Raw genomic sequence first — 876,114 nt, forward strand, 5'->3', positions numbered from 1 at the left:
GTATGGGAAAAACGGTATAAATTCGCCATACGAACGGACTGGAGGTGAGTTAATCATGCGCTTCGACTAAATATGCAAATAATGATGGGGTTTTTCTTAACGCTTGCAAAAAGTGTCCTTTGCAAAGCCTAACAGCTTTTAGAAAACGACATTGACGATTAGAGGTTTTATGCTTCTTTTTAAGAATGGAGCAAAAATCATGTTTATCAGATCTCGCATAACGAGGGTTCTATGAACTTGTGGAGTGTAAGTAAAAGTAAAAGTGCTGGAGTGGAGACCACGGACTAGCAAGCGCAGCGTAGGACGTCCACCAACGAGGTGGACAGACGACCTTATAAAGGTCGCCGGAAGACGCTGGATGCAGGTCGCTTCCAACAGGTATCTGTGGAGAACAAAGGGGGAGGCCTATGTTCAGCAGTGGACGTCCTATGGCTGAGATGATGATGATGATGATGATGAACTTGTATTTTTCATATTGGGTAGTCCTGTAGTTTTACAGCTGGACCGTGGCTTTAAATCTTTGTTGACTTTGCTATTGCAGATTTCTTCATATGTACTCCGAAAGCCTGTGGGGGAGCAGAGGTCCTAAGGTAGTACCTATTAGTGGAAGCCGCAGGAGAAATATCATAGAATCTGAGTGTCTCTGATCCACAGATCCTCTTGGAAAATCGAAGTTCACTGTAATAGACAGCTGAGGTAGTGGAGTTATAGTATTTAGATCTGAATATTTGAAGGCTAGCAATTTAATAAAGGAGTTTAACTTTATGGTTGTGTCATGTGGATAAGCGATATGTACCTACTGAATTTTAACTTGAATGTTTCAGGTTTCATCGAACGCCTCATTCGCCGAATAATAATAAAGGTTATGAAAACATAGTAATGAAGCGTGCCAAGCAAGTTTGTATCCCTAATGTCATGAAGCTAGTTGGAGCAGCTTTGAATCTAGTACCAGTCGCTGCAGTCAGATAGCAATAACTGGCGTGACTAATAACTCAAGTACGAGTGCTCGAGTCGCCGGCAGGTCGCCCCGGGTTCTTGAACCCAGCGCCTTACGTAACCTCCCTCGCCCCGGCTAGTTACATAACCCCCATTTTCATTTTTATTGGCGAACTGAAAATTTTGCACGCGATGTCACGTTACGAGAACTGTGATCATGGCGACAGACAGTTTTGCGCAGTTTGCTAACACTGTTAGTGAAGTTAGCGAGATTGCATCAAAGTAGCTGGTTAGCAGTTTGTTGCGCTCTGGTCTGCCCTTGAGTTCCGGTCCTTGAGGTTACCGCACAATGCTTAGTAATGTGTCGCGTCACGGCGGCTTCGCGTGCTGGCCGCCGCCGCCGCCGTCCAATCGCGGCGCCCGTGCAAGACACACCTCCGCGACGCTCCGACGGATTTAAAATTGGATCGGCTGCGCGCGCAGACGACTCGGTATCGAGCGGACGTCAGTGTCAGTTGTCAGTTGTCAGTCGCGGACGACGGGCGCGTGTTGTGTACGTGTAGTATTTCGCGGAGCTCCGAACATGGCTCTGCTCAGACGGCTTGCGGTGAACGCGCCCCGGAGCGTACGTGTGCTGTCCTCCTCGCCACCGTCGCGGGACGACCTCGACCTTAACTTCAACAGCCCCAAAGATGCGTTCAAAAGTAAGAAGACGAGCGAACTCGTGCGGGCGTATTTCGTGTACCAAATATGCTCAGTCAACTGGCTGGTCGAGAACAATGATATGGTGAGTAGATCGATACACCTCAGCTGTAGGCTTACGTAAGATCTGCATAGTAGTGTTTACTCGCCGGCAACGTTTTCCAACTGCTCTAAAATAAGTTCGGTTGGCGTCCTTGCGTCTGACTTACATGCTGCTGATTGATGAGTGTGTAATTAGAATTACGCGGCGTGGTTTCTTGACATGTTTTAGGAAGGTTTTAAAATTGGGAGTGTCGGGGGAATAGAGATCGAGTTTGTCGAGGATAGCATGTGGGTCGGTGAGGGCGAAGCGAAGCGTGTTAGGTAACAGTGAGAGGAATGAATGGGTGGAATGGATTTTTGTTCGGGTTGTAGCGCGCATGCGTGCCGGCGGGCCAGGCCTGCTCGCCGGCCGGCGTGGCGCGCCACTCGTGTGCGTCGCGACGCCCTGCGCGGTATGCACACGTCTGCTGCTCAAATAACTTGGAACTGCACAATGTTACATACCTGGTCTTGACCATGGTTAACGCCGCATTAGTTTGTACTAAAAGAACTTTTGTTGAATTTGAAATTCAAAAGTAACGGACCCATTTGTTAATCTACTGTTTCCTTGAAGCCTTAACTTACTCCTTTTGGGCTTAATGATATAGGTAACTAGGTAGATACTGTTGATAGATAGGTACTTTATAAGCTTATATTGCTGTATTACTTTATAATGTTTTTTTTTTTAAGAAAGTTTCTTGCTGTTCAATACCAATGTTTAATTTTATCTTCCTCCAGAGGGTAGAAGAAAATATTTTACTGTTACAAAATATTTCATTACAATTTTAGCTTATTACTAAGTTACTTATTGTATAAACCAATAGGTTTATTAATAGCCCCAAAACTAGATAAAGGAAGGAAAATAGTGTGCCAAAGTAAATTATGTAAATTTTTCCTCATTGCAAGCAAACTTTGGAGTATTTGACAGGTCTAACGAGTCGCTAAATGTAGGTAATGCCAAGTCATAAAAGATTTATTTTATGCCTTCTGGCAACGGTATAATGTGTAAGGATTTATCAGGCAATTGCTAGTACATAGTTAAAGCAGCCTCTCAAGTACGAGCAAGTGCTAATGTTACTTTTCTTAGTTTATATCTTGTAACCTACACCAATGACTTAGCAAAGGTGAAGAAATAAAAATTGAGGATACCTGGACTTTACAAGTCTGAAATCGCTAATCTAAACGCATGGAGGTGATTAGGGCTCATTCCTTCTGTGTAAGAAGAGTCCTGTGCCCTGCAGTGAGACAGTAAAATTATGACTCAAACTCATTGTGGCTTATCATCAGCCAGAAAAAAATAATCCCAATCCAGCAAACCATCCACTTCCTGCTTCCTCCCTAGTATCGCTGGTCTATCGCCATTACAAAAATGGCGACCTGGCTGATTATCGGCCATGGCGCTAAAAGGCGTAATTTATGAGGACTATAAAGAAAATCTTAATAGAGTTCTCTAGTTTTTGGTCCTAATGCCTTTTTCCTCAATTATAATATTTTTTCAATTTCTCCAAAACCTTTTTACCCAAAAAATCCTCATTTATGCCAGACACTATTTAATTCAACAAAGTACACGGCTTGATAAGCCTTCCGTAATTAAGTTTCAGTAATCGGTCATGGCCGTCAACCTCTAATCTCGCGTAATAAAGAAATCCAGTCCTGAGTAGGAATTCACTAAGCGTTTTACGGCACTCACGATGTTTAGCTGTGATTTCTGTTGCTAACAAGTCTTTTAGGTAATTACCTCCTTGTATTTTAATTGTGTTTGACTTCGAGATAATTCTTCTTGGATTTTTGTCTCTGTCAATATAAGTAGATATAGACTCAATAGCAATTTGTTCAGATCAGCGCTGCTAGCTTAGATTTTTGATCCAGCCATTTGAAGATAACAGAAAAGAACAGGAGTTAAAAGTCAAAGGTATTTTCAATTGAATTTTATACTCTTCAAATTATGATTGATTGAGTTGCGGTGATTGGTGTCAGTCAAACTTTCATTCCTATTTTCACCAACTGCACTGCTGGATCGTTGGGTCTATATATTTATAGGCGGACCAGTAATTCGCACATATTGATTGTGGCTTTAAGTTATCAAGATTTGAGGTACAAAGATGAAAATCCAATCTCAAATGTAACTTTGCCTGTCCCGCAAACTCTAAAGATAAAACGTCTAAACACGATCAGATGAAATAGAAGATAGTTTTCAGCCAAGAAAACACCGAAAAAAAAATCCCCGAGCACATGCAGTTTGCCTTATATTGCAGGTGTACCATGCAAAACACAGTTTATCGTAAAACAGGATTTATTATTATGATTCCAGTAACAGATACGTTTCAGTGTATACTGATTAAATATTAAAAGGTAAACATACAGTCAGGGAAGCCGGTTGTAACCGAACTTAGACTTACGACAGACACGAAGTCGCTGTGTTATCTTTTATTACTGATATCTTTATTCGTATTTACCTTTCTTATCTTTTTGTGATGTGTGTGTGGAGTTGTAAATCAGAGCTTTGCGATGTAATGGTTTGAATTGCACTTGACATTTTGGTTGGGGAAATAGTTTAGGATAAAAGTTTTTTTGATATGATGTAACCAAAACCAGCCAGTACCAACAGTAGATATGATTAAATGTCCTTTTTATTGTTTAGAATGATCTATTACTAAAATACAATAGTGTATTGGCTTCAAATATACAATGTGTGTTTTCATGATTGTCTAACTCAAACATACCTAGATGTTATTTAATGTGTCTAAATATTAATTACAATATAAAGTATCCTTAATCTATATCACCCTCTATTCACGTGACAAATAAACTTGCCTACTGAAGGTGTATCAAACCACAGTCAGGAAAATGTATTGACGTGGTTCAATTTGTCATCTCTTAAACTACATCATAGAAATACCAATACAAGGATAAAATAACTGACAATTGGGAATTTTGTTAATTAAAATAAATCATGTCGTATTTGCAATATTATTGTATTACCTATCTAAACAATAACCACATTGTTTGGTCACCCTTTTTAAATAATTTTTCCTAATGGTGTCAACTTCAGGAAAACCGCGAATGATGAATTGAACTTATGTTTTATCAGTGGCGAAAAACCATACTGTCATTTACCACAACATTTTTTTCAAATTAATGGTCGAAAAACAAGGTAACTGTTTAAAAAGGTGTACTCTCAATCAAATCTTTACAATTCCCTTTTAATGGGGTTTCTTTACAATTCCCTTTTTTATGGGAAAACATCAAATGACCCCGCTGTGGGTGCAGCGTCAGAGAGTGTCAGAGCCTTACCGATTGGAACCCACCATGTTCCTTCTGAAGCCCTTCATATACCACGGCTGTGGTAACTCTTTCGAACAATCCCGCAGCTCTTTGCAATGTCCTGAACTGAGTCATTGAAATGCATATAAAAATTGCATTTATCTTCAATCAATTACTATTTAGTTTTCTGAAAATGTGATCAGCTTTAACTAGCAATAAACCGCGACCTCGCCCACATAGTGCTACATGTTTACGGTTCAAACGGTCCGGTTATTGTTACAATAAAAGAACCGTTAATAACGTTCATTGCTTTCCGAACGGTGCGCCCGCGCTGCATGCGCGAACTTCAAACGCCAGTGATTTAGGAGCATGTTTGCACAACTGAGGATGTGAAGGTCACAGTCACATGTGTGTTAGAAGAAAATAATATGTGTATGGTGGGAGATGTAAAATAAGATGTGTATGAAAAAGAGAGTTTTGAGGCACCAATGTATGTTAAGGATATCCTTAAAGACAAGCAAGTATTGTAGAGAAAATATCTGCTATTTTGAATTGATATGATAAACCCTTTGAGTTGAATTGCTTTTTGGAATTACACCCTGAAATTGATTGTAAGATTTGTAAGCTATTGCTACTGAACGGTACCATAAGAATGATCTAGACGCCAAAAATATGGTGCCCAAAACACAGACTAAAATCAACGAAGTCAAAACGTGAGGAGACTCGAAATAGCATTCGTTATCACAAGACAAAGCCTAGGTTATAAATATGAATAAAATAAGCATCATGTATTAAATCAATAAGCATAAAAAAGGTGTTTATTGAGTAACCATGACGGAGTCTACAGAAACCACGTGAATGCTGTATTGTACGATAATTGAGTGGATTTGATATTGCTGTGGTTGGCGAAATTATATGCTTGTGTATAAAAGTATGACAAGGAACTGGTAATTTGATGGAGATCATTTTCGTGATGGTGAAATATATATCCTGCGAGATCCTGTTTCGGGCTTTGATATGCAAGAATAGAGAGCACCTACTCCTGTGTACTGGACTAATGCTTGAGCAATTGCAAACAACCGCGCCATGGCGAACAATCGGTCTGTATTTAATGGTGCCTCTGTATCTGAAAACCGAATTTCATCTAGTTTTGTAATTCTATGACTCATGGCATTATCGTCATCATCATCATCATGATATGCAATTACTACCTACGTCGACAAGCTTCCGCTAATTACGTTAAAATTGCTTGCGATTTTTTACCCGTACCATTGAAAAATTCAAATATGTAGCTTCATTTTTATGGCTGTGACAGATCTGATGTTGAGAGTTGATTCCCACTCTGTTTTCTTAAGCCTAATCTTAATTAAAGTTAAGCCTTCGTCCTGTTACAAGTATGTGCATTTATAAGACTTGTGATAAGCTAAACAATCAAAATTAAAATGAAATCATGTCTGTCGAACGTGAAACAGGTGGATCCAGTTCTCGCTAGATATTCTTTGACTTTACTGTACTTGAATAGATAAAAACCAGTTGTGGGATTCAGGTTCGTGACTATATTTGTTAGCGCTTGATTAGAATTTTGGTCGTGTAACAATAAGGCCCCATTCATATTGGAGAAGAGATTATTGAAGTAATATTAAGTTTAGAAGAAGAAGAACACCGTACCTAGTGTTTGAGAGCAAAGGAAACTATGTTCGTCAGAACGACGGAAACAAGGAAATATTGATAGCTAGGACTAGAATAAAATCTAAGAATGCAAAAAGCAAAGACTGGAATTGAAAAAGTTTAAGGTAGATTGACCCATCTAAAGTAATCAATAGCTATTGAACAAAAGTAATTTAAACCCGTGAATTTTTGGAAAAGAAACCATTCGGTGCAAAATATTTGTGTTCAGAGTACAAAAACCATTTCTCTAACGTCGTTTTTCCTCCCCATCAATGTGAATGAATCCTGCAGAGTCATTTCCATCGCGTTATTTGTCAGCTGTTTAGACAAATGTCAAGTCCGGCCGAGACGAGCCTTTGGTCTGCTCAAACACATGTCGTTAGTTAGACCACGATGCTTCACACCTTGAACTTGATGTGTTAAAAGCGATTGATTTATTATATTGTTTCACATGGTTTGATTTATTACATGGTTTTCATATGCATTCAAGAGTAATTGTTGTACGATCGTTCTTACTTTCACTGTTTTTAATACTTCTTGTTCATCTACTTTTCTTCTTCCTACGTAACAAATTTTCTTGGCACTTCACTTTCGTTTTGGCTGAGAATGCTCTTGTTTCCTAAAGAATATGATTCTTCCATGGACTGCCCCTTACTTCTAATTCCTATCCAAAATTTCCAAAACCGCTCGATTTTCCCCAGCTCTGCGCTATAATGTTTTATATACATTTATATACTATTTGTATGGCTATTATCACTTTCTGCCAGTTAGCTTAAACTGGCGAATTAACCGGTTCGGCACAATGGAAGCGTGATCGAATGGCGCTTGACTGTGGAATATTTAGATGTCACGGCCCATGTGTTAATAACCTATGAAGGACATTCAATGATTATATCATAAAAACCAAGGTCTGTCTTTGCGAACTTGTGATTTCTTTTTTTATATCGATGGTAATCTGTATCAAAGTCTATATGTACGTCAAAGTTTATACTACGTGTTAGTAAATGGGTTCTGTGTGGCCTTATGAACATTGTATTCAGTGATTTAACAGAACCTGCATGACGTACGTGATTGTGTAGTTCAAAGGAAGAGAATCCATTCTCGATACGTTGATAATAATAGTACGTAGAACTGAATTTCCAGTTAAAATAATAATTTTTGTAATCACAATTTACCGTAGAATGTCAGCCATGTTAAATGTAATGAATAACTACATACAATAAGCCATGCAAATGTAAAAGTACTACACTGCAATACAAAAAGAAAGGTACTAGGAATACAGAAAGAAAAGGGGTCTGTCAGACATCTTACATAACAGGACCCTGTCAATGAACTTCTCATTCAAGATAAAAACTCTAAAACTGGTTTGCAAACGGATGAAGAATGTTCACAATCTAGAAATAAATTGCCAATCGATTATGTAACTTATGGTCCTTTACTGAAAGTTGAAATTGAGTTGCAATGCAATTTTGAAAAACAAGAGGAATGGCATGCGATTTGAGCTGTAAAAAATTGCAGTGTTAAGGTGAATTTAATCTTATGTTTAGAGAATATAGTTCTGATTCGAATGCACCGAGCCCAGGGTTGCCATTGCAAGAAAGTAATACTGTTTTTTTAATTTGTTTGATCCGCGTTTATAGTGTTGCCAGTATCGTCTAGTAATCCTCGTGACCTAGTTAAGAATAGCGGTTAGCGACCTCAATAGTATTGTTTTCTCGGCGTCATAGGCGTTTTTATACATTGTATTAGTTACTTGTATTAATCTAACGGTTTGGTCAGCCGTCGCACTTACTTTATCAATGACTCTTGAAGTGAGGTGGTTTATTGCGTGTAGTATGTCAAATTATAAGGAAAAACATTCATATGTTTCAACACCAACAGGTCTATCGCAATAGGATATGACTATAGCTCTGACGTAGTCCCATACATAGAACCAGTGATATCAAAGCATATAGCATATCCTTGGCCGTGTGTCAAAAAAGTTTTGAATCAGGATAAGTTATAATAGCTAATACAACGGGACACTTACATTCGAACAATGAAAAAGAGGAGAAGAAGCGATGATGAACTAACTTCCCAGCAACACAGCTCTTTATGTTATGATAGTACTTATAAATAGAAAGAACTCTCACACAATAGCTGGTGGCCAAACAATAGAGATAGCAGCATTGATTGCACCTGATGGTTCCCAAGCCGATAGATTGATTATATTGGATTATAATAGATCCCTAAGTGTTAAATACTTGACGTAGGCAGTAAAGGTGATTAGAAAAATGATATGGATGGCTTTGGGGCTTGGCTGTTGTTCTTAGAAGGGATTATAGATTTTTAGAAGTTGTATGTTGTAATTGTAGTCTTAGTTTTCTCTTCAAAACTAATTGATAGATAAATTATGGTCGATGTTTTATTCTTAAAATTCTTTATGGCAAGTCGAAAAAAGCCACTATATGCATAAAATCAAAATGTGTTTTTAATTCGGACAGACATGCAAAAACTATGATCATTGCATCATCAAAACGGGTCTTAATAAACTTTTCCTTTGAATAGTCCAAACATACTGTGGCCCCTTTTGTAACGTCAAAATCCACGTGCGTGTGCGTCAGCTGTCGAGCCGAACTAGTTTGAACCAGTTAAAACTATAATAGAAGCTAAGGAAGCGCCCGAAATATGCAGAAAACCGGTTGAAACTGGTAGAGTATGTTAATTTCTTGTTGCTAGGGACTCGATAGCGAAGGACGCGACGGCAAAAAAACGGCGAACTAACTGTCTAATGACCTCTATGGGCGTAGGATTGGATTTCTTGAAGAGAATAGCAAAAAACTTATACAAAATTTGGACTTTAGTCACTCGGCTTAGGTTACAAGATGCAAAAGTTGCCATCTGAAACTAGTTTTCGACTTCTAGACACGTTAAATATGTATTAACTGATTTTCGCGATCATTTTAATTTTGGGTTCATCTAAAGTGAGTCTAGATAAAAATCAAGTCGTTAACACAATTTGTATTTAGATATAGGTAGTTCATGGCCGAGATACCACTGCGCTTATTTTTAGTGAAGAATGCAGAAGTTTCGAGACGTTTTCCTAGGTCAGGGTAGATAGTGCAGTATTTTTAAATAGACGACAACTGGATGCTTTTGATGATTTTCCCTGTTACTACTATTCTACTCTTCATTTTCAGTTCCATCGTCTGCTTTATTTTGTTTTCCTATCCAGTGTTATATATTGAATTCATTTCGTCATTTGCATAACTGGTACGTTGTTTATCTCCAAGGTGCAACAATTTGTTTGCAGACAATACATAAATGTGGTCGTTATTCCGAGGATGAACGCTTTTCTAAGCTATAAAAATAGACGGTTTAAGAACATTGGATATTATTCATCCTTTGTACGTGTATGAAGAGGTGTTTGCCCTACCGTGGACGTAAATAGCGAACAGCCTTGAAATGAGTATACATTGCCAAATCACTTTCTAGTTTCTAGCTTCCAAATATCACTCAAGTTGACTAATTAATAGGAATGCTGTGATGATGTTTGTGTCAGCATCCTAAAGTTTTGCCCCGTTGCATTTCTTGGCATAAGTTTCTTCTTGAAAGCTGTTTTCCTACATTTTGAAAGCTCTTACATAACGTTTATTTGTTGCATTAATACAATTGTATCTAACATTGTTAGCAACTCTTGGATGCTATTCAAGAACAATTTCGATTTAGGTTTATAGAAAGGTGTAGAATATTCCATTACTATTAAGTTGTTTCAAAATTGCAGTTTGGGTGAAGCGTTATAAAGAGATTTTCTTTAAAGAAAACTCTATTAATCAGCAGCCCAGTTTCAGTCTAATGGACACACCCAGAAATATTTAATGGTAACTTAAGCCATTCCTTAGTGATGGATTTCTTTGACAATCCGTCACTGGGCGTTAGCCTTAATTCTCGTCTCTTTACTTTCTTTAACTGTGGGTGTGTAATCTTTTCCCCCAAGGTCAGGCTTGATGATATCAAATTCATCTTCAAGTTGAATTCAAAGCTTGATTCTATGAGCTTGATTAAAATCTTTCCTTACTTTTGAATGGAACCTTATTTCTGCAAATCCTTTCAAGAAAATCTCAGCACAGCTTAGTTACCTTTGACATTTTTCTTTCAGTTTTTCAAAAGGAATGGCTTCTACTTTTATTTCATGTGTGCCCTGAGCATTTTGTCACGGAATTAGATCGTACTCGAAATGAGGTCCATTGAAGTTTTATGAACTATTTGCGGTTTATTGGTATTAGCTTGTTTGTCGTTACTTTTATGTGTATTCTTTGGGTTAATTGGGTTCTTTAGTTGAGTACCTTTAATTAAGGAAGACGATGAAGGTGTGAAATAAACTTATGCTTGCCTTCATTTTGCCTTATTCTGGTAGAAGCCTACAGTCTTGTTGAAGATCTCATGATCGAATCATGTATGAATAAATAATCAAAGCTGCTTGACTATTTTTATTACATGACAACAACAACAAAAAAATATCGGGACCAAAAGTTTCATATTCTTAGCAGAAGCTCTCGGCAACACGATATTTTCTATAGTCAGTCAGTCTATGGATAAATCTTGGCAAGACTTGAAGAGTTTTTCAATAAAAAAACTCGTCAAAACTCGAGTGGCATGTTCCGTGTTTTAAGCTAATTCGGGAACAAAAGACGCGTTTGGTAGAAGCAGGCATGTTTTTGCTTAAGTTTTAAAGCCAAATTTTTTCGTTGCCACATAAAAAATCTACACCTCTGCAACAAAAGTTTATAGTCATAGTTTCATCGCTAAGCAGCAATTTTCCTATTTTTTCCTATTTCAAATTCCAAAGTCAAGACCAATTCAAACTTATAGGAAATAACGAATACTCTCTTAAATATTCATAGGCAAGCCTTAATTGCAGAATCAGGTCCATATTAATTTTTATACGATTAGTTCACCAGTTTACTGTTAAATATCAACAAGTTATAAATAGCACTATAACAGTCTTGTTAATGTAACAACGTATGTGTTTATTCAGTAACTGAAATACCTACTTAATCTTACTAAAAGTAAATAAACAGATGTAAACGTTGCTTCCAGCCAATTTTCTCTTTCATACAATTATAATTGCGGAGTCAGTAAATCACACCTCGCTATGGAAGAACCTAATTGATTCGCGAATAATTATGTGGCCTTAATTAAGGACATCCGATCCTTAAATAAGAACACTCCCAAATAGTGACAGAACAATAGGTAACACACCTGTGTGCAGTTTCATTATAGACGAACATCGATTTAAAAGTACTATGAGCAGGTATGTTTTAGTGCGATAAAGTTGTAGATAAAAAATGATATTAAAAAACATAAGTGACGTTAAAAGTTTTTATTTATTAAAATAATGATGATAATGATGATGTGTAGGTACCTATGTACGTTTTGTATCTCTCTAGCGCACCTATCAATCTTGCAGTATGGAATTTTGTTTACTATTGCGTAATCCAAGCCGCGGTATACAAACAGTTCGGGTTTAGTAAACTTGGCTTTTTAGCAAATTTTTACGCAATACTCGTTACGTAAAGAACACGTTTTTGGATTATTGTCAAGGCTAATTCTGCAGGTGATAGATCAGTACACGCAGCGTCGCCCGGTTTTACTCGTGTCCTGAGATAAGAATTTGACATGCTTAGTGAAAGAAACTGATTTATCCTACACTGAGATTCAACGAGATTAGGTACATAGACTTTCAACACTATAGGCTCAGCATTGTTATTATTGTAATTATAACAAAAATAATATTCGTAATTGGCATTTGAAAATCCTATTTGTAAGGAGCATTTCTGTTCAAATAAAACCTTCTAAATGTAGCCTGGTTCAATGAACTTCCATGGCCTTTCATAGCCAAGACTTTAATAAGATATCCAGACTAATCCAGCTTAAGGTTTTGATTTCAAACCAATTTGTGTCAGCTGTTACGGTCTTGTTCATTTCAAAAAGGGTATGTCCTCATTCGAGGACAATTACACTTAGTTTTAGGAAAGGTTTATTTTATTGGTTATGAATTATTGCATTTTCTATGTAGGTGGTTGTTAGTATAAAACTGCTAAACTGGTTCATATGTAATTCGTAATGGTAGTGTATATTGTTTTGTCACGTAGGATTTCAACGCTGGAAACAGCCAGTATGTTTCTATATATGTATTATATTATTATGTACATACTATATGTTTCACATATCCGCACAAATCAGGTTTTCGTCAAAGTGACTTTGAGGTTGGTTAAAGGACAGCTCAAATGGATGAGCTAAGTATAATAACTATTGAAGTTTTTATTACATATATTTATATTTCATATCACTATGTTCAAAATCAATTTATGACGCAATACAAAAAGGCAATAAATGCGTCAAGAAAATTTGCATCAATAAATTTTTCTAAATAAATATAAATGTTCTCAATATTTATAAAAATGCAAAAAAAGAAATCCTCCTAATGGGAATTTGTAAAAATACAATTCCCATTCCAAATAAAATTGCAAAAATACATAAAATAAGGAATTAAAGTTCGTTATACATATTAAAATCTCTGTTATAAAAAGAACTACAAACTCCAAAAAATAAGCATAAGTATCTAATTATTTTTAAAATCAAAACACGTGTTAACAACTCGTATTACCAATTCCTCAGCACTTATGACTCCGTACTAAAATCAAATAGGTACCCAAGTAGTAATAAAACGTACTCATACGCTCACAAGATATGACTCATTGTTCTGTAGTGACGAGCTCGTTATGTAGACAGTTCATCCATTGCCAAGGTTGTACGAAACCGGCCTCTGGCATATCCAACACGCTGGTTTCATTTTGCATTTTTTTGGCGACTACGGAAAAATACCGTAGGAGGTGAAAATTCTAGATTGTTCGTGAGTTGGGTGTTACATAAGTTTGTCTAGCAAAGTATGTTTCGGAAGAGTTATCGTGGCCTTGCAATGTAAATGTCAAGGTCAATTTTTATGAACAAATATTAAGCTCTGTAATTGATCGGGTAATCCATGCAAGTACAACAAAACTGCCAGATGGATAGACACAATATATTATTAAACACATGTTAAGATATGACGGCTCGCAATTCGGATTGATTTAGATATTGCAAAGAGCAGTAAGCAATGAAAATGACTGCGAGAAAATCCCCTAGCTGTAGAGCATGAAAAATTCTAAAATGTATCTACACGTGCTAAGCCAACATTAGAGGAAAGTTTGAAATATTGTCGGTCTTTGTTAAATTAAGAATAGCGACGGTATCTTGATTAATGAGGCATTCACTATCACTATCTATTATATAAATTTTCTATAGACGTAACCTCACAAATTGTTTGTTGCTAGCGAAGGCTTGAATGGGTTTCTGAAGTCATATTTTTGCATTAAAATCCATCCCCATTTAACCTATCTAATTCATTGAATAAAGCCACTATTTTAGTTTTGATAAATAAAGTTATTTATTTCTGTACATTAAAGTATTGTCAACAATTGAATTTGCGAATTGAACCCCATTACTTCAAAATGTCAATTGACAATTTGATTACACTAAAGTATTCTACGATGGAATCAAGACAACTCAATCGAGACGGTTTATTTAAACGAGTTGAATGAATCGAGGATTTTAGACAAATGTATAAATAGAATACTTTAGTCACGCGATTCTTACGTGTTGCGTGGGCAGATGAACTGTTGTGATCAGCAGTAAATTAAATAGTATTGTACTTTGTTTGAACAGATGTAAGAACTATTAGTTAAGAGTTTTATGCAAATATATGATTTGTGTCGACGTCATAAGGATTCAATTTGCGATTGATTTGCAGTTTTGGTGAACTAGACTTTCTATAACCTTGTCAATTTCTAGAAAAAATAGATGTTAGGCGCTGGCTTTATCGAATGCTTTTGTTGATTCAACAAATAATTTTACTTATTCCATCATTCTCATATACATATTTCATTCCTTAATTTTATTTTTGTAGCCCATGAAGTTAAAAGAACATTACTTTGTCGTCATAAATACATTACAGACCTTTCAATTTAAGTTATTTATGCGTTAAACTTTGTTACTTGTTTATTCCCTTACATCTAAGTAAGCAACAACTCTGTAAATACCTACATGCTAAAGAAAATACGGGCTTTTATCTAAATTGAAGGAAATAAACAATATTCTTGGAAGTGAAATGAGGAAATAATGAATGGAATATTACTTCCATTTACTGGATACTAATGTCTATATTGTTGGCTAGTTACTATATCCATAAAAATACATACAAATATTCACGTAAATAATAGGGTAGTGTCCAGGGTCGAAATAATGAAATAATATTTAGTCCGCTTTTTAGATAATCAAAAAATATTGGATACGTATTTTTTCTTTTTTTAATTAAACATAAAATGACAAAGATAATACGCTTCAAAAATTAGGAGTGGGGGCCTTTTACGTCACAGTGTCCTGAAAATTGTAGCAACTTGTGACGTCACACTCAACTTTAACACGCTATATCTTAACAAGTTCTGATCCAATTTAAAAAAGAAAAAATACGTATCGCTTAATTTTGGACAATCTACAAGACGGACTAATTATTATTTTTTAGGAAACTAGCCTATTACGCACTTTGCTTTACCTCGATTTAATAGGACTTTCTCTTGTAAAAATAAGTTACTGTTTCCATTCGACACTTTTTCAATGTTCCATCTACGTCTGCCTATCGTTCAAAGGTCCTAATACCTCTTTTTCTTCCATGTCCATAGTTGATGAAGAGGCTTCGCCAGGTGGTGGGCCAGCGAATGTTCGAGTTGATCATGAAGGCCACCTTCTACGGCCAGTTCGTCGCGGGCGAGGACCAGAATACCATCAAACCTACCATCGAGAGGTAACTAAAATTTGGTTATATGGCTTAAACAAGAATTTGGAGTCTCTTGTCAGGACTGGTTAATGAAGAGGCCAGAATAAACCCAATGTCATTCTTGAAAAAAGCTAGCGGGACTTAAGTTAATGGTGCAAATTGGCATGATAGAGAAGTAACTGCAAATATGGACAGCATTTCGGGAAGTACTTAGATATTAGAGTCAGAGTAAATTCCTAGCTTGTTATATCACTTGCTTTAGGAAATTGAAGCTTACATATTTCTTTAGAAGATTCTTTACATGTATCGTACAAAATACACACTCAGATTTTACGATCTGCAATTAGCAATTACGCTCAAATAATGACAGCATAAATTACAACTTCATTGTTTGGTGACGTCAAGCAAGCTATTCTTAATTGATTATTGTGTAGTTTTTCTTTGCTTTTCAATTACTAGGGGGTTTTTCTTATTTCGGAGAATTCTCTTAACGGCTGACACTGATAGTTAAACTATAAGTTAGATGAGTCTAGAAATATCTTGAGTTCTTAGATTATGTAGAAACAGTTTCTGATATTTGGTTGTCATCACCAACTTCTTCAGTTGTCGCTTAAATGTGTGCTGAAGATTTAAAGAAATGTTCTTGCTATTTCAGATTGCGATCCTTTGGAGTGAAGTCAATCCTCGATTACTCCGTGGAAGAGGATCTGTCACAGGAAGAGGCTGAGAAGCGAGAAGTGAGGTAAATAACACATTACAAGTATATAAAAAAAGTGAGTGGGAAGGCGTCTATTTCAGGAACATTGAAACAGTTTATGATCCTAATATCTTTTGTGGAATAGTGATTGATCATAAAAAGTTATAAACTGGGCACTTTATGGGTCCATTTTTCTTTTGATGTGCCCAGCGATATATTCAATATCAAGAGGTCTTGAGAAAAAAAATTAACTAGTTGAAGTACTTTTATATAAAAAAGTTTTAGGTACATATATTTAAGAAATAAAATTGTGTTCTACCTATAAATTAACTCCTACAGACTTCGTGATCGCGTGATGTGAACTTTAACGCAATTAACATTTCGATAAGAGTTTTTCTAGAACATTTAAGAGAGTGGCATGCTACTTTGTAATACGTATAAGAGAAGAAATAATAAAAGGGAGTACTTTAAAAACGACACGTAGGTACGTAATAAAGTCAATTGTTTGCATGAATAACCATTGGCTTCAAAGACAATTCAATTTTCTTTGTGACTATTTTGTATTTAGTCTCAAAAGCATACTAGAACAGAGTCCTTCAAATTAGCTACAAAAAATTGCCCAATTAAAATCATATAAATAAATCTTAACATTTGCTTTTAAAACCGGAGTTAAAACTTATCGCGCATAACGAAATTGCCAATATAATAATATGCATGCAATCTTTCACTAAAACACATAAACGCGAAGTCGTAAATACCAGCTTATTGTAAGAGTAGTACAATTTCATCGCTTCGCGGTTATGGCCTTTTCAATTATGACGTATGTCCACTGAGTAAGAAAAGATGAGCGGAGATGCTCTAATGCAGGTAGGTCAGGCGCCTTTCCTAGGTCAAATTCGTACAGTGGGCTTGACCAAAATTATTAGTTAGTAGTGACTTAAATAGAAGTTCTGGTTCTTTGAGACATCTGTCGTTTTTTGGTATAACAAACATGATCGGGTTCAAAGAAGGCGAAGCACACCCGCATTTTGGCGCGCTACTTTCTTAGGCGATTTTTCGTTCTGGCACCTCCGCTAGTCATTTTGTTCTTTCGCGTATGTCCCACATGGCAACCGTTTTCAAGGCGAAGATCAAGAGTAATCTGAGACGTGGTTGGTGGGGCCAGGACGGGAGAAATGCAGGCTAAAATGAACCTAGATCCGTGTAATGGGAATTGGGAGAAAATGTATCGAGCGAAATACGTGAAATGGGAATTCGGGGTAAATTGTTCTGTGTAATGGGAATGTTTGTGAATGAGGATAGTAATTAAGTGTGGTATTGGGAATTGAGTAAGTTTGTAATATGGGTTAATTGAATTAAAATAACTGATTAATAATTTTCCATTCTCGTAATTATAAATGAAAACCACATCCATTCGTAAATTATATTGATTAGTGCAAATGGTTTAAAAATTACAAAGGGTAAAATGTTTTCAATATTTTTTATGAAAGCCAACGTGTAAAATTCCTTTACAGTTGAATTTACCTCGCTATAACATTCATATCGGTAGCATATACCGCCTCATTCTCAATACGTTTTAGAGGCATAAAACAAACGCCTTGGCTTCGCATGCCTCTTCATGAAAAGCCTATTATGTATATCGAATAGTCTTTGTTGTGATAATGTATAACCTTCCACAACTTTGTTTCTAACCCCATAAAGACATCACGTGTTTAGTTACTATACAGTATTTGTTAAAAAAAATCCATGTACGACATAATTTTCGCTCGTGTAAAATCTTGTAAAAATGAGGTTTTTTGTTTCTTTCGTACTAATTATTACCTACCCATATTATAATGGTGACCTGCTTATCATAATTACTGTAGGTAGTAGAAAGATTAGTGACATTTTTGTACAAAAAAACTTAATAATTCTTTTGTAATTTTGTTTTTTTATCATTTGTATTTTGTATTCTATTTCTATGAAACTAAATCCTGTCCCACTTCATTTCAGTGGCAGTTTGACCAGTGAACGATTGAAGGAATTACTAAAACGTAGCTCAAACAATTTGCAAGAAATTGTCATAGCCGGGTTTTTACTTTTTTTCTTTTTAATCATTCCATTAGTTCGTTTAGCGTGTCGAAAATACCTGTGGCTCAAGGTCTTATTTCTCTTGTCACCGGTACTGGCTGACAAGAGGTATTTTTGACATACTATAGCTGTCATTACGTAACTGTCAGATGACGTCATCTGACGTTTGTGACGTAGAAGCTTCATTATGGCTGACCTTCGCGTTTCGTTTTCACGGTTGTTACATTTTATTTTCTTAATGCATTTTAGTTGGTTCATTTGTTCTTTTTAATTGGTACAACTTTGTTTTAGTAGATTTTATTATCAGTTATTTAAGTAGTCTTTATTTTTACTTTGTTTTTAAAGCAGTTTTGTGGGCCATTAGTCAAGTAGTTACGTTTCTTTTTTATGTTTAGTTAGATTGTTTATAATTCTTTAATTATTTTTACGCCTAAAAAACAAGTTTGTCCCACTGAGAACTCCGAAGGAAGTTCCAAAGTTTTATTAGGTACTACACCCATTATAATTTGTAGACATGTAGGCATGACAACGCTCCTATAATTACACCTACCAGTCCCTAGGTAGGGCTTCTTTCGATTCATGTCGGCAAATTAACTAGTTGCGTACGTCACTATCTAATTTGTGAACGTATTTAAACTAATAGAACTAATTTACTTTCGTATACAGATGGCCATCTTGTGCTGATTCTGAATGTTACTGACAAAATTTTAATTCGTCAGTAACATTCTATCTAGGCCAAAATCAGAGTGACTTCACGCTACTCAAAATATATGAACAAAACACTACTACACATGCGCAAAGCGTCTCATGTCTAACTTCGAAAATATAGAGTTATTTTATGAGAACTGTGTTTCTTATTTAATTAATTTTCTGAAAAAGTATAGCACAACTGCGAGCACAATGTCTACATACACTATGAGTCATAATTAAAAGCTACGTGGAAAGGGTGGTGCAAAATTTTCTCTAATAACCCCTCAATGGTTAAGAGCTAGCATAAAAACTTTAAAATACTTACGGCAAAACATTTTACAAAATCAGATCTAGCTAGCGGACTTTGCCTCGTAGTTTGAAAGCGGTCTAATAGTATACATAGTACTACACACAAGTGGAACATTACAAAAACTGACTTCAATTCACATTCGCTGGCAAGGTGCCGACAAAAAAAGAATGGTTAGAAAAAATCCGCTATAATATAAAACATGTTTGAATCGGAGATAGGCATAGCAAAAAATCTAGTAGCCACGAGGCAGACATGAAACTGGGTCATTTAGAAAAACGGTCGAGAAATTTCGCCCAATTATTTTAGGGTTTTAGCGTCTGTACGTTCATATGGCTATTATTTAAGGTTATAATGAAAAGGCACCGTTTTTTAAGTAAATGGAACGGAGAAACAGTTGATCGCGGTTGGCATTTGTAACCGCAACAGTCGTTCCGGGTATAAAGAAGCCATATTTCTGACAACCAGTCTTATCAAGGGGTTTTGTGTTACCCAAATAACTTGGTTTTGAATGTCACATATGCCTGTAGAACACTGGTATTCAGCTGCATATAGTTAGACTGGTAACTGCAACGCAACTGAGCTGTGTAAATCGGTGATTATCAAATCTGAATCGTGCATAAATATTTACTCGATTGAAAGTAAAGATACGTAGACTATTCAGCCTATTAATTTGTTCAGCTAAATACTTAACAATCTAGATAAAAAAATAATAGAGAAAGCGAACGAAAATAACTTTCAATGAACTATTAAGATGACCTAGATACGTCAACGTGAGTTGAGGATGCAGATATGATTTTTAACGAGATAATTTACACCTTGTTGGCTTAGAAATTAGGTTGAAATTGTGTTGGTTTTATAAGCATGAAGCGTGCCAATGGTTTGATAGTGAAAGTGGATTCTAAGGAGTTTTATTTTTAAATAGGCGTTAGTCATTTGTTTGGAATATGGGTTAATGTACGATGGGAAGATTTGTTACGTAAATAATGGCGTGATATCTTCTGTTTATAAATAGTAGTTTTTTATGGAGCTCATTGATATTTGCGGGCTTCTTACAATAGGAAACAGGTTAAGAACGGGTTCTTTTCTCAAATGCACGTTAAAAAGTTTCCTTATGGCTTTGGCTTTACAAGATGAATAGTTCCAAATTCAGCTCATGACGAAGTCACTAAAACAAGATGTACAGTGATTGATAGACAGCACAGATTGACCATGTAGTCTGTTAGTCACCGCGATGCGTAGTGTTTTATAATAGTAGACAAATGTCAACCGATTGATGAATGACCACTACAGTTGGCACGCTCTGTCTAGTGCGTGAGGCAGTCATTGATAAACTGATACCGTATTAAATTGGCGTAAAACGGTCCCATGGCTGGGTAAAGACCGCTTCAGCAGGTGATGAAGCGATAAAATATGAAAGCGGCAGATGGCTAGCTTACAATTTGTTCTTATTTTTTAATGGATCCACCAGTACGGCTGTTATGTAGTCATTACCCCTCTCTGACAAAATCTTCGTATAGAGGACCAATATTTGAGCTTCATAAGTTGGTGAAGATAGGCCACGATATGGAACTAAATATGAACATCAGCAAACCCTGCCCTCCGTCATCATCATCATCTTCCTGCCCTGTTCCCAAGTCATTTGGGGTCGGCGCAACATGTCTTTTTCTTCCATTCCTCTCTGTCAGACGTCATACTTACATCCACTCCTTTCTGCTTCATGTCTTCTTTCAGGCAATCAATCCATCTTTTCCTCGGTCTACCTCTGCCTCTCCATCCCTCCACATTCATACTTAGCACACTCTTTGTGGCATGCGTTTCACACCGTCTCATCACATGCCCATACCAGGACAAACGCTGACCTCTCATTTTCTCTATCACTGGCGCTACTTTCAGGCTTCCTCTGATACCCCTGGGCCGCACTCATCGCGATAACCCGAATATTCACGTTATCGCGATATGTGTAGCCAAGTATTCGCGAACCCTTCGGCACTTCGGGCGAAGCTTCGGGCTTATCGCTTCGCTGTCGGTAAACTCTCGCAGATCAAAGGGTTTTATTGCGATGAACTTCGCGGTGCGCGGCCACACTTCAGTCGGCCCGTACGCATCGGCCAAGCGGACGTGTTTTCAACGCTAGTATTTTGTCTATAGTTTTCACTACAGTGCTGAACGAACATGGATTGGAGCAACGAAAAAATTTTAGAATTCATTGCGAATTATGAGACTGAGCCGATATTGTGGAACCCATTAGAAACTGGCCATAAAAGAAAAGATCTCTGCTATGACGCTTGGTTGAGGATTAAAAACAACTTAAGCTGGGCATGTACGGTGGAAGATTTGAAGAAAAAACGCGACTCCCTCATGGCATACTATAGGCAACACCTAAACAAGAAAAAAAAATCTTTCAAATCTGGAGCTGGGAGAGACGAAGTTTACCAAGTTAACTGGTTTGCTTTTGATGCCCTTAACAGCTTTCTGCAGCCTATCTATGATTGTAAACAAACGATCCATACACAGGTAAGAAATAACAACTACTTTATGCATGCTTAGATTATTTATTATTAAGTTTAAAGAGATAAATACCTCACCTCGCTATTTTTCAAATTACCAAGTTATAGCTCGGGGTACGCGAACTAATGAATAAAACGTTGGAAATGTGTAAAAAGGACGTATAATGAGTAAAATATATAAGTGTAAACAACAATGGGAGGACAAGACAAAACTTAAACATGGAAAACACTAGCTAAACACGACTTATAGGGTCGGCGCGCGGCAGCGCGCGCGCGTGTTGTTGCTGACGGAGCGGGTCGCGGACTAACTAGACTTTTGGACTGGCGGGCGGCGGGGACGCAGCACCCGCCGCGCGCCGGTTCGAAGCGGATCGTGCGCGTCTCTTGCGCGCCGGGCGTCGACGGTTCGATTGGAGCGCGGGGCGAAACCTATGTTTCGAATTTTGACGCGCTATAAAGTTAACATTAAAACAGTGAATTAATTATAACACGGAATAAAAAAAAAAAAACATTTTCAACGGTTGGCGAGAACTTGAGCAAATTTGTCCCGTATATTTGTTGGTGTAGAAGCATTTTTTCTGGCTATAGCTGTAAAAGAGCGCAAGGCACCGTCAACTGGCTGTTCTTTCCTCCAAGCGCCGGGGATTACCTCATTATTGTCAATCCTATCGAAGAAGTCTGGTGGAGCATAAAAATTATTGGATGTTTCGCTATTCTTTAGGAAGTTATGTAGTAATATGCATGTCATCACAATGTTAGAGGCATGATCCGGTTGTAGTGGTATTGGTTTTCTTAATACTCTAAAAATAGCAGACATTACCCCAAATACATTTTCCACTACAATTCTAGCTTGTGATAATTTCTTATTAAAATTTCTTTTTAAACTTCCTTCTGGGTGTTCACCTGGAAAGGGTTTCATTATATTTGTATGAAGTGGGAATGCATTATCGGCTACAAATACATATGGTATTGCATCGTCGCAACCAGGTAGTGGTGAAGGAGGTGGTAATTTAAGATCATTTCTGTTTAATTTTCGGAATAATACACTATTTTGAAATACCCCTCCATCACTAATTCGTCCCTGACATCCAACGTCTGCAAATATGAATTTGTATTTTTTATCAACTAAAGCTAACAGTACAATGCTGTATGTATGTTTGTAGTTGTAAAATTCACTCCCGCTGTGATGCGGTGCCAATATGACTACATGTTTCCCATCCATTGCTGCTACACAATGTGGAAACACACTATGGAAATCGGCTTCTTTTTCCAACCACTCTTGTTCATTTGTAGGCATCTGAAACAAATGATTATATTATTTTTTGGTTCAACAGGTTACTGAAGGTGAGGAACAGGCTTCAGCTTCTACAACTTCTGCAGTAGCTGAAGAAAATACAAATGGGGCCAGCAGTGATGTAAATACTCAACAAACAAAAAGAGCACGATATGATTTATCTTCTGAAATAAAGACTGCCAGGCAACAAATGAACGAAGCATTTAAATATATAAAAAATACTGAAAATGATGAATATGAATTGTTTGGAAAGTTAATAGCAAGTAAAATAAGGAAAATTCAGAATCCTCATGTAAAGGAAATTTTGATGAATGATATTCATAACATTGTTTTCAAAGCATGCATGATAGATAGACTTAATGAACCGACTGCAGGATTACCTCAATCATTCCTACAAACGAATAATTTACCACATCAGACATCCGAGTCACCTTACAGCCAACAACACCAATCGCCACAGTCCCCATACAGCCAACAACACCAATCGCCACAGTCCTCATACAGCCAGCAACATCAATCGCCCCAGTCTCCATACATCCAGCAACACCAATCGCCACAGTCCCCATACAGCCAACAACACCAATCGCCCCAGTCCCCATACAGCCAACAACACCAATCGCCCCAGTCCCCATACAGCCAACAACACCAATCGCCCCAGTCCCCATACAGCCAACAACACCAATCGCCCCAGTTCCCATACACTCAGCAGCAACAATCATCTTCATCCGTTCAGAACACCGGAGTACTGCCACCGAGAAAAGCTGCACAAATTATAATTTCCGAAACAGGGGAAATAATGTTAGCTGATTCTTAAATTATTTATAAAATCACTCACTTAGATATAAAATAACTTTAATTGAAATAAAACTGAAATATGATCGAACCTAAGGAGTTTTATTTACGTACCTTAACTTGGTCCTCTAAAACCTTTAGGATAGCGTTGCACGTCTCGTGCACTATTTCGGAAATAATTTGGTGAGACATTTTGAATAGAAAATGCAGGCTTCGAAAGCTGTCTCCTGTTGCTAAATACCGAAGTGTTACCGCTAAGCGGACTTTTGCTGGAATTGCTTCTCTAAAATTAGTATTTTTTTTAATGATTATTGGTGCCACTTTCTGTAGCAATATTTCAAAATCGGTTGTAGACATGCGTAGGAAGTTGAAAAATTGGGCTGGCTCAGCAGTAAGATCAGAAAAAAATTTGCGTATGAAGTCTCTGTGAACAAATTAAAAAAAAATGTTATGGTTTCTTTCTATGCAATTACGTATGCATTGACTAACACTTTTTACTCACGGAGTTCTTGATTTGTGAATATTTATCACCCACTTTCTTCTTTTTCTTGCTTTAGATTTGTTTTTTATTTGATATAGATGTAAAAAATAATTATTTGCTGCCATAAAATACAGAGCAACCGCGGCGTCCATGTTGTTTTTGCGTTTGTACATCGCGATAACATTTGAGCGATAAACTTCGTCTATTATATGTGGCCACCAAGATTCGCCGTAGCCCGAAGACGAAGTTTATCGCCCGAATGTTATCGCGATGAGTGCGGCCCTAGCAATATACTCATTCCTCACTTTGTCCATTCTGGTAACCCCACACATCCAAACCCTGCCCTCCGTCATTGCAAATAATATATTATCTCCTTATATCTGAGTTATAGGGCACTATACGTCTTGAAATAGGAAAATACCAAAAATTCTATTTGATTCTAGTGCCAGTGGAGTTGGCAAGCTGCAAAATGTCGGTAGTAAAATCATAATATTGGTCGCTTTTACTATTCTAACATAAATAACTGGCTGAAGTGTATGAAATGAATTCCTTGCATGACAGGTGTATTTTAGCGAACAAAAGAAGTGTTTGTTCTAAAGTTTGAGGAGATTTTCTATGTTCCCTTAGCAAATCAGATTCTAAGATATAATTGTTTTTGACAGGATTTCACTATGTGATAGGACACAAATAAAAAAGGACTTCTGTAAAGAGTAGATAAATGACTACACATATTTTAAAACACATTATGTACCTACACTTTAAAACATGCTGTCTCAGAAGGCCCACATTGATTTTCAAATTCTATAGTCAATCTAGTATTAACCGATCTCAAATTAGATATCTAACCCTAGCAAATAAATTGACAAGATTCTAATGGTTAGAAACTTCGTGCCGTAGGTACATAAAATTGAGCACCTATCCAGATCTCAATCAGAATTATATACTATGTGATAGGGAGCATATTTTCGCCTTGTCACTTCCCATTTCTAATCTACCTTCTCCTCCTCAGTGCTTCAATATCAGCCTGCGGCGACAAGCAAGAGGAAGGTCAGCTGAAGCAATACCACGTGGAGCAGAGGTTCGCTGACCGACGGTACAAGGTCACCAGTGCGAGGACCTACTTCTACCTCAATGAGGCGTCTTGTGAGAAGAACATGGAAGCCTTCTTGAAGAGTATCGATGCTGTTGCTGGTGAGTTGAGAATCTAGAAGTTTCGATAAAAAGTCAATTGGTAGTCAATAAATGCATATCTATGTATTGAAAATATTGAGGCAAAGTTTCAGATGGTATAAGATTTAGATTTGGGATAGGTTATTGAAAGGCTTGCAATTCGCAAACAAATAGAAATTTTATGTGTCACAAATCGGATTAATGATCCTGGTCAATGTTCCTCACTTAAAATAATCCCGTTTGATACTCGTTTGTAATTAAATCTTTTTGTGGAATTTGGATTTGAAGTACACATACGTCTATCCAGGACGTAATACTGTTACATAATACTATTAGTGCAATGTCACGATGTTTGCCATGTCGGATGTTATTGTTAAATTGGTATATCCGCGATGGGTTCTTGTCCTGCCTGATTGATGAAATTATGCTTGTTATGGCCTAGTAGGGATTCATATAACCGCTTTTTATATTCAAACTTTAACCAAAGATTATTCGCAATCCAGAACGGCAATTATCCCTTTGTATGATGGTATATTGATTAATGACTCTGACGTGAGAGTTAAGTCATCAAATTGGTTGTCTTATATAGTTCTTAAAATATCCTCTCTATCTTTCCAGGCATCACCAAAAGCACGGGATTGATGGCCGTCAAGCTAACTGCTCTCGGCAGGCCGCAGTTACTTGTAAGTATTTTCGGAATCTCACTTATCTACCTCTATTTTGAATAAATTAGATCGTAAATTGACGAGTACACGAATGAGAGGAGACAAGAAAGGGCTGTATTAGGTTAGGTGTTGTGCTGAATTTAGTAAATAAACTTTGGAAGATGGGCAGACCAGACCCTGTAGTGTTTAGAGCAGATAAATGAACTAAAACTAAACCCCTGTAATATCATCCAAAAGTTAATTAATTTAAGTTATAAAGTGTATTAACATGGACAATTATCTCTTCCAGCTGCAACTATCAGAAGTGATCATGCGCGCCCGCAACTACATGCAGCAGATTGGCGGCGGGACCGGCAACGTGCTCACCCACCACAAGACCATCGAGGACTTCCAGCGCTACTTCGGAGACCACAGCTCCAAGCCTCAGGTCCAGGAGTTCATGAAGAAGATCACCTCGGATAAGGAGGGGTTGGTATTCTGTTGTTGGATTTGTGGTAGCGGGTTTTGCTTAGAAGGGGATTGTCAAATTTATGGAAACTCACGCGATATGTATGAGAAAGGCATCGAAAGGAAAGGGCTTCAAAAATTGGACTTTGGATCGTTAAAGATTGAAAGTTGCTTATGGTGCTCTTGAATTGAAATTTCTTTTGAAAGATACATTGGTTTCCAGTGAATAGGTTTTTCCAAGGAAGGAATTGGCCTTCAGCTGGCCTAGAATATAATTTGTATACTAATAAGTGTAGATTGCACCATTGAAATATAATTATCCGTACGTTACGGGAATAATGGATCCCTTTTTTTAATATTAATTAGAATTTGGTTTCCAGAGAGGACCTACGTAGTGACACGGTTTCTTGTAATTTTTTCTACTGCATGATGTAGACTCAAAATTCCGCCTTTTGTCACTATATTCGTAGTTTTCTTAGATTTTCTTTTATCTGCACAAAATGGTTGTGTACCGCTGTGCGTATATTGAGGGCTACATTTGGTAATTTCAGTGTGGTCCACATATTCCCGTGGGACCGGTCAGTGGCGACACCTTTTAACGTTTGTAAGCGCTGTCTCGTAAATGTTGCTAGAAATAAAAATACTTGTAGTCTCTCCTAATCCCCTAGTACCTTAGACATTTTTCCAGCGTGATATTGTGTCGTCTTTGATCGCTCATATAATTTTTTACCCAGCAGTGTGGAGCTAAAAATGTGTTGAATCTGGAGTTTTTAGCATAGGCTACATTAAAGCAAATACTGATACATAATTTCCTATAATCATTGTACCTTGATCTTGTAAACTTTCAGCTCTGTTTTATGAATGAGTTTTAATCCATCTCAACGCGTCTTCATATAAATTTTGAAACTCATTCAACATTCTTACATTAGCATTAACATCTGAATCGCTGAACTCCCTATTATGTTTCTTATCCTTACTCGCTATGACAACTCACGAAGACCATTATTGCCGACGCCTACATTAAGCAATTTTGGTTCCAAACTTCCAAAAATCTGACATTCACTCTTCAATTCACAGAATCGTCCACTTGTTCCCCTGGTCGAACATTCTAGATGAAGACATGAATCTATCCGATTCGTTCCGAGTACCGGACCCTAAGACCGGTCAGATGAGACGTCTGATCTCCCAGATATCGCCGAAGGAGGAGGAGATGTTCCGGAACATGCTGAGGAGGTTGAACCACATCATCAAGATCGCTAATGACGCTGATGTGAGGATCATGATCGATGCGGAACAGACCTACTTCCAGCCGGCGATATCTAGGATCTGCTTGGAGATGATGAGGAGATACAATAAAGTGAGTTTTGTATTTTCACTTTTCTTAACTGGCACACCTGAATCGTTCTTTAGGTTAAAATTTTTCTCAAATTCGTTTACCTGTTTATCACAAAAGTGAACCAGACACAGTTTATTTACTATTTATGTGTTAATGCAATTTCACTCGCATTTTGAAAGAGGAATCCCAGCTCCGGTGTAAAGCCATAAGAATTATTTATTTTATCATTGTCCCTCTATTAACCACTCGTTAATTTTCTGCCTCCAGGACAAGTTCCTAGTGTTCAACACGTACCAGACGTACCTGAAGAACACGTACCAGGAGATCCTGACGGACCTGGAGCAGGCGCAGCGGCAGAACTTCTACTGGGGAGCCAAGCTCGTGCGCGGCGCTTATATTGAACAGGTACCTACAGTTGAACGTCTAAGTGTTTCTACTGCAATGGAAACGAAATAAGTGAAATAAAGAGGATTCATACCTACTTCTTATGTATTATCTACTATTTTAATTATGTATATAGTTTAAATGATTGACATACACTTCGGGAGGGTGTAAATGATTGTCATATACATAGGTTGGGAATTTCTTGATAAGTTTTTAAAGAGATTCATCACACATCGGGATGGTTTGTCCTGTTCAACTTTTAAAGCCAGAGGTATTTTGGGTTGAAATTTTCGAACTGTAAGAAATTTTTGTTCATGGTTTTTATTTAACCTCCCGTCATCGATAGTTTTAGCTGCATTTGAAGCCGAGTTTTATTGTCTTTTACTACTTAATTTACAGTAACTAATTTTCCACAAGTCTTTAAAGCAATATAACTATAACTAATATTGTTGTTATATTGCAGGAGCGCGCCCGTGCGGCGGCGATGGGCTACGAGGACCCGACGTGCGAGTCCGTGGACGCCACCACCGTCTCCTTCCACAAGTGCCTCAAGGAGATCCTCAGCAGGGTCAAGGTGCGTTTCATTTCAAAATACTTTCATTCGAATCTAGAGAACAATTTTCTGCACATGGATTTTGGATTACTGTGTCTTCGTCTTTCGCGTCTCATCGTTTTATCTTATTTTGTTTACAATATTAACTGTTAAACAAGAAACTGTAGAACCTTTTTATAAACCCAATTTTTGAAAATCTTAAAAAAATCTTTACATTGCTTTCATATATCAATTATCACAAATACTTTGCGTACTCCCATAATGTCATGTCAGTAAAGATCTAACAAATAATACACACATGTGGAATTTTGAGGTCTCACATAAAATTTTATATACACCCGAAACTTTATCGATCATTCTTTAAAGTCACGCTACAGATCAATTCTAACAATATCTTTGTTTAAACCAGGGCCCCAACAAGGAACGCCTGGGTATCATGGTGGCGTCCCACAACGAGGACACGGTGCGGTACGCCATCCAACTGATGAAGGAACACGACATCAAGCCCGAGGACAAGGTGGTCTGCTTCGGACAACTGCTCGGCATGTGTGATCATATCACCTTCCCCTTGGGTGAGTAGCTGGTTTCTATTTAAATAAGGCCGTTAAGTAAGGCTTCGACATCAAAATTCTATGTCAATCTAATGATTTTTCCCTCTAAGGATGCAGTGGGAGACTGTCAGTGTCACTTTTAGTGACAAAAACCTAGCTGCCCTGAAGTTTTGACCCAAATAGATTTTCCCACAGCACATGCCATTTTCTAAATACGAATAAACATTTGGATTGAATAGCCAACCTTTGTAATCCTCAAATAGAAAAGGCATACATTTTTTAGGAGGCGAGATAGAGGCGACATGCTATTTCGCTTTCTTAAATTTCTGATTATCTACTTCATGTTTTTGTTTCTTAAAGTCAGGAGAGTCCGTTTCCGTTCTAGAGTGGAAAACTAAATATAATTTCTAATATCCGCAGGTCAAGCCGGCTACTCCGCCTACAAATACGTGCCATACGGCCCCGTAGTGGAGGTGCTCCCGTACCTCTCCCGACGCGCCAACGAGAACCGAGGCTTCCTCAAGAAGATCAAGAAGGAGAAGAAACTCATCCTCAAGGAAATCGTCCGCCGGGTCGCCACCGGACAAATGTTCTACAAACCAGTCGGGCACTACACGCCCGTGTAAATATACACCTTAAGTCAACGTGTTATAGTCTAATTTACTTTGCGGGATGTTCGGATGCCAATCTTGTACGCGGTGTGTGTGAGTAGACTTCTAGTCGACAGTTGACGCGTTAGTGAATTGAATGAAAACTCGATGCGATTTATCGATAAAATGATTCGATTATTCGTTCCGTCTCTCGTAAAGAACTCGAGTAGTGTCGTTACTGCGATTCTCATTATTCTTTTATCGATACAATCGTATCGAGTCTCAAACTTGGTAGTAGTCTGACTGTGATTGTTGGTTATTCGGTTGTTTAGGAAGTTTTCCTTAAAACCTATTTCGAATAGATATTTCTAATAAGAACACAATGTTTGTGTAGGTTATTATAAAACTATTATAGGTAATTTAATCGAGTTTGATAAATATAACTCAGGGATCGTAATCTTGTCATTAAAGTTAAAGAAGATGTAATTATTATCATTTAATTAAGTTTATTTATCAGGCTCTTTGAATACCAAATTGTTAAGCTTAGAAATGATCATTTGAAAGAGGTTTTATGAACCGTAGGAGCGAAGGAGGTTGCCAATATGGCGGAAAAGAGAAAAAGTAAAAAAATGTGGCATTACAAATTTCTAATTATCCAAGATTTTGAGCTGTATAGCATGTACATAAGTCACTATACATAATAGCAACAGGTATGCTAAATAAAGCTAATAAATGATTATGGTCGCCGAAATCAAATTGGAAAATACTTACAAAATAATGTTAATACTGTATCCATCACATATGTACTTACTATAATATAGGCTCGATCTTGTATTTGTTTATAAATATAATACCAGAGTTGTAAATATATGTATAATGCTCATTATATTACTTTAACTGTCAGCGTTGCTTGTATAGTTCAATCGATATTGTACACGAGAAAATATCGTACAGATTAGTCGAAGAAAGAAACTCTTACAGAATAGCCCCCTTTATTATAATTATACTAAGCTGGCCTAGTTCGGTGGGCCATGTGATCTCTCGTCTCTTCCTATCGACTATACTCCTCATAATGATATATCTCTCGTGTGTAATATCTACATGCAACCTCTTTATCCGTCAAATACCGCAATAAAAACAAAACTTGTCTATACTTTGACATGTACATGGCAACACTGACAACAATATTCATAAATCGAATGGAATGTAACAAAATGGCGAACAGTATTGATTGTTTATGCTTCTTACAGTATTTTTATTTATTAAAGTATGTATATTATTTATCGACGCTTATATAATTATAGTGTTAAAAATCGAACTTAGATCGCTGTTTAAAAAACGTAGGATTAAAAATATAAAAAAAAAACATTAAAAAATTTGAAGTGCGGTCGTTTGAATTAGGAATGCAATGAAATTATTATTTTATAGGACATGGTTCTACAATAGTAAAGAATGATGATCCGATTTACGTATTAATTTTATTGATGTCAAAAGAAATAATATTAGGACCTCAATTTAAGTAAAGGGCCTGCGGAAAGGCCTTGTAAAATTTCTTGTTCTATGGAGAATATCATACACTTGGCTAGACAACAACATAAAATATGACAGCCCAACAGATCGGGTTTTTTTCTTATAAGTTTATGAAAGAAATTAGCTACGACGAAAAATATAACTACTGAATATGTTAAGGCGTTGAAATAATGCATTTCCATAGTTCCGTGTACTTTTTATTAAGTTATAATTGAGTTTTATGTTATTTATTGTGTAATTAAGATAGCCCCCTGTTTCGTCCGACTTACCGGGTTGTTGCAGTGACCAATCAAATCTATGTGTGTTACGTTTAATTTGAAAAGTAAAATATATGACCTAAATCTTTGAATTTTAGCTGCGGTACTGTATTTAAATTTATAATTACCAAAATAAGTTTTAACGTGTTGAGTTTTAGTAACGAAAAGAACAAAATGGTGTAACAAACGTCGGTTTTTATATCGATAAGATTTTGTGTTTGTTTTGTTAATCATGCCGTAGCTACGCTCAGTTCCTACAAATTAGTTAGGTACTTATAATCCAGTCCTATGTTTATACACTTGCCGACATCTTTGTCAGAAAGTTGCGCAGTGCCAGTAAAAGTTGTGCAGTGTCAGACTAATGTTCTGACATTTCACAACCAAAACAAATATTTTGTTGAATTAGTCTTAGTGTAATCAACGTGTATTCATTTTAAAAATGTAATGCATGTGGATTTTAGTCCTGAAATTGTGTTTTGTTTTTGTAAACGTTTATTTCGTCCATGATTTTATTTATTGATTTGTAAACTGTTTATAAACATTTTCCTTGCGCTAATTAATTATAATTGTGATGCTATTTTTAGATTATTTTACGGATAGACTTTTAATAAAGACAAAACTTGTTTTGATATGTTTCTTTTATTTTTATTTTTCCTAATTTGTCACCTTTTTCTTCCGTTGAAAATTTTCTTGACAGATTGATTTGAGTGGGTGGTTGAAAATGAGATAAAAATTATTGAATTATTGTTTGAAATATATAATAATCAGTAGACGGTAATATGTATAAGAAATTATAATAAAAAGATGCTACAAAAGCACGCGGTGTAGCTGTAATGTCCACGAATGCGTATTGAAAGCTTCTAATTTCTGCAAAACTTATTTAGATGTCAATTAAGTATGTATTAAAATCAATGTTTCTAGAACGTTAATATTCGTCATATTATGTTAAAAAATAACAGCGAATGCTTGCAGAATCGTAAATATGAAACTAGACTGATTTTCTGTTACCGATGTTTAGTTCATATTTATAATAACATTAAAATCATGAAGTTTCAATAAAAAATTGTCCTAAAGGAGATAAAAATAAAATAGGTACTATCGATCATTTTTTTCTGTACGTTTTGTCAGCTAGAAATAAAATCGATTATTGCAGACAATAATAGTATGATATATGTATGTGTTGTTAGTATTTTTATCCTTATACTTATGGTTAATGAATGGCAGAGATGATTTTTACAATCAATTTTTTCACTCGACAACTTAACTGCAAAGTACAAAAATGCTTAGAATATGTACTAACAGAAAAAAAGTGATAAGTAAATAAATATAATACTATGTTCAACTTGACTATACGATATATGAATACTAAAAAAAATACGCCATAAAAGCAAAAAATAGGCCCTTCCAGAAAAAGTTTGTTATGGAATAAAAAAAGCAATATCCTGATTATTTCAATTTGATTGTAGAAATGATTCCTGCCACACTAGTGCTATGTACCACCTATCATATTATAATGAATGTAACGTGCCCTGTTTCGTGGTCGTCGGCAAAAGCATTTATATTAAGTTTTACACATGTTTTACACGTCGTCAAGATGTAAAATTCACGTCAAAATGTCAAATTAAACACACTTTTCAATACAAATTTCTGACGTCAACAATCTTTACTCTGCCTTATTATTTTAGGTTTATTTGAAGCTTTTTGTATGGTTTATGCCAGAATGCTTAGTTGTTCTATAGATATGTATTTTACACAAACGAACAAATTAAGGAGTTGTGAAGTGACGACGATGCGACGGGGTTCCTAGTCTTAGACAAACTTGGAAAAATAAAAATAATGTGTTAATGTTGATAACGTGTGTTTCATTTAACTTGCCTAAATTATAGTCAGTAATATCACAAGTAAAAATATTCCCACGAAAGAAAGGTACCTGTTTATCCAATTTCTGGTCAACGATTAAATTGGCTGCCTATGCTAAAATGTTGGATAGAGTTACTTAAGTCACTTTCAGGCTCTGAAAAGTAGCAGGTGATGAAAATACCATCAAGGCTTTTTGCCATCAAAAAATCATAATTATATTAATCGATCGTAAAAATCGTGGGTTAAAATAAATTATGAATTTTAACTATCTTTGTAAGGAACGGGAGTGAAAAATGCAAAGACAAAATTCAGTCAACAATTATTTATTCTCATATTTTTGTCGTTAACACCACTTTTATCCTAATTCACATCCAACATCTTTATTTTATGTTCATATCCAAATCATATTGCGCGACTAAATACAATATTTCGGCCATTCCTTTTACATTTTATAACCAAAATAACAATTTGACATTTATTTAATTTGTATTTGACAAATTGACGTTGACATCAATTAGTTTACAAAGTCACAAAATTGAAGTTAACATTTTGCTGATAAATTAAATTAGAATTGGCTGTCTTTAGTTATTTTGTCTACTTTAGTTATTATTTTCCGTAGCTTGAATGATTATATTATAATTTTCAGCCTCAGTTTCGTGTCAAAGGTGCAACTTATGTAATTTAATACAAAAAGACAGGGAAAAATGTTCGTTTACATTTTAGATATTGATTGATTATTTTCCCTTATAACAAAGTAAAAATTATAATGTGAATCTCAATTTGAGCCCATAATTGAGATTCAGTTTATTTCAGTTATTTCTAGATTGATTTTCTTTATGTGCTGATTTTGACTTGTTGTCTTAACATAATCATACTCAGTAACTTTGTTTTTTTTTTATTTCAGGCAACGTGTAATGCGACAGTGATGCATTTATAGAAACTCTGTGTTGTCAATCAGGCCCGCCGCTAGCTGTTTGTTCGCCCGCGTGCAAAACTGATTATGCCGCCCTACGTTTTGTCAAAAAATATATAAGGAGGGGGGGGGGCGGATCCAGGGGGTCCGGAATAACATACATTACACATAACTTTTTATTAGCCCATAAGCAAACTAAGCAATTGCTCAATGCAGTGCAATCATTACCCAAGTGGCCCCTATGTATTGAAAGATTGTGATTAACTGAAACTAACGCATTTAAATATCTATAACAATGTTTAAAGTCAGTAAAATATGTTATTTGGTGGGTTTCCCGTTGAAAAGTCAACTTATATAACATATTTGATATTTGGAAGCGAAAATTTTTTAGTTTAAGGACACAAAACAAATAAAAACCACTGTAAATTAACAAAGCAAAGTCAAAAAGTAAGATATGCACAGAAGCGAAGTGCAAAAGCCGCGAGCGAAGCGAGCGCGATTTTTTTCCTTAGAGTTTTCATGAAGTAAACATATCATAAAAAGCCATAACGGACGTGCGCGAAAAATGTTTTTTCGGAATTGAATGCCTCAACAATTAAACATAGATAAAATGCGATATCTGACATGGAGCCGCGAGCGCAGCGAGCGCGAATTTTTTTGGGGATGCAAGGGGTGAAACAGTCAAAATTGATAGGATACGACCAAAGCTAGGGCGGCTTTTTCTGAAATTTTATTGGTTTAATTTTGCCGCCCCCTAAATAGCATTTGCCGCACGCTACGCCACTGGTTAAGAATCTTTAATTTTGAAAATGTCCTTTCAACAGATGTACCTAACTGAAACCGGCAGTGTAAGTAATATTCTTAGCGCTATTGCTGTGTTCGGAAATATTGAAATCAAATCATTAGTAAAAAGGTATTGTATTTTTAAAATTTTACGTAATAACTCGCTAGATTTGCCGCCCCCTAGGACGTGCCGCCCGCGTGCTGTGCACGCGCTGCACGCCCGCTTACGGCGGGCCTGTTGTCAATCCTTTTAACTGCCGCAAAACTTTGCCGAATTCATTCAAACCCGATCAGTCTAAAAACCATTTCAACGACTTTATCCTAAACATTTATAAAACATTGACTTTTAGAGTGAACAGTCAGTCGAGGATAACAGGTAGGTATTAAAATAAAGTATATTTTTTATAAAACAGAATAGAGTTCCTTAGTGTAACACCATGATTTGTACGGTTAGCTATGAATAGTTGGAAGTAAGGAGATTTGGGATTAAAATATTCAGAGACTAGCATACGTCTCTGTCTAGGGTACCACGCAATTAATTCACAGACAGAGTTACTTTTGTAGGTAAGGCCGTTTTTACAGTCACTTTGACTATCCGCAGTGACACCTACGCGTCATTCAGAAACGTTTCATAGAGTTGGCGCTGATGGTCAGCACGTGATCAGCGTGACTGTAAAATCAGCCTAATTTTAATATTGGTAAGGATTGAAGTCAAGAAGAATTACCAATTTTGTCTCTCGAATATTTTAATGGCTTCCCAGTAACTAGGTACCCTTACTTCCACAAGTCATAGATGTACCTATGTATGTCGTGTAATCCAATATTATATAATTATAATGACTATACATTAAAGCTTTCTAGAAATTATGAGATACCATAGTAATGTGCAGTGTGAAGAGGTTCTTATTATAAATTATCACTTTTTCTATGTAAATTGAGTTGAAGAAAATTGTAGGGTGTATAAACTAACTTAATTTGGAAGTATAAAAAACTAAAAATAATGTAAGTAGTTTTGGTGGGCCAAACGCTGAAGTCGGTCTTAAATAATATAATTTGTACATTATGATTTATAAAGCTTGTTATATAATACATAATTCTTTCTACCTTCGACACTTGTCATGACAACCGACGTCAGCGTTTGACAAATCCAGTCATACGCCACAAGAACATTCACAAAATATTTATCAAGTAGTAGTAGAAAGGTAAATAGATCTCACTCGTTTATAGAACAGTTTAGTGCTTTTGAAAAGTAGACAAATTGTCTGTACATTTAACATTGTCTGTGTCACAACACGTTATATTTTGTCAGCGACGTTTCGCGTCATTTGACTGCCAGCGGCATTCGCCGTCATTCGACTGCCACGGACGTTTGCCGTCACTCGACCGCCAGCGACGTATGACGGCCGACGTTGGGCGTCATTCTGCCAGCGACGTTAACTGATGACGTGGCACGCGACGTCAGGAACGTCGTGCTCCTCGACGTCGTCTGAGGTCGGTGCCAGCGCCGCCAGTTGCGTCGCTGTTGGTCTTCGCTAGGATCTTTGGCGGTTCGCGTCTCCTGGAAAACAGAGAACACATTGTTTAACACATGTGTGGTTTTGATCGTCATTTTCTTCACAGCTAGTTAATTCAAGACAAATAAACCGAGCCTAGCAGTTTGTGGTAAGCAGAGGGAAGAAGATGGCCAATTTTTTTGGTGATCGGATTTTACGCTTATATAAAACATAGTTACGTTTTGAACAGAAGTGTCCTTATGTCATTCCTGTACTCCGTTGCTAGCAATAGATTGGAATGGAATGTATTTCTTGCCCTCTAAGGAAACTTGCATAATTATGTACTTTCTGCATTGAACGGCAATTTCCAGTCATCCTAAAATATTAAAAAAAGTTACATTACCTCGTCGCAACCTAAGCTCCAGCATGGTATGCGTGACTAACGCCGCCAGCAACGCGGCAGCCAGCCCCGCTAGCTGTGACCGAACACACAGCATGGTTCGAGCTATGCACGCCAGTGCGAGCCCTAAGTGCCGCGCGGATAGGATCATCGACCATGCTCCCCGCCAGCCGGGGCCGCCGATGCAGATGCCAGCCTGGATAAAATTGAACAAATATGTGAAATTTTTCTGGAGGAGAAGAACCTCGTGGCTCAAATATCTTAGACCATCTTAGTTTAACTTGAGCACCAGATCACTATTCAGCGCTGCAGCGTTCACAGTCAAAGTTCTATTAATGAAAGCCTATCTCCAGTAGGACATAGTACCCTAAGAAGATGAAGGTGGTTGATTAATACGTTTTTAGTAGACGTCTACTAGGTAAAAGTTATTTACTATTTAAATATGTTGTATAAATATGGTGCTAGGTTTATAACATACGATATTCACCATTAATCATGAAACTCATATGCGTTCATGCGTGTTCTCTAACTTTTATCTCTTCGCAGTGAACGCTATAACGTTCGATGTGAATGCGATAACTTTCGATGAAGAACATAATACCTGTAGCACATCCCAAAGCGCAGCACACGCGCCCCAAGCAGCGGCCGCCAACGCAGGCAGCGCTAGATCCGTCTTCGCAGCTCTCCAGCGCAATAAAGCGAGTACTAGCGACGCGTGCGCAGCCCCGCCGCCCGCCGCCAGCGCGCCACGTCTGCCCCGCGCGGCGGCCATGGACAGAGTGCCGGCGGCTAAGCCCTGCAGCACTCCTGTGCCGCAGAGCGAGCGCCATGCACACCACCACCCGTCCACGCATACTCCGTACCACTGGGGGTGATGAAGAAATGTTAAATCAGATGCGTCAAAGTCTAGATGGTTCACTTGCTTCCTGTGGACTGTCGTGATTTTCTTGCGGGAAAGAATATTTCTGTTTTAAATATATCAAAATCTTAGAATGATTTAAAAAGTAATTAGGTGAACACATTACATTGTGTTACGGAAACAAATTGTGACATAGTTTGTGAGTAATGATGTAACATGGGTAAACTACATAATACACACCTTAATATACGATGTATAAATAAATCCCTGTTGGAGTCCTATAAACAGACCCATGGGTACACCCAGCAACGTCCTGGGATCCCCGAACACAGAGCGCGCATCGGGTGGCGGCGCCGGCGCAGAGGACGCGCCGTACACACCCAGTCCTACTGACAGCAGTGCCAGGAATGCCCACATGGCTACCAGTAGCATTCTGCCGTCCGCGTCTAGCACTGTGCCTGATAGCGTCTGCATGTCTGGACAGCCAGCTGACCCGCAAGTGCGCTCCTAGAAAGATGTTGTTAAAAGTAAGTTTCAAGCAGCGTATAAGTAACATATACTGAAATAGAAGAAGTTTGAATCACCTCATAGTCATCTTCTAAAAAGTACTCTTCAGGCGGTGGCCACCTGGGCACCGATATATTTGTTGGTACCGGAGTAGAAGGCCTTGATACCTCCTCAGACCATATCAATAAAGCAAAGCCTAAAAGTAATGACCCACACACTAGGCCCAGGTCCTGAGCTGCTCTTAACGCTCTTAATGCTCTTCTAAGCGCCACTTTTCTTCTCGCTTCATCGCCTGCCGCTTGGGCGAGTGATGTCGCTGATGCTGAGAGGGCTAAAGACATTGGAGATAACGACACGCCGCAGATTCCATACAAAGCAAGTAGAACTGGTAGGGGAGTTTCTACCGTGTGAGCAGTTAACAGCACACAGACTAGAGTATGTGCTATTGCAATTACTAATCTCGTTCCAGTCTTTTGGAGTATGAGGGGGGAGAAGGGAGCGACGACTGCTGCTGCTGTGTGCATGATTGAGAGTGGCATGGCTCCTGCCTCGGCACCTGCGAAGGCTGTGAAGGGCAGGAGAGCAGTCGCACAGAGGCCACTTGATATACAAAGTAGGGTGAATCTGTTGACTAGGGGTTTGGGCAACTTTGGGGGCTGTCGGGCTAGAAGTCGTCGAACTGAAGCGGCCCCGACGGATGACGCAGCCGAGTCTCGTCTGCGGGGCCCGATGCAGGAGCCCGCTACTCGGATAGGAGTTTTCTGTTTCTTCCAAGGCCATTCTTTCTTGTATATTGTGCTCACTGGGATCTGCAAAAATGAAAACCGTAGTTATAATTACGATGATTTAATGAAGGCTTTCTTGGAACTTCGCTGAATGGACTATTTTAAGACCAAGCCTAGAGCAGTTTATTTGCTGGTCTAAATATTCAATACTAGCTGTTTTCCACTGTTTTACCCGCATCCCAAGGGACCATGATGAAATATAGCCTCCCTGAATATATCCTTGCCACCACTCGAAGATTTTTTCAAAGTTTCCTATTTACTATTTTACTGTGTAGTTGTATATAGGCTTACCGGAGTAATAACAGTCCGGTGGCGGTGCGGGTCGGACACGGTCCGCACGGCCGCGCGGACGGGCGTCGGACGGGAGCGCTCCGTCAGGTCCGGTAGGCTGCCCATGCGAGCGCACCGGCTATGCACCGGCTGGCATACTTTCTGTTGTCATACCTGGGGAGAATTAAATATAGCATTGTATACAAAGAAAAAATAATTTATTAAAAAATATTATTTGTATTGTTTCAACAAATGCTTATTTCTTTATTTAACGGCTACTTGTTTTCTATAAAAACACTTGTATTTTGATGAAACTGCTTCATAAGCTCATTAGAGGTCAACACATAATATAGTGGTCCAGATAAACCTCAAATGAATCGCTTCAGGCTACGATTAACCGCGTTAGTAAATAACATCCCATTTTAGCACAAAACTAATTCTTTATAATTCTGTGCCTTAATTCAGCCATAAAAAATCACGTTGGCATTTACATTAGAATTAACCCTATCGAGATACGTTTAAACCAAACATCAAGTTATTTATAAATCCCCAACATTTAAAAAAGGATTCTACCCAATTCCCCTATCATTAAAATCGATTATCGTTTGACATTTAACTCGATATCTCGAGTGATTTACAAGAGCTGAAAATATCGAGGAAATATCGGGACTCGAGCTAACCGGGGCCAATTGGATTTTAGATAGTTCAGTTATTCGGGGTCGACGGCGATGGTGGTAAATCTAGTGCCGGGTTGACGCTTACGGGTCTTTATTTTCTTTTAGTATATTTTGATTGCAGGCCAGCAGTGGGATGATAAAATGGCTGTAACTAACTAACTATATTTTGATTTGTTTTTTTTTTGGTTTATGTTGTTTATTTTTGGATTTATTTGTGACTTCATATTAAAATTAAGAAATGAATATGTTGCACCAAAGGTCACGATTACATTACTATGACACAATTTTTTAAGTATATGTTGTAATAATATGTCTGTGACTTTTTGTATTAAGATATCCGATTTCTATGGGCTACAGTTTATATGATTGACTTGTTCCCTGTGATTTCACCCTCGTTACATGTAGAAATTCTTTTCCTTAGATAAGCACGTTCAAGCAAACAAACGAACCCTTCTGTTTTACAATATGAGTCTATATAGATAAAATAACACAAGGGCAGCACTTCGTACCTAGTACATAAGTGTACAAATTAAGCAATTCCTTGCATATAATCACTTCAAACTAAACCTCAATATAACAAAAAACAATCCACATAACGAACCAAAACCCTAATCTATATACGCCATAAATCTTCATTAAGCAAGACGTCAGAGACAGGTCGATATAACCGGGTACCTGCCTAATCCGCACCCGGTGCAAACAGTTTAGCGGCTCAAGTAAAGTGATTTTTAAAAGAAATTAGTTCCCGCACCCGGACAAAAAGTAGCCTCTGTCCTTTCCCACGCTTTAGGTTGTGTGTATTTTCATTAAGGCGACGAATTGGTAAACAATAATTCTATAACCGGCACGCGCACCTAAGGCGCCAAGAGGGGACGGAGCGTCTGAGCGGAGCGAGGATTACAATACGCGCGCTAGCTTATAACTAAAAGTCGTAAGCGACGAAATGGTTTTGTAATTTTATTATTTAGAAATGATAATTTGATAAAAATTCCTTCTACAATTTTAAAGAGTATATATACTCAACTACTAAAAAAGTTAAGAGGCTTAAATCGGTCCCGTTTGCCCATAATATGTGAGTCTCTTTTTAAAAAGAGGTATGTTTGATATATTTTTCTCTGTTATAAAAGTTACCTAATCATGTTTTGAAGTCTAACAAAATAAGGTTTTTATCATGAACTTTCAGGTAACCAAGTTGTATTTTGATCCGTTTTGTATTTACTGAGAAAAATTTTGTTAATTTAGTCCTCTTAAACTGGTAGTTTTGGTTTGAAAGCATGACTTACATATAAAGAAAAACGTTACTTTTTTAAAACTTTACTTCATATTTATAATATTCATAAGGATCACAATAACGTAAGCAAGTACGTACATTCCTACAACAGTAATCTGTGGTAGAAGTTAATAACTGTACAAATTATGACTAACATCCAAATTATCACTTCACACTTAACCGCAATACAGCAAAAATAAACCTTAATCAATATACGCCATAAATCATCATTAAGCAAGACGTCAGAGACAGGTCGATATAACCCGGACATAGAGAACCAAATGACTAGTGGAGGTGCCATAACGGAAAATTGACTAAGAAAGTAGCGCGCCAAAATGCGGGTGAGCGGGAGACGAGGAACGTCACTGTTTTCGCCGTTTTCGCCCTAATATGCCTTCTTTGGACCCGGCCATCTTTTGTAAAATGTACCAAAAATCGTTGCAGATGTTACAAAGAACCCGATCCCCTCGCTAGTTTACTAGTAACTGATCGTTTTGGTCGTGCCTACTTTACTAATTTGACCTAGAAGAAGGCGCCTTTTTTTTGTTTCAGCTGAGGAAAATGCCTGACGCATACACACACCGCCGCGGGGAGACGCTGAGGTTATGTGGGGCTTGCACCACTAAAAACCTCAGCTTTTGTGCCGTCTTCTGCCTTTTAGAAGAAGGCGCCTGACATAGCTGTGTTATGGTATCTCCGCTCATGTTTCCTTACTCCGTGAACCCGGGTACCTAAGTTACCCGGGTACCTGCTTAATCCGTACCCGGTGCAAACAGTTTAGCGGCTTAGTTAAAGTGATTGCTACGATCCGTTATCGGTTTACATAAGTGGTTCTAACACCACTAAGTTTCATCAAACATTGGTAGTTTGAATGGCTCTTACTTCAAACTATTATTGTAGATGGTAGATGGTAATTTAGTGTGTGAAGTTTGTGTTTTATTAAGCTTTCTTATATTGACATGGTTTTGCTTGTGGTACCTATGTTTTTTTGAAATTGGATATTTTTTTTACCCAGTACAAATGAGGGGGTAAAGTTTTGAATGACATGTGTGTCTGTCTTTGGCATTGTAATTTTTAAACGGATAATGCACTTTTTATCGTTTCTCTATTTTCGAAGTTACAAGGAACAAACAAAAAAATCTTCACTCCTAGTCGGTGACAATAGAGAGGAGTTTTTGTCGCCCTTTATTAATGAGTGTTATTTTCCTTTCAAGTCTCGAGTTTGCAAGATATAATGTAAAACTGCCAAGAACTTCACTAGAATATCATTTAGGAATATGTGACTTCTGACTGGCTATCGAACTGTTGGCAAAAAAAGTTACAAATTACAACCAGGACGAATTCAGTGCACGGGTCAGTTTAGGTATCAAATGGATGGCCAGCCATCACGGGTCGACCCGTACCTTAACCTTCATCAATCGACCCTGTTGAGGTCACCGGGGCTTTTTAGACCTCCTCGGAAGCACTGAGAGAGGGTTATGTAGTTAAACTCTGTATATTATAACAATTACTTTATTATGCCTATTATGTTACTATTTTAAGTGGCAGACGAATAAGGTGTTAATCAATAATAATTATTTTTTGCCCTTCTCCTATGCTCTCGAGTTTAGATGCTTCTCATAAAGCATTTTGCTGAATGCATTTTCCTTTCGTCCTTTCTTTTTATCTTTTTGTTATTTATGCTTTTCTACACAAAATACTTTCACAAATAAATCTTATTCCCCTTTGTTCGCAATTTTTCAAATAAATGTATTGCTTTTGTTGCCAAAAAGCGTTTAATAGCAGTGTATTGTCTCTTTACTATGACATCACCATTTACAAAACTATTGCCTATTTTGCTAGGCTCAGTTTCCAGTCTGACTAGACTGAAGTAAACATCGATATCGTATGTGGAGCATCGGCCGTCTGACCTCGAATACTTATTTAGTTAAGTAGGAGAACACGAGGCGATGAGATGGAATTTTTGGATGCTGAGCTGTGAAGATAGAGTGACGGTTTTTAGGGTATAGGTATTGCTATTGTACTTTAAGCCTATTTTAGTTTCATCTAATAGCCTATTTTTTTATAAAACTAGTTATGTATTATAAAAGATCGATGATCTACCAATACTATTTAGTATTATTGTCGTGAGTATTACAAAGCTGAAGAGTTTATTAGTTTGGACGAGCTAATCTCGAAATCTACTGATAGATTCTTCTATTCTTTATTGCACACAAAAATACATTTGACACATTGCAAACAGAGAGATAATGTACAATGGCGACCTTAACCCAGTGCAGTGCACGTGCAGTGACAGTGAAGTGTGCTAGCAGTGCAGTGCTTCTAATGTTTAGATAGCCCATCGATCGAAATAGGCTTGCTTAAACTTTTGAAAAACAAAAACCGCTCTTGGAAGCGACTATTGTTTATATTCTGTACGCTTAAACCACGCTTAAACTTTATTTTTGATTTAGATGAATGTTTCTATGTGTGAGCAATCACTGTACAGATTTTTTGTAACAAGAATTCACACCAAGGCATTGATTGAATAAAATATCGCACAATCCAATTATCGACACGCCGTGTTCAAACAAAATCGAATCATAAACTTTTGAACACATGTAGGGAACCCGAATTTATGTGGCATACATCCTAATCCAATACAAAACATTTGTTTCTGTTAATGAATTTTACAAAAATAATTTAGAATATCAATATTTGACGACGACAATATTTATATAACGAGATGAGGACGATATTTGGTTACCTTGAAAAGAAACCGAAACAATTCATTTGAAAAAAGTATCATACGAATTTGAGTTGACCTTTTTTTCATTATATTTATTTATTGCTCTAAAAGGTACATTTTAAGTTGTCCAATCAGATGGCAAGGATAGAAGAAGACCAAAACTTCATTTAGATCAACAGTAAAAAAAGTAGAATTTTGTTTGGTCCTGATAGCGACCCTATCGGGCAATGAGAGTGAGGGAATAGAGAGTTCACCTGTGTCTGCGCAAATGATTGTGTGTATTCTTATGTCTGATAAAAAGGTGAAGGGACACAAACATCAAAGTCGGAAATCACCAACCCGCATTGATTATAACTTGGATGTTCACATAAACATATCTACCTAACTTAGTTCGTAACGTTCCGTTCTACACATAATTCGTTGAATAAAGCTCTATAACTAAGATAACGCCCGGACAGTGGCATCTAGAGTAATATTAGTGGCGACTGAACAAGCTTATTGTCAGTGGACCAATGGGAATACGCCACACGATGTGAACTTTCAACAGCGTGCAGTAAGGGGATAATAGTGAAATTCTGTTCAACATTATGTAATTTATTAAACATGTGTAGTTCTTTACTGCAAGTCTTCACTAATATACTTTTATTATACAAATATGAGAAGAACATGGATCAGTTCGCTAATTGCGTTGAAAAATAATTTTAAAAAGGTGTTTTATCCAAATACTTATCTTCAAACTCTGATAGTAGTTTACTGATTACTGATTATTAAATAAGTAATTCAGAACCTATAAGTAAAAAAAAAATACAAACCAGCCAACAACATGTATTGTTAGTGGCAACTACTCAAGTTTATTGTCAGTGGAAAGTTCCATCGAAAAGAGATAAAAAATCCATTCATTATATATTCGTTTTGTCCTAAAATCGGCATGACAATAACAAACTAAGTATATTTTTATTCAACAAATAACATTTCTATAATCACAAAAGCAAATTCAAATTGATGGGCGAAATAACTCGAAAAAGAAATTGAGATAGTCGCGTAGTCACGTAGCTACGGCGTAGCAACTCCGTAGTATTTTCGTAGCACTTTCGTAGACATTTGAAATTGGGTGCGTTTGGAATACAGTGAAGTGCCTTGTGGAATGGTATCATTCAATCAATATGAGTGTTTGTAAAGGTGAATTTGTATGGTTGTTTATCTTCATTTGTATTGCGTAAGTTTATATCATATTTCGCTGTTTATTATAGGTAAAATTGACTCAATGCTGGTATTTTGATGTCGATTTGGAGTGAAGACGATTTTTTCTTGGTTTTAGTTTTAGCTTTAGGTACTTAGCCATCTTGTTTCTTCATTATAAACTCAAAAAAAAACATCGAAACAATGTCGTCATTATCAAATTATCTTTTTTGTAGTCAAACTGACAGATTTTAAGGTTTTAACATGAGGTCTCTGACACTGATAAACAACGTAGTAAAGAATTTTTTATTGTAAACCCAAAAAATTACCTCCTACGACCACACAAACTTTAACTCATTATAATTTTGGCATCTGTAGAAATGTAGATAGGGTGCTATTTCCCTTAAAAAGTAGTGTAGAGTCAATAGAATATTCTAGAATGTAAACTAAAAGCTAAGAAGACTCTCCAGAGCTACATTGACAAGTCAATGCTACTAATAACAATGTACCGCGTGGGTTCACACCCGTGTCCCGTGGGTGTGATGCATTCTCTAATGATAATAAATGGCTAAGCATTGATCATTCAACGGTAAAACAACTAAAATAGTAGTAATATTTGTATGTAGATTGTAGCTTTTAATCTAGCTAAGGAATGTGTCTTTCCTCTAATTATAACTTTTTTTATATTATGTTTTTCAGTGTCTCACCTATCGTAGTACATCTATACCCGGGCGAAATACAACTTTAACACACACAAATAACAATTTAAAGAATTTTCACAATTGTTTCAGTAGAATCAGAAATTACCTCCTACAACTTGACTTTAACTCTCTATAATAAAAGTGTCTCCAGAAATACAGGTATTTTACTTAAAAGTCTGTAGCATCTACAGAATATTTTTAAGAAAACTCTCCAGAGCCACATTGACAAGTCAATGCTACTAATAACAATGTATCGCGTGGGTTCACACCCGCGTCCCGTGGGTGTGATGCATTCTCTAATGGAAATAAATGACCTAACATTTATCATTCGACGGTAAAACAGCTAAAATAATAAGGAATGTGTGTTTTCCCTAGGTATGACTTTAGAAGTCAAACTAAATGTTTTTCAGTGTTTTACTTGGCGCACTACTTTCCGTACCCGAACAAACTATCATAACTTTTGACATTATATAAGGTGTAAAAGAAATATAGTCGTGGTGGCCTAGTGGGTAAAGGACCAACCTCAAGTACGAGGGCGCGGGTTCGATCCCAGGTCAGGCAAGTACCAATGCAACTTTTCTAAGTTTGTATGTACTTTCTAAGTATATCTTAGACACCATTGGCTGTGTTTCGGATGGCACGTTAAACTGTAGGTCCCGGCTGTCATTGAACATCCTTGGCAGTCGTTACGGGTAGTTAGAAGCCAGTAAGTCTGACACCAGTCTAACCAAGGGGTATCGGGTTGCCCGGGTAACTGGGTTGAGGAGGTCAGATAGGCAGTCGCTTCTTGTAAAGCACTGGTACTCAGCTGAATCCGGTTAGACTGGAAGCCGACCCCAACATGATTGGGAAAAGGCTCGGAGGATGATAAGGTGTAAAAGAATTTTCCAAATTGTTTCACTAGATCTAGAAAAAAACAATCAAATATTGACTTTATATAATATTACTTTTTTTTACATATCTGTATTTTACTTAAAAACCAGCTTCCAAACGTAGCTTCTTCATAAGAAAACTCTCTAGAGCTACATTGACATGTCAATGCTACTAATAACAATGTATCGCGTGGGTTCGCACCCGTGTCCCGTGGGTCTGTTGCATTCTCTAATGGAAATAAATGACCTAAACATTGATCGGTATTATCCCTTTCGTAGGTCTTCTTACTAATTACACGTGGCTAATGATTAATTTTTGAGTAATGAAATGAAATGTTTATTTGCTAGAATGTGGGAGTAGGTATATAGTATAGTAGCTTAGTGATAGTTTTTCCGCAAAAGGTATTCTTTCTATTCATGCACACTTCATACATAGGTGAAGAATTTGTTTGAAATCGGGAACCCATCCATGATCCGATTTGAAAAATTCTTTCATAGTTAGAAATCCCATTTATAGAGAAGGGTTCAATGCTTCTTTTTTATGTGGGTATACTAAGTAGTTCGCATGGGACACAGATGAAAAGTGAAGAAAACATTAGTTGAGGAAAACTGAATTTACTGTAGTATGTATAGGCGTATATGTCTATAGCGTTTGCATCCCACGCTCATTGCTGATTTATTCTTCGATTGACAAGATGATTTGACTAAGCATATACGAATAGTAAATTGAAGACGACAAATATCAAGTGGTATTTTAGAATAGAGCTTAGTTTTTGACTGTGAAATCAGTCAGAATATCAGGTATTTGTTGATCTATGTTCCTATTTTGTATTTCATTCTACCGTATATTCTCTTTTCATAAAAACCAATTTTGTTTATATATTTTTGTGTTTCCCTTTAATAGTATCGTTATAAAGGCGTTTCGCTTTCTTTACCACGTAATTTTCTAAAGTTAATAATACGCACCCTCATTTGTGCTACCCTAATTAGAATATAATTATGTTGTTATCCCAATTATATACCTCATTATTATCACCCTTCGTTTAAGTCTAAGTTAATTTTTCACATCCTTTCTAAACATATTATGATGTGGTTGTCTCTCTACTTCGCCTTCACACCAAAACGGTTGAAGTGTATTATTGTACGTACGCTAAATTAAAGTTATATCATAATGGTATTTGAAAATTACCTACAGTGTTCTTATGGTTTTATCCCACAAGATGCGAGTGGAACTTTGGCAGGACAGCTAATTTCTGTGATTCGTCTTAAAGTAACTAGTCTTTTTGGAAAGCTTTATTCTCTTTATCAGTCGTGAATATTGCCGTTAGGTTTCAACTGTTCTAGCATGTTTAATTATTGTTCTAATAAAGGATAATTGCATTAGAACTCTAACCCTTTTTCATTAAAACCAAGCTCCTTTAAGATTAATAATAGCAACAAGTAATCGCACTACGTACAGGCGCCCTAAATGATCGTCTAATGAGTCCGTGGCCTACTGCGGGCTTCTATCGAAGCGAGGCGCACGTGTAAACGCCCACTCAACACTCAATTACTACAATATTGTTGATATTTGTCGCACCTAGTAAATATAGCCTTAATCTAGGGCTTATTAATGAAGTATTTGATGTGGTTTTTGGTATGGTTGTGTCGAAAAAAGGCGTTGAATTAGTGAATTAATTAGAAATGTCGAGCGCCTACCGAAAATTTTATCGATAGGCGTTGGTATTTTTTTTGTAGTTAGCTAAAATCTTTGATGAAGGCACTGAAAACACACACTGAAAAGAGCACAGAAAAACTCACTTTTAAAACACATATGGTTTGAAAAGCTATTTCCATTCACAACACAGTTTTTTCACTTTTTCACATCATCACTTGGGAATAAAAAGGGGGGGTAAATTGGTACAAAATATGGTTGTTTTTCTTCTTAATTTGATACTGATATGATTTTGTGGGGGATATGTTATTGTCTGAAAGCTATATAATGTTTTGTTCGGCCTCCGTTGGTGACGCTCGGACCGCGTCAGAACACTGAGCTCGCGACGTGGAGTGGGATTAGTAGGGTGACCATGAAGTTGGATGCTGGGGGATATGATTGGGAAGTTGGGTAGATATTTTGTTGCAGAGATAATATATGTGAAGTTGTAGCGCCTGAATTTTAAGTTGGTGCAATATTGGCGAATACGCGTTAATGTAGTTAATGAGTAGAGTGTGAAATAATTTCTAAAAAATAACTTATTTTGCTTGACAAATGGCTAGGCTTAAGTTAGTCAATGCTGCTTATTTTGATCTCAGGTGAGCTTGAATTGTTTTTCATAAACATTGTTATTAGTTAGGGAGACCTATAGTAACTTGTTCGGTTGTTGTATCATCAATGAACCTGCCATTTTTTCATTAAATATACGCTGACAGTTTATGAGATATCGGATTTAAATCAATAAATCCCAATTTTATTCACCAAACCCAGCAAAACCAATCAACATGAACACCAACACATAAAATCAGTTTAACAACACCTAAATCTTACATAAACACCACAAAATAAACAATAAAACATTAACTTTATTACTTCAATTAAGAGCCACTCAACCTGTTGATACGGGAATTATCCTTTGTACCACCAATATCATGGTCACCCTACAATATCAGGGTTCTGTAGAAGGGAGCTGGGTTTGCGCATGCGTTCTCCCCGGCCCATCTGTCTGAAGCATGAAAGCACATATTAGTTTATATAGCTACGTTTATCCCATACTAAGAGCTTGGTACAGAAGGCCCATCGCTTTTGGGTCAAGATCATGCATACCGTTTCTTGTACTTGGTGTTTGCCGCGGTTTCACTCGCGTCTTGAAGCGACTTTTTCTCGTGATCGGAGAAAATATAGCCTACGTAGCTTCCCCACAGTGTGTTCAATAGTTTCGGAGCCTTTAGCGTACAAACAAACAATTATGTTTCCTCTTTAAAAAGTTGTCAAATAGTTGTGAGTCTCTCCAGTCTCTGTGCCGTGTCGGATTGCCGCTCCATCGGGTTATGAGAGTGAAGGAATAGCGAGTGCACCTAAGTCTGCGCAAATGCTTCTGCACTATTATATGCCCTGCGCAGTTGGCTAATCACCTTAATATGAGAACAGCCGCCGATAATCGACTAGGAGGACATCATCATCACCATATATGGTTGAGCATGGTCGCGGTGTCATCCTCAGCCTAGACATTTTGTAGTCCAGATGACCTATGATGGTCTACAGTCTACTACGCTAATGTATTATAAAGCTGAAGAATTTGTTTGTTTGATTATTTGAATGCGATAACGGCGAAAAGATCGATTTGTACATTTGTTTATGTGTTGGATAGCCCATTTATCGTGGAAGGCCTCTTATCATATATTGTTTTTATTTAAAGATAAAGATAAATCTTTATCCAAAAGAAATAAATCTACATTATTGTTATCTTTATCTTTTAGATAGAAAGAATATTTTTAAAACATATGATTATAAAACAGATGTATTGTTACATAAGGTGTTAAAAATTACATATTATCACTTAAATAATTAAAATATCACTCAAATAATGAAACAAAACTGTTTAGGTGCCAAACTATTTCTTTGTAGAAAATATTCATCTGTTTGTTGCGATTTTAGACGAAAACTGCAGAGTTGATTTGGTTAAGATGTGACCTGAACCTTGGAAGACATAAAATAGTTTCTATACTGAGTGTGAGAGATAGTTCTTTCAAGAATCATCCTATGAAGACTGAAGGGTGCTGATGTACCTAAATCAAAGTAATGTAGAGTAAAGGGATGTTCAAAAGTATAAAATAACAATGCATTCAGTTTCCACATTGTTTTGAGATTACCTTACCAGGTGAACTGAGATTTTTTCTGACAAATGAATCAGATTTTCTAGCAATTGAATAATCACTCTTATTATAGTGTATTAAGATACGGTGTAATATTTGTATTTCATGTCAATATGAACGTTATTCAGTAAGTACTAGCACTTATAAAATGCTCTCGTCATGTCATAGTAGATAGTCATGTAATGAGGAAGGCGGTATCCTTAAGTATTGTCGTTCGAGAGACAATTTAAACTATTGTCGAATGTTCCCACGTGAAGCCTCTATTTGGTACTTAATTTGTGGTATTTTGTTGAGCCGTTTAGCATCTTAGTATACTAAATATTGAATTATGTCAAGTATTAATGAATAAAAAAATCGTGGTGGCCTAGTGGGTAAAGAACCAGCCTGTCAAGTATGAGTGTGTGGAATTGTGGATTCGATTCTAGATCAGACAAGTATTTTCTTAGTATATCTTGGACACCAATGACTGTGATTCGGAGGGCACGGTAACTGTTAACTTATAAAACATCTTTAGCACTCATTACGGGTAGTCTGAAGCCAGTAAGTCTGTCAACCAGTCTTACCAAGTAGTATTGAGTTGCCTGGGTAATCGGGCCAAATAGGCAGGCGTTCCTTGTAAAGCACTGGTTCTCAGCTGCGGTTAGACTGGAAGCCGACCCTAACATAGTTGGGAAAAGGCTCGGGATATGATGATGAATATCATTTTCTTTCTTTATTTTGTACAGAATGGGTCTTCTGATCTTTCTCCCACAGTGACACCTCTCACGCACATGAATTAAGTACAAAGAAACACTGAATGTTATGGCAAAGTCACGCGACATCGCCCATCACAAGCTTTATTTATATATCTGATTGATTTTCTACACTTTTCAACCGACTGCGACAGTGTCCGAAAGGTGGGTTATGTTTTTAGTAATATCTAGAGGTAATAGGGTTAATGCTTTTAAAAATAATTAATAAATGACTTTACCAAAGAGTCTTATGGAAATGACAAGGGAGATCGACTAAGAAGAGTAAGTAAAATTAGAAAAAGAATCAAGTTATACCAAAGTTTATTAGATTAATGAAATAAATAATTATGTCTAGTCTGTGGTAACAAGTTAATAATATATTGACATATTTCCAACAGTTTCTTTTCTCTAAAATGGTTGTAAATGAATTAATAAACCTACTACTGCACCTTAAAATTAGTAACTTTGTATAAGAACTTATATTACATAAAATAGATTTACTTCGTTTTCATAAACATGATATAAAACAAATCAAGTCGAATATAGTGAGACCATATTTTATTACCTATATCGACCATGTTATCATGTAGCTATATTCTGGCATATAAATAAATTTCATTTCATTACTACTGAAAATTTTCACGGCGTCTTCAAAAGCCGTTCCTTCCAATTTTCTCGTTCCACAAACTTCAGCTTGATTCCACCAATGGGCTGCGTGACGATAGCTCCTGGCTCGAAGACCAGTTCTCTCTTCATGCCTGGAGCAAGTTCCACTCGATACTTCTTCAGCAAGGTTATCAGACCTGCCGCCATTTGCATGCGGGCGAATCTCATTCCTGGGGACAAATAATAATAATAATTTATTTGCAGTTACTTTAAAGTTGTCTCAAAAGGGCTTGAGTGTGTTGGCTTTGGCCCCACGTTCGGTTCCAAGAATTCGGGACTCTATAGTCCTTGTTAAAAGGCATATACAACACAATAATCACAAGACAGTACACAGCAACATTAAATAATAACAAAATACACGGTTCTTATCTGGTAGTAAAAAACCTTTATCAGTTTTATTTCACAAGTGAAGACAAACAAGTCTAGGACGGTCAGATTAATCTTTTAGAAATATTTGTTTACAAAAAAAATAGTATGAGTGTAACGTGAATAAAACTTATCATGAATTACTTTGTTTTATATGGTTAAAAGCATCTAGAATAAAACTCCAAACTTACCTATACAAATTCTAGGACCTTCACCAAACGGCATGTAGGTGTATGGTTTAATATTCTGCTTGTTCTCAGCTAAAAACCTCTCAGGTCGGAACTGCTCAGGGTCCGGGAAGTGCTCTGGGTGATGATGCAAGTGGTACACTGGCAGATGCACCCTCAGACCTTTCTCTACTTCCAGACCAGAAGGGAACGTGTAGTCTTCTGCCACCTCACGAGTCAGTAGCCCTAGTACTGGGTACAGACGCAGAGCCTCATCTACGCAAGCTTCGAGATATGGAGTCCCCGCGACGCACTCATACTTCAACGTGTTGTCATGGCGACGCAGGTACTCGTCCACTTCTGCCAAAGCTTTTTCTTGAGCTTCAGGATTCTTCGCCAACTCATACAGAGCGTAACTCAATGTGGTCGACGAAGTTTCGAATCCTGCAGCAAAAAATAGCACACACTGGGCCACTAACATTTCTTCGTCTACCTCGAGAACCACCTTTTTATCTGCATCAGATTTCATGTTCAACAAACTGTCTCCAGTCATAGTTTTGTTAGTCGACAATTTCAATACGAGATCCACAAAGTCATTTCTATTTGTCGGCTTATATTCTCGTCCTTTGAATATTCCACTCATCAAATTATTGAAGAAATTATCGATTTCTCTTGGAAATGCTCTGAATCCTAGTCCGTAGAATACAGATGGCCAAATAGCCCGAGCAACATTCTTGAAAGCTCTGAACCCCTGAATATCAAAGATAAGGTCAGCAATTTTCCTAAAAATATTGTTTTCTGTCTTCTCCATCACGTTTGTGTCAACTCCAAACGCACAGGATCCAATGCAGTCCATAGTGAAGCCAGCCATAAGGGCCCTCACTTCAATTTCATCACATTTTTGTGTTTCCTTGTCAAGAACTTTCTCAAACACTCGAGAGCACTTCTCAATTAAATGGAACATGTTCTTCATCTTCGCGGAAGAGAACAGCGGAGTCAGATTCTGACGCAGCACCTTCCACCTGTCTCCGTAAGTGAAGAAAAGGTTCTGCGTAAACATTTCTTTATGCGAGTAGTTAGAAACTTCACGGCCGCTGAAGAAGTAGAAATCCTTTGTCATCACGATTTTGATGAGTTCAGGATCTTGGACGATCAGAGCTGGTTCCGTGCCATAATAGGCTCCAATAAATGGTTCGTTGGGGAATTTCTTACATATTTTTTGTGCTACCTGCCCTTGGTAAGTTTTCTGTAATATGTATTCGCCAAAATTACCCAGAATGGGGACTGGTTTCAAATGCGGTATTTTCTTTTTTTCCCAATGTTCATACTTTCTCTTTGATGTGATATATATCGCGAAAAAGACTAAAGGTATAACGAGCGACAGCAGTAGAGTAATCATTTTGAACGTTTAGTCGAATCTGAAGATGCTCGGGCTATTTATACATTTTTCTGGAGATAATAAGCCCAATAGGGTGACAGTACGTTTATAATGTTTTTGGATATTCTCTATATTTTTTGACATACTGAAATATTTTTAAACATATTCTTTATTTTCAACATATAATAAAAATCATAATTGCAAAATCAGTACTCAAAAGCGGCAGTTGCGTAAATAATATGAAAATAATAAGTGATATTATATGTGCCTTGAAAACGATTTAACAAGCAGCCGTAAGTCGCTCAGCTGTGATGACTATGGAATGTTGGGGTTGGTGAAAGGCATCAAAGCTATACTCTATTTGAATAAACACTAAACTAAAGGTCTTATTAATAAAAAGTCTTGATAGAACTTTTTAAAATCAAATAACCTACTGCCTAAAATAATTGCAATTGATTGAGATTATTTTGGCATTTATTGTATTTACATTGATTTTTCACAAGTATATGAAATATTTTTTTTATTTAATTGCGTTCATCAAAATTTTGTAGCAAATAAATAAATACCTTTCAATAAATTAAAAAGATGGAAATAGCCAACGGATGGTCACCGTACAAATAATTTGGTGCAGCGATAAAAAAAAAACAAGTCAGTGTTTTTAATTCGATATATACCTACTTCATATAATAGTAAAAATGGTACAGAGATAAATACTTACTTAATCATTTATTATTACGATTGACATTGTACAAGATGAATTAACAAATAAAAAGAATTACTATCTGCGTTTTGGGAGGTCCTTTACTCCCACCGTTTTAATATAGAGGTAGGGCCTATGCTAGGGAATAGTGTAGCTTTCCAACAGTGAAAGAATTTTTCAAATCGGTTCAGTAAGGGTTTACAGGGCCAGATACAAACAAACAAACATTTTTTTTATCTTATTTTTCTTAGTGTAGACAAGATGAAACCTAATGAATAGAGTTGCGATAGATAAAAACATAGACAAGCTTTAGTTAATTTCTTTCGAGTCTTTTTTCTGCCATTGTAGTATATTAACAATCATGTGATAGAGAACAAAAAAAAATCAATTCTGTCCGTTATCAGAGGTTAGTTTGACATTAATGTCGATGATTATTTATGACAGTTTACTGTTCTTCCTTACTCGTTCTTCCAAAGACTTCATGGAAACTTCCTCCTGTACATAGCCAAAATATAGCCTTTTTACAATGAGTATTCTACACTCACACACACACACACACACATCTGTATAATATATATGTAAACCAAGCAGACTTGGAGCTCTTTCTTTCTAGTTATCTTGCGTAACGTTCTTTCTTCTATCCATATTATATGACTAGTTTATGTATAGTGTACTAATTATTTACTTTCTATAGGTTACACACCATCACACCAGTTTCATCCGGTTAGGCTGGAAGCCGATCCCAACATACATAGTTGGGAAAAAGGCTCGGAGGATGAGGATGATGACACACCAAACAACAGCACAAAACATCTAATATTTTTCAAACTGACTTAACATCACATTTATGAAAAAAGGAGAACCAATAAAAACTTGGATAAAACAGAACAATGATGATGATTATGATTCAAGATGACTTCAGCAATCTTTGCTCCCAATTCTCTCTCTCCACAAACTTAAGCCTGATTCCACCAATAGGCTGTGTGACTACAGATGTTGGCTGGAGGACCACTTCTCTCTTCATCCCTGGAGCCAGTTCCACTCGATACTTCTTCAGTAAGGTGATCAGACCCGCCGCCATTTGCATTCTTGCGAATCTTATACCTGAGGGGAAAAGACCATAGTTCCTTATTCTTATCTATGCTTCAGTTATTGTCATTGAACATCTTTGCCAGTGGGTACAGGTAGTCAGAAGCCAGTAAGTCTGACAACTAGTGTAACATAGGGATATTGGGTTGCCCGGGTAACTGGGTTGAGAAGGTCAGACAGGCAGTCGCTCCTTGTAAAACACTGGAACTCAACTGTATCTGGTAAGGCTGGAAGCAATCCCGACACAGTTGGGAAAAGGCTAGGCAGATGATGTTTCTCCAGTTATTTGCACATTTTTGGCAGCAAAATAGTCCCTATTTACTGGCGATAGTGTATAAAATTAGTCAAGATCAAGATTTACATAGTACTGGAGTTTGATAATTTCATCTAAGTTCTAGACAATGTGACAAACATTAGAAATTACAGCGCTATTTTACGATTAATAAGTTCTAACATTATAACACTTACCAATACAAACTCTTGGACCATCACCAAAAGGGAAGTACGTGTACTGTCTTATATTCTGTTTATTTTCAGGAAGGAATCGTTCTGGCTGAAATTTCTCCGGATCCGGAAAGTACTCCGGACTACGTTGCAAGTGGTACGCTGGGAGATGTATTCGAAGACCTTTCTCAACCTTCAGCCCTGAAGGGAAAGTATAGTCATCCATCACTTCACGAGTCGGTATTGCTAGCACTGGGTACAGCCGAAGAGCTTCATTTGTACAGGCTTCAAGATACGGAGTCTCCGCGACGCATTCATACTTCAACATGTTGTCATTACGACGCAGGTAGTCGTCCACTTCTGCTAAAGCCTTTTCTTGAGCTTCAGGATTCTTGGCCAACTCATACAAGGTATAATTTAATGTGGTGGCTGAGGTTTCATATCCTGCAGCGAAAAACAAAAAGCACTGTGCTATTAAAAGTTCATCATCCACGTCGAGCGTCACTTTCACCGCTGAATCGCTCTTCACGTTATTAAAACTGTCGCCTACCATTGTTTTGTTGTTTTTCAGTTTTAACACGAGATCAACAAAGTCATTTCTGTTTGTCGGCGTGTAATGACGTGCGCTAAAAATACCGGTCATTAAGTTTGTGAAAAAGTTTTTGACTTCTGCGGGTTGTGTGTTAAATCCCAATCCGAAGAATATGGCTGGCCAAATAGACCGAAAAACTAACTTTAACGCTCTGAGTTTGTTGGATTCGAAGATGACATCACCAACATTTTTGAAGGGATTATTCTCTTTCTTCTCCATCACGTTCGTGTCAACACCAAAGACACAGGAGCCAATGCAGTCCATAGTATAGGCAGCCATGAGAGCCCTCACTTCAATCTCATCTCCTTTTTGTGTTTCCTTGTCAAGAATTTTCTCAAACACAAGAGAGCACTTCTCAATCAAATAGAACATGTTCTTCATCTTCGCGGAAGAGAACAGCGGAGTCAGATTCTGACGCAGCACCTTCCATTGGTCTCCGTGTGTAGCGAAGAGGTTACGTGAGAACAATTCTCTATGGGAGTAATCAGAAACTTCACGGCCATTGAAGAAGTAGAAATCCTTTGTCATCACGAGCTTGATGAGTTCGGGATCCAGGACGATCAGCGTTGGTTCTGTGCCATAATAGGCACCGATTAATGGTTCGTTGGGGAATTTCTGGCATATTTCTTTGACAACTTCTCCAATAAACTTCTTCTGTAGAATGTATTCGGAGAAATTCCCGAAGATAGGAACCGGTTTTATATACGGCACTTTCTTTTTCTCCCAATATTGAAATTTTCGCGTGGTTAGGAGATAGAAGGCGTAGAAAATCAAAGGTAACACGATTGATAGTAAGACTATCATGATTGGATGTTTGTTTTGATGTAACGATGCTAATCGTGCGTTGGAGTATTTATAGCTTTGAAGATAAAGAGTGCAGGCCAGAGTGTTTATGTAACAATGTAGTTGATAAGCGGCGAGTCCCGATAATGACTGCACAAATATTGCCACTTAGGAGTTGATTGAGTTACTAAGAATTGGTTATTTACTTCTGAAGGGATTTTATTAGTTTACGTGTTAGGTTTGGAATGAAAAACAACCTCAGAAGACTGCAACATACTTTAAAATGTCGGGTATTTTTTTGCGGAAGCTTTAAGATATGTGTGTTTATCACTATTTGAGCCAAGTACAAAAACGATATGAAGTCCAGTTTTTTTAGAACTACTTACTATGTATGATGTTTTTGAACTTGGACCTTTATTAAATGTCATTTAAATGGATCATGCTGAGTACCAGTGTTTTAAAATGCCTATCTGACCTCCTCAATCCAGCTAACGTTTTATCCAGCTTTCGTTCCGGCTTTGACTTAGCCATAAGCTGTTCATCAGAAATGTCCACAAAATTACAACACACGTTCAGGAATGTCTCAAAATGTACTTCGAGTGCATGCACTACAATGCAAGAATGTATTATGATTATGCACATTTCTTAAGTAGTGGGTATGTAATTGTCAACAAATGAATAATCTTATTATAACTGTTATTGTGCAAAGCAACATTACTAACAATTTCTGTAAAGTGGTAGTCTGACGTCAGACCATGAGAACTAATTTCTTCGATCACTATTTACGTAGCCTTTTCAAAAATGTAATTAACTAGCTGTTTTCACGTTCCATGGGAAGTACTGCCTGTACCGGGATAAAATATAAAAAGTGTTACTCGGAGATAGTCTAGCTTCCTAACAACTGTGTTGCTTGGAAGTTTGTTCTTCACCACTTCTTCTTCCCAGCCATAACAACTCGGAAGTGTTGAAAGCGGGGCTTTGGGGCTGCTGTCCTTTTGTAAACTTGACGTGAAAAAGTGCTAAAAACTAGCCTAGTTTCAATAAACTTTTTTGCCTTTGAACAGTAAAATATTTTTTCAGTAGTTTTGGAGCACAGCGGGTCATCATTATCATCATCTCAGCCGGCGGACGTCCACTGCTGAACATAGGCCTCCCCCTTAGATCTCCACAGATACCTGTTGGAGGCGACCTGCATCCAGCGTCTTCCGGCGACCTTTATAACCTCGTCTATCCTCGTTGGTGGACGTCCTACGCTGCGCTTGCTAGTCCGTGGTCTCCACTCCAGCACTTCTCGACCCCATCGGCTATCTGCTCTGCGAGCAATATGGTATAAACAAACAAAATATTATTCATTTTTATACATAAGTAGTATTTAAGTAAATTACTATACCTACTATAAAGGATCACTAAATAAGTAGATGTGCAAACTAAGGCCGCTGCCTCGAATTTTGCGGGCAGCGGGGCGGCAGCGGCGGCGGCGCGGGCGGTCACCGTTTTGAATGGAGCTCACCGCTCGTTGCCCGCTCCCGTGCCGCTGTATTCGAGAGCCGGTCCATTTGATTATACGCGTAAGATCCTGCCGCTCCCGCGCCGCCGCCGCTGCCGCCCCGCTGCCCGCAAAATTCGAGGCAGCGGCCTAACAGCTAACAGTGACTGTTTACATTCTTAGTCAGAAACCGGTCCCGTGACAATATTTGTTTTTTTTTTATGTTTATAAATATCTCACATTAAAATAAGGTTATGATAACAAGTTAACAAATCGTTGTTTATCTTAATTTACGCCTATACATGATGATGTGCAGTTTTCATTGATCTCTCGAAAATATTTTCTTAATTGCCTTATCAATGATGAATAAGCAATTATTATTATTACATAGTTACTTAATTTGTTTAATGTTACGTTTTATATCATTAATGAGCGTATAATTAACCTAATAACAGCAGGTTTACATTTGAGTATTTTCTTCTACGAAAAACTGTTTAAGCTGGCTGTCATGGTACGGGCAGAAATGAGGATCATGATTGTGGTGACTTTTAGCCGCGTTATATTTAAAAACTGAGAATTTTAGTAAAAATACTAAAATCAGCAATCTTAAAGAAAATGTCCTCTTTTTCCTGTATATGTGCCAGAAGAAATTGCTAAGTACTTGTCGAACGCGAGTTCTGATAAAGAGAGCTTGATACTAGACTAGGAGTGTTAATATTAAAGGTTTCAATTTTTTTCTGAACACTAAAAAAAATTATAGCCATTCATATTTAATAGTACCTCTATGTACAAAAACGAATGTTTGGTTGCAAAGTAGGAAATTGCAGAACATTTATAACCATCTTGGTTATTTCTATAATACCCCTAGTAACTATGTGCCCTGTGATAGGTGCCCTGAAGAAAGTTATCGATTGACTACTTTTTGTGTAGCGGGATATGAACCAATATAGAAAAAGAAATAAACACTTAATTATGTACAATTTTCATTTATTATCAAAAAACAAATTTTATCACAATAATATCACAATGATTAAAGATAACAATATATCACGCATAGCAGTCATGACCAGATTGAAAAACTCATAACACGTTCCTTATTCTACTCCCAAAGAACCCACTCCTATTGGTCCTCATTAAAATCTTCTGACTTTCACTGTCGTTGGAGTGAAAAGTAATGTCAGACTCTTACTGACGAACAGTCGTTCCTACTATTTTTTATTTAATAATGTCGGGACACCTATACCTATCTCTCTAAGCAAAACGACAGATAAATAAAATAATGGGGACGATTGTAAAACTAACCCTTTATACTTCTGGAGCCCTTTGAGGCTTTGGGAAGCGGTTACTATTTTGAAAAAAACCTTAAACCAGCCCTAAGGGATCATACATAGCTCATGTCGATAGACGATATCAATTCACACAAAATCTATAAACACTAATTCTTAATTATACCTTCTCTTCTACGAATCTGGCCAAAGTAAGCAATTAGCAAAAGACCGATAAACATTGTCTGATGTAACTTTAAAAGGTTATTACAAACACTGAAAACATTTGATATCACTAGATAAGTCCTTCCGCTAGATTACCTACGTCTAGAGATAAAAGTATAATTGTAACCAGCCAAACAAGATTATATAACTCAACGTCCAGTTCTAAATATGCCTTTACAGGGTCTTCAAGAGTCTTCCCTCCCAACCTTCTCTCTCAATCATCTTCAGTTTGATTCCTCCCACAACTTGCGACACAAAAGAATTTGGTTCGAACTCAATCTTTGACGACATCCCTGGAGCCAGTTCCAGGCGGTATTTCTTCAGCAACGTTATTATTCCAGCGGCCATTTGCATTTTCGCGAATCTCATTCCTGGGAACAAAGTTTAGTTGATTATTTTTAAAATATTTCAAACAACGCGTATTTTTTTTCAAAGTTAGAGATTTGTGCAAACGGAGAATTAATTAATTTCTTTAATTCTATTTATACCATATTTTAAAACTTCATGTTAAATGTTAAGTAAAAAATTATTAAAATAGTAAAATAAAAGTAATCCACTTTAGTTAACTGGTAAATTGTAATACATTATTTAATAATCAGAAGTAATGAAACATGCTAAGTATTCGGGGCTTGAGCAACGACTCTGATATTGTGTGCTTATTAAGTAACTAGCTTAGCTAACTAAGTATCCACAACGTGTTAAGTAAAAGTGTGCAAAACTTACCTATACAAATTCTGGGGCCGTCACCGAAGGGCATGTACGTGTACGGTTTTATATTATCCTTGTTCTCAGCCAAGAACCGCTCCGGCCGATACTCCTCCGGATCCGGGAAGTACTCCGGGTTATGATGCAAGTGATACAATGGCAAGAATATGCGCAGACCTTTCTCCACCTTCAATCCAGTAGGGAAAGTGTAATCCTCTACCACTTCGCGAGTTAACATACTTAGAACTGGATATATACGAAGGGTTTCGTCAATGCAGGCTTCAATAAATGGCATCTCCGAAAGGCACTCGTACTTCAGCTCATTGTTGTGTCGCCGCAGATAATCGTCCACCTCGGCTATAGCTCTCTTCTGAGCTTCAGGATTTTTCGCCAACTCATACAAAGTGAAACTCAAAGTAGTTGCTGAAGTTTCATATCCAGCAGCGAAAAATATAAAGCACTGTGCCACTAAGAGGTCATCATCGACTTCTAAACTCACTTTCTTCTGTGAATCAGATTTCATGTTAGTCAGACTGTCCCCTGTCATAGTTTTATTTTGTTTGAACTTTATTACGAAATCGACAAAGTCATTCCGAGATGTGGGCGTATAGTTGCGTCCCTTAAAAACTCCAGTCATTAAATTGGAGAAGAATGCATCAACTTCTGGTGGAAGACTTCTGAATCCCAACGCGTAAAACAGTGCAGGATAGATACCTCTCAGAACAAATTTAAATCCTTGGAACCAGCTCATTGTGAAAATACTGTTACCGACTGCTGTAAACGGATTATTTTCCGTCTCGTTCATGGTTTTTGTTTCAACGCCAAATGCACAGGTTCCTATGCAGTCCATCGTGTATCTCGCTATAAGAGCCCTCATTTCGACATCGTCGCTTTTGGCTTCCTTGTCAAGAAAATCTTCAAACACGTGAGAACACTTTTCGATCAAATGAAACATGTTCTTCATCTTCGCGGAGGTAAACACAGGAGTCAGGTTCTGACGTAACACCTTCCATTTGTTTCCGGAAGTGGAGAAGAGGTTCTGAGTAAACCTTTCCTTGTCGACATATTCAGATACCTCACGGCCACTGAAGAAGTAGAAGTCCTTAGTGATGACGAGCTTGATGAGTTCAGGGTCTTGAATGAGTAGGGCGGGTTCTGTGCCAAAGTAAGCACCCACGTATGGTGCTTTGGGGAACTTTTCACATATTTCTTGTAATGTGTAGCCAAGAAATTGCCTCTGCAGAATAAATTTCCCAAAATTTCCCAGGAGAGGAACCGGGGGTAAATGTGGTACTTTCCTTTTCTCCCAGTATTGGAACTTTTTCTTGGACACGAGGTAGATTGTGAAGATTATCACAAAAACTGCCGTTAGTAGCAAAGAAGTGATCATGGTGAAGCTTCGTTGTAACTGTATGTCGCAGGTGCCGTGTTTGGCTTTATATAGTTTTGTCGAAGCTTTAATGATAATGATTTCGGTGGTATGTCCGTTGGCGTGGCCATGCGTTCTAATACCTACGGACTTATCTTGTTATTGAAATGTGGTATATTTTTGTATTCTTTAGTAAATATAATGTTATTATTTATAATAATAAGTATTTTAATTGTTTTTGATGTTTGATGAGAGAAAGAAAACCTAAGCCACCGAGCGATTATTGAAACTAATTAAAAAAAAAATTATATCCTTTAAATAAAAATACATTTACGGATTTTAGCTTTCGTCGGGATTGAATTATATTAATATAACCGCGTTAAAATACGTAAATGTAGTTTTATTTAAACGTCTAATATTCGCGTAAGAAATCAATAATTGTAATGAGAAGAAATGTTTGTATTATTTCTTATACATTATTAGTGTCATCTATACTAATATTATAAAGAGGAAAACTTTGTTTGTTTGGTTGTAATGGATAAACTAAAAAACTACTGACCTGAACCCATTTTAAATATTCTTTCACCATTAGAAAGCTATATTATCTGCGAGTAACATAGGCTATATTTTATCCCGTTGCGGGCAGAAGCTCCCACGGGACGCGGGTGAAACCGCGAGAAAACGGCTAGTTTATTATACACGTACATACTACGTTGTTAGTAGTTTATACATTAATACTTAAATGAAAGTGATTTTTTTTATTAGTATAGAATATTATAGTTAATAGAATATGATAAAGAAAAAACTTGTGTAGCTAAAACTAGTTGTTTTTACACGCTTTTTATTAGCTTCACCTGTATGTTTGTATGTTTGTAGGTTTGTATGTTTGTATGTTTGTTTGTAACCGACTTCTTTGGGCGCGATTTTGACCCACTTTAAACAGCCAGATTTCGTTCAAACTTTGTAGATTTATTGAGGACCGATGACAATACACTAATTTGATAAAATTATTCCATTTTAACCGACTTCCCAAAAAGGAGGAGGTTACACATACACATCGATTACTCCGAGGTTTATAGACCGATTTACGTGATTCTTTTTTTGTTCGACTTGGAATAGCTGCCAGTTGGTCCCATATTCATCAGGTCAGGATCTGATGATGGAAACCCTGAGAAATCGAGGGCAACCTTCAAAACTTGTAGGCATACATAGGGTAAAAACTTGACACTTAGGTGTACGCCTAAAAGCACTATTTAACTGTGAAGATTTGGAGCTGACCTGATGATGGAGACCAGAGAGGGTCGAGGGAACTCGACAACTGAATATGTAAACTACCTCGTGTTTGGGCTTAAATTATTTGTATTGACAAGACCTTTGCAACAGTGAAGGTTTGGAGCTGACCTGATGATGGAGACCAGAGAAAATGGAGGGAACTCGACAACTGAATATGTAAACTACCTCGTGTTTGGGCTTAAATTATTCGTATTGACAAGACCTATGCAACAGTGAAGGTTTGGAGCTGACCTGATGATGGAGACCAGAGAAAGTCAAGGGAACTCGACAACTGAATATGTAAAATACCTCGTTTGGACTTATATTCTTTGTATTGATGAGAACTTCCCACTTGTATGGATAGTGACAACTATTCGTATCACTGAAAAGCTTTAAATAAATAACCTTTTTACAAAAAAAATTAACCGAGTTCCCAAAACACTAAAAAGCAAAAAAAAAACTAATTTTAGGTGCATCGGCCTAGAAGTCGGTGGCAAAATTAACTTAGTAACATCCATTAGACACCGACTTCTAGGCTTTTCAATTTGCAAAATATGATCTTTGTTAATTTATATAATTTTCATCTGTAGTCGATAAGGTAAGAAAATTAATTAAAATTTTCTAGAATTTTTCTCTACAGTCGATAAGGCAGGACTCGATGTTAATTTTTATTTCCAATAATTATCTTTAGCCGTTTTCTCTAATATTGACAAATTTGTGTATACTAAAGAGAATTTTAATTCTACAAAACAAATAATAGTTTGAAAACAAACTAAAAGTAGAAAATAAATAATAGTTTAAAAACTAAAAACACGCTTTTATAGAAAAACGAACTAAAAATAGGAAATAAATTTAAATGAATTTAAATTAAGAAAACAGTGTTAAAAATTTCAATGAATATAAATTAATAATAGTGTGAATACAAAAAAAAATATTTAAAAAAAGCGTGGGGTGCTTTTTAAGATATTATCGAAATGAAAATCACTGTACTCATATCTGTCAATAAAATATTTATAACTATTGACACCATGCACCCCACGCTTTTTTTAAATATTTTTTTTTGTATTCACTCTATTATTAATTTATATTCATTGAAATTTTTAACACTGTTTTCTTAATTTAAATTCATTTAAATTTATTTCCTATTTTTTAGTTCGTTTTTCTATAAAAAGCGTGTTTTTTAGTTTTTTTAAACTATTATTTTTTGTTGGAATGTCCACAGATTTACATGAATTGTTGTCGCGCGATGATTGGCGTTTTTCGAGCGCGTGTTCTCGATGTCAAACAAACGCAGACTATGATAAGATTATGTAGGTATATAACAAAATGATTGTCATTTAAGGAAAACAAGTAGGTATTATTATTGTTTTGTCTTAGATACAATCAAGATAAATAATGGAATTCACTATCAGTAAAGTATCCATAGTAACAGATTTTTCAATTCATCATCATCATCAGCCTATCGCAGTCCACTGCTGGACATAGACCTCTCCAAGTGCACGCCACTTGGCGATTTTTCAATTACGAAAAGAAATTGCTGTTGCCCTTCTGTTTGTGAGTAATAGAGATTTTTATTTTTGCTGTTGCATGTGTGAAGACAGACTTCTTAGTTTCTGTAAGGGAGTGTCAGACCCTTACTGACTCAAGCTATCTTCCTTTTGGAGTCACTCAAGTTCCAGAGTTCTAGAGTAATTTTAATCCACGTAAATATTTAATTTTCGTAGCTGTTTTTTGATGGTAAAACATTAGCGTGCATTAGATAAACTCCCCGCTATGGGTGCAGCGTAAGGGAGTGTCAGACTCTTACTGACTAAAGGGCTTACACTTGACTGAATTCAGTCGTCTAAATGATTCAGTCACAAAATTCAGACAAATGTAGTTGCATTAAGGAAGGTAGGTTTCATTAAATCATTTAAAAACCTAATTAGACGACTGAATTCAGTCAAGTGTAATAAGCCCTTAAACCCTACCATGTTCCTTATGGAGCCCCGGTAACTTTTTCGAGTAATTCCGCAGCCCCTTAACTATGTAATACAATCATATTGATTACCACATACCAATTTAAATAAAATTGTATAAAGATTAGAAGGCAAGTAATGGTTGAATCTTTTTTTTCTGTTGTGTTAATAGATCTGGTTTGCAACTAGCCTGGTAACTGTTATCGGCTTTGTGATGATTTGCTCTTTCAATGAAATTTTCCGTTTTACACTATTCTATTTGTAAAGACCACATGCAAATCCGTCCAGTAAATTTTAATTGCGCATTCTTGCCACTCGTAGCGGACCAAGTTTTATTTTTATTATAAATAGCTTCTAATATGTATCAATTTGTATGTGAGGGTGTATTTCATTTAGCTACTATTTTCTCATAGAAGGTCGACTGTAGGCAATGTCGACATGGTTTATATCCGTTATAATAAAATATAGGATATTCAGGAATACTGCGCACGGAGAACAGCCAGTTTGAACCAGATTAATGTCCGTATTTGTTGCATGGTTTACCGGTTTCTGTGAGAATTTTCAGAACTATTGTGACCCTGGATCATGGGCTTTACTTCGTGTCGGGGCTGCAGGATTGTTCGAAAGAGTTACCGCGGCCGTCGTACACAAAAGGCTCCAGAAGGAACATGGTGGGTTGCAGCCAGTAAGAGTCTGACACTCCCTCACGCTGCACACACAGCGTGTCATTTTATGATTACCCACCAAAATTAGGGCTTTACTCAGTAGAAGTCTGACTTTCAATATATCTACAACATAGCATACAGCTATAGGTACATAGATAGATATGCAAATATTCCTAGTGTTATGTTTATATTACATCATCAAGCTAAGCTTTGAATAATTTAACAAAAACCGTCAACAGATAGGTAGGTACTTGTGTACTCAAATAGCCTTGATTTTATTTGTACATGGATTTATACGGAAGGTGCTAATACCGGTTTGTTCGTACGTACCTTATGATACAAAAACTATTGTTAAGTGCAGGTTTGAACAGTGTTGGGTACCTTAATATGTGATTATTATTTAACATTGTGCTCCCGTAGTTTCACCCTCGTCTCTGAAATTTCAGTACCCAGGCGAAAAATGGCCTGTGTTGCACGGAAATAGTCTTCCCAACAGTGAAAGAGTGTTTCAAACTGGTTGAGTAGTTTTGGATCGGTTCAGTGTCATTAGGGTACAAATAGACAAACCAAAAAATGTGTAAACCCTAAATCCATGACAGTATTTCAACTGTACTCATTATTATATCCTTTAATAGTATAATTGTAATAATTTAAGGAGAACATTATGTTACAATTTAGTTTGAGATGTCCACAAACCATAGTGAGTATAAACGACTTTACGGTTCGACCATCGCTAATCGTTTTGAAATACTTTTACTTGACACGGAATTTGCAATCACTGAATCATTCCGCGTCAGCAAAAAAAAAACAAAATGGCGACATAGTTCTTGTCAAGACAATGGCTTGAAGAAAATAAGTAGGGTAAGAATTGCTTTATAATGCTTTATTTAAAAATAATACAAAACAAAATAGCATCTAAATCTCTCTCTTCATGACATCGAAAGAAAAGAAAATAAACTACTGACTACTTTATTTATACTAGGAAATAAAATCTTGTGACTATGTTCACTGATTTTGCTAACAATATTGTTATTTTTTCAAACATCACTGGCAATTATCTCTTTATAAAATACAAACACAAGCAAAAGCAAAGACATTCTTCATTTGATCACGAGTCTACATCAGTCAGTTAAGAAATCTGTGACGATGTCATAAGAAGATAGTCTTAGAGTTTCTTTAACAATCTTTCTTCCCATCCTTCCCTTTCGATCATTTTCAGCTTGATTCCTCCAATGACCTGCGTAACCATCGACTTGGGCTGGAATTCCACCTTCGTCTTCATCCCAGGAGCCAGTTCCAAACGGTACTTCTTCAGTAAGGTTATTATTCCCGCTGTCATTTGCATTTTGGCGAACCTCATGCCTGGGGGCAAAATTGTGATGGTTAGTTTTAAAGCAAAGTTTTTCTAAAGGCAAAATAAAGACATATATCACACTCAAAGTAAATTGACCACAAGTTGAATCTTTACGCTAGTATGAGATATTTTCGATAAAAACTTACCGATACAGAGCCTTGGGCCGTCACCGAAGGGCATGTAAGTGTACGGCCTGATGTTGTGCTTGTTCTCAGGCAGGAACCGCTCCGGCCGATACTCCTCCGGATCCGGGAAGTACTCCGGGTTATGATGCAAGTGATACAGTGGCAGTAATATACGGAGACCTTTCTCTACCTTCAATCCAGAAGGGAAAGTATAATCTTCTGCCACTTCACGAGCTAGCACACTCAGAACTGGATATTTACGAAGGGTCTCGTCAAAGCACGCTTCTACAAATGGCATCTCCGAAAGGCACTCGTACTTCAGCTCATTGTTATGTCGCCGCAAATAATCGTCCACCTCGGCTATAGCTCTCTTCTGAGCTTCAGGATTTTTCGCCAACTCATACAAAGTGAAACTCAAAGTAGTGGCTGATGTTTCATATCCAGCAGCGAAAAATATAAAACACTGTGCCACTAAGAGATCATCATCGACTTCTAAACTCACTTTCTTCTGTGAATTAGATTTCAAATTTTCTAGACTGTCCCCTGTGATTGTTTTATCGTGTTTCCATTTCAGTACGAAATCTACGAAGTCATTCCGAGATGTGGGCGTATAGTTGCGCCCCTTAAAGACTCCAGTCATTAAGTTGCTGAAGAATGCTTCGACCATTGGTGGAAGTGTTGTATATCTCAGGGCATAGAAAATTGAGGGATAGATGCTTCTCAGTGTGAACTTGAATGATTGGAACCAGTCTAATATAAAAATACTGTTGCCAACTGCTGTAAACGGATTATTCTCCGTCTTGTCCATTGTACTAGTGTCAACTCCAAATGCACAGGTTCCGATGCAGTCCATCGTGTATCTCGCTATAAGAGCCCTCATTTCGATCTCGTTGCTTTTGGCTTCCTTGTCAAGAAAATCTTCGAACACGTGAGAACACTTTTCGATCAAATGAAACATGTTCTTCATCTTCGCGGAGGTAAACACAGGAGTCAGGTTCTGACGTAACACCTTCCATTGATTTCCAGAAGTGGCGAAGAGGTTCTGTGTTAACTTTTCCCGGTTACTGAACTCCGCTACTTCACGGTTACTGAAGAAGTAGAAGTCCTTGGTGATGACGAGCTTGATGAGTTCAGGGTCTTTAACGATCAGAGCCGGTTCTGTGGCGTAGTAAGCACCTATGTACGGTGCGTTCGGGAATTTGTCACATATTTCCCTTACAATATCTCCGAGAAATTCCCTCTGCAGAATATAATTCCCAAAATTTCCCAGAAGAGGAACCGGAGGTGGGTGTGGCACTTTCTTTTTCTCCCAATATTGAAACTTTTTCTTTGATAAGAGGTAAATTGCGGATATAATCGAAAATACCGCGAACAACAGAAGTAAAGTGATCATGATTCACAACTTGTAGTTACTGCATAACGTGGGAGGTGTGACCGTGTTTATATACTTCGAAAGATAAATTCATGTATTACGTAGCGTGCTGTGTCCATGCTTTCGGAGTTATTTAGGATATGTAATTGTAAAATTATCGTCACGATAAAGGAACACATTTAATTATTTACTACTTAGTTTAGATTTTTACGTGTCATTAAAAAGGTGTTTTTTTCATGCTCGTAATTCACTGAGCATTGAGCCAATGTCAATCTTTATTGGGCTTGGTTGGCATGGTTTTACAAACCTAATTGTAGGTAAATACCACGGAGGACAAAATGTAAATACCATCAATATGAATAGGTATTTGATGATACCATTTCAAACATGGGTCAAAAAACAAATCTTTATATGGATAAAGATTTGTATTTTACTACCGTACAAGATTGACGCTGTCCTAACAGTCTTCGGTCACACAGATTACTTGAATGTCCACAAAATTGTGGTCACTGTTTTTACGTGTAGGTATGTACGTATTTTTGACAAGTATGACTGACCGTGATAAGATATTATTATTTATGCTATAAAAAGAATCTGATATCACAAAGTTATTACGTCGTTGGCAAATCCACAATCAGTATTGCTGGAATTTTCAAAAACTTTGACCTTGGTTGCATTGTCTGGGTCAATATTTTAAAGGATGGCCAATATTTAAATGATTCTATGGCATTTTGTATGCAAATGAGGTAGAGGATCGTGTCTCAGGAAGATGTTGGCTTAATGGACACAGAAGAAGAAGATGACCAAAGAAATGATGGGTAGATTTTGTGAAAGTCGATGTGGCTGGAAATACTATTGCTTGTGGGATGATGTCGGATATAGGGTACTAGCCGTTTTCCCGCGGTTTCACCCGCGTCCCGTGGGAGCTACTGCCCGCACCGGGATAAAATATAGCCTATGTTACTTGCAGATAATATAGCTTTCTAATGGTGAAAGAATATTTAAAATCAGTCCAGTAGTTTTTGAGTTTATCCATTACAACCAAACAAACAATCAAACAAAGTTTTCCTCTTTACAATATTAGTAGATATGACTGACCACAAATAATAAAAAGGCATTTGAAGAATGATGAATAATGATGATGATGATCAATTTTGCAAGGAATTTAGAAGCATGGTAACCCAACAAGATAACATGCTAAGCTTGATACTACAAATAGCATTTTTACATCATTGTTGATAAAAAGGATATTTTTAGCTACTTAGTATCTGACTGATAATTTAATATCTCATCCGTTATGATTTGGCTAAATTAGGTTCAAAAATGATATGAATCAAATCGATAAGTCTTGTTCCTAGCTGATGAAATTCAATGAAATGCTTTTAAATTGAGGACTTTTATTACATCAGCTACCAACAGTTATGTTCTTAATTGTTTTTGTTGCTGACGAGATTTAACGAGGGTGGATTGGAAATAAACGCAAAATAGTAAAAGTTTTAAGTGGACTGTATTTGGAGGAGGATGGCTGGTTATCGCCAAGAAGAGAACGAGCGATGTGTAGGCAATTAAGGATATGCACGCGTACCTGGCTCTCCAACGTTGGGCTTCACAAGATGGCGGCAGGCGGCGGTCTTCCCGATCACAACACAATAGTCACGTTCACACCCGCGGGCGGATTTTCACAGTAGTTCGCTATCCTACAGTAGGACATGCGACACGGGAGAAGCACGAGTACTTCTTCTCGGCGATGCGTTTATTTCCAGGCGGTTACAGCAATATAGAGCCACGGAGCGCGAGCGCGTGTCACTCTCACTCGCCAGGCGTGCGGAACAGAACCGGAGCGGGAAACGTCGCTCGTTTGAATTTAGTCAAACGCAGTACTATTATATTATTTGGATGCGTGGACGTAGTCCGTGAGATGATATATAGATGGCGCTACCATTTCCCCCGGCCTTAAAGGGTTGCCTTTAAGAGAAATATAACCTAGCTATGTAAGGTGTACTACCGCATAACCTATACACAGTCTAAAAGAGCGTTATAAAATTTTAAATTAATATGCGTTCGCGGAAGCGGAAAACTATTATAAATTAAACTAAGTACCTAAACCTAAGAGAGAGATCCAACTTCAAGCTAGATCTCACTGAGTCGGCAGCGGACAGAGACGTACAACAGGGCGCACGTAGCTACCCTTCGCGGTTTTCACCGTGACGACACGAGTTGTGCCGTCCTTTGAGGTATGTAACTTTTCAATAATACCAAGTGGCCATGAAAGCGGCGCGGAATTTTCATTTATAATAATGACCAACGTACCCTCCTGTATAGGGGATGCAGGACTATTCCATTTAGATCTAGCCTGAAGTTGGTGAAGGTATTCTGAGCGCCAGCGCCGCCAAAACGACTGCACGAGTTTATCAAGAAGAGTATGTCTCTGAAGCAAGCTAGAAGAGTCTGCTTCAGGCGCGGGAAGTGACGACAATGGCACAGTATTTAAGAAATGCGCAGGAGTTAACGCGGACGGTTCAGCAGGATCACTACTCAAGGCTGTGAGCGGGCGCGAGTTAACTAGTGCCTCGATTTGAGCAAGAATAGTTAAAAGCTCTTCATAAGAAAGGATTTGTTGACCTATAACTCTGAAGAGATGCGTTTTAATTACTTTGACCATGCTTTCCCAACATCCACCGAAATGTGGTGATGCAGGCGGAATAAACTTCCAATCAATGCGATTAATAGAAAGTTCCTGCTGAAGGCGTGAACTATACTCTTTATTAAGAAATTTATAGAGATCGCGTAGATAAGAACTAGCACCCACGAAACAAGTGCCGTTATCCGTGTATAAACACTGTATAGGACCACGTCGCGAAAGAAATCGTTTTAGAGCAGCGAGAAATGAAACTGTGCTTAAATCCGTCGCAACCTCAATGTGCGTAGCGCGCGTTGTTAGGCATGTGAAAATACATAGCCAAGCTTTACGGCTTTTCACCCCTCGACCACGAACTGGTGTATACTGCAACGGTCCTGCGTAATCACAACCGGTGTGTGTAAACGCTTTATTTACCTGATTGACACGTTGAGTAGGAAGATCAGCCATTGGAGGAAAGACGGGACGCGGACGGTATTTAAAACATGTGTTACATTTATGAATTATGTGGCGTATTATTCGCCGTGCAGCAAGTATCCAGTAATTTTGCCTAAGTAAGGACATTAGCAACTCTGGACCTGCGTGGAGATGTTTCTTGTGATAGAAATCAACAAGAAGGTTAACTACGTGATCATGACGCGGCAAGATGCAAGGATGCTTATAGTTGTAAGGTACGTCCGAATTTGACAAACGACCGCCAACACGTAAGATGCCGTGCTCATCGAGAAACGGCTTGAGCTTAAGAACAGCGGGAGAACAAGGTATGTTATTTCTCAAATTATGCACATCTTTGCTAAAATGAACAGCCTGTAAGGCTCGCAATAATGTATACTCTGCGACTTCAAGATCAGAGCTTGAAACACAAGTTCCACGAGGCAATTTCTTAATAAACTTACAGACATAAACGACGACACGTAGTAACTTAGACCACGATGACATGCGTAGTGCGAGTGCATAAATAGGAGATACCGGAACCTCAATAGTCACGGGATGAGATACAGACTTCCGTTCAGGTATGTCTTCGATCTCTGCATTATGTGAGGGCTGTATAGGCCACTCTGATGGGTCACGGGAAATCCAAGAAGGCCCATGATACCACAAAGGATGATGCGGAAGATTAGCTGGAGTAACACCACGAGACAGGCAATCAGCGGGATTCTCAATACCCGCAACGTGATGGAAACAAGCAGCAGGAATAAGTTCTATTATTTTAGTAACGCGATTGGCGACAAAGGTCTGCCAGCGGTGAGGAGAAGAATTAATCCAAGCGAGCACTATTTTGGAGTCCGTAAATGCGTATACTTTATTGATGGAGTATCGGGACGCAATTGTGTCTTGAACCTTGCGAAGCAATCGAGACAGCAACAGAGCCGCACACAGCTCCAGTCTCGCAACTGAAATGGTTTTGACCGGCGAGACTTTAGACTTGGCACAAACTAGCTGCACAGAGTAGTTAGATCCAATGCGGACTTGCAAATATATGACTCCGCCATAAGCACGTTCACTGGCATCAGCGAAACCTATTAAGTTAATAGAACATCCATCGACTAAACCTAGATGGCGCGGCACAGTTATTTGATTGAGTGCAGAAAGCTCAACACAAAACTGTTTCCAAGCAGCGACGATATGATCCGGAGGAGTGTCATCCCACTCGCACTTTGCTAACCAAAGGTCTTTAATTAAGAGCTTGGCGTACAAAATTGTGGGAGCCACAAACCCCATTATGTCCCATAAGCGAGCCACTGTGGATAGCATAATGCGTTTGGTACACTTACCATCTGGTGATGAAATGTCAAAGCGAAAGTTATCACAATGTCTGTCCCAGCGTAAGCCAAGAACCTTGTGAGGTATGGACTTCTCGAACTCAATGTCCGGAGAAGCCTTATGCGAATCAGGTATGTGCGCGAGAACCTCTTTGGAATTGCTAGTCCATTTGACTAAATCAAATTGGCCTCGTTTGAAAAGCTGAATTAGCTCTTCACAAAGCGAAACTGCTTGCGGGGCGGAGGGGACACTATAGACTATGTCATCCATATAAAGAGCGGAAGCAGCAGCAGCTGCAGCAGCGGGAAAATTATCACCTTCATCAGCAATCAACTGGCGGACAACTCGTAATGCATGATAAGGACTGGACTTGAGTCCAAAACAAACGCGATTAAACTGATACACAGATAAAGGTTCACTATTATCAAAACGATATAAAATTCGTTGAAACTTACGGTCAGATTCACAAACGCTAATATTAAGAAACATTTGACGGCAATCAGCTGACAAAGCAATTTTGAAAAGTCGAAACTTTATTAAAATGTTAAATAAATCACCCTGTAGATCAGGACCGGCATGCAAAATATCATTGATCGACTGACCCGATGTAGTTCGGCAACTAGCATCTAAAACCACACGAAGTTTGGTGGAGGTCTTATCTTCGCGAATCACGCCGTGATGCGGAATATAATACGCGGGAAGAGAATTATTACCCTCGTCGATTACAACCGGGCTTAAAAAACCTTTATTTATGTAATCACGCATGACGTCATTATAAGCGCCGCGTAATTTAAGCGACGCGTCGAGTTTGCGTTCTAAACAGTAAAAACGCCTAAGCGCAGCGGCATACGAGTCGCCTAAAGAATATGGGTCGCCACAAAACGGCAACGCCACAACATATCTACCACTGTCGTCGCGAACAGTGGTAGCGCGGAAATGTTCTTCACACTCGAGATCCTTACGGCTCAGCGAGGGCGGTGCGGAGACCTCTTCAAGCTCCCAAAATAGCTTGAGAAGAGAATTAATATTATTTTCTTGAAGAACAGAACAACAAGACGTAGTGTAATTTGTATTATGCAGCGTAGGTACGGCACCCATAACTACATATCCAAACACCGTCTCAATAGCGGGAGGTATATTATATTGCTTACTACGTACAATATTAGGTAGTAGTAAGTGCGGAAAAACTGAAGCCCCGATCAAGACGTCGATATTACCCGGCTGAGCAAAGTGAGCATCAGCGAGCGGCAACGACTCGAGGTGCGCGAGTAAAGACACGTCCACGTGAGCGTTCGGCAGCGTGTCCGTAATACGTTCCACGATAAGCGAGGAAACGGTGAAATTAACATCTTTATTGAAACGCGAATGTATTTTAATATCTACTGAACCCTTACACGATTTTTCTGAACCACCAATCCCTTTAACTACTAAGTTAGTATTTTTAAAGTTATTAAATAATCCAAGACGTTTAAAACAGTCAGAAGTAATAAAACTACTTTGCGATGCACTATCAAGTAAACAGCGAACCACGCGCGGCGTGTTGTTAACATCATAAATAATAACTTGCGCGGTCGCTAACAATATCGTTGTGGACGCGGTACATTGACGCTCGGCTTCGCGAGTATGATAAGTGCGCGCGCACTGCCTGCGAGCGGGCGCAATGGACGTCGTACACAAAGAAATCTCGGACTGAGACGCGGAGGGAGTGGGCGCAGTGGTACGTGCGGCCTGTGCCTGCGCCGGCGGTAAAGAAGACGAAACAGCTGGACTACGATTTATGTTTACGTTAAGGTCACCGGGGTCACTCAATAGCGGAGACTTTTTCTCAAAATGCAATAACGTATGGTGGTGTTGATTGCATGAACGACATTTAGTTTTACTGGAACAATCGCTTGTTTTATGTTTTATACTCAAGCAATTGACACAACATTTATTTTCTTTAACACAATTAAACCGAGCGGTTGGAGTTAAATTATTAAAAGAGGGACATTTAAATAGGTGATCGTGTACAATGTTATCGCACAGACACTTGTGTGAGTTATAGGTAGATTCCGAACGAGTTACGTAAGATTGCGGGTTAGGTACCGATTTATTGTTATTGTTGTTTCGCGATTTATCAAACTTTTGTTTATTTATGTTATTACTAGACGAGCTAGATGAACTAGGCTGCGTATTTACGAATATCCGACACTGATCTTTGATGAACGAAAGAAAACTATCGAGAGTAGGTATTTTATTATGACGTTCGGTCATTTCGAACGCACGAATAGTTTCCGTGTCAAACTTTTTTAATGCGAGTTGCAATAACATAAAGTCGGCTAGATTTTCTAATTTTAGGTTTTTAAGGGAATTAACTGCGGTAACAAAGTTATCTATAAACAGTTGGAAATTCGAAACTGACGCGGTACCGGACAATTTAAGATTTAAAGCTTGATCAAAGTAAGTAGACGCGAGTACACGAGTATCCTGATATCTATCAAGGAGTGACTGGAATATGACCTGATAATTCTCAGCACTTGGTGTGACACCTGCGAATGTAGACTGCGCTTTCGGCGACAGCTTACCTATTAAATAGTACAATCTGTCAGCATCCGTCAGCGAGGCGTTATCGTGCACTGTAGACTTGAAACTTGCATAAAATAATGGCCAGTTTCGTATATCGCCATCGAATGACACGAGTTCAATACTGGGCAGTTTCGGTGCTCGGACAGCCGGACCGGCAGCGCTGGGCTTGGCGGACTGTCTACCTTCAAACTGCGATTGTATACGTTTTATGATACAATAAAGATCTTCGAATGAGGTGTACGCCTTATAATTTGGTTTAGAATTAGGATTGATAGAAAGTAATTGTGCGTTATAAGCGTCTAATAATTTATGAAAGTCGGTTCGAATATCGTCTACTGTCATACAATAACTAAGAAATGATTCTTTGTTTACTTCGGAAACATGGGCGGTTTTTGAACGCTCGTAAATATCTTGTATACGCTCAAACAAAATATTACGTTTAGCTTCTAAGATTGTCAACTCTGTCTCGGCAGAAGTACACAATGTCTTTGTTTCCGGCATTTTTATTTAATGTATGTAGGTATAAGTAAATAACCTATAATGAAGCGGTAGTTGTTCCTAACAAGGCAACGACTTTAAAGGCGGTGGAACTAAAAGGCGCTTGAAATATGGAATTTACAAAACGACTATGATAGTTCGAATAGGTAGTTATAATTTTAAGTCAGTAGGTAGCTACGTAAGAGTATATTACCTACCGGGGTGCGGGAAATAACCACGTAATGGGTATATTTATGAACTAGGAGTGCAGCTAGGTGCTACAACTGCCTAGGTAGGCACTTCTAAAAGATACCTACGCGAAAAGTCGAGAATACGGATATAGGTATCCGGGTCGACTGGACCAAAAAATGGATTGGAAATAAACGCAAAATAGTAAAAGTTTTAAGTGGACTGTATTTGGAGGAGGATGGCTGGTTATCGCCAAGAAGAGAACGAGCGATGTGTAGGCAATTAAGGATATGCACGCGTACCTGGCTCTCCAACGTTGGGCTTCACAAGATGGCGGCAGGCGGCGGTCTTCCCGATCACAACACAATAGTCACGTTCACACCCGCGGGCGGATTTTCACAGTAGTTCGCTATCCTACAGTAGGACATGCGACACGGGAGAAGCACGAGTACTTCTTCTCGGCGATGCGTTTATTTCCAGGCGGTTACAGCAATATAGAGCCACGGAGCGCGAGCGCGTGTCACTCTCACTCGCCAGGCGTGCGGAACAGAACCGGAGCGGGAAACAGGGGAGGGGGTAGCGTCGCTCGTTTGAATTTAGTCAAACGCAGTACTATTATATTATTTGGATGCGTGGACGTAGTCCGTGAGATGATATATAGATGGCGCTACCAGAGGGGAATGCCCAGAAAAAACTTGTCTTACGAAGTAGACAGGTATATACTCGAAACAAAAAATACATGATACTCAGATAATATCACATGTTTGGGGAACTACCATCATCACCTCCTGGCTTATTTACCGTTTTTTACTTGTCTTTTTCTATAAAGGTATGATGCTATCTCTATGTGACTTCCTAGCCATAAGGTCGTCTTTCATAAAATCCATCAAACCTTTAATTAGTCATCTTTTCTTTCCACTTTCCAGCTGGATAAATGCTCGCTATAGAAGGATGAAATGTTTCCATAAACAAGGGGCAGTTCGTGTTTTTTTATGTAAAGGACATCATCAATTGGCTTCCTAACTTTGGTTTCAGTAGAGAAACCATTTTTTTTTTCTTCTTAGCAACCTTAGTCTTCCAGAGACACCATCATACAACTATTAATCTTTTGTATTATCCTCTTACAATTGTTATAAAAATAGAAAACCATCACAAAATTCACGGCTAGTTTTTCAAATAATTTCGCAGACTTATCTCCGAATCTAAAATTGGTTGTCACACTGGCGCATGATTCAACGTTGTCTTTGACTTGACCTTGACTGCACTTGTACTCATTTGATAGCCAGACTTTCAGAGATGAGGGGCAAGAGAGGGGGGGTCGTGACGTCACACGGTGGGCGTGGCCCCACTGCGCGCGAGTCAGCTGTTTCGCAATGTGACGTCAGCGCACACACCCCCCAATCGCAATGTTTGTATTTTTGCATACGTCAGATGCTGACGTAAACTAAGAAAAAATTATGCAATACAGTATATACATAGGTAACGGTATAATCGTGATGAGCTGAGTTCGATAAATGACGTAGAGAGGTAATTTTAAAAAATCCTTTAACCAGAAACATCGTCTACCTGACCTTATCCCAATTTTATTTGGGGTTGGCGCAGACTATTTTATTTTTCCATTTTCTTCTGCCTGCCGTCATCTCAAAAGTAACATTATTTCTAGCCATGTCGGCTTTCACACAAGCCACCGATCGTTTCTTTGGACATCCTCTTCCTTAGTTCGAATGAAATTACGAAATTATATGCAGATTTATAGGTACATAGATTTCGCGTCGACAAGTACTTTAGAAGGATTAAAATATGGTATATCTATAACATAATATATGTACTACTATTAAAACATGATATGGTATAACTACTGAGTACAGATCAAGGATGAAAAATACGTCACTAAGCAGCAAAACCCGTTACATTATTAAAAATCTATTAACCTCTTGTATACCAGTTATATGACGAAAGAAAATCAACTGTATCTCGCGTATATCTGCGCAGGCATACAACATGCTAAATATGGTCTAATATGGTCCAATGACATTACTTACTTACTTTGATTTTATGAATCACTGGCCGTTGCCAGGTGATGAAACGATCACATATTTTTGATTACGATTACATCAGCTAAGCATTTCGTTTTTATAACTGCAGCATCATTTAACGAATACGCAGTTACAAAAACTGAATTGATATTAATTAGACGGGGATATACCTCGGAGATGTTAACAATACCTGCTCCCTGAGCAGCATACGGACAAAAGAAGCAATCTTTGTGTTAACACAGGGTATCTGTGTTTTCTGCAGACCATCATCATCTCCCGAGCCTTTTTTCCAACTATGTTGAGGTCGGCTTCCAGTCTAACCAGAGGCAGCTGGGTACCAGTCTTTTTCGAGGAGCCACTGCCTATCTGACCTCCTTAACCCAGTTACCCTGGCAACCCGATACCTCTTTGTAATACTAATGTCACTAGTGTAGTGTAAACCTAGTGTCAGACTTACTGGGTTCTGACTGCCTGTGTTTTTGCTAACTGTTTTCTGCACACCAAATTCCACAAAATTTGTTCAGGCGTTTGAGCGCGCAGAAGTAATAAATTTACACACACATGCTTTTAAATATACAGCGTTATAGTTCCGCTAGCCGATTTCATACTAAATGTATGGAATTACTTATTTGTATGTTAATCATCATCGTGTTGCCGTCACGAAGTACGGCGCCTAACTGAGTAATAACAGCAAGTGCCCTCGCCTCTCCGCCCCATCGCCCACATGCCTAAGGCGCGGCCAACCAGTTCCGCGCGGACAAGATTTGGTTTTCTTTTGGAGAAGCAAAAAGGATTAGTTCCCAAGAGGATGATAGATGGCGTTATACCTACTAAGTTACTGGGCCTTTACCAAAATAAAAAACATGCGTCAAGCCCGTATGTGGCTTGGTTCAATAAATTTACAGATTTCTGGACAAATTGTTTCCAAAATCTCTCAGGACATTCGGATAATAATCTGACTGACTTATTTTCTCCTGTTATTCCGTTTTCATTCCATATTTACTATTTTTTTAAATGTTGATGACAAGTAGGTACGTTTCGTTACATGACGTTGATAAGATATAGCTCTTCATTCCTTGTAGTAACGTACCAAGATCAGCGCCATCTAGGCATCAGCTAGGAAAATAATAAAAAAGAAAATACCTCAGTATGATTCTTATTTTAATATATTATACATAGATTAGAATTAATACATCCCGAGATTTATAAAAAAATACTTCAGTCTGAATAGGTAACTTTTTTTGGGGAAACATATCAATTAAGTAGCCGACGTAATACTAAAGTAAATCAGTGGAGACATTAGAATTTCATACATCTTATAGGTTCTTCAGTAGCCTTTGTTCCCATCCTTCCCTTTCTATCATATTTAGTTTGATCCCCCCTATAGCTTGTGTGATAGTAGATTTTGGCGTGAAATCCACTTTTGTTTTCATCCCTGGAGCCAGTTCCAAGCGGTATTTCTTCAGCACAGTAATTATTCCCGCCGTCATCTGCATTTTCGCGAATCTCAAACCTGAGGACAACATTTTTCTAATTAGTTTTCGCACATCAGACTATAACTTGTACATAATTAAATAAATACAGTGTTTTCACGTAACTTTAGGAAAATGGATTCAAGATGCGTTCAAAAAAACCAACTGCCAGCCGCCGAATGTCAGCGTCTATTGATATTACGCATAACGTATCGTCGGTTAAATATGAACGATAAAGTGAATATATTATATGAAAATACTAACATAAAGTCCGCTCACATTCGGCGGTAGCCAGTCAGTTTGATTTGAATACAGCCTACGATAGATCGTTTTTTTCTACAGGGTCAGGCAAAAGAATACGTAATTTATACAATAAACATATGTCTGACACATGACTATGTGTCACACCATGCGATAACTAGATCAACGAGACAGTAAAGAATCAGAATATGAATAATCTTTATTTGCAGCGATACGGTATTAGGTAGTTCATTAATGACTTACCAATACAAATTCTGGGGCCGTCACCGAAAGGCATGTAGGTGTACGGTCTGATATTGTGCTTGTTCTCAGGCAGGAACCGCTCCGGTCGATACTCCTCCGGATCCGGGAAGAACTCCTTGTTATGGTGCAAGTGATACAGCGGCAGGAATATACGGAGACCTTTCTCTACCTTCAATCCAGAAGGGAAAGTGTAATCTTCCATTACTTCACGAGTTAGCAAACCTATAACCGGGTACAGCCGAAGAGTCTCATCAAAGCAAGCTTCTACAAATGGCATTTCAGAAAGACACTCGTACTTCAGCTCATTGTTGTGTCGCCGCAGATAATCGTCCACCTCGGCTATAGCTCTCTTCTGAGCTTCAGGATTTTTTGCCAACTCAAACAAGGTGAAACTCAAAGTGGTGGCCGAAGTTTCGTAACCTGCTGTAAAAAACAAACCACACTGAGCAATCAGCAAATCATCATCCACTTCTAGTTCCACTTTTTTCCCGCCATCCGTCTTCATATTCTGTAAACTGTCTCCAACTAAGGTCTTATTTGCCTTCAGTTTCAACATGAGATCAACGAAGTCATTTCTGCTGGTTGGTTTATAATCGCGTGCTTTAAAAATTCCCGTTAACATATGAGTAAAGAAGTCTTCAGCTTCTGTTGGTACGAATTTGTATCCCAAAGCGTAGAAAATTGAAGGGTAAACAGTTCTCAAAACTAATGTAAAACTTCTAAACCAAGTTTGGAAAAAGAAGGAGCTGCCAACTATCATGAATGGATTATTTTCCACTTGCTCCATCGTATTCGTGTGAACACCAAACGCACAGTTCCCAATGCAATCCATAGTGAATCTCGATATTAATGATCTCATTTCAACTTCTTTTGCTTTATTTGCTTCCCTGTCGAGCAAATCCTCAAACTCGTGGGAACACTTCTCGATCAAATGAAACATGTTCTTCATCTTGGAGGAGGTGAAAATTGGAGTCAAATTCTGTCGCAGCACCTTCCACCTGTCTCCAGAGTTAGAGAAAAGGTTCTTGGCCAACCTTTCCCTATGGCCGAATTCAGATATTTCGCGGCCATTGAAGAAATAGAAGTCCTTGGTGATGACGAGCTTGATGAATTCAGGATCCTGGATGATCAGAGCTGGTTCTGTGGCATAGTAGGCACCCACGACGGGTTCGTTTGGGAATTTGGCACATATTTCCTGTGCAGCATGTCCAAGAAATTCCTTCTGCAGAATATACTTCGAAAAGTTTCCTAGGAGAGGAACCGGGGGTAAATGTGGCACTTTCCTTTTCTCCCAATATTGAAACTTTCTCTTGAACACTAAATATAACGCGGTTATTAATAATGATAACCCGAACAACAATATTGTGGTGATCATGTTTCGAAGTTGTTATTATAAATGTTTGACTCGTTAAGTGTGTTTGCCTTTATATATCTTTACTGATAGCAAAAGTTCAAGGTTTGTTTTTCCATGTAACCATGCGTTTGTAAATCTTTAGGATATTTTTTTATTCTTTATCGTTATTGATTGAACATATTGTACCTAAGTAAAAAATGTACTTTTCTGACAGTCACTGAATTTTATTTGATCTGATTTGTATATGAGTGTTTGGGTATCATTCAATTTTCAATAAAAGATGATGTTTTAAGAACTGCGAATATGTTCAAATCATTATAGACCACACATTTCACTGATAAATTCACACCTCAAAAAAGCAAAAAAAAACATTAGATAAATAATTAAATTAAATGGAACCTTTTGGTTTCGAAATGAACATTTTAAGGAATGTATGACATATGACAGTATAATTTATGATAGTTTATGCAAAAATACACGTAAAGGTCCTCGAGAAAAACTCTATAAATGTTATTTATGTATTTGCTTCAGTAAGTATGGTATTTAATATAACAGTTTTCATGAATATCCGTTTCAGAAAGTGTTGTCACTTGATTATTAATCTATAAGGTGTGCATCGTTTAATTTCATATCTAATCAATTATCATAATTATTACTGTCTATTGTCTTCGGTTGTGTCCTACTTGCGTCACATTCTACACTCGAGTTCTGGGTAACAGTTATTTCGTTTAAAAATATCAATATATTTATCATTTTCCCGGATATTGTTAATTTTTATTTGGACACCCTGGTCTTGCCTTAAGGATGAATTATACAGGAATGAATTTTATTCAGTGCTGATTTAGTACAAGAAAGAATAGTTATTGATAGCGAAAGATGTTTATTTTGTAAAGGATTGTACGGTCACAGTCGTCTTAGTAGGCACGGCGTGGGCGGCAACGCGAAACCGGTTTACTGACGCGAGCACTGCTCGGCGCGCGTAAGAATAGTTAGTATCCATATTTTGCCGATTTTAAGGGGGATGAAAAAATGAAAAAAAGTACTGATGATGCAGATATGTTCTGTTAATGATTCTGGACCTCCAGTATTTTTAATGCAAAAAAATAAAATTAATTCCTGAATTATTAACCATGAACGTTTTGATGGATGTTTTATACAGTTATCACTCGCTTCTTCTCAATTATGTTGGGGTCCGCTTTAGTCTAACAGGATGCAGCTGAGTCGTCGAGTCAGCCGAAAGATGTCGACTGCTGGACAAAGGCTTCCCCGAGGTTCGCCAATTTGCTCTATCTTCAGCACTACTGCGGTTACTTGGCCATGAAAGTAATGACCATTTTCACTGTTCACTGGTCGAGTGTCTAGTAGCCTATCAGGAAATTATCAGATTAATTATATATCCTATAGCAGATAAATTATAACTTTTGGTTTTATAGTTTCGGCCAGCAATATGTGGCAGAAATTATAAGCAGCCTGTATCTGACAGATTTTATCGATCACAAGTGAAACCTCACAGTTATAAACAATGGTAAAACATAATGTGCTGGAAACCGCTTCTTCAGAATGCGGGTGAAGCCGAGAGAAATAGCTAGTGTTTAGCCACAAGACATTTGAATTAGTAATAAAAGTTTTATCTTCACGTCTTTGTCCTAAAAAATAAATAATATTTGGTGTCATTAGTTTCATAAAATTAAATCATTGTGTCAATAATGTTTTGATTGATGATTACCTAATAACATAATACATCAGATTATTTTTGATCTTACCTAAACTGTTACAGAACATTAGGCTTAGGAATGTTTGTTCATTAGGGGGGAAGTTCCACCGGTGCGTAGTACTGTGCCCCAGACAAATCGCACACCTAGTGGTGTCCACCAGGGTTAAATCTGTCAGGGTTGCGGGATTGTTCGAAAGAATGAAGATAATGACAGAAATTACGAAGTTAATTCAATCATTTATTTTACATAAAAAGGTACATAATAACATTAAAAGCATAGTAATTAATAAGCGTTTTGTCACTAAGTGCAATAATACATTTTTTTACTTAAGAATACAACGAGGTCGAAAAAGGGATTAGGAAATATTTTGCAAAGCGATTTTATATGATCTCCAGCAATTACTAAGTTGACTATGGGATTAGGAAAATTGCAATAATGATTTATTACTGCTATTATATTTTTGCATGACGACAACCAGGTTCCGAATATAATACTTAAATTACTTCAGTCTGAATAGGTAAAAGGCACAGACGCAGGCCAAAGCTGCGGTGAAAGAGTGTTGTAAAGGAAGATATTAAAATCTGCGAACTCACAGAAGAAGACTTCCTGGACAGAGCGAAGTGGAATATGAAGATACGGAAAGCGGACCCCATCATGGATGAACAGATCGGATGAACGCCAAGAAGAAGAAAAAGTTTGAATAGATAAAACATTTATTCCATCGACATTTATTCCATTCCATAGACATTCATACGAAAGAATTTCATACAACTTATAGATTCTTCAGTACCCTCTGTTCCCATCCTTCCCTTTCTATCATATTCAGTTTGATCCCGCCTATGGCTTGTGTGACAATAGTCTTCGCCGAGAAGTCTACGGTCGTGTTCATCCCTGGAGCTAGTTCCAGGCGGTATTTCTTCAGCACAGTAATTATTCCGGCCGTCATCTGCATTTTCGCGAATCTCATACCTGAGGAAGAATTTATGTAATTAGTTTTCACATATGTTTATGTAAATGTATTAGGAGTGAACAATATTTTACTTAAGCGTTGCCCAGGTAACTGGGTTGAGGAGGTCAGATAGGCAGTCGCTTCTTGTAAAGCACTGGTACTCAGCTGAATCCGGTTAGACTGGAAGCCCCAACATAGTTGCGAAAAGGCTCGGAGGATGATGATGATGAATATTTTATTTAAGGGTCAGGCAAAAGAATACGTACTTTATAAAATAAAAATATGTCTGGTAGAGGTGGTGGAACTAAATAATAGTATAACCAAAAGCTGACAAAAGCTGACAATTATCATGAATTTTGAGAGTGTCCTCAGTGGCCATAACAGGGGTATTTGTGCACTTTATTTAAAACTTTTGGTACGTGGAAAGTGTTTTGACACCTTTGTGAAAGTAAGTTATAATCTGTGTACAGAATAGGTCTGTGCGACTACTGGACAAGACGAACAAGACAGTTGACTTACCAATACAAATTCTGGGGCCGTCACCGAAAGGCATGTAGGTGTATGGTCTGATGTTATGCTTGTTCTCAGGCAGGAACCGCTCCGGCCGATACTCCTCTGGATCCGGGAAAAACTCCGGGTTATGGTGCAAGTGATACAGTGGCAGGAATATACGGAGACCTTTTTCTACCTTCAATCCAGAAGGGAAAGTGTAATCTTCCATTACTTCACGAGTTAGCAAACCTATAACCGGGTACAGCCGAAGAGTCTCATCAAAGCATGCTTCTACAAATGGCATCTCAGAAAGGCACTCGTACTTCAGCTCATTGTTATGTCGCCGCAGATAATCGTCCACCTCGGCTATAGCTCTCTTCTGAGCTTCAGGATTTTTCGCCAACTCAAACAAGGTGAAACTCAAAGTGGTCGCCGAAGTTTCAAAGCCCGCTGTTAAAAACAAAGCACACTGAGCAATCAGCAAATCATCATCCACTTCTAGTTCTACCTTCTGCCCGACATCCGACCTCATATTCTGTAAACTGTCTCCAACTATGGTCTTATTTGCCTTCAGTTTCAACATGAGATCAACGAAGTCATTTCTGCTGGTTGGCTTATAATCGCGTGCTTTAAAAATTCCAGTTAACATATGAGTAAAGAAGTCTTCAGCTTCTGTTGGTACGAATTTGTATCCCAAAGCGTAGAAAATTGAAGGGTAAACAGTTCTCAAAACTAATGTAAAACTTCTAAACCAATTATGGAAAAAGAAGGAGTTGCCAACTTTTATGAATGGATTATTTTCCGCTTGCTCCATCGTATTCGTGTGAACGCCAAACGCACAGTTTCCAATGCAGTCCATAGTGAATCTCGATATTAATGATCTCATTTCAACTTCTTTTGCCTTCTCTGCTTCCCTGTCGAGCAAATCCTCAAACTCGTGGGAACACTTTTCGATCAAATGAAACATGTTCTTCATCTTTGATGAGGTGAAAATTGGAGTCAGATTCTGTCGTAACACTTTCCACTTGTCTCCGTGGGTAGCGAAAAGGTTCTTGGACATCCTTTCCCTATGGGCGTAATCAGATATTTCGTGGCCATTAAAGAAATAGAAGTCTTTCGTGATGACGAGCTTGATGAGTTCAGGATCCTGGATGATCAGAGCTGGTTCTGTGGCGTAGTAGGCACCCACGACGGGTTCGTTCGGGAATTTCAAACATATTTCCTGTGCAGTCCGCCCAAAATATTCCTTCTGCAAAATATACTTTGAGAAGTTTCCTAGGAGGGGAACCGGAGGTAAATGTGGCACTTTCCTTTTCTCCCAATATTGAAACTTTCTCTTGAACACTGAATATAACGCGGTTATTAATAATGATAACCCGAGCAACAGAATTGTGGTGATCATGTTTCGAATTTTTTGTTACGTCTGTTTAATTTGTTCAGTGTGTTAGTCTTTATATATCTTTACTGATATAAGTTCCAGGTTTGTTTCTCGATATGACCATGCATTTGTATATCATTGGGACATTTTTTTATTTGCTTTTCATACATAATTTTTACGTTTTATTATTTGTATTTCTCTACCAGACCACGGGACTAAAAAGTCCACCATTTTTAGGAGGCGAACGTAAGGCCGAAGCCAGCACGCTGAACGCTTTTGAGAAATTTTAGTGGAGTGGTGACACAAAATCGACGATTATCCCTCTATACACTATAGAAATGTACCCAATAATTTTTACGTTTTATAATTATTGAATTAACGTAAAAATACTGCAGTTATTGTTTTACTTTTTAAGAAACACGAAGATGGTGGTGTTCGAAATAGAAAACATTTATTTGTAAAGAATGTAGGTACACTAAAGATTCCTTAATATAAAATCTACAAAGCAGAGAAAGCAAGGAACAAAATTAATAATTATGAAAAGTTAACGAAACCTAATGGCTTGTTTTTCAACCAGTTGTGAATTATTTCAAACAATTCACGAATATTACAATATACACTATGTTTTTGTCAGCAGTTTTACTGTTTTCTTGAATACCCATTTCAGAAAGTGTGGTCACTTATTATTTTGGTTAATCTCACAGGTGTGCATCAGTTAATTTAATATATCTAATCAATTATCATAATTATCAGTGTCTTTTGTCCTAGTTGAGTCACTCTCGAGTCCTCGAGAGCAGAATATACTTGCACAACTTGGTTAATTGTTTTGCAATATACATGGAAGTAGCCATGGTGGGGCATTTTTCATCAAATGTCCTCTCCCGCTGTGGGTTAGCAGCGGTGAGGGAGTGTCAGACTTTTACTGAATAAAAACCCGTCGTGTTCTTTCGGAGGCCTTTTATGTACCAGGGCCGCGGTAACTTTTTCGTACAATCCCGCAGCCCCGGCGCGGCAGGCCTGCCAATGTATCTACTTCCCGCACCCGGATAAAATAGTAGTCTATGTCCTTTCTCGGGATCTACACTGTCTAATCGGTTCAGTAGTTCTGGTATAAAAGATGGAAAGTTAGACAGACTTTAACACTGCCTACTTTCACGTGGTTGTTTGTTTTACTTTAAATCTTAATATTTGCATAATATTATTGTATTTTATGTAATATTGATAAGTGATAACACTGATATTTACAACGCGATTAATTGGCCTAATCATTTTAGGTACCTAATTGGACTCCAGGCTGATAAAGTTTGAATCATGAAGTAAAAGCAAATCTTTCTCAAACTTTAAACCCACGTTTTATAGATATATCTTAAAGAAACCTAGCCTTTTCCCAAGTATTTTAGAGTCAGTTTTCAGGCTGACGGATGCAGCTGAGAACCAGTGCTTTACATGAAGCGACTGCCTGTCTGACCTACTCAACCCAGTTACCTGGGCAACCCTAACTCCATTATGAGAATGGTTGTCAGACTTTCTGGCTTCTGTATACCCGTAACAACCGCCAAAGATATTGAAAAGACAGTTGAGGTAAAAAAAACGCGCCTTCCAAAATACGCAGGAATACGTCATGACATATCTACGGATATGCATCCGGTTAGACTAGAAGCCGAACCTAACATAGTTGGGAAAAGACTCGGGAGATGATGATGATGGCCAGTAAGAGCACAATCCGTAAGGCCAGATTTGTTACTTATTTGGTCGGTATTTACTTGTGTGTGGGATTGGGTATGGGGTCTGTTAATATGCCTTTATAGACCCTTTGCCTCAGGATTGCGTAATTATTACTGAGGTCCCTCGCAGCTATGAAAAATCTTATTATTGGTAAAAGGTAACAGGAAAAAAATAAAAATAATTATATTTTTACCATGTAATAATTAATTTCAGCTCACTGAAATTTGAAAAATCATCATGACAATTATGGTACTTTGATACCGTTATCTATTCAGTAGGTATCTTTAATATTCATCTTTATCTTATCTTTACAAAAGATTGGGGTTATAACCAAACATATAAATTCCCGTTGGCGTAGTATAATTCCTGTCTTGGGCCAGTTTTCACAGCGATACCATATACCATATACCGTCATCTTCCCTGACCTTTTCAAAATGAGGGCTTTAGTCTCTCATTACTAGGTTATGGGGAATCCTCTTTAGAAAAGCCCAGTAAAACGTACTTTTACAAATATGGATTAACTTGTTATTGTATTGTATAGCTCTTAGTTAGCCACTAGTTCTGCAAACTTATCACTAAATTATATTTTGTAGCTTCTTGGTTTTCTTCTTCAAGTTATTTGGATCCAGCGTAATTAGGTTCCCGCTTCTATTCCTCTCAGTCAGCCGTCTCACTAGCATCCACTCCTTACTTATTGTCATCTTTCAGTCACTGTCCATCCATTTTCCTACCTCTGCCTTTCCATCCATCCAAATTCACACCTTTTATCCTACTTTCGATTCTATTACATAGTTACACACAGATCGACCTAATAAAAGCATATTCAAAAGATAAACAGTGGAATCAAAGAAATTATAAATTGACTTTTCTCTTATCATCTAGTTGAACTGGGGTCAACTAAAATATGTGAACAGTCATGCTGAGTGTTAAGCGAAAAACTGGACTCTCATCGTGATCAATAGTTTTTGCTTATGTCAATATTTTTTTAGTTATGGCACTAATAATATGTAATAACGGGTTTTTATCTATCTTTACTAATACAATGAAGAGCAAACATGATTTTGTTTGTTTATAAATATAGTTGTGGACATCTCTATCGAATTGGTTTGTAAACTGTAATGATTGTGTGTATGTTTTTAAATAAAGAAATAAATAAATAGTAAAGGCTCCGAAGTTACTGAACCGATTTAAAAAAATCCTTCACTGTTGGAAATCTACTCTTCCCGAGTAACATAGGCCGGTTATCCCGGTTAGTAGCAGTAGTAGTCCCGGGGTAGTTACTACGGAACGCCGGTGAAACCACGGGAAAAAGGTCATGAGTACTTATACTAACTGGGTTGTTATATTTCGCTACTTAATATGGCAATTGACATGTATTTTGGAAGCATGGTAAATTATGGGACCCGGCTGCTATTATTGTACCCTAATGAAAGTTGTTAAGGGAAGCCGGAGCAAAAATAGGAAGGCCTAACTGCCAGAGACTGGGTTTAGAAGGATAGATAGGCAGTCGTTTCTTGTAAAGCACCTAGAAGAAAAAATAAACCTAGAAGTTGCTCCCAACATAGCAGGGAAAAGGCTATGCAGAGGATGATGACGTTCGCGAAGTATCAAAAAAAAGTAACAAACTTTATCTCTACCTACGCGTGCCTTAAGTGTAGTTATCGGATAACACAGAAAAACAAATGAAAACATTTAAAGATAATATTAATCTTATATATGAGCATGAGCATGTGTTTATAGATCCTATCGATAATATTCAGTAGGTAATGGGGATGATTATAGTCATAAGCTGTTTAAATATTTATTGTAACTTAAACTTTTTTATTTTTGCGAATATGGGACGGACATCCTGTAATACACCATAGAATTCATAAGTGCGTTAGCAAGCCTTCGAAAGCACGTTTTATTTATTTATTTATTACCAAAGGATCATCAACAGCTTCTGTGTGAAAATTAAAAAAATAGGTTTTGAGAAGAGCTTACACAGTTGCCAATCACAGGTGAACCAACATTCACGAACATATTTGTGGTTACCTAAACTAGAGAATTCTACTTAAATTGAGTGATAAATATATATATATACCAGCTATATATATAAACAACATACTCAACTTAAACAAAAGAAAAAACTAATAAACATGACAAAAAATTAGATCAAAATTAGACTTAACAAAAAAAAAACTAGCATAATTACAAAGCTTGAAAATTGTCAAAATCGTAAATACCTGCAAACCCTACGTACCTATGTCATTGACGAATATTGATAGGTATGCGGCAAAATGATAGGTTTTTATCACTAATTTCGATATCAAACGCAAAACAACTCGTGAGCATGACTTTAACATTTATAATCTTGTAGATAACAGTTATCATTTTTGTTTGTTGACAGGCACGTTAAATGCGTCGTATTCTAATTCAAGGTGATAGGAAAGTTAAGGTGTGATATTATGTACCTATTTCTTTATATGGTTAAAGGTGAATGACCGATAAGATTTATGGCTTAAGTGTTCGAAGGAACCCACGTGCTGAGGTAATAGCTACAAGCTTCAACAATTTGTTATTTGGGGAGGTTTTTTAAGGGGTTCTGAAGGGCAAGATTACTACGATGTCTGCACAGCGACAACATTGCGCAAACGCAAGGATTTTTAGTGGGACTGGGTAACGTTGGCGCTGCGTTCACGTTGAAAAAGCCTCGACGCTCGTAAAATGTTAGAGGGGTAGGGTCAAAGCGAACTTTAGGGGAATAATAGGTAATTGTACCTGTACCTGTAATTATATCTGTTACTGGGGAATTTGTTGTGCCACTTCTTACCAGTAAAAACATATAGGAAGTGGTGAAGGGTGGGTGTTTTGGGGGCATGCTTTTATTTTTGACGTTCGGAAAGTACTGACTTATCAGCCTAATTTGAATAGTTTTTGAGTTCGAGTTTAGTTAGTTAGTTGGTTGAAAAGTGCGCCAAAGAAAATCCTTGCTTGAATACCGATATGTCTAAAGTCTCAGACTGGTCTCAGTCTCAGGGTAGTTTCAGTGCTATAGTTTTGAGGAGAAAGACGAAGTTTTCAATATAATATAAATACGCTTTATTAGTTCCGTCTAGATAACGGTTAATTTATTAATCATTGATTGATATTTGTTGCCTATAATTAGTTATTTAATCTCGATGTGTATAAGCGTAATCTTAATTCTAAGATAGTAACTGGTAGACAGTAGGTAACAGTTAGATAATATTCATAGGTATTTGTCATTTATTTAAACGGTTTGTTATCTGATAATAATATTTTTTAATGATTTGCCTTGTCATTATGATTTTTATGAATATTAAAATTTTGATAAGTTGAGGAATATCGGGGATTTTAATTTTGCAAGGTTAAAGAAATGATTTTTTTTGGATACATTATGACGTATTACAAAGATAGTGAAGGAATGACTGAGAATGTTTAGATATACTCGAAAAGAAAGGACTCAAAAGGTCAGAAATTGGCGACAGATAAGCTAGGGAAATGGATGAGACGTGTAGAAGAACTTGAAAAAAAAACTTCCGACATCGCCGAATCTATGCGCTGCAAAATTTGAATTCGGGGCTGGTTATGCTTTCCTGTAGGATGCTTTCCTTTCCTGATAAGCAGGTGTACTTAGATACTGGAGATAGAAGCAATTTGTTAGGAGCATTTAGCGCGTTAGTCTCGGATAAATGTGCCTTTAAACCTTAAACCCCAGTATCAGAGCTTTCCCCAACGAGTAAGAGAAGATGAACGGAGATGCCATAAGAGAGGCAGGGCCATTTTCTCGTCTTTCTTTCAAATACGAATGGTGACCGTGACCAAATCGATCAGTTACTAGTGAAGTGATGAGGCTTTCGGGTTCCTTGACTCGGCTGTTGACGATTTTTGGTTCTACGAGAAATGATATGATGAATGATAATCATATGAGGCAGGTAAAGGCGAAGACAGTTACGTTCCTCTTTCCCCGAACACCCACATTTTATATAGGACGCTACATAGGAGATTTTCCGTTAAGAAACTTCCGCTCGTCATATTGTTATCCATGGTTTTCCCAAATCGGAATAGCAAATTATTTTTGACCTCTGACATGGAATTAAAAGAACTACATATCATCATTAAACAAAACCACAATACAACAATTAGTTTTTGTAATCCAAATCTGAAATACCCAAATTAATAAAAAAAAGTTGTGTGGACCATGGAGTTAGTCAAGCTTTATTTTATACTTACTTCCGCTCGCGGCTTCGCCCGCGCAGGGTTCGGTTATATCGCGTTTCCAAGAGAATTATTAAAAATTCCGGGATAAAAACTATCTTATTTTTTTTCTCAGGGTCAACTCTATCTCTGTACCAAATTTTATTAAAATCAGTTTAGTGGTTTAGACGTGAAAGCGTAACAGACAGACAGAAAGACAGTTTACTTTCGCATTGATAAATATTAGTAGGGGTTAGTTAGAGAATTTTCTTATTTTTATAACTTATCTTCATTTAAAGTTCCCTCAATGCACACAAAGAAAACTTGTTTTTATTTTTTTCTGCTAAAGTATTTATTCAGACCGAGCTCTGAAACGAGTGAAACGAAATCAAAAAAACATTTAAGTTATATAGCACCTACAACAGCAATTAAATAATGAATGAAAAAGAAACAAATACCTAATATTTTGTTGTTATCGGCCCAAGTTTATTTGATAAGTGAATAACATATGTAACCGTTACTCAGCAGAACCAGAACTATAAATAGATAGGTAATAATTATTATCTAAGAGGAAAATATATTTATCTACGTTTAGCAAGTCATTGTTTATGTTAAGCAGTTTATCAACAGTTTGACGCGCGGTGAAATGTGGAACTAGTGGTCGCCGCCATTTTGAATCGCTATAGTGTGACCAGTTTAGTAGCAGTTACCGCTTTTAATAGAAAATAAAATACCTACATGAGAAAAGTAAACCGTTTCCTTGTTTTTAATATGGTAATTATACCTTAACTAATTTGACAGTGATGAGGAATTTTTTATGACAATTTTAGTGTTAATATGACTTTTACAAGTTTTATCGGGAATTTGCCCGTACCCACTCATAGATGGGCAGACAGTGAGCGCAGTGTGTCCATTTCCGATGAATACATTTAACATCACACGTGGAACTGTGTGGTGGTGGTGGTTATACCATCACCAGTCGGTTGCCACAGCCTAATTCGTATTTCATCAGGCTGCACCACGGGCAAGAGAGGTTCACAATTCTGGCAGGAGTGTTGGTTTGCCCACTTAACCCAAACATTATTATCCTATAATGTTAGGGCATTAGGGTTATGTGATGATTTAGACGGATTAGATTTAAAACCTTAATCTAGGTGCGTGAAGTACCTAGTGCCTTCAGGTCTTGAGCAAAACCAAAACAATTATTGTTACCTACTAAAATCTGGTTTCTCCTCCTCTATTATGGGAAATCCATTTTTATCATGCCGTGCAACGTGTATTACAAGTAAAAACATAATTACCTAAAAACATGTTTTGTTTTAGTTACGAGAAAAAGGGCATAATGATAATGATAATTAATATCCTTTCATATAGTAAGTATACTTGATACTTACAAATTCGCGACCAACCATAGAAATAAGCAGAATCACTCCTGTAGTTTATTTTTTTCTCTATCTCTCTTGACAAATATGATATTTATGTATTCATATAAGTATGTATATAGGTAATGGATATTCAATGTATGTAGAAGACGCTGGATGCAGGTCACCTCCAACAGGTATCTGTGGAGATCAAAGGGGGAGGCCTATGTTCAGCAATGGACGTCCTATGGCTGAGATGATGATGATGATGATGAAATGTATGTAGGTATGTGTTTTCATCAACAACTGTTATTTCTATACCACCCTAAGATAGATTGGTAGAAAAGGCGTTGAGTCCGACAAGTAAAATGTGCAAAAAGTATTAAATAAATGATATTGATTTGTGCGTGGTGTAATTTTATTTAACACCTGGTATCATTAAAAATGGCGTATAGCATTAGTTCTGTTCGTCATTCACGCTCCCTAGAAGTGCAAATATTTATAACAAACAATGACTTTAAGTTATTAAAATTATTTGACTGCGGACATAAAAATGACATGCAATTATAACAAGACTCGATAAAGACAATGTAAGTAATGAGATCAAAGTTTAAAATTAATTGATAAACAATAGGTAGCTAAATTGTATCTTCAATATCCGGATTATTTAAGAAACAATTTAGATAAAAAAATTAAGAAATTATTAACAACTAACTTCCGCCCACGATTTCACCCACGACCCGCGAATACTGTTTCCAATAGCCGCACTAAATCAATCATATTTCCTCCTACCCGGTCTAAGCTACCTCCCCTCTAATTTTCAACTTAAAAGGTTCAGTCATTCTTGAGTTATAGGTAGTCTACTTAACTAATATGACTTTTTATGTATCGCAAACCTACATAAAAGTCAGTCTTTCGTCATTTCAGGAAAAAGTGTTTTTTTTAGGTCTATTTAGATCTAGAAGACGCTGGATGCAGGTCGCTTCCAACTGGTATCTGTGGAGATCAAAGGGGGAGGCCTATGTTCAGCAATGGACGTCCTATGGCTGAGACGATGATGATGATTTAGATCTAGGTGATATACCTACTATAGATTTAGTTTTTTTTTGTGAAATTAATACTTTTAACTACTATGAAAATGTATGTGGTCTACCATAGGTACAGATGCATAAATGTAATCCCTATACAAAATAGTAACACCAGGTAGGAACAAAAGAGAATGGAGGAACAAAACAAAAAGATGCAAAAAAATAGGAAGGTATATTTTTTAACCTTTGTGAATTCGCTCGTTTTTATTGGTAAACTAGTATTGTCCCGGGAGTGTGCTTGAAAATGGTTTATTGCGCTATAAAACATGGTAGCGTTACGAACGTGTACTATATTTTATTACTTTTATTTTGCTATGGCAATTTTTCTCTGGAATGGTAAAAAGTGTTGTTAAAATATTGAGTCTATAAGTATTTTTGATGTTGTGTTTTGATTTTATCCATATACCTCTGCCATCTCCCCTAACTCTTCCCAACTATGTTGGCGTCTGCTCCCAGTTTAACCGCATGTAGCTGAGTACCACTTTTTTAACAATAAAAAAAAATTATACCTGTGTTATATGACAATAGTTCGAAAACCGTATCAATCTCGAAAAATTCTTAATATGAGAAATCTACATAGGTTCATATTTTAAATAAAGTCACTTAATGAAATTATTTTCTATTTTCAAAATAATCATCCATTTATAATAAAGGAGCAAACCGTTGAAGCAACTCTAGTTAATATAAAAAAATCGAGGGTTTTTCCACTGACCTATCGGGACATCGCTTCTATCTACAAAATATGACTGACAACAAAGTCATATGACCATGATTCTGCACTAAATTCGGACAAGTTTCGACTTGATCAAAATCGTTACACGACCACATGTCATGTCAGCATGAATAAACTAGTAGTATGAAAATCACGCAAAAATGCACGCTAATTGTAGTGAAAGTTCGTTACAAGGCTTTTCCAACAGGTACAAACACTGCTATGATAGGTTCGATGTTCCAGCTCATATGTTCCAGCTCCATCATCAGATCAACAGTACCCTTTTATCATATTGTCATCTGTACTACATACAGCTACCAATTTTCATGATGCTACGAGCCCTGAAAGATGTTTAAATGAGTGGATTCCATTACACAGTTCAGGTCAACTTCAGGTTGACGAAATAAAAGCGGATTATGGAATATAAATAGAAGATTATTGAAGAACAAAACATGCAGCGCCGACCAAAAATAATATCGTTACAAAGGCAGGAGGGAGACGATGATGAGTCAGCAATATCTGTTTCCCAAATAAAATTACATAGACTTGGTTTCTGAATCTCATAAAGGCTGTCATTTTGTCTAAAATACTGGTAAGAAGCTGCAGTATGTTAGACTGGAAGTCGACCTTGACCATGACATAGTTGGGAGAGACTACATGAATAAATAATACTCGCTAAACCCATCACCTGAAAAACTATTTTAATTTTATTAAAAGTAAAGTTATTTTTACTTAATCATCGCAATTTGCATACTGCACTCTCATAAATCAGTATGACGATTAATAGTTATACGCACATTATGAAGATCAGGGTGCTAAGACGGTATCAGACCGAGTGAAAAGTTTGATAGGAATCAAAACATACGTTCTTAGGTACTTTAAAAAATTGACAACCATCAGATCAACTGTCGGCCGACTTATAAGTGTCTGCAGTAAGCGGGTACTCTAATGCCCATTTTCACCAACAAATACCTGAGTTAGGGATCCCTTAAGAGCATTTAGGGTACACTTAACACGAATTTTGTTTTCAATGCGCGGGCAATGGTTTCATGAGAATGCGGACAAAACTGAGCGAAATAGCTAAAACATTTTGAAAAGGAATGACTGATGGATATTTAATTAGCTGATCAATCATCGCTCCATTTATTATAATTATTATCAACAAAATTCGCCAAATCGATACATGATATACATGTGTTCTTATCGATTTTTTATCGATAGTGATGATCTTCAATGGTCATCCAATTACTTTATCTTGGGTTTTTTTCGGTTTATTTCCGCATTATCTGTAGAGGAAATAACCTACATTAATGCTAAATAATAGACAGGTTTTGTCAGTTTGTATGTCATGAAAAACTCTGAAATTTTATTTTATTTCACATTTTTAGGAAAACTTACAGCTAGGTAATACAATAGTAACTTTATAAGTAAGATATAGCCAATTACAAGTTTTCACAAATAAGATGAACAATAGATATAATAAAAATTTTAAAATATATATGTATATACAATTAAATGCATGCTAGTTACTACTGAACATGAATGGACCATTCATGTAACTTACTTCTCAAGGTTACGCGGAAGCGTAGAAGTTCGCCGATCAGTTTAGTAGGTAGCTAATAAGTCCATTAAATCTATATGTTTTTATGACAATTTTATGGTTATGATATGAAATGTCAAAATTAATAAAATATATACTTTTTATCTCAGATCAAAATTCAGATCAAAGCTCTTTGATCTGAGCTTTTTATGATAATATATAGGTACTTTAACATAACCACTACAGGTCATTGCCAAATTTTGCATTTTTTCCGTCGACCTTAGAACACAAAATTTAAGCCTTACATAAATAAAGGCCCAATTTTACCACTGACCCAAATCTTAATAAAAGCAAATAATAATTGCGCCCCAGTAAACCCGGAACACATCGCTAGTAAATCAATCACTATCCGCTAAATGACTTGACAGATTCAAAATCACAACACTATAATAAATAACTTGTTATCGTCCAAACTATATAACAGACAAGTCGAAACATGAATCTACAGGGTACCACATGACGGTCAACTTAATTTGGTACTACAGAACTATTATCACAATTCAATATTTAAAATATCGGTAGTGGCAGAAGAAAACACTATTGGCCTTACTACAAAAACTTAAGCATCTGTTTTACACTTGTCTAACAAAATTGTGGCTGCAAAATGAACCGTATGTCAACTTCATAATCTGACATTTTTTTAGACAAGTCTTAAACTGACGTTTAAAAGTTTTTGCGGTAAGACGGTATTTCTCTCGCGTACGTAAATACGCATGAGAGAGAAAGAGAGAGAAGCCTGATGACGCGACGTTCGTAACGTTCGTAACATACATATTTATTAATAACTTTAAAATTAGTTGAGTAATCAAAAATCAAAATTAACCAAGTTCTGTAATTACACATGGACTCTCAAATGTTACAAATATCAATGTACGTTGTTAAGTAGTACAGATATTTCTGTTGGAAGATCATTTTAAAGGTAAGTTTACGATGTTTTTGTATCGAGAAAGGTTTTCGAAAACGTGTTTTGAAATTAACGGGATTCTCAGAAATATGTTCAAGATTAATATATGTATATATTTTTTTCATCGTCAAAAACTGTATAGATTTGTCCAAAAAATTGTTTGAGACAAGACAATTTCGGCATTCAGCACCTTAATAAAAAATTGAGGTAAAACGTAGTTTTTTTACTGACCGTGCTTTTTACGTTTACGTATTGATTCACAACTTCACGAGTGAGAAATAAAAAAATGTTTTAAGCCAGCACGATTGATTTGTAAACAAACTACTGAATACATAACTTATTTGGTTATATAACAGTCAAGTGTTAATAGCGAACGAAATATTCAATGTCAACGAACTATGTCCCGCTACTAAGGCTATCTAAGCTGAATGACGAGCCCCACTATTATTATAAGGGTGCTTCTACACGGTGCATGTTGCTGGAGCAAGTAAAGACCTGAGCCACTAGCAGTACGAAACAAGTGCCTCAATATGCGCATGCTACTTGCACCGTCTAGCAGCGCCGCTATGCATAAAGTCCATTTCACGAAAGAAGTCCCGCGGAACATTGTAGAACTATATATTTTTGTACGTATTTACGAGATCGGAAATGAATTCCTACTACTGCCTAGGTATTGTTAAAATATTTGCCGGTGCAGCTATGAAACCACGAAGCCAGGAGACAACAGAAATAGAATGGGTAGGTAGGAAATTATATCAATATTGCAGAATTAAAAGTACCTACTTAGTTTTCCTTGATTAACTTCAGGATAAAATTTCTATTTTTCCTGCAACTTTAAATACTTAATCTCAATTAATTAACCATAATGACCATCAAAAAAACATATTTTTATATACCTAATGATGACTTGTATTTAAGTTACAAAGTACGCTGGTAAACTCGACTTATGACAGTAACACATAAGAATCATATTTCCGTCTATCAGTCGCGCAGATAAAGGGGCTAGACTTTTCGATACTAACACCTTCTTAAGTAATCTGTATCTCTGTATGCGTGTGTACGCACAATGTTGTAACCATGTGTGCGTGGTAGCAATGATCTACAAAAGATACTGCTTCGGCTCTCAAACGCCAGTTGTATCCAACGCGGTTACCAAAATGAACGCCCTACTCGTTCTCGCGGTCCTAGTGACCGTTATTATTTATTTATTGTACGTATTAACTACCCGAAAGTTTGACTATTGGAAAAAGAGAAATGTGCCGTACCACAAACCTTGGCCACTTTTGGGTAACTATGCAAAGTATATTCTGCAATTAGAATACCCAGGACATACGATACAGAAACTTTGTCATAAATTCAAGGATCAACCATATTTCGGAACCTACTATGGCACAGAACCTGCACTAGTCATCACAAGTCCTGATGTCCTCAAACAAGTTCTGACGAAGGACTTTTACTACGTGAACGGAAGGGAGTCGACAGACTACTGCGGAAGAGAAGTTACTACACATAACGTGTTCTTCAATGCAGGAGACAAATGGAAGATTGTGCGACAGAACCTGACTCCACTCTTCACGTCTGCAAAGATGAGGAATATGTTCCACTTGATAGAAACGCGCGCTCACGTGTTCGAAGACATGATTGACTACGAAACTGGTATGTCCAAAACAATTGAAGCAAGGCGATTCAGTGCGAGATTCACCATGGACTGCATATGTTCTTGTGCCTTCGGAGTGGAAGCTAACACCATGGCACCAATCCACGGAGACGATAACAACCCCTTCAGATTCATGGGCAATCAAATATTTGAAATTTCCTATGCAAGGGGATTAAAAATTGTCTTCAGAGCTATCTGGCCATCTATTTTCTACGGTCTGGGATACCAACTTTTCCCGCCAGCAGTAGACCAATTCTTTGGCAAACTATTGAAAGGAGTGTTAGAAAGTCGCAACTACGAGCCATCGAGTAGGAACGATTTTATTGACTTGATTCTGGGTTTTAAGAAACAGGATGTCATAACTGGTGATAGTATAACCAGCATGAAGACTGGTGAGAGCAAGAAAATTACAATGAAGGTTGACGACGAATTATTATTGTCTCAGTGCATTATGTTCTTTGCTGCGGGTTACGAGACATCCGCAGGTACAACGAGCTACACTTTATTTGAGCTGGCGAAAAATCCTGAAGCTCAGAAGCGAGCTGCTGATGAAGTAGACGCTTTCCTTCGTCGTCATAACAACAAAATCAACTACGATATTGTGCACGAATTGCCTTTCCTTGAAGCTTGTGTTTACGAAGTTCTTCGCATGTACCCGGTCCTAGGCAACTTAACACGTGAAGTTATGGACAATTACGTGTTACCTTCAGGGGTACAGCTAGACAAAGGAGTGAGGATCCACGTCCCAATATACTATCTTCATCACAATCCGGAGTACTTCCCAGACCCATTCTCGTTCCAACCTGAGAGGTTCTTACCAGAGAATAAGGATAAAATCAAGCCAAACACATTTTACCCCTTCGGTGCGGGGCCTAGGTTATGTTTAGGTAAGTTTTATTTTTATTTAAATCAAGAAACTTATCTTCCCAGTTTGTTTCATTAGAATCGGTCTCAACTTTGCCTTGCCTAGTCAATCGTTTTACGAAACCTTTGTAAAAAAAATTGTCTTTAGCATTTTAAAAAAACTGTAATTACCGTCAAGTTTACAAAATATTTTGTATCAGTGTCTACATAGTTTGTGAAAGAAACCGCCCTAACCGTCACTATAATAACGGTAACTTCACTATAGTTTTTTGTCCGTATGATATTTGAACAGTTTTGTGTCAACATAGTTTTTTTTAGTCTTATCGGAATATTTACTATTAGATCACGTTATTTTTGTTTGTAACCTCGAGCAAATGAACTCAACCGATGCAGGGGTTAATAATGGTTAATCTAACATAATGTTACTGTTGATAAAAGGTATCCTCCAATGTAATTTATTACTACATACTTACATTGTAAGATCTTCTATCAAAAGCAAGACAAGCCGTTTTCCATCGGTTTCACCCGCGTCCCGTGGAAACTTGCACGTACCCAGATGAATACATATTTAACATAAAGTGTAATTATTTTCATTTGTCACCGGATGTTTTTGCCAATTGATGCTTTAACCCATTACTTTAATTTTTATTAAAAAATATTTTATCTTGACCTATTAATTTACATATTTCATAACACCATAAAATCTTTTGTCTCCAGGCTTGAGGTTCGCGAAAATGCAAGTGATGGCCGGCCTCGTCACCGTCCTGAAGAAATACAGGATGGAGCTATCAGACAACATGCCCAGAGACTTGATCTTCGATGCCAGAACCTTACTCACGCAGCCCAAAGACCAGGGTATTGATCTAAGGTTCATTGAACGAGAAGGATGGGAAAGTAGGAAATATGTACGAGCGTAAACTAGGGAGCCCATGAATAGCTAATTTATATTGTTGAAAGTTTTGAGTGTGATTTACGGTGGTTTCTATAATTTATCCATCCCTATATTTGCGATTAGAGATTGAATTATAACGTAAGCTCCATCATATGAATAATGTCTATCTCCCGCAAAACAACGGATCGATATATTATGGAAATCGTTTGCTTTTAAGGGACTTAGCACGAATCTCGTTAGTGCTAAGTCCCTGAATTGACGGTTATCGGCAAGCCCAATAAAAATTGACTGATTCCTTACTTAATTTTTAATAAATGATTGATTTACTAGCAAAGTGTATTTTTTTTCTGTTAAAATCCAAGTTTAAGCAAATACGGTCAGCCGTTTGCGCGTGTCAAAGAAACAAACAAAATTGCACACACACACACACACAGTCACTCACACAACTTCAACACACAAAATTAGTTCAGAACAGCCACCGCCTTACAACTTCATCCATCCTCCGAGCCTTTTTCCCAACTATTTTGGGGTCAGCTTCCAGTCTAACCGGATGTAGCTGAGTACCAGTGCTTTACAAGGAGCGACTGCCCTATCTGACATCCTCAACCCAGTTACCCGGGCAACCCAATACCCCTTGGTTAGACTGGTGTCAGACTTACTGGCTTCTGACTACCCTTAACGACTGCCAAGGATGTTCAATAACAGCCGGGACCTACAGTTTAACCGCCTAACAACACTTCACACACTCATTTATAACCCTCTTTATAATATTGTAACGGTAAAGTTACAAGATAAATAATAATTGGCAGGACACAAAAATATTTTCACAATATTACATGTTAGGTTAAAACCAAACACCAGAACTTTCTGAAACCTGTCAGTCCGAAGTGTGAATCAAGGACTCTTTAATATGATCAAAAGATTCACGAGAGGTTGTTAACAGGAGATCTGTAACTCTCAATACCTACAGTTTGTATCATGAGATATTTTAACCGAGGAATTTGTTGGAAGTAAAAGGCTTATTGGTGTAGATAAAAATATACTAATTTAAAATAACCTGGGAAATAGGGTTAGTATTTGTATATTTAAAGATTCTTGGGTACTGTTGGTCTGATTTGAAAAGTTATTTTATTGTCATGAAGCCTATTCATTGAGGGACAGCTACTTAGTATCATACAGTTACAGCTAAAATATAAAACACTAGCCATTTTCCTGCGGTGTCACTCGCGACCCGTTTGAACTAATGCCCGAACCGGGATAAAATATAGCCTACGACACTCAGAAACATTGTATCTACCTGGACAGTACTCGCTGGAGAAGTTGCTGGCGTTACTGCAATCTCCGTTGGAGTCCCGATGAAACCCCGTGATTCCCAATATGATTGGAAAAGACAAACTTACCTAGGAAACAGGGAAGTGGACGGGAAAGAATCTGCCAACGACGGGGCACTCGATGCCGGCCGGCCAGCGGGACACTTTCTCCGCACTTGCTTTAGTATTGTCTTTCCACGAGTCCGGGTGATACAGGCACTAACGGTCAGCACTTCTAGCAAGAGTTTTTCATTAGTTTTTTTTATCGGTTTTGATCGCGCGACGAACCGCGAGCGATACCAATATTTTGACAGACCGAAGTGGAAAAAAAACAAAAGCGAAACCCGTCATGGCAGGAAAAATAAAAAAGATAGAAATGAGGAGATGACCAAGAAGTCTGAATACTACCTATCAGTGAAAGAATTTTGGAAATACGAAGATTGCCCCCTATATACCAACTTACACCTCTTTTATACTATGTAGTGATTGGCATTCCATAAAGTTATTACAATCAGCAATATACTTACCTCTATACGGTTACAATAGATGTTGAAGAGGTAGTTAACTAGGTACAATTATTGATCCTGTTAAGGCACAACTAAAGACGGCATTACAAAATTTGAATAAAAAAAATCCGGCCAAGTGCGAGTCGGAATCGCACACGAAGGGTTCCGTACCATTATTTATAAAACGGACAAAAAAGCACGTTTGTTTTATGAGAGCCCCCCAAAATATTTATTTAATTCTAGTTTTCAGTATTTATTGTTATAGCGGCAACAAAAACACATCTTCTGTGAAAATTTCAGCTCTCTAACTATCACGGTTTATGAAATACAGCCTGGTGACAGTCGGACGGACGAACGGATCGACAGAGGAGCGAAAACAATAGGGGCACGTTTACCCTTTGGGTGCGGAACCTTAAAAAATACAAATTTGCATAAAATGGAATTGATTATCACATACCCAGTTTTTTTATCTAAGTTTAGGAACCACCAAAGTTTTTTCTGAAGACTTAGAGATCGAAGTGAGAGACGAGTAAGAGACTTAGAAACTTACATTGTATTAGTTATTCTGGATGCAAAACCAGTTTCGTTGTATATTTATTTAAATTAGGTTTTTGTGATTTTATTAGGCCTATTTATTACAAGAATTTTAATTATTTTCCTGCAGTACAGACTAAGATAATAAAGCGGAAACATAAAGCAGTCGAATTTTGTGTCGGAAGTTAATAAGAATAAATGTACATAATTGTACTTAGAAAATATAAAATTGCACAAAAAAGATTCGCGAGATAACAAACTTACTTTTGGAATATACTTTATTGTTTGTCAGTTTAACTTTTCTTCGACAATAAAAATGGTCGTTTGCAACAAAAACTTTTCTTTACCATAGTAGATCTGCTAAGTTTGGGACAAGGCGCGGAGTTTCCTCAGAATACGGAAAAAACTGCTCGAAATAAGTAGCTACATATTTATACTGAAAAAAAAAAACACTTGATTGATGTATAATTAATTTATCAAAGTGATCAATCATCATTATTACAAAATCTTTTCTTATCGATTTTTATCGATATTAATGATCTTCAATGGTCATTTCGTTACTTTATCTTGGGTTTTTTTCGTTTATTTCCGTATTATCTTTACCTACCGTACATAGCCTACACTAATCCTACCTTTGAATAGTTTGTATGTTATACAAAACTCAGAACGGAATGGGCCGCTCATAACTTACTTTTCAAGGTCATGCGGAAGTGTTAATGTTTCATCATCATCATCATCAGCCTATCGCAGTCCACTGCTGGACATAGGTCTCTCCAAGTGCACGCCACTGAGATCTATTTTCGGCTTCTCGCATCCAGCTCCTGCCAGCCGTCTTGCGCAAGTCATCACTCCACCGTTAATGTGTCAATGTTTGCCGATGACTTTTCTAATAAGACCATTAAGTCTTTGTGTGATTTTTTGACACATTCTTTGGATGAGGAAATTATCAAAATAAATATTCTACACTGACTTTGAAGTCGTAACCATATTTTACAAAAAAAATATTTCATCTGCCCTAAATAGGGCACAGGATTAAAGAATAAATTAATAAAGCCTCAATTCTACCCCAGACCTAAACTATTTAAAAAATAGTAATTAAAAAATATAGCTAGCAAAGCCGGGACCCATCGCTAGTATATCCAGTAGATAAAAATGACTGTACTAGCTGTCCGTCACATGACTTGAAAAATTCAAAATTACAATACCATAATAAAACTTGTTATCATCCAAACTAGATAACAGACAAGTCGAAACATGAATCTACAGGGTACCACGTGACGGTCAACTTAATTTGGTACTACAGAACCATTATCGCAATTCGTGTTAAAAAAAATATTGGCAGTGGTAGAAAGTTCATTTAAGTTATAAAAAGAGGATTTTTATTTTGTTTGTTTGTAGCCAGTAGTATAGGCTCTAAAACTACTGAACCGATTTGGAAAGCTGTACACTATCGTTGAGTTACATAAGCTTTTTTTATCCAGGTACAGGGTATCGGGTTTTTGAAGCAACAAAGGTAAAAGCACGAACAAAGGTAGCAAAAGTCCAATAAATATTAGTAAAATAATAATATATACAACTATAATAATATTCTTCAAACTTGCTCCTAAAGCTAAAGCTTCTTATGGAATTTCTAAAAAAAATCAAAAGGCCAAAGCATTTTTGCAAACTATAGGTATCATAAATCATACAAAGTAGCTACAACTCATGAATTCAAAATTATAATTAAGGGCGATTGTAGGTAAATAACCTCCGATGTTTTATAATCCAAAAAAAATATTAAGATTAGGTAAGTCTACAAAAAAATAATTGTTTTAAACTCTTTGTAATAAGGTTTTTACGCTTACGTGCCTAGTTTTTCTTCGGGATAGTTTGGCAGATGTATTACAAAAGACTTAATAAAAAATTGAGGTAAATCGTAGTTTTTTTTGGCCGTACTTTTTACGTTTACGTTTTGATTCACAACTTCACGAGTGAGATGCAAAAAAATGTTTGAACCGGAGTTTAAAGCCGGTACGATTGATTGATAACATAATTTGTTTAGCTATTAACATAAGTTAACAGTCAAGTATTAATAGCGAACGAAATATTTAATGTCAAAGAACTATGACAACTAAACCTATCTAAGCTGAAACGGCAAGGGCTGCGGGTTGTTCGAAAGAGTTACCGCGGCCCTGGTACAAAAGGCCTACGACGACGGTGGACGGTTTTTAGTCAGTAAGACGAACACGACGGTTTTTAGTCAGTAAGAGTTTGACTCTCCCTCACCACCGCTAACCCACAGCAGGAGGGGTCATTTGATGAATTTTGACGTCGTTAAAAAAATTGCTGAAATGGCACGCCCCGCTATTACCTATACTTACCGCATTACTCGTATGCATCATACGTTATTTCAGCTTCAACGTATACTTAACTAATGGATTCGATTTTAGTACACAGGTAGACAAACACCACTGAACAGATGTGAAATTCGAAGGAAGATTGAAACCAAATAAAGAATGATTACAAACGTTCATAGGCATTATCATTTATTTTATAAACGAGAAAGGTTCGATACATAACTGATTTTGATAAATGACTAATTTTAATTTACCTAGGTTCGGGAAGTAGCTCAATAGGGACGCGGAGAAAACAACGAGCAAAAGCTTGTGTGTATTCATATTGTATTTTTCTGTGCCCTAAATTCTGACTCCGAAATTACGAAACCGATATGAAAAATCTTTAACTATTGAGCTTAGCCGGGACCGGAATGAAATTCTCCCGAAACGCGGGTGAAACCGCTTGAAACAGCTACTATCTTGTTTACAAACCCAAGATATGTAAAAAATATTTTCGAACTATTCTCGAAGTTTTATTTGACGGTGATGTGAAACGGAATGGTGTGGGTAGGTTAGAAATTATATCAACATAATACAATTAAAAGTAGGTACCTACAAAGTTTTCCTTTATTTACTTCAGGATAAAATTTCTATTTTTCCTACAACTTTAATACTTAATCGTAATTAATCCAAAATAACTTCAAAACCACTTATTTTATATAATGATGACTTGTGTTTACAAAGTACGCTTCTAAACTAGACTCATGTCTGTAACACATAAGAATCATATTACCGTCTATCAGCCGCGCAGATAAAGGGGGTAGACTTTCCGCACATCTAAACCAAAAGAATTATCTACTATTGATAATAACACCTTCTTAAGTGATCAGTGTCTATGTGTGCGTGTGTGCTACAATGTTGCAGTTACGTGTGCGTGGTACCAATGATCTACAAAAGACACTGCTTCGGCCCACCAACGCCAGTTGTATCCAACGCGGTTACCAAAATGAACGCCCTACTCGTCGTCGCGGCCCTAGTGTCAACTATTATCTATTTATTGTACGTACTTACTACCCGAAAGTTCGATTATTGGAAAAAGAAAAATGTGCCGCACCACAAACCTTGGCCGCTTTTGGGCAATTACGCTAAATATATTCTGCAATTAGAATACCCGGGACATACGATACAAAAACTTTGTCATAAATTCAAGGATCAGCCGTATTTTGGATCTTACTATGGAACAGAACCTACCCTTGTTGTCACAAGTCCTGAAATGATCAAACATGTTCTGACGAAGGACTTTTACTACGTGAACGGCAGGGAGTCGTCGGACTACTCTGGAAGTGAGATTACGACTCAAAACGTGTTCTTCAATGCAGGAGACCGATGGAAGATTGTTCGACAGAACCTGACTCCACTCTTCACGTCTGCCAAGATGAGAAACATGTTCCACTTGATAGAAAAGTGCACTCACGTATTCGAAGACATGATAGACTACGAAACTGGTATGTCCAAAACAATTGAAGCAAGGCGATTCAGTGCTAGATTCACCATGGACTGCATATGTACTTGTGCCTTCGGAGTGGAAGCCAACACCATGGCACCGATTCACGGAGACGATACCAACCCCTTCAGATTCATGGGCAACCAAATATTTGAGATTTCCTACGCAAGAGGATTCAAAATTGTCTTCAGAGCTATCTGGCCATCTATTTTCTACCGCCTAGGATACCAGCTTTTCCCGCCAGCAGTAGACCAATTCTTTAACAAACTATTGAAAGGAGTGTTAGAAAGTCGCAACTACGAGCCATCGAGTAGGAACGATTTTATTGACTTAATTCTGGGTTTTAAGAAAGAGGAGATCATAACTGGTGATAGTATAAGCAACATGAAGACTGGTGAGAGCAAGAAAATCACTATGAAGGTTGACGAAGAATTGTTATTGGCTCAGTGCATTGTATTCTTTGCTGCTGGTTACGAGACATCTGCCGGTACAATGAGCTACACTTTATTTGAGCTGGCGAAAAATCCTGAAGCTCAGAAGCAAGCTGCTGATGAAGTAGACGCTTTCCTTCGTCGTCATGGCAACAAAGTGAACTATGATGTTGTGAACGAAATGCCTTTCCTTGAAGCTTGTGTTTACGAAGTTCTTCGCATGTACCCTGTTCTTGGCAACCTGACTCGAGAAGTTATGGACACTTACGTGTTACCTACAGGTTTACAGCTCGACAAAGGAGTGAGGATCCACGTACCAATATACCACATTCATCACAATCCTGAATACTTCCCAGACCCATTTTCGTTCCAACCTGAGAGGTTCTTACCAGAGAATAAGGATAAAATCAAGCCAAACACATTCTTCCCCTTCGGTGCGGGCCCTAGGCTATGTCTAGGTAAGTGTTCTTTTATTTAAATAATAAATAATTTTTATTATATCTCCCCAGTTTGTGTCATTAGAATCGGTCTTAACTTTGACTTGCCAAATCATGATAAGCTGACATTTGTTAAAAATAATATCGTTTGCATTGCAAAAAGTTACGCTCGAAGGTAGATACATATTTTGTACCAGTATCTACACAGTTTGTGAAAGAAATCACCTTAAACTTGACTGTAATAATAATGTAAACTTCACTAAAGTTTTTTGTCCATATACTATTCAACTAGTTTCTATGTCAACATAGTTTTTTATGGTCTTATCGGAATATTTACTCACTAATAGATCACGTTACGTTTGTATGTACCTATGTGTAGGGCAAATGAACTCATGAGACGCAGAGGTCAACGGTAGTACAGCATCTTATGTAAAAGTAACGACTTTTGATAAGAACAACTTACAATGTATGTAATTGCTTCTTACATTGTAAGATCTATCAAAAGCAAGACTAGCCGTTTTCCGCGGTTTTACCCGCGTTTTGTTAGAACTACTGCTGATACCCAGGTAAAACAGATTGTCATGTTACTCGGCGATAGTCTAGCTTCCCAACTAGTGTTAATATTTTCATTTACCACCAGATGTTTATACCAATTAATATTTACTTATCCTACTTCCTACTAATATAATAAATGTGAAAGTTTGTGAGAATGTATGGATGTATGTTTGTTATTCTTTGATGCAAAAACGGCTTTACTGATTTGGTATGTAGATAGGTGATACCCTGGATACTTTTTACCGACACACTACGCGGGCGATGCCGCGGAAGCTAGTTAATTAATATATGTTTTTAACACCAAAAAATCTTTTGTCTCCAGGACTCCGATTCGCTAAAATGCAAGTTCTTGCTGGCCTCGTCACCATATTGAAGAAATACAGAATGGAGCTATCAGACACCATGCCAAGAGACTTGGTCTTCGATGCTAGAACATTCCTCACGCAGCCCAAAGACCAGGGTATTGATCTTAGGTTCATAGAACGCGAAGGATGGGAAAGTAGAAAATATGTACGAGCGTAAACTGAAATATTCTGATTAATAGATAAATTGTTTTGTTGAAAAAGTCTACTCTACAAGTTTGATTAACGGTAGTTTCTATAAGCTATCCATCCTTTATTTGGGATTAAAGATTGAATTTTGACGTAACTTCCACGTAAATGATGTCTTTCTATTTTTAATCGCAAAACAAAAGATAGGTAGGTTATAGAAATCTGTTGCTTTTAAGGGACTTAGCACGAGCCTTCTGATGTAAAGACCTTATATTCATGTAAGTGATTTTCTAATCACTCATTTTTTTCCTGATGTCCGATTCGAAAATCGGCTACATGAAAATAAGCTTACATTGGTCGGTTTGTGTTATGTTCCTGAAATGACGGTAATAGGCAAACCCAATGGAAATTGTCTGATTCCTTATTTAATTTTTAATTAAATGATTGAATTACAAGCAAATCTTGTTTTCTTTATTCCGGTGACACACGACCAAGTTTTATGAAAATTCGTATAGCCTTTTGCAAATATACACACACACTCACACAGACACATACACAATTGCCTTTTTGATATTAGTGTGATGACTGTCACAAATAATTTATTTCTATTGGTAATATAATTTTTTTTTAGTGATTACAACTTTACATCTTTAAAACATTGTAAAAAGATACGAAAAATAAAACGATTTAAGTCGTAGTCCACAACATCACATTTATAGGAACACCGAACACCAGAACATTCTGAACCCTGTCAGTCCGAAGTGTGAATCGAGGACTCTTTAAAATGATCAAAAGATTCACGAGAGGTTGTTAACAGGAGATCTGTAACTCTCAATACAGCCTGTCTGCAGAGGTTTGCATCGTGAGATATTTTAAAGACAAGGGTCACTTATTCTGAAAGGCTTATTTATATAGGATGAGGAAATATTTCGAAAATATATACTTAAAATAACTGATAGTTTGGGTTGGTATTTTTCTGTTTAAAGAAGCTAATATCAGGTCTGATTTGAAAAGTTATTTTATTGTGAAGAAGCCCATTCATTGAGGGAGGCCTACGGATTATCACGTAGTTCCGACGGTACGAGGACTTATTGTGCTAAAACATAAATAATTCTATCTAGGCTATAAAATACAATCCGTAATGCTCCAATAACTCTATCATTGCTGAAAAAAGGGAGAAGATGAGAATAAAAGCAGGGAAGAGAGAAGTCGTTGATCACCACCCTTGCTCAAAGCCCTTCCTAGGTAAGTATACAAAAAAAAGGCTATGGGATTGTTCGAAAGAGTTACCTACTGCGACCCTGGTACTCGAAGGGGTTAAGAAGGAGCATGGTGGGTTCTAGTCAGGAAGTATCTGACACTCCCTCACGCTGCACCCACTGCGGGCGGGGGGTGGATGGGGGGTTGTCATATGATGATTTCCCACCAAAAGAGGTAGATATATAAAACATTTTTCTTTACCTAGCCCATGTCTACCATAAAAGTTTGCCTGAAGATTTAATCAGAGATCGAAGTCAAAGGGTTATCAGTACTGAAAACATTATAAGTAAATCGTATGAGTTATTTTGGTTACAAAACTGGTTTCCTCATGAATATTTATTTATTTAAATTAGGGTTTTGTGATTTTATTAGGGTTATCTTCACGGCGTCGTCCTGTAGGCACTTCATAGGCCTATTCAACAATGTGAAGGAATATTTTTTGTTACTAGAATTTTTATTATTTTCCTGCATTACAGACTAATATAATAAAGCGGAAACATTTTATCGTTTGTTTGTACCCAAGAGTTCCGAAACTACTGAAGCGATTTAAAATAATTTCACTGGTTGGAAGCTTCACTATCCTCGCGTAATATAAGCTATATTTTATCTTGGTATAGGAAGAAGTTACTTTAAAGATAAACAAACAAGAGTATTAGGTACATCTAAATAATAGCCAACTTAACAGCGCTTTCACACTGGCTGAGTTCACGCTCGATTTTCCTTGGCCTAAAAACAATTGACAACTTCTAGTTCAAACTGATATTTTTCATGATTTAATTAGGGAAAATCAAAATGAAACATACGTTGCTTTGTCACGGAACATAGTCAAGAATTTTTTTATTAGATAGACACCAACATGTTTATTAGTGCTGTGGTGTGATCTTAGTGTAGTAATGTGATCTCTCAGTTAATCTACTAAATAAATATTAGTAAGGCTGTGTAATTTACTAAATATACAATACAAACAATGACAGCTGAAACCGCAAGCCAAGCTGCTTGAAATGAATCACACTTCAAAAACCGAGCATAAGAAGCCGCTAGTGTGAAAGCGCTGTACACTGACAATGTTATTTCACGAGAGCTGTAAACAGTATTTAACTAATAAATAAACACATATTAATACTTAAATTACTACATACAAGAAAATTGTAAGAAAAACAGACCGTTTACAAAGTAACGTGACATTTTCTATAATTGTATCATTGTTGCCGCCATTACACTAATTTCATACATAGTACTTATTATAATAATAGGGAATAACTATTAAGTATAACTAGTGATTATCAAAGTCAAAGTCATCTGTTTATTCACTTCTTACGTATAAGTTAAAATGTACTTATTACTTTGTATTTTGTTTATATTCATCTGGGTACTTGATGTACTTAAGTGATAGTGTGTACCTATCATACTTTATATTATTATGAATCTGAAATACTCCAATTATTTAGCTGAAAAGTCTAAAACAAGTTGCAGGATCGCGAACGAGAAACTAGGAACCTCAAGGTTGTACCACAATTAGTTAAAAGTAGCCTTCCTCGGTGGGTAGATACTGAAAGAATTTTCAAAATCGGATAAGTAGTTCCTGAGATTAACATGTACACCCAAGCACATAAACTCTTCAGCGCTATAATATTGGGTAATATAGATAACAATGATTTTATTTGTCTGTAATACAAACACAGATAAAGTGCAGATAACTCAATCTTATCGATATTGTTTAACAATAATTTTTAGACTATATTTACATAGTTATCACCTTAATATAGGTATCTGTTTGATAAGATTAAACCAAAAAATATTAGGTTTGGGAAAACCCGTTCAAGTGGCGATTATCTAAAAGATAATGGAGGACAGGATTTTTTTTTATATCGACACAGATTTAGAAAAAAATGTGAGTGAGTTGCTTTGGAAATTGTAGGTTACCTATCAAACACAACTTGTAGGTAAATTTAATTTGAATAGCAATTTAACTAATGTGGATGTCAATTAAAATTGATTAATTGATAGATAACAACGGCCATTAAACCAATACATTAAGTTACTACATGTGCTAAGAAACAAGCTGAACGTTGGAGTACGTCATATTAGCAGTTTCCCCGCGTCCCGAAGGATATTTTCTTGCCCGGCCATACATAGCCTATGTTACTCAGGAATAGTTAATCTTCACAACTTTGTACCCAATAAAAAAAGCCTTTTTATTATAACAGCATAGATAGACGATACCTCGTCACAACGTAACGTTACGTAGATTTGTTTCTTCTATTATAAAACTACTGAAAACAATAACAACTCAAGAAACTTTACCAATAAGAAGTTATAGTCCTGAAAATAACTTCACTTGAGTGCAAAACTTGTCAGTCGCAATTCATAAGCACGTTGTTTTTTTTTTTGGCGATGTAAAGATTCTAACTATATAGCGCCTCTAGTGTCAAAATTATGAAGCTATCTAAAAGCGATACTTTGACACATATCCATACAATTTGTCAATTTTAATCGTGACATAAATCGTATAGAAAAGGCTGTCAGTCAGTGTCGTTCTTAGACAGCTTCTAAATGTAGCCACTAGAAGCGTCCGCGTAATCACTGCATCGCCAATACCTACTTGTCCAAGAAATACTTTTGGACAGGTCAAAGTCTCGATGTCTATCTTGAAGCTCTCAAGCTATTCTTGCTAGGTCGAGTGCTCAAACTCCTTGACTATAAACGCCAAGCCAAGGTTACAGTTTGCGGAGCCGGAGCCACGAGCCATGACAGGTGACAGCCTCGTTGAATATGTAGAAGTTGTCTGAAGTTGCTGTTCAGAAAGTCAGAAATTGGTGTTAGGTTTAAACGGCTTGGTTGTGTTTAAAAGTTTGTTGAGTAGAAATAGGTTGCGTTGTAAGTCGCAGTTGGTTTTAGAGGAGATTAGTAAAGTACTACATGGTAAACCTCTGTAAGTAGGTTCTGTAAGAAAATGTTATATCTAAGTATTTTTTTCCTTTTCAAAATAAAATAAGATTGGGGTAAGGACGTACCTATGTGTTTTTATGCATCTGGTAAGTTAAAAAAAGAAAGAAAAACCTTACCTAAGTTAAAACAATATCAGGAATCTGATAAATCAATATTGATAGGTAAATAAACCTTTTATCGAACACGGTGATTTGCTGAAAGGTTATAGATATACAGTCACAATTATTGGCTTTTGGAAGTTCAAAACTTTCTTTGAGTTATTTGTTTGGAGGTAAAATTAAATTGATACCCTTTGATAGATAACTTAAACCCGGAATTACATTATTTGATTACTAATATTATTGTAAACTTTCATAGTTAATGTTTGTTGCTTGTTTCCAAGAATGTTGGGGTCGTCTCCAGTTTTGTCTTATCCAATTCAATGAGCAATGTTTAATAACTAAGCTTGCTCGACTATTTTGCTTAGGAGCCGTTTTCTAAAGATAATTCAGATTCCAGTGTAAAGTATTCTGCTACACGGTGAGATAGTCATTCTTTTATAACCTTGATACCAACAACGTTAGGTAGCATTATAAGGTCTTACAAACTTTTTAACCGAGTTCCTAAAAATTACGGTTGTAAATTGTAGTTTCTCTCAAATGATGACGAATACATTTGTGGCTATTATTATGTGGCCCTATAAACCTACTTATTGCAATCCAAGAGGCTCAAACTCAAACTCGCAAAACAGCTAATTTTGAAAATTCCTTCATCACTTCATATGTTATTGCTCAAAAGAAGAAGTTTCGCAACAAACTCCCCAACAGCACACGGCTACCTGCAGACTAATTTAATGACCTACAAAGTACATAACATAATTTGTGTGTAACATAAACAGTATTCACCTACAACAAGCTTATTGAATACCCTATACAACCTACGGACATAACTATATACACACGTGCTCACAATGTCTGTACATCGCATGGAGTAAGAAAATTATGATCGGAGATGTGCAGAATGCAGGTAGGTCTGGCGCCTTCTTCTAGGTCAAATTCGTACGGTGGGCATGACCTAAACGATCAGTTGCGATTGAACTAACGAGGCTTTCGGGTTCTTTGAAGCTTCTGTCAACATTTTTGGTATTACAAAAAATGGTCGCTTCCAAAGAAGGCGTATAAAGACGAAAACAGTAACGTTCTTCGTTCACCAGCATTCTATGTTCTCTTTATTCAAAGGTTACAGAGGTGTTAGTACATTCCTAACATTAAGTATCACTATGTCCTGCTCGTAAAGCGTACTTTGCCTACGTTACGTTTAAGCGTACATTCTTAGGCGATTTTCCATTATGGCACCTCCGCTATTCATTTTCTTCTCTGTTCATCGTCACACGGGCTATTTCCACAGAGGAGCAAGTTTCCTGGAACGGAACGGAAGCAGACGACAGGTTCTTTGATAATGGCATCGCTTGTGTACTACCCTCAACAATGTGGTACAGTGTAGATGCTGCTTTGTTTGGTTTTATGGAGAGCTGTGATGAAGGTTTGATAAAACAAGAAATATAGATCGTTTCTTGTTTATGGGACCAGGATTACGCATATGTTGTGTAGTATTGAAAGAAAAGAATTACAAACTATTCTCCGGGACTGCGAGATTAGGCCACATCCCTTACATTTATCTGATAATATAAAATGAGTTTCCTTCCAAGCCCATTTCAATTGGTCAAAAAAATAATCATAGTTAAAATGTTTATTTTTGGTCTCTTACCAATAAGTGAACCCTAAGTTAATGTGGTGATGTAGCGGCGTAATGGGGGGGGCGGAGGGGTGGGGGCGGTCCACCCCGGGTACCACGTCTCGGGGGGTGCCATCTCGGTCGGCACATATCTGCACGACCAGGATGGCAGGGGCAGAAGGGACAAGTCACTGAGGGTGCCATTCTAATCTGCAAAGCCTAAGTTCACTACCAGTCACTGCACGCTATTCAAATAAGCAAAACTACAACAGTGCTTGCGCAAGACGTCGAGGAAATTCGTCGTTATTTTTGTTTCACCCGATCACTTAAATTAATTCCTCAAAATTATAAAAAAAAAATTAACTGCTTCGCTCGCGGTTTTTTCATATTTCTGATTTATTCTGCGCTCTTTGAGTCCTCAATCTAACAAAAAGTTAAAGCATCGAAGTAGCAAAAACTACTGACGCTTTACGCTGACGATTTCCTAGCTGTTTAGGTAATGGAGGACTTTTGTGTCTCAAAACTGAAAAAAATTCGCGCTTGCGGCGCTCGCACCATTTTGTCTTTCCACTGGTTTTTTTCAAACTTGTTTGACTATTTTTGTGTTCCATGACTCAAAAATTTCGCGCTTGCTGCGCTCGCGCCTTTTACTTAACAGTGGCTTTTTTTATAATTTCTTTAGATACTATTGCGTCCCAAAAATAAAAAAATTTCGCGCTCGCTACGCTCGTGACTTTTTCACTTTACGGCGGTTTTTTTTTAACTCGTTTTGATACTTTACTGTCCCAAAACTCAAAAATGTTGCGCTCGCAGCTATTCCACTTGACACTGGTTTTTATGCATAAACATGTTTGGGTTCTTTTATGTCCCAAAGCTCAAAAATCACGGGCTCGCTTCGCTGGCGGTTTATTAGTTTGCAGTGATCTGTCTCCGGTTTCTTTATACACGACTAGCCGTTTTCCCTCGGTTTCACCCGCGTCCCGTGGGAGCTACTGCCCGTACCGGGATAAAATATAGCCTCTGTTACTCGCAGATAATATAGCTTTTTATTGGTGAAAGAATATTTAAAATCGGTTCAGTAGTTTTTGGGTATAATTTAGACGGCCACCAAAAATATTTTTAAAACTTTAGCTTTAGCTTAGGCACCAAATAAAATAAACAACTCCAATAAAAATCAATTGACTTTATTATGACCCTAAACTATATAATATTATGATCCAAAATAAATGAAATAACATCAGAAAAATCACAAACCTTGCACAAATATTATTTTTGGTTACTAAAATGGATCAACGGCCACCAAATTCTATCCAACTCAAAGATTAATATTACTACCAAAAATCAAAGTTAGTGACGAAAACGAATCGCTGCAAAACCGACTCCACGTAGTCTTGTCTGCCCTACCCCTAGAGTGCAATTCAAAACCGCGTAGGCGCAGAGGGGCGAGGCGGCCTGCGAGCTGAGGCGCAGGTAGTTTCAGCGATCGCCGTGGTGAGCGTGAAAACCATCTGCGACGATATGCTCGCATGGGACCGCCGGAGCCCCGCAGCGCCGGAGCCGTGACAGAAGCCATGCTTGCTGCATATTGCATGCTTACATTTTAAACGTACTGAGTTACACCCAAATTCATATAACAATAAATAAGCGACGTATGTTTGGGAACCCCAGTATATTAATAAGTATTTGGGAAATATTCTAGCTATCGTTAGCTTTTTTAGCCTAGTAAAAATTACCAAATTATAACTCATGGTAACAGCTAAGTAGTGACAATATATAATATTTAGTCTAAAGTGTATTTTTAAGGCGTCCATATATTTTTATGACAGACATAATAATAGGAAAAAATGGATTCATCCTTACTAATATTATAAATCGGAAAGTGAGTTTGTTTGTTTGTTCCGCTTTCACGCCGTAACTACTGAACCGATTGCTTTGAAATTTTGCAGACGTAAAGTTAGAAGTCTGGATTAAATAATAGGGTACTTTTTATCCCGAAAAAAATAGATATTCCCGAGGGAAAACAAAAATATTGTTTGCTTGATGGATGGATTGTAGATGGCGCTGTGTGTCGTTTAAAACAAGGTAATATATTGCAAACGAATAAAAACATGTAAATGTAGAAGCTAAATGATACGACAATGAATCCCCGAAAATGAGGAATTCCCGAGGGATGATGTACAATTTGTTTAATCGTCTAAACTGTTTTTTTTTACATCTACTTATATATTGCAAACGAATATGAACATATAAATTTAGAAGCTAAATGATACGATAATGAATCCTCGATAATGAGGAACTCCCGAGGGATGACGTACAATTTGTTTTATCGTCTTAACTGTTTTTTTTACATCTACTTATCCTGAAATAACTATAATTCAACGAATTACTGAGGTATGCGATAGATGGCGCTGGGTGTTTTTAAAACGTGGTAACGATGTGTTTTTAAAATACGTAAGAAGTGGAATGATAGCTTTTTAAAACGTGGTGACGTTGTTTTTTTAACATACGTAAGAAGTGCAATGATATCTCGCGCTTTAACCTGTAGCTCATTGTTCAATCGCGAGCTTCCCGATAGCTCGATAGATGGCGTTGTGCTTTTCTGTATCGCGGTGTTAAGGTTTGCTGCGAATTAGTCTTAAGGTGTTTTGAAATCAGTGGAGCCCAGTAGCGCCAGGGCCAGCCGCGGCTGCGGGTTGTTCGAAAGAGGTACCGCGGCCCTGGTATATAAAAGGCCTAGGACGGAACACGACGATTTTAGTCAGTAAGAGTCTGACACTCCCTCACCGCTGCTAACCCACAGCGGGAGGGGTGAACTGAATTCCACGCGGGCGAAGCCGCGGGCGGAAAGCTAGTTATATAATATTTTAGGAAACGTTATTTGGTGACCATTAATCCATTTTGGTAACCGTTTAGAATTTTTTTGGTTGCGAAATAGGTACTTTTTTGGGCGGCGTTTAAACACATGCCGTAGTTTTTGATTTTATCCATTACAACCAAACAAACAAACAAAGTTTTCCTCTTATTCTCTTCTCCTATAATATTAGTATATATTTTTAAGTAGGTACTTTAATTTAGAATTTTAGTCCGTGATTATATTTCGTCGTGTTTTTTTTTTGGGACGCTCAATAGGTAGTCCGCTCTGGGTGCCACCCGATGCTACGCCGCCACTATTGTGGTGACCGCTGTAATTACAACTGGATTACTAATATGGCCATAGCATTAAATATAATTAATTAAAATATATTTAATTTAATAAATTAGTCGTCCAGGAAATAGACGACAGCGCATTAATGTTAATGTAAAAATGCCTTTGGGTTTAACAATAAACTTTGTTGCGCATGATGTTTTGGAGTAGCTACACGAACAGTAAAAATAAACATATTGATTGTTAAAGTGTCAAAAACTGAATATATTCCTTTTTCTTCACCTTTGAAATGTAGTTTACAAATAAACGTAGATTTTTTTTTATTAAATTTGAGGTGTAAGAGCCTGTGTAAGACCATTTACAGCACTTATTAGTCGAGTAAGAGCATTCTATCTGCTGTAATAGAACTAAAATGGCGAATAAAAGCAATCCGGCTGCTATTAAAGCACTATTTATCTGTATAATAGCAAATCGATTGCGTTTATTGAACTAAATATTATTATCTTATATTACGCATTTTGGTTGCTCTTAAAACACTCCTAGTGTTTTCTACCACTTTTACACAAATCTTACAGCACGTTTTAGTTGCTTACTCAGCGCTTATTCCACTTTAGACTTTAGTCTGAATAATTTGCTCCAGTTTTAAGAATACCGGCCGTTTATGTTGTTGGTGAAGACCTTCGTTGTTTACAAACTACAGAGACAGCATAAAAAAAGGTAAAGTAAAGTACCTACTTCCAAACAAAAGGGGTTACAGCTTTGTCTTTACATAGCTGAAAAATCTGTAACTATGGATACCCTACTGATAGTAAATTTATTATTCATTTCATTATTCATTATTTATGTTGATTGTATCTAAAAAAACAATAATAATACCTACTTGTTTTACTTAAATGATAATCATTTGTAATATACCTACATAATCTTATCATAGTCTGCGTTTATTTTACATCGAGTACACGCGCCCAAAAAACGCCAATCATAGCGTGACAACAATTCATGTAAAACTGTGGACATCCCAACCAAAAACAACTAGTTTTACACAAGTTTTTTTCTGTATCATATTCTATTAATTATATCGAAATCGCGGTGGCCTAGTGGGTAAAGAACCAACCTCTCAAGTTTGAGGGCGCGGGTTCAATTCCAGGTCGGGCTAGTACCAATGCCACTTTTCTAAGTTTGTATGTACTTTCTGAGTATATCTTAGACACCAATGACTGTGTTTCGGATGGCACGTTAAACTGTAGGTCCCGGCTGTCATTTAACATCCTTGACAGTCGTTACGGGTAGTCAGAAGCCAGTAAGTCTGACACCAGTCTAACCAAGGGGTATTGGGTTGCTGCGGGTTGTTCGAAAGAGATACCGCGGCCCTGGTACTAAAAGGCCTATGTATGACGGAACACGACGGTTTTTAGTCAGTAAGAGTCTGACACTCCCTTACCGCTGCTAACCCACAGCGGGAGGGGTCATTTGATGATTTTTGACGTCGGAAAAAAAAGGGGTATTGGGTTGCCATTACAATTATTGATTTCTGATACTTACGCGAATATTTTATTATTTTACATTTAAATAAAACTACTGTTACGGATTTTATCGCGGTTATATTAATATAATTAAATCCCGACGATAGTTAAAATCCGTAAATGTAGTTTTATTTAAACGATATCAATATTATTGTTTTCTTAACATAAGTTTTACTAAATAAAATAAAATGCTTATTAAAATAATAATCACATCACATATATATTTACTAAACAATATAAAAATAAACCACATTGCAGTAACAAGATAAGTCCTCATGAATTAGAACGCGTGGCCACGCTAACGGACATACCACCGAAATCATTATGATTAAATCTTCGACAAAACTGTATAAAGCCAAACACGGTACCTGCGACATACAGTTACAACGAAGCTTCACCATGATCACTTCATTGTTACTAACGGCAGTTTTTGTGATAATCTTCACAATCTACCTCGTGTCCAAGAAAAAGTTCCAATACTGGGAGAAAAGGAAAGTACCACATTTACCTCCGGTTCCTCTCCTGGGAAATTTTGGGAACTTTATCCTGCAGAGGCAATTTCTTGGCTACACATTACAACAAATATGTGGAAAGTTTCCCAACGTACCATACGTGGGTGCCTATTTTGGCACAGAACCTGCCCTGATCGTCCAAGACCCTGAACTCATCAAGCTCGTCATGACTAAGGACTTCTACTTCTTCAGTTCCCGTGAGATATCTGAATATGCCGACAGGGAAAGGTTTACTCAGAACCTCTTCTCCACTTCCGGAAACAAATGGAAGGTGTTACGTCAGAACCTGACTCCTGTGTTTACCTCCGCGAAGATGAAGAACATGTTCCATTTGATCGAAAAGTGTTCTCACGTGTTCGAAGATTTTCTCGATAAGGAAGCCAAAAGCAACGAGGTCGAAATGAGGGCTCTTGTAGCGAGATACACTATGGACTGCATAGGAACCTGTGCATTTGGCGTTGAAACAAAAACCATGAATGTGACGGAAAATAATCCGTTTACAGCAGTAGGTAACAGCATTTTCATGTTAAGCCGGGTCCAAGGATTTAAATTTGTTTTGAGAGGTATCTACCCTTCACTTTTCTACTTGTTGGGATTCAGAACTCTTCCACCAGAAGTTAATGCATTCTTCTCCAATTTAATGACTGGAGTTTTTAAGGGACGCAACTATACGCCCACATCTCGGAATGACTTTGTCGATTTCGTATTGAAGTGGAAACAAAATAAAACTATGACAGGGGACAGTCTGACTAACATGAAATATGATTCACAGAAAAAAGTGACTTTAGAAGTCGACGATGATCTCTTAGTGGCACAGTGCTTTATATTTTTTGCTGCTGGATATGAAACTTCGGCCACCACTTTGAGTTTTACTTTGTATGAGTTGGCGAAACACCCAGAAGCTCAGAAGAGAGCTATAGCCGAGGTGGACGATTATCTGCGGCGGCACAACAATGAGCTGAAGTACGAGTGCCTTTCGGAGATGCCATTTGTAGAAGCATGCTTTGATGAGACTCTTCGTAAATATCCAGTTTTAAGTTTGTTAACTCGCGAAGTGGTAGAGGATTACACTTTCCCTTCGGGATTGAAGGTAGAGAAAGGTCTCCGTATATTCCTGCCTCTGTATCACTTGCACCATAACCCGGAGTTCTTCCCGGATCCGGAGGAGTATAGGCCTGAGCGGTTCCTGCCTGAGAACAAGGATAAAATAAAGCCGTACACGTACATGCCCTTCGGTGAAGGCCCGAGACTTTGTATTGGTAAGTTTTTCACACTTTCAATATACAAGCACACAATATTAGGGTAGTTACTCGAGCCCTAAATACTTAGCATGTTTCACTGCTCCTGATTATTAAATAATGGATTACAATTTACCATGTAACTGCTGTGATTTACTGTTTCAAATAAGCTTTCATTTAACTTCAAGCCTGAAGTTTGTAAATATGGTATTCATATAGGGCTGCCATCTCCAATTTCGCCAAACCCGGACAAACATTAAAAAAACCCGGACATTTGGCATAAATCGCATTTTTTCCCCGAACGAGTACGATTTTTTTAAACAAAATAATACCTAATTTGTAATCCATTTACTATTAACATAAACTTAAATTCAATGAGGTGCTTGATTACATGAAAAGTGTCCGGGTTTTCCCCGGACGCTTCTTGAAACCCCGCCCGGACGGTCCCCGGACAGCCTCCAAACGAGGACAAATCCGGGGAAACCCGGACGGATGGCAGCCCTATATTCATAGAATTAGGAGATGTGTACAAAAACTTTCGAAAATAATATACTCATTGTTTGAAATAATATAAAAATAATCAACTAAACTTTGTTCCCAGGAATGAGATTCGCGAAAATGCAAATGACCGCTGGAATAATAACTTTGCTGAAAAAATACCGTTTGGAACTGGCTCCAGGGATGCCCCAGAATATTGAATTTGAACCTAATTCTTTTGTCTCGCAAGTTGCGGGAGGAATCAATCTGAAGATGATAAAAAGAGAAAGTTGGGAGGGAAGACTACTGAAGAACCTCGAAAAGGCATATTAAAAAATTTGACGTTCAGTTATATAATCTTGTATGACTAATCATAATTACGCTTTATGTCTGGACTATCATCACGTAGCACTTATCACGCGATAGCAAATTATAAATAGCAAATGTTGTGATTGATTACATGATTGATTTTTTTTTTAATTAATATTTAGATTGATTAGCTTTTAAAAATTGTGTCAAATATGTTAAATTTGAAATGTCGTTATAAGTTGACAGTAAAGTAGCAGCAAAAGATTTTTTTTTTTAGCGCATTTAAATAAAAGCTTGTTTTTAAAGATTTTTTTGCCTCAATTTATTTTATACTTTTTAGTTTTCACCTGGTAAGTTCCTAAGTCTAAATTTTCATCGCCGTATAAAATTCATCTTAGATTTTGATTAGGTAAAGTGCACTTTATTCTACTTGTCATTGAATACCCATATGGATGGGATTGAAAAAAATAGGTTACTCAACATTTTGTAGCGGCGGCCATCTTGGATTTTTGCAATGTGTTCTACTTGTCAATCCCTTTCATTTGATACCCATATTGTATAGGTACCATAAATATAACTAGTCCGCTATCTACCTAGTATATTTAGCCATGTTGGGTTTAGGATGACGTCACATAGCTTAACATACATTGTCATCCAAACTAAACATGTATGCAAAATTTCAGCTCAATCGGTTGAGGGCAAGTGCCTTAAAATTGGGTTGTAAAATTCCACCCGAACACACATACCTAGTTACATACGTACATTGCAAGTTAAATAAAAGCTTGTAATAATAAAACGCTTGTAATAATAATCAAAGGTTGCCAATATTCTATATGTATATGTGTCGATTCGCTTAATAGAGAAATTTTGACGTGAGCCCCATACAACTTACCTAATGTCAAATTCCCATCTTTATTTTTAACAACAGATAATAAAAATATTGGTAATGGCCGTTTGTGAGTAGAAGTCTTATTTTTTAACGATGACAAAAATCATCAAATGACCCCTCCCGCTATGGGTTAGCGGCGGTGAGGGAGTGTCAGACTTTTACTGACTAAAAATTCATCGTGTTCCTTCGTAGCTTTTCTGTACCAGGGCCGCGGTAACTCTTTCGAACAATCCCGCAGAACCGGGTCAGTACGGCCCTTTCACACGGCAGTATAGTTATTTGCAGGATACCGTTTTTTGCAGAATCCTTTTTGATCGCTAAAGATATTATATGATAGTGTTCACACGAGCAAACCATATGCAGGATCCTGCAAAATGCTGTTCCCGTCGATTTGAAACTGGAACGTTCGTCCAGTAAAAAGCGGGAAGCCTGCAAAAACGGACGCTGTGTTCACACGTAGTTCAGTTTTGCAGGATACAGTAAAATGCCGGTCCCGCAAAACTGGACTGCCGTGTGAAAGGGCTGTTCTGACATCGCCTTTCACTCCAACCACACTGAAAGGCAGTACTCAATACTCAATTGTGACAAAATGTTTTTGTTGATAATAAATAAAAATTGTACTTAATTAACTGTTTTTTTTTTCGTATCTATTAGTTCATTGTATGAACTATGAACCAAAAAAAGTAAGATTGTAAATAGATATTGACTGTGTTTCGGAGGGCACGTTAAACTGTAGGTCCCGACTGTCATTGAACATCCTTACGGGTAGTCAGAAGCCTGTAAGTCTGACGCCTGCCAGTCTAACCAAGGTATCGGGTTCGGGTATCGGGTTGCCCGGGTAACTGGGTTGAGGAGGTCAGATAGGCAGTCGCTGCTTGTAAAACACTGGTACTCAGCTGAATCCGGTTACAATGGAAGCTGACCCAAACATAGTTGGGATAAGGCTCGGGAGACGATGACAACCACTACACAAAATTTAGCCCTGGTACACAAAGGGCACCAGAAGGAACAAAGGTGGATTTTAGTTTCAAGTACAAATCTTCCCAGTTACTCAGTACAGCGAGTCCCACTATGGCCGCGACTTTATTTACATAAATAAAATAAATATCTAACTTGTTGTTCAAAAAAATATATACAAGAATCAATCAATAGTATCAAGTCATAAACATTCATCAATATTCCCACAAAAATAACATTAAACAAAAACCCACAAAATTATCTCGGCCATCATTAAACTTAGAAAAACTTTTCTAATTTTCGAAGCGCCTGATAATCGTTGAATTTCCGACGTGTCGCTCAAACGCTTGCTCTAAAAATTCAATGAGGCGCACGGATGTGAGTTCAAAGGTATCTATTGTTTACATTAGCATTTTAAAACAAAAGAATACTCCAATTAAGCTGAAGCTACGGGATCGAGTATTTAGCATTTGTAAACAAACAATGGAATGGAAATAATTAGGTAGGTATCGGAATTCCGATCGATTTTGTTAGGCAGCTGGGAATTGTTGAGAAATGTTTTGGATTATCGTTTTAAAAAGCTTGTTGTTATGTTGGCTATTTAATTATGTTCAGTAAATACAACATTAATAATATCAAAAACACCCAGTTGTTTAAAAATATATTATCGATTTTTAACTTACCTATGTTATAGATAAGTAAATTCATACGCATTTTCGCGTTTAGGTAAAGGATTTCCCCGAGTACTTCCGAAAAATAATTACTTAAATAGTCATATTTCTTTAAAATTAAATAGTTACAATTTATAAATTACTATCGAACTATTTGTTGAACCAGTTTTAATTTACCTGAACAAAATACCTTACTAAACATATTGAAAATGAAACCCGATCCTCTGAAAGTTGGTAAGCAAACAGGGGTAGGAAATACTCCAAACTTCTCTAAATTATCTTGGCTCTATGGCTTGATGGCTTCATGCTTCAAACTTTCGTATTTTGATCAGGTAGAAAAAGGTTTCACACACCTGTACGACATCTGCCATGTATTGTATAAGTTTGTAGTAACTAAAACTTCCCGAATAAACGGTTAAAAATTATTTTTGCGAAATCCATCTTTGCGAAAAGAGTTATTTACAAAAAACAGTTTTCCCGTGGTGTAGATAGATTATAATACCTACAATTCGTAAGATCTATCTGGATGAAATCTCTGTTAAGTATAAGTATCTACTTAGTACCTAAGTGTGGCGAACCTTTATCCTCACCAACCAGCTTACAGTTAGTTTTCATGCTTATAAACTTGATGTTATATCAAACCCATTTGCAGCCTACGGTTATTGATAACTTCTGAAGTTTCGAGCTTACCTTAGTCTAGCCACACCTGATCTCTTCCTAAGTTATATCTTCAAGTTTATAGAACACAACAGATATATTATACTCTCATGGGCATATTAAATCACTAGCTTCCGCCAACAGTTTCATCCACCACCTTAGGGAACTCCTTCTCGCAGTGGGATTAAAAATAGTCCAGTAGTGAGTAGTCTCCTTTCCTAGGCTCTAGACTATCTGTGTACCATTTATATGGATGCAGTAAACTTGTCATGAAGGCCGGATAGACAGAAACTGAGAAAGTATAAGAAGATAATTTTTATTTGACTGCCGGAATTAGTTCTCCCAGTACAGTGTAGGTTGAACCACGGGAAACAAGTAATCATAATAATTCTTTATTCGCAGAAACATGGTAAAAACAAGATGTAAAAACAAGCTTAGTTATTTCGCCATCAGTATATTTCGATTACATAGTAGTTGTCTCATAAAAAAATGCTCACAACATGCTACAGAAATAAATACCAACAATTAAAGAATTCACGTCCACTGGTCCGTCAAATGCGATTGATTTGGCGAGCCCTCGTAAATGTCAGTATGTCATACAAGGGAGATATAGGTCAACCGGCCGCGCGGAAATGGGTCACGACTCGCGTTCTGTCTGACCTGGAGGCATTTTAAGTTCATGTTTATTATTATTTTTGTGGTAGTATACGTATTTTATTGAGCGTATTGCAATATGTTGCGCTTTGAGGAAATGTACTGAAGAACTGCCTTGAAATAAACCACAAAGAGTACCAAAACAACGCCGAAGGTAAGGGCTGACAATACATTCTACAAACCGTTGGCTGAAGGCACTTAGGCATATTAGAACCACTAGAACTGTGACAAACAACAGGTTGCTCATCTTAAGTGTTTTTTCACGGAAACAGTAATCATAATGTTATTATTATATTATCCTTGGGCATTTTATACCTATATTTCTTGAAGGCTTTTTGCTATACCAAACAAAGCAGGCGTTAATTATCCAACTCGTACTTATTTGTTTTTACCTAAGTACTACTACATAGACGGGTTTTAGTTTAATTGATTAAGTAGCAAGTTTGTTACACATTCGCAAGCCACCACCAACTTTTCCAGCCAATTCAGCCACTAGTAATGAATACTGCATTCTCCAACATTATTCATGCAAAAAGTTGTAAATGAACAAACAAAACAAAAAACTTGGGAACAATAAAAAGTCACTCCCGCCCGCGGTAACGAGGAATACGGAACCTTCTGCAAAACTACCACTGGCTTTGATTAAAATTTTGTGGAACATGGTATTATTTTTGTAGGATTTCGTACGGGTGATAGAAGAGTTAGTTGCTAACTACGGATTATAATAACCGATCCGTCTGTTGTTTTTTGATTAAAGATTGAATTTTGAAATGAGCTTCATATAAACTATGTCAAGCAATAGCCGTTTTCACACGGTTTCACCCGCGTCTCGTGGTAACTACCGCACGTATACCTGGATAAAATATATATAGCATATATGATTATGTGATATTATGTGTAAGATTTTTTCAAATCGGTTCAGCATTTTCGGAGCCTTTAGAGTAAATACCTACATGCAAACAAACCAAAAATCTTTATCTTTATTAAATTAGTATAGCTGAAACTGTGCGAAAAACTTCGTCCTTAAAAATGTTGGCTATCATAAAGAACGAGTCCTAAACAAACAAAACTTAATAATGTAATATAGCGAGAACTGAATTATCCAAATGAACCTCTAAGAAAAAAAGTTGTTTCCTCAAAATTCTTGTCATCAAACTTCCCTTCAACTCGTTGATTATACCTTTGAGCTTTGACCTTGACAAATCAAGATATTTCATGCAACATTTTAAGGGAGAAAAACATAGAGGAGAAATAAAATAAAGGGTATAATTTAGGTGGTCACCAAAAATATTTTTAAGACTCTAGGCTGAGGCACCAAATAAAATAAACAACTCCAAAAAAAATAAATTGACTTTATTAAAAGGGCACTAAAGTATATAATATTATGATCCAAAAAAAATAAAATAACATCAGAAAAATCGCAAATCTCGCACAAATATTATTTTTGGTTCCCAAAATGGATTAATGGTCACCAAATTCTATCCAACTAAAAGATTAATATTACTACCAAAAATCAAAGTTAGTGACGAAAACGAATCGCTGCAAAACCGACTCCACGTAGTCTTGTCTGCCCTACCCCTAGAGTGCAATTCAAAACCGGGTAGGCGCGGAGGGGCGAGGCGGCCTGCGAGCTGAGGCGCAGGTAGTTTTAAGGCTCGCCGCCGCGGCTGAGGCTGGCCGGCAGTGCCGGCCAGCAAGCCGAAGCTGCGGTGGTGAGCGTGAAAACCATCTGCGACGATAAGCTCGCATGGGACCGCCGGAGCCCGCAGCGCCGGAGCCGTGACAGAAGCCATGCTTGCTGCATGTTGCGTGCTTACATTTTGAACGTACTGAGTTACACACAAATTCATATAACAATAAATAAGCGACGTACGTTTGGGAACCCCAGTATATTAATTGGTATTTGGGAAATATTCTAGCGATCGTTAGCTTTTTTAGTCTAACAAAAATGACCAAATTAGGAGTCATGGTATTACATAATTGGTAACATCTAAGTAGTGACAATATATAATATTTGGTCTAAAGTGTATTTTAAAGGCGTCCATATATTTTTTTAGTAGTCAATAATACGAAAAAATGGTTTTACCTAATAATATTTTTGGAAACGTTATTTGGTGACCATTTATCCATTTTGGTAACCGTTTAGAATTTTTTTGGTAGTAAAATAGGTACTTTTTTGGGTGGCGTTTAAACACAAGCCTAAAATAAATATTTACCCACATTTTATCACTCTTCAGAAGATAAAAGATCGTGGATTCGTGGCCTAGTGGGTAAAGAACCAACCTCTCAAGTATGAGCATGTCGGTTCGATTCCAGGTCAGGCAAGTATCAATGCAAGTTTTCTAAGTTTGTATATACTTTCTAAGTACCTATATCTTGGACACCAATTGCTGTTTCCTAGGGCACGTTAAACTGTCTGTCATCAAACACCTTTGGCATTCGTTATGTGTAGTCTGGCACCAGTCTAAACAAGGGGTATTGTATTGCCCGGGTAATTGGGTTGAGGAGTCAGAGTTAGGTAGTTGCTCCTTGTAAAACACTAGTCTAGTAATCAGCTGTATCCCGTTAGATTGGAAGCCGACCCCAACGAAGTTGCGAAAAAGGCTCTTAAGATGATGAGCTTTTATTACTACTCATTTCTTTTCCATTTAACAAATTAAACACAAGACAAAAAGCACAAAATAAAAATTAATGCAAAGAGTGCTAATTATCTGAAAGTTTCAGCTGAATGAAAGCCACTGTGTACCGTAGCTAGTGGGGTGACACGCGTGGGGTGTTCAGCTCACTGGGCGCCGTTCCGAGCCACTGCGCTCGCCTGCTCGTGGCTATTTGTGGCTATAGCCTAGCCACTCTATTACACTATTCAATTAATTGATACGGTGAAAACTGAATTGTTTCGAAGTTTTCATAGTGTTTTTTATGTATTAAGCATTTTTTTCTTAAACTTGTTTTTTTCAAGAATTGTTATATAAAAATTGTGTACCTACTAAAATCAAATTAATTTAATTTAATAATTTAGCTATTTTGTCAAAAACAAACTTTTTGTATCCACTATGGATTTTGATTTACAGTTTCAGAAAAAAAAGTATCTTGAGATATTGAAAGTTTTATTACGTGTATTTTCAACCCAAAGGAAGTAGTTTGTACCAGTACTTTAGTAACATTAGTATCGCATCTCAGTCTTTTCTTAAGTTTTAAAGTCCGTGCCAATTTCATTAAAATCTTAACAAACAAAGGGCAATGATAGCTCAAGGCAGCGACGCTAGTTAAAGACTATTTTTTTCCATTGTTCAATATACTGAACATACATACTTTCAAGTAGAAGTATGAACATTGATATAAAATCCTAAAAAAATAAAGAATGTTAAGGGACAGCCCCAAGGCATGGTTTTTATGAGATCTTTCACTCAATATAAACTTAAGTGTACCTACTTACTTTAACCTTTTTTCCTATCGTTGAGAGAAATTGGAATAAATGCCTTTTGGTCCTCTTTTATGAAATAAGGGATCAATTGTTTCAAAGAAAATACTTTCAGGACAAGTTTACGTGTGGAAACTTTTAGAAGAAATGTTTTTCCTTTTCCTTATTGTACCTTTTATGTAAAACACTTGCGTGAACGTGGCGAACTTCGATCTTATGGAAAATAAGCAGATAATAATCACCTCTTATCAATTTTACTTCTTAATTTCATGTTAAATCAGTTAAGCCAACTTAGCCGTGAAAGCAAACAGAGTAACAGTGAATAAGTCTGAAACAAACGAATGAAGCGACGAAGAACTGAGTCAAATAAAAACAAAACGCATATCTAAAAATATACAAACATCCGAATTAAGATTTCATTTTTGAGAAGTCGATTAAAAATACAACCAAATAACCTACAACTAAATTACAAACCTAAAATGATCTAACCAAACGAAAACTTTCCAGTTTAGACAAACGCGACCGCGGGCCAAAGTTAGCGGGCAATAAATCACTGCTCGGCTTAGCTGGGCTCGTCAACTTTGTTTGTGTAAGTACTTAGTGAAAAGGGTCCTTCGATACGTGTACGTACTTGTGTGGAATAAACAGATGCCTCCGGTCTTTTTGTACGTAAGTATACTTATGTGGAAGAATCTACCTTTCGCATTGCTATAATATAAAAACTACTATGTATTCCTATTTGGGTGTAAAGGTTGGGTCCGTTTTTTGAAGGGTTAATTTCTTTTTATTTAAATGTGGTATTTCTTGTACGTGTTGTCTTAAGAAATGGTTTTGAATTAAGATGTCTCGATAGGTTTTCTCTTTGAAGTTCATTTCTGAAAATATGCGTAAGTAAAACTCAGAAGAAATACGACGAAATATTTATGCACATAATAGTACCTTGATAGGCATCTTGTGTAGGGGAACACGGAGGAATTGGCACCACATAAGAAAAAACTCTTAATACTTTGACAAACATCACATTTTATTCTAGTTTTTGTTCGTTTCTTATGGTACAACTAATCAGCTTTATCATAACAACAAATCAATTAAGAAATGAATCAAACAAAGACATTTATATCCCATTTATTAACATTATCACGACGTGGCAAAACATTCATTAAAAAATTATGATATGTAATATATATGTATAACTAGCCTTGCACCTTCAATCCATTACCTAATACTTATTTCTCGGAAGCACGACATACATATCCATACAAATATGATTAGGTTAAACATACATACCTACCCATATAATTAAGCATGTTCAAAAAAACATTTACAACTGCGTCATAATTTCTGGGTCAATCAATCAAATTCTTAGTAAAGTCATTGACCTTTATAAGCTACTTACTCCATCCTTGCAGTAGCATTGAAACAAATGAATGAAGCTTCAAGGAAAAAACAATTAAATTCAATATTATGTTTTTCTTAGTAGAGCATCTTGCAACATGTTTCTTAATGTTTTTGAAAGGTGTGCGCAGATTTATTCAAACCGAATGCGATGAGTGATTTGAATGAAAATAATTTTAGAATTATTTTTTAATTTAAATGAATGTCAAAAATTTTCGAAAAGGGCTCTAAAATTATAGACCAATTCGGATGATGTTGTCAAATTCGGGTCGTTTGGCAATTGCTTAAATTGTCAATGTAAATGAATAGAATAGAATATTTTTATTTGTAAAACATAGGTACTGACAAAATATAGATCTTATGTGTGTTTAATTAGAACACTATGTTTTGTCATTAAGACGTACAAATGTAGTAGAGAGAGAAAAAACTTAACATTAAATTGACAAAAAAAAATAGTAATTAAAAAGGGTCAATGAAAAAGTGTCAATTTATTCTACCTGTAGGTACGGTAAATTCTTTCGACTGTGTTAGGGAATGCGTGTGTTGCCTCGGACAAATGTGCGTCCTCCTTACCTATACCTACCTACGTAACATGAACGAAAAAATAACCTTGAAATTACCATAAATGATTTGTTGATTGATTTAGTTAATTTATCTAATGCCGCCTATGACGATAGTTACTAGATGAATTCTTTTGATATATGCGTTTATTACCATTTTACATCTTTCTTGCAGTTTAGCATGAATAATCTTTGAATGTATGAATAAATGAAAATTATTTCTACGGATCATCTCATTAACGGGGCAATATAAAAATCATAATTATTGATGAATAAAAAATATTTTTTTTAAATAACATTTATTTGCAAATTAATCAACATGTATAATATTTCAATATAAAAACTGAAATTAAGGAAAATATAACTAGTTTTAGGCTTAAAAAAATGTTAGAATCCGACCTGCACGTCGATTCTATAAAATTCAGACAACAACTCGCATTTCACTTCGCTATTTACTCTCACTTCACATTCGGTTCAAAACGTTTTAAAAGTCATCTCATACTTTATCTGTCAAAATCTCGAGTTTAATTTACACGCTCGCAAGAGTAGCGCTTGTGTAGTAACTCACGGCGGATTCAGATGCGAAGTTTAGAGTGAAGTCTTATAGAATCACACTGTAAATAAATATAAGAAAATTATTAACCAGGCAATATTACTCCACTTAAATTTGTACCTGTCCGACCAAAATTTTCCACGCCTTTTCAACGACCAAATTCAAATTCATCAAACGGCTATGGTACTTATAACAAAATTAAACTCTTGCGCAATTGTATATCATCTACACGTGACGTGGGTCATACAGCCAAGTTCAAAAACTACGTAGTTTTGTTAATTATACATTAAGAAGCTAAATTCGCTTCAAGGAAGCTATAAAACTTTACGAATACTAACTATGACCAAAAATACCATTGAATATGTAAACCAATGGTCCTGTACTTTGAGCATTGATTAACTGGATACGCCGCTCGTTGACATACCAAATTCTGCCAAAGGTATGTATGTACGAGTCTGCCAGGCGTACTTGTATCAATGATATACTGTATGACCCTCTTTTTCAAAAAATCGTCTATGTCCAATGTCAACCTTATTGTATCTGATCGTCTCTTTGAAAACTTGCTTAGTCGTCATACATTTCATTGATTGATTTGTAAAGTGGTTAAGGCACCAGAGTGCTGATTTCGAGTTTTGTGGGCGTTCGCAACTCGATACGTAATTATAAGTCAATTGATATAAGAGTCGTATGCTACGTCACATGATTTAGATATTACATGTTCATTCATTTTGCCGGTTAATAATGCTTACACTCGCAAAAGTGAGCTGGAGTGTTATACGACCAAGTACCGATGACAGACTTTATTAAATAAACAATTCTATGATAAGTGCTACGTGATTCAATGGTATGATAATCTTCGCATCGAAAAAAATTACTTGCAAAACTCGCACTAGACACTCAGGTGTTATATGGTTGGACTATAGTATATTTTTTTTATTTTTTGCGTAAATGCATGAGTGAGCTATCACTACGTTTAAAGTGACAGACTTTTTGTCACATACATTACCTACTGCTCAAGGTATCTCCAGTTAGTTGAACGCTCTAAGATCCTTTACAATAGTAATTTAGTTATTTTATACAATCTACGTCATTCGCACATCTATGGCCACGATTAATATGGTAGTAATAATTTATTATATGGAGTGCGGACTAAATTGTCTTAGGTGAACTTTAAATTGTATAAATTAATAAATGCATGTATTCATTTTAGTAATTTTTATTATATTAATATATCCCCTATTTGGAATAATAGAGTAATTTTCCTGGTTCCTTGTTATTTTGTCTTATTAATGTCACTGAAAGTTTAAACATAAATTCGTACTTGCCATCACAGAAAAATGAATTAAGTAACAGAAGAAACCGTCTTTTTAGGGTTCCGTAGCCAAAATGGCAAAAACGGAACCCTTATAGTTTCGTCATGTCCGTCTGTCCGTCTGTCCGTCTGTCCGTCTGTCACAGCCGATTTACTCGGAAACTATAAGTACTACAGTGATGAAATTTGATGGGAATATGTGTTGTATGAACCGCTACAAAAATATGACACTAAATAGTAAAAAAAAGAATTGGGGGTGGGGCCCCCCATACATGTAACTGAGGGATGAAATTTTTTTTTTCGATGTACATACCCGTGTGGGGTATCAATGGAAAGGTCTTTTAAAATGATATAAAGTTTTCTAAAAAACATTTTTCTTAAAGTGAACGGTTTTTGAGATATCAGCTCTCAAAGTCGTAAAAGTATGTCCCCTCTATATAACTACGGGGTATAAAATTCTAAAAAATAGAGGTGATGCATGCTAATTAACTCTTTCAACGATTTTTGGTTTGATCAAAGTATCTCTTATAGTTTTTGAGATAGGTTGATTTAACTGTAATTTACGGAACCCTTCGTGCACGAGTCCGACTCGCACTTGGCCGGTTTTTCTAATTGCCATCAATTTTTGTACTATGAATAAAAAACTTTTTATTACACGCCCGAATTTATTACACGTGCAAAATTATGTAACTCATAATGTCATGAAAACTATACCTAAAGCTACAGACACACTTGACAAAACCTTCCGTATCTATTTTCTGTCATACATAACTTACGTTTAGCGTACGTGCGGGTTTCGCAACATTAACCTATGCACATGATATGTGTTACTACCGGTAATCAAACTTACTATGTAGCTACAGTCGAGAGCAATCTATACAAAAATTTTAAAGCTGAAGAGTTTGTCTCCATGTGAGAGGAGGCCTGTGCCCAGCAGTGGGACGATAAAAAGGCTGTAACAGTAACAGTAAGAGTTTGTTTGTACGTGTTTGTGAACGCGCTAATCTCAGGAACTACTGGTCCCATTTCAAAAATCTTTCAGTGTTTGTGTGAACCAATTTATCGAGGAAGACTATAGGTTACTTTTTATCCGGGTTCGTGCGGAGGTTCCACGGGATGCGGGTGAAACCGCTAGCAGGAGCTAGTACCTAATATGTTTAAGTGTACTGAGCAAAATTCAATAGCAGTTTTCTCCTGCTGTTAACTTTCAACGTTTTCATCATCATCATCATCAGCCTTTTGACCGTCCCACTGATAGACACAGGCCTCCTGTCACACGGAGAATTGAGGAGAAGGATTGAGGATTAATCACCACGCTTGCTCAGTGCGAGTTGGTGATTTCTGAATTTATAGTCCAGGCTTCAGTCCAGCCATTTTTCAACGTTTTCACTGGAATCATATTTTTGAAGCCACAATTTTGCAAAATAGCTTTAATCTTAAACTATATACCAACATTTCACGATACCTACATATTCTTGCACGTGTCTCTTGCGGCTCCGCCAACCATATATTGAGAAAATTATGTTGTCATAAACAACATATTGGGTTATAGAATTTCATCTATCCAATAAAATAATTTCATTTTCAACGTTTTGATTGTCATTCTATGAGGTTTGCATGTCTGCATATTTGGCAGTCTTGTCGCCTATCAAAAATAATTATGGAAACAAAACTATTGAATACAAAATGAACAGCCAAACAAAAAACACGTATTCTTAATAAATCTAAATGATAACAAAATATACGGGCGCAAAGTATGTAAGCAGGTAGGTACTCGTATTTTCAGTTCGTATGGAAAAATTCAATAATATTTCAATTTTAAATTAAGTACAGGGTAATAGATACGCAAATTCGCTACCTGAAATTGTAACCCAATATAATATAACCTGAATTCTAAAATCGGTAACTAGGTTATTTATTTATCTAAACACAAATAAGAGTGTTCCTATTATTTTCTCAAAATTGTAACGCGAAAATAAATTAAATATTACTTAAGTAGTTATCCTTGACTAATTTACACTTAAGCTAGTTAATAAATAAGCAGTAAAATGCCAAATTGTTTTATTACTTTAACCATGTAACAATGAGTTGATTGATAACATCCACTACTAGTAAAGCTGTCTAGTCGAGGCGTGGTACATTGTAAACTAGACCACAACTGTACCGACCTTGGTAAAGAAATGTTCGTGACATAGACTCACGAACTAAATAGATAGCGCAAGTAGACGCCAGCAGGTCAAACTACTCGAAACTATCAAATTTTGCCAAGCGAAAACATTAATCTTCCACTATTGTGATAAGGTTGAAAATCTATTGAAGAAAGACAGATTAAGGTAGTTTGATGTGCTGCCGTCTGTACATTTATGCTAAGAACGCTTCCTCTTAGTACGCTGTTGTGTAAGTTAGCGTTCTACATATTTATCGGAAAATACTTATTACAAATGCAAAAAGAAATTATTTTTGTTACATTTATTACGGTTAAACTTTTGAGCCGATTGCAATAACATAGAGGTAGTTGGTATTGGTACTCTGGAGACGAAAATATCCCAATTTTTATCTGCTGCGGAACGTAGTTCCCTCGGGAAATCAAACAAAAGATAACAATAATATTTTATTTTGATACATTGATACCTGTCTACGAAGCGATAACTATATTGTTTGCTAGGATCAAATCCCTAAAAAGCCCTTGCAACTCGTACAAATGACAGAACTTCCTCATTTCCCGATCCTTATCCCAACAATAAATTAGGGTCGGCTTCCAGTCTAACAGAATGCAGCTAAGTACCTACCAGTGTTTTACAAGGAGCGACTATCTGACCTCCTCTACCCAGTGACCCGGGTAACCCCTTGGTAAGACCCACTGTCTTCCGATTAGCCGTTATGACTGCTAAGAATGTTAAATGACATCCGGGACCCACACACTCATACTTGAGAGGTTGGTCCTTTACCCACTAGGCTATCACGACTTTTTTCTAACTTGCCCTATCTATTTGGACGTAAGTCTGTGGTCGTGACATATGCACGTGTGACCCGCGACCTAGGCCTCTAGGCTTCATGAATAAACTACTTATATGTTTTATAACTTGCCTGAAGCGAAATAGATTGCCATCGAGACCATTACAATATTTATTTGTTGCTTGCAGTGTCATATTCTACTACATGCACTATGTTCTATGACACTCATTTTGAACCTGACCTATATGAAGTATGTCATGGGGAGATATTAACTTAATATATATGTAGGTACATAGTTTTTTGGTGTAACTACATAGGTATATGATAGTCTCATTGTACCTGCCCTATATCTTATGTATCATGTAAAGATATAAACATAATATGGTTTTTGGATGATTTTTGGATTAATTGCCCTATTATTGTGAAACACTGTTTCTCACTAATCATTTAAATTAATCTTTGAAAACTAAATTCTATTTCCCTATGTAGATACGAACATGAGGTAAAACGTAGGACTGAAAAGTGTAAAAAATCTTCTCTTTCGTTATTCTTTCTGTATTTCTTTGCTTTTCTTGAATTTAAATGGGAAACATTAGGTCACCAATATAAACCCTTAGATCTTATTCCAAATACTGTCTTGGTTTAGTATAGGTAGCTACGATATAGGTTTTTTTTTTCGACGTCAAAAATTATCAAATGACCCCTCACGCTGTGGGTTAGCAGCGGCGAGGGAGTGTCAGACTCTTACTGACTAAAAACCGTCGTGTTCCGTCATAGGCCTTTTATGTACCAGGACCGCGGTAACTCTTTCGAACAAACCGCAGCCCCCGAACAACCCGCAGCCCCACGATATAGGTACTTACACGGGTCTCTACAGTTTTATTGTAGGTAATCATTAAGACTACGACGGTTTTCACTTATCCTAGACGTTGTTTCTGAGAAAATTATCAAAAGTTTAAATCAGAAATTGTCAACGGGAGGAACATTTGTATTCCGCGGTAAAGGGTTGAGTTCGCCAAGGGTAACTTTATTTCTAACGGGGTACACTCACGGACAAAAACGTTTGAAATAACATATTTAAATTATATATTTGTATGCCATAATTTAGTATGTATGGGTTCTCAAATGACGTCTTTTATTATTTTAATAATTATAAAATTGTGTCACATTTGACTATGATGACTTGCCGATATAAATTAGTGTCGATTTTTAATCAAGTTCAAGTTTTTAATATATTACCGCAAACGTAAAATTAGATTAATTGGCACGTGATTAGCCAATACCTATGCATCAATTTTAATTTCTGCTTAATTCTAACTTATGTTCGTGACTGTACAGAAAAGTGTAGAATGCGACATCAAGTTTGTTCAAAAGAAAATGCTAAACTAGAAGAGTTGGTTTGCATTTTATTTATCTACGAGTCAGCACTAATATTAGCAGGCTAATATAACTCATTTATGTATGTACCTTTGTAGAAGCCTATGACCAGCTATGACAAGATCCCACCATTTTAAATAGGTAAGAATGTGTATGGTCGGCTACAGTTCGTATGGTGGTGGTCGCCTTGTTAGACGAAAGACGTCCTCTGCTGCACAAAGGTATCCCCCAAGGTTCGCCACTTTGCTCACACTTTACGACTCTTTTGTTAATTTTAAAGTTACGTTGTTTGTTCCGAATCCTAAAATAAAGACACTCAAAAAAAGGCGCCCAGCTCAAAATAAGTTTAGCAGTTTTTATAACAGGTAAACCGTAAAAATATATATTATGTCAACTCAACCCATACATAACAAAACGTATTCCTATAGCTTGAAGATCAAGGCCTCAATCAAATATGAAAAATAAGGAAAAATAATTTAAGTCTGGCCGCAAGTAAAATAACACTCTTACGGCGGACTTCAATAACTTATCGATCTATTACTAGAGATAGAATTTTAGCAACGAAACTCCTATCTCTAGCAACAGATAGCTTGTTTATTGAAATGCGATTTTAATGGTAATGTCATATTAAAACCAAGGATAGTGATAGTTAAAATATTTCGAAGGTTTTATCGAATCCTTGCACATCTAAGATGTTGGTTAAACCAGTTTTAATCAGCCTAATATTATGTACTTACGTCGTTATGTTAATTCTGTCATTTACATTAAAAATTAATTAACTTCAAGATTAAAGTTATGTTTTAATTAGATGTATTGCGTATTTAAGTTATATTTAAGTTGGCTGTATGACATACACGTGATAGATCTGGCTTACCAAAATTTTAATAAACTAGTGGCTCCTCGTGGTTCCAGCCGCGTCCCGAAGAAACTGGTTTCTGCACCTGGATGAAGCCTTCCTCAATAAATGCGTTATTCCCATGATAAAGAAACCACTCTTCAGCTTTATTAAATTAGTATAGATATTTATACTATGAACGGCTGAACATAAATTCCTTTGTAAATTATTTATTTCCTGTCGTCTTTCTTTATTGTAAGTACAAAAATTTTAAAATAAATATTTACCTAAATGAAATTGTCGAATGAATTCAGGTAAATAAATGGTTCCCTAAATAAATAGTAAATGAAGTCAAAGTCAAATCATTTATTTCATTTAGGCCTTTACAAGCACTTATGAATGACAAAAATATAAGTAACTAAGTTTAATTCTAGGTGTCATTCGAACAGCTGGCTACATTTACAAAGATTTCTTTGAACTTCAAGTAACTGCAATTGCACGGTTATAGGTGCATCAGAACCTTGATAAATATTAATCGAATCAATTTATTCAGAGAACAATTTATTCTTGCAATCGGCTATAAATGTTAACTATTATTGCGTAATGATTGTTCATTCATTTCTGTCAATAAAATAATAGTATTTGCTGGATAATAAATATCCTATCCCATTTACCAGACTAATATCATTTTATATGAGTCTGTAAGTAATTCTGCCTAGGTATATATAGCATTGTTTTGACACCATTGAGATAGGCCGGGAACACATTGTTTGGTTTGTAGGGTGTTTTCACATTGTAAGAAGATAATTGAAGTGATTAAGTTAAAGTTTATCCCCAGTTTTATTGGACACCTTACAGTATTAGTTAATGTTTGAAAAAAAAGCTAATTTTGAGTGTTTGGCACACATTAAACAGTTATAGATTAAGATTAGTAGCCCGAAGATCAATCCTCGAGACGGTAGCGTTGTGTTGCGGGTGGCTCTGTTGTCACTAAAATCACTCCAATTGCCTGTCTATCTACTAAGTATTCTATATCTGTAGTTTAAAAGTTACGATTATCAGAACACTTTTTCCCATTATTTCTGTGAACTCCATTAAGTCCACCACTGGAATATTCTTGGAACCAACCCACGGCGACAAGGCTTGTCAATATTATTTTTATTATTTAAAGTTCCCGTAGATACTATTTTTACTCAGAATCAAAAAACAATATCGGTCCCAAAAACAAACAACAACAAAAAACAAATAAGGTCCCCTTCCTAGAATAAATTGAGCCAAAGGTCAATTTACCTTCGTTCGGAAGAAAATAAGGTTAATGAGATGTTTCCTTGAATATCTGAACAATGGTAATGTAAGAAAAAAAGTATCTGAAAACTTATTACAAACTTCCTTTACACGTACTTCAAAAATATTTGAAAAAAATATTGTTAACCGGTGTCTACCAAGAATGTTTTTATCTATCGGCCTGTTGATGAAAGAAGAAAATATTATTTCTTCAATATTTTTCTTAGAAAGAAGTCTTGGTAATTTTCGTTGAAGTTTTACTTAAGGAAAGTTTTTGAAAGCTGGTGGTCGTATTTCTTTGTTTTTGTGATAGAGGTCATTATTTGACCTCTATTATTATTAAAAAATTGAAGAATTTATTGTATTCTACCCAGTATTAATTTTATTCTAAACTTTCTTACTTCGATTAACGACGAAATACGAATCACTCCCTCGTGACAAGCTTCGCCGCATCAAATTACCTGTTTTTTTGCCAGACAAATCGAATGCCAAATTAAAATAAAACTCCAACTTAGGTTGTGACCAAAACCACAAGACTCATAAAATCATCCAACAAAAAACCCATGCTAAAATTCAAGGTCGAAACTCGGAAACCCAATCAAAGACAAATCTTTCTCCGACCTTCTAACCTTCAAATACCACACACTTTTATTTATTTATTTACCCATTTGATTGCCGTGCGTAAAGTTTTTTTTAACTAATTGTACTTAATGAGAATCGAAACAAAAACTTCAGGAAGTGTTACATAGCGAAAGTTCGTTATAATTTGACCTTGGGTTTGTAGGAACGTGACACTTGATTGTTGGGTATAGCCATAGATATTTTGCGGTTAATTATTTATTGTTTTGTACTGTCTGTGACAAGAATGGTTCCGAGTACGTTATACTTAACAAAACTTTAATTAAAGCAAGTCCAAATAAAATGACAAATAAGAATTATTAGCAATGGAGTGAAAAGGAAATAAAAATTAATAGATTTGTTGCTATCCAGTATTAATTTTCCTGACCTTAAATCTTTTCTCGGTATCAAGCGATGATTTGTTGATTGATTGATAGTCTCAGGTTGGAAAATAATTGACATTTTAAAAAGGCCAAGACAATAAATGAATCCTTTTCAACTCCTATTGTTGTCAACTCCTCTGTTTTTTTTATTTACAAAACTATGATCTAAATTATGAGTTTGCAGGTAGTCTAGGTAGACCCAGAGACGCCATTATTTATTTTATATTTCGAAGGCTGGCTAGCAATTCAATCAATTTTAAAAAAGGAATCCAATAATTGTATTCCCATTTGGCGCGGATATCCCCACTGATTTGTTAGAGTGGGGGAAAGGTCGAGTATCGATACATAGTCTGGTCACGTCCCTATTTTATCGAGCGCCGTGTTATTCCGATCCCTGGGTCAAAGCGAATCTGTGAGAGAAAATAACAACTCTTAGTAATAAGTTTTGGTTGACATTGGTATTTATTGACTTCTAATTGCATGTCAGTCAGGCTTGCAAGACAAGGAAGGGAAAGTTTTGTTAATGATTTGTTGATGAGGGTTGATAAGATGGGAGTTTTTCCTATCTCTCTTTTGTCGCTACTTAACAAATAAATATCCAACTATCGGGACAAACAACGCAATTGCATATTTTTCAAGAGATTTAGTAGTAAAAAAAATATATTTTGACAATGAACTTTCATTAGCGTTAATTCGTTTTTCACAAACAACATCGTCCAACGTGGCTATTGATTGCCAATAAAAAGTATGCGAATTTTTTTAAAATACTTTCGCTACATTTAAATGTATTTTCAAGGTCAAAACAACTTTGAATTTTGGGATTAAGATGGAAGAAGCTCTTTCGGTTTGGATATCATTTCTATTACCTTTGTTACTATACTACTGGACAATGGACATAGATAACTAAACTATGTCAATATGACAATATGACAAAAGGTCAATCCTATTCTGATTTGTTCCTTTTGTAAAAGTGGACGACATTCAGGTGCCGAGTCACGACTCAGCTGTGTTACGTTCTCTAAACAGCTGTAGCTTTGTATGGCTAATATTTTTAATACTTAAGTCCAAAAGGAGTTACCTACATAGTCGCTGTGTGGTAGGACGTGAATTGAGCTAAATATCACATGATTTTCTATAGTAAAAATGACATAAGATTACTAATTGGGATCTCGCTAATTACGCCGCATCATTCGGAATCGTTTTTAGCCGACTTCGCAAAAAGGAATCTCAATATGGATGTTTTTGTATATTTTTTTCTTTATCGGTACATATACCTATTGTTGTTTTCCTCTTCTAGTTATGTATAAAGCGGAAGAGTGCGTTTGTTTGTTTTTGTTTGAACTTGCAAATTTCGGAAACTATGGGACCGATTTGACTAATAAGTACATACATCCAGTGTTAGATGGTTCAGGAAGGCCAAAGGCTACTTTAAACCGGGTGCGCGGAATAGATCCTACGTGACATAACTTTCCTACGCTTACAACAGCTAGTAATAAATATTACTAGATCAAACTCACTTGAAATGTTAACCGGTCACTACAATTTTGCCCAAAAGGAACTTATCCTAATAAATTCGTACTCTCGATTAGAATACTAGATTGTTTATGTGCAATGCAAATGCAGGTTCAAATCTAGTCGTAACAGGAACTCAATCTTACTAACTGGCTTGTGGAACCACTTGAATTGTTTACAAATATAACTCCACAGATACTTATAGTGCGTAAGTTTTCGTGCCCATTGTTTTTACCAGTCGGATAATTCGAGACACGAGTACCTTTGTACAGTGTTAGTATTTTTGTGCAAAACTATAGCTAATATTATAATGGAAATCACCTTTAAGTATGTTACCCATGTTCACCGCCATTTACAAGTTTGGAGCGTTTTCTTCATGCATTTATACAAATGCTTTTCTATCTCCTATAGCCTTTTTTCTCTATAGTCTTTAGTACATCTATTCATGATGATCCAGCTACCAAAAAGATAATTTAAGAAAAATATCATTTTTTTTTCTTCATTTCAATTTACTTACAATACTTTAAGGTCTAAAACAATCTCAGAGTAAATTAAATAAAAAAGTGTCAATATCCATAGAGGAATGGAAGAAAAAGACATGTTGCGCCGACCCCAAATGACTTGGGAACAGGGCAGGAAGATGAAGGTAATGATCCATACAATTTACAGTCATTGCTACCTCATAACCGACATAATTAACTTACCTATATTGTCTTATCAACAACACGTGACCTCTAGGTCAGCAACAAAGCCAATCAGATAAGGATCTCAAACTAATAAATATAATACAGTATCATTGATATGTGACAAGTTAAGTTCCGGTCGCCAAACGTGACCGACTTGGCCGAAGGAGTATGTAGGTGGCAGGTTGCATGATATCATGCACTTGGTTTTACCATTGATATGTCTGGTGTAATATGTTGTTCTATGTAACTTAGTCACTTATATGTAACTTATAATACTAGCTTCCTCAGCGGTTTCACCCGAGTCCCGGAGGAACTACATCGCGCTCTTAAATAAAAAGTACCTAACCTTTAGGTAACCCTCCTCGATAAATTGGATAACATTTGGTCAACATAAATTTTCAAGTCCACCCGTTGTTATAAACCTGGAAAGTCTATTTGTTTTAAAGTGTCATAACCTAGGAACTATTGACCCGATTTGATTTAGGTTTTTTTACCTCGGTGTGTGAATCAGTTTTCATGGGATGCGAGTGAAATCATTGACGGAAGCTAGTAAATTACATAAAATCCTACTGCCATAGGTTTTCAGTAAAACTGCGCTAGAAATGGCTGACAAAATTAACGGCGTGGAAAAATAACGAACATCTTATGAATAGACTTTTCACGACGGACGTAAATTATACGGGTTTATGGACGTTAGGGTATCGTCATTACCTTTACATATAGAGTCACAAAATGGAACACATTATCGAGGAAATGATGACCTAATAGCTCTATAATATTTTTAAAATATAGCTGTAGTAGTGTAGTATAGCGGTGGACAAAATTACTAGATATGGAACTTATCTAAACTAACATAATAAAGAAGGATGTTTGTTTGATTGCAGGTGCCAATGACTGCGAAATTGCCGAACCTATTTTGAAAATCCTGTCACTGCCAAGGTTGCCTATATCTCCAAGATAGGCTAGATTTTATCTAGGTATATGGAGAGAAGATGTCGCTTCTTGTGGCACACTGGTACTCAGCTACACCCGCTAAGACTGGAAGCCGACCCGAACACACTTGGGAAAAAAGACTCGGAGGATGTGATGGAGAAAAGAAGTTTTCCCGGGACGTGAGGAAACCCCAATCATGAATAAGAAGACTAAAATTCAATGCCGTAATTTTACAAAAACTTCTAGTACCTATTAACACTTTCTATTCAAACTAAGCAAAAGGGTTGCCGTACAATTGCACTACAAAATAATCGAAATAGTTCGAGGCAATAAACTTAGCTAAGTTGGCGACCTCGCCTGATTCATGTTACTACACAGAATTAAGATAACTTAGTGGCCTCTATTTCATTCTAATTCCTTTTATTTAACACTTGTCAATTTAGTTTATTAGCTGCATAACTTACATTTAAATAAATTGACATGATTTTTATACTTTATATACGTACTTAAGGAACTAAATGCTACAATAAGTTAAAAACTATGCTATAATTAAAATTGGATTTGCAAACCAAATATTATTTCGATACAATTGTTTTGTATTAATCAATCATTAGGTGCTTATGTCATAAACTACGAATGTAACCGTGTTACGCAATCACGTTAAACGATTGAACTGATTTAGATGAGAGGCTTAAAAATAAAATTCTACCCTGGAGACGGACTACGTTTTATCTGGGTGATGAGAGACTTTCCTCTGGTAAGTAAAGTGTATTAAAATCATCTCTCTATTTAATATTAATCAACTAACAACAAAACTTAATTTTGCAAGCATACAGTTAGACAGACTGACGGAAATATTTTACATTTATCATATCATGATAACAATCGGAAGCAATGAAACATTTCCTATATCCGTTTGGTTTAGCAAAGGTAGCAATGTTCCTTACATGTAAAGGTATTGTAATAAGTTATGTTCTTAATCGGACAATTAATAACTCATATTATCAGTTATTTCATTGTCCCTTATAAGGGTTATTGGAGCAATCAAGAAAAACTGAGCGATAGAGTTGCCAGTATTTTATTTTAAAGTTTTCACTATTTGCCTAGCCTTTTCTTTGACTATTTAGGGGTCAGCTTTTCAGTTTACCTGGATGCAGCTTCAGCTTGGCGCGGCCAGTCCGTGGATGGGTATCCAAGAACAAATAAGCGATAAAGTTGCCACTATTTTATTTTAAAGTATTCATTATATGCCTAGCCTTTTCTTCAACTATTTAGTGGTCAGCTTTTCAGTTTATCTGGATGCAGCTTCAGCTTGGCGCCGCGCCAAGCATTGCTTAGACCTTATGAGTGATCGACACGTCCCGTTGTTTCCCAAGGTGGATCCTGACAAAACCAGACGTTTTGACATGTTGATGATCAAGATGACACATTCATTTTGCGCCGTATGCAACATCAGGATTCACCTCTAGCCACAAAAAAAAAGAAAAAAATATCGTTGTAACTTTCCTGTTCCCTTCCACGTAGGACTCAAGCTTACAGATAAACATCGTAGGTCGTAGGTATTATTTGCATCTAAAAATATCAAGTTAACAATAACAAGTTTTGCTTTATTTTGAGTAAAACCGCGGATCGACGTCATACCGATTAAAGAATTAATCGATGCGTTAAAAGGACGCAGGGCTTGCGTAAATACGCATGTACTTTAATTATAACAATAGGTAAATGAAGGTTAACTAGAAACAACAACAAAAAATATTTTATTTAGCAAAAACAATCGAATCAAAAGTAACCGTACCGGAGCTCTGGAGTACAAAAGACCTCAGAAGAAATATGGCTACCTTTGAGACAGTACTTAAAAATCGAACCAAGTGTATCGAGACGCTTGGTTTCACTCCACACACAGCATGAGGGGTCCATATAATTACGATGAGTTCCCACCCACAAGGAGTACCTACTCCCGTTCCGGAACCCAAAGTTTTATCGACATCGTTTCTCCAACTATTCCTGTTTCAGTCCCAGTAAGCATCTTACATTGGTGGTAAAACAGAAACCAAATATTCATTCAAAAGATTCAGCACCTACGCTATAGTTCCTATAGACGGATTTTAGGCAAAACTTATCTGCTTATATGGCTATATGGTTGGTTATATTGTTTTGTTAAAGTAGGATACTATCATATAGTAGTTATCTTGGCACAATATTGCTCTTAAACAAATAAACATTAAATAAAAAATCATAAAACAATTCTACAGTTTTTTATATCCGACAGGGTGTTGTCTATTCCGGAATATAGTGTTGACAAGTTGCAACGATTCTTAGAATATTTTCTGTCGTTGATTGATTCTGACAGCCGAGGTAAAACCGCAGGATTTTCCTATATTATAAAACAACCTTATGTTTCTATTAGCCAGAATTGGGCCATTGTATGTAGTAGTATATTTTTCTTCTAATTTGTAGGTTATATTTGCATCAAATTAGAAATGACATTGACATACTTAACGATATTTGTTTAATTCTAACTAATAATTTGTTCTTTCTTATTTTATTTTAGAGTTCTAACTAAACTATTTTATTTCACTAGAAAATGATTACATGCAAAACAATTACACAATTGATAATGTAGTTTGGCTGAGGGACCTTCTGTCCCAAAAGAAACAACTTATATTTCAAAACTTTTGATATAAGTAAACCATAGTATCGAGCTAACGGCAAAGTTTTTAAAGTTCTTGAAAATGCTGATTTGGCACTTATTTTTTTCAATCACATTCGCTTTTTCTTATCACATTTATGTAGCCAAATTATTTTATTAATCTTTATATTACAATACGGAGTTAATTAATTTATTAATACTTAGATGTCATTACGGATCTATACCTGCATCAAATTAAAATCACCCAGCAATACTCTACGTAGGTATTTTACAGACCAAGGTGAGCCCTGGGTTTCCCAATGCCACAGTTGTCAGAGTGCCACCGTATAGCCGGTTGACACATTTACGAACAATCGGCACGGGTTAGTTCCGGTATTTATACCGCATGTAGTTTTTGTAGTTTTTTTGCTACATTTGAGTACGCTGATGGTGGTAATTGATATTGTGTAGGTAGTGTTTTATGATGAGGTTATTTTACTTAGTGGATAATTAGCGTTATCCGTACTTATGTATTGTAAATACGAAAGTCTGTCTGTCGCACTTTCACGATCTACTAAACCTATGTATTTAAATATCTGACATAGCATATCTATAGGCAAATTTATATCTGGCTGGCCTAGGGACGTGGGGAGCTAGGAGCTAGTAATTGAATAAGGAATCCTAATTTCTTAGGTATAATCTAGATTTTAATTCTGTTTTTATAGGTAAACATCTTTTGGAATTTATTTCTACAATGTACACACTATACATATATACAAACTTAAACTACTTATCTTTATACAAAACTAAAAATAAAATACTATATACAAAATATATATAAACATAAAATATAAAAGAGCATCGATCAGGCGTCGAAGTATTCCTCCGCATCACTGTCCTCCGGAAACGTGCCCAGAAGACTGGCTGCATTGCCACGTTGAATGGCAATGCTAATTCTTTGTCCGAAGAATAAGCCAGCCCTCTGGTCACGCGAAGCGTCGACAAGCCTTTTCGCGATGTCCTTATAAAGTAACCGCGAACTCGGGCCCCATGGATAATATAATCTAGATTGTGTTGTGTGCGCTAGAATATTTCAGGTACAGAATTACCTGAGAACAATCCTCAATCTTTACCAAATTATAAAATCGAAGAAAATCACAAAGAAATTGCCACACGAAGAATGTCCAATCCTCAACAAAAAAAGTACATAAAATCAAAAAAGTTGCATTCAATTTTTTACAGAGTAAAGTATAAAAGCTGTGGATAAAAATATAATGCGTCTTCTTCGTCATTAAACCATGATGGGTCGGTAGAAGATAAGCGGCTATAGATATAAAACGCCAGTTTTTCCCCTCATCAACAGCGATTGAAGAACGTGGTTAATGCGCCTTTTATACAATGGGGAACGCTATGTGCCGGTTATGGAATATCGTAGTAAGAAACTGAGACTAGGGGAAAATATTGTTTTAAAGTAATAATGATATCGCACTAAGTAACTAGGTGAAGAGACTAGGTAACATTTTTTTTTTAAAGTAATATGGATAAATGACATAATGTCGCTTGAAAATATTTAAAGTATCTATTTACAAAAAGTATTTAAAATGCAGGTATGTCGGGTGCGGCCAAAGAAAAATATGAAGAATTCAATGAGTATTTCTGGGTGAAACCAATTTTTTAGGTATGTACCTAAGTTTGCCTTTTAATTATGAAAAGTATGAACCGCAGGTACTCGCGTACCTACTTGTGCTCGGAATTTAATTTGTGTACTGCGATTGATTTTGCGAATATTTTAATTATATGCATGGTAAAACAAAATTAACGATTTATACGATCACATAACGCGACTACTACGCAATAATAAAACATGTATAAACTATTCAAGTATTGTAGAACTTTAATAGTTGTCAGGTGTATAATCAGAAGTTTTTATTTATTATTGATTGTTAACTATGACACGTCCCGGCGTCGCTCAGTCGCAATATAATTTTAACTATAAAACTGAGACGCGGGCAGTGCTGAGATGTGGGAATTTCATGTCATTTGGAATAACCAGTCAACTTGTATTGCAGATATGATATTATGATATTACGATGAATATTGTATGTGTATTTGTTACTCTATACTGCTACAAAGAAGACTTGGAAGATGTCAGATAGGAAGGTATAGATGAAGAAGATTCAGCCAACCATAAATTTACTAACTTAATAGGTACAAAGATAGAGAATGATAATGGTGATTTAAATTCCAAATTGATTTCTTATACTGCTGCAATGTGGTGCTAACGATTTCTTGCCTCAGAGAGCACGCTGTTGGTTCTAAGTCAGCTAGCACCCCCTCAATATAGCTTGATTGCCGTCGCATCGGACTATGAGAGTGAGAGAACAGACAGTGAATAGAAGTTCTATACCTCTTCCTAGTTGAAGGGACGCTTTATTGATAGTAAGTATATTATTTAGACACCCAGACAGACAAATATCGATCAAGTACTAAAATATATTTATTCCAATACTATATTGTTAGATGCATAATCCTGAGCATCAATTATACTATGCAGATATGCATCAGTCGCGGAATAATGTTATGACCGGTATTTTAATATATTCCTGTAGTAAGTAAATATTGTCAAGTCACGATCAGTTTCCTTGTTTCCAAAACGAGATAAATTGATAAACTGATGATTTGCGTGTATTTTTGTAATTTTCTGACGTGTTTGACCGACACAACTCGATGACTTAAAATTTAAGTAGTCGTTTTTGAATTTACCGCCCTTACACATAGATAGACGCAGCCGTGGACATTGTTTGTTTATAATATAATTAATTGATAGGTAAAGATAAAGATAAGATAGGTTGTAGGTAAAGTAGATATAATAATATAATAGGTTGAAACTACAAAGTTTTACCTACGTTGCAAAATTTTTGTCAGAAAGTTTTTTTACAATTTAGAATGTTTCTCGTTGTGATAGTTCAGTTATTTTATTTCAGGGTTATATAGTGTCTTCCTAGTAAAGTAATTGTAAAGATTTTCTTAAATATTTTATTTCTTTGCGGTAGTTACGTGACACGACACAGAGCCGTCATGAAATATCCGATTAAGTTTTTTGGCTGAAATACTTTTTGCATCGTTTATATTATGCAGTCAACTATTTAATGGACAAACAAAAAAAACTGAAAAGACATGCAATTCTAAATATTTTATCCGTCATTTTTTTCTTCCAAAAAAAATGTGCAAGATAAAGTACACACTAATAAAGAAAAGGAAAAAAAATCCTAGTCGCTGTCACTCGATAATGTGACAAACATACGAGATAGGTACTTGAGAAATGACGAACACAACTTCAAATTAAAAATTTACGTTTTACCTTTCCATAAATAATAAAATCGAGGTTATAAAAGTAGGCCATGTAGAAAAGAAGCTCAAAGTTAACAAGACTATGAATCTTTAAATTGTTTTAGTGTTGAAATTGGGTCGATCAATCACTCTTGCCCTTTAGATATTCCATTTTTGGCTTGTTTTTGTATTTTTTGAGTTTCCACTAAAACGTTTTTTGCTAATAATTGCATAAATCTGGAGTCGATTTTGACAGTCAATGATCTTTGCAGCCTAATTACTACTTATACTTACTAATGTCATAATGAGGATTTATTGTTTCAAACCGATTTGAAAAATTATTTCACTTTTGGGAAGCTAGTCTATCCCCCATTGACATAGGCTGTATTTCGTGCGGGTACGGAAGAAGTTCCCTCGGGACTCGGGTGAAACCGTGGAGAAACAGCTATACTTAGATACTTATAAAAAGACACATTTTGGCCAGCTAATAACTTGGTATCAAATCCATATCAAAGTAAATAAACTCAGTCACCTAGCGACTTACAATTCAATATTTTATCTTACAAAACAAGTATCTAAGACAAGGCTTTTAAAGCAACAATTAATTGCATCGATATGCACTATCAGTACCGGTGTACAGGAAGTTTAAAACGTGAATATTAATATCTACAATAGGCACAAAATGTACCTATGTTCTTTGTTCAATATCTAGATTAATTAATTCATAACTAAACGCAAGTTTCCGGTAGCTAGGTCACCTTAGAACTGATTAATGGCACCCTATTGTCTCATATAACTTAGTATCAGCCAATGACCTCTAGTTAACACCTATAATTAACAACTTCAAACTTAACATAGTTCTGTAAAACCCGCCATTTTTCCTCTAACCCAGCCTTGGCAAAGTTGACATCGATTCTGTAATGGCCGATCACTGAATCACATTGACGACCCTATTTTTTGCCTATCTGAACAAAGCCGCACGAAGGACCATATTACTAAGACATTGGATTAATTGAATTGTTACCAAGAATGCTAGGCGGGCGGGGCTTTCAGTAGCTTTCAAGGTTCGTAAGGAAACCAGCCTGGTTTAGTAGTCGACGCGCACCAAACCACGGCGCACGCGCCAATGTTACCGCTACAACCTATTTGGTTAACATAGAGGTTGTATAGGAACATCTTATATAAAAAATAAAAAGTAAAAAAAAATCAAGCTGTCGAGTTCGATTTTAAATTTCGAAGCGAACGTGTTTGTATTTTTTTTCGAATTCCGCGCGTTTATTTTGGCGGGATTTCGTAGTGTTGCAATTTGAAAAAAATTGAGGTGACAATTTCCAAGTGTTTTGCAGTCTTTGGTAAGTTCATATTTTTTATAATGATAGATATAAAATTATCTTTTTTAGTTTTAGGTTACATCATGTTAGATGAGTAATCTGACAGCAATTATAGTTTTTGTGCATCTTAAATATAAATGGGTGTTAAAAGATATTCACGATCATCAAAAATAATACAAGCATCAATCTGCTAAAACAGGCTATAATCTTCGTTTCTTATACTGTCAAAATATTATATTTTTAAGGCATGCTTAGAGACTTCTTGTACGCATATGTTGCGTGTGCGCATGTTTGAATAAAGAGTTGATAAAATGTTCAGCTGATGAAGCAAACGTGCAGAAAAATATTTTTCTTGTTAATTTTTTAATGGATTATATTTTTCTTTTTTTCTTACCTAGCGGCAGCATCATAAAACATTTTTTAATTGCATCTTAAAAATTGCAATATTGTATGCAAATATAAGAAAAGGCATTGCATTGTACGATTAGAACAACAGGCTAATTTACTTATTACTCACGAGACTTAATTAACAGCTTTTAATATTTTTTTTAGCTTCGTAAAACAATGGCTGTGTTAAGAGGTTGTTAATTTTAATTTATGGCCTTATAATTAGAGTTAACTATCTATAGTCTGCGTCTTTGCTGACGTATATTCATAACAAAAAAAATATTTATAAGAAGTTAATAAAAAAATATTATCAGGGAATTCTACGACAAAATATATCCTGAGGGAACGGTTAATTTTCTCGTTTCATTTCTGAGCTTTCAAGTAGCATAAAAAAATATATTCCTACTTAAAAAAAGTACCAGTAAAATCATTACTAGTTTTATAAATACGGTTAGAGGACCAAAAATAAAAAATACTAATTTCTTTAAATGCAATTAAATCCTCGGGAAAAGGCTAGTCATTTCATAGACTTACAATCTATGATTAAAACTTCAGCACAATTTTTTTTATCGCTCATTTTAAAATAAGGTCATTCACACAGTAAATTGTATCTTATTTAATTTATTTCAAACTTTTTGCAACAAAAGTATACATGTTATTTCAGCATGATGATGATATTATTATGTTCAAAAGTCGTAAATAACTGTAATTTATGCATATCAGGAAGAACTTTAATAGTAATGTGGGTTGGATAGCTTTTAGCTGTATGAATGTAGATCAATTGCCTATTATATTGCAGCGTAGTCTTTTGGCTCTTGTTTTTGGAAGCTGACCCCAACATAGTTGGGAAAAGGCTCGGGAGATGATAATGACTTTTGGCTCTTTGCTAATGAGTCACAAAAACTAATCTAAGATTGTGGAGAGAAATGAAAAAAGGTTATTTTTATTCCATTATAATAACAACTGTCAATTAATGTCAAAAATTAAATATTTTCGGTTATATAAAAAACTTCCTTCGCTAATGTGTCGAATAGGTGTAAGAAGCCCTAAGCAAAATTTTTTGCTTAAAACATACTTAATATTTTAAACGTAAAATATGACCCAAGCACCTTTTTAATTACCATTTAGCTCGCTCGTTAACTATTATATATTACTTGCGTGCTTAGATAAAATATTATGTAACTGAGAAATAACCAAAAAATTGTAAGCATCAAGGTCAGATAGCGATGATTGTTTTTTCTTACGCATGTTTGTTATAAATACGAAAGTAATATGTCCGTCCTTATTTTTTTTTTAATAAAACCGCTTGGTAAGACTGGTTATCGAACTTTCTGGGTTCTGACTACTCGTAACGACTCCCAAAGATGTTCAAATGACAGCCGGGATCCAGCAGTTTATCGTGCTTTCCAAAACACGGACTTTTTCTCGAACAAAACTAAGAATAACAAAATCTATCTATCTATCCAATAAAGGATAGTTAAAGGCTTGTTATCCATACACAGCTGGCTGGCTAGGCTTGCAGGTCACAAAGTATCCGTAACAAAGTTATTCTAAAGGACGGCTTTACGCAACAACGCAGCAGGAATTTATTTAAAAAATATGCACGCATTTTTTTCTGTATTTTTTTTTTCAAGGATTATGCACTTTTTATTATCAGCTAGAATGTCTCAACATTAAATAATAATAGGCGTATATCTAACTACATTATTTTTAGATTTCAATAACATGTACAACTTCCGTATTTAAATAATTAAAAACTGCATAATTTATGACAAATTAAGTTTTTTCCAAAAATGTGCAGTTTTATATATATTTTTTATATAAAATATATGCAATAACATGTTCTAAGGTGACGTTAATTTGCAATTACAATGAACGTATGCATAATAAACCTGATACTTATGCATCTTATTCAACTACAATATTATATGCAAAAACTTGTAATCATGATATATGTATTATGTTATTAATAATATTGGAATTCTTAGTGGTAGTATTATCCGCTGTAATAATAAATATCTTCATCAGGCTTAGATCAAAAAGAATTATTCTTTAAAATATATAAGACATTAGTATAAATAAATCATTGAACTTCCAGGTATCTGTGTCCGTATCTATAAAGTAAACTCATGTGGGATATATTAATTATTTATTTATAACAACAATATTAGCTCACACCTTCAGACCAAAATACTCATAATTCTAAACTTATAATTATTAATTAAGAGCCCTTAAACAGTTAATTTTATAAGGTAAGTAACTATTTCTCAGCTACAGCTCCTAGGGGAGAAATATTTCAAACTCCAGTCTTCGCGTAAAATAATATCCTCCAGCATGCAAATTGCCTTTAAAGCGCGTCCAATTAAAATCATTAATTTTATATTAAATAATTAAAGTCAAGATTCTAAAAATCACAATAGAATAGGTAAAAGATCAGGAGAATTACAAGTAATGATGCTTTTTAATTGTTGTGAAGATATTTTTAATTAAAAATAATCAATAATGGCTGGTTATATTTGTGTTAATGAGTAGGTGGTTTTATAATGATCACCTTAGCCTTATTTAGAGTAATTACGTCTATGCGCCCTTAGCCTAAAATCAAGAAGACATGACATGTTATGACTGCATTATCCAAGTTTTACCTTCAACAATGAAGTAACTACGATATAAAAATAAACCTTAATTACCTACATTTCTTGTGGCACAATTTACATAGCTATAATTTTATTTACTTCTTGAATTCAAGAATTTAGATACCTATTTTTGAAAATTAAGGATAATCGCATTTTGTTTAAATAGATTGCTTACATTTACATAAAAATAACATTATTTATGTCCGCGTCTTCAAAAACATTCATTTCAAACCATTTAGAGTAATCGGTCAAGTAATTCTCATTTACGGATTTTTGTTGTTTTTTCAAAATTATAGACTTTTACATTTAGTATATTGAATTTTATTTGGATAACTTTATAATACAGTAATTTATTGAGAACATTTAAAATATTTATTCTTTATTGCATAACAGCACCCATCCCTTTCACTAATTTGCAAACTCGAAGTTCATGGTTACCCTTTGTTTTATTGGTTTTGTATTATTTATACAAACGTATATCTATGCTTACGTGATAAAGAGATAACTTTTTTGTACCCTAAAAGCTCCGAAACTAAAACATTATTTCACTATTGGAAGACTGCACTACCCCGAGTTACATAGGCTACATTTTATCTAGGTACGGGCACAAATTCCCCAGGGACGCGGGTGAGACTGCAGGAAAACAGCTAGTTTTTATAAACCTATACACAACTTTATCTTGAGGTCTGTATTAGGTATTATGACAAGACAAAATGACGCATTGCAAGTAGGTACAACAAAAACTTCCGAGCTTCTTATTCAGTTCAATAAATTGAGAATTAATTTATTCCTTCGTGGAATTTTTGTAGAGCTCTTATTGGTAATGTACCTATTAGTGCATGATTTGCTGTTTAGAATTAAAAGGTGTTGATGTCATTACTGGGAAAACATTAATTGGGGAATTTCAGTAGCTTCTGCGTTTTTTTTTTTGCAATTAGTTTTAAACATCATCATCACATCAGCCAATTACCGTCCATTGCTAAACGTAGGCCTCCCTCTTTTAACATGAAGTATCGAAATATGCAGGAAAGTTTAATAATCAGTCTAGCTAAGGAGTATTGGGTTGCCCGGGTTACTGGGTTGAGGAGGTCAGATAGGCAGTCGCTCCACGTTGAAGACTGGTACTCAGCTGCATTCGGTTAGACTTTAAGTCGACCTCGACATAGTCGAATATGGTTAGGCAGATGATGATGCATTATTATTGAAATATGCATATAAGTAGATTGTTCTTATTTCAAAACAAAATAAGTAGAATGTTATTGAATCAATTCCATATACATCAAAGGACAGAAAAAAGGAACAATCAGTGTACACTAAAGGACAGAAAAAAGGGAGCAACACCATCTAGTAGGTAATTGATGACACAATCGTGTTCCCCTCTGTAATCCAAGCACGTGTCTAGACAAATCCGTTTCCTAATGATATTGATTACCATAATACCAGCTTTAGATCCTTTATTTATTTTTAGATTTAGGTTAGTATAAATTGCTGGGTTTTCTGAAGACGAGATTTAAATAAATCATTAACCAGTAGTAATCGATCATAAAGTTAAGCACGCGTGGTCGATCCATGCATACCATGGATGACTAACTTGGCTTAACAAGTTCATATAAGGAAGGCACATGTGGTAACCTAACCCAAAAATATTTTTAATGGGTAGGTATTTGACATAATATTAACATGTTAAATGAGTCACCAAAAAAACAACGCGTAGGTATTTTATTGAAAAAAATATGCGGAAGCTAAAAACTAACGATTTACCAAATCGTGTGACACTATTAACTTCTAATTAACATAAAACTAAGATTGGATTTACATAGGTATTAAGTGTAACTTTGCCTACGCACCTCGTCCTTGATCGGGTAACCGCAAGACACCTATCCGGTAAAAACTGGTTTGGTACTTATAAATAGTTAAATATTGCATTGTATTGTTTTTAATGAATAGGCCTTTTCTGTTGTTTTGTGTCATTTGAAAAATGAATTATAAAACAAAGTCTATCTGTTTACGATAGCTTCTAAATCTGCCTACTGCACTGTCTGCTGCACACATCTTCAGATGGTGGTGACCAGTAGATAGTAGATTGAAAAGGAATGTATAAGTATATGTGTCCAATAAAAACTGTAGCAATTGACATACTAATTTCACCACTTCATTGATGACACAAAAAGGCTTCAGCGAATCGGCTCCATATCCACGTAGGCCTTTCAAAAAAGTGGGACTCTGCAGTCCCGTGGCACTTATATCAGAAACATACTACTAAAATCTATCAAATAAACCATTTAACTATTCACGTAACTTCCTTCACTCGGCTTTTTCCTTCGAATGACAGTTCAAATAACTTATGCCATAAGTTATTCCATCGCTGTTATCGACACCTGGCTATGACAAGACCTCACATAATCTTTGACCCGTTTCATGTTCGATATTTCACGCAACAACAGTTCAGGAGTACTCGGGTGTAAATGGAATGAAGAAAAGATTTCTTATTCCTACAATAAAAAGTACTATTGATATGTTCCCCAGGATGGATAGGATATCTGGTTAGTAGTTGCTTTTTCTTAGTACCTACACAATCAATGCTTATACTATAGAGAGGAAAACTTTGAATTTTTGATTGTTTGTTTGTACCTAATGGATAAACTCAAAAAATAATGGACGAAAGATAAACTGGACGTCGCTGATGCTATATCCAAATACAGTGTCCAGTAGAAGGCAAGATTTCAGTGAGCACATAGGAATCATATTGGTAATCTTCTCTGGTAGATTCCTCAACGTATATTGGTCTCAGTCATAAGTATTTATGCAACAACATTACAATGAACTCTCAAGAGTAGAATGCAGTTGCTATGTCGAAAAACAGCTTTCTTTTTTAGCATACATAAACAAGTTTACATTGTGAGTTACATAATGCAGATGATCGTATGTTTGTTTACTAAAGGGTCATTGACACTAATTTGAAAGGTTGCTCTTGCGTATAATACACCAAAATATACAGTGCAATTTAATTCAGATAAAAATGGACGGATTTTCTTTACATTTTGAAAAGATTTATTTTCATAAGTTAAGGTGACCCGATTTCATTTCTGCAAAGGTTACAGTTTAAAAACCTTTAAACTGTGCTATTCGTACACATATTTTTATGGTATCGCGTTTAAGCACCAATTGTTTATAAATTGTATACGTACTATCATGTACACTTTACGTAGGTACTATCATGTACTACTTACGTACATTTCCATCAAATACTATGTATTTCTCTAACATTATATTTCGTCTAAAACCTTTTACTATAATCATTGTAGACATGATCGTATTTACAGACAGACTCACGTTAAAACAAATAAAGAGACAGCTGATAAATTGTATTTGTAAATACAGAGAGAATCTGAAAGGCTGATCAGAACCAATTTCTAAAAGGTGGTCGTCATGTTAAAGATTTATAGATTTTTTCCAAATAAATTATGCTTAAAATTAGACCTAGTTCTTACGGAAACCGTAACTATAAAGTCTGAAATCACCAACACACATTGAGTAAGCGTGGTGATAACGCTCAATCCTTCTCAGTGTGAGAGGAGGCCTGTGCCCAGCAGTGGCACGATAAAAATTATGCTTAAGGAAGTCATGGCCCAATGGACCTTTTTTTTGAGAAAATGAATGATCAATTTTATTTTTCTTGTGTTACTAATACCAACCAGTAGTCTCAAGATATAATTTTAGATATTTCTATTAGTCAAATCACCTTCATAGTTCTGAAGTATAGTGCATTAGTTCATAATTTTGCACTTACTAATGAAACGGTCAAGAACGATTGTCGACCTCGATCGATTGTCGTGTGCGGAAGTCGATCGATTCTGATATATTGCATTGTTATTACAGGGATCGATTTATCTAATGTGAACGTAATTGCTACCTGATTTATTTTGTAAGAGGCTGTTAATTGTTTTTTTTTTTTTTGTAAGATATATGAGTGACACTTGTATAATTGAGTGACATTGTTTTGTACTTGGAGTAATTAAAATACGCATTTAATAAGGAAATTTGTAACTACTACATGTGAAAACAAAAAAAAATACGATGTCGAAGTCAAGATGCCTGCGAAGTGTCATACTTAAGAGTTCAAGAAGCTAATATACAATATTTGATCTCATAATACATTACATAAACTCCCTATTGTACCCAAGTTTTTTAAACAAATCCAAAACTATCAACTTCGGGATAAACGATTTGTCAAAGCCAAGATGCCTGCGACGTATCAAACTTAAGAGTTCAAGAAGCCAATATATTATATTCACTGTAACTTATTACGACTATGATCTCATAATACATCACATAAACTCCCTATTATACCCAAGTTTTTTAAACAAACCCAATTCTCTCAACTCTTAAACCAAAACATGAAAACCCTGACTAAAACCACACCTCTCAAATTGATCGATCAAGCTTGCTCGACTGCAGAACAAAAGAGTAACAATTGCAGCGTGCACTCGAACAAGGAAATAGTGCATTCGTGACCAGCCCCCGGCTGTACTGCCCTAACCTACTTCGGTACCTATAGGTAAGGTGGATCACACACTAGCACAGGGATCCGGCGTGAAATTGCAAGGGACGGGACGAAAGACTGTATACTTTATGAAAGGGACTGAGGCCCTGTAGGATAATGTTGTAAACAGCCGAGATTTATAATGTGTAAGATATGTTTTGGCACGATTTGTAATGATTGTGGTAATAGTAGTACAAATAACAAATCAATAAAATAAATAGTACAAATTGCGTAATTGCGTTTATTGCAATATCAGTGACCACGTCCAGTGAAGTTTCACGAATGGGAGACAGTATTGTTATTTCAGGTTCTAAATTGATGCATTTTTTTTCATATTCCATATTGATGTTTCCCTTTTTCTATAATTCAATAATTTATTTTTTTATCAACAAGAAAAAATCTTATTATCCCACCCAAAACAAAAATGTGAAAGACTGCCAAGTTCGATAATATGGGAATGCTTCGCCTATAAAAGAAGTGAGATCTGAATAAGTACCAAGTTCCATACACATACCTCAGTTAAAAATAATTACTTTTTAATGATGTTACTTGGCAAGTTTTCATACACCTTGTTATAAACCTACTAAACGCAATGAATCAAGTATTTAATTTTCTATTAAAACTTGCCAAGAAACATCATTAAAAAGTAATTATTTTACAGGCTAATCTTATGCCAAGACCTTGATGTGTCACTCATAGTCAATCATCCGTATCCAGACTGTAACACGCAAATACATATTACCGATGCTGATTCATCATCTCTTAGAAAAGAGCTGATTTCTTCCAGCTCCCTCCTGAGGAGCTTGGTTCAGCCTTGCCCTATTTATCATTAGCTCACTATCGAATTACTGCCCCTCTTCTGTAATGGGAAGTCATCACTTGGCCCTTCCCGCTATAGGTACTCCGGGAATACTGTCAGACTTCCAATGAGTAAAACCCCTCTCTAGTTTCTTCTGGAGCCATTGCACAGCCCCTGTTAGATTTAACCCTAAGGAGCGAAATTTAGTGACTGCTCTTTGAGAAGAATCACCTCCCATGGAATTTATACTTCTTGAAGAAGATCATTTAACCTGGTGATAGCAGAAAGAAAATACATACATAAAATGAAATAATATTCATACCTGAACAAAACGTTACCATGATCACGAGCAGTAATAAGTAGGTAATAACATATTGCATGTGTGTTCATCCGTTATGTCAGTCACCGGTGGACGTAACCTAATAATGTTTCAGACCCATCCATTGTCTGCCGTGAAGGTTTCACGCGATGTAGGTATAGTGTATAAGGCTTGCTGTGTTACTATAAAACTACAAACTATTATTAGAATGCCAGTTTGTTTGGTTTTCGTAAACGAAAGAAAACGCAGACAACGTCTGCATCAGATATCAGTTGCAGTTTTAACGGAATGTTAGGTACATGGGGTGAATTGTAACCTAATTTACCGAAACAAAAGCCAAGCAAAGCAAAGTTTTTGGAATGCCACTAGCCACAATTTTCATGCGTTCACAAACCAGAAGCAAAAGTTCCCTAATAAACTCTTTGCTTTAATTAAGTAGACTTTACAAGTTCTGGATACAAAGTTTACACGAATAATTTAAAATTAGACAACAAACCAAGCAACCAACAGTTTACGCACATGGTACCTACCACAGTTATATTAGAGCTTAAAACCCCATTGTTTCAAGGTCAGATACGTAAAATACTCAGGTGTCTTCTAGAGTAGATTCTGCTTTACATTTTTCACCCTCAATGTGCTAATTTTCAACATCAAATTGTACTTCTGTACAACTGTACACTGTGGTACAAACTACGTGTGTACCACGGTCATTATCAGCCGGATCGCCCTTGACATAGTTACGTGATAATGCAAGAATGATACTGTTTTATTAGGCCTTATGTAATAACTATGAAATAATAGCTTTTTCTTGTAAACCCTCGTTATCACAGCAATCATCGGTGTTAAGATGGACATCGGAATGTGTGATATTTTTCTATGCTAAATTACTAATATGATGAAGTGGAAAATATTGTATTTTTGTTTGTTATAGATAAACTCAAAAACGATTTGACCGATTTTACAAATTCTTTCACTGTTGGAAAGCTACTCTCTTCCCGAGTAACATAGGCTATACTTTATCCCGGTACGGGTTGTAGTTTCCACGGGACGCGGGTGAAACCGCGGGAAAACGGCTAGTCTATTATACGCAGAAATTGTATGGTATGCGATGCTCATTTATTTTTTCTTTATTTTGTAGAATCGCGGGATATCTGCGCAATTATTCGCTCGTTTAATTATTTCTGATAAATCTATCAAGGTTTTATAATGAATTTAATTAATGTAGATTTCAATATTCAAAGAGATTTTAATTATTGAAGATTTTATAGCTATGGTAGACCGGTAAAACTATTTGATTCTTAAGCATCTCTTACTCATGGACTGGACTCTAGAGCAATTTGATTGATTGAAATTATTAACTAAAAATCTATTCAACCAGTTTTGTTTTTATTCCGATATTACTTTTTTATGAAGAGCCTTACTCGCCCAAGGACATACTAACATGACACGAGATAGGCGTTAAGTATGATACTACTTATGTGTGTGATACATACATATTTTTTGCTCCTGTTTTTATCTTATACAAAGTAGGATGTCTGATATGAACTAATTCAAATATAAGTTTGATAATAATCTTAGTTCCGTAATAATAATCCGTTTGATCTATATCCTGCATTCTGTTCGTGACAATCTTACCAATTGCGACCATAAAAATAAATCCGGTTTTAAAGACTTGAGCCGCTGTGGTACATACGAAATTGAGGTTTTTTGTAGAGTTCCGTTTTATTCTCGCTTATTTTGTTTAAGTTCTTATATGGAACATTTGTGTTGTTTAAGTCTAGAATCTCATCATCAGCATCGTCCCACTGCTGGGCTGCGGCCTCCTCTCATACGCAGAAGGATTGACCGTTAATCACCACGCCTGCTCAATGCGGGTTGGTGATTTCAGTTTTATAGTCCAGGTGTCTTGGAGATGTTTTTTTTTTACCATTCAGTCAGTCTAATCATTACTAATATTATAAAGTCACGCACTAAAATAAAATGCCTATTTTTTGACGTTTTACATAATTTTATTAAGTAACACGTGCGAATATACTTCTCTGGCAGTTAGATCTACCATATGATGTTCCTTCGAGAAAAATCGTATGAAGCTTTTTTTAACATAGAAAGATCAACAAAAAACGATCACAAAAAGTTCAACAGATCACGAATTCGTGACTCGAACGCGGAAGTACGACAATAGTAGAAATATTTTATCGATTTCATCTTGATACTATCGATTGTTTTTATTTATTATCGATTTGCATATCGAGTTTTTATATGTCAAAACTTGTTTTGGCTGGGCTTAGTCTTAGATTTGTCCTTGAGATAGAATGCGTTTTGTAAGGGAATAAGTAGTGATTGCAACAGTGTTCTGCTATCTAAGTAGCTGTTTCCCTGCGGTTTCACTTGCGTCCCGTGGAAACTACTTCCCGTACCCGTTTAAAATACAGCCTATAGCTAGCCGGGGATAGTACTGCTTCTCAACGTTGATACTAGTTTCGGATCCTTTAGGGCACAAACCGTGGTACAGACAAATACAAAATCATAACTTTTTATTAAAGTAGTATGGATAAATTCCATAGAGTTATAGTTCGGCCGTTCAGAGAATGCGTTCCTGACACCTATCAGTTAGTCAGGACTAGTGATGGGCACAACATAACACTGAGTTCGTTACCGTTCCCCCAAAATAAACCGCCGCATTATTTTAAGATTATTTTCGTTTTAAATTGGCGGAATCATTTAAAATTTATATTTTAGTTATTTAAGTGGAAACCAAAAAAAGGTAATATTCATATAATAAAATCGTTTTATTTATTCTTTGTTACAAAGTTACAATCTGTATTTCTATGCAATAAAGTAAGTACATTGAATTGAATGTGCGTACAGAATGTTAATCAGACTCCGATTCGCTTGAGGAGGTGGTGTCTTCATCATCATCTTCGCCTACATGTATATTACGTGTATATTAGGTATTATCAATAACAGAATCAATCCTGATATCTCGGTCAAAATCTTCCAAAATCAGGTTTTTAGAGCTCTACCTCACTGGGACGCCATGGCGACGTCGCCAGCGGCACAGGTCTGGCTACTTCTGGCATCCAAATGTCGCCAAGTCGAGTGGCCATGGCGGCGTCTCGACAGTCAATTGTTTACGTCGTCGCTCAAGAAATTGCAAGCTGACTGGCGACCACATTGGCGACTGTGTGAGGGAGGTGCGCTTTACCGTGTACATTATAGTGGCTACTGTGGCCACGTCGCCAAGTTGCCACGGTAGCCAGAAGCCACATAGGGAACTGTAGCTCGTGGCCACGCCTCCAATTTGGCGACGTTACCAAACCGTCGCCAAGTGAGTTAGGTTCCATACATTTCAATACTAACTGCTTGGATACGTAGCCGGCGACGTCGCCATTGGCGTCCTAATGAGGCACTGCACTAAGTCTTAGCGCACGAAACGACAACAAATGACTATTTAGCGTCACAAAATGACGGCCCATGATGCCATTTGGGGTTACCATTTTCAACCTAAATATAAAAATGCTACTTTCTTTCGCGCGTTCAGTTTGATCATAGTTTTATTTTTATATTTCATAAAAGTTATCCTATAGTCCATTATTTTCAAATTCTTAAAAAGAAAAACAAAACGTATTATTTTATATTATAAGTATAACTGTATAAGAACCATCAACCAGAACAGATTACGATACTTGCCTGTTATTTTTAGCACAGCACTACAAATATAAAGCGCTGACATAACCTTGTAATAGCGCAGTATAGATTTAGAAAAATATTGTTTACCAAGTTATTTGACACTCAATTTGGCACAAAATTACAACATTCATTGATTATTATTGATATAATAATGTTGTTTTAATGCTCAACAATTGTTAAAACGATAAACAACCAGCAAAAAATATTTGTATCGTACTGCAACGCCATTACAAAGTTACGTCGTCAGTTCAATCGCGATGTGTCAGAAACGCATTCTCTGAGCGGCCGAACTTATAATGCATTATATGTTACGATGGTGGTTAAAACAAAGTGAGAATTGGCTTTTTAAATAATATCAACGTAATATAAACGTAGTCATTGGTGTTGAAGCGTGATAATAGCATAGTTAATACACTTGATATCTTGACCACATTCCTTGTACCCAGTGACCGATATGAGCACTCAAGTCATCTAATTAGTGCAGGTTGCTCCGATCATCTGACTAACAGAAGTACCAAGCATGGGCTGCGGTGTATTTCTAAATCAGCAAATGACTGTTATCTTTATTCATATCTATATTTTCAGTCAAAATCAAACCATCAAATCGTGAACTCGTTACGTAAAAGTAACCGAACTTACACGCAGCGATATTTTGGTATTGTATAAATCTCCAACCTAATTTAATATAGGGTCGTAAAAATCTTTACAGATACTTAATGAAAATTTCCTGTTTAATAATACCAAAGTTATATGATTAGTTATCCGCGTTGAAGCGAGATAATACACTTGGTAGTCAAGACAGGCCTCATTCCTTGCACTCAGTGACCGATATGAGCACTCAAGTCATCTAATTAGTGCAGGTTGCTCCGATCATCTGACTAACAGAAGTACCAAGCATGGGCTGCGGTGTATTTCTAAATCAGCAAATGACTGTTATCTTTATTCATATCTATATTTTCAGTCAAAATCAAACCATCAAATCGTGAACTCGTTACGTAAAAGTAACCGAACTTACACGCAGCGATATTTTGGTATTGTATAAATCTCCAACCTAATTTAATATAGGGTCGTAAAAATCTTTACAGATACTTAATGAAAATTTCCTATTTAATAATACCAAAGTTATATGATTAGTTATCCGCGTTGAAGCGAGATAATACACTTGGTAGTCAAGACAGGCCTCATTCCTTGCACTCAGTGACCGATATGAGCACTCAAGTCAGCTAATTAGTGCAGGTTGCTCAGATGATCATTTGACTGATCTGACTGACAGAATCACCAAGTGTAAGCTGCGGTTTAATTACCTGTGTGCTTATTAAGTTAGAGTTTTAGGTATGTGCATTTATGCATAAACATTAAATTAATAAATTTTTGTATATCGTAACAGATATTGAATTTATGGTGTTATTGTTGGAAAAGTGTTTAAAAAAATAAATTTATATATAGGTATATTTAATTGTTTTCGAAGTAAATATAATTCGGCGCTGTTTTCGAAATTATTTTTTTTAATTAGTTTTAAATATTACTTGAAAATAAGTTATTAGCATTTCCTCTTCAATAATAATTTCCAATAAAATACAATGTGTAATCAATAAGAGTATTACATAGGAAATATACAAGGCAATTAAATGTTTTATTGACCACAATACAAACGATGAAGCAACAAAACTATATAAATGATGTTTAATGGAGTTGTAACATAAAATAATAAGATGTAATTGCTTCATTGAGAAACATCAATGAATAAAATCAAATGGGATTTATATATAAGAAACAAGGATGATTCATAGCTTAGTTTTCATCAGCGGTTTCCCCCGGAAGTGCTCTGCGCAACCACATAAAAGGTAACCTATAACCTTAATTGATAAACGGACTATGTAACACTGAAATAATTTTTCAAATCGATCCAGTAGTTCCTGAGATAAATGTGTCCAAATGAAGTATTCAGCTTTATTATACAGGAGATTGATTTTCTTATCACTACAACACACATTATGTGTCACATTTTATTTATAAGAATCATTAGGTATAATATTGTATACGTATAAGATTACAAAAGGACCAAGAGGTTGTCACGGAACTAATTTCCTACTAATAATTAATTTGCAATGAGAAAATTAATGAATTGTCCGTCATATGTGACGAGTAGTCAAGGCAATACTTAGTGCTTATGTAAATAAGTTTAATAGTATATTGTCATTATTATCATTAAGTAGCTCCTTGTCATTAGTGGTCACACTCCGTGGAAATAATTTACCTAGGTAAATGAGTGATTATTAGAATATAAATAATGTAGTATTATTTTATAGTATATTGATATTTAGGTACCGTATTTTCCGACATATATGAGGTCTGGCTATGCGCAAAACTTAAATAAACACAAAAATTTACGCACATGTGCGCGAAGATTACAAATAATCCATTCATAAACTTTACATACTATTCGGAAACTAAAAATCGAATACTTAAATAAACGCAATTTTTTTATCTGAACACTTTTATACGTATCTGTCGTAATAAAAGTTATACTTAGGTAAATAATGAAAGCGAATCATTTTTCCTTGCCCGACTTTTCCACATAGATACTTACATTTCATTATACGCATGCATAAAACCTCTTTAAAACCTAATCAATAAACAGAAAAAAAAACTGCAACTCACGCCTCAAACAACAATGAAACCAAAGGAAGCTGAAACCATGATCGAGACATATAAATAGCTTCAGATAGTCAGTGTGACGAATTGGCACAGCCTCCAACCCGACACAAGGCTGATTCGTCATTGATCAGCAGGATGACTTTCACTTCTAGGCGATAGGCAAAAAACGCAAATTACTTAGGTATGTTGGGTAGCGCAAAAAATCTTGATAAACAGTCCACGTACTGGGAATTTGTCCTAGGTATTTTAGCTGGAGGACAATTTTAGTTGGAAGTACGCAACCCAGAAATATAGTTAGAAACCGGAAAATCGAACAAAATGGCGAATCTTGGGAGAAGCCTTTGTTCAGGAGTGCACGTCTTTCTTCGGCTAACGGCTAATCGACCTATGTTTTATAATGTGACCTAACTTTTATTAATTTAAATATTAGTTAAGATTTTTATTCAATAGGTCATTTGAAAAACACCCCTTCGTTAATTTTATAGAATCGGAAATTTTCAACAGTTGACTGCAGACAATATAAACTTCGGACTAGTCATTAATATCAGTGTTCGAAATGCACAATTATTAAAAACACTCCATTAATCGTGCCCCTAGTCCTATCAAGTCTGTAGATACATATTCCGACACTTACAAAACATTTTCTCAAAACATTTCACACACATTTACACCAAACTTATAAACATTACAGTTTCCCGGATACTCCTAACTTCATATCAGATCGTACGTTTAATATTTCGTCGTTTCACAGACGTGACTGGAATACATTCGTTCATTCATTCACTCAATGACAATAAGAACGATATTCCCCAACGTTACATCACTATTTATAAGATGTAGTTGTCATGTAAGGATCCGCATAGTTCAGATGGTTTCGTCACTATCGTCATCTGTTTCTAGTCTACACGGATGCAGCTAAGTATAAGTGTTTTATATGGAGCGACTGCCTGTCTGACCTCCTCAATCTATGTTACTCTGGCAACCCGATACCCCTTGTGAAGACTGGTTGTCAGACTTTCTGTCTTCTAAGTACTCATAACGACTGCCAATGATGTTCAAATGACACCCGGGAACCACCATTCTATTGTGCCCTCCGAAACACGTAAAAACTTTTGCTGTTATAAACATCTATTTTACTTTTTGATCAACATAAGTGGCTTTTACCTAGCCACGAGCCCCCGTTTTGGTCACTATCCGGAACTATTAACGTGTCCTTTACAAACCTTCAACTCGAAACATATTATACATGCACCTGTCAATTATATAAGAATATATTATGTAGGTAATACATTATATGTACTTCCATTAATATATTCCGACTCCGTTGATATAACATACTCGTGTAATCTACACGTAATGTTTCAATAAGTACTTATTAAGTCACTTCACATAGCAACTACAGATGGTTAAATTAGGTGCTTATTGCAAACTGACTTATATACTATAGGCATTGTGTGGCCCAAAATCTAACACCATGTAACCATGACTTCTTTAACTTTTTTGTGAGAAATCATCAAATGATTTTCAGTCGTGGTGGCCTAGTGGGCAAAGAACCAACCTCTCGAGTATGAGGGCGCGGGTTCGAATCCAGGTCAGGCAAGTACCAATGCAACTTTTCTAAGTTTGTATGTACTTTCTAAGTATATCTTAGACACCAATGGCTGATAAAAAGGTGAAGGAAAACATCTTGAGGAAACCTGGACTATATAGTCTGAAATCACCAACCCGCATTGAGCAAGCGTGGTGATTAATGCTCAATCCTTCTCCGTGTGAGAGGAGGCCTGTGCCCAGCAGTGGGACGATAAATAGGCTGTAACAACATCAAATGATTTCAGCTGCTTGTAGGTTGGAGAGAGTTTCAGACTTCTGCTGACAAACCCAATAGAATATAACATACATTGAATACAACATAAACCAAATAGAATATAAATTAAAATAACCACCAAAAACTATGAGTAGACCCAAAGAGCGCGAACTATCACAGACTTGGGCAGACTCCCGCCCAAATTATTTACTTTATGCTCCCGCCACACACCAGCCATATAAATACGTCAAATACAACGCTCCCATTATTATTTAACCACAAATAAAACCTTCCTCATTAAGCAGAAAGAATCCCTAAAATGTAACATAACCTCAACAACATAGCAAACAATTAGCAAAGTATCATGTTAATTACCAACACATCGTTTGTATGTTTTCGCCACGGAGTAAGCAACGATGAGCAGAGATGCCATAGTACAGGTAGGTCAGGCGCCTTCTTGTAGGTCCAATTCGTACGGTGGGCATGACCAAAATGATCAGTTACGAGTGAACTAACAGACAGTTGAGGTATGGACGATTTTTGGCATTACAATAAAAGGTCGTGTCCAAAGAAAGCGTATAGCAGCGAAAATAGTAATTTTTCTCGTCCCACGTATTTATATTTTTTTTTGTAGGGAAATCATCAAATAATGACCCCTCCCGTGGATTAGCAGCGTGAGGGAGTGTCAGACTCTCACTGCCTAAAACCCATCATGTTCCTTCTTAAACTCTTTATGTACCAGGGCCGCGGTAACTCTTTCGAACAATCCCACAACTCCGGCGGCGTTTAGCTCCGTTAGTCATTTGTTTCTCCATGGTTTTCGCGCACCCATTACCTTGTTTAACTGTTGAACAATAGTATCGGTGACTGTAACCTGATGCTTTATTGAGTGGAAAACAAGCTGTATAGTATAAAATGTATTATGTTCGTAGCAGGTTTATTTGGGCAAGGTTTTATGTGTCCGGTGGTTAGGAGAGTTATTTATGAGAAATTTTCTTCCTCGGAACAAAATTCAACTCTATTATCGATCTATAGTAGTTTTTTTTTACTTCCATTGAACAGTGATTATGATCGATTTCTGAGTACTTTTGACTGCATTGTTCCGATTCCTTAAAACCTACTCGGAAACCGCTTGTTACTGCCTTCATACGCAGCAACATACATACCTCTATTGCGGATGCTATGCGTCAAAATTCAGTAGAATTTAATTTAAAAGAAAAACTAAAGACACGTGGCACCTTTTGTTTAATTAAAAAAAAGGAAAAAGAATGACCCTTTCGCAGATTTTAATAAAGTGTTTCATTACTACAATGTTTCTTGGAGTAATATTACCGTTTACAAGATCCTTTACTTGAAAACAGACGGTCATGAAATTGGCAAAACCTCGCTCCAGTGCTTTTTAAGGTTTTATAAAAAACTAGAAGAAAATATGTTTAATTCCTTGAAGTATCACATAGGGCACTGATTCGATATTTTGTCGGTTATAATTAATTTTAACAAAATTTCAATCGGAGTTTTAAGTAAAAACTGCAGTTAAATAATATAAAATCCCACACATAACTTGTTACGATTAATATCCATTGAACATTAATTTAATCTTTACGAGTACATGCCCATAAAAAACACAAAACAAATTCCTTAAACCATAAAAGTAGGTAACTTAAACTGAAATGGAAAGAACGTGAAGGAACTCATTCTACTTAGATATTAATCCTACTATAATATTATAAACGCGAAAGTTTGTATGTATGGATGTATGGATGTTTGTTACTCTTTCACGCAAAAACTACTGAATGGATTTTAATGAAACTTTACAATAATATAGCTTATACATCAGAATAACACATAGGCTACAATTTGTAAACATATTGTTCGAAATACTAAACCTGCGCAGACGAAGTCGCGGGCACCAGCTAGTATAAGAATATTAAAATATTCTATCTAGATACTAGAGCAAGGTCAATATTGTTAGAAGACAAGTACACATTTTTACATAAGTCGACATTGTTTGTGATACGGACAGACAAGGGGAACTTGATATACTTATCAATATTTAATATAGAGCTTTATAAGTACCTTATCTTATAGAGAAAACGATATGAGACTGAAAAGGTTTTATAATTTATCTGGTATTGATTAGCCTCATTATAAGATTTCTTTAAGTGTTCGACACGTTTCCAAGTTATATTATTCATAAAAAACTTAGAATATTAGCTGAATGTGTGTCTGCTTTCATCCCGTACCTCTTAAAAACGGATCAAATTCAAACATGATCGAAGCATGGATGTGACTTTTTGTCGACTTACGAAAGTAATTTTATTTTTTCTATTCTATTTTTATAATCTTGTTAATAAGTGTGTATATTTTTACTGCAAATAAAGTATCTCCATTCAAAAAAATATTATTTAAATCAAAACTAACACAGCCATTCTTATCATTTATTTTGCATAGCTGTTTTTAAATACCTGCATTACAGTCTAGCATATAATTGTTAAGGTCAAATATACGTTTGCATAATCACGGCCGCGAAGTTTTCGGAAATCTCAATAATTGTCGGAAATTGTACCAGTCTGTGTTTGCACAAAAATTATATAGCTTACAACATTATTAACATACGAGCTTGACTTAGCAAAAAAGTTAACGTAGAATTAAGTCCTTTGATGACTTGTGATTTTACTTACTGCTTTCAAAAATTGTACAATTCTTTCTATACAAATCTTGAGAAATAAGTCAATTCTTGAGACAAAAAATAATAAAAATTATAGCTAGGTACGGGCATTAAGAAGCTATTTAAAGATTTTCTATGTCATCAAATCTTAACTAATTTTATGTACATAATTTCTCCGAATGTAAAAAAAATACTACCAACGAAGTCTTTCCAAATTGAGTCCCGTATGTTTCCATCCATTGTTGTTCCATAGCCTGCAGGGAGTCTAATTATCGCCACCCTTCTAATAGCCTACAGCCTTATACAGCCTTAATAACAACCCACGCCAGTTTATTCCTCGTTACGACTATTGGCTATTCACGCTAATTTCAATATTAATTAGCTGTAAAAACTGTCCTCAAGATTCACTATTGTTACCGATAATTTCTTTTGAATAATTAGTTAAAAATGCTAATTGAATTGCCTTGTTTGATTTTGATGAAGGATTAAGAGGAAATCCAATTACGTTTTAATTAATTACGACAGCTATGGTTGTAGTTGTACTAAGATTACAATGAAATACTTTACTTATCTAAGAGTAGGTAGCTAATGTCAAAAATCTATTTCTATAAGGCAAATCAATAGATAGGTAGTGGGTTATAGAAATCCATCCACAGGCCAAATAGGTTAGATCAAACCTTGCAATCGAAACGAATCCCAAAAATGTATTTTTGAGTTTAAGTAAAAATTACCTAGATTGGGATTCTAGGTACAAAAACCATCCAGACACCTTGTTAAACTAACACTTAAGAAAGTGTGTACAAACATCTCCCAATAATTTACCAAGAAACGTCGAGAGTGACCTTAAACTACCTAAAAACAAACAACCAATTCAGGCACGCGGACACGATCCTACACATAAACATTCTCAAAATCTACATAACGACGAATATCTACTATCTTACCCGTATGTGTAAACAGCACTATTTCCGCATAAACTTGGTAATTGTACGTGCATAATAAATGGGCGTGGGAGCGTGGCCTTGGTAATTAGACCTTAAGATACCATGTATTTTGACGAAATTCTGACTAAGCAGCATTGAAGGTTAATGTGACACCCTTGCTGTGAGTCAGCAAAAAATTCTCTGGTAGAAGACTGTTTTCTGAGAGTTATAATCTGGGCGTCTTCAAGTCAAGAGTGTATTGATGATGATGTTACTGAAGAGGATGGATGATGTTCTTATGGCAAAACTGGAAAATAAGTACTTTATACAATGCTTGATCGGGAGAAAGAAAAATGGGACCAAATTAGTAAATACTGGTACTCAGCTGCATACGGTAAGACTTCAAGCCGAACCCAACACAGTTGAGAAACGGCTAGGCAGATGATGAAGTAAAAATACGAGCTGACAAAAGTTTTAGTGAAAAATAGTTTCCGCTAAAAGCAGACGATTTAATTATAAAAAATATTTTGCTCTCAAATACGCAGTGAGCAAGCCAGATTTAATTAGTCAATTTACATTTCAACGTAATGAGAAAAACCCGGTATTAAAGGGAAAGATAGGTCTTATTAAATATTTGGTTCCTTTATACTATTAAATATATATTTCTATAAAAAGTACAAAATCCATTGACAAACCTACTTGATCAATTCAAATACTATAAATACCTAACGCTACGCTCTATCTACTAGACATTATTACAAAAACCTTGATAACAAACAGCAATCTTCGCAAAAAACAAAACTATTTGACACTCCATTTAATTGTGAATGCGTGACATTTTTTCAGGCGTGAAATTATGAACGATACACTTTACCTAATCATGCGATAATCAAAGGACAGGTACCTAATAAAACAGTTGTAGGATCGTAGAATAAGGCAGTAAAAAACGTTGAGGTCGACAATTATTTGGTTGAACACACAAGTACAATGGAGATACAAGTAGATGGTACTGAGAATGATAAAAATATCGAAGAAGAAACAAAAAATGATAATGCAACACTTCAGTGACTTACAATCGATGGACAGACGGAATTTCGCATTCAATTATGCGTTTATGACCTAAAGAATTCAACTTTGACATTGTAAGTGTTCTAAATATACGCGAGGCTGTTTTAAGATTAAAATGATATGATTAACGCAATCAAATGCCTTGGTTAAATTTACGTCGTAACTTGCGACATCTTACATTTTTGTAGCAAATACCTTAACTTGATGTTAAGGTCAAAACAAATCTGAGTTCGAAAGAGTAACCTCAAAGGGGCAAAGCCTACCAGGGCTGCGGGATTGTTCAAAAGAGTTACCACGGCCCTGGTAGAGAAAGGGCTAAAGAACGAACACTGTGGGCTTCGTGTTGCATCATAAAAAAGTATGAAAGGGAAGAACGAAGTAGCGAATATATTATAAAAAGAAAGAATATTCAGGTTCCTATAAAATGATTCCTCTTAGTTACCACAAAAATGCAGTATTAACACTAGGTGACCTAGAAGACATGCTCAGAATAAAACGAAATGCTAATTCTAATTAAGGATTCCTCAAACGTATTTTTGCGATCACTTTGATGACATTCGGCCGACATTGTGATCAGAAATTTCATCACTTCACTTGATTCTATTTTGTAATCATTGGAGTACTTGGATGATGTAATAATGTTTATCAAAAATATGATAAGTCCTTGCCACTGTCCAATAGTGTCCAACCAAAGAAATAATGAGAAAACCAGAGAGATTTCACAAAGATTGCATTACGAATCTCGAAGAGCTTCTTATGATCACAAAAAGAACAAAAAACACGACAGGAAACATTTCTTATAATTTGATACAAAATCCGAATGAAAGTAGGAATTACTTGTAGAATTCATTACCATAGTAAAAATATCATTGTAGAGAGTTTCACAAAAGAACGTTAAACCAAAACTCGTATTCTAACCATGTCGATGCAATCTCATATGCATTACCTAAAGTTATAAAATGTTAACAACAAGTCGTGCTGACCAATAAACACATATGTAGGCCAATTAAAATAATAATTCTTACCTAATCCGTTATAATGGGGACAAAGACGCCCTCTATATTACATGTAGTACCTTGAACTAGACAAGTTTATGACAAAACTGAATTAAAACTCAATATCAATTAAAATGGAACTTTAACTGCATACGTGAGTAATTATTATTGTGTATGATCATTGCTTGCTAATGTGTTTTATTCAAGTATTTTTATTATGAAGTTGTTATGGAGGAAACGAATAATTATTCTCCTTATATTTGTTTGCTAGTTATAAGGAGTTGCTAGGCACGAGATCTCCTTGGAACCATCTCATCCATTTGGAGTACAGGTCCAGATAAATAACCTAGCAATTCTGAAGTTAGGCGTTCACGTTTCAAACAAAGTTCCTCGACAATATTTGCCATCCATGCCTAGCCATCATGCATCTTTATTTTCATACTCTGCATTGTGTGAACCGAACACAATCATCAAGTTTAGAAACATTGCAAATTTCGAAATGCATCCATCATCATTTTAAAAGAGCAATCTCTTTCGTGTCTAAACAGTTTGCGTGTAATCATAATGTAAGCAAGACAATTATAAACTGTCCAAATCTATGTTGCATCAAGTGATGAAAATAACATCAAATTGTACACTTGGAAAAAAAAAATTGGGTCGTTCATAAAGTCAGTAGGTATGTCTTCGAAATACTGACGGGCGCTTGAATGTGTACAAACTTATAAGCCCTGTAAATAAATTAAATTAGTCTTCAAAAATCCTAAAACTAGAAATACCATTACCACTTAAATTAGCATGTTGAAGTGTCATTCTTGTGTTTGTGTGAAAATGTCATTCTTTTTATCAACTTATTGCTTAAAAGTAGGACTGATATTAATTTATATAATAAGTACTCACCACTTTTTGCTGCTTCGAACTGTACCTACATAAATTAAAAGATAACTTTCAAATGATCTTGCAGAACATTATGCAACATTATGGTGCATCGTGTAAACCTTGATGATTGTGCATTCCCAAGTCTTACGAGATAGTTAATGAAAGCAAAAACATCAGAAGGCTAGATGACGGATCGCGTTACATCTCCATTAAGGCGAGTAAAAACTAGCTCTCGGTTGCCTTTCTCAACTGTTTGTGTTTGTGTAGACTATTTTGTTACATTGGTTGTTTTGTAAATATCATCCTCCGAGCCTTTTTCCCAAACTATGTTGGGGTCGGCTTCCAGTCTAACCGGATTCAGCTGAGTACCAGTGCTTTACAAGAAGCGACTGCCTATCTGACCTCCTCAACCCAGTTACCCGGGCAACCCGATACCCCTTGGTTAGACTGGTGTCAGACTTACTGGCTTCTGACTACCCGTAACGACTGCCAAGGATGTTCAATGACAGCCGGGACCTACAGTTTAACGTGCCATCCGAAACACAGTCGTTGGTGTCTAAAATATACTTAGAAAGTACATACAAACTTAGAAAAGTTGCATTGGTACTTGCCTGACCTGGAATCGAACCCGCGCCCTCATACTCGAGAGGTTGGTTCTTTGTTTTGTAAATACTTGTGAAATAAATGGGTGCTTCTTTAGGTTATTTTAAACGCTGAAATCGTTGCCTCAATTAATTGTTACCTTATCCACACCCTTCGTCAATCTACCTCTATATTGATCATAAAGTTGAGGGGTTTGTTTATTTTTAAAACGTGGTAAGGAACCGCTATACCGATTTGAAAAAGTCTAGCAATGAAAGATAGCCTAATTAACATTAACATAAATTTTTGCATTGATCTTTGGAACTCACTTTTGCAACAAGAGTCAATAAAATACGCAAATAAATTGGAATTTCTACAGAAGCCGAATTTCTCAAAATGATCATAACCATCACATGACCGATGGCCCACTTTCCAAAACAGCTCGATTCTCTCTTATTTCAATAATGCTGAGTCATGCATCACGTGCATTTGTGTACATACGACAGTACACCAACCTACCTCAATCTGCCATATGTCTTCAACAGATTTTCAACCTTATCACAATAGTGAAAGATTAATTTTCGATTGATAGAATTTGACAGTGGCGTCTGTTACATATGTAACCTCGGTCATAACTGGTATGTTACCATGGATATGCTAATCACGGGAAGTGAAATGTGGTCATTCGTGTAATCCTATGATTTCGACCCGCCCTAAGAGTCGTGTGAATTTGATTGCAAAGTCATTCGGATGTTCATATCCTGTGATTACAAGATCTTTAATGATTTATATGACTTGAATCTGATTGCTTATGTTGATATCTGTTGCTTAGGGTAATATCTAGACCTTTGTAAAACTGAATCACTATATTATCTGACTACAACATAATGTCTTTTTTATCGTTTAAGATTCAAAACTTGCAACAAAATTCAGTTTCATCATTGCTAAGAGACAATCATTCTTAAAACAGCGTGAAATTGATGCGAAATGAGGAAGTTTATTTATATTCTTCTTTTAATTAACATTTGCGAAGTTTATTCTTCAAGTGCAAGGTCATAGTTGAAGGTCGAACGAACCGTTCTTAGAAGATTAACTTTCAATTCGGCAACAAAAACAAGTGAGAGATAAATCGTTCGTCAATTGTTTGTTTTTTGTGCAAAAAGGCTTAAGATAAAATGGCATTGAGCTAAGAAGCGTGTGTATTGTTTCATTAAATGAACAATTGTCAAGCTGTTCAATATTGCTAAGTTTATTTGGTACACCAAAAACAATAATAAAAATGTCAAAAATCGAATATTCTTTTAGGTAGATCAGAATTACATAAATAAGAAAAATCGAACCTCCTAGTTATTGGTCGTAACATATTCTGAAGAAATCTCAATTCAACACTCACTATTACCCGTTTTCAATCAGCCACAGTCAAATAAAAACAAAGAACCAAAAGCAATCCTCCTAATCTCAAACAGAACTAAAAGCCAGATCCCAGCATTATCTATAATTAGTTTCCAAGAGTTCATTACTTAACAGTCTGTAAGCCCGTAACACAATGGCGACACGCGACGTCAAATTCACTTAATTTACGTCATTGTAACAAAGCGGGTCATTGTTGTGTTTTTATTAGTCAAAAATAGGACTCTTTGACAGCGTAATGGGTGCACCCGAAATGTGTGTTGTAGCTGTTTGTTGCTATTTTTAGAATGGACAATTATTTGGTTAGGTTTCGTGATATGGCTGTCAAAATGTTATGGGGATTTTCCATTTAACTACATCAATTATGTTAGCTATTTGTAGAGCTATTTGGTCGATTCCTGTTAGGTTTGATTCAAACCGTTTGAAATCATTTTATAACCCCATTAGCTATTTTCCTTTGACCCACCTATGTTCCTTTTGGAGCCCTTCGTGTTTTAGGGCCTCGGAAATCATTAAATAACCCTTTCAGGTACGTTTCTTTAACTCAGCTATGTTCCTTCCGGAGCCCTTCGTGTTCTAAGGCTCTGGTAACTCTTTCGAACGATACGCGGGCTTAGACCTCTCGCTTGCTATGTAGATATTAGAATACATATCTATCTACTGTGAGGTTTTCTTTATTACCTTATCGTTTTATTAATTATTTTTCCCCATGACGATAATCCGTAATCACATGAATAATCATGCAATCCGCATTCCAATAGTTTTCAAAGAATGCTAATCTATGCTACACTGTCATAAGTCTTCAAATGGTATCTCCATACAAAGTCACACACTTTAATGGGTTAATTGCCTTCATTTTATAAAGTAATTGCGTTTAATTGCTCACTGATTGTGGTCAAACTATATCATTGAAAGATATTGTTAGTTGATAATCTACAGTAAATTAAAAGAAAAACTTAAGGCTCAAGTTCACCGACAAAATAAACGTCAGTTTTTCTTAACACAAAACTGTTTTCTTTGAAGACTGAACGTGAAAATGTATAGTAAACTAAACAATTGTTTTAAGAAAACTACAATTTATGTTGTTGATAAACTAGGGCTTTAGAAGGTTTTAAGAACAAAATATTCTCATAATTAAGTGCACATAAAGGTTTGCTTGTAAGAAACCTAAAAAACAAATGACTATTAACACTGACAGTGGTAAGGTCGACATCTGCGGGTCCTTAGCCTGTCACATGCCACATAATTCAAGCGTTTCCGCTGACACCACACGACAAAAGCGTAAAGCTTTGGTCATACCGATCACGGAGCGAGAGCGAAGTAGGTATGAAGGCTTTTTGAAGAGGAAAAGCGTATAAAATATTTGGTTTGAAAAAGAATTATGATTGTTTGGCGGCTTCTATAAACTTTTGAATAAGAACCAAAAACAAACTTATTCATCAGATTAGATGAGATTAAAATAAAAGAGATTAAGAGAAAAGATTTTGCTATCTAAAAACAAAATATTCCAACGAATTGAGAAGCTTCTCCTGTTATGGAAGTCGGTTAAAATATGTAATGGTCATTGCTTATTGAATGAATATAAGACAATTAGGGAATCTTCGGAAAAATAAACGAATGTGTCTGAAAAACATAGTTTTATTTTAACATAAATTATCACTTTTTTAAGCACTATAACAATAGAAATTACAAATTACTTGAAAAACATAGAAACGACATTAAAAGTTTATTGTTCACTGCCGATTCCTCTTCCTATTATATTACTTACTTTAAATTATTTACGTTACGTTTACTTAGTCTCGCCATATTTCCAAACCACCCGTCTGCTTTATCCACAGTACCGCCATCTAAAGATAATGTAGGTAACCCACAGACATAGCTTAAAGAAGTTTTAATTTCTTTACATGAATACTAAAATGGATCACAATACCAGCGTGTACTTCTATTGTCCTCTTCAGCACCTTAGTCCGCTACTCGCTCTTCTTATAACCATTGCTTTATGTACAAGAACTTACGCGTACTACCTAACAGTTACAATCTGCAGGGCGTATTGAAGTTTTTCTTTCAAAATGAGTTCAAACTATGTCACGAACGTGATACACTTACACCTATATGGTCTAATTATTATAATTTGAGGCCACTTACACATGGTGATCATTAAAATCGCTACACTTGCTTGTATGTTATTGATTTCATCCGGTTGTTAAAGTAATTAACGATATGTGTGATGTTTTGGGCGTGGAGCTAAAGGTTTATTTAGTAAAGGAAGTATTGAGTATTTTGCTTGTTACTAGTTTGATATGGTGTTGGAAACTTTGCCTGTAAAATAATTTTTGCCTTAACTCTTGAGTGAGCTTGTATGTAGTTTCTAAGTAGATTTATTTTGGAAACCAATGACTGTTTAAAGTTGAAGGAAAACATCCCGAAGAAACCTGGACTATAAAGTCTGAAATCACCAACCCGCATTGAGCAAGCGTGGTAATTAACGCTCTATCCTTCTCCGTGTGAGAGGAAGCCTGTGCCTAGCAGTAGGACGATACAAAGACCTTCTGTGAAAGTGACCTTTATTTCTCGGAATTGCATTACAGAAATGTAAAGTTGAATTTACAGTCTTTATATAAGATTTAGTTAATCCAACGTCATAAAGTAAAAGCGAAATCAGCTGCAGATTTAGCCGATGTAATCTGTATCAGATAAAAAATTAAGTACTTTATGATGAAAAGATCTCTTAGTAACTACATCGCGAATTCTTTCAGTTAACACAATTGCAACTCAAAAGTCACTCACAAGTTTACATAGATAAGTAGATGGATACTTGTTGCTCTTTTGCGAAAATTGTACTCAACGGATTTTCATGTAACTTTAGGATAATATACGTAACTGAAGATGTTGTTGTTTATAAAATTTACTAAAGTATTATTTGTTTTGTTCACAGAATAATCAAAAATGTTTCACGGAGGCATTTGGACGAAGCTGCAAGGCTTTTACAAGTGGTATGTGCTGGGGCTGGTGTCGATCGGCTACATCTTAGGAGAACTCGGACATTATCTTATTGGTAAGTCTATAACTCACTTCCTAAAAACTCTTCTCTAAAGTCTGACAAATACTAAGAAAAAACCTTATCAAAAGCTGTTCAGGTCAAACTGAGAACTTCGTTGTGGGGTTAAAAATTACTTACCCATTTGAAGAAACGCCATCTAAAACTTTTTGAAATAATAATGTTGGGACACCTTTTTGCACACACGGTCGGTTAGCCCCATGGTAAGTTATTTATTAACTTGTGTTATGGGTGCTAACACAACGGATAAACTACATATAGCTACATATATACATATTTATAAATACTTATTGTAACACCCAGACCACGGCCAACAAGCATGCTCATCACACAAATGTCGACCGAACCGGGAATCGAACCCAATACACTTGGGAAACGGCTAGCCAAACGATGATGATAGTTTTCCAAGAAACCTCATAAATTAAGACGGTCCTTGTTCTATAGATAATCACGTTCGCCATTCGTTGAAGCTGATTATTATACTGAGTGAAAACCTCTCTTCGAAGTCATGACCGCCTGGTATCATTCACATCACACGATTTTCATACAAAAAATAAAATAAAACTATATTAAAAAAATAAAATAACTCTTACACTTTATTACAAAAAAAATAGTTACCTAAATAAAATATGTAGGAAATAAATAACTCTTACACATTTTTGTATGGAAAACAAAGCCATACAAATGAGGGATGTATGAATACATATTTTATTTCCCCCGGGACTCGATAGCGATACCTTTTGATCCGGTTGAATTGCCTTCTATAGTTAGAAATAGAGGGAACACTGGTATTCATATGATATTGGTCGTGTTATGGAACAAAGAATAGCAAGTTCTATTTTTATTATTAGAGGTACCTACCTATGTTTCTCATAATTTTACTCGCGGTTCGAATGAACTCGTAGAAAGACCCGGTTGTTCCGATTATTACTACGGAGTTTCATCAAAATTGTATCATGATTTAAGATGGATTTTAGTAAGAGTAAATTGCTTGTCTGACCTTCATAGCCCAGTTACCTACTGGGTAACACGATACCCCTTGCTCGGATTAGCAGTCTGACTTTCATGATCATGTTATTATTATAGTCGTAGACTTCAGAAATACCTAGTTATATTTTTTTTTTTTTAACAGGGGGAAAATCCTCATGGACTACCCTCCACCTGGGGTCGGTGGAGGGGGTGTGCCGGACTCTTACCGGCTAAAAACCCACCCAGTGTTGCCACCAATTACCTTGTGTCGAGGGCACGGGTATCGCCTAAGCATTCTTCCGCACCCCCGACAGGTATTGGCCCGCCAGATGTTTGAAGGCGGGCCCCGTCACCGTAAGTGGCCATCAGCCAGCGGCCACAGTGAACTCAACTAGGAGAGGCGCGCGCAACACTACGCCACCGTCTCGAGGCCTGTTTCTGTTCGGACGACAGACGCCCCTAGTCTGTCGCCCGCAGGCCGCGCCCTATGGTGGCCGGAGATCGGCCACCCTGCGACGCCCACTACGTCTACTGCGGGCGGGGAGAGTGGTACTAGTTCTCCCTTTCCGCCGTCTCCTTTGCGACCATCACATCCTCGCAAAAGGAGGCGACGGCGTTCCACCCTTCTTCGCTGCCGACCATGCAGGACACGACAGCCGGCAGCGAAAGACTACCCGCAGCATCTACTGCTGCTGCCAGGTCACGGCGCTGCGTTGCCCATGCTGGGCACTCCACCAACGTGTGCAGCGAGGAGTCTTCGCTGCAGATGCCACAGTGGTGGCATTCGGGCGTAGGCTCCCGGCCTATGCGACACAGGAACTTTCCGAAACACCCGTGTCCGGTAAGAACCTGCGTCAGCCGGAAGCTGAGGGCGCCGTGGCGTCTCTCCAGCCACTCCTTTAGGATGGGCCTTACCGCTGCGATAGTGGCGTGCCCTGCCGTGGGTTGCGCAAGTCGCTGCTCCCATTCCGCAATTACCTCTTGCCGGAGCTCTGCCCTGCGCGCCTCAACTTGCCGAGGCGCGAGGCGCTCACCCCGCCCCACCGCTTCCTCGCGCCATGTATAGAGTGACGCGAGGGCTTTCCCGTCCAGGTCCCATGGTGGGGATCCGGCTAGGAGGCAAGCCGCTTCGAAGGAGATCGTGCGGTATCCCCTTATGGCTCTGATGGCCATCGCTCGCTGAGGTCTTCTTAGCACTGCAAGGTTGCGGGCCGTCAGGGTGTTCGCCCACACTGGCGCGGCGTACAGCGCCATCGCCCGCACGACCCCCATATAGAGCCTCCGGCAGGAGGAGTTGGGCCCCCTTAGGTTGGGCAGCAAGCGGGAGAGCGCCGAGGCCGCGGCCAACAACCGAGGAGCTAGCCGCTGGAAGTGCGCCCCGAAGTCCCATCGACTGTCGAGAACGAGTCCGAGGTATTTCATCGTCGACTCTACAGTGATGGTGACCCCTCCTACCACGATGTTGGACCCCGGAGGTGGCTTCTTCCTCGGCCCATGGAAGCAGAGGGCCTCAGACTTGTGCAAGGCCACCTCGAGGCCAAGACGCCGGATCCTACCCACGACCTGCGCAACACTGGCTGTGGCCCGAATGGCCGCCTGCCGGTACGTCTTCCCACGTGCTGTAACTAGCGTGTCGTCAGCGTAGCATGTCACGCTGACGCCGTGGAGAAGCGCACCGCGCAGGACCCAATCGTAACCAATGTTCCACAGGAGAGGGCCAAGAACCGACCCCTGAGGAACACCGCACGTCATCTCTCGCCGCCCCCAACCTTCTCGACCTGGGTATATGACAGCTCTATCCGATAAATAGGCCCCGATGATGCGAAGGAGGTACCCTGGCACTCCATGATACCGGAGCGCCTCTATGATGGTATTCCAGGGCAGGGTGTTAAACGCGTTGGCGATGTCGAGCGACACCGCCAAGACCACCTCGCCCCGGGCGACTGCTTCCTCCGCCAGGACCCTCACGCGCATGATAGCGTCAACCGTTGAACGCCCCTTTCGGAAACCATACTGGTTCTCCGCCAGATCCGGCCCCTCTCCGGTCATGTGCTGAATAAGGCGGTCGGCAATGATTCGCTCAAAGATTTTGCCCACCTCATTCAGCAACACAATGGGCCTGTAGGCAGATGGTGAGTCTGCGGGGCGTCCCTCCTTCCTGAGCAGGATCAGCTTTCCGATCTTCCACAGGCGGGGAAACTGACCCTGCTCCAGACATGCGCTCAAGAGTCCTGCAAGTCGGGGCCCAAGAGCCTTTATGGCCAGAGCCCATACTCGGCCTGGAATGCCGTCGGGCCCTGGGGCGGTGTTTTTGATGCGAGCGACCGCCACTCTCATCTCTACCCGGGTAACCTCAGGGACGTTGTCGTCGTCGATCTCTGCGTTGCGCATTATCCAAGGCGGAACCATAGCCGGTGGGTTGTGCTCTGGCCTTAGGGGGAAAAGAGCGCCAACCACCTCCTCCAAAAGTTGTGGCTGCAGAGTCTGGGACAGAGGGGGAGCCCACTGGCGCAACTTACCCCTTACCATACGGTAGGGGCGACCCCACGGGTCGCGGTCTAGTGTCGCCAGCAGTTCCCTTTGGGCCTCTGCTTTGGCCTTCCCGATGGCCAGCTGGAGAGCGCTCTTTGCCTCCCTGTAGGCCTCGTAGAGTTCCGCTTCTTCGGCCGTCGCTGTAAAGGGGCGACGGCGTCTTCTTCGGTACCTGGCATACTGGCGTCTCACTTCCACGCACGTGATGCGCAGCTGTGCGATCTCCTGTGACCACCAGTACACCTGGCGTCTGGGTGGTATCGGCTGAACTCGGGGCATGGCACTATCGCAAATTTGCGACATACTCTCCTTAAGCCACTCCGCTTCCTCTTCGATGTTAGCAGGCCTGTCCGGGTGATCCAGCCAGGCCTGTACGATAGCGGCTTCCACGAGAGCGTCTCGGTCCATACGTTTAAGTGCCCAGCGCGGGCCCTCTCCAACGCCTACCGGGTCCGCTTGAACCAGCCCGTTCGAGGTATGAGTGGACATACTGAAACGAATGTACCTATGGTCCGACAGCGTCTCCACCCCCTCCAATACGTGCCAGCCCTGGACACGGCATGCGAGCACAGGACTTGCGAAAGTAAGGTCCACTATTGACCCACCTAACTGTCGCACGCACGTCTGCACGCAGCCCCGGTTCAGGAGTAGTAGGCCTTGTTCGACCGCCCACTCCTCCACTAACTCGCCCCGCACATTAGTAGTCGGGGAGCCCCATGCGGTAGACTTTGCATTGAAGTCCCCAAAAACGAGAGCGGGGCGAGGATGGCTACGGCTTACAATCGTGCCCAACTCTAACATAATCACCTCGAGGTCGGCGAGAGAGAGACTGGGGGCAAAGTAGACCCCTGCAATCAATAATTCGCCCCACACTGCTGTGACATAGCCCCGCCCACGGGTAACGTCTTCAAAGGGCGGGGTGTCCACTGCTACTCTTGTTATGAGCGCCACCGAACCATTGCAGTCACACACCCAGTCATCCCTGGGTGGCACATAATACGGCTCGGAGACGACTGTGACGTCGATCATCCACTCCGCCATGCTCTGGAGCAATAGATCCTGAGCCCTGGCGCAGTGGTTGATATTTGCTTGGAGAAAACTGTGACTGGCCATTATTATGTATCCATGGCAGTTGTGTCCTCCTCAGTAGCCGATGGATCTACCTGCACAGCCGGTGGATGAACCGGCTGTGTTGTAGTTCCTCCTTTCCTTGATTTGGGCCTCGCACACCGCTTAGCTCCAGTCTGATGGTCGGCTGGTTTTCCGGATGCCGCGCAGAGTACGCAGTGCGGATTAGCAATGCAGGAGGCCGCTTTGTGTTCAGGCTGACCGCAGCGGAAGCACAGTTGGCTGCGATCAACCTCCGAGGTACATTGGACACTCACGTGTCCTTCTTCCAGACATCGGTAGCAACGGAAGGGCTTAGGTGCCAGGAGTGACACCTGCGCCGATGTCCATCCAACAAGTAGTCGCCTTCCATTATTGATTCTGTTTGCCACAGCAACAGGACATCTGACTACGACCTTCCCGAGACCGGATGGGCCTCTTCGTATCATGCCCGCTTTTATCTGATCCGGTGGGCAGTTTCCAGCCTTTGCTATCGCAGTGGCGACTTCGTCCAGGGTAACTGAGTCATCCAGGCCCAAAATGCGCAGATCTGCGCACTTGGTGGGCCTGGACACTTTAATAATATCTGTGCCTAGTGACGCCCTTAGTTTCTCAGCTAGGGCGTCAGCTCTGGGGCCACTGGTGGCCCCCGAGATTTCCAATTTTCGAGCACCGGTGACCGTTGTTTTACACCGAATGCCCGAGATGCCGAGGTCACTAAGCGAGATGTTTTCTTTTGCTTTCGTGAGGACTTCGGCATAAGTTAAACCCCGCTCTGCCGCTCCAGGCTGGAGAGTAATGACCACAGCCGTGGAACGGGGAGCACGAGGCCTTGCAGCCTTCTTTTTGGCGGCACCTTTGCGCTCTTTCTTTTTGCCGCCTTTGGGTCCCACCACCGTCCATTCCGCATCCTTTTGCGAGCCCGAATCCTTTTGCGAGCTGCTCGCCGGGTGAATGGCTTGCTTTGGCGGTACTTTTGAGGCACCCGCAACACCCGACTGTTTAGTCTTCTTTGGTTTTCCTTTTGATGTATAGGAAGGTCCACCAGGGTTTGCAGCAGCTGCCTGTGCCTGTTTACCGGCACGGGGCGCTGCGGCTTTTTCCGCGTACGCAGATACTGGAGCTGTTAGCGTGTGTTGGTCAGCAGCAAGGGGAGGACGTAATATCCTGCCTTCCAATACCGAGAACCGTGCATTGAGACCAGCCATCTCTCGCTGCACGATGCGGGTCAACGTCGTCTCATGTGGTAGCGATTGTGATTGCGGCTGCAGCTCTGGTAAGCCTACCTCCCGTCTGAGGTGCTCGCGGCGGAAGGACACCATCTCCGCTTTGAGCTCCTCATGTTCCTTGCGCAGCTGGTCCATCTGCGCTGCCAATTTCGCATTCTGCTTGCGCAGCAGTGCTGTTTCTTCTGTGGTGGTGCGAGACAACAGGACCTCGGCGCTTTCCAGTATCGAGGCCGCAGCCTCTTTGAGTGCCTTCTTGCACACACCGTTGAGGCCCTTGGAGACTGAGCCAACCCGTTGTATGGCTGCAACTGCGTCAACCATTTTCTGATTTAAATTGGAGGCAGGTAGATCCTCGACTCCTGTAATCAGTTCCGAAGCGGCAGACGCTGACTCCATGAGTCGTGTGACTCTTGCTTCTGACACTTTTTTCATATATTTCCATATAACACTTTCATGATGTCTCTCTAAAAAAAATTATAACTTCGACCATGAAAAGCCTGGAAAATCCTATTAGTTTTTCAATTAATAAATTCGATAATAAAACAATGGGCACGGCCATATTTCATAATAACAATACAATTGATTGAATCGAATGACAAAAATTACTATGCCATAACGATCGTGGGAACTAGAATCACTTCTTTCATTCATAAAAGTACTAGGCTATCATGACTTCGAAGAGTGTTAACGATGATTGATTCTTAGAAATGTTTATAATCAGCTGTATTTAATGGCGACGGACGGTCTCAAGATTCTCTTTATTATCGTAGGTCAAGATCTTGTTACGGCCAGTTTCTTCATCAAAAGTTAAAGTTAAAGTAATGTCTAAAGTAAAAGTAACGGTCAAATACGTTTTTTCAAGGCTAAAGTGACAGCAAAACATAGAAAAATTGAATTTGACCGTTACTTTTACTTTAGACATTACTTTGACTTTTACTTTGGCTTTAACTTTTGATGAAGAAACTGGCTGTTAGTGAATCTATGCCATAATTATCCTTTTCATGAGTCCTTTTTAGTCCACTGGTATTAGGCGATCATAATTTCGAGGAGTCTTATCGATAATTTACTGCCTGCAGTGTTTCACAAGACGTCATTCAATCTTTCTGGATTCCACTCCTACAGTTTATGTAGCCTTGGTTCCCACTCAAAACCCGTTTGGCTGAGCTGGGGTTCTCAAATTGCATTACCTGAGCTACGTCCTTGGAATATAACCAAAGAAAGGGTTAGCAATCATGATTCTGATTATGTAGGTAATCTTTTTGGCTTCGTAATAAAAGAGAGTGCATTCCATGACATGATTTTCGTACTTTCTCTCAAGGGCCTAATTATACCAAGCGAGTCAAATACGTGACTTCATATGTTGATTTCAGCATTCCAGAACTTTCCACAATCTTATTGAAATTGTTTTATCTTCATCAAGTTATTGTTTGTGTTTTGTTTTAAACTTGAAAGTACTACAGACGTCCCTTTACTTATTCATGAACAGTTATAAATACTTTGTATTGGACCTGATGTGAGTGTCCCACTGACCTAGCCTTCAGACTGTCACTTGTTAAATGTCAGTGCGGAGTACAAGTTTGTTTGTATTTAGGACGATCATTCAAATGAGTACCTAAGCATGTAGAATTGTGAGTTTTTCAAGAGAACCTTTTAATATTAGCCGAGAAAACCTGCTAAATATGAAATTCCTGGCTATTAGTTACACACACAAACACAAATAAACACAATATCAATTTATTTATAATTATGCATTTTTATCCGACTGCCATGAAGGGCTGTGTTTTATTGAGAATCACTTGTTTCAATCATAGAAGTACCAAGCTATCATGACTTGGAGGAGACCTTTGAATAATATTCGTATAAAAAATCGCACTTTTAATTGTCCTAGTAAAAAGGTAACATCATCAAAATGAATAACATAATCTTACAAGACCTTTTAAGGCATCAAACACTTAAATAAAGTTTAATCACTCCAATCAAAATATTTCAACTGAAATACAAACATTATGCAATAGTTGCCTCAGCAAAAAAAAACATAAGGCTTACCTACTAAAAATAAGAATTTAATCGATATGCTTAATTGTCGATATGTACAAAAAATCGCGTTGCGAATTGATCAATATAGTTTAATTATCTGTATGACAAGTCATTATCGAGGCCGTTCAAAGTCAGTGTCATTGACAAAACCTACGGCGTAGTTCACATGGAATAAGAATTTAAGCAAGTGGGAAGTTGTGTAAATGTTTTAGGTAAGTACTCGGTATTTTTATTGATGCAACATCCTACAGTTGCTCGTATCGTATGAAAGCTAGGTTATTGTCTCAAAGGCCTCTTCTCATATAGAGAAGGATCACCAGTCTTGCTTCATTGGCCAGACAGTAACTTCCAAGATCCTTAAAATGTTTCCCTTCACCATTATTCAGTTATTGGTGTCCAAGATATCCTGGAACTAAGAAAGTATCTCCATAAATAGGCTGAAATAATAGGGTTCGATAAAAAAAATTGGTAAAAAAATAAATTCAGTTATACTAAGTAACCAGATATAATTTTCTGCTTTTTATTTTGTACCACAAAAGTCCGAAACCCTGCCATATATTACAGCTGTTTCGTGCTCTCTTAAATCGTGAGAAAGAGCACCTGTTATTTTGCCTCTGCAATATTTAATACGAAAGAGTCCAGTCCAGACATAATTCTTCTTGCTAAACAAAACCTCATTTTTGTATATGAACGAAAGAGGCAGAAGATTTATGCAAACGGACAGATTTTCTTTTCACTTTTTGAAACGATAGATAGTAAAAAATATGGAGTAAGTCTTCTGTTGCGTGCAGCGTATTTGAATCAAATTGTTTTTTAAACACATAAATGATTCAATTCCAAAACTGCTCACGTTTTTAAATATCAAACAAATAAACATTCAAGTATCTGGCTATGTCGCATATGTCAGATGGGGATAGTGTACCTTCCCAACAATCAATGATTTTACAAATCAGCTAAGTAACTTTGGAGCCTTTAGCATGCAAGCAGACATCAAATCAAATAAACAAATCCTCTTTATTTAGATAAATTAACATATCAACTTTTCTCGTATTACAAAGCCATTGATTTCTCAATTCAATATTGCACAACTGGACTGGAACGCTCACTCGCGCGTCCGAACAGCGAGCGATATCATTCTTCATTGCTTAATTAATGATACAATTGATCTGCCAATAACCATATTGTGATATAAAATAGTATGTACTATATGTACAGATACGTATAGTTTATTATATAATGGTTCTGATTTTTTACAGAACTCGATCAACTTTATGTTGAAGAGGAAGTAGGACATTTTGATTTAGAAGTTGTTAATAGGTATAATATTTGTCGCATATTGATGCGTTGTTAAAACATAAATGAATAATGAAAGATATTTTTGAAGACACACACATTTTTAATCCTAAGGAAAATAATGTAGCACTACGATTAACTGTGTACCGACTTCCTAAACTAATTTAAAAATCTATGGATCTCTTTCCAATATTACTTACATTTAGGTCAGGCTGCCTGAAGTCGATCAGTGTAAAATATGTATGTTTATCCGCATTTGGTTACTAGACACGAGCGCAATCTTGTTGGGAAAAGGAAAATGAATAAATAGACGACTATCTGTCATCCCTAAAAAAAATCATGCTAGCTGTTGCAAGTAAATGTGAATGATGTTTCTCAATAAACGATTATCGGAACGCACATGATTATACGGAATACAACATGTAAATCAATAGTAATAAACAATCTCAATGATGACAATAAAACCCATTAGCTTTATTTATGCACGTTTATAACTAAATTGTAACGTGGGAAGATACTCTATGTACTCGTATAAACTGGAATATTAAAGTTATGATCACGATTCGACCATATCATAATATATTTAGTTTTAGAAGATACATATAATTATGTATTAATTTATGTTAATTCGTAATATAAAAATATTACGCGTTTAAGATCCACGGTCGCATCATTTGATGATTGCGTGATATGCAGTTAACATCGACAGATGGTTCGAATTTTGAAATATTTGAACTACCCATAGATTTGGAATCCCACTACCGTCTAATAAATTGGAAATACGTGACAGATACGAGTATATGTGATAATAATCCAAAAACGGACACTCTAGAGGCTTGTAGCGGCCCACGAATATTAAACAACAAATAACCCGCAATATTTTAATGTTTTATGATCGACAGCAGAAAACAAAATAGTTAAAGAAAACTGCACATATTTACTTACACATGAAAAAGTCACGCAGCTGATGTATTTCATTTTTGCCTTTTCTAAAATCACTCGATTGCCGATCTATCTACTTTTTTATAAATAGGGTTTCGATAACCAAAAATTTTATTAGATGATTTAAACATACAACATATCCTTTGCTCCTCAGGTACAACATCGAAAGTGACGGCAGATGATCTTCATTACGGAGACAAATCGTGCATGCTGAACCTGACTGACGTCCATCTAGTTGACCTGCCCGTTGTCTGCGAGAAGGTTAACTCTAGTGAAATGTAAGTGGCTCTTTTATTTATTAAATATTATGTAAGTACATTACACTATCGGGGCAAGTAAAAAAACTACTACAAAACTCTTGATAATGATCACCATCACCAATTTGTAATAAAAAAATTGTCTAAGTTATGGAGTTGAGTAAGAGTGGAGCACACTTCAAACTTGTAGTTAGTCGATAGTTTGTTTGGGTTCATAAATCAGTATGATGAGGAATGGTAGTTAGCCTTAGCCTTATTTATTTATTTATTTATTTATTTAAGCTTTATGCAACAAAAATATTACATAGGCGGACTTAATGCCATAGGCATTCTTTCCAGTCAACCTTAGGGTGATGCAGAGAAAAACATGGTAGGTGCATTAGAAAGTAAAACGAAGTCTTAGTATGTAGCCGCTATCGGACTGACTGAAAACTTTGTTTGAAATAAAGATTTTCATTAAAAAAACATTTTGCCAACCATTGGATCAACTGTCGGTCGACTTTCAGTCTTCAGTTTGCGAATACACCTGATTGCCATTAACAAGGCTCAGATTCATAATTTCTTAGAAGAGTATAAACAATTTACCAAATACGTTTAGAAAATTAGCAAGAACATCCAAGCTTCAACCTTACCATTTCGATAATAATCTACAAGATTGAGACTCAGATAACTTTTATCAATATGACATTAAAGCCAGCTAATTACAGCGCTCAATAGAGATATATCTTAAAAGGAACGTATCTGGTCCTTTCATACCAATTCTTGGTCCTTTTATATATGATCCTTTAATTAATCTATCACTCCTGTTAATTTCTTTTAACTTAATTGATACTTTAAAGGGAGGTAGGGCAAACATGTCACAAGTTTTATTCATCCTTCGAGCCTTTTCCCAAACTATGTTGGCTTCCAGTATAACCGGATGTAGCTGAGTACCAGTGCTTTACAAGGACCAACTGCCCTATCTGACCCCCTCAACCCAGTTACCCGGGCAACCCAATACCCCTTGGTTAGACTGGTGTCAGACTTACTGGGTTAATATTCTGACTACCCGTAATGACTGCCAAGGATGTTCAATGACAGCCGGGACCTAGAGTTTAACGTGCCGTACAAGGTTATATTTTAAACAAATATTTAATAATGTGAATTAGTGTTTAGGAAGTTAAAAATGGTCGTAAATCTAGAACATCGTGCGTAGTCTTGTTAAATAATATTTAATTTAAATTATTTATGAGTCACAAAGTATGTTGTTATAATTACGAAGGTCGCTCATTAGATCTTAGAGCGGAATATTAATTGTATGACAAATTGTTACGGCCAGGTGGTCAGGAAACTAGTACATCTGTGTAATTGCATACAGAATCAGAGTAAGATCTTAGAACTCATTAATTTGTTTCTACGTTCCTTATTTATTTACCTAGTAAGGCTAATAACTATAATTGGCAGTTTTATCGGCAACTACTGAAGTAATCTGGTCACGTCATCATCCTCCTGCCCTTTTCCCAATTTTATTTGTAATCGGCGCAGCATGTCTTCTTCTTCCATACCCTTCTATCTTAACTAATACTCAAAATTTAAAAGCTCACTGAATTGCAATAAAAGGTTTCTAGTCTACAATAGGTATAGTATAAAGAGTCATATATGCCAGTAACAGTATGTAAAAAAAAAACAATATCCTACAAATGGACCTACCTCAAGATTAAATTTTCCATCAACTTTGCTTCGGCATGTTGAGGAAAAAACTAAATTATGATAATTAATTCCATTAGTTACGATATTTTTTTGCATCCATGCCTGTCATATCAATATAACTAATTATTAAGCTATATTATTTCACAGAAAAAACGTGATACGATAAACTTGATTCCATCAATGGTTGACTTGGACTTGAAAATTAAATATTTAAATCGATGAAATAGGTCAAGACATAGTTTTAAATTATTCAAACCAATTTAAAATATCAATCGTGTCCGACAAATGAAGATCGGTACTTAGTTCCAACCATCGTTGTAATGGTGAATTTGTGACTCATTTCGGACAATTTAACCGAACCTCCCGTCTGTCCCTATTATTAAATAAATGAACGATAAGGAAGCAAAAAAATATATACAATAAATTTTTGCTTATACAAAGATATGACAGAAATAATTTCAAAATCAAAAAATGAATCAAAGTGGAAACCAAAGATCGAAGTCTTTAGCAGTTCTAGAGGTACAATCACTGCGTATAGTAGCCAAACGCACTTTTTATACCCACTTAATTCCGACTGGAGTTTACATCCACCAGCAGAAAGGGTCCTATTCAGAATAAATCAAAAGAATAAAGCTTACAAAACTCAATTCAAGCATTCCTCTCATTCATACCAATAATAATTGTGCACAATTAAATGCATCTTCCTTTTTCATGCGCATGCGATCATTATATGCGCTTACGTCATCTTAGAGAGCGTCGCAGACTACAATCTTTTAATCAGCCGAGAATTGATTTGGGCTCATAAATCAGTATGAAGAAGATTGGAAATACACACGTAACAACAATCAGATATTTGTTCTATATGAGACAAACTAATTGAATTCACGATTTTCTACAAAAAATATTTTTTTCCTACCAACGAACGTCGACCGACTAAAAGTTTTGTAGTATGCGCGCGCTCTTACTGCGATCGGTCTCTTAGAGTTCTTATTTTAGTCAATTGATCTCAATTACACAGCTGTGTTAAGATAAGTATCTATCAGATAGCGTGACAAGCATTTCAGTTAATTATTTCAATTAACATTGATATTAGACTTGTATTATTTTATATACCTTTACTAATGGGTATGATTTTTTAAACGACTGTTTCGTCCCCTTTAAAACTATATAAAAGTACTAAGACACGAGGATTGTTATCCTAAAAGCATTCTAAGATTCAGGTAACCTTAGGAAAGTTTGTTTATTAGTTTACCCTTACCACTTACATTATTCCCCACTGCACCGTTATTTCTGTAAAACTACAAAACTGACCCGAAACCCTGACTTCAAGCTGTTAAAACACTATAAAACCAGACTGCATAATAATTCCTTTACTAAGAAACGCATCTTAAATACTTACATCATAAATATGATATATTAAATGCAAATAATACAAAACTGGATGACTTTTATTACTAAACTACATTATTATATGTATGTGAGAACTCGTGTCTTCCGATATAATATTTCAATACGATGACATAATGTGTTGTAGCAAATGATGCTACAAAACAAAACGAGTTCGTAATATGTACCTATATGGAAAAACATAATAATAAAAACTTCATAGTTTTGTAATCATTGGCTGAGTATGTCTATGAATGATTGATTGATTTGCTAGTCAGTTTTTATTGTTCCAAGCTCATTATGTTGGCAGTAATTGGTACTTGATTCGCTAATTAGCGGATGTGGTAAAATATCTTGCTCAGTATCAGTGTTAAAAAGTTTGACGGACTAAGATTTTAGTTGGGCTTCCAGATGAAAACTTCTATTTCAAAACTCTTAAGGATCTATAAATACTATAATATCAATAACTAGCTCAATCTTAGGTATTATGTGTGTGTTGCGGGCGCACAAAATATTCTGTATTAAATTCCAGTACAGACCTACGTTTTGGATAATAATTAAACTTAGTCCCATTTCTATAGAGTCTATAAAATAAACTTTTATCCTTCCATGGCCATAAAAAATTATACCTGCTATACTTTACACGCAACTTTAAAATAAATCCTTTGAAACAAGTCCACATAAACCAAAGGATAATGTAGCCAAATGACTGTAATTTGGCAGCCAGAGGCGTGGCTAGTCCTGCCAGCAAAAAGCTTTAAACCATAGTCAAGCGAATTCTCTTGTCTATAAGGACATATACGTCGTTTTATACGAACGTATGAACCAAAATTTTAATTAAATACGTTCTATATGATACTTTTATGAGTACAAACAGTGTTAATTAAAAGAGGGAAACCTTTTGATGTAAGTATTTTTAGAACAATGTATGTAATATGATCGCGATCCATGTTTGTAATTAAGGAACCATAGACTCGGATCGAAGAACCAGTGAGTTTATTCAAAAAAGTTTGAATACCTTTCGTTTTACCTAACAATGGAAACTGTGTTTATTCATAGCAGCATTGTCGAGAAGACACCCAATGTATTTATCAATTCAAAACAAACTATTTAAGTACTTTTTAAGGTCTTACAAGAAGAGAACTAACTAAGTAGGTACCTACTTTTATGAACTGTAGGAAATTTACAAACCACTTGAGATACAAGAACAAAATAATACTTGAGCAAGTTTTTAAGCTCGGTTTTCTGTGTCAACAGATTCTAGGGAAGTCCCAAGCAAATATTTCCATGGACCTTTTCTTTGAATCGATCGAAGAATGAATGCAACTTATTTCATTACCTATAAGCCAATACCACTAATTGTGCAATTATTTGAAATTAATGGGTTTAAGTAATTGTGGGTTTAGTGAGCGTAGGCCGCAAATTATGTTGATACCCAATATTTTGGACACTAATTTATTCGAGGCAAAGTATACTTAAGAATTTGGTGGGTTATAGGTACCTACATACTACAGTTTCTAGTACCCTAGTCCCTTTAAAATTAGTTTTCATAAATATGTAGTTAGTTTAACAAATAGGTACAAAATACATACACTTCGCCTCCATAAATAAAACAAAGATAAGCGATCGATCAACCAATAGAAAATCGATAAACATAAATCGAATACATTAACGACAATCATACGATAAACGAGTGGCCAACCAATTACGTAGGCAAATCGGAACTCGTAATTATAGACCAATAGACAAATGCCAATAATATATGAGCCATGAGCCATGAGCCACCCACCATAGTTTATGGTCACTCTGTGCCAAGGCCAAGGTATTTTACCTCAGTATTAATAATCAGGAAACGTTTAAGCAATAAATTTTAATTAAACAAGTTCCTATTTACCCAAGTATATTGTTTTTAATAAATATCTTACTGGACAATAGGTACTTAAGTTTTTTTTCTGGTTGGTAATAATAATGTATTATGTTATTATCTGTCTATGAATGGCAACATTAACACATGATTAAAAATAAGCGTGGTTAAAATATAAATGCTATTAAAATGGACAGAAAAGGATAGACAATTAAAAACGAATGATCTAAACGTACAGATAATAATAATAGTGCGAAACTTTATATTAAAAGGACTGAAAATTAATACACGTATCTTAACTCTCAAATTGAAAAAATAGGTTATTCTAAGCATAAAAAAAAAACTAGAAAAAATGCCGTACATAAATTGTAATCAAAATTAAACACCTACTTCGACAAATTAAAAAGTCACGACTGAAACTTGCTAACACAACTTAAGAAAGAACGAAAGCTTATCATTCATGCCGGAAAACTTTACAAACAACCTTCAATTTCGCATTACATACATAATCTAGCTACTACATAATAATACTACAACACAATAACAAGGCTAGGCTACCTAGGTTCTTATCATAATAATAAAAAGGAACTATTAAGTCCACTACGCAACTTTTTGCTGCTACGCGGAAATTAAAAAAAGATTAGAAAACATTATGGTAGGTACAATCAGGATCTAGGTATTTGTCACTCTATTGCTCCTGTTGTTACCTTTTTTCTGGGAGTTTGCCGCCATTTTTATTGGTGAATCGTGACTTAGCAAATGTTTTTTTCGAAATTAGATGGCTTTTGGTTTTGTGGTAGGTATTCGGCTCGCGTATTTTGCACGATTGAGGAATTTTCTGCGTATTTGATGATTGTATGTTGTTGTCCAAGAAACGTGAAGTTGTAGTGTCAGCAGGGTCAAAATAAGGCTATACTTTTTTTCTTTTGTAGTGTATGAGTCAATTCTTTTTTCAAACACTTTGTTACTACAATAGTACCTCTGTAGTAAATGTATTTATTAACTTTATGTTTTATAGTTTGGATATCTATTATAATGAAGAGAACCATTGTTTGTTTGTAAGTTTGTACTCAAAAGCTCCGAAAGCTCTTACCGCGAACAAGTTTCCACGACACGCGGGTGAAACTGAAACGGAAAACGGCTATTCGTGAATATAAATAAAGGTGATCATGTAGTTTTTTTAACCTATTGCCTGAAGCGTTTCCACATAAGGTTTTAATGACAAAACTATTATTTAATAAATCGGTCATAGCAACAACCAGTTTTTCTTATTACAAAATAATTGTTATAAAAACGCGCAGTATGTTTAATAAATTCCAGCATTTTTTGTGATCTGTTGGATAATACTTACTAACATGATCACGCGATACTTTTTTTGGATTGTAAATTAAATCAGATTGGCACCTATTGTTTTTATAACAAAATCTAAGAGAATAGAGAAGATATTAATGGCATTATTTTATGAATCTCGGAGATAACCTAATGAAGAAAAGACTTACCTTACTTTTGGCTTGCAGAACTTACCTACTCCAGTGGGTCTTATAGCCTGGCTTTCTTCATATCCAAGTTTTACCTAGGTACATATTATTACGAGGAGATCCGTAGACGAACCAAAGTCACCGATATAGCCCACCGGATTAGCAAGTCGAAGTGGCAATGGGCAGGCCATATTGCTCGCAGAGCAGATGGCAGATGGGGCCGAAAAGTGCTGGAGTGGAGACCACGGTCTAGCAAGCGCAGCGTAGGACGTCCACCAACGAGGTGGACAGACGACCTAATAAAGGTCGCCGGAAGACGCTGGATGCAGATCGCCTCCAACAGGTATCTGTGGAGATCAAAGGGGGAGACCTATGTTCAGCAGTGGACGTCCTATGGCTGAGATGATGATGATGATGACATATTATTATGTCGATAGACACTCATTGATTACAGTCATGTTAGGTCGAAAACGTAGCAAAGAGACAGTATTACTTTAGATCACGGGAAATCAAAAGCTTTATTAACTACTATATCGTGCTATCATGTAAGTAGTTAAATAAATTAAATGTGACCACAAAATAGTATCACAGTCAAAGTCATATCACTTATTTCAATTAAAACCCTCGGGCACTTGTAATGACAGTTTTTGTTGTAAGGCAACTAAATAGGAAAGATATAGTAAGATATATACAGTCTGCTATCAAGTTGAACAAAACAATAGCTATTAGTTACAAACATACAAAGTCTTTCCCGGGCATTCCCGACTAATCCTTAAGTACATATCTGCCTATCTACTCAGTGTCTGTCTATGTCTCTGTCTTTTAAGTTTATATTATGTTTGGTACCTACAGTAGAGCCTCCTAAAAGATATATTCACTATTTATCCACGTGCCGAAAGCGCAGATAAGTCATTGTCAAAAGCTAGCAAGCTACATAGTGTTAACCCTAAAACATTGTATCCAGTTAACTTAAAATAAATACTGAATGCACTTCGTACATGCACTTGCATATTGCAGGAGGCCAATAAAGTTAAACAAGTTAACTAGTTATATTAACAAGTTGGCTAGACCGCACCCGCGCCATATTAAATTCATACTGTTTTGATAACTTACACCATGAATTTGAGTTAAGGTTAGTTGCAGACGAGCGGTTTTTTCTCATCTATATTTTTTTATTTATTTATCAGACCATGGATCCATAATAACAACTTAAAATATAAACTTTAATACTAAATTAAATAAATTAAACTAAATTAAATCTACGTTTACGACACTGTATAATATTTTAAAACTACAAGTGCAGTGACGAGTTCCTCCGTGTCTCGGAAAAAACATTCAGGTGGGACCAGGTTGTCATTCGAACATCTTTTTTGACGGTCCTTACGGGTAGTAAAAAGACAAAGTCTGAGAACCTATCTTTACCAAGCCGTACCGGGAAGCATTGTTAAAAAAAGTACAAGGATTTTATTCTATCTACTTTTCTCTTCATAAAAAATACGTTTACCGTAAAAGTTGCAACGAAACAATGGTAACCATTAAATAAAAGCTTTAAATCGTTCGTCTGAATAAGACTTTAGTACCTTTCATATTATAGAAGCTACGGTGAATGAACTAGACACTGAAATGGCTGTAAAATATCGAATTAAGATATTTTTCTTCTATGTATATAGCCAAAGTATATAGATTGAAAACTTTAGTGAACATCTGTACCGCGTCTGTTTTCATTGCTGCGACAAAAAGACTTTTGCAGATAACAAGCCTATTCTGATTCCAGCCTTGGATTAAGTGATTTAATGAGAAAATCTCAATATACTTAAATGTTTGAACATTGGACACCTGGCACTTGATCCTTAATCATCAAAATCTAATTGAATTCTAAACATAAAAAACAGTCTTACTTATAAACGTGAATTAAATAATAAGTTGTACTTAAGGGATGTTTAAGAAAAAATCTTGCTTATAAACGTGGCTTAACTAAATCATTTTCTTAGCAATGTCTTAAATGAGCTGTCAAATTAAGTAGCCTCACATCCTTGTTTAACCCGCTAATTAGTAAAATGGCTGGATTCCCACCAGCTGATTTTTCATTTCCGGTTTATTGACAGCTCAACTTTTTAATTTTATATTTTACGGATGCCATTGTTGCCATTACACAACGTTTTGATGACAAATATTTTTTTAACCTACCAACATTCCGGTAGTGTTGAGAAATTAGTATGTTTTTATGTCATTATCTGTTCATTACTTAAGACATGCTTAAACAACGTTTATAGGTCAAAATAATTTAATCACTACTTAAGGCTTTAAGTAGTAATTAGTTAAAACAATGCTTAGAAGATGATTAGTTGATTTTTATAAGTAAGGCTGAAATTGTTTAATTTCATCTAATCGGAATTAACAATGTTCTCCCATTTTCATAGACACTTCTTAATTGTAATTGTATACGGCGATATTCAAATGTCCCTTTTCACTTTCTAAACCTTTGTTATTATTTTTTTATAGCAACAGTTATTTTGCATCTTTGTTCATTTACTTAATGCTAGTCATTATTAACCTGCCCATTTAAAGTTGGTGCAGCATGTCTTCTTCAAAATTCTTCTGTCTGCTGATAAGTAAACTTTTTTCCAGCCACATTATCTTTTACAGAGCCCATTCATTGTCACTTTGGTCATTCCCTTTCCCCTTTCATTAAGTTTTCGTGTATAATTTATTTTAAAAAGTCATCTTATAACTCCTGTTTATATTTTGCTATTAAGTACCTTGGCTACACAGTCGTCTAGTGCAACATATTATTCGCTAATATCCAAGTCTTATATTATTGAAACGAAATCGCCTATAATTTATCTGCTTACATTATTACCATTATTAGACCTCGTAAATCAAAGGGCACATACCTACTGCTGTTTATATTGAGCATAAATCATCGTAAGTCCTAGATTATAAGCTGCTTACTCGCCTGAATAAAAGGTGTATTATTATCCCGTTCATAAATTCTTCTAAGCTTTGGAACTTGGAATTAAAAAAGGAACGACAAAGGAATGAATTGTTAGCCATTTTATGACTGTGTTAATTCTTTTTTATTTAATAAACGTGAATGTAAAGGTAGAAAAGAAAAACAAAGGATTCAGACAATTTTTTTTAAAGCTCTTAATGTCACCTACTGAAAATAAAGCTTACAACTGTGTGTGGAATTTTAAAACATGAGTGGTAAATCTAAAGTTTAATATCATTGCTGTGAAGCTCACATACACACCGACACATACTTAATTTGCGAAGGGACTCAATTTATTCTTCAGTCCGATAAAGAACCAACATCACTTTTAGTTATCTACTGGGCTAGCTGGACCCATTCCAAAAGCGAGAGAAAGTAGGATAATTGAAAGAATCTTTTTCAGCCCCCTCAAAAATACTATGGTCCAAACCAATCCTAAATAGAATTCATCAAAAAACTCTTGACTTATATCAGTCAACCTTAACTACCATAAGCAAGCATAACCAACCTCATTTCTCCAACAGATGCGAGACCCTCGTCCTGAACGGTACGCGGTACTGCGAGTGGGGCTACAACGGCCTGGGCATAGACTACCAGGTGTTAGCTGGACCCGCCTTCATGGCAGTCTTCACTGTCGTCGGAGTTATCCTGGGCGTGGTCGCTGACAAGTAAGTTTTAATGTTACAGTCCTCTGAACTACCAGAGAAACTTCTTCTGATATAGGTAAAGAAGTAGTGACCGTTAATCACACCACTCTTATTCAAGGCAGATAGGATATTTCAGACTAAGAAGTACAGGTTTCCTCAAGATGTTTCCTTTCATCATTACACAGTCTTCGGTGTCCAAAATATACTTAGAAAACAACATTGAAAAGTTACATTGATACTTGTCTGATATGGAATTTAATCCGCACAGTCGTTCTTGGGGCGCAAGTGCTTTAACCACTAGACTAGACTATTCCATCCATAGAAGTCTAAAACGCAGGACATAGTAGTAATTTAGGTATATGCTGTAGTCCCATTATCTTTCTCAGGTTTCAATAAAAGAGTGTAACAAAAAAATCTAATACAAAATCTCCTTACAGATTCAACAGAGCGCGAATCCTATCATTCTGCACCCTCGTCTTCGTCATCGCCATCTTGCTTATGGGAACTGTCAAGGAATACTGGCATCTCGTCGTCCTCCGTATGATAATGGCTGCAGGAGAATCCGGGTGCAACCCCCTAGCTACGGGCATCCTGACAGACTTGTTCCCTGAGAAACAGAGGGCGTTGGCGCTGTCGATCTTCAACTGGGGTATTTATGGGGGGTATGGTATTGCTTTCCCTGTGGGAAGGTATATACCTGAGGTTAATGCTTGGGGATTGGTGAGTTTTATCCTCTTTTCATCTCTGTTCAATTTTCATGAGCCTGAAATAAATTATTTGCCATAGATATGCCAAAGATTTTGAGTTTACTTTTTGAAGTATTTATACTTAAAAAAGATAAACGAAAGGAAAGCTTTAGAGACTTTGAAAGTAGCATTTCCATTTAGCTTTAACTCGTAGCTTATGTACTTCTATAATCTAATATATACTTATCCTTTACTCGACAACCACAATAAGAACAACAAGAAGATAAGAAACCAACAATAAGAAACTTCAATAAAGACAACTCTCCTGTAGCTGTAGGACCCACCAAGAGATGATAATGATGAATTGTGTTCTTACAGAGCTGGCGAGTGTGTTACTACGGAGCGGGTATCGTCGGACTGGTCATCACTCTGTTCACCTTCCTCACTCTTCGCGAACCTTCCAGAACTACTATTGGAGAAGAAGGTAAGACCACTTTACTGTTTTTTCATAATACTTACAATTAATTAGGGCATTTAATATGACCTTTATCTTGGTCTACAAAATCTACAAATCTGCATTCTAAATCTACGAAGTGAATTCTACAAAATCTGACTAACAATGCCTTTACGTCACATCATTGTTCTCGAAATTAATTTGAACATCGTTGTGACTGGCTCAGTACATTCAATGACAAAGAAATGCCAAATTATGTCTACGTATTTTAAGCTACATCTTTTACACCAACATCGTTCTTTCCAACACATTCGTTGCATCAACATAATCTAGTGCAAGTCAAAGTACTTATTAGTTCTTCATTCTGATTCATGAAGGAACAAGATGTGCAGTTTAATCCTCTACTTTCATCTAACTTTGCTCACGCTAGAGCTAGACCCTCAGATTAAGCTTATTATCTTCACATACATAATAATTTATCTTTATTCAGGCACCAACAAAGCCGGCGACAGTTCCCTCGAATCAGCCGGCAAGAAGATGCCTCAAGTGACCATCTGGCACGTGATCGCTCAGCCCAGAATCATTCTGTTGTGCCTCGCTGCCTCTATCAGACATTGTGGTATGTATTACTTTAACATTATTCATATTCATACCATTTATTTGCGTTCCAGAATTTTTTGGCAACGTGTTACAGTAGGCTTATAGCTAAGATCTACATGTATGTACCCATATTCGTAAAATAAATAAATTTTAATTTGAAGGAAAGTTGTGGGCCCTGTTAGGACACAGCAATATTGGGCGTTTGGTGCCATATATTAAGCGCTCCCACACACCGACGACAAAATAGTCGGCCAATAGTTGATTCGATGATCAGCAATTTCGACGAAGCGCGTTGTTCCACGCGCTCCTCAAGGAGAGTCAGCGAACCCTAGCGGGGTCAGGGCCAAGGCCTGTCGGGGCTGCGGGATCGTTCGAAAGAGTTACTTCGGCCCTGGTACATAAAGGGCTTAAGAAGGAAAATGATGGGTTTTAGCCAGTAAGAGTCTGACACTCCCTCACGCTGCTAGCTCACAGCGGGTGCAGATTTGATGACATCACATAAAAAAAAACTAATCAAAGTTTTCAGTCCGTCGGATAAATAGCTAAATAGCCGGTATCCGACGACGGATACACCACCATTCATGTTCATACACATTACACATTATAAGTCCAAACAAACTATCGGCCGACTAAAAGTTTGCAGTTTGCGGGTACTGCAAAGGTATGCCACAGCCAATTGGTTTAAATAGTCATTTAATCAAAGAGCAGTTGACATTGATTACAAAATAAAGGAGCCGTGGTGATGAACTAGGTACTTACTTCAATTATTTATACGGTGGTTTCCAGTCAAATGTAATGTTGAAAACTTTGAGAACTTCAATAATTCAACTGTAAAAGTAGATGAGTGATTGATTGGCGTTGTTTAGGAAAAGGGCTAGCTACGATAGATATACGATCATAGAATTTAGTTCCACCACTTTGAAAATGTTGATTGAAATGTCCTAATTAAGTAGGTATAATAACGTTTTCATTCATAGGAGTCTCTGGTAACTTATTTATGTAAGAAGTGATGATATAATATAATAAGTTCTGTATCTACTTATCGTAGTTTGATATTGTCCTTCCTATTCCACTTTCTTACAGATTTTTTTCAATAAATATAATGTCCAAAAGTAAAAAAATGTTTTCAGATCATAGTAAGAGAGACTTAATAAACCATTTATAATCAACTCAAGTTATCTGTTCATGCAAATTAAGCGATAAATTGCAGCAATTTAAACACAATAACTGTCGTTACAGCGCTATTATTGTAATAATTTGTACTATTATTTATATTGAACCAATAAACATTATTTAGTCCATTAAATAATAACAATAGATATAAATAAGTGTGTACGAGTATTATTCGTCATCCAATGATTTAATCAATCTTTTAATTGAATATTAATAACTATTATTAATAAATAGATACCTGATACGTTATTGTACACCTACCTACATAGGACCTTAATCACGACAAGAACTTTTAACAACTTTATAAAGAACTTAAAAAATCCCTTCTCTTTTTATATACCTTACGTCTTCGCAATAAGGTTTAATTTGCTATGTGTCTATGTTACGAAGGAGGTTTGAAACGCAAATGTAAGTTTGTAATCAGTATCCTGCCAGTCACGGCTGTGGAGTTGTCAAGTCGCAAAATCCAAGGTCGTAATAGAATTAAAAGTGCTTTTATAAGTACAGCTCATATACTTTATTATTATGTCACTGTTATTTCTTCCGCGAATCCGGCCGTAATATAATATGATTACCTACATGAAAACACCTAGTTTTAACGCCTCTGACGTTTTCCCAAACTATATTTGGGAGGACTTCCAGTCTTAATTGGACAGCTGAGTATGCAGGTACCTAAGTGAAGCGACTGCCTATCTGACCTCCAGTCTGGGCCCTCCTCAAACCACCTACAACACCACAAACCCTTCCACAGTACTTCTCCAATCCAAAACCAGTCAGGGGAAAGGCGCAGACATACCACTAGTGTTACCCTTTCTCCCCAAAGTAAATATTGTAAAAAAAGAAACCCTCAGTGGCGGATTTACCAATAGGCCAAGTAGGCCAGTGCCTAGAGCGGCAGATTTAGAGGGGCGGCAAATTTCGCATTTTTTTACAGGTTTTTTTTATAACTTATTATATGAGTACACAATCCATATATAAATAAACGATTAATTAACGCAAGTTAATAAACTGTAATATATACTTAGGTACTTACGTGATCATGAATTTTAAAATATTCTAATAGCGTTTCAATAAAAATAAAATAAAAAATCATTCATCATCATTCCTGGTTTGTTCTGCGCTCTTTGAGTCCTCAATCTAACAAAAAGTTAAAGCACCGAAGTAGCAAAAACAACTGACGCTCTACAACTTTACACTGACGATTTCTAAGCTGTTTATGAGGTGGAGGACTTTTGTGTCCCAAAACTCGAAAAATTTCGCGCTCGCTGCGCTCTCAGCTTTTTCACTCTACACTGGTTTTTTTTCAAACTTGTTTGAGTATTTTTGTGTTCCAAGACTCAAAAAATTTCGCGCTCGCTGCGCTCGCGCCTTTCACTTGACCGTGCCTATTTTCTGATTTCTTTAGGTATTATTGCGTCCCAAGCATTTTTTTACTCGTTTTGGTACAAAATTATTGAGCTTTGGAACAGAAAAGTTTTTACATTTGTCTTTTTTTTTGGGGGGCTGCTCAATAGGTAGTCCGCCCCGGGTGCCACCCGATGCTACGCTGCCACTGAATCATAGCACCCGAACGACTGAACCGATTTCAATTTAGTTTTTTTTTGTACTACAGGTGTTTTACGAGCGAGTGTTCTTAGACATGTTTGATGAAAATCGATTGAGCCGTTTAAAAGTTACAGAGGTTTTACGCTTCAAAGTCGCTGTCATATAAACTTGTTAACATTAAACTCTTCGGTACATAGAGGCTTGCAAAAATAATCTAGTAACTGACAGAAATATCATTAAGTTCACAATCATTAGAGGCGGCAAAAATTTAATGGCCTACTAGCGGCAAGTTTGTAAATCCGCCACTGGAAACCCTCCTGTCTGGGCAACCTGTAACACCTTTGTGAAAGTGGTGTTTGGACTTTTGGGCTTCTGTCTGACCATCCATTACAACTGCCAAATTTAAGGAACACATAGAGCAGGTCATATCAAGATTGGGTCTGTGTCAAGTCTTACTTCTACGTGTAGCAATGGATCTCATAATATCGGAGATGATAATGATGAACTTTAGAAGGGGTGAAAAGTCAGTCAGTATTACAACTTTTTGTGAGTAGTGATCAAATGACCCCTCCCGCTTTAGGTGCAGTGAGAGAAACGGTCAGACTTGTGACTAAGTTAAAAGACTGCCTTACCCTTTACCTACTAGGTTTTAAGTAAACAGCATGTCGATTCTATAAAATATCACAACTCACTTCGACATCACTCTCACTTCGACTTCGATCTAAAGGTAGAATTCCGTGGACGCGACAATAGTCAACCTATGAAAATGTATGGCACCGGTGCCGAGGCCCATGACAGTCGCGCGCGGCCGACGAATTTCGTAAGCTGCTCGCGGCATTGTCAACAATTTAATTCTGGTTTTACTAAAATTCTATAGATGTTATTAAGCGCTAGACCATGTTGAGAAGCGTACGGCCGCGAGCGGCTCACGAAATTCGTCGTCCGCGCGCGACTGTCGCGGCCCTCGGCAGCGGTGCCATACATTTTCATAGGTTGACTTTTGTCGCGCGCGGCTGCGACAATCGCGACCCACGGAATTCTACCTTAAAGTTTCGTGATTGACATTGTCAAACTACACTAGCGCTACACTATCGAGCGTGTTGACAAGTTGAACTAAATTAAACTCGAGATTTTGACAGATCTGCCAAAATCTGTCTATCTATAGGGGAGGTAGGGGAGAGATGGGCAGTTAGACATGATCAAATCAGAAAAGGGGGTCCTTTTATTCTGATTTGATCATAGTTTTTTTTTATTGGGTAGTTTACGTTACCGACTGGTAACGGTGTTCATCCATAGACTATCTGTCATTTCTGTGAGTTGTCAAGAACAAACACTCTATTCTATTCTATTTTTAACCCCCGACGCAAAAACGACGGGGTGTTATAAGTTTGACGTGTCTGTGTGTGTGTGTGTGTGTGTGTGTGTGTATGTGGCATCGTAGCTCCCAAACGGATGATCCGATTGTAATGCGGTTTTTTTTGTTTAAAAGGTATGTTTCTTTATGGCAAATTGGTCAAGAACAAACACTCGTAAAAGTACTATGTATATTTTCTATTATTAATGATTGATTGTCAAAATCTCCAGTTACGATTATAGTAAGTCGATGCAATCCACACCTATTATACCTCTAGAAGAGGTACTACAGCAATAGTTTATGGGCCCCACGTTTTTATTTTAGTCTAATATGACCGGGACCACCTACGTAGGTTGACAGGTAAGTAAATATTTTTTATTTTCTAGTTTTCAGTGCACATAAGATAAAACCGTTTTACTTAAGTTTTTTACCGATTTTTTTTTATAAACTAAGTCAAAAGTGTCCTATGCTCCCTATGGTAGGGAGGCTTGGACATACCATGTAATGTATATTTTGTAAATTTTTGTTCTTCTTCTTCTTCAGTGAAAATTTGTGAGGTTATAAATCTGCGCTAAAAATCCTTTATAGAATCTTGTTTCAGGTACCGTTACCAACTTGATCTAGGGACTCCATATTTATCAGCTGTTAATTTTATTTTTTAACCTTTTGATACCTCTTGTATTGCTCGTTATATTAAATCTTTAGGAATTTCCCGTCGCAAACCATTTTTAACCCCGACGCAAAACGACGGGTGTTATAAGTTTGACGTGTCTGTGTGTGTGTGTGTATGTGGCATCGTAGCTCCCAAACGGATGATCCGATTGCAATGCGGTTTTTTTTGTTTAAAAGGAATGTCATTCGGGAGTGTTCTTAGCTATGTTTGGTGGAAATCGGTTCAGGTCTTCAAGGTCATCAGCTCGTTTGTTAGGTGTGATAGGAATGTTACACGCTCAGTTTACTTGCAAGCATATGTATGTGGGATCTAAAATTTGAAATACTAATGTCTTCTGGAACCACTGAGCTGGTCTGCTGTTAGGACACGAAGATAGGAGACGTAACCCTGAACTGCCTTTTAGTAAACCCATCGAGTTTGGGCTCGTTTAATTTGTCTTGACTAGTTTTCTTCATGTTTCTAATTGACGAGAACCTAATGCTGGAAATGGGATGTGGCGGATGAAACCCTAGAATGGTATATAACCCTGGATCAACAAAGGTCCATCTTTATTGTTTCTCAATCTGTGCAATTCTCCCAGAGCCAGTTTGTCATGAGGATTGTTAAACAGCTTCCTTTGGCTGAGATCGCATATTATAGCGAACCCATCATAAAAGAAGGAAAAATTAAGGAGCTCCTTTAAAAAACCATAAAATAAAATAAAATTATAAATTTAAAAAAACCCCCGACCCAAAAAAGTACGCAATTATTATGACAAAATGTTATAAACGATAAACCCTATAAAAAGCAAAAAATAACTTTAAACACTACGTAAGTACCAACTAAAGCATGTCAGACTAAACAAAATTTTGACGTGTCGACGGTTTTATTTAAACCGTTTAAATATCTCGTAATGTTGAAACTGATTGTAATTTTTAGGATAGCTCTTTGATTTTATCTAGCCAAACATAAGAAATGGCAATAAAAGTTGATTATCTGTAAAATCTGATTTTTTATGCAATAAATGTGAAAAAGTGCCCATCCCTCCCCTACCTCCCCTAAAGTATGAAATGACATTACGAATCGAAGTGAAATGCGAGTTGTTGATCGAATTTTATAGAATCGCAGGACAGGTATTTTAAAGGGAAAAATAAAATAATTGTTGTTGTTTGTTTCATAATGAATGTAATTGAAATTAACAGTTGTTCCCAAGAGTTTCTTGCCCTCCATAATGTCTAAAGTTTTGAGAGCTTAATTTATTAATCAAGAACAAAGAAACTTTTACTTAAACACAATTTTCACAATTAAATAAACTTTCCTATTTAGTATTTCTACCAAAGGTGACGAACACGCTGTTTACCACTTTGTGAGGTAGTCTGCAACTGCAGTGCGTAGCAATCGCTGAACTGCTTTTTTATAAATTGCAGACTCGTAAATAACTCCGATATTGCTGCATTCCTAATGCGTACCTAATTGATATATCTAATACCCCTAATTCAATTACCTATTGATAATAATAGAAAACCACTGAAAAATAAAGCAAAATAACCAGACTTACCAGAGTTTAGTTTTGACATGACCCGGTAACTGCTTAAATTGTGGAATTCTGCCGACTACCTGGGCATTTGCATGTCTTTTAAAATTACTAGTTTGAAGTGCAGATTAGAAGCCGATCTCACCACCTCAGTAACAAGCTTAGCAAATGGAGAACTAAATAATAAAACAAAATGGAAATTACGATAATGTTGTCTCTAGAAAATGACGGCCGACCCATCAAGGGACTAGAACTTAGATTATGTAACAAACCGGAGACGCCAATACCATACCTTCTCTTCGTATGCATATGTAGAGTGCGTCAAAATGCTTGCGTATGTTTGTCGTATATATGTGCGTAACTATTTGATCGGAAATGGGTAAAGACTCAGAGAAAACTTCGTGTTAAAGACATCCACCTACTTATTAGCAACCTAACGTTTTGAGAGAAAGATATAGGATGCACTTTACGATGTTATCTTTCTTGAAACGCTTACCTAAATAAGCTTAAGCTAAATGCATTTCCGAGGTTCGACTGTAGGATGACGATAGTAGGGCTACCTATGATAATTTGTTGCGTTTGCCTTGCCACCAGCGCGTCATTTGGCAGACTTTGTCACTTAGATATTTGTCCTCTTGGCGGTTCCGTCTGGTTAAGTGATCCAAGTACGAGGCTCGAGAGGGAACCACTTCGCATAACCCAACAAACAAGCTACTCTTATAAAATTATATGTTTAAGGTCTAATTTCTTATAGTTGCTTTAAAATCGCTTTCATTATGTCAATGTTCCTTATTATGGCACAATATAAGAAGATTTGCCTAATATTACCTTTACTCTTATAATTTGGTTGGGTTAACCATAACAAGTCCAAATTACATGATTATAATAAGGATTGAAAATGTGTTATTCTCATAAGCGCATTTACAATGCTTTTAAGCCTTATAATATTCAAAACCCTATAAAAGCTTTTCATTTGGCTAACTGTTCTTATAATAGTAATGCATAAGCTAACTATGATGCTTTTAAACTCATAGGAGCATTTCATAAGATGTCTACCCAACAAACAATATTCTGCATTTTATATGGTCTTTACAAGAATGAACGCAATCCATAATCACTTACATAGTCATTAAATACTTATAGTCATAAACCCGATACCAACAAATCACTTGAGGGTTCCGTCAATGATTTTATGGAAGATGACAATGAAGTACAGGAAATCAGTCAAGAAGAATATAACGGTGGTGGTAGTGAAGAAGACATAAATTTTCAACTAAATTTGAGTTGAATAAGATGGATATCGGTGGTGATGTCAAAAACTGAGCAGTAAAAAATAATATTTCACAATGGCTTTGAGTGATCTATTAAAAATATTACAATCTATTTATTAAAATATCTATTTATTTACACTTTTTTTTTTAATTAGCGTATGCTGTCCCACTGCATACACTGACCTAGTAATAATTATTTTTCATTGCCTAGGTATTGAAATTTTTTATTACTATTGAGAAATGTGTAATAAAATTATGGATTACAATATTCACATTCATCTTCAATAAAGGTCATAAATCAAATACTCTTTACAATTTTGACAAAACAAGAAAGTGAATTAGCAAAACTTCTATTTTTTCACGCCCAATCACAAAGTGTGAAGGTATGCTTGACAAAGTCTGATATTTGCAATGAAAACATTTTCTTCGTACGATAAAATGTGTCAAATTCCATGGCCATCTCTTGTTTTGGACAGTGAGATCTTCTCCGTAAATACGACCATTGTGATAATACCTGAAATGTATTATAGCTAATATTAATACAGCTACGGAATTATGAAAGGAACCCTAACGGTAGATAAAATGGCGATAGCAGATGGAATAAATGTTGCCATTACAGAGCTTATAATCTTATAGATTTCTAATAGACGTTGTGAGAATGATATTACCCTTGTAAAAGCGTTATAAAAAACACGCCTTAATAATTATTCACATTTTAACGTGAAAACTACCCAAATTCAAGGGCGCGTTGATATAATTACACTTTTTGTACCACATTTTATCATACGTTTGAATTCCCACACAGTTTTCTCAATAAACAAACACAATATACTCTCGGATTCAGGTACACTAAAAAGAATGAAATTAATCATGGTTCTTGTTTTCTTTGAAATACTCGTTGACGCTGCCAAACTGTGAAAAATTACTCAACAAAACACTTCTTGCAGAAACTCAAACACTGATTTTAAGGCGAATAGCTTTAAAATAGAATTTGTCCTGCCGCTATAAGTTTTACTCCCTTGTTGCTCGCCGTTATAAAACATGTATAAGGTTGGTTGGCTTTTTAAGAGCAAATCCTTTTGCTTTTATTAGTTTGACTCCCTTATCGCTTGCTATAATAAAGTACATATAAGAAAAAGAAGCTGTCAATAAAGCAAATATAAGGGGGGTTTGAGGTTATTGTTCTTGTAATTTGTGCCCAAACGCACCCTTATTAGCGTTAATACGGCTGTTATAAGATATGTATTTTTGGCATTATTAGCCACTATGAGAGGATTTTTTGTTTGTTGGGAATAGACTGTCACATCCAATCCTTTGTAGTTAGTTGTTACAAGATGTCTTTGTTTGTTACTCTATTTAACGATGAAGCTGATGTTTTATCGTAATTGTGTTGGGAAAGGCAGAAGCTTTTTGAGATGTCAATTTTGTGATAGGTTAAAAGTACCTAAGTTCCTAATTGTTTTCAAAATATTTTGTGAATGTGAGATCAAATATTTTGGGTAGGTATATTATTTGACAGCTAAACGAAATTAGGTCAAGCTTGGCACCTACTTAACTTAGGTACCTATTATTTATTTGTAGGTTTTATACCTACATGTAGCCGTGAAATCTAGGGCCTGATTACGATGTAGCCGAAAAAAGCCTATCGTAACTAAGATTCCCAAATATCCCATGGCACTTGCAAGCATGTAGTATAAATAACTGAGTACCTATACATATAGGTATACTTAGCTATTCATCTCACTCTAAAAATGAACGATACGTCACCAAACCATTGCCCTGGGAAAATAGCAATAGAGATTCTCTTATTCCCTTTGTAACGTTTACTTACATAAGATAATATTGACACAAGCAAATTAAAACGCTTCTGTATCAAGATTTACCCGAGTTACGCACAATTTGTACACAAGAGCGAATCAGAGTCTAAATCATAAAGTAATATTATACTAAGCCGACGATAGACCGGGCCACGGATAAGTTCAAAATGAAATAGGTCCTCGGTTTAAGTATTTAGATTTACATATCTGTATAATTTTCCTGCCCAAGAACTGAAATGGTTTCCTTTGAAAGTTCTTATTGAAAATGTTTGCGAACTGTTAAAATGTTTCTTGTAAATGGAGCGTCTATCATATATGCACATAACATTATACTTATTTATAAGTGTCTAAAGATAAACTAGAATTTAATTCATTCCTAATGATCAAGCGCTTATCTTAGGAATTACGTGTAATTCCTATTTGTTGGGAAACGAATAGCCTATTTGTTGGGAAACTTACTTACTTATGATCTATGTAGGTAGTGCCCACGGTACACAGGCAAAATCAGAAAGCCGGACACTAGTTGCTAAACGCATTAAAATACTTCACAATTCACATTGAGCGCTCCATTTACACCAAATCCGTGTATCAACGTCTCATAGTAAAGCGTGCTCGTGTAAGATAATCCAGACACATTTATATCTCCCTTTTGACCTTATCTAGGCTACCAAGGAAATTCATTTAATAAAGCCATTGGAAAAGGCATTAACTGCCAACTTATCTCTATCATTTTCTTTACACAGACGACTACCATTTTCCATTACTACTAAGCAGTGGAAATGGGAGGATTTTGTACTGCGTTGATTCCTATTTACTGGATTTTGGTGTCGTAATGGGTGGACTTACTTTGATATGGATATGACTACTATTTAAATAGGCGTTAGGCCGTGGTTCGTGGTTATGATCGGTATGGATTCTGTATTTAAATAAGTGGTAGGATATCCTTCCTCGAAATACATAGAGTAATAGTCGTATATGCAGAGTAGAACTGGTCCAAGCTCTGCATATATCATGCCACCGGCAATACGCAGAAATTCAAAGAAACCCAAAAAGCTATTTAGTCCCGACACGAAAATAGAACCTGAGAACCTATGCACAGCAGTCGCGCTATCTGACTACTAGACAATGCAGACCATTTGCAGACCAACTGTTTACCTACGGCCTACCAATATTAGGACCATGATTCATCACTTTCTTTCTCCTTAAGCCTAAAGCTCCTTCAACGAGGCATTAACCTGATCTTTAAGATGATAAACTAAACATTCCTTAACATTCCAGGTGGTATGTGCTTCGCTTACAACGCAGACCTGTACTACCGTGACTACTTCCCTGATGTGGACCTAGGCTGGTGGCTGTTTGCTGTCACCGTCGGTATCGGATCCATTGGCGTCGTGGCTGGAGGAGTTATTTCTGACAAGTAAGAGTTGATCTGGTTGTTTTAGCTTGCGAGGGCTCTGGTTTCTTCTGTGGGGCCTGAGAGCTGCTGAGTTTTCGGGATTGTTTGAAAGAGTTATCGCAGCGTTGGAGCACAAAGGGCTCTAGAAGGAACGTGGTGCTCTTAATTGGTAAAATTCGGGCATCCCTCTCATTGCAACTACAGCAGGAGGGGTCATCTGATGACTAACCGAATAAAGTCAGGTTCCTTTGTATTCCAAATATGCCTTAAAATTACAGTCTATCTGGGTTTGAGCCCATAAAGTTAGAAGCATGATTAGACCTTTAAGTACTACCTATGTAGATGAGTACGAAATCATATTCCGATATTAAAATATTTACACATTGAACTGGGTTATGGAAAAAATATTGCTATTTCAGTGCTTTTATTTCATTTTATGAGCTTAACCTAAATTGGCACAAATTTTGTTTATCTTCGTTAATTGGAGTTCGCGCGTGAAAATGCAATAAAGGCCCATATGTTATTTTTCAGCACAAACATTCAATTTCAATATTTTTAATATTGTCGCTTTTAGGGTTCTATCCGAACACTAATAGGTAGAAATATGGATCTAATTCTAGATTTAAAGATTACTGTTATAACGTCGATGTAGTCTTATGTATCCTAAAGAATAAAGACCTATTTCCTATTTGTAAGACCCTAAAGGCAAAATTTGGTTCCTTATTTCAAAATCTACATAGGTACTTATCACATAACGTAATTGTAATGCCTTTTTACTTACCCAGGTACGTAGAGAAGATGGGTGTTCGTTCCCGCGTGTTGGTGCTGGCTTTATCTCAGCTCATCGCCACTCTGCCCGCGTTCGGCTCTGTGGTGTTCGGGCCTCTGTGGGCCATGATCACTCTTGCTATTTCTTACTTCTTTGGTAAGTGAACTTCACTATTGTCGATATTTGACAATTTGATGTGATTTAGGTACCCTGCAGCTCTTGAGAAGGTACCAAGAGGGTAGAAACCTGATAATAAATAAAAAACTATTGCGACAATGTCGACTTCATGCAGTGCAGTTCCGCTTAGTGCGTTCGCTCCTTTATTCAACTGTTTCTATAGCATTGTCACCATATACTAACGGCGACAGAAATTATTGAAAAATGTATACCTACACTACAAATTCTCATACGGGATCACCTCTTGAGCTCCTATTTTACCTTTTTCATGAGAGGAACCCTACATTCCAAGTGAATTGGTTATTGGCCTGCTAAGGATATTATATTTACTATTTTGCTAATAATACCTAAAAATATTCATGTGTTCCTTTCAATTTTTCAGCTGAGATGTGGTTCGGCATCGTGTTCGCGATCTTAGTAGAAATAGTTCCGCTGTCAGTCCGCTCAACAACTGTGGGAGTGTTCCTCTTCGTGATGAACAACGTTGGAGGAAACCTGCCCATCCTGGTGGACCCCGTGTCCAAGATCATCGGCTACAGGGAGGCTATCATGATCTTTTATGCAGGATTTTATGGCATCAGTAAGTTCTTTGTTATTTAGATTTGGATACGTTTAAAGATTGGGTAGGTACTTTAACCACCCAATAAGGATTAGTATCAGCTATGACGAAGTTCGAAAGTTTCTTTAAGAAACCAGAAGATAACACCTTTGAGTTCTGAGGACCTAAATTGTTCCAATTGTAAAAAGTTGACTATTGTTGAGTCATATTCTTTTTCGTGATTAACCAGTGATTGTCCCTTATACATAGTCACATAATTTCACTTATTTCCTCCGGGCTAGGCTATGCTAGAGGTAACTTTACAACTTCTAAACTAAACCAAACCTTTCTCCCCGCAGGTAGCATAATGTTCTTCCTAACAATGTTCCTGATGGACGGTCCTATCGAGAAGCCAGAAGTTACAGAAGAATCCAACAAACCCAGTGGACTGGACAACAGAGCGTTCACTCAAGATGAACTCCCGCCTAGAAGGGGAACAAGACCCGTGTCTAACGCAGCTAGTGAAAGACTGTAGGTCTTATAGGTTTTAAACGAATTTTACAAGCAATGCTGTGGTGATACGGTCATGTTGTGAATGATGAATGGTCAAACGCTGGGATTTAAGCACCTTAGAAGGCTACATCTACTGGTCTGTGGTAAGGTCTTTCAGAAAGACCAAAGACCCTTTCCAATTTGTTAAGATTGCTTAGAAGGCATCTTTTAGAGTCGGATTTTTGTTACACCGTTTTAACTATGAATTTGTTGTGGTAGACAGGGACAGGGATACATTTCGTATAAATAGTATTCCAGGTAAGTTTGTGAAAAAAGAAAAGATAGCAGTAGACAAGCATACCACAATGTCTTTTCATAAAAGGGGTGCTTAACCCAAAACGGCGTGTAAGACAAGTTATGAATGTGAATGAATCAAAAGAAGTATGGAATATTTTTCTATAGGATCTTCTGTGGGAATATGGCGTTTACATGTAAAGACAATAACAAAGATATGGTTTTTGGAAAGCAAGGCCGTAATAGGATATAAAGTACAAATGGGTGTGCAATATTTGATACGAAATGGCCTAACGACAACTCGATTATGGAAAAGTTAAATATGACAAATTATGCGTTCTTTCCAAAGTTGATAATTATTTTTAATAATAATTAGGATAAAATGTTTTTTATTTCTTAATAATTATTTTCTGGTAAAAATCTTTCAAATATCCCATTATTAAATAATACATACTTCTATGAAAATATCTCAGGAAGTATTTTTTAATACTTTTTCAATTTGAAAAGTCCGCCTAACCGCAAAAATACATTCATGAGCGGCTGTGACTTGTGTTTTGATACAATTACAATATTTATAACTTTATTGAAAAGCCCAAACATGACTCTTGCGAAAGCATGTTCCTTTAGCGTTAGAAAACGACCCATTTTTTGTACTAACAGTGTTTTAAAAAAGTCTTATGACTGCTAGTATCAAGATTTTGGGTCCCGAATTAGTAGTCTACAGATTATACCCATCAAAGCATAGATTTCAATCGATTTTGTCTTTATGACATTATTGTGTCGTATGTTTGAGAATCTCAAATTGTGTTGGATAATTTGTAGGCTATTAATATTCTTTATAATATGCGTTGTTAGTACCAATAAGATATGTCTGAGTGTTAAGTTTTAGTATTAGTTGTTTTTAGTCTTAGCCCAGTGTCATTATTTGAATACGCTCGGTAGCAAAAAATCGGATCATAAGCTTCGCAAGTATCAAAAAATTTGAACTACTTAAAACAGTTCTTCATTTCAAATACTTGCCTTCAAGATATTAATTTGTCTGTTTTTTCGCTGCCAAGGGTATATTTTATTTATTTTAAAACTACTGTTTCAAAACTCTGTCTGTATCATAGACAGTTAATTACAAAAAATCACAGAACTATTGAGTTAATTTGCATTTATTTCTTTCATTAGATAAATGTTTTTTCCTTAGCCATTGGTAGAAAACTGATTCTAGTAAATAGGATCATGTTTATGACAAAATAAGTACACCAAAGTTTTTAAAATATGAAATAACAAACCATAACTGTATAAGTTGGCGCCAGGATCAGCCGAAGTAACTAATAAAGGAGGGAAACATCTAATAAAAACTTAACATTCTAATTTGATGTCTCTGGGTAAAAAAAATGAAATGACTTTACTGATTTGCTGTTTTTGGCGCCAAATTATAACTCTCTCATGTTCAAAAACCCACTGATTGTTCTACAAAAGTAATAAAAAATGAAAGCAGTTATTATGTGATAATGATCTTTTGTACATATTTATTTCGTAGTTATGCGATTATTGTAAATAAATGTTTAATGTTTTATATGTGTTTTTATTTTCTCAAATGGAACAAGAAGAAGCTACCTACTTCCAAAAAAAAACAACTTCAACAATTATAATACACCAAGACCCTTTTTCTAAGTCTGACAAATATGATACACTAAACGTGACAGCTAAACTAAACGTGAGGCAATCGCCCACAAACATACACTCCGGTCAAACTGAGAACCTCGATTTTTAAGTCACGACAATAGATGCACTTTTCATGCAAAGTTACAGGATGCAGTGAAAATTAAAGCAGATAACTATTTTTGAGTATCAATCTGGCCTTTTTATTGAAATAAATCCAAAATATAACAAGAAATGCTTCAAGTATATAGAAGTATTAGTTCTACTATACCACAGCTGTCAAAACTTTACTGTTCTTCTGTCCTTTATATTTGAAAAGCTTCTCTTTTCTTCTAGATTTCCATAATTTTGTCTCTTCTTTACCCAAAACATAATCTCCACTTACTGCAACAGCACTCACTTTATCTAGAAAAAAATGTTCAATTAGGTATTTATATTTTTTGCTCAGGCAATCCATTTTGGTATTACCAGTATTTTTCTTTAACAAAGTGTTATCAAATCTTTATGAGGGTGTATAACAGTATCAGTAATGTTTTATTTACTACAATTTGTTTTTTGCTTATTTCAATTAGCAGTATTGCCTTAAAATTGCACATGTTCGTGCCCTGACCTGGCCTTTTTAATTCTTAAAACATTGTTACCATAAAAGAATCCTCACCATCTTCGTTTATACTCTCTTCTGCATCAATTTGCCTTCTTTTCGTTTTGAGTTTTTTAGATTTCTCATTGTGGCCCTCAGTGTAGGTATCCTTAGCTTCTTCACATGTCAAAAACCCTTCTGATTCCTTGAATAGTTTTACTCCACCTTTGATCTTCCTTTTTCTAAAAACATCATTATTTATTAATTGGTTACTTGTTGTCCACTTCTAAGTTAAAACTTAAAAAGTTATTGAAGACAGTTCTCAAGACATAACATATGTTGAAAGCATTGAACATGTTTTTTTGTACATTGTAAACTCTCCTCAATAAGTTACATGTAAAGTATTTATTCTGATATACGTTAGACACACAAACAATATGCACCGATTGGTATAACTCTATGCTATGCTAATGGGCAGAATATTGAATAGATTTTACATTTCTAAAGTTCTTCTATAGACTTACTTTATATGATTTTCCATGTCAACAAATTCAATTTTCTTCTGTATAATTGCAGATACTTTGGCACCAATCCGCTTTTGCATCTCTTCTGGAACCTTCACATCATTATAATGGGATGCTTCTTCTAAATATCTTTCAGATTTCGGTTTTTCTTTTTCTGAAAATTTGTGCCAGATTTTTTTGCAATTGAGTGTTTTATTTATGAGCAGTAAACCTCAGTTTGATCTTATGTTCCTACTTAGTTGTGTAACAGATGAACCAAAAAATGAGAATTGCAGAAAATGTTGAGCTGATAAGGCAAGCTTATAAAGTGTGATACAAAAAGTAGGTAGCGACTTTAAGAGCGAAGTTAATAAGGACCACATAAAAGTGAGGTTACGTAGTTATAAAAACAAACAAGAATTGAGCTGCGGCTTCAATCTTAAACAGCTAGTGAACACGGATGATGCAGTTTTTCTTATCATACGGATTTGTTATAGTTAAAAGAAATGAAATACAAGAAACTTACTGCTCTCATGTGTCTGACTTGTCGTTTGTCCTCGAGATTCGTTTATCAGTTTAGTGAAAGATGTGTCCACAACTTCTCTGAATCGAGAAAGATCCTCTTCTTCCGAAGAATCTGACATGCTGGTGTAATTTGTAAAATGTAAATAAATATAGGTACCTAGGTAAATAATTACTGCATTAAGCGCTACCTCAAAATGATAACGATTTGTTTATAATCGTTCACAGAGACAGATACAGGGGGTTATAATGATAATGAGAATTGCAGAAAATGTTGAGCTGATAAGGCAAGCTTATAAACTGTGATACAAAAAGTGTGCGGTTAACGCTACGGCTATAAGATGAGATTTAATTTTGTAATTCTGAAGTAAACTGATTTAAATAATTAGTAAATAAATGGTGGCTTTAGATAAACGTTTTTTGCTTTTTTTGTGTTATTTATCTGATTGTATTTCATAATTTTTATTTAAAACAGATTTCATAAACTGAAATAATCACCTGTCAGCTGTTGTCATTGTCAATGTCCGAGAGAGGTTAGGAGCGTCCAGCTAATCTTGACCCGCGGAAACCTTTAAGACTAAATCAAAATGTATGGAATTTGGCACTCAAAAGGCAAATTTGTCGCAACATGCAGCGCCTCCGACTTGCCATGAAAGTGTCAACTTATAATAGCGATATAGTCTCAAATTATCAATGTCGAGCTCACATTTCTTCGGTCGAATTATTAATTTAAAATATTTATAGTTACAAAACTGCATATATGTACACTACAAATACCAGCAGATAATTTGTAGGTTACAAAATTCAATATTGTTTTTTGGCAATAAATAACTAAAATAAGTGTTCTATGTTTCTGCACAAGTTAGAGGTTTCTTGAGTAATCAGTGTTCACAATGTCTTTAATATTTCGACCGCCGACAGACCCGAATTTGTCTAAATTTGTGGAAAACAACGACTATGACTCCCTCGCTAAGTACCTTGTGGGTAACAACTACAGATTTCGCGAGAATATTATAATACCGAGGATCCTTGGGCCAGTGATTATTAAAACGAATGAGGAAAAGATGATTGAAGCCACTATTGAAAGCTGCCCCTTTAAATCCATCACTAGTTGCATTATTGGTAAGTTTTATCAGACTATTTGATAATAATGAATGAAAACCCGAGTGTAGATCCTGGTGGGTAACTTAAAAAGTATTGTTTAATGAAAACAAGTATAAATAAATAATAATACAATAATTACAAGTTATATTCAATAACACAACAATTAAATGATATAATAGCAGAAGCCATAAAAATGGTAAACAACTGCAACTGTAATTTACTTGGCTTTCAATTGAGTGCTGTGATAGTTATGGTCTATTAGGCTTGATTTCTAGAAAATTACATTAAGATTGTCTTCGCCAACTTCTTTCTATAAAATGATTAAAGGAAGCTCAACTTTACCAATTTTTTTTTTTCATTTATTCCAGGCTACGGTCTTGGCGCAGCAGTGGGTCTATTTACATCTTCGCTAATGCCAAACGTATCAGTGACAGACCCCAATGCAATGCAGACACAATCCGCACGAGAGATATTACGAGAAATGAGGACATCTATGCTAAGTTACGCAAAGAATTTTGCTATCCTCGGTGCTGTGTTCTCCGGCGTGGAATGTTGTATAGAGTCTGCGAGAGGCAAAACGGATTGGAAAAATGGAACGTATGCTGGTGGAGTTACTGGTGGCCTAATAGGATTAAGAGGTATGAATGAAAATGATTCCTAAAGTTTAGACATTAGGCATGAGAAAAATTAAGTAAATTAATGTATCAGACTGTATTGTGAATATCATTTGTTTCATCAAATATGTTGATAATATGACTTAATTAATTATTTAAATAGGATCAATCCTTGTACAATTCATAAAGCTATTGTTCCTTAATGTTCAGAACGAAAATAATATATTTTTGGGTGTGTTTCAGGTGGCTTAAGGGCAGGTATATTTGGCGCCGCGGGCTTCGCAGCATTTTCGACAGTTATTGATTATTACATGCATCAACGTTGATAAAGAGTTGCAACATTTAATTTATATTAGTAATTGTTAGCAATAAACCAAATAGATACCTATTTTGTTTTCTTTTCATTTTGCATGCCGCTTGCAATATACCTGTTCCTATATAACGAATTTCGTCTCGAGATACGTTTTTTCTCTTTAGCCTATGTCATCCCACTGCGTGCACACTTGCACAGTCAGCAAGAAAGGTGTTCATTCAACCCACCAGCAGCTCCGAACCTCTAGGCCGTTTTCCATCCTCATATCCTGGTTACAATTACGCTAGTTATCCATTCACTTGTGTAATAAAATTGCTTACACAATTATTGCAAAGAAACATTGTTATACTAAACTTTAGTTTCTAAAAAAACATAGTAAAGTTACTAAATGCATGCTAAAGGTGTATGCTGCCCGCTGTAACTGGAACGCTGTCTCAAAAGACCTGTATTCCAAGAAACAAAAGAGAGAAGTTTCCGTTTAAAAAAAGCAACAAAAGCAACGGTCTTTGTCGTGTTTCGCGTGATTGATTTTTTACATTGATATTTAACTGAAAATGTGTATCGAAGTGTGAGTTTTCGATAGATTTCTAGAAAGATATTCTAATAAATAGTTTTCTAGTGTACTTATATTGTTAGTGCGACCAACACATTACTCAAAATGAAGGATCCTTTTGTTAAGGATTCGGTTATCGATTCGCCGGCTAGGGAGAGCCTCAGAAATGTAGAAGGCTGCTACAATAAGAATATATTCAAGACTAGTTCTTTTGCGAACTCCCGACGTGCATTGCAGTCTGGGGCAGACAAGATTTCAAGAACATTTCGAAGTGTAAGAAACACCTTCGGGAATCTGTCACAGGTAATTTTGCCATCTCACGTTTTGCGATATAAAATACACAAAACAGCCTATTTTGTATCGAAAAGTGTTTCTAAATTAAGTATAATACTATTGAATACGACTTAATACGTATAAAATATCTTTTCTATAATAAATTCAGTAGGTTTGGCCAATAAAGCCATGGCAACCGAAATCGATAATTTCTAGACTTTCTAATACCTATGTTCTGGATTTGGGACAGCCTTGATAAGAATGAGGAAGGGTGAATTCCTTATATATAGATAAAACTTAAGTTTTAGTAATGAGTCCAATATATTCAAAGAAAATAACAAACACTTTAAGAGAACATTGTGATATTAAATCGAATTTCTATTACCTATGTGCCCATAAATGTTAATTTTTAATGATCTAAACCTAATTCTTTCCTGAAATCCTTACACTTACTTTTCATCTAACTTTTTGTAGATGTCTACTTAAGTCAATGCCCTAACATGACCTTTCCTATTCTAGGGTCCCAATCCTTTCCTACTAGGTTAATACTAGGTTGTGGTTTTGATTATTTTGTTAACCTTTACTATCACATTAAACATATGCTAATAGGTACTAATCTAAACCTCTAAAGTATCCTAATAAAAAGAAGTCTATTTGTATGTTTGATCCGAAAGTACAGAACTAATTTTGAAAAGTTCACTGTTGGGAACCTATATCTTTGGGACATGTATTCTATATTTTAGGTACGGGTAGAAGATCCACCAGAACAGAAATTGAACTGTGAAAAATCGCCAACTGACAATAAAAATACAATTCAGTTACAGTACAAGTACATAATAGACTCATAGAAATGTTTTGCTGTAGCATTTCAGATTGGGAGGCAGGCGTCGTCACCGGCTGACAGAGCCTGTATCTCCTTGCAGGGCTCCAACAACACCCGTTATGAAGAAGAAGCAGGTAAACTTTTAATACTGCTACTAATATAAACGTGAATGTTTGTAGGCTTAGAGTTTTGTACTGCATACTTTAATGACTGAGCAAATTGACCTAAAGTTTTGGTTTATAGATTGGGGTCCAACTTAAAACATGGTATGCTGTTTAGCCAGTCTGTTGGCTGTCATTGAACATCCTTGGCAGTCGTTACGGGTAGTCAGAAGCCAGTAAGTCTGACACCAGTCTAACCAAGGGGTATCGGGTTGCCCGGGTAACTGGGTTAAGGAGGTCAGATAGGCAGTCGCTTCTTGTAAAGCACTGGTACTCAGCTGAAACTGGTTAGACTGGAAGCCAACCCCAACATGATTGGGAAAAGGCTCGGAGGATGATGATGCTGTTTAGCCAGTGGTAGGAACTGGTTTGCTTGGGATGTGACCAGAGATTTTAAATTAGGAGAAACAATCCCAAGGATATTTCAATTCCAAACAGTAGTTCCTGAAATGAGTGTTTTCTAACACTCAAAACAACTCAACTTTACACTAAGATAACAAATAAAAATAGTTAATTTCTTCAACTAGTTTGTACAATGTGTAATATGTCCCAGGAAACATGTAGAACATTCAAACAAACATGCAAATACTAATATAAGCTTCCTAAAGTGTTATACCAATAACAGCTAAATAAAAAATATTATTTGCTTGACTTTCCAGATACTAGGCAGGAGTCCTACAAAGCTGTACAGCCCGTTTGGCATAGAGACGCCTCACAGCCGGGACTTCAGGATGTCACCATACATGCCTGACACACCAGACCATGGGTAAGAACACTAAATATATATTGCTGACGGTAGAATAGGGTCAAGTTTTTAATTCACAAAAAACTAAGCATTTCATAAAATTCACTTTATTATTCAACACTTTTTTAGGCAAAAAGTAAATTACATTATAAATAATATAGCCTATTTAGAATAGACTCGAATAAGAATTTTGTGAAAGAGAATTTTTTTTTACCTAGGTATGCCTACCTCTTTTACATCCAAGTATATTTAAAGTGAAATCATTTATTTTATTCAGGCCTTAACAAGCACTGACTGACAAAAATATCAATAGGTTTGATTCTAGTTGCCCATTTTAAAATTCGGTTCCTATGGAGAAGAACAGGCAAGAAAGTCCCAAAGAATTTTCAGTGAGATATTACAGAGAACTAGACTTGGCCATTTTTTATCAAAATATTAAAGTTATGGTTAGTTAGACAAGTGATTTCAGAACTGTGTATTCACATTGTAACATATTACTTTCCAGTTTGTCACCGAAGCGACGCAAGGGCGTCACCCACTCGTGGCATATCTTGGCCAAGAAGAGACCTCGAGCGCTCTTCCATTGAATATCTTACCACATAACATGTATACATGTATTAACTCAACGCACAAATGTATCCCACCGCTTAATGTAAGACTAGCTTCTAAGGCCCTTGGAGATTGTTTAATGTGATGAAAATTTAGTGAGTTATGTAATGAATTCTCAGTTACTGTATATTGTAACTAACAATTAAAAATCTGAGGAAGTTTAAAATAAGGATCCAGTTGTACTTATTTTGGGCAGCTATCTCCTATTTAAAGTTGTCGCTTTGAAAAAATAATCAAACTATCATTTAGAATTTTAGATAGACTAACTTTCATGTTGAGAAAATCCTTGTCGATGCTCATTTACCTAAGCATAAAAGTTGTAATTGACTTTTGCATTAAACAATCTCTAGGCGCCTATCGATATTTTGTATGCAATTGGTGCTATATACATAGTATTTTCTTATTATTGTATTACATACGCGATTGGCTTGTATCCGTCGAAATAACTTGTATTTGTGGCAAGTTACTGATATAAGTACATAAAAATGGTTTAATATTGAGGCTTATCTATTTTGTAATTCGACTGAGAAAAAAGAGAAATCAAAAATAGTGACAAAAAAAATGATCAAAAAACGTACTCAACTAAAAAACTAAACTTTTATGTACTAATATTAAAAACTTTCCCAATAAAATATGTATTTTTAAGAGTTTATCACTACACTATTCATTTGAATTAAGTTGTAGGGCAACTATTCGGTGATTTTAATATGTACTTACACCCAATTGTATTTAGGAAATGAGTATTATCGCATATTCAGTATTATAAAGCCAAATTATATAGCTTACAGTACAATTCATGTGGTTTACGGACGAATGGGGTAGCAAAACATAAAATGACTAAATAACATGGGTGGCAAAAAGAAATTGCACTAACGGCCAGTTTCTTCATCAAAAGTAAAAGTCAAAGTAATGTCTAAAGTAAAAGTAATGGTCAAATTCGTTTTTTCAAGGCTAAAGTGACAGAAAAACGAATAGAAAAAATGAATTTGACCGTTACTTTTACTATAGACATTACTTTGAATCTATTGAATCTTTGAATTGATATTTTACTCAATTTTAAGTGTTGCTCAAATATCGCTCTGTCACTTACGTAGGTATATTACTACGACAGAAAGTCTTCAAGTTAAGTAATTTTTCAGTATTTCGGGGTAAATCGCTATACCTGATTTTGTTTGGTTAAATCGTATGCTTCAGAAAATGATAGCTTTGAATGTTACATTATGTAAAAAACTTAGAACTATCAATATTCTTTACATTACTAACTAGTTTAGATATTAAAGAAGTTATTTGATAGTTAGCTGAACTACTTTGAAACTGTTTTGCAAAAGTCCATTGCTGAGCATGGTACTTAGTGCTACCCCATTTCGAGTCTAACCACGCACAAGTTTTTTACACGCTTCGCAAAGACAATATTGTAGTCGCCTATTTATATTTATACCTAGATTAAGACTGTGTGTTTTTTTTCTTCAAGTCTCAGTAGTATTTATTGTCGAATACAGTCAGCGTCACGAAAGAGTGTGATTTTTGGAAAATTATATGAAAAATTTTAGTAGATGGCAACTTTTTGACAAGTGTTTAATGGCGTTGACTGTACTGTTAAGACTGATTGTCTTCTAGTTGTATATTTTTTTTTTACTTTTAGTTTCTTATTCGAGGCTCAATCGTACCTATTTTTAGTACAATGGTATCTAGTATTATTTTTAATGTATTTTCATTTGTATGTAATGCATTACTGTGTCGATTTAATTAAATTTGGTTTTCTACAAAATTGAGTTTTGTTACTAAACTATATGTTTCCCGCAATTTTACTGGGTTAATTGAGAGGTGTGTTTGTTGTAACCTCCCTAGCTATAGTCAACTTTGCTGTACATATTTTTTTTATTTTTGGGCATCATCCTTTCAAAGAAAACCACAGATTATTATTATTTTTTAATTATAAAAATATCTTCACAGCTCAAACTTATAACAATCAGATAGCTATCGTAATACTAAACTATACAGGATAGTGTACTTCTCATATATTATAAGATACATTGATTAACAATCAAGTCAACATGTAGGTATTTATGTCATAGCTTAATCAAGATATGTCTAATATTAGACTGAACTTACAAAAATATACTTTACAAAATCTGCGACAGAAAAAAAATTGAGAACATACTCCGTTTAGGAACATCAGTTAAAAATTAAAATAGTTTTAATTTCAATAAGAGTGGACACTGGCTTTTTGTGAACTTGAATTTCTTTAACAATTTATATATTTTTAGTTGAACTAATAGGTTTAGACGAAAAATATTTTTTATTTATTTATGAGTCTTCTTTTATCTTCAAAAATTCAATTCAAATATGAATTTACAGCTTACAGCGACTAATTAGAATTTGTACTATTAAGGCTTTTACAATCGCTATATAACTCTTAACTGAAGAATATGTTTGTACCTAAAGAAAATAAGTCTCAAATAAAAGTTAACTGATAGTTGAAAAAAGGCCATTAGTTAACTTTCTGATTCAACAATTTGTAAATTTTTCTTTCTACATAGCCAAAACATAAAAATCTTACGATCAGTTGCACCATTTAACTTTAACGATAACCGAACCATTTTCAGTTCAGTTTCAGTCAAATCGCCGATTCAACCAATGAGCGACAAGTATACGACTAGTTATGGTTTGGTTAGGGATATTATAAATTGCATATCAAATAAATAATCGCCTATCAATAAATACTCATCATTTATATTCTTTTTTACATCAAATAACTTACTTCACTACAAATAAACTAAATGTTTAACAAAACTCAAACTGCAGATAATTCGAAATTATACATCAATATGACATTACTTTTTTTCTTATAATGCAATACAGTTAAATTTATTCTTGTACAAAAATACTACATACAAGCATTAAATACTGACTGCACAGCAAATTTTCCATATTTCATAGCAAAATAACTATCCCAGTCGCATATTAACCAGTAAGAACAACAAAACCTGTTCATCATATTTGTCTTAATTTTCAAGAAGCCATGCTCGGCAAATTTAATGATTATTATAACAAAAAAAATCCTGTCACATTGCGTTATTTCTAAAAGCAGAACAAATTAACTGAAATCTCATTCAGTGTACTATGAAGATGGTAGAATTTTATTTAGATTCAATTTATTTAGCAAATTGCCTCCAATTAAAAAACATTGTTTTAAAAATTGAAGCTAGTAACGAAAACGAATCGCTGCAAAACCGACTCCACGTAGTCTTGTTTGCCCTACCCCTAGAGTGCAATTCAAAACCGCGTAGGCGCGGAGGGGCGAGGCGGCCTGCGAGCTGAGGCGCAGGTAGTTTTAACGCTCGCCGACGCGGCTGAGGCTGGCCGGCTGGGCCGGCCAGTAAGCCGAAGCTGCGGTGGTGAGCGTGAAAACCATCTGCGACGATAAGCTCGCATGGGACCGCCGGAGCCGTGACAGAAGCCATGCTTGCTGCATGTTTCATGCTTACTTCCATTGCATGCCTGCTTGCATGCTTAGGATTGTTTGCATGCTTCTTACAGGAATATAAAAATTCCAAAACTATGCCAAAAGATCGGACTTGCGATCCGACTCAAGTACCTACGTGGCGCCACCTGTAGAAGTTAAAAATGTGCCTATTGGGCAAAAAATTTAATAAATTACTGGCTTTAAAAATTCAATAAATTACAATTTTGTATTTAATTTTTATATTTTTTTGCTGATCTCATTATGTGGTAATTAATAAATAATAAGATGACTATGACTAATAAAATGTTGTTTTATTCAGAAAAACTGCTGTAAATAATATAAAAATAGAAGCTATATTTAAAAGAAAAAGAGTTAACATGTATAATGTGCATTAAGATTGTTAGCTGTGCATTGATGAAAAAGCTTTTGCTTAAGGAAAAATCGCTGTACGCTGCGAAAATAAATTGTAGTGTGTTTAGTGATATTTTGAGTTGAATATTTTGCTGTGCAATCAGTAATTTTGATGGGAATTCGGAATCTTATTGCATAGAAAAAGGATATTTTTTGATTTGCGTTTAAATACTACCCGTTTGGTTATCGTTATAGTTAAATGTGCAACTGGGTATCAAAGTAAAACTACATATTTACATAGTTTACAAAGTTATTTGACTACATACTCACAATGTAGTTTTTTAGTCAACAATTGTGCAACTTATTTATTACCTATATAAAGTAAACATAATATTTTCTGATTGCAACAAACAAAACAATAATAACCCATTTATCACATGGTAGCAAACACGCTTGTTTTATTAATATAAGTTCTTATATTATTATTTACATAGACATAGAATAGAAGATAAATCGACAATTATAGAGTGATTTTTTGTGAAGCCAAAAATGAAATACGTCAATGGAGTTGACTTTATTAATAAGCTCTGCTGTCCTCAATTTAAAAATCGGTTTTTAATTATTTTATTTTTTTCAGTTTGATCATAGAACGTTAAAAACATTTTCCAATATATAGTGTTTTGTTGTCCACATTTGCGTTTTTTACCGCTACAGTCTAAAAGAATGTCCGGTTTTTCGACATAAAGTTCAATATCTATCACGCATTGCCGATCTATCAAAACAAAATCTATGATTATTTACAAAACAAGAAATAAAACGATTAGGTGGGCACATCGTATAATGTTAAACGAAAAAAAAAAAACAGTATCTAAGCCTATCATAATTACCTATGGAGTAAATATTCGTCATAAGTTAAATGTACCTAAATGATGAAAGTACACAACGCAGATCACTCAAGATCCAGTTGACAAAATTATTGTTTCCTATGCTATGCTATTGCATTTTACTACAGCACCATTTTATAACTAAGATCGATCTTTGCTAGTACATATTCCGAAATTTCTTAAAAATAACGAAGTAATTGTTTTTTTAAGACTTCAACAAAGAATCAAGAAAATTGTTTGTGAAAACTAATTACTAACTGGCTAGCTTTTCTACGGGTCAAACGAATTAAAACAGAACTAAACTGCGCCTATCTATCCTAATGCAATAAACTCCCAAACTACTGATTGGATTTTCATGCTGTTTTCAACAAGGGATAGGATAGGACTGATTCAGAGAAAGATTTAGATAGGTACGCACCTTTGCAAAACTTACGGAGTCACTAGTTTGATAAAATTGGAAAGCTCCATATCATAGGTATTAAAATAATAGGTACTCTAAAAGCATATTACGTTCCAAGACAAACATGTCTATTTATGCATTATGATTTTAAATTATAGAATTTTTGCAAATAAGAAATTGATTGAATGAATATGTCAAACGAAATGAAAACTATTTATTAAACAGATACTTTTATTTTTGGCTTATTCGAAATTTGCATTAAATAGTAGTTCTGAATTGAAATTACTGCATATTTATTTGTCAAACGAAATATAATTTATTATATTATACCAGTTTTACGTACGCATTTGCTTTCTGAAGCTTTTTTTTTTTAGTAGCGGACATACCTAGGTAATCGTAATATTTCGTAATCGTTATATTCATGTACCTAACTATAACGTTAACTTTTGAACGCCAATGTCGGCTATAGCCGACATGAGCAAGCGTGCCCTGTGCGCCAACGACGGCTATACTCGACAAAAAACAGGTCGCAAAAAAATACAAAATAAACCTATTAAATCATTATTTTATGTATTTTTTAGTAGATATTTAATTAAGATTTTCGGGCTTGGCGTACAGGGCATAGGAATACCGATATGGCGTGGCGGTGAAAAGGTTAACCGAACCATTTTCAGTTGTCAAATTGCCGATTTAACCAATGGCGGCAAGTATGCGGTTGGTTATGGTTTGGTTATCGTTAAAGTTAAATGGTACAACCGGGTCTTAGTGTCAATACCGGTCCGTACTTTGATGATTGCGACCAATTGAAATATTTTAGTGTTAATAAAAGTATATTTAGAGACAAAAGTACTATGAAACCTGCCTACCTACCTACTGCAGTCTATGGTGTAAAAGACGGACGGATATTTCGCTTCACAGAAAATTAAATAAGCTTAGTAGAACAGTCATACAAGTCCAAAAGGCCTTGTTAATAATCTTTACAATATCAACAATTCTTTTTAAATTCTGAAATTGAGCAACACCTTAATATTTAAACTTGAATGCGTTGTTCAACTGCAGAAAATGTTTGAAACATACATAATAAGGAAACTGAGATTTTTTTCGGGTCAGTTTGGCTTACACCCCCAGTGGTCGAAGCAGCTGTGGCCGACGCCCCCAAATCGGTAAACTAAAAGTATACTCGGGGGCGATGGCCACGAGTGCTTCGGCAATTGGGGACCTTAGCCACTGACCCGGTTTTTTACAACTATGTAATATAGGGCAACTATAATAAAGTTATAATACCACTAAGGTAAAGCTAAACTTTTTACCGACAATTATAACATTGAAGGTATTTTTACAATTTACTAACTAGTTTAATTTAAGAGTCTTTCACCAACATTTAATTATTGTTGCCCATTAGAATAGTTGTTTGTTACGCTTTCACGATAAAACGGCTGAAGCGATTGAGATAAAATTTTGCACATATATAGGTAGCACCTTTTTTACTTGGAAAACCATCACTGTTGATTTGATGGTTTTCCACGTAAAAACTTACCATGTTTCTTCTGAACTTATTTTTGTGCCAGAGCCGCGGTAACTCTTTCGGACAATCCCGCAGAACCATTGAAATATCGAAGTGATAGACAGCATCGGTTTACTTTTATCCAGGTGCAGTAAGTTCCCTCGGTACGCAGACGAAACCGAAATTTAGTTAAATAAATGAATAATTATAGGTTGGTGAAAGCCTCTTACTAACTTACTTAAATTCTTGAAGATCTTCAGTATTTCGGCCCCGGCCGCCGAACGATGTTCTGAAAACAGATTTATTTGTATTAGTAGACAGTAACATAAATATTGGAACAAAGATCATAAGATATTAGAACAGTCTGTATAAATGTTATACAAAAATAAATAGGTAAATTTGCTATTATGCTAATTTTCTAAAGATTATCAAGATACATATTTTCTTTATTTAGAAACGAAGTCTCCCATTTATCCTGTAGTTACAAAATCAGGTATACATACAGAAGGGGTCCTGAAAGTCACCAGGCGTTGATTAAAGGGCCTCCTGAACGGTAGTCTCATACGAGGCCTCATAGGGGTCCAAGAGGGGGCTCGCATCACGGGCTGATCTATCCTAGGAAGTGGCAGTCGGGGGAATATGGACCGGTTCCTCCACGTCCCGTAGTTAACTGCCACTGTGTCGTCACTGGTGAACATATGCGATCTTGAGGGGCTCTCGTGCGTGGCGTCAGAGGCCTCGTGAACTTGCGAGGTCCCTGTACTCGTAGGCACTCGGCTAAACACGATTGGGGGGTTCATCCCTATAGTTCTAGTTATGATAGGCGCTGCAGGCTCGTCGAGTGATTTGTTCTGTTAAAATCAAACCGTTATTAGGTTCTACATTTTTGAGCTATGAGAGCTTTACAAAAGAGTCAAAGGTAGCTAGTAGTACCGGGATGCAAGCCAAGCCGTGGCTTGGATCGACATTGATCACGTTTCAAAGCTGATGAGATACAAAATTTAAAATACTGTGCCATTATTTTCATATGCACGGAAGGTGTATAAGGTTGAAAAATAAGATGACAACTACCATGAATGTTGTGTAAAATAAATAAAAAAATGTGTAAGAACTTTAATTTAGTCGAGAAATAATGAGATTTTAATGTATATTTTGCATACAATATTACTACAGCAGTATTACAAAGACTCACCATCTTATCCAAATTGGTGGTGTCTGGCGACGGCGCCGGCGGCTGTCCGTCACTATTGTCGGACTGAACTGATGGCGGTCCGTCATCCAAATCAGACCGCGCCGCACACTGTCCGACACCCCTCTCGACCCCTGTCGCCCTTTGATCATCACTCTTATCGAGTGCTGACACTTGCCCATCACCTCTATCGGAATGGGCTGCTGACATTTCATCACCCATGTCAGACCGCCCCGATAGCGCCAGATCTTCTAGCAAAGAAGGGCTTTCCACTACCGACGAAGCGAGCATCGCTGTAAACGCGCACCGATTCTTCAACAAGGTATACTCCTCATAAACATCCTTGTTCACTGATATCTGCTTCTCAAAGAGTCTGATCATCGAATTGTTGAATATATCAGCGTTCGTGAGCCGCATCATTTGTATGAGGGCCCGCGCTACCGACTCCTCAAACGCCAATATACACACTCGCTCCAAAATATGTTCGACAACGTCCTTGTTAAAAGTCCTGTCGTTTTTCACCATGAAGTGGATGAGATTTAAAAACACTATTTTGAACCTTGAAAAGTTCTGCGTTATAGACATGGTCGCCATGAAAACGTCACACAGTAGCGTCCTGTTCGTCTTATCAGTAGCTACCACTAGTTTCAACAGATCTTCACAAATACTCAAGTCTACATTGTTCAAGTGCAGCAGAGTAATCTCTATCGTATTGACTCTCAATCGCGTATCTTCTTCAGAATCGCACCTCGCTTTCACGATGAAATCGTAAGCCATTTCTACAAGTATCCTAGTGAGGCCTCGTCGCGCACACTCCTCTACGAAACACATGCCGTACCTTCTCCTAAGTTCCACCCAGTTCCTCACCAACAAATACTCCTTTATCAACATCATTTCGTCCAGTAACGTTAACTTAGCTTTAATTTGTTCACAGCTGGGTATCATATGAATAAACATACACTGTCCATAGAATACTTTACGGCAAGCGTTCAGCAGGTTGTAAAAACATACGTTGCCAAACACGACGCTTCGGGCTTTAGGCATCCCTTCAAAGAATGATTCCATCAGACGCGGTGTCCTCATCGTATCTGGAGCAACTGGTCTTGTATCTAAATCAATATTTTCAGCAAAGTCTTGGTCACTCTCGGCACCATCGGTACTGTTACTTTGCTTATAAATGGAAGTTGAATCAGCGTTTTGTTTCTCGCAAATGGTTTTAGATGTTACAGTTTCTGAAGTTTCTCTTATTTTTGTTGGACAGTAGACGGGTTTCTCTATGTTGAACACGATATTTTTGTTCACCGGCCTCGGAACGTACTCTTCGACCGGGCGTGAAACTGGGGCCGAAACTACGGACGGACGAATAGATTCGAAGCCGGAGATACTTTCAGCGAAGAGAGAAAGGGCGTCGTCATCATCGTGGTGATCATAATACGAGTTGCCGCCGCCGTCTGCGGGCTCGTCATCGGAACTATCATCGTCTCTGGAAGCCCTAGGGCTCGTATTTGAAACTTTAGAACTACTAGATAATCTCCTAACTGGTTGGGGTTTCACAAATTCCGGTTCCGGTTGTTCTTCTTGAGTAATTTCTTTAACTGGGGCGTCATTATCTTTATTTGTTACTGTGTTAGTATCTTTTGTGACTATTTCATTATCTGTTGTATTGTTCTCTTTATCCGAAACCGTTTCAACAACATGAGATTCATCATCAACTTTAGCTGAATTGATTACTGAGTCCATATCTTCACAGACAGATATCATTTCTAATTCGTCATTTAAGAAATTTAACTGTACATCATTCCTCTTAACGAAGTTCACGTTAACGGCGCCATTGTGCGAGTTGATCCAATTTATCATTTCCATGTCTAACTTCTTTATTAACGCAATAAGTTTATCAATTGCCTTAACAAATTCTGGAGAATCACTAAGATCTAAGGAGTTTCTATTGATAAGTTCTTGCTCCGACATGTCATCACTGTCTTCAGAATCAGATGACTGTGATTCAGAATCAGTCGAGTCTGAAGACTCTTCAACTTCCCGGGCATCATTAGATACAGTATTTTTTTGGGCATCTATTTGACGTTTCTTCACTTCGTTATCAATATTGGTCAGTACAAGAACAGGAACCTTTTTATTCAAATGGACAAAGTCAGTGGGTGACACAGTAACGCAGGTTGTGGTACATGACCAATTGGAATTACTACTAACAGAAGACCTATTAGAATTGACTCGTGCCGATGCGCCTGGTTTTGGTCCTATTTTGATTTCAACATTAGGTTTTTTAGGCTTTCTCAGTTGGTCGACTATTGAAGGATTACTATCAACTGTTACAGTTTCTTGCTTACCTTGGGGCGTTTGCTTCTTACGGCCTACCGAGCGTTTTGTGGTTGTCGGTTTTTTAGATGCGGGCCGTGGTCGCTTTATTGGACATTTTTTATTGTTAGCTACAGGTAATGTCTTTCCCTCTGAAGTCAGTGGTTCTTCATCAGCTGGTTGGGTAACAAAGTGACTGTTAGTTTCTACTTCGTCTTCAGGACCTTGAATATTTTCTACTTTTATGTTGACATTTAAAGGAGCCATCTCTGTATCAGTGTCTTCTCTAGGTTGCTTCGCATCCAACTGTGCTGTGGAATCGGCTAATCTTTTTCTGGTAACTGTAATTTAAATTCATATGTTTAATAGCTTATTGATTGTTATGTAAAAGGTAATAATATTTTTCTTGTTTTTACCAATTCTTCTCGGTCTTTCACTAACTTTCGGTGCATCTTTGACTGGTGTTTTGGTTGCTGTAGAAGTTACAGTTTCTTCTGCAAAGTAAGTCAAAAAACCATTACTATATTATGTACTAAAACTAGAATCACTTAAAGAAAAAAGCTCAAGTCTATTGGATGATTATATCAAGACTTTACTTATTTACTGCTCATTACAGATATAATTATTACAACAATGTTAAAATGTTGGTACTAGCTAAACATTAAGGAACGTAGTGTATTGTATCGTGAACTAGCTTTTGCCTCATGGTTTTATCAGAGTCACATGGGAACAACTGGCTGCACCAAGGTGAAATATAGCCTATGTTACTTAGGAACAGTCTAGCTTCCAAAGAATGAAAGATTTTCGGACAGTAGTTTCAGAGCATTTACAGTACATACCAAAAATTCCTCTAAATATATTAAATATAGGTTAAGTATGTCCCTTATAATAAATTTTAATACATTATATTTTATTTATAAATAAAAAATACAACAAACCTGATTTTTTTTCCAGTACAATACGTTTTTCAAAGAAATCTGATATAACCTTATTTTTGAACGTTCTTCTTCTTACTTTAGGAGCTTGAATATAAACTACATTATCCGGTTCAAAAACAGGATGAGCTACGTCGTTTTTTGACAACTGCTGTCTAGCCACTGGAAGAAAGGTAAACAATCTTGGTAAGATGTTTGTCTGTGTTTCGGATGGCATGTTAAACTGTAGGTCCCGGCTGTCATTGAACATCCTTGGCAGTCATTACGGGTAGTCAGAAGCCAGTTAGTCTGACACCAGTCTAACCAAGGGGTATTGGGTTGCCTGGGTAAATGGGTTGGTAGGAGGTCAGATAGGCAGTCGCTTCTTGTAAAGCACTGATACTCAGTTCAATCCGGTTAGCCTGGAAGCCGACCCCTACATAGTTGGGAAAAAGCTCAGAGAATGGAATCTTGGTAAGTTGTATAGAAATTATCTATCTCATAGTAATGAAATCTTTACCTGAATTAGCTAGTTCAACCTTAGTATTCACGTCTAAGTTCTTCTTAAATTGTGGAGGACGACGGCCTTTCACAACTGGTACAAAAACTCCATCGTCTGTAAATGGATTTTTTTTTTTTTTATAAATGTCAAATCATCACAGGCTAAGAGTTAGTGTGATTGAACAAGTTTCTCTCGGGAAATGCTGGTTCAATTTGAAATGTTCTTTTAGTATGAGATAGCCCATTTACTGAGGAAGGCTATAGGCCAGTTTATGCAGGTATATGAAGTAGTTCTCATGTAATGGGGATGAAACTACTGTTCTGCCGGTATTGAGATATTTTTGAGGCTATTAGATTTAGGTAGGTTAAAAAAAAATATTAGACATTAAAGTTGTGAGAAAAAATGGAATAACTGAACTTGAGATTTACTGTCATCTATTTGTCAAGTCAACTGATTGACCCTTTAACAAAATATATATTGAGAACTACTACTGGCATTTTTTATTATTTGAATGGTTATTGAATTTGGTATAACATAATATTCTATTGGAAATATCCTTTGAAGAAAAAGCCGTTTATTTATGTTCTCGGAATACAGTTGTGTTCATGAAATCCGAACCTAGTAAATAGGTACCTAAGATTTTTACTGAGTCTGCAAAACTCTTACCTGTAGTTTCTGCAAGCGGTATGCTGACTTTGAAGTTTACAGGCTGATTTGACTTCAATGTCCTTTTCCTAATAGTCTGTTTCGGCGTCGCCTTCTCAGCATTCTTCCTTTTTAAATTAGGTTTTTGAACAGTTTTCTTTGGCGACATTTTAGGTAAATATTTTCAATAATATTAGGTTAACAGGCACTCAGACAAAGAGCTGAAGACTATTCATTATAACAAAATTATAATCTAAGTATGTATTTCTTATATTCAAAATATATTTATTTTCGCAAACAAAAACTTAAGGTTATTGCTTTAAGTCACTTTCGTTTCGTCGCGGAAGACTTTCAATTTTTTAACTTTAGTGTTGCGCTATAGTGTCTAGTGTTTACGGTAACATTTTTAGTCGATTATTGGTAACAATATTTTGACAGTACAAACATCGATTATTACATCGCTTATTCGATTTTTTATCTGTTCTTCTTCAAGAACAAGTAGAGGTCACTTAGGTTATTTACGTCAAAAGGAAAATTGAACAGAAATCGGCTTCAATATCGCCGGTTGAGTAAATAAAATTAACGAAAATGCCTGCGAAATACAAGATTGTTATGATTCGCCACGGCGAAAGTGAGTGGAACCAGAAAAACCTTTTCTGTGGATGGTTTGATGCCGACCTGAGCGATAAAGGTAAGTTTTAAAGTACCTACCTGCTAGATGTAGTTTCTATCCCGATAATTGTCATCATATAATATCATTTTTTACTTCTAGGACGCGAGGAAGCCGTTGCTGCAGGCAAGGCTTTGAAATCCGAAGGATATGAATTCGACGTTGCCCACACCTCAGTGCTGAAACGCGCTCAAATCACCCTGAACACCATCTTGAATGAAATTGGGAAACCTGATCTGCCCGTAGAGAAGACCTGGCGACTAAACGAGAGGCACTATGGTGGTCTCACTGGTCTTAACAAAGCGGAGACTGCTGCCAAGTACGGTGAAGCCCAAGTATGTATATTTCGTGCTTTTCTAATATACCTATTTTGTCCAATTTACTGTTGTATCAATCAACATTCAAGAATTGCATTAAAGTGGAAAAGAATACCTATGCTAATATTAATAAAGAGTTAACATTTTTCTGTAAACCTAAAGGCTCTAAAACTATTGAACCAATTAGATTTTTTTATTTCACTGTTGGAAAGCTACACTTTTCCTGAGTAACACAGGCTATATTTTATCTCGATACGGGAAGTAGGTAGTTCCCACGGGAAAACGGCTAGTATTATGTATGATAAAACCATAAACTATTGCTATCATTCCGTAATCTGACTGATGTCTGATCAGAAGCCAAAATAACTCCAGTCAGCTATCAGCACAGATCTTTTTGGCAGACCTTTATTTGACCTCATTAGTTATACTGTTGCTACCTACCTATTACGTATGATAGATTTATTGCACACAAAATGTTCTTTTCAATTTTGATTGAAAAAATGGAATCAATGTAATCCATAAGTATTTTCAAAGTCACCTTCGTATGAAAGTTGTGAGTGTTGATATCTAATAATAATCTCCACAATAATAGTTCCTGTATTCACTGGATTTCCGTAATCTCGACTAGATACCTATCTATTTACGCTATCTGTCTATTGACTCACATAATACTGCTTAGTTCTGTAGCTTATTAGTAAATAATAATTTCCGCAGGTTCAAATCTGGCGTCGTAGCTTCGACGTTCCTCCCCCACCGATGGAGAAGGACCATCCTTATTACGATACCATCGTAAAGGACCCCCGCTATGCTAGCGACCCAAAACCTGAAGAGTTTCCCATGTTCGAGAGCTTGAAGCTCACTATTGAGAGGACACTGCCTTACTGGAACAATGTTATTGTTCCCCAGGTAAGAGTTTCACCAAGTATACAATATCCTCTTTCGTACAAAAAAGATTTCTCTATGTTATGATTATAATCCTTGTTCATAAGGTAGACTCCTTTTCCCAAAATATTTCAAATTATTAGATGCCACTAGTTTCATAATTTATCAAGCTTGCCATAACAGTAAGAATTGATAAGAACTTTATATTTTACCAAATATTGATAATATCATCGTATAGCAGTTATTGATACATACAATATTTATATTACAGATTAAAGCTGGAAAGAGAATTATTATCGCTGCCCACGGCAATAGCCTTCGGGGTATTGTTAAGCATTTAGATGGTATGTATCATGATTACAAATGGTTTACGTAACTTTGATTACGATCATAAATTCGTTAAAAACATATTTTTTACCGCGCTCGCTAATGCTATCCACAGCGGGGCAACCTTTCGCCAAAAACTATAGGACACTTCAGAGGTCAAATGGAACTATAGAAATAATATTTTCCAATATTTCCAGGTCTGAGCGACAGCGCCATCATGGAACTGAACCTGCCAACTGGCATTCCATTCGTATACGAGTTAGATGAGGACATGAAACCAGTCGATTCCATGGTCTTCCTTGGTGACGAAGAAACTGTAAAGAAAGCGATGGAAGCCGTTGCTTCCCAAGGCAAGGCCAAGTAAATATTAAGTCAAATCTATAATTTATTTTATTGTAGTCGTTGAAATTGTAACGGTTGACATTATTGTAAAGGATCTAAGTAAGTGTAATGTATAAATGTGAAATATCGTTCAGCGTGTAGTATACAGCAAAAAGTTGGCTAAGGAATCTCTACAAAATGTTTGGATTGATATTCAAAATTAGCTGCTATATCTGAGAGATTTTCTATTGGGTGTATGCCAAGACATACTTTGAAGATGTTACCACAAGAGTTTAAATATGTTTATTTATGTAGAGAGCTTGAGGATAACGAATAAAATCTGATTGAAAATTCTAAATTCTTCTTTTTATTCTGGCAAACTCTCCTTCAAATCTGCCATCACTTCGTCCATATTAACATCTTTTGAGGGTTTGTTAGCATCAGATTTCGTGAATTTTCTGCCGCTGTATTTGGCGAATGTCTTTTGTTTGCTTGTAGCTAAGACTAATTTGTTTTTCACTTCGCTTGTGCTTTCGTTATCAAGTTCCATGCACATCGCGTTCTCATCGGTTTTTTGTTTGGTTTTGGTTTTTTTCTTTGACTTTTTCGGTTTCGTTTCGAACCGGAATTCTTTTGGTAAGTTGTGTTCCTCTACACAGTGCTGCAGTCGGTCATTAGCATTCATGAACTTGTGTTTGCATTCTTCTATGTAGCAGCTGTACTGTAAGATGATCGCAAAACATAAGTACAGAGTATTTTGAAAAATCACTCACATTTGAAGTTTCAAGTATCTTACCGAGGGCCTCTTTTCTGCTAAAACTGCGAAAAACGAGTCATGATTTTCTTGTATGTGCAAATCTAGCAAATGGGGCGAGGGTAGAACCTTTTTGCACTGTGCACAGGAGTATCTATGTGAAGAGTTGTAGTGATTCTCAAATTCTAGCAAAGATTCTGTTGTAAAATCACATCCAGGAATGTTGCAAGTTGATTGTATTCTAAAACAGTAGAAAACAATCAGCTGAATCCTACTGTACCTCTCTAGGCAGTTGATTTATCTAGAACATCTTGATTGATGAAATCAAAGCCAGTCTAAGTAAAGATTCTAAAAGCTATTTAACGAGCAATAATGTGTTTGTTGAAAAGCTGGATTTGTAACTAATTACTCACACTTCATGGCAGAGATTTTCTTCGTCAAAATCGTAAACACCCAGCCTGGGAGGCGGTTTGTCATTTATAAAAAGAATGTCACCAAGCTTCCGACGGCCAACGCCATAAGTTTTCAATTTTTCAAGGATTTGGCTGGACTCCATCCTGAAAAATAATATTAAAGAGGACATCAAGCATTTTAATGTAAAATAGCAATTCAATAACTATGTACGCGATGTCAAAAACAACCTAACTAACCCTTATGCAAGATAGTTTCGCTTGACTTGATATTTTCTATAGATGCTTAGATATTTTCGTTACACGGTCTTAAAATTGTATAATTAAAACTAGAATAACAGCAACTATTCTAGTTTTAATTATACAATGGATGACTGAATGACTAAAACAAAATTTTATCAAGAAACAAATGAATACTTTACTTCGTAACATTTTTAAATGAGTTTGTTATCTTGATAATAACTTTGTGTCCTTGTACTTCGTAATTTAAACAATCTTCAAGAATACTTTATTACTGTATCATAATTGTCAAGAATGTAATGTTTATCCAGATGTCTCTTTAAACGACTGCTACCGTTCGATGGATAACCGAATATAACGATTACGTTGCAATTACTTAGGTTTCAAATGGATTTAGGCAAGCAAGCAATCTGCAGGCGATTAAGGGTAGAAGGGAGGAAGAAATTAGGATTCCGATTTCTTTTGTTGGACTGCGTTTTTAGAGAGTGGTAAGCTCTGTCTCTAGAAGGAAATCCGCTGATTTAGAAATTTTGGAAAGCACTACTGCAAACTTCAGCAGACGTTGACTGTGTTGTTATCAAACGCTACGTAAGTACTATTTTCATTTAGAAATTTATCCAATAATATACATTTGCAGATAAAAGCAAATGTTTGATTAGTAGGTACCGATACTTTTCTCTTATGATTACAATATCTTTACAAACGTAACGTTAGGATTGCATCATTTGCATCAGCTATAGAAATAAGATTTATTAGCATTGATTACCCATGCTAGTAAACTATAGTGGTAAATATGCCTTGGAAACTGCTTTATCATCTTAACTGTCTGATCTAAATGTATGTGTAAACCAAAATACCTGACATAAAATTAGAGAAATGAATAGTGAAAAGGAAATACTAAGAGAATTAACATAATGATCGCATACTCTAGATGTGGCTTATCAGTTCAATAGCCACTTAATTAAACATCTAATTATAACTCAACTGGCTACGTTAGCCGTAGCCAAATATTTGATTAGATACCGGATTTTATTCGGTGACAAACTACACCAAACACTGTATTTAAATATATACCTATTCTGTTTTATGATGTAATAATATCTCTACTTACATCATTTGTCTAGCCTTTTCCCAACTCTCTGGGGGTCTTAATCCAGTTACCCGAGCAACCGAATGAATACCTCTTCGTAAGGCTGGTTGTCAGACTTTATATGGCCTGACTACCCGTAACGACTACCAAAGATAAAGTATAATACCTAAATAGTACGTATTGCCCGTATTTTATCATGACGAAACTCCTATTAGTCTCCCCCTGATCTAGGAATATATTCGAGCTATATTACCCAGTGCATAACCATTCGTCTCAAACTGATTCGGAAGGTCATATCCATTTTACAATCAGTCGTTTATACATATATCTCCCGGGACGGCTTATCGTTATCATGGTCAGAACGTCACTGAAACGGCTACTACAACGTGGTAACCGCGAAACTAGTAACAGAATACGGAGTCATGATAAATCAACGATAAGTGCCCCTGATAAAAAAATGGTCTCAATGATGCTCAGTCATCATTACTAGTCTCAATAGTAACGTTGTTTAAATCTTGTTGTCTAGTTGTATAGTCTGTGGTGCTATCTGAAGCGCACGTCTATTAACTCCGGTATATACTTGTATAAATACATTATAAATACCTACCTACGTAATTTATTATCAAGGCCAAGATAATTACTTGACACATGTAATATGTAAGTTAGTTTACGTTCGGCAAGTATTCAATAAGGTTTCTAAATTAAACAGATGCCTTTCATATGAAAACAATATTTAGAAACCAATTCGGAAATTGAAATTATTTGTTAGGTATTTATTTTGTGGTTAATTGAGGAAGTGATATTTGAATAAAAATGCAAATACGGCAAAGAAAGGTAAGTGTCTAACTATATCAATTATCAACATTTATTCTTAATTCATTATTTATCTATTTCAAAAAAGTTCTCTAATGTTTTGTCACATAGAGGTTATGTTTATAGTCAGGTAAATACTCTAAGCGTAAATATTTCATGTTTTCACATCTCATAAGCTAAATCTTTCATGTTGCAAGAAAAATACTCGATAATAACATAAATTGGAGAAAGTACTTACCTTATTCACTTTTATATTGTAGTTTTGTTTAGTAGACTGTGAAAATACTGTGGAATGTAATGTTTTTAGTGCTTCAAAGTATCATTTAAATCCCCTATTTCGTATACGTGTAATTATTCATTAATAACGCAAATGAAGATGCACTTATTTTAATAAATGGGACTTGCAACTTGTAGGTACATTATGTATGTACGGTAACCATTTTTGTTTGATTGGGCGGGACTGTCTGTGTGCTTTTGATCATGTTTTTAGTTGAAAATAAAATAGAGGCCTGTGATAACATCCCAGACGATTTCTTAAATATTTAGTGGCTTTAATTTAAAAACATGATATAAATATAGAAAAATATGTTAAATTCGTTAAGCATTGTAAAGATTAGTCGATTTCTAACGTCCATTTTTAACTCGCGGAACAAGATTGAGGTAACTCACATGATAGCATCACTAACTGACATTTGACTGTCGCCTTTTTTGACATTAACGTGACATTCAATTTAATGACCAAAAATAAAATATTGCCGTCGAGTGACGTTGTGTGTGTTTCGAATTCATTTCGCCAAAAATAAATTGAAAAAATGTCTACGTACCGCTTATTGTATTCCAATTAGAATTAATATATAACCTATTTATTGGTTGTGATGTTTATTTTAAGTCAACATGGGAAAGTTCAGCACGTACAGGTACTTAGAGGTGCGTATGTCGAAAAATGCAATTAATGTTTTTGTTTTTATTATTCGACGTTTTTTGCTAATAAAAACCTGCCTTTAAACAACTTCCTTCAAGAGTATAATCGTTTGGAGACGTAGTATGTAGGCCTGCGATTTTAAATACAGAAAAACTTAAAAACCGAATTTTCCTCAACGATACCACAATAATTTTCCCTGTTGGTTGAAAATAAATATTTGCAAATAATTTTCAAGGAATACAATGAAGATTTGTTGAAAGGCATTCATCAAATATGATGTATAAAAAACGTAATTTTCCGCGTTGTTTTGAGTTAACAACGTAATACAAGAAATCGTAATTAATTAAGAAAACTCATTATATTTTATAGTTTCATGCAGAACATGGCAGAATTATGTTTTGTCGGAAAAAAAAAATACATGAAGACTACCGTCTTTCATAGGTTGTATTGTAAAATGGTCCGTTTTGTTTTACAGTTAAAAGATGATACCTCAGCGCCACATATCAATGTTAGAAGTAGGACCATTAAGCACCCCAGGAGATTGAAGAAAGTATTTATCTTCCTCATCATATTAGCATTATGTATTACATACTTTTTGGGTGAGTACCTATTCTTTATTTAATTTTTTTAATAGCTTCTTTTGTCAGTCACACTTAGAATGGTCCTATGCATAAAGAAAGGAAAGATAGATGCCATAAGGCAGAAAGGTCAGGTGCCTTCTTGTAGGTCAAGCAATGTACATAGTTGTGTGATCAGGTACTGGACCTAACAAGACGTTCTGGTTCCTCGTCAAATCAAAGCTACTCTGTCAGAGATTGACTTAGATTCTTAGATTGATTTTAGATTTCATTTTGAGAATATTTGTCGGGTTCCATACAACGTTTGTAAGGGCAGGGCAAATGCTTGTGCACTATAATATGTCCTGCGCAGCTGGCTGATCTCCTTATATGAGAATACCCTTCATGGACACCATTAGTAAGGACAATGGTAGTAACATTCCTTGTCCTCTTCTTTGGAGGTTTTGCATTATGACATCTCCGCTAGTCATTTTGATCTCGTTAACATCTGAATAAACTTAGGCATACGTAGAATAAAAGGATTTTATTACAAACATACTTAAAACCTAATTACATAAAAGATTAAAATCATATGATAAAAAAGTAATTAGATAAGATGCTTATCAACTAACATAAATGATATAGCTAACAGTTGTTTTAACACAAAAGGTAAATTAGAGTAAGTCTTTTAGGAAATGTGGTTTCATCCGCATCCCGTGGGAACCTCTGCACGAACCCGGATAAAAAGTAGCCTATAGCCTTCCTCGATAAATGGGGTATCTAAAACCGAAAGAATTGTTCAAATCGGACAAGTAGTTCCTGAGATTAGCGCGTTCAAACAAACAAACAAACTCTTCAGCTTTATAATATTAGAATAGATAAAGCATAATAATAAGGAAACATTTTTCACTTTTTTGTACTTAAAAGGCTTTGGAACTACTGAACTGATTTGTATAATTATTTCACTGTTGGTAAGCTAGACGTAGTAGCGTAGACTATATTAATGATCCAGTTATGGGAAATCCCTTATATTATATTTAAGAAATAAATAGATTTTTTAAATATGTGTACATGAATTGTTTACAAGTTTCTATAGAAAAAAGTACTTGTGTGTTATGTATATGTATAAGCAATATCTATTGGGTATGAAGGGCTGTCCAAAAAGTTATTTTCGTTCTCAGCTCATTTAGTACTCTGTCACCTTCAGTGGCCCTTTTCTATTTTTAATTATCTACTGACGTAACTTGGCTAGTGGCATTTATTTTGGAGCTCTTTGGGCATAATCAATATAATAATAAGATTGTATTGTGTTGTTATATATCTTTAACCTAAACAATGAAGTTTAAATTCAAAGATTTGTACTAATTTGTAACATCCACAGTAATCTTGAATTAATCACTAGCTTTTTTCTCGCATCTCAGGGAACCTCTGTCCTTACCTGGATAAAATATTGCCTCTTCGATGATAGTGTAGCTTTCCAACGGCCTAAGAATGTTAAAATCAGTTCTAGGCCACCACTACTTTTTCACTGCGAACGAATAAACAGTTTTGTATGTATCGGATACAAAACTGTTTATTCGTTAACAAAAATCATACAATAATATCGTGAATGGAGCCTTCTTTTAAGCAGATAAGAGCCTGTTGTAGCAGACTCTGCTCTAAGGAAAGAATACATATTTACTCAATGTAATACAAATATTTACTTGTTCTGTAATAGCAAAACAGTGTTATCTGAACAATGCTACTTATATACACATCTATGGGTTGTAATTAAATAGAGACAAAAAAAGTCCTTTGACATAAGTTGTCTGTTTCATTATTTATTTTCTTTAATTGGTATAAATATAATAAGGGAACAATTTCCTGAAATAAATGGTTGGGTATATAATTTAAAACAACTTAAGAAGTATATACTTAGGTATTTATTTCATGATTTTTTTCTAAAGAAATTGTATTTTTTACGGCATCGAAGGCATGGCATGTCTATAATTTATTTAACTAGTTGTGATAAAATATTTAAGTATTACCAGGCATGTATGTTTAATTGTAATTTTACTCCACAATTTACATAGGTAATCGTCAGTTTCGTGACAAACCTTAATACCGCATGCATGAGTCTATAAAGTCATGTTTTATTACATCAATGTTGGCATGGATACCTACTACCATTACCTATCACAAAAGCATCAAAAATATTCGGGAATAGTTTTTTGTGTGAAAGTTAAATAATCTTATTTCATTTAGACCTTTACAAGCACAACAATCAAAAATCTAAATAAAGATTCTAGTTACCAATTCCGAAAGTAGCCGCCTATGGTATGGTAGGGTAAGACTCCAACTATGGGGTCATTGGGGGTCACGTGGTTGAAAATAATCTACCCCACAATATTGAGGGGTTTTCGAATTATGACGAATCAACCCCCGATATGTTGGTGCTATATAGCAATACCAAAGATTTGTCATACTCTCATTAATTACAGTGATCTAAGCTAATTTTCTGAACTTATCATTTATCATTAGCAAATATTGCCATCTCACTTCATTCTTCTACATTTATCAGTTATACGTGACAGTGACAAGTTAAATCAATAATCATATTTTCGTTCCACCAATCGATAATCTAAAGTAAGTCATCATGAAAAATTTACAATCTAATCAGGCCATAATAACGTTAATAAGGGGTCCAAATTGGTTATGATTGAAAAGCAATGTGAGACGAATTTGAAAAAGTATTTTATTTACTTTCTCCTTCGTAATAGTTCTCCAAAAGAGTTGGCACAGGTAATATATCTCGTTTATGAGACTAACATTGAAGATTCAAGTGAAGTGTCTCCCTCTCTCAAGTTGTGCGACTTCTCATTGCAGGAAGTTCCTGTCCACCTAGAATCTAAGGGCTGTAAGATTATTCTAAAAGTACCTAATCGTAATTCTGAAAAGCAAACGGTTTTTCTCACAAACCAAACAATTAGTACTGTTACAGTTCTCGTAAAACTCGATTCCGAGTACCTACTTCACGCGCATATGGCCCATACCTTTCCCCCACGTCCGTCACTCGCTGATACCTTTTTTGTTTCTGATGGGAAATCATCAAACGACTCCTCCTGCTGTGGGTAAGCAGCGTGAGGGAGTGTCGAGACTTACTGACTAAAACCCGCGGTAATTATTTCGGACAATCCCGCAGCTCAAGCACTCGCTCGACCCGTGCAATTTTCCGCGATGGCAAAAAGTTTGGCGAACTTTATTTCTAAACTACATATGCATGGTCTCCAATTTTTCTTGTAAATACCAGTACCGTACGCCTCGTGTTACGTTCCCGTTCACACAAACATTGAGTTGTTATGTTAAACAATCTGTGATTGGAAGACATAAAAACGATTCATTTCACGTTAATTAAAACTGGGTAAATGAAACACGTTGTATGGAAGGAATCGCGGAACTTAAAAATAATGTAAGCCGTTGAAAATGATGTAAGCTGTGGAAATTCTGTAAGAATGGTTCCACCCGCGTCCTGTGGGAACTACTGCATGTACCGTAATAGAATATAGCCTATATGTTACTCGGTAAGAGTGTAGGTTTTTAAAATTGAAATCTATGCTGGGGCTGTCAGATCGTTTGAAGGATCGTTTTAGTCCTTCCCGCGGCAGCCACAGTGGGAGGGGTCATCTGATAATTGCCTACGAGGTATTGATGACCTACTTATTCATATGGGCAGAAGCTTAACTTGGGGTGTAAATATTTTAACAGGCATATATGGACTATTTCAGTTGTGTCGGTGTGGTACCAGAATGTCAAAAATATGTTCTTAGTCATCAGATGGGCATTAATCACCATTAATTGGATCATTCTCTAAAAATAGACGTTATCGCTTGAGGGATAAATAATGTTATCATACAAAACATAAAATTAAAATCTAAACAGAGACTTAGATAATCGTGATAGTGGCATCTCACCGTGACTTTGCTTTTGTTGCATCATTGCAATCAATCAATTTTGTGACTCAAAGAAAAATCTCTTTTAGCCCTTTTTTTACCGAAAAGACAAACGAGCGATTATGGAAAACGGGTGTTTATAATTAATAACACCAACATTTTGAATGATACAATTTATTAAGGAATTGAAAACAAGCATTTATTCACATAATTAAACCCACATGAATAAAACTGATAAATGAAATTACAACTAAATCTGCCGCTTCCGATGGATAAACGAATGTTTGCATATTTTTCCTGTTAGTAATCTAGCTTCCGTTACTAAATCGGTAGTATTTTGTTATCTGGTTAGTAATTTAAAATAGTATCTAAACACCACTTTTCGAACCTCGGTACAAAAGATAGTTCCCTAAACGCCCACCCTTCATCACTTCCCATCTGTTTTGCTGGGAAGAAGACATACAAACAAACTTCCCAGCAACACATGGCCATCTGGCGTCTGTACCTATTCATATCATTTATCTTTACCTACATGAAGGGCTGCTTTCCGTACGGGGTTCCCCGGATTTGTCCTGGTTTGAAGAAGTTACCGGGGAAAACCCGGACACTGCACAAGGAAGCGCCTACTTTTTTCGGCCAAATGAAAATAATATATGAAAATAATGTATTATGTAGTCTTTTTTTTAGCACATTATTTTCGGAAAAATGAGAATTAAGTAAGATGTCAAATGTCCGGGTTTGGCTTCGAGATGGCAGTTCTGCCTACATCTAGAAACTACTTATATAGGACCTTATTACATGAACTTGCATATGTATGACGTGACAAGCAATGATGCAGTCTCTTGTTGATGCCTTATAATTTGCGTAACAAATGCTTTGAATAACGTCATGTTACGGAAAATCCTTTCGTTCATGTAATATGAAAACTGGGTTATGTAATATAGCAATATTGGTACCGTCTTAGTAGTGGGTTTGTTTCTGAACATATTTTTTTGGTATCATAGGACATTAAATGAATGACCTTTACATTATAAGTAGAGGGAGAATATCACGTTTGACCGACAAAAATCAGTGTTTCAGGGCCGTATTAAAACAAAAAGTCATAAAATTCAATAAGACAGTAAGCAAACTAAGTAGGCAACAGACACTCACCAAACTAAAATCTTATTTTAATATTAAGTTTTTGGTTTTATTTTACCACATTTCCCACTTCTGTTGTGGTTAGAAGTAACACAGAAAATGCACGATATTATTTCGATTTATCGTGCAAATAAAATAAACATAATTTAATATTTAAAGTATAGAATCAGAGTTTTACTGTTCAAGTTTAACTGATTTTTATTCAAGTTCGTAAAATGGATTTTATTAATGACGAAATGAGACTAAAAATAATTACTTATTAAATATTTAAATTATCTACTGATTTTTATAACTTTTTTGAAAATGGTTTTGCTTTGGGGGCATTTTGTCATTGGCCCCAGAAAAGTTATGTTAAATACTTATCTCTAATAAGAAAATCAGTAAGTAGATAATATATGGTTTACTGAAATCCGCCACTAATGTTTTCCACAGATAGATATATAACAACTATCTATGCGGAACCTCACAAAATGGAAATTAATGAATGGCATAATAACATAAGTGCGTACAGATTTACCTTTATTAATACGTATTTAGGTTTCATTACGTATATATTTACTAAACACTTGTAACGAAAAGGGTAGGTTGCACCATTTAACTATCATATCGTCCCACTGCTGGGCTGCGGCCTCCTCTCACACAGAAAAAGATTGAGCGTTAATCACCACGCTTGCTCAATGCGGGTAGGTGATTTCGGACTTAATAATTCAGGTTTCCTCAAGATGTTTTAATTCACCTTTTAATCAGTCATTGTTCTCCAAGATATGTATATTTAGAGAGTACATACAAACTTAAAAAGTTGCATTGGTATTTGCCTCACCTGGAATCGAATCCATACTCACACTTGAGAAGTTGGTTCCTTACCAGCCGTAAAATCACCGATTTGACCTATGTATGGCAATTTCACGGCTGGTAATGGTTTGGTTATCGCTATAACTAAATGGTGCAACCCACCCTTAATATGACATAAGCATCGTCCTGTCACTGTCTACTTAAAACAATGGAATGAGACAGTATGATGTTTTAAATATGTATAATATTCAACGTTAAATATGTTTAGTCAGTAAATTAACCAGCTTAGTTAGAGTACGTTATCTAGGAGTAAATAATAGTACCTGATAGACTAGAATAGAAAGTTTATGTAAATTAAACAGTTGTTGTAGTCTATTGTTGTTATCAGTTACACCAATACAGGGTTAGCAGCGGAGAGGGAGTGTCAGACTCTTACTGACTAAAAACCGTCGTGTTCCGTCATAGGCCTTTTATGTACCAGGGCCACGGTATCTCTTTCGAACAACCCGCAGCCCAAGCCAGTAAGTCTGACACCAGTCTAACCAAAGGGTATCGGGTTGCCCGGATAACTGGGTTGAAGAGGTCAGATAGGCAGTCGCTTCTTGTAAAGCACTAGTACTTAGCTGAATCCGGTTAGACTGGAAGCCGACCCCAACATGATTGGGAAAAGGCTCGGAGGATGACCAAATGTTTTGGGGTATACCAGTTTTTGTAAGGCCTCTTTAGGAGATTCAAAAACATTTTTTTGATATTTTTACATAACGTGTTAGGTCGGCTTGTTTTAGTCTTTATTACCTATAACATCATGGGTCGTTGACAAATTATGTACGGTCAATATCTCTTTAATTCTCTTACCGGAATAATAACCCATAATATAATTATTCCGATCGAGCCGTCGTCACGCTGTTATTATAAGATTTATATTATAATTATAAGTAGCTTTAGTCTTATAACTTCGATGTTAGTGCGCGTGCGTTTCAACGGTTTTCAGATCGTTTATATAAAATATTATATGAAGCAACGGAGCCATGGATAATAATATTTTCAAGGTGTTATTTTGTATGTATACCTACCTATATATTTTTTATGCGCTTATGATATAATTTTATGTTATCCCATTAAACGCTAATGAAAATGTCACGTATCGTGAAATTACGTAGTGATTAAAAAAGAAATAGGTACATAATATGTACTTATGTATGTATTTCATAGGTACTCGATTTGGTTAGTTCTAAAAGTTAAAAAATATTGGGGGGACAATAATTTCCAGTATTTAAAGCTAAAATGTTTCAGTTTATATATATAGGTACCTAGTAAGTTTTTAGTAGTTCAGAAATACGTAATCGGATTGTAAATATACAGTACCTAGGTTATATAGAATACCATATTTTTATACTCGTATCATAGTCTAATGCAAATTATACCTACATAGACTAGAAGTATCTCATTGTGCAAAGGTACCTAGTAAGTTTTTAGTCGTTTAGAAATACGTAATCATATTGTAAATATACAGTATCTAGGTTATATAGAATACCATATTTTTATACTCGTATCATAGTCTAATGCAAATTATACCTACATAGACTAGAAGTATCTCATTGTGCAAAGTTCAATCCAGGTCAGATCTTATAATAAACTATGTTTAACTTATCCCCTCTAACGTTGAACTGGAAATATCTTTGTTCAAACATAAATATTAATTAGTTCAAGACTGCCCTATTCATGTGACTGACAAGTGACAACTATTACCGTGCAATTTGTGTCACAAAAAATAATTTGACAGAAGAAAGCGCGGGAAGATTTGACAGTTCTTTTTTTTTCTTGCCAGCCATGTTGGCAAGGGTAGCGTCAGTGTTAGTCCGGTTCAGCATGAGGTTTTATGTGGCAGGGTTGTTCGCGGGCCAGTCGCAGTGGCTGGACGGCCTGGCGAAGAGTTTGGGCTACGAGAGCGTGTACCATCACGCGGTGATCATCGATGCCGGCTCTTCGGGCTCCAGGGTGCTTGCTTATAAGTTTAGAGTACCTTTTACAGGTGAGTTTTTCCTTATATTTGTTTTATGTAATAGGTCCCTACTTAAGTGGTCTATAGCAATATGGAGTTCAACATGACCAGATCACGGTTATGATCCAAAAAACATTGAAGTAGACTACAAAACATGATGAATGAAGATGTATTTCAGATAATATTAGAAAATATTTCAGTTACTTGAAAGCTGAAGACAGAAACATCAAAAGTCATCACGAATATTAATTTATCATAATCTATATGTTGATTAACTAATACCTATTTTTCAATCCAATATTAGCTTGTTACTAGGACTGCATATTTTGTTAGAGCGTGGTCAATCGGGAAGTAACTCGTTTTAAACGTATCTACAATAACTGTTGTAGCCGATCTGTTTTGATAACGTTTTATATTCAGGAGATAAGATTAACCAAAATGTTATTTTAATGTTATATTAGCTGATAACATTATGGGGAATAGAAATACATTACAGAAAACAAACGAAAACTCAACGTACTAGATCTTTCCCTCGACCTAACGAATTTGGCTACAATCCTACAAGGTAAAAACAGTAAACATTTGTTGATTGTTGCCTAGCAACGAAAATGTTTGAAGAATTGGAACTCGACAAATTGTTACTATTTCTAATTTGTATGCGCACCTTTTCCTATACTGCACAGTTTTATCAGTCCATTGCAATCGTAACGGAAAACTATTAAACGGTGTTATGTAACCCCTTCGATACGAGTATAAATCGTGTAACTAGTGTAGCAACAAATGTTCTCTATGGTTAACGTATTGTTTACTTTGTTAGTTAATAAACTTAATTGCAAAGAAACACCTATGAGTCATAGAAGTGGTCGTGGCTAATTCAAAGCCGCGCGAATGGATCGGTCATAAGGTTAAGCAACGCTTTACGCGATCGGTTCGTGGACGGGTGACCATCTTGTCATAATGAGTTCTTCCGTGTTTCATCTGTCACTCCCGGCTGTCATTTGAACATCTTTGGCAGTCGTTACAGTAAGTCTACCAGTCTTACTTTAGGGGGATTGGATTGTCCGGGTAACCAGGTTGGATGAGGTCAGATATGCAGGCGCTCCTTGTAAAACACTGGTACTCAGCTACACCCGGTTAGCCTGGAAGCCTACCCCAACATAGTTGGGAAGTGGCTAGGCAGATGATGATGTCTTTTAAATGAATTTAGTCGTGTGCCTAAAATCGACAGGCAATAAGAAATACTGAATTTTAAGTGAGTCTATTATTTGAATATTTAGACAGGTTTTTTATCAAATTGATGTTAATTACTCAGTAGGTTGCGTCATACATAACAAATACTTTTAAAATAATCCAGAAAGAGTAATTCTCCTTTATTTCCATCCTTTTGGGTGGCGACATAAAAAAAAACTTCTGTACCTAATGCATGTTTTTTAATAGTGCAACATAATTTTATACTAGCTTCCGCTAGCAGCTTTGCCCGCGTGGTGTGTTGATAAAAAGTAGCCTATGTGTTAATCCAGGGTATCACCTATCTATACCAAATCTCAAAAGAAGAAATATCATATAATCTCAAGAAAAAATAACAAACATACATCCATACATTCTCACAAACTTTCACATTTATAATATTAGTAGGATATTGATAGGATTAGTAATGACGTTTTTTCTCCACGATTCCACGATGACGTACTAGTTTATAACAAGAAGTACTACAAACATTCGTTTGTTTTGCAACTCGTGTCAATATTTGATGAATGCACGGCATACAGGCCGGTGCTCATCGATTTTTGTCGGCCTAAGGGTTAAATATGTATGTGATATTGGTCGCTGCTAAGTCATGTCTTTTTGAGTCTTTCACAAATTAAAAAACATCGTGAGGAAATTGGGACTTAAAAGGTTGCTAATCTAGTTTGAGCAAAGATAATCTTATAATTCGTGATGATTCGTATCGTCTCTTTATGGGAAGCATTTCAACAGCTATAGGCTATTAAAGAGGCCAATCGTGAACCGTTAGTAGAAATTCATATAATACACTAGCCGTTTTCCCGCGGTTTCACCCGCGTCCCGTGGGAGCTACTGCCCGCACCGGGATAAAATATAGTCTATGTTACTCGCAGATAATATAGCTTTCTAATGGTGAAAGAATATTTAAAATCGGTCCAGTAGTTTTTGAGTTTATCCATTAAGACCAAAAAAACAAACAAACAAAGTTTTCCTCTCTATAATATTAGTATAGTGATCATTCTCAACATGTACTAGAATTTCGTGGCTCAGTTACAGCCATGCGGGCTAGTCAACTAATAACAATATCTTTGCATCTTAATTGCGTACAATGCGTTCATGTATACTGTTGTATACATGAACGCATTGTTACAACAATATAACATGTGTGCTTGGCAAGGATAAATATTTAAATACTAACTAGTAACTACCGTCAGCGGTAAATAGCGGTAATACTGCAAGAAATATTCTAATCGGTCTCAGATAAAGAAACTGTTTAGCTTTAAAATCCCTACTAATATTATAATTGCGAAAGTAACTCTGTCTGTCACTGAACCGATTTTAATGTTTGGTACAGAGATAGAGTTGACCTTGAGAGAGAACATAGGGCAGTTTTTATCCCGGACTTTTGAAGAATTCTCTTGGACACGCGATCTAACCGAACTCTAACTGGGCGAAGCCGCGGGCGGAAGCTAGTATTAATATAAATACCACAACTCTGGTCTGCTTTTGTCACTCTTCCAGTATATTAGCTGTATGAAAAGAATAATAAAACATGTAATTAATGAAGTATATAATATTGTTTCAGTATTCGGCCAAGCCAACTTGGACTTAGTAGATGAATATTTTGAGCAATCCAAACCTGGATTGTCTTCGTATGCCGATGACCCTGAGAAGGTAAGTTAAGAGACGAGGTAGAATTTTCAGATTAAGAAAAGTTATCTTCTTTCATATAAGTAGGTAAACTTGAGGTGGGTTGCAACATTTAACTTTAACAATAAACGAACCATTCTCAGTTATAAAATCGCCGACTTGACCAATGGACCGCAAGTACACTATCGGTTTGGTTATCGTTATAATTAGAGGTAAATGGTGCAGTACACTGTTAAAATATTATTTTATCTTTTATATAATACTAGTTACAAAGACAAATTTTGTATTATTTAGGGCGCGCACACAATAGTGCAGCTAATAAAAAAGGCGGAGTTCCTAACGCCGCCGGAGAAGCGCAAGGCGACGCCTCTCATAGTGCGAGCGACCGCCGGCCTCAGGCTGCTGCCCGCTGACAAGGCGCAGAGCCTCATAGATGCTGTCTCTGAGGCTATCTCCAAGTAAGTTGATCTTATCCAACTAGAGATCTGGGATTTCTAGACTTTAGAGTGATTCAACGCCATTTCTTATGAAAAACTGGGAAAGTTGTTATGACATTATACAAATTAAACCTCTATGGCGCAATGGTCACCAAGCCGGACTGCCGAATCTGAGGTCCCGGGTTCGATTCCCGGTTCGGTCGACATTTGTGTGATGAGCATGCTTGTTGGCCGTGGTCTGGGTGTTACAATATGTATTTATAAATATGTATATGTGTGGCTATATGTAGTTTATCAGTTGTGTTAGCACCCATAACACAAGTTAATTAATAACTTACCATGGGGCTATCCAACCGTGTGTAAAAAGGTGTCCCGACAATATTATAATTTCTGCTCAAATAACTCTCTTTCCCGCAAGGCATAAAATGCTGCCATACAAAAAGTTTAGTAAGTAGAAATTAAGTGAAGTGTGCTTAGGGGATTCCATATTCTAAAACAGACAACAATAAACAAGATAGTTGAAAGATGGTCTGATGAATGGGACTTGAACTTAATAATTATTTTGTTTTGCAGACTAGAGTATGATGTAGGCTCCGATGGTGTGAAGATCATGGACGGCTCAGACGAGGGTATCTTCATCTGGTACACCATCAATCTACTGCACAGTAAGTTCAAATTGTAATACTCTTTTTGGAAAGAAAATTAAAAAAACATGTTGTTAAAAAAGACCTACTTATAGTTTGTCACCATTTTAGTTCTACCACGTCAAATCATATATTATGATTAACTGAAAAGATTTTGACCCTAAAATTAATTGAATGCAAAATAGACGCAATAAACTGTGCCTCGCAATGTCCAAATGGTTACAGATGAACCTTTTGAGAACTCAGTTTCAGCCCAATATTATTCTTTTTAGCCTAAGCGGTCCCACTACTAACCGTAGGTCTTTTAACCTACACTTATATTTGCAGATCTAATAGAGGGCAACACAATGGCAGCGCTAGACTTAGGCGGCGGTTCGACACAGATCACGTACCAACTGAGTGACGGCGACAAGCCCGCCTACCCTGCCGCCGACCAGTATGTCGTGCCTGCTGGTGACAACATCACCTTATATACGCACAGGTATTGTACTAAAATAAGTTTATTTTGTATCATAATGAAGAAATAAAATTGTTGTTTCGTAGCGTTCCGTAGAGGTTGCGTAGTGTTTTGTCACTATTTCGTAGCGATCCGTAGAGGTATCGTAGTTCCGTCGTAGCATTATCGCACTATTTCGTAGCAGTTTCGTAGCGTCGCGTAGTAGTTTCGTAGTGTTCCGTCACTTTTTCGTAGCGATCCGTAGAGATATCGTAGTATTTTCGCACTATTTCGTAGCAGTTTCGTAGCGTCGCGTAGTAATTTCGTAGCGTCACGTAGTAGTTTAATAGAAGGCAACACAATGGCAGCGCTGGACTTAGGCGGCGGTTCGACACAGATCACGTACCAACTGAGTGACGGCGACAAGCCCGCCTACCCTGCCGCCGACCAGTATGTCGTGCCCGCTGGTGACAACATCACGCTATATACGCACAGGTATTGTACTAAAATAAGTTTATTTTAAAAATTAGAGAAATAAAAATGTTGTTTCGTAGCGTTCCATAGAGGTTGCGTAGTGTTTTGTCACTATTTCGTAGCGATCCGTAGAGGTATCGTAGTTCCGTCGTAGCTTTATCGCATTTGTTCAGAGGATTTCGTAGCAGTTTCGTAGCGTCGCGTAGTAATTTCGTAGCGTTACGTAGTAGTTTAATAGAAGGCAACACAATGGCAGCGCTAGACTTAAGCGGCGGTTCGACACAGATCACGTACCAACTGAGTGACGGCGACAAGCCCGCCTACCCTGCCGCCGACCAGTATGTCGTGCCTGCTGGTGACAACATCACGCTATATACGCACAGGTATTATACTAAAATAAGTTTATTTTGTATCATAATGAAGAAATAAAGTCGTTTTGTAGCGTTCCGTAGAGGTTGCGTAGTGTTTTGTCACTATTTCGTAGCGTTCCGTAGATGTTGCGTAGTTCCGTCGTAGCATTATCGCACTATTTCGTAGCAGTTTCGTAGCGTCGCGTAGTAATTTCGTAGCGTCACGTAGTAGCTTAATAGAAGGCAACACAATGGCAGCGCTGGACTTGGGCGGCGGTTCGACACAGATCACGTACCAACTGAGTGACGGCGACAAGCCCGCCTACCCTGCCGCCGACCAGTACGTCGTGCCTGCTGGGGACAACATCACGCTATATACGCACAGGTATAGTACTCAAAGAAGTTTATTTTAAAAAATAGAGAAATAAAAATGTTGTTTCGTAGCGTTCCGTTAGAGGCTGCGTAGTGTTTTGTCACTATTTCGTAGCGATCCGTAGAGGTATCGTAGTTCCGTCGTAGCATTATCGCACTATTTCGTAGTAATTTCGTAGCGTCGCGTAGTAATTTCGTAGCGTTACGTAGTAGTCTAATAGAAGGCAACACAATGGCAGCGCTGGACTTGGGCGGCGGTTCGACACAGATCACGTACCAACTGAGTGACGGCGACAAGCCCGCCTACCCTGCCGCCGACCAGTATGTCGTGCCTGCTGGGGACAACATCACGCTATATACGCACAGGTATTGTACTAACGCACTTTTTAAACTAATGTGGATTAGGAACGACGTGTAAAAATGGGCTTATTACGGAAAAGAATAAGGAAATAAAAGTGGTTCCGTAGCGTTCCGTAGCAGTTTTGCAGTGTTCCGTAACTAGTTCGTAGCGGTCCGTAGCAGTTTCGTAGTGGCTCGTCACAATTTCGCGGCGTTCCGTAGCAGTTTCGTAGTGTCTTGTCACAATTTCGCGGCGTTCCGTAACATTTTCGTAGTGTCTCGTCACAATTTATGTAGCCTTCCAAAGTATATATTTTTGTAAACTTTTCCTCATTGTTCTAATAATAGTAATAACCATATTTATCATAAACTAGCTGATCCCGCGAACTTCGTATCGTTTAAACCTTCCCTGGATCTCTATAAACATTTTAAAACCAAAATAAGCCAAATCGGTCCAGCCATTCTAGAGTTTTAGTGAGACTAACGAACAGCAATTCATTTTTATATATATCATAAATAAATACTTTTAGCAATCAGAAGCGGATTTAATAAAAAAAAGTACAACTTTATAACCTAAAAACTAACATTACAATTTCTTAAACCAATTGTTAAAATAAATCACAATTTACAACAATAAATATGAATCACGCACTAACTCTTAACAAAATAACAATCTTTCTATAGGTAAATAACCTCAAAATACGTCTTACACGCACGCCGGACGATGAACGAATGGGGGAGGCACCGGTACTCGGCTGCTTATATAGCAACTTATCGTCCTACCCTCCTCCCAACTTATCAAATATCTAATACGGCCTCTCCTGACATCCTGACGTCCTCGGCAGGTAATCTGGCTTCAAATTAGGTCGGGCGTGTGAAGTCCTCGGGGAGATTCTAGCTCCGGATGGTCGGGTTTGACGAGGGCCCCGGTACTGGTTCTGATGCAAGCACCGGCCGTGGCTGGGCTGGCTGGTCTTCAATCGAAATATCTTCATCATCATCGTCATTATCTGCGGGTGAAAAATATGTGCACCAACACATGCCATCCTCATGCAGATCAATGTGAAAGTAACTAATAAATTATAAGGTTTGAACTTCAAAGTTTAGTAACTTAGTCAAGTTTCAATAAACAGCTCCAGTCAACGTAAACAAAAACGTTCAAACAATTTAATTACTAAAGTAACTGACTACCATGCTTAATAAAGAACACTATGAGCGCACGTCCCATAGCGACTGGTCAGTTTGCAAAGCCGACCAGCTTCCAGAGGCCGTGGGTGCACCCGATAGGTACACCACACCGACAAGAGGACCCACAGGGTCAAGAGGCCGTGGGTGCACCAACTAGGTACACCACACCGACAAGAGGACCCACAGGGTCAAGAGGCCGTGGGTGCACCAACTAGGTACACCACACCGACAAGAGGACCCACAGGGTCAAGAGGCCGTGGGTGCACCAACTAGGTACACCACACCGACAAAAGGCCCAAAAGGCAACATTGCCCCAGAGCAACAATTCTTCGAGGAGAGCACCGGCTCAGCAGCGCTCGTGCCGCAACCAGCAGCACCGGCTCAGCAGCGCTCGTGCCGCAACCAGCAGCACCGGCTCAGCAGCGCTCGTGCCGCAACCAGCAGCGCTTGCTTACGACACAGCCGCCTTGCCGTAACATATTCTCGTGTACAACTCTGCGAACAATTCTCACAGCATAAATTACGCTCGGCCACTTCTGACCATCAAAATCTGAAAAGCTTTTCGCTTTCAAAGAAATAAATTCGAGGCATAGCTTTGACAAACAAACTCAACTTTGCAACTATGTCTCAAAGAAATCATCATTACTAATCACGTGGCAGCAATACTTAAAACACAACTACCATTACATTTTGATAACTTACGTGTAGTTAACTTCACTTCAGCTTTTGCTACACAGAGTACTCATAAGTGGCAATACCAATGGTTGGTACATTATTACACATTTTTCCACTTAATACAGCTAAGAGCATAATTACTTCCGATGTGTACCTAATCACAAAAAAAAACAGATCACCTGACCTCAATGCTTGATATACCATGTATCCACTGGCTTTCATTTCCGGAGCTCATTTTGTATAACACCTTGTTCAAGCTTTTCAACATTTATCTAACATTTTGTATTTAAAAAACGACCTGTTGGTCATTATCAATGGCACCTGAGAATCTAACTCAAGTTCTCATACACTTTCAGTATGTTTTTAATCAATAAACCACCAAGACGGATTACAAACCGGATTGATCTCACCATTTACGTAGAGATAAGTACGTTACAGGATACTTCCCGTAACATCTCGAGCATTGTAGGAGCGAGGCATGTTGTTCGCGGACATCACAGCAATACATAGGCAGAAACTCATTCCACCCGAAGCACGTGAGAGTCCCAACAGCATCAGCGTACTAAGCTCAAGCACATGAAAACCAAAAACAAATACAAAATTAAAATAAATTCGTTACGGAATCCATTACAAAATTAAAATAGAACAGTAAAACTTCAGTTGGCGTCGTACTTAAGAAAACGCCAATGAATCTAAACTGAAATAAAAAAAAAAATATAGTGGGAGTGAGACTATCCCACTTCTGATTTTAGCAATCAGAAGCGGATTTAATAAAAAAAAGTACAACTTTATAACCTAAAAACTAACATTACAATTTCTTAAACCAATTGTTAAAATAAATCACAATTTACAACAATAAATATGAATCACGCACTAACTCTTAACAAAATAACAATCTTTCTATAGGTAAATAACCTCAAAATACGTCTTACACGCACGCCGGACGATGAACGAATGGGGGAGGCACCGGTACTCGGCTGCTTATATAGCAACTTATCGTCCTACCCTCCTCCCAACTTATCAAATATCCAAGGGCGGATCCAGCTCCGGCGCCAGGGGGGGGTCACACAGTCGTGGTCAAGTCACAAAAAATATAATATTGTAGCGTATACTTCTTTTAATATTAAAAGTAGTAGTATAAATACAATAAGCGCGATCGTAGCGAGCTCGAAATTTTTACGAATGTTAAGAAAAGTGTTTTCATGTAGAAAATGGCCCGTGCAGAGTGAGCGCAATTTCTCGTACGTAGTAATACTACACACACGTGCCAAAAAAAAAAGCGCGAGCGAAGCGAGCGCGAAAATGTTTGTTCAGGTCGAGGACTAAGGTTAAAAAAAGTGTTTTTATGTAGGAAATGGTCCTAGCTGAGTGAACGCGATTTCTTGGACATAATCACAGACGCGAAATTGAAAAAGGCGCGAGCGAAGCGAGCGCGAAAATTTTTATTCAGTTCGAGGACTAAAAGTAGATGAAAAGAAAATGCTTTCTTGCTGTATAACAAATATACAACACAAATACAAGAAAGCGCGATCATAGCAAGCGCAAGAATTTTTTCTGGTTGAAGACTAAACGTTTGAAAAGTATTGTGTACGCAGAAAAGGGCGCGTACGTTTTTTATTGCAGCAACAGTAAAACATTTTCTATGAAAACTTCAATTGTCTTTCTATTTGTAAGGGTTCATGAGATCAGGGCCGTGTCTAACTCATGTAGCGCCTGGGTGCAATCATCACCCACCTATGTATCTATTGAAAGATGTTGAGTAGTACATATTGATGGAAGTTCTTTACAAGGAATATAAATAAGAGCGTTCGAACGAAAGTAACTTTTTTGGTAGGTAAAGGACTTAAAAAAATGTTTCCAAATCATTGTAGGGTCAAACTGTTGGCCATATTTAAGTTATGAAAGTCGAGACAGGACAACGTAATTGCAAAAATTTGCGCGAGCGAAGCGAGCGCTCAAATTTTTTAATTTTGGGACACAAAAAGTTCATAAGTTTTAAAACGCGCTGTAAAGTAACAAGCAGTCGGAAGCGCAAACTATTTTGTTTTTGAGGACTCCATTAGCATATTTTTTTTGCTATATTTGACTTATGAGGTTATCAAGGCAAGGTATATATAATATTGCGCGAGCGAAGCGAGCGCGAAATTTTTAGAGCCTACGACACAAAAGCACTTGATTAAGTACATTGTAAAGCAACAAGTAGCCGCGAGCGCAGCGAGCGCGATCTTTTTAAAATTATTTGTTTGAAGACTCACAAATCAGACTGGGAATTACGTACAAATAAAAAGGAACCGTGATTAGAGCGAGTGCCATTTGAGTGAATAAACAATTAGAAATACAGTACAGACATAGTACAGACTAGAATTTTTCCACTTAGTTGGAGGATGTTAAAAGTTAAAAATAATCAAAATGATCAATCCAACAAAGCGAAGGCGACTTTTTTGTCAGTATCATGATACAATGTGGAACTTCCTTATTGAACGGGTGTAATTTCTTCGAAATTTCCCGGTGGTGGGGCGTCACGCGGCGCCCCTGATATCGAGGTGCCCGGGTTATTCGCACACCTTGCACCCTAGGTTAAGACGGCCCTGCATGAGATACAGCATGCAATGTAGACAACCCGGACAGCGGATTCTTAATAACAGGGTCCGTTTCCTCCTTTTGTTTACGGATAAAGAGTAAATAAAGAATAGAGAGCGAGCGTTGCGAGCACGAATTCTTCTGCAAAACTACTCTACCTGTAACTATGTAGGTATCTACCTATTCACTCGGAATAAAAATTGTCTCATACTTATAACAAAAACATAAAACATCGTGTTTAACCATTTCAATTATTGGTCCTCTTAGGTCCTGAACCTGGCCCAGGGGGGGGTCATGACCTTGTGACCTACCCCCTGGATCCGCCGTTGCAAATATCTAATAATACATATTTGTTTCAGTTACTTAAACCTAGGTCTCCTAGCGGCTCGCTACGGCGTATTCCGCAGCGAGGCGAGCGACAACACCACGCGCGATTTCCGCTCCGTGTGTGTCGACCCTATCATACAGCGGGAGCCGTGGACGTACGCTAACAAGGAGTACTTTATTAGGTAAGTTACTGTTTTCCGTATACTGTGTTATATTTGGGGTATAGCATCTAAAATGTGAATATAAAATTGATGGGTTTGGTACTGAAAACGTGGTGGCCTAGTGGGTAAAGGACCAACCTCAAGTATGAGGGCGCGGGTTCGATCCCAGGTCAGGCAAGTACCAATGCAACTTTTCTAAGTTTGTATGTACTTTCTAAGTATATCTTAGACACCATTGACTGTGTTTCGGATGGCACGTTAAACTGTAGGTCCCGGCTGTCAGTGAACATCCTTGGCAGTCGTTACGGGTAGTCAGAAGCCAGAAAGTCTGACACCAGTCTAACCAAGGGGTATCGGGTTGCCCGGGTTACTGGGTTGAGGAGGTCAGATAGGCAGTCGCTTCTTGTAAAGCACTGGTACTCAGCTGAATCCGGTTAGACTGGAAGCCGACCCCAACGTGATTGGGAAAAAGGCTCGGAGGATGTGGTACTGAAAACGTGCGCTGATTTGTGATCGTCACCGAACCTTAGTACAAATAATTATTTTTTATTTATAGGTAGGGTGATAAATTATACAGGGTGTCAGCCTTTTTTTATCTTGTCCAGTAAAACATAGATCGCCCTTTTATGTTGTTGACAAATACACATAATCATCCTTTTTTTGTAAAATTAACCGTATATTTTCTTCATTCCCAGTGGCGAGTTCCGCGCCCACGGCACGAAGCGGTCTGCCGCATACGAGGCATGTCACGCGGTGGTACGTCGCTACGTGCTGGCCACACTGGACTGGGAGCCGAAGCGGCCGCCGCTCGGCAGCGTGGCCGCCATGAGCTACTTCTACGACGTGGCTGCTGATGCTGGTATTATTGGTGAGTGTTACAGATGATATTGGATCTACTGTTAAGTCAGTTTGACAGCTGTCTCGTAATATTTTAGTCACCCCGTTATATTTTAGCCACCCCGTTACATTTGAGCCATTCCGTTATATTTAAGCCGCCCCGTAAAATTTTATCCATCCCGTTGAAATTTTGCCATCCCGTTAAGTTTTACTCTTCCCCTTATATTTAAGCCTTTTAGTTTCCTCTGTCCTATTATTTCTTACCTCAAGGAAGTGCCTGACTATGGAGGAAAGATGGATGACTATGGACTATGAAGGAATATAGTCTAGGGTCCATATTCCTTCTAGAACCTTCTTGCCACCATCTTACAACTTCTAGAGTACTTATATCGGGTGTTTCGTTCATAATCACATTAAATGAAATGCGTTAATATACTGGTTAATATATATCGATTAACACAAAGATAAAAGAAAAATACGTAAAAATAAAAAAATGATTTTTTCTAACAAAGTAAATGGAATAAAAATGTGCAAAAATTAGAACACCATATAAAAGTCAGTCATTACAAACAACTGAAATTCTCCCTTGAAAACTGACAGCTGTCAACTGATCAAAACATACGATACTCCTAACTTTATCTCTGCTTTACACATGATGTTGTAAATTATAAAAACGAAAAATGACTCCTGTGGTTAAACCACTGAATGGATTAGGTTATTTTTTTTACAATTCGCCATAGAATATCATAAAGTATATGCGATATGATTTAATGTGATTGTGAACGACACACCCGATATATCAACACATTAAACGCCATTAATATTAAACCTATATTCCTCCTCCCAGACGTGATGTCAGGCGGCGAGGTGTCGGTATCAGAGTACCGCGGCGCCGCACTCCGCGCCTGCAGCGCCGCCAACGTCGACCAGCCGTACGCATGCATAGACCTCGTGTACATCGTTACGTTGTTGCAAGATGCTTATAAGATTGAGGATAATAAGCCTATTTCGGTGAGTTCACAAGTCGAAGTTAGTTTGAGCACGCTAATCTCAGGAAATACAAGTTCGGTATAAAAAATATTTCAGTTTTATTGAGCCTTTTTATTAAGGAAGGTTATAGGATACTTTTTAACTGGTTGAATTCAGGTTGTACCCACTGGATGCGGGTGAAACCTTGATAAAACCCGCTAGTGTAAGTCAGCATTGCGCACTACCGTTCTTAAATAATTACGAAATAAAAGACGGCAAAAAAACACATTTTTACTGTATATAAGGTCCCCTCAATAGTCTTATTCTGTTTCTTAGTCTAATTTCAACTGTCTACCTATCACAGTTCATGAGATACAACTCAACTTTTGAAGCCGATTTCGATGTCGTTTTATTAATTTTTTCCATAAAATATTTTTACTTTGTAACCGTTTTTCACCTTCTTGTTTAAACTTCATTCATTATACCAGCCACATACTAATTGATTGTATTTATAATCCCCAGCTATTCAAGAAAGTGCACGGTCACGAGGTATCGTGGGCGCTGGGGCTCGCATACACAACCGTCATGAACAAGATAGCCATCACCGTCTAGTGACGTCACCACCGTTACGTCATCGACCAGTTAAGGCGAGTAACTCAACTATGTTCTTTTTAACCTTCACGTGATATTAGATTATGTTACAGTGATATAATTTAAATTCGCATTTTATACCTTTGTCATATTATTTTTTTTTTGTATTTTTTATACAATATCTCCGTGGTCATGTGAGGGTTAAGTAATTTTGAATTCAATGTAAGGACTGGGTTGGTAAACATGTTTAAATTTTGTAAAAAAAATATTCGTCTTGTCTCCCACTGATATGCTAATGGCTGTTTAAAAACTTCTTTGCTCGCTGGACCTTACTGTCCGGCTTTGTGAAAACTTACATTATTAATGTTTTTTAAAATGAACAACTCTTGCATTATTAAAATCCTCGAAATTTTTTATTATTACAAAAACCTCGACCCAGTATCTTCAAGCCTTAACTATAAAGTGATTTGACCTGAAACTATTACCTCTTCGGTACTATGTGATATAAATAATATGTATTTATTAAGTATTTTATTTGTTCTATTCCACTTGTACATAATATTCGCTGAAAGCTGATATAAATATGTATTTTCAATAAGCAATAGTCCGCTTTGTATTGGACGATGCAATATTTTTGCCAATTAGAAAATGTTCGAATTTAATGTCTTATGACTGAACCGTGTTATGCATTGAAACAACAGTAATTTCTTTAAAATAACTTTTACATACCAATCTTCTGATTTTCTTATATTTTTTGCCTTACTTAAAATTATAACCGTCGTGCCATAAAAACTTTTAAACGTCAGTTTAACACTTGTCTAAAAAAATATGTCGTTGAAATAAGGTCCACTTTTGCAGCCACACTTTTTTTAGACAAGGGTTTGACAGATGTTTAAGTTTTTGTAGTAAGACCATAATAGTCTTGAAATCACTCAGCATAGTTTTCCTATGTCTTGTGGCCTTTTTACCTTTAACTAATTGGTATTTTGAAATATTATTTTACTTTTGACGTCAAAAAATGTGGTTTCATTGCCTAATGCGTTTAGAATCGATTCAAAGATATGTATGACAGCTCTTTATACATATACTTGAAGATTTTCTACTTATCTAGCGTCTAGCTATATTATATAAAAACGTTTTAGATCCAATAATAATTGAAAAATAATTACAACTTACACAAAGAAAAAGTATGAACATAATTTCAAGTTTTTAATGTTTTGCTAGCATGTTTTGTTATAATTTTTTCCATATACGGCTGAATTAAGAGACTTTTTTTTATTCTCATATCCGGACGAAAAATCTCACGTAAGACACCAATCCCCTATTACTTTATTTCGCGTTTATACTTAATAATTCTTTGTGTAAGTTCCCATGGATATTATTATCTGCTAGACAAGCTGTTTGCACACATTTATTAAATTATATTATCACAATAATTTATAATTATGCACAAAATAATAATTACGTATATCAATATTGCTCATTTATTTATCTCTATTAGAAGTTATTGAATTTTCTTTAATGTGGGATACAGGAATAATAGTAATAATTTATATTATTTCATAAATAGCTTGTTACTATTATTCATAAAAGTCGTGTAAATAAATATCCAAATCTCATTTAGGTTTTGGTATTTGTTAATTAGCTTTTAATTATAAAAGCTATGGGTATATTCTGTTCAAGGCCTGATTTTTCAATCATCAGTGAACTTCTATGTTAGGACTGAATACATATTTTGTATATGTTATGGACCAAGTGATAAATTGGGCAGTATACATAATGCCCGGTCATTATGAATAATGCCCAATATGAGAGTGCAATTTGATAATAATTATTCAAACAATCAAATTGACCGGGCACTATACATATTGCCCGTGACCTTTTGGGCAAAGTAATACAAACATCTTTAATTTCATTTTTTTTATTGTTATTGACATTTAACTTAAAATAAACTAAATATAACACATCCCATATCAATTGACAGAGCAGAGAAGTAAGCATGCAACATGCAGCAAGCATAGCTTCTGTCACGGCTCCGGCGCTGCGGGGCTCCGGCGGTCCCATGCGAGCTTATCGTCGCAGATGGTTTTCACGCTCACCACCGCAGCTTCGGCTTGCTGGCCGGCACGAGCCGGCCAGCCTCAGCCGCGTCGGCGAGCGTTAAAACTACCTGCGCCTCAGCTCGCAGGCCGCCTCGCCCCTCCGCGCCTACGCGGTTTTGAATTGCACTCTAGGGGTAGGGCAGACAAGACTACGTGGAGTCGGTTTTGCAGCGATTCGCTTTCGTCACTAAGTTCAGTTTTTAATACAATGTTTTGAATCCAAATTAAATTCTACCATAAAAAAACGAGCCAAGAAAAATGAGATCAAGAAAAACGAGGCCGAGTTAGTAAATTAGATGACAATTGTCCAATTAATAATTTTGTGGCTAGACTTATAATTTCCCATTAAAATAGAACATATAATTTAAAACAATAATCATTGTAGCAAGTAACAGGATTTATTTATTAGAACAACTGCCACCCTCGCACCGCATAAAATATAGCTTTATTATCAAATTGCCCAACTATCATGTAGCAATATAATAATGCCCGTGCAATGTGATAAATAATGAAGTTAAGATAGTTATTAATCACTTGGCCCGATAAAGCTAGACATTATTCATAATGCTCGGGCATTATAAATAATGCCCGAATTAATCACATGGTCCATAACATATACAAAAGTTGTCAAAACGTCAAAAATCATCTTCGGATAAAGTTATCAGGTGATTGAAAAGTCGGCCTTATAGGTGCGTTTTGAATTCTAGCTGTCGACTGCTACTGGTAAATATTTGACGGCGACTGCACTTACAGCTGTCGCTTCGATCCAAACGGTTTCATGTCAATACATACAAACCAGTAGTGCAGTCATGGCATGTGCGGTCGGCAGTTGGCATTTAAAAAGTACCTTAATTTAGAAGAAAGCATTTTGTAAAACGTTACTTTCGTTCTCTTTTGAGACGATGCACTTATATTAATGTACATGAGATATTTGAATTTAAAGACACTATTGTGACGTGCGAACGATATTGGTTTAGGAATAGTATTTTAACATTAATGATAATAGTTCAATTTTTATGTTATCTGTGAACAGAGAGAATTTATGTTCGTGTAGATTTAATTTACAGTTCAGTTCAATGAAGGCATTATTATTTTATGTTCCAACAATATTATTGTGAATGAAGGTTGTATGCGTTTAAGTTATTTAATGACTTATTATGTAAATGTAAGGTTTTTTACGATAAGCACTTTCAAATATAAAAGTATATTCAAATGCTATTTTTATGAAGACTTTGTTTTCCATTTTCTAAGCAATATATGAAAGATTTTGTAGCTTTCTGTGCACTGTATAGGTAGCGATACCTAGCCGACGTGTCTAATTGGTGTTATGTGTAAATTGTACAAATTTAATAAATGTTGGATCTTAACTCACACTTCTTATTTCAAATATAATTGTATAATAGTTCGTCACACACAATTTAAAGCTCGCCAACAGTAGTATCTAGTTGACCGTTCATTTTAAAATGCCTTTTTCGAGTATGGCTAACTAAAGCTGGATTTTTCTAATCGGTCCAATAGTTCAAGTCGGTCCAGTAGTTGTAATAACAATCATACCTCATTTTAAAACTACCCAAATAAGGACAATGTAATAAATAATACACCATATTTACTGAATTTTCATACTTTATTAAGAACCATTTAATAGGTACAATAAAAATGTTAGTCTAACGCTTCAATCAGATAACGCTGCGTTCAGTCTCGTCTAAAATGATTAGTTTTAAAATCTATTGTTTCCGAGATTACACAGTAAGTATATAATAACTAGAATTACAATAGATACCGAGTTTATGGAAATATTGTATAGTACAAAATATATATGTACTGTGCTGGTTTCGATTTGAAACACGGTATGGAAACTATAAATTTGTATGTAATAAGTATTTTCTATAAGAAATTACTTTTACATAATCTTCTGTTCTTTAGTTTATCCAGTATGTCTTGCCATTCGCATGTAATTGATCTTGCTGAACTGAACTCCTGTATCTTTCATATCTAGCAGGTAAAATACCGTCATACAGTGAGCTTTTTGAAATTTTCATTTTCTCTAGAAAGTACCAGAACATTATCTCCCATAAACTCGATATGTTTTATTAAAAATGTTTTAAATTGAGAATCGCTTACGTTAACACGAATCTTACTACATTGATCTAAATGCTATCTTACATGCCAACTAATGCATGCTAGGTAATCGCTGATAAAAAGTCATATTCATAATATTATGTGAAGGAAACAGAAAGTAGACGATTGATTTTACAGTATTCTGACGACTTTATTGATAAGTTACATATAACGGAATGTTTAATTATTATGTGTTTAGTCAGTAAAATACTTGTATAAATTACATTCAAAAGTTGCAGTTGAAAGTTTACAATTAGCAGAAAATTGCGAATTCCAAGGTGGGGCGAAAGGTATTTTCCAAGGGTCTATCATTGGACCTACACATTTTATTGTTAGCAAATAAGATACAAATGTGTAGTTTCATAGGTATTGAATGCTAAAACAACATAAATATTTACATCAAAACGCCTTTTAAGCGTGGAATGGAAACTTCTCATCTTTGGTATCATTCACAGCAAACATTTTGACACTAACAAAGTGTGATGTTAAAAACTTTCTCTAGTATAACGAGAGAATTGATCACAGCTACATAATGCGTCAGGAAAGATGAAATATTCAACTTTAACTCACTATTATACGATTGCTTGATAAATATGTTCCTACACTAATAATTCTATTAAAATACATACGATAACATGACTGCAAAATCTTATATCTAAGTTCTTCGAAAAAATAGGGTTTTAAATAAAAGTCGTGGTTTTGAAAATGGTTAACTGGATGATAGGAGGAATATAATTCAAATGTAACGGTGATGGTGACTGATGGTGGCAGAATTACAGCTTCTTGTACCAAAACAGGTAATGCTCCCCGTCTTCAACTAGTAAGTCGTCCACACCTGGAAACAGAGGATTAAAGATGTCAGAACTTATTGACAGACTAGCTGTTCTCCGTGGTACATAGTAGCCTATGTCCTTTCTAGGTACCCAATTTTATTTAAATCGGTTCAGTACCCTAGGCGCGAAAGCACGACATACAGAGTCTTAGGCACGCAGCAGGCAAGAGAGGTGATACAACGTTCGTAATTGTTTTCAAGGGTTTTTTATCGTTTTTTATGTAAGGTCGTGGTGGCCTCGTGGATCAAACCTCTCAATTACGAGTGGGTTCATTTCCATGTACTGATGATAGCAAAAAGGCTTAATAAGAATGTGCAATATTCTCTTACCGACGGGCGCGACGAGCTGGTTGCCGGGCGGGCTGGCAGGGTCAGGGATCTCGGGCAGACGGTACAGCAGCCAGTAGTGGTAGCCCATGGGCTCTTCCTTGTGCCCAGCGATGGTGTGCACGTAGTGACCGTTGGGCCACTCGCTAGCTTCGAACTTGAACTTAGGGTGCATCTCCGCTGCGATTTGCATCACGTGGAAGAATGATACATTCCTGTGGAGAAAATACATTGGTAAATTCCGTGGCCTATTTATCTATGAGTTCTTTTTGTGGGTCACGGTAACTCTTCCAAACAATTATGCAATTTCGGCGAACTTTGTACCAGACAATCCATCTGATTATGCTGACATCTTTATTTGGCGCCCAGTCTAAATGGACCTTTCGTTTTTTGGGTCATCAGATGGAAATACCCACTATCGATGATTGTCACTTTTGCGCAAACGTTACACTACCAACATCGCATCGCTAGCAAAATTCCTTCATAGATGGAGGTAGAAGTCATTTCTTCCCATTCCCTTTTACCCTTTTACTTGGTATCACTAACTGGTCTAATATACTTCTTCCCGATCCTGTGAGCCTCAAGCCTTACCTCGGAGCGACCATGTGCAGCGTATAGTTCTCAGTGACATTGGTGCCGACCCACAGCGTCAGCCCCGGATCTAGGGGGGGGCAAGTCGGGGCCCATGCCCCGGGCGGCAAATTCAGGGGGCGGCAAAATCAGGCGGCTGCGTGATTTTAAATCCTACATCACAGATTACCATAATAGTTATCTACAGGGCCGTCTTAACCTACGGTGCAGAGTGTGCGAATAACCGGCCGCCTCGGTCTCAGGGGCGCCGCGGGGCGCCCCACCACCAGAAAATGTCGATGAAATTACACCCGTTTGATAAGTGTCATGATACTGACAAGCAAAGTTTCTACAAAAGTGGCCTTCGCTTTGTTTAATTGATCATTTTGATTATTTTTCACTTTTAACATCCTCCAACTAAGTGAAGAAATTCTCGCTCGCTACGCTCGCGACTAAATGACAATGTACGCGCTCTTTTTCTGATGGTTTATTATTTTTATTGACGCACCGAATCAACGAACACAAATTTTAATGACACTCGCTCTAATCACGGTTTCTTTTTATTTGTACATAATTCCCAGTTTAATTTGTGAGTAAATGTCTGGACACATTTTCACACACGGTCGGTTAGCCCCATGGTAAGTTATTAATTAACTTGTGTTATGGGTGCTAACACAACTGATAAACTGCATATAGCTACATATATACATATTGATAAATTATACATATTGTAACACCCAGACCACGGCCAACAAAAATGCTCATCACACACATGTCGACCGAACCGGGAATCGAACCCGGGACCTCAGGTTCGGCAGTCCGGCATGGTGACCATTGCGCCATCGAGGCCAATAACTAAAAAAATTCGCGCTCGCTTCGCTCGCGGCTACTTGTTGCTTGACCATGCACTTAATCAGGTACTTTTGTGTCATAGGCACAAAAAATTTCGCGCTCGCTTCGCTCGCGGCTTTTTGTTGCTTGACAATGTACTTAATCAGGTACTTTTGTGTCGTAGGCACAAAAAATTTCGCGCTCGCTGCGCTCGCGCAATATTATACAGACGTTCCTTTGTTATCTTCATAAGTCAAATCTACGCTGTCTTACCTTCTATAAGTCAAATGTAGCAAAAATAACTTTTTGTGTACATTAATCTGTCTCGACTCACATTACTTAAACCTGGCCAACAGTTTGAGCCTACAATGATTTGAACACTTTTTTATAGTCATTTACCTACCAAAAAAGTTACAATCGTTGGTGAAAATAAACATAAGTAGGTAGGTAGGCGGGGCGGCATTTTTCAGTTTTTGCCCCGCCTAAAATAAATTGAAGATCCGGGGCTGCACAGCGTGTACGTGAAGGACACGTTACGTGCCTCCGAGTCGTTGCTGGTGCTATCCTGTACTTCTTGCTAATCCTGCAAGCCTAGTACTCAATCCTTACCTCGGAGCGACCATGTGCAGCGTGTAGTTCTCAGTAACGTTGGTGCCGACCCACAGCGTGTAAGTGAAGGACACGTTACGTGCCTCCGAGTCGTTGCTGGTGCTGCCAGACTGGTAGGCAAGCTTCAGGGTGCCGTCGCCGCCGTTGCTGTCTGGAATGTAAGGATACTGATTAGTAAGGATAAGTTACTGTTACAGTACGGATCGTATGACTTTGAAGTGGCAATTTTGCTGCCAACCTTGTTTCTATTTTAAAACGGACTAGCTTTGACCATCATAAAGTGTTAATCAGAGTTTATATGAGTAGGAAGAGCATAGAATGTTGAAGAAACAGGAGCTTAGTATCCTACTAGACCAGTTGATAGTGCTGTAGGTGCAGCGCTTATTTTTAATCCTGCATTTTTTTATGAAGAGGCAGAGTACCTAGTAATTGTAGTGCCAACAACGTGTGTGTAAGTTTTTCGAAGATATCTTGAGATGAGGACCCCGACCTTCCCCCTCAGACTCTGGCCAATTCAGACGTGTTGAAAGAAATCCTTTCGCAATTTTATTTCTTCACATTTATTCACCAAGTGTGTGGAGAAAATAAACGAATTATTATTAGGTACCTAAAGGCTCATGTCGGTTATCAAGCAGCTTATCAGAGCAATGCGGGGGCCTGACAGCAGCCAATGAGGCTGGTGTGAGGGCAGCCACAGCGGCCGCAGTGTCAGCCACTCCGCCCCAGCCCCCGTCGGCGCGCTGCCGAGCCACGAGCCACTTGCGAGCCGCGGGGAAGCTCCAGTGCTGGTGCGCGCCGGGGCCTGATTCTGAGTCTTCGAGAGCCTGAAGAAATATAAAAAAATCTTATTACTTATCACAATTAGACAAAATGGATATTTCATAGTAACCAAATACTTATCTGGTTTTGATACAAGGTGGAAAATTCTACTCGTACAAATTTCAATATACCAAAATACTTCAAATACCTAAGAATCGCAAATATTTATGCAACTAGCAGGAGACATTTCATGTGGTAATTAAGGACGCAGTGTAAGATATGTTGGGTTTAATAAGTCTACATAATTATTATGAATACGTTTGAACATTGACTTCTATAAATATTTCCACCTTCAATATTCTATTCAAGCCTAAGATCTCCGTACCTGTATAGCAAGCGCAGTGGTGGTGAGCGTGCCGAAGCTGCCGTCGGAGTGCTGCTGGCGCGCGAGCCCGGCCATGGGGCGGCGCACGAAGTGGATGAGGCTGCGGTGCCGGTGGTCCTGCACCACGCAGCGCAGCGCCAGGATCACCATCGAGATCGTGTCTGGAAGAGAATTTGTATGGTTATTTGGCGGATGGACTAGAAAGACGTGCTACTACCCGTTGGTAGCAAGATGTCATGTAGTACAACTTATTCAAGAGGGTCAATATAATTATATGATGGTTGGATCAGATGAACGGATTTGGAAGTAAGGTTTCAATGGTATCAAACTACAGATCTTCATACTTGTTCGGAATTATTGAATAGAACAGTCTCTTCATCAATTTGATTTCTAAGATCTGAGCTGCAAAGTTGAACTTATTTACTACTTTTCTTCATGCGGTTCAGGATATGCAACGTATTTTTCATTCCAGTTTAAGTGGCAAAGTAATAAAAACAAGGGTTTCAAAAGTGAAAAATAATTATACACTTACCAAGACTATGATCAGAGGCAGCATTAGCGATATCCAATAGCCTCCTGATATGGCGGCGTCTAACATGAGCAGCCGAGGAGCAGGCAGCCAGGGTAGCGTACGCAAACTCCAGGTCATGAGGCGGCTCCCGGTGCAAGAGTGCGGCCACCAGGTCTCGGCCGTGGAAGGACCGAGGGTCCTTGCAGAGAGCGCCGAGGGCAAGCGTGTAGGCGGCCAGGCGTCCCAGGGGGGGAGGAGACTCGTGGTGTCTGTGGAAGATGTGAATATGGATTTTAAATGAAACTGACAACTTACAACACCATGTTGTTAAATAGAAGGCGGAGAAATACATATATTCATTGACTTTACACTACAGGTATTTCCCCTATGTCTCTAATCTACCTAAATTCGTTATGTGCTACCCCTATTTACTCACTGGTGTTCCTTTATGTTCTCCCTCATACATGTATTTGCATTTAATGAATGAGAATTTTCAACCATATCGGGTGAATGTGCCCACATTTTTTTTAGGACGGAAGCCTACCCTATTTTAAGGTTTGCATCCACTTCTGGTGGCTTAGAAACATATTGGAGGACTCACTTGGACATCATGAGCAGTATCTCTATCTCCATCTGTTTGGCTGACAGCTGCATCTCCAGCCCTTGCTGCTCGATCTCCTTGCCCGTGTTGTTGGCCAACTGAAATCACAATAAACTCATTATTACCCATTTTCGAATAGCCAGTAAGTATACCCCAACATCTGTACAGAGCCTCCTTTAAGCTCGATTGCCATTAACTCGCCAAGAAGAAGAAGATTACCACAGGGTATTACCACAGGTTATACATTACCTTCTATAAGGATGCTATATTTACGTTATGAATTGCCGAGTCTGGCCTGCCACGTAGTACCTGCCTATTAGGTACTGTATCCGAAAAAAAAGCATATGGATTGTGAGTTTATACAAATTAGCTCCACTAGACTGGCACTAGATTGGACACTTTGGTCATCCATATTGAGTATAATTAGCAGATCTCTAGTCTATAATCCACATGCCAAGCACCCATGTAGAACATATCGACAATCGTACTGGCAGTGTAATCCTAAGATTAACAGAGGTGCCAATACGCGGTATTGCGATATATCGGAGTTTGGCGCTGACAGGTTACCTGCCAGAATGGCACCCCACTTGGTTATATGCCAAATATTATCAGGGATTATGTTCAAGGATATAATATAAAATTATAATGTATGTAAGTAAAAATATTTGCATGACAAGTTAGGCAGAATATAGCTAGAACTTTTAATCTCTGTAAAAACTGGTACCACCTATGTTCTATGCAAATTAATGTTTCGGCTTGTGTTTAAACACCACCCAAAAAAGTACCTATTTTACTACCAAAAAAATTCTAAACGGTTACCAAAATGGATAAATGGTCACCAAATAACGTTTCCAAAAATATTATTAGAGAAAACCATTTTTTCGTATTATTGACTACTAAAAAAATATTTGGACGCCTTTAAAATACACTTTAGACCAAATATTATATATTGTCACTACTTAGATGTTACCAATTATGTAATACCATGACTCCTAATCTGGTCATTTTTGTTAGACTAAAAAAGCTAACGATCGCCAGAATATTTCCCAAATACCAATTAATATACTGGGGTTCCCAAACGTACGTCGCTTATTTATGGTTATATGAATTTGTCTGTAACTCAGTACGTTTAAAACGTAAGCACGCAACATGCAGCAAGCATGGCTTCTGTCACGGCTCCAGCGCTGCAGGGCTCCGGCGGTCCCATGCGAGCTTATCGTCGCAGATGGTTTTCACGCTCACCACCGCAGCTTCGGCTTGCTGGCCGGCTCTGAGCCGGCCAGCCTCAGCCGCAGCGGCGAGCCTTAAAACTACCTGCGCCTCAGCTCGCAGGCCGCCTCGCCCCTCCGCGCCTACGCGGTTTTGAATTGCACTCTAGGGGTAGGGCAGACAAGATTACGTGGAGTCGGTTTTGCAGCGATTCGTTTTCGTCACTAACTTTGATTTTTGGTAGTAATATTAATCTTTTAGTTGGATAGAATTTGGTGACCATTAATCCATTTTGGGAACCAAAAATAATATTTGTGCGAGATTTGCGATTTTTCTGATGTTATTTAATTTTTTTTGGATCGTAATATTATATACTTTAGTGCCCTTTTAATAAAGTCAATTTATTTTTTTTGGAGTTGTTTATTTTATTTGGTGCCTCAGCCTAGAGTCTTAAAAATATTTTTGGTGACCACCTAAATTATACCCTAATGTTTCTTTCTTTCAAGGTGTATAATATAAATTCCGTTAATTTACCTATAGGATTAGATTGGACAATGTATGTAAGTCAATTTGTTAGAGGATGATACTTTGTCTGAAATTACATGCGAAGTTTAACAAGTTTCCAACTTGATTCAATGTTTGTTATAACTTCTAAACACTAGAGATACTTACATTGTTGCTTTACTAGATCAATAGTTTTGAAGCTTTATTGCTAAAACTATGGTTCAGGAATAATTACCAACTAAGCTATCTGTGTGAGTGATGAGTTTGTAAAAACTGTAGAATTGTTGATATTTTCGAAGTCAGCCAGACTTCCCGAATGGCGTGTTCTTGATACTGTATCCTATACGGCGTGTATCGTGGCTGTATCGTGTATTCTGTACGGCGTGGTGCTGCTACTGCCGCGTGCTGCTACCGTCCCTCACCTGCAGGGTCAGCATGACGTGGTGCGTGTCGTTGCCCCAGCCCCAGTCGGGCTGGCGGTGCTGCAGGAGGTACTGCAGCGCCTTCTGGATGGCCTGGCCCTCGTTCAGCGTCTCCTCCCAGGCTGTTGTTGTGGAGGTGACGGCCGTTGTTGTTGTTGGAGCCTTGGTTGTTACCGTTGTTGGCGGCTCCGTTTCTGCACACATAATTTTAACGTCACAATGTCATCTGAAATATTATCCGCTAAAAACAGGTTTGTGTGGTGTGAGTAGTCAGATTTTTTATAGGTACAACATGGTATTCAGGTGTACCTATCTGGCTCAATGAGGGTTTTCTAAAATGGCAATCCACGAGGTGGCAGCACCGAGTCGTCAGGTCCAATAACTGTCAAAGTGCTTATCTTTACTATGAATAGTGAACGATTTTAGTGTTTTTTTTATTTTATAATTAAAGCACTGCATTATTGTTTTACTATTGCGGTTGAGTAAATAAAAAAAACTAAATCATATTGTGTTAACAAATTTTTCAACAAGCTTTTCCTTAGTACCAGTGACTTTTGCACCTTCTCTCTTAGCTCAATTTTTAGTTCGGAAACCTTATTCTGACCGTAGTCCATAATAAAATCAATAACACTTCCAATATAACAGAATTTCAATAAACAATAAGTTCGGCACCTACAATTCCATACTATTTGACAGCTGTTTGGACCAGACGCATACGTGGCGCCACCCGGTGGCAGAAAAAATTTCAAAAACCCTCATTGAAAGTGGTTAAATTGAATTTACTGTTGTTATGATAATCATCATCAAATGTGAAGTTTAATGGTATGACTTACAAAATATAAAATTTGATTTGGTGTGTTCCAAGTATTTCTAATAGAAATATACATATTGTGTAAACCACAAAAACATACAAAACGAATTAATTCGTTAGCTTATATTAATTAATTAGTGAGTGCACTCACCAGTCTGACAGTAGCCCGTCGTGACGAAGATCAGGGCACAAAAAGTTATTAAGTATCGCTGGCCCATGGTGATCTGTAACGAGGAGAAAAACACCATTAACTTAATGAACTAAGTTACATTACTATTTGCAACGTTACTGACTATGTCGGTTATTATGTAGGTACAATTTACTTATGTAGACCTAACCAAACAACCAAAATAGTAAATATAACCTAAGTAAATCTTTGTGTATATACGATTATATAGATCATTTAGGGCTAATGAGGCCTGGCTTGGATTTTTTGGCCTTGATTAGCCTGGCTTTGATTTAGATAAGTACAAAATGTAGAGACGAATTGTTCGAAACCTGCTTTTCGGAAGTTTGTTAAAACTCGAAAAAACGACCTTAAAACTTATGTATTTGACCATTTCACTATTTAGGTTGCAAGTGCTGAGCCACTACCTTGGTTGCAGGAAAAACTTAGGAAATACTCTGCTATTTCATATAAAAATCTCATCATGAAAAATGTTGCTCAAGAATTTAATGTTCTTCGCACGCAAATAGGCTTAGAGTGGAGTATCGAGAGCCACTTTAGATGGCAGCACTGTAGCCCGATACGACACGTTGTCAATCTGTAAGCGATAGATAACGCAGTCTACAGGCGACACTTTGATGAAATAAAGGTGAATGAGGTGATTAAAAATATTAAATATAATATGTAACAAAAAATTATGATTACTTTTTACCCGACTGCGAAGAAGAGTTATATTTTTGCTACGTCCTAAAAGGATAGTGGCATCTGTAAGCGTGTATTATACAACACCTTTTGTAATTTGTAACATCATGGAATGCAAATAAAAAAATAAATTAGAAAAATACTAGCCACTTTCGTGTAGTAATTAGTGTCGTAGTAATTATAAACAGAAAGATTTTTTACATTTCCGTACTACTTAGATGAAATTTTAACTCATTCATAATTTAGAATATGAGTGTAAATAGTACGTAATTTGGTAATATACGCGACATACCATTCTACTGGGTGATGGGTTCGACACCCAGACAGCGTAATCTCGAGAGAAGCGTAGACTTGCTACGCCGCTACGTGTCTACGCGCCGCTACGAGATTCAAGCTTAGCTACGAACGCTTGTCGTAATCTACAAACACGCCGCCGACACGTAACGTCGGGGATTATTTTGAATAATGTATTTTTATTTTTTACTTATTTACAGTAGGTTTTAATTTGAAAAATATTTTGTATAAGTTAAACTTTGAAGGTAAAATGAATTTGCATGTATGAAATTAACTAAAAGATGAACACAGCCTTCTGAAAAATAAATTAAATTAAACTAAAACAAAAAAAACTATTCTAGTACAAAAAGGTAACAGTAAAGTATACGATGATATTTAGTTATATCGGGTTTGTCGTACCTAATCACAATATTTTTTTTTGTGTTTTTTGAGAACTCAAAACAAAAATTACGTAAAATTCTGCTCAAACATAGGTACATAACTTTTTGATGGCCGGCAAAGAGACCATAAGAGAGTATATAAGAGAGGACACAAGAGAGTATATAAGAGAGTATATAAGAGAGGACACAAGAGAGTATATAAAAGAGTACATAAGAGAGTATATAAGAGAGTACATAAGAGAGTATATAAGATAGTTCATAAAAGAGTACATAAGAGGGTACATAAGAGAGTACATAAGAGAGTATATAAGAGAGTATATAAGAGAGGACATAAGAGAGTACATAAGAGAGTATATAAGAGAGTACATAAGCGCGTATATAAGAGAGTATAATAGAGTACATAAGAGAGTAAAAAAGAGAGAACATAACAGTACATGTTTCGTGTACACGTAACGTATTTAATTTAATGTGATTAGGTACGACACACCTGTTATGTATTATAAGTGAAAATTTGCACCTTACTACGAATGAAAAAGCTTCAATATTAACATGTAAATTCTCAAAATTCACGTGTAAATTCTAGATTTTTCAAAGGAAAACCAATAGATCTATTAGAATTCACATTGGCAGTCCAGCTCGGTTTGACCGAGCTAGCGTTTCGCTGGCTGTTATTGAATTCGGAAACTTTATGAAATCATAACTTGTATAAATGAATAGCTTAGCAGATGCTGTACTATGTGTATTTTGAAACTGGAGGTACTTTTTCATATCATGGAATTTAGTTAGCCAAATTAAAAAAGTGTCACAAGACCTATAATTTTCAAAACATAAAAAAAATTGTGCTACTAATAAAACTGATGGATGTATATCATTAATTGAACTTTAAACCTTCTCCCAAACCTGACAAATACGATGCTGAAAACCGCATCAAAATCGTTTCAGCCAACCGTGAGACAATCGCGCACAACATACACACCTCCTTTTTTAAAGTCGATTAAAAAAACAGGTTAATCTACTAGTTAACCATAAAAGTACCAACTGCTAATTTTAATTCCATTCTTTATTTTTAACATTTCCTCCATTTCACCGTAAAATTCTCCTCTCAAAACGAATATATTTAAAATCGATCGCAACTCTCTCTCACCGTCTCGATTCTCGATACATAAAGTAGAAACACAAACACAGCGGGATGACCGTGCGAAATTCCCCGGCGCTGCCTACGTTTAACAAATTGTTATTTCCTTGCATGATTTATTCGACAAAGCTTATTTCACCAGGATAATATGAAATCAATACGGCTTGTCTTTGTCGAAACGTGGAGAGATAAATAAGGTTTGTACGGCAAATCGAAAGAGAAGAGTAATTACGAAATGTTATAGAATCTATACAGATACCAAATACGGTTAGGATGAACTTTCAAAAAACTGTACTTAATACGTGGGAATATTTGGGCATCTTTTAAGCAAAAACTACTGAAAGGATTTTGATGATACTTGACAGTAATGTAGCGTAATATCAGAATAACATATAGGCAAAATTGTATCCGGGCAGGCCCGCCGTAAGCGGGCGTGCAGCGCGTGCACCGCACGCGGGCGGCACGTCCTAGGGGGCGGCAAATCGAGCGACCTATCACGTACTATTAAAAAATACAATATCTTTTTACCAATTATTTGATTTCAATATTTCCGAACACAGCAATAGCGCTAAGAATATTACTTACACTGCCGGTTTCAGTTACATTTGTTGATCATTTTCAAAATTAAAAATGATTAAAAACGATTTAAGAACAACAATTGGCGTAGCGTGGGGGGAGAGAGCATTGGGGCAAATGCCCTGGGCGGCACTATTTAGGGGGCGCAAAATTAACCCATACGGCAAAATTAAACCATAATTACGTAATAAAAATATTTTTACTAAAAATAGATGAGTAGATTAGCAATAAAATTTCGCTTTGGTCGTCCCCTATCAATTTTGACGGGTTCATCCTTTGCATCCCCAAAAAAATTCGCGCTAGCTGCGCTCGCGCCTCCATGTCAGATATCTCAGTCAGTAGCGGTTTTAGGGTAGGGCGCGGTTGGGCGACGGCCCAGGGCGCCGGATATAAGGGGCGCCGCAGGCGCCCCAACCAATCCTTGATCAGAATGTTACTCCTATTTTTGTTTTAAACATCGAAGATTGCAAACTTACAAGAACTGTATCCAAATGAATGGATAGCATCAGGGCCATCTTAACCTATGGTGCAGCGTGTGTGAATAACCCGGGCGCCGCGGGCTCAGGGGCGCCCAAGGCGAATTTGTGTTTAATTCCGCGTTAAATTTGAGAAATTCTCGAAGAAACACTACTTTTATGTCCCAAAACTCAAACATTTTCGCGCTCGCTTCGCTCGCGGTTTCCTTGCTTTACGCTTCGGTTTTTTATCACATATAGCTACTTTTAATGTCCCAATACTCAAAAAAAATCGCGCTCGCTTCGCTCGCAGCTTCTTCACTTCACAGTCGCTTTTTATTATACACTCGGCGTCACAAAAATCGCACCTCTTTATAAATTCCCTTCAAAGTCATTTTAACCCTATTAATCAATGGTAGACATATGATTATGAGGTGTCATTGGAAAGGCAATTTATTTAAATTTCAGAATAAATCAATGGATGTGGTTATTTGTTTACATGGATATGAAAAAAAGGCAAGCTAATGCAAATGATTAAAAAGGAAAATTTTATTTTATCAGTAAAAATTACAACAAAGTCCTTTAAAACCTAGTGTTACCCTCCCTGGCCCTTATTACTGCTTCCATGCGTTCTCTCATGGACCTGATTAACGTGACAACAGTCTCTTGCAGAATGTTGTCCCATTCTACAACCACGGCATCTACGAGGTCATGAAGAGTGGTAGGGGCGGGATCACGTGCCCGTACTCACCGTTTCAGTTTATCCCAAAGATGCTCAGTAGGGTTCAGGTCTGGACTTCGCGCCGGCCAGATCATAACAGGGATTCCAACTTCTTGCAGGTAGTCTCTTACAATTAAAGCGGTGTGACAGCGGGCGTTATTGTGCATTAACGTGAACCTACTGCCAACAAAACCCGCATAATGGACAACCTGCTCCTCTAAGATCTCTGTTATGTCCCGAGCAGCAGTCAGCGACCCTTGCCTGCGAGCACTTGCAGTCCGAGAAACACACACAAGGTTCGTTTTGCCGTCGATTGACATGCCGCCCCAGAACATACACGAGCCACCTCCATATTCCATTGTCTCTTGAATACAGGCTTATGTGCGAATCATTCCCCTTGCCTAGTATACACTCTTCGACGCCTGTCGTTGCAGAAAAGACACACCCTCGTCTCTTCCAAGAAGAGCACAGCCCTCCATTGATTTATTGTCCAATCCACATGGTCACGGGCAAATTGCAACCGGTCTCTCCTATGCTGTGCAGTCAATTTTGGCCCTGTAGCAGCCCTATGAGCTCCAAGTTTCTTCTCCTGCAGCCTTCTTCTAATCGTGGAGACGCTTACAGAAGTTCTGCGAGCTGATCGCAGTTGTTGTTGCAGCTCAACAGCATTGGAGAACCGATTACGTAAAGACGTCCTAAAAATGAAGTGATCGTCTCTTTCGGATGTGCACCGTTATCTTCCAGATCCACGTCTTCGGATATAGCCACCAGTCTCCTGGAAGCATTGGAATACACGTCGAACGGCAAAACGACTCAAGTTCAGCTGCCGAGCAACATCACACTGCCGCATCCCTGATTGCAGTAGTGCAATGACTTGAGAGGCTTCAGCTGCAGTAGTATCCATCTTCTTGGGTATTTTTCTTGATGTAACTGTTCACGTGGGTTCACTTCAAAGGCTGAATAGCGAATGACCCACATTTAACCTGGGTCGCTTCACGTACATTTGCACTTCAGTTCTGTGTATATCTTACTTTCTGACTTTGCTTTGTTAATTTACAGTGGTTTTTATTTGTTTTGTGTCCTATGACTAAATAAACTTCGCGCTCGCTTCGCTCGCGCTTCCTTACACATAAAATATGTCTCATGCATTGACTTTTTCAACGGGAAACCCACCAAAAACCGTTAATAACATATTTTACTGAAATTAAACATTGCTATAGATATTTAAGTTCGTTAGTTTAAGTTACCCATAATCTGTTCTAAGCACTTTGATATACATTATGTTGGTACCTACCCATTAATCACAATCTTTCAATACATAGGGGCCACTTGGGTAATGATTGCACTGCATTCATGCCCTAAGCAATTGCTTAGTCTGCTTATGGGCTAACCCAGGACTTCTTAGGTTACTCTAAGACTTGAGCATTTCAAGTAAATAAAAAATTATGTGTAATATATGTTATGTACCTATTGCAATATTTATGTATCCAAAAGGAAGTGCGTTTTCTGCAATCAGAGCGGTCCATGTACATTGTACATATTTTTTTCTGTTGGACAAGTAAAATGGATATCAATGGCCGGGTGGGTCTGGACCGCCCCCCCCCTTATATATTTTTTGACAATAATACATATGTAGTCGTAGGGCGGCATAATCGGTTTTGCACGCGGGCGAACAAACAGCTAGCGGCGGGCCTGTATCCGGGTGCGTGGAGTGGTTCTCGCAGGGCGCGGATGAAACTACTGACAGAAACTAGTATGCAATAGAAGCGTATTATAACGCTAATATATATATATATACCTACCTACGGGACATACGGGATATACCTACTGTTTACACTTCACGTACGCTTTTAAGGAAGCCTCCTGCAAATTCATGTCCGCCTATTACTCCACACTCACACATAGAAATCAATGTGTTATAAATATACTCTTACACACGTATATAATGTGTGAAAATAAACAAGATAAAAGTTGAGATGGCGTCGCCGGGCGTAAGTGAGAGCGCTGAATATGTATGAGCACGCACGTCATTTACTTGTTCTTACGTGAGACCTACAGGATGGTCTTCGATGTGTGACTTTATTGGTTCAAAAGATATTTTAGAGCGAAGGAATTAAAAAAAAAACCCTTAAGAAAATTATTCATAGTTAATTTTCCATCGCATACAATACCTGGAAGTAAAATATCAAGCTGTCATGACACCCCGTTTGGGAACTTATATGCAAACAATTTTTTAAAGTTGAAACTGGTTGAAAGTGATCTTAAGCTACTGAACGTTAACTCTGTCTTTTAGTCCGTCTCGCTTTCACGTCAAAACTACTGGACTAAATGAAACTTGGTACGCCGATAGTTCAGAGCCTGAAGAAAGACAAAGAAGTTTGGTCGAAACGCGCATAAAACTGCGGGGAACGAATAGGTAGAAAATAATATATTCTGAGTGGTTATAATTATTCCCTGAAAGTAATGTGTATTTGTAGTAGGTATAAGATATTAGCCCGTACAGAATTATCGTAATCCTCTCCCACACACTACGAATTTTCCTCTACCGTAGGCGTTTTACTTAGCATAATGAGAGTTCCAAAATAGTTCCCTAATGTATTTCCTTATAGTACTTAACATTTAATACAGTAACATGGCCTAAAAATCGAGGCTCCAAGCAACACCTTGTATGTCTTAAATGTCGTATAATATCATAAGTAAACGTTCATACTTCCCCAACACATCAAGAATCAAAGTGAAATCGTTTGTTTCAAGCGCTGAAGCTCATATAACTCACCTCGGTAATATTTGTGTATGTAACTGAGACAATTTATCTACGGCGCGCAACGATCCGTGTCTGATCTGACGCGAGATTGATGGAGCTCTTCAGGAGTGCTGCGATCCTGGTACCTTCAGAGATGAAGAATTGATTCTGTAGATATTTTTCCATATACGGAAGAAAAGTATGTAAGTGAGAATGAGTCTACGCTCTAGTTTAAAATAATAATTACTTCACTTGCTTAGAAATCCCCAGACAACTTCACAATAGATGAAATTGAATAAGTTTAGACAAGCGGAAGAACAATACATATTGATGAGCCCCAAGAAAATACCTCTGGGTGTTAATTACATTACCTAAGAAACAAGAAAAAGAAACATCCTCACGTAACACAATTAACGTATAACTTAGACAGCTCCTTAATTTTTTCCGAGCTTCAGCGCGAGTTAGAACTTTGTCGGAAATGTGAGCTAAATTTTTTATGAGGAAACAAAATAGGTGCTTCGTTTGTTCTATTAGTCGGTATATCAAAGGTTGTTTATTTCGGTTAGTCGCGCATAAGCGTCGCAGGTGTGCATTTAGGTGACGAGAGTTAATTTTCCGTCTACTGAGCTAATTGAAGAGGCGTCCACGCAGTCGCCCGTGAAACGCTTGGAACACCCATTTACGTGCTTGCTATGTGTTGCTATATTTATGTGCTTAATTTTATGCTCGACGGCCGTTTCGGCGTTAAAAGTCGCGGAAAATCGACTAAAGGGCCTCGCTCTTAGGCGATTTAGTGTTTTTTTTTTTCACATTTTCGTTTTGGAGTTTGGTTTGCGATTCCCCCCGTTTTCCTCGGGGGAAATTATGTAAAAGTGGATAATGTAAGGTAGAAGTTGAGTCAGATATTTTCGATAACATCTCTAATAACATTTTTTACCTGTACGAACAAGATCTAAGATAAGAGACGGATTTCTTTTTTTGTAAACACGGCAAGAAATGTAATAGTTGATGTTACTTATTCAGATTTCCACGAAATACTGATAAGACTGAATAATGCCAAGGTGAGTACTAAGACCTTTATGAATAACAAAATGAATCGGAGGCCGTTCTTGTGCCAAATTCAAAAGCCGCCACGTGTTACGGAATTAGTTGATTCTATCATCATAAAAAAAAAAAAAAACAGTTGAACCAATCAAGTTTTTCATTTATCGATTGTTAGAAGAGCGAAGCATAGGCCTAAAGAAATAATAAAATAAATATCTACTGTAATAATAGCTATGTACCACTTTTTTGAAATTTTTATAAAAAAGCAATCTTAATGAACCCAGAAAGTATCATTCTGTACTTAATAATCTCAGATCTCATTCCTCACTTACTTTGCAAAAGATGGATCACGTAAATTCACATATTGTGCTATTACTTAACACCCACGCAGCGACGGTAGCAAATGTTATATAGAACGTTTCTTTAATATAGATCAACGAGATTTTGTTAATTTTCTGGATTTTAGGATATAGGCCAAAGGTTCATAAGGTACAAATTAGTCGACTCTTTGAGGCAGGGATAATAAATGCTTACGTCGGCACTGGTGCCACGAAAATATGTTGAACTATTTTCAAACTTTTGCTTTGTCAAACACATCGCTTGGTGGTGTGAAAACTAATAAACTGCGAAGTGTAGAATTAATGTTATATGTTGTTAGTTGATTTAATAGCTCATAGAGGTCTGTTGTGAATTTCCACTATCTATATTTCATCAGACTATATCTTAAGGCTTTGTTTAGATGGCAAACAATGGCATTATTAGTACCTCTTGAGGCATAACGAACCCTTTACCTATATTATTAGGTCTCTCTAGGCTAGACTGGAGTAAAATTGAAATTATTTTTAACAATAACAATCGATCTATCATGGTCTAATTACCACCACTTACTCAGTTTGTATGGAAAATTCTCTTTACCATCGTATATTTCAAAACGTCCACGTCACAAAGTACTAGGGTCACAGCAAATAGCAGAGCTCAAAAGGTAACGAAATCTACGTGCATCCATCGTGAAGCTAAGAAGCCGTGGCGTCCCCGATTTAAAAATAGCCCAACCCGTGATACGAGTCACAAGAAAGGACTAAAGGATTACCTACATCAAGGGATTGGTATTCACCTGTATTATTATTTATTAGTGACGTTACCTTTGAAATGTCTGCTACCCTAGTAATAGGGATGGTTATATTGAAGGGGATTTAGTTATAAGTTTTAAATTATTATAATTTTCCCCGAAGGCTTTTCAGTAACACTATTAGCAGAAGTGCTAACAAAGATTGTAAATTTTCAATTTGTTTAGGTTTATTTCCTGAAAACTCCCGCTTGTGTTTAATTAGTTCAATACTATAAACAGTTGAAATCAATCTTGAATATAATAGGGTCATGACAAGTCACTTGACTTGAACTTGGCAAAATAATTATAATAGACGTAAAGATAGAAGCTAAAAACTTCGTCGCTTGAATTTTGTTTCAGGCACTCAAAAGTTCATAGCCTAGCCATTAGACTTCCAACGTTAATTTACGTGATTTTAAGGGAAGAATTTCATCAAAACTAATAGCACTCAAAGTGGCTATTAAAATGAGAAATGTGTACCATTTACAACTTTCCTTAGGGACTATACACTGGGCGGATGCTTGAGCTTAACTTAAATATTTAGGCTTATTGAATAAAAGGTTCAAAAAGTCATCCTTTTTCGAAATCATAGCCGGGTTGAAAATGTTTTATTTAAATTGCGTATTTACCTAATTACTGTCGAAAACAAAAGAAAGTATACACAAGAAAGAACTTTTCTAATTTCCCGAACGTTAAATTTCTACCAGGCGTCCATAAAGATAAAGATATTTCCCCCGACGTTAACACATGCAAATATGCTTATCGACATGATATGATATGTAAAATATGCATTAGAGCTGCGTCGACCGCGCTTTCAAATGCGCGGAACAATTTACATTTTTACCTCGCCTCCTACCATTGTTGGCAACATTCATGGCGAGCCTCTAATCCGTAATATGAAAGAAAATATAAAACTCCTTTCCCATATTTCCTTTTAAAGTGTGGGAAATCCGCTTATCCTGTATGGAAAGTACTATGGGAAACTCTATGGATGTAAGAAACTGGTTAAAAAGAGGTTTTAAGATTACTCGTGTTAGTAGTATTTACTCTTGTTCTTATTTATTGAAAGAATAATTTATGCCTGCAATACAGTTTCGAAAACTTAGGTATTTTACCTATAAACTTATTGTCGTCAACAACCACTTCGTTTATCTTGTTTTGTCGCGTAATTTTTGTGACTTATAGTTTTTTCTTGGTATTATAGTTTTTGGTCTTACCTACTACTTTGTGTATCTATCTACATTTTCTCTTATTAAATTACCCAATTATAGTTAGCGCCACTGAATGCTAAGTTATACATAGTATAATCAATTATTCAATTGTTACGGATATGAGCTTATACTAACTTTTGTTTATAGAAACATACATACATACATATGATGATCATAATCTAATCTAAACAGCGACTGTCCTCAATATAACTATTACTTGAGAATAGCGCACATAACTAAAACAATTTGACAGTTGAGTGAATTAATATAAATAACTTTACCATGTACCAGGAGTTCAGATTTATGAAGTGGCACTACAGATTGAATTTTGTGATTAAACTTAAGACAGGGCTACACTGACTGACGGAATTGGCACGGGTCGATTGAAAAATATATTATTTATTTAGTTCGAATGGTAATTAGCTCTTAAGTGGAAACTTTTATTTTTTTATTAGCTCTTAGTTAAAATGTGGCGATATTTTCTAGTATCTCTTTAAAAACGCATGAGGTCGTTCAAAACACAAACTGTTCTTATCTAAATCCTAATGTCCTCAACATACTTCTAACAGTAAGTTTTATCCCTTAACCCATTAAAAACTACGACTTTCGGTAAAACTAGGACTATCGGCCATTTTATTGGTTAGATTGCACTCAATAGGTCCGTCATTAGAATGCTAAGTGGTTCTGTTTCCATTGACTAGATAAAAACCTTGTGGAAAAGATGCCATTCTATTTAATGAGGTTTAACATACAGTACCTAACTATAAACTAGATCTGCTTTATCTAATTTTTTCCCACTTTTAATTGCATACACCTACATATAAATAGGTATTACGTATAAAACTTCTAAAGAGACCACTCAAACCTTATAAAATTGTTTCCAAAAAATAAAAACCCTAATATTACCTAACAAAATATTAAATCAATACTAAAACGCTTTTATGAAATTACATTTTCCCTCGCTCGAGGTGAGTAATGTGCGAATTTGCATGGTATCACTTCTGCGGTATTGCCTGATATTACGTAGGAAATACGTCGCGGGCAAGCCCGGGGGAAATGCCTAGCTAGCGACAATGAGTTTCGACGCTGACACCTTTAATGAAAATTGGCTATAGCCGGCTTTTTACTCCCGTGTGGACGCAGCTTTATGTTTGCACGATGACAGGGAAATGTTGCTAGTGCTAATATTTTATAGTGTGTTCTATATTATCTGTAATTTCGAGTTTCTTATTTATGGACTGAAAAGAATACAGTTTTAAAAGAAGACTCAGCAATTCATATACCTAATATAGTATAAAAATAGGATTGCCTATGAATATGTTATGGTCTGATCCATGTTTTTCGGTGCAGCCAGTATTGTCAGTCAGACAACAAAAATACTATTTTCTCTTGAAAATTGACAACTGCCGGCTGCACAAACGGTTCGGTAACCCTTTAAAAACATGATTGCAGTTTGACAAATAATCTGAATGTTACTTTCTCATCGAGCTTGAATTTTATTTACAGAAAAAAAATGTATCATGGCGTTTTTGTATATCAATGATCATGGCTCTTCTTTTTCTTGCGCCACCGTAAAACTTAATGTAATTCCGTCCCTAAAACCAGACTAAATATTACTAAAACTTTAAACAAACTGCTTACACTTTAGCTTAAACGTCCTAATATGTAACTCAAACAAGGTGCGAGGCGGTCAATAAACCGGCGCGTGTGTCATACTAGCACCTCGCTAGGGGAATTCAAGTGACTCATTATAGACCATGTAGGTACTAGGGTAGCAGCGTCCTGTAGGAGTAAAAATACGTATGCAGATTGCTTATGTGTTCCTGGTAGGTATAAGTCTGTTTTGCAATTCAAATTATTTTATCGACTTAACTGAGAGAGGAATGGAAAATTACTCAAGTGTAAGAAGATTAAAATGGTTTAAATTGTGTGTTTCCATATTTACTTAGTTAAGTTTTAAAATACCGAACCTTTTTCTTCAGTTCGATGTTAAGTTTGTTTTCTTACAAGTTGAAATGTAATTAAAATTATGCATCATCATATTTTATTTTTGCCTTGAAAAATAAGTAACAGTATTTCAGCTTATGAAGGCTTTCACATTGTGTTATTCCACCCGAGTTGGAAAATAAGTACTGTTATATATTATTATTTTATAAGATATTCTAGAACGCTATGTGACTATGTCAACCAGTATTAATATTTATTTCTCAACTTCTTCCGTATAACCGGTTTAATAATCACAATTTCTGAAAGTAGGCTATTTTGTTCATACATCTTTCACTTTAATATTATGTACCGGTTAAATAGCATAGCAATTTCACCACGCAACTTGGGATCTAAACCATGTATCCGGATAAATAACCTATAATTTTCCTTGATAAATGCTCAATCTTTCTTTCTGTGAGAGGGGGCCTGTGCCCAGCAGTGGAACGATATAAAGGCTGTAACTGACTGACTTTCCTTGATAATTGAGCAATTTGACACTGAAATCGTCATCAACAAATTCAGCTCAGTCGTAGTAGATAGTAGTTATATGTATATAATTCCACTAAAACTATAAGTTTACACTATTTAGGCCACATATTCGACTTTAGATCTAGCGAATCTGAGAATTATTTATCACTTGGAAGCGAGGCTATTACTCGAGCTGTCTGTACCTACTCGATTGAATTTCGGGAAATTGATAAAATATTAATATTGGAGCGGACGCAGACGTATTTTAGATTACTTTTAGTCACTTTACTATTTCAGTATTTGAACGAGATTTATAATACATTTTTATAGCTTGAAGTAGTTTTTTCAGTAAGTTTATAAGTAAATAGAAATTCTTAGAGGTACAAACAATTACGTCATTAACAGTTAAAATACTATTTTCTGTCTTCGTGCATGAGTAAGATTTCAGTCGGTGAATCCAACGTAGTAGGTAGAGTAAAAACCAAATTACACCGAATTAACAATTACAGAGAAAAGTAAGTCATAAAGGAATCAAAAAGTAAGGAAGAAAATTAATCCCAACTAGAAATCCACAACAAAAATAAAATTCCATGCATTCGTATAACACAGCCCTGTTTCAAATATGGCGGAATAGTGATGTCCCGGCTTATCTGCTGTCGTCGTAAAATTTCCCGCGCAAAAAGGGTTGTTAAGGCATCCTGTCCAATAGACCCCCCGCTCTCGGACAAAAAATAATCGAGAAAAAAGGTTGCATGTCCGCACGACTTTTCATTTGAAAACTCCTTGGTTATGTGTTTGACGTCATCATTTTTTTGTATTTGGAATCCAGCATTCATTTGATGAGTATCGCTGTCCAGTAATTAGTTCTCTTTGAAATTCTGTTTTAAAAGAGACGAAAGAGAATGTAATATCGGGTAATATCGGGCTTGTATGAAAATTCGTGGTTAGTGATTCGGTTCTAGATTTCTCTATGTTATTGTAAACTAGAGTTTTGAATACGCTGTGTTATTAATACAATAGCACGATAAAAAGATTAACAGTCACTAATATTGTGCAATAATACAACACATACATTTTTCAATTGTCAGATTATGATAGCACTTTTCATTGTTTCGTGCAAACGTTATTCTAAAAAGCGTTTTAGATATGCATACGTATTTACATATTCATAGTGTTTACGTCTACCAATTTTGATAAGCAAACAAGGGCGTTATTTTACAGCTTCTATCTCAAAAAGGCAAAAAATATCTGGAGATAAGCCTGCGGGTTCCTGCGAGATTTTTTGCGTATTTTATCTTGTTATTGCAGTGTGTCGGGACCTCAGGAATTGTGGCGGGAAACGAAATGAAATGTCATCAACTGAGAGTGGACACTATTGTCTTTTGTTTATGTATTTTAGGCTAGTTGGATATTTTACTGCGGTGCTGTGGAGTATGAATTTTAGGCATTATAGCTGGATATTTTTGCTGTGGTCAAGTTGGCGCGAGAAGTTTTTACTACACCAATGAATATTAGATGGCCAGGTTGTTTTGCTTATTTTCCAATTACTTGCTTTCACCCGGGGTTTTTCACTTAGAAAGAACATTTTCTCGTTTCCGCATAGGGGCGAGATTCTAAGCTCCTTTCTACAAATGTTCAGCTATTCTTGTGTTATAAATACATACTGTAACTAACACTTTATACAGATTTACATAAACATTATCAACTGTTAACCCGATTATTTAATAAGACAAGAACTTCCATATTGGCCTTTCTCACTATTTACTGCAAACTTCGAGGTAGGTATAGCTTAGAAATACGGGGTCTAGTTTACCTGAAACTTCATAAATAGATTATCTTACGGTTCTACGTGAGACGTTAATACCTCACGTTGTGTCTTATCTACAAGGTTTATGTTCTTAATCTATGGTATATAGTGTGGATATGTAGTAAGGAGGTTGGACACCTGAGGTACGGTCCCGGTGAAATTCATTTGTCATACCCATACTGTTTTGAAGCTGAGGAGTTTGTTTGATAATCGAGGAAGGCTACTGACTGTAGGTACTGTCTTTACAGCAGGGAGCGTGAAGTATGTAGTTACCGTAGGCAGAACTATTGCGAAATGATGTTGATTTGTATGACAGGTACATACATCATCATCCTCCGAGCCTTTTTCCCAACCATGTTGAGAGGTCGGCTTCCAGTCTACCCGGACTCAGCTGAGTACCAGTGCTTTACAAGAAGCGATTGCCCATCTGACCTCCTCAACCCAGATACCCGGGCAACCCGATAATAATAATACGAGTAATATGTAGTAATGTACGTATATGTATGTAGGTGATAGTGATACGGGATCTTGGAAGTTGGTTTACTAAATATAAAAAAAAACTTTTGCTTAATTTGCAATCGGAAACCAACTGTATGATTTTAAATATTGTAAAGTATGGTTTCGTTTTATTTATTCCAAACATAAATCATTGAACACGAAATCGACCAAACATAATAAAAACAACTTTGTAACAAACAAGGTGAATAAAAAACTTCAATACTGTGAACTTAGAGCACCTAACCAACCGGAGACGACATTACCGTGCTTTTTCCTTCCGCAGTAAGAGGAGTATCGTTCATGTAACCTAAGCTGAAATGCTGTAAGCTTTTACGGTACAGGGTGCACTTAACATTCGCATCATTTCAGATTACACAAGCTATACCTACATACATGTGTGTGACAAGTTATTTTATGCTTGAGTATGTAAATTTTTCTTGTGATCGAAAATGCAAGAGTGAGCTGTCATCACTATGTATTGCGTTACCTCACTCATCGCCCTTATGTTAGGCGTCATTGTCTCATAGAGATTTATGGTTACGGCAGTTCTAATAGGTTGAATGCTCTAAGACCGTGAACAAACGAATCGTTTCTTTCCGAACGAATACAAACTTGTGAGGTACGCAAAAAGTTTTGCACATCAATAATATGGTAACTTACACTCTCTTGTTTGTTTGATGGAAAATGAAATTTTGTTTAGTAGCTGTTTCCTGCGGTTTCACTAGCATCTTGGGGAAAGCTTGAATTTTCCAGTACAGGTGGCTTTATATAATATATTATTGGCTTTATCTATTGTTCCTCTGATCAGGGATGTATTTTTGAACTGGGCGTGTAACGACAGGCGAGGCTAATTGTGTGCACTAAGCATGAACTTGTTTTCACCATTTTTCTCTTGTGAAAGGTAAATATTTGTAAAGGTTGTATGCAGCTTGAGCGACTGCTTCGGTATGAGACGAGGCTTGTGGCCACAATGGGAAAATGGCTTATGATGATAATGACGCCTAAATAAAAATATAGGTTTAGATTTGTTCATGTCGTTGCACCAAGTTGATAGTACTAGGCAGGCCCTTTAAACTTCATGTAACTTAACTATAAAGGCATTTGCCGACAAACACATTCAAAAGAGCACGAGCAATGATTACATCACCATCAAGCTTTGCACATACAAAGTTCAAGCGAATTAAGACGCTTGAAAAGCCAGTTGCCTGCAAAAGGATCTACATTCTACACACACACATGTACACGTGAACAAAACACTATCACATAGCTCAAAGAATGACAAAGAAGTGTACATATGTGTGCGTGTGTGACATGGAGGAAGGAATGATTAGAGATGCTTTAAGGCAGGTAGGTCAGGCGCCTTATTGTAGGTCAAGTAGCTTACGGTAGGTGTGATCAGTTACTAGAACTGTCGAGGCATTCGGTTTCCTTTTCAAATCAAGACGAGCCTGTCAAAGATTGGTAATTTTATTTAAACAAATTTGCAGGTTTTAAAGAAGGCGTATGGAGGTGGAGCTAGTAAAGTTACTCGTTCCCCGAACACCGTTATGACACATCCGCTAGTGATTTTGTTCTCCGTGGTGTGTGAGCTAGTCAACTTTTAATGGAGTTCCCTAAGAAAAGTTTATATGTCGCCCGTTACGTACCGGTGTGTACCTACCTTAAACAATTGTTACGAACTCGGAAACTTGCATGTTTTGTTTGAATAACGTTTTTAATTGGATGAAGTGGTACTCTCTTGATTTATGATCCCATTTTTACAGGAAATCAAGTTGTCAAAGATAATGTATTACTTACCTAAATCTGGAGCTTAAAAAATATGTGCTACTATTATGAAGTAAGAAAAATTCAGATAGATTATCGACCCCTAATAATACGACAATTCTTCGTCATGGGCTCTCACTAGCGCACAATCAGGGATAGCTTTATTTTGTGGGAAAATATCAGCTGACCCTTCTCGCTGTGGATGCAACGCTAATGAGTGTCAGACTCTTACTTACTGAAACCATGTTGCTTCTTGAGCCGTTTATGTACCAAGACCGAAATAACTATTTAGAAGAATCCCACAGCCATGGCAGATTATCAGGGGTAGCATAAAAACAAAATGCCATCACGAATAAACTAAGCCCATGTGGCTGAACATTGAATTTGGAACAGATTGCTATAATCTGTCCAGTGTGATGGATGCCTACATCCCATTACTTGTGTGTTTGTCTTAACTGTGATATCGCGATAGCCCAGCCACGAACGTAAACTAACATAGCTGACTGATCTCTTCAAGTCTGGGAAAAACAAGACAATTTTTTGGATACGAAGAACGAAGTCTTAATTTCAGTTTTTTTTTTGCAAAGTACCAAATAAAGTAAAGGTATGACTTTCTGAGCACTTAATGAAGTAGCAGATGATTTCATTTTTGTGATTATTTTGAAAGTAATTGAACATTGAATTGTTTACACTTCTAATATCTAAGGCTAAGCAATCTGTCCACTGTGATGGATCTCCACATCCCATTACTTGTGTGTTTGTCTTCACGGTGATATCGCGATGGTCCAGCCACAAACTAAACATAGTTGACTGATCTATCCAATTCTTGGAGAGGAAATATTGAAGAATATTGTTTTTATAAGGGTGTGAGGAACGAACTTTTTCTTGTATCTATTTCAGTTTTGGCTTGGTAAAGAATATATTACTTACTTTCAGAGTAAATAATTAATTTGAATGAAATGAAGCGTTCAATTCATAAACCAAACAAATTGACTAAAAACGTGAAACCGGAAAAAGAATAATAATCTTCAAATATTAAGTTGGTTAGTACCTACATACGTATCTACTTACGTATATACTAAGTATAATTCTTCAATACTTATCTCTCATAGAAATGAAAAAAAAAAGCTGGTCAGAAATAATAAATGAAATACCAAAAATCGTCCCTGAAATATTTACTTTGAAAGCAATAAAAATGCGTTCAAAAGATTCTTTAACGGGCAACAATTCGGAAAAGGAATCAATTCACCATGACCGATTATAAAAGAATCCATTCGCGCGCCGATCAATCAACGTCCTTCGACAAACAGGACGTCAAAAAAAAACAAACTCTTTATACGTTATATCCATGGAGACCAAATTACTAGCGGAGGTGCCATAACGGAAAATCTCCTAAGAAAGTAGCGAGTGAGCGGGCGACGAGGAACCTTACTGTCTTCGCCTTCATACGCCTTCCTTGGGCCCGATCATTTTTGTAATACCAAAAGTCTTTGAGAGGTGTATTAAAAAACCCAAACGCCTCGTTAGTGCACTCGTAACTGATCGTTTTGGTTATGCCTACCGCACGAATTTGACCTAGAAGAAGGCGCCTGATCTATTTGCGTTATAACAACTCCGCTCATCTTTCCTTACTCCATGGTTATACCGTTATACGCATTTAATTTCCAATTTCAGATGTTAAAATGGCGGAAAAATCGATGATGGACATGTAAAGAAATTATTTTCGAAATTCTAAACACGGTATTAAATAAGGAACGAAAGTCGTGACGAGGATTTTTTTTCTATTGGGTTATTGAACAAGAGGTATCTTTAATTTTGGGCTCTGATTTACGTAAAATGGAACTGAAAAGGTCTTTCGATTTGAAGGGACTCTTTTGAGGATGACCTTTTTAACCCCCGACGCGGAAAGAGGGCTGTTTGTCTGGCGCTGTATCTCTAAACAAATGAACCAATTAGGATGCAGTATTTATAGTTGAAAGGTACACCTTTCATTAAAGTCGGCTGAGTCGATTTAGTCATTTAAATTAATTGTTGAATTTTTTTTTTTAATATCGTTTAAATATAATTTACTTGAAATCAATGAATATCATCTTTACTCAAGCAAACTTTTTATAAGATTATTGCATAAAGTATACAAGTCTTGTCTATGAAACTATCGCATATTTCCAGTCGCGCGTACAATAAACATATCGGGCTTTAACATGCTAAAGTTGGCTTGTTTATATTTAAAACCGCCTCGGGAATATGTGCTCCTAGTACCAATATCATGACTCTATGATATTTCTCGAGAAATAAGGTTGAAATAATATTTCAACGGTCGCGTTTGGGGACTTTTGCAAGATTGGGATCGTTTTAAAAATATGCTTCTTGTGTTAAGTGTATTTTTGATATAAATGCATGTAAACTTTTGCTGCAGTTTTGTTGAATAAATCAACGTCCTGTCTTAAAAAAAATACTGGAGTCGCTCTTTCAAATTGTACTTGCAAGCAAATAAAAACAAAAGATTAAAGAAGTACACGAAGATAAAAATCGATAGCCAGATAATCTATTCATACCACTATTGATTGGGTCAAGGCGACGTGAAAAATAAACTGAGGCGCATTATCTATGAAAATGTTCTTCAAAGTCTTATAAAATCGAAACTAGTACCTATGGATAAAATTAGATTGAACGACAGCTTCGAACATTTATATGATGAGAAAATACCAGAATAATCTTCTCCTCAATGAAATATGAGTGACCAAAATCAATATTCTATCACAAATCGTCTAGCCCGGGCGAGCCTGCGACACGTTATTTAATATTTATGCCTTCGGAGAGTTAAATATCCCCCAGTCTTTTCCAAACTACGCTTGAATTGGTTTCTAGACAGTAAATATTTTAGGTGAAAAGACTTCAAATATGGAAAATAGTAGTTTTAAGAAAATAAATTAATAAATGTGCCGCATTTTAAAACCTATTGAGATTTTCGAGATTCAATTGTCGAGACACAAAATTGTCCTAAAAATAATCAAACTATTTTCTAGGACAAAGAATACGCCTGCACGAAAACGCTCAATTTATGAGCGGAAAAGGCAGAAAAAATACCTGACTAATAAACTAATTAATTAATTACTTAGTAAATAAGTATATCGGGTGTGTCGTTCATAATCACATTAAATTAAATGCGTTAATATACTGGTTAATATATGTCGATTAACACAAAGATAAAAGTAAAATAAGTAAAAATAAAAAAATGATGTTTTCAAACAAAATAAATGGAATAAAAATGTGCAAAAATTAGAACACCATATAAAAGTCAGTCATTACAAACAACTGAAATTCTCCCTTGAAAACTGACAGCTGTCAACTGATCAAAACATACGATACTCCTAACTTTATCTCTGATATACACATGATGTTGTAAATTATAAAAACGAAAAATGACTCCTGTGGCTAAACCATTGAATTGATTAGGTTATTTTTTTTACAATTCGCCATAGAATATCATAAAGTAGGTATATGTGATATGATTTAATGTGATTGTGAACGACACACCCGATATAATAAGTAAAGAGTAAAGGCAAAATGTCTAGACTCATTCAAGTGTTGGTTTACGCGCCAAACTGCTAATCAACTTATCGAATTCTCTGAATAATTTTACCAAAACGCTCTAGCCGAACTATGTTGCCCTAGTACTCGGCGAACGAATAGTTAATAGTTATTCTACACTACCTACATTATTGAATGTGTGCTAGTGTGTGGTTAGTACTCAAACTTCAACGGTTGAGTCGAGTGTTTACTTAGCACTGGGGCTTGATCATGCTTCACGGGAGTCCGGAATTTAAACTATTTATTTTTGCTGTGAAAGAACTTGAGCAAAACTTGAATAGTGAAATTAGCTACGTAGCACTTGGGGTTTATTTTTAGCTGTATACATTAATAACTTATCAAAGAACTAGAATTTTGGACATATTTACAGGCCTACAAATTAATGTTGGAAATAATTCTGACGTTCTTTGTTCAGTAACATAAAACAATAAGCGCTTGGCAGTAAACAACACATCTACCGTACCTATTGTTTATAGTTCACAGGGCTTAGGCTACCAGACTGGTCTTAAGCTTATGTAATCCTAGTACCTACACACGAGCTTAATACAAAATATTTGTAGTTAGGCAGAAATTGAACGTAGCAAATAAAACTTTATTATAATTTTAAGACAGGAAAATTCCAAAAATAAGTTTAAGAATTCCTTTTACTTGGAAGGGATTCAGAGCCATGTTTTCTTTGAGTGTAAAAGCAGATTTATGCTAGAAAAAAATATTTATTGAAACTGTTATTTACTTGTAGTCACTATTTTAAAAAGTCCTTAATTTACTCATTCTCACATATCAAATAAGCTATAGCAGCAAAATGCATTTTCTTTTAACCCTAACACAATAGCGTGCAAAGATCTTTCCATAGACAGCAGAGTAATAGCAAAAGTGCAATTTCCTGGCGTAGTGTTGGTCTGTGTATTTCAGTATTTCAGCGTCTACTGGGCCGCTGAGAGCAATGTCCGGGCTGGCCGGATGACCGGACGACCGGACGAAACTACCCTCTGCATTTAGTTAGATGCACGCAGTTGTTTTAAATTTTATGTTAGGTTTGATTTGTTTTTCTGTTTAGTTTGATTCTTAAGGGTAGAATAGTGTTAGGTTAGGTTAGGTTAGCAAGACCAAAAGTCTTTATATATGGCACATAATATTCTAAGAAACGTTTTGAAAAATAAAGGAAACGAAAACAGCTTATAATCGCGAGTTTACTCAAACGAAGAGGAACCTCTTTGCATAAAATCAACTCACTGGCCTGAAATAATATAAAATTAAAAACATCCTTGTTCTCCGTTCTAAAATTCAAAAAAATATGGCGGTTGCAAAAAACGCGGGAACAAAGCTGCGCACTCTTTGGTCGGCCATTCGAATAGTATCGCTGCTCGAGAGCGGTGGGGAACGGTACGAGTGGAGGCCCACTCGACATAGATTCAGTTGGCCTACCATTGTAAGCCGACTCGGGGAATACTCACTGAAAAAAGGAAATTCTAAAATGTTACTCATTTCTGCTCTACCATTCGTAAAGTATGATGTTGCATGAAGTGCAGTAGAATACTTTAATAAATAATGAAATAAAATTGCAATAGAAAATACCTACACAGATCTTTTTGTACCATGGCATTAATGTGGCTCTAAACATCATCCACTCCATAGTAGAAATAAACAGCGAAATTATATAATTTGCTTGCATAACATGAGGCGTAAAGTTTTCAGCGTTACCCCATCATAGCATAAACATTTTCCTTCAAAATTTGCATAATATCTATACACGTGGCACGGTTTTCAACGTATTCATTGGTAGCTATAACATGACACTTAAGAGCCATTTGTTGAAGGAGGATTCGGTAGAGGTGTTTCGAGCACCTACGCGAAGTTAGTTGTATTTAAGACTCTAAGTAAGGATCGCGTCTAAGTATCAACCAGGTGAAAAAATATTTTTTTAACCGAAATCGAACCTAAAAAAGTCTCGAGGAAAAAGAACTCTTGCGTCGAGGCATTTTAGTGGTTTTCATGTATCATTTAAATGTGATAACATATACCTGCTACGTAAGCAGGTATATTATGTGCCAAAAATCTTCTGGCTTTGCTACAAAGTCACAAAGTTCCCACCTCTTTAACTTCGAAGCGAGTTTCTGTCGACTTCTTGTCAATTAGTAACACACCTCGTTATGGCGGCAAAATGTTACAGATGCAACACAGAACTGCAATGCTCGTAAATTTATGGACGATTGTTCTGCATAGCAAGCCAGTCCACAGATAGTTTATTTTTCAATTGCTTCTGTTTTTAAATAACTAGGAATTGTAATTAAAGGCTGGTTGTTATTTATTGTCTGCTGCTGTTTTATGTTCGCCTGGTATTTTGGGGCCGTGTTGTTTGTGATATTTGGATGTAGTTTTGATAAAAATGTTTAAAAAAGCTACAAATACTTAAAGTTACACAAAGTATGTACATAAAAGAAGAACTTTTTGTTTGTTACAATGTTTCAACATATTTTTCAACTCTGAATATACCCACTATCTACCAACTTAATGTTTTATGAAGAAAACAGACGAAAAAATAAGTCTGATAAAAAATTGATCATGATAGATGGCGAGATGGAAAATAATCTTACTTTAAAATAAATTGTTCGCTAGTTCGAACACTGACAGCTTCTGACGTCCACACTAATTTGATATTTTTCATCATTTATCTTATTTCTTCTTGAAATATTACATGTAGGTATGGATCGTGCTTATTTATTTCCGTTCAATAAGATACGGTATTTTCCACTACTCATAGATTTTTCAATCCCATGATAGAATCTTATCGACCAGTGATTAGTTCTGATATTATGTCTAGGAACTGTAAATACAAGCTTCATTTTAATAGTTTTCGTCAAATGACTTTCCGTTTCGGAAGTGACAATGAGCGAAGAAAACTCACACTGAAAATGCGAGAGGTATCATAATGGCGGACTTCGTAGCAGTAAAATTATTGTAAATCCTTTAACTTTGTCCACTTATAAAATCCTTATTACATGTCACATTAAGTTAAATCTAATGAACAACGACCGGTTAAATCATTTAACCTCTCCGTTGTCAAGTAATTTCTTAAGAAAGCTAAGTAAATCACAGTTTAACTTACGTTACAAAGTACATACGGCTGCATACGGCATCCAAAGTTCGCAAGTTAAACCAATTTCAACAATAATGTTTGTGCACTTGCAACTAAATTAGACGCTTGAACTAATTATGTACGAGTGTTTCAGAAACATTCGCATTTACTTCCTCAAACGACTGGAGGCCTGGTACTATTACTTGAAATGTCTCTTGCGGTGCTTGTACTTAGCTAACTTGTTTCTTATGACATTTATGTATTTTGTTTACGTATTTGTTCTAGGAATTTAACGTTTATTAATATGACATAATAGGTACGGTAATATTGTAACTTGTTTATAGAAGGCATTTATGACAATCAATATTAAGGTTTCAAAGAGAAGTCGTGGTGGGCTAGTGGGCAAAGAATCAACCTCTCGAGTATGAGGGCGCGGGTTCGATTCCAGGTCAGGCAAGTACCAATGCAACTTTTCTAAGTTTGTATGTACTTTCTAAGTATATCTTAGACACCAATGACTGTGTTTCGGATGGCACGTTAAACTGTAGGTCCCGGCTGTCATTGAACATCCTTGGCAGTCGTTACGGGTAGTCAGAAGCCAGTAAGTCTGACACCAGTCTAATCAAGGGGTATCGGGTTGCCCGGGTAACTGGGTTGAGGAGGTCAGATAGGCAGTTGCTTCTTGTAAAGCACTGGTACTCAGCTGAATCCGGTTAGACTGGAAGCCGACTCCTATATAGTTTGGGAAAAGGCTAGGAGGATGATGATGAGGATGAATATTAAGGTTTCAAAGTTACCGTCCGTAAGTAAAACAAAGAACCGAGCATTGTAATTAATTAGTCCTGTACACTTGAAATAGAATACGACTTTCATGATTTTTTGACTTCAAAATCCGTCATAATAAAAATGGATTAAAGGATTTCATAAACATTGAACCGAAGCCATTTTCTACACGACCTAGATTACGGTAGTTTCCAACGAGTCAAATTCATTACTTTTATTTAACTGTCAAAAACTGTCACTTTCTTTGCAATATGTATGTAAGCGCAACATATGACGTCACAGATTTTTCACATCAAACTGGATTCTTATTTAGCTTATATTATCAATAAAAAAATTTAATCAATTATTCCATCAAAACGATAAATGGAAGTGACATTATTTTTAGATGCTTCACTAAATGAATATGACAACGTAATTTATTTTTGACCTAGTCATCCACCCATTTCCAGTTCATATACCTAATCTGGTAAACGTTAAACGGTACACTTTGATAGCTCAGTGGCCCTCTGATAAACTACTATTACCTAGTTAAGCAGTGTTGCGTGTGTAACGGGTATGAGGCCACGTAATATTGAGTACTAGGGTGACATAAAACCAAGTATGTGTGAAGTAGGGACAGTGAACTTCGAAGTTGAGTGCAGGGTGAATTCACGAGGAAGCGACGTCAATTTTCACCACAGAACGTTTTCGCTGGAAAAGCAAAAAGCTTTGAGGATTTCTTTGCTTCTTTCCTGATGTAATTTTGTATCTTTTATACCGGACTGACTATTAATTAAGATGAAGGTTCTTAGTAAGCTTAGACTAATTTCAAAATGTTAGTAGACAAAGGACATTATTTCTGAGAAATACTAATACCATCCCTCAAAAACCCTTGGAAAAATCTCTTTAATCCTTTTAAAATGTTTATTTACATGATACACAGCAATATACAGTAAGCTTACTCTTTTTATTCACCATCCAAAGCCTCAGTATTTTTCGCCAACCCGTTGGCTAACCGCCGAAAGGGTGCGTTACCGCGCAATGCCGCCGATTTCATTTCCGCTGGGAAATGCCGGAGATAGCGGCGTGCCGGTTCGTCTCTCATTATGTTTGTGACGAAAAAATTCGCCCAACAAACACCCAAAATATTTTATGGTTTCAGCTTTTACTTCCATTGACCTTGCATGTTACCGGACGCTGTGGAAGGGTTATGAATTAACTTTTTTTTGTTTAAAAAACATGGTGCTTCGTTACGGGTCGTTTAAGCTTTTTTTTGTTTGAATAATTTATTTTTAAATTATTTTACGATGAATTTCCATAAATTATTACAACGGTCAAGGATTAGCAGCTACCAGGCAATCAGAAACGTAATCGGGTGGATTGTTCGATACACGCTAGCACATGCGAGCCATAAATAAGGCTTGTTGACCAAGCCGAAACAACAGCCGATACGGACAATCCTGCGTGTTTGCTTGGTAGTTACTGTAATGTAAATGTGTGTAGACCTGACTAACAAAGTGCTTACGGTAACTCCGAATACTGTCTATGAGAAGACAATACACTTCTAAAGAAATGCTTCCTACCTTTACCTATTACTACCTAATCTGAGGAAACACCGCAAAACAAACTTCGGAGCAAATAAGACGGTCTTTGAACTGGCACTGCAGAATTAATTATGATGGTAACACAGGAAACAATGGCCTGAGTACTAAGGCAACATGACCACTTGAGAAAAATGTACGCATTTGTCTTATAGTCAGCTCACTGAGAGAGGCACTCTGAGTGATTAATGAGCCCAGATGGAAAAGCTACAATTTTATTTATGTCTTATGTTCGAATACGCGAAAGATCTGGATATAATATTTTATGGAGATCATTCTTGTCGGTTGATGTCTGGCGGAATGTGAATCAAGCCATAAAACCAGTGGTGAATATCTCTGAGTAACGATAACAGACTTTCAATTTTATTGAAGTTTGAGAGTATTTAATGTAAGATAAGATTTATATTGATTACTTATTCATTTAATAAATGAACATAAATGTACTCACAAGTCTCTCAAGATTTTTAAATAAAAGAAAAAATAAGCACTTCTTCCAGCGAAAATTTGAGAACAAAATGAGCATAATTTTCATAGTTTATGATTGTTTAACTTAAGAAGCAGTGGTCCATTCCATAGTAGGAGGGCCTCTGGGATTCCTAGGTCCCTTATAAAATTACGTAGGTAGATAACTGCTACCAAGTCTCTTAAGTAAATATGTACCTACATTTAGCCAGTTTCCACTGTAATTAATCACACAAAAATGTTACAAAAAGTAAATGTATCCAAATACTGTGCAGTAAAGATTGAAAGACTTAATTTACTTGACAATAATAAAATGAAAAAAATATCATCAAATTCTACTTTTCACCAGCACCTTTTACGAATGTGAGTAGAAAATGGAAAGAAGAACAGAAAAAAAATACAAAAGGTTTCTCCCATGATTGTTAAACCGTTAATTACGCCTGCTGTTTGTTCGTTAAACACCGCTAATTACAAAGCGTATGCGGGTCCCGGTTTTACGAAAAAAGGGAACAATACAAAAACGATTTTTGGAAAAACTGATTGTCCTTTATGAAAACATTTTCGAAATTTTGCTTGTATGTACTTTCTTATGAAATCTTGATCACTTATGACTGTGCTTCGGAGGGCACCATATCTTTAGCAGTCGTTACGGGAAGTCAGATCATCAGATGCCAGTAAATCTGACATCTAATCTTACCAAGTTCTATTGGGTTGACCGGGTAACTGGTGGTCAGAGAGGCAGTCGCTCCTTGTTAAACCCTGGTACTCAGCTGCACCTGGTTAGACTGAAAGCCAACCCCAACATAGTTGGGAAAAGGCTAGGCATATGATGATGACTTACCAAGAGAACCACACGTTGGACAGTTGTGGTACCAGGGCAGCAGATTTTAAAAGGTATGTACGAAACGAATGCAATGCAAAAGGTAGGTTGTATTGACTTGCCTAATTGGGCATGTTTGATTGTTAATTAGCCAGTTAAGTGCAGTCAGTGCTGTGATCGATATAGTCCGCATTGCGACTACTGATGATAATTGTACGAATGTACGTATGATGCGTTATTTTGTAATTGTCATTTATGTCCACATTTTGTGGAGTGCACTTGAGATATGTGACGTCAAAGAGTGATATGTGGTGATTAAATATTTTGTGTAAACATTGAATTAAAATTTTAGGTACTCAATTTTAAAAAGGGCGTAATTACAGAAAAAGCTTGTAAGATAATTTTTAGTTTGACTTTTATAAATGTCAATACAATAAGTACACTGTCTTTACAATGTCTTGATACCATATAAAATTGAAAAGGGTTTAACTTTTGCATTCTTTAAGATTAATGTTTGCTCAAACAGAACGTGTTTTTATGAAACTTCAATCATAAAAAGTAGGTACTTAATGACATTTAGAACGATGATTTGCTAAAATCGCAGTACTGATATAAAAATCATCAACTCGGTAAGAATCGATATAAAAAATATGTGTGAAAAAGCAATGAAAAGCGAATAAAAACGTTATCGTTTTATGGCCAATGATTCGGAAATCGCATCGATGGCAACGTGGCCGAATGTGATCAATTCTACTACTTATCGAGATTCTCTGATGGCTGCATTTTTTGGACACTGTCACGGTAAAAAAGTAACGTAAAATACATAAACTTTATTATGTTTAGATTAGGGATTAAACTTACTGAACTTTTACTTATATAACAAGACCAAAGGCGCCAATATAGAAGATATTGACATTATATGAGGCAAATTCCATAAAAAATATGTATTCTTCTTTCTCCATCTTTAAATACACTAGGTACTTTAATTTGTAAAGGTTTATTTGGTTTATAATTATCACATAGACCAAACGATTTTCTATACGTCTAAACTAAAGAAAAAAAGAAAAAATTATTTGTCAGAATGTAGTCCTACAATTATAGGTGTTCTAATATTATAGAGAGGAATGGATAAACTCAAAAACTATTGGACCGATTTTAAATATTCTTTCACAATTAGAAAGCTATATTATATGCTAGATGCATAGACTATATTTTATCCCGGTGCGGGCAGTAGCTCCCACGGGACGCGGGTGAAAGCGCGGGAGAACGGCTAGTTACTATATATTTCTATGTATGTCATCATTTGAATATTTGGAGTTAGAACAACATTTCTTTTACACTCTATCTGAAGTCAAAAACATAGCACCTACACTGGTTTAAGCTAGTGCAACCAAGGCCCGTATCAAGTGATACATAAATAAAAACTCCACGGTCCGTGTAGTGTGATTCCCAGTGGGCCCAGTCTGTCTGTAGTTACATGTGAAATGTATGTGCGTCTGTCTGGGAACGCACGAGTAATACTGGGGGTTGCAGTGAGGGAGTGGTTTAGATGCAGATAGGTTATTTAATAGATGTAACACTGGTAGGGTGTTGATTGTGTGTATACTTGTTGTATGTGACCTATGGTAAAATAAAATATATTTAAAAAACCAACCTATGCATGCGCAAGACGTACTTTCAAATAAGATTGCCGATTTAGTTTTAGTGGGTAAAAGTCAAGAACGAAAGTTTTTCACACGACTGCCAAATGATAATATTAATATTAAATCGTATTCGATAGCTTACATACATAAGATTCCTATAAATTGTTACGTAGTAATTTTTTTATAAGTACAGTACAGATTTACCGACCCTAGCCGTTGCCCAGCCTTAATCGGGAACTGGACAATATAGCATGGGCTGTATTTTATACCCTACATAAAAGCTAGCGATTTATTTATTCTCCAGATATATTTTCTCCAAAAAAATAATGTTCATACACTCCAGATTTATTCGGTAGCGCGCTCTGTTAAATATATACGGTATTTGTACTCGACATGAAACCTAAAACATATTTTTAAGTATTCCGTCCATACATGGTTTTAGCTCGATCCAGTGTACCTGTACCGAATGTGTAATTTAGTACTTTTTTATTACACCTGTGTACATTTGCGGTCGTATACCAGGGCGACATGACTTTACAGTGATAATCTGAATGACAACATAGAAAGAGCAGCATTGTCTGTCTAGCTTATACGACCGATCAAATTGTTTACTGAGTTAACAAAAAAACAAATGATGACGAGAAAAAGAAGTTCGCTACGTTGCAAATGTTGCGATAATGTTGCAATTAAAAGATAAAGAAAAAAGTTGTTTCATGAAATAAATAGATAAAAGTTCTGTAAAAATGGCTACTGTACTATCGTCGAACTGTAGGGAATTTTGGTATTTTTCTTTCATGATAAGAATATCAGCTGGACGCAGTATAAATACAGTCAGCACTTTCTAAGCGTCGACGATCGCATGGAGCGACGAACGAACATGTGGACGAACATATTAAAATGTCTGCTATCTATCCAATGAACGATTTGAAAACTTTGTACTTGTGAAAAAATCAATGATCAATTTGGTGTTATTTTGGGTTAAGATAAAGTTTTTGATTGTTACCGTATCAATTTTTCAGCTTACCAAATTACAAACAGCTCAAATCTCCACTTACCTGTAAAAACAAAGAACACATTATTAAAAGCCGAAGCTATTAACCTAAAACAACATTCCTTCCTACATCATATTATGTAAAACATGTTTCAGTCGTACAAGATCTACAAATAAACGTAAGTACTAGGAAATCATAATTATGAAGAGTGGAAACTCAGTTGCATGTTACATAGGTAAGCTCTCAGGCGGTAGCGAGTGCAATTCTGAATCTGCACATATTAGCATAATAAAGGTATCTCTGACTGTAGTAAGAAACTTCACGGAAATTGTTATGTTAGTGGGAATGTATAAATCTCATTGGTATTTATAGCGATGTTCTTCAAACACCTGACACTTTTAAGTTTGAATGGAGAATCATAAGAAATATCCTTTCTCAGGCACTCTAAGCAATATTGGGAATTGGGGACGAACTTTTTGATGCTTTTTATTTTTTTGTAATAGAATAGTTTTTAATTGAAATGATTAATAAAATATATAAAGACTCTATAAACGATAAAAAGTATTTAATTTAAGAAACATACTGAAAAGAAACATATTTCAAAAATGGAAGAAGCTCCATCATCAGGAAAGTTTTTCTTTGTGAACTTTTGCCATGGTCGGCAGTATGAATCAACTGAAAACGAAGTGCAATGCACTGAGAATTTCTTACGCTTACTAGATTTAACTTTTGAGGGAAGTTTTTCGTTGATCGTAGATGCAGAAAATATGGATGTTTTTATTTTAAAGATAGTTCTTGATCACTCCTTGATAGATATGTAATATATGAAAACATAATTATATCAGGTTAATTTCAGGAATATTTTACCGAATAAACAAAGAAACATTATGAACACAATTGCATGTAAATTAGTCGTATTTTCATTGTTTGTTATCCAGGTAACAGAATGTGTCATGTAATACGGAATGATAGAATTACCAGAGTGACATGAAAACGGACTGGTACTCATTTGCATTGCTAACGTATAAATTTCATGAACGGTCGGACACGCTTTCACATTGTTGCGCTCCTAGTACATTTTGAACAAATTACCATTACAATAAAATAAAAACATTGCGTTAAAAATGTGTGATTTTTATCTATGTGCTAGATTAACTTCGACAACAAAATTCTGTGTTCGAATGTGTTAAATAAAAATTGCATCATTTTGCAATACAAAATTTTGTCATTGAACTAATTTATGACGAAGAAAATGACCATAAAATCACAGAAAAGTAATACATATCATAAAGTTAATACAATACCTTTGAGCCAGGAGAACAGTTAAAATATTTATCTTCACTTCAAGAGAACAGTACACTAATTGATTTAAATTGTTTACACACACTATCTTTCATAATCACATGCACATTTATTTATATACTAATAATTTTGAAAATATTTTAATCTGATATTGATAATGAAGTCATTAGCATATCGAAGTGACAGGGACTTTAGATTTCTTTGTTATGATAGCAATTTTAATTTTGAAATAGGCATGTAAAACATAAATACAGCTCTTTTTATCAATGCTATCCTGGTTTTTAGGTATTATAAAATGTAGGTAAACTCCCGGATTTAATGAGATAAGATGCAATAAATATTTGTTGTTTTGTTAAAAAAGTGTACCTAAAAATTAACTGATGAATGTACATATTTACTTAATAATCAACTTAAAAGATTCTGCTTCATATTTTATTTTGCTTTCAAGATACTCCACAGTATGTAAAATTGATGAGATTCGAAATTGCGTCGTCGAGTGTCGCTAAGCACGAAAAGCAATCATTTTAAAACCTTTGACTGCATAAATTAAATTCCAGATCTATTTTGAAGCCTTTCGCATAGTATTACGAAGACCGATGTTGATATTTATACCATGACATTTATAAGTAAAGAAACTGATTTTGTTCTTATTATTCAACTTGCGTCACGACATAATATTTTTCCTGACATGAAAAGCGATACTCATTAAATCTCAAAGGAGAAAAACCGTGCATACATTTTTCTACTAGCTAATTACGTAACTCAAACAAAAACTTGGTAGTCTTTGAAACAACGTGCAAAAAAAAAAAACAAAACTCTAACTAAAGGCGTGTGCACATTAAAAAGCGATGACGATGTATGCTCGGTGAGGTGTCCCGTCTACGCTCCGGCAGATAATCGCGTTTGATCAGCGCTCATGCGTGATAACCGCTCGGTGAGCGCATGCCTTTATACCTCGGGTTATTTTTGTACCGTGCGTATGGTAATGTACATGTTTGAACGAGGAAATTAAAAGGTTTTGGTATAGAATGGCGTGTTTTGTGAAATTGGAAGGTAGTGGTAAGTGCTATATTCATATTAAAGTATTGTGGGCCTGAAATTTACCAGAGAAATGTTCCGAAGTCCTCCTAAACTAAAGCACCAAGGTTCAATACTCTCAGATCACAAGCCAGAGCCAGCCGAGTGACGTCATCAAAGCTAGTGGAGTTGCCAGAATTGTCTAGTTCCATCTAACATATTAGACAAGACTGTCCGGCAGAATTCAGCACGCAGGCCACCCGTGCGCTTAATTGACAGCCGATTGACGTTTGACTCAAAGCCCCAACGCTTTTGAAACCTCTGCTCTGTTAACGCTAGCATTCCAACACCCTTTAACAGCTTTCAGAACTTCAGAGAACGTTTTAAGCCTGTTTCATAGTCACAGAAACAAATAACAAAAATTCACAAACGTAGCTAATAAATCAACCGACCAAGTAGGTACTAGGATAACATATATTGGCACAGGTGTTCAGGCCAACCAATATAACCTCACCTGGACAGACCGCGTTCCGAAAAGGGTCTGCAAACAGGGGAATACAAAAATATTTGTCCAAATATTCGCGTGTCATCAATGTAATTAAATTGTCACCTCTCTTGCTGTCGACAGCTGTTTTAGGATAATTGAAGTGGCTCCTTTGATTTCTAAACGCCTAGTACGTGTGGATAGATAACTCTTGAATTGAGGTTAGAAATTGTAAGAAGTTACTTTATAAAAAAACCGGCCAAGTGCGAGTCGGACTCGTGCACGAAGGGTTCCGTAAATTACAGTTAAATCAACCTATCTCAAAAACTATAAGAGATACTTTGATCAAACCAAAAATCGTTGAAAGAGTTAATTAGCATGCATCACCTCTATTTTTTTTAGAATTTTATACCCCGTAGTTATAAAAATAGAGGGGGGGGGGACATACTTTTTACGACTTTGAGAGCTGATATCTCAAAAACCGTTCACTTTAAGAAAAATGTTTTTTAGAAAACTTTATATCATTTTAAAAGACCTTTCCATTGATACCCCACACGGGTATGTACATCGAAAAAAAAAATTTCATCCCTCAGTTACATGTATGGGGGGCCCCACCCCCAATTCTTTTTTTTACTATTTAGTGTCATATTTTTGTAGCGGTTCATACAACACATATTCCCATCAAATTTCATCACTGTAGTACTTATAGTTTCCGAGTAAATCGGCTGTGACAGACGGACAGACGGACAGACGGACAGACGGACATGACGAAACTATAAGGGTTCCGTTTTTGCCATTTTGGCTACGGAACCCTAAAAAGAGTAGCAAAAATCTAGAATTCTAGATTAACATTATCTCATTTTAATATTCATTCAAATCAAACAAATCTGATATCGATACTTCGCTAAAGTTATCATCAATCAGAAAAATGTCATCAATCAAAAATTCACGAGCTTGCAATCCGTAGCTATTGGATATTAATTTACATATCCATTTTATAGAGAGAAATGTCGTCATCATCAAAACGATATTTAGATTTATTTTGTACCCATTGTCAGCTGATAAGCATTTTATAATGCCAGATGATAGGAATAAAGCAAGAGCTATTTACAAAAAGGAATTTAAAAACCCAGCTGCATCGTCAAACTTGCATGTTATCATTTAACTTAACCATGCAGATATAAAGTTTTAAGTACAAGCAAGACATACAAATTGCAAGACTCGACTTTTAAGTCAGACCAAGCGAGCAAGTCGGTAGTAAAAATACCACGACAGTTTTGTAGGGTACGCCGTTAGTCGTATTGTTGTCGTATTACTACGAAGTTTAGGTGTTTCAGAAACGCTTCATGTCTTTTAAAGTTTCATACGGCGTAGTCTTTGAATAATTTAAAATCTACAACTTTGTATTTGTGGGCAAAGTTTGTACAAGACTTTATGTTATGTTTCTGTATTAATAAGTATATGTTTTAGCAAAGACGGTAACGTTTAGTTACTTTATAATTTTCTTTTAAACATGAAGGTTATGAGAGGTAAATTAAAATCTTGATAAAGACTATGTAAACATTTGCTACGCTCACATTATATTAATTTGGTGCACTTTACCTAAATTACTTAGCTATCTTAATATATACCAACTTTTTAAATCATAAAATGTATACCTCTTAAATGCAGATTGGTAAATCCCTGACAACAGCCTATAAAATATTCATTTAAAATACTATAAGTATTTTCAGCTAATTAAAACATCCACTTTAAAAATTAACATTCGGACATAAGCAAACTGCACATAAAATAAAATAGGCCACATTTTTCATCCGCAAATATCAGTGATATTAATTGGCAAACCGATAAAGATAGAACGAGATTGCTTGATATGCATTTGCATTCATGACGAATGCAAATTTCAATCAGTTCGGTTGATTGGCAATAATCTGACGATGTGGGTGATTCGTACCCGTCTTGATATCAATTAATATTTCGGTTATATTGGCGTATCAGTTTATTTACAGAATTAATCTATAATAGGGAAATATGAAAAACTAGGTATCAAAATATTCATCCGCATCGCTGTCAGCTGGGATCGTGCCCAAAAGGCTGGCTGCATTGCCACGCTGGATGGCAATGCATATCCTTTGACCGAAGTATAGGCCAGCCCTTTGGTCACGAGTGGACTCCACTAATCGCTTACTAATTTCTCGAAATAGTCTGTGGGCACTTGGGCCCCATGGTCCCAGGGTTTCAACCCCAAACGGCTCAAAAATGCAATTGCCGGTGAGGTTTACATATTTGTGCCGCTTGAGGTTTTCCGCGGCCGCAGCAGCTGCACCGACACAGCTCGCCGTACTGGGAAGGTGGGAAGGTGCAAGGGTGTCGACGCAGGTTGCGTCCCACACCAAAGACCTTCCCATCTTCCAAGGCATTATAGACATCCCGTCTGGTCTCTTGCCATCGTCGCGTGCCAAGCCTCTGGGTTCTAAAATGGCTGGCACTCCGGCGGTGACAAGAGCACGACGGATAATGTCATTTATGCTGGCGTGTCGTGCCATGCGACCAGCACTTTTGCTACAGGAAAGACCATGGTGCCCAAGGCGGTCCACAGATTCACCGCACTGGCAGCGATGCGGAGCCGCAGTGGGAGCGCCGAGGCGTAGGCATGTAGCGAGCCGGAATGTAGTGTCACCCAGCATGGTCCCAACGCTGGGTGACGGCAGTGCGTGAAGCCATAGCCCTGACTCCCACTCTCCCACAGCCAGTAGGCGGGCACGCTCAGCAGTATTGACAGATGTTTCAATTAGTTTATTTCTCGTCAATCTGCAGAGCGGCTCGTCCCACTGTCTCTGGGAAGCCGGGTTTTCAGGGAAGGCTGTGTTTGGGCAAGCCACTTTCCAGGCGTTCATGCCATCAGTCAGACACGGCACCTCAGAATCGACCAGTGAAGGGGCTAAAATTTTTCTGGTCAACTCCTTAGTGCCGCAGACCGAGGATAGGAACGCCGGTAGACTTAAACTGGAAATTTTGCGGACACCGAGGCCACCGAATCTGATCGGAAGGGTGGCTTGAAGCCACGCTCGGTCGTCCAAGGCCAAATTAAAAACAGATGTAAGAGTAGTACGGATAATTTGGTCAATTCTGTCTAAAAGATGTGGCTGCTTCCATAAGGGAGAGGAGCGAAGGTTGTATATAAATTTTGGGCCAAAACAACAGTATTTTACTAAGGTAAAAGCCGAATGAAGATTAATTTTAAAAAGTCTATCCGAAATGTCATTAAAATTTGAAATTTTGTTATCTATGAATGTTGTGAAACTTTCTTCCAAAATAGGTGAACCTAGGAGGTGCAATGATGTTTCGTCCAGAATTTTAATTTGAGGTGCTATGACATTAAATTTTGATATGATTGTCTGTCTGTCCGGGATGTCAGGAACAAAAATTTCACATTTTGATAAATTTAGATCCAGTCCAATCGAATGAAATTTTTCTTTTAGGAATATGAGGTCTTGGTAAACAGTTTCACTATCTCCTCCTAGGGTCCCGTCATCCAAATACCAGGCGTTAAATTTTGAATTTAGTTTCTCTATTATGGGGTGAATAGCCAAGCTGAAAATGACCGGCCCAAGGGGGTCACCCTGTTGGCATCCAAATATTTCGGAAAGGCTGCTCCAAATTAACATGCACTCAGCCATTACAATCATTAGATATTGTTGTTTTGGCCCAAAATTAACATACTATTTGCGCGCTTCCACTCTATGGAAGCACACAAACCTTTTGGAACAACTTGACAAAATTATTAGACACACATTAACATCAATTTTAAATGTGGCCTTGGACGACCGAGCCTGGATTCAGGCTACTCTTCCCGTTCGCATGGGAGGGCTTGGCGTCCGCAAAATTTCAAGTATTAGCCTACCGGCCTTTATATCCTCCGTCCATGGTACTGAGCAATTGACCAGGAAAATTCTTCCTATCACACTGGCCAATTGCGAGGTACCATGTCTGACTGAGGCTGTAGAGGCCTGGAAAATCACCTGCCCGAATACTGATCCACCCGTCAACCCGTCCTCCCAGAGACAGTGGGATGAGCCGCTCTGCAGAGTTATACGGAATAATCTGCTAAATACGTCAATTTCTTCTGCAGAGCGAGCGCGCCTTCTGGCTGTGGGCAAATGGGAGTCGGGTCTATGGCTTCTGGCACTTCCGTCGTCAAACATAGGCACATTGTTTGACGACACCACTTTCCGGCTTGCTGTTTGCTTGCGTTTGGGTGCTCCGTGCTGCTCTCCTCACCGCTGCCACTGTGGCGAAGCTGTCAGCAGCCTTGGACACCACGGCTTGTCGTGCAGCCGCAGCGCGGGACGATTTGCACGGCATGCGAATATCAATGACATAATCCGTCGCGCTCTTGTTGCCGTAGGCGTTCCAGCCATATTAGAACCCAGTGGTCTGGCAGACGATGGCAAGAGACCAGACGGTATGTCGTTGTTCCCGTGGAAGATGGGTAGGTCTTTAGTATGGGACGCGACTTGTGTCGATACTCTTGCACCATCTCACCTTCCTAGCTCGGCGCGATGTGCTGGTTCCGCTGCTGCGGCTGCAGAGAACCTCAAACGGCGCAAATATAGCACCCTGGTTGGTAACTATACCTTTGAGCCGTTTGGGGTTGAAACCCTCGGGCCGTGGGGTCCAAGTGCTCATCTGCTTTTTAAAGATCTGGCAAAGCGACTTGCTGACACTTCAAGTGACCCAAAGGCTGGTTTTTATTTTGGTCAAAAATTAAGCATTGCCATCCAACGTGGCAATGCTGCCAGCCTCTTGGGTACACTCCCGGTGGGCAGCGATGAGGAGTTTTTTGATGCCATTTTTTAGTTGTATATATGTATAAATAAGGCTTTTTTTTACGTCATGTAAATATGTACATAAACTGAACCCAACAATAAATAATTTATTGAAACTGCAGATTCCAAAACATGGTCCTTGTATAGTAATTTAGAAGGGTGCCTGTAACATTGCCAAAGGTAACTATAAATTTCGGGTAATTCTTTTTTGGCCTCGGCCAACAAGGTGTCCCTGTTAACAGAATTAAAAGCGTTCTTTATGTCAACCTTAAGGATGACCTCACCTATTTTTGAGTCTAAAAATGTGGAGAAAGCATGTATAGCAGCCTCACAGCCCCCTTTCGAACCAAATCCGAGTTGCAGGGGCTGAAATTTGTTAGCAAGCACGTCATGATAGTGCTTGCAACAAATCTTGGCTGCCATACGCCTGTATGTACACCCTTCGGCAATGGGACGAATGCCGCCGTCCTTTTTACGGAGCGCACATAAGTTCGCTCCGTAAAGCACGTCCACGACGGCATTGTTCACACCGCCGGAGAGCATAAGATTAACTAGAGCCGTAAGTTCCCTCAGAAGCGACTCACCAGCTTCCCCAGCGCCCGAGCCTACAAGATCCTTCAGATGTTGAGGGCTCAGGCCGTCGAGGCCGCCGGCAGAGCCGGTCCTGAAAGAAGCCACGGCTCCAGCTACTTGTTGGGCTGTAACGGTGAGGTGGTCGGAATTTAGATCTGGAGGGTCGGGGAAAGTGAGGTCATCCGAGGGAGCCGGGTGTTTACTCTCCAGAGCGGCAAGTGTTTCTGGAGAGTACGGCGCCACCACATCGCTGCTGAAAAGGATCCTAGCAGCACCCCTTATGTCACCCTCGCTTAATTTATCCTCTACATGTTGACACAAGTCCTTGGAGGTGAATTTGGAATTTACTGAAGTGTCTGGGACGAAAATGGAGGTCGAAAGGCAATTTAGTTTAATTTGTTTGGTTAATGATTTTTTATTTATCTGAGTTTTGTCAACATGTAGGATGCGGTAGGGAAGGGTGAGCAACTGTTCCCAGGCGCTTTCTGAATTTTCCAGGGTTGCGAGGCGGACGCATTGGGCCAGACTTGACGCAACAGTCCGCCTTGCACCCTGGGCACTCTTTTGAGTATGGGGTGTTACTTTTAATTTTGAAAGTGAGATCCAGAGGAGATGGTTTGTCGGAGGTGTAGTAACTTGAGGGGTCAAGGGGCACTGAGATACACTCTGCATCTTGTGGACTTTGCCTAAGTGTATCTTCAGGCCCCTTTCTCCTTTAAAAAATCTTGCCTGGGAACAGAAGGGGCATCTTACTGAGGTCTCAGCCGATGTGGAAGGTTGACACACGCTGCTTCCGGCGTCGCTACTGCCATCGTTCATTGAAACAGTAAAAATTTAAAAGCTTTAATCAAAATAATACACTATGGTCTTCACAAATGTCTTCAAAAAATTATACACTGTAGTCTTCACAGATTTTCAATATGATCGGCCAGGGGGCTACCGCCCCCCGGCGTCTACACGGTCCGATGTTGCCTGATGCTTCTGGAAGCTGGGGCGAACGGAGGTTGTGTTTCTGTTGTTCTTCTTGGATTTGTATTCTGGTTATTGACATATAACTTTTGGAATAATTTTTGGATAACTTTTGGAATAATTTTAAAATACACCAACGGTTTGACAAATTCAGATATGAATCACAGTTTTAATGTGTTTTTATTTCCAAAATCCAATAAAATTTTCAATCGTGCGGAATTTCATGTCTTGTCAGCTGACAGCTTGTTGACGTTTTTTTCGACGTATCAGTTGTAATTTGTGAATCGTGTAATACCATTGCTACACACACATACATACATAGGTACATACGTAAATGTTTTAATTATGAAATTGGTATATTTTCAGTTCGTTCTCTCAGAAAGAGCAATCTTTTTAACAGACTGGAATTTACTGTGAGTATATGATTGACATTTTATTATGTTAATTGCTATTTAATGGCGATTTTGGTATTATCTATACATATAATAAATCTGTAGAAAAGTAATTTTTGTACATTGAAGAAATTGACAAAAAAAATAGCCAGCATGTTAAAGGATAACTAACAGAACCCATTTCCATCATTTTTGTCATTTTTGTCTGTTTGTCTGTTTGTCTGTTTGTCTGTTTGTCTGTTTGTCTGTTTATCTGTTTATCTGTTTGTTCGTTCGGGATTCACGTAAAATCTGCGAATTCAATGCAGACAATGCTTATATACAAAAATTCTACGTAACTTGGGGTATTACTTAGTTTTTGTTTCATCGAAATCGATTCACTCTATCAAAAGATATGATTAATTTTGTGAATTCAAGATGTAAAATATTACGACACGCAATCTGTTTGTCAAAACTGTACATTTGAATGTTGTACTTATATTAGTTGATCGGCCTATTATTAATCTTTACACAGAAAATCACACCTTTATAAGTAACTTCGGAAGAAAAAAAAAAATGAAAATTTTGTTTAGCCAAGGTTAAAGTAGCTCCATCTGTGGTAATCTGTGTTAAATAAAATACATAAAATTTGTCAAAGGAGCGAGGTGGTAAATGACAATAAATTACCATACATTCTTTATAGAGGATTATTATTTCAACAGATGGAGTTGTGTATTTTCCGTAATTCACCATATTTTAACACGTAGTGTAATTTTTTGATAGACATTTCAATAGTGTTTGTCAGTTTGCCGTGCCACATCAAAATCCAATTATAATTATTACCTTGATGAAAGGAAAATTAATAGTTCTCAGCCAAATTTAAAACGGTGCCATCTAAATTATTTTTTGAACATTATGTCAAAAATGACGTTAGTATAACAATTAATTATCATTTAGGGTCAATTCACACTGAAAGAGCAGCGGCCGGCAGCGGCCGTAATTGCAAGGGATTGAGCGTGAGCGCGGCGGGCCGCGCGGCGCCGCATCGCGCCGCGCTCTTACATTTTCCGTGCTCTTACGGCCGCTGCCGGCCGCTGCTCTTTCAGTGTGAATTGACCCAAAGTTACAGATGGAGTTCATATCAGGATTTTTTTATAAACATAGTTTAGCTTATCTTCCACTAATGTGGTGGCCTTAAAACAAATTACTTTGAGTGAGTAGTATTAAGTAGACCTTAATTATTTTTTCTGATGCAAAATATGTAAACTTAATCCTAGAAGAAAGGAGGATCTGTCTCTCGCAAGCGCTGCTAAGAGTGAGGTAGGTAGGTAATGTAGGATTCTGTAGCTTTAAGAACAAGCCCAGATACAAAGTGCAGATAAGAAATGGGAGCTTTCTCGATTTAATACCATACACACGTAAAATGCTTTATGCGTCTGAAAACGTACAAATAGCGCGTCGCATACCAGAGACATGCTTACTTTCAACTTCTGATCGCAAATACACTGGTCAAAGTCAAGTTTAAAAAACACCTTTTATATAAAACTACGTTTGATGTCATTCAATCACAAAGACAGAATTGTTTTCTGTTGCAAATCCTATCCACCTGTATCCTATCCTAATCCAGCATGCATTGCAGGTGTGCATTGCACAAAAACCAATGGTATCCTATTCGAGAAGTCAAAAGAGTCGACCTGCCAACGTCAGCTTCTGCGCTAAGCAAGTGTTCTTAATAGTACCATCAGAATTACATTCATCGTTGAATGAGGTGAATAAATTTTCAGAAGCCACAATAACAGTAGGAGCCAAAGCATATGATCGCTTCATAGAGCTCTGATTGGCCCCAGGTGACCAAGTCAGGTCTGATTTGTTCGTTCATCAGATCTTTGAAAGTGTTTCGGTGGATACTTACTGTCGTCCTGTGTGACAAAAAATATGGTATATAAACGTCCTCCGCAAGAGCGAAATTTTCCCGGTGTGCGGTAGTGACGCACAGTATACAACACTTATGTTTCTTTCGATTTGCTGGCTCCACCAAGAAATGACAAATTGCAAGCGTACATTTTGAAAATCTTGGCAGAACTGCAGGTTTCAAGTACGAATACATGAAGTGGACTCTCACAGATACGTACATTTTGCCTATTCGTGAACTAATGCAAACATTTCGGTGGAGTCCCGGCTTAAGCCTCCCCCACATTAGGCGTGCGCGATCCTCGGGCGTGTGAGTAGCGCGGGCGCCGCGCGTGCGTCGCGAGCGCGCTGCGTGAGCGTCGCGTTTTGCTGCCCTGCGGCATTTACCTACAGCGTTTAACTGCTAAGGCGTTTAGCGGGCGGCGGGGATAGCGGGCGGCGGGGATAGCGGGCGAAGGGGTAAGAACGCAACTCGAGCGCCGCGTGCTCGCCGCGAGCGCCTCGCTTGCACTCTTCACACATGCCGCAGGGCAGCAAAATGCGACGTTCATGCAGCGTGCTCGCGACGCCCGCGCTACTCACACGCCCGAGGATCGCGCACGCCTAATGTGGGGTCAGCCTTACCATAGTGAGTAAGTGCACAGAAAATTCCCGTCATACAAGTGTTTCTCCGCAGTAGTGAAACTATCCTACCCTATGCGCCTGCTGATGATGATGACTCATTTTATCATCCATCCAGCTATTCCCCAACTATGTTGGTGTTGCCTTCCAGTCACCGAATCTGTTTGAGTACCAATATTTTGTTTGGAGCGACTACCTATCTACCTATCTTCAATCCAGTCTCACTACACAAGACGATATCCATGGTGAAACTGACAGACTTTCTGGCTTCTGGTTAGTCGCAGCAGCTGCAGAAAATGTACAAATGACAGCTTTGTCAGACTCAAAGCATATAGACATAGATTATAACTGTTTCCTGTGAAAATTACTTACGCACCATACGTAATAATTTTCCAAATTGGCTGACTAGATCCAGAGATATTACTAATTATACTGTCACGTGAAAGAATGCACCTACGGGATAAGTAGTATTTTGACTATTCTATATTGCCCACGCAGACGAAGTTGCGGGCAACAGCTAGTTTATTAATAAGTAGTTTCGAAGAAAATAATTTTGTCTGCAGTTTTTATTATAATATTATTATTGCATTAATATTTTTTTAAAGTATTTTAAGATGGGATATTTTTTCCAGTATCCAAACCCAATTTATTTGTCAGAGCAGAAGTTAGATGTCAATGCCAATGTCTAGTAATGGGCAAATACTTAGTGTTTTCGCTATTTACAAGTTTACGCGTGAAAAATAGGCTCCATCCCTTTTCTCAACCATTTAGTAATGTCAGGCTGTTTGAAAAGGGTTTACAATTTAACCTGTAACTATTTTAAAATGCTTTTAAGGGATAGACGTGTTTTCAGTACTATGTTAATGGGAAAGTTACGACAGTGTTTTACTAGACAGTTAAAGTTTGTCAGTTAAGTATCTAATATAGTTTGTGGCAAATAAAAGTCTACAAAATTACTTGTTACTGAAATTACCTTTTAAGTAACGACACGATACCTGAATTAACAACAGTGGCAAACTACTGTAATTAAACAATTATTTTTCAGAATATGACGTTAAAATCGACTTTTACAGTTATTACTTGGGACCCTCTAAGTCACCCTAAAAAAACATTAAAATATAAACATTCTCTTTTGAAAACAACAATAATTTCTCGAGTTTTTTCGTTGCTATAAAAACTAAACACTATAATTAGTTGATATCAATCCTTTTTCACCTCTATTAATATTCTTATCCTGGTAATATCCAAAGGCGTGCAATTCCCCCGGTCTGTCTCCTGGCTAGCTGTCACGAACAGATGGCACGTCTAGTTATAAATCCAGCTGTGAGGCGTTACGTTCATACCTTATGTAGGCTTTCTTCGGTACTAATATTATTTAGTGGGAATTTGTGTTTATTTATAAAGATGACGAAGACGTTGTTTATGTGTTACTTTTAAACGTTATGGTTTTTAGATGGATGATTGCAGTAGTTTGTTTCAGGACGTGAGTTATATGTTAACGGGAAAAGAAAGCAGATACTGATAGAACTCGGAACTCAGATCACAGAGGACTTGATAAAATTTAAGACAGACAGACAGATGACAGATTCTCGAACTGCATTCATCTAGACAGGCAGCCAATACCAAAAAGTGTAGAAAAAGGTCCTATAAACGATAATTTAGGTACCCACGAATCTTTAGCACCTAATCTCATTAAAACCCGGCCTTCATAAAGATAAAGATAAATTTATTTGTTAAAAACATATGTTATAAAGGTGTTACATTTATTTACAGTGTCAATATGTTTTGCCATGTCAGGCGTACAAATTTATTAAACTAAAAATTTAAAATCTAAAATCTATATTTAAACAAAATAAGTACTTACTATAAACAGAACTTAGTAGGTATTTTAAATGTTATCTTTTAAGAAATCACCTATCTTATAGTACGCTCTTTTACATAAAAGTTTTTTTTAATTTATTTTTAAATAGGTTAATATTTAATGACTTATATTTATCGGGTACTTTGTTAAAAATTTTGGGAGCTATACAGAATAGACTTCTCCACATGAGGGTAGTTTTGGCGCTGTGCAAGCATAGTCTATTATTATTACGCCTATTGCGTTGAGATATACTCGACTGAAGAGGAAACAGTTGCGGATTCTTTTTGACAAAAAGACAAATTTCTAAAATATACAAAGATTCATACCACAATAACAACCTACAAACCATAAAACAATACTTCGAACACAATTCACTCGCTTATCGAAATTGCAACACCACATTAAATAAATTAATTCATAAGCAACGGTCATTGAATCGAACAGTATTCAAATATGAATTCACCTTTATTTAGCCAACATGGCTGCCGTATCACAATAGCAATCCCATTAGCCATTAATTTGTCAGTCGTGTTACCAGTCAGCAAATATCGAGTGAATTCAAAACGATTATTTGATCGATTGAAAAGTTTATTATGCCTATTGGATTGTAGGTGGGACTCTTGTGTTGAGCAGAAAAGTGTAATGAATGGGCTAAAGTAAAAGTACTTTAATTTGCCTTTTTTATTGTTAAACTTTCAATAGTAACGGGTGATTTTTTAAGAGGTATAGGATTTGATTTTCAAAAAAAACACAAAAAATTTTAAAAATTGGATGAAATCTTTATTGGAATCGATAGAACGATCAATATAATTTAATGTTTGAAGATGATTTCATGCAAATGCTGGCCGCGCTCCGGTTTAGATGGCCCATTCGCAAGGCCCAATTTCGGCACACTCTCTCCAACATATCAGCCGGTATATTACGAATAAATGCTTCAATATTGGCTCCCAGTGCGTCAATCGACATGAGCCTTAACATGGCTCCACAAGAAATAGTCCAAAGGCGTTAGATCACACGATCTAGGCGGCCAGTCGACGGGCCCAAAACGTGAGAAAAACTGTTCACTGAAGGCGGCTCTCAATTGGGCCATTGTTTCGCGTGCCGTGTGGCATGTGGCGCCGTTTTGTTGAAACCACATGTCAGGCATGTCCAAATCTTCCATTCTGGGCAAAAAAAAAATCATAAATTGGAAGTGCGCGATGCACTCTCTTAACCGAGCATGCATTTTGATAGTAAAATTCAATAATTTGCAAGCATTGTTCGTTCGCATGTCTATTCATGGTTAAATTATAGACCAAACTGAACAAGGTGGACAATGACACAAGACACGATTCACGCGTGATCAGTCAAAAACAGCGTTGCCAAAAAGATACCAGCAAAAAAATCACCCGTTACATGCCGAATACACTTTCAATTGCTATCTTAATATACAGGTCAGTTATCTTTAAAAACCGCAGCTGCTCCGAATATCAACAATCGATGTACGATTTTCATCGGACGAAAAACTTGAATAATAGTACGAAGCTAAGTAAAATATACACCCTCTTATTATAAACCAAGACGTTTTAAGTCTGGTTTAAACCGTTTACTCATAGCAGTTTTTATAATAAAGTGGACAGTGTTTAATAAACCTTATGCACTACTTTTATTTAAACAAATCTTAGTGATGACGTAACATTTAAAAACCAATTTGAATTTTCAGTTAATTTACTTAAAGTAATCAAGAGCGATCTAAAAGAGGTACAGTTGAGTTGGTCGTGGAAGACTAATAAAAAACCTCACCACTCGACTCTTCTACTTTATTATACTGGCCGATAATGAGCTTTCCGACTATATTGGACTAGGAAAAACGGGGAAAAACCTCTCTCCCACTTGAAAGCGTCTGTTTAAGTTATAAGATAGAGCACTAATTAAAAACGTTATTCTTTCTTCTTGTAGATAGATTTTTTTTTGTGTGCTGTATTTTGTTAGAATTGAACTTCACTTCTTTCAGTCAATGATGGACACAGCTTAAAACATATTAATTAATCGTAAAAAAAGAAAATAAGGGTATTCGCCCTTATTTTCTGCTAAAGAACAGATTATCATAAAACTAGCTTTCCCTCCGGTTTCCCAGAGAATTACTTCCCGCATCCCAATCTGTGTACCAAACATTTTAATCGGTGCAATAGTTTTGACGTGAAAACGCGACGGACATACAGATTTACTTTCGCATGTACACTATTAGCAAGGATTATGCAACCAAAACCTTCCCTAGTGATACGTCTGATTATACCACGCGGAGTGCATAATCAACAAACAGTGACAGCTATCTAAATACAGGACAATATACTTTAAAACACACATCAAACAAAACAGTCATAATGCATCTCCGTTATCTTAATTTGATAACACGTTTATTATGTAACATTAAGTATAAATAACTCGACTCTTCACAACTGAAGAAACATTGTATTTTGAATCCTTCACAAATGAGTTTCGATAGCAAAGTTGTGTTGGTGACCGGCGGGAGTTCAGGCATCGGTGCAGCCACTGCAATATCATTTGCCAAGGAAGGTGCAAAACTAGCCATCGTAGGCAGAAATGAAGCCAGACTAAATAAAGTTAAGGAAGAATGCCTGAAACATGGAGCCGAGACCCTCGTCATCAAAGCAGATGTGGCTAAAGATGAAGAAGCAAGTAATATTGTTAAGAAAACCGTTGATCATTATGGAAAACTGGATGTGTTAATCAACAATGCAGGTATTGTAGTAGCTGGTGGGCTAATTGGAGGTGAAGTCATGAAGACTTATGATGCAGTGATGAATGTTAACCTAAGAGCCGTTGTGAACATCACCACTTGTGCTGTGCCATATCTAGTAAGTTCCAAAGGCAATATCATCAATATTTCGAGTACATCAGCAACTATTTTCGATACATCGATGTTGGCTTATTCCACATCAAAAGCTGGACTGGAACACTTTTCTAAAATTGCTGCTTTGGAATTGGGGCCTTCTGGAGTTCGAGTGAACATCGTTAGTCCTGGACCGGTACCAACTGATATTTTGGAAAGTGCTGGAATGCCTGATTTATTTGATGAATGGGCTAAGGATTGCCCACTACGGAAAGTGGCGTACCCAGAGGAAGTGGCTGACGTGATTCTGTTCTTAGCCAGTAGTAAGGCCAAGAGTATTACAGGTGCTAACTTCACTATTGATAATGGTGAAGAGGTGAAAGGTTATTCGTAACAGGAATATTTTTTAATAGGTACTGCCGGTAGTTTATAATTTTTGTTTGTTTTGAAAAATGTTAAGAAAAAAAGTGTTAAGAATTATCAAAGCATAGTCGGTCAATTGCTAATCCTTTTAAAGTTCATAACGATTTTAATGGTGTTATATTCTATTTTAAAACAACACTAAATAGATTCGACAAGACTTAATTGGTATATAGAGAGTTTTATTAACACTTATCTACTTTCACTGTGTTTGTATCTGTTATGTTATCATTTTACAGCATGTGCCAAAACACTAATAAACTAATTATAATCTTATAATGAACGTATGTAGTGTTAACTTTGTAAATATTGGGATAGCTTTATGTATAAATTCAAAATATTTCTTGTTTCTTCCATTTATTAGATTACTCAGTAGTATAACGACAAACTGTCAGTTTTTACTTTAGCGCTTCAGCGAAACTGTCTATAACGATAGCATTCACATAATTAGCTATTTAATTTCTATGTAGACGAAAACAGAAACATTTTGTGAAAAAATCACAGAGTTCAATTTGTATTCATAAAAGTTTAATTAAGTCACACTCAGTTAACGGGGACAACTTTAAAATTTAAATAAATTCAGTAGTAAAGTACTAGGAGGGCATAGAAACGAAGGAATAGATTAACTCGACCGCTCGTTGGATATTTCGCTTCGGTACTTGGTAACCGTTTTGATGCTCCAACAATTTATTCTGTGGCAATGCTAATGAGGTGTTTTAAACCTCTTACAGTTTTGTCATTCCTGGTACCTACCAATTTGCAACGTACTAATTTGGAGGTAAAAAGTTGTCTTGTTTTAAGAAAAAACCACTGTTGGATTTTAAGCATTATTTGTCTGAGCTTTTTATGTATGTCCCTAGTCTGATATTTTTTGTTTAACTCATTTTATTGATCACTTGTAATTACAATAAATGAAAGGTCCACTGTGAGAGATCCGTAGAAGGCACCATAAACAATGGTGAGTTAAAAATAAATAACAACTCAATACTAACTCGACATAGGTATGTACAGTAACACAAAGAGTATAAAAATGAAATTAACGGCCGAATTGTGGGCACTCACAAAAATGTTTGGAGTCATGCTCAACTAAAAGGGTAGGCCGAGAGAGGTCTGTGCAAAAATTACAAACGAAATATTTCGGACGTCGAAGGCATGACGAAAAAGTTTCCACAATGGAAAATTGGGACGAAACGAACTGGCAACCATCAAGATATTCTTTTTGTGAAACCGCCCATGATTATTTGGAACTTTTGGCGCTACTGTCAAAATACAATTTAAAAATAGAATGAAATAAATATTTTGCAAAAAAAGTGTAGGTATATTTTGTAGTCGCTTCTTCTACATAGAAAATATGTATCTATTTTCCCAGTACATATTCTCAGCATACGCACATAGCCAGGTACATAGTCGTAGAATGATGCACACCCAATAAGTTCCAAGTCGTTAATTAAGGACCTTACAGAGTTTGTAACTTGCTCCATTCCAGCAAAGTCGATCTCTCTCTAGTACTTAATAGTACACGAACCAGCGTAGTTTAAATTCCGCACTGATTTCACGGCAGAACAAAGAAACTAATATATAGTAGAAAAGAGCTTTTGTTAGACTATAATAGAATGCTTGTTAGTTGATTTAATAAGTAGCGTAGCTTTGCCCAAATGGTGTAACAAGTTCTTAGTTAACGGTAAGGTTTTATTTTTCATACTTGCATTTATTTTCATATATACATACATTCATACTATATATCTTTCTAGATAGTAATTGAGTAATCCGTTACTAAAGAAATGTATATTCGGTATTCGGTATTGACTCATTTTGTTATACGATTTCATATTTCATTAGTTTCCACAGAAATATATAAATAAGCATTTTTTAAATCGACCATTCATGTAGGCATTGAAATCAAGCTCCGAAACCGCACTTTGTTTACATAGGCTAAAAGTATTTCGCGCAAATAAATACGTTCAACAGTCCGTATCCAAACAGACAGGATAACTTTTTTTTAGTTTTTTTTCGTCGTTTTTGTGCGCACATGTCCGGAATGCTATAACAGACAGACAGACTGACAGGAATGACAATTCACTACAGGACAATGGCTGTCTGAATCGCGTCCGCCATTTTACGGGAGTCAACTTTTATGCACATACCAGGGTGGCATAACGCTTTAGAGCTAGACTGACAGAATGCTGAATGATTTTTCGAAAGAAGTGTTGCGGTTCCGAAAATGTGTGGCTTGCATTGATGATTCAAATCATGATCATAAAGGATTGCCTAAAACATGTAGTTGGAACGTGGACAACGTTCGTATTGAGTAGTATTCCTTGTCCCCTTAGCAAGTCGCGAAAACAGTCATACATTACACAAAATGAATACTTAACAAAGCTCAAAGAAACGAACAACATACATTACGAGCCAATTCAACCAAAAATAAAGCGTCACACCATTTTTCTCCCGATAAAAATAGAACTTAAAAAATAAAACTTCGCTCGTAAAAATAAAAAAGTGCCCAACGTAATTTAAAATGGCGAAGGACCGTCGCCGCCATCCATAACCTTAAAATATTCTTCCTTGTGTACCACACATACATAAATCTTCATGAGACGCCGTCTTGAAAGTGCATTTACCACGTACGTAGGTAATTTCGACGCGTTGTTGGCAACATTTATCATCATTCGCACTGGCAACACCAAGGAAGATGTATCATGTTGCAACTATGTGTGGTGAAGGCTTCTTATCTTTTTAGCCAGGTGTTTGTTTACAATTAGCCGCAGTCGGCTAGAAAAATGATAAATGAGACTTGCTTCTAAGAACAATGGTGGCAATATGGGCGGAGATAGAACGTAAGTTATTATTTTCTATGTAGCAACCCAGAAGTATGTACCTGTATGTAAGCGACAATTTATGGATGAAAAAAAGATTTTTGTTGATATTATAAATACTTAATTGTATGAATTGTTTTACCTCCCATTGAAATCGTAATTTAAATCCACATTATAATATTTGTGGTTGAAAGCTTTTTCCACATCAAACATATTAAATGACGTATTTTACAAGCAAAATATTTTATACATTAAATAAAATTAATGAAATTATGTTTATTTATACCTATTATCAAATGTGTCATCGGCTGTCCGCAAATTATTTTGTGGTTTACGTTTATCATTTTACTTTGTTTTTATAATAGATGCATAATTAATAATATTTTTTTTGTTATGCTTCCCCGCTCTCTTTAAAAACAAACCTTTTTCATTCAGTTGACTTACCTTCACCTCAATAACAGGATCAAAACACCTCCTTAACTTCATATTCTCCTGATAGCAATTTAAATTTACGATATTACAATAAAATTTTAATCTGACCTTAAAAGGTGGCTCATAATATATTCTTTCCCGTAATTACACTTCCAAAATTAATAACCTGGGATATTTTGTACCCGCGGTCTTTTGTACGTGAACTTTGTGGCCGGGAAGTATAAGATAAAGTATAATAAGAGGGGCCTATACGACCCAGGTAAGAGGGGAATTACTTACCGAAACGGTGCCTCCTCGACTGGTTTTATTACTCTGTAAAAAATACAGACAGGTTAAATATAAAGCATATTGGATTTGGTGGCACATGTTATCTTAACATAAGCAATTTCGGCTCGGTTAAGGTATTGATAAGGTATTTTCGTCGCTAACAATTTTGCGTTGTGGGTTTATAACTCAAAATATTTACAACGTGGCGCCATCAAAATCACGAACGTCGCGGAACGAATTAAGTTAATAAATTGAGATACAGTTCGTCGCAGCCGGTACCAGGAGTAAAACTCTACCAGAGCAACATTACAATTAATCCAACTCTCAGCCGCGGATTAACGTGACACGAGCCTTAAATCCCCGAGCGCCGTTCGTAAATTAACCCTGAAATTGTACAATACATTTCGCCATCCAGTATTAATACAATTTCAACACGTTTTCAATTTTCGAACTCGTGTGAAATATTACTTGAAGCTCCTCTTTGTTCTGCTGTCTTGGTATGTGTACTATATGAATTAAAGTGATTTTTTATCTCAGTTTTAAGTAGAATCTCTTTTTTTTCATATCTTATAAGCAACTTTTCGTAAATAATTTTATGTAATAAACTTTGTAGGTAAGTAAATGACGTTGAAAATTAATTAATTGGAATGAATCACATTCAAAAGAAGAGTTGGAAAGATGAACGTGAATTTAAATTTCGGTTGTAAGACAGTGATATGTACAATAGGTTGAACAATGCTGAAAACACCGCAAATACATGGAATTCCTACATTTCACAACACAATATTATACTATTCATGATCGCATTAACCCCTTTTTGTTCTAAATATAAAAGACAATACCTGTGGTCTGAATGGTAAGTTTGCATTGTCGACCTCTCAAACACAACATCTTATAACTCATGCTACCCTAGTACAATATACGCCGCTACCATCAAATATTTTACGAATAAAAACTTCGGGACTTTGCCAACAAATCGTGTTAAAGTGCTCATGAAAAATATGGCTACTTCTGTAATGAGGTGGAAGGCTATTGTAGATAACTCGCAGTTGTAAAGCGGTAGAATATGAATTATGCTAGAACATGCCCGCACAGTTTGGCTAGTTAAGCTCACATGTGTTTCTAGTGTGACACACTGCTTCATAAATTAGCTAGCAGTTTGGTGCGCCAGTAAAATTATTGGTGTTCATTTTATGGTCAAAATTTTCCTAAACGAAAAAGTAAAAATTGCTGAAAAAGTGGAATGGTAAGCATGGCTTATTCAATTTTGATTTTCTATAAACCTGAGTAAGAAATATTCTTGCTTCATTTATCAAGATATAATATTTCCTACATAATATATACATTTCCGTATATTAAATTAAGTTACATACAGCCGTGTATTGAAGAGCGATACAAACGATTCTCAGAATCTATTATGAATTATGAGGCTTCATTAATGTAACGTGAATGGGAACGTAAACACAGCTCGGCTACGGGAGCCGCTACGAAATTCGTAGCAACGCATCGCGTAGCAATTATGCTACGAGTAATGATCATAATTATTTGCTTTATGTGGCTCGGGTTGATTTATTTAATATTTATTAACGTTGTATATTGAATATTTTTATATGTGATCGTAATTCTACATTGCTTTTATAAGTTAAAACTTATAATTACGAAAATTTCATAAAATTGACTTGCTATACTAACAAATGCAAGGATTGATTTCAAAGAGTCTTTAACCAATATTTATTTCTTAGAATCGGTCTTGTTGCTGACATTGGGACTGTTTCAACTTTCAATATTTCTTTAATTTCTTGCGGCTACTGTCACTACCTACTACAACCTGTTTTACCTACTTTTGGTGTGTGACAAAATTGAAATAAACACAATGAATGTTTCCTGACTTACGAGCTCGTGTGTGTCACCTTTTCTCAATTAATGACGTCACACGCGCGCGCCGCAATAAATATTGATAACGCAGTTCCGTTCGGACAACATGCTGCTCTGACGTTTGGTGATGTAACTCTAGCGGTCTTATGCCCCCCTGGTACTGTGAATGTTAAAGTACCGTGGGTTTTGACTAGTGCAAGGTATAATAATCGCAGTTTAAAATCGTTTTTAACCGACTTCCCAAAAAGAGATTCTTAAGAACTTAGTTGGAATCTTTTTTTCCTAATTATGTAGTAAATGTCCTATTCATTATTATTCACCATGATTTTTTATCCAAAACACTACTTTGTTAGTGTACTTTGTTACTCAGTAACTAAATATCAAACTGGACTAAATTGCAATACCTAATCAGTGATTTTGCCGGAATATCAGTCTACTAAATTCCATTACACACTTCCATTACATTGGAACATAGTCCAGGTAATTCGATTAAAACTTGATTTGGTATCAGCCAGCTAACTACACATACAATGAAAATAACAAAATAGTTCATAAACTGTGCAAACAAAAATCTAAATAAGAATTTCACAGCGAAATCGTCAGCGGGCGCGACAGAAACTATCATAAATATTATTCTCACACTCGTTTACTGGCAACACTGGCGTTAAATCCTGCGATAACGCTGGCAACAGCGGCCATATTTTATGGCGGGAAAAAATTAAAATGTGTCAAAATGACTCGGCCGCACCTACACGACACCAAAGGTATAAAAAAGATATAAAAAATGCATTAGTTTTTCGCAATACCGTCTCATCTGACACACCGTGTGTTATTTGTTATATAACAAAGAAAGTTGTTCTGTTCTGATGGCTGACAAGCGAAAAGTTATGTTTTTATTCTCGCTTCTCGTTTAAATATTTTGTTCCGTGAATTTATGATGATGACTTGACAGGCCGACATTGTTTTGCAAAGCTCATGTAGAATGGTTTGTGAAAATAAAATGAGTTCTAACCACAGATTTAAATAGATGAGCGGTGCGTTTTTGTTTTTTTCATACTCTGTGAGTTTATCTCATCATATTTATGGGCTGACCGTTTTTGGTGCATTCTTTCGGCCAGCACAAACAGTGCTATTTTCCATTAAAAAATTGACAGCTGTCAACTGCATAAAAGACTCGGTACCCGTTTAGAGATGAATGCCAAAAAAAAATTACGCGTTCTAACAAATTGGTAAACCAAGAGCTATTTTTATCCGTGGTTTCGTTCTAAAAAGGTTTTCCTTTAGTACAAAGACTGACAAACTTAGATTCCCAACAGCCAAGGGTTTGAGCGGTATTAAATACCTTTCTACTTCGCTTACGTCAACACTAACTTGGTGTCTCTTCACCCGTCTACTCCAACTCTTGAAGACTTTACCTGAGAATTTAAAGGGCCCTCCCACATTATCGAGTGTTTCAAATATTCGATTGGTCAAACGATCACAAGTATGGATATTTGCTTCGGAATTTTTGTAAAACCCTTAGTAAGTAATATTAGAATTCCTAAGTATTTTTGACTTTCCATTTTTGCAGAGAACGACCCTAAATTTTGTGTAAAATTAACTACAATTAGTTAAATAAATCTAAAAATAAGCACTTATGTAGTTTTTATTCATCAAAGTATTCATAAATGTACGTTCAAAACTAAAATAGCTTCATAACGATAACTAGTGTGGCCAAGACACAAGAAATCGATCGAAAAGCAGTTTCCCTACCCTTGGGACGTTACCCGTCCGTAGAACAACACAGGCCATCAAATATTCCCTTTGAAATAGGATATAGGGATTTAGGCTATCGCGACTTCCAACATATATCGATAACGGCCCAGTTTGACTTGCCTAATTAATTGCTATTCATTAAAGCGGCCGAAACCCGATCATTTCGACATAAAACAAGCAAGACCTACCTGTCGATATTCCCCTCACACTTAAAACTCGAAATGCCCGAACCTACGAAAATAGAATATAAAATGTACGGATATACTGCCAGACGAATATAGACTGAACAGTTTTATACCTTTGCGTAAAAAAGAGGTAAGGGCGGTGCTACACACGTTTGTTAGAGTCAATACCGCGTACGATTTATGTCGCAGTCATTCGTGCAGTGTGCCTTAGCTCTAATATTTTAAAAGAAATGATTTGGGTGTGGTGTTACGTACGTTGAAGGAGTTTTAGTCATTTTAAAAAGAGGGATCCGTTAAAAGCTAACCTGATAAGTTACATTTTAGGTAATATTCTATAGTCTGTGTGTATGTCTTATGTAATAATATCTTAGGATGAAACTATTACTACAATAACTAACGTCAGAATAGCTTCTCTAAATAAATATCAAAACTGAACATTGAATTACAAAGGCAGCCTTCATTTGTATCTATTCTAAATACGAAATATCCAACAGCAATTTTGAAATAAACGTCAGTCAAGATAACCACATTCTAAATTCAAATATTTGACGTATGATACGTGGCTCCAATCAACCGTAAAACGAGGCTTCGAGGCAGCCAATAATTTGTACACATTTTGCCGCATCCCATCTCCATATTAACTCAATAGTGTTTTGAACGTCAAAATGGAATTTAAGATAAATTGTACGAGCAAAATAGAGATATTTTAATTTCTAAATAAGGTTTTGTAAAATTTAAATAGGCTTAGCCAGTGACCCCATGACCCTTTGTTGTGCTTATTTCCGTAAAATCCGGGCCCGTGCTGTCTGTATTATGTATTACCCCTAATCTTCTTAGAGGTTTGATATCCCTCTAGTTTTGAACAAAAACAAATAACCTTTGGCCTTGTTACGAATATAGAGTTACTTTCGCTAGACTTTGATTGGGAGTATAAAAGTTTTTATAAGGCGTTATTGGATTTAGCATAAAACTTATTTACCTGAATACTTTGGGTTCGTTTCGAGTTCGCTTTTGACTATTATTTCGTGAAAGGGTTTTTATAAGGTTTTCTAAAGCCTGATTCTGATTAAAGTTCAAAAAAACGTAATATATTGGTTGTCAGTATTTTTAACTGATTTCAAATTCACCTAAGGCTGGGAGAGATTTAGAAAGTACCAGGCAACCATGGCCCCTGAAGAGCACGCGATTAATAAAACAGCAGAGAATATGAAAGCAAAATGTAAACAAACAATATTCCCGCGAGAGTGCAGTAGCTGTAGTTGTATGTAGTGCAACCGACAGACGGAGTAGCGATTTATCTATTAGCGAATCAGAGATACGGGACGCTTGGCACAATGCCAGCGACTTATGCATTCATGGGGTGACTAAACAGGTAGCGTTGGTAGAAAAAAAAACCTTTTTAGAAGCACTGGAAATGGAAAATTGCCTACCGGTACTTTCTCAGGACGTGCAGAAAATTAGGCTTCAAATGCTTCATAAACTTTCAATTCGCGCATATTTCTATGAAATTTATTAATAAAACAATCTTCAGGTACCAGTAGAATACTAAAGAGTGAGACAAAAAGGTGAATTTGCGGTAACAGGATAAAATTGCCGGTAAGATGGCGGCGGGGACGATTTTGCCGCTCGACACAATTGGCGTCTCGTGAGCTCCATTGCGCCGCGCTGCTAAAATCACGTATATCCTCAACGAGCGTATTTAGTTTTTTATTTAAGGACAAATTGGCTTTTGTACTGCCATTGTTATTTATTAAAGCAATAGTAATCATGTTCTTGAATTATTGAATGTTGGAGCAGACCTTTATTTACTGAGTCAATAACACAATAGACGTTCTATTGTGTTATGCTCTCCTAGTACTCAGTTAATGTGGATACAATGTCGACTCATTTATTTAATGTTGTAGTATTTTTCAAACTAATTTATTGGTGTTTTCTATTTCTAACTAACCTAGGTCGAACTTCAGTGGAAACCACATAAACCCATGTAGGTTTATAACTAAACTGCATGCAGTTAGGTCAGCAGGCTATTGACCCATTGTACCACAGTTGAGTAAATCGATATCTTTACCCTCCACATACAACACGTTATTTAAAATTATGCAAATGAAACCTTTTTCGAGACCCAAGCTACGTTTAAAGGGTGTGATAGCCAGAATCATATTTAATTATCTCGGAAAGGTTGCGTATGAAATTAAAGAAACTAAATTAATTAAGGTCAAAAATTCGCTGTCCAATCTAAATATTGTGGTTCCAGTAAAAATTAAATGAAAACGTGGGTTTAGCTTAATAATTTTGGGATAAGGTAAAATGGACCTAAAATCTATTTTTGGTGGTACTTTTCAATGATGTAAAGTTTAATAGAATCTGTGTGATTCGGACAGCGGTGTCTAACCACAGCGTCGATTAATGGCCGCGGCAACAGACATATAGAGCCTTACTCAATTACGGGCACACTCTAACTCACTTAATGTTGCTGATTACCTGCAAATGGACTTAAATGACAGCGGGATATACCTTCCACCTTGTGTACTGGACTGGCGCAGATTAGTGCAACATCTCGCTGTGATTCTCTAAGTGGCAGATAGGATTAAGCTGCGTAATGCTAGTAGACAGACTCTGTCACAATACCTTAATACCCTATAGACACTAAATCTTAGCCTTCTGTCGTGGATTATAGGATTGATTTAGTGCAATCATCTACTAAGTAGCAGGTTGAAAGTTGGACTTCAGAAACTTTCACACAACTACAATATAACACTTATGACCATTTGATAAACTGCTGGTAACATTTGATTATTTGATCTTAACCCTTAAATGATTGACAGTAGGTAACTCCGACCTTAATGAATTTCTAACTTTAGCCTACTGCTGAGCAGTAGGCCACGTGGGTAAAATTTTGACAAGCCGATTTAATTAACATGTAATTAAAACTTCGCGTTTCCCGAACTTATAGGTATTTGGCAACTGTTACCTGTAGAGGTGTGTTGTGTTATATCGAACTCGTGATTACAAATGTGTATAACAAAGGTTTTCTTCTATCTGTACCCACACGGAGTACGTCTGGAGTGGTTTAAACAATGGATTGTTCACAATAAGCGCTGCGCGGCACGAAACGACTTCTAAACTCCGCCATCTTTATTCAATACCGCTCAAATATTTTAAACACACCCATTTCTCCCGTACAATTTAACCAACCTCTAAAATAGAGACCTGAAAACTTTTATTTCGAAAGTTTGAAATATCGTAGTTATTTTATCGTTTCGAAACGGAAAAATTAAAAAAGTTGGACAGGGTTGTCCCTGTCTTTGGTCGCCTGTTAACATTTTTCGTGGACGTGAACTGTTTTTAATGCAAATTGGACGTTTTGTAGTCGCGAAGGCGGTGGGCGGGTATTTTTTTTAATTATAATTATTTTTAGCTTCGTACGTAATTTTGGGATAACGATGGTGGTTGTACCTTGCGTATTTTCCTCCTATAATTAATTTAACAATCTAAGAAAATTCTCCGTAATTGCTTCTTCGGAGTTTCCTTACATGACACTCGGACTTGAAGTTTGAATATGCTCGCAAATTGCATTTCTCTACCACTAGAAAGTTGGGAAATAATAATTCATAGAGTTATTAAGTTAATTCAGCGGTGAATAAGTTGGCTAAGTTGCATAATGTTCTCAAAGTGGAGCCTGGAGCAAATGAATGGAGTATCGCGTATAATTTTACAAAGCCATTGCAGCCGTAACTAAGATTCCCTGTAGGCGACTGGCATCGGATACAAACTAGGAGCGGCGGCGTTCTGGAATTAAATTAATTAACTATCGATTTATTGTCTGTGAAATATTAAGTTTATGCCACCGGTAACGTCTAAACAATAGACGTAGTTTTTAGTACTTGGTATTTGTTTTTTAACAATTTAATAAAGCACTCGATACATATGGTAGGACTCGCAATTTAAAAGTTTTAGTAGTTACAGTTGCAGTTGCTTGCACATCACTTAGTTCGAGCATTACGTACGTAGGGACACCAAAAAGAAAGAACTTATTTTTAACCTACTCCCCAAAAAGAGAAGGTTCTTTACTTTACGTTTTCTTGCCGATGAATACCTACCGATACCTAGATATGGACAGAAACAGACCTGAATTTTAACATAAGTGTATTTCCCGCTATAAGTTTACAAATTGCACGGTCGACAAGCGCAGTGGACAATGGCGTAGTGCCGGTGAGATAAACAGCTAATCCGGCGTGAGCTGCCGGCAGTCATGCTGCCCTATGATGAGCTCGTTATTATCAGCTTTGTTGCAGTCTAGCTGCAGTTACTCTACTTTGTACTAGGGTAGCAGAGGGATATGGTGGTTAATTGAGTTTGATCAGAAAAAGAAAAGAAAAATATTACACGAATTATTTGAAGTTGGTTAGGAATACGTACTTTAAGGTACATTCATCGGTTTGACTTAACCCGCTCTTACTCAATTCTTTTTTCAGGAATTGTAACAATAAATGCCGTTCACGGGTAAGGCTCTAGTTGGGCGGCTGGATCAAGGGACTGATTCAGAAGGCAGTACTCCTTGATACGGCACGTATTGTGAGGAGGTTTCTGTCTCTGGGACCCTAACCACCGGTACCTTGGACCCTGTGCCCGATATCGGTGGCAACCTATTTTTTATATTTTTAAATGTTTTTTATTTTTATATTTAATATTTAAAAATGTAAATTATATGTTCTAAGTAAATAAATGACAAACCAAAATGCCGTTCACGGGTAAAAAAATAGTACACAAGCTTCGAAGAGTTTAGTAAAAATTTGTAAGTGGAACATCTCAGAAAATATTTTAAGTAAGACGATGGGAGAGTCCAGAAGTGAAAGTTTTGGTGTGACAAATAAAATTCATGCCACCCAACTACCAGGCTTGCAGAAAGTTGTAGCATGTTCACACAGAGTAAGCGGTTTAACGCCGCTTTAGTGGGATTAGGTGTTTATCTGAACGGGTAAACACTGTGGACCAGTGGTCTTATAGTTATAGCCATAACTAAGTCAAAATCGATGTATATCTCTGGTATAACGTCGAAAAGGATTTTTCCTGATCCTGAAGTCGATTTATGTAAATTAACATTTTTTGTTACAACCGAATTCGTATATTAACTTATAGTTCAGAGATCTATTATAATTTTATTCAACTAACCAACACTATAACAATTTTTAATTCTTATCTCTAAAACCTCATTATTAAGAAGAGACGATTCCACGATAGCATTATTTTCTAAATTAAAAAAAGTACTCGCTAAATTCTATTTTGTACTTATCAACACATTTTGTAAAAGAAAATGTATAACGAGCGACCCAAGATAACGCATTTAATTAACAATGTTTTAGCTATTTTAATAAAAAGGCGTCAGAAAATATAAGGCATGAGATATTTTCTAAAATTATTATTAACTTTTTGTTTAATAATCTGCTTTAAATAATTTGGTGTTTATAAATAAACTGAAAAAATGTTTTTTTCGTAAATGTACTTACTTCTCGAAAACGTAAATTCATTAGGTTTGCTTTATTTTTTTATTCCTGATACCAAAAATAATTAAACCCTACTGAAATGCCATTTGTAGTACTAGGGTAACAGGATTGGTCTGTAGTTATTACTACCTACGGTGAAGCTCAAAAAACTCCGTAGTCTACCGTGCACTATTTTAATGCGCAAACAATTTTTAATGGAACCTACCGTTAACGTCACCAGGCAAAGCCAACGTGTATAATTTAATTAGAGGAATACCTCCTTTTTGTACAAAGCGATCCCAGAGTACCGTCAACTGGAATGGAATTTATGTAAAAAAATTACAAAGAAAAGAACTATGTAGATATATACGTACATACCGACATCTACATAGTCTAGCTAAGAGGATGACCAAGTTAAATTAAAATGAATGTTCGCAAAAAGTCGCACTATTCAGTTCCAGTCCATTTCATATCTTACTGTAGGTTCTATTTTTCAGAAAATTTATCTAAAAGTTAGATAATAATTAATCTTCGCAACCCTTGAGACGTTTTCAATATGGTTACAGTACCTACATAATTACGTAGAAATAAATCATGTAAAAAACAAGCCTAATTTGTATAGAACGGTATACAAAAGGCAGGTCCTTTCACAAATGATGCCTAAATACCTAAACCTAACTGTAGCCTAATCGTGCAAAAGCCTCAACATTTTGAAACGCGATTAAATTATGTAAAACGTAATTAAATACAACCCGTCACGTGCTATCAGTGTACAGCTTAACCCTGCAAAGGCTTACACATAATAAATGTTATCTCCCTCATTCATAAGACATTTATTACTGACACAACCCAGCTCATGCATGTCCATGTTAAAACGTCAATTAATGCTACCAGGGCATCATACAACTTAAATAGTAAACAAGGATTGGATTAAGACGAGACGTAATCTAATGTTTTCCAAATTTCTCAGCCGCTCTTATTAAGATGTAATTAGGTTAAAATTCGCATAGCAAATTGAATAATACATAATTTGTAACGACTGAGGGCAGGGTCAGATAAATGGTTAATCTCATGAATAGTGCGCTTCACGGGATTATATTTTGTCGGTGGCCGCTGTGGTTTTTAATTTAAACGTTTGAAATCTGAGAGTATACTTTACGCTTTTGTAACCAGACCACCGAACCTGGCGGGCCATTTATTTACTTTTATGACAAATAATATGTAAAATATAGAAGGAAATAAGTGGAAAAACAGCGATGTTTCAACTTACAGCAGAATGCCTTGCTACTCTATTTGCAACCTCTCAACATGTCTATCTAAATAACTTGTTTCATCAATAATATTGTTTCCCCTTTAAAAACAAACTCGTCTTTCATATAAACACATTCATTAAGGACGCCTCGAGCTACGTTCAAGTGACGCGCTTTGATCAGATTCGACGCAAACTGGTGTAAGAAATTTTATTTACGCATAACCTAATATTATGCCAATTTCGAATAAGGTGTCATAAGTCACCCTGAATGTCAAGTTTCACAAGTTTTCAGAGTTGCCCTCAATCTCTCAGGGTTAATTGATTTTATATCATTAGATCCTGGGCACTGATTAATGGAACCATTTAGGAAATATTTTAAAACAAAAAAGGAATTGAAACGTCATGTTTCGGGAATGTATGTATATCATTTGGCATATTACGAAAAGGCAGACTTTTAGAACTCATATACTACCAAGCACAGTGGTTAGTTTGGTGCCATATTAACTTAATGCCATATTCATTATGTCGAATGTGTTCTATAAGAGTATAGCATTTTTTTATTGGCACTCTAGATTTTGGAATAAAATGGATGACGTCCTTTATAATTTTGTTTAAATCATAAAACCTACATATAAAGAACGGGTCTCTCCGTAAACAGATTCCCCGTATGTCATCAGAATTGCAAACAGTCAAAATATTTAGAGTCCACACGTTGAATGCATTAATAATAATTGCCCGATTAATAGTACCAGGGCATCATACCACACTAGCTAATGCCATTACACATTCATTAAACTGAGTCAAATTAGGAATATTTTATACTAATCACTAGGGTTGCTGAATTTACTATGATTAGCTTTAGCTTTTATTGTATTTAGCTTTTCAATTGAGTTACAACTCGAAAATTGTACTATTTACTACTATAAATCATCTACACCAATTTTGTATTTTATTTAAGTATCAAAAACTGTCGGTTTCACTGAAACTTTGTTCATAATTACTGAATACTCTCCCTCTGGAAGTAAGCCAAAGATTTTAATTTCAAACTGCAGTTGTCGGAATAGGTATTGGACGAGTCTTGATATGGCTCAATATATTAACTATATTTAGGCAATCGGCTCTTTTAGTTTTAGTAAGAATTTATTTTTATGACATATTTGTAATTCACATATAGAGCTAAATCAGCAGTGAGAGATTTTAGCATGTCAGTGAACAATTAAATTGTAGTTAGGGAGACAGTGTCTCATGGATTCACCATATAATCTTACCTATAAGATGATGATGATGATGTCCTCCTAGCCGATTATCGGCTACGGCGGCTGTTCTCATGTAAGGAGATTAGCCAACTGCGCAGGACATATTATAGTGCACAAGCATTTGCGCAGACACAGGTGCACTCCCTATTCCTTCACTCTCATAGCCCGATGGGACGACAATTCGACACGACCGGAGAAGAGATCAGGCGCAGGACCGACATTTACGTGCTCTCCGATGCACGGGTGTATCAATCACCAACTTCCAGGCTCCGGGCTGCTTTGTGAAAGTCTTCTAAAACCCACAAAGCGATTTCGGCCCGACTCGGGAATCGAACCCGAGACCTCGTGCTCAGCAGCCGCACTTGCGACAGCTAGACCAACGAGGCAGTTACCTATAAGATACGCATGGGTTTTCCATAACGTGTATGAGATATAGCAACGTTAGATCAATACTGTGATGTTGTTTATCCGGCTCTAATCCCTGGAGTGTGGTAACCCTCTCGGGAGGACGGAGTGCCATATTAACTGAGACGTGGCTGGGACATACAGATGGTTGCAACGTATTTTCCTATGCATATTGTACATAGGTACTAGTTATAAAGATTATATATAGCATAGATTTTTGAAGAAAAGGAAAAGCCATAAATAAACAGACGCTATTTATACAAAATCCGTGATTTTATCCTTGGTTTACGCGAGTTTTATGACTGAATTATCATTTAATTAGGTACTTACTTGATATTAGTTACCTTGCACGTACGAAAAAAAACAATATTACTAAATTATCAAAAATACTCTTTTTTAAACCGATTTTTACTTTCTGCCGCGAAAAATCTTGAAAACTCGCAGAAAAATACAAAAAATAAATCCCCCGCTACCAGGCTAACATAAAATTCAAGAGGTACGCTGACAAATCGCGCTAGTAACAATAACCATTCGTCGTGGGTGGACACATAATAGCTATCAAGTGCACTCGCAAAGAATATAAGGTAATGTGTTGGACTAATGTGCCCCCGCTAGGGAACCGCGTGATTCACGATTTGCGCTTGCGTGCCAACTGCATGGAACATGGTCGGTTTGGAATACCGTCTTCTTTAGACTTACAGTATCTGTCACGGTCTAAATACGATATGAGAAACAAGGCCCAAGTTCACCTTCAACATAAATGTCCGTTTTTCTTAGGACAACCGTTCACTTTGAAAATTGAACTTGAAAAGTCATAGTTCACGCCTATGTATATGAGCCTATGTAATAGCCTATGTAAATGAGTAACTGAATATGCTCCGCTACGAAATTATAAATGTTGATATTTTTTCATAAATTTTAGTACATTTGAACCACTGACTACTCTAGGGAACCCGTTACATATCCAATATTGAAATAGTAACAAATAAAAAAACAATGCAAAATCAAAAAAACACCCACACTATGACACGATTCTCCTACATCCTAAAAAAACGCAATCAACAAAATTACATACGATCAATTACCTACGTAAATCGGCACGTAATCGGTAAATCACTGACCATCTCCGATGTTGGGCCGATCACAAGTCCCCAATACTCGGTCAAGCCATGGAAGACAAATGACTGAGCCCCCGACCATCTATTAGTATATACCGTCTACAAGACGAGATTGATAAATTATTGTTACAAGTAGGTACTTTATTTTCGGTATTTCGTGTTAGGTAATTATTTGTTTTTAAACGATACTGGATTCTGTGTTCTTGTATTTAAGATTGTAAGTAAGTGTCGTAATAAATAAATGGCACAACGACAGAACTAACTGAAAATAAAATTAACGTTCGGCGATTCAACGCAATATTAACAGCCTTCCTAGCGAATTAAAGTGAGAGTAATTGAGTTAAAGAAAACCTATCGTCATCTTTCAGTTGCGTAGAGAGACACTCTTGTGTACACTGCTTCCCTGGTATGCGAACGTCTTTAAGTAAACCCCTTTGTAAGAGGTAACAAAAAGCTAAATTAACCCAACTAACCTCTTTAAATGAATAACCTATGTATATTGTTCCATTTTCATATTTTAAAACTAAAAATATAAATGCATCAAACCAGCAATCGAACACCGTGAGCAATCGATCAGCAAGTGATTACAACCACTAAACCGAAACAGCGGTTATCATATAGGCTGATAACTCACTTATACGCGCTTTTATCACAAAATGGATGTTTAATACTTTAAAAGCTTTTTTATTTGATGTGCGAACAAAATAAAATATGATGGTAGATCAGCTAGGTGCTTTCTATTCCACTTAGGTAATCCATATTTTTACGGTGATTAATGTCATTTATTTACATACGAGTACATCATCTGCTCAGCCTTTTCCTAAGTATGTTGGGGTCGGTTTCCATTCCAGCCGGATGTAGCTGAGTACTGTTGTTTCACAAGGAGCGATTGCCTATCTGACTAAAACTGGTTGACTTCTGTTACGAAATGCGAAGGACGCGAGCAGCGCCATCTTTTGGTTGGATTATGTAAACGTTCTCTGTGAGGTTATCTAGCATGACGGACGTTTTGTCATTGTGTAAATTGTGTTGTGTGCTCTCTCAAGAATAAAATAAGATAATCCCAATAGCTGTTTTCTTTGGCCATACCCTTCAGGTTATGGGCCCAGATAGAGTCACGTAGTCAGTGAGTGAAAAACTCGTAATATAAATGCACAATGCAGTTATTTGAAAAACAATAAAATTGTCAAACGGAAAAATTTTGAAGTTTGTTCGAGGCTTCGAGAAGTTGAAAAAACTTCGCCATGGCTACTATCAAAATTGATCGTCTCACTGGCGATAATTACGATACCTGGAAAATCCACATGCGTGCCATACTAATCAAGAATGATTTATGGGATTTTGTTTCGGGATCGTCGCCCAAACCGCCGATAAGTGATTCCAAATATGCAGAATGGTCGAAATTGGATAAAAAGGCAGAAGCCGACATATTGTTAGCGGTAAGTCCAAGCGAATTGGCCGCATTGGATGGTCTAGAAAGTTCCAAAGCTATATGGGATAAACTCAAGTCGATGTACCAATCGAGTGGTCCGGCTAGAAAAGCATCGCTGTTGAAGAGACTGGTATTGACCCGTATGCAGGAAGACGATGATTTGAAGAAACACATCGCAGATTTTTTTGATGCAGTCAAGAAATTGAAAGAAATCGGATTGATAGTGATAGATGAATTACTAGCTATATTATTGCTGCATAGTCTACCCGATTCATTCGCCATGTTCAGAACAGCAATGGAATCACGAGATGATTTACCGTCTACAGAAACCCTAAAGGTTAAAATTATTGAAGACTATGAGGCTCGTAAATCAAAGACTACGACTGATGAGGGAGCTATGTTCGTAAAACGCATCAACAAAAATTATAGACGTTTCAATGTGAAGAACAATGAACAAACAACCCACACTCATAGTCATAGAAATAATATTGTATCAAGTGTAGATTGTCATCGTTGCGGGCGTCGTGGACACCTCGCAAAAGACTGCAGAACCAAAACCAAGTTTATAAAACATAGACAGAGTGCACAGAATATAGAAAATAGAGGAGACGACAGAGAATCAACAACATTATTGACCGAAGAGGCTTTATTGGGAAGAAAAAATAATGCTATTTGGTGCATTGACAGTGGATGCACGGCTCATATGTGTAATGAAAGAACATTTATACAAGATTTTACAGAAGTAAATTCAGAGCTAAACTTAGCAAATAGCGAAAGAACTCAAATCACAGGTACCGGAAAGGTTAAGCTCTCCGTGGATACTGGCAGTGAAGAACGAAAAATAAATATTGAAAAAGTATTTTATGTTCCTGATTTAAGAACGAACTTAATGTCAGTTGCCATCATGACAGATCATGGTTTTGAAGTTCGGTTTAGAAAAAATGACGCAATTGTCGTTGACGAAAATAACAAAATTCATATGCGTGCAGATAGAATAGGAAATCTGTATCATGTTCGGATGAGTGATAATTATGTGTGTAATATTGAAACCGTGAATAATTCAATGGACATGTGGCATCAAAGGCTCGGGCACCTAAATGAACGAGACCTTAAAAGTATGGTAAACAATGGGTTAGTACATGGAATAACATTTAAGGATGGCGAAAAGTTATCTCAATGTGAGGTTTGTATTAGCGAGAAGCAAACTTGCACACCTTTTCCTAAGAAAAGAGAAAGCAGTACCACAGAACTACTAGAAATAGTTCATAGTGATGTTTGTGGCCCTATGAATCATAAATCATACAGCGGTAAAAGATATTTTGTCACATTTATTGACGATAAGTCGAGATGGTGCGAAGTTTATTTCATTGCGAATAAGAGTGATGTATTTAGCGTGTTTAAAATTTATAAAGCCTATGCTGAGAACTTAACAGGGAAGAAAATAAAAAACCTTCAGTCCGACAATGGTAAGGAGTATGTGAATAATGAATTTAATGACTATTTACAGAATGCTGGCATAAGGAGAAGGTTGACGGCACCATATACACCTCAACAGAATGGTGTAGCCGAAAGAAAGAATAGGACATTGGTTGAAATGGCACGGTGCATGATGCGACAAGCTGAGAGCCCTCCCACATTTTGGGCTGAAGCTATAAATACCGCCAATTACATAAGAAATAGATGCCCAACCACAGCCTTAAATGGTGAAATACCGTTTACACTATGGAAAGGCAAGAAACCTACGGTAATATACATGCACGTGTTCGGTTCGAAGGTATATTATAAAGAAAAGGGAAAACCTAAAGGAAAGTTTGACTCACGTTCGAAGCTAGGAATATTTGTGGGCTATGACATACAGTCCAAAGCATATAGGATACATGATCCTACAACCAAGAAAATTATTATAACTAGAGATGTGAAATTCATGAATGAGACAGCATTCAGACATGAATACAAAGAAATCCTTGACGAAGAAGAAGGTATTGATGAAGAAGAAGTGCAAATAGAATTGAATACGAACAATAAAAGGAAGGAAACATTTGAAAATAGGAAAAATGATGCTACTCCAGGAAGTTCATATGATAAAAGTGATGAATCTGAAGAAGATGACGATAAAAGTCCACCACGTCCGGTAAAGTCTACTATATCATGGGAACACTTAATAGAACCTAAAAGAGGAAGAGGAAGACCTCGCATGATACGTACTGGTCAAGCGGGTAGACCACGGAAAGAATATCATACAGTAGAGGAGACGGATAAGGAATCAGATGAATGGTTGAGTGCTGGAATAGCAACAGTAGAACAAGTAACGTGGAAAGATATACAAAAAGGAAATGATGTGCATTTGTGGAGATCTGCCATGGAAAACGAATATTTGTCCCAAATCAAAAATAAAACCTGGGAAATTGTAAAAAGACCAAAACAACGCAAGGTAATCGGTAGCAGATTTGTTTTTACCACCAAGAGTACTGGAAAGAAGGTGCGCCTCGTCGCAAAAGGATGCTCACAACAGCCAGGGGAGGATTTCCACGAGATTTCTTCGCCCGTTGTGAGATCCTCATCAATAAGAATTATAGCTGCTTTGGCAGCTGAAATGGGTTTGAAAATCCATCAAATGGATGTAGTCACAGCATACCTAAACGGTTACCTAGATGAGGAGATATATATGGAGATTCCAGAAGAGTTAAGCAACACTCTAAAGAGAATTATTGCCAAAGAAGAGATTGGTTCACAGAAGAATATAGTAACAGACACAGATATACTACAGACGGCTAAACGTTGGTATGAAATGATTCATGAATGTGAGGATAGTGTGTGTTTGCTAAAGAAATCTTTGTATGGCTTGCGACAGTCTGGTTTACAATGGTATAAAAGGTTATCGGGATTTTTTATTGATATTGGTTTTGAATCTTTGCCACAAGAACCTTGTGTATTTGTTGCACGTAAGGGTGAACGAATAATGATAATTGGTATATATGTTGATGATATGATTTTAGCAACTAACGATAATGCATGGATGGAACATGTAAAGAAGCAGTTAGGAAGTGAATTTGAGATGAAAGATATGGGTAAGATATCTAGTTGTTTAGGTATTGAGTTTAGCCGTGATGATGAAAGTAGAGTTTATTTAAATCAAAAATCTTATATTGATAAAGTGTTAGAACGCTTTGGCATGAGTGAGTGTAAAGCTGCAATTACGCCTATAGATGTGAATGTGAGATTGGAGAAGCCTGAGTGTATTAATAATGATGTTATGAGAGATTATCCTTATCAGAATTTGATAGGAGCTTTAATGCATTTAGCAGTGTCAACGAGGCCAGACGTTGCATACGCTGTTAATTATTTAAGTCAATTTAATACAAACTATGGTATTGCGCATTGGAAGGCTGCTAAGCGTGTATTGAGATATTTGAAAGGTACGTCAAATTATGGACTTGTTTATGAAAGAACAGGCTTGCCTCTGTTTGGTGTAGTAGATGCAGACTGGGCAGGAAACACAGTTGATCGTAGGTCTTATTCAGGTTTTGCATTTATTCTTGCAGGCGCTCCAGTTAGCTGGGAAGCGAGGAAGCAACGAACTATTGCTTTGTCTAGTACCGAAGCAGAATATTTGGCTATATCAGAATGCACGAAAGAAGCGATGTATTTGCGTGAGATACTAAATAGAATTGGCGTGCAGTGTGAGTGTGTGACACTTTTTAACGATAATCAGGGTGCGATCAAACTTGCTCAGAGCAAGAACTTTCATCCTCGCACTAAGCACATTGATGTGCGGCATCATTTCTTCCCAACAGACACCCTATATAAAGAATTTGCAGTTCTACGTGTCCGCCAACTATTTATTCTTAATGCATACCTACACACACACAAAACCTTGAAAAAAAGAACAGACTACAATACACTCACCTCAAAACGTTTATTCAAAATCCCAATACCACGCACGACTTCCCTCTTAACCAGACGATGCCCTACCTATCTCCACACAACTGTCTTTAATAACGTTCACAGCAGGTTACCGCACGACACAAATGAGCTGACACTTTCCTCGTGTAAGAAGATAATCAAAAAATGGCTAACAGGACTCTCATACGAAGAGACAGAAAATCTTCTCACAACACAATCTACACTCGAAAGGATGCATTAGCATACTTCGCACGCATGTGCACACACACACACACACACACACACACACATACACACACACACACACACACACACACACACACAAACACACACACACAAACACACACATACACACGCGCACTCACTCTTTTGAGACTGATAAGCTAAGTTCGATTTAAATTAAGCATTTTGTTATAATTTTAATTTTTTTACTAACATATTTTATTTTACTTTTAATGTCTAGAACGAGACAATTTTATTTTTTAGAAGATGCTCCAATTAGTTATAACTTTCTTAGTTTTCTTTTACGTCTTGTTTAAATTTTTATATTCTATTTTTGTCCACATAAACAACGACCTATAATTCGACAAAAGTACTCATTGTAACCGCAACTCGGGCTCCCAAGATACAGGCCTAGCCTAGTTTGGGGACCGCCGATCCAAAAAACCAATGTCTGCTACTACATATAGTTACACCAAATCAATGTACCTAAGTTAATTTTAAGGCAAACTATGTAACTGTGGATAAATAAAAACTTTATTATTATTATTATTACCTTGTATGTCTCTACCAGACCTCGGGACTATAGAGTCCCGGATTTTTGGGAGGCGAACGTGGGGCCGAAGCCAACACGCTGAAGCCCTTTTGAGACAACTTTAATGATATTATTATTATTATTTCATTCGGGATAAATGTGAACAAGGTGTGATTGAACTAAAATATATGAGTACTGATAAAATGCCTGCAGATGTGTTGACCAAAGGTTTGAATGGATCAAAGCATCTTGAATGTGTACGTAATTTAGGTATGTTTGCTGATGAATGAATTTAATTATAAAATTGTATATTATATTAGCACTGCTCACGACTTCGAGGGGAGGTGTTACGAAATGCGAAGGACGCGAGCAGCGCCATCTTTTGGTTGGATTATGTAAACGTTCTCTGTGAGGTTATCTAGCATGACGGACGTTTTGTCATTGTGTAAATTGTGTTGTGTGCTCTCTCAAGAATAAAATAAGATAATCCCAATAGCTGTTTTCTTTGGCCATACCCTTCAACTTCTGACAACCCGTAACTACTTAAAATTCATATAAAAAGAAATGGTGAAAATATCAACTTTCCCAGTTGGCAGCGATACCTTAAAACTTTTTTACTTTTACTCACTCTCAGCTCAGCATGCTTTTCTCATTTACAGCCACAAAACATCCGTAAACAAAGAAAGTGCATAATTCATAATCTCTGATCTCCCGGTAGCGAGGGTACAAAGTACCGGTTGGAAGTGGTGTACCGGTTTCAAACAGGATGCCACCCGCTAGAGGGCGCAATATCCGCTTCCTAAGAAGCTACGGGGAAGTTCTGTTTATAATAAACTTCGTTGAGCTATGAGCGCCTGGTAACTGGTGCACAGTTACCCGTATTAATGTGGTGGTGAATACAGTCAAAGTCAAAGAAAGTCATCATATTCATTGCTTCGTTTTCCTCACATTTTCTTGCTGTTTTAAATAATTCTGTAAGAACTACATTCATTATACAAAAGAAAACTTAAGAATGAAAAGCTCAAAAAGAGAGAGAGGGGGGTAAATTCTGCCACGTAAATAAATTGTTCACTATTTTTTCCCTTACATTTACGTTTTCTTACATATTAATGTGAACCTCACACATTTACATAGGTTCGTTTTCTTACTGAAAAACTAAAAATAATTGCACACGTCTAATAGAAAAGGCAGAATAGAATAAAACGAGCATGGCGAGGTGTAAAACGATTATACGAACCGCATCGCGCCAACTCTTCGCTCTGACAAAAGGAAGAAAGTTAGTAAGTGCTACACTATTACGGAAATAGGGGAGTAATTTTAACAGTCTACCATGAAAATCAATTTATTTAGTTTACACAATACTTATGCATTATTCAAGTCTAATTATTTGCATAGTTCATTTAATAGACTAATAGAGTTATATTTTTTTCTTGGTGGCTTAGTGCTTGTAAAGGCCTAAATGAAATAGATAATTTGACTTTGATCTTAGCAAAACCGTTCCTGACAAGAAGCCAGTCAAAAATTATAAATTAATTCAAAGTTTTTTACCATTCGAACGCTATTAAAAAACGATCACCATTTTTCTTACACTGCGCGATATTCATTCAAATGTAATTAAATGGTAACAGCCATAAAATAGAGCCAGCGAAGACCTCAAAATAACTTCAAACAGCCAAGTAAATAATCTTTTTTTGCATGTCTGAGACATAATGAACCACTGCCAACCATTGAGCGTCTCTTCCCAATATTCCCTGTACCGTCACTGCATACGACACCAAACTGTTTTATAGCGAATAACATTAAACTGCGCGTCCAATTTATGTGTTTTGTCGAATTAATGACTATTGCATTTTAAACTAGGATTTTGTGGACATTGGATTTGTTTATTCAGAGCTTTATTTGCCGTAATACGGTGATATATTGCATTGCGTTTTAAACTAATATTTATTTTTAAATGATATTACTCTCTGCAATACAGCCTGCGGTGTTAACTGTAGTTTTAATTTATTAAAATTCTCGGAAAAAATTATTTTAAAATACAGTCTGGCAATTTGATGGACAATACAAACAAGTTTGTATTAACTTTCTTAATTAACTTAGGCTACAGTGTTATTTAGTGGATTAGTTTTATCGTTTGAAACATTTAAATTTTGGTGCTTATTAGATTTCTTAAGAAAGTCTAAGCCTTTTGATTTTTCGTTCTCCTACGCAGTTAAGAAAACGTTTTGAGCTCAAACATTAATATATATGTATTAAATTTTATAATCTAAAAAAGAGATGAAACAGATGACTGGATTTTCGAGAAAAAGTTACGAAACAACTCGACAACACAACCTCTTGATAAATCTTTTAATTTCTTCTGAGATTGGCAATGCTGTAGTTTTGTTAAACGGTCACCAATTCCAGTCCAATTTCTGTAAGCAATTAAAAAACTACAAAACCTAATACCACGTTCTTCTTGCCAAATGACCTTTAAAATGCTGCAATAAACCAGCGTCTAATGCGACTTCCGTTATAAGACTGCACACAACGAAAGAAGTCTGAGGGTCTTAACAATTGGAGTCGGGCCAGCGGTTTCTGACCTCGTCTGATGACCGACGACCGACGATATTTGACAATGTTATTGCAGACCACTCGATGAATATTGAGAACACATATATGTGTGAGTTGGTCTGACTAGATTTGTTTGGCTTGTAAGCACGGCTTGGTCCTGCCTCAAGTTCTGCGCAATGTATGGTGCCCTGGTAGAAGAAGTCTGAGGGTCTTAACAATTGGAGTCGGGCCAGCGGTTTCTGACCCCGTCTGATGACCGACGACCGACGATATTTGACAATGTTATTGCAGACCACTCGATGAATATTGAGAACACATATATGTGTGAGTTGGTCTGACTAGATTTGTTTGGCTTGTAAGCACGGCTTGGTCCTGCCTCAAGTTCTGCGCAATGTATGGTGCCCTGGTAGAAGAAGTCTGAGGGTCTTAACAATTGGAGTCGGGCCAGCGGTTTCTGACCCCGTCTGATGACCGACGATATTTGATAATGTTATTGCAGACCACTCGATGAATATGTGTGAGTTGTGAGTGTAAGGTACCTACAGTCCTTCTTGCCTGACTAGACACAAAACTCTTAAATATTTCAAACTCTGCACAATATATGGCGCCCTGGAAGTAAACTCCCTTCACGAATGAGTGACCAGGGGCTGGACTGCAAGATACGATCAAGTTTAGTAGCATACCATGGGGAAAAGTTTCAGGACAACCTAACATAAGCTAATTATGGTGTGTTATCAAACGTAACTCTGTTCAATATTAAGTACCCCAACAGCTATAGAAAAAAAAAAACTTTCTCTCAAATTAATAATAACCAATCCACTTACCGCATTACCATAACAATTTCAACTCTCCCAACACAAACATCGTCCAACTACATAAATATTCCAGCCATTTAAACTATTAAGATGCAATCATAGTCTGCCGATCAACATTTAATTAAAAGAGGTTTAATAATTAAACAAGTCGTGCTGGCAACACCGAGTGTTGCCAGAGTAAAGCCTAGATCTCTATCTCGCAGACTTAATTTAATAAAATTGAAACAGACTCCAGTATATTTACTTTTTTATTAATCCTTAAATCTGCCGACTGGCAAAGTTATTCGGGCTTGGGATTAAGAAATGGTTCCGCCCTGAAACATTTCGAAGCTGAATTTATATTAGTTTCTATTTGTCTGCTAGATTGTTTTGGAGGGAAAAGTAGTTTCTTCTGATAGATTAAATTATTTAAATAAACCTCGTTGTATGTATTCAAGGTGTATTTTTATTGGAGGGTTCAGATCCTATTTTTTTCTTAGAGATAAAAGAACGCTTGCCTTTTCAAATGTTAAAGTATTTTTCTTTTCTTGATTTTTTGCTGTACAGGCGAGATAAGACTAGTGCTTTAAATGGACCAAAAATGATTGAATGAAATGTACATAGTACCAAACTGATTATTGAGGAAAACTATAGCGTAAGCTAATCTCTGCTCTGTAGGCAAAAAGTTGGAATAATAACTAACCATAACTAACCCCATCTCGTGTAATAAAAAATGCCATATTTCAAAAAAACACTCCTCACACATGTATTACACGTATTAGTGAATGTACTAGACTCACAAGATACTTAAGAAAAACGACGAATAAAAATCCTAAAATATTTTGACAGCAACCCCAAATAAAAACCTAGCAAAGAAAACGCGATATAATCAAAGAATTGAACCGTATGTCGTTGGCAATAGCTTATAAATTCGCATAACAATTTTATGCTCGATTTAGCTCACCAGCTCACCACGAAATGAATACCTACGCGAATTTTAATGCGGTGAAAAGGGAAAACTTTGGCTTGCGTATGTAGGCACTTGTATACTTTATATTTATATTTTTATTCGCCATTTTTGAATACGACTTTACTTTGTTCGTGCGGTTTATTCGTGGCATTGTTTGAGCACGCGTTATGTTTTATGCTGTTGTATTTTGAACTTTATTTTGTGGGCTTAAAGTGATTTTTTGGTACTGGTTAGATTGTATTGTAGTTTGGGTAGATAATCTGGCTTTGATTTTAGGGGAGACAGGGATAAAATATGGGATTTAAAAGATTAATTGTTGTCAAAAAGTGCCTACCTGAAAATTTTATCAATCAAACAATTTTCATTTTACAAGTTTTTTTAAGGAACTGTCTTAAAACTTGCTACTACGTTAAGAGAATTTTGGTATAAAATCACTTCTAAAAACTTCGTTTTTCCATAGGAGCTAGCAATAGGCATTAAAAAATGCCACATAGTGTAAACGTAAAACACGCAGCATAAACGAACATTTACAACAGCCGTGCGTTGCCATACGTTCGCGTGAATTAAACACGCCATATATTCCGTGCGGCATTAAGGCTGGTTGTAAACGCTACGACTTTTTACCTCGACATCACTTTTATGACGCACAGTCGCAACCAAAGACTAGGCTACATACTACGTAATCACGTCTGATCGTTAGTGAACGGCTGTTTGTCAGTCGCTCGGCTGAAACCGAATTTCCGACACGCCTCTATTATTGTCTTACACCCGTATTTATAAAGAAGTAATTACTTGTTGCTAAGTAATTTCTTAATTAAGTCATTACTTATGGTTAGAATTCTTAAATACAAAATCTCATTCTATAGTTGAGTAACACACGTTACTTACTTGAGCAAATGCTTAAGTAATAGTCGAAAATAGATTATGTTGATTTTAGAGATTATTTACTTAAAGGACCATAAAAAATAAAGTATATTAACATTATACATGCCAATAGTAATATCACCATAGTTACAGAGTTTGCCTGGTTATTAAAAGGTCTTGAGTTTGACCCCCACCCATTGCACTATTGACATGAACCACTCCAGATACGATTAAGTACCGACCTTACCTACTTGAAGAGGTTTCCCTATTATATGTAACAGTCTGAACTGGCAAAGGTTAATAAAAAAAAAAAAATGTATTTTTTTTTAGCTTTTTAGACACTATTCGCATTAGTGAAAAGTTCTCCTCAATACGAATAATATAAGCCCAAACACGAGGTAGTTGATATTTACCATTGCCGAGTTCCCTTGACCTCTCTCTCCATCATCAGGTCAGCTCTAAACCTTCACTCTTGTATAGTGCTAACAGACACACACCTGAGTGTTAAGTTTTTACCCTATGCACAACTTCTAATGAACAGCAATCAGAAAAGTTAAGCTTTTTATATACTAAAATCGTCATCGAAAAAACCTTGTAAAAAGAGAACCCCATGGTTTTTAGATGGTAAAATAACATGTCTCACAACACTTTTGGTGAAAGGAAATCTCTTTTTAAAACAATCTTCCGAATAGTCATGAAATGGATCCACATCACGAAAGTAAACTTTGGGATTTCTAGGTTCAGCAACTTCTATCTCCTCTAATATATTATCATCTATATTGTCTACAACAGCAAAAACCGCTTCGATACTATCCAAAGTGTCCATTTTTTATTCAAATAACGTCAAAGTAGTGCTTTAGTAAAGGAAATGGTGACTATTACTTGGCTGAGAATTCTAACTTTTGACAGTTCTAAGTTTGAGCAATTACTTAACTATAGAAGACAAATCGTTACTTAAGTAATTACTTTTACTCAAGTACTTACTTTTACTTCTTTATAAATACGGGTGTTAGTGTGCAGGTAAATAAGTGACAATGAGGTAATTTGCATCGTTCGTAGACCGCGATGCAGCCACTGTAAGCCGTGGTGGTTTACCGAGACTGTTGAGGTATAATCTGGATTTTGTACTTGGATAAAATTTTTAGAGGCATTGGTTGGATCTACTTAAACTCACTGATGTATTTATGAAGGCATAGTTCAAGCCAAACTCAATGGTGGTTGCAAATTAATTCCGATTAGAAGTAAAAATAGGTTCTTCGCAGCCACGGAATTTGTAAACATCTGAACCAAAGAACAAAGATCCTTGGGTTTTTTTTAATATGAATTTACGAAGTACCTAACATCTCTGTCTCTACCCGTACCAGGCAGACATGGGTAAACAAGAGGTAATAAAAAAAGTAAAATTAACGCGTTCGAAAAACGAGCACTCAGAAAAATGCGCGTCGTCACGCGCGGTTTAAAGAACAGGTCAGAAGTAAAACGGAAGGGCCATGTGGGTCGGATATGCGGATAGAATGTAGTAGGATAACATAATGAGCGAGGAGATTACAATCCAAAGGGTAAACAGAACTGACGGCTCGCATCAGTATTCAGGAGAAAGAAAACCAAAAGGGACAAAAGATATTTGCTGATATCCGAATACGGGGAAAACGGGCTGAAAACTGAAATTAAGTGTATGTTCTCAATATATTGATTTCCCATTGGAATTTAAAGATATTTCTTGAGTTTTAACGACTTCATAAATCCGAAATATTGAGTTCTCATTTTAGATAACTAAAGTACCTAAGTTTAGCAAATGTAGCTCACAGACATCGTTAACCATCAGCATTTCAATTCTTATACCAATATAAGTGAAATAACAGAAAAGTTCGCATTAGTAAGAATAAACATACTTCACTGAAAGATAATGATCTCAAGAATATTCTGCAAAAAGGCAGAATATGCTAAAGAAACGAATACCTACTGAACATTATGTGTGCCTAGTATCGCTTTGTCACGCAAATGCTTAGGACCTACATATTTAAGCATTTATGTAACTTTAAGAAACTTGGGAAATATTAATTTGGAATAGAACTCAACCGCACTGGAAATATCACGATCGTAAATATTGGTTTTTAGGCTGTCACGCTAAGGTTACGCATGTTTCTACGTACAGATTTTCTTTGTCAGAACCTACTTATTATTTTCGTGCATGAAAAGCTCCTAGGAGGTAAAATACGCCTACTAAAGTAGGTAACGTATTTTATATGGTAGCCAGCAAAAAAGGGAAAGAATTTAGGATTCATTCAAAATAATTCATGAAGCTGTTTCCCGGTCAAAAGCACGCGAATTTCAAAGAATTAAATATGAACATTCATAAACCTCATTCAACACAAAATATGAACACGAGCCCCGTACATCCGTGGACGAGTTTTTCGTGGATGTATTAAAAAAATCCTTTTAACATAATAATAAACATGTGCCGGCCGTTTGCGGGGTTTTATCTTTTTACACTATTGTCCTGAGCAAAAAAACACTCAACTCGGCACCTTTATACGGGTAATACTCACCCGTTTACATGAAAAATGCCTCTGAAACTATGTGCGCCTAGTACAGAGAGTGTTAAACGTGCTGTTGTGAGATTTATACGCATACAACAGTTTTTTTTTACTTCGTACTTTCAGCATGAATTACAAAACAATAAAATTAAGATATTACGTTGAATTAGTCGAAAGCAAATCCTTTAGTTACAAGTGTTCTTCATTATTGAATTTAAAAAACAGAACACGTACTATTCAATATTTCAAAAAGCAGAAAAAAACGCTACGCTATACGTAGGTTTGTTCTAAATAAAACCTTTCAATTTAATAACAAAAAATATCAAAATTAAACTTTTATCCGAAAAACCTCAAATGTTGATTACAGTGGAGCTTAGCGAGCTGCAGAGAAGAATAACGAAGGCTCGATGCGGGCCCAAAGACAATAAGCGGTAGACAATACGCCTCGATATTATCGGATTTTCTCTTCTCACTTATATTTCCCTGGTACCTCGATAGAGACGGGTGAAACTTTTTTGTATTCATGTCGATTGTTAGAAAGAATAAACGAACACGAAAAGAAATAATTGCGTAATGAATACGCCGAGAACTTTTCCTCTCTATGAGTCTAATTAAAACATTCCTTTGTTTTCATAGGATCTCTGAAAATAAGAATGTATTAACCGAAATCCTTCTGAATCTAGCTCATTTCTAAAGTATTTTTAATCAAATTCGATATGAACAAAAACATACAAGAAACTACGTACTCACATGTTATATAAAATTAATCTAGTCTTTACAATAACAATATGAATGTAGAACATGAAAATCGTATCCCCAATAAAACTATTTTTCACGCGAACACGATAGTATTTCAAACTCGTTTGATTACGAATATTTATGGTTTGCGAGACAAGTTTCCTTTGATATCTGTATAGCATATTGGATATAGTCATAAATCACATATGATTGTGGTCGCTAGTCCGTATAGTTATGTCACGCGATTCCAAATAGCTATAGATAGCAATAGCCCATCTCTATTTGATACACTTGAATTATTTACATGTATAGAAACGCTTTTGGAAATATTAAAAGGGTCTTGAAGTTTGTTTGCTGTCCTATTTGTCTTGGTATTCAAACCTTTTCCAAATCTAGAACCCGGAGTGCTACGCTAGCTAGATAACTATACATAGAAACGCAAATATAAAGCGATTTTTTTATTAGTATAGCATTTATGGAAGTAACTTAAATTTCCTGAATAGTGAATACCCAAAATTCGTATGAATATCAAAGTTCACAGTTTTAAATAGCCTTCAAACTTAATTCATTCATCATTTTGACAGTTTATTAAAAGAAAAGAAACAACTGCTGTCGATAAACTTTCGATTGATCCTTTTTTCACAACCACTTTTTTACAATTTCCAATTATGTATTCTGATTAATTTGTTTAGTTTCTAAACATGTTTATTCTTTTTATAAATTGGGTTTATCCAACCCTGTGTTGCTAGAAAATTAATTTAGCTTTTTTTACTTTTCATATAAGTACCTACAAAATACAACAACTGATTACTTTTTTCAATATCTCTCGTGTTCTCAAACCATCTTCTATATTAAACGGCATAATGTTCAGTCATCTACAAGCAAACCAAAATTACTTGAGAGCCACGGAACTTGCTACATTATTGATTCAGCAAAGTACGGATTGACTAACAATGAGAGTTTCATACCGGTCTGAATACATATTCATCCATTGTTCGAGCGAGACAACTTGGTACACAAACGTAGACAGTTAGACACAGATCCATTTATTACATTTCAGTTTTATTCAAACACCTGGGACCGGTATCAATTAAAGAAACGGTGCGCGGCTACAAGCAGCTGAGTCTACCTCGCTGTGTCACGTAATTAAATGCGAGACTTCCTATCCATCACAGTGCTCAGGTACCAGGACCATATAACAGAATAGGAGCGTTCTATTAATGGAATTGGGGCATGCACGACCACACAAGTATTTTCGCTCAACATCTCCACGAATACACTCCTCGTACAAAGACCACATCCTCGTACAAAAGCCTCATTGTGTTTGCTTTGAAAATATTATTTTCGGCGATCCCTAACATAGATTGTAGTTAACACGTACGAGAAGGGAAATAAGGTTTTCGGGTTTCAATGTGACATAATATCGTATTTTTCCTGACCCTACTGGTGGGTTGTTTGTGCTTATGTTCATAGGTAATAGTATACTGTATTTTATTTGCAACCCACGGAATCCATCTAGTTTTTGGGGAAAAGCCACAACAAAGAGTTTTCACGATATTTCAGAATAATGTAACGTTATCGCAGTTGCGAACTAGCACATGCGAAGTCGTAGGTAAGTTAAACTTGTTTTACACAAACGAGTCTCAACTTCGTGCCACTATAAAAGAATAAACATTCAAAAGAATTTGTATCCGTCTCGTGGAGATTATTCTTTAGAAAAAACGGCGACGGGCGTTTTGTAAAAAATATTTTTCTTGTGAAAATGCGATGCTACGGAACCATTTAACGCTCGGGTGCAATTTGCTTTGAGTTTAAGCGTTCCGTCGGCGAGCTTTCATTTAATACAACATACTCCATGTCCTATATTATTAAAATACGTGAATTTGTAGAGCTGTCAATAAATCATTAAATTGTATATCGAATTTCAATTTACGTTGAAAACAATTAATCAATACGGCTTATGAAATTGCCTATGCAGATAATGCCAATAATATTTTACCAATAAATTATCAACTTTGGTTTTGTATTCTCAATTTTAGTGTTTTAATAAACTATCGTAAATCATATTATCTGTAGTTTGTTTTCACTTGACAGACATACAGCATTCGATTTATCAAAAACATTTAATTTATTGAATTAAATTCAAGAAATACCAGGGCTACATAAACCTAAACAGTATAAAGGAGCTAATTATTCAAATTCACGTAGTTCGAAGCGAGGGAAACCCTAAAATGGTCCATAACTGTTTATCACTGAATAAAAGTGACTATTAAAGTGTCTGATACGACCGAAGCCGATATCTTCCCGGTAAACGAGTCTGCGAATCTTCGATATAGCTGTGAATCCGGCCGCCATATCTTGCGATCTACAATAAATTGAACGTATCTTTTTTTTTTTAATATCGGACTATATTTTGTGCCTCCAAAGGGCTATTAGTACGGTATGGCCAAAAAGATTGTCTTAAGCGTTAAGAGTTAAGATATTATCGGACGTAAAGATAATTTGTTGGTATGGCAGGGGATCTTTCAAGAACATCAACATTTTTGAAAGTACATCGAGCCTTTAATGGGCAAGAAGAAGACTGGTACATAATATTGTTTTAGTTTATTTTCATCTTTGCTATGTTATGCATTGTTGTTAGTGTCTCATAAATAAATAAAATGCCCAAAGTTTTTGCAAGAAACCAGCAAAACTTATAGCAACATTGACTAAAAAAAACCTACAAAATGCGAAAGATTCTCGAACAAGATGTCAGCTACGTTGTAATGAACAAATGACCGACGGCAATGAGATAACGAGCGGTACAGTCAACTTCAGGTCAGTGGTAACAGTTTTATAGGAAAATCGTACTTATTACTATTGAGTTAAGGTGCATGACAGTTACCACTGATGTGCAGTCTACTGTACAATGTACACTTTGTTCACCTACAGGACATTGTAGTCATTACCGAAGCCGGGTTAATGATGTCTCCACGAGACTGGACGCTGAGGACGGTGGCTGAGAAAATATGCCTTTTAACTTGCGGGGTGTTTTTAATTGTTATAATTTAAGTGTTAGTGACATAGTTTTAAGGTTGATTTTTGGTTGGTGTAGCTGGATTTATTAAGGTTTTTTTCTAGGCTATAAAAAATGTTGAAAACTTGTCGTTTTCTATCGTGGTTTGATGTAACTATTACAACGGTTAACATGATCATTTTCTTTTCCTAAAAAACTATGAAAAAGTGTTGTAAAAAAATAAATTGTACTGGTACTTTTGACACTACGTACCAGGATAACATAACTCTGCAAGCAATTAGACGAAATATCTGATACCGATTCCTCCCTTTCTTCAAATTATATCATTCGATAATGCATGATACACCTACTCATTCAGCTGCTTTCCTGGTCGTTCACAAAAGTATTATAACTCTTGGCAGTCGGGTAAAAACACTATTATATACGGGGAGTGCAGTCCTTTGTTACAGAGACTTTATGCACGAAAAATCGCGCAAACGTACGCAGAGAGGCAATTGTTGAACTTTCGAATGGGCATTCGATTCACATCGTATGGCTTTGAACAAATAGAATGCTTACTTTGTATTTGAAATACTGGATTTGAATATAGAACTAAAAAATATACCCGCATGTATGTACAGTCCTTTTTATGTGAAATGTCTGGCATGCCACTTTCATTATTTTCTTCTTAAAGTGGAAGTTTTACTACAAATCAGGTTTAAACAGATACATTTTGTAAATCCGTTCAATAAAATTAGCAATAAAACAGTTTACGTGCTACCCCTAACCAAAATACCTTTACGGCACACGCGCTAATGACCAAAGCCCCTATTCAGCCGCACTGATTAGCCACCATACATTCCTACACAACGTGAAAACATCCTCAACCTCCATACATCGTTCCCTTCGAAGACATTAAGTACCGGCGTTTTGCCAACCCGTCTGCCCCGACCCTTATCACTTATTGTTACGATCTATGGAAGATAAACAGCTGATACCTTCTATTGTTTCTGATTCCCTGGTACATGGGGTTCTACGCGTATATTGTTGGTTCATCATTTATTTAGTATGTAGTATTTATTTAGTTGGGTGTTTTATGTTTCCACAGATTTGCTTACCTCCCCACTCAGAGACGTTTAATGGTTACTTAAGCCTTTCCTTAGTGAAGGATTTGTATGACATTTCGTCACTAAGGAGTGACTTAAGTAATCATTAAATGTCTCTGAGTGGGGAGGTTAGTGCCAATTTATTCCAAGCTAAATAGTTATTCTTGAATTCAAGAGTTTATTCAAAGTTTTATAGCTTATGAAAAACAATACGAGAGACATTATAAATTAAAATTGATTTTACGTTTACTTTATTTTGTCTAGCTGTTAAAACCATTTTTTTACTTAGGAGTTTTAGAAAACACCTATATTTTTTTGCTTTCACCGTGGCAAAAACCTAAATTCCAGCTACTAAGAATTTCATTGCATTTTATACTAGGCAATGGTACCTATTCCTTGTCAGAACAGGTGCAACAATTACAGTAATTATGAAACTTGTTAGCTCGAAGGTGCTCAGTTCGTACAATTCAGAGCGGAATAACACGTGTGCTAATTGGTGCCAGCTCCTTCCAGAAAACGGTCAACGACAAACAATATTCAAGATATCTTCAAATTATGTAATTTTTTTGGGTGATACACGTAAAATAACTTATTTAGCCACTTATTTTTGAGTTCATAACATAACCATTCTTCCAACGTTGTCAGGTAGGCATACTTAAACATACATAATTTTGGACATAGTGAACTTTTCAATCCGAAAAAAAACTGTTCTAGATACGATAATGTCTATAAAAAAAACAACTAAGCTTTTACCTTTAATTTTAAACATAATCGAGATACGTAATTTAAATCGATATTGTATTTAATAAGCCGAACATTGCACGTTTAATATTCAGGAGCTTACCCGACCTCCGGATAAAATAGAGGATAGATAAAAGTTGAATTTATAATTATTTAATTATAATCACGTATTATAGGAGTTCCGAAAAGAGCTGATGTGAATACCAAATACGTTGTTGATTCTCCTATGTACTATTTACGCAAAGCAATTTTTAACAAAATTATTCTATCAAATAGGATTGCACGAAGATTATTAAATTCATATACGTAATAATGTAGCACAAAATTTGTACAAAAGTATATTATCGGCTTCAACAATTACGTTTCAACTTCAAAAGTTAACAGTTTGATAATACAAGCATACTGCATAGTTTCTTATCGAGAAAATGCCATAATTCCTATTCTATTGTCACATCATTAGACACTTTTTACAGACAAAATCAGGAGCTAGATTCCTGTGTTCTAAGAATAACGTCTTTATCATAAATATCACGTAAATCTGAGGAAGGGATCGTAATAGCGGATAACCGGTTTATCTGTCTAGCTTTCATCCTTAACTAAATTATATCTTGCTTTTTGGCGCAAAAAATGTCCTGAAAGATCTTGATTTCGTGTAATCAGCCTGGTCCTGTGATATTGGAATTTTGATACTGAAGTCCTGTTTTTAAGATGGCGGAAAGCAGGTAAAAAACGACGGAGTTTCAAGTTTTACCTGCTTGATATACCCACCCTAACACAAAAAATTACAAAAAATTGAGACGCTCATCTTGATGGAAGTCAGTCTCAATTTACCTTGCTCAATTTACCTACCGTTAAAAAACTAGTTTAATTTTATTTAGATTTTTCTGTTAATTGTGTGTTGGCTTAAATAAAAATAAGTCATAGCTATGAAGTAGTGCTTTATCCTCTTTAGAGTGTCTTGGACTATTGTCAAAATTAATAACGTGAACTACTTACCTATCCATTTTATACTCACGTTTTGGACTATTATACCATTGTCAAAATTAATAATGCACATGCAACGTATTTAAGGACGCTGACTCACCATTGCACTACAAAGGCCGCATAAACAGCCAGCTGGTCTCCGCCTAACAAGACCTCCTTTGGGGATATCCACCAAGCGTGACAGGGAATACAGACAAGGCTAAAGACTAGCTTACGTTTCTGCGCTCCTAGTACAACAGCCTTAGATATACCTTAAATATTAGGGGTTAAAGTATGAAATTGCCGTTTTATTCTAGTAGGTTTTTGAATTGCCATAGAGTCTTCATGGTTTGAGGTTTTCGAATGGAACTTTTTTCACGTGGTTTCTGTGATGTTCTTCTTTTAAAAAATGTGAAACATTTGATTATCGATGTTCAATTGTTTTTGTTATTCAACTTAAACAAGAAAGATGGATACTGCGAAAATTTGAGTAATTTTTGAATATGAGTTCCGACGCGGGATTGAACGGCAGAAACAGCCCGCAATATCAATGCTGCATTTGAAGAGGTGTCTGCTAAAGAACGCGCCGTGCGATTTTGGATTAAACGCTTTCGTGGTGGAAACTTCGACTTGAAGAACGAGCCATGAGAAAGACCGCCTGACAGGTGATTAACGAGAAATTAAGAGAGACGGTGAACGCCGATCCTAGTCAAACTACCCAGATACCCAGCCGAACACCGAATAATGTTGAAAAATTAGCAGTAAAACAGCCACGACTCATGAATCGACCTTCACCGCTATTGCTCCATGACAACGCGAGGCCTCATACAGCAAAATAAACCGTTTTAACTCTTCAGGAACTGCAGTTGGAAACTATTCGTCTTCCTCCATATTCGCCAGACCTTGCTCTAACGGACGACCATTTTTTTTTGTGATTTGGACAATTATCTACGTCACAAGAAGTTTCTTCCCAGGAGGCAGAACAAAATTCTTTCACACTGTTTGTGCAGTCTAGATCCTCAGAGTTCTATCGTAAAGGCATAAATGACCTTCTTATTAGATGACCGCAATGTATAGATAATAATGGCAACTATTTTGATTAAATAAGTTTGTTAAAAATTTAAAAAAAATACAATTTTGGTTTTCAGTACAAATCGGCAATTTCATACTTTAACCCCTATTATAATGAGGTATGTTTATTCAATGTGTTTGTTGGTTGTTTTAATTTGCGTTTGGGTTATGTTTGAGTTCCAGTCTTTTGCATTTATTTATTGACCAAGCAATCGTGTGTTACTAAAAGACTTTCGGGTCAATTAGGCATAGGTATACCTTACTTGTGTGAAATCTTACAATATTCTTACCCAAATGCATTAATTGTATTATTTCACAGGTTACAAAAAGCAACAAAGGCCACTCACTATATCTGTTTGTGTTGAGAGCTTACCTATTTTTGGCAAAAAAGCTAAGAATTCGCTTATGAATTTATATCTACGATTAGATCATTATTTCAAATTTATTTAACGGAATTTATCTATTTTGTGATCTTGCCCACATAAAAGACATGGGACACGTTATTATCGATAAACAGAGTCGATAAACGACTGTCCCTATTTACGATAACTGGCCGGTAAGTCTAGTGTGTCTGCACCGAGAGCTAGAATATTGACAAATTGCTCACCAGATGACTACACTCGCGTCGAGACCACCTGATAAACTGAGATGTCCTTTTACAGTGTGTATGTATGTTATGTATGTAGATTCAATTTGGACCCTTTAGTCTTTAGATAATAGGTAGGAGGGAGCGGAGCTAAATATGAAAGTTATAAATTGCGAGTGAAATTCTAATATAAAAGAAAGTCAAGTTACATATATTCATATAGTTACCTACAACACTAGAACAGCTGAACTTATTTGGCGAAAATTGGTGATCTTACTTGATACTTTTTTTATTCCTATCCACGGAAAAAGAGATCTACGGAAAGTAATTTCACGACATGACGGTAAAACCGCTGGCGGAAGCTAGTTTATGACCATATTTTATTCGTGTTAGTATTATTTAGCGTTCATGATGTTCGCGTTTGGTTTCAATTTACAAAAAAAAAAACACATTTTTTTACATATTATATTTCGTTACCTAATTATCATAAAGCCAAAATCTCGATATCTATCTACCAGCCATTCCCTTCAAAGTTAAAAAGAAAGGGAATTAACCTGTTCCTTAAGGGTTTCCACGTGAAGGATTCCTTTGGTCCGATCGACTACCCGCGATTAAATAACCCTCATGATCTGCCTCAGGTAGCGATGGTCTGACCTATTTTTGACTTTGAAGGTGTAATACACACTGTTTTGTAGATTTTTTGTTGTAAAAGTCTTTGTTATTTCGTTATTTAGTCTCCGTGTGCTAAGTTTTTTAACACACATTAATCTTGGAAAGCTAGAAAGGAGAATATTAAGACCCAAATCACCTAACTACTAAACTAGCTGTATACTTGAACCTCATTGCTCAAATCGGCTATAGACACAACTAAAAATGGTTCGGTCGTTTCGTTAAAGCTAAATGGTGCAATTCACCGTAAAACTTACAAGTAATTCAAGTCAATTAGAATGCAATTAAAATGAAATTAGTTCAAGTAAAAAGTCCATAATTGTTATTGTGTTTCATTACATACAATGCTATTTTTGCAAACAGATATGATACATAGTCATTACAGACTAAATAAAATCGTATACATACCATTGGGAGTCCCCCAAGGGTTTCATAATGCAAAATGCAAATTCATGTGTACCAGTTACCGTATTCCACCTAAAACGTCTAAAGCCCAGAACGATTTGGTATGCATATCGTATCGTTAGTATTCTGCAACCGGGATAGCATTTGATTCTATTCAGAGCACCCCACTAACGAAGAAAATCAATGCTTTGGTGAGAGCAAAAATGGATTTGCAACAATCTTGCAACAGGTATTCGGTAACATACATATAAAAACAGGAAAATCAAATAAATAAGACGATGTATCGTATCTAACCCTTATTCCTAATTTCTCTGACAATTTTTTTTACAATCATCGCCAGATATTTTAGGCATTACCTAGCTACTTTACTTTCTTATGTAATCTTAAGTATCAGAACTTACGGGACCCTCACTATAATTTAAACAATACAAATAAATACCTCCTATACATATTTTTAATCTGAAACACATACTCTACCATTTCAGTACTTCCAAACCCATTTTCTCTCAACAACCTTCATATAAAGTTATTCTCCCAAATCTAACTCGAAGTCAAACACCACAGTCACGCAATATGTCTGCCGATCTCCACAATTTCCTTGCATATGATACACACACGAATTCAGTGACCCGAGCGATTCGACCTCAAGCGACTCGTGAATTACCAATTACAGTATTTTGCGCCGTTTGAGACTGACAGATGAGAAGCTGTGAGGCTAACTGGCAGAATCATACAGATGTTTGAGAAAAAACTGCGTTAATAAAACACCGTTTTTGGGTAAAAATGATACCTACGGTAAGCTAATAGTCTTTATTTAATAGTTACATAGTGCACAGTGAAGTGCTACTAACATAGATAAAGTTTTTTATTTCATCATCATCATCATCTCAGTCATAGGACGTCCACTGCTGAACATAGGCCTCCCCCTTAGATCTCCACAGATACCTGTTGGTTTTAGTTTTTTATTTACTAACAGATTTTGTATATAGCATATGTATGCTAGTTTTTTAAAGTATTTATCTATGGGCCATTGATGCCTGAAAATAAAGATGATTTCATTTTGATTTGAATAGTTTAGCGTAAACAAAACTATTCGAAAGAATAGACTTGTTTTGGATTAAAAACCTGTGTAAAATGCAATACATAAACTACAAAATGTAATTTATGTTATTCAATTGATCTTATTATTTCCATTATATTTGAAAGGCATGTCATCATTACAAGTACTATGACATCATCGAGCCGATCTCACAATTCTTTGCAAATAAAGTTAGGCCTCAGCCGTTTAGAAAATCATGCCGCTAAAATTCCTGAAATCTACCTGAGTAAATCCGCTGTCAAACTAGTAGGATATAATAAAACCAAGTTATTATGACAAGTCGCCTTGAATGGATCGACTAAACCTGATTTTTGCTCTAGAATAAAAAACGAAGGCATAGAATCTAGCTGTATTTTTATAGTACCCACTAGCTTTCCTCCTGCGGTTTGACCCGCGTCTCGAGATGACTGCTTACCGTAGCCGGATGGTGACAAACTATCCTATGTCCTTCTCCTGGCTCTAAACTACCACCCTGCCATTTTCAGCTAATTCGGTTCAGCCGTTATTGAGTTATAAGTGGAGTAACTAACACTTACTTTTTTAAATATAAAAAAATCGGTATAATACACAAAAACCTGATCTATTAGTATACCATACTTCATCTAATCGATTCAGCTATAACATTAAAACATACATATATATAACAGGCAGGTGGACATAATTACTTTCGTACCTAATACTAATTGCCTCAATTACAGTATTTTAAACTAATTTTAGACATATCATGTACCACTATGAAGTACCTACATACATAATAAACTATATAGTACGTAGGTGAGAGAAAATTACTTTCATACCTACTTTGGAATAAGTCTAATCTTAGTACAGACAAAACTAATTTTAGATACCACAATTTAGTTCTCAAACAGATATAATATGTATGTATGTTTGTTAGCTAGAGGTGTTAATTTCAGGCTTATCTGCAGGCAATATTTCAGGCTGCTGTGTGCCGTCAGATTTCCACGTTATAAGGGCGCGATATACAATTACCGCGTGCCTATATAAGGCCGTTATTTCATTTATATGCTGGGGTAATATTTACGTTACCCAGTATAAAGCTTATAACGTATATTTTAGTAGTAATACCCCAAGTTTTTATACAACCATATTAATATTATCTACTGATTTCAACATTATTAAAAATCTCCAACGATTTTTTATGCCTTACTTTTGTGAATGTGCTTAAAATATATACAGTTTGAAATATAAAATTTCATGTACCTTAAGCACAATTATAAATTAAAGTTAAAGTAGAAAATAAATTAATGAAACCAACTTTTAATTTGTCCAACAAGACAAATGAAAAGCTATTAATTATAAAGAAAGTCAAACGTAAAACAATACTGCCAAATTAGATCCCCTGAATGTTTAATGTAGCCAAACCATAAAATTAAGAATTCTCCTGCCCAAAACGTTTTAAATACTCTCCGATGACTTTTTGAACACGCCCCGCCTAAACTTCAACTTTTTTAATAAGCTCTCCCGGCGGAAAACCTTTGGATTAACTACCGAAGTTTAATCGTAAAACACAAAAAACCGAATCGTTTAATTAGCCGAACACATTTTCCTTCGGGAATTATGAATATTTAACTGCACTTACCTCAGAGCCGGTGTCGATCGTCCTCCGAATAAAAAAGTAAAAATAAAAAACACTGATTCAAATATGGAATGTAAAGTTCGGGAAATTCGTGAGCGCGCGCGTAGCGTCCGTCCTGCCCCCCGGACTGGCGTAGACTGAACAATTTTCGGAGGAACTCGGAGGGTTGTTTCAACCCCCCGATGCAACGCGTCTGCATACTCCTCTCGCTGGCAATAAAGACCTATTCTTCTAATTTCCGTCGCAGTTTTGACCTTCTTCGTCTTGATTCGTTAGTTATTTAGTAGATTGGAGTTGGTTTGTTGGAATTGTTACTTATTGCTGTGCATCATAAGGTGTATTTTTGTTTGGTGTGCTTGCATCTAGTCTGACTAACGTATGATATAAGCGGCCGCTGATTCACTGGGGTCTATCATTTTGCTCGGCGCTATTGTAAATGTAATCGTGCCTATGTATGGACCAGGGTTCATATATATGCTGGTGTAAGACGATTAGGTAAATTTAGGTACTTGAACATGGCTGGACTATGGACTTATATAATTTTGTGAATAGGTTGAGTCAAATAGGCTTATTTCCTTATATAGTATTCAGTACTATGTCTTTTATTTACTAATTTATTAACTTAAAATCTTTACATGTAAGACAGCATGTTCAACAGTCTGTTCGCTATCAACACAAAAACTACACCAATAAATAGATGGTGATAATTAGAAGAAGGTAAAAGGTATTTTGATTTAAACTATGATACTGCTATTATGCGCGTAACTTTATAAAAAATAGATCCTCTCTATAAAAGGAGTAAAAACATATTTTTGCAAGAAAAACAAAATACTTTTTTAAGCACACAAAGTTAATTAAAATACAAATATGTGTAGTGTAGAAAGCATTACATCTAAATTACAGACAAACACACAGGCAAACAGAATTCACCCGTAAGTGCTTGTAACAAGTTTGAAGTACATAATAAAGTTATGCTGCGACTGTCAATCGGCTGGCAAACGTTCGTCACAGCAATTTATAGGGGCGCCGGTAAGCCCAATTTTGGGAAAATCGTTTCTGGGTGTGCTATGTAAAAGGAAATATTGTTGTTAGAAATAACTTCTAAGGTAAGCGGATTTAAGAATACTTTCATTACCTACTTACTAGTAGTTATAAACATCCTACTACGGTATTAACTACAAAACATTGCCAGTGAGAATTTTCTCACTTGCGTGAAAAATAGAATTGTCATATATAGAAAGCAGACCTATGCACGCTTCCTGAAAACATTTTTACTCAGCTGCATCCGATAAACTAAACATTGACCTCAACATAGTTTGAAAAGGGCCAGGAAGATCATTCTGGGAGTATTTGTTAAAAAACCACTATCCGTTAGCAAAATGATTCTTATTTGTATACCAGACATAAACCTGTTTAAAGATATTCATTCATTCCGTAGCGGACAGTCAAAGGTGGTGTACAGATTTAATTAAAAAATAATGAAACATCGAGCGTTTAACGTTTAATGAGCGAAAAACTTTGGGCTCTGACACTGAAATGTTTTTATAGTAAAAAGCCATTACTTCCGCCCGTCTGACCACCGACTGTAAGGGCTGGTTCAGACATCGTCTACAGAAGTGGAGGTTTCATTTCAAAATATTTTATAAAAAAGCTGACTGAACAATAGTCTAAATATTGGAATGATAAATAAAAATAGGTACATTGGATTTCATATTTTTACTAGCTGTTCCCCGTGGTCCACTCGCGTTTCGAGAGAACTTGCCGCATCCAGATATAGCAGCTTTAGTCAGCAGTCCTTTTCTAGGCCCTGTGTACTTTTCATTTAAATCGGTTCAGTAATTTTGACGCAAAAGTGCGACCGACAGGGTTACTTTTACATTTAAATATTTGTGAGGATAACACTTTTTAAAATCTTTCAGTCGAGCAGAGCATATTTCTGAAATATCTAGATTTTAGCTGTACAGTATTTTTGTTTTTCAGTTTTTCCGCCAAAATAAATAAAAATAAACCTCAACTTAACTTAAAACTCTGTCCTAAAAAAACAATACGACTCGATACACAGTCAGCCCTTATCAGACAGCAAGTAGCTGTTTTTCCAGGTCAACGAGCTAGCCACTTTGAAAATAAATTTCCTTAACATTGGGGACTAATTACATTTTTTGTTGCTTTCTATTTGTTTAGGAATAAATTAAAGAAACTGAAGAGACTGGTGTATTGTGTTTTATTTCTTAGAGCTATTTACTACTTCCCTTATCGGGGTAAATTTAGCCAAACCAAATATAACGTGCCATTCTATGGGAAAATAATTGTTATAATCGGTTCAGGCATCTTAAACTATGCAAACTATGTATTTTTCAGTTGTTAGTGAGCTCAAAGTTGAATATTTGATTGAGTGCGATAGTTACGTATATTCATTTGAATGTTGTGTAACAAATTGAAAAAAACTGGCCATCTTTCTTCACAAAAATACTCTATTAACATCATCACTTTCTGCAAGCCTAGTACCACTTCCCAAGAACACCACCTTAACAGCTGTTATAGGGACCCCTAAGATCGCTCACACAATTAAACTGAGTTTAATCTAGTGATTAAACCCCGGAGGCCTGCTGACCCGACCAGTAACATTAAATCTGTATTAGTTAACTTTGATTAATAAAGTTCGTTTCTTTAGTTGAACGTTGCCGCAAGTTTTGGGCGAACGGCCATAGGGGGCGCACCTATCGTCTCTAATGTAATGAATTAAAAGTTTGTTCTCAGTTTGAGATACCACTGGTATTAAGTCTTTTGGGCTGCGATTAAGTTTTTGATTGTTAGGGATTTGGGTGGTTGATAACACAGCCCATTTTATTCCTAGAGAACCTTTTTCTCTGGGGCTTATAACCAACTTTAGGGACAAGGATACCTAAAAATAGCCAGTAATCCCCAGAATTCCCTTTTAATTTCGTCAAAAATCAGTTAGACTTTTACGTTTACACCTGTCACCATTAGCCGTGTTTAAAATTTTATCTAAACCCCTTCAGGTATGTTCTCCTAGTAACGTTAGCTAAACAGTGCCAATACAGATCGTCAGTATTCCAGTCACGTGCTGAAGATATACTGGATTTACAAAATCGCAGCCTGCGCTCTACACAGCAGAGTAATTGCTTGCTTTAGTTTTATCATCGCGAAGGAAAGAGTTATATCGGAGTTTAGAATATTCTTTAAGGGAAGAACAAGCTAAAATAAAGACAGGGAAGATAGTCGAACATCATGTTAAAAATAGCAAAACAAGATTTAGATGTAGAAAGACCTTTTTATCCAAAGTGAATTTTAAACTAAGTAGGTATGATATGAATGTGGTATTAATGTATTTTTATACTGTGAGTAAATATGGGTGGGTTATCTCAATGGAATAACTACAAACTCGTGATATTAAATGTTTGATAATATTCCATTCATTGTAAGTTTAGGATGGTACAAGTTATAGAAGATATTGAAAGACACGTACCCTGCAGATTTTTATCCGGATGCAGAAAATATGCATTCCTTTGACAGCGACTTTTTCAATATACCCGGCAAACATGCAGCCAATAGAACCTCCCAATAAATAGTCAAGTACTAGGGCACCATAACTCGGAAAGGCTATCCCTTACGCCACAGACTTACAAGCTCACAGACAGTGGACACGCCACAAGTCAGGCTATGTCCCCCGGGACGCAAGCTAACGACTTTACTCTCTTATTCGTTAAACCCCGAGACTCGCTTGAGGATCTTTTTATCAAACTTCGACGGTCTAACTAAAGATTCATGTGTCTGCAATATGTGCTTTCATTATGTTGGAGTCTGCGTTTGGATATCGAAGGCGTGCAGACGAAAGTTGAAAGATTTTTCTAAAGAACGATAATGCAGTAGAGCGCCTTCGAATTTTTATTCAGTGACTCCAGTTTTTCTCTAATTGTTTTTTTTTATATTAGCATGTAACTTCACTGGATATATCTGGATTATCTACACTCTACAGGTACCTATATTAGAGAACATCTTGGCTTGGCTTGGATAGCTTCATTGATGCAAATCAAGCATCCGATGTTATCTTAATATCTTATATTAGCTAGTTAAAGTATTCCAATAAATTACACAGCTACAGGTGTCAGCTACTTATGTGCTCACCCCTTCGAGGTACGAGTCGTAACGCCGCCATTTTGTCAATATCAACATAGGTGAACACTTTACTAGTGATGAGACTTGTGAGAAATATCGATAAATATAATATACAGTCGATAAATGTGAGTGCAGTTTGATAGTTGCGTAGTAAAATATAGGTACATTACTTAAGTTATGTTTGTAATTTAATAGATTGGATATAAAAAGGTGAGTGAACTTATGGGTGAGTGATGAAGATATGACTGCAATAGATGAAATAGTTTATGAGTAAAAAAATATATATTAGGTATCTATGTACTAGCCGCTTGCTCGCGGTTTCCGAGTCCCGTGGAACTACAACCCGTACCGGGATAAAATACAGCCTATGTTAATCGGGAAGAGTGTAGCTAACAGTAAAAAAATACTTTTTTTAGAGTTCTTGGGGTAAAAACAAACAAACAAAAAAAAATTCCTCTTTATTATATTATAGTATTGACTTTTTACCGCAATACTTTATTTAACCTTTAAAAACCACTATATTTATCTAAATTTACGATCCCAGCGACACCTATCAACGATCTATTATATTTACAAAGACAATAGGTATACCTTCAGACAACGTCTAGACATCACTATTGTCTATTATTACATTATTTAATAAACAAAAGGTTTCAGACAAGATAGTGGACGTTTGATGGTAATTTGACAGCGTTATACCTCGTTAATGTAGATTGTAGGTATTTTTATAAAGCTTATTTGGTTACTTTTCATAAGGTAAAATGGTACTTTTGATCCTAAAGTTTTCTTTGAATTTTTTCATGTTTTAAACCAAAATAATAAAATCGTAGGAAGCAGGCTACGTTCGTAGCGGTGCTACGCGTTCTCGTAGCAAACGAAACTTGTAGATTTTCAAAAATTATGTTACAGAAGGGTAGTCACAAGCGATAAAAAAATCTAGATAGAAATTAAGTTTCCTTACTTTAAAGACCAAGTAACTTATAGGAAAAGTTCTGAAATGCATTCCATCCAATACTAATCATTTTTATCCATGTTTTTTGTTATCAGGTAGCAGCCCCGAATATGCAAATGTGTGTGTCACATATTTCCTTCTCGAAAATTTCAAGAAGACGGTCACCCATCCATCCATAAATTGTCCGTAGCTAATGTACCTTAACCTGTCTTAAATCAGATAATAGGCCAAATTATTACCACAACAACTCCTAACCCATATATCACGCAGAATAATCCCCGCTATCTTCTAATCCTAGCAATGTATAGGATTAGTGAACATGTTTAATTATTGTTAAGTAATTAACACTACTGATTACTGACGAAGATTTATGAGCATTGTAGAATAGGACAGAGCTGGGGAATGTTTTAGACAAGAATGGAATCTATGAAAATGGAGGTATACTGACTAATTAGACTTTCCCGTTTAGGGGTTTTATTCTAGACAAGATGTACATGATTCTTATGACATAACTTAAAAAAAAAAACATATTTAGCTTTCCTTTTTTTCAGCGTTGTAAGAATGCTGCTTCCAACTATACATAGAAAGTATTGACGTTCATATTTACAATTTATTTATCAAAATGTTGATTTCAACAATAGGCGGTAAGTATATGGCTTGTTATGGTTTGGTTATCGTTGTAAATAGATAAATGGTGCAACCCTTCAAGTCTAACTTTTAAAATAAACGATGATAAGAGTTTAAACATCTTATTTTCCTATTTCTACCAACATACTCTTTCCAAAACACGGATTATGGAATCTACGTCTCCAACCCCAGTTTGCATAAGGATTTTACGATGTAAGTAAAGTATGTGTGCCTAAGATTTGTAATACGAGTGAGTAGGCTCGCGTGCGACGCTTCGATTTTTAGCGCCTACTAGTAATATAGGAGCAAATAGCAACGCGCATGTGTTAGCCTTAACGTGTGATTTTTATTATCAGGCACGTTCAATGTTCGTGTGTGCTCGCATTATTCCTTTTTCCTGATAAGCTTTTTGCAGTTGCAGTATAGAGAAAGGTTTCTTGCTTCTTTTGCTGTGTGGTAAAGAATATTTACCTACTTTTAAAATAATAATAAAACCTACTAAAAAAAAAGTTTTATTACCAGAATACCCGTACTTCCACACACTGAAAATCTTACAAATTTTCACCGCTTAATCCTTCAGTTCCTGAAGTATAAGCGCAGGTACATTACTGAACAAGTTCTATTGTAAAACACTTAGTAAGAGTTTAATGCGGCGTAGTTTAACTGATCCTCGTCTTAAACGCAGCGAACAGTACAACTCAAGAGTGCATTACATGCGCTACTTTACTGCACCGAATGGGAGATGCATTGCTTGCGGATACATACTGGGAGGTAGGTTGGGGAACCATGTTGAGGATGGCACGTTGAGTAGGTGGTGTTTTGAATGTCTTTTGCAGTTGTTATGGGTAGGCATAAGGAGGATAGTGTGATAATCAGTCTTACCGAGGGGTATCAGGTTGCCCAATAAGGTTGAAGAGAGATCAGATAGGCAGACGCTCCATGTAATCCTTGTTCCTAATCTAGACTATCGGTTTAGTTATAATATTGCTAAAGAGTTTGTTGCTCACTTCTTCTCAACAAACACACAGGTCGTGGTAAAAGGTAGGCATCTTTTGACGGTTGTCTCATCTAATATTTGACGTTCTAAAAGTGTGCTTCGTCAGCGTTTAATCATCAACGATTTTAAAAGACCCATGCTTTAGCATCGTTTTTTTGGGAGGGGGAAATCCTCATGGACTTCCTCCGCCTGAGGAGAGGCGTAGGGGCGTGCCGGACTCTTACCGGCTTAAACCCCCCTGTGTCCTCCTTGGATTTGGGCGCGGGGCTGCGGGAATCCAAATTCTTCCGTCCCCTAACATCTAAGAAGAAGAAGTGGTAACTGTCGGGATATATACTTATGTATACATATAATATACGCCTTTTATATACTTTTGGTATGTCAATTAATACAACAGTATGTCACGCGCATTAAACTTGCATCGAGAGGCAGTGCAAGTTTGAAAGCCGGCGGCCGCCTTTGTTTGCTGCCTACTAATTTATATCCATTACCAATTGTTCGTAAACACCGTATTATGTGAACAATATTTATTGATAATATCTTAGCCACGAAATATTGTGTGGGAGGGCTTCTTACTAGCTTCAACAAACTCCTTATTAAACATAGTTTCTGGAAAAACTGAGTAATAAAGGATCACACCAAAAGTATCACCACCTTTTGTTTGAAACCGTTAATTCAATAAAGACTCTTACGTAATGGGGATTATTAAATAGATAAGGATTGAGGATTCCTTTGGGAGTGACGCCATTAAACTATATAATAAATGCATATAACTTACACAAAAACAATAGAAAATATTGGGTTCTTGTGGTAATTTAGGGTGTTAAAATTTAAATATTTTCCTGTGCTTACTTAATATAAAAAATAAACCCTATAATATATTAACAATACGACTTCGAGAAGGTACACTTTTTTCAGTGTTCTCGGGCTACACAGTACGTTCCATTAGTAGTTAGACTTAAAAACAAATGTAAGTAGTAGTAAGCCGAACGGTTCGCTCGGCAAAACGTACCGAATTCACTTGTTTCAATTTGTACGAGTGCAGTACACTATCCAATTGCTTGTTACCTAAATATATGTTATGGACCAAGTGATTAATTCGGGCATTATTTATAATGCCCGAGCATTATGAATAATGTCTAGCTTTATCGGGCCAAGTGATTAATAACTATCTTAACTTCATTATTTATCACATTGCACGGGCATTATTATATTGCTACATGACAGTTGGGCAATTTGATAATAAAGCTATATTTTATGCGGTGCGAGGGTGGCAGTTGTTCTAATAAATAAATTCTGTTACTTGCTACATATTTTATGATTATTGTTTCGAAAATTATATGTTCTTTTTTAATGGGAAATTATAAGTCTAACCACAAAATTATTTATTGGACAATTGTCATCTAATTTACTTACTCGGCAACGTTTTTCTTGATCTAATTTTTCTTGGCTCGTTTTTTTTTATGGTAGAATTTAATTTGGATTCAAAACATTGTATTAAAAATGTCAGTGACGAAAACGAATCGCTGCAGACCCGACTCCACGTAGTCTTGTCTGCCCTACCCCTAGAGTGCAATTCAAAACCGCGTCGGCGCGGCTGAGGCTGGCTGGCGGAGCCGGCCAGCAAGCCGAAGCTGCGGTGGTGAGCGTGAAAACCATCTGCGACGATAAGCTCGCATGGGACCGCCGGAGACCCGCAGCGTCGGAGCCGTGACAGAAGCCATGCTTGCTGCATGTTGCATGCTTAATTCCATGCTAGCTGATTCTTTAAGTGGTTTAATATTTAGTTTAAGTTAAATGAAATTAAATATGTTTATATTACTTTGCCCAAAAGGTCACGGGCAATATGTATAGTGCCCGGTCGATTTGATTATTTGTATAATTATTATCAAATTGCACTCTCATATTGGGCATTTTTCATAATGACCGGGCATTATGTATACTGCCCAATTTATCACTTGGTCCATAACATATACACTACTTCTAGAGTTTCTGAAACTTTTAAATGTACTAAAAAATAAATACACTAGATATAAATTAAATCAATTGATCGACACTCAAAGCAACACGTTTTGTCACTGGCGATTATTAAATTTTTATAACTTTGTGGGAAATCTATATGTTTTATTATAAATCAAAGTCCTTGTGGACATGACGTGTCCCATGTAACCTACCAGGACATCGTAAGACCACAAGACATTTTAAGTTATTCTTTCTCATACTACACAGCAAAAATAAATGGTTCATCTTCGTATCCAACATAAAATATTTACCATCACACGAAACGAAAAACAAAAGGTTTTCATTGAAATACCAACAAGTGTTCTACCAGGAGAACATAAAAGCGTAGTTGTAACACAAAAGTTTCGACTCAGCATTTACATCTGCATTGAGGAGCACATGCTTTATGCCAATCGTGTGCATTCGCGTTATTAAAAAAGTTAGTGAATACGGTGCAGTTTTTGGCGCTTACATTAAAATTGCAATTGTAAATGTAAAACATTGTTGAATCACAGTAGGTTAATTTTTCACATAACATACAAAAAGGCATGGTATGTATAATATATGTTGTTGAACTCGGCTGATAAAAACTAAATAATGGCGTCCAAGACCGATTTCATCTGAGATCAGCCAGCTGCAGCCTTCACTCTCATAACCCGATTGAATGGCAAGCCGACACGACCCGGAAAAAATTATTATTTTATTCTTAAACTAAACTAAAACTAAACTGCAAAAACACATACGAAGTGGTGAAGGGTGGGCGTTTTGGGGGCTGTCTTATGACATTCGAAAAGTGCTGTTTTGCAGCCAAGTTTGAATAAATGAGTTTTGATTTTGATTTTTACTATTTTTTTTTATTTATTTATTTATTTGATTTACACGACTTCAAAAGTCACTTACATAAATCAGAACTATGACTTCAAGACTATGAAAGACATTGTGGCTTACGCTACTTTTTCTTACATACGCAGTCTTCTAAAAAAATATGGCTTATTGACGTCTATACTAACAGCGTTCTACTAACTGACACTTTTTTAGAAATAATCAGCTTCAAGAGGAGCCAGATGTTTATCAGCTACAAACTTAGTATCACAATACAGTTTCGGAGCCAATTGTCAGCGATACGGCGTGAAACTTATTGAGCTTAGAGATAACGTGCTGCAACTTCGTCAGCTGTTCCAATGATATCATAGTTTATATTGTTACCTGGTATATTATATTATCAGTATAAAGTTTAGCCTCAAACTACCTAAAGCATTTTATTACTGACTGCTGACTTTTTCTTAAAACATCTGCCTAGGTTTTTTTTTTTTTGAACCTTGAAGTGAAAATTCGTAGAAAATGATTGTTTTTAGCAAAACTTCATATTTTTACTGCCAACGTGAACGTCCGATATTCTTAAATCAAAAGTTTTTTGAAACTTGAACCTGAAAATTCATAATAAACTGGTGTTTAAGGAAACTCACATTTTATCGTGGGTGAACACTTTCACAGATTTTCTAGCTTTACCATTATTAGGTTACCTGAAATAGACTGCAAAAATAACAGAGTTAAATTATCTAGCGAAAAAAATAGATAACAAATGATCTGCTCGGATTAAAAATCACTCTGCCTCTAAAATATGCAAAACATCGCAAATCCCAAAGTTCTCTCTGTAGAATGATCTACACTACAAAACTGTGCTCGTAGTGAGAATAAAAGCATAACGCTACTATTTAGTAGCCGTTGTTACAACCATACGCTGTATGAGGTCCTGGTCACTCTGCAGGCGGATAGCGGGTATTTGGTATGAAGAAATTACTCAACGTTCTATTATTTCTTGTCTTTCGATGGTGGCCAGTCATCCATGGCGTACTGGCTATTATGGATGTTAATGTTTAAAATCATTTTTTCATGGTAATTATTCTGCCAGCATCCGCTCGTCTGTACCGCATACCGCGTACCGCATTGCCTGTCTCTTCCAGCTTTTCTCAATTTTGGCAGCCATTTCAGCGTGATTGCAATGGTAATACACAGATACATCATTTTCGAATTATGATATTAGTAGGGATTCTTAATCAGTTCGTATCGTGGTTCAGTAAAGGCCAATTTCTTACCAAGCAAGATATCTGTATTAACAATCAATAAGATCGATACCTATGTAGAATTGTATGTTACAAGTTTTACTTTGGTTAAAGTTTGGTTTATTCCTTTAGCTTAAAGCGTTTCTAACCCGTTATCAGTATAGCCTGACCCTTACACTAAAGTTAAGATGCAGCTCAGAGTAAGTTTTAATGTATGTTCAACGCTAAATGGAAAGCTATGTCGCTCGTTCATTCGTTCACGAACGAACGTTGTGGCAAGGTGAGCGAGAAGAGATTGAATTAACTTAACAAATCGAGAAATTGTTCGGCGGTCAGTTTGGTTTGTAGTTTGAGAAGTTAAAACGGTCTGTTTAATGTGGAACCTGTTATTTTAGAACAATTAGGCATTTCGAGGTGGAAATTTTTACATATTTTTTTCTTTTGTCACACCATACATTATTTCCTAATTACTGTCCTTGTAAGAATTTATCATGCCCACGAAATGAAATTGCCTATAACCTTTTCCATGTATTTCCTAAACCAAATTCGGTTAGAATCAGTTCAGCTGTTTTTCCGTGAAAGCGTAAAAAACATGCTTCATTATTTATAAAATTAATCAGAATTTTGTCAAAATCCTTCTTAAACCCGCCATCTTGCTATCTAAGGCTTAAAACACAATGCATTTGAGTTTTATCTCAAAGTTTAATATTCGCCGTATTCGTGCAATATGCAACATGTTTTCATATGTTGCGCCCACAAAGTGTTTCCGTCGCGGTTGCTCAAGCTATTTTACTAGAATGCTGTTTTCAAGGAAATTCAACACGTATTTCGCACATTTTGAGAGGAAAATTTCGTAGTCGTTTGTGGTGTAAAATTTTGAATATTTTGCTTGTTTTCAAATTTTGAAAGTCAACTTATAAATCAACATTTCTATAGAGGAACAGTCCTCAATCACGTTTTCAAAGTCTGGAGGGATTTTAATGAAACTTAAAAGATACGTGTAGGTAAAGATTAAAACAAAACATGCAATTATCAATATTTTATTTTTATAATATTTTGTACTTAAAACATACGCAATATTTTCTATAATTATTATTATTTACACCTTTCTCCGTAACTTGCCTCTTATAAAATCATTATCATCATCATCATCAGCCTATCGCAGTCCACTGCTGGACATAGGCCTCTCCAAGTGCACGCCACTGAGATCGATTTTCGGCTACTTATAAAATGTTTCATGTAAAATGTAATAATACTAGGAACCCATACATGACTAGAGCCGTTTCAGTTGTCGTATCTTTGGAATTGTATGAGGATCACCAGGTACGTCGTCACCGCTCCTATTACCTGTAAAATAAACGATACACTTAAAACTACGCCCAAAAATAAATGATTTTATTTTAAGCTAAAAATGGAGAAGTTTTTTTATCTGCAGTAAACAATTTTCGTGTATCGTTTACGTTAACAAACATTGATTTGCATAGTACGCGTAAATACGTAAACGCAGTAGTATATTATGTTTCAATATACGTATGAAACCCACAACACGCATGGCTCTGCTTACTAAAATTATATTTTAAAATACTAGATAAGTCGTGGTGGCCTAGTGGGTAAAGAGCCAACCTCTCAAGTATGAGGGCGTGGGTTCGATTCCAGGTCAGGCAAGTACCAATGCAACTTTTCTAAGTTTGTATGTACTTTCAAAGCATATACATATCTTGGACTCCAATGACTGTGTTTCAGGTGGCACGTTAAATTGTAGGTCCCGGCTGTTATTGAACATCCTTGGCAGTCGTTTGCCCTGGTAGGATATATAAGATAATATACTTACAGAAGCGATAAGCGGTCGATGCAGAGTACACATGCCCATGGGCGCATAGCTGACGGATTGGAGCATCAGTTGCCGCGAGAATATCTCCAGGCGCGACGGCAGCACGCCGGTAGACGGCGCTGACGTCATCAGCCGACATACCAGCCCCTCGGTTCTTTTGCCCTGGTAGCAAAATGTATTTAATTTATTGAAAAGTATATATATATATATATAAAGTATAATAAATAATGGAATGGACGGGTATAAATAATAAAATGAGCATGTTGTTACTTGCATCTTACGATTTTGGGGCATTATTTCACCTGTCTTCGAAGGCCAACATTAAAAAAGAGAATTTTAACGAATTTCATCAATTATTATTGTGTTTTGGTCTAATTGAGGTCTAATCTCACACATAAAATAATCTCTATACCGAAATCTAGGTAGCTAGATAGGTTTGTTTGTAAAGGCTCCGATATTACTCAACGGATTTAAAAAATTCTTTCACTGTGGGAAAGGTACACTCTTCCTCAGTCCTGAGTAACATAGGAGATATTTTATCCCGGTACGGGGTAGTAGTTTCCACGTGTTGTGGGTGAAACCGCTGGAAACCTATAATGAACTAGTGAAACCAACCTCTGCTATAGTATAATGTCCTGGTTCTACGACGACGATCATCCGCAGCATGTGCGTCACACACCACAGAAACTGCAGCACCAGGAAGTGGATGCGATTCGTGGATACAACTGAAATAAAGAGAGATACATAAATTGTAACAAAAATAGTTTTACAAAGTTTTTGGAGTAGACTTTTAAATGATGCTGTTTATCAAGATCAGCTTACAGAAATAATCTTTTCAGATGATTGTGAAAGATGTACTGTCTACTCGTAACATAAAATGACTACGTTTTAGGACTGACTTTGATATTGATATATCAAGTACGGAAGCCAAGCTAAAACGAGCTTATTCTCCCTCTAAAATACTCTAAATAATGTGATGGAGTTGAAATTTTAATAGCGTGACTGCTTTCTGCTAGATACTTTTAAGGTTCTGTTTCTCGTTGACTTGTTGATTGATTAAAGACTTCTTTAAATCAACAAACTACGAATAAAACAAAATAACTCACTTATCTCCATAATAAGGAAGTATGGCGTGACAATCAGATGGAGCAGAGTAGAAATGAGGATCACGACGAGAGGCAGGCCGTAGCTGTCATCGATACTGTTCACGACGTCACACAACGTGCCGTGCAGTGCCGCTAGACGTCGCACCGCGTCGCACGGGGACACCACCAGGCGAGGCTCTCCGCTTGCTGAAAGCAGGGATACTATTGAGGGTAAGATTGCGGATCAATCCCTTCATTTCTTCTATAGATAATAGATAGACTTCGACAAAAGTAAGTTCTTGGTGCTTTGAATGCTTTTGAAGGTAAGTTTTTGGTTCTTTGGTAGCTTTTGTTGTTGTGTGAATCAGCTTGCAAGGGTTTTTATTTGTTTATCTGCTTCTTTAGTAGTATTCGTATAGTTTGAGAAAACACCTGTAAGATATGTACAGATACTTTTGAGTGTTTTATTTTTCTGGGGAGCATCTCATGTATTAGGTGTATGTTTAGTCTATGATAAACTATAATCTTCTTTTACTAACATTGAATCACCTTCCATATACCTTTTTTACAGTAGCTACATTAAGTGAGATACATATCTCAACCTAGCAAAATCTGAGTTCATTAACCAAATATTGCAAATAGCCTATCTTACCAGTTCTCTTGATGATGACGATATGCTCCCTGCCGGTCATGGTGTCCACCAGCAGGCTGACGTTAGCGGAGCGCTGCGAGTCCACTGGAGCTACCCGGATAGCATAAACGCAAGACATCTTACCAGTTCTCTTGATGATGACGACATGCTCCCTGCCGGTCATGGTGTCCACCAGCAGGCTGACGTTAGCGGAGCGCTGCGAGTCCACTGGAGCTACCCGGATAGCATAAACGCAAGACATCTTACCAGTTCTCTTGATGATGACGACATGCTCCCTGCCGGTCATGGTGTCCACCAGCAGGCTCACGTTAGCGGAGCGCTGCGAGTCCACTGGAGCTACCCGGATAGCATAAACGCAAGACATCTTACCAGTTCTCTTGATGATGACGACATGCTTCCTGCCGGTCATGGTGTCCACCAGCAGGCTCACGTTAGCGGAGCGCTGCGAGTCCACTGGAGCTACCCGGATAGCATAAACGCAAGACATCTTACCAGTTCTCTTGATGATGACGACATGCTCCCTGCCGGTCATGGTGTCCACCAGCAGGCTGACGTTAGCGGAGCGCTGCGAGTCCACTGGAGCTACCCGGATAGCATAAACGCAAGACATCTTACCAGTTCTCTTGATGATGACGACATGCTTCCTGCCGGTCATGGTGTCCACCAGCAGGCTCACGTTAGCGGAGCGCTGCGAGTCCACTGGAGCTACCCGGATAGCATAAACGCAAGACATCTTACCAGTTCTCTTGATGATGACGACATGCTCCCTGCCGGTCATGGTGTCCACCAGCAGGCTGACGTTAGCGGAGCGCTGCGAGTCCACTGGAGCTACCCGGATAGCATAAATGTTCAGAGGTGAGGAGCTTTTTGGTTTCTCCACTGAAAAGTATAGGTTTTAGATTTTTATAAACTTGATACGCCTACCTATATCTGAGTTTTACACAACTTATTGCCAGCTAGTAGAAATTACCACTAAGATTTTCTTATGCATGCAACATTATCAGAGTGGTCTTCATAGTGAGTTTAGTGTTGTTCTATTAAAAAGAAAAACAGACTATGTTAGGATTATAACCCGAAGTAAGGCTACACCTAACCGTTTATAGCTAGATGAAAACGGCCATTTGCGGCTAAACTTAGTTGTATCCCTTAGTTATCAACGCATCGGATAAAACTAAGTAAAGCTATATAATGGTAGTAGGTAAAACATAAGATAGTTTATAAGATTTGTACATAATAAAGATTATATACAGACTACATAGTAGCTACAAATGGTTGGCTACACCTAGCTCTCAGTAGCTCTAGCTTAACCTATGTGTAGCCTTACTTCGGGCTTTGGCCGTAACAACTAATAAATCCAAAAAATAAACAGTAAAAATGAATCTATATCAATCAAGTAACCGTCTCAAACATACCAGGAATGGAGACTTGTCGAGCAGTAAGCGCGAGTGCGTCATTGACAGCTGAGAAGCGCGCGCGCACCGACAGCGCCGTGAACGCAAACTGAAGCTCCAAGATTAGTACCACAAACCATAGGAGGTAAAAGCCCAAGTAGTTCGTCACCACGTCCCCTGGAATCACAAAATACAAAAAATATTAGGAAACGATATATAAGGAATTTCAAATTACTAAAGATTGCTCCGTGACTCGAAAAGCAAGTAAAGCAGTCATGATTACTGGCTTTCATTTAAAAGTCGGTGGTCAGAAAGATGAAGTCGATACAGTTATAAAGTAGGGTGTCTGACTATCATTTCTTAGAATGGAAACCGACAATAACATAAGAAAAGGTTAAACACATGATCATGTTCAGTCGTCGTGAGGCAACGCCAAGGTAAGTTTTCACCTTTTATGTTTAGGTTACTTTCATTGAAGAAGAATCAAAACCAAGAACAACTAATACCAGCTTTTATATTATAAATAATCTTTTTAACTTACATTCCCTGTCCAGCTTCTTAGCTTGCAGCGCATAGAATGTGAAGTCATCAGCGATGAGGATGGAGAAGAAGATGAGTATCGCCAGTATGATGCCGCACAGCTTGCGCTCCGTCACCAGCGAGTACTGGCCGCCTATACTGGTGTCCACCTGAAAACGACGAAGTTTCATCAATTATAACTTTTCTAGAGGAAAGTTCTATGTTTAATGAAGAACGTCCTTTGACAGACTTGTCGTGCTAGGGTCTGTAAATCTTGGACACAAGTGGACTGAGTAAAGGTGATGGTAAATATGTTGAGCATATCCTTGGCAGTGATGATTTAGCTATATGAGGCCTGTGCCCTAAAAATTTTGTCGGTGCTTTAAAAATGCAATGATGATGATGTTAATGAAAGAACAACTGCAAAAAAGTTTGCGAAAATTTAGGCACCTAATGCTTAAACGGCCACTGATAAAAAATGGCTTACCGAAGCAATATTTTCCATAAACTTGAGCATATTCCTCATCCGCCTAGGTGCGCCGTAGACCCCGGCACCAGCTGTCGCTACTACCACTAAAACGTCGCATGTAGACACCACCTGAAAAACAGTAAAAACAAACAAATGAGGACAACATAAACATAGGTATTGTCGATACTACTTCTTTCACACCAGTGGATATTCCATTTCGATTTTTTACATAAAAGCCTGTCGCGATTGTTTGCTAATGTCGAGTTGGAAAAACTGAGTGGAAAATCTGCTAGTGTGAAACTCTCCTACATGACGTATTAGGTACCTGTGACATTCGAGAGGACATGCGCACTGACAGTTCCACGCCTACGTTGATCTCCGCTACCAGACCGAAGATCGTGCATATCACTGGAAAGAAGAAACAGGCAATAAATAAATAAATAATAATAAAATTTATTACGTAAAACATTATTTACACAGAATTTTCTTATATAGCACAGAAAGTTGGTACATAGTATATTCTTATATAAAGGTAAAAAAAGGTATCTTAAATAATGGTACACAGGTGACATAGGTAACCATCTGAATTGGATTGTAAAATTACATAATTTCATTAAAAAAAACTGAGGATAAACACGATTACTTTAGATTGTGTTTTGAAAGATCACCAGTAACTTACCACTCCTCATCTATTTTTCTCTACTGTTTATTTTGCTTTCTCTCTCTAGGTGTAATTGAGATGATCAATCATTCGGTGTCTTATACTACCAAGCAAGGTATGTCGAATAGATCTTTTTCTTTGCTATTTTACAGTTTGTTTTTATAAATAATACAAAGTATAGCTTATAAGTTAGTCGAGGTTACTCTAGCTTTTGAAAGCGGTTCAATATTTCCGGAGCCTTTAGGTATAACAAAAATCCTCTTTATTGTATAGAAGTAAGATGCATAAACACACAATATACTTACCAAGTACTGTGACTAGAATATAGCTATAGACACACATAGCTCCCGATATGCTGACCGTGAAGCCATTGCTGCGGGACTCGAACCGCAGCGGGGCTAGCCCGAAGAAACTTGAGATCTAGTAGAAACGGAGGGTTTTTGATGAAATTTTACAAAAACTGGGATTGGTAAAATAACATACGATTTCTGCTCTTGAGGAGATACATAATGAGCCACGAAAACCAGGCACGTTGAATTGTGGTTACCGGCTGTCATTTCAACATCAGGGGCAGTAGCCAGCCAGAAAGTCTTACGAAGGGGAAGTAACTGGTGAGCTAGATAACTGCTGTCCTGAGAAGTAAAGATAGGCAGTCTTCCCATGTAAAACACTGGTACTCAGTTACGTTATGTTATACAGGAAACCGAAAAAGCTAGGCAGAAAGAAGAATGATACGTCAAGAAGTGAGTGAATTCCCTCACCCTAAGTATAAAAGCATGAGCTCCGCCGACGACGCAGTGTGTAGGCCTGCTGGGCCGCGCGCCCGACTCGCTCGGCACCGGCGCCGCCGTCACTTCCTCCACCTTCGCTGACTCCACACCTGACGACAAGAAATGGAATCCATCAGTATATTATACGTACACACAGAATTTTATCGTCCCACTGCTGGGCTGGTATCAGTATAGTATAGCACAAATATGACCAAGAACAACGTTATTTTCACTCTTTTCTTCTTAAGTGAAATAAGTTCCAGTAAACAATAAAAAATGGTGACCACGATTGCAAATATGACTTAGGTATATCAAGGCATCATACGAATGCAAGTATCCTGATTGAGCCACTAATCAGTGATACGAAAACAGAGAAAATATATTTTGGAAATATAAATTCCTATTACATTTATTTATGTTTGGCACGTTAAAAGTAAAACAATTTTGTTTCGTTTCTATTCAAATTATAAGTTTGGTTGCACCGGTTTTGGGAGCTGTTGTACTACCTTTCTTGCGAGGAATGCCGTGAGCAATATTTGCGAAATTCATCATTAAAAAACAAAAAACTACTGAAACACTACACTTCTACTACTTTATCTATCACTAAAAAGTCCTTATAAACTTTTTTGTCCTAAGAAGTCCTGAAACCTAGTATTAGCAGTATGATCTCTGCTAAGTCTTAAGTACTAAGACTCCAGACTTGTGTAGGGGCTTTTTCCTCGATTTAAAACAAACTAGTTGAAGCTCTCTGTCAGAGTGCCGGCAGCTCATTAAACTGTCTTATCTATTACTTTACAACCGTCGATAGAACAACTTTTTAATTATCTCTTGAAAACACTTCAAGTGGTTGTAATATAAAATGCACTGTACGTCAATACTGATAAGAGTTTTATTCAGTTGAGGTAAGTTGCAGTTGGTAGGTTTATGTGGATAACGCTCTAGTTTATTTGATTCACTGTTATTTGCAAAACTAACAAATTCGTTAAAAACCATACATAACTTTAGTATATACTCAAAGTATACAGTAATCTCTCACTTTTACTAGTAAATACTGCACGCACCTGGATAAAAAGTATCATATAGTCCTCTTCGATAAATTAACTATCTACCCCTGAAAGAATTTTTCAAACCAGTAATTCCTGAGAGATTAGCACGCTTCAGCAAACAAACTCATCAGCTTTATAACATTAGTGCATAACAATAACAAAATTTTGCAACTCATTTTCACACATAACATGCCTCCTTAATTATCTCCTGACATTTAATAACCCATTCAATACTCATACAGGAAAATATATCAAGGATAACACCTGATGTACTAAAGATATATGATCGCGGGAGGCTATTTATCAATAAATCTAATAACCTATATATGTTACCTATACCTATGTGTATATATGTTATACGCCGACACAAACACTCAACGTCGCAGATAATATTCGGAAAACATCATAAACTTTCCGTGTGTATTCATAAACAGGTATAATGATGAAAGTCTTGTTACCATAGTGCCAGATTAAATTTGAGCTACCGAATCTGGAAAAATCTGTGGTGCATCCTTGCATAATAACGTACTTAGGTATACTATAGAACAGCGAGGCCCAGTTGGGCCAAGGCCTGCCGGGGCTGCGGGTTATTCGAAAGACATACCGCGGCCCTGGTACATAAAAGGCCTACGACGGAACACGACTGTTTTTAGTCAGTAAGAGTCTGACACTCCCTCGCCGCTGCTAACCCACAGCGGAAGGGGTCATTTGATGATTTTTGACGTCGTTAAAAAAAAAGTATACTACAGAAACAAAGAACTAACCTGAAAGATGTGCATAATAATATTTCGATAAACCTAGAATTATTTTATACAGAAGGTTAAAATTGAAAAGTCAAAAGAGAAAATTGGGTCAATTCAATTATTGATGAAAAAGTCCAGGTACAAAAAAATACAGACAGAAAATGGGATGGACGTGAACTTTTACATTTTCACTTTTTTATTATTTACTTTTGTTGAATTAATATGATCTATATCAGTCATCAACAAAAATAATAATGTCTTTGAAAACCTGATTATTAATGAAATGTAGTGGATAAGTAACAACAGCACGTGTTTATCGACCATAAGGTATAGTATAGCATCACGAGAGAGGGTTTTGTCTCATTAAATCGGTGGACTCCAATTTCAATAATTTTAGTAGTCGTTTCGGGTAGTGAAAAGCCTGAATTCAGGCAATCATTTTTTGCTACCGGCTATCCAGGTACTCGGGTTGAGGAGGTCAGATAGGCAACTTCATCAGATTAGAGCGGAAGTCGACATAGTTGGCAAAAGGGCTAGAGAATATGATATCACTACGAGAAAAAGACTGGAATGTCATGAGATAATCTGAATAATTCGGAAAATGTGATAGAATTTTCTCTATATATTTTTCTTAAAAGCGTTCCTTTTACTCCATAATAAAAACATATGGCCTACATTATTATGGAATCAGAAGGCGTATATGACATGTTTTACTTAACCAAATTCCGACGCGTAAATGGGACTGTGCTTTCATCTTGTGAAGCTGCATCTCGTAGTCGTGAGGAAGATGGCTAAGTAAGGTTTTATGTAAACAGCAAAGTAAGTTTGAGGATTTTAAGTTGTCACTTCCAACTTCGTATGTATGACAAAAACATATACACAAGATAACACAGCAAAAGAAAAATGAATACAAACAAAAAGAAAATTAGAATACCTAAACACAAAAAAAAATACCAGGGCATCATATTCACGAGAGGTTATCTGGCAGGATTTGAGAAAATCCTGGACTTGTAAGCATTGAAGACCGTCCAGTTACGTGGATCCATCCACCATCTGATTGAATAAAATGAACAGGCCAAAAATCTGATTCGAATTGAGTTATGCAAAATGTACAGTAGGTAGGTAGCTACAGACGTGAGGATAACAATGTTAAAGCCACATTATTTTCGTTTTCAGCATGTTTTCTATTTACGTAAAACAGTTGTTTACAAAATCACAGTTCAGACTGTTTAACCTTTTGATTTCTGATTACAATGAGTCCCGCCTACTTTTAATGATTCATAAAATAGAATATTTACATGTGTGTCTACGACCTATGCGATGATTGATACCAATGAAAAATTTCCTTTCATAATATTAATACGTCATTCCAACTTTCTACAAGAGTGGTAAATATTTGAGAAGGTAATGCCATAAAATTTTGTCAATAGCCCCTGACGTCAGTAGACACACCTCAATTTACATAAAAAGTGAATAAAGACCTTATTTGTTGGGTGCTTGAGCTTAAATTCGAGTGGTAGTATCGACACGTAAATTCGATTGAACGTAGTATGAATCCGACCATCCCCTTTATCGTTTATCTTTAGTTTAAGTGGAAAAGAACTGCGTATTAGAGGATCACTATACTTACTTTTTCCCAAATTACTCAATTACTAGCAGTGTTTTTAGGATTGAACATTCTCTAAATTAACCAAAATATGAAAGATTTATTATTTTGAGGTCCATTGGGGGCCGTTAGTTAAATCATAACCTTGGCCTTGAAGTCAAGTAAAATGAAAATATTTTTTTCAGGATGAGTCCCAGGTGGACCCTCAGAAAACAGTAGTCTTATAAAGATTAATCTTCCTATTCTACCTGACCCCAATTCAATCTTAAAAGATAAAATCCCCAGCATTATCCATTAGATTTCGCTCAATGTTTGATCCTATACGAACGAATGTATCCGGTCTGCAATGCAAACATGGCTCATGAATGATTAATATTAGAGCTATGTCGAAGCAGAGCTTAGACCATTCAACCAACTAGAAATGTCATTATCGTGTCTTTATCGTGTCATTTATTCCCCTTTGAAAAAAATATAGAGTTCATACACTGGCCGCTCATACTGGTATGTGTGTACAATTTATGCCTGTTTGTCATTTTTTTCGTGTGCATCATCATCTTTTACAGACTATGATGGGGTCGGCTTCCAGTCTAACCGGATGCTGCTGAGTACCCGTTTTTTTCATACAGGCTTTCGCTCCATGATTCCTCCATCATCATTCCTCAACCCAGTTATTTGGACAGACTCTTGTATTTTGTCATGTGCGTGTGTAGGTAACGATATGATCGGAAATGTATGAGTGAGCTGACTCTATAATACATATGTTGTGTAGCCTCTTTCTAAGATATTTTGCATAGAGATTTGTGTTCATAACATGTCCGGTTGGTTACATGGTCTAAGATGCAGATAGAATCGTTGACAGCAACTGTCGAGCTGCAAATGTAGCGTATTTTAGTGATGTTAGCGACTAAATGAATGCTATTGTTTAGCTTTGGTTCACTATTAATGAATTCCCGGAAATTGTTAAGGTGTTTTCATGAGGATGAGGAAATGTTTGCAAGATGTGGATGTATCTTTATATCCTTGAACCTATTTACACTTTTAAAGTATCTAAGTAGACTACGGTAATGGTCAAGGATGCGTCCTGAGTAGGCAAAATTCAAACGCGAACGTGAAGCGATCCGATGCGAATTGACAAATGTACGATGCACCGTGATCCACGGAGCGTTAAAATTCAAATTTGGGAAATTCAAAGGAAATCGCACCGCACCGCTTCGCGTTCACATTCAGATCGCTTGCTGAGGACACATCGTATGAAACGCGATTCTTTTCAAAAATGGCATTAGGTCATAAGTTATGTTATATTTTTTACAATAAATGGTATTTGCAGTCTCGCTGTGGTTGAGGGTTCAATAGATCAATTGACAATTGAATGACTGGTGCCCTTATATACAGAGTCCTTCAGGTGTGAATTATATTGTGAACATAATCACTAATTAATCAGTCTATTCAGCTGCGTCTATTGGGTTGCCTAACTGTAGTGTTGTATTGTATGTTGGACAATCAATGCTTCTGGTATAGTCTATTTGTATTACGCGTGATCTTGGAAACTGTTAGACTACTTATATCAAAGAGAATTATTTTGCAGATGACAAATATTTTCAATAATAACTCAGGGTAGCTTTTGTTTCGGAAAAAGAACTCTAAAATGGAAAACTAACAAAATACCTCTTATGAACCAATTTATACTACCATTATAAACAGGAAAAAAAACATTTTTGTTTGTTTGTAATAAACTCGAAAGTATTGGTCCTATTAATTAAATATTGGTAGAAATATTTAATTAATGGGACAATACTAAACAAACAAAATGTTATTTCCCTGTTTAAACCAGTATAAATTGGTTCATAGAGGTATTTTGTTAGTTTTCCAAGAGTTCTTTCCGAAACAAAAGCCCCTGAGTATTTTGATAAATTTGTCTGCAAATAACCTTAATAAGTAGTCTAACAGATTCCAAGATCGCATTACAAATCAGACGCTACCAGAAGCATTGATTGTCCAACATACAATACAACACTACTGTTGAGCACCCAATGAACAGGCTGAACCAGTGATTATTGTTATTTGTTCCTATACCACCTGAATGTATAAAGGGCACAGTCATCAATGTCAATGATCTATTGAACCCTCAACCACAGCAACTGCAAATACCATTGTATATTGACTTCCTAATGCCATTTTTGAAAAGAATCGCGTTTCATACGATGTGTCCGATCTCGGCAACGTCGAACGCGGTGCGATTTGCTGAATTTCATTTCGCTGGTCACGCGCATGTACATTTGTCAATGCGTCGAATCGCTTCATTTTGCGTTTGATTTTGTATCGACCACCTGACTTACCGAGAACTGTGTAAATAGTTCGGGATATGAAGATACATCACATCTTGCAAACATTTCACCTCATGAAAACACCAACTTTCCGGAATTCATTTAGTGAACAAAGCTAAACAATAGCATTCATTTAGTCGCTAACATCAAATACGCTTTTGCGTGCTGTCGCTGAACGATTCTATCTGCATCTTAGACCATAACCAACCGGACATGTTATGAACACAAATCTCTATGAAGAGGCTACACAACATATGTATTATAGAGTCGGCTCACTCATACTTTCCGATCATCGTTATACACACGTGACAAAATACAAGAGTCTGTCCAAATAACTGAAGGATGAATGGAGCGAATGTATGAAAACGGTGCAGCATCGGCAGACGGAAGCCGACCCCGACATAGTCTGTAAAGATGATGATGCGCACGAAAAAATGACGAACGGCATAAAGTATGCGCACCCAGTGTATGAACTCTATATTTTTCGAAAGGGGAATAAATGACACTAAAGACACGATTGACATTTTGCTGGTTGAATGGTAAGCTCTGCTTGCATAGCTCTAATATTAATCATTCATGCCATGTTTGCATTGCAGACCGGATACGTTCGTATAGGATCAAACATTGAGCGAAATCTAATGGATAATGCTGAGGGATTTTATCTTTAATTTGAGTCAGGTGAATAGGAAGATTAATCTTTATAAACTACTTTTCTGAGGGTCCACCTGGGACTCATCTGAAAAAATTTTCATTTTACTTGACTTAACTAAGGTTATTTAATGGCCCCAATGGACTCAAAATAATAAATCTTTCATATTTTGTTAATTTAGAGAATGTTCAATCTAAAACACTGCTAGTAATTGAGTAATTTGAAAAAGTAAGTGATCTCTAATACGCAGTTCTTTCCACTTAAACTAAAGATAAAGATGGTCGGATTCATACTACGTTCAATCGAATTTACGTACTACCACTCGAATTTAAGCTCAAGCACCCAACAAATAGGTCTTTATTCACTTTTATGTAATTGAGGTGTGTCTACTGACGTCAGGGCTATTGACAAAATTTTATGGCATTACCTTCAATATTTACCACTTTGTAGAAAGTTGAATGACGTATTAATATTATGGTAAATCATTGGTATCAATCATCGCATAGGTCGTAGACACACATGTAAATATTCTATTTTATGAATCATTAAAAGGGCGGGACTCATTGTAATCGAAATCAAAAGGTTAAACAGTCTGAACTGTGATTTTGTAAACAACTGTTTTACGTAAATAGAAAACATGCTGAAAACGAAAATAATGTGGCTTTACTTGTTATCCTCACGTCTGTAGCATTTGCATTTTGTAACTCAATTCGAATCAGATTTTTGCCTGTTCATTTTATTCAATCAGATGGTGGATGGATCCACGTAACTGGACGGTCTTCAATGCTTACAAGTCCAGGATTTTCTCAAATCCTGCCAGATAACCTCTCGTGAAATGATGCCCTGGTATTTTTTGTTTTAGGTATTCTAATTTTCTTTTTGTTGTATTCATTTTTCTTTGCTGTGTTATCTTGTGTATGTTTTGTCATACATACGAAGTTGAAGTGACAACTTAAACTTCTTTTTGCTGTTTACATAAAACCTTACTTAGCCATCTTCCTCACGATCACGCAGCTTCACAAGATGAAAGCACAGTTTTACGCGTCGGAATTTGTTAAGTAAACATGTCATATACGCCTTCTGATTCCATAATGTAGCCCATATGTTTTATTTATGGAGTAAAAGGAACGCTTTTAAGAAAATATATAGAAAATTCTATCACATTTTCCGAATTATTCAGATTATCATCATGACATTCCAGTCTTTTCTCGTAGTGATATTATTCTCTAGCAACTATGTCGACTTCCGAATCTTGCCTATCTGACCTCCTCAACCCGAGTACCTGGATAGCCGGGCAAAAATGATTGCCTGAATTCAGGCTTTCACTACCCGAAACGACTACTAAAATTATTGAAATGAGTCCACCGATTTAATGAGACAAAACCCTCTCTCGTGATGCTATACTATACCTTATGGTCGATAAACACGTGCTGTTGTTACTTATCCACTACATTTCATTAATAATCAGGTTTTCAAAGACATTATTATTTTTGTTGATGACTGATATAGATCATATTAATATGCCACAAGCAAGGCATTCATTGGAATTCAAAAGAAATTCTTACAATGAAAATCATCTTTCTTCGAGACATTTAAGTTTTATCAGTCTACATCATTGGTCTACATCGATCAATTGATAACATTCTTTATTGATAACTATTTCTGATGATTATCAGTTATTTAGTAAGTACTTTCAAATGTGAATTCTCTGTTTTACTATTACACTACAATACAAATAATTACTCAATTAATTACAAATTACTAGCCGCCTGCGGTTTCACCGCTGGTGAAACTAGCAGAGTAAGATGAAGATTTTTTCATTTTCTATAATAATATGTTAATATCCCACATAGATAGTAATCTATGCTAGATAACAAGATGTGTTATATAATACATTTTCCTCAACCATATTGCGGAACCTCACTTTGATGCATAAGCCTGCGTCTTTCATGTAAATGGATTCAGATTAAAATCTTTTCAATTTTATCTTCAGGTTATTGACATCAGATCTTTCTCTATAAGTTCACACAAATTTATATCCAAGCATTAGCTGTTAGGTTTAACATCATCATCATCTGTCTAGCCTATTCCCAACCATGTTGGGGTCGGCTTCCAGTCTAACCGGATGCAGTTGTGTGCCAGTCTATCCGACCTTCGCAAACCAGTGACCCAGACAACCAGATACCCCTTGGTAAAACTGGTTGCTAGGCTTAAAGGCTGTTTGGCATAGCAAATAGTTAAAAAGCTAATGTTTTTCAGACGACGAAAATATAAAAAATAAACTGTGCTACTAAATAACGTAGAAATGCTATATTAATTTCAGTTGTGAAATGAATCTTCTTTTTAATAACTTATTAAAAGTTGTTTACCGCTTTTTGAAAGGTCAAGTTTTACACAGCTTCTTTGTAGGGGATTATTAATTTAGTTTGATCGTATTTAATCTTTCTTTATCTTTATTAAAGTAATGGTTTTACGTAAACAATACCCTGTTTTTGTTCAGTTTTTTGTGCAAATTAGTTTTTAAACTTAGAACGTTGTTCTTATAATTCGTGATTAGAAAAGTAGCCCGGAGAAATTGTATTATTTTTTTTTAGCCTATGTATTCTTATTCTTCATGTGTTGGAGAAATAAATATACAAACAAACATGTGCTCGAAAATAGAAATACTTTTTTGTGAAAAGTCGTGAAAAAAACGTGTATTTCAAAAGTACGTCCTAGATTTTCAATACATGTGCCTGGCACATAAACATACGTGATACTAGGGTTGCATAGGTAAACAGAAGCTTAAAGTTTGTAACACGTACCGACGTAGTGATGAGTTTGTATCCACAACATGGCGAATATCACCGTTCAGTTTAATTTTACATTACACGAGGCAATTTCAATATAAACTCAAAATTTTCACGGCATTTTTACTGCAACAAAGAATTTTTAACCACATTAAACACAAAGAAAATTAAGATATTCAAGGAAACCATATCACTCATTTTGAAATTCAACGTATTTTAAATTAATTTAATTGGGTCCTTTCATACGAGCACAATAAACCTCTTTTCACGGATAAAAGTTATGCACTAAAACAGAGCCTGCATTTTTACATTTGTTCACGTGCCTCAAGCAATTAAAATAGCTCAACTTGTGTCAAACGTAACTATAGCTATATGTACTATATTAGGAGTTAGTAAATAATATCACAAAATATGTGCATGCTTGCATGTCATTTTGTTTGTAATCGGGGCACGGGCTTGTTAATTAAACAATTTATGTCATTATCGGCTGTCAATACCAGCGTTTTATTCAGCTACTGCCTCTCTGAACTTTTCAACCCAGTTGTTTTGGTAACCCGCGAAATTACTATACGTATAAAATCTAAATCACCGTCGTTCTAAAATATTACACCTCGTGCTTTTGAAATTTGGTAAAATAATAATTTGGCAATAACTTTAAAAAGTGGGTTGCAATATTTAGCAGCTACCTTGGTCCTTATTTTCATTTCCTCTTCGTTCAATCAAATGGGCAACATTCGTCTGCATGCAAGACCAATGAATACTTGAGTATTGGAATGCACTACTCTAATCGAATCTAGATAATCTCGTTGCATTTCTTATCAATTTTCAATCTAGCGAGATTCTTCTACCGGATTTCTAATCCCGATCTACCTATCGTACTAGGAGAACAGCAAAGGCAAGGAGGTAAACAGAGACTACTTATTCTGAGACCAAAGAAGTCACAGCTATCTTTACGTGACAAAAATCGAATTACCGGATATCAAACATAACATTTTAAGCTAATTTTCTATGTATCAAAAAACAAGGAAAATCCATTCAAGCTTTGAGAAATTGTCTCTGAAGGATATAAAATAAAATGCTCATGTTTTTAAATTAGGTGCTTAGAGCTAAATCCAAAATATATTTACAGAGCCATGACGAACGATGCATAACCCTCTTTTATATAAAACAATAGGGTCAAGAAGTAAATATTAGTTTGTAGTAGATAATCTTATATGTACTTTCTAAGTATGTCTTGAACCCAATGGATGAATAAACACGTAAGAAAACATGAATTTTAAAGTCTGAAACGGTCCACCCGCCTAGAAGGAGGCGTGGTGATTAAAGGAAATTACTTCTCTGCATGAGAAGAGGCCGCAGCCCTGAGGAACAGTAAAAACCGGCCAAGTGCGAGTCGGACTCGTGCACGAAGGGTTCCGTAAATTACAGTTAAATCAACCTATCTCAAAAACTATAAGAGATACTTTGATCAAACCAAAAATCGTTGAAAGAGTTAATTAGCATGCATCACCTCTATTTTTTTTAGAATTTTATACCCCGTAGTTATAAAAATAGAGGGGGGGGGACATACTTTTTACGACTTTGAGAGCTGATATCTCAAAAACCGTTCACTTTAAGAAAAATGTTTTTTAGAAAACTTTATATCATTTTAAAAGACCTTTCCATTGATACCCCACACGGGTATGTACATCGAAAAAAAAAATTTCATCCCTCAGTTACATGTATGGGGGGCCCCACCCCCAATTCTTTTTTTTACTATTTAGGGTCATATTTTTGTAGCGGTTCATACAACACATATTCCCATCAAATTTCATCACTGTAGTACTTATAGTTTCCGAGTAAATCGGCTGTGACAGACGGACAGACGGACAGACGGACAGACGGACAGACGGACAGACGGACATGACGAAACTATAAGGGTTCCGTTTTTGCCATTTTGGCTACGGAACCCTAAAAAGCTGATCATAAGTAGATAATCTTTGAAACTACCGTTTGCAACATCTTTTCATAAATCGGAAGCTATCATAGAGCTAAAAGGAATAAAGCTTAAAGGGAATAAAGCTATGTGTCTAAAAATATCAAACAACGGCGCTTATTTTCATTACTAAAGTTATTGTGAAAACATATTTCATGAAGATACTATGATAGTCTTTATTGTAATAAACACGCTATAAAGATATGAGATTGGTGAAGATCTATTACAAAGCACTTACATCGATATTTCATTATAATGTGGGCACACTCTTGTTTTTAAAGCTTTTAGTCTTTTTCAATGACGTATGATTTCTAAAACAGTAACATGGCATAATTTTGTTGATTGATTCTTGATTTTGCATTTTCAATCGCGCGATTTGAAAATGTGGGTGTGTATAAAATGAAATGGCAAACATTTTTCAAAAAGTAAACAAGTTCAAAAGACCAATAGATAAATGTAAACAATATTAATGTGACTGGCGATTGGCAGTGTCAATATCAGAAGGCTTTTAATATCCATTAGAACACAATGTATTTCTATTTGATAACATAAACATTACGTCTGTTATATTCGTGTTGTTCAATGATACTAATACGAGGATATAATGTTATTTGCGATACAAGAGAAAATGTAATTTAGTTTGCTGGAAATGCTGGTGTAATTTGCATATTTGATTTCGTTGCATTGACCATATCATGTAGTTAAAAAACTGCTATTTTCTCACCGTATTTTGAAAATAACCAACAAATTAACAACATACCCATCGATAACAAAGTCCACTAAATTATTCACCCATTTACATTTTTCACCAACACCATTATTTTCAAACTTTTTGTAAAAACTTTGTAACCGCCATGTAAAATATCGCAAACAAGTACTAGGGTGCCAGCAACGCGTGGAGATGTTGGGCGGGCGGGCCGAGAACTAAACTGAATCATAGCTTGAGAGCCGGCGTTTTAGTGGGTTACACTGTGATTCTATCCTGTAAAACTTTTTACATTGCGCTTTATGTTTCACTTGAGCTCTGTAACGATAGTACAAAAACTGCAATGGATGTGGAATGAGTTTAATCGTATTGTTCTTAAAGTGCTGTTTATGTGATAAGACTTTCCACGTGCCTGTCTAACCGAATATCAACTAATTAATTTACAAGTTTCTCTCACAAGAAAATATTTTATTGTTATTTGCGTAGAGACATTAAGGTGCCACAGATATCGACAATAGTTATAGAAAGAAAAAAAAACTGTAATTTAACAAGGATTCAGTAAGATCTTTTGCTTTCTATTTAGAATTTCTAAATTAAAGGTTTCTTTAAATATCGTTGCAGTCTCCATAGATACTGAACTCATTTTCATACTATTATACTGGATCAAACCCATGACAATTAGTACCAAAACCTTTTTGAATTGGTACCGCTGCACCTAACTCATATCTTCCATGTTACTACCCGATGTTATCACGTAACACCGTTTAACACTACCGCCCTAAATAAACTACAACTAGCTACAGACCTTTATCAGATTATAAATATTCATGAACGTCATACCTTTCAACAATACTATACTTTGCTAAAACATTGAAGTGACAATGGGTCTATATTCCCTCCTTTTCTTCTCTCTAATCATTATTTTTAAAGTAGAATCTATTCCAGTCAAAGTCTTACAAATTAATAAACAAGAAACGAAAGATTTCGAAATCTTTAAAGACATTCTGATACAAAATCTAATTGTGACAACTGACAATCTGAAACTTATTTTGAATTGGGAACGTGAAAACAGTATTTACCGAATACAAGATGAAGAAGAAATAAACTCTAAGCTAATCAGTTATAATCCTGATTTTCAATATAAGAAGGAAGACAAAAATGTAAAAAAAGCTAATACTGATGATGCAACAACGAAAAAACCTATAAATGTGTATGACTTTGATCTATCAAAATACTTAAGAAAAAGATCATCAAATGAAGAAAATAAACCAGCTGACAATGAATTGGAGCATCAAGAAACAGCAGAAAATACTGAAGCTATAAAAACAGTAAATAAAAGAGAAGAAAACGAGAATTCCCCACAAGTTCTAGGCGAAGAATTTCTACTTAATTACGGTAACAGCAATTCACTGGAAATGGATAATAATTCAGATACATATCATGTGATAGATAAAAGGCAGGCCGCATCGGAAGATAATCCTATATCATTACCAACTGGAGATGGTGACACTCAAATGTTCATGGGAACATTTCAAGCTGTGATGAGGCCTATGAAACTGCCTAGCTTGGGATGAATTTAAAACAACAGTTTTGTTTGTCTTTTTCGTTATTATTATAATGGTGTTTGGTTTTCTGGTAAAAATATATAAAATAAGAACTGTGGTTTTATTGAATCAATTAAATCATGTAAAAGTATTCATCTGGCTTGATTGACGGTAGTTAAATCGTGTCTCTACTCGATCCTCTAAATGAGCCCACCTGTCGAAATGCTAAATGTCTAGGTCACGCCCCATCTCTTCCGAGACCTATCCCGACGATCTATCGTTTGGGTTGGAATATTTTGGACCCGTAAAGGCACATAACATATATATCGTCTATATAAGATTTTTATATGTACCTATAAACGAAGTCACCCAGCAACCATCATGGGCGAAATTGGCGACGTACAAAAAGCAATAAAGGATACCCATTTATCCCAATTTGTTTATCTAATACCCGTAATCAATTACGTATTGGAAAATTTCACGGGCCTACCAAACATTGTGAGGCACGTAAACAAGTGGCTAGAAATTATATAGATGTTAATATTGTCGATGTCGTCGTATGTCGTTATTGAAAACAAACATATTAAGTATGTCTTAAAGAGCTGTTTCCAGCGGTTAAGCTCACATCCCTTGTGGTCTATTTACTGCAGCCGGATAAACGGCCTATGTTCTCAGTGGCGGCGTAGCATCAGATGACACCCGGGGCGGCTACCTATTGAGCACCCCAAAATTTCTTTTATGTATTATTTTTAAACGCATACTACATATACCTGCCATCAGTACCATGTGCATTTGTTTTTTAGTTTTTGGGACACAAAAATACCCAATTAAATCCAAAGAAACTTGCGTAAAGCTGCGAGCGCAGCGAGCGCGAAATTTTTTTAGTTTAGGGGCACAAAAGTACCCAAAGCAGTAAAAAGACACCACTGTAAATTCTTCAAAAGCCGCGAGCGTAGCGACCGCGAAATTTTAGAGTTTAGGGATACAAAAGTACCATAAGGCAGTTAAAAGAAAGCACTGCAAAGTTTTGTAAAGCCGCGAGCGTAGCGAGCGCGAAATTTTTAAAGTTTTGGGTCTCAAAAGTACCCAAAGCAGTTAAAAGAAAGCACTGCAAATCTTGGAAAACCCGCGAGCGTACCTAGCTTGCGCGAAATTTTTTAAGTTACAGGACACAAAAGTACCCAAACCAGTTAAAAGAAAATAGTGCAAATTGGAATGGCCGCGAGCGTAGCGAGCGCGAAATATTTTGAGTTATGGGACACAAAAGTACTCGAAGTAGTTAAAAGAATGCAGTGTAAAGTGGAAAACCCGCGAGCGTAGCGAGCGCGAAATTTTTTGAGTTTTGGGTCACAAAAGTAAGCGCAGAATAAATTGAATGGTCCCTTTTGCCCGCGCCATCCTGGTCGTGCAGATATGTGCCGACCGAGATGGCACCCCCTTAGACGTGGTACCCGGGGCGGACCGCCCCCTCCGCCCCCCCCTTACGCCGCTACTGTATGTTCTCTTTCAGGCTCAGTACTATGTATTCCATAATATACTGTTTTTAAATTATTAAAGATTTGAGTTTAATTATTAAAGAGATTTTTTTAATTTTGCATTTTTAAAACAATGGCCGTTTATGTCATTGCTATAACTTGGTATTTGAGCATAGTTATATAACACCTTTTTTTTTTTCGACGTCAAAAATCGTCAAATGACCCCTCCCGCTGTGGGTTAGCAACGGTGAGGGAGTGTCAGACTCTTACTGACTAAAAACCGTCGTGTTCCGTCATAGGCCTTTTATGTACCAGGGCCGCGGTATCTCTTTCGAACAACCCGCAGCCCTAGTTATATAACACCTCACCCCTACTACTAAGTAGGTACACAACAGAATTAAGAAATGATTACCTCATGATATAAAAATGTCCTTTATGTAGGACTAATTTAGTTCAATTAATTTAACGTATCCTTATATCCTTAAGTTATTATTATATGAGTGTGTCTGCCACACCCCCTTTAACACAAGTGAGCAATATGACAATTCATCATTAATGACAACAAATTATTTTCGTTCAAATAATAGCACTAAACAAACAATTTAATTGTCACCTCACTAAATAATTAAGTTTAATTAATGATCTTTCATTTCCAAGAAAATTTTGTTAGCGGATAGTTAAAAGTATTCAATCCTATTGTTTTTTTTTATTATTAACAGTTAAGTATAATTCTCGCCAAACATTTTGGCGTAATGGAACATTGCGCGGATCGTTAGCCAGTTTTAGGAGGAAAGATGTAGGCTATATGCGTGTACTTGAAATATTGAGGACCCCTAATTTCCATAAACTCTACACGAATAAATATGTTCGTACTACACAACTTATCCTGGCTAGTCAATAAAAATCCTATTTCTTATCCTTCGCTTTCGAATCTTCGTCTTTGGTAAATAAAGACGAGTCTTTTGATCAGACTTAAGATTACATAACTTGATTAATTATGTGACAATATTTTCTATTACTTAAGTTCTGTAACTGTAGCTGAGCAGATCCTTTTGAAGCAACCAGTAAGGTAACTATTAGGTGCTTTATAAACCACATCAAACTATCGGACGACAGTCTGCAGTATACGTAGACCTTTCTATTACTTTTTGATGAAAAATCTTGAAATGACCCCACCCGCTGCGTGCGGGTGAGCGTGAGGGTCAGACTTACTGACTAAAACCCATCAAGTTCATTCTTAAGCCCATTATGAACAAGGACCGTATATTACGTTTAGAAAGGAAACTACACATTATTCCCTAGGTCCTCGAGATGAGTGCCTTCCCCGACACGGAGTGCGTAGTAACGGGCACTCTGAGCATGATGCTAAGGATGTCTCAGATTGCTGGAGTGGCTCCCCTCAGCTTCAGGAGAACGCACGGCGGCTGGTACATACGTACCTCACGAGCTGCCAACTGCTACGGGAAGGCGCTGTCTTTCTGTTTGTGTGAGTTATGTGCTCTTCAGGCTTCTTTTGAATTCTGAGTTTTATATACTGTGTGTCAAACGTGCGGCTTGTCGAGCACTTACCGTCGCCGCACAGTTGCCACGGCTCTCGTTTTATTTGTGGTTTAGTAAATGCGTCGTTGCCACACTGCAGCCGCATTGACACGGACTGTGCAATTTCAAAGAATCCTGAAACAAGGAAATACATAATAATTCACACATCACCAGAAGCAGAAGTGTTCACAACTACGAATACGTTTTTATAAAATTAGATACCATTACTTGGGCTTACTTGTTTATATGCCTTTTAAATTGGTGTTATTAGATAATGTTCTAAAGCTTTTGACTAAAGTAATCCAGTCTTTGATTTACTTAATTAGCTTCCAAGATTTTTCGCTTTCCCAAAAAGACCGTTATATAACTCGGAAACTTTCCACTATAGAAATATAAGTTGTTGCAATTCTTCCCATAAGTGCCTCTTTCTTATATACTATGTGTATCTTAGCCACCAATGACTGAGTAAAAGTAAAGGAAAACATTTTGAGAAAACTTATGTCAGAAATCGGCAATCCGCCTTGAACAAGCGTGATGATTTACGCTCAGTCCTCTTCTGTACGAGAAGAGAGCCTGTCCTGGGCAGTGCCATTGATCGTGATGAATTTTCCAGGGTTCCTATCATCATTCACGATAGCGATCGACATATTAATCCAGCCGGAGCGCTCGTTCCGCACTCGGACCAACTCCACACGCATCGTGTGGCTAGCTGATGTGGCTACCGTGGCCATCGTCGTCTGCGCGGCTGCCTTCACCGGCATCAGCCGCATGAGGTGTCTCACGGTGTACGCGCTCAAGTTGGAGGAGGTGGGGATAAAGTGTATAAGATAAGTGTTCAGTTTTGAGTGTTCTAAATGTGTGTTTGGGTGTGTGTGAGTCAAACTCATTGTTGCGTCAATTATATTCAGGTTGCTAAAGAGAGTACGTAACGCCATTATGTCATAGAAAAATAAATATTTTTTCCTACAAGTCCATCTGAAGCTGCTCGCCCGTAAACGCCTGCCTAAATAAAAGAGACTATTTAGGGAAACTGAGGATACAAACATGTATTTGCTTTTGAACTAGCCAGATTTTACTGCAATTATTGTCCTGGTATCGTACTCAATCAAACTGTTTTCAGATAAACTTACGATTATCCTTGTTTCACGAAGAGCCCTCAAACGAGGCCAATCGCAGGCTGATCGCCGTGAGTTCCATGATCTTCGTAGTCTCCACCATTCTGGTGGACTACAGCATATTTATATACCAAGTCATCACTGAACACGGGAAAAGTAAGTACCTACATAGCAGAAAGCAGTTAGTGTTGCAGTGGAACGTCCATATACCAAAAGAACTTCTTCTTTCTGCCCTGTTCCCAAATCATTTGAAGTCGGTGCAATATGTTTTACTGTTTCATTGTTCTCTGTCAGCCGTCATACTAACATCCACAACTTCATCATCATGTCATCTTTCGAGTAACCTAACATTACTCTGGGTATGTGTGTGTGTGATATAGTTGTATTTAACTTTACCATATGTCATGTATACTAGGAGGCTTATGGGTTTTATGAATGTTTTTTTCAGTTGTAACATCATGCATGTACATATTCTACAACATATCGACAATAGTACAACAAGTCATTCTGGTGACATTCTCGGAGACCGTGACCTCTGTCCTCACCTCGTTGCAGATGTTGAACAACTGCTTGAAGAACCTGCTGCAAGAAATTTTAGACAGCTGTAAGTGAAAACATCTTTAATAGTTAGACCTGAAGTTGTATATCTTTGGCTTATCAACAAGAATTGACAAGAAGAACTCCACATGGTAGTGTAAAAATAATTCAACGCTATTTGTATGTTATCTCTTACCATAGCATTTGATATATTTGTAAGTTTTGAGCCCTTGCAGACTGCGGACTGACAGCCATTAGTGGATCCTATCGTTGATTGACAGTATTTATGAGCCCGACAAACTATACGCCGGCAAAAAGTTTGCAGTTTGCAGGAGCTCTACTTCAAACCTTATAATTATTATGTCAATTTGCAGCTGAGTTGACAAACTGTGCGCTAAACTACGACAGCTACATCAACATGCACCCCAACAGGTCAGCCATTCCTAACAAATCCATCAACAGCGTTGTTGATACCATGGCCGTATACAAAGGTATCTTCTTGGATTACTGGACTATTTTAGGTTATTAATTTATGATAGACAGCAATTTTCCTTTATCTTTTTGATGAAAACATTCCTAGAGCAAAATTCAAGCGACGGCAGGTGGTATTCGTCTGAATGGATCTTAAAAAATCAGAATGAGTTCATTAATTAGTGTGAACGAACACAGAAATATGTTCCCTATCTTTGCAGAGGACATCCTTTTCTGCATTTATAATATTCCCGTCAATTTACAGGTTATAGAAAAAGTTCAATAAAAGCAGTTCCAAGCACAATTCGACGTCTGGCATTGCTATATTGCTCTATTTGTGACGTTATACGCCTAGTAAATGATAGCCACGGATTAATCCTCGTGGCACTCATGCTATGCCTTCTACTGCATCTGGTCATCACTCCGTACCATGTCATCACTAACATCTGTGAGTTCAGTAGGCTCTTCGGGTTTATTACCACCTGGTACTTTGGCAACAATTGATTGATTTAGTTAGCTTATTTTAATTTAGACCCACGACTATTTTGTTTTTTTTTTTTCATATTTGTGTGTTTTGTTTTTCAAAAACTTCTTATCGGGTTTTATAGTTTTTAAGTCACATCTGAACGCCATCTAACTGAAGGTTTTTCTTTCATTCCTTATCATTTCAGTCAACAAAGAAAGGTCTGATCGGTCGAGTCCCCTGCTGCAATTGAACTGGGCTGTTCTTCATTTTGTCAACTTATTGCTCATTGTAGAACCGTGCCATCGAACACATGAAGAGGTATTTAACAACATCAAACAGGTATACCTTGACTGAATGCAAGTGCAACAATCGCCTGCGCTTTTCACAAATTAACCTAGCTAGCTACAAGTAATTGAATATCTAATTTTAAAGCATCTTACTATAAGTTCCCAATTAAACGTTATTATAGTTAGTTATAATTTTCGCCACCAGTAATAGTTCAATTATATCAATTATAATCTAGAGATTCGCTTATTGAAGATATAATTTTGATATAAGGCTCACACGAATAAAATCAAATTCTCCAGTAAGAAAATCAACAGATAGGTTATTCTGTAATCCACCGTTAATCTAGTCTCCCAACTTTGTGGGAGCTCTAAGCTTTATGGAATCTTCTAGATGGAGCAAACACGTCACCTGATCAGCCAGATGATCCGCTACACGCCATCAGAGCACGGCGTTCTGCTGACCGAGCTGCAGATGTTCTACCAGCACCTGATCCTCAACGAGGTGTCCTACGCACCGCTCAAGATGTTCTCATTGAATAGGTCGCTCATTGTCACGGTAAGCTGATTCTATAAGTTACTATTACAAAGCTGAAGTTTATTTGAACTAATCTCAGGTACTCCTGGTCGGAATTGATTATTTTTTTAAATTGTCCATTTATTGATAGACTTTTTTAGCAAGCTAACTTTTTTAATTATTAAAAGTGATATCTATATAAAATCGATGTACAAAAAACCTATTAAAACTTTAAAGAGTTTCGTTAAATACGTGCTGGAATGTGGGCTTGATGTTTCATGGCTGATTAAAGTTTTTTTTTTATCTGAACGTGAAATAAAATGATTCCGACGAATTGAGAATCTCCTCTTTATATTTATTTGAAGTTGGTTGATAATACAATTTTTTCTTTTACAGATTCTAGGCAGTATCACAACGTACTTGGTTGTCGTTGTTCAGCTGTAAACAACGACGTGGTAATTTTGAAACCCGAAGAAACTTATGAACAAAAATCCAAATAACCTTCTAAGCAGTCGAGCAAATATTGTATCTATTGCCAATGTGGTTGTCGGCATTACCATAGATACGGCAATCTATGATAATTTGTTATACTTACAATAAATTATGATAACACAAAAAGTTGTGTGGTTTCTGTTATTATATGAGCTTACGTGTGTATTATTTATGTATTCTCCTGTATGTGTTATAACATAATCACGATCTCCATAAAAGTCAATACAAGTTTTAACGGATTTTTCTATAAGTATGCCTAGATTTCTAGGGTCTGCCTAACACAAAACATACCTAAGCAAAATAAACACATTTCTTTCATTCAGTTTATTTCGTAACAATCAACAGTTAGGTATATGTATGTATATGTATCTGCCACTCATAATTTCGACCCAAAATTTAAGAAGATCCTTAATATAAAAGCAACTATTGACTTATAAAGGAACGTATTACCAAGCTTTAAGCTCTTCATTTTTCTTACTGTTGTGTTCTTCCAAAAGCTTTTCAGCCTCAAGTATGCGTTCTTCTATTTCTTCAGGCTTCAAATCCAAGCCAAATAAATGTTCAAATCCAAAAAATCCTTCACCGTAAGTCCTGAATAGATCAGTACTGTCATCATCTAGCTTAGAAAGAACATCTCTTTTGAAACGACCTTTTAGTCTGTTTTCATTTGTTTTTATTTTATTTTTCTTAACACCTACTTCCTTGCTGTTAAAGTCATTGTCTACAAGCCTTCTAGTAACTTTTAGTACTTTACTGCTGTCTATTTCATCCAAACCTGTCGTGACAACGTTACTATTGCCATATTCGTAAGTTACAGTCGATTCTTTTACCTCATCGGAACCCTCTGTATCTCTCTTATTCATGTTATTGAAACTATTGTCATTGACACCACATTTGGCATTTCGTTTGTCAATTTCCTTGTCATCTTCAGAATTTTCACATTCTTCTGAATTATCAAGGTCAAGGTCAAGGTTTCTGTTAAACATAGTTACGTCATTCTTCTCCAATATTTCTGGTCTTTCTTCTAATGCATCAAGTAGATATTCAAAGAGTGCTGGTATACTTTTAAATATTTGTACGTATTCGTAAGCTGGCTGTGCTTCTTCGTCGGTTTCTGAAAATATATTCAGATTTAAGAAAAGTCATATAACCTAGGTAAATATTTAAATAGATAAATAATGTCATCATTATGAGCTGCTTGAGCCCCGCAAATACGGCTAAAAGAATTGAGTCCACAAGAATAATTTATAGTACTATATACTCTTATGGTTTAGGTTCGGTTTTCCCTAATCTATGATGACTGCTTGAATACTAAAATAAACAAACTTTCAGATATTTTACCACAATGAACTCCCAATATATGAAAATAAAACACAACCACCCCTAATATCGTTTGCAATGGTTTAGGCCTCATTATTTATACCAAGACCACTAGCTGTGAACCATTCGTATGAATAACTGAACAAAAAACTATGGCATTCCGAACTGAGTCGCAATTTGTCAGGATAAGATAAAGGACTGCTTAGAAATTCAACAGTGCACTAGAGAAGGGACCTTTCTTGTAGGAGCTGTAACGGCACTAGTAAATAGTGACTGTATTTCAAGGGCTGAACTGGTGTGCCATAATACATCTTTAATTAAAGAAATTTACATTATTTTTGAGACATTTGGCCTAAATCAAAGTCCTTCATTTTATTAGCGAGAAACTCCTCTTCTAGGAACCTTCATCAGGGCGAATTCATTTTGGCGAACACCAGAATCAAGAAAAGTGTACGCTTCAGCTGAAAGCCGCCCAAATAAAGTTGAGAACGCTAATCAGATATAAGTAGGCGATTCAAGGAGATGAATATTATAATCTTCTCTTGGAAAGATAGCCTGATTCAGAATTTAGCGCCAAAAACTATTTGCTAATAATTACTTCACCAATTAAAGCAAACATTATCTGGAATTTTAATCCGTAGGCTTAACTTGATTTTCCGGAGTTATACGTATATTTTCGCATGCTCTTTGATTTATGCAGAAATAATAACCATGACCAGTTCATACATTTTGACCGATTCTCAGTAACTCGTAGCCAACCTCACTAATTTGAATACAACTGTTCTGTTAGAAATTTCTGACTTACCTATATCAAAGTTGAAATAGTATTTCTGCTCAAATTAATAAATCCCCCTTTGAATAGACAAAGTGCAACAGAACTGCAGCATGTAACGGTTAACATCGTTACATCGGTGATAAAAGTGAACATGACTCATAATTACTTAATTACGGATGAACGTTTCTTCCTAAAGTTTATTTTAGGAACTCAGAATTTTAAACTCAGTTTTAGGAAATCAGATAGGTTAGTCTCTGTGTGACTAGATCTTTTGAATTCAATTTAGATTTATAAGTAAACAGCTTTTTTTTCTTTTTTTATGGCTCCAATGAGATAGTAAAATAGTCAAATCTAATAAAACCTATTTCTTACATATTTAGACAATAGATAATGCATTTAGTATGCGCAAACTAAACCATATTAAAGTCACTACTTAGTTATGAAAGTTCTGGATATATTCTACATGTAAAATCAATATAAAAAATTGGCACAACATCCAATTTCTTTAATTTTATCATAAAAGAAATCTTCTAGTCTTTTCTTCTGATTTGATTTATTATCATATTGTTTATAGCGCTACATATCAATAATTCATATGGAATCAATTATACCGTTTCAATCACAAATACAAACAGTTCTCTGAATCATTACTGATTCGTGTATTTTAAGCAAATATAGTTGTTTTTATTTCTATAATGCCTGAATAATGCCTGAATAATGCAGGCTTTTTTCATTTGCTGTCTATTTTGAAATGTTTTTTAACTCTTTTACAGTAAAAGTGACAAATATTTGCATTTCAGTGTGTAAATTTTATCTTGTTAACTTACCAAATATTTGTTTTTAAATATGTTTTGAATTATTATTAAACACAATGTAGATTGGATGCTGAATATGTGAAAGAATTGAAAAGGATATAAATATATGAATTATTATTGTAATGCTGAAGAATAGCTTGCTTGCTTGAACGCAATAATCTCAGGGATCAGTGGTCCAATTTGAAAAAATCTTTCATTGTTTAAATATTTAATATCTATAATTTATTAATGTTTATATTTATGTTTATTGCTACATCAATTCGTTTCAAAAACCATTTATTTAATTTGATATTTAAAATTTTAATTTTATATTTAATTTTGAGATAAACCAAAAACCCGACTGTAACAACAATTTTTGTGGGAAAACGACTAAACCTTGTAACGTAGTACTTCTATAGTGAAATCGTAAGGGCAATGGCATTTCCATGTACACGTCTGTCAATATGAGAGCTATAAATTAATATTACATTATTTGTTTAGCTAAAACTGTTTACTCGAACAAGATTTAGAGGCGTCTGACTTGACGCGTTTGTAGCGGGCGGCCGAATATACATACAACTGTTGTTTTTCTTAAGAGAAATGAGCGTTCTTCGAACAATTAGTTTGGTATTAATTGTTTTTGAAAAGGAGGGTTTATTAGTAACAAACAATATATTTGTTTTTGAGATTTTGTGTGAATGAGAAGTGTTTTAGCTATGACATACTTACACTTAGACACACCCTTTTTCTACTCCCCTGGCAATATTGGAAGAGCGATTTGTATGAAAGAACAGGCAATATGAACTACATTACGACTTACTTTAATCTTACCACAGATATAGTCACTCCAAAAACCAAAGCGACAGTATGTCGACAACTTCAATTATATTATTTGTCGTATAAAAAAACGTTAATCTTTCCAAATGCAGCTGAGAATGAAACTCATCGAAACTAAACTTCATCATCAGCCTATCGCAGTCCACTGCTGGACATAGGCCTCTCCAAGTGCACGCCACTGACATCGATTTTCGGCTGCTCGCATCCAGCTCCTGCCAAAACTAACCTTACCTATATCTTAAAGTAGGTATACTTATAACTCATTTACTGCTACGTAATATCGAATCATCGTATTGCAATATTGTATGTTTGTGACGCTTTTAGTAAATCGTGTGAGTGATCGCATATGTTTTATGAGCAATGCAACGGGAACGCATTCAAATGCACCGTCGAGGAATTGTAATGAAAGAGTGCACCAGTTGATTCATCTATACCTACTAATATTATAAAGAGGAAAACTTTGTTTGTTTGTGTGTTTGGTTGTAATGGATAAACTCAAAAACTACTGGACCGATTTTAAATATTCTTCACCATTAGAAAGCTATATTATCTGCGAGTAACATAGGCTATATTTTATCCAGGTGCGGGCAGTAGCTCCCACGGGACGCGGCTGAAACCGCGGGAAAACGGCTAGTCTTGAATAAAATGTAAAATCTGACTAAGCTATTGCAAACCATACCTGGTAATTGTTATTTTATTGGATCCAAAAATAAAGAATAAGCAATATATTTTCGCAGCACATAGCATACCATTTTCTCAGCTATGTTTTCGTCGGCTTCTAGACTAACCTTAAACAGCTGTGAAGCAGTGTGCCACATGCAGCGACTGCCTATCTGACCTCCTCAATTCAGTTACCCTTAGTTAAGACTGGTTCTCAGACTTTCTGGCTTCTGACTACCCATACGAATGAACTTGAACTAAGGGCATGCAATGGCTTTGAAAATAAGTAAGGATAATGAGTACAGGAAGCGTTCTCATATTTAGTAAACAGATTTAGAATCCACAATCACAACAATTTGCGTCGATTACAAATGATAGCACATTATGTGCCGACCAGTGACCACATACAATTTGTGACAATTAAGTACCTAAGTTGCTGCGATTTTCAGCATTATTCCGATCGTTAGGTATCTATAGTAATATACTAAATGTTCCACGTGGTTTCACCTGCGCCCCGATATACGTATTTTAAATCTTGTAACTTTTACTTTATTTAAATTGTAAGTGTAATGAGTAAATAAATGAATGAATAAAGATGTACCGAAATAAGTTACGAACTAAACGTTGAAATGATAGTTTTTGTGAAATTGTGACAGAAGGACAGACAAGGAACTACATGATACACATATGGATCAAAGCGGAACAGCCTTAAATAGTCAACTAATTAATTTGATCATACATAACTATTTTATTAACAGCTCTATCTAGCTATGATAGTAGATATTATAATATGATTAGGTATAATATAATAGAAGCAGCAATTGTAAACAATTTTTAAATCACACTGCATGTAGCATAATTACCAGTTATTTTTTTCAAAACTAGAACAAAAATGTAAGTAAGTACACTTCTGTAAGTAGTTAGTGGTTATTCCTGTATTATTTATTTTCCATTTCAAATGAAGCTAATTTTAGGTTCTTTAAATTTTACATGTGGTATAAATACTTAACTGAATATACTAATGACAAAAAAATAGAAAATTATCATTTATGTATTATTCGTTATTGAAAAACTTCATCAATATACATTACTGAAAAACACGTGTTCGAAACAAAAACTACTTGATGAAAAATTAATAGGTACGTTACCAGGTGTAGTGTGTGACTAGGGAAGCAGTAGTCACGTGGAGTCTATTCTGCCCAAACTGATATCACACTCACGAGACTTTAGGCATGAAAAACACTATATTACTTATGCTTGATCAAAACTCTTCTAGCTATAGTTTTCCATGCGCTTAATATAGATCCATGAATTTGATCCATGAAATGTTTGCTGCCTCTGTACCAATCAAAAACTCGCTCCACATAAATAGCAGATTGACCATATTCAATGTCAGTGTATTATATTTCCATCAAAATGACGAGAGTACTACTTGCCATCGGTTTAACCGTCATCACATTTGCCTTGACGCAGTCGGCAAATACTAAAACGAGTGCAATGCCTAAGGAAGCCATGACGACCACCACTGTGGATGACCAGGATAGCAGCATTGATAACAACGCCGATGTAGATGTAATTGCTGTTATGAATGCTTGCAATGAGAGCTATCGGATTGAAATGGGTAAGCTGCCTTAGAATTATGTTGTCCTGATAACCTAATTTCACACCGTAGAGCCTCATTCTTTTTTTTATAATTTCCTTATTTACTCGACTGCCAAAGAAGGGCTGCTTTTCGCTTGAATCTTGAATGTATATAGGTAGGCATGTAATATTCGTTCTACAATAATTATTTCATTCTCATTTCAGCTTACTTGGAATCTCTTAACGAAAGTGGCAGCTTCATAGACGAAAATGATAAAACGCCTAAGGTAAGTTGGAAACTGTTTATGTACTGAACTTGGGCAAACAGATGTTTATGATTTAAATATTTATCATAGGAATAAATTATACTAAATCTGTTTCCAATAGATTGTGTAGTCGGACCAAATAACTTTGCATTTATGAAGTTAGCTAATTGATTCCTTACGCATTTGTTCAAACAAATCCTTTCGAGAAGCTTTGCTTGTCCAAAGTTGGTTGCTATCGACTTTATTATAGTCAAAACGCTACTTTCCATCCTGGATCGTTAAATGGCTAACTTCAAAAACGCAAAGTTATTTGGCGCATGTTTGGCAAAGACTGCAATTTTTTTGTTTTACTCTAGTGTTTCATCCGTTGTGTCTTCGAGAATGTTGGGATAGTATCAGAAGACGGTATGCAGCTGAATCCAGCGAGGGCAGCCGTCATATTCGCGGGACAACGGAATGGCAAGCCTATGGACGATATCGGAGACATGACTGCTCTTTGCGCAGCTGACCGACGTAAGTTTATGATACCCTAGTCTTGCAATAGCTGGTTTAAAACTAGCGTAGGCTGTTTAATTGATATGGAGTGACTTTACTAACCTGTCTATCAAAATTACAACAAAGAAAAACATAGTTAAGAAATCCTAAAAGTCTGAAGTTGCCGATCCGTTGCCGTGATAATTCATTCTTTTATTCCTTCTCCGTATGAGAAGAGGCCTGTGACTTGCAGTGGAACAAAATGCAATAGGAAGAATGATTAAAATGACCATTATCTTTTTACGAAATGTGTCAATTCGATTTTATGGAACAAACTTTTTTTGTTTTTTTTCAGAGGAAACCTGCCCCTGCGACAGAGCCTACAAGTTTATCAGATGTTTGATGTCGATGGAGATAGAGAGATATGAAAAGTCCTAATACAAAAGTTTGATACCTCCTCAAGACTTATACCGGCCTAGTAACATTTAATGATTGTGAAACTTAATAATCTTCTAGATATTAGTCGATCTGATTAAAACAAGTTATAAGTAACTTAATTTGTTATTTTATTAATTCTCTTACTTCTTGTAAAAACAATTTCAAATTCTTGTAAATATTGTACTTATCACCATTCCATTAGGCCTCGAAGATGGACTTTAATCAATTGAATAATATACAGGTATGTTAACAAAATGTAATAAAGGAGGGGTGAAGAAATCAGTAAGTATTAAAAGACAAAAATAAATAATAAACTCTTTAATTCATACAAACATGAAGACTAGAACACTTACAACTATCAGATCTTTGTGATTTAAATACGGATAAGTGATAAATAATAATAAATTAACGCGATTTAGCTCCGAACCAGTTCTGGAAAACTCCTCCCAGCCAACCGTTTTGTGGCTCTCTGGAAATTAAAGTTGACCAATTAATTAACACTCTGGCATTATATTCTATGGCAACACTCGTTTTACCCCGCGGTTTTGAAAATGGTTTAATGTAAACCCCTATCAAACTAATAAAAAGGTACCTGATAGCAATATTTTTAAATCAAGCCAAACGCTTAGTGCAGTTAGGCAAACAAGCAAACCGATTAACTTAGGTATTAATTAATATTTGTGTAGATAGATGAAGCCAAATGTGTACGAATATATTTAATTGAGGCAATTTGCTTATTCATTTGCAAATTGAGAGATAAGCAGATACTATTAACTAGCTAATTGCCAGTGCCTATCGTTTTATAATTTGATATCATTAAACCCTCGGTGAGTTCATTTATAATAATGAACATTTTTTCTTATTTATATCTTCAATACTTAACTTGGTAAAGGTGCAACTTAACTACGTATAAGGTGCAATTAGTGCAACTTAAGTACTTGTGCAGGTTTAAGTATTTATCAATCTGTTTTATATACCTGGCTCTTAGTTCCACTTACTCTTTCTTACAGTTGTACATAAGGTTGACTTTCTTAACGTCACCGCGACTTAGTCCCTCTCGCTGTCCGAGTTTCACGCCTCCAACCTGGAAATATCCGAAGAAAAAATTACTCTTCGGAAATAGACACTTAGTTAGCAAACTATTACCAAAATATTTTAAAGTGATGTGCTGTAGTACGTCTGTCTGTCTGTTGGCAAAAAACTAAACAAACAAACACTGCTTGCATTTTAATCTCGTCATCGTCACAACCTGACTGCGTCCACTGGACAAAGGCCTCCCTAAGCTGAGGGGATTTGCCCATACTCACGGGCGGATTTTTAAGCGGATTTTTTTATATACAGCTTGATCCTCGAAGAAGACCGTATAATGACTGCAAAACCTCGGAACATTACTATACATAATATTACCAAAACCACCAAAACGTAATGTTCCGAGCAACGAACTCTCATTTATGCTATGGTTAGGTGCAGGGCACTCAAAAGGTATGTGGTATTTCGTACACCATACCCTGGGCTCGATGGTCTTCTGCTGGTTCTTGGAGAAGGCGTACTCGGAGTAGTGCATCACGCTGTTGTAGTCGTACGGCACGCTGAAGTCATTCGTCTGCTTCTTGGTCGCCTTCCTGAAGTTGCTCTCAGAACCTGCAAGATTAAGAATAATGAAGAATCATTTAATACTGTTTCTTGTGGCTGTAAAAGTATCCTATATGATGATGATGTCCTCCTAGCCGATTATCGGCTACGGCAGCTGTTCTCATGTAAGGAGATTAGCCAACTACGCAGGACATATTCCTTAACTCTCATAACCCGATGGGACGGTAATCCGACACGACCGGAGAGAGATCAGGCGCAGGACCGACATTGACATCCTATATGAAATTGTAAAGCAACATGTTGGCAAACGTTGATAACGCCACTACCGTACCCTGAGTACCGGATTCAGGCTGAAATTGGTAGAAGATGACGGTGTTTCTCGTAAAGCCGGCGTACCCGAATATAATGGTACTCAGTACATATCGTTGTTATAATTGCACGTAAAACACAGTCGGTGGTTGTGGAAAAAGAAATGACCTGATGCTAGGGCTTCTTCGACACGCAGCCTGGAGCCTGCAGGTTCACTCACCAGGTTTGATGTTATTGTAGCGAACAGTAACGAAGTCGTCGCGCTCGGGGCGGCTCTGCTCGTGCATGAAGCCGACGGCGTGCAGCAGCTCGTGCAGCACCGTGCCCTTCTTCGACACGCAGCCTGGAGACTGCAGGTTCACTCACCAGGCTTGATGTTATTGTAGCGCACAGTAACGAAGTCGTCGCGCTCGGGGCGGCTCTGCTCGTGCATGAAGCCGACGGCGTGCAGCAGCTCGTGCAGCACCGTGCCCTTCTTCGACACGCAGCCGGGAGACTGCAGGTTCACTTCTTGACGACCACCTAGGAAGAAAGTCTTCTCTTAATCATCGTCATCTTTTGCCTAGCCTTTTGCTGGACTATGTTAGGGTCGGCTTCCAGTCTTAACCGGATGCCTCAGTTGTCTAACCAATTGATTTTTTGCCATAAAAAAATACGTTTCTTTAAAACGACGTCAGGATTAATTGTGTAACCTCTTTTTTGTAAGATTCACTATATGCATGAATTAGTTGTTCATTATATTTGAATGTTCCTAGTATAATAAGAAGTCTCTACACATGTAATAATTACTCCCTATTGTATTGAGCAACTGTGATAATAAAAGCTTACGTACCAATTCTACCAACACTAGACCAGCAGCCAGTGTTCTTGCTCTGTATGGTGATGTAGTCCTTCTGTCCGTTGTAGGGCACGAAGCGTAGGCAAGTCAGTCTGTGGTAGTCAGCTATCGCCCTCAGAATGGTCTCACGCTGTTCCGAGCCTGGGAAAATATAAAATAACTATCTAACTGTTTATCTAAGTTTTACCTACGTCCTGAGGGAGCGGATACAAAAAAGCCTCTAATCTAAATCTTCATATCAAAATGTTCTATCCAGTTGCGTTTACAGAACCCGTGAAAGGTAAACGGTGAGAAGTCGAAAGATATACCACAAATAATCTTTAAAATGCCTTCACACAGAGACATATTCACGATTGTTTGTACCAATTTAGTTATTCTAGAAATTGTAATACGTACTGAAATATCCCTCAATGACATAAGGGATGTGTCCCTGCGGCCAGCGTAACACCTCCTCCCTGACGCCGTTCCTCCCTTGTGGAGGAGGCATGAGGATGTCCCCCTCCGCGTAATCCCCAACCTCCTCCGGGTTCATGAGAGAGGACTCCGACCAGTTGGCTAGTGCGTAACCTGGAAATTGTGGAGACGTGATAATGATAACATTTAATTTTGGGAACCACCTACCTAATCAATACTACGATGTGCAATTCTTTGCGACGAATGAAAGTTGGAAAACAAATACATTTATTTCTTTATCTTTTATTCCTGTGGTTTTGTCTCAAAGCTCCAACATAATTATAATTATGTTAAATAAATTAAAAATCTTGTAATTTTCTTATCGAAGTTACTACTTCATCAAGTATTTGAAATACAGTGAAAAAAAAGCATTAACGATAAGGAAAAAAGTTGACGAAATAGTTTGGCAATACCGTGGTACATTAACACGATTAGGATATCATGAATGTAAGGAAGTGTGCTGTCAGCCTGGTTACTTTTCGTCAAGTTTATTATCGAAGCTTGACACGACGTGTCATGTTTATCGGGAAACATGACAGCCGATGCATCTCGTCCTGTATCGAGTTGCATTCATTAATTATTTATTATTTCCTCGCATTTTCCTTTATTTTTGTACTTTGTTTGAAAGTGTGCTCTATGTGGAGTTGTGCAATGTTTCAGTTATAAGTTTAAGATAAGGTAAGATTTATTATAAGAATAAGAAATAATATTTACATAATATTTACATTAATTTTAAAAATTAAAAATAAACTTATATATACAACTTAAAACTAATACATAGCATCAAAAAATTGCTCCTCATCGCTGTCACCGGGTAATGTACCCAGAAAGCTGGCAGCATTGCCGATACGATTACAGATAAGGTAAGATAAAGCTACTTTTAATAAATGAATGTTAATTTGTTTTATATTCAAAACCCGAAGCTACGTTCCTTAAGCTCAAATAATTAACACACCAATAAATAAACACAATGCAATAAACTTTTAAGATTAATAAAACTTCCAAGTGAGCTGAGAATCGTGAAAATTGCAGTTTCGAAACATTATAATAATTGATGGAACTTCATAAGAATGCGTTTTCCACCCCTTTAATTAGAGTAGGTAGTGGTAACTATACATTGTATGGAAAATGAAAAAGTAACGTTGATGTAATAATTGAAAAAATTAAAATGAATTACTGTGATGCATAAATATAAGTAAAGAAAAATATTTGAATATGATAAGTATTTTTTATGCAAGAATTAAAATTAATTACTCACCGCTTTCATTCTTCGGTAGTCCGTAAGCTTCGGGTCCCAAACTGGACACGTCTATCGTTTGACTTCCATAAATACTGTTTTCTTCTATATCGTCATATAAAAAATCTATTAAATTATAATATCCCCCGCCTGCTCGTTGGGGCAGAGCATTATTTCTACTAATTAAAGTTATAAATAAAATGTAAAGTAAAGAATTCATTTTTACTATTTTTTGGCAAAAACCCCTAAGTTAACTTTATTTTAAGTATATTTTAAGTAACTTATTTATATTTTAGTTTTATTTTTAAATATTTCCCTTTTATTTTTCCAAAGTCTTGTTTAAGTAAAAGGACTAGGCGATCAGAAGCCAGCAGTAGGTATGTGAAGAGAATTCGTGAGCCGCGCGTTTTATAAAGGTGTCGCGAAGACCAGTCATAGGGTAAACACAAGCGAACAAGGTTCATTACTCCGAACTTCCTGATAAAGGATGTATACGAAAATATGTAGCTAATCGATAAGAAAAGCCTTGAATGCTATTTGATTTCCATTTTAAGTTTATTTTGGTAGTTTTTATTATGAAATTTATTATCTTCCGCTGCTTCCTGACATTGTTATGTAAATATTTTGTAGGAACTACGATTGCTATGTTATAAAATAATTTGCTCACGATGAATCTGATTAGACGAGAAACAAACCAATTGTTTAAAAGAAAAAATAACATGATCCAAGAAAAAGATTTTCAGAACCGGTTTTACGTTTTACTGTTACAATTAACAAGTAATTCAGTTGATGGTTGTAATATTTTTTATCTACAACATCCGTTTCCGTTACACTGAGGAAATGACATGAAGAACTGAAAACATGGATGACGAAGCGGACAGCTCCTCATGAATTTTTTTTCTTGCTCTTACATATTTGAGCAAGATTTTTACTTGCTCGTCTGATAGATAGTACCTATATGCATCAAATAGAGAAAGGTAAATTTTATTCTGGTTAACAAAATGACTTAAGAGAAATAGAGCTCATACAGATGGGCAAGAAATATCCTAGATGATGTTTTGTAGTCACATGTTTAGGGTCCTTTTCGAATGATACAGGTAGCGAAAGAGATCTTACAATATCTCTAACAATTAATTCATTACATCCCCTTTTTTAAAGGTTACCATACAGTGAAGTTGTTATGTTTATGTGTATCTTGTTGTCTTAATCTCGAGTAAGTAGGAAGAGACCTATACTGTCTCCGGCACATTTTAAACATGACTTTTCAAAGACGTCTCATGTTCGATTCGAATAACCGAATGTCAATTAGAAAATAAAGAAAGATATTCACAGCTAGCTCGGTGAAGAACTCAATATCACATATGATCGGCATTGGAAAATAGGGTCACCCCTGTGTAATCAAATCTTGCAATTATGTAGAGATATCTGGAGTACTACAAGTGTATTTTCTAGTTGATATTCTTAACTAATATCTCATGGTTGGGACATTTTTGTGGCATTAAGGAATGATCTTCGTATTCTACATGCCAACTTTAGGCAAAGGCTTTTAACGCAAATACAAATAAAGACCAAACCGCTACTGCATCTATCATTTAATATGTCAATATAGACCTCGAAATGTAAAATAAACCGATAAACATACAAACATTATATCCCAAAACCGCAGACAAAATGGAAAGTTTTGAGCATCTCCGATTCATGACTCAAAAGCTGACCTCTAGCATTATCAGAATGTGTATGATTCCGATTAACTACGATCAACGTACAGCATCTACCTTGACATAGCCATTGGCCTAGAGATCTGCGCTTGATTCGCGTCAGCAAATGTGTCAGGTTTGTTAGCCATCAGTTCGTTGACACACGAGGACTTCTTTAACTTCTTATCTCCTGGTAGGCGGAAGGATTTCTTCAGACACGAGTAACCTCCACATTAAGGAAACATCATATTTTCCATAAACATGTCATTTGTTTTTTGAGTCATATCGCATCACAATTGTTTAACATTTCGTATCTTAATAAAAAATGACATAAGTTATTTGTTTTTCCTTGTTAACTTAATCCATAATAGCTTTGAGGTGCGAAATATGAATAAATATTACAATATTATCCGCTTATTTGTCTAGATATGATTTATTGGCGCGAAGTTGCATCGAAACGACCTTATTTATTGGACATCTAATAAATTTTGTTTGTTTGTTATGCGTAATTTGTGGACCCGTGGAATCCCTTGACCCATTCTAGATTTTTCTACTGCTTGAATAAAACATGGATGCGAACATCAACCCTATTTTATCAGCAACAATTGTAAAAGTGCACTTCAGAATTTTATTCGAACGTTTCCATAACTTTATTGTTAGGCTTTATAAGGCTTTATTAACAATCAAATGAATCGACCTAAGAAGTTTAGATAAAATGGTTTGAAAATTCAGTTTCAAGTCTTTTAGATTGGTCAATCACATTATCGTCAGGGTATTTACTGGGCACTGTTGTAGTAGGATTTTTTTAATGAATTTTCAACTTCTGATGTTACTCATTCGCTGATCATCTCCACGTAGCTAAACACTTCAACTAGGAATACCAAATTATAAGCTACTTCCTCTAGCAGATTGTATAAATAAATTTTCAAAGCTGCGTCAACCATTTCCCGAATCAGGCGCCGACCAAACCGCAATCGGAAACTAATCTGTCGATAATGTATTTCCAAACTTGAAATAAAGTAAACACAATATAAACAATACAAAGAAAAAAACAAATGACATATCCAAAACCGCAGGGAGCCGAGAGATCGGAACTGAGTGCGGAAATGTCGTCTTAATAGACGCATTTGTTATACTGGATACTCCTAAAATGGCATCTGATTCATAACACCAAGGCCCAAGTTCACCGACAACCTAAACGTCAGTTTTCTTAAAACATCTGCTTACTAAGAATTTTCCCGTTCAATTTTAACACGCTTATAGTAGCTTCACTTCTAACTATGTATGTAAGAAAATCTTGGAATCTTAATTTGATCCACTTCCCGGTCTTGGCTTAGGATGAAATTTTGCACACGCTCTGAGTTCTGGTCACAATACATGACTAGCTTGTTTTTTTTTTCAAACTAAACGGTTGTTTTAAGGAATCTGAAGTTTATATTGTCTGTGGATTTGGGCCATATAGTGTCCTTCGTGAGGTCGGCTCGGTTCGTGGAAGTGCGGGGGCGGGGAGGAAGTGATCGGGGGGTGATGCGGAAGATGGTTCTCGTTCTTAATTTTTTTAAACAAATAGTAGTTTGTAGCGGGGTTGTGTGGTTGACGGTCTTGTGCGAACTTTGAACTTGACGTGGAAGCAATTTTACCTGTAAGAGATCGCTTCTAGCGATAAGACCGCCCATTGTGTCACCGACTTTAAAGTCTTTAGGTTAGTTTTTTTGTTGTATTTTAATTGGTGTAGGTACATAATAAAGAGTATATTATTATCTATCTATCCACTAAGAAGCATGCAATTTTATCTGTAATTTTCTACTCATTTTATCCGTCGGCTTAAATCGAAAGATGTTGTTAAGTACGTCTAGTTAGGTAACATTTTGTTTTAAAACTGGTATAAAAATAAGTAAGAAGTAACAAGAAGTTGTGTTATTGTCCGTGGATAATTGAGGCCTAGAAATGAACTTCCTTGAGGTCCAAATATTATTATATTCTATGTAAATCTTGAACCTAATTTCAATTCATAACTTTTGCCTATTTACCTAATAGATAAATGCAAAACAACATTCCTAAATTAGTCTTAGAACTGTAAAGTTAATCAGGCATTAAAATAGAGGCGGGTCAAACAACTTTTAATTGTTCTTCTTTAATGTGTTTTGCTATAAAACAAACTAATTACGACTTCTGTTCATTAGAACTATGCTACTTGAGGAACTATTAGAAGGCATAGGGGACCCGTATCTATGAGGTAAGGTACCTCGATTTTGGAAGAAATCAATAGAATTAGAAAAGTGATTAGTTAGTCAATAAACTTAATTGAGTAGGTGTGTACCCGTCACTAGGTGTGCTAGCCACATGATAACTACATTTCCTTCATTTGCCAACCGCAATTTTTCTTTTAAAACTCAGTAGCAACCAAAGAAGTGGATTTGAACATTTGTAATAGCACTTTGTACTGATAACTTCAAGTATAACACTTAAAAAAAAAAGAAAATTCAGAGTTACCTAGGTGTTTGTCTATCTTTCATTAAGTTTCATTCCGAATACTTATATTTATTCACTAGTTTATTCATATCTATTCCTTTTTAGTTTGATACTTACATACATACACGTCATTAATTGCTCTCAATTTTAAAGGGACACGCTAGTAGCGCCATCTGGCCACTACAAACGAGAACCTTAAGTTAAATGGGATGCAAAAAAATGTATCACTTTTTATGTTGTTGACAAAGAAAAAGTCGGCAATAGATTTAAAGAAGCTTTAACTTTAATGGAGCTTTGTGCAACTGACGGTTTGCTACCATCTCTCTCGTAGGTAGGTATTATGATAAACTTAGAAGTGCTCCCGAATATTTTATTCGCATCTTCTCATAACCCATGTTGTGTGTGTGTGTGTGTGTGTGAGTATTGAGACTTGAGCACACTGATAAATATGAAATTTCATTATTTCTGGCATGTTCTGAAATAGCACGAGTCATGTGAAGACTGAACACAAGCAAGTTAATTTTTGCCTGCATGTGTAAAAGGTATGCTTTTTAGCATATCATGAACCATTTCAAAACCTCAGATAGTTCCAGGTTAAAGACATCGTTAAGCAAAGGAAACAATAAAACAAAGCATTTTATATGTAATTTCCTGTGTATTTCTAACATATTAGTTTTATACACTACTTCTTTATTTACATGAGCATTATCGCTTCACAATATTTTTAAAATTAAAATATTTTTCTCTCTTTATTTATATTATTTATACATTTTTTATTTCACCTATTCTTAGGCAAAGTGACAAAACTTCTCGCATATCAAAAAGCATTAGAAAAAAATACTGTTTTTTTTTAATATTTTAAAAATAGAATCTACATAGGAGCGGGCCCTGGTTTACAGTTGAGCGACATAGATGGCGCTTGAAAGGCATACGCGAGATAGAGAACAGATAACAAATCACGAGATATCGTTTTATAGAGCTTACAGTATTATGAATAATGTTTATGCCAAGACTAGCGAAAACTGTCCGAAACATATTGAGGGTAAAGACATCACAGCCAATCATAACAATTTCCGAAATGGTTTTAAAATATTATATCTCCTTTATCATGTCAATATAAGAATTTACACCTATTGCCCCCTTTTCCAATATTATGTAATAGATAGGTAAAGAACAATATAATTTTGTTTAAAGTTTTAATCGATAAGGAAATTGCGTTAAGTTATTCTTACATGTATCATTAATTTAGTTCAAAGGAAGATCTTAATTTTTTATAACTACAGATTAAAAGAATTGGCCCAGTTTTTGTTAAGTATTTCCAAAGGTCGACATGTACAGTCAAGAAATAAAATTGTCCATGCAAAAATATCTCAATTAGCAAATTTTGATATTGCACTATAAGTAATTGGGTTTTTAAAGCTCGATTCGTGATAACAAGTATGTATTTTACAAAACAGTTTCTTATAACTTACATTTTTATCTTAGGGGCGTAAATAACCTTGTCGACAAAAAAAGTTTGAAAAATTAAATGCTTTTTAATTAAATTAATTAAATATGAACGCTAAAGTTTAAAAGGCATTCATAAATTAAAATAACGGATTCGAAACTGCACAGTTTAAAAGCAGAAATGTATTACACTCTTTCCCTAATTACGCCCTCGTCAATCTTTTAACATATTATGCTGTCCTAGTGACAATAAATAAATAAACTGCATCTACAGTTGTTTAACAATAACAGCTAATGTTGGCACAGGTCAAGGATAATCGTGAACCATCTACCACCAACCATCGACTCTTATTTTATCCCTTTAGTAAAAGTAAACATTGTATACAGTAACAATTGTATGCTATTCGCGATCTCAATACGTCTTAATATTAAAACTTATGTCGAATTTACCAAATAATGTATTTTTAAAACTAAATATTGCAATTATTATTATTTTGTTATTTAAAGTCTGCCATGGAAAGCTGGAACTTCGATGGTTCTGCAAGATATTGAGACCGCGAATGTATCTAGCTGTCAACATTATCTGTAGTAACAAAGGGTTGAATTTAGTACATAACATTGAGTAGAACAGACTTATAAGTTCACTTTGCGACTCGACAATTTACTATAACAATTCTCCCTTACATCAGTTAGTAGGCACACTGTGAGGACGGCCGCGAGGCCCGCGCAACCCTGGGAGACCCTCGTCCAGGTACCAGGAACACATAATAAACAAGAGCTCCAATAGTCGCACACCTAAATAAACTAAAATGAAGTAACAAATAGTGCTATTTCATCACACGGTACTGTAAATTAAAACGTTTGAGCAGGACAGCACGATAACCTAAGTGTTCCACAAGTTGGTCTGAACTTTGGGTCCCCGGGTGCAATGCCCAGTTTTATCACAAAAGGTGTTAAAGTACATATTGCATTACGCGACAAATATAAGCCACATATTTATTTATTAGCTAATTAATTCCAATATGTCCATTATTGACATTATACACAACTGTTAGAAATTGACAACACCTAAAGAGGTCTTTGTACAGAGTTTCATAACTACAGTACCTAACTGCACACATCACAGATATAGAAAAAATAAACTTTATTCCTGTTAGTTCTATACATAACAAGTACACTTTAGCCTAATTCTATATTTCACAAAGAGGGAATCTTTATATCGTATATTGAACCAGATTGACTCACTATCGTATAGCCTGGGGTTATTGCCATGACGTGATAAGCGCAGCGCTCCGACACCCAGAACGTACAGTAAATATATTCCTATATGTATACGTAATAAGACATGATTAACAACACATGGACGCATTTCGCTAAGCTAAATTATATAAAACGTGCACTTTCTCGAAGGCATCCGCTCCATTTCATATCTCGATTCTACACAAACTTGCTTCTTATATTGACTTTAAACAATAAATAAAAGTTAATAAATAATTTTTACATCCATTCAAGTTATTGTTCAATTCGATCACAATGTGAAAACTTTAACTAGTAGAAAAATATGCCGCGGATCATTGTGTTGCCGGTATCCACTATTGTCCATCACTATTTGTCACTTTGCTATCACCGTCTCTGAACTAACGACCACTATAGAATAGCAGGCATCGCATAAATACATTTTATACATTCGCGCGCTCTTAACATAAGACGCACGGTCCGCGCTCTGACACACATCGGCGGCTACTCATCTCTTTCGCACACAGCATTACAACTCGTAGTGTGATAAGGACGTCACTTTCGACGTGCCTCCGTCCACCCGTGTTATGTTTCACAAGGAATGGTTCATGGTCACATCCAGGTGAGGTAGACGTACTGTCACTGTACTTACATCGCGTTCCAAAGCTCGGTGATCATCCCGTGGCCGTCCAATGAGGTATACGTATTACTGATTTATTGCTCGAATATTTGGCAGTGTGTGGCAGTCCTGGCCATCGGTAGCACAGACTAGCAGAAGAGTTCAACTCTGAAATTCGCACGGGACACCGTGACTGCAGCTATCCGTGAGAGAAGATTGTGGAGAGCGTGTGACATCGGCTTGATGCAGCACAGCTCAAGCGCTAACCACTCGTTGACATGTTCGCACGAGAGTGTAGTGTCAAGGTACCAGGCGGGCATAGCGGGCAGGAGGCCTCACGAGGAGGGCTGGTGCGGGCGCGGCGCGGCGCCGGCGGCCGACACCACCACCACGGGCTTCACGATGGTGGTGGCGCTCAGGTACTGCGCGCTCACCGTCAGCGGCGCCACCGTGCCCTTCACCATCTGCGTCTCCACCATCTGCAAGTACATTACCAATGTGCAACTTACTGACAATAATCCGCCACATAAATTGACGGTACGATTTAGGAACGTTACCTACATTATATCGTCTTTGTTAAACAACTGCAAACCTTTCAAGCTCTGGTAAATAACTTTAATTCGACAAGAGACTTAACAGAAGTGGCTTGACCCATCATATTAGCGAATGTATGTTACGTATGCAGGCAGTCCGCCATAGAATCACACATATTTATTGCGACATTTGTCTCCGAGACATGGGCCAATACATATAACATCGACGTAAAATTGTGACTAATTTCTTCAGAATTCCGAAAAAGATGTTTCGGCCAAATCCAATCAACTTTTATTTAGATCAGAAAGAAATTGGAAACTCAAGGATGAAAGCTGAAGTATCCACAGCTCAAGGGACGTCACCAGGGGCGAACCTCACAGTGTTAGAAGAGCAAACCCTATTTACAGGCGGTTATGAAAAATATTTGAAATGAATTCGCTATTTACCTCTAGGAAATTAATATACGAGTTATCAACGTGTCTCGGCGACGCCGCGTGCAGCGTGGGCTGCGCCGGGAGCGTGGGGCCCGGAGGTGCGGGGCCCGAGGGCGCGGAGCCCGCGGGTGTGGGGCCCGTGGGCCCAGCGGGGCGCGCGGGCCGCACGTACGGGCCCCCGCGCGGCGCCCGCAGCACGCGGGATTCTTTACACGTCTTCTCCTTTTTAACAATACGCCAATTTTCAGACACGCTATTAAGTGATACTGCATTTTTGCGTAATCACAGCTTTTTAAAAACAAGAACTCTACTGAGGAAAGCAAATAAATCGCAATTTTGTTGCAGTACCACTAAAGGTTTGCAGTAGTTTATCAAAAACCGAGTAACAAGGGTAAAGTCAGACTAACCATCTTTTAAAAGATTAACGATGAAAATGTTTAATTTGTCCGAAATATTTCAAAGCTGCCGTTTAGAGCCCAGCTCTTCACCGATTTGTTTTTGCAAGACAACGCACGTCACGCCGTTACCGATTGCAATGCTATTTTGCATATCCATTCGTCGGGCTGTTACCCGTTGTCGCTGTTATGCTCAAGACTAATAAATAAAAACATTTTTACAGGCTTACCTTATGCGTGAGTGTGTGCGTTTGTAACAAATGCGTGGCGGGTTGCGATACAACTAGGGGAGTCAGTCCGCTCACTACCACGCTGCCATCTGCGAAGATATTCATTCAATTATGAATTATCTTGTAGTATTTTATTAATCCCATTTTGACAGTGTAATTAAGGTAAAAATGTTGCTATCTAGGGGATACCAAATAGCATAATGTTAATCCCCACTTCGATTCTTTCAAAAGGATACACTAAAAGATGCATGGTAGGAAGAAATAATTTTATAAAATGAATGTAATGTTACCTGCAGTCGTGGAAACAGGCGTCGGAGAGATAATTCCGTTTTCTTTAGTTATCCTACTTTCAACGGTGGTTGTTGTTACACCTGTGAATAAGATACGATTGGAGCTTGAGTTTATATGCTTTCGGACTAACATTGAAATTCTATTCTATAATGATGATTCGTTTGGGAAATTAATTAAAAATGATGGACAAAAAACACTGCCCTGTGGCATTCAGCCTTAGTGGTGAGTAACACAGATTTTATCTTTTAATATTTACTGAAATCACTCACTCAGATTATATGGACAAAGTTTACTCATTGGAAAACTATTTCAATCACAAATATAGGACATATAACAAAAATTGCTATTTTCCTTATTCCGTTTAAATAAACTAACAATGAAATTATAAATAAAGAAATAGCTCGAAATACTAGGGCAGCATAACTTACCGTTGGTATGTACAGGCGCCTGCAGCACTCGCAGGCCGCTACTAGTTGACAACAGCTGCAGCGCCGCTGACCCTACCACTAAACCACTGCTACCGACCACCTGAAGAAAACGAACAATTTAAGTAAGAGAACTACCGGAGTAAAAAACTCTCATCAGTAGGCAAAACTAATCATTTCTTGGTTATAGAAATCGGTTATTTAAAGAGGGTGCAACAGTGACGGTCCTTACATAGTTGTAAGTTAAAGACATAGATATTATGTTCTAACCAGACAAGAAGAAGTAAGAACGATTTTCAATGCTGAAATTAGGTCCTAACAAATAACACTTTTATAATATGAATTCACAAATAAAGGTTTATATTATGTAGTAAATAACAAAGAACTATCTCACCTGCGATATGGGAAGATGTATTTGAGCTGGATGTACTAAAGTACTGAGGGCATTCGTCACGCCGTTTTCTACCGTCTGCCCATTCTGAAACAATGAGAACTTATTTAAGGTATTGCAATAGCATAAGTCTTAAAACTATATTAAGTTTATAGTCTCAATTTAACTGATAGAGTAATTAAAAAAGCAAGAGCAATAATCAAAATCAAAAGAGCACCTGTCAAAGAGTTACGCTCCCTTTTCGACGATAAAAAAATATTGTTTTTGAATCCAAATCAAAAAATAAAACTTGACCATAATTTTTTGAACTATGCTATGCTTCACAACTAAGATGATAAACCAAGATGCTGAAGTTTGAACTAGACTATAATATGTAACTATAGCGGCATTTAACAAGGTTATCGGTAGACCTAGGCTTAAATTGTCCTACAATGTAATTGAACAAATATTTTTGACCGAATAACACGCGCCATTTATATGTGCGTCATGTGCATATATTATAACGATGACGTCATCTAAACTTCGTGAACTTTCATAAGATTGCCCAGATAACGACAAGGTGATATTAAATCATACCGACTTATAACCATGACATATATTTATAAAAAATAGAGGCTAGAAGGTAAAATAAATGACAGAACTATTTTACCTTCTAACCAAAAAACATTGTATTGTTAAAACAATACTAATACAATTTTGTTTGTTCCATATTCTGTTTCTAAAAATACTTTATACTTGATTGTTTTTTAACAGATATCGTTCACAAAGACTTTATATCGGCACCCATGTATGCCGTAATACCTGACTCATTCATTTGACATTTGAAACGTGTGAAATTTGCTTCTATAATTAAAACGCATTTTCTATTCGCAATTAGCGCTAAATGCGCATTTCGTTTCGTTTATCAGCAATTTAGATTCAATATTATTTAAACATAGCATTAATTGTTATGTAATGCAAAATATTTGGGTTCAAAATCCAATTACGCCATCGTGATCGTCAAAACATCATTGGTTTGGTCGTGTCTTAGGCTTTTGACAACATAGCACCATGGGTTGATACTGCCCAAGCTGACATTCAAGTAAATAAGAATGAATCAGTGACCTAATAGATTCTGTACGATTATGATTCCAAGATCTGCACGAAGTTATGACTGTCTAAAGTACATGACATTATTTAAACACCGAGCGTTCCTCAGGGATCAAACCTGAGACCCGTTTCCTTTAACTTAGTCAATGACACAAAAAAAAAACAAAATTGTCTAGACAATTGAATTCAAATAGAATATTAAACGTGCTTAAGTTTATTCTGACTAGTAGAATTGAAACAATCAACAAATTGGCGCTTATACTTAACAAAAATAAAAAACAGGAAGTATGACTTAATAGCAGTTAATATAACAAACAATTAACAAAACCGCCAAAAAAATACTAACTTGAGTAGCAGGTTCTGCCGGCGCAAGCGTAGTGAGCGTCAACGTACTCGGCCTCGTGCCGTACGATGTCCGCACAACCTGAAACATTAATTAACAAAAACATCTAATTAACACCATCGCAATTATCTAAAACATCATACTTAAGTTTCGGATTAACAATTTGATGAACAACCAATCCTAATCCAAGATTAGGTCAGCTCTAATTTCTAACATTGTACCAGGCGATCATACCTGCGAGGTGGTGGGAGTGATTTGTATAGGCAGCGTACGCAACTTCGTGCTTAGGTTTAGAGTGCGGGGAGGAGACGTCTCCATTCGCGCGATGGAACGCGGCGGCGACGCTGATATCTGAAATTAGGACAATTTATTCACTTCACCTTGTCTGTTATTATTTTATTTTTGTTTTAAGTATTTATTCTTCTTGATTTATTTATTTTAGGGCTGATTTTTCAATCATCAGTTAACTTCTATCTGAGGAATAAATATGGCGGTTTGACATTTTTTCCACACAAAAGCTGTCAAAACGTCAAACATATTCCTCAGATAACAGTTATCTGGCGATTGAAAAATCAGCCCTTATTGGAATTAGAATAAATAATATATTTTAAAAATATTATAATACTTACACTTATAGGAGGGATTCCTAAAACTTGGCCGTTCACGGGATCTTCTATGACTTTATCTTCGGTGACGGCATCTGTTAAAAAGTAATTAATTAATAGAAAAAATATACTATATTCCAAAACAAAAAAAAAGTAATATTAGACATGATAAAAAACAATATGACCTTATTTCTCAGCGTAATATTTTCGATAAACAATAAATTAAAATAATTGTTGTTTCTCTCTTGATAAACGTGTCAATCAATAATATACGTTTATTATTTTCATAATTAAATTATTATACAAAATGCATTGTACGCGAAATATTAAATAATTTCGACCAAAAGTACCAGGCGCGCACAACCAGATAGGAGGTTAACGTACCTATACTTCGAGGGCGAACAGTTGTTCGGACCGAGATCTCTCTTTTCAAGGCGGAAAGCCTCTGTTGCGCCGCGATCTTCTCACGCGCCAACCGTTCCATTTCGTGCTCACAATCGCGCTCCTTACGACGTAAAACCTGCAGACAACATTAAAATTAGAGTACAAAACTTTGACTTCAAGTTTTTTAAATATAACTTAACTTTTCCTGATAAGTCAATAAATTATTTTGTAAGAAAATACTTGTACCTATTTATGAAAAACTTTAGGAGTTCAAAAAATATAAATCGAGCCTCTATTGAAAAGCAACAGAGAATAGAGAATCCTAATCAATTCTCAAATTTTCAAGCCTATTCAAAAAGTTTTGAACTCGATCTTTTTTTACAAAAGTTGGAAACAATTTGCAAATAGAAGCGAAGCCGTAGTTTTTAATTGAATTTACGAAATCTAGCCGCTCGTTTAGCTGGCTATTGACGTGGTTCCAAGGTACATTTAGCGCAAAAGGTAAAGGAAAATATTATTATTTCAAAAACTGAAACTGAGAATGTTTTACGTACACGAGTAGGACGTGGGAGGTATTGATATTGTTAATTAATTCTCACTAGTTCATACGTGTTTGTTATAATAACATTAGTTGATATAATCCGAAGTATTTATTTACATATACGGTAACCTATTTAATTTACCTAACGTTTACCTAAAACAGTTACTCATAAATCATGATGATTGCGTCAAAAGCTTGTCCTTGGACCTCCGTTGTCAAGCGTGATCTATTCTATATGTAAGATTAGAAATTATGAATCAAGGCGATGCATATCTTACATAGATGCATGCATACATGGACGCATAAATACGACATGCATGTATAATGAAAACGTACGTATCAACGAGATTGAACCAGTACTATCTAGATTTATTTGGATAAAATAAGAATTTAATTTTTCAACTCAAATTGAGGTCACTGTGCCACCAGTACTTTTGATGACATGATACATTAATTAGCAAAAGAAAAATATTCATGTAAGTTTTCCAAGAATTAAAACCCAGTATAATTTTTCCAATTTGACAGAGTTACAAAGTCGATGTTTTATCAGTCTGAAAATGACAGATGTAATTATAGGCAGACACATTTCGCGACCTTTCAATTAAGATAATTTATCTCTCTGTTGTACAAAATTGATAGACGGCTAACAAAGAGTTTAAAATATTGGGATCTTACTTTTTACATACCTAGTTACAGTAAATAATTATGAATTTAATTAATTTATTTACATGATAAAGTTTAAAACCCTTATTATTTTGAACAATTGATTTGACAAAGTTTTTCAAAAACGCTAGCTAATTAGGGAAGCATGAAGGCCATCGACGTTCGTTTGAAAGGCGATAGCTACCAGGAAAGCAGAACTGCAGAATGGTAGATACTAACCTGAATATATCTAATAGCGGAGCCCAGTATAGAAAGGTTGGATGTTTTCTTGTCATCTGGTGTTGTGGGGAGCTGTCTTTTGAGGAGTTCGAAGCACTCCTTGAGGTGTGCCCGTCGGTTCTTCTCCAGTTTGTTGTGGACTTCCCTCGTGCCGGCTCGGGGGGCACTGCCGTTGCTGCCCCCGCTGCCGCTGCCATTGCTGCAACCGCTGCCACTGCCGTTACTGCTTACCGATGGAGGGGAGGGGATGGGGGGTGGCCTGTTGACAATATCATAAACACTGTTCATTTTGACGTCATCATGGCAAAAAATGTTTTTTGCTGTTAATTATTAGGTAGAATTTGCAATTTTCAAATCTAGCGATATCGTCACCTGCATTGTGTTGTAATGCATTCATAACATAATTCTGTTTGTATTTCATGTAACCATTTGTGCGCAATACTACTAACTAATCACGAGGTTGATTTGCGCAATAACCCTTGTTATTCTTTATTTCATTGTTTATATTGATAATTTTGTGGAGGTATGAGAGAAAATTGGCACATATGATGCTTGGATATCATCTTCTTCCTGCCTTTTGGCACAAACTATTTGGATCAGAGAAATGTTTTTCCCTTTCATCCTTTATCTACTTGTTACGATTATAATTTACTATTTACTATATGTTTCACATTCTATTATAGTTCAATTACTAGACGACATTTACGCGTGTCAGCGTTTGTTGATAATAGCCAGTTATTATGATTAACTCAGACATAACTATGTCTGGATTATTCCATTATTTCATAACGTATACTATACTCATTGAATATAATTGCATTAGCTTAGCTTCTACAATAACATACATTTCAGACATTAACATAGGTGACCATATGTAAACTAAGATTTAAAATGTTAAAAGATTCAAACTAAACAGTTTATTAGCCAACGGCAACGGTCACCGAGAAACGAGTCCCAACGCTTGTAGTAATAAAGCAAAACCGATCACGAATTTACATACAAAAACTACAGGTGTATAAAAACTAAAAATAATTCTTGCACAATACTTTTACTAGTGTGTGATTCCTAAGATAAAACAATAAAACATTTGTACATTCTACTCCCGGATACAGACTCCAGTATCCATAGATAAACATTTTCCTTAATTAGCGAGACAAAAATAGATATTACAACCTTAATTTGAAAACAGTCTCGTACTACAGTACCTTCAGATGAATGATGCATACTGATAGTGACAAGGACGTATTCCCTGATGCATACAAAACCCTAGCTAATAAATTAGGTATTCAATTCATGGTTGTTAATATCCAAACCTTGACAGCAATCGACTGAAAAAATAGCATCACATGCGCTCCTACCAGAACTACATAACGTAGGGGAGGTAGCAAGGATGAAATTACAATTTCCATTAAGACCTGTTTACATTTTATTGTATTCCTCTGACGCGAAACGTCCTAGATCCACTTTATTAATTCACCAATGCATTGTAAATAACTCGAGTAAGTGTAAATACTAAGAGATAGAGCATTATCAGGTGGCCCCATTTTTTAATAAATTGTTAACACTGGAGAGCTTGATGTCGTGTATATTGTAATAACAAATGGAATAACAACAGTTTTCCTCGAGCGGTTTGTGTGTCATTGCTGCATGTCATTTGTCTTTTTATCAACTCAATATACGACATCAATCATTTTGGAAGCCTGATGAATAATGATTTGACTCGTCTTTATTTTTTTGTAAATTGAATACAATCCGATGTCATGTTTAACCAATGTTTCCAGAAATGTTTCTCCGCCGAATTCTCTGCAGTTTTGGAGAGAAAAACTCTTTCCTTGCTTTTGGAAATTCTTTATCAGGTCTGGTTTTGTGGAAGATGTTAAATTCTTAAAAATAAATCTTTACATTTATTTGCCTCTACTATTTTTATATTTACAAACGGTGTATCTCTTAATCTACCTCACTTTTCACCAAACTAGGATTTAGTCTATCCATCTAAATCATGCCGTTTATAATGAAGCTGTTATCCATATAGAAGAATGAAATGAAACGAAATTGTTCTGAACTTGTATGCAACTTCTTATGCAAAAATTATAGTTCAAGTATAAGTGCAGTTGTGCAGTTTATTGCATCTTAATAATTAAAAACCTATGAACAGGTTTTTCCACCATTTATAACAAAGAAGATATGTATGGATTATGCTTAAGTAAAGCATTTATTTCTACAAGATTATTTTATATTATTGTGTTTTCTACAAGCAAGATTTACACACATACCAAAAGTTTTATTGACAAACAACAATGACCGTCGCGAGTGGCTCGTCGTGCGAATCTCCAGCTGTTTTAGACACCAATGTTACTAGGAGAACATACCCATGACTGATACTCGTCGTCCGCGGCCTGGAATGTTCTTGTGCGAAGTCGAGGAGGGGCGCAGGAGGAGGTGCGGTGGCCGCGGGGACCGGCTCGAGCGCAACGACGACGGGTGAGGGCACGGGCGGGCAGGGGGGAGCCACCGGCACCGGCGACGTCGGCCGGACAACACCGTTGCTGCGCGGCTTCACCGGCAGCTCTGTCACCATTCGCACCGACACCGGCGGCGACTTCGGCTCCTCCTCTGTAAACAAACATGTCACGTCAGAACAAGATACATACGCAAATACTATCTTAGAACTAATTACGATTATGAAAATGTTATCATCAGTTCACTGAGGTCCTATTAGAAAATGAACGAACCGTCCTAGGTCGGTCAACACTTGTCAAACCCGTGTCAACCGCTCGTCGACGGCTGCAGTCCGTGGCGGTAAACTACCAGGCGAACATATTTAGCAAGCGTTCAATACAGCTGCGCAAATGAAACAGCCATATTAGAGCGAGTGAGACAGCATCAGGCCACTTTACTTTCAAATAGTAACGGTACGCAATAGTAAACTTTACGCACATGCAATACCGTCCATAGTAGTCTGAACGTAAGGAAAATCAGTCACGCTGCAATGGCGAGTGAGACAGACGATCCGGTTGAGTGTAGTGAAAGAGACGGAAGCGGGGGCGTGGTCTGACGATAAAATTACGTCAGCACATGTGGTTGCGCGCGTGTTCGGTTTGTTTGGCGTTAACAGTTGCCACGCCGAAAATCAGCTGCTCAACCAAGTGCCAGAAAAAACAAGCCGCGACGTAACCGGCCCGTAAAATGACTGGCGTCTGCTAGTGCTACTACTAGATTGGGCCGGGCTTGTTTTTGTTGAGCGCCGAACCGAATGTACCATTTTATAATATCGCGTTCGCTTAGGTAAAACACGTATCTTATAAGATAAACAATTTATTATCAAGAGGTTCGGCGAAGCACTATTAATAACAGAAAGATACAACGAACGTTTATTTTATCACGTCCGAAAGATATAGGTACATAACAGTGTTGTTTTCGTTAGCTGAAGTCTAAATGTCATCCAGTATACCTATTAAACGTGGTGGTAAAAATACTTTACGTAATGATGTATCGTCTGTATGAAGCGTGCTATTTATATGTTTAAGACCTGGATTTTTATGTCGGCTAGACGCAGCAGCGCAGGCTGAACAATGATTGGATTGTTATCTTACAGGAACTACGCAGCTCTGCCACGCTACACGTACACTACGCCTCGTCATGAGCTCTTTGCGTTATAGAATGTCGATTGGATGAGTAATTGCGACCTGCATAACAAGTGCCGTCACCTTTTAGATTATTTTTATTAGTCACTTTAATTACAATTGCTTCTTCCAATGTTGGAAACTGCTCACAGTCCATCACTTCATTCATTAACACGTGCATTTATGAAATTAGAATTCCATTAATGGATAATAGAATGTCTTCGACGTTAGTTGTAGAGGCCGCGGTATAATAGAATATAGACTCATAATTATACAATGAATTCAACGTAGTTCTATAGTAGAAGTTTGCTTGATCTTTGTCAACTTATTACTGTGAAGTTTATTTATAGAAATCAGTACACGTGTAATAAACCTAAGTGCCACCAACGTTCATGCAGTAAATGGATTTAGTTAAGATAGTTTTAGACCAAAATGGCTCTTAATTTTGAAAGCAGTGAAAATTGCAGAACGTAGTAATTGTTGCAGACAGGCGTAGATTAAAATAATGAACACAAACTCACAAAGATGAGCAAACAATTCAATTTCTACAATCTACACGAGCGTCGGGCACTATAATAGGAAAACATAAAAGCTAGGTGGTTATTGACCGACATATTGAATCGTGTTCAATATGAATAAGAATTGTTTAAGCGTGTCCTAGACGTGGCCTAGGAGTTTGCACTGGTGACTTTGACAAACATCCCGACTTTATAGAGCTGCTTTGAGACAATAAACTTAGATCAATGAGCCTCACATTTGTAGTACTTTACAAATATGGGGTTGTTAACACGAACACGATAATCTTAGGGAGTAATGGCAATCATTGAGATTTTAAGTCAAAGTCAAAGAAATCTCTTTATGGGTCAGGCAGCAATTTTTTTTGATTTGCTATGTAGACAATTCAATTGGGATACACTTTATACGATATTTACATGGAAAAATTTAACATAGGTGCCAAGTATGCCAAAAGGTCTTATTCCTTCCAAACATCTGCATCGTCATCCCATTGATTTCCCTATTTCAAAACATTTCGTTAAATCATTCAAAGCTTAAACCTTCTAAAGCAGGTAGACTACGCTGATAAATCAAATGCAAATAAGGAAAAGTAAACAAAATCAGAGCAATGAAAAACAGACACAAGACACGAATTTACAGACACAAACACAGCGTTCTAAAAATCAACCGAATAGTGGTCCCCAATCTTGCCCCAATAGAGAATTTAAAAAGTAGAAAATGGAAAATAGGCGCCGACAAAAACAGCGAAAATGTTAATGCGAACTCTTGTAACTTAATCTCATATTCATGGAATATCTAATTGTATTTGAAACTATCGGTTCAGATGTCCTCATCTTAAAAAGGAGAACTGGAAAGTATGAATAAAAAAATCTTCAATGTTCTAGAAAAAACTTTACAAGTAGCTTTTTCAATCTTAGTAGAACAGGGTGAAGGGTCACTAACTCTCAAAGCATTTTAACACGTCTACGACAAACAATTCTAATTCTCGATAAATCCATCAATGGCCATTTCTTGGCATTACCCACGCATAATTTGACCCCATTAAGTCTGTCGAACTCAGCTAAGTCTCTTTTGAGAAATATTCTTTGAACTGACCTGTATGTATGCCGAATATTTGCTGAGCAATAATGGATGCCATATATGAATTGAAGTCTAAAACTTCAAACTTGAAAGCTAGTTGGACCAAAAGGACATTGACCAACGATTTAGATAGAACAAATACCGATATATACGGAATTGCACTATAAATATGTAATAGAATTGGTTACACGTCTCTTGAACTTGAAAATTTCAATACTTTTAAGAAAAATAGCATTCAATTATTCAGTATTCTAATAGAAGTTGGTTTCATTGCATTTGAAGCAGAACAAAAGGCTGAAAACAATATTTTTTATATTGAACACATACTTATTCATTCACGTCAATATTTTCAGATTTTAAAGCGTAGCATATGTGCGTTTGACAGAGAATTACATAATATTTTATCTAATAGATAAACAATCGTTTAAACTGACAAGCTGTCCAGTGTCTGAATAAAAAAATGATGTAGGCTTATTGGCTGTCAAGTGCAGGCAGTACCAGGGTACAATAAGAGCGTAGGTAGTGCCCGGGGAGGGGCAGCAGTAACGTGCGTCATTGGCCTTCTGGCAACCTCACAGGGGGTTGTTATGTAGACGCTGGGATTCGTCCTTGAGAACCTTTGAAAAGTGGACAGAAAGCAAGGTTGTATACGCATGATGACGTAAAACAGGAACGGTAACATTATTGCTTTGTTATAACAAAACTATAATATCACGTAAACATATTACGCAATGCGTTAAAAAGTTTGGTAATAAGTGGGGTAGTTAAAATCAAAGTCGCGTTTGAAAACTCGCACCTAGCCATGAAGTCAAAATACGAAAAATTACCCTAACTTAGATGCAATTTAAAATGTTTTGAGCAACTTTTAAAAGAAACATACCAACGCCTACAATTCACGTAAAATTCCTTCTAGCGTAAGCATTTCCACGAGAAAACACTAATCCACAGGTACTCAAGTCCGCAGACACTAAAGGCCTCCTGTTGGATTATGTTCGCCTGGTAGAATTGCGCATGGCGGGCGCGCACCTACAAGCGGCGAGCACGCAAACACCGACCATCTCCCACGTCGGGACACCCACACGTGCAAGTGAAACTGTGATTCCAGACACTAGTGAACCGGTATCGATGTTATGGGCATCTGTTGCTGATCCAAGACCGGTATTTAAAATACCAGCACTGAATAGGCGTTCGTTGTAAGCTGTTGCTTGCAAAATTATTGTCAATTTGTATGATTTATTACTGATTTATTTGTTTTTCTATGTTTGCTGTCTTTGATGTGTCATTAATCATTAAGTTAGACATCAACTAAATCAAATTCTTTATTTTATCAGTAGTCGTAACCGCTTAGTGTCTTGTCGTCTAATCCAATGCACTATATGCCAATCGTTGTCTTAGGTTCGTCTTCAAGTTTTCTTTTATTCAGTGTGTTATGTTTTAATTTACATTGTTTCTTAAACAAAACACGTGATTTTTGAGTAACATCGTTGCACAACCTCTTTGTAGTAACAGGCACTTTTGCCATTTTCAACGAAGTTGTAAAAACAAAACTGCTAACTTCGACTGCGGGAAAAATTGCAGGTTAGATTTCATTTTTTGTTTAACTTTTTTCAGAATGTTATGAGAGTAACTTTGAAATAATACCTCAATGGTTTCTCAGCTCGAATCGCTGGATTTCTCAGTCGTACAAATTTTTCTTTTGTTTAAAAGTTTTGAATGTTCCATAAAATGAGGTTTTGTTAGGTCATTTTGTGAGTTGTTTCTATTCGCTACTTTACAGGTTCCTAAGGATTTATACCTATTTATGAACCTGAGCGAATTTTCCTGATGACATCAGAGACTTGGATCTCATCAGGAAAATTCAGCTATTAATACAGAAAAGTATTTTAATGAAGACTTAGATATTTCCTCACAACCGTTGTAAAAAAGAACAATTGACAGCTAATTTAAATCCAGTATGAGCCGGATTTAAAGACGTAAGAGAACCTATTTATCTGTAACCCGATGGTAGTTATCACGGTGTACCCGGGTGTTCACACATTTACACATAACACTTATGTATAAGTATGTAGCTACACCTAGATAAGGTTTGTTACCGAACAAAAGCGTTACGTGTAATAAATTGAATATGGAGTAGTGAGAGGGCCACTAGTTCAGTCGAGAGGGACTGCAGTGGGGGCTGAGGGAGCCTCCGGGTCTGGAAGTGATAAGCGGGGCGGTGGGCCTGCGCGGGTGGGCCGCGGGGAGGGCTCGCGAGGGGGGGGAGGTGCTCGGCATCGGCACGTGACAAGCCGTCACGCGGCACGAACTCACCCGAACGCATCGCCGCTGCAACGCGCTCTCCACTGAGAGGGGGGGTACACTGTCTACCTAACTAGCACATATACGTACTGATACTGACACCTTGCCTTCAAGTACACTGGACTGGGACAATAAAATTAACTCTCGTAATTTTGCCACTTTGCCGAATGATTAACATGCAATGTTCAACTTGTTTGTAGGGCGCTGAGTCATTTCAAATATTGCGGTTTTGCTGTAAAATAAGCTTACGTCTGGCACGCTCGATGCGTCTACCTGTATTATAAACCTGATACTTGTGACTTGTAAAAAGGTCACAAGGACCAGAAATCAGGGAGCAAGGACCAGATATGAAAGACTGCCGCGCGAGAAGAGCACTAAAGACGCAAGCGCTTCTCATACGATGTAATAAAATGTTACGATTTCGGGGTGTGATATTTTTTATCTCAATGTCAATAACCTCGCCAATACGTGGCGGGCCGCTCTACATTTTTACAACGCTTCATTACGCGACAACCGCTCGACACGTGTAGCGCACTCGATAACAATTAGATTTGCTTTGCCAATCTCAACTGAACATTACCAGTTATAAGACAATGAAAGACCGTGATACTCTTGAGGACGTGTTAAAAAGGAACAAAAAATCCTGCCTGTATGAAAAAACGAAACCCGACTGATTTGGTTTTGAGCGCAGAATCCCAGCCATTTGATTGATTGACACCTATTTTGAGTGAGGTTGAAGTATTCAGTCACTTTTTGATATACGGACGTTGTTAAACTGGTCTTTTTATATTAAGGGAACTAGGAAATGACATAAAGCCACAGTCGCAGCCGCAGCACGCAGAATTTAAATCGATAAACCATCAGTAGTAGAGGTCACCCCGTAATAAAGTTAGTTCTAGAACAAAGATAGGTAGCGTCGAGCGCATATCTCGTTAACGATAAAGTTTGCCGACAGGGAATACAGATGACCACAATATAAACGTTATTACAAAACCCAAAGAGCACACAATCAAATGAAATGTTACTCATTACGTGCGTGTGACGTGCGAACCAGAGCTAACCGTATTGAAAGAGTGAAACAAAAGAAACGCCGATAAGATAATGTTTATGAAAACAAATATGGTTACGATGAGGTTAGCGACAGAATAACAATACTGAAACATGGTTTCATTATCATAACTGCGAAACAGTAAGAAGCCTTAAAACAAGATAGTGACAACAACGAAATTGTAACGTTTTACGAGTAGAAGATACTAGAAGCTCTATTTAGGGAGTTGGTGTGAAGCGAAGAAGCCTTGACACAAAGCGCGGTGGTTGTGTCGCGAACCTGTGCATGTAGTTGTTCGAGGAGTTAATCTCATAAAACTATGTAATTATGTCCGTTACGCAACCGTGCGCCGTCCACGTCACGCTGACACACGCCGGCCATCTTTATTGGATTACAACTTTCATTGTGTGCGACATCCGCCTGTTATTACGTAAAAATATTGCTATTATTTTGCTCTGCAATTGTTAGCTTATTGCCAATACACACGTTATTGTGGCTATTTAGTTGTTCAGCACTTGCACTGAAATGTCGATAATGCTCTCCTGTATTGACAAAAATATTTGGACATTCAATTTGCAAAAAAATACAAATGAAGCCACATAACCGTCTTATCTGTAGTCAAGTTCGTACTACTTGACCGTTGAAAATGTCTCAGCTGCAGTGCGTCGTTTCAAATACCTATCTGAACGCTATTTACATAAGATTCGCAAAGCGTCACCATGACTGAATGAAGCAAAAACTGCAACTTTAACAATTATTATAATAATTAAACTATCAGGTACTTGGCAATGTCCTACTTTGCTGACCGAAGCAATAACTTATTTAGTGTCTACTCAATTTCTTTCTAATACAGCAGTACTTTGGATATTGACCCTCTTAAGGATAACTATGTATTTTTAGAACATTTCACAGACACAGGTACATAAGGTCACAAAGGAAAGCGAGTATGGAACACGCATGCCAATACAATACGGACAACATCGCATACGCTACAATATTTACGACCTTGCAAAGAAGAACGCCTTGACGGCTACACACCGACTTCTAGTACGCACGCAAAGCCTCTCTGTTTTGGTTTGTTGGTTTTCTTCCTCGTATATTATGCTGCCCTAATACAATACCGCTAACATTGTATCCTTTAAAGAATTAGATCCTTTACACAATGTAAGAATTTTATTTATTTAGCCTATGTAGGTATGTTATAATCTTCATATTTCATTATTTGTTCTCAAACAGAAAATTTGATGATAATTATTATGAAAGCATCTTTCAATCCAAAGAATTTCGTGAAGACCCGAAGAAACAGCAATTGCCAGTAGATAAATGAACTCTGAGTAATTCTCTCTATTTGCAGAATGTTTTAAAACAGGAGGGCCAGTTAATTGAAATTATTCGATGTTCTCAGAAATATAACTATGCATAGGCAATTTGCAGAATTCTTGCTAAGGTCACATGTGGACGGAAAAAAGAAACAAGACTTTGTGAGCAAAAAAAAAGCTTTGCAATGTACACAATCATTGTTCGCGGTTTCACTTACTACAATCTGAAATCTAAGCAGCTTAAATTGAAACAATGTAGAATAGTAGACATAGTTGCTAGGTCATACCTTACTGGTGTGACCCGTTTTCAACGCAACAATGTTTCTTCTTATAGTACTACAGAATCTTGAACATCACAACTCTTCTGAAGCATACATTGTATTTCTAACAATCTCCTGACAAACTGCTCTGATACCTCTGTACCTTATTCAAATGAATGTACCATCTCAAGATGTAAATTCTGAATGATTCAAATTCTGATAATAATAACAATAGGAACGCTTATTCCGCAGAGTTCTATCTAACAATATCTACTGGTGGAAATAGATATGAAGACGCTTTTGGAAAAACGCAACCTGAGCCTAAATTAGATTTAGAAGATAGACTTCCAGCTACAAAAGAATAAGAAAATCAATGAGTAATTATAGAAGTAACGTAAACTAAGAAACTAATAATATTTATGAACAATACTTAATGCAATAACGTTACAATAATTATGCGTATTAGTCGTGCTCTTGGATTTCGTTGAGCAAAAACTAGACGAGGTTACGCGGCAAGGTCAAATAATGCACTCGTGTGGACAATTCGTGTTGACCTATTGAATCATTTACTTGGAAATATCGCATTACAATTGAATTGTTGCGAGTTTCTGACTTCGCAAGTTTGCCAGCGTTTTGGGAGAAGACCTATAAAGAGACCGTTCTATTGTCTCAGCGCAAACAACGGTTTCAATATTAGCGTTGTCAAATATAATAATTTATTTTGTCTCACTGATTTTCGGTGATTCTATCGTGTAAACAAGCCATAAAAATGTAAGAAGTTCGTTCACCCAGCGATTTCATAGAACTACTTTTCATACAGAAAAATTCAATATGCCTAACTGTACTCTCGGAATATTGGAAAACTTATCTCCAATAAAAACTACAAGTTTTGAGAAGTTTCTAGGGTCGCTATTTATTTATAGACTCACCTAGATACTCTTTAATCCACTTCTTCTTGGGGGGTGGGCGGGTGATCTTTTGAGTATCTTTCACTTCCTCCTTGATGGGGCTCGGCATAAAGGTCTGGCTTGTGGAGGGCCTCTCAATTTCCGCGACTCGAGAAGCAGCGACCAGAGATGTGATCATTTGTTGCTGCGGGAACCCATAGCCGTTAATAGGATGGCCTTGTGCTTGCAGCTGTTTGTACGCCTTGAGCGTGATCGGTATCGGCTCGACGATGCTGCCGAATTCAGTCTCCCTGGTGTTGATGGCGATGGTGTGCAGTGTGTCGGTGTAGTACTCGCCGGGGGCTGCCATCGCGCCGAACAGTTCTGGCTGCACGCGACGTCTCCGGTAACCGGCAGTGCCCAGTTTCGCTTCGGTGGTTTCCATAAGTATACCCATTCTACAATGGGCTACTACATTAACTAACTACTACTATTAGTCCTCATTGTCATAGACTCACTTTTGTCCTATTCATTTTAAAGTTCACTTATTGTACAGTCTTGATAACTTAAGTCTATATTTTATGTTTTTCACTTATTCATTGCTTGAATTCCGCTGAAGTTTTCTAAAGAAACCAATGAAAACTTTTACGATAGGTTCGCAAACTTGAAAGGATTGTATAAGTCAATTGACGTTCAGAGCATATTGTTTTAAGTTTGTGAAACGATTAACAAGTCCGTGGCTATTGTACAGAAAGTTAACTGACTAGAAACGTGGGGCTTCTTTTTCAGAGTTCAGAGGCAGGGCAACCGTTTGCGCAACAATTTCTTGAAAAATTTGAAGAAAAACAAACAAGAAAACTTTTTGAAAGAAGAAACACAATAAGTATAAAACTTTTTGTTGTTATGTAAAATGTCATCCACATGTACAACTTTGGAGGGACAAAGTTCTTTTTTTACATGGCTTCATTACAAAGAGTTTCTTCTTAGGGATCATTTACCTAGACAGCCCAGTCAAAGTAAATATTAAAAAGATTTAAAAAATGATGTCCCAATAATACAGAACAAGGAAAACAGACTCAAAGGAAGAAGAACGTAGATTTCACAAGATCTTGTCATGTGCGAAATAATTGTCGAGAATGAGACGGAGCATGCATGAGCTAGTGTCAGAATGGGTGTTGTAAATGCGACGAGCTAGGAGGTTGTGCTGCCGCCACCAGCGGAGTGCGCGCCAGCGATCAACAAGTGCGGGGAGGGCGTCGAACGCATGGCACGACCCGCGCCGGCACGTGCACTCGCCCCCCGCGCCCCGCGCACCGCGCCTGCCACCGACAGACATTGACAGCTAGTTGTGCCTCCTCCCACACCATGCGGCCCTGGTACTGCGGCCGACCGAATTGGCAGACATAGTGGATTTTCCGACGGCAAACAAAAGAACGTGCGGAAATGTGTTTCAGTGCGGATACAATACAAATGAAAAGTTTAGTTTTTCTTTTTATACGTATGTAACAAAATTGGTTTTGCAAAATGCACATTGAAGTCTTTTAAGTTTTTTATACACCATTCTGTAACTACATTTGTTTAGGAATTCAATTTCGAATGTATGCAATAATGCAAGTAGTGTTATTGGAGTTTTTTGCAGTATTGCTGCTGAAATCAATGACGATTTGCCAGAGGACACAGAAAAAACTTATAAAAGTAAAGAGTCATTCTAGCATGACAGCAATTATAAAGAAAAGCGAACAGGTGTTGGTCTGTTCGCAAAATGAGCAGGGCAACGTTATCGGTTTGGTCACAACGCTAGATGTACACGTGCCTACAAAGCATTACTGTTATCGTGGAAAACCAATAACAAACCAGAGTTTATTCAACAACAAACGCCGCTTCAGAAAACTCCAGATCGCGAAAATGTAGAGGGGATAGATAAAAATTGTTGTTTTCAGAAGCGTTATCAAAATTAATGCAAGTGTTTGAGATAACAGTAATGAAGTTAGTTACGAGTTGTAACAGAATCAGAAGACGCAGAATGGATAGAAGCTACAGAATTGATCATGGATATAATAAACTAGACGTAGGTTAATAATAATTTGCAGACAATTTGGAGTAAGGCCTCAGTCATAGCGAGTGGAACGTAAGCGAGCGTACACACGCGCGAGTTATATAAGCGATACAAACGACGACACGTGTCCGTGTTTATATTATGTAACTCTACTTACCTACCGGCGCAATGCTGCGCTATACATGCCTAATCTACGTGTACTATTATTTCTATTAGACGTACTAGTCGCACTATATGTAGCTAGCTAGGTACTACTGCTTTTAATCTTTTAATCATGTTTTTGCTCCGATGATTATTTGGATACGGAATCTGATTGAATTCTCTTTAACCGATGACCTGAACTCTCAGATTTCTATAAAGGTTATGGCTATTGTTTAAATTATCTATAGACGCTAAGCCATACGAACGAGGAAAATTCGTAAATAATCCACGCAATAAATGACGTCAGGATCGTCTCACCGACAATCGGGCGCTTGATTATTGGCCGCGGAAAAATAAGACAGGAGCTCAATAAAAGCAAAACAAACTCTGACGGTATATGTGGTTTTGGATCAGAACAGGTTAAAGATATAGCAGAATCAAACTTCTATGAAAACGATTATAAAGAGAAACATCCAGTCAGCAAAAATGTGGCATAGCTACCACCTGACATGACATGTAGGACAGACGATGCCAAGCGTGCATTTTTTACAAATTGCGCAACTGCAAACAGCCCATAGCATAAAACCGTTTATACCTTGCGCAATATCAATAAATGAATAATTTAATTAAACACCGTAATCAAGAGTTGAAGACTCCTCGTAAGCGATGGTCTAATAACGCCATCACAAATATGAAAGCCTAGTATTTGTATAAGTTGAACACACAAAGGAGATCTGCTCTTGAAGTTGGTTTGTTCGAGCAAATGTGTGCTATTTCATTAACATTATTGATTCAATACATTTTCTCGTTATCGTGTAATCAGATTGCTAGTAAACTTTCTTATTGATCCCATTAACTTGTGACTGTAATATTATTAGTTCCTGAGTTACGTTTTCGCTTACTACGCATTGTACGTATTGATTCGTTCTCAACAAATGACGTGTTACAACTTCTGATGGACTGAGAATGGAACAAAAGAACTCACAAATATAATTAAATTACATTGGAAGTTTTGTTTGTAACGACCAAATTTTTGGAATCATATTTTATACAATGGTCATCAAGTCATCAGTCTATAACTACGACAATTCCTGCCGTAAACTCGGGACCCTAATCTGAGCGGTTACAACTTTATTTTTTTATTGCATGACATTTATTACGGGCAATCAAAAGTATAGCAATCCGCGTTTCATAAAAAAGCGGAAAATGTCGTTTTGGGTGTGGATTCTATGATATGGAGTAAGAAAACGCCTTTCGTATGAAAATTATCCTACAAAGATTCTGCAGGCTGATTGTTGTTAAAAACTTTTGATGGAGAAAACAATAAAAGATCGAAAGGACAACAGGGAAACCCAAAAGCGAGAAGATGGTGAAAGATGACCCAATTCCAAAAACGTTCCCTGAAGTAATCAAAACTACAATAACAACATTCGGTCGGATTGCAAAAATAATTTGGACATCAATAATACATAATTAAGGTTTTCACACCGAATTTACATGTTGAATTGACTGCAAATAAGTCAGTGAGACAAGAGTTACAGACACAAAGACAAGCCTCTAAACATTTGCCAACTATTGACCAAATTGAAAATTTTTACTACTGATATTATCCGGAATATGTGCCGAGCTGCTTGATCCTACCACGTAGCGATAAAGATACCATTGTAATGTATGTACATATCGATAATATTGTTACTAAGTTACGTAAGGCATTATTACAATAACATTACAATTAATTACACATATTACTAATCGTCGTTACTTATAAAGATAGTCTAAGAATTCAGTTAACTTCATAATTGCCTGATTTAGATTTCTCAGGTGAGATCACCCACGTCTCAAGTCAGTTCGATGGTGTTCCGGATAGCCTCCCAGGCAGTTGAGGAAAGATGGATGTGGTTTAGATATCTCCGAACGTCAATTGCAAAAATCCAATGATGGCGAGCGAGCGCAGACGAGAGAGCGCGAGGGTGGCGAGCGGGCGACAGTGTGCCAGGGTGTCGCGGCTGCTGCCGGCAGTGGGCTGCAGCTCGTGGTGGCGGGCACGTGGGGCGCGGCGCGGCGCAGGTGCCGCCGACCTCGCGCTATCTCGTCTCGCCGTTCGAGGTCGCGATGATAACGCACGCTATTTTCAACACGACGTCGTCAGCTCGACGATCGCGGTCGTGACCGTCGCAAACGCAGCCGCAAAATCACGAAAGACTCCCGAAACGGAAGCGCGACCGGTGCTAAACTGCAAACGCGACGTCGCGGGCGGTGCGATTCACTCGAGTTGTGTCAGCGTCGGCATGTCGCGATAGCGGGTCATCAGACTAGACAGCGACAGGCGAGGCGCGGAGCCGACCGCCGCCGACGCAATCCGCTCGACGACTGAGTGGCCGCTGCGGACCGCGGACCGGCTCCGTCTCCGAGGAGGGCGAGGAGGCGGGAGGTGCGCGACCTCCGGAACCCCGCGCCGCCGATCGCGGCGAGTGAAACCGACGGCGAACGAAATCGCGAGGAGGAGAGGCACGCGGGGGGCGCGCACGCGGTCGAGCGCAACGCTCACCGCTGCACCGCTCTCAACTTTACATAACGCTGCATGGACGGCGCGCGACGCATTCGCTTGTCGCACGCGAAAAGAGGTCGCCCCGACGGCCGCGCCGCGGGACACCTACAGAATTTAAACAACTTTGTGGCGATCGGCCGTAGGTGATGAAACAGCGGCGGCATTAGCACGCAGATGACGTGTTCGAGGAGTTAGTCGGTCGGCGTCGGAGTCACTGAACCTCGTCGCCGACGAATAAGGTGAATGGAACATTGCAACCGAATCGAGCGGCGCAACTGTGCGAACTAACGTAGGAGTCGGCTGTCGTGTAGCTGCGACGAGCCGCTCCTTATGCACGAGCCACAATGGCGAATAGCTTTCTAATGATACGTGGCCGACGCAGCCAGCATTGTCAGACTTCCCCCTTACACACAAACATACTTTAGCAGAAAACTACAACCTTACAAGTTTGACCCAGATGAAGCTAGAATTACTGTAAACTCAGGACAGTTATGAGCATCCGGCACCAAGGACTGGTCTTTATATCGAACATGTCAATCAACTGTACGCGAATAAATTAAACCCTGAAATATGAGTTTAGAGGTAGCATATGAGGAGTAGTACGCATTAACTGGTAAATTAAGCGTTCTTACGTCAGTAGTACTAATCTTCATAATAGGATTTCTCCGAGTTTACGACAGAACGTTCAGTATTTGGCCGCGTTACGTAGGAGCGGGGCGCGACTGGCACGTGTTATCTCGGTTACACCTACCTATATGTACTATGTTTATTTTTCTAACAATCGAGTCTCGCTATCGACGATCACGCCGAGAATAGTCAAATACATATAAGTGTTGCGGAACCATGAACTCTGATCGACTTGCGGAAGCGGAAAAACAAGACAAGCCATTTTATTGCAAGCCTGAAATGTTAAATCTCCTGCGGAAATTGATGAAACCACAAACAAATTATTTATATTTTAGTAACTAACATTGCAAAAATTATAGCACCCCCAAAATCAGACCAGATTATGAATAAAGGTGCTACGGGTGTGTCAGATTTTCGCGAATTTCTGTAAAACTGTAGACTATCTGTAGTTTCATTTCGTTTTTGAGCAGAAAATTCCATGTCTCAGTCTATATCTGAACAGCATTCTAGTACATCCATTTTGCACAAAGCTCTTACGTCTAACCCTTCCTTTTCCTCAGTAATACAGACTTGAAGTTTCGCTACTTGTGTGCGGCGGCGACGGTGCGGACATTATTTGGAGTGCAACTCACAGGAACGCATAAGTGGCACGGGTGCAGGTTCCGAGTTCCGATAAGGTGGCAGGTAGGGGGAGGGACGCGCATGCGTGCGGCGGCTGACCTTGGTGCGGTGCAGCGTGCAGCCCGGGCCGCCGCGCCGCCGCCCCCGCTACCCGCGCCCGGGGAACACCACGCCGCACAAATACCTCCCTCACTCTTCTTATACCTTTTGCAACCACACCTGCCGGTTTAGCAGGTTGTTGCGATGCGACCTAGCACCGTGCCTAGATTCTATTTCTGGAAGCTAGAGTCCCATTAAATCAAGTGCTCCACGCATCAAGCAACCACTGGGTTCAATAAAGAAACAGATAACAATGGTATTCTCACCAGTCAATCGACACTCGACAAAAACTGACCTCATGTGTGCCCATGTCAATTCACAAGCCGTCTTCAAATTTAAACACGGCTGTGTGTGTAACTTGGCAACATGCAATTAGCACCAGTAAACATTCCTGTCGCTGTTCTCATAAAAAAGAAAGAGCTCATATTTGAACAATCAATAACAACATTAATGACAGTAACGACATGTGAGTCGAAGTGGAAACACTGGGAAAGGGGGAGCCACCCGCCGGATGTCGAGATATGAGCCGTCTGCCTCGTGCGAAAGCTCCCTGATTTATGCAATTGATTTCGCCGATAAGCCAACTGCTGAAGCATTCAATAGGCATCTATTCTCTAAGGCCCAAAATACGAGTACCCATAGCACAAATAGAAAAGATACATATTTTAGCAAATAAACTGAGACAAGACACGAAATGATTAATGATTGCCATGAATCAAGTGGTAGATTAGTTTTTTCGCGAGCTCTGTCAAGGAGGACCGCAAAATGATTGTATTCCGTCTCAATATTGTTCGTGTTTTTGCAATTAATTAAATCGCAACACCTAAATAAATATCCCACACGTAGAACTTTGTACCTCGACAGATATCACTTTATATTATGTATTCCAAATCATTGAAAATTTTAGAAGCTAACGGTAGTTGGCTCAAGTTACCGTTGTCGAATTCTAATACATAAGCATTATTTGGATAATGTGATACACTCTCTATTCAGTTTCCTGGCTAAATATTAACAATTCTAATGGATATTTAACAGGGAACGAAGAGAAAAGCTAGTATTGAATCTCCGAGAGATTTTATTCGAAGTCTTTCATTTATTTGAGCGAGCAATGCGACGGTTACTAAGTATTGGAACGTAAAGACATTTCCACGAGTAGAGGCACTCGGATTATCTTATCGGCTTTCTGCAAGTAGAAACAGCCGCTCGTTTGTGTGACTAATGGCTGCAACGCTGTGCGTCGCATCGCGGGCTGCGGCAGCGCGACGTTTCCTCCGAAGTTCAATATACGAACGTACGCGTCCTCACAGACCAGTCGCAGATGGCGAGGTCACGCGATCCCTTTCACCATTCTGCTCGCCCGGTACCGTCGCGGCGTCGACCTTACACGAGCCTTAATGATACGATTGTTTGCCGCGCCTACTTACCGCCAGTACCGAGGGGCCCACTAATTACAAGCGGTGTAAAAGTATTATTAACAGAATATCGCCGACCAACCGTGACTTCACTGCAGATACGCTAGATTTGGCTACATGTTTTGACACACAGCTTTTGAAGTTGTACAACCATATTTCTCGGGTAATGTTTCTGACTCGTTTAGATCTAAGAACAGTAATTGTTCTTTATTGTTAATACTTAGCAGACAAAACGCTTTTTTTGCAATCCCTTTTGAGAAAGCAGTTATTCAGTGGCACAGCCATGGGACCCTTAAGAAACAACAATAAAGCATAAAGTTGCATAATACGAAGGTACGCCGATAAGTGTCTATTACATGACGGAATAGATTACAAACGTTACAAACAGCTCGAAACCTACATGATGCAACGACACGACCATACCAATCTGGAACCTATAGAAGCATTTTACTCGTCGGTAAACGTTAAGACGCAATAACAAACTGATATAAAACAATACATATTAATAGAATGCGATGATAATTTTAAAGCATGTTGAAATTAAAACGGCTGGTGTGAAATGAAAGTCTGAAGTAGCGTCATTAGAATAATGCTGCGATAGGTTTGATTTGAGATAGGGTATCGTGATCGGGCTGTAGTCACGTCGGCGGTCGCTACTCTGCGCTAAAGACCGCTATACATAGGTATTGGCTCGCGGCGGCCACTGATAAGTGTGAAGCAAACATGATAACGCGGCTTGCAGACCAACATTACCTTGTGACCAAGCTGAACTGCTTTACTCCCGGGCAAACGTGTTACATTGTTACATACTACATTCTTATCGTAGATTTTTTTTTATGTCTAGAAGTCCTAGGAATTTTATTATCGGTGCATCCACAGTATGTTAACTTTCAAATAGTCTGCCTACATTTATGATACCATAAGCAAAATGTTTCATATCTTTAGAAACGCTCAATTTACAGCAGTCGTTTGGTACTAAATAGAAAGTTCTAGTATATTTTCTCCACTTTCAATTAGGACAGTTCTTTGTTTCTAGTCTATTTTCTGATCGAAGTTTTGACACTTTTTGTACTGGCAAAAGCAGCTGCTCAGAAGATTTATGTACTTTCAAATTCTATTTGGGTTGCGTTGATATACAAGATTGATAATACCTATTTAGAAAGTACTTTTTAGAAGTATTATTCGAGGGTTAAACCTTAGTTATGTAGTACAAAAGTTATGACAGCAAAATAGTCTACCCATCATAGGTACTTAACTCATGTCCAATTTAAAAGACCCAGATTGATTTTTAAACACTTTTGACATCAAATCTTTATTCTCGCGATTCTTTTTTAGTAACCTTTCTTTAGGGACCATACAAAAAAAGAGATTCGAAAGTTTTTGACCAATGCAAAAGTATTTCCGACCCTAGTGCCTCTATTTACGGTCGAGCAGTGTAGTTGTGCATTCAAGATTTTTTGCTTAGCATCACAAAGCATCGCGGAAGCCCTGCGACGTAACTTTGCTAAGCTTCGCTACAAAGAAATATTCTGACGCTTACAAACAGCATTATTGCGGTTATTTAATCACTGCGAACCACGTTAATTAGCGCGATAAGATAATAATTGTTTGTTTACAAAATGGTATTAGCAACGCATTCGGATAATGATTTTGGTGTGACAACTTTTAGAATTTCTGTGGAAATATTAAAGAGACACAAATGCATAGAACTGCTCATATGATTAGTGCTAGAAGCGGCACATGTGAGAGCTGTCTGCGGGTGTACGTACGAAGGCGTGAGCCACCAGATTCGATAATGCACAATAAGACAATGCGTTCATCGAGTAGTAAGAACAATAGGTGTCTATGAGGTAGATACTAACGCACGCACCGTTACGCAACCGTGCCTTGTGCTAGTTTTTCTTGAGGTAAACATTTGAAAACCTATGTGTCTACACACTTCGAGAGGATGTGGAGTTAAAATTACTTTAAAATGCATATAGTGAAGCGCATTGGCCGTGCCTCGCGATGCGTGTGCACACGTCGCCCCCGCGCCCCGCTCCCCGCCGCGGCCGGCACACGCGTCGATCAGCTGACCGAACTCTCGAGCGCCCCCTGCCTGCCTCGGCCAAAGCAATGCGTCATGCGTTATGTTGACTAACCCGCTCCACGTATACATTGCACAGACCGCGTACCTAACGCCCACTCTAACTAGGAAAATACGTTATGAGAGATTGTTTGGAACGCGTGGCTTTTTCTGTCTTGTTTTTGCATGCGCGGATAAAAACATTCTAGAGCGCGTGCACTCGTACGATATTACGAACACAGCCGAACACGACAGATAACGGCGGGGAGCAAGGGATCGTATCGTAAACGAACTGGCAGTAATCGTAAACGGAGTGGACGTGCGGCGTGCGGTGCGTGGCGTCAGCGGCGACGAGTAAATTTCAGGCTTCCTTTGTTTACGTGGGGCGAGGCCGGGAGCGCGTGGGGGGAGGGGGCGGTGCGGCTGCGTGCTGTTCAAGGTCAAGAGCGTCGGGCGTCGGCTCGCTGCACCGGCGCGCCGGCGACTGGACGCTCGCGAATCGGCGCACGCCCAGGGACCGGTTTCACTCGTGACGCGTGCCGGCGAGAGCGGCGGCGGCGGCGGCCGGGGCACTGCTGGACACTCGCTACTCACCGGCCTGGCGGCGCCGCTCCTGCAGCTCGATGAAGCGCGCCGCCTCGAGCAGCGTGTCGAGGAGGCTCATGTCGACACGGGCGGCACGGCCGCGCGGTACAGGCGCGCCCGCTGTCACGCCGCGACTGCCACGCGCGCCGCGGCCGCTCACGTGGCCGCCGCCGCCGCGCCAATGGGCGGCCGGCGCGGCGGTCACGTGACGCGCGGCGCCGACCAATGGGCGCGCGGCCCGCGGCCGGCGGCACGGGGCGTGCGCGATCGATGCCATTGCAGCGATCGAATGCATGCCCCCGCCCGCTAGCCGGTGACGCGGCACACTCTAGCTTTGTTTATCTAATACTTTTCCTGTGTATTCGTCGCTAGTTCCTGATAAAAATTGTCCTGAACGTTATTTGCACAAAATAAAGTAGTGCCTGCATTACTGCGTCACCTACTTAGAGCGCTCTCCGAGTGGCGCACGTGCGTAACTCCGGCAGACTTTCACTTCCTCAGTTATCGCGGACTTAACAACTTGTTAGGTTCATTGTATTTTTATGGACTATCTTTGGGCACTAAGGTTTTCCGACTTGTATGATTGCGTATACTTGTAACTTTGACAACGTTTTTATTGAAGTTGAAAAAGGTGCATTTATTATTGAAAGTGTTGTCGGAAGGGACGGAACCCATTCATTCACAATTTCGGCTAACAAAGGATTTTTACGCAGAGAGGTGAAATGAACTCTATATTGTTTGCGGTGGATCTAAAATGGTCTTCATAAAAGTTAGTGAGTTGTAAACAAGCGCACAATTACGTGGCTTGCGCGAACGTTACGTTTACACTAAAGGGAGAAATTATGACGACGCGCTAAAGGAAAATGTTCGGCATTTTTTGGAACAATTCCAGGAAAGTCGTTGTATTTTTATAATACGTATTACATAAATTATTATGTGTCGTGTTGTAAGTACAGCAATATTATTTTGTACGTGGGATCATTTATTTTAAATAAAAATACATTATGAAAGTATAACTTTTTCCACCAAATTATCATAGATCATTGCCAGTTCTGAATAGGCATCGTAGAATGAGGTGAGACACCGGCGTGATAACTAGCAAAATGGTTGGTAGTAGGACAGAGTAAAAAAACTTCAAAAGAGATAGTTTTAAATAAATTTATTCTTCTAAAATGGATAAAACATGTAGGTATTGTGATAACTAATTGAGAAGCTGTCTTTGATGAAGACCTGTGGAACTACGACTCATCACAGAATAACATACTAATTCCACATTTTATTTCATAAGTGTAAAGGAAATTATTTTCCTTAGTGGAGAAAAAGCACAATCAAAAACGCAGAAAAAGACTTTTTACATTTTAAAGTTCAATAAATATTTCACTCTACTTGCGGAAAAAGGTTTTCAGTACAAAAAATATATATTTTTAATTTCTAATATCTAGCTACAATCATTTAGTTACTTACATAGTATAAATAGATCAAAACTATTTTTGGTGATCGGATCTTATAAGTATTGCGGCTAAGTATGATAGAAATACAAATAAAATGACTATTACTTATACACATAAATAAATAAATACACATTATATAATATAGGTAATAATTTAAATACAACATTCCTTCCACGGAGATAATAAGCAGAATCCTATTTGGACATACATACAAAAAAGTCAGACAGATAAAAAAAAAACTAGTTTATTTTCGAGTTTTTTGATGCGAACGTCCATTTTGTATATCCAAAGGTAAATTAAATACATATTGGATTTTTATTGCCGGTTTAAAACAACGAATGATGACTTAATATTAATTGTAGAGTTACTGAGTCGAAAGCAATAATTCAAATGAATAAAATATCGTATAAAAGACAAGAAATTACTAGAATTTTGAATACAAATACATATAATTTGGACATGTGTGTCATTGAATTATTGAATTACAATACATAAAAACTTTTGCTAGTCTTAGACGTTGCAGAGTCAAAAACACCGCACCCCTATTTCAATGGGAGTACTAAAACTCATTCTCGTCATAATTATCTATTCGTCAATTTCATATTTTTCTATGTCTTTTATCGTCCTTCTCCGTGTGAGAGGAGGCCTGTGCCCAGCAGTGGGACGATAAATAGGCTGTAACTAACTTATCGTCAATTTCCAATATAAAAATATCCCATAAAGTTATCGATAGAACGCTCGCTCGTGGATACTAATTATGAGCTATTCGTTACGTTCACACTTTCAAATTAAATATATTAAACGATATAAAATTTCGCACCAAGAACTCAGAAGGCACCTTATTGTGATATTTTTATAGACTAAACATCTGTGTCGCTAGAACATAACGTACGGACACAATATTGCTATATTTCATACGAATTACATCGTATGGTTTCGTCTATGAAAAATTCAGTGTCTATTATCATTTATTAAAAACATAACGTGAACTAATTTGATCATTACAATATTTATACAGGACTTTAATAATACTAAATTAATGCTAATGTGGACCTTAACATAGTGAGAAAAAATTAACGTCTAACACAAGAAATAATTAATTCGTCATCACAGCAACGATTATTGCTATACATTAAATTCTTGTACTATTATAATTTCCAAATGTAATTTATAATTTACACTATTGACTACGTGAATCGGTAGTCGATGGCCATACAATAATACAGGTAGACAATTAAACTAGTGTACCGATGTAGTTCGATACTACATACTGTGACTACGACTAACCTACGTCACTCGCTGGCACGTGGCTTCAGCTTGTTTGAAGAACACGTCTTCCAATATTCTGCTACCCTGGTACGTGAAGTGCTTCTGGGGAAGGAGGAGAAAATTATGAATTAAACATAGTTCTGTCTATTCTAATAAACAAGCTTGTGAATTTTATTTTATTTCTGAACTTTATAATAATAGTTGACATTTTCTCTCAACTCTCTATAATCGAAATATTTTTTTTATAGAAAAAAAAGAAAACTTCTAGGCCAGAATTTTGACTTATTTGCATTTTCCAGAAAATAATAATTTTTTGACTGTACGAGCATCGGACATCGAATACGAGCAATTTTCTAACGCTCAAAGTTTTCAGGTAAAATGAAAAGCTCACCAATATACCAGGATCGCAGCAACGGCAAGGATGTCTCCCGACATAGCGGTCGGGGCGGCTATCGGCTGAGGTTGCTGACGTACAAACTCTTCAGTTCGGTCTTAGGCGTGTTCTCGAACAGGGCGGCTCGGTTCTGACCCTCGCCCTTCTTCACCCAGTGGCCGTATACTCGGAACGCGCAGCCGTCTATCACCTGAAATCAATTTAATGTAGATTTTAGTTCAAGAAAGTACGTATAAAGATTGTGTAATCAATGCTAGCCCACTTGAAATGAATAGTGGGCTTAATTATCAGCAAGGGAAAAACTGCCACACGCCCCAGCTTCTCAGGTTATTATTTAGATAAGACCTTAACTTTCCTCTTGAGATAGAGGAGACGTTCCCCCTTTGCGAAAAACTACCTAGAAAGAAAGTATTTTTTCGAAACTGCGAAATTTCATGTGTTCTTCAATTATTCAAAGTCTCCTCTACGATCTCCTACCTCTTTACGATCTTAGAACTTATCTTTTCAATTTTTTGAAGTACTGAATATAGTTTTTCAAATAAACATTACAAAAGCCTGTGAATTTGACAGTAATAAATTAGAAATTTGACAGTTTTGCAAAATATGCGGACTGGTTCAATTACCAGGAGTGCATAAGTGCGTTGTGGTTACCTTCCTGAGCATGCGCATGGTGTAGGGGTCGCGCAGCGCGTCGGCGAGCGGCAGCGCGCGCGCCGCGGTGTGCGGCAGGCGGCGCAGGCGCACGGCCGCGCGGACACACGCTAATGCCACGCGCAACTTCGCGCGGGCGTTGAACCCGCTGCTCTTTATAGCCTGCACATATACATTTTTTATACATAACCAATAAGAGGGTAGTGGGTCTCCGAAACTATGATACAGATGTAAGTAGACGGACTCTCAATTTTGCAAAATCGTAGTGACTGCAAAAAAAACTGGTTACTAAAATTGCGCATGAAAAATAAAGTAGACATTATTTGACAATTCGCTACCGTTTCAACACGGTGGCTGAAATTAGGGCGCATTAAAAATTTTTCATGAAAATCGTCATACGTCATCATCGGTAGACATTGTCAAGGAGCTTAAGAGCGTGTACGTCAACCGCGCGCCATTTGGCCTAAAATGGTACTTTTCAAACCACTGTTTCTCAGTAACTACTTATCCTATAACTATGTTATTTTTTAATAACGCAAGGTAATTTCACTATCTATATAGTTAATTTGGATGGGCCTCGCTGGAGAAATTGCTGGCTTTACTGCAAACTCCGTTGAAGTCCCCGTTGAAACCCCGTGACCCTCAATGTAGGTGAAAAAGGCAAACTTACCCGGGAAACAGGGAAGTGGACAGGAAGGCGTCTGCCGACGACGGGGCGCTCGAATGCCGGCCGGCCAGCGGGACACTTTCTCTGCACTTGCTTTGTATTGTCCTTTTCACGAGTCCGGGTTGTCGAGGCACTAACGAACAGCACTTCTAGCGAGGCTTTTATGAGTTTTTCTTATTTTTATCGCGCGACGAACCGCGGGCGATACCAATTTTTTGACTTTCCCAAAGAGAAGTGAAAACAAAAGCGAAACCCGTCATGGCAGGAAGAAAAATAAAAATAGAAAAGAGGATATGACCATGAAGTCTGAACATTTCCCCCCACTTGAAAGCCACATGGGTTTCACGGATAAGTCGAACGCAACGAAAGCTATGCTCGAAAAATATATGTATGTTAAACTAAAACTTAACTTCTAAGAATGAGCAATACGATATAAATTACTGAGATCGATATTGCTCGAATTATATCTAACATAAATTAATGAATTGGTAAAAGGCAGACCCTGACGATAGGTCGTCGAAGCGTCTTGCCATTAGCAGCTCGGAGAGTAACAACTCTAACAATATTATCAGCACCTGGGTGCACTTGTTCTATAAGAGCCGATCTCCAGAGCAAAGGTGGAAGATTTGGTTCGTTGACGATGACTAAATCGTTAACTTTTAAATTAGGCGCGGTTTGAAACCATTTGTTCTTTTGTTGAAGTGTGTGACGATAATCACGTTGCCAAGCTCGCCAAAAGACGATTTGATGACAAGCTAAGCCATCGTATACTATAGCAGATTTATTTTTATAAAGTTCATTAACGAACTCTTTGAGACATTTATTCGCGCCTACGAAATTTGTACGACAATCGGTTAGAACATAATAAGACATATCGCGACGAGGAACAAATCCGATTATCCAGAAATTATGTTGAATCAACGATCGCAACGTTCTAGGACCGCAGTGAAAATACTTTAAATGAAAATGTCCAACTATCATTCGAAATAGTGGACTTAGTTTAGGTAAAAGAAGAGGGTGTAACGTAGCTGTGAGTAAGTTAGCCTTATCAATGCGTCCCCCCACTCGCAACAAACCTTCCTCATCTATAAACGATGAAAACTTTTGAATAGATTTGGAACATTGTTGCTTATCAAGAACTTGATTAAATTCTGTTGTCAGATATTGACATTGAGTATACTGCACCAAAGTTCTCAACGACTCATTAAGTTCAGTGCTAGAAAGAGGAAAAGTGTCCCAATTTTGTTTGGGACGTTTAAAATTCGATATAATATGAAACCACCAGACTAAGGTTCCTTGAAGTTTTATATAATTGGAATATCTAGAAATTAAAGTTGCAATTACATCTTGAACTTGACGAGAATGTAAGTTATCTGTGATAACGATTTCACGATTAGCTACATGCATTTTTTGTAAATGAGGATCAGTATTAATCCAAGAGAGCGTACTACTGCTATAAGAATGAGCACGATTAGTTTGAATAGGAATTTTATCCTTAAACAGATTATACATGTGAGATAGCACACGCGCTAGAAGCACCGCAGCGCTTAGCTCGAGCCTATTCACTGTAGTCGGCTTCAAAGGAGCCACTCTAGACTTTTCTATCAATAGATGCGTTACAGTAGAATTCATACATGTAACAGCGCATGAATACATGCAGCACCTATATCCATTTAACGAACCGACACAAAATCCTACTAAATAGATATCAATAAGATCTGGAGGTATCACAAGCCGCGGTAAGACTATATTTTTTAAACTTAATAAATTCGCGGCAGGCAAATGCCATTGTTTGGCTAAATGTTGAGAAATAGCATCATCCCAAGATAAATAAGGCGAACTAGTTACTTTATAAGCAACTATGTTGAGCTCATATTCTACGAGAGCTTCGGTAGGACTGTCTCGCCATAGGATATGTTGATAGCACCTCTCTTCAGGCCTGATCAGAATCTGCCTGTCCATTTTACAAACAGGAGAAACATCAGCTGTAAGAACAATTTTATAAAGGCGAAACTTTGTAACTAAATCGACTTTATCGACTTGAAGTTTAGGTCCTGTATGAACAATATTGTTCAGCGAGTAATTATTCGTAGTCCGACTACTGGCGTCGAAGACTACACGCAGTCGTGTCGTAGTCCTTTCTGGACGCACGACGCAGTGATGCGGAATAAGATACTGAGCAGTAGACAAAGAATCAATAGGCTGCATACGTCCCAAGTCTTTGTACTGCTCCATGGAATCCTGATATTCCGTTTTAAACTCAGGTCGAGTACATAAACGTTTCTCTAGGTTGAGAAATCGCTTTAAAGCGTGGCGAGAAGAATCGCCAAGGGAAGGGGCATTATCCTTTAACATCAAAGGAACTAAATACCTATCCTCCGGAGCATGATGTGTACCGGATTTCTGTTCACAAACTTCGTGAACTTCGTCTTTAGGGCCGGAAATTTTACATTTCGACGGCTCCTCAGACTCCCAGAACCGTTGAACGGTATCGTCGAGCGCACTGGATAACGCGACGAGTGACGTAACGGAGTGATCTGGTGTACGAGTTGACGTGTCATGAAGAAACTGACCTGTTATCACCCAGCCGAATACACTCGATAACGCGCAAGGTAACCCGGGACCGGGAGTGTAACGAGAGCCAGTATATATCTGGTCAAAACACTCAACACCTAATAGTAGATCGATCGGACCCGATTTATAGAAATCGCAGTCGGCGAGATCTAAGTGTGCGAAATGATCCTTGACGTACATCGGCAGCGATGACGAAGGCATCATTCCCGCAATCTTTGGTAAAACTACCAAAGAAATGTCAAACTGTGGTGACTCACTCAACCGAGGTATTATCGAACCAACAGTGTGACCCTTGATATTAACGAAATTTTGACCAAGCCCAGACACGGTTAAGTTACATTTTCTAATCCGCAAACCTAATCTGCGTGCGCACTCATTTGTGATCAACGAATCCATCGACCCGCTGTCGATGAGCGCACGAGCATACTGCATAGAACCATCTGAGTGACGCAACCGCACTACAGCAGTGCCTAATATCTTCATACCCTTAGATGGGTCAGCTGACTTAGAGGCGCAGGTAAGCGTAGTGCTTGAACCCGCTTCGTCAGTCACGTTGGAATCACCCGAATCTGTTACTGAATTTTGACGTTCGATATGCAACAGCGTATTATGGTTTTGGTTACAAATGTAGCAAAACGACTTCGATTTGCAATTATCATTATCGTGACCAGGACGCAAACAGTTAGAACACAGACGCAAATCTTTGACTAATGTTCTGCGTTGATCAACCGACATTGAATGCATTTTTCCGCAACGGTACACAGAATGACTTTCATTGCAACAAACACATATTATCTGGTCTGACTTGGTATTATTTGAGGTAGGTTGCTTAATATTTAAGGAAATTAATGACGTTCGCGGACGATCATGATTTTCGACCTTATTAATCCGAACGATAGATTTATTAAAATTAGAAGAGCAAGCTAACGCGGGTGGCTGACTTACTTCCAGAACTTTTATATAATTTTGTAAATAAGCCAGAAAGTTATTGAACGTGGGAAGTTCGTCCTTATTCTCTAACTCGAACCTTCGCCTAGTGTCAAAGTCAAGAGGTCGAGACGCAATGTAAAATAAAATAAATTCACTTAGATCATTAATATTTAGAGCACGAAGAGCATTGACACTTTCATACAGTGTATTGGTTAATTCGGATAGATTCGATAACGATGGTTTCTGAATTGGGGATACTGTAAATAATTTCTCTAAATAAGTTGTCGCGAGAATGCGCTTGCTGTCGAACCTATCGATGAGCGCGTTATATACGACAGCGTAATTCGCTGATGTAATAGGAACGCCTTTCGTGAGCGACAACGCACTGCCGGACAAGCACGGAATTAGATAATGAAATTTTTCGATATCGGATAACGAGGCGTTATTATGCACTAATGGCTCGTAGCTATCTTTAAACGTCTGCCAGTTTTCAATCTGGCCATCGAATTTTGGAATTTGCAACTTAGGTAGCTTTACAGCAGCAATCGATGATTGTGTACCAGATGCTACTGCCAATGGCGCACACGTACTAGAGTCAAGCGAATCGGCAAACTCAACGGCCGCGTAATATAACTCGTCAAACGACAACAACACGTGATCATCAATTACGAACTGCGGATTAATTTTTAATTGTATTTTATTAATTTGTTTACAGACTTCAACATAAGTATCGCGAATTTTTTCTATTGACTTATATCTGGCCTTGAAAGTAGATATTTTTGCTTTACTTTCTTGGCAACTTTTAACTAAGTCGTAAATAATTTGCATGTTTTTGAACGCATACTCGCGTTCTTTAATCAACGATTTCAATTCTACTTCCATCTTGCTCAGAGACTACTGAATGAAGAAAGAAAAGGTTAACTGATTGGTTTATAAGTAAAATAAAATCCTTCGAGCACAACTGTCACTACGAACTACTTATAAGAGATCAACGGCGAATGCAGCAACAATACTCTTAGGTATAAGAAGTTTTGCGAGTGGAACAGATCGAAAACTCGATAGGAAATATTATTTTGAGAAAATATTACTAAGAAATATTAGTATTTACGAGGATTTGTGAGGAAATTCGTCCTCACAGGAGGCACCAAAAGATGAATGGATGGGCCTCGCTGGAGAAATTGCTGGCTTTACTGCAAACTCCGTTGAAGTCCCCGTTGAAACCCCGTGACCCTCAATGTAGGTGAAAAAGGCAAACTTACCCGGGAAACAGGGAAGTGGACAGGAAGGCGTCTGCCGACGACGGGGCGCTCGAATGCCGGCCGGCCAGCGGGACACTTTCTCTGCACTTGCTTTGTATTGTCCTTTTCACGAGTCCGGGTTGTCGAGGCACTAACGAACAGCACTTCTAGCGAGGCTTTTATGAGTTTTTCTTATTTTTATCGCGCGACGAACCGCGGGCGATACCAATTTTTTGACTTTCCCAAAGAGAAGTGAAAACAAAAGCGAAACCCGTCATGGCAGGAAGAAAAATAAAAATAGAAAAGAGGATATGACCATGAAGTCTGAACATAATTGAACATAAATTTCAATTTGTGTAGTTTAAATACTTAAAACCCCTATAACGTAACAGATGTTTTATAAAATTCCCGTTCAGCGTCTATTTCGAAGCTTAAATTCATGTGAAAACAGTGGCAAATCTAATCATATTTATTTTTTTACTCATAGACGAAATCCCCATGCCTATAGTTAGTTGAAAACATTTTTTGATTTAGGTCTCTATCTTTCAGAAAAAAATATTTTAACAATGTGAAAAATTGTGAATTTCAAATGCTTTTTTTACCTATCTATCTTACTTAATTTAATATAACAATTATTTACTATAGTAATATAACTCTTTCTTTAAAACATAAACTTTATATTATAATTTAATCTCTCGTTTTTATTTTTTTATAAATTATTTAAAAACTACTATAAAACGCTGCACGCGAGTCAACTCAAACCAGACCGCCGCAAGGCTTCACAGAGAGAGGACGTGTCGCTCCGTCACATCGCGTAGGGTGAATAACCTCTGCCGTGGATACCGAATATAGAGTACATTTCAAGCGCGACCAACAAATCTTGATACATTACTATTTTATTTAAAGCTCAATTTTGAAGGATATTTTTTTTTATCGATTGAGTTGAAATTTTGTTTGAATGTTCAGTTTTAATGACAATGTATGATTCTATATCCAATATGGCGGTATACCCAAGATGGAGAAAAAATGTTTTAATGCATTCCTACGATATGGGTATCAAATGAAAGGGCTTGCTATGAATAACTCGAAAAAATGTGTCGCGAGTCTAAATCCATATGGCGGACTCCTTAGGCTAGAAATCACTTATTGCAGATGTCTGTTACCAATCGAGCTATAATTTTTTTTTTTTTTCATTTTGGATGTACCCAAATTTTGACTTTTGATCTCGAATAACTTTTGAAGCATATAGGATAGATAACTTAAAACTTTATTTGCAATGGTAAACCCAAGCTCTTCACCAATATTTGGCTTTCCGGCAATTGTTGTTATTTGACCACAATTTTTCGGTCTGGATGGACTGGACCATTCATATAAACAATCAATTTTTCAAATCGGTCCAGGCGTCTTTGAGAAATCGAGAACAATCAAATTGAGAACAATCACAAAACAATCTAATTGAAACCTCCTCCTTTCTTTTTTTGAAATCGGTTAAAATACAGAAACTCTTAACATTGTCATTAATCATCAGTCGACTATTTAGTACTGTTGAAAATTGTATGTATAATATACAGAAAGTCCTCAAAACCAAGGTTTTCATAGGTGCCCGATTTTTTTGCAAAAGAGTGTAAGTATTAACGACTTATTTTCATGCTTTTATATTTTAGACATCCATAGACTTACACTATTTTCCCGCTATTAACTATTTACTAAATAATATATTTTTTGTTCTACCAATTTCACTCGAAAGGATCAAAATGGTTTGTGTGACTATACGTGAAGTATGATAGGCACGCACACAGCCGCGACGCTAGTCTGCGCGGTTTTTTGCGTTGAATTACCTAAAGTTGACATCGCGCGCCGAGCGTACACGCTCTTAACTATTTATTTAAAGTAAGTATTCATAGTTTCGGAGATTTACTATTTTACGAATAACCCAGGCTACCATGTTCATTTTTTTTCGACATACAAACTCGGACATTCAAACAGAAGTGCAAGAACATTTCAACCAGATATTGCAACAGACATGCAAACATGCGAAATAAAAAGTAAGGCCATAGAAGCATTGTTTTGTGTTTGTGTGTGTGTGTGTGTGTGGTGAGTGCAAATAGGTACCCCCAAGCTTCAAAAATTTAGGACCTCACAAACAATTCCCATTGTACACAAACAGTAAAATTATTTTACATACCGACATCTAATGTTAATAGACCACTTTCTATGTTAAATACATACTAAAGGACCTGTCTGACTAACTTGCTTCTTAATTATTGTAATAGATAGTTACAATATGTGGTATTTACATGTTTCAATGTTGCAACAAATAATGGATGACGGTATAATAGCTTTGTAGAACGATTTTGTGGAATTTTAGTTAATTACATCATCCGGTTTTGGCAATAGTAATTACTACTTAACATCCTTTTTGATATAGGTATAAGATACGTTCAAATCTCACAAAAAACTAGACGTATAAGAGTAATTTTACACCATAACAAAAACGTAGTTGTTATAATTTAAAAAGACAGACATATTTACTAAAACAATACAAAAGCATGCGTATTTCACCCATCTAAAGTTCACACGGGAAACATAAGTTTCAAAGACATACATACATATTTATTTCAACCGTAATCCCATATTAAAAAGTTAGTTACAACAAAATTACCATAGTCAATTGCTCGATCCTAGACATCCGACGGCTGGTGCTGGACAAGGATTTCTTGAGCGGCATCATGTCTTGATCCCATAACTACCAGGGACGCAGAAATATGTACTAGTTGTATTGTGTATCAACATAATCGCTTTGGCTTTATGTGTTCCTAGTTGTTGGAGATTTATCCCCATATTTTGTTTTGTTTAATTTCATTTTTTCCAGATGATGAATAAAAAACATATTGATTACCCTTCTTGGCAGTAGGGTAAATAGTGTTCACGGTTTAAAAAATCATTCTTATCGTGGGTTATCAACTAGGAACACATAAAAAAGAAGCAAAAAAATAAAAGAATTAAAGCTTTACAGTGCGTCATGCACTGTTTTGGTGCACATAGAAGTAAATTGTAAAATTAGTAATAACAACTGCTGTACTTCTTCTGATGATTTATTAGTCAAATAAGCTTATTTCAAATAAAGTAGTAAAGCAAAAGAAATCAGAAATAGTCGATTAAATTATAACAAAATCGACTTTTAAGAAGTATTTTGTATATATAGTAAGTTAAGGCGTTTTAAAAGATTTTTTATTCAATATACCAATAAGTACTAGGGCAACATAAATTGAAAGAGCACTCACCATAGTGTTGAAGAAGGGATGGTTGAGCGCCTGGATAATATCAAGCCTTTCGCTTGGTTCCACCACCAGAAGTCGCCTAATAAGGTCTTTTGGGTCGTCTGTAATCGGTATGCGATTGAATTACTAATTGTTTTAAATGAAGAGCTATAAAAAATGGGTTCTAAGTTATTCGTTGACGTAATATGAGAACATCAAATGGAAGTTGTTAATTATATGAGAAATGACCACAAAACACATTTGTGAAAAATTATTTTTATGCCATTTACACTGTGAGCACTTACAGAATGTGTAATGGGAGGGATAGAAATGCTAAGAGTAAAAACAATTCTGAAATATCAAAGTAAGTTCATGTCACAGAAGAAATGAAACTCATATTTTTACGTTTATATTAAAATTGCGATATGAATAGAAACTCTGTGCCTTAAAATTTAAGTCCATATTCCTCGGGCCATTTCCACCTAAGATTTAACATAAAATAAACAGCTGCTAATATAATGTAGCATACCTGAGATGTCCGCCCACTCGGGACTGGTGAAGGAATACTTTCCCTCCATGATGTTCCGTAGCATCACCATCTGCTTGCGATGCCAGAACGGAGGACAACCAACTAGTCTGAAATATTGTTCAAATTAACAATTTATTTGGGTATTTATTGCTGTACATATTAAAATATAAGTGTCTTGTGTATTAGGCACACTGGTAATATTGTAAATTAAAATTATGTTTTGGAAAACGATGTTCAAGATCAAAAATCATAAAAAAATATTATGAGAGTTAACTGGATGTCATCATCATCAACATGTCAAAGTTATTTAATCGCAAGAGAAGAACAAGATTTGGAAAGACCCACTTTTCTTTTGTCACTAATTTAAGTGTTCTAGATTTAACTTGAGGAAGAGGATCTAAATTCTAGGTTATAAAACAAATAAGTTTATCTAGGTATTGTTGTATCAAATTATGTCAGTTTCCAGCTAATCAAAATAAAACTTACAATGTAAACATGATGACTCCACACGCCCATCTGAAATGATAACACGAATTTCTTGTTAAACTGTTGTAAACAAGATTATATATTAAGTAAGTAAATAGTAAACATGGGTAATTTGGTATTATGTTGACATCATCAATAGTTACTATGTCACAGAAAATAAATATGCATTAAGTCATACGAAAGAATTAAGATTAAAAACAGATTTAAGGAGAAAGTGGAGAAACAAAAAAAACTTTCATGGAGTATTTACAAAATACTCCGAGTTTCGTACTAAATGGGAACCATGGAACCCTATTTTGCTCTATTATTGTCCGTCAGTGACCAGGATGTATATGAGATACCGACAACAGTGATAGCTAAATAGTTGGACTTTTCACAGATGATGAAAGTATTATTTTGTATTTAGACAATAATAATTACGCAAATAAGTGGGTGTGTACGATAAACTTTAGTCTACTGAAAGATACTTTGTAATAATTTGTATTATTGTCTCTGAACATAATCGCTTATGCGTTTAACTCATCATTCAGATATCAGTTTGCGCAATTTCAAGTTATTATATAAGAAGGTCAAACGATTAAAGATCATTTTGACGGAACTGATTGGTATTTTACCAACATTTAAATATACATAAGATGAAAAACAGATTCAAAAGGAACGGCGAAATGACAGTTATACTAAATCAGTCTTTAAATTATAACTGCAATATTTTTGGCAAAATGTATATTCGATATTTTTGCAGATGTAATAAAACACGCGTGTGAGTATTAGAGCGGAACGTCTAGGTCAAATTGCCCAATAAAGGAATTTGTACCATTCATTTAAATGCATTTTTTCAATCAAGATGAAAAAAAATGTGCACCATTGAGCCAGTCGAGAGGACAACCCAATTGAAAATCGGTATTTTCAGCACATAAAATGTTGGCCTGCCTCCACTCACTTTCATGAATTTAGATCTATAGCTGATTTTTAAGATTTAAATAGAAATTGTCAAATATTTAATCTTCTTTGAGTATGCCAACAAAACATACACACACATCCTTACAAACTCTCGCTTTTATAATATTATTAGGATTATTTAATATTAGTAGGATTTGTTTAGTGTACTTACATATCAACTTCCTTGCCGTAGCCAGGTGCATCGTCAAACATATTCGCCTTCAGTGTCTCCGGGGCCAAGTAGCCTGGAGTACCGCAAAGCTCTGAAATCATACACAGAACATTCTACAATACTAAACTATAGTTTCACAGCAATATTCTCCTAATAATGCTATTTACAGCCATAGACCCACCCAGAAGGGTCTGATTTTCTAATCAGGGGCGGAACTACTTATGGGTGCGCTTTTTCGGGCTGCAGCTAAGGTTATAAGGGCCCAACAGACCATTATCAATTAAATACATAATGTAAATAGATCTTATATCTCAAATGATTTGCGATTGAACCCATAATAACCCGATATACAGCAAAAGATATTGAGTAGATTTTATACCACAGTACCAGGGCAGCATAAAACAACAATGGCTTTTGTTCCCGAGGTGAAACTACTGGGTATTGTCTTAGAACCAGATGTAAGACTAGATGCGACGAGCGTAGTTGTGTCGTAGACCGTGACTGCGTAGCACCGGCCCTGTCTATGTCGCAATATGCAGTTGGTATATGCGTTACTTTCTGTTTATTTCCTGTCATTTGTATGTAGTAAAATTAAGACAGGACTCAGAAGAAATAAATAAATGGCACACTTAGGAATTATTTTTTGGTATTATTAATACCACAATATTATGAAGTTCAAGTACGAGAACTCTTTCAAGTTGCAACAAAAGCACCAGGCAATCATGACGTTGGCAGAAGTAAGCCGTCGCAGAGCCTGCCCACAAAACCCCTGAACCCAGTTTTTTAATACGAGTCCTTACCAAATAATTTCTCCCCATCCTTCAGCACCTTAGCGAAGCCAAAGTCGGTGATCTTGACGTTGAGCTGGTCATCCAGCAGGATGTTCTCAGGCTTCAGATCTCTGTGCACGATGCACTTGCTATGCACGTGCCGGACGCCTTCGAGGACTTGTCTGCAATCAATTTCGAGCACGTTTGAGCTTATGATTTCCTGGTAATTGTCTACTATGCAGTGTTTGATATATGTATAGAGAGAGAGTTAAGACCGGTATATCTAATATGACGTGTAACACATACGAAGAAACATATACATTTTTTGAATAAGCAATCCCAGATCCCCCCATAATCTGAAAACTTTCGCAGTTTTATTTTCATATTCATAGATTTATGCTAAGAAACATCTCAATTAGAGTAAAAAGCTAGTCAAAGCCAAAAAAATGCGCCATTCAAACAGGTTCATCCGTTTGGGTGTTACGAGGCCACGGACGGACAAAACTCGTCTTCATATAAACTAATATTACACACCAAACAAAGAGATTACAGACGTTAGGAAAGTAGGTAGCCTATTAGTAAATACTAAAAATATGGTAAGAACAAAATGTAGGTATCCCAGATAAAATAGTAAAAAATTTGGAAAACATTGTTTACCTCAAATATTTACTAAACAAAGCGTCTACAACTACTTTGTAATAATTAATTACAAACTCAACACACGCGATAAATTCCTTTTGTTTCAAGCATTTCTCCTCAATGTCTATTTTGTAGCACACACTTAATGCCATTTTCGAAAAGCACAGAATTTATTATTTAAAAAATAATGATTCACACTGTGACTGAAAGTACCAGGAGAATATGACAGCGCAGAAGTTAAGTCAACACTGGGTTATCCGTGCAACGAATAATTTACGCGAATCCCAGTGGTTATCTGTGCACACGCCTCACACACACAGATAAAATAATTAGAATGACGATGTATATGCGTGTTATTTACATATAGTTGTGTATGTTAGTAAATGCTCTGCCGGACTTTACTTGAGGGTCAACGTTTGCTTGTTATGCAGGATGTAAAAGGCTAACCGCAGCCGAAATATTCGTCTGAAATAATCCTTGCTAGTTTTATACTACAAAAACATCATCGATATCGTATATCCGATACAATTTTGGAATTAGAAGAATATTAATTATCTTATTGTAAATAACGGTTATCGCGACCAGCCCCCTTCCTGGGCATCCAAGTACCTACTTAATACAAACCAACAACAAATGACACTACACATCGATTTCCTAGTTTACTTTATAAGTAACGGTAAGAGATAAGAATAATTTGGCAATGAACCTCGACCCGGTTCTGATAAATTCGGCATGTCGTTAAGGGGCGTGTTTTTTTTACATACGCTCAAGAAAATATACACATAATTAAATGAGTAGGTAATTCGTCCAGTCTTTGAAGCATTTTATTTTCAAAGCTGGGCAAAAGTTCTCTTCTCTTTCAAAGAGTTGCGGGTCCTGAGGATTAATGTTACATTGTGGTCCAAGGAAAGAGAGGAAGGGTGAAGGTTGCGACGTATAAGGAAGTTCAGGAGTTGGCGCTAGATAAGGCGTAAATGGAAGGAGCTGCACCGACAAGAGCTGGGCTCTTAAATGAATGTTGATGTGGTCCAAGATCCCACATAATAACATCAAACTAAGACATAACAAACAGCAAATATAGTTCCTAACAGTCGTAAAAAATCTCAGCTATAGGCAATTGAAGAGCTATTTCGCGAAGTAGGTCACACTCATTACCCCCGCATACCACCTACAAACACCGGCTTGCTATAATTATCCGCTTTGTGTCGCTTGCGATAAAGTCGCCTTCGCGAAATGATAAAAAATTACGCAGGAACCACAAAGGAACCTCTTGTTGTAATGTTCTAAAATGTAAGATAATATTCACAAAAGTTGAAATTATGGAGAATACAATTTTGTACACGAAAAACTGTACATACAAAAAAATCTACGAAATAAATAGTGATGCTTTATCAACATTGCGGAAGTTAAAATGCGAATGCAACCTGCATAGTTCCCACCTAGTCTATTCTTAGCTATTTTAACGTCTGATTTAATAAACAATACGGAAATAATATAACTTGAAATCAGGATTTACATACAAAATTATACATTCAATCACGAATTTTAATTCCGTAATTATTGTTTAACTGCATACAGATTGATAGTAGCAAGATTAAAGTATAAAGCTAGTTAATAATTATGTAGGTAGTATCACGTGTTTTAAATCCAGAATCGACACTTGACATATGGCAACCCCATAAACTTTGTGATAAGCGAAGCCGATGCCCAATGACCCGTACTTTAAGCCACGATGCACAATACGCCGCCCTTGAAATAAGCCAACCAAGTGTGCCGAGTAAATATCACGGCTAATTTTAATACAATTTCAAATGGCCTATTTAAAGTATTATCTAAAACCCACATACGGGTGTAACAATGAGAGAATAGCGCGTAGTTTTGCGTCAGTCTTCAAATAAATATTGAACGGCAATTTATAGTAGATGCGGCAAATTAATTTAGATAAGTGCATTCTACGAACAGTTCTCTAAGATACGAGTTGCATTTGCTTTGATAACATATAAACGTTTGTAGCAAAGACAATAGACTAATAAATGTTTGTATTTGCATGTTTAAGCTTTTCTAATATTGCTTCCTTATTGTGATATGCACGTGATAGCTATCACGACATTGTTTTATTTGAACTCTTATAATTATAGGAAAATTACAGTTGTGTGAACTTTATACTCATAGTTGCTAGAATTTATTATATTTTTTAGAAAATGTATGCAGCCCGCATACATTTTTGTACTTAAATTCATGATATTGAGCAACACACAATTTTGCAATATTTAAAGGCATTAAGTAGAAAATTGAAATAGGTATAAATATTGTATGCGTTTTGTTTCAGATTTAATGTTATTTTAACATGTTATTAAATAAGTAATAAAAACAGTATACCTCATAATATATCTAGTCTTCTTCTCGGACAGCGTGACCACGGACGTGAGGTAGTCAAACAGCTCTCCATTCTTGCACAGCTCAAACACTAAGAATATGAACGTCTCTGACTCAAACACGTCCTGCAGCTCGACTGTAACCAATAGCAGTACTTCAGGTCATTTGTTCTGGTACTCAATTAAAGTGCGGATTAAGTTTTTATTGTTTTTATTAGTAGCTAGCTTTTTCTTACAGTTTCACCTGTGTGCTTGAACTTCTGCCTGTATAGTGAATGAAATAGCTTATGGTACTTGGGGATAGTGTAGCTTCCTAACAGTGAAAACATTTTTCAAAGAGGTTCAATAGTTTGAGAACAGACAGCAGAGTATACAAACACACAAAAATAGTTTCAAAGTTATGATATATGTTTTGATTAAATAACTATTCAAATATTTTAAGACCCATAGCTTAGCTAATATAATAAAACTTTTAAAGTAATGTTTAGGTATTAGGGCAATGTTTTTCTTTCTTGAATTGCTTTTATTATTTGCTGAGATGACAAGAATAATTGAGTCATTTGTGTGGTAAAGAGCCAGCAACTCACTCACTAATATAAGGGTGTCCGGCAACCATCCGCAGTATGTGTATCTCTTGCCGCGTGGCATCTCTCATGGTATGCGTGTCTACTCCATCCTGGGACTCCTGACTCAAGTCTATGATCTTGGCTGCATACTCCCGCCCTGTCTCCTTCTCTATACATCTTCTTACTGTTGAACTTATACCCCTGGGAGATTACCACATTGTTAGTATTTATCATGACAGTAGGAGTAAAATATTAAATTAAAAAATACATTTTAGCACTTATTGGCTGTTCACTGAAACTAATTTATTTAGTTTATATTTAGTTAAATAATTTAATTAAGTAATTTGTTTACCAAAATAAACAAGTTTTGGAGGCCAATTAAAGAGGTCAAGACTCTATTTGATACAGAATCGAGTTTTTCAACTGTAACAGTTCAATGTACTGCACTGTAAAATATAAAATTGTCAAAGGAAGTCAACGGTTTGATCCCAAGGTCATCCAGAAGACTTATGAGTAACAACACTTGTAATGATGGCCAAACTCTTTAAATAATTCCCTAGTTCCTTAAAAATTGGCACTAGCGCAAGTGATCAAACATCACAATAGACAATAGGAGCGCCGCAATTAATTCCTCACCTGCCTATTATTTCTTTCGGTTCGTATCTCGCGTAGAATTCTTTAGCCGCATCTTTGTCGGGCAAATTGTCGTCGTCTTCCTCCTTAGCCATCGCGTTCACTGTCGCTGTTATGATGTTTTCGTGTACTAATTATACGTAATTAGCCTATCCACAATGACGAAAGGTTATTGTTGTGAAGTGAACAACTGACGGAACACTTCTTCCAATTTCACTTAATCTTAAAACTAAAAACTTGGAATAGCAATATTTTTAATAGAAATATATGAAACCTTTTCGCCGAAGGTTAGGACCGATGCCGATAAACTTAGATAAATCATCAATTATCAAAAATTAAGCGTAACCAAAATCACAGAATTGTGAACTCCGTCTGTCACAAAATTAAAATGACATAATGACATTGACTTTTGACAGTAACAAGTTTAGTTTGTCTATGCTAAAATGAAAGTATGAACCACAGAGACATCTACCTTCTATAACATTTTTTTGTTTGTTCGTTTGCGCCATAAAGGCTCCGAAATTATTGAACCGATTTGAACAATCATGCATGTGCTAACAATCGAAGTCGGATATTATTCGAACCCTGTCTACTCGACTATATACCCTACGCCATAAACAGAAAGAAACGACTTATATTCAAAAGCTTTGAACAAAAAATATGCAAAATATAAAAAAAAATGGAATACTGCTCCCGAAGTCGATGTCTTGACTAAAGTTAAGTGCTATTACTATAATATATTGATTTTGCAACCGATATTTGTAACAAATAAATAATTTAATCTTCGGGAAAAAAACTATTTTATGTATTCTTAGACGTCGTTTTAATATTAACACCCCTTTTTCACGTCTGGAGTTAACACAGAGTATTTTATCCTCTTCATTTCGTTAACTCTTTAAGAAAAAGATATTAAAATAATTGACCTCATTTTGAAAATACCTCTTTCTCTCACTCTTGACAACAGCTGATTTTACTCTATGTCGCGCAGTTCAATGAGATCGTTCACTTATTTTTTGTCCCTCTCTCGCTTGGCGCAGCGTACGTAACTTAATTCGATTCTGGTCGTTCTTTTTCTCTTTTATTTGTATTGAAAAAGATAGAGTTAAAGAATAATTTAGGCTCAAACTGTAGCGTTGTTCGTATTGACATGACAATCTGGCTGTCCTTGTTTTACGTTTCTCTGATCGTTCGCTATGTTTTCGGTGTTCGCTTGTTGTTCCGTCCCGATGGTCTTGCATTTTTCAGTGTTATGCAGATTATCCTTATCAGTAGTTATATTCCGTGATTAGTTTACGTGGACTGTAATTAAAGCTTGGATTTCGGTGTTTAGTTCCTAGCTACGAGATTTTTTGACCCAGGTAAGTAAACTACGCACAATTTTTCTTGCTGATGACAATCTTGTTATACTGTTGGTACTTGGAATATGTTTTTGACAACCTTGAAGCAGTAAAATACCAGTTTGGTGCTATTTCTTTGTTCGAGTTTTTAATGTGAAATCAATTGATTTCATAATGGTATGAACCTCGTTTGTTTCCATCCTAATTAACGTTCAAACGTTGCATAAAATTGCTCCTTTTACTTACTACTATTATTCAGTCCAAGATATTTAACAATAAACTCTACCCCCTATGCTATATTTATTTCATTTGATCTAAGGAGATTGAATATAAAATGTAATACAGCATTTACTTGTACTATTATATAAAAGTAGCTACCTACTTCTAACATTATACCTTAACACAACCACATTTGGGAATACATCTTATAGCTGTTTCTGTAAATGTGTACCTTCAATACCATAATAGCAAATATCTCTAAAGCGAACTCCTTATAAAACTTCATTTTCAAACATGCATCAAATGACTCTATCAGACCATTCTACACTTGTACTAACATTGTGTTTTTTATCTAAAACATATTTTGGAATGTTTTTTGTCTTCACATGGGTCATATTACAATGTCAACCGATGATAGGCGACTGCTGATATCAATACTTGATTGATGTGAAGTATTGTGAAGCATAGCTGGTCCTTTTAATATTTATATGAACAACAAAATAAACATATAAATGGTTGTGCAATAATTTTATTTGAAAAGGCAAATATTTTCAGTTACAAAATCAAAACAATGAATTGGTCTTGATTATGTAACAGGAAGTCATAAGCTAGGAGCTGTCAAACTTCTTTGGTTACTAAACAGTGCTCCAAATGTTTATGAGACCTTGGTAGTATGAAGCAATATTACTGTGTTGGATATTGCTTATTAGCAAAGACTAGAATGAAGACTTATTAATATAAGGCAGTATTTTAACCAACTTTTATAAGGACTGAAGGTCTCAAGTTGTTTTACTTGACAGTATTTTAAAAAAATATAAGCTTCCCTCTCCCTAACAATTTGATATAATAACAAATCTCAAATGTTCGGGAACAACACTTTAACATTAATGCTTTTTGCGACATCACCTGCCCTAAGTATATAATTCCAACCAGGAAAATAAATAGGTAATAACTATCTCCAGGATGGTAAAACCTTTATTACACCATAAATCTTTTGTACATGTTACTGCTGTTTTAAGTATTTCTGCCGGCTTTTTAATTAAGAATTACACATAAATTATAATTATAACCACTGCTGCCACTTCCATATTGCTATTAAAAATTATTATTTCCTTACTTAGTGTGATAAAAAGTATTATATGTATGTTCTTCTTTAATTCAAGATGAGGTACTATAATTCCATGATAAGCAAATGTCCACATTTTATTTTTAACTTTTGAAAATACTCTCTCACAGATATAAGTTATATTAAATAACATTGTAATGTATTTATAAATACCTCCATGGCCTCTTGAACATTGCACCTGATGGCCTGACCATATAATTTGACCTTTTTGATAATGCTGTACTAATATTGTTCTTAGTTGTCGCGTTATTGCATAGATGGCGCTACCGGTCGTCATACATGTTTCGTTCATAAATATTATTTTCTGTTACCACCATTGATTTGCTACTATTCCCACTATTCTATATATCTTTTGATTTGACTACCAGAGATAGAGTTTTGAAATTAGTCCCATATAAGTTATGTCCGATTCCTATCTCCAAACAAAACAATAAATAGGTAGAATATTGGGAAAGACTGTTAGAGTAGCTTTTTCTTTTGGGAAAGTTACATTGCTTAGGACTTGTCACTTAGGGGAGGGTGAAGGCTACCTTATTAATATTTTCACCACCATATACCAAAACTTCTCATAAAGTCTTGTCACAGTATCTAAGTACATAGATGCCAAAAATTCGCTCAACCTTCAGCCATTAAAGTGAGATTATCATCTAAATTCAGTTTGCAAACATCCAAACTTTCACATTAGGAATTAGGATGTAGGTACCGGCAATCAGTAGACCGTGAAGAATTGCTATAGTGAAGAGTGGGCGGGGCACAAAGTGGTCAAGTGGTGACGGCATACTAGGGGGCGTAGCGTGGGTATGCCTGCCAGCTGGTGGACTCGCCAGATGACGTCGGCTGTGGGAATCCAATGGGGCATAACAGAAGTAGAAGTTAATTGTTGTTTTGTATTTTTCTATAGGTAAATGGTGGTTAGGTTTTAGACTGACTTATGGAATGATCAATAGCGAGGAATCAGAATTTCCGATGTCAAAGTCAAAGTCAAAATCATTTATTAAAGTAGGCTAATACGATTAGCACTTTTTAACGTCAAAATTTTGCAAGAATGACAGCACCCCCAAAACGCCCTTTCACCACTTCCTAGTGTTATGGCTGGAAAGAAGAAGCGGTGAAGAACAAACTACCCAGCAACACAGCTGTCTATTACAATTTAATTATTATTAATTTATTTTACAATTATACAATTCAATTTCATCAATTATTAATTTAAAACACCGAAAAATACAAAATAAAATAAAGCACTTTTGTTCCACTTCAGAGCTGATGATATGTTCGATGTTGACGAAAAGATATTGTACAGCATTAATTCCCGATAGAAATACTGATTAGTATGAACCTTTACCTGGCTTACTTGCACTGGTCTGTGTAAAGGTATTCCGCAGTATTTTGGGTCTCACCCGGTATAGCCATCAGTTTTATCAGATATCCTCATCGTATTTCACCTTCGATCATTCCATTTATTCATCCTGAAAATCAGAGACGAATTAAAATTCTTTGGGACATCGGAATGCTTGAAAACCAAACTACTTTTTTAAAGCAAAATTATAAGATTAGCCGAAGCAGACATATGCATTAGGAACTGAATAGGAACTCATTAAGTGACGCCGACTCGATAGACATATTACATCCGAAATATACATAGTCAATGCTCAAAGGAGCCATCTAAGCCCACGCTGTGTAATCCCGACGTTACAGCGTTGGCGCTATGTAGACGAGGACAAGGGCGCAAATTAAGGACGTCTGGAACCCCCTCTTCCTCCCTTTCCCACCCGCTCCCCCTCAATGCTCCACTGACTACGATATTCCCCCTTTCCCGAACAGTTCTGAGAAAATAGTGAATGTTATTGAAGCAGATTGTACGAAGTTACTATAAGCTCTTCTCTGAAACCTGAGTAAACTTCACCTTTGCCAGTTTGTTTATGAGTTGAATTAATTTTAATTTATTTGGGAAATGTTCTTCTTGCGATTTCAATATTTTAGGATAGAGCAGGAATAGAGGAGGCAGCCATTCCTTATTACAGCGCTAAACCAATTCTATTTCAATTTCATCATATCGATATCATTTTAGTTATTGGATTGAGAGGGGATAGGAACTGCATCGGAAATGAATTTGGAGCTTGATAAGTCCAAATTCAATTATCTTGTCTTTGAAATACTATTACACGTTCAATTTTAACTATAGATGTAATAAATAACACACACATAAGTGCAGATTGTCCGATAAACTGTCGTATCGAATGATTGCTGAACCAGAGATTGTTACGATTACAAATCACGGAAGTTTCATATCACAACATGTAGGACAATACTGGACATGGCATGTGTGATGCGTATGTTTAGAAATAAAGTGTTTTTATCAACATTTTAGACCTTGAGGATACCGATAATGACACGAGACTTGGCTCTGAGAAACTACTAGAAGCCATTTTTGACGTGTATTGAAGTGTACAAATGTTTGTTTCTCATGTTTAGTTTGTGGAAATTAAACGGGTAAATATTGAAGTCACTTGAGTCTGTTAGAAGGAAAAATAACAAGATGATATTCAGGGTCTGTAAAGGCATCCCAATCCGGCTTGGTCGTGATCATTATGGCTTAATAAAAAAACTTAATGAGAACAAAACCACATCAAAATCCGTGTGGGTCTCGCCATGTAATTTAGAAGTAATAAGCAATTCACTGCAAATCATAAAAGTTATAAATAACAAAGATTATTATACATCGAAGATCGTATAAAATGATGGCGTTGTGTTATGGCAAGGGAAGGATTACAATGTTGGTTGAAGTTAAGATTCTGTAGTAGGCTTTTACGTAGTCGCTCCTGAGAGCTTGGTCCCTTCGAAAACTTGGCTTTATAAGCCGATTATGTGTAGAGGAGTATACGCATTAGCTTCGCCAAGTATGATGAATGATCATATCACCCCAGCTCCACTACCTAAATACAAATGGACAGAATGAATGATTGCTCTTAATCATAAAGAATTATAAATATATCCATAGTCTCTACGTACCTAATTCATTATTTCTAAAGGTCACATTTAAATGTCAAAGTAATTGATATGCAGGACAATAATAAAATCGATCTATTTTGGCGATACTGCTGATTCGATTAGACATTTAGATAAAAATATTAATTTCAATCTGTGAGTACGTACTGGGTGGTATTGAATCAATCTATGTTATATCTATAAGTTACAAAATATCTTTGTGTTACTTAATAGAAGCTCTTAAGTGGGCTTTGTTCATTTTACTAGGTTTTGGATCTTTATTTCTTTGAAAAATTCAGCCTTATCCATTTGTTCCTTTTCCCATCTTAGCAAGCCTCTTCTCTTACAAAGATTCTTTGATGCGTCCCTAAGAAGGTTTTTAATGATTTTAACAAAGAGATCTCACTATTATTTCACTTTTTTGTAGCCCCTGGCAAATATACCTGAAACAATACTAAGAACATACCTCATGTCTTTGAAGTTTTCAGACTTTCTATACTTCCTACAGCCTACCTACTGATGACTTTATCGTTCTTAAAAAAACAAATGCAATCTTTCAAGTACATTGTCCTTACTTTGTCAGTAACTGTATCTACGCTTTTAATAGGAGACTCTGACCATACTTGTCCCTGGCATGGCATAATTTTCTACTCAATTTATAAGGAATGTTACTAATCCGTGATCTGGTTTTCGCTGTGAAACCTACAATAATAATTATGAGCGTTCTTCCAAGTCTGTTCGTAATGCCACGGCTTGCATTACCTAATTAGTGTGTTCATACGGTGTAAAGATAGATCACGTTACTATCAAATTACATACTGCAGTTACACTTATCTTGGAAAAATGCTTTCTTGATCCTCTCGTGCAATTTTGTTCCAACTACAATGTAAAGCGAAAAGGTGATTAAAATAATTGAGAATCGAAAGAGGTAACCAATATGGAACCTGACTTAAATAATGGAGGTTCTTTTGCAGAATTTGATTTAATTCTGCTCATGAATATTTTAGCTATCCACAACTTCCAAGTTGACGTTGACTAGGGTAATATAAAATGCAAGAAGAGTTGTTTGTTTTGTTCATCCAAGTTTTGTAGACATTAAAGGACATAATAAGGCCACTTTCAAGTTAAAAATAAACCAAGGTTGACAAGGCGGAGCTGCTACTGAAGCCCGAGGACAAGATTAGAGGGGTTTGAAATTGGGCACCCGAATTTGTGTTGTTGAATTAATGTCAACCTTGTTGTCACGGTTCAGTACTAGGGTATCAGAAGTAACTAAGAGATATATAGGTCCTAAAGATCTCTTCATATTTGCATTTTTTATAATTGTGCGTTTTTTGAAGAAGCTATTTAATTATTAGCAATTTATGTACGCCTTGTGAAGTTGTGCTAGCAAGTCTGATTGCTATTCATTTTGATCAGGGGCTACACAATTCTAAGAACGATCCGAAGATATAATTTCCTCTACAACCAACTTTCAATACAAACTGTATTAAGATATTATCAGGTAACCATCGCTGTTTTCTTTAAGAGCGAATCACCATAAAAGCCGGTAGATTTATTGTCTTCATCGCCATTCTTTATAGCCTGTGAGAGATCTGAAACCCCGGCAGCTATTACGGCTTATGATTATGGTCCATCTAGATCAGGCCGTGGACCGCAGTTACAGCCGTGAAATGATCCTGCTATAAATTCCGTCGTTATCGACGAGTTCTCTCTAGCGGAAAATGAATCAAACGCTAATATTTATATAGGCACGTAATCGTTACGATTTGAACGAATTATTCCTAGGTTTTTTTCAAACGCTGGATAACTCGCAAAAGATTTCATCAGAGTTTTACTGAGGTTACATGACATTATTGGAGAACCATGCTTTTTTACGGAGCATAATTCAGAGTTAATCTATGGGATTTTATTGTTAATTTAGAATTAATGTGTAGTAAGGGCTTTGAAAAGAAAGGTAGAAATATTTAATACTGTAGATAGCCACGAACGTATTTCTAAAAGAAAATAAAAATGTAGTAGCAAGCAAAAAAGAAAAGCACGATACGTGTTTTTTTTTTGTCCTTGTAAGTAAATTTAATATGCATGAGATTTGTCATAGCGATAATAAGTACCGAGATAAATCAGTGATTCAGATGCAGAATTTTAATGAAGGTGCAATTTCGATTATCATATAATAGAAACATGATCCTTCCACAACAAAATTCTCATGACGATGACGTCGGTTTGTTCAAAGTTATTTACTTATTACGTACTTGAAGTCCTCAAACAAATTGCAAGAATTCTCAATGAGGAGATCTTATCAAAGTTGGTTCGTTAGTACAACTCGAGTAATGCTATCATCGTTGCATACAAGGATAACATTCTACTGCTTATATTTGAGTCATTCGATAAGAATTCAAATTAAACGTGCATTTCTGTTAATTAATTAACCGGTTTTGGTGCAACAATGTTAATGGACGGATTAAGTGCACCTATAGGCAATTCAGGACTGGTGCTTAGTGGGAGGTTGTACCAATTCTTGTTGAAATTGAAAGCTAATAAAATCTTATTTTGCGCTGTTAACTGTTGGAGCTTGGTGTTTGGTAACAATATTTAATTGATACTACACTATAGTTGTAAGTTTATTGCCAGAATGCTGTTTGGAATTGTTTGTAGTGTTTTGGTTAGTTAAGAAAATAGTAAGTGCGAGTACGGTGTCTGATTTAATTATTTATTCCTGATTTATTGCTTAGATGTAAGAATACTCTTTTTACTATAATTTTCTTAGTAACGAGCATCTATACCATCATAGTTTCGGTTATAGAACATTTTGATACATTTGCAAAAGCAGGCTTGTGGCCCAGGAACCTTTGAAACAATTAAGTTTCTGAGTCACAATTTAAAAAGCACCTCAACTAGACCTATCTGACCGGCCGAATTCACTACAACTGCAGCAATCTACACATAAGTTAAAGCTAATTAGCATGAAAGTTGCGTTGTTTTATCTTTTCCGTAAATCTCAACGAGAATGAAGCAATCAGAATAAGAATAAGAATAAGAACCATTTATTTGCCAAATGTAGGTATACAAATTAGCTGGAAATAATATTTTACAACAGTCCCGATACATTTTGCCTTACGGCGTGCAAATTTGTTTACATAGTAGGTACAATTCTAAACATACAAAATTGCTCAAACAATACAAAAAAACAAATAATTAAAACAAAAATTAGACTATAGGTACATATTTCAACAAAACAAACAAATTAAATCCTATACGAATGTTAACAAGATTATACATATTAAGAATTCTATTACTATAAACAAAAAGAAAATATATAAGTATTGCAAAATTTAAACATTATAATATATTATTACAATAAATCTTTGTCACTAAAAAAATCTTTAATTGAGTAGTAACACTTATCTAGGAGTAGTTTTGTCAACTTTTTTTTAAATACTGAGGTAGGTAAATCTTTTAAATACAAAGGTAGTTTATTATATACAAGAGGACCCATGGTTAAAATATTATTTTTAAGTAAAGACGTTTGGTAACCACCTGTGTACAGTTGTTTTTTATATTGAGACCTAATGGGTCCTGAACGTTGTCTTTTATCAACTAGTGATGGGAACAAGCGCTGGTTTGTCTTTACAAATAGGGCAACTTCTAGTAGATATAACGATGGTAATGTCAGTATCTTAAGTGATTTAAAAACAGGTTGACAACTTTCTGTAGATTTAAGTCCTGTCATTGATCGAAGACAGCGTTTTTGGGCTCTAAATATTCTTTCCTTCTCACTACAGTTTCCCCAAAATATAACACCATATCTAAGTGAGGAAGCAACTAAGCCGTGATATGCTGTCACCAATGTGTTAATATTAACTTTTTTTGAAAGGCTGTAGAGCACATATGCAGATTTACTTAATTTATTGCATACGTTTTCTGCATGATGTTTCCATGTCAGTTTACTGTCTATGTGAACACCTAGGAATTTTGTTATTGTAGTTGTATCGACACATTGTTCATGGTATTTAACAGTTATATTATCTGGCTCTAGCCTCTGGTAGAAATGCATGACTTGTGTCTTAGTTAGGTTTATCTCTAGATTATTTTTATTAAGCCAGTTTATTATAGTTTTAAGTGTGTTGTTAATGTCTTTTTTGTATTCCGTTTTATTTAAGCATTCAATTATAACTGTGCTGTCATCCGCGAATAATGTCATCGGGTGATGAATTTGCCGCGGTAGGTCATTAATATAGAGCAGGAATAATAAAGGTCCGAGTACGCTGCCTTGCGGAACCCCAAATTTAGTTATTCTACTCGAAGATAAATATTTGTATTCATGTTTAGTTTTGGTACATACCCTAGAAATTTCTGTATACTGTTTTCGATCAGTGAGATAAGATTTTATTAGGTTTAGTACGTTGCCTCTTATGCCATAGTTTTCCAGTTTGTTTAACAGGGTATGATGTTCTACACGATCGAAAGCTTTTGACATGTCTGTGAAAATTGCGCACACAGGATTTTTCTTGTCTACATTTTCCATGATGACTTTTAAGAGATCAAATACCGCCATGTTGTTTGCCATTGTTGCCTATCAGCTAACAACACAACGTTTATAAACACCGTGTTGCTGTGGTTACTATTTAAAATATGTTAGCGCAGTTCCTGGGAGGGCGTTGAACCGCCCCCACCCCCCGGTCTATTTTCTAACTCGAGGAACGAGTTCTTACGAGGACACAGCCGCACCGTCAATTGTGATTGCCCATGTTACGTGTATTTGTCATAATTTCTGAGTAAGCGCCTTAGATTAAAGTCCTGCTGACTGACTCAGCTTTGCACTTTCGTCGGCTGCGTCAATTACGTACAAAGGACTTGTCCCCCCTTGTACGTTTATTTCATCTATTTTTATCTTGAACTTACAAGGATTGAATCATTCAACTCGTGTACTAACTAAATTAATTCTGCTGTAACGTCTGACTACAAACATTAAGTCCTACTGTTTATATTTAGATGTAAAAATAGCGCAATGAGATAAAAAGCCGAGAGCGTAATCGTCTGCTTTAATTGTATGCATTTACTACAGAATACATTTAATATAATGACAAATAAACGCGCCAAGGACAGGTATAAACTTAATACCGCAAAACAATTTTTTTTTCACTGTTTTTATCACAAAACCCTTGACTTGTTGACTTTGTAATGAACACAAGTTTGTTAGGTGTAGATTTTAGTATGCTATTCAAAAGCACTCCTTTGTTTTAAAACATGCATTGTATAAAAATAGGTGTGAAATAAAAATACAAAGCTGCCTTTGATCCAGTCAAATATCAAATTCTATGTCCTTTCACTGTCCTCTATTTGAATCTCGAAAGTGGTAACATTCACCGAAATTCACGCTGGCCTTAAGGCCATATCATATTCATTTCATATCAAATGAATTAAGCCCAGCTTACAACTAAAATTGTGGAAGGAAAAAAAAGAAAAGAAAATAGTATTTTGACACGGAAAAACAAAACAAAACCTACTTGAAGACAGAATGCATTACCATCATAAACATAGAGGAAGGATAAAGTTGACGAAAAACAACAAGGTGTTTTTTTGCAAAGCTAATTTGCCGTCTTTGGTGGGTACTATATTTTTTCTGAACTGCGCCGGGTCAAAGTCCAGTATACGCCTGACCGCACCATTTGATTGAGCGTAATGTGCATAGATTTCCTTTGGATCGCTAACAGATTACAGAATAGCCTATTTCATGCTTCAATTGTAATTTAATATTTTACTAAACGTAATACCGTACATTATGGACGTACATTTGAAGCCTATATAGCTTTTTCATCGAGTTTTGTCTTCGTAGTACATATTTAATGAATCGAACCAAGCTATTTATATTTCATAACTATGATGTAATTGAGTATTTATCTCCTCAGTATGTTTTTATTCTTATCTTTCAATCTTATCTACAGAAGCATAATACGCGCAAAATTTTATTTTGGTATCAAAATGATAACATAAAATCATCCATGTAGATTGTAGTTAATAATATGATTAAAGTATTTCATTCGCTAAAGAATTCCTTAGATATAATCATGGTGTGATTTGATTACTACTGCCTTATTTATAGCATTCAATTTCCGCGTTATGTTCCTTGTCTAGATTATGTAGCTGATTTTCCAACGTATGACTTCAATCTGCTAATAGCACATAACCAGCTCTAGCCCTTGATCGAGGATAACCGCATTCACACACAACCGCCTTGTTAACGTTTTAACCGACACCTTTATACAATTAAACGATTAACTAAGTTGTCCGTATGTTTATCTCTTATTCACATCGGCATCACGCCTCCCAGTCACGATCGCTATTTACGAGTATTTACACGCAGTATGTAAATACCTCACGTGCATTGTGCATCAACAAGACTAGCGTATCCGTCGTACATCCTTAGCACATCGTGCATCATGAAAAAAGACCATTGTTTGCCAGACACGTCATTAATAAAGAGAGTTCTGTACGAGCTTCCGCCCCATTGCCCAGTTTGTAACAGTATTGTACAGTCTATCTGTGACCTAAGACAGATATCAACGCTAAAAACAACGGTCAATTTTCAGAAACAAAATATAACTACCGCGACTTTGTTAAACTTAAATCATCACAGAGAACATAAAAAACTTGTCCATGAATTAAAGTTGCTTGTGAAGATAATAACAATCATGAGTTGAGGTGTATAGAAAGTTTGGATATTAAAATGAGCATCGGCATCTCCCAGAGAGTAATAAAACTTTTTTGTACACAAATAACATATTGGGATGGCCTCGGTGCGTGCACGCAGGCCCGCAGATGCACGGCTGGCCTTGACTCAGCGTGCATGCGCGTGAGTCGAGGTGCAAGGGACTGGCGGCCAGCGACGTACAGTTGATTGCGTAAATCATGACCACCGCCCTATTGGAAATCAACTACTTTCCTTGTTTATTGAACGTTGCCGAGTTCTTAAAATTCCTACAAGCCTGAAGCGTCTGGCATTGTTTGGATCGCAGGTGTGATGTCCATGTCATTGTTTGATTGGCACCACTTTCGATTTTATTGTTGGCACTAGATTTACATCGAATTTTAGCCTTCATCGTGATGAATTATTTTGTATATTTCCTATACTTGCACCCCGCCCAAACGCATGCGCCGCGCGGCAGTATCAAAATGCCGTATCGTACTGATGCAAGCTATTTTTGTCGAGTCTCGTCGCGTCGCCAATCGTGTTTTTCCATGCACAGAGCATTTTGAAGTGGAAAAAATATATTCAATTTGTTATTACCCAAGTCTTACAGTTGTACGCATACTTGTTGGCAATTTCGTCCCAAAACAGGTAAAGTAATTCTTCTGTTGAAACATTTGGTCATATGCCAAGTCCTTCTGTAAATTGAAGCTATCGCCAGATTTGTCGGCTCGTGTTCAAATTCAAATATGGCACTGACTTTTTATATTACGTTTGACCCAGTTGTGGACGTAAACGAGCCTACTTTGGGAAAGATTACATCACTGACTGCTTGCTTATGATTCATCTCTATCATCGATTGCATAACAATGAACTATTGCAGTCGTTCAACGCGTAGCAAGCGCGTAACTTGAATTGCCTCTCATACGCGTGCTGATGATTTCATTGCAACAAACATTTTGAAAACAAAAAACTGTTATTGATTTATGGTTCATTCTTTCCCAAATGTTTTGAAAGCTGATCATCACAGTTATGCATTAATCAAACAACCAGATCTCATGTTTTGAACCACCATCTATCCATCTCTCTTTCTCGTTTGGCATTGCATGCACATCATCTATAACTTTATTTATTCTATTAATCATTGCATCGTTGGCGCTGACATTTAGATTAAAACCGAGCGCGTAAATATCTAGATGTTGTTTGCGATTAAAACCTAAAGTCGCGAGTTATTTTTAGTTAACCTGTCTGCTGCCATAACTGCGCTCTAAACAAGTTATTAAACTTTGAGATAACTTCTCAGGTACGTGGTTCGGTTACGCGTTAACTAAGCTGCATTTAATCGAATAAAAAATTGTGCTGATAAACTACGCTACTATTTACATTTTCCTTAAATAAATATTTACATACCGTATCACGAACTTAGCAGCGAAATTATTCTGCAAATGAGTAGATAAGGGATATTAAATTTTATCTACAATTTAAACATAAATACTTTTGACCTTCGCGCTTGAAGGGCATATTGTTATGCTACTATGTACTTACTTTGCTTACATAACTCATTTGATTTCTGAATGAAGCTTGAAATATTTGAATAGCAATTATACGAGCTAAGATAAAGTTTAAAGTTTTATTACTCAATATTTATAACTAAGAATTTATTCATTTATCCATCTAAAAAGATTAGTTGTATGTATGTAAAAAGATTACTTATACAAGTGGTCGTTGTTTTGTAATCCAGCATTATCTCAGGTGCATATAAAATAACAATTAAAAATCAACGTTTGTTTAAACCATTCTAAAAGGTCAATTACGTACTCAAAAATAGTGGCGATAAAAAGCCAGGTGTATTTACTGCAGTATTAATTAAGATGTTATCCTCAAACCGGTGGTGTCCAACTATAAACGCACTCAATGATGAGTCAATCGAACATTTTACGAATACTGTTTGCAATTGCTATTAAAAACAATTATTATTGAGCACGGAGAGTTACAGTTGATCTTTCATAACCGACACTTGACTTTTAAACATCGTCTATGGTTTCAAAAGAAACGTTGTCAAGCATACAATAACTTTGATGAGTCTCTTTGAGGAGTTCGACAAATTATTTTCCTTTGTCGTTTGTAACGTGGGTAAATAATACAGCCATTTAATTGAGTAGATTCTAAATAAAATTTTCCCTTGAACTACTTTTAATTTCAGGTTATTGGTAACTTTCCGAGATTCGCAAAACCTAGGAAGACCTAAAAGGCGATCTTGAATTTAATTGAGTTTTTTCCTGCTTTCCAAGAAATGATTCTTAGTTGCTGTGTTTAATAAGTTGGTTTCCTAGAATAAGTTTTCCAAGTTTATTTAAAAATACAGCTATACTATTTCTGGATTGTAACAGTAGGTAATAGTCATGATCATATTGTCATTTATCAGCCTGTAATCGTTGACTGATGATTGTGAGGCTTCTGATACCGCTACAACAAACGGTTGAGCTTGGAGCACTATTGCCATCACATCATCTTGCTAGACAGATCGTTGAGCTTGACTAGTACATTTCTTTTGTCTTCAAAGTTATACATGCTGAGTATTAGCTTCTTTTGTTTTATGTTCCCCTAGTACTCCCTGCTGTAAGCCCATGACCTCGTCTATAAGTAAATGTCTCCACAATATTTTCCTGGTTCTCAATACTCTGTAAAAATATCCTGTCTACGTGATCTACACCACATACTATACATTGTATATTTATGTTTAACAGCTGTTTTAAATTAATTCAGTGTAATCAAATCGTACCTCAGCTGGAAGAATACGAGGCGCAAGGACATTCCGAATTTAACGTTTTAATATTATTTACAGTACCTTCACAATGTACAACCTTGAATTTTAAAGGCAGACTTGTTTATCGCTCGCAGAAAGTGCGTCGACCTTTTAGAAATCAACTTAATTTATTGACGCCCACGTGTGTTCAGTATTTTTTTGCTCTTCTTATTTATAACAAAAATCGACCCAATTTTGGGAATAAAGAAAATGAAGACTACGTAAATTCAGCGTTGTTCTATTTATCTCCGACAGTTTTGCCCTGAAACTCTCGTTTACTCGGCTTGTTTATTCAGCTCTCCACCTGGCAACTATAAATTCTTAATGTTTTAATCAAGTTTTAACTCGTGTTTGAAAGTTTCCTTTCGCAAATTGGTCTTGTAGAACTAATTGAATCTTGATTTAATTGTTCCATTTTGTTTCTATTGGGTAGATAAAATGTAACTTGATCTCTGTAATCGTTTCGTTATCCATGTTCAGTGAATGTTCAATTATAAGAAATGTGTAGTTTAGCGTTCCGTGTGGTCTCTATCCTTGTCCACTGTAGATAAGTCTAATGTATCGCCAACAGTGATATAATACCTTTGGATTAAGAATTAATTGGCTCGGGACCATAATCGCTTTGGCTTAGAAGTATAAATATCCCATCGTTTTCATTCCCTTTTCGATAAAGCTCCGTAAATCCTTATTTAATTGCCGACTTGAAACAAAAATGGTGAACCCATTTGCTTTTCTTGTCGTAAAAGTTTTTGTTTGCAATTTTTAAAAACAAACAACTGAATAAAATATGTAAGCAATAAAACTTTAAGTGGGTTAATTAACAATTTGTATTTTTGGCAGACAGCTTATGCAGTTGTGTAAATTTAATTGTAGTGTGTCATTGCAATGTGTCTTGCACAAAATATTTTAAATAAAACATAATTTATCCACAGTTTCTCCAATCTTTGGGAGCATGGGAGCATGTGAGTTAAAAATTCTGAATAAAGAAAGTAGAACATAAACCGAGCTTAACTAAATCTTTTTACTTTTTATGGTTCTATAAAATATCTTCCAAATCCAAATGGCCTGTCTGTCAAAGCTGACCTTTTTTCAACACACTGCCCACTTAGGAGCGTTATTATACTAACTATGCATAGTCAACTGTTTTAAACTAGTAATTGCATTTTAAATTATAGTTATTAAGTAATCACGTTTGGCGCCATAAAATGTACTGAGCTATTCAACAGTTTATTTTAAACGCATTTTTTGCGGTCTGATGTCATTCGTCTTGTGAACGAAAAACTTCTAGTGCTTTATTAACTTATTTATCAGTATATTCCCAAACGTGTACGCTGCCAATAAATATTTCGTGACTCTAGTAATAACTCAATTTATTAAAATAATAATATCACTTATTTCTACATGTAACACTGCCATAAATTGATTACCTGCTACGACAACGATACGCCTTCCCAAAATGAAGCCCGAAATTCGATTACACCTGCTCCTAACTCAATAACATCCATATAGAGTTGTTTCTTGTAACACACATACAAGGCCGATCCTAATCGCATATTGTATCAATGTTTTTTTTTTCAGGTAAGCCCACTGACACACTCGTCGTGGTGAGTCATAGATTAAAAAAAGGTATCCCCTGCCCTTGTTTTTTTTTCCAGAAGCTTTATCATCAGATGCTCCGTCCTGTGTTCTCCTATATTTACATTTTTATTATGTTGATGATATTTATTCCGACCTTGTGCTTTTGTTGCCACTTAATACAATGAATTGAAGATTGATATCTAAATAATTCATAACTAATAATGTTATTAAAACTTTTCTAATAAATTAATAATTATGATATTGATTGTAGACTAATGTTTGATTGAAAGAAAAAAATACATACTTACGTAATAAGATACCACATATCACATAACATAACACGTATGACGAAGTTATTCTTGTCTTGTTTTTTTTGGTAGGCGACCGATTCTTAAATCAGGTATTTGCCAAATAAACAAACAAAAGTTGCGGAATGGTTTAAGAATGTTAATTTTAGTCATAGAGAAACCTGTTCACATAATCCAATAATGTCTTTAATTTATTCGTTATAAGTTAATGCGTGTTATGTTCGACCGTTATGTAATTTAGCTAATTAAATTTTGACAAAGTATTCAATAACATTGAGGATTCCTGCTTGTCATTAAAGTCTTATATCTTTTATCCAATCTTGTTCGTTTAAATATCATCTATCTTTTCTAGAAGCCTTTATATCTTCACTGATTATTATTATCTGTTAGGAATGACCATCGACAGAGATAAAATAAATTGATAACTCTTCATAGAAATCATATGAAATCGTACATTCTGGGGCGTGTATGCACCACGTGATTGTATTATCCAACATGCGTATTTTCGACCTTACCAAAGCCAGTGAATTCATGAATCATCCTAACTGCGTCTAACAAAATTATTTTACGTACTTCAGTTTTAAAGTTGTCTTCTAAAATATATCCTAGAACAACACACATTATATCCAAGTCCGTAAACTGATCATACACAATGGTCAACAGTGATAAACAGAGCAAGACGACTGGCGTCTCCCGGGGAAGCGAATTAGGACCGGTTACGAAATTATTCAGATGTTGTTGCGAATGTTTTATGTAAATGAACTCGATATACCTTCTTGACTCAAGCTTTATCGTTGGTATTTTATCAATAAAAATACCTGATACCTACAATTCCGAGAACAGATAGCAATTGTCCCGCCCCCATAAAGTGCATGCCACCGGGTGAAAGTAGCAGCGCGCAACACATGCGTAAAATCGATACAATTTTAATCTGATCCAGACAGTCCCCATGCCCGTAGTACTATTCAAGGTCACGTTCGCCGCCATTTTGGTTGGCTCGACGGGTTTATGACGTAGACATGTACCCAACGGTGAACCCTCGTTAAAAGGGTGGCTGTCTGCCGAGTTTGAAACTTTAAAAGGTTTTTTGGACTTCATTAACATATTAAACAAAGTAGACACTTTTTGTCTTCATAATGCATCTGGTTTGTTTTTTGGATATTTGGCGTCGGTGATTTCTAATTCTTTAGTTTTTAAACCTTCTTGAATAGATGCTTTAGAATAATGTACATGTAAAGTAAAATAAGTACAGCAAATCTTTAAGGTAGCTATAGAGTTCACAGTTGAATAAACATGGTTTTCTGGTAAGTTACATCACCACAATAGAAGATAATTGGCATAACGACGGGGCTCGTTCAACAAATTTATTTGTTGATCTCAACCGTAGTGCATAATAAATTCATATTATACTTGTATTCATTCCCAATGATGACATAATATTGATGATTCATCCGCTACTATATTTTCTTTATCAAAATCTTTGAGAGGACAAATGTTTAATGTTCGGGAGTTCAAACAAAGCTATAAATTCTCAGTGAAGATGTGCTTCAACAACAAAAGGATGTGACCAGCAATAAAAATACTTCACGGCGCCCTAAGCACAACCGTAAAAGGCGCTGAGCTTACAATCTTTTATTTACTCGATACTTTGATATTTTTTACTGTTCGGATTTTCTTACCGTCTGAGTTTTGCTCTCAGGAAAAGTAATCTTGATAAGTAGAGCCTTTTTCTTCAACTAGATGTTACCTCGTGATTTTCTTTTGAAACATAGGAATTTACTAAGACGAGAAAACTAATGCTTCCATGTACATAATTGTTTTCTAATGCACTAGAGCTGGTTTCGCCCACGTAATTAATCATGGCAGATGATTGAAAAGAGAAAGCTACATTAAGATTGCAACAATTTTCTTATTCAATATTGCTACCATCGTTTATCATATGTTATAAATGCATATGTTCTTATCTTTATGAAAATGTACAGTGCAGCTTATACTGACTTGTTATTTCAAACAACTGACCTAAATAAACAAAAATACACAGCATTCGTTCTGGAAATACAATGTGGTGGGAAGGCACAATTTTAAAATTGCAGAGAAGAGTATACCACGTACATTGTTACAGACATCGGTCGCCAATCGCCGATATAAAACACACAATAGGTGCTAAATACCGTAAAGTAGGTAGTGAGTAAATCAACGCATGAATAGACACGCGATGGTAACGAAGCCGTACAAATCGTAATTCCCTGGAACTGTTACATTAAATATACCTTGTACTCGAATGCTATTAGCTAACAATGATGCACTCGCTAGAACGTCGCTTTTAGTTTGACCTCCATTCTAATGCTGTTTTTAAAGATATTTAGCAGCTAGTACGTGTGGGCAAAATATAAAATTCTTGTGATTATTTTAAAAATTAACATTGTTCCAAAAATCTGGAATGACTTTTTTGTAAACAACTGAAATTATTCCTATACCTTTCCTTTATGGTGCCCTAGTATACCTGTTAAAACTCACGTACACAAACAAAACAGTTTTAAAATACATAGTTACGCGTCGCTCGCCATGACTTCGCCTTCAGACATCAAAGTGACCCAATTGCCACATACGATGTGTCAACCAGATAACAAACCAGTAAGCAAATAAACAACATTAAAAAAGATAGTAAAAATTCAGCCATGTCATTAAGTTATCCCGATTTGTCCGAACGAGAAACTGCAAACGTTCACAAAAGGAAAACTTGTACCAAGGTAAACTTTCGCCTTTAACATTTAAATGTTGCAAAACTTGCTGCTCCGTGGATGTCAGATTTTAAAAGTTTTCTTCTAGTGTAAAATTCGTTTTGGACAACTGAAATAACTTATGAGACGTGTCAGAGGGCTCTTAGGGGGCGTGAGCCTTGTGGCAGCTGTACAATTTAAAATATTTGATCTCGTGCTCTCTTGGGAGTGAATTGTAAGATTTCAGTTAACGTTGTTCCTTTTATTTCTTACTTTTCATATTTGAATACGAATTGGAACCTTAAAAATATCTAAAAACATTTGAGAGTTCTACAGAAAACTTCAGCTATTCAAACATGGTAACAATGCCATTTCTATAATGACTGTAATTGACATTCGTACAAATATGTTTACTTCCTTACTAAGTAAGGACATGTGCATACGCAACCTCAACGTACTGTTAACAAAATCATCAACAAAATTCCATTGACGACCTTGCCCTACTGCTACGGTGTCGCTTGCCTACGTGACGCCCTTCACGCACTTTTCTATTCCTCTAGCCGTCCCTTTCTAGAATTTTCTCGCGTGTTTTTTAGGTCAATCAGCTGCTGTGGGAGTCACTCGAGTCGTTCCGCCGTTGATTGATACTACTGAGTTCTTTGAACTTCGGCTTGCCCATGTTCTTCTGGTTACGTCATACGATTGAATGTTATGGTGACTAATAAAAACAAGCGAAAGCGTTCGTTTTTATGGCTATTTTATTTATAGTTATGACTATTTAAATGATAGAGGTATTTATAGTAATATTTTCATTTAAGTTATTCGATTGGTATCTATAAACCAGCTACTCACTCGGAATGTATGTCTTTCAGAATATTTATATTGTTGCTTTGGATTGTCTATGTGCATTGATGTCCCGGATGAAAATAACGCTAGCAGTACTTGAACTTTTGTCTATATGGCCAATCTATGCAAATTCTTTGCTAATGAGCGAGAATATTTTCACGTAGCTTTTTGATACATGGCATGTCACGGCTCGCTCTTGTGAAACACAAAAACATGTTACTTCAGTTATTTAAACTTTATATTGTGTAAAATTTCTTAAACAATGCCTTTATGCAAAACATTGCGTGTGACTGGGAATTTGCCTCACATGACAGAAATACTATCAAATCTATGTTGGGCATCCTTATTGCTGTAACATAAGAGCCAAAATGTAATATGAATAATAAATCGGATACTGCTGTTGTAATGTTGTATCGTATTTCCTACGAAATGAGCGGCTAAGCTAACTTGATATCCGTTTAGTTTGTTAAGCGTTGTAACACGTATTTATGTGTGTGGGAAATTGGAAAGTTGATGGCCGCACAAGTACGTACTCGAGGAACTTAACATATTCATTAATCACCGTGAGTACTTACTGCCCTATTACTTATAGAATTTCTACATTCAATCGTTGCCACCCAGTAACATGACCTACTTAAGACAAAGCTAACATTTTAAAAGTGTACAATTATGTTTTTAAACTTCACTCTGTTTACGGTTATATGAAACAATGTGTATCTTACAAATAAACTTAGCAGTTCTTAATAAATAGAAACGAAATCAACAATAGCACAGCCACACAATGTTACAGATTCACACTCCGCTGACATGCGACTTGGCACGTCACGCGTTGCCTGATAGATGTCATAAAAGTTAATCTTACTAAAATACAAGTCATCGATGGCCACCTCCACCTAAGCGTCTAGACCGGTCTTAAGCGGCTTAGTGCCAAGCCATAGAGTTTGATCGTGATGGCGTAGACAAGGATGTGAATCACGTTTTTCCCATTTATGCGAGGCTGTGTTTGTGTTGTTTACGGAAGTTTAGCGGAAATGACGAGCGACTCACCGAATGCAGTTGCGTTCAAGTGGCCTTTGAGATCTGCACCTGCTTTGCGTTAGTCTTACAACTATAAGTACAGGCTCGAAGCTCATTAGTATGCAACGCATGCAACCGATAGTAATCATAATCGCAAACGTTTTATTGTCTGATTGAAGATCAGCCATGTGTGAATTTATGAGTTCACCATCCTAGCAGACAATGCTAATAACAAGATTGCTAGGTTTTATAGCTTCATTTCTCTTCTTTGAGAATAAGACGTAACGCAATCTGAGTAAAAGTCATCAGATGTTCTCAACATGTGCAGCGGAACCAGTTGTTGAGATAGATCAAAGAAAAAAGAGACCAAGGACATTAATGTGAAAACAGAGACTTATAAATAAAAAAATATCAAAAGAATCTTCTCTCGAAAGATTTTGTCATCGTATTGCAAATGTCAAGTAAAGACAACAAGTCCCCGTAGATGGCATGAGATAAGCAAACGTTGGTTATAAGGTTATTAAGTGATATTCTTAACAAAACAAGTATTGTGATAGATAATTCTCTAGCAGAGAGAATGTTCTAATTTGCTATTAATTATGGTTCTATAGAAGCAATAAGTACTAAAGAAACGTATGTTCGTTCAGGCGAACTTAGACACTTAAAAGCTATTATAGGTACAATTAAAAGATTCCAATAAGGTAATTAGCATTAATTTTAATACAGAAGATGAGAAGCGTGACGACAATCATAATGGTATTCAGCGGCAGACCACAGGAAATGTCTCAGAGTGCATTTTTTCAAATCAGAATAAAGTATACGATAAGATTAGGTCACATTACAATCCTATTTATTTATGTAAATACACATGTAAAGCCTTTGAGTGCTCTTCCCTCAATAGTATTTGTTTTAACGTTAAAAAATAAACTTACTACGAGTGTAACGTGAAACACTTAATGGATTCTGGATCTATTGATTTTCTTGTCCTAATTCTCTGCCGACTATATCTAGACTAGTTTGGGCGTGTTGGATTTGCGATTGCCGTAGTTTTAATGAAATTGAGTTAGCTAAATTGCTGGTAGCACGGAAACTTGTCGCTTCAGCAATTTTCCTAATTAGGGTATGTGGTTATTTCTGGCCACCACCTACATTAGGCGCTGTTAGGTCACTTCCACATAGTTTGTTCTATTTGCTTCTTGGGTCAATGCCATTGCTACGTCAGCTAATTTTGTTAAGACTTTCACACATTCAGACAGAAATACGGATCATAACATAGATGGGAATACTATCACATACAAAGTGCATAATTTGTATCTCGATAGAAATACGTAAACTATACTATCAACATAGGATTATTTATTTGAACAAACTTAATCACATCACCAGATAACCTCGTGTCATATTCTGCAAAAACATCATTATCCACAGAATTATTGTTGGAAATATACCTACCACTTGAAACTGTTTATATTCGATCTTGATTCAAAATAACTTTGAGCCGCCTATAACGGTTTTTGAGCTTACACGTGAAATTTCGTAGAGGCCAAGGACAGATTGAAAACAGAGTCTGAATTTCAAATTGATTTTCATCTGAGAATTCGTCTTTCGGCATTGACGCACTTCCGCAATCAAGGAATCGATTTTTCTACCGTGAATAATGTGGTCACTGTCATCTATTAACAAAACTGGATTCTCAGAGGTCAATTCTGAACGCACAAATAATCGATTTTTATGCAACAAAATATATTTATTCGCGGCTTCGTCGGAAAATTTTCTTTGCAAAACTAGTTTCCATTGAAAACGAGGTCACCTAAAATAGTACGAGTCGGCATTATCAAATGTAAACGTCACAATATATTTCAGTGTTGTCCGACTGTGGGCGAATACGTGGGCGGGGAATTGCACCACCGCCCACCACGCCTACAACACTAGGAACACTCAATGCTCCACCTTTAGCATCTTCTGCTAGTCTCAAACCCTCTTGACTAGCATTGGATCCTGTAGTAAGCGTATCATCGACTCGTGATCCTGACTCTAGTATGAAATTCTATCATGTAGTTACTGAAAACACAGTTGTTCCATTATTGTTGGCGTCTGTTTTGTAGCTTTGTGTACAAGGTACTGGTTTGTCCGGTGTTTTTACCGCCACTAACGAACCTAAGCTCGGATTGGGTCATTTTAACTAAAAACTTGTTCAGCAACTTCGCAAGGCTTTCGGCGTATCTTCTTTAATTAATTTGGTGTTGTTTTATATTAGTTTTACTTGCAAATTGGTATTTTAATAGATTGTTTTGTTCGTTATTTTATTCTTATTTATTATCCTTTAAATTTTCTACGATAAGCTCTGACATTGTTCTACATTACATGGTTAAAGAATTAAAAGTACAAATTGGGAACATTCAGTTCGTATTACAAGCAGTAGTGAAACCGTGTGAGCAGAAAGCAATAAAAATATTTTCGTTATCGCTTTCATTGTACTATGCAACTGCAATAACTAGTCACCATAGCGACTGAGATTTCCACGTGTATCCCTCGACCTTCTGTAACCGTGATAACGAGTAACATAGCCATAATTTTTCTCGACTTGTGTGCTTGAGTTGGAACTAATTCGTTTATAACTGACCGGTTAATCTAAATTGTATAGTAACCCAAGTTTGCAAGTTGGCAGGTGCATGCGGATTAAGACCAACTGGGGAATTGTATCTGGTATGTCACTGGTATATCACTTAAATTATTGATTGGTTTGCTTGAGGTTTACCATCAAATTCTTATAGATTTTAGAATATAAGATTCAGGGGAAAGGATTGCTATTGTCTTCCGAATAACATCTGCTTGAACAGCCTGCCAAGAGAAAATAATCCAAGAATAAAGGCTTGTAAATTACATGAAATGCTAATCTGGAGACCAGTAAATTCCAAATCATTGTTTTAACTACCTCGATGATATAGAAGTTTCTTTACCAGCTACAAAGTAACTGCAAGTAATGAAAGCTATGATACGGTATAATTGACAATAAACCAGCAGAGTAGTATATCCACAATCGCAGGAAATGTCCGCCATTGATTTTTCTTCACGCTAATTCTTATCGTCGTTTCTAATTGTATTAACATTCTTTTGGTGTTGTGTAACTTCACCTTGGCACCCTGCGTTTGTTTGGTAACACTGTATTACTCTCCAATTGATTATTTTTACTTTATATAAACTTACCGGAGATAATTGAAAGTTTGCTCCTTGTAAACTGTTGACAATGTTGAATCACGTTTGTATAATAAATATTTGACTTTGGAAGAATCTGGAAAGAAATATGATCGCGTGACTTATTAAGAGCCGTTGTTAACCCTATATGATGGCAAATGACAATTTCATGAAAAACAAATAGTCTTTGAAGATTATCATTGGGCTTAAACACCGCACATGTTACATGTGAATTCGTGGTCATAAACAGCACTTAAAATCGTGTGTTTGCCATAAAATTCCATAATTTTAATTGCTTAGTGATAAATCTTAAATTTTCCACTAGTTACAAGGTTCATGTTGATTCGGTCATCCACAAACTGCTTTTGTATTCCTACAAGTACGTTTTATGACCGGAAATATTCGTATGTCTAAAAGCGAAACTTGGTCTTCATTCATTGAATTGAAATGTTTTGCTTGTGAATTAGTACCATCTTTTAAACTCATTTACTGATAGTAAATTGATTCTGAGTTAGAAGCATAGTCCGTTTGAAACAAAATTAACTATGTTATTTTCTAACCTCTTTATGTATTTCAATATTATTTTCCGTGGTCTCTGACTTCGTGAAAATTACCACTTGTAATATTTACTTGCTTGACTAGTTGTATATTGACATCTTGTATGCAGAATTCATGTCATTGGCAAAGAGTTTTTATTAGTTCTGCTTATTTTATCTAGTCATGTTTTGCGACGTTCATATTTGTTTTGACTTCGTCGTGCATCTCTTCTATAGCATCACGTCATCCTATCAGCGCAGTCGTAATGTCATCCTTCGACATGTAAACACGAAATCTTTTATTTGAGTCTGCAGTTTTGTTTACCTTTTTCCTTCAAACGATTAGATCATCTATTCAAATCGCCCATTGAAATGAGCGGTTCCTTGAAATGATTTAAGTACCTACATCACTATTCAGTCTAGAGTGGATGTCTTTGCCTATTGAGATTAAGAAAATACGTGATCCATACATGAAGAATTCATCTATTCCAGAACCTTAACTTAATCTTGTGTAATTTTGGTTCTCCCATATTTGCAGTATTTTTTTTTTGAATCTCTAATTCTCTGACTGTCAGCCTCCCAGCCTGTCAGCCTGACCAGATGAATACTGATTTTAGGGACATCCCCTTAAGAACCCTAGAAACTTGTGTTATTATTGGGGCAGATTCAGTTTCAGTGAATTGTACTTTCATTGCTGCTTCCTTATTTTTGTTCTCTAAGATTTTCAAGCCGAATACTTTAAAAAATGTGTTTATATGATCGTGCAATGCGTTTACAAGACAATATCAGCCAATCATGAATACGATAAAAACAACTCCAGCCTTGACTGGAGTAACTAAAAAACGCTTAATGGAAGCGAGTCGCATCCCACGATAATTATAAAGTAACATCGGCCCGTCGCCGTCGGTCGGGGTGTAGTATAACGAGTTTGTGTGAAAACTTGATGCTCGCATAATCGCCGACGCAAGTGTTGTATCGAGGTTTTTGTTGCGAAGTCGTGTACGGCTGTACGCACGCGCCTGCTGACGTTGCACAATTCACGGCGGGCCTCTACTAGCGAACTAGAGACGCGGTTCAGACGCCGCCTGCCCTCCCCCCGCGCCCCGCGAGCCGGCACGCCGCTCCCCCCTCTCCCTCGGCACCACACCCGTCAGCGCGCCTTAGTTGCCCCGCAGCTGCCGCGCGCGTCCGTCGCATACTCAATGCGACCCCGCTATCCCTCTACCGTAATATGGATATACAGCAAATACGCGTTCTTATCAACATCCAGTTCGCTTATTTGTGGTTCTGCGAAGTCTTTGACAAATATAAATGGATTATATTGTAAAGTGCCACAAGAAACTATTAGTTTTATAAGGTCCGCATTGGAATTTCTAATATGGCAAACCGTAGCGCGCCGACGTGTTCGGCACATGGCTTCATAATAATATGGTGCTTGCGGAAATTACGTCAGGATTTACAACTGTCTGTGTGGCGGTAAAGCGAGAGTGTAAATATTGTGTCTGATAAACTCAGAAATACTTATTTCAATTACATTCAAGGATCGGTTGCGTCGCAGCATGGCGTAGGTACTCGTGGCGTCCACGTTACATTATGGCGGGTTTTCGCTTTCAGACAATGTTGTACGTATACTATTTCATCGTTTTGTTTTAAGGATCTCACCGTGCAGTTTTCTCAAATGAAAATTGCTGGAATGGAATGATTTTGATTCGGTTTGATGTTTTGAAATACCCTGACAATATATTGCAAAAACTGTTAGTGGTTTTTGTAATGATCATTTAGAATTCTAAGAGCAAGAAGAACATTATTTATTGCTTTGTTCAGACTTCAAAGTACGATTTCGTACGAGGTCACTAGCTCAAGAAAACGTTGGCCAATCATTTCGCACCACTGAATGAATCTCACGAATCTAATACATTAGTCAATAAAGCCAATATCGAACTTCTTCTGCTGATTTTACATTAACAACCTGAAGTGTATCCAGTTTTATACCCATATCCTGAGAAGTAGTTTCTCAGTATCCTACAACACAACAATAAATTGCCCTGGTAACCGCATAACACTTCAGAAAAATTCAATAAAACCCAAAGTTAGATTTTTAAGCTGTCTTAAAATGGCGGGCGAATTCCGCAGTCATTCTGCATAACTTGCACCTGTGTGGGTCTTAAAATTGTGCATGTGTGCGCCTGCTTACAGCGGTGCAACGTGGCTGCAACATGCCATAGTACTACTACTAATAGGGTACTGTAGGCGTAGACGGAGACATTCTCCGATTGCTGGCTTCCTGGTACCTGAACTCGTTTCAGATTGAACAAATAAATGCTAGAATTATTTGGAATATTATATTGATGAATAAAACACCGGTCCGAAATCGGTGCAAACACGATTCTAATCTAGTTAGCATAATTTGAAGTATGGGACAGCCCACTTATTGAATAGAAGCTAAACAAACTTGGGTTCATTTACCCGCAATAACGTTCATATGCTAATTATTCATGACACGCGAAACATTCTAATTAACTTAATTAGAATAGATACGACTAGCGTGACACTTCGTGGACTGTCAGCTGAAGCAAGTGACATGTTAAACCATCCATTTCTTCTGATTTCAATTGGAATTTCTTAAGACTGAAGTTTTACGCCGGAGCGTTCTGAAATAACGGGTTTCGCATGCAAAAATGTAGCCTGTAGCAAATTTCGTGTCAGCATTCCAGTTTTCGAATAATTCTGAGTTGGCTAGACATAACCGCAATATGGGAAAGGTTATGCAACGGGAGATTGCCACGTGGCACTACCCTACGTTCTGCGCATGCCTGGAGGATAGATCCATGACATTGCAACTATATTCCAGACATTGACTATAGGTACTAAGTCCTGTAAGTCCTGCTTTTTTTTGTTTTTCAAACCTTTTTCATAAGGCGTTGTATTGATTCGGAATGCGTCTACTCATTTTCTTCTTATATTTCAACATTACTTAGGTTTTAACTTAGCAAAAAAATTATTTCTTCTGGACATCGTCACCGTCGTCGAAATCTGGTCACAGCTTGTTTATTAATTTATACGAATTCCTATTAGAAAATTATTCTCCATTTTTCTATCCAAGTAGTTCAAGAATTCAATTTAAAATGTTAGTGTAGCCACGTGGATGTGGGCCCTAGTGCGCAAGTCCACTACCTCGTCTCAGCTGTGTTCTGAGAAAATCGTTACCATCGTCCAACGCACCCACTCTTCGTCACGTGGTATGTCGAAAAATCTCGCAGTTTTTAAAACGATTTTCATTTCTATTCTCCCACATGCTTCTATCATCATAGTTCTGTATTTATGTTATGGTGTCAACTCACTGTTATTGTTATATTTCGTTTGTTATACTTCTCTAAGTAGTTCTGTTGATTAGATTACAAAATAATTTATTATGTATACAAAGTATTCACAATCTTAATCAGCCTTATCAATCCCAACCCATGTATGCTCCAATTAAGCTTGTGATTATTGTTATTGTAATCTCTGATAGCGATAGCACTTTTGAAAATAAATGTTCGGATACGCTTTGCACATCTTTCATGATAGGAACAATATCCTTCTCTAATTCAGCATTATCAACGCATCACAAGAGGAAACAATTTTTTACCTATAAAGTTCCAATATTTATGCTTTTCTATAACATTGCGAACGTCATTTAAGAGCATCCTCAAGGCAAGTCACTTGAAGGTATTCTGAGGCATAAATTAATATTTTTAATTACTCTCAGTATCGCCTGCAAGTTGGTCTCCATCTTCAATCGTAAAGTTCATCGTTTTATCGTTATGTTTTTAGGTCGTGGTCGCCACGAACACATCGCGTGCTTTACTTCAGGGATGTTCATTACCATCTTTCTCTTACGTTTAGGCAATCATTAAATTGTTTAATGATTCTTGAAGTTTTTTTCGATCGATGCCAACAAATGGTGTTCAAGCATGATCCTTTTGTATTCATGAGACTTTGTTATTAAACTGTTTAAGTACCAGTGCCAAGACGTGTTCAACCCGACCTTTATCAAGTTTCACGTGACTTATTTCCATTTCAGTCCGTGCATCGTGCATTTGCTTTTCGCTTGTGATCTTTGTGTCTGCCAAGTCTACTTTCTCTCCCGATATATCTGAAGCAATAAATTTTCCATAGATATAAATCAATTGTAAACACACTAAGCTGGGAACATGTTTTCAGTTCGTTCTAGGAAAATCCAAAAGTCTGGCATACATACCAGCATCGCACTATACAGATAAGTGTATCCGGGGAATCCCCAATTGGTGACGTAATGAGCAGCACAAAAGAATAACAATCAGCAGTAATGACTACTATGCGTGATTTAATATTCAATATGAATACTATTACACGATTGATCTAAATATAGACGGGAATCTCAAGAAGAAAGGTTTGGCAACACAAAGGATTTTCAAAATATACATTTCAATGCGATGTTTTCGCGTGCACACTAGATAATGCAAACATACATAACGCTCTGGGGCACTGTTTGTTCTCATTCTATTTATATTTAGATTAAAGTTTGTCTTGTTTTGAGAGTCCGACCTTGATCGGTCATGTCTAGACGACCTTGCCGTTAGTGGAGAATGTCAGTTCTACGTCCGCTTCAATTAATGCCGCATGTATTAACTCGTTTAATGACATTTACAGGGAGTCAACTTTCACAGTCTCTAACTCGGTAAGAAGTTATCTGCAATCTTGTTGCATCACGGAAGCGTTTGCATCTAACGCGGAAGCCACGTCTCGACTCTATAGGTGTACTGTAGATACCTACGTAGAACGTTCAGCCGCATCTCAGTTTTACGTTCATAATTAAGTTGATTTATGTTTGCCCTCTGCATCATCATAATCTCAAAGTTATCATCTCATTAAATCTTCTTAGGCTAAGTTTAAAGACCTTGTGTTATCATTTGCCATTCACAAACATTTGAATTCGTGCTTTCCTCATAATGTACTTGAAATGATGAGTCTATTTGCAAATTGAAATACGGCCGGAACGTCATTGGTCTCATTGTCTGAAGATTTAAACTTCCGTTCAATACATTGTGCAAATTGCACCGTAATGCCGACGGGATCTCTTATTTTTTCTTTCGTTTTATTTATAGCCCTTTGTTGGGTTTTACTAGTGTTCGGTTTGTGTGTAGTAATTGCGTTTACTGCGATTCATCGACGTGCACAGGTGAAGGTCATGGTCGAGCTCGCGACGGCGCCTGGACGCGGCGGCCGGCGCTCACATGACTCGTTGTTTGTATGTGGCGCGCTCACGACACGATGGCGGGCGTGTTCGAACGCCATTGGTCGGCTTTCACGAACCTCGTTACATAAAATGCTCGTATCTCCGCTCCTAGTGCGAGTGACAAGCTATATGCACTTTGTTGTACCTTAATTTAGTCATTCCTTTGTAACCGCCTGCCATACCAAAATATCTTCATTGTTTGTTTATGCGGTGTAAGAAATTGTGTAGTAGAATCGATAACATGTTTTAAACTTCATTGAGCAGTACTGTTCTATTCCTAGAATCCGCACAGTGCTTACTCATTGATAAGTCTTCAGCGATAATAGGACAAGTCGATGCTAAAAATAGACTACCAAGAAACGTTAGCGTGCTTAACGACCTATACGGTGTTTTCATAACATCTGATAAGCCTAAGATTTCCTTACCCAGATGTTTTGTCAGCTGTCGTTACTTTGGAATCGGGCAAGTGTATCACAAGGCCGTGTTTATAGGCCGCATGGGAAAGACCTTGCTCTTATAACTTGAGTCATATGGTTGGAGCTACATTTGGGCCGATCACAATACACAATGTTTGTGGCCCGGCTTTTTCAACGATGACTAATCTTTAATTTGATGTTTGTAAATTATGTTTTACTCATCGTAATTATTCTCCATGTTTACTTCATTAATATTGGTTTCTTCATTATGTATTCCATCCACGGGTGGATCCTGATCGTTACTCGTTTCGTTTTCAATTAGAATATAAATGGATTTATTGCACTTATTAAAGTCATGCACGTTCTTGGACCTCTTTAAAGGTTCAGGGCGGTTAAACTGAACTGATGCTTTATGAAAGGAAAGCTTGGCTTGAGTCACGTCTTTTCTTGTTCTATTAGCATTGGGGTCAGGTTTACTTAACGAAACTTTTCCAATAGGTCATCTGTCAATTTGTTTTTTCTTCAAATTTTTCATTACCTTAGATTTCACAGCTCATGTTATTTGGAATTTCCTATAAAAGCAAAACTTTAACCGAGTGGTTCTAACTTTCTAACAACCTACTCTGCCTAACCTATTTTTGTGATCTACCGATCTATGTTTACGGGCACGGTAGATCTAATCATTAAAAATATTGCTGCCATTTAACGTATACTGATTATCAACATGAGACATCAACAAATCATCATCGAAGATACAAATCCTTCGTTTGGACAATGTGTAGTAAACTTTAATATTGTCATAAAAATACTGAGGAAATCTCTACTGTCAGTTTCTGATATAATTTATATAGTTGTTACTGGTTATGGTGCAATAAACCATAAATAACTATTTTACGGTTCGCCTGTGTTGTATCGAGACTAGATTTCTAGCCGTAAGCACTTGGGGAAAGGTGAATAATATAGCCTCATTGAATAAGGTCCGTGCTTTGTCCTTAGACAGATTAAGGTGAAAATTGACTTGATTTATTCTCCTTGTATCGTATTCGATAACGGTAGTTTATATTACTGTCGTTCTAGCCGACAACTTTCTGTTGATATTGAACGCGATATTGATATCATTTACATTTACACCTCGGCCTGCAACTGTTGCTTAAGCCGTAATTGCACAGGTAACTAGTAAAGTGCCAGTTCTTTTGTCCTTAATGAGCATACGTAATCATTCTGTATTTCACGTGAATGTTTACTTTAAATCACTGTATATTGAACAACTGAAACCAGCTGAATAAATATTTTGATCCGAACGATGCCGATGTACTCTTTGTTTGGAAGAAAGAGTGTTTTTCTGTGAAAACCAAATTGAAAACAGTTTCATGTTTTTGCCCTTTCTAGATGTACTGGAGGCTACCTTCGCTTTCTCTATGTGAAAGGTTCTCTTGACAAATGTTTACTTTACAACAGTATTTAGCAGTTATGGTGTAGGCTTATGACGCTTTATGACGAATATTTAAAATAATGGTTACTGACAAGTTGGCAGTTTGCTGGAATTATAGCATCATCCATCTTTTACGGCGTAGGGAAATTTAAAAGACCGGCCTGCAAAATGGAAACCACATCTCTAGCTGCAAATAATATCAAATAATGAATACCTTTTACTTGAAAGAACCCTACTGCGAGAGAAATTACATGACGATTACGGATGCTATGGTGATAATTCACCATCAAATGGGCCATACGTCTAGACTATTCACCGAGGAAAATTAATTGCCTAGATAATGCATTTAAATACAACAGCACCGGAACGATCTCATGTTTCATTCCATTTACGCCTAGTGTTAACACTTGACACTTATATTTCTTATTCGCAAACCAATAGAATAACATTATCTTTTATAGCTTTTGATATATTGACTACTTATTATATGAATTTCTCATTAAAACTGACGTCAATTCAATGAAGGTGAATCTAGCAATAGGTCATTGTAACATTCTTGGTACCCTCGCTGTTATTGAAGTCATAATTCCTCTTGAAAGTGACACGTAATGACTAAGTAATAGCATTTTTATGTTCAGATAAATAGAATTGATGTAATATATTGTGCCATAATTGCTAAATCGACGTTCTTATCCTTTTACTTAATACTAACAAGTCCATTTACCATCGTAAACAACTGTCAAGGATGTTTATCATTTTTCTAACGACCGGCTCGACTCGATTTAGCCAATAATAACGGTTTGTTTGTCTTGCCGTCGTGCTTGATTGGACGGAGTTGACACTTGATTGAAATTTAACACTTATGCACGCGATACTTGGCTTTTGGAGCCATTGGAATGGAAACATTGCGCAAACACAGCGGCGTATGTCGCCAGAATCATTGCATGTACCGGGTTCACGCACAATTTGAAATGAATCTAAATATAGTATTTGCAAGTCATTTTCCGAATAAGCTTGTGTACAAATACAAAGACTGAATGTTTGCCATCACAGTTCGTGAGTTCCGACCGACGAACGGTGCGTATCTAATGAAAGGCCCAATCAATTTGATCATCCATCAGCGGACTGTGTGAATGTGCGAGAAGGCCGTCAACGAGCCATATAAACACCGTCCAATGTCCAACTGCTCTGTACTTTTGTTTGTTTGTTTTGTTTGTATTTATGGCTATGCCGTACCTGGAAAATGCTCCTTGTTCAAGTATTCTAGTCACATCGCATGGTTTTCACTTGAGCGTTGACGCGTTTTCCACATCGGTAAGTACCGTGGTTTGGCGGAAGCAGACCTTGGCCCACTAACGACGAATAATTATGACTCTGACGATCTGACTAGCGATAAATATTTACACTTATCATTCCGCATCGTGTACTTGTCGTGCTATTTCCTTGTTTTCTTCCTCGTTTTCTTATCTTTCGCTTTAATTATATTTACTTTTCTTCTCACTAATACATAAATATTCATGGTTCCCACTATCTTCTGTTTCGGATATTCGATCTTAGGAAATATGTTATTCTCTCTATTTGTATTTCCTGGTTGCAAAAATATTCATGTTACGCAGTTACGTGAGTACAAAACTGCATGTCAATTCGAACGTAGTGGATCATGTTACATCCAACCGTAAAACAAACCGCAACAAAAATAACTTTGCACGCTTCCAGCCAAGTTTTCTAATTCATGATACCGTGTTTTCTAAGTCCTAAGAGTGGATTTCGAGCGAAAATTTAATTTGTTGGATGTAAAACATGTTTGTCGTATGTAACATGAGAATGCTGGCGAGCGGCGACAACTACGCTAGTTTGCGGTCCAAGAATGTGATACGCGACCGCTTTGCTCGCGTCTTTCTATTGATTTCATTATAATAATGCTCTCGGTAAATCTCTGCATTTCCTTTTATAAATCTTTGATTTCCGAAATGGAAGGGAGCCCTTTCCCCACACAAACTTCAACAATTACGCAAGAAGTTTAACTGCAGCCACGAACATGAAGTTTATTGTTTAATTACCACATACGGAAAGTGTCGATAAATGTTTTTACTGACCTCACTTAGTGTTTTGTAATCACTGACAGCGCAAGCTTACTTCTTCATTGGAATTATTCACGCAATTTGATGTTGTAATTCGCGCAAGAAAATCGTATCGTTCTGTGAAAAAACTAATCTTGGAATAATTGCTGTTAGTCTTTCAAAAGGCCTTGCAGAACTAGGTAGGTACATTTAATTGAATTCAAGTAGATCTATTATCTTCGATTCGTGTCGTTCGGCGTGATTTACATTTTCATTGATATCTTTTTACGTTTTTTTGCTCTTTATACAATTGCCATTGTTATCGGATACTTCAGACATTTTTAATGTTTGCGATACAAGTTGGTTAGTGGTTGGTTTTAGTGTGTATCAGTCAGTAGGCGCCGGTGACCGCATTCTTTACGTCGTCTCGTACCGTATTGAAAGTAGAGCAGGCATCCGTTCAACGTTCATAAAGATTTGCAATACTATAGTTCTTCTTATCAGCTGGGATCCCAGTACATTTTATTTCAAAGAGCCTTATATGCAAGGGAAGTTCGATATTATGCAGTTTTCAATTTAAATGATAATCTCCTTCGTTGGCATTCATCAGATTTACTTCACAACAATAGATGTGAAGGAAAGGTGACGAATGTCTTCATTGAATGGTAATCGCGTGCCCAGTGTATTATTTTGTAATGCATATTGATGTACTCGTATTTACCAAAATCTAGTTACATAACAAATACACGATGATAGTTGTTTATACGGTGACTTCTTTGTAAAGGGCACTTTTAATGTCTGGTGTAGGTACTACTCCATATTGTTTTGGTACAGAGCTATAGCCATTAATTATACATGCTTGATAGATGGTGGTTTTAATTATGAGGAAAATGTTAATTCCAGAATAAACATAAATACACGTTTGAATGGATGATCCTATATCCGGGGGGTCAATGAACCCATTCGACTTTGAATTGTGTCCCTAAGGCATGCGTTATTTGCTTGCGATAACACGTTGAATGACAATAAACAATGATACTTGTGTAACAATAAGAAAACCAAGTGTTTTGCTTTGAGATAATCGTACAACTGTCTGCATCCGATACACTCGGCGTAGTAGATTTTTAAATTGTTCATGATTTGTTACGAGTGGTTTATTGTCTCCTTGAAATAATGGTTTATTTCACCTTTTGTTAATTTTGAAATAAATGGCATCTACTATGTTAATTCACCTTGGGTAACTATAGTTACGTGGCACCCTAGGTTCGTGAAAACTTTGTTTAGGAACAACAATTATTTTTTTCAGGAAAATACTCGCTTAAGATAAAATATCAAAAGACCTCGTTATAGGAAAAGTTCTTGAGTGGGGTTGAATTTCATTATAATAATATTATTTTGCCTCGACCTAATAACAATCTCGCATTACAGCACAGACAGTTTTCTATAAACAAGCACCCTATTATTATGAATGACGTCAATTAAACCTTCGTGCCCGCACGATCGGACGCATGACCTAAAATATGTGCCTATCGTACAGTTATTAATTACCAAGTGTGTATTGTCACTACTATTAGCGGTAAACAAGGCCTGTTCGGAGTTGGACACCAGCTGAACGGTTATGAAATCCTGGTACCTCAATAAGTTTTGAAATATTGTTTCTGTAGTGTTATTTTGGTTTTCTGAAAACGAAAATATGATGAGGATGATTTTCTTTTTATCGTTAAAGTCAAGAACCCAATATACTCACAACTTTATGAAAACAAAGATTTTCTGAGCCTTTCCGAACTTTCCACTATACAATAATTTGTTTCATTATCAACTTGTCATTATAGTATTTGTTATTTATAGATGCAATAAACATTTTAATGAAGTGAAAATACTAGGGTCAGTAAATTTCCGTGGTTCTGTACTATCACTGACCTTCCAATATCACACTAGTGTCATTACTCATTACATAAAGTGCACTTCGTGCGTATTCAAATGATTGCATATTTATCAAAAGAACATAGATATTCTCCATTTTATTTTTAAAATTTATTATTGTATTACATCTTCGAGCCGATGAATTGCGAATGTTATGTACGCCATTATTGTCACATGCATCAGGCCATAAACTAAAATAGTAGTTTAAGTTATCGAATGTTACATGTTTGTGATGTGGCAGTACTTTTTTAAATAAATAAATAAATAAATAAACATTTCGTTACTATGTCGTTTTATCTCCAAAGTAATTAAATTATCATCCGCTTTTAACGTAATCATCGTCAGTATTACATTGAATTACTCGAGTAATAACACGTATAGAGTTGTGACTGTGAAATGTATATTTTTTTAAATTATACCGTGATTTACAAAATGAATTACTATAACTGCTATCAAAATAAGTAAGGTAGCGATGTTGTATCAGAAAATTATCCTCTAAGATATAATTTTTTGACAAGTTTTCAATGATAAGCAATGTTCACGCCCCTACATTTGCTGGTGGCCTTTAAACAGCTGTATCGTCACCGATAAGCGAACGAAAAGGCCTCGTTTCAGTTGCGATAACAACCATAATAGTAGTGTCAAATACGATGACAACACAATTTATAACACAAGTTTTTTCTCGCTAGTTAAGTGTGCGGTTGAACGGTGCAAATGTGAATTTATATTTATATACAGTGTAGTGAATGTATTAACTTATTTATTATTTAACATATCCAGATTAATGAGGACCCAAATCATGGAACGTTACAAACCCGATGCGTTACGATGGCGTGCTTCCTACAACAGTGATTTAAATTTAAACTAGTGCATAGTGGTCGTAAAGTCTGATCTGTTAGACTGCGTTAAATTATTTATTAGTTAGTGTTTATATCGTGTGGATATGCTGATCAATACGTTTTTGGACACGGAGGATTTCGTGCACTTGTATTATCCGGAGGATGAGCCTGCGGCCGTGCAGGGCTGTGGAGCCGGCGCGCGCATGGCGTCCAAGTACCCGCCCAGACCACCCTCGCCAGAATACTCACAGGTTTGTTTACATTATATCTACACCTGTTGTTTATGAAAGCCCGGTATTGTTATACCCCAGCCACGTCACCAAAAAAAAAGGGACAAGTTAGGAACGGCTTATGTTTAACTGATCACCAGAAATAGTAACAAATAGCAGACAAAAATAGTAAATGATCACCAAAATGAAACTCGCATTTTAATGTAAAATGATAACCAAAGTTTTAACACTTTGCTATCCCATTTAAGTGAAATTACTCCAAAATAAATCATGCGCAAGCCAAAAATAGTAAATGATCACCAAAATTAAACCACCATTTTAAAGTAAAATGATAACCAAAGTTTTTACATTCTGCTATCCTATTTAAGCAAAATGAGTCCAAATAAATCATTGTTATCCCAAAAGTAGTAAATGATCACCAAAAGTAGTGAATGATCATCAAAATTATACCAGCGTTTTAATATAAAATGATAATCAAAGTTTTTACATCTTGCTATCCTGTTTAAGTAAACTGACTCCAAAAAAATAAGTTCGGCCTGATACAATAAATGTAATAACATTATGGGGACCCTTTTCCTGCAGTAGGGTGGAAAATTGTCTATTGCATGCCTCTAAACAGTGCGATAAGAGTGTGTTTTCGAGGGAGTGTATTGAGAAACACATTCTTTATTTATACTTTATTGCACACTTAACAACAAATATATAAAAATAATACAGACAGTTTATGTACAATGGCGAGCTTAACCCAGAATTGGGTTCTCTTACAGCCAACCTTAAAGCCATAGAGAGATTCGATAGTGGTAGGGTAGATTCAAAAAAGTGCACAACAAACATTAATAACTAAAGAAAAAAAAATATACATACATATATAAAATAACAATATACTAAACATATACAACATGTAACTTAATTAACGCACATCCTGAAACTAGTTTGTTCAGAATCGTTTACTGAATCGATTTATATCATTTTTAATATAGGTAATTTTTTTTCCCAAAAATAATTAAAACTACGGAAATTATTGTCATATTAACCCTGTACAGTCAAAACAAATTCAAATAGACCGTAACTCAAAGTAATAAGACTTCGTGTATTGTCGGCTTTTTCCGTAGTTTCGTTATGTTGTGTCGAGTCGAGCGGCGCGCGGCGCGATATTTGCGTGCGTAGTAGTATGACCAAAAAGTTCTCCAAGAATTGGTATAACTAATTTAGTAAATAACAATGAATATACATGTTAAATTAAAAATTCAGTGTATGTATTATGATTATAACATGATATTCCAATTGGGGTGTCTGAGGGTGTGCGTTAATTACGTTACATGTTGTATATGTAGTAAAACTACACAATACATAAACATAATACACATAAAAATATATATATATATATATATAATTTCATTCTTCTTCTTCTTTCTCCTGCCCTGTTCCCAATTTTACTTGGGGTCGGCGCAATATGTCATTTTCTTCCATTTTCCCCTGTCACTCGTCATACTGACACTCACGCATGCATTGCAAGCCGGACACATAACTTAATATGGCATCATAATACTTTATTTGATAATAAGCCTACATTTTATGGCAATCACAGTGACTTATTTAGGCAAAAATAATACATTAATTTGGTCGTCAAGAGTTGGTGATCATTTACTAAATTTGGTGGTCGAATACAATTTAAAGTGAAGTCGTGACTAAAATAGCTGGTACTATTACATTTTTAGACTTTATTTTTCTGGTGTTCAGTAGATTTTTCTGGTTGCAAAACTAAGGGTATCAAAGCATTTTATGGTGGTCATTATATTTGTTCCCGTTAGGAACTTCCTCTCTAGTAAATTAAGTTTTCAACTAGAGTCGCTTGAATGAATTTAATCTATTATCAAAATATCTCCACTATAAATTATATTCCCAGGCGTAATCGATACTTTACTAGCTGTAAAAACGTATTATTGACCAGACAGTTACAAAAGAATATAGAAATAAATACACAAAATGAAATATCATTGCGATATCGTCTTGCAATAACACGATACTTCCTACTCGTGTCACGGTTAATGGGGAAGGGAAAAAATACGCAAACAAAGTTTGTGATGTAAAGCAGGTAGCTAAATATGGATGAAGTGAGGAAAAGTAACGGTAACTCGAGTCCTTCACCTTGGGACTAATAATTGTGTGTACGGTGACGCCCCTCCACCCCCTCGCTCGTCCATTCAGCGGGGGGAAGGACGAAAGTACTACTATGATTACTCTTGTAGGGCTTCTCTTGAGTAATTGGAACTTTTCAACGTAATGAACTTCCGTAGTAAGAAGTACGAGGCCTTTGAAGTCTATTTATGGTTTTTCCTGTGAGCACTTCATTAATTTGAGTCGGTCCTTGGATTTAGAAGTAAAAAATGGAAGTGGAAGTAACGTGAAAGTTTTAGATATTTTTTTCCTGGTTTTCGTTACGAACGAGGAATGAAGTCACTACAAAATATTCAGTGAATTTGAATAATCATGAGCTAATGATGACAAATAACTATGACAAATATGCATTTACATTGAAAACAATCACTTATTTACAATCAACAAAATCTTGACTCACTCTAACTAAATGTTCCAAATTATGTTTACGTTGTGAACAAATAAACACCCACTGTGCTCCATTGTGAGGACAGTAATTTTTATTGACAGCCCATCAGCCTGCGTTAAAAGCTTCCCTTTGACGCATAAGACGCAGTCAAATTCGTTGTTTATCAATTGACGCTAATGGTAGGGTACTGAGCATAATCGTGGGGACAATGTCAGATGCACCGTAATGAGCCAGTCTCCGTGACTCATTACAGAATTATGCGCCGACGCTTCTGTCATTGTTGAACACATGTCGCCTTATGTTTTTAAATCCTCATTTACACTGGTTAATTACTTTTTGACAGCATACCGTCTGGCTTAGAAATAATTATGCTTTTTGGGAGTTCTAATCCCTGTGAGAAAAACTGCGTTTAAAAATTTGAACAGATACCGATAAAAATCTAGATGAATCTATTACGAAACGTGCAACTAATTTTAGATCTACATAACTTTCAATGTTAAACAGACAGCATTGTGCCAAGCAATTTGTCATTACGTCGTTGACGTCACAGTCACAGATGCATTCAACCAGGATCACATGAGCACTAGCAGATAATACTGCCCATAGTTGCACACGCCGGAAGTTTTTTAATCCATTGTTGTTGACGATGAAGAGTGACACACAAAAGGTACCAGATCGCCTCTCAGCCTATGGCCACTACGCATCATCTCTCTCCTCCTCATGTAGTAACAGTTAGTATTTTGTATCAGGAATTCATACATACCTATAAAATGTCAGTACTAAACCTTGAATGGGCCTTTCAATGCAACACGCGGCCTCGGGCAGGGTTGAATGACATGAATGATTGAGTGAATGGATAATGAACGCTCCTTTCATTCATTCACTATCTGTATTACTATCAAAACCTATTTCAACGTGCTTGTGAAGTTGGGAGTACGTTTAGAACAAAGAAACATGAAAACGTAGTTTTACTTGCCTCTATGCATTTGGTAATAAATATTTATTTTTTATTCCGTCTCTTTATGAGTCTTTGTGCTTCGCCTTTGTTTGATACACTTACTGGTCGGGCTACAGCCCATTATGATATAATTGCCTGCAAGACATATACGTATGTATTATTTCCCAAGATAGATAAACCTGTTTGATAATAATTGTATAGTTCTGCAACACGCGGACGCTTGCTGATGATGTCTACACAGTAACCTCAAACGACCTTATTCTATCTATCGATCTCCTACGCACACAACAGTTGCATTAGTCATGCTTTACGTTAGGCAAGCGGCTTGCCCCTTCCGCAGATGCTGTTGCCTAATGCCACGCTTTGATAGCGTACACGTCTGTTGCAGAACTGACGCAGATGTACGAGCACTTCACAACCTCTTACTATATCATGCAAGCCTGGTATGCGTACGTCGATGTCTATAAAAAATATAAGACAGATAGACCGTTCTTGTTGTGTTGTTAAAATACAACAAGTATTTGTATGAGAATCTTTCTTTATCTTCGCTTTGTTTCATGAATTCAGACAAATAAAGGACACGTTGCTTAAAATATCCACAAAGAGTGGAAGATAAACGATAAAATCTGTAAACTCATCATCCAAAGAGATGAAACAAAAATCGTCTAAATGATTAAATCGCGATTGGAATGATATCAGAACCACGTAGTCTCAAAGTCTTACACCGTTTAGTACTTAGGAAATGAACGACTCAGCAGTAGTTCATTCATAAGTTTCGCACCACCTCATTGTTATGCTGCTCTGGTATTTTAAAGCTCCTACTTAAGTAGCGTGTGAAATTCTCTCAGCTGCCACGCTCTCACACCGTAGAAAAACTATAGACAACGCAACTTGTTTTCCTTCCATAGGTATAAATAAGTTATTTCCTAAAAGCTTCGATAGTATAGGCCAAATACAATTCTGTAATCCTTCCTACAAAAGAAAATCTAAGCCAACGACCTCGCTACTACGTTGTTAGATTTTGTACAAACGCGATTTCTTCAAGGACACTATAAAAACTTTTAAGCAAGATCCTGTTTTGTTTCAATTAAAGGTGTAATGTACCTGTGTGAAACGTTCTCGAATATATTGAGGAGCTCCTCAAAGTCGGCGAGTTTTTTTTTATGTTTACCATCCATCGACACACGAGGTGAACGACCCACGCTTCAAATTCAACTATTAACCCAACCACATGTATGGTATCCTCGTTCAATGGGTGTGTGTAATAACCAGTGGGGCATTCCTATTTGGCTGGTTAGTCATTCGGTAGTAGTCAGCTCTAGGCGCCCACCCGCACGGATTTCATGACTGTTTTAATGATTACGACGGTGCTTTAGTACAGCAGTTTCTGTTTTGAACAGTGGGCTTTGTTTGTTTATAGTACCCAAAGTATATAAAAAGTATCCAAGCTCTCGTTTTAGTATATTGCCGATCTTTGTTTTGATCCAAATTGGTTATACCTACAGCGCCTTGTGAGTGTAAGCAACAATAAACCCGTATACAATTACGTTTTATTCAACAAAAAACACAGCTCCGATTTCGATCCATTTTTTGTGACACTCTTGATTATCTCATCTACCAAGAATGTACGCTATTTTCTTTCTTATGTAACGAAACGCCAGTCTGTAATGGCGTAGTTAGTCACGTTTGGTAAATGCTAACAAAAAAGCTTTTTAGTTTTTTGGACGTCTGGGTCCGTTTGTTGCGCAAAACTTGGTGTTCATTGAACTGCAGGGGTGAATGCGCTAAAAGAACCGTGGGCGGAGACACCCACGATCGCCTAATATTTTAATGTCAACATTTCTCATTAGGTAACATTTCATTACTCATTGTATTTGCATAGCTGCCTTTATAAAGGCATGTCCTATGTCACTTAAACTATGCACATCAATAGTAACAAAATAATTAACTTGATTAATGAATTGTTTGTCTTTTGTGAAGGACTTAATGGCGCTTTAACAGATGACCTAAGTGGAAAAAACTGCACGTGACTAAAAACGTTAGTTGTCCATGACCTGGATTTGGAAACATTCAAGTCTTTATAAAGGAAGACCCGTGACACTGGAAAGTAAACAAACACACTTGAGATAAGTAAGTCATCCACATAAACGACATGAGATGCGAAGCTAAAATGATAGCCCACGCACTATAATAAGCAATTGGTTGTAATGATTCTTAGTCATACGCCATGTAAGAACATATTCAGTGCTGGGCGCTTGTGAACCGCTGCGGGTGATTACATCATTACTATGGAATGTGCACCAGTTGCATCTGATGGAAAGTAGTGCGTGGATCTAGCGAAGTAAAAATTTGTTTGTGATGGTACGGATAATAAAATAAAACAGTTTTTATTTCAGGTAAGTGGCATCCATAGTAAGTCACTACTACATAATGGAATGTCACTGAACATTAAGTTCTTTAATTCTTATGCTGCCCTAGTCACTTTAATATGTGTTACCCTACAGAGAAAGTTTAAAAAATGCTTTATGCGCCATACATTTTAAGAAAGTAAAGTAAAAAACTTCAGTAGAATCGTCAATTTCATTTTTTAATGAAAGAAAAATATTCGAAATGCATGTATGTAAATAAAGATCGTTGAAACAGATTAGATGTTATGTAAAAGCGACTGTTATGACATGACACGACTGTAGAAAATTTAAAGCAATCAGTGCAGAAATAACTACTGATATGTTGATGTTATAATTTTTACATTTATGTAAAGGCTTATAAATAAATTAAATGTAGACTTGTTTGGTCTGTAATTTAATAACAAACAAAAATAGTTGTGGTCTAATTAGGTCAATTACCGCGGTAGCTATCGCTGTCATAGCAACATTATCAATTAACCACTAATTGCCTTTCGTTATTATTTCCTTTTATACAACTAAATGTTCTTTATTAATTAGGTGTTATTAAATATTAAAGCAAGTAATGCTAATATCCCGTATAATGTATCTGAATTATTCAATTTTAATTATTTAAATTTTGCCTTTCATTGTAAGAGGTCTTTGCACTTCAGGTAAATACAGTCTGATATTATTTTAAATAATAAATCTTTTTTATTTGCTTGGTTAAGGTAAAAAAAGTATAAACAGGCAGCTTCATACATAATTTAGATTTTTATAAGCAGTTGGTGTAGAGTTAACAATGAAACGTATTATTACATACCAACGTCCTTAATAAAATCCAAAGGTTTGTGGTGATAACCTATATCATTACAATACGTCAGTAATTTACAAAACTTCATTAAGCAGCATATTTAAAAATACCAAACAATACTTTAGTTGCAAAACTTGGCAGAAACTTGACACTTCTTACAAAATTGTTTTGTAACTTTAGTTAGTTTATTATGCTTTCCTAGTACTTGCGAAGCATTAGCCAATGGTTTAAGTACAATGTGTTATGTACTTCTAGATGACTAAACAAATAGGTATTGTACATGCTTTTAAAATGTCAATGGGTACAACATTTCAGATTTCTAACATTCCTTGCAACTTATTTACATCTTGGGGCACGAAAGTTTGTAAAAAATTGCAAAAATTCAATGCTTTCTCTGTTTAAAGAATTTAATGTGCAACGAACCAATCGCCTTCTTCTTATTCGAAAATTTTGTTCAATGTTCAGCAATTATACCACCATGTACGTGTTTTGCAATGGTTTCCAAAACGGATTTATTTATTATTTCACTAGGTTTCAAACGGGCATCGTTAACTAATCGGATCTCCCACATCCCAATCATAGTTACAATAGCCAATATGGGCTACCCGCATAGGTGATCAAAGATTGGAGTACGGTTCCTTTCATTGCTGTGGTCCAAATAATGAGAGAGTCAAGTATAGCGGAACGATCCCAAATCAAGCACGAAGCGCAAACATTTTTAACTGAGACTTCTTTCGTGCTTAGTCTTGCAAAACAAGTACTAAAAGTACTTACTACAGGTACGTGTGAGCATGTAATGCGCATGAGTGGTAAGTGAGGTAACGCAAGGTCGCTTTCTAACGTGTTCTGTAGTATCCAGCGAGGGACAGGCATGCAGTTTGGGCGTGAGTCGACTGTGAATTGGCTTAGTATGCTCACTCACTGGAAACCTCAGGTTTTTTTTTATTTTATTATTTGTAACACGTTTGAGCACTTACACGGTTTTATGTGCCTTGGTTTTTATAGGTCGTTTCTTTTAAAGAAACTTTTTTTTTAATTCCAAAAGTATAGAAGAAGATTTAGGAGTATATGCGGGTTATGTCCTAAATTGTTTTGTTTACCTAAATAAAGTTGAATGAAAATTAAAACGACCCCAATGACACGATGATGATTCAAATAGATACGGATATTAATCAGAGTGCATTTGGTGCACTGCGAAGTAGCTACGATATTGAACTAACAAATTGTTGTTAGACTGGCTGTGTGCGTTCGTCTGGAATGTATAAAAGGTAATTTTCATCATTCATCCTAGTTTGAAAGTATAATCTTTGGTCTATTATCTACACTTATATCACTTCATCAATCATCGTTTCGTTTCTCACGAGCTTACACCAATTAGTTGGCAGCAAGTTCAGTTATGCATGTTATTAAAATTGAACCCCACAGAAGTACAACCACATTCCAACGAGAAGTTCGAAGCGCCACCACTGAATCATAAGCACGCAACATCATTATTTACGATTCGAGACGGCTGGTTACTAAGCGTTTTGATTATTATATACCGCCGATAAACTACCAGGGCTGCATAACTACACGTAGCTTTTACATAACACCAATGTACTGTTGATAGGCAAACAACTGCATCGCAATAGTGCATGTCTTTAGTTGTATAAGTAATTTTGCGTAACTATTTGGTTTTAATTACAATTAACTTTTGTTATATCTTCGTTTAATAGTATTTGATGCAAGCGACGAAGGAAAAAATAGTCACAATTCACAAAGGAATTCCTGACATATTCCTAAGTAGATCTTCTACAAATGTGCATCAAAAACCTCAGTATTTTTCCTCTATATTTGGACCTACAGCTTCTGATAAGGAATAAGGTTATTTCGGTCAGTATAATTCCGGCAAAACTAAAATAGAACTTGACTGATTGAAATACATAGTCCGATTATAGTTACCGGGGAACGTTTCTAGGCTTTATCTTCTTCACAAAATTGCTAAAACTGGATAAAAGAGTAACTAAGAAATTCTCCCAACTATGTAGCTCATTTCTCGATAACGTACATACTGTTCTGGGACATAAAAGAGTCCCTGTTGGCACTTTGGTAGATACGGTATCAATACACAAACAGAAAGAGAAATTGTGTTGCTCTCCTGCTTACACTTGAGGTATCTTTGGGACAATTTTGCTGGAAGGAGCTGTTATCAAATTATAGTAACAGTAAGACAATAACCTAATACAAAAGTGAACGCGTTACGATCAATACATTATTAGTAAATAACAGTTTGTTCAATTTAGTTTTCGTGTTGAATTTTAATTCGACCTTGTGTTTCAATTTGTAATCGATTGTTTATTTTCCCAATAGACTCGTTATTTCTGAAGTATTAGCATTCTGCGTGATAATGTACGTGTCTATGTCGGATGTGACGTGCCTCAATATCTCTGGCCTACTCGAGGTATTATGCGGATGGAGAGTAAATAGATGTTCCTTATTTTTCATCAAAATTCATCCACCAGAGATCAGTTAAACATTTTATTGCTAGGATCTTAAAACTATGTTAATGGCTCATTAGTAGTCGGTTCAATAGGAAGCATCTTAATTGACCAGAACAACCTAGTTGGCACATGAATGCGATAGAAATGTCACTAGTCATACCTCATACCTACACGCATGTACGATTTTCGCGACTTTCCGTCAACTTTCTATAAGAAATCGAAGTGTACTGTTAACTGTTTGCAATGCTGACCGGAACTTTTTGGCACCATTCCATAATATTTTCCCTCTCTTATGTCTTTTATTGTCATCTTTATTAACCAGTTCTTTTTCTTTGTTCCCAGGTGGTAGTACCGTCAACCAGCGAGATGGGTGACCGAGAGCGGTACCGCGCGCCCCCCCAACCTGAACCGCCACCACACAGGGTCCGGGCTGCAGACCTGTATCCTCGGCTGAGGACGCACTATGATGAACCAGGCCTCGATGCTGGCTTCACGCCTATCTGCGGGGAGTTTGTGCAGGTGAGGTACTAGGAGTGCATGGGGTTGAAGAGGTTTATTATTCTTTTGAGTAGTTTTAGTATTTGCAGCTCGATGAAAGGAAGAACTTTCAAATGAGTAAGGCTCAGTGTGCATTGTCTGATGATAATGTGACCATGTACTGCACATAATTTCTACAAATGTATTTATTTTATTATTAGTACATTTATCTACAGGGAAAATTGCAAGGTTTTGTAATGTTTATTTATACAGAAAATTATGTTTAATCGTCTCGACTGCAGGCAGACATGCACATGACGGCAATTCCACAATCAAACCACAATTTGTTTTTGTAGGTATTTTCGGTAATAACAACAAAACTACAAGTTTACGGGAAACTACGAATTAAGCAATTTGAAATGAAAATTGTTGTAATCGTACTTTAATAGTACGTTTAGTTTACCTTCATAAACAGCAAATACATGGTGTACGGTATTGTTACCCAACATAATTACACAGTCGTCGCAACCTTTTCAATAGACATGACGTCTTAATGATTCCTTGACAAATGTGCTTACAAACACACGTAAACAGTTGTATTTCCTCGTACAAAGTCCGAGTTAATAATTAATTAGCAAAATAGCAACAAACAGATATGGCACGCACATGATATTAAGTAACTAATACGCCTAGTGGCCTGAAAGGTCAGCGGGTCGAATGCATCGGGTTGAACGAACCGCAATGACGTTCCGATAGTGTTTAGCTCCGTTCTAGTTCTGCATTCCTGGTAGGTCGTTGACTGCGCGTTATCAGCCCAAAGCGTGCACTTATGACGGTGATATGAAAATTGCAGCTTTGCGAAACTAGACTAGCTATACATGTGCTTATGTCAAGTGGGGCATGACTCGGGAAAATGTTATCGCGCCGTAGCACGTGATAAATACTATCATGAATGCTACTTTGTAAGACTGAAAATACTTCTTTATTTCTTGTAAATTAAAGAATAGCTTTGATTACCTATTTTAAATTTTATAAAACACTATTTAGATGTTCCTTGCATTCTTTTGACGTCATACACTCAAACAAAAAATCAGGACCATGATCCAAAAACCATCTTCATCATCATCCTCCGAGCCTTTTTCCCAACTATATTGGGATCAAATATCCAAAAACCGTCTTCCTAGAGCCAATATTGGGACCATCTTGTAGCTTCATGTGCATTAAACAGATTTTATCATTTGATTTTTTTCTATCCCACTAGGTAATACAATCTTTTGTTGGCAGTGGGTTGGTCGCACGGCGGACGGTGGTACTATCGCCATGTCGAACTATCGATTGCATGTGCAACCGCGCCGACGCAACGGGCCCGGTGCATCCATTCCCTTGCGGCTCATCGATGCGCTGGAGATCAGGGATCTGCTGCACTTGATCGTGCTGTGTAAAAATGGAAGACAACTCAAGTAAGTGTGGCTTGAATAGCTGTATTTTTGAGCTGGTCGAAGTGGGCCTACCAATGATGTAGTATGACTAGGAGCGGTGTAAATGCCACCTCTTCGCCTTGCTGTAGTCAGCATCGTTCGTTGCTAGTATTTCTTTTTCTCCTCTTAATATTGCCTTTAAACTAATTAATACTCCCGAGGCCTATGGGCAATTCAATTGAGATGACAATCACAATTGAATTGCCCATGGACACTTATGTACAAGTTAAAACACGGTTTAACACAAGTACTGATTAGATTACTTCTCAAAAGTATTTTATAATTTGTACTCACTTATCTAGTGTTTACATACAAAGTGACATTCATAACACGGTGGTAAAAACATGTTAAAATTATCTTGTTTGGCCATAAAATGTGCTAAGTGTTCTTCAATGTTTAAGATTCACACTTATCTCGATAATTTTATGAATTCATGGACTATCTTGGCCTAGTGACTGCAAGCTACATAAGCATCATTATTTTCATGAATTTAAATCTTACGTTCTTGCAAACGATGTTCCTGTCAAGAAAATACTAAATATTCCGATCTCTTCTTCTGCAAATTATAAGCAGGCACAGCTCTGATTTACATTTCGAGGAAAATAAGGCTGGTGATAATTTTATATCTCATTTGAAAAACAATATATGTATTTGTATATAAACTATCATCGGACACGGAATGTATGTCGATTATTGATTTAGTCCCGATTACACCAAAACTAGTGTAACAATCGATAAACAAACATAGCGACTAAAGAAAGCGGACATGTAAAATTTTCCTTCAATAATAAGATAAAGATGTTTAAACTAATGTTTATTATCTACTTGTTGCCACCTATATGTAAACTAGTACATACAATTTTATAACATGATACGGTTATTACATTATTTTTGGGAATGCCCGATGTAGTTCAGAGTTCACGCCAAATATGTCATCATACCTCTTCGTATTTACTGGGACTCTAGTCAGTAAATAACCATATATATTTTGTTCTAGATGCTCATTCAACACTGGGGATCAATGTATTGAATGGTGGAGGCGGCTGAATACCGCTCTCGCCCCCATAGGATCTGTTCAGGAAACCTTCGCTGCAGCATACGCAGCGTGGGCGAAAGAACAGCCACCAACGTCTGTGCATAGAGAATTAATGAGGGCATCACAATCTCCTCAAAGGCACTGGTTCGGCCCTGAAGTGAGTATCTCTTCCCTACTTCTGAACGCCTAGTACTTTGTTGCGAGACGACTTTCTCTTTCATTGTTGTGATTTCATACTTGTCAACAAAGTAGTCTTTGTGATTTCTGATTGCCTAGTACTACTTTCATTCAAATATGCTACAACTCATTCCTTAATTGGGCAACGAATACTTTTCCCGGTGAAGGTTGTTTGTTTTATTTGTTCGTAATGGACCTGTTGCGTCCCACAGGTGGAGCGTCTCGGCTTCACTTCTAAGGGCGCGTGGCGGGTGACGGCAGCTAACGCGGAGTACAAGTTGTGCCCCTCGTACCCACCTCTCATCGTGGTGCCCGCCTCTATCTGTGATGAAGACCTCGACTCTGTAGCTCGGTATGTTAAACTTATTTTCGTAGCCATTTTATATAACCGCAGCGTTTTTCCGCGAAGGAAGTGTGCAAATACATTTTATAGTATTATTTTGGCTGACGCACAGAAATCAACAAAATCGTCTGCACAGTTCACTTTATGAGCTCCCGTGACCTTCTATGTTTTTATTAATTTATCGATCAATACGCGTATTTGAAAAAAGAAAGTGCAGAAAGAAAGCAATTCACTTGAGAACAGTCATGTCGTTCGTTTATTTCTTCACCATCTATGTACCCCAAACTCCTCAAACCACTTACTTGTGTAAACATATAGTATTTCAATGTCAATTTTTTCCCAGGTTCCGAGCAATGCGTCGCATCCCGGCAGTGGTATGGCGGCACCGTGCTAACGGCGCCGTGATTGCGCGCTCGTCGCAGCCCGAAGTGGGCTGGCTCGGCTGGCGCTCTAGCGAAGATGAGCGTCTACTGGCCGCCTTCGTCAGCGCCTGCAATGCCGACCGGGGAATGCAGCCGCCTAACAACAATAAGGTAACTACTTGCTACTTCTGCTGCCCTAGTACTTTTTGTGGGAAATTGGTAGCGTCTGCCGATTTTAAGAAGTTTTTTACCGAGAGGATAGGTATTAAAACGTATTTACCACCTCCCTACAAATAATTTTAATAATGTCTCTCTTCTAAGTTCATGTATAGGAATTCAAAATTACATACTTTATAGCTATCATAAATACTTAATCGTAAAGAAAACAGCTTACCACAATAATGCAGCCCTAGTACAACATCAATATTAATTGACACATGCCATTAGTTCCGATAGTAATATAAATAGAACTGTGATGTCAGGAAGTACGTGCTTATTAATATTTTATTGCTTATTTACTTATTACTTAGAAGCAATAAGTGTCGAAGTAACCCACGCACGTCAATAAACGTAATTTACTATCCAGGAAATTTTATTGAACGCGTTAATAATATTAACTTTGTAAGTGCTTACGCCAAGCAATCATCGAAGTAAAAGTATTTTACTAAAATCAATACTATACAATAAGTTTATGTTGTTCTAAATTGCTGCCAATTCATATATGGTTGGCTCAATTTATTCTCATACATAATATGATTCACTTTATCCGTCCTCATCTCAGTCCCTTTTTAGTAAGCCTCTTTTTTACTTAGCCATAAAAATGTGCAGAGTAATAAGACGCGCTTTCACGTGATGCCATACCTAAAACGGAATTCATAAAGAATCCCTATTTGTCCACCTGTTAAGGCAATCGCCATAGCATTTTTATTTTTATTGTCAAATTCAGCAACGTATTTTAACAAAGTTACTTCGTTTCTTATACTTTTTTCTTTCCACTTGGCCATATTTTCTTCCTCAAAATAACATCAATAACTGCTTCTCGCGATTTCACCCGCATTCCGGAGAAACTTCTTCCTTCACCCAAATAAAATTTACAGCCTGACACCCGAAGATAGTAGCTTTCAAACATTGAGAGAACTAACAAATTGTTACAGTAGCGTTTAAGCAAACAAATGCTACTGCCATCCCCAATCTTGTCCTCTTTAGATTTAAAAACTAACTTTTTTGTTCCAGCAACTAAAACTCCTTATCGTGGACGCTCGTTCGTACGCGTCTGCCGTGACGAACCGCGCCCGCGGCGGCGGCTGCGAATGTCAACAGTACTATCCGGCTGCTGATATCCAGTTCATGTGCCTGCCCAACATCCATCACGTGAGGAGGAGCTTCCAGCAGATGAGGGCGCTGGCTGCCGAGCCGAGTGATCAGGCCAAGTGAGTATTATATAAATCAGCGCTATTTGTTAGTAGGTGGTATGGTTCATATAAAAAAAACTGTCTTCATCAACCAATTTAGAATTCTTCATCTTGTCCTTATACCAATTTTATTTGTGGCGTATGTTTTCTTTTTCAATACTCTTATTCCTTCTGTCATTTCACTAGAAACATAAGTTAGGTTAAAGAAAGCTTTTTGGGTAAGCCAACTTTTAGGCAAAACTCTCCCGTAATGTATACTTATACCATATCTCCCGGGCCTTTTCTGTTTGATCTAGTTTCTATGTTCCTACAGGTTTCTCCTATTTTTGCACCATTTTTATTAGCTTTATATTATTTAGGTACAGTTAGGTCCCATAGAATCGCAAAATATTTAGTTAATGTAGGTACGTAATTAGTTGTCAGAGTAATCGATAACAGGATGCCGTGGGATGTGGGTGGCGCTATTAAGGCGAGCCGCTAATGCAGTCGCGAGGACATAGCTTATCTCGAGCACGTCGGTTTTGGTGAACAGTAGAATGCGGGACATTATCAGTTTCAGAGTGATAGTTAATTAATGAATAGCGAATTTACTCACATTTTATTCAATTCCCCACAAACAGTGGAGATATTGTGATAGGTGCTGTTCAAAGTCATCCTATGCCGGTCATCTAAACGAGACCGATTTGAGAATGCTACCAACTGACTACATATACATAATATGTACTTCTATTACAATATTATAAAGTGGATTTACTTTTTATTTATCTGCATTGAATAGGGTGCCGAAACTACTGAACCGATGTATTATTTCACTGTTGAAAAGCTACATCAACCCCAGCCAATAATTAAGAATTTTCACGAAAAACAGCCGATTTCCTACATAAGTTAATCACACGTACATTAAAACTCTAGAATCTACAAAATAGGTAATGTTTACGTTACGCGAATCTAGGTAGTATTACAATAGTTTTCGGTGTCAGTTGGCGCGGTGCCCGGCCGAGCTCATTGTTGGAAAGCTCGCAATATCTCTTCCGCAAACATTGCGCCGTCAAACGTATTTCATGAGGCCCATTTTACTTTTAAATGTACGTATTTTAAGAAGCTTTAGTAAGAGTAAAATATATTCTGATTTAATCCGATTTTATTTTTGAGTGTACCTACAGCAGATGAAGGGCATTTTTTTTGGCAACGAAACCGACAGTATATTTTTTGATCAAGCTAATTAAAGTGGGTGTGTTCTCTAACTAATGTAGATCACACACAGCGGACGATTTATTAGCCGAGATATTTAGAAAATAAAATCCACTCGTTTTTTTTGTCTGAGAAAACTTTCAATTTAATTATTCTTGTGTATGTGGACTTAACACTTTTGATTCTTACATACATTAATCAGATATACTCGTACATTCTTGGATATTACTTGAAAACGACTTGTGCCACTATTTCTTACACAATTTTCTTGCATTCTTTTTTATAAACCTGTTCGAAGTGTGGAACAGTTATTCACCAAAAAAAGTATTACTATACACTACTACTGAGTACAAATAAGAACTGCTACTAATGTAAACTACAAAAAGCTACTTTCATATCATCCCCCGAACCTTAGATACTTTGACCTAGAATCGAACCCACACACTCATATTTGAGAGGTTGGTTCATATTATCAATGAAAATATAACACCATTCTCCCTTCCAGCTGGCACAGCAACCTAGAACGCACACTATGGCTGCAATACGTCTCCGGCGTGGTCCGAGCAGCCAGCGTGGTGGCCCGAGCGGCTGCGGCGGCGCGGCCCGTGCTGGTCCACTGTTCTGATGGCTGGGACCGCACGCCGCAGATCGTGGCCGCCGCACAGTTGATATTGGACCCTTACTATAGGACTTTGGAGGTCAGTATGATATCACATTTCGTTTAGATACCTTTCTGAATGGTCAAAAATTCATCGCCAACGAAAACACTTTTGGCCAGTTTCACCAGTTACTGATAGTCTCGGATAGCCTATTAGGAACTTATCTATCGGATAAATTATAACTTTTTATTTCTTATTTGGCAAAAATGATACACAGCCTTTATCTGGTAGAGAGCCACTTTTTGGGCAACGAGTAATTTCCCACCTTTCATAGGAATCCCCCTACTTATACCAGGAGAGCATACCACGCGAGGAGTACTTACATAACTTTGTTGGCGATCACATAATTTTCTCCACAACTTATAACACCCACACTGCTCTTTAGACGTATGAACTCCTAGTACCTTTGATGCAAATTTCTATCTATTCCTCAGGGTTTCCGCATCCTAATCGAGCGCGAATGGCTGGACTTCGGCCACAAGTTCGCAGACCGGTGTGGACATCAGTTCGGTCCTGAAGATCCTAACGAACGCTCGCCTATATTCCTTCAGTGGCTCGATGTCGTACACCAGATGATGTTGCAGTTTCCCTGCAGTTTTGAGTTCAATGAGGCTTATTTGGTAAGTAGGAGAATTTTTTGTACTAATTAATTGGTAGAATGACAAAGGAACTTCAAACTTATCTTGAACACGACAAAATTTCATATTGGCAAAGGATTTATTGAGAATTGCATTAGAGACTGAAATTTGGGATCCCTTCGCGGGATACCGTAGCATGTCGCAACATGACTAGGAAAACAGAAGAGAAAGAGAGAGAAACAAAAGTATCTATGTAAGAGGCACATGTGCACTGACTGGTAGTAAAATCCTCTGCCATCCCCAGTGCTTGCTAAAATTCGTTTCTAAGATTACATAAATCTTTCTTCCACACAGATAAAGCTAGGCACACACGTGCACTCGTGCATGTTCGGCACGTTCCTGTGCAACACGGGGCGCGAGCGCGCGGACTGTCGCACGGGTGACGTCACGCCGCACGTCTGGCATTTGCTGCAAGCGCCCGCCTATAGGAACCATCTGTACTCGCCGCATCAGCTTGATCAGGTATGTTGTCCTAGTACTTCGTGCACTCGTGTATGTTCGGCACGTTCCTGTGCAACACGGGGCGCGAGCGCGCGGACTGCCGCACGGGTGACGTCACGCCGCACGTCTGGCATCTGCTGCAAGCGCCCGCCTACAGGAACCATCTGTACTCGCCGCATCAGCTTGATCAGGTATGTTGTCCTAGTACTTCTGTACGGTAACGACGAAGGGAATTTTCCATTTTTATTTGTTTGTGTTACCTAAAGAAGTGCAAAGGGTCAAAGCAAGCGTAGTTGTCTAATCTCCTGGAAAATGCTAATGTCCTGGTAATTGCAAGTCCTACGAATGAAAGTTACACAGGCTTGTAATTTCAATTTTAAAAGTTTTTTGATGCTTTTTGATTCCACGTGATTTCCGCTCAGACAGCTTGTGTACAGAGACCTATTTGTTATTCTGATGTATAAGCTACAGTACTGCCAAGTTTCAGCATTCATATCGAGTCACAAACTTCGCCTTTATAAATATAAGTGTGAAAATCCTTACATTATCTAACCAGCCCATGTTCCCCACAGCAAGCGATCTGGCCGGAGTACTCGGTGCGGTCGATGTGCGTGTGGAGCGGCATGTTCTGCGCGTCCAGCCCGCGCGACGAGCCCAGGCACGACCAGCGACCAGACCTGCCGGCCGCTAGACCTAATCAGAACGGTAAGAGAGTTTTATACATCAGTGCCGAATAATTGTAGTACGTGATTACACTTTAGTGCAAAAAAATAGGGTTACCTAAGCAATTATGACTTTTGAGTTTGGTTCGCTTGCACAACAAACTGATGATTTTTGTTTCATACGTATCTATGTCCAAGAAAATGTTTAAAAAAAGATTAAGAAGTTCTCTCAGAGACGTCATCGAATAACAGCATTTTGTTTCCATAACGGCAAGAGAATGCGTTTTTTTATCTTCAAATATTCTTCCTTATACTAAGGCCCAAGTTCATAAAATTATTAAAAGATTTTTTGCGTTTAATTTCCAAAGTAAACAGTTGTTGATGGGAAAAGGCTTAAATCATCAAGTTATCATAATCTATTTATTTCAGGCATGATGACAAAAACGAGATCATGTGACAACCTACTGAATGAAGGCGAGAAGCGTACAGCCCAGCGTCGATGTAGCGACCCGAGCCTAGCACCCGATGTTATGTAAGCCAAGCCTTTCTAAACCTTAACCCCTTTCTATAACCTATCCACCATTTAAAATGCGATCACAGATTCAATTTTGACAAAAACTCCATACAATTGATGTCAATCTTTAATCTCTGATACTGGAATGAATGGATAGGTTATAGAAATCTGCCGTTAGTAAATAAGTTAGTTAATGAAATAGATATTATTAGTGTCTTAACCATGTGAACGTTGCAATAATATAGTTTTAAGGCGAGGAAGTGGTCAACAATAATTCCATAACCGGCACGCGCATCTAAGGCGCCAAAAGGGGTCGGAGCGTCTGAGCGGGGCGAGGATAACAATACGCGCGCTAGCTTATAACTAAAAGTCGTAAGCGACAAAATGGTTTTGTAATTTTAATATTTAGAAATGATAATTTAATAAAAATTCCTACTACCATTTTAAAGAGTATGTATATACTCAACTACTAAAAAAGTTAAGAGGCTTAAATCGGTCCCGTTTGCCCATAATATGTGAATCTCTTTTTAAAAAGAGGTATGTTTGATATATTTTTCTCTGTTATAAAAGTTACCTAATCATGTTTCTACAACTAACAAAATAAGGCTTATATCATGAACTTTCAGGTAACCAAGTTGTATTTTGATCCGTTTTGTATTTACTGAGAAAAATTGACATCCTTGGCGCCAAAAATTCCAATTCGTCCTCTTAACATCCATTTGGGCCTTTTAATTTATCATCCTCATCCCGAAATATTCATTTTTAATTTACTTACCCTTTTCGTGGTTAAAGTGTGAATTGCATGTGAAAGTTGGTGTGGGGTTGTGGCAAAATGACTTGCTTATTTTAAAAGACTAAATAAATACCCATGGAAATCAGTTTCTTCTACATAGTTTGATGCACGGTAGGTGTATACTTTTTTTAAGTTATTTTATTTAGCACACGAAGAAAAGCCATGAAAAGTATTTTCGGGGCTGTCTTTTTGTAAAATGTATCTTAAAAAGTGCAATCAGATCTTTAGAACTGTTTTCTTAATACTTTCTTCAAGATACTTCTACCTTTTATAATTAATTTAAAGTGAAAAAAATGCAATTGAAACCACATTATTTCCCATGTTAATGTCGATAACTAAGGTTGATTGTACTGGGGTTGCAGGAAGCTATCGATGGTAGTGAACAGCGAGTGCGAGAAGCGCGAGTGCCGCGCCGCGCTCACCGACAGCTGCGTCGACGACCTGCCCGTGCTGCCGCTCAACAGCGACAACTCTAGTGATACTGTGAGTTTACACTGTTAATTTTTAGATTATTAACATGTATATTGGGACCTGTACCACTGATGGCAACCTTCGTCCACACTAAAGAAAATGAAAATTGGCAATTTGCTAGCTGGAGAGCCAGGCAGTCTGCCCAAAGGGTAACTGGGGTGAGGAGGTCAGATAGGCAGTCGCTCCTTGTAACTTACTTGGGCGCATCCGGTTAGACTGGAAGCCGACCCCAACATAGTTGGGAAAAGGCTCGGGAGATCTAGAGACATCCAGACTGCTGTTGTATTGTTGCTGTCGTATATCAGAGGAAAACGGAATTACAAAAATAACTACCAAACTTCATATACTTCTTGCCTATAACGCCTATAACAATAGGTTATCGTGCAGAAAAAAAAACAGTAAATAATTTGCCATCAAACCTTAACAGCAAAATCAATTATTTTAAGCCACATTTCTCTATTCCAGGTGGACGGCCTCCATCCAGACCATTTCGAAAACAGCACCCGTCTTCCCCGCGACATCGCAAGCGGTTCCTCCTCATTAGAACGAGAACTAGGCGGCCCCATCACCGACAAACTCATACCCGACCAGGTCATTGACCATGTGACGTCACATAATGGTGACCTGGATGCTGGCGACCTGGTTGCAGGTGACCAGGTCGCCAGTGTCGCTGGGGTTGCATCCCCAGATGTGGACACGCCTGAAGAACCGCCCGTGTTCGTCTGTGATACTTATACCGATGTTATTGGAATGGCTGAGGTGAGCTCCTTTGGTTCATGGTAGCCTAGTACTCTTGATATACTTAAGTAAAAAATAAAATTGCCTATTTCGAAATTTTCTTCGCTTTTAAAAATAAAAAGTAAATATTTTTTTTAATAAATATTGTCGATACTATATATATTTTTTTTGTATTTTTCAAAAAAGTTAAAAAAAATACCTTTGAATATTCTTTTAACTTGATACCAAGGCCATGTTACAACACGTTTTTGCATAATAAATTCCACAGTTATCAAAACACATAATATACGTTTTTTTATGACGTATGTATTTAATTAAATATTTTTCTTTTATTACAGGCCGCTCGAGAATCCGCCCGCACTCGCAACATAAGCATAACATGGCGCTCCATATCCGAATCCAGCAACCAATCTTCCACCGGCTTCGAAATTAACGAGCCGAGAGTCGAACCCCCGGCTTCCAGGAACACCTCCCATGACTCCTCGCCCCTGGACAACCATACTTCAGAAGACAGGACCAACCATAACGTGGTTACTCCCATCAACCATACGAGAGAGAATGGAGTTAGTAACGGAACTATGAACGGAATAGATGACGTAGCTACTAAGTTTCTTGAAGTTGACTTGAATGGTGAGTATTCATTTTGTAATGTATAATATGAATACTGAATAGGTATTTCTTTTTTTTTATATCTGACTGTGGTTTTCATGAATTGAAATTGATGATCTCGAAGGTAGTTTTATGGCTATTCAAATATATATTCTTTTCACGAAAAGGTAAACATGATGTCCTCCTAGCCGATTATCAGCCACGGCGGCTGTTCTCATGTAAGGAGATTAGCCAACTGCGCGGGACATAATATAGTGCACAAGCATTTGTGCAGACACAGGTGTGCACTCCCTATTCCTTCACTCTCATAGCCCGATGGGACGGCAATCTGACACGACCGGAGAGAGATTAGGCGCAGGACCGACATTTACCTGCTCTCCAAAATGTTCTCTAACAAAATGTTTCGATTATTGCAGGCGGCGCAACATCAAGCAGCATAAGCTCCGAGAGCGAGGGCGAGGCGGCGACGGTCCCGCGCCGCGCCGCGCATGCGCACTCGCGTGCCCGGCAGGCGAGTCAACTCACGCTGTGCCCCGCGTCCCCGCGCCGCCTCGCCTGCTGCCACTGCGAGCGCCGCGCCAGCGCTACCAGTCAGTACTTATCATACCCTAGTACTTTCACGCAGAGAACCCGATCTGATAATTATTTTAATTGCTGTTTTTACCATCATTTAATTATCTCTGATTCTTCTTGATGAATTATTAGTTATTTATTTATTTATTAAGGCTTACCAACTAAGATACATACATACATACAGACAATCTAAAAAACATGGAAAACAACAGTTAGGGCCAGGCCACAACAGTGCGTTGCGGCGTCGCATCGCAAAAACAACATTGCACAGCTATGCGATTAATATGATATGCGTCGTTGATTTTTGCGATGCGACGCCGCAACGCACTGTTGTGGCCTGGCTCTTAGTGTATGCTCCTAAATTAAAGGCAGGCTCAACATAATTTTTAGACTGTTCAAGTAAAAAATATAATTAAGGAGTCAAACATTAAAAGCAATTAAAAAAATAAAGAAATTAAGTACAAATATAATCGCAAATAAATCCATGTCGCGTTTCTTGTAAATGTCATTACATTTTCTGAGAATATAAGTTATGCAATTAGTGTAAATAATTTGTTTTGTGCGCAGGTGGTATCGAAACCTCAGGTTCGTCCGGTGGCAGTTCCGAAGTGTGGTGGTGTCCTACGTGCGGCGGCGTGCGCTGCGTGTGCGGCGTGCGCTGCGTGTGCGGCGCGCCCGCGCCCGGCGCCGGCCCCGCGCTGCCCCGCGCCGACCCGCTCGACGGCCTGCCGCCCGCGCTCGACCCGCTGCAGGCGCGCCTGCATCAGATCATACTCTACCAGAAGGTACCGAGCGTTTATGCTAGCCTAGTACTCGCAGCGTAATTGCCGTCTTGTAAAATTGTCACCGCATGCCGATGATATGCTATTAGATTTTATTTTATTACTACCAATCGGTACACAAATCCAAAATGCATAAATAAATTGGGCTTTTCATACTGACGTTCATTCGTTGTTTCAGAAAGTAGTGGAGGAGCTGAGCGGACAACTGCGCGAGGCGCGGGAGGCGCTGCGCCTGTCCTCCCCGCCTGCGCCCGCCCCGCCCTCCGCGCCGCATGCAGCCACACCCACGCAAGTACGACACGCTTCTGTACACACGCTTCTGTACACCTTACAACTTTATGTTCGCCTAGTACATTTTGACGTGACAACGTCTTATAAATCGATGAAGCCGGCTGCACGCACGAAAAAACATGACTCATGCGGCGTTACGACGACCTCGATGGCGCAATGGTCACCATGCCGAACTGCCGAACCTGAGGTCCCGGGTTCGATTCCCGGCTCGGTCGACATTTGTGTGATGAGCATGCTTGTTGGCCGTGGTCTGGGTGTTACAATATGTATTTATAAATATGTATGTCGGAGGCAAACATCAGGATGGCACTATCGTCCGACATCAGTTAGGGTAATGAAGCAAAGAGATAACTCAAAGAAACTCAAAACTCAAACGAACTCAAAACTCAAACGTTTATTCAAATTAGTCAGAACAAAAGACAGCCCCCAAAACGCCCGCCCTTCGCCACTTCCTATGTGTTTTGGCTTGAGGAGAAGAAGTGGCGGAACAAACTCCCCAGCAACACATGTCTGTCTGTTAGGTTAGAAGAACCTTTACACTTTAATTTCAAAAGACACTTTACACACTTTACAATATGGATCTACAACGGTACTACAACACTAGGCAATAACACTAGACGTGACGTAGGGCAGTTTCGAGATGTGCGCAGCACGACGACTCGACCAAGACTGAGCTCCGCGGACGCCACGCCGACCACCACTACTCTGCCAAGCGCGCCAAAATGTTGTTTCACCGGAAACGCCACCAGAGGGCGCGCTTGCGTGACGTTTAGTGTCCGTACTATTGACAGTCTCCGACATGTATATATGTAGCTATATGTAGTTTATCAGTTGTGTTAGCACCCATAACACAAGTTAATTAATAACTTACCATGGGGCTAACCGACCGTGTGTGAAAAGGTGTCCCGACATTACTTACTACAATTCACCACGCTCTGAGGCGTTCCGTTTAAGGCTTGAAGTGCAAGCGAGAGCACGCAACGAGCGACAAAGAGGCACGATCGGCCTCCGCGTCCGGCTGCGTTCGACATCTGACGATCACTTTCTTATGACGTTGTCACGTTCGACTATCGTCAGTAAACCGACTTTACAGACAACCGTTTTTTTACACAACCCATTCATTGCAGGGTTGCTTATCATCATGATATTTCTTAAATCACACGTTTTCATAGTCACATTTTTATATGTAAGACAATTTTTCATATTGTTGTTTCTGTTCTACAGAAAACAAGCAGTGGCAGTGGGTCAGTGCGCGGCAGCGGCAGTAGCAGCGGCAGCGCGTCCGAGGTGGAGGTCGGCGAGGAGGCGCGAGGCGTGGTGTGGCTGCCCGACAGCGCCGCGCCGCGCTGCCAGTACTGCAGGAACCACTTCTGGCTGGCCCGGAGGCGGCACCACTGCAGGTCAGCTACCAGGCCGACATACGTGCACAGAGCTGTTACTGCACACAGTGGACGACGACACTAACGAGCGTGCTCCACAGACGGTGCGGCGGTATATTCTGCGGCTCGTGCTCGGAGATGAGCTCGTGGGGCGACTGCGGCAGCATGCGCGTGTGCCGGCGCTGCCGCGCGCTGCGGTGACCCGCCCCGGCCCCGCCCCCGCGCCCGGCTCCGCCCCCGGCCCCGCCCCCGCGCCGCCCCGCCCCGCCCCCGCTCGCCCGCGCCACTGTTTAGACCGACACCCGCTTGTCCCGCCCGATCTACCTAGATTAGCGTTCCTATAAAATTATAAAGCAATAGTAAACTATAGTTACATCTAAACAGTTTTACGTTTAAAAACTAGTCATGCCGCTTCGATAACTAGCTTGTGAAACGTTTTCAAAACGCTATTTATCTACGAATTATGTATGAGAGTTACAAATTGATTGTCATCTTTATTTTCATTAATATCACCATGACATTATTGTTTGATTGATTTTGTCCAAATGTTATCGTGCTAACGACATGTGACCGCAGTCCGAGCAGTGAGTGTGCAGTGAGGAGCAGGATCTAGTCGAGTGGAGCAAGGCGTTGGATGCCCGGTCGCGGTAATGTAGTTAGGAAAATGGTATAGTGAATTGTTACGCGAAGGCTGACTTTCTACGATAAATATTTAAACTTTTTTCTACGACTGTTTTTTCGGTCTCTATAAATAAATTCACTAAATGATGTATTTTTTCGATTTGTTTTTCCTTCTGTTTCGTTAGTAGAGAGCGATGATTGTAACTGGCCCCAACTGGTGTGAACAGACACGTAACACTTTGTATAAACTTGTTTTTTTTTCTTTTTATTTTGTATTATAGTGTTTGATTGTTCTATTATTATTTTTGTACAGTAAGGTTTTGTTTCACAGTTGGTCAGAGTGAGTCGGTCAACTGTCGGCCGACTCGCTCGGAGACACATAACCTTATATAAGACTTAATTTGTATATTCGACATTTTCCATTAATTTCAAATGTATAAAATACATTTCTTTGTACTATTAAATATTCGACTGAATTTGCTTATGGATAAGAATAGATGTCTATATTGGGCATATTGATTTATAAAATCCGTACTAAGCTTTATAATTACGTTGATACATTTATATTGTGTACTAAATTTTCACACCGTAATAATTTCGTAGACTAGAGCGTCAGAGTTCTGTATTTTATTTGTGATATTGTGATGATAATTTTGTATAATGATTAAGAGTTTAATAACATGTTGTTAGAAGTTAAATTTTACAGGTGATTATTTTAAACCCTCGCGGTGCGTTGATTTAGCTGTTGTTGCGACGTCGAATACTTCGAGCGAACTGTCCATATTGTGTCAACCGTTATATAGAGCGCGTCGACGCCGCCGGGCCCACTGTCGCGACCAACTGTACTGTGCACTGTACACTTGGAACATAACCACAGGATATATACTAGACTTACAATCAGACAAACGACTACTACAATAGGTGTTATTTTAATACATTTTTTATACATGGATAAAGAAACGGTCGGTTAGTCGCTGTGGGCCCGCGACAACGTATCTGCTTCGTATATAAATATAAATGATTTTGTAATTTATTCGTAAACTGAGGGGATTGTTGTTAACTGCATATATTTTATATTGTAAACGAAAAGCTCGGAGTAACGTGTAAGTATTGTCGAAGTGCAAAACTTGTTTGTGACCAATGAATATTGACACGATGTGAAATAAAGCATATTTAGTTTTATGAGCTCTCGCTTTTTATTTGTGCCATAAATCCCTGAAAATTACCATTATGTGACAAACTCCCAATCCTATCCAAAAAGCTGCTGTAAGGACAGTATAGAGGACCTCATGGCTAGCTAACAGTTGTACTGATCAATAAAGGTTATCGAAAGATTCAGTAAATAGGTGGAATTCCTAGCCTATCCAAAGTTTATTGGGTTGCCCGGGTTACTAGGTTGAGGAGGTCAACACTGGAAGCCGACCCCAACATACGAGAGATGAGACTAAGCAGATGATGCCAAGAAAAAAATGGTCGTCAATTTATATAATTATTAAATTTAAAAGTTTTTAGACCAAAATTCGTGCACAGCATAGGCGTGTAGTGGCCTTGCAGTAGTCTTGTGGGCGGTATGGTAGGATCTCGGACGAAAACAAATATTTCAATTTAGAAATTCATTTATTCTCAGCATCCATTAACATCAATCTCAGTAGTGCTTACAACTAATCAACATTGACGATAAATAAATAAACAGTCAGCTAATGATTCTTGACAGATGACTAGTAAAGGAAAGCTAAACTATTAAATAATATAAAAAATATACTTAAAGTAATTTAAATAAAATAAACATGATATATCTCTTACAGTTATAAAGCTGAACAGTTTGGTGAACAAAGGAAATACATGTACGATATGAAAAAATCTATGTTTAATATGGTATGTATTGAAAAAGGTTGCATTTATTTCCCCACAAGACGCGACTGGAACCGCTAGCAAAAGCTACTTAAAAGTAAAGTTTACAAGGAATGGCATTTGTTTATGTAAAGAATCTTCATATTTTAGTTCAAAACAAAGTTATATATTTTGGCTTCCATGCATCACTACTCATCATCTTCATACACCTTAACAGTTTTGACTACTTTTACACATAATATTATGCATCTCTACTTTCCTAAAACACACTGTGGAAATATAAATTTACATATTATATGTAGATGTGAATAATGATGCAAGCTTGCCTTAACAATGCATTTGGATTAATTAAATCAAGGACAAATTAATCTGTATGCAGTTCACACAATTTGTTTTTGAGGTAAAATATATGCATTTTATAACAAAAAATTTCTAACTTATAAAGTATATGAAACATATTGGTACAATTCAAAAAGAGCTAAGCTAGAACAGGTGTAAACATTTCATCAGGTAGATATTTTTATAAAAATAAAGTGTTCTTATTTGCTATGTGGTAACTAACATTATAATAATTATAATAAAAGCTTCATGATAAAACAAATCTACCTCTATGCTAAAATATTATTGTTCTTTTAATTTCAACAACAATCTCAGAAAGACTAAAGGAATTCGTTACAATAAGTACTAGGGTATCATAAATTAAGAGTAGTGCATATATTAACCAAGTGCAACATTAATTAGGCTTTTTGAACTTTTAATTTGTGAATTTCGTTGAATTATACTTTTCACTCAAAATGCCTGTGAGGCCTCCTTACGTTTCATAAGATCCTAGTATATAATTATTTAAAACACAGTGCTAATTAACTTGACTAAACGTTGACTAGCTAATTAATTATTATTAACTCAAAAAGAATAAAAAATAGGCCTTAAATTAGGAACAATTAAGTACCTATTTAGATATAAAGCTAAGCAAATTGTACAATAGAGGTATAAGTAATTTAATTACGTATTAAAAGTATCTTTTATGCAGATCTGATTGGAACCCGTATTGCATTGATAAAAAAATTGTCTGAATATGTGATAAAGTTGACATGTGATGTTGAGACCAGATTTACTAACTATGGAGCTAAGTCGTAGTAAATGATTGAGAATTCTCACATTAATGTTTGTGTTCATTTAAAGAAGATTTTCCACGTGAAACAAAGTCAAAGGTTTCTATAACATTACTAACATTGTCATTACACTGGTAACTAATTAAACCAAGCACCTATGAGCGATGAGGTAGGATGAAGCATCTTAATGTTATTAGTAATGCATATAATAATGTTACATAAATGAAGGTATCCGATTGGTATACGACCTCTTACCAAAAGTACTTGTGATCAATCACCCCTTGCTACTTAAGTTCTCATCATATTTTATTACGTACTTGTATACTTGGGTCAAACAAATTTTCCAACGCAATTCTAGATCCCCACTGTGAAACGATGTTTTATATTATTACATGTCAACACAATATCATGATAACATCGATATAATTTGTGTTGATGTCACATCACTATGTCTGTGTATTATACCATCAAGAATTACTTATTACTCTGCGATAAAAAAATAAAACTATCGATAAAAAAAGCAAAAAGTGCAGCACAACACTGGAAATAATGAGTAAACTCATAGACCGTTCTAGATGACACATAAGTTAACATTCAATCACATTACAACATGTAAACGAAAGAGTTTGTACATTTTGTTAATATTAAACCTACATTGGCTCGATTTTGTTTATTTACTACATATTTATTTACTTACACGGTTACCTAAAAGCTTCGATATTAAGTTTTGAGCCGTTCCGTTAACGAATCTTATCGATTCAACTAGAGGGACAACACAACATTATAATTTAATACTTTTGCATTTTTTCTACACAAATCTGATCTATATTATAAAAATACTGATATTTTTGTCAAGTGTCGAAAAAGCATAGGTACAAAAAGTATATCTTACTGAACATTACACCAAATACACAAGAATTTGATACATAAACTGCTTTTTTACCTTTTTGTACCCACCTTTTTGACGTTACAATAATAATCTATGTCCATTATCCTACCGTCATAGGTTCGTGATGTTTCTTCTTATAGTCCATGACCATACTGAGCACTTTGTTCCTCACCTGGTCTAATGCTTTGTACATATCTGCTGTGAAAGGCTCGAAGTCCTGGTGCTTCTTCTTGCGTCTGTATATGCCTTCTTTGTTAGCCATCGCGCAATTCATGTCCGCCTGGTAGTATATATAGATAGAGTTTTATTTATTTATAGTTTTATCTCAAATATAAATAAATTTTGGAAAGGAAATATAAGATACTAGCCGTTTTCTCTCCTTTTTATAATATTAGTATAGATGTATTTAATTTATAGGATAAAAAAAATGTATTCCGATCTGATGCAGCATAAATCTATTTTTAAAAATGCGTGCTATCTTGATATTGTTTATTTATGTATATAGTATCTAATTTATGTCAATGAAACAATTGATTTTTCCTTTACAAAAATAATATTGGCGATTCCACAATATTTGTTGCATAAAAGTGTATTTTTACTTTGTTTGCATCTTTGCATTCAAGTTATCCTCATATGTAATACCAATAAAGCATTTCAAAATAACTTAACTAACTTTTGATTTATTTATTCATAATAATCAATATTAATCTATAATAGGGAAATATTAAAAAACTAGGTATCAAAATATTCATCCGCATCGCTGTCAGCTGGGATCGTGCCCAAAAGGCTGGCTGCATTGCCACGCTGGATGGCAATGCATATCCTTTGACCGAAGTATAGGCCAGCCCTTTGGTCACGAGTGGACTCCACTAATCGCTTACTAATTTCTCGAAATAGTCTGTGGGCACTTGGGCCCCATGGTCCCAGGGTTTCAACCCCAAACGGCTCAAAAATGCAATTGCCGGTGAGGTTTACATATTTGTGCCGCTTGAGGTTTTCCGCGGCCGCAGCAGCTGCACCGACACAGCTCGCCGTACTGGGAAGGTGGGAAGGTGCAAGGGTGTCGACGCAGGATGCGTCCCACACCAAAGACCTTCCCATCTTCCAAGGCATTAAAAAACTAACTTTTTAAAGTACTACTTTTTTAAAAATGGTTCTGCTATCCACATACCTCAGTGACATTAAAGTTCAAGAAATCCAGTATCCCTTGCAGCGAGTTCCTGGTGTCTCGTACCAGAACTTCATAGAACACAATGTGCAGCGGCCCCGGGAACCTCGTCAGCCACATCTCGTGTAGTGTCTCCCAGGCCGTCAGCTGCGTTGATACGTATGTCGCCCAATCTTAAAGTAGAAAAATCTATTGTTGATTTATAATAATCTTGCATGGAGCAACTCAATAGCTGTATATCCATTTATTAATCCTCAAAAATGGACAGATGATTCGCATATAAAACATGACTTAAAGAAATTGTAACTGGATAACTTGAGTACTGAAGTGACCTTTTACAAGTTTGTAAAAATCTCAGTGGCATTTTTAACAATTACTAAGAAAAAACAACAAATTTATGCTGGTTAAGGACCAATTATTTAACTAACCATATTTTATGTATAGTAGTACGTATTTGATAATAAATAGCAAAGGTTCGTGTATTTATGTTTTTGGGAAAAATCTAATTTATATTAACCTACCAGTACCTGATTTCTTATTTTCGTGTGATTTCTTTTTAAATGCAGATTTTGGTGCTGTTCCTATGTGCCCTCTGTGGAGTCTGTGAAAGTCAGCCTGAAAAACAGTAACATCATTTAATTGGAAGGTCATAAACTACCAAATGCTTATATAAACACTTACAAAAAAATGTAGTAAATTAATAACTATTATGAACACATAATATCAATCATTATTATTTACAGAAATCATAAATTAATAAAGAAAAAAATTAATGACTGAAATCAAAAGCCTGTACCAATTACAAGCTTTTGATTTCACTCACTAATAATTTTAATGCATAATTTAAAAGCTGAACTGGTACATTCAGAATAAAGGTAGGTTGGTACCTTATAAAAAACGAAGCAAATAATAGTTACCATTACAAATAATTTCTTCAACAGTCCTGTCGCCCTGGTAAGAGCACATGAAGCTATTTGTGTGAGTGAGTGAGTGACAGTGCAAATAAATTGTTAAAAACAAGGCATTTCATTCATACAGCAGCGAACATAAACTGAAATGTACACAAAACAATAAAAAGCTTTATTGATACAATAGTCAGAACATAACATTGAAAGTGAGTATAAATTAAAATTGATAATATCTGTTTTTAAAAATCTATAAAAATCATAACTTCAGGCATTTTTTCAGTAAAAAAATCAGTAAAAACATTGTCATTGTCAAAGGCATAATATATTTCTTCTAAAACTGCAACAAATTGTAAAAGCTACATACTCAAGGACAAAATATTTCAACTCTATTAATCCTCTAATAAAAATAACTTTGAGTTAGGTAAATAAAGGTCATTATCATTTATGAAAAACGTTTTTTACTTTATTGTGATCATTGTTAAATACGATTTACATGATAAATAATATGTACAAAAGTAGATAATAGGCTCATTCCCTCATCAATTAAATTAAGAGAAGTATAACATAACTATTACTATAACATGTATGAAATGATACTTTTTTTGAAACAATATTTCTCTACATATACAGGAAAAGCCTTCTAATAATAAAATGTGCATATTTTCTCACCAATATGGCATCCCTTGGATTCCTTATCAGAAGTATAGCAGATTTAAATTTATCAGATTCCGTTGGCACTGCGTGAGTCTTCACAACTAGTACTGAACCGTCAGTTACGTTCTCAGCGGGAAAGCCGTGCACTCTTAACCCATAGTCCATGTATATTGAGCCAGTTAGTATACCTAGAAAGGTTTATAACCATGTAGGAAATATTTAAAACATAGCTTAATGTTGCCATTGATAGACAAAGCAACACCAGGAACTCAGAATTAATTAGGTATTCAATACTGTTATTGACATAAAACGCATTGAGTATCTGCTAAAGGTCATGTGACATAATAAATATATTCACCTGTAGCTTGTTGTAATAGATATCTGAGCCATGTGTTACCACTGCCAGGGTACGACACCAGTGCGACCACATCAGGCGAGGGCGGAGACCGCCAGCGGAGCTCGCTGCACCAGTTCACAGGAGGCTCGTGGCGATAAGCGAAGTTACTCATATACCCTCCGCCTCCATAGTAACCACCCCTCGACCCGTGCAGCGGATTCAACATAAACAATATTATCGAGAAATACAACATCACCACCGCGGCCGCCAGCAAAAATATAGATCTTCGCGACATTACTGCTAATGTTATTTCAATTTTGTTTAGTATAAACATATTTTTGTTTCATGATTTCTCTAATATTGTGAGACCACTCATTTTGTGTTTTGATTTCGTTATCATGTTGTTTCCACTTAGAAACCGACGTCACGTCACTGATATTTAATTACTACACAAATTTTGTGCATATTTAGAGCGATTGCAGTTTTCATTAGATTAACGTTCAAATAAAAATAAATAAATCGTTACTTTTTAATGTGGCACACAGACTCAAGATTTTGACAGCACTTGACAATCCCATCAAGTTCGCTCGATTGACTGAATGAAATGAATGACAAACAAATAAATCGGCAGCTTGGCTTCCGTTTTGTTGCCAATATCTTTATTTACATTTTGGGGTAAAATCAGTGTGAATTAATTATATAAATCGTAGCATTTCATACGAGTGTCATTTCTTAAGATGCACTCTTGATTAGAACTAATTGATCCTTGTTTCATAAAATTATTACCTATAATATTGGTAAAATAAAAAAGCAGACAAAAATCTTTTGGAGTATAAATGTTTTATTATAAAACAAACAATTCATTGTGATAAGTTAGTAAATCGAAGTTTCCTTAGTAATGTATGACAATTCTCTATGTTCCCTGTACATATCTCTAAATACATCTGCAATGGCAATACTCGAGGCGAATTTATTTGCAAAAGTATTTTTCTGGCTGTGACTAAATCGCCTCTTAAAATATGACAGACTGCTGCCTTCGCCCAAACACTGACTGCAATCATGTCTCTCATCTGATATGGCAACACTGACACTAGGTCGTGGATCATAGGTGGGTGTAAGTGTTCCACTGCATCTGCTATCCGGTCCAAGTTTATGAGAGCTTCTGCTGCATATATGTGTGCCCAAGCCTTGTGGCTGCTAGAGGCCTCTGGCTGACTCAATAACTCGTTAGCACTCATCAAGGCAGACAGTGGGTCCTGTAGATGTAGTAACACATAACTCTGGAGCACAAATGTGGAGTTCTTGAGTTCACACCTCTGTTTCCAGTTGATTGGTGGCCCGGGAGGTGCCTGGATGATAGGTGTGGTGGCATCAGGGGGGGCTTCCTGATTTGGCAGTAAAGTTATTGCATTCCTTAAACATAATGCAGCAAATTCTAAAGATAAAGATGGGATAGCAAATGATTCTCCTGAGGTTGAATATTTGTCTTTTCCTTCCTTTGACAATAAGATGCGTGTGTGTGGACCACTGCCAAGTTTCTTTACTGTATACTGTTGAGCTTCATCACTGCAACATTTCTTTACACAACATTCTGCCAAGTGGAGCCAAATACGAGGGTTGTTGGGGTAGTGGCGAGCTGCTTCTACCAGACACTCAAATGCACCTTCTGAGTTGTTGGCAGCCAGTAACGCCAGGCCCAGGTTGAACACATACAGGGGTCTGTCTCTACATGCTATTAACTTTTCACTGTCCTCACATTCCATTGCCTTGAAGTGCTCTTTGACTGCATGCTGGAAGTATTTTGATGCTAAAAATGGTTTCTTAATTGATAAATATATAACACCAAGGTTATTATTGATGGCTGCCCAGATGTCTTCGCCCTGAGTTTTCAAATCATAATTATACTTAAGTGTTTTGTATTGGCCTAGTGTCGTAGCTGCTTCTTTCACATCACCATTCAGATATTGCTGTTGAGCTATAATAAATACATTTTCTATGGAGTCTGGCTTTAGATTTAACTTAATTTTCTGTCCTAATAGTAACTGAGCTCTACTAACAAGTCTTTCAAACAGGTCACTGACTTCGTTATTTGATTTAAGAGGGTCACCGTGAGTCTTTGCTATTTCCAAAGTTTTTTCGTAAGTTCTTCTGCAGAGAGTAGATTCAAGCAATAGTAAGACAATTTGCTGAAATAATTTGTTGTCTTTGACATTCTTACAAGCGAGTAATCTTTCCAATAAGACAGTACACTGATAGTAGTACCTCGAGTGGTATAATAAAACAGCATAATTGTACAACAAGAACGGCGAGCTTAGGTCTTTTGTTTCGATGTCCGGAAACGTGAGTCCAGTTAACTGTGCGATGGCTTTCTTTAACTTATCCACGTTTTTCATATCACTGATCATGAACTCCACCACGGCTTTGTTATGCTGCACCCGTTTATTGCTGGTTCCAACCAGATTTTCCAACTCATTGAGGTGTTGTAACGCTCCTGTGTAATCCTTTTTTACATAACACTCGTGGGCGAGAATGACTGGCTCGTCCTTTGTTTTATCCATGGCTTTTTAAAGAAAATTAACTGTTATATTTATAAAAAGATGATTTAAATTATTTGTTTATACGAATAGGTCGATTATTTAGTTTTTTCGGACGTACGTAAGCTGATTACAATTAGAACGCCGAATGACATCTCACATCAGACATTTCGAGCGACATTTGTCATAACTGTCATTGTCAGTTTCACTTTTTTATTGTGAATCCTGACCTTTTGGCTTACAATTTCAATACCAAATTCAATTTAATGACAAATAATTTGCAATAGTATTTAATACATATTGCATTAATTCTTTATTGTCTCAGTCATCTGCAGATGATAGAGACGCAGATTAACATGCATCACATCACATGCGGAAATAAGTTAAAGTTCTTGTATGTATACATACAAAACTATAATATCGACTTTTAACTAGAACAAAATAAGTTATATTTTTTAGAAATAGTTTATGTATAAACGACATAATGTAATGAATTTTTGCCCAGAACTTCATGACATCTCTCTCCTATTGATACTGATGTCAGTTATTAGTTGTTCTGGTTAAATAAACAAATTAAGACTGAAATAGAAAATAATGTTGATGTTATAGTGTAAAGGATAATTCAAATTAAAACAATGATTTTATAAGTCTGGATGAATATGACCCTTTATTTTCTTTGTTGATCTCTCAGCAGGGCGCACACACAAGTGTTTACCGAACAGTGTAACTTTCTGTGTACCCAGATGCATTTCAAAAACACAGTCTCTCTTGGGAATAGTAGTTGTTATGTTATCTTTAGAAACAATTTTGAAAGTGTTTCTTGTATCCATAATACAAATACCACATTTACCAACATAACTTGGACATTTTGATCTGACTACATTTAAAATGCTTCCATGAAAATCTGCTTTGAATAGAGTTTGAGTGAACGTTTCCCAGGCTTTGCTCGTATAATCTGGTACTGGTTTGTCTAACTCTAGCAAATCTTTCATATAGTTTTGCCAGATTTCATTCAGTGGCACAACATCGTTGTATTTCACTTCATTTCGTGGTATATTGTAGAAACCTAATGATCTCTTCTCTACCCTTGTAAGGCACCGGACTTTCTTCTTGTTAGGTTTTCTTTTTTGAGATTTTCCTCGCTTTTTCGCAAGAACAAAAACTTTTTTTAATTCAGCGTCCAAATTCTGTTGCCCTGATTTCGACACATTGGATTTAAGAAATCCTACTATTGCTTCAGCGGCACTTTTATTAAAAGACTCTTCTGCAGACATATTGATTGATATTTATCTCATGAAATTAATATTAAATTCTTCCTTCGGTTTCTCAATCACTTTTTGTTATTGTGAATTTTATGACAGCGAGTGAATTTGACACTGACAAACAACACACGTGCCGGCTAGGGATTGCGTGATCACAATCATTTAGTCGATTTCTAATGAAACTTTAAATGATATTCTCGACAGGTCTTTTGAATATTTTGATTATTCTTCAACTTCAATACTTTTGTTTTGACGTTTTCAAGTTGAACTTGAACTTTCTTTGAATGATAATTTGATAAGATTACGAAATAAACTTATAATTTGCACAATAATTCGAGACCACATAGCTAATTTCCAGCGGAAAACTATAATAAACACATTGTAAAAATGGGTTCAAAGGTTCTTAATGTTAAATTCACAAATGAGAAGGAAATGCCCATGGTTGGACTTGGTACCTATGCTGTAAGTATTCACCGGTATATATAATTAATTAACCTAGACCCTAAACCTCCACCTAAGCCCTCCAGAATAAATTAAGGACCGTGGGGATACTAGGTTTCTTTAGCATTAATGAATAATACATTTTGATTAAGAACTGAACTGTTTATAATAAAAATATTCATTTCCATTTATTTTAAATGATAACTGTAAAAAAACAGCACAGGCTCTTAGGTACTGGTGGTTAGAGCCCCAGAGACAGAAACCCCCTCACAATATGTGCGTATCAAGGGGTACTGCCTTCTGAATCAGTCCCTGGATCCAGCCGGCTAACGAAAGCCTCATGAGGTGTTTGTTGAAGCTCTTGGTTATTAGACCATTGGCCGTGATGACAAACTGCTTAAAATCTTGATTATAGAGGCAGGCCGACCCCGGGCAGTTTAGACAAGCTGTAGAGTGGGGCATAGAGGCTGGCTACCGGCACATAGACACCGCTTCTTGCTACAAAAATGAAGAGGAAGTTGGTGAAGGAATCAATAACAAGATCAATGCAGGTTTAGTTACGAGAGATCAACTGTTTGTTACTACTAAGGTAGGTTATTAAGTAAATTGCTCAAAAATTATCATCTATAAATATTAACTTGCCTATTCCTTATCAGTATACATTGTTGTGTGTGTATTGTTGCCTTATGAGTGTACCTCTAAATTAATTAATCATTGACCTTTATGACCCTAAAAAACCTTTACCACACATTTTACACATAGTTTCCCATTTGCAAAAGTAAGGATTATAAAAACCCTGTCACCTATTTCAAATTTATTAGTATATTTCAAAAGCAATATTGTTTATTTCAGGTTTGGAATGATTGCCATGCTGAAGAGCAAGTAGTGCCGGCATTGAAGGAATCACTGGCAAGGTTGAAGCTGGACTATGTTGATCTATATCTTGTGCATTGGCCATTTTCTGCTAATGTAAGACTTACTATTGTACCTTAACTTCAATTTCTACACAATTTTTCACCAACTACTCAAAAAAGAGGTGGTTCTCAATTTGTTGGAATTTTTTATATTGACCATTGCAAAAGAAGACATAAAAACTAATAAAGAAATTAAAAAAAATCTATTAAAACAAAAATTGTTGGTTAAAAAAAATATGTATGTAATCAGAAATGCAGCATGAGTAATAATCATCAATGTTCGAAATTATTTTTCTAGGGAAAGGGTGAAGATTTGGGTATTGACTACTTGGAAACCTGGAAGGGCATGGAACAGACTGTGAAACTGGGGCTGGCCAAGTCCATAGGAGTGTCGAACTTCAATGAGGAGCAGCTAGAGAGGCTGATCAATAATTCCACTATCAAGCCTGTTGTTAACCAGTTTGAGGTAGCTATAAAAAATTATGCACACATTAAGTAAGTAAGATTGATTTATGTCAAGATACAAATTATTTTGGAAAGGAAACTGATGGGCTCTTCACACTTCATTTCATCTATATTTTGCCTTACAAAGGGGGTGCCTTGCACTAGCATCAAGTATGTTTGCAAAGGCCAATATGGAGTGCTCTGGAGTGACAAAGCTCAAGAGAGTGACTTATCTGGTGCAACACCAAAAATCAACGTAGTCAAATATCATTATTATAGTCTTATTGCGTTGCACTGGCATAAACAAAGTGCTAGTTTCCCTTTTTTATATCAAAATAGGTTCAATTTATTTGGTCTTTTATATGTATATAAATTACGAATATTTACAGATCAACCCAACACTAACACAGCAGAAACTAGTGGACTTCTGCAAGAAACATTCAGTGGTACCGGTAGCATACACACCTCTGGGTCTCATTTCTGAAGCCCGGCCGGAGTTTGCTGGAAAGGATGCCATCAAAACTGACCCTAAGCTTGGTGCTCTAGCTGAGAAGTACGGGAAAACACGGGCACAAATCGCCTTGAGATATTTGGTAAGGAAATATCGCTTATGTAATGAGATTCCAAAAGTATAAAACTTTTTTAACCGACTTCCCAAAAAGGAGGAGGTTATCAATTCGGCCGGTATGTTTTTTTTTTTTCTATGTATGTACATCGATTACTCCGAGGTTTATGGACCGATTTACGTGATTCTTTTTTTGTTCGACTCGGAATAGCTGCCAGTTGGTCCCATAGTCATCAGGTCAGGATCTGATGATGGAAACCCTGAGAAATCGAGGGCAACCTTCGAAAGTTGTAGGCATACATAGGGTAAAAACTTGATACTCAGGTGTACGCCTAAAAGCACTATTCAACAGTGAAGATTTGGAGCTGATCTGATGATGGAAACCAGAGAAGGTCGAGGGAACTCGATAACTGAATATGTAAACTACCTCGTGTTTGGGCTTAAATTATTTGTATTGACAAGACCTTTGCAACAGTGAAGGTTTGAAGCTGACCTGATGATGGAGACCAGAGAAAGTCGAGGGAACTCGACAACTGAATATGTAAAATACCTCGTATTTGGACTTATATTCTTTGTATTGATGAGAACTTCCCACTTGTATGGATAGTGACAACTATACGTATCACTGAAAAGCTTTAAATAAAAAACTTTTTTACAAAAAAATTAAACCGACTTCCCAAAACACTAAAAAGCAAAAAAAAAAACTATTTTTAGGTGCATCGGCCTAGAAGTCGGTGGCAGAATTAACTTAGTAACATCCATTAGACACCGAATTCTAGGCCGATGCACCTAAAAATAGTTTTTTTTTTTGCTTTTTAGTGTTTTGGGAAGTCGGTTTAATTTTTGTTGATTAAAGAAAATTACGTTTTTCTTCTCACAAAAAAACACCTAATACAAGACATTCATACTTTACGCTATTACATAATTACCATCTTCTAAAATACTAACTTCCGACCGCGGTTTCGCTACGTACCCCGTACTACATGCCATAGCCCAATGGGATTATAAACTATGTCTTGTGGTGCTAAGCTACCTCCCAGCAAATTTTCAGACAAATCGGAACTGACACGACTTTCTTTTATACCTACCTGAATTTATATTGACTTTTCATTTATTTCAGGTACAACGCGGTATTCCAGTGATTCCAAAATCGTTCACAAAATCTCGAATTGCAGAGAACCTGAATCTCTTTGATTTCGAATTGTCAGACAGTGAGATGGCGTTAGTGGATAGCTTCAATATCGATCATAGATGTGTACCGGCCACACCTTTTAAATCATTGAAAAACTATCCATTTTAATTTATATTTTTCTACAGTACCCCTAGTAAAGTACAGAGAACATCAACTTACTTCTATCTGTCGAATTTCTTACATAGATTTTCAACCTTATCACAATAGTGGAAGGTTAGTATTAGATTGGTCAAATTTGACAGATTCGTTTAGGTTGGCCTGCTGGCGTAAATGGTCTACGTGATATACTGGGTCATAATGTGATGTTGATAAATCAGGGTTTTGTAGCTATTAGTATTGTCGCAAAAGACTAGAAAATGTTAAGTACAATGAAAATTGATGTAACAATGAACATATAGCCTTAATTGTGATAGTAGTAACATTTACAACTGTTGTAAACAATGTAAACGTAAGTGAGTTTTATATTTCCTGTTAAATTATATATTTTTCATTACAATTATTAGTCTCATTAAATTAACTTGCTTTTTCAGTTGATTGGTTAGTGATTAACAATCCAAACTAATAGAAAAAGGTTTTTGTAACTATTATAAATTCAATACATAACAGTATACTATAGGAATAGTCGGGTAAAATAAATATCAATCCCATTTAAATTGTCTGACAATTTTATTAAAAGAAAAAAATATAAATAAATAAACATGTCAACGTCAACAAGAACTGAAATGATACAAAATAACAAAATCATATTTAGCGTCAATGTGGAAGTTCTGGAATGTCCTTTTAAGATATCTTAAGGTAATGCAAGACACCATAGACAAGCTTGCTTGATATAAAACCTTAAATGTGATTCTTAAAAAGAGTTATTGAAATGCATATTTGGAACAAACCTTTGTGGACTCGATTCCCGTTAAAACCCAGATCTTCAATATAAAAAAGGCTGAAGACATTTTATTCTTACGTTTGGCAATTTATAACACTCGGGAATCGAGTTTGAGACAAAATAGTACTATATTAGTATTATTTTCTAGTTTTTATACATGTTAGACTGTCTAGCTTTCAGCAAGTTGATGTGCACAATCACACGAAAGTTACAGAAAAATATGAAAACCATAAACCAGCACATTTCATAGAAAATTCATACAAACATTGGTTTAATCAGGTATATAAAAATATTGTAGAAAATCTACTTTGTACAGTAACAATCTATAAAACTTTTGGAACCTACTTCATAACAACTAGAAAGAGTCGATCATACGGTACATTGCAAAACGCATAAAAATATAATATAATAAATCATCCATAAATGAATAAACAATATTAAATAATACAGCCATATAAAACCCGGTAAATAAAATCACGTACATAATTCCCGCTTCGTTGAAAATCATCAAATATTATATAATCAATATACATAAAAAAACCCTGGTTCATGTCAACAACTACACTATTTTAATACATCCCTTATGGGGGGAAGCTTTGGCCAATGTGTTTGTAGTAACAGTTTTTTCATTTACATCACCCAAGGATATAAGACCCCTATTAAATTTTAAAATTTAGCACAATCGATAACAAATTAATGAAAAATACCTAGTACCAAACACACATAAATAGTAAAAATACGTAATAAAATTTAGAGCCATATAAAAGTGATTTCAAAACTACTACTACACACACATGATGCCTTAGTACCGCATACACAATTAGCCAATTCAATATATCCTACAAATGCTCGACGCAAAGGTCAGTGACCTCAGAGGCTGCGCCTGCGATCACTAACCAACACATTATATTAACAACACAAAAACAATAGCCTACTTCAAAGTAAGTCCTATGAAAATATATTTTTGATTTCTCTGAAGACCGTCAAAGACAAAAATACATGTTCTTTTATCATCCGACTGCAAAAAAGCAGGCTCTGATTTAAGATAAATATTGTTTCAGTAATGATGGAAAAATCTGCTTATAACTGAAGGGTAAAATAGTGCCCTCTTATAGAAAAGAAGATTTATATATTTTTTATTTCATTACGTATTTTTTCTTTATGTATGTAAATCTGTGATCTGTGTCTTCAGATGATAAGCTTAAAAATAAAATACACTTAAAACTAAAATATAGATCGCAAGCGCAGCCCCCGTATATTTTGTACAGCTACATTAAATAAACGAGTCTAACAACATAGGTTTTATGTGACGGCGTTCTACACTCTATGGTTCCGTAGGTTTATCAACTCCGTGAATCTATTACAAAATGTAATTTATAAACGCGAAGATTAACTTTCTATAAAAATGCATTTTGGAAAACCACAACAACCGAATATTGATTGATATATTGTCAATTCGATACTAAAAATTACAGTCAGTGATCGCTTTAGGAAATTCATTTCGATTTTATTCTCAGCTTCAGACCAATAAGTCAAAAATAAATATCGTAACGATATGCGAGGCATTATTTTAAGACATAGACTTAAAAAATGTTCTAAATATACCGCCACATAACCTACTATAATGTTAAGAATCGGTTCTCAATACGTCGTGGTGATAATACATTTGAATTTAAACTCTCTACAGATATGATCGCCTGGTACTCTAATCACGGGACGACGTACCAAAAACCGACTCTATTCATCGAAGCCTACTGGCCAAGATGGCTGACTCTAAATAAATATTCTACTTCCAAACGTAGTTAAAAAGATCCATGATTGAATCGTATATAGTGAAAGTTATAGCTACGTCAAACACTACTCTACTTAGCCTGGGGACCGTTCCTTTGTAGAAGGCGAAGGGACCTTCGGACTTCCAGGTTTTGATGAAACAATCCCATGTGTTCTTGTATTTGGAAGCTTCGAGTCCTTGCATTCGAGTTTTGACCACGTCAATCGGTGTGTTACCGAATACTGACGCCGCTCCTGTAAAATGGGAAAGAAAGGTATGTTAAAATGTCCTGAATAACAAGTTGAGCGATAAAAATAGAAGGTTTACGAGTTTTGTTTAATTATTTATAGCTGTACAAACTACGATGAAATGTCGATTCAAGTAAGAGCTGTTTGTGAACCATTTTCACTAGCTTGATTGAGACAAAGAAATTGATAGCAAAGTTAACGTAGAAAGAAATAACCTCGAAACACCGACTTCTAGAGCCATAATAATTATTTTTTGGGCGATTTTTGCTACAATATAAATTCTAAAATTAAATAAACTCTGCGACATTTCGAATGTTTAAAAAAAATGTTTCTCACCAGCCACGCCACCGAACAGCGCGACCATGTACTTGGGCACATGCTTGTCCCTATCTCCGCCCTTGTACCAGTCTCGGAGCGACTCCATCACGAAGAACCTGATGGCCTGGTTGCTGCCTTGCTTCATCACCGTCGCTGTCACACCCTTGTATAGACCTCCGATACCTGAGAGGGAAAGAATGATAACCATTAAGAAAGAAGGTTTGGTTGAGATGGACAAATTGACAAGAATTTTTGCTTCTATGTGCAAAATATCCATTGTAATCATTTGAACGATAAATAATTTTATCTTTAGCAGCCAATTGTCATATCAATAATGTCTTATGTCGCCGAGACCTATAGTCGGCCATGGCGAATGTTCTTAAGAGACCAGCCAGCTGCACAGGACATTAAATAAGTGTATACTCTCAAACATGAACCTTCTATTAAATATGGTCCGATGCAATGGCTATCCGAAACGACCGGCAGTGTAGAGCTACTTTTGAGTTGGTCTACAGCTAAGAGCGTATAAATAATAATCGTTTAATAAATAATACGTACCGTCTTCCCTCACAATACATCTGACGCCATGGAAGAATCCTCGGTACTTGGGCTTCTCAAGCCTCAAGTCGTTAATGAACTTGACCTTGACGGTCTCCATAGGGGTGACGGCGAAGATAGCCTCGGACACACCAGCGGCCAGACCACAAGCCAGCTTGCCTGTCGTGGAGAGAGTGCCATCTTCTGTCACCATGTACAGACGAGCTTGTTCGAATACACCGAATCTGGGAATACAAGGAGACAATTAAGTCTTCATCCAAAAGTATGAAAGAGAAAGGTCCCTGACCCGATCAGTCATCACGAAATCCTCAGAAACTACCATTGTTAATCTCAAATTCATACTCCCTTTTGGGGGTGTCGTATAAAGACGAGATTTTTTTTAAACAATGACCTCTTCAATGGCATTGATATACAAAAGGGAAGCAAAAAAAGTGACAAAGTTTGTATAGTAGTTCAAAGATTTAGTAGATATGGTCCCGGGTAATTTATTCAGCATAAAAGTAACCAGCTTTTGCGAATCATGACAACAAGCTTGAAAACAATATCAACCGGACATAACACAACGATATGTTATGTAACACGAGGCATTGAACAGAATTGCACCGATTCTTTATACCCAAGCAAGAGTTTTGTCACGTGTGAACTGTGAAGTAAATTTTTACGCAAGCTATGTCGAGTATGAATGCTAATGAAAACTGGACGTTGTTGTTATGTCTGTGCCGACAGACTAATTATTATCGTTTACTTCGACGTGTTAAGTTGCAGTAAGTGAATTTTGACACCAATGACTGACAAAGGTGGAAAGGGAAAGGAAACATCTTGAAGAAACCTGGACTTCTCGTCAATCCGCCCAGAGCAAACGTGGTGATCAACACTCATTTCGTCTCTGTATAAGAAGCGGCTTAAGCGCTACAATGGGACAGTCAAAAGGCTGATGATGATAATATTATTCTTATATTACCGCATTGTATGATACGATCATCAGAAACATAATTTGATCGATATTACTCAATGATAACAAAAATACGAAAACAAGGTCAGCAACAAAAATAAATTCCGCCTTTTTCAATTAAGGAAACCCCGCCGATGTCAGTTTATTGGGGTCATAGCTCCCTAAAATAGGGTCGAGCTAAATTGTATTTGGTATAGCTTTAAGAAGATTTTTTCACCAAATGACTATTGTTATTGAAAGAAAATTTTCCATTGGTTTAAAGAAAAATACGTTCGACGCCGTATAGTTCTAAATATAGCAATTGCTACCCAAACACTTGAATATGATAATTTTTCCATCTGACCGGTTTTATCGGTCGTGTTTGTGATCTCTGCGTAGTTTGGACACCTTCCACGTGCAAATTACTTGTTTACCTCCCACGACTTTATGCTTGCTTGGTACATTTTTGGTATCACTAGATTGGGCGGTTGAGTGATGTTATCATAATAATCAAAAATTTGTTGTTGTGAAGTTGGTCAAAGTCAAAGTCTAAGTCAAATCATTTATTTCATTTAGGCCTTTACAAGCACTTATGAACGTCAAAATTATAACTAAGTTTGATTCTAGTTGCCCATTCCAAAAGTAGCTTCCTATGGAGAAGAACGGGCAAGAAACTCCATGGTTACTCTTTTTAAAAATAATATAGTATTACAATTTGTATGTATTGATACATACAGTAAAAGCATGCGAAGATCATGTAGAATCGCAAAGACAAATGAGGATAAAGTGACAATTAAAATGCTACATGGTGTTCACATTTACAAATTGGTTTATATTTTGGTACAAAGTTACAAACAAATAATCAAAAGATGAATACAATTTTATTTGCCGGTGTAATTTTAATTTGTTAATTAATTAGATATTGTCAGTATGTCCTATGGAGCAGGACCAGCATGTTTCCAAGCATTTTTATCTTGAATGTAATCTTCTAATTTATAATATGCTTGCTTACAAAGTGTGGCTTTTATATGAGTTTTAAACCGCATGTCATTTAGTTCCAGAATGTTGTCTGGTATTTTATTATAACATTTGACACAATATCCCATGAAAGATGTTGGGAGATAGTTTTAGATTTTGGCCCTGGTTTTATGTATCATACATACCTACATCAGGCATCAAGTAACTTTGCCTTGCCTGGAATTTCGCTCTGTGAAGTCGGAACGGCAAAGTAAGTTTCCGTGAAAATACCTTGTCGTAACTCAATGCCCTGTATGTCATTGAGTATGTTTATCTTATGCAACCTTCGGCTAAGTGACACAATGAACTGTTGTTATCAGTCATTAATGCTCCACTTTGCGGTAACGTGAGATATACGTGTCGGCTGCGGATAGATTAGAGAAATGCGACTACTGTGGACTTATGTAAGCCTGGTACTTGACATTATTATACATAGTTGGATGGACTCCGAAGTGCAAGTTTTTAAATGGTCCTAGCTTTTTTATAATATTTTGGAGTCGGCTTGCAGTCTAACTGGATGCAACTCAAAACTCAGGTGCTCAAATGGCAGCGGGGACCCACCAATTTAACGTGCTTTCCGACACTGAGGAACTTGTCATGATATGATCATCTAAGGACCATCATTGATTTGTTACACAGGTTATCTCAAATTCAGTTTAACCTTTTGATAGAGTCAAAGGCTAGGTCAGACCAAGAAGTCGCATATGATAACTACTGAACTGCTGAACAGACTAATAACTTGTTGCACCGTTTCTATTATTGCTATGGAAATATGAATTATCATGTGGCATAAATAGCACTCATAGCAAAGTCAATAAGAGGTCAAGGTGAAAAATTTATATCAATATCAGCAGCAATTTGATATCTAGATAAAACGTAGGTAATTGCTTAGCATAGCAGCTGTTGGCGAATAAATATGATAAAACGAATACAATAATAGTACTCGTAATTTACAAAAGTTTTTGGACACTATTGGCAAAATTGTAGCAGGTCTGCAAATTAAGGATGCAAAGATACCGCTCTATCCTTGATAATTAAAAAAAAAAACGAAAACATTGTTGTTAATTTTTTTTCCGTTAAATGAAATAGTTTCTAACAATTTCGTAGTTAACATATCATGATAAGGTTCTACGGGCTATCTTACAGAGGATAGGTTACAAACGCAATATTGTTTAATTATTAAATAGATGCCTAACTTTTTAACGTCAAATTAAGGTGATGCAACTTGCCCCAACTCAATTTACATAGTTGTTGCCCGAGTCTCGTTAATCATCAAGACGATAAAAATATCACAGTGCATACGAGTATATCAGTATGCAAACAGACAGATAACGTTGATGCATCCTTATCCGTGGTGGAAATATGACAGTTTTCGTAAAAAAAAAAAAACTATTTTTAATATTAGAATCATTCTGTTTCATGAACGTCCAGGTTTCCTGATATATTTTTCTTAACATTATTCAATGGCGAGCAAATTATGTTAAAAACCGATGACACTGGTCTTCCAAACTTTTATTTTGTCACAATACATAACATCTTGTAGATTATTGATATCTTTTGGGTTTGTATACCCAGATTAACCTCCGGACGATAACAAAATGACTGCAGTCTCTTCATATGCAAATCCTTTCATAGAGCATTGTATATTAATTTGCCTATCATCAACTGCTTTCAAACTGCCTTGTAGAAGTACCATTATTCCTAATTTACTCTAACGGCATATTGTACTATCATAATAGTTCCCTATCGGTCTAATTAGTGATTATGTTTTCTCCGATACGTAAAGTGTAACGATGTTATACCAAATTTTTTGGTCATCATTATTTGATCACAGATACGTAACGGTACAATATGTCCACAATTCATGATAAGATAAGAATTGCTGATAATGTTGAAACGAAAATGCGGTATCGTTGAAAGTACCGAATTATTTGTTTGGAATGAAAGCAGAAAAATATACCATCAAATACAGTTCTACTACGCTATAATAAGCGAAGGAAATTTTGAGATAATTACGCACATATCTTAATAAAGTCTACATACAATAAAGTTGCAAAAATACGTAATCATTATAATCAGACAGCGCGGTTTAAAGTTTATTATCCATTTAAGCCTGTAGTTATCATTTTATTACAGACCTTTGTAATTCTTAACTTTTGTTTAAAATACGTAGTTGGATCATTTACAGCCAGTTTCTTCATCAAAAGTTAAAGCCAAAGTAAAAGTCAAAGTAATGTCTTAAGTTAAAGTAACGGTCAAATTAAATTTTTCTATTAGTTTTGCTGTCACTTTAGCTTTGAAAAAACGAATTTGACCGTTACTTTTACTTTAGACATTACTTTAACTTTTACTTTTGATGAAGAAACTGGCCGTTAATAGTTAAGGAACACCGGCTTGTCCGTCTTACCGACACCATTTCCCCCCTTTCTAATTAAATAATTAGCTTAACAATTTACCTGACGGCAGATTTCGGAATCGATCCATAGATGAGTACGCTGAGTCCTCTGTATAGGCCGAAGACTCCATGTGACTTCACAGTCTTCTTCACACAGTCTGCTATACCCGTATACTTCTTGGCACCTCCTAGAAGAAAGAGCATTTGGTCATGTATCATAGGTTCACTTTGACGGAGGACTGAGACGATGAAAAAGACTCGGAATAATCTACTAATTCTGTCGCAGTTTATGTTAGGGTGACAGAGATACAATCTTGTTTGAGCAATTCATAAAATTAAGCGTCCTTTGAGTATTCGGCAGTTAGTTGTTTGAGGGTTTATCTCATCTCCGCTGTTTCTGACACGAATTTCTACGTGTGAAGAATTTTGTTATAGAACTATTAGAAAATATAATTCAGTATGTAGCATCAAGTTAGAGAGACGCCAGCAAATTTTTCCGACACCTAAAAAAAGGTGTCAGTAATATTATGTTGTTTACAACACATTTCGGAGATGTATGCCAAATATACAGGATGTTACGTGCATTATGGACTATGGGCACATAAATCTATCGAAATGATACCTGCCCAACGCAGCTGCATGCATAAAAATAATTCCGGCTTAGCCACTGAGAAGTGGTGTTTTTAAAAATAATCTCGCGTAGGAAGTTTCGCAAGAGAAATGTTTTTTAGATGTGGTTACTGGCTGCATAATATGCAAACTGTTAACCTTGGGATTCTGTAAAGACTACACATTTTTAACAGCTTCAAACAGTGAAAGTGGAGTGAGGAAGTCATATTTTCCATTATTAGATTTGTATAAATCTATATATAGATACTCTATTTTCATTACTTTTGCGCTCATCAGGAATAAAATGTTTCTATCAACTAGATTTTGTGCGTGAACTTGAATGAATATAGAAGATGGATGTAGCCTATCAGTACGGCTATGAATGAAAAAAGTTGACTAATTATACGAAGTCGTTTACTGAAGACATCGGGAACAGAAAAAGCTGGATGAGTCAACTGTATATTATCGAAGTCAAAGGGAGGTCCGTTCGATCAATCAAATATGCGAATGAAAATTACTCAAGTTGTCATTTTAGGAAAGTAGGTGCCTTTTATGAGATAGGCTATCGAGATATACCTATCAGTTGATAGCAAAATAACATGAGTAGATGAAAGTAGGATGTATTTGATAACCTGTGCGGCAATAGATTAAATAGGGGAACAATTTTTTTTAAAATATCAGGTGTGGTTTGAAATATATATTTTTTCACTACAATAAAGACTGAGCCGTAACGCCAGTCATCAAGATACTCAATAGAGATAATACCTTAGGCAAAATTTATCAGCAATGACCCGCGTAATAGGCATTTGACAAAAAACGTAACATTACCTACAATTTGCAAAAACGTGATAATACTCGTAATGTAGAATAAAATCACGTGATATCTCGTTAAAATGACCTTGAACTGATTAGGTCAAGTTGTACTACAGTAGCTTAAGGTTGTTAGCCTTACTGTCAGTCAGTTAACAGCTGGCTTCAATGATCTGAATGCGTGATTATGTGTCTGTGACACGGCGTCGCTTTTATAGCGCATTGTTTTTATGCGCATTGGCCATGTCTATGTCGGTATAAGTCAATGGTCCCTTTGTTTTTCTGGTGAAAATGGGACCAGAGAAAGTATTGGCAGAGCAAGTGGAAGATTTCAGACTCTTTGCAAAAATTAAGTGACGAATGAAAGATTTTTTTGGTCTTTTTTATTAAAGAAAATTATAAGACTTATTTGCAAAAACTCTGTTAAAATTAATATTAACATAACTCATTGTAAAGAACTTGCATTTACTTTGTTTGTTAGGATTTTGTCCTTTGCCCTGTCGGTCAAATACAAACAGATAAGCCGCTTTATACCAGGATCATGTTATATCAGATTGATATAACTGGCAACTTGACAACAACCGATAAGAGTATTCAATATGACGTTAGAAAAACAAACATATGTATCATAATCTATGTTCACAAAAATTTTTGTCTTCAAAGTTGATATTAAATTCATAGAAAAAAAAAACATTAAAATACTTAAGTGTTTTGTCATCTTTAAAAAACACAAACACGTTTTTTTTTTTAAGAGTTGTTTTAATAAGAACTAGGAATTGGTAAAATGTCATACAAATAGATTTATTAGATCATTTAACACCATCTAACTTGTTGCTAAGTAGAACTGGCTGGAATAAGATTACTTCTATGGAATGTCAAAAACTTTTGTAAACATTGTTTTGACAAGTGAATGATAATTGACAGCTCTAAGTAAGACAAATTGTTCTGTTTCCATTATTCTATCATCTTTTGCTAACCAGAGATATAATTTTGACATTTAGCCCCATACTAGTAATATCAAATTCCTACATCTAAGCTACAAATGGTTAGAGATAGAATATTGAGAATGGATGCCAGTAGGTAAAATAATTTGAAGAAAAGAATGCTTAGGGCTCATTTTGGACCCTATTACTTGTCTCATAGAGTTTATATTACAATACTAAGTTAAAGACACTACTTGAACAGGTTCTTGCATAATTTAATGGTAGTTAAACAATTGCCTATTTTCTAATTGGAATCTTTTACCTATTTCATTGTTACTTGAAGCTTTTGTTTTTATGCCGATTATTATTTCTTTTAAGATACTTAAGTGCTAACTGTTTCATGTGCATTATTATGTTCAAAATAAGGAAAAAATATTCCGAAAACTATAGGATGAAGTAGCATTAATTAAATGAATGTGTGAAGGAAACAATGTTTAGGACAATGTAATATTTAGCAGAGTATATTATCATAAACGAAAGCTTTACTATCCTAGAAATAAATATGCAATAAGCAATCGTTCAGTCACGTAAGATAGTCAATTGTCGCGCCGAAGGAAAAGACCTTGAATAATACTATTTTATTTAAATGTTCTGACATAACTCTAGTCGCGGACCAAAGTCCATTGCTTGGACAAAACAACATTTTTCACCGAGCGCTTGGAGCAGAGATATCGAGCGAAAAGTTCTTCCCTACAACCCAAGGTTATCTAACCTAGAATTATTTATTAACTTTACACTCCAATCAGAATCTAACAAGACTTCTATTGAGAAAAACAAATGAATATCGAAGAGATAACAGAACGAAAATAATTGTGACTGACGTCCGAAAAGTTGGAACATTATTTTTAGCGAAGTTTTTTCTATTCTACATCTGTGATGTTTACAAATAAGAATCCATGTTATAACACGGAAATATCGATTGGTGAATGAAACTGAGCGTATGTTTGAGACATTAACTAAGTAAACTAACCTTTTTCGTCTAACTGCAGTTGTGTTTTCACGTATTCCGTCGGGAATGTTATACAAATTTCAATGCCACCAGTGATACCGCCGGCCACAACACCTTTCAAACCCTTCGCCTTTTCGCCAGCCGCAGCCGCTGCGCCCGTTTCCGACATCCATGGCCTAGAAAATGGATTTTTGAATGCTACTGGTCTGTTAGACATTATTATTTCTATAAAAGGCACTTGTCGATTACGACAGCGGCTGCGTCGACTTCCCTCTTGGACTATGATTTGGAAACTAATGAATTGAATGAATGGATTTGGTAGTCTGGTTGGTTCTCGGGAAATAGGAAAATTTTTGGTACTGGGACCAGTGTTGCCAATTAGACATTCATTTTACCCAAAAAATAAACTATGGATAAAAATATCGAAGGAAAAGTTTTCGATGATATCACCGACCCCAGCCGGGGCGCCTCTTTCGCCTTGTCTGGGGACAGCACTATCAGGGGTCATCGGGGAACTTCGTAGACAGGGGCGAAAGGTGTTATGTAGGTACTCTCTTATATGCTAACCTTATTTAATCCCCTACGGTTAGTTATGTACTTCCTTTTTATTTAATTTTACTGATGTTTAAATCCCTTTATGTATCCCGATGTATGTAGTAAAAGTCACAATACGTGCTACAAAATAAGTGCCATTTCAAACTGTACATTTCACGAAAGTCAATACATATAATGTATTCTATGTACTAGATCCACACCTAGATCCAAGTTCATAACATGTCAGGAATAGGAATCAAAGGTTCAGAAATTAATGTTGTGAAAAACAACAAATCTTTTAGCAAAAAAAAACGCAATGCGCTGACTTCGGCATGTCGCTATCGCAAATCGGTTTTTTTACTGTGGCAACATTATGTTGACAGCTTTTCGGTCATGCACTCGCCGTCTGTCGACTTGTTTGTAGTTCATTTCATTCATTCAAGTGTTGATTTTCGTTCAATTTGGCGAATTTGTGGATAACGCTGGCAAAGACTTTACAATTTTCGTGATAATAAACAGTGTTACTTAATTTTATTTGTTAGAAGTTACGAAAAACAGAGAAAATGGCGTTGAGAACTTACGGCGATAAGCCGATAAGCTTTCAGATAGAGGAGGGTGGAGAATTCTACTGTGTCGGCTCAGAGGTTGGTTGGCTTTCATTTTGTTTATTGACGCTTACAATATGATTTACTTCTATTATACTTATATTACTTCTACATCACACTTTTTATTGCTTTATATTCCTTTCCTGGAGCCAGTCTAAAGTACGGAAACATATTTTGCGAATCCAGCAGTTATGACAACGTTAAACAATCCAAATCAATGATGCATGCTATCTATTTCATGACTACTTACCACTGTAATTTCATATCGAAATCTTTAATAACTATCCAAATTTTACTCTAACATCAATTTGTATATGATCACAACACATTTATAATTGAAACCTCTCTTTTGCAGGTCGGCAATTACCTACGGTTATTCCGTGGGTCTCTCTACAAGAAGTACCCGGGTATGGCCCGGCGTACTCTTACCAACGAGGAGAGGAAACGTCTCATTGACAATGGTCTAGGAGCCCATGTGCTGTCCAGCTCGGTATCCCTCCTCAAAGCTTCTGAGGTTGAAGATATTATTGAGGGCAACGATGATAAGTATGTGTACGTTTTGTGATTATTATTTCTCTTTTAGGTAATGAGTTTGAGTATGATTTGAACTCAATGATACGTTGGTGAGTTGTTAAATGGTTTTCGGTGATCATCATCACTCATCGTTTAAAGCTTTACTCTACTAAGTTGCAACACATCTTGGGAAACACTGGAATACTTGGGAACCTCATTATTATCTTATTTTCATCATTATAAATTATCATTCTCGGTTGTGGATCTATAGCAATTATTGTTTTGGTTGTTTGGTTTTTCATAATAAAATCTCCTTTATTAACCCTGGTAATGGCCATAAACAATTTTTATTTTTCTTTAGTTTCATAACAGCACCTGTACAGGGTGCGTTTTTTTAGCCTAACCATCTTTTTCATTGTACATAGCTTCCACTAACTGTACCAGATTTAACGGACTTGCTAATTTAACAGTAACTGTGTATGATTAGGTACAAAGCGGTGTCAGTCAGCCAGGAGTTGGCAACTCCTAGGGAGAGCAAGAGTAAGAAGCCACACAACCAGTCTTGGCTGCCGGTTATGCCCAACTCTTCACACTTGGATGCTGTACCACAAGCCACTCAGATAAGCAGGACTAGGGTGCATAATAAGAAGGTATAAAACTTGCTCTTTGTTCTAATAATCACAGCATTTTTGTTACATCTTCAACAAGTTGCTATATGGCAAATGTTTGATGCACATCTTTTAGTAGATTTAATTTTAATTTTCATAGTACATAAAAAGGCTGATAAAGGTAGGTAATGAAAACCTCAAAATGTATATCATACTATTTATTCATTTTAATGCTACATTCTACATTGAGTGATATTGGTTCTTTGAGTACCTTTTCAATAAATTGTATTGTTTTAGGTGCGTACATTCCCCCTGTGTTTTGATGACACAGACATGACTGCAATGTTGGAGAACTCCTCACAGAAGCAGATTCTTGTGCCCATCAGACTGGACATGGAGATAGAAGGACAGAAACTGAGGGACACATTTACTTGGAACAAAAATGGTATGCATTTGCTTCATTGACTTCTTCTAATCATTACAGTGTACTACAAACCGTCAAAACTTACTATTCATTATTATTAGGATGTCCATAATAACAACAAATAACCAACGCCCATTTAGTTTGAGAGTTGTACACTACTGTATTCTTATTTAAAAAATAATGGCCTGTGATACATATAACCCTAGACAAAAGGTAAAAATAATTTCTCCTTATTCAACATTCTTTACATGTTTTGTTTATATTTCAGAATCAATAATAACACCGGAACAATTTGCGGAAGTGTTATGCGATGACCTTGAACTGAACACAAGCACATTCATCCCAGCAATAGCTTCGTCTATCAGACAGCAAATAGATGCGTTCCCGAGTGAACCTCCCGCTATACTAGAGGAGCAGCCTGACCAGAGAGTTGTTATTAAGCTGAACATACATGTGGGCAATACTTCGCTAGTTGATCAGGTTAGTTCTTCCATCCATCCATTTTGTTGGATCATAATGTTTACTAGGTATGGCAAAAATTTGCCGAGCTGTTCCGGGAGTAGTCAATTGTGACGAACTCATAGTAGGACTGTTGTACCTAATTTTAAACAGTGAGTGAGTTGCACCTTCTGATTATACCCAAGCCATAACCAGCCGTGAAATTGCTGCCCATTGGTTAAACTGGCGATTTGACAACTGGAAACACAGGAAATGGTGGTTTTGGAGGCTTTTTTAAACCTTGATGTCCAAAAAGTCTGTTTTGCAGCCAAGTTTGAATAAATGATTTTGAGTTGGGTTGAGAAGGATCAGTTACAATTAAAACTTATAATCATAATTCCAGGTGGAATGGGACATGTCGGAGAAAGAGAACAACCCGGAACAGTTTGCTATGAAGCTGTGTGCTGAGCTGGGGTTAGGCGGGGAGTTCGTCACCGGCATCGCTTACAGTGTGCGGGGACAGCTGAGCTGGCATCAGAGGACTTATGCTTTTAGTGAGGCACCGCTGCCTGTTGTTGAGGTATGAGATTTTTACTTTTATTATTTTGTTGAGAAATATAAGTGTACTTTCTATGTGAAAATTGCCAAGATATTACACTTGTATTTAGACTGATATGTTAATGTATAGGACGCTCTTTTGACGGTATTATTACGTATTTTGGAGATTTTGTGCATATAATGCGTTCTATATCATTGTTTATAAGAGAATATATAACCAGTACCTTGCCCAATTTGAACAAGCACTGGACCGTTATTTGAAGTCCTCATAATGTTTCCAGTCACTCTTAGTAAGTGGCCTCTAAATTAAAATTGAAATCTGGTGGATCACTCATTGGATCATTTCTTTTTTTACACGTAAATCGTACAGACCTCCAAAAAACCATAGCATCGTAATCTTTGTACCACTAGGCACTTCCTTCCCACAAATCGATATACATACTTCACATTACTTATTACCATTACTATATTTACTTACAGACGCCATACCGCCAGCCATCGGAGGCGGAGCAATGGGCGCCGCACCTGGAGACGCTCACCAACGCGGAGATGGAGAAGAAGATCCGCGACCAGGACCGCAACACGCGACGCATGCGCCGCCTCGCCAACACTACGCCCGGTTGGTAGACACACATACACACAGACATGCAGACACACAAAGTATACTGATTAGAGATGTTAATACTGATAAATGTCTTTAAAAAAGCAGTAGCCGCATACACAGACTTGTTAACATCACACCCGGTTGGTAGACACATATACATGCAGACAGACACACACAAAGTATACTGATTAGAGATGCAAATAATGATGTAAATGTCTTTAAAAAAGTCGCAGGATCGCTAACACAAAGTATACTGATTTCAGTAAGGTGTAGTCACGGACAACAAAATGACTAGCGGAGATGTCATAATGCAAAACTTCCTAAGCAAGTAACGCTATGTACCGTTGGTTACTTGACCTACAAGAAAGCGCCTGACCTACCCATCTTATGGCATCTCCGCTCATCTTTTCTTCCTCCTTGGTAGACACACACAAAGTATACTTTACACTTAGAGATGCTACACCATATTCGGTTGGTAGACATACATATAAAGACACAAAGTATACTGATTTGAGTTAGGTGAAGTAATTTTGCAATGCAATTTTTGATTTTCACAATTCTATAGTTGATTACTCTTTCAAACTCTTTAGTATACGATTATACTATTTATTAAAGGTGGTTAAATACACATAAATTACACAAAAATCTTCTTAAGCAAATCAAGATCAATTTATTTTGGTTTATTCAGTCTGTATTATATTAATTTTTTTAACAAAGTCAAAGGTTTTTATTTCTGAAATAGACCTTACACATTAGGCTTAGTTTCTATTAAATATTTATATGGAATGGGTTGGTAGGTATTTGTATGAAACGATAAAACAATAAAACTGCATCAGTATACTAGTAGGGAAGTCATTTATTTTCGAATAACGTAGAATAAACTACACATACGAGTAGGCGAGATACAACTTTGGTATGAGGATATCATCACACGGAAACAAAACTTAGATCAGTATAGTTCTCGCAAAACTCATTGGCGGTCCGTAACTAACTTCAGGGCGCAAGTACGCGTATTTGTTCTATACCCACCTCCGTCACCCGCCGACACCTAAAATTGGTTTATGCGCATCGACTCACGCAACGGTTCCGTGACGATATAAAGTTTTGCGAGAGCTATACATACTCATACACTTCACACAATTTTTACCGATACATAATATTACTTTTACAAACATGTTGTTATTTTTATTTTAATCAATTATTATTTTGTGTATGTACTTAATAACATTACTATATTTAGCAAAACTGGTCGCTCATTACAGATTTTGGTCGTAAAGTAATTCATTGAATAGACGCAGAGGCTTTATTTATTTATTTCAAGCTGAATTATACTCGGTGGATATGCGTCTTTCAATAATTTATTTACTCATATATAATCGAAGTTTAAGGCACGATTGCACAACTATCCACTGAATTCATTTATCGCTAAATTTCTGTCAATAAACTGTCTATAAAGGCATTAAAAAGCTGGAAATAAATCGTGCTAACTTATTTTATCACTTGAAGTTGACAATGTCAGTCTAAATAATATTTAGCTTTAATTGCATTTAGTGGACAGTAGAGCAATAGTTCAAAATCTGTAATTGGCGACATCAATGTGCTTATAGAAGATATTTTACAAAATCGATTAATAGTTACTCGAGTACTATTTTACATCACAAAATCGTGAATCTATAAGCATAGATATTTAGTAGTATAAGACATTGGTAAACAAAGCTGCCTCCATAGTCAATAAATACCACATAAGACATTGGTCTTCCAAAATAGAGCAATGTTGTAATATAACACGAATAATCGATTTAAAGGTATCGAAAGATCGATAAACTCTCGAATGATTGAATCGGAACGTCTGTTTATGCCACTGGAAAAACTGCAATAATGGATTACAAAATAGTCATTTAAATTAGGTGCATTAAATATATTGAATGGGTTGGTTTTTGAAATATATGCGATTTGAATCGATATAAATAGCTAATCAAGTAGAATATATTAAATCACAATAAATATTTATACAAACGAGGAGTGCGCTTTTTGAGGCTAACTTTGTTTGCAGTTACAGTCAAATCAGTTTTAAAATAATATTTAATTATTTATAAGTATTAATATAATGTTACAATTATGGACTGAGGTATTTAATTAATTGATACATATTCTTGACTGCTTAAAAATGGTAATTTAATGATAAACTCTTTCAGTCTTCCGAAACACAAAATGATATAAATAAAACCTGAGGAACAAGATAACTTAATATTGTATTTTTTCTTGTTGTGTTAGTCAACATTTTTTAAGACTGATGGCCATTTTTGAGCAGTGAAAATATTGAAGCATAATCAACAAGTCGCGGTGACAGTTTATCTCGAGTATTTTCTAGTTAATTTTACAATTTACAATAAATGAATTAATACAGTAAAACATTAATTAAACATTAAAAGTAAAACATTAATAAAATGAAAAACGTATTGATGCCTTTCATGAGTACAATTTCATAATAGATGCAATATAGTTAAGGTTTTAGTAAAATCAGCACGAAAAAATTACGAACCAAGTTCAGTCACTGCCAAAAAATCAAAGTGAATAATTAATTTAATAATATTTATATGTTCGATAGTTTTTTCGTGCATATTTTACACGTTCATGTAATGTATTAAGAAAGTAAGTGGACTGTTAAAATTCTATCACATTAAAGAGGAATTTTCCAAAAATTGTTCCTTTTTGTTTCATTTTTAACCTCATTTTGTTTAACTAACCTAATATTTGGCTCGCAAAGGGTGATTCAATTGACACAATCTGCTTACCATTACAATTTTGAATTACATGGCAATTATAATGTTAGCACTAAATTGTTTAGTCTTCAAGACCACGAAAAAGTGATTTAATTTTGTACATTTTTACAGTTAAACAATTAATTTTGGTGACATTTATCATGTTAATTATAATTATTGTGAATGAAGACTTGACAATTTCGTTACACTAGCAACACTCGAACATAATATTGCCATACTTAAAATTTATAATAAAAAAAACTAAATTAGAATTCGACTAAACGAGTTGTTTTTGGTGACAGATGTGTCCTTGAGTCGCGCCGTCAACCGGCTGATTCGAGCCGACGAGGCCCTCTTCCAAACTACCCCAGAAAAGAGGAGGAAAAAGATATAAACTTGCAACACTTGGAAAAAATGCTGTGTCCTCCTTACTATAGAAAAATATTTCGTTTACATACCTACATTATAAACTCCTTAGGCCCATTTTCGTCGACATCATAAACGTCAGGTTTCTGAAAATAACTAATTAGGTTCTATGAATATTCCCATTCAATTTTAAAAGTAAACAGATGTTTTAAGAAAACCTGAAGTTTATGTTGTCGCTAATAATGGGCCTTAACGTTGTCATACATCTGGTTTGCTGCTAACCACTTCGACTTCATACACCCCTGGTACTTTCAACTGTAAAGTTATACGTAAGTAATTTCTATTTTAACGTTTTACATACGCCTGATACGAATTATTAAATAAGTAAGCTTTTTTATAGATTCTACTTTTATTTTTTTTCATATATTGCTTTAGTTTTAGATGTCTGAAACGGGTATATGTTTCATATTCAATGATAATTTTGCCATATTGTGATAGATATCATCTTGCCAATACGACATTCAATGGTGGGACACAGCAACTTAATTTTTTATTCCATATTATTATAAATCTTGATGTAATCGTAAATTTCAATACGTAGTTCTTTACATTTAGGGAATTTAAAGCGCTTGGTCTGTGAGAGATCAGTTTCTTAATAAACTGTTGCCTACAGAAAAAAAATCGACAAGTCATTTAGATCGTGAAAATTTTAGTTAGCGGGTATGCGCTGGCCGCATTTCAAATTTTTTTGTTTCATTTATTAATCTGTTTTCAACCGAGTTTCATAAAAAGAGGAGGTTCTCAATTTTCATTTACCGTTACTTTTTAAGTAGTTTTAACTGCTCTCTCAAGGACGAAGCAAGTATGACGGCCTAAGGCGTATATTCCTAGGATTGTATGTGAAGCCTGAAAGGCTGTTTAAATCTTAGTATCTGTAGTGTTATTTCTATTCGTATACAGTATATATTAGTTCACTTGTTTACACCATGGTGGAAGGAAAGATGATCTCCACTCATCTTCTCACGCACCTTCACGCACCTTCTTCTGGGTCAACTACGTACAGTGGGCGTGATCAAAACGATCAGTTTCGAGTGTACTAATGAGGCGGGGTTCTTCAGACATCTGTCAAAGATTTCTATATTATAGTATATTGTTTTGAACTTAAAGAAAGCGTATGGGGCGTAGCTAGTAACGTTCCTCGTCCCCGAGCAGCCAAATTTTGGCTCGCCATTTTCTTAGGAGAGTTTCCATAATGACATCTCCGCTCTTCATTTTTTCTCCATGTTTGACACATTCACACAATTTGTCGCAAGTAGTGTGCGAGCAAGAAGCGAATAGACGGGCTGTCATTTCTAATCCCATTCTTTATACACTATACATACTTTATAGACGGGTAGTATACAACTTATGCTAACAAGATTAAATATGTGTTTATCGATGAACTCACCATATAATCGTATTTGATGTGTTCAAGTCAACAGAAAAATAGTATCATTCATCTAATGTTTTAACAAATCTATTGAGATTATATCGAAATTATTAATGTGCATTTATCATTTTCCAGTTTCGTGTTGTGACTCTAAATATAATGTTGATAATAGTTTGTTTGGTTCTTACAGAGATTCGATTTAGTAAGTAATATTAGTCGACTTTCAGAAATTATTGGTTGTAATTTCAGTTAGTGCTGGTTGTAAGTAAGGCCTAGTTTTGGAATAGTTAAGGATATAAATAGTATTTCATAGTATGTGACTTGGGATTAAATAATCGTGTCATTATATTAAATAGATCTGATTTATTTTAAGAACGACACAAGCAGATTCAGCTCTCTGAAAAATATTTCTTATCAATTTTCTTATTAATGTGCTATTCTAACGTTCGATTTATTCATAGGCACAAGTTCACCGAAAACATAAACGGCCGTTTTTCTTTAACCGACAGTTTACTTTGAAAATGGGACGTGAAACAATAGAAAACAGTTATTTTAAGAAAACGGACGCTCATGTTGTTGGTGAACGTTGGCCTATGTTGATTAGTAAGTTTTAGTGCTGAGATATAAACAGGCCTCATATCTGTGGTTAGTGTTTAAGATAAATAAAGACATACGTATTAAAGAGTTGTTTTATTATGTATCTAAATACTTTTCAAGACTTCAGTAGAACGTGTATTGTTACAATATCCAACGAAATATGATTATAAAAAAGAACAGTAAATTATTATTACCATAGCCAGTTCCGCAGATAAGAACCTAAATGCTAAAGTCCAGACCCTAAAAAGGACACTTTAACCGATAGTGAAAAGCGTATTTGCCGTGAATTGGGTGAAACCGCGAGAACTAAAACGTCTGGGCATGGTTCGAATGCATAATAAATTATGAACATACCTACATATAATTTCTGTGACAAACCCTACATTTTCGTTCTTTACAAATAAATAGTCATCATACATATATTTCTATCCTTGATTGCAATCCCCTAACATGAATAGAGACGTCACAAATCCTCATCTTATCTTGGAAATCCCCTACGAAAGCAAATTCTCAGCGGATCGGAATAATATTCACCTTTGTGCGCTCCAATAGGTGCCATCAATCACTTAGCGTATAGCCGACGACGTATAATGGAGAAGAAATTATGAGCAACGACATATTCGTGGGACGTAGCTACCAGGAGCGCAGAAATTAGAGGATGTAGGATTTGGTGATTGTTAAGAAGTCTAATATTTATTAGTAGTTGTTTAAAGTAGGCAGGTAAGAGGGGTAAAAATATTTTCAACGAGTTAAACTATCAGGAAACTATAGACTTGTTGAAACTAATTTGAGAATTACTTAACCAAAGAGATTAGTATTTTTTTTACTGACAAAATAAGGCTGTATTGGTTGAGCTAGAAAGGTGACCTTAAAGATTGAAATGAATGAAACGGGGAGATTACGTAGGTAATGAAATTACGAGCTTGAGGAGTTTTACCTATGATGCGTAAGCGAGAGCCGTTTAGAGTCACGGTATATGAGTTAGGTACTTGCTTTATGAAAAGGTAAGGTTGCAAAAAAACACGTTTCATTCAAGTTTACAAATGTTGGTCGGTAAATCACGCAGATACGAATATTCAAAACTAGGAATTCTCCGTTCCTTATTACTGTATGTAAATTTTAGGAGATAAATTCACGTACTATGGAACATTTTGAATTCTTTCCCTTTTACCAGATTCGTAGGAAGTGATAAGCTAAGTGAATTATAATGTTTCGCGAGATAACTGCGTAGGCGGCGGCGCGTAGATCTGCTACGTGCTACGCGGCTACGAGGCTACGCTGCTACGAGTTCTGGAACTTTTTCGTTAACGTGCGGTAGGTAACAGAAATGCTTACAGAAATGTTTTTCTTATTATTTGAAAACATTTGACTGTGATAAAAATAGCATATACTATTTTTGCATATTTATTATATTATATGATTTATGGATTTATTAAATGTTTTTAAGGAATATAGAACAATGTTTTGGGTATTTAAATTTCCATTCTAGCAATTCGAATCGAAGTCGAAAACTGCGAGACCTAAGGATACAGTGAGCTCGTTTTGCGTGAATCGGATTGTCAATAATAATCAACAAAATGTAGGGTAGCTGTTTGTAACTAATATATCAAGACGACCAACATCTTAGTCAGCCCGCGACCATGGATGCTGTAAAGGATCTGAAACGTCGGGATTAAATAATATTAATATAACCGCGATAAAATCCGTAAAAGTAGTTTTACTTAAATGTCTAATGTTCACGCACTTAAGTGTCAGAAATCAATAAAGTAATTGGTAATTTTGTTCAATTAATAGTTATGGGTATTTTTTTCTGGTTTTTAATTCTGACTTTAAATCGTTTGTAGGTATTACTTCTTTACTGTATTTTTTATACTGACGTAAGTATATGCGGCTAATAAGTATAATTTAGTGCAAGTGCAAACAAACTATATATCAAGGTCATTTTGAAGAGGCAAGTATTTACTGCAAACTACAGAATACATTTAATACAAAAAGCAAACCTACTACTAACCCCAATCTTTTCAATACCCATTAAAACTTCTACCCAAAAAAAAAACACGCATTAATTACCATCCCATTGAAAGAACCACAATGTCAGGGGCGGTCAACTTATGTAGATGCTTACTAAAACCTGTGATAGTCTCAAATGGGCCGCCTCGTCTCGACCCAAAGATTTATAGGCCCAGTATAGACGATCCGAGTCGAGAAAAACATCTAGAGCGCATGCGCGAACTCGACCAATGTTGTTCCTGAGCATGGACAGTGCGTGACGGGCGCTCGAGACGAACTAGTGAGGGGTAGTGTGTCGATAGTAGCTAGTCGATGAGTGATAAGATTATTTGTTTTTTTGTTTAGTGAACTTAGATTATTTTTATTTTAGTTTTTTGGAAGTTGTCTAGAGTTTATGGGATCTTGTTTGGTTTCTGAATGTAATATTTTTTATTGCTGTGAAAATAGCAAAAGATCATCCTTTCAGACTTTTGCTACGATCCGAATTACAACTTTGGATTTACCACAAGGCAAGTTCATATTTTTTTTTGCCAAGAAAAATGTGTTCAAATTAGGCTCAAAAAAATCGTGATTCATGAAAATTGAACATGAGGTCTAACTTATGATAAGATTCAGTGACTTCTTAATAAAGCCCTTCCTTACCAACATACTTTTTTAAGCAATAAAACTCACAACATCCAATAAAAAAGACTGCAAGGCGTTTATTGCAGTGTTTATTTGTTCCGCGCGACCGTGTGATATTGTTTTCGATAGCGAACATTATTGCGAACAATAAAAGTCGAGATCTCGGTACGTCCCTAATGGCAGATTTCACCAATGTTCAGTGTGATAAAATGTTTGGGACAGGCGGAGTGAAGCGCGCGCTCCGCGACCCGAGCCCGCCAACGGAAAATTCAAATTTCAATCTCTTAAAAAAAAATTACACTGTGCCAGTAACAAAAATGTGTGACTCCAATTTTAAAATTTAAAACTTTTTTTTTTAATTTCGTGTTAATGCTGTGTAAGTTTTGAGAACTGAAACTCCTTGGTGATTGGTTAGTTTTTTTTTGTATGTTAGAAAAACAAAATAAATATGTGAAAGTTACTGTTTTCGAACTGTATTGTGTTTCCGGCAGTAATGGAAGTTTCTGATAAGGTAAGTGAGATTTATTTTTAGGTGCGATTTCTTCCTGCTTTGGAAAAGTTATGAAACTTTCTTACTTCCTGTTTCTGATAAATTCTTGTTAAAGGTTTTCGTTTGAATGGTTTCACACGAAATATTTTTATCTTCGTTCTTCTTTATTATTATTCATTGTTCTGTACATAGGTACCTACTGTTTTTTTTTATTCTACTATATAAGATTATCAAAAATTTCGTTATACCTACGTGTGAAGGGCCAAACATTCAGTATAAACTACTCAAAACAAAATAGGGCCCACCTTAATTTATGTTACTTTTTTGTTTAAAAATTACTCAATGGGCAATGATTAGTAAAATTAAGTATTGATTTGTGAAGTAGACATGTTTACGAGTCATTATTTATGATTCGAGCAACAATTTATGCGTTTGATTCAAGTGGTCAGGCAGAAAAAGTGAAGTGCTTGAAAAAACACAAAATGCACTCATTTCGTCACTTATGTTCTCAGTGTGACTCTAAGTTTTGTGGTTAGACGTTGCTTTCTTAAACTGTTTTGTTTGATTTCTGTCATAATCGTGGTCACTATGGCTAGTTCTCGACGTCATATGGACCTGGAAACTGCTGCAAGAGCAGTTGCACTGCTTCAGGAGGGACAGTCCCAGAGATCAGTAGCAATACATATCGGAGTGTCGCGAAGAGCTATCAGAAACGTGTGGGAGCGCTACCAGGAGACCGGGAGTGTAGCTAGGAGACCTGGAACGGGAAGAACTAGAGCCACAACTGCACATGAAGACCGGTATATACGGTTAACTGCACGTCGGGAGCGAACTTTGACCGCCCGGGCCGTACAAACCCGACTGCGGCAATCGACAGGTACCCAAGTCAGTGACCAAACTATCCGAAATCGACTCCACGAAGATGGTCAACGTTCCAGAGTACGAGCAGTTCGACTCAAACTGACTAGGGCTCATCGTGCAGCACGTTTAAGGTTCGCTCGGGAACATTTGGTCTGGACCATGGAGAACTGGAGCTCGGTTCTTTTTACAGACGAATGTAAGGTCAAGTTTTACAGTGACGACAAACGAATACGCGTGTGGAGAAAACAAGGCGAACGATTTTCAGAACCTTGCATCCATGGAACAGATCGTTTTGGGGGTCCAAGTGTTATGGTGTGGGGTGGGATTAGCATGATGGGCAAAACAGAGCTTGTCATTCTGGAGGAAGGTTCTGTAACAGCCTCCAGGTACGTTGAGCGAGTCATCCAACCTCACGTCATCCCATTTTCACAAAGAGTGGGTGCTGGTTTCGTGTTAATGCAGGATAATGCTCGTCCTCATACGGCTCGCATCACACAAAGAGCACTTTCTGAAGCCAACATTTCTGTTTTGCCATGGCCTGCAATGAGCCCCGACCTCAATCCCATTGAACATTTATGGGATCAACTGAAAAGAAGCCTCAAGGAGAACCATAGCCAGTTGAATAGTCAACAGGAGCTCATAAACGCGCTGAAACTCTGTTGGGAACGAATACCAGAGCAAAATGTTACCCACCTGATCGAAAGTGTACCAGATAGGCTCAGAGAGTGCATTCGGAGTAGAGGAGGCCCTACTCGTTACTAACAAAAACATTGCTCAAGCATTATTTGCAAAAAAAAAATGTTAGGTTGAGTTTACTGTGCTCATTATTTTATTGCAATTTCCCTAAAAAGTGATTTTTGTGTGTATTTTTTAAGAAAATAAACATTTTGATGAATGATTATGCTGAAACAGTTTATTTATACCTAGCCTAAGCGCATCTATCCAAAAATAACAAATAAGTATGACTACTTTGTAACCACAGCCTACACATGTAGTGGGCCCTATTTTGTTTTGAGTAGTTTATTTTTAAACCTTAATAACTAAATTAGATATATCTCTTAAGTGTTACCAATGCTATTTAACAACCACATAAGTAATTAAAAGATTAAATAATCCTATCAATTTAAACCGACACTCTTCCATTTCATTTAACCGAGCAATTTTCTTTAAACAGCCGATAATTAAACTTAATTAGTAAGGCAAATAATTAATGAAACCACGAAACGGGCACTTCATTTAAATTGAGGCTATTTGGAAATATTCCTGGTTGTAATAGCCAGTTAATTGCGTCTGAACACAAATGTTCAAAATGTTCTCAGAATTTCATAAAACGATTTCGGACCAACTTAACCTAGCGGCATATCTGTCTTAATCAACCGCTTAAGAGGATTACACTCTCTGAATGATAACCATGAACTTTTATCAACATCTTTATTAACTAATTTAATTAAGTAAGCGGCTTATGTACTTACTTACATAGGTTTTATGAAAAACCTTTCTGTAAGTGATCGGACCTTTTTGATGTTACGTCATACGTTACACTCGTGAATGGAACGATTGAATGAACTTGTGAAGTGAAGGGTTCGTTCACCAATTATAATACTAATTACTTTTGAAAGGGTTTTATCTTTAGATTGGGTTTCAAGTAATAATGAGGAGTTTAGGTATGTTTGATGCAAGATAGGTTACATTTTAATTTACATATACCATCACACTACCTAGTTGTGCCTAACACTTTGATATTTAAGATAACCAAATAATTTTAGGGACTAGAAAAATACGCTTTACTTTACGATTAACTTACTATTAAAATAAACCCCAACTGAGGTTTTTATTAATAAAGAAGATACGATATTTATAGTGCATGCGAACATTTGCGTGACGTATTCCATATCAATCAGAAAACCCCAATAAATATCACACCAAAATCAATTCCTAGTTATTCCTGAATATTCACGTATTCTATTACCGAACTCTCGAAGTTTACCGATCGAGAACAAGAAGTTACCACAAGTACCTAGCAACTGTTCGATGGTAGGAAACGTACAAGTTAACGGTGCCCTAGGGGGAAATTCTACTATGACTAGCTCTTCGAGGCAAAATCACCGTTTCTGTAAGCCTAGCCTTACAAAGGAGCTCACGAAACTTCAGCCTTTTCAAGCATCTATGAATAATTCAATGTTTCCAAACGTTTTTATTATTACTTCAATTTACATCTTACTACAGTTAACATTTATTCTATTTCAATTCCAAATGTCTTTTAAGAAATTAGTTTTTCGTCTGTCAAAATAATAGGTATTGTTTTTTCATTGGAAATTTATTTTCGTTTTATTATTTGGAAATTTCAATTTTATTTATTTATAGGCTAACGAATTTCTAAAAACAACAGATAAATAACATAATTAACCAGTAAAACGCTTTGTTAAAATCATTTGTTGTTAGCTAGAATCTCAGTCAAGTGGGTGTCTGAAACGGCGTGGGATATAATACCTACCCATACATACTAACATCAATTTATACTGCCAACGATATTATCAAGGATTCTAAGTAAAAGGTTGGAGGGGTATAAATTGGTTGTCGCAAGGAGATATTCTTGTTCATTTTATTTTTGCACTGACTGTCGGTACATAAGTACTTTGGTTTTGTATGAAGAAACCCACAGTATCCTTTGGCGGCAGATTACAATCTACCTTCGATTTCTTGTAGGTGTGAGTATAAAAGGAGTATTTTTGGCATAACAAGCATTTTTATTTGTTATGGGACTTATTTTGCCAATTCAAATAATTGGGCGATGCAGAGGAGACATATTATTATAGGTATATCTGTATATATACTTAAGTTTGAATAAAAATAATCATATCAAAATTCACCAGCAGTAATGAAAATGAATAATTAAATTATTTCTTTCACGACTGAAACCTTTTTTCAATAGCTAGGAATAAGCAATTTTCTTTTAATACCTCATTAAGGTCCTGGGTTCGATTCCCACGTGTTGTTAGTGCTATTATGTTTTCCCATGATTTTTTTAGTAGCTGCTCGTAGTCCTGTTAATGGCTTAAGGGTCACTCTATTGGGTCTTAAACGTAATTCACGAAATGTTCTATAAACTTTGTACCTATATTTTTTTCAACATCTAGAGATAAAGCTGCGCTTGTTACGTAGTTTCATCTACCTATGCAATACTCAGGGTGAGTTGCACCATTTAACTATAACGATAACCAAACTATAATCAGCCAAAAACTGGCTGTCCATTGGTCAAACTGGGTATTGGTCAACTGAACTGGTTCCAGTTAAATGGTGCAGGTACCCACTGCAATATTATGAAGCTGAAAAGTTTGTTTGATTGTTTGCTTGAACACGCTAATATCTGAAACTTCTGGTCCGAAAAATATTTCACAGTTAGATAGCCCATTTATCGAAGACGCCTGTAGACTGCTTTTCATCTACATGCGCGAAGGAATCGCCATCGGGCGCTGGTGGAACCGCTGTGCTAGCTGATGAAGCTAGTATGAAGCTTTTAATTAGATATTTTTCAGTAAGTACATACATATGTATGTTATTGTAAAAATTCCTTTTCAATTATGTTTCAACAAACAATTTAACTGTTCATTTACTGTTTTCAAGGGCACATACCTAATGTGAATGAGATTCCATTGAAACTATGAATAGTTTCTGTTTATCATTAATTGCGCGTTTGTTGCGGTATCACGTACAAATAGACTGATGAATATAGTTCATGCCATGCATTTTCAGTTTTGGGGAGGTATTCTGTTATTTTATCGTGGGTGGTTACTAATAATGTAGTGTTCTATACTCCTATGCTTCCTATACTCCTAGTGTTCTATACTTCTAAACTAATCTGTAGTTCCTAGTATACTGTTACTGTTACAGCCTTTTTATCGACCCACTGCTGGGCACAGGCCTCCTCTCACACGGAGAAGGATTGAGCATTAATCACCACGCTTGCTTAATGCGGGTTGGTGATTTCAGACTTAACAGTCCAGGTTTCCTCAAGATGTTTTCCTTCACCTTTTTGTCAGCCAGTGGTGTCCAAGATATACTTAGAAAGTACATACAATCTCATAAAAATTTGCATTGGTACTTGCCTGACCTGGAATCGAACCCACAACCTCATACTCGAGAGGTCGGTTCTTTAACCACTAGGCCACCACGACTATAAGGTCCTAGTATAATGAAAGGGAAAAAATATTGTGTTTGTTTGCAAAAAAAGTCATTAAAAATAACTGTCAGGATTTGAAAAATGCTTTCACTGTTCTGAAGCTAAACGATCCCCAAGATATAGGCTATACTTATCCGGTTGCCCCGGGATGTGGGTGAAGCCGCGGGAAAACATTAGTACTAGTATTGTATATTCTATCGTAGGAGTTTCTAGTAATGTAGTCTTCTGTAATATTCTGATTAATAATTAAGACCTCGACCTGGCGGTCAAAAGGTTGCGAGTTCCCAACCCATCTCCATATCTATTGACTTGAACCTACCCGTTCCAGATATAAAGTCATTTTAGCGTAGTTGCAAATTATCATTTTTTTTAAATCAATATTACAAGTACTGTCCTTATTTATTTATAAAATAGTTAAATTATAAATATGTATAAAATAAACTTTACTTTTCTTGGTAAGCATAGAAAACATTTCATTGATTCACAGTTAGTATAACAAGAATTAAACCACCTTTTTTCTTCAACGCAGTCGGATAAAATTACAAACAAACGTCGAAGCCTCAAATCGATACCAGGAAGACAGAAAATAGCAGACAGTTACATTATTCATAACAATGCTTCTACGTTACGTTTCACGCTAGCGTTCCATTTCATCAAAACAAGAGCACAAACAGGGCCTGTGATTGATCAGTGTATTTTGTCAAATGTGCACGCTTCATTGTGGTGGGATAGTCTCTGGGGGAGCCTGTCATGAACGCATCACTTTGTAAATGTTGACTAAAGCAGGCCATGACTGAAATGGACCAGGAGTGAGAACAATTTAATCTATTTTTTTCGTGTTTGTACATATTTCAGCACAAAATTTTACAGTAGCTTACTGTTCTTAATGCTCGTGTTTACCACACATATTCAAATATATAAATCATTAAGCATGTTTTATTTAATGTATTTGATCTACTTGAGATAAGGCATGCATGTAGATAGACTGCAAAAAATACTAGGGGATCATGAACACTCAAGAGGTAGTTTTGATCACAGATGAGTACCAAAAATGTATGTGTTCAAAACTTAAAATGCACATTGATGCGAATTATTTCATGTTACGCGTTAATTTAAATAACTCTACACACATCAAAATACATCAAAACCCTTGTGTAAAACCGAAATAACTTTAAAATTCGCCATATTCAAAGTGGGAAATGCAATATTCCACTCAGACACATGATAATCAACGTCATGGAGTTTCTCTCGGTTGCGGAAACTCGTTATATAAACTCTTTGTAGGAGTGACGAGTATGTGTGTGTGAAATTAATGTTTGTATGTAGGTTTTGTTGTTGTTGCTATGTGGAAATAGGTACATCCGGATTGAGAACTTCATTCTATGTGTGATAGTTATAATTTCTAGAAATTAAATTACGTTTTTTTAGAAACAAGGCCCTATTTTTGGGACTGTCAGACTTTAATCCACGTCTAACCGGCTAACTAGATTGAGAAGGTCAGATAAGCCGTCGCTCCTTGTAAAACACTGGTTCTCAGCTGCGTCTAGTTAGACTGGAAGACCCCAACATAGTTGGGAAAAGGCTAGGCAGATAATGACTTTAATCCACCCTTTCGCCCTGCCCTTTGCCCTTTCAATAAATCGTTATTCAGTTTTTAAATCGATTTTTTCTTAACTCCTGAATTAAGTAATCGCCTGTGGTTTAGATTCGACTTATAGTAAATGCGAAAGGTTGCCTTTTCAAGTTAATTATAAAAGTGATCCTTTTAAAATAAATTGTGAAAGTCGTGTAGGTTTTGACGGATCGCATACATATGTAAGTTACATATTACTATATACCTATATACCTACAACAATATGTACTATGTATCATACATAATAATGAAAACACCACCCACTTCATGACTTACAAAGATAAATGGTTTTAAAACTATTAATTAATGGATGGAAAATGCATGGTATTACCATGACCAGCTGAATTAAGTGTTTGGTCGAGTTAATGGTGCGACAGTAATTTGTAGGCAGAACAACAGCTGTTTAACTAGTTGACTATCTGCATAATTATGGTGCCCTGGTAGTTTGTTAGCTGATGCTGATGATAATATTAATTGAACAGGAGTAAAATATGCTTAGGGTTTTTAGACTACATTACTATGAAGAGGTTTGAAATAAATATGAAGAAAGTGTTTGATTAAACTTTAATAAAGGTCACCGGAAGACGCTGGATGCAGGTCGCCTCCAACAGGAATCTGTGGAGATCTAAGGGGGAGGTCTATGTTCAGCAGTGGACGTCCTATGGCTGAGATGATGAAAGATTAAGATTAGAACGTTAGTCAAGTACATACCTACAGTTTCTGTGTTTCAGTGGTTACACTATTGCTGGGGGCCTTCCGTGTCTGCAGAAATGTTCAGCCGGATTCGCTTGCTAATCGAAATTCTCCAATAGGCATTGGACCGAAAGCTCTATTCGTTGACCGCTTTTCTATAATATGTAAAATTTACAGTGCTATTGCAAAAGAAGAGGTTTAAAAAAGTTAAAAAATCTACAAAAATATTTATTTAAAAGACATGTCAAAGTATTTTTTTTTATAATAACACGCTTAAGGTTTTAATTTTATTACAGGTGGCCGAGTTTTAATGCTCATAATATATTTACGTACAACTCTATGTACAGTCCGTAGTTCAAATTAAATGTATTGATGCCGAATACACACAGTAATGTATTGATTTTAACTGTACTTATTTGCATTTTCATGATATCTACCTACATTCAACATAATTATTTACTTTAAAGATACCGTACTATATGGTTGATGGTTTGTGTACAATCTATTTTTTTAAAAGCTTACTAGCAATGTAGGTTGCACTGATAGACTTGTTTACGCCTCCATCTAAGCTAAATATACTTCTAAGTAATTATGAGTGGGTTCACTTTTTACTCAAACCCTTTTAATTCTAGATACCAATCTCTTCGAATATGAATCTTTCACATTAATCACTCGATTTAGTGGTGGAAACAGCAAGAAGATCATGCAGCTTTTCAGACTATGGCGACTATACATCGTCGTCCTCCAGCCTTTTTCCCAACTATGTTGGGGTGGGCTTCCAGTCTAACCGGATGTAGCTGAGTACCAGTGCTTTACAAGGAGCGACTGCTCTATCTGACCCCCTCAACCCAGTTACCCAGGCAACCCCATATACATGGCGAATATACATAGTGGCAATATGTATTAGTAGCTTAATTTGAAAAGCGGTTGAATGCGGTTACATTTTAATTTCTGAAACCAATGTATAGATTTCCCCTACGTGAAATACAAGTACCTTCTCGGCAAATTAAATTAACAGAAGAATCAGAGTAACCAATATGCCCTGAGGAATTGGGAGAATTTCGAGCTCGTTTACTCTAGACCATTTCGATATCGGGGTAGATTTCATATTTTTTGGGAATCTGTCCATAGATACTTACTTGACAATATAAAGACGATGCCAATTGTATATAACTATATGTACAAGTTCCTAAACTTTAAAAATCTTAACATCATAAAAATCACCACACACTGCATAGTTTTTAGTCAGTTTTTAGTTCGATCGGGCTTATAATTCAGTAGGGGATGAATGGTACGCATAATTATAATGATCAGGTATCCGAACAGTATCAGACCGACTAAAAAGTTCGATTGGATTCGTGCAGCAGCCAAACAACCAGTTTTAAAGACGATTTTTTTGTACCTTGAACAGTTACAGTACACTTCTAATCTACTTGTAGTGGACGACAAGATAACCAGAAGCCATACATAAGTATAATTCAAGTACCAGGGCAGCATATAACTGCAGTTGTATAACAAAACACGATCTATTCAGACTCTTGAGAAAATCCCCGGCGCAGTAACTCATGTTGACAGACATTTGTTATGTAGGTCAAGTGAAATTGAACCTCATGGGAGTAAGCTGTCGGAAATTGAAGAACAACAAAACTTCTTAAAGTCCCACTTATCTGCGGACTTTATTATGCAATTATTCTGTTGAGTTATCTTCCCTGTAGATTTGTGTTTAATTTTGTTGGTTAAGTCTCAACTGCACACTGAACTTTGCAGTCCACCGATGTTTGTAAATTGGTACTTTATATCATCATCATCATCATCTCAGCCATAAGACGTCCACTGCTGAACATAGGCCTCCCCCTTAGATCTCCACAGATACCTGTTGGAGGCGACCTGCATCCAGCGTCTTCCGGTGATCTTTATAAGGTACTTTATATAGGAGGAAAAAAACACACCTCTTCTTAGCTTTCTAATAAAAAATGCCGTGACATTTTTCTCTTCATACATTTACCTACCTTTAAAATTCGCGCAAGACTTTTCGCGCCTTGATCCTCATACGTCACTGCTTTGTAAATACGCTTCGTAGCACCTGCGTGTTCGAGAAACTTCCACGTATGCATGTTATTCTCACTTGTACTCTTAGAAGGGGAGGGATTGTACACAAATGTTAAGCTAATGACGATTTTGTCACGGAATTGTACTTAATTACCTACCCATTTGTTGAAGTATGGTAAATACTCTTTATATGCGACTAGCCGTTGTCCAGTGGTTAATCCGCGCATCGTGGTACTGCTCGTTCCAGAATAAAATAGCCTATGTTACTCGAGAAGAGTGTAGCTTCCCCACAGTGAAAGAATTTTTAAAATCGGTTTAGTAGTTTCGGAGGATTTAGGGTACAAACAATCAAACAAAAAAATGTTTCCTCTTTATTATATTAATACAGATTTTTCTGGTTTGTAGAAATTAGATTTTCTCTTATTGCGCATTGAAACATTAATATTTCAGTTAATACACAATGCTTTGTTTACATGTTTCCATAAATAAATGCACAATTTCAGAAACGTTATTCCAGGGACTTCGTCTCCAAACAATCTAGATTCTAGGAATAGTCTAATAAACAAAAGCCATTAACGGCATTCTACGTCGAACTTAAATACTCAGAAACTCGCAGTGCACTATTATTGTATTAACTTAATAACAGTCGCACCCAGTTTCTGGTATCCTAGTACAATATATAAAATTATTTTGTTAATTTGTGCATTTTTTTTATAACTAGGTGAATAAAAAGTGATTTTTTTGACTTCAAAAGAAAGAACAGTTTTATAATTTGGATGTAGTTATTATTAAAACAATTATATCATGGAATTAATAATACTGTGGCCTCAGAAACCTCAATAAAAATAAATTAGTTTTCGAGAAGAATAAACAAGATATGACTGCTTGTGAATGAATGAAAATTCTCGTAAAATTGACCGAGTTTATTCCGTATTTACAGAATAAACATAAACAGGTAACCTAAATACGATCTTCCCAAGATAAACTCGGCTAATAAACTTTCTATATCAAAAGAAGGCCGAGTAATACCTACGTAACTTTTCTAAGTTTCACCCTTCTTTCACGTTGTACGCCGTATTTAGCACCCTTCACGGGTCGGCTGTCTTATGGATTAAGAACTCAGTCGTGCTGTATCATTCATTCATTCGTTCATTACGGGCCGGGTAATGAAAACAATGGATTGTTTGACTTGTAAACAGTTTTGCAATTTGTTTACAGAAGGCTTACCGACCTTGCTTAGAAACGATGTTAAATGTCCGTAAAAGGTTTGTTATCATAAAAAAGGATGGAAAGCTGACAGATGATGATATTTTTGTTTCCGTAGCTTTTCGATCAATTATATTATTTATTCTCAATAATAGCTTAACAAAACTACGGTGGTTGAGTGTCGTAAAGAAAGACATGGAAATCTGCGAACTCAAAGAGGAAGATGTCCAGGATAGAGCGAAGTGGAAGAAGAAGATACGGAAAGCGGACCCCGTCACAAGACGGGATAAACGCTAAGAAGAAGAAGAAGATTCTCAATAATAGCTTAAGTTGGAAAGTACACAAAATATATTTTACGTGAATTTTTAGCAACCGATCGTAACAAGTTTGAACATAATATAAGATTTATGTCTGTGAACGCACCCACAACACAAACATAATTGCTAAAGGTTTTTTTATAGGCTAATAAATAAGATAGTAAGGTAATATATTGCCAATCAATTACTTGATATAAATCTTGAAAGATTGCACCTTTACAAACAAAAAATAAATATAACTTAAGATCCACGCAGACGGTTCTATTTCAAAGCAGTCTTGACGATGTTTTCCATGAATAGACGCCAGTTTAGTATAAAACTTTTGCAATAACGTGTCATACAGTGTTTTATGACTAACTAGTTTAGTATCGTGTGTACATAGCTTAACTCTGCAGTAGCTCTTAGCTATCTTTGTACGATAATTGGTCCTTTGAAAACGCCTTGAAAGGAAAGCAATTTAACATGTAAACGCATATTAAGATCAAAGGGTGTCTTGTCTATATTAAGGCATGGGAGAACAGTTAGATGAAAATATCATTAGTTTGTCTTATGTAATTTCCCGTTTATCTTGAGTGCTGTAGAAAATGTATGAACTCATCCTACTAATATTTATTTTTCGAGCGGCAAAAAATTGTCGTGCGGATTTTAACGCCATGTCAATTGTTTGCCGTCCGTAGGAACCGGGAGATTTCGCTCAGAAAATCTACTGGTGTGAAAACGCTTAACCTTTTGAGAAATTATACTATGTATATATGTGGAAGTACGCGAGTATATTATGAAATTGGTATTTACTATGTCAAACTATCCTTCCGGGAATACAGGCTGGATGTCGATTGCATATGTTACAGTATGCTAATGCTGTCACCAACTTTAAAATTAGATTAGCAGTTGCGTTGAGTTACATACATTGGCAGGAGAGGAACCTATTTCGAAAATGATAAAGTACTGTTTATAGGGAATATTTTGGGTTGTGTGTTTATTTTTTTATTTTTTCTTCTAAAAGGATGATACTTGACAGTTATATCCTTTTTATCTTTTTGTGGGAAGTAGGTCCCTCGTTCTTTTGGAAAGTGAGCGAAACCGTGAGTTTGGTCGGAAATCCATAAATCTGTGACACTGAATTCTGTATCATTTTTAACATTTTAAACCTACATGGTAATAGAGCGAATCAAAAGTTAAACCAGAAATAGTTCGCGTGTTACTAGGGCATCATAAATCCTAGCAGTTTGCTGTATTTGAATTGCATCACGTATTATGCAAAGATAAACAGAACAAAAATGTGGACACATTCGTGTGACGGACACTTAGAAGATATACTACAACGAAAATATCTATTTGAATACTGAAACTGATATGAAAAATCTTACAGTTTTCATATAATATGTCTTTATAGTGGCTTTTGTTTTTTTACTTAATTTTTTAAACTTTATAAATTAGGTTACGACACAATAAGCTTACGTGAGGAAACTGTACATTTTCTACATAATTTAGTTTTATTTTTAATCGTCTGTAAGCCTGAGATTTTGGGTAAGTCAAAATAAAAGATTTAGTGAAAAAATGGTATATTCTAAAAATAAATCTTCCCCGTAAATCTCATTATAATTACTTACCTGACAATCATTTTGTTAAGTTAGGAGAGTATAATTTTTGAATTTGCTAAGAGGCTAGAGGGCGGTTTCTGGAAAGTAGAGCAGAACACGCCTGGGGCTTCTTTCATATAACGATGTATTTATACACCTCTTAAGTGCATTACAATATTAGTGTAAGTAGATAATCAAAAGAAGCATTTACCTACATTTTACAAATAACATTTATATTGTTAAATTTAACAAATATTTTTCATAAATTTTCCGTAAAATATAATATGCCTGGCTACAGCTCTGCTAGTCTCAGAACTGGATGGTGTTACTAGGATACTTATCCACATAGAAACTGTCATTAACGATACTACTTAGGCTCGGTTTATTTATCTGTCAAATATCTTATCTTATATCAAATATCTATATTATGGAAAGAAAATATGTTATTTATGGTTCTTAATTTCAAAGAGGAATAAGATAATGGGTTGCATTTCATCGCAATGCCTTTATTTGCTAGCTCGTCCGCGATAACTGCCCTCTTCTAGTTGGATCTAGAGTGTGTACACAATGGTCCATGTTGGTACTTCTGACAGACGCTCAATTGTGAATATATCGACATAATACACCATTAAATGAATGTGACAAAATCTCAAAATATCTTGTAATTTTTTTTTGTTAACATCAGTTAGTTCCTTTAGATATATACTTATAAAAACAATCTTATTTGTAACTTGAATCGTGTGAACAGGTATCGTTCGTGAGTATTTTATGTAAAAGATACAAATGTCAAGCTTTCAAATCCAGGATGAAACGGTTGCCATCAGAAACGTATCGGATTCCAGTAGCGAACACAAATTGTATCGTGTTTTATCGTATCACGCGATCGCCGACGTGCGTTATTGGCTGAGCTCACATCTACGTGGTTTATGATATCCTAGTATCTTGGATTTAGATCTGTCCCCATTAAAAAACTAGAAACATATTTTTTAGATTCTAGAGCGTTTCTGAAACAACTATGTTAGGAAAAATAAAATTGCGTTAATATTAAGATCTAATTCTCTTCTGAAGTCCTGGTATTTGTTGGTGAATTTCACCTCAGTTTCCTTTTACGAGACGAAGTGACCCGTCGAATTAGCAAGTTTTAAACTTGTATAGTAAGTTCAACTCAGTCGTGCGCGCGGCCTTATGTGTGGGTAACCCTTGTACATATACAGTGACTTTGTGTGCGTGACAAGAGGTACAGTCGGGTACAATACAGTTATGTAGGGGTTGTATACGGGTGTTTGAAGAAAAACAGTTATTACGTAATTTAATGTTTATTTATTTATAATGATTATGAATCGCTATTTGAAAAATCAAATGATGAATTTTCGGATTCGCTACTCTCCAAGGTGAATTATACATTCTGACTCCATGTCAAATATCTATAGTATTCTTCTTTTTTCTTTTGTACATGTCGACAAGTATTACGCCACATCCCATCATCAATTTGACTTAAACGTTCATTTATGAGTTTCATTATTTTGTTATTTTGGTCGACATTATGCGAAGCAATATAATTTTTTAAAATTCCCTACATATTTTGTTTACATTATTATACTAGGTTATACCTCTTTTTACATTCTTAGTCCACACTTTTATTTATTGTCGGCGTACCCCGAGCTAGAAAATATGTAAGGAGTATTTAATTCTCAGATACTGTCAATGTCAATTTGAAAAGACTTATGAGAAAATAATGAAAAACTATATTTAATAATAAAAAGCTTTGAATGTTGTTTTTTTTTTGAAACGCTTTATCTGACTCCTTAATAATTTCTCCGTGAATAACTAGTATTTTCGTAAACGACTGTACCCATAAGAAAAAGTGATAAGAACACATCATGCTCGGACGACGTCACTGTCACACGAATGAAAGTTGTATATTTACAAGCCGACGCACACATAGGGCCGCGCGCAAATCTGAGTTGAACTATCTATAACACCGTTGCTTTTCAATAGGAGGATACTCTGTAAATCCACAAGAACTTGTGAATTTAATTACCTATGTCAAATGAATTACGTGTTGTCTTTTCGTATTTTTTCTGTGCTAAATAATACTGATGTCGAAATGATCTCAGTACGAGTAAGTTTGACTATTCCAGAATAGCGAGACGCGGTTGAAATCAGGGAAAATAAAAATTTCAACTTTGATGAATTTTATTACTCGTTATTTAAGAATTTTCGTACCAGCTTTAAAACCAATGTCGGTGATTAATATGTATTATGCGTTACTTTTAGAACTAGCACTAACATCTTAATAAAAATCACCACCAAAAATAGATATTTCTATAAAATCGTTCCAAAAAACCGAGCTAACGTAGCAGTGCATTCAAGCGCATCATTCAATCCGACAGTCGTATTGCGGCCGTGTCAGGCAATCCGGCGCGCCGACGGTGCGGTATCGTCGGCCCTAACCGCCGTGCACCGACTTACTCTCACCTTAAAGTGGTTGCAGCTAGGAATTCCAAGAGATACTACTACTAGATAATACTCGTCTTTGATGTTAATTGAATCTGTTTGCTTATATACTTGGTTCTGAGGTCTTCATTTCAGGAATTCCAATGGCACCTATAAAATCACTAAAAAACTAGTTCTAAAAAACTTGTGTTACTTTTTCAATTAAAGGGCATTTGACGATGAATCTTAGATGAGATTATTTGACATATAAAAAATTCTACGAAAGGAATGAAAAAGTTAATCTGTTTGGCTAAGAATTTTCTTTCTGTAAAGAAATTAATATTGATTGTGTAGCTTCATAGAACAAAAATATACTTTACAATATCATGAATACTATGTTATGGCAGTAGTCCAAGGCACTTCTTATAACTATACCGTTCTCCAATCTGGAAGGTCGAACTTGATCACAATCTTAAGCCTAAAAACACAGTTCCCTTGTTCGGGAGATTGAATCCCCCACTCTTGCGCCATAAAGGGGGCTTAATTAAGCCCTCGCAACGACCTGAGGGGGAAAGTCCCGCACTAAATCAGCCACTGATATAAAAATTGAGAATGTTCTTTTTTCTTACTATCAAGTTTATCTGTGTTCTTATAAAGGAGAAAGTACCAGACTTTTCGTTAATAATAGTTGTAGAAATTCGTGTTGTTGCTTCGTGGGTTTGTCTCGTTACAACAGAACAGAGAACTTCGGGATTTTCTTAGCTAAAAAGTCAGAATAAAAATGTATAAATTCAAAAATGTTTCTGGAAATGTGGCAGCCATATTTTGTCGTTGAATTCAGTGATGTTAAATTGGTAAAGTCCTTAGCATTTAAATACTAGGATCTCATGAAGAATAAGAACCATTTGAATAGCAAGAGGAATAATATCTATTGTTCCCTCAGCTCCGCATTATTTCCGCGGCCCATATATTTCTTCTCGCGATTAGAATTTGTTTCGCTAAAGTTATTTTTTACTGTCAACTTTTTGGTTTTTGAACGCGGAACAAAGTCGCAATAATTTTGTTTGTTGCTTAACTTTGTTCAGAGGTTATCTCAACATTAAAATTATATGATGCGATAAAGTTTCACGTTTCTTTTTAATTTTATTTAATTTATAGCTTTTTAAAATTCATCATTTATACTTTTACTGTTCCTTACAGTTTTACCCGCGTCTCAAGCAGAAGTAGCCTTTGCCATGTCTCAGATAGGCGACAGAGTTACTTTCGCATTATTATGCTATAAGTTATCCAATAGTACGCAGGTCAGGTATTATTCCAGTATCACAGCCTTTTGTTTCCACCATTTTCAATACCTACAGTCAATTAACGAACATAATTATTGACCGAAAAACACGACCCACGTTACGCGGTTTGAACTTTACAATAAAATCCATTGAATTAATTCAATAATGTAGTTTAAAAACAATAAGTTGAATTCGTAATCACGAACAGTGATTGTGTGCGCGTCACAATGTACTCGTAAACCGCGTTACAAATTTTGTTTATGCCTGTTTTACTACCTACAATTTATAGTACGTTTCAAAAGCCACAGAGTAAAAAGAACAGTGGTACAAATAACATATACATATACTTTAATAACTGGATGTTTATGACGTTCGAAGATCAATATTGTGTTGATTTTATGCCCATTTTTTACTCATCACTTACCTATAGACTTTAAGCGCTTTCATACTAGTAGATTTTCCACTACGTTTTTCCTCGCTATATGTACCTACTTGTATACGCGTGTTAGTAAACAGTTGACCACTACTGGCACTATTCCTACAAGAGATGACTATAATCGAGCGACAGTTTTTTTGTCGCTTGGAGAAATATCGAGCGATAACTCGGAACAAAACCAACTAGTGTAGAAACTGTTGTTCACCATACATTTTTTGTCGCTTGAAGTATGTATATTGGTCGTGGAAAAACCGAATGTAGATATATCATCATCAGCTCTTGTCGGTGCAGCTTCTTCCATTTACCTACGCCTATCTAGCGCCAACTCCAGAACTTCCTTATATTCAGGAATGTAGACATACGGGCGACAAAATTCACTTGTGTGAAAGCATTAATCTCCAAAATAGATCCACTTTTCAGTTGACAGAAGCGACTTAACACAAGTATTCCTCACTTCCTTAGTCCGTATTTTCTTTAACATTATCAGATACAAGCGTCGAAGAAAAATAGTCTTCCTCGCGATGCAGGAACATAAATAAAAAGGACATTAGTATTCCCGAGGGTAGAATCACGTTATATTCAGGTGAAGTTTCGCTCTAATGAGCTCTCTATGTACAAGTATGGTATATGATTATTTATAAGATTAACTTGTCTGATTGAAGCTGTGTTTGAATTAGTTTTGGTAAATAAATGTCATTATAATATTATGAATGTGAAACTTTCAATATGTGAATGTTTGCTACATGTTTACTTAAAAATACTGAACTGTTGATGAAAATTTACGGTAGTTAATCGACCTTTAAAAAAATCTGAATTGAGAAACTCCTTCTTTTTAGGAAGTCGGTTAAAAATACTATAAAAGCCACTTTTTATCCGAGCCATGAGTGAATCCGCTTCAAAAAGCTAGTTGTACATTTTATTTGTAAGAACTAGCTTCTGCCAGCGACTTCGTCCGCGTTAGAGTCGGACTTCGTGCAAAGAGAGAAAGAAATAATAAACACCAGCCCCTCCAATTATCTAAATCTATGCGTACCTACTACTACTTTAAGAAATAAAATGTAAACTATTAATAATTTGTAATTTGAACGAATATTTAAACACTACCAAAATAACTAATAGGTACCAACCTATTTTATAAAATAACAACAAAAGAAAGTTAAAAATATTTTAAAACCTAAAAGTCGCGCAATAAGGTTGAACACTCTGAACGCCTATTCGCATCAATCGCACCAAGAGCCAAATATTGTATGAAACTCGCGCAGCCACCGCGCCGCGAGCCGCGTCGAGCGCGGCGACAGATGCACAAAAATGATCCTTATAGCGTGATTCAGTATTCACGCGCGATGGCTTATCCGTTTTTCGTGAATAACTTTGGTGTTTCTTCACCGATTTATATGAATCTTTTTTTAATGAATAGGTAATACTATTAACTATTTTTAATTCGTGTGAGTGAGAGTGTTATAAACGTAATAGTAGACAAATATAATCAGAAAACTCCGAACTGCTAAGCTACCGAGAGAGTTTTACGTGTTATTGTGAGTCAACCATAAAAGATAGATATATACTGTCATGGGACATTTTTTACATAATTTTATGAAGAACATTTCCGTCATACATGGTTTCTGTGTAGCTGTAACCATTAGGGCTGCACACGCGACGGAATCTTAAAAAATGGAGTAACTTCTCCCGTTTTCCCAACATTTACCTTCACTGCTCTGCTCCTATTGATCGTAGCGTGATGCAAAGTATCCTATAACCTGCCCAGGAGTATGGAGAATCATTGTACCAAGTTTCATTGAAATCCGTCAAGTAGTTTTTGTTTCCATAACGAACATACAGACTGACAGACAGACAGACAGACAGACAAAAATTTTTCTGATTGCATTTTTGGCATCAGTATCGATCACTAATCACCCCCTAATAGTTATTTTGGAAATATATTCAATGTACAGAATTGACCTCTCTACAGATTTATTATAAGTATAGATTCGTCTTGTGTCTACTGCAAATTTTTACACTGTACACTCATAACGTTTGTGAAGTTGGATCATTCGTTTTATTGAAAATGTTTATCAAGTCCTTGATATAAACAGGCCTATAGGTGATCCGGGAATTTACGATGCTTTAAAAATAAGTTGATCTGTTTTTGTTAAGAGGATATTTGGCTCTGTTGAGTTTCAGACTTTATTTAGGCATCTAATTTTCTAAGAAATTGTGATATCTTTTATTTTCATTGGATCATTAACGAGGATATTCTGCAAAGTAGGGTTTTAAAGGTTCCACACAGGTAAATGCTAAGCTGTATCTACACTGCCATACTAGGAATACATAAGTACATAGCAAATAGTAAGATAAGACATTTGCCAAGCAAGTGTAGCAGTTTCTATCCACTTTTATTGGATGAAAGTGCTTCTTTAAAACCGATTAAATTATTCAAATTGTTGTCATAAAAATGCTTTTATATAAAAATGCACTTACATAAATTAAATTACAAAAAATGTTCGCATTTTTATAAAATAGTAAAAAAACTAACCACCTTCTCTGCTTTTAAAGCCCAACAACGTTTTACTTAAAAATTTTTCGTTTTCATATTTTTTACAAAGAAATTCATTTTAAGAAAATTGGTTGTGTATCTACGAAGTTGTAAAGATTGGACGTGATGTTCTAAGTTTATCTTGTTTTTCTTACTTATAAATAAATGTACAAATTATATGATGGAGAAGATAATACGGGCTTTCGTGTTATTTTTTACGTTGAAGTCGCCGAAATGTGAAATTTATGGTTCTTAAAGTTTTTAGAACATTTTAAGAAGATACAATTACTTTCAAAAGGTTTTTGTAAAGATTTGAAGATTTTTACTATCATTGAGGACTCTCAAGCATGGTAGCAATGTCAGACTTAATTATTCCAAGAGTTTCTTGCATAAATTGCCTTGGATATCTTACCTTACAAGAAACAAACATGATTCCATGATCGATAGTACAAACTCGTGTCTAAGGAACCACCTGCCGATAATTGTCGCCATGTATGGCTTCAGCCTAATCGTGTTACTACCAGACTGCGTCTACAGGCCTCTAATTACGACCATTCACCTAACGGCACTGCTATAGCCCTGGTAATCTGTTACATGGTGTTAGAGTTACAACCTCTTGCGTAATATGTGCTCCTGGTGATTGAGTGTGATTGCCTGCTGCTGTTGTGATGCCAGATTTCGTATTGGTTTTACTTTACTTAACGAGAGCCGTTCATACATTTCGATACCTTCATACCTAGATGTTTATTTGTCAATTCTTATGATGAGACAATATAAAAATATAAACCGTTACCAATTAAGTAAATTGTGAACAATAAGCAAAAAGTAGTTAAAGTTTGCAGCAGTGAACATTTTGAATTCTATAAGCAGAGGTAAAAACTCAAAAACTAACTAACAGAGGTGAAACTAAAAAATAAATACACATCATCTGTGCCTAAAAGCCCAGGCTTATCAAAAGAGTTTATCTAAAGTGAAAAGATGTTTATGAAGATCACGATATCCAATATCGCATAACGTAGAAAGGTAATAAAACAAAAAATAACTAAAGTAACTTTCTACACCTATAAAATAAAACCTCCCGTGGCCGAAACCACGTTTGTTATCTACCAGGATATCATATTCATAAAGCAGATTGTTCTGTTGTGTACGCACAAAAGTTTGTTTATTGTGTATCGGCCTCTCTATCGGATATGTCAAAGTTTTAGTTGGAGCCCGCACGCGGTGGTTTGTTCAACTTTGATTCATTTGCACTTTGCAGCTGTGGGTAGTAAATGGACATTGCGTTTTTGATATAACGAATGTTGGCTTTTTTATTACTTTTTAAATTATAATATGTATTTTATCTTCAGTTTCTATGTGTTAACTTCGCACAACAGAGAAATACGGGTTAACCCAAAGGAGCTTTGATCAGTATCATATTCTATTTGCAACAATATTTTTTTAAGAGAAGAGTAAAAGTAAATAAAAATCTATTTCCCAATCAATCATTTGCTTTAAAGCACCGGGAGCGCATAGCTCGCAATAGTTCGGTGATAGCTCGGTGGATTTTCTCATTTTCCGACGTCCCCCTGAGATTGCCTCGACGACTGCACCACGGAAATAGATTATTTGCTATTGATTGAATTGACGACTTGCTTCTCTCTTGACGTAAACAACGGCCGAGTTTCTACAGCTCTTAGACATTTCTGTTGACCTAGTACTTTAATTTTGAAGAGTTCGAGATATGGACTCAATTTGGGAGACAATCGTATCAGACAGCAAAAGTCACAATTAGTTTTATAACATTTTTTTTAAGTTATTTATTTTACTATCCTTATACTCATACCAGTTCTAAAAGCAACTAACTTGATTTCTAATTTAATTTGTGCAAATAAGCAAAGCGCTAGTTTTATTTCATCACTTGAAGTTTTCTTTCAGTAAAAACACTTTTAAATAAACAATATTCCCGGAAAAACAATGAACAAGCTCGATGGTCAAGTAAAGGCGTAGGATATTATAAATTACGTGAAGCAAAGTGGCTCCGTATAGAATTTTTATTACCACTATCGACGCATGTGAATGGTTTAATTTAGCTGGAAAACATCCTTATATGTGAAATAGTAAATCGTCTATTACGTGAGGTTAAACGACCCGCCCTGTAGGGTTCCGTAATAGGATTTGTAACTTGTTTTAGTATGTTTTTATACAATGTAATAAAGCAAACGAGCGTGTGAGTGCCTCGAAGCGACAGTACACAATGTACCTACGGTTTCTACCTACGCGATGTGTATGCTTATCTTATATGTTATGTTCTCCTAGTACATATTATTTTTACTACGTGAAAATGGAAGATTTATTTATGTTTAGAGGTGTTTTCTCACAAATAAGCAAAAAGGGATTTATGGGTCTTGTTGGCTGTCTTGTATTTTCCGACCTTTGTTTTTTGCGAATTTCATGCTTTCAGTGGTACTTCCTTAATGTTAGCTTCTATTTGATGAGACAGAAGTTAGATTAATTTTGCCAAATGATTCAAAGTAAATAATATCAGTATTCCTAGTTACAAAATTCGCTGCATGCGAATAACTTTATTATATTTCAAATACCTACATGATACCAGAGATTCCTCGCTCGTAAATCTAACTAATTTCCTGTATCATGTAACTCCGTATGCATACAAAACTATCTATAAAATTGGATTTGTGGAAAATGTGCAGTAAGATATTGGGGAAAAGGCTCGGAAGATGATGATATCCATTAACGGTTTTCTTAATAGAATTCTGAAATTATTTAAAAATGATCTATGTAGTGGAAAATATATCAATGTATAGATACTTATAGACAGTTTCTTGGCTTCAACGTAGCACTATGGTAATCACCAAAAGTACGGATACTGACACTAGATACAAACAAAAAAGAACATAGTGTTTGTATTTTATACTTGTCAGAGAAATATAAATATTTCCAAATTCTTGGCAACTATTCAATTTTGTTGTGCCGGTTACTTTATCTTCAAGAGCGTCCAGTAATTTGAATACGGGCACAAAAAACTCAAATGATTAATGATACAAACATGTATTGTTGTATCATTTATTCTGAGATTTTAAGACTTCTTTAATCTTCCGATACTTAAAAGAATTTCCTTATTGAAATAGAAATAGGACATGGATAAAGTGAATAAGTAAACAATGTATATGCTAGATCTACGTAGGTATACCTAATACCAAGTACCTACATATTATTAAAAATCTAGCATACCAAGCGTTTAATAAAAGGATTACCTTTCCTTTCATTGAAGGTTTTATTCTACTTTAGATATAGATAAACCTATCTAACGCTTTGTTGTCTTGTCTCCAACAAAACGGGTCGTATTTGGCAATGGTCCTTTGAAAATACCGTAAAAGCAATTTAACTTTCTATCAGAAAAACGACCCGATATTGGCATATATTTTGGGGAGCTAGGTTTACCAATAAAAGGGGAGTATCGCATCAATGTAAATACTTTGCGAAATAGACCTCAATTTCCCATAACCATCCTATATCGGTCGATCTCATTTCACAAAGTTCATCAAAGCTAGAAAACCAATATGATCCTTTCCGTTGTGATGTTTACCAAGGCGACAGCGTCATCAAGAGCTATCTATATAAGGTCCATCCCTTATAAGTGTGATGTAAGAATTCGCGGGCCGTCACGTTCGCACGATAAATTAGAGAAGTTCTCGACTTGGCCCATTACTCATCGCCCCATCCGGCACATACTTCGTATCGGCGTTTAATTACTAAACTGATTAACTAGAACCACTGGGACTGGGATAAATTTTATTAAGAATTTAGGCTTAATTGGTTATGAAATTGATGATTTATTTTAAACTGTGTTAGACTGAAAATACTGAGCTAACTGTATGTCGGAGGGCAGAGCACATTTTTCTTAAACAATTAAGCAGTCTGTTCGAGTCTTATTAATTGGAGCTTCATAAAGCAAACATAAGCTATCTAGGTCCGACAAACAGAAATTAAATTAAAAGACTCCTGCTTAAAAAACAAAAAAAAAGGAAAGCGGGAAATCACGTAATTCCGTTCCTTCATAAGCTGATTAGGCGGGAAATGGGTTGCCAAGCTGTAAGCGCTGCTCGTATAAATAGACTAGTTATTCCCCAAGCAATGTATTCAATATAGATTTGTAACCCTGATATGTTTATGCAGCCCTGGTATCATTTTCATTAAGTTTCTTTGATTGTGAAAATTATTGGTATTGAACATGTATTTGAAAGCAATCAAATAAATAAAACATGCCCATAAAATTACACCCATTGTTAATAATATTTTGAACAAAACAAAATTGTTATGTTAAAATTCAAAGCTGATATATGTATTTAAATAATATTTATCCTAAACAATTAACCAATGAATGCACATTATATTATAGTGATAGTCCATAATATTGTGTATTATACTTTCCAGGAATTAATAATATTTATTAACTAAATCTCTCCAAACATATGCATATTGATTGGCATACCAAAATAATTAAACATGCGCTTTGATAATAATCACGTATAAAATCACTTCAAAGGTTTTTTGATTGATAATGAATAATTATAAAATTGTTTGACCGCTGGTCAGCGATGTTTAGCCAGCAAAAATTGTAATTTAGCACAAAAAATATTGAGAAGAACATTTTTTAATGATGCCGAGCAGTTTTTTTTTCGTTTCTATGTTGTTGTAAAAAATGTTTTCTTTTGTAGCAATTAACCTGTTTAAAGATAAGCTTATTTGGCGTTCGATTAAATACATATTACTTTTTAAAAAGATCTTCTAAATAAAGAGTACCTATATATAATTCATGAATATTTAGGTAGGTTATACCTAAAAATACTACGTTGAGCCAATTTAAATGAAAAAGCTTTACATAGGTATATTACACAAAAAACTTTACCTATTTGTTTTACATAACAAAATCGGTCAACAATCAGTGAGCCCGATCACTCGTAATTCGTAACTATGTAGATACAGTCAGTTCGTTAAACGCTAATGTTTTTAAACAAGATTCTGTCGCGTTTTGAATGCCAATCGGCCGCAGTGGTGACATCTGCCCTGAATCCGCAAAAGTGAACAATGTCTATATTACCACTGTGACATACGGGTGCATGGGACTACCAGCTAGTTTGTAATATTTATAACTAAATTACCATTACCACTACCATTGTTGTAATATAAGCAACATGTACTAATTAAGGCTAATCTGTGTTCATTTCATACCTGCTCTTCTATATCGGTTCAGAAGTTTAAACATGTCATGTCATGTATAGTAATTTATTGGGTCCCTTTTGTGGTATGAAGTGAGGCGCGGGGGCGGGCTAAAGCGGTGATTGGCCCGCAGTGCATCGCGTCATAGCCGACACTCGGGATTGGTTCTTTGCTAATAAATCACTTCTGCACAGATGTAGGTCAGAGCTCAAGATTCGTGCCGATAACTATAGGTAATCGAAACGTCCAGAGCGGCATTTATTATTGCTTTAGGTAACTTTTATTCAGTTTATTTAACTAAAGTTTATAAAATTGTATAAAAATATTGTTAGGTATATCCTGCTAAATAAGGAACAAGTATCCCTAAGGATATCCGTATTATCTAAAAGCAAACAAAGTTTAATTAATAAAAGAAGTTGTTAGAATTACTTGCACGTGTGTGCTCCTGTTTCTAGTTGAATCCCACGCGATACTTCCACGAGGTGCGTGAGGTATAACGTCATATCATATTTATGATATTAGTTGATAACTTTCTGTCCATTTAACTTGTGTTTATGATGTTTGTGTTGAAGAACTCAGAGCAACTTGATTAGAACACTGTATTAATAGAATTGTAGAAGTACCTACACCAGCTTTCAAAGTTTACGTGTAGCTTGTGTTTAAGTTATCTTTTTTAATATATTTCGATTATTATTTGCTCTAATTATGTCATTGTTTGTTGAATAAAAAAAGTATGAATGTGGTCTTACTGCTTATGTTATCCTGGTGTTTAAGATGGGATATCATAGCGAAAGATTTCATACAGTATAATACGAAAATGTTCTTATAACAGTGGTTTTTAATACTTATTATCGACAGTTTATAAATACTTACCGCATACATTTATTAGTACTGGTGCTCAACATAAAGTCTCACAAACATCCATTTGATCACAAAGCAAACATAGCAATCAATCTTTGAATGAAGCACAGTCGACTCCCCTAGGAAGATTACAAAGACTAATTTGTCCTGATGAATATCTACAAAGGTATTCGTTTAAAGGAAAAACTTCGACTTTTTATGGGCTCAAAACCTCAGGAATTGACAAATTAGTTAGTAATTTATTCCTGGATTGTGTAGTATTTTGAGGAAATTCGAATATTTTAAATTATAAGTTAGGTATTAAATATAATAAACTGGGAAAAATCTACCTTTCAAGGCAATCTTTAATGAAGTTCATTCTTCAGGGAAGCCTTAAGAATGAAAAATGAAAAAAAAAGGAACGCCTACAAAATTCAGGGTTCGAGGAATTTTTAACTAGGTTGATTTGAAATATTGATCGACGAAAACACCCAATGAGATACTAGGATTGTAGAATAAAGGTAGATGATTAAAATTTATTGATAAAGTCAAAGGCAAATTCTTCAAGATAAATTAAAAGATAGGACATTGATTTATTTTTATTGAAATTGAAAAGTGAGATTGTAATTTGAAGATAATTTTAGTATTAGGTACCAGGATCGCATGAAGACTAGGCGATTTATTGAACATGGTGAGGTGCATGAAGCTACAAAAAGCGCGGGCAGGTCTGGAGGTATCTGATCAGTATTGTGGAGCGATGACGAGCCGCTATTGTGAGGCATACAAAGCGCTCGTTTAATGAAATACTTTGGTGGACAACTACCTGTGACGTCACCGTAGGTACTACAACTATTAAAAAGTTGGCGCTTTAAAATTTAATTACGTCAAATATTTTAGTAGTGAGCGTGAGCTTTTCACAGACTTAAGCGTTTACGTTCTTTGATGCGAAAACAGGTGAAAAACCGATTAATCTGCGCATGTTTTTAAGTGGATAACTTTTTTAAGTCCACAGGGGTATTTTCGTTGTATAAAACAACCGTAGAGTACATATTTATTTAGGGTGGACTGGACTCGAACGAATTATCTTCTCAATAAAATGTGCCACCGTCTCATAAAGTCCTAGTACAATCTATCCATACATACTAGAGCTTTTGTACAAAGATCTTATGGCGACAGACCACAATGGACGATGTTGATCACACTTCACCGTCCATTGATAGATTGCTGCTACTGTAATGGATCGCTCGTATATGCATACAGCGATGGATACCGAAGTCAGTTTACATAAGCCTCTGTCGTGTACATTGTACACAATGGCCCAAAATGGAGATCATAAATATCATGTACTACATGTGTAAATTTTTGTGATAAATGTTATGTAGTTTTGCGTGGTTATACTAGTTGCCAAGATCAAGGAGTTGCCAAAAACATGTTGAAATTAAGCTGCCAACACATATGTATAAAAAAATTGTACACTGATTACGGATACACGTGGAACATTAACTAAGTTTATTTAATTAAATTCTGACGCTCCGCCATTGTTTGTTCTTAGCTTATTAGAGCAGCTTACCTGAGTATAGATAAGTAACTAAACGAATAAAAACTGTCTCTATTATTACTTCTTTTAGTTTTGTATTCAGAACGAACGCTATAATTTGAAAATGGAATGAAAACAGAGCGTATCAAAAGAAATTTTAAATTAAGAACAAGACGCTTGACGCATATAGTGACGTACCTTCTCAGTGAAATGGTAAGATGAGAAAAGAGATAGAAATCTGGAAAACGTCAAAGTTGGTATATGAATTGTAATTTGAATAAACACAATTTCATGAGACATGCGTGGGAATGTAAATACACGCCTGAATATCACTAATGGCGAATTTTCCTTGAAATCAAATTATAAAATGTCGCAACCTTCTTGGTTGTACATGCTTCAGCTAAATTCGATTTTCAAAATTGGAATGATACTACACTATTAATTTTTCAAATTAATATAACAAGTTGTTATTAGACAGACAACTGTCTCAAACGTATTATTTCGTTCTTACTCAACAATTTGAAAGACAGCGACGATAGAACTTGTTTTGAATTCAAGTTTTAAAATCGATACTTATAATGAATTGTTAATTGCCCTTCAACCTCAGTCCACATTTAGGTCATAAATAAATAAAGCCCGTCAACACGGTTGGAAATCCACTTCATCACTGTTGAATATGAATTTATGTGGTAACTTAAAAGCTTATACAATAATTTTCAGATCTCTTTTAAATGTTAATATTTTTAAAGAAGATGTATGTACATACATTAGTACATATATTTTTAGTTTCACCTAAAATGTTAACAATCTCATGTAAGAAATAAAAGTTCTACTAAGCTCCAATAGAAACTCGAACTTATAAAATAATGTGACGCCGAAAAATTCCGCCGTATTCACCCTTCGCGGGTTAAACGACGCAGTTCCTTATTCAAACAATGCGTGCGATTTCCATTGTACTTTGTCCCAAATGGTTCTTAAGTTTTCTGTCTCCCTGGTACTTTGTTTACTTGGGCTTGCTGAGGTACTTGTGTTTTGCTCCTTTGGACCTCATATTGTTAAGTAAGTTTAGTACCCTGAAGCGATGACCTACTGACATAGATTCTTATTTACTATCAAATAGCGTTTAATAGCTGCGAGGTGGCTATTATTGAACCATGAGCCCCCTTTTATTATAATAACCTTAAAACTTCGAAGTTCTTATAAAAACTTATCATTGCTCAAAAAAATGTCTATCAAATAAAAAATAAAGATCATAGATATATCAGAACCAATCAGTTATTTTTAGCGTCTCAATATAATTCCATGAGTTCTCGAGATGACAAAAGTTTCAGTCTATTTTCGGAGCAAAGAGTTTACCAATCATCGTTTGACATCGAATGACTTCACAGTATTAATAAGACGTAGAACGTGTACGCGGATATAATTAGACAAAATGTATGAAATGAAATTTTTTTCTAATACTTCTACTGTTCATTCATTTAAAAGTCATCGTCTCCCGAGCCTTTTCCCGAATATGTGGGGGTGGGCTTCCAGTCTGACCTGCCGGATGCAGCTGAGTACCAGTGCTTTACATAAAGCGACTGCCTATCATTCTGACCTCCACAACCCTGTTAGGTACTCTATCTTTTAATCTTTGTCTTATTAATACGCCTATGTCACAGTTTAATACTTCTGGCTTCTTCTAACTTTTAATAGGTAATATGAGTTATGAAATATTTACAGAACGAAATTCAGTGTGCTTATTTAATCGAGTGTACTTTGATTATCTCCTTTGAATTGTAATTGGTTTAGTATTTGCTTTTTACCGGGCTGTGTCTGATGTATTCATATTTGTTTATAATTTTAAGGTGCGATTTGATACGGTATTTAATTATTCTTTGAGTGTTTTATTTGTTATGTTCTCCGCTCCCGAAAACATGAAAGAACATAATTTTTATTTACCTACTAGACCATTTAGCTGAACGTCAAAGTTACGCCTAATAATTACACCATTGAAATTGCATAGCAAAGTTCCAGCTAATTAATTACATACATTTTATAGCTACAATTGTCAACAAACCGTCGTAATTGACTTTAAGGCCAATAATTATGGCAATACTTTTTCCAGTAAACTTAGTGTCAGCTTAATTACAAAGACACGACTTTTACATCGTTACCCGTTACTGATGTTATACATTTTCAAGGGAGTGTAAGGGGGTGTGTTATCTATCTCCCATGGAGTATGCTCTCCTGGTATCTCCCATGCGTGATAATGGCTGATTAACGTGGTGCTGATGAAGAAGGGTCACAGATAAGGGAGGGATGAGCTTTTTGGATCAGTAACCAACAAAATAAATTATGTACTGTGTGATTTGTGATTAGCCTGGATAACTTATTCAGAACCGTTGGCTCCGAAAGTTCCTATGGCTCAGAAAGTAGTTGAAAGTCCATACCTGCAATGCAAGACACGTTGTAGCTTTTTCAGTTATAGGTTGCTTGGTATGAAAATAATCATCGAAAGGAAATCTAAATGGTAAAAAGGAACACAAATACTACTTAAATAAAGCAGATGAATTCTCATCAACTCAATTTTTAAAATAAAGTTAGATATTTTTTAAGGTCTTACGAAAAGTCCTGAGAAATAGTCCGCATCAGATTCCTAATGACTCATTCCACTTATAAAGCCTCTTGCCAATTGGGGTAGATAATAATATCGACTTTTTCGTCCCGGAAAGAGCGCTTTAATTTGGTCCCCACATTCATTTCGGCGTCGTGTCGCTCCTAAATTGAGTATGTGCCCTAATACCGCTCCACTTTGAGAGCCCATTATTTGCGACTCAATATAAAAAAGAGTACGTATTATGTTTACCATCAGCGTTCGCTGTGCGCCTGGTATATATGGTCAAATATTGAAATAAATAACGATGAATAAAGATATACTCTGATGGAACATCATAATTAATCTCTAGCAAAAATTTTTCATTCACTGATTCCAGTGGTTCTTTTCCAAAAAGATTTCTGAAAATGGAGTGAAAAGTTCTTTCCTCTTTTGATTAATCTCAAACCCCATAAATCTGTGTTGAGCCGAAATAAACGAGACCTTTTATAAACAGGTGAAATACGACTACACAGTGAGACAGGTATAAATTGTAGGAAAATTCGGCAACACCTAAGTTCGGCACATTGCTGTAGCAAAATTAATTGCCGTAGGGCGAAACGGTTCTCAAAGTACCTAATTTAGTGATGCGTAAAAATCCCCGGGGGGATTGCTTAAAAATTCCGGAGATACGGTCAGTTAATTGATCGTGAGGTACTTTGATGTGTGTCCGATGTAATCGGTGGTTATTGGCATATTTGAATACGCGATAACTTTGGGCTTGGCCTTGTTAGAGTTACGTTCCACTGATTTATTGGTTGTGAAATGACCCATTAAGTAGTTCACTTCTCGACTGAGAATCTTCAGGGACAAATAACCCTTCAACCTTTGTACTAGTATCTCAAGGAGTAATAAAAATGCTTTACCAATAACATACAACGACTATGAATAATATATTTTTCCTAGGTGAAAAAAAATTACCATGTTCATTCACCGAAAGCAAAGAAAAACTTCCAGGAATTCGATAATCGGGAAAATATGATGAAACGTTAGTAATAATATCGTTACTTGGAAATTACCAAAATACCCAAATGGGTCTGTCAATAAAGAGATAATTATTCAGAAACTGAAAGTTACAATATAACAACTTGAAAATAGGTAGATAGGTATAATACATGCTACAACATTTTCTCATTTGTAACAATAATATTATGTGGAATCAAACATCTACATCTGTTGCGCAGTGATATGATATGAGTTTGACGAATTTGGAAAAAAAAATGAAATTGGTAAAAAATAAACTAGCTTGGAATAAATTAAAATACCTAACTAATGAATAAGCTATAATTCAGCTGCTATTTTAATCACATTTAGCATGACTGGTGGTACACAATGCACTACAAATATGTATACCAACTATTGTCTGGTACACAATGCACTAAATATACCAAGATATACATACATACATACTTACGTACACTTCAACAATATACCCATACGAAGACGTGGCGATTGACGCCTTAAAGAGCTTAGACGGAGCACTAATAGTTCCAGTAATTGCTCTCGCTGCAAAATACGCGACTCGTTCGTGATCGAAGTTAAACAGCTTTCTTACTCCTGATTGTAGCTGTGCAACGCTTACTTGGAATTTGATTAAGTACTAGGGTAACATGACAGTGAAGATGTGGGAAGTAATTGCTGTTTGATGAAAATTGACTATCGAACTGTAAAGTGAAGATGGTATTCAAGTAAGTAGAATTTGTCCTACGTCCTTTATTAGTGTTACGATTTTTATCTTTTTAATATAAACATAGGTTCGGTTTTAATTAAATAATAACTCTTAAATATGAAATTAATGAACAGCAATAAACTTATATATATTTTATGCAAAAAAGACAACAATTTTTTTCTTTATAATTGAGACACGTCAATAAAAAATCTATAAATATTGCGCAAGTACGCGCTTGTTTCGGCTTGACGTGAACATAATCATTTTGCGGATCAATCGTTCGCACGTTAGCGGCACTTGACAGCTAACGTGGACGGTAATGACGCGGAAATGTCTGCGAAATATTTACCTGCCCTTTATTATGTACAATCAATAAATATTTGGAAATGACAGGCTTTATTTATTTACGGATATTCTTGGAAGTTATTTTGAAGATGGCAATTTCCTGAGCTTTCTATAAAGTCAAATCTTGCCAAAATTCTGCTGATTTGTGACAGCCGCTTATCAATTCTGGAACCCTGGTATATATCAATACACATACCTCGGTCGACAGCACTAAACCAAACCGCAGCAGCGCTGCAGCGCTCTGGGCAGCTGCCAGCGATCACGATTGCCAATATGAACACAAACTGTAACCTCCTCATACCTATGCATCACTGGTAAGACGAGACTAGGAACAGTTGCAAGTAAATGGAGCGAAGACAATTCACTAATGTTTTCCACAATTTATTGAGTCAATTTTTGCTGGAAAGCAGCTCAATAGATTTGCATGCAGCTTGATTTTTATAACCTCGGCCAATTTATGAGCTACTGTTACTTTAGAAAATATCTCCTTATGACTTTCAGAATAAAATTCTCTCTCAAAAGAATTTGTTAAAACGTTTTGAGAATGCATCGCAAGTATCCGCAAGCTGCAGTTTTTACTAACAAGCTTAATCTGTTTTAAATGCTGTGTTAGACATGTTCAAAGCTAGGCAAGTGACTAATTGATCAAGGTGATGTTTTTTATTTACATACAGATTTACGTTCTAAATGATAATTCAACTCACAAAAAAGCTCATGCTTTAAACGCGCTATCTCGTTTCACGAAATGCTTTTTTACTTATTATACATTTATGCATGGAAGGCTTCAACAACGTGAAAAACGCACGTCGTCGCTATGCTAAAATGTATCTCTATCTAAAGAGATTCAATTACGCTTATTTGTACCTCCCTTTTGCCCATTGTTTCTAAGTATACCATTGCACAACCCTAATTTTACCGCCTCACTCAATGTTTTATCTCTCTCTCCGAAATTTACGATTTCGCTCTTAACTCATTAGGTAGGTTAGGTAGTAATTGCAGACTGTGAAACTAAATCTTCCATTGGAAATAGTTCGCCTCTCTTTGTGATAAAACTAGAACCAGAGATAAAATTGGTTTAATCATTGCTTAAAACTATGATCGAATAAATTCAAAACTATTCTCGAACACGTTTGAAACTACAAGAATTTCGAAAATGGAACCAATTATGCCTCACTCTTTGCAACCGAAGCAACTTTTTTGTCGTTAATGATAGCACTTTTTCATTTTGAAAGGCGAATGAAATACTGGCTGGTTATAATTTGTTCTGGAGATCCATTGTCTATTTGTTGTACCCTAAGGCGTCGGTTAATTGTGTGTGCAGAACCCGCATGTGTTAAAACAAAGATAGACGGAATTAATAAGAGATGCTATCGGGGCCAGGTGTCTGCTTTGTTGTTATGTTCTCCTGGTGTTATTATAAAAGGTGATTAGAATTAGATCAACGATTGTGTAATTGAGGCTAAATGTAGGTTAATTTAAGGCTTACCTTTTTGAAATGATATTTATGCTGATAGACGTACGGACAAAAAAAAGAAAGTTTTTGGTATTTGAAAACATACACTGCTCTGAAAAACTGGTCCCGACTTTTTTCAACTTATTTGGCAGCCGTTACGTGTAGTTAGAAAGTCTGAGAACCAGTCTTACCCTAGGGTAGCACGGGTAAGTGGGTTGAGGAGGTCAGACAGGCCAGTCGCAACACTGGTACTCAGCTATATTCGATTAAACTTTAAGCCGACCAAAATAGAGGTATAGTTGGGAAAAGGCTAGGCAGATGTTAACAAGCATCTCTAAGGTACTAATAATTTGTATATAGACATCTGTATACAGCAAATAGAATTTTCAGTAAGTAATGCCATACACTAAGTTTGCACATTACTTATTCTATCTTTTATCCATCAAGTAAGATGTGCGGTGAAGTTTCACCGCTTTTGTTTGACTTTCATATGCTTATTAGCTTCGTGAAGTAAACTCCAAGTTTTCCTTTAAGAATATGCCGTTGTACAGGGTGGAACCACAGTGGAACTCGCTTGTATTGAGTAATTTAAAGTTCTTTATTAAGTGCTGCTAAAGCCTATGCTGCCCTGGTATGTGAAGTGGTCGTGAATTTCCCATCAGTGGATAAATGCAGGCTGAGTGGAATTCTGTGTATTCTGAACCACACCAAGAAAGCTCACTTCTATCTTTCTTGGACACTAGAAATTGCTAAATGATGATGGATGAGATATGAAACTGGATAAAGTGCAAACTAGAGTACTGTAACGTACCGAGCTTATCACTACAATATTAGATAGAAATCGGTCCGTATCTGTATTGAAGAATCAATGTATCTTGTGCAAAGTCGGTATTATCCTTGTAAAGCAAAAAAAGGACTTCTTACTTTTTGCCCTCAGTCAAGAGAATAAAAAATATTAGCAAAATAAGTTCGGTTTATCTCTTTGAAATATAGTAAGTACTTACCGTACAAAAACCTTTCTCTCTGTACTGTCTTAAAACCCATTATTCAAACAAGAATCGGTCACTATAATCCAATACGGGTACCAGGATAACAGAAAAGCGAAGTAATGTGATTACGCACTACGCGTCGGGATCAGCCCCGGATTACGAGATGACGTAGTACATCACTCAAAGAAATAGGGATGCGACTCAGAAGTCGTTCGTCGAGAGTACACGCTTCGTTTAATATTATCTTGAGGGATGCACTCGCGTTCTTGTTGTTACTGCAAAATGTGAAGCTTTCTCGAGGGTCTGTAGCACTAGATTAGGTACTGTATAATGTAGCTAAGAATAGTTGATGTTGCTAAGAAAAACATTAATCTTGAGGTATGTTTGTGCTGGATATGAGACTCTTGGGTCGCTACTTGGTTAGTATTAAATCAGACATTGAAATTATAGTAGTTCTATGCAGCATTCCATTTATTAATAATTGGAAAATATGTATCTCTTTACGTACTCTTTAAGGAAAACAGTTGCAATGTTATGCCAAAGACCTTTCACTCATCATAGTAAAAAAATATGAGGGTTATCAAGAGCATCATTTGGGCTTATGTGGGTCCGACTTCCTACAGCGTAATGTCTAAATCCCTGCTTAGCATTCAACTGACCGAATGTCCTCAAACATCCTATATTTTATAGTAAGTTGGTAAGTTATAGTAAATGGTTTGTGTTTTTAGCTTGGAATAGTGTGATTAGGAGCACATGAATGTTTGGAAGTAGATTACTAGATTATAACTGTTCGTGAAAATAAAACTAGATAGCTCTAGATTTTTATGTGGTCCTGGTGATTTGAAATAGGAATTTTTTAATTTGAAATCACCACAAATAATTATAACAAATATTATTTCAGCTTGAAATCATTAATTTATAAGTAAAGCGATTAATAAAAATCGAAATTAAAAAATGTAATATTTTTTTTACTGTAAAAGTTTTGTACATGTTTCTGAAATAAACATTTTTATTTTTTATTTTATTTTAATAAAAAGCCTTCTGAAAGAACTGGTTTCTTTACCAAGTTTCATTCTATCTCCCTGCAAAATGTTATCTGATCAGTTCAGCCGTTTTCAAGTTTCTGCCTATTAAATTAATCCCCAACTATGTCTACAGTCAACAACTATGTGCTCTCACGCATGACAAACTAAATTGTCCGCATTAATTGGATGTGTGAAATTATGCAGTAATTATAACGTTTCAGGTAGTGACGGCGTGTCGCGTGACACCGCGTGTTACCCGGGATCAACCAGGTATTGTTTGATTCAATTGCTTTATATTATTATACATTCATACGATAATAGGATACTAGAAACTATGCAATATCAAAATATATCATTTGAATAGGCTATACCTAGCTCTGTATTATCATAAGTCTTTTTTTATCGTACTGCTGGACACAAGCCTCCTCTCACACGGAAAAGGATTGAGCGTCAATCACCACGCTTGCTCAATGCGGGTTAGTTAGCACTCTAGCTCTCTATAAATAGGTATATCTTTGCGGCCGTTTATAAATTCTTACCAAATAATCCTGGTACTTGGATCATCATCATCATCTTATTCAGTCCATAGCCGGTGCTTTCTCGTAGCACATTCTGACATCCATCGTAGAGCTGCTAAAATGACTTAGCAGTTGAGAATAGAAGTAAATCTTTTAGAAACTAGCTTGCAACTAGATATTAAAAGAACCACATCGGCAGATTTTATAATACTCTTTTAACAAACCCGACGTCAAAAGTCTACAGTCGACCTTAAGAAAATCCAAATAATCCTTAGACAATCCCATTCAGTGGGCCGTAATTACTTCAATATTACTTCGTTCTAATTCCATCACAGGCTGTGGTGAATGGGCTAGATAAGATGCGTTATCGTGCCTGACCTACTTAACCCAGAATATCTTGAAGACACGGTTTAATCGATTGCGAAACTAAACGTTTTTTTTCGAATCGAGTTGACTACATGAATCGTAGAAGGATATGTACGTTTCGTTGCTTGAAAGGTTTATAGATTGCGAATCTGAATATTTTTTTTTGTATCGAGTTGACTACACGAATTGAGAAAGAAGGATATGTTCATTCGGATTGAAAAGTTTATCGAATTCATTACGATTGTATATTTTGTTGCTGGCCACTTTTCTGGTGAATTTGAAGCTTTTGAAAAGTTCTAAACTTCTAAATAAAAATACTGGTTGGTAATAAAATATTTCCAAATGCAAATATGTGAACCAATTGGTCAACCAACATTCTAATTACTTACACGGATTTTTCCGTTTGAATAGAGTTTACCTGAATTTATATCTGGCTACATTTTTTACTTTAAAAATATAATATTTACTGTAACGAATTTAACTGTCAGAGATATTTTAAGCTGGCAGAATACAGCGTTCTGTAATAAATTTTTTCACAAAAAATATTGAAAAGATATTACGAAGTGAAAATTAATTCTATTTACTTGCAGGAAGTGTTCGAAAAACTGGCAAATTCTATCGGAAGTCGCTGTCAAATCAAATCAAATTAAGGATACGGTCCATTACAAAGGATGCCTTATAAAATTCGTGCTAAGATTCTAACAAAGAAGGCGATGAAGGTATCGATATATCCACGGTTTATTGATATTTTTCAGTTCTTCATAAAGTATGTATGTGTATTTGTCACAGAAATCTTGCTTGATTGAGGTTTATGTGGTATTTATAGTGGAAAAGTGTGTAGTTCTGCGATTTCCAATGATTGGTTAAAACAACTAAGAGGAACCACATGTTGCCGCTTTATATGAGATAGGTACCATTAGTTCCTTGTGGAACCATTCACGGCCCGAAAGAACTGCTTTCCCCATCCGGATAAACAGAAGACGTCCTATGTCCTTTCTCAGGGTCTAGACTATCTGTGTTATCTATGCACCAAACTTTGAAATCGTTTCAGTAGTTTCAGCGTGAAAGCCGGTCAGGCGTAGACAGATAAGGAACGTGGCCCCTAATCCATTAAATAATGTAGCCACCGTAATATAAAAAACATTTGAACTATTAGAACGACCAAACATTATATTTCTCACCAACACTCACACACCCAAAAACAAATGACAACCCCCATTATTGACCAGAAAACAAAAGCATAAACTTGAATATTGAACAATTCTACGTCACTAGTGGAGCGTGACGTTATTATTCCCAATCGAATAGTCCCAATACACATTGTCCCAGCCATGGAGAATAAAAAGACGAGCGGAGATGGCAGAACGGAAAATCTCTTAAAAAAGTAGCGCGCCAAAATGCGGGTGTGTGGAAAGTTACTTTCTCCACCCTTGCAGGCTTCTTTGAAACCCGCCCATATTTGTCAAAACTAAAAATCATTGACAAATGTCTAGCTACGGATTACAATAACCAATCCATGCGTTGTTTTTCGATTAGGGATTGGAATATGACATTAGCTTCATATTAATTATGTCTTTCAATCTCTAATGTAAAAACAACGAATAGATGAGTTATTTTGATAAGCAGTAAAGATCTGAAGGCCTCTTTATTTCAGTCATAACTGATCATTTTGGTCTCGCCCATCTTACCTATTTGACCTATAAGAAGACCTAAGTACCTGTTGGCATCTCCTTATCTTACCTTCCTCCGTGGTCCCAATACCTAGTCCCATTTGGGACTTTTGCCGAAACTTGTGTGAAGTTATGCGGACTATATGACGCGTATGATCGCCCATAAGGGAACCTTTGACAACAAATCCAATAAGCTGAAGGTTTGGCCAGTTTTGAAATCAATGAGTTATGTCCTGATTGATCTGTATTCTTTGCGTATACACAATAGGTGTTCTGTGAAGTACGAATTTTGATTAAACGTTGTTTTAAGCTATTTTTGTAGATATCATGGATTCTCAAACGATACGCGAGTTATGTATTCAGTATATTTTATACTGGAATAATAAACTACTTTTACTCAGTTTAAAAAACCACTACTTGAGTAACAATTAATTCAACCAGTACTGTTAAACTTTCCTAACTCCCATAAATGAGTTACAGAATTCTTCAGAAATACGACTTTTTGTTAATAGACTGGCCTCGAGAGCTTCGTCTTATTAATCACTAACAACGGATTTCTATAACCTATCTATGAATTGAATCTTGAATACTCAATACTTTTATTGCTTTCCACATGTATTCTTAGGTGGTAATACTTAAAAATAGTTCATATGGGGGTCCATATGAACTATTTTTAAGTATTTCGGGCACAGCAAAATAAGTAAGTTAGAGAGAGGAATCTCTTATTGGCTATGTAACTTACCTATTTATTATTGCCATCTCCATAAAAAAGTTATGTTGAATAGCAAAACGACAATAGACAGCTTTATATAAATAAATCAATTCACAAATAAAACCACGTGTAAATAAATCCCAGTATAGATAGAACTATACGAAACAACTAATTGTCACCCAATAGTTGTCAGCGTGTAATTAATAGTGCGTGTTATTTAGCTGTGTAGTTAATTCCAAGTTCATTTACTCGTGATTAGGCGTATTAACTTGCGGAATAATTGCATTGGCCAAGTTTTCATTGAGTTATAATCAGTTTACATCAGTAATGTACTGGTAATTTGTTGAAATGTACGGCTATGTTTCAAAAGTTCTAAAAACTATGAATCGTATGTATTCAAATTTTTTGTATCTCTTCCTTAATGCCATAGTTTTCCCAGTAATAATGAAAAAAATTGCAATACGTTCACGTATCCATGAATCTCCCGAGCCTTTTCCCAACTACGAAATGTTGAGGTCGGCTTCCAGTCTAACATGATTCAGCTGAGTATCAGTTAATTCCATATTACCTTCATACACATAACCACAAAAATACAATTTAAAAATAATCTCATTAACATAAATTCAAAGGAAATAAACTTACGAACAACAAAAACGCCTATAACAACGTTTTCCAAACAACTAGAAACTCATTTAACGCGATCAAAGAATTAAAATATTCAGTTTCATATTTCGCCATCGAATCGCGAGCCTCCTCCAAAGTTCGTTATTAAAAATTCAATATAAAAGTTGGATTGAGTTCGCGTATTATAACGTTGAAGTCGACACTCGGTGACGATTGATGCTCGACGAATCGTACTGTACTTATTAAAAAATATTTCGCGAAAATAGCGTGGTATTTCCAGACTTGAGTACTTCTGTGTAGCTTTGTGGGAAGGAAAGAGCGGAGATGCCATAAGGAAGGTAGGTCAGGCGCCTTCTTGTAGGTCAAGCAACTTATGGTAAGCGTAATCAGTTACTAGAACTAAGGAGACGTTCGGGTTCCTTGTCAAAGGAACTAGTAACAACCGCATTTTGGCGCGCTACTTTCTTAAAAGATTTTGCGCTACGACACCTCTGCTAGTCATTTTGTTCTCCATACTTTTCCTTCATTGGGGACGCCTACAGCTAGTACAGTTAGGTCGAAAGTGACAGATTGTTGCAAAGACGCATGGCCCTCGAAAGGGCAATTAAAGGAAACTTCTGCCTACTGATGGGCGCGTGTTTTAGTAATTACCCGAGTTTAAAAATGAGGGCGATCATCAATCTGACCTCCGAAAAGCTGTGTAATACGGTACCCCTGGTTAAGACAGGTTTTTAGACTTTTCGGCCTCTAAAGAGTTTCAAATGCATTTAAAATTGTTTTTTTCTACGTACTGTTACGGGGTGGGTCTGGATAGGCTTTTTAAAAAAAGAAAACTTTAAATAGAACTAGGAAAAACTTTAATTAAGAAAAAGGTCTACAAAAGAAAAGCCTATGTCCGCGACGACGTTCAATACCACACTGACTAAACCCGGTATAATTCCTAAGTTATTCCAATACGCTGAGTCAGTGGAAAACATGGGAAACAAGTGCTGCAGCGTCAGCTGTTTATTACTGTATTCTTATTAGTGTTATTTAATATATAACAGCCCCCCGGATAAAATGGAGCATCTAGGAGAAAAAGATGCGAAATTGAAATTCACGAGATAATATCGAACGTCGTTTCAGATTAACAACCATTACTTAATAATTATACGATAGAACATAATGCATATAGTCTTAATACAATCTATTAATTCTAGATAAACATAAACAATAACATAAGCATATTATTAGTAGTTAAAAGGAGAATTAAGAACATTATAAGTCCTAGTTTATCTTAGACACTAAAAGGTTACGTTTAATAGGCGTGGGCCTTGACATTGATGAGTAAGTATCATCAGCCACGCTGTTTTCATTCATAACAGATAATTCAACAGAAGGTTGACGAGTTTCAGTAACTTTCTTAGTATTACATTGATTGAATATCTGTATACAATAATGATCCTTTGATTTTGGACAAAAATATCTTCTGATTCTATAAAGTAGGTATACAAAGAATGCAATGAAAAGTACATAAGAAAGAGACATGTAATGAATGCCATATTTTTGGAAATGATTAGGACTCTCAAGGCTATCTAATTCCTTTTCGAATGAATCTAAATGTAAACTAGCTTGTAATAGAGAATCCAAATTATTTACATCGTTTAATTTTGAATAAGGCAACCTGGTAAGTGTCTTGTTGACTCTATTTTTATTACAACAGTCATCGTCTACTAGATTAAAGTTAGAAATAATCTGTGAACTTATATTGAGAACAGCGTTTGACTGTGGCACGAACTGTAAGGTTTTAAAGAAAGCTTTACAGGTTTTAGGTATTGACAATAAGCCCGTGCCAAACAGAGTTTCATCAAAATTGTTACCGTCATTATTACAGGAAATATGACACTTGCCTGGCTCAGATAAAACAAAAATCCAATTATTATTATTTATTTTATGAAATACTTGTACTGAGCCCTTTAATAGCTTAATTTCACAAGAACTAGGTAACTTACTTACTACTTCCGTAATTAAGATAGTCTCACAAATTGGGTTAACGACACTTGAAAAAACACTTTCTAACTCACACACATGGAATTTATCCGGAATCACTTTGCACTGATTTACACTACGCAACAGTGAATAGAACATATGATCGACTGTTATTGCTAAGTAAGGATGAGCGGGAGCAATAAGTGCAAACGTATCAGGTTGCGATACGTCATATGGGACAGGCATTGGAATCACGCGGTACAAAGTATATGTTTGCGGAAGTACGAGCGGGATTTTAATAACGATAATTATTTTGTTATTATGAAAATAAGAAATAATTCTAGAAATATCGATTAGTTCATGAACGTTTTGTAACGACAGGGATACCGGGAGTTCGTAATACCTGGCATATTATTCCTATTTTGTTCAAGTTCGTTATATAATTGATGTGGACTAAGTATAGTTGGATGCAGTACATTCATTTTGCTGAATAAAATCGCATTATTGATATCTTCTATATCGAATGATAGTGAAATAATAATACTTTCAAGAGCACTTAATAGTGAGTTAATGTTAGACTTAATTTCCAGCTTATCATTAGAGTTGGAAATAAGTTGAAGTCCTTTATCAATGACCTCGAGATTTTTATTTAAACGTTGCTCATTTTCGTTTAATTTAGAGATAGAGTTATTGAATGTAGTAATAGTTGACTTAATGACGTGAATATTATCTCTCATTAAATGCGCTAGTTGTTTTCATCTGTTTCTACTTGATCAATTGCATTAGAGAACTTGAGAGCATCCTCTGCATCCAGAGTGCCGAAAAAGTTTTAGTAACGATCCGCCAGCGTCTATGAGACCGCGTTTGTATCTTTATTACTATTAACTAAATACGAGACAGAGGAATACTTTTAACATTGTTATCATGTTGATTTTGTAATGCTGACAACGCATTTAAACAATCTTGTTGGATTTTGAAGAACTAAAATCTTTGCAATAAGTATTTACTCTAGAAAATAATGATTCTACAATAGTAAAATGAGAATGTATTCTACTAATGTCTAGATAGGTTATGACGTTCCAGTTATCATTAGTGAATTTTAGATTATTAATTTTGTCGAAGTATAGGCCTGGACTCGTAGTTATTGGCGTGACAATTTGATGACACGAAGTTGATGGACCAAAGTGCCTGTAAAGATAAGTTCAGGTTATACCTTCGTCTGTCGCCAGCTTTATTTCGTCATAATGATGACGCACGTGTCTCCGATTTATCAATAAAGTGACGGTGTGATTACCGTTTATCTTAACGATTTTAAAGGGCCTTTCCACAGGGGATAAGGCTTTGTTTTGCTTGTGGTGACACTTAAGATAGACTGAGTCACCAACGTTATACGTAACAGGCTTAGCATGAGAATCGTAAAGGCGTTTAGACCTTTCTTTAGATAACTGAATATTTTGTAGTGCTTTTTGCCTACTGTAGTATAATCTATGATTTAGTAATCTGACGTAATCCGTGTAAGTGTTATTCTCTAGAGTATCAATAGATTTAGGAATATGCGGCTTGAAACCAAATAGCAATTCGAATGGTGAATAATTGGTAGTCGAATGAACATTGGAATTGTAAGAGAACATAGCTGTATTGAGATATAAGTCCCAGGTATGGGCATTTTCGTTCACAAATGGCCTTAAATATTCTTTAAGGGTGGCGTGACTCCTCTCTAGAGCGCCACAAGTTTGAGGATGATAAGGCGAAGCTAGAATGTGTTTTATTCCGAATAATTTTGTTAGCTGTTTGATGACCTCGGAAGTAAAATTAGTGCCTTGGTCAGTGATGATCATTTTAGGAATTCCGAGATGAGATATAAAATGAACTAATTTTTTAGCGGTTTCATCCGCTGAGCAAGTTAACAAGGGATAGGCTTGCGAGTATTTTGTAAGATCATCTTGAATGGTAAGAATGAATTTGTATTTAAATTCGTAGGTCTCTGGAAGAGGACCAACAATGTCAAGGAATATTTTTTCGAGTGGTTTTGTTGCGGTCGAAGTAATGATCATAGGCGCGCGATTAATTTGACGTAAGGGTTTATTAATCTGACAGGATTTGCAGTTTTTAACGTAATCTTCGATGTCCTGCCGCATATTTTTCCACCAGTACATGGACTTTATCCTTTCGAACATACGTGATACGCCAGGATGACCAGCCGTCGGTAAATCGTGATTGTCACGGAGTATCTTTTTGACTTCCTCAGGTGTAGGAAATAGAATAGAGTTCCTATAAATATTAACTTTGATGCCAGTGTCATGGAATACGTAGCCTATCATGTTGTAGATTTTTGTATAAGAAAGTTTAGTGAATGGGTCAGAGAAATCTGAAATGGCAACTTCCTTCTCCTCTAAATACCAATATTTAACCATATCTCTATATTCGACTAATAGTCTGTAAATATCCTTATACGACATTTCATCATAGTGCTGAACGCGCACAAATAAATGTGTGAACAAATGCTTATCATTGGAAGTGCTGTATAAGGTATAAAGTTCACGTTCAATGTCACGAACGTTAGGTTGACTTGTAGATAAGTCTATAATGTCCTTGCAATAAGGGACAGAATCATCTAAATCGATTGAAGTAGGATATGCAATTAATTTGCATTTGGCTTTCAACAATGATTCGTTGTATTCTTGTATAGTCGTATCAAAGCCAAAGTTAGGCTGTTTAGATAGTTTTAAGTATTTTTCATAAGTATCTGACGAGCATGGCGAAGGATTATCAAATGGCGACCTTGGAGAGTTAGAATCTGGAGGATTCGGAACATTTGAGTTCGGTGACTCATCCTCGATAGCGCACACCGGGCGATTTGAATTGTCAGTATCTTGTAATGGGAAACGCGACAGAGCGTCTGCGTTGCAATTTAATTTGCCCTGTTTGTGAACTATTTCATAATCATACTCTTCTAATTTTAGGCGCCAGCGTATTAATCTAGAACCAGGGTCTTTAACATTGAATAGCCAAACTAAGGGCTTGTGATCAGTGACGATTTTGAACCTATAGCCGAATAGATAGGGACGAAACGTTTTAACACCGAAAAGGATGGCTAAGAGTTCTTTCTCGGTTGTCGAGTAGTTGCCCTCAGCTTTGTTTAATGTTCGCGATGCGTATGCGATAGGCTTATCCTTGCCTATTTCACCTTGAGATAATATGGCGCCTACAGCGTAGTTAGAAGCATCGGTAGTCAGCAGAAACGGTCGCGAGAAATCTGGATATTGTAATAGGGGCGCCGTTGTTAATTTTTGTTTTAGTATATTAAAAGCATTTTCTTGCTCTGATGACCATATAAAAGAAACATCCTTTTTTAAAAGCGAAGTTAAAGGTTTAGTTATTTTGGAAAAGTTCTCGATGAATCGCCTATAATAGCCGACTAGGCCTAGGAAAGATTTTATATCTTTCGGGTTTTTAGGAGTTGGAAATTGAGTGACGGCCTTGATTTTATCTGGATTAGGACACACACCTTTATCAGTAATTATATGACCTAAATAGGCTACTTCGCGTCGTAAGAATTCGCATTTTGCGGGCTGTAATTTGAGATTGTATTCACGAAACCTATCAAAGATTAGTTTGAGCTTATCAATATGGGATTGGAGATTTTGGCTGTAGATGATACAATCGTCTAGGTAGACATAACAGTGAAGGCCTTGAAGGCCAGATAGCACTGTGTTCATCAGTTTTTGGAACGTAGCCGGTGCATTTTTTAATCCGAAGGGCATTCGTGTGAATTCGTAATGCCCGGATACTTCGTTGCCCACAACGGTGAAGCCGGTTTTAGATGCGTCCTTGGAATTTAGTTTAATTTGGTGGAAGCCGCTGACGAGGTCTAACGTGCTAAAATATTTCGAGTGGCCCAACTGATCCAAGATATCTGTGATCAAAGGGATAGGATAAACTTCGGTGACTGTCACGTCATTTAGTTTCCTATAGTCAATGACCAGCCTCCATTTCTGTTTACCCGTGGCGTCTACTTTCTTGGGCACTACCCAGATTGGGGCGCTCCAAGGTGACTTGGAAGGACGAATGATATTTTGGTCTATCATATTTTTTATTTGGGACTCGACTTCACCTTTGTGACACTCGGGGAAACGATATGACTTTACATGAACCGGAGCAGCGTTACCGGTGTTTATAGAATGCTCAATGGCAGTGGTATGTGTCAAAGGCTCGCCCTCGAGGTAAAAAATATCAGTATATTCTGAACAACACTCTAAGAGCATCTTTGTCTCTTCAGGATTGAGGTGTTCAGTTCGAATGAGATCTAGGACTTGTTGCGATCTATCATTAGAGATATTGAAAAGATTATTTATGTTTTGATAATCGACATTACTAAGAGACGCGGACGAAACGATTTCGGGCTCGTATGGAAGTAAATGTACATAATAGTCTTTAAATACGATTTCCGACTCGGTAGTATTGAGCACCGAAATATTGATACAGTGATTAGGCTTAACTGTAACTATACAGTTTGCTAAGTAGACTCCCTCTGAGTATATATGATCGAGGACTAGAGCATCTTTCATGTGCTCTAGTTCATCTAAGGAATTCGAAATAGGACATTCAACTATTATCTCCGAGCGAGGTGGAATGACGTAGACTGGACGATTGAAGTTTAGAGGTATGAGATGGCCTCGAATTAGTAAAGAATTTTGGGAGTATTTGACATCGCAATCGAGTTTCCTCAAGAAATCGTTGCCTAGAATACCATCGTAGTTAAGTCTAACTCTATCACTAACAGCGTTAAGTGTATAGCTAAAATAAAGTTTAGAATTAGTAGGAAAAGTATACTCAAAATCGATTTTGAATGATCCCAATGTTTCGTAGTGAGAGTCGTCTTCACTCAGACCCTTGAGTTTGATTTTATCGTTTGATAAGTGTGGGGTTATGGTAAAGTTTTGTAACTTCACAATGCTAACACTAGCTCCAGTGTCAATTAAGAAGCAGAGAGGCTTATTCGCGTAATTTGTATTTAGAAATATGTAAGGCAATGCTACATTGTAAGTTTTAATTTCATGAATCGGAATGCTCTCAGGCTCTTCCGATTGACTCAACGAAGCAGAGATTCCTTTCGGAATGTGTTGAGATGAATCTAGTTTGTGTTGGCCTTCGTTTCGGGGCTGGTTACCCTGTTGCATGACCACACGAGTTTGTAACGACCGACTTTCGGTTTGGGGCTGGCTACCCTGCTGCATAGTCGGATATAAAGGGAAGTAGAAAGGTCTCCGTTTCGGGGCTGGCTACCCTGTTGTATGACCTGAGGAAATTGTAATGACCGACCTTCATTTTGGGGCTGGTTACCCTGTCGCATGATCGGATGTAAATGAGAAGTAGAAAGGTCTCCGTTTTGGGGCTGGCTACCCTGTTGTATGACCCGTGGAAATTGTAATGACCGACCTTCATTTTGGGGCTGGCTACCCTGTCGCATGATCGGGTTTAAATTCGATTTTGTAGATTTAGTAAAAGAATTTGTAGAGTTAGTAATTAATGATTTTGTATTACGAAATTGCAAAGTGCCTTTCTCACGGTCGGGCGTTGTGCGGCACGGAAACGACACCCGACTTTTTAGTTTAAATCAGCATTTTCCGCTCCGTCCCACGGTTCGACAGAATCGGGTAACGTTGCGACATTATGTTGAGTTGCAGAATTATTGGAATCGGATTGTTTATTTAAGTTGTTATGTTTTCGTTTGTAACATTGTGAAATATCATGCCCCGGGTATTTGCAATATCTGCATATTATGACGCCCGGTGGCTTACTAACTTGGTGAGGTCCATTTCTTGAGAATTGAGATTGAGGCTGTGAAAAACGTTTTTTATTTAGGCATTCACTCTCTAAGTGGCCTGATTTTTTACAAAATTTGCAATGTTTAGAAATTTTTACAGAGACGTTAAAGGTAAAATTGCGTATCTTTTCTTCTTCAAGTGCAATGTTTATAGCCTCATTAAGGTTCTTAGGGTTACGACACCTCACCATGTTGCTAAGCCCCGGATTTAAGCCGAAGTTGAATGTGTAAAGGGCAAGATCCTCTGTCATAGCAATCCTTCCTGGTAGATCTTTCTTAGTAGTCATAGAGTTATGTATCTCTGTTTGCATGTCTGTTAGACAAGTTTCTAAACGTAACGCGAATTGCGATACTGATTCGTTGGGCTGCTGTTTACACGACTGCAGCTCAAAGAATATGTGGCTATAATGCTTCCTTTCTCCAAAGTTCTGACGCAGGAATGATTGCAATGATTCAAAATCATCAAAGATTTTATTTGAACAAGCTATTTGGGCCTTGTCTCGTAATTTAGACAAAATGTATTTTAAGATTAACTTCTTTTGGCTCTCTGAGGCAAGATTTAGCGCATTTTGGCAATTTGTTAAGAATGCCGGTAAAGTTTCACGATCTCCTCGGTATATATCAATAAAGTCGCATAAAATCTTAAGAGGGTATTGTTCACTGAGAGACACTTCGGGCTTGGACATTTTGAAAAATAGCTTAATCTAGGATTATATAGAAATCACAAATAGAGGTTGTAAGATATTGAACTTTAAAAGAATAAGATTTGGTAAGTTTGTTTAAGAGATTTGAAATAAAATAAATGTTTAGAAATTGTAGGATTTGGTATTATCTGAAATAGAAGTAGGATTAGCAATAACAAGCGATAAGATATTCTACTCACAGCAGCACGGCGAGTAGGAGTGTGGAGTACATCGCAGACTTCGTAGAGATGACCAGGTAAGTTGAACACACCAAACACCAAGCACCAGCGACGGCAGCAAGACCAGATAGTAGCGGAGCTTTTGTGGTAAGTAGCTCTAAGCCAGGACGCGCCGCAGCACGTCAGCGAGAGCAGAGAAGGCGTCGGTGACGTGGTAAGTCAGCAATGACGAGCTGACAAGACTCAACTTCCAGGATGGATAAATTCAAGACGCCAGAGTTCAACGTGAAGGAGTCTCTATACGGTTAGCGCTAGAGTTTCAGAGACAGCGCTGTCGATATAATAATCACTTCACACAAAAGGGGTTGTAGACGCAGGGTCTGACGCACAGAGTTTGTAGATACAGAGTTTGTAGACACAGAGTTTGTAAACACAGAGCTTGTAGACACAGACACAGAGTTTATAGTAGACACATAGTCCAGACTATCACTCGCGTAACGCGTAATGGAATACCAGCACGATCGATACTGGTATCCCACTTCTGACACCACTGTTACGGGGTGGGTCTGGATAGGCTTTTTAAAAAAAGAAAACTTTAAATAGAACTAGGAAAAACTTTAATTAAGAAAAAGGTCTACAAAAGAAAAGCCTATGTCCGCGACGACGTTCAATACCACACTGACTAAACCCGGTATAATTCCTAAGTTATTCCAATACGCTGAGTCAGTGGAAAACATGGGAAACAAGTGCTGCAGCGTCAGCTGTTTATTACTGTATTCTTATTAGTGTTATTTAATATATAACAGTACCTACCTTAATTATGTATAATGCTTTGCAAAGATTTTCTGACTGTTATTGAGATATACGGAGTGGACTTAATGTTGTTTTACATATAGAATCTTTTTTATTTTACATACAAAACGTTTTAAAGTACAGAACGCGTGATAAAACGTGTTCTATATTTAGCGATTGAAAGTCTTTTTCGCTGTTGAGATGTTAGTTAAGACATGCTTAAGCAACGTTTATAAGTAAGAATTTTCTTAAACAGCCCTTAAGTATTACTTATATTTAATTCCCGTTTATAAGTAAGGCTGATAGTTTTTCTTATATCATTAACCAATCAGTAAGTTTTTCCAAAAATACTTTTTAGTATATATAAAAAGTATATAATAATATGTAAAGGTATGCTTGGTTTAACTTTGAGAGTTATTTTGGTTCCAAGAAAACTTTACAAAGAAATAAATAGCCGTAACAGCTAGAGGCGTTCCAAACAATGACTAGGAGTAAAGAAACTTCAGGAGATATATTTTAATCCAAACTTTTCGGCAGCGGTAACAGTTTTGAGTGTGTTCCGCTTAAGAAACAAAATGCGATTTGGCACGCCTGGAAAGTGTTTTAAATCTTTTTAACTCAGAATTTACCTTGTTCGTAGTTTACAGTGATAGTTGATTGTTTAACGTAGCCAATTTAGCCATTGTCCTGTTTTTATAAATGAGAAAATAGCTCTGAATATTTGCCAATCATGCTAAAACTGCTGAATCCATTAGGATGACATTTTAGCACTCAGATTATGGAGTAACGTGTGAAGGCAGACCTAATTCATAAGTCTAATGTCTAATGTTTTGTAACTACATATAGATTCATTTTATATCATAGACTTAAATCCATAGTTCATCTCAAAAAATAAAAATAGAAGAATTCAAAATCAGGATCCCTCCATCAAACATCTAAGGACAGTTTATCCAATTTCGCTACCAAGTACCAGGGCGTCATATGTCCTTGACACTGCGATCGAGTCTCTGGAGACATTATCAATATTTTTTCGTCGGGAAAACCGGCGAGTGCTGTCCTTACCATGATGGATGTCTTGGGGTCGGCCTTACGTAACGTTCCATGTTACGCTGTGAACACAAACACATGTATTACGCTGGATTGAGAATGTCGAAATTGCATAAAGCCTAGTTTGTTCTTGACAGTCACTTTTGCGATTTGAAGTTAAGCTCCGTTTAATAAATGTGATCAGATAAAAATTTGCGTTATCAAAGTTTAAGGGATAGGAAAATTTACCATTTAATATTTTACGTGTATTTCCTTAGTTTTAAGCATAAATACTTGCTCGAGATTTTTTTTTAGTACAAGAATATACGACTCATTTTTAGATTGTCGTGTCAGCACGCGTTAGTTAGACAATTTATCCCTACGCATTACATGACTTCAGACATAATCACTCTTTTGAATAGCAGTAAAATAAATTACAACACCGAGATAATTTTGAATTAGTTTCTTTTTATAGCTTTCTGTGTAACAGCTAAAAGTTTTATTGTTACGTCACTCATAAATGTAATTTGTGGAGAATAATGTGCAGACATTTCTCATTCACGTCGGACGGGAAAATGTTTTACTAGGGTGTCAGAAGTTATTGGGAGTCGGCGTTGAAAATATCACTGGCCTGAACAGCCTCTGAGTGTTTTAAGAGGAAGATCAGTTAACATAAAAAATGCTTTGCAATATATAATAATCACGCGATTTTATATAGGCACTTTGTGACATATTTGGCGCGTGTCCCTTGTAAAAAATATATTCTATACAAATGGGTTAATCTGTGAATTAAATTATAAATCAGAGTGAACAAGCGTGTTAACAACATTCTATGTGACTAACACCAGTTGCAAAGTAAAGAGACCATTACAAACGTTAATATTCACATAAAACTAATCACTCTATAACACTCTGGTACAGCTTTAACGCAGGCTTTTACGAGCACATATCTTATCTACCTAGTAGCAAGCAAATAACTAATGTTGCCACTAATTTATAGCAAGTAATACAACAAGTCGTAATGTATGGCAACACTGAATGATAGCGTCGTCACAAAAACTCGTGAATTCCTCTAGAAACAGTAGGAACATTGCCAAGAGAACAAAGATTAAGCCCCCTCATTAGGCACCAGGGACAATCAAGTTGGCACTGGGATCTTATAAAACAGAGGAGGTGCAGAAAAACCACTTCACAAAGTTATCTTTCATCCATACTTCTTGCGGAACGGACATGAAAGAGTAATGTATGAAAATCAATTCGCATTTTTTATGGGTAAGAGCCGAATTTTGAAATGACACTCCATTTTGAGTGGTGCTTTATATTTTTTTCAATATCACACCTTTATCTTTATTGAGATTTTGAGGAACCTTCCTTGATTCGGGTCAATATCGAGTTTGAATTTGTATTGAAGCGACAGTTATTTTGATACATACCTACATACATAAGTTAAGATTATAACATTATATAAAGTGCTAGTATATAAAACATTATAGAGCTAGTATATAAATATTATAATGGATATTCTGCTTAATATATTTAACGTTACTTTGCATGCCTCGCTAATAGGATTAGGAATGTAATTTAATAGTGTTTGAAAAAAATACCGGCTGAAGATTGCGGATGTAGTCAGGATAAGTCTAAGGGATTTTACAGCTTGCAATTTATGTCGTCCTGGTATAATTGAAATAAGTAACATAGGATATAAGAAAAACTTACGTGTTTTATTGGAAATCCTGCCTGATTTCTGGGCTAATAAAATATTTCAAGAAAATTGAGTGCATGTTAGATTTAATGAAAATCTAGGCGCTACTCTATCAAAAAGAATATTTATTACTAGCTGTTGCCCGCGACTTCGTACGCGGATCCTGTCCCTTATGCCAGCGACTACGAGGTCAGCAAAATCAAAGATCTGAATAGTCTGATATTAAATTTTAAGGGACCGAAGAGAAACGTTCTATATACTTAATTTTTGTACTTTAACAGCAAAAGCACAGCAGACTAAACAAAACGCTGAGAACTGAACCGCAATAGACGTGACCATAGGGATAAAAGTAGTGATTCTAATTAGTCCGCATTTGTGTGTGGCAAAAATATTACACAAGTATTATTACGTAAAAAAACATTAAATAGATGACAAAGTCGTGGTGACTTAGTGGAAGTCGTGGTGGTTTAGTGGGTAGAGAACCAATCTCTCAAGTATGAGCGTGCGTCTTTGATTCCAGGTCTGGCAAGTGCCTACCAATGCAACTTTTCTAAGTTCATATGTACTTTCTACGTATATTTTGGATACCAATGACCGTCATTTGGAGGGGATGTTAAACTGTAGGTTCCGGCTGTCATTGAACATTCTTGGCTGTCGTTATGGGTAGTCAGAAGCCAGTACGTCTTACCAAGGGGTGTTGGGTTGAACGGGTAACCGGGTCGTGGAGGTCAGATAGGCAGTCGCTCCTTGTAAAACACTGGTACTCAGTTGCATCGTGACTGGAAGTCGACCCTAACATAATTGGGACAAAGGCTCTTGAGATAATAACGACAATAATAATGAGATATAGGTACCGCAGGACATCTGAGGCTGGGAGACGGGGAGTAGCGACCCCACGGGGCTATATATACTGAGTTCTCCAGGGAGAGTATACTGTCCCCCAACTCCGGCCGGTCGGAGTGAATCATGACGGGGGTAGGTCTCACGCCTCTGGCTTGGCTTGGCCGTCCAGAGTGGAGTCGCTAGAGCAGGATTAGTAGCCCTACTCGGAGGGTAGGTGCCTCATGGTAAGCACAGGGAGCGCGTAATCTGCGTTTAAAGTCCACCGAGGTATCCTCACCCTTCAGCCGCTCATGTCCCTGTTGCCCTCTTGTTGCTATTCAGTGACTGGTTCCCGGGGGCCCAGTAAGTGAGGTGGCGAGTCTCCACCTGCCATTTTTAGATGTACCTAATAGGTACATTGTCATCCACTAACATCCCATCACAATAGCCCAAGTAGTTTTCCTCCATAGTTAGCAATATTTTAGCACAAAACCGGGGATTGTCTTTTTTTAACGACGTCTACCGGGGATTGTCCTTGGGTTCATTTCTATAGTGTATAAAGGGATAATCGTCGGTTTTGTGTCACCATTTCATTAAAGTTGTCTCAAAAGGGCTTCAGCGAGTTGGCTTCGGCCCCACGTTTGCCTCCCAAAAATTCGGAACTCTATAGTCCCGAGGTCTGGAAGAGACATACAATATAATAATGAGATATAACGCAACAAAGTCGGAGAGTGGGGGCTCGTGACGCCACGTCTAGGTATGTAAAATTTGTACTAAGCAGTGAATTCAAGCGTTGTTGTATCTTCGTTATTATTTGTTTGTGAGAGAGAGATACGTGAGAAAGAAAAATACGTGTCTTAAAGACGGACTAATTACTTTTTTGATTCACCATACCTATTTCATAACATTCATTTCTATACATTTCAAGTGTAGTATTGCTCCTGAAGTTCCACATCAGGTGTTCCAGATTTTCGATGTTTATAGATACGTCAATAGAGAGTGCATCAGATTGAACCACTTTTGCTAAAACGTCATATCTTCATATGCTGTAGTCTAGCTGGGCTCCTGGAGTTCCACATCAGGTGTAGGTGTGGTTCAATTTTTATAAGTCAACAGAGAGTGCTTATCAGATTGAACTACTTTTGCTAAAACGTCATACCTCTATATGCTATAGTCTAGCTGGGCCCCTGGAGTTCCACATCAGGTGTTTTAGATCTTCAATTTGTGTAAGTCAATAGAAAGTGCTTATCAAATTGAACAACTTTTGCTAAAACGTCATACCTGTATATGGTATAGAGAAGCTGGGCTCTTGGGGTTCCACATCAGGTGTTCCAGATCTTAAAATTTATTATCTCAGCTGAAAATGCTCATCACATGAAACAATTTTTGCCATGGCACCATTTTTGTATATCTTATAGTTTTGTTGGTCTGTTGGAGTTCTGCATCAGGTCTTCAAGTTTCGAAGATAAATTATAGCCTATATATTGACCAGGCTTAATACTGATACAACAAAGAAAAAATCATTGAAATCCGTTCAGTAGTTCGGAAGATTAGCGTGTACAAATCTAAGAAGATGTATACAAACTTTCATCCCCTTAGGGATGGAATTTATCAAAATCCTTTCTCAAGGGTTGCCTACGCCATAGTAGCTTTATGCATGCAAAGTCTCAGTCCGATCGGTTTAAAATTGACAAAGTTTCATACAAACTTTCATCCCCTATTTTATCCCTTTGGGGGTAGAATTGATCAAAATCCTTTCTTAGCGGATGCATACGTCGTAACATCTACCTGCATGCCAAATTTCAGCCCGATCCGTCCAGTGGTTTCAGCTGTGCGTTGATAGATCACTATGTCAGTCAGTCACCTTTGAGTTTTATATATTTAGATAGCTTTTTTCGAAGAAAGTATGTTTAAAGCACATAATATGAGTGGGGAAAGGCTGTCAATACGATATTAAAATTTCAATTTCCTCATTTTTAAACAGAGGTATTTTTGATTAAATTATAAACTTAATGTATTCCTATTTATACACATTTAACCGACGTATCATTGGCGTACAACCGAAACGGCAGAACCAATTTAGACAAATTGAAACCATTAGACGGTAATGGTATCCCATCCATTGAAGTTCCAAATCCATTGATTTTTTTATAAAAAATATTTCAAATAGATGTGGCTTCATTTCAATTAAAGTAAGCTCTTTTAATATGTAATTTAATTTAAGTAAATTGCAACTTGCAAAGAAGATTGATTGGTTAATTTGTGTTGCTGTATAAATCCCTATTGCCTGAGCGAAACATCAAATACACCAACTTAGTTGTATTTTTTAACGAAAAACTGGTAAAGATTTATTTGAAACATATTTTTTCTTTAGATTGAAGACCGAAGTCGTAGAAATTGCTATAGCAAAGCCACCGTATTTAATTTGAAAACCTAGTAAGGTACTTTTTAACCATATCTTCTCAAAATGCATGTCATTGTGTTATGGGTGAAATATGGGTGAAATTTTAAATATGAGGAAGCCTCATATTTAAAATTACTAGACACTTTGTTGTTTAGTATGTTTATTAGAAGGTGACACATTATATTAATTTGAGGAGTTACGTTTACATAAACTTATTTTGTGGAACTCTAGCAGATGATAGTTACTGTTACTGTTACAGCCCTGTTATCGTCCCACTGCTGGGCACAGGCCTCCTCTCACACGGAGAGGGATTGAGCATTAATCACCACGCTTGCTCAAAGCGGGTTGGTGATTTCAGACTATATAGTCCAGGTTTCCTCAAGATGTTTTCCTTCACCTTTTTATCCGCTATTGGTGTCTAAGTTATACTTAGAAAGTACATACAAACTTAGAAAAGTTGCATTGGTACTTGCCTGACCTGGAATCGAACCCACACCTTCATACTCGAGAGGTTGGTTCTTTATCCACTAGGCCACCACGACTTAGATGATAGTTAACTCATGTTAAATTGTTTAGTTGAATAAACAAAATACAAGCATCCGAATTGAGAACCTTCTTTTTTGGAAAGTCGGTTAAAAAACAGCTACAAAACAAATGAAAAAGGGGGAAAAAAATTAGTAGGACAGGATATAGCAATGAGTGTTACATAACAGTTCCCAGTAAGTAGTATCATATCAATAGCTAAGACAAAGGCACTCAAGTTTCCACCACATTGAAGCATTAGATTATCGTTTAGAAGCTCAATGCTCTTATACATAGTCTTAGTAAAGTTTAACTATTTCCCTCAAGAAAACATTTTACTGATAGGGTTAATGTCCCTCTTGTACATACAATGAAATTCATATTCTAGAAAACTATTTAAAAATTATTTATAGTTTTTGTGTTTTTAAAGACTTTTAGGTTCCCAATTTACCAGGGCACCATAAAACGATAACAAGCTAAACCTACTTAAAATATAACATTCAATTATATCCACGATTTTATCCCTAACATTCCAAATTCAAATTGTATTCCTAATTCGAATCTCATGTTAATCCGCGATCCTTTGAGAACTTTTTTGCTCGCTACCCAGTACCCACATATGTCTTTGGCGGGTATTATTCAAAGATTTAACGTAAGTGCACACTGCAAACTTTTAGTCGGCCGATAATATGTTTGGGCTCATAAATCAGTACGAAGATGAATTGCAGTACCTACCAAATTAGAAAGATCAGGTATTTAGCCGGTAAAAATTCGACTGAAAACTGGTACTCAGCTGCAGCCGGTTAGACTGGAAGCCAATCCCAACAGGTCGGAAAAAGGCTAGACAGATGATGACATAGGTTGACTAGCATCTGTTAAAATTCCGCAAAGTGAGTCAATGTAAACGTAACAAATTGGTTTCAAACTCAAAGTCAAATACGTTTATTAGTAGGCTAATTAGATTAGCTCTTTTTATCGCCAAAAACAGGCGTTTTAGAGATACTGTCTTGCCCTTTCATTTTTTGTTATGAATAAGCTCGGGAGATGCATCTGGTCAACTGTAGGCCAACTTTTTAGTCTTCAATCTGCGGGTACTATAGTACCTTGCAGACGACATGGAGACAAATGTGTGTGATCCTAGGATAAACAATGGCGGGATAACGTGTACGTGTTACTGTTACTGGTACCACTGTTACTGTTACTTATAACGGTTACTTGCTTTGTTTCTTTGTGAGTGAGTTATAGTGAGGTGACATGTTTTTATGTATGTTTGAGACAGGGTTATGGAGATAATGATGTGGTCGCGTTTGTTTTTGTGTTATTGAAATGGAATTATACTAACGTTTATTTCAATAGTTCCATTAATCAACCACCAACTGCCTAGCCTTTTCCCAACTATGTTGGGGTCGGCTTATTCTAACCGGGTGCAGCTGAGTATCTGACCTACAAAACCCGTTTAGCCGGATGAACAAAGATGTTCAATGAGAATCACGTCTTCGTGTTTATTAGAATTATATTGTGCTTTCACAATACACGTAAACGTATGAAGTTATACTTATGTACTTGCAGTTAATAAATAAAAAAATGTTGCGATACTTTTAGTACATAACTTTTGTTATGATAAATCGTTTTATAGAGTTTTTTGCGCAAAAGTAATTGTTATTTCAGAATTGTAAAAGTTTTTGAACATAAAATATTTCTGGTTTTTATTAAGTTTTTCAAGGTGAGGCACGGGGCACTTTTTATTTGACCTTTGAACAATAACTGGAATACAAAAATTTCACCAGCAGTTTCATCCGCGCCTCATGGGAACTACTCCGCTAACCCAGATAGAAAATAGCCTACCTCACTAAATAGCCTATCTTATATTTAAAAATAATCTAATACTTAAACTAAGACTTTTCAAATCACTCTAATAGCTCCTGAGATTATCGCATTCAAGAAAACATACGAGCTCTTCAGTTGTGTATTATTAGTACAGATGATCCACTAGCATCAATTCAATTGACAGGTGTCAATATAATCGATAATAGATTGAATACGCTATGATATCGATAGTGTCCCATCACTAGTTAGTTGCTCGGAAGCTTGTGTAATTCAACGTCCGCTCTCAAGGGAGGGGATAGGACGTAACTGATTGTCGACCAATGGAAACTACCGACAGTTAGTTTTATTTCTGATCGATTTTATTGTTTTAGAATTGTAGTGGTCTAGATTTTATTTTTTAAGGTCAGTATATAAATCTTGTTTCTGATCTCTTTTGATCAAACTGCATAGAAATAGGAAATGGACTTCAGTTATTTTTTGTGTACACTGTTTTGTTTACTAACAAAGTACTAACACCTTATCATTAGGCTTTATTTTTGTGTATACCTACTAACAACCCTACTAACGTTTTTTGTGTAAAAAGCTATGGACTAAATGTCTGAAATAAAGATAATTTAATTTAATATAGGCGTTGTGAATACTGTCTAAGCCATAATAATAAGGGAGGCTCGCATATTTTTCGGGATTTATTCTATAGTAGAACGCTAGAGTTTTATCAGCACTTTTCTAACATCAAAATTAAAGACAGCCCTCAAAACACCCACCCTTCACCACTTCCAATCTGTTTTTGCCCGGAAGAAGCATTGAAATGTGTCACAGAGAAGGCATGAGCGTTAATCTTGCTGCAAAGCAAAGGCTTGTTAAAGGCTCTGTACTTGAGGTAGAAAAACTAAAACTAAGTTCTAAATAATGATAATGTCCTAAATACAGTAATGCATACAATGTTTTAAACCGTTGTTCAACTACGTGCCGTTACTGAAATGCTGACAGAGTCTCCGAGCTGCAGAAAATTACCTCGGCGACACTGTTGACATACTGTTTGAGAAAATGCACTACTTTGTACACATGAAGAATGTTAGACAATTTGGAAGACAGACTGAATTTTGTAAGTTAATAGTCCCCTCAGACTGTAAGTTAAACTGTCGGACGGCAGTTTAGTCTTAGTAGTTTATTTATAAAGGTCTCCTAGAATCTCATTAAACTGTTTATCCGGCCAATACCTGATCGTATATCTTCTATAGTAATCTTTACTTATATATGTATTTATCTACACTAATGTAATAAAGAAGAAACAAAAGGCTTTGACACTACTGGGTTGATTTGAAAAATATAAAATTATTTCGCTGTTGGGTAGCCAGACTATTCACGAGTAACGTAGGCTATATTTTATCCGGGTACAATTAGTAGTTACCACGGAAAGCGGATGAAACCACGGGAAAACAATACCTGATATAATGTGCAAACTCCCGTCACTTATAACTTAGTTCTTTTCATTTCAACGGTAATTTTATTTTGCGATTTATAATTTATTTTAGAAACGTGGTGTAAAAATTACTACCTACTTATTTTTCTACACACATAATCAAAACTAGATTCTTTCGACCACTGTCCAACCATTTACAAAGATCAACTTATGACAACTGAACCATAGGAACAGAGCATTACATCTTTATCAGTTTATAAGGGTTCCGTATACGTGACAACCCGTGGGAGCAACCATCGAGGAACCCATGTCCTGTGGGAGTGACGGAGTGCCAATACGAAAATTACATTTAAACTTCTAATGTGGGTAATATAATGTCAATATTGATGGCATAATGGCATGATAAGTGTAGGTTGTGTCATTATGCTAAATATATATGATACGCCTACATGGCATCAATAACTTTGATAGCGCATTTACAAAAGGTTACCGTTCAAATGAGATTAGTTTTCAATAAATATTATATAGGTTAAGTAATAGTACTGACTTTTATGTTAAAATTCATTTCAGGATACATATTTCTACCAACCTTGCATACAGCCTACAGGTCATGTTAATTAACTTTTCACGAATTAAAGGCAAATATAAAGGGCATATTTTTTTCAACTTCTTAGATTATACTTATATTGATGGATAGATATCTTTTAAAAAGCCGAAAAATAAAAACCAAAATGAAGTAACAATCTTTATTAACCCTTTCGAAAGTTATTTTCCGCCGTCGAATTGAAAAATTATTTCCTCACTGACGTAGAAACGTTCAAGGCGTAATTTTCTGAGGTCGAGAGCTCGACTGACCGTAACGAGCCTAATTACCAACAATTAACTTCGTGAACTCCATCATTTTACATTCACTTGACTTTTTCTTTAGAATTTCGGAACGGTAATGATGTAACATGATATTTTACAATTTAGAATTTGGTTAAAATTTATAATGTTTTTCAATTACCTACTGTTTCCCAAGGCTACATCAGGGTCCTGAGAGAATTTCTCAACACGCAGATAAAAATAAATCAGTCTCAGGTACTTAATACATATCTCAGGTTCTAAATCGCTTCAATAACTTTGTCATTCACTCGTAAGAGACAAACGAGAGTTACTGTCACTTTTATGATACTAGTAGTAATGGTTCCATCACCGAGCGTTTTTCCCAATCATGTTGGGTCGGCTATGCAATGGTTATGCATGCGAAAAATGTTCGTGTCAAGAATATTTGACAATGACCCACAGTGCCTATTATAAAAGATGGATGGTAAGTAGGTTCCTGTAACAGTATATGCCTTCCCGAATAGGTGACATTGTGTAGCACTCATAACTCTTGACCTGATTTGTGTCTGGGAACGCCTTAAGTAATGAAATGTCTGGTTTGAACATTGCCCAAGTTGCTACGAACATAGTTTGGCAAATAAGTAACTAGTTTTTTTGTGAAAACTTTTCGTCATTTATTTTCTTTTTGCAAGATTTGATAAATGAGATTAATCTAATCCATGTTTAACTTGTTAACTGTGTAACTTATCAGAAGTATAAAAAAATTGGAACACTGCTCTATAATTCACTTTTTTAATGAATCTTGATAAGAATATTTTTTTTTTAAGTTATTCTGGAGTTTTCCATTAATTTGCCTTTTTCTTTGAACAAATACCTCTTAATTCACATCTCCGTGCGAAAGTACCAGGAATTCATACGCGAGAAGAGCTCTCAAGACGGTGCTCAGGGAACAACTGAAGGATGCAATTATAGAGCTCGCAGAAAACAAAGAGATGCTACAGCGTGTGTAGCTACTTGTCTTGTATAGCGCCGGCCAGAAAATAGTACCAGGCAAGCACAATTTATGAGAGCTAATACTTAAAAGGTGTTGGAGACTTTGTAATGTACACTCTCTTCAATTGTGAAACTGCAATTTAAACGTTTCCTAGGAGATAAAAAGAGGAGAAGCATTATTTAAAAATGACTGATCGTCTTTTGATTAACTCGATTTTAAGAACACTGTTGTTTCAAAGAAGTTTAATCGCGCTGCTAGTAATTTACCAGGGTATTATGAGAAAGGTAGAGGTTAAAAGGGGTGAGCGCGTTTTGTTTTAACACCTCTTCCTCAAGATTTTGTTTAAGCGTTGTTGGTACTTTATAAGTAATTGTTGACACTGAACTTTTATATAACAATATTTTACAGTTTGATATGAGATTTACATAACGAGTATTTCTATTACATCACACCTAAAGAAGGTGAAACTTTGTAGAATTTGGTATGTAGGTAAATAAAGTACAAAACATACGCGGCGTAAACTTTTTTCATCGAGATCAAATATAAAGCGAGTTTGTGAGATGTTTTATCGATACACGTTCTACGACATACGATGTTTACGTTTTTACGATACGCACTTAATCGTATGTGGGGAGTTTGATTGCAGTCACTCACAACTTTTTCCCCCAAATGTGGGAAGTTGGGAACACAGTGCGAACATTTATCAACGCTCCGCGCTCCCCCGATCTTTTTTGAAGAAAACAGGACTGTAGGGGTAATTTGTATAGTAAATTGGGATCTATTGTAACTTCTACTTAGAAAAGAATGCGAGTTTGTTTCTTTGTCACGATAGATTGTTTTTATTAAGAAACTGCTGAAACAATTTTGACATTATTTTGGTCAATTGAGACTCTCGAGGACAATGCATATAGGCAAGACCGTTTGCTATGCAGGGGACAACTAGATGTTATTCTTATAAAGCCTAGTTTTATCCATGTAAGTCAAGTCAAGTAAGGTGAACCAGATAGAGAGAAAAAGACATCTTGCGGCGACCACAAATTCAATTGGGATAAAGGCAGTAAGGTGATGATGAGTGGTGAAACGTGGGTGAAACCGCAGAAAAAACGAATTATTCAATAAACCAATTTCAGAACAATAACTTTTGACAATAGCAGTGGCTGGTTTGAACTAGTTATAGCAAAAACTTAGTTCTAAACGTTTGGGTAGCAAAACAAACGATTTGTTAATGTGGACAGACTAATTTGATTCTATTGTGTCTAGTTTCAGTTGAACGGTAATAAAAAGTGAGATTATTAAATATTCAACTATTGTATATTGTATCAAAAAATGTTTTAGATATTTTTTTTTTATAATTCTTAGGAATTATTATTGTTTTGGGCATTGATATTAAAGGCTGGACATAATTATTATAAAATAATGATCTATGTTCTACACCTTTGAGACCCCATCATATAACCGTAGTCACGTCATGATGGGGCCCAACATTTCAAACTTTGCTGGTACATTTTTTAATGTATTATGTATAACTTGAGGATCTTCCAGTGACATATTATACAACTTATACGTTTACAAAAACGTCATTATATTGCTGTAGTACACAACATTGTCACTCAACAGCCGTATAAAATTAGTATAACAACACGGATCCCATAAACCAACCTCAGTAGCCCATTCATCATCATTTATATTTGGCAAACAACCCAGAAGGCACAGTTTATTATGTAGATATTTTTTCAAAATTAAAATCTCCGTGCTGTTATGTGACCCTGGTAAACCTTTGTGACCGCGGAGGGACGATACCATATGAGTAATGGCGTATAGGTTGAAAGCGGCGGATGGATATTTTTTATTCCTGATGTTTGCATTTTTAATTAAAATTGGCACCGTTTTATGAATCTCTGGTGCAATGTTTGGTAAACGACAATATTGTTGTTTTAAAATCCATTTCTTTTGTGCGATTTGACAGCATCTGAATTGTATTTGATAGTAGCGTGATTTTTTCTTGCTTTTTAATTCCTAAACCACACAAATAAGTACTTTTTGGATTTTTTATCTTTTAGTAGTAAGTGCCGCTACCTCTTATAACTTATACTATCCTGATATGACGGACCCTTTATGGTTTAGGACCCTTGATGTCGTGCCCTCGCATCAACAGATTAAATTATTAATTGGAATTTGACATAATTACACACATGACCTAGTTTTTATATTTAAAGAATTAGGTGAAGACGTCTTCCGTATATTCATTTTAATTAAGTTTATCCTATTTTACGTTACTATGGTAGGTATTATTTGATTAAGTAGGTACATAGATTTAATTTTATATCTTTCTATAGGAAAATAACAGCTAAGAAAAATACAAGTTAAGATTAAAGGAATTTCAAGCAATATTCACTATTGAGATACAGATATAAAGCTACCTAATCAAAACTATCACGCGACACTGAATTCTAAGCTCGCTAGAAGTAACTACAGCAATAATCCGACTAGTGGCCATCAAGCGAGATATCTGCAACTCGTGTTGGATTCAATTACAACTTTACGACTTACTTTATAAGACTTAAGTTCGCTTTTATGTGTTCCTAGTGAATATTCCTAAGTTTTCTCTGGAGAAATTATTCTTTTTACTGTCGAATATTATTTGACTTTATAGTATAACACTGGTAAAATTTTGTTTTGCACTTTTATAAAAATCTGTGTGTTTTCTTATTCTCCAGATTCTCGGATCTTCTCCATAATTCCCTGAAGTTCTCCGCTAGTATGATGCGAATGTTGTGATGTATCGTGTTTCAGAACTAACATAGCAAAACTTTGTTGCATTCAGTTCATTGTTTGTGATGTTTTATAGTTCCGAGATCTTTATCAATTAAGTATCCGTAGAAAAATAACAGTTTACGAAGAAAAAATTGTTTTTGTGGTATAAATGATTATGTTGTTATTGTTTTTTCTTGGGTAACGTTAAAAAGTCATTAAAAATGCCATTTCATGTTATTATTTATTCTTTTCTATCCTTTAAAAACAAAACACTTACATTATGCTGCTTACCAGGAGAGCAGAAATTGAAAGAGGATAATTTATTATTAACTGGGATTTGACGGAGAATTGCTCAACATATTCCAATGCATGAGTTTGTTCATCATGTATAGTTTACCATATCAATTTCCTAATACCTTAAACAACTATAGTCAAATTAAATTACCGAGTCAACACTTCAAATTATTACCTATCGCGTATATTAATTATGTTAGGTTACTTCCGAAACGCGTCGTGTTTACAATGGATTTGTTTGTCGAACAAATTATTATGAACCGTGTATTATATTGTTTAATACCCTTAGTCAAATGTTTACGTTGAAAGACGAGGGTGTTTGATTTGTCATTTGATCAGTAGTTACAATTCAAAATGGGCTAAACGGGTTATCCTCATAATATCCACCTATAGGTAAATTTATATGTAATTAGCCCAGAGTCTGGAAGCTGGTGGTGAAAACCCCGTGCATCGGAGAGCACGTAAATGTCGGTCCTGCGCCTGATCTCTCTCCGGTCATGTCGGATTGCCGTCCCATCTTGCTATGAGAGTGAAAGAATAGTGAGTGCACCTGTGTTTGCGCAAATGCTTGTGCACTATAATATGTTCTGCGCAGCTGGCTGATCTCCTTAGAAGCTTAGAGAGAACAGCTAAGGTGACCGATAATATAATTTATCTAATCGGTGTGTTTTCTTTTTTTTATTGTAATATCAATTGGTACATACCTACTTTAGGTTATGAATAGAGATCCAAATTAATTCCCAGCGTAATGAAAACAAAGTTTCATAGCAATTCGCAAAGTTCGTCGTGAAGAGTTTGACAATCTGAACTTTAATGTTTTCCGTTCAGCCAACATTTTGTAAATTACTCCGATAACAACTTCTTACAAGTGCTTGGCAAAAGATTAAGTCAAAATTGTTTTGAATAGCAGTTTTTAAATAATAAATGAAGAGTTATTTTGTGTACTTATTGGTTTACTTTAACGCTTTAATCTCCGGAATAATTTACTGGTTCGATAACAAGAAATCTTTGAGTGTAAAGGGGTCTACACACAGCCCGGCGGCTTAGTGCCGGCGGGTTAACCCTGCTTCAGAATGTCCAAGCCGAACGACTGCCGCGGCATGTGGTGTTCTAGTACTTGTCAAATGCTCTATGAAAGCCGGCGGGCAACTGACTGAGTGAGAGGAGAGGGATGCCGTCAGCATCGGCATGCTGCCCCGCTTGCCCGCGCGGGCGCGAGCCGGCGGCATGATTGTACAAAATACGGCCGGCGGGTTGGGCCGCCGGGCTGTGCCGCTGGCGTCAGCGGCTTTGGTGTGTAGACACCTTTAGATAGGCGTTTTAATTCTTTTTTTTCGGGTGCATGATTAATTCCTATGAAAACCGAGTGAATCCACTGGAGTAAGCTGATATTATTTATTTACTGTTTTTGAGTTTTTTTTGTGTAGGGTATTATCATTTTTCTCTGAAAGTTTCCAATACAAATAAAAATCTCCGCAAAAAAGCGAATAAGTAGTGATGCATTTCTTGTTAAAACAAAATCTAATAACTCGTGTAAACCTTGGAATCCTCCAGAGAAAACACTGATATGACCTCTAAAGTCCTTTCAACTTACTTTATTAAACCAGTTGTACTGCACGGTCAACGGCCTCACTGCCAATGCATTAAGAACTTTGTTACAATAGCGATAGAGTCCACAATAGTGTGGATTTTGAAAAAGTATAACATCCAATATTTTCTAAGTCAGTGAACAGATGAATGTAGTGAGCATTATCGGTGTATGATCCAATGAAAGGTATTTTATTTTGTTCGAAGTTTTTTATAAAGTACCAAATGATAGAAGGTGGCCACTGTAGTTTTCTACTATCCCTACTAATATTATAAATGCGAAAGTAACTCTGTCAGTCTGTTGTCACGCTTTCACGTCTAAACCATTGAACTGATTTTTATAAAATTTGGTACAGAGATAGAGTTGACCTTGAGAAAAAACATAGGATAGTTTTTATCCCGGACTTTTGAAGAGTTCTCTTGGAAATGCGATATAACCGAACTCGACGCGGGCGAAGCCGCGAGCTTAAGCTAGTAACAAATAAGAGCAGTTTATATAGCTAGCTGTTCCCACCTGCGTCTTGATTGGACTACTTCTCACACTCGGATTAGTATCCTGCTGACCTTTCTCAGGCTATCAGACTATCTGTGTACCAAAGATTGAATCTTTTCAATGGTTTTGGCGAGAACAGAGTCCTAATCTTCCCTCCCGTAGCCATGGTTATTATAACAATTGAAATTGAAGTTGTACATACATCATACATATTAGGATTCTGGTTATTCAATACTAATTATTCTCCTTCGTACCAAGCAAGACATCTTGTATAATAAGTAATAAGCTCTTGTTAATGCCAAATTACTTTTCCTCGTGCTTACGCAAATACGCCAAAATATTATTTCCTACTTTATTGTCTATTTCGGTGTCTGTAACGTTTTCAGCACAAATCTCAGAAGTGAAATCAAAATTGCAAGAGTTCTTCTTGGTATGGTATAATTTTCATCTGTGAAAAGTTACGAGTAAGCTAACATCACGTCATAAAAAAACTTATTGCCGGATTTTGGGCTCAAAAGCTTCCGAGTACAAGTCGACAATATATTCATGTTATTCAGGTCAAAATGTGTATATAAATACATGTAGCAATACATCCACATATAGTAATAAATCATATCGTATAGCCGCAAGGACCATTACTCTGGCCACAAATTTGCTGTTTCCTTTAAATTGCTTCCATAACTTATGGGAGATGATAGGCAGAAAAAATGTGTTTTATTCTTTTTGTGGGATACAGTATAAGTATCTTCGTCATCTTGATGACTTGGAATATGATAATTTTGATGTCACTTGCCAAAAATCGGCTCCTTAATGACCGTGATGCGAAAATTTTGGACCTCATTAGCATGTTTCAGAAGCTTATTTTTGGAAATTAAACATTCCTTTTCTTCTTAGAATTGAAATTTATCGGGTCGAAAATCTTAATTCTGTAACGACTCATCATCATATCAGGTAGTTAAACCTGAAATAGGTTACATAAACAATCCATACAGTCTCGTGGCCAAAAGAACTATATAAATAAAAGGGTAAAAACAGATTTGTATCCCGAAACCAAAAAGGAAAAGCTCAAAAAACAATTCCATTGACCAAAATCCAGATCAGCCTGATTTATTAAAAAAAGCGGTCCAAAGTCCCTCATTATACCAAAACAAAACATCGGCTTATCATAATTATCCGTTTCTCCCTACCACTTGACTTTTAATATTCACTCACTTACCAAAATGGCCGCTATAAATTATTTCGAACCGCGCGCTCTTTTAAACGCTCTATTGTCATTTTTTATCTGTGACTTCTTTTTTCGTATTTATGAACGTTTTCGTCGTTAAGTTGGTAGTTAAAATGGTAATGGCGGAAAATGGCTGATAGTTATGTGTACCTATAAGAACATATTTCTGCATTAATGCGGTAATTACCAAGATATCTACTAACTTATCGTTTTATATGTGTAAGCCTTTAGGTACACATATAGTGGTTATGAGGTCTTTAGGACTTTACAATGTTTCATAGATCCGCTGTTGGGAAAAAACGTTTTCGAATTTTTGAAAACCAACATTTGGCTTCACAAGTGTCAGGTGGTTGAATGTTGTCTTTCCTGTGGTATTGTTACTAATAGAAACTTCCTTTAATTTTTATTCATTTAATTGTTTGCATACCGAGCATTTTGTTCTGAGTGGCTCTGTACTTATCATGTTTTTTCGCGGCATTAGGTAAGATTATAGCAGGAAGTTATGATTAGAAGGATCAGGAAATGAAAACTACCGTAATGAAAATTGAAGCTTTTCCTTAGTTCATGATTTATTAATTCTGCTCATTTGAGAACGCTTTTCTCATTAGCAATTCTAATAGCTCCTAAAATGGTATATTAACATTTAATAAACAAACTGTAATATTGACATGATTTTAATTTAGAAACACAATATTTCCTCCGCGCTCATTACTTAAGCTCGACTAAGCATTTTGCACAAATCTATAGCATATAAATAGCCTTCCGGACTTTCTTTAACCAATAAATTCTAAAAAGTTGCTGAACCATATAATTGTCGATAATAATAGATTACCGGGAAAGGTTCCATATTTTGACCATGTAAATCCGGGATGTGTCGCAAGTTTCTATTTACAATATTAATACGATTTAACTTCATGACGTGTCCCAAAACATTTATATAAAAATGTGGTACCTAACAAAAACAACAAACATGCGAATTGAGAGCCTCCTCCTATTTGAGAAGTTTTTGAAAACCATTTTGATGCCTTACACATAGAAGTACAATACAAAATCATACGAACACTATCACCCACATGTCGAAAGAAGAGGCGATAAAAAGCTTCTACAATCAATTTGGCGGGCACCTCCATCTGACTCCGTGTTATAGACGTGACTGACAGGATCGTTCCAATGATAAATGATGCCAGATCCACTGGTTTTTGTGTTCTATTCCCTTGTGTGTGTTTCTTACTAGCTACTGTCAGTGGTTTCACCCGTTTTTCGGGGGAACTTCTCTAGCACCATAACAAAAAGTAGCCCAGGTATAATCATTGGCACGAATCTTGAGCGCTGACCTTCACCTGAGCAGAAGTGATTTATTAGGAAAGAACCAATCCCGAGTGACGGCTATGACGCGATGCGCTGCGGATCAATCACCGCTTTAGCCCGCCCCCGCGCCTCACTTCATACCACAAAAGGGACCCAATAATCACTTCTGCGCAGGTGAAGGTCAGCGCTCAAGATTTGTGCCGTGCTATTTTGACAATCTAAGCTTAAGGAGACGTTTCATCAAAATACATCCGGTAGTTTTTGTGTGAGAGGAACGAACATCCACACATACAGACTTTCGCATTAAAATATAAGTATGGATTTTTGATATACAGTCTCAAGTGTGTATGCTTTCTTGTTGTTATAACGTAAGCTCCAAGTTTTACAATGAAATCGATATGGTTGATTTCCAAGATTTTCAAGACAAGTACGTGACTACCTGCTAGAAGTTTTTGTAGTGTTTATAATGAACGCATAAGTATGAGACTATATTTATACATTCGTTATTTACTATTTAAATAAAATTATTATGTACTGGTCGTTTTGCCGCGATTTCATCCGTACCTACTAGCTAGTCGGGAAGAGTGTTGCTTTCCAACAGTGAAAGAAGTTTCGGAGCTATTAGGGTACCAGAAGGCAAAAAAATGTTTCCTCTTTAATATAGTACAGATGAAAGCAATACGGTAGTTTCCAACGAGTCAAATTCATTACTTTTATTTAACTGTCAAAAACTGTCACTTTCTTTGCAATATGTATGTAAGCGCAACTTATGACGTCACAGATTTTTCACATCAAACTGTATTCTTATTTAGCTTATATTATCAATAAAAAAATTTAATCAATTATTCCATCAAAACGATAAATGGAAGTGACATTATTTTTAGATGCTTCACTAAATGAATATGACAACGTAATTTATTTTTGACCTAGTCATCCACCCAATTGTAAATAATATGAAAGGGATTATTTTGTTGTTTTCCGAAACACTCCATTTTTAATCCCCAAAAAAAAGCTTGCTTGTTTATTATTGATGTTTACTCAACAGAAAACGAAAATATAGTGGTATTTTCATAGTGATCTTATTCGTGTTTTCACAAAGCTGACTAACAAAAAATATCGATGGCAATATTCGGAAATACATACAAATACAAAAAGAAAACAAATTGTACAAACAACACTAGGAATTGCGAACGTTTGTTCGGATAAAAAGAATAGGTACTACATGTATGAGAATGTTCTTTTAATTTGTAGGAAACAAAAATCTTTGGGGAATTGAGAACATGCTGTTTTAAGCTTCTGTTGTCCTGGTGTACGTACATATGCTTTTCAAACTAAACAGCCTTACTTATAAACGTGAATTAAATAATAAGTAATATTTAAGGGCTGTTTAAGAAAAATCTTACTTATAAACGTTGCTTAAGCACTTAACTAACATTTAATCACTACTTAAGACTTTAAGTGGTGATTAGTTAAAACGTTGCTTAGAAGGTGATTAGAGATATTTATAAGTAAGGCTGTAAATGTTTAAAAATAATTCGTAATTTTTTAAATAGGTAAAAGCGCCTAATTTTTCACAGCTTTTTTGGGCTACTAAAATAATGCTGTAATTTTCAGAAAGATGTGTGAGTCTAAAAAAGTCAACAGGAGGCGAAGAAAACATTAGCTTTGTTAGTTACTTATTTTAATTCACAGCCCAAATGTACAAAAAATCTTACGAAAAACGAACCTAAGATCTTAGCAGGCCTATGAGTAACTCCTGGTAACTCTATTTTAGTCATGCAAAGAAATTATAGTCATCAAAATGTAAATTATTAGGTATAATTTATTGCCATCGTACCTTCCCAAAACCATTTAGAAACAAATGGAATAGGTGTTCCATAAAGGCTCGAGCAGACCGGATGCGTATGCGTAACACCACACCGCTTGCGTAACGTAGACACGCGCGTCGTTACGCAAGCGGTGTGGCCTGTCTCATACATTTCCATACATTACAACTCATGGTTACGCCGTAACTACGCGCGTGACTACGCGCGTGGTTACGCATACGCATCCGGTCTGCTCGAGCCTAATCACAGTTTGGAATAGTTGAATATCGAAAGTCGGTAACAATTTCTAATATCGGCGACAGTTGAACATATGATATGAGCGTAGTCGCCGTCAATTCCGATATAAACTCCAATTTCTGCGTCAACGTCACATTTTCCTGTCGTTAAGTAAGAAATAGGTTGTTTCTAAGCATACTGCGATTTAGTTTAAATAGGATATGTTAAAATTCTAGGTATTAAAGGTTTCGAAACATTTTGCGAGTGCATCACTGTTAGTTATCAATGGGCATAGCTAGGTGTGGTTGGTATATATTGCATGCTGTATCGGTGCTCAAAAGTTAGTTGCGAGCCGCCAATAAGTTTGGCGTATACTATAATATATGCCTAAATGAGTTTGATTTGTTATACTTTCACTGTAACAAATATTGAGAAGATATTTTACATATATACAAACTTAAACTACTTATTTTTATACAAAACTAAAAATAAAATACTATGTACAAAATATATATAAACATAAGACATAATATAAAAGTGCATCGATCGGGCGTCGAAGTATTCCTCCGCATCACTGTCCTCCGGAAACGTGCCCAGAAGACTGGCTGCATTGCCACGTTGAATGGCAATGCTAATTCTTTGATATTTGGTATCAAAGCAGGTGGTAACGGTTAGGTAGAAGTTTATCTTATCCAGTTGCAGAAAGTACTTCCCTTTGGACTCAGTAAGCATCTAGTGTGAAAGCAAAAGATTCCTAGAACTTTATCTATCTTAAAATCTCAATTTTAATATTCACCCGATTTACAGCGAAGTAAACAACTTAATTGCGAGTTTGTGCAATAAGAAGAAAATTATACAATATCCATATTATATGTACATAGTTATGACCTCTTTAGCCTCCTTTATCCAGCAAAAGGTTGTTCCCGGAAGGCTCAATCACAATCGACAGACGCACGTGTAATCCGACATCCTATTTGACACGTTTTGACGTCCGTTCTTCCTTATTTGTCGTGCTTATTTGATTACCAATGTGAAGCGTTCTTGTTATATCAATGATCGTAGATATTGGTATATTTTACGATTTTTGGGGTAAAAATAGTCTTGTCATAGTTGTAGAAAGGTTAATTTATGAAAATGGAAAGGAATCAAAACACGTTTCATTAAAGGGAGATTCTCTACTACCCAGAATTTAAATTAAGCAGCACTTTCACAAAACTCAAAAAAGTTTGTTATTCTTTATTTTTCGTAATAAAAGCAAAATATTTTATTAATTTTCCCAACCCATCCATAGAATATAGATAAGATCGATGTACCAGGATAGCAGCTATTCAAGAAGGTATTAACCGTTCTACAACACTATAATAGCAAATTAACCAGTAAATTGGAATAGTATTTCTAATGTTTTATGAAGGACACCTGTTTCTCTCAGCTGCTCGATCCAATTGTCTTTTATCTTCAGCCAGAGTTTAATAACCAGCAGAACATTGTTGATAGTTATAGACTAGCTAAGAAACAATTACTTTAAATTCGTCTGCTAACTGTATAATTATATTATTTTCGGTCTAAGATAGTGAAGTGGTCGATTAAGTGAATTTACTTTCAGCGACGAAATTACTTTATTTTACGGACTAAGCAATTTAGTGTGTTTTCAATAATGAAATAATAATAAAAAGGTACTACTCTATTTATTAAAGTATTAAAAAGTCTGTCAATTTAATTTTAAAAAAGTGAACTTTATTTTGTGGAAAAGCGCTATTAAAGCTCAACTTTTTCCAACAGGTCTTTTAACTGCATAAAATTAAAATTCACTTATAGCTAACAATTTTATCAGCTTTAAATTTTCTGCTCGGCGAGAATCTAAGTTCCTACAATATTACTCAGAATTTCTTCTGCAATGAGAAGGGGAAAAATACTGCTTTCCGATACACTTTATGTAAAGGTAAATTTGTTCATCTAACGGGTACTTTTATGTAAATTATTCAAGTACTCGTATTTACAATTCAATGGTTTCTTTTTCTTTCAAGTGCACAGCGGTACTCTGTATTATAAGAGCTATTGACTGAGAGATTTTATTCCTATTTGAATATATGGTTCCTTCAACTCGTGTTGTGGTCGTTGACCTTGGAGAATATACTAGAAATATCACAACAATATTATAGAGAAGCAAGTTTGTGCGTTTGTGTGTAATTATATATGTTACTTCTTTACATGCAAATGGTTATAAGGATTCTGGGGAAAGGTAACAGTAATGATGTCCTCTTAGAAGACATATAACAAATAAAAAACATACATATATAGTTTATAAATTAGAAATTTTAATCTAGGTATGTGAAACTGGCAAAAATACTATATCGATAAATCTTATGGCTGAAAATTTGTTCTAGAGAGTTTATTCTATTCGATGGAAAACAATCTTTAAGAAAATAAAGTTATGGAGAGCACAAATTCACATTTTCACCCCGCTTAAAGTCTTGCATTTTTCCAAACTAAATCTAATTAAAACTCGATATAAAAGTTGCAATAACTTTTTTCAACTGAACTAAATTCCTGATTTTATTTGCTGCCCAGTTGAATTGCATTAAAGCAGTTTTTTCCAGAATTTTCCGGCACGTTAGCTCGAGTGGTACAATTTGTTCGTAGAGTATAAAAATATACAGTCATGGGCACATAATTAAAGACACCCCCCGACTCGAAGTGAAATAAATAGTTATGGTACTGACATGAGCTTAAGCACGGTATAAACTGTAGTGTAATAATTATTAAAACAAACATTACATTGTGTTCTTCAAATTAAGGACAAAAAATATTTTCATTTTTTAATACTTTAGATATAAAGCTCTATGGGAAATGAACACTAACTTTTGTAGCTGATACTTGACTGGTCAGCTAATTAAAGACAGTTAAAGCCCAGTTAAGAAAAAAAAACGAAAGATACAAATAGTTGCCATACTTTTTTTTAGAAGTGAGTAAAATACTTATGAAAACACGAATTAGGTAATAATTTAGGTTTATTTCATTAAAAATTTTCATTTAAGTCCTTTCAATAAGACTAAAACAAAAATTCTGGTAAGTAAAATGTTTTAGGCTTTTTAAAATTAAGTTTTGACATGCGGATTTATTCATACCACTTGATCTGTAGTAAGAACATGGTAATAAATTCATTATTAAAGATTCCTTATCAATGGCACTAAAAAAGGCAAGGTTTGAGACAACTGAAAACCGAACCCAATGAAAACTTGTCCGCAAACAGACTTTAAGGCGGTGCTATAGGCAAATAGTGAACCATTTACATGATTCGGTACTGTTTTTTTTGGGAGTCATCTGATGCTAAATGGACGACAATTGTGTCTGCAGAACTTTTAGACTACAACCGGGTCGGGAAAAGCTGTAAGGCATGGGTATCGGAAGATGTTGCTTTTGGAAAAGCACCGCGTGTCCATACTGTAGTTGGCTATTTCTATCAAATGTGAAAGGTGCAGTTAACAAGTGTTCGAAAATGTATTTTTTTTCTCATTAAACAAAGGGATACGAATAATTCTAAAATAATGTATCGAAATTAGTCGCCTCCAAAACATGATATGGAACCAAAATACACTAAGAAAGTTCTCAAACATAGGAGGCGAAAAAGTAATAGTGTGGGGCTTCTCTCCACTACCTGGTGTGGTGATCTTTTAGAAAGATATTATTAAAAATAGGCGAATTCAAGTACTATAATATTTTAGAAATAGTATTTTGTTATATGCTAAGCATAATTCACCGGTCCTTAGCGCTTTCCAAATTAGAAAAGTTCTGAAAAACACTGTAAGAGTAGTAAAAAGGACTCTTTGATCGAGCAACTTATGATGGTTTTGGTTTGGCCCATCGCAAATTTAATAGAAAAAAAAAACTGGTGATCGGCCAGAAAACACAATGAAGACAAGTCATATATGAAACATTGATCAATTTTGCACAGATTTTTATGAAGCATGGAAGAAAATTCCCGTAGCGACTTAAAACAAAACTGACCGCTTGCACGCTTAGGGATGTCGTGCTGTCATTGAGGTAAAAGGAAATAAACCAAATATTAGTACTCATTAGTATGCTTAGTTACAGTGTAGGGAATGTTGTTATAGAAAAGTACCATCAATAATATTAATAATTTGCATTTCTTCCTCTGAGCAAATGGAGTGTCTTTAATTATATGGCCAGGCCACGTTATGGTTCATACCGCTCGAGATTCGGATAAAGCGAAAAAAAACTTGTCGCGAAGGATCACTGAAGATAGTCTTTAGTTTAATATTTCACAATGCCCTCTTAAATATTTTAAAATAGAAAATAAAGTTCCAGTAGCAATCAGAAAAAAGAAATACAGATTGTCCAAAAAAGAAAAACAGTGTCTTTAATTATGTGTCCATGACTGTATGTCTTTTTCTCCTTGTTCGAGACAGTTTGGATAAAAAAGTTAATGTTGATTCATTGCTGTTATTAAACTGTCGAATATATATTCCGAGCTCATTTTCTTTCTTCCAATTGAGCTGTATTTTTATGGGCTATTAGTTTTCTAGATTGCGCGAAAAGGTGTAGGATTTTAAATGGGTTTTAAATTAGGTTGATCCAATTAAGTGGTGGTAAATTGGTTAGTTTTGTAAATTAAATTGTAGAACCTAAACCGTCGAATCTAGATTCAATTATGTAAATAACACAATTACAGAAGCATGGATTGTTTCTTTTGTGTATTATAGGATAACAATATCATCATTCATTACATATGTTTCCCGATAATGATTTCCGGAAAGCACAAAAAATATGTAATACATTATTGTGAAGGTGAAAAGAATAGAATTCTATTCGGAGTGTAGTTCATTATTCGTTGGTACATGATACGTTAATGTCTCAATTGTTCTTTGTGTAAAAAACATAGATTAAATAAATTTATAGAGACTACATTTTATGACATGGAATTTAAATATAAAACAATTTTTTTCTTGAGATTCCAATGCGAATTTGAGGATGTTATTGGCGAGTAGACCAAAACAAAATTTTTTAAGTCATAAACTTCTCTTATAATAGACAAAACGACTGAACATAAAATAACTACCTATAAGATGTGCGACATAAATATCACAGAAAATGAAACCTATCTTCTAATACAAATACAAGTACAAAGCTACACCGTTCTATTTGCTCAATCTGTATGTACTCGCCCTTAAACAGTACAACTGAAGAGAACACAATAAAGGCACAGGTCAATGACTTGCACGTGACCGTACTTTGTAAAGATACCTTTAGAATTGGTCACACGAGTTGGCTCAAATGTTGGTGACCAATGTGTTGGATCAATTTTGGCATAGTCTTGCTCGATTAATGGGCTATCTGATACTAAGAGAATTTTTCGAATTATCCCAGTAGTTCCTGAGATTAGAGAGATTACTTTTCGGCTTTATATTATGGGTATAATTTTTTCTTCCATATTCCGTGAAAGTTCTTAAATTAATTCAGAATTTTATTTGTTTGTTTACAGGTAAATCATTATTTATTTCAAGGCGGATGTTGAAAATAGTGTGGTGACCCTTGTGAATATTTTTAATGTGAGTGTATTTTTTTTATTTGTAGTTTAAGTATGTAATAAGTTCATAAATATAAGACCGATGAGGTTGTCGCAGTTAGTGTATTAATATTATTTTTGTCATGTCATGTTCACGTTGTGTGTAGGTGTCCAGTTTTTCTATGTCTAGTCTAGAAAAATATGAGGGCGTGTCTAGAACCCTTATTACCTTTAAAAAAAAAGTATGATGCAGACTTTTTTTTACTGACTAAAATCAACCTCCGCTCTTTCTGAAGCCCTAGTACCTTAAGTAGCTTCTTAATAACTAAGAGATATCTAGGTTTTTCATTACACGAATAAGGCAGATTATAATTAGTTTTATTTGCGTAAAGCTTCATGACTGGAAAATTATGTAAATTACATTACATATACGCTTATTATTTACTTAGGTACTGAGGTATTTAACAAAGCACTTGAAAATGAGGACAATTAATTAACCTAATCTACGTTTAATTTAGCGTCTCGAAATTACGAGGACGTTAGTATCTTACGAGTCTGTTATCCTGGTACCTTAGAACAGTATTTAGTATGTATTTGTTATACCGTTTATACCTACTTTATTAAACTGGTTATTATGAGTCTTACAATTAAATAATAAATAGGATACCTAAATATTCTGTTTAAATAATTAAATTGAAGAATATCGATACATCACCTAACTTTTCCCTCTACACAAATATCTAAGAATTCTATCTCGATCTTCGATAAGAACTTAGCACAAACTTCCTGTCTTCGGATATAAATAAATAGTGTCAATTAATTAGTGCTTCGACTCTTTGCAAGTTTTAGCTAACTCTGGATTAGTTCCGATGGGAGATACTAGGGTACTACGAAAAGTAAAAGGTGGAAGTTTATACGCAGTAGCTAAGGCTGAACGCCCACGCCAGACGTTTTGTAGGACAGATCAGATGTTCTTACCTACAAGGATTTTCTGACTGACTTTTTATAGGATGCCTACGTTGCTCTCATCTCTCAATGTTCATCATCTTTCAAGTCTTATATTTTCCTACTCTATCACCTATTATTTTATATATATTATCAGACATGGGCAGGCCTTAGCGATGTTAAAAAATAAGTTAGTAGCTTTGGCATGTCAGATACTCATAGATTCTTCTAGTCTAGATAGTAGTGACTTCAACCTTTCCACGTTATCTGCACCAAATCACAATACAGAATCGAACGTCAATATTATTTCCCTCAACATCTGCTGAGAAGATTGCTCTGTATTTCTATTGATATAAATATAAACAGAGGTATTTCAATACTGGTGTTTGTGCATAATACTGAGATGGTTTCCGATGGCACGCTTAAAGAAGCACGTTCCAATCTATTCGTCAAAAGTGTTGTGTTTCAGTGTTCGTAGACTCAATTTGTTTGTTTGTGAGTTGTTGAATGATTTAAAGTAAATATAAAGAATTAAAAGTCTATGATAATTCATTCGGCTCCAAAGAAATGAGTTTTACGTTATATGGATATTAAAAAAAACACGCTTTTAAAATTGTATTTTCAAAGAACACCAGGAAATATTTGGGTGTTAAAAAATTGCAATTTACCAGAAAAACTGTCAATCCAATTATTTAAATTGTACGAACAATGTATGAAAATAATAAAATCACTAGGAAAACACGTTGTGATGTGTTGTTTCCAATTTACAAAGCGCCATTGTTTGCTGTACCGGATCGATACTGCATCGATACCGTTGGACAATTACGAGAGCTGCGTGCTTTTATGTCATCCTGGTACTTGAATGCCGTTTTGTGGTAGTTTTAATAATGGAAAATTAATAAAATAATTTTCACAAACAAAGCATGCCATTGTTAAAATCAATTCATTAGTGAGCTTCAAGTATTTATATTACCCTGGTACTTTTACATTTTATAACGATAAAACCGACTGCTGTAGAGTGCAAAGCAAATAACAAAATACCCATTGAATTATGTTTCCCGGGGAATTCGTTCTAAAAGTAATTATCTGTATATCAATCAGTTGTACCCGGAAGACGGTCGGACATTCAAATCAGATAGGGGTCTGCACCTTTTCAATCAAGATCCTCCCGAAATCATGCGTCAAGTGGTGTCTGAATCATTAATATACGTTTAGTAGGAAATCGTGTCAAGGAGAGGGTGTGAAAGTATTCTGAAAATGGTGACAAAATTAGATTGGAATCATTCGCACAAAAACGTAAATCCAAAATAAGTCTGTCTGTCTGTGTCTTTCTTGCTTAAACTATTGAACTGATTTAAAGGAAGATATCACAGATAGTCTAGAGCCTGAGAAATTACATAGTTTACATTTTATTCAGATGCGAAAAATAGTTCCTTCGGGTAATAGACACCCACTCGAAAAGTGGCATCACGTGGAAAACCTAGTAGGTAAAAAAAGGAAATTTATAAATATAGAAAGATTAAATCAGTTGATTTTATGCTATAAATACCTGAAAAAACTTCCGTAACATCGTGGGAGCGTTTAAAAACAGCTTCGTAATATCATCGTAACAAATTGTGTTACGCCTTTAACAACCTACAGGTTATTTTCATACACTTTTGACGTCACAGTATGTCATTTAACCAATAAAGAGATTTATTTTTGTTCCAATGTAAGCTTTAAAGACATCAGTCATTAAGTCTAAATTCAATTCAGCCAGCAATATGACGTCAAAAGTTGCTAACCCATATATGCTGTCATTTTGCTCAGCTTTATTTTTATTGAAATAGCAACCTTATCACATTTAACTTTAAGTTGCAATTAATTAATCAGACGAATCACTTCTTAGTGACGTCACATGCCATGTCAAGTATCAAGACTTGCATTTTGCTCCCAATCTTCATTCTAATTTAAACCTTAAAGATAGTTCTACTAAGGTTCAAATTCCAAGACAATGTTCTTAGGCTCAAGATAGGCACAGCTGGTGGTTTTAGCAATAAATCAGGAGTTGGCAAGTTGGTATCTGAGGCAGATGTTCTGTCGCCACTGCCGCTGTCATGACTTACGGCCGGAGTTCCGAAATGTAGGCGGTTTTAAGTTTACGTTGAAATTAAGTGGGTATCGATCACTTTTGGAGGTAGTAAATTTTAGGGAGAAATTGTAGTACTTATATGTATTTGACTACTACTATTTTATTGTCTACTACCTAATACTTATGTAAATACATATATGTATAACTAAACTTTTATTTATGCGTATGAACTTCAACGTTTCTGTCTAAGAAAGAAAATTTGATATCTCAATTGGGTGGTACCTCCTATCATTGACTTTTTTTCCACTAGAAGCAGTAACAAAACTAGTCTGAATTTCGCTGTGGCTCAGTAAAAATGTTAAACTTTTAGGTTAAGGATATAAAGAACATAAACATTGTGAGATAAAACTTCACATTACCAAAACAGTCAACTTAAAAAATAAAAATAACCCCAAAAAAGTTTCTTCAAATTCAATTCGTATCCAAAACGTGCGCTTTTACCTTAACACCTTAAATTCTGCTGAAGTTTTCCTAACTGCGGTTCGGACACCACCCGGATAGCCGGACAGACACCCGGACACCCGATAGCAAAGGGGGCGGCCGGATTCACGAGCGCTCGGTTTACTTGCTAAGCTTTTAACCACGGAAGAAGGAAAGGAAGCGGAGATACCATAGGGGAGGTAGGTCAGGCGCCTTCTTGTAGGTCAAGTACGGTAGGCGTGATCTGTTATTAGTACTAATCAGGCAGATTCCTCCTTGATTGATTGGTGATTTTGTTTTGAAAATAATTGGTGGGTTCCTTAAAGGTGTGTAAAGGCAGGAGCTAGTAACGTTTCTCTCCCTAACATGCGTAGTTTGGCGCGCCACTTTCTTAAGAGATTTTGTGTTATGACATCTCCGCTCGTAATTTTTGTTCTCGATGTTTTTAACTGTCGTTTTTCTTTTACCCGGATTTAGGAGCCTGATATCCGCCTGAGTGAACTTAGGGTACTAGGGAAGCAGAAGTTTCCAGAATGTGTTTAGTTTCGATGTCAGCTATTGAAAAGAAATGTATCGAATCGTTATCAATCATTCGAAGCCCTTTGTAGCCGCTTGGTAGCCTCTGTCGCCATTTATCGTTGGGAAAAACGAAACTTTGACAAGAGAACGTCTGTAATAAAACATTTTTTGAGACCAAGTTTTTATATTTGTATGTAATTTATGGCAATATATATGTTTGTTTGTACACCCTAGAGACTCCGAAACTACTAAACTGATTTGAAAAATTTTTTCACTGTTGGAAAGCTACAATCTCACCGAGTAACATAGGCTTTACTTTATCCCGATACTAGCAGTAATTTCCCCCGGACGCGAGAGCGAGAAAAACCGTGAGAAAACAGCTAGTGACTTATAATATTCTATTTTGATAAAAATAAGTAAATTTAAAAAGGCTCCTAATTTTTTTAAAAAACTTTATATCTTTAAAAGGTAAATATTGAAATATTTACTTTTCTCAAAAAAGGTCCCATAATTGATAAAATCTTTTTCCTCATCACCTCAGCCGTACGTTGTCGGGAATGACATGTGCACGCACGTCAGTAACCTACTCGTAATTATTTCACGGCTCGTCGAATCCGCCCTTTACTTGGGTAAATGTTTAACCTTATGTTTTCTTACTGTTTCTGTTTTAGAAACCGAAAATATTCGATCTGCTGTGATCAGAATTTGTGAATTCAAAAATCTGTTGCTCATTACCAAGAGAGGGACTTAAAGGGTTTTATAAATACTGAGAATTGTTTTCACAGAGAAAACTAACCGTTTGGTAACCTTTTACTTGCTATAAAGCTCAAGGAACTATTAAAATAATACCCAGAGGAACTTCAAAGCCCAGAAGCAAAAACTATCATCGACAAACTTATTCAATAAACTAAAAAAGAAAAAAAGTTGCAATCCAACCTTATGTCATCGATTAAAAAATAATCAGCCAGCCACTGTGGGCGTATTAAAACTTGGGCTAAGCTGGCACAAGTTTGTAATGGAGTTAGAAACTACACGGGCCCGGGAAGCATCTCAAATTGCATTAAGACCCTCTCGGGACATCAGAGAATGAATGTTTGACAAATACTACACTGTTATGACGTTTGTACAACTGTAATCGCAGTTTTGTAGGGTTGGCTGCGCCTGTTTTGGGTTAGTTTGAATTTTGGAAATGACATAACTTTGAATTCGTGTTTCGAACGTCATTTGAGGTGACTGGTTGGATTGAGAATTGGGAATGAATACTTTTTCGTAACTTTAAAAAAATATATTATAATTTTTCTAGTCGGCGTGTTACCGTGGTAAAATTACTGACTGCTTTAAAAACTAGAATAATAACTGAATTATTAATTCTTGTAGCTTTATTTGTACGAAGCGTCCGTGTTTTTAAAAGGGTTTCGTACAAAGTTCAAAACATTATACTTACAACTTTTAATTATAAAACACTTGTCCATTCACGAACAGATTATCTATGCCCAAACTAAACGCACCCAAAAGTTTATGAACTCAACTAAAAATGGACAAACCCAAACTTTTAACTCGTTTTAATAAAATATTAAATTCACTTAATTTATAAATGTCCACACGTTGGGGTTAAATATGAGTTTGTTTGAACTTGTTATATCAGGAACTACAGAACCGATTTGAAAAATTCTTCCAACATTATATACCTAACTCATTTATAGTAGAAGGCTCAGGGTGCACGATATATGTAGTTTCCAAGGGAAGCATATGATATCGTTGTCGGAAGATACTACCTGTACCTACCTATAGATATAAGTAAATATGTATTATATTTACGGACATATTACCAAAATGGTTTGTGATAACTCAAATTATAAATAACCCAAAGAAGAATTATTTTGGCGCAGTGAAGGGCGCAAAAACTAACGAGCGAGACATAAAAAGGCCTAGATAAGATCTGTGTGTCAAATGATAAACGTAAGATATTTAGGGGTGGTAAATAATAATACGCATTTGTCGAGTTATGAAAGGATAGAAAACGAATACTAGAGTATACTAAATATAAGCTGTTATTTGTAAAAGGTTGGCATCTCCGAATAATTTTATTAATATTTTATACACGAAATTAAGCCATTTTGTTGAGTGATATTAGTCAGAAGTAACAATTTTACTAACCACGTATATAATCCAACGTGCCTAGCATAACACAACAATATATTTGCTCATAAAATAGCAAGAGCCCACACACCCACATATTTAGAATTCTGCACATCAAATCGTATTTTCTGTAATCTCTAAATTTTTTCAACTTGACATTACTTAAATGTCAAGCTGGCAACCCTAGACATGTTGACACTTGTGACACGCGACACTGGTGTTGCCAGACGAAATTTTGCCTTTAATAATGTAGACCATGTCGCTCAAATGTCTCGCGATTTTTATATCGCCGCTTACACTGAGAAGGGTTAAACAAAAAGGCTGTTAGAAACTTTTTTCAATTAAATAGGATAATTCTGTAGTTTGCTGACGCTTGCGTTACGTATCGACATATCTGTTTGATATGCCTTTAATTTAGAGGAGATTTCCTTTAGTTGCTGTTGTCCTAGTAATCAATTAAATATTGAATTGAAGAAAATGTTTCTTTTTAAAAAGAAGTCATATGTTTTACAGAACCTGTGTACATATGTAATCTACTAATTCGCTTGTTAAAGAGATTACCAAACCAATGTCCTGTTATTATGGATATTTTTCCGATAACAGAATCTATTACATTCTATCTAGAAACTTCCAGGAACCACATGTTATTGCCATTGACTTCTTAAGATCAAGATTATACGATGCTTGACAAAGTTCCTACTATGTACGAGTATTAGCTTTACATAAGCACCTCAGCGTTATGTCGCCCTAGTACTTTGACACTTGACACCGCCTGTCAGTGTCAGCCCTTGTAACTGGATATCCGGGTCCGTCTTTGATAATGTACCAGCGTTTCTTGTATGTCGGATATATCAAATGAACGGTATACTAAAAGTCCCTTACTTTGTTGCGGAAGTTACTTATAATTTTTGGCCACTCTCGTGCAAGAAATAAATAAGTATTAGGTGTCTGTTTTTCGCGCAGTTTTTCAGTGCTTTTGCCAATTTACTAACACTGCAAAAAAACTTCCGATTTCGTGCAGTTGCTCGAAAGTTATGCCCATACATTTTACCGTTTCATTTTGGGTGGGTCACAAAAAAAAATGATTTATGTATCATGATACCTCCGCATAAAAAATAAGGAAGTAAAAATTGTCGGTCAAACAACATAATACGCTTGAATGAAATGAACGGAAAAGCTGAGTTTGTCGATATCGATATTTCAACATCGCTGAAAGCTCCGTATGCAGCTCACGTTTCAGATTAACTATATCGATATAATTAGAGCTGCTATTTTGGTAGTTGCTTCTCAATATACTGCAGTGAATGTATGTAGTCCTAGTACAGTTTAGCACAAAGGATTTTGGAAGACTTGGTACAAAGCAGGTTGCTATTGTAGCTTGCATTGTGCATAAATCATTGCGATACAGTTTCCAGTGGGAGTGAGAATGATGGAGTAGCAGACAGTTAGGCTAAAATTACTATAGGATAAAGGCCTGTCTCAATTCACTTTCTGAATCTGCATCACAATTACTGTACCTGTAGGTTTACTTCGGACAGAATCAGTTTAAAAGAATGCAGGAATCATTTGACAAAAAAGTTACGATAGCATATTCTTACTTAAGTTTATATGACAATTTCGTCTTAGAATCAGCGTTTCTACACTCGTATATTAGGACATCCTTACAATCAGAGACAAGAGCTGGAAATATCAGAACCCTTCTCAAGTCTACAGAGGAAAGGAAATAAAATATCTTACTAAATGATATCTCTTTTAAATCGCGGATGTTTTTATTATCCGTGCCGGATATCGTCACACGTTCTTATTGGAGAGCTCTTTGAACGTTTCTTAGTTCCTTTAGAAATATTTTTACTGCTTTTTGTGTCTACTAGTTGCAAAGCTCGATATCTGTGCACGGTGCTTGCGTTCGATTCCCATGTTGAACCGAGTCGATTAGGATTATTATTAAGGAAATTTCTTAAGCCAGCTCGGATTTTGGAAATTGCTGCCTTTGCCCTAACTATAGGACTCGGGATTGCAGTCCTAGGTCTGTGTTTTGGCGTTCGCTAGTACGTAATAATTATGATCAGCTGGCCGAAGCAATCAAGAACGGCCATCATGGCCGATAAAACGACTGGGCACCATCATTACTACATTTAAGAATTTCTTTACTGAAATGTAGATATATTCCTTAGATATCTGAAAACTAGAATATCAACTCACTCGTTCTAGACAGATCGCTCCAATATTTTATGGCATTTTAATAAAATAAAAGTGCGGACCATTTGACCTGGCTTAGGGTATCCGTCGGATATCTAGAACTCGACGGATATCAAATAATATTTCTGAGCCGTAACTGAAGGAATTCCGACTACTTTCTATGATTGCACTTGGATACTCAATTTTTGTATAGAAACGAAATGTTTACATACACTTTTGATCAATGATACGAGCAGTTTCGAAAGCATTTTTGAAATTAAAGTTGACTGAGTAGATATCTTTTGGTTAGATAAATGATATTTCTTCTTTAGGAGTTTTTACTTATAGCTATTTTATTACTTTACTTAAAACTGACCCAAATTTTGGGATAAGGGTAGGACGATGACGATAACTTGACTGAATTCAAAATATTTTGATTGTAACTAATAACGTCCATTATCACCCTTCTATCCCATTAAAATTACAACAGCACGATCTTCACTTGTCATCCCCTAAACAAGAGTTTCAGGGGTCGTCAATGCAGCCTCTGACTGCCTAATTAAGATAACGGGCTCAGAATAACGGCCTAATTGCGACCGACGGGTTTCAAACCCCTGACTGTACAAGTACGTCACAATAGCACGCAAATGTTGAACTTTATGCAAAGACTTGACAGGGAATGCTAAAATGAGAATTAGTTGAAGGTTTTTGGTGGTAGTAAATGCGAAAACGTGTTAACAGTTGAAAGTTGAATAATACGTTGTTTTTGTTAGCTGTTATTACTGCATGTTTTCCGAATGTAATACAATAAATAAAAGTTTATTTGTAAATGTAAAATAAATGTCTTTGTTTGACATCCGTCAATTCATGAATAAAACTACTGAAATTTGTTTTTCGTGGAAGCGTGAGTTAAGTTACTTTATTACTATGCTTAGCTTTTTATATCAGTAAGCTAACTTAAGTATATTTTGCAATTGAAAATGCTTTTTACCTATTCCTTTATGTTTATGAAGAAATATATGGGTAATATTTAGCTGTAATAATTCTTGATATCATTTAATCGTATTTCACTAAAATATTTTTGGTCATACACATCTCAACACATCAGTATCCCTAAAACAACCAACCTAACACGAAAAACAAAAACCAGATTGATCTACATTCATTACTCCTAACTTAGGCTGAGTCACAACCAAGAAGAAAGGAGAAAAATACGTAGTAATAAATCATTTGGGATATGATTGCTTTACCGATAATATTGTCCTAGAAATTTTCGTCACGGCACACCGTTTAATATGTTCGATTTGCGGCAATAATCTCCTTGGGGACGAGTAATGTCTGGTACATGGAGTGTGGAGAAAATTGAGCGCTTAGATGCATCCTTATCGATAAAAAAACATACGAAGGTGGTATAATTCTGTTTAAATATCAAAGGAAGAGTTTAAAGATTTGCTGTTGTTAATGTATACTTATGTACATAATAAACAGGAAAACCTTTTTTTTGTTTGTTTGTTTGAACTCTATAGGCTCCAAAACTACTAAATCGATTTGAAAAATTATTATTTCATTTTTGGAACGCTACACTAATTTTGAGTAACATAAGTCTATTATTTAGGTACGAGCAGAAATTCTCCCGAGACGCGAGTGCAACCACGGGAAACTAGCTAGTATATAAAAATACATGAAAGCGATTCAATTATATGTCGGCTATTGCTGGCTATGAAACTTTAAGTGAAAGTAGGCTGTAGATAAATAATGAATTTAAACTTTTTCTTCCAAAGCCAATTCGAAAATAAACAGATTCTCACAAAAACAATATCCAAAATCATGAGAAATATTCAAGAGTTTAGTTGTGAAATCTAACATCTAGAGGTAACGAATCGAAATAATATATTGAACAAGATATCGCTATCGAAAATATTCCTCTTGCAGCGAAAACTGATTTCAAACTGAGCGTCTGGTATTGACTTTTTTATTCTCTGCTACCCTGGTGTTATGTGAATTTTGCATATAGGAAAACTTTTACTTCCAGAATAAAATTGTGTGATATGATTTGTGTTTCGTTTCTTTCGTTATTTTATTATTCTTAAAAAGGCCGAAAGTAACACTATAGAGGTATACATACTTAAGTACGAATATCATCGTGAAAGAATATAAAACAATTAATAAGTATAATTAAATAAATAAGTTTCACCTATAAGCACTCAGTCCAACCAGAAAATGTATAAAAGTTTCGCAACAAATTAGGTAAACAAGATTGTGAGTAATCAGACGTACGGACCCATATCAACGTCTGCACGTGCTCACGTATATACCTATGTATACATAGTATACTAAGCTAACAGTACGTCTATACATAATGCCTTAGAGACAACGCATCAGTAGATTAATGAGTTTCGATGAACATCTCCTTTCTTTCATGGAATTCTGGTATTTTCAAGTTAGTTGGTCCAAAATTTATTCAAGCAAGTTACTTAGGACTTATAAGTTGATTACTTAAATATCAAATGAATAAATGCAGTAGTAAAATAATCTGATTAACTATCTACTTTTAAGAACGTAAATGAAAATCGATATAAATGTCTTTTGTCCCGTTTCAAGCCAAGAATATTTAGAATAGGCTTCTTATAGTGGATAACGTACATACCTTTTAAAAGCACTGTTGCCCCCAAAAAACTGATTCGGTTCATCATTTTCCTACGAATTTAACAGACCGAATTAATTTCACATTCATAACAATATCGGTGAAATCCGATGGAATTAATTTAAGAGCTGCCGGAACTCTCAATGATTTGTGAGTAATTTTAATAATCACAGCTTTTCACGAACATGCTGTCCTGGTACCTCGGAATGGTTTCAATACAATTTTGTTTGGTAGAATCATATCTGGGGGTGACAGTGTGACAATGGCTGGTATCAGAACCATGAGAAAACATCTTCGTCGATTAATCGTAGAGGCAATTAATCAGGGTCCCTGCCTGTCTACGCATCAACAAGATTGATGATACGCTACAGTCGAAAAGTGTCTCGTATTGTGAATGTATGATGATTTTTTCGGAATATTTCAATGTGCTTTTATTGGAGTTTGTTTTTTTTGTGATTTATTTCAGTGATTCTATTTAAAAAATGTGTTCAAGTTTTCACTAAGCACATTTTTATGTTTCTGTTGGAGCTAATTGAACTTTTTGCTAATGGAAAATAAGCTAAGGCTGCATATGCAATTGAAATATTAACCAATGGTATCTAATTTACAGGTTCTAAGTATAAATAACACAAATGCCCCTTAAATAAGAGTACGTAAAGCAAAGATCACACTGCAAAATTCTTGCGTAACAAAAGTCAAGTACACACGGACGGAAAAAAAATCCTTATCCCACGAAATCGTCACATAAGCAAGGCAGCCACTCTTGGTGAAGCGTTCTCGGTAGCAGGGTTCATTAGTGCTAAGGCACCTGAGATGCCTCGAGCCTCGTCTGTAGTGTCTCTTGTACTCGTGTAGGCCCGCCCTAACGTGAGGCGTAAACAAACCTTTAAAGTTGGCTTCTTATGTGTTTTTTGGTGCTTTTTAATTAGTAGTATAGGTACATGTTGTGTAAGAATAAGAAAAATATTCTATTTGCTCCATATTGACCACCAAAATTCACCACTTGCTCATGAGTCTTCCTGCTGATCTTTATAAGTATAAAATCCTTCTATAATTTTTGTAAGCTTGATTTTTATGTAAACAATTTTTCAATTTTCTTTTCAACCTGAAAACCACTGAGAAATGTGAAAACAAATCCTTAACCATAAAATCGGACCGTCTAAAACGATTTGCAATTCCCCATCTAGCTTTAACATATGCAATTTGAAAGGGAGGAGAGCAATGTCATTCAATGTTCGACACTTTCGGCTTTGTAATCGATCTTGGACACAATTGGTTGAGCTATGATGCATGGGAATTCAATGGGTTTAGAACACCATAATAGTTATTGTATCTGGCTTAGACTGTATGTATAGCCTTTATTCGATAAAAGCGTTATTAAATGGGCTAAAGATAACTAAAGATAAACCCATAATACGCAATAGCCTTGCCCGTAGGCATAATACAACCTTGCAAACTTGAAAGCGAAGACAGATTGATAGATCTTTGTGTTTATAGTTTTCCTAAAGTAAAAAACTAAAAGATACCTGAGTTTATAAGATTGTTATTTTTTTATACCCAGTTTAATATTTTAATCATTAAGATAAAAAGCTAAAAACAAAGTTTTCTTATCTAAAAAGCTTTTCAAATTGATGTCTTTAAACCTACAGTTATTTTCAGAAGCAATAAAAATTACAGTTTATGTAACTCTCATTTTAAAATACCAACCAGCTGGATACCAACCAACTAGGATGAGAAAATTACATCAATTTTTAGAGTATATATCATACGGTAATAGTAAATGAGATGCATTATTGTAGGTGTATAATGCTACAAGCTAGCTAAAAGTAAGTGCATAAAATATGTGGTACATGGTTTCATTGAAAATTATATGCTTGTTTAAAATAATTGGATTGTGAATAAAACTCCAAAAATAACTTGGGTCATGTTTTTTGGATACAAAAGCCTACTCATACAAACGTGCTAGACATGTCAATAAGGTCGTGCAGGCGTAATAACAACCTTATGTAACTATAAATAAAGGCTAAAACCAAACAAAAATACCTCATTATTATCACATAATTTTCTTCGAGAGAATGTTGACGTTTTGCGTGGAATCCTCACGGTATGTCAATGCTATTACCCGTGACCGCCATTGTCAATGTACCAGGACAGCATAAATTGACAGCGTTCACCGAAACACATCAGTACTCAACTATGTGGGTTTGTGGTGGGTAAACAATGGACGAGAATTTATTTTTAGGTTGTTTATTCGGCATTTTGGTGGTAATTTGATTGTTTTGTTTGCAGAAAACCGCGCAAAAACTTGATTTTATTTACGAATCAATTTTTGAATAAATTACGTCTTTGCAATACGTTAAATATCGATAGATATAATAGGCCAAGTGCCCGTGACTGTCCGCGTAACTGGAATCAGGAGGTCAGATAGCAGATAGGCAGTAGCTCTTTGTAAAACAGTGGTATTCAAGCTAGGGGCATAGACTAATAAAACTGGGTGAAAATATTTTCTTACTAGGTATACTCCGTACAAAACATTTTTGAACACGTCTATCAAGCAATCAGTCATGCTGACCTAGTCTAGGAGCACCCATTATTATCTGTCATTACGTCAATACGTCATTATTGACGCAATAAATTGACGTAAGGCTGACACGCGCGTATTGTGCGCACTGACTTTAAAAGATTTATGACCATACCGCCATCTTTCAAATACGATTCTTTTTCAATTTCTTTCAAGAATGAAAAATGTTCTCCGACTAGTTTTATAAATCGTTAAATATTTATTATTATTTTTATATGATTGATGAAGTGGTTGAAAGATGAATGATTGGAAATAAAATAAATATTTTTCTTAGATTTAAGTTCAATTTCGTTGAAAAATCTTCATTGAAAATAGAAATGTTAAATATACCAGATTCAATTCATGAATTATGCCCATTTTTGCTCTCATTTTCAACCCTTAGAGCCAAGGAAATAAATATAGGCAATGCGAATCGTTACATCTCGAAGCACGGGCGGGCAAATGCACGGCGTAGTTACAAAAATAAAACTTCTCAGCTAAAAATCTCCATTCCCCGCATGCTAAATCATTTCTGCCCCATTAAAGAATACCGTAGCTGATAAGAAAATGCCGTAGAACGTGGTTAATACATCTTTTTTACAATCTACCATTCATTCATTCATTGCGATGCCTATATATAAATCTGGTGCAGCGAGATTTATTGCTGGAATGCGTGATTTTGTTCTCAATATCAATGTGGGTTATGTGTATGCTGCCAAGCCGATAGGTATGTTAAAAGTAGCATACTGTTTGTTCTGCTCCATCGTAAGCTAAAATTGGTGCCCCCACAATAAAGAAAACAGATTATAATTATTAACTAATGATTTACGTGTGAAAATGAGATAAACAGTCACCTTCACGCCAAACCGATTGAATCAATGAGATTTTAGCATGGAAATAGATCATCCCTGAAAACGGAGATCTTTTTTTCATGGGTTTGTACAAGGCTTGATCCCCCGAGATGCGGACAATGTCGCTGTAAAAAGCTAATACCTATGTAAGTTGACAATATTTTCTATGAGCCACAAAGGAGACATGTGGTTAAATAATAGAAATACGGATCGATCGATCAAGGTTAAGCCTCACTTTCATCGGTTGCCTCGCTTTTGGTAACCATGTTTTTGGTACTGTGACTATTAATTAAAACTTAAATAATATATTGGTCTGATTGGTCCCCCTGGCCTGCTTGGCCTTGGGCTTTGAAAAGTACTGGCTTTTTTCTCAATATTTATTTTCTGCTTGGCTTTAAAAATAACTATTTCGTATGTAGTCAGAAACAAATACCAATAGGTTAAAAAAATTGTTTGTACTAGGAGCGCATAAGCTGGTAGGCGGGAGCGCCACTTCATCAATTAGGCGAGCTGGCGAGTAAAATAGCCAGTGGTTTAGTAATAATGTCCGTTTAGCTGGCACTTAATGCCTCGTTTGTATAACTAGCGCTTTGACATCGCCTATGATTATGATGTCCTAGTAGATAATGATGATGTTAAAAAGTTCTTTTGCGTACAATTTTGTGTTTTAAAATTATAAGCGAAAAATAGTAGGAGCATGTATGTAGTCATAAGTTTAATTTGAAGAAAAAAAGTACGTAGGTGTATTTAGCGCTTATAGATATAATCGCTTTTTTCATTTGACAGTATAGCAAATGGTATTAACCCGTTTCGTTACGTCTCTTTTTTATCCGCTCTATTTTCATACTAAACTTCTAAAATAAACACAGTCGCAATTGTATTTTTTAGCTTTGGCAACATAAATCCTGTTTGTTATTTAAAAATTCAGATTTCAAAATATGTTTGAACATAAAATAAACCGGCTTAGTTTAGAAACAAAGCAATTTCATGCGTATGACCCTCGGACAGATAAAATACTTTTTATAGCATAAATCACGATGGATAGACTTACTTTTGTTTTTGTTTAGTTGTTTGACTATAAGTAAATTACTTTTGATGTTTTCTAAATGCAGTTTGCAGATAATAATATCAAAAGCAATTAAGCAAATCATCCACGATAGTAAATGATTTTTTTTAACTTAAAAAGTGTTCCCAAGTTACCTCATTTAAGAAATTAGCACTGATTTTAAGATCTGTTAACAAATAATAATTAAACTCCTACACAACTGACCTATTACACAGAGTATTTACGGAAACTGAAAACTTAGATAAACACTAGTTCAAAAGTTGTTAACCTTGAGAATCCACTTTAATTACTCCTAAGAATCAATACTAGGGGATAATGTAGTACGAGGAAATATCTGTTACCATGGCAACGGGTTAGTTTTCTGCTACAATGCGTTTTATTAGGGTGAGAAGATCACGATTACGAATTTTCCACTATGAATGAATGAATACCACGGAGGACAGAAGACTAGCGGAGGTGCCCTAACGTAAAATCTCCTAACAAAGCAGCGCGCCAAAATTCGGGTGAGCGGGGGACGAGGAACGTTACTGGCTCCACCCGTGCTCCACCCTTATACGCCTTTTATGGGAAGCCACCCATTTTTTGTAAATCCATCTAGCGTGGAATAGGACAATTAAGGTCTAACCCTAAACTAACACCGACCACTAAAAAGTGAAGTAAATACTCAAACTTAATAATTCTTTACAAATAGTAATTGAATTAGAAAGTTTGAAGAAGCATTCATTTGAAAAGACCAAAGAAAAAGAGAGAGATAAAAAAAGTTAGAAAAATAATACTTATACAAGTATTATCGGGTGCAGAGAACTTGCCCCACAACAATTCATTTACCCGCTCAGAAATGAAATAGGTATGATTCTACTAGGAACCATTAAACGGAGACTCGATTAAAAATCATTTTTATTCACCACGGGTCTAAAATACCCCCATGGTGTTACTTAAGTATCAACTTATGTCATTGTGTTAGTTCGTCTACTAGCCACTATGGCGTCACAAGCACGAAAATTTGTTCTTTTTGTTCTAGAACCTTACTGATGATGACTGATGTTCTTTTCGATGTTGCCATATTATGAAATTCACCAAGAACAATGGAAATTTTATTAAACATTTTAGGGACAGCGTTATTCAAATTAGAATTTTCACAACTATATCATATTGACGCATCCACTAGTTGAGGTATTTTATGTGCGTCGAATGTTATCCTGAGTAAAAGTACAGTCAAAAAGTGTGTAAGGGAAGAGAGATATAGGTTAAATATTGCTGAGGATCAAGATAAATAAATGTGTAAAAATTTTCGTAAAAAGTTTTATTTAAAATAACACAGTAGGTATTAACAGAAAAATATTCTATAAAGCTATAGACAGGAACATCCTTGTTCATCCATCATAACAAAGATATTCATATTCACTTATCGAGTAATCTTCAACAAAAACATGTTTTTTAGATAAAAAAATAAAAGTTGTGATAATTTTTAAAATAATTGTAGCTTTCAAATAAAACCTCTTTTAAGTATGGGTGATTGAATTTTCTACGACTGGTAACACTGATAAAACTACATCTGTAGTTTTGAACGCATAACCATCAAGGTGGCTGAACCACTTGTAAAGGTAAAAAATAATAGTTTTTAAACTATTATTTTTATTTTTCATACCGAATTCATAGGGCTGCATTTTATTAGCCAATCCGCCACTTTGGGACGGCCGCCATATTGGATTTAGGTTACGTGATTATTATTTTTCGTAAAATAATAAGTCTCCACCTGCCATTTTTACGTGTGCAAATATTGTTATCGGCAGGTGTCATAGTACCATAATTATCCCTATTCCCAGTCCATTAGCATCCCATCCCAATAGCCCTAGTAGTTTTATTCCATAATTAGCAATAGTTTAACACAGAACCGGGGATTGTCCTTGGGTACATTTCTATAGTGTATACAGGGATAATCGTCGGTTTTGTGTTGCCATTTCATTAAAGTTGTCTCTAAAGGGCTTCAGCGTGTTGGCTTTAACCCCACGTTCGCCTTCCAAAAATCAGTTTGTTTCATAGAAATCAGTTTCTTCAAAATGTATGGAACATATTTTGGAATATTTCGTAGGTATCCAGTTTGGTTTATTTATGATGCGTATCCATGTGTTTCTTATATCATGGTTAACGGGAAATCTAAAAAAGGAAATAATAATTAATTTATGAAATAATATTTTCAAAGAAAAGTGGGCAAAGAACCAACCTCTCGAGTATGAGGGCGCGGGTTCGATTCCAGGTCAGGCAAGTACCAATGCAACTCTTCTAAGTTTGTATGTACTTTCTAAGTATATCTTAGATACCAATGACTGTGTTTCGGATGGCACGTTAAACTGTAGGTCCCGGCTGTCATTGAACATCCTTGGCAGTCGTTACGGGTAGTCAGAAGCCAGTAAGTCTGACACCAGTCTAACCAAGGGGTATTGGGTTGCCTAGGTAACTGGGTTGAGGAGGTCAGGCAGGGCAGTCGCTCCTTGTAAAGCACTGGTACTCAGCTACATCCGGTTAGACTGGAAGCCGACCCCAACATAGTTTGGGAAAAAGGCTCGGAGGATGATGATTTTCATAAATTAATACTTATTATTATTGCAACGTGGTCTATCTGGCCTGACGAACGCAATTTTACTTCAAATATTAAGTCAACTACTTACCGAAAGATGGCGTATTTTAGAAATTTTTAAATTTCATGTTTTTTTATTTGTTTTGGTTGGTAAATAAGGTATAAAAAAGCTTTTAGCATGCAAGTAAAAATGAAGCTGCTATTTTAGCCAAAATTGGTACTAATAGTATGCATTGATACGAAAATAATACAAATTCACTAAAAACTTCTAAAAATTCAGCTATTCGACGACAGATGTCTCTAGCAAAAAATATGTTTTAGAGTTAAAATATTACTTACACGTGAAATGTTATCCTGTCAGTATGTTTGAGTTTGGATCCTGATCAATTTCTACAATTTATAACAGCACACTTCATCGTTTTTATCAAATAAAAAATAAAATATATTCAAATTGTGGTAAAATACGACTAGATGACAAGATGTCAATTTGAAGTGAAGGACGGTATGTGGGCGTTGTCCATCCACGCCTGCCGTGACGTAGTCGTGACGTATTTGACCTACCTGAAGGCGCGTGACCTACCTGCTTTAGGGCATCTCCGCTAGTCTTCTGTCCTCCGTGATGAATACATACAAAAAAAATATTTTTTCTTTGTAAGTCATTTTGTATCAGTTAATCCATATTATGCGTTAGTTTTGGTAAAAATGATAATTTAATTTATTTCTTTATTTTGTGAACAATTAAAACGGTTTTGTAACACTATGTACTAAGGTAACAGAAACATAAAGAGCTTCCACGTGAACATGTCGCTTTTGTGACTGTCACGCATCTATCTTTCCCAACCCTCATGACCGTTAAGTACCATTGTGGGTACTAGTGGGTAAGGTATTATCCACAATTTACGACAACATTCTCAAACGCTGTTTATTTATTTCAAGTATTATTTAAGTTAGGTTAAGTTCACATTTTGAATATTTTTTTATATGAAAAGAGAATTTGTAAACGATGCTCTATTGTAAATAGAAACAAAAGGACCTTTATCAGTATTGCACGTTGAGCGCACCCGGTTGTAATAGTGAACCGGGTAAATAGGGCACTTAGCATATTAGATATCATTGGCCTTTCCTGTGTTGTGGTCGGACATATGCAGTTAAATATCATCTATAGCTGAATTACTAGGCAATCATAATTTAAGAGGTATATAAACTGATTACTTGCACAACACGTCATAGAAAATTCGAATTAATTCTTGATTTTGTAAATCAACGCAATAATTTAACATTTTTGAGACAAATAATTCACAAAATATTACTGATTTAATAATACATCAGGTAAGCCTCAAAACTTTTCTTGAGAAACTCTGTTATTTAAGCGACGTATCTCTAACAAACTTATTTGCATATGAACATATGCTACTGAATTAGAAATGGCATTCGTTTATTCAAACGTGTACCCACGTAAATTAACATAGAATAAACTCTCAGTTTTGTTAGCATAATTATTAGCTCAGAATATTTAAGGAATTTGTTTATAATGTATCTTCAGAGTGATACTCTAACCGAGTATGCTAGCCTAGTACTGATCTGATTTTTTGGAAGGTTAATTAATCGATCAATTATCTATTATTACTAACGGCCAGTTTCTTCATCAAAAGTTAAAGTTAAAGTTATGGCTAAAGTAATGTCTAAAGTAAAAGTAATGGTTAAATTAAATTTTTCTATTAGTTTTGCTGTCACTTTAGCCTTGAAAAAACGAATTTGACCGTTACTTTTACTTTAGACATTACTTTAACTTTAACTTTTGATGAAGAAACTGGCCGTAAATCAATCAATGTTTTGTTGTATTTAGCTACATTATTAAAATTTCTAAATAAAGCCACATAAGGCTTATTTTACGTAAGCAACGAAGTGATCGGAAGCTAATCTTACATAAAATATGAGCACAATGACCTACAATGAAGCCATAGAAAATAACACGATAGATAGCCTTCCGGCAAAAATATAATATTTTCAGACACAATGGAAAATGTATTGAATCGTACGATAATACCATTCGTCCGCTCTCACGGAATCCGTATAAGAATATATCTTTAGATGCGTGAGTGTAGAGCTAAAGATGTTTTATGTCCTTCTGAGATATCAATTAGGTAATCAAACGTGGTTCAAACTATACCTAAATATATACCTGAAGGCCAAATTCGTAATTCAATTATTTAAATATGAAAAATCCCGTTGAATATCATTCGTCCCTGTTTTATACAGTTGTGAAAAAAAAATACTTCGTTGTTGTACAGTCAACTCGCTCATTATCATTCCCACAAAACAAATGATTACTGAAACGGTAACATAACAATCTGTAGGCCATATGTTACCAAAACGAGTCCCAACTTCATTGTACCCAAGTATTACGGCCAACACCTGAATAAATAAAACAGCGCGGTCGACATTTCACTCCGAATTCTTCGAGAACTTTCCATTACTCCGTTTGTAGCATTGTTATTTTAACGTTATTTCTTGTTGCCATAGAGACGAGGCAATGGACTGACAAATAGGGCTTTGGATTGTTCGGAGACAATCTTCTTTAGAAAGTGTTCGGAAGGTCACAAGATGTAAGTACAGTTTGTTTCGAATCCAAATATACTTGGAGTACAGAAGGTACGAGAGTTCTTACTTAGGGGAAACTTTTGAGGGATAAAACAGTCTTTGCTGAGCCGAATTAGTTTTCAAACCTTTTGTTGTTTAGTGAAAAATGGTTTTTGGGGAAGGTTAAACTGATGATAATTAGCGAGAGAATACAAAGGGTTAATTTTGTAGCTAATTTGAATGAAATGGGTGTTAACTTTAAACTGCTTTGTAAAATTGCTAATTATTTTATGAAACTAAGATGTAGTGTAGTTGAGTGTTATTCGAAATGGTGTGGGCGTAGAACTACGTTATTTTTAAAACATCAAAATGAAGTATCGGAGAGAATAGAATTCTATTTCAATGTTGATTGGTTCTGAAACTAGTGTTTCATAGAATTTTATTGAGCTGTAAGCCTAAACGTGCCCCGGCATGATTGAAAGAGATAAAAATGAACACTTTCGTCTGTTTCCGTACAAAACTATTCTATGAAAATGTGTGGTTACATAAATTTTGTTTGTGAAGTTTCAACATAACTTTACGTTGTCTTTTTTACCAGACAGTGATTTTCAATAGTGTGCAATAGTATCCATAACAATTTCAAAATAATTTTGTCCTTGGACATTTAATTTCATAGCTCACAGGTAACAATACAAATCTTCACGCCATTTAAAGTAATTCTTAAAGCGCTTTTTTCCCGTAAATCTCAAAGAATCAACTAAACAGGAAAACCGTTAAAATAATCGACTAACTGAGGATTCGTTTGCATTAATGTGTCGATAGCTAGCTATTACTGCCACCATTGATCGTTACAACAATTTGTTTCAGTAATCGACTACTTTTTCTCGGGATTTAGTCGACTTACCGACGCTTAATGCTTCAGTCTGAATAAAGCTTAGTCGATTTTGAACGGTAATCTTTCCGAGTTAATCGTAAATCGAATTTATTTGCGGATCTATTCGAGTATTTTGTTAACGGAATGCATATTGGAAATCTAAATTTATTTTGTGACATGTGTAAAAAAATACCTAAAATACCTGTCGTGGTGGCCTAGTGGGTAAAGGACCAACCTCTCAAGTATGAGGGCGCGGGTTCGATCCCAGGTCAGGCAAGTACCAATGCAACTTTTCTAAGTTTGTATGTACTTTCTAAGTATATCTTAGACACCATTGACTGTGTTTCGGATGGCACGTTAAACTGTAGGTCCCGGCTGTCATTGAACATCCTTGGCAGTCGTTACGGGTAGTCAGAAGCCAGTAAGTCTGACACCAGTCTAACCAAGGGGTATCGGGTTGCCCAGGCAACTGGGTTGAGGAGGTCAGATAGGCAGTCGCTTCTTGTAAAGCACTGGTACTCAGCTGAATCCGGTTAGACTGGAAGCCGACCCCAACATGATTGGGAAAAAGGCTCGGAGGATGTGTAAAAAAATACCTATGACTAATATTTAAACAATTGATTGGGATACGCGAGATTTTTCGTCTGCCGCATCATTTTTTGGGTGAACTATTTGTGTTTGTTATATTTATATGGTACGTAAAAATGCTTATGTGTATATGTAATGTGTAGTTAAAACATTTTTATGTTGGTTATGAATAATAGCTGTTATAAACAAGTTTCGGTCACGGCCGATCAACTTACCTAATTTAAAAAGCTGTCAACATATTAATGGCGTCCACGGCCGATTTCGGCCACGGCGGCTGTTCTCATTTAAGGAGATCAGCCAGCTGCGCGGGACATATTATAGTGCACGAGCATTTGCGCAGACACAGGTGCTTTCCCTATTCCTTCACTCTCATAGCCCGATGGGACGGCACGACCGGAAAGAGATCAGGCGCAGGACCGACATTTACGTGCTCTCCGATGCACGGGTGAATCAATCACCAACTTCCAGACGACGGGCTGCTTTGTGAAAGTTTGAGAAAACCCACAAATCGATTTCAACATATATATACCATATTAGTACCTATTTAACTATAGGTATAACCAAGTGATCTCATGATATGACAGGTTCATTTTGCATCCTAATTAATAACGTTATCAGTGACTAATCTCAGGAGATTAGGCTGACATTAAGCTCTCAAGCTGAGCAGCCGACAATCTCATCTTATCTATTTAATTGATCGATTGCTTCGAAAAGTCTATCCTATAAGTATAAGTATGAGAGCTAATTTAAATTTGAGTATTTAGCAAAGAAAAAGAACTTCATAAACATTTTTTTTTGGTTTTATATATCTCATAACAGATTTTTTCAAAATTGGATTATACGGGATTCAAAAGGAAATACATGTTTTTTGGCGGTTCCAATATGAGGTCAAAAGATTACCATCGGTAAGCAAAGGTAATTGTTTCTTTATGATAGGAACCAGACATCGGTGCTTTTACCATGAAATTGTGACAAACTTATACAAACAAATTTTATTATTATAAAACAATATTTTATTTTGCATATACATATATTGATATACGTAATTCATAATTGTTATGTTATCAGTAACACTTAAGCTATGCAGTTTTAATGTATGTTAAGCTCGCAATGTTAGTGATATGCAGATTAAACAATGTCTTGCAAGTGGACGTGTAAGTCCCGGGATTAATTCAGTATGTGGTGTCCGCATAGCTTTGTTCTATAAGTACCTAGCGTTTAGCATTGTTAATATGCAGGCCATGTATGTTTATTTAAATAAAATAAAATATGTGCCTAGTCTTTTCTCAACTATATTGGGGTCGGCTTCCAGTCTAACAGGTAGCAGCTGAGTAGCACAAGGAGCGATGGCGTATTTAACCTCCTCAACCAAATACCCCTTGTTAAGACTGATTTGTCAGACTTTATGGCTTCTGACTAACCATAACGACTGCTAAATTCTAATGACAGAAAATAAATAATATTCAATATACCAAGAAAAGTTGTTTTCACCTCTCGGCAAAGCTATAGATCTATCTATGTTTGGGATTATAAATTTTCTAAATCGAGTCAGCAAAAAAAACTGTATTTCATTTCGTATAACAATACAAAAAATACATTGCTATAAAGTTACGTAATATATGCATTGGATCAACGTACCACCTATTGCGGTGTAGTAAATTGACTGGCAGCTCGCCAGACTACCAGGAAACCAGACATTCAAAAGCGGTTACGTTTTAGACTAATTCTTCGGATACGATGGCAATTTTCTGTATCAAAATTGTGCTATTATTTTTTGAAATGTTGCTTTTTTGAAGATTTCGTATTTATCTTGTGGCGAAGAGGATTTGTATATTTTTTAATACTTGATCTATCTCGTGCCGTTGCTTGCTTGTTTCTGTAGGTTACTTTACAATTCCGTTACTAAGATTTTGTCTGTTATAATAAATATGTAGAATAGGGTAGTGTCCAGGGTCGAAATAATGAAATAATATTTAGTCCGCTTTTTAGATAATAAAAAAATATTGGATACGTATTTTTTCTTTTTTTAATTAAACATAAAATGACAAAGATAATACGCTTCAAAAATTAGGAGTGGGGGCCTTTTACGTCACAGTGTCCTGAAAATTGTAGCAACTTGTGACGTCACACTCAACTTTAACACGCTATATCTTAACAAGTTCTGATCCAATTTAAAAAAGAAAAAATACGTATCGCTTAATTTTGGACAATCTACAAGACGGACTAATTATTATTTTTTAGGAAACTAGCCTATTGTCAAAAGCACATAATTTTGTGAGAATATTTCTGTACGCGTAGGCAATTAAACTGAATATAGGCATGGTCATTTTAAGTTGACTACTATAAGTAACTGTCAAAATATAAGAACACTACCTACTAATTTATTTTTTCATTCTTTACCACACTAAAACATTCGAGACAGGGGAGGCTTAAAAATCTAGAGCAACGTTACAAAATTAAAGTACCAGAGATTGTGCAGACAGTACAATTTATTGCGGAACATTTCATAAGAATTGTACGGAACTATGAATCTTGGAAGATAAACCTCTCTAGACAGATAAAGAAATTGTTTGAAATATAATGTTTGTGTACTTTTGTTAAGTTTAAGATGCCATGTATCATCGTCTATCTATTCTTTTCACAGCTTCCAGTGTATCGTTAAGATACTATGTACAATTCTGTGATAGGCTTTGTTAATCATACGTATGAAATGTAAAAAAAATGTTTGACTTGAAAGCTAGGAATATAGGCCACATTCAGAGTAAAATCTGTCCGTAAAACATTTTCTTTGAATTCTTTAGTAGCTGAGCGTGAAGCATGTCAAACAAACAAAAGAAATCACTTTCGCATTTATGTTTATTATTAAGAAAGATTTACGTATTTATAACAATCTCAAATTCATTCTTAGATATTTCAACATCAAATTGTCGCTCGAAGCTTTCAAATAGTATTTTACGATGTCAATTTATATAAAATTCACATTTTACACCTTCACATAAAATTATGTCCATTCAGCTATTTGATACTATGTAGTGCCTACCTAGAAAACATGTTACGTACTTTGTACGTATTTTTACGAGGCAGGTAACAATTGTTTTTGATTTCGATGCTTTAGAAACGATTTCAAAGGTTAAAAGTTGTTATAAAATCTGAGAAGAATAACAAAAATATTGGATGAAAAGGCGTTTTAGTTTTATGTGCTGTTTCAAGTATCCACGTGAGTATTAGGATAACATAAGTTCAAGGAGAGACTGTGTAAACATTACCACTAGAAAATATACACATAGGCACCCAGTATGTAGTAGGTAATGTAAAAACTTACGTCTTATAAAAGTATCCATATGCAGCAATAATATAAATTTGCATATTTATTATATATCACGATGCCTTAACCAAAAACCTTTTACAATCCTAATCCAGACTCATTCAGTGCAAAAAAAAATGGATATTTTCTAAAACCGTTTACCGAAGCACTTTTCCCTAAATTTTCAGAAGCTTAGTCCTAACGATTATGAATCTTAGGATTAGGATAAGCTAAGTCGGTAAACTTAATGATGCCTTTGTACCGTAATGTGGAATTTTCTTAAGTTTTATTTTATACAAGACATTACAGAAAAATAACAAAATTCGTACATGACTGTTTCGGTCGTTCAAAACGAAAGATCTTATTGTAAGCCTATTTATAGAACTTATGTAGGCTTGGAGTTGTTACTGTCTTTCCAAAGCCCTTTTTCTTGACTTGAGACAACTGAATATCTAAAGTGCTTTCTCGCCAGTGGATTTTTTGCATGTTTTCCGAGCGGCATCGCTTGGTTCGCAGTGTCTAGCAAACAATTTACGAGAAAAATGCCATTTAATTTGGCGTGCGTTTAATTCGTTAGTGACAAAGCGCTGTTACGCTCAGCGAAAGGGTTTGCAATAATTTATCTAATTAAGTCGTCAAAAAGTGTACAATAGTTTGAAAGTTTGTTTAGATATTAAATGTAAGTTAGTCTACCCATGGGTTTCCTAGCATCTCTTTACTTAGCTCACTTGATTTCAAAAGCGACTTTCTTTCCAACCATACCATTTTCATATGGTATGATTCCTATTTATGCTAACAAAATATATGTCCCATTTGTAACTGAGATCCCTCCTCTTAGTAATTGTGCGCAACTTTATGATTACCATAAGTTGGTCTTTTCACTAATCTCTGTATAACCTCAGAGTGTAACTGTGAGCACCAATTTGTAAGGGCTTTTCATCCCTTTGAGATTTATTACACAGATTTCGTACGTGTTTCTAGAATTGCTTACAATTTCTTCGCAATGATAAAAATTTGCATGAATATTTATTTTTGATTCGGTTTTTCGTACGGGTTTGCTTGAGTTTTGTTCTTATTTTTTTTATTATACATACATATTTTTTTATACCTACTTATAATACCGTACCGTATCTTAGAAGAAATCGTTTTTAAAGAGTGCATCAATTTTATAATTAATTTTAAAAAGTTGCAAAATATGTAGTGAAGCTGTAAAAAAATACATGTAATAGCGGTACCTAAATATATTATCTATGTAAAATAAAGTGATGTGTGTTGTTGTTTCAAAAAGTTTTGAGATATTATTTGTACGTAATAATATTATGTTCAAATATAATTAAGATTTAAGATCCATCTGTTAAGTCTGAGTGCAGAGCATAAACGTATAAGTTTTAAGAGCTATTTGTGGATAGTTCATCTCCATACCCGTCATAATCCCCTGGTGTTTGAAAGTTCTTGAGATAATTTGTTTCAAGCATTACGAGATAATTTAATGCTAAAAATATACATAAAAAGAATCCATGGGTTTGATATGACTTTTAATCTGTAAATTCCTTTGTGCTTATGTATAATGTATTTGAAAATTAGTATTACATAATAATCATTAAATGAGTCCGAATACCTCCGCTGTGTTCACAAGCGTTTATTTTAACAACGTTTATATTTACATTAATTGTGCATTCAAAACTCTGCCACTCAGTCTCTAATTAGCCTGGTTAAATTAATTCACCCTCAACGTGTAATTGTTTTAGTTTACAAATATTATATTTTCATTGCTTTATGTTCTCCTGGTACCATTTAGCGGTTGAAATAATTGTTTTTGTAGTTGTGTTAAGGAAAATATCTTTCACTACTAAATTATAATCGTCTCATTTTCTATGAATCTAAATTATTTACTTATAAATGCTAAGGTTTTCAATTAATTTTCAAAGAGTTTTCGCTGAGTTTTACCTTGAACCTCTTCAAGAAGTAAGTAGCTAATTTTATTTCATTTCATACTTTAAACAGAGATATAAAAAACATCTTACTTTGTATTGTTTAATAACCATAAATAAATCGAGGCGTATTCTGTAAAATGTGAAAATTGCCCTCGAAACTGGCGATGTTATAAAAAGTAATAGCATTTTTATTTAAACACGCTTCAAGTGGAGATGGAGAATTTTTTAGCGCCTACAATTTGTACTGTCGGTGGGTTGTTTGCATTTTATTGCGTCAAGATTTAGAGGTGATGGAAGTGGTTTCTGTACTAGGAGTGCAGATATGCTGAACAGGTCATATGTGAACAGGAGTGTGAGAATAGTGGTGCATGCAATAAATAATGGATATTCTATTTATACTTAGTTCTTTATTGTTCCTAATTTTGGGTATTTATTCAAGTTTATAAGTTTTTATACGATTCATTTTTTTTAATACTTATTGCTCCTATAATACTAGCCGTTTTCCCGCGGTTTCACCCGCGTCCCCTGGGAGCTACTGCCCGCACCGGGATAAAATATAGCCTATGTTACTCGCAGATAATATAGCTTTCTAATGGTGAAAGAATATTTAAAATCGGTCCAGCAGTTTTTGAGTTTATCCATTACAGCCAAACAAACAAAGTTTTCCTCTATATAATATTAGTATAGACTTTTAGCTTTAAAACCAAGATCTGATTCGATATTGACCTCAAAGTTGTTAAAACGAAAAAACACGCTTTAGTTATGTTTATTTTATCTCAATTTTTGTATAAATATGTAGTTTCATAAGTTAGTAACCCATCTAGTATATCTGTTTGCTCGTTATTTTGTTTGTGAGCGCGTTCATTCGGTGAGTGTATGTTTTATTCAGGAGTTTCTTCCGCTGATGTCCCGAGATGGAGTGTTAACTATTTGCAAACTTACTGCAGAATTATCACTTTAAATGTATGTCGTTTTTAAGAGCTGTTTGCGAACTAAAAAACATATTTTTTCTTGTAATGAAAAGATTAAAAAATAATAATTATTAAAAAACCGTAGGAAATGAAATTATTGAAGTGCCAAAAAACAATCATTTTTAACAACTCCTTTTTAACAAATCCTTGTACGCAAAAGGTTTTTTAATTGAATAATACCTTCTGTATTGTCGCTATTTGAGAGGGCTTACGTTTAACGGGGAACGTCAATTGGCTGATATGATGATGACCTTCTGTGAATAAAAAACAACAACAGGGTATCAATGGATATCATTAAGATTTAGCTGGAGTTAGTTATCTACCCGACTATTCCATCCTGTAGTTCAAAATAATATTGCACTGCAAGGTCCTCCATGATCAAAACAGTTACCGCGGCCCTGGTACATAAAAGGCCTACGACGGAACACGAGGGTTTATACTCAGTAAGAGTCTGACACTCCCTCACCGCTGCTAACCCACAGCGGGAGGGGGGTCATTTGATGATTTTTGACGTCGTTAAAAAAAAGGCCTCCAAGTTAAAACAAAAAAAAAAATATAGAACAGTTTACGAATAGAAAAAAAAGTGTTTGGCTATCTGAGGGTTCACATCACTATCTAGAGTAGGGTTGGCAGTATGCCACGATACTTATCTAGGATTTACACCTGACACGATGCTGTATCTCTGTGCTTTAACTTTTGCTGAGAAATCCTTCGAGGATTTAAGAAGTGATGAGAGAAGAATATGTAATTTTTATGAGATTGTATTGCTTTTTTAGAGTTCGTAAGATTTTTTATAGGTATATACTTGCATTTCTCATTCCACATCCTTCTAGGTCTTCCCGCTGTCAGTGTCAGACTTTTACTGGGTTACTGAATCTCTAGTTCTGGGTTGTTTACCTGTTCAACTTACCTGTTTCTTTATAAGTAAGTGAATAGGATTGTATTGAAATATTATACCTGCACTGGTCGGTACCTACTCGTACAGGTTTGTCTGTACCGGAAACCTGTTTCTTTATGTAAGCACCCTAAAGCAAGTTCTGTTCTTAATTTGTCTTTTAGACTCTACAGTCAAAGGCGACTCAAAATGACCAATTTTAAACTTTGTCGACTGGCACTTTCTTGTTATAATAGCATTTGATTTAATTCACTTTTAATTGTTTTTTTAATGAAGTACATTAATAGTGCCTAGCTTTTTCTCAACTATGTATGTTGGGGCGAGCTTTCAGTCAACCTAGAAACAAATCGTTCGCTGAAAACCAATAGCCTCACGTACCCCTTCACTCGTAAAATAGACATTTCAATGTAAAACTGCAGATCATGCTGTAAAGTGTTCCTTCTGATTTATTGGTCTTCTCGAATGTTCTACAGTTGCAAGTGGTACAATATTGCACACAGTTTTAGGAATAAACGATGGTAGTGCAAAGATACTTTCGACTATTAAAAGTTTGAGAAATTGATTTTTGTGTTTCTTTTCCTCGTCTTTAAAACTCATATAAAAACTGATTTATAGCGTATAAGTAATTCATATAAAATAACATATAAAACTATTACAAGTCTTAACAAATATAAAATTCCATTTTATTCCTCTATTAGTCAAGTTTATACAACGTTATTTTTTGTTTATGCGAAACCTGATACACCTATCCAGTATTTTTATGTAAAGAATCTATGTACGAAATTTCAAAACCGTATCATGAAAAACCTCGAAATTATAAGCTTGTTAAGTTACGGGACTGTCCGTAAAAATACATAATCACCACAAAACGCACACATGCCGCGCAACGCGATAGCACTGTGCGCTCGCGCCCGCTATGAACTCGCCGTGACCGCCGTTGTGCGAGAATAAATGACTATTTGTGGTGTCCAACATTCAAAGTTTTTTAGATAATTTTGGGAAAAAATATAACATGGTGTAAAAACTATTGGAATCGATTCAGTTACTGATCCTGAACAAACTATATTCAGGTTTCGCACAAACAAAAAACAACGTTGTATAAGTTGTACCAAATAAATGTTCAACCAAATAAAAGCAAAGACTTAAGTTTAGTTCTTAAAATGGTCTTATATCAGGAACATACCTCATTAGAACCCAGCAGGAACCATTTTACGAGTATTATCGCGGTAATAAATAATACTGCATTCAGTTGAAAAAGAACAATAAACTAGATATTTTCAAGCGATTACACTCACGTAAAAACTTTAATTTATCGCTTCCAAGGGACCTATATATTTTATAGGAATATTTGAACCCGAGTTTTACGCCTGTCTATAAGAATCTGAATGAAAAATAATACATGCAGCGACTGTGATTGCTACGCCGTAGTCACGTAGTATGAGATGACGTCACGGCTACGATGCTACGGCGTAGCAGATTGTCATGTTAACAGTCTGTGGTGTCGTGAGAGGAATTGGGAATTATTTCAGTATATGATCTTTTACAGATCTTTTGAATTCTGACTGTGTTCCACCCACTCGCTTATAAAATAAGGTTTACAATTAGAGCTACGTTTCACTGCTGTTCTATGTGGTCTACTTCATCTATATTTATGTTACCCTAGTAATTCGTTTTGAGTGTTACTAAAAAACAATTAAGATGATTTCCCGGCATTATAACTTCTTGGAAAACAAGTACACAAACAAAGCTTTAAAATAATTTCAGAACATGCTTCACTTTTCTTACATAGTTACAATTTTTAATTCTTTAAAACAAAATATCTTTAAACCCCATCTATTCCACTTCATTTAACTTCCAATCCTTTTTCCTTTATTTAGCTAATTAATTGACAATATTCCTTAACAAAACTGACCCAGTCCCGGGACATAATGTGCCCATTCTTGGAAGCAGCCTCTTATTTCCACTACTTCCCTGGTATGGAAATTGAGAACGATTACGTAAATAAACCAATTTTCCGGATTGCTTTTAAGGATACCGTGAAAACCTTTTAGGGATGGCCGACTTTGTTTTTGTTTATTTTAAATCGATAAGATAAATAATAATTTGTATTTTTTTGTTATTGGGTAGAATTCTGTATTTATTTTACAAGTAAATAAGTTAAATTGACAAAAAAATCTTTAAATCTCTCTCCTTACTGTAGAGACAATATTTTTAAACATGGTTTTGTACTTCCCTTCATTATTAATTTAAACCGTTTCTGTTGTAAATAGAATGTTGTAAATAAGTCTGAATAATAATATCCCTGAATATCTGTCCATGCTCTGCCAAATAATACCCTTTCCTGGAATCGAACCCTGAATCATGGAAATATAAGCGATAAAAAGAGAAAAAAAGAGAAATAAAAAAAGCTTTTCCCATATTCAATAAACCACCACCGGAGTACCAGGGTGTAAGCAACGCGAGGATGTATCTAAAATATCCTATAACAGTGTAAAATAAAAACGTTCTATTCACTTTTATTTTCTCACATTTTCGCAACGAACAATTTGGAACAATTTGCTGGCAGTGCGTACATTTTTGTGGGTATCAGTTTCACGAGGTAATTTAGGCAGAGCGTATTTTGTACGGATTTCGGGTATATATGTTATGGACCAAGTGATAAATTGGGCAGTATACATAATGCCCGGTCATTATGAATAATGCCCAATATGAGAGTGCAATTTGATAATAATTATTCAAACAATCAAATTGACCGGGCACTATACATATTGCCCGTGACCTTTTGGGCAAAGTAATACAAACATATTCACACATCCCATATCAATTGACAGAGCATAGAAGTAAGCATGCAACATGCAGCAAGCATGGCTTCTGGTATGGCTCCGGCGCTGCGGGGCTCCGGCGGTCCCATGCGAGCTTATCGTCGCAGATGGTTTTCACGCTCACCGCCGCAGCTTCGGCTTGCTGGCCGGCTCCGCCGGCCAGCCTCAGCCGCGGCGGCGAGCGCTTCAACTACCTGCGCCTCAGCTCGCAGGCCGCCTCGCCCCTCCGCGCCTACGCGGTTTTGAATTGCACTCTAGGGGTAGGGCAGACAAGACTACGTGGAGTCGGTTTTGCAGCGATTCGTTTTCGTCACTAAGTTCAGTTTTTAATACAATGTTTTGAATCCAAATTAAATTCTACCATAAAAAAAACGAGCCAAGAAAAATGAGATCAAGCAAAACGAGGCTGAGTTAGTAAATTAGATGACAATTGTCCAAAATTTTCTGGCTAGACTTATAATTTCCCATTAAAATAGAACATATAATTTAAAACAATAATCATAAAATATGTAGCAAGTAACAGGATTTATTTATTAGAACAATTGCCACCCTCGCACCGCATAAAATATAGCTTTATTATCAAATTGCCCAACTATCATGTAGCAATATAATAATGCCCGTGCCAAGTGATAAATAATGAAGTTAAGATAGTTATTAATCATGTGGCCCGATAAAGCTAGACATTATTCATAATGCTCGGGCATTATAAATAATGCCCGAATTAATCACATGGTCCATAACATATATTTTTGGTTGAACGCGATTGGTGTTGATTGATTGGGATTGAATCGGAGCTATTGTGATTGACGTACTGAAAGTGGGTTGATGCTTTCTTGGTTTCATAGGCCTTAAGTTAAGTACCTATCAATGTACCTCCAATACCTTAGTAGTCAAGTTGTACTAAATTCATTCTTCAGTTATATTTTAAAAATAAGAGATTGTGATTTAATTCACAGAAGAATTGCGTGGACCGTCTTGCCAACTTCTGTAGGCTTACAGCCAGTTTCTTCATCAAAAGTAAAAACCAAAGTAAAAGCCAAAGTAATGTCATAAAGTAAAAGTAACGGTCAAATTCATTTTATCTATTAGTTCTGCTGTTACTTTAGCCTTGAAAAAACGAATTTGACCGTTACTTTTACTTTATGACATTACTTTGGCTTTTACTTTTGATGAAGAAACTGGCCGTTAGTAGTTAATTTGTCAACTCAAATAAAATTACCTATTTCTTTATTATGTTCTAAAAATGTAATAACTCCACATTCCTATCTTTTCTGAAATAAAAATAATTTTCTTCGAAATAAAATACGGGCTTTGTGACAGCAAACAAGCTTTATATATCGGTGACCAAGCGTAGAAGTAATATGTACATGAATTAGGCCGACCGTGTTTATTGAACAGCGAAGACATTCGTGAACGAAAACCACTGAAGCGACGCCACAGTTGTAATGTTTACTTCAGTAAGTAAAGAAATGATTTATATGGATATTTATCGGTGTTCAAAAATAGATCTTAGTGTTATAAATGTTATAATGCTTAAAGTTGTTAATTACATTTTAAACTCTGATTTTTAGCTTAAATATAATAAAAAATGAGCAGTTTTTAAATTAACTGCAAAATCTTTGGAAACATCTTTGATACATCACTAGCTATTTTCCCGCGTTTTTACCCGCTTCTTGTGGAAACTACCGCCCGTACCGGGATAAAATACAGCCTATGTGACTCGGGAAGAGTGTAGCTTTCCAACAGTAAAAAAATAAAATCGATAATAAGTAGAATCGGAATTGTTAGTACGAACCAACAAATGTTTTATCTATGTAGTATTTTGTATATAGTATGGATAACATAAGGGCAACTCAACTAATCCGGTTTCGACCCTAACGTGTACATAGCCCAAACATAAGTTAAATACATAAGGATTACAGTAGACTATGTCAACTCGTTAGACTTGTTACGCCCAGCTTTTGTTAGGCAATTCAATTGTACGTCAAAAAGGGTTATATAAACTCACGTGGACTCTGGAATATTCGATGTTCAGAAAAATATGCATGGATTCCATAGCCGTTTTTTTCATATATCACCCACCCCTTAAAAACCGACCGATTTTACACGAAAACTTATTTTTAAATTAATTAATTAGTCATAGCAATGAACTACCAGGTCATCATAAAAGACAGAGACATCAACGGTACAACGGTCGTCGAAGTTGGTTTCTATCCCACAAGGTTTCGCCCAACCACAATTAGGTCAAGCCACAGTCCCTTCAACCAGGGATACGTACAGTCCAACCATTTTAACTGATTTACACAATTTGCCTCACATGTATCGTAACTAAAACCAGTTTTAGGTCTAGTTCCAGAGGGCAAAGTTCGAAGTGTAATTAGTACCAATATAGTGGGACTAGAATAAGTAAAGTCTAGAAATGTAATCTTTACGGTATTTCATGTCACAACTTTCAGTGTGAAATAAAATAGGACACTAGATTCATAAAGTAAAATGATCGGTAGTGGGTCCGTCCAACTTATGACGTCATCAATTCTTACCAGAAAATCCCATAGCTCAGTAATGCAACCCATCATACATCACCAATGATGTACTAGGGTAACATAAACTAGAGGAACATCAATCACTAGTCCTGCAAGTGGCGCGTCCCCACATAATAGATAGTGCGGCTAGCCGGTGACACTTCATAATATCCTATGTTGTTGATCGACCGTTCTAACACCTAACTGCATTGTTGCTGCTTCATATCACTTGTGAGTTTAGTCTGTTTACACGTCACTGTCACGTGTATCATCTGTGCAACTCACCTAGATTTTGCGGCTATGTAACTGACTGAAATACTCGTAAATTCTCTCATTTGTAAACAAACAAACATAATTCTCATCCTTGTCTAATATTAAAAAAAATGGAATGTGATGAATAAAGCATATATCTTAGAAATATAAAATCCCTTTACTATTCTTATAATCATTTGAAAAAAGAATGGGTTTTCGCTATATGGGTTTTAAATGTAATAAATTATGCATCTTACAAGAGGATAGCTTCATGCATCACAGCATAAAGTTACTAGGATAGTATAACCATTAGAGAGTTCTTAAAAAACCGTGCACTGTTTCGAAGCTAAGTTTGCTGAACAAAACGTCAGGAACAGGGAAATTATGTGCGATCCCTCGGGGCATCTCTCTATTGGTGGTGGCTGCTCTTTATACGTAGGGCAAATAGATATTCTTAACAGTTTAATTTTTAACCTTTTTAATTTTTTTTATTATCAAAACATAAAAACATACAATTTTCTGTTACAATAGCACAAATAAACCACTGAGGTTTGTCCTTATGCTACGGAAATCGGATCTCAATACAATTGTTGACGAATTATACAATAAAGAATTACAGCACAATCAATAGTAAGTGTGTGAGAATTGAATAGACAAGTACATCACCACGTTCCAATCCCCATGTCATCCAACAGATGTTTTTTGAGAACAGATTTATAATTATTTTTTGTTATTTTATTTCGCAAATCAGAGGGTAGTTGATTAATTAACCGGGGAACCATATAGCAAGTAGTTCTTTCTCCGAACGTATTATCGGCTCGCACTGTACATAACTTGTTTTGAGCGATGCTTCTTGTGTATACAGAATGTTCTTTTTTTGTGAATAAGTATGAATTAAAAAACTGTTCCTTTAATAAATTTAATTTGAATTGGAGGTGGACTGGTAAAGTATTACAATGTTTAAAAAGGCCTAATTCATTATCTTTGTATCGTAATTTAGTTTTTGGTGACACTATTCTCTTTAATATTCGTAACTGAATTTTATAAATTTTGTTGAGGTGTGTGTTATAGGTACGACCATAACTGCTGAGGCAGTATTGAACATGTGACTCCGCCAATGAGTTGTATAGCATTAGTTTAACCTTATATGGAATACGTCTGGTAAGTATGGTGATATTTGCAAGGAACTGTCTCAATTTATTACAGACATGTTCAATATGGTTGGTCCAATTTATCTTGTCATCAATGTTAAGTCCCAGGTAGGTATGTGAGTCAGTTAGTTTAATAACAGGGCAACAACAAGATGAGACAGTGTGTAGGCAACTGTGTTCGTGAGCTGTTATATGACAGGTTAACGACTGTTTAAGGTAAGGCGACCTGATATGCATGAGTTTCGTTTTGTTGGGGTTAAGCACTAAACCATTGTCATGACACCACTTACTTAGTGTATTGAAGTCGGACTGTAGTAGCTTGCATGCTTTATTTGGGTCTTTGTCGGCCACCAATAAGCATGTGTCATCAGCAAACTGATAACAAGTACAATGTTCTAAGTAACTGTTCATGTCATTTACGTACGTCAAGAAGTGTAAAGGGCCGATTACTGATCCCTGTGCCGTTCCTTCAGTAGTGATAATAGTGTCACTACGTGTATTTTCGATTTTGACTTGAAAGCTACGGTCGCTAATGTAACTGTTACACCATTCTAGTAGAGGACCGCGTATACCACTAGTCTCAAGCTTGTTTAGGAGTTGTGTGTGGTTGAGGGTGTCAAACGCGCGAGAAAAATCTATGAATAGGGCTAGCACGTGATTTTTATTATTCATGTGTTCATTGACTTGATCGGTAAAGGTAGATAGCAATTCAGTAGTACCTTTACCACGTTGAAAGCCAAACTGATTACGGTGTATAACACCATGGTCACTATAAAACTTGTGGATTTGTTGACACACGTACTTTTCAACGATTTTATCTATTGTTGACAGAATAGTTATTGGTCGGTAATTGTTGAAGTCGTTGCGTTTACCTTTCTTGAAAATAGGTCTGACACAACCCTTTTTCAAAGATTTAGGGTACATACCTGTTCTAACACTAATGTTAACAAGGTTCGCTACTGCTACTGATATTTCTTTATTAATTACTTTTAGATCTGAGACTTTAATAGCGTCGTCGCCAGGAGCTTTATTGGAGTCAAGGTTTTTAATAATTTTCTGTATTTTATCAGTTGTGGCTTTCTGAAACATTATAGATGAATTTACGGGCTTACAGTCGTTCAATGGGTCTAATAATTTCAAATTACAATGCGGAATTATTTCTTTAACTGCTTTATCAAAACCCCGTGCAAAGCCATTTGTGATTGTCTTAATGCTTAATCCTTGTGCATCGAAAGCTTTCAATATCGCTTCATCGACTGATAACGTTACCCGGCCAAGCATTTGGTTTACAATTTGGTAGACTTTTTTTGTATTTTTAAAATTATGTTCTATGCTTTTTGTATAATATAAATTTCTACTTTTCTCCAATAACCTATGAACTTTATTTCTAGTTTTATTGTAATTTAATCTTATATGAACGTTTGTTGGATTGTTTTTCCACAATTGGAATAGTTCATCACGCTTGTCACAAAGGTTTTAATATTTTTATTCATCCAAGGTACTCGAAATATTTTACGACGTTTCTTGCAAATACTCTCCGTATATGATTGGTTGCGTGCAAAGGTAAAAGATTTGCAAATAAAATTATAAATTTCATTTGAGGACTGCATATCATTTGTTAGAGTCCAATTAACCTTACTTAACTCGTTATAGAATTTATTATAGTCGATGCTGACTTTCGAAACATGCTGTATCTGTTTTAGAGCAGTATTATCTACGCAGGTAAGTATTACCGCACGATGATCGGCCAGTACGATGTTTAGCGCTGCCGAGTACGGGTCTAATGTGGGGAGACGAGCAAATATATGGTCAATACAAGTTTTCGTGATAAGATCTTGCTTTGTCTCAATTCTCGTGTAATCCGTGATTCCACACATCAATCCGCGCCCGTGCAGTGTTTCTAAATACGAGTTTTTATGAGATGACATGGATTTTAGGTCGATGTTTGTGTCCCCTACCAAAATAAGATTAGTTTTTGAATCAAACTGAGAGATGTACCTGCCTAATTCATTTACAAAGGTTGTTTTATTCGAAACTGGTGGTTTGTATATGGAACACAATACAATGTCTTGATTACGTCCTATTTTCAAAATTCCTGTTAAATGTTCAAAAGTAAAACTTTTGTATTGGATCGGAGTAAACTTTAAATAATCTTTTACGTACACAATTATTCCGCCACCTTTTTTATTCGCTCGAAGTTGTGAATATGTATTGTAGGTAGGTATATTATACAACTGAACAATGTTATCAGATATTCCAGCCTCCGTGAGTACAATGATATCTATAGGAATTGGGCAGTTATGAATGATTTGCAGTAGTTTTACAAAGTTTTTAATTAATGATCGGATATTTATATGTATACAAGAGAAATTTAGATTTTTTGTGGAAGGTAACTGTTTAAAAAAAGAGTCTAACGAATTACAATCAATAATTTCTTTAATATGAAGTTCTTCCATAGAGAGTACTAAAATGTAGTTTGCAAAGGGAGGGATATAGAAAACTTAAATGCTAATGGGGCTGATTATTATGATTACTTACGATTTATTTTCTTTTTTAATTTGATCGATATCTTGTACAGACTGGATAACATATGTTTTACTATTATCGTTTTTTTTTACATATACTTTTCCGTCTTTACACCATATATACTGAAATGATTCACGTAGTTGTTGCTTAGTATTGTATAGAAGAGTCTTGAAATGCTTTGAGAGTGCTTCTCTAATGTAGATACGTTTATGAGCTCTGTCTTCGGCGACGTCTTGGAATATTTGTCCCACCGTCATGTTCTTTTTTTTGCTAGCAGCGATCCATTGATTTCGTGCGTTCTTCGATTTCATTTCGGCAACGATTGTACAGGGTTTGTCTTTGTTGCCGGGGATTCGATACGAGAACTGAATGTCTTGAACATCTAATTCAAGTTTTGTGCCAACAGTTGCTAGTACATCAGGAACATCGGGTGGTGAAATTTCAGGTAAGCCAGCTACTTCTAGTGTTAACGAGAGCGTATTCTGTTCAATTTGTTTTATATCCTGTTCTAGTACAGCAACTCGGAGTTCCAAGTTCTTGTTTTTGTTGTGAAGGTCTTTGTTTTTATTTTCAAGTTCTTTGATTCGAGTGTCTTGGTGTTTAACGGACTTTTCCATAGAATCTATTTGCTCACTTAGGAATTGTAGTGAGGACTGTAGGCCACTTATCTCTTCGCGAAAGGTTTTCTTTAGTTCTCGCGATATGTCTTGTGCCAGTTTGCGAGGGTCAAAAGTGGCCTTCGCATTAACGACGTGGTCAGAATCAGAATCCTCTTCGCCTTCGTCATCGGGAACGAGAAAAGATGACCTACGTGACAAGTTTAGCATGCAGTCTTCACAGCTCCATTCTATACCTGTAGAGTTGCGTAGGGTGTTCAGCTGCTTGTTGGACAACTTTGCGCAAGCTGAGTCAGCATGGACTGTTTTGTTGCATCTACTGCACTCTAATCCTGGCGCCTTTTTCGTAATATTCTTCTTACACACAGCACATTTACTTAAAACCATATTGTAAGTAGGTGGGTAGATTGATTATTATAATTACGAGAGTGACACACAACCGTTCGTAACAACTGCTCGAGCCGGATTTTTTGTTGAGTACTGAGCAAAGCATACTTTTATGCATTTTGATCAAATTGCATTTGGGATTGATAAGGATCAAAAGGTACTTTGGAGACGGTTATAAGCTGATTAGACCTTTTTAAATAAAAAAATCCTTTATATAGTGGTTCAAATCGCAGGAATCGGCTAGTCTCACATGTTTTACATATCTACTCACACTCAAAACACCATAACATACTTGAAAAATGTTCTAAAAAGGAGCGGTGCGCATCAAGATCGTGAACTTCTCATCATTTTTAAGGAAATACGAGTACTACTTGTATATTTCACTCGTAGACCGTTCTCACGCCCTTATTCAGATTGGCAGTCCCTACCATGATAATAACATTCGATATTGAAAACGATTTATCTACTTGAACCGAAGGGATTACTCGCTTTCGTTCATTGTGGAAATTCACTCTTTTCTGGGCATATTCGTTTCTTTTTAGGTCCAGTTTGTTGTCAAAATAATATGTTCAGAGCAAATCAATTATACCCCTATTTATTGATATTATTGTAACAAAATATAACATAAAATTATTTGCGTAACATAATATGGGGCCAAGAATTTCACTAACAAAATAAATCCTTTCAGATTTTTGTTTTCGATTCGAGAAAAAATCGAGAACTTATATTTGGGTCATCGCGATCGTACCGAAGAGCTTTTCGACATTAATCATTTTCACCAAGATGAGGCATCCGAATTCAGCATAAGATATCATATAAATATAGATATATTTCTTATTCAGATTCTTACGATAGCTCTCAAGATATATTGTAACGAAAATCTTATCAATTTCCCGGAACACTCTAGAGTTCAGGTATATTTTTGTTAGAATAAATTGGGTTAGGATATTTTTATTTCACTACAAAAAACTGGCAAAAGATTACTTAGTATTTTGTATTTTTCTAACATTTATTTTCTTTCTAAACATTTAAAGTTGCGTAACTCATCTATATGTACTAGGATAACATAACCGTATACGAATACAACTTTCGAATTCTTAACTGACGCTGACAGACTGTTGTGACAAATTTATCCATTAAGAAAATAAATGCAATTCTTGGTAGGCGCACTTTATTTATTAAACGCTAGTGACTTTTATGGTCGTGGGCTTGGCCATAAAACGTTCCCTTTCTGATACCCTTATAATCGCGTTACGTCCATACATCCACCCTTTCACATCTGGGAGTTTATCTTTTCAAATTTATTTATTGGGAACTGTGCTGGCGAGTAGAAAATTCTGTTTACGTTGAAGATTTTCCCTTTATATTATACCTATTTGCCATTAATCAAATTACTTTTTATACATGGTAGATTCACAATGTGTTTCTTCAAATTATTTATTTACGTGTAACTAACTAATCTGGTTCACGTGATTTTAGTAATTGTTTTATTGAATAACTTAAATAGTAGCGATTATTTAGTGGCAATTTTTTATTCCAATTACTAGGCTTGTTTCTATATTGATATAATCAGTTCCAAAAATAAGAAATAATAGTCTAGTGGGCACTATTTCCCTTGGGAAATTAAGTAGGTGTGCCCTAAAATTGTGACTGAAACGGCCGCTCATTTATTAGATTACCAGGCTGACAGAATGGCTAGGGGCTATCTGGATGACCGAGTGACGTGAATAGAGGCTATCATCGTAGTTCAATGTGAAATCGAATCGTGATATTATACCATTTTGGGATAGTTTATTTAGTTACGGTTGATTTGCAATACTGGTCACTATAATGTGAACAGAATACTTATTGGAAACATTTTTTATCTTTGTTTAACTGAAAAAATTGACATAGGTGTGAGAAAGAAAGAAATAACGAACTTACTTTGATTTACTATATTGAATAGTTTATTTTATAATGTTTTTTACGAACACATCTTTCATAATATCTAAGTTTTAAACCAAGTTTTGTGCCAACTCTGACATAATTTGGTAAAATGTTTGACAGTTTATCAATGCGTCCGCAACATCAGAGCTAGTTGGAAAACTTACATTCTATATTCATGCTTACATCGCTATAGATAAACTTTTGGCTTTTCTAAAGTTCTGAACCAACTCTAACCACTTCTTGCGCTGCTTTATTGACTGTTATTATATATTTACAAAGCCCAGTTACAGTAGATAAATGCCAAATAACTTTGCCCTTAAGAATGACAATATATCTGACAATGCACCGTTCTATTTTGTTAGTTAATCTTGACTATTTCGTGAAGTACCATCTGTTACCTCCGAAATGAAAATAATATTTGAAGAAAACTGGTAGACATATTGCATGATTTTCAAGGAGGAGTTTTAAAATACAATTTTCGACCTATTCGAAGATAGACCGTGGCAGGCATAGCTCAACCTTCATAGATCAAATAGTGCTACCTTTTCTAATCTCTCAGCTCAACCTACAGCCTTATCTCATTATCTTTATCTCCAAAAAAATCCTTACATGGAACACGAATTTTTCACTCACATTACATTATCCAGTCTCAATGGTGGGTATATTAATTCTCATTCGTCGCCTGGCTGTGAGCCAAATCCTGCCACAATGGGTCAGCCATGTTTAAATGTTTTGATTCATGCTTTTTAAACCAGTTACGTAAGCAAGCTTTGTGTTAGGTTAGATTTTTTTGGGTAAAAAATGCAAGTACAATAAGAGCTACTTTTTTTATTTTTTACACAAAGCGTTGGACGAAGAATTTGTGAATTAAGATTTGAAATACGATAAGTAAATCAGATTTGATTGTATGATTAACTTTTAGGATAAATAATAGTTTATTATGAGAAAGTTTACAAGTAGTTGGTTTTGCTTTACTAATGACCTAGGATGACCTATACATACAGCTAGCTGACATGGCTTTTATTTAAAAGATATTTTTTGCTCCAAAAATTACTGGTACACAAATTATTTTCTCTATGCTAGTTGCCTCGCAAGAAAATGATATATTGTCACTAAAATTCTTGTAATCTGTTATATGAAGGCTGTTGCCTATTTATACCTCTTTTTATTAGCCTGGATAGGATGTTCTTATGAGTAAGGGTTATTAATCATGCTAGATAAAATTTAATAGTAATTCCTTCAGAGGTAGCTCGCCCGCAGTTTTTATAAATAGCATGTAGTGATAATGTTGGATAACTCTTACTATTATTACACCCTACTTGTTTTTGGATGCTTGCTTGTCACCGTTTCAATGACCAAATGTTAAGGTATAGTTTCTGTTAGCGGTTTTAATCGAGGAACTTCTTCGCACACCCAATAAGTACAAAACCTATAAGCCTTCCTCGACAAATGGGCTATTTAAAATCAAAAGAAATACGAAAAGTACTTTCTGAGATTACCGCGTAAAACAAACAAACTTGTCATCATAATATTGGTGAGATGTATCAGCGTATTTACCAGGACAGCATAACATACAAAAACACTTTCTCATTTTAATATCAATAAGGTAAGTGATGGTAAAAGCTATTTTACGAGAAGTAAAATCTCACGGTAAACTTGATAGATAACATTTTCTACTGAGTGAACATAAACATAGTTTATCCTTCATCTCCGCCTTTAATCTAACCTCCTTGAAAATTCATAAAAGAATATACTTTCTTATAAAGTTAACGTTGCACAAAGGGATATTTACCATTACCCATTTTTCTTCGTACTTAAGTGTATTATGAAACCATAAAAGAAAGGGCTTCTTTATATATATACATATGTGTGTACAACCGGTTTTGTTTGCGGTTACATCCGAATCTTTCGTGAAGGAACTGAGTCAAGTAGCTGTATAAAGAACTGGCTGTTTCTCGTATTTCTACTCGCGTTCCGACAGACCTACTTCGCGCACTTGGATAAAAAGTAGCCATATTATATTTTTTCTATGTCATCATTCTCCGAGCCTTTTTCCCAACCATTTTGGGGTCGGCGTCCAGTCTAACCGGATGTAGCTGAGTACCAGTGCTTTACAAGGAGCCAATGGGCCCCAACCCATTGGTTGGAACGCGAGTGGAAATACGAGAAACAACCCGGGCAACCCAATACCCCTGATATTTTAATATTTTTTCAATTATATAATATGTATTTATTATAAAACATTAAACAATCTACAGATAAACAGATGGACATAGTTACTTTCGCATTTATAATTCCAGTGAGGATTGTAGTAATTGCAAAATTAGTGGGTACCACAGTCAGATTATGTAGGTCAGATGAGAAACATTATTAAATGAAAATAAATTGAAATTCAGCTGCATGTCCGTGGAAAGCTAAGCGGATAACACAGTGGACAGCTTTAAGTACCTAGGTCACATAGTTTCAGCAAACCTGAAAGATGACGCTGACTTGGAGCGAGAGTGCAGGGCGTTGGCGGTTAGGGGGAATATGATCGCTCGCAGGTTCGCGAAGTGCTCGATGGAAGTTAAGATAACTCTTTTTAAATCTTACTGTCAGTCTTTTTATTCAAGCGGCCTGTGGGTATGTCATACCCGTCGAGCCGCCAATACCTTGCGCGTTCAATACAACAACATATTCAGGATGCTATTGCGGCTCCCTCGAGATTGCAGTGCGTCTAGAATGTTCGCAGAAGCGCATACAGATGGCTATCATGCGATAATACGTAAGAAAGTAGCATCGATCTCCAAACGCATAAGAGAGAGTAGCAATGGCATTCTGAAGATGATTGCTTCAAGGTTCGATTGCCCCATTCAGAACAGATGGATGAAGACAATGTTAGGAATAATATCCTAATATTGTTAAGAATTTTAGATTTAAATTGACTTAAATGACACTTATATATATATCTATTTAATTTTTTTCCTTAATGTATATGAATTTTATTGATTTATTGATGTTGACTCTGTATTATTAATTTTTGTGTGTATGTTCTTGTAAATCTCGTGACAATTTTTTTTTTTTTTTATCTTTCGTTGATCAAATTTATTGTAATAAGTATGGACTGTGTCTGAAATAAATGATTTATTATTATAATCTGCTTATAGAAATGAGGTTTTATTTTTATGTAGTTTTATTTTATTTTAATTAGTTAATTATTCTTTTTCTCCTTTAATGCAATTAGGTTTCCGAGGTTCTCACAACGATATTATGGTTTAGATATTTTTTTTTGTTTCCTTGGTAGACGCAGTGCATTTGTAGGTCGAATTTAGCAATGCATGTAGAAATAATATATAAAAAAAATACAAAATATTAAAGGTACTTTTTAATAACATCAACGTTGTGCCAAATACATACTCCAAAACTCCATTATATGATTTCAAAAACGCATCGCGAAAAATGTTTAGAATCACTAATTTGTTCCTTGAGTAGTACGGAGGCGTTGTGCCAAGTAACACGAATAAAAACGGGTCATGCATGCCAAGAAGATTGTATTCTAGTGATGTGCTCGATACGGTAGGAGCTACGGGATTTGGAGCGGAAACCGGGACACCGGGATGTTGAGTATGATTTTGGTTTAGTGGCCTAAATGTTGATGTGTTGTAGGGAACATTTCTATTTATTTATTTATTTATGTAATGTAGTGTATTAGTCAAATGAATATTATAGTCGCACAGTCTTGCTTACTAAAATAAAAAAACTTAATTTGAGGTGCATCGGCCTAGAAGTCGGTGGCAAAATCAACTTAGTAACATCCATTAGACACCGACTTCTAGGCCGATGCACCTCAAATTAGGTTATTTTTTTGCTTTTTAGTGTTTTTGGAAGTCGGTTTAATTTTTTTGTAAAAAAGTTTTTTATTTACAGCTTTTCAGTAACACGAATAGTTGTCACTATCCATATTAGTGGAAAGTTCTCTTCAAGACAAATAATATGAGCCCAAACACGAGGTACTTTACACATTCTGTTGGCGAGTTCCCTCGACCCTCTCTGGTCTCCAGCATCAGATCAACTCCAAACCACTTCCTTCACTGTTGAATAGTGTTTTCAGGCATACACCTGAGTTTCAAGTTTTTACCCTATGTATGCCTACAACTTTCGAAGGTTGCCCTCGATTTCTCAGGGTTTCCATCATCAGATCCTGACCTGATGACTATGGGACCAACTGGCAGCAATTCCGCGTCGCACAAAAAAAGAATCACGTAAATCGGTCTATAAACCTCGGAGTAATCGATGTACATACATAGAAAAAAAAAACATACCGGCCGAATTGAGAACCTCCTCCTTTTTGGGAAGTCGGTTAAAAACTTGATAAAAAGAGCGCACAATAAATATTTTCATTGTAGGTGCACCTCTCACTAAAGCTACGAGTATCTGACACTTAACAAATCGTCAACCATGAGCGCTATTCGATAATGGATCAAGCGCAGAAGCCACATTTTAACGTCCCAGGTGTCCGGACAGCGGGACATAAATCTCGGGAAATTGGCGCGTCCCGCAGACACTTCACATCACTAGTTGGTATCGAACGTCAGAAAGGATTGAGGCAAAGCAAATGGGGCGATACAGTTGTGTTCAAACGTGTTTTCTTTTCTCTTAGATTGTTTGTTTGAGATTGATAGAAAACGATTTGATAGTCTTCTGTTATGTAGTGTACTGAACTCAAGGGAATGTACGTATTTTTTGTGGCAAGACTTTTTGCTAAAACATTCGGGCGATTTTGGGGATTACAAATCCATTCTGAACGGATGGGATTGCTAAGGCTTTTATAAAAAGATCCTAGAAAACTGGTTTGCGTGTTTTTTGGTAGTTTGTCTTGAGTGGGTTAGGTACAAATGCAAAATTTATATTGTTAAGACGTATGTATTTTTGACAAAAGATGGCATCTTAGCGGACATGAAATAGTTGGATTTTGAAGCATAAAATCGTGGCTAGTTTTGAACTCAGGAACATTCAAAATAATATTTAAGGTCACTATTCACTTTGATTACATTAACGTAATTTACGCAAAGTTATCTCATTATATACACCGTCTTATTATGCTATATATAGGTATCTTCCCTTTCTTAACCCTTGCAACATCTACCTTTATCTATCGACCTTAGAAGACCATCTTTTCTGTAAGCAGTGAACCGAAATTAACTGATAGTGAGGGTTGAATGAATGAGTGAACGATGAATGAACGAATAGCGGTCATTACTCTGATGGGTCTTATATTTATTAAGGTTTTAGCACTGTGCCAGGAAATAGTTGAGTAGCCAATAATGAATACAGTAAGATTCTCTTCGATTTATTTGTTTTAAGGTACATTCCAAAATAAGTCTGTGTAAAAGTACCTGGTATACATTTTCTGCCACTGGTAACACATACCGAAAAAAAGTATGCAAGATGCTCGTTTAAACTGTCAGAAAGGAAATTAAAATCCTTACAATTAATTGTTCACACCATGGGGTATCATGGTTCATGGGGTAGGTAAGCCCAGGTTACTAGGTTGAGGAGGTCAGATAGGCAGTCGCTCCATGTACAACACTGGTACTCTACTGCATCTAGTTAGACTGGAAACCAACCCCAATAATCAACATATTTGGGAACAATATCGAGTGGAATTACGAACAATTCCTATTCAGGTAGGATTTAACATTTATCCGTGAACCTATGTAAGTGGCGGTCAAATAACGATGTAGCCTAAATCCGACGTAACTATTAGCTAGATAGTATTACTAGAGGCCGGCCAGATTACATTTACATTTTATTACGAAACCTGAAGGTTTTGCGAAGCTGGGGCCTGTTTTTCGGCTTTTCAATTTCCTTGAACAAGAGTTTGGAGAACCTATGGTACTGTTAAGTTAATTACTTATGTTAAGTTTGTAAGGAAGATTTTAAAAGAGTATTCTAGATGTTAGGTAGATGATTGGAGAACGGAGTAAGTAGAGCTTATTTTCATAAAATAATAAGGCCTTATAAAAACTCAACAAAGAACATGTTCTGAGAAAAAATCGTCCACCTCTTTGAAAAGTCGGTTAGCAAAATCACTGTTCACTGTTCGAGTTATGTTTCTGCCACAGGTGTACAAATCATAAAAAGTATACTCATAAAAGAACAGTAAATATTTTCAAGGCACCCTGTGGAGGTGACTTAGATAGATATATTGATTTATATCCAAAACTTCTCAAATTCAAAGTTAAGTCTCAAGTCGGATGCAGCAGCTTCCAGTATTTTACATGGCTACTCAGCTCAACCCAGTTATCCGGGCAATAAGATACTCCTTGGTAGACTAGTTGTCAGACTTTCTAACCACTCGAAATGACTGCCAAAGATGTACAGAGAATCTGTATCTTGAATAGATTTTCACCTTATCACAATAGTGGAAGGATAATGTTCGATTGGCCTGTACTAATGACTGTCGATACCCACCGATTTCACGTGCCTTCCGAAATGCGGAAGAACTCGTTATGATGAAGTATTAAGATTACCAATCTGTATTATTAGTAATTGCTTAACCTTAAGATAGATCGACCAATGCGGTGCCTTCGTTACTTAGCCTGGGTTTTCAGGTAAAAATTTATAGTTACCGTTACGTAACAACATTACACAAGCATTGTGATATAAACTTTAGTTATTACGTTATTACTATGTAATCCTGGTATAACTTATGCATTCATTCTGTGCCTCAGCCAAAATATAGTCATTACGCTTAATTGAATGGCTGCTGGCGTAATTCTAAAGAGATAGCGGAAAATTGCTTAAAATAATTAATTGTAAGAGGTAAACTTTGTTAAGAGGTAAACCTTGCTAAATCATGTATTAAAGCTTATTTTAAATATCTTCTTGTTTTTAACTGCAAAATTTTAAGGTAGGATTCGACTATATAAATCTTAATTTATGAATGCATAAGAATATATGAGAGTTGCACCATTTAAGAGGACGAATTGGAATTTTTGGCGCCAAGGATGTCAATTTTTCTCAGTAAATACAAAACGGATCAAAATACAACTTGGTTACCTGAAAGTTCATGATATAAGCCTTATTTTGTTAGTTGTAGAAACATGATTAGGTAACTTTTACAACAGAGAAAAATATATCAAACATACCTCTTTTTAAAAAGAGATTCACATATTATGGGCAAACGGGACCGATTTAAGCCTCTTAACTTTTTTAGTAGTTGAGTATATACATACTCTTTAAAATGGTAGTAGGAATTTTTATTAAATTATCATTTCTAAATATTAAAATTACAAAACCATTTTGTCGCTTACGACTTTTAGTTATAAGCTAGCGCGCGTATTGTTATCCTCGCCCCGCTCAGACGCTCCGACCCCTTTTGGCGCCTTAGATGCGCGTGCCGGTTATGGAATTATTGTTGACCACTGCCTCGCCTTAACTATAACGATAACCGAACAATAACCATCCGTGTACTTACCGCCTATTGGTCAAATCGGCGATCTGACTGAAAATGGTCTGGTTATTGTTATAGTTAAATGGAGCAACCCACCGTAATCTTGCTTGTCAAAAGGTTAAACTCTGTGTGATGAAAACCGCAAAAACGACAGTAAGCCTGGTTACCCACTGTTGCCGTGAATTGTGGTCAGAAAACAGTACAGTCTATGTCACTCAGGAGTGTGTTAACTGTATACTTAATAGTATCATTGTTTGTTTGAAAAATACTTAAGCAATGTGAATCTATACTAATATTATAAAGAGGAAAACTTTGTTTGTTTGTTTGGTTGTAATGTATAAACTCAAAAACTACTGGATCGATTTTAAATATTCTTTCACCATTAGAAAGCTATATTATCTGCGAGTAACATATTTTATCCCGGTGCGGGCAATAGCTACTACGGGACGCGGGTGAAACCGCGGGAAAACGGCTAGTGAGACATAAAGTTGAGCCCGTAAAGATTTTGTAATAAAAGTTTTATAATAAAAAAAGTTAAGAGAGCAAAACATAGTCATGATTTCTTAAAACTAGGAACAGAAAGTTATTTTTCTTTCAAAGTTAACAAATTTTACAAAAAAATGCCTTGTTAAAAAAAGCCTCATCATCCTATCCTTTGCTACTCTCCCCTCTTACGTCATACATCCCATACGTCTTTATCAGCAACCAAGCAATGATTAATGACAACTATAGGTTCAGGATCACCGATGCCGATTACACCCGAACATTACCGAAGTCACCCGAATGTCTCCGAAGTCACCCGAACATTACCGAAATCCCCCGAACGTTTGACTTATCAAAATTATTGATAGCTGAATTTATATTCAGTTGAGCCTCATGTAATTAATTTTGTCGTGGAATATATTAATTTTGATACAGTTCCGCTTAAAATATTAGAGGCAAATGTTTGTTTAGTACCTATGCCATCACTGTAATGATCTCATAATTTTCGAACTTGATAGTTTAATACGTTACGTGGAAGCTGACTCCTCATGTGGTTATATCAGTATATACCAAGTACATTGTACATAATTATGTTGCTTTCTAGAGATAATTATATTTTTCGTACGTTACATGGTTATTTATATTTGCTATCGATTTTTTTTGTTATGATTTCTACATTTCAATGCATAAATCAAATATCTTCAATCTTGAGGGATTTTTAATTAAACATTTTTGAGGGTGTCAATAGGTAAAACAATTTCTGATTATTTCACTTTTTGTATGAAGCGTTTTCAACCAACATTCTCTTCAATTTTACATCGAAATAACATCGGAATTAACTGGTTTTTGAGCAATACTCGTAATTGAAATTAAATGCAATGCCAGCAAGGTTCAAGCCAAACATAATATAGAGCTTAGGAGCGGGTCTGCCATTGTAAGCGGATTAATGTTGAAGCTCCGAAACTAGCGAGTTACTGTTGCTATTTCATGTTGGAAATGACCTCAGCCAGCAACCAAAAATATTTCCACAATATTTTACCTATATACTTAGATTTTTTTATTATTTGATAATTTAATTTCTAAATTTAGTAATATAAAATTATTAAGTACAATCTTAGGCCTGGGCCACATCGCTTATGTTTAACTTTTTTATACTTCTCGTCACATTACTTTGCCATCCTGAAGTTGGTTAAATGGAGGTTTCAATTGGATGCAACAGACTTCATTACAGCAAAATTACTTTTGTACTTACATATTGATCTTAATTAAGTCACTACCTACTCTAGGCCTAGGCCAACTTATTCTAATCAATACAAAGCGAGTATTTCGAGGTAGTAAAACAAAGCGGAAAATCACTAGTGTGACAGTGATCCTAGCGATATTCGGAGTGACAACATTATTTTCCAAGAACTGTAAATGCTAATCTCCTCGTTTTTCCTCGAACTCTGAGACCCAACCTTACAGTCACTAGATAGGATATGGTATACACACATACCTGTACCTATAGCTATGGCGATTGATGACAGGTATCACCCCTGACCCAATTCCTGTGTAAGGACCCGCAAATGAAATGGGTAGACGGATGCTGTTTTTTTTTCAAAATTGACCTTGCTGTAACATGGCTACTAATGGGGTTTTGGTACTTATATATAATATATTTTTTTAAATAAACTTGATAAGTACACGATTTATTGCTCAGGTTGTTTATATATATATATATATATACCTATTATATATATATATATATTTCCAGCAGAGGATATATATATATATATATATATCATAGGTAAAATTAATACAGAAAATACATTGTTATGAAGGGTAATTTTTCGAAAACAACATGTGTATAATGTAAAATCTCTTTAATTTAAGAATTCTTTATAAAACTGTGCAAATATGGAACAATTTTTTTTTTTCAAAAAAATCTAAATATATAACTATCTCCTTCAATTTCTTCAAGTAGAGTATCCAAAAACATCACGTTATTTGGCATCATCACAACCCAAAACACTAGTTTAATCAACCACTTAATATGCGCGCCCATTAAAAAAGATGAAACTCGCCTCATTCGATTTATGGAACATTCTCGATTTATCCGTATGCAGGTTAAAAAGCCACTTCATTGTGTTTTAATCTCGTTAAAATGCACCGGTGCCGAGTGGAAGTCGCGAGCCAACTCGGAATCGTTTATTTGTATCGATAAACTGTAAACCTATCGATACCTGATATTATGAGTGTGGATTTTTTGGGTTACAAATGGTTTAGACTTACTGGTTGGGTCTTCAACCTCTACATTATTGTTTGGAAAAGTTGTCATGGAATGTCTTTTGAACCAGATATGAGTAAGCTTTTAGGCTTGTAAAGAACTTTAGGCTACAATGAATTCCCTTTATTCATATAGGAGCAAATCTCGATAATCTACGTTATGAAGTAATTATAAATACAGGGTAGGTAAATTAAATAAGACAATTATTCTTAATTATTTACCTTTAATCATTAAAATTAAATCTATTTACTTCCCTTATAAACATAGCTCTTATTTACCGCAAAACATTTGTACGTATAGATCTATATCTCCCACAAAATTGAAGTATACTTGAAATGTGGCAAAACGAATTACCATCTAACATCGCGCAAATTTAAATTTACATTTCGTAAACTGATTATTAGGCAGTTTTCGTTCGAATTTAGGCTTTATGTCAATGGTGTTAAAGTTTGTGTAAGATTGGCGGTTGACAAATGTGGGTGTTTAGTAAATTTGTTATGTTTATTCGGCGAGCGATGTCATTTTCATTTGTCGGGGAGATGGAAATGGGATGGTAATAGTGGCAATGTTTCATGTTGTGGTTACAGGGATATTGTTTGATGTATACCAGTTATTTATAAGTTCAAATCATTTTATAATAAAATAGTTTAGTAATTTTTTATGGGTAGTGCTATAAAGCGGGAGAATTTGAGATATAACCAAACTTTTAAACTAATATTGTATAGAGGATTATTTAGGACTCCAAAACTACTGAACTAATTTGGAACATTCTTTCTTTGTCGGGAAGCATCACTTTCTCCGGGAAACATAGGCTTTATTTTAAGAAGTTCGTCCGGGACATGGGAAAAGCAATGTATAACGAATAATGTAATAATGTCGATTTTATAATTATAACGCATTGTTTTTTAAAACAATATTTATGATTACAATAAAAGCTTTCCTGAAACAAATTAAAATAAATTATTATATGACTCACACATGGTTTTATGCAACGTCCCGTCAGAGTCACGTTGCTGTTGTAAATTATGGCGCGAAACGTAAAAATCTCTGCTGATAAATGGTGAATTTATTCAGCGAACAGCTTTAGCTAAAATTTTAAAACACATTTTAAGGCTTATACGGTACGTTTAATCTCTACATAGGTACATAAATAGAACCATACACAGAATTGCTGTACGTCTAGTTACTGCTGGGCACGAGGTGTTCGAAGCCTAGCGCCAAAATCGCTTTCTGGGTGATCAGAAACTTTCACATAGCAACCAGGGATCTGGAAGTTGATGGTCGCTTGATGGTAGCCAATTATCGCTACCCAAAGATACCCTAAGAGCTAGGTAACACAAGAGGAGTAGCTAGTGCGTTACCGACCTTTCAAAAAGGAGTAGGATCTCTTCTTGATCGCTTTTCTAATAGTTTAAAACAGTTTCTTGGTACCTCAAAAGTCAAAACAATACCTACAATCTATATAATCTGTTTACTTCTCCCAAATCCTTCATCAAAAGGTTGTCCAAAATTATTCTAATTGATCAATAGATAATGAGAGGGACTAAAACAATTTCCTCGGAGTATTTATTTCAAAGAAAACAATTTTAACACTTAATAATGTCGGGTTTGTTTATATTGTTCGTTGTCAAATACCCCGAGGCCATTAGAGATTGTTTTGACAAAGCTTTTATTTCTATTAACGGAACTCAATTAATCGTGGTTTTTCTTTTAAATAAACGAGTTGTTTATTTCTCTCGTTTGTTCTTGTTATAAGATGTTTTTAGTTTTGCTCGCTTTTGTTATTGGGTTTCAAGTTTGGAGTTATTTTAGTTTGTTTAATTGCAGGTGTACGTTTACGGCTTAAATCTTTTAATCCTTAAGTTAGATCCTACTAATATTATAAACGCGAAAGTTTGTATGTATGGATGTATGGATGTTTGTTACTCTTTCACGCAAAAACTACTGGATTTTAATGAAACTTTACAATAATATAGCTTATACATCAGAATAACACATAGGCTACAATTTGTAAACATATTGTTCGAAATACTAAACCTGCGCAGACGAAGTCGCGGGCACCAGCTAGTTAATTATAAAACTAAGCAGAAAACTGTAGTAAAAATAAAAATCCTGTATAGACAACGATTTTATTGTGACGGAGATCTTATAAGAACAACGAACAACACAACATTGAATCAAACTAAGACCTTTTTAAGTAAAATATTATTAGAAACATCTTCATCATGAGAAAAAATCATAGCTACAAAATATCAGTCTTCCAAGGACCAAAAATAACTAAACGATTCTTTCTCCCGTTAATTAATTCTACAAAAATCCAATTTACAAAGTATAGCGTGCCAATGAGCAATACTTTATCGTTTTATATTAACTTTGAAAACAAAACAATTCTTTCAACCTTCGACTTCGACTTTCAGTTTTTAGGGTTCCTTACTCGAAGGGTAAAACGGGGACCCTTTTGTATCGCTCCCGTGTCCGTCCGTCCGTCTGTCACCAGGCTGTATCTCACGGACCGTGATAGTAAGACAGTTGAAATTTTCGCAGATGATGCATTTTTGTTGCCACTATAACAACAAATACCTATTGAAAACTAGAATAAAATAAATATTTGGGGGGGCTCCCATACAACAAATGTGATTTTTTTGCTCATATTCTAAATAATGGCACGGACGGAACACTTCGTGCGCGAGTCCAACTCACACTAAGCCGGTTTTTTCCTTTTAAACAAAGTTTCAAAAGTTACGTTTCACTTCTTACTTGAGCTCTTGAACTGTTGAGATTTCTCTAAAGTGGTCGTGAATTAGTTGGCGAGTCTAAACTGTCGGTCTTATTTAGGCTCTCACTGACAACTGACAATTACTGAGTGAAGTAATTCTACCTGATTTTAGCTGAAAACTTAGTATTTTAAAGGATTTTTTGGCTGGAATTTGATGTAGGCTATTATTTGGTTGTGTGAAAGCGGCCTTTAAGGACTAGGTTTACGATCAAGATAAACAGTTCAAATTATGAAAAATCAGTCTTTATCATTACAGACACCTATTATAGTCAAAGATAAACCATTTGTTCGAGAATTCTGTTCCTAAAACGATTGACTACCAAAGCAAAGCTGGATCAGAATTAGGTTATAGAAAAGGTTGTTTAACCGATCCATTATATAAACTACTGACCATGCTATGTGCTTTAAGTACATATAAAAGGTTATTACGTACGTACTAAGTAAGTTATAAAACCTAGATTGAACCAAACCTCCAAACTTGCATCTCACTAGCTTTACACTGAATGTGGGTGGGTACAAGAAGTGCACCGATGAAAACCCTGATTTTATGCACGTCGCAGTACTTACAAGTTACTGCAAGTTTTAATAGAAAAAACTTCACCAACGTATGTGACTTTGGAACATTTTAATAGGGAATATTGGCTGGATACCTGCGTAGGAGCTCGGCTATAGAAAATGTACATGTAAGTATACATATGTAATTGAATCGTTACGTGATAATTCGTATTATTATGTTTGCTTTGCTTTTACATAAAAACGGCTCATCCGATTTTGATAGAGATAAATATGACCCATTCATAGATTTTTTTTATAAAGTACACATAGTTTATTAAAAGTGGTTTGTTGTGAAAACTTATGAAACAGCTGTATTAAATGTTTATAAAAAATATAAATGCTAGAGCAAATAGACGCTTATAACATTACAACATTTTTCTTTTGCATTATTATTATATTTTCTTACAATTTATTGTTGTTGATTTACAAAAGCGAAAAATCAAGAAAACATATACATAGTCATCGTTTAGTGAGCTACATATTTTATTCGTTCTGCGTACGCCTCGGGTGTTTGTCAAAAATAATAATATTTATATCGTGCCTATTCCACTTTGCCCGATATATTGCCTAGAAAATTACTTCGATTGGATACCATGTTTTTTTCAAAGATATTTTTTACGAGTGCTATGAAGAAATTGAGATTGTTTGTTGTATGTTTTTATTTATTGAAGTTGTAATCAGAAAGTTTGATTTCATATTTATTTCTTATATTAGGTTCTTTGCAAATGATTACGAGTTTGAATATGGCACGTGCCTCCAATTGAATCCAGATCTTTATACTGTAACCTACTAATAAACTAAAGTAAACACGAAAGTTTGTGAGGTGGATGAGTATCTTTGTTATTTTTATCCCTTTAGGCGAAAACGTCTGAACAGTTTTTGATAAACTTGGCAGACCTATTGATAGTTAGGTATCAGAGTAACAAATCAGCTTTTTATCTGGGTATCGAGGGTGAAAGCTAGATAATATGTATTATGTAATTAAAGCTGACTCAATAGGCTATTCCGTAACAATAAGCAACAATACAATCCACAAATTCTACCTAACACAAAGTCACTCAGGTTTAAAAACTCGACCATTCCTTCTCGCTTAGACTAAAACCTTCCGAGTTAGTTTCGAAGTAATTTTGTTCACAACAAAGACGCCGCAATGTATTTACTTTTAAAACTACTCCTTTCTAGAACAGTTTTTATGTTCGCCCAGCAAACCGCTTGGAAAAGGAATGATGAAAGGATGATGATGAAAGGAATCTAGAAGGCACGGTAGTTTGTGCTCGAGTTAATATTGTGAGATCTTTACTGTATGTAAAAGGATATATGGTTGAATAATTTTGAGGTTACTGGGATAGTTCGTCATTTAGTTTAATAACATTTCTTGTCTTTTGTGCAGCTTGTTTCGGCGAGTTCATTATTTCCTATTGCTTATGGAATCCTGGTAATAGTCCGAAACTAGAGGGGTCGATTACCTATGAGTATCTAAATAACTCAGTGCGCCATGCGTAGACGTCAGGATTCTCTAAAACACCAGCAGAAAAGAGTTGAATGTTGATAACAACGAATGTATTTTGCATGCAGAAGCGAATAAATAAACTGTAACAACTAGTTTTACCATAAAGTTGAATTACACTTCACACTAATATTATTAATGGATGTTATGGGGTTGTGTATGTTTGTTACTTCTTCTCGAGAAACTGCTGGACAGGTTTTGATGAGACTCGGCAGTAGTAGCTTATACATAAAAACGAATATGCTACTTTTTACCCGGCTATAGGAAGCAGTATCCCTCAAGAAGCGGGTGAACCCGCTGTTTTAAGTTAGTATAAGATAAGAATCGGTGATCGTGTTTTATCTAGCATCACGGAAGAGAGCGTGTCAGCACTGATTGGCTCTAAGCTTTGTCAAACAAACTCATTAAATTGTGTCTTTGTTGATAGTAATTAAGTTGAATTACTTTAAGTTTTCATAGCTTACGCTGCAATGAGTAAATATAGAATTATTCTATAAATTATTTAGTCCTATAATAAATGGCTGTACGTTATGATACGTGAAAAGAATATTTCAACGGTACCTATAGTAACAGAGCAGGCAGCCTGTAAGTACATGCATATTGATAGTCCAGATGATTCGTAAGTTACATTTATTAAAATACTTATCGAACCTTGTAGTAGGTAATTATATTTTACACACAATACTTTGGCTTCCTTTTCATTAGCTTACAATCTAAGCCTTACATGTTCATTATTCTACATAGTTGTGGCGAAAATAATTTTAAAATTTAAGACCCCGACTGCCATGATAATTTTGCGGCATGGGGTAACCAAATTTTGGCGACCAACTCTTTTGTGAAGACTTGTGTTGGCACGAGTTACCAGGATATTATATATAGCAGTAATAAGGTTTACCAAACTGGAATCGGTGACAAAAATAATTGCTGGTTTTCTTTATTATCGCTATTGAAAAGGACGAACATGTGAATGAAAGTAGGAATAAGAAAAAATATAGGAAAGTTGCTATTTATCGAAACACATTGTCGCTTTTTCTTGCAGTAAATCGAAAAATTAGTAAAACTCGGGTATGATTTTATCAGCCCTTTCACACTGGAAGATTTTCCGCTGGTGTTTTTTCCAACAGATGGATGATTTGACGCCAGTATAGCTACACAACTGACAGTAATTAATGGACAACTACATGTTTAAACGATAACATATAAAGCCACGGGGCAGTTTTGTTGTCGATCAGAAAGCGTCGCGCATAAAAAATCCTAGTGAAAATCTGTTGGCGAAAACGCTTCAGAAAAATATTTGAATGTGAACCAAAATTCTCTAACTTATAGTGGCAACGAGATAACCAAACTTACAAGTACCCACAGAATGTCTTTCTTAACCACAAGTTTATATCTCAATGCTGGCTGACTGCTTAGTATTCTCTTGCCACGATCACACACAAATAACACGCCGCGCTGTCAACGTGCTTGTATGTAGATAGTGTGTGATATGTGTACGTACTTAGTATTTGTGTTATTTTTATAACACTGTAAAGAGAATGTGTTATGACATTAGCATTTATAAACTTGACTGCAAGGTTAAGAAATTGTGAATCTGTATTTACAGAATAGCTTTTATGTTTCAACTCTCTATTGAAAGCCTATTTTATAGACATCCTGTTGGTTCGATAGATGAGGCAAAATACTACAAAAGTTACTGAAAAAAATCCTAGGAAAACCTGCAACATTTTTGTAATTCAAACTTTCGGTATTACCCGACGATTTAATAATTTTTATTTTTAAAATTCACTAGACAATAATGAAATGATGAACTCAATTTTTGTTCCAAATTTAAACTAATTGGTGAAATAGCTTAAAATAGACACTCTTTCATGTTTCTTACTAGAGTTAAAAAAAAAACACAGTTTTTTCTCAAAAATACTTTTTCACTTTAACATTTCTGAGGTATGCTTTCTTTTTAGTACGTTCAGCAAATGGAGCGTGCGGTGTGAACTCCTCGAGTGGTGAGTGAAACCTCGTTGCTAGAGGCGATTCGTCCTATTGGTGTTGGGTTTTATAGATTTTTGCTCGGGCACGTTTTTCTTTCGAATGATGAATGTTTTGGTGTTGGTTTCTTGTTAGTTTAGGAGGCTTTAGTTTATATACGGGAAGGTACTAATATTATTAAGTGGAGATTTTTATTGTTTCAACTTTTTGAAAAATTCTGTGTATGCATCTTTCTTACCGGAAGCGACAAGTTGTCCTCTCGAAACAAGGGTTTGTTTAATTTTCATAGTAAAACGTAATTGTAGACAGTAAAAAAGTTCCGAATTCTCTATCATTCAGATCAATTCTTGAAAATAGTATTATTAAGTTACATTTCAATGAAATACAGATCACTACAGAGTATTCCTAGAAGAGAACAGCGTATCCTCCCGTTGGTAATCTGATCATACCTGCACTTACAGCAGTCAGTTTGTTGTTTGATCCTAGTAACTTATGCTCTCCTGGTACATGGTGCAGCGATGTTCACGGTATAATGTAGTTAAACCGAGTTACTTTAACTTTGGGACTATGCCACTAGCCTACCGAAATATTGGAAAACCTGAACTTATAATTTTATTCTATTCTGTTCTTGAGAATACTTATATCAGTAAAATGTATATTAAGTATTATCAGATACATATATTTTAATATAAGATACTAGCAGTTTTTCCGCGGTTTCACCCGCGCCCCGTGGGAACTTTTCCGGATAAAATATAGCCTATATAATTGCTACTCAAGAATGTTGTAGATTCCTATTACTGAAAAAAAAACCAAATCGGTTTAGTAGTTTCACAGCCTTTTAGATACAAACAAACAACCAAAAAAAGTTTCCTTATCATTATATTAGTATACACATAATTTTCTAGAAAAATATATCTAAGCCTTTTATTAAATAAGACCTTTGGTTATTTGTTATTTCTATGTAAAATCCGCAAAAAAGTTCGCGATACATTTAAAAAGTAACCAAGCTACATAAATAAATACTAATGGCTTCTGTATTCGGAACTTGACCTACTTTATGTGAGAAGTGATTCCTCACATTGCGAGCTGCTTAAATAAACAAATGATTATTGAAAAAATCTAGAGGCGTAAACTTCGTTTCCCTACTCGGTTTAGTGATGTTATACATATAACGAATAGTACAAATATCGACATTATTTATTGGGCTTATGTGTATAACTGATACTATTTAAAAGGGTTTATTCGTATAATTTTTCATTTGCATATTCATATGACTTTATTGGATTATGGAATTTGAAAAACTCACGATCTTATAATTGTACAAGTTCGCTCTAATACGTCTCAAATGTGTAGATTGAGACAGTAGAGATATTTTAGTATTTCGCAAGGATTTTTTTCCAATCAGGTATTTTTTACGCATACAAAGACTATGTAGGAAAGTTACAAGAAATGTCTGTACTTATTGCCTATTCTTTACAAGACCAAAATAAAATCACTCGCAAACATTTTCCAAAATATCGATAGAATTTTGGCAGCATCCCTATCTGGCGCCAACATGTCGTCAGGAGCCGTAGACGGCGAGCGATCCCATCTCAACGGAACACGGTATTGATCACAACGTGCTCCTTTATAACTTTATTTGTTTTGTTTCAAAGACCTTAGTCGTGTTTTAACGGAATAGTATAGAACTATAGAAGCAAGGGAATTAATACAAATAAATATAATTAGTTAAGACCATGGTCGATAAAAGTTTTGATTATAGAAATAAAATAAAATCAAGTATAAAAAATCTGTTTTGGTAGAAAAAGTTCAAAACATGATTTGTCATTCTGAATCGAAGTACCAGGCGCCCAAAACCTTACAGGAGGTATTATCTGATCCATCAGATCCAATATTTAAGTTTCAAATGTGCGGCGCAGTGTGAGAGAATCTGTTATATTAGTTCAAGACTGAATGAAACTCTTCTGGGACTGAAAATATCTCAACGGGCTGCTTTATCTCTTTCTTAATAAATTATATTACCTATCAATAGTGGCTAACTTGACCTACAGCTATACCTTTACAAAACGACTCTTATGCCATCGGAGTAACGTTCAAATTCCCACAACATTGAATGATCTTTGTGGTAGCACATTAAGCGTTATAGAATTTATGATTAAGATCTTGGGTTTTTCAAGGTGTTTTCCTCAACGTTTTGCAGTTAAAAGAAGATCCTCATAATATATTCTGAACTTATGTAACTCTGAGGACTGAGGCAGGTGTCTATGTTAATGCGTTTGCCTCGGGGCTTCGCATTATTCCGGACCAGGGAAGGGACGGTTTCCTGTTTAACTAGATGTGGCTAAATATGTCAAAGGTGGAGTGGGCTATTTTGTTTTTTTGTATGTGGAATCAGCAATTGACACTTCGGGAGAGTTAGTCTTGACCAATGTTCGTTTTTGGACTTTTTCTTAGGATCATTCAGTTCAGCGGTCGCTTATTAAATTAATAAGTTCTGGTATGTAAAAAACTACTTAGAGACTACCAACATTCGTCATACAAAATTTTCTTAAACACGTGTCGAACGTCTGTTTAATTTTTTTGTAGTTATATCATTCATTTTACAGACAAGTTCTTCTTTTCTAAACAACCCCATAAGAAGCTCCTTAAGTACACATAAATACACATAAATTAATCAGCAGTACACAGCACTAAGTACACAATTAACACCAGACACAAGATTTAAGCTTATAATTAAATTCTGAATAAATTTATTTCCGCAATAACCGTAGAACGCTCTTATAATTTTGGCCATTAAAATTTATGTAGTCTCAGTGGTGTCATTGACCTTTGTAAATGAGTGGTTATGAAGAAATGAGGTGCTTGTTTTTAGTTATGGCTTAATTTAGTGGTTTTGATGTAATTAACGGTAGAAAGTATTGATGAACACAAATTAAGGTTATATTCATACATCTTAAGTGTATTATTATGTACGTATGATTTGATATAAAAAGAACTTGTAGCATACACATTGTAAGTTCCGTCTATGTTTCTGATACTCGCAATTGTAATTGCGAAATTCAAAATAACAATCATCATATCATAAAAATCCTAATGATCTCATCACAATTACGTTTAGAGTTGGCACAGCATGTTTTCTCCTTTCACACTCTACTGTATGTCGTTATCTCACAAATAAAATTAATAATAACCGTATTCTTTTGTTTTTTAATCGAACTATCATCACACAACACTACCTACATCATTAAAAAACAACACCAAACTAGATTCCTATATCACTGAATTCCATTTCCAAACTTTCTACTCGGCCAGCAACAAAATCGAGAGAGAATATATAAAACCTACATAGTAACCGAGCAAAAATAAAACAGGATCGAGTCGAGATGTACTTTTCGCACAATCACTCTAGCGAGAAAATCTAAGGGAAATGAGCTAGCGAAATAAAGTAGATTGAAGCCGTACACTGATTGTAAAGTGTTGGGTTACATCTAACAAATGCTGGCCTTATTTATAGACTAGATTGGGTGCGGAGCTGTTAATTCGAAGAGTATTGTTGATTTGCTTTAATCGATTTGATTGTCGTAGTGGATGTTATGATATGATATCGAGATGTTATGATATCGAGAGGCGTGTGTCAACTAGATCGGAGGTGATTGAATGTGGAATCCTTAGTAATTTAAGATTCTTTATTGATTTTTTTTTTCATAAAATTCAGATTTTGAAGTCTTTGAAAGTTGAAAGCGCTAGGTGATTGATCATTATGAGTTTATGACGTGTACATAATCTTATATATTATATATAAAAATGAATTGCTGTTCGTTAGTCTCACTAAAACTCCGGAATGGCTGGACCGATTTGGCTTATTTTGGTTTTAAAATGTTTGTAGAGTTCCAGGGAAGGTTTAAACGATACGAAGTTCGCGGGATCAGCTAATGTCATATAAATATAGCAGACTCGCTAATTCACTGAAATATCGCATAGGTACTTCTTTCCCGGGTGGTTTAAAAAGCGAGTATATTAGAGTCTGGTTGCCAAGAAAAAAGACTGTTTATCTAACCAAAAATTACATATGAAAATGCTAATATTAAAAATCTTAAACCACTGTCCTTTGATTTACCAACATCTCTTCACCATTAATTCAGCAATTTATTCATAACAGGTTCTCAGAACTAAAACTAAGATGGCTAACATTACAACAACGACTTCAAGATGGAGAGACGTCAAAAATAAACTTCTTTACGACTCAAGATCTCAGTAATAAGAATAATAAGAAGTACCAGGATCAGTCGTTTGTCCCAGTAGGCATTTTGTGTTTTATATCGTCTGCGATGTTAGGCTCGATAGTAAAACTGGAATTGAAATTTTTGGAAAGGGTCACGAAATGAAATGGGTTGTGGATATTGGGTTCATAAGAATGTACATAAGTATATATTTTTTATAGTCGTTGACCACTACTTCCGCTTATGGTTTGGTACTGCAAAGATGTGTTCAAAAGATGAGTATGCTTGCTTGAAGCTTGCTTATAGGCACGTTTTGAATTCTAGCAACTGCCGACTGCCTATGCCGTGACTGCATGAAAACATTTTCTATCTAAAGGCGACTGCACGTGCTGCTGCCGATCCGATCTAAACCGGTTTCATATAAATAGATACAAACCAGTAGTCAAAACGTACCTTTAAGATTATGGCTACCACAAATCACAGATTCTAGCAGAGTTCAACTCGTCGTGTGTTTAACTTTATTAGTTGATTAAACAATTCAAAGTCAAATCATTTATTTCATTTAGGCCTTTACAAATTATAAATAGGTTTGATTCTAGTTGCCCATTCCAAAAGTAGCTTCCAATGGAGAAGAACGGGCAAGAAACTCCATCGTTACTCTTTTAAAAATAATAGGTATTACAAGCATATGCAATCATAAAACATATAGGAAATAGGTCTTTTAGAGTTACGTTTAGATAAAAAGTATTTCTTGTACAAAGATAAGATTGAAGCAAACAAGTTTCATATCCAATTAAACAAGGCTTTGTACTGACCTAATGGTCGGATAAGGCCGACTTTTTTACCTGAAATAACTATTTGTTTTTCTTTGTTTCAGATGGGAACACGGACAAATTACATAGATCGGTTGTGTGCAGACAAACATAAAGAATTATATTTGTTATACAATAAAATGCGCGAGTGACTGTGCTCTTTAATATTATGAAGAAATATTGTAGTAAAAGAAAATACAATTCAAAATTAACCTTAATATCAAAGTGTTGAAGTTTAAAATTGCTTGTGTGAAACGTGAATAATGAAATTGAGTGTGAGTGCGTATCGCGCGCATGCGTCTGCGCACAAGAAGATTCTGACGTCATCGTATCAGCAACACTATGGGAGTACCGCGGCGCCGCCCATTTGCAGCCCTTTGCAACCGCCCAACTTCACGCCACAGGTTAGTGGGTAGTGTGGAAAAAATATTATGTCTAGTGCATATTACGTGTATGTGAATTTATTTTCAAGAAGAAAGCTTTAAAAATGATGTAGGCTAAGAAAGTTTTGGATAGTTTTGACGGATCACAAAAAAATAAGCTTTTTCCTACAAAACTTTATTATTGTATCTTTCAAATCTCATTAAGTAAGCTGACTCAAACTTGAATAGAAAGGAAGATAAAACATCGTAAAATAGCAGCACAATAAAACAGGCTTCCAAAATGAGCGAAATAACACAAAATCCCTGACATTTCAAACGTAACGTACTTATTGACTTAAGAAACGCTTATTTTCAGCACCTTAACTAAAATCCTACTGAATAAATCAGTGCTACTTTATAAGTCAGGGATCGTCCACTATTTAGCATCTGAATATAACGAAAAGCTTCCATTTGAATATTTAATTTAATCTGTCAGTAGAGTTTTCTCGCGGAAAATCAAGATTTTTCTTCCTTAATTTTTTCCCTCTATTCGGTCCGCCGGGCCTGCGAATGACATTACATTTCGAACATGGACTAAATGAAACACATTTTCTGCAACTTTTTTTAGGTGTAATGTTGCTGTTAGGTTTGTAATCTTTTTGTATATCTACTGAGTTGATATTGGTCGCAAAAGCGGTCGATTAAGATTCAAAACAAGACTGTACTGTTTTAACTGATATAAAAACGAAAGCAATTCTCTGACCATCGACGCTTTCGCCCCAAAACAGACTGTCGCTGTCGAAAATAGACTGTATGTCACCAAATCGGTATGCATATATCGGTATCGGTAAACCGGTAATCAAAGTAGGCTATAGAGTCTAGAGCCTGAGAAAGAAAATAGGCTACTTATTATCCAATATGGGAAGTAGTGATAATACCAAACCATTTTTCTAACACAGTGATTTGGGTAAAAAATCACCATAATCTCTCACAGAAGAAAATATAAAATACTGACCAAATAATCCTTACATAATACGATATGGAAATTCAATATCGCAGCACTTGTGAAGAACAAAACATATAAAACTGGAGTCCATGTCACAAGTTACGAGTGCTAGTCACTTGGCAACTTGACTGGGAACTGATAAGTTTTGTACCAGTCGTTTTGTATGACTGGGACGAATATGGAAGAGTTTTAAGATGTCCTCTTGAAGTGTGTTGCACGATTTTTTTTTTGCGGGTGCTCATGGAATTTTTTTATTTATATTTTTTATATGCTACCAAGGCTGTTCAAAATCCAGTTGGCATTTACTGGCCTTTAGCAGTGAACATCAGATGGCTAATGACAAAAATGAATCACATTGATGATCTTAGCAGCCCTGTTAGGTGGAGATTTGTGAATTTGATCCTTCGTAAACAGTTTTTTTTAGTAAATAGAATATGTGATATATTGCAAAACAAATTCATTAAAAAATATATTATTATTATAGATAACCAGCTGTTTTATGCTACATCAAGAACACTTGTATAAGTAAACTTCAATAGTTGAGAATCATTTATTTTTACAGTAATATACAATATGCTTGTTGCCAGAAATATGATGATTATAACATTTGATTTTCGACAGCCTAAGATTCTTCTCAAACATCGTTTACCGTATAACCACAAAGCGTTTTTGAGAGCAAAAGGCCCCGATATCTCAGCGGTATTGAATGGTAGGCTTTCAGGAGAGCACTTAGGCACCGAATTTGATTGATTGCTGACACTCAAATTTCCTATGTAGCACTTAAGACGACTTTACTTAAAGTAACTTAATTATGTATTTATTTGTCACACATTTCACCGCTTAGTTTAAAAAAAAATGTGAAAGGAAAATTGTTTTTTTCGTAGAATTTGTTAAAAAGTAAAAGCAAAATCTGTTTATTCTATTTTGTAGTAAATAAGATTAATTTAAATTAGTATACTTTCCAAAAAAAAAACTTCAGTGCTTGTTTAAAAAGAAGACTTTAAAGAATCTAGTTCTAAAAAAGCCTGACAAGCTAAAATAGTTGTTGATGGTAATCTTCCTTTATCTATACATATAATAAATCTGTAGAAAAGTAATTTTTGTACATTGAAGAAATTGACAAAAAAAAATAGCCAGCATGTTAAAGAATAACTAACAGAACCCATTTCCATCATTTTTGTAATTTTTGTCTGTTTGTCTGTTTGTTCGTTCGGGATTCACGTAAAATCTACGAATTAAATGCAGACAATGCTTATATACAAAAATTCTACGTAACTTGGGGTATTACTTAGTTTTTGTTTCATCGAAATCGATTTACTTTATCAAAAGATATGATAAATGTTGTGAATTCAAGATGTAAAATATTACGACACGCAATCTATTTGTCAAAACTGTACATTTGAATGTTGTACTTATATTAGTTGATCGGCCTATGATTAATCTATACACAGAAAATCACACCTTTATAAGTAACTTCGGAAGAAAAAAAAATATGAAAATTTTGTTTAGCCAAGGTTAAAGTAGCTCCATCTGTGCTAAATCTGTGGTAAATAAAATACATCAAATTAGTCAAAGGAGCGAGATGGTAAATGACAATATTACCATACATTCTTTATAGAGGATTATTATTTCAACAGATGGAGTTGTGTATTTCCCGTAATTCACCATATTTTAACACGTGGTGTAATTTTTCGATAGAAATTTCAATAGTGTTTGTCAGTTTGCCGTGCCACATCAAAATCCAACTATAATTATTACCTTGATGAAAAGAAAATTAATAGTTCTCAGCCAAATTTAAAACGGTGCCATCTAAATTATTTTTTGAACATTATGTCAAAAATGATGACTTTAGTGGAACAATTAATTATCGTTTAAAGTTACAGATGGAGTTCATATCAGGATTTTTTCATAAACATAGTTTAGCTTATCTTCCACTAATGTGCTGGCCTTAAAACAAATTACTTTGAGTGAGTAGTATTAAGTAGACCTTAATTATTTTTTCTGATGCAAAATATGTAAACTTAATCCTAGAAGAAATGAGGATCTATCTCTCGCAAGCGCTGCTAAGCGTGAGGTAGGTAATGTAGGATTCTGTAGCTTTAAAAACAAGAACAGATACAAATGCAGATAAGAAATGGGAGCTTTCTCTATTTAATACCATACACACGTAAAATGCTTTATGCGTCTGAAAACTTACAAATTACGCGTCGCATACCACAGACATGCTTACTTTCAACTTCTGATCGCAAATACACTGTTCACGATTACGAACAGTCTCAGTACGACCCGAGCCAAGTCTAAAAAAATACCTTTTATATAAAACTACGTTTGATGTCATTTAATCACAAATCTAAAGACAGAATTGTTCTCTGTTGCAAATCCTATGCACCTATATCCTATCCTAATCCAGAATGCATTGCAGGTGTGCATAGCACAAAAACCAATGGTATCCTATTCGAGAAGTCAAAAGAGTTGATCAGCCAACGTCGCCAGAATTACATTCATCGTTGAATGAGGTGAATAAATTTTCAGAAACCACAATAACAGTAGGAGCCAAAGCGTATTATCGCTTCATAGAGCTCTGATTGGCCCCAGGTGACCAAGTCAGGTCTGATTTGTTCGTTCATCAGATCTTTGAAAGTGTTTCGGTGGATACTTACTGTCGTCCTGTTTACGTGTGACACAAAATATACGTCCTCCGCAAGAGCGAAATTTTCCCGGTGTGCGGTAGTGACGCACAGTATACAACACTAATGTTTCTTTTGATTTGCTGGCTCCACCAAGAAATGACAAATTGCGAGCGCACATTTTTAAAATCTTGGCAAAACTGCAGGTTTCAAGTACGAACACATGAAGTGGACTCTCACAGATACGTACATTTTGCCTATTCGTGAACTAATGCAAACATTTCGGTGGAGTCCCGGCTTAGGCCACCACATTAGGCGTGCGCGATCCTCGGGCGTGTGAGTAGCGCGGGCGTCGCGAGCGCGTTGCATGAGCGTCGCGTTTTGCTGCCCTGCGGCGTTTGCAGGGCGCTCGCGGCGCGCACGCGCCGCTCTCCTTGACGTTTAACTGCTAAGGCGTTTAGCGAGCGGCGGGGATAGCGGGCGAAGGGGTAATTACGCAACTCGAGCGCCGCGTGCTCGCCGCGAGCGCGTCGCTTGCACTCTTCACACATGCCGCAGGGCAGCAAAACGCGACGTTCACGCAGCGCACTCGCGACGCCCGCGCTACTCACACGCCCGAGGATCGCGCACGCCTAATGTGGGGTCAGCCTTACCATAGTGAGTAAGTGAAACTATCCTACCCTATGCGCCTGCTGATGATGATGACTCATTTTATCATCCATCCAGCTATTCCCCAACTATGTTGGTGTTGCCTTCCAGTCACCGAATCTGTTTGAGTACCAATATTTTGCTTGGAGCGACTACCTATCTACCTATCTTCAGTCCAGTCAACTACACAAGACGATATCCATGGTAAGACTGACAGACTTTCTGGCTTCTGATTAGTCGCAGCAGCTGCAGAAAATTTATAAATGACAGCTTTCTCAGACTCAAAGCATATAGACATAGATTATAGCTGTTTCCTGTGAAAATTACTTACGCACCATACGTAATAATTTTCCAAATTGGCTGACTAGATCCAGAGATATTCACAACGTCACAAAATTTACTTCTTTCGTTTAGATAAATGGTCACATCCACAACACAACCTTGATCAATGAATCTATGCTACTGCTAAGTCATCATCCTCCGAGCCTTTTTCCCAATCATGTTGGGGTCGGCTTCCAGTCTAACCGGATTCAGCTGAGTACCAGTGCTTTACAAGAAGCGACTGCCTATCTGACCTCCTCAACCCAGTAACCCGGGCAACCCGATACCCCTTGGTTAGACTGGTGTCAGACTTACTGGCTTCTGACTACCCGTAACGACTGCCAATGATGTTCAATGACACCTATGACATCTATGCTACTGCTAAGTGCTAATCCTAATTATACTGTCACGTGAAAGAATGCACCTACGGGATAAGTAGTATTTTGACTATTCTATATTGCCCACGCAGACGAAGTTGCGGGCAACAGCTAGTTTTAAATAAATTACAATGGTATTTGATATTAGTTTTTGAACGTACCTTTAAATTCTATTTTTCAAAGAAAATCTAAAAACCAGTGTCGAGGTAAAATAACGTTTTTCTAAGAATAACAGATTACGTAATGATATGTATCGCTTTGTAACACTTTTTCTTTCTTCACGATATCAGCCGAGATAAATCTATTGTAAGAGGGAGAATAAATTGTCGTACAATCTAAACAAAAACAATTTCAGATAATATCACAAGTGATATTTGAAACTGACGATATCTAGTAAATCTGTCTAGCTTTTTGGCTATTTTAGCATCTTCTATCTAGCTTTTTGGGGTCGGCTTCCAGTCTAACTGGATGCAGCTGAATATCAGTGTTTTACAAGGAGCGCCTGTCTATCTGATCTCCTCAACCTAGTTGCCCGGGCAACCTAATACCCCTAGGTAAGACTGGTGATCCGATTTACTGCCTTATCACTACCCGCAATGACTGTCAAATATGTTCAAAAATGACAGCCGGGACTTACAGCTTATCGTACCTTCCGAAACACGGTATAACTCTTTATGACACTTATATAGTAAATATTAGAGGCTATTTTCCATCAACAACGTTATAAAATAATGATATCACAATAATTAAAATATGCTACATAAGAAAATATACTACGGCGTAGCACTTTGCTACGGCGTAGCTCGTAGTCTTGCTACGCGGTCGTAGACTGGTTAATTTCATTTCCACATCGGCGAGGATTTTTTTCTTTTATAATTTTAAACGAGTTCATTTTAATCTTATTATGTTTTTCTTGTTTTTACCACAACATACTTTACTGGGTCATATCTCAACATAAGTACATGACTTACTGTTTCTCTCTGTTGTAAGCATGATTGCAAAGCATTCAAGCTTTGGTTTCATTCACAGATTGACCAAAGATTTTTATTAATGACACGCTTTTAGCCCTAAAACCACATTATATACTTTTTAGAAAATATATCCTATACACGAAAGTTTAACCATAACTAACAAATTGAATAAATCCTACAAGCAGTATCTGGACTGGAAAAATAAGCAGAAAATGCTATGAAAATTAAAGAAAAATAAAAGCAAGTTCATCTAGAAGATATGGCGCGCTAGTGTAGGTATGAACGGAGCGCGAAACAATGCAATCTGAAGGCTTTTTGAAGGGAAAACGAGTGCATTTTATGAAATGACGCTAAATTGCTCCAATTCCGAGCGAGTTCAAAGCGAAGAGTTTTTAACTGAAGCCACTAACTGGTATTTTTTGGTCATTTTCTTTGGCAACTGGTCGGTTTAATTTGAAAACTGATGCTTTACCAAAATCTGTTCGAATTTTCGATAGTTTGTTCTAGGGATGTGTTACGTGAAGTGAATCTGGAAATGAGAAATCTAGGAATGAAATCATTTTTGAAAAGGAAATGAATTACGTGCAGTGAAATACCGAACTAAATAAGTTCACTTTGACTGTACCTAACTATGTACTATAACAAACTGTATTACACACGAACCTGAGAGGCTTAAGTAGTATTATATCAAAATAAGCATGTCAACATTAAAAATATGTACCTATAATAGTTTAAAAAAAACATACTATTATTGTCATCAGAACTCAGAGCATGTGCAAAATTTCATACTAATCGAAGACCGGGAAGTGGGTTAAATTGAGATTCTAAGATTTTCTTACATACGTAGTTACAAGTGAAGCTAACGTGTTAAAAAAAGAACTTTAACTGTAGCTATATTTCTAGACGCAAACCGCTTACAAAGATGGAATTCAATTTAAACTGTGTTTAAATTCACTCATTTTAAGAAAGTTTTCTGCAAATAGGCTTTCAAGTCTCGACCCCAAAGTTTACTCTTCCCACAAAATAAATATTTGTTAAATAAATAAACCTTTGAATATTGTTAAGGCAAGTGCGTGTCGAGTTAGGTCACATTATTTATTTGACGAAGGTTCGAAATATTCAATATCGTAAGCAAATAATAACATAACTTTCAGATGAAAAAAGGTATTTTGTTTTTAAGGAAAAGCTTTTTTATGTTTAGTTAAAACTTGCGATATAGTAAGGAACTTAAGTGCGTATGTTGATTTTTAACAACACTCCTCATGAGGACTGCTGCGCTCTCGGCTAAAAAGTAGCCTATGACATTTTACGATGAATGTTTTAACTAGCAACAGCTACATATTTTTACTTCGTGTTTAAATTGGTTGAAACTCAAAAAGAAAGTTGTTCCACTGTAAAGTGGAAACAACTAGTTTATCATAAATCGCCGCCTGAGTTGAGATTTTTCGAAACCAGTTAAAATAAGTCTTCTATTCATTGGTCATTTTTTTTCAGTATTGGAGACTGCTTTCAGTGACAAAGCTGAACTTTGTAACTTCGTTCAGTCATCAAAGTTAGTAAAATGCACTACACTGGTTAAAAGACTTCGAAATATCCTGTACATACATACATACATACACAGTGATTCATATAGTTACTTAATTTAACACAGCCATGGATTTTTTTGCTTATTAGAATTTTAAATAAAACTTCATCTGCCTAAATGCCTTCCCAATTATCACTGTTTAAAACAAAACTAAATCATTTACTTATGACGTTTCCCGTCTACCAGGACAACATAGTAAGAACAACTTATCATTACAAAGAGGTGAAATTTTAAATAGGTAGCTGTTTTGGGAACGTTTTGTTAGTGAGCAAAGGCTCTGGGTTTCGAGGATAAACGATCAATTCAAAGAACACAATGGGTGTTCAACGAAGCTCTTCAGCGATTTCGAAGGCTTCCACTCTGAATAGGCTGTAATACCTGTTCTATGGACATTAATATTTATTTCCTGGTGTACTTGGTTTGTTTGTTATCTGATTTAGTTGAAAAAAATATGGCTAAGTGGGAGTTGGATTCGTTTACCCACTTACTTGCCTAGTTTAGTATGACTAGTTAAAAGGAACGTAAATATTGTTTATCTAAAAAAAATGTTAAACAATGTTGTAATACTGCAAAATAATTTCCTTAAAATGTTCAATTTCAAATAAGCTACTAGATTTAATATTTGTTTCTATGAAAACATTAATCTTTACTTATTATTTTGCTTCCCCATTGCACAATAATAGGCTACGCAATTTACAGTTATTAAGGCTTATTGTTGAAAGCTTAAAAAAATACATATAGAAAGCAAACCCACATTCACACCCACAAGCAAAATCATAATGCTCTCAAACCGAATCCCACTGGAATATTACAAATCCTAAAAATAAAACCTCCTCAAACAATTTTCCCTTCAAAGAACTTTGCGCCGAACAATGCATAGTGACGTCACAATTCATGCCGCCGAATATAAGATCTCCCTTCTTGTAATATTAAGAAAATAAATTGCAATAAGCTTTAGTTCCTTATGTGGGCTGGGATTCATATTTTTATCAGCATGGTTCACGGAGTGTAAGGGTACTTGTAATGTAGTGATGTGGTTTGAGTGTCGATGTTCAAATTTGAAACTAAACATTATTGTAATTCATGTAAAAAATGTTGTTTCTACATGTAACTCATTTCATTGACAGCTGTACATTACTTTCGAATTAGTTTTTTTTTCCAATTTTTCTTCACAAGCTCATAAAACATTCATCTTATCGTAAACCTCAACAACAAACTCCTCACAAAAACGAACCAAACATCGATACATAATCCATCGACACACCCCACCACTAGCACAAAGGGTGCTCACAGTGCACGACTGCGGTAACAAGTCACTCGGCCACCATCTTTGTTTGCCAGGTCCGTTTGACAGCGATGGCATTAGCATAGCGATTGCATCGACAGCGAACTCATTGGCTATCGATTGGACGAGGCGTAAGGTTTAAGTTCGTTGATTTGGTGATTATTTGATGTTTTTACCGTTAGAAATGTTTTTGAGTTTATATGAAACAAAAGTATTTAAGTTTGGGTGTGTTATATGTTAATTGTTTCGTAAGAATTGTTTGGTTTACCAAAAATAATGCATTTCAACCATTTTTTTCTTCCATGCGGTCCTTCACCCATCTTTTCATTGGGTCACCCTTTCCATCCATGTACTTTATCTATAGCATGTGCAACACACGTTATCACAGTCCAATCACATCAGACTAACACTATAAAGACAAAAGTTTATGTGTGTTTGTATTTTTGTTATTTCTTCACGCACAAACCGCAAAACGATAAATAAGCATATAGGCTACTTTTAACCAGGTGCGTAAAATAATTCTCTCAGGAACCGATAAAAACTACTAGCAGAAGCACGACAAATACAAAACTGAGCCATCATTATTAAAACGTTATCTTAAAGACAACCAACAAAACGAACTCTAATTTCATCTATCTGAGATCTCATGAAACACAGCATAGTGTCAATGATATTCAGTACTTAGCACCCCGACATCGCACAATGAACTTAGTTCACTACACTTACACTACAGTCACTCAGTGATTAGTTAAATGTTTAATTACTAACTTGAGCACTACAATGAGTTAGTGTTTTAGCGGTCACGATAATTAATTGTAGTTCTAATGGTGATGGAATGTGATTTATTAGTCGATGTCTGGGTGGTTTTCTATGTTGAGATATCATTTGTGAGTGGGCAAAATAATGAACGAAACAATTTTATACAATTCAATAAAAATGTGTTTAAGCATTGCCAAGTTTTAAGACACATATTCAAAGTGCATATGTATTAAGTATGTATAATACATTATGTACAACAAGCAAACTCAGCTTTTATATGAATTATAATTGTATATATATTATAATTGTTTTTATATGGTAATAGCATAATAATTGATCATATAATTTACAATCTGTAGAATAGAAGATGCTACTGCAAAAATAACACACAAACATTTGAATGGAGAACCTCATCCTTATTGAAAAGTCGGTCAAAAAACATGAATATAATTGTACCTTTGTTCTGATGCTCAATCTTAAGAGCAACAATCACCGTTGATTCCAAATCCAAAAAGAACGCTATCCCAATAAATAAATGACGATCTCATCGCTAAACATGTCCACAGATTAGCTACTCGTAGAGATGTACTCAGCAGCACAAACAAGTGGTCCTAAAGTGGAATTACAAGTGAAAGTCAAACATGTTCGGCACAAAGCCTCTTAGTGGACCACCACGTATAGATATAGGCTCAGTGATTGGCACTGTGGCTGTATTTGTTAAGGTGAATATGTTAAAAACAAGGTTTTTTGTTTGATGGTAGTGCTCTTCGCCTTCAGGTTAGGACGACCAATAGGCAAACAAAATGTGTATTCAAAATGATTGTTGAAGTAACATGGTGATGACGATTTCAGATCAATTTTTTTTTGTTCCCAATCAAGTATTTTTTTTTCTAAAATACCAGTTTTCAGCATCTTTAAGATATTATTGCCCAATTTTTTAAGTACCTTCAGACTGTTTTAGCTGGTACGAGCATTTAAAATAGGCGTTTTGAAACTCAATACTTTATTGCATTCCATAATATAGTTTACAATGGTTGCTATGTTTTAAAAATATAGAAACAATCATACAAAAGGCTTGAGTAAATACTTATTAGAACTCCATTAACAATACAAAAAACTAAAATATACAGACACAAACCATAATAAAAAAAAAATTAATACTACTTAACATAACGTAATTTAAGAGTTAATCTTAAGCTAGTTACACACAAAAGAACAGTCTGTACCACATCCTCGCCCCGGGTCAAGGAAGCCTGTCCTGTGTTCGTCCTTTGCATGTTAATATATAGCGCTGTGCACACAGACAACCGGATGAGAGTGGTGTCTATATATGTAATTGTGTATTGGTGGAGTTTAAGGTTTACCATTGTGTACGTTTATACACGTTAGCATTATCTTTGAAAAAATTGATAGATTTGTAATCCTGTTTTGGAAAAGTGTCCTGAGATGTGTTCCATGTCTGTGGGTACATTGAGTGTCAGAACCCTACTGACTAAAACCTCACCATGCTGCTTCTGGAGGCCGTTGAGTATCTACTGGGACCGTGGTAACTCTTTAAAACAATCCCGTAGACCCTGAGACTGTGGACTCTCTGATAAACTTTTTTATTGCCTATCTTTTTCTATAAATCAATCACACTTACCTACAGGACAATATCAACCAAAACCCAAAAACACAGGATCACGTCATGAACAATAAAAAACTGAACACTAAACAAACCGGTGTAATCCTGCCCTTACGTGACATTAACGTCAGCAAAATGCCTCATTGTGTCCTCAATTAAAACTGAGTCTACGCGCTCGTGTACACTACACTTTATGAACTATTCTGTGAGATTGAATCATGGAGAACAAAATGTCTAGGAGAGATGTCATAACGCAAAATCTCCTAAGAAAGTAGCGCGCCAAAATGTGGGTGTTCGAGGGACGGGAAACGTTAATAGCTCCGCCCTTATTTTCAAAATAAAACAACAATTAATGAATACCTGTCTTTGACAGATTGGTTTGGATTTGACAAGGATCCCCAACGTCTCATTAGCTCTAGTCCTAGTAGATAGCTGAACACGCCTACAGCACGTTGCTTGACGTACAAGTAGGCGCTTGACCTACCTTCCGTATGGCATCTCCGCTATCTTTCCTTCCTCCGTGGATTGAATTTATTTCGACTTTATGTTTCGCTTTATTTAAAGTTTGTGGTAATTGCTCGGGTTTTGCTGAATGAACAGTCGTCTAGGCTTTAGTGTTTATAGTAAGGTTGTCGTAAAAATAAAATTGAAGGCTATTTTTGGAGTTTTGTTTAGAACTTTAAGGCCCAGTAATAAAGTGGGGTAAGTATTTAGAAATTTAATTGTGTAGACAAATGAACCGTAGGCCAGACTATAACGATCCTATTTATTTAACGAAGTAAAGTACCCTTCTTTCACTATAAATGTAGACATCTTTACTTTGCTAAAAAATGTTACCGCAGACTTAAAATGAAAGAAAGTAAATCCAAATATTCTACTATTTAATTCTAAAATATTTTTATGATAAAATTAAGTTCTCAACGTTATACACCTACCTATTATCCTGTGAACGTCGCTTGGAGAATAATAATGTCTATGAACTAAAGCCGTCTCAAGAAATATAGCTCCTTATTAAATTAAATCTTACCCGCAAAGATTTTAAAATAACATAGGTACTCCATAATTTTCATGTAGGTAGATAATTTACTAAAAACATAGCAATGTATTGTTTTTTTTTTTGTGTAATGAGATCTAAATTAGGTACGCTTTTCAAATGCCTCGTAATTTTTTTTTGTCTTTTATGTCTACCTTAAAAAAATTGACTGAAATCTTGAAAAAAAAATCTCGTAACACAACAAATTAATAACCCTAAATTGTGACATTACTGCTACAAAACTACGAAATAAAGAAAATCTTATAAAAGAAAATCTAGGGCCGTATTACGTATGCATCGCATAATCTCTAAAAAGAGAATAATTTATATTAAATGTACGTGATATTTTGTTTCTCATAACTACTGTTTTTATAGCAAAAAGGAAAAATCTAGCCTACCTTTTCTTATGTAAACTTCTTCGTTCAGATTATTCGGAAGATGTTTCAAAACATTTGGTTAGCTGAGTGGATTTTAATAAAACATATCTAAACACTAGCCTTCATCTTAAAATCCCATCCAAATCGGTTCATCCGTTCAAGAACCACGGTGCCAGAGACAGACACTCATAGCAGTCAAACTCGTAACTTTCGCGTCAGGATTTAAATATTTCCTGTCCAACTAAGATCTATGAGAAAATTAAAGAATTGCCTTTAAATCAGTTATCGGAAAATATTAACATATTTACAATTAAAATAAAAAACTAAAATTAAAAAAAATGTCTAGACAATATTAATTAACACAAAATATAATCTGACAGACTTTATATCTTATACTATCTATATTTTTTCCTTATAAACACTTGTACTAATTGGCGCTTCCATACGCTTGTAATGGGGTGTTGCTATGGTTATAAAGCTCTATAACAGTGCTTCAAGCGATAATACTTGCTCAGACTAAAAACACAATGTTAAAACAATGTTTTTTGCCCTGTTCATTTGTTAATTATTTTGTAATATATTTTCTTATTTAGGACAGTGTTTTTAATGACTAATTATCTTATATTTTTTATGACAGTTATTTTAAATAACTTTTTAATTTTTTATCAAATATATAATGAATAAATAAATAACATAGTTGGTGTTGTTAAAAATTTAGTAATGTAGATAACTTTAAAATCATGACTCTTAAGTGGCAACCAAAATCATGTTGTACATAAGTATGTAGGTAAATAAGTATTTACCTATGTAAAGTCCTAATACCTAATACCTTTTAGTTTAGTTCATAAAAAGACCAATTTTTTTGTACTAAAGAAAATCATAATCTTAGGTACTAGAAAAATGTTTAGACTGGACTATATAACGTACCTCGATTGATATACTGCTCGACTGATATTGTCACAACGGACACCAGTTTGCTTACTACAATTTCTTATAAATGTTCACAGACTCAAACACCGCTGTAAATGAAAGCTCATTTTCCGAAGGGTTAAGCACTAACAGTATTAAAAGCAAGGCGACTTAACACCCCTATCGCTGACGTTCCAGGAACCGTAATCCTTGGTCTCATTGACCCAACCCTACCGTTATTGAGTTGTGTACGTACAGTCGGCTTCAGAATTATAAATTAAATTTATAATTTTATTTCTGAGAACATTTATGTGATTTATTTACAAATAACTTTTTACATAATCTTAATAATGAATATATTATTATATACAACTTACATTATTAAGATTATGTAAAAGGTTATTTGTAAATTAAATAAAATCAATTGATCCCCATTTACATTTAAAATCTTACATAAGAGTAAAGCAATTCCAAGTAGAAAACACTCTGTAACTATTCTATGGGGGTTTTTTTAAAGTTCTGTGGTCCCCAAATTAGTCACTGCCTGTGTCTTGGGGACTTGGGTAGTCGGCTTTAATAAAATTAAGGTAATACGTTAAGTTTATGGTTAGGTAAGATGATTTTATTGTTTTGTTATGTATGCAGTGGGCAATTAAGGACATATACAACTATATTAACTGATCTAAAGAGTAAAATGTAAATAAAAGAACAAATCAAAAACTTTCGTCATCAGAGTATTCATCTACTTATTTTTAAGTAAATTTTAGCGTGTTTATTGTTAAGAAGTGATGACCCTTTACGTTGTTAGGAATTTTTGAAAATGTTAACTTGTTCAGCTACTTTTGATGCTGATTGTACCCCAAGCAGGGCCGGGGGATAAGCATTGCTTTGTAAATGTTATCTGATGGGCCGAACATTATTACGTTTTAATAACTTCGTTGAGTTATGATTTGGGAATCTCTGTGTTCTAATTAAAGTTGGTTTTCTTTTGTTGGGACTGTTTTTCCTTTATTATATTCTTAAAACATGCCTTACGAAACGCGGAGGTACTCATTATGACATAGATGGTCAGCCATCCACAGACCGACCGTGAAAAGTGTTGCTTAACCTTATGATTGATCGACCTGTAGCACATACACACGAAAATTGATGTTCGCTTTTCCTTTACTCGTAATACAATTATTTCATTTACTGACAGCTTTATCGACGATTTGTTTTTCTCCGTAACACTCCCACATATAACAGAAATTATTTTCCTAAGCATTTCACCCCGATAGCTTATACCAATCAATTTCAATACTAGCAATTATACCCACTCAAGTCGGCTCCGAAGCAATTACTAAAATAAATTTCTTGGCGCATACCCGAATAATCGAATCGTAGGAATCGAATCGGACTCGATCACGGAGTAAGGAAAGATGATCAGAGATGCAGGTAGGTCAGGCGTCTTCTTCTAGTTCAAATACGTACGGTGAACATGACCAAAACGATGAGTTACAAGTGAACTAACCAAACACTCTAGTTCTTTGAGATATCTGTCAACGATTTTTGGTATAACAAAATAATATTCGGTCCAAAGAAGGCGTGTAAGAGCGTTGACAGTATCGTTCCTCGTCCCTTGCACGCCCGCATTTTGGCGCAACACTTTCTTAGGAGATTTCCCGTGGTGTGAAATGCTTGGAAAGACTTAAGCACTCTGTGTAAGAGTAGGTTACGTCAATTTCTACGTGATAAAATGCAACATAATATAACAGATTTCTAAGCAAAAAAAAATATTATTTATGTATTCGTTATTTAATTGATTTCTATGTAACTACTAAATAATATTTGTGATTATAAATAGTGTTAATGCTTACATGGTAAAATGTGTCTGACCTTCATATTTTAAGACCTTTATACCCATATTTGAAAAATAAAATTCTATTCTATGGCAAGTCCGCTAGTCATTTTGTTATCCATGGTCTCGATACAAATAAACACTGATGTTATCGCTAGTTTCATGGCCCTTGGAATTGCGTTTATATTCGGAAGGCTTAGAGTTGTGCCTTCGCATTAATATTGGTTAGTGTTGTGTGGTTGGCAGAACGATTGTGATTTGCGTATAATCGGCGCGATTATCCGTTAAGATTAGTAATATTATTTATATTATGAAGAGGTCACCTTTCTTTTATGACAGCCCATCTGTCCTCTTATTTTTTCTTTAGTCTGAAATCAACACCCATAAAAAAGCAAATGCAATTATTTCACGAAAAAAGACACAGTCATTTAAAACAAACGTCCTCATCAAACAAAAGCGAAATTAAATAATAATAAAAACGTCAAAATATTTTGAATACCGAAGCTGCGTTGTTCGGCAATCAAGTTAACAACGACTCGCCGAGTTAACATCAGAACATGGAGAACAAAATGACTAGCGGAGGTGCCATTACGAAAAATCTCTTAAGAAAGTAGCGCTCCAAAATACGAGTGAGCGGGATAGGAGGAACTTTACTGTCTCCACTCTTATACACCTCCGTTGGACTGGATCATTTTTTGTAATACTTAAAATTATTCACAGATGTCTGAAAGAACTAGAATGTCTCGTTAGTTAACTCGTAACTGATCGTTTTGGTCATGCCCACTGCACGAATTTGACCTAGAAGAAGGCGCCTGACCTACCCGCATTATAGCATCTCTTATACGCGTTCTTTGGGCGACCATTTTTAGCAATACCAGAAATCGTTGACAGGTTTCTCAAAAAACCCGAACACCTCCTTAGTACACTCGTAACTTAACATTTAGTCATACCTATCCGTCGTATGAATTTGACCTAGGCGAAGGCGCCTGACCTACCTACATTCTGTCATCTCCTCTCACCTTTCCTTACTCCGTGCATCAGAAAAACAACTGGCGTCGAACTACAAAAAGTTTTTAACAACATTACTTGCCGTGAACTCGTACTGCTGAAATTCAGGATAAATGTTGTCGGTAAATAAGGTTAATGAGTCGCGTAATTGTGTAATTACAGTCTCGAGTACTGTATGAATTACTGATTGCTTTGTTTTTAAGGATGGTTACAGAGTTTTTATGCATTGTGTAATTTATTTATTTAAATCAATTTTTTTAAAAGAATAAATACAGAAAATCGATATTCATGAAAGCTTTCAAATAGGTCTGTTCTGTCTGTTTCTGTCTTAAATTGTATATAATTGTGTATAAACATAGTAGATTTAGTATATTATAGGTATACTTCCTGTATATAATGTATTAAAATAAATATGTTGATTCAATATAATTAATGTATAAAATAATTTTCAATACTTATCAGATTTAGAAAAAGGTTTTTTTAACGGTTTGGTATGTATTTGTTTTTTCTAGTAACAGTACCCAGTTGCATTGTTAGTCTTCACCGCAAGCTATTAAGTTAAAAAAATACTAGATAAACAAAATCAAATAAAAAATATAAAGTGTATAAGCTTATATTTACATAGCAAAGGTTTATCACTTATTTCCACCCTAACACAGAAAGCAAAGCCATTTATTCTAGTTGCCAAATATTAGGGCGACGGTCCAAAGGGTTAATAGATACGGTATTTGAACATTGTAATCACTGTTCACAAATTGTTCGGTTTTCTAACGTCGGAACAAAATCTTTGCCTCTTGTTGGTGAATAAGTTTGTAATGGGAAATGTTTTAAAAGTCTTTAAGGTCCTTGGAGGTTTTATGTATATATTGGAGGATGATTTTTGAAGTGAGGATTGTTAATAGTAAGTAATTTCAGGTATCATTTAAATTATGAATATTTTTATAGATAGGGCTTGGTTAGGTTACAAAATAACTTCAATGCGATTATATACATTACATCGTTTTCATACTAGCGGAGTTGCCGCCCAGAAAATCGAAATGAGTTAGACGTGAAAAAACCGAGTGGTAAATCTGAAAGCGATGTCAAGTCTTTCTATTTTCAATTATAATGTTGTAGAAAAGTTTCCCTATCTGATTATTTGTAAATTCTACGTCTTAGCAAAACTTTTATACCACTGGCCTACAGATTAGGGCATACTCTCTGAAGACCTACACAGCACAATCCTCAGCTCAATTTAGCATTCAACCCCCAAATACCACCGTCGAATTTAGTCACTAAGCAAATATTTGGGATATTCGCTTAGTGACTAAATTCCTTAGGTATTAAAAAGTCCCAGAGCAATCTCATACATGTGTTGTAATCTAGTTTTGCGGACGAGACTAATTCGTAACTGGGTGAGCTGGGTATCTTGTGCAATAATCTAGTGGGTTTGCTCCTTCCGCAGTAACGCTGGTTCGACTGTAAATACCATAGTGTAGGGCTGTACAGTAGGCCAAGATTTTTTTTTTTTCCACGGGGTTAGCCCAAGTTCACCATCAAAATAAACCTTAGTTAAACGAATAGTTTACTGAGAATTCTACATAAACTGCTGTTTTTAGAAAAACGGCCGTTATGCTGTTAAGGAATTTATGCTTTCCATGTTTCTTCCACTGAATAAAGAACGTTTAACATTAACCAATACAAGAATGTACAATCTTATAATATGTCTGGTATATAATGAGAAAAAAACGTTTAATAAAATACATTAATACACTCACTTACCATCTGTCAACAAACTATACACCAAAACTAGCAACAACACGCTTTTGTTCAACCCATAAAGCCTAGTTCCCAACAAATCTAGTTGCAAAACCACTTCACCTTTAATATCCTCAAGCTTGCCTAAAATGGTGTTCATTAGTCCATCTTACAATTTAGTGGCTACCGTGGTCTGACCGTTATTCAAACCAGACTTCTACGTCACAGTGTAACGGTGTTGAGAGGGGAAATTTGAATTTACAATTTCTGGAGTGTTTAAATTTTAAGAGATGCTCGTTGTATTTTTTGTAAAATGAAGTTTGTTTGTTTGTGTTGGATGTTGAATTGGGAGTGAAATTGTGAGTTTTTAAATACCTACGTTTATTTTTTTTATAAAGTTATTCTAGAAAATATCTAAGACTGATATGAATGTATTTGCTGTTATACTGTAATCTTCATGTGTATACCATACAATATGATGATTACAGTATAACAGTAAATTATTCATCAAAGTTCCTTATGTATTCATGTTTAGCGTTTACATTAATTGACGGTTTTTTCCATATGGGTTAGGAACCTACTTTTAATATGGAAACGTTTGTGTTATTTATGATACAAACTTTACACCCTACGTCGTTATATCGTTGAAGAATAACTTCCATACTCACAAACATTATTTTTCCCTTAATTTTCAAAGACTCCATGAAGTGGATTTACTGTATTACATGCCCTGTGGTTCCGGATGGCAGCCGTCGGCGGAAGCGAGCATTGGCAAGTGGTCTCTGCTTGCTGCTAGGTTTAACGTGATGCTGCAAACCACGGAGGAGAAAAGACTAGCGGAGATGCCCTAACGCAGGTAGGTCACGCGCCTTCAGGTAGGTCAAATACGTCACGACTACGTCACAGCAGGCGTGGCTCGGCACCGCCCATATACCGTCCTTCACATCTAACTGACATCTTGTCATAGTTGTATTTTTACCACAATTTCAATAGATTTTATTTGTTACTCGATTAAAACGATGAAATGCGCTATCATTAATTGTAGAAATTGCTCAGGATCCAAACTTAAACATACCATAGGATAACATTTCACGTGTAATTAATATTTTAACTTTAAAACATATTTTTTGCTAGAGACATCTGTCGTCGAATAGCTGCATTTCTAGAACCTCTAAGTGAATTTGTATTATTTTCGTGTGAATCTTGAATCAATGTAATTATTGGTACCAATTTTTGCCTTAAAAAGCAGCTTCATTTTTCCTTGCATCCTACAAGTTTTTTAATAGATTATTTACAAACCAAAACATATGATATATTATCATGAAAAATTAAAATTATAAAAACACCATCTTTCGGTAAGTAGTCGACTTACGTATATTTCATCAAGACAGAGACCCGTTACAAAATTAAGTGCTACCAGACATCGAAAATTCAATCACCCATAAAAAAGGTCTTATTTAAAAAAGCTGCAATTATCTTAAAATTAATTATAACTCTAACTATGTATTTCTTTTAGTAACCAGTCAGCGTCGTTGTGGTCAGGTACATGCAATAAGATCTAAGACTAAGGCTCCAAAAATTTATAAGAATATAAGATGTGACGAAAATTAGCGTAGATTTATTTATATTCATCATCAGTAATGTTTAATATAGGTATATCTCTCTTGCCGTACATACTTTTTGTACCTTTACTTGAGCAATATCCGACTCACATAAAGTCTGCTATTTAGTGGATACGCCGTTGTGATACAGTTGTGAGAACCTTAATTTGATAAACACTGTCCCTATAATTTTAATTCCCATTTTTCTTGGTGAATTTCGTAATATGGCAACATCGAAAATAACAACAGTTATCGCAGCACGGTTCTAGAACAAATAGAACGCATTTTCGTGCTTGTGATGCCATAGTGGCTAGTAGATGAACTAACACAATGACATAAGTTGATACTGAAATTACACCATGGGGGTATTTTAGACCCATGGTGAATAAAAATGATTTTTCATCGAGTCTCCGTTTAATGATTCCTAGTAGAAAGAATTATACCTATTTCATTTCTGGGGGAGTAAATAAATTGTTGTGGGGCAAGTTCTGTGCACAAAATAATACTTATATAACAATTAATTTGTAACTTTTTTATCTCTCTCTTTTTCTCCGTTCATTTCAAATGAATGCTTCTTCAAGCTTTCTAATTCAATTACTATTTTTAAAGAATCATTAATTTTGAGTATTTACTTTACTTTTGAGTATGCCACTAGTGGTCGATGTTAGTTTAGGGTTAAATTTTAATTATCCTATTCCACGCTAGATGGATTTACAAAAAATGGGTGGTTTCCCATAAAAGGTGTATAAGGGTGTAGCACGGGTGGAGCCAGTAACGTTCCTCGTCCCCCGCTCACCCGAATTTTGGCGCGCTGCTTTGTTAGGAGATTTTACGTTAGGGCACCTCCGCTAGTCTTTTCTCCTCCGTGCTGCAAACTATTGCCTTAGGATTCTGTTTATTTATATAATAATATAGTAGGGTTTTTGTTTAATAAATGTTTCGTGAATTAAAGAGAAGACAAGTCTTGTGAACAATTTTGTCTAACACTTTAAAGCATTCAATTTATGTTATTGGTACTTAAGTGTACCAAAGATTTTAGAAACGTTTTCAATCAAATAATATTTTTACAATGTTTTCGAAATTGATTTAGACAGGATTATTTAATGAAATGCTGTAAAAATAAATAATACTTCCAACTTTTGCACAGAGAGACTGTATTTTACCAAATAGTAATACACTTTCATGTAATGTGTAGGTAAACCTTAAATCATAAACGAAAGATATATGTAGAGAAGTAATTTAATATAATTTCATCGTTACCATTACTTGAGGAAATGATAAATCATACATTAATTAATTTTGTTCCCAACTTTCTTACTAACGTTTTGGTAGAACTGAAATAATTGGAAAGCTCGTTCGGGAAACTTCGGGTGTTTCCGCCATCCTTCGGAGATACCAAAGTTATTCAATGACAGTTGATGTATCTATGGGAAAGATAAAAACTTTGGCTCGGATTATAAGTGCTATATAATAAAACTTATGTGGTAGGTAGGTAATCTAGGTCTTTATGTGCGTGGAAAATAATTTTAGTTTCAGTTACAAGAATTGAAAGAATCCTGGACGCAATCTATCGAACCAAAAATGAACCTAAATACAGGAAATATCAAAACACATAGAGGACGTTTTGAAGGGCGGCCGTTTTTGGGGGCTGTCTTTTGTAAACTCGACCTTCAAAAAGTGATGATTTTGAATTCAGTATAAATTACTTCTTATCTTTGACTTTGTCTATGTGAGGTTAGCTGATAGTAGCTGGCAACAGTGAAAATAACACACTCACTCTTGAAGGGCTCTTGTTGATCGTAATTAAAATAATTAGCTAAGACAATTTAATAACCAACTTAAATCTAAAGTCTTAAATAAGATTCATAAACTCAAATCTGAAACCAATGTGGCATACAACATATCTCGCGAAGTCTGCGTAAAATGAAACGTTCCATGTCTGAGAGACGGGCGCGTTGTCGCGCTTCGTAACTGGGACATGTGAATATTGCTTTTAAGAACAGTCGTTTTAAGGAATAACTAGGCTCTAGTTAGATTTGAGCTTGTTGAAATTAGGTTCTTAATAATTGTAAGCTATCAAAAATTGATTAAGTATCACAATTAATGACTTCGTTTCTCTATTTACTTTAATCAGATAAAACAAAAGAGCAAAATGTTACAATTGAACTACTATTATGGTTCATAACATACAGGGGCCCGATTCTCCTAAGTTAATAATGTCAAATCGAATAGAAATCGAACCGCAATATGATCAAAATAGCAGTTTTAACCATATCGAGCATTCTGCTACTAATAAAAGACCAATCGTATTCGATTGACATTTGATTGGTGTGCGATTGGTCTGCTATTTTGGTGATTTTGATCTATACGATAGTTTGCTGTACAATCATTTTGCAATCGTAAATCATTTACAGACAAAATAATTCATTATTGAATGACAGAAAAGGATAAAAACGTTTATTTCAAAGAAAAAATAGCGGAATGCCACATACGCTTCAATCGTAATCGAGTCGGGATTGGATCGGAGTCGAACGTGAATCGTACGTTTCTTAAGTAAAATTAGGAGAATCGTGCCCCAGGCTTTTGGCAGAGCGGAGAGTCCTTATTAAGTTACAAATCCCAAAAAGTGGTACGAATGTCCCAAAAAGATTAATACTTTTAGTTTCATACAAAAAGCTGTGCCAATAGAGCTCAAACCATAATACTTCAAAATAACACGAGGGAACTAACCGGCTTCCTGAATGCGTGCTATCGTAGCGTGAAACGAAACGTACCGTGCGGACGAGGCGTGGCGCTCGCATCTCTGACTTGTGACGGATGATGAGTCGCGCTGTCGGGAACAGAGAACTGACTGGATGTGACGTGTTTGCGATTTATGTCACTTTTGTAATTACTTGAACTGATGTTGTGTCTACATAAGGACAAGTAAATAATTGATAGATACCAAAATCAATTTAAACCGTACACAAAATAGTTTTTTTTTCTAATCATTCCAATCGTACACAACAAGATTTCAAAATAAAACGAGATAACTAATTCTAGTATCTTAGAACAGTTGCATTCGGTAACCTTTAAGATATGTACTAGCTACTTTAAAATCCATGTAGGATAGTAAATAATGTTAAGAAATATTTAAAAAAAAAGCATAGGAGGCAATAACAAAAAAACATCAAACTAATTAACTTCATCTAAGAAAAATATCTTCATCGTCTAAACTCTAAAATATAATTGGATACCTATCTCTCAACACCAATGAAAACACAATGTCGTTTTAATTGAAATCTCATCCAATTAGAAAGAGTCTAGTGGCGGAAGTGACAAATTGCAGGAAACGCAAGTACGTCGCCGCCATTGTGCAGGCTGCGATGAGACTGAATGTGTTCGTACGCGCGTCTTGGATTTTAGTTGATTAAAATTTTATATTACGCGGGTTTGAATGTGGGACGAAATTGTGAGAATATGCTTTTTGAAAAGATATTCTTTTATGGCATACTCACTATAATAAACACTATTTTAGACTGCTGTTTTTTTTTCAAGGCATTCTTATGTTCATTTTGTAGAAAATTCTTATATAGATTTTCAACGACACAATCTCCGAACTCCTCTCACCATTGGACTGTCATTTCAAAATTCCTCAACAAGCACCCCAATAGAAAGCATCTAAAAATTTACCTTTAGTTAGGGTTAGTAATCTGTGAGCATGTCATCTTCCTTATAGATAGTCTTTATTCCTTAGTAAGTACTATTCATGTGAAAGTAAGTCTAATTATGTCTTTCAAAATCACGCTAAAACAGCTGAACCAATTGAAATGAAAGGCACAAACAGTACCTAGGAAAGTAGTACTAAGCAAGTAGTACCTAGGAAATGTACATAATAGCCCACTTTTTATCAAGATGATTAAATTATTTCCTCTGGGACGCAGTTTTAACACAGACAGAAGCTAGGAAATAACCCAGCATCGTTGCAGATAGCAAACTCAAGTGAGGTGACATTATTTAAGTATGTACTTACTCGAGCACACTAATTACGTTCTCCAGCATCCGTATCAAAACAATCTACATCTCTTCTGGGATTCTAGGAAGATAAAGGCGTGTTCTCACTGAGTTGGGACGATAATTTATCGTACGACTTCTATAATCGTCTCTACACTACATTGCTCCTACTGCCTTAACTAGACAACAAAAATAATAATTAAGAAAAATGATTCACATTGATATGGATGTTTAAAAAATAGTATATTTTCATGATTAAAGTGTGTATTACAGAAGACTCGCGTGTAAATAAAAAACATAACAACTGCCTCATTTATGAGAACGTTTAAAATTCCCTTTGTGGCTTCACTCTCCAGCCATACCCAGTTTTCATGATCATTGATTTTAACTTCTCATGCTTTGTGTCTCAAAGGTGTAAACATATGCTGTAGTTATATGTTCCTGTAGTCTCAAGTATAAACATACCTTAACTGTCCACCGCTATAAATAACAGGAGTTAGTTCAAACTTATCCAGCGTAAAATGTACTACCTACCGCTGTTTTTTGGCTAAGTTTAATTAGCCATTCTGCTTTGAATTCAAAACGTTTGTGTAATAAGTTGGTGCTTTCCACTGAAATTTCATTCTGAATTATTTATGTTCTAACAGAATAGAGAAAATATTATCTTTATAACATTTGTTGGTTTTGTAACGATTGCTCGTTTGTGGAGATTTTGGGTCTGTTAGGATTGTGTGTTGATGCGAAAGTATGTGTGTTTGTTTGTCTATAACCCTTTCAAGGGTACAGCTGCACGTATAAGGCCTTGAACCATTAGAAATACTGCAAAAAAGTATCCTGGCGACATCTGTTTAAGGCCTTGAACCATTGGAAATACTGTAAATTAAAATCCGGGCGACACTAAGGAGTTTCCTTACGGTGGTTGTCGGCCAACTACTGCAAGGTCCCTCAATTTTAAGGAGCTCCTCAAACATCAATCTATCTCTTACAAGCTTTAGTAAATTGCTGCCATAAAAAGACTTAAGGTTTAGTAACGTTACAGTATTACGAGGTATACGTCTCTTTAAAACTGTGTCACGCTTGACAGTATCATAAAAAGTACATAGAACACTTTTTTATTAACATTCATAGTATTCGTGTACCTATAGGCTAATACATAAGTCCTATAGGCCTGCATATAGCAACACTAATGCATGTTGTTTGTTCCGCTCGCTGGGGGTAACCACTAAACGGATTTTAACGGGATATTAAACTCAGTTTAAATTCTAATCCTCAATGAGATTTTCTGTTCAAATGTTTCGGATATGTGCTTTGAAACTTGGGCTTTTTGTAATATGAAGTATTTCTTTAATTTGGTATTCAATAGAGAGAGTCGAATCTAAAATGAGAATCGAATATTGTCAATAGACAATTGAATTCCCATTTTTCTTCTCATATTTCACTGTATTGGTAAGCTTTGGAGAAGCAGTCCATTAAGTATTATAAGTACCTATAGAAATAAATAGTTATTTATAATGAGTTTTCAGAAGTAACCAAAAGACATTTAATATTTCGATACCACGAAAACGTGGAAAATCTTCAAAATAACAAAATAATTCCAGCAATCTGAATAAAACCTACATAACAATATACCTACTGACGTAGCCTTTAGTACATGAAAACAAACACAGTAGTGTGTTTGTTCTGGACATAATTATCCACTCTGCATTGATTGGTTCACCGAAACCTCTACACTAGAAACTGAGTTGAATTTCATAATAAAATGGACAATATGCAAGTTTGCGGAATTTCGTCGGGTTAAACACTCTTGTTAGTTTTCACTAAAATTAAGTGCTTCTGCCGTAATGGTAAGTTTTATGGTGAAAAAAGCTTAGCCGTTAATAGTTGGCTTAGATTTGGCATTTATAAGCTGCACCATTACTAGATTAAAATCATTAGATAAACACGCTTTTTAAAAATGCAAAACTTAATAGTGATCAAAGTTCATTACAAGGCACTCGTGTTTATACAAATAAAGAATATATGTATCTTGGAAAAGACCTTTGTCAAATCAAGTCTAAAAACAGCTATTATGAAGTTTCAGTTCCTTTCTCCCGGTTCCATCATTAGATCAGTTCAACAGTACCACATTATTGGCTTGTCATCAGAACTACTTACAGTTGCCAATTTTCGCAACAAATGTACACTTCGAGTAATATAAACTTAATTAATACTTAGAGCTCTAATAGCTACTACACTGTATATTAAACCTCAGATTCCAATCCGTACCTACAATCAGTAGTTGATGTAATCGCGTGCCAATACAAGGGGATACCTTAGAACAATTACTCATGGTGATAAATGTTCCTCCTTACAGTCTACCACGGAGGAATAAAATATAGCAGAGGTGCTATAGGGAAGGTAGGTCAGACGCCTTCTTGTAGGTCAATGTAAAGTACGGTAGGTGAGATCAGGTACTGGAACTAACAAAACGTTCTTGTTCCTTGTCAAATCAAAACTAATCTGTCAAAGATCTGTCAAAGAGGTCTTGGTTGCTTAGTGATTTTATTTTGAAAATATTGGCCGCTTTTTAACATGCTATTTTCTCTGGAGATTTTGCGTTATAACATCTCTGCTAGTCATTTTGTTCTCTATGGTCTGTACAGAGATCGTGTAGTTTACTATTTACTACTTGTAAGACGTGTTGAGGTACTCCTTTGAGAATATTCGCCTGTAAAGTTACGAATTTCAGGATTATTAGCCAAAATGTGCAGCCTGGCTTTGTAAGTTAGTTAATTTGAAGAAACGTTTATTTTTGGTTCATTTAATTGATTATTCTTTCATAAAATAACAGATAAAACTAAAAAGAAATGATTATGAAAAAGTATTGATAAGAACCTGAGAGATGACAGATGAAGACAGATGACACACATCCCCGTATTAATATTGAGCACATTAATCCGAAAACATAAATTAGAAACAGCTAAATATACTTTGAGAAGAACCAACAGTTTAATAGCTGAAAGAACAATGATGCTACAATGCTGTGAACTCCTTAACAATTTTTCAAGCCAACAAGCGTTACTGGTAACGATTTAAGTAATAAAATATGTATAGAAACCTCGTTTCCGAACGATTAAATATACAAAGTCAATTACGATTTTGAATATTAAGTCGAACCCGACCATTGATTTTCTTTTCTCGAGCTATTTTCTTGTGGAAGCAGTTAATTTATAATGCTTCCTTTTGTGGTTTAACTAATTGTCTTGAAAAGTGTAAAAAAGTAGACTTCCGTGTCATAGAAAACAATTAAGTATTTTTTCCTGAAAATATGTAGTTCAAATATATCTATTTAGAAGGCTATATTATCTACTTACTAATACAGTGTCAATTCTAATATGAAAAATAACATAAAAGCTGCTTGTTTACATAATTTACTAATTAAACTCAAGTTATATCTAAATATAACCTAATCTTTAAGAAACGATAAACATCTCCCAAAATAGAATAATCTCCCCATCAAAATTTAAATTTCTAAATGCAACAAACACCAAACATTACTTGGCTTTAATTCATCCTTGTAATCGCTCACACAATCCCTAAGTCACGTTACTGAAAGAAAAGTAAATGAGTTTGTATGAGCGAAGATCCCCAAACCCGTGCTTAGCTTGATTAGCGAATTATGCGGAAAACGCCCCTAAGGGGGGCGAAACGGGGCGAATCGGACCATTTCTTTGGGGACTTAGATAAAATTACGGAGGAAGGAAAAATAGCGGAGATGCCATAAGGTAGGTCAGGCGCTTTCTTGTAGGTCAATGTAACGTACGACAGTCGTTATCAGTTACTGGAACTTACGAGGCGTTCGGATTCCCTGTCAAATCAAAACCAATCTGTCAAAGATTGGTCTTGATTGATTGGTAATTTTATTTCAAAAATAATGTTAAAGTTATAAACTATATACTAACGTTCCTAATGCCCCAAAGACCGTGCGGCGCGGCGGGCGTGCTACTTTCTAGATGTTGTATTATGACGTCTCCACTAGTCATTTTGTTCTCCATGCACAAGACCTTATATCGAGGATTTTGTAAAGATACACATCCACTTGTTTTAGAATGGGATGTTGGCATAAGATTTATGGATAAGAACGGAGTTTATGCTGCAAGAAGTTATCAAGCTTATCCAGTGTTTAGAGGATAAGTGATAAGGGTTATTTTGTAAGCTTTGAAGAAGAATGATGAATAATAAGTTGTGTACGCGGGTTTCGTTGTTTGTATTTATCTTCCTGAAGTATTGCACGCAAAGGTTTAACAAAAATACAAATATTTTTGTTACCTAGATTAAATAAAAATTCAGAACTAAGCAGTAAATTGTATTTTATCTTTTTTCAATAATTTTTAATTTTATTCCCATTCATTTTTATGGACCACATTTTAAATCACTTCTTCTGTAACCAGGACATCATAAACTAGTTCCGATTACATTGGCAGCCAAAATATAATGAGTTACGATCATGGTTACGATCCCCATAGATTCATAAAGCTGCGTTGCCAATGTTGGCAGCCTGCCACTTGACTCCGATTTGATATAATGTTATTCAAATGACTGTGACTCATATTTATACTTCCTTGCCATTCATGTTGTCCTGGTACTTATAGTAAGGGTAGCTGGAGAAAGATGATTTTTATTTCTTCTTTATTTTTTATTCATGGTTATTTTTGGTATGGTGTTTATTTGCTATTTATCATTGATAACTAATAATTTAGAATTAAATATAAATTGAGCATCTAAATACCCAGATTTTTTCCATCTTAATAAATGAGGCATGTCACACCAAGAGGCCATTGAGAATAAGTTATTTAGAAACAAGTTATAGCTACTTATGAATGAGTTATGGTTAATTTTAATAAAACTGTTTTTGTTTAGCATGTATAAGTTAAGGTTCCTATACTCTAAAACATTAGTGTTAAGGCAAAACAGACCTTATTCCCTACACAACAAAGTCGAAGACAGCGGCGCAGTGCAGCGTTGCTCTGCTCCTCAGGCCATGCAGGCGAAGGAATATGTGCATCCCACCGTGTACTCTCTCGCCTCCATGACCTGAGGAACTGAGCATATTCTTCTGAAGAGCCCTACGGCGAAGACTGTAAGTTAAAATAGTAAGGTTGTATAGAAAAAGTAAAGGAAATTTAGTGATAAATTAACTATTTTCTATTATATAAAAATTTTACTCAAAAGGGTTCAAATGTCACGAATGTGAACTGCTACACACTGCTCACCATGTACCAGGATAGCATAAAATAGATGGAGTCCTCCGGGTGAAACCGCGTAAAACAGACAGTATGTAAAGTATTCGTGTTTAATGTAATAATTTAATGTAATGTAATAATTTAGCATATGGCGCACTTTTCATTTATTTTTTATGTAAGTAAATTAAACTCAGTATTAAAGTGTAAGTAAGTAAGTTTTAATCACCTAACCGTCAATAATGTTAATCTCGGTTCAAAGCGAAGTTTCGTTCAATTTTGGTTACGACATTAAACTTTAAATGAAGTAACTGGATCGTTCGGTAACTTTGTTCCAACTGCGGTTGCGGCTTGAGATGACAAAGATTATTTTATTTTTAAAACATCTATAAAAAAATAAAAATATAATTTGTTGTTTGAATGGAAACTTTGGGTATTTTTAAGTAACTTACTAAGTCTTGATCCTTAATCCTTAATAAGATATTGGTTTAGTGCCTTATTACATTCTAATTTAATCAAAATGTTGACTAATTTTAAAACTAAATGTAACATTCAAATTATAAAAACAAACACTTTTGTAGAATATATAGTTAACCTAATTTTAATTGATAATTGGGATTTATATGAGGTTGCTAAAAATATCCCTGTTACCATACCAGGATACCATAGCAACACAAGAGTTCTCCTCCTATGTTCCCGGATAGATTTTATGACTGTTATCTTACTAGGAAGTAGATGTGCGCTGACTCAGGTCTGCATAACATTGAACAGCTGTAACAATGTAGGTGCGGTTTAGAAGTATCATATTGCTTTATAATAAATATCAATGTGCTATTAAGAAAGGCCAATAAAATTAGCGACACTAAAACGTTTTCTATCGCAGCCTATGATGACAGATGAACCCTGCTCGGACATTCTAGCTAGGTTGTCAGCTTCATAATAACTATCTCTTTCATGATGCTGCTGCCCTAGTACTAAGTAGTAAAAACCATGCTACTTACTTCGTGCAGAAAGAAGCTTAACTATTTCAAATACAAAAAAATCCAATTCACTATCACGCCCAAAAATTCCTCCCATTTTAATTAAAATAATTTCGCAGTCATCAAAAAGTCACATTGTTCCAACTTACCCTTCGGTCCTAATTCTAGCAGTGACGTAGTAAAAGTTCGCATATCCGCCGCAGGATTCAACTCGTAAAAATAGTTCATGTGTGTTACTATCGTAAAAACGTCCGACTTTTTGTCACAAGTTACGGGCGAAAGCGGTTACTACTCACGTTATATGAGTTTGGGTGTAAACTTTTATTAAAAGTTGTAAACTGACAATTTTGCACGGCTATAAAGAAATTGTTGAGGTAATGTCTGTATTATGCAGTTTGCACTTTACTGTCGTAGCTGCATTCTAAAAACGAACGTGCGTTTGTAGATATAAGGTATAAAGTACGTTATTGGTAGCAGTTACTTATGTCACATGGTAAATAGCTGGGTTTTAGCACTTCAGCAGCTTGTACCAGAATTTGCACTTATGAGATTTATACTTGCACTGTAATTTATTTGACTAGCAATTTAAGTCAGATATGTTAATGTATTTTGTTTTATGAAATAATCTCATTATAATTATCACATATATATGAGATAAGTTTTAGACCTCCGCAGACTGCGAACCGATGTCCATCAACCGATATTTTTATTGGGCTCATAAACAGTATGGCGCTATATATATAGGTACATAATAAATAGGTAAGGGGATTATTTTAAAAGGTTTTTCGTTCACAAGTTGCTTATAACTTGTGCCATTCGTGTCAACACGGTCTGCTATTTTATAGAGAAGCGTACAAGGCTTTATTATTGTTTTTCTTATTTCCGATAGAGGAGACGCGACAACCGAACGTTTTCATTTTCCTCAACAGTTCTGTGGAGGCCCTAAAACGTTTTTTCGTTCATGTAAGTAGGTACCTAGGTACTTACCTACTCAATGTATTATACTTAAGTACTTTATGTGCGTGCAGAAATCAATTGTTACTGTATACTTTTGTAATTGTTAAATATGTTTAAATTGTTTTATATCATTGTGAGACTATTTATAGTTACGATTATTAACTTTTTATGTAATGTACCAATTTCATAAACAAAAATTAATTAAGTTCAAAATACTTTTTTCCGTTTTTCCAGGAAATTTGTATGAACGCTAAAAATACTATGTAAAGCAATTGTGTACATCGCTTATAACTAACTATCTTGTATGTATTTACTTTGTGTGCTCACCCTAATTACGTTATTGTTACAGACTGATCACGTATCCAAATACTAGCAATCTTGTTAATGTAAATTATTATTTCTAGGAATAATATCTACGAGTAGAACGTGAGATTATTTCATAGACCTTCAATTATTATGATTCTGAGAATGTATTTGATTTGAACATTCTAGAATGGAGTTCGGAGTTCGCAACTAAAATTGAGTAACCTCTTTTTATATCTGTGTCCCTGGTACTTTTTGTGTAATGGCTAAGAAATTATTCCATAATTTTATTGTATTATTTAGATTTTATACTCCACATCGGAACGTAATTATATCAAAGTTAAACAAAATTTTATGATAAACTTAGTTTTTGTATTATTCGCTAAAATTTTATGAAAGAGATATGTATTTCAAATCCAGCCCATGACCAAATGACAACCTATTCAAAACACATGTAACTTAACAATGTTTGGTTTCAGCCGATAAATAATTTCCCCAAAACAATACCATCCTGGTTTCTACCAAACCGCAGTCTCCGGAATTCGGTAGTAGATCATTGCAACAGTTTGGCCTAATTCTACCATTTCCTTTACCAGAGCACACAAATATTTATCTATTCATTTAGCCGGAAACTTGCGTTTGACCACAACAGCACATTGTGGTTAGAATCGGTTTGTCAAACCATATTAGACACGTTTTATTTATAAGGTTTTAACTAGGAGACCGATTTATTGACCAAGTTTTAAAATAAGCAATAGGTAAGTGCAACAAAACAGTTGAAAAGTTGTATTTATGTAAAAGTGGCAGTCCTTTTCAAAAACTATACCTATAGGACTCAATGAGGATCAGAAAATTAAAATTGTCAAAAAAGTTCGTTAAGTACGACAAAATAATATATACGCACAAATTTACATAAATACGCACACTAATACAAAGGCTTTTCATACAAATAGTCTACGAAAAAAATATACATTTATAAGAGCTGCAAATTGATTCCAATCTTTATGTCTTTGAAATACCAGTTTCAGTATCATTATGAAAGAAAGATAATTTGCATTTTTACGGCTTCGAGATGAAAGGGCCAATTTTTACCAAGGATCTTGTGGGCAATTTTAATAAATTATGCTAAGTAGTCCCTCTTTTTTTGCTAATAAGACTTTGCTTGTAATTATTGCGAATTAGTCTTTGTTGTGTTGAGTTAAAGTCTAATTTGCTTTGTGCTGTTTTGTACTTTTAAAAGGTTTCGTTGATAGACAATGGCGATGCTTTTCTCTGTAGATTGGTAAGACTAATCTTGTCACCATCAATGTATAGATTGCTAAAAGAAAAATTAAGTAACAAAGCGAAAAAGTAAAATTGTAATGTTACCGGCAATTTTTAAAAAGTGTAATTGGTAATAATGACTGGGTTTTAATGCTATATAGACATGTACATTAGGCTGATTAAAATTAACATTTTATTCTATGTTATCACGTATTCATTTAAAAAACTGCAGAATCTAAGTTTCCTCCAGCAAGTATCGTAGATTTTGATAATAAAAATAAAAACAAGGAAATATCGTTCCTGGATCGGAGCCAAACGGAAAAATTACGAAGTCGCAGCTGTGTCTGTCTGTCTGTGCATATTATCGCGTGTATGTATGTGTACTAAGCTGAGATAAATTGTCTTCAAGACGTTTATAATATTTTTTACTTATAACGTTCCTGGAAAGTTGGGGTCAACATCTGCGGAGTATGTGCGCCTAGTACTTCATCAACGTTATAATGTATTTTTAAAAAAATAACTTAGCTACTGATTCAGTTATCATTAGCATAACAAATATTTTCGTATTTCTAGAAATATTAAAAATCAAAGATTGAAAATGCATTGTATTTCTTTCTACTCAGATATATCGAATGCGAAGGAATAAGCTTGTTTGTCACACAACAAATACCTAGAAATATTTCAACGGCCACAGTATTCTCACAATCATATTTCACAGAAACTACATGCAAAATACAATTCTATGAAACATGAAATTTCATGCAATCAATCTGTTTTACTAAGCAATTCTCCTAAAACATTTTCAGCGTCAACACTTTAATTTCTCAACAGTCCGGTGAGAATGTGTGACCATGCATATTAATGAGACCTCCTCGATACTCCTGGTCGCCTAGTCTCTTAAGTCTTAGTTAATTGACACTCGGCCATTATGCCTCTTAAATATCACTTAAGTTAATTAATGACTTGGCTGTTTGGTAAAGTTTTACATGTGATTTTTATTTAAGTAATTTTCAGCCTTTTTATTGTTCTAATGCGGGGCTGAGGCTTCTTCTTATATAAAGAGGGATTATTATAAGCGTTATTTACCAATAGTGTGTGTCAGCATAAAATATGTCTGATTATGACCCAATATGTGGTTTCATTTGAGCCGAAAGACGTCCGTTGCTGGACAAAGGCCTACCCCAAAATTCTTTCTGCAACTGCTGTTCTTACTTTCAACGTTTATTCTATTCTATTCTGGAGCTATTTTCAAGCTTCAGATCGACTCACAACTATAAACTCAATGTTTCTCAAACAAGCTTAAAGTTTTATTTTGTATAATATTTCTGATTGCCATCGAATCTTCTAAAAGCTATCAGTTCAAGGTGGTATGATGGTATTTTTCATCATCTTTCGATATCTTCAGTTTCGAGAGGACTTTCGGAAGAATGTCGTAAAAGCGTAACTTGATAATCTTCCAACTTCTGGTGACATGCTCTGTAACGTGTGTGGTACAAGTTATAAGCGATTGGAGATTAAATTCATATATGTGTATTGGTTCTATCTTATATCTGTGCTTAATCCAAGCGGAGAAAAGTAATTTGTATACAGTTGAAAATTAACAATATAATGTAATTGTTATTTATAAATTATCGATAGAATCACTATCTAGTCCCATAATGAGAGGTTTTCTTTAATAAGCGTGTTAAAAACAACCTAGTTTCTATAAGAAATGTAGATATATTGAAACCAGAACCCGCTTTCGCTTATGACTTGAACTCACTCAATAAAACTTGGTTTTATTGTCACATTCACATTTTTGGGTTTACGACGCAATCGTCGAACAACTGTATTTATTATATATTAGTAGTAAAATATTATACATTTTTGGACAATTTGTAACCCCTTTAGATCATAACTCGCGACGTTCGTTTAGTTGAGCCAAAAATAGTTGAACTGTTTTTATTGCTTTGTTTCATATGAGCAATAAACATGTCTATTATCATAATTTTATTGTTCTCATTTTAAAGAGACGCTTTAGGGACACTAAATTTGCCATCTGATATTTTCTTCAAAGAAAACAAGAGTCAATCTAGGTACGGATTATATTTTGTGTTTACCACATTACAATGCAGGCAACATGCAAAAAAAAGCCTATCCTTAAAACCCATTAAGTAAAAAATGTTTATAGGCGTCAATGGTAATATATTTCCCAAACCTTCAAATTCCATACTTCTCGAAAATTCCAGTTGAAGTACCTCTCAGCATCGTTAATATAAAAACGCTTCTGGCATTGCAAAACGGGTGGGGCTCCCAAATCCGCGAGCATTCGCCTCGCTACACGCCATTAGACGCAATAAGGCCGCAACCAGTTCAGAACAAACTGTAGGCCATTAAACTAGCGGGTTTTGAGAGTAAAACAATGTAACTTGATTTACGATCATTGTTACCATATTTTTTGAATTATCAGCACAAAGGTGTCCTTTGAAGAAGCGTAAATTGGGAGGTTTTACGTGAAGCAGAAATTCAAACTCGAGGCTACTACTAAGAAATTCCACATAGCGACATACTTCGCCCATACCAAGAATTTTGCTTTCACTAGACTATCAACAATGTATCGACATTTCTACAGAAACGGATTTCATTTGAGCACTTTGTCACTTTCGGGAAATTATTTACAGGCACTCAATACACGTAATTATCAACCCAAGTGGAAGAATCCATATAACACTGTGGTGTTTTTTATGTGGTGTTATTTGGTGTGCCAAACAAAACACGCTATAAAAACAAGTTTATTTATCATCATACTTAACTTCCAAGCCGCTGTTTTCACAGCCCCACCCTTTTCGCGTCATCGCTCATCAATTTAATGAGTGACGGCTGGCAGCGGTGGCCATTAATCTCGCGGAAGCCACCGCTGCACATTGTTGTGGTAATTACCGCCTTTCACTTCTGCTATCCGGGTTTTGAAGTTCAACCTTCATTCACTATTTGAAAGCTTTGAGAAAAATCTGGAAAAGGTTTTCGGGGAAGATTTTTCATTTCTTTTTGGTTTTGGTTGTTCTGGTGATGAGATAAGACTGGAGTACCAGAACAGCATGAATCAGCTGAGTATTCTAATCTCCAGATGCAACTAACTGCTCACCAAGTACCAGGATAGCATAAGTTACATGAGCTTACCAATCTCGCCATCGCTGCACATTGTTGTGGTAATTACCGCCTTTCGCTTCTGCTATCCGGGTATGAAGTTCAACTTTCACTATTTGAAAGCTTTGAGAAAAATCTGGAAAAAGTTTTGTTGAATCTTTCTTGGTTGTTACGGTGATAAGGGGATGAGGTAAGACTGGTATTAACCAATATGTTATAATACTGCAGTATGTTATGCATTACATATTCCATATCACGTTTAAGTATATAACAGAACGGCTGTAAGCAAGGACTTTCTATGCTATAGCTAAACTACTCTCGTCAATTTCTTATCTAACTATTAAGTTCGTTAATTTATTTACTGTGCTCAAAGCAACTTAACACGGATTACTTAGTTAAATTAAAGTAACTTTAAAAAAAATATATACCTTCGTTTACTATCTTTAATTCCATTACCTCACACGTATCTGTGTATATCTTTATTTAATACCAATTCTATTTTGACACAACTTCCCACTACAATAACAATTTGATAGACAGCTTTCCGACAAAGGAAAGAATCAATTAGTCGTTTCTAACTCGGAATCACCAACGAATCGGATAGGATGGTCGGCTGTGTAAAATTCATTAGGTTAGCTAGACAAACTGCCGTTATGCTGCCGTCGTCGGGGCAATTTAATTATATTGTGGCAGTAAGAACAATGCTTTTTATTTTTAAAAGATTTTTTGTTAAAAAGTTTTGAGAAAATTGTTGTTATTTTAGTTGCAACCGTAACACCTATAGGGTCAATTAATGTGGCAATTGTTTACTAAGTTCGCATTACCTATGTGTATGTGGAAACGGAAAAACTATATTGCGTTTAGGATTAATGTTTATCTAACACTAGGAAGGATCGTTAAATAATATATTTACGGGCTAATCTCAGAAACTGGACCGATTTGAAAAACTAAGGCTACCGAAACACTTCTTATCCGATGTGTGAAACAGTTCTCAGGAGGAACAACTGCCGAAAACAAATTGAATAAAATATAAGTGCTTCTATCTTCTTTTATAGTAAAAATATAAATACCGTATAAACCAGTGATACTGAAGTTACATCTGAAATTCCGTTCATCCGTGACTCCGAAATACGGGACACAAAGTCGTGTCCGTTTTATGCAAACTAGCTTGATCCCACAGCAAACACTTAGATATTCGTATTTACTATTTACATAAACATCATCACGACTATATTTATTCCATTTGGGTAAGCAGAGCTGTATTGATTCTTTGATATGTTTCTACCGTTAAGTAAAAGTTTCTTTAGAACTACAAAAATTATAGGTATTGGTACACTTTTATCTGGCAAACCCTTAATCCGTAAGGGCCTAGTAATTTTGTTCCACATGGTATGGGCGTTGTCGCGCCTTTATGTTCGATGTAAAAGATGACACCTGAATCTGCCTGAATCTTTTTTGCAACACCTAAAAGTAAACGCCAATAGGTATGCATTTTTACCCGTTATCTATCCATCTAAGAACGTTAGCGTTATCACTAAAGGTGTATTTCTAAAACCCATCTCTCAGTTAATTTGAGATTAGTGAACGAATTTTGTCATCACCTTCTTATAAAATCTAGATACAATCGAATCGCAAAACAACAGATAGGTAGGTAGATATGTAAGATATGTTATAGAAATCCTCAATAAGCCGCTAGCACAGAACAGCAGTTACTATCCATAACAATTTGATGACGTTTCGAGCAGTAGACAATAAAGATTAGTGCCCACTTGTACTTTTGATTGCGCGACAGTGTTGCCAACTGTCGAAGAGTGTGTCTGCTACTTTATATTGAGATGAGTGCGAGATGTGTGTGTTGGTAGTTTTGTTTATTTTATGGGTTGTTCGTATTTGTGTTTATGTTAGATTGTGTTAAGTATTGAAACCTAATTGATGAGTGTGGTGTTAATGTGTTTGTTTTCTTATCTATATCTTAATATTACTAACTTGGATAGTTATGCTTGGTTGATTAGTTGAACCCGGATAATTTTTGGAATTGGTAGGTATAGAAGAGAAGACATTGGCAGAGAATCTATAGAATCTTCTGCTACCCTAGTGCGTGGAGTTGTTCTTTTGGTACGCAGACAAAACCATGACAAGAACGTTTGGTGTGAAAACATAAGCTGAAATTACGAATTACGAGCACCGAATTTACGCTTTACAAAATGAAAGCAAAATACTCTAGTGGGGCGTATCATTTCAAGCTCTAAGCCTCTATTCGTACTAACGATAGTTATAACTCAATATTAATATCAGCATTAAATTAACATTAGATACGTATTATGCTTCAGCAAATTGTTTACAAGCACTATAATTTATGAGCAAAATGTAAATACAAATAGTTTTCCCAAGCTTCAATAAATTTTGAAATGAAAACTATTTATTGAGGTTACTAATACATAAATGTTTCTAATTTTATTATAAGTACTAAACATATTTATATTACATACAAGCATATAAATTTAATATCAATTGAGTTACTTTCTCGTAAGAAAAATAAATCTTTCGATGTACTAGTCAACTTTTTATTCTGACATAAGGTTCAGTGACCTACCAAAATCATTCTCTTTCCTAAGCTTAAAATTAACTCTTACAAGAACTACTCTCCTGGTACCTAATTGAAGATAAGCCGGTAATCCAATAAATCAATTGTTTTTGGGTGTCAAATTATATTGTTTAAAAGTTTTCAGCCAGGGTTTAAATTGTGTAAGAACAGGCTGATTTTGAATTTGGAAGACGCTCCAAAAAGTTTTGTTGGCATCATTCGAGATTTTTTCGAACTTTTTTCGATCTTAGGAACCTGAAGTTTATTTGTTGGAATCGCTTAATCATTTGTTTTTGATTGACCTCAACAAAATGGGGCATAGTTTCTTTAAAACAGATACAGGTCCTTTTCTGTTCCTAAGCCAAATTTAATCGAAAGCATTAAATTATTTGGCCTATGTACGGTAGCTCAATACTGTCTTGAATACTTTGAAATTAATCAATTCCACATTATCGACCACACGCCAAGTACACGACCACTACATACACCAAAAGGTCCTTTACAAACAACGCCGGGTGTCAAACTTAGTGCTCCATGTGAAACTTATAATTGCTTGCCACAACTTTACCCTTGTTCCCCTTTTTCCTAGAATTTAGTTCAAACATGTTTTGAAAATTGTTATCTTTTAAATTATCAGTGTACAATGCAACTTTAATTTGTAAGTTAGTAAATATACGTAATACTAGGTTTTTCTCTGCGGTTCACTCACGTCCCGAGAGAACTACATACTTCCCGCATCTAGATAAGATCTATCTGTTCTCCGCTGTCTAACTGTGAAGTACCAGGAGAGCATAAGTTACGTGGATGTTCTTACGTATTTTTAAAGTGATTTATGTGCCGTGCCTACTTATACAATACTTGAAGAAAAACATAATATCATGGTTACATACTTAACGATATTAGCTAAACCAAAGCAATTAAGTAAGTACAATGAGATCACCACTCACTAGCCATTCTTACAAAAAAAAAGAAGAAAAAATACAAAATACGAACATGAAAATATGAAGATATCAATACAAAAAAATAAACAAGACATGATTGGTGTATTTTTATTGTGTCTTTGGCAGCATTCCAGTGGAAATATCGCCACAACTCTTAATGTCAGATACAAAGATATATATTTTAAGGTTCTTTTGTAAACAACTAGAAGGAACAACCTATATTAAGGCTTAAGGCGCCTGAATGTATAAGGAGGTGAATAATTTGACAATATGTCGAGTTTTGGTAGGCTTATTTTGTTATGAAGAAATTATTTTAACAACATAGTAAAAGACTTCTATATTGTAGGCAGAATAAGATTTTTCATTGTTTTGATACTATTTTGTAAAAGATCCTAATAAACCTAAAGAGTTATTGACAAAAATACAGTAAACTAACATTTTTAACCAATACCAAAATAATAAATTAAAAAAAAAAAACATTTCTTTCTTTCATCATCTTCAAATGACAGTAAACACAAATACAAATTATACACGATACCTTGCTGCTTTTGTAACCATTTATTAAAACTAACAGCAGTCAGAACACGCCGCCTATTGAAAACTAAGAGATACACACGAACCCTAGCGCTGAAGCCTGCAACTGTGATAGTACACTTTCAGAAACAGAGATGGCGCTGTTTTCAGTTACGCGTCACTGAAAGTTTCCTCAAAATTAATGAATGGATTATATTATAATAAAGTGGATCTAAGTAATTAAGTACTTTTGTGATAATCATATTTATTCAAATGTAATGAAGTTTTTTCATTCGATGGAAATTACACTTTTTATTTTGCTTACAACATAGGTGCTTGGCTTCTGCTAAGTTAGTATTTTTTTTGAGTGGACTTGCTAAGTACTTACTTATTTTTTAGTAAACACCACTTATGTATAAGGTATTGTACATCAACTACAGCTTTTTTACTGGTAGTGTTACAAAGCCGGTTTATGAAAGTAAGCGTATTAAATCTTAAAAATTATAGTGAAGGTCTCAACTTTTTCATATTTCAATTTTACCAAAAATCATAGAGAAAAATTGTTTTAGTATAGTAAAAAAAATAGCAATCCATAACACTATTCTATCACATTTGTCACACTGCATTTCTGAAGCGAAGCTTTTACGCACGGCGGATATATCCGGCGCGATCCGGTCCAATCCGGTCCGGCACGGCACGCTCCGGATGATCGCATTAAGAGATTAACACTTTTGGAACATGGACCGAATTATTCTTGGTACCGGTATCATCGGTATTCGTTTCGTTTTCTTTTTAAATTGGTGTGAAATTTTTGATCCGGGGGTGACGTGAACTGAGGATGAAAGTAACGGGAATTCTGTATATAGATAGATTGCGAGTTTTTCCGCGGTGAGTTTTCGTGATGTAAGGCAACTTTTGTCCATCGGTTTTATGAATTTCTTTTTACAAGTATAATCGTAAATTATATGTATTGCTTTTAGACGGAATGGACGGTATTTGGAAATATTGTGCGTTTATCTACTAAATAATTTTAGGAACAACATTATGAAATAGCTGCACTATTACTTTATTAAAAACCACTAATTTCGGAGAGCCACATACTGTGTCAACTTATAAACTTGCCTCGAAATCCGCGTACCTAACGAAGACGTCATTCCTATCGAACCGTAGTCACTAACAGCTATAATAAAATAAAGCAAGCTATATTACATTACCTTATACAGTGTACCTACATTAACATTATCGTAAACACCACAGATCATTTCACCAACCGGAACCGCTGCGCCACACAAACTATCCAAAAAAGCCTGCCAAACGGTGGAAGAGGCAAAGCAACAAATAGTGATAGCTCACTTATGCATTTTTAATATCTTCATAACGTAGTCAGAATACGGCAATTGTCACACACGAGCATAAGCTTGACTTACACATACATATACAACTATGAGAAAGAAAGAAAGGGTGCTCTTATAACGTTGATGGAGGAAGAGGCACGGCAATGGCATCTCCAGTTGTTTAAATAATCCACGGTTAACACAGAGTGATTAATAACAAGACTGTCGTGTTGAGGGCACTTTATACTCAACAATTTCACTAATTAAACAATATGGTACTTAAATTGTTTCAGACATGTTCGGAATTAGTTTAATAGGTTAGTTTAATTTATTAGTAAGGTAACGTAGTTGAAGGAAGTTTGGCTATCTATCTGCTACTTGGCATAGGTATGTAATACTTGTGCTTTGCTCACGTTTCCATCTTATATGCGGTACTTACTTACTAAATGCATGTGCTTAAGTAAGGAGATGATGCTGCCCAAGACTTAGTACGCCAGTATTTTTATTTACCACCCTAATTGTTTAATTATGCAAACTTCCATCTTAGTGAATCTACGCCTTAAAAGGAAATTGAAACTCGCAGTTTTAAGTCAGCCAGTGACCTTTTGCTTTAATTGATTATGACACTAATACTACCTTCAGATAGCAGTTTCACACGCTTTCCGGTTGGTTTTACTTGTCGCACCCGGGGAAAAAATGAATACATATTACCCTATCTATATTCCTATATAATATCTGTACACCAAACCACCAAATATGTGACTATCTGTGCACCAAACTTTAAAATCGATTTTAAGCGTACAAAGTTACTTTAATACGCTAAGAATGCATTTTCTGGGGAATAAAAAAGGGCTACCATTATGAACCATTTTGTACTGAAAAGGGAAAAGATAAGACATTAGAAGGTGTGAATATAAATGATAAAAAATCAAATCTCATTTACATATTTCATTTGAAATATAGACCGTGAATTTCTCGTCACTGAAAGGTGAAATAAATGTCATATTGAAGCTTCTTTCAAGAATTCCCCAAAACGTATTTTAATGTATTTGTATAGGACCAGAGCTGATGATATGAACAACATTTTTGAACAAAATAGAAATTAATTTTAAAATTCATGTTTACTTTTTTGAGAAAATCAGAGTTTGTTTGAAGAGGTCTCAGAATTGTAAAAGTTTAGACCACGTTAAATTAAAAAAAATATTTGGTCCACTTATTGTAAGTATTTTCACAGCACTCTGGTGTTTTCATTTCTTCTTTCTAGCATTAAATGCATTCAATCTAAAAGATAATTAAGTAAACAGAAACAAAAATAAAAAAGGCGAAAAAAGTCTGCCTGAATAAGTAACAAATAATTAAAATGATTAATCGAACTCAATGAACAGAGCTACCAACTTTCGCAGACCATTTATTACTTGCATTAACTCTGGAGTTCACTAACAGATGGCGCTGTCCGCAATTTTAATTGCCGCTCAAAGTTTGCCCATAAAATAGTCCAGACTCCGCGAGACATCAATCAGGAAGAGGTCAGAACATTGTTTTAGCGAAAACTAAGTAATTGGACTTTAGAATTAGATGGGAAGACTAAATTTACTTAGTGACTGGGTTATAGGTTAGAATATAACCTCCAAATTGTTGACCGTTAGTTTGAAAATGCCTTTTTATATTTTTGTCAACTTTGGTCTATAAAGTAGACCAATAGTCCAGTTTCAATTCTTTATTTATGGTATTCCTAATATTGTGCTTGTTACTGGTGATATTTTCATCAATAATACCTAAATGCCTGGGAATTTACTTTCAGCAGATGATTAAGACCATCAGGCTATAAAAGCAATCATTACCTTGAAAAAAACACATATATAAAAACCACAATATACGTATTACATTCCCTTGAAAAAACACACATTAGGTACAAGTTTCACAATAGACTACAATTCATGTTCAACTTTATCAATTTGCACATGGGTTAAAACTCTCCCGTTTGCCGCGAACGTGTATGTAGAGTGACAGAGTGACAAATTAACTTGCCGACGGTTAGTTAGTAACTAGTAACGAGTGGTTACAGTTACCAGTTACTATGTTCTAGTGGTTTTACCTTTATTTGATTTTGTTTGTATGAGCTGTTGAACTGTCGTGCGGTTTGGCTTTACGCTGCATTGAAGGTTGTTGGTCGGTTATGCGATCCTGGTAGTTTCATTTCGTTTTGCGGGGTGAAAATAAAAGCATTTGCTTGCTTTTTGGCAATTAATTTTTATTTTGACTTAATATTATTTTTCTTCTTCATAGGTACTTTTCTTTATAGGGGATGATTTTCTCTCACAAAGATTGATCTCTATACGAATGATTTTCCTAGCTACTACCTTTTATACGCCATCATAGTTATTCTATCGGCTAGCTTTTAGTTTAGACAAACTAGTTGGTATGTAGGCAGGCAAGCCAACGTGGTTGTTAACATGGCCTCGGCTGAATACATCAATCAGGGTCGCTGTGATCGATACATCTAGCATAGAAGTTTACAATTTTACATGATACGAGGTGTATTCTTTAACACGGTAACTTTAGCTAGACTAGTAATAAAAGTAATAGTACATGTTAAGACATACAACACTACATGTACAAACCTTATTTATACCTGGAAAATCCTATTATAAAATCTAAAAAATACGTCTACAAAAAGCCTCCTTACAGAAAACAGCCGCTTAAAAAGCGTGTAAAAATAATTCAATTCAGGTTTAACTGAATAAATAGACCTTATGTTCGTAAGCTTACCGTCTACAATCTTCACTACCATCTAAATGTACCAAGTTGAACGATCCCAATTATTTACTCTCAGAAAAATAAACAATAGTTGCTCCTTCGCGCCAAAATGAACCCATAGGGGCGAGGGCACGGAGGAAGGATAGATGAGCGGAGATGCCATAATGCAGGTAGGTCAGGCGCCTTCTTGGTCAAAAACGTATGGAGGATTTAATCAAAACGATCAGTTACGAGTGAACTTGAAAGTGAAAAATGGTCGGTCCAAAAAAGGCGTTATACGCCTTTAGGGAGAAAACAGTAACGGCGTTCCTCGTCCATCGTTCACTTGCATTTGGCGCGCTACTTTCTTAGGCGATTTTCAGTTATGGCACCTCCTCCAGTTCTTTTGTTCTCCATAGACGAGGGTCATTAACCTAACAGCCAAAGAACTCCAAATAGTTCCAATCTCAACAGCACTTGTCCAGGAATTTATGATTTTAGTTCGGAAACGATATCGTGCCGTTATCTCACAAAATATTGGTTCTATCTCTGGATAATGTCTGTGTTTTATACTTAAAGTGGCACTTCTGTTTAATTAGTAGATAAGTTTTGTTCTTTCTTGATATTATAGTGTTTGTTGTTAAGATTTCTGATTAGCTTTTTTGATAAAATTGCAAAGTTTTACAATTTCTTCCTGCGCCAGTTGCATTGAAACATCGTACAAAGGATTGTTCCCAGAAAAGATATTTGCGTGAAACTTGCTTTGTTCACTAGTGTTATTAATTCTGATGTCTACACAGATATCTGATAGTTTCCTTGAACATGCTGTATCTCAGAAACTACTACACCAATTTGTTTTTTTAGTGTTATAGCCCTTTCATCGAAAAGACTTATCGGGAAGCAAGTGAAACAACTAGCGGAAAGTAGTCTCTAATGAATATCTTTTGGCTTCAAAAACAACAATACTCTACATATATTGATGAATTCCTACTTATCCTTTTCACGCTTTAATTCAACCAGGTGAACTTCCCATAAACTTCCATGGCCAGATTTGACTCAGTCGCAGACTAAGCGTCTAGACATTAGACCCAGACAACCCTGATGGATGGGTCACATCTACTATGATTATAGACGTGAGTAACACGTTCGCTTTGGGATCAACTACCGGCAGATAAACGACGCTTTTAGATAAATTATTGTTCTTAACTTTGTAGACTTGGAACGGGATTTTTCTTTTGTTTAAAAAAAATATCAACGGTGTCCGAATTTGAATTTAGTCGTTCTTATGTACATTCAATAAACACTAACCTTGTTGCATGGTTGGTTCCATATAAATGCATCTTGATAGATATTTATACTAGGCTAGAAAGAAAATTACTTATGGGATGATGGCAGACTAAAGAGTATGGAATTTGAAACCACGCTGCTCCGACCCGAAATAAAAAATTGGGATAAGGATAATAGAGATATTCATTACTTAAGCTTTTTATTGATTTTAAAACTGAACTACTTATTGACTCTCATTTTTCAATCACATAGCTCTTGTAAACTTCTACAAAAAATATCATCAAACCATAACTTTCAAGTAATGAGAGGTACGGTAAACTGCACATCAGTGGTAACTGTCATGCACCATAACGCAATAGTAATAAGCACGATTTTCCTATAAAACTGTTACTACTGACCTGAAGTTGACTGTACACAATTTCTAAATGAAAACAAATGACGATTGCCACGAGCACACTATAAAGAATGAACTAGTGTACTATTGTGTATTGTCGGCCATTTTATTAGCATCCCATTAGCCGAATTAATTATTAATAAGATGGCCATTTAACGACCTAGGAGAGGCCTTATTTTATATTGTTTTAAAGCAGGTATAAAAACAAATAACGTAGTTTGTATTGTATGCTCTTGAGAGTCCCTTAAGGGCCTCGAATGGTCTTTACTTAATTTTGTTTATTTGGGGCTATCTAGACACACGGCAGTGTGTCCGCCAAGTTCGAGCAAAAAAAGCGACACACCGGCCGTGGGTTATATTACACGAACCATTTCGGGCCAAATTCGACCCCCCTGTAACTCAAAATCTATTTTATTTACGCATATCAAATTTCTAGTATCTGTTGAGACCCCCTCACTTATCTAAAATACAAAATTTCATTAATATACCTATTGTAGGTCTTGAGATATTGACGTCAGAAAATTGCTATTTTTACTATACACTTATTCACTTATTCACTTATTCACTTATTCACTTATTCACTGACTCACTCATCAAAAACCTAGACCACTTCCAATGGTCGTATTGACTTGAAATTTGGCATGGAGGTAGGTCTTTATGTCAAGGTAAAGGAAAAAATCTGAAAATGGCCAAGTGTGAGTCGGTTTCAAAATAATGAAGGTGTTTTATACCCGGTGTAAATTTATACCCCTAAGGAACTAAAACGAACTAAATTTATCTATATTTATGTAATATATCTTCGAATGGTACAAAGGTTTGTATTTAGTCAAAGTAAAGTAAAAATCTGAAAACGGCCAAGTGTGAATCACTTTCGAAAATAACGAATGTGTAACTTTGATCCACGAACATAATATATGATAACATGTCATGTCAGTCAGTTGGTAAATCTAGTCCATTTAGTTAATCTAGTTCATTTCTTTGTAAGAAACATAGTGCATATTAAAAAATCTAAAAAATAGTATAAATGAGACATTTCTTTGACTAACTTCATCATAAGAAAAAAATAAAATAAACAGCCTTACAAAAATAAATGAAATCCCACCCAAAACAAAAATGTGAAAGACTGCCAAGTTCGATAATATGGGAATGCTTCGCCTATAAAAGAAGTGAGATCTGAATAAGTACCAAGTTCCATACACATACCTCAGTTAAAAATAGTTACTTTTTAATGATGATTACTTGGCAAGTTTTAATAGAAAATTAAATACTTGATTCATTGCGTTTAGTAGGTTTATAACAAGGTGTATGAAAACTTGCCAAGTAACATCATTAAAAAGTAACTATTTTTAACTGAGGTATGTGTATGGAACTTGGTACTTATTCAGATCTCACTTCTTTTATAGGCGAAGCATTCCCATATTATCGAACTTGGCAGTCTTTCACATTTTTGTTTTGGGTGGGTTATGTTTACTGTTCTATTAACAGCCATATAATGGTCTCTGCATACAGCGGGCGCGGCGCGGCGGGACGGGACGGCGACGTGACACAATGTACTAGATCGTCGCGTCGCGTCGCGTCGAGCGGGACGGGTCTGTGTGGCGGCCTCCGTAGTATCTAGTACATTATAACTGCTCAGCGTCGCGTCGCCGTCCCGTCCCGCCGTGCCGCGCCCGCTGTGTGCAGAGACCTTTATTAAGTAAATTAAACGCAATAATTTACGCGATATACTTCGTTTCAGATGGGAAATCCAGGTTTTAATTTAGTACCTACCTACACATTTGTAAAGAAAGACAAAAATGATCTGTAAATTATATTCAGTTTCTAAAAATATAGTAATAAATAGAGTTACATGGAATGAATAAGCCAGTTTACTCTAACTTTAAGCCTTAAATATAGCCCGAAAACAAAAACTTTTTCACAAAACTAAGAAACAAAATGTGTCATATTTATGTATCTTGCTGTTAGAATACAATTCCCTGGAGTCGAGCCAAAATACTGAAGTTTCTATTATGAAAGGATTCTAAAGGAGCCGTATATTCTCTGCAAATGAGTGCAGGTTTATTGCAGTTACATTCCCTAACGAAAATTATGATACAACAGAGTATAATACGGTACTTAGTTTATTTTCATCACAGCAGCCTTTTTACCGTCCCACTGCTGGGCTGGGCACAGGCCTCCTCTCACACGGAGAAGGATTGAGCGATAATCACCACGCTTGCTCAATACGGGTAGGTGATTTCAGACTGTGTAGTCCAGGTTTTCTTGAAATGTTTTCTTTTATCTTTTAATCAGTCAATGGTATCTAACACTTTTTAGAAAATACATACAAACTTAGAAAAGTTGCATTGGTACTTGGTTGACCTGGAACTAAACCACTCTTACTTGAGAGTTTATTGCTTTTTCTAGTAGGCCACCGCGACTTATAGTTTATTTTACGATAAGATTATACCTTACATTAAAACCTTATTTCTAAAAACGCTTCAGCAAACAAAAGTCTATAAAGCCAAGTGCAGAAAAAAAAAGAATTTTGAATTAGGAATATTTTACTTTAACAGCGTCGGTTCTTGGCGTGTTTATGGCCAGTACGCAATTGATGTTTACGATAAATTATAGTTCGGCCGCTCAGAGAATGCGTTTCTGACACATCGCGATTGAACTGACGACGTAACTTTGTAATGGCGTTGCAGTACGATAAAAATATTTTTGCTGGTTGTTTATCGTTTTAACAATTGTTGAGCATTAAAACAACATTATTATATCAATAATAATCAATGAATGTTGTAATTTTGTGCCAAATTGAGTGTCAAATAACTTGGTAAACAATATTTTTCTAAATCTATACTGCGCTATTACAAGGTTATGTCAGCGCTTTATATTTGTAGTGCTGTGCTAAAAATAACAGGCAAGTATCGTAATCTGTTCTGGTTGATTATTATAGTTATACTTATAATATAAAATAATACGTTTTGTTTTTCTTTTTAAGAATTTGAAAATAATGGACTATAGGATAACTTTTATGAAATATAAAAATAAAACTATGATCAAACTGAACGCACGAAAGAAAGTAGCATTTTTATATTTAGGTTGAAAATGGTAACCCCAAATGGCATCATGGGCCGTCATTTTGTGACGCTAAATAGTCATTTGTTGTCGTTTCGTGCGCTAAGACTAAACCTGATTTTGGAAGATTTTGACCGAGATATCAGGATTGAATCTGTTATTGATAATACCTAATATACACGTAATATACACGTAGGCGAAGATGATGATGAAGACACCACCTGTACGCACATTCAATTCAATGTACTTACTTTATTGCATAGAAATACAGATTGTAACTTTGTAACAAAGAATAAATAAATCAATTTTATTATATGAATATTACCTTTTTTTGGTTTCCACTTAAATAACTAAAATATAAATTTTAAATGATTCCGCCAATTTAAAACGAAAATAATCTTAAAATAATGCGGCGGTTTATTTTGGGGGAACGGTAACGAACTCAGTGTTATGTTGTGCCCATCACTAGTCCTGACTAACTGATAGGTGTCAGGAACGCATTCTCTGAACGGCCGAACTATAATTAAATAGGAGGTCCCGAGCGCTTGCGCGTTTTGTTGGAACTTTACGATTAAACCATTACTTTTATTTCTTTTTCTTTTTGAGCATATGCTGCTTTTTTTATAGGGAACTAGCGGTTTTCACGCGGTTTCATCCGCGTACTGTAGGAACTACTGCCCGTAGCTGGAAAAAATATAGCCATTGTTACTCGAGAATAATGTAGCTAAATAACACTGAAAGAATTTCTTAAATCGGTTCAGTAGTTTCAGAGCTTTTGAGGCACAAAACAGGCAACAAAAAAATGCTTCCTCTTTATTATATATGTTGTATAATATTTCAAACTCATCCAAGTTTGATCCATCATATATCAAGTCGCATGACCTCTTCTCATTACGTCCATGGCTTGCATACATACCCATATAAAACGAACCTTCCTAACCCACGACCTTTGCCTCTCCCGAAATAGAAATGTAACCCCGTTCCGCGGTCCCCACATTCGAGTTTCAAATACTTCGCTTATTCCATGCGATAGATTTGTTCGATTACTTCTTGGAATATATGTGGCCCTGGTACTTATAGATACGTTGTTGGTACCATTTCTGTTTTTTTGGTTCTTTCGCTTTCGATAATTATTTTATTAAACTAATGATTATGCTTTTCTGTCTTCTAAAAAATACAAATATTGGTAACAAATGAATACATGAAGAACGTTTAAAATTTTCTGGCGATTTAATTTAAAAACGGAGGAGAAAAAGTATTTCTAACAGTAACCTAAACTTTTTAGTTAAAACCATGAACTGTGTTTTAAGAAAACTGCGAACGAAAAAAGACCAATCTTTCGATTTCCTTAATATTTTGATTGCTTCTCTATATACTTAACCTTTTCGTTTTTGCCATGACCTATCTTAACATAAGATAACAAAAATACCAAAGGGGTTCTTTTAAAAGGCTCAAACAAACTCGATTAGAAGTCTTATCCCTTTTAGATAGCTTAATGAGTATTACCAGCTGTCAATTAAAGAAAAGGCCGTTTTGGTGTGAAAAATGTGCTCTGATCCCAATTTATTGGTTTCCAATGTTAAGTGTAATGTTTCCAAATAATATTGATTTGGGTAAAGTACCTAAATAAAATACGGCTAAATAATTAAAATGTAGAAAAGATTAATGAAGAAATTAAAATGTGGTTTACTCTTTTCTTTCTGTATGAATGGAATTAATTAAGACTGGTCTAGTAATTGTTTCTAAGAAAGTATTCCTTACTTGTAAAAAGCCTACAATCGTCTCTAGTTGGCCACTTATCTCTAGACTTTATCTTAATCGGAGTCGCCCTTTCGTCGTATGGACTTTGCTTTCTCAATCGGCTTCGCCATGTCGTCGTATTAGGACTTTGATTCAGCCAACCAAAAAAAGTACCTACTAGCAATGAAAAAATCCACGAAAACGAACTAAGTATACTGTCATATGTATATTTTCTTTCAACCGTGCAGTGCCATCAATTTGAACGTCGCCTGACACATTACAGGGATCAAGGAACCCATATTGACATCTTTATAGTAGGCCTTATTTCAAGATTTCTATCTATTCCGAGAGCTTTAGAGATAGTTTTGTTCACTACTGTTCTGACCCTGAATTTTTTTTTGTACATTGTCACCTGCCGAGCCTTTTCCCAGCTATGTTGGGGTCGGCTTCTAGTCTAATCGGATGCTACTGAGTACTAGTGTTTTAAAAGAAGCCGCCTATCTGTATATGTATATCATACTATATATATAGATCAGAAAATGCTTTATTTTCTTGTTCAAAATTTACCATCCAACTACAAAAAGCTATACTGTTAAACGACATTCGTGCGAAACGACAGAAAAAAGGGTTGACGTGATATCCAATCTACGATGACCACTGAGATTCGAGCAAATGATCTATTTATTTCAGCGTTAATCAAACTAAGTACTTCGACTTAGAGTTAAAAGGCTACAAGCTATCCAAATAAATTAGGTGTTATAAGAAAAAAAATGAATTCAGCCACTTATCATTTACAAGCAATTTGCTGCGTCTCAGAAAAATGTGTGGGCCTTACAATGGCCTGGAGGGTATATTTTATGATCTGGGAAGGCTATTTTTGATAAATATTCATTAGATTTATTATAGCCTAAGCTCAAAGGTTACGTTACATAAAATACTTTAAATATGTTCACTTTTTCTTTCTAAGTATAATATGATACTTAGGTACATGAAAACATGAAACGTTACAAAAATATAAATGTATACAACTACGTACCGGATCATAAGGACTAAAGTAAATAGTTCCATCACGTGTACCCTTAGTTACTTATACATCAACGACAAAACTTTATTAATCCTTGCCATCTTTTTTAAACTGTGTTGTACCTACAGAAACTCTCTTTTTATCGCCCCACTCAGGAAGAAAAAAACTTTATAGCAACGAAACTATTTTTATAATCCACCTATATTGTTACTAAATATAAACTTACAAACAATATTTTCAAACATAGCACAACACTAGATAGAAACACACAATCTCACTCAAAGTTTACTCAAACCATTATTTTACTTCTACGTCGAGTAAAGTAACGCCATCTATGAGTTTTCACACAAACCACAAGGGAAGTTAGGCTTCAATTATTCACGTTGTTAAGGAGGTCTCCATGTAAGAGTTAGGAGTCGGGACGGATGGTAAATTTTGTATGTGTGTGCCCGCCTTTATTGTGTTGGCGGTGATTTAGGGAGCGTGATATTTGTCATAGAGATATTTAGGTGATTCTCGTTTTTTATGTGTGTTTATTTTTTCGTAAAAAAAAATTGGTAAAATTATTCTTTGTGATAGATATTGAGTATATGTTTACTAGATCAACTTAACTGCTATTTATAACGAATCTGTCTGAAAGTCTGGAAATTATTTCGAAAAAAAAAATTGTAAGTATCAAAAGTTACAAGAAACACAAAAATATTAAGTTCCTTGTAACGTTCCGTTTATTTTTATACAACGTCATAAAATATTCGCTAACAACGTCTGGAAAAAGACATCTAATACCCTTGATCTATTGTTGAAAATGATACTGTTTTTACTATTTTCTTTCTTTGGGACACACACCTACGTAACGTACGTTTGGCCGGAAAAACTAAATGTTATATAAAGATTAGTTAATAAAGAAATAGTCTATCATCTACGGCCCTTGGTTTCACCCGCGGCCCGTCGGAACTACTATGCGCAATCGGATAAAAAGCCTTGAGTCTCCCTTTACCTTATTGTTATAGATGTAAAAAATATGAAGCAATGTTACGTACTTTTCTATACATACCTATTCCTTGTATAATTGTCATTTTCACTTCGAGTCAATTTCAAATAACTGTTCATGAGTCCACCATCCCCAAATTGTTAGGAACCTTTTCCAACTTATTCAATAATTCATTTCTTCTGAGCGAACAAAACTTGTGACCCAAATTCATTGGCATTAAGTGTAATTACAAAACAAAAGCCGCAAGACAGTGAATTCCTGATTTTAATTCCGTATTTCTAATTCCGTTCATGTTACGTTCATAGGCAGGCGACAAACGAAATGTCGGGGCAACTTAAATATTTGATTCTGGTTGCCAGTTTGTTTTGTACTGTAATTAAGAGTGACGCTAGCCTAAGAATGTTAAATGGATATTTAGATCTACAGTTTTCTGAAAGGTTTTGTTGAGGAACTAGGTTTGCTTGGAAATTGCTAAGAATTTATTATACTTACCCTTATTTAAAAAAATGCTGCGTATTATCTGAACAGTTGGATTACTTTAGCATCTATTTCATGTTTTCAAGTAAAGAAAAATATTGACACCTGATTTTTCAAATTTTACTCGACTGTTCCTGTTTTAATTTATGAACTAACCAAAAAGGATCTTTATAAATTAAATACAAAGCCAAATACCAATCTCGAGAAATCCGCAATAAAGTGTTTGACACTTCTGATGTGTGTTTACATAACATATCAATCACCCACAACAATCAATCCCACACCCACATTCACCAACAATATCCAACATTAATAGTAACAAAATGACGAACAAGTAATTACAGCAATATCCTACATGTGCCCAGCTGTGAGGCGTAATGACGAGACGCCCCGACGTCACGCCGTGCGTGTATACAACGCCTTACTGTTAGGCCGGGCCTTTAGGGTAGCGTGGATAAATTAACGACAGATTTTCAAAAATAATACTGAAAAAAAAAATTACAAACAAACAATATTAGTAACAAAATGACGAACAAGTAATTACAAGCAATATCCTACATCTGCCCAGCTGTGAGGCGTAATGAAGAGACGCCCCGCCGTCACGGCCGTGCGTGTATACAACTCCTTACTGTTAGGTTGGGGCCGTTACAGTAGCGTTTGGCGGGCTTTTTTTAAAGTTAAAAAACAGTTTCCAAGTACTCGATAGATGGCGTTGTATCTACTACTGGGTTACAACTCCGTACTGCTAGGACGGATAGGACAGCGGGGATAAATTGATAATGGTATCTGAAAAAAAACAAAGCTGGTTGATGAGGAGGAATTTTTTGACAATGCGAAATTCCACCGGTGCGGCGCTGTGCATTTCTTCTGGTATAGCCTTTACCTGCTAGATTGTAATCTGGATTTACAGAATTAAAAGCGTCCGTAAAGTTACAAATGATTAAAATTTGTTGTCCTATAAATGTAAAGTGTATGTGTAGCAAATAAATGGTTTAAATGGTAAATGGTAAAAAACTCAAATGTTAAAATGAAAGAATCTTGTAAACAATTAATTGTCCTTAGCCTTCTTAAAATACATGAGAGATTTAAAATCCTTTGACAATAAATTCTCAACCCAAATTAAAAACAAACAAAAAAACAACACACAATTCTTTTCATTCAAACCAACGATCACAATTCCCATAAGCTGTCACTCTCTTACTTCGTAGCCACACACAGTGCAGTCTAAGCGTCTGCTGATAATTATCTGTAGGGAGCCGTGCTGATAATAAACTGCAGTTGTTTCTCTACAAACATGTATGTATGGCTGTCTGTCCGTCGTTTGTACGGTAAAGATTGCTTTGGTTAAAGACGTTGGGTACAAGTAAATTAGTCTTGATGTTTACTTGTAGATGATTTTTATTTAAAACGTAGAGAGAAAGTATTTAGAAATGTTCAGGGTATGTTAGACCCATAACTAAAATTATTAAGTAAGGTTTTTTAACGGATTTTGTGCAAGGCATCGCTTAGCCGCGTACATACGCGCGACAGTAAACAATTGATAATAGCTGCTGTGAAAAATGACGTTTCAAACCCGCTGGTGTGAAATGAAAAATCGGGCGGAAAATCCTCTAACATGAAAGCTGAACACTTCAGAAGGCGTCTTATTTCGAGAAGCGAATGCCTAAATATAGCTTACTAGAACAATAAACCCAAATGAAAAGCAGGTTATATTATATAGGTATATATTCCTTCCAATTCAGTTCCTTCTCACACCCAAAACAAACCTTACATAAAACATTAGCTATTTTTCCTCAAACTATTCGTATTCATTGGAACAAAATTACGGTACTAAATCCAATAAGGGGTAATATCGGCCATTTTGTCCTGCATTATATTTAAGTATGATGAGTATTATGTCATAAAAATTGAGTCACCAGCGCAATGCTGGTCGTAAATACTTTTACAACGTCTAGAATGTTAAGTTATATTGAGACCAGTTCTTAAATCGAGAAGATCTATAAGTGTTCGCAATGGCAATCTTTTGAAATAGATTCTTTACTCAGATAAGTAGTTATTTTATCCTGTTTTTAGTGTAAGTTTAACTGATTTGAAACAATTTAAGATTGAAATGACATCGAATAATTTTGATATGAGTGCTTAGCTCTGATTTAAGACGCGATTTATTGATACTCAGGGTACCCAGTTGCATCTTGTAAAAGTGGTTATTGAAGATTAAATTTGTCGTGAAAAACCGACTGCTCACATTGAGATTTTAAAAGATAAAAAAAGTTTATGACTTTGCAATTTTCCCACTACCTCTTGTAGTGGGAAAATTCTGTATCTCACAGTCTAAGTTATTATTGCTATCATTCTTCCACTATCCTCATAAACATAAAAACAGCTTGCTACAACAACCTACACAATAAATTCGCTGGTCAAATGAATGCAGTGGACCTCACTTACATCGCCATATCGTCCGCACACGCTTCCTACGTGACGAGCATTAGAAACGTGAATCAATGGAGAACAAAATGACTAGAAGAGATGTCATAACGCAATAACTACGTCAGAGGCCGTCAGGCGAATTTGAGAAAACTCTGGTGGCTTGCTAGGTGATTAAACCTGCGGCTCACTCGATAAGAAGAAGATCTACTAAGAAAGTAGCGAGCCAATATGCGGGTGTTTGGGATACGAGGAACGTTACTAGCTCCGCTCCTACACGCCTTTTGGGTCCAAATTTTCAAAATCAAATCACCAACCTATCAAAAACAATCTTAGACGGATTGGCTTTGTTTTGTTAAGGAACCCGAACGTCTCGTTAGTTCTAGTAACTGATGCCTACCGTATGTTGCTTGACCTACAAGAAGCCGCGTGACATACCTTCCTTATGGCATCTCCGCTATCTTTTCTTCCTCCATGCGTGACCCCTTCCCCTTCAGGTCAGTCTATGTATGGAGCATAGATTTATGAGTAGACAAAAGATGGAAGATAGTGTTGTAATTAGGACGAGTAGGTTTTGGTTTTAATTGAGATATTTGCTTTTTATGTTTGTTTGTATTATTGTCCTTGAAACTGTTGCTTATTTAAATGTTAAATATAGTATGTTGTAAAAATGGTATAATTCAGATAAAATAATAACGTTTTAGACCTGAATCATCATCCTCCGAGCCTTTTTCCCAATTATGTTGAGGTCAGTTTCCAGTCTAACCAGATTCAGCAGAGACCGCTTTCTTCAAGCAAACGTGAGACATACAAAGTCACAAACTATGTATCATCACTTTATTTTCTATAGGAACATTAGTGGGAAAAATTCAAATGCAGCATAATATGAAGGCAAAAATGCAACTGATTAGTGTAATTTGTCACTTAGGTGCAAAAGGTTCCTGAGAAAACCCACTAGTTTGAATAATAAATACAAAACGCTTTGCAATTGTTCGTGAGAGGCAACAGCTGTCGAATTGCTTCCTACTGCCTCACTCGAGCATGGTTCAAATTGCATGAAAATATCTTTATTCTGAAAATTGCACAAATAACCTATTGAGGTTATTTTCTGAATAAAGTTATCTTTGGTAAGAGCCAAAGTATTGTTATCTATACAAGTACAAAAACACTTATTTAAATCTTTTTTTCTAAGTTTTCTTAAAATAGTGTGTCTGTCACTGTAAACTATGATTATGAAATGTTACTGTTAATGTGTTATGTCAACTGACATAAACAGACACGACTATTTTAGACACAGCAATAATACAAAAGAACTTAATTTATAGTCACGTTTTGTCGGAGTTTCTTTATTATGGTTCTATTTAACAGCTTTTATCCAACGATATCAATGTAGTATGGACTTAAAGCTCTCAAATAAATTAATATTTCTTTCCTAATAAATGAACTCCTACTACTACTGATAACTTATAAACTTACCCCATTCATAATATTACTAAACAGAACTACTGTCTTGTCCAAGTTTGGATTACATTTGTTTTAAAATAGGAACCAGGTCATACCTTTCTACCGTACATATCGACCATCGTAAAACCCTATAACTTAGGTATTCTTTATTTAAATTGAAACGCCATAGAGAACCCTTTTATTCAAATTGAAAATGTATTTCTGTGTACTCAACAAAGTTTCTCTATCTCTTTATTTTGTCTATGGTTTAAATAAACACATTGAAATGGTTTTTCGTGCAAATAAATTCAAATTTTATGGAAATCCTGTTTTTGTTCTTATTTTTTACTTTTCGTTTAAGTAAATAGAAATGTAATTGTTTTGTGGTGTTTGTTTAAGAGTGGTTTTAGTTCAATAAAACAATAATTTAGAAGTGTATGCATATTAATGTATTTTTTGTGTAGGTGCCTATATTCAGTGTCTAAGAAATAAATAAATTATTCTTCAATGACATACTTTGAAAGTAAAAGTATGTTATTGAGGACAATTTATGTATTTTTGAGAAAAAGAGGAATAAGCAAGAGAACACACGAATAATCTTTATATGTTCTGTTTGATTTCACAAGATAATCTTGGGAATTACTGAACCGATTTTAAAATTTCAGTGTCGACCGAGAAAGGCTATAGGCTACTTTTTATCCTGGTGCGCCGAGTTGTTCTCACGAGACAAATGTACCCCGATGGGAGCTAATATAATATATCAATTTTTTCTATTACATTATTTAATCTATAGCTTTGCACATGACCATTTATGGTTAATAAATGCACTTAGGATCATTAAAAAAGTGATGTCACTTCGAAATAAGTTTAGCTAAGTCAAGTTATTTGTGTGGAGAGGTCGAAAGTGGGTGAAAGGTGAAAGTTCAGACATTTTACTATTCGCCATGTTATTGTTCTTAGTTTCAGAAGGTTATCTTACAACTTAAACATAACTTTTAATAATGTTAACTTAAGGTTATTCGTAGTGAAATATTATTTTTCTTAATATTATATAATATCTATGAGCGCATTATATTGTAAAATATGTAAAAAAGGGAATTGGCAGAGGTTGTCCTCAAAAAAAGCCGACCCCAACATAGTTGGGAAAAGGCTCGGAGGATGATGACATCAAAAAAATATAACAAAATAGTAAAGAGTCTACCAGTTTTTACAAAATGTTGCAATAACACAAAAACCTGAAATCGACAATCCATCTTAGGCAAGTGTGGTGATTAATGCTCATTCCTTCTCTGTATGAGAAGAAGCCTGCCTTGCAGTGGGATGCTGAAAAAATCGCTGATTATGAAAGCCATGACAAAGATGATAATGCGATTCCAGACCAACCGCGATAAGCGCAGTCAAACCAAAACATTTGTGCCATATAATTAAGTTATAACCTACAATAATTACGTTATATCCAAGAAAATAACTTATTCGAGCTTCAACAACTATGATCAAAATAATCCATTCATAGCTAAACTTCAAATAAACGTAATGAATTAGTTATTCTTTGCGAAACTAATTCCTAATTCTGGAACTTCTATCGAGGGTATGTATTCAAAGTGTTCGCGAACTATCCAGAACTTAGTTCTACTGAAATACACGAAAATATGTTACATTATGGTTACTGATATAATTGAACTTAGGAAAACACCTTTTGACCTTGGAGGATTAGAAAAAGAAAACTGAGCTAAATTAATCAGTCCGAGTTTTTTAAATGACTTCAAAAAGGTGGTTCTCATTTTGATTTGTATGTATGTATGTTGGTGCGCGATAATCTTACGTTTGGATGAACAGATTTTGATGCAGATTTCATCTTGGTATTTGTCACACTTAGGAGTAGGTTTAAGGTATATTATTGAAGTCAGTTAAATTATGTTTGGAATAAGATTTGTTATTAAGATACAAGATACTTTATTTGTAAAAAACATGGGTGTACATAAAGTTATTTAAATTAATAGTTATTTAAAACAAATGCTTTTACGTTTATTTTTAAAAGTTGTTTTAGAGAAATACGGAATTTTCAATATCCGTCAACTCGGGCCTAAATTGTTTTCTTCAAACGCATTTGCAAATGTGGGATAAAAGAGATTCTAATATCTTCTTACTTACACATATCTGATACAGATTTCACAAAATCTAATTCAATTTCAAACAAATAAAAGGGAAAAGGAAATTGCTTTTCTGTAATAGACGATATGTATGAAACGCCCGAAGCTTCAAGCGAAACACAAGCAATGAAAACGTAATGTGATTTGTTAAACAAAATATTCTAAGAAAACACTCTGACGGATATATTTCCTTCTATGTGTTTTCCCAACTATGTTGGGGTCGACTTCCAGTCTAACTGGATGCAGCTGAGTACCAGTGTTTTACATGGAGCGACTGCCTATCTGACCTGCTCAACCCAGCCAACCAGGCAACCCGATAGCCCTTCATAACGCTGGTTATTAAACTATCTGGCTTGTTGACCACCCGTAAGGACAGACGGTATGTTCAAATAACAGTCAGGACCCACTAAAATATGGTGCCATCCAGAATACGGAAAAACTGGTCATAGTGGTCACCCATCCACGGACCAGCCACGCCGAGCTTCGCTTAACCTTGGTTGCTTATGATTGGTCGTTCTGTGTCGCTTTCACTTAGCTATGAGCTCTATCATATTTCTAACGTATACGCAACTTTTAATTTCATTCGTAGCACAATGCCTACGTAACTGGCTACGGCGTAGCGGAGCGTAGCACCGTAGCACTTTGCGTTATAATTAATTTTGTGGTTGTAACTTTCACAATAAAGTTTGTAAATAAGAATAGTTTATTAAGACTTAATTAAACTTTTTATTGACTTACTGCAATTAGGTTTTCAGTATTTCATTTACAGAAAATTATTTATTTTGACTGAAATTACCTACATTTAATAAAACACTGGTAAAATTTATTCAAATCATTTCACACAAGAAAAATACATATTTTTTATGGATAAAACGGAAAATATGGAATTTAAAATAGCCACACAGCTGTGCTACCAAATGAAAACTCAATTACGTAGAGTGGAGTCAAGTGCATATCAGGTTCGGACCAATGAGTTTTTATATCGACCTTGTGGAATTTATTGTGTATGAAAACAGACTTATTTTAAAATTTGATTATTATACGGTTATTATTCGTTATTTATTAGCAGTATTCAGTTTCATGCGGTTATTCTTAAAAGCGTGGAATTATGAGTTTTAAATGGATAGAGTGGATAGTTCGAAAGTCTGACCGCGGCCCTGGTACATAAAAGGCTTGAGAAGGGACATGGCGGGTTTTAGTCAGTAGGAGTCTGACACTCCCTCTCGCTGCACCCATAGTGGGAGGGGTCATTTGATGATTTCCTATAAAAAAGTATTTTCATTTTAATATAATGTATTCCCTTAAATAATGTAAATATTATATTAAAACCTATTTCACTTGCAAATAGCTTTGAATAAATATATTCGAAAAAAAGATTAATATTTAACTCAATACAATAGCGTTGCAAAAGCTAACATTTGTTCGTTTTATCCTATTATAGCAGTTATTGTGTTTTAAAGATAAAGTTTTATTTGCATAAAGCATAGATAAAATAATAATGTTGTAATATTATAAAAAGGTCTAACAGAAAATGATTGATGAAGATTTGAACGATCTTTGAACTGATTTACTTTGATCTATAGACCTTTAGACAGTTTAGTGTTAGGGTCAAAAATGTGATAGAAAGGATTTTCTAAGATAAACTTTCTATCTAACTGGATTAGTAAGAATGATTTTTATTCGCTGATTCGTCGATTTTACACTAATATAATAAACGGAACCTTATTTTGTTTGTTTATGAGTTGAAGTTTCTCAACTACTGTACCGATTTGAAAAATTCTTGCACTGTTGTGGGAAGCTACGTTATACCCGAGTAACATAGTCAGTAGTTTCCACGAAACGCGAGGGAAACTGAGGAAAACCAGCTAGTAGGTAATATAGTGAAAAAGCAAAATCAATGTAATTGATTGCTTGGTTCATTTCTCACATAAAAAATAAAATGTTTTGCATATACATATTATTACTATTCAAATTAAAGCTAGTTATATGGGGCGAAGAAAATACCATCTTCAACGTAAATAATCGTAACAACAATATTGTTATTTAGTTCACAAGATGTCATGGGGTTATGCCTTAAGGTCAGATAGGTCAAAAGAGGTCAGATTTCGTTCAAAACTAGTCTAAACTGTCATTACTTTGAAGGTACCTTTACTTTTGTTATGTCAACTTTGAGATAGATTCTAGTCTTAATAAAACAGGTACAAATCAATACTAGTTGCTATTGTCCTGATAGAGCTATTTGCTGAAATTGGATGAAAAGTAGCCTTATTCCTTTTTCATAATCTGTTCAGTAGCTGTGACATGAAAGCGCGGCTGAGCTATATTCACAATATAAATATGTGTAAGGATTTTTATCTTATTACGATCGATTAAAATTACCTGTCACATGCCTTTCTAACGTCCACAAAGTTTTATCTAATGCAGATAGGCGGTGACGATAGTTTGACGTATAAAAAACTATATGTGATAATAACTTGACATTTAAGTTAATTAATGCCGGGACACCTTTTCGCACACGGTCGGTTAGCCCCATGGTAAGTTATTAATTAACTTGTGTTATGGGTGCTAACACAACTGATAAACTACATATAGCTACATATATACATATTTATAAATACATATTTTAACACCCAGACCACGGCCAACAAGCATGCTCATCACACAAATGTCGACCGAACCGGGAATCGAACCCGGGACCTCAGGTTCCGCTGTCCGGCATGGTGACCATTGCGCCATCGAGGTCGTCAAGGTCAATTACAAGGAGCTTTTTATTTTATCAACATGAATATAATATAGGATATATAAAACAATACCTACTCACAAACTTATTCAATAATATAAATTGCTTACTTTTCAATCACAACCTACACTTTTCACCTTCCTACTCTATTCCTAAATCTAGTTATGGATCACTTCTACTCTTTTATCAACATACCTAGACCATACTCATCAATCTCCACGAACTTTTCACCTTAAACCAACACACTACACACCCACGGCATAAAAAAACAAAATCAATTTAGCCACCCGATAAACAAAGTCCAGCAAAACAAAGTTAACCAACACATAATATCATTCAGCAATTTGATCAGCCCCAATTAATTTTGTTAACAACTGTACCGCTATACATCGTTGTCAATTCGGTACAGGTGAGTACAAAAGTGTGACAGTTAAAAATTTGGTGATTTTTTTTTAACGATGTGCTATTGTTTTTGTTTATACGTGGAGGTTTTATGCATAAATGAGTGGTTAGCGTGCACTGTTTTTTAATGTGATTGACGGTGATTGTTGGTTAAAGCACCAGCTTTTTCTTTAGAGTAACTGAAATTGATCACATTGTTATTTCGGATTCACTACAAAGATTATTATATTAACATGATCCCGGGCCAGTGACTCCTGTGACAAAACGATTGTTTATATTATATTATGTCAGCGACGGCAACCACTTAAATCTACATTTAAGTAATTGACTCACTTAAATTGCTTTAAAGTTGAAATGCTTTTTTTGTTTCACGAACGAACGTTACACCTACTCTCAGTTTCTTTAAAAATTGACAACAACCAAAATCATTTTATTTTTCCCTCTATTAACATAATTTCTCTCAAAATATAATTCCATTATCTTTACCAACCCACATAATTATAATGACCAATACCATTAATCAACCTGCCTCTCATCCCTCTCAGCGTAACGCTTACGCCGACACGTTTGGCCGACAAACGCCGACACCGGCACATTTGGCCGACAAGCATCCTTTGAGATAACACTCAGGAGGTTCCTGCCCATTGTATCGATCCGCTTTGATGGCGCCCTTGGGAAATAAAAGGGTGACCTATTGATTGCTTATACGCAGATTTTTTATGTTATTTTTCCGTGTGTCATGAAATTCTCGTGGCCTAGTGGCCTCTCAAGTATGAATAGGTTTGATTTCAGATCAAGCGGGACCATTCTAACTTTTTGGACACCAAAGATTGAAAAAGGTGAAAGAAGAAAACTTGAGGAAACCTGGACTTTTAAGTCTCAATTCACCAATCCGTCTTTCTGTATGAGAAGAGGCCTGCGCCCCGCAGTGGGAAAATAAAAAGGCTGCTGAAGATCTATTTAATAAAATAATCATATCAACAACGCAATCATACCCTCTACGCAAAGCAACATATTAAGCATCAGTTTAACCTTCGACAAGCAATAACCATTACATGAAGAATCATACTAACTCCCACTTCGGGCCACTTCGGAAGTTTTCGTCAACATTCGGCCAACCGACTTCTAATGTAGGTATTATTGTCAATTACATGCCTCCGAGACCGCTTTTATCGAGAGACAAAGAATAATCCAACCGCAGAAACTCCAAAAGTTCTCTTTCGGGGAAAATGGGACCCACATTCAATATTAAAACGTTAAATATTAATTTGGTATCGACCTTATTACAGAGAGAACAAAAAGGTCGTATGTACACAAAACTATTGACTTGGTAACAATTGTTTCAAATCAAAGTTCTGAAAAATTATCTTTTTTGTATTCGCTGTTTCGCTGTTTAAGTACAAAAGTATTTTTATTTTTAACCAGTCTAATTACTGTATTTTGAAATATAAGAAAATTTTATTCAAAGTGATCGGTACAATAAAATGTAACTCGTCCTAATGTAGTACCTAACTGTGAAAAAACCCGTTCTAATATAGTAGCTGTGAATATTAATTAATATTAAAAAGAAAAACTAATTGCCAAAAGTCTAGACTTAATACCACAGAATTTAATTTTACCTATAAAAATTAAACACACTTCACGTCGTCACAACATTTTTAAACACCTCTATTTTTAGGACTTTTGAGGTGGACTCTTAAAAGCGACGGCCATAACGCTTATAGCCAATGTTCTAAAATGATTATAAAAAATATGATTGAAGCCAAAATTAATCCAAATTGAAATGCCTACACATTCAAAGCTCGACAAACCTCAGTAGCTAATTAAAACATCAAAAGATAAATCACTTCACCGTTCGTCTGTACAGTTTATAGGTGGTCCCAACTCAGTCTAACGTCGGCGACGATACGAGAGGGTCTTCCGTCACGAGCGCGCGCCCACGAAAACAACGCGACATACAAACTCCGACAAACAAAACAATTACAACAAAAAAAGTGCCAACCCTAGTGTCAACAACAAAATAAAAAAAAAACAAATTCAAAAACGAACGTCAAAAAAAACGCGCGTGTTTTGTTTTCTTTTACCAATAATGTGACAGTGTGACAAAAAAATTGCCAATTCAAAAATAGAATTAATGCTGCCTTAGTGGCAACTAAAAAAAATAATGTAGTCCGTTTGCCGTCTGTGGTAAGATTTTGCAAAATTTTTGGAAATGCACAGGATGCAATGAAAGTGTTTTACATAGTGGCATGTTTACAGGTTTTTACATGATTCGAACGTAGTTTGGCTTGTTATGTTGTTTATATAATTTTGCTCGATCTCTTTTATGTAGCTTTTTATCTGCAAAGTTATTTTGTTCAGTGAAACGTTAATAACGGTCTCGGTTTATTGAAAAAGTTATTGTTGCAGTGTTACTGTTATAAATATTTATCAAAATGTTTTTTCGGCAAGAATCTTTTTCTTTTTGAAGGTCGTCTGGTTATTATTGACGATAATATTAATTTCATAAACAAAGTAAGTATGATTTATAGTTTCAGATTATAAATTCATGGGATAATTTTACAAATCTGTCCATTTCCTAGCCCTTAAACCCAAACAATTAGACCAAGCAATAGCTTTTATATACATTAACTAGCATAATACCTATACGACTGTAAAAAAATAACGTAAATACTCTTCTTTTCAGCATTCAAAGTTCCTAACTACCCAAAAATTCGCTTGACCATTCCTAAACGATATTTCCAAAGACAAGCTACTAAAAAAAAAACACAGGTGACCCAAATAGGTATGCTAAAAGAGTATTAAGTGATCAAGGGCATCCCTGGCACAGTCTAATCGTATTAACCTTTCGTAACACGTAATCTAAATGGTTTCGTGCCTATGTTTCTGGCGGACATATTGAAAAATATCTGACGAATATTGAGAGCCTCCACCTTTTTGGTGCTTTGGTAGTTGTTTTGTTTATGGGCGTTGTGTTTTTTGTAAGGAGATTGGTAAAGGATTTGGTCTTGTGGATGGAAAACAAATAGTTTTTGTTGGTTTTTAAAGGTACATAACCTAAAGGTGAAGCGAGAGATTTGAGGCGTTCATTAAAATAAGAATCATTAAAGGTTTTCAAGAGTTAACATAACTTAAAAAAAAAATAAACATTGCTAATTTCAAATCATGCCTAATTTTGTCGACTGTGTCACCTTTATCTAATAATCTGAGAGATAATAAAATCTAATCACATTTTAAATACAATTTTATTCCTTTAGACAATGACTACACATTTTACCCCTAAGCATTACTTACATACATACGTACAAAAGAAAGAATTGAACACGACATATGCATACTAATAACGTACTTAAGTATAAGCAGCACTTAGTAGGCACGCAAACCTATCTATTGAGGATAAAGGAAAATTCGATTAAAATGAAGGCATAAGATATTAAGTTTAAGTGTAAAACCATGATTGATATATTAACACATTAGTTGCTGATAGCGGTTTGACTTGCTTGAAGAGGGTACTAGGTACTTTCCACATATGGATAAAAAGTAGCATATATTTTATTCTGATGTGAAAGCTACATTACTACAATTACCTACCTATTCAGTAGTTTTAAAGTGAAAGAGGAGCAAACAATATGTACATGTATGTACATCCAAAATATTCCTGTTTATAACATTAGGTAGTAAGAGTGAAACAAAACCTTTAGATTCCTGCATTCATGTTCCTGAATTCAGGCCAAAATGTAAGGTTTTTTCACAAAAAAAAAAAATGCTGAAAATACATACAAAAAAGGCTGTGTTAATTGTCATTTTTTTCTGTATAAATAAAATACGTACCTAAATGAGAAAGTCAAGTAAGTAATAATTAACTATAACAAATAAATGAACAATGGCTGTAAGCTCAGTAGAACTGTAGTAATTGAATTGTCTACTATTTTCATTCATTAATAATGTTAATTTATACAACGAAGTCTTATTTATTATTTACATAGTTACAATTTACTTTCTCATGATTCTTATTTAGTTACTTTATAGAAGCTTATTTTTCAACGAATAGTCCAGAAATACATTTCTATTGTAAAATGCGTATTATAACCAAATACGAGCCATATAAATGGCTATGCTAATTATAATGTCCCAAATATTACCTAGTATTTATCAATGGACGGCAAAAATCTATACAAGATGTAAACCTGAACATGAATGTCAATGGTTTTCAATGGAAGCAGCATCAATACCAAACCGTGTTTCACTTATATTGCCTACCTAAACTGGTGTTCGCTATGAGGGAGAAACACCGCTATATGCCTAGAATACATAGTTTTTTTGCTCTTTAAGTTTATGTCTAATCAGTTGTAAACTTTTTTTTATTATTGGAAATCATCAAATAACCCCTCCCGCTATGGGTTAGCAGAACGAGGGTGTGTCAGATCCTTACTGACTTATAACCCATCATGTTCCTTCTTAAGTCTTTTATGTACCAGGGTCGCGGTAACTCTTGCGACCCAGGGGGGCCTAGCTAGAGGGCATCTAGATCTCAAAATAGATGGTAATTTTCCTCTATAACACACATATTAAGGAGCAAAATCACAGCTTCACCTAACTAATTGGGTTTCCAAACTAAAGCGGGTATATTCCGTAATCACGGGGGTTATTAAAATTGTAATTTATTCATACGGAGAGGGCAGTAGACCGTTCTACTCAGTACTCTGACAGGTGTGTTTGGCATACGGCTAAAAATAGACTGATGTTCGTGATCGGAGATAGGAATTTGGTAATAAAGTTGTATGATCGTGTGAGATGAAATACTGGTAAATTGAAGGTTTTTTGATTGGGAGGTATTTTGTTTAGAAATCTATTTTTATTGCCCCTGATTCCACTCATCTTGGGAGTACAACTTTCCGCAACCAGATTAAAAGTAGCCTCTGCTATTTCTCAAACTTAATCTATGTACCTCCTAAAAAAATATTTGATTGAGAAATTTTGTCTTGAAAACATGATAACCAGAGTTACTTTCTCATTTACAATATCATTAGTAAGGTTCAGAGAAGAGAAGTGGAGATAGGAGCTCACCTAAGGCTCAGTAACAGACTCGTCGAAAGAAAAACAATATGATCTAAAATTGTGACCTAAAATCGTTAGCTATCTTAGTTTTTTATTCTGCTACATGAAAGGGGAATAAAATACTACCGATACTGTCTGTCTGGGTCAATTCGGACAGCCGATTTAACAAAGTAAATATAAAAATTCCAGATAAACAACCAATGGGGTCAATGACCTCTTAGACAGTTCTGACGCTGAATAAAAACACCTTCATATTCCTAGAGTAAATTAAATAAAAGAAAATCAAATCATGATTCCAGAATCATGTTTTTTTATCACCTTACGGACTCCTCAACAACATTTATTAGTCCATTCAAAGAAAATCCAGCCCACTTAAGTGTCTGCGAAATTGCTTAGTGAAGAAAAGCTGGGTATTTAATACTGTCAGACAGTGTAATAATGAAAGTATTCGGTGCCGATAAATCAGTCGTAATTGCAACTTGTACACCTAATAACGAGGAGTTTCGACTTACTTAACCATATTTGAAGAAAAGGAGTAAGGAAATATAGGTGTAAACGAAGTTTTGATAACTAATTTAAAGTTGACGTTGGTTTTTATGTGAATATTTTAATGTACAAGAATTATAGGATTATGTGATTTTGTACTATATCCATACCAAAATAAACTAATACCTATTATGAAGCTCAAAAGTTTGTATGTTTTTGCCAATAAACAAAAAAATATTTGCAGACTGTTTACTACGAATTTTTACATCTATTTTCAACTAAACAGTTTTTTTAAGAAAAAAACTGACGTTTATGTTGGCGGTGAACTTGAGTCTTGAGAATATTTGAAGGAAAGAAACGAAAGGTATCTGGACTGGAGTTGTGAAACTAATTTAAAGTTGATGTTTGTTTTTATTATGTGTATTTACTGTACAAGGATTCTAGATGTAAAGTTAAATGATGACTTATGGAAGTAAATGCTTGTGTATCTGTAATGTAACGCATATACGTACAAGAGCCATATTTTCCTTTTTTATTGACGTTAACTTAATTTCCACCGAATTCTTCTTCGTAGTTTTGCACAGTTAATAATGGTACAGCCAAGCAATCTACAGTTGACATATCGAAATAACTTAGATCTCACAACACAGTGCATCCATTTAGCGAAACGATCCTGGATGTTGCGTATTATCGCACCTCCTAACACGTCCCTCCAGCTCCGACATAAGCTGCGTGTCCGTCAGGCTTACCACAGAGTTGGGAACATCGAGAAGATAGCGAATGAATTATTCACAGACACATCTATAAGAAAACATAATATTTTCTTCGTCAATTCCACCTAATCTACCGAGATGTTGTAATAACTCCCAGACTCACAACACAGTTCATCCATTTAGCGAAACGATCCTGGATGTTGCGTATTATCGCACCTCCTAACACGTCCCCCGGACATAAGCCCTGTGTCCGTCAGGCTTATCACAGAGTTGAGGACATAGAGGAGGTAGCGAATGGATCGTTCGTCATCGAGATAAAAGAATCCCTTCGCGTAGCATATTGAACTTACATAGGTTGTAGTTAAACAGTCAAACAGTCATCACGGCCGTTAACCATCGCTGAAAGAAATAAAAATATACTTTAAAACTTTTACGTTCAAAAATAATGTTCGAAAGAAGCACCCATTGATTTTATTAGCAAAAACCAATCCCGAGGGACGGCTATGACACGATGCGATGCCGGCCAATCACCGCTTTATCCCGCCCCTGCGCCGCACTCCACCACAAAAGGGACCCAATAAATTACTTCTGCGTAGGTGAAGGTCAGCGCTCAAGATTCGTGCCGATGATTATAAAAACCGTGAGTACACGATATGTGCACACGACTTTTCTTTCCTAGAACCTTAAATATCCATTTATAATTTACTCTGTGGTCAGCCCGTATATTTTTTCTTCTAAATAACATTGCGATCCCTTCTTGACAGGAGCATTATCTCAGGCTCCTACGGGATATTTAACACAATTTGTTACCATAACCAGTTAATGTATGGGGCGCGAGCCAGTCTTAAATGGTTAATTTTAACAGTGAATGAACTTAATTTTCCCGGCTGTATATGGAGCGACTACCTATTTGGCCTCATCAATCCAGCTACCTGGGCAACCCGATACCCCTTAACAAAACTGGCTGGCACCCGTAACTACGGCCAAAGATTTTCAAACTAATGACAGCCGGGACCCGCCAATTTAACGTGCTTTCTAAAGCATGAAGGAACTCGTCATGACAAGATCACCCATCCGATCGCACCAAGCATTGCTTAACCTTTTAATCGATGAACCGTGCTGTAACTTAGCGACGAGTTTCTACGAGAAATTGAATATTACAGTCTATATTTAGACGTAGATATGTAATACATATTGTTATATACATATATTAGTCCAATTAGTCAGTTTAATGCAATTCCCTTACGTCGCCTTACGAGGTACAATTAGTAAGGTCGAGAACAAGCATGTTTACACTCGGTTGCATAACAAACGAGCTAGCTTGGCTAAGGAAAACTTCTAACTGCCTTTACACTTGCTAGCAGTGAATCCGGGTCGTGAAAAATTGTATCTTTAGTACTATTTTATAGCTTTTGTATTGCTATTTAAGATGTGGTAGATTTGAACTAGATTTATTTTATAGTTTAATAAAAATAAATATGACAGCTGATAAGTATGTTAAAAATTAATGTTTTTTTATCTTTCTATTGTCTTTCTGTAAATAAGTAGAAAGTATTCTGCGGTGTGGTATTCAAATTTTTACAATATCACGCTTGAAATATCAGTGAATATTTTAACTAGAAAATTCTCAATATTATCTTATTTGTCACAACTAGTTCAAATAAAATGCTCGCGAGTGTAGCTTTAACATATCTTTTGTTCGGCTGTCGCTTCGTATAAGATATAAAACTACATGATGTATAAGAATTCAGTTACAACACAGTTTGTGGCTACGTTTACTATTGTGGGTAAACATTTCTGTTCGTCACAGTTTACAAGATTTACAAGTTGAGTCACGAATTTCATTTTCCGTGTTTTTTGAGGAAAAAGTATTTTTTTCTGCGCGTCATCGCCTCTTCTTAGGGATAGGGTCACCTCATTTTGTAAAATATATAAAAACGTTCTCTGATAAACCTACCTAGAATGTATTTTTAAAATTATATAGCTGATGAAAAAAAAACGTGATAAAAAAAATATCGTATATTCAATGATAATCAACTTTTTTGACAAAGGTATCTTCCATCTTATTTATCCCTGAAATATCATGTAAATATGCTAGGTAAAACCTAGGTAGATTGTTTTAAATGCATTATTTACATACATACATGTTAGATAAATATACTGATCTTCCATTTGAAAATGGCTGAGATTACAAATACTTGTTGACATATAATAAATTATAGGGTCACCCTCGTATGAATTAAATTAATAATTCAAATATTTGCTCAAAAGCGTAATAACTCGCTAAAATATTATCACCGTACTCCATCATTAAAGAACAAATACCGTTCCACAGAATTAAACATACATAAAGCGCTCTGTCAAAACGTTAGCATATAATTCGTCGCAAGGAATTTATTGTGAGAAACTCAGGCGTATGCTTGCAGCTGCTGGCTCCCTTTGTCGTTTCTAGTTGTATGTGTGTCTATGGCATGTATGTGTACCTTGAACTGTCGACTGGTCTTAATGGCTTTTAGTGTAGTGTTTTATACTTTTTTATTTGGTGAGGACAATTTTTGTTTCAATTTTGAACGGGTTGAAGTATATGATAGTCTGGTGTCTAGAATTGTGATGGTGTCAGATAGGTGAATGAGAAGGGTAGAATCGTGAAAAATGTTTCATGGAAATTCTTTGGCATTTTCAGTAGCCTGGATTTAGGCAGTAGTCTCTGATTAACAGTAGGTGATAGGTGGTCTACGAACGAGACAAGACGAACATTACGATATCTTATAAGTGCAATTAGAAAAAATAAAACACAAAACACATAAAACACAACAAAAAAAAACGATATTTAACGTAATCAGGGTTCGTCTTTATTCGCACTAAACAATACATTTGAGGCTTTAATTTCAAAACAGAAACTATTTTCTCATCCCCGACAACCCTATTCTGTCTACTAACAATAGTCAATAAAACCCCTGTTTGTTGCAGCCGATGGTTTGGGGGCCATCTTTACGAGGCAATATCCCCCAAAATGTCCCCCAATGTCCCCCACTCCATTCATTGTTCTTACTTTAATATTGACTGGCTGCTTGCTTTCTGTAAGTTAACGTTGACTGTATTTAGGACTTGTTTACGTTAATCGTTTTGGTGGGTCATTTATTTTGAAATTGAGTGTAAACTTTCGTGTTTTTCTTCTGCGTTTTGGTAAATTAAGATGTAAATATTCTGAATATTCAAACAAATTCTATATGCAGATTCAAAATTTAATAAGTAAATACGAAGACTGAACTAATTTGGAATAGCAAGATTCCGCTGTAATTATTATTGTTTGCTAAAAAGAAACCTTTGTGGGTGTCACAATACCATATTGGTGAAATTTCACCGTACCATAGTTCAGATCTCTAGTACCAACGGACTCTGAGATGAACCGGGGACGGACAGACGGACATGGTGAAGTACACGGGTTCCTAGTTTACTACGGAAACCTAAAAATGTTTCCTAACATGTGTTTTGACAAAGAAACTTCATGTGTAATGATGATACACGAGTCGCGATGCCAGATTGAGTACAGACTAAATATAGAAAGCGGTCCAGGCGTATAGGTAGGCTTCGATCGATCTGACATAAAATTAGATACTTCGAGTGACGACTTGATACAGACTTGGACAACATATTTGTGCTAAGAGAAGCTTGTAGTTAAATAACGTTAGTAAATACCTAAAGATCTACAGAGTGGTGTGTGTGGTGACCTTTCATGCCATATTAGCTTTACCCTGTGATTTGAAATGCAAGTTAAGTCTTAAGCCGAGCATCCATCGCTGGATCAATCCAGTGGAGCACACAAATGTTTCTTCTGGTTTACTCGCGTTAGCAAAGAGCAAATTGCATGCGAACATTTCCAAAATGCTGGTGAAATTGCAATCTTTATTCCCGAACACATGCAATCTATGAACTCGCACTACACTCGCACTAAACTCGCTATTACATCTTTGATGGTCATTAGTCGGAAGTCAAGTAAACAGAAAAACTACAAAATAAGGTTAAAAAAATCTGTCACTACATTTAGCACACTAACTGATGGATTTCCATTCGACGGTCGAAGAAAATAGCATACCCATTTGGCCTGACAGCACAACGTGCACCAAGACACAAAGTGGTCTTAATTTACTAACAGTATCATCTAAGATCTGACCTTAAATATCGATCAAATCTCCAACAGACATGCTCATATCTTATTCAAATAACAGACTAAGAAACAGTATTACTAGCCGCCACTTTTGTACGTTACAATTGAATATTATTTTTCTAAGAAATAAAACGTTAGTGACCTGTCTTGCTCCACTTGGAGAAAAATATTGGACCTCTATTACTTACTTTGTCCTAATATTTTTTGAAACTAGCTTTTGCTCATGGTTTCGTCTACCTCTGGAAGAATCGACTTAGAATACTAAAAAAGTAGGCTTCCCCTTGCAGATAAATTGATTCATTTATTGAAAATCGAACGCTGGAAGAACTTATCAAATCGGACTAGTATTTTCCAAGATTGGCGCGATCAACCAACCATACTACAATACAAATTTTTCAACTTATAAAATGAGTTCATCTGAAAAAGCTAAGTGTATGAGATATTCAAACATTCCAACATGTACTCTACAAAAACGAACTAAAAAATAGGAAATAAATTTTAATGAATTTAAATTAAGAAAACAGTGTTAAAAATTTCAATGAATATAAATTAATAATAGTGTGAATACAATAAAAATATTAAAAAAAAGCGTGGGGTGCATGGTGTCAATAGTTATAAATATTTTATTGACAGATATGAGTACAGTGATTTTCATTTCGATAATATCTTAAAAAGCACCCCACGCTTTTTTTAAATATTTTTTTTGTATTCACACTATTATTAATTTATATTCATTGAAATTTTTAACACTGTTTTCTTAATTTAAATTTATTAAAATTTATTTCCTATTTTTTAGTTCGTTTTTCTATAAAAAGCGTGTTTTTTTAGTTTTTTTAAACTATTATTTATTTTCTACTTTTTAGTTTGTTTTCAAACTATTATTTGTTTTGTAGAATTAAAATTCTCTTTAGTATACAAAAATTTGTCAATATTAGAGAAAACGGCTAAAGATAATTATTGGAAATAAAAATTAACATCGAGTCCTGCCTTATCGACTGTAGAGAAAAATTCTAGAAAATTTTAATTAATTTTCTTACCTTATCGACTTAGATGAAAATTATATAAATTAACAAAGATCATATTTTGCAAATTGAAAAGCCTAGAAGTCGGTGTCTAATGGATGTTACTAAGTTAATTTTGCCACCGACTTCTAGGCCGATGCACCTAAAATTATTTTTTTTTTTGCTTTTTAGTGTTTTGGGAACTCTGTTTAATTTTTTTGTAAAAAGGTTATTTATTTAAAGCTTTTCAGTGATACGAATAGTTGTCACTATCCATACAAGTGAGAAGTTCTCATCAATACAAAGAATATAAGTCCAAACGAGGTATTTTACATATTCAGTTGTCGAGTTCCCTTGACTTTCTCTGGTCTCCATCATCAGGTCAGCTCCAAACCTTCACTGTTGCATAGGTCTTTTCAATACGAATAATTTAAGCCCAAACACGAGGTAGTTTACATATTCAGTTGTCGAGTTCCCTCCATTTTCTCTGGTCTCCATCATCAGGTCAGCTCCAAACCTTCACTGTTGCAAAGGTCTTGTCAATACAAATAATTTAAGCCCAAACACGAGATAGTTTGCATATTCAGTTGTCGAGTTCCCTCGACCCTCTCTGGTCTCCATCATCAGGTCTGCTCCAAATCTTCACAGTTGAATAGTGCTTTTAGGCGTACACCTAAGTGTCAAGTTTTTACTCTATGTATGCCTACAAGTTTTGAAGGTTGCCCTCGATTTCTCAGGGTTTCCATCATCAGATCCTGACCTGATGAATATGGGACCAACTGGCAGCTATTCCAATATTATTCCCAATATCTAGAAAATTCCATGAATCTTTAGTATCTGAAGTCGTTTGACAGTACCAGGAACACAGTAATTGACAGAGGTGTCCATCGCCTGACCTTTGGCGTACATACATTGATTACCTCTTCACATTCCTTTTCTCCTAGTGTCAATAAACTTATTCGCTATATCAATATGGAGTGACCTCGAACGTTCTATGATTTGCCTTATTCTTATCCTTTCAGATTTACTTACTTATTTGGTCAGTAAAGTATGGGGAAATAGATAAGTCTACCTATTCTTACGTTTGTTTTATGAATTTTTTATTCTCTCTGATGTTTCAGGTATAAATCTCATTGATATAAAAGTTCCTGACACTAGCACATCCAAACAAACAAAATCTTCAGCTTTACAATAAAAGCTTGTAATTGTAAATATTCCAAATGCTATTTTTTTAATTTCAATATTTTCGCGCAATACAAAGGCATGATACATTTAAATGGTTTATTTCGTAATACATGCACATTGAAAATTTTGTATACAAATGGTATAATCACAGATGCGTATTTATTCATTGAATTTGTGAATTCAACGTTATTTCACAATGTACAACAAACGTACATACGGAAGGCAGGTGGAAATTAACTAGTTAAATAAACCTAATATATATTTTTTTCTTATCCGGTATTGTCCCACTGCTGGGCTAAGGCCTCCCTATTTTGTCCCCACACCTCTCGATCTTTTGAGTCTCCTCACCAATCAGGGTTGTAGGCAATAAAGACGATTTTTTTGCGAAAAATCCTAATGTAGGTACCTGGTACAGTTAGGTAGCTGAACTCTTTCTGAGTAACATCTACAGGACATATTTTATCCCGCTGCAGGAAGAATTACGCTCGAGACGCGGGAAAAACACGGTGAACAGCCTGTTAAATTACCTATAAATAATCTTTTGAACTGCCATCAAAAGCATTACCATCTAATTAAATATTGAGCACGTAATGTGTATTACTGATGTAAATGCACAGGTAATCGTTTAATCGTAGCGTAATCGAAATGTACCTACATTTAAATGCCAGTAATCATAGGATTTAGGATATCAAACGCGGATCTGTTTTTGGGTTACATTAGAGAAAGTGTGGGAGCAATGTTTAATGATGTATTAGAGTGGAACAAATAGGATTTGTTCGGTTACTTTCGTTAATTAAATAAAATGTTATCTAATGTATTATTTTGAGATGTAAATAAACTTGTAGGTACAGCAATCTTAGGTTTTAAAACAATAAGTACCTACTTAAGTACTGATTTTTTTTTTCTAATCATACTCCACAGTTTCAATCAATTTCAATCAGAACTTCAACAAAGGTTAAAACATTAAAATCGGTTAAGTTATTTCGGCGGTAGCCCTACAGACAAACAGAGATTAACTTTAAAATTAATATAAGTGAGAATTTCTCGTTTAGTATCTCACTAGCTTCATAAGGCTAATCTGACAAAAAATCTAAAATAATACTAGAAGAAACATAGAGAAAGAATCCATAAATACAGTTTCTGTAGCTTACTACTGAATTTCCAAACTCGAATTTGTCTCAAGACTTGCTGACGCATGGTTGCATATTGAATATACTAAGGTACTAGAAAATTTGAAATCATTTTATGGTATGAATTCTTTTCACGAATACGTTTGCAGATTACCTCTTTGGGTTCAATCGGAGCGCGTAAAAAGATTTCGTTTTGCGCTCGAATATTTTCGTACAGTATTTTCAAGAAGTCTATTTGCATTTTTGGAAAATATTTTGGTACTTACTAGCTACTGGCGCAGCTGTCAGATATGTTTTGCTGTAAAAGAAATATTTTTGAAGAGAAGATTTTCAGTACGAGCGACATAATATGTAAATGATAAAATCGTCGCAAATTTTTAAACCCTAGTATGAGCCAGTGTAAACTGAGATACATAAAAAAATAATGATAAGAAGCTTCTTTAAAAAAAAATTCTCCCAACCATACAAATAATTGAAAAACTACTAAAATAAAATAAAAGGGGTCAACAAAAGCTAGGAGCTAGGTCCTAGACATTCCTTTTTATTCTGCCCTCGAACGGAACAAAAGGTATTGCGTTCTTCCCAAGAGGCCAGTCAATAAAGACTCGATAACAAGTCCCATAAATAATAACTTTCAAGGATATTAAGGATAGGATTTTCAAGAATCCAATTTATTTTTTATAAGATTTTTTCTCTGATGATTATCATCATAAACAAGGAACTCGAGGCTAAGTAAAAGCTACTCGGGTCAATTAATCATTAGAGAATATTGGTCGCTATTGATGCAAGGATGGTTGACCATGACCATATTGCCTCCCAACACGGATATAAAAAGGCTAGTAATATGATGATTAACATCTATAATGATTAAGGGCTAACAGCCAGTTTTTTCATCAAAAGTTAAAGCCAAAGTAAAAGTCAAAGTAATGTCTAAAGTAAAAGTAACGGTTAAATTAAATTTTTCTATGAATTTTGCTGTCACTTTAGCCTTGAAAAAACGAATTTGACCGTTACTTTAACTTTAACTTTTGATGAAGAAACTGGCCGTAAGGGAGAAAGCTCAATACATAAATTGTTCCCCCACGATTGTAAATCCAGAGATAGTATATCATAACAAGTCAATTTTGTAAACAATTTAATGTCACACAGATAACAAGCCGACTGATTTATTACAGAGAAATATTACTTAACTTAGGAAAATTGGGCTCTTCGATCGCAGATAATTCTCTCTTCATAGATACGGCATAACTACTCATATTATGAAACTAAATACGTCTAGGAATCTGTTCACGAAAAAATTACTAGTAGTTAATATTTCATACTATATATATTCTTGATGATATATTATATTGATGAATGCTCAATCCTTCTTCGCGTGAGAGGAGGCCTGTTCCCAGCAGTGGGACGATAAAAAGGCTGTAACAGTAACAGTATATATTCTATTTAATTTTCCTACGATTTTCGCCAGCAAATAGAGGTGCTCATGAGTAAAGATTAGTTGTAGTGAGGTATATACCTGTGTGAAGCCGGGGTCAGTGGGTATTGACCTCAAAATATCCTATACTTTAAACATAATCATAGAAAATACTTCATGAGACCCATTACTTCCACAGCTGCTCATAAAAAATCGTCATAAGCCAGTAGACACAGTAAAATCATCATTGTTATTTCATTGGCGATGTTTCTGACGGCGGATAATATCCGAGTAACGATCGGCTTAGAACTGCCCTAGCAGTTTATTGTTACGCTCAGAGCTAGTGTTGTGACTTATCGCGGATATATCGTGGTAGGTGGAACATCACTAGTGAAATGGGTAAGATTTTTGGGGGTTTTAATATAAATGGTGATAAAAGTTTGCCTGTTTGTAAAAGATAGGCAGATTTAAATGTAGCAATATGAATAAAAAAATAAACTTTTATATAAGATTTTCTGGCCATATCCAAGCATATATAACGGGTGATTTTTTAAGAGGTATAGGATTTGATTTTCAAAAAAAACACAAAAAAATTGAAAAAATTGATGAAATCTTTATTGGAATCGATAGAATGGTCAATATAATTTAATGTTTGAAGATGATTTCATGCAAATGCTGGCCGCGGCTCCGGTTTAGATGGCCCATTCGCAAGGCCCAATTTCGGCACACTCTCTCCAACATATCAGCCGGTATTTTACGAATAAATGCTTCAATATTGGCTCCCAGTGCGTCAATCGTTGCTGGGTTCTCCCTGTAGACATGAGCCTTAACATGGCTCCACAAGAAATAGTCCAAAGGCGTTAGATCACACGATCTAGGCGGCCAATTGACGGGCCCAAAACGTGAGATAAACTGTTCACCGAAGGCGGCTCTCAATTGGACCATTGTTTCGCGTGCCGTGTGGCATGTGGCACCGTCTTGTTGAAACCACATGTCAGGCATGTCCAATTCTTCCATTTTGGGCAAAAAAAAAATCGCCAATCATCACACGGTAGCGCTCGCCATTCACAGTAGTTTCGGCCATTGTCGTCTTTGATAGTAAAATTTAATCATTTGCAAGCGTTGTTTGTTCGTAAGTCGATTCATGGTTAAATTATAGACCATACTGAACAAGTTTGACAATGACACAAGACACGATTCACGCGTGATCTGTCCAAAACAGTGTTGCCAAAAAGATACCAGCAAAAAAATCACCCTTTAGTAAAACATCATCATAATATCAGCATATCTACACCCACGCAATCTGTATTTGTTGCTGGAAAATACTCTCATAAGCATAGAATATCTCTAACATTATGATAAGTCATGAAAATCCAACATAATGTTACGTGCAACTTTCATGCACAACATTCTTACAAAAGTGTTAGCAAAGAACTTGACTAGGTACAAAATATTATACGTATACTCATAATGTTTGCCAAGAAATATTCGGCGGGGCAGATGTCACGCCGTACGATTGGCCGACACTTTGCAACTGCTACTTTCCGTATTTTGGAAACTGAAAATAAGTATTTAGTATCTTCAAAATTCAAATATTAACATGATGTAAAGAAGAGAAGAAATTCTTTTGTTGGAATGGGAAGATCAGATGGGCAGTCGCTTTATGTAAAACACTGGTTCAATCCGGTTAGACTGGAAGTCAACTCCAACATAGTAATAGGCTAGGCAAATGATGATATTTGTTGCATTCCATACATCTTTCTCCCATCCTTCATCTGACGGCTTCTACCAAGTAACATTCCTTCCAACCTTATAGTTTTTCACATAATCCACCCACCATTTTTCTTCGAATTCTTTCTTTACTCCAGGCTTAAAAAACATAGCATTAGCTACCAGGCTCGCAGACGTTAAAAAAGGTCAATCTAAAAAGCTCACGATCCTTTTAAGAAATCACTTTCAATCTGAACCGAAAACCACTCAAATCAATTTGAATTAGGAACAAAACTGAATCAGCCTGAATGGCCAGTATTGCTCAAATGTCGATTCAAACCCACTCCTTGAGAGCATACTGCAAACTTTTAGTCGGCCGATAGTTTGTTTGAGCTCATAAATCAGTATGAAGATGAATGGTATTACGCACTTTACAAAGAACAAGGTCTTTAGCTGGTATTAGAATGACTGAAAACTTTGGCCGACTATTTAGTCTGCAGTATGCCAAATATTCATGTTAATTAAAACCTAGTTTTGGTTAAGCTACAGTTTGAACTCTGCTTTAACTTAACAATTGAATAGAAATCGAAAATCCAATACGTCTGGGAATTTATTTCAGCTGTGTCAGATTATCGTGATCTCTCAGTATTTTGGCAACTTGTTTTTTGTATGGTTAAAAATGATAACAGTAAGTTGTTATTTCGAGCAACCGATGGAAATGAAAAAAAAAAAACACCATGGATAGTAATATTTTTTCTTAAATCTTACAGTTACACTAATGATGTATAAGTATAAATATACCAGTAAACACATGTTGAATGATCATACATTTTCTTGAAACCTTAAGAAGTGTACAATTGGATTAGCTGAGTCCACCTCACACAAACACATCCGTATGAACGTGTACAACAGTCGTAGTTAACTACATATAACATAGAACCTGTGATATGACTTTTCTTTTACCTTGTAGTACAATTTTCTTAAAAGTGTATGAGAAAACAAGTGACAGCTACCGGTTCAAACTATGACGGCGCCACCTATGTGAGGGATCTGGATCCAAATGCGAAAACAAAAAACAATCGATATCTTTTCAAGTGCCTTGCCTTATGTTACGTGGCTTGATACATCCTTCGATTCGTTTCGCACTCGCGTTGATTCGACCACGCAGGACGCATCGTGACACTTGGTACCACGCAACTGTTTTTTTTCCGCAGGACATTTATAGAGCGTGAAGCTCGCTAGTGCAAGAGCGCTATGAAACAAGTAGTAAAACATTTTTTTAATAACCAGTAAATAAATAAAAGTAGGTAATCACACAGCATACAGATGATTAAATCATTTCGCAATAATGGTTGCGTTCTATAAAAATACCAGTGACAATCCTTGGTATTGATTATGAAACGACCCTTTCGGTCAGCCGGTTTACGTTCAATGTGACTGAATATAGGCCGGAGCCGAGATGTTATTTATATCAATTATATTGAGCTCATGGTTACATTGTTATATAGGGAATTAGATACAAACGTTGTGACGATCTGTGAAAGGATGCAGTAGAAATGGCTACAGAAGGACGGGCAATATGGCGGTCGTTAGGGGAGGGCCGGGCTCTGGTCAACAGTGGTCCAATATTCAATACACTGATAAGTGATGTTAGTAGATTATGCCCGTACTGGCTAAAAGAGGAGAACATATTTTCAATACTTTGATCGTGTTTCTAATCTCTTCACCATATAAGTTCCGCCATATTACTTCTGGCTTGTATCAAATACTTATGTACTTAAGGCTGATGCCGTCTAATAGTGCGACCCGACACGGTATTTTTAGACCAAAATATAACTTAATTACCTAACATACCGAGGACTGAAAATATTGTCCAGCAGTGGACGTCTTTAGCCTGTAACAACGAACGACGGGGACGATTATAGACCAAATTGCGGGTGAGATCGTGGACAAAAAATATCGGACGGTGCAATGAAGGCGGGCGGGGTGATTCTGCAAATCTGTCGCACCATCTGTCATTTTATACACTCTTTTGCAAAAAAAACGGGCACTTATGCGAAATCTTAGTTTTAAGGACTTTACGTGTATTTCAAAGGGTTTTAATGATTGTAGTATGTTTCTAGCACCAAAAGAATTAGTCGAGCATGCGTGAGAGTGTATTCTAAATTTGAATTTTGTACAATTGCTAAGGAATTGGTTAAACCTTGTTTTGGACTAATTGCTGGCAGAAAGTTCGACGGTGTTTTGAAAAGTTTTTGAAGTGATTTTCAGGAAAATGATAATGCAGTTTTATTTAATGATTAATGTACTTTTTTGTTAGATCAAAACATTTTTGATAAACTATGCGTATTTGATAAAATCTTCACCTGCTCTAAATGGGCTGTACTGATGATTGATGGCAATGTTAAGAGTTTCGGTATTTTAGTGTAAAGCGTTCTATTGTTTAGATATTGTACCCACGTGTTTTAAAATATCGCTTTTTCATAAATAAACACTATTTAGAAGAGTATCAGTACTTTGAGCTACGACAAAACCAATTTAAAGTAAGCAGTGCCCATCACAACTCGTCTCCTATCGGACTTTGACATTTTTAAAAGTCTTGAAATTCTACAAAATACAGAAAATAGCACAAAGACTGTGAGCACGAGGTCTTAAGGTCTCGTAATCACTGATTTTTAAACAACCTCGTCTCTTGGGAAACTCCGTAGACCTCTGAAGATCTATGAGTCTGAGCGTTCGAATAGCGTGTTTTCATCCCACGGACATTTTATTAAATAAACTTGCCTTCACCGAGATTTTCTGGCATCTGCAGCACTTTCCTGCTTAAATCATAACAATAATTGGCTATCTGCTCATTTCTTAAGAAACATACGTTTGGTCAATAATTTTGAATTCTTGACACCCTTTCAGCTAAATCGTCGTTTAGTAACCCGATACCTATGGAGTTATCGAGAGCTTCAACGAGGCAATAATTTGACTTTTTAGATAGCTTTAATCCTCCTCATCATTTTTCATGTGGTTAATTTGAACATTTATCCCAAAATTTGGTATTTTTTAAATGTCAAAGTCCGATAAGAGACGGGTTGTGATCGGCACTGCTTACTTTAAATTGGCTTTGTCGTAGCCAAAGGTACTGATACTCTTCTAAATAGTGTTTATTTATGAAAAAGCGATATTTTAAAACACGTGGGTACAATATCTAAACAATAGAACGCTTTACACTAAAATACCGAAACTCTTAACATTGCCATCAATCATCAGTACAGCCCATTTAGAGCAGGTGAAGATTTTATCAAATACGCATAGTTTATCAAAAATGTTTTGATCTAACAAAAAAGTACATTAATCATTAAATAAAACTGCATTATCATTTTCCTGAAAATCACTTCAAAAACTTTTCAAAACACCGACGAACTTTCTGCCAGCAATTAGTCCGAAACAAGGTTTAACCAATTTCTTAGCAATCGTACAAAATTCGAATTTAGAATACACTCTCGCGCATGCTCGGCTAACTCTTTTGATGCTAGAAACATACTACAATCATTAAAACCCTTTGAAATACACGTAAACTCCTTAAAACTAAGATTTCGCATAGGTGCCCGTTTTTTTTGCAAATGAGTTTATTAGTTACATAATGAATCCTCTTAGACGGGTGGGTACATTTTTGATGTAAGGAACTCAAATCTTGATGGAATTTTGAGATACGTAGCAACAGAAGTTTGTACCCAGTTGTCCTGAATGCTAAGGCAATTATTGTATCAATTACATACTCATCTTATCAACATACGTATATCGACACAGTCAATTTGTGCTGGTATCTATTTTTTGAGTTTTAAGCAAAATATTGTGACTTAACAAAAGTTCTCGTACTAAAATCCCAAAAAAATTGTCGCAACCAACTGTTGCCACTAAATACTCAGCTCTATATTTTCAAATATTTCCCCTCACAATACATAACTGAAAAGGCCGACATACTAGCCAGTCTAGCCACCACTTAATCAACATGGGTGGCACGCAGCGTCACCGCAGCGTTACCGCAGCGACCACTCAGCGTAAACGCCTCGTTGTCAATGCGGTGAGCGTACGCGTACAACGTCATTTTATCATGTATTGTAGTGTAGTACATATTTCATTGGTTTCTACCACCTATGGTTGGCTAATTGGCGTTCTATTGGTGATACGCTTTTGTACATTATTTTGATTGCGTGGTGTCCATATGAAACAGAATACATACACACATACATAGTGTATAAAGGCATCAAACTTATAACAGACAGACCATTATCAACCACTGAGAAACTGGCTCTGAACATGCTATAGAGCTGAAAAAAAACTTTAAGGGTCCGGTGCATTCGTTGGAACTTCAACAAACACAGAAAAGCCAGTTTTATGTTTTCAACTATTGATAATATAATAGCTCATCTGAAAGGTAAATTGGATAAAACCAAATAATGGGGTAGTCAAAAATCTTCAGTATTACAAAGTAGAGGAAAGAAAAACATATCCTTTTAGTAGAGTATCAAATCTTAAAATAAGAGTATATGCATAAAACCCCTCAATTTTCTTTATAGCAACATAATATGACACATCTTCGTCCAAACTACCATATATTAAATCTCTCAAAAAGACCTGTTCGTCCTCCAAATTCAAAAATGTCGTAACTCTTTCAAAAAGTTAGTGAACTTACATCTTTTTCTCTTTAAACCCCAGAATTCAATACCTAATATTGAAAATGATATCGCAGCAAGGGTCTTCGTTATTTATTGGTTCCATATTGTATTGAACGGGTTCAGTACATTTTTCCTTCGCTCTTTTTATCTTGGGATTTATCAAGTTTCGTCTGATCAACTTATGCTTCAAATGTCAAAATATTTACAGGATGTTATGGTAGTAAGGGTCGTTGGTAGCTATTTGATTTTGGACTTGTATGAGTACAAATGATATTTTATGTACATTTAAAAATGTGTAAGGAGATAGATTGTCGAAAGCTTGACTAAAGTTTTATAAACCATTTTGAGTTTAAAATTGAAGTTGATTTCTCAAAACTCCTAACATGTCAATAATAAACAAATTTTGATTCATAAAAATATGATATTGCACATAAAAATATGGTATTGTACATGAAAAAAAAAACAAATTAATCAAAATAACATGCACATTTTATCAAAATCTTTAACTTTAGAAGTTCCCAAAGAGCTTCCAGCTATTTTCTTGCACGCACTCAAAAGAGTGTTTATCATAAACAAAGACAACAATAATATTTTGTAAAACAACATAATGTCGCTGATACAACAAAAACTTTTGTTTATGTCACGGAGACAAGTTGTTTTTCTTTGAGACTTATGCGACAGAGTAGGTGGGTGTAGTAAGTCTACCTTTATGGTATATGGTTGAGTGAAAAACGTACCATAATCTGGCCGCATGTACCATAATCTTTTCTTTTCTGGTACATTTCTGTGAAATGCCTTAAAAATTTACAGCTGTCAGCTGCATAAAACATTAAACATTAGGTACCCCTATTAGTAAGTTTTACAAGCTACGTAGGTATCGTTGTTAACCCACTCAATGTTTCATTTCTGTGTTATGTTAGGTATCATAAAGTGAAATTCGTGAATTAATTAATTTAACCCACTCACTTGCACAAATTTTCAGCTACACAGGTTTCTGACAACTTGTCTATATCAATAATATAATAGATATCGGCTTACCTAAAGATCGTAAAGGCCGATTGATAGCAAAGTATTTCTACAAATGAAATACCAGGGCAGCAGCAAGTGGAAGAGCTAAAAATAGCTAGAATCCATTCGATCTCAAACGACAAGCATCGTAACATGTTGGGTGGATACACCGCGACTCAAGTACGCATTCACTACGATGATTGGCACTACACTATGATAGTTCGCGTTGAGAGTCTTCTTCGTGACTTATGTTTGCCTAGTAACTGTGAACCTAATAGAACCAATTCAATCTGTATTTTTTATGAAGTTTGAAATATAATTTTAAATTTGTATTTTCTCTTGTAATAAAGCTCTTTGGGGTCTGTCTCAATATTAGATGTACATACAAAATAATACTTCTGAATCGTGGAAATCCTAAGGCAAAGTAACTTAACTGAAAAACTTTTTCAAACCCATTAAATGAACATGTACAAATACTCAACTTTCATATGACATAGAAATACATTTAGGACCCAAAACTTTCTCAACATTTATAATTTACTAGCTTCTGCCCGCGACTTCGTACGCGGATCCTGTCCCTTATGCCAGCGACTACGGGGTCAGCAAAATCAAAGATCTGAATAGTCTGATATTGAATTTTAAGGGACCGAAGAGAAACGTTCTATATACTTAATTTTTGTACTTTAACAGCAAAAGCACAGCAGATTAAACAAAACGCTGAGAACTGAACCGCAATAGACGTGACCATAGGGATAAAAGTAGTGATTCTAATTAGTCCGCATTTCTGTGTGGCAAAAATATTACACAAGTATTATTACGTAAAAAAACATTAAATAGATGACAAAGTCGTGTTGACTTAGTGGAAGTCGTGGTGGTTTAGTGGGTAGAGAACCAATCTCTCAAGTATGAGCTGAAGGGTGAGGATACCTCGGTGGACTTTAAACGCAGATTACGCGCTCCCTGTGCTTACCATGAGGCACCTACCCTCCGAGCAGGGCTACTAATCCTGCTCTAGCGACTCCACTCTGGACGGCCAAGCCAAACCAGAGGCGTGAGACCTACCCCCGTCATGGTTCTAGCTGGGCTCCTGGAGTTCCACATCAGGTGTAGGTGTGGTTCAATTTTTATAAGTCAACAGAGAGTGCTTATCAGATTGAACAACTTTTTCTAAAACGTCATACCTCTATATGCTATAGTCTAGCTGGGCCCCTGGAGTTCCACATCAGGTGTTTTAGATCTTCAATTTGTGTAAGTCAATAGAAAGTGCTTATCAAATTGAACAACTTTTGCTAAAACGTCATATATATATATATACTTCCCTGCCGATTTCGGCTATGGTGACTGCTTTCAGTTATCATTGAGAGAAGAACTAGGATGATCAGCTCTTCTATGCGCCCTTTGATGGCTGCAGTACCCTATTTTATGTGTAAACGTGCGCGAGCATTGGCTGCACGTTAGGATACCGTCCACGTAGTTATAATGAATGGCTACTGGTGTTTTAGCCTTAAGAGCATCACGCTTCGCATCCAGTGCGGATTTCCTTTGCTCTTCAAAATCTTTTATCGCATTTTTAAGTAGGCCTCTCCATTCAGGGCGGCAAATGGCTTTTGTCTCCCAGTTCTGAGGATCAATGTTGCACCTTTTCATGTGTCTTTTCTGAACATCCTTGAAGCGTAAGAACTGGCCACCTTGTTTCCGTCTGCCGTTCTGGAGTTCAGAAAAGAAGATGCGCTTGGCCACCCTATCATCATCCATGCGTAAAACATGACCGCACCATCTGAGCTGTCGCCGCATCAGGTACGCTTCTATACCGCAGACATTCGCGCGTCGTAGCACTTCGGTATTTCTAATCCGATCCGACCATTTGATTTTCAGAATGTCTCTTATGCACTTTAGATGAAATCGGTCCAGCGCCCGTATATGTTTCCGATAGAGGACCCATGTTTCAGCCGAGTATAAAAGATTTGGGAGGACTATGGCCTTGTAAACGGAGATTTTTGTCGAAAGCTTCAAATCATGTGTGTGTAAGACCTTGGCTCGTAATTTACCGAAAGCAGCTGATGCAGCGCCAATGCGATGGTTTATTTCGGCATCAAGGTCACACTTGGATGTAATTGTGCTGCCCAGATATTTGAAGGTATTCACTTGCTTCAGTTCAGTATCGCCAATGTTTACCTTGATAGGTTCTGTAGCTCCTTGAGAGTCGCTTGCCATTACCTCAGTTTTCTTAACACTGATTTTTAGACCGAAGCGACAACAGACTTCCTGAAGGTTAGTCATCAGGTTCTGGAGCTCTTGTGCAGAGTTGGTAACAAAACACAGATCATCAGCGTACATGATCTCCGTTATAAGAGCATGAGATACTTTAGTATATGCTTTTAATCTGGCCAGGTTGAAAAGTCCCCCATCAGTCCTGAAACGTATTTTGATTCCAGCAGAAGTTTGTTTGAGTGCTTCACTGACAACGACAGAAAAGTAGAGAGCAAACAGTGTTGGCGCAAGCACACAACCTTGTTTGACCCCACAGGTGACAGGAAAGAACTCTGACTGGTCACCATTATAGGTAACACAGCAGGTCATCTCGTCGTGCAGAAGGCGAATCATTCTCACAAACTTCTCAGGACAACCTAATTTTGCCAGTAAAGTCCAGAGGGCTTCCCTCGGCACGCAGTCAAAAGCTTTTTCTAAGTCCACGAAGCACATACACAAAGGTTGGCCTTGTTCTCGGCTTTTTTCCTGGAGTTGCCTGATGGAAAAGATGGCTTCGCCGGTGCCCCTGTTAGGTCGAAATCCAAACTGAGTTTCTGGCAATATGGCTTCGGAGACTGGTAAAAGCCGGTTGAGAAGAACTCTGGCAAATATCTTCCCAGGGACAGAGAGGAGCGATATACCCCGGTAGGAGTTGCAGTCGGAACGGTCTCCTTTGTTTTTATACAGTGTCTGTATACGGGATATTTTAAATTCAGGTGGTATTGTTTCCTCGTTCCAAATGCGATCAAAAATTTGCCAGATGTAAGTATGAAGTTGCTCCCCTCCGTATTTCAGCAGTTCTCCGGCGATGTTGTCAACGCCAACTGCTTTTTTATTTTTCTGCTCTTTGATGGCTTGAACAACTTCAGCAAAAGTTAGTGGTTCAGCAAGCGACTCATTCGGCGGCAGAGGATGGATACGCCTTATATGCTCAAGATCTGCTGATCGATCTACATTGAGCAGGTGGTTAAAGTGCTCTGCCCAACGATCAAGTATATCCTGCTTAGCAGTGAGCTTTTGGGAACCATCTAGGGATCTTAACGGAGTGCAGTTTTTTATGGAAACCAATCAACTTACGTATTTCTTCATAGAAAGCGCCTAGTTGGTGGGTATCTGCAAGCCACTGTATCTTTTTTGCCTTTTCAAGCCACCATCTATCTTTAAAACGTCATACCTGTATATGGTATAGAGAAGCTGGGCTCTTGGGGTTCCACATCAGGTGTTCCAGATCTTAAAATTTATTATCTCAGCTGAAAATGCTCATCACATGAAACAATTTTTGCCATGGCACCATTTTTGTATCTCTTATAGTTTTGTTGGTCTGTTGGAGTTCTGCATCAGGTCTTCAAGTTTCGAAGATAAATTATAGCCTATATGTTGACCAGGCTTAATACTGATACAACAAAGAAAAAATCATTGAAATCCGTTCAGTAGTTCGGAAGATTAGCGTGTACAAATCTAAGAAGATGTATACAAACTTTCATCCCCTATTTTATCCCCTTAGGGATGGAATTTATCAAAATCCTTTCTTAAGAGTTGCCTACGCCATAGTAGCTTTATGCATGCAAAGTCTCAGTCCGATCGGTTTAAAATTGACAAAGTTTCATACAAACTTTCATCCCATATTTTATCCCCTTGGGGGAAGAATTGATCAAAATCCTTTCTTAGCGGATGCCTACGTCATAACATCTACCTGCATGCCAAATTTCAGCCCGATCCGTCCAGTGGTTTCAGCTGTGCGTTGATAGATCACTATGTCAGTCAGTCAGTCAGTCAGTCACCTTTGAGTTTTATATATTTAGATTATGAAATAGAATTTAGAAGTTCGACTGACGGCTTAAATGGGGTCGAACACTTTAATTCACAACGGGAACTACAGACACAAAGTACAGTATTAGACAAACACACTGACAGAAAATACTTTTTATACTGTTATACATCATCCTCCGAGCCTTTTTCCCAACTATGTTGGGGTCGGCTTCCAGTCTAACCGGATGTAGCTGAGTACCAGTGCTTTACAAGAAGCGACTGCCCTGCCTGACCTCCTCAACCCCGTTATCCGGGCAACGAGATACCCCTTGGTTAGACTGGTCTTGGTGGAGGATGATGATCTATTGTTATTTCATTAAAAAATTATATCTTTGAAGCAACATTTCCTAAGTATATACTTGTTATTATTCTAAGTTACGCATACAGTATAATAATATTCATCCATAACTTAAGTATAATCCATTTTCACAACAACGTGTCTCCAGAATTTATGACGCGGAAGCGAGTATCGATTGCTTAATGCGCGGAAGATCTCGCTAAAGTTAGTGTCCGGCCGCCCAAATGTCATACAATATACAAGATAATATATGACATTTGATATGTAACACGTTTTGATCTTATCCTACCCGAGATAAGATGAAGGAGATGAAAGTTGTCAAAACATTCTCAGATAAATAAACATTTTTGCCCAATACATTGCAAATGCTTAAAGGTACCTAAATATGAAAAGTCACTGCCGATTTTGAGAGACGGTCTACCAAAAGTAATCTAAAGATACTTGTACCTCCACATGTTGGTATAAGAGAAACTAGATCATGAACCAATCAATGTTTAGAAGTTTAGAATTAGATTTAACAAATCGAATTGCTCCAAATAAAAGATCGATATAGAGCTAAAATCTATTATTGACGTTCAGTCTATAAAATAAGTGTTTGTACAAAAATTTTGAATAAGTTTATTTCTCTCTAAATGTTTCAAAATTTTCGCTATTTAAACGATTTATAATATATTGTAATAAAGAATGAAAATAAGCTACATTACGCATGCATTCCATTGAATTTATGGATAAGCCAGCCAACTCAGAAACTTGCAAAAGACTTATAAAATCAGTTTTAATATTCTCTTCTCCCGTATCAAGACATCAATCAAATTCGTAGAAAGTTTTTCAAACTGTCGCTTCACACGACATCATCTTTTAATTAAACGTTGAGGAGAATTTTATATTAATGGTGTTTTTATTCTTATTGCTGTTTCTGAGCTCGTTACTCAGGAAATTGCCTGTTACTGCCGGTACTAATCGCAGTTTATTACTGTAGGATTAAACTTTTAAGTTTTTCTTAAACGATTATTTTTATGCTGGCTAATAATTATTTCTAATAGGCAATTTAGGAATATTTTTTCAATCACCTTAATATTTGACTTTTGAAAAGTAATTTCTTGTGACTTATTTAGAAAATGTAGAGATGAAGCGGTAGGTTGTTTCTTTTTCAAAATAAGTACACTATTTTTTGGTGTTAGTTAAAGAAGAATGTACCTATGATACTTTTTATAACATAGTTAAGCTTTTAACTAAAAAAAACCTTTGTCTCTTAAAAGTTTGTTCTACATTTAAATATTTATCTAATAACTCTTACCCCAACTTTACTTTCGTGCGACACCTACACCCCATACTCAATAAACCACCAAGCAATAAATAACCTCAATATCCAAAGTAAATACCGCTCCAATAAGCCGAATAAACCCAATAAGCATGAAGAAAGTTACAGCCTACAACCTTGGTAATAAAAACAAATTATTACAAGGAAAAACAAATCATATAACGTTAATTAGAAGGCGTTGCTAAGATGTTTCATTTCGCACTTCACTTGTTCCCAACTTGTGTATTTTTATTTATTTCGTTGCCTTGGTAACGAAGTTTTGCCTATAAGACTAATAAATCGTTATTTAACTTTTTCTTTGGATAAGTTTTTCGGGGATTATTATTGGAGTTTTGTTGGAAATTGAGTTTTTCTTATCAAATATTATTTATTTGGTTCGTCTTCATAGATCAGTAGCAGTCGTTATTACAATTCCACGTTAGAAACCGTCAGGCAGGTTAGAAAAAACTCTGACAGTAGGGCTTGTTAGGTGATTAAATATGCAGCTTACTCGTTAAGAACAATCCATGAGAAAAGTTTAGTTACATTGCTCAGTATTATCAGTATCTGTGTCTAGCTAAAAATAAGAGGATCATATTATGTTTACAAAAGTATTGTGTAGCGTGGTCTGCTATCTATTAACTCAATAGTGAGTCTTGATCCTCCAAAAAACCGTGTTTTATTTTACAAAACAACCAAACACAGAAATCGACCATGTAAACCAGCACAGGTAAGATTGACAAAGGCCTAATTGCAATCAATAACTGGCGATCAATATCGGACGGGCGGCCTCCCTGACGGGCTCAACTTTGATGCAGTTATGTAGCATTTTACCAGTTAAGCAAACCTTATCTACGTGACCTAATTGACTAAAAGGTTGAGTTAAGAGCTGATATGTTAGGGTCACCATAGTGTAAGTTGCAACGTTTTTACATAGGCATTTTAGGTAGTTTGAATAGATTTCTTCCGAGTGCATGTAGATTGTGTGGCCTACGCCTAATCTCTTCTAGATTCCCAGATCGTGTCGGATTGCAGATCCATCGGATTTTTTTGAGTAGGTAAGGGAGAGAGCTGGATTCTACATATACACTCTTGTGCTTTGCACGTGCGAACGGCACCGGCAAACGCGCCTGATAGGTGTAAAAATATCCTTGCTAAGACTCTAAGCTGTCTTTAAACCCATTCAAATTAATTCAGTTGAGTTGGCGTGAAAGCGCAATATTTTCACATACAGACAGATTTACTTTTGCATCTGTAATTAGTAAGTAAAAGATTTCTATGTAACATGTAACATTTTATTTACTTTAACATTTACTTTTCGACAACACATCAAAATAATAATAATTCACACACAAAATACACACTAACATACCAAAATACTCCTATATTGCCAAAGTATTAGCAGGATGTTCCGTAATAAACTAAGTTTCCTCATACAAATGGTACAAATATTATTTTTATACGTCATGTACGTAGGGGTGGGTTCACGTTATAATTTATCGCTGTTACCAAACGGTGATGTTATGGGAAGTTTGTAGGTACGGCAGATAACGAAGATTGATAACGATATTTTGTGTTGAACTTGTTGGGAGATCATGTTGGTTACAGGTATATATGTTTTATCTTATGTGTGAGCGATACTTACCTATGTGTAAGTGTATCATATTGTGTTTGTATTACAGAGAATTCTCCAGTTTACCTATATAGAGACACTGTGCATATTTACACATATAACTATGGCTCACCCGCTTTCTTGATAATATATTAAACCTCTGTTTTGGGTGAACAAATTGTGTAGGATAAACTAATATGAATAACAATTTTTGAAGTCATAATGTATCAGTTATATGAAAGATACAGAAAAGTCGTGTAGACAGCTGTGGTTACATACGTACCTAGACAAGGATGAATATACTTATGTATTTAAGTAAAGATGGTATAACAAACTTACCATAAGACAAAAAATTTCACCAAGAAGCAGCAGCATTTTCCAAATGGAACCCGATCTCGCTTTCCAGAGTATTCCTTACCTAAAGCAATATATTAATATAAGGTAGTGCACCAGCACTTTACAGTACACACTGGAAGGTACGTGTGAGCTTTATAAGGGAACGTTCACTATACTGTACCGTACACTATACTGTACGTACATTATACTGTACCGTACATTATAATGTACGCTGAACGTGAGAATGTTGTAACTAATGGAGAGTATTGGCGAAAAACGGAGAGGAAAAACCTTTTAAGTGCTCGCTAAGTTTTTAAATGGTACACGAGATATTTTTGTTGTTTTGTTTCATAGGAAAGTTGGTAAGAAATAGATTGTATTGAAATGTTGCGGAATTAATTTACAATTCGAAAACAGTTTCAACGATTCGAATTGTATTAATGGAATAATGACTACCTACTCTATGTCTAATTAAGCACATCTAACTCACTTACTTAGATAAGCACTTTTAAAGTTAACGTCAGATGTCAACAAATAGCAGACTGTAGTTTCTATGGTCAACCACTTTATAGTCACTTTCTGCAAAAAAAAACAGAATCACGAACACAGCTCTGACAAACAATTATAACAATAATAAACCGAAAACCAGTTATTATTATTAATCACTAAACGCAAATAAAGTATCGTGTTTTACATCAAAATATTTAACGAAACCCGTTGGCATAACAGCCAAGTTCCTTTGCCGAAGTATTGTAGCACTTAATTAAGAAGCTTGTTAATGACATAAATTGTTCCTTGTCATAATGTTTTGTAACAAGGAATACTGATGCTTTTAAATGTAAATTGAATTATTTTTGACACATTCATTTAATGTTATTCAGTTTGTTAAGAAGTAAAAAGTTTGAAATATGAAGGTTGCTAACTCTTCGTATCAATAGAGACTTTTTGCTATTTATTCAATCCATCCCACGGTTGTCTCGAAGGGATCGCTCTTAGCGATAAGACCGCCCATTACCTCATACTCATCCTCCGAGCCTTTTTCCCAACTATGTTGGGGTCGGCTTCCAGTCTAACCGGATGTAGCTGAGTACCAGTGCTTTACAAGAAGCGACTGCCCTGCCTGACCTACCTACCCATTACCTACTGTACTATACTTCGTTATAAGATCAAAATGAAAAAAATGGTGTACTTAATAAAGCATATACATATCTGTCTATCTATCCCAGAAATCCAGCGTTGATTATTCTCAGCAAAATACCCCATTTGTGCCACATAAGCACTTCTTCCTCTTCGCAAAAATATTACACAACTCAGCAAAAAATCGTGGGCACTTCGAATGATAGAGGGCGACAGTTTGAGTGAACCGACGCGTCCACTGAATGCCGGGAGATGTAATATGTATGTCGTGTAAGTAAATAGTAATATGGTGTTATGTGACAGTATTAATCTTTCTGACGGACAGTTGAAATTTGTAAGAAAATGACCCCTTTAGTCGTACCACATAATAATAAGAAAATATTTGAAACTAGTTTTCAGGTACAAAGTTATTTATCACAATATACCTATAATTATATTCAATTAACATTGTCAATTAACCGACGAGTATAATAATTAAGATAAGTCAAAATAATTGCATTAGAACTAGTAACTTCAATGTGTTGTATGTACCTAAAAAGATTTTTGAAGTAGGTAATTTTGTAGTACGAAAGTATACATAATTGAATATTTCCAATAATAAAACAATTTAAAAGTAATGCCCGACATTACATTTACTGAAAAAAATACAGATATCGGAATTAAATATCTGCATTTTGAGAAGTTGGTTAAGAACAGTACATATCTTTTACAGAAAATCATTAAACGCTCGTTTCTCACATTTCTGTAAAAGGCGAAAGAGAATAAAGTTTTGACAAACAATTTTAACAATGTCGACTCAATTAAAAAGGCATTATGAAGTTGGGTAAAAATATCTTACGGAAGTTCAGTTTGATAGTATTTTGTCCACAAAGGCAGCGGTACTCTAGAAGCCATTTATTTTTAGTTGAAAAATGTAAGCTTTCTTTTGCAGGCAGGTAAAAAGAGACGAAGACGATGAATACAACTATTCTTACAGAAGTTATTACTGCGAAAGTAAGTAACTTGTCTCTCCGACTTTGATGCCGTAACTACTGAACCGGTTTAAATATTTAGAACACGAATAGACCCTGATAAATGATAAAGGCAATTTTTTATCCAGGTGCGGCAAAGAACACCTACCTGTGTATATCTTTTTATTGAAACTTCCATGAATTTGTTAAGAAAAAGTAAAACTAAAGTAAAGGTTTTTTTTTTAAATTTCAAACATCTGCTTATCTTTTTTGTAATAGCACTGCGAATTTTCTGAGACGACAAAACGTTTGGCGAGATCCGTACTTTCAACTGAAGCGAGCACGTGTAAACCAAAAAGTCTATAAACCCAGATTGATTTGTATTGTGTTATTGTGTTACAAATACAAAGGGGCCTAAATCCTACACTTTCCTATAGAAAACACCTTGAAAAGAGGAACATTTCATTTGGCCAAATATAAAAGAAATACAATCAAAAGGGTGCTAAGAGAAAATCCTCCTATGGAATAGGTCTCAATCCATAAACACGTGTTTCAGTGTTTATTCAGAAAAAATATAAAGAGTTCTCGACGTTCAGATAAAAATCATTATATTTTTTCATCTTCATCATCATTAGCTTTTTATCGTCCTACTGCTGGCTGGGCACAAGAGAAAGATTGAGCGTTAATCACCACGCTTGCTCAATGTGACTTGGTGTTTTCGATCTAATCCAGAATTCCTCGAGATATTTTCCTTCACCTTTAAACAGTCATTGGCATCCAAGATATACTTAGTAAGTACATACAAACTTTGAAAAGTTGCATTTGTACTTGCTTGACCTGGAATCGAACTTGAGAGCTGAGCTGAGAACAAATTCTCATACTTGAGAGCTTTACCCACTAAACCACGACTGTATTACATTTTTTACCCCGAGAAAATTATAAGTCAAATAGCTCATTTCATTGCCAAACATTTTAAATGAAAAATTATTTGCAAAGTGACTTTTTGGAAGTTTAACAAGTTGACTTTCTATTTCACCCTTTTTTAATTAATTTTCTTGACTTTAAATGTCATGACATTTGTTTTATTCTTCACTGGACTATGTCAAGTAATGAATTTGCCCTTTATCAAGTTATAACTTCACTAACATCACTGTCTATTATTTTATTATTTTTTCTTCCACTTATCGAAAAATATAATGCTTTTTTTTATTTTTGAACTCGTTCACTTTTATTTTATATGGGTTTTCTTGCGAGACTGTACAAGATGTTTACTTCGCTTAACCTTACTAATAGCATAAATGCAAAAGTAACTCTGTCTGTGTGTCTGTCTGTTATGCTTTCACGTGTAAACCACTGAACTGATTTTAATAAAATTTGTTACACAAATAGAGCGGACCTTGAACATGGGATAGTTTTTATCCCGGACTTTTGAAGAATTCTCTTGAAAAACTCCACGTGGGCGGAGCCGCGGGTGGCAGCTAGTTAGACATATTTCAGACGTTATTAAAGCTTAAGGAGTTTTGGCGCCCAACGTGGGACTCAAAATTAATAATTCATAATCTTTCAGAAATTCAGCATTTACACACTAAATTAAAAACTTGAAAGGTTACACTTAATGAAATAAGAGTAGAGCCCATTTACAGATGGCTTACCTCTAAATAGCCTTATTAATTACAGTCTAAAATAATTACATTATTAAAATAAGTTACGGACGAAAGAAAATTGGCAAATAAGTGTATACTTTCGTAATAATTACAAAAGCTTCTTCAACTCTTAACGTGTTTCTTCCCTTTGAAGGTAAAAGAGCTATTTTGAGTCTATTGTGAGAGAAACTCCAATGTTCTGTTTCCGAATACGATTTATATTCGCATTAAGCGTTTAATGATTGTTAACACTGTGAATGAAATAGAATTTACCGTTTTGGTGAGACTAATTTAGGCTTTATGGAAGAAAAGGTAAAGAGCTTAGAAATGTAAAATAGTCTAAATATTTTATTTAAAATCAGCTCGAATACTTCGCATTTCCTTGTCTTATTGGAATAGGTATTTTCTTGAACACAAGTATTTTACAGCTTTGTAATTTTATACACCGCTCCGCCAATTTTAGTTTATCTTGTCTTGTAGGGTCTTAATGCTATATGCCAACAATATTTTATAACGTGCATAAACAAAAAAATATTGATCGAAACTTTTCTTCTCTATTATTGTCCTTTACTGCACAAACTATTTATAAACATACACATTTTGGAGAAGATGATTTACAAATACAGTATATCTCAGTCATTATATCTATGTTATAATACACAGGATAATATTCAACATACTCGTAAAAGCAGCGTAAAACTCCTGTATATTCCTTTATCCTCCATTTATTCTGTTCACAGCTCAGAGCCATTGTCCGTCGTCTATTCATTATTCAGTAGGCTCGCCACCACTGTGATTACACACCAATTATTGGATTCCAACAGATCGAAATAGCCTTTTAGCCTGTGCTTTTAGCCATATAACCTTTTAGCAAGGAAAAGGAAAAATAGCAAAGATCTCATAAGGAAAGTAGGTCAGGCGCCTTCTTGTAGGTCAAGAAACGTACTGATCAGTTACTCCAACTAATGTGACGTTAGGGTTCCTTGTCAAATCAAAACCAATCTGCCAAATGTGACAAAGATTGGTCGTGATTGATTGGTGATTTCATTTATGGAGGAATAAAGATATATAGAGGTAGTAACGTTCCTTGTCCCCGAAAGTCCGCATATTTCCCGACGCCTCCTTTTTTTTTACGACGTCAAAAATCATCAAATGACCCCGCTGTGGGTTAGCAGCGGTGAGGGGTGTCAGACTCTTACTGACTCAAAACCGTCGTGTTCCGTCGTAGGCCTTTTATGTACCAGGGCCGCGGTAACTGTTTCGAACAATCCCACAGCCCCGGCAGACCTTGGCCCTGCTGGGTTCCCGACGCCTCCGCTAGTCATTTTGTTCACCATGCCTTTTGCGCTATTTTAGTTGCATAAACGAAAGCTATTTCGTAGTGAAGATATATATTTATAACTCTGCAGGGCCGCTGGGAAGTCTGAGTGAGATACCGATTTGAATAGACGTCTGATCTAGGGTAGCCTCTAGGGAGGCCTGATGTTGCATCGATAGATTTGGGTTAAATGCTTAAGTTAATAATATTACTACATTTTCGAATACGTTTAAGAACACTCTAGAAATAGGGTGCAGTAGTTCTTTCGATATGAAGAAGACTAAATTATAGTTGATTTAGTTATTTTATTGTCTGACAACTTGTTTATTTTCTGATCTTGTTAAAAATCAAGCTATAGAAATGCGTTAACTATTTTTTTTACAATAAATCAGTCAAAAAACTTGAGGCAATCTATCAATATTCGTAATATCGCGCAAGCCACTTTTATGGAGATGAACAAAGTTTTGATCACCCACTTCAATGAAAGTAGGTATTATGGCTAGAAATTGTGCCTAAAGCTCTGAAGTTTTGAGAACGTTTTGACCTACGCTATTCAAAGTGTAGGGATAGGCTGTTGGGTCATGATGTAGCTAAAAAGGTTCCATTTATTTAGAAGTTTTTTGACATTGCTCTGCAAACTATATTGTAGGTACAAACCAAAGCAATGTTTCAAATATGATCATAATCTATTTAGGATAGATAGAGAAAAGTCTGGAGTGCAGCCATTCGCAGTTTTTTTTAATCTTTAGAAAGTAAAAATATCTTACAACAACGAAACAGGTACTTAGAAGAAATTAAACAAGTAAAGGCAAAATAATAAGCATTTTTATAAGGGACAAATAAAAGCTATCATTATCTGAAAGTACCAGGAGAGCATCAAACACATAGAGCTTTACGTGATGCGACTTAAAACGTGTCTAAGACAGCTTGGCTTAGAGCAGTTCTGTGTCCGTCCCGTCTTACTTTAAAGAATGACTGATTACTTGTGACGTTTTAACACTTTTTATCTTTCAAAGTTACTTGTGAGAGTACCGTGCACTAGCTTGCACCTCTATCCGTTTAATTTTGTTTAGTTTTTACTTACTTTTTATGTTTTAAAGTCATGAAAAGTGTGTTCGTTAAACTGCTGTTCTGATGCGATAAAAGTTGTCAAAAAGGTAGGTGGGACAGACTCTGTGACATAGTGACTGGCTTATTTTAATCCGCGGGCTTGAAAAAAAAATATATGGGGTAAAAAACTGTTTCAGACTACTATAAAAAAGTTACACAATTTTTACCTGAAGTGAGGACAATTAGCTAACACGGAAAGTAAGTAACTAGTTAATTAGTGGAAAGCAATTCACAACTCTATTTTCTGTTAATTCCTTAGTTTTACGCAGAAACAGGTAATTACTTGTAATCGTTAAACTTGATGCATGTAACAGAATTGCCACTCGTCACGACTTTTAACTGCTCTATAAAAAAATCTTACAAGGTGCTTTCATTTCAATTTATATCTTATTTATACCTGCTTAGATATCAAAATTGAATGTCTTGTTTATTACTGAATACGATAAGTACTACCACCGTATACAGAACCATAAAATTTCCTAAAGGAATTTTTAAGATCTTGCTTCAGTAACTGAGTTTATTTCAATTAGCAAAACAATGTCTATGATAAACATCTTTGAGGGTTCGTCTTTGATTTCGCTAATTTCATAATATAAGGCTTCCACATTTATCCTTCTTTGAACAATTTTGGTTATAATACTAGAGATATTAATGCTTAAGTGGTCCTTATCTGTCTTTTACAATTTTTCGCAAAACTTCTCAAGGGATTACACAAATTAAAATAACTGTAGCTGTCTCGCATAAACATAGTTGGCTACTGTCAATGGATTCATATATATTTAGCTTACAATACCCAATTGAAACCTTAACTTATTACATAAATGCCTAACACTTCGATAACTATTTCATCAAGTAATTAAACTTGAACAACGAGAGAAACAAACATTAATAATCCAAAAGGCTCATCACTAAACTGAAACCCACAACTATTGGAATGTTAACCAAACCTTATTTAAAACTTAAAGCAAGATTTCAAAGCAATCGACAAGTTTAAATCGTTAAATGATTTATTACTTCTCAAAGCAGTTTTCTAACAAACTTTGTTCTCGAAAGTTCTATCTTTAACACGTCCTTCTAAGGATTTCTAAGTCTTGGATTTGTCGGAAGTTATGACGAGAAATCTATACTAAGTGGGCTTAAAAAATATTTAAAATTATAACCAACTTATATGAGACTAATTTTGTAAATAGTTGAGTCGGTTTCACCACGCCATTGTCAGGAATTTATTTCATTCTTTATTCTTACTAGACTCATAAAAAAAACTATGCAATTTGGCCCATTTATCGAGAAAAGCTATAGGTACCTATAGGCAACATTTTATCCACCTGCAAGTAGTAGTTCCTACGGCATATACTTACCTAGATGTTCACTGCGTATTGAACTTTTATTTACATAATCCTACAAAATAGTACCTACTTACTGAATTTTAAATCAATTTTGATTCACGTGTAGCAGCTCAGTGCTTTATATTCAGTATTCCTTACAAACACAATAGGGGTTCCACAGCAAATGTTATTATTTGTAAACAGCTTATCGTATTTTAGTTCCGCAGTCATTAGCCTGCTATTGGTTCCGCATACACGACAGCTAACGACATAGTAAATTACTATGTCATTCATAGAAACATAATTATGTATGCCTGTCTACTCGTAAGTTATTACCGTCAATTGCTTGTTTAATAGGACAAAATGGTTCGTGAAATTAGTTTTCTAGTAAGTACCTAAATAGAATTAACAGATCTTTCACGCTAGCGGATTTGACAATTGGAATTTTTACGTGCGACACTTTTTGAGCGACAAAGAACTTGTCGCACGATTTTTTATGTCATAATTTAAGTTGATAGTTATCAATTTTTTGATGTCGTGCGTATGTACCATGCGCTCGAGAAATGGCAAAAACGGCATGGAAATCCGCTAACGTAAAACTGTGGTATATTATTAATTTACTTTAACAACAATCGATTTCATTTATGACTTGTCTCAATAACCAGTTCTTGTTTACTCCCATTATGAATCAACAAGCAAAGAAGCTATCTAACTAAAGAGACACGATGTAACACAAACAAAATCAACGAATATACTTAGCAAAGACAGTATCTACTGAAATCAAATTATTCCACCTGTCATATCCTTTCAGCCGTTTCAAGTACTGGTCAAAGCAAATCGTTTACTTTAATTCTAACGTAAATATAACCTGGAGCAACCCCAAATAGGCTTTGAAGTGGTTACAAGGTACGTATTCAGATTCAGAATTAAAGATGGCGCCCAATTATATTGCAAAAAGGTGTAAACTTGAAGGGAAAATACGATTAGCCTTTGGCGAAGAATTTGTGGAATTACCAATGTGGATAAAAATGTTATCCCAATGTTTGTATGCTGGCTACGCTAAGCTCAGGTCAGGACTGACAGAAAAAATCTTTCAGTGTTAAATATCCTTTTTTACACGCTTATATTAGTTTTACTGGTAACTAACTGTGCATGTAAGAAAATCTTGGAATCTTAATTTAACCCACTTCCCGGTCTTCGATGAGGATGAAATTTTGCACACGCTCTGATTTCTGATGACAATAATGACTAGCGTATTTTTAGTTTTGTAAACTACTCAATTATTATTTAAGGCTATAAGGCTACTTTTTATCAGAGTTCGCAGAGTAGTTCCTACAGGACGCTGGTGAACTGCTAATGAAAGTTAGACTAGAGTAAGTACGAGTATACACTAACTAAGGTAACAAGTGTCTAAAGATTAATAAAAATATTTTCGACTTACTATGAAGCGATGAAGCGTAAATAACAAAAACCGAATAAAATCAAACGAAAGTCTACGTTACACAAAACCAGAAAATCAAATAGCAGCCGAAACAAATACCTTTGGGCTTCAACGTAAACAGAACAACCGAAATTCACTGACAACTTGATATACAATCGAAAGCTTAGATCTTCTAACCATCTGGATACGACAATGCATACCTTTAAATTCGTCTGCCAATGGTAAGAGTCCACTGAGAACGAGACTGGCTAGGCATGTGTACGTCAAGTATATGCTTGTTATTCAATTTTAGAGTACCTACTTATGTGAGCGTAAAATGTGATCAAAAATATCTGAGTCAGCTACCACGACCTATTTGTTGTCTTGCCTCGCCCGCGTGTAAATTGACGGGTTTTCGATTACAAATTGGTGCTCCTCGCAGATTCAGTAGGTTGAATGCTCTAAGTTGGAAAGGGTTGATACGAGTACACATTGTCACGGAGTGCGCACGGAAATAGATTCACCTGTATAAAGAATACATGTACAGATATTTATATGTTTACCTACATGCGAACGATGCCGCGATGGTGCGTTCTGGCTGGTTGGGAAAGTAATGCCATCATTTTATGGTGTTAAAAGACGTGTAAAGAAAAATTTACATTATTATTTTGTATTTGATATTCTAAGAAAAAATATTCTTAAGCCTTACACAACCATCTATAAAATTAACTCAACACAATAAATATACCTAAATATATGGACCTAGGTATGTATATGGAGCATTGAAATACAAAATACGAAGGCAAGAGAAGTCATTGTCAAAACTTGAGAAGCTCTTTTCACCCACTCTTACAGTTGTTTTGTAAGAAACAGCTTGTTTCTGGCACTTCTTGAGTCGAGGGGATGATCGTTTTGAACCCATTTTAGAAAAGGGAACGAGTTAAGACGTAGGTATGTAGTGTTGAAATACAGTGACTTGAAATTTTGCCTAAATCGGTTGAGCCATTGCCGAATGGAATTGTACTAATTACCTATAAAATAGATCACGACACGTAGGAATTACTTGACGCACTTTTACCATTTCTAGTATAAATAATCTAACCCTGGAATATTTGTTCATATCAGATCAAGAGAAGATTGGCGTGTTCAACCAAACAAATATGTACACTCTTTAGCTTTATACTGTTAGTATAGTTGTAATAAAGTACCTATTTAAAATTATTTTCATACTGTTTCCTACTGATAAAATAGGGAAGTTTAACCATACGCTAGCGTGTTGTAACCAGCCCATCGATGTAGCAAATGATGCGGTTACCAAGCAAACAAAACTCTTGGGTTTCAACTCAAACTAAACCAACATTCATGGGTTAGCTTTCAATTACGTAACTAAATAAACGATGATACAAAGTTTTTAGCAATTGAAAAACAAAAAACAACTTTTCGAAATTTGAAAGTTGTGGGACTAAAGTTGATGCTGAGGGGGCAATTTTTCTTGCTTCTTTAAAAAAAAAACAGAATTAGTTCTCAAAAATTCATAGCTCATGTGATTTGTTTACAGTACACAAGCATACATGTCCATCTTATCTGCTGCCTACAAAAAGGGATTTTTTATGGAAGAACTTAATTTGAACTTAAGTAACTGCAATTTTAAAAATATGATCTGTGTTCACGTGATACGTCAATCTGCTCACATTTTGTACAAATATATCATACAACTAACGATAACTATATATAGGCATTCCATATCTAAAATAAGAAATAATACCATACATAGACAGTCCAAATTAAGACACCAAAAAGCATTTTTTCACTTAACAACCTACAAAAGATCACGTAGGTCCACTTATCTTTTCCTCTATAAATAAGCCCTCTATTTCCTGAAAAAAAGTCACGAATGGTAAAGACTTCGGTAAACGAAGGGGAAGCCAATCTTTTATATATACTATGAAGAGGGTTATAAAGAATAATCTATTTCCATTACTTACGATGGAAAATACTATTTGGTACAAAATCTACAGCCATGGGAATTGAATAGGAGTAATGTAGCTATAGAAAAGTAAAGATAATAAATTATACTATTATAGTGTTATAATATTGGTAGTGGGTTATCTTTTGTTTTTTTTTTATGTTACTTTTTTAGAAGGGTAACTAAAATCTCGTTTTTAGGTCTAGGTTAGACTGACCCCAGTGTAGTTGGGAAAAGGCTAGGCAGATCGTGAACTAGCATCTCGTATGGTTAGTACCTAGGTTTTTACCCATGGAATAGAAATATAAAGCTAATACAAAATCCTGTTTCATGTATTTTTACGATGTATTATGTGAATTTTATTTTTTATCGGATCCGAAGTTCCTAAAATGAGCACGTTCAACTAAAACAAATCCTCTGCTTATAATATTAGTATGGCTAACAAAATTCCCTAACATACCAGACTAGAAATGCTAACCAAATGATAAAATTCAGCACAACATTTGTATATCAGTTGTCATCACGTTGTTTTCCAATCCCGAGCGTTTTGATTCCGTTCCTATCTGCTGAATAAACAATTACACTGTCAACGTGGAATGTGCGTTGATTACTTGTGCAAAGTTTACGCTTATTTACTCGACTGCGGATAGAGAGGTAGGTGGATTACAGATTTTTTATAGGTACTTGTATAGAATGAATTTAAATAAGGTGTTCTAAGATTGCTGAGGATCGGATATTTTACAGTACCTACTGCGTGAATTTCGATAAAAATGTGTCAAATTTTGTAAGTACGTCTACCTAGAACTGTTTCCATTAATAACACTTAGCCAGTGGGTATTTGTTCTAAATACATTAAAAATAACTGCAGTGTAAATGTTGTTTTCCATACTTAGGTATCTCTACTAATAATAATGTTCTTATTTATTTTCTTATCTTCAATATATTGCAATGATTATGCAACTACCAAATTAATCACACCATGGCGATTCTTGGCAGAAATGGACGCGTCAACGAGACAACTGTCAATAAAGCAATAACTCCCAGTTCAAGTGTGAATTCTAAATTCGAATCACAAATTCGATTCCACAAGGGAACACCCGATTTGTAACAAATATTTGACGTGTAGTTGAGTGCAAATGTTTTGGTTCGAAGTTTGAAATTGATTTTTGAAACTATGAGATTGACAGTTCTGAAAAATCTTTGACCAATAATGACCAAAATGGCCGACGTAAGAGATGACATAAAATACTTAATGCCAGCCTCTTGGGTACACTCCCGGTGGGCAGCGATGAGGAGTTTTTTGATGCCATTTTATAATTGTTTTTAGTTGTATATTATGTATAAAGAAGTTTATTTTTACGTCATGTAAATATGTACTATAATTCCTAAATAAAAAACCAGATACTTAATGCGTAAGTTTTGAAAATATTACAAGTTAATTAAAAAAATAATATGTAAGGAATTTATAAAAGGTGTAAAAACTAACAATTTCTACAAATAATATAGAGATGAAAATTTCATGTTAACGAGTTTCAAGTAGTTTGAAGAGTACTCACAGCCAACATCGTTAGCTAGTAATTAAACTCATAAGTGGTTGCCACTTCATATAAATGTTATGCTAGGTAATTATCAAGCAAACAGCTTTCAGAGCAATCTAGTTTTTCCATTCGCTTTTCAGCTAACTAATTGTGGCTTAGTTTAATTTGAAATTATATGGGGAAAGTTTACACCTGCATCCGGTCAGACTGGACCGACCTCAATATTGTTGGGGAACTTCTAGCTAGACGAATAACTATATCTGATTATGGCTCACCCGGCTGTGTCTGGAGTATGTATGTAGGTATATATATATATGAACCTAGCTGAACCTTCCTCATAAATCGCTGTATCTATTTTTGAAAACCCCAGTCTATGTATTTATGCATTGAGTTTATCGTTAACACATAGACAATACAGACGCGACGATGGACATTGTTTTATAATTAGTAATAAATAATCTTACACGACCTTACCTAAAGTAAAAAAAAACAGTATTGAACTAGCCTAACAAAAGCCTACCACTGTAGGTAAATATTTTACCCAATTAAAACGCCATTTCGAATCAACAAAAAAAAACACAATCAACAAATTCAGCCAGCAACCGGTCAACTGTTATTAAAAAAAAAAACTACAAACCAAAAAGCAAGGAGTTTGTAATATCGCAGCGGAGCAGGCTGGGTGCTCATCGACAAGTGCTGACGGGCCGAGCACCGCTCATTATGACCCAGATCTGTACTGTAGCTTCATTTTATCGTTTACAAAGTTATCGAGCTTTTTCGATGGAACGATAAGGTCAAACAGTCTGTTTTTTGTTTTTATGAAACTATGCTATGTCACTGTATTTTGTGAAGAATTGAGTAGATTTAGTTGTGGTAGTACAGCATGCTATTCTGAGACAGCTCTCAAACAAAGTCGAAATATAAGAAAATACTTAAATAATGATGTTTAGAAAGTTCATAGCCTTTCTTAGTATGAAAAACTAATTGCTAGAATAACTTACTTTTGACTTTATAATATAAGTATTTATGAAATAAGCATAACTTAAAAAACATAAACTTATCTATGCAAAAAATCTCATCATAACAACCCCATATACCCAGAGACATATAACAAGTCTATTGTCCCCCATCCTAGTCCTATCCATTGTTAATCCAAGCTTCAGTTTAACGAAGCAGTCGCTAGTTAGTAGCTCACAATTACTCTCTCTAAGAAGTGCTCTTGACAACAGCCAAGTGCTTATTCGGTTCGAAAATATAATTGCTGATAAGGCCACTATATTTCCACCGGTTGAGGTTCTCCGCAGCCGCAGCGGCAGCAGCAACACAGCACGCAGAACTTGCAAGGTGGAATGGCGCAAGAGTATCGACACAATTTGCGGCCCATCAAATTTTGGGCTAACTTACAATACACCTAAATGTGTATTAAATAAGAAAAACTTTTAAAAGCCTAAACTAACAAAACTTTAAAATCAAAATAATAATAATTTAAACCACAAAAATACACGCTTTTTGATTTCAAACAGCCAGTCCACCATCTTGAAGAGGCCGCCATATTGGATTTGCAATGATGTTTCTTACATACATAGTTACAAGTGAAGCTAATATAAGCGTGTTAATAAAAAAAATACTCACCACGACAACCCCATTTATTTAGAAGAACGTTATAACACGCCTATTGTCCCCCATGCTAGTCCTATCCATTGTTAATCCAAGCTTCAGTTTAACGAAGCAGTCGCTAGTTAGTAGCTCACAATTACTCTCTCTAAGAAGTGCTCTTGACAACCAGCCAAGTGCCTGTCAGGCAAGCGTCATGTTATTGTTTAGTTTATCTGTTTACTAATCTTGGTAGAATATCCTTACTGATGTTTAAAGTAAATTTGTGGCGATGCCAAAACTACTGAATTGATTTACATTAAACTTACCTAAAATTACCTGTGAAAACTAAGCTTCCGTAAGCTACTTTTTAAGCCTTTATAACTTTCCTATATCGAATGTCATAAACAAAAAACGGCAGTTTCACTATGTTACACTTTCTCTTAAGTTTGGTGTCATAGAAACTCATAATACATTCCTGAAAGCGCCTATTAAAAATTGCATATTGGTCGGGTCAATTTTTCAGGCATTATCGTAAGCCATTTAACACTCTGCTATCAGGATTACAAGCCTGAAGAAAAATAACAATAGTACCCACGCGTGTGTAAATCAGAGCGTAAATGTAGTGAACCACAGCCGTGGCTGGAAGATAATTTATTTTATAAACACAACAGAAAATTCACGCTTACTTTACCAGAGAATAAGGTAAAGATGTATTTCTGCCGGGGCTGCGGATTGTTCGAAAGAGATACCGCGGCCCTGGCACATGAAAGGCCTATGACGGAACACGACGGTTTTTAGTCAGTAAGAGTCTGACACTCCCTCATCGCTGCTAACCCCCAGCGGGAGGGGTCATTTGATGATTTCTGACGTTGTTAAAAAAAAGGTAAAGATTTTGTAATACCCACATTCTCCTCTAGTCCCACGTAGGAAGTGATGCTTTTACCCAAATCAGTTGTACGCATTTCTGCGGTTTACACGTAAAAGCCTTACGAAGTAACTTCCTCTTGTGATAGTGTTGTGGAGGCTTGATACAAAATCATTACGAGGTAAATAGGCTTTACAACTTCATAAGTGTTTATCATATAAGCAAGGAAGTGTTACTATATTTTATGTTATACCATTTTGAAACTAATATTATGTCAAAGTTGGATGTGTTTTTGAGTTACCTATATCGGGTAATGTCTGGGACTACTGAACAGATTTTCATAAAACAAACTTACCAGTACTTAAGTAGAAATCCACGTTAATATTTTTTTAGTGTCATTTACTATATTTTATCGGGGTATGAGATGTAGTACTTTAAACAAAAAAAAAATGCCGAAAGTTTATTTATTATTAAATCAACTGCCAAAACTCCTACGACCAGAGTTCATATTTACAAACATCTTTACAAAATAAAATCAAAAATTCTCGTGCCACACCCCCTAAAAGGAAAGTAAGCCCCTAATTATAGGATGATGTCATCCCCTCTTATCCTGATTGGCTGTCAAGAACTTGAGTTAATAAAGAGGCTTGAGAAGTGTCAGCAGATTTATAACGACTGCCTTACACTTCGGTAAACAACGAATATAATGATGGATTTCTGGGAAACCCTTGTAAGCTTGCAATCTATCAGATTTCAGCAATGAAAAATCTGTTGGTTAACTAATGTTATCATTCTGTACCTACTGTGTTTTAAAGTTATTTTATAATGACATTTTATTAACTATTATGTTTAAATTGATCTTCATGAAACTCGGTAGTATGTAATTACAAATGCAGATTAGCATATTGGCTACTTCTTATCTGTTAGCAGTACCTAAATACTACCCTTGAATCATGAGTCAAAGCACAGGGAACTAATAATTTTTAAGAACCGTTATTTACAAATCTGAAACTTCAAAACAAAATTATCAATTACCTACATAATACGACTTATAAAACTCAAACCATAAACCAATACAACAACAATAAACAAACCCACTTTCTAAATCCTAAAACATTTTATTCCGTCAATCATTTGTACGAAGTGTCAATCAAACACGGTCAGCCAGTAGAGTTTCATAAGAGATAAACAAAAAACTGTCGATACTGTTCAATATATCCGACGTTTGGCGATCAACGTAAAAGAGTATGAAATCTGTCAGCATTCGGATTGCAGTTATCCGGTCTGTTTGCTGGATCACGTAGGGCTGCCAACGTTTTATTTTTTTTATAGAAAAGAAGTAAATAAAAATATTTTTATTTTTGTTAGTGAGAGCTTTGTTAGGTAGGTCTTTGTCCCCGCGTGTGAAAAGAGTGCAGAGGTACCTAAAATATTTATACGGCCCTATTAATCTATACTTAATATTATACAGCTGAAGAGTTTGTTTGTTTGTTTGTTTGAACGCGCTAATCTCAGGAACTACTGGTCCGATTTGAAAATTTATTTCAGTGATAGATAGCCCATTTATCGAGGAAGGCTATAGGCTAGCTTTTTATCCCGGTACGGGAAGTAGTTCCCACGGGATGCGGTTGAAACCGCCGGCAGAAGCTAGTGTTAAATAAAATAGCCCTTTTTTTTTTTTTTTTTAGCGACGTAAAATCATCAAATGACCCCTCCCGCTGTGGGTTAGCAGCGGTGAGGGAGTGTCAGACTCTTACTGACTAAAATCGTCGTGTTCCGTCATAGGCCTTTTATGTACCAGGGCCGCGGTATCTCTTTCGAACAACCCGCAGCCCCGGCTGGGCCCCGCTGGGCCCCGCTGGGGTTGCTGACTTCTCTTTGAGGAACGCGTGGAACAACGCGCGCCGTCGACACGGGTCTGTCGTCTAGAAATAAAATAGCCCTGGACTGCAGTTACAAACAAGCTTAGGATTTATATGTATTCTCGGCTCACAGCATTTAAAAAAACTAGGGAGCCACACAGTATCACTACCAGTCTATAAAATCAAACGCTATTTGTTTTCCATTTACCTATGAACACAACACGACAGTAACCTTCGCTTTTCAAAAAAAAATATTCGTCAATCCGATGTGGCAACACCGGTCGGTAGCCGTCAGCTGTCAACGTCCCCTTCAAACAGATCCAATCGGATTACGTTTTTCATCGGCCTTTGGAACAAAACATGGCCGACACTAGTGGCTGTATCATGGAGAACAACATTACTAGCGGAGGTGCCATAACGGGAAATCTCCTAAGATAGTAGTCGGAATGTGGCGGATGACGGGAAACGTTACTGGCTTCACTTTTATACGCCTTCTTTAGGCACGATCGTGGTTTGTAGTAGTACCAAAAATCGTTGACAGATGTCTCAAGGAAGCCGAACTCATCGTTAGGTCACTCTTGGTCATGCCCACCGTACATATTTGAAGGCGCCCAACCTACGGGCGTTATAGCATCTCCGCTCATTTTTCCTTGCTCTGTGGGTAATATCCTATATCGCTCGGCTTTAGGCGGGAAATGGACAGATGACCGTAAAATTGGGTCAAGGCCCTTGTTTTTCTCTATAATGTTTTTTTCTTCAAACACGTAATGGATCAAGGATTTTGAAATAAAGAAATAATATCAATAGGTACGTATATTTCTAGGTGATGTTTTAATTTCTCGTAAAGAAAGGATCGTGAAACATAATTTGGTGATCGAAGTTATTTTTTCGAATAAATATTTTTAAAGCTTTCTTCAAGTAGTTTGTGTATTTATTATGTGTAAGATTTTTTAAATACATATGATAGTGTACATAATTTTACCATATTTTCTATTAATGCACGTTTTTTGTATGCACTTTATAAAGGTAAGATACATATTAAGGTCGTTTTTCCTCAAATTATCTCTTCACTTTAATTTTGTTTTGCACCGCATGCTTTTTATCAATATCGCTAATTCCTTACGTATTCACTCACATTTTCAATCTTAAACTTATTTTACAACTTGGGTAAGTAATTAAGTAGCATTTGGTAACTATTTTTTTTCTTTAATTTGAAAATATTTTAAAATAATTTAAAAATATATGTACCTACACATGTAGGTACATATTTTGTTTTAAATCCTGAATTTAAAATTACTTACTCCTAGGGGATTTTATAGGAAAATACTATAGGTATAATATGTATACATAGGTACATATTTTATTTCATAAACCTAATTTTAACATTACCTGCAATCCCATTTCGCATTACAGTGTAAATTCTATAGACCATTCACAAGGTCTTATCTCCAACAATTGTAAGACGTTCAATTGTTTTTCAATTACTAGAACCCACATGTTTTCTCTCCGTCTTACTGTATTCATTATATTTCCAGTAGCAGAGTACATCTGAACGTCTTATTCAAATTCAATTTCTACATTTGCATACTCGCCCGAGGTATCCAGTCTTTAGAAATAATATTTTAGTACGCGTGAAACAGCTCACAGTTCCAGTTATTATGTTACTGTATCTTGGTTTTATGTGCTGTTATTATTGACTTTACTATAGAACATCAGTTAAGTTTGGTGGTCATAAATGTCTTCGGGTTATGTAAGTTTAATAGCTACAAGTAATCCATCAAAGTGTAGATTGAAAAGGTCAACGACCGATTTATGTTGAAGCCTTATGGAGGAAAGAATCCGTTTCGGGTATCTTAAAATTACATAGTATATATGTTGTATAAGGTAAGTAAGTTCAGGTACACTTACATCGCCCCTCACAGGCATTCCCGTCACGGAACAGGAGTTCAATGACATTTAACATTGCACCGTGCAGTAGGTATTTATTACCTAAGTACCAGTCAAGTATAGCATTGTTCAACTACTGAATATATATATTCAATGTAATTAAAAATCTTAAGTGTATATTATTTCGCAAAGTAACGCCTGATACGCAATATTTACCATTCTGATAGACAAAAGTAGCTATACATAACTGATTGAACTATTGATATTGCTGAAAATAAAAACAGTTATTGAACTCCTGTGCTTACCTATGTTTACAAACTCAGCTTCCATACATAAATCTAGCGTCGTAAACCAAAAACATCACATGATCATAACACAACATTACCTAGACATTTTAGAAACATGACACAATTATGTAAATTCCTGTAAAATATACAATATTGAGGCGGCTTGCACCACTGTTTACTAAATATGTTTTCCGCTAAATATACTTAAAGTTGACGGCAGAAAACAAGCCATACATTGTTGTAAAATTCTTTAAAATAGCCCCCCTCAAATCAGAGTGCGAAATTCAATGTAGTTAATTTTCAAAACCTCAATTTGTTTACCTTCATGCAGAAAAAAAAATGAAACGTATTTAGCGGTAAACATATTTAATGAATAGTGGCATTCGCCAGCCAAATACTTACATACATATAATTTAATAAAGAAACCAAGTGATTTTAACTCTGAAACACAAATATTATGTACAAAGAGGAGACTATACCACTTATAAGGATCCAGGTAAGTTCCCAAACTTGTAGAATTCAGCTGAAGAATTAAGTTTAATTGGTTAAATTTAAGCGCTCTCGGAAAACTTTTGGCGACATTCGGAAATTATTGAAGAGGCCTTCGAATAGTTATTTTCTCGTTAAAAGTTTTTGGAATGTTTATATTTTGTTGATATTCAAGTATTTTGATGTTTTTTTTTAATATTTTCATAATGTCTTGCACTGGTTTGTATGTTCAACGTATCGATCGTTCTTATTGCATTAGGTATCTCGAACAAAAAACTGAAAGCAAAATAAAACCAAGTGGGAGGTACATGGAGAGAATAAAACTACTCAATTAACTTTTCAATTAATAAAAAATAGGTTTTTCTTCATCTGATACAATATTATTTTATATTTAACAGTTTCACAATTTAATTTCAACATTAGATCCTAAAGTTAACAACTTGAATAAATTGATTTTAGATTCCATTGAACATTTTAAAATAATAGATTTCAACTTATTATTCAGAATGAAAAACTAATCTTTCAGCTTTCGCTTTGTGGTGAAATTAAATAAGTACCTACGCACTTTCTCTCGTTTTTAAATCATTATTTTTTTGAGGATTTATGTGCTTTTTGAATAAAATAAATTGCCATCACATCCCTATTCTGATGTCTGAACATGGAATTGTTAATTGCTAAGCGAATTGAAATTAAATTGAAAAAGTTTTGAGAGTCATAATTTCTGAACAATGTAGGTACAAGTACCTACATTCAAAAATAATTTGAGATTTGAGAAAATTAAGTCTACCATATAACCTCGAATTAGATAATTTATGTAAGAAAAGAAAGACTTTTGAATGAAAAGACGGGTTTATTTTGTGAATTTATAACGGACTAGCGACCAGCTCCGGCTTCGCACGGGATAACAGTATTTCCCCACTACTTAATGTATGTTGTATGTACATATAAACCTTCCTCTTTAATCAGTCTACCTATTAAAAGAAACCGCATGAAAATCGGTTGCGTCATTTCGACGATTTAAGCGTACAAAGGGACATAGGGACAGAAAAAGCGACTTTGTTTTATACTATGTAGTGATGACCTTTCATCGAACTCAATAATTTTACAAGAGTCGTTCAATATGGCGGAATGATGGCGAAAGTATACACTCAGTATCGTTGTGTAATTTGCCATAACCTTGACCGAACGTCTCGACAGCACTCAATCAATAGTATTTACTTATCTATGGTTTGAAAGACCAATGTCTTATCTATGTAGGTATACCTCGTTTAAAATATAAACAAAGTTTTTTGTCTACAAAAGAATTTCTAATTTGTAGGAATCAATTATTAGGTACCTGTCTGATAGCATTATCCTTCTACCGGCCCTTATTCCAATTATATGCCTATACCATGACAGTCGGTTTCCACATAATTTTTCGGTCATCGGTACTGCTTTCAAACTCCCTCTTATATAGTCATTCCTATCAGGTATTTAAAATATATGAAACTATTCTCTTAAATAAAAAAAATGTCTCTCCTGTACGAGATTTATTACGTACTTATTATCTATAAATATTTGTGTTTACATACACAAGTGTGGACGAAAACCATCCTATATATTCCATGTTATTTCTAAGAAAAATGACTTCATTCTAACGAGTATTGATGAACATTACACGAATACTTAGCAGTAAAATGTAATTAGAGTCCACCTGTCGTCTAATGGGCAAACATTCACAAAATGGCGGACTTAAATAACGTTTACTCCTCTATCAATTACCATTAGGAGATAGGTTACCGCAGTTCGGTTAACTATCAAACAATTAGACGGCCATATTGAATGAGTTCATTTGTTTAGATAGGTATTTCTTAATTTAGGAACGTCTGTTATTCTTGTAAAGGCTGTAGAATATCCTTCATGAAATTTTTGATTATTATTTTTAAAAATATTACAGAGTGCTGATTCCGAGTTTTGTAAGTTTACGCGCTCGATACGTAATTATAACTTGGCTGAAGTAAAGAGTCGCATGCTACATGACATGATTAGAATATAGCACGTTCATTCATTTTTCCGGATAATGACGTTTACTACTTCGCAAGTGAGCGCGTTTATAGTACGACCAAGTGCCGATGACAGCCTTTATTAAATAGACAGTTCTAAAATGAATACTACGTAATTAAGTTTTATGAAAATTTACGCATCGAGAAAGTTAACTTGCAAAACTCGCACTAGGCCCTCAGTTCTATCTAGTCGGTTAATCGCGGTCATAAAATTAGGTTGTCCTTTTCATATTTTTCTGAACAATTCTATCAAGTTATTACTAATATTCTGGCACAAAAAATTAAAGCATTAATTTGACAATAAGAGTCAAAACAAAATGAAATAAAATTACCTGATTGTAATGGAAGCATGCCTATCAAAATCAAGTAAATAAAATAAATAAACAAAAATGTCACGCTCGTCAGCTTCATATTATTTTAATTTATCATTTCCTTTCCTCATTTGGAAGTTTTTTCATGTTCTTTTGAAATGATTATTTCTATTAGACGGTCAGGTAGCGATGGAGGATAACGCCCGGCCGGAAATTATTCGATTTTGCTTATTTCCGCGAGCCCTGATAATACTTAGCTGTAAGTAATGGATTTTATATTTTATCAAGATTGTATTAGTTCATAAAAGGAGGGCCTTTTTAGGATGCATTTCGATTAATTAAAATTAAGAGGTCGTGTTACAGAGGGTACCTACAGATGTTTCTGTTACGGAAATGAGAAATGCTTTCGTTTGTTCGTAATTTAATTTTAGATTATCGCAACGAATAGAACCTACTTTAACAAGAATCTTCATTGTAAAAGAATAATTATGTAGGTACTTTGTTCTATTACCTGTTAATAAATACCAGAAAAGTTTTCGAGCCAGACTCTTCCTTTTAACTTGAATGAAATATTCGAAGCCTCTCATTTTAATTTTTATAACACACAAAGAATACAAATAGCAACACACTAAAAACTAAAAAAAAAAACATCTAACAATTTGCATGAGCGCATGGTCAAAACTTTTTCACAGATTTTAAAACTAAATCCAAATTCAAAAATAGAACTTTCGAACGATCTTCAAAACGCACAGCCACAGACTAAAATTCATTATTTTTTTCTTTATTCGGCAGGCAGAAGAAGGCACAAACCGTACATCCGAAGGTGAGGACAATGATGGGAGTGAGGTTAACGCTGGATCCTCTCGAGTACTCTCGGCGGCCACCTCCAGGGAAGAAGACGATGACTCCAGTAATAATGCCAGCAGTGAAAGCAAGAGCCCTGGGCAGAGGTACGTTCAAAAGAGTTTTGATGACTGTTGGAATAAGTAGGTTTAAGACCAAGAAGTTTGCTTCGATGATACGAAATAGAAGTGTGCTATTTTTTCAAAGTTTTAAAAGAAAATTAATCTGGGGCATTTTTGTAGATCGGTCGAATTTACATGGACTTTTATGAAAAATAAATGAATCTACCTAATGGTAAATTACATTTTGAACAAAAACAGTTCAGTAATGCTTGAACTAAAAGTTCACTAAAGACAAAATTAAGTATTTGTAAAATTAAACTTGCGCTTATAGGATTATTTAACAGTAAATTTATTTTTATGTCAACCTATTTTCATATTGTAAACAAGTCTAAACTGTTTCGTATCACCGAAGTGAATTTAAACCTAATATAAATAATTCCAAAAAACCTAATAATAGCTGAAAGATGCCATTATTACCTTGTTATAACCATTCTACTGTCTATAAGTCCCAAATACTGAATCAGTATCAGAAATCAAATGTTTGCGATGTCCCTGGTCCCTTTTCTGAGTAGGTAGACTAAGTTTGATAATTTATTTTTTATTTTTTAACCATTCATTCATCAGGTTCAGCATTTTATCATCGTCAACAAATTATTTGAGGTTTTCAGTATTTTTAAAAAGAATTCTACGTGTCAGGTAATTATCAGAATTGTGAGTTTTCGGTTTGAAAGCTAAAGAGCTATTTCTATGACAGATGTGGCCGAAAAGTTCGTTGTAATTCGGCAGTGTAGTTGTAAAATATGAGCTAAATTCTTTAATTGAAATATATCTTGTTTATGTATCTATTGTTCCAATTAAAAACTTAAAATCGATTCCAAGATTTATTATCTAAATATAATTCCTGTAACTATGTTACTATATATTTATGTGTATGATTTATAATTATGTTATAAATGTAAAATATGTACAATATAATACAGTTTTATTATAAAACACACGTTTATTGGCACTTAAGGCTTATCAATGCTGTTCATAAAATGTGAAATGGGGTTTATCATTTCATTGTAAAAATTACTACACTATCACAATTCAATCGAATGGGTGCAGCGAAGCAAGTAGGTAGGTATATATTTTAAGCAATAAGATTTACTAAAGTACCGTATTTCAATAATCTATAGACAATAAATTATAGTTTGTCAGATACAGTAAAATTAGGATCATTACCAAATAGGGTAGTGAGTGTCCAGGTTCGAAATAATGATATAATATTTAGTCCGCTTTTTAGATAATCAAAAAATATCGGATACGTATTTTTTCTTATTTTAATCAAACATAAAATGACAAAGACACAACGCTCCAAAAATTAGGATTGGGGGGCAGTTACGTCACAGAGTCCTGAAAATTGTAGCAATTTGTGACGTCACACTCAACTTTAATACGCTATATCTTAATAAGTTCTGATCCAATTTAAAAAAGAAAAAATAATTATCGCTTAATTTTGGACAATCTACAAGCCGGACTAATTATTATTTTTTAGGAAACTAGCCTATTACAAGTTTCGGAATCCTACACTTGAAACTCGGGATCTTAATTTATTATCAAGAAATGTCTACGACACTTAAATGAATAGGCATATATGTAGATGCCTAAATATCTTCAATATTTGTAAAGCATTAATTTTGTTTTAAATTAAATAACTGTCTTGATTAGAACCATTCTAATACCTCGATAATTTTGCTTTCAAAAGTAAAATATTCTTTCAGTTAAAAGTATGTCGATCTAGTAGAACTTTTATTTCTCCAAAAACCATACAATGCAATGCTTTAGAATGTTTTAAAGGTTATAAAGATTCTTCTACAAAAAAGTCCACTTAGTGTACTTTTTTATTATGCTTAGAAATACAATTCATTACAATAGTAAAGAAGCAAGGTAATGACAAAATTAAAATTTTCTTGCGGAATAGACTTCGTCTGAGGGAGACGTTAAAAGTCTGAAGGATGGTAAAGTGACCTCTTGCACTTTTATGAGCTCCTGGTACTCGCTCAAAGAGTCGGAGTTGTTTTAGAGACCAGAGGTGACTCGATAAAAGTTCCTCTTTCGACTCAAAATCATTTTGAAACATCCTATAAAAATAAACGAATTTCAAACAATTTGTATTATTCTGTTCAAGACGTTAAGTCAGGAAATTCAGTTACTTAGTTTAGTTACAGCCTATTTATCGTCCCACTGCTGGGCACAGGCCTCCTCTCACACGGAGAAGGATTGAGCATTAATCACCACGCTTGCTCAATGCGGGTTGGTGATTTCAGACTATATAGTCCAGGTTTCCTCAAGATGTTTTCCTTCACCTTTTTATCAGCCATTGGTGTCTAAGATATACTTAGAAAGTACATACAAACTTAGAAAAGTTGCATTGGTACTTGCCTGACCTGGATTCGAACCCGCGCCCTCATACTCGAGAGGTTGGTTCTTTGCCCACTAGGCCACCACGACTTTTTTACTTAGATTTTGAATAAGTATAAAATAATCGTAGAAAATATACACATTATATGTACAGGCAATATGTATCTACCTATATGTAGGTTACTATTTTTTATGTATATTATAAACTTAATAGGTATGATGGCCCAGGACTACCCTATATCACCTAATCTCCTATAGTTAATCATTTTACGCGTGACCAAACTGACCTAATCAAAGTTCAAAGATCAACTAGGTACATTATCAGCCCCAGTTTCCAGATGGCAGCCACTCAGCAACCAGTGGTCCATCATCGAGATATTATACTTCAATGTTAGTAAGCGCCCCATATACAGGCGAATACAACTAATCGATAAGTTGACTCGATTCCTAACTCGATTATAGACGGCGGCGCTCGGTGGCTTATGCGGTAACCCGCGGTAGGATATAGGTTATTTCGATGTCATCAAATCGGTATCGGTAATGCATTTAAGACATTCAACTTTGTAACCATTATTTTTGACATAAAAAAACTTTAGGTATTTATTTTTTATTCATGAGTTAATTTTGCACTAAAGAAAAACTTGGCCGGCTATAAAGATACCAACTAGCCGTTTTCCCCGCGGTGTCACCCGCGTCCCGTTGGAATAAAATATAGCCGAATAAAATATGGGCGCAATTATATAGCCAACTGTTACTTAAGAAGAATCTACCTTTTTAACAGTGAAATAATTTTCAAATCGGTTCAGTAGAATCGTTAAAGTACAAACAAAATGTTTCCTCTTTATAATATTAGTATAGATTTCTTCATGTACATATTTTACTCGAAAACAGCATAACAAAACCATTTTAGTCATTGAACTTAGGGATATAAAAACCTCTGACTCTACGACTAAATTCTTAAATCAAAATCGCCTAGCTACTTTTAACAACTCAATCGCTTAAGCCTACAACTTGACCCCTATTTAACCATTTATCTACTTTAAATAGAACCGACACTCGGATAATAGCGGGGCATTACCAACCCTTAACTAATTCAACACTAGCAAACTTTCTTACGCCCAAAAGTAATTAATTGCTCGGGTTAATCCAATTACCTGGTTCAATTAAATTCATTTTAACGGAAAATTCAATTTAAGTCTACAGGTTTTTATTGGTCGTCTTTTACGGTATTTGAAAAGAGGAGTTAGTTTAGTAAGGACTTGTAAAATAGTCAGACTCTGAGGTTTTGAAGTGCTAAATTATTGAACACTAATAAACCTAAAAAAATATAATAATCTAACTATCCATGTTATGCTGACTATACCTATAGTATTACAATTTATGTATTAATTGAGATATATTAATGCTGACATTCATTTAAATATTACCCGTATACTCTTTGGAGAAGAATATATACCTACTCGATTTTCATTTGCATAAGTCAAAAAGGCTTACCCATACACAATTATTTCAAAATTGATGTAAGGTTACCTCACAGCGCTTTCACACTAGTCGATTTTTCGCACAGTGTTATTATGCACCACACATTACGGGCGACAATATACTGTCGCGCGATTTCACGTGCGTTGTTTGAACCGGTAGTTGTCAATTGTTTGCTGTCGCTTAAAAATACCCCTAGTGTGAAAGCTCTGAAACTGTATGGATCCATTTCCAATTCTCTATAGAACATCTGACAAGATGTTCTTAAGGGTGTTAATCGTTAATACATTAGTTGGTTTATATTGTTATTTCACTAACAATCCTCTGAACACCATTAGCAGCATACCACGGGTGGTAATTATGGGAGAATTGCCCCAAATGGCCAAGATTAAACGGACAACGACATTTTTATGTCGGATCTCTCCATAGAATGCCATAAAGACTGATGTATGGTCAAATTAGGAAGATATATTAATATGAACAATATCCCATAATGTTTTGAAGGACGCTTATATTTTTTCAGTCTATGTAAATAACAGTATTTAAAAAAAAAACTCTGTTTTAACAATATTTTATACGATGTATATTTAATTTATGTATAAACTTGTACCTACTATAATTAACTTATAACTCATCATGAATTATTTTTTATTTATTTTCTTTAAAGTCATTTAAGTATAAGTATAATATCAAATTATACATAATATAACCCTATCTTTAAGATATGTAAATTTTAAGCCAAATATAATTTGCAATACACCTGAAATCGTGCGTTAAATATTTACATAATTTCTACATTAATTTACCTACCTACTGAGTATGCATAACATATTAAAGTACATATTTTACTAAACATCACATCTTATAAAGATGATTTATTACTTTCATGCATACAAAATATAACTTAAAGCATCTCTATAAATCTGAGGCTTAAAAGGCTTTAATTCCATGTCATAGAAATTACGATAGAAATGTTATAGAAATTGATGATAAGCAATTTTCCCAACCTGTTCAGGCTGTTGAGCAAGTTATCTCCATTCACTCCAAATGCGAGGCCTGATGATATGTAAGTGGCCCGATGTAAGCACCGTACGCTTTGGATACGCTTAGCTGCGACCCTAGCAACGAGCACGATCCAATACCAATGCTGATTGATTACGTATGCCCGATAGATCAACTGCTGGCTATCAGTGACGTTTGCAATGGCTTACGTGCACAGACAATCAATTTCTACCCTCGACAAACTTTCTAATATCTATCCTCAACGTGAACCGGAAAAATTGGCCGAATTGCGTGTCGAATTGTTATTGAAAGACATTACATACGTCACTTGATAGCCAGATTAAATCGTCGACTATACGTACGACTGATACGTAATTGGTGCCCTAAGCCTACACGATAATTGTGCATAATGCAATAGTATAACTGTTGAAGTTAGTTCACGACCTTGCACAGCTGGCCGTGTAGACGACACCTAATGCTAAAATATTGTATAAACACTTATTAAATTGTACTGTCCGTTGACGAGATGTAGGCATTATGCATGTGATACTTTGTGAAGTCTCGTCGACAATGTATCGTGTCCTGTGACGTGTTGTCCGCTTTGGTGGAACGAACTACCTCTTTTTTACTTTTTAAATCTTAATGTCTGCTACTGCTTCTATAGATTTTATTAGATTTTAGTTCCGAATGATCAGTAGACTCATAGAACTTTAGCTCTAGATGGCACGTGAGGGCCGCCGTTCGGGCCCACCAAAGCGCGCAACGGTCACAGCAGGCTTCCACCAACATTGCACACACTACACCACTGTCTCCGTATAACACGATACATCCCTTTATAGGCGACCGATCATTGCATCGAGTTCGTCAAGCTCTCGCAAGTCCATGCAGGACACTGAGAGGGCGGGGTCAGACACAGACAAACGCGGCCATAAATGGAGACACGTCCAAGCTGTCATGGCATACTACCAGGCACTCAGGAAAATAAAGAGGTTCGAACACTATCGGACCACCGGTAAAGCCGCATCGTTGTCGATTGTTATTATATTTCATTGTTTGTTTATGATTTCCCACTAATGTGCTACCTTCGTCAGTGTATAGGAACTTCGGGAATGGTACTTTACTCACTGGATTATGTGTGTTTTTCTTGTGAATATTGTGTCTTACTAGTTCACCAAGTGATTCTACTTTCCTACTGTACTTGAGACAATAAAAACGTGTTCAATGTTATTTCATTGTTTAACTGCATTTTTAATGTTTCAATAGACGAATAGTTTCGAGCTCCTAACTTTAGATGCCTAGTTACTAGTTTAGAACTGATAGATTCAATTCACTGATATCTCACTCTACAAACTATCATATTATTATATTCGAGTTGGACTTTTTGTTTCTCTAGTGTGAGTTGCCATGCCGCATGTCGAAATAGAGTAATTTATTTGCACGTGTTTGAGATTTTTCTGTTCACGAAGTTCTAGTGCATCACCGCACATAACAAAGTAACAATAGAGATTTGTATATTCCAATGTCAATAACACTTTCCTTGAAAATAAATGAACAGAATCTTCCAGAAATCTGTGCTTAAGAGAGTAATTGAAGTAATCCTGTCATTTCTTGTCTATCTAATATACTTGACTATCTGAAAGCATGGCTACTTTTGCTTACTAAACTCCCTACTGTAGTGTGGCGAGTTGACTTGATACTGACGAGCTTGTATGACTGCAGAACAAAATCGAATCAAAGATGGATGAAGCTGCGGACGACCGTGCAGCTCAGCTCTGCGATACAGAAGAAACCGCCGCTCAAGAGAGAAGATTCCTTCTTGAAGAGATTTTCCACTAGACAAACACCGTTAACGCAAGAAACTGTGAGTACTCCGGGTTAACATTACCTAAATATCCTTTCTCTCGTAAGGTCTTCCCTCTACCATTATTCCCTCTGCCTTATTCTTTTCAATAGGGAGTTCAATTCATTATCTCTCTCAGGTAGCCATCATGCGTGTTCAGTGCACCTGCAATAAATAAAAAGTAGATTTGAATAACAATCTAATTAGGTACTTCAATCATCTTTAATATGTAAAAATCCTTATTCGTCATTAATCCTATATATCGTTCTTACATGTATTAATTTTAGTAGATACAATTTTACCAACAATATGAAATACAAAATACCATGTCAATACCCTCTGAATTTCACCACCATCCCTTGGACCCAAACAAGCTAGCAATTATTCAGCTAGTTACGCGTTAATTCCCGTTCCCTGTAATGTTACACCATGAAGCGTAACATTACACCATCGATCACGTTACGTATACTGCCACTGGGTCATGCATCTGAATAAAGGTACGTTTTCAATGTCACCTGTCGACTGCAACTGCCGACCGCACATGCCGCGACTGCATTATTACACGAAGCCGTTTTGAATTGAAGCGGCAGCAGCACGTCCAGTTGCCCTTTATTTTTTGTTTTTTATGGCAAATCATCAAATGACTCCTCCCGCTGTGTATTGGCAGCGTGAGGGAGTGTCACACTCTTAATAACTAAAAACCATAATGTTCAGCATTTTACTGACTAAAACCCATCTTGTTCCTTCTTAAGCCCTTCATGTACCAGGGTGGTAACTTTTTCGAACAATCCCGCAGCCCACGTGCAGTCGCCCTTAAATATCAACAGCCGTACTACAACATTTTAAACATCTGTTTAACACTTGTTTAAAAAAAGTGACTGCAAAACGGACATCATTTCAATGTCGTAATCTGAGATTTTTTTGACAAATGTTCAACAGACGTTTTTGTGGTACGACGGCAATTGTTTTCATGGAGTCACGGCATGTGCGATCGGCAGTTCCAGTCGCTGGCATTCAAAACATACCTTAAACGATATTGAATTTAGAAGCCTCAGTACAGATTAAGATTACAGACTGTATGGAAGTAGTTCGAGTCACTTTATATTAGCGTGGTAACGCGTGTCCCCAAACTTTTGGGGCACGTAAATTGAAATGACACTTCCGATTTTGGGTGCTTTTATGATGTAGTCGTAAAACTTGTTTCGTATTATATGCTGTAATAAATAAAGCATATTATATGCGAAAATTTAACATTCATAAAATGCGAGTGTAGAATATCAAATTTTGAAAATAATGCAATGAAAACTTTGCACTGAATTTCGATTATGTCGCACCGTAAATGTCCTAGTAATACCCTTATCGGATATGCAGTGAGACAAAATTGAATTACCGTGAGCCCAATGTGTATTTATTAGATTTAAATTGAGTGATGGATCACGTTATGGACATTACAACTACTAAATGGATTAAGGTATTTTCGGAAGAGGCTTTTATGCTGATTAATTGATTGTAATTTTTTGCCTCGTTGATATCAACCTACTTCCGTCTATCTACCTACGTCTACTATTCTACTACACCTTTCGAATATATAGTAAGTGAAAAAGCATAGAAACACATTTTAAAGGAAAATATTAATCTTATTTTTCACCTCTGTTTTTTACAGATAATGTTGTTCTTTACTATATAGGTATAACTCTAATCAAATATACATTTTTTTTTATGCGAAATCATCAAATGACCCTTTCCACAGTGGATTCAGCATGAGAGAGTGTCGGACCCTTACTGACAAAAACCCGCCATATTCTTTCTTAAGTCCTTTATGTACTAGGGCCACGGTAACTCTTTCAAACAATCCCGCAGCCCTGGCAGGCACACACATATCATCAATAGGAAATAGTTTGAACAAATCCGAAGGCGTCGACCTTAAATTATTCCACATATTTCCTATCTTCTAAGTTCCAAAACAATTTTATCTCCATGTTGAGTTTCCTATGTTCTAATTTCCATCCAAAAAATATAATTCACATTACTTCAACATAGGTAGAAGACACCGGATCAGAGGGCGCGGCAGGCGAGCACAGATCAACGAACCGACAGAGGCGGCGCAAGATTCGAGCGCCGCGCACAGTTGTCAACCCGGACGAGAACTTCTTCTTCTATTGGCTGTGGCTCATCACCGTCTTCGTGCTGTATAATCTTTGGACCCTCATCGTTAGGCAAAGCTTTCCTGAGTTACAAGTAAGTTTTTTTAATTATTTTTGTCTTAGGAACCTTGTGAGATTTTATGAAATGCCTAGTTGAAGGTGGACAGGTCTGAGTCAGTTTATTAGCAGAAAAAGCAATAAAAAAGTAAAAATTACATTCTACCGACTTATACATATATAAAGAGAAACTTTATATGAACTCGTTTTGCGGTCATATTAAAATTCAAATCGAAATTGTTCGATAACCTTTTAAAAGAGGTCAATGTAAGTTAAGTAAACTTCTAAACCATAAAATCAAAGCTAAACAATAACAGCTAATAATAATTTATGAATAAGACTAATGTATTCTTTCCCACGCTACTAACGAAAACTATCAAAAAGCTTATACATAATTAAACAGTTGGTTCGCCCAACAATAGTAGGTAATATCGTGTCATGAAAATACAGCAGTTCAATGTAACGTCGCGTCTTTCTATTGGATAATCCATTATTCAGGTCAAACTCGCGGTCCAATTACAAAAGAATATGAACCTTAAACCTAGGGATTAAGTTTTAGAATTGCTTGTGGTGGTACGTGAAATGGTCCGAGTTAAAAATATTCTTTTCGTGCCAGTTTGAAAAGAAGGCAGTAGTGCAATGTATTTTTTAATACTTGGAGTAATTATCTGTGGTAATTGATTTTATTTTGAACAAAACGCTTAGGTATAGCTAAAACCTAAATAAGAGCTGATAAGGCCATACTTATTTATTCTTTATAACCCCCAGCAATTTATTTAGACATTATCCTATATCCTATAAACTCAATAGAAATTGTAGATCCGAATATTTTTAACGATGCAATCACAGATACTGGCAGTTTACTGTATCGGAAGCCTGTTATTGCGCGCCATTGGCTGTTCGAGGACGATTTTACTTTTAAATTGAGAATAAAAATGCATCGAAGGAAACTATTGTTCAGTCTAGCTTCGGTCGGTTTGAGTCGTCAAAGCTTCGGCGTTCTGTTTTCAAATAAAATATGTATTCGAAATTTGAATGTAAGCTAATGTAGACAAATAGAGGAATATTTTGTGTCTCATTTGCGATTTTGTTTTGTTTTTATCTGTTGTTCATTCTAACCACAGCTTTGGCTTAACAAGTTAAGTTATATAAAAACCAGTCGTACAAAAAAAATTACACGATTGATTCGAGTGACCTGCCGGTTTAATCACCTAACAAGCCCTAGTGACGGAGTTGTCTCAAATCAGCCTGATGACCAGCCAGCCTCTAAGTAGAGTCTTAATAACGACTGCTACTGAGCAGCATTCGAGGGAACTGGCTTTGCGCCTCACAGCCCTCCTAGACACAAGGGTCTTAAACAACCAACTTTCAAGCTCTGACTCTTGTTTTATAAAAGTTCGTATAAACCCCAAAGTGATTTAAGCCCTACTTAAGAATCAAACCAGTGCACGGCAGTTCCGCTTATGACTACTGCAACCGAGGGACCTATTAAAACAAACAACAAAAACAAAAGACAACTTTTCTATCCATCGCTTTCACAGTCTTTTCAATATCTACAGGGCAGTCAACCCTTTCGTCTCTTGGGAATGGTCACGTAAACAGGGGTAGCGAGAGTGTCAACTTTCCCTTAAGGGCGTAACCCCAAGGAAAGCCATAAAACGTCTATCGATTTCATTCGTAACCCACTTGTCATCTCTTATTTAGATGTTACAAACTCTGGATTACATTTTTTTAAGAAAGGAGGTTTCATGTTGGAGGTAGAAATCTTTTTTTTTTTTGGTATTTTGTGTTGATATTTTGAGGTTCTTAACAATTGTACAAAAAATAAGCTGTGCAAAGAGTATCTATTTAATTTATTGCCTACAAAGCAAAAAAGACTCTCACGCCTCTTTTGGTAATTCCTCCTCATCCGCCTCTTTTGGCCTATTCTGTAAAAATGTTTTATTGAAAATAATCATTTAACAAGCATGCTAGATAAGATACATAGTTGTGACATTTTACGATGACACTGTTGGTCTCAAATATAAGGAAGTATTAAGAATACTGACACCACAATATATTTGATATTATCATGACAATAATCCCACAAGACACCATTACATCAAGGATTATGATATGAATATCACTGAACAAAAAGGGAGCAATTCACATCTACATAAACACAGCAGTTAGAGTGTGAAAAAGAAAAATGCCTACATTATCCCTGAACTGAGAGAGTTCCACAATAAATATTTCTGTTAATAACGCCGACGAACGTATAAAATGAAAAATTGCTAAACTTTACGCACCAAGACTTATGCGAAGTCGTAAAGCGAAGTTATTTTAGGTATTATTCCTACTCCATACATTTAATTTAATTCCGAAAGTCGGAGGTTGTGAACAAAAACGTTTTTAATATTGTGCCTATAATGTTTACCTCTTTTTTTATTAACATTTCTTTTTGGAAAATAAACATTCTTAACACAATAATAACACATAGGTAGATAAGCCTTTACATTTTTTTTCTAAACACAAAAATACCAACAATATTTAAAAAATGTTCCAATAAAAAAAAAACAAAAAATATTTGAAAAACTTTTTAAGAATGTAAATAATAGGTATGTGAAAAACTTTTTCACCATTTTTCAGAATGTATAGGATCTTATTACCTACAATATATAAGACTAGTCGGTTTTATAAATAACCTCTAACGTATATAAAGTAGACATATAAAAGATTTTACTGTCTACTAAACTTTCTTTTGATCCTTTTTATATTCTTCATTGTTATTATATCCAGATTCTTACTAACAAACTTAACGAATGTATTCTTTTGTAATATGTTTATACATATAGGCATATCCATGGTTGGTATTAAGATTGTAAATGATTGATGATGCCTTGTAATAAAATCATGCAATGTTAAAAGGTGCATAATTGATTGATATTGTAGGTTTTTCGACCAATACTTATTTGATGTAATTTTGTTATACGAACGCTGGTTATCATCATAAGTCCCTATATTTTTATGATGTTTGTATTACGAAAGAAAATGTTTTTTTTTTCAAAGAATTGTATTTTTCGTTTTTGAGCTGAATGATCTGCTCTGAACAGTTTTTATTACTTTAAATAGCAGTTCGTACGTGGCATAATTATTATATATACCATCCCATCCTGAGATTCCATATAATTTGTGAAAACTTTGTACAAATAAAAATAATAAAATTCTCTTCATTGGAATTAAGATTGACAGGTGAAATAAGTTTGGAAATACTAATATTACTATTTAATTTGACGAGAATATCTAAGTTTATTGAGTTTTCAAAGAAAAGTAATAAAAGTTTTATTAAACTGTGTTTATACAAGTCTCTAGTGATTACATACTTATTTGAAATTTCTTTTTTGTAATATTTTTTTTCTGCTAACTTCTGCCCGCGGTTTTCACGTTCCTTTGGGGAATACTTTCAAAAAAATAAAATCAGACTATATTATAGCCTGATGTGGGTATAAGCTTCATTTTGTCCATCATAATTCTTTAAGTCATTAGGTAAAGCCCGATAGGGCAGTCGCTCCTTGTAGAGCACTGGTACTCAGCTACATCCGGTTAGACTGGAAGCCGACTCCAACATAGTTGGGAAAAAGGCTCGGAGGAAAAAACATAAAGCCCGATTAAGGAACAAACATCCAAACCCACAAACCTTCATATTATAACTTTATTAATATTAAAAAGTACCCTTAAGATTGAAGATTATCCTTCTGTCCACAGATAATGTGCCATTTCTTCTGGCTGACGGTGGACGGTATAAGCGATGTGGTCTTCGCTCTGGACCTCGTTGTGCAGCTAAGAACTGGCTACCTGGAGCAAGGACTGATGGTGAGCATATATATACTTTTTTTGATGACCTTACTTAGTTTTGAGCCCCGACGCAATACGGTGATATTTTAACGGTCGTGTGTCCGTTTGTGGCACTGTATAGCTCTTGAGCGGATGAACTAATTTAAAAGTTGGTATTTTGGTGAAAGCTGGTTTTTCAGCAGTAATTCAAGACAGGATTCATCAAAATGAGCTCAGTCGTTTTAAAGTTATTAGCCATTTTGTCAACAACAGAGAGGATATCAGATACAAAATAGCGCAGCGATGTCGCAAAAAGCACGTAAATAATGTAAATCCTGCTCTAACATTATGTTAAGGATAGTTTTAGTAGGTTATTATTAATATTGCATTTATTAACCAAATACATAATTTTTGTTCACAGGTATACGACTCGAAGAAACTAGCGAAACATTACTTGAAGTCGCGCAACTTCCTCCTCGACATAGTGTCACTAGCGCCCCTAGATTTACTGCAGCTCCACATCGGAACCAACCCCATCATTCGCTTCCCTAGGTTCTGTAAGGTAAGCACATCATATTATGTTATTACTTAGATCCGGCGCCTATCCGTGGTATGTTATAGCAAAGCATTTTAGGGGATGAATACCAGTGTAGTTTTAGGGTCGATTTTTCAATCATCAACTTCTATCTGAGGAATAAATATGGTGGTTTGATATACCTATATCTACACAAGAGCTGGTAACATGTCAAACGTATTCTTTAAGGGTCCTTAAGGAACGATTTTCAAGCGCCAAATGACTTAACAGAATAAAGTTTTAAGTTTTGATAGCTTTTGTTGCTATAGAAAATATGTCAAATCGCTACATTTATTCCTCAATTTAATCACAATCGTATGGAAATAGAATTCACACAAAATTATAAAAGGAAAATTACAAATTAAACTTGGTAACAGCCAAGAACGTAATCAAATTAATAAACAAAAACAAAACATTGCTTAAGGGCAATACTCCGTGTAATGGTACTTACTTAAACAAATGAAAGACATCGTCAATTCAGTACTGAATGCTACATAAACTCTTAATTTAGACATAAAATGTAACAGTCGTAATTAAGACCTCCTTCAAAATCGTTTCACGACGAACAAGCATAAAGCTGAGTTCACATCTGAGACAAAATCTGCTGGTATTTCATTGAATTATATTATGAAATGATTGTTCAAAATCCAAACTTAATCAACTCCTTTCAGAAGCTGTATTAAGTACCTTTGACCTACCGTTTTTCGACGTTCATAACATAACACTTAATACATCTAAGGCCGGATTTTGTAATCATCAGTTAACTTTTTAACCTCTGGAATAAAAAATTGGCGATTTGAAATATTTTCTACACAAAAGCTGTTAAAATGTCAAACTTACGCTTCGGAATAAAGTCATCTGGAGATTAAAAAATCGGCCCTTGTATGTGATCCTATAATTTAAATTAACGAAACCCATCATAGACCGTCTGTCTTTTCTTAAGTTGGTTAGGTATATTGAGAGGGCCAGTGACACAAGCAGCATAACATTGCGTTCCAAATGTGAACCAACCTTTACGAATGAAATATTTGCAATCAAAACGGTTTTACACTCGCTTTGAATGGCTTTAATTTCAATAAATATTTGTAAGATTGGGACTTTGTTCATTATGTTACGGTTTCCGAACGTTTGGATTTCCGACAGTAATCATTGTCTTCGATGTTGTTTATTGAAATTCTTTTACGTTGCTTCGTTGAGTTAACTTTAAGATTGTAGAACTTTGTGGTTGAAGGACAATAGAATGTGGATATTACCAGTACAAGTGTGGTCTGTTTTAATTTTGGTTATTACACTTATAGAATACTAGCTTCCGCCCACGACTTCGCCCGCGTTTCCAAGAGAACTCTTCAAAAGTCCGGGATAAAAACTATCATACGTTTTTTCTCAAGGTCAACTCTATCTCTGCATCAAATTTTATTAAAATCGGTTCAGTGGTTTAGACGTGAAAGCGTAACAGACAGACAGACAGATAGAGTTACTTTAGCATTTATAATACATATTAGTAGGGATTGACAATCCCTTTCTTTTCTTTTACTACGCTTATGTAACATGCAAATGATTTTATAGAAGAATAAATCCTGACTGAAATCTACTAGAAACTGTTCTACCGTATATTGACACAGAATAGAAAATAAGGCAACAGAGCCTACGGCACTGGGTTCATGTTTCGATAAAAGCTTTCGATCAAGGACGCTCAATCACTGCATATCTAGGCTAGAAGATAGGCTAAGAATAAAAAATCTGCCAAATGGAGTTTGATTTGCGCATTCCATCTATAAGTCTATTCTAATAATATAGAAAGGAAAAAAATTGTTTGTTTCCAATAAATAAACTCAAAAACTACTGGACCGATTTTAAAAACTATTTCACTATTAAAAACCTACATTACCAGTACGAGTAACGTAGGCCCTGTTTTATCCCAGTACGGGCATTAGCTCCCACGAAATGCGTGTGAAACCGGGGGAAAACAGCTGGTATATAATAAAGAAGATTTTTTTTTGCCTACTGATTCGAATTAAAAAATCATTTCAACAAGGAAGGTACAGTGTCCCGGCTATAGTTATAAGTAATACCCGGGTGCGCGCAGTAAGTAGTTTAAACGGGATGCGAGTGAAACTGCAGTAAAAAGCTAGAATATAATATTTATATATGGTATTAATGTAAATGACATGCATCCTCCAGATCATACTTTATGCCATAAAACTCCTTTCTAAGACCATAACTTTCACATTAAAGGTGAAAATGGTGTGCCATGATAAATCCTTGATAGTTATAGCATGGCCTTATTATAGGTGCAATAGCTTCCTTGAACGGACTATTATCAGGCCTCTGTCACTCGACGTACTTGCGCGCGATAAATGCCTACCGCTCGCTGGGTTACCGGTAGCCCCACGCGGCTCAGGGCGCACAACAGTCACACGCGCCGCGCGCGCTCCAATATTATTATTTTTATTTCGCGGCATGTTATGCTGTTGGTTTTTATTAGGTTTTTTTAAGCTACCTCACAAACTGATGGATTATTTTGAGTTGTGTTGGTTTATATGCGACTATTGTACGATTTAGAAACATTTTATATGTATGAGCTTATCTAGTAATTCTATTTTTTTTTTTATAAATTAATACTTATCTACTTTATGATTTTAACAACAGAGATCATTAGGTACTTATTTTACTTTAGATACATACTTAGTTATATGAACTGTATTGTGAGTTTTTTAGCTCAAAACACATCTCGAGTGTAAGTAGGTATAGTTCTGGTCCAATTTAATGACGACTCGGAACATTACGCGTGTCGCTACGCAGAAACCAATTTTAGGTATGTATCAACACTCGACGGAGTTGTACCATATGGGGTATGGCACTTGTGCTCGAAAAATAGTTGGAAACCGCCTTTGATTTTGACGAAAGCTTTACTTAAGTACCTATGCTTACGTATTAGGTAATATTTAGTAATATGTACCCATACTCCATTTTAGTTGGCAATACAATAGTTAACTAAAGAAAAATATTCTTGATATTACGTAACTTTGTTTTCCTACGTAAATATTAATAAATTGTAAGTAGCAACCCTAAGCACGGCCACGGCACGGTTGCGGTCACTGAACTGTGCGCTATCGCATTCGAATAACAATCAAGCGCTCGAGCTTTTAAGGTTCATTTTATAACGCAGCTAGGAATTTGTAGGTAGTTGGGGAACTTGTAGGTGCTTATAACAGTAGGTATGGACTTTTTTGTATGGAGTGATTTATCTGTTACGTAGTAACTATTATATAATCTGTGCTATTATGGTCTCTAAGCACACATTATCGGTTTCCTATTAATACTACAAGATAGAACAGTAACGTAAAACGAGACTCGTTATTATAAAATTTTAAAAGGAGGTTCTAAAGTAGCACATCTTTATATTCCACATTCACACTGTTGAATGTCTGAATAAATTGGACTTGAAATTATTGTTATCAAATTGTTTGCCTACTCAAAATAAATGCTCCATCTCCAAATGATTCAGTCTCTGTAGAACTATTAACGGTAATGTTTGATTTTAAAAAAGGGAGCCTATAAACATGATATGGGCACAAATCCTGAGTCAGTATCTTCAATTATTTATTAAAGAAAGTCAATAGGTATTTCCCGACCTAAAATAACGTAACTACAAAACTGAACGCTCACCAACATGCATTCCTAGCGTGGTGAGTATGGGTAAATCCGATCAGCTTGAGAAGGCCTTTCTCCAGCAGTGGACATTTTTAAGACTGTGACGACGTAAACCACTGCGAGTCTTTAGCCCATTCTATTTTCCGAAATTAACAAAACCTATCTTCCAGGTGTACAGAGCAGTGGACTTCTACTACATAGTGGAGTCCAGGACGGTGTACCCGAACTTCTGGCGGGTCATCAACCTCATCCATATCTTGCTGATCCTGGCGCACTGGTTCGGCTGCTTCTACTTCTTGTTGTCAGAAGCTGAGGGGTTCCAGGTTAGTAGTTACTTCTGTCTCACTTATGTAATTGGTGCAAAGCTGTATTGACTTTTTTTTATAGTCTGAAGATGCCAATATTTTTTTTATAATTTTGAATTAGCATTATTGCTGTAAAACTTATTCATGATGTGACCCAATTTTTTATACGTATTTTCTTCACCATATCACACAAGAGGCTTGGGCCTGGAATATAAGACCTATCTCAATTGCTACCTACAATAAGATTTAACTAATGAAATTTCCCTAAATGTATTATTATTAAAAAATATGCAAATTTCAAGTAGGAAGGTAGTCCCAAATTTTGAGCTAGGTTCGGTAAAACCGGCCTAAGACCTAAAGGGAAGACGTGGCAAGACCTCTGCAGGGAAGAGATAAAGTCTAGATCAATATTTCTAATGACCTAAGGCTCTTTCACAAAACTAGTGCTAAGCTTGAGATTCTTATTAAAATCACGCGCACTTAAATATAATTACTAACTTCAATCTCGTAAATTATATCAATTACTGATATAATTTACGAGATTGAAGTTTTCTTACTACAAAAGATTGACCTGAGATTATACGAAGGTTGATGCACCTAGATGATAGGTACCTTTTTTTTTAACGACGTCAAAAATCATCAAATGACCCCTCCCGCTGTGGGTTAGCAGCGGTGAGGGAGTGTCAGACTCTTACTGACTAAAATCGTCGTGTTCCTTCATAGGCCTTTTATATACCAGGGCCGCGGTATCTCTTTCGAATAGGTACCTTCCTACAACTTATCTCCGCATTTCGAGACAACCTACATATTATATTAAGACACATATTTACTATACTAATACATTACATAAACACTGAAATTATTTAGAAGTTATCCTCCCTTGATTTCTTAAGCACACAATTCTATGATGAGATTTGCAAAGGGCGTAGGTAAAGCATATCATATTCACGGTTACAGTCAATTTGCTTTTGAATTTCAAATTATTAGGGTACTCCTACGACTATCCAGGGATTAAATTATTTGGGTTTAGACACAATATCTATGTAAATATAACGTTATGTTTGAAATACACTGATTGAAAAAATATTTGACTGTACCCTTGAGGTAATTTTTTAGACTTTACTTACTACAATAAATAAACTTTTATTTCTTGGAGAAGTTACTGAACTTAGAATCATCGGGTAACTGAGTTCATCCGAATATGTGATTTAAAATGCGTAGAAATACATAAAATTATTTCCACAAACCGTACTACCAATAAATGTTATATGGTTAATAAAGAATTCCTGGAATAATTCCTATCTTACTGGGTTATTAATTCATTATCTACTCAGAGACTTCATTATCACTTTATCCTCATGATTAAGTGTAGGGTTATAGGTCTAGTCTACGTTCTAAGACTTGTCTTTAAATCTCACTAATGCCATAATCACTTATATCACATAAGATACTTATCTATTGAATTCAGATTAGGAATTCAATTTGAATTTGTAGCAGAGCCATTTAATGTCCTTCCACGTTTGAGTGTCCTAAAAACTTTTATATTGAATACAGGACATTGAATTCCTTTGACAAGGGTTATATACGGATTTGACCGAGATATCAGATAGGCCGGATCTCGCGCCGCGGTTAACCAACGTAATGAAAATGCCTGTCGATATGGTTCGGGACGTAAATCTTTTAGAGTGATTTATTCATTTAGCGTGTGACGTTAATAGGTGGGTGTAACTTCTATCACTTCTTGGGTTTGTGCTTATTGCAGGTTTTGGAAGTATTCATAGGTTGGAAAGTTGATGATAACGTTAGAATGGGGGCGAAATTAGGATGAGTATTACTTTAGGCTAAAGAAAACTGTAGGGTTTGGACTTCTGGAGTGAGGTAGGTACCTGCATAGAGATAAAAATGAAGCTGAGAGTGATGATGAAGTTAGAAAGAGACGGAGATACAAGCGGAATGGGAAAGTAGTTTTAATAACAACAAAAAGTATTCCGGATTCATAAATATAATGCACTTAGGCAGTACTCAAATATGAAAACCAGTAAATCTATACCTAAAACCCAGACAAGCCATTTTATATAGAAATACTAGGTATAGAAATACTATACTAATACTAATCAGTAGCAACAAAACAGTCAATATAAACAGAACACTTGAAAACTTCAGAATACGTATCCTTTAACCACTACACTACAAACGGGTTCTTAGTACAGCCAAGACATAAACCCTAGGTCACGGAACTGAGCATCGTTAATTTGTAGCCGACAGTTCTCATTACGACACGTTGGACGTAAAGTACGGTACTTACACTCGGTTAATGCCGCGAACAAACCTAATGTTTTACTTTCTTTTGAAGATTTTGTTAAGAGATTGTGTGCGATTTTGAAGTTAAATGAAGTGCATTTGGTCCTCCCAGAATACACGGGAGTACTCAAAAGTCCTCGAAAATCATGGACGTATGATTTCAGTGTTGAAAATCCGAAACTCAGGACCAAACACAATTAGTAGTTATCGATCATATTCGTTTATTGCGTTACATACAAGACATAAGGTGTAAATATAAAACTGGTGATGAAGATTGATCATTCCACCCGTGAGATGTAGGAAACACAGTCCGACCCGCTCGTCGAAATAATAATGCGAAAAAGATTTTGATACTTTGTTAGACACGCTTTTACGCTAATCAGATGAATCGATTAAAACATTCGGCGTATATGGTGATAGGTGGTAACACAGCGATGGTAGAAGCTACTTTTTATCCGGGTGCGGGACATATGACCGAATCCACGTGTGAAACCCAGTCTCAAAATAACTATCATTGCTTTAATTATAATGCTGAAAGAAGTTTTCAAGAAAGTAGAACAAACAATGTATGAACTTTGGTACAACAGACCGTAGTTTAAACTATATTCTCTGGTACATTATGACGCAATTTCAGTTTCAAATTAAACTTTACTCTTTCATACTGAAGAATATAAGTTTAAAGACCACGGTCTTTTTAATAGTGCTGTTATATGTACTGGTTTTATTCCACAACCATAAAGTTATTGTTTCGGATATTATTTATACAAAATACAAGATCAAAGGTGAATTTATGATACTCCTACACACGGTAAAAACCTACACGGCGAGGAAAAACACTTTATGAAAATAATATGTAAATGGTACATTTCCATGGAACTTTGGAATTGACCAAATTATAAATCTTGTGAAAGAAAACATATTTAAATGTACCTAGGTGTAATCTGTTTGCATGTACGAGGTACCTATGCCTAAAATTCCTTGAATAGGTAATTGTTCATGAAAATGAGATAAGTAGTTCCCTATTGCTATTTTTTTAGGAAAGTTACTGCTCATCGTCCGTAGAGTTTAAATAGAAAACTACCTAAAACAAAAGTTCCGCCGACACCTCTTTCGTAACTAAATTATTAACACACATAAGTGATCGGTTTACCCTATTAGAAGTTTAAAACAGTCACACGCTTTCAATGGCCCTGTAGCGCACCATTCTTCTATCCCATTTAAGATACGTCACTCGTAAACAATTGAGTTTAAACGGAGAAAGAAAAGAGAACGGAGACGCCATAAGGAAGGTAGGTCAGGCGCCCCCTTGTAGGTCAAGCGACGTACGGTAGGCGTGATCAGTTACCAGAACTAAGGAGACGTTCGGGTTCCTAGTCAAATCAAAACTACTCTGTCAAAGATTGGTCATATGTTTTTCCAAATAATGGGCAGGTTCTATAGAAAGCGTGTAAAGGCGGAGCTAATTAAGTTCCTCGCTATCCAAACATGCGATAAACTATTGCGTTATGATATCTCCGCTAGTAATTTTGTTCTCCATGGTTTAAACTTGCCACTCTCTACCAAACAAATGTACAGTCAGGGTAGAAAACTAAGTTTACAGCCGTCCTCTAATGACGAGGCCCCATTGTTGGATCCTTGCTAAGCTGATTTGCAAACCCTCAAAAGGTTTTTGCGGAGTAGCCCTCATTTCGTATTAGTCGGCCGAGATAAATTAAGGATTACTTTTTATCTCACTGGTAGGTCCAAATGATGTATCGTTTGGCTTGTATTGATAGAATTTGGCACATATAGAAACCGTGCAAAAAATCTGACGTTCAATTTATAGCATCTAGACACACGGCAGTGTGTCCGCCAAGTTCGAGCAAAAAAAGCGGCACACCGGCCGTCCGTTACACGAACCATTTCGGGCCAAATTCGACCCCCCTATAACTCAAAATCTATGTTATTTACACATTTCAAATTTCTAGTATCTGTTGAGACCTATTGTAGGTCTTGAGATATTGACGTCAGAAAATCGCTATTTTTACTATACACTCACTGACTGGCTGACTGATTCACTGACTCACTCATCAAAAACCTAGACCACTTCCAATGGTCGTATTGACTTGAAATTTGGCATGGAGGTCTTTATGTCAAGGTAAAGGGAAAAATCTGAAAATGGCCAAGTGTGAGTCGGTTTCAAAATAATGAAGGTGTAAAATACCCAGTGTAAAATACCCCTAAGGAACTAAAACGAACTAAATTTATCTATATTTATATAATATCCCACCCAAAACAAAAATGTGAAAGGCTGCCAAGTTCGATAATATGGAAATCCTTCGCCTATAAAAGAAGTGAGATCTGAATAAGTACCAAGTTCCATACACATACCTCAGTTAAAAATAGTTACTTTTTAATGATGTTACGAGTACTTGGCAAGTTTTCACACACCTTCTTATAAACCTACTAAACGCAATGAATCAAGTATTTAATTTTCTATTAAAACTTGCCAAGTAACATTATTAAAAAGTAACTATTTTTAACTGAGGTATGTGTATGGAACTTGGTACTTATTCAGATCTCACTTCTTTTATAGGCGAAGGATTTCCATATTATCGAACTTGGCAGCCTTTCACATTTTTGTTTTGGGTGGGATTCTTTTTTTTTGAAGCAAGGAAAATTATATCATTTGAAATTACTTGCACCGTGAGATTGCTATAATTTATTCACGACTTATGTCGAGATACCTTTGCTCGTTATGTTGTAAAAATCTCGCGACATACCTCACTACAAGATGTCTTATTTATATTCATGAACTGTCACAGAACGAGAGGTAACACTCAGAAAATGTTAAGCATGAGATGTACTCAGTGGTTTATATTATATACTTACTAGACATTAGGACTCACTTCGTAGTACATTGCTCTCACACTTGACTATTGAGTTTGGATCACACTATGTTCGATGCCCGTGAATTAATTTGACTATCCATGTAGAATTTCACAATGGCCTCAAGAGTAACCTACTCTGTCTGTATGTCCGGATGAATCATAGTGAACCATGATATCGACGGGCACGGAATTTCTCTCAATGGGTTTCAATCGATATATAGTCAATTCTGTACCACTCTGTGTACCATTTAGGTTCAGTACTATCAAATCGGAACAAAACCTGCACTCGTCATTTGTTTTACATACCAGCAACAGTACATTAAACAAATCTTCTTTCAGGGCGACTGGGTATACCCCCACCGGCCGGGAGACTACGCCACTCTCACGAGAAAGTACCTCGGCTCCTTATACTGGTCTACCCTCACTCTGACCACCATAGGAGATCTGCCGACTCCTGAAACCAACGCCGAGTGAGTACATGCATGTTTCTTTTCTCTCTAAACAATTTTTCGCTGGTTACTCACTGTTGAAGGGTGCTATAGCGTAAACTTTCTACGCTATCTGCTGTTGAGTTGGGCAATTAATATACTAACTATTTAGTTGTGAGCAGGGTTTTAATGCTTACTCTTTAACGCTACCACGGTTAATCTTTTAACTTTAAAGATCGGCATTAACTATTTTGCACTGCAGAGCAGGTGCACTAATAATTATATACCTAAATTATTCATTCAGTAGTAAGTAAACTTTAAAAGGTTAAAGGAACTGTCGAAATAACTAAATAGGACTCGATGAAAAAATATTGACTCAAATGGACTGTCGTACAAAAACGCCATAGAAACTTAAAATTATATACCTACCTACATATCATTCGTACAGGTATCGATAGAATAACAATATTAATTTTGTCTATGGAGCGCGTATACTTTCTTAAGGTTTCTTGAAATGTATGTGGAGGGTTAAGACAGCAGTCTCGCTCTTATTCGAATGAAATATTATGAAAGGTTTTATGTATTCAACGTACGAGTAGACATTTCAGTGAAACAAGAGTAAAACGAACACCCTTGACCTTAAAAGCGATTTCCACATTCCCCCAAAACTCATGACCTATTCTGTTAATATCACTCCACTCGTACCAAGTGCCAACCTTCAGAAACTCCGACCAAGTACCAACATTACAGACTCAAGTAGGTGACAGTTTCTAAAAAAAGGCTCTTCACGACTTTTGTTGAAACTTTTTTTATTCTTTTTCGTCGAGAAAAAATGGGACCGAGGCGTCCCCTTGTTTATATAATTTCAATTACCCTGCCACTTGCTTTTTTATTTTGTAACGTTATGACATTTTCGAAAAGATAATAGGACCTCATTTTGTTTATTTTTTTAGTATTTCCGTCACGTTTACAACAAAAACATAATCATTATCATGGTAATCCTTTTCTTGTGAATGGTTAACTTTCATGGTCATTGTTTATTAATTTGTAGTACTTATTGAATGATCTAATATCACTAAGTGACATCAAAGTTTTCCACAACATAATTTTTTCGTCATTAACATTAACAAAATTAGTTTTACGTCATTTGTATTAATAGCAACGGCACGGGTTAACAACGAAACGAGGGTATGTTGTACCCCAGTAGGCCCTTAAAAACAGCCTCATTAAGCGTCGGGTTGAATTCCAATTTCGGTTTCCCCCAATCATTAGTACGGTCCCGGATCATTAAAAACTGGAATGTCGAACTTAAGAATACAGCAGAACTCTCCAAGAATTTACGCAAGTAATTAAAAGTAGAAGCTAAAATTGTTATCAAGTATTAATGATTTTAAGAAGCGATTAGTGAATGAAGGTTATAATTAAAAAATATTTGCTGTCATGAATTTTTTCTAAAATAGAAGCAGTAAATCTGCCTATATACGTTTTGCATCGACAAGTTTACTAACATAATTAAAAATCTCGATTGTTCGATTTTCTTTAAACATTCAATTGTTTCTTCTTTTACCAGTGGCGGAAAATATGATATCCTTTTATACTTATAACTGGGATTCATTATTGCCGTAACATTATTTGGTACATTGCTCACGACATTTAGGTCTTGTCTGTACATCACACCTTCATAAACTCAAGAATGACATTATAATGGTTATTATGATATGGTATTAATGGTCATTAAATCTCCGTATAAAGAAAATAACGTACCACTTTTTTATATCATCGCACGTAGATATAACCCTTATAATGTATTGAAAAGCAATAACTCTAAATGCTATGAATAGATCCAGGATCGGTAGCCTATAAAAATAACAATTTCCTGCTCTTATCTCTATAAAAAAAAGTCTAAAAATACCTTGATAACATAATTTTCTGGTCCGGTTTTTATACTGGATATAACGTTCATATAATGTCATAAAGAAAGTTCTAAATGCTTTTATGGTTATCATAATATTTTACACACTCATTTTTCATTTTATTTTATATTTGACCATATGTTTTTATATAATCTAGCTAGAGCATTCATTTTTTTTCCACACAAATATTTACTTCGGAATTAACATTCATTTAATTTGTAGTTAATAGAAACGCAAATCATATGAATGAAGAAATTCATTAATATTTGACTGTCTAGGATATCTCAAACAACTAGTTACTTGATCGTGCTCTCAGCCAGAGAATCGAATAAAATATTCTATCACATTAGGACACAGTCCAATTTGAGTGAAAGTGCAAATAGAAATTAGAACTAGGCTCGAATAACGTCGAATATCGATCAAAAATTAATCACTAAGAAGCTGATTATGAAAAAAGGTTGTTTTTGTTCGTAAAACTTTGACTCCCATACATCACTTTTCACCATTTATAATGTTTTTCCAACAGTTTTTCTTAAAGCCTGAAAACTACTCGACTAAAACCTTCGGCTGAAAACTTCATAGAATCTATTTCTTTGTGTTTCTTATCTAACTAAAAACGAGTTTCCTGGAAACTCGGACCAAAACTTTTTTCATCAAATACGTTTAACTGTATTAAGGTTACGTAGGCATTTATCTACTGTCAATTCTTTTTTACCAAAACTAGAAAAGGTATAAGAAACATATTGAGGAATTTAAGAGAGATACATGGTACGTAATGCGTTTCTTAGAGAAAAAGTCTTGCAACTAATGAAATAATAAAAGTACGACTAACAAATACTTAAGCCGGGTATTACAATCTGTAATTCAATTAAGAAAGGCGATACTGCTGTGATTAACCCTCTTCACGTACGCACTTTACCTCAGAAAAGTAACTGTTTTGTTCCGAGCACAGCTCTTGTAAAAATACAATTACTCGAGATTGCTTTCCGAGGGGTTTTCTCGTCCAATCTTTCCCGCGGTAAAGAGCGGGTAGCATTGTAGGGTTAGGCTTTGAAACAAGCGACTGTCGAGCCAATGGATTTACATGGAGTGTTGTACAGCTAAAATGGGGATGGAAACTATTGAATCCTTAACATAACTTGTCTAAAAGCTTATTTTTCAATCGCCAGATAACTTTTATCTGAAGAATATGTTTGAAGTTTAGACAGATTTTATCTAGAAAATATGTAAAACCGCCATATTTACTGCTGAGGTAAAAGTTATTTGACGATTGCAAAATCGGCCTTAAAATTAATATAGGTATTCTAAGCTTGTATCACATTTTCGCAGTCACTTGTTTCAATAAGCCTCGTTGTATCGTGTATCGTCGGTAGTAACAGTATCTAACTGAAACTAACAGAATTAACAGAGGTTGTATGTGTGGTAGCACGCAAGGAGGCCCCAAATTTCTGCCGCGCCGCGGGCTCAAATCCCGCCTGCTGCAGTTCAGGTCCAATAAAGGGTATGTCTCATTGCGCAAGCGATTGGTCAGATCATTGTCAAATAAACGGTTCTATTTTTCCACATATTTAAACAATTCGAATTTTTAATAAAGATTGTTCGAATTTTAAATAAAGATTGTTCAAATTTTAAATAAGGATTGTTCCAATTTTAAATAAACATAGTTCGATTTTAAATCAACATCGATCGAATTTTAAATAAACATTGTTCAAATTTTAAATAGATGAATTATTCCATTTGAGAATTTTAAAAGTTAGATACAGAACACACGTTCAGAATACTCGAGTGTTGTAAGATTTTAGATAATCCTACAACGTTCTGCGGTAGGATCCATACAAAGTCCGCCTGGCTAGCGTCTACGTGTACTCTAAAGCCGACGAGTTTACCGTGCTCCATCACTCGCATGTAAAGCCAGAGGGGAGTTTACTTCCTCTATATCCTTGTACAACTTACATTTACGTACTCCAACTTACATCTCGTCAGAGATTCACCGAGAAACACGAATAAATCACACAATAAATAACATTTGTATATTTATTTGAGAGTTTAATTTATGGAAAACAATTGTCTGAATTTCTGAAGTTGCCTTAATTAAGTCAAGGCCGCGGGAATAAAATGTATTGTTTACTCACTTAAGATTCGCGTTTTAAGAAGAAAGACACAAATATCAACAGTCAAATCGAATTAGCTGTCCTAAAACTTTTTTCTGTGGACATTTTGTCGACGACATAAATAATTTTAAATCGTCATCGATCGATTGAGATTGATTTAAGTATTTTAAAAAGAGTAAAACACGTGAAAACGACAGAAGAAAGAAAACGCTTTTACCCCATGATTTTGATGTTATGGTGTTCTTAAATCAGCAAAGTTAAAGCTGGGCTAAAATTCCTGGCATGATACGCAAAGTTCAAAATATTGGCTAACTTCGGAAATTGCATGAAATGACAAACACTGTCACTCATCTACAGGGGATTATCCTTAAAACCAAGTTATTAGATATTCTACCTTTCATGTCGTTTTGTGTACTTTATGTACATTGTACGGTAGGCCTATTTTTTCGCAAAATTTTAAATTTAACGTCCTCCTAAGCCTTTGATAATCAAAAGTTTTAAACAAATATCTCTGTAAAGTAGTCATCTCCGTTAAGTAGTAAAAATTAGGGTTTCCTCAAAACTTTTGCTTCTTTGAAAGCTCATCACATTGTCAAAACTTTGATAAACACAATTTGTGTCTTGCCTCGTAAAGTATGTAACGTTACTCACTTAGTGCCATCAAATTATCTGACAAACAAGACATTTTTAGAAGTTAGCATCTCGTACAGTAATAAGATTTAAAAGTTTAATATAAGAACACTGAAGGTGGCCTAGTGGGTAAAGGACCAACCTCTCAAGTATGAGGGCGCGGGTTCGATCCCAGATCAGGCAAGTACCAATGCAACTTTTCTAAGTTTGTATGTACTTTCTAAGCATATCTTAGACACCGTTGACTGTGTTTCGGATGGCACGTTAAACTGTAGGTCCCGGCTGTCATTGAACATCCTTGGCAGTCGTTACGGGTAGTCAGAAGCCAGTAAGTCTGACGCCAGTCTAACCAAGGGGTATCGGGTTGCCCGGGTAACTGGGTTGAGGAGGTCAGATAGGCAGTCGCTTCTTGTAAAGCTCTGGTACTCAGCTGAATCCGGTTAGACTGGAAGCCGACCCCAACATGATTGGGAAAAAGGCTCGGAGGATGATGATGATAAGAACACTGAACAATACGAACAGAATTTCCATAACTAAAACAAAATACTAACCTAACCTTTTTTATTCGTTCAAAGATATTATTTACCAAAGCCAAAGGGCATTCCTCACTTTCTTCAGTTACAAAAGAAAACATTTAATATAAAATCTCCAACACCACTTGGGTTTACGTTCCCGCCATCTTGTTTTCACACAAAAACCTTTGCTGAGTGACAGGCTCCCATTACCAATAAAAGCACCCTGTATATATCGTATTTCTGCACTCTCATCACATCACTTCCACATTGCGCACCCGCTGTATAAACCTTTTCTATTTCCACAAAACGTGCGATTTATTCGGATCGGAAATATGGAAGGACATTTGAATGATAAGCAGTCAAATATTCGTTATACTAGACTAGCCTCCGCTTGTGATTTCACCCGCGTCCCGAGAAAACTGATTACCGGGGCTGACTAAAAGCCGTCGTGTTCCGTCGTAGGCCTTCTTATGTGCTACAAAAAATATCACATGTCCTTCTCCCGGGTGTAAGCAATCTCCCCTCTAATTGTCAGCTTAAATGGTTCAGCCATTCTTGTAGTTATATATAAGTAGTGTAACTAACACGACTTTCTTTTATACAAATAGAGATATTGATTTGGTAGAATTTAATCCAGGATAACAATTGAGGCAAAAACATTTGAATTCATAAATTCAAAGTACATTACTCCTAATGAAATGCTTAGAATTATCCAGTTAGATACAATTGTATATTGTTCTAGACCTCGTAAGAAAACGCTGCACGAACCAAGCAAAATAAATAAGATAAACAAGACAATTTAGTCTTTATGACGTTAACTAATTGCGTCTATTTTTCTTTGCGAGTTGAGGCGACGATGTTGCTAGATACACAAAATGGACATAGCATTGTAGACACACTAACTACCTACTAGTATTTCTTCTGTCTTACAAGTCTTTAACACGTATCTAATTTACACATTACATTTGATATTTAATGAATTTTATTTTAATTTAAAAATGTCGTCAAAAACGCAACATACTCGCTGCTCTGAAAATTATTTTCATATTTCTACTGTTAACGTCAAAAAGGATATCCAAAATATAAAAATAGGAAGTCTCATAAGTATATTAAGTAATAATATGCTCGTAAAAGGTTCGCCTTTTAAATGGCACCTTAATTTCAGTCAATATAGCAAAATATGATTGAGCATGTCGCAGAAAAGACATATTAATGTGATCAGCGAGAGTATGAATACATGTTTATTTCGGTACGGTAATAAATTGATAAAGTGCCTACAGTCAGGACTTAAAGTAAATAAACGTGGCTTTTACGTAATACGTGTATAAATTGTGACAAAATATTCGATACATTGTTTTTCGGCCTTCGAAGGACCTTGTATTACTTTCTCATTTTGAGAAACTCTTTCTATTTTTCTTCTTCCTCGAAAACTAAAGGGAGTTCAAAAAACCGTTATATTATTTCTAGAGCTACCGCACATTGCAAACTCTTAGTCGGCCAAACAAACTTTCGGCCTCATGAAACAGTACCTATGAAGATGAATAATAGTACGCACATTATAAAGACTAGGTATGTAGTCGTTCTAAACGACTAAAACTTTGATTGGAATCAAGATTTTATTTAAAAAAAATAAAGTTTTGCCAACCGTCGCCGGGTCAACTGACGGCCGACTGCAGTTTGCTGTAAGTTACTGCAGTTTGTTTCTAAGAGGTTAAATACCTTTACAAATAACAGTTCTTTCACATGTAGTGACAAATATGAACACAGCACATTTTATGTAAGGAGGTTCCTCTCTCCAAATTTCACAGTGGAGTAAACATTTCTAACGGGATTACGCTAAACCGAATGAGATAAGGAAAGCACTCGAATTTATAGCGTCTATACATGTTTTTATTTACCCATACTTTTTGCCCTGTGTTACTTTAAACGATGTTAGAAAATATTTTATGGATACCATTTTTTTAGAATTGTTTTTTCTTGACGATTTTTTAAGAGTATTTAGTAGGTATACGAAACATACCTTTGTTGATATAAGAGTACCTATGTTTTTTTACATTAACACCAAAGCCACATATATTGTATCTAATAACACCCAAAAGCTTTTACAACCTGCACAAAATCTACTAAGAATGCATTTCGCACAATGCACATCTTCCATTTAGTTAAAAGGAAAAATCCTCTTACATTACCAGCACGTGCAAATATTGATATAACTATACTTGAAAAATATAACAAAATCTTGCAGAGTTCTCGTCCCATTTCATTGGCTCTCTAATGCACTGGGTTCCACTCAGTTCCACAGACAAATCGATTTACATCACATGTCTGATATCAAGCCGAGTGACAAGTCTATCTGTGCAAGGTTTCGAGGAGCCAATCGACAATGCTGGGTGGATATGAACGATTACACAAATCGATTTAAAAAAGAATCGAATGATAGTTCAATAATCGAATCTTAAACTGTTTCGTAGCGTTGTATGCTACGCAGGCCTACGAGTTGCTACGGATCGCTACAATGTATTGCTACGATGTTTCATATCGTTAGGTTCATTCCTCCTTTATCTTAATGAGTTATTCAAGAGCATATCCACAATGAAAAATTCTCCATTGTTCTGAACTGTCTAAGGATATTGTGATTAATTACCACGACATTACTTAGCACTAAAAACTTTAACCTAGATCGTCTTCCACCACGTTTTTATCTCAAATGAAAAACGATGTTATTAAAACTATGCAAACAATTTATAATTTGTTCTAAAGTTACTTTGCTTTCCAAAACACAAGTTTGTTAATCTCATTTTAATTTAATATTGTGGTTATTGCTAACGACTGAGCAATTATCAACGTTCCTGAACACTAAAATAATAAAGCTTATTTTCTTAAGAGCTTCACGTAAACCTAGCTCAACAACACTCGGTGGCTTTGCACCCGAAAATCTTGTCGGAAAGGTCAAAAAAATTAATGGCGGTCCCCAAAATTGGCGGGTATAATATGGGTGGACTTCAATAAATCTGTCGTAGAAAATGAAGAGGCTCACGATAAATAACCAGCGGTCAAACACTGCCCATGTCTGATTTATGATGGCCCAAAACTACCCTTAGATCTAGCGATAAACCACCCCCTTGAGAAAGGTTAAACGTCATTGCTAAGGTCAAGGAATTACGCGACTTCTCGATTTAGTTTCATAATCTTTTGATACTGGAAATTGCCGTTCCGCTTTACGGAAGGGTTTATGAAAGTGGCCTTTTCGAACGAACTGGAAAAGAAATGGTATGGATGATAACATAACTCGTTCCAACCTCTACGGTTTTTTTTTATTTTGTACTGTTATAAAAGCTTAGTGATAGAAAATTAACTAATTCATTACTATTACACTTAATTCATTCATCTTTCAAAAAAATAACAATCGTTCTGAAACTTACTCCAGTATTACCTCTTAGATGACGTTGAAGTTCTGACTTTGCTGTTAAACTGACAAAAAGTTCTCTAAGTTTAAATCAAACATCACAAAGTTTAACCACTTTCTTACTTCAAAATCTCTTTGTCACACCGGGGGACTGTGAGTTTAGTGAAATTCTATTCAATTATCTCTAAGCTTTAGTTCAGAGAAGCTTAAATGCACATTTTGTTCCATGTGCACGAGTATATAGAAAAGGGAGGTGCAAATCTATATCGGATGTGTCGTTCACAATCACATTAAATCCTATCGCATATACTTTATGATATTCTATGACGAATTGTAAAAAAAATAACCTAATCCATTCAGTGGTTTAACCGCAGGAGTCATTTTTCGTTTTTATAATTTACAACATCATGTGTAAAGCAGAGATAAAGTTAGGAGTATCAAACGTTTTGACCAGTTGACAGATGTCAGTTTTCAATGGAGAATTTCAGTTGTTTGTAATGACTGGCTTTTATATGGTGTTCTAATTTTCACACATTTTTATTCTATTTACTTTGTTTGAAAAAATCATTTTTTTATTTTTACGTATTTTTCTTTTTTGTTTGTATTAATCGACATATATTAACCAGTATATTAACGCATTTCATTTAATGTGATTGTGAACGACACACCCGATATAAAAGAAAGTCGTGTTAGTTACACTACTTATAACTTGAGAATTGCTGAACCGTTTAAGGCTCGAGCAGACCGGATGCGTATGCGTAACCACGTCGTAGTCACGCGCGTAGTTACGGCGTAACCATGAGTTGTAATGTATGGAAATGTATGAGACAGGCCACACCGCTTGCGTAACGTAGACGTGCGCGTCGTTAAGCAAGCGGTGTGGCCTGTCTCATACATTTCCATACATTACAACTCATGGTACGTGCACGTCTACGTGCACGTCTACGCTTACGTCTACGCATACGCATCCGGTCTGCTGGAGCCTTTAGCCTGGCAGTTTGAAGGGAGGTAGCCGGGCGAGAACATAGGATAGTTTTTGTCATCATTCGGCTGTGGGAAGCAATTATCTCGGGACTCATGTGAAACCGCGGGAAAATAGGTAGTGAAAATAAAAATCTAATCATCTAATAGACACATAAGCAGTTGCTTATAGCACGCGTTTATAAAAGACTAGCTTCTGTCAGCAGTTTCACCCGCATCCCGTAGGAACCACGGCACGAACCCGGATAAAAAGCATATAGCCTATAGCCTTCCTCGATAAATGGGCTATCCAACACTGAAAGAATTTTTCAAATCAGTCCAGTAATTCTTGAGATTAGCGCGTTCAAACAAACAAACAAGTAAACAAACTCTTCAGCTTTATAATATTAGTATAGATACTTCGCCAATATGAATGTATGACATTTAGAACCCACGTGTAAGGTGTCTTAAAAGAGAAAATTTATTAAATTCTTAATGCTCTTTAAAAGACGAGAGTGCCGTTTGAATGAGCCAGGTGAAATGGATATTATAGCTGATACTTCTAGCTTTCAAATGGTTGAGATCTGCACTGAATTACTTTTCTCACTCATTTAATGCGGGATTTATGAGCCATATTTTTGCTGTATTGTTAAGCTTTCAAATAGAAGTAATGTTATTTTAATTCTAAGCTTAAAAATGGTAGTAGGTGGCTGACATTTTTATGTGTGGTAAAATGGTTACGTCATATTTTAATTCACAATACCTTATTAGAAATGAGTGAATTAAAAACATGAAAACTTTTGTCATCAATGTCAAAAAAGTTATTCAAAAGTAAATAAAATATTTCATCTGTTAATTCCAACTGCAGCTTATTGCTTAATGGGATAAAAAGTATAATAAAACACAGGTACAGTTGAACTCAGAAGTTCATTTGTACACAAGTACACAACTAACGGTTGATACACATTTCGGTACAAGTTTGAATTAGTTCATTTCACGAGTCGGTGTACTGGAAAATTGTTTTGTCCAATGAAATTCTAGATTATGCGTTCTGAAGGCATGATGTTTGACTTGTGTGTTAAAATACTGCATTTATATTTAACTGCTATGGTTTTTTTTATATAATAACATATTAATTATCTATTTGTACGCTTTTACCGGTGTGCCTAAAATCAATGACATAATAATGCTTATGGCTTTAAGCATCACAATCATGTGGTTTTAAAGTCAACATTTGTGCAACTTTTAAATTAAAGTAGTTTAACTCAAAATTCAATCTTTTTTTAACTACCATGATCAAGCAAAGTAACCACATCGATAAAACGTCCAATTGCACTAACCTTACTAAATGTCTAAAACAGAATTCCGTAGAAAGTCGTAAGTGGAAGTCTTTAAAAACAAAACACGAGCCAGCCCGGTGTTTCCCTGTCTCGTTAGAAAGCGAGTTTTAATTACAACCATACCTTTCTCGACTAACGTTAGAACCGACAGCCTAACGGTTGACATACCACAAACATTGGGGCCAAGCTTTGAGGAAAATTCTAAGTAGAATTTTTAATGTTGGATGTATAAAACATTGGCCCCAAATGTTGGTTGAAAAATGACAAATATTGTTAGTCTCTGGCGCGTTTCGTTTTCCATAGAGGTTTAACGTCAAATTCAAACCATTCGGTAAACTTTCGTGTGAAGCTGTTTTAATTTGAATTTGGAATAGTCAGCCGTTTTATGTTTTGTTTGAATTTTGACATGCATACATACAACATAATTTAAACTTGATGCTAAACCAATGGGTGCCTCGTAGGTAAAAGAATAATTACAATAAAGACATTTTTTTCTCTTTTTCTATTTCAAACGTCAATTTTCAATTGAAATAAATAGGTATACCTAAGGTTGGCACTCTTTTTTTTCTTAAACTACCACTCAACCAAATTTTATAAGGTTCGCTGTCTTCATAATGTTGTCTCATTTTCTTTCTAAAGTGAATTTCCCTTTGCAAGTGCGACTGAGCCGCGACTTAGATTAAGCTTCCAATTAATTTTGTGTTTCGAAATATCTCAGTACCCTTCGTAATCTGTGAAGAAAGCGAAGGATAACACTTCGGGATAAAAAGAGGCGTACATTTCTTTCAGAGAAACATGCTGACTGTTTCTTTTTCATTAGATATAAGGTCATTGAACTACACCAAAGTAACATATTACCTACGTGAACTTTATTAAGGCTGATATGCTAAGTGACCTCAAAAAAACGTTTCAGGATATATGAAAGTACTTTGACTACCTAATTCCCTTCAATAAGAGCCCGCATAACAAGGCAGTTATGATAATTTTATGGAACAAACACTTTTAGAACATCGTTATGATCTGACCAATCGCAGGCTTCCGTAAAACGTAAACACCTTATATAAATTACACCACCATTCTCATATAATATAAATTATTATAACGTTTCAAATGTTTTCTTACGACATGTGTTTTGTGGACAGTGTTTACTGCATGCGAATATAAACACTATTTAGTGGTAATAAGGACGGAATTAAAATGTTAGAGTGACTCATATTGCACATATAAAGATACGCAATAACGTGTTTTATTGCACGGAAAGGATTTTACAGCTTTGCCACTACGTGCAAAAAGACTGCTGAAGTTTTCGCACAATTATTTGCAAAGCACATAAAAATAGCAGGATTGTAATATTTATTAGAGCTTTACTAGAACAAACAAATATTTAAATATTAGTCTCAGAAATATGGCGGCAATCGTGCGAGACATTTGAGCAACACACTACAACACACAATGGTTTGTAATACCGTGTATTTTATACGGTACAACGTATAAATTTCTCCGTTCATGAATTCGACATAAACACTGTCTCAAACATTTTGTTGGAGGGAAACAGCCAGTGTGGAGCGTAATAAAAATAAAAATGGCGGCGGCAGAAATTTGGAGGCTGTTCGCTTCGCAGCGACTAACTTCGGACGACTATAAATGTGACTAGTTACTCCATCATAAACTGTATTTCTTTTATTTGTTACTTTTATTTATTAAATCACTCATCGATGTCGTACAACGAGTTTTAGAAAGTTTTCGAACAGCCTTCACTGATTCCGCCATTTTGTCAAACGTATCGCTTATTTTGTCCGTTATTATTGCTTTTGGGGTGTTTTGTATTATCGCAACTGTTCGAAAACTTTGCACTATTTATATTTTGTTTGTTGTTTTAGTTGTTAAACTTCATTGTAGATGGTTGTTGAATAGTTTTTGGTTTCCGTAATCTGTCTCTTATTATTTGAATGTAGCAACACTGTTTTTGGTTTTTCAACACCTCAGTTTATTTTTAAACGTTTTAAAAATATAGAGATTAATTCTTTTAATAATGATGCAATTTATTTATTCAGCTTTGGCCTTATATGTTGTCGTTTTCAGGTACGTTTTCACAATAGTGAGCTATCTGATTGGCGTGTTCATATTCGCCACTATAGTGGGACAAGTCGGCAATGTCATCACCAATAGGAACGCCAACAGGCTCGAGTTTGAGAGATTGCTGGATGGCGCTAAAACTTATATGAGACACCATAAGGTAAGTGGAACCAAGAGGACAATGTCAGGAGCAAAAATACTTTAGGGGTGTCATACCCAAACTCACAAAAACGAGTCGAAAGCTGAGTAGACAGGAAAGATTAATTGGTCCTTATTTATTTGATAAATTGCCGCTAAAAAGCTGATAGATAAAATTACATCTATCTATTTATTTTTTCACTATCTTCATTTGATACTAAGACTTAGGTTACAGTGGTTTAAGACCCTTTTCAAAATGTACAATCATCAAGAATTTAAATTGCAACACTCCAAATGTTCAATGTAGCTTCTAAATAAAACTGTCCTGAGCAATAGGTACGTAAGGAAACTCAAAGAGCACTGGAGCAAAAAATTCCCGCGCCATACAAACGAGGTGATATATTTAACAGGTGCCAGGTGGCATGAAGCGACGCGTGCTGCGCTGGTACGATTACTCCTGGTCCAGGGGTCGGATACAGGGGGGAGGGGACATCAACACCGCACTGGGACTGTTACCCGATAAGCTGAAGACCGAACTCGCTTTGCACGTCAATCTCAGCGTGCTCAAGAAGGTATGTAAAAGGCAAAAAAGGTTTCATTATGATTCGCATTTCAATGGGATTTGGGAATGATGATAAAATTACGACATGGCAAATCTGATAAGGAAAATGTCTGAAATTTTGAAGGCTTCGTAATCCACCGTAAATCATTAAATGAGACTGATAAAAGAGGACTTCGAAATAGTCCGTTTACGGTGTAAAAGTAGTAGGTAAGAGTTGCGAGTTTGAAAAGCGGACTCCTTTATTAGAGCAGCGAGACATGAAAAAAGGGTACTTAATTACAGAGACTAGTCTACTAGTAGTTAGCTACCGAACACCGGGGTGACCTATATCCCTCAGTTGTCTACGAGACGTCTGAAGGTCAACAAACATTCTACGGTTCTTTAATTTCTAGTTCACTATGGAATAGTTTCTCATAAAACTTTACTAGTCGTAAATGTCTCTTTGAAGTAAGGGTGTCAAGTTGGACCTCTTGAATATTTAAATTAAACCCAGTTTAAGTTCTATTTCACTTCCGTCCGTCGTAATTATTGTGACTGCATATTGGACACTTAACAACCTATTTCTAGCACTAAGTGCACTGTTAAACGACTATTTGCCACTAGCTTTTATTTGGAAACTTGAAGAAATTTAAAAACGACAACAGTTTGCCTTTGAAACGTAAATTTAAAGGTATTCTGCTTTCATTAAGCTCCAAAAGTGTAAAAAATAAAACAAACCATAGTCCATTAAAAGCGATAAAATGAACTTTTGAACAATTAATTACGTTTTCACAGGTGACAATATTCCAAGAGTGCCAGCCGGAATTCCTGCACGACCTCGTGTTGAAAATGAAAGCATACATATTCACTCCCGGTGATTCCATTTGTAGAAAAGGTAAGTCGTGAAATCGTGTTACGTGCTCAGGGAAAGCTATTCCAATCATTTCTCTTTTGATAGAAACGAATCATGGAAATCAAAGGGTGTTTCAGGCGTTGGGAGTGCCCTTTGGAAGTTTGACAAGTTTGAGATATTAAAATGTCATCAATGTAAAACTAATTTGGGATTTTGTCGGTTTCAATTAGAGAAACCAACTTAAGTGGCTGAATTTGTTTGACATTTACAGCAAAATAAGAGTAGCTTACAAAAAGTCAATAACAAGGACTTAGATTTAGTCAATAACACAAAGACTTAATATTGAGATACATAACATGCTTTGCCTGAACATATACAACAAAGCAACACAAGAATTAGTTGCAAGACTAGCTTCATTGTGACATAATTTTCCACTTTGATGCAGGTGAAGTCGCCCGTGAAATGTTCATAATAGCCGACGGTATACTTGAAGTGATATCGGAACAAGGACGGGTGCTAACTACCATGAAAGCAGGGGACTTCTTTGGAGAAATCGGGATTTTAAACCTCGATGGACTGAACAAGTAAGATTTGAATTCCTATTTCGAAAAGCCATTTAATATTGGTCCTTTAACGTAATTATGCAGAAAAGTATGCGATAAATGGTATAACTTAAATATTAAATTGAATATTTAATCGTTTGTCTACAGTTTAAAATTTAAATTCTCGTGAATCTTTAACTGCAATTCTGGGATTGTGGATTCCTGAATATTTATTCGCTCTGAATTAAAATTTATTTATTGTACTTTCGTTTCAATCTTTTAAGTGCTGTATAATTTACCACTTTCTACTTTATTTCAATTTATAAAAAAGTATTTTTGACACGTATTCCCAACTTTGTTTCATTTTTTTATTTTAGACGCACAGCAGACGTAAGATCGGTTGGGTACTCCGAACTCTTCTCGCTGTCTCGGGAAGATGTTTTGGCAGCAATGAAGGACTACCCCGAGGCCCAGGAAATTTTGCAGACTTTAGGAAGGAAGCGTCTGCAAGAAGCTAAAAATATGTCGAAGAAATGCAAAGGTAAAGCCAATCGCAATCATATTCTACATTTTGAAGCTAGGAAGGGTAAGCTAATTTCTAGTGCTAAAATCTATTTCTGGCAGCTCATTAATTATTTCTCGATAGGAGAAATGAAATTAATGCTTATAAATACCCCTCCCTATTCCTTAAACTCAAATAAAAGTATAATATAAAGTAGAGTCTGTAAATAAGGAACCTATTAAAAACTTTAGGAAGGAAGCCCCGTCAAGAAGCTAAAACAGTATCGAAGAAAGTCAAAGGTGAGAACAATAAAATAGGTAGGTAATTATTAGATTTTTTATTTACTGTTCACCTTGAAACTACAAGGGCACGCTTGTAATATGGAAAGGCAAGATATTGTAGTATACAGAAGTAAACAGGAACTTTTTAATAAAGAGACCGATAAGTAGAAGCCATTTTCTGCTATCCCTAAAATTAATTACGAGTGGGAGGATGCTTGAAATAAAATTACCCAGCAAAAAGGTCAGACATTCGGAGTTAATCACAAACCTACATTAATATTCCCGAAACCAATAAGAGCGCAAAATAAATGTAAATACTTATTCATAATGCCTTACAATTTGCTAATGAGAAATCTAATTTCCGATATTGACGGAGCAAATATTAATGAAATGTCTTTTCTAGGCGAGATCAGTCCGGATAAGATGTCTGGGGACGACAGTACGTCGAAACGGATAGTGCATAAGTTACGAAGTGATGTTAAGGTAAGTTGGGTTATAAAACCCAAAAAAGTTTGTAAAATAGAAGCTATTATTTGATATTGGAATTTTAATATCATGCATCGTTGATGAAGTGGTTGTAGTGCTTCATCTATTTTCTCAATCAGCAAAAGTGTCTGAGGATCTTATAATGAAAAAGAAACAGACCAATCTGAGAGTGAATGTATGTATAAGAATATGTAGGTAGGTAGCCCATCACCAATTTTATGTCTAGTAAAGAAAATTCGACGTAATAAAGCCGTTATCTGTTGCTGTATTCTGTACCCCTCAGGGAAAACATGCGTACGATGTTATATAGAATTTAATATCAATTTTCACACATTGAACAACTTGTTAGCGTATGAATAAAATAACATCAGCAAAATGAATGAACCAAAGCTCAATTTATACGAGTAGATATTTCAAGCTATTAGAATTTGAATGTGAAAATTTTGAAGCAAACATGTTCGTGTAATGAATGGTTTTAATAAACCACTGTGATAGCAGAGCAGTGGAACTTCATTTCTGTTTAATTTAATGTCATGTTTGCGTGTACTGTTAAAATTGTTAGGTTTCAATTCATTTATCACAACTATGACAGATTTTAGCTAACGAAGCGTGCTGATGATTTTAAGTGTATTTTCAAGTCATGTATATTATGAATCCACTTTCCAGGGTATACGGAACGCTATTCGCAGTAGATCTCGAGCAGGGCGTAGGTCTGGAGAATCATTAGAGCTACAGACTTTGGCTGGAGCTGAAAGAGCTGGCACTACAGAAGGAAAGATGTTGAGAAGAATGCCGAGAGTAGAAAGCGATGATTCTGCACATCCACAGAATCAAGAAGTAAGTTTTTTTTTGTGTTGTAAATATCATAGAAGTAAGTTATCATATATCAGAAGATATAAATGATATTGAGCAAGTACTGGTGTTTATTGATATTTTATTTCAGGATAATAATGGCGAAACAACTTCTGGTAGCAAAGATGGTGAGAAATGCATATCGCCTATCGGAGCTGGTCTACCACTTCTTTCGCGATTAAAACTACTTAAAGAAAAACAGGTACAGTACAATGCAACAATAACATAAACAGATAAACTAGGAATTATTATTACAATGAAAATGATTTCTCTTCTTCCAGGATCGTGAAGAAAAAGTAGCCAAGCAAAGGCATTCCACATCATCGGTACTCTCGCTAACACCACAACCCACTCCTTCAACAAGTTCAGCTCCAGATATAGAACCAGAGGTGATAGGAGCTGGTCTGCCGCTTATTCAGAGGTTACTCTTACTAAAAGCAAAGGAAGAGAGAGATAAAAACCAGCTTACTCCGACTATGAGCAATCAACCTTCCAGCTCTGATACTATAAGCCCTAGTTCAATTAAAAGTCCTTTAAGTCCAACGATAAAAACTCTTAGCCCAATTAGGAAAGGTTCCGAGTCTAGCTCCCCAGGTAAACTCCAAAGCCCAACAACTAAAACATCTAGGAAAAATTCATCTGGGTCAAGTGACGGTACGTCTCGCCCCAAAGTTAGTTTTAGAGATAAAATATTACAAGTGCAGAGTGACGGCACAGCAGTATGTCAACCACTCAATAAGGATATAAGTGAGAAACCAGCGGCGGTCGTCGAGCCCACACCAAAGTCAGAAAGCAACTTAATTTCAATACCACATTCCGTTGTTAGCAAAATCAAGTCTCCAGCGAAAGCCGTAGGCTCAACATTTCGAGATAAACTAAAACTATTACAAAGTGGACCAAAAGATACTGATAGTTCAGCCGCAGAAAAACCAAAATCTTCATCAATAGACAAAACTCCAGCAGAAGTTAGTCCTATGCCGCCGCCTGCCACGGAAATTAAGGAAGAACCTAAAAGTAAAAAACCTTGGACTAAACTTAAAAAGGCAGCTATATTAGGGGAATCGAAAAGCCAAAGCAAAACTAGTTTAGAAGAAAAAAGAGATGAAAGTGTGAGTTCGAATAGTGAGAAAAAAGAAGAAGGTATAGCAGAGGCAGTTGTAAATATATGTGTGCCTATAGTTACCACGGCGGAGCTTGTTAAAATAGACAATAATAATGTTGAAGTTGCTAGTGATAATGATAAAGATAAACCTAAGCTTTGCTTAACAGGCCCTTTGGAACCCGTCCAAGAGAAATCAGTAGATTTATTAACTTTATCTCCAAAGAAGAATGTTACTAACGCCTCAAAGCCGGCGGAAACTAAAACTAATATGTCACCGGGAATGTTATTGCCCAGAGTAAAAAAATATAGGTCAATTGATGATTTGTCACCAGAATACGGTGGGCTCCCGTTTGTCAAAAAGCTAAAGATTCTGAATGAAAGGCAAAAATTAGCAGAATTAGAAAAAGTTGTAAAAATACGCAGTTCAAGCTTAGATTGTACGAGCTCGTCAGAAGATTTACTATGTGATACTTTAACTAGAAGTCATTCAGAAGGTAGCACTATGGATAAAAGAAAATTCAAACGGAAATCCATTGATTCTTGTAGAAGTCACGAATCTAACGAAACACTAGAAAGAAGGGAACTAAAATCTATATTAAAGAAACTGTCAGAGGACGTCACTCCCGCTGAAAGTCCTGAACGCAGTAATGAATTAAAAAGGTTAATTCGAGCACCAACATTAGAAGGATATGCGGCAAGACATTCAAAATTTGCCAAAAGTGTTACCTTCCATCGCCACACATTACCCTCTCCTCCAGGAAGTGCACCAGCTGATATCCAAAATGACGATGTATTCACGATGCCAGAAGTTAGCGTTGATTTGATACCACAAATATCTCCCCCATTGCCTCCTGACGTTGAAGTAACAGCGCCGGAATGCCCAAATAACCAAATTGCAAGATCAGCAGAGGAAAACGTAACTCAGGACTATGGATTAAATATAAGAGCTGAATATGAACTGCAGCAAAATATTGATCCCATGCTAGATTTAAAATCATTAAGACCTGAAGAAATAAAAGTGCCTTCAGACAAACCTAAGCTGACGTTAATATCAGCGGTGGCCAACCAAAGAAAATTATTGCGAGGTAAATATTAACTCTAACTTAATATTTTCTTTATTCAGTTGCAAAAAAAGACAATTAATAAATGACTAAGGTTTGTATTCATTGACAGGCTCATTAGAAGAACAGGAATATTTTGGAGAAGTGCTATTAGGAATCAAGCAAGTTATTCAAGGACATCTACACGATGTGCAAGGAAAATTTCAAGAAAGGTATGTACACATACTTCCTAAAATATCCCACTATTCAACAACTTATATGTAGATGTACCTATTGTCAAAACTTCTGACTCTGAATTAAAAACATAATTATGAAATGTTCATTTTAGGTTCAATAGTTTAGAAAACGAAGTTCGAAAACGGGACGAAATAATTAGTCAACTACAAAAGCGTATTCAAGAGTTGGAAAAACTAGGGCTGGCTGGTATGAGCCCCACTTCACAACAACCTGGTGAGGAGCCTACTGTAACGATGGGGTCAATAGAAACAACATCATCTAGTCAACCTGTTTCCAAGAGTGGCAGCTCAGGAAGTGAAGATGCTTCGGCTGCCGAAGAAGGATTTATGGTAAGAAAATCATGAAATAAATATTCATTTAAACAAACTTTCAATTTAACCATATGAATAACTTTACATAAACGTTTCAGAGAGGCGACTCGCTTGATACAGTGTTCGCAACATCCCCACCAACAGCCAGTGCTGATGAAGCAGAAAAAGACAGATCACCAGAAAGAGAAAATGCAGAAGCAAGAGAAACATTATCAGCTGAAGACCTCACGGAAGAAAATCTAAGAGAATTGACTGAAGGAATTGAACTGTCGAAGTTATCTTACGCAGAATTGCAAAGCTTAGCCGTATCTCTTTCAAAAGCTGATAAAACTTCATCTAGTAAAGAACAGTGGACTGTGAGCAAATCGAAAAGGTTAGATCTGAACCTAGATGGGAAAGCTGGGACGTATTCGAGAAAACGAGCGGCTAAGTTAAGGCAGAGGAAATCTTGGGAAGATCAGAGTGACCAAGAAAGCATGGAGATGCAAGATTTAACAAGGTAACAGATTTAAAAAATATGTGTTTCTAAATCTCCAGAAATATTCTCCATTTAATAATTGCCCACATTAATAAGTTTATTTTATCTTAATCAAGGGTATTTATTAGTGATTTGATTACATTAATTCGGTCTTATTTTTTTCCAAATTATTTAACTTCGACTTTGTTAGAAACAAAAAAGAGTTCACCTACAGACCGCAGAAGCGCTCCCTCTTTCAGGCCGTTGTCTCCGCACACCACGTCGGAAGACCGCTCACTCCTGAGCCCCGAGCAGTCCAGTCTTCGCTCCGGTCGACGAACCTTTCACTTCTTCGGCTCACACCTCGACAACACCAAGTCGAAGATTAAGAAGACCCTTTCCGTGGATACCGGGATGCATCACACTGGCAAAAATGAAAGGAGTTAGTTTTGCGTCACTTTTTAACTCTATCGTGTAGTCTTTTGTTCTGATTGGCGTTCTAACGTGATTTGTTTTAGATGAAAATGCACGATACTCTTTTGACCTAAAAAGATGCTTACTGTTTGTCTCTAATGCTATATTTTTCTCGTTATCAAAATTGCATGCAATATCACAATGTTCACAAAGGCTACACGTTACAATGGATCGTTTTGTGATACCTTGATTACTATTAAAATGTTCAGGCATTTGTTTTCCAGAAGGTCGTCCGCGGCAGCACCGCAAGTTCAGTTTGGGCTCGCTCTTCCATCGGACGGCGACTCACAAACCTACCAACAACTGCAATGATGTCGTTCTTGATATGGGCAGTGATTGCAGCTGGAGTGACGCGTAAGTGGATCCTTACTTGGCTAGGCTACTTAACTACAGCAACACATTTAATAGTTAGCATCGTTACCTGTCTTGGGGTCGGCTTGCAATTTAACGGAATGTAATAGAGTACCAGCATTTTACAAGAAGCGACTACCTATCTGAAGCCTCAACCCAGTTAACTGTAAAAACCTATAGCAAGACTGGCTGTTAGAAATTCTGGCTTCTGACGACCCTTCATAGTTAGCGTATTGTATTTTTTTAGTTCTAGTTTCCAAAGATAAGGGAATTAATACTTATAATTATGATGTACCTTCCAGGGCTTCAACATCATCTAGCAGCGATTCAGAGTCATTACCTCGGACGCCTATGTTTGAAGAGTTTGTGGAGAACAACTCCCGGAGAGGGCGCGCCAGCAGCTCTAGTCACGGTAGCTCGTCACCAATTAGAGGTAAATTCTTTGCAGAATCATTTGTTCTATGTAACTTTCTGAAATAATGCTAGAATATAATTGATACAACCTATCTTAGAAACCTTAGATTTTTTGGTGCGAATTCCCTCCAAAAAAAGATCTAGCAAATATTCACATTTTCTATAAAAATAAATTACTAAAAAAGTGATTATTTCATTACAGCATTACCTGGTAGCGGAGGTGATTGGGAGGTCATGATGTTAGCAGATGAGCTCGAAAAAAGGGAAAGAGAAAAGGAGAGAGAAGACGCCAGGCGACACCTATACCCAACCACCCTTCGAGATTTAGAAGAGGTATGTTAGTTTTTTCAACTTCAGTAGACTATGTAAGAACCTACTCATTATCAGAATAGTTGATTTATCCTTTTACCTTACTATTATAGGAGTCAGACACCCCCCAGCGAGATGACAGTCCAGACGAGTACTCGAACATCGAAGACTCGAACTCGTCATCGACCACCCACCTTCTCTCCCAGTCTATCAGTGATGCTTCACAGAGGTCTTTGGAAACCTCCTTCACTGAGCAGACCAGCAGAACTGGTAGGGAGCCGAGGCAAAGGCGTGTTGCATCTGTGGGAGAACCGGTATGTACCGATAACTTAGATTTTGCCACATATAGGAGGCATATAATACTACATAACCGCCTTGATAACCTTTCAGGAAGGACTTGACAAAACCTTGGTATCCAATGTTTTTATTTCCGCTCACATATAACAGTTTAACAGATTTGGGTTTGAAAAAAGGACATGGGATCCTTTAATTCTGATGCAAATTCCTTAAGAACCCCGTGGAAGCTAAAGCTTATCGCCTTTCCTCTTTCCAGGTGCGACCAGAATCATCCCTCCGTCAGTCGCGCGGGCTGATCCTGCGCGCGGCGAGCTTGGACCGCGACAGCGCGCCCACCACCTCACAGGCGCGCCGCTTCGGCTCCCTCAAGAGCGCCAGCACCGACTCGCACAAGAGACTCTGATCCGCTTGGCCGAGCGGACGCGCTCAGTCCCACGCCTTCCCAAGAGGTCCAAATCAAACATATGTGATACGCGATACGGCTCAAAGTTCTCAGGTAAATGCAAAGCAGGACGTTGTAAGAAAAACTCATGAACCAAAGGGTAAAGATCGAGATAGGGGTAAATGTGATCAAAATGCGGGTAAAGTTAATAGTGGAGATAAACGTGAAAATGATAGTGTAGGTAATAATGATGTAGGACAAGGAGCGCAAGCGGGGAATGGAGGCCAAAATGATAGAGAGATTAGTCATAAAGATAATAACGAACGAGAGAATGTGAATCCGAACATATTCGATCAGCTGTCAGTCAGCGGTCAGTTACTGATCGTCATTATTTTGTTTGATGATGATTTTGGCTATGTAATTTTCTTAGTACTACAATAAGTGATATGTGATGTGTTATGAATGGGAAATAATGTGCGACTGTTTTTCTGTTTGGCGCTGGATAATTTTGGGGATATTTTTTTGAATTCGGACCATTTCAAAAATGGTATTACAGCTCGTTAAAAATATGCCACTCCAGTGTCGTTAAATCGTATAATCGAAAGGACACTTCTTAAACATCCCTAAATTATTAAGTGCCACACAAGGAGTATCTATACTGTTTCTATTTCATCTACTCTTGTCGTAGTTCTATCTATCTAGAAGTCTATTGTAGATACTTTAGACCTTAGCACATAGATAATAGAGTCTAATATCTGTTAAGTTATAAATATCTGTTCATATTCTAGTCTTGTTGTTTTATGGTGCACAAATAAAATCAACAATTGATATTATATTTGAATAACGTTTTAAAAAACGTATTATTGTTCCTTCTAATTATCTTAATTTTAGCTTAAAAAGTTCTCTTGGCGAACTTTCCGGCAAAACTTTGAATAATCTAGTCGTTATTTTACCAATATATGTATATTATTAAATACGGTTATAAGGTATCTGTTATAATATATAATTTATTGGAGTTTTATGAATCAATAAATGCGATGTTATTGTTATCTTGAGTTTTGCATTTTGAATTGAAATGTTACTGAGCTTAAGCAAGAAATATGTATCTGCCATTTAATGGTTATTTACTAAATAAATTATATTTATTTTCGCGTAAAGATTATCTACTGTTATAACATAATATTGATGCGTTGTATTAATGCAACACTTTATTTTAATGTTAACGAATATTAAAACAAAGACATTTCCTTTGCTGTGTACCTACCTAACAAAAATGAGCACAACATTAAATTATATTATTAATATTTAACATTTAATAAAAAATCCTATTAATTTACGAACTCTTGATACTAAGTAGATAGGTAGCTAGTTGTAAAAAATATATAATTTAAAGTCCGTTTGTTTTAATATTAGTGCCAAATAACTATTTATAGTAGAATCTTTTTAAATTAAATAATTTATGTAGATGTTACTATTATTGTAAATAATGTAATAAATAAATCGTTTATTCGAATGTAACTATTAATTAGAGAATTATTATAAACAACAAAGATTTTAGATAATCACTGAAATTAGATTATTATAGGTATCAATTATGCTTAACTGAAAGATAGTAATTGATAATAAATAAATCATAATTTTTAATCCCTTAATATTTAAGAAACTAGAGAGATTAATAAATATATCGGTACAGAGTAAGTTTCTCAACTTAGATCTTGGAGATTAAATAATATAATAATTAATACATAGATATACCTACCTACCACTATAACACGCCTCTGAAAAAGAAGAGCGGAGGATACAATTATAGCCTTTAAATTCTGACACAAAAATGAATTCACTTCCTACTTGGGTACCTATTAAAAACATTTAATTCAAGGAGCTAAATTGCTTCCATTTATTAAAAATCCCTAGCCAAACCCATAATAAATAGGACCGATAGCAAAATCAGAAACTAGTAGATTAAAAAGGTAGATTGAAAGAAGTTTTAATGGGTATTCCAAATGCAAAAACAAATGACTGTACCAAAAATTGGAATGAGAAAAAAATAGAATATGTGGCCCAACCTTCTTTTCCTTATCTTATAAAAATATTATTTTGATAATTCTGACCTTATAAAAACCTATTTTTTTTTACTTATTTATTTTGACCTATTTTACCTACTTATTTTGTCTACTGATTTTGTTGTCAGTATCTCAGTATCTAAGATTATTAACTCAAAATAGTATTGCTTGTCCTTAAATCCTTACCCTGAATTTGCACCAAACAAAGAAATCCGAATTTTAATATTACATAATCTAAAATAAACTGAACCTAAACAACTGGGTACAATTTTACACTTTATTACTAATAGGTGTATTATTGTTTTTTACCGTAGCACAAGCTTTGATCAGTTCCAGAAAAAATATGTACCTAACTATTACCTTCTAACAATTTATAAATTAATATACGAGTTTGTATGGTTGAACAAAACTAATTATTTTTTAGTGAAATTAAAAGTTATTCAACTGTACTAAATTGAGGTCCCAGTTCTTATTCTTTTACATAATACATAGGTACTAATTCTACAAAAAAACAAATGTGCATTTCGTTTTAATTCAAACAGCATATGAGATATAATTATTCTTTATTCTCAAAGATCTGTTATACAAACTCGTATTAAACACCGACATATTTTAATTTAAAGAAAACCAGACTTTATTTCGTGAGATCTATTTATTATGAAGAATGTATATTTTTAATTAATCATTAATTATTAGTTTTAGGTGTAATCTCATACGAAAAAAATGGAAATAAAAATAAAATGTTAAAAATTAACTTGTCTTTTTTATTACTTACCTGCTTAATAAACCAACCAGTTCTACAATACTTTATTAGGTAGGTAGGTACCTATTTAGCACAAAACTTGAATACATAGTAACTAGTCTAACTAGGTACCTGGTTAAGAATTAAATGTTACCGGTAATTATTTAAGTCAGGTAAGTACTTAGTGGTCTTGCCAGACCACTGTTTTTGGCCGTATTTGGTTCGCTATTCGTAGATCTGGCCAGAGGTATCGCGTCATACCTACTAATCGCGTAACACTGATGAGGGAATTCTTCGATGCACAATACTTTACAAAGACCCGAGCCGACGCGCGCGACGCCCGGAAGCAACAGTGCGCAAAACCTATAAGGGTCAATTCCCACTGAAAGAGCAGCGGCCGGCGGCGGCCGTAAGAGCACGGACAATGTACGAGAGCGGCGCCGCGCGGCCCGCCGCGCTCGCGCTCAATCCCTTGCATTTACGGCCGCTGCCGGCCGCTGCTCTTTCAGTGGGGATTGACCCTAAAGCATGAAATAACTTTTTTTTACCCGACGCGACGGTGGAATGCAATGAGGGCAATGAGCCCGTCGCACACATTGGATAACTCATTAGTTACACCACAGATTACTACAGATACTTCACTCAGTAGAAAACTTCCAATACCTATTACGATAATTGCCTACTCCTTCGCGTCAGCAACCACTGTATGCTAAAATGCGCCTAAATGCTCAAGCGTACAGCAGTGATTGCTTCGCACCGCGCGATTCCACAGTAATCGCAGGGCTGCCTCCAGCCCCGGATCTTCAATTTATTTTAGGTGGGGCAAAAACTGAAAAATGCCGCCCCGCTTACCTACCTACTTATGTTTATTTTCACCAACGATTGTAACTTTTTTGGTAGGACTATAAAAAAGTGTTCAAATCATTGTAGGCTCAAACTGTTGGCCAGGTTTAAGTAATGAGAGTCGAGACAGATTAATGTACCTACACAAAAAGTTATTTTTGCTACATTTGACTTATAGAAGGTATGGTATGGATTTGACTTATGAAGTTAACAAAGGAACGTTTGTATAATATTGCGCAAGCGAAGCGAGCGCGAAATTTTTGCCTACGACACAAAAGTACCTACCTGATTAAGTACATTGTCAAGCAACAAGTAGCCCGCGAGCGAAGCGAGCGCGAAATTTTTTGTGCCTACGACACAAAAGTACCTGATTAAGTACATTGTCAAGCAACAAGTAGCCGCGAGCGAAGCGAGCGCGAATTTTTTTAGTTAAGTATTTGTTTGAAGACTCTCAAATTAACTGGGAATTATGTACAAATAAAAAGAAACCGTGATTAAAGCGAGTGTCATTAAAATTTGTGTTCGTTGATTCGGTGCGTCAATAAAAATAATAAACCATCAGAAAAAGAGCGCGTACATTGTCATTTAGTCGCGAGCGTAGCGAGCGAGAATTTTTTCACTTAGTTGGAGGATGTTAAAAGTGAAAAATAATCAAAATGATCAATTAAACAAAGCGAAGGCGACTTTTTTAGAAACTTTGCTTTTCAGTATTATGACACAATGTGGAACTTCCTTATCAAACGGGTGTAATTTCATCGACATTTTCTGGTGGTGGGGCGCCCCGCGGCGCCCCTGAGACCGAGGCGGTCGGGTTATTCGCACACCCAC

The 876,114-nt window shown here is 36.1% G+C and overlaps 34 protein-coding genes across 65 annotated transcripts; 15 read left to right on the forward strand and 19 right to left on the reverse strand.

Moving 5' to 3' along the window:
* The first annotated feature begins 1,365 nt into the window (after nucleotides 1-1,365).
* LOC110371685 (proline dehydrogenase 1, mitochondrial) lies at nucleotides 1,366-32,458 on the forward strand. Its single transcript, XM_064040313.1, has 11 exons — nucleotides 1,366-1,723; nucleotides 15,411-15,532; nucleotides 16,161-16,247; nucleotides 25,356-25,537; nucleotides 26,135-26,199; nucleotides 26,471-26,649; nucleotides 27,706-27,985; nucleotides 28,232-28,369; nucleotides 28,812-28,922; nucleotides 29,311-29,473; nucleotides 29,873-32,458. The coding sequence occupies exons 1-11, from the start codon at nucleotides 1,520-1,522 to the stop codon at nucleotides 30,076-30,078; spliced, it is 1,737 nt and encodes a 578-aa protein (XP_063896383.1). The 5' UTR covers nucleotides 1,366-1,519; the 3' UTR covers nucleotides 30,079-32,458.
* Nucleotides 32,459-36,185: 3,727 nt separating this feature from the next.
* Nucleotides 36,186-39,867, reverse strand: LOC110371758 (protein unc-93 homolog A; the record flags this gene model as incomplete). Its single annotated transcript, XM_064040323.1, has 6 exons — nucleotides 36,186-36,943; nucleotides 37,282-37,474; nucleotides 37,880-38,143; nucleotides 38,378-38,644; nucleotides 38,722-39,453; nucleotides 39,721-39,867. Coding segments are annotated over 6 exons (1,629 nt in total), but the record flags the coding sequence as incomplete, so codon positions are not given.
* A 12,143-nt stretch (nucleotides 39,868-52,010) lies between these two features.
* Nucleotides 52,011-57,965, reverse strand: LOC110371687 (uncharacterized). The gene is made up of 4 exons (XM_064040586.1): nucleotides 56,541-57,965; nucleotides 55,894-56,087; nucleotides 52,930-54,313; nucleotides 52,011-52,542 (listed from the first exon to the last, which is right to left on the reverse strand). Exons 1-4 carry the CDS (start codon nucleotides 57,910-57,912, stop codon nucleotides 52,346-52,348), a joined length of 3,147 nt encoding a protein of 1,048 aa, XP_063896656.1. The 5' UTR covers nucleotides 57,913-57,965; the 3' UTR covers nucleotides 52,011-52,345.
* Nucleotides 57,966-60,347: 2,382 nt separating this feature from the next.
* Nucleotides 60,348-62,998, reverse strand: LOC110371743 (cytochrome P450 6B5). Its single transcript, XM_021328113.3, has 2 exons — nucleotides 61,591-62,998; nucleotides 60,348-61,238 (listed from the first exon to the last, which is right to left on the reverse strand). The coding sequence occupies exons 1-2, from the start codon at nucleotides 62,960-62,962 to the stop codon at nucleotides 61,042-61,044; spliced, it is 1,569 nt and encodes a 522-aa protein (XP_021183788.3). The 5' UTR covers nucleotides 62,963-62,998; the 3' UTR covers nucleotides 60,348-61,041.
* Nucleotides 62,999-67,703: 4,705 nt separating this feature from the next.
* LOC110371744 (cytochrome P450 6B5) lies at nucleotides 67,704-69,753 on the reverse strand. The gene is made up of 2 exons (XM_021328114.3): nucleotides 68,337-69,753; nucleotides 67,704-68,198 (listed from the first exon to the last, which is right to left on the reverse strand). The coding sequence occupies exons 1-2, from the start codon at nucleotides 69,706-69,708 to the stop codon at nucleotides 68,002-68,004; spliced, it is 1,569 nt and encodes a 522-aa protein (XP_021183789.3). The 5' UTR covers nucleotides 69,709-69,753; the 3' UTR covers nucleotides 67,704-68,001.
* Nucleotides 69,754-80,504: 10,751 nt separating this feature from the next.
* Nucleotides 80,505-82,754, reverse strand: LOC135116637 (cytochrome P450 6B5-like). Its single transcript, XM_064040655.1, has 2 exons — nucleotides 81,333-82,754; nucleotides 80,505-80,869 (listed from the first exon to the last, which is right to left on the reverse strand). Exons 1-2 carry the CDS (start codon nucleotides 82,705-82,707, stop codon nucleotides 80,673-80,675), a joined length of 1,572 nt encoding a protein of 523 aa, XP_063896725.1. The 5' UTR covers nucleotides 82,708-82,754; the 3' UTR covers nucleotides 80,505-80,672.
* A 1,870-nt stretch (nucleotides 82,755-84,624) lies between these two features.
* Nucleotides 84,625-87,280, reverse strand: LOC110371731 (cytochrome P450 6B5). Its single transcript, XM_021328100.3, has 2 exons — nucleotides 85,870-87,280; nucleotides 84,625-85,370 (listed from the first exon to the last, which is right to left on the reverse strand). Exons 1-2 carry the CDS (start codon nucleotides 87,242-87,244, stop codon nucleotides 85,174-85,176), a joined length of 1,572 nt encoding a protein of 523 aa, XP_021183775.3. The 5' UTR covers nucleotides 87,245-87,280; the 3' UTR covers nucleotides 84,625-85,173.
* Nucleotides 87,281-99,886: 12,606 nt separating this feature from the next.
* On the forward strand, nucleotides 99,887-110,763 carry LOC110371725 (uncharacterized). Its single transcript, XM_064040587.1, has 4 exons — nucleotides 99,887-101,351; nucleotides 102,046-102,243; nucleotides 107,776-109,278; nucleotides 110,135-110,763. The coding sequence occupies exons 1-4, from the start codon at nucleotides 99,902-99,904 to the stop codon at nucleotides 110,332-110,334; spliced, it is 3,351 nt and encodes a 1,116-aa protein (XP_063896657.1). The 5' UTR covers nucleotides 99,887-99,901; the 3' UTR covers nucleotides 110,335-110,763.
* Nucleotides 110,764-121,241: 10,478 nt separating this feature from the next.
* LOC110371751 (cytochrome P450 6B5) lies at nucleotides 121,242-123,738 on the forward strand. The gene is made up of 2 exons (XM_021328127.3): nucleotides 121,242-122,664; nucleotides 123,245-123,738. The coding sequence occupies exons 1-2, from the start codon at nucleotides 121,293-121,295 to the stop codon at nucleotides 123,451-123,453; spliced, it is 1,581 nt and encodes a 526-aa protein (XP_021183802.3). The 5' UTR covers nucleotides 121,242-121,292; the 3' UTR covers nucleotides 123,454-123,738.
* A 28,382-nt stretch (nucleotides 123,739-152,120) lies between these two features.
* On the forward strand, nucleotides 152,121-217,525 carry LOC110371708 (probable galactarate/D-glucarate transporter GudP). Its single transcript, XM_064040376.1, has 11 exons — nucleotides 152,121-152,392; nucleotides 180,662-180,781; nucleotides 191,048-191,171; nucleotides 201,084-201,227; nucleotides 201,644-201,926; nucleotides 202,271-202,376; nucleotides 202,837-202,965; nucleotides 213,571-213,709; nucleotides 214,474-214,613; nucleotides 215,017-215,214; nucleotides 215,532-217,525. The coding sequence occupies exons 2-11, from the start codon at nucleotides 180,673-180,675 to the stop codon at nucleotides 215,705-215,707; spliced, it is 1,548 nt and encodes a 515-aa protein (XP_063896446.1). The 5' UTR covers nucleotides 152,121-152,392; nucleotides 180,662-180,672; the 3' UTR covers nucleotides 215,708-217,525.
* Nucleotides 217,526-217,782: 257 nt separating this feature from the next.
* LOC110371709 (uncharacterized) lies at nucleotides 217,783-219,417 on the reverse strand. Its single transcript, XM_021328070.3, has 4 exons — nucleotides 219,221-219,417; nucleotides 218,716-218,869; nucleotides 218,270-218,433; nucleotides 217,783-218,016 (listed from the first exon to the last, which is right to left on the reverse strand). The coding sequence occupies exons 1-4, from the start codon at nucleotides 219,336-219,338 to the stop codon at nucleotides 217,877-217,879; spliced, it is 576 nt and encodes a 191-aa protein (XP_021183745.3). The 5' UTR covers nucleotides 219,339-219,417; the 3' UTR covers nucleotides 217,783-217,876.
* A 382-nt stretch (nucleotides 219,418-219,799) lies between these two features.
* On the forward strand, nucleotides 219,800-221,322 carry LOC110371741 (mitochondrial import inner membrane translocase subunit Tim22). Its single transcript, XM_021328107.3, has 3 exons — nucleotides 219,800-220,338; nucleotides 220,689-220,958; nucleotides 221,178-221,322. Exons 1-3 carry the CDS (start codon nucleotides 220,110-220,112, stop codon nucleotides 221,258-221,260), a joined length of 582 nt encoding a protein of 193 aa, XP_021183782.1. The 5' UTR covers nucleotides 219,800-220,109; the 3' UTR covers nucleotides 221,261-221,322.
* A 391-nt stretch (nucleotides 221,323-221,713) lies between these two features.
* On the forward strand, nucleotides 221,714-224,950 carry LOC110371738 (uncharacterized). The gene is made up of 4 exons (XM_021328105.3): nucleotides 221,714-222,103; nucleotides 222,938-223,030; nucleotides 223,717-223,823; nucleotides 224,308-224,950. The coding sequence occupies exons 1-4, from the start codon at nucleotides 221,906-221,908 to the stop codon at nucleotides 224,387-224,389; spliced, it is 480 nt and encodes a 159-aa protein (XP_021183780.1). The 5' UTR covers nucleotides 221,714-221,905; the 3' UTR covers nucleotides 224,390-224,950.
* A 1,381-nt stretch (nucleotides 224,951-226,331) lies between these two features.
* On the reverse strand, nucleotides 226,332-236,957 carry LOC110371689 (uncharacterized). The gene is made up of 7 exons (XM_021328047.3): nucleotides 236,601-236,957; nucleotides 235,953-236,048; nucleotides 235,457-235,615; nucleotides 234,935-235,012; nucleotides 232,209-234,859; nucleotides 231,520-231,867; nucleotides 226,332-231,305 (listed from the first exon to the last, which is right to left on the reverse strand). The coding sequence occupies exons 1-7, from the start codon at nucleotides 236,746-236,748 to the stop codon at nucleotides 231,273-231,275; spliced, it is 3,513 nt and encodes a 1,170-aa protein (XP_021183722.3). The 5' UTR covers nucleotides 236,749-236,957; the 3' UTR covers nucleotides 226,332-231,272.
* Nucleotides 236,958-237,074: 117 nt separating this feature from the next.
* Nucleotides 237,075-239,454, forward strand: LOC110371691 (phosphoglycerate mutase 1). Its single transcript, XM_021328052.3, has 5 exons — nucleotides 237,075-237,270; nucleotides 237,352-237,584; nucleotides 238,281-238,472; nucleotides 238,720-238,792; nucleotides 238,973-239,454. The coding sequence occupies exons 1-5, from the start codon at nucleotides 237,168-237,170 to the stop codon at nucleotides 239,137-239,139; spliced, it is 768 nt and encodes a 255-aa protein (XP_021183727.3). The 5' UTR covers nucleotides 237,075-237,167; the 3' UTR covers nucleotides 239,140-239,454.
* On the reverse strand, nucleotides 239,148-242,852 carry LOC110371694 (zinc finger protein 511). Of its 3 annotated transcripts, none has more exons than XM_021328054.3 (4): nucleotides 242,642-242,852; nucleotides 240,264-240,407; nucleotides 239,893-240,091; nucleotides 239,148-239,817 (listed from the first exon to the last, which is right to left on the reverse strand). In XM_021328054.3, exons 2-4 carry the CDS (start codon nucleotides 240,404-240,406, stop codon nucleotides 239,464-239,466), a joined length of 696 nt encoding a protein of 231 aa, XP_021183729.3. In that variant the 5' UTR covers nucleotide 240,407; nucleotides 242,642-242,852; the 3' UTR covers nucleotides 239,148-239,463. The 3 variants fall into 3 exon arrangements, with proteins under 3 accessions (XP_021183729.3, XP_049699166.2, XP_049699167.2); XM_049843209.2 differs by lacking the exon at nucleotides 242,642-242,852 and adding an exon at nucleotides 241,612-241,631; XM_049843210.2 differs by lacking the exon at nucleotides 242,642-242,852 and adding an exon at nucleotides 240,501-240,651.
* On the forward strand, nucleotides 242,064-268,468 carry LOC110371757 (ectonucleoside triphosphate diphosphohydrolase 5). Of its 2 annotated transcripts, none has more exons than XM_064040373.1 (11): nucleotides 242,064-242,424; nucleotides 243,801-243,924; nucleotides 251,632-251,775; nucleotides 254,555-254,643; nucleotides 254,914-255,077; nucleotides 255,630-255,721; nucleotides 256,028-256,181; nucleotides 262,474-262,623; nucleotides 263,298-263,470; nucleotides 264,287-264,450; nucleotides 264,931-268,468. In XM_064040373.1, the coding sequence occupies exons 1-11, from the start codon at nucleotides 242,404-242,406 to the stop codon at nucleotides 265,018-265,020; spliced, it is 1,365 nt and encodes a 454-aa protein (XP_063896443.1). In that variant the 5' UTR covers nucleotides 242,064-242,403; the 3' UTR covers nucleotides 265,021-268,468. The 2 variants fall into 2 exon arrangements, with proteins under 2 accessions (XP_063896443.1, XP_063896442.1); XM_064040372.1 differs by lacking the exon at nucleotides 242,064-242,424 and adding an exon at nucleotides 243,117-243,330.
* Nucleotides 268,469-268,706: 238 nt separating this feature from the next.
* On the reverse strand, nucleotides 268,707-277,872 carry LOC110371690 (uncharacterized protein CG3556). Its single transcript, XM_064040371.1, has 9 exons — nucleotides 277,742-277,872; nucleotides 276,780-276,973; nucleotides 274,645-274,742; nucleotides 274,065-274,312; nucleotides 273,533-273,693; nucleotides 272,996-273,212; nucleotides 272,389-272,539; nucleotides 270,382-270,593; nucleotides 268,707-270,054 (listed from the first exon to the last, which is right to left on the reverse strand). The coding sequence occupies exons 1-9, from the start codon at nucleotides 277,836-277,838 to the stop codon at nucleotides 269,993-269,995; spliced, it is 1,440 nt and encodes a 479-aa protein (XP_063896441.1). The 5' UTR covers nucleotides 277,839-277,872; the 3' UTR covers nucleotides 268,707-269,992.
* A 46,090-nt stretch (nucleotides 277,873-323,962) lies between these two features.
* Nucleotides 323,963-325,069, forward strand: LOC110371692 (3-oxoacyl-[acyl-carrier-protein] reductase FabG). The gene has a single exon (XM_021328053.3). The coding sequence runs from the start codon at nucleotides 324,005-324,007 to the stop codon at nucleotides 324,758-324,760; it is 756 nt and encodes a 251-aa protein (XP_021183728.3). The 5' UTR covers nucleotides 323,963-324,004; the 3' UTR covers nucleotides 324,761-325,069.
* A 54,252-nt stretch (nucleotides 325,070-379,321) lies between these two features.
* LOC110380622 (uncharacterized) lies at nucleotides 379,322-397,641 on the reverse strand. The gene is made up of 12 exons (XM_064040474.1): nucleotides 397,455-397,641; nucleotides 385,554-385,672; nucleotides 385,098-385,212; nucleotides 384,457-384,539; nucleotides 384,150-384,260; nucleotides 383,685-383,832; nucleotides 383,165-383,320; nucleotides 381,876-382,631; nucleotides 381,122-381,322; nucleotides 380,631-380,740; nucleotides 380,016-380,177; nucleotides 379,322-379,531 (listed from the first exon to the last, which is right to left on the reverse strand). The coding sequence occupies exons 1-12, from the start codon at nucleotides 397,456-397,458 to the stop codon at nucleotides 379,469-379,471; spliced, it is 2,028 nt and encodes a 675-aa protein (XP_063896544.1). The 5' UTR covers nucleotides 397,459-397,641; the 3' UTR covers nucleotides 379,322-379,468.
* A 4,089-nt stretch (nucleotides 397,642-401,730) lies between these two features.
* On the forward strand, nucleotides 401,731-405,792 carry LOC110380625 (gustatory receptor for sugar taste 43a). Its single transcript, XM_064040588.1, has 9 exons — nucleotides 401,731-401,905; nucleotides 402,572-402,765; nucleotides 403,079-403,229; nucleotides 403,522-403,677; nucleotides 403,985-404,101; nucleotides 404,347-404,538; nucleotides 404,753-404,865; nucleotides 405,226-405,390; nucleotides 405,745-405,792. The coding sequence occupies exons 1-9, from the start codon at nucleotides 401,731-401,733 to the stop codon at nucleotides 405,790-405,792; spliced, it is 1,311 nt and encodes a 436-aa protein (XP_063896658.1).
* Nucleotides 405,793-411,621: 5,829 nt separating this feature from the next.
* LOC110380618 (uncharacterized) lies at nucleotides 411,622-413,026 on the forward strand. Its single transcript, XM_021340645.3, has 4 exons — nucleotides 411,622-411,847; nucleotides 412,033-412,094; nucleotides 412,430-412,586; nucleotides 412,903-413,026. The coding sequence occupies exons 1-4, from the start codon at nucleotides 411,643-411,645 to the stop codon at nucleotides 412,983-412,985; spliced, it is 507 nt and encodes a 168-aa protein (XP_021196320.3). The 5' UTR covers nucleotides 411,622-411,642; the 3' UTR covers nucleotides 412,986-413,026.
* A 262-nt stretch (nucleotides 413,027-413,288) lies between these two features.
* Nucleotides 413,289-417,653, reverse strand: LOC110380619 (zinc metalloproteinase nas-4). The gene is made up of 7 exons (XM_064040493.1): nucleotides 417,437-417,653; nucleotides 416,122-416,292; nucleotides 415,720-415,866; nucleotides 415,254-415,409; nucleotides 414,493-414,626; nucleotides 413,984-414,069; nucleotides 413,289-413,454 (listed from the first exon to the last, which is right to left on the reverse strand). The coding sequence occupies exons 1-7, from the start codon at nucleotides 417,633-417,635 to the stop codon at nucleotides 413,391-413,393; spliced, it is 957 nt and encodes a 318-aa protein (XP_063896563.1). The 5' UTR covers nucleotides 417,636-417,653; the 3' UTR covers nucleotides 413,289-413,390.
* A 4,566-nt stretch (nucleotides 417,654-422,219) lies between these two features.
* LOC110380620 (max-binding protein MNT) lies at nucleotides 422,220-452,783 on the reverse strand. 5 transcript variants are annotated; one of them, XM_021340650.3, is made up of 14 exons: nucleotides 452,624-452,783; nucleotides 442,503-443,083; nucleotides 433,799-434,042; nucleotides 431,430-431,688; nucleotides 430,007-430,142; nucleotides 429,647-429,717; nucleotides 429,252-429,368; nucleotides 429,021-429,098; nucleotides 427,589-427,672; nucleotides 427,198-427,297; nucleotides 426,769-426,849; nucleotides 426,479-426,567; nucleotides 425,866-426,075; nucleotides 422,220-425,364 (listed from the first exon to the last, which is right to left on the reverse strand). In XM_021340650.3, the coding sequence occupies exons 2-14, from the start codon at nucleotides 442,915-442,917 to the stop codon at nucleotides 425,221-425,223; spliced, it is 2,028 nt and encodes a 675-aa protein (XP_021196325.3). In that variant the 5' UTR covers nucleotides 442,918-443,083; nucleotides 452,624-452,783; the 3' UTR covers nucleotides 422,220-425,220. The 5 variants fall into 5 exon arrangements, with proteins under 5 accessions (XP_021196325.3, XP_021196323.3, XP_021196327.3 ...); XM_021340648.3 differs by lacking the exon at nucleotides 452,624-452,783 and adding an exon at nucleotides 446,782-448,062; XM_021340652.3 differs by lacking the exon at nucleotides 442,503-443,083 and having other exon boundaries at nucleotides 452,624-452,782.
* Nucleotides 452,784-453,758: 975 nt separating this feature from the next.
* Nucleotides 453,759-472,574, reverse strand: LOC110380614 (phosphorylase b kinase gamma catalytic chain, liver/testis isoform). Of its 3 annotated transcripts, none has more exons than XM_064040472.1 (12): nucleotides 472,161-472,574; nucleotides 471,546-471,725; nucleotides 470,963-471,095; nucleotides 467,975-468,126; nucleotides 467,175-467,265; nucleotides 466,064-466,093; nucleotides 465,578-465,684; nucleotides 465,073-465,170; nucleotides 464,451-464,534; nucleotides 456,380-456,541; nucleotides 455,726-455,918; nucleotides 453,759-455,436 (listed from the first exon to the last, which is right to left on the reverse strand). In XM_064040472.1, the coding sequence occupies exons 2-11, from the start codon at nucleotides 471,604-471,606 to the stop codon at nucleotides 455,784-455,786; spliced, it is 1,053 nt and encodes a 350-aa protein (XP_063896542.1). In that variant the 5' UTR covers nucleotides 471,607-471,725; nucleotides 472,161-472,574; the 3' UTR covers nucleotides 453,759-455,436; nucleotides 455,726-455,783. The 3 variants fall into 3 exon arrangements, with proteins under 3 accessions (XP_063896542.1, XP_063896540.1, XP_063896541.1); XM_064040470.1 differs by having other exon boundaries at nucleotides 471,550-471,725; nucleotides 472,161-472,571; XM_064040471.1 differs by lacking the exon at nucleotides 464,451-464,534 and having other exon boundaries at nucleotides 471,550-471,725; nucleotides 472,161-472,572.
* A 637-nt stretch (nucleotides 472,575-473,211) lies between these two features.
* LOC110380624 (myotubularin-related protein 4) lies at nucleotides 473,212-535,712 on the forward strand. 6 transcript variants are annotated; one of them, XM_064040692.1, is made up of 21 exons: nucleotides 498,660-498,878; nucleotides 509,299-509,699; nucleotides 519,223-519,399; nucleotides 520,642-520,817; nucleotides 521,833-522,028; nucleotides 522,261-522,400; nucleotides 522,735-522,924; nucleotides 523,987-524,183; nucleotides 525,862-526,054; nucleotides 526,450-526,635; nucleotides 526,948-527,115; nucleotides 527,667-527,799; nucleotides 528,186-528,288; nucleotides 529,426-529,546; nucleotides 530,000-530,293; nucleotides 530,611-530,902; nucleotides 531,298-531,471; nucleotides 532,022-532,239; nucleotides 532,415-532,528; nucleotides 533,752-533,927; nucleotides 534,008-535,712. In XM_064040692.1, the coding sequence occupies exons 2-21, from the start codon at nucleotides 509,553-509,555 to the stop codon at nucleotides 534,105-534,107; spliced, it is 3,495 nt and encodes a 1,164-aa protein (XP_063896762.1). In that variant the 5' UTR covers nucleotides 498,660-498,878; nucleotides 509,299-509,552; the 3' UTR covers nucleotides 534,108-535,712. The 6 variants fall into 6 exon arrangements, with proteins under 6 accessions (XP_063896766.1, XP_063896761.1, XP_063896762.1 ...); XM_064040693.1 differs by having other exon boundaries at nucleotides 509,390-509,699; XM_064040694.1 differs by having other exon boundaries at nucleotides 498,660-498,844.
* Nucleotides 535,713-537,724: 2,012 nt separating this feature from the next.
* Nucleotides 537,725-542,050, reverse strand: LOC110380623 (WSCD family member AAEL009094). 2 transcript variants are annotated; one of them, XM_021340655.3, is made up of 5 exons: nucleotides 541,468-542,050; nucleotides 541,125-541,297; nucleotides 540,069-540,162; nucleotides 539,551-539,720; nucleotides 537,725-538,659 (listed from the first exon to the last, which is right to left on the reverse strand). In XM_021340655.3, the coding sequence occupies exons 1-5, from the start codon at nucleotides 541,778-541,780 to the stop codon at nucleotides 538,480-538,482; spliced, it is 930 nt and encodes a 309-aa protein (XP_021196330.3). In that variant the 5' UTR covers nucleotides 541,781-542,050; the 3' UTR covers nucleotides 537,725-538,479. The 2 variants fall into 2 exon arrangements, with proteins under 2 accessions (XP_021196330.3, XP_021196331.3); XM_021340656.3 differs by having other exon boundaries at nucleotides 537,727-538,659; nucleotides 540,075-540,162.
* A 218-nt stretch (nucleotides 542,051-542,268) lies between these two features.
* Not10 (CCR4-NOT transcription complex subunit 10) lies at nucleotides 542,269-544,154 on the reverse strand. Its single transcript, XM_021340644.3, has one exon. It carries the CDS (start codon nucleotides 544,002-544,004, stop codon nucleotides 542,307-542,309), a length of 1,698 nt encoding a protein of 565 aa, XP_021196319.1. The 5' UTR covers nucleotides 544,005-544,154; the 3' UTR covers nucleotides 542,269-542,306.
* Nucleotides 544,155-544,621: 467 nt separating this feature from the next.
* Nucleotides 544,622-545,355, reverse strand: LOC110380615 (ribonuclease P protein subunit p29). Its single transcript, XM_021340639.3, has one exon. It carries the CDS (start codon nucleotides 545,252-545,254, stop codon nucleotides 544,622-544,624), a length of 633 nt encoding a protein of 210 aa, XP_021196314.3. The 5' UTR covers nucleotides 545,255-545,355.
* Nucleotides 545,356-545,478: 123 nt separating this feature from the next.
* On the forward strand, nucleotides 545,479-549,294 carry LOC110380613 (aldo-keto reductase AKR2E4). Its single transcript, XM_064040629.1, has 6 exons — nucleotides 545,479-545,704; nucleotides 546,099-546,272; nucleotides 546,536-546,652; nucleotides 546,896-547,063; nucleotides 547,431-547,634; nucleotides 548,727-549,294. The coding sequence occupies exons 1-6, from the start codon at nucleotides 545,630-545,632 to the stop codon at nucleotides 548,904-548,906; spliced, it is 918 nt and encodes a 305-aa protein (XP_063896699.1). The 5' UTR covers nucleotides 545,479-545,629; the 3' UTR covers nucleotides 548,907-549,294.
* A 151-nt stretch (nucleotides 549,295-549,445) lies between these two features.
* LOC110380612 (putative tricarboxylate transport protein, mitochondrial) lies at nucleotides 549,446-560,592 on the reverse strand. The gene is made up of 5 exons (XM_021340634.3): nucleotides 560,289-560,592; nucleotides 556,978-557,104; nucleotides 552,574-552,797; nucleotides 552,034-552,198; nucleotides 549,446-551,703 (listed from the first exon to the last, which is right to left on the reverse strand). The coding sequence occupies exons 1-5, from the start codon at nucleotides 560,482-560,484 to the stop codon at nucleotides 551,465-551,467; spliced, it is 951 nt and encodes a 316-aa protein (XP_021196309.1). The 5' UTR covers nucleotides 560,485-560,592; the 3' UTR covers nucleotides 549,446-551,464.
* A 630-nt stretch (nucleotides 560,593-561,222) lies between these two features.
* LOC110380616 (SWI/SNF-related matrix-associated actin-dependent regulator of chromatin subfamily B member 1-A) lies at nucleotides 561,223-568,330 on the forward strand. 3 transcript variants are annotated; one of them, XM_049842969.2, is made up of 8 exons: nucleotides 561,223-561,445; nucleotides 561,762-561,952; nucleotides 562,407-562,569; nucleotides 562,825-562,972; nucleotides 563,220-563,431; nucleotides 563,793-563,969; nucleotides 564,428-564,566; nucleotides 567,616-568,330. In XM_049842969.2, exons 1-8 carry the CDS (start codon nucleotides 561,365-561,367, stop codon nucleotides 567,705-567,707), a joined length of 1,203 nt encoding a protein of 400 aa, XP_049698926.1. In that variant the 5' UTR covers nucleotides 561,223-561,364; the 3' UTR covers nucleotides 567,708-568,330. The 3 variants fall into 3 exon arrangements, with proteins under 3 accessions (XP_049698926.1, XP_049698927.1, XP_049698925.1); XM_049842968.2 differs by having other exon boundaries at nucleotides 561,224-561,445; nucleotides 561,762-561,958; XM_049842970.2 differs by lacking the exon at nucleotides 567,616-568,330 and having other exon boundaries at nucleotides 564,428-564,574.
* Nucleotides 568,331-572,732: 4,402 nt separating this feature from the next.
* On the forward strand, nucleotides 572,733-872,591 carry Cngl (Cyclic nucleotide-gated ion channel-like). 15 transcript variants are annotated; one of them, XM_064040529.1, is made up of 31 exons: nucleotides 572,733-572,850; nucleotides 607,974-608,022; nucleotides 711,346-711,684; nucleotides 826,115-826,272; nucleotides 831,125-831,175; nucleotides 832,831-832,972; nucleotides 834,992-835,189; nucleotides 838,897-839,004; nucleotides 839,387-839,527; nucleotides 843,364-843,516; nucleotides 849,009-849,139; nucleotides 852,437-852,511; nucleotides 862,055-862,208; nucleotides 862,597-862,758; nucleotides 863,523-863,622; nucleotides 864,026-864,164; nucleotides 864,500-864,663; nucleotides 864,876-864,923; nucleotides 865,309-865,388; nucleotides 866,058-866,228; nucleotides 866,335-866,445; nucleotides 866,525-868,430; nucleotides 868,501-868,618; nucleotides 868,735-868,972; nucleotides 869,053-869,453; nucleotides 869,657-869,853; nucleotides 870,095-870,239; nucleotides 870,539-870,669; nucleotides 870,853-870,983; nucleotides 871,073-871,273; nucleotides 871,513-872,591. In XM_064040529.1, the coding sequence occupies exons 3-31, from the start codon at nucleotides 711,544-711,546 to the stop codon at nucleotides 871,657-871,659; spliced, it is 6,042 nt and encodes a 2,013-aa protein (XP_063896599.1). In that variant the 5' UTR covers nucleotides 572,733-572,850; nucleotides 607,974-608,022; nucleotides 711,346-711,543; the 3' UTR covers nucleotides 871,660-872,591. The 15 variants fall into 15 exon arrangements, with proteins under 15 accessions (XP_063896599.1, XP_063896591.1, XP_063896594.1 ...); XM_064040521.1 differs by lacking the exon at nucleotides 831,125-831,175 and adding an exon at nucleotides 831,951-832,100; XM_064040524.1 differs by lacking the exon at nucleotides 831,125-831,175 and adding an exon at nucleotides 831,951-832,100 and having other exon boundaries at nucleotides 870,110-870,239.
* On the reverse strand, nucleotides 612,440-614,347 carry LOC135118482 (uncharacterized). Its single transcript, XM_064040668.1, is given in 2 exon segments — nucleotides 612,440-614,014; nucleotides 614,017-614,347. Coding segments are annotated over 2 exon segments (1,437 nt in total). The 3' UTR covers nucleotides 612,440-612,908.
* Nucleotides 872,592-876,114: the final 3,523 nt, after the last annotated feature.

The sequence above is a fragment of the Helicoverpa armigera genome, chromosome 22, assembly GCF_030705265.1.
Source record: "Helicoverpa armigera isolate CAAS_96S chromosome 22, ASM3070526v1, whole genome shotgun sequence".
Lineage (NCBI taxonomy): Eukaryota > Metazoa > Arthropoda > Insecta > Lepidoptera > Noctuidae > Helicoverpa > Helicoverpa armigera.

Excerpts from the sequence above, each read along its gene's own strand:
- LOC110371738 (XM_021328105.3), top strand. The coding sequence starts at position 221,906 with ATGAAGGATCCTTTTGTTAAGGATTCGGTTATCGATTCGCCGGCTAGG. Across the intron at positions 223,031-223,716 it reads CCGTTATGAAGAAGAAGCAG|ATACTAGGCAGGAGTCCTAC; the intron begins GTAAACTTTTAA and ends TTGACTTTCCAG. Across the intron at positions 223,824-224,307 it reads CCTGACACACCAGACCATGG|TTTGTCACCGAAGCGACGCA; the intron begins GTAAGAACACTA and ends ATTACTTTCCAG.
- LOC110371689 (XM_021328047.3), bottom strand. The coding sequence starts at position 236,748 with ATGTCGCCAAAGAAAACTGTTCAAAAACCTAATTTAAAAAGGAAGAAT. Across the intron at positions 235,616-235,952 it reads GGTTGAACTAGCTAATTCAG|TGGCTAGACAGCAGTTGTCA; the intron begins GTAAAGATTTCA and ends CCTTTCTTCCAG. Across the intron at positions 235,013-235,456 it reads TGTACTGGAAAAAAAATCAG|AAGAAACTGTAACTTCTACA; the intron begins GTTTGTTGTATT and ends CTTACTTTGCAG.
- LOC110371685 (XM_064040313.1), top strand. The coding sequence starts at position 1,520 with ATGGCTCTGCTCAGACGGCTTGCGGTGAACGCGCCCCGGAGCGTACGT. Across the intron at positions 1,724-15,410 it reads TGGTCGAGAACAATGATATG|TTGATGAAGAGGCTTCGCCA; the intron begins GTGAGTAGATCG and ends CCATGTCCATAG. Across the intron at positions 26,650-27,705 it reads ATCACCTCGGATAAGGAGGG|AATCGTCCACTTGTTCCCCT; the intron begins GTTGGTATTCTG and ends TTCAATTCACAG.
- LOC135116637 (XM_064040655.1), bottom strand. The coding sequence starts at position 82,707 with ATGATCACCACAATATTGTTGTTCGGGTTATCATTATTAATAACCGCG. Across the intron at positions 80,870-81,332 it reads CGGCCCCAGAATTTGTATTG|GTTTGAGATTCGCGAAAATG; the intron begins GTAAGTCATTAA and ends TGTTGTCCTCAG.
- LOC110380622 (XM_064040474.1), bottom strand. Across the intron at positions 383,321-383,684 it reads TAAGAAGCTGGACAGGGAAT|GGGACGTGGTGACGAACTAC; the intron begins GTAAGTTAAAAA and ends TTGTGATTCCAG. Across the intron at positions 380,178-380,630 it reads GACATTATACTATAGCAGAG|GGCAAAAGAACCGAGGGGCT; the intron begins GTTGGTTTCACT and ends TTTTGCTACCAG.
- LOC110371694 (XM_049843209.2), bottom strand. Across the intron at positions 240,092-240,263 it reads GAAAATCTCTGCCATGAAGT|AATACAATCAACTTGCAACA; the intron begins GTGAGTAATTAG and ends CTACTGTTTTAG. Across the intron at positions 239,818-239,892 it reads TAGCAGAAAAGAGGCCCTCG|TACAGCTGCTACATAGAAGA; the intron begins GTAAGATACTTG and ends ATCATCTTACAG.
- LOC110371751 (XM_021328127.3), top strand. The coding sequence starts at position 121,293 with ATGATCACTTCATTGTTACTAACGGCAGTTTTTGTGATAATCTTCACA. Across the intron at positions 122,665-123,244 it reads AGGCCCGAGACTTTGTATTG|GAATGAGATTCGCGAAAATG; the intron begins GTAAGTTTTTCA and ends CTTTGTTCCCAG.
- LOC110371731 (XM_021328100.3), bottom strand. The coding sequence starts at position 87,244 with ATGATCACCACAATTCTGTTGCTCGGGTTATCATTATTAATAACCGCG. Across the intron at positions 85,371-85,869 it reads CGGCCCCAGAATTTGTATTG|GTATGAGATTCGCGAAAATG; the intron begins GTAAGTCAACTG and ends ATTCTTCCTCAG.
- Cngl (XM_064040521.1), top strand. The coding sequence starts at position 711,544 with ATGAAATTGAGTGTGAGTGCGTATCGCGCGCATGCGTCTGCGCACAAG. Across the intron at positions 711,685-826,114 it reads CGCCCAACTTCACGCCACAG|GCAGAAGAAGGCACAAACCG; the intron begins GTTAGTGGGTAG and ends TTTATTCGGCAG. Across the intron at positions 862,209-862,596 it reads CTTATATGAGACACCATAAG|GTGCCAGGTGGCATGAAGCG; the intron begins GTAAGTGGAACC and ends TATATTTAACAG.
- LOC110380614 (XM_064040470.1), bottom strand. The coding sequence starts at position 472,252 with ATGGCTAAGGAGGAAGACGACGACAATTTGCCCGACAAAGATGCGGCT. Across the intron at positions 468,127-470,962 it reads AAGACTAGATATATTATGAG|ACAAGTCCTCGAAGGCGTCC; the intron begins GTATACTGTTTT and ends AATTGATTGCAG. Across the intron at positions 455,919-456,379 it reads CCATGCGCATGCTCAGGAAG|GTGATAGACGGCTGCGCGTT; the intron begins GTAACCACAACG and ends AATTGATTTCAG.
- LOC110380625 (XM_064040588.1), top strand. The coding sequence starts at position 401,731 with ATGAGTGCCTTCCCCGACACGGAGTGCGTAGTAACGGGCACTCTGAGC. Across the intron at positions 401,906-402,571 it reads GGCGCTGTCTTTCTGTTTGT|GGTTCCTATCATCATTCACG; the intron begins GTGAGTTATGTG and ends TGAATTTTCCAG. Across the intron at positions 402,766-403,078 it reads ACGCGCTCAAGTTGGAGGAG|ATAAACTTACGATTATCCTT; the intron begins GTGGGGATAAAG and ends AACTGTTTTCAG.
- LOC110371743 (XM_021328113.3), bottom strand. The coding sequence starts at position 62,962 with ATGATCACTTCTTTGCTACTAACGGCAGTTTTTGTGATAATCTTCACA. Across the intron at positions 61,239-61,590 it reads CGGCCCCAGAATTTGTATAG|GAATGAGATTCGCGAAAATG; the intron begins GTAAGTTTTGCA and ends CTTTGTTCCCAG.
- LOC110380618 (XM_021340645.3), top strand. The coding sequence starts at position 411,643 with ATGACGAGAGTACTACTTGCCATCGGTTTAACCGTCATCACATTTGCC. Across the intron at positions 411,848-412,032 it reads GAGCTATCGGATTGAAATGG|CTTACTTGGAATCTCTTAAC; the intron begins GTAAGCTGCCTT and ends TTCTCATTTCAG. Across the intron at positions 412,587-412,902 it reads TCTTTGCGCAGCTGACCGAC|AGGAAACCTGCCCCTGCGAC; the intron begins GTAAGTTTATGA and ends GTTTTTTTTCAG.
- LOC110380620 (XM_021340650.3), bottom strand. The coding sequence starts at position 442,917 with ATGGGTATACTTATGGAAACCACCGAAGCGAAACTGGGCACTGCCGGT. Across the intron at positions 426,568-426,768 it reads GCCTGTTTCCACGACTGCAG|ATGGCAGCGTGGTAGTGAGC; the intron begins GTAACATTACAT and ends ATATCTTCGCAG. Across the intron at positions 425,365-425,865 it reads CGTATATTAATTTCCTAGAG|ATGGTGGAGACGCAGATGGT; the intron begins GTAAATAGCGAA and ends ATGTACTTGCAG.
- LOC110380623 (XM_021340655.3), bottom strand. The coding sequence starts at position 541,780 with ATGTTTATACTAAACAAAATTGAAATAACATTAGCAGTAATGTCGCGA. Across the intron at positions 540,163-541,124 it reads ATCCAAGGGATGCCATATTG|GCTGACTTTCACAGACTCCA; the intron begins GTGAGAAAATAT and ends ACTGTTTTTCAG. Across the intron at positions 538,660-539,550 it reads TGAACTTTAATGTCACTGAG|GCGGACATGAATTGCGCGAT; the intron begins GTATGTGGATAG and ends ATATACTACCAG.
- LOC110380619 (XM_064040493.1), bottom strand. The coding sequence starts at position 417,635 with ATGAATTCTTTACTTTACATTTTATTTATAACTTTAATTAGTAGAAAT. Across the intron at positions 416,293-417,436 it reads ACTACCGAAGAATGAAAGCG|GTTACGCACTAGCCAACTGG; the intron begins GTGAGTAATTAA and ends CACAATTTCCAG. Across the intron at positions 415,410-415,719 it reads GTCTAGTGTTGGTAGAATTG|GTGGTCGTCAAGAAGTGAAC; the intron begins GTACGTAAGCTT and ends CTTTCTTCCTAG.
- LOC110371692 (XM_021328053.3), top strand. The coding sequence starts at position 324,005 with ATGAGTTTCGATAGCAAAGTTGTGTTGGTGACCGGCGGGAGTTCAGGC.
- LOC110380613 (XM_064040629.1), top strand. The coding sequence starts at position 545,630 with ATGGGTTCAAAGGTTCTTAATGTTAAATTCACAAATGAGAAGGAAATG. Across the intron at positions 546,273-546,535 it reads AACTGTTTGTTACTACTAAG|GTTTGGAATGATTGCCATGC; the intron begins GTAGGTTATTAA and ends TGTTTATTTCAG. Across the intron at positions 546,653-546,895 it reads ATTGGCCATTTTCTGCTAAT|GGAAAGGGTGAAGATTTGGG; the intron begins GTAAGACTTACT and ends TTATTTTTCTAG.
- LOC110371725 (XM_064040587.1), top strand. The coding sequence starts at position 99,902 with ATGATCTACAAAAGATACTGCTTCGGCTCTCAAACGCCAGTTGTATCC. Across the intron at positions 102,244-107,775 it reads TAGGAAATATGTACGAGCGT|TGTCTATGTGTGCGTGTGTG; the intron begins AAACTAGGGAGC and ends TTAAGTGATCAG. Across the intron at positions 109,279-110,134 it reads GGGCCCTAGGCTATGTCTAG|GACTCCGATTCGCTAAAATG; the intron begins GTAAGTGTTCTT and ends TTTTGTCTCCAG.
- LOC110380615 (XM_021340639.3), bottom strand. The coding sequence starts at position 545,254 with ATGTCTGCAGAAGAGTCTTTTAATAAAAGTGCCGCTGAAGCAATAGTA.
- LOC110371709 (XM_021328070.3), bottom strand. The coding sequence starts at position 219,338 with ATGTCAGATTCTTCGGAAGAAGAGGATCTTTCTCGATTCAGAGAAGTT. Across the intron at positions 218,870-219,220 it reads AAGTCAGACACATGAGAGCA|AAAAAGAAAAACCGAAATCT; the intron begins GTAAGTTTCTTG and ends ACAAATTTTCAG. Across the intron at positions 218,017-218,269 it reads AGAGAGTATAAACGAAGATG|ATAAAGTGAGTGCTGTTGCA; the intron begins GTGAGGATTCTT and ends ATTTTTTTCTAG.
- LOC110371690 (XM_064040371.1), bottom strand. The coding sequence starts at position 277,838 with ATGGTGTTTTTCTCCTCGTTACAGATCACCATGGGCCAGCGATACTTA. Across the intron at positions 276,974-277,741 it reads GACGGGCTACTGTCAGACTG|AAACGGAGCCGCCAACAACG; the intron begins GTGAGTGCACTC and ends TTATGTGTGCAG. Across the intron at positions 270,594-272,388 it reads CTGCACATGGTCGCTCCGAG|GAATGTATCATTCTTCCACG; the intron begins GTAAGGATTGAG and ends TTTTCTCCACAG.
- LOC110371687 (XM_064040586.1), bottom strand. The coding sequence starts at position 57,912 with ATGATAGTCTTACTATCAATCGTGTTACCTTTGATTTTCTACGCCTTC. Across the intron at positions 56,088-56,540 it reads TGGTCCAAGAGTTTGTATTG|GTATAAGATTCGCAAGAATG; the intron begins GTAAGTGTTATA and ends TTTTCCCCTCAG. Across the intron at positions 54,314-55,893 it reads AAAGATTGCTGAAGTCATCT|ACGTTCAAAATGATTACTCT; the intron begins TGAATCATAATC and ends AGATTCGACTAA.
- LOC110380612 (XM_021340634.3), bottom strand. The coding sequence starts at position 560,484 with ATGTCTAACAGACCAGTAGCATTCAAAAATCCATTTTCTAGGCCATGG. Across the intron at positions 552,199-552,573 it reads ATGTATTGTGAGGGAAGACG|GTATCGGAGGTCTATACAAG; the intron begins GTACGTATTATT and ends TTTCCCTCTCAG. Across the intron at positions 551,704-552,033 it reads GCTGTTCGGTGGCGTGGCTG|GAGCGGCGTCAGTATTCGGT; the intron begins GTGAGAAACATT and ends CCCATTTTACAG.
- LOC110371708 (XM_064040376.1), top strand. The coding sequence starts at position 180,673 with ATGTTTCACGGAGGCATTTGGACGAAGCTGCAAGGCTTTTACAAGTGG. Across the intron at positions 180,782-191,047 it reads ACTCGGACATTATCTTATTG|GTACAACATCGAAAGTGACG; the intron begins GTAAGTCTATAA and ends TTTGCTCCTCAG. Across the intron at positions 214,614-215,016 it reads TGCTATTTCTTACTTCTTTG|CTGAGATGTGGTTCGGCATC; the intron begins GTAAGTGAACTT and ends TCAATTTTTCAG.
- LOC110371757 (XM_064040372.1), top strand. The coding sequence starts at position 243,298 with ATGGGAAAGTTCAGCACGTACAGGTACTTAGAG. Across the intron at positions 243,925-251,631 it reads ATGTATTACATACTTTTTGG|GGTTGTTCGCGGGCCAGTCG; the intron begins GTGAGTACCTAT and ends TTTATGTGGCAG. Across the intron at positions 264,451-264,930 it reads AGGATAATAAGCCTATTTCG|CTATTCAAGAAAGTGCACGG; the intron begins GTGAGTTCACAA and ends TATAATCCCCAG.
- LOC110380624 (XM_064040691.1), top strand. The coding sequence starts at position 485,017 with ATGCAAGCTATTTTTGTCGAGTCTCGTCGCGTCGCCAATCGTGTTTTT. Across the intron at positions 527,116-527,666 it reads CGCCGCATCAGCTTGATCAG|CAAGCGATCTGGCCGGAGTA; the intron begins GTATGTTGTCCT and ends TGTTCCCCACAG. Across the intron at positions 530,294-530,610 it reads ATGTTATTGGAATGGCTGAG|GCCGCTCGAGAATCCGCCCG; the intron begins GTGAGCTCCTTT and ends CTTTTATTACAG.
- LOC110371744 (XM_021328114.3), bottom strand. The coding sequence starts at position 69,708 with ATGATCACTTTACTTCTGTTGTTCGCGGTATTTTCGATTATATCCGCA. Across the intron at positions 68,199-68,336 it reads CGGCCCAAGGCTCTGTATCG|GCATGAGGTTCGCCAAAATG; the intron begins GTAAGTTTTTAT and ends TTTTGCCCCCAG.
- LOC110371691 (XM_021328052.3), top strand. The coding sequence starts at position 237,168 with ATGCCTGCGAAATACAAGATTGTTATGATTCGCCACGGCGAAAGTGAG. Across the intron at positions 237,271-237,351 it reads TGCCGACCTGAGCGATAAAG|GACGCGAGGAAGCCGTTGCT; the intron begins GTAAGTTTTAAA and ends TTTTACTTCTAG. Across the intron at positions 237,585-238,280 it reads CCAAGTACGGTGAAGCCCAA|GTTCAAATCTGGCGTCGTAG; the intron begins GTATGTATATTT and ends TAATTTCCGCAG.
- LOC110371741 (XM_021328107.3), top strand. The coding sequence starts at position 220,110 with ATGTCTTTAATATTTCGACCGCCGACAGACCCGAATTTGTCTAAATTT. Across the intron at positions 220,339-220,688 it reads CATCACTAGTTGCATTATTG|GCTACGGTCTTGGCGCAGCA; the intron begins GTAAGTTTTATC and ends CATTTATTCCAG. Across the intron at positions 220,959-221,177 it reads TGGCCTAATAGGATTAAGAG|GTGGCTTAAGGGCAGGTATA; the intron begins GTATGAATGAAA and ends GGTGTGTTTCAG.
- LOC110380616 (XM_049842968.2), top strand. The coding sequence starts at position 561,365 with ATGGCGTTGAGAACTTACGGCGATAAGCCGATAAGCTTTCAGATAGAG. Across the intron at positions 562,973-563,219 it reads ATTTACTTGGAACAAAAATG|AATCAATAATAACACCGGAA; the intron begins GTATGCATTTGC and ends TTTATATTTCAG. Across the intron at positions 563,970-564,427 it reads CACCGCTGCCTGTTGTTGAG|ACGCCATACCGCCAGCCATC; the intron begins GTATGAGATTTT and ends ATTTACTTACAG.
- Not10 (XM_021340644.3), bottom strand. The coding sequence starts at position 544,004 with ATGGATAAAACAAAGGACGAGCCAGTCATTCTCGCCCACGAGTGTTAT.